This window comes from Armigeres subalbatus, chromosome 3 (assembly GCF_024139115.2).
Source record: "Armigeres subalbatus isolate Guangzhou_Male chromosome 3, GZ_Asu_2, whole genome shotgun sequence".
Classification (NCBI taxonomy): domain Eukaryota; kingdom Metazoa; phylum Arthropoda; class Insecta; order Diptera; family Culicidae; genus Armigeres; species Armigeres subalbatus.
In genome coordinates this window covers 55,493,890-56,647,322 of record NC_085141.1, presented here as the reverse complement: position 1 = coordinate 56,647,322, position 1,153,433 = coordinate 55,493,890, and the positions used below count along the sequence as shown (strand labels likewise).

Sequence of the window (1,153,433 nt, the reverse complement as noted above, 5' to 3'; positions counted from 1 at the left end):
TTGTGTTTAGATTGTTTTTTTTTGTTGTCCGTAAGAGACATATAGAAGCCAACGTGCTGCTGGTGACTCGAGGTTAGGTTAGGTTGGGTTAGGTTTAAGGATGGATGGAGCTTAGGATTTTGGATCAGGGAATTTCAGCTGCTCATCTAGGCATTTGATGTCAGGGAGGGTGTGGCGTGTCGTCGTGTTCGAGGAATGGTTCAACAGGGAGCATCTCCCGGATGGTTTGGAAACCTTTTGAGAAGTTTCCGAAGGATTTTTAAAGAAGTTTCTTCGTAAATTTTCTAAAATTCCTCCAGGAATAACTGGGGAATTTCCAAAAGAAATCTAGGAAGATTTTTCGGAAAAAATTGCTCCTCCGGAAATTCATCCAGGAATTCTTCTGAAACATTCTCCAAGAATTCACACGGAAATTCTCCATAAAGTTCTCTGGAATATCTCTAGGGATTTTTTTTTTCCTGGAACTCTTCTCGAAACTACTCCAGTAGTTCCTCCGAAAATTCTTCAAGAAACTTCAACAAATTCAGAGGAAATTCTTAGAGGATTTTCTGAGGAATTTCTGGGTTTTCGGAAGAAATTTATTGTTCAGAAGAAGAGAATGTTGAAGTATTTTTTTAAGTCATTTTGGAACAATTTATGGAGGAATTCTTGGAGGACTTACCAAAGGAATTCCTGGAAAAATATTTTTAAATTCCTCAATAAATTTCCATTGCCAGAAAAACTCCTGAAGAAGTTTGCAAAGGAATTTCCGGTGCATTGGCTGCAGGAATTTCTGGAGCAAGTGTTGCTTGTCATATTTGACTTATTCGCTTCATTTTTGCAGGAGGGAAGATCGTAATAATTAGGTAAAAGAAAAATTGGCTATTTTCATCCCCCTCTTCCGTACACACTTTCGTATGAAGCATCTGAAACTTGTGTATGGGTTGTCAAACTTCAGGCAACCCGAGCATTACCTTATGGATATTTCCTTATTTGTTTTATTTTCCAATAATAACTTATTCGTCATCATAACATCATTCGATGATAACTAAATAAATGAAAATGAAACTTATTCGTCATATTTGTTCTAAATAAATTTCATTTCGCAAATAAATTTCCTGAAAGAATTGCCAAAAAAACTTGTTGTCTAATTTATCTAAATTATTTGTCCTTTTCGTTTTATTATTTTGTACAACACTATGAGTCTCTGATCCTCCTACGAGAAAGTCAAGAACTCACTTTCACTGGATATTGAAAGTGAATACCAGAATAATTGTGCCCCAGTGTTGTACAACAACACTACATACAATGCAACTTGGTTGTACAACATTTGAATCCGCCCACCAGAAATCTGAGCAAAATCAAACAATTTTAATATCATCCGACCAACTTTCAACTGTGAAACCGTCCGTCCGACAGTCGCACAACTTGCCCACAAACGGTCCGACTTGACTCCGATCGAACCAACTTTCCTGTGGGCGGAGTCAAAGTTGTACAACACGTCGGAGCGTGTGTGGGCCCCTTAAATGGACCGAAAGCGGCAACATATGGTGGTGCCCGAAACGAAATCAGCGATTCGACACCGCCTAAGTGTCTCCAATACCTTCGACGTTTACACCAATGTGATTCGGGCCATTTCTAGGCGTTGGAAAATCTCCAGAAAGCACGACAGGAAAGGCAATCAGTAGAGAAAAAGAACGGTCGTGGGGAAATTTCTAGGCGATAATATTACTAAACAGCACGATAACCGAGCTGTAGTGGACGGTGAATACTATCCGTGGTAACCGACAGCAACGTCCGGTAGTTCTAAATCGATCGGAAGGATTCACGGACGTTACAGACGAAGCGCAGAAGAACTGGCAAAAGTGTACCGTGAAAGATCGTCGGCTTGTAGCTTCCCTTCATCGTTCCAGATGGCGAAAGCACAGACAAACAGACAAATCCATTGAATATTCACTCATCGAATTCACCGTCATTTAAACACTAATAACATCTGTTGATTTCAGTTAATTGGGCAAATCACGAATCAGATGGCGGTAGTGAGCAAATGTCAAACTCGAGCAAATCCTCGGGCGCCACTAGTGACCGAATGGCCAACTAATGATTATCTGATTTGACCAGTAAATCAGTGAACGATGGAAATTTGACGAGTGTTATGTCTGTTTGTCTGTAGCGAAAGTGTCAGCTGAACGTGGGTCGATAGATTTTTCACACCACAATGTGTATAACCAAACAGATACTAAACTGAGTAAACTTACGTGAGCCATCGGCAAAGTGCGAGGTGCTTCAACAGACCCAGAATCGATCGGACACCCTCTGCTGCAACGTCTACTTTGCGGAGCTTGAAACATCGCTGCCTACTACCAACGAGCCCAGCCTGGTAGCATCTCTGGATCTATCGAAGGCGTATGACACCGCATCAGGGCCGGATTTATGGAGGGGCCGGGGGGACCGTGGCCCCGGGCCCCTACAAATCTTATGTACCAAAACCAACCTTTTATGTACATTTTGGGGCCCCCACATACCGTCGGCCCCGGGCCCCCTTCCGGCTAAATCCGGCCCTGCACCGCATAGCGAAACGGCATATTGCGAACTGTAATGTCTTGGCAAGAAGGTTCACTCGTCCAGGTTCATTTAGGGTCCTGACATTCCAGGTACCGAGTTTCCAATCATAGTCCTTATTTCGTTGCCGGGTCGGTTGCCAAAAATAACGTTCTCTTTTTCTTCTATCTCCATTTTTCGTGGTATTTGAGAGGCTTCAGTAAGCTACCTTACCGGGGTCGCGTTACCTACATCGCGATGATGGGGCTGCCACCTTAGGTATAGCTGACGCGATACAGCATTTCGTTAATCAGCCGCTGGGTACCAGGCAGACGCTGTTTGAGCCGCACCTCCTGGTGACCAGACGCTCGAGGCGTACCTTCTCACTCTAGCTGATGTCAGAAGGACAACAGTGAACAGGCTGCACTACCAGCTAAGTACACAACCCTTTGCTGGCGGTCTTTTGTCATCGGACGACCCGTGGAAGCGTGAGATAGGGACTTGTGGGGACCAGAGCTCTGTTGGGCGCTCCTTCCTTGATGTCAACCCACCATTTTGCAGCCACGGCAGACTACGGTGGGCTGGTCACGTTGTTCGTATGCCGGAAGAACGCCAAGCGAAGATAATATTTAGTAGAGAACCCGGAAGAGGCCGCAGGCTTCGTGGAAGGCCGTGTGGCTTCTTGCAGTTGAAGAGGACCTGAGGGCGCTCAATGTTCAGGGCGACTGGAAGCGATTGGCCCAGGATCGAGTCCAGTGGAGAAGGATACTCCATTCGGCGTAGGTTCATCGAAGAGCTGTAGCCCATCAGGTAAATAATGTCTTGGCAAGTACGGTAGGATGCTGAATTTTCTGCAGAGTTTGCTCTCGAAACGCACCTTCCAGGTGTTCATAAGGTGACATATGTCTCGAGAGTACCTATTTTTTATTTTTATTTTTTTACACTATTAATGATATGAGATGAGTGTATTACTTCTACCTGAAACCATTTACAATGATATGGAAATGCGAATATCATCTTGCAATCTTAGACGTACATGTTCTTGATAGAATTAGAGGCGAGAGAATAGAATTGATAGTTCCGCTACCTGATAGAAGAAAGGTCATTCTGTCGGATACATATTGTGGTTTTCCCGGGAAATGCCTGCTTTAGTAGGAATTCCGAGTCCCAAGTTATTCGTTGCTTCTTTGTTTAGATAGGTCTCACTGAAAATGCGAGGTAATTTATTTGGACTGTGAACGAATCGCATTAACAAAATGTTCTATCTTACTTGCATTAGAATAAACAGTGAAATTTGACGGTAAGTTATCTTCATTGCTCTTGGCCTTGGCTACATTGCATACTACTTAGGCCTAAATGTAGAAATAGACTGCGAAAGCTATATATTATTTTAATATTCTTCTCTACTCATGATAACAATGGCCGTAATCTTCCTGCATTACGCTAATGAATCATACTAAAAGAATTCCCATAGGAAGCATCAAGCGTTATAAATCCTATCATCCAGAGTTTATAAAATTGCATGAATCCAACATCATCAAACCACAACAAAAAATACCGCGTCCAACAAACAACACCGAGAGGTTGGTCTCGTCATGACGGCTCACCATCGAAACAGAGTCCGGCTTCATTTCGACTCGTTTCTTTTAAGTGAGAAAGATAGCAAGACATCGCACTACACCAATAGGAAGTGGTCATTTTAAACCGAATGAAAAATCGCCCCCGAAGCGCACAGCAGGCAGCAGCGGTAGTGTAGGATTCAGAATCTTCTCCGTTGCTATGCGGCTCTTCCTTTGTTGCATCGAAACCGCACGCGAAATGCTTTCAAATCGCAAAGGCCGCCACTTACCCTTAAAAAGCATTTAAATGGGGGTTTTCAGATTCCTTATACGAAGAAGCATTATTTTTAGACATTGTTATAGACTTGAAGGTGCAGACTTTTTGGATTTGGTTGTCATCACACTAACCCATCATTCAAACAAATCGCTTTTTTTAAATGGTAGATACTTTCGCTCGTTCAGTAACATGCGCTGATTGATCATTCGCTGAAACTCATCTCAATACAATTTGCTTGCAAATAAGGCAAATGAAGCATATGTACTGCCCAGAGTCTATTATATATACTCAATCCAGTTGAAACCCGAAATTGGGGGCTAGCGAAGTTGGATTTTTCTCACAATCCGTACGTTAAACCTAACTTCGGAAGTGGTGCGCTGAATAGGGCTTCGCGATATGAAAACAGCGCACCACTTCCGAAGTTGGGTTTAACGTACGGATTGTGAGAAAAATCCAACTTTGCTAACCCCCAATTCCGGGTTTCAACTGGATTGAGAATATAGAGTTGCGCAAAGAGTGAAGCCAAATCTACATATTGAACTGTCAAACCGTCTGTAGGATCCCAGTAGCCATTGCTATATGAAGATCTATGACTAAATATGATTGTCAATAAACTAATCATTATTATCCAAACTACCAAGCGATCAAGACGTGTTTTCTCTCCTACATTTTGGCGACGAGGATCAATTGGAAAATTTATTTCGGAGCGATGGCTTGGCCAATGGTAGATATTCAAAATGATGTTTGCTGTCGGAAAAAAAACGGACCACAAAGTTTTCCTGAGAGGAAAGGATACTTGGTACTCTGAGGAAAGATTTCTCGTTGAATTTTGACACTACTCTTAGGGATGAAGTACTCTTTAAGAAATAATGTTCTTTTTGGGGAACCCGGAGTCAGTGGTCAACTCTATGAGACTGTAATATGAATGAAATCTCAGAGTACAAGTGTGAAACCTCTTCACTGAATGTTTCGAATAAAATGCGAGATTGATAAAATCTCACGGGCCATGGTTGTAGGAGAGTGGTTGTGATCGTTGAAATTGAAGAGGTCAGTTATTGATACTCTTATTTCAATGAGCCCTTCCTAAACCGATGATTACACTCTGTGCAAGATACCAAGAAAGGTTGAGCAGGAGGAAAACCCGAAGGTCGTAAACATAACTTGTGTGGGTAGCTCCGTTGCATAATGATAATAATTTACGTCTACCGTTTCCTATCCTCGGTGGCATTTAACATTCCAAAACATTCCCAAAATAGGTGAACCATCTTATACCGCCGTTTGTCGAAGATGCAGAAGGCTCGACTGCATTACGGAGGGAGAAATGGCGAGAGCATTACGATGCGTATTTGATGTGGAAGGATGTCGATGACCACGAAGAAAAATTCAAATCCTTGATGTTGTTCGGTGGTCCGGATGTCCGCAAAATAATATCAAAAATTCAAATTGATGAAGATCATGTTTTGGGAAATCGATATCAAATAGCGACGCGAATGCTCGACGAATATTTTGTCCCACGAATGTCGAAAGCGTATGAAAGGTAGAAGTTTCGTCAAATGCTACCGAGCTGAAACGAGAAACTTGACACTTTTATTATTCGACTGAAAAAACAAGCGATGCTAGTAGACCAGGTGATTGCTACAACGAAAAATATACAACTTCGACGTAAATTTCTGGAAAAAGATTATACGCTCGATCAGGTGCTAACCTTAGGGCGCACACACGAGTCTGTTGATCTGCAACTTGCTGCCTGGGATACCGCAACGAAATCGAAAATGAAACCTGCTGAACTCAAAACTGATCCTATTAATGAATCCATTCTTAAAGTCAACACCGGAAGAAAGTGTCATGCTCGTAAAAGATGCACCCGATGTGACAACCAACACTCATCAAGCGATCCGACCAGTCCAGAGAAGATGCAGAAATGTCGAAGCTGTGGAGTAGTTGGACACTTTGCACGATGTTGTTTCCTAAAGAAGAAAAATGCAAGGCCAACCGAAAACGCGGAAATCCCCAAGAAGAAACGATTCGTCCGTGGAGTACATGAAACTGTCCCAGAAAATAATGAAGATGATGTTTTCAACCTATTTCATCTTGGCGGTAAACGAACAGCTAAAATCGATGTTGGAGGAGTACCTGTGGCGTTTGTAATCGACACTGGTGCCGATGAAGATATTCTGAGTGAAGAGGATTGGCGTATCCTGAAAAACGTTGGATTCGAAGCATATACGATCAAAAAGGGTAGCAGAAAAACCTTCAACAGTTATGGCTCCAACAAACCGCTCACAGTGCTAGGAGAAGTTGAAACCAATGCTCGCTTCTCTCCGGAAATACAGCAGTTGAACTTGGATTGTTGAAGTTCCTCTTCGAAGTCAATGATGGTGCATTCCCTTGTATAAATGGTAAGCAATAACTGTATTGTAATTATCCTTGAATAAACAATTATTAAACTGATTAGGAATTGAAGTATGCATTAAAATTGATAAAAAGGTTCCACCAGTCCGTCAGAGTTTGCGTAGAATTCCATTTCCACTTGAAGAGCTCACTTTGAACAAATTGAAAGAGCTAGAAAGTCAGGATATTATTGAACGGGTTAGCGAAGACCCGAATGGGTCTCACACTACTTGTGAAACGTAAAGCTCAAAAGAAGTTCGCATTATAGTTGATCTTAGAGAGGCAAACAAAGCTGTGATTCGTGAGATGCATCCTTTACCAACACTTGAACAGATGTCAAGGAAAATCGGTAGAAAAAAAAATTACGAAGCTTGACATAAAATAGACTTTTCAACAAGTTTTATTGAAAAATAGTGTCGGTATATCACCACTGTCATTTCTCCAATTGGATTAATGAGGTATAAGCGGTTGATGTTTGGTTTATCGGCAGCTGCAGAACTATTCCAAAAAGTTATGGACATGATATTCGCAGATATGCTATGGCTTATAATATTCATTGACGACATATTAATACCTGCAAAAGACACGGAAGAATTGCGTATTCGAACTAAACTAGTTTACGAACGTCTTCGTCAATTCAACATTTTGTTAAATTCGGATAAATTAGAGACCTGCGTTGAAGAAACTGATTTCCTAGGGTACCACATTACTGGTCAAGGTATTTCAGTTTCACGTTCAAAATTAGAAGCAATTGAGAAAATGGAAAGACCAAAATCAGCTGAAGAATTACGAAGTTTTTTGGGATTGATCAACTTTGTTCATCGCTATATTCCGAACTTAGCCACGATAACATACTCTCTTAATTTATTGACACGTAAAGGCACACCATTTGTTTGGGAAACAATACACCAAGAAAAATTCGATCTGATAAAGAATATCCTACTCAACGAAGACATACTCGGTTTCTATGACCTACGTACATTATTGCAGATGCTAGCCCAGCTGGACTTGGTGCCGTATTAGTTCAAAAGAAATCATCTGGAGAATATCGTATTATTTCTTTTGCATAAAAAACTTTAACAACTACAGAACAAAAGTATGCGCAAACCGAACGCGAAGCCCTAGCTCTCGTATGGGCATGCGAAAAGTTCCATTATTATCTATATGGAAAATATTTTTGGTTGGTCACCGACCATAAGCCATTGGTTGCCATTTTTGGAGATAGATTAAAGCCTTCACCACGAATTGAAAGATGGAAACTACGGTTGATGGCTTATGATTATAAAGTCATGTATCGTCCTGGCTGTCCTAGCGGGCAGCAGGGACTATGTCCAAGGGCTTGACGATCCCTCCCCAGGCCATCTGCGAGTTGTGGCGCCTGCCTGGGATGTGGTGGGGTTTGACAGTGCACTATGGTCCAGGATACAGATTTACGCGGAAAGATGAATTTTACGCCAAAACTATATTTTTTAGAAAAAACTGTTGTTCTACAAAATTGTGCGAAATAGTAAGGCCATCATTATGGTTCTACCAAAAAATAGGGTGACCCATCATATAAAAAAAATTAGAAAATATTTTTTTTATTTCTCAGAATATTGACATGTTATGTTCTACAAAGTTGTAGCGCAGCTAATTCCAATTAATTTTGCTAAAAAAAATTTTCTGTAGCTCTTAAGTTGGCTGATTTAGAGCAATTTTACCTAATTGGATTAGGGTGTACCTCAAAAAACAGTATTTTTGATCTATTTTTTTTGTTTCAGATTTCTCGAAAAAGTTGTCTTCAGGTGACTTTTAGAGCTCAAAAAAATGCAACTTTTGATGGGTAAATATGCACAATATCTTTTTCCGATCAAAAGTTATAATCATTTTTCTGTCAAAATTACATTTTTTCATAAGTTGATATCTCCGGTTAGGGCAGATCAAAAAAATATGTTTACACGACATCTAAAAGAGAAATTAATATTCTTCATCATGTCAAAAAATTGGGGATATGTTATTTTTTTATCTCAAGTTTCACCAATTTTACTAAAATCATGTTTTTTTTAAATAAATTGATATAACTCGACAACGGAAGAAGATACAGACGATATTCTTATAGCAAAACACGCGTTCTGAAAAGCCCCAAAAGTCTTCAGAAGGTGACATCCGTGAAAAATAAAAAATGAAATAAGCAGATCATAAATCTTGTTTTTTGAGGGACACCCTAATCCTGGTAATTAAAATTACTCTAAACAAGTGAGCTTAAGAGCTACATAAAAAGTTTATATAGCAAAGTTGATTGGAAAAAGCTGCGCTACAACTTTGTAGAACATTTTATGTCAATATTCCGCAAAATAAAAAAAAAAAAAAATTTCACATTTTTATAAAATGGCCCACCCTATTTTTCGGTAACTCTATAATAAGGGCCCAAGTATCCAGAACAACTTTGTAGAACAAATTTTGTTTCTTAAAAGTATGCTTTAGGCCGAAAATGCATCTTTTCTCGTAAATCTTGCAATACGATGATAATGATAAAACTTATAAAAAGTGTTAGAGCTGTAGATTTTTTACTTTTCATTTCTCACGAATGTCATCTTCTGAAGACTTTTGGGCCTTTTCAAAACGCGTGTTTTGCTATAAGAATATCGTCTGTATCTTTTTCCGTTGTCGAGTTATATTAATTTATTTGAAAAAACATGATTTTAGTAAAATTGGTAAAACTTGAGATAAAAAAATAACATATCCCCAATTTTTTGACATAATAAAGAATATTAATTTATCTTTCAAATGCCGATATTTTTTTGGTCTGCCCTAACCGGAGATATCAACTTATGAAAAAAATGTAATTTTGACAGAAAAACGATTATAACTTTTGATCGGAAAAAGATATTGTGCATATTTACCCATCAAAAGTTGCATTTTTTTGAGCTCTAAAAGTCACCTGAAGACGACTTTTTCGAGAAATCTAAAACAAAAAAATTAGATCAAAAATACTGTTTTTTTTTAGGTACACCCTAATCCAATTAGGTAAAATTGCTCTAAATCAGCCAACTTAAGAGCTACAGAAAAAGTTTTTTTAGCAAAATTGATTGGAATAAGCTACGCTACAACTTTGTAGAACATAACATGTCAATATTCCAAGAAATAAAAAAAAATATTTTCTAATTTTTTTATATGATGGGCCACCCTATTTTTTGGTAAAACCATAATGATGGCCTTACTATTTCGAACAATTTTGTAGAACAACAGTTTTTTCTAAAAAATATAGTTTTGGCGTAAAATTCATCTTTCCGCGTAAATCTGTATCCTGGACCATAGTGGCAGTGAGCCCTGTTAAACCTCTATAAAAAGCTGCATGTATCCGCAAGTAGGCTCCGCCAAAGCGACCGTGTGCCGCTCAAAGCGCACAAGCCCAAGTCCTGGTGTTAGGTGGGACGCTAAACAGCCCTGACACGACGGCCCTCCGACGAGACAGGAGGTTTGCGCAGGCCCAATAAGCCGCCTTTAAAAACAACTATTACGAACGACATAGAAGATAATACGACTCGATACAATCGGCAACGACCTAGGCGACGAATAAAGGATCACGATTGGAAGCTTGGAACATGGAACTGCAAGTCGCTAGGCTTCGCAGGTTGCGATAGGATAATCTACGATGAATTACATCCCCGCAACTTCGATGTCGTAGCGCTGCAGGAAATCTGCTGGACAGGACAGAAAGTGTGGAAAAGCGGACATCGAGCGGCTACCTTCTACCAAAGCTGTGGCACCACCAACGAGCTGGGAACCGGCTTCATAGTGCTGGGAAAGATGCGCCAACGCGTGATTGGGTGGCAGCCAATCAACGCAAGGATGTGCAAGCTGAGGATAAAAGGCCGCCGCATCATCAACGTGCACTGCCCACACGAAGGGAGATCCGACGACGAGAAAGAAGCGTTCTATGCGCAGCTGGAGCAGACATACGATGGATGCCCACTGCGGGACGTCAAAATCGTCATCGGTGACATGAACGCTCAGGTAGGAAGGGAGGAAATGTATAGACCGGTCAACGGACCGGATAGTCTGCATACCGTATCGAACGACAACGGCCAACGATGCATAAACTTTGCAGCCTCCCGCGGAATGGTAGTCCGAAGCACTTTCTTCCCCCGTAAGAATATCCACAAGGCCACATGGAAATCACCTAATCAAGTAACGGAAAACCAAATCGACCACGTTCTAATCGACGGTAAATTCTTCTCCGACATCACGAACGTACGCACTTACCGCAGTGCGAATATTGAATCCGACCAATACCTCGTCGCAGTATGTTTGCGCTCAAAACTCTCGACGGTGATCAACACGCGTCGGAGTCGTCCGCCGCGGCTAAACATTGGGCGGCTACAAGACGGTAGACTAGCCCAAGACTACGCGCAGCAGCTGGAAGTGGCACTCCCAACGGAAGAGCAGCTAGGCGCAGCATCTCTTGAAGATGGCTGGAGAAATATTCGATCCGCCATTGGAAGCACCGCAACCGCTGCACTAGGCACGGTGGCTCCGGATCAGAGAAACGACTGGTATGACGGCGAATGTGAGCAGTTAGTTGAGGAGAAGAATGCAGCATGGGCGAGATTGCTGCAACACCGCACGAGGGCGAACGAGGCACGATACAAACGGGCGCGGAACAGACAAAACTCGATTTTCCGGAGGTAAAAGCGCCAGCAGGAAGATCGAGACCGTGAAGAGACGGAGGAACTGTACCGCGCTAATAACGCACGAAAGTTTATGAGAAGTTGAACCGTTCACGTAAGGGCCACGTGCCACAGCCCGATATGTGTAAGGACATAAACGGAGCCTTCTTACGAACGAGCGTGAGTTGATCCAAAGGTGGCGGCAGCACTACAAGGAGCACCTGAATGGCGATGTGGCAGACAACGGTGGCGGTATGGAAATGAACCTAGGAGCACGCGCGCAGGACATGCGACTTCCGGCTCCGAATCTCCAGGAAATCCAGAAGAAGATCGGCCGGCTGAAAACAACAAAGCCCCTGGAGTTGACCAACTACCAGGAGAGCTGTTTAAACACGGTGGTGATGCTGGCTAGAGCGCTGCACTGGGTGATTACCAAGGTTTGGGAGGATGAGGTTCTGCCGCAAAAGGGCGATAAGCTAGATTTTAGCAACTACCGCGCAATCACATTGCTGAACGCCGCCTACAAGGTACTCTCCCAAATTTTATGCCGTCGACTAACACCAATTGCAAGAGAGTTCGTGGGGCAGTACCAGGCGGGATTTATGGGTGAACGCTCTACCACAGACCAGGTGTTCGCCATACGTCAGGTATTGTAGAAATGCCGCGAATACAACGTGCCCACACATCATCTATTTATCGACTTCAAAGCCGCATATGATACAATCGATCGGGACCAGCTATGGCAGCTAATGCACGAAAACGGATTTCCGAATAAACTGATACGGTTGATCAAGGCGACGATGGATCGGGTGATGTGCGTAGTTCGAGTTTCAGGGGCATTCTCGAGGGGCATTACGGCAAGGTGATGGTCTTTCGTGTCTGCTATTCAACATCGCTTTGGAGGGAGTAATACGAAGGGCAGGGATTGACACGAGTGGTACGATTTTCACGAAGTCCGTCCAGTTATTTGGTTTCGCCGACGACATTGATATCATGGCACGTAACTTTGAGAGGATGGAGGAAGCCTACATCAGACTGAAAAGCGAAGCTAAACGGATTAGACTAGTCATCAACACGTCGAAGACGAAGTACATGATAGGAAGAGGCTCAAGAGAGGTCAATGTGAGCCACCCACCACGAGTTTCTATCGGTGGTGACGAAATAGAGGTGGTTGAAGAATTCGTGTACTTGGGCTCACTGGTGACCGCCGATAACGATACCAGCAGAGAAATTCGGAGGAGACGCATAGTGGCTGGAAATCGTACGTACTTTGGACTCCGCTCCGATCGAATAGAGTTCGCCGCCGTACCAAACTGACTATCTACAAAACGCTTATAAGACCGGTAGTTCTCTACGGACACGAGACCTGGACGATGCTCGTGGAGGACCAACGCGCACTGGGAGTTTTCGAAAGGAAAGTGTTGCGTATCATCTATGGTAGGTTGCAGATGGCGGACGGTACGTGGAGGAGGCGAATGAACCACGAGTTGCATCAGCTGTTGGGAGAACCATCCATCGTTCACACCGCGAAAATCGGAAGACTGCGGTAGGCCGGGCACGTAGCCAGAATGTCGGACAGTAATCCGGTGAAAATGGTTCTCGACAACGATCCGACGGGAACAAGAAGGCGAGGTGCACAGCGGGCAAGGTGGATCGATCAGGAGGACGACTTGCGAACCCTCCGCAGACTGCGTGGTTGGCGAAGTGCAGCCATGAACCGAGCTGAATGGAGAAGTCTTTTATGTGCAGCACAGGCCACTCCGGCCTTAATCTGATGATAAATAAATCGTCCTGGTAAAAACAATATAGCCGATCCATTGTCTCGGTTGTGTCAATCCATTCCAGACAGAGGGAATTGTTTCGATGAGGAATCGGAGAGAATCATCAGAGCTGTAGCTACCGATTCGTGCCCGATTTCAATAACCGTCGATGACATAATCGCTGCCACAAAAATGGACATAGAACTGCAAGAACTAATTAAATAGTTACCATTTCCACCGCGACGATGGCCCAAGACTTTACATAGATATAGGAAGATAAGTGATGGTCTGACTAGCGACGGTAGCTTACTTCTGAAGGACCAAAGAATCGTGATACCAAGGATTTTGCAGAACTGTATTTTACAATTTGCACATAACCCTCACTTGGGTGCATCATCTATGAAACGAAGATTGAGATCAAAAGTATGGTGGAATCGCTTGGTGGAATATCTTGAAACAGTAATCGTCACATCAATGACAGCAAAGAATACAGTGACTAAACTGCGTGAAGTTTTTGCAAGATTCGGTTACCCTGAAAACCTTGTTTGTGACAATGGACAGCCATTTTTTTCAGAAGAATTCTCAAATTTTTGTCGCTTGAACGGGATAACCATAAACCACACGGTACCATATGCCCCATTCCAAAATGGATTAGTTGAAAGGCAAAACCGCACATTACTCAAAACAATTCGGATCAGTGTCACAATGGGTCGAAACTGGAGAACAGACTTACAAGATTTCTTACACGCCTATCGTGCTAAACCACACACAATTACGAACTATTCACCATCTGAACTTATGTTCGGCTGGAATATAGTGACAAAATACCAGGAAATCAAAGTAAAGTAAACGTTAATCAAGCAATGGAAAATGATAGATTAGCCAAGGAAAAGGGAAGAAATTACACAAATAAGAAACGACGGGCTAAGATGTCAAACATTGATGTTGGGGACACAGTTGTTGTCAAAAACTTAGTCAAAAAGAACAAACTAACACCTACATTCAATCCTCAACAATATTTGATTACAAAGAGAGAAGGAACAAGATTGCATCTGCAGAATAAAGATACCGGAGTAGTCTGTAACAGGCATGTCAACCATGCGAAGAAAATAATTTGTCAGAATCCTCTTCTTAATCAAAACTCCCTGACTCAGAATTTTCTCTAAAATGGTATCTCAATTGAATCTATCATATCTTTTAAATTTAAAGAAATATTATTAATACGATCTATTGCAGATGGTCTAGATGTCGAAATCACAGCCACACCTCAATCAAACAAGGAGCAACAAAAGAACCGGACAGCAAATCGGAAACGATCTAGTGAAGCTCCAATAACAGAAGTGCAGAGAGCAACTGGAAGAATAAAACGGAAACCAGCTCATTTAGATGATTATAAACTATATAAATTAAATTCAAACTAAATAATTATAATAAATATTAAGTAATGAAAAAAGGGAGAGAATGTAGGATCCCAGTAGCCATTGCTATATGAAGATCTATGACTAAATATGATTGTCAATAAACTAATCATTATTATCCAAACTACCAAGCGATCAAGACGTGTTTTCTCTCCTACACCGTCTACCTATCGAGCAAAGTAAACAAATGGTTGTTGGTGAGGCGGAAGTATTTGTGGTAGAATAAGTTGGTCTACAACGATAAAACCATTAATAAATAAATTATACTTCATTCGATACTTACTTGAGTTTTCTTCCACTATTGATAAACCGTAAAATAATTGAAAATAACGGGTAACTTCGATTGCAATCAGAATGCAGTTCGAAGTTGCCCGAATATTTCAAGCGCATAACGGTTTATAAACATAAATATTAAGGCTCTATAAACCGTAATCAATCCGATAATGACGATGATTTTATTCGAATCCGCACTAATACTAATAAAGTTTTGAACTAAATTCAATATTTTTGCGCTATTTGCCGACTTACCTCCATCATAATATATTCATGGCATTTCCATATTAGTTTTTCACTTATCCAAATTAACAATTACTGAGGAATTGCAGGAAAAACGATGAAAACTGCCTTTTTTCCTGAGCCGGCATTCGTATTTTTTTCGAACACATACTAACTCCGAACGTTCGGAGCAAACACATACACACGCACTTGATTTTTCACTTGATCTTTTCCCACTGTTTTCTTGACTTAATCACTCCTAAAACATATTCACTAACTGAGTTTCACATTTTTCTTCAATATTGACTACCAATTAATTCACTTCGCGTCCAAAAACTGTCGAAAACTGCTTCCCAAAAATCGAAGTGAGAGACAAACTTGACGACCGTATTGTGAATGCAATAAAATGCGGAAGACTCAAATTCACTAGCGCAATAAGTGAAATGGTGAGTTCAAAATCTACGCGATGCAACTTCATTCAATCCGAACAATACAACGTATACGCCAGCCAACACGCAAACAAAGATGTGCATACACAAGGAAATAATCATCTCTTCTCCGTTGCCAGATTTGTTTATTGGAAAAAATCATTGCTGTTTGTCGGATTGAACAAATATACCAGAAATAAATATTTAAACATGTTATGTAAGCTGCTGTTAAATTCGAAGTGGTGAATAAAAAATTTTAAACCGATAAATACCCATATATTTGATACACCGTGAACATGTGTTGTGATATAGAATAAACAATTCGTCAAGTCTGGCAACATTATGCATCAGCTGGCATATTTTTAACACCGCATTTCCACCCACCCCAGTTGTAAACAAAATTTATCTATCGCTGCTGCACTTTTCCGTACCAATTGCCTCACTATTACAGACAAGCGATACAGTCATTAATTCTCAAAACATTGTGATGGAGTCTTGAGCCTTAAAGAGCTGTCACTTGAAGCAAATCATCATTGAAAATGAACGAGTGTGTTAGTGAAATGCTCGAAGGAAGGTAAAAATGACAAACGAGGTATGCTCACTGGCTAGTTATGAAGTGAGATACTGGACCGAGTGGAAAGTGAAATTTATTGGAGAATGCGTGAGATAAGAACCCGAATAGAAAAAAAATGAGAGCCCAAGAGTATAACATATATGTATTGGTAATATGGCCAGAGGTTGACTAGAAGACTTATCCGGTATGTAAAAAGTATCTGTGAAGCGCGTTTCATGTGTATGAGTGAATATGTTCGTTCGCGCGTTGAGCGAGCGCCCGCGTAGTTTGAGTTGGCAAAGAAAAAATCATGAGAGCATCGGCATTCAATCGACGAATTTTGTGGCGTACGGACGCTTTCAATATCATTATTCGCGAGTGTGACAAAATGGCTGACCAGCCGAAAATAAAAAATCACCACAGTATTGTTATCGCCTAGTTATTATTATGGCGAATTAAAACGCATAAATTCAAATGTATTAGATTCGATCTAGAAACAGCTTCAAAAAACATCAATACATTCCCCAATAAAGTAGCACCAAGAAACTCACGTGTTTGCACACTGTGGGTGACTAGGTTATCGAATTAAAAAGCTTTAGAAGTGAACGCTCCCGTGAAGTCACTTGAAGGGTTGAACAAAAGTGAAAGTTGGCAACAGAATAACAAGAGCATCATTCAGAATAAGTGTAAGAAGATCCTCTTTGCGTAACTTGCGAAAGCATTATGATGGATACCCGTTTTGGATGCATTAATAAAAAAATATTAAGAAAAATTCATCATTTTTGGGCATTTAAAGCATCCGTGAAAAATATATAGACCTAAAACATGCGGTATCAAATTTTTACCATAAAGTATAGACCCTAAGTTAAATGTAAAAAATATAAAATGGATGGGTTTCATCGAATTTCTTTCCGATATACCGGTATTTTCGATGTTACCTATAAAAAATGCACTTTTTTCATAAAACGCGTCGGGGTCACCCCTAAACGTCATTTCCCAGAGTAGTCGTAGAACAATTTTTCTTTTGTTTTACCCTAAGCTTTCATTTGAAGGTTGAGCCCCCAAAATCCCAGACTTTGTCCAATTTTGGGACACCCTACTGAACGTGCATCGGGTTGGTGCTGCAGTCGAATTAATGTTTTCATTTCTTCCTACACTAAAAGAGCAACATATACATTTGCTAATCAGACTGACTTCTATGGCCGAACGCTTGACTGAACGTTTACGGATAGTACACTTTCAGTTGTATCGACATAGTCAAATCACGATCTGAAAACACCTGGCACACAAAATACGAAAACTACACATAGAAGGTAATGCAACAAACAGAATCTTTCCTAAAAGCCATTCGCCAATGCCAAACAGGAAGCGAGGGCATCTTAAATTCAACGCGGTTTCGGTTGGTATCCATTTCAAGCATTCCCGCTGCCCTCTCCATCAGAAGAACCATGCACATAGTCAACCAAGCGAAGCGAATTAATCCATTGGGACGACAATTTCCTCACTACCCTCGGGCGAAATGCTGCTCACTCAGATAAACATGGAGCATAAATTCGTACAATTTCTGGTTCGTTCCCTTTCCTTGCATCAGTTTTGGTTTTTGTCTAATGAAAAATAAAATATTTGCCATCCGATTCGGCTAATCCGGTTTTCCAGTCCGAGAACAAAGATCCCCATCCCGGCCGGAACGGCTGCAGTCGCAAGGCATCGGAAAAAGCCCGAAACAAGGGCAGACAAAATTTTGCAACAATGTGGCGAATTTCCGAGTAACATGCACCCGCACCCCCCCCTCGGCCTTACGGGATACTGTTCCGTATTTTAGCTGTGTGAAAATCCGCTGCAGTATTCACATGTACCTGCCTATTCGTTTGAAGGTTTTTTTTTGTGAATATGGATTCACGAAAATCGAGTGGTCGTGTAGTTTGCCGCAGTACAAAGTAAGTGCCGTTTCAAACTTCACAAACGAACAAAAATTAACACGACATGCACGAAATTCCTGCTAGTGACATGAGAATGCTTTGAAAGTAAGATGAAATAGAAGTGACATGTCTCTATATATAAAAATAAGCTAGCTCTACTAGCAACCCTATAACCAGAGACCGGCGGAGTGAAAAACTGTTGAAATGGCAACGTATGAAAATGCATGAAATCGTGACAATGATACTGGCAGCACTTGAATTTTTTGCTTGCTTCTTATGGATGCAAAAAGTAAACAAGGCGAAATGGAACCGCTTTTGACGGTTTTATTGGAAACAAGATGGCGTCTTCGCCGATCTCTTATTCTAGTATTTCTAATCTCTACCACTGGAGGCTGATAATAGTGTGACACTAGCATTTTTTGCATCCTAATTGCTTCATTTATAAGTAGTAAGAACTATAATTGGAGGCGTTAATCAGTCAAGCGATAAATCAAAGTTAAACAAAATTTGGACAATTTCAAATATTACAGAATTTTTAATTCATTTTATAGTCCATAATAATTATTGAGAAGGACACTAGGATATTTTTCCAAAAACTTCCAATTTCTGTTTGATAATGGATAGACATTTTGGAGGGATTTGTAGCAAACCAGGAAAATTCTTCAGATGTTCTCAAGAATTCTTTGGGAATTGACTTCTTACATTTTTTCCTAAGAAATTTCAAGAATGCTTCCAAAAATTCCTACAGGAATTCTTTCAAAGATTATTCCCGGTATTTCCAAAGGAACTCCTGAAATTATGTCCACCATTCTAAAATTTCTCCAAGATTTTTTTCCAGAATTTCTTTTACCGATTTCACCCGAAAAACTTCCGGAAATAACTTCAGAGATAAATCCAGAAATTTAATTGAAAATATTTCAAGAGATTCCTTCGAAAATTCAAAGAAGGAATTCGAAGAATTTCACCGTATATTTCATCACGAATTCTTTTAGAAAATTATTCATGAAAATTATTTTAGGAACTCCTTCTAAAATCCTTTGAAAATTTCTTGGGAGATACCTAAGAAAAATCCTTCGCATATTTATTGAGGATGAAGCTCTGTAGCAATTCCGAAAGAATTCCAAGATTTTTTTCCAAGAGTTTCCGGAGGGATTTCTTAATGAATGATTAAGGATTAAATTATTACTGAAGCAATTTCTTAAAAAGGTTCGAAAGAATTCTCCTCCTTTCGGAAGGTTTCCATGATACAATTTCCGTAGGTATTTTCAAATAATTTTCCGTTAGACCAAATTTCCAAAAGATTTTTCAATGGAGAATTTCCGAAGAAATTCTTAAAATATTTCGTTGGAGAAATTTTGAAGGAATTTCTAAAGGAATTACCGAAGAAATCTCAGAAGTAATTTCCGAAAAAATATCAAGACGCAAGTGTTCCTTAAGTATTTTTTTAGGAATTTTGGAAAGAATATCTTGATGCCTTTTCAAAAGAATTTCCGGCTCTATCTCCAAAGTAATTTCCTGAGAACTTGTCGAAAGAAGCCCAGGAGGAAATTTCGAAGGAATTTTTGGAGGATTTTTTTGGAAAAATGTACAACGAATTTTGGAAATTATCACACTTACAATATAATACCGTACTCGGTTTAGTTTTTAACCAAACCAGATAGGTTGAAAGCATTTATCCGACTAGTCGTTTGTTTTCTTGAAAATATTTTGAATGTAAACCGAACATTCGGTAGGTAAATGAAACATCTTTTGACAGATGAGAATAAATGCTGAACCGAAAAATAAATAGAACAAGCCTGAATGCTTACAAGCTCGGTCCATGTCAACCGAGAATACTCGGTAAACCAAACCGAACATCGCTTTAAGTTGTTTAAACTTCATTCAAACGACTTCATGATAGAAACTTGCGAGGTCAAAAATGAGCTGGCTGCCATCTTTATCAATGTATTGGACCTCGACATTGGCTGGCGTAAATTGTCTAAATCAGATAACTCACTCTGTCTGGTAACTCAAAAGTAAAAATAACTGTTTTCTACAATAAGGAAATATATTTTAATTATCATTTTCAGATTTCTTGCTAACGATAAAATTCTATAATGGATTGTTATCAAGTTGTTCAAAATGATATACATAATATCAAATTCTCTTTCACTACTTTCGCTTTTCTGTAATTAATAATTGTAACTAATGATAGCTCTATTATAATCAAATTCGGTTTTTCTTTGAATTCTAACTCAGATTTTATTGAGGATTTTATTAACATAAAATCGAAAGACTTGGAAAACCGAATTTTGCTTTACCAAATACCGTTTATTCGGTTCAATTGACAGCATTCGGTAAAAATAATTTAACCGATTTACGTTTATTCCTAAATATATTCATTCTGGTAGAACCGACTGTTCGGTTATTTTGACAGATAGAAAGCAATTTCAAATTATATGATTGCTCGGTTGTATCTTGTTAAACCGAAAAGGCGAGCGTTCAGCAGATAAAAATTCGGTTCAATTTCAACCGAGTTCGGTCATATATTCTAAGTGTGATATTTCATGTAGTCGTTAACTAATTTCTGAAGGGAATTCCGGTCACCGGAGCCGAGGTAATGGAATATCTGGAAGAGAAGAATTCCCGAAGGAAATTTCGGAGAGGTTTGTAAAAAATTCTTGGAAACATTTTTGAAGAAATTTTCGAAAGATCTCTTTCAAGAATTTCTGAAGGTATCACTTTATTTATTTGTGGAGTATTTTTAAAGAAAGTCCTTGAGGAATTTTGCAATGAATCATTGGAAAATTTTCGAATTTTTGAAGGTATGCCTGAAAGATTTTCTGAATAACGAATAAATTCATGAAATATCACTTGAATGAACACTGGATAAATTTCCAAAGAGTATATTCTCAAGGAATTCTTATGAATATCCGAAGAAATATGATGATGGATCGACTGCAATTCAGATATTTTTGGATTTTTATATTTGGGGTGAAGTCTAAATCGCCGATTCAAAACATAGTTTTGTTTTACCACTGTCCGGATTTTCTAAGGAAATCCTGGAGAAAATTCTAGAAGAATTCCATGAAGAAATTCTTGCAGAAGCTTCCGAATTAATTTCTGTTGAAATCAAGAACCTTGTATGAAAATTCCAATATGTATTTGTTTGAAAATTCCAATGGAAATTCTTTTGTTTAAAGGAGTTTTAATATTTAAAAAAAAATCCTTCGACAATTCTTCCAGAAATACCACCATCGGGGGTGACAATGGGTCTGGGGTTTGAGAATAGGTCATCGCTCTCACCGACAGTCTAGAGGTCGTAGAGAAAAAGCGTTCAAAAAGGTCTCTTATATTTTGGTCTTCTTGCCCTCAGATGCATTCAATCTATTCTACAAGCATTCTAAGTAGTTGAAACAGTGACCGATTCTCACCCCCATTTGACCCACTCCCGACGACTGTACATTAAAAAAAATCATCCAAGAATTTCTTCTAAAATTTCTCCAGAAAATCCCCTCGAATTTTCATCGGGAACTGCTCCAGGAATAATTTACAATTTTTTTCCAGTAGTTCATTCGAATACTCTTCCAGGGATTCGTGCGAAGAAACCTCCCGAAAGGCCTTTGTAAAGTTCTCCACAAATGTCTTCAGTAAAACAATTTAAAATTCATTTGAAAATGCCTATGGGAAATATTCCGGAAGCTTTGTTCAAAGAATTCTTCCGGAAAATTATTGAAGAATGATATTTCCTATTTGATTCTTCAATAATTTTGCGGGAGAATTTTCTTACGGAAATTCAAAAGGACTTCCTGAAAAGAACTATAGAACTCTCGAATGTAGTCCCAGTAGAATTTCCTTATGAAATTAACAAAGGATTCCCAAAAGAATTGCTACAGGATTTTCTGAAGAGATTCCCGAAAGAATTATCGAAGAAAATTCCGTGCAAATTTCTAAAGGGATATCCGAAAGTCTGAAGGAATATCTGGAAGAGTTGCTTAAAAAGATCTGGAGGAAAAATGGAGTTCCAAAAATGTTTCCTAGAGTTTCCGAAGAGATTTCCTGAGAAAGAGTGGCAGAATTCTTAAAATAAGATTCGAAGAATTTCCTATAACTATTTCCAAAGCTATTCCTAAAGAAATTTTGGATTTCTCCGAAGGAATTTCCGATTAAATTCCTGAAACAATTTCCGTAAGTTAGTACTTCTGATGGAACTTCCGGAGGATTTTCTAAAGAATTGATTCAGAAAAAGGAATTTCCGAATGAGTTTTCAAAATATTCTTATAATACCTTCTTTGAATTTTCGAAATAATAGTATGGGGAATTTCGAAAAAAATCGAAATTAATGTTTCTAATTTATTTTCAAAAATACCTTTTGAAATTTTTGCAAAAATTCCTTCAGAGATTTCTTCGAGAATTCCTTAACAGATTCTCTTGAGAATTTCTATGGTAATTCTTTCAGAAATTCCTTCGAAAAATCCTTTAGGAATTACTTTGTAAATTCCATTGGAAATCGGTTTTAATTCCTACAGAAAACCCATCGGAAATTCTTTTCAGAATACCTACCTTTCTTTAGGAAAATTGTTTCAGGAAAACCTTCCAAAATTATCAGAAATTATTTAAGGATTTTCTCAAACAAATGTTCCCAGTAATTCTTCAAGGGTCCCACCTTCAAATTCAAAATCGAAGAAAAATCAATGGTGGTGACAATGCATATTAAATAATGCAAAAACAAGAAAATGATACACATGTGGAAGTATTGGCTTGATAAATGGATTGCGAGTGATTTGACTATGCGTCCAATTTGGGAATCTCGAGCTCGTTCAGTAGCCGCTAGGTTGCGAAGGCCGACGGAGGTCCTTCGTAGCTTAGTTGGTTAAAGCACCAGTCTAGCGTACTGTAGGGTCATGGGTTCGAGTCCCATCGAAGGGAAAGTGGTTACCTCCAATACATTTTCCAAATCAATATCTTCCACATAACGTACATATTCACATATGAGTTTTCATAACATTGTAAATTAACGTCCAAGTCGGGTGGTTTAATCCTCGGAAATAGGCAATTACCTTTGATTGAACGGAGATGAAAATGATAGAAAAAATGCGATCTAGACCCCTTAAGTGGTCCCAGACAACCACACATCGCATAAGAATGTACGATTAAAATCGTTTACCGATCCAAATTTCATCAAAATCGCATTGTGGTGCGAAGCTCATCAGTTTATTTATAAACTTTCCCGCACAGTAGGCTATTTTGCGAGTTTATTACAGCTTCATATGTTGACATCGCATATTCCTGCAAACAAACTCAAATGAAATCGGATTATCTGTCAAACAGAGTTTGTTATCACAAACTACATCGCAATGTATAACGAACAAACTCGCATAAAAATCGTGCATATCGCATACACTGCCGTTCAACGTCGGATAAGAAATACACATATATCGCCTCCACTTTTGTACGCAAAAAGCGTTTTCGCGACTGGTAAGCGATGAAATTTGTGTGCATAGGCATCGCATAACAGAAAAACAATTCTATTATGCATGCATTCTGGTTGTCTGGGGTTTTTTTACCTTTCTGTGATGTGATTTTTTCAATACATTTTACGATGCACAAGAAAGCCATCATCGCCGCCAGGTGGATTAAACAGGGGATTTACTCATATTTTCTGAAATTATGAATGGATGATGGTAATTTCAGTTCAGAGTGTAAGCACATTCTGTTTCACAATTTTTCAGCGCATTACATTTATGCGGACCATTTATATTTAAACTGAAAAATGTGCGAAAATATAGCACCACTTTGAAAAAATATTACATAATAATTCTGACCGATATTTATTCCGAATTTGAGTCAGTTGCTAATATATAAAGTAAAGTTGTATGCAAAAGCAGATGAACAGAGCTCTGTTTTCGGTAATTTAGCAGAAATGGGCGAGTGTAGCATATTCCTTCGAAATAGATAGTAAAACTGAAATCCTACGAATATGCATGTCTGTTTTTAAGTGAAATTGGTAATTAAGGCTTTCGATCTCATATTTGAGCTTGAGCTCGATGACCGCACAATTCGTAGTTGCTATTCCTTGATTGACCAGAACAATCGAAATTGCACAGGGAAATAACAGTTAGGGCTTGGGATTAGCTTTCCAACCTCAATGTGCACAGACCGAGAGTTCAGTAATCAAAGGATCAATAACGGCGCTGGCCACGTCCTTACGGTCATCTGGGAAGGGAAGGAATAGTTGGTGTGACATCTGTTGTTACTAGAGACCGAGATCACCTCTGCATCTCCACAGTTGCCACAGGAGCGATTCTTATTAGTGGGCAGGGTAGGTAGTTATACGGATCAGGATTCAGCTTGGTAAGTGATGCAATCCATGCAACTTTGATAATATGAAAACAAAAATACTTTTATTTATTTTGACCGGGATATTAATGCTAACATAAGTCGTCACCTATTATAACGTACTATTCAATGAATTTTTAAATGCAAAAAAGAGAAGCATGTTGAAAACCCTATGATTTTTTCTATTTACTAGAAGAAAAATGTTCTGTGTATCAAATATATATACACAGAATTCTGTTTTTACAAGATTTTTTTTTCGCTCGTGTTTTTGATCGTGTTTGTCAATTTGTCACCAAAATCATCGCAACATGCTTCAATCTTTAATAAGGCCGATACAAATATTTAAAAATTATTTTGCCTCCCCTCTTCGGATTTTTTTTTTGCCAAGAATAATATTTTGAAGGGGCAACAAAATAAATTTGGATGAATTTTGAGGATTTTCAAAACATTCTATAACAAATCCGAGGAGTTTTTTTATTTTTTTCATTTTAATATTTATTTTTTATTATCCCCCCCCCCCCCCCTTGACCTTTCGGAGACCAGTAGGATAAAATGTTAATTGAATATTTGTAACGGCCTTATTCAAAGGAAAATCACATGGTAATTACGATGCGTTAAACATTTGGGATGACTGCCAAGTTTTTTGCTCATTCATATTCACTAATAATTTTTCTGTTAGAAGAAGAAGTTACTCTAGAGAAATTAAGTTGCGGTGATATAAGGTGTATGAAAATTTGTATCAGCTGATTTCCGCCTTTGGCGTTACAGTTACAACGCAAGAGGAGGCTAAGTAGAACTGACTGACTATTTAGAGGCTCTTTATTCAATAAATTCAGTCGAATACTACTTCACCTCCCTTACTTCGATCCCCGACCGGTAGCACGTACCCTGTTGGTCATTGAGGAAAGCGTATAGGAAAGTACGAACTTTCAATGTAATTCCCAAATTTACACATCTTTATTCCATCTACAGTACTACATATATGGGTTCCAATTAAGCCCAGTTCGTACAATCCTACCAGCACAGGATTACATCCTCCCGAAGCAAAACCATGCCGATGAACCACTCTGCATTACTTAATCACCATAGAGCAATTGAAGATCATGTTGAAAGATGTTTATAACAAATTACATTGACTGAACTTCAATGACCCATGGGACCGACTGTAACGCAAAATGATTCCTACCATATGCGTCTCTTGAAGAATTATAATCCAAAGCCCAGGGTATCCATCGACCCGATATTGTTGTTAAACCTTTAAACGTGGCAACCTAGGACCATGTTTTTTTTTTTTTAATATTTGGTTTCTTGAATGTGTCAGTATAGTACGAAAACATTGATTCATGTTATAAAATATTAAATATGAAACTTTATTTCACCAGAAGGATAAACTTTTTAGTGTGAAAGAAAAATAAATTTAAATTTATGAAAAACAATTCCGGGTTCAAACTAAAAATGAAAAAAAAATGTTAAAAAATATATTCATTTGAAGCTTGATTTGGTAGTTTTTAGAAAAGAATCTTTAAATAAACTGAACATATATTAAGGTAAAGGTGGGTTGAGTACCAAAACAAAGCTTTGAAAGTATTGGTACAATAAAACTCGTATTTATAAAAAAAAAAAACAAAGAATATTAGTAGGGTGGTTCAAAAAACGACCAAGCACCACAACGCTCACTAGATTCCGTCCCATGCTCCGAGTGTCCCCCAAAAACAGATTTGAACAAAAACTGGTTGAGCGCAATCCGGTTCAAGTTTGTATGAAAACTAGTATGGGAAACTAAACCTTTTATTACACTGGCTACAGTGCCTCCCCTCCAAACGTTTGGGGACCGTGGAAGGTCCGGTGCCATCTTGGCTGCCATCGTGGTACTCTTCCAACTATGTCCTTAAAGCAAAGAATATCCCATTATTCCTGTCAAATGGGATAAAGGTATTATGTGAATCGGAAAGAACTCACAGGATTCCGTTGGCGATGATATCTAGCTTAGTACTTCAACTTATTCCGAGAGGCTATCCTCGTCCTTCATGTCTTCAGGATATCCAGGATTGAAACAAAATTTTGATGACATAGCAATAACATAGCCACAAGCAAAATTCTCCAAAAATTCCTTGTAAATATTTAGGTAGCACTTAACAGAACTTCTATTAATTTCTTTCTGGGTTTCAGCGGCCGAATATTTGTGATTGAAAAAAAATCGCTCATAGATCCTCTAACAAATTTTGACGTATGCGGGAAAAACATCCGAATCAACTCATGGCACACTTCCATTAAGGCTTCCGATCACATATTGTAGTCGAATCAATAATGAACATTTCAAAGACAAACGAGAAAATAGAAGCCAGATTGCGTCAGAATATGAGCGAACACAATTTTAAAGAATCAGTAACTAGGGTAAAACGACCTATTATGGAGGGGTCAAGCGTCGCGTCAAAAAAAAAGAGTTCGAAAATTCTTTAAAAACGAGCTATTTATCTTTTTTCATATTGCAGTAGTTGAATAGGATGCTCGTCAACTCTTGTTTGTAAATATTACGTCAATTGTGCTAAACTTATGTTGTTTTGTTTTTATCACAATAAAAACAAACTACCGCAATAATAGAACGCAGTTGCTTATCGTTGCGATATTTTTTGAAGGTCATTCCTATTGTTGCGGTATTGCTTGTATTTCTTATGGCACAATAATAGGACCTTAGCACTACCGCAATAATAGGCTCAAAGGAAGCAATTTTTTAATAAAAAATGTTGATTTTTCATCATTTTGAAGGGAATTTTGTCAAACAAAAAGTGTTCTAGTGGTAGATTCGAAGAGTTTTAGCGGATCCACAATTGTTTTGGATGCTATTATATCCAGAATGGACTATTTAAACACTACCGCAATATTAGGACATACCACAACGATAGGACGTTTTACCCTAAAAGAGTGAGTCATACTAAAGTCGTGCAGAATTGCAATATTGAATGACAACAGGATATGTGAGCCTACACACTTAACTCATTTCACAGTATTCGGTAAATTTTACCGAAATCTCAACAGCAGAACTGTTCGGTAATTTTTTTTACAGATTTTTTGTATTTTTTTCCATTGCTCAACTGTCAAAATCGCCGAAAATCAGTAAAATTATTTACCGAACAGTTCTGCTGTTGAGATTACGGTAAAATTTTACCGAATTCGGCGATTTATTTTAAGTGTGTAATTCTGCCAAGCAACGGAAACTTGAAATGACATGGAATGCTCAGCAAGCCCTATTTTATATGGCGACAAAAAATAACAGTCTGAATCTTGATTAGATGTACATTACCTGCACAAACGAATTGATGAATGTACTTCTTTCGGTCGTAAAGTTCAATCACAGACAAACAGACGTAACAGCTTTAACATTTTTCAGAAAAATGCATCGCCCAACTCCTCTACCACCATCTTCCGAGCATGTTACACGAAGGATTACGACGCTAGCGCCTCTAGTTGTGAAACGCAGCTACGTTTTCGACCTCAACTGGAAGGCCGTCTTCAGTGTCTCGTACTTGTCGTGATGTGCATTAGTAGATATGAAATAAGGAAGAGTGCAATTTGGTTGTTTTGTTTTATATAAAACATTTAAAGTTTCAACTAAACCACTTGAAACTATATTTGACCCCGGGAGTCTTGCTACGTCCCAGAAGGGGACGTGCATAAGCCCCAAGCTGCTGGTCTAGAGCCAACGGCAGCTTCCGTGGTGGGCGCACAAGACCTCTTTTCTCCCGGGTCCCAAAACGATGTTTGGAAGGAAGGAAGGGTGATCCTAATAAAAATTAAGTTAATTTACAATTTAAGCTTTATATTCGGTGGCTACGGGTGACGGTGAGCTTCGCAAAACTGCTTTGACGAGATACCAGCGGAGAGATGGCAACGGTGGGCAACCAGATGAGTGAGGGTCGGGTCGGGAACGTAGAAGCGGCGACGGTGATGCGCAGTGAAGTGGGCTTTGCGATGGATGAATGGCGGCTGGATGACGGCCGACTGATGGCCTGTCGAGGAACGCCACTGGCGGCGAATGGCTTCAATCGAAGATGGCGTTAGCTTGATGACGGCCGACTGATGGCCTGTAGAGGGCGGCACGATGATGGCGTTGGCGGCGGATGGCTTCAATATAAGCGGAGCTTAGCAAGGGTGTAGTGTTGGCCAGTCGAAAGTTTCTGGCGGCATGAAGTGGCTTCAGGGAAGCAAGCAGTGATCGGTCCGGAACTGGCTTGATGTTGATGAAAATTCCACGGTTATCGGAGGGTTTAGGCGTGGAAGATTGTCGTAGCGCAACGCGGCGGTGGCGTGGCGGCCCGCAACGGCCTTGAAAGCGGCTGAATAGCGGCCGGTAGTTGGCCCAAGGATGGTGACAGCAATAAATGACTTGGATGGTGGATCGTTAGCAGCCGACTCGTTTATCGAGGGACGGCGTCGAGTGGCTTGATTGGCGGCGGCTGTCGAAAAACGATGGCGTCCCAAAACTTGGACGGCCTCAAAAGCGTTCTCACTGTCGCCTTGACAACGATTTCCACCTCGCGGTCTCGGTGGCAGTCCACTCCAACGAATTATCCAGAAAAAAACACTTTTTTTTTTACAATTTCGCAGGAATCTCAACGAGTGATCTGTCGAAAATCACGACCGTACCATCGTTCGGTCACACGACTAATCAATCCCTCATCTCTTTTTTCGTCTCCACCTTTTCCACAGAGTGAAATCTCCCGTCCCCCACTCGGTACGCTCCATCCGCCCACATAACTATCCAATTTCGTATTTGTTCTGCTTCATCACCCGTTATCATTGCTTTTGGTAACCATCGTCGCTGCAGGCAAACGAGCGAATTTTGAATTGCCCGTTGATTAATGTCTGAACAAAATTTAACCCTACGACCCCACACCAATTACTAAAAAAGTTACCGTTCGGTAACATACCGCCTGAAGAGTGGAAAAATAGTGAAAAATAAAATAAAGAAAAATTATTTCAGCTCATTTAGTGGAATGTCTTCAACTGTCTAAGACGAGTTTAGTATTTTTTTTATTTCATTCCACTACGTTTTTTGTCCTTACAGATACGTATTTCGACCTCAACTGTGAGGCCGTCTTCAGTGTCCGAGTCAAGTACGAGACACTGAAGACGGCCTCACAGTTGAGGTCGAAATACGTATCTGTAAAGATAACAAAACATAGTGAAATTTAATGGAAATTACTAAGCCCGTCTTAGACAGTCTTATACAGCTGAAAACAAATAGGTTCGGGATGCAATACAAACTTTTCTCTATTTGATAAGAAAATACAAAATAAGTGGTAAGGTACTGATTTTTAACCTTTGTTTACAGGTGACCAATACATTTCTTCACAATAAATCGCAATACCAGGAAACTCGCAAGATGTTATAATCATCATTATCATCTTCATCATCGTAACAACCATCAAAATTTGGCTTTGTACTCGAAAATTAGATTACATAGTCTTTTGTTCTTGTCGCACGTGGCTAACATCTCCACCGAATCGTAAACGTTAAGTAGCCATCAAGTCACAATATTTGCACGGATTTTACCCACCCATTCTCGGAACAGCTTTCGAGAGATTTGCTTCACACCGTTATCCGCTTCACCAACAAACCAAACTTCCTTCCCGGGAAAATTTCACAGTAAACCACCTCACCCCCCAATTTCCAATAGCGGCCAAGCGTACAGTCAATGCCCACTCCATCGATACCTGTCAGGTACCTTTGAGCACCGACAAGCAACGCAACTGACAAATCGTTTTATGACCTGTTTATGCTCGGAGAATTGGGCCTGGTAAACAGCATTTAGTACCAGCACCGGCCAGCAGCGCCACAGTACCGGCTAGGGGGAGCTTGGGAGTGTTTTGCGAACACATCTCATTAAAAACAACGACACCGAAGTGGGTGGTACTACCCGGGATCATAACCGATGGCGATGTCGTAAAAATTGGTTCGTTTTCCCCCAGGGTGCTACTGCGTGCAAATCGGCCCGAATCCCTCCATTTGATGGGGAAATTGACGATGTTGCTGAAAAGTGTCATCTTCAGGTACCTACGCTGGCAACATCGTAGGTTCAAGGGATGTATGGCTAGTAGTTTAATGAAGGGGGCGAAAGTGACATTTTTCAAATCTTATTCCGTGTCTTGTTTTTAGCTTTATTAGGGCGCTTAGCCTTGCAAATTTGCGCATTTGTCATGTGCATAAAAAATACACTGGGATCGCTTTTTACGCGGATTTTTGGGATTACGCCGTTTTTACTCGAGAAAACCGCGAAAATCGAATTTACGTCTTCTTCTTCTTCAATGGCTCTACATACCAACTGGATCTTGGCCTCCAACTTGGTATTCTAATATTAATTCCTCAGTTAATAATAGAAAGCTATTCTATGCCTGCCATTGCATGAGTATGTATCTTGCGTGGCAAGCACGATGGATATGCTATACCCAGGAAGTCGAGAAAGTTTCCAACCCGAAAACATCCTAGACCGGACCGAGAGTCACCATCTCCGGATTGGCAATCCAACGCCTCTGCTCACAAGACTACTGGATACCGCATCCCCCACATAAAAACCTCCAGTATTAAGCTGATTATTGATGGTTTAAATCGAAGCCAATTGGCAAGTCTTCCATGTGCGAGCTTTGATAAATTTAATGCAAAAAAAATTCTCCCGCTCGAAGTTTTATTTTTCAATTATTTTTTTTGTCATTCCTACCTTTTGACTCACTAAGATTTTCTCCTTAATAGTTGTACGTAATTGTCCCGTAAAATCTAGAATTGTTTTATTGCACTCGACACCAAATTTTCTATGCATTAAACATGATCTTCATTTGTATTAATCAAATATTTCATTTTTTACAAAACCACATGAACAGCAATAGAATGATTGCCTGCCTATGCACGCACCTGTTACTTGTCGACCATATTTTCACTGGCATCGTCATCATTATAGACCAGCACGGCGGCGCTACGTTCGGTAATGGCTTTTTCGAGAGTGCACTCCATTACGGGACACCTTTGCACATATGATCACTTCGGAATTGAGGAACAACTTTTTAACGATCGAAAATTAACGCCCACTTTATTTGCAAATGCACATCATTACTACAGGCAATTAATTAGTGAACTTTCGGTTAGCTTCTCGAAATGTATTCCGGGCGGTGACGATGAAACCGCACGGTGCTGATGCGCTGGAAGATCCGTCCGTTAAGTCCTTGTTGTGGCCGGTGCAGTTCGACATTTGTTCGTCGACACGTCGTACTTGAATCCATCGGGGCAGCCTCCGTTTGCGATCACACCGGTCACGCAATAACCACCCTCCGGAGATGAGTTGGCCGGACACTTCTCGACGGCCAGCGCTGTTCCGCTGAGCAGAGCGAAAATGAGGAAAAATATTAACCCAAATAATTTCATCGTTGTGCACTTTGCCTTGGAGTTATCGGTGCCTAGTCGAGTGAACTGATGGAACTAGATGATTCGCCTAGAGATGTGCAGCTTAAATAGAATCTAAACTAGGTTAATGCTAAGACGATAACGATGCAAACTTGTTTTAGTTTATAATCCGCTGATTTGTTGCGATTTTCTAGAAATTTTCAAGCAAATACATACTATGCAGTTGGAGGCACACCATCATTGAAAGCGAATGAACGATTATCTGCGGTACACAAGTGTATAGCATTAGATTGATGAACTGGATTATCAGTGAAAAAATTAAGGGAATGAAAAAGTGGAGTAGGGTAACCGTACCCTTAGTGGAGGTAGCACCAATAGTGGAGGTAGTGGGGTTTTAATCTGATTTATCATAATTATCCAATTGACGAGGGTTTCAATTGATGCGAAGTGCTTTAAATATCCAGTTAAATGTAACTTATCCAAAGATTTCGATTGAAAACAATGATTTTTTTTAATCAAATTGACTCCCTTGCACCTATAGTGGTGCAACTGTACCAATAGTGGCGAGTCTCATAAGAAACCAATGGATAGCACCACTATAGGAACCAAAATTAATTTTTACCGCCACTAAAGGAACAGTGCACCCATAGTGGTGCAAGCAATATTTTGTTGTTGTTGATGCCAAATGACATCAATCTCATTTTTGTTAGCAAATTTATTAGTTTATATATTAGCTAAGATATTAAAGCTGTAAATTTTTAATAATTATCAATTTTTTAAAAATATTTTCATTTGTGGATCTACTAATACCTCCACTATTGGTACCGTTACCCTAGTAAGGTTTTCATAATTTGATTTATGTTAATGTTAATGAAATATTTAAACGTTTATTGACCAATTCAGAAGGTGATCCACTTTTCAAGCAGCAATTGCCTATTCGAATGGAACTATTCTAAAGTGAAAGCTCAAATTTAATCCTGGCAGACGATTCTTTATTGCTTCGTACCAAGAGTTATGCTACATTTGATGACTCCCCTGTCAAGGTTGAATTTTATATCAATGTATTTAGTCTCAATCAGGATAAATCAATTTCCAACCATCAAAATGACTCAGTCTGAAACTCAATTTGAAAGCACATATTTTATGATAAAAACATCAGTTTCCAATAGTGACACTGATAGCCGTGAAATAATTTGCCTTTTACCCGGAAATCGAAGTGCAAGCAGACAAAATTTAATATCTTTCATCGCACTTCATTATAAATGAGTGCGGATCCGAGTCGGGTGCATTTTTTCCAGAACCCATCCGTCGAACTGTGGGTAGTAGGACGCCTGGTTGCGCTACCCACGGGTCTTCGACGATAAAACATTAATGAAAAGGAATCGATTGATTTTTTTTCCAGGGTGCTTAAAATTCGTAAAAATGTCTCATATTCCCAAGCCAACCACTGTTTATGGATTGGTTGGTCCATATAGCCGCGATCAATATTGTGTAGCTGACTTAATTAACAATACATAAGATGAAAGACTAGAGGAATTGATGGCTGACTTTCATACACTATTAAAATCAGTTCGACGAATTGAGAACGAGAGCAACAAAGTTCAAATAAAATTGGCTCCCGCTATTGTCTTCTTTATCGTTGTTGCGATTTGAACTTCCCCGGAATTAATTTTTAAAATGAGTTCCGACACGACACCTTACATGATCGGATACAGTTCCTCCTAGTTTTTTTTATGCCAAATGGATTATCTCCACAGCATTTCCATGTAACCATTGGTGGCCTTGAAGCCGGATCATTCGAAAGCGCGTCCCTGATACTGACACATATCCCATAAGTAACCCTCGGCATCTGGAATTTGGGGCAATGGCATACGTAATATTCCACAGTGCTGTTAACACCGCAAACGTCGCAAATTATCCTAAAGGGGCTCCCGCCGAAGTTGTGTGAGAGCCGCCTATGTCCGGTTCGGAGTCAAGGGATGATTTGCTGTACCTTTAGGTTGCTTAGGTCCATCCAAGCCAATGTGGTTCTCTTGATTTGCCGCAGCTGTCCAGTAGTAGAAGCTCTCTAGGATATTTTCCAGTTGTCTCGCACTGTCTTTCTTATCCAGGTTTTAACGTCTCCCATAGGGACGGTTGACTCAAATCGCCGGCCTTTGTATCCGACTCCGGCGAGGTAATCAGCCGTGGTGTTGCCAGGCACTCCGCAGTGCCCCGGGATCCAAGCGTTTTCTAGGATGGCTTGGATCCAGGGGTGTTGAGGCGTTCTACTTTGAAGTGCGAAGATAACACTAGCAGAGTCGGATAGGACGTCGACGGGCTTTCTAGACGGGTAGGTGGCGACGATGAAAGCCGCAGCTGCTTCGGCCGAGAAGATGGTTCAGATGTCCGGGGGACTGTTCGAGATTGTCATGTTGGTTTTGGTTACCCCGATGCACACTCCACGGCCTAAAACAGACCCATTCGTATAAACTAGCCGTTCGATAACTGCAATTCATTCTATACGTCAAACGGTTTTCAGTCGACGTCAGTTGCAACAAAAGTGCATCGAATTGTGCAGAGCAGTGCAGCTGTCATCGACTTTGATACCGTATTGAAGTTTAACGGTCCGAGAACTGCAAGACTGTTGCAACTATCGAATTGCAGTTAAGTGACTTGCAGTTATCGAACGTCTCTGTACCTGTGTTCGTAATTGTTTAAGTCTCTGTTTAATAGCTCGGCCACCGAACTTCAATGAGTTGTCACCCCTTCAGAAATTATGAGCTATGGAGCTGTTAATGTTGGCTTTCGGGGAGTGCTAGCTCCTCGCTCCATGCCAGTGGACTCACAGGGGGGAGGAGGGCCAACGCCAGCCATCACGTAAAGAATCCGGTCTCCTTCGATAAGGAGATGGATCCTGTATTCTCCGGAAGTTACGGTGGCGAATGAGGCGGCTTTGCGGCAAATGGCCACTTGCACACGATGGCTAAATGGCAAGATGCGTACCTCGGCATAGGCAGGCTCAGCTGGTGTAGAGGGTAGCATTGGTTGACCTGCACTAGGAACCGAATCTTGACAAGCGGCGGTAGCATTTTGAGCATAGGGTACCCTATCTTGTCGAGACCGCAAGATTTCCCATTGCTGCTGGAGAGGGAAAACGACAGCTCGGCCGCCGAAAACGGTAGATTGAAGCCAGAATTTGGAGATCCTAGGGGACCAGGAACGTTATTAGGGATGGATCGATACCAGCTATTGTCCGCTGGAATTCGGCGGAGTAGCCGTTCACCGACGCTATCCTGGCGAAGTACTCTCCAAGCGTGGTGGCTACTTCGAATTGTACTACTACCAGGTGTATCGAGGTGGATGGGGAAAAACCTTCGCTTTCCACTAAGCGCACTTATTTTCCTCCAGAGTTCAGCTGCGGATTTCCTCTTGGCTTCAAATATTACTGACCTACATTCAAAGCGCTTTTCGTTCTAGGTCAGGATTTTCCGGCACGGAATCCGGCCTGCTGCCGCCGGAGAGTCGCATCGATCTTCCCCTGAATCCGGGCTAGGATAATTTTGCATAGAACTTTGAAAACGGTACATAGCATCATAATGCCTCGCCAATTATTGCACATACCTTGCATCCAGTCGATCGGGAAAGTTGCGATGTCCCATATATTACGAAATATACTATGCAGTAGTTTAGCGGATACCATGGGGTCAGCTTTGAGCATCTCGGCTGATATGCGATCGACCCCTGGGGCTTTATTCAATTTCATGCTTTGGATGGCTGTTTGAATCTCTAGCAGTGATGGAGCTTCGGTATTGACGCGTGTTATACGTCGAATCCTAGGCAGATCATGCCGAGGTGGTGATGGCCTGGCTGGCACTTGAAGAAGTTGCTCGAAGTCCAGCGTTACAGCTGGTCAGTTGGGTCGGTCAAAAATTGATCATTCGCGTCTTTCACATCTTCGCGTCGTGAGATATCGTAGAGGAGGCGAATGTCCTCGGTTGCGGCGGTTCTCTCTCCTCCGTCGGCCACAGAGTCTGCCCACGCTCGCTTGTCCCGTCGACATGAGCGTTTTACTTCCTTCTCAAGAGCCGCGTATCGTTGACGGGCTAAGACTTTGGCTCCTTTGGTTTTTGATCGCTCTATCGCGGCTTTGGCTTCTCTTCGCTCCTCTATCTTCCTCCAGGGCTCATCGGTGATCCATTGTTTTCTCTGGGTGCGCAGTTCGCCCAGATTGTTCTCGCTGGTAGCGATGAAGGCATTCTTGATGGCGGTCCATTGGTCTTCCACGCTGCCACCTTCCGGAATATCTGCAGCACGCGTCTCCCGTTCATCAACGAAGGACCGTTTTACCGTGGCATCTTCCAGTCGGCGTGTGTTGAATCGTCGTCCAACTCTTTCCTCCTGCCGACGAATCCGCGCAATGCGCAGGCGTATTTCGGCCATGAGGAGATGATGATCAGACGTGATATCGGCACTACGTTTATTCCGTATATCGAGAAGGCTCCGTTTCCATTTCCGGCTAATGTAGATGTGGTCGATTTGAGGTTCTGTAAAGCCGTTACGGGCCCACATGACCTTATGAACCGGTCGATGAGGGAAGAACGATCCCCCGATCACCATGTTGTTATTACCACAAAATTCTGCGAACAGCTCTCCGTTTTCGCTCATTTCTCCGAGACCATGGCGAAACACAGAGTTCATTGTAAAAACACATAGGGTGGCTGTACCAGTAATAGTGAGTCTAAGCGCTATCTAAAATTAAAAACTAAATAAAATATATTTATCTATAGTCGTACATAATTTTATGAGATTATCATTCATAGAGATATAAACATATATGTTATACTCTGAAATAGCGTATTTCCCAGCTAATTTATGAGAAATATTGATAAATTTAAAATGGTGTTTGTTCCAGTGATAGTGGCAATGTTCCAATAATAGTGAATGATGTTCCAGTAATAGTGGAATCAAATTTTCAAATATTTGTGAATAGATCAAGTTACTTACTTCGACGTGAAAAGTCTACAACACGTTCAACTTTTCTCAAGTAAACTGCATTCAACTGAGATAATCAAATAACTTGTCCAATCTAAACTTTTCATTAAATTTATGAAAAGACAGGAACACCGTCTTCGACCTGAGGTCGTACAGAGTGAACACTTAGCACCTAGTTTGAGACAATGGACAGGACACAACACCCAGTGGATCAGTGGAGAACTTTTCGTATCACGGGAAGTTTTCTCTTTACCGGGGCAGGAAACGAACCCACACTCCATAGCACATGCGACTAGACGGTTGGCGTTAGTAACTGCCCAGCCACGAAGCCCACAAGTTTGAACAAGTTTAACTTTCTTTCAATGCTAGTTATGTGCATCATAGCACATTGAATAAGTGACACGACATTTCAAAGTGAATGTGAAACAATTAGGATTATTTCGTACTTGAAGTTTATGGCATAAATATAAAAGCAACATTTAAATCAACAATTCATGTTTGTATAGAATAACAAGATGTAATGTAATAAGAACTGGGAAGAAGGCAGTACGCTACTCATATTTGATGCTCAGAAAGCTTCAGAGCTTGTAGAAGTTCGAGTTTATCTTTCTTAACTTCATCCGCTTTCATCTGCTTATGCTTCCTGTTGAGTTCTCGTTCGTTTTTTCTGTGCAATACTTCCTGACGCTTCTGTTCGCGGAGCTCCGATGTCCGCTTCTTCATTTCCTCCCTCTCTGCAGACTTTTTTGCTTTCATTGCTTCAGCAAGTTCCTTATTTCTTTTTCTTTGCTCAGCTTTCTCCTTTTTATCCTGCAATACGTTTTCTTTTTCCAATTCCAAACGACGAATTTCGTTTAGACGTTCCTCTGCTGTCAGAATCGGGAAAAATTTCCGAGCATAATTTCGATGTTGCTTGCTTCGTTTTGGTGTTGGTGGAGTATGTAGAAATTCGGCAATACCATCGGCCTTCCTTTTATCTTTACTCTGAATGACATTACTATTCGTCAGTACAGATGCTGTTACCCCGCATAACTCATTTCCACTGACTTCGTCACCAATAGTAGCATTGTCTTGAATAGATACTTCGGTATTCGGCACAGGCTGACCATCTGAAACACTAATATCTGTTTCACTCATGCCACCTACAGGTAGCAGCGACAGTTGTGGTGCCAGCAGTTTCTCGTATAGAGAACGAATAATTTCTTCTTCTTCAGTCAAGCCTTGATGAGTTCTTATCCTTGATAGACGTTCGGTACCTATGTCGTCTAATGCTTCCTTAATCGTACCGATCGGAATTAACACGTAATCTTGGGAGATATCGATGTCCACACAGTCGGGTGTTGGCGACTGATCATTTGGTACCGTTATTGTTTGATCCAAGTTTGTGGCATCGCATGATAGTTCACCTACAGAAGTGTCATTGACAGGCTGTGCCAAGCATTTTGTGAAGTCAACGTTTTCTGGACCAAAGGGATACAATCCACACACGTAAAAACCGTTGATGATACTGGGTTGTCTAATTCCTGAGTCCATTGCTCTCTTAAGTACAGACGGAAAATGCTGCAACGACAATATGTCACCCCCATTATCCATTCGCCACTCTATGACAGCTGATTTCCACGCGCTTTTTAATGGCTTGAATATTGCAACGTCCGCTGGTTGAGTTATTCGTGTCGTGTTCGGGTAAAGTGCTACTAAAACGATTCCAAGATCCAAACACAAATCTGCTACTTCTTGCGCTGTATGCGACGAGTGTCCGTCGACAAAATAGATGATCGGGAATTTGACTTTCTTCTTGAGAAGGAAAGGATAGAAAATTTTCCTCACGTACAACATAAAATTTTCGACGTTCATCCAACCATTTGGACTTTTTCCAACTCCCCATTCTCCAGGAAACTGGTGAAGGGTTTCTGGGCGGATCCTCTGAACCGGTAGAATCACATCCGGCCATCGGCATGTTGAACTTCATACACATTTTTGTTTCCCGTTGTAGCCAGCACTGCCTTGGTAGTAGGATGCAAGAAAAATGAAGTCTCGTCCCCATTGTATACTCTCTGAGGATCTTCAAGGGCGTCCGATAATCCTTCGCTTACCAAGTAGTCCCCAACCATTTTAAACCAACCTCTAATGTCCGATTCAGATACCTTTGAGCTTGCGGCTGTTACTTGTTCTGGAGTTCTGACTGTGATGTCATTGTGACGAGCCAGAAACCGGGTGAACCATTTTCTTCCTAGAAATTACCGAAAAATAAATATTATTTTATACTCTTTCAATCGGGTTTGTACACCTACCTGGTACGTTATCTTTAAAAGGATTAGGTATACCACAGGAATTAAAAAATGACTTTATTTTACTTAATAGAGACTGTTTTACCACAGGAAAGCCCTTGCGCTCCATCGCTTTAAGCCATGCTACAATTTCCCGTTCCTCTTCCGGAGAAAGAATTGTTGGAGGCCCTTTAGTCAATTTTTCGCTCCATTTTCCACTCATGCGAAAGCGGATAGTTGACTCAGGTATTCCGTGCAGTCTACACGCACCATAAATAGTTTTTTCTCCATTTCTGATACTTGCGAGGCACTTTTGAACATCATCTTCACTGTAGAAATGAGGCACTCTGTTCCTGCGGCGAATTTTCTTTTGTTGTTCCATCCTACAATATAATTAATCACTAATACAAATTACAGCTATAACATGAACTTATTTTAATTACTTTCGTGCAAAACTGGATGTAACAGCAGTTGTTGTCTCGCTTCGAAGCCGGAATCACTTGTAGGTGCACTGCGAATTACAATTTGTTTACATCTGACAGGATGCAAATCTAACCTCAAAGATACAACTTTAACACTGCCACTATTATAGGAACAGAAGTGCCTTCATGGTTCCTATAGTGGAGTTTGCGTTTTACGGACCAATTTGCTATTAGTTGTATGTTTTATGCATGATTCTTGCTCATTTCTTTCCCTAGATTAATTCTATATATCAAGCTCTTGTAAAAAATATATTTATGTATGATTTTTTGCCTTATGAAATTTCATTGATTCGTTACGATTTTCGTAAGAGTTGGTGAATTTTGCAAGCTTGAAAAAAAAATGGTCCAAATGTGTCGAATACACGGGTTTAAAAAATATTAAAATTTGTCCAATCATAGATATACTCCTAAATATTTATGAGAAATGTTCCGTTATATAACATAGCCGCAAAATCTTTGGAATGAATAATAAATGTTGCACTACCACTATTACTGGTACACTCACTATTACCGGTACACTCACCCTAATGCGAATCCATATAGATGTCCCTCCATTCTATTATTGGCTAACGATACACAAATATCGAGAATGCAGCGCTTACAAAATAAAATAATGCGTTTGATTTTAAAATGTGATAGATTCACTTCTTCAACTTTCCTGTTGGCCGCCTTACAATGGCTGTCAGTGAAGCAAATAATAGTGTACTTGACTATGGTGTTCATTTTTGGTTTTGAATTAGTAGTAAGCCTTCTGGTAGATTATTTTGTATCCGCGGTTATTCCGAAACTTTTGTTATCGACGGAGCGTTTACACAGGTTTTGATGTTTGGTTGTCGAACTCAATGATTCATATTCAGATACATGTGAGTTTTAGAGTGAATTGAACGCGATGTTTGGCGGAGCTTTTGAAATCTGTGCGAGAGGTTAGCTTAGCTTTTGAAGAGCTCCATGTATCACTACTGTTGATTACGAAAATTCTAGGTGTAGCTCTCTAGTACATTTTACCAATTTATTTTTTGCTGTGCAGTATGGAATTTTATTTTGGATTTTATATCTGTATATACAATCGGATCGTTTGTTTGCAAAACCGATTACAATGATCATATTTATTTATCTTAAAGATAACTCGTCCAGCTCAAACCTTTGTAGGGGTATGTGGAGGGACCATCATCATCATCATCATCTTTAAAAAAATTGTTGAAACATAGTTGAAATTAAACAAGAGTAGCTGAAGCCGAACGTCAAAAATGAAACACAGAGTACACTGTGAAAAACCCATAATGCGAATCCATATAGGTGACAAACACAAAGTACATTATAATAAAACGCATAATGCGAATCCATATAGGTGGCAATTTGTTGAAAACTAGCTAAACACATATGAGTAATTCTCGCTGAAACCGGGCCACTATTTACACAAAGTTCTTAAAAATGCCTAAATTTATATTCTTTCGAAAGCCTTCGGCGAGTATATTAAGGATCCAAGTTAAACTCTTCAGTAAGATGAACCCCTAGTAAGTTATACACGAAATCATTTTAATGGACCCCTCGAGTTTTGTCAATTCTTTGAATATTAATAAGGTACACTGGGGGAAGTGGAAAAGGAAAAATCGATAGTGCATGTTTGAATTACTGTAAAACCAGTTTAAATGATTTAAATGCGTTCAATCAAAATGGGCTATCAAAAACAGTCAATTTTGCACCAACTGTGTGGTAATTCATTCCATTTTGGTCACTTGAAATTTATGGAAATAGATTTTAAAATTAGGAGTTATTTTTCCACTTACCCTAGTGGGATGGGGTAAGTGGAAAACCCATGTTACTTTGACCTTCAATAGTGATGAGTAGTTACATATTACTAAAATCAATACGATAATTGCTCTGAGCATCTTTTGTGGAATAATTTCATTACCTTAACGGAATAGATCCTCAAGGAATTCTCGTAATAGCTAGGGGAAGGCTGGTTTTGCCTTCTCGAACACTAAGTGTACGTAAAGTCTATATGTTCGCTCCAAAGATGAACTTTTTAAAGGAAAAATTGGACTTACAGGGTTATAAACTAATCAACATAGTTTAACGAATTGAGATGATGTCTGTATGTGTGTATTTGTATGTATGGGTGTGGGCAAAGCAGGTACAAAATTATCAGCTATTCTTAAGCACTTGTCCTTAACCAATTTGTTCGCAAAAAAATTGCATTCAACGGCGAAACTTGTTATGAATAGAAATTAATGTGAATAATACAATATATTTACCTATCAGTGCTTATTTTAACTTTCTTATAAATTTTTTTCATATGTAAAACATGTGAAAGACATTAATACCGATAGGTGGATTAATCAGACATTTTCTCATTTATATGAATCCAATCACGACTGGAATCACAATGATAACAAAGAAGGAACATATTAAGATTCACAGCTATCGAAATAAACCCTGGAGGGAAGAAAAAATTGCGTAATTAGAACATTATCCACTTCCCCCGCAGTGTTTGATACCTGGGGTAAGTGTAAAATCTTTGCATTATTTGCTTTCTTGGTACAAACCACTACCAATTGAATGGGATTAGTTTAATTGTATTATAATGGTCACCTGTGATATAAATACACTTGAAAAAAGAACAATTGGTGCAAAAACAGAATTGATTTTATGAATGCAAAAATCAACTTTTCGCGAAACCTAAAATTACAGTTCAAGCGTTAACCGTGTTAGTGTATGGATTATACAAATTTCAACATAGTATTAGTGTGAGCATCAAAGTATATTCTTGCATAATGTTATGATGTGGTAAAAACTATAAAGTATGTACAATTCCAATTTTTGGAGTCGATTTTTACACTTACCCCCTTTTTCCACTTCCCCCAGTGTACCTTACATCGATGAAAAGCTTATCTTATATTGTGCATTGTGTCCAAAAATCTCGTGTGAATATTTTTTCTATCAAAAGTTATGTACTACTAGTCAACCCGGCAGACGTTGTCCTGCATAGTAGGCGAAAATACGCGTTGTAAACTGTCCATTCAAAATATCCATACAACTCTTGGTTTTAGTTTTTCATTATTTCCTCAACTTTACTCGTGATTTCAGCATGAGGAAATATTATATAAACCCGTCGGAAATGATAACGGACATATCAGCTAAAGGAATGAAGAAAATCCGTCCACCCGTTTGTGAGTTATGCGGATACGAACACAGACCATTTCATTTTTATATATATAGATTTACCAATACCAAAATTCATGAATTATTTAATACAATAACTTGAAAACGGCTCCGTTATGCTCAAAACTTTTGAGCCCTTCAAATAAAATACTGTTGTAGATATGCTTTCCATTTTTGAAACATATTTGGCTTAGAATAGTGTATGAACTCAAAGAACTGACGTCGTAGTACCATATTAACCATAAAAATAATGTTCGTTGGTCAGATGGCCCTTCAAAAAATAATTTGGTAAATCGTACATAACTTTTGATAGAAAAAACATACACCTGAGATTTTTGGACACAATGCACAATATAAGCTAAGCTTTCCATCGATGTATTAATATTCAAAATCGGTGGTTGCGAATCTGGCGGAAAAATAGTTTTCAAAAAAAAATCCAAGATGGCGGCCAAATTCAATATGGCTGCTTCTATTTTTACTATTGCAAATTGAGGATACACTCTTCCCAACGTTATGCTGATCTCTACGATCGGTTGAGAAATGTTGGAGTTAGGAGAGTTTTGGTGAGTCAAGAATTGACAAAAATCGAGGGGTCCGTTAAAATGATTTCGTGTATAACTAACGAGGGGTTCATCTTTCTGAAGAATTTAACTCAGACTCTTAATATACTCGCCGAAAGCTTTCGAAAGAATATAAATTTAGACATTTTTAAGAGCCTCGTGCAAATAGTGGCCCGGTTTCAGCGAGAATTACTCATATTCATAACCCCACTCTTATTTAACCTCACGTTGAGATTGAACAAGAGTAGCCGAAGCCGAACGTCAAGGACGAAACACAGAGTACACTGTGAAAAATGCATCATGCGAATCCATATAGGTAACAGTTTGTTGAAAAACTAAGTAAATCACATATTTATAACCACACAGTCACGTTGAGATTGAACATGCGTAGCCAAAGCCGAACGTCAAGGTCGAGACACAGAGTACACTGTGAAAAACGCGTAATGCGAATCCATATAGGTAACAATTACAAAGAACATTGTTAAAAAACGCATAATGCGAATTCATATAAGTGACAATTTGTTGAAAAACTAAGTAAAACACATATTCATAACCCCACTCTTATTTAACCTCATGTTGAGATTGAATAAGAGTAGCCGATTATCTCGGAGAAGTAAAAAGTCAACTACGCCATAGCTCCGGTTAGCGCAGCGAGGGCTAAATACTGTGAAGGAGGCCCTGGTGCTTCACAGGCTCCGTTTGCGGTTAGGTTCTTATTAGACCCCCCTAACCATTCATTCGTAGGCACGGTAAGCATAAAGCCGCATCACACCGAGAATTAGGGGTCACCTGTATGGTAGACTTTTACCACTGGAACAGGCAATCCGTAATGTTATTCTTAGCCAGATAACCAGCTGCCGACATCACACGGCTATCTTGGCTGTTCGTGGAGGAAAGTTAACATTGACTTAACGTCAACTCTCGATGTGGCCGAACAGCCCCCCAACGGACGGTAACCGAAATCGGAAAATTTTTGCTCCCGAATAAGTCCGTAATATAATAAGATAAGATAATCAGTAATAAGTAATGATAAGACGGCGGTCTCGTCGATGACAGTGGCCATTGAAGAAGGTGGGCGAACCATTGTTGAGTGGTACAAGGTCCGCAGTTTCGAACGATTCAAGTAGGGCGGTACCTCGGGGATCAGTCCTAGAATCACCCCAGGCCGGGTGATGCGCGTTCATGTCCCCCAAGAGGAGGACAGGGGAAGGGGACTCGTCGATTATATTGCTTACCTTTCTTATGATGCCCGGCAGATAAGTAGAGTACCCGGCAGGGTAAGTAGACGTTCACCACACTAACTAAGTAACTACCTCAGAGATGGACTCCGACAACTGGGAAGTCTTCGTTAAACTAGAGTACGCCGAACGGGACATCCCGGAGGACCCATATCGCCACGGAATGCCGGATGTTAGGACTACCTTAATGGTCCACTTATACTTTCCAAGAGCGATCCATGGAGTCAAGTGTCACCCGGTTGACTCCTGCAGGCCAATGATCCACGGCGAGCTGTCGTCCGGTCAGATTGGAATGATTATTCCAGAAACCGTTGATGTTCCACTGGAGACAGAAGTTGACCTCCAATGGAAGTGTGGGGGTCGGAAAAGGAACAAGCAGGCTACTTTGATCTGATCCGGTGGAAGGTAGGGGCGATGCGTTCGACGTACCAGTCGAGTTGTGCATGTCAGGTGGGAAGAAACCAGGTTGTGTGATCATGTCCCTCGGATGTATCCTGATGTAGGACTTACAACCCGGGTTGGTGTCCCCGGGGTGCTCGGAAGGCGGCTTGAAGGGGTAGGATTTACTTTCCGAGAAAAAGTTTTCGGGGTGCCCAAGAAGGCTAGTGTTACTCACATCGTCGGACGTTCTAACGGGCGGACAGTTAAACTGTATGGTTGACATGTTACTCCTCAAAGTCTTGACTCCCACGTCGTCCGTCGGGGAAAAGCTAAGCGTCCCGAGTACGTCTAACGGGAAACGCTTGACTCCCTCAGACTCCTCCGGAACAGCAGCGGTTTGGTGCTTGCGCTTGACAATTTGCTTGCATAGGGAAAAAGCCTCCGTCTATCCCCGGGCGCCAGGGGTGTTCCACAGCTCCGGTGTGGGAAAAATGACCGCACTGAGGGGGCCTCAACTACCGGGGGATCTGGGCAGGATCTTCTTGTTTGGTGTTTCTTTGTCCACTGAGTGCCGGGGTCGACCCGGTTGTTCCGGTGGGGTCATGACGTCTGGTCTACCGGCGCTCCGACTACCTAGGGCACTGTGGTTATTTTCTTCGTCCGATGTCATTCTCAGGCGCCGTGGTCGGTCTGCAGGTTCCGGTTGGGGTATAGCGTCTGGTCCCAAGATGTCCTGACAGTCCGGATCAGGCAACGACTCAAGGGCTGCAGTAGTGCAGTGTGTTGTTTTTGGCACGTTGGAGGAGACAGGGTGTTGGGTGTTGGCGTGTATATTGAAGACGTGGTTAAGATTTGACGGAAGGAACGCCACTCTTCAGGGCCTTTTGTGTCAGGTGAGGTGTTTGTAAGACTCCGTTTCGGTGTGTTGGAAACTCTAAATCCAACTCCAATATTAGACGTGGAGGTTTTGGAAATGTTTAGATCTTCATTGGATGTCTTTGGTTGCGTAAAATAGAAATCGTTCTGACTTGGGGAGATCTTGGACGTGTTGGAATCATTATAGTACGTTCCATTAGAAATATCTTTTTAAACCTCTTTTACCCTTCTTACATATCTCTCTGCTTGACCGTTACTGAACGGATGATATGGTGGACTTTCAACACTTTTTACGAACGAATTTTAAATATGTCCGTCCCGGAATAAACGTCAACCTCAAGACTGCGCCCGTTCTTGGGTCGCTGCCAGACGCTTCTGGCTACTGTCCACAATGGTACAATTATCACTTTACCTGAATAATAACAAAAAGGACACTCTTATTACTGTCGAAATGAATACATAATAAACTATTACTTTTCCAAACAGAGCAATCGATTCTTTGAACACAGCAGAACAGAGGAGACCACGCTATATAAATTAACGTGGTATAAACGGCGTGGAAAACCAAAACCATCTATTGTTAAGGTCACCCCTCACGGAATCCAAGTTTCAAAGTGCTCGCGTTTTAGGGGGCACACCACTCGATACGGAGGCGGCGCACAACTGTCATTTTGTTGATTTAGCTTTGCTGCATCGCAGCATGCGTGAAATATTAAAATTGACAGTTGTGCGTTGCTTCCGTATCGAGTGGTGTGCCCCCAAAAACGCGAGCATTTTGAAACTTGGATTCCGTGAGGAGTGACCTTAAATATACCTACTGGAGCTTTAGGTTAGATTTGATTAGTAGGGACACGGCAGGTATTTCCATCCATCGTCGTAGGGACTAAAACCAACGAAAGCAACATCCAACTGGTAGAATTCCACTATAGCAGAACGTTTCTCCTGAGCTTACGGTTTGGTATGGATGAGTTTGGCAGAAAAGTGTCTCTTTTACTGGTTTTCGAGACTATGACGAAAAGACGAAAATGCCTGACTTAACCCTACTTGTATTAGAACGAATTTATTTATAATCAAGTGAAAAAAATCTGTAAAAAATCTGTGAAAAAAATCTGTAAAAAAAATTGTAAAGAAATATTAAAACGTCGATTTGACGAATCTGATAGCACTCCCATGCAAACCAACACCATCAACAGATAGTAGAAGCCTTCACCTACGTGTCCATGGTGTTGGTAATCGTGAAACCGACGTTTTTAATCTTTGTTTACAAAAGCAGATAAGTCGTTTTGAAAATTTTGAATTGACTAACTATGAACTCATAACGCAATGTTTTGTCCAAAGGTAGTATACTCTATAGAGTACGAAGTCTTTCCAAAATGTCACGTGTCATTTGACATAATATTATTTGAATGACATTTTGCCTCTCACGACTCCGATTTTATATACATATACACTATACAGTAATAATGTTCTGTTTGACAGAGTTGTATGAGCATTTAAGCGCTATATAGTTCGTCATACATCATGAATTGATATCAAGCTTATGAAAAAAGTTCTCGGAAAATTATACAAATCATTGCCAATAACAACAATTGCCAACACTGCCAGTGAGTGCCATTTGCTTCAAATTAGATTAAAAAAACAGCTTCACAGGGAAATCCAAATTTTCAAGTTTTTCTCTGAATGTCCCGGGAGCATTATTTGGAATTTCAATCAATGAGTAGTTTCTTCTGATAGTTCATCGCAATTCTTGTGAAGTTGAAGAAGAAAATTCTTTTAAATTGCCAAAAGGAATTCTTCTGAATGTCCACGGAGAAATTCATTTGAAATTCTACGTGAAATGTCTTAATAATGTACAGCAACAGCTTCATAGAAAGAAGACAATCACGATTTTCTTCCAGCTACCAGTATCCAAGCTGAATTCCGCGGACGAACTGGAATGGGACAATAATGCATATACCCGTAGAACAACCCATTCAAGTGCTGAAGAGGGCAATAGTGCGATCGAGATGGTAGGTCATAATCGGTTGTACCTTGCATCCACCCGTCAGCCATCGAACGTGGCGCCGTATCCCGGAGCCATCATAGTCGCGCGCATCCAGGCCGACCTCCGAAAAACGTAAATGGGTATTCGATGCCGAAATGTGCCAACAACTACGCATCAATTTTGCACGGTGAAACCATAGGAAACGTTGAAGTTGGCGCTATTGATTGGTCCGACTGAATAGTTGATGATAATTTGCACCCACGCCAAGCTGTTCTGCTGGGGATGGTACTGTGCCGGCGGGAGAGGACTGATTGAACTATGACGAAGGCTTGAGCAAAACTGAATAATACAAGGGAGGCATCGATGGAAAGGAATGCTTGGGCACCGGGACAGGATTCCGTTTGGTTGGACTGCCGCTGTCCAAAGCTCACCCACTTTGAGTGCGAGATAATTGATGAATGTATCCAGTCGGGTGGAACAGCATTGACTTGAAATTAGTGATGATTGGTGATTTACTTAACGGTTGTTCATAATCCACGTAGAACAAAATTGGGAAGAATTATACCCATTCGCCCCCTCTCGTTTATGTCACCCTTCTGTTGTGCACTCCGAGTCCATATAAAAGTCATAATCTTTACGAAAAAAACAAATCCGAACAGTTTCATTCACCTCACCAATTCTGATAAATTCCTCCCGACTGCTTTTTCCATGCTATTTTATTTTGCTCAATCGCTTTGGCCCACCCCAACTCATAATGGTACACGTGGTCTGTGAAAGGCCCCGGCTCGCTGTGTAGCTCATTGCATTGTGGCGACTAGGATACTTGAGAGATTATGAAAGTTTATAATTGTAGTCCAGTTGATTGATGACTGTTCAAATACCGGATAATGAAAAGGCTCCTCCAAATAAAATAGAAGTATTTCCATGGAAAACTCACGAATAGACATTATCTTTCCCAGCGGCCGGTGGTACGAGGATCCGATTCTGGCATTACTCAAGTTTGCAAACTGATTATTTTGACTAAATATGCGGGGAAATAAACAAAGTTTTAGGACAGAACAACATTTGAATCAACGACACATTCATGGTTAAAATTTTCGTTACAACAATAAAAATCATGTGTAAATTATGTGCGGAAAGCCCTATTCAAACTGATGAAAATTCAAGTGCACTTTAAATTCAATAGATATCGTAAACGAACATTTGTTCATTTTTGAGATCAGCTGCTCTTCCTTCTCAACTTATTTATTTATAATAAGGGTCAAGTTTCAGAGTAATTTCCATTACAAACTTTAAATGTTTTTTTTAGCCGAAGAAGACTATTTTTGGTCGAATAAGCACTTAATCAGCTTGCAATGTTTGTTGGGTTCCTTGACTCTCTGGACCAGCGTCTCCAATTAAGGATTCGACACTTCACTTCCAACTTCGTCAAGATATTATCGACCATCTTTGGGCAGTCAAAGGCAACAGCGTCGACGGTTAAAGGCAACTGTGACAGGAAACAAACGCACCCCGACTAGAAGAGCATAACAAAAACTTAACACAATTTTAACACATTGTGATATTTATAACTTATTTTTATAATATTTTGTTCTTAGTAGACATTATCATTCAAAAAGCGTAACAAGTTTTTATCATAATATGATTTAAAAAATGCCTAACATCAAATTGCCCAAAACTAGGCAATAAAAATTGTTGTACTAAGTCTCTCAGGCATAGAGATCATTGTGATATAATTTGGAAAGATTGCCTCATTTGCAATGTCCTTAGCTTGACAAAGAAAAAAAAATGTTACAAAGTGTTACGTCACGGAAAAACGATGTGACTGAGCAAACGGGATTGGATCCTATAGAAAAGCAATAATCAAACTTTAAACATCTGCGAGGAACTCGGCCTCAATTTGTTATTCATCAAGTTCTTAGTCAAGATCTGGCTGACTTTCAGCTTCGTCAGTGGGTAGATATTTCTTTGCTATATCAAATTTCTGTTATACTATTTGTCTACTCAGCTCATCTAGATCGTTCAATGGTGTTGTGAGTGGTTTTAGTTCTGTAGCCCTCTCCATAACTACTGTATGTCTTCTAACAGATCGTTTTTTCGCGTCATTTTATATAGCACTTTCGGCCATACATTTTCTCCAGGCGTTCCATAGATACGTCTTGCCTTATTTTTGCCAATTGGTCGTTGTGCAGCCGTGTGTGTATTAAAATAAATCACGTTCCATGGACTTCGTTCGAACGAGCGCATCAACAGGGGACATGATGATAGATCCCTCTGCTGTGAAGAACAGGTGCTAATTAAAACGAGTATTATGTTTGAAAAATACTACCTCTGTTGTTGAAATGCATCTATTACTATTACAACACACTAACAGATAACTACACAGAACATATTATTGAAACCATTGTTGAAAGAATACAGTGGACGTTCGATAACCGCAGGTCAAGTCTCTCGCCGTCTGGTACTTATCGTCCGTACTTTCTCCGCTTTTGTTTGCCCGTTTCACAAATGCCAAACATTCGATGTACTTCGATATTTGGTGACTCAATTGGTTGAATCGCTGTCGCACACCGTCCACCGGTCTGTCTTTAATATAGTACATCTTTGACCCCACGTGCTGCCTGACTGCCATCCTTAAAGTTGTTTTACTCTGATTTGTTCCTTTTACAGAATCTTTAGATATTAGACCTCTTCATGTTTTCAAAAAGTATAAAAAATTCAACCGGTCAACCCAGAATCACAATCCTTATGCAAAAATAAGTCTCCTGTCAAATTTTCAGCTAATTCGGATAAAATTTCGAGGTGGCTCAAGTAGATTTAGTGTTTTTGGGCTATTTTTAATTTTGGAAAAAATCTAACAAGAGATATAAACGTCAAAAACTATCGCAACAACCTCTTTACGGAAGCTATTGGTGTCCTCTACAAGTCTTGTGAACATTGCGAGTCGTTTCGTTCACGTTTTGTCCTTGTTAAAGTGATTTTTAAGCTTTTAAGTGCATAAAAATACTGTTTCCCCTAAAAGTCGTTGTTCTACAAAATTCTTGAGTTTATGACAAATGATTGTTAATTTATTATATTATTATTCCTCTTTTTTCCCTGGAAATTTGAGTAATATAATTGCCCATGTGCGATTTGCCGTTAAATTCTTAAAAATCAGAAGCTGAACATTTGTCATAAATTTGCACGTTAGGATTTCTCCAAACAAGTTGTTCGAACAAAACATAAATCAAATCATATGATATTTGATGCTTACAACAAACGACTTCCAAATTTTGTTAATTTCACCATATGTCTACATGCTTTTAACATTGAGTGCATCGTAGTAACAAGTGAAATCAAAGCTTCTTTGTTTGAACAACTTGTTTGAAGAAATCTCAGCGTGCAAATTTATGACAAATGTTCAGCTACTGATTTTTAAGAATTTAACGGTAAATTGCACATGGGCAATTATATTACTCAAATTTCCAGGGAAAAAAGAGGAATAATAATATATTAAATTAACAATCATTTGTCATAAACTCAAGAATTTTGTAGAACAACGACTTTTAGGGGAAACAGTATTTTTATGCACTTAAAAGCTTAAAAATCACTTTAACAAGGACAAAACGTGAACGGAACGACTCGCAATGTTCACAAGACATGTAGAGGACACCAATAGCTTCCGTAAAGAGGTTGTTGCGATAGTTTTGACGTTTATATCTCATGTAAGATTTTTTTCAAAAATTAAAGTGGCCCAAAACACTAAATCGACTTGAGCCACCTCGAAATTTTATCCGAATTAGCTGAAAATTTTACAGAAGGCCTATTATAGCATAAGAATTGTGATTTTGGGCTGACCAATTGAATTTTTAATACTTTTCAAAACATGAAGAGGTCTATTAGATATGGCCAGCCAGAAAAAACATAGCTGGGCATCTAACTCCTCAATCCAGTTCCTGCCTCTATTGCTTTCATTTGAGTTCATGTGACGTGGATCTCGACGAAATTGTGAAAACGAGTAAAAAAAACTTTAAACCCAGAAATATTTAAATTGTGCTTATAGCCTATTCAGATTACGCCATTTATTATAATAATTATCGTGGTCAATATGAGAAAGAAAGAAAATTTATCCAAATTTCCAATCATGTTTTGAAAATTTTATAGGTAATGACATCTGTACTGGTTAGCATTTTTTTTTTCTGATTTTATATGTGACGTTTTTATTTTAGTTTTATACACGCTTATTTTCCTACCTTCTTCGAAGTCCATTTTTTACTGTTTACACAACAGAAAATCAAAATAATCTGCCCATATCCTGAAATGAATGATAAACTGATTATTTCTAGACCAACATTTGAAAAGGGCGTAACAGCCAAAATTTATTCCTTCTGATTCTTCGTCTACATATAGCAAGGCACGGCAAATGCTGGGTAAAGCGTACCATTGGTACTTCGCGTACCTGAAGGAATAAAATAGACCCCATCTCGCGGTCCTTAGCCTCTTACCCAGCAACTCCTATCCCTACCTCCCCGCGGTGCTGGCCGGGATATGATCAACCTTAGGGAAGATCCGGTAACCAACCCCGAAGGGAACTATGGTCGTATGCTGACAGGGAAGGGGGGTTTGCTCCTCTCCGGAGGTGCAAATCTTATTGAGCGTCTGTTCTCCATGTCAGGATCGGCTCACAACAGCGTCTGTTCTCCATGTTAGGGGCGGCTGATCATCGTCCGAGTGCCAGCGAGGGACTCTAAGTGAAACTGTGCACCATTGTCCACCGGAAATAAGGAGGGATGGTACTCTGGAAATTTAGGGGGTTTGGTGTCAGGCCCTGCAAGCCAGCCTTTAAAAAATCATAAGCAACGAACAATAAACAAGAGAGTACGGACCAGAACTATCGGCGAAGACCACTGCGACGAAAAGGGACTAGCGATTGGAAACTCGGTTCGTGGAACTGCAAATCTCTCAACTTCATCGGGAGCACACGCATACTCGCCGATGTGCTCAAGGACCGTGGATTCGGCATCGTAGCGCTGCAGGAGGTTTGTTGGAATGGATCAATGGTGCGAACGTTTAGAGGTAATCATACCATCTACCAGAGCTGCGGCAACACACACGAGCTGGGAACAGCTTTCATAGTGATGGGCGATATGCAAAGGCACGTGATCGGGTGGTGGCCGATCAATGAAAGAATGTGCAGGTTAAGGATCAAAGGCCGGTTCTTCAACTTCAGCATAATCAACGTCCATAGCCCACACTCCGGAAACACTGATGATGATAAGGACGCATTCTACGCGCAGCTGGAACGTGAGTACGACAGCTGCCCAAGCCACGACGTCAAAATCATCATAGGAGATTTGAACGCTCAGGTTGGCCAAGAGGAGGAGTTTAGACCGACTATTGGAAAGTTCAGCGCTCACCGGCTGACGAACGAAAACGACCTACGACTAATTGATATCGCCGCCTCCAAGAATATGGCCATTCACAGCACCTACTTCCAACACAGCCTTCCGTTTCGGTACACCTGGAGATCACCACTGCAGACAGAATCACAAATCGACCACGTTTTGATTGATGGACGGCACTTCTCCGACATTATCGACGTCAGGACATATCGTGGTGCTAACATCGACTCTGACCACTATCTGGTGATGGTTAAACTGCGCCCAAAACTATCCGTTATCAACAATGTTCGGTACCGACGACCGCCGCGGTACGACCTAGAGCGAATGAAGCAACCTGATGTCCCACTGCAGACGCGCAGCATCTCGAGGCAGCGTTGCCGGAAGAGGGTGAGCTCGATGGGGCCCCTCTTGAGGACTGCTGGAATACAGTTAAAGCAGCCATTAACGACGCAGCGGAGAACAACGTCGGGTATATGGGTCGAAGTCGACGGAACGATTGGTTCGACGAAGAGTGCAGACAGATTCTGGAGGAGAAGGACGCAGCGCGGGCGGTCGCGCTGCAGCAAGGTACCCGGCAGAACGTGGAACGTTATAGACGGAAGCGGAGACAGCAGACCCGCCTTTTTCAGGAGAAGAAACGCCGCCTGGAGAGAAGCGCAGTGCGAGGAGATGGAACAGCTGTGCCGTTCTCAAGATACACGCAAGTTCTATCAGAAGCTCAACGCATCCCGCAAAGGCTTCGTGCCGGGATAAGGATGGGAGCATCTTGACGGACGAACGAAATCTGAATGGCGTGGAGAGTACATGCAGTCAAAGTCAAGGCAGCGGAGGAGATGACAACGTCAGTTCAGCGGACGATGGAAGCCAACCAGCCCCCACCTTGAGGGAAGTTAAGGATGCCATTCAACAGCTAAAGACCAATAAAGCAGCTGGTAAGGATGGTATCGGAGCTGAGCTCATCAAGATGGGCCCGGAAAAGCTGGCCACGTGCCTGCACAAACTGATAGTCAGAATCTGGGAAACCGAACAGCTACCGGAGGAGTGAAAGGAAGGGGTTATATGCCCCATCTACAAAAACGGCGACAAACTGGAGTGTGAGAACTTTCGAGCGATCACCATCCTTAATGCCGCCTACAAAGTGATATCCCAGATCATCTTCCGTCGTCTGTCACCATTAGTGAACGAGTTCGTGGGAAGTTATCAAGCCGGCTTCGTTGACGGCCGCTCGACAACGGACCAGATCTTTACTGTACGGCAAATCCTTCAAAAAATGCCGTGAATACCAGATCCCAATGCACCATCTGTTCGTTGATTTCAAGGCGGCATACGACAGTATAGACCGCGTAGAGCTATGGAAAATTATGGACGAGAACAGCTTCCCTGGGAAGCTTACCAGACTGATCAAAGCAACGGTGGATGGTGTGCAAAACTGTGTGAAGATTTCGGGCGAACATTCCAGTTCGTTCGAATCGTGCCGAGGACTAAGACAAGGTGATGGACTTTCGTGCCTGTTGTTCAACATTGCGCTAGAAGGTGTCATACGGAGAGCCGGGTATAACAGCCGGGTACGATTTTCAACAGATCCAGTCAATTTATTTGCTTCGCGGATGACATGGACATTGTCGGCCGAACATTTGCAAAGGTGGCAGAACTGTACACCCGCCTGAAACGTGAAGCAACAAAAGTTGGACTGGTGGTGAATGCGTCAAAGACAAAGTACATGCTTGTGGGCGGAACCGAGCGCGACAGGGCCCGCCTGGGAAGCAGTGTTACGATAGACGGGGATATCTTCAAGGTGGTCGAGGAATTCGTCTACCTCGGATCCTTGCTAACGGCTGACAACAACGTTAGTCGTGAAATACGAAGGCGCATCATCTGTGGAAGTCGGGCCTACTACGGGCTCCAGAAGAAACTGCGGTCGAAAAAGATTCGCCACCGCACCAAATGTGTCATGTACAAGACGCTCATAAGACCGGTTGTCCTCTACGGACATGAAACATGGACAATACTCGAGGAGGACTTGCAAGCACTCGGAGTATTCGAGAGACGGGTGCTTAGGACCATCTTTGGCGGTGTGCAAGAAGACGGTGTGTGGCGGCGAAGAATGAACCATGAGCTCGCCCAACTCTACGGCGAACCCAGTATCCAGAAGGTAGCTAAAGCCGGAAGGGTACGATGGGCAGGACATGTTGCAAGAATGCCGGACAGCAACCCTGCAAAGATGGTGTTCGCTTCCGATCCGGCAGGTACGAGACGGCGTGGAGCGCAACGAGCGAGATGGGCAGACCAGGTGCAGAACGACTTGGCGAGCGTGGGGCGTATCCGAGGATGGAGAGATGCGGCCTCGAACCGTGCACTGTGGCGTCAAATTGTTGATTCAGTGTTATCTGTTTAGATGTTAACTAAATAAATGAAAAATCAGAAGGGTTATATACAAGACACAACCGCCCAACGTAAACTACGTAAGGCAGTTTTGGTCATTAAGGATTGTAGTGCCATCATGCATGAAAATTTTTAGAAAATTTATTTGATTACTAATGTCACTGGTTTCGAACAAAACTAGCGTATCTTGAGATATGAAAATTGTTGGATACGACAATTGTTTAAAAAAATTACTATGAAAACCCAAATTAATTCCTCAGTAGTAATGATGCCTTCCTTGGATCCGAATTGCCAACATTTGGGTTTTGAAGCATTTGATGAAATATTTTAATAGAAGAAGCTCTAGGGGAGCATCCTCTTTTCCGTTTGCAACATTTGTTGTTCAGAAATATTCCAATCATTGGCATATCTTGTTTTTCGTGCATCACTAGAAATCATAAAATGTCAATCATGTACCAAAACCAAATTAATTTGGTTGTGATGCGCGCGAGTAGTAAACGTTGCGGACAGGAAAAGAGGGTGTGTGTGTTATTACAATCTAACTCCCACTGTCTGGCAGTGTCACCAGTGTTGGTAAAATCTCAAAATCTCAAATCTCATCGGCGATTCAAACCATGCGTGAGTCAAATTCCATCAGAATCATGGCCCAGAGATTTGCTCATGATTCGAATCGCAATTTGCATCATTGCATGATATTTACGTGTTCTTCATTGTTGAATGCATTGAATTAACTGTTTTTCGCCTAAAACAATGCAATGGCTAATAATTGCATATATTAATAAAACATACGCCTCGATTGCGTTTTGACGCTTTTTAGAACGAAATCATTTTTCGGTGAGTGAGTGAAGCGATGCGATTCTGGCTGAGAAACTCAAGCGCGATGCTCCCCCGCAATCGCAGGCAAGATTCAGATTTGAGGCGAGATTCGATGATTCAGATTTGAGTATGATTCTACCAACACTGAATGTCACTATGGATAAAATATTCGTGCAACCATTTTATTAATATCATTGCAAGACTTTTGAATCAGGGAGCAAGAAGGTGATAGCTCTATTGTAACTCATATAGCCCGTTTCAAGAACGTATGCGTTCCGAAGCTTTTGTCGTGTACACAGCAAATAATTTTTAAAATTCAACGACGTGTAAAATTGCAGGTATGCGTATCGAACAAATTAACATGCGATATTCAATCAAATTTGATTGAATTTTACATGCAAGCACAGTTTAAATTTATTTCGATTCAAAAGAAAAGCGAGATCGATTGAAAGTTACGTTTATTTGCATGCTCCATATATGTGCATGAAAATACATTTAAAATCACAACATATTTTTATCTGTGTACAATAAGTACCGCATGTTTGCACCCACGTATTATAAAAATATCTTAAGTGCATTCACACTTCCTGAATCAAAGTTAAATCCTTCTGATTCAGGCGCGCATTTAATTGGATAAAAATATTATTAGGCCGATATAAATATTTTTTAAAAATATGTCTCCCCTCCCCTTCGGATTGTTTTGCTCGAAAATACCAATTTGAGGGGCAACAAAAAAAAATTCCGGTAAATTTTGAGAACTTTCATAACATTCTTTAACAAATTTATTTTTTTATTTTTTTTCCATTTAAATATTTATTTTTTACTAGCAGACCCGACGAACTTTGTTTCGCCTAAAATTGATTTATTCTCTGATTAGTTCTCGAGTTATGCAGAAATGTTTGGTTCATTTGTATGGGAGCCCCCCTTTCCAGAAGGGGGAGGCGTTGCAAACCACCACAGAAACATATCTTCCCTTCCAAAACCTCCACACGCCAGATTTGTTTCCATTTGCTTGATCTCGAGTTATGATGAAATTGGTGTTTCATTTGTATAGGAGCCAGGTTTCAAAGAGAAGAGGGGTCTCGAACCATGTTAAGAACCTTCACCGGCCCCAAAAACCTCTGCATTCAAATTTTCACGCCGCTCGATTCAGTAGAAGAAGAAGAAGATTACCCTTTGACTTTGACTTGACTTTGCGGAGACCAGTAGACCTTGACCTTGCGTAGACCATATTTTTTAATAAATATGTGTAACGGTCTTTCCAATTTCGTTTATTTTGTAGGCTCAGGCGTGTATAACACTTTACGGAGCCATTGTTCTTTGTGATATATACAATCAATATCATTTTATTATACGGTTAGTAAGAGGGGGGTAGAAGCCAGCGTACTCGTGGTGACTCGAGGTTAGTTTACAATATTTAAGGATGGACGGGGCTTAGGATTTGGGATCAGGAAATTTCAGCTTCTCATCCGGGCATTTGGCGTCAGTGACGATGTGGCGTGTCGTCGTGCTCGAGGAATGGTTCGACTGGGAGCATCTTCCGGATGGCAAGAGCTATAGAGCTCTATGGAACAAAAAGGCAGAGACAGAACAAAAAAAAACTTTAAAGAAAGAAAAAAAAAACAATATGTTAGATTTTTATGTCAGAAGCACAAAGAAAACTATAAATGGCCTGCATATAGACAACATCACGATCTCCCAAAACACCGCGTACTTCCCTGAAGGGTTGTTTACCTCGGGCCACAAGGGTATCCAATAATTGCTCTCTGGAGGCGTCATTTTTCGAGCAGGACCAAACTACGTGATCGATGTCATCATAATCGGCTCCGCACCTACATAAGTTGCTATCGACAAGGTTTATTCTGTACAGATGTGCGTTTAGTGAATAGTGATTGGACATAAGCCTCGACATCGTGCGAATGAAGCCTCGACTTAAGTCCTCACCTCTGAACCACGCTCGCCCAGAAACTTTTGGAACTATGGAAAATAGCCACCGTCCAAGTTCGTTGTGTGTCCAATTTCTTTGCCAACTTTGAAGAGTACTCTGACGGACTAATGGGAAAAACTCGTTGCTCGAGTATTGTCTATCATAAACTTCACCTTCCTGTGCGCCCATCTTTGCCAGCGAGTCTGCCTTCTCATTGCCGTAGATTGAGCAGTGAGATGGGACCTAAACAAAGGTAATCTTGAATGATCTTTCGACCAAAACACGCATCTGCTCTCTTATGTTTGTAAAAAAGTAAGATGCGTGCTTAACAGGTTTCATCGACCGGAGTGCCTCGATAGAACTAAGACTATCCGAGAAGATGAAATAATGGTCTACGGGCTGATTGGAAATTATCCCCAAAGCGAAGTTAATTGCTGCCAGCTCAGCAACATAAACCGAACACGGTTCCTGAAGCTTCCGGAAGGTGGTTGAAGTTACATTGAAAACACCAAAGCCAGTGGATCCGTTAATGCGAGAACCATCAGTGAAATATCTGTTGTTGCAATTGACATGTTCATATTTTTCTGAAAAAAGGGAGGGAATAGATATTTGTCGAAGATGATCTGGTATTCCTTGAATAGCGTATTTCATGGACAGATCGTATTCAATTGAGGAACTGTCGTTGGTGAAGTGAACTCGAGGTGGATTATAACACGGACAAAGACAAAGACAAAGACAAAGATCTGAAGAAATGTAGTTGAGATAGACTCTAAGGAATCTTGAACGACAAGTCAGTTCAAGCATTTTATCGAAGTTATCTAAGACAAGTGTGTTACTTGTTCCACATTTGACGAGTATTCTAAGTGAGAGCTCCCAGTAACGGTGCTTTAAAGGAGTGACTCCAGCAAGCACCTCCAGGCTCATGTTATGCGTTGAATGCATGCAGCCAAGGGCAATACGCAAACAACGATACTGAATTCGTTCCAATTTGATCAAGTGGCAATCAGCTGCTGAGAGGAAGCAGAAAGAGCCATACTCTAAAACAGAGAGAATAGTCGTTCTATAGAGTTTGATGAGGTCTTCCGGGTGAGCACCCCACCAGGTTCCGGAGATAGAACGCAATTACATTGCGATGAAATGGATCCTTTTCCGGCATTTTTGTATCAAATACTCAAAATGGAGTTTCCATGTGCATTTAGAATCAAATACGACCCCAAGGTATTTAGAAGATAAAGATTGGTTGATGTCATCATTCAACAGTTTTAGTTTCAGTTGAGCTGGGTACCGCTTCCTAGTAAACACAACCAACTGAGTTTTTTGCGGTGAAAACTCGATCCCTAGATGTCTGGCCCAAACAGTCAGATTATCTAGGGTACTTTTCAATGGTCCTTGCAAGACAGCTGCACATGGACCTCTTAGAGAGACCACGGCATCATCTGCAAGTTGTCTGAGCGTGCATTGTCCTTCCAAACAATTGTCAATATCTTTAACATAGAAATTATAAAGCAAGGGACTTAAACATGATCCTTGGGGAAGGCCCATGTAGCTATTTCTGGAAGTTGTCAGAGTGCCGAGTGTGAAGTTCATTTGTTGTTCTGACAACAAATTGTACAATAAATCGTTCAAAATAACGGGTAATCCACTACTGTGCAGATTGTCTGACAGTACTTCTATGGAAACTGAATCAAATCGCCCTTGATATCCAAGAATACTGAAGCCAATTGCTCCTTGTGCGCAAAGGCCAGCTGAATATCTGAAGAGAGCAACGCTAGACAATCGTTTGTTCCTTTACCTTTTCGAAAACCAAACTGAGTATTTGAGAGTAATGCATTTTGTTCGACCCAATGGTCGACTCTTGAAAGGATCATTTTCTCTAATAACTTTCTCATGCATGATAGCATGGCAATCGGTCGGTATGAATTGTGATTAGACGCTGGTTTCCCAGGCTTTTGAATAGCTATTACTTTGACCTGTCGCCATTCAGGTGGCACAATGTTGTACTCCATGAAACAGTTGTACAGGTCCAGTAATCGTCTTTTTGCGATATCTGGGAGGTTTTTAAGAAGATTGAATTTGATGTTATCGCATCCCGGAGCAGAGTTATTCGATGAAAGAAGAGACATAGAAAGTTCCAGCATTGTGAATGGTCCACCCAAAGAACCGGGATCAGTGACTGATTCTCGAAATAGCGGTTCTGCTGGTACGGAATCTGGGCAGACCTTTTTTGCGAAGTTGAATATCCATCGATTGGAGTATTCTTCACTCTCATTGTTGGAAATGCGGTTCCGCATGTTGCGAGCCGTTTTCCAAAGTGTTGTCATTGAGGTTTCTCGTGATAGTCCCTCGACAAAACGTCGCCAGTAGCTACGTTTTTTTGCCTTGAGAAGATTTTTGAGTTTTCTTTCGAGCCTCAAATACTCTTCAAAAAGCTCTGACCTTCCGTGTTTACGGAAGGCCTTCTGTGTAACGGTCTTATTAGTTTTCAGTTCGCAAAAAAAAAAAAAGCTCAACATTTTTCCAAAGTCGTTTTTTAATATAAACATGTTTGTGCAATTACATTGCGATGATTGCATTACTAACAAGGGCATTGGCATTGATAACAATTGGTCGTCTCATGCCTGTTCACACATTCCCCTATCTGCATCACTTTTTATTCACCATGCACTACATTACGCATTTTTGTTACATTTGTTTCGACTGGTTCGGCTCCATTGTTCTACCTTTTGTGCGAAACACCGCACAAAAAGCAAAGTCCAAAAGCCAACCGCACTGAACGGCGACGGCCGAAACGAGACTCTTGCGGACAAGAAAAGAGGGTGCTGCCAAAATGATCCGATACCCTATTTTAACGTTCATGACCCAAAGTTTCAATATAATTGACAAATTGGTAGAGAATTTCCGAGTCGAATGATGTATAAATCTCAAAAATCCATCGTAAGATAAATGCGCTATTAAAGATCAAAATCTTACATGATTTCGTGACGGTCTCGAAATTGGAAATTTTCATTTGTCACCCTGTATCCGAGTCTTCCCCTTAGACGTAGTTTACGTCAAAAATGTAGCTATATACGTAGACCAAGAATCAGCAGAAATAAATTTTGGCTGTTACGCCCTTTTCAAATGTTGGTCTAGATTTTAACTAGTTCTACAGAAATTTTGCCGAGAATAATAAATCGAACTCTTCATGAGAAAAACCCATTGAATTACACGGTCGTCTCACGTGAGATGTGTCGAAATAGACAATTCTCGAGTCATTCGAGGCGCAGAATAGGCATAGTTTTTTTTATTGTATGCAATGCCCGATCATTATTGAATTCATAGCGATCACCTGATACAACAATAATGATATTAATGTTGGCTTATGACGGGATGAATAAAATCCAATTTTCAAAATATCGAGGTTGATCAACACTCAACATGTAAACTCGTCAGCGCACAATGGTCAGAAAAATACGAAATTGGGCCAAAACTAACATCAACCCGTTTTCTACCAAATTATCTTATCTGGATGTCATGAAGTAAGAATAAAATATTGTACTGTAACTTTTATCCTATTTAAGGGATGTTGGGGCTCTGCATACCGGAATCCTTAACTTATCCTTAACCGAACTACCGAAAGAAATTCTCAGATGAATTTCAGAAGGCATTCCCGGAGGGGTTCCACAATCCTAGCAGCACAATTAAAACCGATTTGGTTGCTGCAACTCAAATGTAATCAAAATCAGTTGTATATTTGTAACAGATACCTCTATATCACAAGTGTGCTGCTCGAGAAGGAATTCACGAAGAAGTTTTCCAGGAGGAGTTCCCGAAGGAATTCTGGAGAATTTCCCGAACTAATTGCCGGAGGAATTTCCGAATGAATAACCGGAGGAATTCTCGAATAATTGCCGGAGGAGTTCTAGAAGGAATTGCTAAAAAAAAATCCCGAAAAAAATACCAGAAGATTTTCTGAAATAATTGCCGGAGTAATTTCCAAAGTAATTGCCGCAGGAATTCCCAAATAAATTGCCGGAGGAACTCCAGAAGGAATTTCCTGAAGAATTCCTAAAGGAATTGCCAGAGTATTTTCCGAAGGATTTGCCGGACGAGTTCCTGAAGGAATTGTCGGAGGAATTCCCGGCGGAATTGCCGGAAGAATTACTGAAGTACATAATTGCTGGAGGAACTCCAAAAGAAATTGCCAAACAAATTCTCAAAGGAAGTGCTAGAGTGTTTCCCGAAGGAATTGCCGGAGGAATTTTCAAAGTTGAATCCCTGAAGGTATTCGTGGAAGAATCCCAGACAAAAATCCATAAACAATTCCATGACCTCCAGGAAGAATCCCTGGAAGAACCCCAAGAAGAACCTCTAGAGGAACATCAGGAAGAATCAATACACGCAGCAAAAACTACGTTAAAATCAAACACTAGAATATGTAAATCCAAAAATAAACAATTTATTCTGGCATCAAAAATAAATATGTTTGGATCAAACATATTGTTGCATTTGAAGCGAACGAAAACTTTTTTTTGAATCAAATGTGCGTTTCAAGTTGCTTTAACCAGCTAAATGTTTGAAGCAAACATGGATATTATTGTTTGGCTTCGACCACTCATAATATTTTCTTATCAATAAGGCAAAGACAAAGGTGCTGTTTGAACGAGATGGCGCCACAACATTTAAAGTAAAATGAATTTCCTTGTATGGACAAATCATCCGTTCTCATCAACTACGCATCGCATCAATATGAAAGTTAGGTCAAAAAGCAACAAATAATTTTCAGATTTTTTGTACCCACGACTTGTTTTCCAGTTCTAAACAATAAAAGAGATTTCATTGTACCTCCATACTAAATTCTAGCTGTATACTTTCAATTTCTTCAAGACTGTTCTCCACCTCGTGTGTGTGGAAGGAACATTGAAAGCTTTCGATATCGAACAGCAGATGCCACTAGTGTATATGCAATATTACATTGATACAAACACGCAGCAACACCACCTGTCGCCTGATAATGGAAATATTGCAATTATACCATCAGGTGTAGTGGCTGTTGTTAAAATGTTTTGAAAGGGCCTCAAGCGGAATTTTGGCTAGAATGCAACTGACGATCTCCTATTCTACAAATTTTCATATTCTGGTAGCATTTGACTACAAGATTTCACAATTACAATGTACATATATTATTTACTTACCTTTGTGTACCTAAAAAACATCCTTATCATCAATTTGGAAGCAAGAAAACAAATGCTTCTACTCTTGCTTTTACTTCTCTGCTGTCTTCCGATCTGATCCGATCCGAACTCGAGTTTTTGTTTACTTTTGCAAGAGCGAGCGAGGGGCTGCCCACTAGTGTATGTATAAAACAAACAGGGATTTAATTTGGTTTTAAAAATAAATATGTTGGATTCAAACATATTACCATTTTGGAAAAAAAACATGTATATTTTTGAAGCAAATGGATGAAATTTGTATCCGTGTAGAGTAACTCGAGGTAGAATTCCTGGAGGAGCTCCAGAAACAATTCCACGAGGAACTCCAAAAAGAACCCCTGGATGAACTCCATGGAGAATCCTTGCAACAACTTCAGGAAGAATCCCTGGACGATCAAGGAGAACCCCTGGAGTAAACCCTGGAAGATCCCTATAGACCCTTCATAAGGATTAACTGGAAGACTTATAAGAGGAATCTCTGGAGGAATACCAGGAGGACTACCAGGAAGAAATCCTGGAGGAACACCGTGAAGAACTCCATAAGAAGCTCATGGAGGAATTCCTGGAAGAATCCCTGTGGCATTGTGGCCACTTCAGCTTTAGAAAGAATCCCTCGAGTAATTCCAGGTAGAGTCCCTGGAGCAACCCAAGGAAGAAGAATTTCTTGTAGGAACTCCAGAAGGATTTTTTAGAGGCATTCGTGAAGGAGCTCCGGAAATAATCTTTGGAGAAACTTAAGGAAGAACCTCTAAACGAAATCCAGGAAGAATCCCTGGAGGAACGCTATGAAAAATCACTGAAGGAAATTCAGAGAGAATTCCTCATGAAACTCCAAGAGAATTACTTTAAAAACTTCAGGAAGAATTCCTGGAGGAACTACAGAAAAATCTCTAGAGGGGCTCCAAGAAGAACCCGTGGAGAAACTGTTCGGGGTTCAGCCAAACCGCACCAAGCGGCTTTTTGACTGACTTGTGATATTTTGTTCGCAAAAAGAAAACGGATAATATTTTATGTTTTATGTGAAATGTACGCATGACATTTGTTGTAGGATATCCTAAGTTATGTCGTTAAACGATGTCCAATGCGATTTGTGATTAATTGAATCTGTTATACGAAAACTTTGGCGAAAAAATTGGAAATTTTTCATTGGCGCTTGGTGTGATTTGGCAGAACCCCGACCAACTCCAAGAACCCCTGGAAAAACACCAAGAAGAATCCCTGGAGGAACTTCAGGAAGAATTCATGAAGCAACTATAGAAAAAAATCTTTGGGGGAACTTTAGGAAGAATCCCGGGAGGAGCCCTAAGAAGAATCCCTGGAAGAACTTTAGGAAGAATCCCGGGAGGAACTCCAAGGAAAATCCTTGGAAAATCTCCAGGAATAATCCCTGGAGAAACTCCAGAAATAATGCCTGGAGAAACTCAAGGAAGAAGCTATGGACGAACTTCTGGATGAATTACTGGAAGAATTCCGGTAAGAATTCCCTAGAACGAATCCCTGGAGGAACTCCAGGAAGAATCTCTGAAGGAACTCGAAGAAAAACTCCTGGAAGAACTTCAGGAAGAATCCCTGGAGGAATTCCAGAAAGAAAGCCCTCTGTGAACCCCAGAAAGAATCCCTCCTTAGTAGAAAAAATCACACTGATTTGGTAGCAGCAACTCAAATGTGACCAAATTCGGTTGCATAAGAGTTACTGTAACTACTCTACAACATGTGTGATACTCGGGCTGGAGGATCCCCAGAAAGAATCCGTGAAGGAACTTTGGAAGGAATTTTGGAAGGAATTCCAGGAATAATGCCTGGAGGAACTCTAATAATAATTCCTGGAGGAACTCCAAAAGGAGTAACTGGAAGAACTGCAGGAAGAATACATGGAAAGAATCCCTGGAGAAACTCTATGAAAAATCTCTGAAGTAACTCCAGGAAGAATTTCTAAAGGAACTCCAGGAAGAATCCCTGCGGGGACTCCAAAAAGCATCTGTAGAGTAACTTCAGGAAGAATTGGCAACACTGCCGATTATTCGTGACGTGATTGTATCGGCATAAAAAATCAACCGAAATTACTTTCGAAATCGAGTAATTAAATTCGCGAGTGGATTGTAAATCGGGAGATAAAGTGCTAACAATCGCGTAAATTGTGCAAGCAGGCGAAGGACTGCAAATTTTAGTATAAATTAATGGTTAAAACTCCCGGTGAAGTGAACTTATTAGGAAGGAAACAAGTGAGAGTGTGCAAAAAGACAAGTTCATCTTGCATGCAAGTTATGATCCGTGAAGGATAATTTATTTGTTCATCTATGAGCATTAATTAAACTAGTGGTCAAGTGTGTTTCATACCACATCATTGACACACCAAAGTGCTATTTCGAAGTGAAATATAATTTATGTATTGCTAACTCGACTTATCCATCCAAACGTATGGAGCGATGACGGTAGGTACAGCAACAACTGTTTTTATTGTTCTGCTTTGGCGAGCGAGTGATAAAACACAGCGAGACAGTGAGACGAAGAACTCACAGCGCTGCTGGCGGCAAAACAATACCGCACAGAAGGCAAGAATAGGGGACGCTGATCATAAAAGCTCTATACCGGTATTAATAATATAACTTTAAATACATCAATAGATTATTTTACTATTCATCGATTTAAATCGTTTTCTTTTACATGTTTTGACACTTGCTTATTTGCTTGAACCATTTTTTTTTGACGTAAACTACGTCTAAGGGGAAGACTCGGATACAGGGTGACAAATGAAAATATCCAAACCCGAGACCGTCACGAAATCATGTAAGATTTTGAACGTTAATAGCGCATTCATCTTTCGATGGATTTTTGAGTTTTATATATCAATCGACTCGGAAACTCTCCACCAATTTTCCAGTTATATTGAAACATTTGATTATCAACGTTAAAGTAGAATATTAGACCATTTTGTCAGCACCTCTTTTTCCCGTTCGCAACGTGAGTCTCATTCGGCCGTCTTTCAGTGTAGTTGGTTTTTGGGCTCTTCTTTTTGTGCGGTGCTTCGCACCAGTTTGCCACAAAAAGTAGGGCCAGAGGGGCCAGAGCAGTGACCGCAGTCGGCGATATACATACAAGCGCATGTTTGTGCAAAGATAGGATGATCGATTGTTAGCAACGGCAATGCAATGTCATAATGCGATAATCGCAATGCAGATGAACAAACATGTTCGATTCAAAGATAACTTAGGAAAATGGTAAGCCATTTTATGATAAACTGCAAATTGTTAATTATATTTTTATTATTAAATATGCGCCAAAATCAAAAGAATTCATTTTTAATTCAGGAAGTTTGAATGCACTTCAGATACTCTGTGGGTACAATCATGCGGGGCTTATTGTATACGGCTATAGCTTCGGAACGCATACTTTATTGAAACGGGCTATAGGTTACAATAGGACTATTACTTTCTAGCTCCCGGATCTAAGATTTCAATTATATTAATAATATGGTTGCACGAATATGTTATCCATAATGCCACTGCCAGATAGTGGGAGTTAGATTGTAATAAAATAGCACAAATACCCTATTCCCGTCCGCAGCGTTTACTACTCTGGCGCATCTCAACAGAATGGCTTGGTTTGTGGTACCGTTCTGACTCAAATCCCGAATATGACTCATATTCCGAACGCTGGCGTTTTAGCGCCCTAAAACTAAAACTGTCATTGGTTTTCCGCACTGAGGATCAAGATAACAAACGAATTCAAACTCCTGTGGAGAAAATTACACGAATAAAGTTAAAATGGGCATTTAAAAGCTAAAGTTCGGAATATGAGTCATGTTGAATTTGGGATGGGTGTTCGGAAAAAAAAGTTCGGAATTTGAGTCCAAACGGCTAGTATTTGTTGATTTCTAGTTGGCGCAACCGGGTTTTATCGACTCGCGCTTCTTTGTCGGACTCAACAATATGACTACTTATCCCTTCTCTGCCAACTTTTAAAGTTAAAATTTTAAGTTATCGTACCGTCGTCGGTGAGACAACGGGTCAAATGGGGGTGAGAATGGGTCATTGTTTCAACTACATAGAATGCTTGTACAATAGATTTAATGTATCTGAGAACAATAAAACTGAATTATAAGTGACCTTTTTGAACGATTTTGTTATCCGACCTCCAGACTGTCGGTGAGGGCTCGGACGTCACCCCTGACTACGGTATCCAACAATTTTTTATATTTTAAGTTATGGTAATTTTGTTCTAAACCAGTGACATAAGTAATCGAATGAATTATCTTAAAATATGACTACATTCCTCAATGCACCAAACTGTTCTTTGTAGTTTACGTTGGGCGGTCGTGTCTTGTACATAACCCTTCAGATTTTTTATTTGTCTTATTAGTTTATCGTTTCTATTTGCCTTATAGTTTATCGTCTTATTTATTGTGATTTTACTACATATATTTTTTTTATCTATATATTTTTATTTATATACTATAATTTTATTACATCGCGGCTTGGTGTATTCATAGTTATATAATTATACAATTTTGTTTTGTTTTACAAATCGAATCATCAGTAGTGAAAGACCAGAGTATAGGGCTAACCGTGAATTAGTAAAACATTTAAAGATACTGGCGATGATGTAATGATTTATTAATCAGAACGTAAATATCCCAGGACTTTGAAGAGTAAACAATCACGGGGAAAACCCAATATCTTTGGCCATACTATGAATTATGCTGGAATTATATCCAAATAACAAAAAATGCAAAATAGTAAAATTAAGTTCATTCAAGTAAATCTACACCATGCAAAGGGAGCGACAGCTGTACTTTGTAAGAGATTTGCTGAGAGCAAACTGGATATTGCGTTAATCCAGGAGCCATGGACGAACAACGGTAGAATAATGGGTATTCCTACAAATACATCCAAAATAATTTACAAAACAGGACAGCAACCTCCCAGGGCTGCAATTTTGGTGAATGGAAAAGCAAAATTTATTCCAATAACAGAGTTTATTAATCGAGATATTGTTGCGGTTATGATGGAGGTACCGACAATTCGTGGGAAAACGGAAATATTTGTCGCCTCAGCATACTTCCCAGGAGATGCTGATAATATGCCTCCACCAGAAGTATCCACTTTTAACTAATATTGCAGAAATCAAAATAAAGCAATCATTATCGGTTGTGACGCAAATACTCATTACACAATATGGGCTAGTTCGGATATCAACATAAGAGATCAGAATCTGTTCGACTATATTGCAAAAATTATGTAGATATAAGTAACAGGGGAAATAAACCTACCTTTTCAAATGCTATCAGGCAAGAAGTTCTAGATTTAACCTTGTGTAGTCATACACTTTCGGAGAAAATCACAAATTGGCATGTTTCAGATGAAACATCTCTATCTGATCACATGCACATATTATTCGAATATGAGGCTTGAAATCAACTCATAGAAACCAGAAGAGATCCCAGGAAAACTAACTGGGAATTTTATATCTCAAATTTGACAAGTGAGGCGGAAAACTTGAGCACCTCATCAAATTCTTATCGTGGACTAGAAGAAAGTTCTAAGCAATTTTCTGGCTTAATACTGAAGTCTTTTCAAGTCAGCTGTGCTGCTAAGGAACGTTCTTCAAACAGAGACGTACCCTGGTGGAACAGTAACTTGCAAAAGATGCGGAAAAGAACCCGGAAACTCTTTAACCGGGCTAAACGTACACAACAGTGGGAACAATACAAAGAATCCCTCGCTTCTTATAATAGAGAAATTCGAAGATCTAAAAGGATAAACTGGAAGCACACCTGTGAAAACATTGAAAGTACTCCAGTAGCTGCTAGATTGCAGAAAATCCTTGCTAAAGATCACACAAATGGTCTTGGAACTATTAAAAAAGACAACGGGTCTTTTACCAAGACAAGTTATGAAACATTAGAAATAATGATGCAAACACACTTCCCGTGTTCTATCATTAATTCACATGAAGACCAGAATGCATCTGATACGCAAACTAGTGTAAATGAAGCCAGGAGAGATATTCAACAAACGAATAAAGTCACTGGGATGAATTACACCAGGAGCAATACTAGCGCTCTGGCCAATGAAATATTTACTGAACAGAAAGTTGAATGGGCGATTGATTCTTTTGAACCCTTCAAAGCTCCAGGTAGGGATGGAATTTTTCCTGTACTACTGCAGAAGGAAAAGTGATCTTAACACCCATATTAACCAAGATGTTCCGATCAAGCTTAATATTAGGCTATATACCGACTGCATGGAGAGAAGTGCGGGTTACATTTGTCCCAAAAGCCAATAAGAAGGATAAATCATGCCCAAAATCCTTCAGACCAGTCAGCTTATCGTCCATTATACTTAAAATAATGGAAAAACTGATAGATGAGTATATAAAATCATCTTATCTAACGAAAACTCCTCTAAGCAAAAATCAGTTTGCATATCAGGAGGAAAATCTTCAGTAACAGCGCTTCACAAGCTAGTTACAAAGTTGGAAAGAACTTTTGAAGCAAAAGAAATTTCACTTGCAGCGTTCCTTGACATTGAAGGAGCATTCGATAACACATCTCACAGTTCAATGAAGAATGCTATGTTAAAACGAGGTTTTGATGTATGTATTGTTGATTGGATTGGCGAGATGTTATCAAAAAGAGAAATATCAGCCAACCTTGGAAGCTCATCAATAGGACGAGACCAGTGGCATTCTAGCTGAAATTCCGCTTGAGGCCCTTTCAAATCATTTCAACAACACTTGTACACCTGCTGGTATAAATTGCGATATTGTCAAGGAGCGATGCTGCGTATTTATAGGACAGGGCCAAAGGTGCTGGTTGAAAGAGATGACAACATTTGTAGTAAAATGAATTTGTATGGACAAATCACCTGTTCTCACTAACTACGCATCACAGAATATGTGACCTAGGTAGAAAAGCTTCAATTTTTTCTGATTTTTATACCCTATCTGCATTTTGCATTATTTAAATAATAAATGCAATCTGAAGGGCATAAAAACTCAGAAAAAAAATTTCTTTATGACTTTTCCACCTAGAGTCAAAAGTAACATTCAAAATGCGTAGTTAGTGAGAACAGTTGTCCATGCTGTATAGAAAATTCATTGATATAAAAACGAAGCATCACCACCTCTCGCTTGGTAGTGTCAATATCGCAATTTATACCAGCAGGTGTACAAGTGTTGTTGAAATGATTTGAAAGGGCCTCAAGCGGAATTTTAGCTAGAATGCCACTGGTCTCGTCCTATTGTGGTCTTTAATCGTTGATGATCTTCTCAAACAACTGGAGGCTCGAGGCTTTGAAATAATTGGCTTCGCGGATGATATAGTCATATTAGTAAGAGGAAAATATGACTGTGTTATTTCGGACCGAATGCAAATCGCTCTAAATTTCATCACACTATGGTGTGAAAAAGAAGGATTAAATATAAATCCTTCAAAGGCCACATTAGTGGCGTTTACAAGGAGAAGAAATAATTCTCTTCCTACTTTAAAGTTGAAAGGAGAAGATTTGAAACTTTCAAACTCAGTCAAGCATCTTGGAGTTAGACTTGACAGTAAGCTGAATTGGAACTTACATCTTGAGGAAGTATTAAGCAAAGCTACAAATGCTTTATGGATAAGTAAGGTGACGTTCGGTAAAAAGTGGGGACTAAAGCCAAAAATGATTCAATGGATTTATACGGCGATTGTGAAACCCAGAATGTCATATGCCGCATTACTATGGTGGCCAAAAACAAAAGAAAGGGTGGTTCAGAAGAAGATGGAAAAACTTCAAAGATTAGCTACTCTTTCAATAACTGGTGCAATGAGGAGCACGCCGAATAAAGCGCTAGACGCTTTGCTCCACATGCTACCATTGGATCAATTTATTCAATTAGAAGCAGAGAAGAGTGCTTTGAAGGTCAAGAGAGATTCAAACCTCTTCGAAGGTGACCTAAAAGGTCATCTTATTATTGTAAACAAAATAGGTATCAACTCACGTATCACAATCAATGATGTTTGGATGAGGGGAAAATACAATTTTATCGATGCTTTGATGTAATTAATCTTGAGCGAAATATATGGGCGAACGGTGGACCAAGTCTTCGCTCAGGATCAATTGTATTTTACACCGATGGTTCAAAGCTGAACGATCAAGTTGGAGCAGGCGTAACTGGCCCAGGGATAAATATCTCGATTTCCATGGGCAAGTGGCCAACTGTTTTCCAAGCTGAAGTTCAGGCTATTCTGGAATGCTCTAATCTATGCTTACGCCGAAATTACTGGCATTCAAATATTCCATAATGTCTGACGGTCAAGCCGAATTGAAAGCTTTAAAATCAGCAACATGCACATCTACACTCGTTTTAGAATGTGTTCAGTCACTCTAAACCTTGAGTAGTCGTAATAATGTAAACCTCTATTGGGTTTCTGGTCATTGTGGCATTGAAGGCAATGAGCAAGCTGATATGCTGGTATGACTTGGTTTATATAGACAATTCATAGATCCCGACCATTTTGTGGTGTATCTGCGTGTTCTCTTAGAATGGAACTCAAATCATATGAATCTTCTAAAATAGAGGATACAAGAAAACCACCTTGATTGCGAGGCAAGCTAAACGTTTCATCACACCAAACGTATTTATCACTTGCAAAAGTTGAGGCCTTTCAAAAAAGATCTTAGCACTTATACAGGTCTTATAAAAAGCCATTGTTCGAGTCGATATCATTTGAACCTGTTAGGAAAACTACTAGATGATGTCGTTTCTGCGGCACACATGTAGCAGACTCGGAACATCTGTTATGCCATTGTCCGGCAATTTTTAGAAAGAGATTACAGTTCTTCAATAGGGGGCTTATAGAACCCTCAGAAGTTTGGAGAACAAGTCCCAATATGGTAGTACGATTCATCAGAACCATAATACCGCATTGGGATAACGCTGGTAGTCAAGGAAATGCAATTGCTCTAAATAGTAATGATGCGTCAACTTGACAAAGCTAGATCAAATGGGACATATATCACAATAGATCTAACAAATGGTCGCAGTGATTAAGATACCCAACAGGGAAAAAAAAAAACTTCAGGAAGAATCTCTGGAAGAACTCCAGGAAGAATCTCTGAAGTAACTCAAGGAAAAATTCTTAATGAAACTCAAAAAAAAAACTGTAAGAACGTCTGAAGGAATTCCGGGAGGAACAACAGGAGGAATTCATGGAGGACCTTTAAAAGGAATTGAGGGAGTAACTCCAGGAGTAATTGCAGGAGGACCTCCAGGAGGAAAGCCTGAAAAAACTTGAGGGGAATTTCCTGAGGAACTCCTTGAATTGTTTCTGAAGGAACTCCAGAAGAATTTCTGAAGAAAATCCAGTGAGAACGATGAATAATCGAACGATGTCCTGAGGAATTTCCAGGAGGAATTGCGTGGAAAACTCGAATTGGAACGAATTGAAACTCCGCGATGAATTGGAGTTGGATATCTAGAAAAAAAAGTGCGAAGGATCTCCAAGAGACATTCTTGTAGAAACTCTAGAGAAAATTCCACAAGAACTTTCTTTAAAAATTTCTTCTAGTTTTTGCGTTTTGCGTAAACTATAAGTATGCTGAAAGGCTATAGGATCACTCCAAAACCGAACTTTTGATAGATCAATTTTGACCTCTCTTATATGCTTGTCTTGTTACTCTTATACGTTTTCATGTTTTATAAGACATGAGAAAGGCACCATCACCGCTAGGTGGATTATTCTGGATTTTTTTTCTCTAGAATGCGTCTCACCTCACAAATGATTTCACCTGGAGTTTTAGAAGGAACTCTTCCTGTACGTCGGGAAGGAATTTCTTGTGGAGTTTGGGAAGGAAGTTCCCTTGGAGTTCCGCCGGAATATCCTCTTCGACAGTGATCTCCAAAGTGCGGCCCCTTTAGTTACTTCTTAGAATTTCGAAAAGATGCTACTAAGAATCCCATATGGGATTTTTTCAGAACCCTCTGTTATTTGCTACGACAAGTTATAGTGGACGGACAATAAACGTCAAATACAGAAAACATAAGATCGAAACTATAAACTCGATCGACATATGATCATACGGAAAAAACCGCTTAATATATTTTCTACCAACTGAGCCGATAAGATGCTTTGGTGAAGTTTCGTGTCAAGTCCGCTACTGCAAAAAGGGTACTAAAGACTAAAAGTCAGCTACGGCGATAAAACCTGTAGAACGAAATGTCCTTACAAGTACATATTTTATTTGAAAAAGATTCACAGGAATAAAATATTTAGTTCAAATAGTATACAATATTTTGTAACATGCAATATGAACTGAAAAACAAATGTTGCAAATAGACTGCGGCCCGCTTAAAAATTCTTTTGGAATTTCTGAGGAACTCTAGGAGAATATCATGCTGGCGCTTCAGAATTCCTAGAAAAAATGGACTGGGATTCTGGTCCAAATGTTGCAAAAAATAAAACAAAAGTATCCCGGGTAGAAACATGATATGAACTTGTTTGAAATAAGAGTAAAAATAACAATCGAAAATAACAAAAATCATTAAAATATCAGGTTTTGCTTTTAACAAGAACAAACCAATAGCTTAGGATATTGTTAAGTTCTTGTTAATTGCCTGAAACCTGATATTTTTATTATCCTCCGGTCCATTTGTTTCTTGTTATTTTTGTTTGTTATTTTCACTTTACTACTTATTTCAAACAAGTCCATATCACGTTTTGTTATCAATATCAAATTTTACTGTTAATGAGCAATTACCGTCTATCCGGGATTAACTGTTATCCTTTTTTGATAGTTGAACCGAAATTTGCCCGAAGATCATAACAGTCAATACTGCATTGGAACAGGTAAAAAACAACAATCGCTCGTATAGCTCACGTCACTTCTGCAGTTTTTAGGATTTTTATGGGCGATATTTTCTTGGTTACTAAGCAGAACAGATAGTTGACAGCCTTGCACAAAATCTCAATCAATTTTCACACACATGCACGTGAGCCCATGTTTGTTCCCACCGTTTTGTCAATATAGCAATGGTGTCAATAAATCAGCATAACTGCTTTAACGTGTTTTCATATCTTAATAAAATGTTCATGTAGATATCAATCGAAGCTGCGTAAACCTTATTATCGCACCATGCATTCCCCCACAGGCTGTGTAGCAGCACACAAACCAAAGCAAATCAAAATGCAAATCCATCTCAGTGCCAAACCCTCAGCAGCTTTCAGCCCCAGGCAAGAAGTCACATTTTCCGTGCTACACTCCATGGCTTCCTACTACAAGCTCAATCTGTAGTAGATACCTGCCCTGGTTCCCTCCCTCTCGTTACCAAACAGTAACTCTTGTTGTCTCCAGATCAATAAGGTGAAAAGTTTCCAATGTTCCCACTTGACGTGCCACTTCAAAACAGCTTCAAGAAGAATCGAAGAAATCAATTCAGTGGCGGCACAGCATGTTACAGTGCGGGCGAAACCGGGCGGCTGGGACGGGGTGGGAAATAACAATATCGAGGACATTTTTATGCAACTACATCACGTTGCCACAATATTGATATAGATTGAGGAACTTTATCAAGACCGTAGGACCGTCTTGTCCTTACATACCTACCAAACATCCCGATGAACCTGCGCTGCCGACGAGGACAACCAGTGTTAGTGATGATGGAACTGAAGACGACGACGACGACGATGACGATACAAACCGGGATGAGGCCACATCTGCATTCGTATTCGGTCCCAGCAGCGTCGTGCAATCTGATGTTTGTCGTGTGAACATGTTTTGTGCTGTATGTCGGGGATCTAAGACTAGGCGGCAACATAATGATCACTAGCAGTAGCTAGAAACGGTGTAGGGGGATTCGAACTTGTCTGCGGCTCCAGATAAATTATAAAATGGCATTTAGGGGTTGGTTTTGGGTTAATTATTTTGCACAAATTGACCTTTTGGAAAGTTGACCTTGAATAAGTCAAAAAATCGACTAAGACAATTAAGACAGCAAAATAAAATTTCCAGGAAGAATTGTAAATTTTTCATAGAAAAAATAGAAAATTGTTTATGGAAATGCATTATTTGTGGAAATTTTATACTTATTTATTAATCATACCCTAATTTCCTTTTTTATGTAAAATTTCTTTTTTTAGAGGGTAAAAGCTTAGTCTACAATTTAATGAAATACAATTTTTGACGATCAATATCAATTATGAGTATGTATCACTATTTCTCCACTTATTACTGAAAAGCTTTGCTGGCATCAAGGCACGAACTAAATTGAAACATTTTTATAGCTGTGTTAGACCGTTGCATCAAAGTTTTGTTTGTATAATAATAATTTTTCAACTATTTACAATCAATTCGTCGCCACATCCTAGCAAATATTCAACCTCTTTACTCATTAGTTTGAAAAATTTAATAAGCAACAACAATATAGCCTTTCTTCTTTCAATTCCTAATTAGATTAAATGGAAATTTGAAAGTTTTCAATCGTCCTTTCTCAGTGATTGGTTATTACCGCATCAAAAATATGAAACGGCATTTTTTTTTTGTCCAACAACATTCAGTTCGGCTACTTCTCTCCACCACGCAACCAAACGTTCATTATGCTCTTCTACAGCGTTTAACTTCTAAGCTAAGTTACTGTTGTTGAATTTTTAAAATTCAATTTGGTTTACAGGAATAATCCTTACCCCATGTCGAACAAATGCTTTTTCAAAGCTTACATAGCTTTGGCTGAATGTTCATAAACTAAACTCTAATAAGCTAAACTCCATAAGGCTTTTTCAGCAGTCCACCCTAGCTACACATATGGAAACTATGTGCATATGTTCGCAAGAAACGCTTATTCGGTGCCAAGAGCAAGGATTAACTTTCATGTCCGTAGCCGTCATCACCAAACTACACGTTTGTCGTAAATTGAAAGATTTCTGCTCATGCTCAAGGGAAAGCTAACAGAGATAGTTCTCAATACGTTGGATAATGGTTGATGGCACATATTTTATCGTAAGGTACATTTATTTTTTTTTCTCTTTGTCTAATAATAACCAACTACATTGTTCAATCAGTCTCTTTTAAATGGGTATAATTTTTTCATCCAGTTCGTAAAATTTCTTATTTGTCTTCAAGACTAGTTAAAAATCAATTTCATTCTCATCAACACGATATCATAGAAAGTATTAAACCACGTTTTTAATCGGAACGAAACTTTCGGTGATTGGAATGCAATGTACCAATCAGTTAATTCGAGCCATGGCATCTTTTTGCTTAAAAAGCAGCACATCAGGTCGGTGTTCTAAATATTTAAATAAATTGGCACAGACTTCTTGGCGACAAGTTTTGATACTTTCTTCCAATATTTTTCTAACTGTTGAATCGTTTTTGGTAATGGGACATCTATCATCAATGTCAAAAACTCTTCAATTGGTCGAATACTGTTCTACCGTTGATTTCGCGTAATGGCAAGACACAATATTCGGCCAGGGCACAACAGGAACCTTGTGGCATACATATGGCTTCACTATTCCTCGTTTAGAGCCATGGGTCTCTAATGGTTTCAAGCTGCGATGTGCCAGTATGATACAAAACCTATTATGTAATAACTCGAAACCAATAAGCACCATGTGCTGTTCATAATCTCATTATAGGTAAAACATCACTACTATTCCAAAATAATCATGAAACTCGCATCATAAAAAAATGCCAAAGGATAACAAAAACTTCTGCAAACAGTTGATTGCATTCGTCAACTGCTGCCTCAAAACGACGAAAAAACGCGTTCGTTTATGAATCCTTTTTCCATATCACCATGTATGTTATCCCGCTATGTTTGAAAACCGTCCAATGAGTTAATAAGTTTAGTGCTAAACTAAGCGTATGCGGTATTTCGAAAACTTTCGTTTCAAGTGGTTTGAAATGATACTCGGAAATGCGGAATTTCGCGAAATTTGAGCATGGCGAAATCTGATTTCTTGATTTCGTTTCGTTTCGTTAATTTGCAAAAAAATCGTCAGAAAAAAACTAGCTTTAAACGGAATTCCGCGAAATTTTAAAACTAATTTAAACTCATATACTTCAAATTACTTAAAATGTCGGCTACGCCGCTGAAAACAATCTTAGAGGCTGTTTTTAAATTTTGTTGCCTATATATTGACGCCTACTATTTACGTAACCCCATTCCGAGTCGATAAATACGTATTTAATTTCCTTCTGGAAAACGTCTTCAGTGTTTTGTTGGAAATGTTCAACAGCAAACGAAAAGCATCTTAAACTTTTTTTAGGTTTAACGCAATTTAACGCAATTTTTAGTACGTCAGGCTTAGAGTGTAGATGTTAGTAATAACAATTAAGCCTTAAACACAATGTCAGCGGAACGGCGACGGAATAGGCAAATTTGACAGAAAATATATGCGCTAACTGTCAAATTTGCCGTTTCCGTTGCCTTTCCGCTGGCATTGTGTTTGGGGCTTTAGTTATTCTGATAACTGTGTCTAGCAAGCAAAGTCGTGGATTCCTAGCGCCCTTGAAGTGTTTTCTGAGCCCTTTTTTCGAACTAAAGGCCTTCACCTCCACTTAGGCCTTAAACCAGGGTTAAGCGTATGAGCAAGCACCGTTCAATAATTAAGCGAGCATGAAGAAGGCCCTAAGAAAAACAAAATGTGCAACATTTTACATTAAAACTACAATTTGAATCTCACCGAAAGTGAGAATAAAATTTCTAGAGGATTGAAGATGCTCCATACAACTTATCTGTGATATAAGAGTCAATATTCAGCGAATCAACTAACTATACATACAGTCCTTAAAAAGGTTTGAATTTTGTCATATTGTTTGACTATTTGAAAAATATGTTTGTAATATTGCAGAGTCGTGGGTATTTCCAGATCTTTGTATGGAATAAACCAAATTCCAGAACAGATTGAAAGATTAGTAGAATTGCTGAAAGTAAAGACTCCTGATTGCCTTTAGATTCAGCTCATACTGTCCATAGCAACTGTTTCTTGCACTTATGGAGGAACAAAAATTGGCATCAAACCACTACACAAATCCGTATTTTTTGAATGAGTGTTTGTGGTATTTCTCAGTGTTGCACTACTGCAATAACAATTTTTCGAAGGAAGAAAAGAAACAGACGACACAACGCCGGTGGTAAATCATTCAGAAAGCACTTTTCAACGTCGAACTTTTCTTGAGCCTTAATTGAAGAAGTGGACGTACTTTATAGTACATCACGGAGAAGAGGGCTTTAAAAATGACAAATCGTGACAAAACATATCTCGCGCAAAGTTTCATAAAAGCGTAACTGCATTGATTGATTTCCCTTTTTTTTCTTTCGTTAATAACGGAAAGCTACAACCATGATTTTTGCTTCTGAAGCAAGATGCAACCATTCTTGACCACCTCAAACTCCAAAATCTATGGCAAATTATTTAAAAAGAAAGCATCGACAAAGAGAAATCGATTAACGCAGTTACGCCCTTATGATCATAAGCGCGAAATACACAAATTTCAGATGGTTAGTCACCTCTGAAGTGTATCGATCGATGATCGGATTCGCTATCGAACCTTGGATAGCTCGTGCTGATTGTATCGCGGATTAATTTTGCTCATCTTTAGTATGCTTTAGCATAATCTATTAATTTGAAGGTGAAAATGGTTACAACAGAATTATATCCGTTATGTGCTCGTCACGAGAAGAATTGCAAACTGATATAAAACTGATCATACTCGGGGGCATACGCTACAAGATAAATTTCTTCCCAAACCGCTTCCATAACCTGCTTCTTCTATTACTTATAATAATAATAATTTAATACTCTATTTGTTGCATAACAGTTAGGACAATATAAATATTTAAAAACAAATATGTCTCCCCCCTCCTTCACGTTTTTTTGCTCAAAAATAATATTTTGAGAGTCAACAAAAAAAATCGGGTAATTTTGAGGATTTTCAAAACATTCTTTAATAAATGCGAGAAGTATTTTTTTTTATCCTTTAACTTACGTCTGTGAGAAATTTAACAAAAATTAAAATTTCGTTTCGTTTTGAAAAATTTCGAATTAAATAGCTTTTGATTTCGTATCGTTTCGTGGTCTCGAAAATAAATCTATATTTCGTTTCGCTTCGTTTCGAATCTACAAAGACATTTTAAATTTCGTTTCGTTTCGTTCCGCCAAGAAAAAGCGTATTATCGCATACCCTTATGCTAAACATCTTTTATTATCTTTGTAGGTGTTACATCCCCCGCCGTTCATCAAGCACTTCTACAGCTACTAATGGAACGTACACACGGTCAAGCAGTTTGACCAACATTGACTCCACCTCTCGTTTATTCAAACATCCATCAAGTTTTGTCAACAGCGGCACGAACAATTAATTTATTCGACCAACAATATCACACACGAACGACCGAAGCGAAACTTGAGCACCAACCAACAAAAAATATATGAGGCTTTGTGCAACTTCACTACAAATGCTCAAACATGTTCGGCGAACCTTGACTCCACCCCCGACAACTCAAACCAAAATCAAACTGTTTTAATTTTTTCCAACCGAGCCGCCAACTGTCAAATGGTTGTTCAAACAACTTCACACACGTTCCAACAAAGCAGCAACCGAAGCGTTTTCTTGGGGGTGGAGTCAATGTTCGTCAAACTGCTTGACTGGTGTGTACGTTGCATAACACTGCTACTGCTACACTGCTACTAACACTTATTAGGCTTGCCAACGCGATAATACCTATTTGATGCCCAGGGAAGACGACAAAATTTCCATCCATAAAAATTAACAACGAATCTGACCAAAGACACCATATGCAACGGTAGCTTTTTGCCGTAGATGTCGTTAGATTTCGATTGTGTATTAAGCTGCATCCATACGGAACGATGATGATTCACAGCAGATATTATCCGAAAAAGATTACGAGCAGAAGTAGAAGGTTGGCGGATTATTGGATTTTGGCACTGCTTGATTGTTCCAGAGTTAACAGCTGTTGGGACGAAAGTAGCAAACCGGGACCCGTTGGGAGAAGGGAAATACTTTTGCGACTCTTGTAATGCGAAAAGATGTTGTGTTACTTTATATTATTAATACAACCTGCAGGTCATTGGCCCCAAAACTGATGACTACATATACCGTTTCAATTTATATTATGAAAGCTTAAGTCTCCCTAATACCAAACACGCTTTGCAAATATTGGTTCAAATTGCGGACTACACTAAAGATAATAGTATTTTGCCAAATTCTAATTTATTTCGTTGGAGTCGCGGTCATCGAATCAAGAAAGAGACACTGGAGACGGCCTTACTATTGAAGTCGAAATGTGTATCTGTAAAGAATACCAAGTAGAGGAATCAAATGGTATAAATATAACTCGTCTTAAGCAAGCAAACAAAGTTACAACCGAAGTATTTTCTTGGGAGAAAATCGACTCAACAAATAATCGTTATAAATATTATCCAGTAAAAATTAGTTGCGAGCTCCTTTGCATCAAGTTACTCCATATATTAAATTATATAGCTCGTAGTCTGAAATTCCTATAAGAAGACGAAAGGTTTATGACACACATGGCTCCTCCTCGTGTGTGGTTTGACTCTTATCAGCATTCGTAGCCGTGTTGGGATAGCGAATCGAAAAGTGTATTCTCAATCTAGTTGATAAGCGAATAACAACAAATTCAAAATTATGTAAACAGTTTGAGCCATTTCGGATTATTTACTTCTTGTTTTGAGTTCAAACTGTTTGTTTTTGTTCTTCATTTCAGTTTTATGTTTAAGCAGCCACATGATAACAAAAAGCACCGCACATAACTGGACCAAGACCGTCTGTTTGCAATCATTTGCATAGGAGCGTGTTATTGATAATGAAATAATGGTGCTTACAAATTACCTATCTTTAGTACTTGGGAAGACAAGGATTTTCCCACTAGCTGGTTTGACGGTTTCACTTGCCCACTCTTTAGTAAAGGGCACAGACTGGAGTGCGCCTTAATTCGTCGTATACAATTATATCCCGCATTTTGTTCAACAGATTGAGACCGCTTGAAGACTCCTTCGTCGGCGAATACCTGGCAAGTTTTTGTGAGGGCTGATCAACGACAGATAAAATGTTTACCCTGATACAAATCCTTGATAATTCCGGGAGTACAACTTGCAGTCACATCATCTGTTTATTGATTGCAAAGCAGGGTACTATTCAGTGAAACGAAATTGGTTATGGAAAATTATGCTAGAACATGGTTTTCCTGCGAAACTTATACGGCTGATTCGTATTACGTTGGACGGATCGAAATCAAGTGTAAGGATTGCGAATGAAGTTGACAATATCGAAGATAATATTTAGTAGAGAACCCGGAAGAGATGGTAGAGTTGATGGCAGGTTGCGTACACGATCTTTCGAGCAGCAGGGACTATGTCCAAGGGCTTGAAGAACCCTCCGAAGGCCATCTGCGAGTTGTGGGGCTTGCCTAGGATGTGGTGGGGTTTGACAGTGGGCCCTGTTAAATTCCTATAAAAAGCTGCATGTATCTGCAAGTGAGCCCCACCAAAGCGACCGTGTGCCGCTCAAAGCGCACAAGCCCAAGTCCTGGTGTTAGGTGGGACGCTAAACAGCCCTGACATGACGGCCCTCCGACGAGACAGGAGGTTTGCGCAGGCCCAATAATCCGCCTGGAAAACCAATAATTACGAACAATATAAGAGATAATGCGACTCGATATAATCGGCAAAGACCTAGGCGACGAATAAAGGATCACGATTGGAAGCTTGGAACATGGAACTGCAAGTCGCTAGGTTTCGCAGGTTGCGACAGGATGATCTACGATGAATTACATCCCCACAACTTCGACGTCGTGGCGCTGCAGGAGATTTGCTGGACAGGACAGAAAGTGTGGAAAAGCGGGCATCGAGCGGCTACCTTCTACCAAAGCTGTGGCACCACCAACGAGCTGGGAACCGGCTTCATAGTGCTGGGTAAGATGCACCAACGCCTGATTAGGTGGCAGCCAATCAAAGCAAGGATGTGCAAGCTAAGGATTAAAGACCGTTTCTACAAAACGGTATCATCGAATAAACACCTACCTGAAAATCGTCACAGTGCTCGATACAACCATTGCTTGAAGCTGTTAATCACGACACAATAATGCTAAACTCCCGCACATTAATCTTTTCTGTTTGTTCGTATCACTAGAACTTACATAAACATATTAGAATAAAAAATCACCTCGGCCCAAGAACTTTTAGTCGCACCGTGCTGCCAAAAAGCCTTTTTTAGTATGAAAAAAATCCTTCATCGTTAATAGGAAGACTGTCTAATACGTTGACGCTATCATGTTACTTACGATTCTCTCGATTTCAAAAAGTGAAAACAATATTGTTGGCGCCAAATTAAGGAACCACCCTATCAACTACGATCCAAAGTGATCTAATCAGTTTGGCGCAACGATCACCATTACATTTACTCCCTTACAAATATTTCGTCTCTTTGTTAAAACCTTTCAAGTCCTTTTTCTTTGTATTTTTTTATATAAAGTTTGTTCTGTTGAAATGAAATATAGTTTTTTGCAATCATCGAGTTCACAAACGCGCGTCTTTCTTACATATCCGTGAATATATCCTCCAGCAACATTTCGACCTATTTTTTTTTTAATTTCCGGAGTTCACACAGCAACAAATATTGTTTTTAAGTATTTGGAAGGAATTTTGATGGGTGAATATATCTTCTCAGCCAAATAAAAATGATTATGAATAGAACCATCTCGCATCACGTTGTCGTGGAACGTGCATATTTTTGTTTACGTCGCATTTCCTACCGCCCCTAGAGAGAGCATGAGAGTAAGATGTTGAGAGATTGAGTTAAATATTGCGTATGCCGAAGAGACTTGGGGTATGCCGGATAAGCCATCGCTGTGACTGAAATGCGTGCTGCACCTTGGTAATTAAAATCAAATAAAAGCTTTTTCAATCGATGTTCAGCTCGAATAGCTATTTTTTCAACAAATTTGAGCCCCATTGCAGTATTACACGGCCCACAAAATTCAGGAAAAGTTGCTCCTTGTCATAAATATCAATTAAATAATGCAGTCGTACGCATGTTAGGCCGCGAAAACCCTATTTCTCGAAAATGTGCTAAAACTAATTTACAGATGATGGAAAACGTCAGTCAATACTCCAACACATGTTCTAGGTTCTCCAAATCGTGCTAGAGTTCAGACCCTCGGTCTACCAGATAAATTTGGCTCGGTGCAAAATCGATAGCAACACTGCCGTAATCTGAAAAAGTGACGTATGCGCCAAATTACAGCATACCAGTTTTCCATTTTTTTGTTAAAGAGCACGATGAGTACTACTCGTTAACACCATTTCCGGAAAATGGTTAAAACGTCACTTTTTCAGATTACGGCAGAACAGTGAAACACATCATGTACATAAAGACCATCAGAGCCCATGCGTATGATTTACGATTTAGATATGTCTTATTCCATCTTAGGTTGCATTTTCATCAAATACCATTGAATTTACAAAAGTTTTGTTCTTTGTGTACATCTACATATCAACAAGTTTGACGTGGACATTAAGGGAAAAATACTGTGTATCCGTGTATGTACTTTTCACTTGATTCTAGAGCGTACTATTTGTGCTTGCGACAAGCCTGTTTTCTTGGACTCCTGAACTGCATACTTGACCCTTGCGTACTACAAATAATTACGAGAATGGACTCGTCAAATTCCAAAGCTGATGGAAATTAAATTGGCATTTCATGGTAACAGTTACACCAACAAAACAGAAACATTTTGATAAATGGTAGAAGACAAGTGGAACTTGAAAAGCATCGGATTTGTTCCTAAATAAAATTATAAATGTTCAGAAATTATTTTAACATTTTAATATACAGCTAAGCGGCATCCTCACAAATCCAATTCTAATTCAAATAATCACATTTCTCATTGATGCACGCAAAGGTTCAGTCCGGGGTTGTACTTGGATCCCTTCGGGCATTCGCCATGAACTGGGCGCTTCGAAACGCAGAGGTTGGTGTGACGAGAGAATCCTCTCGGGCATGGGGTGTGGGCCAGAGCGGTGCCAAAGATGGCCAGCAGGAATGTCAGCAGCCACAGAAATTTCATCTGAAAGCAGAAATTATCAACATTGATTAGTTTTGGGAAGTGATTGAAAATAACCGAGGATGTGGCCTTACGATTGCAGAGCTTGGAAGAACGGTTCAGAAAGACAAACAAAGAACGAATGAATAATGACTGTTGGGTGCTTATTGCTTTTATTCACAAATTCTAGCTGATAATTGTAGCTAAAACTTGTGAATGTTTCAACATTTAATCACAGACAACACTTATCAAATTCCTATCGACTATGAGCTCAACAGTCGTTTTAAATTGAATTGATTACGAATTTCACTTTCAAAGACGCGCGCGCATCGTCTTCTTATTATTTTCCCATACTAAACTGTATTTCGTGCAACATGCACCTGAGGTGGTTGTTCATTCTCAATGATCTGATCTGATCAATGATCTCTCGTGCCGAACCCACTTCATCTAGTACTACATTTGAGGTCGAGGAAGTAGTAGTAGTGCTAAAACAGAATGCTACATGATTTGAATCTGAGCTAGTTGTAGTAGATGATAAGTTTCTTTTTAACTGAATTTATCAAATAAAATCATTCCATGTTAACCACTAGAAACCGATAGGTTGTCCAATGTTGTATTCCCCCCATTTGTTGAGCAATAAAAGTGAGTTTCCGACAATATAAAAGTTTTTCGTGATAAGAAGAAGTGACGCCTAGTGGGACATAGCAGCAACTCTTTGAGCTTTGCATAAGGCGGGTGTCAATGTGTCAGATTCTGGTTGCCACTAATCGGGTCAATGATTCCGGCACCACCACAACGGCATCGTCTATAGCATATAAACAATACCGTCAGTGAGAATGCTGTAAAACGCACGGAGGATTCGAAAATGGCAGTAACGTGTGTTTCTCCCCAGTATGAAGCTTCTTGTCAGCACATAATTATTTATCAGCATATTTCGGTCAAGAATGGAAACGATAACATTACATTTTAACGCATTTTGTATATTTTTGATCGTATCATTCTTTAATTTGATATATGCGTTCGACACCACTCTTTCTTATAAAAATGGTAAACAATACAAATGTTCACGAATACCCCGCTAATACGTGAAAGTATAAGAGCATTTTGACATTGGAGTATAAATTTATGCACCAAATAAGAAGTGACTGTCATACTTGCCAAAGTCCATACGAAAAAAATCCGTTGTCCCCCCTCTGCTTTGCATATAGTGAAGTAGTGCGTTAGCCAATACCACCACCCCCGCAGAGCATAGGTCAACTTTACAGCCAATGCCCAATTTATTGCCCAGAGGAATTTCACCGGAAATCGCGAACCTGCCCCAACAGTGGTGTTAAACTAACTAAACGATAGATTTTTAGGGAAATTGTTCAAGCTGTTACGTCTGTGTGTCTGTGTTAATCATTTCAATTCTAGCCTTGTGTTCGAAAATAATCACTTATCAGCTTATCATTTGTGGGGAAATACGTAAGGTATGTGTTCTGTGCTACAAGTGTTGCGTTCTTCCGCAACAAAAAATACCTCTATTTCATAACTGAAAAACTAAAAAACGTTATCTTTTGAACAGACAGCAGAACAATTTTTACTCTTGCTTTGCATATGCTCATTCTGATGCTGATCGAAATGCTAAAGAAGAATGGTGCATAATGCGTGAGAATGTGTAAAGTTTCATTCTTGACACAAATCTTACAATTTTGTATAATAACTTGGCATATTTAGATTCCGCAAGGTACTAATACTAAAAAGTCACGCCTTGCATTCAATGAATTATCCCCTTTGAGCGAGCTTACAGCAGCACACTAGGAGTTATCTTTTTAAAATAAGTAACTAAGTAAGGTACGCTGGGGGAAGAGGAAAAAGGGGGTAAGTGTAAAAATCGACTCGAAAAATTGGAATTGTCCATACTTTACAGTTTTTACCACATCATTTCATAACATTATGCAAGATTATTCTTTGAAGCTCACACTAATACTATGTTGAAATTTGTATAATACATACACTAACACGGTAAACGCTTGAACTGTAATTTTAGGTTTCGCGAAAAGTTGTTTTTCACATTCATAAAATCAATTCTCATTTGCACCAATTGTCCATTTTTCAAGTGAATTTATATGACAGGTGACCATTATAATACAAATAAACTAATCCCATTCAGTTAGTAGTGGTTTGTTCCATGAAAATAAATAATTCAAAGGTTTTACACTTACCCCAGGTATCAAACACTGCGGGGGAAGTGGATGTTATTTTTTTCGTCCCTCCAGTATTTATTTCGATAGCTGTGAATCTTAATATGTTCCTTCTGGTGATCTGGTGAGTGGTGATTGGACTAATATAAATGAGAAAATGCCTGATTAATCCATCTATCGGTATTGATGCCTTTCAGATGTTTTACATATGTAAAAAATGTATAAGAAAGTTAAAAGTAGCGCTGATAGGTAAATATATTCTATAATTCACATTAATTTTTATTTATAACAAGTTTCGCCGTTGAATGTATTTTTTTTGCGATAAAAATTGGTTAAGGATAAGAGCTTAATAATAGCTGATAATTTTGTACGTGCTTTGCGCACACACATACATACAAATACGCACATACAGACATCATATCAATTCGTTAAACTCGGTTAATTAGTTTGTAACCTTGTAAGTCCCACTTTTCCTTTAAAAAATTCATCTTTTTTTGAGAACATATAGATTTTATGTACACTTAGTGTTCGGGAAGGCAAAACCAGCCCTCCCCTAGCTATTACGAGAATTCCTTGAGGATCTATTCCATTAAGGCATGGTTTCCCAAACTGTGGGTCGCGACCCCCAGGGGGGTCGTGGGCTGATCAATGGTGAAAGATTAATTGTGATTTATAATTTTAGGCCTATTTTGTCCCACAAATTTATTCCACCAAGTAGATGTGGACCTAAGTAATGAATGGAAGACTAGAGAATAACAAATTTTACGAATTCGATGGATTTCTTTTGTTATTAGTGTAAAGTGAACAGAGGCAGATACTTAGAAATAGAATAATAGAGAGATGTTGGCAAATACAAAGTCAATACAATCAATCCAAATCTAACCCATACACAATCTAACTACAATCCAGTTCCAATCCAAATTCACTTCAAATCCAATCCAAACCAAATGGAAGATGACATAATTTATCCAGTTTTCCACGAGCGGTAATGGCCGCCTGCTTGCCTGCGGGCTAGTCTCTGATTTGACGTTTCTGGAGGCCAACTGCACCCACCATTCAAGCATCTCGATCAATGTGGTATATAAGAAGGATTGAATTCACTGAATCACCTTCTTATATGCCACATTGGTCAGAATGCTTGGAGCGGTGGGTGCAGTTGACCTCCACGAACGTCAAATCAGAAACTGACCCGCAGGCAAGCTGGTTCAAATAGTGCCTGGGCAATACGCCCCACCTTAACCAAATTGTTATACGCTTGATATTAAAAAACCAACAAAGGTCCATTTAAGCAGGTGTGAATTACATTTCAATATTCTCCATTCAATTAGGAAGCAGCTGCTGCGCTGCAGGCTCGCTGCGCTTGTGTTCAGTTAGTAAGGGCATATCGTACTGCCTACACTGGGGCGTTTTGGCCAGTGAAACATATTTTCGAAAATCGTTACGTTTTCGAAGATGGAAGCAATTTTATATTATATTAACCACTGAGAAAAGTTATTTTGTTGCCCAACTGAGTATTCCCTTGCAAGTTTTGCGGACAGTATGCTAGCGTCGCACATAGGAGTACGCAGTGTAAAAGCGTGGCCAAAACTATGCTAATCATCTTGTCGGCTGTAAATGCATTCAATTAACAGCAAAGCGTTTTTTTTTTGTTTGTGTGCTCTTTGTATTAAACTAGTAGTGAAGTATGACCACCGGCGGCGTCAGTTGTTGTTATTAGGTAGAGCACCACTTGGCGTAAGAACGCTGCCTTTGGGAACTACAGCGTGCTTGCGGCGAGTGGTGTCCTCCTCTGACTCTGTCATTGAGTATGATTTTTATGTTAATTTTCATTCTTTAATTATAACTTACTAAGATTTCCTAAGATGTGCTTTGTTTGTTCACTTCGACTATATAAATTTGTCATCGGATAATGTTAAAGTCCCTGGATAATGTATTGATATTACAATCAATGGAGCAGATCAGATAAATTCGTTGCACTTCAACCGCTTTATTTCTTAACAAACTTTAACATCCGAAAAATGCGTATGCTTTTCATCAAAGTCCAGCTCTTCTTTGAAAGCGAACCATTTTATGAACTTTGTCGCTAAAATCATAAATATTTATTTTTTCCGCCTAGCTTTTCTTAGAAAACTTCACTATATTCAAATAAAAAAAACTCACGATTGCGTGAGGATGCGTGAAATGTTTTTCATGGAGCTTATTGAGGAAACTCCAATCTTTCCAACGCTGACAATTTTGTTGCTTGATCGGGGTTGGAACCTAATCAAAAGTTTAAATATGTAAAACATATTATTGTAAAAAAGGTTAAAAAAGCTAGCAATTAATATCACTATTTTAGATCAACTAAAAACAATTTCAGATCGAATCATGCTTGGAAAGGATTTTATATACCCTCATTATTGGCTCCTATATTGATTTACATCTTAAAAATCAATAAAAACCCAGAAAATACGATAAAACATGAACATTTTTTCATGGACAGTTGCGATAAAACTAGCATGTAAATTATGGTAAAGTTTTGGCAGCCAGCATTGCTCACAAGTAATCAATATTGATCCAAAAATCCCAGGGCAAGTTAGTATTACTATTTGAGAGTAGTAAAACGAAAAATAATATGGAGATATCTAAAAATATTGTTTTTGACTTTTGGCCAGGATTTGGGCTGAAATACTCCTTAGTGCGTCGCTCCAAAATGTTGAGCAAACAAACATGAAAAGTTACATCAAAACTATAACTTTTTGTATTTTGCTATTATTTTCATTGTGTTATACAAAAATACTTCCACATTCACATAGTATGATAAGTTCACAAATACTTCTTCTTCTTCTTCTTATTGGCATTACATCACCACACACTGGGACAGAGCCGCCTCGCAGCTTAGTGTTCATTAAGCACTTCCACAGTTATTAACTGCGAGGTTTCTAAGCCAGGTTACCATTTTTGCATTCGTATACCATGAGGCTAACACGATGATACTTTTATGCCCAGGGAAGTCGAGACAATTTCCAATCCGAAAATTGCCTAGACCGGCACCGGGAATCGAACCCAGCCACCCTCAGCATGGTCTTGCTTTGTAGCCACGCGTCTTACCGCACGGCTAAGGATGGCCCCTCACAAATACTTATAGGTTCCAACTGATTTTGACCCTTAATTAGTTAGAGTTTTTTAGAAATCAAAGGGGGGCGTTTTGGCCAGGTGGGGCGCATTATACCGTCTTACCCTATCCAGTAAAAATTAGTTGCAAGCTCCTTTGCATCAAGTTACTTCATATAATAAATTATATACCTCGTAGTCTGAAACTCCTATATAAGAAGACGAAAGGTTTATGACACACATGGCTCCTCCTCGTGTGTGGTTTGACTCTTATCAGCATTCGTAGCCGTGCTGGGATAGCGAATCGAAAAGTGTATTCTCAATCTAGTTGATAAGCGAATAAATAAAAACAAATTCAAAATTATGTAAACGGTTTGAGCCATTTCGGGTTATTTACTTCTTGTTTTGAGTTCAAGCTGTTTGTTTTTATTCCTCATTTCAGTTTTTTGCTTAAGCAGCCACATGATAACAAAAAGCACCGCGCTGCGCATAACTGGACCCCGACCGTCTGTTTGCAATCATTTGCATAGGAGCGTGTTATTGATAAAGAAAGAATGATGCATACAAATTACTTAACTTTAGTACTTGAGAAGACAAGGATTTTCCTGCTAGCTGTTCCTTATTACGGCGTACACAATTATGTCCCGTATTTCGTTCAAAAGAGTGTGACCGCTTGAAAACTCCTCCGTCAGCGAATACCTGGCAGCTTTTCGTGAGGACCGATCAACAAAGGATCAAATCCTTGATAATTCCGGGAGTACAATTTGCAGACACATAATCTTTTTGACGTTTGCTGGTACACATAAAATTATTTTTTGACGTTTGCTGGTAGGTTTTGCATCTATGATGCAAAACACATAGTGATAATCGATTTCCGAACATTTTTACAGGTGCAAATTCACCTGATAGCTTTATATGTTTAAAAATTAAACAGTATTATTATAAACTGATTCAGAAGCGACAGCTCCATGACAATTAATTTGTTTATTCGATTTTGTCAACACTGATTAATCACGAATAACATAAGATACATCGAAAACTTCGAAATTGATCAAACAGAAGTCTGGGTATTGTTTGGGTCGTTTATAGACTCTTTGATAAAATCACCTTATTTACAACAGAAGATCGATTATTTTTGGAGAGGAAATTTTGTGAGCTTCGTGGCCGTGCGGTTAGCGATAAGGAGGAAACTTTTCGGATCGTCAACTCACCTTTACGCTTATAAGAATAGATTGAGAGTAGTGAGCAATGAGATTTGAGATGTGAGAATTGAAAAGAGAGATGTAAAAAGTGAGAAGTTAGAAATGAAAAGTGAGGAATGAGAATTAAGAAATGGGGAAATAAAAGGTGCGAAGTAAGAAGTGAAAAGTGAGAAGTGAAAAGTGAGAAGTGAGAAGTGAGAAATGAGAAGTGAGAATTGAGAACCCATGAATGAAAAGTGAGAAATGAGAGGTGATTGAGAATTGAGAATTGTTGAACAATTCGCTTTTTCGTTCCAACTTCTTTCTACAGTGAACTCTCCATAACTCGATGTTCTGTAACGCGATATTATCGCTTAATCGATGAAATTCAAAGTTTCTTAAATCTAGCATACTGCGCTCCCCCCGTAAGTCGATATGTATCTCCCTTACTCGATATTCTCTAAGTCGAAGTAATTTCTCAAAGCATTTTCACCTTGCTAACTCGATGTTGTCAGAATCAGTCCACATGGACGATATAGTTAGAAGTAAGAAGTGATAAGTGATAAGTGAGAACTGAGAAGTGAGAAGTAAGAAATTCGAAATAAGAAGTGAAAAGTGAGAAGTGAGAAATGAAAAGTGGGAAGTAAGATACGATAAAAGAGGAGTTAGAAGTGAAAAATTTTGAGTGCGAAGTGAGTAGTGTAAAGTGAGTAGTGTGAAGTGAAAAGTGGAAAGTGAGAAGTAGCAAGTAAGTAGTGAAAAGTTAGACGCAAGAAGTGAAAAGTTATAAGTGATGAATGAGAAGACAGAAGGGAGATACAAGAAGTTATAAGTGAGAAGTTAGAAGTGAAAATTGAAAAGTGACAGCTGCGAAGTGAGAATTGAGATGTGCGAAGTGAGAAAGGAATAATGAGAAGTGAAAAATTTAAATTAAGAAGTGAGAAATTCGAAGTGTGGAGTGAGAAATGAGAAGTGCGAAGTAAGAAGTGAGAAGTGAGTAGAAGAGAGTTAGTATTGAGAAGTGCGAAGTGAGAAGTTAGAATAGAGAAATTCAAAATGCGAAAAGTGAAAAGATAGAAGTTAGAAGTGAAAAGTGATGAGTGCGAAATGGGAAGTCAGAATTGAGATATTAGAAGCTGCAAGTGAGAAGTGGGAAGTGAAAAGTGAGAAATGAGTAGTGAGAAGTGAGATGTGCGAGGTGAGAAATGAATAGTGAGAAGTATGTAACGTGAAGAAGGAGGTGAAAAGCGAGGTGTGTGAAGTAAGAAGTAAGTAGTGAGAAGTAAGAAATGAAATTAAAAAACTTAAAAAACGAAATTATTTCTCTATTCTCCTTTATTTTTTCTTCTTCCTGCTTCTATCTTCCTTCTTTTTTTTCAGTCTTATATCTCTCTATTACTTCTCACCACTCAACATCTCGCTTCTGACATCCCAGTTTTCATCTCTCATTTCTCACCACTAGCTTCTGTTTAGCTCACTATTCACATCGTACAACTATTCATACGCAACTATCACATCTCACTTCTTACTACTCACTTATCGCCACTAACTTTTCATTTCTCACTTCCTTCTAATTTCATGTTACTGCACACATCTTAATACTCAATACTAACTTCTTTTCCCCAGTACTCACTTCTCAATACTCTGTACTCATTTCTCACTACTCTGTTCTTGTTGTTCACTATTCACTTCGAACATCTCACTTCTCACTTTACTTAATAAGGAAACAAAATGTACTCCCTATCTCGATACCTCCCTAACTCTATGGTTCTTTCAATATCGAGTAAGGAAGAGTTCACTGAATCTTCTTTTTTGCCTTTCTCGTACAACAAAGTTGTACCGAAAGGCTATCACTTTACTCCAACAGCGAATTTTTCATAGAAGGCTCCGAGATCCATGGTGTGTCGTCGACTCAGCTCGACGAACTGAGCAAATGTCTGGCTGTCCGTGTGTATGTATGTATGTGTGTGCACAATTGCCATAAAAAAAACATTAGCTAACTCTTCACATAGTAATTTTCAACCGATTCTCTCGTGACAATTCACATTAGACAGAGAATACAGCGTAGTTGATCACTATTGAATTTCATAACGATTGCGCATACCAAAAGAATCCGAATATTAAAATAGTTATGAAATATAGTGATTAAATCAAAACATGCTATAAAATGCTGTAGAATCAACCCATGCAAGCTTGTCTACTCGATTTAGTACACGACTTTCATACAACAAATTGAACACAAGCGGATAGCATGCATGTTGAGACGCATAACGCCGTAACGCTTCTACAGGTATGGAAAAGCTCGAATAAAACTCGCACGCTAGTCATACTTCACTTGGTATTTTTTGAAAATAATTCACTATTTTGGCTAATGCTTCGATAATGTATTTGATTAATTAATTGTGTTGTTTGATAATGCACGAGAAAGGCATAATCGCTACTCATTTCTCACTTGTTATTGCACACATCTCACTACTCAGTATTCACTTTAATTTCTCAATACTCATTTCGAACATCTCGTTTCTCACTCCACATTTCTTACTTTTTACTATTGGCCCTGACGAAAGCGAGAAAACAAAATGGGGACCGGCTGATGCTTTTTTATTTCACCCAGCAAGGGATATAGGACGTCAATTTTAAAATGCTTATTAAAGCGTTAAAACAGATTTTAGCCTAAAATTGTTCACTTTTTTGGGTTAGAAATTTAATTTACTTTCATATAGGTAACACGAAAGTTGAATTATTTTGATTAAAAAACATGTGTAGATGAAGAGCCTAACATGTAGTTTTTCAAAATTCTAACCCTACGCATTTGAAAGTTTTCAACATATCACTGTTAATAACATTTTAAAAGCATTTTAAAATATACTTCCTATACTTCACCATGTTGAAAAACAGTGATTTCACGCACACGTCCGTCGCCGCTAGATGGCAAACAGAGCGGCTGCGTCAAAGTGAATTCACTTCGAACATATTTTACCTATATACTTGACCAAATTGGGAGGATAAATGGCCCTTTCGCCCAAACGGCATTCGACCAAATGATCCTAAACTAAATATGTACAGTACATGCTATGAAAAATGTTTGATATTTTGGAGAAGATCACGATTAATCCACCTAGCGGTGATGGTGCCTTCTCGTGCTCATAAGGAAAATAGTATTTTGGCTACAACATTATAGCCCAAAGTGACACATTTCCAATAAAAACAATGAGACAGGATTCGTCATCTAATGCAACAAGTGAGCAAATTATTGAGGGTAAGTGTCAAAAGAATGGGTGACACTATTTTATGCGATTTATTGGTAAAAAAGTATTTCAAGACAAAATTTTCAAAACGACCTATCTGCTTTTGTAAACAAAGATTCAAACGACGATTTGACGAATCTGATAGCTCTCCCACGCAAACCAACACCATCAACAGGTAGCGGAAACCTTCACCTACCTATTGATGGTGTTAGTTTTGCGTGGAAGAGCTATCAGATTCGTCAAATCGTCGTTTGAATCTTTGTTTACAAAAGTAGATAAGTCGTTTTGAAAATTTTGTCTTGATTCTGCCTATGACTTCCGAGCCCATAGTCCGATCCGACAAATTTTCAGTAAGAATTTCAATGGGACAGAATTATGCGTTGAATACAATATATTGCGAGCAAATCGGATATGGATAAATGCCCGAAAAAAAACTAGTGTGGCTTTTTTATGCCTTTTCTGCACAAAATAAAATATATTTCGGTCATTTATTTTCAAAAGGAAATAATAAGACAGGATTCTGCATCAAATGATTTCTGGTGCGATCAAATTGGTTGAGGATAAATACCTTATAAATGAGTGAGACTTTTTACGCGACTCCTGAACTGCATACTTGACCCTTGCGTATTACAAATAATTACGAGAATGGACTCGTCAAATTGCAAAACTGATGGAAATTTAATTTGCATATCATGGTAACAGTTACACCAACAAAACAGAAATATTTTGATAAATGGTAGAAGACAAGTGGATTTCAAGTTCAAGCTTCGGATTTGTTTCTAAATAAAATTATAAATGTTCAGAAATTATTTTTACATTTTAATATACAGCTAAGCGGCATCCTCACAAATCCAATTCTAATTCAAATAATCACATTTCTCAATGATGCACGCAAAGGTTCAGTCCGGGGTTGTACTTGGATCCCTTCGGGCATTCGCCATGAACTGGGCGCTTCGAAACGCAGTGGTTGGACTGACGAGAGAATCCTTTCGGGCATGATGGGGTGTGGGCCAGAGCGGTGCCAAAGATGGCCAGCAGGAATGTCAGCAGCCACAGAAATTTCATCTGAAAGCAGAAATAATCAACATTGATTAGTTTTGGGAAGTGATTGAAAATAACCGTGGATGTAGCCTTACGATTGCAGAGCTTGGAATAACGGTTCAGAAAAACAAACAAAGAACGAATGAATAATGGCTGTTGACTGCTGATTGCTTTTATTCACAAATTCTAGCTGATAATTGTAGCTAAAACTTGTGAATGTTTCAACATTTAATCACAGACAAACGTAACACTTATTAAATTCCTATCGACCATGGGCTCAACAGTCGTTTTAAATTGAATTGATTACGAGTTTCACTTTCAAAGACGCGCGCGCATCGTCTTCTTCATTTTTTCCATACTAAACTTTATTTCATGCAACATGCATGTGAGGTGGTGTTAAACTAACTAAACAATAGATTTTTAGAGAAATTGTTCAAGCTGTTACGTCTGTGTGTCTGTGATTTAATCATTTCAATTCTAGCCTTGTGTTCGAAAATAATCACTTTTGGGAGCTTATCATTTGTGGGGAAATACGTAAGGTATGTGTTCTGTGCTACAAGTGTTGCGTTCTTCCGCAATAAAAAATACCTCTATTTCATAACTGAAAAATTAAGAAACGTTATCTTTTGAACTGACAACAGAACAGTTTTTACTCTTGCTTTGCTTATGCTCATTCTGATGCATCATACATTCAGATGCTGATCACAATGCTAAAGAATAATGGTGCATAATGCACCCCAAAACAGTTCGTTGAATGTGAGCACGGTGACCCTTGGCATCTTTATAGTTGCCTAGCAACCAGTTAAGAAAATGTAAAGCTTCAGCCTTGAAACCTATCTTACAATTTTGTATAAAATCTTGACATATTTAGATTCCGCAAGGTACAGTGGAATCAAATGGAATTGTACGAGCTCGTCTTATGACAAGAAAATCATGTTACTGCAGAAAACTATCAGGATCCATGTTAACGTGCCACATTGCGTAGTTTGACAAACCACGAAGCTACAAATAAGCCTGTCTTTGTAGAATATCGTACCATTCCCATCAAACTCTTTCAGGTAGTAGCTATAAAGAAAGCGAGTACAGTGCGTGTTTTAGTCGTCGTGAAAATGATAAATTATCTATTTGGTGTTCGGTGGCTCATGCGAATGTATTGCGCTTTACTCCGGTCGAAACAGACGCGATCTTCAGTAGTTTGCAGTAGCCATCAATCAAGCAAGCACAGCAAGTAATAATTAGTAGCTTACCAAGGCGATTTTCAATAAATTTCCTTCTCAACTAACATACTATTTCTTCCCAGTGCGCTCATAAAGATGCTAAGGATTCCTCGGTCTTTTGTAGCAATGAGTGTCGAGCTAATTTTCCTCTCCTTATCCTAATTGAGTGTGAGGACGTGGCCGGCATCGTTATTGGTCTTGAATTAAAGTAACTCCGAAGCATGTACAGTGAGACTAGCTTTTTAGACCAGAGAGAACTATTCAATTGGTGAGCTGCGCAAATTTGTTGTTCCTCGGCCTATCACGACTAGCAACTACGATGTGTACAGTCAATCAAGCTAAGCTAAGCTGAGTCATTCCCATCAAACTATTTCATTTATTACGCGACGCAAGGAATACACTATTTGAAGAACCTTCACCCAAGCGTAAAGCACTCCGGCACACGTTGAGATAAACCGTTGAGCCCAGCAAACCCAGGAACGTCCGGTTTTTGACCCGCCTGGTCCGGAGCACGCGCGAGCGCACACTCTAAACTTTGGAAACCTGCTGCGGATTCGGTACAAGCTGTTGGGAGTTTGCTTGCCCCAGTCTTCGATTTTCAAGGTCCAAGAAAAGAACATCGACACAGCATTTTATCCCATGCTCTATACCCAACCAGCGGATGGCAGATTTAAATACAGTTCTGCATAAGAACCTTACAGAAACTGTATAATAATTGGGCATTACAATTTCAGAAGATTTTAATACAATTATTGTATTGAAATAATACAGATTTGGGTTATTTTAATACAATATTTGTATAAAAACTCAAAGGTGCAGCCCAATCGGGTTGTACGCAAAGGTGACGTTGAACTACGTAGCTGTATGTAATATACAGGTTTTCGACTTTTCTGTTCGATGAGACCAAAGCAAGCGTGTTTCAAGCCCAGGGTGAATCTGTTTTCGCTGTTTATCCTGCTCTCCTGAGATTGAGTGAGATTTTAGACTAACATTTAAAAAGGATGATAAAAATATTTTTTTTCAAATAAACGAGGATGAATAACACTCGATCTGAATCACATATCCAAATTATCAATTAATAAAAACTCGCTAGAGAGTAAGAATCGTTCGATAATTGTATCTTGATTCGAAGCATTATTGGTGAATGCTACTTTTGAACTTTTTTCCCTACATAACACCAAAACACAATGCCAAACATTCGATTGAGCTTCATTGTTTACATTAAATTGGTATTAGATTAGTTTGGTTTACATTAAAATAATAATTTTGTGTTGCAAGATTTGAAAAGTTATCGCCGATAACAACTCGCCTACTTTTCACACCTGCGAAGTTATCAAATGATAATTCCAAAAATCTGGCTGATAGTGTACCGCTGCGCTGCCTTGGCCGCTGCTTGACAGTTTGAGAGTTTATTGATAATAATTATCATTCCTTCACGTGAGGAGTCGGACTTTGCATTTACTCCAGCAGACACCAAGAGCCGAAGAAAGATTACCAGAACGCATTTACTGCAGCAGCGAAAAAGATTCCGAGCCTCTCTACTGGCATCAATAGACGTAAGCGAGCAGCTGTCGTCAAACGCCCCCATGCTTTACAGAGAAACGAGTTAAAAGTCCTGTAAGTTGCATTAATTTGACGTCTATGCCGGCTTGAGGTTCCCAGTTAGCCTTGAGAACAAAGGCGCAGAATCCGGAGATGGCGAGATCGATTCTCGATCCGATCTAGGATGTTTCGGGTGGGAAACATTCTCACACCCTGGGCATAGTGTATCCATTGTATTTACCACACAAGATACATACTAATGCAATGGCGGGCAAGGAAAGCTTTTAATCAATAACTAAAGAAATACTAATAGATTACTAAGTTGAAAAGCAGGCCAAGTTCCAGTTGGAATGTAGTGCTATGGAATAAGAAGCTTGCAATGCACTTACGAGATTGAATGATTCACCGAAACCAATTCCTAAACTGTTAGTTTCAGTACTAAATATTATCATACGTATATATTGTAATACACTGGAGTCATTTTTTATGCGGATGATATGGGCCACGTGAATTAAAACAAAGTTAAACCCAGCGTAAATTCCAAAGTATGTCTGAATGAACCGCAGAAATCCCGAAAATCGAGTGTAGTACGATTCGTGTGTGTATACGATTCGTGTAAAAAACAACCGCGTAAAAAACGACTTCAGTGTACAATGAATGAAGCGTTGACTCTTCCTTGATCGAATGGTCCAAGAAAATTGAAAATCCATCGAGAAATGGCTGAGATATTAACGATCAAAGTCTATCATATTTTCGTGACGTTTTTCGATTTCTTGCAATTTTAAAGTGTACCCCAATATAGAAGAGACAGACGTAGTTCTACGTCAAAAGCTTACAGAATTGTATATGCCTAGATTTTATACAAAAATTGTCAGATTTGTTTTTTGGGTGTACCAGCCTGCCCAACCATATCTCTCTATGATAGACTTCCATGGCTAGTGTGACTGTAAAACAGAAAAGAGATCTCGTCCGATGTCTTTTGTTGACGTCATGTTGATAAGAAAATTAGTTTGGATACGAGAGAACTACGAATCTCTTTGCCATCTTATCAGCGAGTATGAACGTAATCTCCAAATGCTAGACAATATCGGTGAGGATACATTTTTTAAATCTTTATTAATGTGTTTTTAAATTCAGGATTTAGTTCAACACAGTGGTAAGGATATATCAAAATGGAGCACGATCCTTGTGCATATGGTTTGCGCCAGGCTGGATGCGGCAACACTGCGAAATTGGGGAACACATCACAGTTCAACTGAAGTTCCTACATTCGCATACCTGATGGATTTCCTACGCAAACACTGCGCCATACTCAAATCGATGGCGCCTACGAAATCAGTCCAAATCGAGGGGAAAAACTCCAAGTTCACTGTGAGTCATGCTCAGACTTCCGTTTCAGTTCCTACTCGATGTTCATTCTGCTCCGAAGAAATGCATTCAGCGTTCAAGTGTCAACGGTTCTGAGCGATATGAGAAAGTGAAACGTTATGGGTTGTGCCTGAATTGCCTATCTTCGCCACACATACTTCGAGCTTGTACTGCTGGCGTGTGCCGACACTACCAGAAGAAGCATCATTCTCTCCTTCATCCCGGAGGTTCTAACGGAGGAAGACCCACCGCATTTACGCCCCATATCGATTCCTCCGGTCCACAAGTTCAGAACCGATCACGTATGACAAAAACACAGCAAATACAGTGACAAGCCCAGAACCAACCAACACGTTCTCAGGCGACTGGTCCTAGCACCAGTTCGTTTCCGGTTTCAAACACAAACTCGTTCTTGCAAACACAACCACAATCACTCGCCACAGATCACACACTTCCATGCAATTCCCTACCTGTCACCATACACACCGCTACTCGCCAAGTTTGGAGATACCCAGCTAGCAAGAGTTCTTCTGAATTCATGCTCGAAATACTGTTTCGTCACGACAAGCCTTGCTCAACGACTGTAGTTGACTGAAATTCCCAGCCACCTGTCGGTAGCCGGAATCGGAGGGTCGGTCGTCAAGTCCACGAAGAAAGTGGAGGCTATGATAGCTCCACGATCGTTCCGTATCTCCTCTTATACGGAAAACATTCAGTTCCACGTGCTACCTACCCAAGCTGCACACTTGTCATAGACCGGTTACTAAAACCTATGTACGACTAAATGCAGTCATATATGAGTTGCTGTGACCAAATCAATCTAAATTGTGCTACTCGGGTAAGTTCACCTCCGAGTTGCCGATTCATCCAGTTAACGTCCATAATCTTGACATTCCCCATTGGGTCAATTTGGTGGATCCGGATTTCCATGAGCCAGGTTCGATTGACATCATCATTGGCGCGGAGTATTATTATGACCTGCTATTGGAGGACAAAATGCAGATTTCAGACTACGGCCCAATGCTACAGCGGACGGTTTTGGGTGGGTCGTATCAGGTCGCATTTTTGGAAATACCATCGATGTTTCCAACACAATCACCTATTCCTGCTCCACTATTGAACTGCGAGAGCTCGTCACTAAGTTTTGGGAGTTGGAGTCGTGCAATAGTTCCAGTACGTTATCTGTTGAAGAGACGATATGCGAAGAGCATTTCGAGAAGACGACGGTACGAGACACTGAGAAACGGTTCGTCATTACGCTGCCTAAAAGAGAAAACGTCGTTAGTTGGTTGGGAGACTCCAAGGCCATCGCACTGAAACAGCTTCACGGAATGGAAAGACGGTTCGCAGCAAACGGCCAGCCGATAGCACTCTACGTAGAATTTGTTCAAGAATATCTCGCGATGTACAACATGCGTCAGGTCGACGATGAAGAGACCGCAAAACCATCGTATTATTTACCACATCACGCTGTGCTCAAACCGGACAGCACGACAACCAAGTTGCGAGTTGTGTTCGACGCGCCTTGTCGCTCTACGACGGGAGTATCCTTAAACGATGGACTAATGGTTGGACCGGTAGTACAGGATGACTTGCTTTCCATCAAAATTCGTTCCCGATTCTGGAAGTTTGTTCTAGTAGCGGACATTGCAAAAATGTACAGCATGGTTAAAGTAGCAGCAATCGACCAACCATTGCAACGGATTCTGTGGAGAAATTCGCCAAACGATCCAGTTAAGACGTATGAGCTAACCATAGTTACACACGGCACAGCGTCAGCGCCGTTTTTGGCTACCAGATGCCTGCAGCAGTTAGCTACTGAAGGAGAGGTTTTGCAACCGACAGCTGCAAAAGTTGTGCGTAAAGATTTCTACGTGGACGATTTGATGACTGGCACGGACACTTTAGAAGAGGGAACGACACTCGCTGCTGATCTAATCTCGTTGACGAAGTCAGCAGGCTTTATGTTACGCAAGTGTAATTCAAATAACTCTCAGTTGTTGTCTATTTCTCCAAAACTTCGAGACGATCATTCTATACTTGAACTTGAGTCTACGTCGATGGTCAAAACGCTTGGGCTCGTGTGGGAACCGGCCAATGACAGCTTCAAATTTGCAGTGCCACAATGGAGCACTGAGCCTCTTATCACCAAGCGAGTTGTTCTTGCTGACACCGCTCGCATCTTCGACCCAATTGGGCTCATCGGTCCGGTCACAGTTCAGGCAAAAATCTTTTTGCAGCAGCTCTGGAAACAGAAATTAGATTGGAACGAAGCTCTGCTCGATAATCTTCAGATATTCTGGAAGGAGTTTAATAGAAACGCTAGCGCATTAGAATCATTATCGGTACCAAGACGTATAGGCTTCAGTAACAGTCTAGCATCTGTAGAACTACATTGTTTTTGTGACGCTGCATATGGTGCGTACCTGTATCTGCGGTGCGGTCTCCGTTCCCCTCATCACGTTGAAGTCACGGGTTGCGCCATTGGTAGATCTCTCTCTCGAAAGAAGCAATCAGTTCCACGACTGGAGCTGTCGTAAACTCCGCAATAGCGTCAAAATACCCGCCAAAGCTTACTTCTGTACTGACTCCATGATAGTGTAGTGTTGGCTTTCTTCACTGCCGTCTAGTTGACAAATTTTTGTCGCCAACAGAGTATCAGAAATCCAGCATTCTATCAAGTTTGGAGTTTGGAATCACGTCGCCGGTGCAGAAAACCTGCGGACATCAGCCCCCTGAAATGGCTGTCATCTGCATACAATTTGATTGAAGCCGAAAACTTGGTGCTAAACTTGGTGCTAGCTGTCAAGCTGTGGCTTTAAGCACGGAACACAGTGACGCATGCGACAATATCGCATCGCATCGACAAAAATACAATATTTAATTCGAATAACAAATAAAGAAACAGTTTTTTTAAGCGCACCATCTAAAATACGTTTCATAAATAAATTAAAAAGTCTGCCTGATACCCATGTCGATATCTTAACGGTTTGATAGATGTCTAAAGGAATTTGACAAATATTTGGCATTGTGATAAAGAGTGGGCCTTTAATTTCTAATGCATCGTTCTGTTAGAAAACCCAAAATTTTGCAAGTAGAAAAAATAAGACTGCAAACCAGTTAACTGATTGATCAGCAGTGATTTATGTTTCCTCCAAATTTAAGAACACTATTCCCGTTGGAATCTGAAGCAAAATAAAAAAACGCTGGAATCTCCAGCAGTTTTCAGTTCATGTTTGAATTTTGTTTAAATAAATAAAATAATTATTTACTTTGCTGCATAGAAATGCGGCGTAATTGCAAAATGCATTGATCCAAATTCCGTAGTTAAAATAACGCGTTCAATCTCCAAATCATACAAAACTTGAATCTCGTGATTCAATCTGCAGAATATAGAAAAACCTGTGCAACAGTTTTGAGCTTTTGAATCTGAACTTAAATTAATCTGAGGCAGCTGCTGGGAGAATGCATGTTTCAGATTCATATTAAAAATAAAATGCAGCAGAACAATTTGAATCACTACTAATCTGATTTTATTCTTAGGTTACTTAGGATTCTTAAGATTCACTCATAATCAAGGAATGTAAAATAACAACATTGCCAATGACAACAACATTATCCTCTCTTGTAAATGTTGGGACAAACTCAACTCGCAATAAGCGTTTGTCCCAAACTGCAACAGAATAGGACAATGATCGCCTGTCACGCATTTTGAGAAGAAGTCGGTTTCCGATGATGTTTTTGGTTAAATTATTATCAGTTATCATAGATTAGACATAAACTTAACCATCTGTTGACATGATTTGCTTTTTACTTCTGAAATATACAAGTTATCGCAGTTTGAAAAGTTCACAACAAATACCTCTCCATGTTTGTTGCAAATAAAATGGAACGCAACAATGTCTTTATCCTCTGCAGATGGGGACAAAGAGTTATCGCTATTCTCTTTTGTCGCTTGTTTTTTGCATTTTTCAGCGACAATTAGATTCCTTGCTCATAATCGACAAAAATTCAAATGTTACACATTTGCGACATGAGCAGTATGGTTAGGTTTCTCGTCAGTTAAAAGAACTTTTTTCCGGTGCATGATCATTGGCAGCTCGATAGTTATTATTTTTAATCTCCTGACTTTTACATAATAATAGTTTTTTGAAGCATAATGGACTAAGCTAAGTCCATTATGCTTCAAAAAACTATTATTATGTCAACACATAAATGGTCCAGTTTAAAGCATAATTTTATCCACAATGCGACATCCACTTCCAGTTGGATCAGATCAAATGTAAAGAAAAAAGGTTCCAATAGTGTTTCATAAAACATCTGTCGATGACACGTACAATGACTAAGTAGATTAATTGATCTTAGTTTCGACGCCCACATTATAGTGAGCTTAAGTTTGTAACCAAAGAGCTAATGCGTAAAGATCAAATAGATGAATTGAGTTCGTCAACTGAAAAGTAGGTGTGCTGTCTCATATCTCATAGAGGCAGATCAATAATTATCGAATAACGCTGCTTGCAGAGCAAGATTACTTTTGATAGATTTACGTTTTAATGGTTTTGGGAGGTGCACCAGCCTTTTTTAAGACTGGAAATTTTTTAAATCTTCGAACTGGCACTATCAAGTTTAGGGTTAATGTAATCAGGATGCATTCGATTGATTTTAATATTGTTGATTCAAATCTATAAAATAAGGCGAAACATGTTCAATTTTAAATTTTGTACAAAGTTTACATAATGAGGATCTGATATTCCATGCAGGTAAATGACTTTTCAATAACTTTCTTTTGTACTACATAAAACTATGGAGGGATCTCTGCAAGTGTTGTTTTCAGAGAGTCCGGTATTGGGAGGTGTCCTGCGCTGGGGGATCTCCCCCTATTTATTTAGTGTCTCTCAAAATTTGCTTAACCCAGTTCAGTGGTCATCTACAGTATCTTACAAGCGCTAATGCACATGTTCGGCGACATGATCGGCCGTCGCTCATTATCGATAGGTGATTAAGAGTCGGGAGATCATCTCAGAGTGGGGAGATTATCTCAGGGGAGCATTTGGCTTGATATAGGGTTCCAGGTACCTAATTATGGTACGTTTGGTAACCAGTACTACTTTGCTATTAGATGATACTGTGCTCTAGGCACGTGGTTTTTCAACTGCCCTCTTAAATCGAGAGAGTGAGATCTGGCTGTCTTCTGGGGTTTCTGCGACGGCTGTTCTGTTGTGGTGTGTTGTGTTCTGTGTGACGTGATTTACATGGAGATAGATTTTTGTTTCTATTCCGTGCGGCGAGTTTGTCAGCTGTTTTGAAGCTATCGCGAGCCCGTCGGACGTGTGCAGGTTACACGCTTTTGAGTTTTATTCAAATCAAGGGCCTATTAAGTTGTTTCATGTTGATAGAAATACAATCTGACATTGATCTTGACCTGTGCTCTTGAGATTGAGTGAGCATTACGAACACTGGTGAAGTATACAATTTTAATACCAACATTTGAAAAGGATTTTAAAAATAAATTTTTCAAATGATCGAGGATGAACAACACTCTTAAGCGATCACATATCCAAATAATCAATTGAAATAACTATAATGTTTGAAAGCACCCCCCGCATAATTACAAACTGTACATGTACATTTTCCCGTGCGGTCGGCAACAGTATCCTTTACTGTTGACAACTGTATATGAACAATCTCATATAAAGTTCCAACAGTTTGTGGTACGGTTATTTGACAAATAACAGTATGTTGAATGGGTTGTTAAGTTATGTCACCATAAAAAATCGGCCGTTTTCGCCTGCAAAATTTTCGCTTGACAGTATGATAAAATGTTGACATATAATGCAGGAAATATAAAACATTTTCGGGACAGTATGTTATACATTGACATTTAGTGTTGATGTCGAGCAGTTATGGTTGAATCGGCCGAAAAGTATTTCATAACCGCAACGTAAACTGTGAAGCTATATCTTACATCGTAATAATGATTCTGACCATATAACATGTTGTTTTTTATTATGCGGGCCGTCACAGTCTGACTAAGCACCTACCACTAAGTCAGACTGAGCCCCGGTGACTCATTACAGGAAATCCCATCGTGGAAGCTGGGCTGTCAACGGCGTTTGGTGGTCATCCTATGGAGGAAGTCAGAGTAGACACGACAAAGAAGTTTGACAGTTTATTGATAATAATTATTATTCCTTCACGTGAGTTGCAGTTGCAACCACAGAAATGCTAATAGATTACTAATTTCCAGTTGGAATATAGTGATATAGAAGAAGAAGCTTGCGATGCACTTACGAGATCGACTAATTTACCAAAACCGTCTGCTAAACTATTAGCAATTGTTCAATAGCAAATATTATCATACATCAATATTGTATGTAACACACTGAAATCGGTTTTAACGCGGAGGATATGGGCCGCGTAAATTAAAACAACGTAAAATCCGCGTAAATCCCAAAATATGTCTGAATGACCAGCTGATATCCCAAAATTTGAGTGAAAAAAATCCCATAAAATGCGATTCGTGTAGAAAAAGCCAATATAGAAAAGACAGACGTAGTTCTACGTCAAAAGAGTAACTTCCTGCATAGAAAAAAAACCATTTCGTCTAATGTACTGATTATAAACTCATTTTATTACACACCGTTAACATTTACGTTGTTGTTCATTTAAATTAATACCATAATTGCTTTTCAGTCATGTAACAGTCCAGAATTATGCGGGTTTTTCACGGTAGGAATAATATTAACATAAATACAGTACCCATTAATGGGTTAAGTCATCTCATCGTGTAAGGTTTGATTGTGTTTACTATATTTTTTTCCGTGTTTCGAAAGTGAACTGGTATAATGCCTTTGACATTACGATGTTCTCTATACCACCTCTGAATCTGTACTTGGGTACAACTTTTTGAACCCGAGTTACACATATGTTATGTGGCTAATGGCCGCTTATTTTAAGCTCTTTTAGTGAATGTCTAGAAGTAATTTGATTTAAAACGGAAAGCAGACTTTTCTCATACTGTGTATCAAGTGAAAAGATATTTTAGTTACAAGATAAAGATTGTCGCTTCGGTTCCCTTTGTTCTGCTGTCCAAAACATGTGGGGTATCAAACTATCAAATCGTATGTATTTTGCCTTCATTGACATTTAGATCCCCTATCCTCGCCAGCAAAAGATGTTCCGGACAGCGACGACAGCGACAATCTTTATCTAGTAACTAAAATATTTTTTATCAAGTGTGATATCACAAAATAAAATTTGAAATCGAAAAATTGCGTTTATCATGCAGTAGAAGGAAAGTCCAGCGCAGTACTGCTAACCGTTTTTAATTAAATTGCTCCTAAATTTTTTGAAAAGAGTTTTAAAAAACTTCCCGTATGTTTCCTCAAGCAATTTTATTTTTCAAATATTATCCTTAGACTTCTTCTTCTTCATGCAACCTTTATTCGCCAGGATGATGATGATGATCGCTGCGATGACAAACGACACAAGACAAACGTCAAATAGATTGCGCCCAGAACATGTTAAATTGTGCCGGCTATCGAAATTAATTTATTGTTTTTTTCGGTGATAATTTCTGCTGATTTTTATGATAATTATATTGTGGCAGCTATTACCGCAAGTAAAATGTTGAATTGATGACGAAAACAGAACAATGTAACTTAAGTTATTGAAATTTAAATTTTCACGATCGATTTGCGATACATAATTAAATACCCGCGCGAAATGTACGGTACAATATGAACGGAGCTTTAAACTTCAAGAACAGCACTAGCGCCACACCAACAAACGGTGGCTTCAAGAACTAGTGCTTGTTTCACGGGGTTGGCGGACATAGTGTCCCACGGAATGACGCCCGCACAGCTCGCATACCAGTTTCTGTGGTTTGAAGGTCCACTGTGGCTACGTCAAGATCAGTCCACTTGGCTCAAATCAGCAATCGTCCAACCAGAGTTTGACAAATCCCTATTGAAGGAAAGGCCTTCAACATCCCTTGCCGTTCAAATCAAGTCGCATAGTTCCATATTCTCGCTACGATCATCGTTTTGGGCACTACTGCGCATCGTTACCTGGATCCGTCGATTTGTTCACAACGCTGTACCGAAAAATAGAGCCCACAAACGCAGTGGAACATTGTCGACAACTGAACTCACCGAGTCAGGACTTCAATTAGTACGATTGGCCAGTCGGAAAGTTTTCAAGCGAAAATAAAAGCATTATCTAAGAAACAACCCATCGGTGCATCCTTGAACAGTACCTAAGGCCTCTAATCATTCGATTTACCAGATAAAAATAGGCTCCAAAACCTTGCGTGCTCTAGCTATCCTGAGAGAACCAGCTACTAGATGGTTCAATTGGTCTTTCCTCCCTATGCCCAATTCTGACAATCGATTTGCACGTCAGGACTGCTTCGGTCTTCCGTCAGGGTTTTCCCTGACTTCTACCTGATCAGGTATAGTTCACCGTCTTTCGCACTCGCGGTATGTTGTGGCATAGCGCCGGCAGTGCGCACGCGCGAATGCGTAACCAACCAGCCCCGCATGCCGGGTCCAACACCCGGTGATGGAGGGAAGAGCAGAGAGCCGCGCCCGTAGTCCCGCAGAACAAGCTTGGCACGTTATGTTTTCTGCGCTTTTGGTGCTCAAGGAGACAAGACCATTGGATTGCGCGCAAGATAGATTTCTTGGTCCGTGTTTCAAGAAGGTACCTCGATTCTTTCACTACCGATCGGCGGTTCGCGGCGCCATGGAGACCGGTACCGCGTCGTACTCGTGGGACTCGACTGTACACGACGTGCAGTAAGCCGTAAGCCCCACCTCGCGACTAAGGCCTTCGGAACTACTGTGGGGGAAACAACCGGGAGAAACACCAGGGGCAACTATCGGGCGACCTGCGTGTCTTCGGATCGGATCGCAGTCGGAGAGACAAGTGTCCTGCTGTACCGGCTGGGAACCAACCCCGAATGAGATTATCTCCGCTCGGATAATCGAGTTCAACAGCCTTGAGCCCTAGGCAGTTTGGCGAACTTTTTGATTCTCTATTCAGAGTGCTTTTTAATTTTCTCTCACGGTACTTGTTCGCTCTCGGCTGCGTGGTGATATTTAATTTTAGGATGAATTTACCTCCCACTTTGTGCTGCACTACCAAGCAACACGACTCCATGGAGCGTCCTTCTAGCGTCGGTGTGCCGCTCTACGGGCCTATCGCCCTTTCTGGGAGTAAAAGCCACATTCTAGTTTAACCGATTACGGCAGATAACAAACGCTCCAGTACACGGAACCGAGTGGACGCGCAACAGTGAGTCACCCATGCGTGCGTGTGTTCCCGTTTCGCTCGCAGCTACTCAGGGAATCCTAATAAGTTTCTTTTCCTCCCCTTTTTAATATGCTTAAATTTAGAGCGTAGTCGTCCCTCTGATGGAATACAACCAGGGATGCCAGACATACAGACATGTCTGTATTTATACAGACATTTGGTCTTGCATACAGACATCATACAGAATACAGACATTATACAGACTTTTGATTGAAGTTACAGACTTTTACAGACATTCAGTTTTTGAAAACTTCGGACTGCCAAACAAAATTCTGTTGGACTTTCCAATTAAAACATTTTGGGTTTTCAAACAAAATTGCTATGGGGATTTCGTAAGGATTCCTATAAAGTTTCCAAACGGAGCTGAGCCTTTTATGCTTCTGAACGGGATTCCTTTTGAATTTCAAACAGAATCCTTTTAGAATTTTAAACGGATAGATTTCTTTGATTCCTTTCCGAAACCTAAAACGATTTTATTCAGAAGTACAAAATTCGTTCATTCTGAAGACCAAAATGATCCCGTTCAAATGCCCAAAAGAATTACATAAGGGTGCCCAAAAGATAACCGTTCATGCGGATTTATGTACAGAATTATGTGAACTTTCGAACGTGATCTTACTGGGTTTACTACCGGAATCCCTTCGAGTTTTTGAACGAAATTCTTTTGGGCTTTCGAAAGGAATCACTCTGGGCTTCTCAAAGAAATTCATTAGGACTTCCGAACGGAATTCTGATGGGATTCTGAACATAATCACTCTAAAACCCCGAACGGAATACTTTTGGACTTACCAAAGAAATATGTCTGGACTTTCGATTGGAGCGTTCTGGGCTTCTGAACGGAATCTTTTTCTGCTTCTGGACAAGGGATTCCCATTAGAATACTTAAGGGATTTCCTACCGAAGCCCTGACAGGATTTTGTTCGGAACTGCAGTTCGGAATCGATTTGAAAACCCAGAAGAGTTCCTTCCGAAACCCAAGAAAAGCCCCGTTCAGAAAACAAAAAATCTCGGTTTGTAAATCCAAATATAAGTCCTTTCTCTGGGTTTCCGAACGAAATTATTTGGGATTCTGGAAGAAATACTTCTATATTTCTGAACAAAATCTTTATAGACTTCCAAAACAGTATTCCTTCGAATTTCCTGACGGATCCTTGTTGGGCTGCTGAACGAAATTATTGTGGACTTTACTTTCGAACGGATTCCTTCTAGATTTTCCAAAGGAATGTTTTTGGAATAAGGTACCAGTCAAAACGATTATTGCAAGAGATGGCGTTTTTTCAATGGTAGTAAAATCGAAATTTCATCACATTAGACTACTACTTAGTGCAAACTAAGTGCAGGAGATAATCTTTTCACCTCATACTCCATTCCTTATCACTACTTTCTTCTAAAACACCACCATTCTCCATAAATTTGCAAAATACTTGATTTTCCCATACATTTTATCGATTTCCAACTACCATTCTTCCATGAGCTCATGGTGAAAATTTTGAAAATCTCAGAACATAGAGTAGCAGGCTTAACAACACAGATAGAAACGCCGGTATCGCCACTCAGTGACTAGTACCGTAAACATGGTGCACGGAAGGTTGTTGTCTACACTTTTTATGGCTGCTGCACCCTGGAAGTAAATGTCATCGAAGTAAACAGTCGGTCCCTTATTCTGAGTGAAGTCGAGTTTTTTTCTCATGAAGTGAAGTCCGTACAAGGGTTATTCTATTTGGGATTCCGAAGTGTTAATAGATTCCGTTTGAAGCCAAAAGTGTTCGAAAGCGCAAAAAGAGTTCCGCTCAGAAGCCCAAAAAAGTTTGAAAGACCCAAGGTTCTCCGTTTGTAAACCCAAAAGATGTCCGTCCCATTCTTTGGGTTTCCAAACGGATTTATTACTTCTGTGCCTCTCCTTCGAACTTCGCAAAGGATTTTCAGTTAGGAAATTTCGTAAATATTATCAATTTATGCTAATGTAACAATACACAGTTAAAAATTCTGAAAATTACACGCCATGGAAATATTTAAACGCATATTTTTGTGCTCAATCTTATATATAAAAATGAAATGGTCTGTGTTCGTATCCGCATAACTCGAAAACGGCTGGTTGGATTTTTTTCATTTCTTCAGCAGAAACATTCGTTATAGCTTCCGACGGGTTTATATGATATTTCCTAATGCGAAAATTACGAGTAAAGTTGAGCAAACCGTGAATAACTAAAATTGTGATTCCTATGCGAACTTTGCATGGGCAGTTCGGAACGCACATTCTCGCCTACTGTGCAGGACAACGTCTGCCGGGTCGACTAGTAGCCTCTAATTTTACATCCAACTTTTTATTGTATGCAATATTGAATACAAGCTCCATAGTAACGACGACCTTTAATTTTAAAAAGTGATGGAAAAATAAGTCGAATCGAACGGAGCCTTTTTGTTACATCATATATGCTGTAACATTTTTATACTGTGTATGCATATTGATACAAACATTATTTAAAGCTTCTTAGTGGAATCCCAGGTAACCATTAGCACTTTATTTCGCCTTTTCGGCTATATAGGGCTATTATAGATCCAGTATGAAGTTTGTTAGCTCTGTGGTAACCTTATAGTCGCACGTATGGCTTATTTTAATGCTTATGGTTACCTGGGATATCTTCACTTGTCATAAGACGAGATAGTATTATATCAATTGATTGTAACTTCAAGAATATGTATTTCGACCTCAACAGCAACCTTACTTGTCTTCAGTATCTCGTACTTGACTCGACTAAGTCTTACATCGTCTTACAGTCTTGGAACCTCGATATTCTACGTTGTCAAAAGTGCATGATTTTTGAATAATTTTCTAATTCCTGTACCTTCTAAACTCCATACAGACAAATACAGACATTTTGCTGAGATTGATACAGACTTATAAAAATAGTATCTGGCATCCCTGAATACAACAACAACATGGACGCAGCTAGCCGACCAGCAATGGCCCCGTAGCAGCAACGGAAGGTTTGTACACACAGCAGAAGGGTAACGCACCAATTTAGGGGTTAAAGATTTTACCGACGAATACTGTGTAGGCTCGCCGTACACGCTTTCTTTCACTATGGTGGGGTGTGTCATTATTGACAAACACAGTAATGATCCTTCCGCAGGTTCACCTACGGCAACCTTGGAACCGACTTTTATTCCATCTAAATCATCAAGTTCGGTCAACTTCAGCGATTCAAACGTAGTCCCGAGGGACTAGCAAATGTTCACCTTCAAAGACCTCACCAAATAATCTATTGATAGTATTACAGGGACGTAATCACCGCTATCTAATGACCAACACTCACTGGGTATTCCAGGTTCATATGAACCATTTTAATCCAAAACTCCGAATAAATGCCCATTTGGAGCGATTTCCCGGCCCTTTCGGCTGCTTTATTGTAGCGCGCGTGGGGCCCAGAACATCTAAGATCATCACGGACCTGTTATCGCTCAATTTCATTTTGCTGAACACAAATTGTCCTATTAAGAAAAAGTCAACCGCGATGGGTTGACGTATTATCAGATTGTGTAAGAAAGGCACAAATGGAACAACATTTAAAAAAAAACCATGGTTCTGTGTAATAGGACAGGGCCAAAGGTGCTGGTTGAAAGAGATGGCGCCACAACATTTGTAGTAAAATGAATTTTCTTGTATGGACAAATCACCCGTTCTCACTAACTACGCATCACAGCGATATGTGACCTAGGTAGAAAAGCTACAATTTTTTTTCTGATTTTTTATACCCTTATTGCATTTTACCACTTTAAATAATAAATGAGATCTGATTACAGCTCCATACTAAACTCGAGCGGTTTACTACAAATTTCTTTATGACTGCTCTCCACCTAGAGTGTATAAAAGTAACATTCAAAACTTACGCTATTCAACAACAGTTGTCACTGCTGTATATGCAGAATTACATTGATATAAATACACAGCATCGCCACCTCTCGTTTGGTATTGTCAATATCTCAATTTATACCAGCAGGTGTACAAATGTTGCTGAAATGATTTGAAGGGCCTCAAGCGGAATTTTAACTAGAATGCCACTGGTCTCGTCCTATTGCATTTGTATAGTTGATAAAGTTGCAAATAAGTAATTTATAACCCACAGAGAGCACTTTCAATATTTTGTGCATGTACACACTTCCTATTTCACCGCCAAGCGGCGTATAGCTGTGACAAAAAAAAAGCTTGAGCTACCATCCGCTAGATGTCCGCCAAAGTTGATATCCCGGATAGGATAAAATGGAAAGTTTCTTTCATTGGCCGCTAGAGCACTCATATGTCAAGCAACCATCATCAACTTTGTCATCACAGTCATCGAAATCGAACTCAAAGAAGAGAAACAAAAACAACACAAATTCTGTCACTTCGTTCTCTGCCCGCATTCGTCGTGACGAAAATTAAAAAGTGCGGTGTCGTCGATTGAGTGTGCCGTCGGTCTGTGGAAATAAAATGATTTCCTCCCGTGCTTTCCTCCTGGGGCGAATGCTACAGCGAGCGGCCAGTTCCCCGGTCACTAGAGCAGCCATTCGTAACCAGTTTGTTCGCCACGGCCATGAGTAAGTATTGCTGGCAGTGCGGGGTAAAGCAAGGATTCCGCGATCTCTTGATTGCTTATGTAATTTATTGATGTTGGTTGGAACTCCGGTTAGACAAATTTAGGTCTTTTACTTACTAACGAAAGTTAACATTTTCAGCGTGTCGTACCGTATGAACGGACCTAAGCCAGAGTTGCTGGCCCGTGTCGGTGCTCAAGCTGCCGGAGGCCTGATGTGGTGGTGGATCCTCTGGCATCTATTCCACGAATACGAGCACATTACGGTTTGTTGCCGATGTTGTATCCTAGGATTACGACAATAAACTTTTTGTTCTTTGCAGGGAGAGTTCGACTATCCTGATCCTTCTTCGTGGACCAATGCCGAGCTGGGCATTCCTTCAGATGATGAATAAATGTCTTCGTGCGATGAATCATAGGAGTAATTAATTATTTTATTTAAGCTTTTGGAAGGCATACAAAACATGGGTTGAATCACGGAAAAGTCATCATTTACTTTACCTGCAATCTAATTAAAGGCTTATAATGTAAATAAAGAATGAATGAATATTTCTTCCTTTATTATATAAATTTTCTAGAATACACACAAAAACATTACGACATTGGCGGAGAAGACAATTGAAGACTAAACAAGAAGTTAACTAACTACATACATAATTTTCAACGGTATAGAAGAAATTGAATTTTGTGAAAACCACAGTTTTTATGTTAACATGAACTCTTCTCTTGTTATAAGACGAGTTTAGTATTATTCCATTCACCAGAGAGAAATCGGCAACGGAGAATACTATTTTATTCGGTGGTTGTTTGTGTTGTGGCAGTTTCGCTAATCTTCGAAAGAATAATGTCCATTTTTTTGCTGGAGATCTTAGGATCTTCAACACCATCTGTAAGCAAACGTCTTTCCCGAATGCGACGAAGGACGGCTCGAACAGCCTTCATTTACTGCAGGTGTAACCCGCTTGGAATGCCGAAGAAGTAGTGCTCCTCACAATTTTACCAAACTCGAAAAACTGAAAACTCGATCGTCAATGCTTACTCATCCTTGTCTTTATATGAGCATCGTTCTTCATTTCTTGTTACTGGTTAAAACTCAGTTTATATAGGTAGAACAAAATTCGTAGAACTAGAAGAGCTCGGTAGAACTTTCGGAAATTTAAAAAGAAATTTAATGGGATTTCTGAAGTATTTTTCGAGTTGTTTGCGAATAATGTTCCGAAGAGATGTTATAGAATTTCTCCATGAAATTCCTTAGCATTTTCAGAGGAAAATCTGAAGAATTTTTCCCTTAGAAATTCCCTTCCCTTAGAAATTCCGAAGAGTTTTATTCAAGAATCTTGAGAATTTCTTTAATAATCACCTGAGAATTTCTTGTGGAAAATTTGAAAAAAGTGAGAAAATTTCGGAGATTTTTTTTAACAAACAGAAGAGTAGCTCGTGCCAATTTTGATGAATTTCCCGGAAAATTTCGGATTGAACTTCATACAATATTCTACAGAGTTTTCGAGAAAATTCGGAAAGTCACCGCTGAGCAGTCTCTGACATTAGACATTAGTAGTCTCCTAACATTAGTCTTTCATTTATTTAGTTGCAAAAAGATGAATACGACCTGACCTTGACCTGATTTAAAGTCCTGACTAACTAACATAAAATTCTGAGTCGACGTATTTCGTTTTCTATAAAACGTCTTCAGTATTTTCTTAGAAATATCCAATAGAAAACGAAAAATATCCTTAACTGTTATATCCTATTTTTTCTAAATTGATCCTATTTAAAACGTCAGGCTCAGAGTGTAGATGTAATCCGATATGAATCAGATCAGTACAACTTTGTCAAAGATGCAAAGTAGCGGCGTGGCGCGTGGATTGCTAAGGCAGTTGTGAAGTATTTTTAGAACGCCTCTTTCTTATTAAAGGCCGACTTCTTCATCTCTTCCAAACCAGGTATAAACGCATGACTAAGCACCGCTTAAGAGTTAAAAAGACCATAAGGAAAACATTATTATTAAACTAAGCACTTCGATTTTGCGTTGGTTTGTGGTCGCTTACGCTTGGCTTCACTCGAATTACCTTTTCAACTAACCAATGATTCCTTTCCCATGGCGCTCACGGAGGTGCAGAGCATTCCTCGGTCTCTTATAACAATGAGTCAAACTAATTTTACCCTCCTAATCATAAATTGATAGTAATGGCGTGACCGGCTCATACTCTCTTTAGCAGCTGTTTTTGGAATCAATTGAAGACGGTTAAAGATGTAAATTTGAGAACAATTTTTGCATGCCTCTTATGGGTCTCCAAGCTTCCCATAAAAAGGTTGAATTTGGAAAGAAATGATATTCTATTGTTACAAGTTTTTGAATGAGAAAGGAAAAATTATTTCTTCATAACGGACAAACTGCTTCCGTTAAAACATTGCAATCACATTTCTGAAACACAATCTAAAATACATATCTTTGTGGATTTTAGAAATGTGCAGAGGATTCGTCTAGCGAGCAAATGTAGGCTATTAAAACTATTCTCTATCTGCGTATATGCCTGGCAGATATTGATTAAATAAGTAGCCCAGTAGATAAAAAATAAAATCTATGCATTCATTATCACATAATTCTTAAGTGAACTAAGGTTTTTAACAGAAATTGAATCAGAATAAGAAAAAATCCCACAATTTCTATATATTTATATGCTTACTGATATAAAGCTGAACTGATATAAAATTGATCAGATTCGGGTGCACATACTCCACGATGAATTCCTTTGAAAGCGGCACAGATGCTGGGGTATTGCCTTTTTGCCAATAAACGAGAACGCGGCGATTTATCACATACTGCTTCTTCTGTTGTACTATAACTCTATTGGTTGCAAAACAGTTATTTGATAAAAAAAAATCAGGATTGCGTCCATAATGTAAAATCAATTCAATAAAAATTCCCCGGAAAAAAATTAAATTTCGTTTCGTTTCGTTTCGTTAAATTTCGAATTAAATGGACCTTGATTGCGTATCGTTTCGAATAAACACAGACATTCTAAATTTCGTTTCGTTCCATTTCGTTAGTAAGAAGTGTCTTATCGCATACCCTTACAATTTAGTACATATTTTGTGGTTCCAATGTACTAAGATTTCGGTACCCAGCAGTGAGCCATGTGGTACCCTGTGGTACCCAGTAAAACTAAGCAAACATTTGAAATTGTTCACCATCGCCATGGGTATCATCGTTTGTTTGTTTATTCCCTTGGAAGTCGGTAAACTCGCTATGATTTGAATGAGAATTTTATCAATTTATTTTTAAATTTGCTAATTTATTTATTTTAATCATTTTAAATTGAAGTCAAGTTAAATACGTAACACTCGATGACAGTGTTTCATATTGCATCTCCATTTACATGCGGCACAATCACGAGAATATGATCACTAAATTTGAAAAGCCACTATCGTTTCGGTGTCTGTTCTGTGCAACCGCCTTATCCTCTGCCTCTTTCAATTAGCACAAATTTCATGTGCCTAAAGCTTTCGTCATATTTGAACTTCTGCTACAAAATTCAATGAGTTTATTCCACTGCACGGTTCCATTCTTAGATTTTTCTGTTTAGCTGAAACTTGAGAATACAATTTGTAGTGATCTGGACATGATTTATAATAAATACTAAAATAATTGTATATTAGGTATATAGGATATCTGTTTATAAGCAAGATTTAAAATTCTGTATAATAACCTAAAGCAAAAAAAAATATTAACAGTGTAAATAAAACTGCGATGTTATTATTCCGTTTGAATAATATAAGCATACCATAAGATTGAGCCGATACACAAACCACTATAATAAATTATAGCAATTATAGCAAATTTGAATTTCAAGTTTTAAAATTTGAAGTAATTTTGAAATATGATCGAAGTAGGCATGTCAGACCAAAATGCACCACGTGCGAAAGAAAAGACTCATTCAGTATTCTATTCTTGTGCCAGAAGGTTCTGAAACATACAGTTCTGCAAATTTTAAGAAAACCAACCAGCCGAAAATGGATGGGCGGAAACACCACATTGGCGCAGCAGAATGGTGAGTATCTCAAAAAAAAATGAGATGGAACGGTTTGTACAAAGAAGTCGCATGAGTTCCAAAGTGGCTCCTATAGTAACCATTTGGAGTGCATATTTCCCACTTGTGATATGGCCAAGTCTGAGGAACTTTATTAGCTTGCACGAGGTCAAGCTTGAAAAAAAAGGAATAGATAATTTCCCGCTTGCGATAAGGCCAAGTCTGAGGAACTTTATTAGCTTGCACAAGGTCAAGCTTGAAAAAAAAGGAATAGATAATTTCCCGCTTGCGATAAGGCCAAGTCTGAGGAATCTTATTAGCTTGCGCAAGGCCAAGCTTGAAAAAAAAGAAGGCAATCTTTAATTTTTACTTGCAAACTTGAAAAAGCAGATCAACCTAAGGTGTTGAAGACGTAACTTGATAAAATCGGGTATTTTTTTGGCTTTCGAAAGGCAAAGCGACGACAATAATTGCTTGCAAAAAAAAAAAAAAAAAGAGTGAATTACAAAAAGAAATACTAAATGATTGTGGAAGGTCTGAAACAAAAACTAGACGGCAGATTTCTTGGCATATTGACACATCTTTCAGTGTAGATTTAGTATAAGATAGTGCCGAGTAACGACAGAATTTAGTGATTAAAAAAATATATATAAATATATATATACACGGTAAAAAAAAAAGTAATGTACTTTACCTTGGTTTACAGCAAAAATCGTCCAAAAGTTAAAATCAAAGCGGTCTATCCCACGTGCCCAAACTGCTTCGTTTAAGCAAACGTCGAGTGATGGCGTACAAGAAAGCACGCATTCCGTACTGAGTGAAAAAGTGAAAGCTCTATCTGAGGAGTTGGAAGCAGGGAAAGTGCTGATCGAGCAACTCAAATTACAGCTAAAGGCTCACGAAGATAAAGAGGTTCTTGGAGCTGACCAACATTGTGCATCCGAACCAGTGAGCGATGATGGTAGCATTGGGTTCATTCCAGCATCAGGTTCCTCAAGCACACAGAGAGCAGCACCAACATTATACGGCAATCTGGAAGAGTCAAGATTTATGTCATCAGTAAATCAATTATCGGTGTCATCAATCAGTGTACCCGAATGCAAGCCCGGAGACGGAGATGATGAAATATACAGACATTCATATGAAACATGGAGGAGCTATTGGAGGATACATTACGCCTTGCCGGGGATGATGAAAGTACAAAATTCACTATTTTCAAAATTAAGGCCGGACCACGACTGCTGAGAATCTTTCGGAATACTAAGTCACAGCATGATGCACCAGATGCAGCTATTGAACCATTCGCGAACGCAATGCATCGTCTCAAGTCGTATTTCGGTTCAGGATCCGATGTGATGCTACAGAGACGGAAATTGGCTATGATGAAGCAGAAGCCAGGTGAGACTAGTCTGTCGTTTATCACTCGAGTCGGTGATACAGCTCGCCTGTGCGAGTTTGGAGAAGATAAAGAATTTGAAGAGATAGTAGGCGCCATAGCAGAGCATGCGATGTGTCGGGAAGTTCGCATCGCAGCCCTTAAAATGCTCAGCCGAAAAGGTACGTTTGCAAGCCTAGTGGATAAAGTACGGGAGCTCGAAGCGATTAAGATCAACGAGGAGTTTTTCAAACAGAACAACAGGAACCCAGATTCCACATTGATTGCACAGGTGAGCGCCGGGTATAATACCAATGACCGAGGAGCAAACTCACGTTACAACCCAAGACGAGGAAGATTCCAGCATATTGCCTCGCGCAGAAGAGTTGATCGATACAATCCAATTCAAAGATTCAGGTATACAGGAGGAAATGAAAGAAACCGAAAAACACCATTCGATCCGGAAAATGGCCCTGAGAGATGCTGGAGATGTAGTAGCGTTTTCCACCAACCATCCGAATGTACCGCAGTGGATAAAACATGTTTGGGGTGCGGCAATATAGGTCATATCAGAAGAGCATGCCGTAACTCGAATATCTCTCGTGAGTTCAAGAACACTACGGATGGCAAAATGAGACTTTCGGAGGCGAAAATCGAGAAAATCGCGGCGATAGAGAAATCGGATTCCGAAGTCGTTCCGTTGGAAGTGAGTGAAACCTCAGAGAATTAGTTATTTAGTATCATATTAGTTCACAATGACACGTTGATTATTCAATGAAAATTTTTATGAGCTCAACTTTTACTTGAATAATATGTACTTGAATTGAATTATCTAAGTTTTAAATAAAACATTGAAAAACATATATAAGTTCGGCTATTATTTAGCTTGAAAGAATTGCTAATAACATACTAGTAAAACTATGTTTCTAGCAGTAGTATGCTTAGCCATTTTACAATCAACGTGACATTGTTTTATTATAGAACATAGTTTTACGAACTAACTAAGGTCAAACTTTATTGACAGAAGGCTGTGCGAATGGCAGATCGTGCCGACATGATGATATTATATCAGATATACGTGGACAGTGACGACAACATAGTTTCTGCAAAAGTGGCTGGAATGCCATGTGAGTTCCTGATCGACTCTGGAGCTCAGGTGAATACGTTCACGGAGAAGTCGTTTAGTTTGCTAATGAGCGATGACCGATACAAAAAGGATATCTTCAACCTGCAGAGCGGATCGGACCGTCATCTGAAAGCGTACGCAACGCCAGATGGAATAAACGTGGTTGCAACATTCGAAGCTTATTTGTACCTGTCGGACGAACGACCGGTCCTGATAGAGAAATTCTATGTCGTTAACGAAACCAGAGCCTTGCTTGGAAGAGCAACAGCAACCAGGTACAGTGTTCTGTTGCTTGGGCTCAAAGTACCGGTGGTAACAGTACCCCTTTACGAACAGAAAAGTACAAACATTGACGTGGCATCATTAATATCGAACGAGCCCTTTCCGAAATTCAACGTTCAACCAGTAAAAATTCATTACAACAAGTCGGAGCCACCATGCAGAAACGTATTTGTAAATATTCCGCAAGCAGTAAAGCCGAGAGTTGAAGAGCGTCTCATGCAACTTGTATCTGCTGATATAATCGAACGCGTTACCGAAGATATGGACACTTCTTTCTGTTCGTCATTAGTGGTAGTCCCAAAAGGTAAGGACGATATAAGATTAGTAGTCGATCTCAGAGGACCAAATCGATATATCCAAAGAACTCCTTTCGCGATGCCAACGTTAGAGTCAATTCTAGCCGACCTTGAGGGAGCTAAATGGTTTTCCACCATAGACTTAACCAATGCATTTTTTCACGTCGAGCTTGATAGTGAATCCAGGCATTTAACGAATTTTTTCACGGAATATGGCATGTTCCGGTGTGTTCGATTGCCTTTCGGACTGTGCAATGCACCAGACCTGTTCCAAGAAATTCTACAAAGAAAGGTCTTGGGTGGTTGCAAGGGAGTAAAAAACTACCTCGACGATATCCTTGTTCACGGTCACACAAAAGAGGAACATGACGAAAACCTATCAGTAGTATTAGCTCGCCTTGCAAATCATAACGTGAAGCTCAACACGTCAAAATGCGTTTTTGGAAGTCAAATAGTAAACTTCATTGGCTTTGTACTAACATCAGACGGATGGGAGGTTAAGGATGATAAGGTTAGGGCCTTAGAAAACTTCAGGAGACCGGTCAATTGCGCCGAGGTTAAAAGCTTTCTCGGCCTGGTTACGTATATCGATAGATTCATCTTAAATCGAGCGGCTAAAACCCATCATCTTCGTGCGGTGGCCAATGCTGACAAGTTTGTCTGGACTGACGACCACGAAAGAGAGTTCAAATTCCTGACAAATGAAGCTTTGAAGATTATCAAGCGACTTGGCTATTACAATTGCACAGACAAGATTGAACTGTTTGTTGACGCTTCACCAATTGGGTTAGGTGCCGTGCTGGTACAATTCAATTCGGAAGGAAAGCCCAGAATTATTGCGTGTGCCTCCAAAGCTCTCACGAGTACTGAACAGCGTTATCCACATACACAGAAAGAAGCTCTTGCAGTAGTATGGGGAGTGGAACGTTTCTCGCCATACCTTCTTAGTAAATCTTTCATAATCCGTACTGATGCAGAAGCAAATGAGTACATTTTTAATAGTACCCATCGACTCGGGAAAAGAGCAACCACTCGTGCGGAGTCATGGGCACTGCGACTTCAACAATACGATTACACCATTGAGCGGGTACCCGGGAGTCAGAACGTGGCGGACGCCTTATCCAGACTAATCCGACAAACACAAGAAGTGGCACCATTCGATGAGGAAAACGAGAGTCATTTTCTGTACGCTTTGGACGTAGGTGGAACAGAAATTTCCTGGAGCGAAATAGAAAAATGTTCGGAAACTGATGAAGAACTTCAACTACTTTGTGAGGCAATAAAACACGACAAATGGCCCGATCAGTTACGCAAATACGAAGCTCAAAAGAAGAGTTTGCATAATCTGGGAAGCATTGTTTTTAAAGACGATAGGACCGTTCTACCATTTCAGCTTCGTGAGAAGGTTATGAAGGCAGCTCATGGCGGTCACTCTGGAATAGTGGCTATGAAGCGAACCATGCGGGACTTTTTTTGGTGGCCAGGCATGTCTTCAGAAGTCGAGAATTTTGTAAAGAAATGTGAAACGTGTTTCGTACTATCTAAGAAAATCCACCTGTTCCATTGTGCAGCAGAATGTTGCCAGAAGGTCCCTGGGAAGTATTGCAGATAGACTTTCTTTCAATGCCAGGCTACGGTTCCGGTGAATTCCTAATAGTAGTCGATACGTATTCGCGCCACCTCGCGGTAATGGAAATGAGATCCACCAACGCAGAGTGTACGAACGCCGCACTTTGCGAAATCTTTCGGATCTGGGGTTATCCGCTTGTTATACAGAGCGATAATGGCCCACCTTTTCAAAGTCTGAACTTCACCTCATTTTGGGAAGATAAAGGAGTGAAAGTGCGAAAATCCATTCCATTATGCCCTCAGTCGAATGGTACTGTAGAACGCCAAAACCAAGGCATCATAAAAGCCTTGGCTGCTTCAAGACTAGACGGCAAAAACTGGCGAGAAGCTTTGCAAAAATACGTCAATAACCATAATAATCTCACCCCGCATAGCAGGCTAGGAGTTACGCCTTTCGAACTTCTTGTAGGATGGAAATATCGCGGTACATTTCCAAGCTTATGGGGGCCATCGAAGCAGAAGGAGCTCGACCGTGAAGACGTACGAGAACGAGACGCAGAGGCCAAATTAGTAAGTAAAAAGTATGCGGATCAAGTTCATCATGCCAAGGATTCCGAGATCGAAGTAGGAGACATAGTAGTACTTGCTCAACACAAAAAAGGTAAAACAGATCCCACTTTCGGGTCAGAAAGATACAGGGTTATAAATAGGAGCGGTGCAAAGGTGGTCATTGTGAGCAAGAGTGGAGTACAGTATGCCCGAAACATCAACGACGTGAAAACAGCGCCCACACTGGAGTCATTAGAAGATCGCAAAATAATAAACCAGAATAACCGCGAGAACGATATTCTTCCTAATGGTGATGAAACCTTAGTCCTACCGAACCCTGAGTTTGTGCAGTCAATACCAGAACAGCAAAATCAAGCTAAACGCTCGTTAAAGGAGAAGCGAATTATCAGGAAGCCGGCGCGGTTTGATAACAAATATGTATATACCGTTTTCTTTTGAAGTACATTGAAGGTAAATCGAAAAAAAAAATACAAGAAAAATTGAATTCGAATAAAATATGGAATAAAACTTACTAACCTACCAACTTTTTCGATAGCTGAATATCACATCCAATAAATGCAGCAATGTACCTCCTTTCAAATTCTGCTTCCTCGTTTTATTTCATCAGAAAACGGCTGTCTCTATTGAGTTAGTCCTGCTATCGAAGACCACAAACATTGTAAGCTACAACAGCAGATGCAAGTCCTATGTGACGGTTCCGTCGGTTAATAGTCATGTATAGACGCTTGAATCGATCCTGGCCGACCCTGGCCGATCCTGAGCGCACGCTGAAAGGACTCGATACCCCGTCAGCAAAGATAAACAGCGATTTAAAACGGATATACAGCACTACTGTTTCTTTTGGTCTGTTTCATCCATTGGATGTAAATAAATACTTGTAGGCAAAACCGGCGAAACAGAACGACAAACACCAATGCAGGTACATAGTAAGGTACGGTAGAAGAACAACTGCACGTATATTAGTGAATAAAGAAAATATAAACAAACAAAAAAAAAAGATGACGTAAATAATTGTACTGCTTCTTATGTGGGAGGTAGTTCAGAATGTAGTAGTGAAGACACAAATGTCATGTATACGAAATATGAATTATCATCTGCTCAGTATCGACTCATTAGGCTTTCTGCGAGCGTGTACGCACACGCACATATCATTCACATTTTTACTCAATTTGTTTGCTACCACGAGCAGCTGTCACGGCAAAATCGAATGGGATTGCTTGCAACCACGAACCGTGCGTTCGTGTTGGTGAGAAATGTCGATGATAAAGTTTAATCGAACGATAACGGTATTTGATGACGCTTATTTATAATGGATGCACGATAAGAAAATATTTAAACAAGACATATTATTAGATAAAATTTTTGTTAACAACGAAATAAATAAATTCATAAAAAGGGAGTACAGGAGATGAAAGATGTAGTGATCTGGACATGATTTATAATAAATACTAAAATAATTGTATATTAGGTATATAGGATATCTGTTTATAAGCAAGATTTAAAATTCTGTATAATAACCTAAAGCAAAAAAAATATTAACAGTGTAAATAAAACTGCGATGTTATTATTCCGTTTGAATAATATAAGCATACCATAAGATTGAGCCGATACACAAACCACTATAATAAATTATAGCAATTATAGCAAATTTGAATTTCAAGTTTTAAAATTTGAAGTAATTTTGAAATATGATCGAAGTAGGCATGTCAGACCAAAATGCACCACGTGCGAAAGAAAAGACTCATTCAGTATTCTATTCTTGTGCCAGAAGGTTCTGAAACATACAGTTCTGCAAATTTTAAGAAAACCAACCAGCCGAAAATGGATGGGCGGAAACACCACACAATTCAACTTGACAAATTGAGCACATTTGTACGTGTCTGTTAAGAAATGACCTTCAAGTTCTTCTCACAGATATTAATTTGTTGAATTAATAATAAATAACAAGTCTCCCTTATTATGTCAATGAATTTCTCGCAGAACTTCTTTCGGTCGTCTTTTTTTATCTACTGATTCAAAATGACCACCTAAGTCAAACCAACTTCAAGCAACTTTGCATTTCGTGATTTTTTCTTGCGTTAATTTTGACTTTCATATCTGGCCTTATGTGCTTCCGCCTTGCGTAGAATACTTTCTATGGCTTGCTCTAACTAGAAAAAAAAATAAACTACTGAGGTTCATGGAAGAACTCCTTAACAATATAGTTTTGAATTGAAGGTACGTTATTGAAGGGTCCTTGATTAAAGAATCTACAGTAGGATTTTTTAAACATTGTCTTGAACAAACTATTGTAAGTTTCTAATTTTTGAGGGCCAATTCCACCTCCGCTTAATCTGTAAGCGGTGCTTATTCATACACGCTGAAGCTCAAGGCACGCTCAAGGCGTAAGATGGTGTTAAAAAAACTGGTACTGACTCATAAAGTCCCAAAAGATCTCCCGGAAGAGTACCTGAGCTTTTGTAGAGACGCCATGAAAATTACCCGGTATTGAAACCCGAAAAGAAGTGCATCCGGCTGTCCATCGCAGAGTGGTTACAGTTCAAATCATCCGTTGACCGTAACGCGATCATTCGGAAAGACCAAAGGTCACGCGGTAATCCGTGCTTCCCAAATAGTCGCCTGTATATCAGGACCAATTAAACGGGATCCAACGAAACACAATGCATATTTATTTATTTATTTATTCAGACTAAGGCCAAAGTGGCCTGTGCGGTATATAAGAGTCTTCTCCATTCGGCTCGGTCCATGGCTATACACGTCGCCAACCACGCAGTCTACGGAGGGTCCGCAAGTCATCTTCCACCTGATCGATCCACCTTACCCGCTGCGCACCTCGCCTTCTTGTGCCCGTCGGATCGTTGTCGAGAACCATTTTCACCGGGTTACTGTCCGACATTCTGGCTACGTGCCTGGCCCACCGCGTCGTCCGATTTTCGCAGTGTGAACGATGGATGGTTCTCCCAACAGCTGATGCAACTCGTGGTTCATTCGCCTCCTCCACGTACCGTCCGCCATCTGCACCCCACCATAGATGGTACGCAGCACTTTCCTTTCGAAAACTCTAAGTGCGCGTTAGTCCTCCACGAGCATCGTCCAGGTCTCGTGCCCGTAGAGGACTACCGGTCTAATGAGGGTTTTGTAGATTGTCAGTTTGGTACGGCGGCGAACTCTATTCAATCGGAGCGTCTTGCGGAATCCAAAGTACGTACGATTTCCAGCCACTATGCGTCTCCGAATTTCTCTGCTGGTATCATTTTCGGCAGTTGCCAGTGAGCTCAAGTACACAAATTCTTCAACCACCTCGTTTTCGTCACCACCAAAGCAAACTCGCGGTGGGTGGCTCACATTTTCTTCTCTTGAGCCTCTTCCTATCACGTACTTTGTCTTCGACGTGTTAATGACTAGTCCGATCCGCTTGGCTTCCCTCTTCAGTCTGATGTAGGCTTCCTCCATCTTCTCAAAGTTACGTGCCATAATATCTATGTCGTCGGCGAAGCCAACTAGGTAGCTGGACGGTCTTATTGAAAATTGTACCACTCGTGTTAATCCCTGCTCTTCGTATTACCCCTTCCAAAGCGATGTTGAATAGCAGATACGAAAGACCATCACCTTGTCGTACCCCTCTGCGCGTTTCGAAGGGACTCGAGAATGCCCCTGAAACTCGAACTACGCACATCACCCGATCCATCGTCGCTTTGACCAACCGTGTCAGTTTATCCGGAAATCCATGTTCGTGCATTAGCTGCCATAGCTGGTCTCGATCGATTGTATCATATGCGGCTTTGAAGTCGATGAATAGATTATGTGTGGGCACGTTGTATTCGCGACATTTTTGCAGTACTTGGCGAATGGCGAACACCTGGTCTGTGGTGGAGCGTTCGCCCATAAAACCCGCCTGGTACTGCCCCACGAACTCCCTTGCATGTGGTGCTAGTCGACGGCATAAATTTTGGGAGAGTACCTTGTAGGCGGCATTCAGTAATGTGATTGCGCGGTAGTTGCTACAATCCAGCTTATCGCCATTTTTGTAGATGGGACACACGACACCTACCATCCACTTCTACGGCAAACTTCCTCCTCCCAAATCTTGGTAATGACCCAGTGCAGCGCTCTAGCCAGTGCCTCACCACCGTGTTTAAATAGCTCTCCTGGTAGTTGGTCAGCCCCAGGGGCTTTGTTGTTTTTCAGCCGGCCAATCTCCTCCTGGATTTCCTGGAGATCCGGAGCCGGTAGAATTATGTCCTGCGCGTGTTCTCCCAGGTTCATTACCATACCTTCGTCTGCCACATCGCCATTGAGGTGTTCTTCGTAGTGTTGCCGCCACCTTTGGATCACATCACACTCGTTCGTAAGTAGGTTCCCGTTTATGTCCTTATACATATCAGGCTGTGGCACGTGGCCCTTACGTGAACGGTTCAGCAACTCATAGAAGTTTCGTGTGTTATCAGCGCGGTACAGTTGCTCCGTCTCTTCACGGTTACGATCTGGAGCTTTTCTTCCGGAAAATCGAGTTTTGTCTGTTTCGCGCCCGTTTATATCGTGCCTCGTTCACCCTTGTGCGGTGTTGCAGCAATCTCGCCCATCCTGCATTCTTCTCTTCCACTAACTGCTCACATTCGCCGTCATACCAGTCGTTTCTCTGATCCGGGGGCAACGTGCCAAGTGCAGCGGTTGCGGTGCTACCAATGGCGGATCGAATATCTCTCCAGCCATCTTCAAGAGACGCTGCGCCTAACTGCTCTTCCGTTGGGAGTGTCATTTACAGCTGCTGCGCGTATTCTTGGGCTAGTCTACCGTCTTGTAGCCGCCCAATGTTAAGCCGCGGCGTCCGACTTCGACGCGTGTTGTACACCGTCGAGAGTTTTGAGCGTAGGCATACTGCAACGAGGTAGTGGTCGGATTCAATATTCGCACTGTCGGAGAAGAATTTACCGTCGATTAAAACGTGGTCGATTTGGTTTTCCGTTTCTCGGTTAGGCGATCTCCATGTGGCCCGCAGTGGGCATCCATCGTATGTCTGCTCCAGCTGTGCGTAGAACGCTTCTTTCTCGTGGTCGGGTCTCCCTTCGTGTGGGCAGTGCACGTTGATGATGCTATAGTTGAAGAAACGGTCCTAAATCCTCAGCTTGCACATCCTTGCGTTGATTGGCTGCCACCCAATCACACGATGGCGCATTACCCAGCACTATGAAGCCGGTTCCCAGCTCGTTGGTGGTGCCACAGCTTTGGTAGAAGGTAGCCGCTCGATGCCCGCTTTTCCACACTTTCTGTCCTGTCCAGCAAATCTCCTGCAGCGCCACGACGTCGAAGTTGCGGGGATGTAATTCATCGTAGATCATCCTGTCGCAACCTGCGAAACCTAGCGACTTGCAGTTCCATGTTCCAAGCTTCCATGGTTCCAAGCTTCCAAGAAATTCTTATGCCCATGATATTATTGTAACACAATATAGGAATCGTTTTGGTGGAACGTGAACGATATGGAATCCTTTTCAATATGGGCCAGTTATGCTTGCAATATAATCAAATATAAAAGTATTCAATCACATAATTTTAAGAAATTTCCTCGATTTTTACGACAATTATTGCTTTTTCAAGATTGTATGATTGTCAAAGTATCTTTTTGGGAGCTCAGAATCCTGTACGGACCAAACTCAGAGCGGTCTTTGGGATGTTCCTTGTTTTTCAAATTTCAATAAACCTTTTTAGGTTTTCAGAAAACTTTTTCCCGCGAGCTTCAGTTTAATCGTGAGCTTCCATTTGATCGTGCTTTATTTATCATAACTTCCAAATATTTTAATTACGATGCTGGGTCATTAGGCCGAAGGTCATTGGGCCGAAGGCCATTAGGCCGAATGGTCATTAGGCCGAACGGCCATTAGGCCGAATGAGAACTGGGAGGTGAGAAGTGAGAAGTGCGTAATGCGGAAGAAGTAGAAAGGAAGAAGGAAAAAGGAAGAAGGAAGAAGAAAGAAGTAAGGAGGAAGAAGGAAGAATGAAGAAGGAAGAAGGAAAAAGGAAGAAGGAAGAAGGAAGAAGGAAGAAGGAAGAAGGAAGAAGGAAGAAGGAAGAAGGAAGAAGGAAGAAGGAAGAAGGAAGAAGGAAGAAGGAAGAAGGAAGAAGGAAGAAGCAAGAAGGAAAAAGCAAGAAGGAAGATGGAGGAAGGAAGAAGGAAGTAGAAAGAAGGAAGAAGGAAGAAGGAAGAAGGAAGGATGAAGAAGGTAGAAGGAAGAAGGAAGAAGGAAAAACAAAGAAGGAAGAAGAAAGAAGGAAGAAGAAAGAAGGAAAAAATAAGAAGGAAGAAGGAAAAAAGAGAGAAGGAAGAAGGAAAAAGGAAGAAGGAAAAAAAGAAGGAAGAAGGAAGAAAGAAAAAAAGAAGAAGGTAGAGGGAATAAAGAAGAAGAAATAAGAATGATGGAAGGAGGAAGAAGGAAGAAAGAAGGAAGAAGGGAGAACACGGAAGAATGCAGAAGAAAGAAGAAAGAAGGAAGCAGGAAGAAGGAAGAAAGAAGGAAGAAGGGAGAACACGGAAGCAAAAAGAAAGAATAAAAAAGAAGGAGGAAGAAAGAATGTAGAAGAAAGAGGAAAGAAGAAAGAAGGAAGAAGAAAGAAGGAAAAAAGAAGAAGGAAGAAGGAAAAAGGAAGAAGGAAAAAGTAAGAAGGAAGAAGAAATGAGGAAGAAGGAAGAAAGAAGAAGGAAGATGCCAGAAGGGAGAAGGAAGAAGGGGTAAGGTGAAGAAAGAATTTCTCATTTTTCACTTCTTGCTTCTTTTTGCTAATTCGGCCTAATGGCCATTCGGCCTAATGACCGTTCGGCCTAATGTCCGTTCGGCCTAATGTCCATTCGGCCTAATGGCCTGACACCTTTAATTACTTATCCGCATTTGTAGATTTCAATATTTTCTATTTCATACCACGTCGAGCATCCGTGCGAGACAGTTGTAAGTCCGCGTACGGTCGGTTTCTTTTTCGGTTTTCCCTAAGTTCAGGTTTTTTACCGAACATTTTGTGAATCCAAGTGCTTGAGTGGAAGTGGTGCTTAATTAATTAAGTAGCCATTCGAGTTACCGTCGATTTTTGCAAAAAAAAACGCTTAATTTTGCAACTTCATCGGCGTCCATCGTCATCAGGCGCAGGCATCATCGTCCACGCCGACAGTCCCATCACCATCATCATCCATCGTGCGCCTCCACCAACGCAGACGCTGCCGTCCCGCCATCCTCCACCCAGTTGCAGGGTTGAGTGCTACTCGAACACCAACAACAACGTGCTTGGCTTCGATCGCGCCATCCGTTCAGTGTGTGCTGCCAGAACCGTTAGCCGGCGACACAGCAGTGTGAACGCAAGTATCCACTTTAGCTCCCTCTCGTTGTTTCCCCTCTTTTCACCTTCTTATTTGATTTGATTAGAAATATATTGCGCCAGTTTTTTTTTCTTTTTTACTAGTCTTTTCCTGTGTTCCCAATCATTATTTTGTATTTTTGTCCCTGTGATAAGTGTCTAGTTTTAGAATTGATTGTGCCTCGCTGCAGCGGCGCATTTCGAATCCCCTGTTGCAACCTGGTGTATAGAGAAAAAATATAATGAACACTAGCAACGCAGTTTTTTCCCCTCCAATCCCCCGCCACAAGGCCATACTTTGGCCGTTGGGCCATACGTTGTTTTCTTTCGACCCAAAGGCAAACGCTTGAATATTAGCCAGATCAGCAAAGCGATTTTCGTCTGTTATAACCATTGACATGGTTGGGTCCAGTAAGCTTCGCGTCACGGTCAGTGATCGCAAACAGGCCAATGAGATTGTCACCTGTGAGCTTTTCACTCTCGAATATAAAGTTTATTTACCGTCAGTAGTGTGTGAGATCGCGGAGGTGGTGACGGAGGAAAGTATGGCATGCGACGATTTGAAACAAGGTTTCAGTCGTTTAAAGAACGTTTCTTTGCCTCCTGTTGCGATACTGGATTGCAAATAAATGTAAGGGAAGATCCATTAATTACGTAACGCAAAAATTGGACTTTTTCAACTCCCCCTCCCCCCTATGTCACACTTTTTGTATGAAGCTTCTGAAAATTTTGTATGGATCGTAACACTTCACTCAACCCCCCCTCCCCCCTCTAAGCGTTACGTAATTTGTGGACGTTCCCTAATCGGTGTCGCAGGAGGGAGAGAAGAGGATTTATTCCCCGTCTGACTCTTTCTGTGTCACATTTTCCGGGTCCGCACTGCCTGACTACGTAGTGATTGGCAAACTTCGTCTACCTGTTCGGCTGTATGTACCGAAGATGATGAATTGTGTTAATTGCAAGCAGCTGGGCCACACCGCCCAGTACTGTTACAATAAACCTCGCTGTGCATCATGTGGAGAGGAGCATATGGAGGGCGCGTGCAAGACGTCACCGAAATGTGTCTATTGTAACGAAAGCCATCCACTCGCTCGTGAAGCTTGCCCAACGTACAGACAGTAGCGAATCAACCAGAAGCGGTCTCTTCAGCAGCGTTCTCGGCGAAGTTACGCCGAAATGTTGAGGAAGGCCGCTTCTCCAGTCGTTTCTGACACCATCTACTCGTCTCTTCCTTTGGACGATCAAGGTAGCTCTGACTCCGATGTTGGAAATGGGGTTCCCTTTGTTTTCAATGGCTCAACGAGGAAGAGAATAAAACAGAACCAGCGATCCTCGAAAAAGCCTAGAAAACAGCCTCAAAGTGAGCCCCAATCCAACATTCAAATTCAAAGGAAGTGGAAATACTCAAAACGTTCAACTTTTGTGGTTTCACATCGGGATGATCGAAAGTTTCCACCGCTTCCGAGAACATCTAAAAAGAGAAAGAGAACATAGAGAGCGAGCAGAAGAACACTTTCTGGTATCGTGGAGCGCCAGCCTCGGGCTGAAAGTCTCGCTAATAAAGGCAAAAAAAAAAATGACTCATACGATGAGTCTGGAAGTACTTGCCTCTGACAGATTGTTTCGCGAAATTATCGCTCTGATTCTTCATACGTTGTGAGGTTCTAAATCCATTGGTCATTGACAACTTCGAGAAGCTGCTCGGACAAAACCCCCAATCTCAATTTATGAGTATTTACCACTGGTATATGACGCTGGAGGTAAGCCCATCTGCGGTTGACAGCAATCGCGCTAACTTCTTAGACTCTTACAGTTCCTTTGTTACTTTTGATCTGTCCATGAAGCAGGAGGTTCATGGAATACCAGACTTCCTTCGTGCGGAGGTCATACCTCCATTATTTGCAAGCAAATACGGGCACGCCAGCGAGGAGAGAAGCTTTTTCACAGACGGGTCAAAATGGATGACTCCACTGGTTTCGGTGTTTTCAATGTTTTTCATAGTGCCTACTTTAAGCTCAAAGAGCCGGTTAAGCACTCAGCGTATCTTCTGAATGGGATACGGGAAGCTTTGCGTGCGTTATCACAACGGTCTTATACAATCACCATGGCTTGGGTCCCTTCTCATTGCTCGATCCCGGGAAATGAGAAAGCGGACTCTTTGGCTAAGGTGGGCGCTATGGAAGGTAATATTTACGATCGGAAAATCACTTCCATGAATTTTTCACGCTACAGTCGACTCTCCACATCTCAATGTTCTATATTTCGATATCTCTTCCTATGTCGATGGTTTCCTCAGTCCCTTCAATCTACATACATTTAGGCTTTCTGCATCTCGATAACCTCCCTATCTCGATATCTCTCTATCTCGATGGGTTCTGATCATATTTTGTTTAGGATTCACTCTCCTTATGTCGATATGGTCAGATTTTTGGGCTACTAGACCATCTTTGGACAATAACAAACACATCAACAACAGGAAACGACATTTTTTTTGTTGTCGTTTTTCATAGCAACGAGCTTTTTTTGATCTAGAGAGGCGACTGTAGTTTGTCAGGAAACCTTGAACAGCTGTCATGGACAGAAATGGACAAATGGGGAGTTGGGTAGATGGCTGTATTCAATTCGCCCGCAGGTGTCGAAGCATACACCCAGGTTTTTTTTTACGCGGTTGGAATTCAATAATTTCTCGGTTAACCTGATCTTCCACAGCTTTCTAAATACCCCCTGAATTTTCTTTGATTTTTTGTGATTTTTTTCGTGGGGTTAACTCATTGTTTCATTGATGCTGAAGGTCTTAAACGACTAAAACCAAACCGTCTAAAAAAACTTGGGTGTACATGGTTCAAAAAATTGAATATGGGACGAGACATCATTTGAATCATGTGTCGTCTAATGTCCAATCACTACACATTAAATGCACAGGATTACCAGGACATTGAACATGTCGTGTGGGCGTGCGAGGAGCATCGTGGCCCCAGATCTGCGCAAACTGAACATCTCCGGGTCCGAGGAAAACGGGTCCGAGGGCCTTGATCTCGAGTACATGTCCCTGGTCCTGGTTAATCCCTTCCGTATGGCTTCCTCTCGTCGTTTTCTCCCAAAAAAGTTTGCTTGTCCCGTTACAGATGTGAAACATCGCGAGGAATGTCAACTTTGTAAACATCATCATCGTAATTACTTAAGTACCCTAAAATCCTTTCCTTTCATACTGTATTATTGTATTCCCTAACCTCGACCAAACCGCGAGTCTTTCGGTTCCCCAAAACTAACACTATGTATAAGAATCAAGAAATGTATTGTTAAACTTGATGTCGGCTCCCTAACGCCTCACGACAAACGAAAGATTAATTATTTTTTTTATTATTTTACCTTTGGAATTCCTTTATAGTCTTGAATGTGAAGTATAGACAACTTTGAGCGCTTTCGGGATACAAAAGTGCCTGAAGTCTAAAAGAACTATCAGTAGTCTATTGTTTTAGGATCCCAGAAACCTCTGCGATTATTGTTTAGACTCTGAATAACTTCAAAGTCACCTTTTGATAACACACAAATTCTTGCAAGCCAATGACTTCATATGTTCTAATCATGAGTGGTAAAATGCTTTGACTGTCCAAAAAAGGGAAATTACCAGAATTTATATAACATCGGTTCATGTATTCTTGACTGATGCGCTTTCGTTTACAACCATAGACGAGGTACGGCTTTAGGACACAATTGTGCTCTAAATAAAACATATTGAACATTTTATTTTTAGTAAGTAAGGGGGACTCAATAAAGCTTTCGCCAAGGGCGCTGAGCGTCCACGCTACGGATCTGGTCGTCGCCGTCGCTTTCAAAACATTTTCACATCTGCAATGAACCCTATCTTTAACAGTTTTATTTATTTTTTTCCGTTCTACCTGTGCTGTACTTCAGTAATCCTCTATCGTGGTCTGTGATTTTCACGATAAACAAAAATGATGAGGGTTAACCGAGCCATAGACAAAAAAGCACCTAGACTCCCATTTCCTGTTGATGGTACGGATGTGTTAGCAATAGACTGATTCGAATACTGGAAACGCGTATTTTGGACACATGCACTAATGAATAATTATTACCTGATTTGAGCAATCTTAATTCGGCACACCAGTGGTAAACTTTTCTAAATCAGTATGATGCAAAGCATCTAAAGAAAAATTTCACGAGAATAATCATAGTTTTTTTTTAACAAAAAGTCCACGCATGCTACTAACAGTCGTTAGTAGAAAACCAACCACAGCTTTCAATTCATTATCAGTTGTTAGATCGGATAGCAATAACGAAAATAAGACCAGTCTAATACAACCCTCTGTAATCACTGCAACTATCCTGGAAAGAAGAATGTGCAAAGTCGGGGTTACGAAAGTTCATGACGAAAAAGGGGGAAAGTATCTTTCAAATCCGGTACAAACGAGACGAGATGTGTCATATTGCTTGTTCGTCTCAAGACGATGTGATGCACCTAGGGTTATTACAGGCATTTCCGACCTTGGCTTTTAGCCTAAAAATAAATTTAACTAATATTGTTTTGCCACCAGAACGTTGCCACAGCAGTATTTTCGGATCATGTATTATCGACTAAAATATGTTAACGGATGAACAGCAAAAGAATTTAATGGACGATAACACCTGTCCGAACCCTGTCTATATACCAACACGCTTATTATCCGCAAAAGCTGACGACACTCATGAAGCAATATCCACGAGTTGGAACGGATGGAACTATGCTACAGGGAAGATAAGTTTTTCCTGGGAAAGAAAATGGAGCTATGTCTACATAATCACATCCTTTCGAATTCTGGTCCCTGTGCAGGAATAAAGATGATGCGAACAGATGCAAAGGTTGTTTACCTGGGCTGTTGACGATTCTGAAGGCAAATGGAAGGCAGGTCTTAGGTGTGTAAAGTTCAGATTTAATCTTCATCTTTCATCTGTAGTAGATTGGCCTGCTAGAGGGAAATGAACGTTCTATACATAAATTGCTGGTAAGCACGTTTCTTCGGAAAATGATAGTGGCGATGCCCGTGGACTACAATTTTCCAGAACAGGTATGGTGTCGTGTGGCGACGGCAAAATCAATAATTATGGACTGGTAATTTTGTTTATTTTAGAATATTGTTTAAATATAACGATGAGTTTGCCGTAGCAATATCATTATGATAATGTTCTTTATATGTCCCAATTTTCATGCATCTCCTTGAAATTTAAATAGTAGTTTGTGTAACTAGTTGCAGAAAGATGCTTTTTTTTTAGCACGAGCTGTACGTTGAGCAAAACGTAGTCATGCTACTACTGTTTTTATGTTGGTTTTTCATTACTGCACTCAAATGAGTGCTATAATGGATTTTATGCAACTCATTTGAGTTGCATAATTTTCATCATAGCATCCATTTCATTGGTATGGAAAAGTAGGCCATTTTATCACTCAAACACGAACTGTAAATCAGATATTATGATCAGGAATTGCAAAAATATATTTCTACATTACATTCTTCGTTTCTCAAATAAATAGCTTGAATCAATTGTTATTCTGGGTTTTTTGTCTTTTGTACCTAAATATCTGAGAAAGCTAAAATAGATATTGAAATGTCGAATAATAGTTGCCAACATTAAACTAAAATAACCTATAGTCGCCTCGAAAGCAAATATTTGATGGCAAACAAAATAAAAAAAATCACAGCGCATCAATTTCTTCACGGTGCTTATCTATTCAAGTGGCGAATATCACAGTTGCTACGAAAATTTGAAACATCCTTTCCGAAAAACATCGTTATTGATGAATTATTTTAAAAATCACAGAAAACTTTTGGTGATTGCTCCATATCTAGACCAAGGATACCTATTGGGCATCCAACACTCCCAAGTTCAAATAACTAAAAAAACAAATCAGAACAAATATAAATCGCAGACAAGTGTCATAAATTTTCTAAAACCATCCTTTTATCGCCCAATAAAACCAACAGCAAAGCACTTCAATCACAATCGCAGGTTTCAACATCCAACTGAAGCAAGAAGTGACGACATGGAACGGATAGTCCGATAGTGGTTGGTGGGACGTGAAATTTTCCTTTCCCCTGCTTCCCCATTCAGTAGCTCAGACAAATAAATAAACGTGATTGTGCAAACATCTAGTTTTTGTGTTTTTTTTTTGTTTGTGGCCCCGGTGAACTATCATCCGTTGGTGATGGAACTAAATGATTTTCCACTAGCATTCATCAAAAGTTTCACTGGCGAGAGATGGAGAGAGTTGCGCGGGAAACCGGAAATGGGAGGAGAAATGGTAATAAAATCGTCGTAAACAAGTGGGCAAACAACAACCGTCCTATGACTGCAGTGATATCAAAGGGGAGGCATTTCGGATGCTGATTTTGAGTTATGCGGAATTTTCGCTTGTGGCAACCTTTGGCGTTCCGCTCATGCTGTAATAAATCGATTTAAATTTGATAAATATCGTTTTATAGTAGTCTGATAGGAACGGTTTGTGTTTCTAAAAAAAATAAAGCCTTTTGTTATACTGAAGAAATGAAGTAATCAAATCAATGGTAGTATCTCAGGCAAATTCTCATATCAAAATAATCGTCAGCTCATGAATTTTCCGAAACTGACTTCAGATTGTTGATCGCACCTACATACATCCTGTAATCGTCGGAGGAAGGATAGTCAGTTGGCCACTCTTATATGAACGAAAATTGCACACGAATCTCGCGCATAAACAATTTTATTGGACTACCTACACGCTAAAAATGAAGTACTCAAAATTGAGTCGAATCCGACTCATTTTCATTAAAATCGGGACAACTCAAAATTTGAGTAAAAGATACTACTTCAATAAAATGATGATTTCGCGAAAGTTAAGCTTGGCCTTCCATCAATTTTTAATACGACAGATGCGAATCAAGTTTATCTATCTATCTAAGTGCATTTTACGACAAACAGACTCCTAGTTTAAGTGCAATCATCATTTTATTGAAGTAGTATCTTTTACTCAAATTTTGAGTTGTCCCGTTTTTAATGAAAATGAGTCGGATTCGACTCAATTTTGAGTAGTTCATTTTTAGCGTGTAGTCAACCTGACTCAATACAAAGCCAATAGCAATTCATACAGGCCCTTAGAAGCCATGTGCATGATTTGCGAACTAGATAGGTCCATGCTCCAGAAGGAGAAAAAGAGTTGACTTACATATTTACTTATGGATCCTGTACACCTTCGGTGGTGCAAGGGGCCGACTTGAAAGATCTCCATCCTGAGCGATGTCCAGATATATGTAGCTTTAACCTGTTACAAGGTTAGATTTCGGTCGACTTATTTTATTTCTTTATTGAGGCTTTGCCGCCGGTTGAGCTGCTAAACAAATTGGTCTGAATTTCGCAAAGATTTTGTGAACTAAGATCATCGCCATATGGATCGTATATTATGTCCATGGCTTCTAAGATCAACAATCCGAGGTCAGTTCCGGAAAATTGAAGAGCTGACGATTATTTTGGGTAATATAAGCATGTTGTCACAAACAAAATTTAATTGTATTCGACACAATTTTGAGTGGATGAGGTCTGGCATGCTGAGGCCACACGGTCTATGGCAGGGCTGCCTAAAGTACGGCCCGCGGAACGGATTCGGCCCTTGACTTCATTTTTTTGTGGCCCGCAGCGTTTAAGAAAAAATGCTTCATAACCGGCCCGATAGCTTTTTTATCTGGCTCAAAAAGTACCTACTGAAGGTTATTACTAATCAAAAAAAAATAAATCTGGGCAATCACGGGGTCGAATAATGCAGCACGGGCCAGTTCTGCTTTTAATGAGATTTTGGTAATGTGGGTTATACCTTTGTAGGACGGAGAACTGATTAGGGAATACAAATCGACTGTTGATGATATCGTTTGCTTTAAATAAAAAGCCTCCTTCAGTAGCATTAGTAAGTTACGATAAGCTCATAGAAGATTTGAAAACTACGTTACGTGAAAAACCACGTGCTTCTGATGCTACTTGCTCGCAATCGAGGAAAATACCTAATGTACAAAAAACAAGATACATATAGCTGTCTTTATAAGAGGAATTTATGATCATCTTCAAATTACAGAGGAATTAGCAGCTTTGAACGCAATGAACGAAACGACCACCGGTATAGACCTGGAGCTGTTAATAAGGAGCTTAAGATCTTCTTCAAACATAAGTCCTAACAAGTGGTGGAGCTCCATCAATGACAGGAAAGAACACGGGCGTTGTAACAATTGAAAAATAAAGCAATTTGTTTATTTGTTAATCAATTGTTAATCAGCCACAAAAGTTAAATTGTGATATCTCTCAGCACATTGCATTTTTCACCAGAAAGATATAGGTATGTGCAAAAACGGTCAACATTCGTGATGTAGCGTGGCTCTTTATTAGGAAGATCAACTTTACCTATGCGAGGAAACTCAACCACCATCAATCTCAAATCATGTTGATAAAAATACGGAGATTTGTTGTATTAGTTCGCTGGCGAACCCATGGTAGATTGCTTTAGAGCGAAAGGAAGTCACAGTATTTTTTACAAGATAAAACAAGACCACTGCCCAAGTCAATGGCAATGATCCTGAATAGGTCAATGGTCTAGCTTTTATAGTACATGTCACCGAACATTTCAATGACATGAACATAAAGCTGCAAGGTAGGGATCAACACGTTGAGCTTGTATTATCCTACAGGCAAACTATTGAAACAAAATTGACGAAATTTGGCACAATTGATTGTCCAAAACTGATACATTTCTCTAATCCGGTAGAAAACATTTCATGCAAGCCTAGTCAATATGCTGGTAAACTCGAAGCCTTTCGACAGATTTGATGTTTCAAATGGAGATATAATAATTGACCTCCAATGGAACAACGAGCTCAAATCCATATTTTAGAAAGACACATCTCTTGTAAGATATTTTTCTTTTCAGAAGATATGTGTGACATATCTGTGTGAACAATTCATATCGAGACTGAAGTTGTAATTGTTGATCTTCATTATCTGCTTGCGAATGTTGCCCACCGTTGGTGAAATCAATATGCGTCGAGTATTGAATGCAGATCTTCATTATCTGCTTGTCGAATGTTGACCACCGTTGGTGAAATCAATATGCGTCGAGTATTAAAAAAGTCGACAATTCCATGTCCTGTTAAGTAAACGAAAATAAAAATAGGCACAAAAAATATTGTTTAAACGCAATAATATCATGTTTAGTTTTTCTTTAAAATTTCAGCAAGCAGTCATTCTGAAAATTGGCCCGTGGTTTGAAAAGGTTAGGCAGGTCTGGTCTATGGACTACCAAATACTCCAGCGAGGATCGTTTCCAGAATTTGTACACTTAAATTACTTCGACGTTAAATTACTTCGCAAGTGTCTCGCTAGCTCAGTGTTTCCCAGGTGGTTCGCGAGACTGTACCAAGGGGGCCGTGAGACCATTGCAAAGAATTTACCCTTTTTGTGGTTTGACTATCATGAACACGTTTTCATAATATAATTATATAATTTCTTTTGTACAAATATATATTTATTAGGTTTACTCAAAATCAAGAGAATTGAAAAAATAGTTTTTTTCTGTAGTGATTCGAAAGCTACAGCCAAAGACTCTGACACCCTGCAATAAATACCTTTTTTTAATCTGATGGCAAACAGTGAATAAAAGTTGGGGAAGTTCGTACTGATGGTGCATTATGCTTCGATCAAAATGAAGATTTCAGCGAAGAGAAAATAGCTTGCTCCTCATGCCAAAGGTGTTCATGTTCAATGCATGATTGACCGATATGTCCTTGTAAGACACTTCTGTAACAATTACAAAAATACTTTTATCATAATTGTGAATCAAATCTGAAGCTCTCAACAAATGCAGATCACGAGGTTCTTTTTTCTACACTGCCGTTTTGTTGGTTATCAAAAGGCAATATTCTTAACGTTTTTGAATTGAGGGATGAAATCAATTTTCTTGGAAAGCCTGGATAGACATTTTTTACTTGTCAATCTCAATGAAGAAGAATGGCAGAAACGTCTCGCTCACCTATCAGACATCAGCTAAACTCGCTAAACTTTGGCAAGAAAACCAATATGATTCAGTTCAGAGACAATTTGCAGGCAATGGTTAAAAACTGGCAGCGCAAAGCAAGTGTCGGTAATATTTCAATGTTTGATGAACTGTGCATTTGGATTGAGAAAGGATTTTTGGCGTAATGGTTCGTCCTGTCGTGATTTATCCATTAAAAACCCTGATTAATCCACCTAGCGGTAATGGTGCCTTTCTCGTGCATTATAAAAATAGTATTTTGGCCATTACTCTTGAGCCCATAGTCCGATCTGCCCAATTTTCAATAGGAAGCAATGGTAGAGTATCTTGCGTCGAATGCAATTTGTTGCGAGTAAATCGACTAAGGATATGTGCCTGAAAAATGAGTGACATTTTTTTACTCAATTTTTCTATAAAAAAGTGGTATTTTGGCCATAACTTCCGAGCCCATAGTCCGATCTGACCAATTTTCAATAGGAAACAATGGCAGAGTGTCCTGCGTCGAATGCAACTTGTTGCGAGTAAATCGGTTAAGGATAAGTGCATGAAAAATGAGTGACATTTTTTTCTGTAATAAAAGTGATATTTTGGCCATAGCTTCCGAGCCCATAGTCCGATCTGACCAATTTTCAATAGGAAACAATGGCAGAGTGTCCTGCGTCGAATGCAACTTGTTGCGAGTAAATCGGTTAAGGATAAGTACCTGAAAAATGAGTGACATTTTTTTTGGGTGGGTGCGCACAGACGAACACACATACACACACACACACATACACACAGACATCACCTCAATTCGTCGAGCTGAGTCGATCGGTATATAACACTATGGGTCTCCGGGCCTTCTATAAAAAGTTTGTTTTTGGAGCGATCATAAAGCCTTTACCGTATACTTAGTATACGAGAAAGGCAAAAATGTCAGTTTTGGTGTGGAATATACGAAGCTTACTCCACGCAGAAAAAAGTATTTTAAAAACAATAATATCTGACATAAATTCAACAAGAATTTCACATTTTTTTGTCGGTAATAAGAATTATTATTGTTTCAACAGTCCAATATTGTTAATTTTATAGAAGCTTTAAAAGCTTGGACTTGAAAGAGCTTTTATGAAAGTTTAGTACGTTTAAAAAAAATATTGTTGTTTTAAAAAGAGATCTCTGTTTATTTCAAATAGCGCCATTTTTGATTGCAATGGATTTTATTTGGAAATTTTTATTGGAAAAAATGTTTTTGTACTGTATTTGAAGCATTAATAACTAATAACTAAGTGTATGTTAGGTTTGATTTCAGGCTTTATTAAATTGTTGCAGACAGACAGACAAAAACTCCTCGCCTCGCTTGTAAACTCCTCGCCGAATGGTAATTTTAGCCGAAAGTTGAACCGGCTGAGATCCATTAAATAGTAATCTGAAATAAAATCATTATATTAATGTCTCATATGTCAAAAATCATACAGTACTGTCGCGACCGAACCGTTGAAGCTCCGATAGCGATGTAGCACGCTACATGCTACCGAAGCTTTTTACTGCTACATCCGATGGCGATTCAATGGTGAAGCAAAGTGCGGTGCTATCCGCTCGCTCACCACCAAAGCCATCGGGAACCTCTGCTTCCTCCGGTGACATTTTTGACCAGCAGAGGGCGGTGCCACCCGCTTGCTCACTGGCCTTATCATGTCACCGGGAACCGCTGCTACGGTCGATCGAACCTACTCCTGTAGGTTCTGTTCTGGTGTCAAGGGTGATGCCGCTACGATGCGTGTCAACACATTCGCCAAATATACTCAAAACTGCATGACTTTTTTGCCTTTCTCGTATACAAAGTATACGTAAAGGCTATAGGATCACTCCAAAACCGAACTTTTGATAGAAGGCCCGAGGACCCATAGTGTTATATACCAATCGACTCAGTTCGACGAATTGAGGTGATGTCTGTATGTGTGTGTATGTGTGTGTATGTGTACAAAAAATGTGAGACACACTTTTTGGTACTTAGCATTATCCAATTTGCTCGCAACAAGTTCCATTCGACGTAGAATTCAATCCCATTGTTTGCTATTGAAAATTAGATCCATCGGACATTGCGTTCCGAAGTTACGGCGAAAAAACTGTTTTCACGTGCAAAAAAAAAGCAAAACGCCCTACCTCGGATTCGAACTCGTGATCTCTGGGGTGGGAAGCGCATACTATACCACAGCACCATCAATACTCTTAACATGTGAGAAGATACATGCAAACATAAATCATCGAATTGGAGATATGTTTATTGCCTCTATATAGCATTAGAGTTTATCCTGCTAGGGTAAATGTTCCTATACTGGAAATATTAATGAATTGAGAAAAGAAAATATTTGTTTTTATCGTTTGTTGATTGAAACTATACAGTTTCAGCTTAGCTTAGACTGACTGTACATATCAATGGTTGCTACTCCGTGATTGATCAGAACTGGTGCAAATTGCACTACGATCCAAGTGAATAGTGGTTTGGATTTACCAACTATTCTTGAAGTGCACGTTTCGTGATTGAAAATAAACAGTTTCATTACATTAACTAATAGATAAAATATTGATTTTAAAATAAGATTTATTTCACCTAACCAATTATTCAAAATAGCTTCGTAAAAGTTGCTTCACCATTGATGTGAGGAAGTCAATTTTGTTATGAAAAATTATATTGGTGTGATGGCATAATTACATCATACCGCAACGAAATGAAACATATGTGGATAATAATGGGAAATATATAATAAGAACCCACTACCTACACTCAAGGTACGGGTGCCCTATGGAAATTACAAATATCCGTTATCCGATATCCGTTCAGTAATTGAAAACCCTCTCCTATGTTAAACGTCATACATAACTCTCCTCATGTCTTATTGCTAATACGCTAAGTCATGCGCTAAGAAAAACACAAATACCCTTTATCATATACTCATGTATAGCAATTTCAAAATGCATCGTGCTTTGTTCAACGCTCTCCCGTACGAATGCGCGTGAAAAAAGGAATGGCAATGTGCCGTCGCGGCCGTCGCACAGTGGCGGGCCCCATATAAATGTCAGACTAAAAGAATTTTTCGAATTTAATTTGCCCATACACATTTGTTTAGGAGATGCTTTACAGCATCAACTTTTTAACACCAAGTTACCAAAAATTAAATTAACAAGCTACAATCAACAAATTAAGGAATTAGCTCATTCACAATATGTGTGAGCTTCGCGAAAAAAACGAATCTTTCTTTGTACGGGTTTCCGCCACTGCGCATCGGTCGGCATCGCATCGTAGCATCAGCAACACAAGCTTTGACTGTTTATTTTCAGCTTGCATCAGGCATCGCATTGTACCTACACAGCCCGTACAGCGCGTACAGCAAGCCGTGCTTCTGTTCTATTTTTAGCACTGATAGAAGTAAATACCTATATGAGGCAAGAAAGCACATAGGTAGTAGATCATTTTGACGTCTGGCGGTCGTCACAAGAACCACGAAAAAAGTGCTGTTGGCGCCGAAGTGCTTGAGCAGCATAGGGGGGTGTATGTTTCTTGCGTTGTCTGCTTGTAAATTGAATGAATTTCAGGAAACATTCGCAAAGTGATAGAAAATGTTATGATGGAATAAAATTTGATTTTAATTTTTTTAAATGATTTCGAATTTAAACAATCGATTTAACAACTATATAATATAATAACATAGGTAATTATTATGTTTTGCTTTTTGCAGATTCCAAAAGACGAATTCGAGAACGTTTTTGTGGTAGAGTATGCTGTGGGAGATTTGGAGAAAAACTCCCACAGCTTCTACCATACCACAAAAACGTTCTCGAATTCGTCTTTTGGAATTAGCAAAAAATCAGAAGGGTTATATACAAGATACGACCGTCCGACGTAAACTACGTTAAACAGATCATAAGATAATTATTTTGGTTAGAGCCTAGAGTAATTGAAATTTTGACTTTTGCGCTCCCTTATGCTTGAACGATAACATTTGTTGTTTTGGTGAACCTCCTATATTTTCAACTGAAATAGCTGTAATATAACTGAGTACGAACAGTTTGAAGTTTGTGTGGAAATGACTTTAGAAATTGATCCGTATGTAAGAGATCGTTTCGTGAGGCGCATCATTAACTATTTAGGGGGAGATCTCCCAGCGCGGACACTTCTTAAAACGACACTACTTGTAGAGGTTCCTCCTTCATCTTATCAAGTACAAAAGAAAGCTATTGAAAAGGCTTCTAACGGCAAGGAATATCAGATTTTCATGTGATAAACTTGGTACAAAATTTGAAGTTGAATATTTTGTTACACTTACTTCAATTCAATTGTTTCTTCTTGCTGAGAAAGCCACAAAAATTAGCAGAAACAAAAATTGCAGAGGACATGAAAGAGGTTGGAATGTGGATTAGGATGTAAAAAATTTAGCTGAACAGTCAAATAAGCTCCACTAACAATTTTTAATTTGTACGACTTAAGGCACGTGAATAATATTACCATTCTGAATGATGTCTTTACTCATGTAACAGGAACTTAGTCACATTTAAACATGATGCAATAGTGTCCGGTACTAAGAGACATTTTTCTGAATCGTAAATTTTTCTTAAATCGTTGAAAAACGTGTCCAAATGATCAAATATAGTTTGTATGAATCATCAATGGTCGATAGACATATTTTGTGTTTCCTTCTTCTATCTATTCTTCCTCTGAGGCAATATAACTCACGAAGAGGATGACCAATTTGCGAGATTTCCTCACTAATCGATTAGTATTGGGATCAGCTGTGTTTCTATATGCAAAAGGTGAGTAATTTTTAGGAAAAGTTGGGAAAATTTTCAAAATACAATATGTATTAGGGCGAGTTTGGAGAAAACCTAATGCGATCGCTCGAAAAATGATCTAGATTGCGGCGCCGCTCGCCATCAACGCAAAAAATGACATTTCAAACGTTAAACGTAAAAACCCGAGCAACGCAGGGTACCCTTTTGCTAGTATGGTATAAAAGGAAACATAATCCGGATAGTTAAAGTTATTTTTGTTCAATGGCTTATGTGTCCAGCACTGGATGGAGGATCTCTTCCTAAATAGAATCAACCCGTAGACTTCGTAGAATATTTCTAAATCTGTAAGACGATTGTTGTTGCGAACCGATCGGATTTTCGTAAGCAAAGTTATAAAGAAAATAAAAATGCTCATCATTGATATGTTATTTTTTTACGTGCTTAATTGAATTTCCCACGATTTAGTATTTCCTTAATATTTTTTTTGCAAGCAGCGAATTGTTTCGCAATAAATACGATTTATTCACTTGATAAGTTTCCGTTGTTGCCAACGTACTCATATATTTTTAGATATTAATAATCGACGTTGCAAAACGGTTTTCAAAAAATTTACTGTTTTCATAGTAATTCTCATACAAACTTCAAACCGTGCGTGCGTGCTAGTCAAATTACAACCATTAGATTGTTGGATATATGGAGTCGGGAGGTAGCGAGGTTTGTTTTGGTAAACGTTTTGCCGCATGTAATGTGTAGTTTTTCCGCAAATCATGTTCGATCGGACACCAATCTATTTATGTTTCGAACAAAAATTGGCGTAACTCATTATATATGAAAATTTGGATATGACAATTAAAAATTTATTATTCCGCAGTGGTGATCAGAGCTTTAAATAATCGAATATTTTTGGTGAAGCCCATCGGCCTTCTTTGTCACCCTCACTTCGTAAATATTCATATTCGGCTGAACATTGACAATTTCCGATCAAATATCAGTCAGTGAGTATTTATTTAGATTTCGTAAACTAATAAATTACTGTAAAACTAAACACCTAAATGATGATTTCAACAATTACTCACATAGATCTGATCCCGACGTTAAACTGAGGGACATTTTTAGTGCCAAAAGTCAACATAATCAAGGCCAATTATGTTTTCTTTAAACGCAGTGACCATTCTCAGTACCAATCAAATGAATGAATATGTGAAGATGAAAACTGAGTAAGTCATTCTATGTTTTGAATAGTCATGCGACGTTTGTCAATATTCGGTCTGAAATTGCTTCGTGAAGGTGATTATTTTATGCTCTGGTGGTGATGATGCCATTCTCCTATTGTTATTCGACTTGCATTTGTGATTAATGCATTTCATAGTTAACTGCCTATTAAATGGCGATTAAATGCTTTTGAAGTGTTATTTTGAAGGGATGCTGCCTAAATAGTAGGATACACGCTAACTTTCACCTTCTCAGTAACTGAGAAAAATTGCATTGCTCTCTCTTTCTATCCAACAGAAATTTTACTCAATTTCCGTCAAAAAAGTGAGAGTGTAATCTTGCTTAAAGTTGATAATCAATTTTAATATTCACCTCTTGCTAACATGAACATGTCCAGCAGCTGTAGCACTTTTTTTATAAAGGGGAACTAGGTTTAAAATGCGCCAGTCAGCTAATACGAGCCATTGCATTTTCTGGGTTAATAGGCTAAATTAAGTTACAAAACCGATGGCAGCTGGCGCCTAAACATGTTTTTAGATCAACAAACTAAAAATAATAGTCAAGACATTTATAATGAAATTTTTAAAAATAAATTTGTTTTTTCCGCTTTTGATAAAATTTAAGCTTCCGTTCCCTTAAGGATTTTCCACTAAATAAAAACATTTTTCAATAATCTTTGCACATGTCTGGAAAAACAAATTAGTAATGATTGTGCCAAGTTACTAAAACTTAACTTTACTACATTTTTCATAGAAAACTCACATTTTATTAAAATCTCTGCATGGAGGATAAAACGCGCCCATCTAATGTGCTTGACTATGGATGTCATAGTTTGAGAAGGGCGTGTGCCGATAATAATTTATTTTAAAATATTATCAATTAAAAAGTAAAAAGTAAAAATTGAAAAGTGATAAAATAAAAGTGAAAAGTGATGAGTAAGAAGTTATGAGTGATGAGAAGTGAGAAGTGAGAAACAACAAGTGAGAAGTAGGAATTCAGAATTCGACTAAAAAGCCCTAAATAGTTTTATAATCAATCGTGAATTGTAAGCTGGATTTGGGATATGAGAACTAAGGAGTGAGGTGGGAGAGCAAGAAAAAAGAATGAGAATTGAGAAGTGAGAAGCGAAAGGCAAGCAGTAAAAAGTGCGAAATAAGATGTGATCAGTGAAAAGCGAGAAGAAAGTAGTAGAAGGGGAGAAGTAGTAAGCGAGATACTTTGTGTGATAAATGAGTAAAAAAAAGCATGAAGAGGAATATGACAATTGTAAATGGGATGTGAGAAGTGAGAAACGAGACGTGAGAGGTGCAAGGTACAAGGAGTGAAATTGAAGAATAGAGAAAAAAAAAAGCAAGAATAGATGCGAAGGGAAAGAAGTAAATAGTGTGGAGACAACTCAGAATAGAGTTTTTTTCAGCATAGATTTTTGGGCATTCAATAAATCCTTTTGGATGTGTAGATGTAGAATATTATAAGTCAACGGCAGAGGTTCTCGGTCATCCAAGAAATCCATGGAGTTAGCTCCTCAGATCTACAAGCGTAACTAAAGATCAATCGGACTGTTTTAAATGTGGTACATGCCCTTTTGGATGTGAAGAATAGAATAAGTCAACGGCAGAGGTTTTCGGTCACCCAAGAAATCCCTGGAGTTAGGTCCTCTGATCTACACGCGTAACAAAAGTTCAGTTTCACTGTTTGAATTATGGCACATGTCCTTTTGGATGGTTAGAATAGAATGAGCCATCGTAAGAGATTCTGGGTAATTCAAGAAACCCCTGGAGTTAGTCCTTAAGATCTACACCCGTCACTTTAAGATTTATCGGACCATTTTAAATCTAGTACTGCAAAACCTCTTTTTGCGCCCAAAACGGGGGAGCGTAAATTGAATCGGAGCGTAAAAGGGGAACCGTTATTTCGAATTTAGGGCGTAAAAGAGAGAGCGTTATTTGTAATTTTGAGCGTAAAAGGAGGGAGCGCTATTTGGAATTTGGAGCGTAAAAAAAGTTTGCAATCTTTAAGGTAAGCAAAGTTTGATATTTAACACACTTTTAGTCTTAAGATGTGTCTTTTATCTATTTCGGTATTAGGGTCGTCCAAATTGTTTTCGTTATCATGGTCGTCCCATTGTTTGAGTGCTGAGGCCTTAAGATGTTCTTAGTACGCCAAGTCATAAGTGGTAAAGATCATACATTGGATAGAATGCAACCATTGCACATGTTCATGGTCATCCAAGAAAACTCTGGAAAGGCCTTAAGATCTACACGCGTAACCAGAGATCTTTCGTCTTGTGTAGAAAGTGGTACAACCCCTTTGTGGTACATAGAATGGAATGCGTCCATTGCATAGGTTCATGGTCATTCAAGAAAACCCTGGAATAGGCCTTAAGAGCTACACGCGTAACCAGATCTCTTTCGGCTTGTTTCAAAAGTGGTACAACTCCTTTATGGTACATAGAATAGAATGCGTCCATTGCATAGATTCGCGGTTATCCAAGAAAACTCTGGAATAGGCCTTAAGATCTACACGCGTAACCAGAGACCGTTCGTCTTGTGTAGAAAGTGGTACAACCCCTTTGTGGTACATAGAATAGAATGCGTCCATTGCATAGGTTCATAGTCACCCAAGAAAACTTTGGAATAGGCCTTAAAATCTACATGCGTAACCAGAGCTCTTTCGGCTTGTTTCAAAAGTGGTACAACCCCTTTGTGGTACATAGAATAGAATGCGTCCATTGCATAGGTTCACGGTGATCCAAGAAAACTCTGGAATAGGCCTTAAGATCTACACGCGTAACCAAAGATCTTTCGACTTGTTTCAAAAGTGGTACAACCCCTTTGTGGCACATAGAATAAAATGCGTGCATTGCATAGGTTCATGGTCATCCAAGAAAACCCTGGAAAAGGCCTTAAGATCTACACGCGTAACCAGAGCTCTTTCGGCTTGTTTCAAAATTGGTAGAACCCCTTTGTGGCACATAGAATAGAATGCGTCAATTGCATAGGTTCATAGTCATCCAAGAAAACTTTGGAATACGCCTTAAGATCTACACGCGTAACCAGAGACCTTTCGACTTGTTTCAAAAGTGGTACAACCCCTTTGTGGTACAAATAATAGAATGCGTCCAATGCATAGGTTCAAGATCATCCAAGAAAACCCTGGAATAGGCCTCAAGATCTACACGCGTAACCAGAGATTTTTCGGCTTGTTTCAAAAGTGGTACAACTCCTTTGTGGTACATAGAATAGAATGCGTCCATTGCATAGGTTCACGGTGATCCAAGAAAACTTTGGAATAGGCCTTGAAATCTACACGCGTAACCAGAGATCTTTCGACTTGTTTCAAAAGTGGTACAACCCTTTTGTGGTACAAATAATAGAATGCGTCCAATGCATAGGTTCAAGAGCATCCAAGAAAACCCTGGAATAGACCTTAAGATCTACACGCGTAACCAGAGCCCTTTCGGCTTGTTTTAAAAGTGGTACAACCCCTTTGTGGCACATAGAACAGAATACGTCCATTGCATAGGTTCATAGTCTCCCATAAAAACTCTGGAATAGACTTTAAGATCTACACGCGTAACCAGAGATCTTCCGACTTGTTTCAACAGTGGTACAACTCCTTTGTGATACATGTGGAACCTCCTGGAGCTTGGACCTTTGTCTTGTGATACATTGGATAGAATGCAACCATTGCATATGTTCATGGTCATCCAAGAAAACTTTGGAAAAGGCCTTAAGATCTACACGCGTAACCAGAGATCTTTAGGCTTGTTTCAAAAGTGGTACAACCCCTTTGTGGTACATAGAATAGAATGCGACCATTGCATAGGTTCACGGTGATCCAAGGAAACTCTGAAAAGGACTTAAGATCTACACGCGTAACCAGAGATCTTTCGTCTTGTGTAGAAAGTGGTACAACCCCTTTGTGGTACATAGAATGGAATGCGTCCATTGCATAGGTTCATGGTCATCCAAGAAAACCCTGGAATATGCCTTAAGAGCTACACGCGTAACCAGATCTCTTTCGGCTTGTTTCAAAAGTGGTACAACTCCTTTATGGTACATAGAATAGAATGCGTCCATTGCATAGATTCATGGTCACCCAAGAAAATTCGGGAATATGTCTTTAGATCTACACGCGTAACCAGAGATCTTTCGGATTGCTCAACAAGTGGTACAAGCCCTTTGTGGTAGGGGCCCTCCTTAGCCGTGCGGTAAGACGTGCGGCTACAAAGTAAGACCATGCTGAGGGTGGCTGGGTTCGATTCCCTGTGCTGGTCTACGCAGTTTTCGGATTGGAAATTGTCTCGACTTCCCTGGGCATAAAAGAATCATCTGTTAGCCTCATTGATATACGAATGCAAAAATGGTAACTTGGCTTAGAAACCTCGCAGTTAATAACTGTGGAAGTCCTGTCTCGTCAGAGGGCCGTCGTGTCAGGGCTGTTTAGCGTCCCACCTAACTCCAGGACTTGGGCTTGTGCGCTTTGAGCGGCACACGGTCGCTTTGGCGGAGCCTACTTGCGGATTCATGCAGCTTTTTATAGAGGTTTAACAGGGCCCACTGTCAAACCCCACCACATCCTAGGCAGGCGCCACAACTCGCAGATGGCCTGGAGAGAGATAACATGAGGAGGGCCTTTTAGACCTGGGGAGGGCCTTTTAGATTCACACGCGTAATCAGATAACTTTTGGCTTGATTAAAAATGGTAAATGCTCTTTGTGGTATACAGAATAAAAGCGTCCATTGCATAGATTGATGGTCATCCAAGAAAACCCTGGAAAAGGCCTGCACGCTTAACTAGAGATTTTTTGGCCTGTTTGAAAAGTTGAACATGCCCTTTATGGTACGTAGAATAGAATGCGTTATTTCAAATTTCCATGGTCATCCAGGAAAACCCGGCAGTAAGACGTTAGGATCTACATGCTTAACCAGAGATATATCAACCTGTTTTAAATGTGGTACTTTTCCTTTGTGGTCCATAGAATAAAAGGCGTTCATGGCATATGCTAATGGCCAACCTAGAAATTTATGGAGTAAGGCTTCTAGGCTTACACGAATATCTATAATAACACGGTACATGATCTAATATAGCGCCGTTTTTTCTTTACGTTTTTATCGTGAAGTTATCTCGTTCCAATTTATTCACATTTTGCATTTCCAAGAAATAAACAGTTTCGTACGTGATATGAATGAAGTTAGTATACTACCTGGAATGCATGACAACAAGAACTACTTGGAATGCGAATATATCAAAATGAGGTTGCACACCTTGTCAATAACTGCCTAGAGCTAATGACAACAACTTGAACTATTTGGAAGGCAAACATATACCAACAGCCTCCCGTTCGGGGTTAATCTGCAAATCATAACTGTATCGATTTCATACATAGTTCCATGGAAACAACTAAAGCTACTTGGAATGCATACATTCACTCAGATGAGGTTGCACAGCTTGTTATTTTTTCGATAAATGGCTTCATCACGGAGGTTAATCAGCAGGCCCTAACTCTACGAATTTCGTAGATTACTTCGAACCCATGACTATAACATGCACCACATGGAATGCGAACATATACAGTATTTACCCGATTTTGTCATTCTCCGACTTTGTCTACCCTGATTTTATGGACCCCGATTTTACCACGTTTTCGACCCGATTTTATCGCCACAAAAGTTTTTAATTTTTTTGTCGTTTGTATTGTTTTCAAATAATACCGAAAACAACAATAAATTTCATGAAATAACTTTCACCGCCTGTGGTTTAGTATGGATCATTACAGAGAATCTGTCAAGAATTTTGTAAGCCTGTTCGACAAGAAATTACGGGTTCCTTTCACGTATTTTGCCTTTTTCTATTTCATCCCCCCAAAATTTACTAGGATTGAAAAAATCGGGATATTACTGTACCAAGAAGGGGTCACAAAAAGTGTTTAATGCTCAATAACTACGTTCATTACGGAGCCCACGACAACAAAAAGAACTACTTTAAAGACAAACATATACCAAGAAGGGGCCACACAACTTATTTGTTTTCAAATAACTGCCTCCATTAAAGAGGTTGATCCACCGACCTTGATTCTATGGAGTAGACTACCTGGAAATCATGACGACAACAAGAACTACTCGAAATACAAACATATATCAAGAGGAAGTCACACAATTTGTTTATTCTTCAATAACTGCCTCCGTTTCGGAAGGTGATCCACGGACCTTGACTCTATGGAGTTTGAAGACTACCTGGAGCCCACGACAACAACAAGAACTACTTGGAATACTAACATTTACCAAGAAGGGGTTACACAACTTGTTTATTTTTCAATAAATAACAATAAATAACTGCCTCCGTTACGGAGGTTGATCCACAGGCCTTGACTCAATGAAGTTCGTAGACTACCTGGCACTAATGACAAAAACAAGAACTACTTGGAGTACAAACATATACCAAAAAGGGGTCACACAACTTGTTTATTCTTCAATAGCTGCCTCCATTACGGAGGTTGACCCATGGACCTTGATTCTATGGAGTTCGTAGACTTGTTTATTTTTCAATAACTGCCTCCATTACGGAGGTTGATCCACAGACCTTGACTCTATGGAGTTCGTAGGCTACCTGGCACCAATGACAACAACAAAAACTACTTGGAGTACAAACATATACTAAAAAGGGGTCAAACAACTTGTTTACTCTTCAATAGCTGCCTCCATTACGGAGGTTGATCTACAGACCTTGATTCTATGGAGTTCGTAGACTACCCGGAGCCCACGACCACAACAAAAATTACTTGGAATACAATTATATACCAAGAAGGGGTCACACAACTTGTTCATTCTCCAACAGCTGCCTCCATTTCGGAGGTTGATCTACAAACCTTGACTCTATGGAGTTCGTACACTACCTGGAGCCCACGACCACAACAAGAACTACTCGGAATACAAACATATACCAAGAAGGGGTCACACAACTTGTTTATTTTCCAATAGCTGCCTCCATTACGGAGGTTGATCTATAGACCTTAACTCCATGGAGTTCGTAGACACCTGGAGCCCACGACAACGACAAGAACTACTTGCAATACAAACATATACCAAGAAGGGTTCACACAACTTGTTTATTTTTCAATAACTGCCTCCATTACGTAGGTTGATCCCCAGGCCTTGAATCTATGGATTTCGTAGACTACCTGGCATCAGTGACAACATCAAGAACTACTCGAAATACAAACATATACCTAGAAGGGGTCACACAACTTGTTTATTCTCCAATAGCTGCCTCCATTGCGGAGGTTGATCAACATACCTTGAATCTATGGAGCTTGTAGACTACCTGGAGCCCACGACAACAACAAGAACTACTTGAAATACAAACATATATTAACTAGGGGTCGTACAACTTGTTTATTTTTCAATAACTGCCTCCATTACGGAGATTGATCCACTGGCCTTGACTCTATGGAGTTCGTCGACTACCTGGCACTAATGACAACAACAAGAACTACTTGGAATACAAACATATACCTAGAAGGGGTCACACAACTTGTTTATTCTCCAATAGCTGCCTCCATTGCGGAGGTTGATCAACATACCTTGACTCTATGGAGCTTGTAGACTACCTGGAGCCCACGACAACAACAAGAGCTACTTGGAATACTAACATATACCATGGAGGTGTCACACAACTTGTTTATTTTTCAATAACTGCCTCCATTATGTAGGTTGATCCCCAGGCCTTGAATCTATGGTGTTCGTAGACTACCTGGCATCAGTGACAACATCAAGAACTACTTGGAATATAAACATATACCAAGTAGGGGTCACACAACTTGTTTATTCTTCAATATCTGCCTCTAATACGAAGGGTAATCAACAGACCTTGAATGTATGGAGTTCGTAGACTACCTACAAACCATGACAACAGGTAATACCACTTCGCATCCAAGTAATCTTTGGTTCCGCGTGTAGACCGAAAGGCCTATTCCAGGGATTTCTTGGATGACCAAGAACCTATGCTGGGTACGCATTCTATTCTATGTGTCATAAAGGGCATGTACCATGTTTAAAACCGTCCGATCGATTTTTTGTTGCTTCTATAGACTTTATAGCCTTAATCCAGAGATTTCTTGGACTATCAAGAACCTATGATGTGAACAAGTTCTATTCTACGTATCACAAAGGGCATATATCATATTCGAAGCAGTCCGGTGGATCGTTGGTTACTCATGTAGACCGTAAGATCTCACTTCTTGGAAGTGTGATACATGTACCATGCACAGAAAATCGTGATTTGGCTCCGTAATGCACAAGGTCACATGCGCCCACCAAATAAATTAAAGAATAAACATATCTTGTATGCACACATCAACTAGTTACACGAAAATTTAGCAAAAAAAATTAATTAACATTTCATTGCAGTGGAAACGAGAATAGGACTTTTCATAAATTGATACTTGATTCTTCTGTCAGTTCACTGCTGTTTGTTTACATTTTTAGGCTGGCGCGTTTTAGCCTCGGGGTGGCGCGTTTCAACCCGCATGGTTTGAAATTGCACGAAAATGCAGCGCTTCAAAATAAAATCGTTTTATCGGAATATAATTGGTTTTTCGTCCAAATTTTTATTCCGTATCATAGATGATAAGTTAAATTAGTGGTTAACACATTGGAAGTACATAATTTCGACCATTATCATCGTTAAATTCGAAGATTTGCTTAGGGGGCGCATATTGAACGTCTCTCCCCAACACTACTTTTTTGCTCCGACCGCGGTCATTGCTTTGGTTCTATTTTGTACTTTTTGTGCGAATCACCGCACAAAAGTAAAGCGCAAGAACCAACCGCAGACAGCGGTCGAAACTGAAATTTTACTGAGTTGGAAAAGATTTGGATTTTTAATGTTTTTCCGTTGACATAGTTCCAATAATCAATAGTTCCAATAGGCTTAAAAAATTGCTGGAGAGTTGCCGATTCGATTGATAATAAAATCTCGAAAATCCATTGAAAGATAAAGGTGCTATTAGCGTTTGAAATCTATCCTAATTTCGTGACGGTCTCGAATTTGGAAATTTCCGTTTTACACCCTGTATCAGAGTCTTCCCCTTAGACGTAGTTTACGTCAAAAGCAAATCATAATAATTATGATATTAGGGGGATTCACTTAACGGCGTAGGTTGCTGTGTATCTGTTTATGGAAATGTTTCATAGGCGATTTGAAATATGTCCCTTGTGATTGAGTGTGAAACATTTCTATAATCAGATACGCAGCGACCTACGCCGTTAAGTGTATACCCCTATTATATTATATTGAAAATTGCTTTATTGCATTTGTACATAATTGCATATTTGTACCATCTTCATTTTTCATTAATTTTCCAGTCCATAAATTGTCATTAAAAGCTTTTAAGTATATCATTGATTACACAATGGAATAATTTTTATTCATAGGGCGTAAGGCAGGGCGAATATTTTTCTGAATTTTGTCTACCCCTTGAATGTATCAATTTGAAAGAAATACAGTAAAAAGTATTGGTAATTCAACGACATGTGGTCGGGGCTTAGCCAAATCGCACCAAGCGGCTCATTTAAAATTACAAAACACCTATATCTGAGGAATTATTTACGAAAACTTATTTCTCGTAGGGCTTGTAGACCAAAAGTGTCATAATACAAACGATTAAGTTCGAACAGAGCTGCAAGTCTTTATAATAAACGCACAAAATGGAAATATGCACATTCCAACACTCGATCCAATTGTATGATCTTATTGATTGGGTGACAGAAGCCTAAGCTGGATTCTGACTTCAAACTGGGAAGCACTCGAATGTTTGCCAACTGGAAACATTTTTGTTCTATATCCCGGAATTTTTTTGTAATACTAAAATAAAACGTCACTGCATTCGCTTCAGTCGCTTGCCGTTGGATGAATATTGCAGAAGGACGCAACACGCCCCATTGGCCGATCACCCCGGCAAGGATGAAGTGCGTCAATTTTAAAATGATTGTTAAAATGTTAAAACACATTTTAGCCGAAAATAGTTAGATTTTTCGGATTTGAATTTTAATTTTCTTTTAGATTGGCAACATGAAAGTCTAATTATTTCGATTAAAAGACATGTGTAGATATGTAGTATAACATATAGGTAAATACTTCGGCTACCTGTTAGTGGTGCTGGATTGCGTGGGAGTGCTCTCACCTCTCAGATTTGACGAATCGATGTTTTTAACTTTGTTTACAATCGCAGAGAAGTCGTTTCAACAATAATTAATTATTAATAAAATTAATTAATTAAATTATTTGGTATTGAGTTATAGAAAATAAAAATTATTTATAAATATGTTTTTGAAAAAAATGAGAACCGAATGAGCGTCGAACACAAACTCTCTGAGTGAGAGCCTAGAATGTTACCCCTTAGCTATCTTTACTTCTTGGATGAGTGGTGATCGAAGTATAACAGGTTATATGCAATTTGCACTTATCATCGGTTTGTGCATTCGTGCGGCAACGCACCTGGAGCTGTGTTTTTAGGTTCCGTGGCATATTTAAATCATCTGACGTTGAAAAACATATACGATTGAGTTTACGTCATGTGCTTTTGTGTCAATTCATTCAAATATGTTGCATAATCTGTAATGCATTCTTCCTGGTGTTTCAGCAAATAATTCATATTTGCACAGTATATGTAAACATGGCTGGTCTAACAATTAGTTTGTAAATAAAACAATTTATTTTAGTAAATGGTTTTGATTTTCTATAACTACTTACTATATTCGTACCTTTTCGCTTGTATACCTTCGGTGTGGTTTTTGATAGTTAATTAATTCATGCTATACATAAGTCCTAAATCTTGGACTTCGCTAGTCTAATTGGAACCCCATTCATAGTGACAACACATCTGTTTGAAGATTTCAAATAGCACTCGGATTATGTGGGAGAAGCTGAGTTTCGGAAGGATTTGAAGAAAATTTTCTTTTTGGCAAGTCAATGGAAAATGTGTCCAAACTTTTCTACATCCAAGCATGTTTTGGATCATGTAGTAATCTATGTTCGATCATTTAGTTTGTCGATTACTCATACCAGAAGTTAAATTTTAAAACGTGTTTTATGGTGGACTTCTGGTGCGGATATTTTTCGACATTTAACCTCTGGAATGAGTTATTGACAAACTACTAAATTATCGAACCTATATTACTAAATGATCGAAAACATCCTTGCTATAATCCATAACAAATTACTCTAAGGCAATCAACGATTTTTGATTTCCTGATAGAATAATATCAGGTATGCAATCAGTATGATATAAAGTATTAGACCAGCTCTGTCACGAGTAATCTATCAGATTTTGTACAGGGATAGTTTACCTGTACAGAGTGATCTGATAAATAATTTTAGATCAGTTCATTATAATATAAACAAAACAAATTAATACGAATCAATTTTAATAAAACCTTCGGTTAATCACTCCGAAATGCTCTCCATATGAAGAAAAGTAACCGTAGTAGAATTCTCTTTAGATTTTATTAAGTCGGATCAAATTCGTAAATCTTAGTTGAAAACTGGTTGAATGTCAATGACAAAAACGGAACTGCTCATTAGCAAAAAATGAATTCTTATCTATATGAAGTATCATACTATTCAAAACAATAATTTTAAAAGGCTATCTTATTGATTGGGTGCCAGAAGCCTAAGCTGAATTCTGACTTCAAAACAAGAAACACTCGAAAGTTTGTCAAATGACCAATATTATGGATCATATATCCAAAACTATGGATCATATTACCGATGTTATGGATCATAATCACGATAAAAATTGCGCAAAATTGTATTTTTATGGATTAAAATGTCGTTTTCTATGGATCATTTTCCAAATGGATGATGGGAAAATAGCAGGAATGATATTGTTTTTCTTGATCATATTTGATGGTACATACTTATTTTCCAATTATTTGGTTTATTTTTTAGCTTAGTTATGGATCTTAAAATTAATCTTTATGGATACGCCTGAATTATTTTTTGGATTTAAGGTAGCGTTTTATGGAACATTCAGATGTTATTTATGGATCGTTTTTGTGCATTTAACGGTACAAAGTAAAGCTGCCATACACAAATGTGAAAAATAGGCCCTTTTTAGTGTTATATAAGACTTTTCTAATATGTTTGTCAACCCTTTTGAACGAGCGAGAAAGGCATCATCACCGCTAGGTGGATTAATCAGGGTTTTTTGACTTTAAATTCATTTATTTTAATCTTTTTGTTTTCAACAGTGATTTTTACATTTAAAGTGTTTAGCCTTCTGGCCCTTCATCTTAGGTTATGCGTATTTCTTTTTTTTTTGTAATTTTTATACAATGAAACTTATTTTCTATTTTTACAGTTTAGCCTTTTGGAGGCATCGATTTGTCAAAACTGCATGGTCAATTTACTCATACCTATAGATATCTAGCACATGTTCCGGCAGTGATGGATGGAAACGCGTATGTACGGCGTTTATACATTGTTGCCATTTTTTATGGTCATATTTTATAATCATAGGATCATAAGCGTTACGTGTAATCAATTGCCTATTTTAAGGCGTATAGTCATATAAATCGAGCTTTTCAGGGATTTACACATTTAAAGAGTGTCACTCTTTTCGAACCAACTTGTTCTTTACCCAATCATTCATACGCAATGAATGTATACTATATGGTATCAATTAATTTTACACATTTCCTGGCTAACACTACACCTTGTTGAATGGTAAATATCCAGCTGACAGTAACCGGGGAATATTTTCTCCTTGTTTTTGTTTTCAAACACATTTGAAAAACGATGTTTTGTATTTGGGCTTCCAATGTCACAAGATTATTTACACGAAAAACAAACTGAACATTTCAAAGTGCCTCATTATTGTTTGGTTTACGAATAATCTTTATAATCAAATATTAATAAACTGTTTTGTGTAACCAGTTAAGTTAATAACCGAAATGAATAATTGAGATACTAGCGAAGCTGTTTTTTTTTCTCGAAATTCATACGTTAAACCTAACTGCGATAATGGTGCGCTTGCGCTATAAAGCGCTATTTGCATAGCGCATCACTACTGAAGTTAGGTTTAACCACTTTAACGTACGGGTTATGAGAAAACCCCAATTTTGATGATTCCCCATCCAGTCAAAAAACAAAACCATCTCAATGGATTGATTCCGGTTTGATCTCGAAATCTTTGCGAAGGCTTATCATACACATATACAATTTTTTGGTCGATATTCATTAAAGAAAGCGTTTCGTGGCGGCAAATTCCTATACATATTGTAAATAGAGTTAAAGAAAATGTGTATCACTTAACTAACTCATGGATTGCAATGGTCTTTATACGTCAAAATGATTCCACTCTTGATAACATCTGTACAACCATATGAAGGCCAACGTACAACCGCTTGACGTCTAAATTCTATATTACAGCATTCAATAAGTGAAACGTAAACATGTTCACTTGTTATAAGACGAGCTTGTACTATCCCGTTTGAGTAAACATGTTGCATTTTCGAATATCTTTTGAAATTTCTAAGGAAACATATTAAATATCATTCCCAGAAACCTACTGAGTTTATTTTCAAATGTATACGTTGAAATCATTTGAGCTTTTTCAAAAAGCTCATTTCTAACAAGTATTGTTGAAATAATAATATTTTGTTATTGATGTTATCTCAACAAATCTTGTTGGAACAATAAATTTCAAATTATTTTCAATGAATCGCCTGCTTTGAGCGTGCTTACAGCGGCACACTAGGAGTTAACTTTCTGAAATCAGTATGGCGAAAGGCATCTAAGGTTCGATTTCTCAAAATTAAACACTTTCATCAAAAAAATATTTGGTGGGCTTGGTAGCGGACACCTTCCTACATAATCGGTACCAAATAGTTTTTCATGAAAAGTTTCTTATTTTGAGAAAACCCGCGTTAGATGACTTTCGCCATATAAATTTCTGGCGGTTAACTCTTGCTGGCTATTTTGCGCATATACTATAGCGCCTGGATGTGACAGCGGCGGGTAGAAAATCAGCCACTGCCAATAATTCATTAAATGTGACGATTTGAAAACAACAATCATATTTTTTGGTTCAATGGTAACAATTTTCTGTCCGTGTCCTTATCGAAGCGACAAGCTTTCAAATAATATGAAGCGTATTCCATATCAGCGTTCCAAACTTTGGAGATTCTAATACCGTTGACTTCTGCTTACTCATGCGAGAGTGGATTTTCAACACAGAGAGATAGAAAATGAGAGATAGAAAATTTAATTACAATTTAAGATCAGCTTTATTAGACACGCAAACTCGTATGTCGAAGCTGGTACATATAAAAAAAGCAAGTACAAAAATCACATTGAATAAATTACTGCTGAAGTTTGTCCATATTAGAATAATAAAAGATAATGGAATAAAATGACTTGGAAATATAGGTTTGTTCTTGATTTCAGCACGACATATTCAAGGGCTGATCATGAAAGGGGTCGCTATCCCGTAAAGGTTGGGAGCCACTGCGCTAGCTCTTTCGCCTCTTTCGCGAATCTTTTAAGTTAACACCGGCTGGTTTCACTCAATGGAGTTTCCCAGAAGAAATTAATTGGTTTAGCTGGAAAGGATGTCAATGACATTATTTCGACCACCATCATTTTCTGCGTACGCATAGATAGCTGCACTAACCCTCTCCCTGTATTGGAGCCCCTGGAGGAATGAAGCTTTACAGTCAACACCTTGCGTATTTGCTCACGTAGAACCCTGGGCTTCTTGGAAATTCGTTCCGTTGTCGCTAACTGTTCTAAGCGGTGATGCATGAAACCGTTTGAAAAACTGTAAGCGATCTCAAGGTGAACATGTACAGAAAGCGTAGGATGTATACCATGGTGTATATAACCTTCTTCCACGACACAAATCGTTCAAAACCCAATATTGGCCGGAAATTCAGCAGCACTGACATGTTTCGTATCTTCACATAATTCGGTTGCTTTCGGCCTCTGTTCTTCTGAAACATGCAAGGATCGTGATCTCATTGTCGTCGGGGCTAAAATAGGCTCCTCGGGCCCGTTTAGTTGTTTCGAATGCTACGTTTGGAGTTTTGACGCACCCATCGCTATTAACTGACATCCGTGTTGGTATAGCCATTGAACAAAGCACAATGAAATGTTTCGTTCTCAGCGCAAGCTCGAATGTGCATTTCGCACGCGTAAGCTAGCGTCGAAAAATACTTGAGGTAGAGCATTTTTGTACGTTTCTAGGCTAGCTTGGGAGAAATAGAATCTTGGAATCTTTACGATTCCGGGAATTCGATCATTCTAATCTAGCGATAGTCCTTTTCATGTAACATTGACATTTACTTGACATAATTCCTGGATCAAAACCTTCCGAACAGTACGAGTAGTTCCAGAAACGTAGTTAGTAGATTTCTGACCTCTTGACTCCCCCACTTCCCTTGCCAGATTCTAGGCATAAGTTATTGCCGTCAAACGTGGTTGATTATTGCGGGCAGCAGGGACTATGTCCAAGGGCTTGACGATCCCTCCCTAGGCCATCTGCGAGTTGTGGGGCTTGCCTAGGATGTGGTGGGGTTTGACAGTGGGCCCTGTTAAACCTCTATAAAAAGCTGCATGTATCCGCAAGTAGGCCCCACCAAAGCGACCGTGTGCCGCTCAAAGCGCACAAGCCCAAGTACTGGTGTTAGGTGGGACGCTAAACAGCCCTGACACGACGGCCCGCCGCGGCCCTCTGAAGAGACAGGACGTTTGCACAGGCCCAATAAGCCGCCTGGAAAACCAATCATTACGAACAATATAAGAGATAATGCGACTCGATATAATCGGCAAAGACCTAGGCGACGAATAAAGGATCACGATTGGAAGCTTGGAACATGGAACTGCAAGTCGCTAGGTTTCGCAGGTTGCGACAGGATGATCTACGATGAATTACATCCCGCAACTTCGACGTCGTGGCGCTGCAGGAGATTTGCTGGACAGGACAGAAAGTGTGGAAAAGCGGTCATCGAGCGGCTACCTTCTACCAAAGCTTTGGCACCACCAACGAGCTGGGAATCGGCTTCATAGTGCTGGGTAAGATGCGCCATCGTGTGATTGGGTGGCAACAAATCAACGCAAGGATGTGCAAGCTGAGGATTAAAGGCCGTTGCTTCAACTATAGCATCATCAACGTGCACTGCCCACACGAAGGGAGACCCGACGACGAGAAAGAAGCATTCTACGCACAGCTGGAGCAGACATACGATAGATGCCCACTGCGGGACCTCAAAATGGTCATCGGTGACATGAACGCACAGGTAGGAAGGGAGGAAATGTATAGACCGGTCATCGGATCGGATAGTCTACACACCGTATCGAATGACAACGGCCAACGATGCATAAACTTCCCAGCCTCCCGCGGAATGGTAGTCCCGCCTTCTTTCCCGGAAAAATATCCACAAGGCCACATGGAGATCACCTAACCAAGAAACGGAAAACCAAATCGACCACGTTCTAATCGACGGTAAATTCTTCTCCGACATCACGAACGTCCGCACTTACCGCAGTGCGAATATTGAATCCGACCACTACCTCGTTGCAGTATGCCTACGCTCAAAACTCTCGACGGTGTACAACACGCGTTGAAGTCGGACGCCGCGGCTTAACATTGGGCGGCTACAAGACGGTAGACTAGCCCTAGAATACGCGCAGCAGCTGGAGGTGGCATTCCCAACGGAAGAGCAACTAGGCGCACCGTCTCTCGAAGATGGCTGGAGAGATATTCGATCCGCCATTGGTAGCAGCGCAACCGCTGCACTTGGCACGGTACCCCGGATCAGAGAAACGACTGGTATGACGGCGAAAGTGAGCCGTTAGTGGAAGAGAAGAATGCAGCATGGGCGAGATTGCTGCAACACCGCACAAGGGCGAACGAGGCACGATACAAACGGGCGCGGAACTGACAAAACTCGATTTTTCAGAGGAAGAAGTGCCAGCAGGAACGTCACGATTGCAATCCGTGAAGAGACGGAGCAACTGTACCGCGCTAATAACACACGAAAGTTCTATGAGAAGTTAAACCGTTCACGTAAGGGCCACGTGCCACAGCCTGATATGTGTAAGGACCAGGGAATCAATTTTTCTGAAATGCGCTTGCGAAACAAGCGACAAAAGAGAACCAACGACAAAGCTTTGTTTTTGTCGGAGAGAATAATGACAAAGATCCGATTTTTTTTGTCAGCAACAAAAAAGAAGACAATTTTGTTGCTAACTTTTCATCCCGTTATTTTGCATTATCTCTAAAGCAAATCTCGGTTTTAAGCTATCATAGTTTCTGCTTTTATGGAAATATTCGAGAATCTAACTATGATTTCAAAATTATCATCGTATTCTCGGAAATATCAGAGCATACAGGCCAAATGATTCTTGTCATATTGTGTTAGGGTTCTGACAAAGGCTTGTTGCGAGGTGCGTTTGTCAGTAACTAACTCTGTTGACGACAAAGAGTATATTGTTAGGCATTGCTCGAATATTGATTCCCTGGTAAGGACATCAACGGGAACCTTCTTACGAACGAGCGTGAGGTGATCCAAAGGTGGCGGCAGCACTACGAAGAACACCTGAATGGCGATGTGGCAGACGAAGATGGCGGTATGGTGATGGACCTGGGAGAACGCGCGCAGGACATAATTCTACCGGCTCCGGATCTCCAGGAAATCCAGGAGGAGATTGGCCGGCTGAAAAACAACAAATCCCCTGGGGTTGACCAACTACCAGGAGAGCTATTTAAACACGGTGGTGAGGCACTGGCTAGAGCGCTGCACTGGGTCATTACCAAGATTTGGGAGGAGGAAGTTTTGCCGCAGGAGTGGATGGAAGGTGTCGTGTGTCCCATCTACAAAAGGGCGATAAGCTGGATTGTAGCAACTACCGCGCTATCACATTGCTGAATGCCATCTACAAGATACTCTCCCAAATTTTATGCCGTCGACTTGCACCAATTGCAAGGGAGTTCGTGGGGCAGTACCAGGCGGGTTTTATGGGCGAACGCTCCACCACAGACCAGGTGTTCGCCATTCGCCAAGTACTGCAGAAATGTCGCGAATACAACGTGCCCACACATCATCTAGTCATCGACTTCAAAGCCGCATATGATACAATCGTTTGAGACCAGCTATGGCAGCTAATGCACGAACACGGATTTCCGGATAAACTGACACGGTTGATCAAAGCGACGATGGATCGGGTGATGTGCGTAGTTCGAGTTTCGTGGGCATTCTCGAATCCCTTCGAAACGCGCAGAGGGTTACGGCAAAGTGTCTGCTATTCAACTTCGCTTTGGGGTAATACGAAGAGCAGGGATTAACACGAGTGGTACAATTTTCAAAAAGTCCGTGCAACTATTTGGCTTCGCCGACGACATAGATATTATGACACGTAACTGTGAGAAGATGGAGGAAGCCTACATCAGACTGAAGAGGGAAGCCAAGCGGATCGGACTAGTCATTAACACGTCGAAGACAAAGTACATAAAAGGAAGAGGTTCAAGAGAAGACAATGTGAGCCAACCACCGTGAGTTTGCATCGGTGGTGACGATATCGAGATGGTAGAAGAATTCGTGTACTTGGGCCGAAAATTGTGTACTGCCGAAAATGATACCAGCAGAGAAATTCGGAGACGCATAGTGGCTGGAAATCTTACGTACTTTGGACTCCGCAAGACGCTCCGATCGAATAGAGTTCGCCGCCGTACCAAACTGACTATCTACAAAACGCTTATTAGACCGGTAGTTCTCTATGGACACGAGACCTGGACGATGCTCGTGGAGGACCAACGTGCACTGGGAGTTTTCGAAAGGAAAATGTTGCGTACCATCTATGGTGGGGTGCAGATGGCGGATGGTACGTGGAGGAGGCGAATGAACCACATCAGCTGCTGGGAGAACCATCCATCGTTTACACCGCGAAAATCGGACGACTGCGATGGGCCGGGCACGTAGCCAGAATGTCGGACAGTAACCCGGTGAAAATGGTTCTCGACAACGATCCGACGGGCGAGGTGCGCAGCGGGCAAGGTGGATCGATCAGGTGGAAGATGACTTGCGTACCCTCCGTAGACTGCGTGGTTGGCGACGCGTAGCCATGGACCGAGCCGAATGGAGAAAACTCTTATATACCGCACAGGCCACTGCGGCCTTAGTCTGAATAAATAATAAATAACGTAGTTGATTAGCCGAGTTCCTTCAGGTACATTGAGAATGTGTAGCTAATCACAAGCTTCATAAATTTGGTTCCGTGTACAATTTCTCAAGTTTTAGTGAGTCGCGGAGTACCTTCGAATATGACTGTCATAATGCTCCTTCTCATGTCAGGGCTGTAAATGACTGACATTGGAAAGTATAAATATTCAAACAATTCCTACTTACAATTCGGTGGACCTTGTAATTCTTCACCATATGAATTCAAATCGCTTTTCAAACAAGCTGGGTGTATCTACACGTAAAAAAATAACCTTATATGTTATGGCAAAAAACCATTCGAAAATACTTATACTCTTCATTATGCCACCCAATGAATGATCCCATATCAAAAAGCTAATAACATTCATAAGTTAATGAAAAGTATAAGTTTCTGAATGTATGTGACTAATGCGATGTACAAGTTTTTTCTTATACATGTCATTAAGCGCCTGCTTTAGCAAAAAAGTATTAGAAATATTAATAATAAACAACATTAATTTTTTTTACGTGTATGGAAGTCTATAGTATTTGAATATCGCTTTGAAAATAATGCGAGCAGTTGAATTGCTATGGCAACTAATGCACGACCACGGATTTCTGGATAAACTGATACGATCGGTTAAGGCGACGATGTTGTTTAATATATATAGATGATCAAAATTTTAAAATTCCATGCAAATTGTACGAAAAACCATTTTATCGAAAAGATTTAGTTTTGATTTTCAAAGCATTCCAATTTCATCATAACAATTTTCCTCGTAAAAAAAGAAGAAAACGAATATAAATTAGCAAAAATTGGGCTGTCTATTCCTGTCTGATGCGCGGTCGTACAAATGCCAACTTTGTTTTATATATATAGAAGATATGATGATGATCATATATGATTTTCACGAAGCCTGTTATTTGGTTTTGCCGACAACATTGATATTATGGCATATAACCTTGAGAAGATGGAGTAAGCAACATCAGACTGAAAATGGAAGCTAAGCGAATTGGACTAGCCATCAACACGTCGAAGGTGAAGTTCATGATAGAAAGAGGCTGAAGAGAAGAAACTTTAAGCCACCCACCACGAGCTTGTATCTGTGGTGACGAAATCGAGATGGTTAAAGAATTCGTGTACTTGAGCTCACTGGTGAGTTCCGATAACGATACTAGCAGAGACATCCAGAGACGCATCTTGGCAGGAAATGGTACGTACTTTGGATTCCGCAAAACGCTCCAATCGAATAGAGTTCGCCAGCTTACCAAACTACTTATCCACAAAACGCTTATTAGATCGGTAGTTCTCTATGGGCACGACCCCTGGACGATGCTCGTGGAGGACTAACGCACACTTGGAGTAAGATGTGCGGGCACAAAGCAAGACCATGCTGGTGGTGGCTGGTAAAGTATTATCGTGTTAGAATAAAAATTCAAAAATGGTAACTTGGCTTAGAAACCTCGCATTAATTAACTGTTGAAGTGCTTAATGAACACAAAGCTGCAAGGCGGCAATGTCACAGAAGAATGTCACAATGCCAATGAAGAAAGGAAGTGTACCCCGATATAGAAAACACAGACATAAGTATTCCCACGTCAAAAGCTAAGCCATGACTTCTGGAACCTAGGGTCGTGCTAACTAACAATGATGTGATAATAGGCGCACAAATTAATTTACTCTTCGACCGTACAAAGTATTACGAAACTGAATCGCTCGAAATATTTCTTTATCTATGAGCTAAGGTAGTACCACTACTTGGTGAAATAATTATGGAAACGTGTCAGTTTCGAGTTTCGAGTTTCGAGTCTCTAAAATGGAAATAAATTTAGAAATTTTGGAGTTAATTTTACTTTCTTGCCTTCCGCACATATGAAAGTTAAAGGAAATTGTCTATTCTATGTTGACGTACTTATTGGATCTATTGTCATGTTACCATCTTAGTTTTAACAAGCTTGAGTGAAAACTATTAACACCCGCCATGCTAAATTGCTTACCCAATTATTTTGATTGTTTTCGCTTTGAATTATAATTTATGTCGATAATGACTCTACAGCAAGCATGCAACCCTTGATCTTAATCGCATCTTCCATTTGCAAGAGGCATGAACTACTTCAAAGTCTGAGCTTGCTTTTCATTTCGATCCACCAGAGTACACCCGGGTTGAACGCTCGTTACCCTCCCAACGCAGCACACACAGAACTGAAACCTACTGCACCCATCCGGTTGCGATGTGCGATAAAACCCATCTGTTTACCTTCCACCCATCCACACCGGCGGGATGCTTTGCACGTGACCTGTTTCCCTACTCATGATCTAAACAGGGCATGGCAACTCAGAAGAATTCGAATTGCCAGTCTTGCTCTCATCCGCATTTAGTTGGCGCATTTGAAAACGAGGCGACAGGGAAACGAAGATGAATAGTCCCCCGCCCCCAAACAATTTCCTAGTTTTCCCTGGTTCAATAGGGGCTATATAGGCTTATTTTCTCATAATAAAATTTCACGCTTAGATTAATCGGTGGAAGAGAACCGAAACGGGAAATCGCATTAATCTATGCATGCTTTTAAAGATTGTCGTTTTCGGTATCGTCTTTTTGATTGTGGAAGTGGATTGATTGGAGAGAGATTCCTCGGATTACTCACTAGGAAGAAAGAAAACATTGTTGCTTCTGCCTTATTCGCCTTTGAAGTACATATAATTCAAGAAGAACATCAAATAAGATGACTTTTGAGTCGTTACTCTTATCTTTATTTCGTGTCGCTTGAAAGAAACGGAGGAAAAAAATCGAGGGGTGGTTCGAGACATCATTTGATTTGAAATTCGCTTTTTGACATTCAGGGGGGTGAAATGTAATTTACACGGCACAAGGCGACAGTAACCGAATAGCCTTTTTCAGATTCCGTCGAGATTTTTTCAGCTTCGTCACCCTCGCTTTCCATTTAAATCCATTCGAAAGTGCAGTCAGAATAAAACGGATGAAAAGGGAAATATTTTGCATAATTTATCCCTCCCACTCTCAGACGGATTTTGAAGACGGGAGAAGAAAGTTTACCTGTCTTATTTCACTTTGAAATCAGAAACATCGGTCTGTGAGCGACTGCCATGCAGCTGCAGTTTTTTTTAATGGGATTCAGTATCTCGTATACTGGGGTTGAAAGACGATCCGCTCGCTCGGTTGGTGTGCAATTCAATTCTCGAACAGCATATAAAATGTGCTCCGCAGACTTCAGCGCTGCTACGCATTCCAAGCAAGTCAACATCCGCGGCGGTAGCTGCAGCTGGATAAGAGAAAGTTGAAAGTGGAAATTCCACTAGGATTTGTTTTCTGCTATCCACTGAGACCAGATGCTGGGAAGGATTTGCCGCATGGGAGAGGTTTTTTGGTTGAGCGGCAAAAACGAGTGTTATTGAATTATCAAGTTTGCTGATTTTGAAGACTCGCAGATTTGATTCGATAGTTTTATATATGAATGAGATGAATGAATTTTATATGCCTGTACCTTGAATGTTCATTAAAGTTTGCAGAATATTGTTCATAATTTTCTATATGGAACAAGGAAAATTGGATTAATTCCACCGGGCAGGAGGTTCATGACGACCATAAGCACACTATTTCATTGGAATACGGGTTTTGGTTGAAAAACGAAATGTAGATCTTTTGGAGAAGGTAACACTCAGTCTACAATTAGTAGCGTCCAACCACCGATTCAACTCCAACTCCATCATTGTTTCTACCATTAAAACACCAATAACTGGTAAAGTTCTATAGAAGTTCCGAGAAATTTCAAAGAAAATTACGATTTTGAACTGCTTCTATAGAATGGACTAGTTGCAAATAGCCATCACATATTATGCAAACAGATTTACAGCTACTTGCGCCATTTAGTGAATACCCCTAATATCTTTTAGTGGAGTACCCCTGATATCTTTTCAAAGCGCTCTTTGATTGATAATATCTTTGCATAGGTATGCAAAGGTTGGATGGTATTCTTCATCTTTCCGCTCGTCTTCTTTTCTAAACTCCTGTTCCTTTCTTGTGACTCAAATAAGCAGCCGGAGATTCAGGAAGGACTAATGGTGACAGGGACAGCAAGGGCTATGTCCAAGGCCTTGACGATCCCTCCCCAGGCCATCTGCGAGTTGTGGCGCCTGCCTAGGATGTAGTGGGGTTTGACAGTGGGCCCTGTTAAACCTTTATAAAAAGCTACATGTATCCGCAAGCAGGCTCCGCCAAAGCGACCGTGTGCCGCTCAAAGCGTACAAGCCCAAGTCCTGGTGTTAGGTGGGACGCTAAACAGCCCTGACACGACGGCCCTCCGACGAGACAGGAGGTTTGCGCAGGCTCAATAAGCCGCCTGGAAAACCAATAATTACGAACAATATAAGAGATAATGCGACTCGATATAATCGGCAAAGACCTAGGCGACGAATAAAGGATCACGATTGGAAGCTTGGAACATGGAACTGCAAGTCGCTAGGTTTCGCAGGTTGCGACAGGATGGTCTACGATGAATTATATCCCCGCAATTTCGACGTCGTGGCGCTGCAGGAGATTTGCTGGACAGTACAGAAAGTGTGGAAAAGCAGGCATTGGGCGGCTACCTTCTACCAAAGCTGTGGCACCACCAACGAGCTGGGAACCGGCTTCATAGTGCTGGGTAAGATGCGCCAACGCGTGATTGGGTGGCAGCCAATCAACGCAAGGATGTGCAAGCTGAGGATTAAAGGCCGTTTCTTCAACTATAGTGTACTATCGGATATGATAATGGTTAGTGCTTTGCATAATGTGTCAATGAAATGCTTCGATGAGAATAATTGTAATCATAGTAGTCATGAAAATATAAGATCTGTTTGTGACAACAAATCCAAGAATCGAACGTGTTTTCTTTATCTCCCGCTCCCGACACTACATTTGGCGACGAGGAGAAAGTAAAGTTAATATTTAAACGCGAGTGAATGGAGTGTTATTTTTAGTGCTGTTGTGTTGGAAAGAAGATTTAGTGAAATGCGATAGGATTGAGTATGATTGATTCAAGGTAGGTGCTGCGCGATTAAATAAAATGAATGAATGACCCCTTATAATCGTCAAAATATCAGCCTGTGGTTGGATGGCGGAGAATATTTGCATGAATTTCGTTATTAGCTCGTTTCAATTGGCCTGATTCGATGCGTTATTACGAAAAAGGTTGACGTCTCTTTTCCGATAACGGAATACCTTCAATTTAGTCGCTAGGCAACCCAGAGACATGCATGACATACTGCGATGTACTTCTGTCAAGTCTACGATCTTTTAATCGGTACAATCATCACATGAGGTTTATGATGGAAGTCGTCATGTTTTCCAACTTATGGTGCGGAGAAGCGCAAGAGAGTAGCTACTATGTTATTATAGTTCATTCAATAAACTTATTCAAATGATTCAAGTCGAGTTGCATGTGGTCGTAACGTTTGCTGGTTGGATGACGAATAAAAACTGGCAGACTGTGTTTAGTTTCCAAAAAAAGTTTTTTCAAATAATGATTCTGTAGTGTTTAAAATGTAAGGTTCATTAAAATAAAATTGTTTTATTTGGACGAGTAAACCCAGCAACTTTTGATGTGTATTAGATAAAGTGCTCATTTAGATTCGATAAAGGATTATTAATATTAATGTTGATGTTATAACACTTCTTCTGTCTGATGATTATTAAAGCTGTGTTGTTATTGACGGATATGGAGATATCAATCCAATTGCGAAAGGATATTAGATTTTTCATAATTAAAGCTAAATTTATTTTCCAAGTTTTGTGATCACCTAAGAGTAATACAAATCTATTCAAGAATACGTTTGTAGCAAAACTAGAATTCAAAAGTTGGGACTTCTGAAGTTTTATCTGTTAAACTAAGTGATGCTTTGTTTAGCACATCTTTAAGCGTACCCAGTAAACGTACGTCAAGCGCACCTCTTTCGAAGTTGAGTAATTTGCCTGTACTTTGATGAAAGTCTTTTTATTTCATAGCGGATAGACAATATTACCATGCAATTACCATCGGATTGGTGTGAAGAGAAAGGAAGTTCGGTCCTTATGGTTTAAATCGATAGACAATGATGTGCCGTAGAGAGCAACTGTGTGCTAATTATTGTTGGCAATTGTGTGCCATGGAAAGCAACTGTGTGCTATTTATTGTTTGTCAATGGTTATGGAGAGCAACTGTGTGCTAATTATTGTTGGCAATTGCGTGCCATGGAGAGCAACTGTGTGCTAAGGGTATGCGATAACACACTTTTTCCTAACGAAACGAAACGAAACGAAATTTAAAATGTTTATGTTGATTCGGATCGAAACGAAACGAAATATAGATCTACTTTCGAGACTTCGAAACGATACGAAATCAAGATTCATTTATTTCGAAATTTTTCGAAACGAAACGAAATTTTATTTTATTTTTTCCGCGAAATTTTTATTAAATTGGTTTTACATTAGCACGCAATTCTGATTTCACTTTTTCGAAGTCAAATAACTGTTTTGCGACCAATAGAGTTATAATAACAGAAGAGGCAGTCTGTGATAAATCGCCGCATTCTCGCCGCATGTGATAAATCGCACCCCTGCATTTGTGCCGCTCCATAGGAATTCATCGTGGAACGTGTGCTCCCGAATCTGATCAATTTTATATCAGTAGGTATATACAAATATAGAAATTGATCATGATCAATCTGATCAATTTTATATCAGTAGGTATATACAAATATAGAAATTGTGGGATTTTTCATATACGGATTCAATTTTCGTTAAAAACCTTAGTTCACTTAATAATTATATAATTATGCTGAAGAATACTACATATTGTCTTGTCAGCGTGGTATTATAGTATTGAGCAAAGTCAAAATTAGAAAATGAATGCTTAGATTTATTTTTTTATTTAGTGGGATACTCAATTATGTATCCACATCTGCCAGGCGTATACGCAGATAGAGAATTGATATTACTAGACCAACATTTGAAAAAGGCGTAACAGCCAAAACTTATTTCTTTTTATTCGTCCACATATATATAACATACTTTTGCTCATTAGAAGAATCCTGTGCACCTTTCTAAAATGCATAAAGATATGTATTTCAGATTGAATTTCACAGACCCATAGTCTTATATACAATCAGCTCGACGAATTGAGCTATTGTCTGTGTGTCCTTGGCATATGAGAACAGCTGTTATGGTCAGTATGAGCTGAAAGCTTTCAGCTTTCCGCAATTTTAATGATCTTTCAACCCGTCCTGGAGTTTTTTGGCAAATTCCATGCGAAGATCTAGAAATGCCCACAAATTTGCAATGTTCCTTACATATTGTTGCAAATAGTCAATAAAATTCTTAGCTTGATTAACTGTACACATCGTAGTTGCTAGTCATGATTGATTGAGAAACAGCAAATATGCACAGCTCACCAATTAAATAATATTCTTGGGAAATTAAATGAAATTATTAATTTATTAATTATCAATTAAAAAAGTTATTCTTATTGTATACTTGCTTCAGAGTTTCCAATTCATGACCAATACCTAACGATGCTCCTTACTGTCAATTTAGGATTAGGAGCGGAAAATTAGTTTAACACTCATTGTTATAAAATACCAAGGAATACTCTGCATCTCCGTGAGCGCTACGGGAAAGGAATCGTTGGTTAGTTGAGAAGGTAATTCATGTGAAGCCCCTTGGTAAGCGACTAAACGAGGTGGAGGAACTTTCATCGCAGTTCCTCTCTGACAAGTTTGTCGGTTCATCTATTGGAGAATGAAACACTTGAGCAGGTTGTTGTGAAGGTTATGCTCACCCATAAATCCGTTTACGTCTGTGGCATGTGTTGCGCATTCCGACTGTGTAAATCAAATCGTCAACATAGCTACCCCATGTGACACTGTAATCGTAGTTGGGGATTACAACCTTTCTAGGCTCGAATGGGTATATGATGACGAAGTCGAAGAATACTTGCCAACCAACGCTTCTTCCGAGCAGGAGTTAACTCTAACTGAAACTTTGATTGCTAGTGGCTTAAAGCAAATCTGCAATGTATGAAATTCGAACGGAAGACTTCTTGACTTGGCATTTGTAAGCGACAGTAACGAAGCTGTGCTTATTGAAGCACCATATTCAATCTTAAGCCCTGACCGCCACCACAAACCGTTCGTTCTACGTCTGGACTTTCGTAACCCGGTTTATCATCTCCAATCTGCAGTAGAAAAAAATGGACTTAGATTTTGGCTTCTCTCGCTGTGACTACGAGGCTGCGAAGAACGAGCTTAATTCACTAGGTTTGTTCCAGATACTCAGTAGAGACGGGGTCTTCGACACGATAAGCAGGTATGTTCCTCTTCGTAGATCTTTACCTCGGAGGACGTACAAGCAACTCTGGTGGAACGCTGAACGCGTCGCAGGTTTTCCGTAACCGGACTGCGACAAATAGAGCTCTTCTGCAAACCGTTGAATCGGAGTACGAAAATCTCGTGTCGTCTACCTTTCGTGAGTATGTTCACCGTGTACAAAATGAAGTTAAATCGAACCCGTCAGCTTTCTGGCGCTTCATCAAAACCAGGAAAAATCGCATGCGATGCTATTCACTGTGAGTTTTGCTGATTTTACATCAAATGATATCGCTGAATCTGCTGAACTATTCGCAAGTTTTTTCATGTCGGTGTACACTACGAATTATCCTCCAGATTCGACAGACCTTCTTAACTCTCTTCCATTATACAACATGAACTTTCCGTGCCCCACATTCTCCGTAGCTGAAATTTTATAAACATTAGAAGCTGTCGATCCATCGGAAGGTCCAGGTTCGGATAGACCACCTCCTGTTTTCATTCAACGATGTGCTGACGTATTAGGATTGCCTGTTTGCATTTTGTTCAACATGTCGCTTGCGCTAGGAGTCTTCCCAGATGAGTGGAAAATATCAGCAGTTACTCCAGTTCATAAGACGGGTAGCTTCCATAATGTTGAAAACTATCGTCCAATCTCGTGAAAACTATCGTCCAACCAACATGGTTTTGTACGAAATCGCTCAACTGTAACAAACCTGATGACCTACACTAGCATGCTGAATTCTAACCTGGAGAAGAGGTGTCAAGTTGACAGCATTTACATCGACGTTACGAAGACTTTCGATAAAGTTCCTCACGGATTAACTTCAAAGAATTTAGAACGTTTGGGTTTTCCTGACTGGATTGTCACTTGGCTGCGTTCTTACTGATTGGTAGGTCATTAAGGTCGTTAAATTAGGCACTGTCTCATCCAATACATATCCAATGCCATCCGGAGTACCACAAGGCAATCACCTAGGGCCGCTAATTTTCATCATCTTCGTGAACGATTTATGTCCAACGCAGTTTCGTTCATTTTGCCCTCAGGATATTACCGTGGTATAATCCTTTGAGGTTACCGCACTACGAAGAGCGATACTAACTGATTCGACTCGAAACCCTTCGACAACGACGTGGAGATTTGCAGAGGGTTTTTGCATTTGATATTATAAACAACCACGTGGACTGCCCTGAGCTCTTGCAGCAAGTTAACTTTCATGTTCCAGCCCGTCGCTCCCGCCAACGTCAGCTCTTCCAACACTCCACAATGTTTGGGCAAAATCACCCGCTTGAACGTTGCTTCAACCTCCTCAACGACATTGATTGGTTCGATTTTCATTGTACTATTGTAGCATATAAGTTTTAAACCAGTCTGTGCAGTTAATACTGAAGATGAAGATAAATAATAGAGAAAAAATATCACCAAATTTAAATTTGAATCTTGGAAACACTGAAGACGTTTTACAGAAGAAAACTTCATACGTATTTGTCGACTGAGAATGGGGTTATGTAGTAAGCGGTAATACATAAAAAAAATGTATAACCAAAAGTTTTGAAAACAACTTTAAGATTTAGTTCAGCGGCGCAGCCAAATTTTTGATAATAAAAAGTCTTGTTTTAAGTTCGAAATTCCGCGGAATTCCGTTGAATTTCGTTAGAAGCTAGTTTTTTCTAGCGAATTTTTTTAAATTTTACGAAACGAAACGAAATCAAGAAATCAGATTTCGCCGTGCTCAAATTCCGCGAAATTCCGCGGAATTTCGTTTCGAATCACCTGAAACGAAATTTTTCGAAATACCGCATATGCTTACTGTGTGCTATTCATTGTCTGACAATGGTTTGACATGGAGAGCAACTGTGTGCTAATTATTGTTGGCAATTGTGTGCCATGGAAAGCAACTGTGTGCTATTTATTGTTTGTCAATGGTGTGACATGGAGAGCAACTGTGTGCTATTTATTGTTTGGTAATGGTGTGACATGGAGAGCAACTGTGTGCTGATTATTGTTGGCAATTTTGTGTCATGGAGAGCAACTGTGTGCTATTTATAAAAAAAACGCCGAAGCCGTGTGCCATGGTGAGCAACGGCGTGTTATGCTCTCCACGGCTACCGTGGGCGATAAAGAGCAACTCCAGCCATGTTCTATTAGGCAAGTGAGGATAGAAATAAGTGTCAGGCATACTAGATACTATGGAGAGTAACTGTGAACTAAATTACAATTATCAGCAACTATGTGTTTTGATATATTGTGGTTATTGCAGATCTATAACCAATACTTGTTAGCTATGTGAACTGGAAAGCATTAGTAAGCATTCAGTAAGAACAATACCAGTAATATAAGATAATACAGCTAGAGACTAATACAAAATAATAATGTACCGAATTATCTATTTTGATACAATGGAATAGTACAGTTGCCGGCAGCTGTAAAAGTAGAAATGTCTTTCCTCGGGACATCATTTTAAAAGGCCACAGAACTAAATGGCGATTTCGTCGTTTGAAAATAATCGGTAAATGGTAAGTTGTTGATAATCGAAGAAATGTTTGGAAAAATTAGGAATACAGTAATATTCCGATTTTATCACCCTCCTGGTGAATATTGGGGTGATAAATAAAAATAAAAATCCATTTTCCAATATATTTCCAGTTTTTTAATTCATTCCATAAATATGAATCATTTTATGCCTTGGAAAGGTCATATGCGTGATCGGTACCTGTTATTTATTGTCGAAATTGCTTACAGAATATTTCCCAGGTACTCAGAAGTCGTTCGTAATAAACTACAAGCGGTGAAAGTTATTTCATGACAATCAATGTTGTTTGTGGTATTATTTACGAAAATAAAATTTTTTTGGGGTGACAAAATCGGGTCGAAAACGTGATAAAATCGGGGGTAGACAAAATCGGGGAGTGACGAAATCGGGTCAACACTGTATTGCAAATTGTTTGATAATAGCAGTTTAACCGTGTTACAGGCCGATTTACTATATCTCTTCTGCAACCACATGGAAACCATATTGCAGAGATTTGAGATTTGAGGTGCTTCATACAGAAACACAGTTCGTATTTTTTACTTAGAACAATTGGCAATAAGTTGATGATTTGAATGTTAAATGGACATAATTGGGGATGAATGGAAAGGTTATGTGAAACTGTCAGCATGGTGATATTATTTTAAGATGAACGATCAAGCTGCCAGGGGGTTTTGAAATCATCAACAGGATAGCAAGATACGGGTCTCCAGTCAGTCTTGCTGTTGAAGATGTGGGTACGAGTTAGTAATAAGTGATTCCATACTAAGTAATAAGTAATAAGTGAATCTATACTTGCTTCCATAGTTTTGTTACTTTGTGGATACGTGATTCAATCTCAAAAGTAAGACAGTGCATTTATCAAAGCGAAGTATTTTCAAAGTTTGTGTATTACTTTGTCACGGTTCATCAATGTGGTATCATAATGCTAGCAGAGCTTAAAATATTTTTCTTCATGAAGCAAATTCGCATGATTATTCAAAACATAGAATGACATAGTCAGACGACTACTCCACCAACTACTTCATTCGACTGTCACTGAGTGTGCTTACTATGTGCAAAAAAAAAACATTATTTGCATAAACAATTGATGTTCACGTTTCAGATAATTTATCAATTTGTAAAATGTGCAAAAATATTCAATGACTAATATTCAACCGAATATTGTCAGTCCAGCAGCCGAATTCCGAAGCTCCAAGAAAAAATTGAAAAATTTCTTTATAAATAGAGATTTTCAAATTCTCTTTCTCTTTCCAAAAATTTCTTCTCTTCATACCGTATTCCGATAGACTGAAGAGAAAGAAAAAACTAAAATTTCTTGCGAAGAAAAATATTAGTTCACAAATTTTCCACTAGATGTCTTTTGACAATTATTTGCATACCGATTGCTCAAAACATCCTCATATCGAAACTAAAACTTGCTTTCGCTTATGGTTACCGAAATAATGAAGGGGAAAAATGATAAATATTCAATCTAGTGATGAAAATATGCAGTAACAGCAACATTGTTGTGATTTCCAACTGGCTGAAAATAACGAAAGCTCTAACTTCAATACTTGAAAACACTGAACCATTGAAGCATATTCGGATCAGCTTTAGCTTAGCTTTTCTTAGCTTAGTTTAGCTAGCTTTAGCTTTAGCTTTAGCTTAGCTTTAGCTTAGCTTAGCTAGCTTTAGTTTAGCTTTAGTTTAGCTTTAGCTTAGCTTTTAGCTTAGCTTTAGCGAAGCAGCTTAGCTTTTAGCTTAGCTTTTGAAATAGCTTAGCTAGTTTTTAGCTTTAGCTTTTTAGCTTTAGTTAAGTTTAGCTTAGCGAAGCGAAGCTTTTAGCTTAGTGAAGCTTAGCTTTAGCTAAGCGAAGTTAAGCTTTTTAGCTTTTTAGCGAAGTTTTTGAAGTTTTAGTTTAGTTTAGTTAGCCCCACCCCAAGAAGGAAGACCCACCTGTTCAGCCCCAAGTGGTGATGAATTCCACCAGATTAGTAGCGAAGTGAAGAAGTGAAGTTCCCAGTTTTAGCGAAGTGATGAAGCGAAGCGGTTCGGCGAAGTGAAGTGAACCCTGAGTTTAGGCGACCCCCTGTTCCAGCCCCAGCCTCCAGCCCTGTTCCCACCCCCTGTTCCTTCTGTTCCCAGCCCCTGTTCCCAGCCCCACCTGTTCCTGTTCCACCCAGCTCCACCCCACCTGTACCCCAGCCCTGATCCCTGTTCCTGTTCCAGCCCCCACCACCACCTCAGTTCCACCCCACCCCAGTTCCCACCTACCCCAGCCCCACCATCTCCACCCCAGCCCTGAATTCCCAGCTCCCACCCACCCTGTTCCACCTGTGCCCCCAGCCCCTGTTCCCCACCCCTGTCTGGCTCCACCCCACCCAGCCCCTGTTCCTGTTCCTGCTCAGCCTCACCCACTCCCAGCACCTCAGCCTCCTGTTCACCCCCACCTGTACCCCAGCCCCACTCCCACCAGCCCTGTTCCCACCCCCAGCTCCTGTTCTGTTCTGTCTCACCTGTTCCCACTCCCCTTCACCCCACCCTGTCTCTGTTCCCAGCCCCTGTTCACCCCCACCCCAGCCCTGTTCCAGCTCCCAGCTCCCACCCTGTCCTGTTCTGCTCCACCCCACTTCAGCCCTGTTCCCAAATTCCCCACCTCACCCCTGTTCCCCACCCCACCCAGCCCCACCCCACCCACCCAGTTCCTGTTCCCAGCCCCAGCTCCAGCCCCACTCCACCCCTGTTCCCAGCCCCAGCCCCTGTTCCCTCAGCCTCCGACCCACCCCACCTCAGCCCACCACCCCAGCCCCACTCCCCAGCCCTGTTCCAGCCCCCAGCCCCTGTTCCACCTGTTCCCCCTGTTCAGGCCCCCCAGCCTCACCAGCCCCACTGTTCCACCAGGCCCCACCACCCTGCACCACCCCACCTGCCCCTGAGTCCCACCTCACCTCAGCTCCCAGCCCCACCCACCCAGCTCCTCAGCCCTGGCTCCTGTTCCTCCAGCCCCACCTCCAGCCCACACCAGCCCCCACCTCACCTCAGCTCCCAGCCAGCCCTGTTCCAGCCCCCAGCTCTGCCCCTCAGCCTCACTCAGCCCACCAGCCCCCAGCCTCACCTGTTCCAGCTCCCCACCCCAGCTCCCTGTTCCTGTACCTCACCACTCAGCCCAGCCTCACCTGTTCTGGGCCCAGCCTCACTCCCTGTCTCAGCCCCCACCTGTTCCTGTTCCCCCAGCCCAGCTCACCCCACTCTGTTCCCACCTCAGCCCAGCCTCCCAGCCCCACTCCAGCCCACCCCTGTTCCCACCCCACCCCACCTGTTCAGCCCCACCTGCACTCCAGCTCCACCCCACTCCCTCCCACCCACCCCAGCCCAGTCTGTTCCCAGCCCCAGCCCCACCCCAGCCCCTCAGCCCCCAGCCTCCACTCCCACCCCAGCTCCCACCTGTCTCACCAGGCTCTCACCAGCCCCATCCTGTCTCAGCCTCACCCCACCTCACCCCTGTTCCCACCTGCCCTGTTCCCAGCCCTGTTCCTGTTCCAGGCCCCAGCCCCACTCACCGCCCCTGTTCCCTGAAAATCCAGTTCCAGCCCCAGCTCCCAGCCCCACCTCAGCCCCTGTTCCCAGCCCCACCCACCCCACCCACCCTTGGGTTCCTGTTCTGTCTGTCCCACCAGCCTCCCAGCCCGCACTCCAGCACCAGCCCCCAGCCCCAGCCCTGTTCCAGCCTCCACTCCCAGTTCACTCCCACCAGCCCCACCCCAGCCCCAGCCTCAGCTTGCCTGTTCCCACCTGTTCCCAGCCCTGTCCCTTTAGCCAGCCCTGCCCTGAATTCCCACCTCACTCCACCCCACCTTTAGCCCCAGCCTGTACCCAGCCTGTTTTTGCTCCCTCTTAGCTCCCACTGTTCAGCCCTGTTCCCCAGCTTTAGCTCAGCTCCCACTCCAGCCTCCCAGCTCAGCCCAGCGTCAGCCTTCAGCCAAGCTGCCCCTTACCTTTTTAGCTCACCTCCCAGTTGCTTCAGCTCACCAGCTTAGCCTCAGCTCCTTTGCTCACCACCTCAGCTTTCAGCTTTAGCTTAGCTTTAGCTTAGCTTTAGCTTAGCTTTAGCTTAGCTTTAGCTTAGCTTTAGCTTTTGAAATCTGCGTACTTTTTATTATGATAGTTGATTGCTTGGTTGATTGTGTACATATGTGTCATGATATTTGAATAATTCGGATGTTTTGAAATGTTTGCCTTGAAAAAAATTAATCAAATAATCAATCAAACACGATTCTTCTTCTTTCTCAATGGCTCTACATTCCATCTGGAACTTGGCCTGATTTTAAACTTAGCGTTCTATTAGCATTTCCACAATTATTTATTGAAATCTTTTCCATGCTTGCCATTGCTTGAGTATATATTTTGAGTATTTATTAAGTACAATGGATGCATACCCAGGAAACCGAGAACATTTTCACATTATTTTCCACACATTATGAGATTGGAGACTCAATTATACCGTCAAATTTCATCCCAGAAAAATCTCTTATCGAATTTCTCCCACCAAAAGTTGGAAGAAATTTAAATTCTCGTTTTCTTTTTCATCTGTCAAAAAATTTCTTCCACACTTTCGTCGGAATTCCAAAATAAGAAAATTTTGAAAATCTCTTCGAGAATCTCTTTTCTTACAAGAGATTTTTTGACCGGAATTCGGCTGCAGGGCCAACAATGAATGTGTCTGGCGGTGAGCTAACAAGTGAAGAAAGGTGGACTTTACCAACAATATTCTATTATTTTACACTCTGAATGCTAGTCAGTTTTTTAATTAACATAAGTGAGTCTTAAGTATGACATTGCCAATTTTATAGCTCGTTTTTGGAGAAGGTAAATATTTGACAAAAATCTTTGATTTGGTAGTTAAAAAGAATAATTTATTTGGTAGTTTATAGGATTATAAAATAAAAGTACGTATATTAAACTTCAGTCTACATAGTCAATTATTATTTTGGGTAATATTTGTCTATGATTTTATGAAATTACAGACGAAGCTTGCAAAGCTTTCACAAGAGCTGTGCTAATTATAAGACTCTGGGTAATATGGATTACTGGAGAAGATTATCGTCAAGATCAAGAACAAACTAGGCACCTTACACCAAGTACTAGACAAAAGGGATGAATCTTATATAACAAACTGCTAGACCACTGGCTTTTCCTGCTCAAGGAAAAAATCCTTTACTCGGATGGAAAACGAACAGTTTATCCACAAATTTTGCGAACTTTGGAAATGTTGATCACACAGTTGAAACTCGTTTTGCTGTTTAATGTTATGTAGACTTTAACATAAATAGATTTGCTTGTGTAAACGTATAAACAATATGAAAAAAACACTAATGATTTAAATAAGCACACGTAGGCGATTCTAGAGATCCGCAATTATAAATCGCCTAATCAGTTTCATAATACAATAAATAAAATACAATAGAATTTAAGACGTGAAGATAGATAATTTGTTTTAAAACTCATTTGATGCGGTATGAAGGGATGAGCTTCATCTGTGTAGTTGATGAGGAAATATAGAAAAAAATCTTTCTATAGCATTCAAGTGAATACAAGGTATAACCAAACCATGGTTCAAAGTCACAGACTATGGAAATGGTTGTATTCATTTGTCAACAACACGAAAAAGAAATAAAAGCTAAGTATTTCATGGTAGGTAATTTAAACGTAATACAAATCATTATTTATTTTCAGGTTTTTGTGATTAACAGACAATTTAAGAAATATCTAACAACTGGGGATAAGAACATTCTTAAAGAATAGGAGGAGTTGTACTATCGGATATGATTATGGTTAGCGCTTTGCATAATGTGTCAATGAAATGCTTCGATGAGAATAATTGTAATCATAGTAGTCATGAAAATATAAGATCGGTTTGTGACAACGAATCCAAGAATCGAACGTGTTTTCTTTATCTCCCGCTCCCGACACTACATATAGCATCATCAACGTGCATTGCCCACACGAAGGGAGACCCGACGACGAGAAAGAAGCGTTCTACGCACAGCTGGAGCAGACATACGATGGATGCCCACTGCGGGACGTTAAAATCGTCATCGGTGACATGAACGCACAGGTAGGAAGGAGGAAATGTATAGACCGGTCGTCGGACCGGATAGTCTGCGCACCGTATTGACAACGGAAAACGATGCATAAACTTCGCAGCCTCCCGCGGAATGGTAGTCCGAAGCACCTTCTTTCCCCGCAAAAATATCCACAAGGCCACATGGAGATCATCTAACCAAGAAACGGAAAACCAAATCGACCACGTTCTAATCGACGGTAAATTCTTCTCTGACATCACGAACGTCCGCACTTACCGCAGTGCGAATATTGAATCCGACCACTACCTCGTTGCAGTATGCCTGCGCTCAAAACTCTCGACGGTGAACAACACGCGTCGAAGTCGGACGCCGCGGCTTAACATTGGGCGGCTACAAGACGGTAGACCCAAGAATACGCGCAGCAGCTGGAAGTGGCACTCCCAACGGAAGAGCAGTTCGGCGCAGCGTCTCTTGAAGATGGGTGGAGAGATATTCGAACCGTCATTGGAAGCACCGCCACCGCTGCATTAGGCACGGGGCCCCCGGATCAGAGAAACGACTGGTATGAAGGCGAATGTGAGCAGTTAGTGGATGAGAAGAATTCAGCATGGGCGAGATTGCTGGAACACCCCACGATATAAACAGGCGTGGAACAGACAAAATTCGAATTTCCGGAGGAAAAAGCGCCAGCAGGAACATCGAGACCGTGAAGAGACGGAGGAACTGTACCGCGCTAATAACACACGAAAGTTCTATGAGAAGTTGAACCGTTCACGTAAGGGACACGTGCCACAGCCCCATATGTGTAAGGACATAAACGGAAACCTTCTTACGAACGAGCGTGAGGGGATCCAAAGGTGGCGGCAGCATTATAAGGAACAGCTGAATGGAGATGTGGCAGACGAAGATGGCGGTATGGTGATGGACCTGGGAGAATGCGCGCAGGACAAAATTCTACCGGCTCCGGATCCCTAGGGAATCCAGGAGGAGATTGGCCGACTGAAAAACAACAAAGCCCCTGGAGTTGACCAACTGCCAGGAGAGCCATTGAAATACGGTGGTGAGGCACTGGCTAGAGCGCTACACTGGGTCATTACCAAGATTTGGGAGGAGGTTTGCGCAGGAGTTGATGGAAGGTGTCGTGTGTCCCATCTACAAAAAGGGCAATAAGCTGGATTGTAACAACTACCGCGCAATCACATTGCTGAACGCCGCCTACAAGGTACTCTCCCAAATTTTAAATGCCGTCGACTAGCACCAATTGCAAGGGAGTTCGTGGGGCAGTACCAGGCGGGTTTTATGGGCGAACGCTCCACCACGGACCAGGTGTTCGCCATTCGCCAAGTACTGCAGAAATGCCGCGAATACAACGTGCCCACACATCATCTATTCATCGACTTCAAAGCCGCAGATGATACAATCGATCGGGACCAGCTATGCACGAACACGGATTTCCGGATAAACTGACACGGTTGATCAAGGCGACGATGGATCGGGTGATGTGCGTAGTTCGAGTTTCTCGAGTCCCTTCGAAACCCGCAGAGGGTTACGGCAAGGTGATGGTCTTTCGTGTCTGCTATTCAACATCGCTTTGGAAGGGGTAATACGAAGAGCAGGGATTGACACGAGTGGTACAATTTTCAATAAGTCCGTCCAGCTATTTGGCTTCGCCGACAACATAGATATTATGGCACGCAACTTTGAGAAGATGGAAGAAGCCTACATCAGACTGACGAGGGAAGCCAAGCGGATCGGACTAGTCATCAACACGTCGAAGACGAAGTACATGATAGGAAGAGGTTCAAGAGAAGGCAATGTGAACCACTCACCGCGAGCTTGCATCGGTGGTGACGAAATCGAGGCGGTAGAAAAAATTGTGTACTTGGGCTCACTGGTGACTGCCGAAAATGATACCAGCAGAGAAATTCGGAGAAGCATAGTGGCTGGAAATCGTACGTACTTTGGACTCCGCAAGACGCTCCGATCGAATAGAGTTCGCCGCCGTACCAAACTGACAATCTACAAAACGCTCATTAGACCGGTAGTCCTCTAAGGACACGAGACCTGGACGATGCTCGTGGAGGACCAACGCGAACTCGGAGTTTTCGGAAGGAAAGTGCTGCGTACCATCTATGGTGAGTTTTAGATGGCTGACGGTACGTGGAGGAGGCGAATGGAGCACGAGTTGCATCAGATGTTGGGACAACCATCCATCGTTCACACCGCAAAAATCGGACGACTGCGGTGGGCCGGGCACGTAGCCATGTCGTATGTCGTCGTATGTCGGACAATAACCCGGTGAAAATGGTTCTCGCCAACGATCCGACGGGCACAAGAAAGCGAGGTGCGCAGCGGACAAGGTGGATCGATCAGGTGGAAGATGACTTGCGGACCCTCCGTAGACTGCGTGGTTGGCGACGTGTAGCCATGGACCGAGCCGAATGGAGAAAACTCTTATATACCGCACAGGCCCCTTCGGCCTTAGTCTGAATAAATAATAGTAATAAATAAATAATAATAATAACAGTGAACAATTTGTACATACGTCTGACTTATCCTACGTTGTGCTTATAACTACAGAACAGACATTAGATAAAACTGGTGGCAATAAAAGAAATCAGTGAAAGGGCCCAAAACCGATAGCACTACAACTGCAGATGAGATATACATTCGAACAGGTAGATATTCAATCTTTAGAAGTATGTAGCTAGCTCTCTTTACACTCGATTTTAATTATTCGTTAATAAATCAGTTGAATAAAGAAGTTCATATCGTGCACATCACTAGCATAGTTTTGCTTTCGAGTAACCTACCGGGTACCTCCATTCCGCCACGTGACGCGTCCGTTCTGATGCTAAAGCCACATGTCCACTTCGCCCACGAGTGCCTCAAAATACCGAAAAACCCGCTACGAACAATGTTCTTTATAGAACTGATTATTTTTGCACACCGTCTGTGGAGTTACGGCAGGTAATTTCTAATTTCCCTCAAAATTTTAGCTCAGACTCAGGCGGAACGTTTCAATCGGTGATGTTATAACAAGCGGACATTGCTTTCATTGAGTTGAGAGTCTTATGCCAAGAGTTATAAACAGACAGAGAGTTTGCACATTGTTGTTACAAATTCAGCAATATCATTAATATGGCGAACAGATTCAATTACGCGAGTATTTTTATACACCAAAACTATTTGTTTCCGAATGATGTTGCAAAAAAAACAAAAAAGTCAACAAATTGAAAATCGGACTTCTCTCGATTAAGAAGATAAGTGAAATGAGTAGTATTTGCAAAGTTCAGTCCTCGGCACAAATTTGCAGCTAGGATACCGGAAAATGGAAAACATGCCAGCTCAGCAAAACAGCAAGCTGGTTGCATCCCCGGTGTGTGTTCGCAAAGCTGCTAGAAGATTGCACTCTCCCGGTCCCTCGGAGCAGTGGAACATGCGCAAAGTAGGTAGCGACGGGATTAAAACTTTGGTTGGACTCTTTGAATGAATATTATTTGCAATACACCCCCGCGTTCCCTGTATAGGGTATGAGACTCAGACATTAACTTAGTACTCAATGGTTGATGTCATTTTCAGTATATATTTTTGCAAAACTATTGATGCAAATGCACACTATGCGTTTTTTATAATAAAGGTGATGATGGAGGGAGCGTTAACTGAAAACGCTCAAATGATCTGTAGCATCTGAATTTTTGAGTAACTTCCAAAATATTATTTGTATTTATCCATTAGTCCACTATTATTTTTTTCCAAACCAGCTATAACCTTCTCTGTAATTCATTAATTTATTGACGAAAAACCCAACATTTCCACCGGTGGCCCTATCTATATGCTATTTCATTCCACGCTTGAGCTGGTCGTGTTGAGTTATCCCTCATTTCCATCGCACACTATCGCAAAGCCGCCTTAGAGAAGAGCTGATTCTTTTTTGCCGCCGGCAGAAATTGACTGTACGCTGAATGGAAGAGTGAATTGAAAAAGTTTTGTAACTTGTTTAAATTTGTGCCATCGAGTGGGAGCAGAAGCGGCTACGGAAATACAGTCGCAATTCGAATGACGGTGTTGCGGAGATTATATGGGACACTTTTTATATATAATAAGGGGCATTCAAATTAGAATTGATGTGAGACTTGCACATTTTTGGTAACAACTCATTTCGAATTCGTAGACCAAATGTGTTGATCTTTTAGTACACAAATGCAGTGTATTGTGAACATTGACTGTAGAAAAATTGAATGCCACCGATGGGAGAAATCGAAAAAAAAAGTTCGGTCGAAAACAAGAAAAGAACGAGCACTGTTTCGTTTTTCTCATAGTCAATCGAATGGACCTCAGTGATGAAACTCACCTCTCGTTCGTCATCCTACCCGATGCAACGGAGCTCCGATACTGAAAAGAATAATTTGATCGAGCTTTTGATGCCAACTGGCATCAATAGCATGGCTGATGTGATTTGAATTTGCAAAACACTTGGTTCATCGAAAAGCTGTGTAATTTTTGTGCCACAGCTGAAGTTGAGCCGTGTATTTGGTACTGAGAATCATGAATTGCACTTCGATGACAAGATTTGTTTCAGAGAGGTAAACGAACAAGTTTAAAAAATTCATTAATTCACTAACTTCGACTGAAATCTAAATGATCAATGTGGTCGGTTAGTGTTTATTATTGCTGCATTCAATTTAGCTTAGTTTAGTAAGTTCAGCATAGCCTTGTGAGTGTCTGCCAACGTTTTTGACAACTGCTGTGGTGTCTCCCCTGATGTTATTTAGCTCAAATAAACACATTAAGTAAATGGTACATTTAACTGAGTTTGTTGCACAAGAATATCCGTAGAAGTTTTAGCTCTTGTAAATAAAAAATGCAAATTAGTTCCGGATCTCCAAAGCCATTGTTTAATATGCGGTTCGAAAATTGTTACGCGATAATTGAACAGTACAAACAATTTCCTGGTTCATTCTATTACATATTTGCAGTACCTTCTTCCATCACATCACATACCCATTTCAAATACCGATCTGCGTCAGTTCAAACCGATTTCATACTTCCGGTCCAAAACATACCATCTGATTGACTGGCGGAGGGAAGTTTTTACCAGTACCCGAGTAGAGGAAAATAACTCAATAATATCAAATGTTGATAAGATAGCAAAATGAGATATGGACATGATTGATATAAGAGATAAAAGATCAGGCGACAATATCAATATTTTGCACTAAAATATCATGAGGATATCAAGATATGTTATTTGTAATAAGTGATCGATATCAAGTGCCATTAGTTTGTTCTTATCCATAGCATATCTTGATATTTAAATGATATTTCGGTGCAAAATTTTGATATTGTGGCCTGTTCTTTTATCTCTTATATCAATCAAGTCCATATCATGTTTTGTTATTCTGTTCATAGCTTCTGTCCGGGTAGTGATACCCTTTTGTGTACACTGCACGTGGTAGCTAGCAGTTCCGATTCGATCCCACTCTCTGACATCTCGGTCCGAGTTCACATCTTGCTTGCGGCTGTTTCTGATTCCCCGAAGGGATCACAAAATGATTTGCAAATCGAATCATTCGTTCTCCGTGTCTTTTGCAAGCAATGCGCCCGTCGGTGGTGGTGCGAAGGAAAAGCTAAAATGGTAGATCTCTCTCTGGCTTGCAAACCGTTTTTTACCCGATTCTTTTTTCGTATCGACGCTAAAGCTCTTTGTCAGCCCGGGAAGATTTGTGGTTTCACGCCACTGCTACTGATTGGATTTATTGCTCGAAAGCGAAGTTTATTTGCCTAATGGTTACTCCTGGCTTGGAGTATCCTTGCCCTGCTCTCTATTCGAATGCTGCCAATTGGATTTGCATTTTACATTGACGGAGAATTAGCAAGGGAGCGCATTTTTTTTTTGTTCGAGCGGGTTGGAATATCTTTGATAGGCTGATCAAGCTAGGTTGTTGCTCGTTTGTTCTTTGTTGTTATTTCCTCACTTACTTCTAATATCTCGGTCTTTTTTTTTGTAACCTGTTTGAGCATGAGTATTCATATGTTGAGTTTCAAATCAGTAGTTTTTTGTTTGTTGAAAATTTGTTGTTTTCGATGAATCGCAAATTGAAAGTGATATTGAAATTTGAGTTTTGGACACATGGCTTCGTAAGAAGGTCATCGAGATGAATAATTTGACCAAGCGTTTCGCTATCCACCCCACAAAGGTAAAAAATAATAATCTACATGCTTGGGGAATACTACACGTTCGCTAACCTGTAGAAAAAAGGAAGAAAATCAAGAACAAGTGACGGAATTCGGACCAGAAAGAAATCGATATTATAAAACGAAGCAATTTTATGCCTTTTTATGACTAAGAGGAAAAGACTTTCAAAATGTTTGGAATAGTGCAATATTTATTCAGTATTATATTTTTTTTATAAAACTAACCAAACAGAATTAACATATATTGTTAGAATATTTTGATAAGTTTTTGAAATCCATCCAATTTTATTCGAAAAAAATATGTGGATAACTTATTTCCGATACAGTCTTTAGTTAAATCACCCCTGACAGTAATATTGTTCTGCCAGAAATCACCGCAACGCTTTGTGCTCACTTGTTCGTACAGATTCTTGAAACTAAATTCAACCGTTTTCGAAATTTTCATTTGTAATGTTGTCCCTCTATTGTTTTACATTTCAAAAATTATAAAGTTTACGACTTGGTTTCCATTTATTTTATAAAATATCGCAATAACGTTCCAGTAAATTGTGTAGTTTTGTTGTTGCAGTAAATTATGTTTGTTTTGTATTCTTTGTTATTCTGATGATCCTTGTGTATGTTTTGTGAAGCATATAGAGGTCTCCGTTACTCTTAATTCGCCTTGAAAAAGCCGTGGAGCTGCCAGCTGGTAGAGACGATCGTTTGCGTGATATTACGGAATTTCAACATGGGAAAGTATGGGAAGTTTATTTTAAAATGTTATTAACAATGTTATATTGTAAACTATTTATTAAGTTCTGTTAAAATATTTAAAACCTACATGTCACTTTTTTGTATTTTTTAATGAAAATAATTCAAATTCCGTGTAGTTAATAAAAGTGAACCAAAATTTGAACCCGAAGAACCAAAATATTTTCGACTTAATATGTTTAATCTCGAGATACTTCTTTTGTTCTTTGGATTATCTGGTCCATAATAACCTAAACGTGACTGTATAGTACATGAATGCGGAATATACAGAATGTCTTTTGTGAGGGTGAGATATATTAGGAGTTGGGCAATCCACTTTTAGAGTGCATTGATGACACACGGTTTGGTTGCCAACACTAACTAGTAAATAGCAGGCCATGACTTTGCCTCTTTCCTGGTGGGACAACGAACGGAGTCGCACGCGCGATTAGACAGCACACCACGTGATAGCTCGTTCGGCAGAACTAGGCCGCACATTTGGCGATCCTGCCAGGTTGTTCCTGGTTGGAAATAATTGTTTTGTATGTATCCTGTGGGCGTGATTGGGACATTTTTTCATCGGTTTCGACTTGTAATGTCGAAGACGCTCTGGACGGTTTCGACATGTGATGTCGAAGCTGCTGTGGTAGAGCACTGGATTGAATGTTTTGGCTTGTGACGTCGCAGACGCTCTGGAAAAACGCCGAAAAAAAAGTTATTTGTTTTCTCATTGGTTTGACTTAAACGAGTTAAAATGTCGAAAGAATTAGTAGCGCCGAAACAAATGATTCGTTTTCTTATCGGTTTCCACTTGTAATATCGTAGGTGCCAGATTGAATGATTTGTTGTTCTTATCGGTTTCGACTAAACATTTTTTTTCCGGAATAAATGATTTGTTTTCCCATCGGTGTTCTGCTTGTGTTGTCGAAGGTGCTCTGGAAGAGTATCGGATTGTTGCAGCTTTTGATGGAAGAACACAACTATTCAAATTTGAATTTCGAAGGTGTTGTGTGAGAGTACCGGACTTATTGGCTTGAGCTTGAAGGGCATAGTATGTTTGGCGAACCACCGATATTGTTCTGATTTTCCCATTGGAAGGCCATCAAATTGTATTGGATATGGACTGCCGGATTGAATTCTATTGGTTTTGGATTGCAATGCTGGACATATTTGCAAAAAAAAAGCTGGAGGATCGTGAATCTGAAATAGTTGACATTTTCAGAATGTTAAAAAAGGCTGGATTAATTTGCTTAGTAAATATGTATTTGCGTATTTGTATGTGGACTTTGAATTGAAATATTGAGCTTGGATTATTTTTGGTATTGGATTTCAATGAAACATTTGATTTTTGATAATGGGTGAGGTAACATGATAATTAGATTTATTTTAGATTATTTTAGAATCAACTTTCGATTGTAAGCTAGAGATTGTATTTGAAAGATGAAGTTGGATTAGAATATTAGTTGTGAAAATTGGATGGACAAAATACATAACCATGCAGTGGCAAGCATAAAGGAAACTTTCAATTAATTACTGTGAAAATGCTAAAGAACACATAAATAGTAAACCGAGAACTAGTTGTAATGCAGAGCCATAGAAGATGAGGAGAATGAAAAACAAAAAGTTGATCATTTTATATGAATGTTTGATTTTAGTATTCCATTATAAAAACGTTCCATTGTTGGTCTGGGAATAAAACTTTGTTCATGGAATAGGAATATTGGATTTGATTTTCAGGTTCATGTTGAAAACAGAGGAACGGAAGCAAGTTTGTTGGAAGCTAGGCGAAGACCAGTTTATTGTAAGTGATTAGTTTAAGCGTGATTTGCAATGATTTAATGAATAATAAAATTACAGTTTGAGCGTTGCTGAAAATCAATCAGCTTCTTTCTAAAATCTTGGTTTCCCTTCGTGAACAGGCTCCGTAAAGTGTTGTACACGCGTGAGCCTAAAAAAATAAACGAACTTGAAAAAACGCGAATGAACGATTTTACTGGTGTTTTTATGAGCATGAGCATTATGATCGCACAGTTCGTAGTTGCTACTCCGTGATTGACTAGAACTTGCGAAATTGTACAGAGAACACAATAAACGGGGCTTGATACTAGCTACCCATTTTCAATGTACACGTTTCGGAAGCTCAAATATCTAAAGTCAATAACGGCGCCGGCCACGTGTTTACGATCATATAGGAAGGGAAAAATTGTTAGTCCGACTCTCATTACCACTAGAGACCGAGTATACCTCTGCATCTCCACGATTTTCTTGGGATAGGATATAGTTTTAGTTACAAAGGATAGTTTATCTTGATTCACTTCGGTAAGTGATGCGATCTATGGGATGGGAAATAACACTAATAATACTGTCTCGCAACGAAAAAAATGTTAAACCATGCACCAACCATGCGAAAACGTAGGAGAATCGTTTCGGACGACCGAACGGACGCTCAGTACTCTGTACTTACTTGCCCGATAGCTACTGCAAACAATTGAAGATCGCACTTGTCTCGACCGGAGCAAAGCGCAATACATGCGCATGAGCCGCCGAACACGAAATAGATATTTTATTATTTTCCCGACGCACTGCACTTATGTACCTGCTCGATGGCTACTACAAACTCGCTTACTGGAGAAACACGACTGGACAAGGAACAAACTTTCATTTTCTGATTTATTTACTCACCCGCACAAAGCAGAACAAAATTTCGACGACCGGCCGATCCGCTTACTGGAGAAACACTACTCGATTTTACTAGTGTTTTTGACGTTAACTACGTCTAAGATGAAGCCTCGGATACAGGGTGCAAAATGAAAATTTCCAAATTGGGGACCGTCACGAAATTATGTAAGATTTCAAACGGTAATGGCGACTTTATCTTTCGACGGATTTTCGAGATTTTGCTATTAATAGATTCGGAAACTTTCCACCAATTTGCTAATTGTATTAAAACTATTCATTATCAACGGCAAACTATTGAAAATGTTATTTCTTTCCAAATCGGGTGAAAAATTCAATTCCGTTCATAAATCCCCAACACGGACATCAGATTGCAGTAAGGTACGGGCCTTTTGATCCACTGCTTCGTTTTTCCTGTGTATAAAAAGCCCCGTGTTTCGCGTGCGCGCGTCATTTTCATTCTGGATTTCATGGAAAGCGGACCAAGGCATCCAGAAGCGGCCCTAGCGACAACGGCTGTGGTGGTGCGGATGAAATTTTGTCGTTCGATAGTGGTGGCGGTCGTGGCAACAGCAGTACATCTTTACATCCGTGTTACAAGCAGCATTTTTGGATCTGGCAATTAACGGCGTGCGTTGAGCCAAATCATCAGATGGCTGTCGCGCAGTCCAGTAGTTGTTGTTGGTGAGGCACATAATTGGGAATGAATCGGATCTTTTCAGAACCACCATTATGTTTGGGAGGAAGATTAAGTTGAAATAATTTGTCTATAGTGCAACCGCTAGGAACTAGAAATTTTTTCAGTGAAATATTCTAGCGTGATTCTGAGCTCAATTATATGATGTTTGTCTAGCACTTAACTACTCTTCTTGCTGTGAATTTGAACAACGATTCAGTGATTGATAAGTGATTGAAAAAGTTGATATAGAACGAACTTTTTTCATAGAACAAAGCATAATTGTTTGGTATCGGTGGCGGAATCATAGCATTACTGCCAGTCCGAGCGCGCGTCTGAAGGAGAAGCTGCAAATATGTATTCGCATAGATGGAAATAAAACCTTAAACAAGTAGCAGGCTACCTACTAGAATTATAATTTTGAGGGGAAATTTCACTTGACTGTTACTGTTATCCACGCGAATATTTTTCGGCAGCGTATTTTTATAACGCGCGCTTGTGATTCTGCTACTGATGGAAAACAATCTGCCATCACCAAGCAATTATGTTTTACTTTGAACAAAATTCATCTCGCCTCAAGTTGTGACTTAAGAGCTACTTTCTCTGATGGTGGCCAATCATTAGTACTACAGACAAGAAAATTTAATCTGAGTCATCGAGGCCATCGGTGTCGAAATCACCACTTCGGTCGGCACAATCGCGCTCATCGCGGCGTACTGTCCAACACAAGCCAAAGCCGGCGATGGATCATCGGCTGCCCTTCGGAGGGACATCGTCAAGCTGACGCGGAGGCAAGGCCAGTATATCATTGCCGGCGACTTGAATGCCAAACATCAAGCCTGGGGCAACAGTCGCGGCAATCGAAACGGCACCATCTGGAGCAACGACATGGAGGAAGGCCACTACACGATCCTGAGCCCGGATTCCCCCACTCGGCTGAGTCGGTCCGGTGCCCACGCAACGCTCGACCTCTACGTAACAAACCTGAGTGACCACGTCTCGCAGCCGGTTGTATGCCAGGAGCTCAGTTCGGATCACTATCCGGTGGTGGCGGAACTGGGCTCCTCGGTTAATCGGCACCAGCAGTTACGGCGGAACTACCACCGAGTGAACTGGCAGCGTTTCCAGCAGTGCGTCGATAACACCGTCGACTACGAGGTGCGTCCGGAGATGCCGGAAAGTATCGACCGCCAGCTGTGCGCTATCGAGGAGGTGATCACGGCGGCCCGAGAGCAAAACGTACCGACGGCTCGGCAGGTAAGCAACTCCCTAAACATCGATACATTCACCAAAGATTTGATTCGATTGCGGAATGTCACTCGCAGGCAGTTTCAACGTACTGGACTGCCTGAGCTTAAGGCACGCTGCAATCGAATCACAAAAATTATCAAGGCCAGAATGGTGGACCTCAAAAATAACGACTTCTCGAATAAGATCCGCACTCTCCCAGATTATGCTAAGCCGTTCTGGAAAATGACCAAAATTCTAAAATCCAAGCCTCGGCCCATTCCACCTTTGATCCCACTAGACAATAATGGCTCTAAGGATCGCTTGATAACTCCTGCAGAGAAGGTCGCTGAAATAGGTCGTCACTTCGTCAGATCACACAATCTTGGGCAGAACATCGTCAGTCCACACGAAGCAGCCGTCAATGAGCATGCTAACAACATCCATTTGATTCCCAACGACTTCTCGGAGGAGTTGGAGATCTCACCTGACGAATTGACGGCCTATATCAAATCGTCGAAGAACATGAAGGCCCCAGGCTTCGACAGCATCCTGAATCTCGAGCTCAAACACATGAGTGCTCCGTTCTTTGAGCACCTCTCGCAGATCTTTAATCAGTGTCTCCGTCTTAGCTACTTCCCATCGTCCTGGAAGTCAGCGAAAATCATCCCCATTTGAAAGCCTGGGAAGGATCCTTCCTCCCCAAAAGTTATCGACCCATCAGCCTTCTCTCAGCGTTATCCATGCTATTCATCACCGATTACTTGAGTCTGCCGAACATCACAACATCTTGCTCGAGGAACAGTTTGGTTTCCGATGCGGTCGATCAACCGTACACCAATTGACCCGAGTTACCAACTTCCTCAGACGGAACAAGTTTGTATCAAAAACATCCGCCATGGCCTTACTCGATGTCGAGAAGGCATTTGACAATGTATGGCATGATGGCCTGGTGTACAAACTACAACGCTACAATCTTCCCAGCTACCTGGTGAAAATCATCAACAATTACCTGTCGGCAAGGACATTCCGAGTCTCAATCAGCGGAGCGAGTTCCAATGCGCACAACATCGTCGCAGGCGTTCCCCAGGGCAGTATCCTCGGGCCCCTGCTTTTCAATCTGTTCACCTCCGACATGCCAGAACCTCCAGAAGGCGGCATTCTGTCTCTGTTCGCAGATGACACATCCATCGTCTACAACGGTAGAGTGATCAGAGCGCTAGTGGCAAAACTCCAACAAGGCCTGGATGCCCTGACAGAGTACCTCACCAGCTGGAAGATCTGTATCAACGCGGCGAAGACCCAGGTCATCATTTTCCCCCACTCTGAATCCCCTAAACTTAATCCGCCTGGGGACTGTAAAATCATCCTCAATGGCACGACTGTGGAATGGGCCAATGAGGCCGACTACCTTGGCTTGACCATCGGCAGTAAGCTTATTTTCAGGCAACAGGTTGACAAAACGGTGACAAAGTGTAACGTGTTGTTGAAACTACTGTACCCTTTGATCAACCGCCGGTCGCCGCCTACAAGCAAATCATCCTCCCTGTGATCGAATATGGCATGCCAGTCTGGGAGAGCTGCGCTAAAACCCACCACCTCAAGCTTCAACGGGTCCAAAACAAATTCCTGAGAATGATCCTCAACACCCTTCCCAGGACAAGAACATCCGAGGTCCACCGTCTGGCCGGAATGAAAACATGAACGCTTTGGTGAGTGTAAAGAAAAGTTTAGGGTCCGTTGCTTGCATTCGGATCAGGCTCCAATTAGGGCGCTAGTTCCAATCTGAGTTATCAAATTTTTATTGTAAATATTAATGTACATAGTAGTTAGGTTATCAAATTAAAAAAAACACACCAGTGCCTCCTAAAGGCCATCATGATATATCATATTAACACTTAAATAATAATGTAATCATAAAAATTTAAAATTGAAGTTGGAGGGCCAAGCCGGCCGAGCACTGTACATGTAGAAAAATAATAATTGTAGAACTGAAAATGATTAAATAAAGAAGAATTTTACTACTACTACTATACTATCTGAGCGCAAACGACCGCATGAACCACACCATCGATGAGAATGAAATTTCCGGTAGCAATTCCGCCGAAGCCGATGGTGGGACTACGATCTGATTTTCGCGACATCTCGAACGAAATGGTTCGCGCGCGCGGAAGAGCTGCTTTCTTGTAATCAATAAAGTTAAACCTGTAGCCACGCCCCTTTAGTAAGTGTGTAACGGTTACACAATAATTGCAGTCATAGTGGACAACAAATGGGCTATCTCTATTGATTATAAGAAAACTGCTTTCCCCCGCGCGCGTCGCATTTCATTTGAAATATCGCGGAGAGCGGTCCCAGCATCGGTAGAGATGTCGCAAATTAATCGATTACTTCGATTAATCGATTGTTTGGTGTGATAATCGATTAATTTTCAATCGATTACTTCCCAACGATTAATCGATTCAATAATCGACAAGAATCGAGAGTAATCGATTAATCGGGATTTTACGACAACTATTAGATTTCGATTACTTCAATTAATCGATTCATCGTTATGATAATCGATTAATTTTGATTCGATTACTACTCAACGATCAATCGATTCAATAATCGTCAAGAATCGAGAGTAATCGATTAGTTACTAATCGATTAATCGAGATTTTACAACATCTCTAAGCATCGGCGGAGTTGCTGAGCAAATTTTATTCCAAATACATATGGTATATTGGAAAAATCGGTTCTTCTCAGGGCCTCCATTCTATACAAAGGAAGATTGAGACGAGGCGAACTTTTTTCAAAGTGCAAATTAACCGCAAATTAACCGTCCGTAGCAGAATCACGAGCGCGCGTCGGAGGGAGATGCTACAAATATGTATTCGCATGGATGGCTTCAGTAGCATTCAAGTTTAATTCTTTCAAGATTCTTATTTGGTTTTGTTATTCCAGCCTATGGCGTGGGTCGTGTGGTCGTTAGTGATTCGAAATATGCATTATTGGGAATTAATCGATTCTTCTCATGGACACCATTTTAAACATAGGAAGATTGAGGCGAGACGAATTTGTTCAAAGTACGACGTCGTAGCAGAATTACGTTGCCGTTCGTAGCAGAATAACGAGCGCGTATTGTAGAGAGCTGCTGCAAATATGTATTCTTGCACTGGCACTAGATTCTTCATTTCACCAAACTGTTTTACGTAGTTTACGTCGGGCGGTCGTGTCTTGTACACAACCCTTATGATTTTTTTATTTCTCAAAAGTGTACCCAATACTATTTCAGAGATGACGAATAGTGAATGCAGACAATATTTCTACATATGTTTTAGGTTATCCAAGCCATTCTAGATTTCAGAACCTTGGTATACCAGGTCAATAATTGTGCATTTAGACCATATCTGTTTGTATGACGCTGATGAACTGGTAGCAAGGTCCATTTCCGACGAGGTTTACACGGACAAATAAAATAAATATGCAGCACTGCACGGCGTTATCTGTCACAAAATTGAGCTTGTTCTGTCGCTGGCACCAATTTGAAGTTCGGAAGGCGATTTCCTAACTTCCAAACGCTCTTCCGATAATGTGTTGGTGTCAAACTCAAATTTTGTTTTGAAGTTCATGATGTAGGAAGTAAAACGTCGGAGGTCGGAATACAATTTTGTGCTGGCGACACAATACGCTTGGTACGAAACCAATAGCAACCCATAGGATCCATACATGCACATGATTTACGATTTAGATATGTTCAAACCGGATGTTCTGATTTCTCCAAATCATTGGTCTACCAAGGCAACTGGTCTCGATACAAATCCAGCAGCAATCCATGGTGTCCATACAGTGCCTTGGAGACCATATGTATGGTTACCGATTTAGATTTGACCAAACCGGATGTCCTATGTTCTTAAAATCATTCATTACCTCGGACCAATTGATCAATCAAGCCAACTTGACTCGGTACACAATAAATAGCAATCCATGGTATCCATATAGGCATGCGCATAGTTTGCGATTAAGGTATGTCCAAATTAAATGTTCTAAGAACTGCAAATCATTTTGGAGTCAACTGGGCTCGATTAAAAACCAACTCATGATGATCACTATTAGAAGCCATGCGCATAATTTATATTTCAGATATGTATAACTCGGATATTATCAGTTCTTCAAATCAGTCTGGAGCTCAGACCAGTTGGTCTACGAAGACATTCGGATTCGAAAAAAAACAAAAGCTATCCCATGGTGTTCATACAGGCCTTCAGCCAATTTACGATCTAAATATGTGCAAAAACGATGATCTTATAGACCGTTCCGATAGTTATAAATACACTTTGTTTATTGAATAATTCTAATTTTTTTCAAGTAGTCTACTGTTTTATGGTTACATATGCTCTACAATTTTATTTCATATAGCATCAAGTATTCGAAAATGTTTCGAATATTTGTCATATTATATGAGTGTTTCCTTCACAATGTTTTGAGTATTTTGCAAAACATGTTTTTTAGCTTCTACTTAAAACTTTTAATACATTTTTCTACCTAATCCATTCTATCTGTTTTTTTTGCACTTATTTGACAAGCATTAAGGATTTTGAAAATTGAATAATTGCAATCGGACAAAAAATTAGATCAATTACAATTTTAAATTAAAAGCGACTAGCTCCAAAAACATGTTTTTTTACTTTTGGAGCAATGTTGTCTGTGTCATTAGTGTCCAGATCAAATCCCAAGATATACCGTACCTGAAAATCGTCTGATTATAAAGTCATAGCTGTCCTAATGATGATTATTCCATTTTCGAAACAATTTTTCAGGTTTTGACGTAGGATTACGTCTTTCCGGAACATAAGGGGGTCATTCTGCAGTTTCAAATCTGAGACCGTCACGAAAAGTGGTCAGGAAGTATGGGCTAATAACTCAGCCGTCTTTCAACCGATTTTAAAGATTTTGGTGTTAATCGATCGACGAACTCTTTAAGATTTTGCTCAACTATCGGTAAACCAACCAATCGCGAATGTGCATCGCAAGCACAGACATCAAAATTGTGCAACTTACGGGCTCGACCTCAATCCTCAGTTCAATTAAATTTTCTCGGAGAGCAGGCACGAGCGATTACGCCCGTAGCAGCAGTCTCAGCAGAAAGCGGAACATCGAGAGGCCATCGCCAAAAACAACAATCTTCGGACTATCGTTTAGTTACTGTTAGTGGCGCATTGTGGAAAGGAATCGGTTCTTCTCAGGAACAAAATTTTATGAGAAGAAAGAGTTGATTGCAAAAATGACATCCCGACCAGTAGATAGTAACAGATTTATATCAGAACTTGTTATTCTGTTACAGCCGTTTTTCATAACAGCGGTTGTTATAAAACATGTACCATTAGTAGTTAAAATAACAAAAATTGTAACAAAATCTCTTCTAGTTTTAACAAAAATATTACTAAATATGTTATGATTCGAACAAAAATATAACTCGATGTGTTACATAAAAAGCGGTGAAAATATCTTATACTATAACAAATTATGTTATTGAAAAGATTATGATTATCCATAATGTAGGCAATTAACTTTGTCCTGCCGCTTCAATTTTGAATGTAGGTTCAAGTTATACTGAAGGTGGTACCTTCGTTTTTTTCCAATTCCTATCTACCAAAAATGTAGGCAATTCTTTTTTCGAAAAAAAAACCTAACACATTATGTTATAATCATGTTATGACGATCATGAAATTTTCTTTCCCCCAACTTTGACAGGGAATTTATAACAAAATTATTACAAGTTTTGTTATTTGTAACACATATTGATATATTTGTGATAAAATTTTGTTATGACTAACTGGTCGGGATCGATTACGGTCCCCGGATACCAGTGGTGCCACTGAAAATGTTTTCTTAATAGTGGCTATTTAGCAGAAAAGTGAAATTTGTTTCGTTTGTTTGCTATAGACCTATGCAGAAGTTCAAGTTCACCCGATGGATTTTGACATTTGAGCGAGTTGTCCACTCGAACAAAAGTAAAGATCATTTTGCGTTCATTATGCGACCCGCTCAAACGTCATAATTTCTTGGGGGAGTTCATTTTTCGTTAGTCTATGAATGATTAGAAAGGCGCATTGTGCATTAAAATCGATTCTTATCAAATCTACCATTGTACACAAGAGAGCTGAAATATTTTCTTTAAATTGCACATCATAACCGCTTGGTGACGGTAGAAAGTTGGAATAGATAGCAGTAAAAGTGCGGGAAGTAAACAATGATGACGTCTCACTTCATTGGGTTGCGTTAGCAGTCAAATGAGATTTTCCCAAGATTCTGATTTCGGTATTCTTGTTGTTTCTTGTTGGAAAGGCGCGACATTGGAAACAGAATTATCATTTTACACGAGAGAAGGATGAGCCGAGACAAAAATTTGCAAAAAATTCGAATCATACTTGGTGACGGGCAAAATTCTTTGTGGGCAGCAGTCCATGCGCTCCTTGCAGGGAGACGTTGCAAAACAATGTATTAGGATGGATGGCGTCTATCGTGTTCCAGCGGCAAATCATAAATTGGCTGACAGTGGCATCCCTGACAAACGCCGTTTTAAGTGAAGCTACTTCCTCGTTCATTCACTAGGAGCTGGCCCTGACTGGTGACGACTTTGGAACCCTCCGAAATGGCGGGCTTGGCCACCTCGACACGCACGAGGATGTCGTTTACGAGGCTGTTTATAATGCTCGACGCCTAAAACGCCCTTGATGATGTTTCTCTGAGCCTTGCTGCCACCGCTCGTAGCAATTATCGTTGCTGCCACCGTCCGTAGCAACCATCATTGCTGTTGCCTTCTGTGAAGTCTGGTTGGCGCTGCGATGCAATTGTCCTGCCGATTTTCCGAGAAAACCAGACTTCGGCTGGTCAGGATACGTTTGCATGGAGTCCGAGGCCCCGCCCCTTTGGGAGCCGTATCATTGGCATCGGCTTGTTTGCTCCGCCTTTCTTTCGTTCGATGCCAGTGCTTTCGTACATAACCAGGGACTCTTCTTCTTCTTGTTTTACTTCTCGAAATGCAAATTATTATCTCTCGGCGTCGGCAGCAGCGCAAGCGCTCTTCGGAGGGGGATGCTGCGAAAATTGATTCGCATGGATGGTGTCTATTGCGTGTTAGCGGTAGTGGCTGACATTGGGGTCAATAGCAATGAAATTAAATTTTCTCTAGATTCTGCTTCGATTTTGTCGTTGCTTGTGATTGGGAAGGTGCATTACTGAAAACAAATGGGTTCTTTTCAGAATCATAATTTCACACGAGAGAAGATTGAGCCGAGACAAATATTTTTCAAAGTACAAATCATTAGCTGTGTTGCTGCTTGTGAATGGATAGGCGTATTGCGGAAAACAAATGGGTTCTTATCATAACCATCATTTTACATGATGGTAAAGTTAGAGCTGAGATAGTGTGTTTTGTATAAAAATATGTATCCTAAACACATGCTACTTGAATTTCATACTATTATGCTATTGTTGTTTATAGTACGCTTGGCTATAATTTTTCATTTATCCTTTATGTTTTTACATGTCTTATTGTACTTGGTACAGTCATTTTAAATGCGAATGCATCTGTCAATTATGTATATCTGTCTGTCAATAAGGATTAATGTTCCCGTGATACAATTTCTTCGAGTAGAATTCAACTTAATCCGTGCTGATACAGTCGTTAACTCTGATCATGAAGATTCCGACGCCGGTGAAAATGTTGATGAGCGTGGTGACGTTGAAGAAAACGTGTCTGCTGTCGCTGATGATGGCGAACATATTTTCTTCGCTTTTAACACAAGACAAACCCAATTTCGATCGGGCTGATCGGGAGTTCCATAAACGATTAGTGGAAAACGATTTCGGTTGCGCATGTGATGTGTGTGCTAGAATCTGGTTCAGAAATGATTTGAAACCAATCACCAGCTCAAATGCTGCCTTGTTACTGGCGATAAATTATTTCGAAATGGTGGAAGGATTTTCGGCGTGTGCTACTTGTCGAACAAGCCTGAACTGCGGATCAATTCCCACATTGTCGCAATCGAATGGCTTTTCATATCCCAAGTTTCCGTTCAATTTGCCTCCGCTGGACCCACTTACCACAAGACTGGTGTCTCCCAGGATCAATTTCATGCAGTTTTGTCGTTTGCGACATAATGCAGGTTTGCGTAAAAGTTATTTTACTTAAAAGTTTATTACAGCAAATAAATATATGATTTTTCTAAATTATCAACATTCCAGTCGACGTGGCCCAGATGGTAGGTGAACTTCCCCGCGAACTAGATGACGACTATCAATATGATAAAAAGAAGGTGTGGAAGAAGTGGATGCTTGCTAGTATTAGTAACCTAAAAGTTATAAGCAAAATTTGAGGGGAAGTCAGTGACGTCACACCGTCTCATCCTCATTAGCGATGCATAAAGAAACACCATATATATATCTAATCACATCATAAGAATCATTAGTAGCAACAAAATGTGAGCAACATCAGCAGAAACACAACAGCATCATCAAATTATAACAATTATTTTATGTTCAAACGTATTGTTTTCTACCTTAGAGAAGTACTGCTGCCATACTCCGCGTTCTGCTTCCATTCCATGTGTAAATATGATTACACTCTACCAACGGTAAAGTATCTACGTTGTTATTCTTCACACAAATTAAGCTTAATCCCAAGATTGTTAAATGTCCATAATTATCTTCAATATCCTGAAATAAAATCCAGCAATATTAGAAAAATGAACTATCCTTACCATGAAATATTTTTTCATGTTGATGTTTAAATAACAAAACCCTGGTTACCCCTAGACACAATAAAACGCGGCGATGACGATTGAAGGGGAAGTCGAAAAAATTTGGTAACAACCTTTGTGACGTAAGCCGTCGTCATAGAATTGAGAGGATGCTAAGACGCGAAAAAAACGTCGCACTACTATAAGCAAACAGCTGTGTAATACACAAATTGATCACCTCACCTCCTTTTTACCATATTGGACGACTATGCCATCAACGTGTGCATCAAGAAACACTTAGCATTAGCATTAGCATTAGCAATGAGCATTTCGCTCAAATTCGTAGGTGGTACAAGCCTGGACTATTGTATGATGGTAGCATCACTTTCATCCGTTGAAACAGTTATTGATTTGGGACTAATCACTTAGATGGAAGCAATGCACTCTCCAAAAGTCGAGATCTGTCCTGATCACGTCTAAGCGAATGCTGAGGAAGGGGAAGGATGGTTAGTTGAACACCTACTTAAGGTCACTCCTCACGGAATCCAATTTGCCAAGTACTCGCGTTTTCAAGGGCACACCATTCGACACGGAAGCAACGCACAACTGTCATTTTTGTTTTTTCACGCATGCTGCGACGCAGCAATGACAGTTGTGTGCATTGCTTCCGTATCGAATGGTGTGCCCTTGAAAACGCGAGTACTCTGAAAATTGGATTCCGTCAGGAGTGACCTTAAGAAAGATGCAGAGAACTCTACGAACTCTCATAGGTGCCACGGGAGGTTTTGGATTTGTTAGTGTGGAAGGTTTTAACAGTAGGAATCGGCAGGCATGAAGAATGTTTTTATAGAAGTCGATTTGAAAGCGAGCGGAGGGCAATATTTGTGATGGCACATATCGCACGACCTTCCTTCTGCCAAGCTCCCGTATGAAGGGGGAGGGAAGAATATCAGTGTGGAAGCTGATATATCTCCACTGATATTCTTCCCTCCCCCTTCATACGGGAGCTTGGCAGAAGGAAGGTCGTGCGATATGTGCCATCACAAATATTGCCCTCCGCTCGCTTTCAAATCGACTTCTATAAAAACATTCTTCATGCCTGCCGTATCCTAACGGAACTATCAATTCTATACTTTCGCCTCTAATGCTATCATGAACATGTACGTCCAAGTTTGGAAGATGATATTAGCATTTCCATATCATTGTAAATCGTTTAACTTCACGTAGAAGTAACACACACGAAATCATTAATTTAGTAGGAATCGTTTTGGTGGAACGTGAAACACAGAAAGAACTAAGATAGAAATACAAAGTAGGAAAGGGACGAGCCTGGAATTGAACCCACGACCTCCTGCTTATAAGGCAGAAGCGGTAGCCACTAGACCACCGAGCTCGTCACGTGTGCATCAAGAAACACTTCATACACAAATCAAGTTACTTGTCCGGCTACGTGAAGAAAGGTACCTTTAAAGCATGGCTGAACTATCTGGTTACTACACCGCTCTACAGGCGGAATGGAATTATTTTCAATGAAGAAAACTTGGCTGCTATCGGACAAACAGAGCAGACGGATATTTCGGAGGAACGTAGTGCAGTATTCCTTAAAGTCGTCGATGAAATGAACGAGGTAGAAATGATGATTGGACAACAACATACACTCATGTGGAATGAAGACAAGTGTTTGGAACTTGCTCCGGCACAAAATCAGAAACCGCTTTCCATTATCTATGATGAGTTTGCTGAGGAGCTGTCTTTCCCCGATATTGTCGGTGTAGCACCAACTTAGAATTCGGAAGTCAGGACTTCCGAACCGAACTTTCTTCCGAAGTTTTATATGTCAAATTAATTGATGCGTTGTTTAACGCATCTTTAGGCGAATCCAGCGCACTACTTCCGAAGTTAGGAAAGTTGCTTGTATCTGGAGAAAAATCCAACTTCGGTATAAAAAGCGTTCTAACTTTGTTCCGGATAGACAATATTTATCTTGGACATCCGAGATGCTTCAACTTTTAAGTCCATGTGACAGCGTTCATGATGGCCACTAGCGAGGTCCGGGATCGACGGGGCGCGAGACCGGAGCATATTTTGTATATGCCCATTCAAATCATGCGGCTGCGGATATCGGAAGGATTAAACAATACCTTTAAATGCATGGGCACTGCCAATATAACAAGGGCGCAGTCCGCAATACCGCAATTTCAACGCCAGGGAACATATTCAGAATTTCAAAATAAAATCTTTTACACTTCACGTAATCCTACGTCCAATTGGCGGTCGTGTCTCGGATACAACCTTCTAATTTTTCGGAACTTTTAGGTCATTGAAATTATTTTCCAACCAGATCCCGTTGATAAGGACAGACATTTTTATGCGTCTGTATTTAAAATTTTATTGATCTAACTGTTATACGTTCTTTTTTAAGTAGTCTACCAAAAAACGGGTTTCGAAAATAACTCATTTTGTGCAAACAAAATTTTTGGTCAAAAACCAATGATCCATATTTTCTTGATTTTCACGTGATGTAGGATATAATCTATAAGAGGAATCGACATTTCATGAAATATCAAACGCCATTCTTATTGCCGATTGTTTCTTAGTGTATTTTTAATTATCGGAACGGTCTATAGTTCACATATCCGATTTGGAAATATCTAAATCGTAAATCATGCGCATGGCTTCAAGACGGCTATATGAACATCATGGATTGCTATTGGCTATGTACCGACCGTAGTTGACCTGGTAAACAAATTGGTCTGCACTCCAGGATGATTTGGAGATCTTAGAGCATTAGATTTAGACAGATATAAATCGTGAACCATGCTCATTGTCTCTTAGATGGATTGCTATATCAAGGCGTTATATCAAGCACAATGATGAATAATTCAATTATTGGACACCTTCCTCTTTTTCTTCTTCTTCTTCTTCTCCTTCTTCTTTTTCAATGGCTATACATTCCAACTGAAACTTAGTCTTCGTTTCAACTATACGGCATTTCTTCAGTTTTCTATGCCCGCCATTGCATGATTTGCTGGCAAGCCATTGGTTGCTATTGGCTTTGTGGCTAGTTGACTTGGTAGACCAATTGGTCTGAGCTACAGAAGTGTTTGGAGAACTGAATCGTAAAGTATGCGAATTATTTCAAAGGGCCAGTATGGACAGTGGACACCCTGGATTGTTATTCGCTTTATTTCGAACCCAATTGACTTGAAAGATTAGTTCGTTTTAACTTCAAAATGATTTGAAGAACTTAAAACATCCTATTTGGATATATATATATGAATAGTAAACTATGCACTGTGCATAGTCTCTAAAGGCCTGTGTGGAGAACATGGCTTGCTATTGGGCTTGTTCCGAATCCAGTTGAACTTAGATCTTGGCTCCAATGTTGATTTTGGTTCCATTAAATCGTAACTCGGCATTTGGGTGTCAAGATCTCCATCCTGAGCGATGTCCAGTCTAGCTATCGCCTATTTCCTGTTTCCAAGTTCGATTTATTCTTGCAAGTGGCGATAAATAATGTTCTTGATGAACAACTTTCGGAATACCTTCAGTACGAGTCTATATTTGCGCACAAAAAAACTTTTAAATTTACTCCCATCGGTGATTAAGCGCATGTTGCGCAAAATGCGTGTCAACGATAAATACAAATTTGATAAAAGAATGCGATGTGGAAACTGTGTTTATTTCTCACATCGAGTAGGTTTCGCTACTGTTCAAGATTGTTGTACATATTGGGAGACCCATAATTTGACCTTATGTAATGGAATTCTTATACATCTGCCGTAAAAAGACAGATAGTCGCCTTCTGCTGTGCGAACTGACGCTTCTGGTGTACATTTCAACGATTTGGTTAAAGTCGAAGGGGCGCTACCAGCTTGCAGTATTCAACTGCAAATTTGATCTTCCAAAAAGCACCCTGAAAGGTTATCCACCAACAAAGTGACTATTGAAGCATTCATCATCGCATGAACTATTTGGAGAAGTACCAATTACTGTAAATAAACAATCGAAATGAGGTTGAAGTCTGCCATCTCCTAATTAAAAACTATTCCCCGAACCATCCATCTTGAACCGTTTCCAGCAGGTTACAAGTAGAGAGCAAGTGTTCCGATACGATTCGGTTCCATTTCCGCCCGTATGTGCCCGCGCCCTCAATCTCAGCCGGCCATCGTGTACGGAGCTCACCCAAAATGTAGCCGTTCTGTAAAAAGCATCGTGAATGGAAAATAAATATAGCCTCAAGTGTCCACACAGGAGAGCATCGAGATCGAGCTGCAGTTGGCAAACATAACGAGATAACACCATTTCGGCGCCCTCGCACCCCCTGCTTCCAGCCCACAAACATTTCACAATCATCGGAGCGACTGCCTGCCTAGGTTTGGAGATCCAATATCTGTATAGTAAGCTCGGTCCCCGCTGCCCGGTACCCAAGAAGGAAAATAAAATAATGGATTTTATAGCTGACCAGTTCCCAAAAGCAGTGTCAGTTTTTCAATTTCACGTTTCGATTTTCAATACCTCTCCGTCTTTGTCTCTTCCGGGGAGGGCGAGTGTGTAATAATAACCCTGGATCCGAATACCACGGTAAGGTCGTGCAAGTAGGGAGCACCCAGTCCAGTTCCGCCTTCGGAAGTCTCAAAGTGTGCTGAACTGCCATTCGGTGGTTGTAGGGCACTCCACATCTGCCATAGTCAAGGAAAAGATATTGTCGGTCGGTATATCTACCAGAATGAAACGAAACGGACGGGTCAATTCTCAGGGCGAGTGAAATGTCATTCTGCGGGATTTCGGGCTATCGAAGTTCGTATTTTATTGAGTGTCTATTCTGTATCTCGCTGAGCTGCAAAACCGGGCTAAGGGCCAATCGTTATCGTTGAAATTGGCGAAAGGCAAGCGAATCTTCCAGGCTTATCAGTTCATGAGCTACGTCAGATTGGGAAATGAGATGGGATACATCATTAATTTTATGTTCCAGTGAGCTGATGAATATTGGAGTTTGCGTTCGTGACGGATCAATCCAACGCGGAACGATTTTCTTCGCACTTGTCCATTGTTCAATTGAAAGTATAAGAAAGCAGACTCTTCGCCGTATACATTTCTTTTCCTCTTCTTTCGCAAGCTCTTGTGCTTGCAAATTAATCATTTTTATTTAGGAAATCAACTATGACATAGCATATACTTGCCAAATGTAGTTAAATTCGGTACAAGATCCAAATTCGAACATAAAAGATGTCTTAACTATTGAAAACATTTAGTCAACTTGAAGGATTGACTTCAACACACTCATTTCAAGGTACTTATCGTGGGCAACTGATTTCATTCTGAATTCGTTATTCACGTATTCAAATCCCTCAGCCGTTCGCATTGTACTTTCTCAATCATTCAACTGTTTTCAATCGAATTGGGCCCCCCGTGTTGGCCACGAACGCTACGCACGCATCAAGATTTTTATTCGCTTTCTCCATGTCCCGGATGAATGTCACAAAGTGCCGTAAAGTGGATTGCAGGTTTGAGCGGGATTCCCAATCCTCGTCCATCCCAGCGGAATTGAATGCACGTCACAAAGAGCTCAAAGACAGATACTCGATACATATCTACATTTCACTGTCACGTACCTAACTGCAAAGAGGCGAAAATGGATTCGATGACGGACGACGGGAGATCTCGATTCGCGATTGGATTAAAGCGTAGAAATCTTTTCTGAGCCATTATTTGGTTTTGTTGCTGATATTTTCATGGATTTCTTTTTTGCTAATGAGCATAATAAAAAAAAACTTTAAACCTTTGTACGACTATATAAGCGGTACCTTAGCACATAACATTTCAGCCAAAATGCCAGAATTTTTGTAGTTCGAATTAAAGTAGCGGGAGGTAATGTTAGCTCTGGATGTAACGTTGGCTCATCACGCAAATTAATCAATGTTTCAGCGATAATACATCGTGTTGTAGAGAGATATTTATAAATCGTTTGTAAAAGCCGCAAGGTAATAATATGCTACTTTCGATAAAATTCGTATGCTGAAATTTGGCAACAAGTGATCCTAATATTGTCCCAACCCAACAAGTTTTTGTAAATCGTGTCGCTACACTAATGAAAATTATGATTTTAACATTAATACTTAAATAGTGTGATTGTTATTCGTTCATAATAATATGCGAGGAATGTAAGTAATTTTTTAATACTACTTTATCGGACAAAAGAAAAAAACTGTTACACAGCCTGCCTGGTTGAGTGACTGTTTATTTGTTGAAGGAGTGCATGAATAAAGCGTAATGGAACTAAAATGAGCTTGATACAACTGTTTTGAAGAAACAGTAATAAATATCTCTCTACAAAACGATGTATTATCGCTGAATTATTAATATATTTGCGTGATGAGCCAACGTTACATCCTAGGCTAACAATACCTCCTCTTACTTTACCTTTTCCAATATCAAACGGGCTGGTACTTATGAGGGTGTCGCTAAGGCGGGGGCCTCTCGTTAAGTTAATACTACATTAGCACTTCCTTCCACTCAATAATTACGGTCGAGATGGGCATGGTCAGGATATGTAATCATCACTCTTTTGTCATTTTTGTCTTAGATTGAACTCAAGGCCTACACCCATTTTGATTTCTGATAGCAATCTGGAATGAGTAAAACATGAGTATCATTAGTGTGCGATCTACGCAGTATTCCATAACTCTGCTGTACTTTGAGATTGTATGGGTAGCATAAAGGATGAAATTAGCTTAAGAGTCACCTTGAAGTTATGTAGGATTTTTCCACCCCACCCCACATCAAGATGTTCCTCTATAGGAATATTAAAACTAGTGTATGGAGCGTAAAGGAGTGTAATTTATTAATGCAAAAATTGTTTACTCATGTCAAGTCTTAAGCGCTGTCATAATTAGACCGAGATTCATTCGTCATTCCGTGCTAAATTACGTTACAAACGACCAGAGCACCAAACAAAATGAGAACGCTACGGAGCATTCCGTGGAAGACATTTTTTGTGCTGCAGTTGTTTCGTTTGTAGGTGAGACTAAATATTTTATTTAGATCCGTTCGGCTTAAGAATAATGTCGACTTGAAAAGAAGATTTGTGTTTCGATTCACACACTATTCGTGCTTTCTGATGTCAATGTCTAAGAATTAATCTTATCCTTTACCATGGCATGAACAAATGTCTATCAACCTTTATGTGTACTATCATACCATTATAGAATATCACCATAGGCATGAAGGCGAAGGACTACAAATAAATTTAGACAGGCAAGTTTTTTGGCGGGCAGCGTAGTTCGCCTCCGCGTGCGGAGGTCTAGGCGGCTAAATGGACTACAACGAAGAGAGCGCTGATTAGCGCATTGAGACTTAGACTGCCAGTTAAGTCTCAATTACGGCTCTGGCAGGCGCGTTAAAGGTTGTGTGTTTTGGTATATTGTTATATTGTGTATTGCGAGGGCTGACAGCCGAGTTATTCTACTCCCTTAGTAGAGCCGGGTGAAACCGACTCGAAACGGCGAGTGGGCTGATGGCAAGGCTGCCTTCCCAAGTAACATTCATACAGCTCTTTGGCATTCGATGTTATTTATTGTGGTTTTATTATGGCAATTGGCTTGCTCTCCAGTTTTGATAAAGCATTTACCACGCATGAATTATGATCAATCTTCAAGCTGTTGCCAAAACCTTCTGTGGCAGGTTATAAATTCCGAATACTATGAAGTTTTAAATATGAATTTATTAGAGCAGCCCTTGCCTTGATTAAACCTGTCTGGGAAGTATCATTAAAACTGTTTGGTGTTTGTTTTATTTGTCATGATGAAATACTTTTTTAACTCGTTTTGTAACTATAAAAGTTACTTTCAGCTTTACATCAGATCAATTGGCATTTGTGTTTGCTATATAAAGAGTCTTAAAAAATCCAAACTCTGCAGCTCTGAAAAAAAAAATCAAAACTAAAAAAGTGGGATAGTGAAGACGAGTAGTAAGAGCTGAATCTTTCTTTTTTTTCAAAAGAAATAGCTCTGAAACATCACCACGCTGCTTGCTTACTCATTATATGCATGCAGACAAATTTTCAGCTTTATTAATCACCTTGATATAGAAATTTTTATTTCTGAAATCGCGAGATGACAAATTTTTAAGAATGAAAAATAGAAGGAAAACACGGTGCGTAGACTCGCTTCAGTCACTATAAAAAATACACTTTTTCCATTAACGGTGGCACGGAAACATTTATTTATGTGTCCGACTGATAAAGTGTCGTCACCACTAGTGGAGTACTTCATGTTTTACTTACGTGCATCAATGATCAATTTGAATTCTTTACCCATAACTTCTATCCATGCCTTCTGTTTTTTTGTTTGGTAAACTTGAACTGTCAAATTTACTCTAGTTATGATCACCATATATGTCGAAAAATGACCATTTAGCATTTGTAACAGTCATTCGAACCTTCATACATGCCCTATCTAAACATTATGATTTTATGGTTGATTTCATCGAAGCAAAACAATGTGAATAAATAGATGGCGAAAAATCATCTCGGATGCCATCGCCATATTTTTTTCACTACAGATTAGGAGAGAATTTGAAATGAAATATCTATTAGTACTGCATTACATTTATGATTTTATATGACATTTTATAAACAAATCAGCTGCAAATAATAAAACAAATTAATAATATGCAATTACCAGATTTTTGTTTTTGTAAACAGATAAGTGCAAATTTAACATAAATTTTATTTTTCGAAAAATATTTTTTAAAACGGGGTTTACTGAGAGCGCATCAGTTATATCGGAATTTCGCACCATATGACGCAATAAATCTCATTTGGCACCAAAAATTGAAGCGCCACACATCAAATCTGCTTCGAATATTTTTCTCGATGATTATAAATATTTCATTTCAATATTTGATTATGGCATTTCATGGATTGATGTACAATAAACTTTAATTTATTTTGTTGGGACTGAACGTATTTTATTATTTCATATGAATGTTTGCATAAAGCTAGATCTAGAGATCTCCGCAGGGATCAAGATTAAATGGCTTAAAAAGGGTTTTAAATGGTGCCAACTGTCTTTTATAATGGTTTACAAATATATTACGAAAGGTTTTTGGTGCCTGATTCGTATTCCCTTGAAACCCGTCTTGGATTTACCCTTCAAAACCATTTCAAGAGTGGGCCAACTAGGCAGATACTACTCTTCAAGAGGTTGTGGTGTAAGCGATGAAGAATAAAATGCCTTGTATGGTTTTATTGTTGTATGATTCAAATAATCAAAAAAAATCAAATAATGATTCATAAATCTAAAAATGTTACTTGGGTTCCGTTCCATAAAACCGTGGCGGGCCTTGTGGCACGCTGTCCAATCCGGTTGCCTGGTTGGTGACCAGACAGAAGTAGGCTCAGATGAACTCCCTGACTAACGCCGATCTGGCTCTGAACACGAGAGTGTCAACCGATGCATGGCCTCCCTGCTTGCTCGCAAGCATAGACAACCATGAGATCACAGAAGCGACTACTTCACTAGGATTCGATGGCAGCTGCAAGGGGGACCCATGAGCTATGCCAAGTACTCCAGTTTCCAGAGGTAGGAGGTCCTGGGTGAGGGAGTGGAAGTGAGGTCCCTGGGCACTGAGATGAACCTCCGGTGTAAACAGCTGGACGAAGTCACCGAGGCAGAGGACCACATTTCATCGTTAAAGTTGCAGTGCGATATAGAAGTCGAGCGGTCTTCTATTCGTCTTAGAGGTGGACCCTTTGGCACGCAGGTAGCTTGGTTCAAGTAACCGGTAGCGGACGCCAAAAAGGTCCTCGCGTTCGGGAAACTGAAGGTTACATGGTCAATATGCCCAGTAAGCATATTCCAGCCACCTTTAGTCGAAAAGTGTTTTAGGTGCTTCGAATCTGGTCACAAGTCATGGGAGTGCAAGGGGCCGGACCGAAGTAACCTGTGTCGTCGTTGTGGAGAAGAGGGACATTTTGCGCAGGCCTGCGATAAAGCACCAAGGTGCCTTATCTGCGCTAGTAGGGAGCAAGCCCGTAACCATGTTATGGGTGGACCTACTTGTCCCTTCGGTGGTGGCAATAAGAAATCGCCGTGCGGGTAGCACAGCTGAATCTTAACCATTGTGCTACTGCCCAGCAGCTGCTGTGGCAGTCGGTCTCTGAGTCAGAGACCGACGTCGCTATTCTTACAGATCCGTACCGTGTCCTTGCCAATAACGGAAACTGGGTCGCGGACGACTCCAAGATGGCGGCGATCTGCACAACGGCCCGATTCCCGGTCCATGAGGTCGTACACATACCTGTTGAAGGTGTCGCCATAACTAAGATCAACGGGGTGTTCTATTGTAGCTGCTCTGCCCCTCCACAGTGACCAATAGAGCAATTCACCCGGATGGTCGATAGGCTATCGTCCGACCTTGTAGGTCGGAAGCCGGTTGTCATAGCGGGGGACTTCAATGCTTGGGCAGTGGAGTGGGGAAGCCGCTGCACCAATCAGAGAGGTCAAGCTTTGTTAGAGGTTCTAGCAAAGTTGGAGGTCGTGTTAGCCAATGACGGCTCAACCAGCACTTTCCGTAGGAATGGGGTGGAGTCGTTCATTGATGTTACGGTCTGTAGCCCCTACACCCTGGCTACACCCACAGCGATCACCTAGCCATCCGCTACGTGACCAGCTGTGGTGTGCAGCAACCGAGGTTGAGGTATCTAAGTCAGGTCCGTGGGTGGAAGGCCCAAAGCTTTTCACCGTTTTCACCGCGGCGCTGGGACTGGAGGGTAACTCCGACAGTCTTACAGGGGACGCAATGACAGCTATCCTGTCACGTGCATGCGATGCCAGCATGCAGAGAAAGACACCACCGAGGAACGGTAGACCTTCAGCATACTGGTGGAGTGCAGCAATCGCAGACCTTCAGTCAACCTGCCTTAGGGCTAGGCGAAGGATGCAGAGAGCTCGCTCTGAGCAGTTGAGGGATGAACGCCGCTTGACGTTCAAAGCTGCGAAATTGGCCCTTAACAAGGCCATCAGTAGCAGTAAGAGGAAGTGTTTTGACAACCTATGCCTGAACGCCAATGCTAATCGTTGGGGCGATGCCTACAGGATAGTAATGGCGAAGACTAGAGGGGGGCAGGCGCCTCCCTAACGGTCGCCGGAAAGGCTGAATCGCATTATCGAGGTTCTCTTCCCGTCCCATGTCACAAGCCCTTGGCCACCTCCAGCACCGCAGAACGCGAGTGCTGAAGTGGCAGCGGTGACGAATGAAGAGTTGCTTGCGATGGCCCGAACCCTTGATACGTACAAAGCTCCGGGGCCCGACGGAATGCCAAACATCGCTCTGAAGGCAGTGATCACGCACAGTTCAAACACAGACAAACAGACGTAACTCTTCATACAAACTGTTCGAAACAATATCGTCATCCGCTTTTCAGAAAACACTACTGCCATCTGTTATCAGAATCGCGAGACACAGAGTCGGCCATGATTATTTCCCATTTGACGTTTGCTTCTAACGCATACATCTATATCAATCATCATCATCATCATCGTCATCAACACAGAAAACATTCAGCAGCATATACACTAATCAAATGTCAAAGCGATTGAACACTAGCGCCTCTCTTGGCACAATCGCGTAGCACAGATGTATTTCAAATCAACCGTTGAACACGTGAACGATGTAGAAATGGGAAGTGTTACGTCTGTTTGTCTGTGGTTAAAATTTCTGAAAAATATACGCTATGGAAATATTTGAACCCATATTTTTGTATTCAATAGGCTCTAATTTTACATCCAACTTTTTCTTTTACGCAATATTGAATACAAGCTCCATAGTAACGACAACCTGTAATTTTAAAATGTGATGGAAAAATGAGTCGAATCAAATGGAGCCTTCATATATGCTGTAACATTTTAATACTGTGTGGCTAATCCTGACATGTTCAGGTCAGCCATGCAGAAATGCCTCGACGAGCGCAGTTTCCCCGATAGGTGAAAGGGACAGAAGCTGGTGCTGTTGCCGAAGCGCGGGAAACCACCAGGTGACCCATCGGCGTACAGACCAATCTGTTTACTGGACACCACAGGGAAGTTGCTTGAGAGAATTATCCTCAACAGGCTTTCCCCGTACACCGAAGGTTCGAACGGCCTGTCAAGCAATCAGTTTGGGTTTCGTAAGGGTAGGTCCACGGTGGATGCTATCAACTCGGTTGTGGAAACTGCGGAAGTAGCGATACAACGCAAGCGGAGGGGAACTCGATTCTGTGCGATTGTGACGCTCGACGTCAAGAACGCATTCAACAGCGCAAGCTGGGATGTCATCGCGCTCTCGTTACTCCGGTTGGGCATTCCGGTGGGCCTGTACAACATTTTGGAAAGCTATTTCCAGAATCGCATAATCTTATACGAGACCGATGAAGGGGAGGGTAGTGCTTCTATCACCGCAGGAATCCCCCAGGGATCTATCCTGGGCCTGGTGCTATGGAACAATATGAACGATAGTGTTTTAAGACTGAAGTTCCTCCAGGTGTTAAGATCGTTGGTTTCGCTGACGACATAACGCTGGAGGTTTACAGAGAGTCGATTGTTGAGGTGGAACTGACGGTGGCCCACGCGATCGCTATTGTAGAGGAATGGATGAGCTCAAGGCAGCTGGGGCTAGCTCATCACAAAACGGAGGTGGTTGTTGTTAACAACCGTAAGTCGGCGCAGGAGGCAGTGGTTCGCGTGGGTGACTGAAGCTTCTTGGGGTGATGATCGACGATGGACTGAACTTCAACAGTCACGTGAATTACGCCTGCAGGAAAGCTTCGACAGCTATTGCGACATTATCCAGGATGATGTCCAATAGCTCGGGGGAGCGCTCCAGCAGACGCAGGTTATTAGCTGGGGTTGCAGTATCTATCCTTAGATACGGCTGCGCAGCTTGGGCCTCGGCGCTTAGCGTCGAACGTAACCTGCAGAAGCTGGAGAGTGTACCCAGGCTAGCGTGCCTCAGAGTGATAAGTGCCTACCGCACGGTATCACGGGATGCAGCTTGTGTGATTGCGTGTATGTTACCCATTGGACTAGTCATACGGGAAGACGAGGAGAGTTTCGACATGCGCGGAACCAGCGGAGCCCGTAAAGCCATTAGAGTCACCTCGACTATCAAGTGGCAACGGAACTGGGATAACTCTTTTAAGGGTAGGTGGACCCATCGGCTGATACCTAGCATATCAAGATGGGTTAATAGTTCACTTCCATCTGACACAGTTCCTGTCAGGCCATGGCTGCTTTAGGTGGTACCTACATAGGTTTGGGCATACCGACTCTCCTGCCTGCCCGGACTGCCCAGGGGTCGACGAAACTGCCGAGCACGTACTATTCGTATGTCCTCGTTTCGTCGATGTGAGGAGCTTGAGGTGCGCGGGAGAAACACTACTCCGGATAATTTTATCCAGAGGATGTGTCATGAGGTTGAAAAGTGGAACGCGGTCTCGGCCGCTACCATTCAGATTGCCAGCATCTTGCAGCGCAATTGGCGCGCCGATCAGCAGTCGGATAGCGCCGACTAGTGGGTAGCTAGTCCGGAGGGTGAGGTACCAGCGGGTAGTTAGTCAAGTAGTAGTGGAACTAGTGGGAAGCTAGTTACTAGGTAGAGGAACTAGTGGGTAGCTAGTTGAGATTTGAAGCTAGTCGGTAGCTAGTATGTGGGCGTGCGTAGTCGCACGGACCCCTCCCAGAAGTAATGCCGCAAGACTGTTCCGGGGAGACTCAGGGTCTGTAAACAGGGTGGTTTTAGCGGGTCGGCAGTAGCTAAGCCCCGTTCGCCGGTAGTCCACCGGTGTCTGGATGCAGATTTCCACCCTACTGAAAAAAAGGCTAGTTGCCTTCATAACATTCCCCAATAATGCCTAAACCGGGCTGTGATACCCTGGTCAGTTTAAGGTTTGTTCGGAAACTACATACCCCCATGAAGATATTGTATACACTGTTTTGTCCATTTTCTAAACATCAGTCGGTTTTCCTTCTTGCCTAATAAAAGTTTTGCATATTTATGTAATTTATTATACAAATTCGGTACGTCGCGACGCCACTGCAAGTATTACATTTATGCTTTTAACCCTTTCTGAACGATTTTATTTACGCAGGTTTGACGTCTAAATTTTGGGGTTTTCACTGGATCCTGCCAAAGCTAGTATAGAAAGAGCTAAAAAGGCATTGATTTTTTGGATGTCCTACGCCGTCCAAACTGTTCTGAAGTACTCGAGGATATAAAAAGACAGGATCACCGTCTTCAACCAGAGGTCGCACAGACTGAACACTTAACATCTAGCATGAGCCAACGGACAAGACATTGGAGTGGAGAACTTTTCGCTTTACGAAATATTTTCTCCTTACCGGGGCGGGAATTGAACCCACACTCCACAGCACATGCACCTAGACGATTGACGTCGCTAACCGCACGGCCACGAAGCCTAGATGTCTAGAAACAAAATGTTCAGAACCGAGATATATGTCCAAAAATATCCATGTGATCATCAAGTGTTGAATAAAGTGTTGAATCTATTTCAGGTTCTTTAAAACGTCCTGGAGTTCAGAACATGTGATTTACCCTATCAACCAAGTCCTGAACAATGTATCCGTGCATCGTTGAACTTCCTAGCAGGACAATTGAGCCAATAGGATTTCACTCATTAATTTCACAAGCTTGAGTGGATCCTCTTTGAGTCGGTGTTCTAAGTCCCAATGTCAACTCGTGGAAGCATATGGTTCTATACTAAAAATATTTTCTCAGATGCTCTGCCTTCCGCTGTGCGGTAAGATGCGCGGCTACAATACAAAACCATGCTGAAGGTGGCTGGGTTCTAATTCCGGTCGCAGTCTAGGAAATTTTCGGGTTGGACATTTTCTCGTATCGTCGTGCTAGCTTCATGATATACGAATACAAAAATGTTATGGTATGGTAAAAACGTCGAAAATGATAACTGTGGAAGTTCTAAATGAACACTAAGCTGCGATACGGCAATGTCCCAGGGGGAGATGTAGACGTTTGGTACACGCTTCCTACTCCCTTCGTAGACTAACGTAGACTTTTTCGAAGTACCTCCCCCCCTCAAGAGTCTACGTGGTTTATGGACAGCCCCTAATATGAATTAGATATACTGTCTGCTATTCAACATCGCTTTGGAAGGGGTAATACGAAGAGCAGGGATTAACACGAGTAGTACAATTTTCAATAAGTCCGTCCAGCTATTTGGCTTCGCCGACGACATAGATATTATGGCACGTAACTTTGAGAAGATGGAGGAAGCCTACATTAGACTGAAGAGGGAAGCTAAGCGGATCGGACTAGTCATCAACACGTCGAAGACGAAGTACATGATAGGAAGAGGTTCAAGAGACGACAATATGAGCCACCCACCGCGAGTTTGCATCGGTGGTGACGTAATCGAGGTGGTAGAAGAATTTGTGTACTTGGGCTCACTGGTGACTGCCGAAAATGACACCAGCAGAGAAATTCGGAGATGCATAGTGGCTGGAAATCGTACATACTTTGGACTAGTCAAGACGCTCCGATCGAATAGAGTTTGCCGCTGTGCCAAACTGACAATCTACAAAACGCTCATCATACCGGTAGTCCTCTATGGACACGAGACCTGGACGATGCTCGTGGAGGACCAACGCGCACTTGCAGTTTTCGAAAGGAAAGTGCTGCGTATTATCTATGGTGAGGTGCAGATGGCGGACGGTACGTGGAGGAGGCGAATGAACCACGAGTTGCATCAGCTGTTGGGAGAACCATCTGTCTTTCACACCGCGGAAATCGGACGACTGCGGTGGACTGGGCACGTAGCCAGAATGTCGGACAGTAACCCGGTGAAAATGGTTCTCGACAACGATCCGACGGACACAAGAAGGCGAGGTGCGCAGCGGGCAAGGTGGATCGATCAGGTGGAAGCTGACCTGCGGACACTCCGTAGACTGCGTGGTTGGCGACGTGTAGCCATGGACCGAGCCGAATGGAGAAGACTCTTATATACCGCACAGGCCACTTCGGCCTTAGTCTGAATGAATAATAATAAATATAGTTGTTTGTCAGAAAGGTCTAACAACTAGTCACAGTGGCATCCGACCAGAAAAAAAAAACTATTTGACCGAAAATGTCATTTGGCAGAATAGGTACCTGCCCGAAAATGTCGTTAGGTGAAATGGTCGTATGGCCTCATTTGACCAAAAATGGCATGTGGTCAAGCATTCGACATACACCAAAAAATGGCGTTTTTCTAACGTGTCATTTGGCTGAAAATGTCGGTTGTCCGAACAAAAGTGAATGTGAAAAATATGCAGAGATTAACAATAGTTGAGAAGATTATGAGTAAGAAATTGTAAATGAGGAATGCGATGATTCACACCTAAGTTATCATTTCTTATTTCTTACTAAACATTGAGAAGGGGACACCACCTTTGAATAAAAAAATCAAAACAATCATTTAGTGTTGATCACAAGATTTACAGCCTTATTATGCCTTTATTGTAGCAACAAAATTTTCTTCTTTTTGATTTCGGATGTTTGTTTTCATTATCTCCGACAAAAAACATTGATTCCAATTCCATGGTTTGTGGGCTACAATACAATAAGCTTTGGCTAGTTGGTATATGTTACTCTTGGAAGCAATTTACATTTTAGCTGGCATTTATATGGCCTCACACGACCAATGTCTTTCCAAACAGTTCGCCATTTAAACATACAAAAACAATCTCACCAAGCGATGGCGTTGTCTTACACTACGTAAGCAAGGTGATGCTGCCGTATAGTGACAATTCGGAATAAACACTAGCGCAAATATCCAACAATCTTCATAGCTTCAACGACATACTTTAAATTGATCAGTGCAAAGTTTTACATAGCTTCGCGACATAAGGTCTATTCTCTGTGATCTAACGAATCTATACAATTTGGTCGAAAGATATTTAATCGAGTGATGTTTCGTCGAATGACATTTGGTCGAAAGGGAATTACGCTGAAGGGTTATTAAACAGATAAAAATATGTTGTGATTTTAAATGTATTTTCATGCACATATTTGGAGCATGCAAATAAATAAATTTAAACGGTAGTTGCTTGTAAAAGTCAATCAAATTTAATTGAATATCAAATGTTAATTCGTTTGATAGGGTTAGCTGCAATTTTACACATCGTTGAATTTTTATAATTATTTGCTGTGTAGGTTAAAATTAAGTTTTCTGTTAACCATTACCGAATTATTATTGGAATGAATTTTATATGGTTTATTATCGTGTGAATGTCAGGTGAGAGAAAAAGTATGAAGTAAAATAAATAGAAATCTTTGAAGCAATTCATGTTCGTCGAAATGTCCACTCGAAGCATACTTTCGATGAAATGGCATTCGAATAAACGTCATTCAACAAAATGTCGAATCGACATCAGACAACTTTGAATCTGTTGTTTAGGCATACATGATCATGGGAACAAATTAAGCGTCTATGTTCATGTGGCATGAAAGTGAGGGTGGAAGGAGCTCTCAAGAAGTTGGATCGAATCTACATCATTTGGTCGAACGAAAGACATTTAGTTGAAAGACATTTGGTCGAAAGAACATTTCTTCAAAGGGTCATTATGTCAAAAACCCATTCGGTCGAAATTAAGTTTTCGTTTAACTTTTAACGAATTATGGTTAGAGTGAATTTATAATGAACTAATTACTAATTGTGTGTGTTGTGGTATTGACGAACCCCTCGTTGTGTTTCCCGCCGTGCTATTGGTGAACCCTTTGTAGCGTTTCCGCTATGCGATCGAATGAACAGCATCGATGCATCCGCTATCATTATCGTTTTAGATACCGGTGTGTTCAGATATGTTTTGAATAAAGTTAATGATATTAAATGCTAAACCGGACTTTTAACTATAACAAACATGGTGTCAGAAGTAAACGCATGCTTCTAAGTATTTTCGGCGTCATCGAGTAAAATCGCGAAAATAATCGGTCAATTTTCTTCGATAAAAAAAAATAATAATTCGGTAGTGTTAAGTCGCAACGGCGGCCATTTTGAGAAGCGAAAAAAGTGATCAGTGAATCCTCATCGACATGGATGGAGATCAATTTCGGATGTTTCTGGAACATCAAACCAGAATCTTTTCACAGCTCATGAATTCAGTAGTGGCCGCAAATAGACCAGCTGATCCAGCCACGCAACTACAGGCGAGTACATCAGGTGTTCCCATTCCTCAGCCGTCGCCACTGGAATTGGAAGGTGACATGTCAGAAAATTTTGAATTTTCGAGCGCAGCTGGGAAAATTACTCGAAAGCTATCGGTATGGACAAGTGGCCAGCTACGGATAATGAAAGAATAGTGAGCTTTCTGTTAACCGTAATCGGCGGGCCGACGAGGAAAAAGTTCTTCAACTTCGAGCTTACGGCGCAACAGAAAACTGATCCACAAGCAGCTCTCGCAGCCATCAAGGATAAGGTGATCGCTAAAGGAATCTAATCATAGATCGACTTGATTTTTCTCGGCTGGACAAACGACTGGCGAATCAATAGACGATTTTAGTTCCAGGTTAAAAGTACTTGCTAAAGTGGCCAAGCTGGGAGTTCTAGAGAAGGAACTTCTAGCTTACAAGATTGTAACAGCTAACAAGTGGCCTAAACTTCGTACAAAAATTGCTATTGATTTGTGCAGAGCTGAAGAAATTGCTGCCAAAAGGGCACACGAGCTTGGAATCCCAGAAGTGAATAAAGTGACAAAAGTAAGAAGTTCGTCTAATCAGAGGCTACTACGTTGCAAATTCTGCGGTGATACACACGAGTTTGCTAAAGGTGTCTGTCCTGCCTTGGGCAAACTGTGCCACAAATGCAAGGGTAAGAACCATTTTGAGAAGGTCTGCAAGTTTTCCGAAAGATCGAAGAGTCGTAAAACAAGAAGAGTTAAAGAAGTGAAAGAAGATTACAGTGATACGGATTCTGATGGTGACTCAGCTAGTGAAGCATCGCCGGAAGCATCCGAAGAAGAGTGCGAGATCAGGAAAATTTTCGACAACTCGGGAAACGGAGGAAGCGTTGTGGCAGAAGTGAACTTGAAGTTTAACGAATCGTGGAAGAAAATAAAATGTGAATTGGATACCGGCGCGAATACGAGTCTCATTGGACATGCTACTCTGGCAAAGCTCACGGGAGTTCCGGAACCGCAAATGCTACCGTCAAAGTTCCGTCTTCAAAGTTTCGGCGGTAATCCAATCAACGTGCTCGGACAAGTAAAAGTGCCATGTCGCCGTCAAGGTAAGAAGTTTATCCTTGTACTTCAAGTAGTTGACGTAGATCATTGTCCGCTCTTGTCGGCAAAAGCGTCACGTGAACTTGGTCTCGTGAAGTTTTGTAACGAGGTGACATTTGGAAAGCATAACGCAGTCAAACGGAATGCGGAATCAGAAAAGCTATTCAACATATATCGAGTTGAGGCACAAAAAATCGTCAAACATCACGAAGAGCTATTCCATGGATATGGTAAACTACAAGGAACGGTAAGTTTGGAGCTCGATCATACCGTTAAACCTTTGATACAACCACCACGTCGGGTTCCTATCGCACTTAGAGACAAGTTAAAACTTGAACTGGAATCGCTTGAGAAGGAGGGTATAATCACGAAGGAAACAAATCATACTGATTGGGTCAGCAACATAGTCATAGTTCAACGAGGTGGATCAAAGGCAGGGATCAGAATTTGTCTGGATCAATTCATCTCAACAAGGCGCTTATGAGACCTAATCTTCAGTTCGTTACTCTGGACGAGATACTGCCGGAATTGGGCAAGGCGAAGGTTTTTTCCACAATGGATACTCGAAAAGGATTTTGGCACGTAGTGTTAGACGAAAAAAGCAGCAAGTTAACCACATTCTGGACTCCGTTTGGTCGATACCGATGGACGCGTTTACCATTTGGCATTGCATCAGCTCCGGAAATCTTCCAAATTAAACTACAGGAAGCAATTGAGGGATTGGAAGGTGTAGAGTGTATCGCGGATGATTTGCTATTGTTCGGAGTTGGAAATTCCATCGAAGAGGCACTAGCAAACCACAATTCTTGCCTGAAAAAATTGCTTTGTCGTTTGGAACAACATAACATCAAACTCAACAAATCCAAACTGAAACTTTGTGAAAAGTCAGTTATGTTTTATGGACACTTGCTCACCGATGAAGGTCTCAAACCAGATGAGTCAAAATCGAAGCTATTCGTAAGTACACCGCTGAATAAAAAGAGCTTCATAGGTTCATAGGTATGGTGACATATTTGGGCCGTTTTATTCGGAACCTCACCGCCAATATGACCAGTCTACGCCAAATTATACCCGAAGCTAAACCGTGGAGTTGGACATCTGTAGAAGAAGCGGAATTCAAGCACGTCAAGAACTTGGTATCGGACATCACAACGCTACGTTATTACGACGTGAACCAACCAATCACCATAGAATGTGATGCTAGCAGTATTGGCCTCGGCGTGGCGGTATTCCAGGAAAATGCTGTTATAGGATATGCTTCAAGAACTTTGACATCAACGGAGAAGAATTACGCCCAAATCGAGAAGGAGTTATTGGCCATAGTCTTCGCATGTATACGGTTCGATCAGTTGATTGTTGGTAACCCAAAAGCTACTGTGAAAACTGATCACAAGCCGCTGCTATCGATTTTCAAGAAACCACTACTGTGCGCTCCACGTCGATTGCAACATATGCTCCTGAATCTCAACGATACAATCTTTCCCTGGAATTTGTTACCGGAAAGAATAATGTAATTGCTGATGCGTTGTCCCGCGCTCCATTACCAAACGTGGATTCACAAGTTGAATACAGCAAGAAGAATATTTTTAAAATTTTCGAAGCCATTCAAGAGATGAAACTGAGCAACTATCTTTCTGTTACCAGTACCCGACTGGATGAAATAATTCAAGAAACAGAAGCAGATCCAACAATGCAGCTGATCGTTGAATACATCCAAAATGGGTGGCCGATGAAAGTCGAGAGCGTTCCAGACAGTGTTAAAATGTATTACGGTTATCGGAGCGAATTGTCAACGCAGGATGGCTTGATCTTCCGTAATGATCGTATTCTTATTCCACATTCGTTGCGGAAGAAGTTAGTGGAGAAATTTCACGCTAGTCACAATGGCATGGAATCGACGTTGAGATTGGCAAGGGCCAACCTGTTCTGGCCTGGTATGGCCTGTCAAATTAAGGAAACGGTGAAAACCTGTGGTATCTGTGCAAAGTTTGCTGCGTCACAACCGAATCCTTCAATGAAGAGTCACGAGATTCCCATTCACCCGTTTCAGCTCGTGTCTATGGACGTTTTTTTCGCACAGGTGAATGGCGTGAAAGGCAAGTTTCTGATAACTGTGGACCACTTTTCAGACTTTTTTGAGGTGAACCGCCTGAACGATTTGAGCCCCGATTCCGTTATTATCGCTTGCAAACAAAATTTCAGCCGCTATGGAATACCGCAAAGAGTCGTGACCGACAATGGAACGAATTTTTCAAGTCAAAAAATGAAGAAGTTTGCGGCTGATTGGGATTTTGAATTGACTTCATCGTCTCCACACCATCAACAGGCCAACGGAAAAGCGGAGGCGGCTGTAAAAATCGCTAAACATCTTATGAAGAAAGCCGAGGAGAGTGGTAATGACTTCTGGTATGCTCTTCTTCATTGGCGGAACATCCCAAACAAGATTGGCTCCAGCCCAGTGGCACGACTGTTTTCGCGTTCCACTCGTTGTGGCGTTCCTACCGCCGCCGCTAATCTTCTTCCAAAAGTGGTCGAAAATGTACCGGCTAAAATTGAAGAGAACCGTAAGCGCGCTAAACTACACTATGACAAAAAGACAAGAAACTTACCTGAATTAGAAATTGGATCTCCAGTCTACGTTCAACTGCATCCTGAATCGTCAAAGGAGTGGAGTCCAGGAGCTGTATCCCACCGGTTAAATGACAGGTCATACACAGTGAACGTAAACGGAACTAATTATCGTCGTTCGTTGGTCCATTTGAAGCCTCGTAAGGAGCCCAATACGCAACCTAGCCGTGAAATGCGGCATCCTGAACCGATTTCGAGCGACAATCCGTGTAGCTCACAACAAGACGAAGGTACATCGACGGAGTGTTTACTTACCTTCACGGAACCGCGAAACAACTCAACTTACGGTTCCTTTCACTCAAATCCGCCCTTGCGTGGGAGAAGCCAAAAATAAGTAAAATGCGAAAAAATCCGTTGAGTACTTTGCCTTGACTCCCGTGTTGAATTTTCACCCACTATGAAGTTTCACCAACTCAAATTTATGTTATTTTCACTCACCCGGAACTATGGTGAAAACAACTCAAATTTGGCTTCTTCCACGGAACAGCACACGTTGAGTCGATGCATCTCTCTTTGTTTATAATAACATTCAAAAGAGAGAGTGAGAAAACTACCTACTATTGAGTTAAAAATTAGAACTTCGAACTCAAAGTTGAGTTCTTTAAACCTTTTTTTTAGGTTCTTTATTTTTTCTGTGTTCATTTCATGTTGAAGCAACCACCTCATCATCACCACCGCTGCTACCTACGGTTATGCAACAATCATCAAGTGACTCAACACCGACGATGACTACGATGACAAGAACGGACATCGGCTCCTAGGATAGGATGTGACAATTGAATTGCGACTGCCTTGTTGTTTCTTCAGTCGGTTGCTTCGACGAGGTGGTACCCAGTGCTTCCGAATATTTGTTATGCAATATCCGCCAAACAATATATGTAACAAATTCATGTTTTCGCGTTCATTTTTTCCATTATTCGTAATAAAAGATACTATGTACTTTCAGAAAAAAGTTTTAACATCGAATTAGATGAGTTTTATAGTGAAATGCGTAAAAAGTTGATAAATAATGCTTCAAATCAAGTGTTTTAAATTTGCATAACACTTGAGAATCATGCATACATCATTTGTAGTCTAGCATAAATCAATTTTACCCAAAAAATCAAAAATAAAACTTTTGAATTTTTTTATAAATTTTAATTTATTTACCCAGCAACACGGCCAAGGTAACAACAAACTGCCCTTTTGAAAATGTGATACCGCCGATCGAAGTAATCGATTGTCATTTTCACCCAATCAGCAACCGGTACGATTTTGACAGAAAATCGGTACGATTTTTACTGACTAATTGGCACATCCTATCCTAGATCGGCTCTAAATCGAAAAGGGTTTCTCCCGTTATACCGACCAAATTAGACCGACCGAAAAGAACGATTCGTCTTCCAGAAAAAATGAAAGATTTTCATTTCCAATTTTAAATTTGAAGAAAAGGGAGGATGTTGTGGTATTGACGAACCCCTCGTTGTGTTTCCCGCCGTGCTATTGGTGAACCCTTTGTAGCGTTTCCGCTATGCGATCGAATGAACAGCATCGATGCATCCGCCATCATTATCGTTTTTGATACCGGTGTGTTCAGATATGTTTTGAATAAAGTTAATGATATTAAATGCTAAACCGGACTTTTAACTATAACAAACAGTGTGAATACCAAAACAACGAAACAAAGAATAGTTAGTGAAAAGAAAAGAGTATTCATGGAATGGACAAGAAAATTTATGCAGCAATTCACTTTCGTCGAAATGTCCGACTAAACGTACTTTCGACGAAGTGTAATTCAACCAAACGCCATTTGACTAAATGTCATTCGATAAAATGTGCCAAAGCCCATTAAACGGTTCTCCTTGGTTCTTGTGACGAATCTATTTAGTGCAATATTTCGCTCAGAAGGAACACGCTGGTCTTTAGTGTTCTCCCAAATCGACCCTCTTTGGAGCAAGTGAACAATATGAGTACTATCGGACTCACGGCCAAGCATTTTTGACAAACATTGATTCCGCCTCTAGCAATTTAGACAAATAAGCGCTATGTTTGAGCGTGTGTATATCCGTTGACTAACTTGATTCAGCAAACAGCTCTACACACGGCTAAATGTTGCACCAGCTTGTTTATTTTCCTGGGGCCGGAGTCAATGTTTGACGAACATGCTGGACCGTGTGTATGGGAGTTCCTACTATTCGCCAGTACAAACAACGCAAAATGTCCTTCATAAACAAACAAGCAAACAACGTCTGGATGCGTGAATTTCCCTTAAAGAACAAGTCTCCCGGAATCCAAAACTAGGGCACACCACTCAATACAGACGCAACGTACAACTGTCATTTTTATTAATATTTCACGGATGGACAGTGTGTAGTGACTTGTTTGGAGGCGTGTCCGTAATCGTATAGAATAGCATCGCGATAGCTTCTTGTCTTGCCAATAATGTTTCAACAAAATGTCGATAGATTGATTATCCATTTTCTTTGATGCTCCGGAAACTTCAAATAAACTTTTTCCCTCTGCTTCCGCGAGTAGAAACCTTGGCTTTCATATCGTTCAACCCAATTTACGATTGTTGAATAATGCTTTGCATATATCCTGGATAGCTGAAATTTCGTCAAACCCAGGAAATAGTATCCATACATACAGTGCATAATAGTATTTACTGTCGCTTGTTTATGAAACACCTCATCTCTGATTTCAGCCATTTCTATCTAAAAAAATAATATTAGATTTAACTAATTGGGTTTAAAATCATGAAAATGTAACTCACATCACTTACTGAAAATGTTATTCGTTTTGCTCGTTAACTGCAAGGTCTGGACTGGATTACATATTTATTTTCAACAGAAAATTCGTTTGAAAAGTTAGTATGTACTTTCAGGTTGCGTCTAATAATTTCCGGATTCGACTCGTCTTGAACCTAAGTGACAGTTCAATAATTAGCAAAGAACCTTGCACGCAGAGCAAGATTACTTTTGACGGATTCGACTCGAATTGAGCTTAAGTGACAGTTCAATAATTACCAAAGAACCTTGCACGCAGAGCAAGATTACTTTTGACGGACATCAAATCGTTTAATATATGTCTTATTGAAAAGCCCAACGGTTCGGGTAATTTTCAATTTTCGAAACGTTATTTCTTTTTAATATTTCTTCCAAATAATTTACTTTTATTTCGAGATATGAGAACTAAATGGTAGAACTGTCAAATCGAAAAAATAACACTATGAATATCGGAAAAATGAACTCATTTATTGTATTTAGCTTGAAATTCAAAAATAAATTAAGCGTGAGCTCCGTGAAAATTGCAAATCTAAAATAAAAAGATTTTTGTTACTTTTCCGTTATGCGAATGCATTTTCTTCTAATTGATTCTTAAACTAATAGGTTTAGTACCCGGTTTAGTATAAAAATTACAATTTATTTCACATCAAATCTATTCATCTTTGTAACCCCAATTCCTCGGGTTTTTCGAAATAATATCTGAACTAATGTTATCATTTTGTAATTAACTTATTGTTCTGCAACTCCAACCAATGTTCCGCATATTGATTCCGAAAGCGCTGTAAATCTTCTCGTGTGGAGCATGAACCACAAAAGTTTCCGTCTTCAATTTCAATTTACGACATCCTGTTCAAAATCCAAAGAAATAAGCTTATTAGAAAAAAGGACAAAGTGTTCAGTACATACCTTGATTGTTAAATATTGTTCTCTTCTGATTCGAATAACAGTATTCCAGTGCGGCCCGGCTTACTGTTTGGATATCAGTAGGAATGTCTGCGGCTTCCAAGCCCTCTCTCATTATTTGCTCCCAGAAACAGATCATGATTGAAAGAAGGGCTTTGCTAGTCTTCCCGTTCCTGTTATCCAGAAAATTGCCGAACGTTTCTGTAGATGATACAATGCAGCTAATGCCTCTGATAATCCATCGATTCGAAATCGAAAACATTAACGAGCAGAAGTTCTACCTAAGTATAGCGAAATAGACAGGAAGTACTACTGCAACAGGTTCTTCAACGTTGTACTTATTTTCATAACTTACCTTGTAGAAAAGATGTCGATTAGATAAACGTTATTGTAGCCAGTTCCGCCCGAGCTTCCGTTTAACTGAAACCATCACACATCTGGAAGATAGCCTACTAATTCCGATAACTTGATCCGGAAAATCAAATACTTTTAACATTGAGCACGACAGAATATTAATACAACTCGTGAAAATATGCAAATCAATAATAAGCAAAACAAAACAATGCAATCAGCTCAGATCAGAGATCACATTGGGCGCGGTTATTTGAGATTATGGTCAAAAACAGAATAGACATATAATATTGATCGTTATCACCTGTCATAAGACGAGTTTATACAATCCCATTGAATTCCACCACTTAATTGTATCTTGACAGATACGTATTTCGACCTCAACAGTAAGGCCGTCTCCAGTGTCTCGTACTTGACTCGACTTGAAGTCGAGTCAAGTACGAACCTTACTGTTGAGGTCGAAATACGTATCTGTCAAGATACAATTAAGGAATTCAATGGGATTGTATAAACTCGTCTTATGACAGGTGAAAACATTCCACTAAAAAGCTCAAAATAATTTTCTTATCATTGATCGTTATGTTCATATACCAATATGTGGAAAGTCTATTTGAAATATAGTAAATAGTAATGAATTATGTATTAATGGGTACGCTTCACAATAAAATATTATGGGCATCTTTTTGTTCTGAAAAACAAATTGAGGATCCGAAAACATTATAGCCATCTTGAATTCCATAGTTCCGTTTCAAATTTTTCAGCATGTTGGAAGTGCAAAAATGAAATTTTGTCGAGTGTACTGCCGTTTGACGTTTGCGGAACGACTCCGACTGTCAGAACTATCGTACCCCAGTTCGAATTTTTCTATTTTATCGCAATACCTTCACGGAACCGCGAAACAACTCAACTTACGGTTCCTTTCACTCAAATCCGCCCTTGCGTGGGAGAAGCCAAAAATAAGTAAAATGCGAAAAAATCCGTTGAGTACTTTGCCTTGACTCCCGTGTTGAATTTTCACCCACTATGAAGTTTCACCAACTCAAATTTATGTTATTTTCACTCACCCGGAACTATGGTGAAAACAACTCAAATTTGGCTTCTTCCACGGAACAGCACACGTTGAGTCGATGCATCTCTCTTTGTTTATAATAACATGCAAAAGAGTGAGAAAACTACCTACTATTGAGTTAAAAATTAGAACTTCGAACTCAAAGTTGAGTTCTTTAAACCTTTTTTTTAGGTTCTTTATTTTTTCTGTGTTCATTTCATGTTGAAGCAACCACCTCATCATCACCACCGCTGCTACCTACGGTTATGCAACAATCATCAAGTGACTCAACACCGACGATGACTACGATGACAAGAACGGACATCGGCTCCTAGGATAGGATGTGACAATTGAATTGCGACTGCCTTGTTGTTTCTTCAGTCGGTTGCTTCGACGAGGTGGTACCCAGTGCTTCCGAATATTTGTTATGCAATATCCGCCAAACAATATATGTAACAAATTCATGTTTTCGCGTTCATTTTTTCCATTATTCGTAATAAAAGATACTATGTACTTTCAGAAAAAAGTTTTAACATCGAATTAGATGAGTTTTATAGTGAAATGCGTAAAAAGTTGATAAATAATGCTTCAAATCAAGTGTTTTAAATTTGCATAACACTTGAGAATCATGCATACATCATTTGTAGTCTAGCATAAATCAATTTTACCCAAAAATCAAAAAATAAAACTTTTGAATTTTTTATAAATTTTAATGTATTTACCCAGCAACACGGCCAAGGTAACAACAAACTGCCCTTTTGAAAATGTGATACCGCCGATCGAAGTAATCGATTGTCATTTTCACCCAATCAGCAACCGGTACGTTTTTGACAGAAAATCGGTACGATTTTTCTGACTAATTGGCACATCCTATCCTAGATCGGCTCTAAATCGAAAAGGGTTTCTCCCGTTATACCGACCAAATTAGACCGACCGAAAAGGACGATTCGTCTTCCAGAAAAAATGAAAGATTTTCATTTGCAATTTTAAATTTGAAGAAAAGGGAGGATGTTGTGGTATTGACGAACCCCTCGTTGTGTTTCCCGCCGTGCTATTGGTGAACCCTTTGTAGCGTTTCCGCTATGCGATCGAATGAACAGCATCGATGCATCCGCCATCATTATCGTTTTAGTTACCGGTGTGTTCAGATATGTTTTGAATAAAGTTAATGATATTAAATGCTAAACCGGACTTTTAACTATAACAAACAGGGTGAATACCAAAACAACGAAACAAAGAATAGTTAGTGAAAAAAAGAGTATTCATGGAATGGACAAGAAAATTTATGCAGCAATTCACTTTCGTCGAAATGTCCGATTAAACGTACTTTCGACGAATTGTAATTCAACCAAATGCCATTTGACTAAATGTCATTCGACGAAATGTGCCAAAGCCCATTGAACGGTTCTCCTGGTTCTTGTGACTAATTTATTCAGTGAAAAATGTCGCTCAGAAGGAACACGCTGGTCTTTAGTGTTCTTCCAAATCGACCCTCTTTGGAGCAGGTGAACAATAGCAGTACTATCGGACTCACGGCCAAGCATGTTTGTCAAACACTGACTCCGCATCTAGCAATTTATACAAATAAGCGCTATGTTTGAGCGTGTGTATATCCGTTGACTAACTTGATTCAGCAAACAGCTCTACATACGGCTAAATGTTGCACCAGCTTGTCTATTTTCATGGGTGCGGAGTCAATGTTTGACGAACTTGCTGGACCATGTGTATGAGAGGAATGGAGGAGGGGGGTGGATTTTCAAGCCACTTCCTACTATTCGCCAGTGCAAACGACGCAAAATACGCAAAAACTTCAAAAACAAACAAGCAAACAACGTCTGGCTGGATGCTTGATCTTTCCAAAGAACAAGCCTCCCGGAATCCAAAACTAAATTTACTCGCGTTTTCAAGGGCACACCACTCAATACAGAAGCAACGTACAACTGTCATTTTTATTATTATTTCACGGATGGACAGTGTGTAGTGACTTGTTTGGAGGCGTGTCCAAAATCGTATAGGATAGCATCGCGATGGCTTCTTGTCTTGCCAATAATGTTTCAACAAAATGTCGAAAATTTCAGAGTTTTCCCAGCATATAAGTTTATAAGTTTTATAATGTCACAAAACAAGTATTTTTCATATAGGTATGTTTTATTCTTCTTGCCTAACACGAAGCTCGTGGTTTTAGTCTTCACAAAAAGGTACCACTTTATTTTTATGATTCCATAAACACATTACTAGATGAAACTTTTTCAATTTGAACTTCTCCGCAGAACATCGTTTATTCTCAAACCGATCTACATCGTTTGTCCATCATAGCGGCCGATTTTCTTGCCATTGCCAGCGCACTCATTTTCCCGGAAATTTTCACGCTCCGACGCTTTGACAATATCTGGGAGGCAAGTTCTTCCAACTTTGTATCACTTGAGACGCTATTAGCACCCTCTTAGAATGGCAATAAAACAAAATACATAGTTGCTTCCTCTCCCGAGACGTCCAACACCCTTACGATATCATTTACATTGTAGTAGGGTCGAGCTTCTATCGTAAAACCTCAATTTAAAAATAAAAAGTTTTCCAACAATCGATGGTGTCGTAAAACGCTATGATGTATGAATTCGTACGAAAGTGAGATTCCGACTGTGACAACCGAAACTCCCCGTCTCACGAACTTTCACCCACGTGTTCGTGGTAAATGGTAGTCTTCACTGTGAGGCAGAGCTCAAGTTACCTCCACGTGTTTATCCTGGATGATGGCATGCAATGTATCATTTTAATATCGTTGCTGGTCTTCTTGTGGAACATTTTATGAACATCTGCAATTACGACGTACCCAAAGACGGTAGAGGTGTTTTCCTTTGCTTTTCGCCCACTTATTTTTAGCTGCCCCCATAATGATGGAGTGCGTTTTTATTTCTCAGCGTTTTGAATTTACTAGACCTGAGGAAATAATAATATCAGTACGTGGGAAACAGAAACAAGAAAAGGAGTATTTTTAGTATTGTTATTGTGTGCCTTGGATCTAACTCGAAAATAATTGTATGCGAAAACCTCCGAGTAAATATTAATTTGACTAAAGAAAAACGATTCAATTACTTGTTCAAATGGAAATCATTTCTTTGCAAGGAAACATCGTAGAATGAACAACGCAAAACATCTTGGCAGTTTGCTCGAATTTCGCATAAAAAAGTAGCTCAATTGAAAGTTGTGTTTATTTGTTGATTCCTAATAAGTGCGTGCATGCAATAGTAGGGTATATGCTCTATTAATTATAACTTAATATATCATGTAAAATCAACAAAATATATGATTTTATCTTGATCGATTTTATTTTTAATTTCTAATGCTCACATGCGTGTTCACCTGCTGAAACAAAACACAAACATGAGAAACAAAACAATGTACACTCCAATTCGTTGTTTTGTCTTTCTCGCCTCTGCCATCCCCCCACCTCCCCCTAAGCAACTCCTCGATAACATTTAACTTTTCAACGCAATTTATCAGGGTTAACAGAAATCACCCTCAATAGATAACGAACAACGATAAAAGAGAGGCAAACACTGTTCCGAATCATAACAAGCCATGATAACAAATTTATCAAACTTGTATACAAGTGCGAAAAAAACAGAAACGGATAGACAGTCCCCACAGAAAATTTGTGATTCTCGCTTTGATTTTGCCCCTTCAGAGCCAGTGATCCCCGCATTTGGAGCTTTCTAAAAGAAATTTATCATGGGGTATAGCATCCCGAATCAGTTCTCTATCATGACAGCTTGCGAAAAAAGTTTCTCGCGGTATGCTACATATCGTATATAGGGGAACTGTTCCGATCTCAATCTCACTGTACATATATCCATCTCATCGCTAAACAAAGAAATACGGCACCAAATTCGTCGCTTCTTTTTGTCAACATGCGTGCTCACTGCTGAAAAAAATCCCAAAAATAATAAACAAACCAAATTCCTTTCCATTCCTTTGATTTTGATGGGATGAAAATAGGAGCTATGAGATGAAGTGGCGAACCGTTCCCCTATTTACAGAGATGATAAGTGAGAGACTTGCTCTTTCTCTTTAGGATTCAAACCCTGCTTTGTAGTTTTATATATAATGACAACATGACAAAGTAGACAGATATAAAATATCGTAAACAAACTTTTTCTGCTCTCGGCGTCGCATGCAAGTACTCTAAAAGTAAGTATTTCAATTAAATAGCATATAGTGACAATCGTTAAATGGTACATTTCTTACCATAAAATTGTTTTGCTCGAGTTAAATTGGCAAAGCATGTATGGATTAAATACATATTTTCATTCCCCTCATCGACAAATGACGTTTGAACAGTTTTTTTGACGACTCAAATATATAAAGGAACTGCTCCTGGATTTCATCCCATGGCTCCGAGGTTTATCATATTAAAAGCAGAGCAATGGAAAGGTATTTGATTTGTGAATTTTTTCAGCAGGAGTACGCATTTTTACAAAAAGAAGCGACGAAATTGGTGCCGTATTGCTTTGCTTGATGATGAATGTATGTTCAGTGAGTGAGATGGAGATCGGAACAGTTCCCTACAGTTCCCCGATATAGAAAAACTGGTAATGTTTTTTCGACTGGAATCGAAATGAAAAAATTTCCGTGGGTCAAAAATTTGTGTTGAATTTGAAATTTGGTTTCTATCCATTGTAGTAGTTTAAAGCTTCGTATTCCTATACAGGTCTTCTTCAGGATTAAAGGTTATATGTGGGTTTTATACAGGACTCTACGAAGCTTGGCAGCTTTTATAAGTCTTGATCAAAACCAACATATAATTTAATTGCTGGCTTTATGTCAGTTCCATTTTTTTTAGCTCTGAGGAGGAACGCAGGAGCGATATAAAACCTAAGGAGCTGTAGTTTTATATTGGAACTCAAAACGTAGTTCTCAAGTATTTTGCGGATCTGATTAAATGACAACTGTATAAAACCAAAATAAAACTTTAAGAATTTCTACATGCCGTAATAAAACCTCTATAAAACTAGCATAAATCTTCGAAGCATTGCGATTGTTACTTGGGTAATTCGGTAGACCATTTGATTCAAATTCCAGAACATTTCGGAGATCCTAGCACATTATAGTTTATTATCATATGGTCGGGGTTTAGCCAAATTCCCAACAAACAATTCAAGATGAATAAGCTAGGTTTTTAGCTGCAGAAGACAATTTTTGTTTGAATAAGCGCTTTATCAATTTCCAATGTTCATTGGGATCGGCTTTTTGACTGACTTGGAATATTCTGTTCGCACAAGTTGTCCACACGTCCCAAAAAAATGTAATATTCCGTACAAAGAGTCGCATATAAATGGCGACTCTCAAATTCATGTTCTACAGTGTTCGCAATAGTAACCTCCGAGTAGGCACGCTGCCTCTCGGAGGCAATAAATTAAAAGTCAAATCTGAAGCAGTCGTTTATTCATTCGCCGTCTGCAGTCCACCGTAAAAAATCACACAACGTAGGGTCATCGTACTGATTTTCATTTTAATTGCCTACATTAAGGCAATCAACCGAACGGTTTAGCTGTTTTGGTCATTCGAAATGAGCATGGCACCGACCTCAGAAGTTTGAGGGCCCATAAAATCGTATTAAGACCAGTTTTGACGACGATTTCGTGTGGAACCTAAGGGGCCCCAATACACGCTTCGACATGTTGTACAACTTTGACTCCGCCCCCCGGAAATTTGGTTGGGTCGGAGTAAAGTCGGACCGATACGACTGTTGAACAGTACAACTTGCCCACAGACGGTCCAACTTTACTCCGACCCAACCAAATTTCCTGGGGGTGGAGTCAAAGTTGAACAACATGTCGGAGCGTGTATGGGGCCCCTAAAGAATACGAGTAAGCAGCATGGCTCATAGCTTAATTTATCAATGTATAACAGTGATAGAAAAACTAAATGCCACCGAGGAAAAATTGCATCGAAACATGCAAAAATCATTTTTTCGAGTTTTTCATGTATAATTAAAATAAAATCATGAAAGGTATATATCCAATGACAAACAACCACGATTGAGTAATCTTGATGGAATTAAACTTTTCCTCCGAAGGACCGTTCATAGTAATGAACATTAAACTAGATGTAGTTTTAATTTTCAAGGAAGTGCACTTATCCGTCACTATGAGGTTCATTCGGCTAAACCCTCTTTCACTTTCTGCATTGCACTGGAATAAAATTAACTATTTTTCTCAACGTGTCGTGACTTCATTAGAATTCCCTGTTTCCACGAAATTCAGGAAATTATACGATTCCTCCTCTTGATTTCCCATCCCTAGGATGTCGCAAAGTTCTTTAATTGAGGAAACATCTTTCCGCTCTGCCGTCTCCTTGGAAATAATTCTTGCATTGTTGATCAGTGTTTGGAACAGATGGACATCTCCGCTACTATTTCTTGTCCCGTTGATCTTACCACGATCGCATGAATAAGAAGCTCCAAAAGATTAGATTTATTCAGACGAACCGGGTAAACAGCAAGTTGTGCCCATTGTATGATTTGTGTTTTGAAATATCGATTGCTTTCCGCTCACAAGCACCTAGTTCTTCTTTGCTTTTCTTCAGCAACACAGTCGTATTACGAATAGCTGCATCATTAGACGCATTGCAAAATTTTTTTTTACAATTCTAGCAACAAGAATTTAATAGTTCTCAGTATGTCTAGTAGAACAGCCATGTTGTAAATAAATTCCCTTGAAAAAAGGGAATCGCATACTTCCCCACTGTTTTCTTTATTGAAGTACTCTAGAAACGCTCCGTAGTTAGTCCAGTCCACTTCGAGTTTTAAAACATTTTGACTTGCTGGTTGATCTGCTAAAATGCGTGTTTAGAGCATCGAATAAGGATTTTAAAGCTCGTATCTTTCCGACAGAGTATACACTGCTGTGATCTGACAAAGTGACGTATGCGCCAAATTTCAACGTACATGATTTCCATTTTTCTGGTAAAGAGCTCGATGAGTACTACTCGTTAACACCAATTTTGAAAAATGGCGTATAAGTCAAAAATGGCGTATATTCCAATCGGTGGTTTAGACAGTGGCACTGGATAACTTTTGGAAACCTTTCAATTATTAACTTGCCTAAGCCTTATTTGGCACCTGTCATCACACCTGCACCATCGCTTCCTAGAGCAAGCCAACTGCGTTGCAAAAACAGGGATGTAAATCCGTACTTCTCGAAAATTAAAAGGAGAGCAGAAAATATTCCTCTTGATGTTTTTCCAACCTCTACAAGATCAAGGAAAATGTCCGTAATTTCATCTGCGATCATTGCTTTTATGAAAACCACCAAGACGGCGACATTTTCTCTTGTCGTGCTCTCATCAAGTAGCACTGACATTTTTTGTCTCTCGATACGATCTCTTTGACGATGTTTTTCTGGGCCTCATCCGCTATATGGTTCACTATGATGTTGCAATTAAATCAATTTTCCCGTTTTTCCCGTATTGAAGCCAACATTGCGGCAGAATTTTCCCGTAAATTTTTCGAAATGTTTTTGCAGGAGATCGATTTTTGCAATATGGTATGCAGCGTAAGAAACATTTTTTGTGGCTTCCATGTCCTTTGCAACCGATGGTAGTTTTTCATTTCACTTTGCTTCCACAATTTTGGCGTTTTCTAAGTGGGAAGTTGAATTCGTTTAAAATTTTTGTTACGCAACGGTCTAGATTGCGAAGCGGTTTTAGCGGTGTTACTTGGCTTAATGTTGTATGTCACTGTGCTGACCATTAAGTCTTTGGAAAGGTGCTTGGTTTGCTTTAATGTAAAAAATGTAGTCTAAACCTCCTTTGGAATAGTCTAGCCAACTATATTTCGTTTGCATCTCCTTTCATTGATCAAAATTCCAAGTTCTGAGTATCAACTGAAAAATAAATAACAAATGAAAAAGAAACTATATGCAAATGTTAACAAAGCAGTTTACCGGCATTCTAGACTACTACATAATAGCCCAATAGTGATAAAGTATGATAAGAAAATGAGATGTTTGAGCTTTGTCATCAAGTTATTATTTATCATATGATACATGGCATAATCTGAATACGTATACACACCAAAAATTATAATTCTGAGTCAGCAAAATAAACAGCGCTCAGCAGAGTGGACTTTTACTAAAATTCAGTAATTGTTTGCTGCACCGATTACAGAAACTTAGTAATCATGTATTGAACAACTGAGCTACCAGTAAACCCGTTAAGATTTATAATTTAAACTGATCAAGACCAGTTAATTATCAGTCACTTCGCGCTGGCAAATAATTAAGATTTTTTTTGTATTTGTTAGTGAGTTTGTAGAAGTTAAACAGAATGGATATTCTGGGTATGTATATTGCATTGTGCTATGTGCTTCATAATAATTCGTTTCATGTACTGCTGAGCATCGTGAGTTAAACATAGAACCCAGATTAATCCACCTAACGGGACCTAGACCAGATCGAGAATCTAACTCGCCATCTCCGGATTGGCCATCTTACGCCTTTGCTCGCAAGGCTACTGGAGACCCCAATAATAAACAGTATTTTGCCCATAACTTTCGAGCCCTTAGTCTGATGTTATCAGTTTTTAAAAGGAAACAATGGGAAAGGACCCTTATTTGAGTAAATCAATTAAGGTGCTAATACTATTGATGGCGGGCAGCAGGGACTATGTCCAAGGGCTTGACGATCCCTCCCCAGGCCATCTGCGAGTTGTGGCGCCTGCCTAGGATGTGGTGGGGTTTGACAGTGGGCCCTGTTAAACCTCTATAAAAAGCTGCATGTATCCGCAAGTAGGCTCCGCCAAAGCGACCGTGTGCCGCTCAAAGCGCACAAGCCCAAGTCCTGGTGTTAGGTGGGACGCTAAACAGCCCTGACACAACGGCCCTCCGACGAGACAGGAGGTTTGCGCAGGCCCAATAAGCCGCCTTTAAAAACAACTATTACGAACGACATATAAGATAATACGACTAGATACAATCGGCAACGATCTAGGCGACGAATAAAGGATCACGATTGGAAGCTTGGAACATGGAACTGCAAGTCGCTAGGCTTCGCAGGTTGCGACAGGACAATCTACGATGAATTACATCCCCGCAACTTCGATGTCGTAGCGCTGCAGGAAATCTGCTGGACAGGACAGAAAGTGTGGAAAAGCGGGCATCGAGCGGCTACCTTCTACCAAAGCTGTGGCACCACCAACGAGCTGGGAACCGGCTTCATAGTGCTGGGAAAGATGCGCCAACGCGTGATTGGGTGGCAGCCAATCAACGCAAGGATGTGCAAGCTGAGGATAAAAGGCCGTTTCTTCAACTACAGCATCATCAACGTGCACTGCCCACACGAAGGGAGACCCGACGACGAGAAAGAAGAGTTCTATGCGCAGCTGGAGCAGACATACCATAGGTGCCCCCCGCGGGGCGTCAAAAACGTCATCGGAGACATGAACGCCCCGGTAGGAAGGAAGGGAATGTATAGACCGGTCCTCGGACCGGATAGTCTGCATACCGTATCGAACGACAACGGCCAACGATGCATAAACTTTGCAGCCTCCGCGGAATGGTAGTCCGAAGCACTTTCTTCCCCCGGAAGAATATCCACAAGGCCACATGGAAATCACCTAATCAAGTAACGGAAAACCAAATCGACCACGTTCTAATCGACGGTAAATTCTTCTCCGACATCACGAACGTACGCACTTACCGCAGTGCGAATATTGAATCCGACCACTACCTCGTCGCAGTATGTCTACGCTCAAAACTCTCGACGGTGATCAACACGCGTCGGAGTCGTCCGCCGCGGCTTAACATTGGGCGGCTGCAAGACGGTAGACTAGCCCAAGACTACGCGCAGCAGCTGGAAGTGGCACTCCCATCGGAAGAGCAGCTATGCGCAGCATCTCTTGAAGATGGCTGGAGAGATATTCGATTCGCCATTGGAAGTACCGCAACCGCTGCACTAGGCACGGTGGCTCCGGATCAGAGAAACGACTGGTATGACGGCGAATGTGAGCAGTTAGTTGAGGAGAATAATGCAGCATGGGCGAGATTGCTGCAACACCGCACGAGGGCGAACGAGGCACGATACAAACGGGCGCGGAACAGACAAAACTCGATTTTCCGGAGGAAAAGCGCCAGCAGAAAGATCGAGACCGTGAAGAGACAGAGGAACTGTACCGCGCTAATAACGCACGAAAGTTCTATGAGAAGTTGAACCGTTCACGTAAGGGCCACGTGCCACAGCCCGATATGTGTAAGGAGATAAACGGGAACCTTCTTACGAACGAGCGTGAGGTGATCCAAAGGTGGCGGCAGCACTACGAAGAGCACCTGAATGGCGATATGGCAGACAACGGTGGCGGTATGGCAATGAACCTAGGAGCACGCGCGCAGGACATGCGACTTCCGGCTCCGAATCTCCAGGAAATCCAGGAGAAAATCGGCCGGCTGAAAAACAACAAAGCCCCTGGAGTTGACCAACTACCAGGAGAGCTGTTTAAACACGGTGGTGAAGCACTGGATAGAGCGCTGCACTGGGTGATTACCAAGGTTTGGGAGGATGAGGCTCTGCCGCAGGAGTGGATGGAAGGTGTCGTGTGTCCCATCTACAAAAAGGGCGATAAGCTGGATTGTAGCAACTACCGCGCAATCACATTGCTGAACGCTGCCTACAAGGTACTCTCCCAAATTTTATGCCGTCGACTAACACCAAGAGAGCACACCAAGTAACGCAAGAGAGTTCGTGGTGCAGTACCAGGCGGGATTTATGGGTGAACGCTCTACCACCGACCAGGTGTTCGCCGTACGTCAGGTATTGCTGAAATGCCGCGAATACAACGTGCCCATACATCATCTATTTATCGACTTCAAAGCCGCATATGATACAATCGATCGGGACCAGCTATGGCAGCTAATGCACGAAAACGGATTTCCGGATAAACTGATACGGTTGATCAAGGCGACGATGGATCGGGTGATGTGCGTAGTTCGAGTTTCAGGGGCATTCTCGAGTCCCTTCGAAACCCGCAGAGGGTTACGGCAAGGTGATGGTCTTTCGTGTCTGCTATTCAACATCGCTTTGGAGTGAGTAATACGAAGGGCAGGGATTCACACGAGTGGTACGATTTTCGCGAAGTCCGTCCAGTTATTTGGTTTCGCCGACGACATTGATATCATGGCACGTAACTTTGAGAGGATGGAGGAAGCCTACATCAGACTGAAAAGCGAAGCTAAACGGATTGGACTAGTCATCAACACGTCGAAGACGAAGTACATGATAGGAAGAGGCTCAAGAGAGATCAATGTGAGCCACCCACCACGAGTTTGTATCGGTGGTGACGAAATCGAGGTGGTTGAAGAATTCGTGTACTTGGGCTCACTGGTGACCGCCGATAACGATACCAGCAGAGAAATTCGGAGACGCATAGTGGCTGGAAATCGTACGTACTTTGGACTGCGCAAGACGCTCCGATCGAATAGAGTTCGCCGCCGTACCAAACTGACTATCTACAAAACGCTTATAAGACCGGTAGTTCTCTACGGACACGAGACCTGGACGATGCTCGTGGAGGACCAACGCGCACTGGGAGTTTTCGAAAGGAAAGTGTTGCGTACCATCTATGGTGGGGTGCAGATGGCGGACGGTACGTGGAGGAGGCGAATGAACCACGAATTGCATCAGCTGTTGGGAGAACCATCCATCGTTCACACCGCGAAAATCGGAAGACTGCGGTGGGCCGGGCACGTAGCCAGAATGTCGGACAGTAATCCGGTGAAAATGGCTCTCGACAACGATCCGACGGGAACAAGAAGGCGAGGTGCACAGCGGGCAAGGTGGATCGATCAGGTGGAGGACGACTTGCGGACCCTCCGCAGACTGCGTGGTTGGCGAAGTGCAGCCATGAACCGAGCTGAATGGAGAAGTCTCTTATGTGCAGCACAGGCCACTCCGGCCTTAGTCTGATGATAAATAAATAAAAACTATTGATACCGTGGTGAATTTTAAATTCACAACTGTCTTTATACTCCCATTTCCAAAAGCCCATATCTGGCGTAATGTTGATTTAGTCCGGAATTTAAAATCGATTCCTCAGCATAAGCAAGCAAGTGATCTCCCAATGTTTCATCTCTATGCGCGTTATGGTTCTCCAAGCTTGTGGTCTCGAAAATTTACTTGAAAAAATACTTGAAAAAACACGATGTTTTTGAATAATAAACAACGTGGTCTCGTTTGAATGTGGATATACAATAGTAAAGCACATGTGAAGATTGGACAAATCAAGCATCTGAAAGATATTCAATTTGCAAAAAAGAGCAAATCCGTGATGAACTTACTTTCAAGATAAAAAATCACGTTAATAAAGTAATAAAAAAAAAAAAAAAAAAAAAAATGAGCTAACCGCGGTGGAGGATGGTACTCAGATGGCTTTTCCGCAAACGTGACCTTTAAGTGGTCTTGTCGTGTAGGGGTTATCACGCCTATCTAGAGAGTAGGAGGTTGAGGGCTCGAGTCCCTTCAAGACACGTGGATTTTTTTTCGCAAACTTCATGTCAATTTGTCCATTTCGAAGCATGTATTGTGCATATGCACAGCCAAGATATCTAACAAAAAAAGATTTTCGTGCGGCCGAGTTGCCGAATATTGTGCAATTAATTGCATCAACTTGTGGTTTGTCTGTAAAGAGATCTTGTTGATATTGATTTTGCGGTTATGATTAAATGAAATATAAGTAGTTAGGATTATTTAAAGGAACAGTGTATATGAAAAATGTAATAAATGAAATTAGGGGTCTCCAGCAAACTTTGCTAGCAAATGCGTATGATACCAATCCAGACATGGCGAGTTTAATTAGCCGTCCATTTATCGGTCCAAAATTAATAAAAAGATTCTATTTTCTAAAATAAGTTGCTACCATTCGCATTCGAGCCCATAAGCCGCTTCAATTCACATCAGAACATTTGTAATAACAGCTATTCTATGTATAGATATAATTTAGTTCAATTGATATTTAAAATATCAAACATCAGATGTTGATTAATTCTTCTGTCGTTCGACCACGCCAGCCCTCAAAGTTCCATCCACACACAGACTTGTAAAAATTTGAAATAAGCCGTTTTCAACCGTAAAGCTATAAAACGTTGGTGAGGATGAGCGATAATATTTTTTCAACCTCAATCTGTCCTTTATAAAAAAAAAACCCTGAATAATCCACCTAGCGCTGTTGGTGAATTTCTCGTGAAAAAAAAAATACTAAAAAAATATGACTAAGTTTTTTTCAGCGTGTTCCCAATATGGCCAATTTTCAATAGTAAACAATGGGGCAGGATTCTCAATCGAATGGAACTTGTTGCGAGTAATTCGGCCAATGCTAAGTTCCAAAAAGTGTGGATACAAAATTTTGTACACACACATACACACACACAAACAGACATCACCTCAATTCGTCGAGTTGAGTCTATTGGTATATAACACTATCTCCGAGCCTTCTATTAAAAGTTTGGTTTTGGAGTGATCATAGCCTTTACGTATACTTAGTATACGAGAAAGGCAACAATGAAGCATATACGTTTTTTTCCTCAAGTATGTTATAGTGGTGAAAAGCTTATCATTGAAATATTGAAACTAAAAAAAACATCCAAACATAAGCTGCCATCATCGCGTCTAGAAAGTTGCAGGAGCATTCGTCTCATCGAGCTTTGTATTGTCGTCAATAAATTCAAGCGATCGTGGATTAAGATTTTTACTAATTACTTTGCGCACATTTTTCAGCGATTGTCGGCAGAAGGAGTATCGACTGAGTACCACTAGAAGCTCGACGAACGGATAAGTGCAATCAACGTTAGCGATCTATGGGAGTCGATCCATGGAGCGGTGAGCACAACAGCACGAGAAGTTGTAGGCACTGCACAGAGGCGACCCAGGACGGGTTGGTTCGATGTGGAGTGTCAGAGAGTGACAGACGAGAAGAACGTTGCCAGAAGCCGGATGTTGGTGTCGGGTACCCGATCGAATAGAGATCGGTACAAGGAAGCAAGAGTAGCCGAAAAACGAACCCACCGCAGAAAGAAGAAAGAATATGAAGAACAATTGATTAGCGAGGCGCAGGAAAAATGGAGCAGAACGATATGCGGAGGTTTTATGAGTCTGTCAATGGCGTGCGGAGAAAGACAACGCCGTCTTCTGTCATGTGCAACTACCAACAAGGGAATTTGCTGACAGATAAAACCGAAGTGGCGTCCAGGTGGAAGCAGCACTTCGAGACTTTGTTGAATAGTGGAAGTAACGATGCATTGGTGAACAGAATAAATATTAGCGACGATGGACAAGCTGTGGAGTCGCCTACACTAGATGAGGGTAAAAAAGCTGTTAAAGAGCTGAAAAACAATAAGGCTGCGGGGAAGGACCAGCTCCTGGCTGAACTTCTCGAACATGGCAGTGAGCAGTTTTATAAAGTTCTGCACCATATTATGTCGAAAATATGGGAAGACGAGGAAATGCCTGCTAGCTGGTTGGACGGCCTCATTTGCCCTCTCTTTAAGAAAGGGCACAGACTGGAGTGCGCCAATTACCGAGGAATAACCCTCCTTAATTCTTCTTCTTCTTCTTCTTTTTGGCATTACATCCCACACTGGGACAGAGCCGCCTCGCAGCTTAGTGTTCATTAAGCACTTCCACAGTTATTAACTGCGAGGTTTCTTAACCAGGTTACCATTTTTGCATTCGTATATCATGAGGCTAACACGATGATACTTGTATGCCCAGGGAAGTCGAGACAATTTCCAATCCGAAAATTGTCTAGACCGGCACCGGGAATCGAACCCAGCCACCCTCAGCATGGTCTTGCTTTGTAGCCGCGCGTCTTACCGCACGGCTAAGGAGGGCCCTCCTTAATTCGTCGTACAAAATTATGTCCCGTATTCTGTTCAACAGATTGAGACCGCTTGAAGAGTCCATCGTCGGCGAATTCCAAGCAGGTTTTCGTGAGGGCCGATTATCGACGGATCAAATGTTTACCCTGAGACAAATCCTTGATAAATTCCGGGAGTACAACTTGCAGATACATCATCTGTTTATTGATTTCAAGGCGGCGTACGATACAGTGAAACGGAATGAATTATGGCAAACTAAGCTTGAACATGGTTTCCCGGCAAAACTGATACGGCTGATTCGTATAACGTTGGACGGATCGAAATCAAGTGTAAGGGTTGCGGATGAAATATCGACGTTATTTGTTACCTTAGATGGATTAAAGCAGGGTGATGTACTCTCGAATCTACTGTTCAATACAGCGCTCAAGGGAGCGATTAGGAGAACTGGTGTGCAAAGAAGCGGTACCATTATCACAAGATCGCATATGCTCCTTGGATTTGCGGACGATATCGATATTATCGGGATTGATTGCCGTGCCGTGAAAGAGGCTTTTGTGCCTTTTAAGAGGGAGACAGCGAGGATTGGACTCACGATCAATACCAGCAAAATGAAGTACATAGTCGCTGGCAATCAACGTGGGTTCATTAGTGGTGGTGGTAGCGAAATAGTGCTGGATGGTGAAAAATTTGAAGTGGTAGAAGAATTTGTGTATCTTGGAACATTAGTGACGTGCGATAATGATGTTACCCGTGAGGTATTGTAGCTGCAAATATGGCTTATTACGGACTTCGAAACCAGCTTAAGTCCCGTAGGCGGCAAACGAAAACAAAACTCGCGCTGTATACTACTCTGATTTTTCCGGTTGCTTTATACGGCCATGAAACATGGACGTCAAAGGAGACTGATCAGTGAGCTTTCGGAGTATTTTGAGCGTAAGGTGCTGGATATTATTGAGCTTATTCAACACGGCAGACTACGGTGGGCTGGTCACGTTGTTCGTATACCGGAAGAACGTCAAGCGGAGATAATATTTAGTAGAGAGCCCGGAAGAGGCCGCAGGCTTCATGGAAGGCCGCGTACATGATGGCTTTTTGCAGTTGAAAAAGACTTGAGGGCGCTCAATGTGCAGGGCGACTGGAAGCGATTGGCCCAGGATCGAGTCCAGTGGAGAAGGATACTCCATTCGGCGTAGGTTCATCGAAGAGCTGTTGTAGCCCATCAACTTCGGCCAAAATGCATTCGTCCGAATGACTCTCGGCCAAACGGCCCATCCTGTAGCTTTATCTCTGCGTTTAAATAAGTTCTAAAACTTAGTTTAATTGTTTTTACAAATAGTAGATCACGCTCGAAATCCAGTTCAGAAAGTACTACCGTGGACATTGGTGCACTTTTGTTAAAGGCTTGTCAAAGATTTCAATGAAAGCTATTTGAGATCGATGAGAAAATCAGCATCGTTATTACACAGACAAACAGATAGCCATTAGATAACAATTTTCTATCACAGGTTTGGCAGATTGATGTCATTGTTTCCGGCATGCAACCTACTGATATTAACTGCATGGCTTTCAGTATCTTCGGCCATCATTACCGAATGTTCGAAGAAACTAGTCTAGTTCAAAAGATAGTTCCCTATCTAGCTAAAATTTCTGTTTCTGAACATGAATTTAGCCACAATTATTAAAGATAGGCTTTCCGAAACCACCGAACCCATTGGCGTTGGCAATAGCGAATTCATTTGTAGCGCTTCGATTCAACAGCTGGTTGACCCACCACGGCACTCTACTGGTGGAATATAACAAACGGAAAACTCCTCCGAATTCTCCTTTCCTACTGGTGCTCAAATTAACGATAATATAACTTAATCACCATGACGGCGTGCTTTCAAATTAGGAGTACAACCTCTTCGGTTGAAATTAATGAACCGTATCGATTGAACTAAAACTGTAGTTCGACTTTATTAAAAATTCAATTCAAGCATATTAGCGTATCTATTACTTTGAGTATAATATAGAAGAGGTCACAGAGTGGTTTAGTACTGGTCGTGGGTTGTAAATGTAGAAATTTTGTTGAAAATTGGTTGATGTAGCTTGTAGGCAGGTGGCCAGGATGTCACACAGCGTATGTAAGATCACGGTAATGATTTCTTTTTCATTTGTTGACAATGCATCCCACAACCAAAACATTTTTACGCCTCGCAGCTTAATGTTTTCTTAGCAGTTATCAACTGCGTGGTTTCAATGCCATGTACCATTTGTTGGCAAAATTAAATACCATTGAATACCATACTATTTCATCTAGCTTCTTCGAAACTGAACAAATAAATATCCAATCAGAAACATTGCCATGACTATGGTCTCTTATCATCACAGCCCTGCAAGTCACTTACTGTCTCTTACCAAAACATCCTCAAGAGCACGCGATGGGTCAAAACAGAGAATTAGGATTCCCCCGTCCTTGATAAGCATCCGTCGGAACTCACTCTCAGTTGCGTTCATTCACGGCAGCACACTGAAATAAAACACAACGTGGCCCTCTCGCAATTCCGGCGGATCTGAACCGCGGGTGATTATCCTGCGATGCCCGAAACAACCATGCGCACTGAATCCTGTTGCATTCGTCGACCTCACGTGCATCAGGTCGTTCTTCTGTTTGCTGGTCATTCGTGTCGGTTGCTGGTGCGCTCTTGAGAGGAGAGCGAAATTTTCCGGGCGAAAATTTCTCCGAGAATTTTCCAAATCGAAATGCATCCGGTGCGTTGTACCTACCACGTTTAGCCAAAGAAAAGAAAACTGACTGCATGTGAGGAACGTTCGGTGTTATTAGCATTGAACACTAGGTCAATGGGAAAAGCGTTCGGGGAAGGATACTTGGTCTCATAAAGAAGGACAACAAAAAGGGCATACAATAATGGTACTACATACATTCTGGAATAAAGAAATCAATTATTGATTGTTAACTTGTAGCTGAGCAATTGTCTTCAGTTAGGAATAGTTTAATGGTTCAATAAAATGGACACCGTTCAAATCAAACCCTTCCTTGGTAGGTATTAGTTAAAACACCAACAACCGTTTTAGTCATCATATTTGTACGCAGCAATCGAATGTGTCTAAAAGAAATTTTAAATTAGGTTTGGTATTTGGAACACACTTGATATGCATTTCTCAAACACTCAACGATCAGCATCACTTCTTAGTTTGAATACACAATCTTCGGAAAAATCCAACCTACCCCCACCCGCGAATTTCCACTTGCGACCGATAACAACAGAGCGAAAAATCTCTCCCCGTTCATTCAATCTCTCGCAGTTTTCTGGAAAACTCGCATTCTGTGCTGCACTCGGGAGAAAAACATGTCCTTCAAAGCCGATCGAAAAATCCTCCGAATCCGGCACGAAAGGATTCCGTGCCGCGAAGCGTCCATTCGCTTAGGGACTGCTCGGTCTTGGCTAAAATCCTGCGACTGCCGTCAGGCTGTCAGTTTGCATACGAACTCCGATCAGCGTGGACGCGAATTTTGGACACACTGGAAGCCGCGTTTATTGCCTGCTCCTTCATCGTGAGGATTAAGGATTTGGATATTGAACTGAGAGAGTTGGTACGGCTTCTGCCGCAGCCTGTGGGATTTTCGACAGGTGCCGCAGTGGACTAACGGAAGTGTCGGGCGGATAGGGCCGCAAACCGGTCCTGGAGAGTTTTCATTTGGAAAGGTGTGAAAAAGTAATTGAAAATTAAAGAGGGCCTCCTCGGTTGGCCTAAGAGGGAACGGAAAGAAGGTTTTGTTCGCTCGGGCGAACTGAAGTGTGTGAATTTAACGTTTTTTCTTCTTCGGGATTCGGCTCGCCAAAAGGATAGGAAGGCGTTCTTGTTTTCTCTCTCTGTTGAATGAAAATTTATTTCGATTGAAGGTGAGCTCAAGTGGAAAAGCTTTGGCCTTTTTGTGGTGGCTTGGTTTACCCGTCAAGAGTTTGGGAAGTGCACGTGCACGGAGAAGTGAACGAAGCATGTCCATCGCAGGCGAGTGTGCAAGAAAAGTTTAATAAATTCGCCAGAAGTCAGCGAAAACAAATAAGTTACGTAAAGATGCAATCCAACCATATTACATTGAACCCAAAGGAAATCTCGGCAGATTAGGTGAGGCGTTAATTGTGGTAAACCAACGGTAGAACAACCCCACCCCGAATGGGAGAGAGAAACGGAATATAATATTACAATAAGGATTAAGTGATTAGGCAAAGTGCTTTCATTTAGGCAGTTGTTCGTGGTTTGTTGTACGACGATGTCGGCGGTTTATTCAAAATAACCATCTCCGGAAGGAGGAAGGCTCAATTTCAAGAATTTCCCAGTGACCCGTAGTAATCCCTTGAACCAAGGAAAGGCGCGCTATTTGTGCTTGACCGTTTCGAGTGAGCCGTTACACGTTTTCCATTTTGCTCAATCCAATTCATGTAGCTCCAAGCATCAAGTGTTTTTCAAACTCTTAGCCCTATTCTGTGCTCAATCACCGTGAAGTATTTATTCGAAGCAGAAAATAATCTTTCATACAGAACGAACGGTAATCCAAAGAACAACAAGTTACCATCGAAAAAGTCCAGCTCCAATCTCTTCTCTTCGGTGGTGGAGCGTGAAACGGAATAAAAGTCTTCGAGTGCACCACCAAAGAAGTATTTTCTGTGGATGTTTTTGGTTTTCGCGCAAACGGATCGAAGCTAGAAAACAAACAACGCAGCGCAAAGACATTCTAAGGACTGTGAGGAGTAGCGGATTTTGCGGGAAATAAAAAGATTTCGGCAGCTCAAGTTGAAAGGTAAGGAAAGATCAGCAAACAAAACACAAACCGTTTTTCAATCCCAACCAACCGGGGCGCGTACGAAAACCGATACCCGCTAGATTGCTTGAATTTCCGGGAAAAAATGTGCTGCTTGTTTGAATGGATTAGGACGGCGATCCACAGCGCGCGGATGGATGGGCGTAGGCTGACACGTGGATTTCGATCCAAGATTGGGGAGATTGTTTTTTATAAATGTACCAAAATGACAAAAAGATACAGGTCAGGGTGGCTCGGTGCCACATTTTCATGGAAACGGTGTGATTGTTATCTCGGATGATCCTGTGTTTTTGTTTGAATTACCTGCTCGCCATCGCATGATTGTCGGTCGTGATTCAAATTTTTTGGTTTGGCGAATGTTTACATGACAGAAATGGACCATGAAACCACTTGTGTGGATAATACTTTGAATATGCAATGGTTGGCCTATCTCTGTTAATCCGTTGATCGGATAATAACGTTAAAATGTATCCATATAGTGTCAACTAACAAACTGTTTGCAAACTAATAATAGTTTTTGATGTAATGGTATGTTACGTTTATGTTATTGATAAATAATAAAAATTTATATTTACAAGTTACTACTTGGTAAAATTAAAAATTTGTCACAAAAGGACGAATTACACCAAATTTGTACCACAAGAATAATTCCGGGATGTACACTCCAGTACTTAGGTACTTAGCAATTTTGGAAAGAATTCCAAAGCTCCATGCCAGTTGGATCGCCCAAATATAAACTATGAAAAAAAGTTCGTGAGATATGCACTTCGGTTCCTCAGGTGGCGCAACCCGATGAAGCTATCACCGTACGCGGAACGTTGTCGTCTTCTGCAAATATAACTACATGCGGTTGGGCGGTCAATTGGTCAGGCTGCTTTTGCTGGAAAGTTACTTCCGGGAGATATCAACTTTGCTAGCTCAGCTCAATTAGTACGCTCCTGAGAGGCCATTCCGTCTATGCGATTTGTTGTACCTGAACCCACGAAGCACAGACTGCACCAGCCCATTCGTTCAATTAGCTACCAACTAAATAAGTTTTTTGATTAAGAAAATTATTTTGAGCTTTTTAGTCGAGCTCTTTAGTCGACTCGACTTAATAAGTCGATAAGTCGAGTCAAGTACGAGATACGGAGGACGACCTTACTGTTGAGGTCGAAATACGTATCTGTCAAGGTTCAAGGTACAATTAAGTGGTGGAATTACAATCCCATTGATTGTACAAACTAGTCTTATGACAAGTAAAGTTTTTTGACCTATTTGATTTTAATGTTTCGTCAACGAATGCTCAATATTTTTCGCACCGCTGATCGTTCCCCTTTATGTTAGTTTTATTCATTGATACACAGCAAATAAATTTGAAAATTTAACGACATGTAAAACTGATTATATGAAGCTTATTCCATCAAACGAATTAACATTCAATATTCAATTAAATTTGATTGAATTTTACAAGCAAGCACAGTTTCAATTTTTTTTTATTTAAAGGAATAGTGAGATTGATTGAAAGTTACGTTTATTATTTGCATGTGTACATTAGGGTGGCTCAAATTAGTATGGGAAAAACTTTTTTTAATTTTTTAGATGGGCCGCCCTCTTACTCGGTTCTATTTGATGCCCTGATGCTCTGGACAAAATTTCAGCCAAATCGGTCAACGTTTGGGAGGTGCTAAACTCGTTGGATGTTTATATGGAAAAATGTATGCAGAAACATCCAAAAACAGTGAATTGCGGTTGGACGGCAGAACTTACGATGAAGAACTATGATACTCATTCAAATCTTGGAGAATTTAATACAGAATATTATGCAGAAAACCGCGAGAAGATTAGAGTTTGCCCGGCTAAGTTATTAGCATTTCTCTGAAGTGAGGTTTGAGCAAATTTCGTTTCTTTTACCTTTGAAAAGAAATAAATTCACCCCTACAACACTCCAGTAAAATGCTAATATCTTTGCCTAATAAACTCTAATCTTCTCGCGGTTTTCAGCATAACATTCTGTATTTAATTCTACAAGAACTGAATGAGTATCATGGTTCTTGATCGTAAATTGTGCCGTCCAACTGCAAATCACTGTTTTGGGATGTTTCTGCATACATTTTTCCATATAAACATCAAATGAGTTTAGCACCGCCCAAACGTTGACCGATTTGGCTGAAATTTTGTCCAGAGCATCAGGGCACCAAATAGAACCGAATAACAGGGCGGCCCATCAAAAAATTTGAAAAAGTGTTTTTTGAGCCACCCTAGTGTACATCATTTGCCATTGTGATTACAAATGTTATTAATAACTAAATAAAAACATAAATACAGGCATATCTCGATAGTACGTACACCTGCTTAATTTTAGTATACGTATTATCGAAGACCACATTGATAAAGTGGTGTTCGGTATTATCGAAGCGTACGTACTATCGAAGAAAAAAACAATATCGAACAAAAGAAAAATTGTTTTGTCTTTCTGTTCATTTAAGAGTTAAAACCGCTCAGAAGCCAAAATGTTGATAGGAGGCTCTGTATTCTAATTATATTTATATTTGATATAGTACACAACGGACCAGCATGACTCATATTTTTCTTGAAATGGGGCCTACATGTAGCCTTGAGAAAAAACATCGTTTTTGTAGATGTGAGGCTATTGTTTTTACGAAATATTATGTTAATGCTTCGGATCATCCATAAATTACGTGACATTTGTAGGAGTAATGTTTTAAAAGTATTTTACAATTGTTACACATCATATACCATTATGCATGTTACCACGAGTTTCTATCGGTGGTGACGAAATCGTGGTGGTTGAAGAATTTGTGTACTTGGGCTCACTGGTGACCACCGATAACGATACCAGCAGAGAAATTCGGAGACGCATAGTGGCTGGAAATCGTACGTACTTTGGACTCCGCAAGACGCTCCGATCGAATAGAGTTCGCCGCCGTACCAAACTGACTATCTACAAAACGCTTATAAGACCGGTAGTTCTCTACGGACACGAGACCTGGACGATGCTCGTGGAGGACCAACGCGCACTGGGAGTTTTTGAAAGGAAAGTGTTGCGTACTATTTATGGTGGGGTGCAGATGGCGGACGGTACGTGGAGGAGGCGAATGAACCACGAGTTGCATCAGCTGTTGGGAGAACCATCCATCCTTCACGCCGCGAAAATCGGAATACTGCGGTGGGCCGGGCACGTAGCCAGAATATCGGACAGTAATCCGGTGAAAATGGTTCTTGACAACGATCCGACGGGAACAAGAAGGCGAGGTGCACATCGAGCAAGGTGGATCGATCAGGTGGAGGACGATTTGCGGACCCTCCGCAGACTGCGTGGTTGGCGAAGTGCAGCCTTGGACCGAGCTGAATGGAGCAGACTTTTATGTGCAGCACAGGCCACTCCGGCCTTAGTCTGATAATAAATAAATAAATAAATGTTACTACAAAAAGTGACGATTGGGGGTGGATCACTACATTTTTACGTGACGTATTTTATGGATGCCACCTATAGATTTTTGGGAATAAAAAGCTTTAAGGTTGTCCTGAACTGTCACTGTCGTTGCGACTCTATTGGCTTCAATGACGCTTCCTTACCAAAGCGATAAACTGTCAGCTATAGCATCAGTTGCATCGCGTTGATTTGAAGGAACCTTTATTATGATTCATAATTATATGAGTACATAACACTAAGATGAGTATAAAGATAAAAGGAAAATTGATTTCGAAGATGTTAAAAAAGGATAACTTTCCAGGTTGTTTTAATTTTCTCGTCTGTAGAATCGTTTATGACATTCTTGTACACCAACGTGTAACGAAAAGGCTATAAACTCCTAAAACGATTTTTTGACAGGCCTTTCATATACCGATCAAATCAGCTTGACGAATTGAGGTGGTGTCTGTCGATAAAGTATTTGAATATGAATCATTGGATGGCGATCTACTCACAAACTGCAGCTAGTGTGAAGCTGATCTTCTATTCAATCAAATTCGATCAAATCAGCTTGACGAATTGAGGTGGTGTCTGTCCAAAGTATTTAAATCTAAATCATTGGATGACGATCTACTCACAAACTGCAACTAGTGTGAAGCTGATCTTCTATTCAACATATTCTCGGATACTTTTTCGGAAAGTGTGGGAATTGTTCTTCAAGAAACAAAGGAATTGCTACAAGAACGCCCCATGAATGCCTACTGTTTTGGTATTTCAGTCTGAAGTTATTTCAAATATTTATTTCAAATTTATTTGGACATTAATTCATTTAATAAAAACTTCTATTTTTGTTAAACATCTTGGCTGTGCATATGCACAGAACATGTTTCGAAATGGACAAATTGATATGAAATTTGCGAAAAAGAATCCACGTTTTTTGGAGGGACTCGAAGCCTCTACCTCCTATTCTCTACATAGGCGTGATAACCCCTACACAACACGACCACTTAAAGGTCACGTTTGCGGAAAAGCCATCACAATCCGAGTACCAACCTTTACCACGGTTAGCTTCTTGTTTTGAAATATCTCCTAGATTTGTTTCAGATATTCTTCTAGGATTTTTTTCGAGAATATCTTCAGGAAATCCATTGGTAAATCCATCAAGATCTTTTCGAAAAACCCTTCTGGAAACCAGAATATTCATCGCGAATTTCTTCAAGAATTACAAGGAAATTCTTCAGGAAATCTTTTCGGATACTCCTACGAAAATTCTTCTTGAAAAAATAACTTCCCGGGCAGTTCTTGAAGGAATTTTCAGCAGAATAGATTGAGAAATTTCTGTGGGAATTCTGAAACGAATTCCCGGATAATTCTTGAAGTAATTTCCGGGAAAAATTCTCAGGGGAATTTTTGGAAAAAAAAAACATATAGGAAAAAGTGGGAGAGTTTCTAGAAGAAGTTCCGGGGCTATTGTTTTAAGATATTGCTGCAAGTTCCTGAAAAAAATCACGAAAAATCCTGAATTCGATGATTTTTTGAAGAAATTTTAAGGGAAGGCTCCGTAGAAATTTTAAGAATTGCTGCAGGATCTTCCGGGAGAATTCCTTAAATAATTTCCAGTATTTTTTTGTAGGTAATTCCGAAACAGTTTTGATTAAACTTTCCTTAGAATATCTGGAGAAATAGCCAGATGAATTTGCAGACGAATTTTGCAAGGAATTTTCGGGAGAATTCCCGAGGAAAAAATCCGGGAACAATATTCCGGAAGAGTACTTAAACGAATTTTCCTAAAAATTCCCATTGCGTGAGTAGGAGGTGGCTATCAAGGGCTTCCACGTGAGTTTCTGAAGAAATTGAATGGAATTCCTGGAAAGACCTCGAAGTAATTAATGAAGAGATCTTGGTGGAGTTTCTGGAGTAACTCCAGAGAAAATGCCAGGAGGAGTTTACATGGAATTTCTGAATGATTTTCTGGTGGAAGTTCTGGGAAAGAAGATGTGGAAATTCCTAAGTGAATTGCTGAAGAAATCACCGAGAAAATGATGGAATCTCTAGAAGTTTCTAGCTAACGGAGAAATACTTGGCAATAATTTAAGATGAATGTTCGGAGGATTTTTGAAAAAATCGTTGAGAAATTTCTGAAAGAGCTTCCAGTAAGACGTCTCAGAGGAAATTTCAACCAAATAAATGTATTCTCATTTTAGTAACGCTGTCAATTTGTCAAAAAAAAAAGGTCACCAACAAGTGGATAGAATGGAACTAAATTTACTGTAAACTGATTTAAACAGTAAAGCATCTAAAGAAAAGAATTCCTCTTGCTGATATTCGGCTTTATGAGTGCTTGATGCGCTCCGCATCGCTCGACGCGTCAGCATGCCATCACCCTTAGAGAATGTAGTCAGCTGTTTCAGATGTATCTTGAATTGTTTGAAATAAAAGTATAATATGTGTTACGTAAGACTGTCATACATATATGACACGCTGCTTTTCCAAAGTTTTGCTTCGTAATAAGCTCACGATGGAGTCAAATCAGATGTGAAATTATTACGTAGCATATGAATAACCCCACGCATGTGCCATGATCAAAGCTTATTCAAAATTTAACTCAAATCGTACCGAAAATCGAGGGTACGTACTATCAAGGTATGGTTGTATATATTTTGTTTGTGGACAATCAAGATAAAGCCAGTTATTGATGCAAGAACTTTGGGCAAAACAGAATAAAGTAACCCGGATCTTGGATATGTTTTGAATCATATATAGTCGGGGTTCAGCGAAACCGCACCAAGTGCCTTTTTGACTGACTTTGGATATTTTGTTATATAGTTTCGGCTGATTTATTAGGGGCTGATTTGTGTATTTTTGGATTTTTTGATCGAATCGCATCAGCCGAAACCTATATAAAAGTTCATTTAATCATCATACAATGTTCTGTGAAATTGTTCTGTAGCATACCAACTGCCGTTTTTGCAATTCTGAGGTCAATCGAACAATCAGAACCAATTTCCAGATCGAATGAGTGACGGAGGTGTATTTTCCTATACATTTTGGCTGAAATCCCCATACAAACTTCAAATCAAATGCGCCAGCTTATGCAACAAGCGATTGAGCTGAAATTTTCAGAGATTGATTTTCTCACCCAAAGACACAATCCTGGGGGGTGCCCCATGAAATTAGGCAACTTTTTGTTTCCTGGGCCAGTCTAGTACAGAGTTAGCACCAGAATCGAGCCCTGTACTTGGTTTTGATGGACATTTTTATTTTATAATAACGGTCTACTGGAGCACCGTGACTGTAGATGCTGTCGTTGCTACTGTGGATGTTACTCGTTTCTTTGACGAAGAAGGTCAGGTTGCTGCTGGAAGTGAGCGTCAATCGACGTAAACTTCAAAACTTCAATCTGGCCAATTATATAAGAAACTATATGGAAAAATCTTATGAAATTAATTAAATGTACCTTGACAGTGAATAAATCTTCTTATGACATGGGATATTAACTTATGTAGTAAGTTCTTCCTTATATTTAATGTTCTATAAATCTATGCGTTATCCAACTCAATGCAAGTTCTCTATCTTCTTTGATATCCTTCCTTACTCGATGGCAAGGAAGTAAGCATATGAAAAAAAACATGATATTGTTACCTAGACTGTTGAAAAAAATGTTCAAATGTACAATATTCAAAAATATAATAGAATTTATGAAGAGATATGGAAATAAATTGTACAGATTAAACAATATATGGCAAAAATATATGCTCCTGTTTGTTTCACCATATAACATATTCCCGAAAAAAATAAATAATAATAATTTTGGATTCTGTTAGTTAGAAGTTATCTTCTGAACTATTTATATGCAGAACCCAACATTCCAAAGCGTTTGTTTTTTTCCAACAATAAAGGCCTAGCAATTGACTCAAATGCGCTTTTCGGTTCAAAATGTAGCGATGATAATATCTTTACGCTTGATATTTTCTTTCCATTTGGCTAACACCAAGTTCAATGTGGTCTCACAAGAATGTACTTTTCGATATTCTCATATTAGCAATTTATTATTGTTCAAATATGCAATCAACTGGACTTTGACAAAAAGTTGTAATATTTATCTAATGTATGCCACATGTCAGTGGAGTTATACTCTTCGGCTTCAATCCTTCCAGGAACATTTTAAACAGGAATCACAATAGATCCCTTCCAAACCTGTGACATGTGCCCGGTTCTCAAATTATAAAATCCAGCAGTTTGTGACGATATCAACTCCTTTCGTTTTATTTCATCGATAATTGAAACACTATCGATGAAATGTTCGTTAAAATTGCAAGCAATAACTTGTTTTGAGCTTTCTAGAGCTGGTCACTCGAACTGGGAGAATGATAAAAGACGTCATTATTACGCGTCTTCATGTCACGTGCACCTCTGATGCCTGAAAATCAATTCTGTTCACAAATTTTGTTTTATTGGAGCTTGAATTGAACCGACTCTTTGACATAAATAGCAACACCACCAGTGTGTCGTGGAAGTGATAAACAAACAGCGGCTTTATATCACGGTAAACTGTAGTGATCAATTACTTCATACTCAATAATATGCGTTCCTTCTGAAAATACCAAAAAATGAACAGACAAATCAACAATATTGAAACACAAGACATCTGATTGGTTCACGTTGCTACTGAAACTTGACTGCTATTCAAGCAGATTTTCTTTTGGTCAAATTTTTTTTATGAGTTTGTTGCGATACTATTTCGCCCTTTTAGAATGTGTGTTCAGGAACAAAGTTTGACAATAAAACTATACGGAGAGTATGAGAGAAAGGGAAATCGTGGTCAGAGACAGTTTAGATACAAAGAGTTGAGACGTAGTTTAACAGAATCACAGTAATAATTGAATGAGAATAACAAATTAAATAGAATCTAAATATCAGTGAAGATCCGGCGACTAGAAGATAGCCGATGCCAGTTTATGCGTGCTGAGTTGGAAGACAGGGCAGAAATACGGTTTACACTGAAAAATTGTAAGATAAACTAACTGAATTTATAGCTCGTATAATTAATAAATATATTTCGCTAGCTTTAGCTTATCCACCAATTTGGAGACTTCTGGTCTGCTTAAAGAAGTTCAATTTCAACCCCATCGCCCTACCCTTCGGCAACAGTGTTATATATCTCTTTTATATCTGGGTACTAAATGCTGAATGATTGACGTCCAACTTCATTTAAAGTTCCTGGTTCATTTTTAAACAACGAACGCATTTGTTTAAAGTTGTTTAGTGTTCAGAAGTTTTGTGGCTATCACTAAACTAGGGCAGTGGCACGCAATATGGTTTTTATATAAAAGATAAAAATTTGGATAACAATTAATTGAACCGTTAACGAAGTTAACTGGTGGAATTAAATGGAGAGTACTTAATTCGTCTTAGACGGTTGAATACATTCCACTAAAAGAGCTTTATATATTTTTCTGAATTAATTGAATTAAATTAGGCCGTTACAAATATTTAATTTAAATTATGTCCTACTGGTCTCCGGAAGGTCGAGGGGGGGATAATAAAAAATAAATATTAAAATGAATAAAAATCAAAAATCTCCACGGATTTGTTAAAGAATGTTTTGAAAATCCTCACAATTACTCGATTTTTTTTGTTGCCCCTTCAAAATATTATTTTTGGGAGAAAAAAATGCGAGGGGAGGGGGGAGACATAATTGTTTTTAAATATTTGTATCGGCCTTAGGAATTTTGAAAAAGCTTTCTAAGCTAAAGAAAATTCGTTCCACACAGGTTAAATATATTTTAATGGCCTTCTTTTGTATTACACAAGATGCTGGAGGTACCACTAGATATGATTTTGAGAAGTGTCTGATATTGATCGGTGTCAGACGCTGGGAGACCTAACCAATTCACGGAATTAAATGTAGTATTAAAAGTGTGGTACGAGTGAGTTTTCACCTTAATCTTTGAGGGGCTTTGATTTTGCTACTTAATTAAGGGTACCAAATTGTGACAATCAGTCAAAATAATTCTTGGAATGAAATATAACAAATCAACATTCTCAATTAGCGTTGAAGCCTGATGCAACTTGCGTAGCGAAATCCTAGGATAATCTTGTTGATCCAACCAAAGTCCCACGCCCAGAATATACATAACTCCCGCTTATCATTCCTTTTTGTTTTGACAGCAAACCGTCCAAAGGTCAGAACCCAACCCTAGGAGCGAACATAAAATTCCCCGAGTGTCACGCGGCATAAGACCCGAGTCGCCCGTCAGCGAAAACAAATTGAATCAATGTCAAGCATTTTCCTGTGTTTTGACTTCTAACAGCAACAGTAAGACCAACGAAATGGACGGTGCTGTGCTTTCCTCATCTCGGTGTATTTTTTTCGCTGCCATATCAAGGGCGAGGAATAGCATACTCTGTTCTGTTTACCACAGAAAAAAAATGAGGAGAGATGGTTCAAACATTGCCGACGACGGGACGAGATAGATAGCCCCGAAAATAAGATAAACAAAGCAAGCCCTTAATTAAAGCCTGTCCATTTAACTTTCTTTCGCATGAGTTTTCCCAATTTGGTTATGATTGTAAAAATTTATGTTTCATTTCCTATACATAAAACTGAGTTTGATTTTCTTTGGGGCATTATAACTCACGACCGATTCGTCTTGCGCTCTACTGGGTTTATATACATATAAAAAAATATATATATTTTCTCTGGGATAGTTCGAACACCACGAATATATGCAAAAAAAAAGTTGATAAGTTGTGAAGAAATCTAGAAGAGTTGTGCATAAACCGATCTACCGGGGGGACCGAAATCCGTCCACCTCAAGAGGTATCAATAAATTGAAGAGGATTTAGGTAAAGTATTTTATTTACAAATAATTTATCTTATCATTAGCATTAGCATTAGCATTGTTACGGTGTAATTCGTAGATTGGACACTAGTGATACTCATGTTTTACTTTTGAGATCCTTATCTAGAATGCTATCAGAAATCAAGTCTTAAACAAAAATAACAAAAGCATGAGGATTACTACTCCTGGCCACGCCCATCTTCACCGTAACTAGGGAGAGGAAGGAAGTGTTGATGTAGTACTTACTTAACGAGAGGCCACCGACTTAGCGACACCCTCATAAGTACCACGAAGTTGGATAATGAGGAAGGTATTCGTTGGGTCAGGATTTGCCTGTAGCTGGCAATGTAACCGTGGTAGATCTTACCCCGTAACACACCACAAATTACAATTTACAAATAATTTATCTTATCATGTTCATATACTCGATAGTGAGCTTTTAGCTTTTAGGTAATTGAGATGGGAAGTAGGCTTTGAAATTAAAACAACATAAATCGAAAAAAATCACCACCCATCAAACTGGTGTCATTTTTAAGTGTGTAGATCAAGATTACATGAGAAGTAAGTGCGTTTTAATTGCAAATTGGGATTAATAAAATAAGCTCAGCGGAATAGAAATCAAAGGCATCGCTTCTCAAGGTACGCATTTAACTTTTTAAAGTGGTTCAATCAGTTTGCTTCAATTTAAATTTCTAGTTAAAAAATAGCTGTACGGATTTTGATCCTTTGATTCGAAATCCGTCCACGGTGGACGGATTTCGGTTCAGGAGGTGTTGATTTAATTCATTATTTAATCATATTTTTAGTAGTTTCTAATGTGTAAAAAATCCTGTGCTCCTGTGTCAACGATAAACATTTCATTTGCATTCGTTGCCTATTTTCTAGCAGCGGAATTGGATGTTGTTGATTGTATCCATTGGGCTAGCATTCGCATGAAGCTGGCAATATGTACGTGGTAGGAGGGTTAGTAACCCACTACTCCAAAAATGAGAACTCTAGAGAACTCTAGAACTGAGAATGAAAATATTCCTTTTTATGGTTACAGATAAAATGCAGACAAGGATGCAGATGACTCTGTGAAAATACGTTCACTACTTTTGAAGTTTGTATACACGAATCTTTAAATTATCACAAGAGTCATTGTACTTCTAATAACTCGCCATTTTCAGAAGTGTCTGTTTTAGCATTATGCATCGAATCGCGCTTATAAGTATATTATAAGTTATATTATGGGGGCCCTCCTTAGCCGTGCGGTAAGATGCGCGGCTATAAAGCAAGACCATGCTGAGGGTGGCTGGGTTCGATTCCCGGTGCTGGTCTAGACAATTTTCGGATTGGAAATTGTCTCAACTTCCCTGGGCATAAAAGTATCATCGTGTTAGCCTCATCATATTCGAATGCGGAAATGGTAACTTGGCTTAGAAACATCGCCAATGTCCCAGTGGGGATGTAATGTTAATAAAGAAGAAAAAGTTATATTATAATAAACTATCATAGGAAAATGCTGTCATGTCGAGATGCGAAATGAAGCCTTTGCTTTAGATAGAACATATCGTGTTATAATATTTCAAATGAAACTCTTTCGCGAAGCTACACAGAACGAACTTATCAATTCTGTAGATAATGTAAAGAAGATTATATGGTCACGAACTATTCGTACATTGTTTATCTTCGGAGGTGCAATTTACCCGATTTCCCTCTTTTCTTGTCCGGGTAGAAAATCCCAGATTGTCAACGGTTGACCTTGTTGGCATCGTTGACATGACCGACCAGCCGAGCCTAGCACGACGACGGGACGGCCACGCATGGTGACGCACTCGAGGTCGGAGCAAGCGAAAGAAAGCGTATGCAAAGCCTAGAGGAGAAGAAGGTAGGCGGTAGATGTGAAACATCAACAGATTAGAGCGCACTCAGCACAGGCATTCACCGCTCTGGGGATTTTGCGATTTCTATTTATGTGGGTGAGTTCAGCGAACGCAGAATCGTTTATGTTACGCGAGCAGCAGATCATACCGGAGGCGGTGGCAAACCTCAGAACGCAGCGAGGCGAATATATTCTTCATTAATTATTCAAGCAATTTCCAGGATATCACGCCGTCTGGGTAGGTTCAATGGAAACGCGACTCCGCAAAACGGGGATTCGGGCAATGAAAAGTTTCAACTAGGGTTAGTCTATTATGCTAGCAGGTGCCGAGTGACGACGACTGACTGACACTGCCAGGACTGAAACGCGTGCCTTCCCTCCATGTCCTCTCGAAGGAATTGAACCCCACCGCAATCGTCGTCGTTGGGAGCAAGTCAAAAAGTGTTTCTGAGAGTTTAATAAGCCTCGGATTTGAATTTGGTGTTGGCGTTGGCTGACCGACCCTTCACTTCCTTTTCCCATGTTCCCAAGTTAGCTGAATTATTAATAAGCAGTCTCGTGTGGTCTAATCTCTTCGCCGTTTATTTTTGCTTTTGACAGTGCTTTCCGCTGGCGAAAGAGGCGGTGATAAATGCGAAGGAAGAAATTTCGGATTAATGAGGTGGGGGTGTTCGTTGGTATAGCTGCCAAAGCGAGAAGGGAATGTTTGTTGTCGGATAACGCTGTATGTCGGTCAAATTGGGGGAAAATTTATGAGTTTTCTCTTGTAAATACTGCATAGAAATCGGAAGGTCGCCGCCGGGTTGTCTTTGTGCTTAGCAAGATTAGGCGATGAAATGAAGTGTACTCTTGGGATTTTGTGGGAGATTTTTCTTCTAAAAGTGAAATAATAAAGAAGAGCTACTGTCCTTGATTTCCTGAGAAGGAGAAAACATTTCATTCAGTCGAAATTGTGTTCTTGATAACAGTTCAAATAACAAATTGTATCATTCGTTTTAAGAATTCTACCTCTTTTTTAAAACGATCATTTATTTGGAAGACTCATTTGCCGTAAAGCGTTACGGAGCCGAAATTCTACCTTTTATTACTATCCATCCCATTCCAACTCAACTCTCGTTTAGAATTATATTCTCTCAATCGGCTATTGTTCTCTATTTAATCTGAATTTGCAATTCTAATCCTAAGGTCTGACGATTGCAGTGCTACCAATTGGGGATCAAATTTTGGATTAAATATCTCTGATATGTATTATTTTACAATCCTACACTACTTTTATTCAACATTTGCTGAGCATTTATAATTAACTGTAAACCTAATGCTATTTCCAAAGCTCATTTTCTAATGTATCAGACTTTTTAGCCAAACAACAAACAAATACTAAATGCTGAAAAACTCTAATCTTTGATTACAATAAATAATGTGAATATCTGAAGAGCAATCAAGCCCCGTTCCCAAGCAATTTCATTTATTCAACAGTTTGCGCACCCACCGATCCCGCCAATCAATTACCCCAATTTTCCACCATTATCATTGGTGCTTGTTATTTACCGACAGCACAGTAATGTCAATATTAGCGGAATCATCAGCCGTGCACAGTGCGGCTTTTCTGCACCCCAATGTAGACACGCCAGCCAAGACTCCAAAAAATGAATCCGGAAGGGGTCTAATTTACTTATTCCGATTTTCCAGGCGGAAAATTCGATTTTTGGTCGCATCGTTTCGGCAGCTAATTCTGTCAATTTCAAGCTCAAAATTTTAGAAGTTTTTTTTTCGTAATGGCAATATAAAAATAAAACGATGGCGGGTGTTTGCTTTTGGTGAAGCTTCTCCCACGTCAAAATTGAACGTGGAGTGGTTGTGGAGAGGAGTGGAGAATTCATAAAAATTGGAAACGCTACTTAGCAGTTCTATGAAGCTGGTAATTAGCTGGGGGAATTCTGTGCTGTTCAGTTTTGTTTCAATGACGAGACAATTAATTTAAAAATGAGTTCCTTGTGATTAGTGCAGACCCGAGCAGAAAAGAAAAGCTGCGATGCGTTGCAATACCCAGCGTTTGTTGGAGGAAACAGTATGCTGAACACCGCTATAAACTTGATAAACGGATAAGCGAAATCATCGTTAGCAACAACAATCAACGATTTATGGGGATGTATCCATGAGTCGATGGGCACAACAGCATGAAAAGTGATAGAAACTACGCAAAGGCAACCTTAAGCCGTGTATATCAATGTGAAGTGTCAAATATTGTCTGATTAAAAGCAGTTCAGCCAGAAACAGAATGTTGGTATAAGGTACCCTAATGAATAGAGCATGGTACAAGATCGCAAGAGCAGCCAAAAACACACCGCAGAATGAAAAAGAAAGTATGAGGAACTGAGTTACTGAGGCGAAACAAAGTGTGGCACAAAGCTGTAAGGTACCCCAGGGCCAGTGGGACCTAAAAAAACGCTAGTTCAGCAAAATTGTTAACGCATACTTAGAAATCAGGGTATTTAAGAACATTAACCACGGATACATCATTAAATGCTTCCATTGTTGAAGTGTAGAGGTGTTGGAAGCCATTTATTCAATTACAAAAATATTGGTAGTGCTAGAAATAAATTTACCTTCAAGACCCACTTACCCCTTCAAACGGGGCAAGTGGGAGCTATTCTGTATTCTACTGTCGAACGAAACTATTTTGAGGAATGTAGATTAATGTTAATATTATTTCTGAGTATAAATATTTTCAGATCATGGATGGAGATTAGATGTATGTCGGACTTTATTTTTGCAAGAAGAAAGGGATTATAATGTTAGCAGATATGAAAACAAGACAACAGCCGATTTACTGTTTATTTGGCTGTTGTCTTGTTTTCCACTACCTTACTTTTGTACCAAATGTTTTACCCAGTCAACACAAGATCGCATATGATGTCACATAAGATGCTGAAGTGGAGGCCATATAGGTACTTCTCCAGACAATATGTACGTATATCGCCTCCACTTTAGCATCTTATGTTGCTTCATATATGATTTTGTGTTGACTGGGTAGGTGGCAAGGATAAGCAAATCTTTATTCACTTTTGGTATGAATAAATATTTCTCTGTTTAGAACACAAATTATTATATAAATCAGTACTTCAGAAGAAACGTTTTCTATTCAGGCGATGCGCAGTGTTTTTAATTTTTAACAGAACAAAATTGCCAATTTATGTGTTAATCATTTTATTTATCTGAGAATCTGATGCGAAGTTTGAAAATAACAAAACATAAGAAAATCCTGTTGACCTATTGTAGAATCTTTGATCTTTGATCTATGGTTTTGATTCCAAATATTTTTGTGTCGGGTGATTTCGTTAATAGTTCTGCTTCATCTTCCTAGAACATTGTTACCATCAAAAACGTTCATTGATTCATCTGCAGTCATAGTACCTACTTACCCTGTATTTTCACTTGCCTCGGGGTACCTTATGCGAAAATTTCATGAAAATGAAACTTTCAGTGACCTGCGGAAAAAATAGCGTTATCGCCCGTCATTTGATACAACCAGAGAGGTGATTCTGACAGATAAAGCAAAAGTAACTGCCAGGTGGGAAGGAACACTTTTAGACTGTGTCGAACGTGTGTCAGTGAATGAAATAAATGTCAACGTTGATGGGCAAGTTGTGGAGCTGCCCACACTAGACGAGGTTAGAAGGGTTATTGAGAAGCTGCAAAACAACAAGGCTTCGTGGAAGGATCAGCTTTTGGCTAAACTTCTCAGACATAGAAGTGAGATGGTTTACAAAGTTCAGTGCCATATTATTTCAAAATTAAGTGAGGAATTGCTTATTTGCTGCTTAATATACCTCATTTATCTTCTCTTCCAGAAAAGGCACAGCCTGGAGGGCGTCAATTATCGAGCTATTAAAAATATGTTTGGCGAGTAATGTTTTGTTCTACAAGTTTTCCTTGTCCCAGGATTCGAAATAGGAACATTGGAAATTCCGGAATCTCAAGATATTTTATGATAATATAGAAAAATGAATCCTCTAAATGAAACTTATTCAATTCTTAACATTTTATGATAATAACAAATAAGAAAGGTCGTTTGGATTTAATGGTGATGAAGTTCCAGCTGTTGTTCAAAAATATAAATAATTTACTTTATTGGTATTATTGCAAATGGTCGTTTTTGATCATATTTAATCCCGCCATTGACGGTAATTGAGTAAAATTTCCGTGAGAAAAAAAGGCAACAAAATTTTACTCAGTCACTGGGTAGATGAAAGTTAGAATGTACGGCTTTAGTATGTTGTTACGTACCTGACAGAATTGTTGCAGATTGTATCGGATTGAATGAACTAAAAAGGCAAAATTTTGGCTGTAATTTAAAAACAAAAATGCGATTCAAATAGTTGTTTATGAAAATGAAAAAAATAATGAGAGAAGAAAGGTAGATATACAAATATCATCCGTATAACGGTTCGGTTGCCAACATTGATTAGCGAACAGCAGGCCATGACTTTGCCTCCTTCCCTCGTCGGAAAACGAACGGAGTTTCACGCTCGATATAACAGCATACACCGAGATAAAAACAATTAAGCTTATCATAAGTTACAACTTATGAATGATAATGTTTTCAGATTCGTTACTGACTTATGTGTTCCCTAATAACTGATTATGTGTTTCTCAACCAAAACTTATGAATTCCGTAATCACGACTTATAAATGTCGTAAGTGCAATTATTGTGGAAAAAATCGTTCAGGTTTCAAAGATGGCGTATCCAACGATCACTGTTCTAGACGAGCAGCAATTATTAGCTGATTTTTTTTGGAAGCTCCAGCTGAAATGTCTAGAAAACCGATCTCTTACCAGTTAATGAATCCGACTTACAAAACTGTCCTCCTGTCATCTCCCCTTCGGTGGAAACAAAATCTGGGGCTGGATTATCAGTTGGCGGAAAAGAAATTATTAATTATTTTAGAGCGTCTTAGGGGAAATTAACCTTGGAAAAGAAATGTAAGTTACTTCATAATTTATGACCATTTACCAAATATATTTTTTGTCTCATTTTTTCATTATTCAAGAATATGCAGAATTGTGTATTTGTGCATAAGGTCATGATGCACCCATTCGGTAAAAATCTTAAACAGCAACATGCTGCATCAGATTCAACGGAATCCATCAAATCTTCTTGTGAAGTGATTTCGGCATTAAATGTCCCACAGTTCTGGCGATCCTGTCGATCGAGGTGAAACTCAGGTGGCAGATACCGCTGATACAGACGGAGATTTGTTGTACATAAAAATTAAGCATTTTAACGACGATGTCGTTCAGGTTTCGTATTACATTATTGTTTTTCATAGTATATAATAAGTACATGTTTTTTTTAGGATCAATGACAATTTTTGTTAAATTTTGAGAACGAACTATATGAACGAAACTGTGTTATAAATATAATAAATAAATGAAAGAAAACATGGATTTTTCACATAAAAGTTTGTTTATTTAATGAAAAATTTCGTCAATAAAAAGAAAAAAGACTAGCGTTACCCGGGAGGCGGGGGTGGTATTTGGGAAATGAATGGGTGAGTTCTAAATTTAATCATAAATAGAAATTTGGTAATTGGTATTCATGTTTTATATTATCCATAATAATTATTCTTGAATTTCATATCAACTTCAACGTTATGAAATTCATATTTTTAATTATAGTTTAGGTCAACTTTGCTTATTACGCCAATAACTTTCGTTCATGATTTTCATAAGAATTAATGGATATCGTATGTAATTGGGTTATGATTTTTTTCATTCGGCATCATAAGTTACATTTATGCCTTTCACAAATAATCGTTGTGGCGCCAAATCATAAGTGGTTTATGTCATGTTCGTAAGCTTTTTTTGCTGGGTGTACAAGCGATCAAGCCAACGGATAGCTCTTTCGGTGGAATTAGGCCGCACAAGAACGATATTACGTTTCCTTCGAAAGGTTCGAAAGTCAAAAATTGTGAACAGACAAACGTAGCACAAAAGTTGCATAAAGCATTCTGTTTTCATAAATGCTGAAATGTTTCGATTCGCCATATTAGGGTGGTTCAAAAAATCGATTTTGCTCCACAATTCTCATCTGATTCTTTCTCATGTTCTGAGTGTACTTCGAAAATTTGAGTTTATTTGGATAAAAACAGATTTAGCACAAGCCGTTGCGATTTTGTATGGGAATGAGTAAGGTAAAATTAAATTTTTCGTTATAGTGTTACCATTCGGGTACAGTATCCCCCCGCTTATCCGGACCTCGCTAGTCCGACGACTCGTTAGTCCGGATCTCGCTAATTCGGAATTTTCCGGATTAAAAAGTATCAACACCCATTTAAACACATTATGCTGTCAGTTTTCAAATTCGTGCTGTGAATTTGTTTTTGTTCATTTGTATGGATTTGACAGTCGGATTAACAAGAGAAACCCCGATAGTCCGCCCATACATTTGTCGGATCAGCTCAGCGAATTAAGGAGAGTGAGTGGCAATACAGTTCCTCATACTGCTGTTCATGGTGAACTGTATAGCCTTTCTCCAAGCATTATAGAGTATTATTATTATTTAAATATTGTTTTCATTGAATAAAAATAAATCATATTTCAATTAGAATTTATTACATTCAGAATATGTTCATTGTTACGTCAATTAGGTCAATTCAAGTCTAGCTAGCATAGGAGAACTTTAATTACCGTCGTTCGGGTTGACATTGGGCCTAGGGGGTAAGATTGGGCCAAAAACGAAAAATGTTTTAACTCCTAATATCTTAGAAACTGTTACGAATTTTGATCAAAACTTCAAACGGTTCGAAATTATAGTAAAATTCACGTCTAGGAAATCACAAAACAAATTCCAAGAACTAATTGTGCTCGTACCATAATGCTTGGAATTTGAATGTAAAATTATTGATCGAATGAACCCGTATTAAAATGGTGTCAGTAATGTCCCACAAATCTATTACATAACTAGTTTTTAGATCGATGGATACCTGGTTATCATGTTACGATAATCTGTTGTTGTTTTATCGAATTTTATGAATATTTATATAGCGGTTCTGGTTTTTCGTAGCAACGAGCAATGCACGCTGAAAAGGGGTGAGATTGGGCCAAGCCTTTGGTTGATTTGCCATACATAGTTGGTAAGAGCCGTAATGTAGGCAATTATTTTTAATGAACGATTGAATCGTTGCATCGTCACCGTTGAACTTTATTGTACTTGGCCCAATGTCACCCCCTAGGAGGGGTGAGAATGGGCCAATTTTAAACAACATATAACTTTGAAGAATTTCCGTAATATATTATTTTTTCCACATACAGTGATAAATTCATTATTCAAGCTTGTACCAAACTAATTAAAACTTGATTCCAATGTTAACTACTAGAGCTTTGTAACATTTATTTGGAGCATACCACATTTTGGCCCAATGACACCCCCGTTGGCGGTACTCTAAAAAATCGGTCAATTTGAAGTCTAGGGACAAACAGATTGTTAAAACACTTACCAATACCACACACAATATTATCTTACATGGTATGATGGATTCTGCAGTGGGGAGCTCAATGGGTCTGATTTGGGGTAGGTAAGACAATAAATTCCTCGGCACGTTCTTTTCCACTCAAGAGCTCGAAGGAGTAACATCCAAGTTAATAAGAGATTTAAGATAAAAAGAGTGAGAAGTGCTATTTTCGCTAATGCTAGGAGTAAACCCCAAGAGACCTTTTCTAAGAGTCAGGTACGTTAAATTGTCGAGGAACTTCCCGTAAAACTTTACCCTAAGACCCATCCACTATTATAACAGGACCCATTAGGTTTTGGTCACGCTTTGACCTAACCTCAACCATGGGCAAGCCCAAGATCGTCCGCCCTGTTCATTCCCGCTAGGACACAGTGGATTGGAACATTTACCTCTTCTCAGAAGAACCCCATTCCGACAGTTGTTCTGGTGCACGAGTCGCATAGCGACAGAAAGAGGCTCAAGCTGTTCCAGTACGGCGCACATCGGAACATTCGAGTCGACGCAGTGACATCTTTGGACGGAGGGAGCAAGCTAGTCCCAACGGCTGCAGGTAAGGATATTCCGAGCCGATACCGTGGCAACCTTGCCACATACGCGCAGATCCATCGCTTCCAGCTTTGCCGGCCGGCCAACGATTCCCTATACATTAAAACGACCGTGTTCAGTATTTTTGCATCCTGAGCGGTGTGACCTAGAGCCCCATTGTCGAGGCCGACCCTGAGCAAAATAGGTGGTTGTGGCCCACCCCGGACAGCTTCCGTGGCTTGACCAGAAGCTAGGGGATAACGTGATCTGGCCCGTCTGGCCGCATTACAATCTTGAGAGTAACAATAGTGATTATAGCTTTCTTTCAACGAAAACCGCATCTTAATTAATCGTTCCAATAACTAGTTTTCGAATTTAATCTACATCTGGAACTAATTACGTAACTACTCATCAGGCAACATTGCTACTCCTGGCACGAAAGATAGCACGGATCAGTTCAGGCTACTATGTTGGCCTTCACGAATCAGTGATGTTCTCAAAGAAGCTTAATGATCATGACTGAAGATTCTCTACCTATATTAAAATAGATTACTATTTATTGGGGCAATTCACCAAGATGCGCTTTTCGTTGAGTGAAAGCTCTTGAGTGTTCGCTTAAGCAATGTAGGTTTTTTAACCAGCGCTTAATGGGGAAGCACTATGATCAGTATAACGAAAAAAAAAAAACAGGTTAATCCACCTAGCGGTGATGGAGTCTTTTTCGTGTGTTATATAAATAGTATTTTGGCCATAACTTTTGAGCGAGTTAACACATAGCGACGAACGACATTAAACTCTACAAGCAGCATCAGCACTTCTCAAGTGGGTCACGAACGCCGGGACAACGAACGCCGATAAAACAATCACAACATTGTCGAGGGCACCGATCGATCTATGCTGAGTGGGCTCAACCGCCGCGGGACCGTCATCGCTGAAATTACATTTTGAGTTTTGAACCTTGAATAAAGTCTGTTCTGTTTTTACCATCGACCGACTCGGATCATTCTTTTAAAAGAACCTCCCGGTAAAAAGTTAACTGGCGCCCGAATAGGGACCTTGCCAAAAGTGGGAATTGTATAAGTTACAAGTGGTGAAAATCGTTAATTGTTAACAAGTGGAAAAAATCCTAAGTGGATATCACAAAATCCGAAAGTGGTTCAAGGAGCCAGTTCACCTGTTACAATCCGGTTCAACGAGCCCCATCACGACAACGAAAGCGAGAGCCAGGACACCGAAGCTGAGAAGCTCGATCGCTACTAGGACCCCGAGTAGCAGCACTGCAGCGGCAAAAAGGAATCACCCCGAAGTAGCTGCCTGGTTTTCCCCCACCGAGCGAGGCCGCCCTAAGTTACAACCCAAAAAGTCCAGGAATTTCATCATGGTACTGGCATTAATGTAAGTAATTTTTATCATTATTATCTAAAAGTGTAAGTGACAAACCAATTGAAACCAAGAAAAAAAACATTTTTCTCCATCGTCATTACCCATAAGTGAATATCTTTATCCGATCAATTGTGACAAAATTTCGTTCTACCGAGTGGAAACAAAACAGTGCGACGGTCGAAAACAGTGCGACGGTTTTTGATTTTTTTTACCTTTTGCTTTCATATGAGCAAGAAAATCCAAGTAGAAGCATAAAAGTGTTACTGTGACGAGTAGATTTTATTTCACTCTTCCTTATTGCTAGCCTCACTAATTGATTAACCATCAGTGAATACAGCTAATTTGCTTTTCAAAATATAATTGATTAAAGATCATACACAATTCCTTCAAAAAACCTAGGGTGGACATTTACTTCCAGAAACATAATGGCCACCAACAACGTAGTAAATAATAACATGACTGCAGACGACTTTATCGCTATTGGTAGAGTCCCCGAATTTGTACGGTCAGTCAACTCATTCAGCGGTAATCCTACTGAATTAGTGGACTGGTTGGCCGATGTAGATTCCATTTTCGCACTTATAATGCCAGGAACGCTACAGCTGATCAAATCAATCTCCTTCAGAGAGTGATACGGCGAAAAATTACAGGCGAAGCAGCCGACATCCTAAACGCAAATAATATTACGTGTGATTGGGATGAAATTAAAACGACACTTGTTCTCTATTATAGAGACAAACGTGACGTAAAAACTCTAGATTTTGAAATGACTACAATTAAAAACTTCCCAACGAAAACATCAGTACTTATTATAGCAGAGTAAATGATGTTTTGACCCACATAATTGCTCAAATTCATACTGATGATAAATTGAAACTTAATGCAGCAGTACACATAACATACTTTCGGGACAAAGCTCTCGACGCTTTTATTAGAGGATTGGAAAATCCTTTGAATATTTTATTAAAAGTACAAATCCGACATCGCTCGGACAAGCATACCAATTTTGCATGGACTATTATAATATGAACTTTAGGTCTGCACCTTTCAGAAACGAGTTGGGCAACCAACCAACACCTAAACCTAATGAGCCACCAAAGATAAATATTTCCAACGCCCGATCAGGTTTACCACCTCCGCTCCCGCCAAAGTATTTCTTCAAACCAAACCAGCCTCAACCAAATCGTTTCAGATTCATGCCACCGCCGCAAAGAACATTTACTTTCGCCCCACCGCAAAGACCATTTCCCTTTGCTTCACAGCAAAGAACATACCCTTTGCTCCGCCACAAAGAACATTTCCCCACCGGAACCAATGGAAGTCGATCAAAGCCTACGATCGCGAAATTTAAATTATGGAAATCGCCCTCAATGAACATGAAACGTCCTCACCCTCCTTCCCAACAACATACAAATTTCAAAAGACAAGCATATCCACTTGAGGATACATACCAAACGTTTGAAGAACAGTATGACTACTACGATTACGACCCATACTATAATTATGACACTGGATACGACTCATATTACAACGAAGAAACACAGCAAGAAACAGAAACCCAAAACATACTCGACGCCAACGTTCCGTTAAGTGACGAAAATAGTGCTGTTCAAAATGATAGTAACCTTGCATCTACCAATTTTTTAGAATGGACCCAGAGTGGTAAGTATGCCATATATAATGCTGAAAACCACTATCGGAAATTTTCCTTTTTTAATTGATACAGGCGCTAATATTAATATTATTAGTCCCAAATTAGCTTACACTTTCAAAAATGCGAAACCATATAAACTACATGCAAGAAATATTTCTAGTGCAAATGGCAACTTCAATACTTCTTCAGCAATTAATATTAATTTTTTTTCACCAAAAATTGACCATACGGCACAATTCATACTTCACAATTTTCATAACTTTTTCGAAGGAATCATCGGAACCGGCATACTAAATACATTAGGTGCAATTGTTGACTTGGCAAACAAAAATTTAACATTACAATTAGGTGAACAAAAACTGACCATACCCTCCTGTCCTACATTCCCCAACGACAAGCATCGAATAGCTTAACTGTGACGACACCCGACACCTTTTACGGCGACAAAATTGAACTCGAACGTACTGACTGCAACGCGGATATACAAAGCAATAATGCATTAGACCCAACTTCATTCAGAACAGCTCATCTTTCAGAGAACCAAAACAAAGCATTGCTAAATGTACTCCAAAAGCATGACTACGCTTTTCATAAGCCTGATAATAAACTTACATGCAGCACGGTAGTTGAATGCTCTATCAACACCATCGACGATATCGCGGTTCACCAAAAAGTTTATCCATATCCAGCAGCGTATGTTGACGAAGTCAATATACAAATAAATAAACTTTTAAATGATGGGATCATTCGTCCCTCACGCTCTTCTTGGACGTCACCCGTTTGGATTGTTCCAAAGAAAACGGATGCATCGGGGATAAAAATTTCGTATGGTAATCGATTATCGTAAGTTAAACGAAAAAACCATATCAGACCGTTATCCCATGCCGGAAATTAATTATGTATTGGACCAATTGAAAGGCCAAAATTTTTTACAACTCTTGATTTGGCATCTGGTTTCCACCAGATCAGAATGAAAGAGAGCGACATCGAAAAAACCGCGTTTTCAATCAACAATGGCAAATATGAATTCACAAGAATGCCATTTGGATTAAAAAATGCGCCGGCTATTTTCAACGAGCCATTGATGATGTGCTCCGTAAACACATTGGAAAAATCTGCTACGTATACATGGATGATGTAATTGTATTTGGCAGAAATTTTGAAGAAGCCTTGACAAACCTTGAAACTATTGTCAAAGCATTGAACGATGCAAATCTAAAAATTCAGCTAGATAAGTCTGAATTTTTGCATCAAGAAATCGAATTTTTGGGATATGTGATTGGATCCACAGGAATCAAGGCCAATCCCCAAAAATCGAAGTAATTCGAAGATACCCAATTCCTAATTCGATAAAGGAATTGAGATCTTTCCTTGGCATGATGAGTTACTACAGAAGATTCGTAAAGGATTTTGCAAAAATTGCTAAACCCCTCACGAACCTTCTAAGGGGAGAGAAGAACATGAGTTCAACAAAAAAATCAAACTCGACGAAGCTGAGACAAAATGCTTCGAAAAAATGAAATCAATACTATCATCTTCTGATGTGTTGGCATATCCAGACCATTCAAAGCCCTATATATTGACCACAGATGCATCAGACTTTGCGATAGGCGCTGTACTTTCACAAGGTGAAATTGGGAAAGACAGACCGATCCATTTCGCGTCACGGTCTTTAACAAGAGCAGAAGAAAAACATTCTGTTCCTGAGAAAGAAATGTTGGCCATATTTTGGGCTCTTAAAGTATTCGAAACTATTTATACGGAGCCAAATTTAAAATTTTTACAGATCATCAGCCTTTGACATTTGCATTATCACCTAAAAATACAAACACCAAATTAAAAAATATGAAATCTTATCTTGAGGAACACGATTACGAGATTGCCTATAAACCAGGTAAATCGAATGTCGTTGCGGATGCTCTTAGTCGCATCGCATGCTCTATGACTTGTACCCAACATTCAGCTGACGATAGTGATGATATGTTCATCATATCTACGGAAGCACCCATTAATGCCTTTAAACACCAGGTAATAATAAAAGAGGTCCAGACAAAATAGAAACTACTCATCCTTTCCCTAACTATACACGAATTTTAATTCATATAAACGATATTAATGAAAACTCTATATTTCAGGTTCTGAAAGAATACGTTGATCCGACCAAGTTAAACGGATTATTAACTGAGGAAAAAATCATGGGTCAAATACAAGAAGTGTATAAAAACACTTTACTCAAGAAAACATGTTAAAAATCCGTTTTCTCAAAAATTCCTCATCGACGTACCGGAAGAAGATGTTCAATGGAGAATTATTGAAAAGAGCACTATAGAGCACACCGCGGTTTAGAGGAAAACAAAGCCCAAATCCTCAGGAAATATTATTTTCCACAATTGAATAGTAAGCTTCGAGAATTCACGAAGAACTGTCAATTGTGTCAAGAAAATAAATATGACCGTAATCCTATTCATTATCCACTTCAAAGAACCCTATCCCGCATACACCTTTCCAAATTGTACACATTGACATAATGTTTTTAGAAAAATTAATGTTCCTAACGTGCGTCGATAAATTTTCCAAGTTCGCTCAAGTCCAGCTAGTAGAATCAAGAGCAACCGTTGACATAATGCCTGCTGTAAAGAAGTTCTCACAAAATTTAAATTACCGGAAATTGTCGTAATGGACAATGAAAAATCGTTTATTTCTGGCGAATTAACAAATTTCTTTAATGAAAACAAAATCGCTTCTTATATAGCAGCAACTGGACGAAGTGAGATGAATGGAGTAGTCGAAAGATTTCACTCCACTTTACAAGAAATTTACCGAATCACGAAGGCAGAAAATCCACGAAAAAAACCAAAACAGCTTGTCGAAATGTCTTTGATTAAGTACAATTCCACTATCCATTCTTGTACTAAATTCACACCCTTTGAAATCATTATTCCAAGCTCCCAAAGTTCCAAAATTATCGAAAACGTTTACCAAAATCTGCAGAAAAACAAAATCGAGACCTAGAATACCATAACAAAAAGCTGACTCCAAAACACATAAACGAAAACCAGGAAGCCTTTGAAAAGACAAGAAGACGGATAAAACCGTCCCACGTTATAAAAAATAAAAATCAAAAATGTTCACAATAGCACTATAACAACTTCTGATAACAGACGAGTCCACAAAAATGACCTAAAAATTCGATACACTTAATTTCGTTTTAGATTTTTACTGTTACAACTCTTTGGAGGCGGTACTCAACAGACGATCGCCATACATAAAACGGACAAATTACCTCTTTTCCTATATGATAAAGGCCCTGGACGTATTCAAATAAGTTCTCATTACTACATCCACCACTTTAATTTGGAGTCATTCAAAATTCACATACAAGATTTAAAATTAAAATTCAAACAAATAGAAGAAAATCAGTTTACTAGTCTCATATTAGATGAATTTAACGAGTTAGATACCAACTTAAAAATTTGTTACCAATCAGAAGAAGAAAAAGATGGAATCAGTTAGGAACAGTATGGAAGTATATCGCAGGAAGCCCTGATGCTACAGATCTTAAAATTATCAATAGTTCGATTAATGGCCTTGTTAGCAACAATAATGAACAGATTAGAATAAATAGGGAAATTTCATTGCAAATGAAGGAAATAGTGTATAAAACAAAAGAATCCATTGACTTGCTTAACTCAAAATCATCTGAACTATATTCTGTAAACATATTTTTGAATCTTAAATTCCTGAATGATAAACTAGATCACATTATTCAAACAATTGCTTTAGCCAAAGTAGCGATACTTAATGAAAAGGTATTGAGTCAGACAGAAGTCGAATTACTTGTTAAAGATTTAAGCAAAGAAAACTTGACTGTTTGGAACACCGCCGAAGCACTTACCTACGTCACCACATCAATAGTCACCAACGAACTCGACATCGCCCTTTTACTTAAATTGCCCAAACTAGACCCGAGTTTTTAGAAAAATCTTCGTTCTACCAACTTGGTTTAATCGTCAACAAATCCATATTTCCAACCACAATTATCTACACCATGGAACTCAATACTACATCGTAAACAGCCTACAGCCAAAGATCTTTGACGCTAAGGACGCTACACTAGATTCTACAGCCTGTGTGTCCAACTTGTTAGATGGGAAACCAGCCAAATGCGATTATCTAGCCAACCCGACGGAAGAAATCGTAGCAATCGACAACCAACATCTTATCACCAATGTGTTAGGAAATTTTACCCTACACACCAACTGTGGTTTGTCTGAAAGGAACCTGTCTGGAACTTATCTGATTTCGTTCAACAACTGTGAGGTAACGATCAACAATCAAACATTTTCGAACTACAACCAGAATATAACAGGTAAACCGATCCATGTACCGATGTATGGCATTCCCATCGAAAAACAACGTATTGTTGTTAATTTGAGCCTACATCACCTGCACAACCTGCATCTAGAAGCTAGGAAGGAGATGGAGCAAATCCGTTTGAACACTACAAGTATTCAATGGCCACATTGGACAATCTTTGGGGGATTATCATTCTCTCCCGTCATCATATGTGCTGTTCTCTTTTTGTATATCTTTCGTAACAGAAAACCAGAGGTGGAAATTCAAATGAACCAACAGAAGACGACGCCGGAGGAAACAAGGACATTTCAAATTTTGCCGCTGAGTGAAATTGTTCGTACGGAGCCTCACACTGAAGGGGACAAGTTAACACATAGCGACGAACGACATTAAACTCTACAAGCAGCATCAGCACTTCTCAAGTGGGTCACGAACGCCGGGACAACGAACGCCGATAAAAACAATCACAACATTGTCGAGGGCACCGATCGATCTATGCTGAGTGGGCTCAACCGCCGCGGGACCGTCATCGCTGAAATTACATTTTGAGTTTTGAACCTTGAATAAAGTCTGTTCTGTTTTACCATCGACCGACTCGGATCATTCTTTTAAAAGAACCTCCCCGGTAAAAAAGTTAACTAGCGCATAGTCCGATATGGCCATTTTTCAACAGGAAACAATGGGAAAGGATTCCGCGTCGAATGCAACTTATTGCAAGCGATTTAAGGATACATAAGTGCCTAAAAAGTTGGTGAGTTTTTTATACGTGATTTGCTCACAGACACACATACATACACACATCACCTCAATTCGTCGAGCTGAGTCGATCGGTATATAACACTATGGGTCTCCGGGCCTTCGGTATAAAGTTCATTTTTGGAGCGATCATATAGCCTTTACGTTTACGTATACTTTGAATACGAGAAAGGCAAAAGACAATTTTCCCCATGATTTTCCCATGCCAATTTCCACTTGCAACGGTTTGTGCTAAATCAGTTTTTATCGAAATAAGCTAAAATTTTCGGAGAACACTTAGAACATTAGATAGTATAAGATGAGCGTTGTAAAGCAAATTCGATTTTTTGACCCACCTTAAGGTGGTTATACAACAAAGCCACAAATCGGCCATCTTGGAAACCACGTGCTTTTTCTAGTGATTTTTCAAGAGCACGAATTGAGAGAACAACAACGCCCATGGGGATCACAACATCTGTAGATCGTTTGATTACTCATGCTAAGCAATCGACTTTAATTTCAGCATTGTACAAAAAATATAACGCTTGTTTTGAACTTTTGATAATTGGAGTAGAAAACCGTGTGGTGAATTTGAAATTCACCACATGGCTTGATTGTATAATCACCTTAATGACATATGTATGGAAAATGCTCAACAAGGTCTCAAGAAGCATAAAGAGTTGTAGTTTGGGCACCGTTTCATCAGATACATTATTCGTACAGATTCGGTGCCACCACAATGTCACAAATATGTACTTCAGTGAACGACACTGAGAGAAGCTACGACTCAACATCAAGAAAGAGCTTACATTTTCTTTATTTTGTAGTAATGCAAATATTCCTTATGCTGTCGTGTCGTGGCATGGTTCGTGGATCGAAGATTTAGAAGCAGTTGACGGCTTTCCGCGATTGTGGGTGCGTCGAAACTTTTGATTTCAGAGGATATTACTGGAGGTGTTTTCGGTATCAGGAATTTTATGGTTTCCAATTTCGATGAGTGTACTTTATAATTTTGTATTTCTTAGTTATTGACATATGTTTTCCAATCATGAGAGCTGATAGCTTGGAATTAAGAAAGGAAGAAATTTTTTGCTTCTTCTAGTGCATTTTGTATAAAAGTATGCCTACTAATATTTTTTTGTCCATCTCTTATTTAATTACTATTATTTATTTGAATGACTGAAAAACTGAATATTTCATATACATAAATTGCATATATTAAATCGTTCAGACTTTTATATATTTGAAATTATTTTCCTATTTTTGGAAATATAAATGCCAAGGCGAGATGACTCTTTGTATTTAGAGGTGAACCAGCCAGGGGCTGAACACTCCTATAAGAAATAATAGAACACTACGAGGGACAGCCCTATGATTGGCTGTACGAACTGTAGAAGTAGAATATGAAAATACTACAAAAATTGTGACCGAATCTGATAAAATATCCAACGTGTTAGTATTTTCAAATGATTGGAAGCATCCCTGGCTGCATTTTGATAACTTAAAATGCTACTTGGGATGTAATTGTTGCAAACCAGACCAAACCACGAATCTTTACGATTCCCAAAACCAACAGAATCATGAAACATTGTTTTATAGCATGATTTTGGCTCCGTAACGTTACAGCAAATGAGTCTTCCAAATGAATGATAGATATTGATGAAATCGATTCTTTCGAAAATTTTATTTGATTGGTTGAAAATCGGTTGAAAAATGAATAACTTATCACTTTGTAACCGTTCGCAAAATCGTATGAGGTAATTAATTAACCTTGGTGGCTTGTAGCGCCACTCTCACGTGTGAGAGACCACCAGTCTGTTGTTTTGCCCGACTTTCTTGAGACAATACCTCAGGGGAAGTCCTCGAACGGTTGCTGGCTGAATCTTCCAAACTCCTGCCAAACCAACGGAAACCCAAACTCGCTCCGCTTATCCCTCATTGCCCCTCATACTCACTTAAGCTCGCTCAACCCAATACTCACTGACCGAAGAGGAATAGAAGTCTGAAATAACCAATCTACCAAGGAAAAGACTAAAACGTACGAGAACAGTGTGTTCTAAACGGAAATGCTGCAAATAAAATCAATTGGCATCCAGATCTTCTAGTTCAACTTTTATTTATAAAACTACATTCGGGTTGGACGGGAAACTAAATGGGCTCATGCTAACCTGGGAAACTATTCATGGCCATGATTATTATGTTTCCACGTACCTGCGCAGGATTTTCGTAGCGATGACGGGATTCCGGCGGGTGCCGAAGACGGAGGACTTTCCGGCGGGGTGCCGAAGACGGAGGACTTTCCGGCGGGGTGCCGAAGACGGATGGCTTTCCGGCGGGGTGCCGAAAACGCTGAACTGTCCGACGAGGACGATGACGACTCGTTCGACCGTGCTGGTGACGTCGGTGTCTCCGGAGCGTCGAGTTACCGGCGGCTTGCCAGTGGGCGATCGCTGCTCCACAAGATGGCGGTTTGAGCTCGTGCGCAAATGGCCGAATTAAAGGTGCGGAGGGAGTGGCGGCTGGACGGAAGACTTCCGATTTACGAACCTCGAGAGCGTCCGGAATACCGTTCCCTCGAGCTAGTAGCCCACTTTCCCTTACGACCCGGCTTCACGTACCTTTCCGATTCACCGGGCGAGGACTAAAAGGAAGCCACTAACTCTTGGTTCATGTTCGGTCCAGCGTACGATAATTGGCGACGTACGGGGACCGTGCTTTCGGAACCTGACCACCGGGGGTTGTAGCGTACGGGTGGTTCTACGACAGTTTTTGGCGACTGTCGGGTCAGTTTCGCTCGACTGACTGGCGAACTCCTCTCCGTTTAGCTACCTCGAAAGGCGGGCCTTAGCGGACGCACGAGCTCGAATGGTCGCTCTGCGACCCACAACGAAATTCGGACGGGAACCCCAAAATGACTCCGCTGGTCGCTTTCAAATTTCCAGCCCGTACAAAAAAGCGCCTATGCGCTTTTTTTTTTTCAAATAATTTCTCCGGAAAATGGAGTAAAATCGTGTAATCGTCAAGCGCACTGACGGGAAAACAGCTGTATCTTCGACAGACTTTGAAGGTGCACACGTTTCACTTTTAAAGTATTATTCACAAACTCGAAACTTAAAAACCGCGATTCTTCTACTACTCTAGTGCGAGCGAAAATGAACGAATTTAAGGGTTCTATCCTTTAGGAAACCTTGAAGGACAATTGCTTATTCTTTAGCGATTTTCGAATGGCGATAACAGTTTGGCGCCTTCCTAGATTTAAGCAAATAACTGAAATCAATGTTGCAGTGATTTTATCTATAGAAAAGAATTTAAAATTACTATTTCCCTATGTTGTTGCAATAAACAAATAAGCTATTGAAATAACAACACCGTTGTTTATTATTACCATGCGCATGTTTAAAATAAGTATGATCCATGGTGGAGAAATTATTTATTATTTAATCAGACTAAGGCCGAAGTGGCCTGTGCGGTATATAAGAGTCTTCTCCATTCGGCTCGGTCCATGGCTACACGTCGCCAACCACGCAGTCTACGGAGGGTCCGCCAGTCATCTTCCACCTGATCGATGGAGAAAATCTCCTCGATTAATCAATATCGAAGCTGCGCCATATTGTGTGTTGAGATCTCGATTGAGGTGTTCGAAGAGGAAAACATTTAGCAAAACATTCCTTTTTATTAATTAAATAACTAGAAATTCAAAACTCTCGAGATCCGGGATCAGTAGTAAGTATTTATTTCATATTTACACTATCAGCGATAAGAGTTATTCTCATATAGGGCTCGATTACAGACTGAAATCAGGATCTGTCCCTGCTGAAATCGCCGTCTTAAAAATTTACTGTTTATTTATGACAATATCATCGTCTCTGGTATGGACGTCTCGTCCACAACGATGTTATCGAGCATTACTTCCCAAGTCTATCGACAATGGCTTGCGTGGTCTGATCACCAACATACGATTATGCGATAACTCTTGTGACGATGCAGGTTTTGCTGCTGGTACCGCTGCGCTAGAGTTGGCATTCGCGTATAAGGAAAAGAAAGGAATAGCCGTATGCCAAGCCAACATGGGAATCTATCCGCCTTTTGCATTTGAATGTTGCGATCTGTTGCGATTCAGAAAAGCTGGCTTTGAAGCTGTTTTCTCTCATTTTTGCATAACTTCATCCACCTGCGTAACATAACTACCGTTCAATCGAGGCATACAAATGTATTAACAATGTGTCCCAAAATAAAAATAGATGAATAAACGAATAAATTAATACGGCTGCTTGTTTAACCTTTTGTATTCGAAACAAAAAACAAAGATTATTCCAAATTAGTTGAATCCACTTTAAGTTATTTTTATTTTAAACGCATCGTAGTGTACATTTTGAAATTAAAATGTAGTTAAAATAAATATACAACATTGTAATTTTCACGGCAGGCAATGGTAAAAATAAACGCTCATTGAATTTGTTATAAATGTGAAATTAGTCTGCACAAATCTAGTGGCGTTGTGCATTTAATTTAACCCTCCAAAATGGTATTTTTGACCGCAATGCTGTTTTAAGTGTACTTTCAGGAGCCATTGCTGCACTCACTGAAGCAGTATACCACTTCGCTCAGCCGAGACGCAAACCGCACGAAACATTTCATTACCCCAAGACAGTCAAGTAGTCAGGCTAAAACTGGTTGTATTTTGGTCTCGCTTTGGACTTTGAATCGTCAAGCCTACTTAACGAATTCTAGCATAATTTTGCTTACACTGAAAGAAGCGTCATGGTAATATTGACCGAATCGAGGGTAAAATTAAAAACATTTTACCACTTGATTTGTGCAGACTACACATACCGTTTGAATCAACCATAACTGCAGTTGATTTTACTATGAAGCTTTTTTTGACATTCCGCCTGGTTGACCGTATATTGTTGTTAAATATACCATGTGCAGCTGTAAACATTGTAGTAGATTTTACCATTTTACTATACGCATTGAATGATCGTAGTAATATTAACAACAAATATTTTTATTTCGATTCAGATTAAATGATTTATGGAGATTTGTGTTTGTTTAATTTTATTTGTTCATTCTCACTGGTTGAATATTTATTATTTCACATTGAATAACAATATTCCGTTTGGAGGAGCGGCCAGAGTACATTCAAAATCTACATAATCACAGAATTTCATTTCATTTTGATACGGATCCTGTTAAGATTGCTTCTCCTCTGCGGGAAAGGATCTCTTTGTCGAACTAGAGGATAAAGAATAAACCACCTGCCAGGTCATTTCGCTGCATGAGTGGCCATTCCGATGCTCGTTGAAATCGAGGTGGAGATTGCAGGTGCAAAATCTTCCTGTGAATGTCTGGTTCCAAATGCCGAGGGAACCCTTGAAAAAGTTGTAAACATTCGTTTGTCTTATCAAGAAGTACACAATCTACTTACCTTGCAAACCAAGAAGACGTTTTCATGTTTAATAATTTAATTGAAAAATCTCTGAAACCCGAGACAAACACGTTTAAAATGGAGACATTTCTATAGAATGTTCGAAGGAGTTAACTACCAGAGACTGTCGAAAATACTATTTTATTATTGACATTTCATAGTAGAATCAAAATAATTTTAGTTAAAATAAGAATCACTTTAGTTAATATTACTATGTTCTGATATAGTAGAATTGAACATGTTTGCGCTGTTAATTTTACCACAAGATTATTTTCAGTGTAAAAAGATAAAAACGTCCAAAGCGAAATGAATTCAAACGAAATAAAACATATACAGAAAATAACAAAAATAATTAATTTACAATAATTAAGCTTTAATTCAATCTAAATATTATTCTCTTTAATTTAATTACAATAATAAAAACTGATTTCAAAATTTAGTTACAATTGATTTTGCTTGCGGTAAGACGCGCGGCTACAAAGCAAGACCATGCTGAGGGTGGCTGGGTTCGATTCCCGGTGTCGGTCTAGGCAATTTTCGGATTGGAAATTATCTCGACTTCCCTGGGCATAAAAGTATCATCGTGCTAGCCTCATGATATACGAATGCAAAAATGGTAACCTGGCTTAGAAACCTCGCAGTTAATAACTGTGGAAGTGCTGAATGAACACTAAGCTGCGAGGCGGCTCTGTCCCAGTGTGGGGATGTAATGCCAATAAGAAGAAGAAGATGATTTTGCTTAAAAAGATAAAAACGTCTAAAGCTTTTTAAATTTCTTTTAAATTTAATTCAAATTATCCGTCGAACGTTACAACTTATCAGCTACTAAAGTCTTTCATTTTTTCGTGATGCGCTTATTTTTCAAACTTTTGAAGTGTAACCCTGCATCTCCCGAGCAGCAGAAAATAACTCTATAATACCAAATTCTATTATTGATACCTTACTCAGTTATGAACTTGGTGTGCATAAGAGGTATTGCAATATCTGAGCGTGTTGTGTCTGAAGTGTTTTGCCTTTCTCGTACAACAAAGTTGTACCAGAAGGCTATAATTTCACTCCAAAACCCACATTATGCTAGAAGGATCGGAAACTCATAGTGTTATATTACAATCGACTCAGCTCGAAAACTGATCACATGTCTGACTGTGTGTGTGTGTGTGTGTGTGTGTGTGTGTGTGTGTGTGTGTGTGTGTGTGTGTGTGTGTGTGTGTGTGTGTGTGTGGCCCCGGGAATTTTTTATTGTTAAACACGTTTCATATAGAAGGACTTTACCGATTCGAGTGCATCTAGTTTCATTCGACGGAGAAACTTTCCTAGTTGGACACTATTGTTTTTGTTTGCTAATAACTCATTCGATTTGAATAATATTTCTATTTTTCTTTTAACAAATACGCTGTTTACATGCACACTTTAAGTCATTAATCAATTTAGCCATGACGCAATCCATTACTCTCATAATAATTGCTTAAAAATTACTCAATTATTGAGTAATTTATAAGCAGCGTGATAGAGTTGCATCAAATATTTTAACCGCCAAGATGTAGGCAATTAGCACAGCATTTACAACATTAATTCGAATCCAACATATCGAATCGAGAAAGGCATAATCACCACTTGGGGATAAATTTGGGTTTTTGTTTTGTGTTTTGCATCCAAAGCCCACCTAGTCCATGCCAAATTTTGTTACTGAGGTCATCGCTCCTGCTCAGATATCTAAAACAAAGAAGTATTCTACTTAAAAAGTTTCACCGGTCGATTTGTTTCTATATTTTGTGGTAATTATGATCCATCAGCAAGGGAGGGGCGAGACTGCGAATTTCTAGTCTCCTTTTTGATGCACACTAATTTTTTACTCTTCTTTGTGTTACAGAAATAATGTTTTATCAAGATCTGAACCAGAGCGTTAATGAATAGAGCTTCCAGTGAATGATTAAATTTGTTATGATTAAATCATTCAACTCTATGATTAAAGATTATGAATAATGATTTATTCGTTTTTGACAATGATTAATGATTATGATTAACGATTAAATTAATTTTTGACAATGATTAACGATTATGATTAATGAATAAAACGTTTGGAGTGTGATTAACGATTACCAATCATGATTAAATGTTGACACAATATGTGTATGAATAATGATTAACGATCGATATGATTAATGATTAATGATTTGCATTGCGATCAAAAAACAAGTAACCTTCCTCCCAAATCGGGTTATTAAAAGGTATAAAAATTATATGATTATGATTAAATATTAATGAATAAAAGCGATGTATGCAATGATTAAAATTGATGATTAATGAATAAACTCAAAATAATTATGAATATGATTAGTGATTAATGATTAAATGTAAAATTCTAAGATTAACGATTAGTGATTAATGATTAAATCGTATTTTTTGAATGATTATGATTAATGAATAATGATTAAAACATCCATTATTCATTAATCATGATTAAATCTATGATTAATCACTAATGCTCTGATCTGAACTGTCTGTGAAACGATTTGAGCGCAATCATTTTTAAACTATAGCTTTTTCGTTGAACCCATTGTTTTTTTGCAATCAAACGTTGGTTATAGAAATATCTCTGAAATATGATTGGCAGCTTTTACGAATGCGAGTTATGAATCGCAGCGTTATTATATTTTTACTAATATTGCTTAATAATTGCAAATAGAAATAAATAGAGGGAAGGGACATTGATTAAATTTTACTTCCTTTCTCGTTTCAGAGAGCGAACAGTGGGGCTTAAACCTAGGCTAATTAGCCAGAGCAAGCCTTATAGCTTCAACCTATCCCAGGGAATCAACAATAGAGTGACATATTTTTTTAGCATCGTCACTTCCATCGCTTGTTCAAACTTATATTATCATTTGCTTATGATGATAATCCTAAACTATATTTCCTACCATCAATCCAACTCCTTGACATCTATGAGAGCGTTGATGAGTCGCTGGCCTCCCGTTAAGTAGATGTCATATTATGATTTCCTTCCCTTCTCTAATAACGGAGAAGATGGGCGTGGCCAGCAATGGTAGTGCTTTATCAGTTTTGATCTCCAATTGGGTTGTTATTGAATCCCAAATAGTAACCCATAAGCAATTGGGGTAAGAAAGTTACAGAATATACCTGACAGCTAACATGCCATGTGTTTCTGTTCCGTAGAGCTCCGTAACTTTGGCCATCCGGAAGATGCTCCCAGTCGAACCACACCTCGAGCAGGATGACACACCACACCGTCACTGACGCCAAATACAAGCTGAACGGCAGTTGTTGTTGCGAAGCGATTTGTCGTTTGGATCAAAGTTATGAAGTACAGTCGGGACTCGCTAGTTGGGATCTTAATACTTGGGTCACTTTTTAGTTGGGCCTCCGCTGGTTGGGCCATGGCCCAACTAAAAATCAACCGAACGTTAAAATTCAATGTAAACACGGAAAACGGGATTGAGCTTCACTGGACATCATTTGTGATGTTCAAGTCGAAATACACGTGTTCAAATAAAAGATATTTTAGTTACTAGATAAAGATTGTCGCTTCGGATCCCTTTGTTCTGCTGCCCGGAACATGTTGGGTACCAAGCTGTCAAATCGTATGGATTTTCCTTCTTTGACATTTAGCTCCCCTATCCTCGCCAGCAGCAAAAGATGTTCCGGACAGCGACGACAGCGACAATCTTTATCTAGTAACTAAAATATTTTTTGTTCAAATGGCTGTCAGTTGACCCAACTAAAAAACTAAATTCGTTAGTTGGGCCGAGGTCGTGGCCCAACCAGCGAATCGCGACTGTAAACAAAACTGCTCATTATTGATATTGATGTTATTCTTTACGTGCTAAATTGAATTTCCCACGATTCAGTGTTTCCTAAATAACTTTTTTTGCGAGTATTAAATCGTTTCGCAACAAAGACGGCCTGTTTCCTTATAAAATTTCCTAAATGGAGTGATTCAAAACATTTACTTCTATTATTCAGGTACGCCTAATTGTGCATAATTTATTGAGCAATTAGTGTGTTTGAACCGCGTTGAACAGGATCAGTGCCCAAGCAACGTGGGCGGTTAGTCCAGAGTGGATGCTGCGAGTCCGCGAAAGTGTTGGTTCGATCAAATTCGAAGTTGGTCAAAGTGGCGTGGACTGGTCCTAGTCCCTCGAGCGATCTACTGTTATCTTCTGTATCGCTTTAGATAGTCGTAAATCATCGCCAGCATCTGCGCACGTCGTAAGACGCCAGCGACGGCTGCACACACCACGCATCTAGGGGACGTCCATACCCCGAAAAAGACGCGGGTGCGCGCATCGCGAGACGACGCCGAATTAGCGTTAGAGCTCGAGTCCAAAGCTTCGAGAACGACCAACCGAATGCACGATATTTTGGCAATCGTACCTGAATCCTAATCTCCATCCACTTAAGTCACTGCGCGGGATTTCCAAACGAGGACGCAGAAGAAAAGGTCAGATCTGATCGGTTCTTTTTGCTCAATTGCTGTAGCATTTCAAATCGTACGGTTCGTACAAACACGTGACGTCACATAGGGCATCAGGTTTATTTGAATTTTCTGACCGTTGTCTCACGAATAAATAAACAACTCGAAAAGTTTTTTACTCTAGTTTCCGCGTTCGAAATTTGAATTTAAAAGCCAATTACTTCTAGTTTAGTAGAATCTCTCCTTTTTTTCGCGTGACGAAATAAAATGAAAATTATAATAGATTAGCTTATGTTTATTGATTGATTACTAGTCCTTTAATTAATGAATCATCGAGGGTATTTTTTTAAACTATTTTGTTTGATTTGAATTTGTTTGATTTCGCTTCTGAATATACAAAAATAACTTGCGCTGAGAAGGCAGTCTTTGATCCGGGCAATACGATCTGAGAAACGGTCCTTCTGAAGAAGGTGACGCTCAAGCCGATTCTTCATAGAACGGAAGAGATCGTTACAAGTCTACCAAATGAATGAACTCGAAAAAAATACATGCCATGTGTATGAATTTCACAAGCATATAATTGGGTGCTGGCAATTTTCGACAAATAGTTATGAGAAGCTGTGTGTCATGTACTTAAGACAGTTCGAAAACGTCACTGAGTATGTGCATAATAATTATCAGCATTATGCTTCAAACCATTTCGAGTAGTTCAACGTCATTATGCATTCATAATGCAAGTAAAAAGACTCAAAACCACAAGACGTATGATATATAATGAGTATTCCCTTACCAATACCACCTGCGGTTGAGGGTGTCAACAAAATACGACACAATTTTCCACCGGTGGTGTCTCCACCCGAGCCCACGAGGGCGCTTTTCCACCACGATACGCCACCCTGTGACATGTGCAGCCAAGGAAGGGGAGCACATTATTTGTAAAATCAGAACCATGTTTCTCGCACGTATGAACAACTCACCCGGTCGCCGCTACATAGTTGAACATCACACCTATGGTTGTGTGCCGGGCGGATGAGGTTGAATACATGGCAAAGTTATCATCACCCATCAGGTCCATCCAGATCCATGTTAATGCACACGTTCTCGCCCGACTACTGGGTGGTGTGCCTACAAGCCGGGATCACAGCAGACATCAAATTTACATACCGGTACGTACATATATTCCCACCTTTCTGGTGATGGCGCAACCAACGAACCAAACGAACTCATGGAGGCTCATGCCAGCGTGGTGGATCCCAGGAAGTGCGTCGTTTCCTGTGGTTATTTCGCTGGAGGTTGGGAAGCACGGCAAAGTGCGATACACTGATGTTCAACCTGCTGGCAAAGGTTAAGCTTCAATGTAATTATGTGTACATTCGGGAACGAGTAAGTTCCAGTCAGTGATCGTTCAACTTTCTTCATTTTAATGAATTTAGATGGAAATAAACCCTCTTAGCTCCGCCCCCTAATTGGGGTTAATGAACTTTTCCAAATTATCCGCTAACGCTAGTCAGTTTTCGGGGGTCTCCGTAGCGCAGTGATAAGATACGCGGCCGTAAAGCAAGTCTGTGCTGATGCTTGTTGACTTCCCTGGGCTTATAGAATATGTTGTGTTTGCCACATGATGCACGACTTTGGAACATCGCAACAGATGTATTAGCGAGGTGGCAATGTCCCAGTTGACACAATGTTAGTAAAGAATATACATAGTAAGTTTTGCACGTTCATAGCTCGAAGCCTTTCTACGGCGAGCCAAGTATCATCCGAAATAACTTCATCATGCTGGAAAATGCTTGACTACCCATCCAAACCACCCAACCGTCACCCCAAACGGTACGAGGTATCACTTTAAAATTCATCTTCAAAACTCATTAAAAGTAAATCTATCAGTACTGACGGGTGAAAGAACTCTCACCGCAAACAAAGTTGAACTTAAAGTTGCTCGATTCCCGTTTTCTGGGTTTCTCCAATGCCTTTAACCTCAAAATCTCCCTGTAGCCTTTCTCCGCCAACGTTCCAGAAAATTTTTCCAAACTGTTTCACTATTCAATTCTAACCCAGTTTTTATGCATACCGTAATATCCCTTTACCTTGAGCGAAATTCGTTTTACCAGTTTGGGGAGCATCCATTGATGGTATGGCTTTTGCAAACGTGCATCTTTTTTACCACTTTTTTTGCTTCGGAACTCCGAAAACTTTTTGCATGTTTCACCAAAAGCATCGACATTGTGCCGCAATTTATGAACACACCACCGAAAAGGAAAACCAGGCACAGAGTCACATCCAACCCGGCGAAGAAAACAAGAAACCCCATTGAGCAGAGCACGTCTAGCCGGGAGAGCCATAAATAATGTAATCTTTTGCTCTGGAGAAACTTGTTTGTTCGACAATGTTGTTCGAAGTCGGCTGTGTTCTTATTCCTAAGGACGTCTGCATAATCGATAAATGCATGTTAGGAATATTAGGGGGGAAAATCTCTTTTGAATGTTTAGAGTCTCTCGTGAAAGTTGACCAGTTGTATAAAAACGATTTACAAATTTCGATGCATGTTACTACAAAAACAAGTGAACTCGTGCCAAGTACCATTCTTGCTTAACTTTTCCAAAGGACCTGAGTAACACATTAATTTGAATATTGCGATCAAAAGCTTTCATATTGGTCTGTTGACTGCAAAATTCACATCAATTCATGAAAAAAAATGTTACTTAGGTCCTTTTGAAAAGTTAAGCAAGCATTATTTTACTTCATAATTCATAAAATCCATTGATAGTTCAAACGTAACAGGCCTGCGTAACGCATGGAAAGTGTAATTAAGGACACTTCCGAAGGAAGGGTCAAAAACTAAAATGAAGCATTGAACAACAATCTTTTTAATTCCACCAGTTAATTTTCGTTATCTTTGCAGATACGTATTTCGACCACAACTGTGTGGTCGTCTTCAGATCTTGTACTTGACTCGACGTCGAGTCAAGTACAAGACACTGAAGACGACCACAGTTGTGGTCGAAATACGTATCTGCAAAGATAACGAAAATTAACTGGTGGAATTAAATGGACAGTACTTAATTCGTCTTAGACGGTTTAATACATTCCACTAAACGAGCTTAATATATTTTTCTGAACAATCTATTGAAAATTGACCCGATCTGCCATTGCGTTCCAGAGTTTATTGACAAAACTTTCTACCGTCTAAGACGAGTTTAGTACTTTCCATTTAATTCCACTACGTTTTGTTATCTTTGCAGTTATCTTCAGTGTCCCGTACTTGACTCGACTTGTCAAGTACGAGACACTGAAGACGGCCTCACAGTTGAGGTCAAAAAAGGGTAAGACGGTATAATGCGCCCCACCTGGCCAAAACGCCCCCCTTTGATTTCTAGAAAACTACAACTAACTGAGGGTCAAAATCAGTTGGTACCTTTAAATTAAGGATATGCGGTAACACACTTTTTCTTGGCGAAACGAAACGAAATTTGAATTGTTCATGTTGGTTCGAAACGAATCGAAACGAAATATAAATTATTTCCGTAATTTCGAAACGATACGAAATTAAGGTCCTATTGATTCGAAATTTGACGAAACGAAACGAAATTTATATTTTTTTCCGCGGAATTTTTAATGAATCGTTTTTTATGTGTAAACAATTTTGTTTTTTTGTGATACTTTGCTTGTGATAAGAACACATACTCTTATCTATTTGTGCCCTCATTTGATAAATAATGTCCTCAATTACCGGTCTGAGAAATATTTGAAACGTTTTTAAACTAATGTCACAGTGGTGGTATTCGTAACATGGGACAAGTTGTAACACTAGCGCAGTGCTCCCCAGCACGCTTACTTACGCCGCACAGAAATTTTGAGCTGTTGAAGCGGGCTGCAGTATATTTGCAACATTTTCTTTCAGTTCATATTTCAAATTACAGAATATTCTATATATAAACAAAATATTGTATTCCTGTTAATCTCTTTCAAATAATAGATGTACTTGTAAGTACATTTCATTCTACAGGCTTTAACGCCGTAGCTGAGAAGACTAAAAATTGTTTTTTTCGCTACGGCTCCATTGACAGAAAACAATATAAACATCAAGGTTAAAAGACTATTAGCATTTCCCCTAAGACGCTCTAAAATAATTAATCAATATAAGCTGTTTTTTTTCAAATGATCATATACCGACCGATTTTATGTTCGAGGTTTATTGTTTACTACAACTTGTCGTAGCAAAAATAACGAGGAGGTTCTGAGAAAAACCTTATTGGGATTGTGAGCAAAAATCGAACGTTATAAACTGAATCCGTTTGGAATTCTGGACACAATCCGTTTGGGTTTCTAAACAGAATCCGTTTGATATTCTGAAAAGAATCCGTTAAGGATTCTGAACATAATCTGTTCGGTATTTTAAACAGAATCCGTTTGGGATTTGAAAGTTCGGATTATTCAAGATTCTGAATAGAATTCCGGTCGATATTCGGAGCAGAATCCTTCAGGAGTGTGTTTTTGAAGAAGTCCATTTATGATTCTGTTTGCGATTCTGAAAAGAAATCATATGGTAAAGTAATAATCCAGCAAAACTACAGTTTAATTTCGCCAAACCCTAACTCATTTTGAAAAACAAAAGCGTTCGTATTACAGAGCAGTGTGTGACAAAATTATTTTCCCCTTTGGTTCAACCACAGATCTGTGGTTCAACCTTCAGTTACTCCTCCAGTTCATTAATTGTATAATTCCTTCCAATTTTGCCAATCTTCATTATGTACTTTGATAACATCGAAGTACATTCACTGTCGGCCTACAAAATTTCTATGTACCTATGAAGTTATGAATCTCATGATTCATAACGATAAAACTATTCACGATATATAAATCTTTCTTAAACATAATCATGATGTGAACTTGGCAGGCTCCCGAGAATACCAAAACAAATCAGAACCGAATACCATAAGAACCGAAAACCGATTAAATTTTAAGTTTAGGGCGCTAGAATGCCAGTGTTCGGAATATGAGTCATGCTCGGGATTTGAGTCAAAACGGTACGAACGGGTAGGTTCGTCTAGTTTCTAATAAAAAGGTGAGGAGATTTTATAGTAGAAAACTCAAAACGTATTTATTGATTGAGAATTGGTATGCGTTTTAGAGGTAGATAGAAGAATTTATATATCTTATTAGCTGACCCGGCGTACTTTGTCTCGCCAAAAATTGATTAATTTTCTGATACAACTTCATCGAAAAGATTGAGTTTTCATTTTTATAGTATTCCAGTTTCATCATAACATATTTTCTAGTAAATAGAAGAAGTAAACGAATATAAATTGACAAAAGTTGGGCTGTCTGATGATGCGCGGTCGTACAAAAACCAACTTTTTTTTATATATATAGAAGATAATTTTGAATACAACCTTTATAGTTTAATTTAGCGGCGCAGCCGAAATTTTTATAAGATAATGTTTTGTATTGGTTGAAATTTGTTACGAAATTCCGCGGAATTCCGTTTCATTTCGTTAGAATTTAGTTTTTTCTGGCGAAATTTTTGGAATTTAACGAAACGAAACGAAATCATAAAATCTGCTTTCGCCGTGTTAAATTCCGCGGAATTTCGTTTCGAACCTCCTCAAACAAAATTTTTCGAAATACCGCATATCCTTACTTTAAATATTTGTAAAACCATTATACTATGTGAAATAATGAAAATAATAACAAAATTCAAAAAGCTACAGTTTCGATGTACCTTTCGATGTTTGTTCGCTCAACATTCTGGAGCGACGTTAGCATAATGTCCGCAAAACTTGCACTGGAACACTCAGTTGGGCGACAAAATAACTTTTCTCAGTGGTGCTTCCATGTTCAAAAAGTTAATAATATAATAATATAATAAGTTAATAAAATAACACAAAGTTTGCATAAATTGCGTTGAAAAGTAAAAAGTTTTCATAGGTATTGCCTTAGGGGTAGGGTGACCACATGAAATTCTTCCAAAGGAGGACGGTCATTCAAATCGTAGCGAAAAGAACATTTGGATGAAAAAGGAGAACATAAGCAACAAAATACTCAACAAAAATTCTCCTGTGTTTGACTTTATCATATTTTTGCAGACTAAGTTTACTTGAAGTTATCTTTTATTTTCCTAAAGCAAAGCAAATGCGACATACAAGCTCGAACTCACCATCTTCGTAATGAGCTTCTATTAAACAAGCTTCAAAACGAGTGTTTGATATCAATGAGCCGACACTTTAGGCAACATCCCACCAAATTTTAACAAGATAAACTGAATTACTATTTTTGCAAGTTAGAAAAGACAGAACCATCGCATACCATTCTTAGCATTAAGCAATAAAACCTACCGAATAATACTCTAGATTTTTAGTAGACCAGCAGAAATACTTCCTTGAATACCAATGACATTTGTTTTCACAGTTTACAGGTTTAAGGTATGTGAATGCATTTTGATGATTTTTATAAAGCATTTTGTAACAAATATGATGACATCACGGAGTTGTAAAAGTATCACGGATAGCGTCCATGCCGGCTGTTTTTCGTCCGACATATGCAAGGAAACGTACCGTTCCAACAATTCCGAAAAAAAGACAAACGATGTTGCTGGAGATTCTTTTGATATTTTCTAATTAATTCATTGGATAGTCGTTATTTACATTGATTTTATTTGAAGACCCAATGAAAAGGTTTCTGATTAGAAAGCAAATTAGAATGAATATTTTATTCAGCAAGATGAAGTAAAACACTCATTGTAAATTGATGTTCTGCATTATTAATAGTTTTTTGAAAGTATGCAAAAAGGAGGACACTTAGCGCAAAACGAGGACGTTTGATTTTTATCGAAAAAGGAGGACATGTCCTGGTCACCCTACACACTTAATTTTTATTACCGGGATCTCAGCAATTTGTTCAACTTTTACCAAGATTCGCACAGCCGAGCCCCAGCAAACATGTTTTTCGCCGAGATATCTGTCAAAGTTGCTGAAAATCAACAAATAATGCTCCGAAACCCAGCTAACAAACCTCATTTTTGACGGATATCAGTTTTTTATATTGCACGGCTGTGCGGATTTTGTCGAGCTACAGGAATAAAAACTGAGTGTGTACTTAGGGGGGCATATTATACCGTCTTACCCTACGTATCTGCAAAGATAACAAAACGTAGCGGAATTAAATGGAAAGTGCCTAAAATATTTTTTCCGACAAAACTTTGTTTTTTTGCCAAGGGCCCCCACTTGGATTTTTTATACGATATATTATTTTTTAATCGAATTTTTTTTCCAGAAATTTTCGTCAATGCATTCAAATGACCGCAAATAGTTAAGAATTGATGGAAATAGTCCTGCTCGGTGCTCCCGTCGGTGTTTTGGGCTGGAGGTCATCCTACAATCTTCGGACAAAACATCCCGTTCGAGAGATGTTTCATGCTTCTAGACTAGAATACATATTTGATAAATGACAAATAATATGTGATTGAATCCAAAGCAAAATGAAAATATCTTACATTTATCCTCTTTGTATACACTCAAGGACTAAAGGACTGATTCAGAGGGCTAAATACTTAATATGATGAATTCTGATGAAAATGATGAAAAATGCATCATTCGGTTCTTTGAAATATTTCAACTTATTTTACACAGCTGTGCGCAAAAAATCTGATTCTGTTTTTACTCGCCCTTGTATACAATAAATATAGTAGTTTCTGCAACTAGTTACAAAAAGATGAGTTTTTCAGCACGAGTTGCACGTTTATCCAGCGAGGCTTGCCGAGTTGGATAAATTCTATGAGTGCTGAAAAAATCGAGTTTTGCAACGTGTTGCACACGCTATTTTTTGCGGGGTAGGGTCGTTTGGCCGAAACTCATCAGGCCAAAAGTCATTTGGCAGAATAGGACATTTGGCCGCATAGGATATTTGGTCGAATAGGACATTTGGTCGAATTGGACATTTGGCCGAATAGGACATTTGGCCGAATAGGACGTTTGGCCGAGTAGGACATTTGACCGAATAGAACATTTAGCCGTATAGGCCACTTTTTACATAAACAAGTGAGTAATGAGACGGCTCACTTCTCATTCCTCATTTCTCACTTTTTTCTGTAAAAAGTGAGAAGCGCGAAGTGAGTAGTGAGACGTCTCACTTCTCACTTCACACTTCTAACTTTTCACAGTGAGATGTGAGAAATGAGGTGTGAGTAGTGAGACATCTCACTACTAACTCTCACTTCTCACTGTGAAAAGTGTGAAGTGCGAAGTGAAAAGTGAGACGTCTCACTGCTCATTTCACGCTTCTCACCTCTCACATCGCACTACTCACTTTTTACAGTAAGATGTGAGAAACAAAGAAGTGATAAGTGAGACGTCTCACTTCAAACTCCTAAATTCTTACTTCTCACTGTAAAAAAAGAGTAGTGCGAAGTGAGTAGTGAGATGTTTCACTTCTCACTTAACGCTTCTCACTTTTCATAGTGAAATGTGAGTTAGTGAGACGTCTCACTACTCACTTCTCATTCCTCGTCTCTCACTTCTTGCTGTGAAAAGTGCGAAGTGAGAAGTGAGACATCTCACTACTCACTTCGCGCTTCTCACTTCTCACTCCTCATTTCTCACTGATCACTTCTCACTGCGTAAAGTGAAGAGAGATGCCTATCTTCTCACTCATTACTTCTAACTTCTTATTTCTCACTTTTCACAGTAAGAAGTGAGATGTTAGACGTCAAATATCACATTTAGCTGAACGACCTGTTCGGCCAAATGACCTATTCGACCAAATGACCCATTTGGCCAAACGACCTATTCGGCCAAATTACCTTTTCGGCCAAATGGCCTATTCGGTCAAATGACCTTTTCGGCCAAATAACTTTTTCTGCCAAACGGCTATTCGGCCAAATGACCTTTTCGACCAAATCGCCTATTCGGTAAAATGACCTTTTCGGCCAAGTAACCTATTCGGCAAAGTGACATATTCGGCCAAATTACCTTTTCGACCAAATTACTTTTTCGGCCAACTGGCCTATTCGGCCATATGACCCTTTCGGCCAAATGACTTTAGGCCTAATGGTCTGCTCGGCCAAATGGTATATTCTTTCAGCCAAAATCCCATGATTAAACGGCTCCCTCCGGCCGCGAAGGCCCTTTTTCTTAACCTCGTCAACAGCATTTGGGAAAACCGCACTTTTCCCAACGAGTGGAGAAAAAGCTATATTATTCCCATCCCGAAGAGCAGTGTGAACAGTCGCGATGCTTCTAAATTCAGGCCAATCTCTCTGACTTCGTATGCGTCAAAAACTGTTGAAAGGATGGTCAATCGGCGACTTAGGGAAAAACTAGAAGCTGACGCTTTTCGCCCAGGATATGGCACCAGCACATACTTTGCGAACCTGGGCAGTGTGCTCCAAGAAACGTATGAGGAAAACAAGCATGTTGACCTAGTGTCGCTTGATATTGCCAAGGTTTTTAGCCGGACCTGGACCCCATTGGTCCTTAAAAAATTACAAGACTGGGGTATCACAGGCAACATGCTTGCTTTCATCAAGAACTTCCTCTCTCGACGAGCCTTCCAAGTGCTTATTGGCGGAACAGCTTCGAATGAGTATCCTGAGGAAACCGGCGTCCCCCAAGGGTCGGTCCTAGCAGTAACACTTTTCCTTATCGCTATGGACGGGGTCTTCAACGTTTTGCCCGCAAACGTACATTTGTTTGTATACGCAGACAACATCTTGTTGGTCGTAGTTGGTAGAACCAGGAAGGACCAGGATCACAACTCAGGCCGCAGTAAGCACCATTTTTCGCTGGGCTTCATCCGTCGGCTTAGTTCTGAACGCCAGTAAATATGTCCGAGGACACGTATGCAGCGTTCGGCATCAGTTAGCGGGACCATCCATAAAACTCGGAACGGAGGCCATCCCCAACCGGAAGACATCGACTGGAAACTCTCCTTTCTACCGCACTTCCGGGCAGTAAAGGAAGCTTGCAAATCCCGCGTTAATCTCATCAAAACTCTAAAAAAACACCGCACTAACAACAGGAGCACAAGATTAAACGTCGGACAAACCATTATCGATAGCCGCCTGCTCTATGGCCTAGAGCTTACATGCCCTGCCTACCGAAGCCTAATCAACACTCTTTCGCCTGTTTTTAACAGCTACGTCCGGACAGCCTCTGGTTTACTCCCGTCCACTCCCGCTGAAGCTGCATGTGCTGACGCTGGCATCCTCCCTTTCCGGCACCGTATTTTAATGGCCATTTGCCGCAAAGCCGCCTCTTTCGCTGCCTCTACCTCAGGTGAAGTCAGGATCCCTCTCCTCGATGAGGCTGACCGGATCCTGAGAAGTGTGACCGGTACCAGCCTCCCCCCAGTGGTGCGGGTCCACTGGCACGTAGCGAAGAGCTGGCTGACGCATTCATTGACCGCACCATCGCTTCGCGGTTTAAAAGGGGAGACAACACTGAGAACGGTCTGTTTTAGAATTGCTCGCAACATGCTTCCGGAACAGCGAGATCCGGTACACCGACGGTTCCGTATCCAGCCGAGGAGTCGGCTTCGGAGTCTATGGACCCAATCTGGCCATGTCGGAGAGCCTGCCACGCCAGTGCAACATTTTTTCCGCTGAAGCCGCCGCCGTCTTTGTTGCGGCCACTATCCCAGCAAATAAACCAATCGTGGTCCTCACGGACTCTGCGAGCGTGGTTTCTGCCCTCCAAAGCGAGACACCCAAGCACCCCTGGATCCAGGGAATACTATCAGGAATGATACCCGGTACCACCTTTGCCTGGATCCCCGGCCATTGCGGCATATAACGAGGACGACGCCCTGGCAAGTGTCGGACACGAGGGTCTATTATGGAAATGGACGAAGAGCGTCGTCGCCCAGGACTGGGCTCGGATATGGAGCAGCAACAGGGGGAACTTCCTTAGGAAAATTAAAGGAACCACAGACTTCTGGAATGAACCAGCCACGCAGAAAGAGCAGCAGGTCATCTCAAGGCTCCAGACTGGCCACACAAGGATCTCTCACAATTTTGGTGGGGGCCCTTTCCGGTCCATTTGTGAACTATGTGACACGGAAAATAGTATATAGCACTTTGTCTGTCGGTGTCTCAAATATGACTACCGTAATCCGGGGTATCATTGATCAATTTTTTCAATGTTTTGTAAATATTTCCTCCGTAAATTAAATGATTGCTTTTTTCATATTTTTAAAACGAGTACTGCTACGTGTAGAACGTTTGAGGCTATTGTTCTTGATTATTTGATAATTATAAAATTGTTTTAAAAATCTGTTTTGTCTAGTTTTTCGAATTTCCAATTTGGGGTAACTTTGATCATCAATCATTTCACTTTGTTACGTCTATAAAGCAAGCGTTTGTAAACGCCTTAAGGTAGGCAATTACTTTTGAAATCCTTATACTGAGGCGAAGCGTATTGATTGTTTCGAGTAAGGCATCATGACCGCTAGGTGAATTATCTGGTTTTTCAACAATAAAAATCAAAATTTTGAAACAAAAATATGGATAAACAAAAAATAAGATTACTTATCACCCAATTGTAGGTACGATCTCAATTTTTTGTTATTATGCTTGTTTTGAGTGCTTTTTGGCAGCTTACTGTGAGTTAACAAAATGATGTTGATTTTATTTTTCAAACAATGGCAAAAATTAAATGCAAATTCTAGTGGAGATTATATTATTCGGTAGCAAATTTAGTCAAGATTAAAATACCTAACTCATAATAAGTAATCGTAATAACAGAAAGTAATACTTTATTCATCTTTTGAAAATGGTTCAACTGATCAATGTTACCCCGCTGATCAATGTTCCCCCGGATTACGGTAGCTTGAAATGTCTACGGAATACCAGGTAGCATTCGGGACACACTGGCGGATGATGAAGCTGCTATGGCTGCCATCTTTTGCTTCCTGAAGGACGCCCGTTTTTTTTCACGAAGTCTAGCACCCCGATAGCTCATAACATGAAGCCTCGAGAATAAGGCCTTTTACAACAGGCGAACGGGCATTTCTCAAATATAAGTCTCATGTACCATCATTTTATGTGTCATCGTTTTATTTCTAATTGTCTTCAACCGTGCATTCGTTTTTATTACTTTGCTTTTACGCAAAATTTAAAAGTGTTAGGATCAATTAGTTTTAGTTAAATTACAACGACAAATGGCGATGCCCTTTGTTGGTACGCAGGGCGGCCCCTCTGGCCGACCCTCTCTTAAATACAGCACTGCTACATCACCATCGGCGGACCCAAGGTTGGCCCGCAAAGGGAACTCCTCCAGTTCCCTTTCATCCCTGTGTTGAACTTAATCCTAGAATTAAAAAAACACATTGATAAAGTTAAAACTTTCAGTCAAACGGCAAAATCTGTACCGAATTTTACAGTCCAATATACTTCACATGATTATTCATGGGAATAAATCATGTTGCCACCGAGAACTGTTAGATTAATTGTTATACTGCCACATTGGATAGCTCTACATGCCATGAGGCGATAGATGAACTTGCATCTGGAAAATTCTGATGTCATGTCCATCAAACTATTTCATTTATTACGCGACGCAGAGAATACACTATTTGAACATTTACTCAAGTCAATTCAGCAAAACTTTGTCCAAATCTTGCGAAATCTTTTCGTACAGTGCTGAAATTTAAGTCGATTGTTCGGCATGAATTGGTGTGGAAAAGTAGACCATTTTATCACTCAAGTACGAATTGTCAACCAAGCATTATATGATCAGGATTTGCAAAAAACATGTTCTCTTGGCTTGTTATGATTCGGAGAGGTTTTTGCCTCTTTTTTATCGTTGTACGTTGAGAGTGATTTCTCCAAATCCTATAAACGATACAATTAACCTGTCATGAATTTCATGAAGAGAAAAAAAGCAATTATTCACTACTTGGGCCTATGGACCCGATTCTCGGCTCACTTAAGAGAAAACTAAGAATTTATACTGTTTGGAAGCCGTAAGTTTATGATTGGTATTTTTTAAAAAGTCTCCCGTTTATTCCGCACAATTCCAACCCTTGTATTGATTCCAACCCTTTATTTCACTGCTAATTGATTCGATTATAGAAAACAAAAATGTAGATTCCGAATACTCGCTCTCCGTTGCTACACCACTGAGCCGGAGTGATTTTTTCCACTTTTACAAAACGGTATCATCAAATAAACACCTACCTGAAAATCGTCACAGATCTCGATACAATCATTGCTTGAAACTGTTAATCACCACACAATAATTCTAAACTCACGCACTTCAATCCTTTCTGTTTGTTCGTTTCACTAGAACTTAGAAACATGTATGAGAATACATTAAAAAATGTATCCTCAAACCGAACGAAAATTCACCTCGACCAGGGATTGAATCCTAAAGAGAATGAACAAGTCTCTCACTTATCATCTCTGTATACATATACGATATGTAGCAAACCGCGAGAGACTTTTTTCGCAAGCTGTCATGCATGATAGAGAACTGATTCGGGAGGCCCCATGATAAATTTCTTTTACAAAGCCCCAAATGCGGGGAGCACAGGCTCTGATGATGCATTTCAACTTGTTTTACACAGCTGTGTAGTAACCAACACGAAATGAGCGAAAACAAAGCGAGAATCACCATTTTTCTGTGGAGGCTGCCTATCCGATTTTGTTTTCTCGCACTTGTATACAAGTTTGATAAATTAGTTATCATGGCGTATTACGATTCGGAACAGTTTTTGCCTCTCTTTTATAGTTGTTCGTTATCTATTGATTTCTGCAAACCCTGACCTCGACATAAGAACTTCTAGCCGGACCGTGCTGCCAAATGGCCAGGAATCTATTTTAGTATAAAAATAGTCCTTCATCGTCAATAGGAAAACTGTCTTATACGTTGTTATTTATAATTCTCTCGATTTCAAAAAGTGAAAACAAAAATTGTTTTTGAGTGTTTGGAAGGAATTTGGATGAGTGATGAGTTGCCATCAATTTCAGTTGATCAGAGGAGAGAAGTTGCCACAAGGCGTAAACATACAACACAAGCCCATTCTGCTTCAGCAGGCTTGTTCTTACACGCTCCCATTCGTACGCGTTCGTATCTAACACAGTATTAATTTTCCTGCCATTCATGTGAAATTCCTTTTTTTTGTCTTTATTAAGGAGACTTTCAGTTCAAGGCTGGCTCGTCTCCGACATGTGAAATTTGTTTTTAAGCGCTCTACACCCAACCGGTGGTTGTGAGATTTACTTACAATTCTGTATAAGAATCTACCAAAACCTGTATAAGGACTGGGCATAGGCGAAATTATTAGATTCTTGTACAAAAAATGTAAGAAAAGCTTAAAAAATTGTTAGATTCTTATACAGTATTTGTAGAAGAATCTAGCAATTTCACCTTTGCTCAATTCATCAATTCAATACAGCTGTTCGCGCCGTCGTCATCGTCGCTGTGCAGTGCTGCTGAGTGTGAAGAGGAACGCGCCAAACAGAGCAACGTGCATTGCTTTATTTGTTTTCTGTTCTGTGTATTGTTTCATTCTGCGCGCCAATACTGATCGCAATGCGATCGTTTGGCGCGCAGATAGTCTAATTAGATTTAAATTTGAATGTTTTTGCGCACGTCCCCAAATTATAATTTGTATTGTATCCGTACTAAGAGTCGCCTATAAAAGGCGACTCTGAAATCATGTTCTGTACAGTGTTCGTTACGTAACCTCCGAGCAGGCACGCTGCCTCTCGGAGGCAATAAATTTATAGTCCAGTCTGAACCAGTGTTTCCTTCATTCATTGCCCGGAGAATCGCCAAAAAAAGTGTGTAGATTCTTATACAGAACTGTTGGAAAATCTAATAACCGCCGGTTGGGTGTAGCTATTATTAAAAAAAAAGTTATTGTCTGGTAGTTCGCATTTTCTTAACTAGGGTTCGGAAAGAAGATGTCTTCTTGTGTTTTCCAATTGTTCTCCAAAACTGAAGCAGGAATTAATTCAATTCCAATTTTTAAACTTGCTTCTGTCAAAAACGGCTTAAGCTCCAACTAGTATGATTTAATGATGCAAAATTCTTGAGTGGCACAACATTTTAATAATAAAATAAATAAAATAAATAAATTGGTCAAAAAAAGCAACAACAATAGACCATACAAGGTAGCACAGCAAGAAACAAAACATAAAAACCGATACTGTGTTACTCAGCACGTGATATTTATAAACTTTTTACTACCGTTTTTAGTAAGAAATGCAAAAACCTGAAAAACGCCCAGATTTTAATATTCAGCACAGCGACTCAAAACGAAATACGATGTCATTTTCACTTTTTCAACTTCTTATATTTGTTTTCAGGTAAAACCTTCGTTACGGACCACTAATCAAATATAGAAGGTAATCAAACGAAGATTATTGACAGAGCACGTAAGTTTAATGAAATTATTTTTCCGTGACTTCCAAGGAATTGTCTGCAGTTACTTTATTGTTCAAACAATGTGCACTATAAAACTAAACGTGATGCATGCGGTGTTATAACCGAAACGCTGTAAATTCTTATGAGCAATAATCAGAAGCCAGGTCGGAGGATAACAAATTTTCAACAAACTGCTTGCTGCAATACATGAGAATTCTCGACCCAAGTCCCAAAGTAACATTGCTTTTAACCGTTTTTATTTTTCAAGAAATCATACAACACATTGTATTCTACCATGTGAAACAACCTCCATCAATCATATTACCGTCCAGAGAATACGCGGATTCTTTCATCCGTTTGCCAACCTTAATAAATTTCACCGGGCGGAATAGAATTACAAACCATTTCCATCGGTTAGGCTTTCCCGCCCCAAAGTTTACCAACCGTCGTCCTACGGCCACCCCCAAACGAAAGTCAATCACGCTATCGAACGGGATCGACGATCGCTTCCGAAGATTGCTTTCATTTCTTCAAACGGTCCCAACAGATTGGATATTGGAGCGCAAACCATAAAGTTGATTCGATTCGGGAATATACCTGGGCTACCCTTTTCTCCCATCAAGGCCAATCAAAATCAACACAAGGTCGGTCGGGGCTCACGGAGATAGCTCACGTTGCGTCGGTTGCTCCGGTGCGTGATGCTGTAGACTGTAGAGAATCTGCATTAAGGTAAGCAAATTTATTTTTTGTTGGCTTCGAGCGAGGAATGTACGGCGGCCGGCGGGTGAGGTTGGGGTATGTGTGAACGAAAAATGTTCCCGTTTTGAGTGGAGGAAGTAAAGATAAGGTACAGCGTCGACGAGCAGTGACCTTGCCTGTGTTGATCCACTTTGGGTTGGTCTTATTAAATTTGTTTGTGATGTTCTCCACTTTTTTCCAGTCTCACATTCCAGTTTTGGGGGATGATAAATGCTTTTATGGTGGAGATTTAACACCAGATGGTACAAGTCGTGGGAGTGATGTGGATTTTTGCTTTATTTCCTATCGTTAGCACTACCATCAATCAAACTGGTCTGAAGTGACTTCCCAACTGATGCTGTCCTAAACTATCAGTGTCCTAAACACAAAAACTAGGACTTTGTGCATTCCGTTTATATTCGATGCGTATCGATTTCTTCTCGATGCTTTCAGTTTGTTAGATGGAAAAAGGAATATTTTGGTAACTTGAATATTTGGACTTTATGTAATCAACTCCACCTTTAAAAAATATACATATAAAAAGTGGTTGTGATTTAGTTTAACTTAGAAGAGATGTTCAAAAATTGAAAATCTGCCTATTTTTTATTTGAAGCTAATAAGACATCTGCTAGCGAGCAGGGTTATTTGAGATTTATAAATTACCTCTCATAAATGGCATTTCCGATTTTTTGCTCCTTATTGTATCATGAAAATGTACGTCTAGGCCTGGAAGATGATATTAGCATTTTCATATAGTTTTAAAATGCTCGTCTCATTAATTAGAGTCATTTAAATTGTTTTCCATTATATAAACTTTCTGAAATTGATTTCCCCAAGGTTGTCTGAATTTCTTTGCTCGATATTGCTTTCAAGTTTATCATCTGGCCCTTAATCGATTCTCCCGTCGTTCCCCTCCGAAAGCCATTTATTTGATTAGGCAACCCTCGAAAGAATAACCGTTCTCCCGTGCGCCCGCTCTGAACGGATATCAATGCTCCAATCAAACCCTTCACAGTCCATCCATCAGCATACTCGTCGAGCACTTGCCTATGTAGATATTTTCAACCGAGGCAAAGCTTGGCGCTCTAGAATTCGTTTCATCATTCCTTGAAGAGAAATGCCGAGGCAGCAAAAAGAAAAAAAACTGGGATGTACGACTGGAATAGAATAGTTCAAAAATAATAATGTTGGTATTTCAGTTTTTGCAGTTGTCCTCAGTTTGAAAATCCGCTTTTAGAATAGTTTGCAGTGGCCATCGAGCAAGTAGTTACAGTGTGTGTGTGTTTTAGTCGTCGCGAAGTAATTAAGGTGTCGAATCGAATCTTCATTGAGAGATAGTTTTTGATGTTTTTCACCAAGTTCCAATCGCTCCCGATCGATTGAACAGCTGCCAGACATTACCGAAAGCATTTTCTCTGTCCAGCAAAGCCGTTATGGCGTAGCGAAATTCAAATTATTCCTCGAGCAAGAAATGGTTTTGTTTGGCAGGTTCGAGTAATCGCCGGTAGACTACCTTTTCAAACAGTTTGGATAACTTTGAAAGAATACTAATGCGACGGTAAGTTTTGGGAGAAGAATAATCCTTCCCAGGCTTCCGGATAGGAATGACGGGTCAAATCTGTTTTGTTCTCGTACCTGTCAGTTTGCTTTCTCGATGAAGCGCAGGCATCTCGTGTTTGATGTTTGAAAACCACGCACTGCTGATACTGATCCCAATGAACTTCGTGAAAGTTTCGTCTTTTTTCGATAATGCAACTAACCGAAGATGCAATTTCAGGCTTCCATCGGATGGTAGATCAAGCTGAGTTGCTGGTACCACCGACTATGCTGAAATGAGCCCCAGAGCGACTCAATCTAACAGAACAAGCGTTCCAGTTCAGGATTCATGATTTCCTTCGATTAGAAAGGGAAACGTTTCTATGTTTAGGGGCTGCCCAACGTTTGGCCCGCGGGCTGGATGCGGCGCATGGCTCCATTTCTTGTGGACTGCGGCGTGCAAGAAAAAAATACTTCATAATCGACCCGAAAGCTTTTCTATATGGCACGGGATCTCCTTCTTTTTATTATTTACTAGCTTTATGTACCCGGCCTTGCTCGGAACTGCCAGTTTGGTTTTCAGTTTTTTACAATCAGAAAAAGATAAAACCAATTGGTCAACAGAGTAATTGTGTTAACTTATTGATACTTCGTCATTTGACTAATAGAAGGCTTTTGGAAGCATTGACTGATCTAGAAAAAGGGATCGTTGGTTTGAATAGACTTATTCCTGGCAAACGTCATTTGCTAAAGAAAGAAAAACATCCACCGATGCTTTATTCCGGGCAAATGCCTATTTTGAAAGAAGGGGTCACACTCACCATTACCTTATTCCGGGCAAATGCCTACTTTTAAAGAAGCAATCACATCCACCATCCAGAAGGAAACACATTAATTATTGCTTTTCACTGGGCAAACCATGATTCCGATGAAGGGTAACAATTATCATTGCTGTATACCCAGCAAATGCATGCTTTCCATGAAAGATTTTTCTGATGCTGTTCATAATTATCCCAAATGCCCTTCATGTCAAATGACCTTAAGCCAAATATTGTTATGTTAATGTCCTGCTTCATTCAGGGATATGTCATTTTCAGGGAAGTTGAAGTTGAAGTCATTTTTGGGGAAATTTTATTAACGGGGAAATGTTATTGTCGAGGATTTGCTATTTTTAAGGAATTCGGAAAATTTGTTTTCGGAGCATTGTACAATGTGAAAGAACCTCGAATGAACTAAATAAGAGGGATTTTAAATTAAGACGTTTTCTGAACAATACCTAACCCCAACAACCTCCTGCATTGCAAAAGTTTCTCCCAGCCTCTATATAATACTTTTGGGCAGAGAATATGTTTTTACAAAATTGGTTTGAATTGTCCCATGTGGTAAAAAAGTATACTAAACTGTTCGTTTAAAAAATATACCATCTCTCTCATTCAGCTATGACACTCCTATTCAATCTGATATAGTCTTCCTTAAACAGAGAATATGGGTTCCAAATTTAGTGGACATCGGTAAATAGGTTCAATAGTTATGCTGAATTGATCGATAACTAAACAATACCCATCCCTCCATACCCTCCCTTTTTTAAAGAGCATCCCTAATCACGCTATCGTCGTCTCCTTAATATGAAGAATGTGTGTTCCAAATTTGGTTGAAAACGGCCAAGGGGTTCAGAAGATACACTGAGTTGATCAATAACTGAGCAATACCCCTCTACCCTCACCCTCTTCCGAGGGGTTCAGAGGCTACACTGAAATGATTAATAACTAAGCAATACTCCTCCCCGCTTATCCTCCCCCTTTTCCAAAGAACATGCTTACCCCCCCTTCATTGTCGTCTCCTTAAGATAAAGAATGTGTGTTCCAAATTTGGTTGAAATCGGCCAAGGGGTTCATAAGGTACACTGAGTTGATCAATTACTTAGCAGTACCTCTCCCCCCACACCCTCCCTCTTTTCCAAAAAGCATCCATAACCCCCTATCGTCGTCTCATTAAGATAAAGAATGTGTGTTCCAAATTTGGTTGAAATCGGCCAAGGGGTTCAGAGGCTACACTGAGTTGATTAATAACTAAGCAATACCCCTCCCCGCACATCCTCCCCCTTTTCCAAAGAACATGCTTAGCCCCCCTCCATTGTCGTCTCCTTAAGATAAAGAATGTGTGTTCCAAATTTGGTTGAATTCGGCCAAGGGGTTCATAAGGTACACTGAGTTGATCAATAACTTAACAATACCCTCCCTCACACCTCCCCTTTTCCAAAGAGCATCCCCAACCCGCCTATCGTCGTCTCCTTAAGACAAAGAATGTGTGTTCCAAATTTGGTTGAAATCGACCAAGGGGTTCAAAAGGTACACTGAGTTGATCAATAACTTAGCAGTACCTCTCCCCCCACACCCTCCCTCTTTTCCAAAAAGCATCCATAACCCCCTATCGTCGTCTCCTTAAGATAAAGAATGTGTGTTCCAAATTTGGTTGAAATCGACCAAGGGGTTCAAAGTCTACACTGAGTTGATTATTAACTAAGCAATACCCCTCCCCGCACATCCTCCCCCTTTTCCAAAGAGCATGCTTAGCCCCCTCCATTGTCGTCTCCTTAAGATAAAGAATGTGTGTTCCAAATTTGGTTGAAATCGGCCAAGGGGTTCAGAAGTTACACTGAGTTGATCGATAACTAAGCAATACACCTCCCCCCACACCCTCCCCCTTTTCCAAAGAGCATCCCTAACCCCCCTATCGTCGTCTCCTTAAGATAAAGTATGTGTGTTCCAAATTTGGTTGAAATCGGTCAATGGGTTCAGAAGTTATGCTGGAACATACATACAAACATACATACAAACATACAAACATTGAGTTTTATATATATATATATATATATATATATATATATATATATATATATATATATATATATATATATATATATATATATAGAATATAGATATAGATATAGATAGATAGATAGATAGATAGATAGATAGATAGAAGATAGATAGATTAATGAATACTGTAGGTTATTACTAATTAAAAGAATTAAATCTGGGTAAGCACGGAGTGGAATAATGCAGCAGATTTTAGCAATACGGATGAAACCATTCCAGGACGGGGAACTTGTTAGAGAATGGATATCGGCTTTTGATGATATGGTGTGCTTTAAATGACTAAAACTTGTATTGTGTGAGATTGATTCTCTCCGTTTCAGTTTCTTGTTTATGTCGACCTTTTTTCTTTTCGACCTTTTGTCTCTATCCACATTTTGTCTTTTCGACCTTTTGTCCCGTTCAATGTTTTGTCCTTTCGACCTTTTGTCCCGTTCAATGTTTTGTCCCTTTGCTTTTTGTCCCTAGCCCCGGAAGTGGAAGCAGAATACGCAGATTTGCTGTGTTATTGTGACGTTCGTTGGCTAACCCGTGCAGCAGCAAAATAAAATCTCCATGAAGAATTGGAAATTTTCCTTAACCTTTTGTCTGTGCTCTGGGGTCAATATGACCCCAGGCCACTTTGAGTAGCTGCCATTTTTTTAATTTTCAACCGATTCTCCTAATTTTTGGTAGTTTGGTAAAACTTGCCGAGATCTAACTCCTATGTGCAAATTCACTTAAAAAATCTTGAAAATATGCGCTACAGAGTACTTTTTTCAAAAAACTTACGTTGTCTGTGCTCTGGGGTCAAATTGACCCCAAATTGAAATTGCTATAACTTTTTTAATGCTTGGCCAATTTTGGATTTTTTGGGCTGTTTCGAAAGATAATTTAATCATCTTTCAGGTCGTTACTAAAGATTGACTATAGGTAGGCGGGTACATTGCGGGGAGGGTTTTGTAAAAGGGTACAAAAACAGTGATTTTTCATGCTTATTTTACTTAAATATATCTGAAAATCCAACCCATTTCGAACTACACCTTTTCAAAGAGGTTACGCAGGAAGGCGTGTGCTTTGACATGAGGCATTGATTGGTTTAGAACTTGGCTGTATGATGGTGGCATGTTTGAATTCATTATTTTAGACTACTCAAGTAATTCCGATATATGGAATTTTCCTCATTGTAAATATTCTTATCGCACAAATTTGAAATTTGTAAAGATGACGTCTTTAATAAAGTTCGTCTGGTGGGAATGGACTGTCATGTGACGGAATAAATAATTAGGAAATTTACAAATAGGCGGCGCTAGCGTACTTGCAATATTCTTGCATATATGAAATATTGCTTTAGATTGAGATCCCTCATACTTACACTCAAGTTGTATTCGGCAACATTGTTCAGGATTACTAGCACTACAACACGGTGCTCAATATAATGAGTACGTCTTCCAATTTTTGAATTTGTGCGATAAGAATATTTACACTGAGGAGAATTCTATATATCGCGGAATATCTTAAGTAGTCCAAAATAATGAATAATTCATTAGAACTCGGCCGCCAGGTGGTGGTATATTTGAATTATTCAAATATACCACCACCTGGCGGCCGAGTTCTAAACTTATCAACGCCTCATGCCAGAGCACATGCCTTCCTGCATAACCTTTTTAAAAAAGGTGCAGTTCAAAATAGGTAGGATTTTTCGATATAAGTAAAATAATCATGAAAAATCACTGGTTTTATACCTATGTTCACTAAAACCCCTCCCCGCGATGTACCCGCCCACCAATAGTCAATCTTTGATAACGACCTGAAAGATGATTAAATTATCTTTCGAAACAGCCCCATAAATCCAAAATTGGCCAAACAGTAAAAAAGTTATAGCAATTTCAATTTGGGGTCAATTTGACCCCAGAGCACAGACAACGTAAGTTTTTTTGAACACAGACAGAAGGTTAATAATAATGGAATCAGGGTATGAGCAATATACAAATATAAAATTTACACAAATAATGCAAAATTTCCATAAACAATTAAGAATTTTTCACAAAAAAAATTACAATTATAATAGAAGAATTTTCCATAAAGAAATCAAAATGCAAATTTTCCATAAATAAATAAATATTAGCAATAAATAATTATAAAATCTTACACAAAATAAGAAAAAAAATCATAAAAAATTGAAAATTTTCCGCAAAATAATCAATAAAGAGCAATAAAAAATGAGAAAATTTCCATAAAAACTCATGAACTTTAAACGCTTTAAACGTGGGGTCATCTATGGAAAAATACTCAGTCTTATTACTTTTTTATATTGCTTTACGAAAGTTTTATTTTTTAACTGTTCCTTATTGAATTTTTCGTGGAAAGTTTCTATTTTTTGTGAAAAAAAAAACAAAATGTTGTATGAAATTTTGTAATTGTTTATTGTTTGTTTGTTTCTTCGTGGAACATTTTGGTTTCTTTATGGAAATTTTATTTTATAATAGCAATTTTTGGTTTTAAAAGTACTAATTTATTCATGTTTTGAAAAGAAAATCATAATTGTTTGTAAAAAATTTAAATTTTTTTGTTGCTCATACCCTGATTTCTTTAATGGCAAGCTCCTATTTTTTATGAAAAGTTTCTAACTTTTTAGGGGGAGTTTTTATTTTAGTCAACCCGTGCTACCTTCTTCGAGAGATTCATTTCTCTTCGAAAGGAAATCACACTATTTTTACAAGATAAAGCAAAACCAATGCCCAAGCTGCAGGATCCTGAATGGATGATTGTCTTGGCCTTGATAGTAAATGTCACTTCTTCTTCTTATTGGCATTACATCCCCACACTGGGATAGAGCCACCTCGCAGCTTAGTGTTCATTAGGAACTTCCACAGTTATTAACTGTGAGGTTTCTAAGCCAGGGGCCTCATTGCGCATCTCCTTTCGACAGCTCTTTCGTATGACAGTTTGCATGGTTTGCTCGTTTCGAGTCGAGGTGCGCAATGCCACTCCAGGTTACCATTTTTGCATTCGTATATCTTGAGGCTGGCACGATAATACTTTTATACCCAGTAAAGTCGAGACAGTTTCCAATCCGAAAAATGCCTAGACCGGGAATCGAACCCAGCCACCCTCAGCATGGTCTTGCTTTGTAGCCGCGCGTCCTACCGCACGGCTAAGGAGGGCCCCTTGTAGATGTCACTAAACATTTCAATAACTTGAACATAGAGCTGCAAACCTGATCAATACGTCAAACTTTTATTATCCAGTATGCAAACTGTTGAAACAAAATAAAACAATTTGGCACAATTGATTGTCGAAAACTAATATGTTTCTCTAATTCTGAAGAAAACAGTCAAAGCCTTTGAACAGAAATTTTCAAACCTATTCGCTAATTTTTGAGAACACAGTTCTTCGACACCGCTTACTGATGAGAATAATGTGCCTGGAAAGTTTTAAATGGAGATAATTGACGAGCTCGAATCTAAATGTCAGAAAGACACATTCTTCGTAATATTTATTCTCTTCCCAAGTTACACATTTGTGTGAACAACTCTTATCAAGAATGAAATCAGTTAAAAGTTATTGTTGATCTTTATTTTGATTTATGCATCAAAAGTTGCATTTTATTAGCTTTAAAAGTCACCCGTAGACGACTTTTCCAAAAAATCAAAAACAAAAAAGTAGATCAGGCAATATGGTTGAATGGAATAAGCTGCGTTACAACTTTGTAGAGCATTACCCACATGTTAGTATTCAGTAAAATAATAAAAAAATATTTTAATTTAATGGGCAACCCTATTTTTATAGCACCATAATGATGGCCTTACCATTCCGAACAATTTTGTAGAGCAATTTTGTTTTTCTAAAAAAATCTTTGGCGTAAAATGCATTTTTCAGCGTAAATCTGTATCCTTGACCATAGTACATTGACGTAAGCGTTATAATTTCGCATATTTTGGAATATCGCTGGTTTTACGCGGTTTTCGGGATCTATGCGGTTTTGATTTTCGAAGAACATATCCCCCGTATATAAGCCAACATCATTGTACTTTTAAGTATTTTTTGTCAGAAAGAAGTTAGGTAAGTAAACGAGACTTTGGTCAGACAGTGTGTAGCCCTAAATGGCCGGAACGAAGTTATGACGGCGACTCCCCGTGGATGCGTGTGCACGCCGCGGAGGTCTGACTGGAAGAGGCAAAATCATGGCTTGCTGCTCGCCGATTGACACGCTGATGTGTGAATCTATTATAACACGCTGAAGGCATTTTACTCAAACCCCACATTTCCCTTCTTCTCTCATTAAAAAACGCAAAAAAAATCTTCTAGCATAGGATGCAATGCTTGCTTTTCTCCCGGGTTATTTAAATACGACGAAAGCAACCGGTTAACTCCATTGAAAACTGCACACCAAAATAAACTTGACTCAACATCATGGTTTTAATACCAGAACAATGATTCAGAGTGTGGGTTCCCAAACTGTGGGCCGCGAAAGATAAAACGTGATTCATACTTTCGTTGGATGATTAGAGAACAACAAATTTTTGAAGCCTTCTTTTGTATGTCAAATACAATGACAATTTCTTCCAAAAAACATTCCAAATCTTACCCAAATACAATCCAAAACTAAGCGGCGTTGAACTTCATTGCTAATAAGATTTAAGAACAACCTAATAATGATAAGAAAATTCATGCTAATCCAAATTCAATCCAAATCAAATCCAATGCTAATCCAATCCAAATCTAATTTAAATCCAAACTCAATCCAAATCCAATCCAAACTCAATCCATATCTAATCCAAATCCAATCCAAATCCAATCTAAATCCAATCCAAATCCAATCCAAATCCAATCCAAATCCAATCCAAATCCAATCCAAATCCAATCCAAATCTAATCCAAATCCAATCCAAATCCAATTCAAATCCAATCCAAATCCAATCCAAATCAAATCCAATTCAAATCCAATTCAAATCCAATCCAAATCCAATCCAAATCCAATCCAAATCCAATCCATATCCTATCCAAATCCAATCCATATCTAATCCAAATACAATCCAAATCCAATCTAAATCCAATCCAAATCCAATCCAAATCAAATCCAATTCAAATCTAATCTAAATCCAATCCAAATACAATCCAATCCAAATCCAATTCAAATCCAATCCAAACCCAATCCAAATCCAATCTAAATCCAATCCAAATCCAATCCAAATGCAATCCAAATCCAATCCATATCCTATCCAAATCCAATCCATATCTAATCCAAATACAATCCAAATCCAATCTAAATCCAATCCAAATCCAATCCAATTCAAATCCAATTCAAATCTAATCTAAATCCAATCCAAATACAATCCAATCCAAATCCAATTCAAATCCAATCCAAACCCAATCCAAACCAATCTAAACCAATCCAAATCCAATCCAAATGCAATCCAAACCAATCCATATCCCATCCAACCAATCCATATCTAATCCAAATACAATCCAAATGCAATCCAAATGCAATCCAAATCCAATCCAATTCAAATCCAAACCAAATCCAATCTAAGTCAAATTCAATCCAAATCCAAACCAATCCAAATCCAACCCAATCCAAATTCAATTCAAATTCAATCCAAATCCAATCCAAAATCACTCCAAATTCAATCCAAATCCAATCCAAATCCAATCCAAATCCAATCCAAATCCAATCCAAATCCAATCCAAATCCAATCCAAATCCAATCCCAATCCAAATCCAATCCAAATCCAATCCAAATCCAATCCAAATCCAATCCAAATCCAATCCAAATCCAAACCTAATCCAAATCCAATTCAAATCCATTCCAAATCCGTACATTTAATCCAACTTTTAGTTTCGCGTACAGTACACCATCAACCATTTGCCATCAACTAGTATTGCTAGCCAATAACTCCCAACTAATCTTACGCATATTGAATTCGAACTTCCGAATAGCTTTGTAAAATCCGGCAACCTTATTAATTTTTCAAATTCCAAGATATCTGCTCCTACAGGTAATCCCGCTATGGCGACTAAGTCAGTACATTCCAAGATAAATTTATAGATAATATATTTGGCTTTCCGAACATTTTCGAATCTTTCTCCATTTCTCTCAGATTTCGTTATATAATGGCTCGACTGGTAGTCTCATGTACGTTGCCAAATGGCTTCATGTAATCTAAATTTGTTTTATTCAAAATCAATGCTCGCAGGACTTTGAAATTTTCTAGATCGTAAACCATTTGCCGTTGGTCTTCCATACTCACCTTGTAGTTTCACAAACTACAATACATTTTTTTTTCGGCCACCTTTCAGACACGCCTTATAGTTTTCTAAACCGCAAACCATTTCCACCGATTTTTCAGACGCGTCTTGTGATTTAGCAAACCACAAACCAATTTCTTACGGTCTTCCAGGCGAGGCTTTAATATTCTTCAAACCACAACCCATTTTCTGACGGTCTTCGAGACGCGTCTTGTGATTTAGCAAACCACAAACCATATTCCGACGGTCTTCGAGACGCGTTTTGTGATCTAGCAAACCACAAACCATTTTCCGACGGTCTTCGAGACGCGTCTTGTGATTTAGCAAACCACAAACCATTTTCCGACGGTCTTCGAGACGCGTCTTGTGATTTAGCAAACCACAAACCATTTTCCGACGGTCTTCGAGACGCGTCTTGTGATTTAGCAAACCACAAACCATATTCCGACGGTCTTCGAGACGCGTTTTGTGATTTAGAAAACCACAAACCATTTTCCGACGGTCTTCGAGACGCGTCTTGTGATTTTGCAAACTGAAATATATCATTTGTCACAATATAACTACTTGAATTCAACTCACCTCATGAAATCAGCGAAAGGATCCAAAAAATCTCCTGGCAGGATCGCCAGAATGTGTAGCCCTAAATGGCCGGAACGAAGTTATGACGGCGACTCCCCGTGGATGCGTGTGCACGCCGCGGAGGTCTGACTGGAAGAGGCAAAATCATGGCTTGCTGCTCGCCGATTGACACGCTGATGTGTGAATCTATTATAACACGCTGAAGGGATTTTACTCAAACCCCACAGACAGCACCATCGCAGAGATATAAAAATCAACCTTAATCTTTTTTTGTATCTTTATTAAGGAGACTTTCAGCCCTAGGCTGGCTCGTCTCCGGAATAGTAAGAGTAATGAAATAAATATATAATAATAATAATGAAATAATTCTAATAATACCGTTCAATAATTTTTACTGGGAAAATTAGGTCCAGAATGTGTCGACCGGTCTAATTTAAACTTATAATTAATATCGTTGACCGCCTGTGAGGTCTTAGAATCCTATGCTGGTCCGTTGCTCTTTGCTGGTTTCTCATGTTGTGTTTGGGTTGGGTTTATTTGTATTAGCATTGTCCGTAAGAATGGCCTGTTTGAGTGTGCCTGGTTAGTTATAGTTGGGTCTTCCGTGTTCCTTTTCGAGCTTGTCCTACTAACGATTGCGATGGTGTCTTCTTTTGGTGTGGTTTTTGTCGTTTAGGTTTGCCTGCATTGCGCTTGGGAGAGGATCCATTAGCGAAATCGCTGTTTGATGTTCTTTCTGTGGTGATGTCAATGTTTTCTTTTTCTTCTTGCTCCTCATCACCGTATATTAAATACCATCTGCTGTTGTCAAAATTAGTTTTCTTCTTCTTCGTCGTCTTCCACAGTAACCACTTCTTCTTCTTCGGGTTGTTTGTTTGCTTGCGAGTCTTGGATGATCGCCTCTTTTTGTTTCAATTCTTCCTTTAGCCTTGTTACATCATTGGTTAGAGGCTTGGGGTACATCCAGAAAGTACGTCACGCAAAAATTGGCGATTTTCAACCCCCCCTCCCCCCTTCGTCACACTTTTTGTATTAAAACTCTATTTTTTTGTATGACGCGTCACGTTGCTCGGAACCCCCCTTCTCCCCTAGGAGCGTGACGTACTTTGTGAATGGCCCCTTGATATTGTACATCATATCGATGGTGTTTTTTCGCTTGTAAAGTTCGACGCGCTCTTTTGCATCTGGCAGGAGCTTGATTACCTTTCGGAGTTGGCTGACGGTCGCTTCTTCTTCTTCGCACTTTGCTTTCAGGTCCTTGATGATGTTAGCGTTTTCGCTTAGCGTTTTTTTAATCCTTCGATTTCCAGGTCCTTGCTTGCTGACGTTGCTGTTGCGAAGGAGATGGCTTGGCGGGTACCGGAGCTGGTCTCGATTTCGCGTTTGGCTTGGGGGAATGAGATGCCGCGATCAACCATTACGCGTTGTATTGGAACTTCCTTTAGGTAACGCGGGAATTTCCAGCTTGAGGTAGGGTGCGAGTCCGTTCGGCAGAATTTGCAGTACGGAGTTTCGTGACATTGATGTCTAAGGCTGTGAACCATTCCATCAATTCGTTTAACTTTTAGTTAAAATTTGACAGTTCGATGGTTGTTTTCTCATCGTGGTTAAAATTTTATTCCGAAGCCGACCCATTCAAAAAATACGGATTCGTGTAGTGGTTTGATGCCAATCTTTGTTCCCCTTAAGTGCAAGAAACAGCTGCTATGGACAGTATGAGCTGAACCTAATGGCAATCATGAGTCTTTACTTTCAGCAATTCGTCTAATCTTTCAATCCGTTCTGGACTTTGGCAAATTCCATACAAAGATCTAGAAATACCCACGACTCTGCAATGTTACAAACATATTTTTCAAATAGTCAAACAATATGACAACATTTCAAACCTTCTTAAGGACTGTATGTATATTTAGTTGATTCGCTGAATATTGACTGTTATATCACAGATAAGTTATATGGAGCATCTTCAATCCTCTAGAAATTTTATTCTTACTTTCGGTGAGATTCAAATTATAGTTTGAATGTGAAATTTTGCACATTTTGTTTTTCTTAGGGCCTTCTTCATGCTCGCTTAACTCTTGAATGGTGCTTGCTCATACGCTTAAGCCTGGTTTAAGGCCTAAGTGGAGGTGAAGGCCTTTTAGTTCGAAAGAGGCGCCCAGAGAAGATTTCATCAAGGGTGCTAGGAATCCACGACTTTGCCTTCTAGACAAAGCTATCAGAATAACTAATTACTATTCACTTGTCATAAGACGAGTTTGTACAATCCCATTGAATTCCCCCACTTAAATGTATCTTGACAGATACGTATTTCGACCTCAACAGTAAGGCCGTCTTCAGTGTCTCGTACTTGACTCGACTTGACTAATTCTTATTACTAACATTTAAACTCTAAGCCTGACGTACTAAAAGCTGCGTTAAATTCGACGCATTTTCGTTAAAAATAGGATCACCTCAAAAAATTAAGTAAAAGATGCTTTTCGTTTTCTGTTGAACATTTCCAACAAAACTCTTGAGACGTTTTCTAGAAGAAAATTAAATACGTACCTATTTATCGAATCGGAATGGGGTTACGTAAATAGTAGGCGTAAATATATAGGCAACAAAATTTAAAAACAGCTTCTATATTTTTTTCAGCGGCGCAGCCGAAATTTTGAGTAATTTAAAGTATGATATGAGTTTAAATTAGTTTAGGAATTTCGCGGAATTACGTTAAATTTCGTTTAATGCTAGTTTTTGATGGCGAAACTTATGCAAATTAACGAAACGAAACGAAATAAAAAAAATCGGATTTCGTGATGCTCAAATTCCGCGAAATTCCGCGGAATTTCGTTTCGAACCACCTGAAACGATTTTTTTTCCGAAATACCGCATATGCTTACTCTACCGGATGGTACTTACCGCAGCTACCACATGTCTGCTGTTCATTCGGGCAACGTTTTCCCGTATGGCTGTTCTCCCAACACCAGCACACAAGCACCGCAGCGGGTAGGGGTAGTACGGTCGAGTTGGGCCGCGAATCCAGCCGAAGTTCACCGCCGTCGGGATTACTGTACCTGTGAGGGTGAGAATTATTGCCGGGGTTTTCACTAGCTTACCGTTCTGGTCTCTTTTCTTGATTCTGTAGGGCTCCTTCACGCCTTGGTTTTGTAGCTCGGTCAAAAATTCCTCACTCTCAGTTTTTATTTCTTCAGCTCGGCAAAATCCGCACAGCCGTTATCCCAGCAAAATAAAACTCATCCCGGCAAAAATAACGTTTGTTAGCTGAGTTTCGGCAAATAATTTGCTGATTTTCAGCCATTTTAACAGAAATTTAGGCAAAACACACGTTTGCTGGGGCTCGGCTGTGCGAATCTCGGTAAAAGTTCAACAAATTGCTGAGATCCCGGTAATAAAAATTAAGTGTACTCGTCTGTCATGTCCATCACTTCGATACACGTCACCACGCACTTCGCGAAGTTGAGGAGTGGGTGCTCGATGATCGTGAGCAGAGCATAAAATATTCACTTTCATGAAGCATATTCACTCCGACTTTTAACATAGAGATTTGATTATTCAAAACATAGAATGACTTACTCAGTTTACTTCTTCATAAATTCATTCAATTGATTACCACTGAGTATGGTAACTGCGCGCGAAAAAACAAAATTAGCTGTGATTATATTGACCTTTGGCGCTGAAAATGCCCTTCAATTGAACGTCGGGATTAGATCTAGGCGTGTATTTATTTAAATCATCAAAAATGTGTTCAGTTTTACGATTATTGAATAATTTGTGATATTCAAATAAATACTCACTGACCCATATTCATTCTGAAAATTGACAGTGCTGAGCCGAATATGAATATGTTCATTTTCATTTTCATTTATTTAGTTAACATCTAAACAGATAACACTGAATCAACAATTTGACGCCACAATGCACGGTTCGAGGCCGCATCTCTCCATCCTCGGATACGACCCCACGCTCGCCAAGTCGTTTTGCACCTGGTCTGCCCATCTCGCTCTCTGCGCTCCACGCCGTCTCGTACCTGCCGGATCGGAAGCGAACACCATCTTTGCAGGGTTGCTGTCCGGCATTCTTGCAACATGTCCTGCCCATCGTACCCTTCCGGCTTTAGCTACCTTCCGGATACGGATACGGTTTTCCGTAGAGTTGAGCGAGCTCGTGGTTCATTCTTTGCCGCCACACACCGTCTTCTTGCACACCGCCAAAGATGGTCCTAAGCACCCGTCTCTCGAATACTCCGAGTGCTTGCAAGTCCTCCTCGAGCATTGTCCTTGTTTCATGTCCGTAGAGGACAACGGTCTTATAAGCGTCTTGTACATGACACATTTGGTGCGGTGGCGAATCTTTTTCGACCGCAGTTTCTTCTGGAGCCCGTTGTAGGCCCGACTTCCACAGATGATGCGCCTTCGTATTTCACGACTAACGTTGTTGTCAGCCGTTAGCAAGGATCCGAGGTAGACGAATTCCTCGACCACCTCGAAGGTATCCCCGTCTATCGTAACACTGCTTCCCAGGCGGGCCCTGTCGCGCTCGGTTCCGCCCACAAGCATGTACTTTGTCTTGACGCATTCACCACCAGTCCAACTTTTGATGCTTCACGTTTCAGGCGGGTGTACAGTTCTGCCACCTTTGCAAATGTTCGGCCGACAATGTTCATGTCATCCGCGAAGCAAATAAATTGACTGGATCTGTTGAAAATCATACTCCGGCTGTTACACCCGGCTCTCCGCATGACACCTTCTAGCGCAATGTAGAACAACAGGCACGAAAGTCCATCACCTTGTCTTAGTCCCTGGCGCGATTCGAACGAACTGGAGTGTTCGCCCGAAATCTTCACACAGTTTTGCACACCATCCACCGTTGCTTTGATCAGTCTGGTAAGCTTCCAAGGGAAGCTGTTCTCGTCCATAATTTTCCATAGCTCTACGCGGTCTATACTGTCGTATGCCGCCTTGAATTCAACGAACAGATGGTGCGTTGGGACGTGGTATTCACGGCATTTTTGAAGGATTTGCCGTACAGTAAAGATCTGGTCCGTTGTCGAGCGGCCGTCAACGAAGCCGGCTTGATAACTTCCCACGAACTCGTTCACTAATGGTGACAGACGACGGAAGATGATCTGGGATATCACTTTGTAGGCGGCATTAAGGATGGTGATCGCTCGAAAGTTCTCACACTCCAGTTTGTCGCCTTTCTTGTAGATGGGGCATATAACCCCTTCCTTCCACTCCTCCGGTAGCTGTTCGGTTTCCCAGATTCTGACTATCAGTTTGTACAGGCAAGTGGCCAGCTTTTCCGGGCCCATCTTGATGAGCTCAGCTCCGATACCATCCTTACCAGCTGCTTTATTGGTCTTTAGCTGTTGGATGGCATCCTTAACTTCCCTCAAGGTGGGGGCTGGTTGGCTTCCATCGTCCGCTGAACTGACGTTGTCATCTCCTCCGCTGCCTTGACTTTCACTGCCTGTACTATCAGCGCCATTCAGATGTTCCTCGTAGTGCTGTTTCCACCTTTGATCACCACACGTCCGTCCGTCAAGATGCTCCCATCCTTATCCCGGCACGAAGCCTTTGCGGGATGCGTTGAGCTTCTGATAGAACTTGCGTGTATCTTGAGAACGGCACAGCTATTCCATCTCCTCGCACTTCGCTTCTTCCAGGCGGCGTTTCATCTCCTGAAAAAGGCGGGTCTGCTGTCTCCGCTTCCGTCTATAACGTTCCACGTTCTGCTGGGTACCTTGCTGCAGCGCGACCACCCGCGCTGCGTCCTTCTCCTCCAGAATCTGTCTGCACTCTTCGTCGAACCAATCGTTCCGTCGACTTCGACCCATATACCCGACGTTGTTCTCCGCTGCGTCGTTAATGGCTACTTTGACTGTATTCCAGCAGTCCTCAAGAAGGGCCCCATCGAGCTCACCCTCTTCCGGCAACGCTGCCTCGAGATGCTGCGAATATGCAGTGGCGACATCAGGTTGCTTCAGTCGCTCTAGGTCATACCGCAGCGGTCGTCGGTACCGAACATTGTTGATGACGGATAGTTTTGGACGCAGTTTAACCATCACCAGATAGTGGTTAGAGTCGATGTTAGCGCCACGATATGTCCTGACGGCGATAATGTCGGAGAAGTGCCGTCCATCAATCAGAACGTGGTCGATTTGTGATTCTGTCTGCAGTGGTGATCTCCAGGTGTACCGATACGGGAGGCTGTGTTGGAAGTAGGTGCTGCGAATGGCCATATTCTTGGAGGCGGCGAAATCAATTAGTCGTAGGCCGTTCTCGTTCGTCAGCCGGTGAGCGCTGAACTTTCCAATAGTCGGTCTAAACTCCTCCTCTTGGCCAACCTGAGCGTTCAAATCTCCTATGATGATTTTGACGTCGTGGCTTGGGCAGCTGTCGTACTCACGTTCCAGCTGCGCGTAGAATGCGTCCTTATCATCATCAGTGCTTCCGGAGTGTGGGCTATGGACGTTGATTATGCTGAAGTTGAAGAACCGGCCTTTGATCCTCAACCTGCACATTCTCTCGTTGATCGGCTACCACCCGATCACGCGTCTTTGCATGTCGCCCATCACTATGAAAGCTGTTCCCAGCTCGTGTGTGTTGCCGCAGCTCTGGTAGATGGTATGATTACCTCTAAACGTTCGCACCATTGATCCCTTCCAACAAACCTCCTGCAGCGCTACGATGCCGAATCCACGGTCCTTGAGCACATCGGCGAGTATGCGTGTGCTCCCGATGAAGTTGAGAGATTTGCTGTTCCACGAACCGAGTTTCCAATCGCTAGTCCCTTTTCGTCGCAGTGGTCTTCGCCGATGGTTCCGGTCCGTACTCTCTTGTTGATCCCTCGTTTGTCGGGTGAAGATCACTGCGTCCAGATTTTAGGACTATTGTGATATACCCTTTTGCTGTGAAATACGCAAGTTATCTCAGTAACATGTTTGTCACTGAGATACCTTGGTATCGACTGAACTCAAGACCATCTATTATTGATGAATAGAGATCCTGAGTTACAGTATGTGACTCCCCCATTCTGGCGAGACTAGCTTTATGAAGCCAACCACGTCCTTGGGGATAAGATCCATATGTCAGCAGGCCCTAAAAAGGCTTGCTGAGAACTTTGAACCTACGTTGGGTGAGTGCACTGCAATAGCAGAGGATGTGTTCTGATGTTTCTCTCTCCTCGTCACAGAAGCGGCAATTTGAGGTTTGGATTGCTCCGATCTTTTGTAGATGGTATCTGCAGGGCAGTGTCCAGTTATTAGACCGGTGTAGATGTTGAGATCCCTTTTGTTGAGACCTAATAGTTGTTGGGTTTTCTTGGGGTTAATCGTTACGAGCCTTTTGGATTGGCTCGTATGGGGAAGTGCATTCCAGTTTGATGTGATTTGACTGACCATATATTTGTTCAGTTCCATTTTACAGAGCAGTCTGAGATCCCGCAGAAGGGCTCAGGGCCAATGAACCTTTCATTAGATCCATTCCTGGCTAGCTCATCAGCAATCTCGTTTCCCTCTAGACCCGTATGTCCTGGGATCCAATATAGGTAGACTCGATTGCGTATGGATAAGTTTTTCAAAGCCAGAATGCATTCCCACACTAGCTTTGAGTTACAGGTGTAGTTATTAAGCGACTTAAGTGCCGCTTGGCTGTCAGAGAAAATACATATTTTTGCAAATCTATACTTTCTCCTCAGGCATAATAACACGCATTCTAATATTGCATATATTTCCGCCTAAAATACTGTGGGCCACTGTCCTAAGTGGACAGAAATTTTTGTTGTAGGGCCATAGATTCCGGATCCTGTCAGATTATTCATTTTCGAACCATCTGTGAAGAAATTTATAGAGCCTGTTGGAACGCTGGGTCCACCTCCTTCCCACTCCTGGCGGGAAGGAATGAACACATCGTAAGGTAAGTCATAATTGACTACCGTTTCCATCCAGTCACTACAAATTCCTATTGCGGGATTTATGGCAAATTCATTTAATATGCTGAGGTGACCCGTAAGGTCTCCCGACAGCAGTGTTTTTGTTCTCTTTAACCTTAGAGCACTTTTTCCGCTTCCAGCTTTATGAATTGATCTAACCGGGGCAGGTGAAGCATTGCGTCTAGGGCCAAAGTGGGTGTACTACGAACTGCACCAGTGATGGCTATGCAAGCGGTGCGTTGGATTTTGTTGAGCTTAGCCCTTGCAGCAGCCTCATTAGTTTTAGGCCACCAGACAAGGGAAGCGTAAGTTGTCCTGGGACGGACAATGGTTTTATATATCCACATGATCATACTTGGTTTTAGGCCCCATCTTTTACCAAGGGTTTTTGAACAAACCCAAAGTGTATTGAGACCTTTCTGCACAACTGATTGGAGATGAGAGTTCCAATTAAGCTTTGCGTCGAGTATGACACCTAGATATTTTACTTCACTTGAATAAACTAATTGTGTTTGATTCAAGAAAAGGGGTTTCAGTTGTACCTTTCTCCGTTTGGTGAAAGGGATAATGGAAGTTTTTGTAGGATTTATGCCTAGTTGATACTTTTGACACCAGGAAAAAGTGTGATTTAGGGCAGATTGCATTCTTTCCACGATAACACTTTCGAATTTGCCTCGTACAATAATGACAACGTCATCGGCATATCCAACCACTTCGAAGCCTCTTCTCTCTAAGCTGTCTAGAAGCTCATCCACCACCAGTGACCACAACAAAGGAGAAAGCACTCCGCCTTGCGAACACCCCTTGTTGCTTTAACAGTGATGTATGAACCGCTGTTTAGAGGAGATTTTCCGATTAGCTAGCATAGCATGTACCCAGGTAACAATGCATGGGTCGAATTTTCTCCTCAACATTGCTGACCCTATAGACGAATAAGAAGCGTTATCGAATGCGGCCTCAATATCAAGAAATGCTACAAGAGCAATTTCTTTTGCATTAAGTGTTTTTTCGATTTTTTGAACTACCGTATGTAGTGCCGAGATCGTAAATTTTCCACTTTGATAAGCGAATTGGTTTTTTGACAAAGGCATTGCTTTCATAAATTTGTGATTTATGTACTCGCATAGTACCTTTTCCATAATTTTGAGCATTACAGAGGATAAACTTATCGGCCTGAATGCTTTGGGGTCACAGCCCGGATTTGACGCCAATCGTTAGGTATGTGCCCCAAAATCAGACTCGCCTTAAAAATCTCAACCAAGGGTGGAACCAGTGTTTTCTCCTCTTTTTGGATCAACGCTGGAAATATTCCATCCATGCCAGGAGACTTAAATGGCTCGAAAGATCTCACAGCCCTCTCAACCCTGGCCCGAGTGAAAGCTTCCTTTGCAACCTTTATTGCGTCTTTTTTAGACCCAGAAACCCATGATTGGATCTCTTGTGGATCTGAGACAGCAATTCCAGTGCCTTGGTCGCCGATGCTCGACTCAGGGATTGAATCAGGGAAGTGGATCTTTAACAATTCGCTCAGTGTATCGCTAGGCTCTACAGTGAGCGAACCATCCGTCTTTCGGAGGCTACCCACACCATTGGAGTGGTCTTTTGAAAGAGTTTTTTGGAGTCTGGCCACTACGGGTGTTTTCTCTGTGCTTTCACACATTAGAATCCACGATTTCCGTTTGGCTGACCTTATTTCTTTGTTGTAGTTCGTCAGGGCCTTTCTGTATAGGCTCCAATCGCCGGTTCGCTTAGCACGATTGAACTCCCTACGCGCAGTTTTCCTAAGCTTCTCAAGAGTTTTATTCCACCATGGAACGTCTCTACTCGAACTAGTTGATTTAGTTGGACAGCTCTCTTGGTAGGCGTTAAGGATTTTGTTTTTAATGGATTTGGACGCATCTTCCAATTGTGTTATGGACTTGATGTGACTTTCTATGATGTACTCTTCGGATCGTAGGATAGCTGAGTAGGATTCCCAATCAGTTTTCTTAGGATCTTTAAACGTTTTTTCCATCGTTAGACCCCTTTCCATTCGAAGATGATGTGTTTATGGTCTGACATTGATATTTCTTCAGAAACATGCCAGTTTTTATTTTATCAGAGATAGACCGACTACATAGAGTCAAGTCCAAAACTTCCTGACGAATGGAGTTTTCAAACGTGGGCTTGTCACCAACATTACAAATGTCAATGTTCTTGGAAGAGAGAAACTGTAACAGGTACTCACCTCTGGTGTTTATATTGGTACTTCCCCATACGGTGTGATGTGCATTTGCGTCGCACCCTATGACGAAGGGGATGTTGTGTCGGTGGCTGTAGGCTACGAGCGCAGCTATTTCTGGAGGAGGGATTTCGTCCACGTCACCTGGGAAGTATGCCGAGACCACCAAGATCTCTCTACTCCCTCTGGCGGAAGGTACCTCCATCCTGACCGCTACGATGTCCCTTTTTATGAATTCTGAAATTGGAAAGTATTTACAGTTGTTATGTAATAAAATAGCCGCTCTAGGAGAAAGCTGGCTGTCATCATATACCAACTTACATGAGTGTTGTGGAATACCTTGTATTCTGGATTTATTGACCCATGGCTCTTGAATGAGGGCCACGGTTAAATTCTCTTTGTTGATTGTTCGTTGCTTAAGATTTTTTAAAGGCTGGCTTGCAGGGCCTGACACCAAACCCCCTAAATTTCCGGAGGACCATTCCTCCTTATTTCCGGTGGACCATGGTGCACAGTGTCACTTAGAGTTCCTCGCTGGCACTCGGACGATGATCAGCCGCCCCTAACATGGAGAACAGACGCTGTTGTGAGCCGATCCTGACATGGAGAACAGACGCTCAATAAGACGTGCACCTCCGGAGAGGAGCGAACCTCCCCTTCCCTGTCAGCATACGACCATAGTTCCCACCGGGGTTGGTTACCCGATCTTCCCTAAGGTTGCTCGTATCTCGGCCAGCACCGCGGGGAGGTAGGGATAGGAGTTGCTGGGTAAGAGGCTAAGGACCGCGAGATAGGGTCTATTTTATTCCTTCAGGTACGCGAAGTACCAATGGTACGCTTTACCCAGCATTTGCCGTCAAAAGACCTCGAGGGCGTGTCTACTATCACCGTTAGAGAACTGGATCAGAATTTCTGCTTGAGCCAACTTGCAGACAACCGATTCTTCACATTAAAAAGAAAAATGACTTAATTTTTGAATAACCAACCAGTAGAAACGTTACAGCATGCTTCACAGATGTCGAAAACTCTTCTGGTGCCGGCTTCACTCGGCCATTGTATACAGTACGTTGTGCTCTACCCGGCGTTGTACGGATGCACAGTTTTCTACGATCTTCAAGATTTCATCAATCCATCGTATATCTCAATACCAGGCCACGGCTTAACCTGTCGAGACATCCAGTGGCTGATGATGTTTCCGTCCTATTAATCGAAATGTGAGTAATGCGCAAGGAGCTCGAATCTCTCCGCCTCGTGGTGCAGACACAGGATTGAGACCAAACGGTAAAAAAAATCAAAGGGACAGCAGAGCTGTTTCCTCCCGGAACCACGCCCCCTCCCCCCAACCTGCTTCGTTACCTACTCCCATTCAAACGTCCAAGCCATCAACCAGCATTCCTTCATTTGATCCGGCTTTCAAGAGCAATTCGCCTACGATCCTCCCCACTCCCCAGATTTCACAAATCATCGACAGTACGTCTAAGATCTCTCCATGACAAGATGTCTTTCATTCGCCACAACCGAAGACTTCGATCAAGGATGTAGTAACTACGGCTGAATCCACTCTCTCTAATGTTGGAGTTAGTTTTAGTGTTTTTTCAGCTAGTTCTTTTATTGCGCCCTGTCGTATAACACTTTGCAAAGCCGATATTTTTCAATATGATTTTTACAGTTTATATTATCTTATCATTAGCAGCTAACAGGAGAGGGGCATAGACCAAAATACTCGTGGCGACTTAGGTTTAGAATTTTACTTAATTTCAGGACGGACGGGATTGGGATATAGATTTGAGGAATTTCAGCTGCTTACTCGGGTATTTGACGTCGTGAACGGTGTGGCGTAGCGTCATTCTCAAATTATGGTTCGTCAGGGAGCATAGTTTGGATGGTCAGAGTACCTCAGAAGGTACTTGCTCCTTCCCCGACCACCTTTTCCGTTTCCAGTGGAACATCAACGGGCTCTAGAATAACCTGCCCAATCTGATCTGTTTGAGCATTGGGAAGGTTCATGACACACGACAGCCCGCCGTAAATCATTTGCAGTTCAATTGAACCGCACTTGACTCCATGGATCGCTCTCTTGGAGGAAAGTATAAGTATAAATCAAGGTAGTTGCGATAGGGATCCGATAGGATGACCCGATCGACGTACTCCAGTTCAAAACCTTCCAGTTGTCCTACCTCTTCCGAGGTAGATTTTCAGTAAGGAACTCCAGTAATGCTTGGACAATACTCGTAATCAAGTTGAAGCGAGAAGGAAGTCCTTCGAGTGCTACGAAGACTTCCCGCTGATCATCCTGACAAGGTAAAGGCCCTTTGGGCGTATAAAGGAAATATGAATGCAGGTCAGTAATACATGAAACTAAGATGACAGTTGGAGAATTTACCTGAATAAATCATCCCGGCTCCATTCGCTACTGGACATTGGGGGAAAGCCAACACACTTAGCGGCAAATTAAGATCTTCCTCCATCCACCTCGATACATCGGATTGCACTATCACCATTTCCTGTTTTCTGATGCCAAGATGTCGTTTGCCGACGGGATTGGGGATCATGTTTAAACAAAAAATCGCTCTCCGTCTGCCATGATCCTAGAGTTGGTCAACCTAACATGGTCCGACCAAACTTTTTTGGATGAAAACTTCGGCTATTCCCATTCCTAAGAATAGTATCTCCTCGCTGGACCTCACCAAGTACCGGTCCATCTCGCTAACCTCTTGTAAGTTCAAGGTAGATGAAAGCTTGGTGAACCAGCGACTGGATTTTGGCAGCAAGCATTCTGACCAGGTTATAGTACAGGCACATATTTGCAAACTTGGGAGACATTTTGCAGGACGCTGTCAACGAGGGCAAACACGCCGACCTGGCATTTCTGGATATCTTCAAGGCCTTCAACAGGATTTGGAGATTCTTCGCCCTTTATCAGTTGAGCAAGTGGTGATTCTCCGGATGTTTGGATGTGTCCGATGTTGACTCTAGAATGGAATTTTCTCACAGGGGGCTCCTTTCAAGTCCTAATCGGGAGAAGATGGGAGTACTCTAATTTTCTGTTCTGGCGGTGGCGTTGTTTATTGTTACCATGAATACTTCCAACCAACATTTAAACTTTCGTCTTTGCCGACGATTCTGGACACGATGGCCGGCGTTAGTCTCCCTATAGTGACGCGAGCCAACTGGCATTCAACAATGACGAAAACAGATATACTGATAGGTCCCCTTCAGGCCGTGGAGTATGCATCGTGGCTGCCCGGACCATTATGATTATGTCTGATAGTCTCCCTAGTACAAAAAATATTAAATAATTAAGTTTAGGGTGCCATAATACCAGTACTTGAAATGTTAGTCATGTTCGTGATTTGACTCAAAAAGATATAGAATGTTTAATATATGTACACCCGATTCTGTTTTTACACGGCCGTGTAAAAAAAATCTAATACAAATTTTTTGTAATGTTGGTTCACACGGATTTTCAAATTTTGAACTGAAAACTTTTTTTACACGGAACCCATCCCCCGTGTGAAAAAAGAATCGGGTATATGTGTGTTGTTTTTACAGAAATAATCGTAATTTATTTGTTCTGCGTGGTTTATAAAACAATTTGTAACTATTACGCAAAGCAACTGGATTAAACAATTTGTTCGACAAAACCCGAAAGCCAATTTGCCAAACTGGTACATTGACAGTGGACAACTTTATTGAAGCTACACTGACTTGCTTCCAGTAAAAATTCGCTAAATTAGGGTAAAGGAGTAAACTTTTGATTCCGAAAACATTGAATTCTGTTATGTGAAAAAATGGTTGATACTCAATTGTTTTATTTTAATTGCTGGCTGGAATCCAATCAACTATTTTTCTGTCTTGTTCGGATATCGAATTTGCGTTTCTTCGATCAAAATTTACGTGGACCCAGTCTAACAGCTCTGCTCCCTTCCATCACCGTGAGGGATGCGCTTCCTCTCTGCGTTCGGAAGCGAGGACCACTTGAACTGTTTCTCTATTCCGGTTTCTTTCATATAACCCAATAGCGATCTGAAATTCATTCGCCGTCGTCGAAAATTCCACCCTCTTGGTTAGGCCTATACCGCCGCTGGCGCGGGTAGTGGTTCAATTCAGAAAATATTATTGATCCTTTGAGAGTGGGTCCTTGACTCGGGAACAGAAGGGACGAACAGCTTTCACTTCCGTCGTTTGTGTGGAAAATGATGGGTGGGCGGCGGCAGCATGATTGATGGGCGGTGCAGGGGCAGTCATAATTTTATTACCTTTTCAACGCCACTTTTACCAAAGTGTTTACAGACAGGCACCTGAGAAGCGGTTGGCAGTGGCTTTGTTTGCCAGACGGTTTAGATGTGTTTCGTAATATTGATTGATTTTCCGGCCGAGAATTAAATTGCGTTGAATTTTATTCGATTTGTTGGCTGTAAATATTTTACTTGCAAGAAGAGAACAATGTCACACTTTGCAATCGTTCGTTCTCGGCGGGGGAGTTAAACGCAAGAAAAAACGATCGTAATTATAATTTTATATCTACGTCCTGTCCCATTTTGCTGTCGAAGGACGGCCTTCATCATGTTCTGTGTGGCTTGCGGTTCGTTTTTAATTTTTATCCCGTTCAGCTCGGGAAGGTTATTTTTTACAAAAGGCATTCGGAATTTTGGAGATGATCCATCTATGGACGAAATTACCTTTCACGTATTTAGCAAATAATGTGCCTGCAGTAGTAACTCTACCAAAAGTCACAGTTATAAAATAATTAATAATAGTTCAAAATATATACCAAGAGCCGACAAGGTGAAAACTATGAGAATTGTGATTTTTGTCATCGTAAAAGCAAGGCAGAGCTGAAGCTGGCCTTTTTAGGTTCCAGATTTAATTACCGTCGCGTAATAGCTGTGTAAAAATAAATAAATTGAAAATGTCATTCAAGTATGATACATAATACATAACACAAAATATAAAAAAAAAGTTAAAACAAACTTTAAATGCATCTCGGGTATTTTTGTTTTTTGAGAGTTCACATTATGATGTAAATTACATACAAATATCTGAATATTTGAGGATTGTTTCTGAACTGTACAAAAAGTATGCTACCTGGAGCTACTTAAAATAACCCACATCTCCAGAAACTCGTAACAGTGATTCATTTTCACATTTCATCATATTATTTGGTATGACCGAAAAGTCCCTTTCAGAATGGATTATAGCCTTTCGGTGAACCTTTGTTGAACGAAAATTCCACAAAGGCAACGAAGAACAAACATACCAAAATGGGTTATTCGGCAGTGGATCGATTTTGTGGCGATGGACAACGGCGGGGCTGCTGCTGCAAGCACGGAGATTCTGAGAACAGCAACACAAAAAAAAGTCATAAAATTATGGACTTTAAAACTCTGGTCCGTGCGTTGCGGCCGTATTATGATGCTGGCGAGCTGAATCACTTCTCGCTGCCGGCGGCCATATGCTGGAATCGGTGAAAGCTCGTTTGCTAGGCGTGCTCGGATGTGTGTATGTAAGCGCGCTGGTGCACCACCAATGGTGGTGGCGGAGTGGAAAAAACTGAATACTTTAGCGAGGCAATTTTCTCGTACTTTATGACTGCCAGCGTGGGTAGCTGCTGAAAGGCTGAAAAATGAAACTTTTGCAATGGCTATTTCAGACAGTTAGTTTTTGTTTGCCCCAAAAGTACTGGAGCTCCATGTGGTTCTTTATTTATACAGTGTGCACGGTCACTCGCAAGCCCAATTTAATTCATAAATGGTTGTGCAGAAATGGTAAAATGGAGTTTGGCGGATCGAATTCGAAAGCTGACGCACAGTGGTTTTATTCCTACAGAATGGCGGTCATGTTAATTGTACACGAACCTTTTTTTGTGTAGAGTGAAGTTGTGAGTCGGTTTAACTTTTTTTAGTGGTGGCATTTTTAAAAAGGGAGAGATGGGAAATATTCTGTAGCTAAGAAAATGTTGCTATCCATAATGAAATGTATACATTTTAAAGAAAATATCACATTCGTAAACGTGGTGAAGTGAACGACCTGGCACGCGTTCTTTCCCCTCGTTGCGGCAAAGACAGTGCGTTGATATGTGTGGAGGAGGCACTTGGTTAGGGATGTTCCACAAAGGGTTCTTATTCTTCTTATTGGCATTACATACCCACATCATTAAGCATTTCCACAGTTATTGACTGCGAGGTTTCTAAGCCAGGTTACCATTTTTGCATTTGTATATCATGAGGCTAGCAGGATGATACTTGTATGCCCAGGAAAGTCGAGACAATTTCCAATCCGAAAATTGTCTAGACCGGCACCGGGTATCGAACTCAGCCACCCTCAGCATGGTCTTGCTTTGTAGCCGCGCGTCTTACCGTACGGCTAAGGAGGGCCCACAAAGGGTTACACATCGCAAAAGCGTAAGATGCCAACCGACTAACCAGATGATGTATAACTAGTTCTGCGATGGAGTATATTAGAAGATCTGCGCTCCATAAATCATTTGAAGCTGTTGTTAATTGGAACGACAAGGAAAGGCTTTGGTGAAATCAAAGTGGCTGGCAGGGTTGTTTTTAGGGAAATACCTGGATTGTGGGCATATTATTTGCCGTAAAACATCTCATTATTTATAATTTTTGTTAATTGTTAATGTAATTTTGTAATAATGTCAATTGTTTACTAATCTGCTTTTGTGGAATCAAATGCGTTAAAAAATTATATGTTGTAAACTACATTTTAATAAGTAAATAATTATTGGGGCTGCTGTAGCTCGTTGGTTAAGATCAAACTAACAAATGAACATCTGCTTCATCCAATCTGTTTTATACACCTTTTTGACCATTATTCCAATCTTTTTTTTCGCCTAACGTACAGAAAAAAATCTAATATAACTCTATATCTACCGATATATTCAAATTATAGAGACTACGAGCTGATGCGAAGGCGAGTGTAGCCAAACGAGCATGACTTCACAATTGCAATACAAGAAGCGCAGCGTGTGGCGTCAAATTCGCGTAGTACTCTTTGAAAAAGTGGAAAAACACACTTAATTCAAATGTCAAATGTCACTACAATTCAAATGTCTAGGCTACTAGACCACCGTGGGGCAACAACAAATACAGGCCTCGATAGTACGTACGCTTCTATAGTACCGTCAACTGGGGGGAAGATGATCATTTTTAAGACAAAACTTGCAATAACAATGTGTGTTTACATTTTAAATCGAAACAAATATTTTCAAAACATGTACTGCTATACGTTGCAATAATCAACAACTTTAGTTTTCTGAAATGCGTTCGCATTTATTACAATAAATTAAATTATCACACATTTTCTGAATAATCTGGTTTGGGGTGAAGTTGATCAAGACAGCTCTACTAGAACCATTATGACCTAGTAGTCAAAATACACTAGGTTATTTGTATGAATGTTGAATGTACTACGCAAAGAAGTCTAAGAAGTCAATATTTGAAACGAAAATAGCGTCATTTATGACTATTTCTCTCTTTCTTCCACAAAATACATTTTCATGATTATAATCGAAAAACTCGGATTTCTACCTAGCGGTAACATTACTTGAACGGAGAATATTGTTGACTACCGTTTCATAAAAAAATTTGGCACTTTTGACTGACACATCAAATGATCATCTTCACCTCAATGATCATCTTCCCCCCAGTTGACGGTACGAACAATTTACCTCCACAGTACAGACACACAAAAAAGTTTTCTGCGCGATTTTAGTTAAAATTTTAATATGTTTTAATCATGGCACATGCGTAGGGTCCTTCATATGCTACGTAATAATTTTACATCTGATTTAACCCTTTCGGGACGTATGGGTCATATATGCCCAGCGTTTTAGATTGGCTGTGAAACATCACAGAAGAATGCTAGGTCCCCACTTTCTTTAGCAAAATTTTTTGTCGGCTTTGCAGGAAAAATATCAGTGGCCACGTTTGATTATACCGTGGAGACTCACATAATCGATTCCCTGGGAAGATTTCGCTTCTGAGGGCATGCAGATGAATCTATAATGTTTCGATCATATACCACATTGTTTGAAATTGAGCCAGTATTAAGGATCATGTTGAGTCATCCTGATTGTTGAGACAGTGGTTTATTTCCTGCAACTCAAGGCTCTCCAAAACGTTTTCCAGTTCAACCTAAGTTATCTAAAAGATCAACCAAAGCTTTTGCAATGTTTTCATCGTCGGCATATACCAAATCTGGTTAAATAGGCATCATGTAAACCAAATTCAAGTACCATCCAACGTATCTGTTGAGTATGTCACCTTCGGCGCGATCGAAACACCTATTGACAGCAGCTTCTGTTGAGCAGCTTCAATGCTGTATATTGATAAATTTATTAACATAATTATTTACAATATTTACTTTAAACTACTTACATTTAAGTGCACGAATTGCGGATTACCAAAGGGCAAATTCGTTTCAATTCAACTCGTAACTCATACTGATTGATCCGCATTAGCTACATACATTACTGATCAGTGCAGCCAGTTTCACAGACCTATTAACCTTCCCCAACAGTATCTATCGAATCAACCAAAGCTTTTGCAATGACCTCAACATCGATATGTACCCAACCTGGTTCAATAAGCACATGTGCACTAGACTGGCACAGGATACGAAAAGATGTCGACTTATACGACATGAAAAATTCTTCTGACATTCTCTCTGAAGTTACTCCAAACATTTCATTAGCGGCTCTTTATTAATTACCTCGAGGCCTTTGAGGCTGTTCATATACCACGTGGACATTTTTCTCCCGGAAATTCCTTGAGAAATTCGTCTGCAAATTCATCTGGCTATTTCTCCAGATATTCTTCCGGAAATTTCGTCAAAACTCTTTCGGAATTATCTCCAAAAATTTCCCCAGAAATTCCTCTGGAAATTATTTAAGGAATTCTCCCGGAAGATCATGCCGGAATTCACAAAATTTCAGCCGGTGCTTCCTCTAAAATTTCTACAAAAAATCATCCGATAACCCTGCAGGATTTTCCAAGAAATTTTCCCGTAATTCATAGCAATATCTTAAAACAATAACCCCGAAAATTCTTCTAGATACTCTTCCCCCTTTTCTTACAGCAATTCCAACATGAATTTTCCGAAAAATTCCATCAAGATTTTCTGCGGAAACTACCTCAACAATTCCTCCAGAAATCTTCTTATAAGTTTCCCCGAGAGTTTCTTCAAGATTTCCCTAGGAATTCGTTTTGGAGTTCCCACAGAAATTTATCAAGCTATTCTGCCGAAATATCCTGCAATACCTTTTGCGATGTTTGCGATGGACCCTAAATGAACCTGGACGAGTGAGCCTTCTGGCTCGTGAACTGAATAAGGTTCTAGTGAACGTGGCCGCTATTCAAGAAGTCCGATGGCCTAGATCTGGAGAACGTAAATTCCGAGCCGTGTACGCGTGTACTCCACGACCAATACTGCAGAGCATGGAGTTGGTTTCGTAGTGATGGGCAAACAGATGAAGCGAGTGATGCGGTGGAAACCCATTAGCGAACGAATCTGTGTGTTGAGAAAATCTGTGTGTTGAGATGAGGTTAGAAAAGCTATTAAAGAGCTAACAAACAAGAGACTGCGGGGAAGGACCAGCTCCCGGCTGAACTTCTCAAACATGGCAGTGAGCAGCTTTATGAAGTTCTGCACCATATTATGTCGAAAATATGGGAAAACGATGAATTGCCTACTCGCTGGTTGGACGGCCTCATTTGCCCTTTCTTTAAGAAAGGGCACAGACTGGAGGGCGCCTCCTTAATTCGGCATACAAAATTGAATCTATGACAAAAGGTTGAAAGACAAAAGGTCGAAAGGACAAAAGGCCGAAAGACAAAAGGTCGAAAAGACAAAAGGTCGAAAGGACAAAAGGTCGAAAAGACAAAACGTCGAAAGGGACAAAAGGTCGAAAGGACAAAAGGTCGAAAGGCACAAAAGGTCGAAAAGGACAAAAGGTCGAAAGGGACAAAAGGTCGAAAAGGACAAAATTTCGATTAAGAACAAGTTGATAACAAGTTGGCACTTATCATCATTAATCAAAGTTGAAGAATGAGCCATTTTCAAAGAAGGAGAAATTACTATGAAACAATATTATGAATGTCTAGATAGTTTTGTTAGAGATAAAGCAGATTGTTTATTTCGAAAATGAATAAAAGTTGTATTGCGCGAGACAGAGTTGTCCTGTACAGTTGGCAAAAAAATTGCCGTTTTATTTTTCACTATTTTTAACAATTAAATGAAATGCATTCAATGAGTGCAAATAATAGATGGAAATCAAGGTTTTCTAAATGTTACTTCCATCTGCCAAAATAGGGCATGTCGCAGGCGCCCGCATTGATGTATTTGATGTGCGGCGTTTGGCAGATCGATATGATATTTAGAAAACCCTAACATCCATCTATTAGTTGTACTCACTGAATGAATTTTAATTAATTGTTAAAAATTGTGTAATTTTGATCTTATTGATCTTTTGTTGCTTTCGACCTTTTGTCCCTTTCGACCTTTTGTCCTTTCGACCTTTTGTCCCGTTCGACCTTTTGTCTTTCGACCTTTTGTACCTTTCGACCTTTTGTCCTTTTCGACCATTTGTCCCTTCGACCTTTTGTCTTTCGACGTTTTGTCTTTCGACTTTTTGTCCTTTCGACCTTATGTCTTTCGACCTTTTGTCCCTAACCCTACAAAATTATGTCCCGTATTCTGTTTAACAGAATGAGACCGCTTGAAGAGTCCTTCGTCGGCGAATACCTAGCAGGTTTTCGTGAGGGCCGATCAGCGACGGATCGAATGTTTACCCTGAGACAAATCCTTGATAAATTCCGGGAGTACAACTTGCAGACACATCATCTGTGGGTTAGGGACAAAAGGTCGAAAGACAAAAGGTCGAAAGGACAAAAGGTCGAAAGACAAAACGTCGAAAGACAAAAGGTCGAAGGGACAAAAGGTCGAAAAGGACAAAAGGTCGAAAGGACAAAAGGTCGAAAGGACAAAAGGTCGAAAGGACAAAAGGTCGAAAGGACAAAAGGTCGAAAGGGACAAAAGGTCGAAAGGACAAAACGTCGAACGGGACAAAAGGTCGAAAGAAAAAATGTCAATAAGATCAAAAAGACGAAAGGGACAAAAGGTCGAAATAGACAAGAAACTGAAACGGAAAGAATTGATCTCGCAACAGAGTTGGCCAACACAGTTGGCAAAAAATCTGCTCTTTAATTTTTTCACTATTTTTAACAATTAGATAAAATTCATTCAGTGAGTACAACTAATAGATGGATGTTTGAGTTTTCTAAATGTCACTTCGATTTGTCAAAATGGCGCATACCGCACATCAAATACACTGGCGTGTATTACACGCAGGTGTATTTTTAATGCACGCGTCTGCATGGCTGAGGCGTGCACTATTTTGACAGATCAAAGTAACATTTAGAAAACCTAGACATCAATCTATTATTTGCACTCATTGAATGAATTTTATTTAATTATTAAAAATCGTGAAAAATAAAAGAGCAATATTTTTGCAAACTGTATAGGACAACTCTGTCTTGTGCAATACAGGTTTTATTTCAACAATCTTTTTTATCTCTAACAGAACTATCTCGATATTCTTAATATTGTTTCATAGTCATTACTCCTTCTTTGAAAATGGCTCATTCTTCAACTTTGATCAATGTTATGAGTGTGTAATTTCTGCTTGAATTTAAATGCATTTCACAAATTCCCTTGGAATACACAAAACTTGTTATCAGCCTGTTCTTGATCGACCTTTCGACCTTTCGACCTTTTTGTCCTTTTCGACCTTTTGTCCCTTTCGGCCTTTTGTCCTTTTCGACCTTTTGTCCCTTTCGACCTTTTGTCCTTTCGACCTTCTGTCCCTTTCGACGTTTTGTCCTTTCGACCTTTTGTCTTTCGACGTTTTGTCCTTTCGACCTTTTGTCTTTCGACCTTTTGTCATAGATTCATCATCTGTTTATTGATTTCAAGGCGGCATACGATGCAGTGAAACGGAATGAATTATGCCAAATTAAGCTAGAACATGGTTTTCTGGCGAAACTGATACGGCTGATTCTTATAACGCTTGACGGATCGAAATCAAGTGTAAGGGTTGCGGATGAAATATCGACATCATTTGTTACCTTAGATGGATTGAAACAGGATGATGCACTCTCGAATCTACTGTTCAATATAGCGTTCGAAGGAGCGATTAGGAGAGCTGGTGTGCAAAGGAGCGGTACCATTATCACAAGATTGCATATGCTCCTGGGTTTTGCAGACGATATCGATATTATCGAGGATTGGACTCACGATCAATACCAGCAAAACGAAGTACATGGCCGCTGGCAACCAACGTGGGTTCATTAGTGGTGGTGGTAGTGAAATTTGTGTATCTTGGAACATTAGTGACGTGCGATAATGATGTTAACCGCGAGGTGAAAAGGCTTATGTCTGCTGCAAATAGGGCTTATTACGGACTTCGTAAGCAGCATAAGTCCCGTAGTTTGCAAACGAAAACAAAACTCGCGCTGTATACTACTCTGATTCTTCCGGTGGTTTTATACGGCCATGAAACGTGGACGTCAAAGGAGGAGAGCTTTCGGAGTGTTTGAGCGTAAGGTGCTGCGGACAATACTCGGCGGTAGACAGGAGAACGGTATCTGGCGGCGTTGCATGAATCACGAATTGTACCAGGTGTATAAAGGCCTGGATATTATTAAGCTTATACAACACGGCAGACTACGGTGGGCTGGTCACGTTGTTTGTATGGCGGAAGAACGTCAAGCGAAGATAATATTTAGTAGAGAACGAGGAAGAGGCCGCGTACGCGATGGCTTTTTGCAGTTGAAGAGGACCTGAGGGCGCTCAATGTTCAGGGCGACTGGAAGCGATTGGCCCAGGATCAAGTCCAGTGGACAATGATACTCCATTCCGCGTAGGTTCATCGAAGAGCTGTAGCCCACCAAGTATCAAGTAAGTATATCTTGTGTAAGGCTAGTTAATACCAATTTCTGTTATCGAAGTCTTCGCTTCTGCTTGGGATAAATTCTTCGGAAGTTCAATGGAAAACTATTAAAAAAGAAAAAGGGTCGTTTGGCCGAAAATTATTTGGGGGAAAACCATTTGGCCGAAGTCGATATACATCTATAAAAATTATCGTTTGAGCAAGTTATGTAACGAAAAACAAAGTGACATGTGGCCGAATAAGGTAATTTGGCACTGAAAAGCACATTTTGTATATAAGGCCGGAACTGTCGCTTAGTTTAGTCGTTTAGTGGGATAGGTTATTTGATAGAAAAGGCCATTTGGCTGAAAATGTCATTTGGTCCAACGATCAAATGTTGATTACTGAACGATTAACCCACCCGTTTGACCATATAACATTTTCAGCCATGTGGCCTTTCTGCCAAAGGATAATTTCTTCCGAATAACCTCGCCGTATGCCCATTTCGGCCAAATAAAATGTTCGTCCAAATGGGTTTTAGCCTAATGATTTGTTCGGCAAAACACCTTTCTGTTGGAATATAGTGTGCGACGCTTCGCTGTAGATCGAAGATGGATAAGAAGCGGGCGCCGGTTAGTTGTAGTTACTCTTTGGTATAGATTAAGAAATATTGTTATGGATGTATTGTATATACCTATTGTTGAATAAAGAGAACTGCAGCTGCTGGCAGAAGTATCAGTCAGTAGCCTGCCGTGGTGTAGAGAGGGAACTCTAGTATTGTTTTGTTCTTCGTGGGGGGTTCCCTTTCTATGGTCAACAGGTTATGGGCCCATGAACGATTCCCGTTCTCCATCTTAGCGGGATGGTATTTCCGTCGATGTTATCACAGTGGGATCATAAGTCGCGTGGCGCAGTGGGATCATGGATCAGCCACGTAAGTCTTGGGTAACGCCGGACGGAATTCATCAGGAGGTTGGAACGTTCGGTAGGATGCTGGCTGGTCAGCAGGAGTCCGAGAGGAGCGTCGGAACATTCAGGAGCTGGTCAACAGGGTGCTGTGCAAACGTCGGATAGAGGCCATTTGTACGGGCAACGGATTGGGCCAGGAGGAATGAATTATTGGCAGTGGCTGATTTTCTACCCGCCGCTTCCACATACAGGCGCTATCGTATATGCGCAAATAGCCAGCATGAGTTAACCACCAGAAATTTGTATGGCGAAAGACATCTAACGCGCGTTTTCTCAAAATTAGGAAATTTTCATGAAAAACTATTTGGTACCGGTTATGAAGGATGGTGTCTTCTACTACGCCTACCAAATATGTTTTCGATTAAAGTGCTCGATTTTGAGAAATCGAACCTTAGATGCCTTTCGCCATACTGATTTCAGAAAGTTAACTTCTACTGTGCCGCTGTAAGCCCGCTCAAAGCAGGCGATTCATTGTTCAGCGAGGAGGAGCTCTGGACGGGAGGCTCGGTGTTAGGAGGAGCTAGAAGAGTTGCGAGGCATGCACACTAAGGAGGAGTGTTGGAATATCAGATAGTGTGCGACGCTTCGCTGTAGATCGAAGATGGATAAGAAGCGGGCGCCGGTTAGTTGTAGTTGCTCTTTGGTATAGATTAAGAAATATTGTAGAGAGGGAACTCTAGTATTTTGTTGTTCTTTGTGAAGGGTTCCCTTTCTATGGTCAACACTTTCGACTTCGTGGATTTCGAACAAATAGCCCTACCTGTCGTTTAGCCGAAAATCGTTCGGTGAATAGCCATTTATTCGAATGGCACTTGGTTAAATAACACGTTAGGCGAATGACATCTAACCAAAAATTTCATGAGGTTGTTTCCAGGGCAAACCTGGAATAATAAAAAGACAGTTGTGCGTGTCTCCCGTTTTGAATGTGGTGTCCTTGAAAAGGCGAGTGCATTTAGTTTTGAATTCCGTAAGGATTGTTCTTAAACATTTATCCGAAACGTTCTCCTTCTTCTTATCGGCATTGCATCCAGAACCGCAGGACAGGACAGGGCCGCCTCACAGCTTAGTGTTCATTAAGCACTTCCACATTTGTTGGATTGCAAGGTTTCTAAGCCAAGTTACCATTTTTGCATAGGCTAACACGATGATACTTTTATTCCCAGGAAAGTCGAAACAATTTCCAATCAGAAAATTGCCTAGACCGGCACGGAGAATCGAACCCGCATCTTACCGCAAGGCTTAGGAGGGCCGAACGTTATTAGGTCGAACGTTTCAGAAGCTCACGTATTTTAAGTCAATAACGGTGCCGGCCACGTCCTTACGGTCATATGGGAGAGAAAGGATTGTTAGTTTGACTCTCGTTGCTACTAGAGACTGAGAACACCTCTGCATCTCCACGATCGTTTCAGGATGTGGTGTTGTGTTAATGTATAGGATTTTTCATGTGGATTTACTTTGATGAATGATGCGATCGATGGGAATGGATTATAAGAAATGCAAATAAAAACGAGCATTAATGGATTTACTTTCCGAACGGTACAGGGCAAAGCAAAATATATCGGATCGCTTGACGGGTTTGCTTGCAAATCGAAATACGATCAATCACGTAATCAGTACATAAGTAAATTCCCGGATCTCGCGAAAGTTATAGTCCGATTTACTATCCGACCGCGCAAAACAAAACTAACACTCGGATCCGCGTCCGATACGTAACATGTTGATGATGATGATGATGATGATGATGGTCCCGCCACATACCCCTACAAAGGTTTGAGCTAGACGAGTTATCTTTTAGATAATTAATTAAGATCAATTTAATCAGATTTGCCAATAACAAAAAAAACGATCCGATTATTTTACAGATATAAATTCTAATACTGTCCATCGCTATACAGCAAAAAAACTAAATTAAAAAAAATGAACTGCAGTTTTGATTCATCACTTAGCAAACACCGGTAGTGATACCTCGAGGTCTACAGAAATGCAAAACTTGTGATACCTCTCGCACAGATTTCAAAAGCTTCGCCAGGAACCGCTTTACGTCTTATCAACAAAACCGCGTTCTACATCTCGGAAGTATCTTTCAGCATTTATTTTGATTTTCGACAACAAAACGCCTAAGCTTGTGATACCTCTCCGTCGATCTTCTATCGCGTACAAAGACAATCTACCAGGTAGCCAAGACCAATCATCTATTTCCACCCATTACTAATCATTCAAAATGCACTTTCATCCATCACGCAAACAGCTCAAAAATGTCAATGATTGGAATAAATTATAAACAACTTATATCTGTATTGCGCGCGCGAGAAAAAAAGATTCAATTTAAAATTACGTCAACAATATAAAATCCATCATCATCATCGAGGCGATCGTTGTAGTCAATTAATGCCTCAATAAATAAGAAATAATTCAGATTACACCTAAACATCCGTTGGTCACAACTTCGTCAAGATTTAAAGTTAGTCAATTATAAAAACTTGTCGAGCAGCCGTTCAAAAAGCAGCTTTGATGTGTGAAATACATTGTCTCTTAAACTGTGTTAGTGTTGCTGCACGTTTGATCTGCGTAGGCATCGAATTGAATACATTTATACCCTTGAAAAACAATGAATTTTGTGAAGCACCATGTAAAAAGAAAGGCGTTCTTACTTCATCCGCGTGTCTTGTATTATACCTATGTATGTCACTTCCTCTTTCAATTCGATCACACAAATATCGAGGCAGCAAACCATTAATTACTTTAAAAATGAACACCATAGTTAAATATACAATTCTTTGCTTCACTGACAGCCACTGCAAGGCGTCCAACAAAAATGTTGAGGAAGTGAACCTATTGCATCTCAAAATCAAACGCATTATTTTATTTTGCAAACGCTGTAATCTCGATATTTGTGTTTCACTAGCCAGAAAAAGGATGGAAGGGCAAAAGTCGAGATGAGGGGAGATGATTGATTTATACAAATATATTTTACTAGCAATCGTTAAATCTTTTTTCAATCGGCATAATATTCCGTACTTCTTGGCAATTTTCTTGATGACATTGTCAATATGGGTACCAAATTTTAGCTTGTCATCAATAATCACGCCAAGATATTTAATTTTCCGCACGCGATCAATCGTATCATCATCCATTACAACAGAGACGTCTGCATTTAATCGATTCCGTGAAATTACCATGAACTTGGTTTTACTAATATTTAATTTCAACTGTTTGTATTTCAACCATCTACTTAGAGAACGTAAATCTTCATTCAAGTGTTGGACGGCGTCATCTAAATTCTTAGCTGCAATGAATATAACGGTATCATCAGCAAACAGATTTATGTCACAAAATCGTAAAACTCGCCGCATGTCATTGATGTACATAATAAATAAAATGGGCCCTAATACACTTCCCTGTGGCACGCCGAGAGTGTTCTCCACGGGACTCGAAACAAAATCATTAAAGGCAGTCCGTTGAGTTCTGTCAGCCAAATAGCTTTCAAACCATTTGTATGCAGAACCTGAAATTCCAAAGCGTTTGATTGTTTTCAACAACAAGGGCCGAGAAATTGTCTCAAAAGCGCGTTTCAGATCCAAAACACAGCAACAATCGTATCTTTACGCTCCATTTGTTCTTTCCATTTTGCCAATACCAAATTCAATGCGGTTTCACAAGAATGACCTTCTCGATATCCCGATTGTTCCGGTATCAGCAAGCTATTGGTATTCAAATAAGTTAATAGCTGGCCTTTAACAACTAGTTCTAAAATTTTCTCTAATGTGTGCAACATGTTGATGGGACGAAACTCTTCGGCTTTAATCGTTCCAGCAACTTTTTGTATAGGAATCATAAGAGATTCCTTCCAAACTTGTGGCACGTGCCCAGTTTGCAATGATTCATTAATAAGGTCCAGCAAGTTGTGTCCGATGACTTCAAAGCAATCGTGTATAACATTTGCGTTTACATTATCAACTCCAGCCGTTTTTCCCATATTAAAAAAAATTTCCCTAAGTTCTTCCATGGTTATTGGGTGAAAGCCTTCAAATCTGCAATTAACATTAATCGGCTGCTTTATTTCGTCGGGTTCATCAACTAATGCGATAGATTGGTTAATTGATGAAACACTTTCTACGAAATATTTATTAAAACTATCTGCAATTACGTCTTCTGATTGCTCTAATATGCCATTAAAGGTTATGGACCGCGGTTTACAAGAACTAGGTTTCATTAAAGATTTTAAAATTTTCCATAACTCTTTGCTGTTGTTTTGATGTTGATCAATTTTCCTCTGAATGTATTCGCAACGTGTGCTTTTCAAAGTTTGCGAATATTGCGAATGATACCTATTCCAATGATTATCACTATTACTTCTACAAAACTTTTTGTACAATTTATCTCTTTTACGCCTCAGACGCAATAGATTTAAATTGTACCAGCTGTTCGAGTTATTTAAAGATACATACTTGTGTTTAACTAATTGATTGGTACAGGTTTTAAAACATCAGTAAGAACAGCTGATTTCTGATCTAAAGAACCGGCATTTGAATGAAAATCCACGCTTCTTTCGACAAGGCCCGAAACAGCTTGTTTCGAATATTTCCTCCAGCACTTTAATTTTATTACATTACTATAATTACTACTATTGTCATCAACGTTAATCACTAGTGTTTCATGATCGGTTATTTTCAATTCACAATTTTTTTCTATACTAATAGAATCAAAGTTAGAATAAACATGGTCAATTAATGTCCTACTGTGCCGGGAAATACGCGTATGTTCAACAACTTTTGCTTTAAATTGAAAAAATCTGCTAATCGTTTCAAATGATTCGAATCATGGATGTCACACCAATTGATATTAAAATCACCAGCGAGTATATTTAATTTACTAGGGTCAATGAACATCTCCAACCAGTTCTCTAAAATTTCAACAAAACGCTGGTCACTTGAACTGGGAGAATGGTATAAAACAGCATAATTACCAGTCTTCATGCCACGAACAACTGTAATGCCCAAGAACCAGTTTCCGTCACAGACTTCGTTTAATTGAAGCTGAAACTGAACTGATTCTTTGACATAAATAGCAACACCGCCAGTGTGTCTCGAATGTGATAAGCAAGCAGCCACACTGTATCCCGGAATACTATACTGATCAAAAGCTTCCATGTCAACAATATGCGTTTCAGATAAGAATACTAGAAATGGACGTTTATCTTCCACAATCTTACGTAAAGCAACGTAGTTTGTGGATAACCCAGCAATATTCAAGTACAAACTATCGAATTGGTTCACATTGCTACTGGAACTTGGTTGCTATTCATTGAAACGTAGGCTGCTCTTTTTTCGATCAAATAACCGTTTGAAAACTTTACAATCAGTACTAAATGCACCATGGTTAACGTCCAAGTTAGTTTTACGTTCTTTATTTATTTTACACAATTAATACATTTCAATACAGTTGACGTGCAATCGGACGTTCTGTGACTTTCGCTGCACTTGGAGCACGCAGTGCTATTTTTGCAATCCGTGCTCATGTGCCCAAATTCTCCACATTGAAAACATCTCAAGATACTAATTTCCGGAACTACAAGGCACCGATCAAACCTTATATTTACCGTTTTCGCGGTCAACAAACAACTGTGAGTCTCTTTATCGACTTCAATTATCACGTTGTACTTGTTGTACTTGAAACGTGGATTTTCATACATCCTAACGACCTTGACATCATTAATAGCGATGTCTTCATTCTGATCTTTCAAGATCTGAATGAAGTCATCCGAAGAAAATTTATCACTCATACCCATCACTTTCAATCTAGGCACCGATGATGGAACAACAGCATTATAGCTTTCTCCCAACTTGCTTTGAATGTCATTTTTCACAACTTCAATATTGTAGCCTGTTGCACACTCAGCAATTATAGAGAGTTTTAGGATCCAGTTTAGAATTCAAAAAGCTGCGAGTAACATCGCTATCCTGATTGGACTCTTTCGGCTTAATCACTATGACAGGGCGAGTCTTACGAGCAACCTTTACTTCATTATTGGTTGTACTTTCTTTTCTGATTTTACTATTTTTGTTTCTATTCCCAGTGTTTTTCTTCAAAACCTCCGCGAAACTAATTTTTTCTTCAATTACATCATCAGATGCCTCGTCGGCATATTCCTGAACTTTACGCTTCTTGCCTCTGGGATTTTTTGTCGACTCCGAAGTCGAGCTTGATGAACCTTGCATAACATTAATTGCAGCTAATTTATTGTTCGCATTAAATTGAAAAAAATAACCTTTCATATTTTCCAACTCACTTCCAATTAAATCCCGAAATCCACCAATTGCATCATCGAGGGCGTTTTGTACCCTTTTCCCCAATTGATCCATCCCGTCTTTCAACGCGATGTTCATCTGAGCAGTAATGTGATCTCGAATGCCACTGATCGAATCGGAAAGCGAAGATATTTTCTTCATCTCTTCTTCGAGGTTATGGACATTCGAGAGCAAAACATTCTGCTCGCCACAACACTGGCTTGACAAACAATGATCACACTTGAAAACAACATTCACGTTCTCTGTGACCAGCTTCGCCAATGATTTGGTTATGGACGTGCACTTGTAGTGGTACACTTTAGCGCAACCACAACCAGAACAACTCATTGGTAAATCACTGGGCAGAACCCCATGCCACACTCACTGCACTCAACCATCTCGCTTGTGCCTTACGCAGCAAACAAACGGTACCATGCAGACAGCACTAAACACAAAGAAACAATAAAAACGCTCAAAATGTTACCTGTCGCCAGCAGCGGCTGGGGCTGTAAAAACCAAAATTGAACGAAAATAACCAGCAGACGAAACTTGTCTTTTGATTATTTCGTTACAGTGCACTAATGGGCGCGCAAAGAAAATCTTTTTCATGCGGCACTATATCACTTTCACACACAATTAATTTATTTTAATCACTGCACGGCAGAACTGAACTACTCCGGTCACCACTTTATCATCGAATGACATGTTCAATCACGAACAAATTCGCAAAGGAATCTGGTCTTACCTTCCCGATGGCTACTGCAAACTACTGCATTTGTTTCGACCGAGGCAAAGTGCATGATCCAATGAATATCAAATAGGGGAACGGTTCAGCACTTTAACCCATAGCTCCTATTTCCATCCCATCAAAAACAAAGAAATGAAAAGCACGCGTGTTAGCAAAAATAAGCGACGAGATTGGTGCTGTATTTCTTTGTTTTGCGATTTTCTTTGAGATGGAAAACGGAGCAGCTCCCCTAGATATTTTTCCTCCCGTTCGCGATGAATAACACACGCGCTGTACTTACTTTCCCGATGGCTACTGCAAACTCGTCATTTGGCCGAAAAAGTAATTTGACCGAAAAGATCATTTGGCCGAAAATGCCGTTTGTTAGAAAAGGTCGTTTGGACTGAAATTGTTCTTTCTGCATAACAACCATTTAGGTCGAACGGCATTTTCTACCAAACGACCAACGGCTAAACGGCTTTTTTGGCAAAATGACCAATTCACCCGAACGACTCTTTCAGCCGAACGCCAGTTGCCCTTTCTGCCACACGACTATTTCGACCATTTTAGCTATTCGGTCAACTGCATTTATTTTTAAGCCAAAGGAACTGATCGACCAAATGGCATTTTCGGCAAAATAATTTTACATTAGATGGGCTTCAGCCAAATGGTTTGTTTGGTCAAACGACACATCAGGCCAAACAACTTTTATTTATGACCAACAAACTATTTTAGCTATATAAGCTATAGGGGACTATTTTGGGCATATAAGCGCTTTAATCACCTCCAATGTTTGATGGATTGTGGCCTTCGGCAAAATGGCTTTTTGCCAAACGACTCTTCTCCGTTCAAAAATTATATTTCAACAACACATTTTTTTTTTTGGATTTCAACAGGAAATCCTTCGAAATTTACATTCGAAGTTTTTTTTTTCATTATTACAAAGAGATTTTTGAAAATTCAATGGGAAATTGTATGAAATTTAAAAATCATTTTCGAAAAATTCTTTGGACGTGATGTTCTAGGGATCAATCAGAAAAATCTACGGAAATTCCGCTGAATCTTCGGATTTTTCACGGAAAATTCTGCGTACTTCTTCTAATTTGAATCGACGTGATAAATTTCAAATGGCAGCGCGTCGATGCAAAAACTGTCGGTGGCGGCGCACACCTCTGGTCAACATATTAAAATAATGATTCTATTATGTATGAAAAATCAATCGCCCAATTCTGCTGATAACAAAACTATTACAACATATTCACTCCATCCTCCAATTGAAATAACAAAAACGTTCGTTCCGATGAAGTTACAATTCGATAAGTAATTCTCAGACTCAATCGTTTCAGTTTACCACGTCCTGCCCGAAGTTGAATAGTATTTTACGCACTCTGAGCCTCTCACTACAATGTGCATAGTCATATCACTATCGTTTATATTTGAAAAAAATTGCGCCTGGGTTGGGAGAGTAAGGTCCCGCAATGTTTTGGTTCCATACATTGGTACCATCAAAACTCAAGACTGATTGCAATCACAATTTCCAAAGACACAAAACTTCCCCGACCATGGCGTCGGTCGGCCAAAACATCCATTCGTTTCCTTTCAGACACACGTCAGTTGGCGGTAGACTGTTTTCTCAGTTAAATATTTAAGTTGACATCGACTAGCAAATGTGGAACACGAATAAAAAAAAAATCGTGTTTTCTTGCAAATCCCGTGTTTCCTTTTATGAAAGATTATTGACGTTCCATAGCATTCCGGTGTCAACGGGGAGTGTATGCGAAAGTCGGACGGCTGCTTTCAACATTTTCTCAGAATATAGAATCTTTCACGTGTACCGCATGGAGCATAAAAAAAAATCCTCGAATGATTCATTTTTATGGTGTATTTATGAAAAGAGGATTGGTATATGTTCGTATAGCTGACACATTTTTATCTGAGCTGAGATACATAAACCAATTTTCGAACATAAAATCGCTATTTAGGACATTTTCTTTTATTTATGTTTGACGTAGCTTAGTTATTCCTGAATTATTCAGTGATTTGACAATTTGCCCAAACAATGTCGGCCGTATTGATTAATTATACAACAAAGGCAACAATTATTATAATTCTTTGTTTCGAAAATATTCTCCAAATTTTTTTTATCCCGAAAAAATACCTCGAAATCTTCTTTTCTGATATGAGCAAACTGTTCAAAATGAGTGGGGCTTGAACAGAACGGCAAGATTTCTGTATCGCACGCTCAGTTATGCCAGCATGATAAACGCTGTTGACGCGGAGTGTTGCTGCTTTATGCGAAATGTTTGACGAATTTTTCCACCAAGATAAACACTTTTCATATTGCTGTACATAAATGGGGGGATGAGTCAAAATGCATCTCAAAAAATCTTTCAATCGTCGACCAGCAAACACAGCTCGTAGAAATATAAAATAAAATAGAAACACTTAAAAAGTCCAAATTGTATGGCTAAATAATTAGACCACACATATTCACGCAGAATTCACAAAAGTGCTTATAAACATCTATCATGTCTAATTTAAGTGCATTTCACTTAAATTAGACATGATAAATTAAACATATTTTGTAATTCACTCGAGCAGACTGATAAAACTCTTTGCATTGGAACACTTCAGTTCCATTGCTGGTTAAAGAGAGAAGGCGTCTCCGGTTTTTATTTCATTTCTGATTATGAATATCGTTGTATAATTGACAAATGATTGTTTACATTATTGGTGTGGTTCAGACCATCTTCCCCTCATATACGTTAAACTGAACATTGTGAATATTTCAACTTTATTTGTTTTCAAGCGAAAATCCAATCCCCCCTTCTTGAGCTAGAAAAACAATTCAACTCCGAACGAACGAGTTCCGCTGGAAACGGGTGTGCATAATTCAGCAAAGTTGCTGCTCGTAATGTAAACTTCCCATATATCCACACTCGCCCAGTCCGTGGCACCGAAAACAAAGGAAGAAATAAAAATTAAATTATCATCCGCCGTTCTCCCCGCGATGAATTTTTTGCCAATGATCCAACAGCCAAGGCTACAAAATAACTTCCAGTAATCCAATCATATTCAACATTTTTTTTCTGCTTTTTCTCCTTTAGTTGTCGGTCGAAAACAAAATAAAGAAACTCATGAAAAGCCGAACAACAAACAAGTTGCGAAAAATTCCACACTTGTTCAAACATTGGCACAGGAGGCGAGAAGCGGCAGGTAAAGGAAGCCACCCAAGCACGAGCTTTTCCGGTTTGCTGCTGCCGCACAGCCATCATCGCTTCCGGTCGCCATCCCTCTGTTTGTGGTGTGTGCGTTGGTGCCCGAATATGTGACCAATCGATCCGGCTCGGTCCACAAGCACAGTCAGTCAGTGGCTGTAGCGGATGTCGAAGCGAAACGGGATGTACGGTTTCTGCGACACAAATTGTAAACTAATGCTGATTGCGGTTCCAAAGCTCACCTTATTTGTTCAGAGACTGCTCGTGGGGCTACTAAAGTCGATCATTGGACTGTTTATTTGAAATTTTTCTCCATACCGAAGATGATGATGATGATGATCATGGGGGAGTGATGATGTGATAATAGAAACCATTATTATTTATTCACATACGGGGCAAGGTCCATTGATTTTTTTTGCAGCACATTACCAGAAAGTGTTTTGTTTTGTGGATAAGTAAAAGCCAAATATTTCCCAAACACCTTGCGGGGCAGTTGGTGGGACAGCGCGCCCGCCCGGTATATCAGTGGTGGAACACCCGTGAAAAACCACGTTAACCGTATTTTCTCCTCCTTTTCCCGAACAGAAGGGAAACCTACCCAGTGCAGTGGCAGAATAGCAACCAATTTTGAGAGAAAATATTTAAGCTCATTTAGGGAAATGTCTTCAACGTCTAAGACGAGTAAAATGGAATTACTAAACTCGCCTTAGACAGTTGAACAAATTTTGAGTTTATATAAATTGTTTTTACTTAAACAATATTGAGGGCTAAAATATTATTCAAATTTATTATTTATGTACCATTGACATCACCTTTGTAATAAGAAAAAATCTTGTACTATCCATTCGGCCCACAACTGCAAAAAACTTTAATGGCTCTTGTTTCGTAACGCATGAGCCGCCTCGCAGCTTAGTGTTCATTCAGCACTTTCACAGGTATTAACTGCGTGGTTTCTAAGCCAAGGTACAATTTTTGCATTCGTTCATCATGATGCTAACACGATAATACTTTTGTGCCCAGGGAAGTCGAGACAATTTTCTAACCGAACATTGTCTATGCCGGCACCGGGAATAAAACCCAGCCACCCTCAGCATGGTCTTGCTTTGTAGCCGCGCCTCTTACCGTTAGGCTAAGGAGGGCCCCATTTCAACACTCATTCAAGTTAATTCAACAAAAAAAAATCGAAAATCGCGGCATCTACAATACAAAGATCTGTGAAGATGGTTCTGATCTATGACGGTAGAGAAAACGTAGTGATTGCTTGTCTTCATCTCGAATACGAATTTGATGGTCCCTCCGGCATCATATCATTGAACGATTTCAGTTCGAGTCTTGTTCCGAACTGTTCGAGTCTTGTTTTTTCTGAATTCTAAACTACAAGGAAAGGCCGTTTTACCGAAAGACGGTTGGTCGAGAGCCATTTGACTGAAGACCGCTACCCAGCAAACATAAAATCGTATATCTTAGCGAATAAGTGCACAAAGTGGAGGCCATATACGTACACTTTGCATGCAGTCAAATGGAGGAATGCGCCTATATCGCCTCCACCTTGTATACTTATTCGCTATCATATATGATTTTGTGTTGCCTGGGTAGGCCAAAACTTCATTTAGCCGTACATCTGGCCGAAATGTCATAGGGGAACTGGGGGTAGGACGCCCACGTTAAGGAAAATGCCATTTTTATCAATGAAAACCACCATTTCAGCCAGTTTTCATCAGCGCATACTGAAGAACAGCATATCTGCGACTGACTACCGATAACAGATATCTAATTGTCCATTTTATTGCACAGAAATTTGATTTTAAAAAGCACCCGAAAAAAATGATATTGAAACCATGCGGGTGAGATGCGCCAGTGGATGGGTTAAAACGCGCATGTGCTTATCGTACTGATTTTCATTTTAATTGCCTACATTAAGGCAATTAACCGAATGTTTCAGCTGTTTCGGTCATACGAAATGAGCATGGGCGTAATGCCCCACACCAACCTCAGAAGTTTGAAGGCCCATAAAATCGTTTTAAAACCATTTTTGACGACGATTTCGTGTGGAACATAAAGAACACGAGTAAGCAGCATGGCTCATGGCTCAATTATTAATTTATCAATGTATAACAGCGACAGAAAGACTAAATTCCACCGAGCTAGAATTGCATCAAAATACGCAAAAATCGTTTTTTCGAGTTTTTCATAGAGAAAAATCATGAAATATATGTATCCAATGGCAATATTTTTCATTGCTTTATCGTATAGACTATTGAAAATAATCAAAATGGGGATATTTAACCTTATTCAGGGGTGGCGCGTTTTAACCCCTATGGGCGTGCTACCCCCACTTCCCCTACTGCCAGAAATGTTTTTTGGCCGAATAATGGTGAATGTTAAACATATGATTAATGATAATTGGGAAGTAAGAAGTGAGAGATGAGAAGTGGTAAATGAGAAGTGAAAGATAAGGAAAAGAAGTGAGCAATAAGATGTCTTACTTCAAACTTCGAACTTTTCATTTCGCAATGCGCACTTCACACTTCTCACATTCACTGATGGTCGTTTAAGCGACTTTTTTGCCCATATGGCATGCTCGGTAAACAACGTCAATAAGTAGTAGTAGTAAAATTCTTCTTTATTTACACATTTTTTGTTCTACAATTATTTTTAACATGTACAGTGATCGGCCGGCTTGGCCCTCCAACTTCAATTTTAATTATTATTATTATTATTATTATTTTTATTTCTCTACTTAATTTTTTAAATATAATGTATCATGACGACCTTCAGGAGGCGCTAGTGTGTTTTTTTTTAATTTGTTAACCTAACTACTATGTACACTAATATTTACAATAAAAATTTGATTCCAATAAAAAAATGGTTCCTAGATTGGAACTAGCGCCCTAAGCGCTTCTTGGTCCGAGTGCAAGCAACGGACCCTAAACTTTTCTTTACACTCACCAAAGCGTTCATGTATGGTTTTTATTCCGGCCAGACGGTGAACCTCGGATGTTCTTGTCCTGGGAGGGGTGTTGAGGATCCCTCAGGAATTTGTTTTGGACCCGTTGAAGTTTGAGGTGGTGGGTTTTAGCGCAGCTCTCTCAGACCGGCATGCCATATTCGATCACAGGGAGGATGATTTGCTTGCTGTCTAAGCTTATTTTTCAGGGACAATGACGACCGGCGGTTGATCAAAGGGTACAGTAGTTTCAACAAGACGTTACACTTTGTCACCGTTTTGTCAACCTGTTGCCTGAAAATAAGCTTGCTGTCGAGAGTCAAGCCAAGGTAAAACGTCAATACGCCAAATGACATGTTCGGCCATATGACGTGTTAGGCCATATGATCCGTTCGGAAATCGACGTTTTCGGTCAAATGGCTTTTTCTGCCAAACGTCCATGTCCTCTAAACCAAGGATGTTAACGATCATTCAGTAATTTGCGTTCGATCATTTAGTAGTTTATCAATAACACATTCCAGAAGCTGAATTTCAAATAATGTTTTATTGTCGTCTTCTAGTGCGAAGGTTTTTCTACAACTTTGCCTAATGGTTCGTTGTTTGATTTCCACTAGTAACGGAGTTATAGCTATAGTTTCAGTAACTTAGACTAAATGATAACAAAATTCCAATCATTTAGTTTAAGTTACTGCAACTAGTGCTCTAACTCCGTTATTAGTTGAATTCTAATAACGAACCATTAGGCAAAGTTGTAGAAAAACCTTCGCACTAGAAGTCCACCATACAACATATTTTGAAATTCAGCTTCTGGAATGTGTTATTGACAAACGCAAATTACTGAATGATCGTTAACATCCTTGCTCTAAACCATATTTTTCCAAAGTGGTGGGTCGCCAAAATTATTTCATCATTATGCAGTTTACAATCGCTTGAGAATTTGCCGTAAACGGAGAACAACAGGAATTGGCAACAATAGGGAAAAAATTGTTACGCCGAACCACGCGAGAGAACAGCTACAGTGCCGACCAATCACGCAATGAGGATATCACAATAAATAAGCTCCAGCTGGTTTTGGAAAATGAAAACATGAGCCGTTTCTAGAACAACATTAGAAAATATCGTGAGAGGATTTCTGTACAAGGTTTCCACACAAGCTTTAAAAAGTATTTGGGTGATAACAGTGGTGTTCCCCCTTTAAAAAATATGACAAAATGTTTTGTACATATATTTGTTTAGTCTTATGTTCAATTTGTGATCTTCACGGCTCATACGAACGATAATGAGTTTTTTTTTTAGCTTGGGATGTTTGACAAAACACATTCTTATTGGAAAGCTGGTTAAAATTTAATCCAAAATTGCTCTTTTTGTCCAAAATTACCACAACTTTTAAACCTACATTCTTCGAAAATGAGCCGACAAAATTTTAAAGCAAGTATGGGAACACGACCCTAAATGAATGCTCTTTTTATATCATTTTTTGAAAAAATGGCCCAAAAATCTTGATTTGTTTATATTTACTCAAATAGCGTATGACTCACATCAAAAAGAGGAGAGGAGAATTCAAGAGCATCGGGTCCGTATCGTGACTCGGCATCGCAGTGTTGCAAGACGGACACGGATTGTGAGCGGAATACTCGCACAAAGCGGAACGTAGGATAAGAGTCGGATAGCCAGATCGGACCAAACATTCAGCTGTTTCCCTCTTTGGAAGAACCACACAGGAGAGCGCCTGTCGAGAGGTGCTTCGGATATTTTGGTTACAAACTGTTTATTCTTACCCATTCACACCGTGTTTCACGCTGAAGGTCTAAAGCACCATCCGTCTCCATCAATCGTTGTCCTGAAGATACTCCATTCAGCTTTTTACCGCGCGGGAAACAGTATCTCCTGTTAGATTGTTTCAAGCAATCCACCGGTTTTTCTAGGCCGCAAGATGTCGATCCGCTCAGGTGGAGAGCCCCATTGGAACAGCAACGAAGATCAATCGCGCTGGTGTGAACCTATCAACCCTAACTCACGCTCTATCGACGGCTCTTTTCCTGATGGTAAGAACGATGCACCGCTACCAAACATCCCTTTCGTCATTCGGAAATCCATTGAGGTCTTTGCAGGAAAAATAGAAGGAGCGTTCAGCGAATCTGGCGGTAAATCCTACGCCCTAAAGGTAAGGAGATTAGCCCAAGTTAAACGGTTATTAGGAATGCAAATGCTGCTAGACAACACCCCCATCACCATCTGCGAGCATCCGACCCTCAACACAACCCGATGTGTGGTCAGCTGCCGGGATGTCATTAATATGACCGAGGATGAATTAGCAGCCGAATTAGCACCACATGAAGTTAAGGAGGTCCGCCGAAGTGGAGAAGGGCGTGAAAACACGCCGGTTATAATCCTATCGTGTCGTGGAACATGTTTTCCGGAATTCGTTGATTTTGGCTAAATTCGCTGCAGGGCCAGGCCTTACTATCCGAGCCCAATGCAGTGCTTTCATTGATGGATTTTTGGGCACACTAAGACCAGATGTCAACAAAAGTCCCCTACTTGTGGTAAATGTTCAGAAGACCACCCAATCTCAGAATTTTCGTGCTCCCGCATCAATTACTGCAAAGTCTGTGATACAAACGATCACAGCATTTCGAGCCGAGTTTGTTCTTCCTACAAACGTGACAACGACATTCAGCGGATTAAAGAAGACAAGGGCCTGTGGTATCGGGCGATCTAAACCATGGCCCAAGATCATACGCCAACACCATTGAAAGAGTCAATAACGCTGCCATCGATGAATTGAACCGTGAACTCGATGAATTGACAAGAATCGTCAAAAAAAGGATAAGGAGACAGCTGAATTGAAAATTGCACTTGCCACTCGCTCTCCACCACCTCCTGATACACAAAACCAACCATACCACGATACCCTCAAACTAGTTGAGGAACAGTCGAAACAAATTGAATCGCTCACAAAACAAGTTTGTTGTTTCCTCCAAGCAGTCATGCCAGTTAAATCGACTTTTGCAACAAAGCAATCGAATATATCCCTACCTACTTATCCCTACCTATCCCTCTTCGATGGACCTGGCTCAACTACAGAAACAGAAAAAGACGAAACAAAGAACTGGTAAAAGAAGACTCCAAGATTGATTCAACCAAGGGAATCAACGACATCGTCTACACTTTAGTCGAAGTTCATAAGCAAAAGGAAAATAGTTTATAGTTACAAGAAAAAACTCAATTTTCTACCAGTCGTTTTCCGATGGCTTGTCTGTCCCCATTATCCCAAAGCAAAACCTACTGATCGAAAACTCCCCGTCTCAGTGCTCATCTAAGGAACCAGCTGGTACCTGAAAACCAAAAAGAAAACTGCCTAAATTCTACACATACCCATCATGCAAAACTGCCTGAAATTTCCAACCAATTGATTTTTCACTTCAGATGCGTCAAATACTGCAAATACAAAATACAAATACGTCGTAGGTGAAACTTGAATCGTACCTCATTGGTATAACCAATAACTGGTAGCCAACTAAATTGAAATAAGCTGAACTCTCCTATAATAGGCCACAACGCATCGCTTCGTAATAGTTAAATCCTTTAGTTTATCTAAATGGTTATTGTTTGTTGAACGTTAGGAAAAACTTTCAATCTGTTTGATATAAAGCTTGATCCACTTAGTATTTGGCCGCACGGAATTAGCCATTTCTTTGCCGAAAAGTACATAAAAAGGTGGTTTAGGTTTTATTATACAGGGAATTTAATAAACTTTGAAGGAAAAATTATCGAAAAATCAGTTTCCCTCAGATAATTGCCGAATATTTTTCGGGACGAAAACTTGGGCATTTTCGGGTGTTGATAGTTTTTTCAATAACGTCATTATCATTCGGTTCATACCATTCCATTACATCCCGTCTGTAATGGCAGCTTGTTAAGTCAGGCCAAACAAAAAACCGGACAGTCGTGTGATTGAATGGATGGCAAAAATCGCTTCTGAAGTCACTCCTCCTTGTATATTTGCCCATTTATGGTCCCTCCAGTGATGAAAACTTTAGTTTTCTTTCCACAACTGCAGATGCTTTGACATACCATCAATTCGTAGGCAATCTTGCCTACATAGACATATTTGATCTGGGGCAACTTGTGTCCTGGGAATTGACAGACCATTTTAGAATTAATGTCATCGCCCATCAAAATACAGCAATTGTATTTCGTCAGAACTTGCTCGGCCAGCATTCTTGCAAGATATTGGGCCTGTTGTGATGCTTACTGACATCATACGACTTGAAACCTTCGCGCCGACAGATTATTTGAGCTGTGCTGTAGGCGCAGTGAACCTTTTCGCTAAATCACGAAGGAAATCCAAGAAATGTTCCGAACTGCTCTGCAGGCTTTCACTTGTAGTTTCTGATCGTATGTTCCATTTCTACGGTTGTTTTGTTCCACGCGGTCCAGCAATAGTGTTTCCCGATTACGTTTGACAGTTTTTACAGTCGATTTCGGTAATTTTAGATACATTGAAATCATTCCTCCTGACCATGTTGGATTTCCAACGTGAGTGTGCAAAATTTGTTCCCATCTCTCGCGTTCCATGTCCAATAATATTTGAACGTGAGCATCAATACTGATGAAACTTTCACCATAAATTAATCAAACCTTCCGCAACGATGTGATTTATTTTACTTCTCGGTACGGTCACCAGAGGCGCCGCAGCGGCCAGAAACGGCCAAATACTAAGTGGATCAAGCTTTATGGCAATGCAATCAAACGATGGCGTGACCCCTTAGGTTGAGCACGATAGAAAGAGTTCCTCTAACTCCTTTCTCTTTAGTATTAGATAGTGATAAAATTGTTTATAAAATAAAAAATTACTAAATTAAAGAAAGAAAAAGTATGACTCACATCGGCCAAAAGTTTGGGTTCACCTCTTAGAATTAAAAAAAATGAATTTGTTCAAAATCATGCATTTCTCGCCCATTTTTATCTCATGAAGCGGCATATGCAACACAAAAAGTCTTAATTTATTGCATGGTATGATTAGCCAAACGACATTTTCGACCAAATGATATTTTCGACACCATATATATATATAAGCCAAAGGGCCCTCCTTAGCCGTGAAGTAAGAAGCGCGGCTACAAAGTAAGACCATGTGGCTGGGTTCGATTCCCGGTGCCGGTCTAGGCAATTTTCGGATTGGAAATTGTCTCGACTTTCCAGGGCATAAAAGTATCATCGTGCTAGCCTCATGATATACGAATGCAAAAATGGTAACCCTTGGTAACCCTATTCAACATAAAAATGCTCCGAAAACTAAGGAAAATGCTCCCTAAAAAGAAGAAATACTCCTTAAACCAATAAAAAATGCTCCTTAACCTGAGAAAATGCTCCTAAAACTAAAAACAGTGCTCCGTAAAAAAAATGAAATCCTCCATAAACTTATACAAAATGTAATCTTAGCCTACAAGCAATTCAAAGCATTGCACCAGACTGCTCATAGACAAACAGACGTCCCATACAACTGCACATCGCATAAACATGCTTGACGATACGAATTTCATTAAAATCACATTGCATATTTTTAATGCTAATAGGTTTATTCATCAATTTTCCTGCATAACCACAAAAGATATCTTAGTTACAAGATAAATATTGTCGCTTCGGTTCCCTTTGTTCTGCTGTCCGAAACATGTTGGGTAGCGAACTGTCAAATTGTATGTATTTTTCCTTCATTGACATTTAGCACCCTATCCTCGCCAGCAAAAGATGTTCCGGACAGCCACGACAGCGACAATTTTTATCTTGAAACTTGAATATCTCTTATAACCACCCACGGCTTGAGGAACTCGAAATTGTCGAAATCTGCGCTTACAAAATTTTCTAAGGAGCATTTTCAATTGTTTACGGTACATTTTTTTAGTTTTTACGGTACACTTTTCAAATGTTTACGGAGCATTTTATATATTTCAAGGTAATTTGTTCAATAATTTAAGGAAAAATTATTAGTTTTTTTAAGGAGCATTTTTCAATTGCTTAAGGATAATTTCATCTGTTTTTATGGACAATTTTTGTGCTGCCATTTTTTATTACTACTTTATTAAAGTGATTTTTCTAATGTTCGTATAGAGATCATCACTGAATGACACTATTGACTAAGATGTTATTTGTGTGTGTGTGTGTGTGTGTGTGTGTGTGTGTGTGTGTGTGTGTGTGTGTGTGTGTGTGTGTGTGTGTGTGTGTGTGTGTGTGTGTGTGTGTGTGTGCGTGTGTGTTTTTTCATAATGTGCTTTTTCGACCAATTGTCTGAGCATGTCTCTGCTTAATTTTAAAAACGACCTGTTTGGTCAAATGTTTTTCATGATCATTTCATTTGTTCGTTCAAACGACATTTTCGGACGTAGGATCCGTTCGACAAACGACATTAAATGACATTAAATGACCTAAATGGCCTAATGACTTTTGCGGCCATATGATATGTTCGGCCTAACGATATTTTTGACCGTTTGACTGGTTCGGCTAAATGGCTTCATCAGCCAATTTCGGCCTAATAACGGCGGCAAAATAAAACTTCCGAAATGAGGGTAGAAGCAACAAATAAATTTAAAAAAACCCTGAATAATATAAACTTTCTATAAACATATAACAGTTTTTAAAAACTGGAATGATAAGATCAATTGAAACATAAAAATTACCATTTTGAAAAAAGATTTTTCTATAAAGAAATCAAAATTTTGCTTTGAAAAATATACAAATTTTTTATAAATGAAACAAAATTAGCAATAAACAATTACAAAATTGTGTGTATACAATAAATATTTTCGTTTGCATAAACATTTGAACAGTTTTCACAAAAAAATAATAAGGAGCAGATTCAAATAGGAAAATTTCCAGCAATGCAAAATCAATAAAATTGAGCAGATTTCTCATTAACAATAATTGATTAAGAAGGGGTCACCTATAGACAAAATGTTCAGTTTTGTTTCCTTTTTGTTCAAAGGAAAAAATATTTGAGCAAGAAAAAAAGTTTAGAAGTCATGTAAGGACAATCAGACGGTGCAAGTTGAACTATACCTAAGATGACAAACAACAATAAAAATTTGCCCGTTGAAAAAGACACAGTCATCGTGTCGAAACGTCGGGTAAATAAAAAACTGGTTGTAAAAACAAGCCGTTCAACAAATATGAATTTATTTTATGGAGAAATTTATTATTGTTTCTTGCTAATGTTTATTTATATATGTATTTTTGGATTTTTTTCATTGGATTTTTTTTATTTTTATGTTAATAGTTCTTCAATTGTAAATTTTACGTTCAAATAGCTTATATCTTTCTAGTTTTCGAAAGATTTTCTTATTTCTATGTTTTTTTTATTTATTAAAATTTTGCACTATTTGTGGAAAGTTTTGATTTATTTGTGTATTTATATTCATTTATTGCTTCTACTGTAATTTATTTAGTCACAAATTTTCAATTTGTTAGTGAAACTTTCTAATTTTTTTGGGGGAGTTTTATTATTATAACCGTTTTTGCCAAACGATCAATTCGGCCAGATGACATTCGACGTAACGTTGCGTTGCCAAATAGCTTTCGGGTGAATGCCGCTCGGCCATACAACCCTTGTTCTCCTAGGAAAGAAATTACATTCACCATTGTCTTATTCCGTTGATGCATTCTCCTCGATGAAGAAATCACAGGCATTTTCGTATTTTCGTCATAGTCTCAAAAACCAATAAAAGAGACACTTTTTTGCCAAACTTAACCGTATCAAATCGTAAGCTCAGGAGAAACGTTCTGCTTTAGTGAAGTTCTAGGAAATGGACCCTTTTGTTAGTTTTAGCCCCTACGATGATGGGCGGAAATACCTACCGTATCCCTATGCGTTATTTCAGTTTTATATGTATAGTGATGTGAGATAAATAAATGAAATAGAAGAATTAACTGATGTACTGGAAGAAAGAATTTCGAAAACGGCTACCTCGGAATGTCAGGAATCTAATCAATATGAACTAATGAGAAACAGGGGAAGCAAAACAGGCTTTGGCGACACTAATGTCGCTTTCGGTTTTAAACCTTGGTCAAATCAGATCCAACCTCGACTCTGAATAACCAAACGAAAATGGATCCGGGGTCGAGTCATTATGGATGGTGGTGTTAGTGCCATTAATTTCGCTTTCGCTTCGAAAGTGGGCTTCGTGGCCGTGTGGTTAGCGACGTCAATCGTCTAGACACATGGGCTATGGAGTGTGGATTCAATTCCCGCCCCGATAAAGAGGAAAGTTTTCGTGGTCATAGAATTCTCCACTGCACTGTGGCGGAAAGCCGAACAAAACCTAATTTTTTTTTCGTGATTTTCGTGAAGCCCATATATATTGAATGTGTCTCCCGAACAAATATGTATGCGAAAATGAAATTTGGCTAAACTTTTTTGAGAAAGATTCGAAAAGATCTGGTATTATGTATTAAAATCTATTTTTTTTGTCTACTTTCCGGTGGTTAGTGTGGTGAATTGCGCATAGCTGCGCCAAAGCGGGAAATTGACTGGTGCAATTCTAGAATGAGGACGCTGTCTTTGTTCTAGATCCTAGAGCTTGGGCTTGCGGAAGCCCTTGGATAACATAAATTATGTCGGATATCCATTTTAATCTCAAAATTAATTCAACGTTTCAAAATTACTCTGTGGTGAAGTTTTGAACGCAATCTCAGGTTTTGTCCGGGATTTGTATGAGGGCCTGCCACTGTGCACTGGTCCACTGGGTGTTATATGTCCTGTATGTTATCTAGGTGTTAAACGTTTAGTCTTTACGACCTCTGGTCGAAGACGATGATCTGTCTTTTGATTGAACTGTCAGCTTTACAATTTTATTAATTTCTATTTTCTCAGTACAATTTCTATTTCGAAATTATGATATAATCATGATTATTGAAATAATAATTTGTTGTCAATGCTCGCTCATATCATCATATTTCACTATATTTTGCGCGAAATAACAACTCTAAATGGAAAAATCATAACTGCATGTAAATATGAAAATATAGGTTGGATCTCGCAAATTTCTCAAAGCGAAACTCGCTGAGGTTGGGGCGGATAGCGATCCAACCCGATAACCGAACGTTTTGACAGTTGTTAGGGCTGATCTAGAGCGAACGTAGAAGCATATCTACTAGAATGCTAATGGCGCTGTTAGCATTAAACATGTTTTCACAATACTAGTTTGAATATGTTAAATATGACCCTTAAATAATTGTAGTTTTGTCAACCACATAAGTTTGTCACTGTGAGTACCGGTACTTTGGGTGCCAGGCCGCGGCAAGCTAGATATTGGTCACGCGATTTGGAGCGACATTAGCAATCTTATACTTTTAAATCAACTGCAATAACCGAAAACGACATAAGTTGATTCGCCATCAGGGTCAAGGATACAGACAGGACCACAAACAAGCAAATGAACGAAGAGTTGGCTACGTCCGAAAAAAAGTCCGCAGAAACAACAAAAAGATTAAAATTGTAGTTGGCAATCGCCCAAGATGGTTTTTTTACGTTAGCCCATTGACCAATGGGTACCAGTCGCTGCCTTTTGCATAATATGAGTAAATCATCACCTGCACTTATTTAGCATAAATTGTTGCTCTAAAAGCGATTAAATCAGGTTTTTAAGTTGCAAACAAGAGTTCTGTTTGTCGATGTTCCTCTTTTATACCAAAGTGATAATCAAAGGATTTGATCGCGCAGACATACTGACTGAATGAAGGTAATTATGAAAACTCTCTCCCATCCAGGTCCGCATTTGAACAAAAACTCGAAATGTTGAATTCACTATTTCTGAAATGGCACCGTATTTTACATATGGTGTTATAACTCTTAGTTTTTCGTTATACAAATTTAAAACTCGTTAATTCAAAATATGGTTTCGATTTTTCCTCGTATAATAGCGAACTACCTCAAATGTATTTCCCAAACACGCTGAGGGCAGTTAGCCTCAACTTGATTCAGTACCGTTCTCGAAATTGGCAACAGCTCACCCTGAATGTTTATTAGGGTTTCCTTCGTAACTCACTTCGCATGGAACCCAGACATCCGCAGAAATTCCCATTACTACAGTTTTTCGCACAGTATTCATATACTCAGTTCCAGAGATTTTATCACCTCGGTGGAGTACATGGTGACAAATTTCGACAAATCCCTATCCGAAGCTCAACTAATATCCCGAACCCCACTGGATTATTTGGATCGCAAAATCTTCATTGCCTTCCGCAGTAGTAAGTTTATTATTTACCTTCATGCACGCGGGTTCAGGAAGCGAATACCTTCCGGTTCGGGGTAGTTTCTTTTTATTTTATCACCCCCATCACACGGTTAAGATGCCTCGGGACCGCAGCTCTCTGGCCGAAAAAGGGATCAGCGTATTTTTTTTTATTTGTGACGTTCAACAAAGTTGAACGGATTCCTGTTTCATAAAGTGAAAATGTGAGTTAAATAAAAAGAAACATCCAAGAAGGAAAAAAAATGACACAACTTCTGGGCAATCGTATCAATTTGATGGGGTTCGCTGCGAGGAAGGTCTAGTCCACTAGATGTTGGAAATGTTCTCGAATAAGTTGGTTGAGTTCCAAGTTCACGGGATGGGTATCGCCTGACACAGCAACAGAGCGGAGGCTTAGCGATGGACACTAGTGCAGAGACGGGTAAAATTATGGAGATTTTGACAAAGCATAATACAATGAAATCTCAATACAATGAACTAGTTTATAGTTCGAACTGCGTAGTTGATATGCGAAATAATAACATTGCTTGTCTACGCCTCGGTAACATTTGATCCGCCCTAGCATTACCCATGCTGCCCATGTGGGACCAGGTGAGACCGGCTCTACACATAATGCTTAGCAAGATTAGAATCTCGCGCCTTGCTACACAAATGGCCACATTCGTTTGCCATGAAAGAAATCTGTAAGAAACATACACCGACGATCCTAATAAAGTAGCCGTATAGCAACCGTGCGCGCCCGTGTCTTGCCACCCCAGCTGGCAATGCTACGCCAAAACGTTACGGCAAGAATATGTGTGTGGCGCATATTTATGTTAATGCTTTTTTGGCCGTTCGCTCCTCGGGCCAGAAAAGTGTTATCTTTATTCACATATTTTCCCCACTAAGCGGATGGCATGCATGGGATTCTAGCCTTTAGCTACCTCGACTGGGACCCGCCAACCAAGGTCGACCAACCAGAGTAGGATTGTTGATGATGGAGCATTCGCTTTGGGACGGAAGAGGGTGGATGGGTCAGTTGGTCGAGCTGTGAGTGTAGTTATGGGTTGTTGGATGTTCAGCGCCGGCCACTCGCACTCCTGGAAGCTACAGGCAATTTGGGTCGAGCGGAATCACGTGGGGAAATATTTACGAGCTTGAATATTAGAAGCGCAAACATATGTGCTCGCTTCGTTTAGCGCTGGATTGGCGCGGTCACCGGTTGCGACCAACGGCAACGCGTAACTGTTGAGCACCGGAGAAAGTTTGAGGATGCTTTTTTCGGCTCACCACCTGCGAAACTGTGTATCATTTGATGATGAAACGAAATTTACCGTAACGAAAAGGGTAATCGACAGATTAGAATTTTTGAGGCACGCTATTAGTATAGTCAATATGGCGGAAAATAATACCATTTCGTATGTAACTAGGGTAAATGACCCAATAGTGGAGGAACTAAGCACGATCCTACACTAATTGGTCGATTACACTTCATCTATACTTCATTTCTCTTACCTTGAGAGCTCATCTGAAAGCTCATGACACGGAGCGTGTCATAACTGCATCATAATCCATTATTGTTACCTGAAATATATCCTCCAATTACTGGTGCAGTGTTCCAATAGTGGCGGTATTTTTTTATTCGTGTTCCTATAGTTGCGAATCCCATAGATTTTATATGGGATTCGCAACTATTGGAACACTACCGCAACTATTGGCGCAAGGGAGAGAAAAAGATAAGTTATTTTAAAGATACTTTACCGATTCAAAGAAATTTCAATGATGTTTATGTCTCTAACGTAATATGACAGGTCAACTAATTGACCGGTACGGTGGGTTGCTGTGATTAATTTGTTTATTCTCTAAAATTCGTACTACCACAACTATAGGAACACCCACGACTAACGGAACTTTTACCCTACAATCTGATTTCGTTTACAGATAAGGTTGAAACGTGTTATTAATGCTCAAACATGAGAGTTGAAATTTTTAATTTTTTAAGAACTTCAAATTCTGTGTTTTTTTTTCAGATCGATTTTGTTAAATTGTTTGCAGACGCTGATTTGGTACAAAGATCCGTTAGCAAGCCAAATCTAAGATAAAGCTAACAACACAAAATCAGAGAAACTCTTCATAAAAGCCATGATTAATGAGCAAACAGCATGCTGCTGGCTGTAAGGAGAAGTAAATTTGTTTGTAATATTTTGATTAATGATCGTTGGCAACTTAGGCTTCTATAACGTGTGGGTGGTATTTCTTCTCAGACCGATGTGATGCTACCTGAGCGCCAGTTTTGAGTATAGACACTCCAGATTCTATTGACACACCGAGGCAAAGGAAAGTGTAGCCGAACGAACTGTAAGTAAGTATTGCGACTTGAGTATGATATTACGACTCAACCACGTCTCCGCTCGTCTATGATAACCACATCACATTTAGTTGAAAGTAGTTCAATGAGGATTTTTATTTCTAAAGCCATGCGTTCTACCATTCAGTGTTGTTTTCTACATTGAAAGCTTTTCACACGGGAAATAATACTTTGTCTGGAATTATAATTTCAAGCTTATCATAAGATCTTTAAATTATTTTAGTTCCACTTAGTCTATTTTGAATGAAAATCTATCAACAAATAGTGTTTCATTTGTGTTCATTTTATTGAAGCAAATTTCAAGTAGATTCATTTATGAAGTTGTTTTTTAGATTAAATGGTGCAAGCAGGCTTGTAAAATGTCATCTGCATGTCATTTGACTAATTTGTTCATAACTTTCTATAGAAGCCAAATAAGTTTCATAATTTTACTTTTACTCATAACGCTTGAGTAGGGCTATATTTTTGTTCAAGGGTACATTGCTCTAAATATAACATCTGAGGCTGGAGAGTGAAAACTCTCCAAAATGTTACGTGTCATTTGACATAATATCATTTGAATGACATTTTGCCTCCCACGCCTCAGATTACATATTTACAGCAATGTCTTGATTAATTTCAAAGTTGTAGGCACATTTAAGCGCTATAAGCTCGTCATACATCATGAATTAATAGCTACCTTCTGGAAAAAGTTCTGAGCAAATGACATTTTTCAACACTGGGTGCAAGTAAAAGGAAGCCCGTAAACCTTTTTGATTTCGGAAGCGTTTCTTTTTACTGAAAGCAAGAAAGGTTTTTTTGCTTTTCATGTTAAAATACATTTTTGAATCTAAGAGATGAGTCAGCCCAGCTTAGGGCTGCAAATCTCTATAATTAAAATATGAAAAAAAAACTTTTTTAAACAGTTGAAAAGGCATGATGATGCACTAATCAATGTGAAGGCGTATTCCTGTACGAAAATTATTACGAATTTAATCCAACAATTGAGCGAAAGACATTTGATCGAATTAACATAATTTTCAAATCCAATGATATGGAAATGTTCATAAAACAAGAATCAACGCATGAGTGCTATTCTCTACCTTTATGATGTGCTTTTCTTCTAACCTTTGACAATGCACAAGCAATGGATTGAAGTGAAAAAAGCTGATAATGAGTGATTTTTTTGCGCATATTTGCGCTTTCACGAGGTTTTTTATTAGACTTGTGTACCATTTGAAATTTTATCGGCGGCGGCGTAATAGATTATTTTGAGCCAACGGCGGTGGCGTGGCTTCCTCAAGTAATCCCTCCGGAAGTTCCTCCAGGAATTCCCCCAGAAGTTCCTCCGGAAGTTCCTCCGGAAGTTCCTCCGGAAGTTCCTCCGGAAGTTCCTCCAGAAGCTCCTTCAGGAAGTTCCTCCGGAAGTTCCTTCAGGAAGTTCCTCCGGAAGTTCCTTCAGGAAGTTCCTCCGGAAGTTCCTTCAGGAAGTTCCTCCGGAAGTTCCTTCAGGAAGTTCCTCCGGAAGTTCCTTCAGGAAGTTCCTCCGGAAGTTCCTTCAGGAAGTTCCTCCGGAAGTTCCTTCAGGAAGTTCCTCCGGAAGTTCCTTCAGGAAGTTCCTCCGGAAGTTCCTTCAGGAAGTTCCTCCGGAAGTTCCTTCAGGAAGTTCCTCCGGAAGTTCCTTCAGGAAGTTCCTTCAGGAAGTTCCTTCAGGAAGTTCCTTCGGGAAGTTCCTCCAGGAATTCCTCCGGAAGTTCCTCCAGGAATTCCTCCGGAAGTTCCTCCAGGAATTCCTCCGGAAGTTCCTCCAGGAATTCCTCCGGAAGTTCCTCCAGGAATTCCTCCGGAAGTTCCTCCAGGAATTCCTCCGGAAGTTCCTCCAGGAATTCCTCCGGAAGTTCCTCCAGGAATTCCTCCGGAAGTTCCTCCAGGAATTCCTCCGGAAGTTCCTCCAGGAATTCCTCCGAAGTTCCTCCAGGAATTCCTCCGGAAGTTCCTCCAGGAATTCCTCCGGAAGTTCCTCCAGGAATTCCTCCGGAAGTTCCTCCAGGAATTCCTCCGGAAGTTCCTCCAGGAATTCCTCCGAAGTTCCTCCAGGAATTCCTCCGGAAGTTCCTCCAGGAATTCCTCCGGAAGTTCCTCCAGGAATTCCTCCGGAAGTTCCTCCAGGAATTCCTCCGGAAGTTCCTCCAGGAATTCCTCCGGAAGTTCCTCCAGGAATTCCTCCGGAAGTTCCTCCAGGAATTCCTCCGGAAGTTCCTCCAGGAATTCCTCCGGAAGTTCCTCCAGGAATTCCTCCGGAAGTTCCTCCAGGAATTCCTCCGGAAGTTCCTCCAGGAATTCCTCCGAAGTTCCTCCAGGAATTCCTCCGGAAGTTCCTCCAGGAATTCCTCCGAAGTTCCTCCAGGAATTCCTCCGGAAGTTCCTCCAGGAATTCCTCCGGAAGTTCCTCCAGGAATTCCTCCGGAAGTTCCTCCAGGAATTCCTCCGGAAGTTCCTCCAGGAATTCCTCCGAAGTTCCTCCAGGAATTCCTCCGGAAGTTCCTCCAGGAATTCCTCCGGAAGTTCCTCCAGGAATTCCTCCGGAAGTTCCTCCAGGAATTCCTCCGGAAGTTCCTCCAGGAATTCCTCCGGAAGTTCCTCCAGGAATTCCTCCGGAAGTTCCTCCAGGAATTCCTCCGAAGTTCCTCCAGGAATTCCTCCGGAAGTTCCTCCAGGAATTCCTCCGGAAGTTCCTCCAGGAATTCCTCCGGAAGTTCCTCCAGGAATTCCTCCGGAAGTTCCTCCAGGAATTCCTCCGAAGTTCCTCCAGGAATTCCTCCGGAAGTTCCTCCAGGAATTCCTCCGGAAGTTCCTCCAGGAATTCCTCCGGAAGTTCCTCCAGGAATTCCTCCGGAAGTTCCTCCAGGAATTCCTCCGGAAGTTCCTCCAGGAATTCCTCCGGAAGTTCCTCCAGGAATTCCTCCGAAGTTCCTCCAGGAATTCCTCCGGAAGTTCCTCCAGGAATTCCTCCGGAAGTTCCTCCAGGAATTCCTCCGGAAGTTCCTCCAGGAATTCCTCCGAAGTTCCTCCAGGAATTCCTCCGGAAGTTCCTCCAGGAATTCCTCCGGAAGTTCCTCCAGGAATTCCTCCGGAAGTTCCTCCAGGAATTCCTCCGGAAGTTCCTCCAGGAATTCCTCCGAAGTTCCTCCAGGAATTCCTCCGGAAGTTCCTCCAGGAATTCCTCCGGAAGTTCCTCCAGGAATTCCTCCGAAGTTCCTCCAGGAATTCCTCCCGAAGTTCCTCTAGGAATTCCTCCGGAAGTTTATCTAGGAATTCCTCCGGAGTTCTTCCATGAATTCCTAAGCAAGTTCCTCCAGGAATTCTTCTGGAAGTTCCTCCAGGAATTCCTCCGGAAGTTCCTCCAGGAATTCCTCCCGAAGTTCCACCAGGAATTCCGGAAGATCCTCCAAGAATTCCTCCGGCAGTTCCTCTAGGAATTCCTCCGGAGTTCCTCCAGGAATTCCTCCGGAAGTTCCTCCAGGAATTCCTCCGGAAGTTCCTCCAGGAATTCCTCCGGAAGTTCCTCCGGGAATTCCTCCGGAAGTTCCTCCGGGAATTCCTCCGGAAGTTCCTCCAAGAATTCCCCTGGAAGTTTCTCCGGGAATTCCTCCGGAAGTTTCTCCGGGAATTCCTCCGAAGTTCCTCCGGGAATTCCTCCGGAAGTTCCTCCGGAATTCCTCCGGAAGTTCCTCCGGGAATTCCTCCGGAAGTTCCTCCGAATTCCTCCGGAAGTTCCTCCGGGAATTCCTCCGAAGTTCCTCCGGAATTCCTCCGGAAGTTCCTCCGGGAATTCCTCCGAAGTTCCTCCAGGAATTCCTCCGGAAGTTCCTCCTGGAATTCCTCCGGAAGTTCCTCCGGAATTCCTCCGGAAGTTCCTCCAGGAATTCCTCCGGAAGTTCCTCCAGGAATTCCTCCGGAAGTTCCTCCAGGAATTCCTCCGGAAGTTCCTCCAGGAATTCCTCCGGAAGTTCCTCCAGGAATTCCTCCGGAAGTTCCTCCAGGAATTCCTCCGGAAGTTCCTCCAGGAATTCCTCCGGAAGTTCCTCCAGGAATTCCTCCGGAAGTTCCTCCAGGAATTCCTCCGGAAGTTCCTCCAGGAATTCCTCCGAAGTTCCTCCAGGAATTCCTCCGGAAGTTCCTCCAGGAATTCCTCCGGAAGTTCCTCCAGGAATTCCTCCGGAAGTTCCTCCAGGAATTCCTCCGAAGTTCCTCCAGGAATTCCTCCGGAAGTTCCTCCAGGAATTCCTCCGGAAGTTCCTCCAGGAATTCCTCCGAAGTTCCTCCAGGAATTCCTCCGGAAGTTCCTCCAGGAATTCCTCCGGAAGTTCCTCCAGGAATTCCTCCGGAAGTTCCTCCAGGAATTCCTCCGGAAGTTCCTCCAGGAATTCCTCCGGAAGTTCCTCCAGGAATTCCTCCGGAAGTTCCTCCAGGAATTCCTCCGGAAGTTCCTCCAGGAATTCCTCCGGAAGTTCCTCCAGGAATTCCTCCGGAAGTTCCTCCAGGAATTCCTCCGAAGTTCCTCCAGGAATTCCTCCGGAAGTTCCTCCAGGAATTCCTCCGGAAGTTCCTCCAGGAATTCCTCCGGAAGTTCCTCCAGGAATTCCTCCGGAAGTTCCTCCAGGAATTCCTCCGGAAGTTCCTCCAGGAATTCCTCCGGAAGTTCCTCCAGGAATTCCTCCGGAAGTTCCTCCAGGAATTCCTCCGGAAGTTCCTCCAGGAATTCCTCCGGAAGTTCCTCCAGGAATTCCTCCGGAAGTTCCTCCAGGAATTCCTCCGGAAGTTCCTCCAGGAATTCCTCCGGAAGTTCCTCCGAATTCCTCGGAAGTTCCTCCAGGAATTCCTCCGGAAGTTCCTCCGGGAATTCCTCCGGAAGTTCCTCCGGGAATTCCTCCGGAAGTTCCTCCGAATTCCTCCGAAGTTCCTCCGGAATTCCTCCGAAGTTCCTCCGGAATTCCTCCGGAAGTTCCTCCGGGAATTCCTCCGGAAGTTCCTCCGGAATTCCTCCGGAAGTTCCTCCGGGAATTCCTCCGGAAGTTCCTCCGAATTCCTCCGGAAGTTCCTCCGGAAGTTCCTTCGGGAATTACTCCGGGAATTCCTCCGGAAGTTCCTCCAGGAATTCCTCCGGAAGTTCCTCCAGGAATTCCTCCGGAAATTCCTCCAGGAATTCCTCCGGAAGTTCCTCCAGGAATTCCTCCAAAAGCTCCTCCAGGAATTCCTCCGGAAGTTCCTCCAGGAATTCCTCCGGAAGTTCCTCCAGGAATTCCTCCAGGAATTCCTCCAGGAAGTTCCTCCAGGAATTTCTCCAGAAGTTCCTCCAGGAAATCCTCCGGAAGTTCCTCCAGGAATTCCTCCGGAAGTTCCTCCAGGAATTCCTCCGGAAGTTCCTCCAGGAATTCCTCCGGAAGTTCCTCCAGGAATTCCTCCGGAAGTTCCTCCAGGAATTCCTCCGGAAGTTCCTCCAGGAATTCCTCCGGAAGTTCCTCCAGGAATTCCTCCGGAAGTTCCTCCAGGAATTCCTCCGGAAGTTCCTTCAGGAATTCCTCCGGAAGTTCCTCCAGGAATTCCTCCGGAAGTTAGTCCAGGAATTCCTCCAGGAATTCCTCCAGTTCACTCGTTCAAATAACCTTCCAACGTATCGTCGTCTTCTTCTAATGTCTCTATTTCCCGTTGAACGGCATTTCACTATGAGCATAAGGAATCCATATTCTTCAATCGTACAGGCAATTTGGGTTTATCCGTCACCAAGATGTGCGAAAGTCATTCATGAGATGCGTATTTAACTTTGAGCGTGTGACGGCTAACGATTTTTAAGTTCATTTCAATCAGTGAGAAAGCAATTGGAAATCGAACCTAACCTCAATCGTATGTTTTCAAGAGAGCGCTCAGTGGTGCGTTTGGCGAAAATCGTGAATTTTTTTTTTACCGCTTCAAGGTGTTATTTTTGGCATCGGTATTTTCGGGAATAAATTTTATAAAAATATGGCGCATCGAATGACAAAAAGTTGTAGTTCCAATAGTTCCACAGATGGCGCTGCAAAATGTAACTTTTTCAATAAACGATTTTTAAATATGATGTCTTTGGCAAAGTTGAAGTGTAAATTATTATGAATTTTATTGGTGAAGACACCGAGTGTCCATCTATCATCGTTTTTGAAATACGGGCGTTTTTTATGGACAGACCCTAAAAAAAAACAATATTTAAAGATATTTTCGAAACTAACAGTTTCAAGTCGTGGTGAAAGTGGCAGGGTTCGACTCCGTCGTCAACTGTTGTCGTTGAAGTAAACATTTTCGATTTGTATTTCATCAATATATGACGTGTCGCAATACTGAATCAAATCGGGAATGATAATCCTTCAGCAATCGTTTTCGCAACTTAACTCTATTTAGCATCTATAAAATCTTGATGTGGATTCATGAATGTCATGGGACGTAATACTCCATAAGTAGATGAAAAAATGTACGACAACCATTGACCCCTTTCGATGCTCCGAGGAAAAAAATTCCATTCCTTCGAACGCCATTATCCTGCCTCGGTTCCAAATCGACAAAAGATAACTACAAAAGCACTCAGCCGGTTCCAGTGTCCCAATCCAATCAAATGATCATCATCATTATTTTGTATTGCACTGAAATCTTCTCCATCCCTTCTCGAAAATCCATCCCGGTCTGCGTGTGTGGGTGTGTTTGTGTGCGCACATCCGTTGACTCTGCTATAAATCAGACACAGACTGGCGAAGACGACAGATGAAGCCGAGAATACCCATCTTCTACATAAGTACCATCGAAGACATAAAGTCGATTGTGCGGTGCGTGACATTTATCATCGAAAGAAATTATGACACAAATGGATGACGAACAGTTTATTAACGTTGTCAGTTTTCTCAACACGTCAAGGGAACTACGCCACCGCTGCTCTCAACTGCGTGGGTTCTGTGGGAAACAACTTTTCACTGTGGAAAATCCTTTATGCGGTTGTTGGTTTTACCCGAGTGGTATTCGCTTTTTTCATCGCTATCGTTCAAAGGAAATGCTGCCTTCTAGAGAAAGAGATTCTGTTCTCGGAACCAATACGTAATCATAGGCAGTGCAAACGTAATGAAGGAACCTTCAATGATTCTTGAACTGTTTTCCTCTCCTGAAACCATTTTGAACATACCTACCAAATTAATAACACTGAGTAACATATTCTGGAAATAAGTAAAAATAGAATCTCAAAATAATCGAAAAATCATCCTTCACAACCTTAGCGATAATTTCACAAATGACTATCAAGATACCTCTTTTGCCAAAACATTCCAAGATAGCGGCGTTCCATGGAATTCATTCTCTGGAATGAATCGGCACATTTCCAAATCCCAAGTGATGAAGAACCATCGAGAAAGCACAGGATAATATCGGAAAGATTCCTTCCACTTTTCGATTTCGATTCCGCAACCATCAGGTTGAATTCCATTGGCTGTCGTTCATTAACCACGAAACAGGGCTAAGGACAGTAAGTAAGAATCTCACAGAAGGTTACCATTCATAAAAAATTAAAAATGCTTTCATCCGGATGAAGAATATAAATCCAAAATAACAAATCTTTGAGTATAGCATTTTTATTGAATGCCTCATGGTTCCTAATCCGTTTGGTCTTCGCATAGTTCATCGACTGCAGAAACACAATATTCCACCCACTCACAAATGGGATAAAAGCATCTTCAGTCAGCATCAATTTTCTCGGAAGAAATAGGTCAACAACGGTGGTACGAGGAAAAAAGGCGCCTTTCGCCTAATGGAATAGTTTCACAAAGTTTTGATAAATTGTGTGAAATTAATATTCTGATAGCATAGAGAAGCACTCTGCTAATAGATGAAGTGCAATCGGTTTATAGACGGACCGGACGAGATATGCTTGCTCACCTGTCGTCAAGTGTCCAATCTCATTCCGGAGAGGAACATCATCATCATCGTGATCCATAGCAGGGCAGCAGAATAGACTCCGATCCTCTGTTTCTCCTTGCGGGATGGAAATCCTGTACGTTTGCGAGCAATTTTCTACTAACTTGCATGACAGCGTATCCTGCCGCATTGGGTGAACGGAAATGGAATGTCATGCTTGCTAATATGGAATTTATTCCTTCAATTTATCTTGTGTGAGAGGTGGTGAAAGGGGATTTGGTACACCTGGGAAGGCTGGATGAATGGAATTGAATGATTTCAGGGTTGAAAAGCCGGCCACATTGACAGGACTTCCTCTCAACAAACCTCAGTGCCAACGGCAGCTTCCATGCCATGATTACTTTCAACCCTGTCTCCACTTCATACCGATTGACTTACAAGCACGTGAATTGCTCTCGTTATGCTACTCCAGCACCGTTACCTCTCCACAACATCTGGGCAAGAATGCAGAACTTTCACCGCCCATGTGCGGCAAGACGATGCCTTTTGCAATATTCGCCGTGCTACTGCCGTAGACAGCGTACGATCCACTTGATCCACTTGTGAGTCCCTGTCTGGCGAGTTTCTGCTGCATGCAGTCTGTCGGCCTGCATCGCCAGTGCGATTGATCCCATTCTGTGCAGCTGCATGTCTTCGAAAGTGGATAACCAAACGTTCTCGACTGCTGCAGTAAGAAAGACGTACATCACGGATAACAGGAAGTGGTCTGGAATAGATTCCTTTTTTTCCACAAGCACTTGTAACAATTGGATGTAAGCCATCACCTGTGAAACTGTGGCAGAGAAAAAAATCTCTCGATGAAAGAATAAATGGAAAGGCAATGCAGCAGTGCAAAAATTGACCAGGGCAGAATTAACTTTTTAAGCTTTTATCTACTGGTTGGATGGTACAGGCATTTCGATACTTTATTCTTGTAAGCTTGGGATGGAACATTTTATCTAACTAATCCAAATGAAGCTATTCAGGCTTAAAATATTTGAAAAATATTGAATAAATATTTAAAATGTTCAAGTATTCAAATATATCGATTTTGCTTTTTTTTCTCAACACTTTTTCAGTTCAAAAACAACAATTTCTTAAGGTTCTACCCAAATCTCGATTTTTTTATTTCATCCAAAATAATAAGAAATTTTCCTAAGTTTGGATGTATGCCACTTGTTATAGTGATTTTGGATTTTTTTTTTCAAATGTATGCATTTATTCTTATTATTGAAAGAAAAACGCCAACCCTGCCTAATACCGAAAAACAGCATGAACGGATACACTTTCTCCAAATTAGACCTTGCTGGTTGCTTTCGATTCCAGAAGTTGTTTGAATTGATTGGATTACTCGATGGTCGGTTACTACACACGGCGATTGGCTCGGTGAACAATGTATGCTGCTACCTGTGCAGAAAGTTTCGTGTCCTCCGGTAAATTGTTCCTCATCCAATCACATGTGAATGGGTGGTTTATGCAAATCGAGTACAACCTTTCGGTGATTGTTAGGAACAAACGGAGCTCCGTTCGATGACCTGTTCCGAATGTTCCTCAATTATTGACCTAACGATTTTGTTTTTTCGTTGCTGCGATAGCAAAACTTCGACGAGAGCTTTTAGCGAAAACTTTTGTCGGAAACCAATTCATCCCCGAATTGGCACACATAATCTCTTCCGTTCCGTTTCGGCATAAGTGTGCGATCCAAAAGTTGTTCATCCGCTTTGGGAACTTGTTGAAACAAATGGCAATTTCCGGCGAACAAAAAAAAGAAGTCCTCTCGTTCTTATCGGACTCGAAACAAATTCGCCGCCCTCCCTTTCTTTCGGTGACTAATGGGAGTCAATTAAGAAGCGATTTCTGTTCAGTTCATGTGTCTCACGTACGTATGATGAGGACCCACCAGCGCCGGAATCACCGGAGACGGAATACCGACAGTTATACTTCGCCCTGACAGTTCTGACAATACAACCGTACGTAGGTACAGCAACAGAGAACCTGAGAATCTTCCTTTTTCGGAGTTTGGTGCCGCCACGTTCTCGGTCGGTCGTTTGGCATGTGGCGAAGACTTGAATGGATAAGGGAGATTTGTGGCAGCTCTAGTTTTCCTGTAGCGTTCGGCCGTTCGTCTTTCTTCATCCGTTGGTTACGATGCGTCTGCTTTGTGTGTGTGTATGTTATGTGGAGCAGGGGGTGTCTGCCACTGGTACCGGAATCCGATAAGGATTAATGGCCGAAATTAACTCCGACAAGTGTGTATCGTTCTGCTTGTGTGATAGATTGTTATGGGCGAGTTAAGTGCGGGGGCTACTATTATTCACTGGAAACGATGGGAAATCGTCACGGATCTCTCCTTGGATACATTGTGAGAAAAATGTAGAAAGATAGTTGAGATGATGGAGGGTGATCCATAAGCGTAGGTGGCTACTTGATAAGTCAGAAGCATCATAATTTTTAAAAGCTTAGTAAGTTGTCAGGTCGGGGAAGTGTCCGATAGAAGCCAGGAAAAAAGTCTGTATAGATATAACTTGTAACTCTATCGTCATTTATTGGGCTTACTAGGTAGGCTTACTTATGGGGCCCTCCTTAGCTGTGCGGTAAGACGCACGGCTACAAAGCAAGACCATGCTGAGGGTGGCTGGGTTCGATTCCCGGTGCCGGTCTAGGCAATTTTCGGATTGGAAATTGTCTCGACTTCCCTGGGCATAAAAGTATCATCGTGCTAGCCTCATGATATACGAATGCAAAAATGGTAACCTGGCTTAGAAACCTCGCAGTTAATAACTGTGGAAGTGCTTAATGAACACTAAGCTGCGAGGCGGCTCTGTCCCAGTGTGGGGATGTAATGCCAATAAGAAGAAGAAGAAGGTACCATGCCCAAGGGTTCCTCCTGACTAGAGGTCAGATGTGCGGCTATGAAGCAAAAAATGCTGAGGGTGGCTGGGTTCGAGTCCCGGTGTCGGTCTAGGCAATTTTCGGCATGGCATAACAGTTTCATCGTGTTAGCCTCATGATATGCGAATGCAAAAATGCAAAATTTTCCCTTTCCTTTTCTTTTTAATGTCTTTTTTTGTGTAATTTTGTTCATGTTTTTGCCTTTCTCGTACAACGAAGTTGTACCGAAAGGCTATCATTTCATTCCGAAAACGAACTTTTTATAGAAGCCTCTGAGACCCATAGTGTTATAAACCAATCGACTAGCTCGACAAACTGCGCACATGTCTGTCTGTTCGTGTGTATGTATGTGTGGATTACTATACTCTTCGTATAGTATATTGAGTATATTAAAAATTCTCACAGTCTTGCTATCTTTAAGCAACATCTCAAACAACACATATGTAATAACTATAGAAATACGATAATTAACTAGTAGTCTCTGAATGAAATTAAGTGATCTGTGTTTTTTCCCCTAAAGTGTTTATAGTTTAGTAGCGAACAAACCTTTAGAAGAACATAGGTTCAGTAGGAAATGTTTAAAATTACAAGCTGTTAATCTGCCATGTATTATTATATTATTATTATTATTATGAACTATTGTGATGAAACCAAATAAATTTATTTGAAGTAAAATCCTTAACCGATTTTCTCGCAACAAGTTTTATTCGACAGGGAATGAAGCCGATCGATAACGTTTGAAAGTTATGAAGAAAATGGTACATCGAACCATATAAGCCCCATCAGTGGCGTAGCCAGAAATTAGGTCTGGGGGGAGGTTTCTGAACATTCTTCTAAAAATTTTGTCTTGTGGGGGGGGGTTTATGTCCAAAACCACCCCCGTGGCTACGCCACTGAGCCCCATATAAGGTTAGCGTCTTAACTAATGCGAGAAAGGCACCTCCAACGCTAGGTGGATTAATCTGGGTTTTAATTTATATAATAATGCGGCGCCGGTTGCGGTGTGGTTCTAAACTCGAACAGTTAAGTAATATTTGAAAAACAATGTACAGCTAATAAGTATACCGTTGGTTATGAGCTACCCCATAAGCTCTCTTGCAAATAGTGTAGGATTATTCAATGAGACATGCCTCAGCCACTGTTGATTGCTCGGTTGGAGCATAGCCTTATATATATTTTTTATTTACTGCTCCGCTAAAATTGTGCGAAACTAAACCACGAGCTCATGTTCTTCCCCTGCAGAATTTCCTGCCTTCGTTTTTCCAAACAAATCCTTGAATACTCTTCTTCTTCATTGGCATTACATCCCTCACTGGGACATTGCCGCCTCGCAGCTTAGTGTTCACTAAGCACTTCCACAGTTATTTAACTGCGAGGTTTCTAAGCCAAGTTACCATTTTTGCATTCGTATATCATGAGGCTAACACGATGATACTTTTATGCCCAGGGAAGTCGAGGCAATTTCCAATCCGAAAATTACCTAGACCGGCACCGGGAATCGAACCCAGCCACCCTCAGCATGGTCTTGCTTTGCAGCCGCGCGTCTTACCGCACGGCTAAGGAGGGCCCTTGAATACTCATTGATGATTTTTAGATGGAGCTCCTATATAAACTCCTAGTGAAGTTCATAGAGGGTTTTCTGGTGGGGCGGAGGAATTCCTGGAAGAACTTCTGAAATAAATTCAGAGGCAATTTCCTAAAGAAATTTTAGTAGGAATCTGGATAAACTCCAGGAGAAGTTCTTGGAAGAAATTTTGAAGGAGTTCTTGGAAAAACTCCTGAAGGAATTCTTGGAGGAGTTCTTGGAGAAATTCTTACAGTGTTCGGCCACATTGAGAGTTGACGTAAAGTCAATGTCAACTTCTCTCCACGAACAGCCTAGATAGCCGTGTGGTGTCGGCAGCTGGTTATCTGGCTAAGAATAACATTACGGATTGCCTGTTCCAGTGGTAAAAGTACAGTACCATACAGATGACCCCTTATTCTCGGTGTGATGCGGCTTTATGCTTACCGTACCTACGAATGAATGGTTAGGGGGGTCTAATATAAACCTAACCGCAAACGAAGCCTGTGAAGCACCAGGGCCCCCTTTACAGTATTTAGCCCTCGCTGTGCTAACCGGAGCTATGGCGTAGTTGACTTTTTGCTTCTCCGAGATAATCGGCTACTCTTATTCAATCTCAACGTGAGGTTAAATAAAAGTGTGGTTATGAATATGTGTTTTACTTAGCTTTTCAACAAATTGTCACCTATATGGATTCGCATTATGCGTTTTTTTTACAATGTACTTTGTGTCTCTCACCTATAGGGATTCGCATTATGCGTTTTTCACAGTGTACTCTGTGTTTCGTCTTTGACGTTCGGCTTCGGCTACTCTTGTTTAATCTCAACTTGAGGTTAAATAAGGGTGGGGTCACAGAGAACAGACATGGATGCTCGAACAAACTTTCGTTAAAAACTTGTGTAAAGATTTAAATCGCACCTCAGCGCCGCCAACGCAGGCTGCCCGACATAAAAACTCAATCTCACTAAGTGATGGCGTTGGCGTACACCACATAAACAATGTAGTGGTGCCGCCTAGGAGCGAGCCTAGAAGCGATTCGGAATGAACACTAGCGCTAAAAAGTAAAATACGGAAAATTTTAACCGTTTTTATCAGCACACTAGCACCGCACAACCCTAGTAGCACACATGTTCCATATAGGTTACTGCAACTCATATGTGATCAGATTTAGTCACTATCAAGTTACTGCAACCATTTTTGTCTGACTTGTGTTGCTCCGGAGCGGGGGCATAACGACATACTTCAAAATTACCAGTACAAACTTTTACACAAGCACGCGAATGAAGATGAACGTCTGTTCTCTGTGGTGGGGTTATGAAAATGCTTTTTTTTTCTTAGTTTTTAACAAATTGTCACCTATATGGATTCGCATTATGCGTTTTTCACAGTCCACTCTGTGTTTCGTGTTTGACGTTCGTCCATTGTTACGTCCTCAGTGTTTTTGTGACACCTCTCTTTAGTCCCTAGCTGAATGCGTGTGAGTCTACATAATTGGCTTTCCTATAAATGGTTTATCATATGCATTTGCATTGTGTGACTTATTCAGATATTTTATGCTTCGCGTTTCATTGCGTTTTACAAAATGCATCGTATGTATGTATTATTCATTGTATCCTCCTTCTCCAGCAACCTGTTCCATTCTTCTTTCCAACTTCACGTCCTCTTCCTTTCCCCTTTTCACTTCCTTTTCCGTCAGGTAAATGATGAGAAAGGCCAGTGAAGGCGATAGCACAAATCTCCCAAATTAAGGGGAACGTGCCTATTGAGCCGACGTTCTGATACCTGATACCTGAACTCCTGTAGGAGTCATTGGATGAGCTCCTGGAGGAGTTCTTGCAGGTACTCCTGAAGGAATTCTTGGAAGAATTCCTGGAGGAGTTTTTGGAGGAACTCCAGGAGGAGTTTTTGGAGGAACTCCTGGAGAAGTTCTTGGAGGAACTTCTGGAGAAGTTCTTGGAGGAACTCCTGGAGGAGTTTTTGGAGGAACTCCTGGAGAAGTTCTTGGAGGAACTCCTGGAGGAGTTCTAGGAGGAACTCCGGGAAGAGTCCTTGCAGGAACTCCGGGAGAAGTTCTTGGAGGAACTCCGGAAAGAGTTCTTGGAGCAACTTCGGAAAGAATTCTTAGAGGAACTCTTGGAGGAGTTCTTGGAGAAACTTCTGGAGGAATTCTTAGAGAAACTTTTGGAGGAATTCTTGGAGTAACTCCTAGAAGAGTTCTTGGAGTAACTCCTGGAAGAGTTCTTGGAGGAACTCCTGGAGGAGTTCTTGGAGGAACTTGGAGGAACTCCGGGAGAAGTTCTTGGAAGAACTCCGGGAAGAGTTCTTGGAGGAACTCCGGAAGGAGTTCTTAGAGGAACTCCTGGAGGTGTTCTTGGAGGAACTCCTGGAGGAGTTCTTGGAGGAACTCCTGGAGGAGTTCTTGGAGGAACTCCTGGAGGAGTTCTTGGAGGAACTCCTGGAGGAGTTCTTGGAGGAACTCCTGGAGGAGTTCTTGGAGGAACTCCTGGAGGAGTTCTTGGAGGAACTCCTGGAGGAGTTCTTGGAGGAACTCCTGGAGGAGTTCTTGGAGGAACTCCTGGAGGAGTTCTTGGAGGAACTCCTGGAGGAGTTCTTGGAGGAACTCCTGGAGGAGTTCTTGGAGGAACTCCTGGAGGAGTTCTTGGAGGAACTCCTGGAGGAGTTCTTAGAGGAACTCCTGGAGGAGTTCTTGGAGGAACTCCTGGAGGAGTTCTTGGAGGAACTCCTGGAGGAGTTCTTGGAGGAACTCCTGGAGGAGTTCTTGGAGGAACTCCTGGAGGAGTTCTTGGAGGAACTCCTGGAGGAGTTCTTGGAGGAACTCCTGGAGGAGTTCTTGGAGGAACTCCTGGAGGAGTTCTTGGAGGAACTCCTGGAGGAGTTCTTGGAGGAACTCCTGGAGGAGTTCTTGGAGGAACTCCTGGAGGAGTTCTTGAAGGAACTCCTGGAGGAGTTCTTGGAGGAACTCCTGGAGGAGTTCTTGAAGGAACTCCTGGAGGAGCTCTTGAAAGAGCTCCTGGAGGAGTTTTTGCAGGTACTCCTGAAGAAGTTCTTGGAAGAACTCCTGGAGGAGTTCTTGGAAGAACTCCTGGCGGAGTTCTTGGAGGAACTCCTGGAGGATTTCTTGGAGGAACTCCTGGAGGAGTTCTTTTAGAAACTCCTGGAGGAGTTCTTGAAGGAACTCCTGGAGGAGTTCTTGGAGGAACTCCTGGAGGAGTTCTTGGAGGAACTCCTGGAGGAGTTCTTGGAGGAACTCCTGGAGGAGTTCTTGGAGGAACTCCTGGAGGAGTTCTTGGAGGAACTCCTGGAGGAGTTCTTGGAGGAACTCCTGGAGGAGTTCTTGGAGGAACTCCTGGAGGAGTTCTTGGAGGAACTCCTGGAGGAGTTCTTGGAGGAACTCCTGGAGGAGTTCTTGGAGGAATTCCTGGAGGAGTTCTTGGAGGAACTCCTGGAGGAGTTCTTGGAGGAACTCCTGGAGGAGTTCTTGGAGGAACTCCTGGAGGAGTTCTTGGAGGAACTCCTGGAGGAGTTCTTGGAGGAACTCCTGGAGGAGTTCTTGGAGGAACTCCTGGAGGAGTTCTTGGAGGAACTCCTGGATGAGTTCTTGGAGGAACTCCTGGAGGAGTTCTTGGAGGAACTCCTGGAGGAGTTCTTGGAGGAACTCCTGGAGGAGTTCTTGGAGGAACTCCTGGAAGAGTTCTTGGAGGAACTCCTGAAAGAGTTTTTGGAGGAACTCCTGAAATAGTTCTTAGAGGAACTCCTGGAGGAGTTCTTGGAGGATCTCTTCTAAGAGTTTCTGGAGCAACTCCTGGAGGAGTTCTTAATGCAACTCCTGTAGGAGTTCTGGAAGGAGCCCTGGTGGAGTTCGTGGGGGAATTCCTGGAGGAGTTCTTGTAGGAAATTCTAGGAGGAGCTCCTGGAGAAGTTCTTGGAGGAACTCCTGAAAAAGCTTTAGAAAGAACTACTGGAAAAATTCTTGAAGGAACTCCGTCCGCAGTTCTTGGAGGAACTGCTGGAGAAGTTCTGGAAGTAATTCCTGAAAGAGGTCTTGAAGGAACTTCTGCAGGAGCTATTTTTTGAGAACTAATTAATTTGAACATCGCATTTTATCCCTCCGTCATTTAGGTTGCCATGATGGTCGTCTTAATTGTTTAAAGTCCAGTCAGTTTGTAATTGTCCTGGTGTTTCAAATTTATTTCTTGAATTTTATAAATTCTTCTGGTTTACGTTTGTTCTTCAAGAAACTGCAGAATGTGTAGCAAAATGTCTCGATTGGTTGTACGAAAAACAAAGCCTCACCCTTCTGCGAAACGGTGCTGAATCGAAATGTATCATCCGGAACGCCTGAATCACGTCGTCAGAATTTGCAAAATTTTATTCTCAATCCAGTTGAAACCCGGAATTGGGGGATAGCGAAGTTGGATTTTTCTCACAATCTGTACGTTAAACCTAACTTCGGAAGTGGTGCGCTGTTTTCATATCGCGAAGCGCAATTCAGCGCACCACTTCCGGAGTTAGGTTTATCGTACGGATTGTGAGAAAAATCCAACTTCGCTAGCACCCAATTTCAGGTTTCAACTGGATTGAGTATAAATTCTGGTTTAATTTCGCAGTACTACATCCTACATCTTTTCAGGTAAATTCATTTTCTGCGCCAAAATTCGTTTCAATTGGTAATAATGTTCTGAAAACTAATATGTTGAATATGTACATTATGTGGAAGATTTTGATTTGAAATAAGTATTGGTGGCTTAAGCGCCACTTCCGGGATCCGGAAAACCACCGGTCGAGTTCTTTTGCCCGACTAATACTCGACTTCTCTACTCAGGGGTCACCCGAACGGTTGCTGGCTGAAACTTAAAATATTGCTTTGCACCAAGTGCTTCTCCAATTTGGCCTCCCAAGTTACGTTACCCTCAAACTCTTCCAACCCGTCAACAAATCCCGGCAGAAATTATGCAAAGCGGACGATCAAAGTAGTCAACGGAACGGAACGGAAAAACTCTCAGCGATTACTTCAACTAAAAAACTACTCGATCTTCTTACTTACAATTCATGGGGTTTATTTGTTTCGGGTTGAACACATTTGGAATTGGTACGGAAATGGAAATGTTTATCTAGATCATGGGTTCCCAAACTGTGGGTCGCGACCCCTTAGGGGTGTCGTGAATCGATCATTGGTGGGCCGCAAAAACTAATTTTGATTCATACTTTTAATCCTATTTTGTACCACAAATCTATTCAAGGAATTCGATATGGATCTACGGAATTAATTGGTGACTAGAGTACAACCAATTTTATGAAGTCAATGGTCTTTTTTCGTTATCCGAAAAAGATGAAGTTATGAATGCTGGACAGAGACAAACACTCAGAAATAGAATAAAAAAGTTGCAGAGATTTTTGCAAATACAATACAATCAAAATCTTACTCAACTCCAATCCAAATCTTGTCTCATTACAGTCCAAATACAACCCAAATCCAACCTTAATCCAATCCAAATCCATTCTAAATCCGATCCAAATCCAATCCATATCCAATTCAAATCCAATCCAAGTCCAATCGAAATTCATTTAAACACCTATCCAAAACTAAATCAAATTAAAATTCAATCCAAATACATATCCAAATCGGATGTAAATCCAATTCAAATCCAACTTTGTTCCAATCAAAATCCATTCCAAATCCAAAATCAATCCATATCTAATCCAAATTCGATTCAAATTCAATCTAAACCCTAATCGAATGTAAATCAAATTCAATTTCAACCCAAATCAAAATCCATTCCAAATTTAATCTCAATCCAATCCAAATCTGATCTAAATTCAATCCAAATCTAATCCAAATCGAATACAAATCCAATCCAAATCCATTTCAAATTAAATTCAAATCCGATCTTAATCCAATCCAAATCTAATCCAAATCCAATTCAAATCTGATCTAAATCCAATCCAAATCTAATTCAAATCCAATCCAAAACCAATCCAAATTCAATCTAAATCTAATCCAATTCCAATTCAAATTAGATCCAAAGCCAACTCCAAATCGAAAGTAAATCGAATCCAATTCAAATTCAATCCAATACAAACCCAAATCAAATCCAATTTAAATCTATTCCGAATAGAATATAAAATTACTGAGATTTTAGCAAATATGTACAATGAAGAGGTATGAAACAATTTCAGCAATCTAACGCAAATTCAATTTTATTCACTTTCTAAAAATAAAGGCATTTGGTACCTGGTGGGTCGAAAGCAATATGGGATTCTACTAGGTGGGTCGCATATCCAAAAAGTTTGGGAATCTCTGATCTAGATCATGGCCATGTCTACACACTAGTCACATACCTGCGCAGGTTTTCTTCTTCGAAGACTTGCTGAGTTTCGCCGGCGCGATGGCGGCGAACTGGTTCGGAACGATGGCGTCGAATCTGCTCGTGGCGATGGCGGCGAGCTGTTCTCGACGATGGCGGCGACAAAAGAATCGCCTAGTTTCAGAATGGTGCGCAGCTGATGAGCCCGTGCAAATATGGCCGAACTAAAGTTGCGAAGTGGGTGGCGGCTGGAAGGCCTTCGATTTTCTCGTGGGAGCTGCGTCGACGGATGTCGCGCTTCCCGGGTTGATTTTCCCCTCCGGACAAGGGTCAACGTACCTCCGCACGGCTTCGCTTTTTACTGCTATGACCGCCCGTGATGAAATGAACCCTCGCCTTCGGTTCCAGTCCGGCACTGTGGTATGATGTATTTCACGCGCCGAGCTCTCCGAACGGTCCGGAACGTTTTGGACCACCGTCGATTGATTGGCGATCGACGGTTCACTTGTTGCTTCTCTTTTTGACGAAACTTCACCACACTCCGTATCGCTACCCCGAAGGGCGGACCTTGACGAGCGCACGGACTCCACAAAAAAACTCCTCAAAACGATAAAACGGCGGAAATGCCGTAAACCCTTTTCGTCGACTCCGGGTCGACTCCGAAATTCCAGCCCGTACCAAAAAAAAAGCGCCACGCGCTAGAAGTCCAACGCGAAACATAAATTAACATTTAAACAGACAACGAGTAGTTCGACAAAAATTTACTTTTTTAGTACACTATACTATTTAAAATTGAAATTTGCGAGAGTCGACTACACCGACAACAGAATAAAATCTACTGAACGAACGAAAAAAACTAATTACAATCACGTACAAAATCACTCCAATCACTTTAATTACCTCGACGAACTAAACTTTACTCAAATTCTCTAAATTAAACTCTTAAACTCGCAAAACTTCTAACTGCCAGCCGTTATGGAAGCGAAATGACCGAGTTTGAGTTTGTTCTTGAACAAGAAACCTTCTACAACAATTAACCCATTATTTAGCAATTGCGCCAATTTAAATTTCAAATGGCGACATAGAGTTCGCGCCTTCGGAAACTTCGAGCTAACTTTACTACATAGAACATTACAAAGTATCGTTGCCATATTGAATATGGCTGTCGTCATAGTACTCAAACATCACAACATTTAGTCGAGACACAAACCATGTCGACGAATTGCTTTCTCGTTGACACGTATCGAATTTAATTTGAATTTGAACATTATTTTACTTAAAAAGAAAAAAACGTCAAAAACTACAAATATTAAATTCAACTAAAATAGACGACACGTAAAAACTATTTTCAAAAACTTATTTACACTTGATTTTGCTTAAAAACGTTTGAAGCTACGAAAATTTACGTAAATTAAAAAAAAAAATAAAACGTTATAAGGTAACCACTTTCCTTTCGATGGGACTCGAACCCATGACCCTCAGTACGCTAGACTGGTTATTTTAACCAACTAAGCTACGAAAGACCTCCATCGGCCTTCGCAACTTGGCGGCTACTGAATGAGCCTGAGATTGCCAAATCGGACGCATAGTCGAAGCATTCACAATCCATTTTCGGTCGGATATTAGCTTGACCCACCAACTGGCAAATAGATGCGTAACAGGAGCAGCAAAAAATGCCCATTGATTGTTGCTTGTTGTCTGTTAAATACCCATCCGGGTGTTCTTCGAAGTGCTGTCGTCACCTATGGATCACATCACACTTGTTCATGAGAGGATTCCTTTTCGTGTCCTTACATATATGGTAGCCTGTGGCACGTTGACGCGAATCCGAGAAAGTTGCAATTGTCCGTTTCTAGTTTGCACTAGCGATCTTTCCTTCGTCGCGAAAGTCGTATCTTCTTGTGTCTGGTCTATTCAAAGTCGGAGAGGGATAGATCTGCCACCGGGCACTATGTGAGACCACGATCAAGCCGGGAAGACTTCGCCGTCAGGGAACCTTTTTATCGGGTCCATCACCGGAAAGTAGATCGAGTCGACTTCAGCACTCGTACGGTCACTCGCTGATGTGATTAAGCGCTTTGGATTTGCGCTAACCTGGAATACGCCAAAGAGATATGATGATTGGTGTGGGTTTTCGATTTACACCTTAGGGGAACTCCATATCGGGGTATATCTCCAGTTATGGATAGCTTCGCCCTCCAGTACACAAAATTCGGTGAAAAAAACTCCCCCAACACCAGCACTGGGCTAGTATGGTTGAAGCGATCCACAGTTGCTTCAGAAGATCTATTTCTTAATTCAAGCATGTTCTCATAGAAGCTTAACAGACTGCATTATCAAACTCCGTCGCACCTTAGTTCGGCGCCGCCTTCCACAACCCCATAACTAAAGCTAATGCTAGAAGGACAGCAATGTAGGCAACCTGGCGCTCATTTGCTATCGGCAAACCAGTCGGTGTGGAGGCGCTATTTTGGACGCCCTTACAAAGATCTCACCGTTTTAAAGCACAGTGTTTGTGCGGATGTGAAAAAAGAATCTACAAAATAGAAAGGGCACGGAAACGATATTGCCTTTCCTATTTAAAATGAATGCTCAATCAAACATGGTTTAGAAGTGCCGCAAATAGTTTTAATTTTTGATTTTCAGAACTCGCGATAAAACCTATTTTATGTGGAATTTTGTAAAAATAGTTTTTTAATGCCTGTTAAATGTCTGTCATATACATAGACGTGGGGATTCGACATTATCTCAACATAAATCTCTTTGAAACGGCAATGAATGCGTAATAAAATAAAGCTTATCTGGTGTAAATAAATATAGGCAAGGTATTTTATCGTCTATCCGAACAAAGACAACATTCTCATGACGCTTGCTAGATAATCATGTTCGTAGCAAAAATTCATGATGATATGCTAAAATTTCGTTTCAGCCAAAATTTATTTTTTCCGGTTCCTCGTCTACATACAGTCTATGTATTTAACTACATTAGTCTATGTAGTTAAATACATAGACTGTATGTAGACGAGGAACCGGAAAGAATAAATATTGGCTGAAACTGAAAAAAACTGTAACGTCTTTTCAAATGTTTGTCTAGATATGCATACGTAGAAACCAAATCACAATTGGTTGATCTTCACGTACAACTTGCATATAAACTTAGATACGGAACATCACTAAAATACTTACTATCGTAACAGATAAACTATCTCAATAAATAATTCTAAAACATGAGATAAGCGCATGAAACGGCATTGAGACATTCAAAAATTGCTCTACTATAGAGCATATAAATACAATTTTTCAGTGTTTTCGCCTATTCTTCAAAATGATCACATCAACAAAACACCTCGTGGCCTTTATTTTTTTCATGGTGAGTAAATCTAATAACTAGTATTCAAAGAATTCAATTTTCAATTTTATAGGCTGCAGTACTCCCAACAGCTCACCTTCAAACCGTGGGCTCTGACTGCAACGGAAAAACATTCCTTTGCACAGACGATCTACACTATCAAATCTGTTCGCCCTCGTCTTCTACCGAAGGAACTGAAACGACGGACTTGCAAGTCTATGAATGCGATACTTCGCAATACTGCAGCAACGCCAATACAGACGCATGCAGTTCATCAGCTTCTTCCACATCGACGGCCACAACTCTTGTCAGTTCAACAACATCCTCGGAAACCGTGTCCCAGTCATCGACCACCGACAATGGCAGCTCGACGACATCCTCCACAAGTTCTTCAAGTTCAACAACCATCGTCCCCACAACTTCCTCGGAAACCGTATCCCAGTCATCGACCACCGACGACGGCAGCTCGACGACATCCACCACAAGTTCTTCTTCGAGCTCAACAACAATCGACCCCACAACAACAGAGCTTCCGTTCAGTTGCGATCTGACCGGTCGTTATCCGCACAGTTCCGACTGCCACAAATACCACCTTTGCGTGGTGCTTCCGTTCTTCAACTACGACACGGTGGGGACCTGTCTGTTCGGCACGGTGTTCGATCCCGACTCACAAAGATGCACAGCTGATCAGAACAAGTGCCAACTGCAGCCGCAATCGTTCAACTGTACGTCAGCCGGACGCTTTCCGGACCCATCGGACTCGACCAGATATTTTTGGTGCCGCTGGAATGCGTTCAGCTCGAGCTACGAACTTATCAAAATGAAATGTCCTTTCGGAATTACATTCGATGCCAGCAAGGCGAAATGTTCAGGATTTTTCGGAAATGATTAATTTCACAGACAAGTTCCGTTTACCTCATGCTGATGATAATAAATAATTTTCAATTTATTTCCGCTAATAACTTTAAATTCGTGATCATAGTAATTGTATAAACCTCTACCAAAATCTAGAAACATTAACCGCACAATACTTCAACATCGTCCGTGCACAACTGCAGGGCGACATCGAACTGTTGTCCCTTCGGACACTTCAGCTTGCTCTGCTTGTATTTATCCTTTTTCTTGAGCGTACAGATGAAGTAACGGGCGCAGTTGTTCGGGTCCGGGAACGTCCCCTCTTCGGTGCATTCAAACTTGACTTTCGGCTTGACTTCTTCGACACTTGTGGAGTCCTCCGAGTTGTCTGGCACATTCACTGCGCCAGAGTCCGAGCTGGTGTTCGAATCAGCATCACTGTTTGCACCGGAGTCGTTGTCTTCGCTGGACAACAGCAGGGGTCGAGCAGGTGTGAGACACCGTCGTCGGTAGGCATCGAAGACTTGTCCGAGTGGGCAGTCCTGGTGGTACTGCAAATAGCCACCAAATACGTTCCAAACGCACCAGAAGTACTTGGTGTTGTCCGATACATCGGGGAACCGTCCGGGTGCTGTGCAGGTGAACTGTCCCGGGAAACACGGGCTTTGATCGGCAGTGCATCGTTGTAGTGTTGGATTGTAAGCCATTCCAAGCAGGCAGTTCTGTTCCAGCTGGTATAGACCGAAGGGAAGCCACAAACAGACGTGATATTTTTGGCAGTCTCGTGGATCTGGGAACCGACCCGACTGTTGGCACACGAAAGGCAATGGGGTTGTTGAAGGTGCGTTGGTTGTGGTAGAAGGTTGGAGGGTGGTGGTGGATGGTGCGGAAGCACTGGTGGAAGGAACGGCTGTGGACTCAGTTTCAGTTGCTGCAGAGCTTGATTCAGGTTCTGGCGATGCTTCCGTCGGAGCGACAGTTGTCTCTTGTGCAGGTTGTTCTGTTGAAGCAGGATTTGACGTCTCTGGAAGTGTAGCTGAGGGCGTGGTTTCTTGATTGGAATTGTTGTCGGTAGTTTCCGATACCGATGGTGACGATTGTGTTGGGCTATTGGTGACCTCTGGCTCATCGGTTGTACTCGCGGCAGATGTAGTTTCTGGAGCATTTGAAGCAGGAGCTGTGGTCTCTCCAGCATCGGTTGATTGCGAGTTTTCAGTTTCCCCAGTGTTGGATCCAACTGTTGTCTGTTGTGCTTCTGTTGTGGCTTCGGTGTTTTCGGAAGCATTCGATGACTCGGGAACGGCAGTTGTTGCTGGAGCAGCTGTTGTTTCAGGAGCTGTTGTAGTTTCAGCATCGGCAGTAGTTTCAGAAGGAACCGAAGATTCTGGAGCAACTGTGGACTCCGAAGCAGCTGCAGTTTCCTGGGCAGTGGAAGTTTCAGGAGCGGCAGTAGTTTCTGGAGCAACAGACGATTCTGTGGCAGCCGATGATTCTGGAGCAGCGGAAGTTTCAGGAGCGGCAGTAGTTTCAGAAGCGGCAGTAGTGTCCGGAGCGTCTGAAGTTTCCGGCGTTGTGGACGTTTCTGGAGCAGCTGAAGATTCCGGGGCAACGGTAGTTGCAGGAGCAGCAGTTGCTTCAGGAGCCACAGTTGTTTCGGGGGCGGCTGTTGTGTCCGCAGCAGTGGTCACGTCTGGATCAGCAGATGTTTCAGGAACTGCCGTGCTTTCCGGAGCAGCCGAAGTTTCCGGAGCAACTGACGCTTCTGGAGCTCCCGTATTTTCCGCAGCAGCTGAGGTTTCTGGTACTGCTGTACTTTCCGGATTAGTTGAAGTTTCCGGAGCGGCTGAGCTTTCCGGGGCTGCTGTACTTTCCGGAGCCTGTGTATTTTCCGGTGCAGCAGAAGTTTCTGTTCCAACAGATGTTTCTGGGACGACGGAAGCTTCCGAAGTGAGTGTTTCCGGAGTAGAAGAAACTTCTGGCGCAAGAGTAGTCTCCGAAACTGTAGTCGTTTCAGATGCTACTGATGTTTCTGTTTCGACAACAGCCGTAGTATCAGTTGAAACGACACCACTATCGGTGGTTTCTGAAGCAACGGTAGATTCGGAAGCAACTGTTGATTCGGCATTGGCAGTTCCTTCAGAAGCAGCCGTAGTCTCAGGGACGGTAGTAACTTCAGCAGCAACTGTTGTCTCCGAAGCAGGCGACTCTGTGACCGATCCGCCGTCTGGGACGTTTGATGATGTTTCAGGTGCATTTTCTTCGGGATTGGTGGCTTCTGGTTGAAGTTCGTTCGCCACAGTGGTAGCCGCTGCTTCCGATCCAGTAACATCTGTACTTGATGGTTGAGTTTCTTGACCTGCAACTGTTGTCTCAGGCGCCGCATTATCTGTTGTGCTGACCACCTCCTCAGGTGCAGCAGTTGAATCCGATTGCGATTCTCCGACAGAAACGGTAGTTTCTGGTTGTGCTTGCTCTGGCAAAGACGTTGATTCTGGTACATCAGGAACTGCTGCTGAACTTACTGTTGTGACTGGTTGAGCATCTGGAGCATCAGTTGTTAAAGGAGCAGCGGTTTCACTAACCGAATTAGTCACAGTTTCTTCTGTTGCAACAGAACTTTCCGGTGCAGATGTTTCACTCGGGGAGCTGGTAGTTGGAGAATTCGTTTCAAGTGATACCTCACTCGTACTCTCCACTGGAAGATCATTGGATGGAGGGTTCGTTACGACTTCATTCACTTCCGGTACGGGCTCTACAATAAAAAAAACACATAAATTTGTTTCCACTGCCTATTAAAGAAAATCTTACCTGTTTGGGGTACTTGCTCCGGAGTTACCACCTGAGGGGCGGCAGTGGATGGCGCAACATGCGAGTCACACTCAAATTGGCCCGTGTTGCTGCAAAAGGTCCCCCGTGGACAACTCTGCGCCTCAGTGTCTACTGTTTCTGTCTTCCCAGCTCCCAAGTCGATGCAAATTTGAAACCGTCGGTCGTCTAAGCAGAGGTAGTCCCTCCCATTGCAATCCGTTCCGGCGGCCTGGGAGCGTGCTGTTCGAAGCGTAATTATCTGAGTTGCGAAAAAAAGAAGAGAGCAAATACACTTTTGATTATTGACACTATTCTTCGCAGACTCAATGGCACTGTTTCTTTTTTTAACTCACCAGCACGAGAAGCTGCACGACGAGGAGTTTCTTTAAGTTGTCCATAGTAGAGAGTTCTTTGACTGCAAATTAGACTATGATTTATTTTCAGTGCTTGATGCTCCAACCTGGTAGAAGTTGATTCGTTCGAATGTGATAAGTAAATGGCGTTGGATGTTGAACTTGGCCAATTTATAATTCAATTGTCTCTCTGCTGGTGTTTCCTTAGTTTCTAACCACAGTGATAACAACAAGATATCTTGCTAATCCCCGAAAGCTTCAAGCTAGTAGTGCCACAATCTGAGATAAGATACGACATCCTTCTCTTCCCTCGACATCTTTATTTCTCCGAATGTTGTCATGCCATATCTGATCTGTTTGAGTATAGTTGCCAAGATGTACCCTTCTTGATAAATCTCACCTGTTTCATTTCTCTCCGATGTTTTTCGTTTCAGGTAAACAATAGAATTCACTGCAGTTACAGCTGTTTACTAACTGCGGCTAACCAGCTGATTCATGGGCTCGACCTGTCTGGAAAAAATTCCAAGTAATTACGTTTATAAGGTATTGTATTTGTTCTATTATATGCAAAAAGATAAAATGTGAGTCACCCCATTCATATCTTGGACACGCATTTGGGTTCTGTCTGTGTTAATTCGAAATAATTTCGCATGTAAAATTCACTTTGAGAAAAAATATACTTGAATGGATAGAATGAACATTGCCAGGAGTTATTCGGATCGTTAATTGCTTTTCCGATCTGCGCCATCCAACCCAATCCGATAGTAAACGATGGACAAGTAACTAGTACCGTCATCTGGGGGGAAGATGGTCATTTTTAAGACTAAACATGCAATAACAATGTGTGTTTACATTTTAAATAGAAACAAATATTTTCAAAACATGTACTGCTATACGTTGCAATAATCAACAACTTTAGTTAAAATAAATTAAATTATCACACATTTTTTGAGTAATCTGGTTTGGGGTAAAGTTGATCAAGACAGCTACCATCTACCAGAGCTGCGGCAACACACACGAGCTGGGAACAGCTTTCATAGTGATGGGCGATATGCAAAGGCGCGTGATCGGGTGGTGGCCGATCAATGAAAGAATGTGCAGGTTGAGGATCAAAGGCCGGTTCTTCAACTTCAGCATAATCAACGTCCATAGCCCACACTCCGGAAGCACTGATGATGATAAGGACGCATTCTACGCGCAGCTGGAACGTGAGTACGACAGCTGCCCAAGCCACGACGTCAAAATCATCATAGGAGATTTGAACGCTCAGGTTGGCCAAGAGGAGGAGTTTAGACCGACTATTGGAAAGTTCAGCGCTCACCGGCTGACGAACGAAAACGGCCTACGACTAATTGATTTCGCCGCCTCCAAGAATATGGCCATTCGCAGCACCTACTTCCAACACAGCCTCCCGTATCGGTACACCTGGAGATCACCACTGCAGACAGAATCACAAATCGACCACGTTCTGATTGATGGACGGCACTTCTCCGACATTATCGACGTCAGGACATATCGTGGCGCTAACATCGACTCTGACCACTATCTGGTGATGGTTAAACTGCGCCCAAAACTATCCGTCATCAACAATGTTCGGTACCGACGACCGCCGCGGTACGACCTAGAGCGACTGAAGCAACCTGATGTCGCCACTGCATACGCGCAGCATCTCGAGGCAGCGTTGCCAGAAGAGGGTGAGCTCGATGGGCCCCTCTTGAGGACTGCTGGAATACAGTCAAAGCAGCCATTAACGACGCAGCGGAGAACAACGTCGGGTATATGGGTCGAAGTCGACGGAACGATTGGTTCGACGAAGAGTGCAGACAGATTCTGGAGGAGAAGGACGCAGCGCGGGCGGTCGCGCTGCAGCAAGGTACCCGGCAGAACGTGGAACGTTATAGACGGAAGCGGAGACAGCAGACCCGCCTTTTTCAGGAGAAGAAACGCCGCTTGGAAGAAGCGGAGTGCGAGGAGATGGAACAGCTGTGCCGTTCTCAAGATACACGCAAGTTCTATCAGAAGCTCAACGCATCCCGCAAAGGCTTCGTGCCGCGAGCCGAAATGTGCCGGGATAAGGATGGGAGTATCTTGACGGACGAACGTGTGGTGATCGAAAGGTGGAAGCAGCACTACGAGGAACATCTGAATGGCGCTGAGAGTACAGGCAGTGAAAGTCAAGGCAGCGGAGGAGATGACTACGTCAGTTCAGCGGACGATGGAAGCCAACCAGCCCCCACTTTGAGGGAAGTTAAGGATGCCATTCAACAGCTAAAGACCAATAAAGCAGCTGGTAAGGATGGTATCAGAGCTGAGCTCATCAAGATGGGCCCGGAAAAGCTGGCCACTTGCCTGCACAAACTGATAGTCAGAATCTGGGAAACCGAACAGCTACCGGAGGAGTGGAAGGAAGGGGTTATATGCCCCATCTACAAGAAAGGCGACAAACTGGAGTGTGAAAACTTTCGAGCGATCACCATCCTTAATGCCGCCTACAAAGTGATATCCCAGATCATCTTCCGTCGTCTGTCACCATTAGTGAACGAGTTCGTGGGAAGTTATCAAGCCGGCTTCGTTGACGGCCGCTCGACAACAGACCAGATCTTTACTGTAGGGGAAGGGGGGGCAAAATGCCCTAGCTAAGCAAACACTGATTTATTGTCTTATTTGTAACGATATTCATGGGTATTTTTACATTATGCAACAGTTAAACAAGATAGCTAGTTGATGCCATTCAAAAATTGTCAAAAATCTCAATCATATTGATAATATTCACATTTCAAAAAAGAGGTGATATTCTGTTGCCGGAAAACTCATGAGGCAAAACGCCTTTTAGCTGGCAACTACTAGGGAACAAAGTACCATGCGTCGGCGAATCAGCATTGTAGTATGGATAGTGAATGGAGACGCAAGTACATTGTAGGTTAGCGCCACTAGGGCGTTTTGCCTCGCCAAAATGTTAGATGTTTCTTCAATATGTGGAAATTTTCGGTTTTTCCGACCTTCCCACACACTATTTTGAAACTTTTTTCGCCTAACCTACATAATTTTAGATCTAGTTTTGTTACGGCCATCTTAATGACGGTAAATATGACGGAAACCACAAAAGGCGTTTTGCATCAGGGGGCGTTTTGGGGCCTCTTCCCCTACGGCAAATCCTTCAAAAATGCCGTGAACACCAGGTCCCAACGCACCATCTGTTCGTTGATTTCAAGGCGGCATACGACAGTATAGACCGCGTAGAGCTATGGAAAATTATGGACGAGAACAGCTTCCCTGGGAAGCTTACCAGACTGATCAAAGCAACGGTGGATGGTGTGCAAAACTGTGTGAAGATTTCGGGCGAAAACTCCAGTTCGTTCGAATCGCGCCGGGGACTAAGACAAGGTGATGGACTTTCGTGCCTGTTGTTCAACATTGCGCTAGAAGGTGTCATGCGGAGAGCCGGGTGTAACAGCCGGGGTACGATTTTCAACAGATCCAGTCAATTTATTTGCTTCGCGGATGACATGGACATTGTCGGCCGAACATTTGCAAAGGTGGCAGAACTGTACACCCGCCTGAAACGTGAAGCAACAAAAGTTGGACTGGTGGTGAATGCGTCAAAGACAAAGTACATGCTTGTGGGCGGAACCGAGCGCGACAGGGCCCGCCTGGGAAGCAGTGTTACGATAGACGGGATACCTTCGAGGTGGTCGAGGAATTCGTCTACCTCGGATCCTTGCTAACGGCTGACAACAACGTTAGTCGTGAAATACGAAGGCGCATCATCTGTGGAAGTCGGGCCTACTACGGGCTCCAGAAGAAACTGCGGTCGAAAAAGATTCGCCACCGCACCAAATGTGTCATGTACAAGACGTTAATAAGACCGGTTGTCCTCTACGGACATGAAACATGGACAATGCTCGAGGAGGACTTGCAAGCACTCAGGTATTCGAGAGACGGGTGCTTAGGACCATCTTTGGCGGTGTGCAAGAAGACGGTGTGTGGCGGCGAAGAATGAACCATGAGCTCGCCCAACTCTACGGCGAACCCAGTATCCAGAAGGTAGCTAAAGCCGGAAGGGTACGATGGGCAGGACATGTTGCAAGAATGCCGGACAGCAACCCTGCAAAGATGGTGTTCGCTTCCGATCCGGCAGGTACGAGACGGCGTGGAGCGCAGCGAGCGAGATGGGCAGACCAGGTGCAGAACGACTTGGCGAGCGTGGGGCGTATCCGAGGATGGAGAGATGCGGCCTCGAACCGTGTATTGTGACGTCAAATTGTTGATTCAGTGTTATCTGTTTAGATGTTAACTAAATAAATGAAAAATGAATGATCAAGACAGCTCTACTAAAATCATTATGACCTAGTAGTCAAAATACACTAGGTTATTTGTATGAATGTTCAATTTACTACGTAAAGAAGTCTACGAAGCCAATATTTGAGACAAAAATAGCGTCATTTATGACTATCTCTCTCTTTCTTCCACAAAATACATTTTTATGAATATAATCGAAAAACTCGGATTTCTACCTAGCGGTAACATTACTTGAACGGATAATATTGTTGACTACCGTTTCATAAAAAAATAGGCACTTTTGACTGACATATCAAGTGATCATCTTCGCCTCAATGATCATCTTCCCCCCATATGACGGTATTATTTTTTTTTCTACTCATAAAAAGAACATTAGTTAATATGAATGCAAATGAAAATATAAATTGAAAATGCTGTTTTTATTTTCCTTGTATGCTTTTTGCTATATATAATGAACGAGAAAAGCAATTCAGTTTGTTTGAAGTTTGGTTGATTTGCAAAACAAAACGCAATGATTGTTGAATTTTAGATGGGCAGTAAAGGAAAACAAACATTTGGACGGAGCTCCAACATTTCCACTTTTAAGCAATTTCGATCTCATTAGCACACGAGCACGCTTTTTGTCATATTTTACATCACAGGTTGGAGAAAATGCAGTTTTAATTTTCTGGAAGGCGAAATTTCGATCGTGGGACATGCCTAGAATCGCTTAACCTTTATTGTTCTGTCCTTTTTGTCTCTGATTTCAAAGAAGGAATCGAAGGATAGTAGATATTGTGACCCGATAATTCGAACCCTTTCCCAATTCCTTGCATGCGGACAAACTCATCTGGCGGGCAGTTCGCCTAAACTTTTCGATATTCATCCTCCCATGTTTGATAGCGCTTGTCATCACTGCCCCGGTCCTATCGGAGATTGTCGAATAGATAAAATTGTTTGCCCTATGGTGCTGTTTCAGAATGACTCATTTTTTGGGTCGTTTATATTGTCTTTGATAAAACAAGCTCCTAGCAGAGCCGGTTTCGGAATACACCAATCGAATAAGGATACATTTCCAGTGGTTCTACAAAGATAAACCCCGCTAATGGTGGCCTTATTTTGATTACTGCTCTACTGATCTATAGGGTAAATGATGTATCTTGGACAAGCGCAGGACATTCATTAGAAAATATATCGAGATTGAATAGTATAAAACAATTGAAAACCACTAGGTTCATCCAAATTCATAATCTATGATTAGTCTTGTGTCTCCATTGCCCAATTTTTGAGTAAATGACGTTTACTAGGTGTAAACTGTGATATACTGCGAACTGAAATATTTTCTTTTTGGACATCAAATATATAATTTCGACATGCAAAATGCATATATTTTGGACAGAGTCATTTTCTCCTAATTTAAAAATGGCCACCTACAGATCTCAATGGTATGACTTACCTGCACGTATCCACATTCATTTAAATGCATTTATTTGCTTAACTGACATAGATTTAACCAGAAATTAACATTGTTTCGCAATCTTATCGATATCATTGAAAACAGCCTGAAAGTTGGCAATTAATGGTTCATCCATGTACTGTACATGGGGTGACCAATAAATGTCTGATGAATAAAAACATAACTTCATTTTGGTCACTCCTTTTTCATCCGTCTCAAGTTCATGTTAAGCGATTGGAATATGTTAGTATCTCAATTACAATCAAACTTTGGCCGCAGGACCTCAAGATTGCCGTTTGAACCAATTTAAACGTGTTTCAGGTGCATGTTATGAAGAGTCCTATAATGCATGTTCTCCTGCATACTGGCATCCAGCAGGCACTTTGGTAGATAGCTTTACATTTTAGATAATTTTAAAGATAAATAATAGTTTATTTGTGAATTCTCATCAGGAGCCGCTAGAGTTGAGGTAAAAGTATGCAATTTTCATACTTTCGCTAAAAAATTTCCTACACATTATCTAAAATTGATCGAAGAAGCTCAGGCTTGTCCAAAATATGTACATGTCCAAAATATATCATTTACCCTAGTCTGGAAAATGTCATAAAATTTGGGCTGAGATGCACCATGCGTCTCCATATTCAGTCAAATTGATGTGCTCTTTCAATCCAATCCAAATTGCTTCGAGAAAAGATGCGACATTTGTGAAGGTTGTGCGGTGACAGGATAAGTTTTATCTCAACCAGACATTATCTTTTGAAGACCACCAGAGCAACGGGATTGTTTAGCAGAAATTTGACTTGGGATAACTCTAGACCAACATTTGAAAAGCGCGAAGAGCCAAAATGTATTCTTTCTGATTCTTTGTCCTCATATATAGCTATATATGTAGACGAAGAATCCCGGGTAGAACTCGAGATATTGATAACAAAACATATTATTAACATGTTTGATAAAAGAGTAAAAATAACAAAAATTTGCATCGAAATATCATAAAAATATCAGATTTTACTGTTAACAAGAACAAACTAATAGCTCAAGATATTGATAAGTTCTTGTTAATGGCAAAACCTAATATTTTTAATGATATTTCGGTGTAAATTTCTGTTATTTTCGCTTGTTATTTTTTACTCTTATTTCAAACAAATTAGTATCATATTTTGTTATCAATATCACGTTTTACTGTTAATGAGCCATAATCGTTTACCCGGGATCAGAAGGAATAAATTTTGGCTGAAACGCCCTTTTCAAATGTTTAAGCCTGAGTTAAACATCTCCATTTCTAATGGAAGAAGTTTAGCTGATCCTTGTTTCATCACCTTCAATACGGGTTTTCCAAAGGAGTCCGCGACGTTAGACATAACAATTGTTTGGCATAATTCTTCCTTCTTTATGTCATGGGTTCATTGGGTCATTTTATGCCCAACGTCCTTATGTCTAAAACATACTTAGGCTTAACGGGATATACCCGTTTCAAAGCACCTGAGAGCTCCTGCATTAGCATCCAAAACTGGTAGTCCAATTCCATTAATTCTTAAATAGTCATGCTGACACAATTGTGATCAGAATTACCTCTAATTCTGATGTTTTCTAAAACAATCGACTAGTCAATAAGTTCAATAATAGAGCGATGATCGGTACGCACTCTAAACATTTTTTGGAAGATCACTCCCTCCGAAATTGTCGTGCACTTGGTATTTAATCGTCAACGTAGTCGTCTTGGCCCTGTGTTTGGTGAAAGAAACGGGCTCTTTTAGCCTGCATTTACAGGCAAGCAATCACATTACCGTTTCATTCCTGGCCTTGATGGATTTCCACCTTCCACTATGGCTTATATTAATAATAATGATGCTCTGTTTGCAAGTTGCTTGCGCCACAGAATATTTTTTCCCATCATTTTCATGATCGAAATAAAAAAAAAATATTGAAAAACAGTATTGATTGTCCACAGAAGTTTCAATATTTTTCGTAGCACACATTTTGACAAAAAAAAATAGTTCGATGATTAATCCTCCCATAAGTCATTTAAGAAAATTATTTTTTCACCAGAATGAGATGGACAGTGGACACGTGGTGTCTTCAACAAAGTTGCAGCAAATACTATTACGAACAATTTAGATGGGCATATGCCTAGTCTCTATCGCTTATATAACAAACTCAATACTTTTTATGTGAAAACCCTTTTAAAATCATGTTTTACATTTTCCGTCTCTTCTACGAAGTTGTTAATTAAGGTGAATCGTTCATTTTCATTTATTTAGTCTACATCTAAACAGATAACACTGAATTAACAATTTGACGCCACAATACACAGTTCGAGGCCGCATCTCTCCATCCTCGGATATGCCCATCTCGCTCGCTGCGCTCCACGCCGTCTCGTACCTGCCGGATCGGAAGCGAACACCATCTTTGCAGGGTTGCTGTCCGGCATTCTTGCAACATGTCCGGCCCATCGTACCCTTCCGGCTTTAGCTACCTTCCGGAAACTGGGTTTGCCGTAGAGTTGGGCGAGCTCGTGGTTCATTCTTCGTCGCCACACACCGTCTTCTTGTACACCGCCAAAGATGGTCCTAAGCACCCGTCTCTCGAATACTCCGAGTGCTTGCAAGTCCTCCTCGAGCATTGTCCATGTTTCATGTCCGTAGAGGACAACCGGTCTTATAAGCGTCTTGAACATGACACATTTGGTGCGGTGGCGAATCTTTTTCGACCGCAGTTTCTTCTGGAGCCCGTAGTAGGCCCGACTTCCACAGATGATGCGCCTTCGTATTTCACGACTAACGTTGTTGTCAGCCGTTAGCAAGGATCCGAGGTAGACGAATTCCTCGACCACCTCGAAGGTGTCCCCGTCTATCGTAACACTGCTTCCCAGGCGGGCCCTGTCGCGCTCGGTTCCGCACACAAGCATGTACTTTGTCTTTGACGCATTCACCACCAGTCCAACTTTTGTTGCTTCACGTTTCAGGCGGGTGTACAGTTCTGCCACCTTTGCAAATGTTCGGCCGACAATGTCCATGTCATCCGCGAAGCACATAAATTGACTGGATCTGTTGAAAATCGTACCCCTGCTGTTACACCCGGCTCTCCGCATAAAAACCTTCTAGCGCAATGTTGAACAACAGGCACGAAAGTCCATCACCTTGTCTTAGTCCCCGGCGCGATTCGAACGAACTGGAGTGTTCGACCGAAATCTTTACACAGTTCTGCACACCATCCACCGTTGCTTTGATCAGTCTGATAAGTTTCCCAGGGAAGCTGTTCTCGTCCATAATTTTCCATAGTTCTACGCGGTCTATACTGTCGTATGCCGCCTTGAAATCAACGAACAGATGGTGCGTTGGGACCTGGTATTCACGGCATTTTTGAAGGATTTGCCGTACAGTAAAGATCTGGTCCGTTGTCGAGCGGCCGTCAACGAAGCCGGCTTGATAACTTCCCACGAACTCGTTCACTAATGGTGACAGACGACGGAAGATGATCTGGGATATCACTTTGTAGGCGGCATTAAGGATGGTGATCGCTCGAAAGTTCTCACACTCCAGTTTGTCGCCTTTCTTGTAGATGGGGCATATAACCCCTTCCTTCCACTCCTCCGGTAGCTGTTCGGTTTCCCAGATTCTGACTATCAGTTTGTGCAGGCAAGTGGCCAGCTTTTCCGGGGCCATCTCGATGAGCTCAGCTCCAATACCATCGTTACCAGCTGCTTTATTGGTCTTTAGCTGTTGAATGGCATCCTTAACTTCCCTCAAGGTGGGGGCTGGTTGGCTTCCATCGTCCGCTGAACTGACGTAGTCATCTCCTCCGCTGCCTTGACTTTCACTGCCTGTACTCTCAGCGCCATTCAGATGTTCCTCGTAGTGCTGCTTCCACCTTTCGATCACCACACGTTCGTCCGTCAGTCAAGATGCTCCCATCCTTATCCCGGCACATTTCGGCTTGCGGCACGAAGCCTTTGCGGGATGCGTTGAGATTCTGATAGAACTTGCGTGTATCTTGAGAACGGCACAGCTCTTCAATCTCCTCGCAATCCGCTTCTTCCAGGCGGCGTTTCTTCTCCTGAAAAGGTGGGTCTGCTGTCTCCGCTTCCGTCTATAACGTTCCACGTTCTGCCGGGTACCTTGCTGCAGTGCGACCGCCCGCGCTGCGTCCTTCTCCTCCAGAATCTGTCTGCACTCTTCGTCGAACCAATCGTTCCGTCGACTTCGACCCATATACCCGACGTTGTTCTCCGCTGCGTCGTTAATGGCTGCTTTAACTGTACTCCAGCAGTCCTCAAGAGGGCCCCATCGAGCTCACCCTCTTCCGGCAACGCTGCCTCGAGATGCTGCGCGTATGCAGTGGCGACATCAGGTTGCTTCAGTCGCTCTAGGTCGTACCGCGGCGGTCGTCGGTACCGAACATTGTTGATGACGGATAGTTTTGGGCGCAGTTTAACCATCACCAGATAGTGGTCAGAGTCGATGTTAGCGCCACGATATGTCCTGATGTCGATAATGTCGGAGAAGTGCCGTCCATCAATCAGAACGTGGTCGATTTGTGATTCTGTCTGCAGTGGTGATCTCCAGGCGTACCGATACGGGAGGCTGTATTGGAAGTAGGTGCTGCGAATGGCCATATTCTTGGAGGCGGCGAAATCAATTAGTCGTAGGCCGTTTTCGTTCGTCAGCCGGTGAGCGCTGAACTTTCCAATAGTCGGTCTAAACTCCACCTCTTGTTCAATCAAAGTTAATTGCCTATTTCCGGGGATTAAACCACCCGACTTGGACGTTAATTTACAATGTTATGGAAACTCATATGTGAATATGTACGTTATGTGGAAGATATTGATTTGAAAAATGTATTGGAGGTAACCACTTTCCCTTCGATGGGACTCGAACCCATGACCCTACAGTACGCTAGACTGGTGCTTTAACCAACTAAGCTACGAAGGACCTCCGTCGGCCTTCGCAAGTGGCTTGAGAAATGGATTGCAAGTGATTTGACTATGCGTCCAATTTGGGAATCTCGAGCTCGTTCAGTAGCTGCTAGGTTGCGAAGGCCGACGGAGGTCCTTCGTAGCTTAGTTGGTTAAAGCACCAGTCTAGCGTACTGTAGGGTCATGGGTTCGAGTCCCATCGAAGGGAAAGTGGTTACCTCCAATACATTTTTCAAATCAATATCTTCCACATAACGTACATATTCACATATGAGTTTCCATAAAATCCTCCTCTTGGCCAACCTGAGCGTTCAAATCTCCTATGATGATTTTGACGTCGTGGCTTGGGCAGCTGTCGTACTCACGTTCCAGCTGCGCGTAGAATGCGTCCTTATCATCATCAGTGCTTCCGGAGTGTGGGCTATGGCCGTTGATTATGCTGAAGTTGAAGAACCGGCCTTTGATCCTCAACCTGCACATTCTCTCGTTGATCGGCCACCACCCGATCACGCGCCTTTGCATGTCGTCCATCACTATGAAAGCTGTTCCCAGCTCGTGTGTGTTGCCGCAGCTCTGGTAGATGGTATGATTACCTCTAAACGTTCGCACCATTGATCCCTTCCAACAAACCTCCTGCAGCGCTACGATGCCGAATCCACGGTCCTTGAGCACATCGGCGAGTATGCGTGTGCTCCCGATGAAGTTGAGAGATTTGCAGTTCCACGAACCGAGTTTCCAATCGCTAGTCCCTTTTCGTCGCAGTGGTCTTCGCCGATGGTTCCGGTCCGTACTCTCTTGTTGATTGTTCGTTGCTTATGATTTTTAAAGGCTGGCTTGCAGGGCCTGACACCAAACCCCCTAAATTTCCGGAGGACCATTCCTTCTTATTTCCGTTGGACCATGGTGCACAGTTTCACTTAGAGTCCCTCGATGGCACTCGGACGATGATCAGCCGCCCCTAACATGGAGAACAGACGCTGTTGTGAGCCGATCCTGACATGGAGAACAGACGCTCAATAAGATGTGCCCCCCTTCCCTGTCAGCATACGACCATAGTTCCCACCGGGGTTGGTTACCCGATCTTCCCCAAGGTTGCTCGTATCCCGGCCTGCACCGCGGGGAGGTAGGGATAGGAGTTGCTGGGTAAGAGGCTAAGGACCGCGAGATGGGGTCTATTTTATTCCTTCAGGTACGCGAAGTACCAATGGTACGCTTTACCCAGCATTTGCCGTGCCGGTGAATCGTGTTAGATTCTAATTTCAAAACTACACAGCGCTTTCAGGGACACCATTTCAAAAGCAAATGACAGGCAAAAACAATAGTCAGTTTTTTCACTTTTGCTCACTTACAGAACACACGAAAAATGGTTTTCAGATGTGCCAATCACCAATAAATTTACATTTGTGCGTACGAAAATGTAAGGTGATGACTTGCGAGGCCATTGTGGTAGCCATTTTTGGACTCCGTTGTTATTCACCTTAAGTAAAAACAAATATGTTTTTGCTGAATATTTTAACTTTCCATCTCACAGAGATCGAAGTTTGCTACGCGTAGGTACGGTTTGACGCGAAAAAAAATTCTCTGTTTTTTTTATGTGAAACGAATTTTATAGCAGCATTTTTTGCAGTGCTTAGCTGTTTTGTTTTTATATTACTTCGGTAGCATTCGGAAGTAGTAGAATATTTCAGTGAATTCAGTGAAGCGAGAAACGAGAAATGAGTATTGAAAAGTGAGATAATAAGTCTTATTCCTTTTTTCTTCATTTCCATTCTTTTTTTATTCTTTTGTTCTAGGAATGTCTCCTTCAATTTTCATTAATCCTTATTTCTTCTTTGCTATTTCATCCATGCTATTTCTTTATTATTGCTTTGTTTCTCCTCATTCTTTCTTCTTTCTTCTTTCTTCTTTCTTTTAACTTCTTTCTGCTTCATTCTTCCTTGTTCCGTCCTGCTTCTTTCCTCTTCCTGCTTCCATCTTCCTTTTTTCCCCCATCTTCCTTTCCATTTCTTCCTTCTTCATTATTACTTCTTAATTTTATTAGTGCTATTAGTGCTATTAGCAAGAGCAGCCGAAAAACGAACCCACCCCAGGAAGAAAAAAGAGTATGAAGAACAAGTGATAAGCGAGGCGCAGGAAAAAAATGGAGCAGAATGATATGCGGATGTTTTATGAGACAGTCAATGGCGTGTGGAGAAAGACAGCGCCATCTCCCGTCATGTGCAACCCCGAGCAGGAGAAATTGGCTCAGTAATACTTAATTCTGTTATTGATACCATACTCTGTTATGAACTAGCCCTGGATAAGAGATAAAATACCAAGGGAATAATACCAAAAACTAATATGTCCAATACTTAAGCCATAACAAACTCAGTTATTAAATTGAATTTCAATACCAAATGCATAACCAATTATTATTCGTTTTGTATTGAAATACCCAAGCATGGTATGCCTCAAGTATTCTGCATATAATTTTTTGGTATTTTACCTCTTATGCAAGGCTAAATCATACCAATTTCTGTTATCGAGGTCGTCGCTCCTGCTCAGGACGACCAGAAAGGGAATTTGTTGACAGATAAAACCGAAGTGGCTGCCAAGTAAAAGCAACACTTCGAGACTTTGTTGAATAGTGGAAGTGACGGTGCATCGATGAACAGGATAGACGATGGACAAGCTGTGGAGTCGCCTACACTAGATGACGTCAGAAAAGCTATTGAAGAGCTGAAAACCAATAAGGCTGCGTGGAAGGACCAGCTCCCGGTTGAACTTCTCAAACATGGCAGTGAGCAGCTTTATGAAGCTCTGCACCATATTGAGTCGTAAATATGGGAAGACGAGGAATAGCCTGCTGGATGATTGGACGGCTTCATTTGCCGTCTCTTAAAGAAAGGGCACAGACTGGAGTGCACCAGTTACCGAGGAATATCCCTCCTTAATTCGGCGTACAAAATTATGTCCCGTATTCTGTTCAACAGATTGAGAATACCAGGCGAATACCAAGCAGTTTTTCGTGAGGGCCGATCAACGACGGATCAAATGTTCACCTAGAGACAAATCCTTGATAAATTCCGGGTGTACAACTTGCAGACACATCATCTATTGATTTCAAGGCGGCGTACGATTCAGTGAAATGGAATGAATTATGGTAAATTACGCTAGAACATGGTTTTCCGGCGAAACTGATACGACTGATTCGTTTAACGTTGAAATGAAATATCGACATCATTTGTTACCTTAGATGGATTAAAGCAGATTGAAGCATTTTCGAATCAACTGTTCAATATACTGCCGTAATCTGGAAAAGTGACGTAACAGCCATTTTACAACATGCATGTTTTCCATTTTTCTGTTGAAGAGCTTTTTTTTTTGAAAATGGCGTATACGTCACTTTTCAGATTACGGCAGTATAGCGCTCGAGGAGAGCTGGTGTGCAAAGAAGCGGTACCATTATCACAAGATCGCATATGATCCTGGGATTTACGGACGATATCGATATTATCGGGATTGATCGCCATGCCGTGGGAGAGACTTTTGTGCCTTTTAAGAGGGAGAGAAGTACATGGTCGCTGGCAATCAATCTGGGTTCATTAGTGGTGGTGGTAGCGAAATTGTGCTGGATGGTGAATAATTTGAAGTGGTAGAAGAATTTGTGTATCTTGGAACATTAGTGACGTGCGATAATGATGTTACCCGCGAAGTGAAAAGGCGTATTGCAGCTGCAATTACTGACTTCGTAACCAGCTTAAGTCCCGTAGTCTGCAAACGAAAACAAAACTCGCGCTGTATACTACTCTGATTCTTCCGGTGGCTTTATACGGCCATGATACATGAACGTTAAAGGAGGCTGATCGGAGAGCTCTCGGAGTGTTTGAGCGTAAAGTGACTGGAAGCGATTGGCCCAGGATCGAGTCCAGTGGAGAAGGATACTCCATTCGGCGCGGCGTAGGTTCATCGAAGGGCTGTAGCCCATCAAGTATCAAGTAGGTAAGTGCTGTTAGTGCTACCATTTTGAATACTCAAAAATGGTATTAACACCGCTCGGTGGATGAATCAGTAGTGGTTAGTGATCCAACAACAATAACGTACAGACAGGTGAAAACAGGGAAACTGATTTTAGAAAAGTAAACACAAATTTCTGAGTCATTTCAAAAATTATCGGACCTTTTTCAAAAACTCCGTTTCAATCGCTGTCGCCTTCAATGCTGTCCTTTTCACTTTCATCAGATCCATGGATATTTTCATAATGATCACTTCTGTCATTTTCATACTCAGACCGTTCCAAAAAAATGAAGCCATCTGCCGTTCAAATTCCTCTTCCACTTTTGTCCTTGATTTCTGTTTCTTTCTAATATATTGATCTACAAACAGAGAATCCGACCATGTTAGAGAAAGCCGCATAAGGTCTATCAATTTGTCTTCGGCCGACGTCTTTCATGTTAGATTTGTGCGACCATACTTCGACCGCTTATGGATCTTTCTCCTAACTGTTCATCTGCGAAACTCATGGGATACGGCTGAAAAAATAAATTTTAAATCTTAGTTACTAGTTTTTTTTGCTTAAAATTATTGCATGGATTTTCCAATTTATTGATGAATTCTGGCAAACAGAAGGAGGCAAGTTTTTAACAAGCGGGAACTGGTTTCTAATGAGTTTTTCAAGTTCAGCGTAGAGGTGTTGCACCTTTTCCGCATCCAGCTTTCTCGATGATAGAGCTAGGCTACTCATCAACCGTATCTTCTTTTCTTCTTTTTATTTGCATTACATCGTCGCAGTTTAGTGTTCTCTAAGCACTTCCACAGTTATTGACTGCGAGGTTTCTAAGCCAAGTTACCATTTTTGCATTCGTATAGCATGAGGCTAACACGATGATACTTTCATGCCCAGGGACGTCGAGAAAATCTCCAACCCGAACATTGGTTACCCGCTAGCTATCTTCGAAGCTAGGGAGGGGAGACAATTACAGGATCGTTTACCTTAGTAATCGTACACCACAGACGCTCACGGTGCTACTCACCAGTAGCAGGAGCTACATACGCACGAGTGTCACGCGACACGTACCCACCTATGTTACACGACAACCTGCTAAACAGTGTCGTACCTAGGAGTCTCAAAAGCTGCTAGAGGAGAAATTTTACAACCAAAACAACGCAGGCGAGGCTTGACGACTTCGAATTGAGCCCGGAAAAACAATGGAAGGCAAAAAATGTGGAGAAACCTAAAGGGCTGCGTAGTCTTAATACATTTGTTACCTACATGGCAATATGTTTTACATGCTTATTTATTAAACCTTAATACTGCTTTACCATCCACCATGGAAAAAATAGCTGAAATACTGATTCGTAGCATTTTTCCATGCTAAAGTAAATAAAACCATTAGTTTATCCATAGTTTTGTGCCATTTTAGTTTCCAGAATCAAGGGTACGACACATTCCGTAAGAAGAGAATCGCCTTTCGCTAAAATTTCTTCCTGATTATAATGACAGAAGCCAGTCGCGGAGTCTACACCAGCTGATAGCATTAAACATCAGTCAAGGTCGGCGCCGGTGAGATTTTTTTGTTTGAACTTCTTTTAAGCACAGCAAGCTTGTAATGGTGTTTGATACCATGTCTTGTAGCGTGACTCTGCCATCCTTAGACTCCTTCTTCCCAAGCCGTAGGAGCAAATGTCGGAATAATTGTATTTCGATACTGCATTGCTTCTGCCCATGGTACTAAAACGTATTCACCGGTAACGGACTTCGTGTTTCTTCTAATACCGTTATACTTTTTGTTGATCAGTCCCTGCCGTGTCTTGAGGTGTAACGACCTTTCCGCTGTGTGCTCAATCAGCTTCTCTGGCCACGTGTCCTTCTTCAAAACTGCACGCTTAAAATGAATTACATATTTTTGTGTTCCGTTCACACAAAACGGGCCTCTCCTGGAACAACTCATATTATGAGTAACTACCATGTTACTCACTTTTGTGTAACCGATGGCCGACGATTTTGAATGAGTGCATTTCACACAGCGAGAGAGCAGTCGGAATCCGGACCTAACCTGAACTGTATGATTTCAAATTGATGTTAAAAGTAACCAACTTTTCCATACTTATTCGGAGGTTTCTCCAATCGTTTCGATCAACAAAATACAGTGCGATGATTGTATTCGCACATTTTGTTGTTTCGCCATCGAAACAAAAGGAAAAACAACCGAAAAAGTACGAATCCTTGCGGTGCATTCTGCACACGTTCGCAATCATAGCGACCCGAAGGAACTTTGACAGTTCGAGGCAAACTCACTTACACATACCATGCGTATGTGAAACAGTACACAGCGACTGGTCGTGTTTCACACAAAATTTTCAATCATTGTGAGAGTCGGTCAAGGCGTCGCCGTGATGTGTGAAAATTATTCATGCGATGTGTACTTGACTTTAAGCGTGTGTGCATGCCCAGTTCTCTCCTTGAACTCTCATTTTCTTGAGCACCTTTTCCATGAAAGGCGACCACATTTTCTAACGCCAACTTGCGGTGTTGATGATACCTGGTTCGGAAATAAGAACTACAGTGAACGTTCGCTAATTGGGGTTTTTCTAGTTGGGGCGCTTTTTAGTTGGGGGTTCGCTAATTGGGGCGAAACCCAATTAAAAAGCAGCTAAACGTCAGAATGTGATGTCAAAACGCGTTGACGTTTTGTTTCCGTTGTTTGGCGGGATCGATATTTTCTGGCGCGTAAAATTTTCTTTTGTTCAATACAAAAAGTAAACAACATTGACGCTTGTCAAACCGCCCCAATTAGCGAACGGCATTCGCTAGTTGGGGTGAGGTCGTGCCCCAATTAGCGAACGATCACTGTATTGGATGTCGTTGATGTGTTGAATGTAATTTTATAGGTTTAAAAAAATGTTCAAAGTTTTAAAATGTAGAAGACTCAATCATGCTATTTAATAGTGTTAATGCTATAAAAATAGTCATAACTTATCTATCAAGACATTTAGACCCAAAATGGCTCTTCAAAATAAAATAAGGAAAACATGTTATTAATAGGTATGTTACCGTTACGGTTTCATCAAGCCAGTCGCGGTATTTCTCATAAAATTTTGCTTCCCATGAGAATTTTCCCAACGGTAGATTTTTTCCAATATCGTATCCATGTTTTAACTTTGGTCAACAACGCTCCCCTATCCTTCACTCGTGCTGCGGAAAGCTCATTGACCAGATACTCTTGATGTCAACTCCACAACTTCTTTATTCTTCATTTTCCGAACACAACAATCACGTCAGATAGTAATGACAGTTACCTAGGTTTTAACAAGCAGTCACAAGGAAAAGTTTTTGCATCAAGCATAATTATGAAGACGAGAAAAAAAGCAGGCTTTGTGATGCTTAGCGGTTAGGGTCTGGCCGAATGCCGTTTGCGGTTTAGGATCATTTGACCGAATGCCATTTGGCCGAAAGGGTCATTTGGCCGAACGCCATTTGGCCGAATGCCGTTTGGCCGAACGCCATTTGGCCGAATGCCGTTTGGCCGAACGCCATTTGGCCGAATGCCGTTTGGCCGATTTCCTTATGATGGGAGAAGGAAGAAGGAAGAAGGAAGAAGGAAGAAGGAAGAAGGAAGAAGGAAGAAGGAAGAAGGAAGAAGGAAGAAGGACGAAGGAAGAAGGAAGAAGGAAGAAGGAAGAAGGAAGAAGGAAGAAGGAAGAAGGAAGAAGGAAGAAGGAAGAAGGAAGAAGGAAGAAGGAAGAAGGAAGAAGGAGGAAGGAAGAAGCAAGAAGGAAGAAGGAAGAAGGAAGAAGGAAGAAGGAAGAAGGAAGAAGGAAGAAGGAAGAAGGAAGAAGGAAGAAGGAAGAAGGAAGAAGGAAGAAGGAAGAAGGAAGAAGGAAGAAGGAAGAAGGAAGAAGGAAGAAGGAAGAAGGAAGAAGGAAGAAGGAAGAAGGAAGAAAAAAGAAAGAAGAAGGAAGAAGGAAAAAGAAAGAAGGAAGAAGGAAGAAAAAAGAAAGAAGAAGGAAGAAGGAAAAAGAAAGAAGGAATAAGGAAGAAAGAAGAAGGAAGAAGGAAAAAGCAAAAAGGAAGAAGGACGAAGGAAGAACTAAGAAGGAAGAAGGAAGAAGGAAGAATGGAGAAGGACGAAGAAAAAAGGAAAAAAGAAGAAGTAAGTAGGAAGAAGGAAGAAGGAAGAAGCAAGGAGAAAGAAGGAAGAAGGAAGGAGAAAGAAGGAAGAAAGTAGACAGAAGATGAAGGATGGAAAAAAGAAGAAAGAAAAAAGAAGGAAGAAGGAAAAAGGAAGAAAGAGGAAGGAAGAAGGAAGAAAGAAGAGAAAGAAAAGGGAAGTGAAGAAGGATCACTCGTAAAATGAGGTCAATTTTTTTAACTATTCGGCCAAACGACCCGTTCGGCCAAACGGCATTCGGCCAAACGGCATTTGTCCAAACGGCATTCGGACAAATGGCCTTACACTCTATAAGCATTGAAATATTTTACATGTACCTACTTCTAAATTGTTTTGGCAATGCATCCAATTACTACAACATATGGCTAAAAATATTTCAAGCATATTTGGGTACCTAGGCATTGTGGAATTGAAGGTAACGATAAAGCAGATTTTTAGCAGGCTCAGAACCATTTTGTGGAGCCTCAAAATGTACCCTCAAAAGGAAACTAAAGAACTGAGAAAAATGTGATTGAAGAAATCTGAAAAAAAACAATGATGTTTCTGTGAAAGGGTCAAGGAAGATTTAAAACATTTAATTTGTACCTTTAAAGCACTTAAAGGCGTATTTTTTTTTGATAATGGATTGATACAACAATCAGATGTATGGATGACTTCTCCCAGTAATGTAAACAAATATGGGGCTTCGCTTCAGTAGTGGAAGAACTGTGACAAATAAATAGGAAAGCTGGTTAAACCGTTACTAAGGATAGTAGGCAGAGTACTAACTGTCTATGCTCAATATCAAGCAAGTAATTGCATAGATTAAGCTTTATAATTGGCTTCTTGAGTAGTGCGTTATACATCATCCCCACCTAAAGCATTGTTTACGTATTAAAAAAAAAATCTTTGAGAGTATAGCACTGTAAGAGCAACACAACTGCCATGGTTTCAACCAGCAGTAAATCTCAAAATTACGCGTCAGCCAATGATTAACATATGCAATTTGTTTTAAAAGCACAAAATGAGGGCTAGAACATGTAGCCTGTTTGCAATCGAAGTTTTAAATACATTTTTCTAAATTTCTTCACTTGCAAATATGGTAAATATTTGGAAAATAAATTAACCACATAATAGTACTTTCGATAGCGTGCTATTGGGGTAATCTGGAACACACTCTTACAGTCAGTGTGGTAGTATCTTACTTGCAACCAATTAGAATCCACGCTCAATAAGATGTTTTGAATTTCTCCATTTGTTTGCATTCTTCCTTAATTCAACGCAAGCAAATTGGCTTGCAATATAAACAGCCACCAATCTTTATCGTTCGTATGTTGGAAATCAACAATCACTCGTTCCAAGTGGGCTGAAAAAACATCCACCTGATAGGGACAATGTGTCAACATTTTGTCCATTTCGCTCGAGACTTTCGCCGGTTTAAATGAGATATTATGGACATTCAACGTCTTTTTCTTGCTGTTTGACATCAAAACCAAAAGTGAACAAGCTGGCTGATGGAATAATTCTGGTTGAAAAGGCAATATATGAAGATTTATAACGATAAATGTGCTCAACCGTAGCATATTGGGCCAAGGTTTGAGCCGTATACCCTATTTTCCTTTTTTCCGTCTTCTTTTCATCTGAAGTCCAGTATCTACACTACTCGATTTCGACGTCGTCGTTTTAAAGCTCTGCATCTTTCTTACAAACGATTAAAGTACAAGTTTGTTCAACTCTGTTGTTTACTACTAAATGGTAAACCACGCAAGGGTACTGACTCAGTAGACAGAAAAACACGATATTCAGGTGAAGGCGTTCGTAATCGTACACCGGATGGGTGGACCAAAGAATGCAGAAAAAAAATTCGATAACGATGACGACGACGATAATGTTGATGATGATGATGGGGATTTTCGTTCCGGTGGGCCCTTATAGGTAACTAATTTTCTTCGTGCTCAACTTTGACGAAACGGGAGCGGCAGATGTAGGCGAAATGGCTTGTCGGGCTAAACGGGCGCTTAATTGCAATGACTGAGATGGGTAGCTTTCAAATGCCTTTGATCGTTTACCGGGACTTTGGCCATGCGCTACCGAATCTTTCAGAGGAAATCTATTCAGCAAAATATTTTCCCTCAGGTCGGTGGAGTTCTCCGTAACGGACGAGTCTCATTTATTTCGGAATGTTTTCGAGTGCTTTTTTTACAAACAAAAAAGCACTATCGTAATCAACAGTACCCGAGCGATGAAGACGATCCAGTGGGGTTGGCTGAGAAAGTTTATTCGTTCCAGCTTCAAAGCGCCACGTAAACAACATTCCGTAATCGACGAGCACGTAAAACCGAGCATATCGGACCGGCGTAAACGGGTAACACACAAATGGGATGAATAATAATCTTATGGCTGCCATAAAACGATGAAGCAGACGCACAAACAATTTACTCCATCTTCTCCAACGCGAGTCACGGCAACGGTAACAGTCATGTTAGGTTAGGTACGACGGCACTAGTGGGCCATAAAGAAAATGTGTTTTTTTTATAGAATCAGACATGACAATAGCTTTGTGTTGGTACGTCAGCGGAAGTTGCTTGCCAGACCATGTTTTCAAGAACGAGCGCCTTCTTACTCTTTTGTATTGGATACGCGATACGATAAGATGCGGAAGTGGAAGCTGCAGCCCTTAGGATATGATTTTTATTTCTGCAACACATAAAGCCCAACGCATGTATCCAGTCAAGAAAAAGTTAATTTATGAATTTGATAAAAGGGCAAAAATCGGAAACATTTGTCATAATATTGCAGCTCTAGTAACATCATCAAGCTTTGTTGAGTAGAACATTATTTAAGAGCCTATGTAGATAAGTGTCTTCACTTGTCATACAATAAGTTAGTACTTTACAGATACGTATTAAGACACAAACAATAAGATCGTCTTCAGCATCTCAGTGACTGAAGAAGAACCAAGAAGGATGAAAAATTTTGTTATCCCTACAAATAACAAATAAGCATCTAAATTTACGTTTGATCTGCCTGAAACGTGCATTTGAGTCCATCCTTTTGTAAAATTTTGGTCTGAACGTGAAAATGACGTTGAACGTTTTTGTTTCACGCATCATGGATTTGTGGGCCACTAAAGGGTTCTTTTAAAATTTCCTGTGCCTATAGTGTATGACAGCAGACCAGCAAATTTAACAGCCACTGGTCGGTTGAACATGAAACCCGAAATTATCGGCATTTCTCATTTCCTGTGCGGACTACACACTTCATCACGTCCCAATGAAGCACCACACGCACAAAATCTGATATCAGATATCCGCAACGTAGCGCATAATTGAAAGCAAACTGGTGACCATCAATTAAACGACAACCAATTCTGATCAATAACGACAACGCTTCCGCTGCTCACGGACGACAAACCAAACGAGGCAGTTAGTTGTGTGGCGACGCGGTGAAACAATCGACAAACCACACTATCATATTCCGAGTATATTCAATTCCGTTGCCTCTTGACGTTACGTCGGACGCACGGTCAGTTAGTAGCCGAGGCTTCATCGGACGAGTTTTCCGGCTGTACTTTTCACATCGTGTGCATGCGTGCATGTACTGACTGACGCATCGCTTCAGCAGACAAGTGAAAAGCGCACAATGATGGCGCGATTGATGTTGGAAAATTCGTGAGGTTTCCAATAGTGAAAAAATGGCTCACACGCCGAACCGGAAACCAAGCTTTACCTCCACATCAGGCAAACCGGGCGGGAATATTGGTGATCGAATTCGCACCCATTGTGGTTTGCCTTCCAGTACCTATTGACTCCCCCGCCCACCCCCCAAGAAAGGTTTCAGTTGCCTAGTGGTACAAATGCATAATTTTGTTGAGCAATATTGATTATCTGATTCCGCTGCTTGAACAATAGAAGAACATGGATAGAATAAAAACATAGCTTTTTTGTACGAGAAAAGCAAAAAGTAAGGGGGAGGGTAAAGTTTTATGAAAAACCTGAATAACTTTTCTTCACGGAGAAAAATCCATTACAAACAACTGTGCTAACAACAAAGTTGTACAATTTTGGTTTATTTCGAGATTTCAAGTTGACACAGTCACAGAGACAAAATCAAATTGTTCGCAAGTGTAAGAACCGTTTGGATTCGATTTACACCGATTTGAATCAAATTTCGTGGATTTGTTTATCTATCGACTGTATATAAACAACATCCATTTTTTTGATGATTGGGCAGCTCCTCGGCAAATGTGAGCACCCCCCGTTTTGATGTAGGACTACGTCTGTCTTTTCTATATTGGGGTACACTTCCGATTGCAAAAATTATTGAAGCAACAAAGGAATGTCTATGTAAATGCCAATAGCTATTTATTTGAAAATTCATTTAATTTTTTTTCGTGAATTCCGTTTAGAATTCCTTTGGAAATTCCTTTAGAAATTCCTTTGAAAATTTTGTTCGAAAGGCTTTTCAAGTTCTCTTTCGATTATTCCTTCAAGAATCGAGTTGGAAATTCCTCCAAGAATTTCTTCGAAAATCTTTTTAGATAAGCTACCAGAAATTAATTTGGACATTCATCCTTCAGAAAACCCTCCGGAAAAGCCCCTGTATTTTTGACCCTTCCTTCGGAAGTGTATATAATTTCACTTTGTATGCGTTACGCAGGTGTGTTACGTATTAATCTATCAAGAAATCTCGTGAATAATTAAATAAAATGTATGGTATTTTAAACAAATTCACTTTGACATTGAAAATATAATTATAACAAATGATATGACATGGAATTATGCCTATTTTTCTGATTTGTTTCAAAGAAACAAATGATTTTAATTGAGGAACATATAGAAGCATGTACGAAAAAATCTTCTCAGAAAAGCAAAAACGTAAAAATTGAAAGGGATTTCAAAAATTTCTTCAGTGGAAGCTAGATAGCAAATGTGAGCATGTTTTGAGACACTAATAGATCACTTGTATGCATGTATGTGTGCGTATGTGTGCAAATTCTGAAATTTACTACCATAAAAATCTCGCTCATTTTTAAGGTATTGAACAAGTTTAGTTTTACCAAATTAGGCATCCATAAGGCGAAATATATGTTATTATTGAACGCTATTGAGTTTCGTTCAGATCAATGACTGATTAAGTTAGTTATTAATTAATATCGAGGTCTCTGGAAATTACAAGTACAATATATGCAACCAGCGTTTCGATAGTTACTAACCATGTCACAATAGCTATTCAATCCGACGAGCGCCTTATAGATAGGCAGCATGAAGTACAGTACGTTATCATTCGTTGAGTTGTCACTCAACCCATGACATACGCCTTTGGGTAGGCAATTATTTTGTCACTTTCACGGTAAATCGCCGTGGGAAGCTGAGTATTTTTAACTCGTTTTAAATACTGTAGTCTGCAAAAAATTTCCTTATATCTAAGGAAGGGTCAAAATCTCACTGTAGGTGGATTAATCTGGGTTTTTTTTTAGAAATTACTTAGGGACTAGTTATTCCTTCAGTAAACCATACAAAATTCCTGTAGGAATAATTCCGGAGAGAATTATAATTTGGAGGAATTTCGAAAGGAATTTTCGAATAAATGGTTGGGCTTGGTGGTCATATGGCCACCATTTCTGCCCCATACGCAAGAGGTCGTGAGTTTAATCCCATGTCAGTTCCATTCCTTCTGCTTTGTATCTTTACATATATGTCTCATGTTCTAGCAATCGCTAGAACTGAAAATGGGCTTTCATACCATTTCCATCTTCTATCATATACCTAAAAATAAAAAAAACTCGACTTTTTATATCAGGTGACTGTAAGAATTCGAAATGAATGAAAAAGCTCGTTTCGGCATCCAATTAGAATATATACCACTCTTTCATTACTATCACATTAACAGCCCGTTAACCAAGACAAACCTCTGCCATAAAACAAAATTCCAATAAAATTCCGCATGAACTTGTGGCAAGTGCAGAGGTGGGCGAGTGATTGCATCATCAATTCCTTTCCATCCCCGAAAGACCGTGAGGACGTGGCCAGCGCCGTTATTGACCATTTAAAATACTAGAGCTCTCGGACTGTGCACATTGAGGTTGGAGAGCAAATCCTCTTGGTTCCTCGTTCAATTGCGATTGTTCTGGTCATGTAAAGAGATCATGCTCATGCTCATTTTTCTAAAAGAACTTTCGAGGAAATTTACCAAGGTATTAGAGTGTTAAACTTATCTTCAATTAAAAATAATACTTAAACAAAAGTTCAATAAAGTTTAAGAAATTTACAAACGAAATTTCAAAAGATTTCCCAAAAAAAATTTGAATGGATTTCCGAAAGTATTCTTAAAGGAGTTTTAAAAGAAATTTTCGAAGGTCTACACGAATTTCTGAAAGAGTTACTAAAGGAATTTCCGAAGTAATTCCTAAATGAATTTCAGAGGGAAATTTTGAAAGAATACCAAAAATATCTTCCTAGACTTGGTAGGGTTTGGGTCACCATGGACTTTTATATCGTTAATTTGTTGATATTTTTCGGTGAAAACTAAACACACACTTTGCATAATTTTGCATAACGTTTCGGCCTACTGCTTTTCATCCATCATCAGATTTGCAATTATTCAATCGTTCACCGTCAGTGTGGTTTGATTAATTGCAAATCTGATGATGGATGAGAAGCAGTAGGCCGAAACGTTATGCAAAATTATGCAAAGTGTGTGTTTAGTTTTCACCGAAAAATATCAACAAATTAACGATATATCTTCCTAGAGTTTCCGAAGAAACTCTTTGAGGAATAACTGGAAGAATTTCTATTAGAAACTCAAAAAAAAAATCCTGGTGGAATTTCTAAAAAAATCCTGAAGGAATTTCTTTTGGAAAAATTTCATGCTGCGATGCGGCAATGTCCTAGTGGAAGATGTAATGTAAACTCAATCTATAGCCATTAGAATATTCACCCTACCAGTCTACTGCATTGCATTGCTGCATGTAATTTATTTTTTTCTCTGCTCAAAATTCTTCACGCCGATCCACGCCGCCGTCACCGTCGAAATTGCTCACGGCCGGCGTGACGCCACCACTGCCAGTGTTAAAATGGCCTTACGCCGCCGCCGTTCGCAAATACTTCAGCGCACAGGTCTATTTCCGGGCTTCTTGAAAGGTGGCTTTTGAGCCTTTGAAAAGGTGCTTCAAAGCCTCTCTATAGGAGGCTTCCGATCCTTTCAAGCTTTCAAGCCACTTAAAAAAGAGGGTTCTGAGCCTCTTGAAAGTACGCCTCCGAATATCTCGAAAGAAGAATTCCGAGCCTTTTGAAAGGAAGCTTCCGAGTCTCTCGAAGGGAGGTTTCCGAGCATCTTGGAGAGAGTTTTCAAAGCCTCTTAAAATGCAGCTCTCGAGCCACTTAAGAAAAGAAAGAAAAATTCCGAGCTTCTTGAAGGGAAGCTTTCGAGTATCTTGAAAGGAGGCTTCCGAGCCTCCTGAAAGCATCTTTCCCAGTCTCTCAAAAGAAGCCTTACAAGTCTCTTGAAAGTAGGCTACCGCGCCTTTTGGAAAGTGGCTTCTTGGGATTTTGAAGGAAGGTTTCCGAGCCTCTTGTAAGGCGAATTTTGAGCCACTTAAGAAGGGGCTTCTGAGATTCTTAAAAGAATGCCTATGAGCATGAGCATGCTACTCCGTTATTTCCAGGTCAGCTGTAATTACACAGAGAACCAACAGATGACGTTTGGGACTAACATCATCATATTATTTATCGAATGAAAATAGTCGACGAAGAGAATTCCGTATTTGCTAGTCTTCATTCGCAAGAACTATAGGTGTATTATTAGATAGAGCTCACCGAATGACCATTTCCTGAAATTTTAATTTGCTACCAAAATCTTTGCAATATGTTTCAAAAAATCTTAAATAATTCAAAGAAAAATCACGTGATAATAATTATGCGTTGAACATTCAGGATGAGTGCAAAATTGAGAAAATGTTAATCGTGTAAACAGAATCCTGTGCATTTCCACATAAGCAGGGTACACTTCATTGGAATTGAAATATGTTGATACTCTTGCAGAATTTTTCAATTTTTCATTTTCATGTAAACATTCGGTACTTTCGAAGCGCGTTGACTTGAAGCTTCTTCAAGCCCAATATTCATAAAAAAAACAAACGAGATGGAATGGCCAATAAATAGAATGACCATAATCCAAAATATGAAATTAAAGCTGTTTTATGATTACTCTTATAATGGTCACGATAACCTCCTATAGAGCCTCAATAAATTATAAATAACTAGTCGACCCGGCAGACGTTGTCCTGCATAGTAGGCGAGAATGTGCGTTTTGATTTGAACTGCCCATGCAAAGTTCGCATAGGAATCACAATTTTGGTTTTTCACGGTTTGCTCAACTTGACTCGTAATTTTTGCATTAGGAAATATCATATAAACCCGTCGGAAACTATAACGAATGTTTCTGCTGAAGACATGAAAAAAATCCATCCAGCCGTTTTCGAGTTATGCGGATACGAACACAGACCATTTCATTTTTATATATAAGAGAAGATGTCGTACTGCAGTTTTATTATTACTCTTTACATGGTGTCATTAACATCTTCTAGAGTCGTCCATTCTGCCGGAAGCCTATCTTAAACATATTATGAAGAAGTTTTGGTGGAGTTTTTAGTTTAATTAGAAATCCTCTCTTAGAGCATAATAAATCCTTAAATGTTACTCCCATGGCCACACCGGATCTAACACATGTCATAAAACAGAGATACCACGGAACAAACTCACCGGATTGTCACTTCATGAGGCATTTGAAAAAAAAAATCTAAATGTTGAATACATTTAAAAAGACACAAAAAGCTCAAACTGACAGGAGCAGAATGAAAACACAATAAATCGAGAGCATAGCGCAATTTGATCTGAATGAGTAAATTTCAAGGCAAGTGCTATAGGAATGGGCGGTACCGATACAATATATCGCAAATCGATATTTTCACTCCGATTAATCGATATTTTGTATCGATTTTTTGAAGTTCGATGTTTGACCGTATCGAGTTTTTATAGCAGATATCGGATTTCGATATTTTGAATTTAAGAGACATTATCCGCAATCGAAAAGTTGAAACATAGCAAACATGAGTGCAAACAGTTAAAATAGGAAAAATGTGATGTGTGATGCAATCACCAGTTTTTTTTGCTCGTGCTTTTAATTTTCCAAACGTATCGATATATCGGAATGTCGATGTTTCAGCGCCGATATTTCTTGGCATCGATATTTCGACAGTAAAAACATCGATCCAGGAGTATCGATATTTGTCCAAAAAACGCCCATTCCTAAAAAAGATTATGCATAACTACTTTATACCTGACATCACGGCATACAAAAACAAGGCACTATCGACACGTACGTAAACATAAATTTCCACTGTAAACAATTGACGTCAATGCTATCCCTGCTCGGGACAAGATAAGATTGTCGATTGTGATTGTTGCAAGATAAAGATTGTCGCTTCGGTTCCTTTTGTTATGCTGTCCGAAACATGTTGGGTACCGAACTGTCAAATCGTATGTATTTTTCCTTCATTGACATTTAGAACCCTATCCTCGCCAGCAAAAGATGTTCCGTACAGCGACGACAGCGACAATCTTTATCTTGTAACTAAAATATCTTTTGTTTGGTCTTCTTTTCCACTCGTTCACACTGCGATAGCAATAACGTCACTTTTGAACTGTCATTTTCTTCACGAGCCTACCTTGATTATGTAAACCGTGCCTGACATTGACGGGAGCTTTTATTTCTTTTAGCGGACAAACACTCAAACTTTTCAAAACAAAAAAGGAGCTGACGCGCACGATGATGATTCCTGATTTTATTTCTAAGTGTGTAAGTAGATGATAAATGATGTGTTTATGAGGTCTGAAATGTTTTACACCTTTTTGATTTTAACCTCCCCCAGACCTGAGCGATTTCATCGCCGCGATGGCGACAACTAGTCGCCGCGGTTCTATCGTGTGGTCGCTGCAGGCAATGTTCTATTTACGCTTCCATACCAACTGCGGCAGAATCGTTGTCGCCAAGCGATAGAATCGCGTCGCGACTGTCGCGTCGCGTGTGTTTGGGGGAACCTTTTATCGTACAGGGGAGCACTGCAACGGGAATTCATCTCATAACTCCGATATTCATCCCACCAAAAACAAAGCAATAGAAAGCAATTTGATTTGTCTCTTATTTTTTGTGATTTATTTTTCAGCAGTGAGCACGCATGTTGACAAAAAGAAGCGACTGTATTTCTTTGTTTCACTATGAAATGCAACCCTACTCACCTTGTAGATAGATTATGGTCACACTCATTCAAGATTAGCTAACAATTTGACACTACATTATTAATTACAAATGAGAATAAAAACACTACATTTATTTTACACTTAAAACATAGAACAAACTAGGGCGGACTACATTTGCCGCGAGACTCCTACGCTCGTTCGTAGCCATCAGTCTTCTAATGCACATCTCGTCAACTGGATCATCATCTAGCCACAATCGCTGCGTATGATGAACTTCTTTGCATACGTTAATATGCAAATCCACTCCAAGTTTCTCCCTGTAGCTAGCGTTTATCTCCCTACAGACATTGTCTTTCTGCTCTTCATTTCCCACCGATTAGTCTACTTATAGCTCATTGACACCCATTACTCTTATGGCTGCCTCGGCATCATGCTTTTATTACTTCGCGACCAGTGCGAAAGGCAATAGGTACTTAGAAGAACAATTACATTTTTATTTCCTATTACCAGGTTAAGGCCGTGCATAAAAGGTATGCTTCGGTCTATAGTTGCTCATCGCGAAGCACGTTGTTAACAAAGGTTCCGAAAATCATCTTCGCCCTTATCGATCCACCTCGCTTACCTTCTTGTGCACGTTTTCGCCAGTTTATTGAATGGCATTCTGGCCGGGCTAGCCCAACACAGTCATCCGATTTTTCGCGGCATGAACGATGGCTGGGTCCCCCAACAGCTGAAGCAATTTATGATTCATTTGTCGACTCTATGTACCGTTTTCAAACTGTACACTAATGGAGATGGAACACAGCAGTCACAGCACTTTTCTTTCAGTGACCCGTACGTTGGTCACAATGAATATCATCTGGTATAGTTCTTGGTGACCAGCAGTACAGGAACGCGTTAACTACCTCGATTTCGTCACCACTGATTCAAGCTCGCATTGGTGACTAGTCACCAATGTTGGGTCAGGCAGGACAATTTTGTCCGCATTTCATGGTTTCATTGTACCAAACTTACGAAACAAAACATTGTTTTATTTTTCTTCTTACAAAATCCCTTGTTTTCCAGATGCGATGAGGCAGCTGTCTGTCCACTAGAGATAAACCGATCCAAGTCCAATTAAGTCCAATTAAGAATACATAATTATCTAATAATTATTATTGATAGCTAATTAACGGCTACATATATGATAAGAACGGTTTTTTCTATTGGTAAACGTTTCGACACTTCTCGTTTTAATCATATGAGACTGCGTATAGCCGTTAATTAATGATCTATTGTTAAATATCACAGTCGTCCCCAAAAATTGGCCAAATAATACTGTAATTGTCCTTTTCTAAGTTATTTGTCTGTTATTATTATGTTATTATTTGGGTGGTTTGACAGATGTCGAGATTATAGTTAAGGGTCAACACTTAGTCGATAATTGTCGGTTTATTTATTTGAAAGTTGTGATCGTCATACTGAACAGCCCGTGGCGTTATAAGTGACAAAATGTTTCTGGGGCATTATCTCCTGTTGACATAAATTGTCAGATGGCAATTTCACGTACGACCTGTTTTTACACAGATTTTGGTTGATTCTGGTTGATAGAATTGAAAGAAAATCTAATATCCGCTGGTGGGGTGTCATTGAATAAAAGCTGAAAAATCATCTCTCTGCAATGTTTTGCATAAAACACTATTTTACGCTCGCCAGACCACTGCGCTTTCTCCATGCACTGTCATCGAGAATGGTTGGCTTCGCTTGAGCGGAAATTGAAATTTACTGGAGACTTTGTCGGCTGGCTGTCGTCCAACAAGCAACAGCAAATAGTTGAAGCATTGTGTGCTTCTCGCTTATCACTGTCGGAGTTACATCGTTATATTAGGAAACCAGTAAACTAGCGTGAGAGGACGAACAGCGTCCCTGTAACCTCGAACTGGGGAATGTTATGCTTCTCGCATGGAAATGGGCCATCCAGTCTGAAGGATTGGTTGGTTCCGTGCAACGCTGGCACTACTGAAAATTTGTGAACGGCGTTCTAGAAAGCTTGAAAATTTAATTTTTCTCCTCTTCGCAATTTTTCTATTGCATATTAATTCACTAATTCAAAACCAAAGTAACAACCATAATTGTTCACGTTTTGTATGGAAATGGCAAAAGTTTAATATTTCAAGTTGTGCCATTTTTGCGCGAAACCGACGACACATTTGATGTGGCTGCACTTGGTAGGAAGTCGGGAAAGTCGCAAAATTATGCTCTTGAGCTGTGTCCGGCAGTATCGTCAGCGAGCGATCAGTGGGTCACTCATAATAGCGACCCGCTGGTTTCCAAGCGGCAGGAGACTGACTGTCCATTCAGTGAAGTGCGCTTTTCATATCGGGCCATCGACCAATGGCGGATTCATGGATTCAAGGGGGTCAATATGTGATATAAAAAGTAAACGTTAAAAAAAGGTTAATGTACGAGATAAGAACTTCCAAAATAATTCTTATGGGAAATATTTTTCAAGAAATCACCATAATTAGCAGGTTGGAGCCATAATATTATTGATTAATTTTATCTTATCCGTGCGGTAAGACGCGCCGCTACAAAGCAAGACCATGCTGAGGGTGGCTGGGTTCGATTCCCGGTGCCGGTCTAGGCAATTTTCGGATTGGAAATTGTCTCGACTTCCCTGGGCATAAAAGTATCATCGTGTTAGCCTCATGAAATACGAATGCAAAAATGGTAACTTGGCTTAGAAACCTCGCAGTTAATAACTATGGAAGTGCTTAATGAACACTAAGCTGCGAGGCGGCTCTGTCCCAGTGTGGGAATGTAATGCCAATAAGAAGAAGAAGAATTTTACCTGATTCCAAGCCAAAAGCCCATCTTCCTCAAAGTAACTTTAGAGGGTACCATTTACTGGATCCGTCTCTGACCATCGCACCCGGTGATAAAGGGCTTTCCAACCGGATGGATGGCCATAAACATTCGCTGCCCGCTTTTCCCTTTTGTCACGCGGGGCTATCCGGTCGCTCGCTCGTCGCGTCGGTAGTTGCCAAACCAAGCCAAACCGACACGACTCACTTTATCGGCCCCCCTTGGAGCAACGCCGGTTGTATCAGCTGCTGTCGCCGCTGTTGCTGCCGTGCGTGCTGACACATTAATAAATTTGTTTAGCCTTGTCATTCGCAAGCAGCCACCACTGACTGTGGGCCGTGTATCGATATATGTGTGTATTATTGTGAAGGGTTTCGCGATAAGAATTCACTTCAGTAAATCGGAATATCACCAACAACTGTAGAGCATTATCAATGTTAAGTCCGGTTGGGATTAAAACGATGCGGAAGAGAAGCGAATAGTTTTTAGAATGTTTTGTTTTGCATACTCGGAGGTATCCAGTTAGCCTTCGAAGTAAAACCCAATTAATCCGACTACACCCATCCACATAGTGCAAGATTTTAATGCAACCTTGCATTAATTCCATGCACAGTTTGACAGATTGTTGGGCATATGCACAGATCGTATTAAATCAATACGGCAAGCTCTTGAGTTTGATCCCCGGTCATAAAATAATAGAATCTGCTTTTGTGTTTGTGTCTATTTTGAATCTATTTTTATGCTAACACCGATAAATGAATCGTTGTATACTTGCTAATCCTAACTCGTTTACAAAAAAGTTGGCCAAAGATGGGTATTGAACTCAGACCACCATCCACCAAGGCAAAATGGAATAATATATTCAGAATATGGTAAGAAGTAAATGAGCAGTATAAAAACGATGCCATGAGAGAGTAATTTTCGAGGGTGAAATGATAAGCGAGAAATGAAAATCGATGAATGAGAAGAGCAAATAATTGTTGATAAAAGTCGAAAAAGACAGAAAAAAGACACAGCAAATAATTTTGAAAATTCAACGACGTGTAAAATTGCAGCTAATCCCATCAAACGAATTAACATTCGATATTCAATTAAATTTGACTGAATTTTAAAAGCAAGCACAGTTTAAATTTATTTCGATTTAAAAGAACAGTAAGATCGATTGAATGTTACGTTTATTTGCATGCTCCAAATATGTGCATGAAAATACATTGAAAATCACAACATATTTTTATCAGTGGAGTTGAAAATAAGCTAAATAGCGAAAAGATAAATGTAAAAAGCAAAAAAAGGTCGATGCAATGTATTGAATGAACGTTTAAACATTAATTGTGGAAAGTAAAAGTTGAGGAGTAAAAAGTAAATGTGAAAACGTGAGAAATAAATACAGTAATATCCCGATTTCATCCCGAAATGTGCCAAAATCAGATTTTTTTTATTTGTTTTCAAATATGAATATTGGCAAGACAAAAAGGGAAAGGGAACCCATAATTTCTTGTCGAAATGGCTTTCAAAATTCTTGAAAAATACTAAGAAATGTCTCATAATAAACCACAGGTGGTGAAAGTTATTTCATGAAAATCATTGTTGAATGCGGTATTATTTGTAAAAACTGAAAGAACGACTAAAATAAAAAAAAATGGTGATGTCAGGCCAAAAACGTGATAAAATCGAGGGTAGACGAAACAAAATTGGAGGTACACAAAATTGGGGGTGGACAAAATCGGAGAGTGTGACAAAATCGGGTCAATACTGTAGTGCAAAGTAAAAACTGAAAAGAAAAAAGTTAAAATCTGAAAAAGTGTTGAAGTAAAAATGTGAAAAAGTAAAAAAGTGAGAACGCTAAGAAGTGAAAAAGCAAAAGAGTAGAAAAAATGAATAAATGAAAAAGTAAAAATGTAAATAATGAAAAAATAAAAAAGTGGATTAGAAAAAAGTGAAAAATTGTTAATTTTAAAAATTTGAATATTTGAAAATTTGAAAGTGTGAAAGTGAATGTGAAAATGAAAAAGTGAAAAAGTAGAAAAGTAAAAAGGTAAAAAAGTAAAAAGGATATCTACAAAAGAAAGTGACAAGGTAGTACGAAAAAAAAGAAAAAAATGATGAAGCGAAAAAGTGTAAAAGTAGCATAATATAAAAGAAATAAGTGATAGAGTATAATGACAAAGTGAAAAAGATGAAAAGTGATGAAGTGAAAAATGTAAAAGTGCAAATGTGAGAAAGTAAAAGAGTGAAAAAGCTAAGAAGTAAAAATGAAAAAATAGAAATCGGAAATATGAAAAATTGACATAGTGAAAGTAAAAAGTAAAAGTGAAACTGTAAGAAGTAAATAGTGCAACATAAAAAGGAAACAGAGAAAAGTTGAAAAATGAAAGAGTGTAGAAGTAGAAAAATATAAAAGTGAAAATGTGATAAGGTAAAAAGTGAGAAAGCTAAGAAGTAAAAAGTGCAAAAGAAGAAAAAAAATGTAAGTGAAGAACTGAAAAGTAAATTAAAGAAAAAGTGAAAAATTGAAAAGGTAAAAATGTGAAAATGTGAAAAACTGAAGAAGTGCAAAATGAAAAGTGGAAAAACTAAAAAGTGAGGAAGTGAAAAATTATGAAAATAAAAAAGGAGCAAAGTAAAAAATAATAATGAAAAAGGGATAAATTAAAAAAGTAAAAAAGTGGAAAAGTTTTAAAGTGAAAAAGTGAAAAGTGAAAAAGTGAAAAAGTAAAAAAATGAAAAAGTGAAAAGGTGAAAAAGTAAAAAAGTGGAAAAGTGGAAAAGTTTCAAAGTGAAAAAGTGAAAAGGGAAAAAGTGAAAAAGTGAAAAAATGAAAAAATAAAAAAGTGAAAAAGTGAAAAAGTGAAAAAGTGAAAAAGTGAAAAAGTGAAAAAGTGAAAAAGTGAAAAAGTGAAAAAGTGAAAAAGTGAAAAAGTGAAAAAGTGAAAAAGTGAAAAAGTGAAAAAGTGAAAAAAGTGAAAAAGTTAAAAAGTAAAAATATGAAAAAGTGAAAAAGTGAAAAAGTGAAAAGGTGAAAAGGTGAAAAAGTGAAAAAGTTAAAAAGTGAAAAAGTAAAAAAGTGAAAAAGTAAAAAAGTGAAAAAGTGAAAAAGTGAAAAAGTGAAAAAGAGAAAAAGTGAAAAAGTGAAAAAGTGAAAAAGTGAAAAATGAAAAAAAGTGAAAAAGTGAAAAAAGTGAAAAAAAGTGAAAAAAGTGAAAAAGTGAAAAAAAAAAGTGAAAAAGTGAAAAAAGTGAAAAAGTGAAAAAAGTGGAAAAGTGGAAAAGTGAAAACTGAAAACTGAAAGAGTGAAAAAAGTGAAAAAAGTGAAAAAGTGAAAAAAGTGAAAAGTGAAAAGTGAAAAAGTGAAAAAGTGAAAAAAGTGAAAAGTGAAAAAAGTGAAAAAGTGAAAAAAGTGAAAAAATGGAAAAAGTAAAAAAAGTGAAAAAAGTGAAAATGAAAAAAGTGAAAATGAAAAAAATGAAAAGTGAAAATGATGAAAAGTGAAAAGTGAAAATAAGTGAAAAAAGCGAAAAATGAAAAGTTAAAAAATGAAAAGAGAAAAGTGAAAAGTAAAAAAGTGAAAAGTGAAATGTAAAAAGTAAAAAGTGAAAAGGAAAAATGGAAAAGTAAAAAAGGAAAAAGTGAAAAGTGAAAAAGTGAAAAGTGAAAAGTGAAAAGTGAAAAGGAAAAGTGAAAAGTGAAAAGTGAAAAGTGAAAAAGTGAAAAAGTGAAAAGGAAAAGTGAAAAGTGAAAAAAGTGAAAAAGTGAAAAAAGTGAAAAAGAGTGAAAAAAGTGAAAAGTGAAAAAGTGAAAAACTGAAAAACTGAAAAACTGAAAAGTAAAAAAGTGGAAAAGTGAAAACGTGAAAAAAGTGAAAAAAATGAAAAAGTGAAAAGTGAAAAAGTGATGAAAAAGTGAAAAAGTGAAGTGAAAGTGAAAAAGTGAAGAAAAAGTGAAAAAGTGAAAAAGTGAAAAAGTGAAAAAGTGAAAAAGTGAAAAGTGAAAAAGTGAAAAAGTGAAAAAGTGAAAAAGTGAAAAAGTGAAAAAGTGAAAAAGTGAAAAAGTGAAAAAGTAAAAAAGTGAAAAAGTGAAAAAGTGAAAAAGTGAAAAAGTGGAAAAGTGGAAAAGTGAAAAAGTGAAAAAGTGAAAAAGTGAAAAAGTGAATAAGTGGAAAAGGAGAAAATTGAAAAGATAAATAAATAAAAAGGAAGGAAAAAGTGAAAAATTGAAAAATTAAAAAGTGAAAAATTAAAAAAAGTGAAAAAGTGTGAGCCGCCGCCGTCGCTCTTCGGTGGTCTAGAATTTTCCATGCCGATTTATATTTAAAGACATAGTTGGAAGAGTACCAATGTATACCGTTCCGCTGACATTGTGTTTGAGTAATTGTGTAATTCAACAAAATAGCCAGATTTTTTCTGTGATATCTACCGCATCAGGAGCAGATACTTCATACAAAAAGTGTGACATGAGGGTGAGCGGAATATAAAATTATATTTCAACGGATCTTTCCTAAGGTGCGTTCAGTGAAGTCGCTGGAATGTTGCTTTCAGCTATGTGGGTTCTCTTTTCGCCAGCGTTTGGAGGGGAGGCGCTGTAGCCAGTGTAATGAAAGGTTTTGTTTCCCATAATAGTTTTCATGCAAACTTGAACCGGCTTGTTCTCAATCAGTTTTTGTTCAAATCGGCTTTTGGAGGACACTCGGAGCATGGGACGTAATCAAGTCCTGGGAGCTGGGTCGTTTTTTGAACCACCCTACTAATATTCTTTGTTTTCTCATAAATACGACACCAATACTACTACAGTATATGACAGTTTGTATAGTACCAATACTTTCAAAGCTTTGTTTTGGTACTCAACCCACCTTCACCTTAAAGAAGTCCGCAGAATTTTCCATGAAAATTCCATAGTTTTTTTTTTCAATTAATCCCTACAACATCACGAGCCCCAGAGATTTTTTTCTTGATTTCCTTAAAAATTCAATACAATTCCCCGTTACAAAAATTCGAGTGTAAATTTCTAAGGATTGAATTCCAAAAGAATACTCGTAGCAAAAATTAGCCATTTTCAACCCACAACTCCTTCTATGGCACACTTTTTGTATGAAGCATCCAAAAATGTCACTATGTCACACATTGGCAAAATCACCCGCCTCCCCCCTAAGCGTTAAGTGACTTAAGGATGCTGCATAATATGTCGTTTGATCAAACAAACCATGTGGCTTAAGCTAAAATTATTTTACCGAAAATGTCATTTGGATGAACAGTTGCTTCCGTTAAAAGAAGCAGTTGGCCGAATAGCTCAATTGGCTGAAGTTGTTGTTTTGCTGGAAGGGTGATTTGGCCGAGATGGGCCAAAAGTGTCCTCCTGCTGAATTTGTCATTTTTTTCAAAAAAGCCATTATGCCGAATAGGTCATTTGGTTAAAAATGTCGTTCAGCCGAAATGATTGTTCTACAGAAAGTACATTTTCGGGTCAAATGGCTCTTTCTGCCAAACGACGATTTCTACCAAACGGCATTTTCAATCAAATAACTTTTTCGACCAAACGACCATTTCGGTCAAATGACATTTTCAGCTAAATGAACTATCAGGACAAACAACTTCTTTTAAATTACAAGTTCGAGCAAATATGCCTTTCGGCTTACGCTTTCGGCCAAATGTCATTTTCGGTCAAACCATTTTCAACCTAATACCTTTTCGGACAAACGGAATTTGGCTAGATGACCTTCAGCCTAAGATGTTAGAGACGAGCTCGGTGGTCTAGTGGCTACCGCTTCTGCCTTATAAGCAGGAAGTCGTGGGTTCAATTCCAGGCTAGTCCCTTTCCTACTTTGTATTTCTATCTTAGTTCTTTCTGTGTTCTACCAGAACGATTCCTACTGTTAAACCTTCAACACTAACAATCCAAAAACCTCCCGTGCCACCTATGAAAGGTCGTAGCATCTTTCTTTGCATCTTTTTTAGGTAGGTGTCCAACTAACCATCCTTCTTCTTCCTCAGCATTCGCAAGGACGTGGCCAGGACAGATCTCGACTATTGGAAAGTGCATTGCTTTCATCTGAGAAATAGCGATTAGTCCCAAATCAATATCTGTGGTAACGGATAAAAGTGTTGCTACTCTCATCTACTCTCTTGGCTTGTACCACCTACGAATTTGTGCGAAATGCTCAATGCTAATGCTAACGACCTTCGACCTAAGATGTTATTAAACCAAGTGGCAGTCGAATAAATGGCTTTTCGCCGAATGGCTTTCGGCCATACGACAGGTAGGATCGTTTGGCCGAAAGCCACAGGACCGAATATGTCGTTTAACTGAACAAATCTTTAGGTCAAAAGCCATCTAGCCGACAATTTTATTTAGTCGAAATGGACATACGGCCATAAATGTTGATCGTCCGACTGGCCATTTGGCCGAAAAAGTCGTTTGGCCCAAAATGATTGTTTAGCCGAAATGGTCGTTTGGTAAAAAGGCTATTTGGCCGGAAATGTGATTTGGCCAAAAGGTGAATGTTTTGTTGATGTTGATGTAAATCGTAAAATGTGTGAATTTCAAAGAATACTCAACAGATGCTTTACGCGTATTTTCTAAGCAGTTTCCTGTAGACACTTCGAAAAAACATCCTGAACATTATGAAGATGTTTTCATGTAATTTCCAAAGAATAACCCACGATTTTTCTTGTAAATTCTAAAGAACTCTCAAAACTTTGTGAATATTTTGGAAAAGCTCAGAGAATTTTCGGAACAAGTTTATATAGTTTCTTTTAGAAACAAACGTAAAAAAAATCCATGCTGATCCTCGCCGCCGCCGGCTAAAATGGCTTTCGACGTGACGGCGAAAACGTCGCTGCCGCTGACCAAAATTCAAACAAAAAGAGTAAGAACGCCAAGAAGTGAAAAACTAAAAAAGAGAAAAAAATGAAGAACTAAAAAACTTAAAATGGTGACGATGATGATACTACCATCTATTATAGCAAGAACTACAAAACTTAAAATGAACAAAAAAATTTGAATGTACTGAAAAAAAAAATGAAAATCAAATAAGATAAGATAATAAGTGAAAAAACAAAAAAGTGAAGAAGTGAAAAGTAAGAAAGTAAAAAAGTAAAAAAGTGAAAAATTTATACAGTTAAACCTCCATGAGTCAATGTTATTTGACTCGATAGCGACTCATGGAAGCAAATTATAAAATAATAAAAATAAAAAATATGTTAAGGGTTACTATGATGGTTTCTCTAAACAGCTTCTTAAGGATTTTATTTTCCACATCTCGATATTTCCTTGAGTCGATGGTTCCTTCAATATCGACTCATGGAGGTTTTAAGGTGAATAAATGAAAAAGAATGTGAAAAAGTATAAACGAAAAAAAACGTGAAAAAGTAATGTGGAAATTTTTAAAAAGCAATTCTAGAGTGCCTTTTTGTACATTGAAATCTTGTTCCATAAGGCAAATTTTGAAATTCTTACGAATTCATAGTAAAAAGTCTATAAATTTTATCTCATGCAGACTAAAAACTATCGACAAGTTTTTTATTGCGGAGATCTTAGAAATTGCCAACACGCTGTTCGCACAGTAGTGCTTCCAGAAAACTATTTTTTCTGTGATCTCTGACAAATTGACGTTTTGAATTTCTGAAATCCATCAAATAAATTAATATTTTGACGTTTGGTTTTTACCAAAATACCTGTTTTCTCGCTGTGTTCATAGCCTGAGTATACATGAGGAGTGATCACTATATTATGCCTCACTTGTGGTTGTTTATCTCATCAATGGTTTGACTGAATTCGGCACTTACCTAGAAAAAAATCATAAGGGTTGTGTACAAGACACGACCGCCCGACGTAAACTACGTAAAACAGTTTGGTGAAATGAAGAATCTAGTGCCAGTGCAAGAATACATGTTTGCAGCAGCTCTCTACAATACGCGCTCGTTATTCTGCTACACGATCCAAGCCATAGGCTAGAATAACAAAACCAAATAAGAATCTTGAAAGAATTAAACTTGACTGCCACTGAAGCCATCCATGCGAATACATATTTGTAGCATCTCCCTCCGACGCACGCTCGTGATTCTGCTACGGACGCCAGGCAACTTTATGGCGCCTCCAAGCGGTTAATTTGCACTTTGAAAATAGTTCGCCTCGCCTCAATCTTCCTTTGTATAGAATGGAAGCCCTGAGAAGAACCGATTTTTCCAATATCCCATATGTATTTGGAATAAAATTTGCTCAGCAACTCCGCCGATGCTTAGAGATGTCGTAAAATCTCGATTAATCGATTAGTAACTAATCGATTACTCTCGATTCTTGACGATTATTGAATCGATTCATCGTTGAGTAGTAATCGAATCAAAATTAATCGATTATTATAACGATGAATCGATTGATTGAAGTAATCGAAATCTAATAGTTGTCGTAAAATCCCGATTAATCGATTACTCTCGATTCTTGTCGATTATTGAATCGATTAATCGTTGGGAAGTAATCGATTTAAAAATTTATCGGTTATCACAACAAGTAATCGATTAATCGAAGTAATCGATTAATTTGCGACATCTCTACCGATGCTGGGACCGCTCTCCGCGATATTTCAAATGAAATGACACGCGCGCGGGGGAAAGCAGTTTCTTATAATCAATAAAGATGGCCCATTAGTACCGCCTCTTTGTTGTCCGGTATGACTGCAAATATTGTGTACCCGTCACACACTTACTAAAGGGCGTGACTACAGGTTAAACTTAATTGATTACAAGAAAGCAGCTCTTCCGCGCGCGCGAGCGATTTCGTTCGAGATGTCGCGGAGAGCAGACCGTGGTACCACCTTCGGCATCGGCGGAGCTCCTACCGGAAATTTTATTCCCGGCGATGGTGTGGGTCGCGCGGTCGTCATTAACATTAGCAGCGCTCAGTTTAAATTTTCTTATATGTTGTAGGAGGAATGACGGCTTCGGCAGGTTTTGTTCTATTATTTTCGGTGGGAGGGGTGGGGGTTTGTTGACCAAATTTTATGAAATTTGGCCACAATATTCTTTGATATGCTATGATATGATATGATATTTGATATGAAGTACTAACGATCGGCTACCATAAATGAAAGTGGCTCTTGGGAGCGTCCACAAATTACGTAACGCTTAGAGGGGGGAGGTGACTCGGGGAGGCACTACACACTAGACTGGCCCAGGAAACAAAAAGTTGTCTAATTCCACGGGGCACCCCCCAGGATTGTGTCTTTGGGTGAGAAAATCAATCTCTGAAAATTTCAGCTCAATCGCTTGTTGCATAAGCTGGCGCATTTGATTTGAAGTTTGTATGGGGATTTCAGCCAAAATGTATAGGAAAATACACCTCCGTCACTCATTCGATCTGGAAATTGGTTCTGATCGCTCGATTGACCTCAGAATTGCAAAAACGGCAGTTGGTATGCTACAGAACAATTTCCCAGAACATTGTATGATGATTAAATGAATATTTATATGGGTTTCGGTTGATGCGATTCGATCAAAAAACCCAAAAATACACAATTCAGCTCCTAATAATTCCGCCGAAAATTATATAAAAGTTCATTTAATCATCATGCAATGTTCTGTGAAATTGTTCTGTAGCATACCAACTGCCGTTTTTGCAATTCTGAGGTCAATCGAGCAATCAGAACCAATTTCCAGATCGAATGAGTGACGGAGGTGTATTTTCCTATATATTTTGGCTGAAATCCCCATACAAACTTCAAATCAAATGCGCCAGCTTATGCAACAAGCGATTGAGCTGAAATTATCAGAGATTGATTTTCTCACCCAAAGACACAATTCTGGGGGGTGCCCCGTGGAATTCGACAACATTTTTTCTCCCCATAGTAATCTGGGCCAGTCTACTACACACCGTGTTATATTTCCTATCTTTTGTCTCTTTCTAACATTGTCACCTCGTAATTTTGGAGTGGCGTATTTCGGTTTTCAGTTGTTTGATGTAACTGTAAATGTATCAGCATGTAGATTCTAGATTGCGAGTAAGCACGCGCCGGTGATACTTTTTCAAAATCATATTTTTGTTGGAAAAAAAATTAAGCATTAATGATAATCAATAGTATCAATAGAATTGGCGAATTGCTGAAGGATTTCCGAATCGATTGATAAGCAAATGTCGAAAATAAGATAAAGACGCTATCAGCGTTTGAAATTCATCCTAATTTTTGTGACAGTCTCGAATTTGGAAATTTCCGTTTTAAACCCTGTATCTGAGTCTTCCCCTTAGACGAAGTTTACGTCAAAACATCAATACTGACGCCATACAATTTTTTTCAGTCATAATGCGAATCAATTGTTTGCATGGTCTCCTTCCGATACTTGCTTGAGATTCAACTACCGACGTTAGCGTTGCGCTTTGAATAAAGTTCATCTCGGAACCTCTTTCTTTTTCAATCAACAGGAAAAATACAAAATTAGTCTCGCGTGAAAATTTCATGTTGTGCCGACAACATCCAAATCGTTGCAAACGCCACATTAGTGAATAAATTGTTGTAGCAATCTTCCGCTGATAGCCTATGCTCGGACTGGCACTAATGCTATGATTCCGCTACCGATGCCAAACTATTATGCTTTGTTCTATGAACGAAGTTCGTCTAATATCAACTTTCTCAATCACTAAAATCATATCTCCGAATTACGCTAGAAAATTTCACCGAAGAATTTTCCAGTTCCTAACGGTTGCACTTTAGAAAAATTATTTCAACTTAACCTTCCTCCCAAATATAATGCTGGTCCTGAAAAGAACCGATTAATTGCCACTTATGTGCCTTATCAGCAGGCACTGGGCTGCGCGACCGCCATCCGATGATTCGGCTCAACCAACGCCGTCGATTGCCAGATCCGCCGAAGATGGGACACGGATGAAAATGATGTGCTGCTGCTTCCACGACCGCCACCACCACCGACCGAAATTTCATTCGCACCACCACACCGCTGAGACAGCCGTGGTCACTGGGACCGCTTCTGGACGCCCTGGTCCGCTCGCCGTGACATCCAGAATGAAAATGACGCGCGCACGCGAAACACGGGGCTTTTTATACACAGGGAAAACGAAGCAGTGGATCAAAAGGCCCGTACCTTACTGCAATCTGATGTCTGTGTTGGGGATTTATGAACGGAATTGAATTTTTCACCTGATTTGGAAAGAAACAGCATTTTCAATAGTTTAACGTTGATAATCAATAGTATCAATAGAATTGGCAAATTGCTGGAGAGATTCTGAATCGATTGCTAAGCAAATGTCGAAAATCCATCGAAAGATAAAGACGCTATTAGCGTTTGAAATCTATCCTAATTTCGTGACGGTCTCGAATTTGGAAATTTCGGTTTTACACCCTGCATCTGAGTCTTCCCCTTAGACGTAGTTTACGTCAAAAGCTCTGACGAGTTTCTCATGTTTCGCTAGAGAAGATTCTGCTGTTCTCGAGTCTCTCGATTGTAGCAGAAGCCTACTAGTCGGTTGTTCGTTGGCGAGCCCGTTGTTTCGACTTTCGAGCGCTGCATCGAAGCCATCAATGACTGACAATTGATGCGGGAGATGCCGAAAGGTTCAAACTACAAGCAGTCGGGTTTTTAGACTTTCTCAGACGTTGAACAACCATAAACTCCCACACGAAGATAGATTGATGAACTATTTTAAGTTGAAAATCGATTTTCCTTTGAAGAGAGACAGTATCGCATTAGAAACATTCAGAACAAATTCTATCCTAACCCCTAACTAATTAATTTGAGTCGAGAAAACAAATTTGGTTACCGCACGTTGTATGTTTTCCTGTAGACATCATCATTTAGAATAAGAAACAGTTGCGGTTTGAACGCAACTCCTGTTTATACTTTTGCAATCAGTTTTGTGTATGGTATTTTTAATATAAATTATGTAAATTGAGCATGAACAAATTTGCTAGCTCTACATGCGCTATGTTCACCTGAACAGTAATACAGCCAAATAACCGTCTCGTATCGTGGAAAAAGTAGGAACAAGGAACAGCATAATCAGCGAAAACACTCGCTTGTTGTACTCAACGTAGGCGTGACTGCACGAGTGATCCATGATCATGCATGTTTTGGAAGGCTGAGAATATAAATTTGATCGAAACCGATTAGGTAGGGTTCCGGCAAATATTTTCAATCGTGGTCTTGTTCCTACATAGGCTCTTTTGTTACTTACAGACGAAAATATCTGCCGTAACCCTAATTCCTTTTTTAGAGGTTCACGACCCTTGACAATTACAATTACACTAAATGACCGTGCCCGGTATGGACTGAGCGCGGCTATTGTCGTTAAATTCACATTTGCGGCCCACTGTACCCAAAACCCAATCAAACCCCCACCCTCACCTTAATAGCTTTTCTCTTTGAATATTAATTACGTGTATTTTCGAGTTTGCATTCGATGAATAATGAATAATGTGGCATTAAATGTTATGAAGCTTTTTCTCCGTTCCTATAATTGCGTGCCGGTGGGGAACAACACGGTTCCCTGGAACTGGCCCGGTCGCCATCGGCTGAGGGGGTGGCCCTACATGGCCGGGCGGGTTATTTGTGGTTGATGGTTTGTGTATTCATTACGGTATTGTTGTCGCGCGGTCAGTACTTTTTTTTCCCACCGCACCCGTTGGCTGGCTATTGTTGAATTTTGGAAGTTTTATACTGCCAATCAATGACCGAACAATAAAAGCACATTTCGAAAAGTGCTCCGAAAGTTATGTCCAGGATGGCCATTGTCGTCATGCTGTGTCGCCTGCGGAAAAATTAATTATGAATTTTGAATCATCTGGGGTCCGGTGGACCATCATCCTGAACGCCATGGATTGAAATTACTGCCGGTAAATGGTACTTTATGATGATTTTGGGAGTGGGCCAATTCAGACTCATGATTTTTTTTTCTTTTCCCAATTTGTGCTGATTCGTCTTTTAGGTAAAAATAATAGGCACAACAGTTCCAAAACTGTTAATCGGTTTTGTTATTTTGTGAACATTCATAAGTGAAAAAACCCAGTTGTCTGTTTCAAAAACTGCATGAAAACTAAATTTCAAATATCGTTATTCTATATTTTACTTCCACTCGGATCTACATCAAGGAAAGCCCTGAAGCACTCTCGCTAAGCAGGGTGCTGGTGAACTGCGCTGAAAAAGATACGCTCACCACACATTCGCTAACTCGCACCGTAACACAGTCGAACTTACGACAAGGATGTTTCCAAATCGCCTGGGGTGGCACTTTTCCGGCAGAGCAGCATTTGGCCATTAGAGGCGAAAAAAAAAACGCAACACAATACGAAGTGAAGAAAAACCGAAGTTTCACCTCCTCGCCGGTTAGTGCGGGGCGTGGGCGTCGGTATGGAACACCGAGTGCGCGTATATTGCAGTTTTATTTTTATTTATGGCTATTCTATTTTATCGTCGAATTGCTTCGGCAACTTCTTCAAAAGGATTTCACCATCAACGGGTACGGCTGTGAAACATTGGCTGGGGGTGACTTTAAAGTGACGTCGATTTATCTTTATGGCACTTCAAGAGGGGAAAACTTTTCAATCGCGTGAATAAACGCGATAAGTTCTGAATTTGATAAGTTCGCAGTGCTGCTGTCGATTTGTTCTGGGCACACAATTTTATATTTTTCTGATAGCTGATTAGGCTTGAAACGGATGAATGCTGTGAGGTCTCCATTAGTTAATGATGAAATTTAAGCACTAGTGGCTTTGATAGGTTGGTTGAATTTTATGCTCCTCAAACATCGATTTAGACTTTACAAAATTAGCGAAAACGATTTTCAACGAAGACCATTCACGAAACATTTTTGGAAGGATATTTTCGAAAAAGTTTGAGATAAGAAAATAAATTGCACATCGATTTGTTTTCGTTCCTTCTCATTCAGATTGAGTATTTTGTTATTTACTACTTATCGCTTGCAAAACTAGGAACCGCTTCAAATCTTCAATCTGGCCGATAGATTAAAAGTTTACAGGTGCTCAAGAGGTACAGGCACGATAAGAGAACGCAGAATTCAATGGTAAGAAATATGTAACGGCTATAAAAACAGAAGTCTTATATTTTTTGTTAAATATCTTGGCTGTGCATATGCATGTTTCGAAATGGACAAATTGATATGAAATTAGAGAAAAAGAAACCAAGTGTCTTGGAGGGACTCGAACCCACAACTTCCTACTCTCTAGATAGGCGTGATAACCCCTACTCAACAAGACCACTTAAAGATCACGTTTGCGGAAAAGCCATTAGAATCCGAGTACCAACCTCCACCGCGGTTAGCTCATTTTTTTGCAAATTGAATATCTTTTGAATGCTCGATGTGTCCAATCTTCACATGTGCTTTACTGTTGTATACTGTTGTCAAGCGAGTGCACATTGTTTTTTAATCGAGAGCATCACACATTTTACAAGCATGCACAGTTTAAATCAGGGCTGCCCAACGTACGGCCCGCGGGCCGGATGCGGCCCTCGGCTTCATTTTTTGTGGCCCGCGGCGTGTAAGAAAAATAACCTTATAATCGGCCCGCCAGCTTTTCTACCTGGCTCGAGAAGTTTTTTTTTATTATTCATTATTATATATGTAATTTTTAAAACAAAGCTCGCGCTGCAAAATCAATAATTTGAATTTGAAATGAAAATAATATTTTACATAATTTGAAATGATTGCATTAAGGGACGCCACACACTTAGATCATTTTTCAGTATTCGGTAAATTTTACCGAAATCTCAACCGCTGAACTGTTCGGTAAATTAATTTACAGATTTTTTGTAATTTTTTCCATTGCTCAACTTTCAAAATCACCGAAAATCAGTAAAATAATTTACCGAACAGTTCAGCGGTTGAGATTTCGGTAAAATTTTACCGAAGTCGGCGATTTATTTTAAGTGTGCAAGATACAAAAGGTTGATGTGGAACATCGCGTTTTCCATAAAGATTGGTCAGATGATGATGCTCACGTTGAAAAAAAGGAAGGCTGTTTTGCTTAATTTGTTCGGAAAGTTTTCTATATTGAAGGAATAGAACCTGAATCCAAGCATTCTATGAAATATGGTATTTGAAAGCGCCCAAGTAGGAAACAAAAGTTAATAGAACTTCAAAGGTTTCAATTTAAATTTTCATTTGTTGATTCAAATTATTGGTACAATAGATTATTAAAGCAACAAACTCCCTTTACTCAAGCTAAAGCGAAGTCAGAAAATGCAGTACGGGCCAGATTTGCTGTTAGTAAAATTTTGCAAAACAGATCAAAACTTTCCAGGGCGGAGAACTTGTTCAGGAATGCATTTCGGTTGTTGTTCACATCGTGCCCTAAGGAAACAACCTCCTTCAGTAGCATTAGTTTACGCGGAATACGGTGAAGAGTAAAAGTTCTCGCAAAAGATTTGAAAGCTACGTTACGTGAAAAAGCCGCCGGCTTTATATTTTACTCTCTCGCAAACGATGAAAATACTGAAGTGAAAAACGTTGCAAAGGTTGCTGTCTTCATAAGGTCATTTTCAAATGACAGAGAAATTGGCAGCATTGATGATGATTTCCCAATGCAGGGAACAAGTAACGGGAAAAACCTTAGGGCTGTTAAGACCTGTGTAAAAGATCTTTTTTTCTCTTTCAAAAACTTAAGTGACCTTATGATTGATGGAGCACCAACAATGACAAGAAATAACAATGGCCTTGTGATAATTCTAAGCAAGGGAAAGCAATCACATAGGTATGGCGATATTTCCGTGCCGTTTCACCAAAAAAAATCGATATGCGAAAACGATCAATATTCCTCAATTATTGACGCTCGTCAAACTTTATCTATGGTAGGGAACTCAACCCACACCAATTATAAATGATGTTGACGAAAAGGAAAGCAGAATACAGAGACTTGCTGTATTATTGCGAACTTCATTGACTAAGCCTTGGTACCATGCTTGAGAGATTTTATTTTATTTTCGAAAAGAAAATGGCCCTATTTCTATAAGAGAAAGGAAACTACAGCCCAAGCTGAATGATTCTGAATAGATTCTAATAATAATAAGGGGCCCTCCTTAGCCGTGCGGTAAGACGCGCGTCTACAAAGCAAGACCATGCTGAGGGTGGCTGGGTTCGATTCCCGGTGCCGGTCTAGGCAATTTTCAGATTGGAAATTGTCTCGACTTCCCTGGGCATAGAAGTATCATCATGTTAGCCTCATGATATACGAATGCAAAAATGGTAACTTGGCTTAGAAACCTCGCAGTTAATAACTGTGGAAGTGCTTAATGAACACTACGCTGCGAGGCGGCTCTGTCCCAGTGTGGGGATGTAATGCCAATAAGAAGAAGAAGAAGAAGAAGAAGAAGAAGAAGATAAGTGACTTGAATTTTCTAGCAGATATCGCCAAACATCTTAATGACTTGAACATAAAGCACCTTGGCACAGTGGGTTGCTGAAACCTGGTACATTTATTTCATCCTGTTGAAAACAGTTCATGCAATACTGTTGGTAAAGTAACGAAATTTCAATTTTTTAACATCCGGTAAACGGTGTAAATAATTTAATTTAATGTTTCAAATGGATCTCTAATGCAATGACGAAGACAAAATAAACAAAAAAGATTGTTTGAACGCATATAAATCGTGTTTAGTTTTTCTGAAAAAAAAAAAAAAAAACAATGATTATATTAAGAATATTTAAAAAGATATGTACAAAATATTTTCTGGCCCACCATCAACTTTGAATTTCAGAAATTGGCCCGTGGCTTTAAAAGGTTGGGCAGGCCTAGTTTAAATTTATTTCTATTCAAAAGAACAGTAAGATCGATTGAATATTGCATTTATTTGCCTGCTCATGCTCTTTGCAAATACATTTAAAATCATAACATATTTTTATCTGTGTTGATTGCATGCAGTGCACAATGGAGAAATCCGATTTCAAAGGTGGAAAAAAATTGACAACTTTCTTCACGAACAACTTACAGAAGAGATCAAGAGCTTATTCGAAAGGGAATTTTGCGAGTGCTGTTTTCATGGACGTGGAATGCTTTTGTATGTAGTTATTGAGCTCGTTTTGCCCTAATGCCCATATATCACAAGTTTCCAAACTATTTGTCATTTCATCTTCAAGACATTGTCTTAAAATTGTGTTTATCTCTTCACTGTGGATTCACAAAAGGGCACTAAATATATTTTGTTGGTAAAAGTTCTGAATTCTGAATACTGAATTCTTTGCAAAATTCCCTTTCGAATAAGCTCTTGATCTCTTCTGTAAGTTGTTCGTGAAGAAAGTTATCAATTTTTTCCACCTTTGAAATCGGATTTCCCCATTGTGCAGTGATTTATCATCACTGGGGAGACCTTTTAGGATGACATTGAACAACCGTTCAGTTATGTCGTCGTATTTGAAAAACGGAGAAGGGCTGTTTGGGCGAATCCCATTTGGCCGAAGGCTACTAGGCCGAAAGTTGTTTGGTTGAATATACCATTTGGCCGAACAGACCATTATGTCGAAAGGGTCATAGTGCCGAATAGGTTATTTGGCCGAACGGTCATTTGACTGAACAGGTCATTCGGCTAAAAAGGTCGTTCGGGCGAATGTGTCATTTAACGTCTCCCATCTCACATCTCACTTCTCATCTCATACTTCTCACTGTGAAAAGTGCGTAGTGTGAAGTGAGTAGTGAGACATGCAACTTTTCACTTCGCACTACTCACTTTCCACAATGAGAAGTGAAAAATAAGAAATGAGGTGTATCAATTCTCACTCCTCATTTCTCAATGCTCACTTTAAAAACTGAGAAGTGAGAAGTAAGCAGTGAGATGTGGGAAATAGGTAGTGGGAATTGATACGTCTTTTCACACCTCATTTCTCACTTTTCAAATGACCTATTCGGCCAAATGACCTGTTCGGCCAGGTGTTATAGTCGGCCAAATTTCCTATTCGGCCAAATGTCCCAGATGGGTTTTGTCCTAATGGTTTGTTTGGCCTAGTGGCATTCGGTCAGATGAGTTTCGGCCAAACGACCCTTGATCTCCTGAAAACTCGGCAACGGATACCATAATTGGCGGAATACTTCGCTTTTTCGCATGAATCGCATGAAATCCAGCTTTCTTCTATATTTTCCGCGCTTTGGCAGGACGGTCTTGAAACCTTGTTTCTTAGAAGGAAGTGGAGAATTCAGAGACTCCCCTTTCCTCTTGTTTTTGTTGATGCTCATTGCTGAGCGAGGTTACATGATCTTCTAAGAGGTTTAGTCCATGATCGGTGTCCTTCCGCGTTTGCGGAAGTAAAATTCCGACAAGCGGTGGTATAATCCTTCCTCAAAGGCGTCCAACGTTAAATGAAGGTACGGGTCCAAGCAAAGATCGTAACGGGATACAAATAGCGCTGAGAAGCGACTAAAATAAAAATTCCTCTAACAAATTAGAAATTTTCCATAAAAAATTAGATAAATATAAAATTTCCACAAATAGTGCAAAATTTCCATAAGCAAAACAAACATAAATTAGCACTTTTACAAGCAAAAATTGCAGTTTTTGTCCTTAAAGAAATCAAAATATTCCACGGAAAAATACAAAACATCAATCTATTTACATTGGAATGAATTTCGGTCTGTCCGACCCTTATAAACTCGGAAACTACTGAACCGATCGGCGTGAAAATTTGTATGCAGAGGTTTTGGAGCCGGGAAAGATGGTTCGAGAGACCCCCCTCTTGGAAAGAGGGGCTTCCATACAAGTGAAACAGAAATTTCTGTTTTTTTTATTTCTATATGAAAATTCTGCTTCGAGAATTGTAATTTTTGCTTTTAAATGTGCTAATTTAATTTTATTTCGTGGAAAATTCTCAATTGTTTATGGAAATTCAGCATTATTTGTGGATTTTTCTTATTTATTTATTGCTCATACCCTGATTTTTCTATTGGCATGTTTCTATTTTTTTATGAAAAAAAATTTAAATTTTTCTTAGAAATTTTATGTTGATGTCTTGAGAAGCACTGTGGAAATTAATATAGTTTCGGTAGTATTAAAAAACCTTCTTTCAGTAAAGAGAAAAAACAATTGCACAATATTCTCATTTATCATTTCCATTTCTCATTGTGTACAGTAAGGAGCGGAAAATAACAAATGAGAAGAGAGTTACTGTTAACTTCTCACTTTTCATTTAGTAAAAGGTAAGAAGTGTGAAGAAATCTTTGGGAGCGATAAACGAGAAGTGTAAAAGTTTGAAGTGAGAAATGAGAAGAGGGATGGTTAAATGTTAAATGACTATTTCGGCCAAACGATTCAGAATTCCTCCATTGCCATCCACTATTTTTAATTTGTTTGTATCAACAAATACTAATCTCGTTTTATACTTAAAACCCTCTTCAATTTATTGTAATCGACTATCAATACATTTTCAGCTTTTCAGCCGATTTGGGCTGACCAACTTTTTCGGTTAAATGTCATTTACCGTCCGGCCAAAAAACATTTTCGTTCGTATCACTTGTTCGACCATTAGGCCTGTTCGGCTAAGTGGCTTGTTGGGCCAGATGGTATATTTGATCTACATGAATTTTTTCGGCCATTAGCATAGCATATGTGATTGTACAAATCGTGGGTGGCTACACAATGCTCAATTGAGCAATCTACTGTATATTGTCGCAAATTGGTATTTGGGATTAGTACTAGGGCTTCCATTTTTCCCTGGAATGAACTTCCCGGGAATTAGGAAATAAAATATTAACTTCTCGGGACTTCCCGGGATCCCGAGAAATTGAAACATATACGAATCTAATTCAAAATCAACTATCAAAAAAAAATAGTCGGCGAAAAAAACTTACGATAAAAAATTACCCACAAAGGGGATTTATTATGGCTACTTTGGCCTCAAACGATCAAAGTTTTGCTAAAAAGTCAGATTTTTTTATTAGTTTGGAAAGCGTTAACTCCTTCTGAAAAACGTTCGCCATGTCATAAACATCAGTATTCGCATCAGTATTCGCATCAGTATCCACATCAGAGCCAGTGCACTCAAAAGATCTGTAGCACCCTAATGAGCTCCACTAGATATGTTCTAATTTTCCATGATGTCCGTATTGTTCCTTAATATGTAGGAAAAGAAGGCTCAGATAGGTTTTGACGTAAACTACGTCTAAGGGGAAGACTCAGATACAGGGTGTAAAACCGAAATTTCCAAATTCGAGACCGTCACGAAATTAGGATAGATTTCAAACGCGAATAGCGTCTTTATCTTTCGATGGATTTTCGACATTTGCTTATCAATCGATTCAGAAACTCTCCAGCAATTTGCCAATTCTATTGATACTATTGATTATCAACGTTTAACTATTGAAAATGTTGTTTCTTTCCAAACCGGGTGAAAAATTCAATTCCGTTCATAAATCCCCAACACGGACATCAGATTGCAGTAAGGTACGGGCCTTTTGATCCACTGCTTCGTTTTCCCTGTGTATAAAAAGCCCCGTGTTTCGCGTGCGCGCGTCATTTTCATTCTGGATGTCACGGCGAGCGGACCAGGGCGTCCAGAAGCGGTCCCAGTGACAACGGCTGTCTCAGCGGAAGATTTTTTTCGGTCGGCGGTGGTGGCGGTCGTGGAAGCATCAGCACATCATTTCATCCGTGTCCCATCTTCGGCGGATCTGGCAATCGACGGCGTTCGTTGAGCCGAATCATCGGATGGCACATAAGTGGCAATTAATCGGTTCTTCTCAGGACCATCATTATATTTGGGAGGAAGGTTAAGTTGAAATAATTTTCCTAAAGTGCAACCGTTAGGAACTGGAAAATTCTTCGGTGAAATTTTCTAACGTAATTCGGAGTTGTATGATTTTAGTGATTGAGAATGTTGATATTAGACGAACTTTCTTCATAGAACAAAGCATAATTGTTTGGCATCGGTAGCGGAATCATAGCATTAGTGCCGGTCCGAGCATAGGCTGTCATCGGAAGGTTGCTACAGCAATTTATTCACTAATGTGGCGTTTGCAACGATTTGGATGTTGTCGGCACAGCATGAAATTTTCCCCCGAGACTAATTTTGTATTTTTCCTGTTGATTGAAAAAATAATCGGTTCCGAGATGAACTTTATTCAAAGCGCAACGCTGATGCTGGTAGTTGAATCCCAAGCAAGTATCGGAAGGAGACCATGCAAACAATTGATTCGCATTATGACTGAAAAAATGTATGGCGTCAGTATTGATGTTTGCTACAGATTTTTTGACGTAAACTTCGTCTAAGGGGAAGACTCAGATACAGGGTTTGAAACGGAAATTTCCAAATTCGAGACTGTCACAAAAATTAGGATAGATTTCCAACGCTCATAGCGTCTTTATTTTATTTTCGACATTTGCTTATCAATCGATTCGGAAACCCTTCAGCAATTTGCCAATTCTATTGATACTATTGATTATCATTAATGCTTAATTTTTTTTCTACAACAAATATGATTTTGAAAAAGTATCACCGGCGCGTGCTTACTCGCAATCTACATGCTGATACATTTACAGTTACATCAAACAACTGAAAACCGAAATACACCACTCCAAAATTACGAGGTGACAATGTTAGAAAGAGACAAAAGATAGGAAAAATAACACGGTGTGTAGTGCCTCCCCGAGTCACCTGAGCCACTTTCATTGATGGTAGCCGATCGTTAGTACTTCATATCAAATATCATATCATATCATTGCATATCAAAGAATATTGTGACCAAATTTCATAAAATTTGGTCAACAAAAACCCCCCTGACAATAATAGAACAAAACCTGTCAAAGCCGTCATTCCTCCTACATCATACAATCAAATTTAAACTGAGCGCTGCTAATGTTAATGACGACGACCGCGCGACCCACACCATCGCCGGGAAGAAAATTTCCGGTAGGAGCTCCGCCGATGCCGAAGGTGGTACCACAGTCTGCTCTCCGCGATTCAAGTTCGAGACAGCAGCACGTACGGACGTGTTTTTTGTTCGCGCATTTTGACGTTAACTACGTCTAAGGGGAAGCCTCGGATACAGGGTGCAAAATGAAAATTTACAAATTGGGGACCGTCACGAAATCATGTAAGATTTCAAACGGTAATGGCGACTTTATCTTTCGACGGATTTTCGAGATTTTGTTATTAATAGATTCGGAAACTTTCCACCAATTTGCTAATTGTATTAAAACTATTCATTATCAACGGCAAACTATTGAAAATGTTATTTCTTTCCAAACCGGGTGAAAAATTAAAAAATAATCAATCCCGTTCATAAATCCCCAACACGGACATCAGATTGCAGTAAGGTACGGGCCTTTTGATCCACTGCTTCGTTTTTCCTGTGTATAAAAAGCCCCGTGTTTCGCGTACTCGCGTCATTTTCATTCTGGATTTCATGGAAAGCGGACCAAGGCGTCCAGAAGCGGTCCTAGCGACAACGGCTGTGGTGGTGCGGATGAAAATTTTTCATTCGATAGTGGTGGCGGTCGTGGCAACAGCAGTACGTCTTTACATCCGTGTTACAAGCAGCATTTTTGGATCTGGCAATTGACGGCGTGCGTAGAGCCGAATCATCAGATGGCTGTCGCGCAGTCCAGTAGTTGTTGTTGGTGAGGCACATAATTGGGAATGAATCGGATCTTTTCAGAACCACCATTATGTTTGGGAGGAAGGTTAAATTGAAATAATTTGTCTATAGTGTAACCGCTAGGAACTAGAAAATTTTTCAGTGAAATATTTTAGCGTGATTCTGAGCTCAATTATATGATGTTTGTCTAGCACTTAACTACTCTTCTTGCTGTGGATTTAATTTTGAACAATGATTCAGTGATTGATAAGTGATTGAGAAAGTTGATATAAGACGAACTTTTTTCATAGAACAAAGCATAATTGTTTGGTATCGGTAGCGGAATCATAGCATTACTGCCGGTCCGAGCGCGCGTCAGAAGGAGAAGCTGCAAATATGTATTCGCATGGATGGAAATAAAACCTTTAACAAGTAGCAGGCTACCTACTAGAATTATAATCTTGATGGGAAATTTCACTTGACTGTTACCAGGGTAGAAATATTTCACAGTCAATGCAGTGAAAAACATGGATCTCAGTATAATCTGCAGTCGCCTTCATCGCCGCCGTGGTGAGTGCGACTGGGTGCAGCCGAAAAATCATTTCCAACACCGACAGTTCAATTTCGCATTCAGCCACTCACAAGTCGCTCTGACAGGCTGCTCAGTTCGCGCCTTACCGTATGACTGTGAGTGGCCCATTTAAACGCGTGGTGAATTTTTTCAATTTGCTGGGTGAATGTGTACATTTTGCTGTGGTAAATTTCATCTTCGCGGCGCAGTGGGTGATGTGAGTTCTGTTGTTTACTTTTCTGCCTCTCCGGGAATGTGAGATTGATTTCAAAGCAGGAAGAAAATAAAAACATGATATAAAAAAACATCACCTTCATCCAGTGCTGCCGAAAATTTACAACCTTGACTGTTACTGCTATCCACGCGAATAATTATCGGCAGCGTCTTTTTATAACGCGCGCTTGTGATTCTGCTACCGATGGAAAACAATCTGCCATCACTAAGCAATTAAGTTTTACTTTGAACAAAATTCATCTCGCCTCAAGTTGTGACTTAAGAGCTACTTTCTCTGATGGTAGCCAATCATTAGTACTTCAGACAAGAAAATTTAATCTGAGCGCGAACGACCGCATGAACCACACCATCGATGAAATTTCCGGTAGCAGCTCCGCCGAAGCCGATGGTGGGACTACGATCTGCTTTTCGCGACATCTCGAACGAAATGAGATGGCGCAAATTAATCGATTATTTGTTGTGATAATCGATTAATTTTAAAATCGATTACTTCCAACGATTAATCGATTCACTAATCGACAAGAATCGGGAGTAATCGATTAATCGGGATTTTACGACAACTATTAGATTTCGATTACTTCAATTAATCGATTCATCGTTATGATAATCGATTAATTTTGATTCGATTACTACTCAACGATGAATCGATTCAATAAGCGTCAAGAATCGAGAGTAATCGATTAGTTACTAATATTATAAGCATATTATATTATATTATATTATATTATATTATAAGCATCGGCGGAGTTGCTGAGCAAATTTTATTCCAAATACATATGGGATATTGGAAAAATCGGTTCTTCTCAGGGCTTCCATTCTTTACAAAGGAAGATTGAGGCGGGGCGAACTTTTCTCAAAGTGCAAATTAACCGCTTGGAGACGCCATAAAGTTGCCTGGCGTCCGTAGCAGAATCACGAGCGCGCGTCGGAGGGAGATGCTACAATTTCGAAAGTTTAATTCTTTCAAGATTCTTATTTGGTTTTGTTATTCCAGCCTATGGCGTGGCTCGTGTGGTCGTTAGTGATTCGAAATATGCATTATTGGGAATTAATCGATTCTTCTCATGGACACCATTTTAAACATAGGAAGATTGAGGCGAGACGAATTTGTTCGAAGTACGACGTCGAAGCAGAATTACGTTGCCGTTCGTAGCAGAATAACGAGCGCGTATTGTAGAGAGCTGCTGCAAATATGTATTCTTGCACTGGCACTAGATTCTTCATTTCACCAAACTGTTTTACGTAGTTTACGTCGGGCGGTCGTGTCTTGTACACAACCCTTATGATTTTTTCTTTTACATCATAGGCGGAGACTTCTTAACATCACCAATTCTGGAACGTAACCACATTATTATTTTTTTATCGAAATTTAATCTGCATATTTTACGATGTTGAAGACAATCTGTACATTCCGCATTCAAATATTGGTAATAAGTTTAGGTAACTATCGATCAGAAAATCCAAAGAATGATAGAAGTATCTCAAAATTAAAATAAAGTCGTCTGTAAACAACAGGACCAGTACCTGTCAAAAGTCATGCGTGACGACGCTGTGCAATGGAGTATAGTGAATTATGATAAAGCAAGCATTTTTATATGAGATGTCAGATTGAAGTCAGCACTTCAATGGACTACAATAGAAACGTTTTTTTATCACTACATTTTTTGTAGGGACGTGGCCGACGCTGTTGTTAATTTCAAAAATTATTTATTAATAAATTTGTATTATTATAATGGCTAATTAGTTACGTTATCGTTTAATTACCATTCTTGAGTTTGTTTCAATTTTGTTTGAACTACAATCTCCGAGTTATGAATAATATCGCAAAAATGTCATTTATGATGCACGTGCATCACTTAAACACACTCCACATACTTTGTAGTACATAATCTAAGTATTTAGCTTCAATAATGGAAACAAAAAAAATTGAAATTTTGTATGAAAATTTTTTCCCGTTTTTGGCAACAACCCCATTTTGGCAACATAAAAACCGGTCGTGTTGCCAAAATCGGGAAGGGACTGTATACCGTCTTACCCTACTTACGAACCGTCCAAAGCAGAACAAAGTAACCCGGATCTTGCAAATGTTTCGCATCATATACAAAACACGTTCAATCGCACACTTATTCACCGAACGTTAAAAACAGAACCACAAACTCGGATTTCACGAATGTTCTGCGTCCTACCTAAAACACGTCCGATAGCGCAGAAATCATTAAATTTTACCCCCTTTGAACAACAGATTCGGCTCGCGCAAACTATCTGCCAACTGAGCAGAAATTCGACAAAACAGACACTCTTGTTGAAAATTTTTCGCCCAATCGACCCTGTTTCTTAAATAAAGTTGACGAATTAGACAAATAATACGATATTTTTATAATTTGGACAAATATGTGAACGACAGAGTCCCAATATGGCTGCAATGATGGCTGTAAGGTGAAGTCTTAGTTTTCATTATTGATTTCGGGGAAGAAATAATCTCATTAAAGTTGAGAATGCTTTGTTGTATTTTTAAAGAGTTTTTTATTTGATTTTAAATTCAAATTAAGGCAATTAATAATATAATGGTGAGCAGGATTGCTTGTTAATTTTTGAAATCTTTAAGGGTTTTTAATGATCTCCAATCATGTGTATATGTTTTTTTTTTTTAAACGGAAAAATATGGAATACCTTATTAATTTTGGTGATGCAAAATGAGTTTGCGTTTGAATCAGTCAAAATAATGGTGACTCAATCAAAATTGTGAAAAAAATCAGACCACATAAACACAAGTTGTTATTATTTACACACAAAGATATAATGTAGTGGAAGCATATTGAATAAACTAGCTGTAAACTTCTGCATACGACTCTCGCCAATAATTAAAGAAGTATTGTGGAAAAATGTTCAGAATCAGCATGGTAGATGTCTGTTCCTTTTCAACTTTTATTCATTTTGAAGTTTGCGTTCTGATTTCATGTATATTTACTTTTCTACCAACCAACCTGGCTCTATCAACAAATATCAAACCAATGTAAAAGCCGTAACGTTCGTGTCGCAATGTTGAATTTTCCTCAAAATTTGTACATTAACGCTAACTTCGGAAGTTAGTACAGCGTCAAACAGCTCACCACTTCCGAAGATAGCTTCAACGTATGAGAGTTGTGAGAAAAAAAATAAGTTTGATAGTCGACCATTACAGTTTTCAAACCGGTTTGAGTATTTAGGATCGTAATTATATGTCCCAATAAATAGCACAATGTACGAAGATCCCAACGAAAATAATATTTTGTTGCTAAATCAAAAAGCAGAACTAACGATTCAGCTCAATATATTCAATATTCTCGTTCAGTAGAGAACAGTTCACTGCAACTGAGTGTGTAGGTTATCAATTTACAACTACAAATTATTGTGTAGCCATCAATGCTCAGTCCAATATAATTTGTCAAAACCACAAAATCAGTGCCAGAATCGAATGACTTGATACGTGATATGTAAAAAAATTTGCGAACATTAAACGGGAACTGCTACGGCCGTGAATCGCAAGTCAGTCCCTTCTGCATATGGCAGATGGGACTTACTTACGATTCACAGCAGTGTTTTTCATTCATGCACATTGCGATAAGCATATCTAGCAGCAGTCATCTACCAATCGCTAGCTTCCTGTCATCGGAGTACGTGAAACACATTTGTCATCCTCTCGTGGGTCGATATCGTTGGACGCCTGTTCTATGGCATCTACATGTAGCTATTTTTATGGATAGCAACCAACCTATATCGAATCAGACCATCGTTCACAGCAGGTATGAACCCGACCCTACACTCATCCAATTAGGTTTATAAATATGAAACCAAGGCCAAGCTAATACTGAATAACGTTCTACCTAATCCTTCCGCAATATTTCCGTACACTATGTTGTCATGTAATACCATTTGTTCCACTGAAACGGTGACGTGCCAGTCAATAAATTTGAGCTGGTATTCCGAATCAGTGAAATGCGAGATTTTTTCCATGAATCGGATGAGTTGTCCGTTTTATGTCCGATTAATTTTTATCATTGACATTTTTATCCTCGCTGTAATGACACTCAATGCAAAGCAGGAATCACTCGACTACAATTCAAATAACACTTCAATAGTGGAATAATGGCCGTTTCCGATGGCGGCAGTATCGCAATAATTAGCTTCCTACCGGATATTGCTGTGACCCGGGATACGAACTTCGTTGCAGCAATACGGTTACGTCGGGGAGGACATCGATTCGACTCCGGAGGTTAATTAGCAGAAGTCCTCTTCAGATGGCTTCCGGTCATTGAACAACAACGAGTCACGCTGGATGGGGGATGCTAAAAGCAAGCACACTCCTGTACCATGGCAGCGTCAACTGTGTGCCGATCTCAGTCAGGGCGATGTACCTGGCTAGGATGGTTTGTAAACAACGAATTGAGCACGAGTGGGTGGTTGAATTCTGCGTAAGGGTATGAGATTAAAAAATTGCGTCTGTTACAATAAAATACCGAATATCAAAAAGCGTTAACGTCTAACTAATTATACTGCTATTCTATAGTTATCAAATTAAGAAATCCGATGCCATGAATCGAAAACGTTGGAATGTTTTAACATTTCAAAAAATTGGTTAGCAATTGGTAAGAAAGCTTTTAGGTGGGCTTTGTTAAAGTAGGATTCGAACAGCTGACATCATTTGAAATATCACTGACCCTTATTTCTGTGTAACGGGCAAAGGTGTAATGCGTTTCGAATCGTAATCGTTGCAACTAGGTGTGTTTCGCGGGCATCTGCTATAATGCAGCGAGATGCACTTCTGGGAAGTGTGCGAAGAGCATTGCTACCTGCTTGTCAACTTTAGTTTACTCACGATATGGCACCATGGACTAGATTCACTTAATAGAACACGTCTGAATACTTATTGATGTTCTCAGATGTATGAGGAAGCTCATTTCGGTTCGCTTGTAGTCAAGATGCATTGCAAACAACTGGTAGTTCAGCTGACAGCTTCCCTGTTTATCTTGTATCACAATAGCGAGCAGCTTCAAACACTCAAACATGATTGGTTTATGTTTACTCTTTTAGCTTCACCGAACATGCCAACACTCACTTCTCACTCCTTATCACCCCTTTCGGAATGTCGCCTTCTCAGCCAGCCGAGGGAACATCCCGTTGAAGTCCGTCCCGTCGTCCTCTCCTACAAGTTTCCACGTTCACTACTCCCGGAGCTAAGCACACTCACTCGTAAGACCACCCCAGTGCCGGTACCGGAGTGTACCCAATATTAGCCTGATTTCCCCAGAGATCTAATTACATTACAACGCGCAGTGGAGCGTAAAATAAAAATAGCCAACTCAGCAGCCACCAACTAGAGAGCAGAAGCACTGAAGCAACACCATCTGCAGCCAGGATCTACCGTCTCCGTACGGAAGCACAAAGAATCAGCGCACAGCACATGTGTACTTTCGGAATCGCACACGTTTCCTATTTCCACCAAGGCACCTACCCAGTCACTAGTTGGCGATGCCGGTGAAAAGTACCGAGGTAAAACAAACTCCGCCAAAGTGAGGGTGGAGAAAATGAGCAAACATGTACTTATTTCCTGTGGGTGTGAATGTGTCTGTAATCGTCCGTGTCCCGGGTGAAGGAAAGGTTTGTATTTCATAAGAAGCGAGCAATGCCAATGCCATCCGACCAGCATAACAGGAGGGCCATCCAGTGCTATGCGATACCGGGGAATCATTACGCGATGTTCGATGAAGCAGATTGGTGGATGGTGATACGACTATGGAAGTACGTACTGTTGCCACCACCGTCGAAGTGAGCAAACAACGCGAAAGTGCGATGGCAAAATGCGTTTGATTGGGGTTTGGATTTTGCTGAGGATGTGATTTTGCAGTCGAGTGCGGGTGGGATAACGAACGGAGCAGCAAAGCGGTTCTGTCGATTTGTAAGCGTTGTAACGAAAGTATTGGGGGAATTGGCGGGGTAAAACTCTTCAATAGTTTTCTATCAGCGGCTAATTAAAATTCAAACCAAGCTGCAGAGCACATCAAACATCTTAATTATTTAGATGTTGGTAATTTGCTCTCTCGAAAGGAGCGGCATGAATGAAAAAAGTTATAATATTTTTTGAACGATGCCGATCTACTGACTCATTTGTGATGCAATAAATTAAAATATGGATTTCTCTAGAGTCTTCCTGGAGATTTTTTATAAGTCCGAAAGTGCAGAATCACCACATGAATCGAGCCCACTACTTGGTTAAACATCCTTGCCATACTCTTCCGGTGATCCAATTTCTTATTTTCTTATTTTTTAATTTACATATTTTTATTCTTTCATATTTTTACATTTTCATATTTTCTTATTGACATATTTTCATACTTTAGTATTTTTATATCTCCACGATCTTTTTTCATATCTAATTTTTTTATATTTTAAAATCTACATATTCATGTTTTCATAACTGTTATTTTTTATATATTTATTTCCTAACATTTCCATATTTTCAGAATTGCATACGCTACACTGAGGCTTTAACCAACTAAGCTACGAAGGATCTCCGTCGGCCTTCGCAACCTAGCGGCTACTGAATGAGCTCGAGATTCCCAAATTGAACGCATAGTCAAATCATTCGCAATTCATTTGTCAAACCAACACATTAGAGGAGCTCAGACCCGACCGCATTGCATAGGCAAGAGCACGCAACTCAGGTTCAGTTCAATCAAAGTTAATTGCCTATATTCGACGGAGGTCCTTCGTAGCTTAGTTGGTTAAAGCACCAGTCTAGCGTACTGAGGGCCGTGGGTTCGAGTCCCATTAAATACATTTTTCAAATTGGCAATGTTGTTGTTTTACATTCCCTGGTTGCTACTAGAGACCGAGAATAACTCTGCATCTCCACAATTATCACGGGAAGGAATTTTTGTTAGTTGGATGGGGTTATCAGAAACATGTATCGGGATTCACCATGGAAAGCAATGTGATCTATGCAACTTCTATTCAACCAATTATTACGAATATTTTTATTTACAATAGCAATTTACAACGAGGGTAGATTATAATATTGTATGTACATTGGGGTCTCTTTTACGCGGGTCGCTTTTTACGCGGATTTTGGGATTTACGCGGTTTTTGGAATTTACGCGGTTTTTTTACGCGGACTTAATTTTTTACGCGATTTTTCGAAAACGTCTTGGAACCATATGAAAATTGTAAAAAGTTGATTCTTGATCGATTTTTGCAAAAGTCGTTTTTACGCGGATTTCGGATTTTACGCGGTTTTAAAAAAATATATATTTTTCAAGGAAAAACACTTAGAGTATTTAATAAAGGTACGATGCTGGGTCATTAGAGCGAAGGCCGTAAGTCCCGAAGGTCATTCGGCGGAATTAGAAGTGAGAAGGGAGAAGTGAGAAATGAGGAGTATTATGTGAGAAGTGAGAAATGAGAAAAAAGGTGTAATATGTGAGAAGTGAGTAGCAAGAAGGGAGAAGTGAGAAGGGAGAAGTAAGAAGTAAGAAGTGAGAAGTGAGAAGCGAGAAGTGAGAAGCGAGAAGTGAGAAGCGAGAAGTGAGGAAGTGAGAAGAAAGAAGTGAATAGTGAGAAGTGAGCAGCAAAAAGTGAATAGTGAAAAGTTAGATGTGAAGGGTGACCAGTGAGAATTGAGAAGTGATATGTCAGAAGTGAGAAGTGATAAGTGAGAAATGAGAAGTAATTTATGCGAAGTGAGAAGCAAGAACGGAGAAGTGAGGAGTGTGAAGTGAGAAATGAGAAATATGAATGGAGAAATGAGAAGTGACAAGTGAGAGCTGAGAAGTGACTAGAGAGAAGTGACTAGTAAGAAGTGACTAGTGAAAAGTGACTAGTGAGAAATGAGTTATGAGATAAACATGTGAGATGTGTGAAGGGAGAAGTGAGAAGTTAGAAGTTTTAAGTCAGCGTTTCCCAACCTTTTTCTTGAGAGGTACCCCTCCGAACTTTTCCATCATTGAGGTACCCCCTATTTTGATCGCCGCTATAAAAATTAGCATAAATTACAAGATGTACGAAAAACAGACCTAAAAACTAATGGGATATATAGCTCTCGTTGTTTCTATCCAAAAAAAATCATTATTCCGTGAAACTTTGAAATTCAAATTGAGTTTATTCATCAAGCTTTTATTCTAGAAAGGCGGCTTCCGAGCCTCTTGAAAGGAGGCTTCCGAACCTCTTTAAAGGAGGCTTCCGAGCCTCTTGAAAGGAGGCTTCCGAGCCTCTTGAAAGGATTCTACCGAGCCTCTTGAAAGGAGGCTTCCGAGCGTCTTGAAAGGAGGCCTGGGCCTCTTGAAGGAGGCTTCCGAGCCTCTTGAAAGGAGGCTCGAGCCTCTTGAAAGGAAGCTTCTGAGCCTCTTGAAAGGAGGCTCTGAGCCTCTTGAAAGGAGGCTTCTGAGCCTCTTGAAAGGAGGCTTCTGAGCTCTTGAAAGGAGGCTTCTGAGCCTCTTGAAAGGAGGCTCTGAGCCTCTTGAAAGGAGGCTTGAGCCTCTTGAAGGAGGCCTGAGCCTCTTGAAAGGAGGCTTCTGAGCCTCTTGAAAGGAGGCTTCTGAGCCTCTTGAAAGGAGGCTTGAGCCTCTTGAAAGGAGGCTTCTGAGCCTCTTGAAAGGAGGCTTCTGAGCCTCTTGAAGGAGGCAGGCCTCTTGAAAGGAGGCTTCTGAGCCTCTTGAAAGGAGGCTTCTGAGCCTCTTGAAAGGAGGCTTCTGAGCCTCTTGAAAGGAGGCTTGAGCCTCTTGAAAGGAGGCTTCTGAGCCTCTTGAAAGGAGGCTTCTGAGCCTCTTGAAAGGAGGCTTCCGAGCCTCTTGAAAGGAGGCTTCTGAGCCTCTTGAAAGGAGGCTTCTGAGGCCTCTTGAAAGGAGGCTTCCGAGCCTCTTGAAAGGAGGCTTCCGAGCCTCTTGAAAGGAGGCTTCCGAGCCTCTTGAAAGGAGGCTTCCGAGCCTCTTGAAAGGAGGCTTCCGAGCCTCTTGAAAGGAGACTTCCGAGCCTCTTGATAGGAGGCTTACGAGCCTTTTGAAGGGAGGGTTGCGAGCCTTTTGAAAGGAAGCTTCCGAGCCTCTTTGAAGGGAGGGTTGCGAGCCTTTTGAAAGGAGGCTTCCGAGCCTCTTTGAATGGAAGCTTCCGGGCCTCTTTGAATAAGGGTTTCCAAACATTTCAAAAAAGGCATTTGGGACTCTCGAATAAGGACTTCCAACCGTCAAGATTCTAGAATTTAGTTTAGAAGCATATTCTTAAGTTATTCAACTTGTTATTGGTCTCGATCAGATAGATTACATTGATGAATTTTAAAATTCACTCGTCGTTTTGTTCGTTTGGCCTTTTGTCCGATAGCCTAGTTGGGGTTGTGGCAAGATTAACTAGGCTTTGATTTACTGATCGCCATGCATATTATGTATAACACCAAGTTATAGAATCATAAATTATACAATTATGACAACCATTATCAATAAGTTTTAATTGGAATAGTAATACATCAGCCATTATGCATTTTTGCCCGAGGTACCCCTTGGGGCTAGCGAAGGTACCCCCAGGGGTACATGTACCCCAGGTTGAGAACCGCTGTTTTAAGTGAAAAGCGAAAAGTGAGAAGTGAGAAGCAATAAGTGAGAAGCGAAGAAGAAATGAGAAATTAGATACGATAAGTGAGATTAAGATGAAAGAAGTGACAAGCGAGAAAAGAGAGAGAAGTACGAATACGAAGAGAGTACGAAGAGAAAAATGAGAAGTTTGAAGTAAGTAGTGTAAAATGAGGAGCAAGAAGTGAATGGTGAGAAGTAAGAACTGAGAAATGAGAAACGAGTGGTGTGAAACGAGAAGCAAAAAATGAGAAGCGAAAAGGAAGAAGTAAAAAGTGGATGAGAAGATGTGTGAAGTTAGAAGTGAATAGTGAGAAGTGAGTAATAAAAAGAGAGAAATGAGAAGTAAGAAAACGGTAGCGAGAAGTGAAATGCGAGATTTGGGAAGCGTGAAGTAAGGAATGATATGCGAGTAGTGAGAAGTAAAAGGTGAGCAGTGGAAAGTGATTTTTAAAAAGAGAAAAGCGAGAAATAAGAAGTAAAAAGTGGATGAGAAGATGTACGAAGTGAGAAGGGAGAAATAAAAAGGGAGAAATGAGAAGTAAGAAAACGGTAGCGAGAAGTAAAATGTGAGATTTGGGAAGTGTGAAGTAAGGAATGATATGCGAGTAGTGAGAAGTAAAGGGTGAGCATTGGAAAGTGATTTTTGAAAAGTGAAAAGTGAGAAGTAAAAAGAAGTAAGAAATGAGAAGTGAGAAGTAATATGTAAGATGTAAGATGTAAGTAGTGAAAAATAAGAAGGGAGAAGTGAGAAGGTGGAAATGAGAAATTAGAAGTGAGAAGTAAGAAGTGGGAAGCGTAATGTGAAAAGTGAAAAGTGAGAAGCGGGAAGTCAAAAGTGAGAGGCGAGAAGGGAATAGTGAGAAGTGAGAAATGAGATAAATATGTGAAAATGACAAGTGAGAAACGAGAAGTGGTAAGTGAACCGAGAAATGGGATACTTCGAGTGAGAAGTGAGATCGAGAAGTGAGAAATTCAATACGAGAAGATGTGACAAGTGAGAAACAAGAAGTGATAAGTGAGAGCCGAGGAGTAGGTTGGAGGCGACAAATGAGAAGTGAAATGTAAGATGTCAGAAGCGAGAATTGAGAAGTAAGAAGCCAGAATTCAATGGAGAGAACTGAGTTGTGAGATGTGAGAAAGGAGGAGCGAGAAATGAAAAGTAGTAAGATGTGATAAGTGAAGGCAAGAAGGGTGAAGTTAGAAGATAGAATTGGTGAGAAGTAAGAAATGAGAAGAGAGAAGTGGAAAATAAGAAGTGAGAAGTGAGGATTGGGGCCCTCCTTAGCCGTGCGCCAAGACGCGCGGCTACAAAGCAAGACCATGCTGAGGGTGGCTGGGTTCGATTCCCTGTGCCGGTCTAGGCAATTTTCGGATTGTAAATTGTCTCGAATTCCCTGGGCATAAATGTATCATCGTGTTAGCCTCATGATATACGAATGCAAAAATGGTAACTTGGCTTAGAAACATCGCAGTTAATAACTGTGGAAGTGCTTAATGAACACTAAGCTGCGAGGCGGCACTAACCCAATGTGGGGCTGTAATGCCAATAAGAAGATGAAGAAGAGAAGTGAGGAGCGAGAAGTGAGGGGGGAGAAGTGAAAAGTGAGAAATGAGATAAATATGTGATAAGTGAAAAGTGAGAAATGAGATAAATATGTGATAAGTGAAAAGTGAGAAATGAGAAGCTATAAGTGAGAAGTGAGAAATTTAATACGAGAAGTGAGATGTGAGAAATGAGAAGTGAGAAACGAGAAGTGATAAGTGAAAGCCGAGAAGTGAATGGAGAGAAGTGAGTTGTGAGAAGTGAGATATGAGAAGTGAGGAGTGAGAAGCAAAAAGAGCGAAGTTAGAAGGGAAAAGTGAGGTGTGTGATGTGAAAAGTGAGAAGCAAAGAATTGAGAAGTGAGAATCGAGAAGTGAGAAGTGAGAGGCGAGAAGTGAATAGTGAGAAGTGAGATGTAAAAAGTGAAAAAATTAGATAAAGATGGGAGATGTGAGAAGTGAGAAGGGAGAAGTGTACCACGCGAATTTGACGTCACTTGTTCCATTGCTTGGATTGCAATCGTGACGTCATACTCGTATGGCTACACATTGAGAGTTCGTTTGGCTACACTCGTCTTCGCCTCAGCTCGTCTATAGAACCTACAGTGTTTGATTTGGGTACAATATTTAGACAACTACCCGGGATGCGGGTGGTCGTCGAGCAACTCGAAAACATTATCGAGTTCGCAAGCGGAAAGCATAACATCAGTAAGGAACTGAAACACAACCTGCTGGTGCACCGCCATGCTGTTCGAGTCGTAAGACAAGAACAGGACGCTTTTATCAGCCACCCGAGGGAAGCGAGAAGGCGGACAAAGGTGCCACAACTGAGGCCTTCTCCTTCGTTGGGAGATCGAATATGGCCGAAGAGGCGATTGATTTCGCCCTGACGTCCAACGAGGAAAATACTGCGCCTAACCAAAAACCGCTCAGGCAGCAAACCGGCGAAGGAGCTCAGAGCAAAGCCAAACAGTAGGCGACAGTAAGCCAAACGTTGTCTTGACGGAGCACATCGGGCTGTAGCGGAGCCCGAAGGGCGTTGGCACAAACCAGACGCAAGTCGCCGGGCCGCAAGAGGGTACCTGACGGCCAGTGCCATGGGCACAAGCGACCGAAAATCCCTGGCAGCTGGTCAGTAGCTCAAAGCGGAAATCAATCGAAAAGCTTTCGGCGCAGGAACAGGACGCGCGAAGCGTCAGACGCACCAAGACTGGTGAAATGATCTTTGTGCTGAAACGTAGAGCGCAAGCTAGCGGGACGACTGGCCCAACCCTAGCAGCACACATGCTTCACATAGGTTGCTGCAACTCATATGTGACCAGATTTAGACACAATCAAGTTGCTGCAACCATTTTTGTCTGACTTGTACTGCTCGGGAAGAGATCTTGGGTGCCGGCGCCGAGGTGAGGTCGTTGGGGAAGGAAGTGACCTTCCAGTGCAAGCAATTGGACGAGGTCACGAACGCGGATGACGTCGTCTCTGGCGTCAGAGAGCAGTGCGGTACAAAGGTCGTCCATATGGCACGCAGCTAGCCTACCCTAGTTCATGGAGCGAGGGATGTTGAAATCGGCTGGTCAGTAAGCCCAATAAGCAAACTTCAGCCACCTTCAGTGGGCAGGTAATATTGGTGCTTAGAGTCGGGACATAAATCCTACGACTTTAAGGGCCCAGACCGTAGCAACCTGTGTCGTCATTGTGCAAGGGCACAAGGGGCAGGAATGCGATAGGCACCAATAGGCACCAATGTGTCCATCTGCGCCAGCAAAAAGCAAGCATGTAATCACGTTATGGGTGAACCTCCGTATCCCATCGGAGAAGAAAACAAGAAGAAGCCATGCAAGCAACACAGTTGAATCTTAACCTCTGTGCATCTGTCCAGCAACTGATGTCGCTCTCCTGTCCGACCCGTACAACGTCCCTGACTCGGGTCGTTATTTACGTGACTATTTTCACGCGCATCTCGGAATTTATTCCATGTACCACAAGGAGCAAGCAATATATTTGAAACAGGTCGACAGACCTTTGCTTACGCGTGTAGATCTAAAAGCCTTACTCAAGGATTTTTTTGGAAAGCCAAGAAGTTATGTTGTGTACACATTCTATTTTATGGCAGATAAGTTGTGCTTTATACACATTCTGCACACCAAAAAATTATTAATGTTACAGGTGACGTGATTGAAAAAACTGACACAATAACGCAAGACGTAATATGAATTAAGATGTATTTCTCAGTCAATTTGGATGCACACGAAAGTTTCAGTCCAAACACCACAGTTTCAATGAAAAACAAACTGAAAATTACATCCATCGAACCCAAAGCACAACAACCGGTGCGAGGAACGTATGAAATGACAACACACGCACCCAACACCCAAGCAGCCGACGGGTTGATGCAATGAACATAGCGTACGCGGAAGAATGTAGAGCTTGTTTCACTTTGATCTCTGCTTTCTCATGAAGCGGTGATGGCTGGATGGTAACGTGAGTGGCGCTCACGCAGCGACCCAATGTTCGATTCCCGTCTGGTACTTTATCATTTTTATTTCAATAATACAGCCGTGTAAATTTAAAAGTGAAAGCCTCTTTTAAAGAGTCTCGAAAGTCTCCTTTCAAAAGGGTCGGAAGCCTCCTTTCAAGAGGCTCGGAAGCCTCCTTTCAAGAGGCTCGGAAGCCTCCTTTCACGAAGCAACTTCGGTCCGAATTTTGACAAACATCGCATGATTATTCAAAACATAGAACGACATAGTCAGACGACTTCTCCGCCAACTCATTCATTCGACTGTCACTGAGTGTGCTTACTATGTGCAGAAAAAATCATAATTAGTATTGTTTATAGGTATTTATGTTTACCGTTGAAAGTGCCTCGAGGATAAAAATCGGATTCAGTTCTATGTGATAAATTACTTTACTCATTTAAAGTGTGTTTAGATTTCAGATAATTTACCAATTTGTAGAATGTGAATAAATATTCAATGACTAATATTCAACCGAATATTGACAGTCCAGAGCCGACTATGAATGTGTCTGGAAGTGAGCTGACAAGTGAAGAAAGGTGGACGTCACCAAAAATTTTCGATTATTTTACACTCTGCTCAATAGAGACTCAATAGGAGCTTTCCGTGAATATTCCGAATATTTTCCTGTAGAAATTTGGAACAACTTCCCGTAAAAACTCTGAAGAGATTCTCATGTAAATCCCAAACAATTTTCTTTGGTAATTCCAAAGAGTTCTCGAAACTTGAAAGTAGTTCCCGTGGAAAATTTGAAAATAATTTTTAAATGAATATTCTGGAAAAACTTGAAGAATTTCTGGAGAAGTTCATCAATTGTTTGAGACGAAATTCAAAAGATTCTCCCGTTATTGTCGTGAAAATATCCAAAATGACCAATTCAGCCGAACGACACTTTCGACCAAATGTCCTTTTGACCAAATTGCCTTTTCGACCAAACGACTATTTCGGCTGAAGGACAAGTTCACGATTTTTTCAGCCAAAGGAACTGTTCGACCAAATGACATTCTCGGCCAAATATCTGTAGGCTAGTCTGAAAACATAATGAGAGCATATAGAATATTTTGATTTCGACATCAAATTGATTCATAACTTGTTTTCAAATATGTAGGCCAAGCGGTTGAATTCCAAAATAAACCTGCCTCCATCGCAATGGTTCTTACCTCCCGAACAGCTTAGTAGAAGACAGCAACATTCTAAGTCTCACATTTAGCGAGATATCCACCTAACAAGCATTTCTCCATTTACTAGCGCTTCCAAGCGGATGAATTCTAAACTAATTCTGCTTCCATATTTTTAGCCGAACAACTTTGTAGAAGACGACAACATCCTCAATCGCATTATCAATCAATGTTGTTTCGAGCAGATATTCTTCTAAATTTGCATTGGATTTTCTTCCGATTTAACCCGAAAATTAATTGAATTCTCCATGGTGAATTTCTTTGGAATTCACGAGAAACTATTTTTTAATAAAACAGGAAGTTCCTTAGAGTTTCCATGGGATATTCTTCGGTGTTTTTTTTTTCGCGGAACAACTTCACGGAAAACTCTTCAGAATTTCAAGTAGAATTGTTAGATTTTCCATGGAAAGATACTTTTGCATTTTTTTCCGTTTTCCGTTGGAATGTTCTGTGGAACATCAGTGGGTAATTTTTCGAAATCTCTATGAGTTTTTTTTTACAAATTCTATTGTGAATCCTTTCAAACATTCCTAAAAAAAATCATAGGGAAAGGTGTATCTTGGATTTTTCTTGGAAAAATTCTTACAAATAGTTTTTTAAAATGTTTTATTTTCAATCTTAATTATCTGACTGTTTATCTATTTTGAATAGTATTAGCCATACAGAATGTTGAATACCGAAAATATATATATTTTTATTTGGCAAACCATTATCCATCCATGAATTCGGAACCTTGCCCAATTCAATAGATAGTACTCCTGAACCGTCAAAATATTGATTCGACGAAGACAGAAATCCTGCTACTGTACCTAATTTCGCCGATCTGAGTTTGATATGATATAACATTTACGCGCTTTTAGTGTGCGAGAAAGTCAAACGGTTCCAAAACTCGTCTAAACCTCAAACAGACAATTCTCGCAATTTCGTAAATCACCTCATGAATTATTTACCGTCGCTTCAATCAACGTGCTCAAGCGATAACCAAAAAAAAAGTGCACTCATTAATTTTCCCCCCGTTTTCTTTCCGTTTCACTTTTTCTAGGTCATCGTACGGAGGCGTGACCCCGCGGACATCGTTCGTCCTGTTTGAAGTGCACAGCGAAGATCCAACAAATCCTAGTTGCGGAAAAACCACCCACCGAATGGGTCGTTGATATTGCTGCTGCTGCTCGCACTGCTATATGTGAAAATTGCTTCACCCGACCGCAGCCACATTTCCATCGATTCCCCTCCTGCTAGTTGTCAGGACCTCGCCTATACCGCTGTGGAAGGGCACGTCGTCGTCGTCGTTGTCGGTCGGTGGCTTCCTTCCCACGACTATGCTCACATTTGACCCAAGCAGCAGGAGTAGCAGTAGTGGCGAAAATAATGATGAAAAATTTATGGAAAAAGTGTTGCAAGCGGAAAGTGTCGAGCGGTGCTTATGAATAATTTCGTTTGTTCGGCGGTCGTAGACTCGTTGTTCGGTGGCACACTGCTTGCTCGTTCCGTTCGCTCGATGCGTGGTTTTTCGCTTTCCGACGACGGGAACCGCAACTGTTCAAAAGTCGGGGAATTAGTTTGAACGGTGTGGGATAGTGTGGGCTAAAAAAGTTTGAATCGTGTGTGCTTTACTGTGAAAGTGTTTGTGCGTGGCGAAAAGTTCCAAACATCACCGTAGGGGTTGGTGGGAAAAAAGAGAATAAAAACTATGTTAGACTTTCATCAGCTCACTATTTTTATCCCTTCGGTAGTTCCGTGAATAGTGGAGATTTGATTCGTGATACTACAGGTAAGATCTAATTTCTATACAGTCTGGTTTATATTACGCATTAGATTAATTTGTTCTGTTTGTTCTGTTCTGTTGAAATCGACTATTCTCGAGTCATTCGAGACGCAGAATAAGAACCATTGAATAGTTTGAATAACATCACTCTAATTTCAGTTTATTTAAAAAAATAGAAACATATCATAAGAATTGTTACTAACTATAAATGATATAGTTTGCTTAAACATGAGTACTAGAACTGGTTTAACAAACACTTCTAAATAAGAATGATTAGTTTTGAAGATTTTTCAAAAATCGGTACAATGTGGAAGGATTGCAGTAGAACAGAAGTATGCAAAAACAAATCATCCGACTGGATGCTGACGTCATAACATCAACTATTATAGGAACAGTACTCATCGCTAGACACTGTTCTTAATCGCGACGGTGTAATATGGTTAAATAGGACCAACATTCTTTGCCAGTGGAGAAAGATCCATTTTCACTTTGATAATATTATCTTCCTCTTTCGAATGGAAGTTTGGCAAAAGACCTTTCTTCTCGTCGGTATCAGCGTCACCAAAAAGTGCCCTCCACTAGCTTTGAAATCTATCTATCCATCTATCTATGATGGTCGTACACTCCATGTTGTTCGGAGCAAAATCAGTTGTAATTTCTTGTTCCAGTCTCTCTGCACGCCGGTCGCACACGCAACTTCCTCGATTGCACACAACCGTTAGTACGGGTCTACCTCGAGACCGACTTCCATTTCCAGGTTCTTTGTTAAACATGACTTTTTCTGGTCTCTTTTCCGGTATACGCACTGCATGTTCAGCCCATTGTAATCTGCCATATTTCATCAGCCTGCTGATGTCTGCATTTTTGTACACTTGGTAAAACTCGTGATTTATTCCGAGCATTCGATAGTCTGCTTCATTTAAGGTCACTCCTCACGGAATCCAAGTTTCAAAGTGCTCGCGTTTTCGGGGGCACACCACTCGATACGGAAGCAACGCACAACTGTCAGTTTTATTATTTCACGCATGCTACGACGCATGCAACAAATCAACAAAAATGGCAGTTGTGCGCCGCCTCCGTATCAAGTGGTGTGCCCCCGAAAACGCGAGCACCTTGAAACTTGGATTCCGTGAGGAGTGCCCTTAACGTCCATGCTTCATGACCGTGTAGGGCGAATGGACGAATCAATGATGTGTACACAGCTTTTGTCCGTGTCTGTAGGCTGCGAGATTTTAGCAAGCCGTAGAAGGTCCTATTTGCAGCCGCAACGCGTCTTTTCACCTCGTGGCTAACGTTATTATCACATGTAACGAGTGTTCCAAGATATATTAATTCGTCGGCAGCTCAAATCACATCCCATCCATTTCTACCTTGAAACCAATACCGTTTGGACTGCCACGTTCTCTGCCAGCCATCAAGTACTTAGTTTTCATAGAGTTGAGGAGCAGTCTTATTCGCTTAGTCTCCCATTTAAAAGGCACGAAAGCCTCTTCCGGGCTTTTTAAACGAAAAGTTTTGAAATCTGCTTCTATAAAAACATTTTTTATACCTGCCGTATCCTAATCAGTACTGCGATTTCTCATTTCAATGAGAGATGTCACGCGATGTTTACATATCTGCCCCTTTTAATATCCATACAAACCCGAAGGATGAATGGCATGGTACAAAAATCCCAATAAATGTTAGTTGCGTGACAGGACATGAAACTGTGCAATATTTTCTTTAATTTTGTGTTCATTACCACTTTTAACTCGGTGAATTAAAGGAATATGATTAATTTATCGACTATTCACTATTCTTTGCTATATATTAGAATAATTTAGGAATTTCAATTTTGAAATAAAGCACAGCATCCTTTCATGCGAAATTGATCAAAGAATCCGATAGTGACCTTTGGCAGTACTGGTCCTAATGGAACTTATAATTTATACTTTTTTTTTCTAATTCTGTTGCCAAAACAAGAAAATACTGAAAACCGCGATCTTCATCTGGCAACTTTTTTCTTGTAACATTAAAATCATTATTCTGCCGGCATAGATGGTAGCAAATCAAATTTGCAGTTACGATTTTTATGGAGAATTCAATAGTGAATACCTTTATGCAGGAAAAATATATTGTTAAAATATGCGAATCTCATTCCCTGAGATGGGACAACCACATTGTACATATGTAGATTCCGGAGAAGAGCATTCCATAATAAGAAACTGCGTGTCGGAACATTCAACTTAAGTATCGCATAGCCAACTGTCAAACCCCACCTCGTCCAAGGCAGGCCTGGGCAGGCCTACCTGGATGCATACGAGTGTTCCAGTAAACCAGAATCCTCCTCACAATGGTGGGGTACACCATTGTAAGGGTGGTGGGGGCATAAATACATAAGGTATAATGAACGTCAAGCATAACATCACAAAGGACTATTCACGTAGAAGAATCTTGTCCGATTGAAATAACATTTTCAATTGTTGCTTAAAACAACGTGGACATTATTGTTGTTTCAATCTGCAAAGTTGTTTCATTAACCCTGATTTACTGCTTAATACAATTGAACATAATTGTCTCAATCCTGCAACGTATGATTAGAAGCAATAATAATATTGTTCTTTTAACAACCATTTCCTAATATAAAACCCAGATTATTTCACCTTGCGGTAATGCTGCCTTTCTCGTGCATCGTAAAATGTATTGAAAAAATCACATAAGAAAGGTCAAAAAAGCACTTTAGGAGAATAGATCGTCCTTTTCTATCATTAGCATGTTTTTGCATTTATTGCTGTGCATTGCCACCATCTCTGAAAAAAAAAATCGGTTTAAATTTTTTCCCCATGGAAAAAAAATGATTAAGAGAATTACAGACAGATACGTATTTCGACCTCAACAGTAAGGTCGTCTTAAGTGTCTCGTACTCAAGTCGAGTAAATCGTGTCAAGTACGAGACACTGAAGACGACCTTACTGTTAAGGTCGAAATACGTATTTGTCAAGGTACAATCAAGTGGTGGTATTAAATGTGATGGTACAAACTCGTCTTATGGCAAGTGAATGATTTTTCAATAATTCCGAAATACAATGTCCGATCGGGCCAATTTTCAAGATCAAACAATGTGAATATCAACACCTAAAAATGTAGGGTAAGACGGTATAATATGCCCCCCCTAAGGCAACTCCTTGATAACTTTTAACTTTTCAACGCAATTTATGCAAACTTTGTGTTATTTGGTAGTCCAGGAAGTCGCAAATGCATTGCCCGTGAGTAGTCATATAAAAATATTTCAGTTAACACGTAATAAAGCTTTTTTGAAAACTCGTGAAAAAATGAATTTTAAAAAGTGCCTGGGCAATACGCCCCACCTCAACCAAAAACGTTTAATTGGCATTCATTAGTATTTAATCATTCCCATAATAAAAAGGCTACAAATCCTTATGCGCTTGACATTAAAAAACTAACATAGGTCCATTCAAGCAGGTGTGAATTACATTTCAATATTTTCTATACAATTTGGAAGCAACTGCTGCAAGCTCGCTGCGCTTGTGTCCAGTTGGTAAGGGCATATCGTCCTGCCTACACTGGGGCGTTTTGGCCAGTGAAACATGTTTTCGAAAATCGTTTCATTTTTGAAGATGGAAGCAATTTTATATTATACTAGTAGACCCGGCAGACGTTGTCCTGCATAGTAGGCGAGAATGTGCGTTCCGAACTGCCCATGCAAAGTTCGCATAGGAATCACAATTTTAGTTTTTCACGATTTGCTCAACTTTACTCGTAATTTTCGCATTAGGAAATATCATATAAACCCGTCGGAAACTGTAACGAATGTTTCTGCTGAAGAAATGAAAAAAATCCATCGAGCCGTTTTCGAGTTATGCGGATACGAACACAGACCATTTCATTTTTATATATAAGATTAACCACTGAGAAAAGTAATTTTGTTGCCCAACTGAGTGTTCCAGTGCAAGTTTTGCGGACAGTATGCCAGAGTCGCTCCAGAATGTTGAGCAAACAAACATGAAAAGTTACATCAAAACTGTAACTTTTTGTATTTTGCTATTATTTTCATTGTGTAATACAAAAATACTTCCACTTTCACATAGTATGATGGGTTTACAAATACTTATAGGTACCAATTGTTTTTGACCCTTAATTAGTTATAGTTTTCTAGAAATCAAAGGGGGGCGTTTTGGCCAGGTGGGGCGCATTATACCGTCTTACCCTAATCGAAAGTACAGGATTGAACAATCGCCAAAGGACACGACAATGTTCAACGGGAACTGATTGTAAGCTCGGTACTTGGAACGTTAGGACCCGTTGGCGGCGAGAAGGCGGAGTATTGACTTAGTTTCGCAGTGCATAGTAAGTAGCAGCGTTGTAGCACCTATTTGCTGTCTATATCATCTATTTTCCAAGCAACAATATTTGAAAGCATATCTGGAGACACCCACATCTCTATACCTGTTCTCGAATCGATCATGTTTTGGTGGACGGTCATCATTTCTCAGATGTCACAGATGTAAGGACCTACCGAAGCCCAAATATCGACACTGACCACTTTCTAGTGGTATGTAATTCGAATTCGTTTTTAAACCTGGGTCAGTGTAAAGAATAAAAAAATGTTTTCAGTTCCATCTGTCATTGGATATGTTGGTGTGCGTAGCATCGTGTTTGTTTTGATTCGAAACATATGATCACCAAACCGGACTGACAATGCGTTAGACACGTTTTAGTACGCGCACTATCGAGGGGCCCTCCTTAGCCGTGTGGTAAGATGCGCGCCTACAAAGCAAAACCATGCTAAGGGTGTCTGGGTTCGATTCCCGTTGTCGGTCTAGACAATTTTCGGTTTGGAAATTATCTCGACCTCCCTGGGCATAAAAGTATCCTCATGATATATGAATGCAGAAATGGTAACTTGGCTTGCAGTTAATAACTTTGCAATAACCTTGCAGTTAATAACTGTGAAAGTGCTTAATGAGCACACTTAATGAAGCTGCGAGGCGACAATTTCCCAGTGGGGGATGTAATGCCAATGAAGAATAAGAAGACGCGTTCTAATAAAAATCCTTCAGAATTTGCTAAATATTTTATTTTTTCGGAAAATCCTCGAAACCCCTCCTGATAATGCTCCAAAAGCAGTTTCTCCTATATAAATCGTCCGTAAGAGCATCCAAAAAAGTTCTCCTGAAAATTTTCCAGGAATTTGCCCTGGAAATGTTCTAGGAGTTCCTTCCTAGTCCTTCTAGAGTCCAACATGGAAACTTAAGAAATTCTTAACCAAAAATTCACCAGGCAAATACTTTCAAAAATTCACCTTAAAATTCCCCAGGTGCTCCAAATAAAGTTTCTACGCATAGAATTCGTTCAGAAAAGCTTACAGAAATTATTCCTTACAGTCCTTAAGAATTTCAACCAGAATTCCTACAATTCCCCGGATACTAAGCCAGGAATTCTTTTGGTTTTCCTTCTGGAATTATTTCTGAAAGTCACCAACGAAATCATCTGGAAATATATCTAGAGTTTTTCTCTTCATTACAAGATTTCATCCGGAATTGCTCCGGAAATTCTTTTAGTAATTCCTCCGAAAGTTTCTTCAGGAGTTCCTCCGGAAGTTTGTTCAAGATTTTGGTCGAAGTTTCTTCCGGAATGCTTCCACAGATTTCGTATATAAATGCCATCGGAAATTCTTTTTGGAATTCCTCCACAGCTCCTCGAGGAATTTGTCGGAAATTCATGCAGGAGCTCCCCAGAAGTTCATTCAGTCTTTCGGAAATTCCATCAAGAAATTCTCCGGAAGTTCGTGCAGAAGCTCCCCCAGAAGTTCGTTTAGAAATTCCCCCTGAAGTTCGTTCAGAATTTCCTTTAGAAATTGCGTTAAGAATTTCTCCAGAAGTTCCTGCGAGAAGTCATTCATAAGTTTCTTCAGGAATTCCTTAGGGAGTTATTTGAGTAATTTCGTCGAAAGTTCTTTGAAGAATTCCTCCGGTAGTTTCTTGAGGAATTCCTGCAGAAGTTCCTCCGGAAGTTCCATCAGGTATTCTTCCGAAAGTTCCATCAGGAATTCTTCCGGAAGTTCCATCATAAATTCCTCCGGAAATTCTTCCAGGAATTTCTCCGGAATTCGGCGGAACTTCCGTAGGAATTCCTGGCGGAACTTCCGTAGGAATTCCTGGCGGAACTTCCGTAGGAATTCCTGGCGGAACTTCCGTAGGAATTCCTGGCGGAATTTCCGAATGAATTCCTGGCGGAACTTCCGGAGGAATTCCTGGCGGATCTTCCGGAGGAATTCCTGGCGGAACTTCCGGAGGAATTCCTGGAGGAACTTTCGAAGGAATTCCTGGCAGATCTTCCGGAGGAATTCCTGGCGGATCTTCCGGAGGAATTCCTGGCGGATCTTCCGGAGGAATTCCTGGCGGAACTTCCGGAGGAATTCCTGGCGGAACTTCCGGAGGAATTCCTGGCGGAACTTCCGGAGGAATTGCTGGCGGAACTTCCGGAGGAATTCCTGGCGGAACTTCCGGAGGAATTCCTGGCGGAACTTCCGGAGGAATTCCTGGCGGAACTTCCGGAGGAATTCCTGGCGGAACTTCCGGAGGAATTCCTGACGGAACTTCCGGAGGAATTCCTGGCGGAACTTCTGGAGGAATTCCTGGCGGAACTTCCGTAGGAATTCCTGGCGGAACTTCCGTAGGAATTCCTGGCGGAACTTCCGTAGGAATTCCTGGCGGAACTTCCGTTGGAATTCCTGGCGGAACTTCCGTAGGAATTCCTGGCGGAACTTCCGGAGGAACTCCTGGCGGAACTTCCGGAGAAATTCCTGGCGGAACTTCTGGAGGAATTCCTGGAGGAACTTCCGGAGGAATTCTTGGCGGAACTTCCGGAGGAACTTTCGGAGAAATTCCTGGTGGATCTTCCAAAGGAATTCCTGGTGGATCTTCCGGAAGAATTCCTGGTGGATCTTCCGGAGGAATTCCTGGTGGATCTTCCGGAGGAATTCTTGGCGGAACTTCCGGAGGAACTCCTGGCGGAACTTCCGGAGGAATTCCTGGTGGATCTTCTAAAGGAATTCCTGGTGGATCTTGCGGAAGAATTCCTGGTGGATCTTCCGGAGGAATTCCTGGTGGAACTTCCGGAGGAATTCCAGAAGGAACTTCCGGGAAAATCCTGGTGGATCTTCCGGAAGAATTCCAGAAGGAACTTCCGGGAAAATCCTTGAGGAACTTCCGGAGGAAACCTTGGAACCTTCCTGGAGGAACCTCCGGAGTAATTCCTGAAGGAACTTCTGAAAGTATCCCTTCAGAAACTGTCGAAGGAATTCCTAAAAAAACTTTCGGAGGATTCCTGAAGAATCTTCCGGAGCAATTCCTGACGAAATTTCCGGACGAATTCGTGAAGAAACTTTCGGATGTATTTCTTAAGGATCTTTCGAAGGAATATCTGTAGGAGCTTCTGGAGCGATTCCTGGAAGAGCGTATATTTCCGTTTAAACCAAAAAGGGGTTACAGATAGCAGATTGTGTTAGAATCAGGGTTGTTAACGTTAATTAACGATTAACGCCGTTGACGTTGATTTTCACTTTGGTTAACGTCAACGCAGTTGCGTTAAGTTACTTGGATCATAACGTTAACGTTAACGCGCTGCGTTGAATCAACGTCAACGGACATCGGTAATTTGCCCGTTCATTTGTCTTCGTACTGACTAACAATCAACACGTTTCCAAGCCAAATTGTGGTTTCCATGGAACATGGAAGTTTTTTTTTATGAAATCATAGTTCACCGCTTCAAAAATCCATTGACAGTTTGCTTCCATTCAACTCAGTTCAAGCTTAGGAAAAACATGGAAAAACAATTCGCCAAGTTTTCGAGCTGATAAGTCAAGTCGCCATCTTCAAGAGACCGTTCAATATGTGCTCATCTATATTTGTTAGATGGGGCCTTGAATGGAGCGTATGTGCTTAAAAGATTTCGCAGAATGTAATATGCAATACAATTCCTGCTCTCAAATCTAGAGTTTTCTCTCTACACTAGAATAAAGAGATGTTCCGATAATTATGCCCAAATCACGGATTTTTTCGGAACTGGCTAGTCAGAGGAAATTTGATTTAGAATCTGACCCGGAAACGTATGTGCAAACACTAAGTTCTAGCGTTCTAACAATTTGAAAATTTCGTTTATTCAACTTTAAAGGAACAATAATTGTTTTCATGGAATAAACATCTAACCTAGTAAAATTTTGGAGTTTCTTTTAAGCATTCCAAAGTAATGAAAAATACCAAAAACACCCACTTGTGTTCAAACGGCAGTCGTTTTGCCAATTTGACCATTCCATTTGTTGATTTATTCCATTCTGCTATATGCTTCGTATTCCTTCATGCAACAAGTGTCTTCGTGCATTTTTGCGACCTCTAGAACTAACATAGTTTTGCAGAGGTGTTTCCGAAAGCCATTTTGATTTTATCCATTTGAAACAAAATTGAAATTATAAAGCACAACTTAATCACCAGTTTGACAAAAAAATCCAATTTTCCTTTTACTAGTTCTGTAAAACATTTGTGTCAACTTGGTTCTAAATTGCCGGAACCTTCTTTCAACTATGGGTATCCAAATTGAAGTCCTAGAGACGCTAAAGTTAATCTTGAGTTTCACGAAAAAAGGTACATCAGTTGGTTCTATCCATAGGATATTCAGCATTGGAAGAAAAATATATTATGGTTTTGCAATGAATACAATTTGAATGTAATATTTATTATAAAATGCAAAAGAATACAATTAATAAAAAAAAGTTTGAATGCGTAACACATCATAAGTATAATTTCATTGATTCAAGCTCTTATAAAATGCTTTGTTTGTTATGAAATGTTCTTGTATCAAACATACCTTTATCTGATAAGTGGCTTTGGCAGTGTTTTTTTTTTCCTATAGATTTGGTATAATTTAAAATTTAGTCCGAATTCGACCACCTTTGACAAAAATTGATCAACAAATAAATAATAGAATAATAGTACAAAATTTGTCAAAGCCTTAATTCCACAAAGCTGGGCAACAAATAAAGCAACTTTGGCTAGAAAACATTTAAAGCAACTCATTAGCGTGAAAACTAACGCAGCCGTTAACGTAAACGTTAACGTTTCCGTTGATTTACGTGTTATAAGCATCAACGGAAAAATCGTTAATCGTTCAAATTAACGTCAACGAATTAACGCAACGACGTTAATCGTTGATTAACGTTAACAACCCTGGTTAAAATGATAATTGAAGTCTTCGTATGAAAGTATGAATTATTTGAATGCATTGAAACTTGATCAAAGGATACGTGCCACTCTTTATTTAAATGTTGTTTATGTGTTGATGTTTAAATGTTTACAACGGTGCAGCTGTATACGCTATATCCCTGGCTGGTTTGAAGGCTCCCTCAGACTTAAGCGATTTCATCGGCGCGACGGTGACAAGTAGTCGCCGCGATTCTATCGTTGGGGTGCTGCAGGAAATGTTCTGTTTACACAGACAGAATCGCTGTCGCCAAGCGAAAGAATAGCGTCGCGACTGTCGCATCGCGTGTGTTTGGGGAACCTTGATGTGTATGATGAGAAACGGGGTTATGATGAAAAACTCTCTCGGAGTCAGAGGAAGCTTTGCCAAAAACGACGCGCGAAAGTTCTACAAAAAGATCAACAGAATGCGCAAGAAAAGCGCACCGGTGGCCGTCATTATAGAAAAAAGCGCTAGAAATCTGTTGACCGACCGAGCAGAGGTGGCTGCTAGGTAGAAGGAGCACATTCGGTAATTATACCAGGATTGATGATAATGGACAAGACAATTGAAGTCATCAACGCTAGACGAAGTGAAAAAGTAAGGGTATGCGATAAGACACTTTTTCCTAACGAAACGAAACGAAACGAAAGTTAAAATGTTTGTGTTAATTCGAAACGAAACGAAACGAAATATATATTTACTTTCGAGGCTTCGAAACGATACGAAATCAACGTTCATTTAATTCGAAATTTTTCGAAACGAAACGAAATTTGAATTTTTTCCGCGGAATTTTTATTACATTATGTACATTATGTACGCAATTCTGAATTCATTTTCTCAAAGTCAAATAACTGCTTTGCGACCAATAGAATTATAGTAACAGAAGAAGCCTAAGGGGCCCTCCTTAGCCGTGCGGTAAAACGCGCGGCTACAAAGCAAGACCATGTTGAGGGTGGCTGGGTTCGATTCCCGGTGCCGGTCTAGGCAATTTTTGGATAGGAAATTGTCTCGACTTCCCTGGGCATAAAAGTATCATCGTGTCAGCCTCATGATATACGAATGCAAAAATGATAACTTGGCTTAGAAACCTCGCAGGTAATAACTGTGGAAGTGCTTAATGAACACTAAGCTGCGAGGCGGCTCTGTCCCCCAGTGTGGGGATGTAATGCCAATAAGAAGAAGAACAGAAGAAGCAGTCTGTGATAAATCGCCGTGTTCCCGTTTACCATTGACGATAAGGCAATACCCCAGCATTTGTGCCGCTTTCAAAGGAATTCATCGTGAAGTGGGTGCTCCCGAATTTGATCAATTTTATATCAGTAAGTATGTATATGAAAATTTAGGAATTGTGGGATTCATTTTGTATTCTGATTCAAATTCTATTTAAAACCTTATTTCATTTAAGACTAATGTGATTATGCTGAAGCATACTCCATATTCATTTATCAGCGTGGTTTTATGGCATTGAGCTTGATACAGCTCCCAGAATATACCAATATAGTATACGCAGATAGAGAATTGTTATTAACATACATTTGCTCAGTAGACGAATCCTCTGCACCTTTCTAAAATGTTCAAAAATATGTCTTTCAGATTGTGTTTCAGAAATGCGATCGCAAAGTTTGTACGACTGCAATTTGCCAGGAATGATTAAATAATTTTTCCTTTTTCATACAAAAACTTGTAAAAAAAAGGATATAATTTCCTTCAAAATTCAACCTTTTTAAAGGAGGCTCGGAGACCCATAGTCTTATATACAATCAACTCGACGAACCAAGCTATTGTCTGTTTGTCCTTGTATATGTGTTTGTGCATATGAGGCAATCGTTGTCAAATTTTCATCCTCAACCGACTTCAATTGAGTGCAAGAAACAGCTGATATGGATAGTATGAGCCGGTCACGCCCTTACAGTCAATTTAGGATTAGCGTAGGCTGACCAGATCATTTCGGTGAAAAAATGGAACAGACGCGTTTGCAAAACGGGAGTCAAAAAAATTGTGACAAAATTCAAGAGCTGTTGAAATTCAAAATTTATGGGCTTAATTTTTAATTCTCGTGTAAGAAATTGGATAATTTTTTTAGAGTGAATTATTCACCACCATAACTTTCTATTATATGTATTAGGTTAGTTGTGAAAAAATGCTGAACTACAAATATTTTACTGTTCAAAGGGGCGAGAACAAAAATACGATGAAACAAAAAAATACGCATTTTTTAAATATTTTAAACAAATATGGAACTTTGAAATTTTATTTTGATCTACTCTTAAACATACATTAAGGATTTTATCACTGATCAATATCAAAAACTTTTCCAATTCTGAACAGTTGACTTTTCCCGTCATTTTTTTATTCGCTCACTTTTTATTGCAGCACTTTTTTAGCTTGTGTTTTCGATTTTTAAAATAGTTAAAGGCTTAAAAAATATGAGTTCTTTGAGAAAATTAAGCTTAAAAAAGCCAAAGAATCGATTGAGACATTAAAACGATAGCAATTTTTGACGGGATTCGTCAATTGAAAATAACAAAAAAAAATAGTCAGAGTACCCTGTCTGGGTATTAGAGAGATAAGAAAAAAATATTTAAAAAAAAATCAAAAGACAAATGCGAAAAGAGTAATAGAGTGGGATTATTGATTCCTCGTGCTAAAAACTTTTTTTTATGAATTTAAGAGAGGAAAAATCTGCGGATAAGAATAACAAGAATCTCAACAAGCAAAACACATGAATAAAATGTAATTTTAATTATTTCGATTAATGTGGTTGGCACAAATGAATAAATGCCAAATCCAATCAAATCACAGTACTTTTTGATCGAAATTGATTCAAATGACATTACATGTAGTCTTACACCTCAGATATCTTATCCATTGATTTTGTTCTCATGTGCTTCCAAAAAGGTGCAATTCCGTCGTGGAAAGTAAGATAAATCCTGGCGAAATTTGCAGACAAGCTCCTGATCTGTAAAGTACGTGAGGATCGAAATCCGAACAAATTTTCCCTCGTTGAAACTACCTTAAACTCGATTTTTTTTCAGTTAGTTTATAATTTATAATTGATTACAGTCCGACTGGGGTGTTTATTGATATATTTTGGCTTTTTCAGTCTTATGTGTGTGTGTCATCCTCTATCCCTCACCCAGCTGGGGGCGTTGGTCAAGTAGTACTACGAATAATTTGATCATATCGCATGTTCCGTAATGGTGCCCTTTTTGTTATGAAGACTAGTACTACAAAAAGGAATCACTTATGAGGAAAGGAACCTCAGGAAGTGTAGGGAATGGGATGTACTAATTGTTCATAACAGGTACAGCAAAACATCACAAGGACGCCCTTATTCGCACTAACTACTCAGGGAGTAGAAGGTCGAGAAGAGCCACCGTTGCTAACCAAAGCATGAACCGGATATCTGGGACTCCCACAATATCCGCGGCAATAGTAGCAAACGATGCCCTGTGCGTATTTAGTAGTCAATGATATGATTTATGAAGCATAAAAAACATAATAGGGTAAGATGGTGGAATTCACCCACCGCGGATGATTAGCGGGGGGGGGTCTTTTATATCTTATTACCCTAAAACAGAATAATTGGAACTGGCTCATCAATGTAATTTATCCTTTCGTTGTTAGCAGCTTCGGAATAACTGCCAAATGGTGTCACTCAGCCATCTGAATCGAGACACATCCCGTCTTTGAAACCATGCGCTGAATCCGAATACGTCTTCGAACATGATGAGGAAGTCTCGATGCCCAACGATGACAGCTGACTGCAGATCATCATCATGGGCACTGCTTCTCCAGAGAACTAACGTCTGGGTTTTGCGTCCAGGTAGCACGTTGGAATTCTAGCGGTTGAACTGACGGCGTTGTTTATCATGAGTGCAATCAATTCGGCTTGTGCGGTTTCCAGAATCGTTGATAATCGGCCGAAAAACTTAAAAAAAAAACTTGACAGCAGAAACAAAATGCGACTGTCCACGCACAAAAGCTTGCTGCGACCACTTTTTGGCTTTTTCAGTCTGATATATTCAAAAGGGGTTTATATTCGCATTGCCCGACGTTTCGGCCCGTTTATTGGTTCTTTTTCAAGGGAAAAGCTGTCTGCCGTTCTTCATACACTTAACAACCATATACATATATGCAAGGATTGGAGCTTCTAGTATTTGAACACATAATTTGATTGTCATTAACATATTTTTTTTACATTAAATGGGAAGCCAAAATTTATTAATAATTCATAATTAATTTTTATTATCGTCGTTTTTTCACAGTGGATGATTTAGCAAGAAATATTCAGAATTATTCAGAAAGGTATATGAAAAATATATGGTAAAGCAGATTTGAAAAAAAGATTTACCTACTTCGCAAGAAAAAAAATGAAAATGAACTTAATCTTGTCTGTCCCAGCGCTTAATTTTATTAACATTTAGTCGTGACCTGATTCTCATGATAAACTTGCCTATCAAGTTATCGATTCCGTTCAATCCGCTGATGGAATTTGCCAAATTTTAATGCCTTCGGAATTTGCAGAAAAAAAACATTGAAATGAAACTTTTTGATAAAATCTTTTTTTGCCACCAAAGTTTTAAAAACTTTGAGAAAAGTCGAACCATGCAAAATTCATAATTTGGTAAAATTCATATTTTTGGTAAGTACTAATTTGGCTTTAGATTCCTGTCTAAAATATTGAATTTGTTTGAATAATGTTTTGGAGCTCTTTAAAAAAAAAAATCAATGAATTTTTTGTTAAATACGGTACGTATGGTCAGCTTAGGATAAGGAGAGGAAAATTAGTTTGATACTCATTATTATAAGATTATAATGCTACAATGCTGGTTTGAGACACAAGAGATGAAGAAGTTGGTCTTTAATGAAAAAAGAGACGCTCTAAAAATACTTTACAAGCGCCTCAGGAATCCGCGCAACGACTTTGCCTCTTTGACAAAGTTGTACTGATATGATTCATTTCTGATTACATTTACATTCTGAGTCTAACATCTTAAATATAAGGTGGGACAACTTTTGGAAAAAAAAAATGGGATAGAATAGTTGAAAATATTTTTCGTTTTCTGGTGGACATTTCTAACAAAACACCGAAGACGTTTTATAGAAGAAAACTAAATGCGTATTTGTCGACTCAAAATGGGATTAATTAGCATACGTTAATATAAAAATTTCCATAACATTAGGTTTTGAAAACAGCTTTATGATTTTGTTCAGCGGCGCAGCCAAAATTTTTGATTATACTCGACCTTACGAGACAGTGTGGTTTAAGTCTAAATTTGTTTCGAAATTCCGCGGAATTCCGTAAAATTTCGTTATAAGCTAAATTTTTCTAGCGAAATTTTTGTAATTTTACGAAACGAAACGAAATCAATAATTCAGATTTCGTCATGTTCAAATTTCGCGAAATTCCGCGGAATTTCGTTTCGAACCACATGAAACGAAATTTTTCGAAATACCGCATATGCTTATGAAAAAGGCTGTTCGAGAGCTAAAAAGGCCGCTAAGAAGGACGAAATCTCGACCGAGCTTCTAAAAATTGGAATTGCAGACTGAAAGAAAAATTCCACCAGGTGATTGAAATTATTTGGGAGGGAGAAGAAGAGCTGGCTTGTTTATCCAGTTGAGTCGATCGGTATACATATAACACTATGAGTCTCCAGGCCATCTATCAAAAGTTCTTTTTTGGAGTAATCATATAGCCCGGTACAACTTTGTTGTACGATAAAGGCAAAAACAAAAAGAACGGGGAGTTTAGCATTTTGACTGAAAAGCCATCTCCTAAAAATAAAGTTGATTCTGCCGTAAGACGAGTTAGCATTATTTCACTCAATTATACCTACTTGAGTGCCACTTATATGTATCAACAGATATGTATCAAGGTCTCAGTAGTAAGACAAGAATTTTATTATCAATAACTTGACGATCCTAATTGCTAAGGTCGGAGTACATATCCGAAAAGATACATTCAAGTATTTTAGTGCAATGGAATACTCTCAACTTCTTTTTAGTAGAATGGATATGGAAACTAATATTTTTTTCCGTTTCCGTTTATAATATATTCGATATAGCTCTCATAAAGATATATCCTCCTCCTTATTGGTATTACATCCCCACACTGGGACTGAGCCGCCTCGCAGCTTAGTGTTCATTAAGCAATTCCACAGTTATTAACTGCGAGGTTTCTAAGCCAAGTTACCATTTTTGCATTCGTATATCATGAGGCTAGCACGATGATACTTTTATGCCCAGGGAAGTCGAGACAATTTCCAATCCGAAAATTGGCGGCACCGGCACCGGGAATCGAACCCAGCTACCCTCAGCATGGTCTTGCTTTGTAGCCGCGCGTCTTACCGCACGACTAAGGAGGGCCCCTAAAGATAAAGATATATAACGTTGCTAATTTAGAAAAATAAAATATTACTCTATTCATGCATTGAAACTATCCAATAATTGATGAACATTCTTTTCTAATTTTTCCACAGAGTTGGAGACTGCAAAATCGCTTCATACCCGTAGGCAGCATATTGACTTGCGCAAAATAATGAAGATTTGAACAGATTGCTGTTTACGTTTACCCATTTTCAACACACAAAAAGAGCTACAAAAAACAAGCGTTCAACAACGGAATAAAAAGCGAACAAATCGATTTCCAATAAAGCAAGAGTTGCAGGCGGCTTTGGCTTCACGATATAAAGCTTCGCTACTCCGCACTCGCTGGTACGGTCGGGGTGAGAGCGTGTTAAAAGCTTCCTGTGAACAAAAACCAAAGATAAAAACAAATCACAACCATTTGTCTGAGTTACCCAGAGAAAGGCTGCCGTAGGGTGGCGTCGGAGGTTATAGAAAGCTAGCGAAGCAGCAAATTGCAACCAGAAAAAAAAGTATCATCTGCCAACCTGGGTTTCGTTCCCCAGCACGGTTTGAGAGCATTTCGAGTGAAATATCAAAATAAATACGAGGTCATAAATTTTGCCACAAAAAGTTGAATCCTCGGTGGCAAAAAGCAGCAGCAGCTTCGGCTTTCCCGTGGAAGGACAAAAGGACTAGAAGAAGCAAAAGCGTAAATTATCGATTTCGATAAACAAATCATAACCATTAGAATGAGGTTAGAACGGGTAGCAGATATGGACTTTTACGGTTGCGGGAGTGCGATTGGTACCACCGAGGATTTGGCCAGCGGGAAGCATCCCTTGGCCGAAGCCATTCCATCCGGTGCTCAGGCTCAGTGTTGGCCCGGATGTAGAACAAACCCACAGAGCTCGAATGAGGTCAACCACAATAGTAACTGCCCTGGCACTGCTGATCGTAATGTTCGGGGCGTCGACGTGGATGATGGTGATGAGCATCATGGTGGCGGTTACCACGATGATGGAAGCAGTCGGAGTCCATTGGTCACAGCAGGCACCCAATCATATTTGCCATTTAGCAATGCCTCCTCCACAACCACCGCCAACAGTAGGAGTAGAAGCCGTAGCAGAAAAATAGGATCCCATCTGCATCCGGTGACATTTATCGCCCTGGTGCTGCTGACACAATTGACTGTAAATATTAGCATAGGTAAGTGGCAGATTGAGATTTATCTTGTGTATACAATATTAGGGGGAAGCAATTACTGGAATGGATCGGAGGGTAGAGTTCAACAACAGATGCTTATTTACCGAGCTGGTTACAAGTAGTTTGAGTTGGAATAAGAACCAAAAGAAATTCTTATCAGTTTATAATTTTTTGCTTGGTAATACTTCAGGGTGGTGGGACTATCGATATTGGCTTCCACTTGTACTATCGCACAAAGCAATTTGAACCACACTCAACTTATCGACAACACTCAAAGAAAGCCCCAGGGAACCAAGTGTCTCATTCGGAGTATTAATTTTCGGGCTAATGGAATTTTAGACATAGCAATCAATAGCCATATGACCACCAAGCCCGTAGTTTCTTGTTGGAAATATATTTCTCTCTTCTACTTAGAAAATGCAAATGACTGTTGATTATTTCACGAAAGCAATCAACAATTTATGACCGAGGCGTACTATACAGCAGGTTTCAATATCGATCATGTTCTATAGATTTACTGCAAACGCCGCGAATCGTACTTCTTCATGAAAGTTGTTACTGGAACGACTTTCAAGTTTAACACCCACAGAAGGCATCCATTTCGATGAACCAACATTTTATAAACACCCACAGCACCCTCATCCGTGTGAAGAACCAGAATAGCACTGCTCTGTTGGTATGGCTCGTAAAATAGCCCTAAGAAATGAGCTATCTTGCAAAGTGGTATGCATCAAACAGCGAAATGAAATTGTAATACCGCTCTTCTCGAAACTTGGAAGTTTTTCTCGTTCATTACTAACCCTGAGTGTTGTTGCGTAAAAAACCCATTTTGTTAAATGGAAAGAGTTGAGAATGGGAAATTTTTTCTACTTATCCGAATCCCTTGAATATGGAAAAAAATGCTCAAAAGTATAGTACCGTTTGCGAGGAATTCTAATGTTCAAGCTTTCTAACTAAAATGTGGATGCTGGATAAAGTGAATTCTTTGTATTGAAGTATCTTTTTCGTGCGGTTTCAAATCATGATCAATTGTAAATCGCTATGTTTGTAGTATTATGCTATCGAGCTCGTAAAAACGACAATACCAATGAACAGTATGATACACTTGGCTGACCACGGGAAATCTGGTTTCATCTTATTGTTAATGGAGAATAGTCACAAAAGATCGTTCAGCAAATTATAAATTTAATTTGAATCCAGTTTGCTTTCATTATGCCTCATCCTTCACGAATGTTTGCGTGCTTGTTTTCAACTATGCTACGTAAAAACGTATCAGTCAATTTTTCAACGACTGCTATCATTTTTAAATATGGTGTAGATCGGCGGTTCTCAACCTGGGGTACATGTACCCCTGGGGGAAACTTCGCTGGCTTCAGGGGGTACCTCGAACAATAATGCGTAAAACACGTAAAGTGATTAAAATCTAGACCTAGAAGGCTTGGAGGCCTTTATTTGAGGAGAACGACGGTTTTTTCCGGGAAGTTAAATAGCTCCGTTGCAAGAGAGTTAGAAGTCTCCTTTCAAGCAACTCGAAAGCCTCCTCCTTTCAAGAGGCTCGGAAGCCCCCTTCAAGAGGCTTGGAAGCCTCCTTTCAAGAGGCTCGGAAGCCTCCTTTCAAGAGGCTCGGAAGCCTCCTTTCAAGAGGCTCGGAAGCCTCCTTTCAAGAGGCTCGGAAGCCTCCTTTCAAGAGGCTCGGAAGCCTCCTTTCAAGAGGCTCGGAAGCCTCCTTTCAAGAGCTCAGAAGCCTCCTTTCAAGAGGCTCAGAAGCCTCCTTTCAAGAGGCTCAGAAGCCTCCTTTCAAGAGGCTCAGAAGCCTCCTTTCAAGAGGCTCAGAAGCCTCCTTTCAAGAGGCTCAGGCCTCCTTTCAAGAGGCTCAAGCCTCCTTTCAAGAGGCTCAGAAGCCTCCTTTCAAGAGGCTCAGAGCCTCCTTTCAAGAGGCTCAGGCCTCCTTTCAAGAGGCTCAGAAGCCTCCTTTCAAGAGGCTCAGAAGCCTCCTTTCAAGAGGCTCAGAAGCCTCCTTTCAAGAGGCTCAGAAGCCTCCTTTCAAGAGGCTCAGAAGCCTCCTTTCAAGAGGCTCAGAAGCCTCCTTTCAAGAGGCTCAGAAGCCTCCTTTCAAGAGGCTCAGAAGCCTCCTTTCAAGAGGCTCAGAAGCCTCCTTTTAAGAGGCTCAGATGCCTCTCATCAAGAGGCTCAGAAGCCTTCTTTCAAGAGGCTCAGAAGCCTCCTTTCAAGAGGCTCAGAAGCCTCCTTTTAAGAGGCTCAGAAGCCTCCTTTTAAAAGGCTCAGAAGCCTCCTTTCAAGAGGCTAAGAAGCCTCCTTTCAAGAGGCTCAGAAGCCTCCTTTCAAGAGGCTCAGAAGCCTCCTTTCAAGAGGCTCAGAAGCCTCCTTTCAAGAGGCTCAGAAGCCTCCTTTCAAGCGGCTCAGAAGCCTCCTTTCAAGAGGCTCAGAAGCTTCCTTTCAAGGGACTCAGAAGCCTCCTTTCAAGAGGCTCAGAAGCCTCCTTTCAAGAGGCTCGGAAGGCTCCTTTCAATAGGCTCGGAAGCCTCCTTTCAAGAGGCTCGGAAGCCTCCTTTCAAGAGGCTCGGAAGCCTCCTTTCAAGAGGCTCGGAAGCCTCCTTTCAAGAAATTCGGAAGCCTCCTTTCAAGAGGCTCGGAAGCCTCCTTTCAAGAGGCTCGGAAGCCTCCTTTCAAGAGGCTCGGAAGCCTCCTTTCAAGAGGCTCGGAAGCCTCCTTTCAAGAGGAACGGAAACCTGCGTGGCAAGTCCGATTAGATCCACTATGTGCAGGGTCTTGAGAAAGTTGCCATCCCGAGAACATCCTAGACCAGACCGAGAATCGAACTCGCCATCTCCGGACTGGCAATCCTTCGCCTTTGCTCACAAGGCTACTGAAGACCCCGATAAACACAATACCGTTACCTAATCGATGATCTTTGCACTGCTCAGATTTCAGCGTACAGTTATTTAAAATCTTTTTTTTAATAGCTAGGATTGTATTATGTAGATAATGCAGTTCAAGTGTGGGTCACCAATCATCAGGTACAATGCGACCGGAATGAAAGAACGCAACGACCATTTATGCGTTTCGTCCTTAGGTTTCTACAATAGAATGGTCGGATTGTTTGTTCTCAAAATGCATTACTTACCTATAATGATATTTTGAAAAATATTCATTTAATCTTAAACTGAAATTGCTGCCGAATATATCGTATGCTACCATTTCAAGTGACATTACTGAATAGAATTTAAAAATTGTTTCTAAGGAACTGAGAAACAATAATCGTACTCATATTTCACTCTTAAAGTTCATGACGTTCTTGTTTTATTGTCGTACTATAAGTGAGCAGTTGTTTTAAAAGTTGATCTATTTATGACAGTCACATTTATAAACATCCAACTTCTTCTTTCCCAATTTACCTCCTTCATAATTATTCTTCGTTTCAGACACTTGAAACATTCACCCTTACCCGGCGTGGAACGGTCATAAATGCCAACTGCCACACTACCCTCTGCCACTTAATTCACTTGTTTGGTTCGAACACTTGTTTGTCAGCCCACACACCCGGGCTAGGTGAGCCAACAGAACTTCTGTGGGCATTCATTACCATAATAATAAGTCAACTTTTCGACCCTCCCGTTCGTGTCTCCTCTGTCGCTTCGGAAAAAGTAGTCCCATCCGAGCCGTGTGTTTATCTGGATAATTTATTTATGAGTGGAGCAAACATGCAGGACAAACATAAAGGTTTTTCTATTTCGTATTGGACAGCCTCTCTCCTTTCCATCGGCGCCACACTGGACTTAGTTTGGGGATTTTGTTAGGTTTTGTGAGGTATGCCGTTAGTCCCGCAGGATTTAATGAAAGCGGAAACAAACTGGAAGCAAACATGTCGGAGCCTCACCATCTGGGACAGCAAGATGAGAGTGTTGATTGCCGAAGGTAGACCGTTTAGAGATGGGGGTGTTGTGTCGGGAAAAACGTGGGCTTCCCTCTTATTATTTTCAGGAAATCGAGGGAAGTTTCCTGTAGCCAATACAGCAGCGTTTGCAATTTCACCTGCTGATGACCGCTAGCTCTCCAGGCAATGGACGGGCCCAACCGATGTTATGGTACCGAGCAGCAAACAGCAGGACGAAGGTGGACAAAATTAATGAACTGTGGCTCACTTTCACACGTGAGTGGGCGAAAACGAAGCGGAACGACAACTCATTTGGGCTGGTTTGTGACAGCCCAAATGATGGCTGCGGTGAGTGCGAGCCCGGGAAACCCATTTTGTTTGTGCCCAATATGTGGGTTTCATCGGTTGTTGATATTTGATTGATGGTAGAATAAGTGGTTTGATCTCTGATCGGAAGCTTTTTTTTTTTGACTCGGTTGACATGTAATTGATTAGTTTGGTTTCGTGATGGAACCACCGATATTTGCTGGACGAAATGATAGCGAATGGTTATTTGATGTCTAGCATCATGAGTGTAATACAATAAAATAATATCAACGTAAACAGTAAACTGTTGAAAATGACAATATTGACACGAGGTACTGCATACATGCGCGAGTCAAAACAATTTCGAACAGAAAAACACGTGTCTGACGTAATATAAATATAATTACAGTGCACTACAGTGCTGAAAGGCATAAATGTTGGACTATTGAGAACGCGTTAGAAGAAAGTTTTTTTTTGCTGAATATCTAACTTTTTCCTACTCACTTTGACAATTGATTTGTATCCACCTTGACGTACAGGAAATAGACAAAATAAGGTAAATTACGGGTGAAATTAAATATGTTTTGTCTTTGTCAATGATAATCTCGAGTTTATTTTTGGAATTTGCGCTGAAACTGAAAGAGATATTCCGGGGTTTCCGAAAGAAGGTTCAGAAGCTTTAATTTGTGGTGAACGTTACTAAATTATTCTAGTAAACATATGTATGACAGGGCTTTTGCTGATTGAATCCATGATAAAGTAAACACCAATCATTCAATGACTCTTCCTCAATTGTTTTCTACCGGGAAAAGAATCATACATACAAAATAAAAGGTCTGTCGATTTCCAGGTCCTTCAGACTGCCTCAGGGGAAACGGTCATTTCCGTTTTAGCTTCAAAATCAGCTGTTCAACGGCTCATTTCCAAAGTTCTCTGTTTGGAGGCGAACCATGAATGTAGTAAAATAGGCCATTAACGACTCTGATCGCTTGGAGGACATTGAAGGTGTGTTGAGGAACCGGGTAATTACCTCCTTCGATTTCCTTGGCGGCTCCCAACACTCAAATTGGTCCGATTCGTTGAATCACAATTTCCTTTGGCTGGCGATTGTTCTTGGGGTTTCATGAAGCTATCCTGCATCGATAGCTTCTGGGGAATAATCCTTCTTGGGCAAATTGCAAACACTCGCGGACTGATTAAAAAACACTTTATTTAAAGGAAATCACAAACTACACATAAACTACATTTATTCTTTACTTAAAGTTAACATAATTTGTTCTTTATTACTACACACGTATACAATTATTATTTGCCATGCGAAGGCCACTACGCGCGCCTGTGGTTCAGTTTGAGGACCGATTCTAACTAAACTAGAAAATGAGACTGGTCATCAGCAGTCGAATTGTCACGATCGCCTATGATACGGACGAACAACGATTCTCAGGATTGAAATCTGCTCCTAATTAAAACCACCTAATCTCGCGCAACATACCCACCACTGCAATTCCAGATGGTCGCGCTCTCTTGCGTGCTCCTAGGTAACGATCAGAGCTCTCCTTATACCGCATTGCCTATCGGAGATGTGGATAGATTCGGGTGATTGTTTACCTTGCCTGGTCACTTTCGCTTTCTATCCACACTCTAGTCTTGCTAAACATATAGCTATATTTGACTAGCCGTCTGATGGCTTGCTGGACCGCAGGCAATCCTTTGTTCTGCAGTCAGCAGCATTCGATGTAGGCTCGCAGTTAATTTATCGCACCAGGGTTGTAGTTTTGGGTAATTGAGGCGATACTACTCCACAACATCCTCACCCACCCAGGAATTGATCCAATTTCTGAAATTAAATAGAATATCCTCTTTGACGGGAAAGGGAATGGGAAGGTTGAACTGGAGTCGAAAATTTCTTTAATTGGTTGTTGAGTGTAGAAACGGTAAAACACACAACTTTTCTATAGGGCGTTTGAAAATTCCGGAGGCCGTTTTTAAAGTAACCACCCTTACAATCCCGTCGGTACCAGGATGGACAGCAGTGATACGGCCTAATTTCCATTTCATTGGAGGTTGGTTATCCTCCCGAATTATTACTAGCCCACCAATATCGACCTTAATCGGTGGTTTCCATCGCTTATTTCTCCCTTAGAGCTGACACAAGTATTCACGCCGCCATCTCTTCCAAAAATCTTGGAGCAGCTTCTGCATTAACTGGAAACGATCCAGCCGGTTCAGTTTGACATTTTCCAAATCAGGATCCGGTAAGCTTTGCAGACTGGAACCAATCAAAAAATGCGACGGTGTTAATGGCTCCAGATCGTTGGGATCGTCCGACATTGGCGTCAACGGTCTGGAATTTAAACAACCCTCTATCTGTACGAGCAACGTGGTAAAATCCTCGGGTGATAACGGCGTTTCTCCTACTACTTTCACAAGATGAATCTTGGCGGACCGTACCGCGGCCTCCCATAGGCCTCCAAAGTGAGGAGCACTCGGCGGGTTAAAATGCCATCGTGTCCCTTGTTCCGAGCAGTGTCTCGCCACACCCTCTCGATGTTCCTTCGTTCTTAGTAGCTCGTCCAATTCCTTCAACTTGTTCCGCGCTCCAACGAAGCTTGTGCCATTGTCGGAGTACAAATCTTCGCATTTTCCTCTTCTGGCCGAGAATCGTCGCAGGGCTTGGATGAACCTGTCAGTAGTCAGGTCCGAAACAAGTTCGAGGTGCACCGCCTTGGTACACAAGCAAATGAACACAGCGACATACATTTTTACCACTGGGCGGCGAGGTGCTGGCCGGACAAAAAATGGCCCACAATAATCTACGCCGGTCTGAGAAAACGGTCGGGATACAGTAACACGTGGCGCTGGCAGCTCCCCCATAAACTGCTCGATCGATGATGGTTTCACCCGGAAGCATTTCATGCATCGGTGTACTACGTTTCGAACCACGCTTCTTCCTCCCAGCGGCCAGAAACGTAATCGAACAGTTGCCAATAATAACTGCGGCCCAGCATGCAGTAGTTTTTCGTGGAAATAACGTAAAATCAGCTTGGTAAGCTGATGGCGTGCTGGTAATACCATAGGGTGCTTCGTATCCTCTGGCTCTTTCGAATGCGCAAGTCGCCCTCTTACTCTAATCACCCGATCCTCTGATATGTACGGGTTGAACCAACGCAGTGACGACTTTCTCGGAACAGAGTCTCCTTTAGACAGTGTCCTCCATTCTTCTACGAAACATTCCTGCTGAACTCTCCGGACCAGGTTTACTTCTGCGTCCTTCAGCTCCGCTGTTGTGAGAAACTTCGGTGGATTTCGTTGACCTCGTGGTGTACGCAACAGATTCAGATACCGTAACCAATACGCAGTTCGTCTAACGAGCTCGATGTATGATGAGGAACGTCCTAGGTACCATTCGTTGAACTCCTCGGCTGAAGAATTAATACATGCGACAGCTGTATGTCTCTTCTCTTTGTCCGCTTCAGTTCCGCTTGATAGCTCTGGAGGTTCTGGCCAATTTTCGGGTTGCGACACTTTCGGCTAAATGACCCTTTCGGGCAAATGACCCATTTGGCCAAACGACCCTTTCGACCCAATGACCTTTTTTTTTACTTATGGATCCTGTACACCTCCGGTGGTGCAAAGGGCCGACTTGAAAGATCTCCATCCTGAGCGATGCCCGGCTATCGCTTTAACCTGTTGCCAGGTTAGATTTCGGTCGACTTCTTTTATTTCTTTATTGAGGCTTCGCCGCCATGAGCCTCTGGGTCTGCCTCTGCTGCGATGTCCCGCTGGGTCCCAGTCTAATGCTTGCTTACAGATTTCGTTTCCGCCCCTACGTAGAGTGTGGCCGACCCAGCCCCACTTCCGATCCCGAATTTCTGTTGTTATCGGCCTCTGGTGACAACGACGATGGAGCTCGTTGTTTGAGATCCAGTTGTGAGGCCACCAGGCCCGAATTATATACCGCAGGCATCTGTTAATGAACACCTGCAACCGTTGAGTGTTCTCCACTGATACACACCATGTTTCGCTAGCGTATAACAGCACAGATTTCACGTTAGAGTTGAAAATTCGTATTTTGGTGCGTTCACTTATCTGCCTGTTTTTCCAGATATTTCTTAAACTCGCAAAGGCAGCCCTTGCTTTCTTGATCCGTGCGCCTATGTCGATCTTGGTACCGCCGTCTGACGCCATTTGGCTACCAAGATATTGGAAGCTTTCAACATTCTCCACTGGTTGCCCGGCTACTGTGAAACTGGAAGGAGTCGCCGTGTTTACATCCAACGATTTGGTTTTGTTGACGTTGATGACTAAACCTGCCGAGGTGGAGCGATCGGCAAGGTCGTTGAGCTTACTCTGCATATCAGAGCGCCGTTTCGCGAGTAGTGCAACGTCATCCGCCAATTCGAAGTCGTTTAGGTGCTCCATGGTTATAGGCTGCCATAACAGCCCGCGGTTTGGTTCACGGTCAATCGCACCTACCAGAATCTCGTCGATTACGATGGAGAACAGTAACGGTGATAGAATACATCCTTGCCTCACACCAGCTACGACCCGGATAGGGTCGGACAAGACCCCATTGTGCAGCACTCTACACGAGAAGGCCTCGTACTATGCCTCGATGAAACTGATGATTTTCTCAGGAACCCCCTTGCGTCTCAGGGCACCCCACATATTCTCGCGATTGAGACGCTCAAAAGCTTTTCCGTAGTCAATAAATACCAAGTAAAGAGACTCTTGGAATTCGTTGACCTGCTCCAGAATGATGCGGAGCGTGAAAATATGATCTACACAGGATCAGGAGCCGGAATGGAATCCGGCCTACTGCCGCCGGAGAGTCACATCGATGTTCTCCTGAATCCGGGCTAGAATAATTTTGCATAGAACTTTGAGAACGGTACACAGCAACATCCAAGTCACCCATTTTAGGTACCTTCACTAAGATACCTTGCATTAAGTCGATCGGGAAAGTTGCGGTGTCCCAGATATTACGAAATAAACGATGCAGTAGTTGAGCGGATGTCATGACGTCAGCTTTGAGCATCTCGTCTGATATGCGATCGACTCCTGGGGCTTTATTCGATTTCATGCTTTGGATGGCTGTTTGAATCTCTAGCAGTGATGGAGCTTCGGTATTGACGCGTGTTATACGTCGGATCCTAGGCAGATCATGCCGAGGTGGTGATGGCCTGGCTGGCACTTGAAAAAGTTGTTCAAAGTGCTCGAACCAGCGTTTCTGCTGGTCAGTTGGGTCGATCAATAACTGATCCTTCGTGTCTTTCACAGGCATCGTTGCATTCATCTTCGCCCCGCTTAAGCGTTGTGAGATATCGTAGATGAGACGAATGTCCCCGGTTGCTGCGGATCTCTCTCCTTCGTCGGCCAGAGAGTCTGCCCACACTCGATTGTCCCGTCGACATGAGCGTTTTACTTCCTACTCAAGAGCCGAGTATCGTTGACGGGCTAAGACTTTGGCTCCTCTGGTTTTTGATCGCTCTATCGCGGCTTTGGCTTCTCGTTCACTGAGACAAACTAAAAAAGACGGTAACTCGAATAGCAATATTGTAAGTACTCAAGAGTAAAAACTATTTTTTTATTTACTTCTGTAGGAGATATAATCATCTCTGTAAAAGCGCACCTTTCCTTGCATAAGTCAAAAAAGTATACGCTCCCTTCTTCAAAACAGACTTTCGAGCATCTTGAAAATAAGCTTCCGAGACTCTTGGAAATTGGCTTGCGAGCCTCTTGAAATCAGGCTTCCGGGCCTGTTGAAAGGAGGCTTACAAGCCTCTTGAAAGGAGGCTTCCGAGCTTATTGAAAGAAGGCTTCCTATCCTTTTAAAAGGCGGCTTCCAAGCCTCTTGAAAGTGGATTTCCGGGCGCCTTAAAACAAGGCTTCCGGCCTCTTGAAAAAAGACTTCCCATCCTGTTGAAAAGAAGCTTCCTAACCTCTTGAAAGCAGGCTTCCGGGCTTCCGGACAAGCCTCTTGAAAGGAGGCTTCCAAGCCACTTGAAAGTAGGCTTCCGAGCCTACTGAAAATAAACATCCGAGCCTCTTGAAAATAGGCTTGCGATCCTATTGAAAATAGAATTCCGAACCCGTTAAAAGAAGGCTTCCGAGCTTGTTAAATGGAGGCTTACAAGCCTTTCGAAAGGAGCTTCCCGAGCCTCTTTAAAGGAGCCATCCGAACTTTTCGAAAGAAAGCTTCCGACCCTTTTAAAAAGCGACTTCCAAGCCTCTTGAAAGTGATCTTCCGAGCGTCTTAAAACAAGGCTTCCGGCCTCTTAAAAAGAGGCTTCCCTGTCTGTTGAAAAGAAGCTTCTCAGCCTCTTGAAAGCAGGATTTCGGGCTTTTTGGAAGAAGAGCCTCTTCAAAGGAGGCTTTTAAGCCACTTGAAAGTAGGCTTTTGAACCTATTGAAAATAAGCTTCCGAGCCTCTTGAAAATTGGCTTGCGATCCTATTGAAAATAGGCTTCCGAGCCTGTTAAAAGAAGGCTTCCGAGCATGTTAAAAGGAGGCTTACAAGCCTTTTGAAAGGAGCCATCCGAACTTTTTGAAAGAAGGCTTCCGACCTTTCCAAAGGTGGCTTCCGAGCCTCTTGAGAGTAGACTTCCGGGCGTCTTAAAACAAGGCTTTTGGCCTCATGAAAAGAGGCTTCGCTGCCTGTTGAAAAGAAGCTTCTCAGCCTCTTGAAAGCAGGCTTCGAGCTTCTTGGAAGACGGCTTTCAGGCCTTTTGAAAGTAGGCTTCCGAGCCTACTGGACGGAAACTTGTGAGCCTATTGTAAAAAGGCTACCGAGCCTCTTAAAAGGAGTTTTCGAACTTTCCGAATTTCTTGAAAGGAGTCTTCTGAGCTTTTTGAAAGAAGGCTTCCGACATTCTTGAAAGGAGGCTTTTGAGGATTCCGGGTCTCTTAAAGCAAGGCTTCCAGACCTCCCGAAAGGAGGCTTCCGAGCCTCTTGAAAGTAGCTTCCTGAGCCTCTTGAATGGAGCCATCCCAGCTTTTTGAAAGAAGTCTTCCGACTCTTTTAAAAGGCGACTTTCGAGCCTCTTGACTTCCGGGCATCTTAAAACAAGGCTTCCAGCATCTTGACGGTAGTTATCCAAGCCTTACGAAAAGAACCTTTCACGCCTCTTGAAAGGAGTCTTCCGAGCTATTTGAAAGAAGGCATCCGACCTTCTTAAAAGCCTTCCGAGCCTATTGAAAAGAGAATTCCGGGTATCTCAAAGCGAGGCTTCCGAGTCTCTTGAAAGAAGGCTTGCAGGCTTCTTGAAAGGGGATTTTCTAGCTTCTCGAAAGGATGCTTCCAAGCCTCTCGAAAGAAGGCTCCTGAACATCTTGAAAGGGGGCCTCCAAGCTGTCTGGGTGAATCCTTCCGGGAAGCAAAGCGCTCCGATCGAATAGACTTCGCCACCCCACCAAACTGACTATCTACAAAACGCTTATTAGCTGGGGTGCAGATGGTGGAGAAGACGAATGAACCACGAGTTGCATCAGCTGTTCGGAGAACCATCCATCGTTCACCCCGCGAATATCGGAAGTCTGCGGTAGACCGAGCACGTAGCCAGAATGACGGGTAGTAATCTGGTGAAAATGGTTCCTGACAACGATCCTACAGGAACAAAACCCAAGGTGCACAGCGAGCAATATGGATCGATCAGGTGACAGACGATTTGCGGAACTTCCGCTAACTTCGTGGTTGGTGTCATGCAGCCATGGACTGAACTGAATGGAGAACACTTTTATACACTACACAGACCACTCCGGCTTCAGTCTGAAGAAGAAAAATCAATAATGCATATTATGTACATGACAAAGTTTTGAAATGAAAAATACACAATTGTCAAAACTTTATTAATAAGTTTCGATTGTAATTGTTATACGTACGCCATTACGCATTTTTGTCCGAGGTACCCCCTAGTATATGTACCCCAGGTTGAGAACCGCTGAGTTAAGGCAATTGCTCGGTTTAAAACAAGGGAAGATAGGGACACTTCTTTCAAAGAATGCGTTTAACCGTCAGTAGGCAAATTACAATATGGTTTCTGCTTTCCATTTAGGCATTTGCTCGGTTAAAGGCAAGGTAGAATATGCTCCCTTCGTTCAAAGGATGCATCTTCCCGACAGAGAGGAAGATAAGATATGGTTTAATTTTTCAAATGATGCTTTTGCCAGGAAGATGGCAAAAGACGAGATGGTTCCTTCTTCTCATTCAGGAATTTACTTGGCTAGAGGTGTGGGAAGACCTAATCCTATCTTTCAAAGGATGACGGAAGGTCCAGCAGAAGCCAAAAGATGATATAGTTCCTTCTTTCAATTCAAGCACTCGCTCGATTAAAGGCAAGGGGAGATGAGATTCCTTCACTCGTAGGATACAAAAGATGGCAAAAGATGATATGATAATAATCCCCAGTAGAAGCCAAAGAGGCTATGACTTCTTTTCTTTTCAATTCAAACATTTGATTGGTTCAAAGCAAGGGGAGAAATGATCCCATCTTTGAAAGGATGTATTTGCCACGATTAAGGCAAGCGAAAATATAATTCAATCTTCAAAATGAATTCTTTTGAAAAATCATGCATTTTTCTTCTCTTTGATCCTTCATTTTAAAGCCTGCATTAGTCCTGTCTAGGAAGAGAACATATGGCCTGATAGAAGGCTTGGAGTTCCATAATGCTATATTCCAAAAGACTCAGCTCGACAAATAGAAGTGACGTCTGCTGTATGAGCGTTTTGGAAGAGCGCAAAAATATGATTTAGTAGAAAAAAAAATACTTTTAAGAACGCATGAGAGAATACAAATTCCTTATACAGGGAGAAATGGGTTATCTGGCATACTCTTACATGAAAAAAAAACTATTTTCTAATGACAAATTAATTTAATGCCAATTTATCTTGCTGGTAGGTGTGTGAACAATTTGAAATGTTACATTAAGTTTTATTCTTAATTTACCACGCCGTACAATCCTGTTTCCAACTATCATGTATTGATTCATATAAAACGTATATCGATAGGAATTTCGATGTTGATATTCCTTTCGATGCCAAAAGTGATATTTATGATGCTCTCGTATCTTTGACAAATTTAATTGTCGAAGCCAGAGACATTGCAATTCTTAAATGTGAAATTAAATTCAACTCCATAATTATTGACGACGATCTTCAGCGTCCGACGATTTCAGATCCTGAAAAAAATGTGAGGTGAAGGCAATATTAAAGAACTCGCGATCCCTCGTTGAGAATTTTTTGGCGAGTTTTGCAAAAAGAAATTAAAAAACGTTTCGCTATTCTGAGAAAAAACAACTTGAAAAAACAAAATTTAAAAATATGAAAGCCCCGAGTGATGACGGTATTTTCTACGGGGAAGGGTCATTTGGTCGAAACCAATTCGCTCGAAAGTCATTTGGCCGAATGCCACTAGGCCGAACAGGCCATTAGGCCGAAACCCATCTGGCCGAAAGTCATTTGGCCAAATGGTCATTTGGTCATTTGGTCTAAAGGATCATTTGACTGAACGGAAGGGTCATTTGGCCGAAAGGGTCATTTAAATATCAATCAATCAAGGTCTATTCAATATTTTCTCTGGTTGTGAACATCATACAGAATACCCTCGGATATTCTTCCACAATCTATTGACGACTTACAGAACTTTTCAGAATTTTTTTAGTTGCATTTGTGCTCAGGAATTATCATGAATTAGAAGTTGATACCAATTCTTGTTTGGTCTCAATTGTGCACTATGATTTGCTTTACTACAAAATAAAAGATTCAAAATATGCTAAATATGGAAATTCCACTTTCATAGTATTTCAGACGTGGTCCCACATTGCGGTGTAGTTTGTTAAGAATTGTTTGAATTATCCACAAATTTGTAGAAAAAGTCAGCTTTTACGTTTCCTGCTTAATCCATTGTCAGCCAACAAGCTTTCATAAATTCTAGGCTACTCTTAGCTACTCAAGTTGAACATCAAATCCCCCCTTATTCCACAAGCCTTTTTTCTGCCCCAGCTTAGTGTGCATTAAGTACTTTTATCTTTTGAACTTGCCGAACCATCCGGAACGAACCAACCCCTTTTTCATAGACAAATGTATCGTTAATCCCCCGGTGAATGACGATGAAGGGACACAAAATCGCCCCCATTCAGGACCAAAGCACCGACCGACGCCTTTTCACACACTCCGTGACGCAGTGAAATATGATCCCAACCGGAGGTTGCTATTATCTTGCCTCCCATCAACAACTCGCTCCACTCTCGGCCGGTCAGTTAGTACAAATAGTCCGTCTGTCGGAATGGGTTTCCCGCCGGGTGCCGCTTGATGCCACTCTGACGGACTGTGTGCGTGGTGATACTTTAGCTCCAATCGGGCGCTCACCCCGCTAATTAAGGTGATAATTATAGCGCTTGTGGCGGAAAGTCGATCTCGTCGTCGAGCCCAATGACCGACGGTGCGGTGGTGGCCAACCGGGTCGGGCAAGCGTGAAAAGAACCTCTCACAACTCAATTAACGACCAATTAGAGAGCTGGGCTACCCGAATGCTCTCCGTGTTCGCACATTTAGTTCAAGTCGAGCGTAGTATTTGCGCACGGCTCAGTTGAACGGGCGGGCATCCCCCGTGAGGAGGTCGAGGTTTTTTTCCCTTCCGGAGTGAAAGACCGTGCGTGTCCGTCTGCGGGGGTCAAGAGTGTCCGAGAAGAAATGATAATAGCCGTCGTGATGGAGGGCAGCCTATTGTATATGGGAGTGTGTGCGTGGGGCTGCGGTTTCCTGCTGGGGAGGGACGATGTCGGCCATCATGAGTAAGCAACCGAACCGCACAAGATTGAGTTAATAAATGAAACATTATGACACTTTGTGTTGCGGGCCATTTTCCACGCTATTATTGCTACTTTTTGTTTGGGTGGGTTGTGACACGCTTTGTGATGTTAATGGTTTCGATGGAAGAAAAGCGTAGGAAAAGGGTGAGAAGATGTAACCAATTTGTTCACATGCAAGACAATGATTATGATCATGATGGTGTATGGCTTTTGTACGGACGGTTAGTTCTTCATTGGGTGATTTGCAGTTGTGTTGTTGCGTTGGTGCTAAACACAGTGTTTATGATCAAAATACGTCTTATCTTTCTTTGAATTTTAATAATAATAATAATAACTAAATAAAGAATAGTCTAATTTCGGAATAAACGCTGCATTAAGAACCGCCTTACATACTGTTCAATAGAGATTAAGCGTATTTATGCTCAATACCAACTATAAATAAAATCACACAATTAAGAGATAATCGTCCTACAATTAAATTTTTTTTTATCAATCAGATTTAGAAGACATTTTCCATGTGCTAACAACAATTCAATTCTTAAAAAAACTGGCTTTACGAAAAAAACATCTGCAAGTCCTCTTCGGGATTGACAGCTAAACGGCAGAGAAGGCACCATCATCGTTTCAAGTTAAAATTCCTCGCATTCCATTGTCACCAGTAACAACCCACATCATTACGGAAGCATCCAACTAATTATGCTTATAGCAAGCAATCAACTGGAATCTGTTCCATTCCTCCACGCCGTCTGCTCGCATCGTCATTGGAAACAACACAGCGAAGAAGCATCTCATTTCCACTAAGGTCATCATAATTTCATACCGAACGATACCCATGGGAACCATGCAGCTTTGCCATGTTTGTCGTCGCATTCAGAACAACCATCAAGTTTCGGATGAATGGCAGAGCTCATGATGCTTACACCGCTCCCGAGTCGGCAATCGATGATGTGCTGCTGCTGTTCCGTCGATGTTCAAAGAGGAATTATACATAATGAACAACAACCCCTATCCTAGGTGACAAATCTGGGCGTCGCGTTGAACAAGATCCGATTTTCACCGGCACCGACTGTTACAGGCGACTGACAATTGTAATGAGCTGAGTGCGGTGCCAATTCATTATTGTGCGATGATGGCGGCAGTAATCAGATTATTATAAATATTAATTTGTCCCGGCGATACCGTCATAGCCAGGACGATGCTGCTACCGCTGTTATGCTGTTGGTAGGGTTCTTCACCATGGTTTGTGGCTTATAATTTAAATTGATTGGGGGTTCCTGTCAAGGTTTTGTAAAAATTGGTTTCATCATCTTACGAAAAAGGTGATACAAGAATTTTCACAATTACAGTTAACTCCTTCGAAGTATTAAATAGTTTTGACGTAGAACTACGTCTGTCTTTTCTATATTGGGGTACACTTTACGATTGCAAAAAATCAAAAAACGTCACGAAAATATGATAGACTTTGATCGTTAATATCTCAGCCGTTTTTCGATGGATTTTCAATTTTCTTGGACCATTCGATCAAGGATGAGTCAACGCTTTATTCCCGATGTACACTGAAGTCGTTTTTTACGCTGTTCTGTTTACACAATTAGTTTTTTATGCGATTTTTTTTACTCGAATTTCGAATTTTCCGCGGTTCATGCAGACATATTTCGGGATTTACGCAGTTTTTCGGTTGTTTTAATTTACGTGGCCCATATCCTCCGCGTGAAAACCGACTGCAGTGTGTTACAATATTTATGTATGATAATTATTTACTATTGAAAACTTGCTAACAGTTTAGCAATCGGTTTTCGGTGAATTAGTCAATCTCATAAGTGCATCGCAAGCTTCCATTCCAACTGGAACTTTGCCTGGTTTTTAACTTAGCAATCTATTAGCAATTCTTTAATTATTAATTGAAAGCTTTCTATGCCCGCCATTACATTAGTATGTATCTTGTGCGGCAAATGCAATGGATACACTATAAAAACCCACCCACTCAAAAACATCCTAGACCGGATCAAGAATCGATCTCGTCATTTCCGGTTTCTGAGCCTTTGTTCACAAGGCTAACTCGAGACCTCAAGCCAGCATAGAAGTCAAATTAATGCAACATACAGGGCTTTTAGCTAAGGTGCAGTTCGTTTCTGCCAACTAACGAAAGCTTGGGGGCGTTTGACGGCAGCTTTTCGCTTACGTTTACTGCGTAAACTATAAACACTGTTTATTTAATCGTACGCCGCCTTGAAATCAATAAACAGATGATGTGTCTGCAAGTTGTACACCCGGAATTTATCAAAGATTTGTCGCAAGGTGAACATTTGATCCGTCGTTGATCGGCCCTCACGAAAACCTGCTTGGTATTCGCCGACGAAGGACTCTTCAAGCGGTCACAATCTGTTGAACAGAATACGGGACATAATTTTTTACGCCGAATTGAGGAGGGTTATTCCTCGGTAATTGGCGGACTCCAGTCTGTGCCCTTGCTTAAAGAGAGGGCAAATGAGGCCGTCCAACCAACTAGCAGGCATTTCCTCGTCTTCCCATATGTTCGACATAATATGGTGCAGAACTTCATAAAGCTGCTCACTGACATGTTTGAGAAGTTCAGCCGGGAGCTGGTCCTTCCCCGCAGCCTTATTGTTTTTCAGCTCTTTAATAGCTTTTTTAACCTCATCTAGTGTAGGTGACTCCACAGCTTGTCCATCGTCGCTAACATTTATTCTGTTTACCGATGCACCGTCACTTCCACTATTCAACAAAGTCTCGAAGTGTTGCCTCCACCTGGCAGCCACTTCGGTTTAATCTGTCAGCAAACTTCCTTGTTGGTCAATGCACATGACGGAAGATGACGCTGTCTTTTTCCGCACGCCATTGACAGACTCATAAAACCTCCGCATATCGTTCTGCTCCAGTTTTCCTGCGCCTCGCTAATCACTTGTTCTGGCTTCTGGCAACGTTCTTCTCGTCTGTCACTCTCTGACACTCCACATCGAACCAACCTGGCCTGGATCGCCTCTGTGCAGTGCCTACCACTTCGCGTGCTGCTGTGCTCACCGCTCCATGGATCGACTCCATGGATCGACTCCCATAGATCGTTGATGTTGTCGCTAACGTTGATTGCACTTATCCATTCGTCGAGCTTCTGGCGGTACTCAGCCGATACTCCTTCTGCCGACAATCGCTGGATATTGTAACCCATCGTTCGCTGTGATCTTTCGTTCGATACAGTTGACAACCGTGATCGAATTTTACTGACAACGAGGTAGTGAACCTCTGAATGTCCGCCCATCGATAACATCCGAGAAATGGCGCCTATCCAGCAGAACATTGTGTATTTGGTCGCAAGTCTATTGTTGTAGCCTTTGATGGGTTTAAAGGCACTGCCCGACATCTGTAGTCGACCAAAAATGCACTTACGATTATTATTCTCTTCTCAACTTTGACTAGCTACGCGGTTATTAAAGATTGAAACAAGATTTTTGTTTGCCCAACGTTTCGACACAGGGTTTGTGTCTTATTCAGGGGATATGTTAATGTGTTTGTTCTATGTCTAATGTTTGGTCTTAAGAAAACTGTCTGGTATGGATATTTGTGGTACATTACTTCGGAAACAATTAATTTGAACATTTATAACACTGAGAACACTGACAGTTCAAGTTGAAATAACAATTAACAGTCGATCCAAAACATTATGATTCTCGGTAACTAACTCATTGTAAGACACAAACCTGATGAATTGTGTCATTATCTTTGGAGATATTATTCATGTTTTGTCCTCATTGGATTAGTTCATTGGCCAAAATGAATTAAAAATTGAAATAGAACAATGAAAGAGGTTAGGGATTATTTAATTTATGTTATTTTCGTTTCAGAAAGCCAGCAAGGGCGTTTAAACCTTGGCTTTAAATCTTCGAACCTCCAATTCGATTGCCATTAAATCCCAGATGGAAAACTATAAGCAATTGTAGTAAGAAAGTTAATGGATATAAATGACAGCTATCATAAATCAGCTGTATATCTTCTCTTGTAAGAAGCGGCTAGCTCAGGGGTTCTTTCCAACAGGGTCGGCGTACTCGGGAAGACACATAAAACAAATACCAAAAACAAATTAACAAAGTGTACCAAGACCGTCTATCAAAATAAATAAATTAAACACGGCACAGAACCAATACTTTTGAACATAGTTATATTAACTTAAATAGTACATGGATTTAGGGGTTAGGGAAGGGCTTGAAGGTGGCAGGCTTGTGAATGAAGGGGACTGTCGCACTGGGTAGTGGCGTCCATCTTGGCGAGGGCATGCAGTCGATAGAGAGAGTGGGAATCGGGTTACCTTGGTCATTGGAGGTAGGTTGCAGCTGACGATGTGTCGTTTGGGGGGGATTCGGGAGCTTTGTCCCGACGTTCCACGGGCTCGAACACGGGGTAGTGACTCATCGGATATTGGGTACTAGTGAGCGGGGAAGCCCGCGGACCTCACAAGCCCCTCACCACCAAAACGTCCACCACTACTATCCGTGCCGTGTGGCCTGGCAATGACGTACGGCTCTAGGACCACCAGCTTGGGACTCGCCGGAACCTCCCATAAAATTGTCCTCACTTGTGGTTCTGGTGATTGTCGAACTCTATTTCCGGCACGAAAATTCACTCTTCTCCTCGCAGCTTTTATTCCTTCGCCATCTTCTGTCCCGATCTTTTCCCTCACCCTCCTCTTGTCCTCCTTCTTCGCTTTCCCGTCCTCTCATCATTTTTTCTCTTCTCATCCCTCTTGCATCCAGACAGGCAACATTTACGAATAATCGTGAAAGGGATAGGAGTGGATGGGATGCGAATCGTTTTAATTTACAAAGACAGTTTTTTTTTGAATCGATCGTTTTTTTGTTTGTTTTAGAGTATGTTATTTAAAGTGAAGTTATCAAGTTAATCTAAATAATTATGATTTAAAATATCATGATCTCTAAGATCACATTGTTTACCAGTTGTTGGTAACACTCTATATCTTCTCTTCCAAAACCTCCATACGCCAGTTTTGGTTCTATTTGCTTGATTAATCCTCAAGTTATAAAAAAAAAAATTGGTTTTACATTTGTATGGAAGCCCCCCTTTCCAAAGGGGGAAGCTTAAGAACCTTCCCCAGCCAAAGAAACCTTTGCACACAATTTTTCACGACGATCGGTTCAGTAGTTTCCGGAGTCTATAAGGGTTAGACAGATATAAGGGTTCGAGTCTATAAGGGTTAGACAGACAAAAATACATTTTTATGTATATAGATTTAGAAGATTTTCGTGATATCTTCTTCTCTATATATAAAAATGAGTATTTCTTTGAGGCAATAAAACTCACGAACATATGGACCGATTTTCTTACTAATCGATTCGTCTTGAGCTGTGTTTATAAATACAAAAAAATCGCAAATTTGACCGGGAAAGCTGACAAATTGTCAAAGTAGTATTCTGCCGATAAACGCAAATCGAGCACATCTGTATATGGGCGTCCATATACAGATATGCTCGACTTGCGGTTAGCGGCAGTATTGTGCCTTGCAACAAAATGACAACTTTCGTGGTCATTATCCAAGGCTTTCATAGATGTGAAAAATTTCGCCGCAGTACAAATAGCACGTGCTATCCAAGCATTCACCGCCGGAATGCACGCCGTGACGGCCAAATTTCAAAAATATCGAAGGCGCTTTTTTTCTGGAGCTATGTTTTTCTTAGGCGACTATCTTGCGCGTATTTTTCTTTGCGACCACAAATGAGCGGAGGAGTAGATTTTTTTCTGAGCGGTACAGTGCAATATTAGGGAGAGTTGGGAGAAAACTTAATGCGATCGCGCAAAAAAAAATTCTAGCAGCGTTGCAATGAACTCAACAATTGACACTTATAGAGTGCAAAATAATACAATCCCGAGAAAGATCGGGTACGTTTCTTAACCCTATAATATACTTATGGAATTGTGTGCAGCCACCATTGTTTTGGAAATGAGAGCACTTGACAATAATGTGATGTGCTTCTAGAAACGTGGTTTGAAACGTATTTGTGCTTTAGAATGCAATTGATTAGCGGTCTCGTTGTTCGCTCTCGATTCATTTATACAATCTGCTTGATATCAAATACAATTAGCTTGGCATTTGAACAGTTAATCAAGATGGCTTAAATTAGTTGGCAAGTATCGGTTGACTTTAAGCATCGTACATAGTAGATAGGCCGTGTCGAAATTGTACATCAGCACAAAGAGACGCAAGTGGTATTTTCAAAGTTTAATATTTCAAAGTCATATTTCCACAGTGCTTACAAAAACAATAGAAATAAAAAATGATTGTTGGTACATTTTGTTACAGTAGTTTTTGCAGTTTATAACTAGCTGTCCACCAAACCGTCCACTACGAAATGATTGATTTCAATTAGTACTGTACTAAGTAGAAATCATACCAATAGTTTTACTCGTTAGAGGACAACAAACAAATCTTACCACTCTCCGTTATAACAACCAATAGCATGATTGTTTGGTGAGTGCACACTAAAAAAAATCATATTTTAGCTGAGCATGGTTCAGGAGAATTCCTTCACCAGTCATAAGTTATTCCATTTAGTACCAATACTGAGTGTAGCTTTACATATACTTAAAAAAAACTATTTCAAGACTTTCCTTACGTTTTGTGTCTTCACTTGCCAATATATTCTAATTAATTCCAGCACTTCTTTTACGGATACGAATTCTGATCTCAACAATATGGTAATTTTTAGTGTCTCATACTTGATATGCCGAAAAGCAGACTTTCAATGTTATGTCAGTGATGTCTTTCATACAAAAAGCTGGAGAAAACTGTAAAATTTTGCATCAACATCCGGCTTCAGCCCGAGTTGAACATGGTTTAAGTTGATAAGGTCTAATATCAAAATCATTAACCAAGAGCACGTCGTTAGCAGAAGGGCCCGGAAAAGCACATTAAACCGCGCAACAACAGCTGACCCACAGGCAGCCGGGCTGGAGTAGTTACTAATTCATAAATCTTCATTCGCCTGTCAGTTTGACCCCTCCCGGCGTAATAGATTGCTCGAGCATCAGATGTGCAATATACTATCCCGAGTGCCGTATCCCGGCGTCTGACCCCATCTCCGTGCTCCCAAATGAAAAGCACGTCGTCTGTCTACTTCCAAGCATCAAGTCCTGGGAATACTTGACCGGCTGCTGATGCTGATGCTGCATACTACATGAAGCGTGAAAAGTGATTCGAAACTCGGTAAGAAGGGCCACCAGTAATCGATCTCGCTCTCCCGGAGAAGATGGCTGAGGCCTGGCCCGCCGCCGCCGCCTTGGGGCTTTGTTCCGAGAAGGACTGTTGAAAGGTCGTTCTCATTTGATTATCGTCGGTTCGCTACCGTTGTCGTCGTCGTCGTTGTCTTGGGATAGAGGTACCGGGCAAATCATAATGAATCGGGGTTATTTTCGAAGATAAGACCGGGCCGAAAGGCAACCAAGCGAGTAGGGTTAACAATCGTTGACAAGGGATGGTGTATGCCTTCTGTGGCGTTATTTTCACTGAGGTTTTCGGAGCAATTGCTCGTGGGAGATCGATAATCGGCTGCGGGTAATAACGGCGGTGCACAAGATTACCGCACAACATACCGCATTAATAGCATTTCTTATTTATGGTAGTTTTGGATGACATAGATAACCAGAAAGGTAAAATAATCCGGGAGAAAATTGATCAGAGAAATAAAATTAGCACACCTTAGTGTCAAAGAGCCAAGCAAAGAGCTGTCCTTTTGGTAGCGAAATGTGATAAAGTTCGTCCAAATTAGCTGCATTTATGGACCATTCAATGACACCGGATTTTGTTTTGACAATAGAAAAAATGATCTGCAATCTGCCATTTGTATAATCCGCGAATTTAAATCGATTAATCTCAGACTCAAAACAAATAACAAAATTCAATCGCTAGATTCAAAATTTTAATCATAAAATTATATTCTCATAATTACCGACTCAGAAATTTTTAAAAAAAATTACAATAACTTTGTTTCAAAAATCACGAACGGAAATTTTTCAACGATAGTTTTTGGTAACTCTTTTTTATCAAAACAAACAAACTTTAGTTATTTTTGTCACAGGAAGCGTTCGTAAACCAAGTTCATAAATTCTGAAGCGCCATTGCGTGTGGACTTGGGAAGTTTCGTATCTGATAGACACAGCTGATTACGAAACAGCCGTCTTCTGCTGGGTGATTCATAGCAACTCAACAACATGACCTTATCCTGTAAAAATTTGAGTAATGAGTAATGACTCCTGTAATCTGTCACTTTTCCGTCCGATACTGATGACTATTGTATACGAACTTTTATTCAGATGGATAGATCCCAGATTTGTTCCATTCCTTCTACTTTTGTATTTTTCACATGTTTTAGCAATCGCTAGAACTGGAAATAGGCTTTCATGCCGTTTTCTTCTTCTATCCTATACCTACAACTTGACTTATTCAAACAGGTAACTGTTAGAATTTGAAATGCTAGCTTAGCTTAGTCTGACTGTACACATCAATGGTTGCTATTCCGTGATTGATCAGAACTGCTGCAAATTGCATTGGCCAGGAAACTGCAAGTTTTTTGGCCGAAGGGCGAATGTCGTTTGGCCGATAGGTTCATTTGGCAGAATAGCACATTTGACCAAATAGGACATTTGGATGAATAAAACATTTGGTCGAATAGGACATTTGGTTGAATAGGTCATTTGTTAGTGTTAAATATACAGTCGACTCTCTACATCTCGATGTTCTATATCTCGATATCTCTCCCTATGTCGATGGTATTCTCAGTCCCTTCAATCTACATACATTTGGGCATTCTACATCTCGATAACCTCCCTATCTCGATATCTCTCTATCTCGATGTGTTCTGATCATATTTTGTTCTAGATTCAATCTCCTTATGTCGATATGTTCATATTTTTAAGCTACTAGACCATCTTTGGACAAAAACAAACACATCAACAACAGGAAACGACATTTGTTTTGTTGTCGTTTTTCATAGCAACGATCTTTTTTGGATCTAGTACCCATTTCAATTTTCCTTCCATTCCTCGATCTCTCCTTATCTCGATGGTCCCTTCAATATCAAAACAAGAAATAGTTTCTTATTATTCAATGCTTGATCTTCAACAAGCGTTAAATTGAATTGAATTTCCAAAAAAAAAAGCATGTTTTGTTTCTGTTCGCGTAACAATAAATAAACAGTGTCGAAAAAAGTTTAGCTTCGGAAAAAGTTGTGTGTCGGAAGCTGTTACTGTCAGATTTATTTATAGTAGTCACCATTATGGCGAACGTGGAAAGCCGGTTTCTCAAAAAGCACGCTTCAGCAGCTCGCAAATATTGACCAATAACGGCGCCGGGTAAGTCCTTACAGTGCATCTCCACGGGAAGGAAGTGAGTTGGGAGAAGTTAAGAACACTGAGGATAATGTATTTATCATATTTATCAGCTAAAATCCATAAATTTCAATTTTCAAAATTACAAATTTCAAATTCCGGAGATGGTCTAGTAGTCTAAAAATTTGAACATATCGACATAAGGAGATTGAATCTAGATCAAAATATGATCAGATCACATAGAGATAGAGAAATATCGAGATAAGGAGGTTGTCGAGATGCGGAATGCCCAAATATATGTAGATTGAAGGGATCGAGGAAACCATCGACATAGGGAGAGATATCGAGATACAGAGCATCGAGATGTAGAGAGTCGACTGTATATCATGAGCTGCGGCACATATATTTCATCAGCGCAAAATGATTTTTATTAACAAAACAATGAATCACAAATGCGTAGTTAGATTATTCTTAGTGTAAATCGGGATTCATCATGGAAAATGATGTAACCTATGCGACTGTGATCTATGTGATCTTTACACCTGTATCAGCATCTCCTTATCTTGTTCAATTGTTTATCCTTCGCGAGGATAAACAATCAATCGATCAAATTGAGCGGTTGTTCTTTTGAATTTTGGTTTAAGCGCCCGCGTCATAATTTCTTCAACGTAAGGAAGTACAAAAAAGGCAGGATTGCATTTGAAAATAAGGAGATATTCACGGCTGTTAAACCAGCTAATGTCAATCAGCAACCCTTATTTTATCTCAATTTGAGGCTAAATAAGAAAGCACAGGCAGACATATTTTGTTAATTAACGTTTATTTTTCATTATTTTCTTTTGTGTGGGTTATGAGTATGATTTCATTTAGTTTTTCAAATATTGTTCACTCTTATGGATTCCATTGCTGCAATTGGAATACATTGTCGAAAAAGACTGAGCAAGATTTATTACCGTTTACTTACATAAAAGTAGAAGTGAGTTGTAGTAAAAACATGACTACAGCAACACAAGGTTTTTTAATCGCTGAATGTGTAGCAAGGACTAAGATAAACTGTTACACTTGTTGCTATTTAACTTGTTCATTGTACGATTGAAAAACTGAAAGACTAAAGAACAGAAAGACTGAAAGGCTAAAATACTGGAAGACTGAGAGATTTAAAACCCAATAGACTGGAAATCTAAGATATCAAAAGACTGAAAGCTTGAATGATTGAAAAACTAAAAGACTGAGGAACTGAAAGGCTGAAGAATTGGATGACTGAAAAAATGAAATACTGAAAGACTGAACGGCTGAAGGTCTGAAAAACTGATAGATTGGAGGGCTAAAAGACTAAAAGACAGAAATGCTGATAAATTGAAAAGCTGAAAGATTGAACGACTGAAAGACTGATGGACTGGGAGACTGGAAGATTGAAAGTGTGAGAGACTAGAAAACTGAAAGACTAAAAAATTGAAACGCTGAAGACTGAAAGAATAAAAGACTTTTCAAAAAGAATAAAAAAGAATAATTAACTATAAGACTGAAAAGGTTGAAAATTTAAATACTGAAGAACTGAAAGTATGAAAGATTAAATGTAAGGCTGAATATAGACTGTAAAGATAGACTGTAATTGTACGGATGGTTCTTCCAAAACCTTTTAGCAAACCAGATTTTTGTGGTTAACTATAAGCTGAAATGTTTATTTCTATTTTAGTGCACGCTTTTCATCGCTTTACATGGTACTTACAATTTTTGGTGTACAACTTTGCAGAATGGTATCACGTTACAAATCTTTTGATCCACACTGTGCTATATTCCTGCATCATGAAATGACTGATTCAGACTAATCTTTATCACTAAGTGAGATTTCATTATTACTTACAGTAACTAAGATTCTATGTCCACGATAAATATTTGCACGTTTTATGTTTAGTGTAGATAGCACGAAACCTAGAGTAAGACCGATTTTAACATGTATTTCAATTTGAATTTTCTTCGTAAGTATCTATTACCTTTAATGTAAAACTAGTCCAGCCTAGTGAGTGAGTTCAAATTACTTTTAATTTAGGAGAATAATTAAGAATTTTGGAAAGAATAATCTAATGTAAGAGACACGTTTGAGCACAATTTGCTTTAGAGAAATAGAGAAACATAACGTGGCTTCCACTTGTTTGGTATGTCCATTGTTTTACCGTAAGCGGTCAGCAAGAACTCTATCGCTCGTTTTGTTGATATATGGTCATCCTTTGGTCATTGTAGTGAAGATATCAGTTTTCGGCTATCCTTCGTACCACTGTTCTTTACGCATTGATCGACCGCCTCATCGACCGATATAACGTTGCGACAGGGGTTCACATCGTGACAGTAATTATTATGTTCTTAAACTCTAATATATCTGGTGATAATCTAAAAATAATCTAAATCGCACATACAGTGAACTCTCCCTTACTCGATGTTGAAGGGACCATCAAGTTAGGGAGGTATCAAGATAGAGAACAAATTTATATTTTTCTTCCAAAATATCAAACACTTTTCATAACATGTAGAAATATGGTTTAGGGTCATTTGACAAATGGCCGAATTCCGCTTAGGATAATAGTTACAATTGATGTCCCTATAAAATGAAGTGAGGAGTGAGATGTTCGAAATGAATAGTGAAAAGTGTGAAGTGAGAAATGAAATGTTCGAAATCAGCACTTCTCACCTCTCACTTCTCTCTTTTCACTTTTCACTTCTCATTTTTCACTTAGGTTTAACACTTTTCACTCCACAGTTCTCAATTCTCAACTTTTACTTCTTACTTCTCGCTTCTCACTTTATACTTCTCACTTTTCACAATTTACTTTTCTTTTCTCACTTTTTTTTTCTCACTTCACACTTCGAATTTGTTACTTATCACTTCTTACTTTTCGCTTCTCCCTTTTTACTTCTTACTTTTCACCTCTCATTTTTAACTTCTCAAATTTATCACATATATTCTCACTTTTCACTTTTCACTTCTCAATTCTTACTTCTCACCTTTCACTTTTCACTTATCACTAACCATTATTCGCTTCCTATTTCCTATTTTGAGATGTGCGAAATGTCTCATTGCTCACTTCTCGCTGCACACTTCGTGTAATTCCTACTAGTCATTACTCACAAATTGTGAGTGATTTGATTGTGAGTCACAATACAAGTTTTTTAACTTTTCGGCCATCGTATACATTGTGCATGTGAACTGATTCTGACATCATCGAGTTAGCGAGGTGAAAATGCTTCGGGAAATTACTTCGACTTAGAGAATATCGAGTAAGGGAGATATTGACTTACGGAGGTGACGCAGTATGCAAAATTCAAGAGACTTTGAATTTCATCGAGTAAGAGAAAATATCGAGTTACAGAACATAGGGTTAGAGAGAGTTCACTATATATAGTTTAATGAGTTCTAATGCCTTTGGTGCTAATAGCAGTGAGTAAGAATCCAGTAAATATTTTGGATTAATTGTTTGATTCGGTCGGGGTTCAGCCAAAACGCACTGAGCGGCTTTTCGACTGACTTGTGATATTTTGATCGTACAAGGACAACGGAAATAGTTTCATGTCAATTTAAATTTAGCAGTAGGATATCCTCAGGATTTCCGATAAAATTTGCGTTCAATTAAATCTACTAAACCGGCGGTTCTCAACCTGGGGTACATGTACCCCTGGGGGTACCTTTGCTGGCCATAGGGGGTACCTCGGACAAAAATGCGCAATGGCGGACGTATTACAATTCCAATCGAAAGTCATTAATAAAGAATTATTAATTGTGTATTCTTTATTTCAAAAATTTGTATTTTACATAATATGGAATGCGATCAATAAATCAAAGCCAATTGAAACCTGTCTTCCACAACCAGCACAATGCAATGTATGGAGGCCTGCGGAACAAATGATCAAACAAACAAAACGTCGAATGAACAAATTTTAATAATCTTTAATGCAGTCTACGTACCTGTTCGAAACAAAAGGATGAATAATATGTTAACAATATGCTTCTGAACTAAAATCGAGGATCTAAAGGTTTGGAATCCATCGTTTAAGAGACATGAAAGCTTGATTTTCACTAAAGCTCGGTTGCTTCTTTGCGAGAGGATTAGAAGCATTCTTTTACGCTTCCCGGAAGCCTTCTTCCAAGAGGCTCGGAAGCCTCCTTTCAAGAGGCTCGGAAGCCTCCTTTCAAGAGGCTCGGAAGCATCCTTTCAAGAGGCTCGGAAGCCTCCTTTCAAGAGGCTCGGAAGCCTCCTTTCAAGAGGCTCGGAAGCCTCATTTCAAGAGGCTCATAGGCCTCCTTTCAAGATGCAAGGAAGCCCCCGTTCAATAGGCGCGCAGACCTCCTTTCAAGAGGCTCGGAAGCCTCCTTTCAAGAGGCTCGGGCCTCCTTTCAAGAGGCTCGGAAGCCTCCTTTCAAGAGGCTCTAGAAGCCTCCCTTTCAGGAGGCTCGGACGCCTCCTTTCAAGAGGCTCGGATGCCTCCTTTCAAGAGGCTCAGAAGCCTCCTTTCAAGAGGCTCAGGCCTCCTTTCAAGAGGCTCAAGCCTCCTTTCAAGAGGCTCAGAAGCCTCCTTTCAAGAGGCTCAGAAGCCTCCTTTCAAGAGGCTCAGGAAGCCTCCTTTCAAGAGGCTCAGGCCTCCTTTCAAGAGGCTCAGGCCTCCTTTCAAGAGGCTCAGAAGCCTCCTTTCAAGAGGCTCGGAAGCCTCCTTTCAAGAGGCTCAGAAGCCTCCTTTCAAGAGGCTCAGAGCCTCCTTTCAAGAGGCTCAAGCCTCCTTTCAAGAGGCTCAGGCCTCCTTTCAAGAGGCTCAGGAAGCCTCCTTTCAAGAGGCTCAGAGCCTCCTTTCAAGAGGCTCGGAAGCCTCCTTTCAAGAGGCTCGGAAGCCTCCTTTCAAGAGGCTCAGAAGCCTCCATTAAACAGGCCCAGAAGCCTCCTTTCAAGAGGCTCTGAAGCCTCCTTTCAAGAGGCTCAGGAAGCCTCCTTTCAAGAGGCTCAGAGCCTCCTTTCAAGAGGCTCGGAAGCCTCCTTTCAAGAGGCTCTGGAAGCCTCCTTTCAAGAGGCTGGAAGCCTCCTTTCAAGAGGCTCGGAAGCCTCCTTTCAAGAGGCTCGGAAGCCTCCTTTCAAGAGGCTCAGAGCCTCCTTTCAAGAGGCTCAGCCTCCTTTCAAGAGGCTCAAGCCTCCTTTCAAGAGGCTCAAGCCTCCTTTCAAGAGGCTCAGAGCCTCCTTTCAAGAGGCTCAGAAGCCTCCTTTCAAGAGGCTCAGAAGCCTCCTTTCAAGAGGCTCAGAAGCCTCCTTTCAAGAGGCCTGGAAGCCTCCTTTCAAGAGGCTCAGAGCCTCCTTTCAAGAGGCTCAGAAGCCTCCTTTCAAGAGGCTCGGAAGCCTCCTTTCAAGAGGCCTCAGAAGCCTCCTTTCAAGAGGCTCAGGCCTCCTTTCAAGAGGCTCAAGCCTCCTTTCAAGAGGCTCCAGCCTCCTTTCAAGAGGCTCAGAAGCCTCCTTTCAAGAGGCTCAGAGCCTCCTTTCAAGAGGCTCAGAAGCCTCCTTTCAAGAGGCCTCAAGCCTCCTTTCAAGAGGCTGGAAGCCTCCTTTCAAGAGGCTCAGAAGCCTCCTTTCAAGAGGCTCAAAGCCTCCTTTCAAGAGGCTCAGAGCCTCCTTTCAAGAGGCTCAGAAGCCTCCTTTCAAGAGACTCAGGAAGCCTCCTTTCAAGAGGCTCAGAAGCCTCCTTTCAAGAGGCTCAGGCCTCCTTTCAAGAGGCTCAGGCCTCCTTTCAAGAGGCTCAGAAGCCTCCTTTCAAGAGGCTCAGGCCTCCTTTCAAGAGGCTCAGGCCTCCTTTCAAGAGGCTCAGAGCCTCCTTTCAAGAGGCTCAGAAGCCTCCTTTCAAGAGGCTCAGGCCTCCTTTCAAGAGGCTCGGAAGCCTCCTTTCAAGATGCTCGGAAGCCTCCTTTTAAGAGTCTCGGAAGCCTCCATACAAGAGGCTCGGAAGCCTCCTTTCAAGAGGCTCGGAAGCCTCCTTTCAAGACGCCCGCAAGCCTCCTTTCAAGAGGCTCAGGAAGCCTCCTTTCAAGATGCTCAGGAAGCCTCCTTTCAAGAGGCTCAGAAGCCTCCTTTCAAGAGGCTCAGGAAGCCTCCTTTCAAGAGGCTCAGGCCTCCTTTCAAGAGGCTCAGAAGCCTCCTTTCAAGAGGCTCAGAAGCCTCCTTTCAAGAGGCCTGGAAGCCTCCTTTCAAGAGGCTCAGAAGCCTCCTTTCAAGAGGCTCAGAAGCCTCCTTTCAAGAGGCTCAGGAAGCCTCCTTTCAAGAGGCTCAGGAAGCCTCCTTTCAAGAGGCTCAGAAGCCTCCTTTCAAGAGGCCTGGAAGCCTCCTTTCAAGAGGCTCGGAAGCCTCCTTTCAAGAGGCTCGGAAGCCTCCTTTCAAGAGGCTCGGAAGCCTCCTTTCAAGAGGCTCGGAAGCCTCCTTTCAAGAGGCTCGGAAGCCTCCTTTCAAGAGACTCGGAAGCCTCCTTTCAAGAGGCTTGGAAGCCTCCTTTCAAGAGGCTCGGAAGCCTCCTTTCAAGACGCTCGGAAGCCGGAAGCCAAAGTACCCGAGAGGGGGTACCTCAATTAATGCAAACGTTCGAAGGGGTACCTCCCAAGAAAAAGGTTGAGAACCGCTGTACTAAACGAAACTTTTAGCAGAAAAAATCGGTAATTTTTTGTTGGCGCTTGGTGCGATTTGGCTGAACCCCGACCATTTATAAAGCAAATTTTATTCATAGGCAGATGGTTAGATCAATTCTTTGATTGGAAGCTAAGTAATTTGAAGAGTCGCATTATTGAACTTGATTGTAATTTCATTATGAAATAAGTATATTTTGTTTTAAAGCTATACGAGTCAAAAATTACCATTCCAAATTCTTTTCAAGTTGTTTGTAACAATCATCTTTTTTATCATAAATTATCCGATTTCCATCTCATACGATAAGAGTGCTTCAGAAGTAGGAAGCTCAATACAAGTCGGAAGTAAATGTGCAATTCACGTGGTATCAGTTGCACTTACCCTCTGCTACCCAGTCCATAATCGGCCTTTCCACCTGTCCAACATGCGAAGCTAAGCTCATTTCACCAATAAACAGGTTTCAAACTTCCACCATGAAAGCATCGTTTATTGTTCTTCCTGACCGATAGCCTAAGGTGTGCTCAGCTCGGCCGGGCCATTCAAGTGCGAAAACCAAAAGCTTTGCTAATCCAACAGAACAGGAAGACTCCGGAACAAAGACTTTCTTCCTCTTTGCTACCGCCCTGCTACGGAGAATGGATGAATGGGAAAGCACGATAGGACCACGATAAGGAAAAGATGGAATGGTGAGTGTTTTTTTTTCTTATTCAAGACGAGCTCGGATCGTTTCAATCAAAAATGATCTGCACAGTGGTTTCTTCCTAATTTTGTGTTTTATAAAATTCACGATAAGAAAAATTATATAACACCTATTGTACATCATATTTGGAAATACGTTTTGAAATATATCACTCATAAGGTGCCCCTTTGTACAATAAATTTTATGCCCTACTACAGAAAAGGGAACCACTATTAGCTTGCAGCATGCAAGCGCTGTGTGGGAGGAGTATTTCACTTTTCAATAATATGCAAATAGAATTGTTTTCACTTGAAATCTCTGGCTGGGTCGATCGATGCGGGATGGGGCGTCACCCCAAATGCCACAGCCAGCGGGTGGCGATGACCGGAGTATACATCGGGCTGCAGCAGGGAGCAGGTCAGAGTGTTCCATTGTTGCTGAGCTTTAAGCTCCGGTGTCGGATCTGCATGGCAATTTCCTTTCTGGGACACACAGCAGGAAAGTTTTTCCTCGGTGCCCGATGTTGGTACGTGCATATGCTGGTTGCATCACTCGGAGCTATCCGGTGGCAGAAGTAAAGATGCCAGGCGATTTGAGAATAGTTTAAGCATTTGCATAAAATATCAAATTTAGTATGTAAATATGTTTTTGTTTGCGTTCCAGTCACATGTAATCCAATTTCTTTCTGCTCGATATGAGAACTCGCATCTAGCAGGAGCTGAGGATTGGCCTCGTTTTCCTTCGAAGTTTATCCTCCAGGGTTGAGCAGCAGCCGCCGGACCGAAGACGATGCATTCTTTTGGTTATGTGATTTCCATCTCGTTGCATTGATAAACAAGATTAGGACTGTGCGGTTCAATAACATGTAATCTGATTTAAAATGTGCTGTTGCAGATCAAGTGCAGTTCTTAGAAATGAATTTGCATCTAAAAAGATCGAAAGTATCAATTCCGTATCGAAAATTGTACCTCAATCAATGATAACAACTCTATTATTGGAGACTTTTTCCTCGCTGTCATCGCCCAGCAACTTTCAACGAGTCTCATAATAATAAAGAAATTCTTTTCATGCTGTACATTATCGGCCGGATCTAATGCTGCGACGACGGTATGGTCTCTGGCTGGCGCCCTCGTCCTATTGGGTGGCAGCAGATCACCAGCGAAGCAGTGTGCCGTCGCCCATCATAAAGTCATAGCATTTTATTTCCTCGAAGCGATGGCGATGACGACGACCAACGAATGGAACGGACCAAAACCATTTCCTCGCTTTAAGCTCTTTATGACCTCCAACAACGGGCGAGCGGTGCCCGTTCGCTTGGAACTACAACATATCTGCCATTGCTGCTGGCCGGCGTTGAAAATCGCCATGGGACTGTTTGTTTGGCTTTCCGCTCCGCAGTGTGCCATCATCAGTATCATCATTTAATATCTACAATGGCTGCGGAATTATCGTCCAAGTCGTTTCCATCGTCATCGTCCATCGAACTGGCGAGTATCGCAGAGCTTAACCAGCACTGTTTGATGCCATTCTTGGCGGTGTTGCGGAAATTTATCCGTATTGTGATCACAGCGAACGAGGTTAGTCGACGGGAATGTATCGTTCCTAATTAAAAATAAACAGGGTATGAAGAAGTTTCAGAAACTTCTAGATTCTGTACCAATATTTTAAGTGCTTATTATATACGATAACATATCTGTAGCATCTTATTTGATATCTTGAAAGTCCTTCAATAATTTCAGATATTTTGTGGGGATGTTTATGCGCGTATCTTTATTTTTCGGAAACTTGTATGAGAAAAAATGAACTCTGCCAACTGGATCAAAGTTAATAAATTGCCTATTTTCGGGTATTGGACAGTCGTGGGGCGTGGGTTAAAGTCCCATCGAAGGAAAGTAGTAACCTTCAGTACATTTTTCAAATCATACTCTTCGTCATTCTATGGGGGTCCCGTAGCGTAGTTGGCTACACGTTCGCCTTATAAGCGAATGGTCATGGGTTCGATTCCCAGCCCCTCCACTAAACCTTCGTCAGTCGCCAGAAGCGCAATCCGTACGGTGGCGTTTTGGGGAACGCGCCTCACCGATACGGCTGCCTGATGACGACTGACAAAACTGTTCTTCTCGGAGGCACTCCTCCAACGTACTTCGATAAATGGCAACCGAACAAAGCAATGATCACTGGATTCACCCCATGGACAAATGAACTCAATGGACACACGGTGATGTGGACTGGCAACGACAACAATGACGAATTATGGACATCTAAAAATAGATTCTGTGTGGATTCTGTAGAGCAGAGTACCACAGTAGATCACGGCACAGTAGCGGTTAAGAACACAGAGTGCCTACCAAATAAATATACGAATAAAAAAAATGTACATATTCACATCTGTGATTTCAGAACATTGTAAATTGGATTCGTTTGTTCAGGAACGTTTGATAAGTAATTGCTTTCAGAAAAATTCCAACTGAAGTGCCAGAACCAAAAAAATATGTGAAAGAAAATATTTTTTAGAAATTTCACGCCATAGGTAAACAACAAAATGCATAGTGTGAAGCACATCATTAGAATCCATGAACTACTAATTATTGAAAGCCAATTGTACATATGAACATAACTTTTTCAACATATTCTTCAGATAGAAAAAAATTAGACCACTATCTCGCTGAAAACAAAAAGTTTGCCGTGAGATTTGATTAGTGCAGAAAAGCTTCAACACAGTCGATGACAAAGAATTCAGATAACTAAGAATTAATTCGACCGATCGTAATGGCAAGTTAATAAAAAGGGTTTCATCTTCTTTGTTCGCTATTACATTTTTATCGTAATTATCCTTCGATTCTTTCACCATTTGGTGCTTCTCTCAGCGAGTGTGCAAGGCACGATCCCCTTTACGACCGGGCCTCTCGACTCGGTGAGTTGGAATTATTTTCTCAGCATCAGAATACCGAGAACTGTCACCTTAATTCGAAATTACTGAACGGTTGAAGAAAGACGATACGGTTGAGACCAGGCGAGGGTGGGTGAATGCTGCCGCGTTATTATCGTTTAATGACGATCATAATTTTATATCTTCTGGCGGCGACGGCGATGCAGTGTGTCCGGGGTTTGACCTTCCCAAGGCTGTTCCCGGGAATGGAATCGTTTTGATGGGATTGTTTGTTTTTTTCTTTGCTTGGTAAAATAATGGGGTTCGGTTGATGAAAAACCTCTTCTGGTGATGCGTTTTTAATGGTATTTAAGGCAAACTGAGTCGTAATTTAATTTGTTTGTGAATGTTAAATTGTAATTATCACATGAGAAGAATTGGTTCTACTTAATTTGATTGCACAATGTTGTTCGAGAGCTGTTCCGTTTTCCATCTGACTATGAGATGAAAACTAGGAGGGGTAACCCTAGTTCAACAGAAAGTCTATAATTCACTTCAAAAACACGCTTTTCGTAGAATTCTTGAAAAACCACCACCAAAAAAAAACAATTACATAATGCTAAATTTGATGATGTTGGACCTCCACCGCCCCCCTCGAAACACTTTTTGTATGCAATGTTTACTTTTTTTATGGATCGCAATGCTTGGTCTGATCCCTTCCCCTACAGTGTTACGAATTCGTGAAATGCCCCTATGTATATAAATCGATTCAGCTCGATGAATTGAGTAGACGTTTGTCCGACCGTATCACTGAACAAAAGACAAGAAAATGACTTTTTTCACTAGTTGTTCTCAATCGATCTACTAGCAACAAATGAAGTAGGGGACAATAGCACTAATTGGGAAATCCAACCTTTCGCCAAATTTCAACCAAGGTTCTTACATCAAGGTTTATTCACTTCGTCAGTAGATGATCTCTTTTATCCAGCGCCGTAGCGTGCGGTTGGCCAGGTTGGCTTCCGCCAAGGGCACCAGCCTTCAGGGGGCGCCAAAATCACTGTTTGCTCTAATATAAATAGAACAGTTGTATTACATTTTATTACTTAAAGGCCATGTAATAACCAAATCAATTCATAATATCATAATATCAATTCATAAATAATATCATAAAATCAAAAATTCATAATTCATAATATCAATTGGTCCAAAGACCTATAGGTATATAATAGATGCGTAATCTAGATTGAGCAAACAAAGAATATTTTTCATTATTTCACATCTACATGTTAAATGGATTGGCTTTAGCTTCGACTGCTATTCAGGATTATCGGGGATCTCTGGAACCGGGTTGAAGGAGCCAATTGAATAAGTAAAAATCAGAGAGTATCTTTTTAAGTTATTTGAAAATCAATATGTTTGATATCCACATTGCAATTGGTAAAATTTTTGGTCACTATTACGGCTACCGAGAGTTTTTTGGAATCGTAATGTTTCAGCATTGTGGAGTGAATAGTGAAGAAATAATTCAGTTTTTCCATGTGAATACGTCCAATGAACACGTCCACAAATAAGCGATTGACCAAATTCTGAGGGCCCTTTTGCTCCTATGATTGATACCAGGAATCCTCTAGGAATTCTTCCTACAGTTCCTCCAGTAGTTCCTCTGGTAGTTTCTCCAATAATTCCTTTAATAGTTCCTCCAGAAGCTACTACAGGAATTTCTCCGAATGTTCCTCCAAGAATTTCTTTGAAAGCTACTGCAAGAATTTCTCCAGGAATTCATTCGGAATTTTATCTAGTTCTTCCTCCGGAAGTTCCTTTAGCCATTCCTCAGAAAGTTCCTCGAGGAATTCTCCCAAAAGTTCCTCAGGAATTCCTCCGGAAGTTCATCCAAAAATATATCTGATAATTTCTTCAAGAATTCCTAAAAAAGGTACTTAAGAAATTCCTCCGGAAATCATTGCAAGATTTCATCCAGAAATTTGTTCAGACTTAATTTCCGGAAGTTTATCCCCCAATTCCTCTGGAAGATCGTCCAGTATTTTTGCAGAATTTCCTCAGGAAATCTTTCAGAAGCTCCGCCAGGAGTTCCACTAGAAGCTACTCCAGTTATTCACATGAGAATTCCATTAGATTGTTTCACAGGTACAAGAACTTTCAATATATTACTTCGAGAATTCTCCTGATATTCCCTTTGAATTCCTTTCGAAATTCACTTATTTAGAATTTATTTATACCCATCTACAATCCAGCTTTTGAGAATTCTACTGGAAATTCCTCCCGGTCTTTCCGCCAAAAAAATCAAGAACTCTACTTGAAAACGTTTAGAAATGCTCAAAAAGTTCCTTAAGGATTTATTCTACAAAATTCAGAAATCCAGGGGGTTATTCCTACAGAAAATGTTACAAAAATTCTTCCGAAAATTTCTATAAAAACGTCTTTGGATATTCTTATGAGAATCCATCTCAAAAATTTCTCATCAAATCCGGCTAATCAAAATGTCGGAGCAAAAATCGTATTTATTAATACTTATTAAAACTGCTTTCGCCGGAAGACTCCAATCTTAAAAGTACTACTTCAGTCATTAACTCTTATATGGAAAATTACTAGGTTCCCATATCCAAACATTACTGCCGTAATTCCTCTAAAAAGTTCTCCAGGTAATCCCCAACAGTTTGTCAAGAACTCAACCAGAAACCTTTCTGGATTTTTTCCGCTAAATTCCTTCTGGAACTCACACCAGAATATCCTAAAGAATTTACCCTGGAAATTCTCCCAATTTTTCTTCCACGAGATCTTCAAAGAGCTCTCCCAAAAAAAATATCTAGTAATATCAGCGAATTTACTTTCTTTTTAGAAATTCCTCCATGAATTCCCCCAGAAATTCCTTAAGGTATTCCTTACAAAATTTCATGAATGGTGTCGGAAAACTTTTTTTTTTCAAAGAAGGATTTTTTTTGTTTAATAAAAATAAAATAAAACTCAATCCCATCTATTTCTTAATATACTTTAGTGAGAGCCGTAAAAAGTTTCAGCAATTTTAATGAGATTCTAACCCGGTTCTACAAGTTTGCTTATTTGCATCATTCTGGTCAATCCTTCTATGTGTATTTCAGGTATTAAGTTCCACCTGGGAGCTGCGGATAGAGTAAAAACGATTGTCAAAAAATCTCCAAAGCAAGCTGTCAAAAAGTATACATCGCATCGAGAGAGAGTTTGTGAGCATTCTGAGCGCAGCCGAAAGAGTACACGTATAAATCAACTCATACTAATTATAGTTCATTTCTAACAACACTTTATTATTTGGTGCCATTTCAAACCTACCGTGGAATTTTAATAAATGAACAGCATGATTTAATTTTACGATCGGCACAATAATTTATGCAATGCAGTACATCGACGAAATCTTTGAAATTATTTTTTAAAAGATAAACATAATGATAATTCGATGTGAGTACATTGAAATCGTAGTGTGTACATTGAACACTGAAAGGAAATTTTCGGGTTTCAAGCAAAATATCTTGAAAATTAGACTCGATCGAGTCCGCAGCTTCCAGGGTTCCACTACATCTCTGAATATTGAACGCTGTTTAAAGCATGTTTGATTAACCTTTTTTGTTGGTATGAGATTCAAATTGCTTTCCAAATGTAAAAGTTTAGCGTTTGATTTCTCTTAGTAGAAGGGGGGCGCCCAACAAACGATTCGCCAAGGGCGCTGGGAGTCTACGCTACGGCTCTGCCTTTATCTATTGACGAATTGTTTGAACATTAATATGTGGGGGTTCCAACCAGATAGTAGAGTGGATCGCAAAATGGTGAGTCAACAACAAGGAAGCACTGGTCCCTACAAGTTCCTATCCGGGCGAAGTCAAATAGCTGAAATGATATCAAACTGATAACTCGCTTATCCCAATCGTTATTATCATTTCGATATATTGTTATCAACCATGTGAATAATTGATACTGAATAATAACAAATTTTATTATAAATACAAATTTGCTATTTTCTTTCAAATTTTCCGTCGTTTAGATATCGTGCTAAGCATTCTATTCTTTCAAACATACTAACTTCTGCCCTCCTTAGCCGTGGGGTAAGACGCGCGGCTACAATGCAAGACCATGCTGAGGGTGGCTGGGTTCGATTCCCTAGGCATAAAAGTATCATCGTGTTAGCCTCATGATATACGAATGCAAAAAGAAATGGCTTAGAAAGCTTACAGTTAATAACTGTGGAAGTGCTTAATGAACACTAAGCTGCGAGGCAGCTTTGTCCCAGTGTGGGGATGTAATGCCAATAAGAAGAAGAAGAAAAGGAACTTCTGCAAAATGTGTACCCGGTCTTGGTCGAAAATTAACTCTTTCTTTTTTATTTTCAAAGCCCATGCAGATAAAAATAAATAGGGGACTTATTCTATGGTGAATGGTCATTCCGATATGTTCAAAAATTAGGAAGGAAAGCAAAAACTTATCAAACAGATATGTAAATACATCCAACAAAACAAAACGAGAGTCTAAGTTGGCTCTTCATTTCTTTAAATATAAACAGATGAGAATCAGGTGGACTTTTTCTTATTTATAACATTTGTTTTACACAAATGCATTAAACAACAATTTTATTTCTTTCAAAATTTTTCGGAATGTTTGGATAAAATCGGCACTAACGAAATTTCCGAAAACCAAAGCCGATAATCAGACAATTAAACTATTTATTTATATCGCACCTTTCACATGTGCAGCTACTCTAAAAATTGTTAAATAATCTTTCGTTCAATAATATATTTGGTCAATAATCATATTTATTAGATTTCATTATTGTTCTATAAATTTGATAAGCTAGTTCAGTGGTTCCCAACCTTTTCGGGTTCGTGGCCCCCTTCACGATTTTCCAAGTGGCTCAAGGCCCAAAGAATTTTTCATGCTGAAATCAAGAACCAACATATATTCTTAAATCATTTTATTTCTTTTTTTTCATTCTAATATTTTATTTTTCAGAAAAGATTCATCCAGTATGATATTTGTACTTGCATTTGTGGTGCCTGCTTAAATATACGAGTTTGTGCGTCTGATAAAGCGAATCTCAAAACTTCGTCAGTATTTGATCTGTTTCTTGCTTTGGGCTATATCTGGAGATTTGTTGAAAATTTCCCAAAACTATGTAGAAGCAAAGGATATTAGTATCTTGAAAGCTTGAAACGTGACGCTTCGAATAATGCACATTAACACTGGCTCAATTTTTTTAACGAATTCACAAGACGATGAACCACTCCGCATATCAAAATGTGTATTCCAATACATTCTGAACTTCATCTGGCTTGTCAATGTAAACAAAAACAAAGTGCGAAATAATGAAGCATCTTTCTGAATAATCTCAAGAAAATATCTATCAATTTATTGCTCCAGTGAGTTAAGATGAGCCCTGAGTTCCGATTCGAGATCCACATATAAGTTGATTCTTCCTAAATCAAACTGCACAGGTTATCAAACTTTGTAATATTTTCGACATTAACTTTGCGAATTCAATCAGATTGGTTTGCATTGCCTTAAGTTTGTCAACAATGTCTGATAGGTAAACGATACATTTCTGCTATCCTTCTTCATTGAGGTTGGCAAGAAAATCATGGAATTCCATAGCAAAATGATTACATTGTGCTGTAATAATGCAAAAATGGCTGGAGGGTCCACTATTGGGCACATAACCAAACTTTACGCTACTCATATTTATTAAACGGCTACTAGGTCTGAAATTTTTCAAATATTTTTTTTTTATCCCGAAGTTTCAACACGGGATCTTGCTTCTTTTCAAGGGGAAAATATTAAAAAAGACTCAGTGAGTAGTCGTTCAGCCGTAAAGTTCGATTCTTTTATTCTAGAGCAGTTAATTTAGTTGGGTCTTCCTTACACTTTGGAAGTGGCACACGAGGTAAAACTCTACCCAATAAAAATTGCTCATCTCTCCTATATCACATTTACTATACAGATTTGGAATAATACTAAGAGGTAACCCAGCTTTCCATTTTCACCATAATGAGAATCACAAGAACTGTTTCCAAACACTGAACCGAAATTCTCGTCTAAGCAGACATGATTTTACCCGTTACCAACGATATTTATGGATTTGTCAAGGAATTTGCACAAGAGTACAAATTTTCTTATTTGTTTTATACAGTCCCATCCCGATTTTGGCAACACCCGTTTTTGTCTACCCCCGATTTTGGCAACACCCGTTTTAGGCAACATTTTCCTCCCGATTTTGGCAACAACCTCGAAAATATTTTTTTTATTACTTTTCAGAGCTAAAACCTTTTTATTAATATGTAATATGATAAACAAAACCAAAAGTGAATGTCATTAAGGTTTATATGCGTATTATGGGCTCTATACGAATAATGGGCACTTTCACTGAAATAATGAACCACCACCGTATTACCGCTCATTGCAAATAATTTCTATTGGAACTTTTCTACTCTTTTTATTCACGTTTTCCATGCCCTTATTCACACTATCCTAATCTAACCAGCCCACCGTAGAATGTCGTATTTTTGGCATTCGCACTGATTTTGTCATCGACAAGCTGACTCACACCATTGTACATACTACAACACCTATTAAACGAAGCCCGCTGTTTACATCACAATGCAACCGATACTGCATGAGTGATCCAGGACCAAGTACACTGACCCCACAATCGTGGGTCACACACTAATATGGGTCATTTCCATTTGATCAACATGCAAAATTGAGTGACTAATAGTTATTACAAAGTGACCCATATATGGGATCAGTGTAAGCCCCAGTAGGTTTAATTGTTTATTAGGGTCTTGCCGACATTTCTCACCAACACAAACGCACGGTTCGTGATTGCAAACAATCCCATTTGATTTTGCCGTGACAGCAGCTCGTGGTTGCAAACAAACTGAGTAAAAGTGTGAGTGAAATGTGCGTGTGAGTACACGCTCGCAGAAAGGCTAATGATTAGCAAATTCAATTTTCTAAACACGCTATACAGCCATCAGGTCGTTTTGCTCATTATGCGCCTCTTTTCTAGTATCAGCCGAGAAACTATCGTTTTTAAAAAAAAAATCCGTTTTTCTGTTGCATTCCCGTATAGATAATAAGAAACAATTTTATTTCAAAGAGTCTTATTAGGCCGATACAAATATTTAAAATCTGTCTCCCTCCCCCTTGGATTTTTTTTACCAAAAAATAATATTTTGAGTGGGCAAGACAATAAAATTCGGATTATTTTGAGGATTTTCAAAACATTCTTTAACAAATCCGAGGAGTTTTTTATTTTTTTCATTTTAATATTTATTTTTTATTATCCCCCCCCCCTTGACCTTTCGGCGACCAGTAGGACAAAAAGTTAATTAAATATTTGTAACGGCCTTATTTAAAATTGACGCAAATTTATCTAGCGATTATTATCAGAACATTGTTGGCTTTTCCAGTTTCCTGATATGCCAATTGCATAACGAGCCTTTTGATTTCAGCTTGTTTTCCAACAGTTCAACAGTAATGGTAGGAGTTTGGTAACATTTAACCGTAAGGCTCTCGCAGGCATTGAAAAAAATCAGATCATGAGCAAAAATCGGGTTAATCTTAGCCAACTTGATGCTTTGCCGCGGGGCAAGTTATGAGCTTCCTAAGATCTTTGAAATTGAATGTTCGATGATTCACCGTTTAATGATCTTCAACGCTCACCAATGGAAGCCTTTTGAGTAACGCGAATCACTTGGTAACACAACAATGAGCGTCGTTACGGTGCGCTGATAGAAGAAGCCATTCAAGCATTCTAGAAATGAAGACTTCTATGAGTCTGGAACTCTAGCACACTGAATGGGAGGCGTTGATACTTTCTCTTTTTCACAAGTCCAATGGCGTTTCCGTCCCAAGAAACATTTTGGGTTTTATAACGATCATGAAAACCAATATTTGCTCTACAAAGCTTCTATAAAACTATTATAAAACTTGTATGTTACTGGGGCATGAGCGCGTTGGTCCACCACAAGCATTGTCTACATCTCGTGTCCAAGGAGGACTACCGCCACCGGTTTTTTGGAGTCCAACGTATGTACGTTTTCCTGTCACGTTGCGTCTCCAAATTTGTCTGCTGGTATCGTTATCGGAGGTCAAGTGACCCCAGTACACAAATTCTTCAACCACCTTTATTTTGTCGCCATTGATACAAGTTCGTGGTAAATGGCCGTTGTCTTCTCTTAAGCCTACTTCGTCTTCAACGTGTTAATGACTAGTCAGACCTGCTTCCCTTGCTTGCTTCCCTATTCAGTCTGATGTAGGATTCATCTACCTTTCAATTTTCAAATAATGAAAGTAGTGCATGGAGAACTGGAGTGCGATGACCTGCAGCGAGCACCAGTTTGTCCGTAGGTTGACTGTTGTCGAGTGTCAGAGGTGGCATGCCGCAAATGGTCTTCCAGCTTCCACTTGGCCACACTGTCACTCGTAGTGCGAGGTGCACATTGTGCTCATGGATCAATCATTGCCGTCTGAAATATTCCTGGGTTGAGTGCTAGGAGACCGACTAGTGCAAAGGGATTTGGTTTTAGTGAGTCGAGTAGCTACACCCATACTCACACTACATTGGATACGTTTGATCAATGAACAGAATGGATATTTCCGTTACCATTTTCTAAAACATCAAAATCCATTATATAAGAATTCGAAATTTGTAGCACATTAAGTCATCTTGTATCCGTAAAAACAAGTATTTTTGGTGGACTAAAATTTATATGAGATGCCAGATTGAAGTCAGCACTTCAATGGACTGTAACATTGACATCGAGGAACTTAATCGTTTTTTCTCGGATGGCCACCTTCAACTAAGGGTTGAGAACAACAGCAGTCCACCACCACCAGATGAACCAAACCACAGAACAGCGGTGGATCATGGTGAGAATGAATTCAATTTTCGGCACACAAGCGTTGAAGAAATATGTCGGAAAATATTTGATATTCATTCCAACGCAACAGGTTCGAACGAAATTCCAATTTCGTTCATTAAATTACTATGCCCATTCATCCTGCCGCTTCTGTGTCACCTCTTCAATGCCATTATCTCTGCTCAAACTTTCCCTACTATGTGGAAAACAGCCATCATCACACCCATTCCCAAGGTAGCCAGTCCATCTCAACCTAAGGATTTTCGCCCTATAAGTGTTCTCCCCGCGGTTTCCAAAGTCCTAGAAAAATTTTACTAGATCAGATCTCAGAACATCTAAATAACCCCATAACAGATATGATGGCCAATCACCAATCAGGCTACAGGAAGGGCTTCGGAACAACCACAACTCTAGTTAAGGTAACATATACAGCAATCTTGATAACAACCGCTGTACTGTCATGGTACTAGTCGACTTCTCGTTAGCATTCAACTGTGTCGATCATGCTAAGCTTAGCACCAAGCTTACCGATGAGTTCAGATTCTCCAGGACCGCAAGTGGACTAATAGCTTCATTTCTCGAACATCGAAACCAGTCGGTGCGGCAAGGCGACGTGCTTTACAGCGTACGCAGAATCACAGATGGTACTCCCCAAGCCTCCTGCTTAAGTGCACTTCTGTTCAGCTTATATATTAACAGCCTTCCAACAGCTCTCAAGTGCAATTACCATCTCTACGCGGACGACCTGCAGGTATATATTTCAGGGTCGATTGCCGACGTGGATAGGCTGATTAGAAACATCAACAGTGACCTTAGAGCAATTACTCGCTGGGCTAAAGTAAACAACCTGCACCCGAACCCGAAAAAAACCCAAGCCATTATCTTCAATCGATCGGGAACAGTCGTACCGGAAACGAATATTGTTTTCTGTGATGAAGTTGTTCCATTATCTGACTATGTAACTAACCTCGGTCTCCAAATGGACAAAAACATGACCTGGTCATACCAAGTAAACAGCGTTGTGCAAAAGGCATACAATACACTAAGGACCTTCCGACGCTTCAAACCGGTACTTTCTGTAACCACTCGTTGTAAACTGGTACAAACCGTCATCATACCTATATTCACATTTTGTGATATAGTGTACTATCACGGACTTTCGGCAGCACAAAAAAGTCAACTTCACCGGTGCTTCAAGTCAACGATCCGGTTTGTACATGGTCTTCGTGGTCGTGAGACAACAGCTGAAGTGCGTAACACCATTCTGGGACACGACCTGCCAGCACACTACCATCTTCGGACCTGTTGCTTCATGAGACGAGGATACGACGGCAATCTACCGAAGTATATTCAAGAACATATTGTCCATGCACAGCAACAAAGAACGCGGTCACTCATTGTCCCAAGGCACACGACTTCGAGCGGCAAAAGTGTTCTAATCGCAGGAGTTTCATGTTGGAACAACTTGCCACTGGAAGTGAAGCAGAAACCATCAATCTCATCTTTCAAAAGTGCAGCTCAAAGATCAATAGCACTAAATTAGCATTTTAATTTGACATGTTTGTTATTAATTTAGTTAGTGTTCGTGTGTTTTAATTGTTTTCTATTTGTTTAGTTTTATCCTGGATCCATTGTATCATCCAAAATTTCTGCAAACTTATCCTTGACCTGATACAAAGTGTCACACTAACAGGTTTCCGTGTCCAATAAAAATAAACAAATTACAAATGGACTACAATATAAACGTTTTTTTTATCACCACAAATTTTTGTAAGGACGTGGCCGAGGCTTTTGTTAATTTCAAATATTATTTATTATTAAATGTGTATTGTGAAATTGGCTAATTAGTAACATGATCGTTTGATTACCATTCTAGAGTTTGATTCAATTTTGTTTGAACTACAATCTCCGAGTTATGTATAATATCGCAAAAATGTCAATTATGATGCACGTGCATCACTTAAACACACTCTACATACTTTGTAGTATATATTCTAAGTATTTAGCTTCAAACATGCAAACCAAAAAAAAATGAAATTTTGTATGAAATTTTTTTCCCGTTTTTGGCAACATCCCCATTTTGGCAACATTAAAATCCGGTCGTGTTGCCAAAATCGGGAAGGCACTGTACTATCATAACTTTACTTTTATTTCAGGTGTCAGAAACATATGATCCAAGGGCATGTGCTCTGCTCATTCAAGAAAGGTGAATATTCTTGACTAATCGCCTACGATGCAGGACAACGTCTACCTATAAAAATAAGTTTGAAATTTGCTTTGAGGCAATTAAATTCACCCACGGCCATCTAATTAATTTAATATTAATTATATATAATTACGGCCACGGCCATAATAATAACTACCATAAAATCGTCTTCGTGGAGAGTTGAAAATTTAACTGGGAATGTCGGGTAATCAGGTAATAGCAACGATTTGGTTAGTGATGGAGAAAATAATCATGCTCGCACTTAAGTCGATCTAGAGTGCGGTGCTGCAATGTGCTCAATAGAGTGATTCAAATTTTGACTTTTCTGCCCCCCCCCCCCGGAGGCTTAAACGATTGTATTTGCCATTTTAATAATCCTCCTAAATTTTTAACAAATTTGGATGTAATTTGGTTGTGCACACATCAATCAAGCCTAATTATGTTTTTTTCACGCGCATTTACCATATTCAGTGGTTCAATTGAATGAATTTATGAAGAAGTAAACTTAGTTTTGAATAATCAAAACACAATTTTCAAAACTCGGAGCGAATGCGCTTCATGAAAGTGAATATTTTATGCTTTGGTTTGAACGCTTTCGATTAATAAACGTTGCGGTCGGAAAAAAGGGGGAGCTGTCCAAAGACTTTTCTTGAATGTAGAATGTAGTGTGTGTGCACACGAAAACCGAAAAACATTAGCCACTTTTTCATATAGTAATCTTTACCGATTTTCTCGCATTCGACGTGGGACAACGTTGATCACTATTGAATTTCATAACGATTGCACATTCCAAGAAAATCTAAATATTGTAGGGTGCTGTTAATACGATACACCGCGCGGCTGTTGTAATGTTTCCAAAAGCGCATTTGCACAAAATTCCACGCGGCGTTCCATAGTCGAAAGGAACAACCGCACCTTAGGAAACGCCGCAATGTTATCTCCCCATAAGAATCGAGTATACTGGCAGCAAAAAGTGCAGTGGGTCGTTTTCCGAAGGGAGCGCCGCGTGTCATTTTGGGCAAATGCGTTAATATTAAGATAGTCATGAAACATAGTACTTAGGCTTTCTGCGAGCGTGTACGGACACGCACATTTCACTCACACTTTGACTCAGTTTGTTTGCAACCACGAGCAGCTGCCACGACAAAATCAAATTGGATTGTTTGCAACCACGAACCGTGCGTTCGTGTTGGTGAGAAATGTTGGCGAGACCCTAATAAGGCAAAGACAAAGGTGCTGTTTGAACGAGATGGCGCCACTACATTTAAAGTAAAATGAATTTCCTTGTATGGACAAATCATCAACTACGCATCGCATCAATATGAAAGATACGTCAAAAAGCAACAAATATGTTTTAGATTTTTTGTACCCACGACTTGTTCTACAGTTCTAAACAATAAAAGAGATTTCATTGTACCTCCATACTAAATTCTAGCTGTATACTTTCAATTTCTTCAAGACTGTTCTCCAACTCGTGTGTGTGGAAGGAACATTGAAAACTTACGATATCGAACAGAAGATGTCACTAGTGTATATGCAATATTACATTGATACTAACACGCAGCAACACCACCTGTCGCCTGATAATGGAAATATTGCAATTATACCATCAGGTGTAGTGGCTGTTGTTAAAATGGTTTGAAAGGACCTCAAGCGGAATTTTTGCTAGAATGCAACAACAGCTTTCAATGTTCCTTCCACACACACGACGTGGAGAACAGTCTTGGAGAAATAGGAGATCGTCAGTTATAATAATATAACAAATTATTCAGCATTTCAACGAATTTCCCGATAATGCATTTGATTCTTTGATTGGGTTGTTTAATAATGCACTAGAAAGGCACAATCACTGCTAGGTAGATCAATCTGGGTTTTTATTTTAAAGAATCCTTCTATAGAGAAGACGGCCTTTTGCGGCCCATTGTAAGTCACTGATAAAGCAAATCAGTTGACTTAACGGTAATGAGGTATTGAAAGTTTCTAATAGAACCAACAGTAAACAAACGTTTCGTAAATCTGTTCTTCAGCCAAGATTCGAACCAGATGAGCCACAGAATAACGCACGTAACTCATGGCTTCATCTTTTCTGATGGTGCTGCGAGTTTTGCTGCCAGCATCTTTTTCTATCACAATCACAAAATATTTCAGAATGAACCTGAACACGTGTGTCTTCTGGCTCTCACAAGAAACCGGGCTCTTTTTGCGATCGGATCGCTCCAAGGACCTGTAAGGTGCTTGTAGGGCCTTTAACCTTCCTGATTAATGGTGTTCTGTTGTTGCCCCAAGTCTGAGCCCACTCCTGGCCGTCACGTCACCAAGTGGGACGGAACGGGAGTAAGGCAGGCTCTTGTGTCCAGCACTTGCGATGCCAGCAGCGTCAGTGTTTGCCCTGAAGCCATAGTAACCGGGGATCCATGCGAATCAGGTATTTGGCGCCATGCTGTGATGATTCCTCATATCCAGGGATGCTGGCTCAGTTGGAGACGGATCCGTTTGTGTACCGGATTTCATGATTCCGGAGCCGTGTTGCAATTAGTTCTAGAACGGGTCTTCTTTGCTCGTCCGTGTTATCTCCACTTCTGAACCAGAAGGCGATGGTATGGTCGATCCTGTCGACTTCGAGAATCCGAACGATAGCAGATGTGTTTACTGGCGTCCGGGCATTTACTAACGTTCATGGTGGAACCGACGGATGAAGCCCAACGGTAAATAATACTTACCGCCACTTGAGTTTTAATCCTGTTTCGTCCAAGCGATTACATCCAAAAGAATGTCATCGGAATAGATGAATAGGTACACATTCGCCGGCAAAACTCCAAAGACCGCATCCATCGCAACGAGGAATAATGTCACAGATGCGGTGCCGCCGATCAGCACCTGGAAGGTCCGATCGGTGAGATAATGTTGAACAAAGCATGTTTGCCAGTGATGCTCCATTCCTGGAGTTTGCGTAGGACCAGTGGTGTCTTCCACTACTGTTCACGTCCTACTGAATGCTTTCGCTATGTCGAGTGAAACCTTCGCTGCCCAGTTTGGCACAGTACGCGCACCTAAACCCAGGGTGAGAAGCGTTCTGTTGAAAGGCGAACCTTCCATTGGATTCCAGCTTCTCTCGGGGCCGGCGATTGACTATTGTTTCCACGGTCTTCAAAGTACATGAGATGAGTGAGATCGGCCTGTACTTGGTGGCATCCCGACTCGCCACGTTGTTTTCAGAATGGGAACCATGAAACGCTTTCTCCACCCGTCAGGGAACGTGCGGTTTTCCCAGAGATTGTTGACGAACTTGAAAAAATGGTCTTCACCCGATCAAGAATGCATAACAAAACTATAACTAGGGGAGTTATTTATTTCAGCAAAATATTTTTATCCACAATGTAGGATAAGACGGTATAATGCGCCCCACCGGGCCAGAACGCCCCCTTTGATTTCTAGAAAACTATAACTAACTAAAGGGTAAAAATCAGTTGGTACCTTTAAATATTCGTAAAACCATCATACTATTGGAATCTGAAAGTATTTTTGTATTACATAATGAAAGTAATAGAAAAACACAAAAAGTTACAATTTTGATGTAACTTTTAATGTTTGTTTGCTCAACATTCTGGAGCGATACCAGCATAATGTCCGCAAAATTTGCACTGGAACACTAAGTTGGGTCACACAATAACTTTTCTCAGTGGTCAATATGGTATAAAATTGCTTTCATCTTCAAAAATGTTACGTTTTCCGAAAATATGTTTCACTGGTCAAACGCCCCAGTGCACTGTGAGGAATTCTCATACAAATGAGCGGCCAAAAATATGTTTCCAATGAAAACTGTTTCTATGCAACATGCATGCATTCTAGATTCAATCTATAATAATAGAGACAATCGCCTTTTCATCGTGTAGTTCAATTAATTTCTTCTTCGTCTGACGTCTATCGTTTTTATAAATGATCGGACTCCATCGGAGAATTCTTCACATACGTTTCCATTTCCTGATTTCCCCAGGGGCGACTGCCGAGTGCCGAGTCAAGCTTCTATTTCCACTGTGCATACCATTTTAATTTTTTCCAATTTTCTTGGAACTACTCAGCCGCAAGGCATAATCCGTCGTTCTTCCATAATGCAAGGCCGTAACATGAATCCGGTTCATCTGGTCTTCTCCTCGGCATGCATCTGCGTGGCGGCAATAGTGGAATCAACCAGCTCGGAATCCGAACCAATCCACCGAAACAAGTGACAATGCCAGATAATACGGCTTTATCGCTTATCTCATATTGGTTTCTGGTGCATGCTCGTATTTCTGTACAAATGCACAGAATAGTCAGTCATCCGTACACTCTGTACCGGGTGTAGCGTGCAGTTCGTTCCGATTTGCACAAAGGCGAACAGCAAGCAGTGCAGCTCCTGGTGTTATTATTGGTCTTGCACTCGATACCGTACCGGGCGGAGGTGAATGCTTCTGGCGCTCTGTAGGGTAGCGTGGAGCAATCTTTCTTGTGGAAATAACTAGATTTTTTTCCCCTGTCATAAGACGAGTTTGAACAATCCCATTGAATTCCACCACTTAATTGTATCCTGACAGATACGTATTTCGACCTCAACAGTAAGGCCGTCTTCAGTGTCTTGTACTTGACTCGACTAAGTCGGGAATGGGATTGTTCAAACTCGTCTTATGACAGGTGAAAACATTCCACTAAAAAGCTCAAAATAATTTTCTTATATAGATTTTTTTGTACTGATTATGATTATGATTGTTTAAATTAATGCACAATATTTTATCACCTTATCAGTTATACGACAATGTACCATTGACTTCACACTGTTCTAGGAAGATCCAGAAACATAATATCGCTACGATATTCAATAAATGAGAGCTCACTTTAGCATATTTAAATAATCGACCTTTAGCCCCGGTTTCCCCTAGTTATCATCCCGTGGGATGTGGAATAACCCCGTCGATGCCACACAAAGACAGTGTGCGGTGGTGGGTACAGTATCATTGTGATCAATTTCTCAGCAACAGCAACATCGTTAAGAGCTCCCAAAGTCCCAGCAGCCGAGCTTGATTATCGTTGCGGCGGAGCGCGTGGCTCCCAAGGAGGATTTGCTCGTTAAGACGCGATTCGCTTTCCACACATGTAATCTGTCTGCTGCAGTTTTGCAGGAGGATGATAGCAAATTGAAATTCGGTCAAGTGGAAATGCATACGGGTACGGGTTGCGAGTAAATGATGATGCCTTTGTGGCAGGAGCGATATTCATACTTTCAGACGGAGATATTCGATTAAAATGAGTATTACGTACCGCAATAATTGCGCGCTTATACAGGAATTACCAGCTATTGGGCTAGCGTATACAAAACATCTCTAACTAGTACCAGACTCTTCCTTTAGTTTGGATTCCGACATTTGATCGAGAACTGTTGCGTCAAGTTCATTTTCGAGCTAGGGATTTTGTTGAACTACATTTGGCAAATTGTACCATCTTGCAGAAAAATAGATTTTCATTTCTTATAACTTGATTTATAGTAAAGAAACCTATATAACATTCGCTTCAAACGAGGACCACGCACTTCGAGAATTTATGATAAATTTATATATTAGGTATTTATACTTCATTTATGATGAAAGTGCCTATTTGTGAGATTTGGAAATGATGTTAAAGGCCAGTTCAGTTTGGAACTCACTGTTCTATTCGCAAAGGAAACTGAATTCCTTCATGCTTCAAGATTAAGATTGCATAAAGGCTAATTCATCCTGAAATCACAATATTCTAGAATTCTTTGCACCTCTGAGGATAATAGTATTTTTATATTTTTGTTTTTTATTCAAATTAGTAACGTTTTGACGCAGATTCTAATTTGAAACCGTCACTATAAGTTGTCAGGAGGTAAGGGCTAGTATCTCAACTGTCTTCCATCCGCTTTTGCAGATTTTGGACGAACTCTTTAAGATTTCGCCCAACAAATAAAAGCAATGGATTAAAGGCGCTCAACTATTGAAAAATTGAATTTCGCCAAGCACTGTTGAAAATCTGCAACGACTGAAATTAACTTCAGTCACTTTGCTAGAACGAGCCTCTAGACAAAATGTAATTCTGCTGTACCAGATGACAAGCAACAGGTATCAGCAATGTATTTCGTACAAAAAAACTCGCCAAAACATTAAATTTTACTACTAAAGCAAGCATTTTAAAATGATATATCTAGTAGGGTAAGACGGTATAATGCGCCCCACCTGGCCAAAACGCCCCCCTTTGATTTCTAGACAACTATACCTAACTAAGAGTAAAAATCAGTTGGAACCTATAAATATTTGTAAAACCATCATACTATGTGAATGTGGAAGTATTTTTCTATTACACAATGAAAATAATAGCCAAATACAAAAAGTTACAGTTTGGAGTAAAATGGACTTATGCAGTTTCTCAAACAAATGATTCAATTGTCTTAGGGGGGGCATATTATACCGTCTTACCCTATGCCTATTATGGCCACCCCCGGGTCCATAATACGCAACGTCGAGTTTGTTTATATACGTATTATGGTCTACACATTTGAATAACATTATGGAACCCCATTGTGTGCTAGTAGTGGACCCTTTAGTGTATTTACGTTTACAAATTAGCTAAGGGGTTGTTCAACAATGATGCCACAGGTTTTAGGGGGGGAGGGGGTCTAAAATTTTGTTACACTACATATACTAGGCATACAAAAAAGCGTGACAGTGCGGGGAGGGGGGTCTAGAAATCTAAAATAGTAATGGACGTCATATTTGAATCACCCCTAATATAGATAAATTCCTGTTTCTCAGTACATAACAAATGTTTGGAACTGTTGCCCTGATACATGAAGCAACTCCATAATGTTTGGTTGCTGTTAGTATAGAAAAGGGTGCATTGTTGGAAGAAAATCTGCCTTTTGTATGACCAGCATTTGATGAAAAAAAAGGTTTTTAGTTTGATTTTAAGTTTCCTTATCCAGCGAGTGGACGTTGCCGACATGATTACATAATATGTAACACTCTCATTTTTTTTCATATTGTACAAAGCATATGAATCGCTCTAAAAGCTCAATTTACTGCATCTAATCCCACAACAGTAAAATAGGCTTTACTATCTTGCTTATCTGTGGTAAGCTGGAAATGGTTGAGTTTGTTTAATTTACAAAATCAACCAAAATGCATTTGTTACAAATATGCGATCATGGGCAGTATAGGGCACTGCATGGACATGCTTTGTTTTTTCTTCTTACTGCAAAGAAATTAGAAAACATTAAGGCCACTAAATGTCAAACTACATGTAGAACGAAATTCATCCGTGCAGTGCCCTATTCCTCAGTCAAGTGACAGATCATAGTAGTCTTCATACAAAATAAACAGCACTCAAATGAAATTTCCACGTAATGACCGGACCATCGTTTGGTTGCTGTTAGTTATTAGAAACACGCATTGTGAAAAGGACATCGACTATTTTCAGGACCATCATTTTATGACAAGAAAGGGTTGATTGCATGAATGGCGAAGGTCCCGTACATTAGTGTTGGTTATTATAAATGGTGGGGTCTTAGCGGAAAATCATCTAGTGTCCTGGTGCCGAAAAGGTCATTTGGCCAAATAGGTTATTTTGCCGAATTGGTCTTTAGGCCGAACATGTCATTTGGCAGAATAGGTCATTTGAAAAGACGTTTCACTACTAACTTCTCACTTTTAAAAGTGATAAGCGCGAAGTGAGTGGTGCGTGAGTTGACCAGTGCGCTGATTGAAAATTTATAGGCAGCGGCGTAATGAAGCAGCAAGCGGTGGGGGCGTATCGACGTTATGCCGTTGGTCATGGCGGCGACGCGGGTAGGCATGGACTGATTTCAAACGTCTCAATTCTCCGGAGTTCTTTCGAAAGTTTCAAAACGAGTTTGTTGGGAACTTCATCAAAAAAATCCTCTGGATATTCCTCCAGGAATTCCTCTGGAAGTTCCTCCGGAAATTCCTTCGGGAGTCCTCCGAAGATTCCTTCAGGAGTTCCTCCGGAAGTTCCTTCAGGAGTTCTTCCGAAAGTTTCTTCAGGAGTTCATCCGGAAGTTCCTTCAGGAGTTACTCCAGAAGTCACTTCAGGAGTTTCTGCAGAAGTTTCTTTAGGAGTTCCTCCGGAAGTTCTTTCAGGATTTCCTCCGGAAGTTCCTTCAGGAGTTTCTCTGGAAGTTCCTTCAGTAGTTCCTCAGGAAGTTCCTTCAGGAGTTCATCAGGAAGTTGCTTCAGGAGTTCTTCTGGAAGTTCCTTCAGGAGTTTCTCCGGAAGTTCCTTCAGGAGTTCCTCCGGAAATTCCTTCAGAAGTTCCTCCGGAAGTTTCTTCAGTAGTTCCTCCGGAAGTTCCTTCAGGAGTTCCTCCGAAAAATCCTTCAGGAGTTCCTCCGGAAATTCCTTCAGGAGTTCCTACGGAAGTTCCTTCAGGAGTTTCTCGGGAAGTTCCTTCAGGAGTTCCTCCGGAAGTTCCTTCAGGAGTTCCTCCGGAAGTTCCTTCAGGAGTTCCTCCGGAAGTTCCTTCAGGAGTTCCTCCGGAAGTTCCTTCAGGAGTTCCTTTAGAAGTTCCTTCGGAAACTCTTTCCAGAGTTCCTCCGGAAGTTCCTTCAGGAAATCCTCCGAAAATTTCATCAGGAATTCTTTCGGAAGTTGCACCACGAATTCCTCCGAAAGTTGCATCACGAATTCCTCCGGAAGTTCCATCAGAAATTCCTCAGGAAATTCCACCAGGAATTCCCTCGGAAGCTCCACCAGTAATTCCCCAAAACATTTATCCCAAAATTCCCCTATAAAATCGTTTTGGAACTCTTCAGTAATTCCTTCATAAATTCTCCTGGTCGTTTCTGAACAAGCTCCTCTAGAAATGGAATGCACATGAAAACCCCTCGGAAATTATATATGTTTGAAATTCTTTCTGCAATTCCTACAGAAAATTTTACATAAATTCCTTCCGAAAGTCTACTATTTTTGTCTTGGTACTTCCACCCAAATTTCGATCCTGGAAATTCTCCTGCCTTATCTTCTTCGAGTTCCTTCAGGAGTTTCCGCGGCAATTACTTCAAGAATCCTTCTATAAATTTCTTAAATCACTGAGATGTTGGATATATGGTGTAGGTATTGAGGCAGGGTTTGTTTTGGTAAATGGTATGCCGTGTAGTTTGATCAGTTCAAAACATAATCGAACGAACACTAATTATTTTAATTACCGACCGCACTAAGCAGAACAAAATTGTCGATGACCAGCCGATCTCTCTGCTAACCGCACAAAGCAGAACAATATTTTCGATGACCGGCCGATCGTTCTGCTTACTAACGCGAACTGCATCTTCACTTTCTAATTAATTTACTCACCCGCACAAAGCAGAACAACATTTCGATTAATTGCATATTATTCGGCAACTCGGCCATACGAAAACCATTTTTTTGTTGAATATCTTGGCTGTGCATATGCACAGCATATGTTTCGAAATGGACAAATTGATATGAAATTTGCGAAAAAGAATCCACGTGTCTTGGAGGGACACGGATTCTGACGGCTTTTCCGCAAACGTGACCTTTAAGTGGTCTTGTTGTGTAGGGGTTATCACGCCTATCTAGAGAGTAGGAGGTTGAGGGTTCGGATGAGGATGAGGCAATGTACAAAAAAGTGTGTCTCACATTTTTTGTACACACACACACACACATACATACATACAGACATCACCTCAATTCGTCGAGCTGAGTCGATTGGTATATAACATCATGGATCTCCGAGCATTCTATCAAAAGTTTTGTTTTGGAGTGATCATACAGCCTTTACGTATACTTAGTATACGAGTAAGGCAAAAACATTTAGAATACAAACAGAAGTAAATTCGGAATTCAAAAAGAATTTCATTTGCAATGCGTAAGGAATTTCATTCGGAATCCGAACAGGATTCCATTCCGATTGCAAGAAATTTCTATTCGAATTTCGAAATTCGGACAGAATTCCATACGAAAATCGAATAGAATCCCATTCGGAATTCAAACAGAACTTCATTCGAAATTTGAACAGAACTCAATCGAAAAGAAAAATTTTTAAAACTCTAACAGAATACCATTCACAAATATGAAAGAGAACTCCATTCGGAAAACCAACTGAATTACATGCTGAATTCAAACAGAATTTCATTTAACAATCGATACCAAGAAAAATTTGCGAAGATCCGAAAATCTCTCAGCGATTTGAATCAGTCGCCGATTCAGAATTGTTGTAGCGAACCTTGTGGTTCAAACAATTCGAACATGGAGCTATGTCTTGTTAGAGTTATGAATAGAAAATAATGTTTAGTTTTTTCGTATAATGTCTTTTATTCGGCCAAGTGACTTTTTCAGCCAAATGTAAATTGGACAAAACGGCTATTCTGCTAAATGGCCTATTCGGCCATATGACTCAATCGGGTAAATAACCTATCCGGCTATATGACCCTTTCGGCCAAATGACTTTCGACCTATCGTTCGGCCAAATGGTATATGGTAGGTACTTTCGGCCTGATTCACGCAAAAAAAGCGTTCATGAATTCGTGAACTAACAAGTTCACGGTGTATTTTTTCGTGAACAACAGCCACGGATTCGGGAACACAGTCACGTTTTCTGGGACGTTCTGGAAAACGTGACTGATTTTCCCGAATCCATAAATTAAATCACGGTGTATTTTTGCTGGTTCACGAATTCGGGAACGCTTTTTTTGCGTGTGGCCTTTGGCCAAATGGCATTCGGCCAAACGGCGGGTTCGATTCCCGGTCTAATTGAGGGGATCTTCGAAATGTGATTTTTTTTTGTCCATTGTGCTTGCCACACAAGATTCATTTTACATACTCATGAATTGGCGGGCATAATAAATCTTTCAATAAATGACTGAGGAATTACTTGTTTAAAAGTAGGCCAAGTTCCAGATGACATGTACAGCTTTTGTAGGAGAATAAAAGGATTGTATGCACATTATCTGTACATTCGATTGAATCGAAAGAATAGTTGTCAGCTCATTTGAAGTAATGAAAAGTCTTTCGGTGAAATATGTTCGAAGCTAAGCAGAAGCCTATTTTATTTCTAATTCCTATAATTTTCCAACTTAAAACGATCCATTCCAGCTTTGATTTCAATTTTTAGTGAAAAGAAAATTGAATCCAGACTACATCTCATAAAATGAAACAAATTGCACTTGCTGCGTACCATAAACCCTCCCGCGGGATCATCTAATTAGGTTGCTCGTTTCGTTGAATTTAATAACCGCCTCCCCACCCACTCCTTGCTTGACACAGCACCGACGACGGGAAGTGGGTACCGGCTGCCAAATTGGAGCATTATCTGTAGGCAGCCACCGTCCCGCTTTTATCGTAATTGCGCTCATTGCCTGCTAATCGGTTTACACAATTTTCATAATTTCAACTTTGGATTCAATTTGGCTGTTCGTTCTTCGATGAGCACGGAGAGCTGTTTAGTGTAGCCGGCTGTAGGTTTACCAGCCAAGCATCGACGCCAAATGAGCAGCCGAGTGGCAAGCTTATCGGCCGTTAATTTCTAATGCTGTTGGTGCTTCAGACGCGTTCCATTACCGAGCAAGGCTGAATTCGTCCGAAATGGCGTCTTTCAGGGAACCGAATTTAAACTACCGGTCACAGTCGGTTTCAAGAGCTAAGTTTTTTTTTATGTTTCTATTTTTGACATGAAAGCAAATAGGAGCACACACACTTGTTTGGCAAACTCGAATGATTTACATAAAATATCTGAGAAAATTGAAACTCCACTATGCGAAATTGACGCCAATGAACACTTCAGTCGGTAATTTCATTCGAGATCTGCGATGGTGATGTGTCGCCTGTTCCGACATTCCCCGAAGGCTAATTTGGCCCTGTTGTATATTAGTTCGTTTGCTGTCATATCGTTCCATTGTTTGGCGAAAAAGTTCCTGGATCGCAGCTCGCTACGAATAGACTCGCTCACCCTGTAAGTCAAACCCACCAGCACACAAACGCAAAGCGCAGATATTTGGCAAACCTCCCACCAGCAATGTTACATGCCACCAGTATGCGATCATCCCATCCGAGCCTCCAAACAGCGACCTGCCACAGGAAAGCTCGTTATCGTTATTCAGTGGCAAACGATCGCCCTGGGGCGCATTACATTGAATTTTTTATCAGCATTTCCCATGTTTCCATTAGGCATCCCGCCATAGTTCGTGTACTGACAAGCCGACAACTGCCGCCCACCACAATGGAAAGCGACTAAGGTCGTAAAAATCGATGATTTAGCGCAGACACCCCGAGAGCAGAAGCGAACAATAAAAATGGATTTAATTTTGTAAATTGAACCTCAAAGCGGGCGGCACGTGTTCTGCAACAGAGTAACACAGCGTGTATTGGAAGGCAGGTGGGACGAGCTTGAAAAGCTTTCTATTCAACTTGACGAGGGCTATGCCGAGGGTAAGGTCTGAAGACTTTCGGTTTTAATTAACTTGATTTTCGCTTTTGTTTCAACTTCCGATTTCCAAGTACTGCTGCTGATTGTTTAAGAACGGAATCCAATTTGCAAGTTCCGTTAGGCTCATTTGCATAAGAGTACTTTCAAAAGCGAAATAGATCGATCCGGGAAGTGTGTTCGTTTCTGGAATCATCCTTTGCGAACTTCAGCAGTTGCATTGGCTTAAAGATCTAGCATATTCTTTTTCATAGTTATTATCTATTATAAGTCACATCAGACATGTTCGGTCGAATACAGAATGCAAATGTATGCAGTGATTAGTAAAAGTCTCCCATCAATAACTACTAAGAACATTTATAAGAACACATTGCAACTAGGCCAAGCTCCAGTAGGAGCAAAATAGTAACAAAAGGAATTTTTTGTCGTATAAATATCAAATTCTATCGCTATACGACAAGTACAAGTGTGTTTTGGAATATGATTGTAGCATTGATAATACAATTTCCATGTATCAAATGCTTATACCATCCATCGAGATAGTTGCTTTATAAGCAGGAATTCAGCCAAGTCTATATGGAAATGAATATCATTATAGAGAAAAGTAAATGCCTTTTTGTAATCTTTTATTTGAATGTTAATTGAATTCTAAAAAATTGAACGAATAGATTTTCCTCTATATCTGCTACAATCTCTGCATACATTGTCTTTTTTCAATCAACCGAAACTATGTCTATTTGCGACCAAGATTAGACCAAAAACTTCTCAATCCAAGAATCCAGTTGGCATGGATTTTCTTTTGTAACATTTTAGACAACAACCATTTTTTAACTCTAGTGCGAGAAAAAAAAAACTTGATTTCATCTCATGGGCAACTTGAAACCTACTTCGACGGTCGCTTTGGGAATGCTCCACTGAGCCTTGCTATTTGTTGGAAATCCAAGAACAGATTGAACCAACTTTGAACAAGCCTCAGCCCAGCAAGGAACAAGAAACCCGCATCGTACGCGAACATAGGACACCATTCGATCGGTTGGCTGGACGAAAATTGAATTGTAGCCTTTGACGACATCAATAGCGTCGAAGAAGACGAGGACTTTTCCGTCTGCTCAAGATAGAGAGCATTGAAAAAGAAATTAAATAGATTTTGTGGCGAAAGACGCAGGGGAGCTGTGCTTCCCTTTGGAAGAGATTTTCTTTACGTCGTCGTCGAAGATGGCCCGTTTCTCTGTGAAGTCAAAGTGGATCGGGTGAGTGCCACGCAAAGCAATCGAAAATTGAAACTTGTGATTGAGTTTGACTGGATGGGGAATGTGAGCCACATGTGGCAGAGTGTGTATGTGTGTAAATGCGACTAAGTTATCGATTCAAAGCGAGCGGCAGCAGCCTCGAAGCAGGTGGAAAATCCTATTTTCTTCAAGCTCAATGTCACCAGTTAGTCAGCCGTTCGTGCTGGTGCGCCCTCGCTCGGTCACAGATGGTGTGTGCATTTGTGGGAAAATCGATAACGATTTGTGAGGTGGGACTGGAGACGGCGAGGCAGGGAGTCGGGTCGCCGAAAGCAAAAGGGTTTTATGGGAGACAGGTTGTCGTGATTGGATTGAGGTCTGCAGAGCTTGATGGCTTTTCTGCTTGGAGAGTAAATATTTGAGAGTGCTTCTTGGAAGCGTGGTGGATGAAGATGACTTTGAATATCTAGGTGTCTTGTTCAATATTATTTCTTGATCGGTTCGGATAAAAGAAGTGAGACAGACAACAATTGATTTAATTATTATCAAATATTATTGATATATAGGAAATCCTTTATCGTACTTGAACAATATATCATTGACTATCGAGTGTTAACTAACAACATTTATTTATTAGAGTTCTTCATTTTCTTTCAAAGCGTTTTTAAGCCAACGGATTGCTTTTTCATATATATTCACAAGGTTCATGGAGAACATTGATAAAAATCGTAGCTAATTATTGAGGGTAGGGGGAGGCCCCATTACGATCTTCTGGAGCAACACGCTTTTTCCATAATCATACATTACTTTTTATTTACACGTTGCATAGATTTATTCACACCACACTTCATAGTTGCCAGTATTGATTAGCAGAGAAACAAAACATATGCGCAATTCCCAACATTTTCACGGAACTCCCATTGTGCAGTACATGACATTATAAAAGTATAAGACGTTTCCAACTATGTGTTGCATCGCGACGCTGCCAACGTTTTTAATCGATGAGCCGTTCGAAATGTGATTTTCTTACAGTTCAGTTCTATTTTTATACATTTGAATAGATCGCGTAATTCGGATTATTTCCAACAGTAATCGTGTACTTCAATAAAATTAAATGCTTGAAAAAAATTGAATAACTTTCTCATAAAAATCCGTTTAGTTCTGAACTTTTGGCTATATTTTGCATTTTTTTTTGCTTAATTACTTAAAATAAATAGTGATCGTGTGTTTGTTTAGCTTTCTTCATAATCACATTTCTAACTTTAATTATGTCTCAAAATAAATAAAATATTATGATATGGAAATGCTAATATCATCTTCCAAACTTGGACGTACATGTTCATGATAGAATTAGAGGCGAAAGTATAGAATTGATAGTTCCGTTAGGATACGGCAGGCATGAAGAATGTTTTTATAGAAGTCGATTTGAAAGCGAGCGGAGGGCAATATTTGTGATGGCACATATCACACGACCTTCCTTCTGCCAAGCTCCCGTATGAAGGGGGAGGGAAGAATATCAGTGTGGAAGCTGACATATCTCCACTGGCAAAAGGAAGGTGGTTTGACTTGCTCATATGCCATCGCGTGCGGAAGGATTTGCTATCGACGAGTACTGTCTCCAAATTTCTAATATGACATCAGCATTTAGTCGAATAGGATTTTTTTTATTGCACAGTTCTGTTTTCTCATTGCGTCCGTCTCGTCGCAACCAACTTGGCTGCCTCGGAGAGAACAAAGCAGAGCAAGGCACTGCTGCTGTACCGTCGACCAATAACAGCTGAATTGATGGATGCCCCCACCAAGGGTAGTACACTAAATTAATGATTTCGTGTGTGTGTTACTTCTACGTGAAGTTAAACGATTTACAATGATATGGAAATGCTAATATCATCTTCCAAACTTGGACGTACATGTTCATATTCGTTTAACTTCACGTAGAAGTAACACACACGAAATCATTAATTTAGTAAATAAAATATTGCCAAAAGTTCAAAATATATTCCGATGTCCAAAATTCCATCTTCACCCTAGGGACATTTTTAAATATCCAGAAATTTAGTGTCCCGTGAAAAGTTTGGAATTTTTTTACAATCTTGCCGAATTTTAAACTATAGTTTTAAAACTATGGCCAAAGAAAGATACCTTTTCGCCGTAATGCTCCGTTTTGGAAAACGACCATTTAGCGCAATCTAATTGTTTCCAAATTAAACCTGTGCGCTGATAGAAATGCTATCGGCGGCGCCAAAATACAACCTTTACAACCGGAAGTTCCTCCGGAAGTTCCTCCCGAAGTTCCTCCGGAAGTTCCTCCGGAAGTTCCTCCGGAAGCTCCTCCAGAAGTTCCTCCGGAAGTTCCTCCGGAAGTTCCTCCGAAAATTCCTCCGAAAGTTCCTCCGGAAGTTCCTCCGGAAGTTCCTCCGAAAGTTCCTCCGGAAGTTCCTCCGGAAGTTCCTCCGGAAGTTCCTCCGGAAGTTCCTCCGGAAGTTCCTCCGGAAGTTCCTCCGGAAGTTCCTCCGGAAGTTCCTCCGGAAGTTCCTCCGGAAGTTCCTCCGGAAGTTCCTCCGGAAGTTCCTCCGGAAGTTCCTCCGGAAGTTCCTCCGGAAGTTCCTCCGGAAGTTCCTCCGGAAGTTCCTCCGGAAGTTCCTCCGGAAGTTCCTCCGGAAGTTCCTCCGGAAGTTCCTCCGGAAGTTCCTCCGGAAGTTCCTCCGGAAGTTGCTCCGGAAGTTCCTCCGGAAGTTGCTCCGGAAGTTCCTCCGGAAGTTCCTCCGGAAGTTCCTCCGGAAGTTCCTCCGGAAGTTCCTCCGGAAGTTCCTCCGGAAGTTCCTCCGGAAGTTCCTCCGGAAGTTCCTCCGGAAGTTCCTCCGGAAGTTCCTCCGGAAGTTCCTCCGGAAGTTCCTCCGGTTGCTCCGGAAGTTCCTCCGGGAGTTCCTCCGGAAGTTCCTCCGGGAGTTCCTCCGGAAGTTCCTCCGGGAGTTCCTCCGGAAGTTCCTCCGGGAGTTGCTCCGGAAGTTCCTCCGGAAGTTCCTCCGGGAGTTCCTCCGGAAGTTCCTCCGAAGTTCCTCCGAAAGTTCCTCCGGAAGTTCCTTCAGAAGTTCCTCCGGAAGTTCCTCCGGAAGTTCCTCCGGAAGTTCCTCCGGAAGTTCCCTCCGAAGTTCCCTCGGAAGTTCCTGCGGAAGTTCCTCCCGAAGTTCCTCCCGAAGTTCCTGCTGAAGTTCCCCCGGAAGTTCCTCCGGAAGTTCCTCCGGAAGTTCCTCCGGAAGTTCCTCCGAAGTTCCTCCGAAGTTCCTCCGGAAGTTCCTCCGGAAGTTCCTCCGAAGTTCCTCCGGAAGTTCCTCCGGAAGTTCCTCCGAAGTTCCTCCGGAAGTTCCTCCGGAAGTTCCTCCGGAAGTTCCTCCGGAAGTTCCTCCGGAAGTTCCTCCGGAAGTTCCTCCGGAAGTTCCTCCGGGAATTCCTTCGGAAGTTCCTCCGGGAATTCCTCCGGAAGTTCCTTCGGAAGTTCCTCCGGGAATTCCTTCGGAAGTTCCTCCGGGAATTCCTCCGGAAGTTCCTCCGGAAGTTCCTCCGGGAATTCCTCCGGAAGTTCCTCCGGGAATTCCTCCGAGAATTCCTCCGGAAGTTCCTCCGGGAACTCCTCCGGAAGTTCCTCCGAGAATTCTTCCGAAGTTCCTCCGGAATTCCTCCGGAAGTTCCTCCGAATTCCTCCGGAAGTTCCTCCGGAAGTTCCTCCGGGAATTCCTCCTTCGGAAGTTCCTCCGGGAATTCCTCCGCAAGTTCCTCCGGAATTCCTCCGGAAGTTCCTCCGAATTCCTCCGGAAGTTCCTCCGAATTCCTCCGAAGTTCCTCCGGAATTCCTCCGGAAGTTCCTCCAGGAATTCCTCCGGGAATTCCTCCGGAAGTTAATCCGGGAATTCCTCCGGAAGTTCCTCCGGGAATTCCTCCGGATGTTCCTCTGTGAATTCCTGCGGAAGTTCCTCCGGGAATTCCTCCTCCGGAAGTTCCTCCAGGAATTCCTCCGGAAGTTCCTTCGGGAATTCCTCCGAAGTTCCTCCGAATTCCTCCGGAAGTTCCTCCGGAATTCCTCCGAAGTTCCTCCGGGAATTCTTCCGGAAGTTCCTCCGAATTCCTCCGAAGTTCCTCCGGGAATTCCTCCGGGAATTCCTCCGAATTCCTCCGAAGTTCCTCCGGAAGTTTCTCCGGAATTTCTCCGGAAGTTCCTTCGAATTCCTCGGAAGTTCCTTCCGGAATTCCTCCGAAGTTTCTCCGGGAATTCCTCCGGAAGTTCCTTCGGGAATTCCTCCGGAAGTTCCTTCCGGAATTCCTCCGGAAGTTCCTCCGGGAATTCCTCCGGAAGTTCCTCCGGGAATTCCTCCGGAAGTTCCTCCGGGAATTCCTCCGGAAGTTCCTCCGGGAATTCCTCCGGAAGTTCCTCCGGGAATTCCTCCGGAATTTTATCCAGAATTTTTGACTTTCAGGAATTATTCCAGAAATTGGTCTAGGGGCTTCTCTGGCAGTTCCTCCTGGAATTCCACCATGAATTCGAAAGTTTTTCTGGAGTCTAGAAGTTTTACTAGGAGTTTCTCCAGAAATTTCCCCTGGAACTCCTCAAGATTCCTGGGAATCTAGATTATAGTTTTCGCGAATACTCTGTACGAAATTCAACTAGTATTTTTCTAAAGAAAAATTTCCTGCCTAGAGTTTTTCCAGAAATTTCACCATTTCACCTTTTTTTTCAAAATTATTCTTTACAAATTTTTTGAAGCTATTCTCTAGAAAATGCAGGAGATGGTTCGAGATATTCCTATTTCAGGAAAAACTCACGAAAGTATTTTTGTGGAATTATCCTGCAGGAGTTCCTAAGAGATTTCAATAATGCAAATCCTGAAAGATTTTTCGAAAGAATTTCTGAAAAAAATGCAAAGAAACTGCTGGTTTGCAACTCAAGTGAAATTTTTGTATATGTTTTTGAAAAAAGAATGAGTTTTACTTTCCGAAGGACTTCCACGATAATTTTTCGAAGGATAAGAGTTTCTAATGAAATTCTAGGAAAAATTTAAATTCTAAAGAATTTAAAATAAAATGCAATAATTTTCGTTTAATATTTCATTGCAAAAATCAGGTTTGCGTGATTGAACCGGATGGGATATATGCCGATGATGTGGAAATTGCAAAAGTCTTAGATGATTCGGTAGAAACCGTGGGCTAAACTCGAGAACGTTTTGGAGAACCTTGAGCATTTTGAATTCCTGAAAATTACTGGCTCAGAGTTATCAAACAATATAGGATTAGGGGGCCCTCCTTAGCCGTGTGGTAAGACGCGCGGCTACAAAGCAATACCATGCTGAGGGTGGCTGGGTTCGATTCCCGGTGCCGGTCTAGGCAATTTTCGGATTGGAAATTGTCTCGACTTCCCTGGGCATAAAAGTATCATCGTGTTAGCCTCATGATATACGAATGCAAAAATGGTAACTTGGCTTAGAAACCTCGCAGTTAATAACTGTGGAAGTGCTTAATGAACACTAAGCTGCGAGGCGGCTCTGTCCCAGTGTGGGGATATAATGCCAATAAGAAGAAGAAGAAGAAGGATTAGGATAAGGATTCAAATAGGTATAGGATTCAAATACTGTAAACTGTATACAGATTCATCTGCATGCTCCCTAAAAACCTTCTTAAGGTTTCTGATATAATAGTCTTAAGGGTATAGTCAAATTTGACCTTCGATATTTTTCTTGTAAAGCCAACATCCTGATGAACAATATCACTAATGAAGGTGGTGGCTTGTCTCTGCGATTATACACAGCCAAATTAAAAAAAACTAGGCATATATGGCCCATTCGTCCCGGAAGGGTTATCAGTCTTGCTTATCGGCGTGGTAAAAAAATAGCGGCTTGGTAAATTTTCATACGACTGTGCGCCGATTCAATTTTTCCAGCGGCGGCGAACAGATCTGGACCATATGAAATGTTCTGCCAAACAGTCCTCTAAGCCAAATCAACCTTTCGATCAATTGACTTTTTTGACCAAAGGCCAAATGACCTATTATGCTGGGCGTTTCAGTCTACCGTAGCGACACCTTTGTTTCTAAAGGGCAATCAGTGGGTTGATCGAACTGTTAGGGGCCGTCCAGAAACCACGTGGTCATATATGGGGGGAGGGGGGGGTTTGGAAAATGACCACGATAAGCCACATGGGGGGAGGGGGGTGTTGCTCTCGAACCACGTGGTTTTTTTTTACACGAAAAACTTTTGGTGAATAACAATAGCGGTGTAAAAAATACAAATCCTTAAAATTTAATGATTTAATCAATAAACGCAAAGCGCATCTTAGGGCCGATGGCCACGTAGCGTCTTTTCAACTCAGCGTTGAAAAGACGTAGGTGTGCATCGAGAAAAACCGGTAACGCAGCGTCATTCGTAGCACCGATGCATATCTTCGTTATTTTACCATCTGAGCCTTAGATCCTTTTTCCATAAAAAAATAAACGAAAAAACATGTTGCGATTCAGTCTCAATTCCCACAAAAAAAAATTAGAAAGGAAAAATGGAAAAAATATTTTTTTAAAAATTCCGCCGCAGATGGTTTTTGGCATCACGCCGCCGACACTTTTGCATCAGCGTACGCAGCTACAATTTTGAAAAATGTTCATGTTTTTACAATAATCCAAGAAAAAAACTTCAAAAGAATTTCTTGTGGATATTCAGGAAAAATTCAGTAAAGAAATTTCATGTAAAAACTTTGACATTACTTTATACAATCCTGATAAAGTGCTGGCATTCAGAATGATTTTTGAACAATTCTCTCTGAAAAATTTTGCTTGGAAATTTTGCTACAAATTGTTAATGAAAAAAAAAACAAAACATCCCCAGTGTAAATTCCGAAAAATTTTCCTTAAAACTCCGAAAAAAATTCCATTTGAATTCTGTCTGAAAATTCAAAACAGTCCCGTGAGAAATACATAAAATTTTCGGTGGAAAAAAATGTTCATATTTTAATTTATTTTGTTTACATTCTAATGAATTTCTTCGACAAGTTCTTTCGAATCTTCACCAGAAATTCTTCTTCATTTCCAAAAGAAGTTTTTCGAACATTTTAAGGAGTACACTTCGACATGTTCAGTCTCAAGTTAGTCTTGCGAGCAAAGCGTAGGATTGCCCATATGGAGATGGCGAGTTCGATTCTCGTTCCTGTCTAGGATGTTTTCGGGTGGGAAACATTCTCGACACCCTAGATATAGTGTATCCATCGTACTTGCTACACAAGATATATAATCATGCAATGGTTGGCATATAAAAGCTTTCAATTTATAACTGAGGAAATGCTAATAGAATATACTAAGTTGAAAAGCAGACCAACTTCCAGTTGGAATATGGAGCCATAGAAGAAGAAGACTTCTACTTTTTTCAAGAAAAAATATTCTGAGTTTCCGAAAGATATTAAACAGTCAATGCCACATGAAACACTTTGATATTTCCGTTGATTTTTTTTCCGATTTGGAATTTTAAAATGAAATTTTTTCGGAATACTTTTTTACGCTCTTTGTGAATTCTATCACATTTTTAAAAAAATTCCAAGTATTTTTTTATTCGCGGCATTATTTAGAATTTCCATGGAAGAGTCTATGGATTATCTTCAAAAAATTCTTTGGATTTTCAAAGAATAAATCTTTAGAATTCTCAAGGTTCATGTTTTTTTTAATTTGCACCATAAATTCTTCCAAAATTTCATCGGAAATTCATTCTTCTTCGGGAAGCCATTTTGATTTCTTTGTAGGTACAGCTAAACATTGCTTTTAATCTTTACCATGCAAAGATGCACAGGAAATGGTTTAATAATTTTAAGGAATTTTCACATCAGAAAATCTTTAAAATTTTGATTTATTTTTTTAAGGAACTCCTACTGGAAATGCTACAAAAGTACAACCTTTACAAGTACTACAAAATTACAATTTTTTCGTTATATCCACTTGTTAAAACATCGGAATTTCCTCCGGAAATTCATTATTGGTGTTTCAGATGAACTTTTTTCGATTTTCTACTGGAAAATTTTAGGAATTTCCATCGGAAATATTTTAGCATATTCCAAATAATTTCTTTTGGAAATTAAAAAAACTGCTGTAAATGTCTAAGAATTTCGTTTGGAAAACGAAAAAAAATTCCATTGGAAATTTTTAAGAGCTTTCTTTGAAGATTCATTAAAGTTGCCCAGGATTTTGAAAAAAATCTTTAGAGATTCTGTAAAAAAGTAAGCTGGATTTCTTTTTCTAATTTATATTGGAAGTTCTTCGGAATTTGATGTTTATTGGAATTTTCATCGTAAATATGCATTTCGGATATTTCTACGGATTCTTATAGTTCTTCAAAACTTCTACCGAACGTTTTCGGAGCTCTTCCACAGAATTTCGGAAAAGAATGTCGTTGAAATTTTAAAGATTTTTCCGTGGAGACTCCGGAGAATTTCTTGTCAATATTCCGAAGGGTTTTCCTTGCAACTCCAGAATAATTATTTTTGAAAATTAAGAAGATCTTGGAATTTAAAATTAATCCAAGCAATAAATATAGGCAATAATTTAGGCTTAAGAAGCCTAGTTTTTATGATATTGAATAATTAGGATAATTGATCGAAAAATTTAATATTGCACCTAAATGCTCTAAATGCACAAAATTCTAGTAGTGCGTATGAAAAAGGTTATGACATAGAGAAGCTTGCATTTAAAAAATCAACATGAAATTCTATATAAAATGCTTTAAAAATTCCTAAAAGGGTCTTAGAACTAAGGAGATTCCAACGATATGAAAAAAGTGGCAGTGTTCCAGAAAAAAACACTCCACTTCCTAAAACAATCTAGGTTAAAAAATTGTATTATAATAACGATTGAAATTGAATTTCAAAACAAATCTCAACCCTTTCAGGACGGATGGATCATATATGCCCAGCGTTTTAGATTGTTTATAAAATCACAAAAGAGAGCTAGGCCACCATTTTCTTAAGTAAAATTGTTCATCTAGATATTGGCTTTACAGAAAAATATGGGAGCTAAAATTTGACTGACCCTGAAAACTCAGATATCCGAAACCTTGGGAAAATTTCGTTCTAAGAGCATACAAATGAAGTTGAAATGTTTGAATCATTCTGAACACTCGGATAAGATGGTTAACGTTACGTTAAGCCAGTAATTAATATTCAGGAATACGAGATGCTCAAGGTACTCCAAAATGCTCTCAAGTTCAGCCCACGATACTGGTAGATATTATGCAATGTTCTCATCATCGGTATATACCCAATCCGATGAAATAATCATATGATCCTAATTTCCATTAACATGAGATCTAAGAGACAAGATACCCAACATTATCTTGAGTCAACATCAAGTTGCAAACATTACAACTTCCAGAACGTTTTGTATAACCTAAAAAGTCTGTAGTAGCTTGTATAAATAATAATTGAAGTCATATCAACCCAATGGACCTACTGGGATATTATATCATACATCATTCATAGGTTGGTTAATTGGAATCAAATGATCCAAACTCCAAAATAATAATTGGTCTATAATACATTCATTCCTCTATGAGTCGCTTATAAAAGGACCATTGACTGAAGCATATTCGAGATGTGGAATAGAAGTTCCTTGGAAAATTATTCGAAAGAACCATCTGAGGGACCGAGAAAATATTTTTAGTATGGTATCATTGGCTTCCACGAGTCGATATCAAAATAAAATTTCAATGATGAATTAGAAATTTTGAGAGATGAACCAGCTCTGGATTAAAAATCTCTTTAATAGAGAAAAAAATAGAGATTTTCCTCCATAAAATAGGAAATTGCCAATAAAGAAATCAGGGTATGAGTATTAAATAAATATAGAATTACTACAAATAATGCAAAATTTCCATAAACAGTTGAAAATTTTCCACAAAACAATAATAAATTAGCATTTGTAAAAGCAAAAATTGCAATTATGAAATAAGAATTTTTAATGAAGAGATCAAAATGCTCCACACAAAAAAATACAAAATTTCCATGAATAAATCAATATTAGCAATAAACAATTACAAAATTTTTATTTTGTCGAAAATTTTGTAATTATTTTTTTATGTTTGCATTTTTTGGTTTTAAAAGTGTTAATTTATTTTTGTTTTGTGGAAAATTCTTAATTGTTTATGGAAATTTTGCATTATTTGTAGAAAATTTTATATTTTTTTTATTGCTCATACCATAATTTCTTTATTGGAAATTTCCTTATAGTTATGGAAAATTTTTAAATTTTTTTAGGCTGAGTTTTTATTTCAGTCGTATTTATCGTATCTTAGAACATCGACTCATGGATGGTCTGTTGTAGCTTGTTAAAATAATAAATGAAATCGCATCGGCTCAATGGACCTGCTTGGATGCTTAGCGATACACGGATACATAAAAAATTTTGAATTCAAGAAAATTTATAATTTCCATTGCTGGGTTTAGTTTGATTTTGAATCAGTTGAAATTGTCCATCTTCAAAATTGATCGGTTTAACCATATGTTTTAGTTACATAAGGTTTTTTTTTTTTAATTTTTGAACTTGGAAAAAACCACGTGGTCATAGGGGGGGGGTCTGCCAAATGACCACGATAAGCCACATGGGGGGAGGGGGGGTTGAAAATCTTCAAAAATATGACCACGTGGTTTCTGGATGGCCCCTTAGCACTATGTCTAAACCAAATGAGCAACACAACTTAAATTTAATTGTGTTATTTGTGAATTTTTAATTATGCAAAATATGTTTCAAATTTCTTTTTTCAATGCTTTATTTCTGTATAACCAAAAGAAGAATGACCACTCAATTTGAGTCTATTTATATTCACTGCATTAATAAAGTACAATTCCATGTCGATGCCACTCGTCAGTATTTGCTACACCATCATCGCAAATTCGACTAATTGGCAAAGCTGAAAGCTTCTATAAAATTACTTCTCTAATTATGGCAACCACACATGGTCGAAAATCTGCCAACCGTGTTGGCATTCGTGCACCGCCATTGGACTCCAACAAGTTAATAACCCTTTAATGAGCACCTAATGAAGCTCCTTGTGCATTCGGAGCACGTCTCGCTCATTACATTTTCGGAGAGCATGTGGTCCTAGGCACGACGAAAGGACAGTGAACGGGTCTTAGTATGTTTCTGACGGAGCTCTATCCATGACCAACTCGACTATGTGTGTGTGTGTGCGTCCGGAACGTGTTGACAAATAAGATATCGCATTGTGCAGGCGTAATCAAGATCGGATACTGCTGCCCGATGCATCCGGAGGCGCTGATTAAATCAATCCTAATGATATTCTCTCGTTTGTTTCGCGTTCGCCCACTGAACTGAGATTGGTAGCTGAAAGCTATAATTAATTTAGACTGCTGCATCAGCTCAATCGGAGGGTATCATTATCGAGCAGTGATTGGTACATATTTTCAATTGCTGGGAAGTTGGAGAATGCATCATGAGCCATTGTCGATTAATTGAAACATGTAGGTGTGCAAAAATCTGTTGAACGTATATGTGAGGATTCGACCTAAAAATTCGTAATATTAAACGTAATATTGAATCATCTTTCCCGGGTGAAAGTGCAAAATTCAACTCTCAATAGAACAGCCAGCAACAGAAAAGTTTATTTATTCAATGTTCTTTGGGATTTTCTTTTAATATACCAGCTGCCTGTCTGCGATTCTATGCTCAATGAAACATCCGAAACCAATGACCTGGAAGAGAGAGTAAAAAAGAGAGTTACAGACGTGAAGCTTCCCCTAAGTTTTGGTTGAAAACCTCAAATCAACAAAAAAGGGCCTTGTAAAATTCTTGGGAGTGCCATGTTGAATTTCACTTCTTTTCAGATTCCAGGGCCTAGGGTCTGGTTTAGCAATAAGGAGGCTCAGGGACGTCAATCGTGGGGTTCATTTTGAGTAAATAATAATAATAAATAATAAATAAAATGAGGGCCCGGATCCTGGAAGAACATCTTTGGAAAATATCCCGCGGAAATCCTCAAGGAATTTTTGGATTAATTTCCTCGGTAATTACTGTAAGATTCAGTTGCATTTACATGATTTATATGTCTTTATTCGCCTTTTTGTTATCTAATTCGTCTGTAAAAACATCGGTTTCGAGCGATTTTTTATGCGAATGATAGGACTATTATAAAATAAAAACAATTGTAAGGACGTGGCCAGGTGTGTGGAAAAACGGGTCTGCCTAGTTGTATATTCGTGCGGAATCTGCGATGATCGTGGATATATTTATCTCTGCAACTCCATCTACGAATTGTGGAAGAGTTCTATATTATGCTATGATATTTGCTCGGTAATTACTGTGAGATACAATTCAGGAATTTAGTCTCAAACTTGCTTAGCAATAGTTGTGAAAAAATCGTCAGACAATTCCGCAAATTTCATCAAGATGTTTTTTTTTGTAAACTTTTAAAAAAAAAATCTTCGGAAATTAGATACAAAATATGCATAGGTACACCGTACACCCAACCAGCGGATAGCATATTTTAAGACACTTCTGCCTAAGAGTCTTACAGAAGTGTATAATGTTTTGGCATAAACAAATTCGGATGATTTAAATACAATCATTGTAGCAACATCTTACACTTCTGTATTACTTCAATATAGTGTCTTAAAAAGCTTACATTTTCTGTATTAAAACCTTGCTGAATTGCATATGCCTGGATTTGCCAAAAAGCGTCACAATTTTTGTTTTGTTTTTTTTTAAATCTATATTTATGTGTTTTTCAAAAGCGGCACGTACATATGATAGACTTTAAACGATTATACCTCAGCCGATTCTTGATGGATTTTCAATCGATCAGCAAAGATCCAACACTTCATATCCAACATATTAAATTATTGATTTATGATTACTAGGGGAGGAGGTTCGGTTGTGGGCACCCTTTTGTGTTTGGTCCATAACTTTGGCCCTGATTAATCTTATGCCGAGATTTGTATAGCAATGGAAAGCTAGACGTGTAACCTTACTGCCAATGAATAAATTAGTATGATTTCATCGATTTGAAAATAAATATTGACAATTTACAAAATTTAACATTTTTGGACATTTCTATTTTGTCGTTCGGTTGTGGGCACCATTGAAAACTTATCTAAAAATAAAGAAACATGAATAAATACCATCCAGATATAAATACCATTCAGATCCAGATCCAGAAATACCACCAGATTCAGAGCCACCTCGGTGCATCAAGCAGGATGTTGAAAAAATCACATAAGAGAGGTTTAAAATAGCACTTTAGGTAAATGGTTTTCAATTTTTCATTGATTTACGTTTTATTGGTATGCATCACAGTCAAAAAATCCTGACCAATTTTCAACAGGAAACAATGGATACGATTCCCTGTCGAATGCAATTTGTTGCAAGCAAATCGGTCAACGCTTTGTTCCAAAAAGTATGTGTATAATAACTAGACATGCCCAAAGAACAAAAATATGAAATAAACTCATTATTTAAATCAATTATGTCTAAATAATTATAAAAACTGCATAAAAACGTTATCAAAAATAATTTAAGGGACAACTAAAACAATATAGAATGAATTATCAATAAAATGAGGGTGACCACAACCGAATTTCGCAGCCTTTTTGGAACGAGAAGAAAAACATTTCGCGCTAAAATTTTGATGGCAATCATCATTGAGCCTCAAAAAAGATTAAATTTACTGTATAAAAACGCATTAGACAGAGCGTTAATGAATAGGCTTCCAATGAATGATCAAATCGGTAATGATTAAATCATTTAACTCTATGATTAACAATTATGATTGATGATTTATTCATTTCTGACTATGATTAATGCTTGTCATAAGACGACTTTGTACAATCCCCTTGAATTCCACCACCTAATTGTATCTTGACAGATACGTATTTCGACCTCAACAGTAAGGCCGTCTTCAGTGTCTCGTACTTGACTCGACTATGATTAATGATTATTATTAAAGATATTTTTTTTACAATGATTAACGATTATGACTAATGAATAAAACGTTTGAAGTATGATTAACGATTACCGTTAATTGTTGATGTTGATAGAATAATGACAGAATATGTGTATGATTAATGATTAACGATCGATATGATTGATGAATAATGATTATGAATAATCAAATTGAATGATTTGCATTGTGATCAATAGTCAAGTAACCTTTCTTCCAAATTGGGTTATTGAAAGGTATAACATTATGTGATTATGATTAAAGATTAATGAATAAAAGCAATGTATGCAATGAATAAAATTGATGATTAATGAATAAACTCAAAACAATTATGAATATGAAGAAGAAGAGGCATCTCACATCTAACTTCTTACTTTTCGCAATGAGAAGTGAGGTATGAGAAATAAAAAGTGATTTGTAAAGTAAGACCTCTAACTCCTTATTTATCATTATTCACTCTTAATTTCGCACTTATAGTTTATTACAGTGAGAAGTGAGGTACCAGTAGAGAGAAATAAAAACAGAGATTTCTCACTTTTCATTCCTCATTTCTCATTTTAGACTTCTCATTGTTCAGAGTGAGGAGTTAGAAATGAGAAGTGAGATTGAGAAGCGCAAAGTGATTAGTGAAATGAGAGTCCTAATTTATTATTTCTCATCACTCACTTCTAATTTCTCACGTTTAATATCTCACAGTTAGAAGAGCATGAGCATGAGCATGATTGACCGCCCACGGTTGCTACTCCGTTATTGCCAGGTCAGCTGTAATTACACAGAGAACCAACAGATGAAGTTTGGGACTAACATCATCTTCAATGTGAGAACTGGTGACCCAAAATAAGCAAGACCAGCGCCGGCCGTGTCCGAATGCAGGTTAATTAAGGAATTGGTAGGAAAATGTTGACATGATACTCGCTTTGATAGAAGCCGACGAGTCATCTACACTTCAACGAGAAATCACTGGAATGTTGGATATATGGGGTAGGTATTGTGGCATGGTTCGTTTTGGTAAACGGTATGCCGTGTATAGCGTGTAGTTTGATCAATTCAAAACATAATCGAACGAACACTAATTATTTTAATTACCGATCTCTCTGCTAACCGCACAAAGCAGAACAATATTTTCGATGACCGGCCGATCGTTCTGCCTACTGACGCGAACTGCATCTTCACTTTCTAAATAATTTACTCACCCGCACAAATCAGAACAACATTTCGATGATCGGGCGATCGTTCTGCTAACCGCACAAAGCAGAACAAATTACGTCATGACCGGCCGATCGTTCTGCGTACTAAATAAATCATGACTGAACGTGACCTCTGAATGCTGAACATTTGTCTTTCAAGCAACAAACAAACATGATCTACTTTTTTCACTAAATTCTGACAGAAAATTTGATACTCCTAAATAAACGTCTCTGAGGCATGTTTCCAAGTACAGCATTGCGATTAATAAAATCTATTCACATATCGACCGCACAAGCAGATCAAAAGCTTCTGATTATCGCGAACAATCTGCATATCATATAAAAACGCACTCTGATCTATTTTCTTACCAACTTAATAGTTACTAGCATTTCTACCACTCTTCAAAGAATTAACTATGTCTAAAATGCATTTTCTGCTAACAAAATGGAAAGCGAGGAAGATAGTTGACAAAAGAGATATATTTGAAATAGGCTATGAGAAGGGAGATTTGAAGATAGTCAAAATAGAAGGCAAGCAAAGGCCAAAATAAATATATTTATATACTGTGATATTGTGATCGTGGGCTGAAAGTCTCTCTGAAAGAACTTCTGTTGGTATTCAAACAGAACTACACTCGGAATTCGAAAAAAAATCCGTTCAAAATTCAGACAGAATTTAATTCGAGTGCACGTAAGCAAAAATGGTACTTTTGATGTTTGAAACAGTGGATGCATTTATGTTCCTTGGGTCAGAAATAATTTTGTATAAGAACTCCAGCAGGTCAGTTGAATGTGCATTATTGTGATCTAAGCGAAATGTCTGATACATTTAAAATTCATACTTTCATACTAGTTTACATTGTAATTGTAAATACCGGAAGATATCTGAGGACACAATAATGCGTTGCCAATATCCGATTCAGCATGTGGAGTCAAGATTATATATTTAGGATAGATAAGGGGAAAAATGGCAAGATTTAACTTGAAAAGGCTGTTGGAGAAAGAGGGGTCGAATTATCAGTCATGACTGAAATATTAGTCAAAGTAGTAACCGGCGCAACTATTGTTTATACATATGTATTATTTGAAGTATATAAAAATAACAATATGAAATATTTTATTGACATTTTTCATAATATATGCATACGAAAATATATTAAATTTGAAAATATGTAAAAATATAGAACTAAGATATTAAACTCATGTATTTTACACATTTTTTGTTTAATGGCTTGAATGAAGTACAATATTAACATGCGCCTGAAAAAGGCAATTAGGTGTTCGGTTGAACGATTAGGTGTTCGGTTGCAAAAAATAGTGAAACTGAAACACAAAGTGCACTGCACTTATTAAAAAATTATATTCAGCAGAGTAAAACAGCAACATCTCGTGACATCTTGTGTCAGTATACAGTACTAGTGTAGAGCTAGCAAATAAGTAATATTAGAAAAAATATTAATATCAAGTGTAATAGAATTCAAGTCTATTCAAATATACTTATCATTAAGTCTACACATAACTCTAAAGCTTTAAACTGCGATGTAACTAAGTTATGAAAGCTCAGTACCGTCAAGTAGGCAAATAAATTTCATTTAACAAGTTGCAGGTATTAATGGCAAGTATATCTAAACTATAGTGCCTACATTAATCCAGTCCGTCAATTTAAACAATTGGAGTTTAGAATTGTTTAAATTAACGAAGCTGGATTAATGTCTCACTTATCACTATTATTTTAATTTTATCATTTGCTAACTCAACGACTATCAGACGAAAATTCACTAGCTTGGTGCACATTTATGAATTATACACATTTTGTTCATTTTGTTCCGGAAAGCCAATTGGGATTTGATAACAATTACAGTAACGGTTGAAATATAAATCTAAAAAGAATTAGAAAAAAACTGCTTTTCTGAGACGAAGTTCACTGACCATTTCACGAACTTTACAAACTGACCATTTCAGGGGCAGTCCAGATTATTGGAGGATCCTCCGGATTACCACAAAACAATTAATCAGCAATTCCTGTGGGCACCATCTCAAACAAAGGCTGGGGCAATTGTGTACAGTCGACAAATGTCATGGAAGCAATACGCACTAATAAAACAAGCCCCACCAAAGCATCGTTATAAGTATCGACTCCATTCGAAAACAATCCGGTGTAGTGAATGGGCCACTTTACAAAAAAACGTATAAAAAGCTATATTAGAAGGATCTCACCAGGATTCGCCAGTATACTGCTGTTCCTATCCAGTTTCCAGCAATTGATCCTGCCATTAGCACGTATTGCCAGACCTTCATCCCTTCAATCACCGCCGTCAAGCCTTGCCACGTCTCGCTATAGTTTTGCCGCTACACCACCTTAGTCGATACTGATACTCCGAAGTAAAAAAGAATTTTAGTTCACACAAAAATCTACTGCGGAAAGAAATTTGACAGGGGAATCAATTTCGCAACCTATCTTGAGCGCGGCACACTTCGATCTCTTTCAATGTCGCACAGTTGGAAGGGAGGTATGAGTAGTGAAAAGTGAAAAGCGAGATGTCTCACTCCTCATTTCACACTTTTCACTTTGCAGAGTGAAGAGCAAGAAATGAATATTGAGAAGAGAGAAGTGAGTCATATCACTTTCCACTAATTCCGCATTTCCCACTTCTCACTTTTCACAGTGAGAAATTCTCACTTCTCATGAAAATCGAGAGATGAGAATTGAGGAGAGAGTTGTCCCATTTACCACTTCACACCTTTCATTTTTTTGTTTCTCCCTTCTCACCACTTCTCACCTTTCATTTTTTTATTTCTCCCTTCTCATTTCTTACTCTCACTTATCATTATTCATTTTGAAATTTCACTGTTAGAAATAAGGATTAGAGCTGTGCGCCGCTCCAATCGCCGCTGCAATTGCCATCGCCGCGCTGTATGAAAATGACCCAGAAATCAAATATTTCTACACGATAATGGCTATGAAAGGAAAATTAAGTTCCGTACATTTGTTTCAAAAAGCATGTCACTGTTTAATTCGGTTTTATCTATCTCTTCTGTAAAATACTAGTCAATATAAAAAATGACTTCAAATGGTTATTTAGAAATGCAAGCAATAGCCCCTATAGAGGCTTCGAAGTATTGCGGTTCAAAATTGTTTCAGAATTTCTATTCATTTTTTTTTTATTTCCATATGAACTTCCTTTATACATACAGTCGTCTTTGCCCATCTCGATATTGAAGGGACTATCGAGATACGGAAAGATCGAGGAATTAAAGGAAAATTGAAAAGGGTATTAAAGCTTGTTACTATTATTAACGACAACAACACAAATGTTATCTCTTGTTTTTGATGGGTTTGCCATTGTCCAAAGATGGTCTTGTACCCTAGAAATTTTAATATATCGATATAGGGAGAGAGAAATCTGAACAAAATATGACCAGCACACATCCAGATAGAAAAGTATCGAGATAGGGAGGTTATTGGGATGTAAAAAGCCCGAATGTATGTAGATTGAAAGGACCGAAAAAACCATCGACATAGGGACAGATATCGAGATATTGTCTACAATATCGAGATGTTGAGTCTAGAGGGTTGACTGTACTTCTATAAATTAAACCAAAATTTCTTCAGAAACTCTCTAGGAATTCCATTACAAATTTTCTCCGGGATTTCTTCAACAACTTTGTCAGCAACTAAGGAAGACACAATCCCCGTGTCGAAACGTTGGATAACGAATAAACTCGTTTCTATCAATAAAGACTGCGTAGCCGTAAAATTAAATATTTGTCAGCAATTTATTCGAAATTTAATAAAGGTTTCCTAATCCCAATCCATCCGAAATTCGAACGGAAAGGAGGAGCTCTCCCGCTTTTTTTTTCAAGATTTTTGAATATTTTCACGAAAACTCATTGAGGAAATCTTGTTGACAAGAATATCCTGGAGCAGTTAATGATGGTTGATGGAGAATACCTTGAGCAATTTCTGGGGAAATTTCGAAAAGAATTTCTGGAAGAAATGTTGGAGAAATTTCGAACAGCATTTATGAAGGAAATGTTGGAGAAATATCCGGAGGAATTTATAGAATCACGGAAACAAATGTATACCCACAGGCATGAATAAAAAATCATGAAATCATGAATCAGGTCAGTTCATGAAACCATGATTATAATTCATGATTTCAGGAACATTATTCATGGTACTAGGCAATCCTCATCAGTCGACAGTATGCATAACCGGTTATACTTCGAACACTCCATTCCCAAGAAGTAAGAACGGCGAAGAGGTAGCACGCCGGACTCTCGCTCAGTGTACTCGAGTTCAAATCCCCTGTTGAACTTTTTTTTATTTTGTCGATCTTAACAACCAAATTGTAACGCATTGGTTGCGTTACGCGAAAATAAATCATGAAATCATGATTTATATTCATGGTGTATTTTCATAGCATGAAAACACGACGGATTCATGGAATCATGAATTATTTTCTCATTTCTGGGAACGGATTTTTACCCGTGAAAAGGAGAAATTCTAGGGTAAATTACAAGAGAAATTTCTTGAAAATTTTCTAAAGTAGTTTCTAGGGAACTTCAAAGAAGAAAAAGTGGCAGATTTGTTAGAAGATTTTCCAAGATATTTTTTTTTGGGAAATTGAAGGATTTCTGGGTCTTTTGGAGAAATTTAGTGGAGAGTACATGAAGCAGGGTAATAATGGAGAAAGTGAGAAACGTGGAGTGAGATGTCTCACCTATCACAAATCACTTCTCACTATGATAAGCTGTAAGGGAGATGTGAGACGTCTCACTTTTCACTTTATTTCTCATTTGTAACTTCTCACTAGGGCTTGCTCTGCAAAACGACTTATTTGGTTCTGCCAAAAAACATTTTGGCCAAGTGACCTGTTTTTTAAGCGGCATTTTCGGCCGTGTGTCCCTATGTCGAATAACATATTCAGCCTAGTGACATTCGGTCAAATGTAATGTGACCAGACGTCCCGCGAAATGCACTTTTGGACGATCCATGTTTAAGTCAGTGACGCAATCCAGATAGGCGTCCCGCTTTTCGTAGGACGCTTGCTGGTCACATTAGTCAAATGACTTTCGTCCAAACGACTGTTCCACCACTCGAAGTTGGGGACTGTTGAACTTGCTGTAATCTGTCTAATCAATCGGACATAAAGCTATGATATAAACAGAAGGTTGTGTTTGTAGGGTAGCGTAGGGTAGATGCCGAATTTCGGACTTTCAGAGTAAGGCTTACAAATTTCTGATTATATCTATCAAATATCACGTTTGATACAAGCAGATATTACCCTGCATCATAGATGGAAGTCCTATTTATGAAAAACAAATTGTTGTTGATAAATTGCTCAAATTGGGCTTTCACAAATTACGTAACGCTGTCAGGGGGGGTCAGGCCGAGCGTTACAATCTATACAAAACATAATAAATATTCCATACAAAAAGTGTTACGAGATTGGGGTCCAAAGTTATCAAAATTTAGTATTACGTAACTTGAGAAAGTATTCTGGTTGGCATGCGCCAATCAAAAGATTACTGCGTTCCAAAATTAAAATTTCGACGTGAACTTATTTGGTGATTCAGCGATGAGTAGTTTGAAACGTAACGCATTTTAAGGCTTGCTTTCTGGAGCAAATTTATTTAATTTAAATTTCATCGGAATATCGTTGTTTTTGTACAGAAAACTAGTCAAATTAATGCAGAACAATTTTATTCTAATATCATCTTCAAAACTTGGACGTACATGTTCATGATAGCATTAGAGGCGAAAGTATAGAATTGATAGTTCCGTTAGGATACGGCAGGCATGAAGAATGTTTTTATAGAAGTCGATTTGAAAGCGAGCGGAGGGCAATATTTGTGATGGCACATATCGCACGACCTTCCTTCTGCCAAGCTCCCGTATGAAGGGGGAGGGAAGAATATCAGTGTGTACGTCCAAGTTTGGAAGATGATATTAGCATTTCCATATCATTGTAAATCGTTTAACTTCACGTAGAAGTAACACACACGAAATCATTAATTTAGAATTTTATTCTGTTGAAGCCAGTGCACTATGGTCCAGGATACAGATTTACGCGGAAAGATGAATTTTACGCCAAAACTATATTTTTTAGAAAAAACTGTTGTTCTACAAAATTATTCGAAATAGTAACACCATCATTATGGTTCTACCAAAAAATAGGGTGGCCCATCATATAAAAAAAAAGAAAATATTTTTTTTTTATTTCTCAGAATATTGACATGTTATGTTTTACAAAGCTGTAGCGCAGCTAATTCCAATCAATTTTGCTAAAAAAAACTTTTTCTGTAGCTCTTAAGTTGGCTGATTTAGAGCAATTTTACCTAATTGGATTAGGGTGTACCTCAAAAAAACAGTATTTTCGATCTAATTTTTTTGTTTCAGATTTCTCGAAAAAGTCGTCTTCAGGTGACTTTTAGAGCTCAAAAAAATGCAACTTTTGATGGGTAAATATGCACAATATCTTTTTCCGATCAAAAGTTATAATCATTTTTCTGTCAAAATTACATTTTTTTCATAAGTTGATATCTCCGGTTAGGGCAGACCAAAAAAATATGTTTACACGGCATCTAAAAGAGAAATTAATATTCTTCATTATGTCAAAAAATTGGGGATATGTTATTTTTTTATCTCAAGTTTCACCAATTTTACTAAAATCATGTTTTTTCAAATAAATTGATATAACTCGACAACAGAAGAAGATACAGACGATATTCTTAAAGCAAAACACGCGTTTTGAAAAGCCCCAAAAGTCTTCAGAAGGTGACATCCGTGAAAAATAAAAAATGAAATGAGCAGATCATAAATCTTGTTTTTTGAGGGACACCCTAATCCTGGTAAGTAAAAATACTCTAAACAAGTGAGCTTAAGAGCTACATAAAAAGTTTATATAGCAAAGTTGATTGGAAAAAGCTGCGCTACAACTTTGTAGAACATTTTACGTCAATATCCCGCAAAATAAAAAAAATTAAGATTTTACATTTTTATAAAATGGCCCACCCTATTTTTCGGTAACTCTATAATAAGGGCCCAAATATCCAGAAAAACTTTGTAGAACAAATTTTGTTTCTTAAAAGTATGCTTCAGACCGAAAATGCATCTTTTCTCTTAAATCTTGCAATACGATGATAATGATAAAACTTATAAAAAGTGTTAGCGCTGTAGATTTTTTATTTTTCATTTCTCACGAATGTCATCTTCTGAAGACTTTTGGGGCTTTTCAAAACGCGTGTTTTGCTATAAGAATATCGTCTGTATCTTTTTCCGTTGTCGAGTTATATTAATTTATTTGAAAAAACGTGATTTTAGTAAAATTGGTGAAACTTGAGATAAAAAAACAACATATCCCCAATTTTTTGACATAATGAAGAATATTAATTTCTCTTTTAGATGTTGTGTAAACATATTTTTTTGGTCTGCCCTAACCGGAGATATCAACTTATAAAAAAAAGGAAATTTTGACAGAAAAATGATTATAACTTTTGATCGGAAAAAGATATTGTGCATATTTACCCATCAAAAGTTGCATTTTTTTGAGCTCTAAAAGTCACCTGAAGACGACTTTTTCGAGATATCTGAAACAAAAAAATTAGATCAAAAATACTGTTTTTTTGAGGTACACCCTAATCCAATTAGGTAAAATTGCTCTAAATCAGCCAACTTAAGAGCTACAGAAAAAGTTTTTTTAGCAAAATTAATTGGAATAAGCTACGCTACAACTTTGTAGAACATAACATGTCAATATTCCGAGAAATAAAAAAAATATTTTCTAATTTTTTTTATATGATGGGCTACCCTATTTTTTGGTAGAACCATAATGATGGCCTTACTATTTCGAACAATTTTGTAGAACAACAGTTTTTTCTAAAAAATATAGTTTTGGCGTAAAATTCATCTTTCCGCGTAAATCTGTATCCTGGACCATAGTGCAGTGACGGAATTAGCAGCGGCATGGATTCCAGACCCATGTGTCCATGAACCGAGTAGAAGGCAGATATCACCAGTACCATAGCCCTCCATTATTGAATGAAAATAAAACAATCATTTGTAACAAAAACAGTATCCGAACAAATTCCGATTCTCCAAATCGTCTAGACCAATTGGTCAGAGTTCTGCCAAACCGCACCAAGCGCAAAAATATTTCCCATTTTTCTGCCCAAGACTTCGTTCAATAAATTAAATCACAAATCGAATTGGATATCCCTCAACTCCATAACTAAGGATATCTTCCAACAACTGTACGCATGAAGTACAATGAAATGTTTTCCCTTTTACAAACAAAATATCACAAGTCAGTCAAAAAGCCGCTTGGTGCGGTTGGGTAAAACTCCGACCAATTGTTACCCCATACTCCATCTCACTGATTGAACTTTACCGGTTCCATGGAACCTCAACGCAATATCAACGATATTGATGTTATTCTGAATATGCCACCACCTCGACTGCTTACAATTTCAACTCTTATGTCGCCTGAGGTGATGCAAATTCTATAGAAATCAACGACAAGTGAATAAAGCAAGCAAAACTAGATTTCCAAGTTCGATGTTACACGGAACAATATTATGTGAAACACGACTTCATGTTTGATGTGCCGAGCAAATGATTGAACAATTTCCAGGAAAAATGTATTGATTTCCGTCAAACCATCAGCCAACTTACAGCTCTTACTGAAGTGCAAATGAGTTGGTTCACCATGCAGGCTGAATTGTGGTTGGGTTGAGTGTTCAGTTCATTCGTGTTGCAGGTAATCACTTTTGATACATTCATAATTTCACACGCCTCCATGTTATCGATAATGTTGATCTAACCAATCAATTTTCTTCTGCTTTTGCCTTCGCCCTTCTCCATCATCTTGCTTCAAGGAAACTTTTTTCAAGAGGGGAGAAGACAATAATCTGAAATGCACCTTTGTCTTATACACGAATTTATAAAAAAGAACAAATATTGTTTGTGATAAACGAAAATCTTAACAGTTTCATTGCGTTCAAGCTTTTGTGCAAAATAATTTGTCTAAATTCTTCTTCTTCTTATTGGCATTACATCCCCACACTGGGACAGAGCCGCCTCGCAGCTTAGTGTTCATTGAGCATTTCCACAGTTATTAACTGCGAGGTTTCTAAGCCAAGTTACCATTTTGCATTCGTATATCATGAGGCTAACACGATGATACTTTTATGCCTAGACAAGTCGAGACAATTTCCAAGCCGAAAATTTCCTAGACCGGCACCGAGAATCGAACCCAACAACCCTCAGCATGGTCTTGCTTTGTAGCCGCGCGTCTTACCGCACGGCTAAGGAGGGCCCCAATTTGTCTAAATTATACAATTCAAATATGTTAGTTTTTATGTAATTCTCTTATATGTTATTACGAGATACAGGGTTAGAAGGAATCTTCAAAGTTCTAGTAGTAGGTAGGATTTTATTACCATCTTACCACGCATTGAAATTGATAACATTTATTTTTGAACAACACAATGTTTAAACGCAATAAGAAAGCAGTGAAATAAAACCTTATTATCAAGGTATAAAACGTCGGATAAAAACGTAAAACCCGTTTTTGAGCATAAGAAGACTGAAAACCATAACCTCAAAAAACACCATCATAGTCGATCTCTCCCAGAAACTTAATATCAAGTTAACTATCAGATTGAGTTTTTTTTTTCAGTTTTTCAACGTGGAATCAAGAAAAATATTTTAATGCTTCTTATCCAACCATTTTCCCTTCTCCTAGCAAATATGAAACCTGTAGGAAATTCGCTTGCCGTCTATTTGGATCCACCACCACATTTCTTGCGATTTACCGTGGCTGTGGTTTGTGCGAAGGTGCCGTGTGGTAGCAGTCTGCCAGAAGGATTGGAATTGCAAATTTAGCAAGCACGTTCAATGTTCATCGATACCTAAAGGCAGCTGAACCGAGAAAATACCTGTCATGTTCTATTATTTGTGTGTGAAACTATTCGCGATACTTTGGGCGTACCGTTTCGGCTCTGATTGAGCGGATTGCGGATATGTATTTTAAATAAATGGAACCGATCAACATGGTTTCCAAATAAATGATTTGCTAAAATACTGCCTACCAACTGTGTGCTGAAAATCGTGGAAACAATCTTTTTTCAGAACCAAAACAGATGATTTTTAATGTTTGCGGCTGATCAAGCACATAACACAATACCGCACAATTTCGGATAGTTCTGTATTGATATTTCGCCACCGGCAGCATTGAAACTACAAAGGAATTCAAATTCGTTCCGAACCAAAGTTCGAGTGTCAGTTCGGTATTTCAAACTAGCTCAATGTTTTTAATTGGAAACCACCTTAATTAAGCCGCGCGTAAACTTTTTCTCCCATGGGCCGTTGTTGGTTGTCGTGGGTAAGCCGCGTGGGTACGGCACAAAAGGTACTACATTTTCACGAAACAAACAACGGAAACACTAGAACTCGACGAGCCCCATCCATTGAGGAAAAGTGGAAACACGAGCACACCTCGACAGGCTGCTCCGTTCCATGGATTCGAGCCGGCTGCCGCCAATCGGTGTGGTGTGAAAAGTATGCAACAGCCGGGAAATGATTCGCAGGTAAGGCGTGGGTCTGTCGCTGGCACTGACGTATGAAACCAGTTTTGGAACGGGTAATTAACACCAGCTAACCGCAAAAGCCGCCTTCGTTGCCAAAGGGAAAGATGCCGTTGCCGGACTGTTTAGCGGCAAATGTTCGGAGAAACGTAGACGATGCTTATAATCAATAATTGATGAATTAGTTCTCACCCTTAGGGAAGAAAGTATAATGCTCTTGGAATTGAATTTTGTTTGGGATTTTAAGGATTTCAGATTTACTAACCAACAACTCCCGTTTTGAAATCCACATTCAACTTTGGTAGCAATGTAGAGACACTCAGGTGGAAAAAAAATTCAGAATCTTCGTAGATCGCAGAAGATATTGAATATCTTCAACGCGTAATGTGTGACCATGCGTCTGTTTAGTTTATAACGGAGTCAAAATCATTATGCGCTTTTGATGAATGACCACTAGGAACAACAGCAATTATAAAAACGAATTACCAATACTTTGCGCCGCGTTACTTAGCTGATTCGTTTGTTTTATATATGCGAAATTGATGGAAAAAATACGATTGCGCAGTGCCCCATTGAGGACACTCCACATCTGAAGTTTTCTAGTTACGTTGCCCGGTGCAATATTGCACTGCACTGCAGCTCGATGTCAAGTATACCATTCCGATTGCAACGTGGATTGCAATAAGTCTGCTCTGCAGCTGTTTGGAAGTAAGACACTTGAGAAAACACACTTTAACGTGAAGATTGTTTTTCCCCTCTTCAGGAATTTGAGTGCATAAACGCACCGGATGCAGTAAGTTTTCTATCTGTGTCTGGTTAGTAGTGAATGATGGCAGGCGAATCGAAGTGTCTATTTGATTGGCTCAAATTGCATTGACTATTTGGGTTTCACCGAGGTTTACTTTTCTGTGAATGTTGAACTACATTCTAAATCCGCGGAAAAAGCTAAACCTGCGAATGGATCTGATGCACCTTTATGTCAATAGAAAACAATGTGTGATGATAAATGCCCCCATTACACATAAAATGCTTCCCTACCATCAATAAACTCAATTCGTCGAACTGATATCGGAAAACCAGTTTTGGAGTGAAAACATAGCCTTCTGGCACTAATATATCCGGTTGCATCAGAAAGGCAAATAGTGCTTCATTTACTATTCCATGATTTTGCGATAAACTGGAGGCAAAGATAAAAGTTGTTTTCAATTTTACATACGTACCTGGAACGACATTCCGAAATGTTTACTAACGAAGCCGTGTGTGCACCAACAAATAGATTTGCAATATGAGATCAAATGCGATAACACAGTGAAGTAATTTTACCATTATATTGATTTAGGTGAGTAAATAATAATTGAAGAGGAAAAAAATTCTATGCATTATTCGACCTTGACCTCTTCCCGAAATTCAGTGGCCTCTAGAGGCTCTAGATACTTGTATTGACATAATGGATTGGTTTTGGTTTAATACCAGGCGTTGTTGACCTTGTAGACCAATTGATCTGATTCCCAGAACAATCTACGTCAAACTAATTTGGACTCACTTCGCGTTCGGGATACAGTGGTATATCAACACGCGTAAATTACCTCTAGAAAGTAATTACCTATTTCGGGTGTCTGTTTGGCCCTAACACCAACCGTCGGTAGTGTAACAGTGGCGTCAAACACCAATCCTCCTCGGTAAATTGAAGATTTCGTGAAATTTGATGGAACAACAGTGATTTAGTGAAAATTTGGTAGTGCAAATATCACGCGGTATCGCCGCCGTGTTTCATAATACCCACACACTCATAGTCAAAATATCTGAAACAAAGTGCAGTGCGCCGAGTGCTAGATAGTGCCAGACAAACAACAATAACAGTAACGTCGTATTTGCGTGTATTTTCTCTATTGCGAAGGCTGAAAGTGAGAAAAAGTTACTGGTTCAACCGGACAAATGTCCAGCAGCTCCGCTGGCCCCCCCGAGGGCACAGCAGGAATAACAGGTCAAAGAAATGTACCTGAGTGGCTGCTTGGCCCAAACGAATTGGGTCAGGTAATGGTGCTTGTTTTGCGCCGCAAATTAAACGATAACGTCACAAATGATCAGCATAGAGAAAATGTTCCTCTGCCAGACTCTTTCATAGTGGGTAGGTCTATCGAGCAAGAAGTTGGTGTCAAAGAGGCCAGAACAATCAAAGCATCCAGAGAAGGCCGAGGATCGCGCTACATCCTTCGGACTAACTCCAAATGCATTGTAGATAAACTGACAAAAATAACAAAGCTAACAGACGGTACCCACATCGAAATTATACCCCATCCAACTCTTAACAGTGTACAAGGAATAGTATATGACCCGGATACCGTAAATACAGATGAAGAAGAAATTAGAGACTACCTAAAAACACAGGGAGTTCACGCTGTACGCCGGATTAAGAAACGAATGCATGGAACATTAAAAAATACCCCCTTGTTAGTCCTTTCGTTTCATGGCACGATGCTTCCGAAACATGTATTCTTTGGCCTTCTGCGAATGCAAGTACGTGCTTACTACCCCACGCCAATGATGTGTTACAAATGCGGCTCATATGGACACTCTCGGAAACTCTGTCAACAGCCTGAAATCTGCCTTCGATGCTCTGGCCTACACGGCATATCAGAGGGAGAACAATGCGAGAACTCCCCGTGCTGTATCCAATGCAAAGCTGACCATCCCACAACCTCTCGTGAATGTCCAAAATATAAGCAGGAAGAAAAAATCGTCCGGCTAAAAGTTGACAAAGGTATATCGTTCGCCGAAGCAAGACGCATATTTCTTGAGAATACAAGGCAGGAGACATACGCTGGAGTTGTGCAGGAACATATTCAAAAACAACTTACTGAAAAGGACCAAACGATTGCTACTCTACAAAAACAAATAGCTGCCCTAAGAAAAGATCTAGCCGATCTTAAACAAATATTGAAATCACGCCCACAGAGTCAATCACCCTCACCACGCAATCCACCAACAACATCCGATATTCGAAATCTATCGACATCTACAGCTAAACATCCAAAGGCACCTGAGCACGGCGATCGAATACCCCGTAAAGAACAACCTTTTACCTCTCCACCATCGAAGCGACGAGATAACCGCAAATTCGACAAACAGGATTATGACGTCAATACCCGTAGTAGGAGCGGAAAACGGCAGATGGAAATATCTCTTATTGAAAACAACAACTATCGGGGGAAACGTATATCAACGCCAAACACAAACAGCACCACCTCAAACAACGACAAGAATAATGGACAAGAAGCCATATAGAATACCACACTGGAACACCCAAGGTAACGACCCCGCAACAAAAAAGGACACGAGAATGAATGAACAAATTCAAACAGCTTTTGACAACACCGGTAACCTCAGCAATCTCCTGGAAACTGCTCTCAGACAACCATCGATAACCACAATGAACGCTGCCGAATACGATAGAATACACAACCTCAACAGCATACCATCGACCAGCAAGACGACCAACTATCTACAACATGATTCGCCATGCGCGAGGCCTTCCACGCCGACCCTGACCAGGGATGTACCGGAAAATTCCGATGAACCTCTGGCGGCAGTCGGCGTGGGCAGCCCGCCTTCACAGGCAAGTACCTTTTCTTATATAGTACCTCGTAAACAGACACGTACCACTGCATTTCCAATTAATTCAAGAAAAATCGCCTCACCTCATGTTATAAGTAACAAAATCATCGCGCCTATCGGCATCACTCGAAGAGGGGAGGGAGAGCGTGCAGTAGCCTCCCCCCTCCTATCACAGAGAGTGGATGTCCAGCGGAAATCTGACGAGGCCAGCCACCAGTGCCATGCATCAATACCCTCCCCATGGAATCCGTTCGACATGGCCATTCACGATCACTTCTCCACACAACTTACAAACCACAATCAAACTATTCCCGCATACTCAGCCAGGAAGATAATTTCTCCAACTAGCAAGACGTTCCATGCAAAGAACCACTTCAACAGAAATCCATCAATCTGCCAGATCATCAAACCATCAACATTCGATTCGAAAAGCGCGAGGCTCCCCACGTCGGCCCTGATCAGAGATGTTCCAGAGAAATCTGAGGAGCCTCTGGCGGCAGTCGGCGTGGGTCGCCCAAAACTCCGGGCAAGTATTCAAATACCTTTTCCACCAATGAATCGTCCAAATCCCACTTCTCATTTCACCACCTCAGGTGCTGCGGAAAAAACGTATCCACCAACACACTGCAACAGTTCAGCCACTGACGCATTAGGTTACAATAGGTGCCACACAGTGAACAACAGGGTGAGCGAAGAGCAACCACAGTTTTCAGCACACTGCTCATCATCCAGCCACCTAATGGAGCCCCATCACGACTATCAAGAACCTACAACTCCATCTGAAGCTTCAACAGAATCTGACACAGCGACGCAACAGACCTCATCATTTGCAGTTCAATGGAACATAAATGGACTCCGCTCTCACAAAAACGAGCTTCAAATCTTGATCGCAAATTATCAACCGATTGTAATATGCTTGCAAGAAACGAAAGCTGATAGCAGTCGATTAAAATCTGACTTCCTAGGACAAAACTATCATCTACTGCTCAGTCATTGCTCAACTCACGGCAGGCAAGGAGCTGGATTAGCAATTAAAAATGGAACACTATACCAGCAAATAAATTTCAAAACTAACATCCAAGCAGTAGCAGTCCAGTTGTACACACCAACAACAATGACGGTTGTATCTATCTACCTCCCACCAAAAGATAAAAATGCTGCCGAGATGCTAGGCAAACTTTTGGACGAGATGCCGAAACCAATCCTTATACTAGGTGATCTTAACGCTCACCACGCTGCCTGGGGGAGAAGTACCGTCAACTCAGCTCCAGAATCCAAAAAGAGAGGCGAAGCTATCCTGGATTTGGCTGTGTACTACGACATGGTCGTCCTTAATAATGGCACACATACCCGCATCGACCCTTCCACCGGATTATCGCAAGCCCTCGACGTATCACTATGCTCGGTGTCTCATGCAACCAGTTTTACTTGGAAAATATTACTGGACTACTCTGGTAGTGATCACCTACCAATTCTGATCGACGTACCCGGCAACACAAACGTACCCGGCAATCCAATCTCCGACCAAAATGGATTCTCAAAAAAGCCAACTGGGAGCTTTACGAAAACATTACGAATGCAACCCTACGTTCAGGATGCAAGCATACGGTAGAAGAATTCACCAAGAAGATGATTGATGCTGCTGAGGCAAGCATCCCAAAAACTACAGGCAATACAGGACGAAAATCTGTCGCCTGGTGGAACGAGGAAGTGAAATCAGCAATCAAAATCAGACGAAAACGTCTGCGCACCCTGCGCCGCCTGAAAGAAAATGACCCACAGAAAGTCACCGCACTCAAAGAGTTCCAGGAGGCACGCTCGGTCTGTCGCAGAGCAATAAATGAAGCGAAACAGAAAAGTTGGGAGAACTTTGTAGAGAGTATCAACCCAGCTACCCCTACAAGCCAAGTATGGAATAACATAAATAGACTTCAAGGAAAAAGACAAAACAGCACGATAACACTCAACCTACCGTCAGGCCACTCAAACGATGGGCAGCTGGCTGCGAATGCACTTGCGAAACACAAAACAAATACCTGTTCTACGTATAAGACCCAGCGTGCAAACGTACACAAATATTACAACACAGATTTCACCGTAGAAGAGCTCACGTGGGCACTAAAACATCGAGGCGGTGGTTCTTCAGGAGTAGACGACATAAACTATACACTTTTGCAGCGTCTCCCACCTACTGCGAAAATCGCTATGTTGGAGCTATTCAATAGAGTATGGGAAAGCGGCAATTTCCCGGCACAGTGGAAAATCGGCATCATAGTACCCATCCCAAAGCCCGAATCAGACCGTAGTAAACCCGAAGTATACAGACCAATATCGCTACTCAGCTGTCTAGGAAAACTATTCGAAAGAATGGTTAACCGGAGACTTATCACCGAGTTGGAGGCAAAGGGAAAATTAGACGCACGTCAACACGCTTTCCGCCCAGGAAAAGGTGTTGACTCTCACCTCGCCAGGATGGAATCGCTCATTCAACACGAAAGTGATGAGCATGTAGAGATAGTCTCGCTATCTCGATATCTCAAAAGCTTATGATACGACACACAGACCCACTATCCTGCACACCCTCGCCAGATGGCGAATTTCGGGAAGGTTAATGAATATCATTTCCAGTTTCCTATGCGATAGATACTTCCAAGTAGCTGCGAATGGCGCACTATCCACAATGAGAAGAGCAGAAAACGGAGTACCACAGGGCTCCATCCTGTCTGTAACACTCTTTCTTGTTGCTATGCAGCCAATATTCGACAAAATCCCAAGCGATGCAGAAATCCTGCTGTATGCAGACGATGTCATACTGATAGTGAAAGGTAAAAACCATGGTACGATCCGCAAGATACTAAGGAGAACAGTTGGTGCAGTAGTGAAATGGGCCAACGGGGCAGGATTTGAAATAGCCCCAACAAAATCTAAATTACTCCATGCATGCTCGATACATCACCGTAAACGGGGACGGACCATTAAAATAAATCGAATTCCTATTCCTCGAGTACGAACTCTAAGAATTTTGGGCATATCCCTTGACTGCAAGTTTAATTTCTTGAAACACTTCTCAGCTGTTAAGCAATCTTGTCGATCAAGATTCCGTATTCTTCAGATACTCGGGAATCGACTCAAACGAAGCAGTAGGATAACTCTGCTTAAAATAGGTTTCAGCTTAGTTGTATCGAAACTACTTTTCGGTGTAGGGCTCACGAGTTCTAATATCAACGCGATGGAAATAGCTCTAAGTCCCATCTACAACGAAGTAATTCGAAAAGCCTCTGGTGTCTTTCGCACAAGTCCTGTGCCTTCTGTTATGGCTGAAGCCGGATGCCTCCCCTTTCGATTAGCACTTATTCAGCGACTTTGCCAGCTGTCCGTTCGACTATTGGAAAAAAACGACTGCGTGGGATATCCTGTAATACAGAGAGCCAGATCACTTCTGATGGACGCAACCAAGTGGACCTTCGCAGATGTATGCAAAAATACGCGAACTTCAGACAGAGCATGGTACGCACTACCCCCAAAAATCGACAATAGCCTTGAGCGCAGCATCAGAGCTGGCGCTAGTAAGAACACTGTACTACCACAATTCAACGAACTTATTGCAAAGCACTACGAAACTCACGAGCAAATATATACTGATGGCTCCAAAGACAACAACAGAACTGGGGCGGGTATTGTTACTCCCACCAACAAAATTAGTCTGCGGCTTCCTGACCCATGCAGCGTGTTCTCTGCCGAAGCTTTCGCTATCAAAACAGCTGTCTCAGTTATTCATAACACTGGAAAGTTTGTTATCTTCACAGATTCGGCAAGCTGTATCGATGCCCTAAATGGTGGCCAATCTAAACATCCATGGATACAATCAATTGAAAAAAGCATTGAAAACAAAAACATTACTTTTTGTTGGATTCCTGGACATGCTGGAATAGCTGGTAATGAGAATGCCGACGAATTAGCCAGACAAGGACGACTCCAAACACAACTGGGCATCCCTATGCCAGGACAGGATATTGTACGTGAAGCGAAAAATAAAATATGGGAAGCATGGTCTTTGGAATGGCACCACAGTCAATCACATCTACGACAAGTTAAGTCATCACCGTCAAAGTACCCAGACCGTAAATGCCCTTCAGAACAGCGCGTTCTTACACGAGCTCGCATAGGACATACACGTCTCACTCATGCACACCTGCTGTTTGAAATCATGATTCTTGTGTTTTCTTGATCGCAGTATTCGACATGTTAAGCAAGAACATGTACTTCCCAACTTGCAATTAAGTTCAGATTTCTCTTAATACAAGTTCAATATAAATGCTTGCACACTTGTTCATTTATTTAATGAAACGGATGTGATGAAATTTGCATAAAAAACTCACATGGTGAATCATCGCACAAATGTACCACGCGTCTCCATATGCTTTGCTTGAAAAACACTCATGTAAACATTCATGATCGAAGTGTGCCGCGCTCCAAAGCAGACGTGAAGTTTTTTGCACCCGTCATATTTTTCTTGTTAGGCTCAAATGTGTCTCTACATAATTTAATTCTTAACTTCTTCCGACCTCCGCGACTTCCGGAACGAGATTGACCAGAGATTGAATTCCAGTGTAAAAAACTGCCACATCGAGAAGTGCTGTCAAACCTGGTGGATTAAATTGGTGAGATTGTTTCAATATACCTATTTATACTATGATATAAATTGAAAAAAAAAAACTATATACGCGCTGGGTTTCAAATCCTGAAGTTTGCTTATGGATTCATTATCCATTTGATAATGGTAGCATAAACAGGTAGAGCTTATCGTGAGCAAAAGTGACCTCGGACTGGTCTTGAAATATCAGGCAGTCTGAAACGGGTCACTGGACCTGCAGTACAGCTAGCATTATCTAACTGCCGGATCAAATCTGACTGTAAATTTTGTAAAACAGACAGCTTTTTTCCATAACATCACTGCCAGCCAGTGCAGTGGTGGTTAGATTGGACACACACAAAAACACTAGCGTAATAACTTAGATTATCTAAAAACTTGGTATTTCAACACATATGGACATGTAGGGAAAGAATATGCGCCCCTTAGGTAAATCTCTTAGGCAATCGAAGTCAGGTAGAGGTGTGCGCTGCCGCGCCACGCCACCCCCGCCGACAGTTTTTGGCACGACACTACTGTTCTACAATTTCCGACGCCCATTCAAATTCAAAGAAGTCCACAGAACTTCTCAATAGATATTCCCAACTCATCACGTTGAAACTCCACTCCGTAAAAATACCAATGATTTGCTCGAAAAAACTAATAAGAAACTTCGAGTGCAAATTCCGAAGGATTTACCGTTGAAATCAAAAGCATATCTCGTTGAAATAGTGTTCACGCATTGCCTGCTCACTAATAACGCTGCTGCACACTGGTAAAACCACAATGAACATCATCGGAACCAATCTCGTTCACCGGATATGCGACATCGTATAATCATCAGAGAAGACTGCAACAAGAGCAGCACATCGCAGCACGCACGTCTGTAACATGGCAGCAAAATCTGGCAACAGTAAGCGCGTGTTCCGGTTAAACTTCAATGAACTTTCTAGAACATTATCTTTACTGTAAAAACAGTGCATTGAATGTTTTAGTTTTAATTGTACACGGGTAAAATTCCATTCTCGAAAATCATAAATATGACTCATGATTTCATGAATATAGTGCGTTTTCATGTTATGAAAATACACCATGATTATAAATCATGAATTCATGATTTGTTTTATGATCTGTTTTCCAGTAACACACTGATGCGTTACGGTTTTCTACCGACGGCTAATCATAATTTGGATCATGAAATCATGAGTCATATTATCTGAAATCATGAGTCATTCGACCGGAATCATGAGTTCAATTCATGAAAATAGGAGCTTTTCTTATAAATGCGGGTTCCATCCGTCATCGAGTTGTGAATCGATTCATGATTTAGTTCATGAAATCATGAGTCATCTTATTTGAAACCATGAGTCATTCGACCTGAAATCATGATTTGAGCTCATGAAAATGGAAGATTAGTTTTAAAATGTGGGCTCAGCCGATCATCGAATCGTAGGACGGGTCATAGCAACATGAGTTGTTTAACTTGAAATTATGGATTGAATTTACGAAAATGGAACAATTTACTTGAACTAGAGCTCGTCCCATAATTAAGATTAATGCAATATGTATAAAAATTGAAATCAGCACTTATGAATCCGCCAGATGTGCATTGCTGCTACACATTATAAGTAGAATATTCTTATGTTTGGCATGCTCTGCATTTCAATATTCAACTACACAGGGACATAGGGTACATTTTAATATTTTAATGTTCTTTTGAATTCAAATCAAAACCTAATTCACAATATAAATATTTTTTGAATTTGCCATCTCCTAGCATATGTGAGTATAGCATATGTGAGAATATAAAGATTTTTTGAATTTACCATCTCAACATAAATAAAAAAAAACGCCGATCGATAGAGACAAATATTAATTATAACAATTGGACGCAAACTTAGCCAGTGTTTCACAATAAAGCCGCAAGGGCGCTCTAAATTAACAAATAATAGATTATTATTATTAAAATACAATTGTTGATTAAACCTCATTACTTACAGAACATGTTTTAAATTGGAAAAACGCCGCCGCTGAGGATTATGGACGCCACAAATTTATTGCCACGGTTTGACAGATAAAGGTAACGCCTGTCCCATTGATTTCATAATTTCATGATGCACATTCATGGCAGCGGTAGCTTTGACTCATGACATGACATCATGAGTCAAATTCATGATTTCATGAAATGAGATAGATCATGAACTCATGATTTTTAAATCATGAAATCAGTAATGGATTTTTTTCTGTGTAAGTTAGATCATATCATCCGAATAAATAGTTAGTGACAGTAAATTGTTCCAGTTTTCATTTACAGAAGACTCTACGGTATTTCATTGTTTGACAGAGATAGAGCCATTTGGCCGAATTGGACATCCGGCCAAAAGTGTCGCAGTGTTTTGCAAAAAGTTCATTTTCGTGCCAAAATGACTCTTTCTGCAAAACAACCATTTCTACCAAACGACATTTCCGGCTAAATGATTTATTCGGCAAAACCACATTTTCGGCTAAACGATCATTTTGGCCTAATGGCAGTTTCGGCATTTGGTCGGCCCGAATGCTAATTTATCGGAACATCGATTCGTGGGTCACGATCGATGGACAACAAGCCTACGTTGTTTACAAGGGACAGATCGTCTTTTGTAAAAGCTGCATAGAGCGAGCACATACTGGCATATCGTATGTTCAGATCAAAAAGCTGCTATGCGAACGTGGCGAAGCAAACTGGGCAACGACAACTACCGAAGAAGGTGTACGGTGCAAAACCCCCGCGCGCCAAACCGGTCGGTCAGCGTTCTGTCGCTCCATCACCAGCATCGCAGGAGGCTCTCCCCGAGCTGCCACAGTCGTCGAGCTAGACCGAATCGTCTGGCTCAATGAACCCAACTGCAAGCCAGCCGACTGCGCCCATAGCACGAACGGTGTCTCCCATATCGTCGTATCGTCGTCGTTGCGCACACAACCACAGACCGTTGAAGTGGTCTTGGTTGACATATTCAAAAAGCCAGCAAATGCTTTGCGATCGAAAGAACGAAACGCCGGCAACGACACGGACGATTCGTCCACATCTACGAGAAGTAGCCGAAGCCGAGGACACCCGCCAGGCAAGAAAAAGCGATGCCAAGACGGTGACGACGAGCAGGATGTGGACTTCCTTCCATAAATGGCTCTCACGTCGTACAACCTCGCATCAATCAACATTGGAACGATCACGAACTCCACGAAACTTAACGCGCTCCGAACCTTCATTAGCAGCCAAAACCTCGATATAGTGTGTCTGCAGGAAGTCGAGAACGAACAGCTTTCCTTGCCTGGCTTTATCGTTTTCGCGAACGTGGACCACACGAGGAGAGGCACAGCTGTTGCGGTGAATCACGCAGCGCTAACGCTCAGACTCTGTCTTCCCCCACTGGGACACGAGCCCGGGCGCGGTTTCTAGGCCCTTCGACCGCATCTTCTAACCGAAGAAAACGTTGCCGAGTTTCAGTATAAGTGGCAATATTGGACTCGTCAGCGTAGAAACTACGCGTCGTGTATGCAATGGTGGCTGTCGTACGCTAAACCAAAAATCAAATCTACGATACGCATCAGCACCTCTATGCGCAACTACGCTTAGCGTACGACGGCTATTATCAGCAGCCACAAATGATCACCACTATCAACCGGCTGAAAGGGGAAATGTTGGTACTGCAGCGTAATTTCTTTCACATGTTTATGCGCATCAACGACGCGCACATGGCCGGTAAGCCAATGTCGATCTTCCAGCTGGGGGAAGGACAACGGACAACCACCGGACGACCCACTGAACACAGCGTGCATGAAGGAGATACAAACAGCAGAAATTCTGTCTGCTATCAGGCCCTAGCAGCACACATGTTCCACATAAGCTACAACTACTCATATGTGACCAGATATAGTCACAATCAAGTTGCTGCAACCATGTATGTCTAAATTGTGCTGTTGGGGGGGCGAGCGCACCCAAACGATCCCCCAGTGGCAACCGTGAGTTGAACATGCTTATGAATGAAGCACTCAACGGCAATCTCCCCCATGCCTTCGTGGAAGGCGTCATCGTGTTAGTGAAGAAGAAGGGGAGTGACAACACTGCCCGAGCGTACCGGTCCATATCGTTGCTCAACAGCGATAATAAATTGATCTCCCGCATCCTGAAAAACAGGATGGAACGTATTATGCAGGCCCACCGCGTCCTAAACAACGAACAGAAATGTTCAAACGCAGAGTGCAACATATTCCAGTCCACTCTCGCTCTGAAAGATCGGATAGCCAATCTCCGTCACCACCGTCGCGCCGGTAAGCTCATCATCTTTGATCTGGAGAATGCCTTCGATCGGGTACGGCTTTCGTTCCTTTTCGAAACCATGCGGTCGCTTGGGTTAAACGAGGAACTCATCTCTCTTCTCTCGAATATAGCCAGTCGGTCCACATCCCGGCTGCTCATCAATGGGCACCTCTCTCGATCGTTCGACCCCCTGTCCATGTCCATGCACCTTTTCGTGCTCTATCTTCACCCACTGGTGTGTAGGCTTGAGCAAGTATGTGGGGATGGTCTGCTCGTTGTCTACGCCGACGACATCAGCGTGGTTGTGACGTCATCGTGGCAAATAGAAGCGATGAATGAAATATTTCATCGTTTTGGGCTTGCCACCGACGCAAAATTGAATTTGCGGGAAACGGTTGCAGTGAATTTTGGGGTTTTTCGAAGGTAACGAAATTGATAACCAGTGGCTACAAACAGCCAACGTCAAGATTCTTGGTGTTACCTTCGCCAACTCGATTAGGCTGATGACCAAACTCAACTGGGATGAGCTGGCGGGCAAGTTCTCGTAGCAAATGTGGCTGCAGTCCTTGCGCAGGCTGAATCTGCACCAGCGGGTGATAATGTTAAATACATTCGGTACGTCGAAGCTGTGGTACCTTTCATCTGTGCTGCCCCCGCTTGGTGTTCACACGGCGAAAATCACAGCAACGATGGGGACGTTTCTATGGAGAGGAATGCCCGCGCGCGTTCCGATCATGCAGCTAATTCGGAAGAAAAAGAACGGCGGCTTGAATTTGCACGCGTTGGCGCTGAAAAGTCGCAGCCTGGCTACCAATCGACATTTGCAAGAGATCGAATCCATTCCCTACTATAAATCCCTTCTTTTCCACGCAATTAATTGGCTCTTTCTGTCAAACAACCATTACGATCAAACGGCATTTTCAGCCAGTTGACTCGGCCGAACAACCTGTTCGAGACAACGGCTTTTTCGACCGATTGTCGTTTTGGCCAAATTAAATTTTTGATCAAACCGTACTTCATTTAATAACCATTTCGCCCGAAATGTCTTAAAGTTTTCCACGCATGTTCCGCAGAACTTTCTATGTATATTTTGAAAAACATCCAACAGAAATTCCGAAAAAATTTCCGTAGATATTCTGAAAATTCTTCTCCTGTAGAAATTTGGGTCGATTTTTCGTAAAAAATTGAAGAATTTCTCACTAATAATTTTCCTTGCGAATTCCAAATAGATTCCAAAGAATTCTCGAAATTTCAAAGAAGTTCCCGTGAAAAAATTGGAAAATAATTTCCAACTGAATATTTTGAAAAAATTGAGAATTTTGTAGGGAAGTTCCTCAGTCTTTTCCGATTAATGTCTTGAAAATAAAAAAAAATCTTTTTTATTTGAATTAATGTAATAATAAAAATTGCCACGTTGATTCACGCCGCCGCCGCTACTTACTACAATGGCTTTCGGCGTGATGCCGAAAACGCCACGGTCCCCGGCCGAAATTCTGACAAACGCTGCCGCCGACGATTTTCGGACCGGCGCACACCTCTAAAGTCGAGGCAATTTCAGACTCGAAAATTCCCTAGACCGCGTATCTTACCGTTTTATTTTTTCTTAATTTAAATGCAAAGCGTTTAACTAAGTTTTTTCGTGTGTAGCGGCTTGCAGGTGTTAATTGGTTTCAGAAGCTCACGATTTTAAGACAAGAATTGGATTAATATCTAAGAAAACGTGGTGGAGCATTTTGTAAATATTTCTCCTAATCATGACGATATTTAAATGACTTCAATGCCGTTTAGATGATGAATTCTTTCCTACTTTGTGGCCAAATTGTCTCGGAATACTCTCAATCAAACAAAAAAACGCTAGTAACAAACCAATTTCAGAATTCGATAACTACAAATGCAAAACATGAGCATAGCGAAAACAATTTTTTCCTGAATTTATCATCCAGTGTAATCTTTATCGACAAACATTTTAAATGGGTTGTTGTCCGAGTGTTTTGCATCTTACTCCGCGGTTGGTGCAATTCGGGGTTCAATTGCTTTCTTTATGTACCGTTCTCTTCACGTATAGATGGTACGCAGCACTTACCGCCAAAAGCTTTGCGTAAGCGTAATAGTACTCCAGGAGCTTTATTCAAATTAATTCAACCGGTCAAATAAGCGCTTTTTAGATTGGTAATTTGGAACGGTAAACTCCATTCCCAAGTAAATGGCCGTTCGCTGATTACGAAAGGATATTTTTTGGTTTTTAACTGCCCCCCTCCTCCCTCTCCATGTAAGTTTTTTTTATTTGGAGCATAAGAAAATGACAGAAAAAAATACCAAAGAACTTATAAGAATTTCCTGTGGAAAACCCTGAAAATCGAGGAAAATTACTGAGGAAATATGAAAGAAATCCCGAAAAATTAAAATAATAATCCAAACAACACGACAGTACCGTTTTGACTCAAATCCCAAGCAGATTCATATTCCGAACACTCAATACATGGAGATTTATCTGAAATATTCCGATATTATTGCATAGATTAACAAATATTCTCGGCAGGCGTACAGATCCAGGACATTTGAATTGTGCATCAAAAAGATAATACAGGCATACCTCGATAGTACGTACCCTCGATAGTGCGTACCCTCGATTGTACGTACATTTTACCTCGATAGTACGTACAAAAAAAATTTTTTTTTTTCTTTCAGTTTTCTGCACGATTTTAGTAAATTTTTTGATATGCTTTGATCATGGCATATGCGGGGGTCTTAATAATAATTTCACAACTGACTTAAACGCCATCGTGAGATTTTAACGAATTTAGTAGCAAAACTTTGAAAAAAGCAGCGTATCATAAATGTTTGCCAGTCTTACGTAACACATATTATATGTACTATCATTTTAAACAATTGAAGGAACATCTAAAACAGCTGAGCCATGCGGAGCGCGTCCAAGCCCTCATAAAGCTGAATATCAGCAAGAGGAATTCTCGCTTAACTTTTCAAAAGGTCCTGAGTAACATTTTTTTCATGAATTAATTTGAATAGCGCAATCAACAGACCAATATGAAAGCTTTTAATTGCACTACTCAAATTAATTCATGAAAAAAATGTTACTTAGGTCCTTTTGAAAAGTTAAGCGAGAATTCTTTTATCTTGGACGCGTTCGCACACGCACTCGCGTGAGTATGTCATCGGCATAAGAGTGTTATCAGCAATAATTGAAATTTTATGGGTATGATTTTCTTAGAAAGCAGATTAGCTATCCACTTAATTGAACAATTATTATGTTTATGAATTATTTTATCTATCAAGGAAATTATTTCCAGTTCTAGAACCCTTCTCCAAGCATTAGTTCATCTGATAGACCAGAAAATATTTCCCCGAGGAGTAAACTAATTCTATCATGGGAATGGTGATTCATAAAATTGAATTTTCGGCAAGATACTTTACTGTTTAATTAAGTTTACATTAAGTTTAGTTCCATTCTATCCACTTGTCGGTAACATTATTTTTTTTCTCTAGAAACAAATTAGCAGCGTTACTAAAATGAGGAAAATTTTTGGTCGAAAATTTCCTCTGAGACGTCTTACTGGGATTTCCGAAGAAGTTTATCCTGGAACAGTAGTTCTCTCAAGGGTTCTTCCTGGGATACCTTGGTAGTTTGGTCGAAAATTCCTTACATGATTTAACTCGATATTCTATCTGGACCTGTGCGCCGATTGAAATTTTATCGACGGTGAGGCGTGATAAATCATTTTCACCCAGTGTCAGTGGCGTGGTGGTGATTAGCGGCGGCATGAGTCAGCTTGAATCAATTTTGTGTATTACAAGTTTTTCGGAATTTATCTGGATGTTCCTCCAGGAATTCTTCCGAAAGTTCCTCCAGGAATTCCTCTGGAAGTTCCTTCAGAAATTCCTCCAGAAGTTCCTCTAGGAATTTCTCCGCGATTTTTTGCGAAATTCCTCCGAACATTCATCTTAAATTATAACCAAATATTTCTCCGTTAATCCTTCCAAATATACTCTCTAAATTCCATTATGTTCTCGGTAATTTCTTCAGCAATTCACTTAGGAAGTCTCTTAGAAATTTACACATCCCCTTTCTCAGAACTTCCACCAGAAAATCATTCAGAAATTCCCATGTAAACTCCTCCGGACATTCTCTCTTAGTTACTCCAGAAATTCTTCGGGAATTCTCTAAGAAATTCCATGCAAAATTCGTCTGTAAATTCATCTGGCTACAAAAATTAAATTTCGTCAAAACCAGCGCTGGAAATACTCGCTTCACGAGTAAGAAAAGAGTGCAATTTACCAGAAATGCCATACACGTGCGAACCTACTGCCGGCATTTTTCTAGCGCTTGATTTGTTCGCGTGTACGGGCAGAGCAAAGACAAAAAGCAGGGCAGTATTTTTTTCATGAGTAAAAATCACGATCGCGAGTATTTGAGGTTACTTCGAATAAAACGGATAAATTTCACTTAACATAAACACAAAAACAGTGAACAAATGTGTTCTTGCTCGAACATCCGTGAGAATCATGTTCCGAGGTTGGTTTATGATATTTTACAAATTAACCCGAATGACTCGCGAAGCTCCACCTCCACGAACATTTTTCGGGGTTCGCTTTTCTGTTTTCTCTGCGAGTAGTAGGTAGGCAAGAAAAGGCAAAAAAGTGTTCGCGAGTATTTTGCATGGCCTACTTCTTGTTTTGTGAACAAGGTTCACAGGTTTCCACCACTGGTCAAAACTCTTCCGGAATTACCTGAAAATTCCCCCTTAAAATTCCTCTGGAAATTATTTAAGGGATGCACCCGGAAGATCCTGCAGCCATTCTCAAAATTTATATGGTACTTCGCTTACAATTTCTATAAAAAATCATCCAAAATGCCCTTCAGTATTTTCCGAGAATTTTTTCCAAGAATTCGCAGCAATATCTTAAAACAATAACCCCGAAACTTCTTTGAGAAACTCTCCCACTTTTTATTCCAGAAATTCCTCCATGTATTCCCCAAAAAATGCGCCATTAATTTCCCCGGAGGTTACTTGAAGAACTTCTTCAGAAATCTCTTTTAAAGTTCCCCCGAAAAGTTCTTCAAGAATTATCCGGAAATTGGTTTTGGAATTTCCACAGAATTTTCTCAAATTATTCTGCAGAGAATTCCTTAAAGAACTGCTCCGGGATGTTCCTTTTCCAGGAAGAATAGGAGTATCCTGGATTTCAAGAAGAATTTCCTTAAGTAATTTTTGAAAAAAATCGCGATGTATTTCTTGGTTTAAATTTGAGTTTCGAAAAATTTTGATGGATTTTCCTATGGATTTCCTAGAGTTATTCTCGGAAAAAGTCCTAGAAGAATAATTTATGAATGTCAAAACAAATTTCAAATAAAATTTTGAAATAATTTCAAATTAAAATTCTAGTAAAACAAACCCACATTTTCAGAAAAAAGTATCTTTATGTTTGGCCGAGAATGTGTTGAATAGTGGCTATGTTGCCAAAAATTATCCCCCGTCGCACTTTTTGGCCAGAGATCCACGCTAGTTGCAGTTTGTGAGTAGATCAACATCCAATGATTTAGATTTAAATACTTTATCAACAGACACCAGTGCTACCTACATTCATCAAGCTGTTACCGATCAAGTATATAAAAGTCAGACATCCAGGCCTCCTATCAAAAAATCGTTTTTGGAGTTTATAGCCTTTTCGTTACATATTATTGTACGAGAAAGGCATAAACGATTCTACAGACGAGAAAATTAAAATCGCTTTGGTAAGGAAGCGTCAATGGAGCCAATAGAACCGCAACAACAGTGACAGTTCAGGACAACCTTAAAGCTTTTCATTAACATAAAATCTATAGGTGGAATCCATAAAATACGTCACGTAAAAATGTTGTGATCCACCCCCAATTGTCACTTTTTGTAGTAACATGGCTAATTATACATGATGTGTAACATATCTTTGAAACATCACAAATATCACGTAATTTATGGATGTTCCGAAACATTAACATACAATATTTAATCAAAACAATAGCCTAATATTTACAAGGACGATAATTTTGCGCAATGCTACATGTAGGCACCATTCCAAGAAAAATCTGAGTCATGCTGGTCCGTTGTGTACTATATCAAATATAAATTTGCTTAGAATACAGAGCCTTCTATCGAAATTTTGGCTTCCGAGCGGTTTTATAAACATTACACCACTCCCAAATAAATAAAACGGCAAAAAAATTTTTTTTTTGTTCGGTATTTTTTTGCTTCGATAGTACGTACGCTTCGATAGTACGTACACTAAAATTACGGAGGTGTACGTACTATCGAGGTATGCCTGTAATGTAATTTTGCATTTAAGTACATTTAAGGTGGTGTTCGGAATTTGAATCAAAATGTTCGAAATTTGAGACAAATTTTGGCAGAATAAACTATTCAGTAATGGCGTTCACAATCAATAAAACGTGGATTTCAAGTGCTTATATAAACGTTCTATTCTTGCGCAACCCGATGGAAACAAATTATCTATTAAAATATTTTGATTCATGTGCCATAAAGACGTCCGAAGTTAAAAGTGTGCTTAAGTGATCGTAATATGAATGAAACGGTATTTGTCAAGCTAATTCCCAAAATTCTTCCGTGGAAACACAAAAGATTTATTACTGCTTATGCCTACAAGTTTTGAACATGTTAATCATGTAAGCATACAGGCATATGGAGACGCATGATGCATTGTTTCATCAACTTCCCACACCTTTATGATCAAAAAATAAAGGTTTATAATATTCTGCAAACAAGTGAGAGCATACTTGCATTAAGTTGTGATCAAAACAAGCTGGCATGATGTTTAGGGCTACTTGAAATTTCTCAGGAGTAATGGCAAAATACTGCAGATTGATTTCTGCTTTAAACAGTAGGAAATGGTTTTTGATTAAACATACCTCACATCCGCTTACAACTCGACAGTTCAGGTAATAAATCATAATCAGTTACTTGTACTTTGAAATGCGTATGAGATTGTCTGCTATAATTTGCCCCTTGTCTAGTTGCAGTTATATCAAATATGCCCCAAAATCCATAAAAACTGTTTGATGAAAAATCATTTTTAAGGGGTTATCGGGATAAAACATGACACATCTCCAAAAATAATATAATTACGAACTTGGCATTTTTGACAAAGTTTTTCAGGGAAAGTTTTGCTACAATTGTTGTGAAGACATGAACCTTGTATGCTAAAAAATGCAAAAAAAAAAAATTATTGCATTATGCTAAATACTTCTAAAACAGTTTGGCCTTTCATTACACGTCATAAGAACCTAAACATGTTTACTCCAGCTCATAGAGGGATCATTTCTCCCCGATATGTGGATCAAGTTTCCCACATGTTTTGAAAATTTCAAATTTTCTATCAATTGGAAAAAATAATATTTTGATAACTTTCATCAAAAAATGGTAGCGATCATGATGTATTGAATAACGAATATAACTTTTTATCAAGTCTACTATTATTTTATAACGGGTTTATTATAATATTTCGTATGTTACAACGAGAAATATCCCAAACAGAAAATAGGGAACATAAAAATAAATTGATGTAATAGGGTTTATTTTTGTATCATCTTTAAGATGATACAGAACTTGTTGTTCAATGCAGTTTAAATAAACAATATAAATCGTGTCCTTTTTCTGCTCACCAGCCCAATGAAAGCTGCGCTTTTGGCAATCAATTCTATACAAATTCATCATAATTTCCCAATACCCAATAGAGCGTCCTAACTTGGATAACTCTCGGAAACTCGAGACCGGCAAAAGTCTGAGATAAATAATTCGATATGGAGCGAGCGTTTCGTTTCCCATGTTAATTATAAATCAGTGACGGACTGGAGCTGCCAAGGCCGGGCTGCTTTTGATCCACGAGCACAACAGGCAGCGGTAAGAACGATGGAAAAAGTTCAATCATTGGGTCCTCTACTTACTACTGGCTGCCAAGTTTCCCAACCCTGTCCCGTCGAGCACACTAGTTTCGAAGTGAAAGCTAGCGAAATGAAAAATAATCTCTCCAGTAATGAACGAAAGCAGGTCTCTCCAAGCAGAAGCTCGATGCCAAGTTCCGAACGAATAATTTATCAACGTCTAGCTCACTAATGGGGCAACGCCGTTTGCTTGCTGGATCCAAGTTAAACAACAACAACAACAAATGGCGATGGGCGAGACGGAGGGGGAAAAATCTTGGAAAAATGATGATTGTTGGGAGAATTTGCATAAAGTGAAACAAAACCCGTTCGTCGGATAGGAATTGGATGATAGCTTCAACGGGAATACGCCAGACAAGATTATCTATCACCACTCCTGATCTGGCCAACCAGGAGAGTACTTTGCCTAATGGGACGAAGTTGGGGTAATTATCTAAAATGTCTTTTGCCCCCCAACAGATGGGTGTTGAGTTATACCTTGGAGGTGTATTTTTTTCTTCTCATGAGCACTGACGATTTCTGTTGTAAGGGCTGTCATTTTGAAATCATTGTAGCGAGTAAGTAATAAGAGCCAAGCAGTAATGCAAAGATTCAGTCAACCAAACACTGCTGGCAATAAAAAAAAAGATCATCACTAAATTATAGAATTGATGTTCATCACTGAAACCATCTTGACCTGTAACATAAAATGTTTTGTTATTTTTTTTATTTATTTGTAGGTGTAAAAATTTAACGATTTTCCGCTACTTGATTTTTGCAGTAATTCGGACAAGTTACTGTCCAAGTAATTCATATTTCTTTTCAATTCATAGCTGCAGAGCTGTAGAACTTGGCATGTGCCTTAGCTGGTGTTTTCTTGCCTATTCTACAAAAGCACTGTACCTCTTACAGACCCAAATATAATAACTAGGAACTAGGATTATGGGTCCTCTACTGTATCGTGCTTTCTTGATTCAGAGTCTAATATTTTCTCTGGTGCGCAGCTCTTGGTATTTTACTATTCTGGATCATGGCATCCTTGTCAAACATGTATTCAGTTAATCATCAAAAGGCACCTCTACCCTGCCATGCATCTTCCGAGAACACCCTGCAGAAATGCAATTCAATATCCAAAGTAAATCAAAAAGTAAGTAAAAGACAAAAAAATCTGAACTACAGAACAAAATGTTTTCCCAATAAGTGACATATCCTCGCTACGTCTGTGGAAGCGGTGTTGATCATGAATATTTATGGATCGTAATTAATTTACGAAAAATGCGGTTCTCGCACGATTGTGATAATTATAATAATTAATGAGTGTTTTATTTACGCACCCTTCAAGCGTACACCCGCATAAACACGTGCTGCACATGGATGCTTTAAACACATTATTGAATTAATGTGTCGGTGAAAGAAAGTTTTCCTTCAGCACAGCGTGGTCGGTGTGCATTGTGCGGGAAATTTACTGTTCGTTTGAGTTGTTATCGCTGATTGACTTTCCGGAAAGCTCTTTTTTTCACTGTCATAATGAATCACAAACAGGTAGGCGGGAAAGAAATTATGATGTTAACCGCGATAAGAAGTTCGGCACGCAGCACATTCCTTAAAATAAAAATATACAAAACAAGGGCTTGGGAGTTGCAAAGGTGTGGCCTTTCCAATGTGGTCTAACCAAACTTGTTTGAAGTAAGATGTTTCAAATGTAAAACAAATGATGATTAGTTAAGAATTAATACTATTTTTTTGAAGTTTCGAATAATAAAGATTGAAATAGATTCCTTTAAATAATTCCATTTTTTTAAATTAAATTGAAACTTAAACTCAAATTTAACTGATTAGGGATGTCAGTTTTTTTTTTCAATCTGTATTAGGAATGGTGCTGAGCCGAAGGTCATTGGGCCGAAAGGCAATAGAACGAATGGTCATTAGGCCAAATGATCATTAAGAAAACTTTGTTGTCATTAGACCGAATGCTTTGAAGATGGCTTTTCAGTCTTGACAAAATCAAAACACTGTTATTTAATCTTGTCCAACATTTTGGTCCGTTTTGGATCTTCCTCAGGGACTCAATTCTTACAGGTTTATCCTCAACTGTGGTTCAGCTGATCCGTTTATTGTCACGAGGTCAGGATTTTCCCACATAAACGAGAACGGTTCGATCACCGCGTTTATGGTAGAAAGCAATGATGATCGATCTTGTGCCAGGCACTCAATTCCAACGAACGAGGGGTTCTTTTAAATTTTCACGGGAAACTCTTGAAATTTCCAAAAGAAATTCTTTTAAGTATTCACTGGAAATGCATTCGAATTTCCATGAGAACTTCTTTCGGGTTTCCACTGGTAGGTGATTCGATTTTTCACGGAAAAGCTTTTACGAATTTTCATGGGAAATTATTTCTTATTTCCATGGATTTTTTTTTCGAATTTCCACGGAAATTTTTTTTTAATTTTATTTTTTCTCATTTCCAAGGGAAATTTCTCCAAACTTCCTTGAGTAATCTGTTGATGTTCTATTATAATCCCTATTATAAATTATAATCCCTCATGTTCTCTTATCTTCAATGGATATTACTTTTATTACTAAATTACTAAATTTCCATGGAAATGGCAAACACAACTGTGCATTGTTTACATTTATTAGCAACGTAAACTATGTCAATGTTTTTTTTACTGTTTGTTAGACATTTTTTATATATATATATATATATATATATATATATATATATATATATATATATATATATATATATATATATATATATATATATATATATATATATACAGGGTGCGTCACGAATTTCTGCGGTAAATTTCAAAACGGATGTCTGACGGCAGTGGATATTTTTTGAAGTAAATTTCGAATAACTTTTTTCTATGATTTCACAGGCCCTCCTTAGCCTAGCGGTAAGATGCGCGGACATAAAGCAAGACCAAGCTGAGGGCGGCTGGGTTCGATTCCCGGTGCCGGTATAGGCAATTTCCAATTTGGAAATTGTCTCGACTTCCCTGGGCATAAAAGTATCATCGTGTTAGCCTCATGATATGGATATAAAAATGGTAACTTGGCTTAGAAACTTCGCAGTTAATAACTGTGGAAGTGCTGAATGAACACTTAGCAACGAAGCGGCAATGTCCCAGTGCCAGTGGGTGATGTAATGCCAATAAGAAGAAGATGATTGTACAAAAAGATTCAGATATATCTGCAAACACTTGTTATTTATAACTGGTGTAAATTTGCTAAATTTCTCAATTACTGCATAAATTCGTCACGCACCCTGTATAAATTTATTTTGTTTTCCATGGCAAGAACTGAATTAAATACGTTTCCATAAATTAAAAAAAAATCAAACGCTGCCATTGGAAGTTAATTCGCTGAACATTTGCTTCCCCTGTTCTGACCTAGAAGTGCATCTACTTCCGGAGATAAAGTGTTCGTTCGCGAGTAGCAAGGATCCCAATTAAAATCCATCACAAGAGCTGTGAACAGCGAAATTGTGTGGAAAACTTCTGTTCGTGCCATTTCTCAATACCCCATCGTTCGGGTATATATCCCGCGCAATATCTCCGTGAATGGCTGGCGCTCGTCGAATTACATCCGCTTTCGCTGAGTGCATCTCATCATCGTCATTTCCCATTCATTATGGATGTTGGTCACACAATTCCGGCTTGATTCCCCATTAAATCCGCTTCAGCGAAGCATCACCGCTGAAGTGGGTTCACTTCATTTGCCTTCGCTTTGATTTGTTGCCTGCTTCCGATTAACCTAGTTCCGTCACAAACGACGAGCTGCCGCGTTCTCGGCTGATTTGAAAAAAAAGAAGCATCCTCTTTCCAACGGTTGGATATTTGCATACTTCAAAGCATCCTCCATTGCTCTCATGTCGCTCGTTGTTGGTTCAATTTGGAAGGATATTGATTGTTTTTCTTTTCTCTCCACATTTTCCACAGGTGAAGCAGCCAGCCAGATACTGAACAAAGCGGAACCTCTCTTTATCACCCGATCGGAAGCGTTCAAGTTCGCCGTTGGGGATACGATTGCCCTGCCCTGTGAGGTGTCTTCGCCTGGTGAGTTTATGACATTTTTTTTGTATTAATAAGGATTGAAACCCTGAAATAGCTGTAAAGACAAATCGCATCTATTCCCTATTGTTTCTTTTAAGTCTTCCAGTCTCTAGCAAAGCATTTATTACCCTGATAAAATTTTGGAAACCTTTTTGATCAGCTTTTGGCACTAGCATGAATATATAAATATAAAGAGAATAAGTATACATAAATGACAATGAACCTCACGATGTTTCATTTTGTTCATAACAACAACGAGGCCCATTATAAGTTAAATCAATAAATGTTTGCCAGTACAAATGTATGGATTTTTAATAGTGTAGGGTCTTTTTCCTTCTTTTCGCATTTCGAAAACATATCAAAAATTTGGTTTCAGATCAATCGATAAAAAAATTCAATGAATTTAAGCATGCCGAAATCTGATTTCGCTTCATATTGTTCAATTCCAAAATAATCATCTGCAAAATCTAGATTTTGCCGAAATGAAAGGGTAATTCAAAATAATATTAACTGATGCTGAACAGTCTATAATGGAAAAATGTCGGCTCCAAACATCACTAATTTCATTACATTTTGGTACCAACACCGTTTGGACTACTCCGTTCTCTTAAAACCAGGAGCTTAGTTTTGACAGAGCTTATGACCAGCTCAAATATTTCAGTATCCTGTTTAAAAGGCCTCTTTCTTTGCTCTGTGAACTACATCAGCGGTTCTCAACTTTTTCTTATTAGATATCCTTTCCGAGTCTCTTGAAAGGTGGATTCCGAGTCTCTTGAAAGGAGGCTTCCGAGCCTCTTGAAAATAAGCTTCCGTGCCTCTTAACTTTCCAGGACTTGCACCGTTGTAAAAGAACAACACCTTTGACAAAAGGTCGCTTGTCGTTTACAAGAGGACGGGACTGCATGAACGATCCAGAACCATGCGAGTCTCGGTAGGTTGAATGGAGGTTTTGCACATCTAGAAATGACACTTCTGAGCCTTTAAAAGTAAGCTTTCAAGCCTTATGAAAGAAGATCTTTAAGCCTCTTGGAGGCACGCATCCGAGCTTCTTAGAAGGAGGCTTCCGAACCTTTTGAAAGGAGGAATTCAAGCTCTTGAAAGGAGGCTTCCGAGCCTCTTGAAAGGAGGCTTCCGAGCCTCTTGAAAGGAGGCTTCCGAGCCTCTTGAAAGGAGGCTTCCGAGCCTCTTGAAAGGAGGCTTCCGAGTCTCTTGAAAGGAGGCTTCCGAGCCTGGCTTGAAAGAAGGCCTGAGCCTCTTGAAAGGAGGCTTCTGAGCCTCTTGAAAGGAGGCTTGAGCCTCTTGAAAGGAGGCTTCTGAGCTCTTGAAAGGAGGCTCTGAGCTCTTGAAAGGAGGCTTGAGCCTCTTGAAAGGAGGCTTCTGAGCCTCTTGAAAGGAGGCTTCTGAGCCTCTTGAAAGGAGGCTTCTGAGCCTCTTGAAAGGAGGCTTCTGAGCCTCTTGAAAGGAGGCTTCTGAGCCTCTTGAAAGGAGGCTTCTGAGCCTCTTGAAAGGAGGCCTGAGCCTCTTGAAAGGAGGCTTCTGAGCCTCTTGAAAGGAGGCTTCCTGAGCCTCTTGAAAGGAGGCTTCTGAGCCTCTTGAAAGGAGGCTTCTGAGCTCTTGAAAGGAGGCTTCTGAGCCTCTTGAAAGGAGGCTTCTGAGCCTCTTGAAAGGAGGCCTGAGCCTCTTGAAAGGAGGCTTCTGAGCCTCTTGAAAGGAGGCTTCTGAGCCTCTTGAAAGGAGGCTCTGAGGCCTCTTGAAAGGAGGCTCTGAGCCTCTTGAAAGGAGGCTTCTGAGCCTCTTGAAAGGAGGCCTGAGCCTCTTGAAAGGAGGCTTCTGAGGCCTCTTGAAAGGAGGCTTCTGAGCCTCTTGAAAGGAGGCCTGAGCCTCTTGAAAGGAGGCTTCTGAGCCTCTTGAAAGGAGGCTTCTGAGCCTCTTGAAAGGAGGCTCTGAGCCTCTTGAAAGGAGGCTTCTGAGCCTCTTGAAAGGAGGCTTCTGAGCCTCTTGAAAGGAGGCTTCTGAGCCTCTTGAAAGGAGGCTTCTGAGCCTCTTGAAAGGAGGCTTCTGAGCCTCTTGAAAGGAGGCTTCTGAGCCTCTTGAAAGGAGGCCTGAGCCTCTTGAAAGGAGGCTTCTGAGCCTCTTGAAAGGAGGCTTCTGAGCCTCTTGAAAGGAGGCTTCTGAGGCCTCTTGAAAGGAGGCTTCCTGAGCCTCTTGAAAGGAGGCTTCTGAGCCTCTTGAAAGGAGGCTTCTGAGCCTCTTGAAAGGAGGCCTGAGGCCTCTTGAAAGGAGGCCTGAGCCTCTTGAAAGGAGGCTTCTGAGCCTCTTGAAAGGAGGCTTCTGAGCCTCTTGAAAGGAGGCTTCTGAGCCTCTTGAAAGGGAGGCTCTGAGCCTCTTGAAAGGAGGCTTCTGAGCCTCTTGAAAGGAGGCTCTGAGCCTCTTGAAAGGAGGCTTCCTGAGCCTCTTGAAAGGAGGCTCTGAGCCTCTTGAAAGGAGGCTTCTGAGCCTCTTGAAAGGAGGCTTCTGAGCCTCTTGAAAGGAGGCCTGAGCCTCTTGAAAGGAGGCTTCTGAGCCTCTTGAAAGGAGGCTTCCTGAGCCTCTTGAAAGGAGGCTTCTGAGCCTCTTGAAAGGAGGCTCTGAGCCTCTTGAAAGGAGGCTTCTGAGCCTCTTGAAAGGAGGCTCTGAGCCTCTTGAAAGGAGGCCTGAGCCTCTTGAAAGGAGGCTCTGAGCCTCTTGAAAGGAGGCTTCCTGAGCCTCTTGAAAGGAGGCTTCTGAGCCTCTTGAAAGGAGGCTTCTGAGCCTCTTGAAAGGAGGCTTCTGAGCCTCTTGAAAGGAGGCTTCCTGAGCCTCTTGAAAGGAGGCCTGAGCCTCTTGAAAGGAGGCCTGAGCCTCTTGAAAGGAGGCTTCTGAGGCCTCTTGAAAGGAGGCTTCCTGAGCCTCTTGAAAGGAGGCTTCTGAGGCCTCTTGAAAGGAGGCCTGAGCCTCTTGAAAGGAGGCTTCTGAGGCCTCTTGAAAGGAGGCTTCTGAGCCTCTTGAAAGGAGGCTTCTGAGCCTCTTGAAAGGAGGCTTCTGAGCCTCTTGAAAGGAGGCTCTGAGCCTCTTGAAAGGAGGCTTCTGAGCCTCTTGAAAGGAGGCCTGAGCCTCTTGAAAGGAGGCTTCTGAGCCTTGAAAGGAGGCCTGAGCCTCTTGAAAGGAGGCTCTGAGCCTCTTGAAAGGAGGCCTGAGCCTCTTGAAAGGAGGCCTGAGCTCTTGAAAGGAGGCTCTGAGCCTCTTGAAAGGAGGCTCTGAGCCTCTTGAAAGGAGGCTTCTGAGCCTCTTGAAAGGAGGCTTCTGAGCTCTTGAAAGGAGGCTTGAGCCTCTTGAAAGGAGGCTTCTGAGCCTCTTGGAAAGGAGGCCTGAGCTCTTGAAAGGAGGCTTCTGAGCCTCTTGAAAGGAGGCTCTGAGCTCTTGAAAGGAGGCTTCTGAGCCTCTTGAAAGGAGGCTTCTGAGCCTCTTGAAAGGAGGCTTGAGCCTCTTGAAAGGAGGCCCTGAGCCTCTTGAAAGGAGGCTCTGAGCTCTTGAAAGGAGGCTCTGAGCCTCTTGAAAGGAGGCTTCTGAGCTCTTGAAAGGAGGCTTCTGAGCCTCTTGAAAGGAGGCCTGAGCCTCTTGAAAGGAGGCTTCTGAGCCTCTTGAAAGGAGGCTTCTGAGCCTCTTGAAAGGAGGCTTCTGAGCCTCTTGAAAGGAGGCTTGAGCTCTTGAAAGGAGGCTTCTGAGCCTCTTGAAAGGAGGCTTCTGAGCCTCTTGAAAGGAGGCTCTGAGCCTCTTGAAAGGAGGCTCTGAGCCTCTTGAAAGGAGGCTTCTGAGCTCTTGAAAGGAGGCCTGAGCCTCTTGAAAGGAGGCTTCTGAGCCTCTTGAAAGGAGGCTTCTGAGCCTCTTGAAAGGAGGCTCTGAGCCTTGAAAGGAGGCTCTGAGCCTCTTGAAAGGAGGCTTCCTGAGCCTCTTGAAAGGAGGCCTGAGCCTCTTGAAAGGAGGCTTCTGAGCCTCTTGAAAGGAGGCTTCTGAGCCTCTTGAAAGGAGGCTTCTGAGCCTCTTGAAAGGAGGCTCTTGAGCTGGGCCTCTTGAAAGGAGGCTTCTGAGCCTCTTGAAAGGAGGCTTCTGAGCCTCTTGAAAGGAGGCTTCCTGAGCCTTCTTGAAAGGAGGCTTCTGAGCTCTTGAAAGGAGGCTTCTGAGCCTCTGAAAGGAGGCTTCCTGAGCCTCTTGAAAGGAGGCTTCTGAGCCTCTTGAAAGGAGGCTTCTGAGCCTCTTGAAAGGAGGCTTCTGAGCCTCTTGAAAGGAGGCTCTGAGCCTCTTGAAAGGAGGCTTCCTGAGCCTCTTGAAAGGAGGCTTCTGAGCCTCTTGAAAGGAGGCTTCTGAGCCTCTTGAAAGGAGGCTCTGAGCTCTTGAAAGGAGGCTTTGAGCCTCTTGAAAGGAGGCTTCTGAGCCTCTTGAAAGGAGGCTTCTGGAGCCTCTTGAAAGGAGGCTTCTGAGCCTCTTGAAAGGAGGCTCTGAGCCTCTTGAAAGGAGGCTTCTGAGCCTCTCTTGAAAGGAGGCTTTCTGAGCCTCTTGAAAGGAGGCTTCTGAGCCTCTTGAAAGGAGGCTTCTGAGCCTCTTGAAAGGAGGCTTCTGAGCCTCTTGAAAGGAGGCTTCTGAGCTCTTGAAAGGAGGCTTCTGAGCCTCTTGAAAGGAGGCTTCTGAGGCCTCTTGAAAGGAGGCTTGAGCCTCTTGAAAGGAGGCTTCTGAGCCTCTTGAAAGGAGGCTTCTGAGCCTCTTGAAAGGAGGCTTCTGAGCCTCTTGAAAGGAGGCTTCTGAGCTCCTCTTGAAAGGAGGCTTCCTGAGCCTCTTGAAAAGAGGCTTCTGAGCCTCTTGAAAGGAGGCTTCTGAGCCTCTTGAAAGGAGGCTTCTGAGCCTCTTGAAAGGAGGCTTCTGAGCCTCTTGAAAGGAGGCTTCTGAGCCTCTTGAAAGGAGGCTTCTGAGCCTCTTGAAAGGAGGCCTATGAGCCTCTTGAAAGGAGGCCTATGAGCCTCTTGAAAGGAGGCTTCTGAGCCTCTTGAAAGGAGGCTTCTGAGCCTCTTGAAAGGAGGCTTGAGCCTCTTGAAAGGAGGCCTGAGCCTCTTGAAAGGAGGCTTGAGCCTCTTGAAAGGAGGCTTCTGAGCCTCTTGAAAGGAGGCTTCTGAGCCTCTTGAAAGGAGGCTTCTGAGCTTCTTGAAACGAGGTTTCTGAGGCTCTGGAAAGGATGCTTCCTGAGCCTCTTGAAAGGAGGCTTCCTGAGCCTCTTGAAAGGAGGCTTCTGAGCCTCTTGAAAGGAGGCCTGAGCCTCTTGAAAGGAGGCTTCTGAGCCTCTTGAAAGGAGGCTTCTGAGCTCTTGAAAGGAGGCTTCCTGAGCCTCTTGAAAGGAGCCTTCTGAGCCTTTTGAAGGGAGGCTTCAGAGCCTCTTGAAATGAAGCTTCCGAGCCTCTTGAAAGGAGGCTTCCGAGCCTCTTGAAAGGAGGCTTCCGAGCCTCTTGAAAGGAGGATTCCAAGCCTCTTGAAAAGAGGATTCCAAGCCTCTTGAAAAGAGGATTCCTAGAAAATGGATATGATGCGTGAGAAAACAGGTGTCTTCTTTTTCACCTAACTTTTTTCACTTTTCACAGTGACAAGTGAAAAGTGAGAAATGAGAAATAAGATGTCTCGCTTCTCACTCATCGTTTCTCAATTCTTACTGTGAAAAGTGAATAAAATAAAGTGGGAAGTAAGACGTCTCATCACTCACTTGGCACTTCTCACTCTTCACAGTGAGAAGGGAGAAACGAGTTGTGCAAAGGTGAAAATGAGACGTCCCACTTTCAATTCCATATTTCTCACTAATCACCATGAAAAGTGAACAGTGCAATAAGTGAGTAGTTAGACGACTTACTTCTCACTTCGCACTTTTCATTTTCCATATTGTCTCACTTCTCGCTTCTCAGTTCCCATTTCTCGATTCTCACTTCTCATTTCCCACTTCTCACTCCCCATTTCTCACTTCTCATTTCTGATTTCTTACTCCTCACTTCCCAATGTGAAAAGTGAGTGGTATGAAGTGAGAACTAAAATACCTAACTTCTCACTTCTTACTAAGCATTTCTTTTTTTGTGAGAAGTGAGAAGTGAGACGTCCCAGTGAGTGGTAAGTAGTGAGAAATGAGGAGTGTGTAATGAGAAGTGAGACATCTCACTTCTCACTGGGGAAATTGAAAAGTGTAAAGTAAGTAGTGAGACATCTAACTTCCCTTTCATCATTTCTCATTTCTCACATCTCATTTCGCGCTTCTCCGATTTCACAGTGAGAAGTGAGACATCTCACTTGTTGCTTTTTACTGCTCATTACTCACTTCTCACTATGAAAAGTTAAAAGTAAGAGGCCTCACAATTGCTCTCCATTTTTCGCTTCTCACTATTTCAAGTGTTCCTTTTTGCCAAACGATCTATCAGCTAAACGATCTAATCGGTGAAAAATTGTTTTTCGGATAAATGTCCTATTCGACACTTAACGACACTTAATTCCAAATGACCCTTACTGCAAAATTACTTCCGGCCTAATTGTCTGTTTTTCAGATATGGCTTTACAGTCTTGACAAAATCAAAACATAGTTATTTAAATTTGTCCGCCGTTTTGGTGAGCTACAGGTTTATCCTCAACTGTGGTTTTTCTGAACCATTGATTGTCACGAGGCCAGGATTTACCCACATGAACAAGAACGGTTCGAGCACCGCGTTTATGGAAAACCCCTTCCCGCTTATCGTTGCTTCACATGTAGTACCTGGCACAAGATCGATCACCTTTAATATTGCTTTCTGCGATCTGGGTAAATCCTGACCTCGTGACAATCAAAGGTTTAGCTCAAACACAATTGAGGATTAACCTGTAAGAATTGAGTTCCTGAGGAAGCTTCCATACGGACCGAAAGGTCGGACAAGATTAAATAACAGTATTCTGATTTTGTCAAGAGTGAAAATCCATCTCTGAAGCATTAAATTACAGTCGAAAGTAATAATTAATTGTCCTTACGATCAAATGGTTTATTCGGCCAAACAACTTTCAGCATAGTGGCGAATGGTTTTCGGCCAGACGGCCCTTCCCCCTTTAAAGAAGGGATTATGGGTTGTTCGAATAGAAACGATTTGCTTGTAAAGCTGAAGCCTAAATTGCATTTTATGTTGGAGCCAAATATTGAAGATTGTGGTTATGTTCGTTGCAGATCTTATTTTAGAAGACTTTTTATTATTTGGAAACAAAATAAAAATAAATAAAGTTTCAGTTTTTTCATTTTTTGTTGTGCAAATTGGCCCATCATATTTCGGGTGGAAAATTCGTAGGAATGCAAGCGGGAATGTATATGAGCTTTACAGAAGTCATGTAAAGTATCCGCTTTTGTGCTATCTCGCGCAATAAAAAAGAGAAATTCGAAGGGTACGGAATGTTTGGCAGTTGAGTAACTGTAAAATAATTTTACTTACAAAATATCCCTTAACTCGTTTGAAAACAAAAAAGCAGCTCGCCAGATCCTCATTCCAAAATACGGATCATACCTCCTTTTGCCTTAAACTGAGCAAAAGCCAAAACTGATTTTTTAATATTTTTTTAATTCACAACTTTTTGAAAATAACATCTTTCTTATGATAGCGACAATAGCTATGAAGAATTGAACATATTTTGCATTAGTTTCATAGGTGGTGTAGTAGTTGAGGATATTATGCCGTTATGATAAATTACATTATGCCAAACGACCTGTATGCAAAACGGCATTATGCCAAATGGCGTTATGCCAAACGAACTACCACCGTAAATTCTATTCCTAGAACATCGAAAGTACTTAGTTCATCTACAAAACAACCTTTCAAACTACAGTCGATTCTCTACATCTCGATATTGAAGGGACCATCGAGATAGGGAGAGATCGAAGAATGGAAGAAGCACTGAAATGGGTACTAGATAAAAAAAAGCTCGTTGGTACGAAAACGACAACACAATAAATGTCATTTCCTGTTGTTGATGGTTTTGTTGTTGCCTAAAGTTGGTCTAGTAGCCTTAAATTTTGCCCATATCGAAATAGAGAGAGTGAATCCCAAACAAATTATGACCAGATCACATCGAGATAGATAGATATCGAGATAAGAAGGTTATCGAGATGCAAAAAGCACAAATGTGGATTGAAGGGACTGTGAAAATAATCGACATGGGGAGAGATATTGAGAGGTAGAGAGTTGACTGTAATTCAAATTTGGAGGAGGACCGTGGCTCAGTAAAGTGTTATACACGCGTTAGCCAACCAAATAAACGAACTTGAAAAAAAACTGTCGATTGAAAATTATCCTCTCCTTCCTTTTATAAAATAAGTTTATTGCTAATCTGCCGTTGACATCATTTTTAAAAAATGTCGTAAACGTCACTTTTTCAGATTACGGCAGTAATTCTCTCCTTCAGATTTTTTCGCGGTAATTAGCTTTTGCTTTGCTATGTAATTATGTTAGGGGGGCACGTCGCGTTTACTCTGGCTGGCACCGTGAGTGAAGCATGAATCTTGTGTCGCGTTTATAACGTATTCGTATTCGTATAACGTATCATGTTAGCATATTTTTGATGCATTAGACACCCCTCGAAGTAGTTATGTTTGGCACTGAATATGCAGCAGCAAAGTCTCTTGCCCTTTCTGAAACCATTTGAAACCCATAAAAAATATTTACTAATAGCTGAATAAACAGAGGATTGATCAAAAGCTAAGAATCCTATCACTATAAGCTGTTGATGGAATCAAGCGATTGAAATGTTGAATGCAGAAATAGATGAAATGCCCCCCATCCAAATATCTACAATTTGTGGTTTCATATTTCCACATATTCATCAACTCATCGGTCAGTCCTTCTATCAAGTGCAAAAAAAACAAAACAATAGCCACAATCAATCAACTCCGCACCGAATGTCAAAAATCGTAAATGTGCCAATTTCAAAGAAAATCCTTTTGCTCGATATTTCGCTTCGTTGTCTATGATGTCACGAGACGAGCAAGGACAAATTTGATTCCTGTGTTCATCGTCATCAGCAAAACTAGAGAACGAGTAAGGAAAAAACATGGATAGGACTCTTTTCTGTTCTACAGTCGAATGTGCATCGTTCATTCCGTTGTCCCCGTTGTCATCATCACAGACCTCATCATCATTGTCGTTAGTTGATGATCTTGTTTTCGCTGGCTAGCTCTGTCGGGCGACCGACCGCCCGCAAAATCCATGCAGTATGATTTCGGATTGCGTAACGCAGACCAATCCGACTTGGCTTGGCCAATTGTTTCCCCTTCGACGGAACCCGAATCGACTTTTCTGGGTACCACCGGATGAAGGCTTCGCGTTCCATTAGGTGGATTAGTTCAATCTCAAGTTCGGTGGCATGGATGGCAAATGAATGGAAGCAATTGCTGTCCTACTACTTGGTCGGTTGCTTGCCTGCTTGCGTGTCTAGCTTCCAAATCGATCCGTACACGGTCGGTCGCGGGATGATACGACAGTGGTTCTCGAGATACTTGGTTGAACTTAAATCGGAATCAAATGGTTATCCCCAGAAGCAAGGTGTCTTTGTAAATAATAGAGCAAATACAAGTCATTACATACATGCAATTTCCACGGAAAATTCTTCGGAATTTCCGCATGAAGTTCTTAGGAACCTCCAGGGGATATTATTTGGAATTTTCACGGGAAATAATGTTTGAAATAATTCGAAATTTTATTGAGAAATCTTTAGAATTTCCACTGAAATTTATTCCGAAATTCCTCAAAAGAATTTTTCGCGTTATTTCCATGGAAAATTATTCAGGGTTAGTCAATCATAGTTAATTATTCGGAATTTATAAGAGATTTTTTTTGAATTCCAACGGTTTCCTTTCCATTCAACGGTACTCCTTTGGATGCTGGCATGGTGTCAACAAGTTGGAACTAGAGGTCGTGGTTTTTGAACCTAACCCAGTCGATTGGATTCAATTAGTCAAAAGATCCCCGCAATAATTATCAAACAGACTTGATGGCGTTGATTTATCATCGTTTGTAGTTTGTAATTCAAGAAGATGGTGCAGAACCCCTGCAATATATGGTAATACTGGATGATGATTGTGACGCCGCCAGCAGCGCGCGAGGACAAGCAGAGTGCTTTGATTTAGAGCTGAGCTCATCAATGGCATTGTCAGACGGTTGGAAGTTTGAAACGATCAATTGATGTCGAACGGGAACCGGTTGCACCGTGGCGTGATGGCCGCCACCACCCCCATCATCATCGTTAGTCAAGTGCAACTTTGTGTAACTGTCGATGGAAAGCTTCTATCGGGAATTGCGTAAGAGTGGCAAATGAGGAAAGATAATGGAAATGGGTTGTGACGTGGAATGTATGCCAAGCAAAAATTTCAATCGATTTAACTGCTCACAACGGCACTGATTGAAGTGCTTTCTGAATTGTGAATTTTTTGTCACTAGCTGTTTTGGACATTAGAAGAAGATGATAACCAATTACCAATGCTGCTACAGATGATGGATTTTAGAATAGTATCAGTATCAAGCTTAATTACTAGCGTAGCTTATACCAGAAATATTTAATAAAAAAGTGTGCTATGTAGTAAGGCTGAAAATATTATAATATGTTATAATTAATATTAATTTATTAAGCTTAATATAATTATGCTTACAATTGGAGTTTAAAATTGGAGCTCGAATGCTTTTACAAAATTATGATTGCTAAGTTGGAACGTCTTGGAATTTCTGGATCACTCTTGGACTGGCTTAATTCCTACATGAATGGTCGCTCTGGCTCTATGTCGGTTAAAATAGGAGAAGCTATCTCTGTACCATTTCTCGTTGCTTCTGGTGTTTTACAAGGTTGGGCCCTTCCTATTTCAACTTTACTTAAACGATGTTAACCTCCAACTCAAATGCCAAAAATCTTCATACGCTGATGATTTTAAACTTTTCTACGAAGTAAGCAGTCTCCAGGATGCTGCTACTCTGCAAAATGAGATCGATAACTTTAAAAACTGGTGCACCATCAATCGTATGTGTTTGAACCCTTCTAAATGCTCGGTTATATCGTTCACAAGAAAGCACTCTACTGTTCGTTTTGATTACTCGATAGAGGGTAAATCTATAAATACGGTTTCGTCCATCAAAGACCTAGGCGTTATTTTGGATCAGGTATCAGGTATCAGGTATCAGAACGTCGGCTCCAGGGGCACGTTCACCTCAATTTGGGAGATTTGTGCCATCGCCTTCACAGCCTTTTTCATCACACACCTGACGGAAAAGGAAGTGAACAAAAAGGAAAGGAATGTGGATGGGAGAATAAAGGGAATGTTTGGAAAAGGGCCCTTGAAGAGGGCATACAACGCATAAGCGTACAAGAGCTTATAACTCCTTACCACAACGGGTTATGAACAACAAAATACTCTGAAGGTTCAGGTTTCTGAAGTCAATTTCACTAAGTAAGTGTTTACCAAATATTTGGAAGCGCAATTGTGCATAGACTGGGCAGTTACATATTAGATGATAAGAAGTTCCATAATCGGATTCACAACTATCACAAACAGATGATTCAACGCGTTGAATATTTGCCATGTGATAGTTCAGTCGGCAGTGACCTGTCAAGGCCTTGACTAAGACACTGCAATTCTGTTTAGACAGATTAGCTAGATAGCTTGCTACTATACCGGAGATGGCTCCCGGATGTACAATTTTGTTTGATGACATGAATCCAGACTACTCCAATGCCATTTGTGCTGAGTGACAGCCCAAGAGTTGATCAAAAGCTTCACCCAACACTTGGATATTGGAATAGCTGGCTCAGGACCAATAAAGTCATTCGATGCTCCATTACGAGCTAACTCATCAGCCAATTCGTTTCCAGCTATGGAAGAATGGCCAGGTACCCATATAAGGTGTAAAGTATTAACTGAATTCAGTTCCTCAATCTGAGTTCGACATGCGATTACTAACTTCGACCTTGAGTTGGCCGAGGCGAGAGCTTTAATAGCTGCTTGGCTATCTGAACAGAAGTATATTACTTTGCCCATAATGCGTTGCTGCAGTGCAGATTGCACTCCACACATGATGGCAAATATTTCCGCTTGAAAGACAGTGCAGTGTGTACCCAGTGAGTGTGACTGTTCCAATCTCAGCTCACGCGAATAGACGCCTGCACCTGCTCTGCCTTCGAGGAGGGAGCCGTCAGTGTAACAAACAATGCTGTCCGACATACTTCTCTCCAAATAGCCAGATGTCCACTCATCCCGCGAGGGGAATTGTGTTAAAAATGTCCTATAAGGAAAACTACTAACGTGTGTGAGATCACTTGGAGCAACGAAAATTTTGTCCCATCCCAATTAACCATAAGCGGTAACAACGAAGTGTGTGTAGAACTGCGGTTTACAGGATTCTCTTCCATGAAACCGAGTACCCATAGTCGGTAAGTACAAGAAAATGCTTCTTGTTTGGGATGTATGTGCAGTGGGGCCACGTCGAAGAGAACTCCGAGAGCAGCCGTGCGAGTTGAAGAGAACGCACCAGTCATTGCCATTAGGCACATCCTTTGAAGATGGCTTAATTTAGACTGAATTGTCCTCACTTCCCCCTTTTGCCACCACACAAGACATCTATAAGCCAAAATTGGTCGTACAACTGTTTTGTAAATCCATTTGATATATTTGGGTTTAAGACCCCAAGTTTTAACAAAGGTTCGTCGGCATTGGCCGAAAGCCATACACGCCTTTTTGATTCTGATGTTAGGAGTCCAGGAAAGCTTTGAATCCAAAATTAGACCCACGTACTTTACTTGATCAGTTACATTGATTTCAGAACCAAAAAGATGTAATGGACGAATACCATTACGATTACGTTTTTCCGTGAAAAGAACAATAGATGTTTTATTCGGATTGACCGAAAGGCCATATTGGCGACACCAACTTTCAACTACCTGAAGAGCATTTTGCATCAGGTCGAATAAGGTAGTAATGCACAAACCCACCATCAATGTAAGATAGTCGTCGGCAAATCCATAGGTAGGAAAACCGCCATTATTGAGTAACCTCAATAGCGTATCTGCAACGAGATTCCACAAAAGTGGAGATAATACTCCCCCTTGAGGGCATCCGCAGACACTTAATTTCCTAATCGCTGCTTGGCGTAATGTCGAGTAGAGATGTCGGTTTCTAAGCATCTGGTGAATCCATTTGGTAATAATATTAGGTAGCCCATGACAACGTGCGGCTTCCAATATTGCATCGAAAGACACGTTGTCGAAAGCACCTTCAATATCTAAGAAAGCACCCAAGCACGATTGCTTTTGAGCGAATGCTTTCTCGATATCGTACACAACCTTGTGTAGAAGAGTCACGGTGGACTTTCCAGTTTGGTAAGCATGTTGATTAACATGAAGAGGCATGTTTGCCAAACAGTCATCACGAATGTGATGATCGATAATACGTTCTAAGCATTCCAGATGAAATGAGGTCAGACTGATGGGTCTCAAACTCTTTGCTTCTTCATACGAAGCACGTCCTGCTTTTGGGATAAACTTTACAGTGGCATCCCGCCAGGATATGGGAATATACCCAGTAGCAAAACTGCATACTAAAAGCTTTTTCAAAACATGTTTGATATGCTCAAAACCTCTCTGAAGTAGAACGGGATAAATCACATCCTCCCCTGGAGATTTGTAGGGAGCAAAACTGTTAAGTGCCCATTGAATCGATTCAGTAGTTATGATTCTACGTGCTTGAGCCCAATACCCATAGCTACATGAAAAGACATCAGGATCATCCGAAGATGTTATATCGACACATCCAGGGAAGTGCGTATCAAATAAGTGCTCTAACGATTCTTCATCAGAAGAAGTGTAATCGCCATTTGGCTTGCGAATTTCGCCAACTTGGAAATCCTTGGATCTCGCAAGAATTTTATTCAATCGACTGGCTTCACTCAAATTGGAAACATTTGCACAAAGGTTTTTCCAGCCGGATCGTTCAGCAGATCGTAGAGCCTTCTTGTAAGCTTTGCGAGCCAACTTGAAAGAATCCGTCCCTGCTGAATGGCGTCTGTTCCAACTCCTTCTGCACTGCTTCCTTAGCTTAGCCAAATCGGAATTCCACCAAGGGGTTCCTCTTGAGGCTTACCAGAACGTAAAGGGCAAGCTTCTTCGAAAGCTTCCACGATGTGCAACGTTGTAGTATCAACTGCATCATCCAAGTCGGTAGGAGTTTCTATAGAAGGTAGATATCCATGAAATTTGGTAGAGAGCAACTCTGTATAAAGATCCCAGTTGGTTGAACGATGATTTCTAAAACTCAAGGTCTGCGAAGTAACATTCAAATCGTCAAAGTAGATGTAGCGATGGTCAGATACAGATTCCTCATCTGACATATGCCAATTCGTCAACTCGTGACTGATTTTATTGGAGCAAAGGGCTATGTCTAACATCTCTGCTCTATTGAATATTATAAAGGTTTGGCGATTGCTTATGTTAAGTAAACCAAGTTTGGTGCTACTTAAGTATTCCATCAAGCTGGAGCCTCTCAGATTGATATCCGAGCTACCCCAGATTATGTGATGAGCATTAACATCACTGCCGACAATTAGCAGAAGGCATTTTGAAGTGCAATACATGACAACTTGTTTAAAAGCATCCGTAGGGGATGGTTCATGTGGTAAATAAACCGAACAATAGACGTATTTCCTGACGGGAGTTCCGCCAGTTGCATCAATTGTGACAGCACATCTGGTTGTTAGTTCAGAGATAAGTGTAGCAACAATAGCATTGTTAACAAGCACACATGCACGCGGCATTGATCGAGAGTTTGCCATTTCTTTACTGAAAGCAGCAAAAACCGGGTTCACTAGGTTACCTAGGTAGAAGCCACCCTTGCGAAAAAAAGGTTCCTGTACCAAAGCCACTTGGGATTTGCCATTTTGCATAAGTCTACAAAGATTAATCGTTGCTGTTCTTTTATGCTGAAGATTGATTTGAGCTAGGGTAAAACGTCCTATCGTTGTGGTATGTCCCAATGTTGCGGTAGTGTTTAAATAGTCCATCCTGGATATAATAGGATCAAAAACAATTGTGGATCCGCTAAAACTCTTCGAATCAACCACTAGAACACCTTTTGTTTGACTAAATTCCGTTCAAAATAAGGAAAAATCAACATTTTCCATTAAAAAATTACTTCCTTTGAGCCTATTATTGCGGTAGTGTTAAGGTCCTATTGTTGTGGTATCGCTCTCCATAAGAAATACAAGCAATACCGCAACAATAGGACTGACCTTCAAAAAATATCGCAACGATAGGCAACTGCGTCCTATTATTGCGGTAATTTGTTTTTATTGTGATAAAAACAAAACAACATAAGTTTTAACACAATTGACGTCATATTTACGAAACTAGAGTTAACGAGCATCCTATTCGACTACTGCAATGTGAAAAAAGATAAACAGTTCATTTTTAAAGAGTTTTCGAAAACAATTTTGTTTCGACGCGGCGCTTAACCCCTCCATAATAGGTCGTTTTACCCTATCTTAACTGAAGCCATTGCAAATTAAGATAATGCACTCCACAACTTCAGCATTAATATGAACAGCAACGATGAAACCAAATTGGTATCTTATCAAGAAAGTCAAAGACGAAACACAGAGTACAATGTGTATAACGCATAAAGCGAATCCATGTAGGTGACAATTTGTTGAAAAACTAAATAAAAACATGCTCATAATCCCACCCTTATTTAACCTCAAGTTGAGATTGAATAAGAGTAGCCGATTATTTCGGAGAAGCAAAAAGTCAACTACGCCATAGCTCCGGTTAGCGCAGTAAGGGCTAGATACTGTGAAGGGTGCCCTGGTGCTTCACAGGCTCCGTTAGCGGTTAGGTTCTTTTTAGACCCCCCCTAACCATTCATTCGTAGGCACGGTAAGCATCCTGAGAAGCACACATATTGCACATCAATCACAGTAACTTATATATGACCGGATTCAGTCACTATATGGTTACTGCAACCAGATTTGTTGAACTTGTGTTGCTTGGGATAAAGCCGCATCACACCAAGAATTTGGGGTCACCTGTATGGTGGACTTCTACCACCGGAACAGGCAATCCGTAGCGTTATTCTTAGCCAGATAACTGGCTGCCGACACCACACAGCTATCTTGGCTGTTCGGGGAGAGAAGTTGACATTGACTTTACGTCAACTCTCAATGTGGCCGAACAGCCTCCAAGTAAGCAGTCTCCAGGATGCTACTACTCTGCAACATGAGATCGATAACTTTAAAAACTGGTGCACCATCAATCGTATGTGTTTGAACCCTTCTAAATGCTCGGTTATATCGTTCACCAGAAAGCACTCTACTGTTCGTTTTGATTACTCGATAGAGGGTAAATCTATAAATACGACTTTCGGGTATTCACTTATATTTACCATGTTTGTGATAGCCCTAATAAAACCAGACGTGAAATTATGTAGGTTAGGCGAAAAAAGTGTCAAAATAATAGATAGGAATGTTGGAAAAACTGAAATTTTCCACATTTTGATGAAACATCTAACATTTCGGCGAGGCAAAACGCCCTAGTGGAACTATCATACAATGTACTCGCGTCTCCACGCACTGTCCATACCAGAATGCTGATGTGCCGACGCATGGTACGTTGTTCCTCAAGAGCTGCCTGCTAAAAGGCGTTTTGCCTCATGAGTTTTCCGGCAACGAAATATCACCACTTTTTTGAAATGTGAATATTATCAATATGATTGAGATTTTTTCTAATTTTAATATGGCATCAGCTAGCTATATTGTTTAACTGTTGCATGAGGTAGAAACACCCATGAAAATCGTTATAGCTAAGGCATAAAAGCAGTCTATGCTTAGCTAGGGCATATTGCCCCTCCTTCCCCTACTATAGTTTAAGTGTAGTTTATGTCATTAATTATTTAGTTAGTAAGACCATCATTTGGAATGTATGTATTTGTATTCTGTTGATGAGAAAAGATGAGGAGGTTTTGCGCCCATTTGAGAGAGAGCCTAAGTTAGCTCTACTCAAATGGGCTTTTCCCTGCTCCTAAATAAATAAATAAATAAATAAATAAATAGTTTAATTTAGCATTTTTGCTATTCTACAAGGTGGTGGGGATTCTCATCGATTTGTTTTCGGCGAAAAATGACAAAACAAAACTTTGCCAGACTGTCCGGACGTTTCGGTCGATTTACTGGCCTTCGACCATCTTCTGCGGACACTAAAAATCACATATATTGTTAAAAAGCACATTAAATTTTACAAAATAAAAACATACAATCTTCCAGTCACTTATTTTCTAACAGACAGCCATTACTACTAACTATTGACACACACAAACAAAGTACAATCTTTACATTCTAACTGCTATTGGTATTAGTTCTAAGTTTGCTAATAATAGAGTTGTACGCATTTTTAAAATTTGCTGAGTCTTTTTGCTTATTTATTACATTTTCGTCTCCTTTAATCTTAATGTAAAATGTTTCTGCATAAATCCAATGCATAAATACAATGTGAAAACAAAAAACATTTCCGGTACAGGTTTATCACAGCACACTATAGAAGAGGGACACATTTTTGACTTTGAAAAAACCAGAATACTTGACAAAATAAGAAAAAACAATAAAAGACTGACTGCAGAAACATTTTACATTAAGATTAAAGGAGACGAAAATGTAATAAATAAGCAAAAAGACTCAGCAAATTTTAAAAATGCGTACAACTCTATTATTAGCAAACTTAGAACTAATACCAATAACAGTTAGAATGCAAAGATTGTACCTACTTTGTTTGTGTGTGTCAATAATTAGTAGTTATGGCTGTCTATTGGAAAATAAGTGACTGGAAGATTGTATGTTATTTTGTAAAATTTAATGTGCTTTTTAACAATATATGTGATTTTTAGTGTCCGCAGAAGATGGTCGAAGGCCAGTAAATCGACCGAAACGTCCGGACAGTCTGGCAAAGTTTTGTTTTGTCATTTTTCGCCGAAAACAAATCGATGAGAATCCCCACCAGCAATTTCGCGGCGATTGATCCATTGTAAACATCAAAACCATTCGATAAAGTATTGTACAAAATGATCTTCCCAAGGCGGCTACGATACAAGTACGGGTCAGTAGCAGAAATATCCCAACGCGAGCTAGTGAAAATGGAAGTGAAACTAGCTAAACTGAACAACACGAAGGTGTTCCTACTCAACTGTAGACGGTTGAAGCTAACGCCGTCTTTTTTGAATTTTGCTCTACACGTATGTGTGGAAAACGACAGATCAGCTGCGAAAATAAACAAGCTGATAGGCAAGTTCAAACAACAAGTCCTCAGTGTCCTCATCTCGGACAGCATCGTCTGTATCAACAGAACGAAACAAGCAGCTGAAGCGAACCGTGATAGGCTTGAAAGGATTATCGATCCAGCTGATTTCGACCAATGCATGAGAGCTGTGACGACAAAACGAAAACACACTTTCGAACAGTACCGATCACGTCAGCGACGAAAAATGGAGAGCCTGAAAGCAAAACAACAGGCCGAACATGCATCGTGTGACAATTGGGTTCAGAATTGCACAGACGAAGTTCTACCCGATTTCGTGACCCGATCACTGCAGCTCGGTAGTGGATACAACAACCCTGATCCACACGACGCTCCATACGTGAGAGTACTATCGGAAATCGAATCGGCGGTACAACGTGATCCCTCCGCAGACATCATTCGTCATGATGTGTCTAATGCCATCATAAATCACATCAATTATACCAAACAACCTTTCCATGATGATCAGGAGAAAGTCCGTAAGGAGATACAGATGACCAAAAAGTATCTCAGAGAGAAGGATGAATTGGTTGTCACTAGAGCAGATAAGGGGAAACGGTCGTTGTTATGAAACGCGACGAATACAACGAAAAATGCAAACTTTGGTAAACGACAGGAAACGTATGAGCCGATCACAAGCGATCCAACGAAGAGAACTCTGAAGAGAATCAATGCAATCATTGATGTTTGGCATGAGAAGGGTTTCATTCAGTATTCGGAGAGGACAAAACTGAAGATTTTCAACTGCAACCCTCCCCGAATATACGGCCTGCCGAAAACCCATAAAGAAGGAAGACCTCTGCGCATCATTAATTCGACAATCGGAACAGCGACGTACAACATGGCAAAGTACTTGTCCGGAATACTTAACCATGTGACTGGCAAAACTGAGCACCACATTACAAACAGTTTTCAGTTTGCCGATGAAATGCGTGGACAACGAATAACAGATGATACTGTTTTGTTCTCCCTTGACGTAGTCTCTCTGTTTACGAATGTTCCAGTCGACTTTGCGTTGGAATCCGTTCGTTTACGATGGGGAGAAATACAAGAACACACATCGCTAGACGAGGCAAGCTTTTGCGAGATTCTGCAGATTGTACTGGAATCGACTTTCTTTCAGTACAATGGGAAATTTTACAAACAAAAATTTGGCATCCCGATGGGCTCTCCCCTTTCCCCTGTTGTAGCAAACATTGTATTGGAGAGAATCGAGAGAGCAGCTCTACAAAAACTACACGACCGGGGAATCGTTCCATTGTTTTTTAAACGATATGTGGATGACTGCCTGCTAGGAGCGAAAGCGGAGAACGTGGAAACGGTCTTGAATGAATTCAACAGTTTTCATCAACGACTTCAGTTTACGGTAGAAAATGAATGCGATGGCAAACTAAAATTCCTTGATATGGTTTTGCGACGAGAGAATAATGTAATAACAACAGAGTGGTTCCCAAAAGATGTGAATGGCAGATATTTGGATTACGCATCGGTGAGCCCTTTCGTGCATAAAAAGAACAGCATCGTAGCTTTAGTTGATAGAGCATTAAAATTGACACACGCTAAGTACCGAGAAAACACGCTAAAAACTGTTAAGCAAATTTTCAAGAATAATAATTACCCGTGTTTTCTCGTGGAAAAGTAATTAGGAAAGGTTACACAATATGTATAATTCATTACAAAAGCAAAACAGAGAGAGCTCAACAAACAATTTTGTAACTATCCCGTACATAAAAGGACTAGGAGAAAACTATCGAGATATTTGAGACAACATGACTATAAAGTAGCTTACAAACCGGTTGACAAAATTAAAGATGTGTTATTTACGAAAACCAAAGACGTAATACCAAAAACAAAAATACAAATTTAGTGTATGATATACCGTGCGGTGCATGTGCAAAATCGTACATCGGTTAAACAAATTAGTTATTATATAAACTTCTTGACCAGCATAAATACAATGTGAAAACAAAAACATTTCCGGTACAGGTTTATCACAGCACACTATAGAAGAGGGACACATTTTTGACTATGAAAAAACAGAATACTTGACAAAATAAGCAAAAACAATACAAGACTGACTGCAGAAACATTTTACATTAAGATTAAAGGAGACGAAAATGTAATAAATAAGCAAAAAGACTCAGCAAATTTTAAAAATGCGTACAACTCTATTATTAGCAAACTTAGAACTAATACCAATAGCAGTTAGAATGTAAAGATTGTACTTTGTTTGTGTGTGTCAATAGTTAGTAGTAATGGCTGTCTGTTAGAAAATAAGTGACTGGAAGATTGTATGTTTTTATTTTGTAAAATTTAATGTGCTTTTAACAATATATGTGATTTTTAGTGTCCGCAGAAGATGGTCGAAGGCCAGTAAATCGACCGAAACGTCCGGACAGTCTGGCAAAGTTTTGTTTTGTCATTTTTCGCCGAAAACAAATCGATGAGAATCCCCACCAGCAATTTCGCGGCGATTGATCCATTGTAAACAATATTCTACAAGGTGAATAATTATTGCTTCTTGTATGCAGACAGTCAGCTTGTTAACGGTCGGTGGAAGCTTTGGACCGACGGTTTAGAACGGGTACACTAGTTTCAACATAATCGTGCCTTTGTTTAGTCTGTCTTCCACTTGCTGCTGAAAGAGGTGCTTATTGTCAAACAACAGGCCGAGGTAACGTGCTTCGGATGACCAGTCAATTACTGTGCTTGAGATCCTTATCTTCGACGCAGGTTTGAGTCAATCGGTGTTATGGTGCGAAAAAACAGTGGTTTGCGTTTTGACCGCATTCACACAAATTTTCCAATCGGTGAGGTACTTTATGTAGGCATCCAAACCCTTCTGGAGCTTGTATACTAGCGTGCGGATTACACGTCCTTTGTAGCTGATTGCCGAGTTGCCGGCAAATATCGATACTGAAGCACCTTCCGGAAGAGGTGGAATGTCGAAAGTGAACAAATTGCATGTAAGTGGTCCCAGGAATCACCCTGAAGGTCTCCTGCGTTAACCGTATACAGGACTGAAAACGCATTTCCTACCTACCGTCGAAGTAGTTTGAGATTGCTTCCACCAGGTAGGAAGGGAATGGATGAGTTTGTGCACTAAATCGTCGTGCAACATGTTATAAAACGTCTTTCCAATGTCCAGTAGCGCCATAACCGCAGTTTTTGAGACAGACATGGTCTGGTTGACCATATTCGATACCCGTTTTAGTTGATCCACCGTCGAATGCCCTCTGCGGATGCCGAATCGCTCTTTCAGGAGAATTTCGTTCAGGTTGGTGTGTCTGGCATAGACCAATTTCTCACACAGCTTGCTGATCCAAGAAAGCAGACTGATCGGTCGATACCTTAACGGAAGAGTCGGGTCTTTTCCCGGCTTCAATATTGGAACCACCAGGGTTTGTATTCATCTTGGGCACCACTTCTTCAGAACGATGTTGAAGAGACCGTCGAATTCTGATTCATGATTGAGTTCACTAGTGGTTCTGTGTTCATCTGAGAGCTCACTTGGCACAGTAGATGGGAGACATTTTCGAACGCTGATGCTTCCATCTTGCTAATAATATCCCGACGAAACTTATGACACGCCATAAAGAGTTTGCTTTTTTAACTGGGGAAATATCAACTTCGTTTGCTACCCTGAGGGGAGGGGTGGGGTTTGACTGGTATCGGAAGCCTCCTTTCAAGAGGCTCGGAAGCCTCCTTTCAAGAGGCTCGGAAGCCTCCTTTCCTTTTAAAAGGGCTCGGAAGCCTCCTTTCACGAGGCTCAGAAGCCTCCTTTCAAGAGGCTCAGAAGCCTCCTTTCAAGAGGCCTCGGAAGCCTCCTTCAAGAGGCCCGGAAGCCTCCTTTCAAGAGGCCTGGAAGCCTCCTTTCAAGAGGCTCAGGAAGCCTCCTTTCAAGAGGCTCAGGAAGCCTCCTTTCAAGAGGCTCAGAGCCTCCTTTCAAGAGGCTCGGAAGCCTCCTTTCAAGAGGCCCGGAAGCCTCCTTTCAAGAGGCCTCAAGCCTCCTTTCAAGAGGCCTCAGCCTCCTTTCAAGAGGCTCAGAAGCCTCCTTTCAAGAGGCTCAGAGCCTCCTTTCAAGAGGCTCAGAGCCTCCTTTCAAGAGGCTCAGAAGCCTCCTTTCAAGAGGCTCAGAAGCCTCCTTTCAAGAGGCTCGGAAGCCTCCTTTCAAGAGGCTCAAGCCTCCTTTCAAGAGGCTCGGAAGCCTCCTTCAAGAGGCCTCAAGCCTCCTTTCAAGAGGCCTGGAAGCCTCCTTTCAAGAGGCTCAGAAGCCTCCTTTCAAGAGGCTCCAGCCTCCTTTCAAGATGTTCAGAAGTCTCTTTTCAAGAGGCTCGGAAGCCTTCTTTCAAGAGGCTTGGAAGCCTCCTTTCAAGAGGCTCGGAAGCCTCCTTTCAAGAGGCTCGGAAGCCTTCTTTCAAGAGGCTTGGAAGCCTCCTTTTAAGAGGCTCGGCAGCCTCTTTTCAAAAGGCTCGGAAGCCTTCTTTCAAGAGGCTTGGAAGCCTCCTTTCAAGAGGCTCGGAAGCCTTCTTTCAAGAGGCTTGGAAGCCTCCTTTTAAGAGGCTCGGCAGCCTCTTTTCAAAAGGCTCGGAAGCCTCCTTCTAAGAGGCTCGGAAGCCTCCTTACAAGAGGCTCGGAAGCCTCCTTTCAAGAGGCCTGAAGCCTCCTTTCAAGAGGCTCAGGAAGCCTCCTTTCAAGAGGCCTGGAAGCCTCCTTTCAAGAGGCTCGGAAGCCTCCTTTCAAGAGGCTCAAGCCTCCCTTCAAGAGGCCTGGAAGCCTCCTTTCAAGAGGCCTGGAAGCCTCCTTCAAGAAGCTCGGAAGCCTCCTTTTAAGAGGCTCGGAGGCCTCCTTTCAAGAGGCTCCAGAGCCTCCTTTCAAGAGGCCTGGAAGCCTCCTTTCAAGAGGCCCCAGCCTCCTTTCAAGAGGCCCGGAAGCCTCCTTCAAGAGGCTCAGAAGCCTCCTTTCAAGAGGCTCAGGAAGCCTCCTTTCAAGAGCTCAGGAAGCCTCCTTTCAAGAGGCCCGGAAGCCTCCTTTCAAGAGGCTCAGAAGCCTCCTTCAAGAGGCTTGGAAGCCTCCTTTCAAGAGGCTCAGAAGCCTCCTTTCAAGAGGCTCAGGAAGCCTCCTTTCAAGAGGCTCAAGCCTCCTTTCAAGAGGCCTGGAAGCCTCCTTTCAAGAGGCTCAGAAGCCTCCTTTCAAGAGGCTCAGAAGCCTCCTTTCAAGAGGCTCGGAAGCCTCCTTTCAAGAGGCTCGGAAGCCTCCTTTCAAGAGGCTCAAGCCTCCTTTCAAGAGGCTCTGGAAGCCTCCTTTCAAGAGGCCCGGAAGCCTCCTTTCAAGAGGCTCAGAAGCCTCCTTTCAAGAGGCCTCAGCCTTCTTTCAAGAGGCCTGGAAGCCTCCTTTCAAGAGGCGCAGAAGCCTCCTTCAAGAGGCTCAGAAGCCTCCTTTCAAGAGGCTCAAGCCTCCTTTCAAGAGGCTCAAGCCTCCTTTCAAGAGGCTCGGAAGCCTCCTTTCAAGAGGCTCAGGCCTCCTTTCAAGAGGCTCAGAGCCTCCTTTCAAGAGGCCTGGAAGCCTCCTTTCAAGAGGCCTCAGGCCTCCTTTCAAGAGGCCTGGAAGCCTTTCAAGAGGCTCAGGCCTCCTTTCAAGAGGCTCGGAAGCCTCCTTTCAAGAGGCTCAGGAAGCCTCCTTTCAAGAGGCCTGGAAGCCTCCTTTCAAGAGGCTCAGAAGCCTCCTTTCAAGAGGCTCGGAAGCCTCCTTTCAAGAGGCCTGGAAGCCTCCTTTCAAGAGGCTCGGAAGCCTCCTTTCAAGAGGCTCAGAAGCCTCCTTTCAAGAGGCTCAAGCCTCCTTTCAAGAGGCCTGGAAGCCTCCTTTCAAGAGGCCTCAGCCTCCTTTCAAGAGGCTCGGAAGCCTCCTTTCAATAGGCTCGGAAGCCTCCTTTCAAGAGGCTCGGAAGTCTCCTTTCTAGAGACTCGGAAGCCTCCTGACAAGGGGCCCGGAAGTCTCCTTTCAAGAGGCTCGGAAGCCTCCTTTCAAGAGGCTCGGAAGCCTCCTTTCAAGAGGCACGAAAGCCTCCTTTCAAGAGGCTCGGAAGCCTCCTTTCAAGAGGCTCGGAAGCCTCCTTTCAAGAGGCTCGGAAGCCTCCTTTCAAGAGGCTCGGAAGCCTCCTTTCAAGAGGCTCGGAATCCTGTTAAGAGGAGGTTCCTAAGGTCTATGGCAAATTGCCTATTTTTAATTTTGTTTATACCAATGTCAATGATTTTGGTGAGCTTTTTATGAAGGATTTTTCGAACGGAATATTGCGTTCTTTGGAACTGACACCGGATATTATTTCTAATGGAAATTATTCCTTTAGTTTCGCTGTCAAGGTTAATAAACTTACAGGTTGTCAAGGTTGTAGGAATGAAACGTTTTTCTGGTTTGCCGATATGCTCAGAGAGGGCGTGGAGCACTCGGTCGATGTCTCCCGTCGACTCAATTGCAGGATTCTCGTTCACTCGATCTTCCATGAATCGTTTAAGAAGCGACCAGTTTGCGCGGTGATAGTTATGACTGCCTCTTCAAACAGCACCGCGAGGTTATCAGAAGATAACTCGATGATAGCACGTTATCGTCCGCCATGTTGGTTAGAACGATGTTTGAGAGTGGATCCAATATCTACCACGTGATGAGTAGAAGGTGGGCGAGTCCGATTGAAGCCCCACGTAGTGTCCCGCCTGGAGGTTGTTGGCCAGCACTTTCCCGTTCTTGTTACGCTTCTGATTCCCCCAAATCGAATGTCGCGTATTGAGTGCCATTTCGACGAGTCAACTTCTGCTGTGGCACATTTGGATTTCCCGGTTGATCCCAATGTAATGTGCTTTGAGACTCCGATTTTTCGTGAAAATACCAATAAATTCTTTGAAAACTTCATAAAATTCCCCGTTGAAATTTCTAACAGGTAGGTATATTTAAAAATTAAGAAACACTTCGAGAGAAAATTCCGAAGGATTTCGGAATTTCTATTTAAAACAGAATTTTCGAACGGAAAAGGGCAACGAAAAAAACCATTTGGCAGAAAGCTATTTGGCCAAAGGCCACAAGGCCGAACACTGTTTTGCCGAATGTGTCGTTTGACCGAACAAACCATTTGGCCAAAGCCATTTGTTCATTTGGGAACACAGTTCCTTTACTCCAAAATACTCCGTGATTCCCACGGAAAAGGTACAGTAGGTTAGATGAGAAGGTAATCTATAGAAAGTCGCTTTGGTTAATGACTAAATAATTACTTTGTGCGAAGCTATATCAAAATAATTTACTCACACAAACAAAGGAGACCAAGGCATTTCGATGAATGCGAGACTCGGCCAAATGGAATTTGGCTAAAAGACTGAACAAATGGCTATCCGTCAAATGACTTTCGGCTAGACGACAAAAAGGGCCATTTAGCCGAATATGTAATTTGACCGAATAAACCATTAGGCAAAATTCCATCTGATGAAAAATGTCGTTCGGCTAAAATGGACATGCGGCTAAAAATGTATTTCAGCTGAACTGGTCGTTTTTTCGAAAAAGTCGTTTAACCAAAAAGGTCATTTGACCGAAATGGTTGTTTGGCAAAATGGGCAACATTTAGCCAACCGGGTGGACAGTAATTAACATTTGGAAGTATTACTCGTTGGGTCTAATGGCATTTTCGGCCAAAAGAACATTTCTGTCAAACGACCATTTCGGCAAAATGGCATTGTCGGCCTGTTAGGGTAAACGGCTGTCACTGTGTGTCGCTTTGGCCAAATAACCATGTCGCCCAAACGTTCATTTCGGTCAAATGCAATTCGGCTAGATGACTTTCTGGTTAACGCGTTATTTGGCTAAATGTCTTTGCGCCTAATTATTTTCGTCCAAACGAACCTTTTTTTTAAATGATTTCCCATGGAGTTCCTGAAGAATTTCTCGCTTAACTTTTCAAAAGGACCTAAGTAACATTTTTTTCATGAATTAATTTGAATAGCGCAATCAACAGAACAACATGAAAAAAATGTTACTTAGGTCCTTTTGGAAAGTTAAATGAGATTTCTTCTATGCAATGAGTAGCATTTTCCGTAGGGATAAAAAAAATCCTTTAAAATGTCGGATAAAAAAAAAACGTTGAAATACAGATTTCCGTGAAAGTTGATGAGTATTTTCGCAATTTCAATTTGAACAATCTCACGCGGATTATCTGAAAAAAATTTCGTGGGACCCTCCGGCGACTGCATGATTGGCAACTTGCAGCCATGGACCGAGCTGAAAGGAGGAGACTTTTGTGTACTGCACAGGTCTGCCAACTGGAGTTATCGAAAGGCTATCATTGCACCTCGAAACAATGTACCTAAGAATATTTATAGTGTTTTTTTCTCTCGTCAGTCTAATGGTATTCTGAAAATCTAGGAAAACTTAAACTTGATATAAAAAGATAAATTCGATGCTAATCTAATGCATTACCGTTACTAATTCAGACATATCATACATTGAATATTTTGCAGATGACGCACAATGTTGAGCAATATTACTGTTGATTGCGACTGTCACTTTTCCTATATGCAAAATACCCGGTCGATTCAATGTCGGGAACGCCTTTTCACAGACCGAGCAAAACCACGGAAACCGAACGGGATATCTATAAATCCCGCAAATGAATTGCTTGTTTCCATTAACGTTATAAGTTTTTGTCCCGATGATGTGGGGCTGAGTCCATCGCTTGGCAACGCAGCTCATTCAGACCAAGCAAAAAAGTGCACTGACCATTGGAATTGCGGCCATGCAGCTAAATTTTGCCGAGTTCGAGTGCAGTTGGTTGCCTTGCGTCTGATGTAAAGTGAATGTGAACGTGTGGAAAGCATAGACGAAGCCTGATATTAAACTAGATTTTGACGGGTGAATCTTGAAAAGGGATTTGGTATTCATTTTATGATTCTATGGGGTGGATCAGCACTGGGCACCCCTTCAGTGCGGCGCCATCCACGATAGTCGGCAAAAGTGCGATTTTCTATTCAATTGATTCCCAAATATATTGAAATATTAAAATGCGTGCTTTTTTTCTCTCTTTCTTGTACCCTCCAGGTTCGTACATGTTGGCATGGAAGCGGGGCATTGCGATTCTAACGGCCGGCTCGACCAAAGTGACACCGGACCCACGGGTGCGGCTAGTGAATGGCTACACGCTGCAAATACTGGATGCTTCCCAGCAGGATGCCGGCGACTATATCTGCCAGATGGCGACCATGAATCCACGGGAGATTACCCACCACGTGGAGATACTCGGTGAGTGGTTGTTTGATTTATTTATGAATAGCTCTTTGGTATCGCCGCTACCAGGGCTTATTGCCTGTGAAGATTTTTACGAACTGCTGAAGTGTATTTTTTTTTATCAAAAAATGTTACTTGACACAAGCGTTGGACAACTGTTCCAGATGATGTAGTTTTTTGTAAATATGGAAATATAATAATATTCAATTAAATTTCAACAATAGGCTTGCATCATCATCATCAAAATAATTGATCAAATTCAGTCACAATGGCAAGGGCACAATTTGAATAAATCAGATGGTTGTGATAAACGAATGTCTTATGTGCCAATCTACTAGGGTGACTTTACCAGTTTTAGCCAGGGCTTCTTTTTTTCTCTTTATAGTACGAGAATTTTGGTATGTAGTAAAGTCCAAATTTTCACTTGTCTGGAAGGCTACGGCTGGAAAAGAAGCCACAATGGCAGATCCTAGTAAGTTGGACTCTGCGGTCTAGTGTTTTACTTTTATTCTACCTTGCATAAACACCAGTAAGTAGCTTGATTGTAATAAATAAATAAGGGTCATCAGTCCCGCCTCTTTGTTAATCAGTACGGGTTTAAATTTTATATGCAACCAAAGGGCGGCCGGCGGGGCTAGAGGATTTACTTTATTGACTACAAGAAAGCTGCTTTCCCGCGCGCTCGAGCCATTTCGTTCGAGATGTCACAGAAAGTGGTGTGCGGTTCCAGCATCGGCGGAGTTGTTGAAGAAAATTTTATTACCATCGGTGGTTTGTGGGTCATGTGGTCATCGTCTTCACCATCAGCAGCACTCATGTGAAATCCTCCCGCAACATTCGGACAATCGGTTGCCTGTTTCGCTTCCATGGTGTTTGTTACAGTCATGGCATCAGCGCGCTGGAGTAGAATTCTGAAACGGTTGCATCTGAAGTACCCTCGACTGGCAATCAGTGGAAGCGCCTGTCAAGTTACAATTTCCTTGCAAATCTAAATTATTTAGTGGTGGCTGTTAGTGACTCAAAAGACGCATTATTGGACGTAAATCGGTTCTTCTCAGGACCACCATTCTATGCTAGGAAACTTTTAGCCGAGACGAGACGAGAAAGCTTCCGTCGGTAGCAGAATCACGAGCGCGCATCTGAGGGAGACGCTGCAGAAATTTATTCACATGGATGGCATCAGTTGCAATCAAGTGTAACTTTCTCTCAAGATCTCATCTGGTTTTGCTGCTTTTTGTGATAAGGAAGACACATTATTAAACATAAATCCGTTCTTTTCAAGATCAATTTGCTATACAAAAAAAAGCTGAACCGAGAAGAAATTTCTCCAATGTACTAAACACAGTCGCTTAGTTACGGCAGAAACATCGCAACGATGCCATTACGTTGTCCAACGTCTACCTTGCGGTCGTGTCTTGTGCACAACCCTTCTGATTTTTTATGATAGCGATTCTGGCAATCATCCTACTCACCCCAGAGTGGGATTTTATTAATCTAACCAGGTGCAGTAGTGGTTCCAAATCATCGTCAGAACCAATATAGAGGAAGATTTGTTTTAATCTGGATAGGCCCGAAAGCGAAACCGTACATCGGTCTATGTACTCCAGAGTTGAATATTATTGATCCAACAAGATCTTGCAGTGCGTGTGTTCTCCTTCCCCTCGGATATGTTACCTTGCCGCGGTGGGTCGGCTTACGCCATTAGCACTGATATGGCAACCAAAGACATATCCTGTCGTGGTGGTATCACATGTTGACTATTTTTGTTTGGTGCCGCGTTACATATCTGGCATTGACGCACTAATTTACGGCATATGCATGTAATCCAACGGACATTGTGTCATGGAGCCTTTAATGGTAGTGCAGTCAGGCAGAGTCCTTTTTCGTCAGTGATAATGATGTGAGTTCTCTTCTTTTCGGCAATACTTTTCTGATGCGTTCCCTGTGACGATGAGTTGTAGCCACGCTTACATTTAGCTAGCTAGGTATTTATTAAAAAAAACAAAGTATTCAAGACATTCGTAGGGAATCGACTGCTGAATTCACTGAGTAGAAGTTTTTTCAAAACAAGGAACGTGGTGCCAGTTTTATTTTGTTATGCCTCATTTCGAAGAGCAATAATAAAAAATACCACACATTATAATGATGGTATATGAACGATCTTATAACGGCTTCATTCACGATAACTTTTACTAATAGTAGGGAATAGGCGTCACGAACCTTTACTTTGCCACCGAAAAGTGAATCCTATAGCTGACTCTTAACTGATCATTAGTACATGATAGATAATGACAGTTAGTTTGGAAACGATCAAGCTACTTATTAGAACATAAAAATAGTAATACCTTGACAAAGGAATAACAATAAAAAAGACTAAATGCACGAACAGTTTCAACTTTTTCCAAGACATAACTTACATTGCGTTTGATAGTATTGACACAGGATGAACCAATAACTTAGGCAAACAAAGTAATTCAAGAAACGCATACTTCATACCTTCTGACCATAAAGACAAGAATGACATCGTACAGATCAATATATATGATTCGGCAATTGAGCCTCCAAAATAAACGAAAGATTAAAAAAAATGTATGTGATTAGGAATGAGATAATGGGAGAGAGTATCTATTAGAGTTGTAAATGTAATGTCTTTTGAGCCAGTTCAACAGTGTCTTAATGGACGACATGATCCTTGTACGGCTGGGAAACTGCTTCAAAAGTTATTAACACTTCATTTTTTATAAATCGGGGATTGAACACTTTCTTATACTTGATAAAAAAACTTCCGGCTCAGTTTCTACGATGAAGCATTGGCAACATGTTCCATGTGAGTCGAATAAACTGCTTCGGTCGATTTTGAGCGCGTACAATGACAATAGACGTCTAAATAGCATAAAAACTGACAAAATATTTTGATTCTGACAAGAAAATGACAAAAATGACTTTAAACTATAACGATGTTAGTTAGCATGAGACCTGTCTGACTATTTATGAACGTAATTCCCTCTGATTCAGTTGCAACAGCGTCTTCTTGGACGACATGTTCCGTGTACGGCTGACAAACTGCTTCGAAAGGAATTATGCAATGGTATCATCAAAGGCCTGGTGCAGATGTTTCTACTCTATTCAGAGTCCCGCCAGTAAACCTTCATAAAAAAAAAAACAAGATCTTGCAGTGCGTGTGTTCTAAAAAACATTGTTTTTTATTCGCGTAAGTTTTTTCAATTTTTTTTAATGAAACAAGCAACCTTTAATCATTATCGATCATAGATCATAGATTATGGTGGAAATAAGTATAAAGACAAGCTCGATTTCCATACAAAATGGCTATGTTGGAAGGTCAATATCTCGATTCTTAGTGATTCGATTGGGCTGATTTTTGAAGAGCAGGCCTAAAATGACTTGAATTGTTATTCAATGAAAGTAACATTTATGCATAATATTAATAATTATAAAAACAGGTCTGTTGTATGGAGCCCCATAAAAAAGGGGTCTCTTTATAATTATTGCCAGATTTCAAGGTCAAAAGTTACGTTAAAAGTTGATTACGTTAAAAATAGTGATTCTGAACTCCCCTCTAAACCTTCTTATTTTATTTGTTTTTGAAAAGATTCAAATAGTTCTTCAAATATAATATGAGCTCATTTTATTTTCCTTTATAAAAAGGGACGCCCAATAAAGGTTTCGCTAAGGGCGCTGCGAGCTCACACTACGGCTTTGCTCTTCGGTTAAATAAAAATTGACGGAGATTCAGAAAAAAATATCGTTGTCAAACAACGTTGATACTTCGCATATCTGAAGGAATAAAATAAACCCCGTTTCGCAAATGACAGGGGGTTTGCTTCTCTCCAGTGGTGCAAATCTGATTGAGCGTCTGTTCTCCACGTTAGAAGCACAACAGCATCTGTTCCCCATGTTAGCGGCGGCTGATCATCGTCCGAGTGCCAGCGAGGAACTCTAAGCAAAACTGTGCGCCATGGGCTTCCAGGTATTTAGGCAGAATTGTACTCCGAAAAATTAGGAGGTCGGGGAAGGGTCGTTTGACCGAAACCCATTCGGCCGAAAGCCATTTGGCAGAATGCCACTAGGATGAAAGTTGTTTGGCCAAACATTCCATTTGGCCGAAAAGACCATTAGGTCGAAAGTCATTTGGCCGAATGGGTCATTTGGCCGAAAGGGTCGTTTGACCGGAAGGGGCATTAGGCCGAAAGGGTCGTTTGGCCGAAAGACCCATTTGGCCGAATGTCCTTTTCGGCCTAATGACCCTTTCGGTCAAATGACCCTTTCGGTCAAATGACTTTCGGCCAGATGGGTTCCGACCTAATGGTTTGTTCGGCCTAGTGGCATCCGGCCAAATGGCTTTCGGCCGATTAGGTTTCGTCAAACGACTCTTCCCCGTTGCTGTCAGACCCTGCAGGCCAGCCTTAAAAAACAAACGACGAACATTAGCAAGAAAATACTATGATATATAATAAATAGTAAATTAAATCTACTAGATAAGTCTAATTCAAACTCACAAACTAATCAATCAACCTATGTCGAATACATGCCCAAATCGCCACCATTCTTATGCAATCTTTCACTAGTGTAGACAAATCATTGCAATTTAGGATTTTTTGCAATTAAGGAAAAGAATAGAAAAAAGTTAAGTAGCACATTAATTATCTTGACAACAGTTTTTGCCTTTCTAGTACAACAAAGTTGTACCGAAAGGCTATCATTTCACTCCAAAATCGATCTTTTTATAGAAGTCTAGGAGACCCATGATGTTATATGCCAATCGACTCAGCTCGTCGAACTGAACAAATGTCTGTCTGTCCGTGTGTATGTGTGTGTGTGTGCACACGAAAACCGAAAAACATTAGCCAATTTTTCATATAGTAATTCTTAACCGATTTTCTCGCAACAAGTTGCATTCGACAGGGGACAAAGCCTTGTTGATCGCTATTGAATTTGATAACGATCAACCATTGCGTTTATAAATTATTAAGAAAATTGAATCGAACTATATAAGCGCCATATAAGATTGGTGTCTTGGCTAAATGCGAGAAAGGCAGTATCACCACTCGGTGAATTAAGTCAAATCAACCAGGTTACTCATTTGATTAGTTTTCTTTTTATTTGTGCTATTAGGACATTTGACTTATTTGGCAAATCAATTTTGCAATATTATTAAATCCCTACTGTGAATTATTTTCCAGGTTTTTGTCCAGTATAACTAATTTTTATTTTGAAATATTTTTTTGAATATCATTGAACTTTGTATATTTCCTAATGAATTCCTCCTTCCAGTTTCCTTAAAAAACCTTCTAAAATAACTTTCGGAATTTCGTAAGAAATTTCTCCGAAAATTCCTTCCGACATTCCATTATGGATTTCTTCAGAAAGTCCTGTACAAATTTCTTTCGGAAATTTCTTATGGATGCATACCAATAAATTGTTTTAAGAATTCCTACGAAAATTGTGTTAGGAATTACTTCGGAGACCCCTTAAGGAATTCTTTCGGAAGTTTATTTAGCAATTCTTCCGGAAATTTCTTAAGGAATTTTTCAAGAAATTTCATTGTGAATTTCTTCGAAAATTGTTTAGCATTGTTTGTTTTTAAATTTTTTGAGCGATACTTTCGGAAATTTCTTCGAAAAATCCTTCGAAAATCCTCCTTATGATTTTTTTAACAATTATTCCTTGAATTCCTTAAAGAAATTCTTCCGGATATTGATGATGTCTTCGAAATTTCTTCAGAACTTCTTCCATCAATTCCTTTAAAATATTCTCCGGGAATCCTTGCAGAATTTCCGGCAGGAATTCCTTCAAAAATGCCTTCATGAGTTCCTTCTGAAATTCTTTCAGTAATAACGGGTGGCCACTTAAAAGGGGGAATGGAAAGAATGGCACAGGATGAAAACTACAAAGCAGTACAGTTCAATCTGATATACGTTATATAAAGAGTTGGCCTTAGTCTTTAAACTTAGAATAATGCATAATAGCATATAGCATATGGTCCGTGGTAGTTCAATCTTGCAGGTTTCACATGACTGCTGGACGGCTGCCATTTCCGGAGATGCTTTTTATGCAATTGATGAGATGCTTCGCGTCTTTGGCCTTCCAATCACCTTCGTATACAATGGAGCTCAATAGATCAAACATCCTTCAACAGTTTTCACGTTTGAAATTGTCCACCGTGTATTTTTTTCCACAATTTTTGTTCGCTTGAAAAAAAATTACAATGTACGGTACTTCCTTTTTGACGGCATGTTTTAAACAACTGTACATGTTGGAGTAAAAGTGTGTGGGGTGGGCGATAACTTTTTGAAAATTCTAACGATTCATTCACATAAGGAAATATTTCTCTGAAAGCATTAATGTTTTCATAAAAAAGAATTGAAGTATTGAAATTCCCGTTTTTTGTAGCCACCCATTACTTTCGGATTTTTTTAGTGTTTGTTGTTTATTTTTTATTTTGTTTTATTTCGGAGGCTTTCCGAAGAAACTTTCAAAGGAATCCATGGGGGAAAAAATCTTGGGGTTTTTAGTTTCGATTATTTAAGGAAAAATCTTGAGGAGTTCTCAAATGAATTTTTGGAGGAGTTTTTGAAGAAATTCCTAGAAGGTTTTGTGCAGAAATTTCCAAATGAATTTTCGAAGGCATTTTTGAAAGAAAGCCTGAATGGATTTTCGAAAACAATTCCCATTGGAACTACTTAAAAAGTTTTTGAAGGTATTCCTAAAAGACTTCCCAAAATAATTCCTAAAGGAATTTCCGGAGGAATCTATAAAAGATTTTTAGGATTTTTTGAAGGAATTTAAGGAGGAATTAATGAAGAAATGTTTAATAGAATTTCAGAGGAAATGCCTATTGGTATTTTATAAGTAATTCCTAGATTTTGCCGGGAATTCTGGAATTTCTTGGAAAGCTCTAGGCCGAAACTTCCTTAAGAAATTTTGAACAAGTTTCTGGAGGAATATTTGAAGAAATTCCTAAAGGATTTTACAAAGTAACTCCTAAAGGAGTTTCCGACAATCTTTGATTTCTGCGAAAATTCCGTCAAAACTTAATTCGGATATACTTTCTGAAAATCCTTTCGCAAAATCCTTTTGCAATATCTACGGAAAATGTTTCAGGAGTTCTTTCGAGAATTGTTTCAGAATTTCTCCAAATATTCTCTGTAAACTCCTTGAGTAATTCATTTACGGATTACTTCGGAATTTCTTTGTGCTTTGAATATTTGCTTAGGAATTTCTTCGGAAATTAATTTATGAATTCATTCGGAAGATTCTTTAAGGATTTTTTTAGAAATCCCTCTAGGGGTTCCTTTGCAAGTTCCTTAACTATTTCTTGAAATTTCCATAGTAACTCTTTCTTTTGCAATTTCTAGAGAATTTCTCTGGGTAATCTTTTGAAAATTCCTCCAGTAAATTCTTTGGTTACTTTACACACTCAGTTTTTATTTCTGCAGCTCGGCAAAAATCCGCACAGCCGTGCGCCAGCAAAATAAATAACTGATATTCCGGTAAAAATAGCCTTTGTTAGCTGATTTTCGGCAAATTATTTGCTGATTATCAGCTATTTTGACAGAAATCTCGGCAAAAAACATGTTTGCTGGGGCACGGCTGTGCGATTCTCGGTAAAAGTTCAACATTTTGCTGAGATCCCGGTAAAAAAAATTAAGTGTGTAGGAAGCTACCTACAGACACTGACAAAACTAGATCTGTACACAACATTCATTCTTTCAGTCGCCCGGTAATGTACGGTAATTAAGCATAGACGTTAAACATAGACGTTGCAGACTATCAAATTCTCGTAGTGTTTGAGTGGTAAATATTGCGCTCAATAATTGACGATGTCGTAGAAAACAGTGGCGTCATGAATCAAGAATTTTACCAAGTGTACTAAAATACAAACATCGGCAGGCTGATAAAATACGGCAGTTTACAGTGGGCTGGGCATGTTATGCGTATGCCGGAGGAGATATTTGTGAAAGTGATGTTTAGCAGACAACCTGGAAGCGTACGTGGGCTCCGGAGCAGACCCCGCAATCGCTGGCTGTGTGCAATCGAGGAAGATGCGCGTGCGGCCGGCGCGCAAGGAGACTGGCGGTTAGCGGTCCAAGAACGAGCGACCTGTAACATTACGTTTTGGTTTGACATTACATTTGGTTTTGCTCCGGACAACACCACCATAGGTATAGGTATAAATAACTTTAGAAAGAAATTCTTGAAAATTTCTGTCAGGAATTCCTTTACAAAATTTCCATTTATTTTGATTTTTTTTCGGGCTCTCTTCAGAAATTAGTTCAAAACTGGAAATTTATTTGAAAATTCCTTCCAAAATTGATTTTGGAATGCATTCGGAAATTCTGTTAGGAATTCCTTTGAAAATGTTTGGGGGGATTTCTTCGATTTTTTTTAAAGGTTCCTACTGATTTTTCTTCGGGAACTCCTTCAGTTCCCAAAGTTCGTCCAGAAATTACTTAAGGATTTCCCTCGGAAAGTTCTATAGCAACATTCACTTGGGAATTCCTAAATATGGTTTTACTAAAGGAACTTCCCAAAGAGAACCTAAATAGATTTTAAAAAGAAACAAATAAATATGCAGCCACTCAAACATTGTAACAAGGTTACAAGAAGGGATTGATTAAAATATAAAAAAAATTGGTTGGACTTTCCACTTCTCGGGTTAAAAGAGAGCCGAAAGTCCAACACTTGCAAATAGGGGTAAGATTTGAATTTTAGAATTTTTATAGACCGCAGCGCTATGGGTGGCGAGAATTTGAAGCATCCATTTTTACCGGATCGCGAAGCAGATCACATCGCTCCGCTCTAGAATTGGACAGTATGGCCAATGGTCTAGAAAAAAAAGATGATTTGCTAAATTTGGAAGTAGATGTATGTGTGGGAATCTCGCGGTTACGCAATGGCCAAGGTAAAGGTCATCTATTTTTAGTCCGAGTATCGTTCTTTCTCGAGTCGATCTGCATAGTGAACGGACGTAGGTCCCGAAGATAGTGGAAGCAAAATATTACTAGTTGCTAGCCAATCGCATGTTAGGGGTCGTACACTTATTACGTAAGCAATTTTTCTGGGTTTTTCGACCCCCCCTCCCCCCATGTAAAATTTTTTTTATACAAATTAATTTTTTATATGGAGCGTAAGATATTGACCGACCCCCCTCCCCCCATAAGTGCTTACGTAATATGTGTACGGCCCCTTATATTGTTAGTAGTATAAAAAGCCAAAAGCTTCAAATAATATAAATGTTAATTTATATTGTATCCCATAGTTCTCGAGAGTTTTCCAAGTGGTTGAAGACGTGATAAAAGGCCCAAGTGCGCCTAGTTATTTTAACTGGGAATGTGAGAGTTAGTGTTTCCTATTTTAATGTTCAATGTTTGTAGATTAACGAAAGGTCAAGTGTATTTGCCTACGAATCGGAATTTGGTGATTGAAATTGCTCGAGGTCAAGGTAAATGTTCGACACAAATATTCTAGTCCATGGGACCGAAATTTTAATGTTGTGTGTTATCGCTTGAAGGACAAAATATCCTTCAAGCGAAGGTGTTTCGTCCGTGTAGGTGTAGGGGGTTACGCACGTCGCGTGGCCTCTGGGAAGGTTCGAAGACTCGTCCGCTTGTAGCTGGTCTCGCAGCGGGTTAGTGATCAGGCCCCAGCGCATCTACGGGCCATCGGAAGTGACCACTGCTTCCGGGGTGTCAGCCAATAGCCGGCCACACTCCATTGGTGGCCTCGAAGCAGCACTCGCGAGTGGAAGAAGCGGGCCCGCCAACGAACTACCCTGGTGTGCACGGGTCGTAAGTCAAGACACCCACCACTGACAGCATCGCATCGTGCAGCAGGTATCCTTCAGCAAAGCATCACAAACAGTTCAGAGATCTCATTTTTTTTGAATAGGAGATCGTCAGTTGCGTTCTAGCAAAAATTCCGCTTGAGGCCCTTCCTAAATATTTTAACAACAGCCACTACACCTGACGGTATAATTGCAATATTTCCATTATCAGGCGACAGGTGGTGTTGCTGTGTGTTTGTATCAATGTAATATTGCATATACACTAGTGACATCTGCTGTTCGATATCGTAAGCTTTCAATGTTCCTTCCACACACACGAGGTGGAGAACAGTCTTGAAGAAATTGAAAGTATACAGCTAGAATTTAGTATGGAAGTACAATGAAATCTCTTTTATTGTTTAGAACTGTAAAACAAGTCGTGGGAACAAAAAATCTAAAAATTATTTGTTGCTTTTTGACCTAGGTTTCATATTGATGCGATGCATAGTTAATGAGAACGGATGATTTGTCCATACAAGGAAATTCATTTTACTTTAAATGTTGTGGCGCCATCTCGTTCAAACAGCACCTTTGTCTTTGCCTTATTGAAACCAAAAATACATTTTAATTCCGCCCGCTCGAACTATTGAACGAGGAAGAAAAGAGATAATCGAGCTTTTTTTTAGTTTTGCATGCGTTATTTTGATTCCCCGTTGACCATCCCGTCTGACAATAGAGTTTGGAGAGTGTGAGGTGGTACGATTCGCCGGTTCGGTTGTTTTTTTGAAGGACTCGCCTTGAGGAGTCTCGCCGGGATACAAATCTTGCCTCTTTGCATGCAGGTGAAACTTTTTGCCTGCTTGGCGCTTAAGCGAAGTGGTTACTCCAACCGATTCGGACGGCGAAGCTAGCCGACCGTTACAACATTGCCCAATTTTGTATGTAACTCAAAGAATAGTACATAGTTCGATTTTTTTTCTGAAGTTTAGTTATATTGAGAATTAAAACGACTGGAGTGTATCAAAATCCTGAATTGGAAATAACCCTTGAAAAAAGTGATAAACAAATTAGTTCTATGAAATCTAATTCTCAACAACTCAACTCTCTCTTGTTTAAATTTGATTCATCAAAATCAACGAATAACAAAATAGTGTTAATTTAAATAACATTTTGGAATCAGGTATTGATTAGTGTCGCCGGCAATTGAATATTTTGAATGTGCTGTTTGATGATCGAGAAACGTATATTGCAGAATATTGCAATTCAATCCAACGAAGTCGATTTTTATACGAGCGATTCCTACCCAGTGAATCAAAACGCTGCCGCCGCCGATGATATGACCGGCGCACAGGTCTAAAAGGGACTAGTGCTTGAAGGCTCGGTTCGTGAAATTACAAATCTCTCAACATCATCGGAAGTACACGCATGTGTCCAAGGACCATGAATGCGGCACCTTAGCGCTAAAGGAGGTTTTTGGAGGGGATCGTTTGAAAAAGACAAAAAAAAACAGGAACACCGTCTTTTTTTATTATTATTATTATTTAATTAAAGACTCTTTAAATAGTTATTCGAGTCTGGGTGCACATACAGAGTTTGTTAATTGTTACATCTAGACCAACATTTGAAAAGGGCGTAACAGCCAAAATTTATTCCTTCTGATTCTTCATCCACATACATAGCTATATATGTAGACGAAGAATCAGAAGGAATCAAATTTGGCTGATACGCCCTTTTCAAATGTTAGTCTAGATATATTATAGATCACTTTGTAATTTAATTGCACTTGTTTTGAATATTCGTTGGTTTCTTCCGGTGGTTGAATTTTCGTTTTTCCAGATCTCAAGGTGATTTTGGAGAGTTTTCATGCTACTTGATAATTTCCGCTCATGCAGGCTGGTGAGATATGTGTTGACCTCCTAGTTCTCGATGTCCGTGACTACATATTATTGTTGTTATCCTTCGAATCATATAGAATCAATCAGCGCAAAAAAAGTTTAGCACTTTCTTTGCTTGGTCACTGTCATCGGCCAATGCCTCTCTAATGTTCGGTTGAAGTCCAATTTTTCTACGTTCGGCATCGTATCCTGGGCAATTTACTATTATATGTTTGATAGTTAGAACTTGGTTGCATTTTGAGCATTTTGGTGGGTCTGTTTTATCCAAAATATATGCGTGAGTTAGATGTGTGTGGCCTATTCGTAACCTAGTAAGTATGATGTCGTCTCTGCGATTCCCTGTGAATACCTCTCTGTATGGCATGATTGTGTTTTTGCATTCCCTTAGTTTGTTGTCTCGGATATATTCCCATTCTTCTTCTTCTTCTTATTGGCATTACATCCCCACACTGGGACAGAGCCGCCTCGCAGCTTAGTGTTCATTAAGCACTTCCACAGTTATTAACTGCGAGGTTTCTAAGCCAGGTTACCATTTTTGCATTCGTATATCATGAGGCTAACACGATGATACTTTTATGCCCAGGGAAGTTGAGACAATTTCCAATCCGAAAATTGCCTAGACCGGCACAGGGAATCGAACCCAGCCACCCTCAGCATGGTCTTGCTTTGTAGCCGCGCGTCTTGCCGCACGGCTAAGGAGGGCCCCATATTCCCATTCCATTTGCCATTTTTTGGTCATATGGGATGTGATGGTCGTTTTTACTTCTTTCTGATCCACTACTTCGTGCGTGACGGTGTTCAATTTTAGGGCCTGCTTGGCTTCCTTATCAGCTTTTTCGTTTCCGGGAATGCCTATGTGACTTGGGATCCAGCAGAAAGTGATGAATGTTCCATTTGATATTAAGTCGTTATACAAGTTGATGATTTTATCCTTGAGAATGGATTTTATCTTTTTTTTCTCGAGGCTGTTGATCACACTTAAAGAATCAGTGCATATTATGTAAGAGCCTACTCTTTCTTGGTTAGATATCCAGCGCAGGGCTTCTATTATTGCCATGCTTTCGACACTGTAAATGCTTCTTTTACGTATTATGTTTCCGTCTACGATAACACTAAAACCCGTTCTGGAGTCAGTTTTTGATCCATCGGTGTAAATATCTGAGTGGAACCTATATTTAGTGTGGAGTCGTTGCGTGAGTAATTTCCTAGGCTCGATATTGTTCTTCCCATTTCTGCTAGCGCTCAGGTTGCTATTATCCACTACTATCTTTTTTCTTTGCCATGGTGCACTGGTCGGAGTGTAGAGAGGTCTAGTTGCTGGAATGTTGGCTTCAATGTCTTCAATGATTTTGCTGCTCCTGGATCTTATTGTATTCGGTTCAATTGTTAAAGTCTGGTTCCATAATTCTCCTGAACCATTGCTGCTTACTTCTTCCGTTTCTTCGTTAGAGGGGCATCGATTATTGTTGTTTTCCTTTGTTGCAAATATCGCCAGTCTCTGGTTCAAAAGGAATCTTATGCTGGGGATACCTGTTTCAGCCCGTATGCTCACTATCGGACTAGTATAGAACGCACCAGTGATGATTCGTAGTCCTTTGTTGTGCACACTTTCGAGTCCTCCAATTATTGCGTCGTTGATTGATGAAGCTACCGGTGCTGTATATAGCATTTTTTAAGTATAGTTGCTTTGTAAATTTTTATGAGTGTTTGACGATCTCCACCCCAAGATCTGGAAGCAATGAATCTAAGAAACTGGATTCTTTGGATACATGGTGCTTTCAACTCTTCTATATGCGTCTAATAGGTGAGATGTTGATCTAGCGTTACTCCAAGGCATTTTTGACTAGATTTTTCTAGAATAGGTTCGCAGTTTATTTTCAGTTTTTGGCTCTTTTGCTTTCTAGGTCTGGAATTCTTGAACACTACTGTTGCGCATTTTTCTGTTGATATTTTGAAACCGGTTCGTTGTTCCCATGCTTCAACCCATTTGAGCGCTGATTGGAGTTTTTTGAAAAGATTCTTTTGGTTGGTATCAGTGGCAATGAGCACCACATCATCAGCGAAAAGAAGAGCTTTGACGCCTGATGGGCCCAAGCATATGGTGTCAATTGCAATCAGGAATAGAGTGACGCTTATAACTGATCCTTGGCATAGACCGTTCTCCATTTCAGTTTCTTTGGAGAGCGTGCCGTTTGATTTAACTCTGAAAGTTCTTTTTTCCAGCATTTTTTTAATGTACTTGGTAAGGTTTCCACCAATTTTCCATTCGCTGATCCTGTTCAATATCAGCCTACGCCAGGTTGTATCGAATGCCTTTCGGATGTCCAAGAAGATCGCCTATGTAAGAAGTTTTTCATGCATAGCTTCTCTAACTGTGGTGTCAAATAGAGCTAGATAATCTGAGGTGGATTTTCCTTTCCGGAATGCAAACTGGTGTTCATTGATAAGCTTACGTTCTTCAGTTATGTGCATAAGCCGATTATTGATCATTCTCTCAAAAATCTTTCCGAGGCAGCTATTCAAATAGATTGACCTGTAGTTCCCTGGACAGTTCCTTGCTCCTTTTCCCTTGTATATGGGAACTATTATTGATTTAGTCCAGATTTCTGGATAAATTGAACTTTCCCATAGTCCGTTATAGGTTTTCAGAAGAAGATTTTTGTATTCTATTGGGAGGTTAGTAATCATGGCATAATGGATTCCGTTTGGACCAGGGGAGGATCCTTTCACTTCTTCCAACTCATTTTTGGAAAATACCGTATTATATTCAGCTCTGTCATCCTGTTTGATTGTTGGCGGAGATTTTTCGATGGTGTTTTTAAATGTCCGAAATGCGTGTGTATATTCTTTGTCACTGGATATTTGTCCAAAGTGTTTGGCCAGGCTATCAACGATGCTCTGGTTGTTAGTTGCTCGTTGGTTGTTTAGTTTGATTTCTCTGATATGTGAGGATTTATATTTTCCCTGAATTTTGCTGTAGTTGTACCACAACTCTTTTGATGGTGTATTAAATTTAAATTTAAATTAAAGTTAAATTTTTGAACAAAGTCGTCTCATGATTTCCTTTTTGCCTTCATGATAATCTCTTGTGCTTTGATATTTGATTCCCGGAAGTCTTGTGTATGATTGGGATTTGGGGATACTCTATTACTTCTTTGCAAATTTCGGAGGGCCTTTCTTCTCGTTTTCACTGCAGAAGCTACTTCATTATTCCACCAGGGTACCTGTTTTTCCCTGACAATCTCGTTCGTTTTTGGAATTGATTGTTCGGCTGCTTTTATTATGTATTATCTTTTATTATCTTGTTATCAATTCTATCTGCTCGGTTACGTCATCTCTGTAGGAGATTTCGATAGTGTTTCTGTATTTCTCCCAGTCGGCTTCTTCGATTTTCCACTTTGGTAGGCATTCTTTTTCCTGTAACATGTATGGCATTGATAAGATTAGTGGAATGTGGTCACTTCCATGGGAGTCATTAGAGACTGTTAGCTCTAGGGAGCCTGCTAATTGGTCTGAGCAACAGCAGATGTCGATGCATGATCCCATTCCTGTATTGCTGTTTACATAAGTATTTTCACCATTGTTGAGAAATACGAGATTTTACTGCTGTTATTACCCCGCCTGCTGACCTCGCACCATCTGGTCTTGGTCGATGGTATGTTTTATACTTACTTATGCAAGATTGATAATCGTTTTTACACATTGTTTCTTGAAGGCATACCACTTGGGGGTTGGTTGTATTCATTAACAATTTTAATTCAGTTCTTCTTCTCCGTAGTCCCCGTACATTCCAAGAGACCATACAATTTTCACTATTTGTCAGGTTATGTGTAGGTTGTGCTATGTTTGAGGTTGTTTTTGGTGTGATTACGGTGTACTATTGAGTATTTAGTGTTGTTTATGGTCTCATTGGATGTGATTTCGACTTCAGGACCCCATATCTTCATCGTGGTTTGTAGAATTATCTGATTGTTCTGCTTCTGAGTTGACATAGTCGTCCACTTCGCATGGTTGCATTTTGCTAACTCCTTTCTTCTTCCTTAGAGGGGAAAGTAGGGTATTTTCCTGACTCCTTGTATGTTTAGGGGCAGATTTGTGTCCATACAACTTTAATAGATTTTCAAGTTTACTGCAGTTTTCTTGAAGCTTTTCAATCTCCTTTTCCGCTAACTTTCTTTTTTGTTTTTCTTCCTTGTATCCAGGCAGTAGTTGATCACACTTTTCCTGCATTTCTTGGCAATTTTTTTCCATTTGATTGACTTTTTTTTCGTTTCCATGAACGGAGCTTTTTAATTCTTCTTTGTACTGGTTTAACTTTGATTCGAATTGCTTTTTCATCTCAGTTTTTAGGTTTTCTGCGTATGTTTTCTTTTTTCCTTTAACTCCTTGATGTTTGATACTAATGCTCTTCAATAAGCTTTTTTACTTCACCATCGATAGAAGATTTCAACATATTAGAATATGTTGTTTTACCCTCAGCTTCGACTATGTTTCTTGCTTCCCAGAATGATACGTTCCTGTCCACTTTCACTTTCGTTATCATTTTTTCTTTCTCCAGGATTGGGCATCCTTTGGAGAAAGCGCCTTGTTCACCGAAGCAATTGACACATTTCATTGCATTGTTACATTTTTCGTGAAATTCTTCATCACACTTACTACACTTTTTGTCACTTTTGCAGTCCTAGCTTTATGTCCAAACTTAAGGCACTTGAAGCAGCGTAATGGATTTGGATACCATGGCCGCGTTTGTAACACTAGGTAGCCAATTTTCACTTCTTTCGGTGGGACGGTTCCTTCAACAACAAGCACAAAAATTCCGGTAGGAGATTTATTGTCGATCGGGACTTTGGTCATTTGCTTCACTTCTATAATCCCTTGTTGGGCAACGGTATCAAGAATTGTAGCGTCCGTATCATTTTTCAAATCGCAACAGAAAATTACTACTTTGCACGAGTTTAACGATCTGTGCTCGTACACTTTCACTTTCGGCAATTTTTTCAATTTTAGTCAAGTTTTTACCTTGACTTTCATTTTTTACTGTGACAAAAATTTTGCCATCTTTAGTCTTTTTTACTGATGCCACTGTTCCACAGTAGCCCTGAATAGTTTTGTCCACTAGCACTGGCGACACTCCATGAAGATTTTTACCATCCTCTAGTCTCTCAATTACCATATTTTTTTCTCTGGACCCTCCACCAGAGGTTTCCCCCACACGGGGGAAACTTGTATTGTTCATCTGATTGGTCTACCACTTTTCTGTATTATTTATTTACTTTACACTCGCGTGAACTGCTCGATGGGGTTATTAGCTTTTCGATTTACTGATTAATCACTTTTGCCGGTATGACTGGGCGCGTAATCGGACACCTCTTGAAATTTATAAACGCGGACGATGAATTGCACTGATGCTACCTCACTCGACCGTGATCGAACACGAACTGGAACACCGTCTTTGACCATAGGTCGTACAGATTGAACACTAAACACTTAGCGTGAGACAACGGACATTACACCCAGTGGACCAGAATTAATCGATCTTGAAAAATGTCCTTTACTCCCTTTGCGAAATCAGTCATGTTTTGTGCAGCAAGCAGATAGTCCGCGCGATCCGTCCGAGTTTGCTCTGATTTGCACGGTTGAAGTGAAAATGTGCGTGTCTATTAGTGTTTTCGAGTAGTACCGTCTACGGGGGTGTCATTGGGCCAAAATGTGGTATGCTCCAAGTAAATGTTACAAAGCTCTAGTAGTTTATATTGGAATCAAGTTGTAATTAGTTAGGTACAAGCTTGAACAATAAATTTACCACTGTGTGGGAAAAAAATAATAAATGAGAGAAATTCTTCAAAGTTATATGTTGTTTAAAATTGGCCCATTCTCACCCCTCACAGGGGGTGACATTGGGCCACATACAATAAAGTTCAGCGGTGACGATGCAACGACTCAATCGTTCATTAAAAATAATTGCCTACATTACGGCTTTTACCAACTATGTATGGCAAATCAACCAAAAGCTTGGCCCAATTTCACCCCTTTTTAGCATGCATTGCTCGTTGCTACGAAAAAGCAAGAATGCTAAATAAATATTCATAAAATTCGATAAAACAACAAACAGATTATCGTAACATGATCACCAGGTATCCATCGTTCTAAAATTTAGTTATGTAATAGATTCGTGGGGCATTATTGACACTATTTTAATACGGGTTCATTCGATCAATAGTTTTACATTCAAATTCTGAGCATTATGGTACGAGCACAATTAATCCTTGAAATTTGTTTTGTGATTTCCTAGACGTGAATTTTAATATATTTTCGAACCGTTTGAAGTTTTCATCAAAATTCGTAACAGTTTCTGAGATATTAGGAGATTTTTTTTTTTTCGTTTTTGGCCCAATCTTACCCCCTAGGCCCAATGTCACCCCGAACGACGGTATGCAGAACGATCGCGCGATCATCCGCAATACTTTGTTCTGCTTTGTGCTGGCTGGTCGATAAATAAATTAAGCTGTGCGCGTTTGATCGTATTTGAGGTTAGCACGCCGCCAGTTCAATATGAAGGAAAGTCAGTAGAATATTTCAAATGTGCATAATTATATCCCATTCCATAGATCGAATCGCTTACCGAAGTGAATCCAGATAAATTCAAGACAAAATTTTCAAAACGACCTATCTGCTTTTGTAAACAAAAGTTCAAACGCCGATTTGACGAATATGATAGCACCCCCACGCAAACCAACACCACCAACAGGTACCAGGAACCTTTAGTTACCTATTGATGGTGTTGGTTTGCGTGGGAGTGCTATCAGATTCGTCTAATCGACGTTTGAACTTTTGTTTACAAAAGCAGATAAGTCGTTTTGAAAATTTTGTCTTGAATTATCCTTTGTAACTGACACAATGTCCTATCCCAAAACAATGCAGCACTATAATACTCGGTCTCTAGTAGCAACGAGAGTCGGACTAACAATCCTTCCCTTCTTTTATGACCATTAGGACACGGCCAGCGCCGTTATTGACTTTAAATATTTGAGCTTCCGAAACGTGTACATTGAGAATGGGTAGCTAATCCCAAGCCCCTCTGATTTGGCTCTCTGTACAATTTCGCAAGTTTTAGTCAAGCATGGATCTACGAATTGTTCGGTCATAATGCTCATGCGCATGCTTGTAATGAAATCTTGTGTCCCCAATGCCAAAATGTGACGCCTCTCCTATGAAAGTCGTTGGAAGCTGTCAGAATTTTTCATTTTTATCTCCTTGCACCATAGAGTTAAACCATTGTTTTGAGTGTGCGTGGATCAAAATGGACCCCAAGGCACTAGGAAGGATAAGCGGAATTTAAACTAAAACAATTGTGTTCTTTAAATAAAGAAGAACACACTACAGCTAATACAGATAATTGCGGAATTTCCAATCAATGTTAACCATGCACCAATGAATGGCCCAGAATTGCTCTTGATTAGCATTCATATACAATACTCTTGAACCGTGTTATTTATGCCTCGTACTCATATCAATAAATTCCCAACAATGCATTCATTTTTTCCAATTACTCCAACAGGGAATCGGAAAAGTTTTCCGTTCCGCTCTAGCGAACCGTAATGGCATCAATAATGAATAAAAATTATTGCCTATAAAAAGCAAAACTCTTAATTCCCAGCGAAAAGTGCCCGTTCGATTCTGCACGTGTCCCTAGACGTGAGTGGCCTTCGGATCGACCTGAAATTCCCCGGAAGTACATGCCGGTCGCCTCTCCGCGCGCCACTGCACGGACTGGCGCGCAATCAAATTGCCTGCCTTGACCACTCACGGCTGGAGCAAGCAGGAAAAAAAAAGAACTTTTCCCGTCCTGTCCCAAACTAAATGACACCATCCCCGGAGTTCGCACCGGGAAATACTTTCCCGTGCGCCAGTGGGAGGATACCTGCCACATTGGGTACACAGCCACTTTTCTCCGGCAATAAAACGGGAACGAGTCGAAAGATTTATACCACCGGCAACTAATCCCAAACTGTTCGGCAATAAATCACGGTATGGAGAGCTAATAAATAAAACATTTTGCACCATTTAGGAGGGGATGTGCGCTGTTTACTGTTCATGCTTAGTTTTCGTCATACCTGCTGCGAAACCAAGACGGTTTCCCTCAGGCTAACTCCATATTTTTTAAAATCATTTAAATCTATCTCACAATCACATTTAGTTTCCAGCCCAATACAATATTCCGCATAGTTCAAAACAAAGAAATGGAAAGCAATTTCATTTGTTCCTTATTTTAGTGATTTTTTAGCAGCGAGCATGCATGTTGGCAAAAAGAAGCAATGAAATTGATTATGTATTTCTTTGTTTCGCTATGAGATAAATATATGTTCAGTAAGATGGAGATCGGAAAAGTTCCCCTACATCAAATCATGCCATTTGGCCTTGTGTGATAAATATTAAAAAAAAACAGATGAAGTATTTCCATTTATTATTTGTCCGGGTTATATTGGATTAGTCTTAAAATCGACTTCTTATTATCCGTACGAGGCGTACTTTTTGACATAATGCTTTTCACAATTTTCGAGTCTTGGCATATCAACAAGCACGAAAACAAGCACGTGGCCCCACATAGTTTGGTTCCACCTACGTTCATTGTTCATCGGACTATTGGCCGGCACGATGTGTAGAAAATCCTGTCGTTTCTTTGGAAGGCCGGGTGCGACGATTTGCCACTATTTTTCCGGTAAACTTACCTTCCCTGTGCCATGTACCGAAAATTGCTCTACTAATCCAAAGAACCCCGAGCTCAACGACGACGACCACGAATGTAGGTGCTGGTAATAGTACCGTGTGCCTCACTGTGTGGCACTGTTTTACTGCAGACCTTTTATTTTGGTGAACAAATCGGGTAATGCTTTTTTTTGCTGCAAAAAAGAAAATCGGTTCCGGAATGCCTCGCTGTGAAGAATATATCGCCAGGTCTTTCTATTGCCAGTGCTAACCGATGTGTTTTCCGTCGACGGGGGAGGAGAAGCATGTTTTCTTACGCTTTTTTTCGGTTCGCTGGCCTCCCAACCAAGTTTTATCCGATGTCGATTTGGGACCGATATTGAACCTTGATTATCTTGTTATTTCCGCACTTGGGTTTGGCGGTAGGACCAGCCTGGGAGCCTAAGTTCGCATCGGCAGCGGCTTGGGGGAGTAACTTTTCATCGTTTCGTTTGTTATTCTTTATTGCTGTTCATGTACCCTGGTGAATTGGGGGAGTACACACATGGCTTTTATGTGCATTATTTGCTGACTTATTGAGTAGTCGAATAAAGCTTATGAATTATGTCGATATAAAAATGCTCATGCACATTGAATTTACGATGGTCGAACATTGTTTGATGAATTCAGAACGTTAAGAAGAAATTACAAAGTTTACAACTCTGCTAGCACATAACGGTTTACTTACCAACATACCTGAATAAACATAGTCACTTGGAACTATCGAGTACCAGAGCTAAATGGCGTTATGCCAAATAGCTTTCAGCCGCTTCCTTTAGGGATGTCATTTTCAGGTAAATGTCATATTAGGAGAAATGTAATTTCCGGAAAAATTTCATTTTCGGAAAAATGTCATTTCGTTTAAGTAATTTTGGGGAAATGGTAGATGCGGGAAAATTATATTATCGAAGATTTACTATATTCTGAGGAATTCGGGCTTTTTTTTCGGGAAATTGTACAATCTCAAAGATTTTCGTATGAACTAAAGAATAGGGAATTTCATTTTTTAACCATTTCATTTATTTGGAAGGCTCAGTCGTGTGTGACACTTTGCGAAGCTGCAATTCTCAAGTATGATATCAATACAATGTGTTAAGTTGCGGGGTTTCGGAGCAGTGTTTTCAAAAAAAGATAACTACCACCTAGCATGATTGAACACAATTTTATTTATTAATTAAGCTTACATCAAACCCTAATGAGTTGCACTGATTGCCTGACCTAGCTAAAAGTCAGTTTTGTTTATGTCCGCACTTCCGTCGTCTTGGGTAGGTTGTTGCTAACGACCTCTATTTGCTGGTCTCATCATTCGGGTTATCGTACTTTGGACTCATGCTATGCGTTCTGGTGCAGACTTAGGCTGCGAGGTAACTTGATGATGGTGGCGTAATTCTTGACGTTGGTGTCCGTTGTAACTACTCCCCCTTCAAGATCGATTCGTCCCGAATTAGTAATGGTGTCCCCCTTTGATGTGTTCAGGATTCGAGGTGCAGAATGTTCGTCTGAGTTTGAAGTTGTTCTGCCCAGCATTTTGATAAAGATGAAAATGATGGTGGCTATTACTGAAATGAAACTGATAGTTGAAAAACCCACACTAGTGTACGTTTGAATTAAACTCCTGTATTGGAGATTTGCAATCTGTTGACGACTGTGAAGATACAGTTCATGTAGTTTTTGATAGTCATATCTGGCTCGCAATATACCCGCTCGATTTTGATTCCATCCAATGGGATAATAGTTTGGTGTGGTTTGTAGCTGTACGTTGAATTGCTGCATGTACAGTTATTTAGGGTCTCTGAGCAATTGGAGAAATATATCAAAAATGTGCTTTCAAGATTCTGTTCTTGCAATTTGTTGACTTTTCGGTTAACGATGAGTTTTTCACAACAATGTAGTTTTCAGTAAGCCTTTTAAGTTCCTTGTAGTTTTTGGTGGGTTTGGTGAATAAGCAATTACCGGGGATTCCTCTGAGTATCTTGGAAAAACAATCATCTTGAGATACATCCGCTTATCGCATAAAGCGTTTTGCCCTACAGTACGGCATTCCGATTTGAGTAGAAAAGTCTGATGAGTGTAGATGATGAGGGCAATTCGATGATTCTTCCGTCGATTGGTATGGGCTCCATAACGATTCGATTGAAAATAGTAGATTCTAACTGTGGAATAGAGATTATGAAGTATAACTTTTGATTTTTTTTTTTTTTTTGTGGTTTAAAATTCAGTTTATTTGTCAGATTGATATTAGTATTTTACAAAATTTCGTTTTGGAAGCAATTCAAAAATCTAATTCTAAGTGAAAAACTAAAGCATCAACATCGATTCTATTGTTACAGCTATTAACAAAGCGGATGTAGTTAATAAAATATTTTAGTATTTTCACACGTGTAGTTTTCCGTATGCCTGGAAGAACAGGTTTCACGAGATCTTCAAATGACAGCCGTCTCCATCCGTCCATGACTTCCGTGAGCTTCTGCTGAAAAACCGTCCAAGCCGGTTCGACACGAGCACAGGAAGAGAATTTGTGTTGGAGAGTTTCCGTTGCTTGTATGCCGCAGTGTTGGCATTTTTCGTCCTCCACTCGTTGCATTACGTGCAGCAATCTTCGGTGTTCGATTTTACCATTTACCAGCAAAAAAAGTTGCGATCGCTGCGCAGACGACAGCTCCTTCATTGCAATGTTACGCCACGCGCGTGGCCAGTCAACTTCTGGACTGTTTCGTTCCACCTTTGGTAACTCCGTTTGGTGGACAAAGTGCTGGTGGATTTGATCGGCGGAGGGGTTTTGTCGGATTTGGATTGGAATTTGGGAAATGTTTGCAAGGATTGATTTAATGTCGGGATTATCTATGGTAACAGGGCGGGGATTTGCGTGGAGTAGGAAGTATTTATAATAGGGAATGGAATCGATCTCCTTGATGTGCCTATTGGTGGCTAAACTGCGACTTTTCAGCGCCAGTGTATGCAAATTCAAGCCGCCGTGTTCCTTCTTTCGAACCATCTGCATAATAGGAACGCGAGCTGGTATTCCTCTCCATAGGAACGTCCCCATCGTTGCAGTGATCTTCGCCGTGTGGATACCGAACGGAGGCAGCACAGACGAAAGGTACCACAGTTTTGATGTGCCGAATGTATTCAGCATGATCACCTTTTGGTGCAGAGTCAGCATGCGCAAGGACTGTAGCCACATTTGCTGCGCAAACTTTCCAACCAATGCGTTCCAATTAATCGTTGTCATTAGCCGTATAGAGTTTGTGAAGCTAACACCCAGTATTTTGACTACATTTGCTGTTTGCAGCCACTGGGTGTTAATTTGATTTCCTTCGAAAACCCCCACATCCGCCGCAATGGTTTTGCGCAAATTTAATTTCGCACCGGCGGCAAGTCCAAAGCGACGAAACACTTCCCTCATTGCCTCGATTTGCCACGGTGACGTCACGATAACGCTGATGTCGTCGGCGTAGGCAACGAGAAGGTCATCCCCACACACTTGCTCGAGCCTGCATACCAGAGGATGGAGATAGATGACGAAAAGGTGCATTGACAATGGGTCCCCTTGCCGCACCGAACGAGTAATTTCAAACGAACGAGAGAGGCGTCCATTCACAAGTAGCCGGGAAGTGGACCGACTTGCGATGCGCGCGAGAAGAGCGATGAGTTCCTCGTTGAACCCGAGCGACCGCATGGTTTCGAAGAGGAACGAGTGACGCACCCGATCGAAAGCATTCTCCAGATCGAAGCTGATTAGTTTGCCGGCGCGACGGTGATGGCGGAGACTGGCAATTCGGTCTTTCAGCGCGAGAGTGGCCTGGAAAATATTGCGCTCTGAGTTAGAACATTTTTGTCCGTCACTCAAAACACAGTGGGCCCGCATGACGCATTCCATCCTGTTCTTCAGGATGCGAGAGAGTAATTTGTAGTCACTGTTGAGCAGCGTTATGGGCCGGTACGCTCGTGCCGTGTTGTCTCCACCTTTCTTTTTAGCCAGCACGATGATACCCTCCACGAAGGCATTGGGCAGATTGCCGGTGAGTGCTTCATTGAGAAGCAGGTTCAACTCACGGTGGATGACGTTGAACATTCGAAGGTAAAACTCTCGTGGAATCCCATCGCTACCGGGGGATCGTTTCGGTGCGCTCGCTTTGATCGCAGACAAGATCTCTGCTGTCGTGATCTCCTCTGTGCATGCTTCATTCAGTGGATCGTCCGGTGGGATAACCCTCTCACAGCAGCAGCAGGGGCAGGGGCAGCAGGGACAGCAGGAACAGCATGATGTCCAAGGGCTTGACGACCCCTCCCCAGCTGTCTGCGAGTCAGGGAGAACTGCCTAGGGCGTGGTGGGATTTAGCAGTGGGCTCTGCTAAAATCCCTCCCAAAAAAACCACAAGTGCCCGTAAGCGGACTCTATCAAAGCGACTGTGTTCCGCTTCAAAAGCACAAGCCCAGGGAGGGAGTGCCAACTGGCATGTGGAGTGTCCCTACTTCGGTAGGGTAGTGCGTGAGCTGCTTCGGCAGGGAGTGAGTGATCTGTTGTGCTGAGGCAGGAGTGTCATAGCGAGTCGCCGCCGCTATGGCCACCTCGAAGCGCAGCAGAAGTCTGAGTATGGACTGCACATGCTAAGGTAAGAGTGTCGTAGCGTAGTATCGTTGATTAGTCCCCACATACCGCTATCGACACCTCGAGGCATGGCAGTGGAGTGTTAGAATAAGTTGTGGAGTGTACCTACTTCGGTAGGGTAGCGCGTGAGCTGCTTCGGCAGGGAGTGAGTGATCTGGTTGTGCTGAGGCAGGAGTGTCATAGCGTGTCTCCGCCGCTATTGTCACCTCAAAGCGCAGCAGAAGTCTGAGTATGGACTGCACATGCTGAGGCAGGAGTCGAGGTATCCCATCGACACCTCGAGGCATTGCAGTGGAGTGTTAGAGTGAGCACCCGAAAAGGGTCACATGGAGCGAATGGTCTTTGGAGAAGCTGCTTCGGCGGCAGGGTAGCAGTGGGTTGTACCCACACACCTACAGTTGTGCACATGTGGTGCATGGGGAGTGTCCCTGCTTCGGCAGGGTAGCGTATGGTCTGCTTCGGCAGTGGTGTGATTGATCTGCTCGTGCTGATGCAGAGTGTCGTAGCGCAATATCTGTAGGCCCAGGCAGTTACCGCTATTGACACCTCGAGGCATGGCAGCGGAGCGTCCGGGAGAGCATCCAAGTAAGACTCAAATGGAGTGAATGGGGTGCGAGCACCCAAGTCAGTCTCGCGTGGGACGAGTGCCTGTGTGAGCGATAATGAGTGAGTACGCTTAGTACTGCCGTCCCCCCAGAAGTAGTACTGCGAGGTAGTTCCTGGGGAAACGATGGTGGAGCCAAGGGAGTTTAGTCGGTATTACCGGTATGGTCGAGTCCGACACTCCAGTACACTTCCGTGTGGTAGTTTGGCAACTACAATGCACGTGTACTGGGTTAGTGTGTAAATGCATTCTCCCTTGTAAAAAAAAAAAAAAAAAAAAAAAAAAAAAAAAAAAAAAAACCCTCTCACAAACAAACCCGTCCTCGTTGTTGTTTGTTGCTTCTTCCGAATATAGATTCGAGAAAAAAGCAAACAAATTGGTTTCGATTGCTTCTGGATGATCTGCAATTTCGTTTTCAGCCGTTTGCAGCTGCGCGAGGATTGTTTTTTTACGTCGTCTTTTCCCCAGCTGGAATATCGACATGGGTTCTCCCGCAAGGTGCGTCTCGTTGATACGCATGAACGCATGGGAAAAATTCTCTGCAGAGCCAGCATTTCACTTTTTAGACGGTTTATGGTGGCCAACATTTCGGGATGTTGATAGTATCCGTCGTACGCTAGCCTCAGTTGCGCATAAAGATGCTGGTGCGCATCGTGAAATTCGTCGTAAACGGCTCGTGATTTCCACTTGAAAAACGATTTTATCTTTGGCTTAGCGTACGACAGCCACCATTCCATCCACGACCCGTAATTTCTGCGCTGCCGAGTCCAATATTGCCACTTATAATGGAACTCGGCAACGTTTTCTTCTGTTAGAAGATGGGGCCGTAGGGCCCAAAAGCCGCGCCCAGGCTCATGTCCTAGTGGGAAGAGACAGAGTCTTACCGTCAACGCCTTGTGATCGGTAAAGCAACAGACGTGCGTGTATGCAGACTGTAGGTTATTTCGTAGGCTAGTGCTAACGTACATGCGGTCAAGTCGGGATTGTGCGTTCCGATTGACGTACGTGAATCCGGGGTCACGCGGGCACAGCTTTTCCCACACGTCATGCAACTGCAGTTGTTGGATGGCTGTTTTGAGGGACGGGCTTGTGTTTGGGCTGGATGAGTCGCATGACCGCAGTACACAATTGAAGTCACCAGCTAGGATGACGTTTGCGGTGGAGTGACGGAGGTAGTAGGCCAGCGTGCCATTGAAAAAAGCTTCTCTTGCTGCTCGCTGCGCAGTGCCGGAGGGAGCGTAGACATTGCAGATGGTTGTGTCTTGCACTCTCAGTGCGATTAGCCGGCTGTCCAAACTCTTCTCGACGTGGGTTACCTGGATGTGTTCCTTTACTGCAACAGCTGTGCCTCTTCTCGTGTGGTCTACATTCGCGAAAACAACATAGCCTGGCAAGGAAAGCTGTTCGTTCTCTACTTCCTGCAGACACACGATATCGAGACTTTGGCTACTGATGAAGGTTCGGAGTGCGTTCAGTTTCATTTGGTTCGTGATAGTTCCGATGTTTATCGACGCGAGGTTGTAGGACGTGAGAGCCATTTATGGATTTTCGTTCTCATCCCGCTCGTCGTCGCCGTCGTCGCATCGTTGTTTCTTACCCGGCGGGCGGCCTCGGCTTCGGCTACTTCTAGTCGATGTAGACGATTCGTCCGTATCGTTGCCGGCGGTTCGGCTTTGCGATCGCATCGCATTTGCAGGTTTTTTAAAAATGTCAACCAAGACCACTTCAGCGCTCTGTGGTTGTGTGCGTGACGATGAACTGCGTGCACTTTGTTTTTGCAACTGGCTGGGGGACACCGTACGTGTGATGCTCACGGTCGGTTGGCTTGTTGCTTGATTTAGTGAGCCACGCGGTTCGGTCTGGTACGTCGGCTGTGGCAGCTCGGGGAAAGCATCTAGTGATGTTGGTGGTGGAACGACAGAGCGCTGGCCGACCGGTTTGGCGTTCGGTGGTTTCACACCGTTCGCCTTATTCGGTGGTTGTCGTGGCGTAGTTTGCTTCGCTACGTTTGCGTAGCTCTTTTGGACCAGCAGCTTCTTGTTCTGCACACAAGAAATGCCTGTGTGAGTCTGCTCTTTGCAGTGTTTGCAGGAAGAAATCTGTCCCTTGTACTGGATATACGCTTGTTGACTATCGATCGTGACCCACGAATCGATGTTGCGTTTGATCAGCATACGAGCCGACCAGATCCCGAGCGGAATTCCACCAAACTCGAATCCATCACCCCACGTCAATTCGCGCAGCGAGATCACTTCCCCGAACGCACTGAGGAACTCAACGATCTTCTCTTCGGAAACGTTTTCCGGCAAATCGTGCACCTTCACCTCAACACTTCCATCTTCCATGGTTATTCGCAACTTGTGCTTCTTCCCCGCAATATCCACTTCATGTTTTTCGTCGTGTTCGTCCACGATTTTTTGTGCGAGCGTCAGATCATTGACCTTGACGAACGCACATTGTTCACCGCGGTGGCACGGTGGCACATTTCAGCTAGTGTCGAATGAAATCTTCCGACTATTCCGTTCGTTTCGCTGTGGTTGGAAGGGGTAAAATACATTAGAATTTCTAGATCATCCAGTCCATCCAGACTCATCCAAGTCCTCTTACTGCTATAGACTTCAACGCGGGTTCGTTATCACAGACGATCAGTTGTGGTTTTCCGTGTAAACTGATAAACTACAATAAAGCCTTTCGAACATCTTGGCTTGTTCTTGATTTAATAGGGGATGATTACTACAAATCTTGATAATTTATCTACGATTGTCAGGAAAATGTCTGGTTCTGCAATAAAGATATCTACATGGAGAATCTCTAAGGCCCGTTTTGGAATTGATAAGGTTTCCTCTCGTATTTGTGTTCCCTGCATGTTTCGCATAACTTGATAAACTTGATAAAAAATTTTAATTTTCATTTTTGGTAAGAAGAATTTGCGTGAAATTTGTTTATGATTCTCCCAAATACCTATATGGGAAGCCTCGTAAATCTTTCGAAAAAATAAATTTTGACCTTCTTCTGTTCTAAGATCTCGTAAAATTATTTGCAAGATTCGTACCTTCAAACTTTTGAGTGGCTAAGTGGTTCTGGGCAATGTATGCAATTATTTTTTGCCGGGTTACAATATTCTTTCAAGATGCGAGTAATCAATCCTATTTCAAAATGTAATCGTGTAATAGTTCTCCTAAATACGAGTGGAAAAACCTCTTCAAGTTGTTCGTCATCAATTTCTTCTTCAAAATTATTTGGTTTGAAAAATGATTAATAGGTTTTAGTGTAATTGGTATGTACTGATTATCGTCATTTTCGACAGAGTGTATGGTCGAATTGAATGAACTGTCATCGCTGTCAATTTCACTTACATTAATCTCGTGGGGAATACGAGACAATGCATCAGCGACTACGTTCTGCTTGCCTGGTTTATATATCACCTCAAAATCAAATTCACGGAGATCTACCATCCATTTTAAAACTATAGCATTGGGTTCTTCAAATATAGACCATACGTCAAAGGCTTGTGATCAGTATGAAGACTAAACTTCCGGACAAATATGTAAGGCCTGAAATATTTACATCCCCAGTGTATTGCGAGCAATTCTTTTGACGTAGGACTTACGTCTTTCTTTACTATACTGGGTGTCATTTAGATTTTTGGAAATCGAGAGCGTTACGCTGGAAGGGAAGATTTTGAACGTTTCTAGCGCCTTTATCTTTCGATGGATTTTTAAGAATTATATATCAATCGACTTGGACACTCTCCACCATTTTGCCTATTTTATTGAAACCTAAGATTATTAACGATTAGCTACTGAGAATTTCAATTCTTGTCAAAGCCAGTCAAAATTTCATATGTAATCAATCCCGTGCATTCCTAACACGGACATCAGAATGCGGTATGTCACGGTATGTTCGGGTCTACCGGAAGATTTTCTTTGTGTATAAAAGAAGCAGTGCCTGCCGTGTGCGAGTCATTACAATTTGTGACAGCAGTGCGTACTGACGTGCTTTTTGCTCCCGCATTTTTCGTTTCGTTCGTTCGTTCGTTCTCTGTGTTTATCTACACAGCGACAGCATACAGTCACCAGCGGTAGAACTGCCGGTGGGTGGGTCTGCGAATATGCATAAAAGAAGTTGGCGCATTTTTTTTTTGTCATTCTGTGCTTGAAGATGGTCTGATACAGTGGTGTCGGTTTCAAACTTCAAATACTATCATCAATAAGAAATCTATAGATGCCCTACATTTGCTTGAGTAAATAAGGGCTTAATAGTTAGAAACAAAGCAATTCTAATTATGTATTTAATTATTAGTTTTTTTTCCAGATGTTTTGAATAAACAAATTGCTAATAATTCTACACAGCATGGAAGTTGTCGTTTCCAATATCAATACCTATAATCAAACTCTATAGATCCAAAAGTTAGAAGTTAAATGTAAATACGTTACGTTTATTCAAGTCCTACGTCTACTCGCGGTTGTGTTGAAAACATTACCCATTGCTCGTTTTTGAATTGCTGGCAGTCGTTTTTCATGTTTAGTGAGTGTCCGAGATGCATATGCTACCGGTTTATCACTACCAACAATCCCTTGAGACAGTACCGCACCAATTGGGGCAGCAGGGACTTTGTCCAAGGGCTTGACGACCCCTCCCCATGGCCACTGCGAGTTGGACCGGGACCATCGTCCCTAACCCCTAATCCCAAGGCGTCAAGCGACCCGTGCCGAGGGGATGCATTGCCGGGGGTGTGAAATAATAAGCTAGGCCTTTAACGGAGCCTGTGGGGTACCTAGGCACCCTCCACAGTAATTGTCCCTTACCGCGTCATGCTGGGCTCTGGCGTGGTGGACCTCTTTTCCCGAGCAACTCGTGGGACCAAAATGGGAAACCAAGTCAATTCTTCCATTAGTGGTAGTAGTGTAGGTGACAACCGCTTCGCAAGAGGTGGGTTGTTCAGGTCTCCGCCTAGGAGGCCAGAGGCAATAGTCGGCAGCTCAGTGCGCAGCGCCAGCGTGGGTCACTTAACCTTCCTCTCGGCTAAAAAAACGCCGGTAGAGGTTATTGACGGCCCATGGCTTGTGGAGGCGATGAACCGCAAACGCGATGGACTTTCGGCCTTCGAGGTGGCGACGGAACAGCTGGACGCCATCATCGACTTTGCGTCATCGAAGCATAATATCAGTAAGGACCTCAAGAGGAGCTTGCAGAAACTTCGAAAGTCGATGCTGGACGCCAAGCTGGAGAGGGCGGTCGGGACGGCCAAGTGTAAACCCGTGAAATCGGTGGAGTCGCGGTCTACCCAGACTGAGGCCCAAGGATTCGCGGACTCGGGCAAGGTCGAATCGACCGACGGCGTGCCAGCGAAGACGGTGGTACCAAAGTCTACCCAGACTGAGGCTCGAGTATTTGCGGGTAAGTTGGGGGAGCTCCAACGGAGCAGACACAAAAACGGGGGAGACAGTCTCCAGGGGATGAGCTCCTTGGGGGCCGCTCCAAAACGCGGAGGGTTACTACCCCGAACCAGGGTAGTGGGGCTGGGAAGCTGAACCCCGGCCAGGTACCTCCAAAACCGGGGGAGGAAGGACCTGGAAAGGTCCGTCCACCCAGGAAAGACGGTGGTAAGGGGTTACGGCAGGCTGAGAGTTCTCAGCCGCACCAGACCAGGGAAATAGAGGGAGATGACGCCTCCTGTACCCTGGTCAAGAACAAGAGGAAACCGAAGACGTCAAGGGCCGAAAAGAAGACCCAGGCGAATGAGGGTAGCAAGAAGTCTAGGGTAGGCGCCAATCGCTCCAGGGGCGATGCCCGGCGGACGAGGCTAAGTACTCGGACGTCTTGAAGGCGATGAGGAGTGACGTCAAGCTCGGTGAACTCGGCGCCGACGTACGTCGAATAAGACGTACCCGGATGGGCGAGATGATCCTCGAGCTGAAGCGGGGCGTCTCGCAAAAGGGCGCCGCCTACAAGAAGTTGGCGGAGGAAGTCCTAGGCGAGACGGTCAAGGTGAGGGCACTCACGACGGAGGTGAATCTAAGGGTTATATACCTGGACGAGATCACCGAAGTCGAAAAGCTCGTCACGGCACTGCGGCGACAGTGTGAAGTGGAGACGCCCACCACAGCCGTTCGGCTACGGAAAGGTCCGGCAGGGACGCAGGTAGCATTGGTTCGGTTATCTGCAGCGGACGCCTCCAAGGTAGTCAAGTTAGGGAGCGTCAAGGTGGGATGGTCGGTATGCCCTGTGGGCATATACGAGCAACCCGAAGTTTTTCAAGTGCCTGGAACCGGGGCACAAGCAATGGGACTGCAAATGCCCTGACAGAAGCAATCTCTGCCGACGCTGCGGATTGGAGGGACATAAGGCACAATGCTGCACGAACCCTCCCAATTGTTTGATTTGTTCCAGCAAAGCTGTGAACAGCAAGCACCCCATGGAGGGTTCGATGTGCCCGACTTTTAGCGTGCTGCAAAATCACAGTGCAGGTAACGCAGCTGGCTTGCCCGGCCTCGCCCGAGTGTTTGGTGTGCGCAGGTTTAGAGGAAAAGGCGGAACACGTGTTGTTCGTGTGCTCACGTTTTCGCGCAATGCGTGACCACATGCTTGCCACATGTGATCTGGACACTACCCCGGACAACCTAGTTCGGAGGTTGTGTAAAGATGAAGTTGGCTGGAACGCCGTTTCATCGGCTATCGCCCAAATCGTCTCGGAGCTACACATAAGGTGGCGCGTGGACTCAAGGATGGCTAGTTCAGGCGCAAATAAGAGGTGGTCCAAGGGATCGGAGTCGGCTTCATGGGCCATATGGGTGGTCATGCTCTGTGGTCAAACTCGATCCTTTTATCGAACAAGTGGCCGCACTAAGAACAACATGGTATCGTCGCTTTCGCGGCGTCGGTCAACCGGGCGGTTTCCGAGCCCGAGGACGGAAAGGGGTCCTCGCGAGGGCTGGGGCAGGCGTAGGCACCGCGTCGGCAAGTCCCTCTGCGTGCTGGCGAATAGGCCCTATCGCAGAAAGGTCAGTAAACTATCTTTAAATTCAAAATAGGAATACAATCTGTTGCTGTTGCAGTCATGTTGCAGAATTTTCTTTTAAATAAGCTGAACTGTACATGTACCACTTTGTCTGGCAACTAAATGGCCATTGTAATATATATCAGAGAATAAAATGTGCATATCTCCAGATTTAGTTGCCAAAAATCTATTTTTCGTTATTCCCCTACTAGATCTTTGCAAATAGAAGCCGTTGTTGGTGTAAAAAAACTCAAAATTGACAAAAATGGTTTATGTACCACTTTTGCTGGCACCGGTTCAACCGTTGGGTGAAATCCAGATATTGCAATATGCTGCTGCTAGTTAGAATATTTTCGAATTTATTAAAAGCATCTATGAACTCTTTCGAGTGATGGATCCTCTCCCCCTTTCTGAGACAGTTTGTTAAAGTTTTTGCAATTCTCGCGAAATATTTAATAAACTTCCTGTAGTAGCCTAGTACACCAAGGAAACTTCGTAGCTCCTTTTCTGTTTTAGGAATCGGCCATTCTCGTATGACTTCTATTTTGTTAGGATTTGGTTTGACACCATCCGGTGTAACGATATGTCCTAAGAAAGCGACTTCTTTCTTCAAGAATTCGCATTTGTCAAGTTGTATTTTCATATTGTATTTACGAAGGCATTCAATTTTTTTTGCTGGATTCTCTATATGCTCTTGCAAACTTGTTGAATACAAAATTATATCGTCCACAAGACAACAACCCCAATGTGCTGTTTCATAATATTGTTCATCACTCTTTGGAAGGTTAATGGAGCGTTTTTCAAGCCAAATGGCATTCTCACAAACTTGTAGTGTCCAAACTGTGTCACAAACTCGTAGTGTCCATACTCGACACTAAATGCAATTTTGGGGATATCTCATTATTGACCTCGATCTGGTGAAATCCAGAGGCGAGATCCAATGTAGAAAAATACATGCACTTTCCTAACTTGTCTAAAATATCTGATATATTAGGTATTGGATAGCGATCTTCAACAGTCTTGTCATTCAACTTTCTATAGTCTATGACAAGTCTCCACTTTTGTTTTCCGTCTTTTTTTTTTCATACCACCCAAACAGGTGACGACCATAGACTGTCAAAGTGTCAAATAATTCCCTGTTCCAACATATCAAAAATGTGTCTTTGTACCTCTTCCTTGTGATAGAAAGGATACCTATATAATTTAGAATAAACAGGATTATCATCCTTGGTTTAATTTGATGTTTGATTGGGCTAGTAAGTGTTAAACGGGTTTTTTTCTTAGTGGAAAATAGATTCATATTTATCAATAATTTTCAATAGTTTTGGACGTTCTTCCTCGTTAAGGTGTTCCAATCTTAAATGTTTTTGTAATTTGCATTTATTACTACGTGCTTACACTATATTTGGCGATGTTACTTCCAAATTATTCATTTCAACGATAAGCTGCCTATTGGGGTTGATTTTGACGGATGTGTTCGAAGTTTTTGAAGCGAGTATGACTGCTTTATTACTTTCTGCTTTATATATTCCGGATAAAACAACTACATCTTCTGCCAGTGGGAACCTATCTTCAATTAAAAAGTCACCATTGCTAACGATTATGGGTAATTCAATTTTCAATTATTCGTGTGCGTTGATTTGGACTGGTAAAGATTCTGTATATAGCCTTTTCATGGGACTTTTTTCATAGAGACTCATATCCTATCAATCCGTCGAAAAAGGAATGAAATTTGAAAAACAAAAATGTTATCGATGGTTTGCCTTTAAAAGGAGTGAAGCTGGTTGATTGTTGAAATTCAACAAGCCAATTTCAACCGATAGCAAATGCGTCTTTTCAAACTCGGCAAACGACTGCTCGACTTAAAACGTCAATATTATTTGCTTCTTGAAGCCATTTTTCGAAAGACTTGATTCAAATTGAGACTAAATTGAATTTTAATTTGAACTCTGTATTAGTTAGAACTCTGTATTAGTGATATATATTAATCGACTCAGTTCGTAAAATTTAGGTGATGTCTGTGCATGTGTGTGTATATATGTGCGCAAAAAGTCTCACCGGGCACTTATCGATTTGCTCGCAACAATTTGCATTCGACTGGGTATCCTGCCCAGTACTGGAAAAGGTCCTGATCGTCATAAGACAGAGAGTGAATTGCCTTTTTCTATCTCAGGCGACCAAACGAAAGAATCGTGGGTTTTGAATACATTTCGCTTGAGAGGCAGGCATAGAATGATGTTGTGATTCATTGAACAATCAAAATTTCTTAATTTTTTTAACAGGTGTATGCGATAAATATTGATTAGTCGATAAATTTATCACTTTATTTATCACTCTAATTCAACGAGTTGGAAGTGGTAATAAACACAAAAATAAAGTAGATATTGCACACTTTCATGTCCTATCACAGGACAAATATTTTTTGAGATTCTTGTAGCATGCCATTCATCCTTCACGTTTCTGTAGATATTGAAAGGGGCAGATATGTAAACATCGCGTGGCATCTCTCATTGAAAATGAAAAATTGCAGTACTGATCCTGTCCCATTGTTTCCTATTGAAAATTGATTGGACTAGGATTAGAAGTTATGGTCCAAAATTCATTTTTTACGCAAGAAAGTCGAGAAAAAAAGTCTCGACAATTTTTCAGGCACGTATGATTTACCGATTTGCTCTCAACAAGTTATGTTTGAAGGAAAATTCTGCACCATTGTTTCATATTGAAAACTAATCTGATCGAACTATGGGATCAAAAGTTATGGTAAAAATATATTTTTTATGCAAAAAAGGCGTCCAGTTTTTCTAGCACTTTCTCAGATCCGGTTTTTCTTGTTACAAGCTATGGAAGTTTGGGTGACCAATATTTCATTTTTTTTACAAGAAAACAAACTTTTTATTGGAGGCATTTAAAAAGTTCACTTTTTTTTAGAACGCTTATTCTTAACCTATTTCCTCACAACAAGTTGTACTGGACTATGAATCTTGAAGTTGCTTGACTGATGTGTACGCTGCATAATGTAACTCACCCACGATCCCGATCAAGAGACCAAGATCCAGCCCAATAAAACTGAACTAACGTCAAAGAGAGAATTCAGTTAGGGTCTGTTCACAAATTATGTAACGCAAAAATCCGAGTTTTTTACCCCATCCCTCCCCCTCGTAAAAAAAGGAACATTTTTGATACCCCCTCCTCCCCCATGTAACACGTAACTGTGAAAATTTTAAAGGCAATTTTTTTTTCCTTCTCTGAAGCATTTGGGTATTTTTTGAACACTGTTAGAATAGAGACGGCATATGATCAAAAATCAAGGATATCAAGAATGCAGATAGTAGAAACGAAAATAGAATTTGCGATCATAACCATTTACATAGTTTTGCGGAACTGTGGTGTCGAGAAATACAATGTTTGCTTGGTATTTTTACGCATATCAGCATGCTTGATTTCGATAATGACTAATATACGATAACGATAATCAGCTTCTTCAATCAGTAATTAAAAAAAAGACATTCAAATACATTTTTATTTGCATTATGCGTAACATTTGATAGTACCCACCCCTCCCCCACCTTTTAGCGTAACTAAGTATAACGCAAGTTGGACCTCCCCCCTCCCCCCAGAAGCGTTACGTAATTTGTGAACAGACCCTTACCGGCCAGTCGGATAAGGCGAATAAATTTGCGGAAAACTATTTCGAGATCAGTGGAGTGGCATATAATAGCCATTTGTTCATAGTGGCCTTCTTGTGGAAAAGAGTGTGCCAGATGGATGGACTCCTCCAAATTGAAATGGCTAGACGAGAATAAATTTGATTATGTGAGATCAGAAAGTATAACCGAGACAGAAATTATAAAATTGATTGATTTTTTTTAACCAGCGCGTCTCGCAGTGGTGCATGATCCCGATGATGTGGTGCGTGCTCGAGAGCGTGCGAAGCAGCGGGGTGGCCAGCATGGCGCAGGTAGTTTTTGACCCCAGACAGTCCGGACAACACCGCCGAGACTCACCGAAACTTATTCATGGTTCTGCCTCAGATATGAAACCAGATTCCTGCTACAGATAGATCTTGTTATTGAGTCGGGGAACCAACACCTGTAGTACCTTTTTTGACCTTACTGTATATTTGACTCCGTGTCTCATGCGCCCCCTTGAACTACTGTTTAAGTGGCTTCCAGCTTCCTCCTCTTCTCTCTTTGTTACCAAGAGCTCTCTCCAAATGGCCGAATACTTGTCAATACTTGTCCCAAATCTAATCGAGCAACGAGTGCCGTTTTACGTTCGAAAAATCACGAATCAATTTAGTTTAACTACGCTGCTGCAGGTACCTACTCCATTCCAAAAGCTGTAATCCAACTTTTCAACTCTGTTGCTTTTAGGAGTTATCCATCGCAGTCAAGCATGAAAACGCGAAACTAATTACCGAAATCACTTTTTATGACGCTGCAAAGATTAATGACAGTCGTTTCCATTTTCCGCTATTTTCTCTCCCGAGTGAAGCAAAAGTTTAATGACCAACCCGATCGCTGCCGTCAAGAACGGAATTTTCAGCAGCAACCGGGCTGCTGCAGTAGGAATCTTGTTGCTCCAGTCAGCAATAGCAATGGAGTGGAGAGGCAAAAAAAACTAGTTTTACACCATCCGCATCTACAGGCATGCCACCGAGACCCCAAACAAGCGAAGCGGATCTGATTTTAAGACACGGCAATAAATCTTATTTTGGAATTTAATCCCTCCAATCCGAAGCAAATAAAACGCCTTCCGTTGCCAACCTCCCCCATGGGCATTGTCGCAAGTGCTCCCCACCGGCCTCCTCCCCGGCAGCCAAACAACCGAGCGAAGAAGTTAAGCTTCATCAGCTCATTTGCCCTCCGGGGAGAAGCAAGCTCTTCCACCCTTCCGCAAATGGCTGCACCATTTCGAACGGCAGTGGGAAAATTTTCCAATTCCATTTAATCTTCCAATTTAATCTGGAATGAGCCCGAAGAGTTGTTCGTGTCCGGCAGAGAAGTTGGTTCGAAGCAGCTTCCTCCAAAGACTCAATTTTGTCTCGCCCCAGCAGTCTTAGTAGCTGCAGCAGCACAGCTGTCGATTCTTCAACCGGCACTCAGTCGGGAACGGCACGGAACACAAACACCGAAAACGAAGCGCGCACTCTGGAAAACTTAAAACAAAACATTTCTTATTTAACAAGGAAAACTGTTGCTCCACTTGGTCATCAAAGAAGGGGAAGCATTTCACCGCTCTGGAGGATGGTGAGGGCTTCTTCAAGTGTCTGGTGGATGCCGTTGCTGTTTTAAGATTCGGCCTAGCGCCTGCCAAGTGGTTACGAATTAGGAAGGAAAACATTGCACGTCTGGAATGAGCAAACAGTTGAAGTTAGAGTCGGTCGGTGACTGCAATGCTATCCATCCATCCATCCATCCATCCATATATATAAAACTCAATGTTTGTATGTTTGTATGTATGTTTGTATGTATGTTCCAGCATAACTTCGGAACGCATTGACCGATTTTAACCAAATTTGGAACACACATTCTTTATCTTAAGGAGACGACGATAGGGGGGTTATGGATACTGTTCGAAAAAGGGGAGGGTGTGGGGGGAGGGGTATTGCTTAGTCATCCATCAACTCAGTGTACTTTCTGAACCCCTTGACCGATTTCAACCAAATTTGGGACACACATTCTTTATCTTAAGGAGACAACGATAGTGGGGTTATGGATGCTGTTCGGAAAAGGGGGAGGGTATGGGGGGTGGGGTATTGCTTAGTCATCCATCAACTCAGTGTACTTTCTGAACCCCTTGACCGATTTCAACCAAATTTGGGACACACATTCTTTATCTTAAGGAGACAACGATAGGGGGGTTATGGATGCTGTTCGGAAAAGGGGGAGGGTGTGGGGGGAGGGGTATTGCTTAGTCAGCCATCAACTCAGTGTACTTTCTGAACCCCTTGGCTGATCTCAACCAAATTTGGAACACTCATTCTTTATCTTATGGAGACGATGATAGGGGGGCTATGGATGCTGTTCGGAAAAGGGGGAGGGTGTGAGGGGAGGGGTATTGCTTAGACATCCATCAACTCAGTGTACCTTCTGAACCCCTTGGCCGATCTCAACCAAATTTGGAACACTCATTCTTTATCTTAAGGAGACGACGATAGGAGAGTTATGGATGCTGTTCGGAAAAGGGGGAGGGTGTGGGGGGAGGGGTATTGCTTAGTCATCGATCAACTCAGTGTACCTTCTGAACCCCTTGGCCAATCTCAACCAAATTTGGAACACCCATTCTTTATCTTAAGGAGACGACGATAGTGGGGTTAAGGATGCTTTTTGGAAAAGGGGGAGGGTAAGGAGGGAGGGCAATTGCTAAGTTATCGATCAACTCAGTGTAACTTCTAAACCCCTCAGCCGATATCAACCAAATTTGGAACACACATTCTTTATCTTAAGGAGAGACGGAAGGGAGATTAAGCATGCTAAGAGATGGTATGTGGGAAGGGGTATTGTTTTGCAATCGATCAACTCAATGTAAGTCTTGAGCCCCTGTCCTGTCCCTGTCCTAAGGAAACGATTTTAGTGGATATTGGTAGGCCCGTTTAAAATGGGGAGGTTGTGAGAGAGAGGTATTGTTTAGTTGGCGATCTATTCAGCCTAACTTCTGAACCCATTTCCGATGTTCACCAAATTTGGAACCCATATTCTCTGTCTATGAAAGACTACATCAGACTGGGTAGGACTGTCATAGCTGAACGAGAGAGAATATATTTATTAAACGAACAGTTTAGTATACCTTTTTATCGCATGGGTGAATTCAAACCAAATATTTAAACACGTATTGTTTACCCAAAGGAAACTATTTTAGAGAGGCTTGGAGGAGTTTTTGAAATGCGGGAGGATGTTGGGGTTGGGTATTGTTTAGAAAACGACTTAATTTAAAATCCTTCTTCTTTAGTTCATCCGAGGTTCTTTGACATTGTACAATGCTCCGAAAACAATTCCTCAAAAATAGCAAATCCTCGACAATAACATTTCCCTGAAAATGACGTATCCCTGAATGAAGCAGGCCATCAACATAACACTATTTGGCCTAAGGTCATTCGACATGAAGTGAATTTTGGATAATACTGAACAGCATCAGAAAAATCTTTCATAGAAAGCATGCATTTGCTGGGTATAAACCAATGATAATTGTTACCCTTCATCGGAATCATAGTTTGCCCAGTGAGAAGCAATGAATAATGTGTTTCCTTCTGGATGGTGGATGTGATTTCTCCTTTAAAAGTAGGCATTTTCCCGGAATAAGGCAATGGTGGGTGTGATCCCTTCTTTAAAAATATGCGTTTGCCCGGAATAAGCCATCGGTGGATGTTTTCCCTTCTTTAGAAATCAGAAAAATCTTTCATAGAAAGCATGCATTTGCTGGGTATAAACCAATGATAATTGTTACCCTTCATCGGAATCATAGTTTGCCCAGTGAGAAGCAATGAATAATGTGTTTCCTTCTGGATGGTGGATGTGATTTCTCCTTTAAAAGTAGGCATTTTCCCGGAATAAGGCAATGGTGGGTGTGATCCCTTCTTTAAAAATATGCGTTTGCCCGGAAAAAGCCATCGGTGGATGTTTTCCCTTCTTTAGAAATAGACGTTTGCCCGGAATAAGGCTATTCAAACCCCCTTCTTCAAAATCAGTCAATATTTCCAAAAGCCTTCTTTTACTCAAATGATGAAGTATCAACAAGTAAACACAATTACCATGTTAATCAATTGGTTTTATTATTTTTCGATTGTGAAAAAAAAACTGCGAACCAAACTGGCAACTCCGAGCAAGGCCGGGTACATAAAGCTAGTATCTAATAAATAAATGCTGTGTAGTGCACTCTCTGGAAGATATTAACAAGAAAGGCAAAAGCAGTTTGAGATTTTCGAAGGATTTTTCAGATTTCATAACATTTTCAAGGTTTCTTGGGAATCAAAAGTATTGCATACAAAAATTCATTATTGATTCTGTTGAAATAGTTATTGTAAAAAAAAGCAATGCGAATGCCGTTTGGCCAAATAGTTGAAAAATGTTTTCTTAGTACATGTTCCTGTATATAATTTGTTCTTGTGTACCGGACAAATGTAAGAGTTAAAGAAATTAAGCCCGGTGTCCATATACCGCAAAAACGTGTGCAAGTAAAGAAGGTAAAATTCTGAGCGACCTTACCTTAAATCTGTGTGTCACCAAATGTCTTGTGTTGAATTTTCTTTGCTTGTAAACGAGGTTTGGTATAAATTTGTGATTTATGTGTAAACAAAACAACGATTCAGGGTCATTTAGGGAAAAAAAGGCTTTGGCAGTTTTTGTTCTATTATTGGCAGGGGGGTTTTTGTCGAACGAATTTTATGAAATTTGACCACAATATTCTTTGATATGCAAAGAATGTTAGGCCAAATTTGAGCATAATCAGTCATGAAAAAAAACCCTGACAATAATAGAACAAAACCTGCCAAAGCCGTCATTCCCCCTAATAAATATTGAGTTGAGACGAAAAAAAATGTAGCGAACCATCTTCACATATGACGCGTGACGCTTTTAATAATCCCGCATGTAAATCAGCTTAAAATGAAACATGAAATAAGTTAACTCACAAACATACTAACTTGCAAGAGGGTATAAAGTGCAATTAGTGCGATCTATCGGAGCTTTTGACCCAGTTTCAGCTAAAAAACAACATCAGAATGCAGCCGGCTGAATTCGTCGAACCGAGCTCGAATAGATTCAATCGGTTTGGTAGAGTGGGCACAGAATCCAACCCATCAACTGGAAAATCAACAGCAAGTGAGGAGGCTTTCATGTTCAAAAGAGCTCAAACCATGGCTGGTTCGTGGGCGAGTCCGGGTTCCTCTTCGGTGGGTGAGTTAATTCATCCGTCCGTATCAACTCAATAATTTCCGCCAGAGGCTGAATCCAAGCATCATCCTGTTACCGATCAGTTTCAAGCCTTAGCATCCCTAGTTGGCAGGCACGCGAACAGTATAGTTCCCACATCGCGTGCGCACCGAACCAGACCGCCAGCACCAGGGATCTGGACCGGGATTAATTATGTTACCAACGACTTTCGGGGGAAAAGCATCGCATGTTCCAAAAGCTTATCAACAAGTTTTCACAAGCCAAACCCGCTCGACCGGTCGGATTCTTTTGTGCAAACCAATAAACAACTCAATTCAATTCACCCTAGCATGAAACGTGCCGCATGCTGCCACACCGAAGCGGGAAAAATGCTTCGCTCATGCTTTCCAATGGAATCTGCATTCCATCCGTTCTCACGCCTAAACCACCACGCACCAGCTGAAATCTATGACGCTGGCCGTCGTCGTCATCGTCCACCAACGGACGTCTCGACAAGCTTGTTTACTTCTCAAGTGACACTCCTCTCCATCGGAATACCGGCATTGGTAAATATTTTCCACGTCTAATATATATGCTAATACCGGGAACGGGATCCTAACATACTTTCTCATAGCCACCAAAATACACCAGCCAAGTTGTACAGTGACCTTCTTCCGTACAACGTGTGGACAAAAACTGAAAACTTATTTTATGAACATGAAATAAAAGAAGTAAGATGAAATTTCCGTTTGTCTAAAGCTTTCCATAAGTATTTCAATTAGGAGTAATCAGGAAGTCTCCTGTCCACTTCATTTTTAGCCCCTTTTAACAAGAGTAATAGTATTAAGAAAACGTATCGCCCACATTCAGCCACTGTTCGTTGTTCCCTTTAACGCACTCACAAGACCTTCACGGATGTGTAGAAGAGCTAGTTTATCTCCTGACTCTAGCGCACTGAAGAATCCGTCAGACCGAGGCTTTTAGGCTATAGGTTAGGTAGCCTTCGGTGTGTGTGTTGGTGGTCCCTGCAGTTTGAACAAAGTGGATCATAATCCATGGCAATCATCTTCACGTCATCGTCGTTGTTGTTGGTCGGCCCGCGAGATGCCTTTCCGCACAGAAGATGGAAAATCCATTAAGGAAAGTGGTTATCGGTGAAACTGACGTACTTTGGGAAGGATTGTGTGGGCTTACTCGGCCCAAGTATTGTAGTGGCCCTGTTCATGTCAAATGCTTATTATTGCATAGTTTAGGCATCTAATGTTGGACAGTACCTCCAAATAGAAAATAAAGAAAAATTGTGAGGAATGTTTCGTAAAATTCTAGAATAATTTGCCGTTTGAATTTATTTAAATTTCCCGTGGAAAATCGGATAAATTCCCACGTGGAAATTCGGAATAGTTCCCCACGGATATTCAGAAAAAAAATTATTGAAATTTGAAAGGATTTAACAAAGAAATTCAAAAGCGGTTCTCGTGAAAATAAGCAGGAATTTCCTTAGAAAACTCGGATAAATTTCTCAAGAAAATTCAAAAGAATTACTTCGTGAAAATTTAGAGTTTCTGAATATTCACGAAATATTCTTTTTTATTTCCACGGAAAACTTTTCTTAATTTACTTGTTCGAGGCGGCACAAAACCAGAATCTCGTGACGACTATCTCTTAGAGGCTCTTGAGACTGCCGACATCACGATGATCCAACGAATTTCGTCAACGGCCACTCCTCTACCACAATAGACGTTACCACAGCCAGCCGTTCGGTCCTTTAAGCGTTAAAATGGGGAATTGGCCCCGACCTTCACGGAAGAAATCTTGATAGCTGCCCATGCCTCCCCACCTACTACTATCAAAAGGATTATTATGACAACGCCCACTAGGAAGCCTGAGATTGTCTGGGGAGAAACTCTTTGGAAACTTAAACCCCAGCATTTATCCCCGACTTCATTCAAACAGTCCTGAATGCCGCTACCACAGCCATTCCCCAAACCAGCTTCCGCCCAGACAAAAAGCCTTTATTAGGGTAAAACGGTATAATGTGCCCCACCTGGCAAAAACGCCCCCCTTTGATTTTTACAAAACTATAACTAACTAAGGATCAAAATCAGTTGGTACCATTAAATATTTGTAAAACCACTATTCTATGTGAATGTTGAAGTATTTTTGTATTACATAATGAAAATATTAGCAAAATACAAAAAGTTACAGTTTTGATGTAACTTTTAATGTTTATTTGCTCAACATTCTGGAGCGACGTTGGCAAACTGTCCGCAAAACTTGCACTGGAACACTCAGTTGGGCAACCACATAACTTTTCTTAGAGGCTAATATGATGTAAAATTGCTTTCATCTTCAAAAATGAAATGTATTTCGAAAATATGTTTCACTGGTCGAAACGCCCCAGTAGTGTAGGCAGGACAATATGCTTTTACCAACTGGACACAAGCGCGATGAGCTTGCAGCAGTTGCTTCCAAATTATATGGAAACTATTGACATTGATTAAATGGACTTATGTTGTTTTTTTATGTCAATCACATAAGGATTTGTAACCTTTTGACGTAAACTACGTCTAAGGGGAAGACTCAGATACAGGGTGTAAAACCAAAATTTCCAAATTCGAGACCGTCACGAAATTTGGATAGATTTCAAACGCTAATAGCGTCTTTATCTTTCGATGGATTTTCGACATTTGCTTATCAATCGATTCAGAAACTCTCCAGCAATTTGCACATTAAATTGATACTATTGATTATCAACGTTAAACTATTGAAAATGTTGTTTCTTTCCAAACCGGGTGAAAAATTCAATTCCGTTCATAAATCCCTAACACGGACATCAGATTGCAGTAAGGTACGGGTCTTTTGATCCACTGCTTCGTTTTCCCTATGTATAAAAAGCCCTGTGTTTCGTGTGCGCGCGTCATTTTCATACTGGATATCACGGCGAGCGGACCAGTGCGTCCAGAAGCGGTCCCAGTGACAACGGCTGTCTCAGCGGATAATTTTTTTTCGGTCGGTGGTGGTGGCGGTCGTGGAAGCAGCAGCACATCATTTTCATCCATGTCCCATCTTCGGCGGATCTGGCAACCGACGGCGTTCGTTGAGCCGAATCATCGGATGGTGGTCGCGCAGCCCAGTGGCTGCTGATAAGGCACATAAGTGGCAATTAATCGGTTCTTTTCAGGACCATCATTATATTTGGGAGGAAGGTTAAGTTGAAATAATTTTCCTAAAGCGCAAGTGCAATTCTTCGGTGAAATTTTCTAGCGTAATTCGGAGTTATATGATTTTAGTGATTGAGAATGTTGATATGTATATATGTGTATATAATGTATATATTAGGGTGGCTCAAAAAACACTTTTTCAAATTTTTTGATGGGCCGCCCTCTTATTCGGTTCTATTTGATGCCCTGATGCTCTGGACAAAATTTCAGCCAAATCGGTCAACGTTTGGGCGGTGCTAAACTCGTTGGAAGTTTATATGGAAAAATGTATGCAGAAATATCCAAAAACAGTGATTTGCAGTTGGACGGTACAATTTACGATCAAGAACCATGATACTCATTCAGTTCTTGTAGAATTAAATACAGAATGTTATGCTGAAAACCGCGAGAAGATTAGAGTTTCTTAGGCAAAAATATTAGCATTTTACTGGAGTGTTGTAGGGGTGAATTTATTTCTTTTCAAAGGCAAAAGAAACGAAATTTGCTCAAACCCCACTTCAGAGAAATGCTAATAACTTAGCCGGGCAAACTCTAATCTTCTAGCGGTTTTCTGCATAGCATTTTGTATTAAATTCTTCAAGATCTGAGTGAGTATCATAGTTCTTCATCGTAAGTTGTGCCGTCCAACTGCAATTCACTGTTTTGGGATGATTCTGCATACATTTTTGCATATAAACTTCCAACGAGTTTAGCACTGCCCAAACGTTGACCGATTTGGCTGAAATTTTGTCCAGAGCATCAGGGCATCAAATAAAACCGAATAAGAAGGTGACCCATCAAAAAAATTGAAAAAAGTTTTTCCCATACTAATTTGAGCCACCCTAGTATATATAGAAAAAAGCATAATTGTTTGGCATCGGTAGCGGAATCATGGCATTAGTGCCGGTCCGAGCATAGGCTATCATCGGAAGATGGCTACAGCAATTTATTCACTAATGTGGCGTTTGCAACGATTTGGATGTTGTCGGCACAACATGAAATTTTTCCGCGCGACTCTAATTTTTTATTTTTCCTATTGATGAATGAAAAGAAATCGGTTCCGAGATGAACTTTATTCAAAGCGCAACGCTAACGTCGGTCGTTGAATCCCAAGAGAGTATCGGAAGGAGACCATGCAAAATATTGATTCGTATTCTGACTGAATAAAATTGTATGGCGTCAGTATTGATGTTTGCTACAGATTTTTTACGTAAACTTCGTCTAAGGGAAGACTCAGATACAGTGTTTAAAACGGAAATTTACAAATTCGACTGCAATTTGCCAATTCTATTGATACTATTGATCATCATTGAATGCTTAATTTTTTTTTCCAACACAAATATGATTTTGTAGTATCACCGGCGCGTGCTTACTCGAAATCTACATGCTGATACATTTACAGTTACATCAAACAACTGAAAACCGAAATACGCCACTCCAAAATTACGAGGTGACAATTTTAGAAAAAGACAAAAGATAGGAAAAATAACACGGTGTGTAGTGCCTCCCCGAGTCACCTTAAGGGAAGATCCTTTAATTACGGAACGCAATAATTAGGCATTTTCAACCCTCCCTCCCCCCTATGTCACACTTTTTGTATGAAGCATCTAAAAATTATGTATGGGTCGTCACACTTCGCCCAACACCCCTCTAAGCGTTACGTAATTTGTGGACACTCCCAAGAGCCACTTTCATTGATGGTAGCCGATCGTTAGTACTTCATATCAAATATCATATCATATCATAGCATATCAAAGAATATTGTGGCCAAATTTCATAAAATTTGGTCAACAAAAACCCCCCTGACAATAATAGAACAAAACCTGCCAAAGCCGTCATTCCCCCTATTTCAGACAAGAAAATTTAATCTGAGCGCTGCTAATGTTGATGACGACGACCGCGCGACCCACACCATCGCCGGGAATAAAATTTCCGGTAGGAGCTCCGCCGATGCCGAAGGTGGTACCATGATCTGCTCTCCGCGACATCTCGAACGAAATGGCTCGCGCGCGCGGAAGAGCTGCTTTCTTGTAATCAATAAAGTTGAACCTGAAGCCACGCCTCTTTGGGGGGTGTGTGACGGTTACACAATATTTGCAGTCAAACCGGACAACAAAGAGGCGGGACTAATGAGCCATCTTTATTGATTATAAGAAAACTGCTCTCCCGCGCGCGCGTGGCATTTCAGCACCTAAAAACTCATGGATGAGTTGAATCATCGTATGTTTTCTGTATGTATGTAGAATCACGAGCGTGCGTCAAACGGAGAAGCTGCAAAAATGTTTTCGCATGGATTACTATCTACCAAAATTATAAGTCTTTCTCTGAATCGTGCTCTCGTGATTCTACTACCGACGGAAAACAATCTGCCATCACCAAGCAATTAAGTTCTACTTTGATCAAAATGCATCTCGCCTCAAGTTGTGACATAAGAGCTACTTTCATTGATGGTAGCCAATCGTTAGTAGGGGAAATTACGGCTTTGGCAGGTTTAGTATTATTATTGTCAGGGGGTTTTCTGTAACTAATTATGCTCAAATTTGGCCTAAACATTCTTTGCATATCAAAGAATATTGTGGCCAAATTTCATAAAATTTGGTCATCAAACCCCCCCCAAAATAATACAACAAAATCTGCCAAAGCCGTCATTCCTCCTACATCATACAAGAAAATTTAAACTGAGCGCTGCTAATGTTAATGACGACGACCGCGCGACCCACACCATCGCCGGGAATAAAATTTCCGGTAGGAGCTCCGCCGATGCCGAAGGTGGTACCATGGTCTGCTCTCCGCGACATCTCGAACGAAATGGCTCGCGCGCGCGGAAGAGCTGCTTTCTTGTAATCAATAAAGTTGAACCTGAAGCCACGCCTCTTTGGGAGCGGTCCCAGCATCGGTAGAGATGTCGCAAATTAATCTATTACTTCGATTAATCGATTATTTGTTGTGATAATCGATAAATTTTTAAATCGATTACTTTAAACGATTAATCGATTCAATAATCGACAAGAATCGAGAGTAATCGATTAATCGGGATTTTACGACAACTATTAGATTTCGATTACTTCAATTAATCGATTCATCGTTATGATAATCGATTAATTTTGATTCGAATACTACTCAACGATGAATCGATTCAATAATCGTCAAGAATCGAGAGTTATCGATTAATCGGGATTTTACGACAACTATTAGATTTCGATTACTTCAATTAATCGACTCATTGTTATGATAATCGATTAATTTTGATTCGATTACTACTCAACGTTGAATCGATTCAATAATCGTCAAGAATCAAAAAAGTAATCGATTAGTTACTAATCGATTAATCGAGATTTTACGACATCTCTAAGCATCGGCGGAGTTGCTGAGCAAATTTTATGCCAAATACATATGGGATATTGGAAAAATCAGTTCTTCTCAGGGCTTCCATTCTATACAAAGGAAGATTGTGGCGAGGCGAACTTTTTTCAAAGTGCAAATCAACCGCTTGGAGACACCATAAAGTTGCCTGGCGTCCGTAGCAGAATCACGAGCGCGCGTCGGAGGGAGATGCTACAAATATGTATTCGCATGGATGGCTTCAGTGGCAGCCAAGTTTAATTCTTTCAAGATTCTTTTTTGGTTTTGTTATTCCAGCCTATGGCGTCGTTAGTACGTTAATACGTCGTTACAATGGTCGTTAGTGATTCGAAATATGCATTATTGGGAATTAATCGATTCTTCTCATGGACACCATTTTAAACATAGGAAGATTGAGGCGAGAAGAATTTGTTCAAAGTACGACGTCATAGCAGAATTACGTTGCCGTTCGTAGCAGAATAACGAGCGCGTATTGTAGAGAGCTGCTGCAAACATGTATTCTTGCACTGGTTTTCTAGACTAGACTAGATTCTTCATTTCACCAAACTGTTTTACGTAGTTTACGTCGGGCGGTCGTGTCTTGTACACAACCCTTATGATTTTTATTATGGAATTGATAAATTACTATTGAAGGACTATGAAACGTCTTTGGCCTTTGCCCTGACACTTTTTGAAATCCATTTTTTCACGACTTTTCAAAACAGCTGTACTACGTGTTATCTGTAATATTTTTATATGACTACTCACGGGCAATGCTTTCGCGACTTCCTGGACTACCAAATAAAACAAAGTTTGCATAAATTGCGTTGAAAAGTAAAAAGTTATCAAGGGTATTGCCTTAGGGGGGCATATTATACGGCTTTGGGACAGTTCGTCGAATGACATTTCGTCGAATGACGTTTAGTCGAATGACATTTAGTCGAAAGTACATTCTGTCGAAGGGACATTTAGTCGAATGGACATTTAGTCGAATGGACATTTAGTCGAATGGAAATTTAATCAAATGGACATTTAGTCGAATGGACATTTAGTCAAAATGACATTTAGTCGAACGGACATTTAGTCGAAAGGACATTTAGTCGAATGTTGAAAGTGTTTAGTCGGTAATAGGTAATTAGTTAAATGGATAATTCGTCAATAGATTTTTGGTTGAATTGGAATAAATAATCCTCAAGATTCATGGATAAACTGATAAGAGGAATTCAGTTGACGTGAGGTAGTTCAGCGGAAGTGCGGAAAAGCGGAAGAAACGAATATGGATGTCAATGAGGATTTTTCAGCGGAGCTAAAGAAACTTCTGGAGACTCTTGTGTATTATAGGAAAATTGAAAACCTACAGAAATAGTAAAATATTAGGTACTGATGGTGAAATACCCTCTATTTTTTTCGGTACATGATCAAAAACCAATGATATCAATGTTACTTCTTCATCGTAGTCGGCTTCGGAACATTTCGTTGATTGACAGTCAAATGACATTTGGTCAAATGACATTTCGTCGAAAGGACGTTTAGTCGAAAGGACATTTGGTCGAATGAAAATGGTTTTCTTATTCTTTTCATTGAAACTCTTTCTTTCACTCAATATTTATACAATAATTAGTTCAGAATGAGATTGTCTTCCAACCATAATTCGTTTATTATTGGCCGAAAATTTAATTCCGACCAAATGGTCATATGAATTTCTGCTGAAATGGTGACTGAATTTCTTTTGACCAGGTGGTATAGATTCATCGTAGTCGGTTAGAGGGGTTCGCCAAAATCAGTATTCTTCTTCTTCTTATTGGCATTACATCCCCACACTGGGACAGAGCCGCCTCGCAGCTTAGTGTTCATTGAGCACTTCCACAGTTATTAATTGCGAGGTTTCTAAGCCAAGTTACCATTTTTGCATTCGTATATCATGAGGCTAACACGATGATACTTTTATGCCCAGGGAAGTCGAGAAAATTTCCAATCCGAAAATTGCCTAGACCGGCGCCGGGAATCGAACCCAGCCACCCTCAGCATGGTCTTGCTCAGTATCCAGTCGGAAATATTCTCGGGATATTCACCGTTTTCGTATTATTTATTTTTTTTATGGACCCATCATTCTTTGGACAATATTGAAGCAATAATTATGTGACTTTTAGAAAACTCGAATAAATAATTTATTTTTTTATTGTTATTGACTGAAGTTCTTTTCTTTCAAATACCCATTCGACGGAACATTGTTGGACTAAATTTACCAAGTTTTTTAATTTGAAAACTCGCTTTCGACCAAACGTCATTCGACCAAATGTCCGAAGATTTTTCATACTTAAATCAGATTTCAACTAAATGTCAATTCGACCAAATGTCCTTTCGACGTAGTGTCCTTTCGACCAAACGTCATTCGACCAAATGTCCTGCTTATCTAGTGGATTAAAAAAAAACATTTTCGACTAAATGTCCTTTCGACCAAATGTCCATTCGACGTAATGTCTTTTCGACCAAATGTCATTCGACTAAATGTCATTCGACGAAATGTCTTTCGACGAAATGGTATAGATTCATATTATACCGTCTTACCCTATTAGATCTTGGATGAAAATCACATGACAACCATGACCTTTAACTGATGCAATTTTGATTGTAATTCATAAGTGAACTAGAAAATTAAATAAGAGACCATTTAAGAAAATCTTTAACTGGTTAAAGCACCAGTCTAGCGTACTGTAGGGTCATGGGTTCGAGTCCCATCGGAAGGAAAGTGGTTACCTCCAATACATTTTCCAAATCAATATCTTCCACATAACGTACATATTCATATATGAGTTTTCACAACATTGTAAATTAATGTCCAAGTCGGGTGGTTTAATCCCCAGAATAGGCAATTAACTTTGATTGGACTGATCTTTTAACTTGTTTTTCTCTTATTAATTTTGTTAGCTTAGCTTAGCATAGCTTAGTTTGACTAACTACACATATCTATGGTTTCTACTCCGTGATTGACCAGAGTCAGTGGAATTGCTCAAGGAATCAAATGAATGATTAACTGGGATGGTACAAGCATTCTGAGTGTGCAAGTTTCAGTAACTCAAACGTTCAAATGATCAATAACGGCGCTGGCCACGTCCTTATACTCAGTTAGGAAGAGGGAAGGAATATTAATAGGTGGTTTTTGCTATTTGAAGACCGTGTTTACCTCTGCGTCTCCACAAAAACCACAGGAAGGATTATCAGTTAGTTGGTAGGCATCGTTGGATCTGATTTCACTCTGATAAGCGATACGACAATGCCATTCTTAATAGCAGAACAAATTAATTACCTGCACACCGAGCAGGAACACGATCAAACGCAAATCAATTGATTTACTTCTCGACCACACAAAGTATAACGATACCAGGGGTGGGACTGCGCACTTCGACTTGAAAAACCATACAAACTGTCATACGAAAGAACTGTCGAAATATGCTAACTGTGGAGGATCGCGTTTTGGGCGACCGAACAGACACGCAGTATCCTGTACTTACTAGCGACGAATAGCACACGCACTGTACTTACTTTCCCGATGGCTACTGCAAGCTATAGAAGATCAAACTTTTTTCAACCGGAGCAATGCGCAATACATGCTCAAACGCCACCGAACACAAGATAGATATTTTCTTTTCCCAACGACTAAAACACACACTGCACATGGGGGTCGTACATTAATTACGAAAGCATATTTTCTGGGTTTTTCGAACCCCTCCCCCCATGTAAAATTTTTCCTATACAAATTATCCTCCCTCCATAAGTGCTTACGTAATTAGTGTACGACCCTTTTCCTGCTCGATGGCTACTCACCTGTTTTTCTCTTATTAATTTTGTTGTTTTCAAAATATGTATATGATTGAAAAATAAACATAGGTTGATGGACGATTCTGTCGATTCTCTTCGTTATCTTCGTAAGCACGTAACTCAAAAACAAATCACAAAAATATAAAATGTTGTTGTATTTAAAGTATGATTTCAAAATTTAGCTAGAATGAACTCCAACAATCCAATTTCTAATTCAACAAATTTAATATTGCTGGAGGTGAGGTTAATAGTTAATAAAGTGGGAAATGAGTAGTGTGAAGGGATTCGTCTTTTTCTCACTTCTCACTAGTAATTTCTTAGCTTGATTGACTGTACCCATCGTAGTTGCTAGTCGTGATTGGCCGAGAAATAACAAATAATGCACAGCTCACCAATTGAATAGTTTTCTCGGGACTAGAAAGCTATTCTCACTGTACATGCTTCGGAGTTTCTTTAATTCAAGACCAATAACGATGCCGGCCACGTCCTCACAGTCAATTAGGATAAGGGGAGGAAAATTAGTTCGACACTCATTGCTACAAGAGACCGAGGAATCCTCTGCATCTCCATGAGCGCACTGGAAAGGAATAGTATGTTAGTTGGGAAGGAAATATATTGGAAATCGCCTTGGTAAGCGACTAATTATTTCATTTGAACGACGCCATATTCATGATGATACAAAAACGGAAAAGCAACGTGTGTCTTACGTATTTTCCGAAGACTGATTCGATATCTTAACTACTTCGCGACGACTGAAACACGAACTGCACAACGCTTGCTCGATATCTACTCCGGAAAAAACATGGTCTGAACTGATTAACTTTATTACCGGCCGTGCAAAGCAGAACAAAATTTTTCGGCAGATCGCGCGATCGTTCTGTTGTCCGAAACAAGAGAAAACACGCACTAAACTCTCTCACTTCGCACTTATCATTTCTCACTTCTTACTATGAAATGTGAATAAAATGGGAATTGAGTAGTAAAACGTCTCACTATCACTTCACACCTCTCACTTTTCTCAGTAAGAAGTGAGAAATTAGTAGTATGAGGTTGAAGTGAGGTGCTTCACTCATCACTTCTAACTTTTCACTGCAAAAGTTAGAAGTGTGAAGTGAGTAGTGAGATGCCTCACTAATAATTTTACACTTCTCACTTCTCGTTGTGGAAATAGTAGCGTGAAGTAAGAAAAGAGACATTTTAAAGTGAGAAGTGAGAAATGAGACGTCTGTGAAAAGTGAGACGTCTCGCTCTCACTTTTTACTTTGAGATGTGAGAAGTGTGAAATTATTAGTGCAAAATTAGAAAAAAAGGTAAATTTTTCACTTCTCATTTCTCACTGTGAAAAGTAAGAAGTGAGACATTTCACTTCTAACTTCTCACCAATTATTTTTCATTTTTCACTTTTCACTGTGAAAAGTGAGAAGTGTGAATGAGAAGCGGAACGTCTACTCACTTTTCACAGCGAGAAGTCAGAAGTGAGAAAATATTAGTGAAAAGTAAGAAGTGATACGTCTCACTTCTCACTAATTATTTTTCCCTACTCACTGTAAAAAGTGGGAAGGTCGAAGTAAGGAGTGAGACTCCTCTTTTTTCTTTCATCATTTCTTACTTTTTCAGTGTGAAGTGAGAAATGATGATTGAGTAGTGAGAAGTGAGACGTCAAATTATCTATTTAGCCAAATGTCATATCCGACCGAATTACTTGTTCGACCAAATAACTTGTTCGGCCAAATGACTTCTTCGGCCAAATGACTTATTCGATCAAATGACCTATTTGACAAAATGACCTATTCGGCCAAATGACTTGTTAGGCTAAAGGACTTGTTCGGCAAAATGGCCTTTTTGGCCAAATTGCTTGTTCAGTCAAATGACCTGTTCTGCCAAATGACCTATTCGGCTAAATTTCCGGTTCTGCCAAATGACCTAGAAAAGCGAGCATGGAAGCTTCATCAAAGGGTCTGAGGCCGCGACGTTAGGCATAATGGTCGTAAGGCGTAATGGACATTTGGCATAATTCTGCCTTTTTTACGTCATAGGCTGTTCTGTGTAAGAGTATGCGATAACACATTTTTTCCTGACGAAACGAAATGAAACGAAATTAGAAATGCAACTGCTGGATCAGAACGAAACGAAACGAAATTAAAATTTTCTTCCGGAGCTTCGAAACGAAACGAAATCCGGGTCCATTTGATTCGAAGTTTTACGAAACGAAACGAAATTTAATTTCTTTTCCGCGAAATTTTTATTAAATAGTTTTTTTTTTTGGCATTATATAAATAATGCAAAAAACGAATAAAAATAAATCCGCGGTGAAAATATTTTTTTTAAATCAAGGTCATAGATTTTTTTTTCTCTAAAATAAAATTTGGATGCGACAACATTAAAAAAATCGAAAAATTATTAGGACTTTCAAAACATTCTTCAACGAATCCGAGGAAGTTTTATTTTATTTAAATATTTATCTTTTATTACTTTCTCCCCCTTGATCTTTCCGGCATCAGTAGGACATATTTTTTATTAAATGTAACGGCCTTAGAGTAAAATCAGCAGTGATTCAAATCGTTCGGGGCTGTCAGTTGAAATATGAATCTGAAACATTAATTTTCCCAGCAGCTATTCTATTTCCATTTTTTACATGAGTCAACTGTCAAAAAAATAATAAAACTGGTATACCGCTCAGTTCTATTTTCTGCAGATTTGAACCACACATGAATCACAAGATTCAAATATTTTTCAATTGTTTTGGTGTTGAATGCGTCATTTTATCCACTTTGCAATTACTGAGCCTTTCGGGGCCGCATCATAATTATTTCATTCAATTGAAAATTTTGAAAACATGAATGAAACACTGCTGGGGAAACGAGCGAGTCTGTTCTATTTTGCTCCAGATTCAAACTAGAATAGTGGTCGAAAATTTGGAATGAAACTGAACCACTACTGATTTCACTCTTAGGGCAAAATCAGCAATGCACATTTTGAATATGAATCTGAAACATTTATTTGCCCAGCAGCTGTTCTAGATTCATTTTTTATACCAGTCAACTGTCAAAAACTTAAAACTGGCATAACGCTCAGTTCTATTTTCTGCAGATTTGAACCACGAATGAATATCGAGTTTCAAATATTTTGGTGTATAAATGCGTAATTTTATCTACGGATCACTCCATTTTGCAATTACGGCGCCTTTCTTGGCAGCAACCCTATGACTGGCAGCAAATCGTGACTGCTAGATGAAAACCTTTTTTGTTTCATGACTTTTTCACAAATTCTTTGGTGCTCTGCGGTAAGAGTTGAACCTTAACAATAATATGCATGGGATGCGTTGACTCTAGCAACACTTTCATGTTATCTACATGTAGGCTTTAGCTTACAGTGGTTAAACGTCCCGGATTATGTGGAACAGTCTACTTGCCTCGCATTACATGGTGCCCCGAAAACGTTCCGAATTCCATGATGAATCTGTCAAGCCGTTATTTCTGCAGCTCAGCAAAATAAAGAACAAATTTCCGTAAAAAAATACGGTTATTTGCTGATTTTAGCAATAAAATGAAAGCTAGGACATGATATAATCTCCGTAACGCTTCACGGCAATTGAGCCTCCAAAATAAACGAAAGATTAAAAAAAAGACATGATATAACAATTCAATTGAGACTGCCTTGTTACTATTCAGTCAGTAGCTCTGAAGAGATGATCGCCAGTGTAACCTAATTAATTTGACACAGAATCTTCCAAATATAGGTCGGACTCGATTATCCGGAGTATCGATTTTATTTTCACTCCGGATAATCAAATCCTCAGGATAATGGAATCACCATAAAAAAATTATATCTGCAATTAAAAACCTATGTTTTATTTTACTTAAATTATTTAGAAAAAAAAACCTAAATAATCAACCTGCGGCAATCATCGGTGACTTTCTAGTGTATTATGGAAAAATAGTATTTTTGCCATAACTTTTGAGTCCATAGTCCAATCCAGCCAATTTTCAATATGAAATGATAAGACAGGATTTCCATTTGAATGCAACTTGTTGGTTGAGAATACGTACAAAAAATGGCTGGACTATTTACGTGCTTTTTGTACAAAAAAAATTGTATTTTGACCATTACTCATTCTATGCCAACAACTCGAACGCAGACCTTTACGATTATTGCTAAATATTAATTGTTAAAAGCACCGCACCGGAACGATTGCGACAGAAAATCGGTACGATTTTGAAACATTTGAATAATCTGGATCTGAAGGATCTAAAAAATGTGAGAAAATTATAGATTTCCATAATGTACGGAATCAAGAATATCTGAAAGTAGAAGTTTAGGTCATGACAATGATCTCAATCGGAAAGATATGTATCAGTTCCAAAATCCGAAATAAATTAGATATCAGAGAATGCACAGTGGGAATTATTCGACAATAGTTACCCTTAATTGATTTATTCAAATCGCAAACAAGTGCGAGGGATAAAACAAAGGTGTACTTACGTAAAAATTCCCAACGAATCGATTGCGCTAGGTTTCGTAGACCGCAGAGAACGGCAAGGACCTGTTTAACCCTGATTCCCCTATGACAAATGAGTAACAAATAATTGTTTCATTATTTTTTTCAAACTATAATATTCACATTCAACAAACAAATGCGTATCTTGTGTAAAAATGTCCAAGAAATCTTGTGGCACATGCAGTTTCTACCAACAACAACATTCAGGCTCATTTAACTCCAATTCCCCTATACAATAATGCGATTCTTTATAGATTTAGCATTTTCTCAAATCGCAATTGGCTGCGGTATATGAACCATGGCCATTCTTATATAAAAATGTCCGATGAATTGATTGCGCTAGGTTTTACTAACCTGAGGGCATGTAAAAAGCCGTTTTACCCCAATTCCCTGAACGATATACAAAATGTTTATATTTTTGGTATTTTTTTCAAATCGCAATTGGCTGCGATATATGAACGAGGGCTATTATCATATGAAAAAGTCCGGTGAGTCGATTGGGCTAGGTTTCACTGACCGGAGGGCATGTAAAAAGCCGTTTTACCCTGATTCCCTGAACGATATATAGAATGTTGAAATGTTTAGCATTTTCTCAAATCGCAATTAGCTGTGGTATATGAATGAGGGCTAGTATCATATGAAAACGTCCAGTGAGTCGATTGGGCCAGGTTTTACTGACCGGAGGGCATGTGAAAAGCCGTTTTACCCCAATTCCCTGAACGATATACAGAATGTTGATATTTTTGGCTTTTTTTTAAATCGCAATTGGCTGCGGTACATAAACGCGGACTATTATCATATGGAAAAGTCCGGTGAGTCGATTGGGCTAGGTTTCACTGACTAGAGGGCATGTAAAAAGCAGTTTTACCCCGATTCCCTGAACGATATACAGAATGTTGATACTTTTGGCATTTTTTCAAATCGCAATTGGCTGCGATATATGAACGAGGGCTATTATCATATGAAAAAGACCGGTGAGTCGATTGGGCTAGGTTTCACTGACCAGAGGGTATGTAAAATGCAGTTTTACCCCGATTCCCTGAACGATATACAGAATGTTGATATATTTAGCATTTTCTCAAATCGTTATTGGCTGCAGTATATGAACGAAGGCTTTTCTCATTTGAAAAAGTCCAGTGAGTCGATTGGGCTAGGTTTTACTGACCGAAGGGCACGTAAGAGGCCGTTTAACCCCAACTCTCGATTTACAAAATGTTTATATTTCTGGCATTTTCTCAAATCGAAATTGGCCTCAGTATATGGACGAAGGCTTTTCTCATATAAAAAAACGTCTAGTGATTGCGCCAGGTTTCTTCTACTGGAGTGCATAAAGATTCCAACTTAATTCTTCCTACAAAATCATATTGCTACTTTTTTCAATGGTTTAAGTTTAACTTAAGGGTGTTTCGTGATATGTAGTTTATTTTGCAAATTTCATGGGAATTGTGGAGGAAAATGTGAGATTATCTATATAATTCTAATTCACTATTCATACATCTATACCATGATTATGATGAACCGTCTTCGCTGTCACTCAAGCTGTTTTCCGATTCAGCACTACTTACATCATCGTCAAATTCTTCAATTATGATTGTGTCACTACAATTGTCTTCATCAATGAAAAAATCGTTCATGCGAAGATTGAACTGCTGATCCTTATATTGTCTTCGTTGGGGATTATTCGACTGGTCTAAGCAGGAAATTTTCGGATCCGACCAAGCTAGAGCGGACTTCATCATATCACTTAAGTTGTCCACTGCTGAAGTTTTTCTTGATAGATTAAGTCGATTATTTTTGTACTTCTTGTGACACCGCTCGCCTGCCTGTTCGTCTATGAAGTTCATAGTGTACGGCTATGGGATGAAAACGATTAATAAATAAAAAGAACTGATTTGTTTGAATTAATTATTACCATTCGCTGTGAAATTTCTCCCAAATGTTTATATTTATGCAAGCATGGTGGCAGTTGTCGAGCAAAGGGGAACTCTTGTCGGATCAATTGCTCAAGCGTGTTATAAAGTACGTCTACTTTCAGGTGATCCAATTTCCTCGACGATAAGGCCAGGCTACTTATCAAACGCAACGTTGATGTTAAATCGATGCTGATCCCCAGGATATTGGCAAATACATCTGGCTCATCAAGTAATCTACGAGCAGTGTTACCATTATTGCTGCTACCAGATCCGCCAATTTTTGGTCTATTTATGTTCATTTTGAAGTGGCTTTCCAGGTCGTTCGAAATGCTCCGAATTTTTGCTTTAACTTCTGGGTGCGTTAACGCTGGATGTCCATCTATGGCTTTCTTTGCAGCATATCGAATCAGCCATTCAACTGCATTTAGCTTTGAATGGAAAAACGAGGGGCCTATTCGCAAGTCACAATTTTTGACGCACAAAGGACAGGCATGTGTATCTCGATTGTTAACGATAGCGTTAGCCACTTTTCCGTCGATCATAGAATAAACGCCGGATACACGTATACGCAATTGATCGTCTCCAGATTTCAACACTACAGGATCCTCGTTTAGCAGGTCTATTTCTTCGTAAAATTCTGTAAACATTTGTCGTGATAGGATGTCGGTCTCCTTCGTCCAATTCATGGAACGCACACGACAGATTGTGTCGGATTGCGGGTTTGGGTTCTTCCATAGTACATGACCATCCTTCGTCATCAGCAAAAGAGACATGAAGTGCTCAGACAGTAATGAGTCATCCTTTCCCAGTAGATCCGATTGATTATAATGTTGGAACCCAGTAGCCGAATCCACACCTCCAGAAACATAGAACAAGCATTCGAGGAACCCGTCGTTGTTCTCTTTAGCTTTTGCATTTGCCACCTTTGTTGCAACATCTTCCAACTCGAGCAGACGAGTGACATCTGTAGTCACTAAATCTCGCACTGTCACACTTGCGGACAAATAGCCTTTATCCCAATTCGGAGAAGAAAATTTAGGAATAATTTGATCCCGATACTCTATAACCTTGGCCCAAGGCTCCAACAGTTGCACTCCTAGCCTCTCTTTAGCATACTTCGCAATACCATTGTATTTCCGTTTGCTAAGTCCCAACCTGGTTTTCAGCGCGAACGATTTCTCAATGGAATCGTTCGGTAAAGCTTTAATTGAATTCTTTTTTAATCGATTCACGAATTTCATTGTTTCTGTTGCCCATACCTCATTCTCAACTCGCAAAGATTTTAAAATCTTAGCGGAAGCAAACTTGCCGTTTGAACGAGCCACTTTTTCTGCCGAACGCAAGATTTTTTCGTAGGCTTCCTTCTTTGCCATTTGTCGGCACTGATTTTCCTGTGTTCGCCTTGAAAGTGTCGCATAAGCTTTTCGCTTGGGGCCACTAGATATTTTGTTGTCTGAAACCGGATAACGTGATTGCCTCCGCATTTGTTTCGGAACCAGCTTAGATTTTCTTTCTTGCTTCTTTGAAGACGGCTGAGTAGATACTGTCGTCTGATGTAACGTGTAGCAACAATTAAAAAAAAGATTAATACACATTGCAGTAATTTAGCTTTTTTCGAGTATGAAAAACATATTTTGGCAATAACTTTTGAGTTCATAGGGTGACTATAACCCCCTCCCCCCTCACTTAAATACACAAATAGATCTAGGTTCGTCAAGCTGAATAAAACACTATAAGACTTGGGGCCTTCTATTAACAATGAGTTTTTGTTGTTATCTTATGGGTACACTTTGTGTATGAAAAAGGCAATGATACAAATTATGTAAGGAACTAAAACCTACTTTTTATGAATAGCTCGAAAATTCATACAAGTGTACCAATAGCCTTGCTAGATTACGAGCATTTAGGATGTATTTGACGTGATAATTGATAATGAAAAATTAAACAAAAAACCCAATTTGAACAACCTAGTAGTGATACTGCCTTTCTCGCAATTAGCCAAGACACCAACCATTTTAGTTTGGTTCACCATTTTGTTTATAACTTTTGAACGCAAAGACCGATCGATAAATTCAATAGCGATCAACACGGCTTTATCATCTTTCGAATGCAACTTGTTGCGAGAAAATCGGCTAAGATTTACTATATGAAAAGTTAGAATTTTTTTCATCTTTTGTGAACACACACATACACACACGGATTGACAGACATTTTCTCAGTTCGTCGAGCTGAGTCGATTGGTATACAACACTATGAGTCTACGAGCCTTATATAAAAAGTTCGTTCTCGGAGTGAAATGATAGCCGTTCGGTACAACTTTGTTGTACGAGAAAGGCAAAAACCAGATGAGTGATATTGACATCGAGGTACTCTTGATTAAGCTCGTAATCTGAAAAGACTTCTTCTCATTGGCAATACATCCTCCACTGGGATATTACTGCCTAGTAGCATGGTATTACCGCCTAGCAGTGTACTTTAAGCATTTCCACAGTTGTTAAATGCGAGGTTTCTATGCCGAGTTACCATTTTTGCATTCCTATATCATGAGGCTAACAAGTTTTAACATTTATTACCGGGGAAGTTGAGAAAATTTCCTAGACCGAACCGGGAATCGGGACCGGGCAAAGCCACCTTAAGCATGGTCTTGCTTTGTAGCCAAACATTCTTACCACACGACTAAGGCCCCAAAAACAAGTAATTTTTTTATACAGTTATACTCAAACGATTTTCTTGCAACGTGATCCAATTTTATTTTTTACTTACGTTCAACGTTGAATCCAACCAGCTTGATTTTCTTTCGTATAATCGTGCAAGACAGCTGCATTGCTTCCATTGATAGTTGAAAGTCTTGATCCATTTATCAACTATCATCAAAATTTCGGCTTCACTTCCTCCAATATTGACGGAAAGAAAATTTATCAACAATTCTTTCTTTTTTCCTCTGCTCACATACAAATCTACTAAATCTTTATTTGTAATTATTGTTCTTTTATTCATTTTCAATTAAAAAACTTTTAATGAAAACACGTTGGAACAGACATCAAAAGGTTTGATGATCAATGCAAAACAAATATGTTTTAGTTACTATAGCATGTCAGCAGCTTGCTTTGATGAATTAAAATAATCATCGAAGTAAACCAGAACCAGATGGAGTGCTGCATAAGTTTGAGTGGTGCCAAAATGAACGTTGAATTAAGTATCTGAAGAGCCCTCCGGTCAGTAAAACCTAGCCCTAGCTAGCTAAAAATATCATCATTCTGAATATCGTTCAGAGAATCCGGGTTAAAACCGCATTTTACATGCCCTCCGGTCAGTAAAACCTAGCGCAATCAACTCACCGGACTTTTTCATATGATTATAGCCCTCGTTCATATATCGCAGCCAATTGCGATTTGGAAAAAATGCCAAAAGTATCAACATCCTGTATATCGTTCAGGGAATTGGGGTAAAACGTCCTTTCACATGCCCACCGGTCAGTGAAACCTAGCCCAATCGACTCACTGGACGTTTTCATATGATAATAGCTTTCGTTCATATACCGCAGCCAATTGCGATTTGAGAAAATGCCAAAAATATAAACATTTTGTATATCGTTCAGGGAATTGGGGTAAAACGGCTTTTTACATGCCCTCCGGTTAGTGAAACCTAGCCCAATCGACTCACCGGACTTTTTCATATGATAATAGCCCTCGTTCATATACCGCAGCCAATTGAGATTTGAAAAAGGAGCCAAAAATATCAACATCCTGTATATCGTTCAGGGAATTGGGGTAAACGGCCTTTTACATGCCCTCCGGTCAGTGAAACCTAGCACAATCGACTCGCCGGACGTTTTTTATATGAGAAAATCCTTTGTTCATATACTGAAGCCAATTGCGATTTGAGAAAATGCCAAAAATATAAACATTTTGTATATCGTTCAGGGAATTGGGGTAAAACGGCTTTTTACATGCCCTCAGGTTAGTAAAACCTAGCGCAATCAATTCATCGGACATTTTTATATAAGAATGGCCATGGTTCATATATCGCAGCCAATTGCGATTTGAGAAAATGCTAAATCTATAAAGAATCGCATTATTACATAGGGGAATTGGAGTTAAATGAGCCTGAATGTTGCTGTTGGTAGAACCTACATGTGCCACAAGATTTCTTGGACATGTTTACACAAGATACGCATTTGTTTGTTGAATGTGAATATTATAGTTTGAAAAAAATAATGAAACAATTATTTGTTACTCATTTATCATAGGGGAATCAGGGTTAAACAGGTCCTTGCCGTTCTCTGCGGTCTACGAAACCTAGCGCAACCGATTCGTTGGAAATTTTTACGTAAGTACACCTTTGTTTTATCCCTCGCACTTGTTTGCGATTTGAATAAATCAATTAAGGGTAACTATTGTCGAATAATTCCCACTGTGGAATGCCTCAAATCTGAAGCATTCTTAAATCTGCAAATATCTAACAATCTGCTAAATCAGGAAAACTTCTGAAACGTCACCATCTCCATTTTATTGCTTTCAAACAATGATTGTTTAAACTGAATACTTTCAAAAGACAACGGAAAGCGAGATACTCAGTAGTCCAGTGAGGATTATTTCGCTTATGGAAAAGTTTCCACAACTAGAAGATCACAAATCGAACAAACGCCTCATAATACATTACATATTTCATACACAAATCAGTTAATTTAAATATAAATATAGCATACCAAAACGATGAGACCTACAAATTATTTTACTTCACTGAACAATATTATTTAAATTAACAAATTGAAAGCTAAATGCGTTTCTGTTGAAGATACAGAATTGTATTACGTAGTGAGATTTAGTGAAAGAATTTATATGTATAAAATATTGAGTAGAATTTGAATGGTTTTATTCAGCGGCGCAGCCGAATTTTTTTTATTATATGGAAATTGGAATTATTAAAAATTAATTTCGAAATTCCGCGATATTCCGTTTAATTTCGTTAAAAGGACGATTTTTCAGTCGAAATTTTTGAAATTTACCGATACGAAACGAAATCAGAAAAACAGAATTCGCAAAACTCAAATTCCGCGGAATTTCGTTTCGAATGCCCTAAAACGAAATTTTTCGAAATACCGCATATGCTTAGTCCTGTGGGTCATTTTATGCCCAACGTCCATTATGCCTATCGTTCATTATGCCTAACGTACTGAAGCAAGAGATACGAGATGGACGAGTCAAGCATGAGCCACTGAAGATGGCTTTATTGTTGAGGTCGAATACGTTTCTGGAATGTTACAATCAAGTGGTGGAATTAGAACTAACTCTTCTTAGGTGAAAACATTCTCTTGTCATAAGACAAGAAAACATTATACCAAAAAGCAGGCAGATACTGCGAATGACCTAATCAGCCAAATGAAAACCCAAACATAATTTAAAAGGAAGCAATTCACAATCGTTCGATGCAAATTTGTTAAAAAGACTGACTCACTCTAGCTTAGAGATGTCACAAATTATTCAATTACTTAGATAAATCGATTCACCGTTGTGATAATCGATTAAGTTTGAATCGATTACTTCCCTACGAATAATCGATTCAATAATCGACAAGAATAGAAAGTAATCTATCAATTACTAATCGGTTAATCGGGATTTTACGAAATTTCTGCTCTTGCTTGTGTTCGCTTCGCTTCGTCAAGCTCGGACGTGAGGACATCATATTCATAGTTTATCTCTTTCACACTACTTTCATTCTTTCACCCACATGCCGCACCGGTTATATCCCGGGTAGACGATAATAGCTCATTTACAGTAAAACGTAATATTGATAACCAAACATGATAAGAGCTTGTTTGAAATAAGAGGAAAAATTTCAAGCTAAAATAACAAAAATTTACACCGAAATATCATACAAAATATCAGGTTTTGCTATTATCAAGAACTTATCAATAGCTTGAACTATTAGTTTGTTCTTATCAATAGCAAAAACTTATATTTTTATGACAATTTGGTGCATTTTTTTTTACTTTCGTTTGTTATCTTTACTCTTATTTCAAACAAGTTCATATCATGTACTATGTACTATGACCAAAATTCTTTAAAAGTTTACAAAACGGTCAATTTCCGCTGGCCGCTCGTCTCTTACACCACGTTTACTGTGTCGACAACGTGATGATTCATGTTTTCCAATGGTTGTACGTGCACGTATCCAGTTATGCCTCTCAGCTAGGATATGGAGCAAGCGTATATCTACGTTCGATCAATGGCGAGAATCACTGTTCAGTCCGTTTATTAATTGCAAAACCGAAGGTCACACTCCCAGTATCAAGACCATTCCTCGTTAAGAGATGTGTGCCGTACTTCTTCTTCTTCCATGGCTCTACATTAAAGCTGGAACTTGGCCTGCTTTTCAACTTAGTATTCTATTGGCATTTCCTTAGTTATTAATTGAAAGGTTTTTTATGCCCACCATTGCATGAGTATGTATCTTATGTGACAAGTATTTGAGGATATGGCTTTCTTCGGTCTTCTTATGCTCAAAAACGGATTTTACGTTTTTATCCGACGTTTCGGTTACATATATTGTACCATTATCAAGGAGTTAACTAAGTCCCGTTTTATTGTTACATTGTCTTAGCATAGAACGTTTTGTCACAACTTTATGTTAAATCGCCCCCTCTATTTTTCGGTAGGGGCTGCGAAATTTGAATTTATCCGGGCACCAGAATCTATCGTGTAGTACTCTTTAGCGCCACTTCTATTCTGTTAACTCCTTGATAAATGTACAATATATGTAACCGAGCTATGGAAAATTATGGACGAGAACAGCTTCCCTGGGAACACATAACATATGTGTAACTCGGGTAGGAAAAGTTGTACCCTTATAACAGATTGAATGTGTTATACGGAACATCGAAACGTCAAAAGATATGGTATAACAGTATTGAATTAGCAAGGGGTCGCGTGATTTTTACTGTTGATTTGATTATTATTCACACCAAAATTAGCCAAATATTTTGTTAGATTACAACGTGGTGGAATAAAATTGAATAGTACTAAACTCGTCTAATGACAGGTAAAGACCATCCTCAAAAAAGGCTTAATCATTTTCTTATTGTTTTCCAGTTTTGTAACCTAATTCTTTCATATTGATGGTTAAAAGTGCTGATGTTGATGTAAATAATATCTCTGAATAATAAAAATCGTATCCGCATAACTCAAAAATGGCTGGATGGATTTCCTTCATTCCTTCAGCAGATTCGTTGTCGTTTCCGACGGGCTTATATGGTATATCCTCATGCGAAAATAATGAGATTCGTATGGAAATTTTGCATAGGTAGTTCACAACGCACACTTTTGTCTACTATGCAGTAGAACATCTGCCGGGTCAACTAGTTGGTAATAAAATTTACCGATCTTGAGGAAAGACAGCTCGTTTTTTATTCGTTAAATCAGAAAGTAAGTAGCAATGCAACTCTGAACAGTCAACCATTGCAAGCCGAATATACATTGCACTTGCCACGAGTTCATGCGGACTTTATTGACATGTTTGGATAAGGTTCGAGTAGCACAGGTTCATCTTAGTTAACGAGTTGGTTAAGTAGCAGGAGAAAGCAATTGATGGAATTTTAATTGGATGTAGGGAACTATCTTTTCGTTTATTTATAGTTCTAGCAATTATTGCTTGAATATCAAGATGATGATATAGGATAGAAAAGGAAACGAGATGGCGTATGAGGCAGAAGCGGTAACAATATGACTACCAAGCCCACTAGACACAGAAGAAGATGAAGAAGACGCACATTGTAAAGAAACTCTCTGTTATTGAACTAAAACCTTTCTTTCTGCATAACCATGCGAAAAATGTCAAATAAAAGAATCGAACTTCGTTGCCTCAAATAGTTAACATAGACCATTGGTTCGTTGAATATAAAAATGATTACAGTCAAATTATGCCATATGAAAACAATGTTTTCTGGGTTACTGTGATGGTCCCTCCAAGGATTTTCTATTCCACATCTCGATATTTCCTTGAATCATCTGTTCCTGCCAATATCGACTCATGAGGATCAGTTACAATCATTATAAAATTATATGATTATTATAAAATTGATTATTTACATAATTATACAATTCAAGACAAAATTTTCAAAACGACTTATCTGCTTTTGTAAACAAAGATTCAAACGACGATTTGACGAATCTGATAGCTCTCCCACGCAAACCAACACCATCAACAGGTAGCGGAAACCTTCACCTACCTATTATGGTATTTGTTTACATTTGAGAATGACAGAACGATGTTCCCGACGCTCGTTATAAAAGTTTTGGCCTACCGAAAGGGGCCAACTTTTTGATAGGGATTTTGTTCGAAGATCCACTTATGTTATGTGCTGGGAAGCTTACCAGACTGATCAAAGCAACGGTGGATGGTGTGCAAAACTGTGTGAAGATTTCGGGCGAACACTCCAGTTCGTTCGAATCGCGCCGGGGACTAAGACATGGTGATGGACTTTCGTGCCTGTTGTTCAACATTGCGCTAGAAGGTGTCATGTGGAGAGCCGGGTGTAACAGCCAGGGGGAAGATTTTTAACAGATCCAGTCAATTTATTTGCTTCGCGGATGACATGGACATTGTCGGCCGAACATTTGCAAAGGTGGCAGAACTGTACACCCGCCTGAAACGTGAAGCAACAAAAGTTGGACTGGTGGTGAATGCGTCAAAGACAAAGTACATGCTTGTGGGCGGAACCGAGCGCGACAGGGCCCGCCTGGGAAGCAGTGTTACGATAGACGGGGATACCTTCAAGGAATTCGTCTACCTCGGATCCTTGCTAACGGCTGACAACAACGTTAGTCGTGAAATACGATGGCGCATCATCTGTGGAAGTCGGGCCTACTACGGGCTCCAGAAGAATCTGCGGTCGAAAAAGATTCGCCACCGCACCAAATGTGTCATGTACAAGACGCTTATAAGACCGGTTGTGCTCTACGGACATGAAACATGGACAATGCTCGAGGAGGACTTGCAAGCACTCGGAGTATTCGAGAGACGGGTGTTTAGGACCATCTTTGGCGATGTGCAAGAAGATGGTGTGTGGCGGCGAAGAATGAACCATGAGCTCGCCCAACTCTACGGCGAACCCAGTATCCAGAAGGTAGCTAAAGCCGGAAGGGTACGATGGACAGGACATGTTGCAAGAATGGCGGACAGCAACCCTGCAAAGATGGTGTTCGCTTCCGATCCGGCAGGTACGAGACGGCGTGGAGCGCAGCGAGCGAGATGGGCAGACCAGGTGCAAAACGACTTGGCGAGCGTGGGGCGTATCCGAGGATGGAGAGATGCGAGATGCGTCAAATTGTTGATTCAATGTTATCTGTTTAGATGTTAACTAAATAAATGAATGTATATGTAACCGAAACGTCGGATAAAAACGTTAAACCCGTTTTTGAGCATAAGAAGACTGAAAGCCATAACCTCAAATATCACCATCATAGTGGATCTCTCCTAGAAAGTTCATTATGTGACAAGTACAATAGACGCACTATGCCCATGGTCTCGAGAAAGTTTTCAACCCGAAAACATTCTGAACCGGACCGAGAATCGAACTCACCATCTCCGGATTGGCAATCCTACGCTTTTGCTCGCATGGAGAAAGGGGGGCTGGGGAAGTGAAAGGTGGAGTTAACGAAATGTTTATTTTTAAATAGCCAGTGCTCACAGCGAGACAAAGTAGATTAAGAATCTCAAAAGTAGACCGTGCAGCTTAAACATGGCCCCTTTTCATTTTATTTTTTAGTGAAGATTGTAGGAGGGTTTCATTCATTCATTTAATTTTTAGAATTTTGGACCTTTCTATAAATTTTTGTTTTCCGAATGTATTTACGGACTATGTTGAATTCTGGTAATATAAATTGCGAGAGTGACGTATTGAATCGTTGTTTCAACTTGCCCCGCACCACGCATTTCTATTTGCCCCGATGGGTTGAAAATGCGGAGCAATATGAAATGAGCAAAATACAAAAATTAAAACGTATCTTTCATCAATTTTACATAATCATTATGCTTATTCAACATTGAATGATTACCTACCGTGAAAATTTGATGAAAAAACTCTTTCAAACATCATTGTGAGACCTGTTTCATTGGCACGTCATAAAGTTGGTTTGGATGTTGAAAAAGGCGAAAAATAAACAATGGCAGGGATTGCTTTTAGTGGTTGCAATCCTCCGGGAATGGCAGTCAGAAGGTGCGTTTAGGGGAGTAATTGTTTGAAAAAAAAATCAGGGCATTCGGTCATTGCTGATCTAAATTACAGCTTCCGTTTCAACTTACCCCGCATTTCAACTTGCCCCGGTGTACCTTAAGAGTTTCACTGGTGATATTCTAGAAGCAAGACAAGGATGTGGCTAGGGCTCCGATGCATGGCCAAAAACAGTATTACTGTTCTGTTTTCTCATGAAAGGATTGGTTTCCTATTGATAAGGGGCGCGCCTTCAATGGGATTGCTCCCTCTGAAGGGTCTAAACAGCGGGACCTTGTCATGGTAGTCTTGAGAAAACAAAACAACAACTGTAACGAAACCGATACTGCATTGCTTCTCAATAGTACTGGAGTAATTCGACATGCACTTAAACACTAAGGATACGGGTAACGCTACAATAGATCTAATGGAACGTACACACGGTCAAGCAGTTTGACCAACATTGACTCCACCTCTCGTTTATTCAAACATCCATCAAGTTTTACCAACAGCAGCACGAACAATCAATTTATTCGACCAACAATATCACACACGAACGACCGAAGCGCCAACTTGAGCACCAACCATCAAAAAATATATGGGGGCTTGTGCAACTTCACTACAAATGCTCAAACATGTTCGGCGAACCTTGACTCCACCCCCGACAACTCAAACTAAAATCAAAACGTTTTAATTTTTTCCAACCGAGCCGCCAACTGTCAAATGGTTGTTCGAACAACTTCACACACGTTCAAACAAAGCAGCAGCCGAAGCGTTTTCTTGGGGGCGGAGTCAATGTTCGTCGAACTGCTTGATTGGTGTGTACGTTGCTTAATAATTGGTCGCAGTAGCACACCCGAACAGGAAAAAAAAATTCGTCGGGTTCCGCAGCATCACTTGAAGAAGAAATACTGTCTGTTCAGTGGAAACTTCGCTTCTTTCACTTTTCAATCACGTCCGTGCCACACGGCAAAGCACTTGCAATGCTTTATTGAAGTACTACATTATCTTATTTGTCTGTATGGCAACAAAGGCATTGTAACATGACATTGTAATGGACTGCACTGCAGAATCCACTGCTATCTTCCGACAGTTCGCTTGGCGAAGAGGGATTCCCGCGTATACATCTACTCTATGGTCCGAAATTTGTTGGGGCTCATCTACATCTAGAACTGAAGGAGCTTTGCAAACTTTCGAAGACCAGTTGAACTCGCGTTCGATTACACCACTACCCATCAATCCATCAGTTGAATGGCTTTCACACCATGCCACTTTCTAATCGATCGGCCACCTAGTGTCGTCCCAGACCCAAAACTGCAGAGTATTCTGAAAATCATCTTTCATATCTCTTGTAAACCTTGCAAATCTGATATCACTGTACTAGGTAACTTGAATATTGAATCAATCGTCGCTTTGGAACATGAAAGCTGTCCACAACGGAAAGGGCAGCTTGGTCAAGTACATAGCGTACTACCTAGGAGAGATGGCCTCAATCGAGTAGCAAACGTAAAGACTGGCACTGGAACAACACAACGAGCAATCGGAAAGCTCTGCTTGCTACCGGTGGAGAACGATCCGACTAACGCAGCTACCTATCCGAAAAATGAAGGAATTCCACCTCTGCTTCTATTGGCTTCCCTTAGTATGAATGGCAAAATATCGAGCTAATTCATGTCACTTCATAAAATACTCACTCAAGGCAAGTAATTTAATTTCTTCGAATAAATTAATTCATCATGATTTACTTCAACCGGTTCGAAAAACAAGAATTAATCCATTAGAATTCCGAAAACGCAGGTCTAGAAATATTGCTTCCCCGGAGTCTGGTGCCAATTCATCAGAATCACAATCCAAACAAACGGGCTAAAGGCGTCACATCAAATCCGCTTTACATCTTGCCGTAAACATTACTCAAAGCTTGTTCGTACTCATCCACTTTCGAATTTCCTGCCGGCATCCGACAGCAGAAGCAACTTTTTAGCTGAACAGTCAAGTAGATTACGTACGACCACTTCCACCGCGTTCCTGGTTTTGCCACTCCCCTCCAACCTGAACCCCAAAGCTCCAACAATGATGAGCAACAGAAACAACAAACCTCCATGGGATCCTAGTGACATGTCACGTTTTTGCATTACTTTTGTGAGCAAATAAATTTCGCACCCCACCCACCGCACTCCGACCGGCTCTACTTAACTCATTCTCCGGTTGAACTTTTCCTGCTTTTGTCAAAGCAAACGGAGTTGGAACCTTTGCCACCGCACCGGCGACGACACCGACAACAATGACTACCCACCTTGACTTCACTGAAGGTGTTATTCAACACCAAGCCAGGCGGATTCTGCAAACGAACAATGAACGATAGTGATGTGGTGCAACAATGGACCTGGTTCCGGCTTAACCGGCATGTTGTCGCCCGTTTGGTGCTCCATTTGGGATTTCTGTTGTTTTTTTTCTCTTCACTATGACTTCCGTTGGCGATGCCATTTGTCCGTTGGTCAGCTTGTTGATGGAAGATCCGGTGACCTTCGTGTAGAACAGCAGATTGTTGCTGCTGAAGATGGAATTATCGCAGTAAGAAATTACCAGAAATTATACGTCTCACAATAATGATGACATAATAGTTAAAAACCCAGAAAAATCCTCATACGATTTCTTTATGCAAAATTCTTCTTTTATAATTACAATTTTTCTTAATTGTTTATGGAAATTTAGCATTATTCATGGAAACTTTATGTTTATTTGATGGTTATACCCTGATTTCTTGATTTTTTATGGAAAATTTCTACTTCTTTATGGAAATTTTATTTTGCTGCCACCACATTATACGCAAATGCATAAATGAACCGTTGTTTTGAGAAACTGTACATGTGACAAAATGGGATTCCTCGAATCCTCGCCTAAAAATACGTAAACATCGCACTTCATGCCAAATCGCATTGTTTTACTCATTTGTTTAAAAATCATTTCACTCCGAAAAAGCACTAGGGGGATTCACTTAACGGCGTAGGTTGCTGCGTATCTGATTATAGAAATGTTTCACACTCATTCACAAGGGACATATTTCCAATCGCCTATGAAACATTTCCATAAACAGATACACAGCAACCTACGCCGTTAAGTGAATCCCCCTACTAAGAAGTTCTTAGTAAGAACCATTAAAAGTGCGTTTTTACGCAAAATGTTATTTATTTTATTCCATTCACTCATTTCAGGAAAAAATATTTTAAGCTCTTTTTAGTGGAATGTATTCAACCGTCACACAGTTGTGGTCGAAATACGTATCTGAAAAGATATCGAAATAATTGGTGGAATTAAATGGAGAGTACTAAACTCGTCTTAGACGGTCACTTATTTTAATCACATCGATATTACGTGCACGTGGATTTTGAGATTTTAAGTATGCTCCCTTCGCTTTTTCTCAAATTTACCTACTCGGGTTTTGATTGAACTACACATATCATGACACGACATATACTTCGGACGAAATATTCAATCCATTTCATCTGCTCTATTATTAGCTTTATCAAAATCAGGTTAATTGAAATGTTCGCATCGTACTGTATTTCATCGTGCATTCAAAAAGTAATCTGACCGCAGTCATTCAGAAATGTCATCGGAAACAGAACCAAGTTTCCATTCAACTTGACAGATATAACCATTGATGCCATTCCAGCGAGCATTGAAGTCCGTGGACGAAAATTGTGGCAATACGCGCCGTAGTCTCGCAAACCCCACGTGGACTGGGCGTTGTTACTTTTGTTACACTTTCATGTTCGTTCTGATTCACTCAATCAGATTTTGATGGCGCCGTTGCACGACAGACAGCGAATGGGCTATGACTGTCATCATTAATGTGTTATTCGGAGGCACATTCACGTATGCAGAATATGAACGTCGATTTTCTGCGTATTTGTTCATCAGTGTGTCAATGGAATGCATGAGAATATGGAAACATTGGTATAAGAGCTATGAAAATGGCTAACAGATGTGAATGGATATGGCGTTATAGGTGGAATATTTAATTGATTGGACATGTGGATAAGAACGATATAGGGGAAGTGGGGGTAGCACGCCCATAGGGGTTAAACGCGCCACCCCTGAATAAGGTTAAATATCCCCATTTTGATTATTTTCAATAGTCTATACGATAAAGCAATGAAAAATATTGCCATTGGATACATATATTTCATGATTTTTCTCTAGTTATACATGAAAAACTCGAAAAAACGATTTTTGCGTGTTTTGATGCAATTCTAGCTCGGTGGAATTTAGTCTTTCTGTCGCTGTTATACATTGATAAATTAATAATTGAGCCATGAGCCATGCTGCTTACTCGTGTTCTTTATGTTCCACACGAAATCGTCGTCAAAAATGGTTTTAAAACGATTTTATGGGCCTTCAAACTTCTGAGGCTGGTGCTCATGCCCATGGCCCATGCTCATTTCGTATGACCGAAACAGCTGAAACATTCGGTTAATTGCCTTAATGTAGGCAATTAAAATGAAAATCAGTACGATAAGCACATGCGCGTTTTAACCCATCCACTGGCGCATCTCACCCCGCATGGTTTCAAAATCATTTTTTTTTTCGGGTGCTTTTTAAAAATCAAATTTCTGTGCAATAAAATGGACAATTAGATATCTGTTATCGGTAGTCAGTCGCAGATATGCTGTTCTTCAGTATGCGCTGATGAAAACTGGCTGAAATGGTGGTTTTCATTGATAAAAATGGCATTTTCCTTAACGTGGGCGTCCTACCCCCAGTTCCCCTACCAGGTAAGCAAAGAAGTGGCAAAAGACTATCATAATCTACGTTGTATGTTTTGTGGTTGTTAGAATTATCAAAATATTTTATTTATGTTTTTTACTGGATCGTAACGACAAACTTAGAAATAGCGCAATTCTTTTTATAAGTCAAGAAAGATTTATTTTCGAACTATCGGTATTCTGAATACATTTTTAATTCAGTGAAAAAAAATCAGCACACTTTTCAGCTGACATTTGTTAAAATCAATTATTTTGTGAGGAAATTTCACTTCTACTGACGCCGACGACAGTCACTTGATTATATACTGCAGAATAACGATAAGTCCGAAAAGCTATTGGCTGACCACAATTTTCTTTACTGCTAAACTGTAGCAAGCGTCATCGTTGAGATCGCGATCGCTAATCACCTTCGTTGCTGTGCTGCTCAGACAAAAAGGTTGAGATAGGCAAAATGTTGTCGACATTCAAATCAGCATAATTTTGAGTAGGATTACACGATTTTGATAAAACCGGGACTAACAGACGATCTTCCAGTATTCGGTTTCTATCAAAAACTTCAGATTGTAAATGCATTTTTTCTTCTGCTTGTCATTTTATGTGACGTTTACATCAATCATGTTTTATGCTTCCCCGGAAACTAGAACTAATATGCCGACCATTGCTGGTTGTAGATTGAAAATGCGTCAGGTATACGCAGACATATGGCCCTTTCCGTGAAAACGGTCCAGGATTTGAACCTTCGACGGTGTACAACACGCGTCGGAGTCGTCCGCGGCGGCTAATCATTGGGCGGCTACAAGACGGTAGACTAGCCCAAGACTACGCGCAGCAGCTGGAAGTGGCACTTCCAACGCAAGAGCAGCTAGGCGCAGCGTCTCTTGAAGATGGCTGGAGAGATATTCGATCCGCCATCGGAAGCATCGCAACCGCTGCACTAGGCACGATGCTCCTGGATCAGAGATACGACTGGTATGACGGCGAATGTGAGCAGTCATTTGAGGAGAAGAATGCAGCATGAGCGAGATTGCTGCAACACCGCATGAGGGCGAACGAGGGACGATACAAACGGGCGCGGAACAGACAAAACTCGATTTTTCGGAGGAGAAAGCGCCAGCAGGAAGATCGAGACCGCGGAGAGACGGAGCAACTGTACCGCGCAAATAACGCACGAAAGTTCTATGAGAAGTTAAACCGTTCACGTAAGGGCCACGTGTCCCAGCCCGATATGTGTAAGGAACCATCTTACAAACGAGCGTGAGGTGATCCAAAGGTGGCGGCAGCACTGCGAAAAGCACCTGAATGGCACCTGTAGACAACGGTGGTATAGTAATGAACCTAGGAGCACGCGCGCAGGACATGCGACTTCCGGCTCCGAATCTCCAGGAAATCAAGGAGGAGATCGGCCGGCAGAAAAACAACAAAGCCCCTGGAGTTGACCAGCTACCAAGAGAGCTGTTTAAACACGGTGGTGAGAGGCACTGGCTAGAGCGCTGCACTGGGTGATTACCAAGGTTTGGGAGGATTAGGTTCTGCCGCAGGAGTAGATGGAAGGTGTCGTGTGTCCCATCTACAAAAAGGGCGATAAGCTGGATTGTAGCAACTTCCGCGCAATCACATTGCTGAACGCCGCCTACAAGGTACTCTCCCAAATTTTATGCCATCGACTAACACCAATTGCAAGAGAGTTCGTGGGGCAGTACCAGGCGGGATTTATGGGTGAACGCTCCACCACAGACCAGGTGTTCGCCATACGTCAGGTATTGCAAAAAATGCCGAAAATACAACGTTCCCACAATTCATTTATTCATCGACTTCAAAGCCGCATATGATACAATCGATCGGGACCAGCTATGGCAGCTTATGCACGAAAACGGATTGCCGAATAAACTGATACGGTTGATCAAGGCAATGATGGATCGGGTGATGTGCGTAGTTCGATTTTCAATGGCATTCTCGAGTCCCTTCGAAACGTGCAGGGGGTTACGGCAAAGTGATGGTCTTTCGTGTCTGCTATGCAACATCGCTTTGGAAGAGGTAATACGAAGGGCAGGGATCGACACGAGTGGTACGATTTTCACGAAGTCCGTCCAGTTATTTGGTTTTGCCTACATCAGCATGAAAAGCGAAGCTTAACGGATTGGAATAGTCGTTAACACGTCGAAGACGAAGTACATGATAGGAAGAGGCTCAAGAGAGGACATCGTAAGCCATCCACAACGAGTTTGTATTGGTGGTGACGAAATCGAGGTGGTTGAAGAATTCGTGTACGGTGACGCATCATGGCAAGAAATCGTACGTACTTTGGACTCCGCAAAACGCTCCGATCTAATAAAGTTTGCCGCCGTACCAAACTGACTATCTACAAAACCATTATTAGACCGGTAGTCCTCTATGGACACGAGACCTGGACGATACTCGTGGAGGACCAACGCGCACTGGGAGTTTTTGAAAGGGAAGTGCTGCGTACCATCTATGGTGGAGTGCAGATGGCGGACGGTACGTGGAGAAGGCGAATGAACCACGAGTTGCATCAGTTGTTGGGAGAACCATCCACCCGTTCACCCCATGAAAATCGGAAGATTGCGGTGGGCCGGGCACATAGCCAGAATGTCGAACAGTAATCCGGTGAAAATTGTTCTTAACAACGATCTGACGGGAACAAAAAGGCGAGGTTCACAGCGGGCAAGGTGGATCGATCAGGTGGAGGATGATTTACGGACCCTCCGCAGACTGCGTGGTTGGCAAAGTGCATCCATGGATCGAGCTGAATGGAGAAGACTTTTATGTATTGCACAGGCCACTCCAGCCTTAGCCAGGTAATAAATAAACCTTAACCGATTTGCTCGTAATGAGTTGCATTCGACGTAGAATTCTGTCCCATTATTTCCTTCTGAATCGGACCATGGGCTTAGAAGTTTTAGCAAAAAAAAACCAAAGACGGACAAAAAGTCTAGCTCACTTTCGTGGCACCTATCCTCAACCGATTTGGTCGCAAAAGATTGCACTCAACGATTAATCCTGCCTCATTGTTTCCTATATATATTATTTAGAAGTTTTCCAGATCGAACCATGGGATAAGAAGTTATGGTCAAAATAGAAAGTATACGCAAAATGCATTTTAAAAAAATATTTGTTTTTCCGGGTCTTTTTTTACTCGCCATGTTGCCTTTAATGGTAATTTCGATTTCATTGTTTTCCATTCAAAATAGGTCAGATTAGACTAAAGGCTCAAAATACACCACCAATTTTTTTTCGCGAAATGGATTTCAAAAACTCACTCGTATGTGGGACACTTATCCTTAACTAATTTACTCTCAACAAATTACAGTCGATGGGGAATCAGTTTGCATTGTTTACTGTTTACTGTCTGAATATATAAGTTTTTATATGCAAAAAACGCTACAAAAATTTGCTAATTTTACGGGCACTTATCCTTAACAGATTTATTGCATTTACTTGTCGTAAAATGAGCGACTGTTCTATTTTCTAACAATTCTGTATAGGAACCTACCAAAAGCTGTATAAGAACTGGGCATATACAAAATTGTTAGATTCTTATACAAAAAAAGTATGCTCACAAACAAAAATTTTAAGAAAACTTGCAAAATTGTAAGGTCTCATACAATATTTGTATGAAATTCTAGTATTTTCGCATATCTTATATAAGTTTTGCAGAATTGTTAGACAATCTAACAATCACCGCTTGAGTGCACTATCCCATTTAATTCCATTACTTGCTGAAATGAAGACAAGTGAAGACATTCCACTGAAAGCTCAAAATAGTGTTCTTATCAAAACTGTTTTACATAGACAATGATCTAGATCGGATCTCAATCCACTCCAATCCAATCCATCCAATCCAAATAAAGGTTATAGCCAAAATATTAGTTTTTGCAATTCCTGATCACAATACCTGCAGCCGAATTCCAGTAAATAAATCTCTTGTAAGAAAAGAAATTCTCGAAGAGATTTTCGAAATTTTCTTATTTTGGAATTCCGACGAAAGCGTGAAAGAAATTTTTTGACAGATGAAAAAGAAAACGATAATTTTAATTTCTTTGAGATTTTCGATGGAGAAATTCGATAAGAGATTTTTCTTGGATGTAATTTGAAGGTATAATTGTGTCTTCACTTCCCATAGGAGTGTAAAATAATATGGGAAAAATTCTCGGTTCCCTGGGCATGCATCCATTGTACTTATTTGCCATTCAAGATACATACTCATACGCAAGAAAAGAAAAACTTTCATTTAATAACTGTGGGAATGCTAACAGAAGGCTAAGTTAAAAATAAGGCCAAGTTTCATTTGGAATGTAAAGCCATTGAAGAAGAAGAAGAATCGCGTTTGATTGATTATTTGATAAAAAAAAGTTTCAAGGCAAACATTCTGAAACATCCAAATCATTTCAATATCATGGTATGTGCACAACCAACTATCATAAAAAAGCTAAGTTGAAGCTAAGCTAAAGCTAAGCTAAAGCTAAGCTAAAGCTAAGCTAAAGCTAAGCTAAAGCTAAGCTGAGGCTGAGTGAGGCTAAGCTAACAGGCTAAATGAGCTGAGCTAAAAGCTGAGCTAAAGCTGGAGGTGGGCTAAACAAGCTGAGTGAAGCTGGGGGCTGAAGCTGGGGAGCTGAGGGGCTAAAGCTGGGAGCTGGAGCTGGGGTGCTGAGTGGGGGCTGGAGTGGGAACAAAGGTGGGAGCTGGGCTGGGCTGGAGTGGGAGCTAAAGCTGGAGCTAAACTAGGAACAGCTGGGAGCTAGGAAGCTGGAACTGGGCTGGGAGCTGGAGCTGGGGCTGGGCTGGAACTGGGAACAGGGGCTGGAACAGGTGGGGCTGAACAGGGGTGGAGCTGGGGAGGCTGGGAACAGGGCTGGGAACAGGGAACAGGTGGGCTGGAGTGGGGGCTGGAACAGGGGTGGAACAGGAGCTGAACTGGAGTGGGGCTGGGCTGAGGGCTGGGGGTGGGAACAGGGGTGGAACAGGGGCTGGGAACAGGGTGGGCTGGGAGTGGAACAGGTGGAGGTGGGGTGGGGTGGGGCTGGGCTGGGGCAGGTGAGGTGGGGTGGGGCTGAACAGTGGGGGCTGAACAGGTGGTGGGACAGGAACAGGGTGGGGCAGGCTGGGCTGGGAACAGGCTGGAGTGAGGTGGGGGCTGAGGCTGGGGCTGGGAACAGGGAGCTGGTGGGAACTGGGAACAGGGTGGGGTGGGGTGAGGCTGGGAGTGGGGGTGAGGCTGAACAGGAACAGGGTGGGGTGGGAACAGGGAACAGAACAGGTGGGAACAGGGTGGGGCTGGGGGTGGTGGGAGCTGGTGGGGTGGAACAGGTGGGAGGTGGGCTGGGAACAGGGCTGGGGTGGGAACAGGGGTGGGAACAGGAACAGGTGGTGGAGCTGGGAGGAACTGGAACAGGTGGAGTGGAGGTGGTGGTGGAAACTGGGGGTGGGGCAGAACAGGGTGGAACAGCTGAACAGGAACAGGAACAGGAGGTGAACAGGGGGTGAACAGGTGGGAACAGGGTGGGCTGGAACAGGCTGGGGTGGGAGACAGAGGTGGGCTGGAACAGGTGGGTGGGGTGGTGGTGGAACAGGTGGTGGGGTGGGAACAGCTGGAACAGGAACAGGTGGGAACAGGTGCTGGGTGGAACAGGAACAGACAGGTGCAGGAACAGCTTCACTTCTTCACAGCTGCTAAACTAAAAGCTGGAAACTAAACTAGGGCTAAAACTAACTTAAACTTCGCTAAAGCTAAGCTAAACTAAGCTAAAAGCTAAGCTAAACTAAGCTAAACTAAGCTAAAACTAAACTCAAGCCAAGCAAAAGCTAAGCTAAAGCTAAGCTAAAGCTAAGCTAAAGCTAAGCTAAAGCTAAGCTAAAGCTAAGCTAAAGCTAAGCTAAAGCTAAGCTAAAGCTAAGCTAAAGCTAAGCTAAAGCTAAGCTAAAGCTAAGCTAAAGCTAAGCTAAAGCTAAACTAAAGCTTAAGCTAAACCAAATGCTAATGGTTCGGTGTTTTCGAGGTAATAAAGTTAGAGCCTTCGTTTTTTTAGACAGTTAGAAATCACAACAATGTTGCTGTTACTGCATATTTTCATCAATGGATTGAATATTTATCTTTTTTTCCCTCATTATTTCGATAACAATAAGCAAAAGCAAGTTTTATTTTCGATATGAGGATGTTTTGAACAACCGGTATGCAAATAGTTGTCAAAAGACATCTAGGGGAAAATATGTGAACTAATATTTTTCTTCGCAAGAAATTTTAGTTTTTTTCTTTCTCTTCAGTCTATCGGAATACGGTATGAAGAGAAGAAATTTTTGGAAAGAGAAAGAGAATCTATAAATCTCTTTTTATAAAGAAATTTTTAATTTTTTTCTTAAACCTTCGGAATTCGGCTGCTGGAGTAATAAAACGGCCTGACTTTTCATACCAACAAAATGTGTGCTTTAATGAACGTTATGCAACTCAAATGAGTTGCATAAAATTCATTATAACACTCATTCGTGTGCTATAATGAATAACCAACATCATAACAGTAGTTACATGACTACATTTTGTTGAATTGGCTCATGTAAGGGGTTAAAATAATGTATTTGCTGCGTTGCGTAATAAACGAAATAGTTTGAAGGACATGACATCAAAATGTTCAAAAGACAAGTTTATCAATCGCTTCATAGATCGTTGAGCACTGGACATAGATTGATGTAAGCGATTCTTAGTCGACTTTTTAGAAACAAATTGAAGTGTAGTCTTTTCAGATTACGAGCTTTACAGCTTGACACCATGGACAATAAGATGTGCGAACTTTGACATCAATATACTCCTTATCAAGTGATAAAGTTCGTAGTCTGAAAAGGCTCTAAAAAAGTGTTAAATGCTTTCTAAATATTTTGAAAATTCCGTGGATTTTGTTCGGATTTCGGAACAATATGTAAATATTTTTTTCATTTAAACTGGGGAAATGGTTATTTTCAATATTTTGCAATGTAATTTTCCATAAACAAATGTGTACAAGATACTCTGATGACTAGACTTTTAACATGTTAAAGTTTTGGAAATCTATAGAGGAATTGTTCCAAATGGTTTGAAAGGCTATATTACAATCACAAACTTATGCCCGGAACAACGTACCGTACATACATTTTCAGTGCTAAGCCTTCACTTGACTTTTCCCGACAAATATTATAGCTCGTTTGATTGTCTCAGTCAATTCTTTTGATCATTTAAGGGTTACTTTCCCGAAGATTTTTTTAAGCCTCTAACTATTTTAAAAATTGAAAACAAAAACCGAAAAAGTGCTGCACGTGTGTGCTGTTTTGGTTTCCTCAATGAACTTTCATCGACACATTTATAATGACCAAGATAGGCATCATCACCGCTAGGTGGATTGATCTAGGTTTTTCTTATTTATTTATGTTTTTAAGACAAATGCCAACGTTTATTGTGAAATACATAATTTTGGCAAAATTTGCCTCTATTTTTCCTGTTTTGAAATGGTTTAAAAAAATCCTATTGATAAACGGCTGAAACATTAACGTTCAAAGTTTATCCTATTTTCGTAACGCACTTCGATTTTTGCAATCGCTAAATGTATCCCGGTATAGAAAACCCGTACGAAATTGTGGACGTCGAAATATGTCAAATAAATGCACTTGATATGACCAAAACTAGGCAATGGAAAATTATGTTCCTTTGAAAAAAAGAAATAGGTCCGAAATAATATTATGATAGATGTCCCGAATGAAAAAGTCCAATAGAATTACAATACAAATTATTGTAACAATACGATAAATTTAATTGTAATTACAATAAAGTCTATTGTTGCCCACAATAGAATAACAATTAAGAATATTGTTTTCTACCATAAACCCTATTGTAAATGGCAGTTTTATAATAGAAAATAGTTACCGTAGTTACCGTTACAATAAAAAAATCCTTTTTTTTTTTCGAATAAATGATTGCCATTACAATAGAATTTATTGTAATTCTATTGTCAACATTTTTCTGTCAATATAATTTATTGTACGTTTGTTGGAACAACAATAAGGCAATTTAGTTGGTACAATAGAAGATCAATAGAATTGATTGTAGACGTTGTGGCTGTGCGTTTTTGATGCAAAATATCATCGGTCATGTCGTCTTTATATTTGTTCCACAATTCGACTGGATTTGCCGGAAAACATGTCGGGATGATGATCGCAAACAGTGTACGAATTTGCTTTGCTAGAGCACTAACAATGGTATCAGCAAGTGTTGAGTCCCACTGTGTGTCGTTTTCAAGTAATTCCAAACATTGACACGCTTCTCTATATGACATCAAAATGGTCATGCTCCTCTCTAGTGCTGGAATAATTACGCCTATGTTGATCAAACAAACATAAACTCAATAGACTCAATAAATCGATTACTCTTCTTCCCCTTCTAATCTACAAATAACCAATACTCGGAACAACCCAATAGAATACACAATTTTAATCGGCTTTACCAACAGAAAATGTCATTGGCTGGTAAGGTTTAATGATTTTCCTCTGAATATCTACATGAACACCGAAGTCTCAACAGCACTGACTGTTAGAAGGACAAGCGGTAAATCGCTTTCCATTGTTTTCCACGCACCAGCTACAGCCGACCGAAACAGGTGTCCGGACCAGAAAGCACTCTGACCGACCGGCACCGACCGATTTGCTCAAGGTGCAGCAGCAAATAATGACGACGAACAGGGATTTATTGCCATGACGGGCTGCCAACCAAACGTCAGCGGAATGTTTGAAATTCGATTTAGCATCGTCTTATGGTATCGAGCGTAACCATAATGCCCTGTGGGGGTTTCCATGAAAAGCTCAATGCGCTTAGGAAATTGTCTTGAGAGTGTTCGCTTCGATTGATGTTTTGGAAGATGAGTTCTTCGACCAAAGCCGAAAGCCTCGTCACCATCATCATCATCATCATCTATATTTTAGCAAGCATTACTGTATTTGAAAAGTATCGACGCAACCTACATGAATGCATGATTGAATGTGTGCTATGAAAATGTGTGCTATGGAAATAAATCTTATTTGTTCAAGTCGGCAAACCAATCGGTTGCAAGATGTGCTGGCTCTTTAGTTTCTTGATTTGTAAAGAGATTTTATTGACGCTAATTTTTCCGTCATATTTCATACAAATACATAGTCATATTCATCTGCTATACGCTGCACTATGGACATTATACGCTAGGAGAAATGTCAAAAAAGAAAAAGTTGAATCACGGAAAAATTTCCACAGCGAGATATGGGATGCAATTCTGTAAATAATTTAAAAAATTCAAAATGATGTGTATCTTTCTGAAAATAATTTGAAACATCGGTTTATATTTTTGATAATAAATGTTTTTCTCGAATTGATCCCGGAAAAGGTAGTATTGTTGATGTTTATCGAATTTCTAATCTCAAGCAATGATCCATTTTCAAAAAAAAAATCGGCTTGTAATTTTTTAAATTATTCTGAATTCCGTTGGCTATACCTTGCCGTGTTAAATTTTAGTTATTAAACTTTTTCTTTTATGACAGCATTCATCCAGTTCTCCTACCCCATGAGCCATTGGGAAAGTAAATAGTTTTTCCTCCTCCGTATTAAAGAGCTAGTAATCAAGATGAAAAGGGAAAGTAAATAGTTTTTCCTCCTCCGTATTAAAGAGCTAGTAATCAAGATGAAAAACCTTGACCATCTCAGTTCTGGCACAAATAATCGTCATGATGGTGTAATGATGAGACCTCAGATAACTCTAGTCGGTAAAGGCACTGAATTATCAAGTTGGAGTCCTGTCGCGTTTGAACATTTTCTCCACACAAGCCTATTATTGTAAATCCCCCCCCCCCCACCAAGAATTACTTAATTGCGGGCCGGGGGACCTGACTGGATAAGAAGGAGCTGTGTTTATTGGGACGGGAGTAGCCAAGGTAGTGCAAACATCTAAGGTACAAACTACCTCGGCCCTATAAAATAAAACTATAATTGGGCTTACCACACATTACACACATTTACGCATTGATTAGCATCAAAGGCTTTCTTATGACTGTAGAAATGTTTCTGGAAGCAGAAGTCGTTTATGTAAAATAAACTCAAAATTATTGACAAAAATGGTTTGTCTTAATTTTATAAAATTTTGTTTCGATGAACTTTTTTCTTTAGTGAGCCCACATAGCAGCGAACTAATTGTTTTTTTTTTTAAATAAATTTTAAGTGAGTCCAGAGTTACAGACAAAAAACTGTTTAATATCCCATGTCTGCAAGTAGCATAAAGAAAAAGTACCTACTAGTTTTCCCATTTTATCTTGTAACTCACCATTTTTAGTGCAACCACCACATCAAAGGTGGCCGTTGCTTCGTTGTCGACAAAAACGTTGTTTCCGGAGTCGTGTTGTACATATCCGACAAATTTATGTCTACGTAGCTTCCGATGCTTTTTTGTCAGTCTTCCCAGTGCAAAATTTCCGCTTCCCATGTGTATCGCACAGGTGGTTTCCTCGTACTTCCACAGGATTATCTGGTGCCTATTTGTAAACATTTCGCTTAGATCCGTCTAGAATTTCGATTGAAGAGGGAGCCCAACAAACAGCAGCAGGCAAGAAGTGACATGAACCGGATTTACGGCGGCCGTACGCAAATTGTTGCCGATGCCCAAGCAAGCGGGCACATCCTGCTGTCGACAATCGAGAATGGTCGCCCAGCGGCGATGAACACGACGTCGACGACGCTTGAAGAGAAACGAAAATATATCACACTGAACATGACGTATGATGGTGTGTGCGGTTCGTTGTGTAACAACAACGCGCCGCTTCCTCCGGGGGGCTCTCACCAGAGTGGGTCAGCTGTGTGACATATTGGTACAACTCAACATAAATAGTTATTATAATTTGATAAGAACATTATTTTGAGCTTTTTAGTGGAATGTCTTCACTTGTCATAAGACGAGTTTATAGAATCCCATTGAATTCCATCACTTAATTGTATCTTGACAGATACGTATTTCGACCTCAACAGTAAGGCCGGCTTCAGTATTTCGTACTTGACTCGACTTTCTTTAGATTTTTGCTATTAAAAACGTGTGGATTTCGATTCCCGGCTTCTCCAACAAACCATAGTCAGTCGCCAGATGCGCCGCCCATACGATGGCGTTTTGGGGAACGCTCCTTACTGTCATGACTGCCTGATGTCGACTGACAAATTGCTCTTCTCGGAGGCATTATTTCAACGTATTCGGATAAATGGAAACCGAACAATGTAACGATTATTGAATGCACGACATGAATACACAGACACAATGGACTCACGATGAGATGCACTGGCAATGACAACAATAATGGTAATTGAAATCTAAAAATAGACTCTGTGTGGATTCCATTGTCGCAGCCAATTGCCGAGTTGCCCCGCTGAAGTTTATTTCGATACCACGATTGGAACTCGAAACTGCCGTAGTTGGTGCACGGTTATCGCGTACTGTCCAAGAGGCGTTAACCTTCAGGATCCTTAGTAAGCTGTACTGGTCTGATTCCAGAAGCGTTCTTTGCTGGATCAACAATTTAAGGGTATGCGATAAGACACTTTTTCTTAACGAAACGAAACGAAACGAAATTGAAAATGTCTATGTTGATTCGAAACGAGACGAAACGAAATATAGAATTACTTTCGAGACTTCGAAACGATACGAAATCAAGGTCCATTTAATTCGAAATTTTTCGAAACGAAACGAAATTTTCATTTTTGTTCCGCGGAATTTTTATTGAATTGATTTTCTATTATGTACGCAATTCTGATTTCATTTTTTCAAAGACAAATAACTGCTTTGCTTCCAGTAGAGTTATAGTAACAGAAGAAGCATTCCCGTTTATATACCATTGGCGATATGACAATACCCCAGAATTTGTACCGCTTTCAAAGGAATGCATCGTGCAGTGTGTGCTTCCGAATCTGATCATTTTTATTTTAGTTCAGCTTCATTACTTAGCAAAGATAGAAATTGGGTTATTTTTTGTATTCTGATTCCAATTCTGTTAAAACCTTATTTCACTTAAGAATTATGTGATTATGCTGAAGCATACTCGAGAGCATACTTCATATTGACTTATCAACGTTGTTTTATAGCAGCGGTTCTCAACCTTTTTCTTGAGAGGTACCCCTTGGAACTTTTGCATTAATCGAGGAACCCCCTCTCGAAATTAGGCTTTCACTCCTTTTGAAAGAATAATACCGTGCCCTTTGAAGGGAAGCTCCTTCAGGCGTTTGAATCCCTTAAAAGTAGACTTCCGCGCCTCTTCATTAGAGGCTTCTGAGCCTCTTGTAGAGAGGCTTCCGAGCCTCTTAAAGGCGGTTTTAAGCCACTAAAAAGGAGGCTTCCTTTGCAGCTTAAAAAGACGCTTCCAAGCCTCTTGAAAGGAGGCTCCCGAACCCCTTGAAAGAAGACTTCTGAGCCTCTTGAAAGAAGGATTCTGAGCCTCTTGAATGGGGGCTTCCGAGCCTCTTGAAAGGAGGGTTTTGAGCCTATTGAAAGGAGGCTTCTGAGCCTGGAAGGAGGGTTTTGACCCTTTTGAAAGGATCTTGAAAGGAGACTTCCACACATCTTGAAAAAAGGCTTCCGAGCCTTTTGAAAGAAGGCTTCCGAGCCTTTTGAAAGAAGGCTTTGAGCCTTTTGGAAGAAGGCTTCCAGGCCTTTTAGAAGAAGGCTCTGAGCCTCTTGGAAGAAGGCTTCCGAGCCTCTTGGAAGAAGGCTCTGAGCCTTTTGGAAGAAGGCTTCCGAGCCTTTTGGAAGAAGGCTTCCGAGCCTTTTGGAAGAAGGCTTCCGAGCCTTTTGGAAGAAGGCTTCCGAGCCTTTTGGAAGAAGGCTTCCGAGCCTTTTGGAAGAAGGCTTCCGAGCCTTTTGGAAGAAGGCTTCCGAGCCTTTTGGAAGAAGGCTTCCCAGCCTCTTAAAAAAATGTTAAAAGGAAGCTTCCGAGCCTCTTGATAGGAGCCTCTTGGAAGGAGGCTTTTGAGCCTCTTGAAAGAAGGCTTATAAGCTTGGAAGGAAGCTTTTGAGTTTCTTGAAAGAAGACTTCTGAGCCTCTTAAAAGGAGGCTTATGAGCCTCTTGAAAGGATATTGAGAGGAGGCCTCCAAGCCTCTTGAAAGGAGGATTTCAAGCCTCTTGAAAGGAGGATTTTGAGCCTCTAGAAAGAAGTCTTCCAAGCCTCTTGTAAGGCTTCCGAACCTCTTGAAAAGGCACTTTAGAGCCTCTTAGAGGGAGGCTTTTGAGCCTCTTGAAATGATGCTTTTGAGTTACTTGAAAGGGATTTTTGAGCTCCTTGAAAGGAGTCTTTCGAGCCTCTTGAAAGGACGCTTCCGAGCCTCTTGAAAGGATGCTTTTCAGCCTCTTGAAATGAGGCTTCCAAGCCTCTTGAAAGGAGGCTTTTCGGCCTCTTGAAATGAGGCTTCCGAGCCTCTTGAAAGGAGCCATCTGAGCCTGGAAGGAGGTTTTTGAGCCTCTTGAAAGAAGACTTCTGAGCCTCTTCAAAAGAGGCTTCCGAGCCTCCTGAAAGAAGGCTTCCGAGCCTCTTGAAAGGACGCTTCCGAGCCTCTTAGAAGGAGGCTTTTGAGCCTCTTGAAAGGATGCTTTGGAGCCTCTTGAAATGAGGTTTCCGAATCTCTTGAAAGAGCCTTCCGAGCCTCTTGGAAGGAGACTTCTGAGCCTGGAAGGAGGTTTTTGAGCCTCTTGAAAGAAGACTTCTGAGCAGGCATTACAATTCATCCACTACAAAAATTCCACACATTTTTATTGGCAAAAATCCATTAATTTAATTCATGATTCTAATTAGTGCACACATAACCACTCTTCACGCGAAGTACAAATATAATCTATAATCAAATAAAATGTATGTGTGGTCTCTAATATGCAGTTATTGAATTTATGTGTGGGTACAAATTGCATATATTTGGGTCGCCAAATTGCAAAAATTTATGTGTGCGACAAATATATTCAATATAAAGAATTTTTTCGGTGTCCCATCATTTGATCTTCTGAGCAAAGATACTGATGATATGCTGGAATATCGATCTTAGTTATCTATCTGCTCAGTAAACAAAGTGCAATGTTCGCCATGGAGAAACATTTTTTCACTTCTTTTGTTGTAGCAACGCCCTCGCAATGTGAACAAACCTCGAATCGCGCTGGCTATCAGGATCATCATCAAATGCTCAAATGATAATATCTTTCCAGAGTGCTCTTTGATTAGGGATAATATCTTTGCACAGATAAAGATAATATCCTGTGCTCAGATGATATTGCAATGCCTGCTTCTGAGCCTCTTGAAAAGATATTGAAAGGAGGCTTCCCGAGCAGCACAAATCAGACAAAATTTGTTGCAGCAACTTAAATGTGACTAAATGTGGTCACATATGAGTTGCAGTGACCTATGTGGAACATGTGTGCTGCTAGGGTTCCGAGCCTCTTGAAAGGAGGCTTTTGAGCCTCTAGAAAAGAAGGATTTTGAGCTTCTTGAAATGGAGGCTTCCGAGCCTCTTAAAAGGGATTTTTGAGCCTCTTGAAAAGAGGCTTCCGATCCTCTTGAAAATAGGCTTCCTAGCTTCTTGGAAAGAGGCTTTTCAGCCAGTTGAAAGGAGGCTTCTGAGCCTATTGAAAAAGGCTTCCGAGCGTCTTGAAAGGAGGTTACCGCATCTCTTGAAAGGAGGTTTCCATGCCTCTTAAAAGGAGGCTTCCGAGCCTCTTAAAAAAAAGCTTACGAGCCTCTTGAAAGGAGGCTTCTGAAGTTCCCAGGAGGCTTCCGAGCCTCTTGTAAGAAGGCCTTCAAGCTGCTTGGAAGAAGGCTTCCGAGATTCGTAGAAGGATGCTTCTAATCCTCTTGCAACGAAGCAACCGAGCATTAGTTAAAAAAATAATTTTGTTCATTCGACGTTTTGCTCGTTCGATCTTTTGTTCCGCATCCCTTTATACATTGTGCTGGTTGTGGAAGGTAGAATTCAATTGGGATTTATTGATCGCATTGCATATTATGTACAATATAAATTTTTGAAATAAAAATACATTATTAAAACTATATCAATGAGTTTTGATTGAAATTGTAATACGTCCGCCATTACGCATTTTTGTCCGAGGTACCCCTTAGGGTCAGCGAAGGTACCCCCAGGGGTACATGTACCCCAGGTTAAGAACCGCTGTTTTATAGTATTGAGCTAACTCAAAACCAGAAAAGGAATGCATAGATTTTTTTTTATCTAGTGAGATACTCATTTATATCATCATCTGCCAGACGTATAGAGAATTGTTAATAGCATACATTTAGACGAATCATCTGCAGCTTTCTAAATTGCACAAAAATATGTATTTCAGACATGTGATCGCAAACTTTTTATGGCAGCAGTTTGCCAGGTATGAAGAAATAGTTTTTCCCTTACAAAAACTTGTAACAAAAGGAGATCATTTCTTTTCAAATTCAACCTTTTCATAGAAGGCTCGGAGACCCATAGTCTCATATACAATCAACTCGACGATCCAAGCTATTGTCCGTTTGTCCTTGTTTATGTGTTTGTCATATGAGGCATGCAATTTTGACAAGTTTTCATCCTCAACCGACTTCAATTGAGTACAAGAAACAGCTGCTATGGGCAGTATGAGCCGATCACACCCTTATAGTCAGTTTAGGATTAGTTTGACACACCTTATTATAAGAGATCGAGGAATGGTCTGTATCTCCGTGAGTGCCACGGGAAAGGAATCGTTGGTTTATTGAAAAGGTTATTCATGTGAAGCCACCTTGGTAAGCAACTAAATATTTATTACAAACGAAGTTATTTTGAAAACTCGAAGACGAAAACCGTGTTTCAAATCAATCGAACGCAAAACCAATGTGCTTCGTTTAATAATAATGTTTTCCTTAGGGTCTTCTTAACTCTTAAGTGGTGCTTAGACATGCGTATAAACCTGTTAAGAAAATTATTTTAAGCTTTTTTGTGGAATCTCTTCACTTGTCATAATACGAGTTTGTACCATCCCATTTAATTCCACCACTAGATTGTATCTTAACAGATACGTATTTCGACATCACAATAAGGTCTAAGGCCTTTGTCAAAGTTGTACTGACCTGATTCATATCTATATATATCATTTACACCCTGAGCCTGACGTCTGAATTAAATTAGATTTGTTAAAGACGCATTTTTCGTTTTCTGTTGGACATTTCTAATAAAACACTGAAGGCGTTTTACAGAAAAAAAACTAAATACGTAATTGTCGACTCAGAATAAGATTATGTAGTAAGCGTTAATAGAAAAATTTATATAATATTAACTTTTGAAAACAGTTTTATGATTTTGTTCAGCGGCGCAGCCAAAATTTTTGATAATGCACGATCGTTTGAGCTAATATGGTTAAAGTCTAAATTTGTTTCGAAATTTCGCGGAATTCCGTTAAATTTCGTTAAAAGCAAGTTTTTCCAAGCGAAATTTTTGTAATTTTACGAAACGAAACGAAATCAAGAAATCAGATTTCGCCATGCTCAAATTCCGCGAAATTCCGCGGAATTTCGTTTCGAACCGCCTGAAACGAAATTTTTCGAAATACCGCATATGCTTACAACAATTGGAGTATTCTTCCAGAATTGTCATCTGAAGGCAGGTGGTTTAATTACAATCACAATGACAAAGATTCGACCGACAATGAACTACGTACATCGCTCCCGGTACACCACACTCTTTCGAAGTCAGTGCTCTACGTCAGAAACTTCTCGACTTAGGAGAGAGTACACAATGTTGTCGCATACGTCCACCGATTCGCCGATAATAGCCTTAACAAAAGCCGAGGATCACCTACAGCAACCGTCCATTTGAGGCGAAGCAACTCCTCAAAGCCTAACGTACCATTATTCGACTCTGCCAACAGGAATGCTACCCCGATGAAATGACGACGCTGCAAAATCCAACCTAACGACCTGAAACCAGCATTATGGCTCTCAGAAACCTCGTGGCCCGCCGCGGCACACCACACTACAGCAATCGTGGTTCAAACTTTGTAGGTGCGAATAGAGAGTTGATGCAGATCAACGAAGCCATAAACGAGCGCGAATTCATGAAGGAGCTCGGGAGTTTTGGAATCGAGTGGATCTTCAGTCCGCCTCTCATACCACACATGGGTGGTAGCTGGGTGCACTGTCAAGAGCAATTTGGCTGTTGTGTGTTCATCGGCAAGGCCGTCCGATGAAGTATTGCGAAATTTGCTGACCGAAGTAGAGAACACCGTGAACTCGCGGACCCTCTCTCACCTGCCGATAAACGAACAACTTCCTTCTCGGTTCGTCCCATGGATCGGAGCCTCGTCTGCTAAGGTCACAGATCCAGGCAAATCAATTCTGGAATCGGTGGATAACAGATTATATACCAGAAATCACTCGTAGGAGCAAGTGGTTTCAACGTCCGCAGCCGATTGCCGTCTGCGATATCGTGGTCAATACTGATGCGGAGCTGCCACGCAATTGTTGGCCGAAGAGGAAAGATCATCGCCACCAATGAAAGTACAGACAAACAGGTACGGTCTGCAACAGTGATGACGTCAAGTGGGATTAACGATCGAGCGACGAAGTTGGCAGTTCTCGATATTCGGTGGGACGGTGAGTAGGTCAACCCATAGTTGGCGTACTCGGGAGGACTGTTAATCGACACGACAGATGGTCACACTGGAACCTCCCGTCACTTGAATAGTGAATAAGTTGTGCAAGAGCATTCAGCTCAGAGTTGTCTTATCTCATCTTGGAGGAAACCTGAAAACTCGATATGTTTGCTCCATTGTCGTCAGAAAAAATACACGGAGTAGGTTGACTAGAAGTGATGATTTTGTCAGGTAGAGAAAGTTGCGAATTCAAAACGTACTTGCCTGAAATGGCAGGCTGGCTAGAAATGGCAGGCAGGCTGACCCATATACAGAACCGGGACGACTGATGAGCGCTGGCAGCATTGGCTCGACTGTAATGGGGGGATATGAAGCTTCCAACATGCAAATATTGGTGCGTCCCGGGATGAAGGTTTAGGTCCATCACAGGAGTCACGAAAAGTGAGAGCGATATGTCTTGTGGCATCATATGTAGGGGAGCTGTTCCATTTTTCATCTCACTGTACATATATTCATCTCATCGCAAAACAGAGAAATAAAGCACCAATCTTGTCGCTTCTTTTTGATTTTTGCTGACGTGCTCACTGCTGGAAAAAAACACAAAGATAAATAACAAAGCAAATATCTTTTCATTGCTTTTTTTGATGGGATGGAAATGGGAGCTATGAGATGAAGTGCCGAACCGTTTCCCTATCTGCTAACATTATAATTCCTTTTCTTGATGCAAAAACAAAAGTCCGACAAGCAACCAAACTTAATCCATGATCTGGAAATACTACGACTCAGAAAGAATATGAACATTATATCTACATTCTTCAAATTAGTTTCGTTTGACAGTATGAAGCAGAATAGAGTCCACTTGTCCCGTTTGAAGGGGTAACTGAGTCCTACACTGACGTTATCCGCATATTTGTCCCATGTTTGCTGGGGTTTCCTACATACATGGGACAGTTATGCGTAAAACGGCAGTACAGGTCAATTTAATGCAATCACTACCAATATTTTTTGTAACTAAATAAATGGCTTCCAACACGTCTATGCTTCAACAACGAAGGTATATAATTATGTATCCGTGGTTAATGTCCTGCAATGAGAAAAGTGAAAAATAGGGTGTGAAAAGTGAGACGCATCACTACTCACTACTTATCTCCCAATTCTCACTGTAAAAAGTGAGTAGTGCGAAGTGAGAAGTGAGACGTCTCACTATTCATTTCTCATTTTTTACAATTAGGAGTGAAAAGTGAGACATCTCCATTCTCACTCCTCATTTCCCTTTTCTCACTGTAAAAAGTGAGAAGCGTGAAGTGAGTAGTGAGACGTCGCACTACTAACGTTTCACAGCGAATAGTGAAAAATGCGGAGTGAGAAGTGAGTAGTGAGACGTCTCGATTCCCACTCATCGTTTCTCACTTTTAAAATGATCTATTCTCCCAAATGTTCTATTTTTGTCAAATGTCGTACTCTGGCAAAAGTCCTATTCGGCCAAATGTCGTATTCTTACAAATGTCCTATTCGGTCAAATGCCTTATTCAGCCGTATGTCATATTCGGCCAAATGTCCTAATGACCCTTTCGGCCAAATGACCCTCTCAGCCAAATGACCCTATCGATCAAATGACTCTTTCGGCCAAATGACCTATTCGGCCGGATGACCCTTTAGGCTAAATGACTTTCGGCCCGGGGCCCTCCTTAGCCGTGCGGTAAGATCAGAGTGTAAAATAATCGATTTTTTTTATGAAGTCCCCCTTTCTTCACTTGTCAGCTCACTTCTAGACACATTCAAACCCGGATCTGACTGTCAATATTCAGTTGAATATTAGTCATTGAATATTTATGCTCATTCTATGTACAAATTGTTAAATTATCTGAAATCTTAACAGATTTTGAATGAGTAAAGTAATTTATCACATAAAACTGAATCCGTTTTTCATCCGCGAGGCACATTGAAGGGTAAACATCAATATAGACAATGCTAATTATGTTTTGCCTTTCTCGTACAACAAAGTTGTACCTGAAAGGCTTTCATTTCACTCCCAAAACGTACTTTTTATAGAGCGCTTGTAGACCCATAGTATTATATACCATTCGATTCAGCTCGACAAACTGAGCAAATGTCTGTCTGTCCGTGTGTGTGTGCGTATGTGTGTGCACATTGAAACATTAGACAATTTTTCTAGTACTAAACCTGAATCGATTTTGCTACAACAAGTTGCATTCGATGGGGAATGTTTTCTTCTTGTTCGCTATTGAATTTCATAATGATGGCACGTCTCAAAAATAGTAAATATTCAAAGAGTTATGAAACATCATTATTTCGTAACAAATAAGCTATCGATTTTCTAGGTTATGTTCTCCCAAGACACAATTTATTCGAAACCGGCACACTGACAGCATATAATACACAGCTTACACGGAAGAAAAAAACTTCACAAAGAAACATAGAAACCCATTAATGAGTTAAAAAGTACCTATTTTAAGATTTCATGTATACACTGAAAATTCTAGTTTATTTTTTCAAAATGACCTAAGAAACATATTTTCATGAATGAATTTTAATATTGCGATCAACAGACCAATATGATAGCTTTTGATTGCGGTACACAAATTAATTCATGAAAAAAAGGCGACATATGTTCTTTTTAAAAGTTAAGCGTCATTTCTGCCATTTCTTTCCCCTATGGGCCGATGTGAGCAGTGAGAAGTGAAAAGTGAGACGTGAGAAGTGCGAAGTGAGGAGTGAAAAGTAAGAAGTAAGAAATGAAAAATGAGAAATGAAAAATCACCAGATGATCCGAAATGAAAACAAATCTAGACTATCCTTTGAAAAGAGCTGATTTTTTTTTGCTAATATTTTCAAATGGATATAATAGAAAAACGACGCATCCCACAAAAAAGTGTTGTATGGGTGACCATCGCAAAATCAGCCAAAATTTCTAGTGAAAATATCAGAAACAATCCAAATTGAGCCCTACACTGAAAAAAATCAGTTTAAAAATTTTAAAGTCGATTTGCGAAAAAATGCTCTTTTTATTTAAATGAAAATTTTGTCTCAAGATAGGTGATTATGTTCCTACCAACCGTCCATACATCGCAAGCTGGGCACTCTTAAGGAAAAAAGTTTTTCTAACAAAACTTTTTCTTGTCGGAATTATTTTCAGTGTATTTTCATCTGAAACTAAACCAATGAAAGCCATCGTTAAAGAACCCCAAGCAAATCTATTTTTATGATACATTGTCTAATTTAGTCACTAAATATAGTTTGTTTTTAAATTAAGAGTAATATTAAAAAGGGGTTTATATCTTCAAAAAAATATTATATTCCATTATTAGCTTCTTTAGTTGCGACCAGTTACGACCAAAACATTGTACTCTGCCTGACTGTACAGGAATACTTAATATGAGTATATATGTATACATATGTTAAATCCACCCCTTAAAGACACTGAAAAAATCAATTCCGTCAAGAAAAAATTTTTGTTAGAAAAAAGGGAAAAATTAAAAGTGCCCGGCTTGCGATGTATGGACGGTTGGTAGGGAATATAATCACCTATCTTGAAAATTTCTTCCAAATCAAAAAGAGCGTTTTTTTGCAAATTGACTTTTATTTTTTTTAATTGATTTTTTTAGTGTAGGGTTCTATTTAGAGTTTTTCAAAAAGTTTTATTAGAAAGTTTGAATGATTTTGCGACAGTCACCCATACAACACTTTTTTGTAGGAAGCGTCGTTTATCGATTATGGCTGTGAACCATTCCACCGATTCGTTTAACTTTTAGTTAAAATTTGACAGTTCGATGGTTATTTCGTCGTGGTTAAAAATAACCCTGCTCCGGAGCATGGTTAGATTTGACAGTTCGATAGTTAAACTTTGTTCGCGAGAAAATTGGCGCCAAATCCATTTCGTTCCGAGTAACTATCAATCTGTCAAAGCCCAAATGGGTCGGCTTCGGAGTAAAATTTTAACCACGATGGGAAAATAACCATCGAAGTGTCAAATTTTAACCAAAAGTTAAACGAATCGGTGGAATGGTTCACAGCCTATATCCATTTGAAAAAATCAGTAAAAACAAGTTTGACCCTTTTCAAAAGATAGTCTGCATCAGATATGGAAAACCTTAGTATGCACTTTTCTTTTTACAGCACCTTTTAAGTATTGACCAATAAATTGACAAAAAGTCAACTTAACAATAAGAACACTTGCAAGTTCCCAAAAAGTCCTATTTGGCTTCATGCATTTCTATTACATTTCTCGCATAACTTTTCAAAAGGACCTAAGTAACATTTTTCATGAATTCTCGCTTAACTTTTAAAAGCACCTAAGTAACATTTTTTCATGAATTATTTTGAATACTGCAATCAATAGTTTTCATGTTGTTCTGTTGATTGCAGTACTCAAATTAATTCATTAAAAAATGTTACTTAGGCCCTTTGAAAAGTTATGCGAGATTTATAGTACACCAAAAAGCCATCTAGTAGAAAATCTAGATGGATTATTCCATTGCTGACAAACGTTCATTTCGAACCAAAAACCGCAAGTTGCTGGTTGATTTTTTGTCATATACTCTGTCTCGCTCAAACCAACAGCGAATAATCTAACGACTACTTTCACGAACACTTTATTGTCAGATTTTCTGGATATGATACACTGCGCGGCGTTTGTAATGTTCCCAAATGGGTACTTGCACAAAACTTCACGCGGCGAATGACTGTCGAAAGGTACGGCCGCGACAAACGATACACCGCAATGCTATTCATCCATAAGAATCAAGTAAACGGGGTGCAGAAAGCGCGGCGGTACCTTTCATGAAAGGTTCGCCGCGTGCAATTTTGAGAAAATCAGGCAATAAGGACCAGCCACTTTAACCGACCGTGTCCATTTAGCAAGTATGGTGTTGAATATAATCTGTAGATTAAAAAAAAACAGTTTAATAAAGTAAAAAAAACTCAGCAAGTAACCGCACAATATTGAGTAAAACAAATTAAGTGTGTAGCATTTCCACATTCAATGAATAAATTTCGCACCGTGTATACTGACAGCATTAAAGTTTGTGTTGCTTCTTTCGTGCTTTATTGATGATGCTAACCTCTCAAGCAAAGCTTTCCAAAGCTTCAAATGTGGAACACGAAAACTAACACACGCGCTATAGAGACCGAAGCCGATGACTTTATCCGCTCGCATCAACACAGTTGTAAAAATTTCATCGTTGGAAATAAAAATCGCATTCGTACATGCTTTCTCGTGCGCTCGTTACGTTTGCTGCCATTTTTCCTGCTTTGGAAGGAGAGCAGAGGCGTGTCATTGAGGCTAACTGAATATTTGGTTGTGTGGTCTGGGTGGAAGGATGGTGTATTTTGGCCATTTGGGTGATTTGAACATACCGTTCGTTTTCATACACCTCATTATTTCCATATTATGCGGCTTTTTTCCATTGATATTTATGTGAATTGTGTTGTTAATTTTCACAAATGTACTTGTACAATTATTACACAAAGGCATGCAAAATCAATGTATGACATACAACTAGTTTTATTGAACTTTAATATTACATTGGTGAAAAAACACTACGTGGGAATCGGCCCTAAAACAATTGTAGACGCGCTGTCTGGACAGTTAATCCATATTGTATTTTATAATGTATTTTTTAAAACGTGACGCTGCGCTAATTATTGTACTATTTACCCACGATCGCATATTTGTATCATATGCATTTTTTCCTTTCTCGTACAACAAAGTTGTACCGAAAGGCTATATGATTGCTCCAAAAAAACTTTTGATAGAAGGCCCGGAGACCCATAGTGTTATATACCGATCTACTCAGCTCGACAAACTGAGGTGACGGCTGTTTTTTTTTTGTGTATGTATGTGTATGTGTACAAATTTTGTAGACACACGTTTTAGAACTTAGAATTATCCGATTTACTCGCAACAAGTTGCATTCGACAGGGAATTGTTTGCTATTGAAAATGGGCCCGATCATTGCTTTTCGGAATTATTGAAAAATCATTGTTTTTTCCCACAGGTCCCCCTTGAAAAAAAAATCAAAAAACAATTGTTTTTGAATGGTGGCAAGGCAAAAATATTAAAAATGATCGAAAAAATGTGATCTATTCACCCAAAGAGCTTTTTTGACCTTTTTAAAGTGATTTTTTCAATATATTTTATAATGCACGAGAAAGGCATCATCACTGCTAAGTGGATTAATCTGGGTTTTTTTTATACACATAGTAAGCACATTCAGTGACAATCAAACGAATGAGTTGGTGGAGTAGTCGTCTGGCTATGTCATTCTATGTTTTGAATTATCATGCGATGTTTGTCAAAATTCGGACTGAAATCGCTTCATGAAGATGAATAATCTTAGCTCTGGGTAAGATACGCGGTTACATAGCAAGGCGGCTGAGTTCGGTTTGGAAATTGTCTCGACTTCCCTAGGCATAGAAGTATCATCGTGTTAGCCTCATGATATACGAATGCAGAATGATGCCTTGGCATAGAAACCTCAGAGCTCATAGCACTTTGCTTAATGAACACCAAGCAGCGAGGCGGCAATGTTCCAGTGGGGGATGTAATGCCAATGAAGAAGGAGATTTTCGGTCAGATGGGTTTCGGCCTAGTGGCATTTGGTCAAATGGCTATCGGCCGAATGGTAAAGGGTTTCGGTCGAACAACTCTTCCCCAGTTTTCAGATAAAGATTTAGATTTGATTCAAATTAAATTTGAATGAGTATTTCAGTGGATTTTACTAGATTTGTATTTGATTGTATTTGTATTTGATTGGAAGTGTACTTGAATTTGGATTGAATTCGATTTGAACTAAATTTGGATTGAATTGGTATGAGATTTCGATAGGACTTGGATTTGAATTGAAATTTTAATTGACTTGGATTGAACTTGTATTATATTTGCATTGGATTTGGATACGATTCAGATTAAATTTAGATTAAGACACTTCAATGGGTATTCATTTGAATTTGTTGTTATGGCTTAATTGTGTTACTTTTCGAATATTTTTACATGAACGTTTCGTGAAATTTTCGAATATACGTTCATCACATTCCTGTAGAATAGAGGAGGAGAAGAATGTAGTATATAAGATCGGTTCTTCAAAGTGTGGGTAAAAATATTCTTTTGTAGTGTATTTCGTTAAAACGTGTAGCGAGCGACCTTGGATTGTAAGATATTTCGATTCCATCCAGCAAGAAACTTTTCGAGATGATCGTGTAAGAGCGAATTAAGAATCAAGTTTGCTGAGTGAGACGAAAATATAATGTTTCCTCTTTACAACATACAAAAAATGAAGCAAAAGATCCCCTGAAAAATTTTGTCGACGACGACGTCTAGCTCGCATACAAGCATATGGAGACGCATGGTGCATTCTTGGTGGTGCATGGTGCATTTATCAAGCAAATATGAAGTTTTACGTTTTACGGTGACCAAAACTCCACAAAATGAAATGTCACTTATTCCGGTATAATTCAATGCCGACCATGGAGGGAAGTGAGTATCATTGTATGTAGAGGATCTACTGATAGTCAGTAATTACTGGTCACTCCTGGATGGAACACGGTTGTTATGCCTCGAGGCTCATTTCTTTGCATTCAAATAACGGAGTATCGTATTATAGCAGCTGAGTATTCGCTCTGCCGGATGGATGGTGCTTGCTTGACACAATGTGGACAAATTGACATCACTGTTGATGTCGACATAAAGGTTACGGGGACGATATTCGTGTTGATCTGAAAGAAAGTTAATCTTATTGTCAAATACTAAGACCGTTTAAGTATTTAATAAAAAATATGTCTTGCTGGTCGTCCAGAATCTTCATCAAGTATTTTCCTTGCATTCCTGGCTGGTATTGCAACACGGGCTTCTCGGTAGAGTTCCAGGATTTGTACCCTTTTCGGATGGCTTTCTTCTATGTTCTTTTGTTTTTACTCTGTGCTTTTACCCCATTCCGGGTTTCTTCACTCCCACAGTGCAGGACAATACGGCTCTCGTTGTGGAAGGTTTTCGGTATTATGCATGAACTCTCCTTGCAGAGAAGTCTTTGATCGAGCTGGATGACCAACAATCAAGTTCCTTCTCAAGTAACACTTGCTAAACGGATCGTTAAGCTTCGTTAAAGTTCCAACGGGGCATGGGCTGTGAGTGGTTTTTGTGGTGGTAGTACGTAACGTATTCAAAAAAAATCTGATTCTAAGGTCTTGTCGCTAGCGTACGACCTTTGTCTTCATTCTCGCCCAACTCCAACACCATTGTGATCCCCCAAAATGATTCTCACTAGAAACGTCAAACCTGGTTAATCTGCAACTCTTTTTGAAATTCAAACCGACCATAAAATGGTACGAAATAGCTCGAGGTGCAGTTACTTAAATTGTTTCCAAAGTTGGTATGGCTCAATGCAGGCAAAGAGTACTTTAAACCCATTTCTCCTCACTAAATTTTATGCTTCACTGGAGCTACACCACGCCGTAGCTGCTGCTGTTGTCATCTCCCTAGGGGAATGTAGCTGCATTCCAAAAAAAAAGTCGTTATCTGTCGGCTCGGCTTCGAGCCACGCTATTAGGAATTTTATTTTTGCAACCGTCGTCGCCGGCTTCTGCCGAACAATTGGGCATCACCGGCACCTTCTCCGTCCCATCCATAGAATTTGTCAGTTTTCGACACCGGATGGAACCCTTTCTGCTTTTGCTTTTGACTGACAATGACTTTCGAGGGAATCGTGGACTTCGGTTGCCCGGAAGGTATTTGGTCCAGTTTAGCTCGAAAACACAGACGACTGGAAGACCGTTACTGGTATGTGGGGCGAATTGAAATGATTTCTTTTTGAATTTGAACGGCTTGAATGTGTTCCTTTTTCGGTTTTGGTGGCAGAGAAAAATTTTATTTTAACATTTTATTTCTTGTGCTATTGCTATTGACATTTACTGCATTTTTCTGATTTCTTTTCGCAAGTAGAAGTGGCAAAGGCGGTCAATAAAATGTGAATTCAAATTATACTTGGATAAACAACAGACAACTACTGTCATACCAGTATTACGGAAATGAAATCATTGATAATTTATATTATTATATTTATATCACAGACAAACAGACTTAACACTAGAGAAGTTTCCATCGACCATGACTTCAACGACCAATTTGAATTTGATCGATTGCGCGTTTCACAACTAGAGGCGCTAGCGTCGTAATCCTTCGAGTTTGACATTTCACTCCAGCGCCTTCTGGTGAGAATGTCATACGAAACATTGTTTCGTGCAACATGCTCGCAAGATGGTGGTAGAGGAGTTGGGCGATGGATTTTTCTGAAAAATGTTCCAACTGTTACGTCTGTTTGTCTGTGTTTATATTCTTCTTTACAAGTGAGATATTAGTGCGTGTATTTGGGAACGAAAAACGAAGCAGACTGAGCAGTCAGTAAAAACAAACATCATGTTCAATCTGCTTTTAATAAAAAGTTAAGAATAACTTTTTTTTTATACTTCATTTAGATGTTCTTGAAATCTTGTAATAAAGTTCAACACGTTTTGAGATTAACTCCCTTCGCTATGATAACCATGATTTGTCAATATCACGCATAGCTTAAGTGATAGAAAAACAATAAAGTAAATTTGTTCTACAAATCCTTGATTTCCGAGATAGCTCCTGATTATCCTGAGTGCAGTATAAAACATCCTCCCGTAAAAAAATGGTTGTGTACAATAGTCGGTTGCTATTTATACATATTTCATAATCTTTCCGCTTTAAGCAAGATTGCTTCACATAGATAGTGTTTCATTGCACGTTCAAACATGGAATTCATAGTTCAGGGCTCTGAATTTTCAAATGCACGATGCGTCATTGGAGCGGCCGCTTGTTCAAACAACTTATTTCTACTATCCATATTTGCCATTTCGGTTAACGCTTGGTTGGTATGACAGCTGTTGTTCATAGCTGACAATACACTACTTTGCACAATGGCTCTGCCGCCATAGCAAATAAAATGCATACCCGTTATCTGGCGGATAAAAGAAATGGGCGAAAATCCGATGCAAAATGTCACCGGAAGTCCATCCAACAAGGGGAGATTGTGCATTATGGAAAAAATGGAAACTCGAGCTAAACACGAGAAACGATTCAGTATCGTATTCCGGGGCATACAAAACGATAGAAGAATGGAACGAACGAAACGGTGCGGTTAACTCACCGTGACTGACACTACTCACTCCCCCCGACCAATCCTCATGCTCCAATCTGTCACAGCCCCGGTAAAAGAATAAAATCACAAAACGTTAACATCCTAGTTCAATTGTCACTTCAAATGCGAGCTTTCGGTCACCACCCTCTCCCTTGCTGGGACTGCCGGACCAGTTCCGGTCTACCTATATAGCAACTACCTACTATGAAAAACAAACAAAAGTTGGCAGTGTCCAGTGGGCACAAAAACGAACTTGGAACGACGAAAAATGATAGCGCAGCGTAACAGCTGCTGGCCACTCGGGCTACAGTTCAAAAGCAAAATGAATGTGTACACAATAGCTGTCCAATAAAAATACGACAACAACAGTAAGAGCTAGTGCAGTGTGAGGCTAGAGTTCGATTGAGGGCGACATCTTTTTGTGGCAGCAAAATTTGCTTAAGGTGAATCGCGTTGGCATCCAATTTTAAAACTACATAGCACGTTCAGGGCACGGCGTTAGGCATAAACACAATAGGCATTAAGGACGCTAAGCATAATAAATGTTAGGCGTAACGGACGTTAGTTTTCGAATAATGTATTGAGGAGTAGAATGTATTCAAGTCGTTTACTTGCTTGGTGAAACAGTTTTGAATCATTTCACTAAGCAGGAACATTAACCCCACTATACCGTCCAACAGCAGCAAACAACCGGGATCGGTTGGTATGGTGAATTGGGACCAGGCCCGTGTAGAAACGAAACGATGACAGTAGTACCCTACACAAAGGGGATGAAATTTACATTTTTATAAACTAATTGGGGAGATAACTGTCGTTCAGAGAAATGGCTTCGGATTTTTTTCCTTCTGTGAGCTTCTTTGTGAATGATTTTGAAGGGTGGGATAAATCCGCTCTAAAAACGCGGAAGTAGCATTTTAGCCGGATGACAATCGTTTCTCATGGAGCAACAAATTATTCACGATTCAGCAATGAGTCGGGATCAGTGGTAGTTGGGATTCCATTTTGAAGTTGAAATGACAATGGCGTATTATACTGGTGAGATCTGCCCATGATCACATAGTTGACGTATAAGCCAAAATGACCAAAACACACTTTTTTGCGGATATGGATTCTTCGTACGATTATACATATGCTCCATGAAAAAATATTCATGTTTTGTTCGGAAACATTCGAGTTATGGCGATAATTGTTTTTGAAAATATGGTCATTTGATCGCATAAGTTGACGTACCTCCATTACCTCCTGCAATATGGAGCAAAAACCTGTCTCATATTTTTTCGACATTCACAATTCACCAATTAGGCACAACATAGGTTTTAGTTTTACTTTGTCGTATTTCAGGACAACTTTATGATTTGGGCGTAACTGATTTTGTAATCAAAAATTAATAAGCAAGTTCCTGGTAAAGCAAGCATTTCTTGTGAAATCCACGATATAATCCGACAAAATAAGCTTTCATCCATCGAGGTGTAGCTCTGGAGATAAATGTTTACATTATTTTGAATCAATAAAATAATGTTTGTTTGCCAAATATTGTGGCCAAAATTCAAAAAATTAAGACAATCGCGATCATTCAAAAGGAAGTATGTATAATATAAAAGAAGAATGAAAATCCAATAATTATGTAACGCAGTGATTAGCTATTTGTGTCACACTTTTTTTAGAAGCTCATCAAAATTGCACATTGTGTATGGGATCACACTTATCTGTATCCCTATTCCTCCTCTAAAGTGTAGTAATTTATGGATATTTTCGTTACAGCTTGATAATATTGGTATGTATATTTTGAGCACATTTACCGGGAAGGATCCTAATAGATTCCACGGCTGTTATTTTAGTTTTAACAATTGCAATGCAATTCTTATTCATGTTTTTCATTACCTTACCCGGACAGAACTGAATTATAAAACATGATATGGACTTTGATGTAAGATTCAAAAGAGCAGGCAAAAATATCAACAAAAAAACGCACCGAAGTGTTATTTAAATATCAAGATAGTTCGAGATATTCATCACTTCTTCCAAATACCATTAACTTATAACCTCATGATATTTCAGAGCAAATTTATATATTGTCGTCTGATATTTTGTGCTTTTATATCCTACATATAAATCAGACCCATATCTCATTTTGCAATCTAATCTCGATTGATTTATTTCTAATCCTCGTCTACTCGGGTATTTTAAAATAAGGATTGGAACCATTTTTGGTTTAAATTTGGTTGGAACGAGAACTTTGGCCAATACAATTTTCACGGAAAGAGCTATCCGAAAAACCTTTCCCGGAAACTTGAACTTTTCAAAAGATTCCCCTTCTTCAATCAATAAATCTTAAGAAAATTATTTTGAGCTTTTTAGTGGAATGTCTTCATTTGTCATAAGACGAGTTTGTACTATCCCATTCAATTCCACCACTTAATTGTACCTTGACGGATACGTATTTCGACCTCAACAGTAAGGTCGTCTTCAGTGTCTCGTAATTGACTCTACTTAAGTCGACTCGAGTCAAGCACGAGACACTGAAGACAACCTTACTTTGAGGTCGAAATACGTATCGGTCAAGGTACAATTAAGTGGTAGAATTTAATGGAATTGTACAAACTCGTCTTATGACAAGTGATCAATAAATCGTTGGAACTAACTACAATTATTCTTTAGCGCTATATAACCACACGTAGTAGCCTGGATTTTACGCCATGTCATGGGAACAAACATTTCACAAAAAGATTGTTTGATCGCATAAACTGTCGTATGCATATTTTGACCACTTCAATCAAAGGAATAATAATTAATTCCCCGCGGCCTTCAAATAACTACTAATATTGTCAATTTAGACAGATTAGTTCATCTATTTTGTTGATTGATATGATGATTTGTGTAAAATTAATAAAAATGCGTTTTCCCAACATCGATGGTGCTGGTTGTTACGTCAACTATGAAATCATGGGCAGAGATGTGGTATACCGTTTTTTCTTTCTCAATGTGCATTTGTCCAGATCAATGCACAATACCACAATGATTCCTCCTTTCAAAGCATTCATTTTCTCACATAACACGAAAGCAATAAGATTTTTTTTTTCAATTCACCATTGTGCCAAATTGTGAGATCGAGTGCTGATCTATCACGCAGTTGCATATACAAATTATAGGGGCGTCTCATGTTCATTATACACAACGATAAGAAGGATTAATATTACTCATCGGACTGTACCGAGCTATAAGTGAGAGATTAATATATTTTTGTGCCGTGATCCGAGCAAATGCAAAATTTTAAGAAGCTATCATCCAGTTTTCGATTATGTCAAATTGAGTTTTAATGGAAAATTGTGAAAAACTTTATTCTGTTCGTGTATTTGGTAAATTCGGGAGAATGATCTTTTCGCATCGAGACGAGCCAGCCTTGGGCTGAAAGTCTCGATAATAAAGACATAAAAAATAAATCTTTTCGCACGAATGGGATTCGGACGTATGTTACATCGGATGATCAACATTTTCCTCTGTATTCCGGCTGTTTCGTCCATAAATATCTGATTCATGAAGAAGCTTTTCAGAATCTGGCAGAGATACTCCGGAAGCTGCAAGCTATGCAGCGAACGAGAGATTCCCAGCTCACACTATTCAAAGTATTCTATACAAGCAGAGTGTCTACTATCCAGTAAAGAATTTCTCTTCTCGGTTGCCTCTGTGCAGCTTCTATGACTTCTATAGGTTTCCAAGTAGCATCTTCTGGAAATTTGTCTTTCAGAAAGTCGAACTGCTGTTCAAGATCACCCTTTCTAGCAGTTTGTCGACAGTACCGAACAAACATAACTGCATATATGCTGAGTTGCTTTTTATCAGGCATTTATCCTCAATCGACTAATCTGTATTGAAGTCAACTGGGCATCCTGTCCCATCGTTTTCTATTGGAAACATTCAACATAAGCAATGACTTCAAAAATTACAGCTGCCGTAGTAATATTTGTTGGTGTAACTTGGGGTGTGACGAAAAGTGGATCACAGCAAGCCTGTCACGATAGATTCGACTAATGTTTTTTTTTTGCATATTCTTAAGGTACCGTGCGGGACCGAAATCCGTACAGCACCGAAATCCGTCCACCTCATGAGATATCAATAAATTAAGAGAGGTTAAAGGTAATTAATGTAGGAATAATTAATCTTATTCTGTTCAGATACTTGACAGTAAGCTTTTAGGGTATAGAATTGGAAAGAAGGTGTTGAAATTAAAACCACAAAAATCAAAAACTAATCTCCACCCACCAAACGCGGAGTTTGTGCCGCCATCTTGTTTTCGGGTACAGCATAATTGCACCAAAAGTAACTGTGTTTTAATTGCTAATTGCAAATCATTACATAAGATAAGCGGAATACAAATCGACGGGATCGCTTCTCAAGGTGCATATCGAACTATTTACAGTGGTAGTTTAGTCAATCAGGTTGTTTCAATTTAAATATTTAGTTAAGAAATAGCTGTACGGATTTTGATCCTTTGATTCGAAATCCGTCCACGGTGGACGGATTTCGAGTCAGGAGTAGTTGATTTAATTCATTATTTTATCATGTTTTTCGTAGTTTTTAATGAGTAAATGTGAAACACTTCAAAAGTAAAAGCCTTCATGCGCCTGTGTCAATGACAAACGTTTTATTTACATTCGATTACTATTTTCTAATGACTTTTTTATATACGAAGGTGCTTAAGTGTACGGATTTCGATGCCCCACGGTAATTGATCTGAAGATTTTGTTTGCCTCAATATTAATACCTAGGTTTATTGCAAAATTTGAAATAGAAGATAGCGCGGTATTTGGAGCACGCATATTATTGGCTTAAAAACTGTGCTTGGTTAAGCTTTTGCCGAATGAAATACAATTTGGATGGAAGCGATCGTCGGACTACGCAAAAGATATTTTAGTTACCAGATAAAGATTGTCGCTTCGGTTCCCTTTGTTCTGCTGCCCGGAACATGTTGGGTACCAAGCTGTCAAATCGTATGGATTTTCCTTCTTTGACATTTAGCTCTAGCTAAATCTAGCTTAGCTATCCTCGCCAGCAAAAGATGTTCCGGACAGCGATGACAGCGACAATCTTTATCTGGATTTTTTGTTATTTTTGGGGGGATAACTCATTGCTTCATTGATACTAATGGTCTTTATTGACTAAAACCCAACCGTATAAAAAACTGGGCGTAATTGGGAGAATTAAATCTGTAACCGTTCGGTTCCATAAATGCTTGTTGGCTCCACCACTAGTTCCATTTACATTCATATACCGAATGGGGTAAAAGACCCAATAGTGGAGGAACTAAGCATGTTCCACAACTATTTGTTGGTTCACACCAAGCCTATACTTCATTTCACTTACCTCAAGGGTGCATATGGAAGATTATTAATTATATTTGATGCGAAAGGGGTCCTGATTGCAGTAGCATCCATCATTGTTACCTAAAATGGTACCTCCAATTATTGGTACAGTGTTCCAATAGTTGCGGTATTTTTTAATTCGTGTTCCTATAGTTGCGAATCCCATTGTTTTCATATGTGACTCGCAACTATAGGAACACTACCGCAACTATTGGCCCAAAGCAGAGAAATGGAAAAGGTATTTTAGTGATACTTTACCAATTTTGATGCAATTTTCAACCTGTTTTCCTGTATTTCGTGTAATGACAGATCAACAAATTGATAGACTATATGGGTTGCTGCGTTAAATACGTAGATTGTATGAAAACAACACTACCGCAACTATAGGAGCACCCACGACTATCCGAACTTTTACCCTACATCCCTGAAAATATTTAAACAGTGGCACTCACTGTTGTCCTGCAAGTGTGTGAGCAGTTCCATTTTCACAGGAACTGGGCACATGAATATCAGATCAAAATCGAGCAGTCAGAATGATGGGCAAAACATATTTACACAGCCCTGACTAATCAACGCTAGTCCACAGATGTCGCTAGTTTGGAGTAGATATCAGGGTGTGCAAACGGAAAGCATAAAAAACATATCTGTCATCACTATGATGGGACAGCGATTTTCTATAAAAAAGGGGTTCCGGGCAATCAAGGACCTCTTTGTTCACAAAATCCTCGAAAGACCTAGGAGTGTGCCCGTGACTAATATTAGCAATTCGAGGTTGTGAAAGTTTAACCTCATGGTGGTGATAATATTTCTAATTTTGTGTTCTTTCTTTAAATTCAGGATCAAGTTAGCATAAAATTGTTTAAATCAAGTTAGTAATTAATGTGAAGAATAATATTATGTGGTCAGTGTGTTAAAAGTAAACTAAAAGAAATTGTACAAATTAAAACGTTAAGATTATATACCCTAGGGAATCATTATGCCACGATTCACATACATGTTAAAATAATTGTGAAAAAACGAGTTAACATTAAGGTAAATATAAAGTGATTAAAGAAGAAGACGAAGTGAGGTTAGGTTTGAGACGTCACTGGTACTAATTCCTGGTGAATTTCTTTTGTATTGTTTATCCAAGTGCAACAGGTCAGGCCGGAAAAGTGATCGTGTGTGAGGGTCGTTTGAGGGATAATCCAGCGAGTTGATGGCCGAGGATCGTGCCACCGGCACTCCGTTGTTATTCAGCATCGCATCTGGCCTTGGAGTAGTCGCCATCTTGGAATGTCGAGAGCTTTGATTGACAATCCGTTTCCCGATTGAGTGCGCGGACAATAATCGGCGTTTAGTCAGCACACTACTATCAACAACGGCTACTGCCCGCCATCTTCGCCCGATCCAATCCCAACCGCATAACCCACACTCACACGCAGGCCCGAGGTTGGTTCATCGAGCCAAGATAGACACGCTGTATCGAAACATTCATCCGATTCCCGACCAAGACCTTGTGGTCACGTCTGCGTCAACGCTAAGGGGTACGCCCGTAGCCCGTACTTAGTCGTTTTTTTCTTGGAAATCGCAGTCACCACGAAATCACACTTTGACCTTGTGCCGTTCTATTGTCCCGTCGCTCAAGGAGTCAAACCCGTTGGCAAATGGACAAAACGCCAACAACACCACAACTCTAACCACTGAGGAAGACCATTCATCGCATGCATGTACCAAATCTGTGACGTCTCTATAATGAAACCTTTATAAAAATGAGATAGCTTCAGTGGTGGCCTATTATTTGAGGAGAGCCCATGAATTATAAGTTTTTTCCACCTTTCTTGTTCGTCTCTAATCGGGTTCACAAAGGAACAGTTCAGGCCTCGTCATTCGTGTGATTTTTGTGTATTTAGCCCTTTGGGTTGAAGTTTGCACAGTGCACACTCCCGCTTCAACAATGCAATTTCTATGGGTAGATGTTTCAGTACCTTACGTCCTGTATCGAGCTCAATCTCATTCATGTCCAGGTTTGTATGTGGAAGAACAGTCATTCAACGACCCTCAGATTACCCCACCCATTGAGATAGCAAGTTACAAATCAAGTGATTAATCAATTTAAAAAAATACACTGGTTTCAAATATCAAGAAATTCAAATTGCATTTTATTGTCTTGTTTAGTAATATAATGAAAAGGTCTCTAGGAATTCTTTGCAATGTTTTTCCAAAAACTTCATATTCATGGAATACCTGAGAATATCCGAAGAATAGTGGTAATGAATAGATTGTAATCGCGTCATTTTAGACAGTTTAAAAGCAATCAATCCCAGAGTCAAAGTCACTACTGTCATAATTCTTCGAATGTTTTCAAGAATACCTTGGGACTTGAATATCTTAAATATTTCTTAGGGAAATACCTCCACAAAATTTCAATAATCATTCCAGAACTTCCTACAGGAATTCATTCGAAAATTATTTCAGGAATTCTTCAGAATATTTTCGGAAATTCTATTCTCCCGGGAATTTCTCTAGTAATTCCTCTGGCAATTCTTCCGGGAATGCTTTCCACAATTCCATGACCAAATATAAAGACTTACTTTGGGAATTTTCAAACGAATTCCAATCGAAATTTTCAAAAGAACTCTTGAAGAAATTTCCGACATTCTCAAATTTCTCCTAGAAGTTATTCAGACTTTCCTCCAAAAAATCGTACGAAATTCGGGGCAGTACACTAATTACGTTAGCACTTATGGAGGGAAGGGAGGTCTTCCATTTTCTTACGCTCCATATAAACAAAAAAAATATTTTTTTTTGATATAATCTTACATGGGGGTTGAAAAACCCAAAAAAATGCTTACGTAATTAGTGTACGGCCCCTTTCCTCCAGAAATTTCTCCAGACAATCCTCCGGAAATACTTCGGAGATAAGTCCAGAAATTATTTGGAAGTTCCTTACATTCCTTTGCAAATTTAATATAAAGAATTCTAAGCAAATTTAATTTTTTTAATCCGATTTTTTTAGAAAATTCTTTGGAAATCCCTTCAAAATTCTGAATTACTGTAGAAATTTTTCCGGAAATTTTGTTGTAAGATTTTTTCCGGAACTTTATTTCGGAAGCCTCCTTTCAAGAGGCTCGGAAGCCTCCTTTCAAGAGGCTCGGAAGCCTCCTTTCAAGAGGCTCGGAAGCCTCCTTTCAAGAGGCTCGGAAGCCTCCTTTCAAGAGGCTCGGAAGCCTCCTTTCAAGAGGCTCAGGCCTCCTTTCAAGAGGCTCAGCCTCCTCAAGAGGCTCAAGCCTCCTTTCAAGAGGCTCAGGAAGCCTCCTTTCAAGAGGCTCAGGAAGCCTCCTTTCAAGAGGCTCAGAGCCTCCTTTCAAGAGGCTCAGAAGCCTCCTTTCAAGAGGCTCAGAAGCCTCCTTTCAAGAGCTCAGGAAGCCTCCTTTCAAGAGGCTCAGAGCCTCCTTTCAAGAGGCTCAGAAGCCTCCTTTCAAGAGGCTCAGAAGCCTCCTTTCAAGAGGCTCAAGCCTCCTTTCAAGAGGCCTGGAAGCCTCCTTTCAAGAGGCTCAGAAGCCTCCTTTCAAGAGGCTCAGAAGCCTCCTTTCAAGAGGCTCAGGAAGCCTCCTTTCAAGAGGCTCAGGCCTCCTTTCAAGAGGCTCGGAAGCCTCCTTTCAAGAGGCTCAAGCCTCCTTTCAAGAGGCTCAGGAAGCCTCCTTTCAAGAGGCTCGGAAGCCTCCTTTCAAGAGGCTCAGGAAGCCTCCTTTCAAGAGGCTCAGGAAGCCTCCTTTCAAGAGGCTCAGAAGCCTCCTTTCAAGAGGCTCAGAGCCTCCTTTCAAGAGGCTCAGAAGCCTCCTTTCAAGAGGCCTGGAAGCCTCCTTCAAGAGGCTCAGGAAGCCTCCTTTCAAGAGGCTCAGAGCCTCCTTTCAAGAGGCTCAGAGCCTCCTTTCAAGAGGCCTCAGAAGCCTCCTTTCAAGAGGCTCAGGAAGCCTCCTTTCAAGAGGCTCAAGCCTCCTTTCAAGAGGCTCTGGAAGCCTCCTTTCAAGAGGCTCAGAAGCCTCCTTTCAAGAGGCTCGGAAGCCTCCTTTCAAGAGGCTCAGGAAGCCTCCTTTCAAGAGGCTCGGAAGCCTCCTTTCAAGAGGCTCAGGAAGCCTCCTTTCAAGAGGCTCAGAGCCTCCTTTCAAGAGGCTCAGGAAGCCTCCTTTCAAGAGGCCTGGAAGCCTCCTTTCAAGAGGCCCGGAAGCCTCCTTTCAAGAGGCTCAGGAAGCCTCCTTTCAAGAGGCTCAGAGCCTCCTTCAAGAGGCTCAGAGCCTCCTTTCAAGAGGCAGGAAGCCTCCTTTCAAGAGGCTCAGAGCCTCCTTTCAAGAGGCTCAGAGCCTCCTTTCAAGAGGCTCAGGAAGCCTCCTTTCAAGAGGCTCAGAAGCCTCCTTTCAAGAGGCTGGAAGCCTCCTTTCAAGAGGCTCAGAAGCCTCCTTTCAAGAGGCTCAGAAGCCTCCTTTCAAGAGGCTCAGGAAGCCTCCTTTCAAGAGGCCTGGAAGCCTCCTTTCAAGAGGCTCAGAAGCCTCCTTTCAAGAGGCTGGAAGCCTCCTTTCAAGAGGCTCAGAGCCTCCTTTCAAGAGGCTCAGGCCTCCTTCAAGAGGCTCAGAAGCCTCCTTTCAAGAGGCTCGGAAGCCTCTTCAAGAGGCTCAGAAGCCTCCTTTCAAGAGGCTCAGGAAGCCTCCTTTCAAGAGGCTTGGAAGCCTCCTTTCAAGAGGCTCAAGCCTCCTTTCAAGGCCTGGAAGCCTCCTTTCAAGAGGCTCAGAAGCCTCCTTTCAAGAGGCTCAGAAGCCTCCTTTCAAGAGGCTCGGAAGCCTCCTTTCAAGAGGCTCAGGCCTCCTTTCAAGAGGCTCAGAGCCTCCTTTCAAGAGGCTCGGAAGCCTCCTTCAAGAGGCCTGGAAGCCTCCTTTCAAGAGGCTCGGAAGCCTCCTTTCAAGAGGCTCGGAAGCCTCCTTTTAAGAGGCTCGAAGCCTCCTTTCAAGAGGCTCGGAAGCCTCCTTTCAAGAGGCTCAGAACAGAAGCCTCCTTTCAAGAGGCTCAGAACAGAAGCCTCCTTTCAAGAGGCTCAGGAAGCCTCCTTTCAAGAGGCTCAAGCCTCCTTTCAAGAGGCTCAGGCCTCCTTTCAAGAGGCTGGAAGCCTCCTTTCAAGAGGCTCAGAAGCCTCCTTTCAAGAGGCTCAAGCCTCCTTTCAAGAGGCTCGAAGCCTCCTTTCAAGAGGCCTGGAAGCCTCCTTTCAAGAGGCTCAGAAGCCTCCTTTCAAGAGGCTCAGGAAGCCTCCTTTCAAGAGCTCAAGCCTCCTTTCAAGAGGCTCAAGCCTCCTTTCAAGAGGCTGGAAGCCTCCTTTCAAGAGGCTCGAGCCTCCTTTCAAGAGGCTCCAGAAGCCTCCTTTCAAGAGGCTCCAGCCTCCTTTCAAGAGCTCAGGAAGCCTCCTTTCAAGAGGCTCAGGAAGCCTCCTTTCAAGAGGCTCAGAAGCCTCCTTTCAAGAGGCTCAGGAAGCCTCCTTTCAAGAGGCTCGGAAGCCTCCTTTCAAGAGGCTCATCGGCCGCCATTCAAGAGGCCCAGGAGACTCCCTTCAAGAGGCTCAGAGCCTCCTTTCAAGAGGCCCGGAAGCCTCCTTTCAAGAAGCTCGGAAGCCTCCTTTCAAGAGGCTCGGAAGTCTCATTTAAAGAGGCTCGGAAGCCTCCTTTCAAGAGGCTCAGATGCCTCCTTTCAAGAGACTCGGAAGCCTCCTTTCAAGAGGCTCGGAAGCCTCTTTTCAAGAGGCTCGGAAGCCTCCTTTCAAGAGGCTCGGAAGCCTCTTTCCCAGAGGCTCGGAAGCCTCCTTCCCAGAGGCTCAGAAGCTTCTTTCCCAGAGGCTCAGAAGCCTCCTTTCAAGAGGCTCGGAAGTCTCCTTTCAAGAGGCTCGGAAGCCTCCTTTCAAAAGGCTTGGAAGCAACCTTTCGAGAGGCTCGGAAGCCTCCTTTCAAGAGGCTCGGAAGTCTCCTTTCAAGAGGCTCGGAAGCCTCCTTTCAAAAGGCTTGGAAGCAACCTTTCGAGAGGCTCGGAAGCCTCCTTTCAAGAGGCTCAGATGCCTTCTTTCAAGAGATTCGGAAGCCTCCTTTCAAGAGGCTCGGAAGCCTCCTTTCAAGAGGCTCGGAAGCCTCCTTTCAAGAGGCTCGGAAGCCTCCTTTCAAGAGGCTCGGAAGCCTCCTTTCAAGAGGCTCAGAGCCTCCTTTCAAGAGGCTCAGAAGCCTCCTTTCAAGAGGCTCAGGCCTCCTTTCAAGAGGCTCAGAAGCCTCCTTTCAAGAGGCTCGGAAGCCTCCTTTCAAGAGCTCAGGAAGCCTCCTTTCAAGAGGCTCAAGAGGCCTCCTTCAAGAAGGCTCAGGAAGCCTCCTTTCAAGAGGCTCAGGAAGCCTCCTTTCAAGAGGCTCAGAAGCCTCCTTTCAAGAGGCTCAGGAAGCCTCCTTTCAAGAGGCCTGAAGCCTCCTTTCAAGAGGCTCAGAAGCCTCCTTTCAAGAGGCTCAGAGCCTCCTTTCAAGAGGCTCAGAAGCCTCCTTTCAAGAAGGCTCAGCCTCCTTTCAAGAAGCTCAGAAGCCTCCTTTCAAGAGGCTCAGAAGCCTCCTTTCAAGAGGCTCAGGAAGCCTCCTTTCAAGAGGCTCAGAGCCTCCTTTCAAGAGGCTCAGGAAGCCTCCTTTCAAGAGGCTCAGAGCCTCCTTTCAAGAGGCTCAAGCCTCCTTTCAAGAGGCTCAGAAGCCTCCTTTCAAGAGGCTCAGAGCCTCCTTTCAAGAGGCTCAGGCCTCCTTTCAAGAGGCTCAGGAAGCCTCCTTTCAAGAGCTCAGGAAGCCTCCTTTCAAGAGGCTCAGGCCTCCTTTCAAGAGGCTCAGAGCCTCCTTCAAGAGGCTCAGGAAGCCTCCTTTCAAGAGGCTCGGAAGCCTCCTTTCAAGAGGCTCAGGAAGCCTCCTTTCAAGAGGCTCAGGAAGCCTCCTTTCAAGAGGCTCGGAAGCCTCCTTTCAAGAGGCTCAGGCCTCCTTTCAAGAGGCCTGGAAGCCTCCTTTCAAGAGGCTCAAGCCTCCTTTCAAGAGCTCAAGCCTCCTTTCAAGAGGCTCGAAGCCTCCTTTCAAGAGGCCTGGAAGCCTCCTTTCAAGAGGCTCAGAAGCCTCCTTTCAAGAGCTCAAGCCTCCTTTCAAGAGGCTCGGAAGCCTCCTTTCAAGAGGCTCGGAAGCCTCCTTTCAAGAGGCTCGGAAGCCTCCTTTCAAGAGGCTCGGAAGCTCGGAAGCCTCCTTTCAAGAGGCTCGGCCGCCTCCTTTCAAGAGGCTCGGAAGCCTCCTTTCAAGAGGCTCGGAAGCCTCCTTTCAAGAGGCTCGGAAGCCTCCTTTCCAGAGGCTCGGAAGCCTCCTTTCCAGAGGCTCGGAAGCCTCCTTTCCAGAGGCTCGGAAGCCTCCTTCCCAGAGGCCCGGAAGCCTCCTTTCAAGAGGCTCGGAAGCCTCCTTTCAAGAGGCTCGGAAGCCTCCTTTCAAGAGGCTCGGAAGCCTCCTTTCAAGAGGCTCGGAAGCCTCCTTTCAAGAGACTCGGAATTATTTTTCAGGAGGCTAAGAAGCCTCCTTACAAGTGGCTCGAAAGCCGCCTTTCTTCAAGAAGTTCAGAAGCCTCTTTTCAAGAGGTGCTGCAGCCTACATAAAGAGGATAGGAAGCCTCCAATAGTAATAAGAGAAGCTTGATGAATAAACCTAATTTGAATTGGAAAGTTTCACGGAATAATGGAATTTTCAGCCAACTCTATGGTGAGCCATTAGCTTTTCAGATCATTGTTCTATATATCCTATCTGTTACGCTTATTTTTATTTACAGCAAAAAAGGGGTTACCTCAAATAATGTGAAAGTTTGAAGGGGTACCTTTCAAGGAAAAGGTTGAGAACCGCTGCTATAGAAAAAAAAACTCCAGAATTTGTTTTCGGGAACCCCACTACGTATAATTTATTAAAATTCCCTCAATAGTGCCTATGAACATTCCTCCAGAGAATTTTTCGGAAAACATACCGAAAGGCATTGTAAATTTCTCCACAAATTCCATTAGTAAAACAATTTAAAAAGGGAATCACCCAAGGTCTAAATAAACTTTTGGAAGAGTTGCTAAAAATATCCGGAGGAATGTTCGAAGGAATTTCTAGAAGCATGTTTGAAAGTATTCCCAGAGAAAGATCTGGAGAAATTCCTTAGGATAAATTTCGAAGGATTTCGAAGGATATTTTCGTAGTTTCCGAAGGGATTTTTTTGAGAAATTACGGGAAGAAATATTGATATATATTAAGGGTATGCGATAACACTCTTTTTCCTAACGAAACGAAACGAAACGAAACGAAATTTAAAATGTCTGTGTTGATTCGGATCGAAACGAAACGAAATATAGATTTCTTTCGAGACTTCGAAACGATTCGAAATCAAGGTTCATTTAATTCGAAACTTTTCGAAACGAAACGAAATTTAATTTTTTTTTCCGCGGAATTTTTATTAAATTGGTTTTACATTATGTACGCAATTCTGATTTCACTTTTTCGAAGTCGAATAACTGTTTTGCGACCAAAAGAGTTATAATAACAGAAGAAGCAATCTGTGATAAATCGCCACATTCTCGCCGAATATACCATTGGCGATAAGACAATACCCTAGCATTTGTGCCGCTTTCAAAGGAATTCATCGTGGAGCGTATGTTCCCATATCTGATCAATTTTATATCAGTTCATTTTCATATCAGTTTTATATATTTAATATGAAAATAAAGAAATTGTGGGATTTTTCATATACGGATTCAAATTTCGCTTAAAACCTTAGTTCACTTAAGAATTATGCAGTGGCGTTTCCCTAACCTCAATCTACCTGTGCACTGGATTTAAATTTGAGGATTTGGTGCGCGAAAATGCATAGATTCACACTAGATTCCGATTAGATTAAACGACTCTGATAATTTTATTTTCTATTTAGGCTGTCAAAATATCAAAATTTTCATTTTTTGTGTCAGTGCACAGGTAAAAAGTGAGGTTACGCGACCCCACTGGAATTATGTAATTATGCTGAAGCATACTTCATATTGTCTTGTCAGCGTGGTTTTACAGTATTGACTTAGTCAAAATTAGAAAATGAATGCTTAGATTTATTTTCTTATTTAGATATTCTATATTTCTATCATGTATCCACATCTGCCAGGCGTATACGTAGTGTAACTGCCAGCGACGTCCGCCGTCTATGCAATGGACGTCCACACGTCCCAAACTAGCTCACCGTTGGGGTTCTCAGGATTACCTTTACTTGCTCAATGGATACACGACGGAATAGCGAGGAGAAGTGGACAATTCAACGAGAGTTCGACGCAATTGCATGCACATAGGGATTGCGTTTGGAAAGAACCGAAGGTTTAAAGATACATTTTTAATTATATTTTTCATTTGATATTCCTGGGTTTTGGATTAGTGGGAGGAAATGAAGGGTTCCGCCCTTACAAAGTTGGTCGACAGTGTCATGCTCAGGTGTTTTGACATACATGGGTACTCAACGGTACAACGGGGTTTGAAGGAGCTCCTCCCCGGCTCCGCTAGTGGATTGCTGATTGGGCTGACAGTGGTTGGTAGTTTGAAGCGACTATGCTTCTCCAGGTCCTCTGGATAGGTTGCCGACGAGGCTGTAGTCTTGGACATGAGCAAATATACTCTATTACCAATATAGTCCACTCTGGCCGATTTGGTGAGACAACGCAGTAGCGCTACGGTGTCACAAAAGGCAAGCATTGTAATGAAGAGGCATTCCGAGGGGTGCTTGAACGTATGACTCTATATGCAGTGTAACATTTCGAAATAATATGCTAGAAATCATAACTTGACCCCATTTAGATATCTGAGTTAAGAAATAAAATTTTGAATAACGTAATTAAAATTTCCAAAATTTTGAAAATTAGTGTAATTTTTGCAATTATCGCACCCCTTGGCTAACGTTTTCAGGCGTTAGTTACCTTTTGTGACGCAAGATGGAGTGAATGTGCTGTCTCTTGCCTAGTATATGGGGATTTACGAAGTGGACTATATTGTTAATATACTATATTTGACATGAGGGAGGGGAGGGCTCGATGACTCGTACTTCCGGCTCCGCGAGGTAGGCAGCCGACACGGTCGTAGCGTTGGACACGTCGTGGGCGGAAGCTAGAGGGTTAGTTCGAGATTTTTATTTCCAGTTTCCAGGGAACGCAGCCAGCGATCTGCAGCGTTGAACACATAGGCGATTTGTCGAATATTTTTCTCGGCTTCACGGGGATGCCGCCAGTGATCTGCAGCGTTGGACACGTAGACGGGGGGAGGAGTCTTGAAATTCTCTTTGATACACTTTCACGGCCTCAAGGGGCAGGCAGCCGACGAGGCTGAAATGTTGTACACGTGGGCGGTATGTCGAAGCTCTCTTGGCTCCACGGGGATGCCGCCAGTGATCTGGAGCGTTGAACACTTGTGTGGCTTGAGATTCTTCCTAATGCACTTTCACAGCCTCAAGGGGCCGGCAGCCGACGAGGCTGAAATGTTGGACACGTTGGCGGTTTGTCGAAGCCCTGTCTGGGTTCCGCGGGATGAGCCGTGACGTTGAAAACTGCGACGATTGGTGATTCTTCGAGGTTTGTTCCCTGCTCGGTGGGATAGACAACCGGCGCGAAGGTGGCGTTTAGCACGTGGATGCAGCTTGAGAAATAGTCGAGGTTTTTCTTCCGGCTCCGCGGGACTCACGACGCAGTACGGGCTTTTTTTTATCGGAAATAATCCTCCCGGCGGGTAGCAGCCGTTCACCGCGCACACTCTTCAATATTCGGGACGTTCTAGGCTCCCTTCACCAGCACACTAAGTCCTCGCTAAATCAACGCTTCACAAGGATCTTCTTTTACAGCTTTTCTCCGGTCAATCGAGAGGTCTGTACCCGATCACAGTCAAAATACGACTCCTCGACTAGTCCACGATCTTTCGCTCGGCTCCCTCGATTTGCTCTTTCTATGCACCCCTCCTTCGACGTTCGACTTCAGTATAGCGGAAATGATGTTGCCGTCTTTCTTTCAGTTTTGCTCCAAGGGCCGAAATAGGGAGAGAGGATAGGACAGTGGGTACACTTTAACTATGAAATAGGTGAAACGCCTCGATATTGTTTTCTATGTATATACATGTTATGCAAGTATGCCGATGGTTTGTCCATTGTTATCATATTCGGTAACAATAGATAGAGAACTGATATTACTAGACCAACATTTGAAAAGGGCGTACCAGCCAAAATGTATTCCTTCTTATTCTTCGTCTACATAAATAGCATACATTTGCTCACTAGAAGAATCCTGTGCATCTTTCTAAAATGCACAAAGATATGTAGTTCTGATTGAATTTCACAGACCCGTAGTCTTATATACAAACAGCTCAACAAACTGAGCTATCTTCTGTGTGTCCTTAGCATATGAGAACAGCTGTTATGGTCAGTATAAACTGAAAGCAATCATAAGTAAAGAACTTTCAGCAATTTTAATGATCTTTCAACCCGTTCTGGATTTTTTTTTGCAAATTCTGTGCGAAGATCTAGAAATGCCCAATTCAATTACCAATTCATGACCAATAACGATGCTAGTCACGTGCTTATAGTCAATTTAGGTTTAGGAGAGAAAAATTTGTTTATCACTCATTGTTATAAGAGATCAAGGAATGCTCAGCATCTCCGTGAGCGCTACGGGAAAGGAATCGTTGATTAGTTGAGAAGATAATTCACGTGAAACTCCTTGGTAAGCGACAAAATATTTATTGTGAACGAAGTTATTTTTAAAACAAGAAGACGAAAACTGTGTTTCGAATCAATCCAACGCAAGACCAATGTGCTTCTTTTAATAATCTTCTACAACACGATCGATTCTGCATTAAATAATTTTGTGCTCTTTGATGCAGACATTAGTTTTATCACTTCGCGTTCTCCCACACTAGCTGGCGTGATCAGCATCAATACTATCGATTGCACACTAGTTAAACAAATTTCTGCTACGCGAGGTAGATTTGTATCACTTTGCGTTCTCCCGGACTAGCTGCCGTCCCATAACCAGCAGCTACACATATTGTGCAAATAGTAAAAAAATATCACTAAATTTAAATTTTAATCATGGAAACACTGACATGCATATTTGTCAACTAAGAATGGGGTTATGTAGTAAGCATTAATAGAAAAAATTATATAACATAAAGTTTTGAAAACAACTTTACGATTTTGTTCAGCGGCGCAGCCAAAATTTTCGATAATATAAAGTATGGTTTAAGTTTAAATTTGTTTCGAAATTCCGCGGAATTCCGTTAAATTTCGTTAGAAGCTGTTTTTTTCCAGCGAAATTTTTGGAAATTTACGAAACGAAACGAAATCAAGAAATCAGATTTCGCCATGCTCAAATTCCGCGAAATTCCGCGGAATTTCGTTTCGAACCACCTGAAATGAAATTTTTCGAAATACCGCATATGCTTAATATATATTTTAAACAAACTTCTAAATCAATTTCCGAAGAAATCCCTAAAGGAATTTCCAAAGGTATTACTAACGAAATTGCGGAAGGATTTCTCCTAAAGGTATTTTGGAAGGATTTTTAAAGAACACAGAACAATAATGTCTTGTCAATCAAGTCTTGAGAATTAAAATAGGAAGTACACAAAGTTACTAGCAGAGTAATTAAACCTTACCATTTAGCCTTTTCTTTTAAAAGTGGGATTATTATTCTACTTCTTAATTTTAAATGTACGAGAAAGACGCACACACAGCTTAGGAACATTAATTAATTTTTTTTTCAATAAAAAGTGAATGACTTTTAGATTTTTAATTTAAACTTAGAGCAAAGTCCTCGCAATACCTCAGTTTCAGCTTATTGAGTTTTCCTGATGAGTCATGGCTGCGTTTTCCGAGATGACTATAACTTCAACCATGAAATTTCAACTAACCCGACGTCGTAATTTATCCATCTGCAGCGCGGTTTACTTGTTTGCAGAAAGGCTTCGCAAAATTGCGAACGGTCCTACTCGTCACCACTCGTCATCAATGCAACCGAAAAGGGAACTTTGAACTTGAACCCGCAGCTGTTACTGTCTGGATTTGAACGATGTTGACCAATCTGAACCCAAATCCCGCCAGCTTTATTTCATTTCAACCGGGTCGGCAAAAACGCAAATGAGTGAACTGAAAATTTTTCGGCTTTAATTCGAAATTAATTACTTCTCAGAAGTTGAGTCTAGTTTTATGCGGGACAGAAGGAAAAAGGAGTACTTTTGCGCTGTAGGAGTGCTGGAGCACAATCCCCACAGCTCTGCTCATGTTGGTACCCGTTGCAGTGCCTACCAGCAGCAAAGAGGAGGAATATAAATTGCACAATACTTAATTTAATTATTTCCTTTAATTGATGGTTTTCGTCGGAAAGTTTTTCCCCTCGTCGAGTCGCAGCGCTTTGATTTCCGAATGGGAACATTCTACCAGCAGAGAAAGTTTCGTCCTATCAGCAGCGCTGCGGCAGTGCGTTTAATGAGAAGAGATTCATCTTGAGCGTTGGAATTGATTTTTGCCGTCTTTCGATTTTCTCTTCTTTGCAGTGCCGCCCAAGATTACGCACGTGACGTCCGGTGGTCACTTGCAGGTGCGGAAGGGATCCCCGGTGCGGCTGGAGTGCTCGGCTACCGGCAATCCGATGCCGAACATCACGTGGACCCGGAAGAACAACGTGCTCGAGAATGGTAAGTGCCGGGTTGTTGGTTTTTCCGAGCCTGATCAATTGATGGATGGTTTCAAATTTTCTCTTCTGTTTTTTCCCGGTTCCGACCCAACAGGGGAAGCCCAGTACACGTCGTCTGTGTACACCATCGAGAACATGGACCGGCACAAGGGTGGCACGTACATCTGCACGGCCAATAATGGCGTTGGTCAGGTGGCGACCAGTCAAATCATACTGCATGTGCTGTGTAAGTATTTTAATAAAGAATCTGTAGTTGTGTTGTAGTACAAGTGCACTAAATCAGCCAGGTTGAGAATTGCTCACAATGCTGTATAAAAAAGCAAACAAAATCTGTATGTTGCCATAAAATTATATAACAGTTCTGAATGTCTTTATAAAATATGTTTATACGAATCTGGCAGTTTAATCAAAAACAAAAATTTCAAAAAATAGTAAGGTTTCTATGCGGAATTGTAAGCATATCTGGCACTTGCTGACTGCTTGGGTGCACGTATTATGTTTTCATGATCAATCAATGACACCGCATACATCGAATAAAATTAACATATTTCAAAGAAGTTGATTGATGATGTTTAAAACCGCATTGAACAATAACACATCAAACAGGAACAAATATGTTTAACAACTTCAATGTCTCCTCTCCAACGTAACTTCTTTTAGCAACAGAAGAGATTTTTTAAATGGTTGAACGCTGGATTTTTTTTATTGGATATGAAGTTGAACGATGGGATACAACTGATTGTTACTATTTTCTCATAACTTCAGAATTTACAAAAGTGCAGTTACTTTGCTACAACTGACACTGAAATTATTATTTTCTCTATCACCTGATGTTGTTTGCAAATCACATTTTGCCTAATAAAGTAATACATCTGCGTTTCCCATTTACTTCTCATAATGATGAGACTTTTCACAGTTTTCACATCAAGCAGACGTGCATGCACTACCTACCAGGCTCACTTGTTAACGGCGCAAAGGCACGAAAAAAATCAATTTAAATTAGAATAAGAAACTGCCCTGGCTAAACCATGCAATTACTGCCTTGAATACCCGCAGCAGGGGTGCAAATTGTTATTGCCGAGCATTTTCCATCGCAGCGCCTTAATAAATAGCTTCATTCGAACGTGACCGCCGTCAGCACCGACCACGGCATTATAATTTCCGTCATTTTTCAAAACTTTTTTCTTTGACCGTTTGCCTTACTGTGGGGTGGCTATTCTGGTCTTGTTTTGTACCCACGGAAGGTATTACTTCTGCCTTGTTTCGTTCTGTATCGTCGTCAGCAAAATTTAATACAAATTTGCCATCCGACCACAATCGGTAACCAGAAGATGGCAAAAAATTGGGAGAAAAGGCCCTAAAACGCTTCCTTCGAATGAAACTCTTTTGTTCATTACAAAAATCGAAAGTACATATTGCGCCAGTCAAATTCTACAAGATACCATGCGTTCCCTTTCCTGTAACGTTTGAGGACAATGTTAGAAGAGCCACAATCACCGGCCGCTTTTAACCCATCAATGTTCTCATCCATTGTTGACCTCAAGTAAGTTCTAAGCCGGTGAACACCATTAGCAATTTTCTTCCACCAATTAAAAGTGCTTGTGCCTCATAAGCCCGCTGCTCCCCATGCAACCGTCACGTGAGCTTATTTCTTGGTTCCACCGAAAACAATAATGTTGACTCTTACCCGGAAAGAAAACCCCCAGCTCGTTTACGGGGGAAAGTTTTAATATCATCATCATCACCTTGCCACATCATTTGGCTGCAAAGCTCTTTTGTCGGTCGCCGCCGCCGGTTCGGTAGGTCCTTTGGTTTTCTCACAAAGTTGGTCAACACAACACCGCGCACCACACGAACCAAACCCAGGCGGAAGAAAAGATGCAACTTTGGGTTGGTGCGCGAATGGAGCAGTTTGCGTTCTGGCCCGTTCCAAAAGGTGACTCGCGCAACAACAAGTTGTGTATCATAATGGCGAAAAGTTTTCCATATCGAAAAAATAAAAGGGGTATCTCTTTCGGTATACTCGTTTGTTCGATTTCACGAAGGGGGTTTTGTCAAAAGGTGTTAAAGTATTTCGACTTTTCTCTTCAGTGACAGTGGATGGGGTTTTGCTCAGTTTTCAATGTAATTTAACAACTTCTCAACATAGGGAAGCGGGTGCAGTTTGACTAGTTTGGGGTGTAATTTTTGGCTGCTGTTAAAGATCATTAAAACAATTTAAAATTTAACTGCTTCCTTACCTCAATTAATTATGAGAGATCAATTCAAATCATGCCTAAATGAAGATGATCATTCTGAGGTGTATTTTTTTACATTTAAAAATATATTCAGTACCTCAATGAGCTGCTCATGAATTGGGAAGGGTCGTGTGGCCGAAACCCATTTGACCGAATTCCACTAGGCCACTCACTTTACGCTTCTCACTTTTACGTCTCACTTCTCACTCTTCATTTTTGCTTCTCACTGTAAAAAAGTGAGAAGCGCGAAGTGCGAAGTGTGTAGTGAAACGTCTCACTCTCTCTTTTTACAGCGAGAAGTGAGACGTCTCATTTCTCACTCTTCATTTTTCTCATCCCACTGACGTCTCACTACTCACTTCGCGCTTCTCATTTTCTACAGCGAGAAGTGAAAAATAAAGAGTGAGAAGTAGAACGTCCCACTTCTTCCTCCCCATTTCTTACTTCTAACTGTAAAAAGTAAGAAGTGCACAGCAAGTAGTGAGACGTCTCACTACTCAGTTCGCATTACTCTTTTTTTTACAGTGCCAAGTGAGAAAAGACGAGTGAGAAGTGAAAAGTCTCTCTTCTCATTCCTAATTTCTCACTTTTCAAATGACCTATTCGGCCAAATGACACTTTCGGCATAATGACCCTTTCGGCCAAATGACCCTTTTGGCCAAATGACCTTTTCGGCCAAATGACCCTCTTGGCCAAATGACCCGTTCGGCCAAAAACCCTTTTCGGCCTAATGATTTGTTCGACCTAACGACCCTTTTGGCCAAATGACCCTTTCGGCAAAATGACCCGCTCGGCTAAATGATCCTTTCGGCAAAATTACCCTGCCAGCCAAATGACCCTTTCAGCCAAATGACCCTTTCGGCCAAATGACTATCGGCCAGATGGGTTTCGGCCTGGGTCGTTCGGCCTAGTGGCATTCGGCCAAATGGCTATCGGCCGAATGGGCCTCGGCCAAACAACCCTTCCCTCTCAAAAATAATGTATTGCAATTACAGAAAAATATATTAAGCTCTTTTAGTGGAATGTATTCAGCCGTCTAAGACGAATTAAGTCTTCTTCTTCTTATTGGCATTACATCCTCACACTGGGGCAGAGCCGCCTCACAGCTTAGTGTTCATTAAGCACTTCCACAGTTATTAACTGCGAGGTTTCCAAGCCAGGTTACCATTTTTGCATTCGTATATCATGAGGCTAACACGATGATACTTTTATGCCCAGGGAAGTCGAGAGAATTTCCAATCCGAAAATTGCCTAGACCGGCACCGGGAATCGAACCCAGCCACCCTCAGCAAGGTCTTGCTTTGTAGCCGCGCGTCTTACCGCACGGCTAAGGAGGACCGGCTTGCGACTCGAGTCATGTACGAGATACTGAAGACGACCACACAGTTGTGGTCGAAATACGTATCTGCAAAGATATCGAAAATAATTGGTGGAATTAAATGGAGAGTACTTAATTCGTCTTAGACGGTTTTATTGCAATTAATTATTGCAAAATGTTTTCTTTTCCGAGGATCGTCTTGTTCAAACAATGCACTATGGTCCAAGATACAGTTATACGCGGAAATATGCATTTTTCGCCAAAACTATATTTTTGAAAAAAAAGTTGTTCTACAAAATTGTTAGAAATAGTCAGGCCATCACTACACGCAAAAAAATATTGCAGTCGAAACTACCATTCCGAGGGTTATTTTAAGAATATGCACCGACGATTTTCAGCAGATAACAAACCCGTTTGATTTTACCATGTGCGCAGCAAAAATCAACTGTGGCCCATGCGGAATGTTGTCACATGAACTCAAAAGGGGTGAATTTCTCTGAAACCATGGTGAAATTTACTGAAATTTCATAGTTGTTTTAACCCTTTTGTTACCGACATGGTACCCGGGTATCTTTTTCGTTTTCAAGTGATTTTTTTAGGGTTCTAAATATCGCAGGAAATTGAAACTCCGTGACTTCTTCAAACTCAGAAAAAATCAGGTTTGGGTGATATGAAAATGAAAATCCAGAGGGGCTTCTGAATATTTTTACCCCGTAATGTACCGACAGGATTTGGACAATTCCGTTTGCTATGGATTAAGAAATTTATCCTCTATCCGATCCATGTAACATAGGACCGATCCGGATTACCCGGTTACCGGTGCTCCGGATTTGCTAGACCATGTCTCAAAAAAGGAGAAGTTGATCTTATAGAATCGAAATGATGTTTTCTTGTATCCTGAGTTACCAGTTTCGTAGAAAATTCGAGGATTATGACTTCCCAATGTGTTAGGACCATCTGATCATATGGACTCGGATCGGACATCCCGGAATAGGTTCCCGTGGGCCCTATAGTGGCCGCAAATTCATTCTGGCAATATGGGTATCGAAATTCTTGGAATTGTTCCGGAAACATGTTTTCAATGTAGTTGAGACCATAGGATCGATATGAACCGGAACGGTCATCCTGGAACAGGTTCCCGGAGGGCCTAAAGTGACCATAAATTCATTTGGAAGGAACCCTGGCAATATGGGTATCAAAATTCTTGAAATTGTTCCGGAAACATGTTATTCGTGTAGTTGAGACCATAGGATGGATATGAACCGGGACGGTCATTCTGGAACAGGTTCCCGGAGGGCATAAAGTGACCATAAATGCATTTGGAAGAAACCTTGGCAATATGGGTATCAACATTCTGCGAATTGTTCCAGAAACATGTTTTCCATGTAGTTGAGACCATAGGATGGATATCAACCGGAATGGTCATATTGGAACAGGTTCCCGGAAGGCCCGTAAGGGCCAAAAACTCATTTAGAATAAACCTTGGCAATATGGGTATCAAAATTCTTCGAATTGTTCCAGAAACATGTTATTGCCGAATGGTTATTAGGTCGAATGGCAATTTAGGAGTGAATACCCGAGCAGCAGACAAGTTGCACAACATTTTCTGTGACCCATATGCAACCAAATTTAGTCACATTTAAGTTGTTGCAACCAAATAGGCCTGGATTGTGCTGCTAGGGTAGTTAGAAGTGGGTAGTAAAAAGTGAGAAAAGAAAAGTAAAAAGTTAAATAAAAGAAATTTTAGTCGTTCTTTTTATTTTTGTAAACTATTCAGCAATCTTCATGAAATTCAGCATCTTCATGAAATAACTTACAGCGCCTGTGGTTTATTATAAATCATTTCTGAGTACCTGTCATAAATTTTTTTAGTTTTTGCCTTTCTCGTATACTAAGTATACGGTAAAGGCTATATGATCGCTCCAAAAACAAACTTTTTATAGAAGGCCCGGAGACCCATAGTGTTATATACCAATCGACTCAGTTCGACGAACCGAGGTGATGTCTGTGTGTGTGTGTGTGTGTGTGTGTGTGTGTGTGTGTGTGTGTGTGTGTGTGTGTGTGTGTGTGTGTGTGTGTGTGTGTGTGTGTGTGTGTGTGTGCGCAAAACTACTAAAAAAATGTCACTCATTTTTCGGGCACTTATCCTCAACCGATTTGCTCGCAACAAGTTACATTCGACGCAGAATCCTGTCCCATTGTTTCCTATTTGAAATTGGTCAGATCGGACTATGGGATCAGAAGTTATGGTCAAAATACAAATTCATACGAAAAAATCGCGTGAGAAATGTCACTCATTTTTCGGGCACTTATCCTCAACCGATTTGCTCGCAACAAATTGTATTCGACGCAGAATCCTGTCCCATTGTTTCCTATTTGAAATTGGTCAGATCGGACTATGGGATCAGAAGTTATGGCCAAAATACAAATTCATACGAAAAAATCGCGTAAGAAATGTCACTCATTTTTCGGGCACTTATCCTCAACCGATTTACTCGCAACAAGTTGCATTCGACGCAGAATCCTGTCTCATTGTTTCCTGTTTGAAATTGGTCAGATCGGATTATGGGATCAGAAGTTATGGCCAAAATACAAATTCATACGAAAAAATCGCGTAAGAAATGTCACTCATTTTTCGGGCACTTATCCTCAACCGATTTGCTCGCAACAAGTTGCATTCGACGCAGAATCTTGTCCCATTGTTTCCAATTTGAAATTGGTCAGATTGGACTATGGGATCAGAAGTTATGGCCAAAATACAAATTCATACGAAAAAATCGCGTAAAGAATGTCACTCATTTTTCGGGCACTTATCCTTAACCGATTTGCTTGCAACAAGTTGCATTCGACGCAGAGTCCTGTCCCATTGTTTCCTATTTGAAATTGGTCAGATCGGACTATGGGATCAGAAGTTATGGCCAAAATACAAATTCATACGAAAACATCGCGTAAAAAATGTCACTCATTTTTCGGGCACTTATTCTCAACCGATTTGTTTGGAACAAGTTGCATTCGACGCAAAATCTTGTCCTATTGTTTCCTATTTGAAATTGGTCAGATCGGACTATGGGATCAGAAGTTATGGCCAAAATACAAATTCATACGAAAAAATCGCGTAAAAAATGTCACTCATTTTTCGGGCACTTATCCTCAACCGATTTGTTTGCAACAAGTTGCATTCGATGCAGAATCCTGTCTCATTGTTTCCTATTTGAAATTGGCCAGATCGAACTATGGGATCGAAAGTTGTGGGCCAAAATACAAATTCATACGTAAAAATCGCGTAAAAAATGTCACTCATTTTCCGGGCACTTATCCTCAATCGATTTGCTCACAACAAGTTGCATTCGACGTAGAATCCTGTCCCGTTGTTTCCTATTGAAAATTGGTCATATCGGACTATGGGACCGAAAATTATACCATTTTTGCCTTTCTCGTATACAAAGTATACGTAAAGGCTATATGTTCGCTCCAAAAACGAACTTTTGATTGGAGTCCCGGAGACCCATAGTGTTATATACCGATCGACTCAGCTCGACGAATTGAGGTGATGTCTGTGTGTATGTGTGTGTGTATGTGTGTGCGTATGTGTGTGTGTGTATGTGTGTGTGTATGTGTGTGTGTATGTGTGTGTGTATGTGTGTGCGCAAAATAATCTCACTCATTTTTGAGGCACTTTGCCTTAACTGGTTTGCTCGCAACAAGTTGCATTCGACGTAGAATCGTGTCCCATTGTTTCGTATTGAAAATTGGCCCAATCGGCCTATGGGCTTCGGAATTATGGCCAAAATATATTTATGTATAAGAAAAATTCTCACTCACTTTTTAGGCACTTACTCTAAGCTGATTTTCTCGCAACAAGTTTCATTCGACGTAGAATCTTGCCCAATTGTTTCGTATTGAAAATTGGCCCAATCGGACTATGGGTTTCGAAGTTGTGGCCAAAATTCATTTTTGTACATAAGAACACGTACAAAATTCTCACTCATTTTTCAGGTACTTATCTTGAACGGATTTTCTCGCAACAAGTTGCATTCGACGCAGAATCTTGCCCCATTGTTTCCTATTGAAAATTGGCGGAATCGGACTATGGGATTCGGAGTTATGGCCAAAATATATTTTTTATAAGAAAAATTCTCACTCACTTTTTAGGTACTTACTCTTAGCTGATTTACTCGCAATAAGTTTCATTCGACGTAGAATATTGTCCAATTGTTTCGTATTGAAAATTGGCCCAATCGGACTATGGGTTTCGAAGCTATGGCCAACATTATTTTTTTTTACATAAGAAACACGTACAAAATTCTCACTCATTTTTCAGGCACTTATCTTTAACTGATTTTCTAGCAACAAGTTGCATTCGACGCGAAATCTTGTCCCATTATTTCGTATTGAAAATTGGCGGAATCGAACTATGAAGTTATGGCCAAAATACATTTTTCAAAATCTCACTCATTTTAGTCACTTATGTACCCTCAGCCGATTTTCTCGCAAGAAGTTGCATTCGATGCAGAATCCGGTCCCATTGTTTCCTGTTGAAAATTGGCCGGATCGGACTATAGGCTCAGAAGTTATGTTCAAAATACTTTTTTTTCACCAAAAGTGCGTAGAAATTACTCACTCGAAAGGAACGAGAAAGGCACCATCACCGCTAGGTGGATTAATCTGGGTTTTTTGACAAGAAATGATGGAAAAAGAAAATAGCCGTAGCTTCTTCTAAATGAGGGGCCCCGCGGAAACCTGACGGGCTTGTCATATAACTACTGCTTCTGCCTCATACACACTCAGTTCAGCTAGGCATATTTTGATTCTTTTGCCGAGATCCGCACAGCCGAGCGCTCGGTTTGTGTATTTTTGCTGATATCTCAGCTGAAAAATTAGTTTGTTTACTGCGGCACTCAAAGGAGCCACCGTAAACATACGTTCATTCAGCCGATATTCCAGCAAACGAGCTTAAACCTAGATTTGCACAGCCGAGATCAGTGGAAAAATTTAAGTGTGTACGCAGGAGTTCGTGGGTTCAATCCCAGGTCCGTTCTATTCTCCTAAATTTGCATCTTTCTTTATATTTCTCATGTTCTAGCAATCGCTAGAACTGGAAATGGACTTCCATACCGTTTCCATTTTTATACTATACCTTCAACCAAGCAGTAGCTGCTAGAATTGGAAATGAACTAAAAAGCTTGTTTCCTACATCCAATTAGAAATTTCATCAGTCGCTTTCTTCTATCTATAACATAGGCAGCGTGTTAACCAAGACGAACCTCTGCCTCTCGAACCTAACCAAAAAATTTCAATAAATTCCGTATGAACTCGTGGCAAGTGCAGAGGTATATTCGGCTTGCAGTGGGCGAGTGATTACATCATCTTTTCCTCCCCTTGCACTACATTGACTTTCTGACTACATCGGCATTCTGACGTGGCAGGCACAAGTATGACCTAACAAATGAGATCACCAGTACTGTACTGTACATTGAAGATGAGTGCTAGTCCCAAGCAAACATCTGTTGGTTCTCCGTGGCTGGTCTGGTCATAATGGAGTAGCAACTACGGGCAGTCAAACAAGCTCAAGCAAGCTCATCAAGCTCAATGAGGGGCCCCACGGAAACCTGTTTGAGAATGACCGGTCCGTTGGAAAAAACCATCTTATGGACTAATAACCCAAAAGGTCTTGCTTCCTAGACAATTTCATGAATTTTGATACCCATCCATTGTCAATCCACCCTATGGTCCAATTACTTATCAGATCATGCTTCCGAAACAGTTTCATGAACTTTGATACCTATATTGCCAGGGTTTCTTCAGAATAAGTTTGTGGCCACTTTAGGCCCCACGAAAACTGGTTCCAGGATGACCGGTTCGTTGTCAAACCATTCTATGGTGCAATTACTTATCAGATCATGCTTCCGAAACAATTTCTTTAGGCACTTTAGGCCCCACGGGAACCTGTTTCCAGAATAACCTTACTTACTTACTTATGGATCCTGTACACCTCCGGTGGTGCAAAGGGCCGACTTGAAAGATCTCCATCCTGAGCGATGCCCGGCTATCGCTTTAACCTGTTGCCAGGTTAGATTTCGGTCGACTTCTTTTATTTCTTTATTGAGGCTTCGCCGCCATGAGCCTCTGGGTCTGCCTCTGCTGCGATGTCCCGCTGGGTTCCAGTCTAATGCTTGCTTACAGATTTCGTTTCCTCCCCTACGTAGAGTGTGGCCGACCCAGCCCCACTTCCGATCCCGAATTTCTGTTGTTATCGGCCTCTGGTGACAACGACGATGGAGCTCGTTGTTTGAGATCCAGTTGTGAGGCCACCAGGCCCGAATTATATACCGCAGGCATCTGTTAATGAACACCTGCAGCCGTTGAGTGTTCTCCACTGATACACACCATGTTTCGCTAGCGTATAACAGCACAGATTTCACGTTAGAGTTGAAAATTCGTATTTTGGTGCGTTCACTTATCTGCCTGTTTTTCCAGATATTTCTTAAACTCGCAAAGGCAGCCCTTGCTTTCTTGATCCGTGCGCCTATGTCGATCTTGGTGCCGCCGTCTGACGCCATTTGGCTACCAAGATATTGGAAGCTTTCAACATTCTCCACTGGTTGCCCGGCTACTGTGAAACTGGAAGGAGTCACCGTGTTTACATCCAACGATTTGGTTTTGTTGACGTTGATGACTAAACCTGCCGAGGAGGAGCGCTCGGCAAGGTCGTTGAGCTTACTCTGCATATCAGAGCGCCGTTGCGCGAGTAGTGCAACGTCATCCGCCAATTCGAAGTCGTTTAGGTGCTCCATGGTTATAGGCTGCCATAACAGCCCGCGGTTTGGTTCACGGTCAATCACATCTACCAGAATCTCATCGATTACGATGAGGAACAGTAACGGTGATAGAATACATCCTTGCCTCACACCAGCTACGACCCGGATAGGGTCGGACAGGACCCCATTGTGCAGCACTCTACACGAAAAAGCCTCGTACTGTGCTTCGATGAGGCCGATGATTTTCTCAGGAACCCCCTTGCGTCTCAGGGCGCCCCACATATTTTCGTGATTGAGACGGTCGAAAGCTTTTTCGTAGTCAATGAATACCAAGTAAAGGGACTCTTGGAATTCGTTGACCTGCTCCAAAATGATGCGGAGCGTGACAATATGGTCCACACAGGATCTTCCGGCACGGAATCCGGCTTGCTGCCGCCGGAGAGTCGTATCGATCTTCTCCTGAATCCGGGCTAGGATAATTTTGCACAGAACTTTGAGAACGGTACACAGCAACATAATGCCTCGCCAGTTATCGCATACAGTCAGGTCACCCTTTTTGGGCACCTTCACTAAGATACCTTGCATCCAGTCGACCGGGAAAGTTACGGTGTCCCAGATATTACGAAATAAACGATGCAGTAGTTGAGCGGATGTCATGGGGTCAGCTTTGAGCATCTCGGCTGATATGCGGTCGACCCCTGGGGCTTTATTCGATTTCATGCTTTGGATGGCTGTTTGAATCTCTAGCAGTGATGGAGCTTCGGTATTGACGCGTGTTATACGTCGGATCCTAGGCAGGTCATGCCGAGGTGGTGATGGCCTGGCTGGCACTTGAAAAAGTTGTTCGAAGTGCTCGAACCAGCGTTTCAGCTGGTCAGTTGGGTCGGTCAATAACTGATCATTCGCGTCTTTCATAGGCATCGTTGCATTCATCTTCGCCCCGCTTAAGCGTCGTGAGATATCGTATAGGAGGCGAATGTCCCCGGTTACGGCGGCTCTCTCTCCTTCGTCGGCCAGAGAGTCTGCCCACGCTCGCTTGTCCCGTCGACATGAGCGTTTTACTTCCTTCTCAAGAGCCGCGTATCGTTGACGGGCTAAGACTTTGGCTCCTCTGGTTTTCGATCGCTCTATCAAGGCTTTGGCTTCTCTTCGCTCCTCTATCTTCCTCCAGGTCTCATCGGTGATCCATTGTTTTCTCTGGGTGCGTAGTTCACCCAGATTGTTCTCGCTGGTGGCGATGAAGGCATTCTTGATGGCGGTCCATTGGTCTTCCACGCTGCCACCTTCCGGAATATCTGCAGCACGCGTCTCCAGTTCTTCAACGAAGGACCGTTTCACCGTGGCATCTTCCAGTCGGCGTGTGTTGAATCGTCGTCCAACTCTTTCCTCCTGCCGACGAATCCGCGCAATGCGCAGGCGTATTTCGCCGATGAGGAGGTGATGATCAGACGCGATATCGGCACTACGTTTATTCCGTACATCAAGAAGGCTCCGTTTCCATTTTCGGCTGATGCAGATGTGGTCGATTTGATTTTCTGTAAAGCCGTCACGGGAGACCCACGTGACCTTGTGAACCGGTCGATGAGGGAAGAGCGATCCCCCGATCACCATGTCGTTATTACCACAAAATTCTGCGAACAGCTCTCCGTTTTCGCTCAGTTCTCCGAGACCATGGCGTCCCATAATGCGCTCATGGTTCGAGTTGTCGGATCCGATCTTCGCATTGAAGTCGCCCAAACAGATCTTGATATCACCCTTCGGAATTCTATCTACGACGGCATTGAGTTGACTGTAGAAGTTCTCTTTGTCTTGCAGATCGGCAGCATCGGTTGGCGCATAACATTGGATTATAGTAAGGTTTCGGACCCGTGTTCTAAATCTGGCAACGATTATCCTTTCACTTATAGGTTCCCACTTCATAAGCGCAGAGTGTGCCTGAGCGCTTAGTAGGAAGCCAACTTCGCGATGCCGGGGAGCGTGTTCACCTCGTAAACCAGAGTATAGCAGAACTTGTCCTGACGGCGTTCTGTGTTCTCCAAAGTTTGGCCAACGGACTTCACTCAGTCCCAGGATCTCAAGCTTCATGCGGCGTGCCTCATTGGCAAGTTGTGCCAATTTACCCTGCTGGGCTAGGGTTGAAACGTTCCATGTTCCTATTCGTGTCCGTTGTTTCGCGCTAAGAGTCGTCGCCGTAAAATCAGTCCGTATTCTTTCATTATCGGATTCTCGAACAAATTGATGTTTCGGGAACAGTAGGTTGTTGGCCCAAGGTTCCCTATCCACCGGGATGGGGCTGCCATCTTAGGTATAGCTTCCGGGGAATAGCATTTCATACTCAGCCGCTGGATGCCAGAACAGACGCTGTTGGAGCCGCACCTCCTTGGTGGACAGACGCTCGATCAGTCGGGTCATATTTGTTTAAAGTCCCACCCAACACCAGGACTAGGCTAGTGCGCTTTGAGCGGCACACGGTCGCTTTGATAGGGCCTGCTTGGGGACACATGCAGCTTTTTATAGAAGTTCAACAGAGCCCACTGTCGAACCCCACCACATCCTAGGCAGACCCCACAGTACGCACCCTCTCACTCTAGCTGATGTCAGAAGGACAACAGTGCCCAGGCTGCACTACCAGCTAAGTACGCAACCCTTAGCTGGCGGTCAATTGTCATCGGAAGACCCGTGGAAGCGTGAGTATTGGAACTGGTGAGGACCAGAGCTATGTTAGGCGCCCCTTCCCGGATGTCAACTCACCATTTCGCAGCCTGGAATAACCGTTCCGGGATTTAATCATAAGATGGTCCTTTAACGTAGTTAAGTTATATTCTTTAAATTTCCAACGAAGTTTATTAGTCATGACACAAGAAATCTTCATTTGGTTGAATTATATATTCAATTTCTACATACTTTGGCACTTGGCCCAGTTAATCTGGAATTCCGGTAACCAGGTAATCTGAATCGGTTCTATGTAACATGTATCTAATAGCGGATAAGTTCCTGTATCCGTATCAACCAGAATCGTCAAAAGCGGTGAAAAACTGACAATGTTATGATCATTTCAAGTCCGTGGGTACCCGGGTACCCTGTCGGTAACGTAAGGGTGTTTTTTTGTCGGTAACAAAAGGGTTAAAAACAGCCTCGCAGCTAATAAATGTGGAAGAGCTTAATGAACACTAAGATGCGAGGCGGCTCTGTCCCAGTGTGGGGATGTTATTGCCAATAAGAAGAAGAAGGAGCCAGTTAACAATATTTTTACAGAAATTCATAACATTTAGTGGATTTGATTTGAATGTTGATAGCTATGACATTTCGATAAACCTTAATAATGACCATACGGCCTAATATGGATACCAAATTACCCAGCGTCCCCGCCCAATCCAAACGTTTTCGTTCCCTGACAAAACAACTCTGTATCCGTTATTCAAATGAAATGGCGTGTATCCGTCTGTTTACTGAACAAATAAAAGTGATGCGATAGCGACCTCATGATTCCGCATAATCAGCAGAAAAAAACTGACCAACATATTAAAAGTCATCCGTTAAATGCGATAAATTGTGCGCTAGTTTGTACCTTGTTTTGCGTGTTTTTTTTTGTTCTCCCTTTCAACCGCTTATTTTTGCCAAACCACTTTTCATTTCGAGAACACGCAACCAAACCGTCAAAACCTCACCGGCCGGTACCTACGCTCTAAGGACGACATCCAGCCACTACTTTACCACTATCTTGGGCATCAATCTTTTCCACGTAGCGGCAGCTAAGTGTACACACGTGTGCCTATGCAAATACCTGGCGCCTTCGGCACACGGTTGGAGAGCCAAACGGCAGAAGTGATGTACTCATGCAAGGCGCCGCCGCCGTTCGGTGGACCGAATAAATTACTCAACCATTAACATTTGGTTTTCCACGGTCGCTACGGGCTTGCCTGTTCGGTGGGCAAATGAACCGCTTGGTTTTGTCGCGTGCATTCTTTGATAAAAACCCTGCACTTATCACTTAATCAGCGACCAGTTGGTTTGGTTTTGTACATGATTGAATCTTTGGAATGAGTGACTGTTAACGTACAGTTGACGTTGAAAGTTGATTTTATACGATTTCTTTCTTGTTTCATTGTACTGTACTCTGAGTTTATCAACTGAATAGTTCGAAAAGTCCCTAAACGTAAAAAGTTAACTCCTATGTTAATATGAGATTAATCGTGGAGTATTTCTTCATACTGTATGGGGTTCACAGCTTTACCAAACGTAACCGATAATTTTGATAACATTGGTAAATTTGCATCTTATGTGGCAAGGTAATGGATACACTATGCTTAGGAAGTCGAAAAAGTTTTGCCCCCAAAGACAGTCTTGACCAAACAGAGAATCAGACTCGCCATCTCCGGAATGGCAATCTTACGCCTTTACTCGATAGGCTAATTGGAAGGCCAAATTGTGACATTTCTATTTACATCAAAATTATAGACAGCACAAATTTCACATTTGAATTTAATAAACCGGTATGTTTGCGTTCATTAATTTGGATGTTCTCCTACCTTCTTATTTGTATCTGAGATTTGTATCCCCACCGTATGACGTCAAATGGTCCTCCATGGGAACAAGCAGTCATAACAGTCTACGAGATGGTTCACGGTCAATCGCATCTACCTACATCTTGTCGTGCTGAAGTATGCAAGGGCCGCATGTCTCAATAATAAAGACATTAATAATAAGTAATGGTGACAGTATTCACTTCAGCTACGATCCTTTTGCGACACCATCTGAGAATAACACACCATGGTTGTGTGAGACGTAGATTTAACGACATCACTTTAAATAGCACTTCGCTCGGTGTCATATTGTGAAACAAGCGGAAAGAACACCCCTCGCACTCTGCATAATAAAACCATGATATTATGATTTAGGCTGTCAAAAAACACGATGATTCCAAAAATAATTATCGTCAACTCTTGAGGTGGTTATACAACAAAGCCACAAATCGGCCATCTTGGAAACCACGTGCTTTTTGTAGTGATTTTTCAAGAGCACGAATTGAGAGAACAACAACGCCCATGGGGATCACAACATCTGTAGATCGTTTGATTACTCATGCTATACAATCGACTTTAATTTCAGCCTTGTACAAAAAATATTACGCTGGTTTTGATCTTTTGATAATAGGAGTAGAAAACCGTGTGGTGAATTTGAAATTCACCACATGGCTTGATTGTATAATCACCTTAAATGTATCGCTCGTGAAATATTACCGTATAATAACCCGCAGTCGAAACAACAGTTCCAAAGATCTGAAAAGACAGTTTTCAAACGCAGTATGCTTTTAATTTCCAGTGACCCTTGCGAGCAAAGGCGTAGGATTGTCAATCTGAAGATGGCGAGTTCGATTCTCGATCCAGTCCAAGACGTTTTCGGGTGGGAAACATTTTCGACTCCCTGGACATAGTGTATCCATTCTACTTGCCACACAAGATACATACTCATGCAATTGCGGGTGTAGAAAAGCTTCTAATTATTAACTGAGGAAATGTTAACAGCATACTTAGCAGGTCAAGTTCCATTTGAATTGCAGAGCCATAGAAGAAGAAGGAGAGAAAGATGCTTTTACCAATCATAACAATTTATTTATTTTATTTATTTGAACACCTTCTTCATTTTGCAAATTGCACAGATTGATTGTTTATCTTAATCCTATTTTTAAAAACTTGTTTAAAAATAAATTATCAATAACGCGTTATTGTCATCAATAATGTTTATTCGGAGTTGATCTTAAATTTTACCGAGAATCGTGTTATTTGAGCACGTCTACCGCACGATGTTTTGAACTGAGATCTTGCTAATATTACCTCCCATTCTCCTTTTTCTTAAATTGCTTAAATAAGCTGCGACCGGCAAGCAATTAAACAGTTTTGCACAAAAAAAAAATAAATCTTATAATTATTGCATAAAATATATACAATGGCATATACAATTCTGCAAGGTTTTACTACAAAAAGTGTTAGCTTTTTATGCAGATACTGTATTAAAATAATACAAAATTGAAATATTTCAATACGATGGTTGTATTAAATTCTCCCAAAATTGTATGCGGAATCGAGGATCGACCATTAAAAACGGATGTTTCACCGCCGCCAATTTTAGTTCACCCAACAATTTGATTCTGAATAGAAAATCGTTTGGAGGTGGTTTTGTAAGCTGGAAACAACTGGAACTGGTTCATTTTGCCCCATGTCAACCCGTTTAGACCCAGTTTCAGCTCTGTTTCGAAGCAATAAAAACTCAACACCATATTCATAAACTAGTTCTGGTGGAGTACAGTCGAGATATGCATGACAGGCAACACAAGCTATTTGCATATTGTGAGACTAAACTAATAAAAACTAATAAACATTAAATAAAATAGATTTTTTTTCATAATCACGCAAAGAATCTAAAACTCACCTACCACAATACCAATTCCAATAAACTGTATCCTATCAAAGTTCTTTCAAGAAAATAAGTCTAGTGAATTTTGTCTCAATTGACCTTGAATGTAATAAATATTGAATGTAACCAATAGCTTTCCGTCGCACCGAAACTTTGAACTTCTGTTTCGCTTATCAAATTTATTACAATACGAATCAAAATTTATTACAATACAGTTTTGTTGAGCAGCTCAGATAAAAGTATGCTCCCATATTCTTCCTGAAAGTATTACAACATATATTTAATATTTAGACAACTTTATCATCGTACTTAAATTCAGAGTTTACGTTTCTTTATCTAGCCTTAATCGTTTTCAACGCATATCTCATAATATCATCTTAATCGTTTCAACGCATATCTCATATTTCTTGCAGTTGGAGTTGATTTTTGACGTAGGACTTACGTCTTTCTTTACTACACTGGGTGTCATTTAGATTTTTGGAAATCGAGAGCGTTACGCTGGAAGGGAAGATTTTGAACGTTACTAGCGCCTTTATCTTTCGATGGATTTTAAGATTTATATATCAATCAACTCGGATACTCTCCACCATTCTGCCTATTTCATTGAAACTTGAAATAATTAACGATAAGCTATTGAAAATTTCAATTCTTGTCAATGCCAGTAAAAATTTCATATGTAACCAATCCCGTGCATTCCTAACACGGACATCAGAATGCGGTATGTCACGGGCCTTCGGGTCCATCGGAAGATTTTCTTCGTGAATAAACGAAGCTGTGCCTGCCGTGTGCGAGTCATTACAATTTGTAACACCAGCGCGTACTGACGTGCTTTTTGCTCGCGCATTTTTTGTTTCGTTCGTTCGTTCGCTGTTTACCTACACAGCGACAGCATGCAGTCACCAGCGATAGAACTGCCGGTGGGTCTGCGAATATGCATGAAAGAAGTGGACGCATTTTTTTTGTCATTCTGTGCTTGATGATGGTCGGATGCAGTGGTGTTGGTTGCGATGAATGCAATCGCATCGGTCGGAGTTCACGGCTAGAGGCCAATGATGGCTGAGGCAGCGAGGGCAGCGGTGGTGGATGAAGAAGAATAAAATTAGAGAGATTTGGTCTGCTCATCCAGGTGATTGGTTTCATAATCCACTTGATCCAGGGATGGATACGAGTCATGTCATATGACTGACCATATGGTATGTTGTGCTTGGTACTAAACGACACGTACATTAAAACATGGTTATACTATAACAGTTCTGATTCGCCAGCAATAAAAATCAACTACACTGAAGAAAATAAAAATTTGATTAAAATAATCACTTTCATTTATTTGCAGAAGGCATTAGCAATTAAAGATGCACAATCAGCAATATAGTGTAAATATCCATTTTAGATTAGAAAATATAGCTGTATTACATGTAATTGTTTTAAAAAAGTCCGCAAAAAATAATTTGCTGAAGAATATTTAAAAAAAAACTTTATCGTATTCTTTGCTTTTCATTTTCTGAGAAATTCTATTATTAAACTTGACGTAGACTCGGAGTTTGGAATCAAAACATTAAATAATTTTTCGTTGATGTATTAGCAGTACCTCTTCTATTATAGTAGGGTTACTGATCCTTGACTTGTTTTTTATTCTTGTGATTTTTTTCAGCAGTAAGCAGCTTCAAGCACGCATGTTAGCAAAAAAGAAGCAACAAAATTGATGCTGTATTTCTTTGTATTTGTTTGGAAAACAGGACAGTTCCCCTAAAATAGCACATTTTGCCAAAGTCTGAAAATTTTATAAATAGAATTTTTAAACTTCAAATACTATCATCAATAAGAAATCTATAAATGCCCTACATTTGCTTGAGCAAATAAGGGCTTAATAGTTAGAAACAAAGCAATTCCAATTACGTATTTAATTATTAGTTTTATTTCCAGATGTTTTGAATAAACAAATTGCTAATAATTTTACACAGCATGGAAGTTGTCGTTTCCAATATCAATACTATAATCAAACTCTATAGATCCAAAAATTAAAAAAAAAGTTAAATGTAAATACGTTACGTTCATACAAGTTCTACGTCTACTCGCGGTTATGTTGAAAACATTACCCATTGATCGTTTTTTTTTGAATTTTCTTGGAAATTCTTCAACTTACTTATATTCATTTTCAAAACTTTTATTCAGGGTAATTTCACAATTTAATTGAAAGCTATGCGGGTCGTATTTCTATGCGGGTCGTATTTTACGCAACTATTTTACCACGAATTTTGGAATCTATGCGGTATTTTTTACAAAATTTTCATTTATGCGGCACTTTTTCGACTTCAGTGTATTCTGATTGGTTTTGAAGAAAAAATGTACATTTTCTGCGTGACGTTCAAAATGATTGAATAATGATATTTGCTACATTAAACCTTCCAGAACTCGCACCGCTGTGGAAAGTATAACACTTTTCAAAAAAGTACGCTTATCGTTCACAACAGAGAAAGAAATACGTGAGGGATTTAATAATTTACGCAATTTATTCTTCCGAAAACGAGCTAAAATGAGTCTAAACCGGGTAAAATGGGGTAATATTTACCACGTATAATTGTTTCCAGCCTAGGAAGCCCCCTTTAAACAATTTATCAGACGTTTTTCCTCCAGAAACACATTTTCGACTTGACTAAAACTGGCGGTGGTAAAACATCCGTTTTTACGCTGGATTTTTCCCACTGTGCTGGTTGATTTAGAATTTTGCAGAGGATCGAATCAAGTTATTTCTGCTCCTTTCACCCTATTCTATTATTTTTATAAGTATTAGTAACGCTTTGTGTACTCGTCGATAATGTTGCTTTATAGTAAAACTGATGGATGTATAAAAAAATGAGCTCTCAAGGCTTGTCAGCCCAAAAGTCGCTCTTAGCTTCTTCTTGTCTTTAATTTCCCTCTAATACTTGAACAGCTTTTAAGCCTCAGTTATTGGATTTCCAATAATAATTTAATGTACAGATTCTACGTCACTATTCATGAATGTATTGTGATGTAAGCAGAATGCGATCGTGAATCCAAACATATTCCAAAGCCTAACAGACTTTGTTGATTTTCTAATATTTTTGGAAAAAGAAAACTATTAAACTCCATAATCAATTGAACTATTGAAATTGAATCTTTTTAATTCTACATGAATTTTCTGGTGCTTCAAAGAAACCAATATTGAGCGAGGAACTGTTCAAACGATCACATCTTGAAGTTTCTACCAAATATATTCTGATGATAAATAAAATAACAGTGAAATTTTAAATATTTTGAAATTTTGAATTTGAACTACCGTTTGATACTCCGAAGAAACTTCTTTTTAAGGAATTTTGGAAGCCTGAACAAACTATTTCGATTTAAAAATGATCATTTGGTCTCGGGTAAAAATCTGTGGTATGGTTAATTGTGAATTGATGTAATCCCGATGCAAATTTAACACATTTAAGATTCTCATTTAGAAAGTATTGTTTAGTAAAATTCTTAGATTAAGTATAAGAAACCCCTGATTTCATAAAGGAACTTCAAAAGTTTTTCTCTACATCTTACGTCGAGTCTTTAATCTCAAAAATATATTTAAATTTGTTACTACGATCGCTGTTTATTTGTCCATTAATGTTCATAATATATTTTATGATGCAGCAGTGCTATTTCTAGAAACATCTTATTTTTTGAATGGCATTTTATTTTTATTTTTTAAAGTTTTTCAAATGAACAGATGAATCTAATTTCGATTATATTCTCGAAAAAAATCTTTATCTAGCAATTATTACATGATTTTCAATCATTAAAAGGCATTTTCACATACAGAGGTTGTAGGAAAAAGTTCGAAGTCATACAAAACATAGTTCCCCACAATAATGTAGAACTTGTTGCAAAATTGTTGTTTAAGTTAAAACCCCCTCATAAAGATAAAACAATACTGAAGTTCTCTCTGCTCCACGGCAGGCTGGTAATTCTGCCAGCAGCTTCAGTTCTCTTCATTCAATCAATGGGTATATACAATATATCAATAACAATCTTCCACACATCTAACCAAAAGCAAGTATAGCTAGCCGGTCCCTGCTATCTATCTGGTATTCCAACACTCCTCCTTAGGGTGGACGCCTCGCGACACTCTTTGCTCCTTCTAACGCTGAGGTTACGCCTCCTTTTTGCGAAACAATCCCTGGTCTATTTCCGTTCCTCGTACAAAAATGGTCTTTACTCCGAAGTTTGCACGCCAACTTCTCTAGCGGCCCTAGTGGCCCGTCTCCAATGCATACACAATGCGTCTCGGTGTTCTGCTCACCAGCTGCGTGCATTCATCCTTCTAGATTCTTGCTAATCAGCCAGCAACCAATCGAACATTCACCAAGTAACATTTTAAGATTTATAACGCTCTTGAAGATCACATTTTACCCTGCAAGAGTGTTATGAAACCAGTGTAAAACCGAAATATTTATAGGATCCGACCTTCTAATGAATTCCGCCGGGCATCTGCTTCCCAGCTATCTTTAATCAACACCGAGGTGTCCCACAATATCTGGAATTCCAACAAAACCGTGTAACAATTTGTGACTAACCCCCTTGTTTTTAACTTTATATGAAACTAAATTTTGATCACTTTTTCTACAACAGCAAGTGTTACTGGTAAAACCATTCCAAATCTCATTCATAAAGTTCTCACGCGCGAGTAAACTCGTTTGCAGTTTTAAAGGAGCTTGAGTTTTTCATGCATAATCCCTTCGTTTCACTCATTTGCCGAAAAATCAATCGAGGCGAAAATACAAAACATCCTGAGGTGAATTAGTTGGATGATTCGAATTATGCAAGAATTTACCAAGATTCAAATCGTACATGAGTTTTGGGATCTTGAAAGTCACTATTTGGTCACTTTTTCTGCAAATGAAGGTTACTATTTGGTCTCTTTTTTGACAACGTTGGTCACTAAAGTCACTATTTTGAGCAGCATTGACCGCCACCAGCCCTGTATCTCCAACTACGTTTCTTGGACGTCCTAGGCCATCCAAACTATCCTTTAGTTGATGATGATGATGATGATGATGGTCCCGCCACATACCCGTACAAAGTATATACAAAGTATATATACAAAGTATATTTGAGCTAGACGATTTATCTTTAAGATAATTAATTGAATTTAAAATTAATTGCATATTATTCGGCAACTCGGCCGTACGAAAACCATTTTTTTGTTAAATATCTTGGCTGTGCATATGCACAGCATATGTTTCGAAATGGACAAATTGATATGAAATTTGCGAAAAAGAATCCACGTGTCTTGGAGGGACTCGAACCCTCAACCTCCTACTCTCTAGATAGGCGTGATAACACAACAAGACCACTTAAAGGTCACGTTTTGCGGAAAATCCATCAGAATCCGAGTACCAACCTCCACCGCGGTTAGCTCTCTTTTTTGCAAATTGAATATCTTTCGGATGCTTGATTTGCCCAATCTCCACATTGTTGTTGTGTAGGGGTTATCACGCCTATCTAGAGAGTAGGAGGTTGAGGGTTCGAGTCCCTCCAAGACACGTGGATTCTTTTTCGCAAATTTCATATCAATTTGTCCATTTCGAAACATATGCTGTGCATATGCACAGCCAAGATATTTAATTGAATTTAATTTTTCAACAAATTAATCAGATTTGCAAAGATTCAAGATCTGCAGCTGCAAAAAAGCTTTTCTTCGTTAATCGGGGCTGTAGATCGCAAGTGCAGTACTCAAGTACTGTTTGGATCACCTATCCCGAAAAAATATTTTCATGTGTTTTGTCTTTTCTCCATTATTCATCACGAAAACAAATGAAACATATCGCATTTACTGGGTAAAAGCGCTAAAAAAATGAGCCTCAAAAAGTTTTTGCTTAACTAGGCCGATTTACATGAAAAACTTACGATTTCCTACGAAAACGTAAACTATTTTGCCTGCGCCAAGTAAAAAAATTGAATACTTTTTTTTTAGATTTTCCACTGTTTTAAAAAAAATTAAAAACATGTGCAGTTGAATTTGGTGAGTTCTTTCAAAAGTACGAGGCTCGCTCGCTTGTCGGAAATTTCAATAAAGCTTTCTATCATGCTAATTCATGAAAATTACTCCTGGTATGTCGCTGTGAGAATTGAAGGAGTTTTTTTGCTTATTACACCTTATACTGAACATTTTGCTCGACTTACAGAGAAAAATAATTTCCCATCTTTCTACACACGTACTTCCACGCTATGCCGATAAGCACCTTACGATGAAAAAACAAATAATTGTAATTTTTATGACCCTTTCGTGTCAAGTCGCTATACATTTTACAATTCCCTTTCCCCTTTTATGTTAACCTAGGAGAGGCGATGCAGTTCAGAAACTGTGTCCGATTGCGAACAACAATCGCAGGTTTCCTTCCAGAGTTGAAGACTTCGAGCAAGAGTGAAAATAAGTGAGGAAATATGGCTGACACCTCGCTCCTGACGAGCTATCATGATTTATTCGGCAGCAATAAAAAGCACACACCGTCACAGAATGATGCCGAAAAAAAAAACAGCACAAATCACACCGGGTGAGAAGCTCAGGTTGGCTTTTGGCTTCTTTCCTGGGGCGTTGGAGCTTTGCGCATCCCACGGGGCGAACGGTGGAATGGAATTAAACTTGTGTGAAATGTTTTCCAGTCATGAGATGGGTCGTAAACGTGGGGGCGGTGCATCACTCGCTGCGCCAAGGGAGCCGCAGTGATATGGATCGGTGGGGGGTTGATTTATGAAAATAATCGTATGTCCAACGGTCGTCGTCGTCGTCGTCGGTGGCAAGTCTCGTCTGTCTCGATCTGGACACCTTCTGGGAAGTGGTCATAGAAATGAAATATTGCCATCAGTCTGAAACCTGACATGTGCGGTCGAGGGTGAAATGTGGCTGTTGTCGAATGACGTTTGGTTGCTAAAATTGGGATGGATTCTTTTAGATACTATGGTGCTATGAATTAAATTGAGGCCTTGTCTGCTTCTATTGGAACATGATGGAATTTTTTGAGTTCGATCAGCTGAATCAGATATTTATAAACAGTTCACACTTTGCGTTCAATTAGCGGATGTAATTCAAATCATTGTATATTACAGTATCTGACTGCATCTTTGAGATAATGCTAACTAAATGTAAAGAAGGACACTCTGGCATTTCGTGTCCGCCAGATATAGCCGATGCGGCATTTTCAAAGTTTTTTATTTTTTGGACAAAGTCTCAATTCCTTAATTCTTTAGTTCCCTAATTCCTAAATTCCTTAATTCCTTAATTCCTTAATTCCTTAATTCATTAATTCCTTAATTCATTAATTCCTTAATTCCTTAATTCCTTAATTCCTTAATTCCTTAATTCCTTAATTCCTTAATTCCTTAATTCCTTAATTCCTTAATTCCTTAATTCCTTAATTCCTTAATTCCTTAATTCCTTAATTCCTTAATTCCTTAATTCCTTAATTCCTTAATTCCTTAATTCCTTAATTCCTTAATTCCTTAATTCCTTAATTCCTTAATTCCTTAATTCCTTAATTCCTTAATTCCTTAATTCCTTAATTCCTTAATTCCTTAATTCCTTAATTCCTAAATTCCTTAACTCCTTATTTGCTTAATTCCTTAATTCCTCAATTCCTTAATTCCTTAATTCCTCAATTCCTTAATTCCTTTATTAATTAATTCCTTAATTCCTTAATTCCTTTATTAATTAATTCCTTAATTCCTTTATGCCATATTTCTTAAATTCCTTAATTTCCTAATCCCTTAATTCCTCAATTCTTTAATACCCTAATTCCTAAATTCCTTAATTCCTAAATTCCTTAATTCCTTAATTCCTAAATTCCTTAATTCCTTAATTCCTTAATTCCTTAATTCCTTAATTCCTTAATTCCCTAATTCCTCAATTCCTTAATTCCTTAATTCCTTAATCCCTAATTCCTTAATTCCTTAATTCCTTAATTCCTTAATTCCTTAATTCCTTAATTCCTTAATTCTTTAATTCCTTAATTCCTTAATTCCTTAATTCCTTAATTCCTTAATTCCTTAATTCCTTAATTCCTTAATTCCTTAATTCCTTAATTCCTTAATTCCTTAATTCCTTAATTCCTTAATTCCTTAATTCCTTAATTCCTCAATTCCTTAATTCCTTAATTCCTCAATTCCTTAATTCCTTAATTCCTTAATTCCTTAATTCCTTAATTCCTTAATTCCTTAATTCCTTAATTCCTTAATTCCTTAATTCCTTAATTCCTTAATTCCTTAATTCCTTAATTCCTTAATTCCTTAATTCCTTAATTCCTTAATTCCTTGATTCCTTAATTCCTTAATTCCCTAATTCCTTAATTCCTTAATTCCTTAATTCCTTAATTCCTTAATTCCTTAATTCCTTAATTCCTCAGTTTTTTTTTTCAAATACAGGAAACACATTTCGTTCAAAAAACGAGAATCATTCGGATTGCCACAAACCCAAATCCGGCCCAGACTGGGTCAATTGTGGCCACAACGTGAAATGCATACATCGGCCGCAATTCGTTTGCAACTTTTACTTCCTCTGGTCTGCAGTAGTACCTATTCGGGCAGTACCACGCTGCAGCGCTGTATTATTAAGCTTCAGCTAACTTCCTCATGGCTATAATCAACTACCCTTGCATCCACCGACGGCCGAGGTCCTGCGCAGAATATTTGCGAACGGCACCGGCAAAGTTTGAAATTAATTTAATCACTCGACCGGCAGCTTTCTATTGCAATTGTGGCCAAGCCAACACTTATTGAAACTAGAAAGGTACTAGAAAAATAAATGACTTTGGAGCATTGTGGAAATAGCACACTCCTCGAGGATAGTGGTTAAGCCGCAAACGTGACAATTTGCATTTCTCCGCACTCGCAGGTCATAACCTTTAATTGCACAGACTGCGAGTCCCACTTGATGTTGGTTGGTTGATGGCTTTCGCCAGGTGCTGAGTTTTTCCAGGACCCTACACAGCAATACACTTCAGTTTTATCCCCTCAAAACTATTGTATACTAATTGCAAATTTCCGTTTGACGTGTATGTCATTTGCAGATCCTCCCGAAATAGCCGTGGAAAATCCGATTGTGTACTCCGGAGAAGGCCAGGAGGCAATGTTGGTGTGCATCGTGCATGGGGAGTCCCAACCGGAGGTAAGAATATTCAAAGATCGATTAATTTTAAAATACTTTGCTGTGAAAGTTACAAAGTGGTTGAATAGCTCTAAAAATAATTTCCTATTCACAACGTCTTTCTGTATTTCCAGGTGGTATGGCACAAAGACACCATGCAGATCGATCAAACCGAGCGGCACGTGATAGAAAGCCGCGGTGCCCGCCATACCCTGATCATACGGAAGGTGCATCCGCAAGACTTCGGCAACTACAGCTGCATTGCAGACAATCAACTGGGCAAGACACGGAAAACGGTCACCCTGACGGGCAAACCGAAAGCCGCCGTCTTCCGTTCGATGCCCAACAGCCAGTGGAAGGATCGTTACAACATATCGTGGGTGGTGGATTCCCACTCGCCGATTGAGGAGTACAAACTGTACTACCGATTGGTCGACGGGGACGTCCTTCAAACGCACGATGGCATCTACGTGGACGAACGAAAGTCCCACCACCCGTACATTCCCGGAAACGTGAGTATCGTAAGCGGATGAAACCGATCCACTTTGCACGTGTCGAATTATTCCATCCAATTTGTCAAATGCTAATTAACGAGCTGGAACGCAGGGCTGGTATTCAGCGTGAAAAAGCTGCAATTATCATACGACGCAAATTGCTAATTAGGAATAGGCTTTAGGGTGTCCCAAAAGATTATAGTGTATTATCTGGTCGTGTCGTGTCTACAGTGTTCTTCTTGTAAATGACACTTTACCCGCAATCTGATATTTTTCCATCTAATCGTGGTTCTTAAGGCCAATTTAAAAAAATTGGAATTATAAAGTAAAAAAAATCTAATGACACAACACAAGCAAATCTATTCTAAGGACGAACATCCAAAAACTGTTAATCGATTTTATTTTGTAAAGCAAAACTGTTCAGTTAACAAAGTGCTAGAAATGGTACGTATCGGAACGGGTTTACTGCGAAAGCTTCGTAACATGTCACAAGGAATGATTATGTCCTCTACATGTGCAGCAATTTCTACGATTCGTCACATAATGCGGGATGGGCTAAATTAACTCCCCTGAACGGGTTGTTGTAAACACATGGAGAAGTAATGTTTGGACGACGACTATTTTGATTCATTTGCCCGAATACAACGTTTGGGCGAAACAGTTAGGGGAGAACAGTGCATAACGCACCCACGGGGCAAAATGGACTCACTCATAAGATCACCCATATAATCTTTTATAGGATATTCATAGACGAATATTACCATTACAATTCAATATTAGTTTTTGGGCTCTAATGTAAAATTGAGCAAAATCTTTTCATTTTTACTTGTCTTTCAAACCATTAAGACAAAACAAACAACCATGCGTTCATAATTATTTTACATACACCACCGCTCGAGCGTTTTGCCCCAGGTCCATTTTTAAAACTGATTTTGAATGTGTTAGAAAATCATAAAACCCTTGTTGTTATGAATAGGATATTATTGTAAATGTAGCTAGTTTTATATTTTTTTTTCAACTACTCATTGAAATGATTCGATTTTCTAGTTTATTTTGGTGAAACATCGAAAAAGCTTAAGGGGTGCAGTTTAGACTGTTCTCCCTTAGTAGGCCAACAACTAGTTGGTCGAACAATTCGATCGGCCGAATAAGACGTTTTGCCGAAGAAGACATTCATCTAAACAAGTAATTTGGTTGGTAGAGAGGTTTGACTTAACAGAATATTAGACTGAAAATGTCAGCACTTTACGCTTCTTGTTTCTTACAATGAGAAGTTACTCATTTTCTACTTCTCACTAATCCATTCACACCTCTCACAGTTAGAAGTTAAAATGAGAAGTGAGAAATGAGAGATGACAAGTGACATCGCTTCTCACAGTGATAAGTGAGGTTTTTTACATAATTTTGGTGTTTTTTAGACAATGTTAACAAAGTGCAGTAAGGTGAAATATGAGAAACAAGAAGGGTGAGGTGAGACATCTTTCTTATCATTTCTTACTGTAGGAAGTAAGAAGTATGATTTGCTACGTCTCTCTTTTTACTCCTCATTCTCACTTCTCACGCAACCGCTGCTTTTGGAACGGTGCCCTAGGATCAGAGGAACGACTGGTATGACGGCGAATGTGACCAGTTAGTGGAAGAGAAGAATGCAGCATGGGCGAGGTTATTGCTGCAACACCGCACGAGGGCGAACGAGGCACGATATAAACGGGCGTGGAACAGACAAAACTCGATTTTCCGGAGGAAAAAGCTCCAGCAGGAAGATTGAGACCGTGAAGAGACGGAGCAACTGTACCACGCTAATAACGCACGAAAGTTCTATGAGAAGTTGAACCATTCACGTAAAGGCCACGTGCCACAGCCTGATATGTGTAAGGACATAAATGGGAACCTTCTTACGAACGAGCATGAGGGTGATCCAAAGGTGGCGGCATCACTACGAAGAACACCTTAATGGCGATGTGGCAGACGGTATGATGGCAGATGGCGGTATGGTGATGAACTCGGGAGAATGCGCGCAGGACATAATTTTACCGGCTCCGGATCTCCAGGAAATCCAGGAGGAGATTGGCCGGCTGAAGAACAACAAAGCCCCTGGGGGTTCACCAACTACCAAGAGAGCTATTTAAACACGGTGGCGAGGCACTGGCTAGAGCGCTGCACTGGGTCATTACCAAGATTTGGGAGGAGGAAGTTTTGCGGCAGGAGTGGATGGAGGGTGTCGTGTGCTCCATCTACATTGCTGAACGCCGCTCACAAGGTACTCTCCTAAATTTCATGCCGTCGGCATGACGAGGCAGTACCAGGCGGGTTTTATGAACGAACGCTCCACCACGAACCAGGTGTTCGCCATTCGCCAAGTACTGCAGTAATGCTGCGAATACAACGTGCCCATGCATCATCTATTCATCGACTTCATAGCCGCGTATGATACAATCGATCGGGACCAGCTATGGCAGCTAATGCACGAACACGGATTTCCGGATAAACTGGCACGGTTCATCAAAGAAGCGATGGATCGGGTGATGAGCGTAGTTCGAGTTTCAGGGGCATTCTCGAGTCCCTTCGAAACCCGCAGAGGGTTACGGCAAGGTGATGGTCTTTCGTGTCTGCTATTCAACATCGCTTTGGAAGGGGTAATACGAAGAGCAGGGATTAACACGAGTGGTACAATTTTCAATAAGTCCGTCCAGCTATTTGGCTTCGCCGACGACATAGATATTATGGCACGTAACTTTGAGAAGATGGAGGAAGCCTACATCAGACTGAAGAGGGAAGCTAAGCGGATCGTACTAGTCATCAATACGTCGAAGTCAAAGTACATGATAGCAAGAGGTTCAAGAGACGACAATGGGAGCCACCCACCGCGAGTTTGCATCGGTGGTGACGAAATCGAGGTGGTAGAAGAATTTGTGTACTTGGGCTCACTGGTGACTGCCGAAAATGACACCAGCAGAGAAATTCGGAGACGCATAGTGGCTGGAAATCGTACGTATTTTGGACTCCGCTCCGATCAAATAGAGTTCGCCGCCGTACAAACCTACAAAACGCTCATTAGACCGGTAGTTCTCTACGGACACGAGACCCGGACGATGCTCGTGGAGGATCAATGCGCACTTGGAGTTTTCGAAAGGAAAGTGCTGCGTACCATCTATGGTGGGGTGCAGATTGCGGACGGTATGGAGAAGGCGAATGAACCACGAGTTCCATCAGCTGTTGGGAGAACCATTCATCGTTCACACCGCGGAAATCGGACGACTGCGGTGGGCCGGGCACGTAGCCAGAATGCCGGACAGTAACCCGGTGAAAATGGTTCCCGACAACGATCCGACGGGCACAAGAAGGCGAGGTGCGCAGAGGGCAAGGTGGTTCGATCAGGTGGAAGATGACTTGCAGACCCTCCATAGACTGTGTGGTTGGCGACGTGTAGCCATGGACCGAGCCGAATGGAGAAGACTCTTATATAACGCTCAGGTCACTTCGGCCTTAGTCTGAATAAATAAATAAATATTGTTGTTATCTGGTCCAGATCCAGAATCGGCTAAATGGTTTTTTGACTGTTACATGAGCAAAAACAAACGTATCGTCATGAGTGAGGTATTTATTCCGTTTCACAATCGATTCACCTCGGCCGTCGTGGCTAGAGATTGCTGAATTCGTGAAGTGTTTGGACTGTCATGTGTCGGATGCGGAAGCAGTATACAAACTGACGGAAAATAGAAGCATTTGCCTCAAATTTATTTCCGAGGCGGCTATGAAATGCGGAACCAAGGTAGATTAAATACGCTAATGGAAAAACTGTGGATGATGGAAGCGGGCCGCAATTCTCGTTACGTTCGGGTATTTGATCTGCCACCGGAGATAACAGACAACGAACTGAAAGTGGTTCTCAACCAGTTCGGAAAAGTCCAACGTACAATTCGTGAAAAGTTTCCTCCTAACTTGGGTTTGAACCATGTCTACACTGGTGTTAGGGGTGTGTATATGGAAATTGAGAAGAAAATGAGAAATCTGAAGAAATTCCTCCGACAATTGAAGTCAACTTCCGAAAAGTAAAAGTGTTTCATGACGGTTTGAGGAACACGTTCTTTCTATGTGAAGCAGGTCATCGTCAAAACACTTGCCCTTCGAAGAAAAATCGGAACCCACATTACGGATTCATCATTCCTCCAGAGAAAACGTCGGAAATTGCAAAAGAAGCGAAAGTAACGGAAGTAACGGAAGACGGAATCTTTGAACTAGAGGAATTAACTATTGGAGACCATCAAGTAGAAGAAGAAGAAGAAAGACAGATGCAGGAAGTAAACGAGAAGCAGAGACCGGATATTGACGACAAGTATATTGAAAGGACATTCGGGATTGCAAACTGTTCGTAGTTGGTCAATGACTTCAAGTTTTCAGAAAACGCCTGAGCCTTGATAAATAAACGTATAGAACAAAAAAAACCTTATTGACCGGACGTAATAAAACGTACACAAACATTTGCGGGAACCGCACAGGCTAACTAAACAATAGCTGACATGTTTATCGTTATATATACTATGCCATTCGCGCATCAGTCGAGTTACTACCAGTGAGCTAGCACTGATGATGGCGTGCTGCCATAGGAAGATCGCAACTGTGTTCCAGTGGTTCCCAACATCTCCTTTCATAATACAGCTGATACGGGTCAAACCCAACCGGCGGTCTTCGAGGACGTGAAGAGCGTTGAGATAACGGTACAGCTGTTTCGGTTTCTGTTGCTGACATAAACTTTGCAGACGTAAATGGAACAGAGCTTGCTGCTGGGGGTGATGGCACTCTGGGCGATGGATGACATGACGCTGATACAGAGAAGGAATGAAACGAACGAGCTGACGTTAATTAAATGGAGTGTTGAGAGTTCGGATGGCAATCGCGTTTCCCGAACGAATGGAGGAGCTGTTGAAACTTTTCGATTACGTAGCTGGTTGAAATGCGACCGAAGCATGCACCTGTTCGCCACCCAAACATTGAACATCAAACTTCCAACACGTACCAAAATTACCGCCAGCGCCCCAAAGTGCTTAAGCTTGACGACTCGTTGTTTTGCAAAACGACTGGTGGACGAAGCAAGTCGAGATTAGTCCGTTATTTACGTTCGAACATTATCTCAGACAGAGTTTCACCTTCTGGTGCAAACGGATTCGGCATTGAGTGAAATGTCAAGTGGAAGGTATCCATGGCTTTGGGAATATTTCCTCTCCCTCCTCGAATTTTCTTGACAGCCCGCTTGAAAGTGTCCACGAATCGTTCTGCCTGGCCATTAGATTGCGGGTGGAACGGTGCCGTTGTCACATGGTTGACGCAATTATCTAGACAGCACTGAGCTGAGTTGATTTGGATCACGACAACGGCGCCGATTCAGGTTGGCTTGCGGCAGATGCGCAGATTTTGCAACCCGCAATGCATTCTGTAATATCCGAATGGGTGGACGGCCAGTAAACATACCTGCGCGCAATTACTTCCATGCGTTGTATTCCCGGATGACCTTGATGCAAATGGTTGAGGCAACGCATCCGGAAACCTGATGGAATAACAAGGCATTTAGCATCCTTGAACCGTAGATAGCAAGTCATTAGGTCGAAGTACCGTTGAACCTGTCTGTCTCGTATGACCGATTTTTAATGTGGCCAATCTTGTTAGATAAAGCTGTAAACCTTTCTGAGGATAGGGTTGGAACGAGTGGCTTGCTGAATCGCCGTGAAATGGAGAGAAAGTGCGTCATAATGCGTAATAATGCTGGCTACGACAAAGTCTTTTTCCGGCTTGACATGCTGATTAATCGGCCGGGAGAGTATGTCGGCGTTCCCGAACTTTTTTGAGTTCACGTAGACGATGTCAAAGTCATAGAGAAGCAGCTGAAGAACCAAACGTTGTAGTCGGTTCACTGTGTAGACTAGGATGCCTTTCTTCCAACCGAAAATTCGAAGCAAGGGTGTGTCATCAGTTCCTAGCGTGAAATGACGACCAAACAGCATCTTGTGAAACCTGACCACGTCGAATATGATAGCGAGTCCTTCACGATCTGGCTGACTATAAGCTTGTTCGATAACTGCCATTGCTCTGGATGCGTGCTGGACTACTTTCAGCGACCCATCCGGAAATTTGTGGCTGATGATCGCACCGACTTCTACCGAAGATGCGTCAGCGGATACTATTATCGCTGACTATAGTGCGTCAAAAGCAAATCAGACCTGAGGATCTGCTTGAAGGTGGTGAAGGACTTTTCGCACTCCGCTGTACAAACGAATTTCCTGTCCGATTTAAGAAGCTCGTCGAGGGGATAGCGGAGTTTTCGCATACTTAGAACAAATTTTCCATAATAATGTATTGCACCCAGGAACGAGCGAACTCCAGAATCGTCTGTAGGTTCTGACATGTTACAAATACATTCTATCTTTGCTGGATTTGACCGAAGACCTTGATCGTTGATGAGATGCCAAACGAGCACTGTTTAGCCTTAATAGTGAAACCAAACTCTTGTAGACTACGGAGAACGACTTGAAGGTAATATAAATGAATAAATAAATAAATAAGTAATGATATGGAAATGCTAATATCATTTTCCAAATTCGGACGTACATTTTCATGATAGCATTAGAGGCGAAAGTATAGAATTGATAGTTCCGTTAGGATACGGCAGGCATGAAGAATGTTTTTATAGAAGTCGATTTGAAAGCGAGCGGAGGGCAATATTTGTGATGACATATATCGCACGACCTTCCTTCTGCCAAGCTCCCGTATGAAGGGGGAGGGAAGAATATCAGTGTGGAAGCTGATATATCTCCACTGGCAAAAGGAAGGTGGTTTGACTTGCTCATATGCCATCGCGTGCGGAAGGATTTGCTATCGACGAGTACTGTCTCCAAATTTCTAATATGACATCAGCATTTAGTCGAATAGGATTTTTATTGCACAGTTCTGTTTTCTCATTGCGTCCGTCTCGTCGCAACCAACTTGGCTGCCTCGGAGAGAACAAAGCAGAGAAAGGCACTGCTGCTGTACCGTCGACCAATAACAGCTGAATTGATGGATGCCCCCACCAAGGGTAGTACACTAAATTAATGATTTCGTGTGTGTTACTTCTACGTGAAGTTAAACGATTTACAATGATATGGAAATGCTAATATCATTTTCCAAATTCGGACGTACATGTTCATGATAGCATTAGAGGCGAATATATAGAATTGATAGTTCCATTAGGATACGGCAGGCATGAATAATGTTTTTATAGAAGTCGATTTGAAAGCGAGCGGAGGGCAATATTTGTGATGGCATAATAAGGTTACGTCAGTGGTCTTCTTCGTTGACTCCATCGACCAGAACGTCGTCCAGATACTTCGAAGAACAATCTATCCCAGCTAGCATTATGTCGACAGGCTGATCGAAGCCTCCAGCTGCATCAACTTCCGGTAGAAGCCGATTGTACTGAGCATTTCCCGGCAGTTTTCGTCTACTTCAACCTACAGAAAAGCATCTGATAGGTCTATTTGGCTGAAGAAAAATATTGATGTGGTTGAAGAGCGTCATTGAGGTCCGTGGAGTTGTTACCACAGATACAAATAGCCGCACTAGCCTTACGAAAAATAACGATGGGAGCTGCCCATTCCGAGAAGTCAAGAAGGTGTTACGATGTTGACCTTCTCTAGCTGATTCAACTCGGCATCAACTGTGTTGTACATGGCGTAAGCAGCTGGTCATTTTAGGTCGAAACACAGAAGTTTTCCCTTCCTTCAGCGTAAGCTTTACCTTTGCCTTCGTGCACAACCCTGACGCATCACTGAAAACGCCCGAGAAAACAGTTATCAGCTTACTGGATACTCTCGACTGTTTTGGATTTAGCACCGGGGATTTTTCGGCTTTGCAGTCACTTCAGCAATTAAAACGAATGTTTTTTTTTGCCCGACGTGCATAGCCCATTGAAACGTTGCAAGAGATTCGAAGCCTCCTTTTAAGAGGCTTAGAGGTCGCCTTTCATAAGGCTTGGAAGCCTCCTTTCAAGAGGCTCGGAAGCCTCCTTTCAAGAGGCTCGGAAGCCTCCTTTCAAGAGGCTCGGAAGCCTCCTTTCAAGAGGCTCGGAAGCCTCCTTTCAAGAGGCTCGGAAGCCTCCTTTCAAGAGGCTCGGAAGCCTCCTTTCAAGAGGCTCATAAGCCTCCTTTCAAGAGGCACAGAACCCTCCTTTCAAGAGGCTCAGGAAGCCTCCTTTCAAGAGGCTCAGAAGCCTCCTTTCAAGAGGCTCAGAAGCCTCCTTTCAAGAGGCTCAGAAGCCTCCTTTCAAGAGGCTCAGAGCCTCCTTTCAAGAGGCTCAGAAGCCTCCTTTCAAGAGGCTCAGAAGCCTCCTTTCAAGAGGCTCAGAGCCTCCTTTCAAGAGGCTCAGAGCCTCCTTTCAAGAGGCTCAAGCCTCCTTTCAAGAGCTCAGAGCCTCCTTTCAAGAGGCTCAGAAGCCTCCTTTCAAGAGGCTCAGAAGCCTCCTTTCAAGAGGCTCAGAAGCCTCCTTTCAAGAGGCTCAGAAGCCTCCTTTCAAGAGGCTCAGAAGCCTCCTTTCAAGAGGCTCAGGAAGCCTCCTTTCAAGAGGCTCAGAGCCTCCTTTCAAGAGGCTCAGAGCCTCCTTTCAAGAGGCTCAGAGCCTCCTTTCAAGAGGCTCCAGAAGCCTCCTTTCAAGAGGCTCAGAGCCTCCTTTCAAGAGCTCAGAAGCCTCCTTTCAAGAGGCTCAGAAGCCTCCTTTCAAGAGGCTCAGAGCCTCCTTTCAAGAGGCTCAGAGCCTCCTTTCAAGAGGCTCAGAAGCCTCCTTTCAAGAGGCTCAGAGCCTCCTTTCAAGAGAGCTCAGAAGCCTCCTTTCAAGAGGCTCAGAGCCTCCTTTCAAGAGGCTCAGAAGCCTCCTTTCAAGAGGCTCCAGAAGCCTCCTTTCAAGAGGCTCAGGAAGCCTCCTTTCAAGAGAGCTCAGAAGCCTCCTTTCAAGAGGCTCAGAAGCCTCCTTTCAAGAGGCTCAGAAGCCTCCTTTCAAGAGGCTCAAAGCCTCCTTTCAAGAGGCTCAGAAGCCTCCTTTCAAGAGGCTCAGAAGCCTCCTTTCAAGAGGCTCAGAAGCCTCCTTTCAAGAGGCTCAGAAGCCTCCTTTCAAGAGGCTCAGGCCTCCTTTCAAGAGGCTCAGAAGCCTCCTTTCAAGAGGCTCAGAAGCCTCCTTTCAAGAGGCTCAGAAGCCTCCTTTCAAGAGGCTCAAGCCTCCTTTCAAGAGCTCAGAAGCCTCCTTTCAAGAGGCTCAGGCTTCCTTTCAAGAGGCTCAGGAAGCCTCCTTTCAAGAGGCTCAGAAGCCTCCTTTCAAGAGGCTCAGAAGCCTCCTTTCAAGAGGCTCAAGCCTCCTTTCAAGAGGCTCAGAAGCCTCCTTTCAAGAGGCTCAGAAGCCTCCTTTCAAGAGGCTCAGAAGCCTCCTTTCAAGAGGCTCAGGAAGCCTCCTTTCAAGAGGCTCAGAAGCCTCCTTTCAAGAGCTCAGGAAGCCTCCTTTCAAGAGGCTCAGAAGCCTCCTTTCAAGAGGCTCAGAAGCCTCCTTTCAAGAGAGCTCGGAAGCCTCCTTTCAAGAGGCTCGGAAGCCTCCTTTCAAGAGGCTCGGAAGCCTCCTTTCAAGAGGCTCGGAAGCCTCCTTTCAAGAGGCTCGGAAGCCTCCTTTCAAGAGTCTCGGAAGCCTCCTTTCAAGAGGCTCGGAAGCTTCCTTTCAAGAGGCTCGGAAGCCTCCTTTCAAGAGGCTCGGAAGCCTCCTTTCAAGCGGCTCGGAAGCCTCCTTTCAAGAAGAAGCCTTGTTTCAAGAAGCTCGAAAGCCTCTTTTAAGCGACTCGGAAGCCTCCTTTCAGGAACCACGAAAGCCTACTTTCAAAAAACTCGAAAGCCTTTTTTCAAGAGTTTCGGAATTATTCTTTCAAGAGGCATGAAAACCTTCTTTCAAAGGGCTGGGAAGCATCTTTTTTAAAAAAAACTCAAAAGCCTCCTTTTTAGAGGCTTGGCCATCCCAAGTAATAGCTATGGCTTATTTTTATTTACTGCGAAAAAATGGGGGGTACCGCAATAAATGCTAACGTTCGAAGGGGTACCTCTAAAGAATAAGGTTGAGAACCGCTGTTCTAAACAATAGCTGTTTTCAATTTGTAATACGCGATATGAAAACCTTCATTGCCAGTGAACCTCTGCTCCATAGACTGGAGTCGACGGAATGCGAGTTGGTAGAAATTAGGGATCCTACATTCAGAGATATGCGAAAGCGGCCATCTTGAGCCAATCGAGCATTGAGAGCTGTCAGAATCTGAGCCAAATGAACATCGTTATTGTTGCGGATTGAAAGGTATTGCGATTGTAATGAAAAAGATTTCACGAAAAGTTTTGTCGAATAAACAATTTGTTTTACATTGGCAAGTTGAAGTAGTCTAGTTCATGCATGGTACTTTGTTCATTTGTATTACACTTTTATTTTAGTGATAATACACTGTTGGACGTTAGATAACGAAGTCTAAAAATGCTATTATGAGCAAAGTCACGTTTGAGCTCCAACATTTTGCGCCACGGCAAGTGCTGGCAGCGTTTGTTTACGAAAGTAACAGCGTTGCTAAATCGTCTGGAAAAGTATTCGCACATCTCTTAATATAGGATCCCTAGTAGAAATCGCATAAACAGCATCCTCTCACAGCGGCACGGACCGGACGGTGAATGTCCGATGCGAATTTCATTCAACAGTTTATGGGAAGTGGGCTTTGGAGACACTTTCTCGATGTAGAAGTTGTCGATTTCTCAAAAACGTTTGCTTCGTTTGTCTTGAGGAGGTCGTCTGTTTATATGTGAATATAAGTTTGATCGTGTTTTGAGTTGGACGCAGAACGATCGCGCTATTATCAAAATGTGTTGCATGCTCCAAATATGTGCATGAAATTACATTTAAAATCACAACATATGATTATCTGTGCAGGTTTTTTCAAGTAAACTTTTTATGTTATGTTGTTTTTTCAAACAGTTCCGAACTACCAGTCAGGAGCTGTCTTACAGCAAAAACAAACATCATCCAATCCAGCAATTCGTCCTCCGATGTTGCAATCCAGTGATGCTCAAGCCAACATTCCGTCGGTCGATCCGATTATTATGCATTTTCTCCAGCAGATGCAACAGCAGATGAACATGCAGTTTCAGCATCAGGCGCTTTTTAAGCAGCAAGAGGAAATGTTTCAATAGGCATTGTTGACCATCAACATTCATGTTCCGATAAATTCGGAACAAATTTTCCGATTCACTGGCGAGTAGCTGCTGCTGCGGAAACTTGGTCCACCGGAGCTCGAGATGTACACCAGTTACATCCTTCTAAAACGACGACGACACAGTCAAGAAATTGAAAAGCTTGTTTGGCACGCAAGACCCTGTTATCAGCGGACGGTATCTGTGCTTGCAAGTCGCCAAGCCAGTCACCGAAGACTACAAGACGTTCGCCTCCCGGGTGAACAAACTGTGCGTCGAGTTCGAACTGGTGAAATTATCGGAGGACCAGTCCAAGTGCATTGAATAAATAAAAAAAATAGAAATATTAAAGAAATAGATTCTGTGTGGTTTCTGGCAACAAAATACCACAGTAGATCTGTGTGGCTGTGAAGTGTGAATTTGCTTGGTCTGCAATCAGATAGTCAGCTCCCTGATAACTGTTTTCAGCACCGGGGATTTTTCGGCTTTGCAGTCACTTCAGCAATTAAAACGAATGTTTTTTCTTTGCCCGACGTGCATAGCCCCTTGAAACGTCGGGCAGAAAAACATTTGCTGCAAAGTCTGAAGACATAAAAGGTTTAACATCCGTCGGCTCAGTCTATGGGCAGAGTTCACTGGCAATGAAGGTTTTCATATCGCAGTATTACAAATTGAAAACAACTATTGTTTTAGAACAGCAGTTCTCAGCCTTATTCTTTGAAGTACCCCTTCAGACATTAGCATTGTGCAGGTACCCCCATTTTTCGCAGTAAATAAAATAAGCCATAAGCTATTGCTTAGGATGACCAAGCCTCTAAAAGGAGGCTTTTGTTTTTAAAAAGATGCTTTGGCCCTTTGAAAGAAGGTTTTCATGCTTGTTGAAGACTAATTCAGAACTCTTGAAAAAGGCTTTCGAGTTTTGAAAGTAGGCTTTCGTGGTTTCTGAGGAGCTGAGTCGAAAGAGGCTTTTAAGGAAACAGGCTTCTTGAAGGAGGCTTCCAGGCTTAGAGCTTCAGGCCTCTTGAAGGAGGCTTCAGGCTGAGCTTGAAGGAGCTGGGAAGGAGCTGGGCCAGCCTCTTGAAGGAGGCTGAGGCCTCTATGAAGGACCTCTAAGCCTCTTGAAAGGAGGCTTCGAATCTCTTGCAACGATGCTACTAAGATTTCCAGAAAAAGGCCTTCATGACTCTCATGAGGCTTCGAATCTCTTGCAACGATGCTACTAAGATTTCCAGAAAAAGGCCTTCATGACTCTCAAATAGAGGCTGTCGCCTTTAGATTCTTGATTTTAGTTCAGAAATATTATATTCCTTACCTATATTCAACATGTTGTCTCGATGTTGGATTGCAACGAAGATTTTTTAAATTTGTTTATTCGAAGTATTATACTTTTCATTTTTTGTCCCACAGCCCTTCATACACTGTACTTGACATCAGTAGGATTCAAAAGTCTTTTTACAAAAGTCAATTTACTAATCGCATCGCATATTATGAACAATACGAAGTCTTAGAAATGAAAATTATCAGAACTTTATCAAAAAGTTTTTATTGAAATTTGTATACATCCGCCATTAGGCATTTCTGTTCGAGGTACCCCCTAGGGGCAGCGAAGGTACCCCCAGGGGTACATGTACCCCAGGTTGAGAACCGCTGGTTTAGAAAGTAGGCAACAAGCGACAGATCCGTAGTCAGCTACGTGCCTCGTCAATTGTAGGAAATCACACCAGAACTCGATGAAACATATTTGGCTATATCCGAATTATTTAGGTAGATTGTAAACTATCTGTTTCCGGAGTCAACCATGGCTAGCTCAGCAAATAATCGCACCTCTTCAAACTGCTCTTAAACGTGCTTCTACTGCTATGCTAGTCCACTCAGGCACTCTGGTATGGCATACCGTGGGCCGGTTTCCGTACGCCTGTTAAGTTGTCGAGGCGCGTATTCATGATTAGCGCTGGGCACCTCGAAGTCGTCGCCGGGTCGGGTTCATTGTTCACAGTAGTCATGTGCTCGAATTACGATGCGACAACGCGAAATTTTTTGAATTTTCAGTAAAAAAAAAGAAATCCTGATAGGCAATTTTTTGATTCGGCTAGCAGAAAAATAATGTGTACGTAATTTGTAATTGTATTACCGCCGTACTAGGATTCGCCATTAACAAACGACCACAAGAGCTAGTCAAACTGGTTAGACGGACACAGCAATTAATTTATAGTCCGTACTTACTCAACTTTTATATAAAAGATGCTCTCCTCTCTTTAGAATGTATCTTTGAGCCCTGAAAAAGATTTGCTTTTGGGACACCCTAATTTACATTGAAAACCATCGTTCGTGACATACTACTTGAAAGTCGTTCCCATTTGAAGACCAACGTTGCTCTTCTAACATTGTTCATTGTCTGCGTCGTCCCCAACGCACTAACACTGCATAGACAACGTGGAACGTAATTTCCTTAATCCACAAAAACCTGCTCTGTCATAATATCGCAAAATTAATTCAATCTCTTCTCTTCCTCTACATTTCTTTTTTTGTTTCAATGCTAACGTACGGATGCACCGGTATGACACAATTCAACCACCTTTCGCTTCCTTGCTCGGGACCATCATGTACACCAACTGCAAACGTTTTTTTTTTGTCCCTATCCGCTACATCCATAACCACAATCGGGTGGACGACGAACATTACACGTTCCTGTGGTTGACGACGATGATGACGTTGCCCCGGCATTGTTGTGCTGTGGAGCAGATGCTGGACTACGACCGGAAGATAACCTCGTTCGAGCCGTACTCGTACAACAATGCCTACAATGGGCACAGCATGCACCGGGGCGCCAGGTGGTCCAAGACGGACTGGCGGGACGTGGTACTGCCGGCGTTCCCCTACTCCCATCACTACACTCAGGGCATGAGCTATCTGCTGCGTGGGCTGGATCCGGACCAGCAGTACGAGGCCCGAGTGCAATCGAGGTAATTATTGATGACTTGGGAAGGGTGTAGTAGGTGTAGGGGGAAAGGAAGTGTTCAAGCCTATCTTGTGCTACCGAGAGAGTCAAGATGAACGATGGAATACGGCTTGACGTTTTTTTTTCTATTGCGGATGTACGCTGTTGAATTGGATCGTAAATGGAAGAGTTGCCAGTGGATGGTAATGCAACAAGATCTGATTTATGTATTCAATTGTTATTGCCTTTCTCGCGATTACCGAAGCAGAACACACAATATCTTCGTAAAAGCTCTTTATTTCTAGTTAATTACATTTCGAGTGTTGCAAAAACATTGAAGCTCTCGAATGCTGCCCGTCAATGTAAAAAAATCTTTGCTGTTTCATCAACGGTGCATTAACAATATGGCACGTTCTTCAATGAAACAATATGGAAATGCAGTAGAAAAGTAAATCATGTAAAATAAATGCGGCTTTCAAATCAAAATATCTGTTAAAGGTAGCTGCTATTAAATAAACAATGAGAGCCAAAATTTTGGAGCTAGTGTATTTACTGACAAATAAAAGTTTTAAAGGCAAAAGTTTTGACAAATATCCATTATGCATAATCTATTGGAAATGTCATGATTTTGCCAATTGGTAATGAATATTGTCAAACTTTAATTAAATTTAATAAATTCGTAAATTTCAGATAAATTTTTAAGGATTTTGTATCATTTAGGGGCCCTCCTTACTGCCGCTATCCGCAAGTCAGACTTATCTGGATATGGCGTCCATATACAGATAAGTCTGACTTACGGTTAGCGGCAGCTTAGCCGTTTGGTAAGAGGCGCGGCTACAAAGCAAGACCATGCTGAGGGTGGCTGGGTTCGAATCCCGGTGCCGGTCTAGACAATTTTCGGATTAGAAATTGTCTCGACTTCCCTGGGCATGGAAGTATCATAGTATTAGCCTCATGATATACGAATGCAGAAATGGTAACTTGGCTTAGATACCTCGCAGTTAATAACCGTGGAAGTGCTTAATGAACTCTAAGCTGCGAAGCGGCAATGTCCCAGTGGGGGATGTAATGCCAATGAAGAAGAAGAAGAAGAAGAAGAAGTATAATTTAGAACACTGTTTTAGAATGTTTATATATTTTTTCCTTTATTAATGTGAATTTTGATATTTGAATCAGTTCTTCATTCGTCGCATGGACAAGGCCAGGAGTAGTTGAAAGAGGGAGGGGGTGGTCACCCTCAGGTCCAACCTTGGGACCTTCCATAGGCAAAGTTTAATTTAAGAATGAAAATGAAGACTAACATTGATAAAACTTATAACTAAAACGTAACATAGACAAAACATAATTTAACGATTTAAGTGTTGATCCAGCAACCCGGTAACCATTCGTACAGTTGGGATTCAGGTAGCCATTGGTGGTCTTGAAGCCGGACTATTGTTGTTCAATGCGCTTCTCTCCAGAGATGCTAAAATAGGCTCAAGGCGAGGACCATATCCTAGAAGTCACCATTCTAGCCCCTATTTCCCTCTGGTCGAATGGTAGGCTTAGTACGAAGATACTTCCGAAATCTTATGTTGAATTGACCGCAGGGTTACCCGACAGTCAACTAGACTAATCAGAACGCCTGGCATCCGACGAACATAATGTAAAATTTTCAATTTCAAACTTGCAGTGCTGCATGAAACAACCAGCCGCGGGTTAGGCGAAAATGCTAGAATTGAGGATGTGTGAGGCCCTCCCAGCTGACCTTATTAAAATCACTAGTTGAGGTTGAGCAGGGGTCTTAGAACACGAGTTGAGGTTGTCCGGTCTCTGGGGGGTGAGGACTTACAACCTGGCAGGTATCCCATAAGTATCCCTCGGCACCTGAAATTTGGGGCATCGGCATACGTATTGTTACACGTGGGCCCCGCAAAGGTCTCCCGCCGAAGTGTCCTCTGACGCACTTACTGGCGGTCATAGTGAAGCCCTCAGAGCTGGCCCAGCGATGGACCGACCTGACGGCGGATTGCGGCCTGGAGTGTCGCCAACAATTACCAGCAATACAGGAATTAGACAAAAAGGTTGAGATAGGCAAAAATTTGTCGAAGTTCAAATCAGCATAACTTTGCGTAGAATGATCCGATTTATATCAAACTGGGACCATCCGACGCGGAAACTCTTCTAGTATACTGGCCCTATGCGAAACATCTGATTGGCCCTTGGCCACCCGTGGTGTTCCGGGTTTTCCGAGAGTATGTTAAAAATGCATTTTTTCAGCTGCTTGTCATTTTATATGACGTTTAGTGACATGATGTTTTATGTTTTCCCCAGAAACTAGAACTAATATGCTGACCAATGCTGGCTGCAGATCGAAAATCCGTTAGGTATACGCAGAGATATGGCCATTTTCGTGAAAATGATACGGGATTGGACATACACCCTGAACAAAAGACACTTTCGCAGAACTTCCGGAACCTGTTACAAATTGGCCAAAGAGTCTCACAGTCCTCAAAATATATCTCTAATAAAGATCCTATATTCATCGTCTTGGGAAAACATGAATTTTGACACCCATATATGCATGGTTCCAGATGGTGCCAAAACCGGCCCCTCCTGGAAGGCCCATGGAACCTGCTATAAGGGTGGTAGTGGACACTATCATTCTGGAAATGTTTCTGTAATCATCGTCTCGCAAAGCCATGAAGTCAGATACTCATATTTGCATTATTCCGATCTGTTATCATTTCGTCATGTTCCCGGGACCGTTTTTACGGAATTGACCATATCTCTGCGTAGTTTTGATGGATTCTCGATCTACAGCCACCATTGCACAGTGTGCAAATTCGAGCCAAAAAACGGACGCAATTCAACCACGGTATGTACATATCTGGAGATTACCTTAAAAAAATCACAAAAATCCAAAGAATCTGATGGTGCCGACCCCTTTGCCGTCAGAATGCTGGAAGTGTCCTATTTTGTCCAATTTCCCCTACAAAAAGAGGATTTTGCTAATGCTAATGCAAATATCAATCGAAAAGACAGGGAAAACCTTGACTTGTGTTATGGAAATATCATAATGGGCCTCCCATATATTGTTGAGCACGGATAAGTGTCTCATTTTGTCTAATACCCCCTATAAAATGCTTCAGATGATACAACTTTAAGATTCGAGGAGATCATCAAATGAGTTACTGTCAGTTATGGAATTCAGGACGTTGAAATAGTGTTATCCTCGGACAATTCACTGGGAATATGTTTAGTGTCTGTTTTTGTCTGATGCCCCCTATAATTTTAAAATATTTTCAAAAGTATAACATCGAATCAATTTTCATTTTAGGAAAATGTACTGAGATCATTGAAGACTATTGTAGGCATATCAAAAGGCGATTCCTTTTTTGCAGTGTCCCTTAAGTGTCTCATTTTGTCCAATATCCCTTATACGTTGAACCGTTTTTATTCAATTTAACAGAACACACAAATTGAAAGCTCGAGAAAATTTTGTGAAAATCGGCGAATTATATGGACAATGAAATGTGACTTTTCCTAGGGGGTTGAATATTGTCTAATTTTGCCAAATATCCCCTACAGTTGAATGAAATTTTAAAATAAGATAGAGCAAATCAATTAATAACTCTAAAAATTATATTAGCATCCTTGCTTACTTAGTGGAGATATTAAAGAGAGTTTTTTTTCTCTTTTAGAGTGCATCGTCCACTGTCTCATTCTGTCTAATACCCCCTATATTTTTTTAAGGTAATCTCCAGATATGTACATACCGTGGTTGAATTGCGTCCGTTTTTTGGCTCGAATTTGCACACTGTGCATTGGCCGGCATATTAGTTCTAGTTTGCGGAAAAAACATAAAACATGATGAAAGTTAACGTCACATAAAATGACAAGCAGTGGAAAAAATGCATCTTGAACATACCCTCGGAAAACCCGGAACATTTCCGGTGGCCAAGGACCAATCTCAGGTTTTGCAGGGAGAGAGTATACAAGAAGAGTGTCCGCTTCTGATGGTCCTGGTTTTATCAAAATCGGATTATTATACGCAAAGTTATGCTGATTTGAATTTCGACTTATTTTTACTTATCTCAACCTTCTCGTCTAACCCCTGTATATCGTCAACATTGGCGTAAATAAGGGGGGGCCGGGGGGGGCCTGGCCCCCTCCAGACCTACTTGTGGCCCCCCCCAGAAAATTTTGAAAAGTAATTCCAACTTAGTCAGTTTTTATTTCATTTACATATTTCCTACATATTTCTTAATTTTGATTATGAATTCTATAACCATATTTTTTGTTGCGTTATCACATCTATGACAATTTTTTCAGCAAAGCATCGAAATATTTAAGTTGAACCCCCGGGAACATTTTCTCGATTTTTAAGCTAAAATCAATGCCGCTTCTAATTCAGTTGCTAGCCTAAAATAATAAATTTGTTCTGCATTTATTTGACTAGTATCCAGGTCACAGAAACATAAAAACATAATTGTATTAGTATATAAATATTTCTGTTCTATTAAACTACCATCCGCTTCAAAAAAGACTGAAGCAACTACATCAAAATGAGCACATGTACACAAATCCGGTCAATGAAATTTCGAACGACCATTCTTTCGAAAATCTTCGAGTTAATCGCAAGGTATGCCGCAAAACAGTTGATCAAATTCCTATGGAGCTTTTTGCTCTCGCTATATGATTCTGGCACAGAAAGATATAAAATTATAAAACTTAAGAATCTTTGTTACAATGACAGAAAAATCAACAACGCATTCCATTGAAAGTATTAGGACAAAACTTAGGCAACCTTCGCACTCACAACAGAGATTGCATTAAAGAAATATTTTTATAATCCTTAAAAGATCTTGTTCCATTTAATTTTTTGGCGATTTCATAAGGATCATCGGAAAACTCTTTTGTGCCTGCTTTAGTTAGAATTTGTTTTTTAGGATAAAAAAAAATTGATTTAGAAACCAGTTCGTATTGGAAAACATTTCTTTTACAGCACAATTCAGATCGATTTGGTTGCTTCTCAAGTCTCTTTGATTTTTGCAGAGAAATCTCTCACCTATTCAGAAAACCATAATAAAGCCTCTTCCTAACGTCAGTAACTACAAAAACCCTATGTTATTCTGGAATTTGATTTATGACTCATAATTTTATGACTCATGGAATTTATGACTCATAAAAAACACTTTAGGATTCCAAATTTGTGTTCATCGGTACTTAACTATTTCAGCACATAGCATACATTTTGGAATTGCATGAATACTTATATTGATTATGACAAAATTTCGTGAAATTTATTCCACATCTAGAGTTTCAAAAATTTCAAGTTTCAAAAAAATCGACATCTTTATGCATTAAGTAATCATGGAAATGCTTGAAAACTTTCAGAAATATACTCATATCGAATTTCATTTACAGATAATTCGAAGAAGATTCTTGAATCTTAGATTACACACTTATCCACATTTAGTAACATGGAGAAGACAAGTTGACACAGACACAGCGTTTTGAAGCAATCACAGCATCATTGGAAATCAATTGTATTATTCGCGATTTTTTATTATGTTAGTTCTAGGACGAATGAGCGATAAACTTAGTCAAACAATTTCTATTGCAATCCATGCGCACAGTGCTTTAAATCGCCTTTGAAAATTACATCCCACCAGCTGGTGCCATGGCCCCCCCTAGACCGAGACTCTAGTTACGCCTATGATCGTCAACATAGACAAAGATGTATATGTTCGGAGGAAGGGAACGAAACACGCCATCCATGGCGATAAGGAACAACGTCCCAGTACCCCAGATTCCTCCAGGAAAGTCCTCGAACCCTGGTTCCCGATTAGAACTTTAAAGGAGCACCCTATAAGGAAATTCCAAACAAACGCAAGGATGTTGCCGGAAAATCCCCACTCGCTTAACTGCACTATGGTCCAGGATACAGATTTACGCGGAAAGATGTATTTTACGCCAAAACCATATTTTTTAGAAAAAAAAAACTGTTGTTCTACAAAATTGTTCGAAATAGTAAGGCCATCTTTATGGTGCAATCAAAAAATAGGATAGCCCATCTCGTATACTAAGTATCAGGTTTTCGACTTTTCGTTTCAATGAGACCAAAGCAAGCGTTTTTCGGGCCAAGGGAAAATCTTGTTTCGTTGTTTATGTTGAGGATCATCTTTCACCCATCAGTCTTTTCTCTAGAATTAGCATTGGAAGATGAACGAAAATCTTGCCTATTAGATGAAAATCCTTTTTCGTTTCATTGCTTTTACCTCTCACTCACTTTTCGCGAGAATTAGCGCAGAACAATTACAAAATTGTATGGCCGCGCCGGGATTCGAACCCAGAATAGTAACAATAATAGCTGTGGGGATGCGCTTACTTTAGCCACACCACCACGTTATCTGTATGGAAGCGTTAAGTTATTTGTTCCACATAAGCTACTACCATCTACATTGATGATGCCACGAAAAGACTCGAATATGAAAGAAAAAGAGCAAACCAACGTTTAGCGGCAATCAAAGTGAGCGAAAAATTGTTATCACTCTCCATTCTGTTTTTCTTTCCCGAAAAGCGATTTCTCCCCGAAAAATTTCGTGAGGGAAAATCATGTGCTCCTGAGATTGAGTGAGCATTGCGAACCCTGCTAAGTATACGTAAAGGCTATATGATCACTCCAAAACCAAACTTTTGATAGAAGGCTCGGAGACCCATAGTGTTATATACCAATCGTCTCAGCTCGACGAATTGAGGTGATGTCTGTTTGTGTGTATGTATGTATGTGTGTGCGTGTGTATGTGCGTATGTGTACAAAATTTTGTAGACACACTTTTTGGAATTTGGCATTGGCCAAATTACTCACAACAAGTTCCTTTCGGCGGGGAATCCTGTCCCATTGTTTGCTATTGAAAATTGGTCAGATTGGATTATGGGATCAGAAGTTATGGCCAAAATACTATTTTCTTTGCGCAAAACACGCTAAAAAGCACTTACTCATATTTTTTAGTATTTTTTTTGCACGAGAAAGGCACCAACACCGCTAGGTGGATTAATCAGGGTTTTTTCAAATAAATTGATATAACTCGACAACGGAAGAAGATACAGACGATACTCTTATAGCAAAACACGCGTTTTGAAAAGCCCCAAAAGTGACATCCGTGAAAAAAAATATAAATGAGCAGATCATAAATATTGTTTTTAGAGGGACACTCTGGTAAGTAAAATTACTCTAAACAAGTGAGCTTAAGAGCTACACAAAAAGTTTATATAGCAAAGTTGATTGGAAAAAGTTGCGCTACAACTTTGTAGAACATTTTATGTCAATATTTCGCAAAAAAAAACGAAAATTAAAATTTCACATTTTTATAAAATGGTCCACCCTATTTTTCGGTAACTCTATAATAAGGGCCCAAGTATCCAGAACAACTTTGTAGAACTTTTTTTTCTTAAAATTATGCTTTAGGCCCAAAATGCATCTTTTCTCGTAAATCTTGCAATACGATGATAATGATAAAACTTATAAAAAGTGTTACAGCTGTAGATTTTTTATTTTTCATTTTTCACGAATGTCACCTTCTGAAGGCACCTTCTGGGGCTTTTCAGAATGTGTGTTTTGCTATAAGAATATTGTCTACATCTTCTCCCATTGTCGAGTTATATCAATTTATTAAAAAACCCAGATTAATCCACCTAGCGGTGATGATGCCTTTCTCGTGCGGTAAAAAAATAGTATTTTGAACATTACTTCTGAGCCCATCGTCTGATCGAGCCAATTTTCAATATGAAATAATGAGACAAGAATCTGCGTCGAATGCAACCTGTTGCGAGGAAATCGGTTCAGGGTAAGTGCATTAAAAGTGAGCTAGATTTTTTAACGCGCTTTTTTCTGAGAAAAAGTATTTTGGCCATAACAACCAAGCCCATTGTCCGATCCGTCCAATTTTCAATAGGAAACAATGAGGCAGAATACTGCGTCGAATGCAGCCTGTTGCGAGGAAATCCGTTCAGGGTAAGTGCATTAAAAATGAGCTAGACTTTTTTACGCACTTTTTTATGAGAAAAAGTATTATGGCCATAACTTCCAAGCCCATAGTCCGATCCGGCCAATTTTCAATAGGAAACAATGGGGCAGTATACTCAAATGCAACATGTTGCGAGTAAATTAAGGTTGAGGGTAAGTGCAAAAAAGTGAGCTAAACTTTTTGCTCTTTTGGTGCGCACACACACACACAGACTTCACGCCAATTCGTCGAGCTGAGTTGATTGGTATATAACACTATGGGTCTCCGGGCCACCTATAAAAAGTTCATTTTTGGAGCGAACATATAGCCTTTACGTATACTTAGTGTACGAGAAAGGCAAAACATGATTTTAGTGAAATTGGTAAAACTTGAGATAAAAAAAGAAAAAGAAGTAGAAGAAGAAGGAGATTCATAAATTTGATCAATAGGTCCAGGGATTCAGTACAGTCCAGGAGGACACTACGACAGTAACCTCAACGCCATTACCCCGAAGGCTATTACTCCGAACGCCATTACCCCGAATGAGTCACTTCCCCGAATGGGACACGCAGCTACTCAACGGTGCGATTCGTTTCACAAAACTGGAACTGTTTGGAAACAGTCTGGAACGAAGAATTCTCTTTCCGTAAAATTCCGTTACATATCTTGTGATTAAGCATATGCGGTATTTCGAAAAATTTCGTTTCAGGTGGTTCGAAACGAAATTCCGCGGAATTTCGCGGAATTTGAGCATGGCGAAATCTGATTTCTTCATTTCGTTTCGTTTCGTAAAATTACAAAAATTTCGCAAGAAAAAACCAGCTTTTCACGAAATTTAACGGAATTCCGCGGAATTTCGAAACAAATTTAAACTTAAGCCATACTTTATATTGGCAAAAATTTTGGCTGCGCCGCTGAACTAAATCATAAAACTATTTTCAAAACTTTATGTTATACATTTTTTTTCTATTAACGCTTACTTCTTCTTCTTCAATGGTTCTACATTCCAACTGGAACTTTTGTCTTGTTCGAAAAATTGCTGGAGAACGGCATAACAGATGCTCCGAGTATTCTTTTTCTATGTCACAGAAACGACATAGATCATTTTGAAGTTTCCCTATAAGCTTCAAATGATATCGACTCGAACAAAGACCTGTAATGAGACCCGTATAAGTGCTTCTCTTTTAGATAATTCTAAGATGTTGCGAGTCATGGAAACATTTGGAGTGATAAAGCGTTTTGATTGCCTGGCATTAGTTGCGTTCCTAAAATTGGTTTCTATTTTCATAGATTCCCATATACCTTCATACGAAGAGTAGAAGTTGGTAAGCTGCAAAAAGGTTCCGGTCCTGTAAACCGACTTGATGATCCGAGTCTCGCCAGCATATCGGCTTTTTCGTTACCATCTATTCCACAGTGTCCTGGAACCCAATATAGATTGACTTGGTTCCGACAAGACAATTTTTGGAGGGACTGAATGCATTCCCAAACTTGTTTTGAAGTGCATGTTGCCGACTTCAGAGCATTCAAAGCTGCTTGGCTGTCGGACATGATGCATATATTTGAGTGTCTGTAGTTCCTACGCAAACATATTACAGAACACTCTAGAATTGCGTGAACTTCCGCTTAGAATACGGATGGCCAACTGCCCATGGGAATCGATATGTCTATCCCAGGGCCAGTAACTACTGCTCCCACTTGGTTGCTCAATTTTGAACCGTCAGTATAAAACGTAATTGATCCTGAACGAAGTGTTGGTCCTACATTTAACCATGTTTTGCGCCCAGGATCAATTACTTTGAACAGTCTATTGAAATTGTACTTTTTCTCCATCCAGTCTTCATTGTTTATTACTAGGGAGTTTATATTGAAGTTTTTTAGAATGCAAAGATGACCCTAAGAGGTTTTCGGATCTTCTGATCCTCAAGGCAATCTTTTCAGCTTCTTATTGTACAATTTGATGCAGAGGAAGCATGTTCAGTAAAGCATTTAGTGCACTCAATGGTGTACTGCTCGTTGCACCTGTAATTGAGATAGTCGCTAATCGTTGAAGTTTTTCGAGTTTCATCTGAGCATGCTTCTCTTTCGTCTTTGGCCACCAGACCAACGAACCATAGGTGATTCTTGGTTTTACCATAGCTGAATATATCCAATGGATCATTTTCGGCTTAAGTCCCCATTGCCTACCAAAAGTTCGTTTACTGATCCATAGAGCATTTGTCGCTTTATTAATGACGTGTTCTAAATGCATGTTCCAGTTAAGTTTGCTATCAAGAACTACGCCAAGAAATTTGACTGCATTCGAAAGTTCCAATCGTGTACCTTTCAATATCATGTTGTTCAGTAAGAATTTCCTCCTACGCGTGACGGGCACAATAGTGGTTTTGGAAGGATTTACACTCAATCCTTCTCTATCGCACCACGTGGAGACCGCTTAAAAGTTAAGAAGGCCCTAAGGAATAAATTGACTGTAAGCACATGACCGGCATCATTATTGGACATAAATTGGAAACTCCGAAGCAGGTGAATAATTTTTTTTTATCCAGAGTAGATTACACCCAGTTCTTTTTATACACGGTTGGTTTTTACTCGATTACAACCTTTAACGTCAATGAAACTTTGAGTTAACCCTATGAAAAAAAAATAAAAAAAATAAAGAAAATTCAGATGAAATTAGGTTTTCAACGAAATTTGAAAAGAAAAATCAACAATTTCTATGTATTCATATACTTACTAATATAAAACTGAACTGATTGATCAGATTCGGAAGAATACGCTCCATGTATTGCTTTAAAAGCGGCACAAATGCTTAGGTATTGCCTTATTGCCAATTGTATATAAACGGGAACGAGGTGATTTATCACAGACTACTTCTTCTCTTATTATAACTCTATTTTTCGCAAAACAGTTATTTGAATTAGAAAAGTAAAAAGAAAATCCGTACATAATATAAAACCAATTTAATAAAAATTCCGCGGAAAAAAAAATAAAATTTCGTTTTGTTTCGAAAAATTTCGAATTAAATGGACCCTGATTTCGTTTCGTTTCGTTTCGAATCAACATAGACATTTTAAATTTCGTTTCGGTTCGTTTCGTTTGGAAAAAGTGTGTTATCGCATACCCTTACTTGTGATAACTTTGAGGACTATTAAAATGAGATGAATATTTCGCAGAACATTCTCAATGCAGGGAACTTCTACCCACGTCGACTGGGCTTAAGACGGCTTGTGTGCATGTATTTCAATCGAACAAAGACGATGATGGAAACTGCAGATTCGAAATGTGTTCGGGATATTGGCCTTTCGGAATGATGGATTTTGTGGGTGAAGACCCATTCGAGGTAATGGCTTTCGGGCTACTGTCCCAATCGGAGTAGTGGCCTTCGATGTGCTGGTATTCGAGATACTGGGGTGGAGCCATCCAGGACAATAGTAAAAACAATCTGTTTGTGGCTCAGGAATTGAAACTACGTACCAAGAATAAACCCCCAAATATTGGGATTGCAGTCGATTATACTTCTTCGAATATTCTGAAGAATTCCTTGGGAATCTTCTTCACGAGTTTCATTGGAAATTCCTCGGGAGTTTCTTGAAATAGTCTTACAGGTATTATTTCATAAATTTATCCAGACATTCTTACGGAATATTCTCCACATTTTTTCCTTCAAAATACCTTGAATAAGGTACACTGGGGGAAGTGGAAAAAGGGGGTAAGTGTAAAAATCGACTCGAAAAATTGGAATTGTACATATTTTACAGTTTTTACCACATCATAACATTATGCAAGAATATACTTTGATGCTCACACTAATATTATGTTAAAATTTGAATAATACATACACAAACCCGATGAACGCTTGAACTGTAATTTTAGATTTCGCGAAAAGTTGATTTTTGCACTCATAAAATCAATTCTTATTTGCACCAATTGTCCTTTTGAAAGTGAATTTATATCACAGGTAACCATTTCAATACAATTAAACTAATCCCATTCAATTGGTAGTGGTTTGTACCAAGAAAGCAAATAATTCAAAGATTTTACACTTACCCCAGGTATCAAACACTGCGGGGGAAGTGGATAATGTTCTAATTACGCAATTTTTTTCTTCCCTCCAGGGTTTATTTCGAAAGCTATGAATCTTAATATGTTCCTTCTTTGTTATCATTGTGATTCCAGTGGTGATTGGACTAATATAAATGAGAAAATGCCTGATTAATCCACCTATCGGTATTGATGCCTTTCACATGTTTTAGATATGAAAAAATGTATAAGAAAGTTAAAAACAGCACTGATAGGTAAATATATTGGATAATTCACATTAATTTTTATTCATAACAAGTTTCGCCGTTGAATGTAATTTTTTTGCGAACAAATTGGTTAAGGACAAGTGCTTAAGAATAGCTGATAATTTTGTACGTGCTTTGCGCACACACATACATACAAATACGCACATACAGACATCATCTTAATTCGTTAAACTATGTTGATTAGTTCATAACCCAAGTAACTGTAAGTCCCATTTTTCCTTTAAAAAGTTCATCTTTGGGGCGAACATATAGATTTTACGTACACTTAGTGTTCGAGAAAGCAAAACCAGCCCTCCCCTAGCTATTACGAGAATTGCTTGAGGATCTATTCCGTGAAGGTAATGAAATTATTCCACAAAAGATACTCCGAGCAATTATCGTATTGATTTTAGTTATATGTAACTTCTCATCACTATTGAAGGTCAAGGTAACATGGGTTTTCCACTTACCCCATCCCATTAGGGTAAGTGGAAAAACAACTCCTAATTTTAAAATTTATTTCCATAAATTACAAGCGACCAAAATGGTATGAATTACCGCACAGTTGGTGCAAAATTGACTGTTTTTGATAGCCCATTTTGATTGAACGCATTTAGATCATTTGAACTGGTTTTACACTAATTCAAACATGCACTATCGATTTTTCCTTTTCCACTTCCCCCAGTGTACCTTAATTATTTAAAAAATACCTCTAGGAATTATTTCGGTAAGTCATCCAGAAATTCCTTCAGGTGTACCTTCAAAAATTTTGCTGTGCATCGGAAAATCATTAAACACATCCTCCGCAAATGAATCCAGAATCTCCTTTAAGAATATCTTCGAAATTTCCCTCAGGAATTTCGTCGGAGCTTCCTACACGAATTTATTCGAAAATCTCGTAAGGAAATCCTTAGAACATTCCCCAAGGATTTTTTCTATAATTTCTTTCAAAAATTCTTCTAAGAATTATTTAAGAAATTCGTCTGATAGTACTTTCAGGAATTCCTCCGGAACACCTTTATTAATCCTGAAATTTCTCCCGATATGCAATTCCCTTGTAAACTTCTCCATTAATTCTTTTGAAATTTTCTCCAGGAATATCTTCCAAAGCTCTGAGACGAACTTTAACAAATATTTTCTGAATTTCTGAACGGAAACGAGTTCCTCAAAGAATCTCCTAAGGAATTTACAGCGTTCTTATATTTCTCTATTTCTCTATGATTTTATCTGGATATTGCTCTAAGAATCTCTTTTCTGTCTCCTTAAGGAATTTCTTCGTTAATCTTTCGAAAAATACTTCAAAGGTAAATTCCCTCAGGCTCAAGAGTTCATAAGAGGAATTCAAAAAAATCCTTCGAAACTTTGTTCAGGAGTAGAGGGTAGAGGTGTCGTCAGATCGTTTTTCGTGAAAAATCCTTACAATTTCCCGATGAAATTTTAAAAAGCTATCCGTGAAATCTAAGAAGAACTTCGAATGGAAATTTCGAAGAATTTTAATTTTGAAATCCGAAGAATTCCTTTAACAGAGAAGGTCACAAAGCCGAAATTTGCTTGGCTGGATCTGTCCATTGACCGAACAAACAATTTGGTTGAAAACATTCTAGCTTGAAGTTGGTTGTCCGATAATGTCATTTGGTCAAAAAGTACATACGGATAAAAATGTCATCGTTTGGCCGAAAGTCATTCAGCTGAATTCCGTTTGGCCAAATTGAACGTTTGTCCGAAACAGTTTTTAAGCCGAAAATAGTCATTTGGACGAAAGTGACACACAGCCGAAAGGGACATTCGACCGAACTGGTAATTTGACCGAACAAAGGGTTTGCCCTAACAGGTTATTTGGCTGTAAATGCTGTTTGGCCGAAGATGTCATTTAATTCAATTGAATCATTTGTTCGAAAATGCTGTTTGGCCTGATCTTGAATGATAGAAAGGGCTATTTTGCCGGAATGGACTTTCAGCCAAAAGTGTCGTTCGGCTGAATTGATCGTTTTTTCTAAAAAGTCGCAACCTAATAGGCTTGATAGGTCTTGCGACAAAAATGCCATTTGACCGACATAGTTGTTTTGAAGAGAGGACATTTTCAAGCTAAATAGATCTTTTTGCCAAATGACCATTTCTAGCAAACGGAATTTTTGGCTTGACCGAATACAAACGAAATTGAGCCAAATGACCTGTTAGGCATGAATCAACTTTTTCGGCCAAATTACCAGTTCGTGGTGACATGGTGATCACTGTACCAAGATAGGTAAAATAACAGCGATCCTAATTGTAAAATGAATATTTTGGAAAAACTTAATTTTTCTCGGGAGAAATCCATCAGATTTTTCCACCGAAATTTAAAAGATTGCCTCGGTAATGTGTTAAAAAAGCCTCGAAGAAGAAAATTCTGACAAACGCCGCCAAATCCTTCAGAAAATTTCTTCGCAAATTTGTTTTAGATATTTCCTTGATAATTCCTTAAGAAATGTATTCCTCAATCCTTTGAAGTTTCTGTTTGAAACTCCGCATTTCCATCAAAAACTATTTTATGCTTTGAATAATTCCCGGAAGAATTTTTCCAACAAAGATTCATGAATTTCGGAAAGAATTACATAAAGAATTTTGTATAGTACTACTCAAGAATTTTGCAAAATACTTCCTGCAAAAATCGAGAGAATTTCTGAAGGATTTTCTTAAGGAATCCCAGGAGGAATGTCTTAAGGAATTCCTGCACAGAAAAAAATCCATGGTAACAATTACTATTTTGTAGACTACGCCATGTTTTTAAAACAACCACAAATTTTCAGTTAAATTCACCATGCATTCGGACAAATTCACCACTGATTCAGTTCATGTAACAACATTCCACCACGACCACAGTTGATTTTTACTGCGCGCATGGTAAAATCAAACGGGTTTGTTGTCTGCTGAAAATCGTCGGTGCGTATTCTTAAATTAACTCTCGGAATGGTAGTTTCGACCGCAACATTTTTTTGCGTGTGGCAGAATCTCCCAAACTATTTCTGGATGAGTTGCCGTGAGTCACATGTCCCATCGTTCCCCAGTTTAACACCGCCAGTGTATCATGTTAGAGATGGATAGCAATCAACTAACTGCTGTGATAAACAAAGAACAGAAAAGCTCTCCAAACCATGTCGTGGTGAAAGCTAAGAGAACTGTTTGTTATCAGATTAAACCATGCAGATTACGGTGGATGCACAAATCACACACCTGATAGAATCACCATGCTAGTTGTGCTCTTCGTCTTCTTGTAGGATGAGGCTGAGATTCAAATCTAACATTACGTATTAAAGGACGACCTTGACATAATCAAAATAAGGATCTACACCATAACGATTGGCATCATATTTTAAGGACAATCACGGCCAATTCTCACCTCATGTTTTTGGGGGCACAATTATCAATCGACAAATCAAAAACAATGATTTTTTGCATGGTGCAATGCAGCAGAGACAAAGCATTCGTTATCACTTATTCCTGTATCTTGCACAAATACTTATATGTGCAAATGAACAGTAAATGCATTCTGACGTGATTCTCCTTAAACTATATCCGATCGTTCATTTATGTGCCATTTGTCAATCTTTAGTCAAATAAATTGTATAATTAATTGCTTTCCAACCGGAACACTTTCCAATTTGCAATCTACCAATTAAGATAAGCGAACTAATCCAACGAATTATTATGGCATCTCTGACCGCCACAGTTTTATCCTTCATTCTCTAATCTCCATTGTCCTACACGTTGTTAGGAAAACCCCATTCCTCATGTTTCCAGAGCAAAAAAAAAAGAAATTCATGCATAGAGATGACAACCACAATCCGTAATCATCCATCGTACGGGATTCCACGTCTAGTGGCTGGGCGCTTCCTCATGCCAATTGCATTCCACAATGAACATGAAGGCCGATCCTTGGCTCAACTCAACAGTCTAAAGGACAATAATGGTCGAATGGGTGGTTTTGCATTTGCCAGGGAAACTGGTTGGCATACTCCCCGAGCCGGAGTCGCACACGGCACTGTCGGTCGGTTGAAATCGTCCTTTTCCAATACGACAGTCGTCGTCGTCGTCGTCGTCGTCGTCGGTGCGGTAGCGGTCAGAGACAAAAGCACAAGCACACGAAAGAATCGAACGTCACAGGCGAGTCCTTCCGACGCATTATTATCGATGCATTCATTTCGGCTGCAGAAGAAGTCGCCGGTACGTGCTTGATTGAATAAAAGTGAGATTTTCATACCATGGGGACGGGATAGGAGTTCTTTTTTTTCGTTCTGGACTGTGTGGTGGTGGATCGTGGTGGCGCGGCACCGGCTGACAGCTATTACGGATGACAAATTATTATGGCCGTCTCCGGTACGGACGGTTCTTTCATGAGTGAGCGGCACATTCCCTCGGTTGGAAATCGATCGATGGATATGGTGGAGCCGTTTGTCGATATGGTTTAATAGCCCATTTTCTATGTGTCGATGTGGGATGATCTGAGTTCAACATATGGCATTTGGGGATAGTTGGTCGGTTGGTTCGATTGGCTGACCGAGCAGAAGAAAATGGCAAAATCGAATATTAATAACCGTAAATCATTGCTAGTGCTATCACTTCGCTTCTCGTAGTTGGGATGAACGATATTCGCAGCAGAGAAAAGGTCACAATTTGGGTCATCCATTGATATGGTTATCCTGTAGAATGACTTATCGATCAAATGGGAAAATTGATTCCTTGGAAAGAAATATTGAATATCTAGTTCATATACTGTGGAATAAACGAGTCTGAAATGTCAGATTTTTCCCGTACATGACTTGATTATGGTTTTTGCAAGAAACGGGTGGATTGAATTATGCATTTGGAAGCCATTGGAACGCTCCCATAGTCTATGGAAGCCACGGTCTATTGTCATGCCTATACATTATTTGGTAGAATGGAACTCACCATCTTTCTGTTCGGATTTAATCATTCCTGCTGTCTATACAAAATCGATACAAAATTTCAAAGAATGTCGCTCATAGATATCGCATTCTCCAACGTCAGAGCCAGGATATTCGCTATCTCAAACCCAAATTGAAGCAACAAGAAGCGATCCATGTAATTGAAATGGTGGGGTCCGCGACGTTACTCATAAGGCACGTTTGGCATAATTCTGCTTTCTTCATGTCATAAGATGTTCTTCGGATCATTTTATCCCAAACGTCCGTTATGCCTAACATCCATTGTGCCTAACGTACTTATGCCTAACATGGTATATCCGAAATGATGTAGGAGAATTTCTTTAATGAACACAATGCTTTTCGTATTCCTTATTCGTGGTACATGACTTCACTCATAATTTTATTGTCGTCAAGTTACTGTTTGATATTGAAGCTCTAAAAACTCCCCGAGAATCAATAAGTCGTTTTATTTCTCTATTTAATTTGACTATATTAACGTAATTATCATCTCAAGATGTCATTGCAGCTTAACCATACCATTTAAAATCGAAGAACTCTCGTCCAATGTTCACCTCATGCAAACCCTCTAAATTAAAATTAATTTCCCATTGTGTCGCTTTTCTTTCTCTCTTTCAAATGACACCTGTTTGCACGTCCGCTGGATTCACCGGTACACGATGGCTGGTTCTGCCGTCGCACCGCTTGAACGCAATTAAATGGCGAACTCCACCCTGGGGACACGGACCTGAAAACCCCTGGAAATGACATCTCACCGCTGCGAACACACGAATAATGAAACAAACGAATCCAACTAAAAAAAAATCCCCTCACACATCTCGGCGCCCTTTCCTACGCCAGAAACCGCTACGGATGGAGTGATTTCTCTGACAGCTTTCTGTTCACAACGTCAAACACAGGTAAGTGGAGGTTGCCCTTTGGGTGTGTTCCTTCTTGGTGTCATGTTCAGGACTGAAAAACAAACGAAATCTTGAAAGATTTCGCTTTGCTGACATTTGCTTTTTTTTATAACGTGAGAGGAGAATTGAGCAATCACTTAATTATTTCATTCCAAGATATAATTGAAAAGTAATTTGTGCTGAATATGGGACACCAGAATTGAGAAATGTCGGGTCCTGGCACCATTTGAAATTAGTACATCTTAGTCATAATAAATATCAGTATTTAGTAGGCTTTTAGCCACACGACCAAACACATTGATCTAGCACAGGTGACCCTTATCATAAGACGAGTTAGCACTATCTCATTTGATTCCACCACTAATTTGTAACTTTACCGATGCGTATTTCGACCTTTTGTATTTTGTAAAATAATAATCAAGTACTAGAGTTGAATGGGATAGTACTTTTTCGTCGTATGACAAGTGAATATCTCCAAATAATTTTTTATTCATCCAGTGTACGGATTCCATTCCATTCCATTAGATACATATGTCAGATTGTTTTTGGAATCTCAACAGAGTTGCACTGGAAAGCAGCATGTTTATATTGAAAATCTGAGTGGATTGAATCAAACAATTCTGGCAAGGATCTGATAAAAATTTCATTAGGATTGCTTTCAGCATTCCTTCAAAATTCCAATGCAAATCCTTCCAAAAATCCTTCGAAAATCCCAGCTGGATTCTATCTGAATTCCCAGTGGGAATCTATTGGAAATCCATTTCCGGTGGTACTCTGGATCTCCGTTAAAATCCCGCTACGATTTTTGCTGGAATGTCGCTGAAATTTCCGCCATAATACGACTGGGAGTTCCGTAAGAATTTTGCTGATAATTTTGTTGAAATCACGCTTAGATTTTCGAAGGAATCCTGCTGAGACTGAATCCCGTTGGGATATCTGTCTGAAAATTCGGCGTATATTTCTGAAGGAACCCAGCTGAGATATTTGAAGGAATCCTGCTGGGATTTGCGTTGGAAACCCGCTGATATTTCCAATCGAATGCCGCTGGGAACAGTGTTGGAATATCGTCAGGATTCTAGTTGAAATCTTGATGAGATTTCTGTTGAAATACCGCTTGGGTTTCCGTTGGAATATCGTCGGGATTTCCGTTTGAACCCCGTTGGGATTTCTGATTTATTCCCGCTGGGATTTCCATTCGAATCCCGCTGAAACCTCCGTTCGAATCCCGCTGTGATTTCCTTTGGATGCCAGTTAGGATGTCTGTTCGAATACTGTCGGAATTTCCTCTGGAATCCGCTGGGATTTCCGTAACATTTCCGTTGTGATTTTCCTGTTTAGACTTCCGAAGGAAACTTGCTGAGATTTCCGAACGAATCTAGCTGAGATTTTATAAGGAATACAGCAGAATATAGAATATCATCGGAATTTACGTTGGAATCCCGTGATGATTTCCGATGGAATTCCGTTTGGATTTCCTTTCGAATGCCGTTGAAATCCCGTTGGAATTTCTGTTGTAACACCGAAGGGATTTCCGTTTGAGTCTCTTGAAAGGAGGCTTCCGAGCCTCTTGAAAGGAGGCTTCCGAGCCTCTTGAAAGGAGGCTTCCAAGCCTCTTGAAAGGAGGCTTCCGAGCCTCTTGAAAGGAGGCTACCGAGCCTCTTGGAAGGAGGCTTCCGAGCCTCTTGAAAGGAGGCTTCCGAGCCTCTTGAAAGGAGGCTTCCGAGCCTCTTGAAAGGAGGCTTCCGAGCCTCTTGAAAGGAGGCTTCCGAGCCTCTTGAAAGGAGGCTTCCGAGCCTCTTGAAAGGAGGCTTCTGAGCCTCTTGAAAGGAGGCTTCTGAGCCTCTTGAAAGGAGGCTTCTGAGCCTCTTGAAAGGAGGCTTCTGAGCCTCTTGAAAGGAGGCTTCAGAGCTTCTTGAAAGGAGGCATGTGAGCTTCTTGAAAAGCGGCTTTCTGAGCCTCTTGAAAGGAGGCTTCTGAGCCTCTGGAAAGGAGGCTTCTGAGCCTCTTGAAAGGAGGCTTCTGAGCCTCTTGAAAGGAGGCTTCTGAGCCTCTTGAAAGGAGGCTTCTGAGCCTCTTGAAAGGAGGCTTCTGAGCCTCTTGAAAGGAGGCTTCTGAGCCTCTTAAAGGAGGCTTCTGAGCCTCTTGAAAGGAGGCTTCTGAGCCTCTTGAAAGGAGGCTTCTGAACCTCTTGAAAGTAGGCTTCTGAGCCTCTTGAAAGGAGGCTTCTGAGCCTCTTAAAAGGAGGCTTCTGAGCCTCTTGAAAGGAGGCTCTGAGCCTCTTGAAAGGAGGCTTCTGAGCCTCTTGAAAGGAGGCTCTGAGCCTCTTGAAAGGAGGCTTCTGAGCCTCTTGAAAGGAGGCTTCTGAGCCTCTTGAAAGGAGGCCTGAGCCTCTTGAAAGGAGGCTTCTGAGCCTCTTGAAAGGAGGCTTCTGAGCCTCTTGAAAGGAGGCTTCTGAGCCTCTTGAAAGGAGGCTTCTGAGCCTCTTGAAAGGAGGCCTGAGCCTCTTGAAAGGAGGCTCTGAGCCTCTTAAAAGGAGGCTTCAAAGCCTCTTGAAAGCAGGCTTTTGAGCCTCTTGAAATGAGGCTTCTGAGCCTCTTGAAAGGAGGCCTGAGCCTCTTGAAAGGAGGCTTCTGAGCCTCTTGAAAGGAGGCTCTGAGCCTCTTGAAAGGAGGCTTCTGAGCCTCTTGAAAGGAGGCTTCTGAGCCTCTTGAAAGGAGGCTCTGAGCCTCTTGAAAGGAGGCTACTGAGCCTCTTGAAAGGAGGCTTCCGAGCCTCTTGAAAGGAGGCCTGAGCCTCTTGAAAGGAGGCTTCTGAGCCTCTTGAAAGGAGGCTCTGAGCCTCTTGAAAGGAGGCCTGAGCCTCTTGAAAGGAGGCTTCTGAGCCTCTTGAAAGGAGGCTTCCTGAGCCTCTTGAAAGGAGGCCTGAGCCTCTTGAAAGGAGGCTTCCTGAGCCTCTTGAAAGGAGGCTTCTGAGTCTCTTGAAAGAGGCTTCTGAGTCTCTTAAAAATAGGCTTCCGAGTCTCTTGAAAGGAGGCTTCTGAGTCTCTTGAAAGGAGGCTTCTGAGCCTCTTGAAAGGAGGCTTCCGAGCCTCTTGAAAGGAGGCTTCCGAGCCTCTTGAAAGGAGGCTTCCGAGCCTCTTGAAAGGAGGCTTCCGAGCCTCTTGAAAGGAGGCTTCCGAGCCTCTTGAAAGGAGGCTTCCGAGCCTCTTGAAAGGAGGCTTCCGAGCCTCTGACCGCAGTTTATTCTGGAGCCCGTATTAGGCCCGACTTTCACAGATGATGCGTCTTCGTCTTTCACGACTAACATTGTTATCAGCCGTTGGCAAGGATCCGAGGTAGACGAATTCCTCGACCACCTCGAAGGTATCCACGTCTATCGTAAGCCTGCCGTTTACCGCATATTTGGCCCATGTTTGCTGGGATTTCCTATGTACATGGGACAGTTATGCGTATACCGGCAGCATAGCATAGTGGTAGAGCATCCGTCTAGCATACTGGGAAGTGTGGGTTTGAATCCCAGCAATAGGCAGTGGATATATTTGCATATTTTATAAAACATTGTCCTCCTCAAAATACATGTTTTCGGTCCTCAGTATCGTTTCCTACATTACCGTCAGAATTTCGTTGGGATTCCCATTGGAATCCCGCTCAGACTGTCGAAAAAATCTCGCTGAGATTCCAAAAAAATAACACTGGGGTTTCTAATGGAACTTCGTTCGGAATTCCAATGGATTCCTGCAGACATTTTCAATAGAATACCACAAATCCTGCTGGGATCTTCATCGACTATTCGTTAGGATTTTTTTTTTTAGGAACTTATTGGGATTTCCGATGAATCTCGATTAATTTCCATAGGATTTCCATTTGAATTTTTGGTGGTTTTCCTCTTTAGTTTTTGATTCGGTTGGGATTTCTGATGTATATCAATTCACAGTTGACGGGTCAATTCTAACGGGATGCTCATGCCTATCGCTGTGGGATTCAAATGAATCATATGAAAAGATCCCATCGAAAATTATAAAAAAAATGCGTTGTAAGTCCCACAGGATATTTATAGAAAATGTGTTATTGAAATTTCAACGTCGGCATTTCTTGTAATCAATTAAATAAAATAAACTTTACGCACACAAAGTTAAATTATAGGCATGAAGGATCACTAATGACAATCTGTTATCTTGAACCATAATTTGACATCATTGATATTAACCATAAAATTGCATCTTTCTTTTATTATTTACCCTCTTCCCAATGCAGATACCGAAATTCGTGACCTGAGCGTAACGCATCGAGGAGGCTCCAACGGTAGTCCGCGTCTTCATACCAGCGCCACTACCAGCTGCTTCATCGCCCTTATCCTGGTGGCAGTTTTGGTCAGCAATCTAAGAACCAGCAGCATCAGTTGCAGCAGTAGCTTTTAAAGGTAATAGTTTAAAAACATCAAAATCATTTAAACGGAAAGGCATGAATTTAAATGAAAATGATATATCAGCTTATGTTGCTGTGCTGGAGGGTAGGCTAAAGAGTGCGACGTAGCTGCAGTTGTTTTTGTTTGTCATAATTACGTTTGCCAGGTTCGACTGGTGCGCGGTTAAATCAATTAGTATGCTGGAGCGCTGAACCGATTTCAATTGGTGGGGCATCTGTTTCCGGTTCAACGTGTTGCGTAGCACCCATCCTTATGTCCAGGATTGAGGTGATTAAGTTTTAATTTGATTTATTTTTCTCTTCTATCGGAAAATAATGAAATTGAAATTCTGCCCAGCAGCGTATTCACGCCTTCACAATAGAGTCCGGTTGGTTTATGTATTTGATTGAGTTTTCATATGAGTTACTCTTCCACGCGAATAGTAGCGGCATTAATGGTCAGAGGAACTCGATTGTGTTACGGGGGGCAGTGGCATATCCATTTTTCACTTGTTTTTTCTGTTTCCTGTAATTAGGCTCATTTCGAATCAGCCCATCCCAGCGACAACTCATTAAAAATTAAAGCACATCACGAAGGCCGTCAAGTCAGCATTTTTTTGGGGTTCAGATGAGAAATTATAGTTTTGTGATTGTGATGGGGTTTTTGATAATTACATATCATTACATTTGGAATTATGTTGTAGGTTTTTACTTATTTTCCAGTTTATATTCAATATTCGATCCTGGGTTCAATCCTTCTTCTATGAAGGAAGTGTATACAAGCAGATCAAGCATAAATTTTGTGAGTTATTCCACAACAGTACTTACCGCAATTGGTCTGAAGTGCGACACTCAGCATTTTGCAGTTCAATCGCACAATTCAGTTGGTAGAACCAAGCAAGGCCGGGTACGTGCGGCTAGCAATGAATAAAATATATTATTTCAAGACAAAATTTTCAAAACGACTTATCTGCTTTTGTAAACAAAGATTCAAACGACGATTTGACGAATCTGATAGCTCTCCCACGCAAACCAACACCACCAAAAGGTAGATGAAGGTTTCCGCTACCTGTTGATGGTGTTGGTTTGCGTGGGAGAGCTATCAGATTCGTCAAATCGTCGTTTGAATCTTTGTTTACAAAAGCAGATAAGTCGTTTTGAAAATTTTGTCTTGATTTGGAAAGTAAAAAGCATAAGGGCATCATCGAATTAAGTGAGATGTATACGAATAAATAATGGAACAGTGAAGTGATAAGCGAGGCGATAAAGTTAATTTATTTTTAATTAAATTTGAATTGCCGAATTGAGTGTCGCACACACGCGGTGTCGCTGAGGGTGGGCAATCTCGAATACGTCGTGGATGGGATGTTTTCGGAAATCAGATAAACATCGGGTACGACTACGACATTATAGTTTTATTAGATGTTTTCTGTCATCGTTGGACATTCGTCAGTTTTAAGATTTTGGAAATAGCAGCACAATATTTAGAGGTAAAATTTGTAAAAGGCTTATGAATGATTTACGATATCTGATTTTAGTCAATCTCGAAAGTAACCATAAGTGCATGTATTTGATGCACTACAATAAATTAAACAAGGACAAAGTTTTATCTCATTTTTCTATAATTCCGTATGAATCGCTAATCTTGAATCGCTACCCATTGTATACGCTTTCGTCCGTGAACGCCGTTTGAGGGGGGTTGATTTAAAAACAAATGAAAAGCGTGCGGACAAACCGCAACTCTTCGCGTAGTTTGTGCACATCTGGATTTTCCTTCGAGGTGCGGTCCCAAAATCAGGTTCACGTCAAATGTCTCAAACTTCTAGCTCAAATGAAACTCCTAAAATTGCAATGGACTCAAAAGTCTGTGTATAATCAGTTAATCTAACTGTAGAATGTAGAATATGTCTACGCCGCCGAATATTAAATTTTGTTTCCAATTTTGGCAGCCATGAAAATACCTTTGCGGCAGTATGTTTATAGATTGCGTTTAATTTGATCGGTGGTGTCGAAATCGAGGTGGTTGAAGAATTCGTGTACTTGGGTTCACTGGTGACCTCCGATAACGATACAAGCAGAGAAATTTGGAGACGCATCGTGGCAGGAAATCGTACGTCCATTGGCTTCCGCTCGATCCATGGAGGCAGGTCGCCAACCACCCAGTCTGGGCAAATAGTATTCCACCTAATCGATCCACCTTGCTCGCTGTACACCTCGCTTTCTTGTTCCGGTCGGATCGTTGTCGAGATTCATTTTGACCGGATTATTGTTCGACATTCTGTCTACCTGCCCGGCCTACCGCAGCTTTCTGATTTTCGTGGTATGAACTAGAGATGGGCATTCAGAGCCGGAACCATCAAAATGATCAAATGATTCGAAGCTCACTTTTCGAAAGATCAGCAAACTATCTAACCGTTTGTAAGAAAATTACAATATAAAAAGTTTATTGCAAGTTCTATATATATATGTTTATCAGCGAGAGAGGGGTGAAATTATTGTCTGTATGGGTCAAAAGTGTGGTCCAGAATGACAACCGCTTCAGCATTTTGCGTTCTCCTTACATTTTGATCCAAAGATCCGATCCGTATGAAAGGTCCGGATCATTAGGCTGAATGAGCAAGATCTGATCCGTTCAACGAAGTGATCCATTTTTCCCACCTCTAGTGTGCACGATAAATGGTTCCCAACAGTTGATGCAACTCGTGGTTCGTTCGCCTTCTCCACGTATGACCCGGTTTTTACCAGCCACTTCACACTCCTCCGACCGAGATAGGTTTTACTGACACGATCGACCAAGCCTCGAAAAAGTCGGAACGCTATTTACAATTCGCTATATCTCAGCCGTCAATGAACCGATTTGAACAATTCAGGGTCTCACAAATTTTCCCGTCCTCCAAGATCTGTCTGAGACGTTGGGATCTCCGAAAGGGACCTATCGGAACCTCAAAACGTCGGAGCAAGTCGTGATTTTCATACAAATTGCGTGGTTGGTGCTCACCAGCTCGATGTTCATGGTGATATAAGTATGATATTTTGGAATCCACAAGATTTTGAAAGTTGCAGTCTTCCACCAATTTTTTTCAAGAGGTCAATACGAATCGTTGGCGGCACTAGTGTAGATGGGAACATCCTTTTTGTTGGATATTTTGGAATTCGTTAGATTTAGAACGTTTCAGTCTTCTAGAAAATTGTTAAAGAAGTCAAAATGAAATTGTCTCAGATCATATTATTGCGGAACTCATCTGCTTGAAAGCGCTAGTGTCTATGGGAATATTCGTTGGGTTTGATATTGTGGAATTCATAAGAATAAGAAAATTGTCGTCTTATACAAAGTTGTTCAAGAAATCAAAATGAAACTGTTGCGGTTCATATTATTTCGGAGGGGAAGGGTCATTTGGCCGAAAGCCATTTGGCCGAATGCCACTATGCCGAACAAACCATTAAGATGAAACCCATCTGGTCGAAAGTCATTTGGCCGAAAGGGTCGTTTGGCCAAAAGGGACATTTGACCTTAAGGGTCATTAGGCCAAAAGGGTCGTTTGGCCGAAAAGGTCATTTGGCCGAAAGGGTCGTTTGATCGAAAGGGTCATTTAGCCAAAAGGGTCATTTGACCAAAAGAGTCGTTTGGACGAAAGGGTAATTTGGCCGTAGGGGACATTTGGCCGAAAAGGTCATTAGGCCGAACGGGTCATTTGATCGAAAGGGTCGTTTGGCCGAAAGGTCATTTGGCTGAAAGGATTGTTTGACCGAAAGGGTCATTTGGCCGAAAGAGTCGTTTGACCGAAAGGGTCATTTGGCCGAAAGGGTCATCAGGCTGAAAGGGTCATTTAGCTGAAAGGGTCATTTGGCTGAAAAATTAATTCGGCCGAAAAGGACATTTGGCCGAAGGTTTGAACAAAAGGGTCATTTGACCGAAAGGATCGTTTGGCCGAAAGGGTCGTTTGATCGAAAGGGACATTTAACCGAAAGGGTCATTAGGCCGAAAGGGTCATTTGGCTGAAAGGATCATTTGGCTGAAAGGGCCATTTGGCTGAAAGGGTTATTTGGTTGAAAGGGTCGTTTAACCGAAAGGGTCATTTGGCTGAAAGGGTCGTTTGGCCGAAATCGACATTTGGCCGAAAGGGATATAAGGTCGTCTCACTTCTCACCCCTCATTTCTTACGTCTCGCTGTAAAAAAAATTAGGAACGCAAAGTGAGTAGTCAGACGTCTCACTACTCACTTCACGCTTTTCACTTTCTCACGTCTCACTTCGCGCTCCTTTTTTACAGTGAGAAGTGAGACGTCTCACTTCTCACTCCTCATTTCTCACTTCTCATTGAAAAAAGTGGAAAGCGCGAAGTGAGTAGTAAGACGTCTGACTACTCACTTCATGATCCTCATTTATTTACAGAGGGAAGTGAGAAATGAGGAGAACTGAGAATTGATACGTCTTTCTTCTTAGTCTAATTTCTTACTTCTAAAATGACCAATTCGGCCAAATGTCTTTTTCGGCCAAATGTCCTATTCAGCCAAATAATGGCCCTTTTGGCCTATTGACCCTTTCGGCCAAAGGACCCTTCCGTCAAAATGGCCCTTTCGGCCAAATGACCCTTTCGGCCAAGCGACCTTTCGGCCAAACGACCCTTTCGGCCAAATGACCCTTTTGGTCAAACAACCCTTCCCCATGAAACTGTTGCGGCTCATTCTATTTTGGAACTTATCCGCTTGGCGACGCTAGTGTATATGGAAATATTCGTTCGGTTGAATATTTTGTTCCTGTCAGATTTAGAAAGTTGGAATACACTAGCGCCCCCAAGCGGACGAGTTCCGAAATAATATGATCTGCAACAGTTTCATTTTGACTTCTTGAACATCTTTGTAAAAGATTGCAACTTTCTAAATCTAACGTATTCCAAAATATCATATAGAGTTTCCATCCAGGGACATCCCGGGACAAAAAATCCCGGGATTAAGGAAAATTCGGGATTTCCCGATTCCCGGGATATTATTTTTGAAATTCCGAAAATCGCGGGATACCCGGGACAAAAAATACAATTTCATTTCCGTGTAATTTTTCTTCTTACAAAAATTATTTGTTTTGAACGTGGAACCCAACTTATGTGATAAACTCATAGGGTAACGGTACTTGCGGAGTAGCTTGCCACAAAAGAAAATATTTTTAAAAAAATGATAATGATAACAATTAACCTCAACTGTGAGGTCGAAATACGTATCTGCAAGGATAACAAAAGTTAGTGGAATTTAATGGAGAGTACTTAACTCGCCTTAGACGGTTGAATACATTCCACTGAAAAGTGCTTAAAATATTTTTTCTGATCATCTTATTATTAAATTAGTAAGAGAAGAACAGACATGAAAATATCGGAGGTAGTTAATAGAACACCTTCACAAAAAATATTAGATTCCCCTATACCACTCAATGGAGGGCTACTGACTGATACTTTTTCCAGCAGCTACAGCTTTCTATAATTTAAACGACAAGTATCTACAGTACATGATCAGCTATATTTATTTGGCGCCTGCTTCCTACCCATCTCCCGTCTAGAGCGAGGTTGTGTTTGTGTACACTAATCTCCTCGCGCCGCCCAACATTGAGTCAGTCTTTTTGAGCTTCTTGCCTCCAAAAAAATTCTTGATCCAATTCATGTCCTTCCAATCGACGTTCGTAAAACAAATTTTCCAGCACATGCGCAAGTTCAAATCTGCCCATGATCGCATATTTGACGTATAAGCCAAAATGACCAAAACACACTTTTTTGCGGATATGGATTCTTCGTACTATGTATTATACATATGTTCCATGAAAAAATATTCATGTTTTGTTCGGAAACATTCGAGTTATGGCGATAATTGTTTTTGGAAAAATGATCATTTGATCGCATAAGTTGACGTACCTCCATTACCTGTTGCAATATGGAGCAAAAAACCTGTCTCATATTTTTTCGACGTTCACAATCCACTAATTAAGCCCAACATAGGTTTTAGTTTTACTTTGTCGTATTTTAGGACTACTCTATGATTTGGGCGTAACTGATTTTGTAATCAAAAATTTATAAACAAGTTCCTGCTAAAGCAAGCATTTCTTGTGAATTCCACGGTATATACAAAATAAGCTTTCATCCATCGAGGTGTAGCTCTGGAGATAAACGTTTTCATTCTTTTGAATCAGTAAAATAATGTTTGTTTGCTTAATATTGTCGCCAAAAGTTTTGATTTAAGACAACCGTGATCATTAAAAAAGAAAGTATAATATAAAAGAAGAATTATGAAAGTCCAATAATTATGCAACGCAATGATTAGCTATTTGCGTCACACTTTTTTTAAAAGCATATCAAAATTGTGTATGGGAAATCACACTTATGTAAATCCCCATTCCCCCTCTAAAGTGTAGTAATTTATGGGTATTTTCTAAAAGTGCATATCAGAACCAAAATCTAGCTTCATTTTTTGCGTGGCAGGAGAGGTCTGCCACTGAGGACTTTAATTAATGGCTTTTTATGTGTACCTCAGCTTGATAATATTGGTATGTATATTCCGAGCACATTTACCGGGAAGGATCCTAATGTATTCCACGGCTGTTATTTTAGTTTTTACAATTGCAATGCAATTCTTATTCATGTTTTTCATTACCTTACCCGGACAGAACTTAATTATAAAACATGATATGAACTTTGATGTAAGATTCAAAAGAGCAGGAAAAATTTCAACAAAAAAAACACACCGAAGTGTTATTTAAATATCAAGATGTGTTATGGATAAAAACGAGATATTAATCACTTCTTCCAAATACCATTAACCCATAACCTCATGATATTTCAGAGCAAATTTGGATATTGTCGTCTGATATTTTGTGCTATTATATCCTACATATAAATCAGACCCATATCTCATTTTGCAATCTAATCACGATTGATTTACTTTTAATCCTCATCTACTCGGGTTGGAACCATTTTTGCTTAAAATTTGGTTGGAGCGAGAGCTTTGGCAATACATGAAAACGGTAACTGCTTGCACACTTGTTACAGAACCATTCTAATGCTGTGATAGTGCAAAAATCCCCGTACGGTACTGATTAAATTCTTTGCAACACGAACTCTTCCTCACATAATTTTATCTTTACCATATAATTTCAATTTTCACGGAAAGAGCTATCCGAAAAACCTTTCCCGGAAACTCGAACTTTTCAAAAGATTTCCCTTCTTCAATCAATAAATCGTTGGAACTAACTACAATTATTCTTTAGCACTATATAACCACACGTAGTAGCCTGGTTTTTACGCCATGTTATGGAGACAAACATTTCACAAAACGGTTGTTTGATCGCATAAACTGTCGTACCTATGCATATTTTGACCACTTCAATCAAAGGAATAAAAATTCATTCCCCGCGGCCTTTAAATAACTACTAATATTGTCCATTTAGACAGATTTGTTTATGTATTTTGTTGATTGATATGATTTGGGTAAACTTATTAAAAATGCGTTTTCCCAACATCGATGGTGCTGGTTGTTACGTCAACTATGGAATCATGGGCAGAAATGGTCTGACCCCGATGCTCTGCCTAATTTTTTTGGTGTATCGCTTCGATCAAAATCAACTCTGATCTAGAGGCTGCAATCAATTTGGCCAATTCTCGGCTTCTGCCAAAATGATATAGCAACTTTAATCGCTTAATCTATTAACCTCATTATCGTTATATCATCGAGTAACCTTACGTTAAATTATCGAAACTATCGTTAAAACTCGAACTCGGCGATAACGATAAATAAACAACTAACATCAAGATTAGGAAGCAATCTGTTCAAGATTGAGAAGAGCTGCAGCTCTCGGCAAAAGTATCAATTAGTAGCCTGCATAGGTTGGAGGATACTCTAGTATTATGTTTTTTTGTGAGGGGGTTCCCATATCTCCAACAGGTTAGGGGAGACTGGGTAGATTTGATCCCCTTTTCTGATTTTCGATGTATCACAGCCAAAAATAAATAAACATACGCGATTTCCACACAGACTCTCTAAGAAATACAGTTTTTAACTTTACTGATGTATGACAGTCCTTAAATTATTGTTGTTATTGATACACAATCGATTTTTTGAAGTGCTGTCAAAAATCGACTTTTGACGTAGGACTTACGTCTTTCTTTACTATACTGAGTGTCATTTAGATTTTTGGAAATCGAGAGCGTTACGCTGGAAGGGAAGATTTTGAACGGTACCAGCGCCTTTATCTTTCGATGGATTTTTAAGATTTATATATCAATCGACTCGGACACTCTCCACCATTTTGCCTATTTCATTGAAACTTGAAATTATTAACGATAAGCTATTGAAAATTCCAATGCTTGTCAAAGCCAGAAAAATTTTCATATGTAACCAATACCGTGTATTCCTAACACGGACATCAGAATGCGGTATGTCACGGGTCTTCGGGTCTACCGGAAGATTTTCTTCGTGTATAAAAGAAGCACTGCCTGTCGTGTGCGAGTCATTACAATTTGTGACAGCAGCGCGTACTGACGTGCTTTTTGCTCGCGCATTTTTTGTTTCGTTCGTTCATTCGCTGTTTACCTACACAGCGACAGCATGCAGTCACCAGCGGTAGAACTGCCGGTGGGTCTGCGAATATGCATGAAAGAAGTGGGCGCATTTTTTGTCATTCTGTGCTTGATGATGGTCGGATGCAGTGGTGTCGGTTGCGATGGATGCAATCGCCCATCGCATCGCTCGGAGTTCATGGCTAGAGGCCGATGATGGCTGAGGCAGCGAGGGCAGCGGTGGTGGATGAAGAAGAATAAAATTAGAGAGATTTGGTCTGCTCATCCAGGTGATTGGTTTCATAATGAATGGGTACGAGTCATGTCATATGACTGACCATATATTAAATTGTGCTTGGTACTAAACGACACGTACATTAAAACATGGTTATACTATAACAGTTCTGATTCCCCAGCAAAAAAAATCAACTACACTGATGAAAATATTTTTTTTAAATCAAATAATTACTTTCATTTATTTGCAGAAAGCATTAGCAATTAAAGATGCACAATCAGCAATATAGTGTTAATATCCATTTTAGATTAGAAAATTTCGCTGTAGTATATGTAAATGTTTTAAAAAAGTCCGCAAAAAATAATTTCCAGAAGCATATTTAAAGCATTTTTAAATAAACTTTATTTTCTGAGAAATTGTATTATAAAACTTGACGTAGCCTCGGAGTTTGGAATCAAAACATTAAAGAATTTTTCGTTGATGTATCAGCAGTACCTTCTCTATTTTAGTAGGGTTACCGCTCCTTGACTTGTTTCTTATTGTTGTGATTTTTTGTCAGCAGATAGCACGCATGTTAGCAAAAAGAAGCAACGAAATTGGTGCTGTATTTCTTTGTTTGGAAAACGGAACAGTTCCCCTACATGCCCTACATTTGCTTGAGTAAATAAGGGCTTAATAGTTAGAAACAAAGCAATTCTAATTATGTATTTAATTATTAGTTTTATTTCCAAAAGTTTTGAATAAACAAATTGCTAATAATTTTACACAGCATGGAAGTTATCATTCCCAATATCAATACTATAATCAAACTCCATATATCCAAAAGCTAGAAGTTAAATGTAAATACGTTACGTTCATACTAGTCCTACGTCTACTCGCGGTTATGTTGAAAACATTACACATTGATCGTTTTTAAATTTTTGGGGGAAATTGATCCCTCTCCAAGAACTTGCTTTGATAAAATTAGAAAGGTGTCTTCAGATTTTTAAAATATTTTTTCTTCAAAATACGCAGAATTTTTGAATTGCTGTGCGTATACATGAACGTTTTTTGTTATTGAATTCGAAAGCACATGCAATTGTTGGAGTGGAGTCGATAGATAGATAGCGATGTCTTACTCTGCACGTCATTGACAGTCTCATGAAACCTCCGCATATCAATTTGTTCTATTTTTTCTGCGCCTTAGTGATCCCTTGTTTTTCATACTGTTTTTCTTCCTTAAAACAGCTTCTTTCGGCTTCTCTTGTTTCTTCTTTCCGATCTATATTCAACTGGGAACCCGACACCAATATTAGGCTTCTGGCAACGTTATTCTCGTCTGTCAATCTCTGACACTCCACATCGAACTAACCCGTCCTGGGTCACATCTGTGTCTTGCCTATAACTTCTAGTACCGTTTTTGCTCACCGCTTCATGGGTCGACTCTCATAGATGGATTATGTTGTCTCTAACGTTGATCGTACTTATCCGTTCGTCGAGTTTCTGGCGTTACTCAGCCGATACTCCTTCCGCCGACAATCGCTGGATATTGTATCGCATCGTTCGCTGTGATCTTTCGTTCGATGCAGTTGATAACCGTGATCGAATCTTACTGACAACGAGGTAGTGATCAGAGTCAATGTTCGGACCATTGAATGTCCGCACATCGATAACATCCGATAATTGGCGTCCATCCACCAGAACATGGACTATCTGGTTGCAAGTTTCACCATTTGGGTCTCTCCAGGTGTGCTTTCGGATGTTCTTTCGTGCAAAGTAGGTGCTATCCCTCTGGCAGCACCAAAATAACTAACCGTAGGCCCTTATCATTGGCAGCGGAGTGAAGGCCCTTCTTACCGATTAAAGGACGGAAAACGTCCTCTCTACCGACCTGAGCGTTATCGTCTCCAATATCAATTTTCACGTCATGTTCACGTCATGTTCACGTCATCACTGTCCATAGGCTTTATCAAGACATTTATAAAACGTGTCCTTCACGTTGTCGGATTTATCGTTTGTCGGTTGATTAGGCTGTTTTTTTTTGCATTTCAGTCATAGTTTACATGAAATCGTTAAGAGACAAAATATTTTTTTTTATTATTAAAATAAACTAAAACATGTCGTACTCATCATTTGAAACAAGCAATAAGCTCCACATGCTAGAGGGCCTAATTTGTAACAATTTAGCTCAAATGGGACCCCTTCCGACTAACTGATAATCCTTCCTGTGGTTTTGTGGAGACGCTGAGGTAAACTCGGTCTTTACATAGCAAAAACCACTTGCTTATACTCCTCGTCCTGACTGACTACAAAGACGTGACGGGCGCCCTTATTGATCTTTTGAACATTTGAGTCAATGAAACTTGCACACTGAAAAAACTTAAACAATCCCAGGCAATCATGCAGTTGATTCTTTGTGCAATTTCACTGATCATTGGATCACGGAGTAGCAACCATAGATAGGTGTAGTCAGTCAAAGCTCAGCTAAGCTTAGTTAAATTGCTTGTTGTCAGAGCCGTAGCGTGGACTCCCAGCCAGTGTTGTGCTTAATCATTATCAGACGATCATGATTGCAATTTTCATGTGAAAACTTCTCACGTGAAAACAGTAGGCAAGTTGTCGCCGGCGACAACTTCTCAAATTTTGTGCTCAAACGATAATAAACACAGAATTTTCATTCAATCATTAATCTTCACTAATAATAGCTAATAGTCAACAGTCCCGTTTTATCTTCTATTTGGCGTCATATTTTCATGCTAGTAAGGAAAAAAAGTTCAAAATGTAACGGTAAATGCTTCAAATCAAGATCCGATTTTCAAACGATTCTTAATCGTTGGCGAGTTTTAATCACTTGATAATTTAAAAGTTAAATAGCCGGTGAGTTTGATCATTCTCGATTTTTCGAAAATTTGATTTTTCCCAACCCTGCTCCCAGCGCCCTTGGCGAAACGGTTATTGGGCGCATTATAAGAGCTAGGATATTTTTGAAATCAATTAGCCTGGGTCCTTGCTCATTGGTCGATCCTGGGAAATGAGAAAGCGGACTCTTTGGATAAGGTAGGCGATATGGAAGGTAATGTTTACGATTGGGAAATAACCTTAGAAGATTTTTCCTATTAGTTCGTCAGGAAACCTTGATCAGCTGGCAGCAGGAATGGGAAGTTTTAACCTGATCCAAAGGAACATCTCCGGGTCCGAAGAAAACAACCAAAAGAAAAGGAAAAGGTTGGCAGGTCTCTGTCCTTTCGGTGTTATCGCCCAAATAAATTGTTTTGTTCGTTCCGCTACAGAAGTGAATGGAAACTATGTGAACATCAGCATCGTTATCACTTAAGCACCCTGAATTCCCTTCCTTTTATACTATTTTATAGTATTCCATAACCAAATTGCGAGTCTTTCTGTTTCGCAAAACTAACATTAGTGCATAAGAATCATGAAAAATTGTAATTAAAACTTGACACCGTAATGCTTAACGGCAAATGAGCCTTCCAAATAAACGAAAGTTTTTTTTTTATATTTTTTTTCGCGTGGTGGATTTAATAAATGTTTGCTTTATGAATTCCTGCATATGTTCCAGTAAGTACGAAGTAGGGATTATAAAAAAGACCAAAATATTTTCAATAATCCCTGTTTTATAAATTTTAACGATTTTCTGAAAGAATCAATAAACCTAGGCAAATAAAAAAAACTAGATCCAATATCGCATTTGTTACCGACAAAAAATCCAGACTTCTTTGTTGTGAATTACCCTACTTTGGAGTAGATCGAATGACCTTTGGAATTACCATTAGACCTTGGTCAGTGGTTTGAATTGGTAGAAGATAAAAATAGCGATTGGACCAAGACGAATCAAGAAAAAAATCAACTCTAGGTTCGGATCAAGATATATCAATCCATGAAGTGGTTAGTTGGGTGGCATTGGTTGACGAGGTCAGGCCAATAAATTTAAACTTTGAAGTAGATCAGTTGCCATCATTACTGAAATCCCTTGACGCAGGTTCTCGGATTCAGCATGTTTTTCGTTAAGTGTTTTTCTAAGATTTACCAGATTATATAGAAACAAAAGAAACAAAAACCCAGATTAATCCACCTAGCGGTGATGGTGCCTTTCTCGACCTTCGTAAAATGTGTTTGCTTGAAAGTAGATGAGCTAGTAGCTAAGAGTAAACAAAAAAAACTTCTTGGCCGGAAAAACTTGAAAATCGGATTATTTCAAGCAAAGATATTGTAGATCCAGTTGAAAACGCGAGATCTCGGTTCGGTTTTCAACTTGATCTACAATATGCTAATCAGAATTTCGACATTTTTTTCCTTTTCCAATCTTTTGATGTACATACCCCTGTTGTATTTTACCCAGTTATATATTTTAAGGATATCACATTTGGATGTTTGTTAAACTGAAGCTCTGACTACACAAAAGAAAGTGAAAATATCATTCCCATCAAGCGAGCGGAGGGCAATATTTGTTATGATATAAATCTCGTGGCCGTTCTTCTGCCAAACTCCCGTATGAAGAGGGAGGGAAGTGTATCAGTGTGGAAGCATCCGATAGTTCGCTTTCGGAGAGAAATTATAGCCTTTCGGTACAACTTTGTAGCACAAGAAAGGCAAAAAGTAATTTGGCCATATTTTCTAAGGTAATAGTCCAAGCTGGCCAATTTTCAATAGAAAATAATAGAATAGGATTCCGCGTCCAATGCAATTTGTTATGAGTAAATCGATTGAGGGTAAGTGCATTAAAAATGAGCTAGACTTTTTTACGCGCTTTTTTGTAACATAAAGCATTTTGGCCATAATTTTTGTGCCCATAGTCCGATCTTCCAAATTTTCAATAGAAAACAAAACGACAGGATCCTGCGTCGAATGGAATTTGTTGCAAGTAAATCGGTTGAGGATAAGTACCAAAAAAGTGAGCTAAACTTTTTTGCACTTTTGGTGCGCGCAAACACATACATACACACACAGAGACATCATCTCAGTTCATCGAGCTGAGTCGATTGGTATATAACACTATGGGTCTCCAGGTCTTCTGTAAAAGTTTGGTTTTGGAGCGAACATATAGCCTTTTTGTATACTTTGTAAACAAAAGGCAAAAATGGTGTTTCGGCCATAACTTCTGATCCCATATTTCGATCTGGCCAAATTTCAATAGGAAACAATGGGAAAGGATTCTGCGTCGAATGCAATTTGTTGCGAGCAAATCGGTTGAGGATAAGTGCCCGAAAAATGAGTGACATTTTTTACGCGATATTTACGTATAAATTTGTATTTTGGCCATAACTTCCAATCCCATAGTCCGACGTGGCCAATTTTCAATAGGAAACAATCTGAAAGGATTCTGCGTCGAATGCAATTTGTTGCGAGCAAATCGGTTGAGGATAAGTGCCCGAAAAATGAGTGACATTTTTTACGCGATATTTACGTATAAATTTGTATTTTGGCCATAACTTCCAATCCCATAGTCCGACATGGCCAATTTTCAATAGGAAACAATGGGAAAGGATTCTGCGTCAAATGCAATTTGTTGCGAGCAAATCGGTTGAGGATAAGTGCCCGAAAAATGAGTGACATTTTTTACGCGATTTTTACGTATAAATTTGTATTTTGGCCATAACTTTCAATCCCATAGTTCGACTTGGCCAATTTTCAATAGGAAACAATGGGAAAGGATTCTGCGTCGAATGCAATTTGTTGCGAGCAAATCGGTTGAGGATAAGTACCCGAAAAATGAGTGACATTTTTTACGCGATATTTACGTTTAAATTTGTATTTTGGCCATAACTTCCAATCCCATAGTCCGACGTGGCCAATTTTCAATAGGAAACAATGGGAAAGGATTCTGCGTCAAATGCAATTTGTTGCGAGCAAATCGGTTGAGAATAAGTGCCCGAAAAATGAGTGACATTTTTTGCTTCGTTTTGTGCGCACACACACACACACACACACACACACACACACACACACACACACACACACACACACACACACACACACACACACACACACACACACACACACACACACACACACACACACACACACACACACACACAGACATCACCTCAATTCGTCGAACTGAGTCGATTGGTATATAGCACTATGGGTCTCCGGGCCTTCTATAAAAAGTTTGTTTTTGGAGCGATCATATAGCCTTTACCGTATACTAAGTATACGGTAAAGGCTATATGATCGCTCCAAAAACAAACTTTTTATAGAAGGCCCGGAGACCCATAGTGTTATATACCAATCGACTCAGTTCGACGAATTGAGGTTTTCAGTTTTTGACCACCTAAGTTCCCAAAGTACACGGGCGGCGTTAACACTTTTTGTCCCGCAGGGAAAGTAGGAACGGATGTTGGTGGGCGTCGCGTCCGAGACCCCCGATGGAATTAAATGCAATTTGGAGTGTGTTGGATTAAAAACAATCCCACGTGGCACGCTTACTCGTGCCCGAAGGCGACACCTGGGAGACCGGGACGAATGAGAAAATAAAAACAAAGGAATGTGGCGACACCGGGCGGACTGTGGCCGATAATTTATTTTAATTCAATTTGAACTTCATTTACCCACTGCCCATGGTTCCGCTCCGTCGTTCGCTGACTTTCACTGATGGGCGATCGTTAAGAGCCATTTGCATTGCTTTGACGATGGGAAGGGCTTGGAGAACTGAGAAAAAAATGAAAACGGAACAATTTTTACGAGCGTTGTTGGTGGTTGGTTGATTCCCAAAAGGACGTGTGGACGTGTTGGGATTATGGGGAGGCAGCATTTGAAAAGAGGGATTTGCGGTTTGTTTCATCCGTATCTAGCAGGATTATTGTGGCTCTTTATGGAGGACCCTTTGAAGAGAATTGATTATTATCGTGGTTGGAATTGCGTGTTGAGTCAGTTGAGCTAAATGCGCTTCAACAGGCAATAATGGCGAACTAAGTTGTTTTCAATTGAGATAAACTTCCACTTATACCTTTTTTAATGATTTTTTTCTTAAGCTGCACCTTTTTGCAAATTTACTTTTTATTAAGCATATGCGGTATTTCGAAAAATTTCGTTTCAGGTGGTTCGAAACGAAATTCCGCGATATTTGAGCATGGCGAAATCTGATTTCTTGATTTCGTTTCGTTTCGTAAAACTACAAAAATTTCGCTAGAAAAAACTAGCTTCTAACGAAATTTAACGGAATTTCGCGGAATTTCGAAACAAATTTGAACTTGAACCATGCTTTATATTATCGAAAAATTTGGCAGCGCCGCTGAACAAAATCATAAAAAACAGCTTTTTGATCTTACATTTTCATGTTATACAGCTTTTCCTATTAACGCTTATGTAGTAATCCCATTATGAGTCGACAAATACGTGTTTATTTTTTTTCTATGAAACGTCTTCAGTTTTTTGGGGTATCGGGGTATCGCCTTATCGCCAAAAGTATATAAACGGGAACGCGGTAATCTATCATAGACTGCTTCTTCTGTAGTTATAGCTCTATTGGTTGCAAAACAGATATTTAACTTCGAAATAGTTAAATTAGAATTGCGTATATAATGTAAAACCAACCCAAAAAAAAAAATTCCGCGAAAAAAAAATTTCGTTTCGTTTCGTAAAATTTCGAATTCAATGGACCTTGATTTCGTATCGTTTCGAAATCTCGAAAGTAAACCATATTTCGTTTCGATTCGTTTCGAGTCAACATAGACATTTAAATTTCGTTTCGTTTCGTTTCGTTAAAAAAAAAGTGTGTTATCGCATACCCTTACTTTTTATTACAATAACGATTTTTCTACAAATTAGTTCTGAATCCAAATTAAGATTTTATTATAATTTCAGTTTTTTCCTAAATATATTTTACAGTTGAACATAACACTAATTACATTTATTTCTATTTATTTTGATTTTCTAGCCGAACTGATGCACACAGTTTCAATCTGTAAATTTGTGGCCGGTTTATTCATATTCTCTACTGATATAATTGGGACAACATCATACTGGGATAATCTGTATATATAAATGAGTTTGCATTTCCCTTGAGGCAGTATAACTCACGAATGGGGTGAATGATTGGCAAGATTTCCTCATTAATCGATTCGTTTTGGGATCAGCTGTGATTATGTAAATGAAACCAGAAAACATTTTGCTGTGAAAGAAGAACAAATGAACCGTTTGTCTGAGAAACTGCATATGTAACATTTTTGGCCAAAATGAGATTTTTATATATTCTGAATCCTTTTCCAAAAATACGTATTCTGGCAAAAAATACGAAAAAATATTTTTTGTTCGGGAATGTATGAATTTTTTTTCGTTTATTTGAGAAACATATGTGCAAGCACTTTGAAAAGCAATTATGAGGTACCGCGTACAGTTTTTGCACTGGAAGTGCCCCAGGGTGTTGAGTTTTGCCATAAACTATTGATATGTATCGAAGAAATCGAAAGGTTCGTTGCCAATTTGTTCAAAAACAGTTTTTTGTTGTTTTCTCGAAATTGTGTAAAATGGACTTATGCAGTTTCTCAAACAAATGATTCAAATGCAAAAATACAGCGTTTTCATGAGTTCTAGAGAAAACCACCAAGCTAGAGCTAAAATCGGACTAGAGTGGGACACTGGAATCACTGAATCGCAGAAAATAACAACCCGAACAAGATCGGGTCGGTTCGAGCAGTGTTTAATATAATTTGCGAATACACAAACGGTCATTACGTCACTAAACAATTCTAATCACATTCTTATAAGCACAAAAAAATGTTTACTCCTGGTCATTATCTAGTACCGTAATCAGTATAATCGAAAAACAAAAACAAACTCATAACTATTCTCCGCATTTTCTCCGAAACCAACTCATTAGGCTGCTGTCTGAAACAGAACTTTCCGAGGCCTTTTTCCACTTTGTCCAACCAAGTTTTCCCTCAAAACTACCCATAGTTGACTCGATAACTGACCAGGTCAATCATTCTCTCACCTCACGTCGTATTCGTCGTTGGTTCCGTCGGCATAGCCCCATCCAACCCCGTAAACTTTCTTCCATTCTTTTCTTTTTACGACGCTTGATTGGTCGGAATGTTAAAACTTTTCAGAACCCCAGGTGCAGGTGGGCTTCCTGGTTGGGAATGATAAACAAAACCAAACCAATATCAACACCCAAGCCCGGGTCGACCGGCCGACGGAACACAATACGAAATTTCAGCAAACATCTTAATTATTTCTTTCGGGCCCTCCGGCTGACCGCGTTGTTTCGAGAGGAAATTCTTCTACGGTTAGAAGCAACAGTCGAAAGTTTTGCTTCAGACTTCCAAGAATGGGCCCTGCTGCTGCTGCTGTTGCAGCGGCAGGGAAAATTTGTACTCGGGTTTATCACTTTTCCGATGCCCCATGTATGTGGCTTTTTCGGGGGCCAGGGAGTTGGCTTGGTAGGGCTCATTGATTTAGCTGCGGTTTGAAGTTTCGAAAGCAGGTAGCGGCAGGTGGAAAACTTTAAATGGTTGAGAAATTTAGATACCGACGAAAAGTTTTCATGGGATCAGTGAAGGAATTCTGCAGTAATGTGTTGAGGGATTAAATTTTTGCAATGGAAAACAGGTTAGCAGGCTGCAAAAAAAAAATACCATTTCAGATTTGCAAAACAAAGACGGTAGCGCACATTCAAAATGATGGAAGAAAGCATTTAGTCACATGTAGTAGTACGTCGTTTTCATTGAGCAACCTCAGAATCACATGACGACGGCCTACGTCACATAGGTTGTTTTCAAATTTTCTTCAAATTGACCTTCTATCGTCATCGTCAAAACCTTTTCACTGGCCAGACTCAAACCCACGAATCACTCCCGGAACAGCGCGTTTTGGAGTTAGATGATAAACCGATTGAAACACGACTGTAATCCTAGACACGGGCTCACAGAGGAGACACGTAGCTGATGGTTCACCCCCTGGCGATAGGCGGACGGACTGTTCTAATGTTGCCAAAGTTGTCTGTTGTGCAGCTCCTAGCTACCGGTGACACGATGAATTGAACTGATGAACCAACGACGATTGAAGAACTGGAACTCCCAGCCGATGGGGTAGGATATGCGACTCTTGCACTTCAGTGGACTAGTAGATACCGATGACTAGCGATGTACAGGTGAACAGGAGATCTGTCGAAGAATACAAAGCGATTTGGATCCAGAACAAACACAAAAGCGAAGCAACGTTACTTATAGATCACCCCCGTGGCGCAGCGGTAATGCCCCAAAATGCCGACAGTTGCCCCATATGGATGCGTATTTAGTCTTATGATCATCCAAAAGTAGGAAACAATAACAGAAGAAGTCTCATTAATCAAGCAGACAATTTGTCAGTGGCGATGTCCAAGGCAGTTGCAATTGATGTTCACGTCCCTAGTGAAGGAAAACAAAGCAGTGGGTTCCAACAGAATACTAAGCAGGGATGAACGTAAGTTGATGGACGTCCTCAGACATCAACGGCGAAATAGTTGTATCCTGCTGCCTTAAGTGCCCCAACGGGGCTTAGCTTAGCTTAGCTTTGACTGACTACACATATCTATTGTTGCTACTCCGATTGACCAGAAATAGTGAAATTGCACAAAGAATCAACTGAATGATTGAATGGGATTGTGCAAGCATTCTTAGTGTGCTCAAATATTCAAATGATTAATAACGGCACCGGCCACGTTCTTGTAATCAGTTAGGAAGAGGAAAGGAATATTATTAGGTGGTTTTTGCTATTTGAAGACCGTGTTTACCTCTGCGTCTCCACAAAAACCACAGAAAAGATTATTAGTTAGTTGGTAGGCATCGTTGGATCTGGATTCACTCTAATAAGCGATACGAACGCGCCATTCAGCATACACAATGATTTTAACTAATCATGATTCGGCTGCACAAAGCAGAACAAACTAACTACCAGCACACCGAGCAGTAACACGATCAAACGCATATAAATTGATTTACTTCTCGACCGCTTAAAGTTCAACGACACAGGATCGTTCGACGTGTCTATGAACCGAGCATGGACAATAGTCGCCATACATGCCCGATGGCATATACAAACTGTGGAGGATCGCGTTTTGGACGACGTGCAGTATTCTGTTCTGCTGGTTGTCCAGGATGGGAAGTATACAAATCTTCTGGATCCCTTTGCGGAAAGTTCCATTTGTTTCGGTTGTGAAGATCCGACGAATAATAAGTCGACCTTCTCTTCCACAAGACTTGACTGAGCCATTGAGCTCGACTCCATCTAATCAATCTGTTTTCAGAATTTTGACGTAGGACTTACGTCTCTCTTTACTATACCGGGTGTCATTTCAAAATATTCAAATCGACCGCGTTACGCTGTGTTGAAAGATTTTAAATGTTAATAGCGTTCGTCTCAGTGGACGAATTTCTGCGGTAAGCCCCTCAATCGACAGATTTCAAGTATGCCTTCCATGTCCATGCTTGATAAGACCCGAAAAACTTGTTTCAATAGGCATGAAACTGTTTTCAATGAAAAACATTGAGATCAAGGGAACCTATAAATATGGGTACCGCATAATTCTTGCATCATTCCATTACCACGTTCTGATTGGTGCAGACACCAGCGAATGAGCAGCCGCTGGGTCTACCGAGAAGCCATAAAATAGCGCAACGCGATTTTTTCCTTTCATTCTGACCGGGACAAGCGAAGCAACCGCATCATCGATTGAACAGCACTCACACCTTTTAGCAGGGAATGAAGTCTGCACCGACCGCTTTTTCGGCTCGATACCATCGAAGCGACCATCATCAGCCGAAACCTAGCCAGTACATCAGCAGTCCACCCTACAGACCCGACAAAGCAGCAATGCTGAGCAGATACCGGCAGCAGCAGCAGAGTCGAGCCGAGACCGGCCGGCATCGGTGCTGAGCCGAGACAGGCTGAAGAAAATCCACATGATGCAGCATGTATGTCTAAAAACAAACGGTTCTTCAGAGAGCCAATAATAGAGATCAATATCAAAGCTTTCAATACCCTTCGGGATAGAAATTGTACTTGGGTGCCAAATCCAATATTCTAGAGATAAAATTTTATGCGTGATTTTCATAAATAGCGTCAAAACTAACAGTGGATAATTTTCTGATTTAACCGCGAAGTGGACGAAGGACTTCGCTTGACCGTGCCTTTAAAGATTCATAAGATGTCCAAATCTCTCACATAATCTTATTTGGATAAAAACACAGATAACAGCTCAAACATTAATAAACTATCAATCGATTTTTTCATCAAATGTTGGATTTTTTGGCATTGATAAAAAAATATGTAGATAAACATTGTTTGATACTGATCGCACTCAAAGCGAACGTGACTGAATGATCGTCCCATGTTACCAATTCTAAATCTTATCACCCGAAATCCCATGTCCGGGTGTTTCCTTCCTTCTACTACTAACAATGTTGTCTCAGAAAAGAACACGTACTTCCCACCTGACTGCGATTCTAAGCTCACTTGTCCGGCTTATTGGCCTGCATCTAGCGAAAAGTCCCGTTAGGGAATAGACGCCAGCAGCGAGCAACAAGCGTAAAAAAGAAGAAGCTTTTCTCGAACGCGTTGATGATGATGACGCTTTGGCTGACAAAGAAGCGGGATACAAGACACTAGCTGATTGGTCCACCAATTGGGAAGCAGAGAAGATTCAAAATAAGGTATAAAAGAAAAGTGCATTCGCTCGCAGAGCATTCAGTCTTTTTTATACCATCACTAGAAATTCGCGGTTATTTGAAAAGATCGTTTTCTTACTTTTTGCACTTAGCCGAAGCAAACAGCCTTTTTCAAGGCTCTAAGAGTTAAAAATAATGTTCTCCTTCAGTCGCTATCGCACGGATTAAAAGGCTCTTCAGTGGAAGGGCTGAGCTGAGATACAGTCTACATCCCCTGCTGAGCCAACTTGTGGTTTATTTCAGGCAGTCCTTCAATGGGAAGGTTGCCACTGTCGAGGCTGATATTTCGTGACCGGACAGATACCTCCTGATTTTTGACGTAAACTACGTCTAAGGGGAAGATTCGGATACAGGGTGACAAATGAAAATTTCCAAATTCGAGACCGTCACGAAATCATGTAAGATTTTGAACTTTAATAGCGCCTGTTTCGTCCAGGGTGGGACGACCCTACGTTGTGTTGTTTTTTAACGGTGTGGTTCTCCGGACGACGAATGAGAAAAACTACTGCTTCTGAACTGGACTTCTAATTTATTGCCTCCGAGAGGCAGCGTGCCAGCACTTTACAGAACATGATTTCAGAGTCGCCTTTCATAGGCGACTCTTAGTACGGATACAATACAAAAGCATTTAAATTTAAATCTAATTAGACTATCTGCGCGCTAAACGATCGCATTGCGATCAGTTGTGGCGCGCAGAATGAAACAATACACAGAACAGAAAACAAATAAAGTAATGCACGCTGCTCTGTTTGGAGCGTTCCTCTTCACACTCAGCAGCACTGCACAGCGACGATGACGACGGCGCGAACATACCGCCGCCCCAAAACGAACGTTTTGCTATTACGGTCTGCTGCTGTGCTGCTGCTGCTTTTGGTTGGTTTCTATTGCTTCCTACTTTCGATTCAATAATTGAATGGACGGCACGGCTGATGATGGTTTATCGGGATGGTTGGATTGATTCGATTGATGCATGTCCCTGATGTGATCGAATTGATCACGGCTGATGCGCTCCGGACTGAGAGATGACGCTGCGGTCGACTACGTTTCGCCTGGCCGAATGATGCGCTCCGGATAGGCTCCGGCTAGGCTGACGGCCTTCCAAATGAGAATGGAACCGGATGATGCGCTCTGGTTCGCATGATGACGCTGTGGCCCTGAGTGGCGCTGCGGCCCAGTGGGATGACGATCCCTGGAGACGGATGATACGCTCCGCTCCGAATACAGCCCTGTGGCTCGGCACAGCGGCTTGTCGATTTCCTCTTCTTCGGCTTCTTTGGAATTGGCGGTCCGGCTGGAACGGCGGGCTGATCGCTTGGGATGCTCGGGATCCGACTTGGTAGCACGGGTTCGCTGGGACGTTATCCAACAAGAGCGCCGAAGATGAGGCTGTCCAGTGTGCTTGCTTGCTTCTTCCTCTTCAGCGTTTTGGATCTGGTGGTCCGGCTGGAACGGCAGGCTGATCGCTCGGGATGCTCGGGATCCGACTTGGTAGCACGGGTTCGCTGGGACGTTATCCAAAACGGTGCAGAAGAAAAAGCTTGATCGTCCAACTGTTGCAGCAGCTCCCTCTCTCGCCGTCGGGAAGTCGATTCCAGGCACCATCCTGGTCACGGCACCAATGTTTCGTCCAGGGTGGGACGACCCTACGTTGTGTTGTTTTTTAACGGTGTGGTTCTCCGGACGACGAATGAGAAAAACTACTGCTTCTGAACTGGACTTCTAATTTATTGCCTCCGAGAGGCAGCGTGCCAGCTCGGAGGTTACTTTCAAGACACTGTACAGAACATGATTTCAGAGTCGCCTTTTATAGGCGACTCTTAGTACGGATACAATACAAATTATAATTTGGGGACGTGCGCAAAAACATTCAAATTTAAATCTAATTAGACTATCTGCGCGCCAAACGATCGCATTGCGATCAGTATTGGCGCGCAGAATGAAACAATACACAGAACAGAAAACAAATAAAGCAATGCACGTTGCTCTGTTTGGCGCGTTCCTCTTCACACTCAGCAGCACTGCACAGCGACGATGACGACGGCGCGAACAGCGCCTTTATCTTCAGATGGATTTTTGAGATTTATATATCAATCGACTCGGAAATTCTCTACCAATTTGTCAATTATATTGAAGCTATGGGTTGTGAACGTTAAAATAGGGTATCGGATCATTTTGGCAGCACCCTCTTTTCTTGTCTGCAAGAGTCTCGTTTCGGCCGTCGCCGTTCAGTGCGGTTGGCTTTTGGACTCTGCTTTTTGTGCGGTGTTTCGCACAAAAAGTAGAACAATGGAGCCGGACCAAATGTAACAAAAATGCGTAATGTAGTCATGTAGTGCATGGTGTATACAAAGTGATGCAGATAAGGGCATGTTTGTGCACTGTGCAGGCATGAGACGATCAATTGTTATCAATGCCAATGCCCTTGCTAGTAATGCAATAATCGCAATGTAATTGCACAAACATATTGTATATATTAAAAAACGACTTTGGAAAAATGTTGAGCATTTTTTTTGCAAACTGAAAACTAATAAGGCCGTTACACATATTTATTAAAAATTATGGTCTACGCAAGCTCAAGGGGGAGGTGGTAATCTTCTTCTTCTTCTACTGAATCGAGCGGCGTGAAAATGTGAATGCAGAGGTTTTTGAGGCCGGGGAAGGTTCTTCAGATGGTTCGACACCCCTCTCCTCTTTGAAACCTGGCTCCTATACAAATGAAACACCAATTTCATCATAACTCGAGATCAAGCAAATGGCGTGTGGAGGTTTTGGAAGGGAAGATATGTTTCTGTGATGGTTTGCAACGCTTCCCCCTTCTGGAAAGAGAGGCTCCCGTACAAATGAACCAAAAATTTCTGCATAACTCGAGAACTAATCAGAGAATAAATCAATTTTAGGCGAAACAAAGTTCGTCGGCTCTGCTAGTAAAAAATAAATATTAAAATGGAGAAAATAAAAATAAAAAATAAATCCTTGGATTTGTTAAAGAAAGTTTTGAAAATTCTCAAAATTTCCGGAAAATTTTTTTGTTGCCCCTCAAATTGTTCTTTTTGAGCAAAACAATCCGAAAGGGGGGGGGGGGGAATCAGAAGGATTTAACTTTGATTCAGGAAGTGTGAATGCACTTAAGATATTTTTATAATACGTGGGTGCAAATCATGCGGTACTTATTGTACACGACAAAATCTTCGGAACGCATACGTTCTTGAAACGGGCTATATGAGTTTCAATAGAGCTATCACCTTCTTGCTCCCTGATTCAAAAGTCTTGCAATGATATTAATAAAATGTTTGCACGAATATTTAATCCAAAGTGACACTCAGTGTTGGAAGAATCATACTCAAATCTGAATCGAGGTTTCATGCACGAGCTAACTCGCCTGCGATTCTGTAGGGGGAGCATCGCGCTCGAGTTTCTGGGCCAGAATCGCATCACTTCGCTTACTCACCGAAAAATGATTTCGTTCTAAAAAGTGTCAAAACGCAATCGAGGCGTATGTTTTGTTTATATAAGCAATTATTAGCCATTGTTTTAGACGAAAAACAGTTAATTCAATGCATTCCACAATGAAGAACACGTAATGCAAATTGCGATTCAAATCATGAGCAAATCTCTGGGCCATGATTCTGATGGGATTTGACTCACGCATGGTTTGAATCGCCGATGAGATTTGAGATTTTGAGATTTTACCAACACTGGTGACACTGCCAGACAGTGGGAGTTAGATTGTAATAACACACACACACTCTTTTCCCGTCCGCAACGTTTACTACTCGCGAGCATCACAACCAAATTAATTGGGTTTTGGTACATGATTGACATTTTATGATTTCTAGTGATGCACGAAAAACAAGATATGCCTATGATTGGAATGCTTCTGAATAATAAATGTTGCAAACGGAAAAGAGGATACTCTCCTAGGGCTTCTTCTATTGAAATATTTCTTCAAATGCTTCAAAGCCCAAATGTAGGCAATTCGGATCCAAGAAAGGCATCATTACCACTGAGGAATAGATTTGGGTTTTCATAGTAAATTTTTTAAACAATTGTTGTATCCAAAAATTTTCATATCTTAAGATACGCTAGTTTTGTTCGAAACCAGTGACAGAGGTAATCAAATGAATTTTCTAAAAAGATTCATGCCCGATGGCACTACAATCCTCAATGAACAAAACTGCCTTACGTTGTTTACGTTGGGCGGTTGTGTCTTGTACATAACCTTTCTGATTTTTTTTTGATAATTCTTGTTCGAGGTAGATTTGATTTCTGTGTCGGTTTGATGAGAAGATTTTGCCAAGGAATGGTATGCAACGCCGATTATTTATCCAAAATAGTTGATGTGAGAAATTTGGACATATTATGTATCTTAAAGGCATGGTCAAGTCAAGTCCTACGTCCACTTAGCGGTTATGTCACAGACATTACCCGCTGTTCGTTTTTTCAAGGCTTGGCTACGGAATCGCAGTCAGCGGTCGTTGAATCAAAAAGTGTCCCGGAGCAAATGCTTCCAGATCTCTGTGGTCGTTGCTGATCGGAATAATCGGTCTTGAATTGAGGCAGGCTTCAATCTGCGTTACAACAGTCTGAATCTCGTCTGAACAGAGAACGGTGTTGCAGATGACTCTTCTCATGTGACCCTTGAGCGCCTTAACTGCAGCTTCCCATAATCCACCGGAATTCGGTGATTTGGCAGGAATGAACTTGAACTCTATCGTTGGCTGCTTCTGAAACTACTGAATACTACAATACTACAAGCACTCGAATGAATCAATTTGAGCAACGTTGAATACCGCATAAACATTTCACAAGTCGGTAGAACATGCAGTGCTGCTGTCACCAACCGCTTTTCCTCAATCGTAATTGAATCAAACTGCTGTACTGCGTCATCGCTCATTTTCGGTCATGCGCAGGAAATAATCCTTCTGCAGCCATTCAGGCCAACTCCACCAAACAGCTACAGGCAAGCTGTAGTGGTGTCACGCCACGCGAAATAACGTCAGCCGGTTTCTCAACTCCAGGTATACGAGTCCAAACATCATTTCCGGTGTTGTGTTGTATTTTCGATACTCTGTTGGCGACGAATATTTGCAATCTGGGCGGATGAGACGAAAGCCAGCACTTCACGATCATGTAATCAGTCCAGAAGTTAGATCTCGCTGGAATCTGAATACTCTCTGCTACTGACTAGTACAAATGCGCTAACTGCAGGGCTGACGAGAACTCTAGTCGTGGTATCGATTGTCGTTTCTTCTTCTTGGTAAGGTTCTCCAAAGGCGCTATTTTGGATTTAACCATCAACAGACCCTCTCGTGGAACACATCACAGACAGATCGCTGTGCCGTACGCTTTCTTTGTCGGCATCTAAGAATCCTTGAAATCACATTATTGTTGAGTGCGATCCGGCAGGGAAAGGATAATGCGTCTAGTCGATTCGAATTTGTCCTGAACTGTAGCCACTGGGACTGCAGATCTGCGCTCAACGGCTAATCTCAAGATTATTTCTTTTTCCAAAGCTCTTGGGAAAACATCTTCGCCTGCACAATCCCTGGCCTTGCTAATCTGTACGGATCGAACAAACGAGCGGAATCAGAAAGAACAATGTGTTGCGTAATAGGTAACGACTGCTTCCAGAGTGGCATTTTGAACCAGAGCTTATCTGTCGCTGGCTCCCAACATAGTCCAGGGATCTTCACGGTAGACGACGTATCGATATCCAAAAGTTCTCGCTTGTCTCGTAAATAACTGGGAATACCTTTCAAGATTGCTGGTTGATTAGAATGCCTCTTCCATAGATTGAAACCAGCAGTACTGAGCAGCGTCGAAACATCTCTACAGGATTTGTCGTTCTTCGACAGATTTTTCACCAGTTAGTATGTCATCGACAAAAAATTGTGCATCACGACTTTGACTGCGGAAGGGAACGTCTGTTCTCCTTCTTCAACACACTTCTTCAGGCATCGAGTTCCTAAGTACGGCGCTGCTGAATTGTCGTAAGTCACTGATCTCAACTGAAACGTTCGAATTGGCTGATCGGGTCAGTCGATCAGCCAATTCGAACGTTTCAGTTGAGATCAGTGACTTACGGCACTTCATCGTCTTTGACTTTCCCAAATGTTCCATTATGAACTGCTTTTTTTGACAGCACCACTCGGAACTTTGCATCTGGGTCTCTTGTTGTGATATGCTCGAAAATTGATTCACACGTAGATTCTTCGACGGAATGACTTCAAGTCCCAAAAATGTGCTAACTGCTCGCGAATCTCTTCTGTACTAACTAAGGCTGCAACTGCATTTAACGTAGTGACTGGACTATTTCTCCGTCAACTATCCAATCTAGCTCGGTGTATCGTAAAATCGGACCTGAATCCGACAGCTTCATCAGGTCACTGAACAGCAACTCGTAGAAAACTGATACGCCAAGAACTGCATCTATCGCACTAGATTCGTGTAACAGCAAGACAGATTTCTGATGGCAGCCACCAGGAATTGATGTCAATAGTTGTCTGAGCAGATACACAGTAATTCGAGGGAACACATAAAATTTCACATCCTTCACATTTGAAATAAATCGGAACACTGGAACAGAAAACTTCGTCTTCAGATGTTTGTGTGCTATCAGCTTATGATTATCATATTTCGCCTCGAGAATATTCCACGCAATGTTGCTGGTGGCAGCGCTCAACTGAACTTGGTTGATCTGAAAATAGATCATAGTGTTTCATCTCTCGAAGATGCTCGCAAGTAATTAAACTTGTCGAATTGACACAAATCACCGTTGTCGTGAATCAACGATTTGAAATTATCGCGGGAGGGATCCAATCTTGCAGCTTTCTGGAAAACAAAAGCGGAAGGTTGGAACGCAGGCTCCAGGAATCTCGTTCCTCCAGGAATTCCTCCGGAAGTTCCTCCAGGAATTCCTCCGGAAGTTCCTCCAGGAATTCCTCCGGAAGTTCCTCCAGGAATTCCTCCGGAAGTTCCTCCAGGAATTCCTCCGGAAATTCCTCCAGGAATTCCTCCGGAAGTTCCTCCAGGAATTCCTCTGGAAGTTCCTCCAGGAATTCCTCCGGAAGTTCCTCCAGGAATTCCTCCGGAAGTTCCTCCAGGAATTCCTCCGGAAGTTCCTCCAGGAATTCCTCCGGAAGTTCCTCCAGGAATTCCTCCGGAAGTTCCTCCAGGAATTCCTCCGGAAGTTCCTCCAGGAATTCCTCCGGAAGTTCCTCCAGGAATTCCTCCGGAAGTTCCTCCAGGAATTCCTCCGGAAGTTCCTCCAGGAATTCCTCCGGAAGTTCCTCCAGGAATTCCTCCGGAAGTTCCTCCAGGAATTCCTCCGAAGTTCCTCCAGGAATTCCTCCGGAAGTTCCTCCAGGAATTCCTCCGGAAGTTCCTCCAGGAATTCCTCCGGAAGTTCCTCCAGGAATTCCTCCGGAAGTTCCTCCAGGAATTCCTCCGGAAGTTCCTCCAGGAATTCCTCCGGAAGTTCCTCCAGGAATTCCTCCGGAAGTTCCTCCAGGAATTCCTCCGGAAGTTCCTCCAGGAATTCCTCCGGAAGTTCCTCCAGGAATTCCTCCGGAAGTTCCTCCAGGAATTCCTCCGGAAGTTCCTCCAGGAATTCCTCCGGAAGTTCCTCCAGGAATTCCTCCGGAAGTTCCTCCAGGAATTCCTCCGGAAGTTCCTCCAGGAATTCCTCCGAAGTTCCTCCAGGAATTCCTCCGGAAGTTCCTCCAGGAATTCCTCCGGAAGTTCCTCCAGGAATTCCTCCGGAAGTTCCTCCAGGAATTCCTCCGGAAGTTCCTCCAGGAATTCCTCCGGAAGTTCCTCCAGGAATTCCTCCGAAGTTCCTCCAGGAATTCCTCCGGAAGTTCCTCCAGGAATTCCTCCGAAGTTCCTCCAGGAATTCCTCCGGAAGTTCCTCCAGGAATTCCTCCGAAGTTCCTCCAGGAATTCCTCCGGAAGTTCCTCCAGGAATTCCTCCGGAAGTTCCTCCAGGAATTCCTCCGGAAGTTCCTCCAGGAATTCCTCCGGAAGTTCCTCCAGGAATTCCTCCGGAAGTTCCTCCAGGAATTGCTCCGGAAGTTCCTCCAGGAATTCCTCCGGAAGTTCCTCCAGGAATTCCTCCGGAAGTTCCTCCAGGAATTCCTACCGAAGTTCCTCCAGGAATTCCTCCGGAAGTTCCTCCAGGAATTCCTCCGGAAGTTCCTCCAGGAATTCCTCCGGAAGTTCCTCCAGGAATTCCTCCGGAAGTTCCTCCAGGAATTCCTCCGGAAGTTCCTCCAGGAATTCCTCCGGAAGTTCCTCCAGGAATTCCTCCGGAAGTTCCTCCAGGAATTCCCCCGAAGTTCCTCCAGGAATTCCTCCGGAAGTTCCTCCAGGATTTCCTCCCGAAGTTCCTCCAGAAATTCCTCTGAAAGTTCCTCCAGGAATTCCTCCGGAAGTTCCTCTAGAAATTCCTCAAGAAGTTCCTCCAGAAATTCCTCTGGAAGTTCCTCCAGAAATTCCTCCGCAAGTTCCTCCAGGAATTCCTCCCAATGTTCCTCCAGGAATTCGTCCCGATGTTGCTCCAGGAATTCCTCCGGAAGTTCCTCCAGGAATTCCTCCGGAAGTTCCTCCAGGAATTCCTCCGGAAGTTCCTCCAAGAGTTCCTCCGGAAGTTCCTCCAGGAATTCCTCCGGAAGTTCCTCCAGGAATTCCTCCGGAAGTTCCTCCAGGAATTCCTCCGGAAGTTCCTCCCCAAGTAACACCGAAAACATCATTATTAACGAAGATCTAATAATGATGTTGAATAAAGGTCGGGAAAATGAAATACAAAACATCTTATGGTTAATGAAAGCTATGATAAGGTTTTTGCAAAACATACAGCAATTTGATCAGAGAAGAAGCTTCATACTACATTCTCACAACTTGCTGATAACATGTCTAATTTTGCCTTTTATTTGGTTTTTTGCGATGTTTCGTTTTACATTCTCACAACATAAAACATGTCTACAGGAAGATTTTACGAACAATGTCATAACATGTTCATTTTTTGACATTTGTTTCGTCAGAATATATACCACAATGATAGAAGTTTAACGTAATTTCAACATCTTTTAAGATCAATGTTATGAACGTTCTTCATCGACCCTGTTGTTTATCGACAACTTGCCATATTGCAGATTCGAGTATTTGTTTACATATTAATTTCAAAATTAAGCTTTGGCATAGTTACATTTTTCTTGAATCAATGGCGCATGAATTTAGGAGAAGTAAAATGAAAAGTTAGCCAATGAAACATGAGCCGCATAAATCTCGCGTGATTTTTGAAAACGTCGTAAGTCCAAATGAGAGACTCTCTTTCATTACGCTCTTTTTTGCTAATATCTAGGCTAGTTTAATATTTGTTGCAATATTTTCACCTCAGCACACTAGACAAAGCTATTTTCTTCAGATCGGTGCTGGAAAATCCAATGTAATTGTTAGTATGGCTTTGTAATAATCGAAAGAGAAAGTAAACAAAGAGAGCCTCTCTTTTGGACTTACGACGTTTTCAAAAATCACGCGAGAAATAATGTTTCGACCGAGACTTCGAGACAAATTTGATATTAATTCAGTTTGTATATGTTAATTAATATTATTAAAATGGTGTTCATCATTTCATGCATGCTTGTTTTCATTCGTTTTTTGTATAAAATTTATTTCTTTGAACGTGTTGGTCAGCATTTTTGTTTTGGTATTCAATTTGACAGAACCATGTTGAAAGTCGGTTACTAAAAAAAAATCCTTAGTACTTAAGTTTAGTCTTGTGAATGTGCAATCAAAAACAAGGTTGCAACTGAAAGATGGTGAAAATATCGATAATTTTTGCACTGTTTGGGTCGTGTGAAAATTTTTCATACCAAAACGTAACAAACTATATGTTTGAAAGATGTATTTTTTACACTCATACAACAAACCATGTTACTTGGGTCCAGGAATTACTCCGGAAGTTCCTCCAGGAATTCCTCCGGAAGTTCCTCCAGAAATTCCTCCGGAAGTTCCTCCAGGAATTCCTCCGGAAGTTCCTCCATGAATTCCTCCGGAAGTTCCTCCAGGAATTCCTCCGGAAGTTCCTCCAGGAATTCCTCCGGAAGTTCCTCCAGGAATTCCTCCGGAAGTTCCTCCAGGAATTCCTCCGGAAGTTCCTCCATGAATTCCTCCGGAAGTTCCTCCATGAATTCCTCCGGAAGTTCCTCCAGGAATTCCTCCGGAAGTTCCTCCAGGAATTCCTCCGGAAGTTCCTCCAGGAATTCCTCCGGAAGTTCCTCCAGGAATTCCTCCGGAAGTTCCTCCAGGAATTCCTCCGGAAGTTCCTCCAGGAATTCCTCCGGAAGTTCCTCCAGGAATTCCTCCGGAAGTTCCTCCAGGAATTCCTCCGGAAGTTCCTCCAGGAATTCCTCCGGAAGTTCCTCCAGGAATTCCTCCGGAAGTTCCTCCAGGAATTTCTCCAGGGTAATTGGTCGTTAAAAAAAATCGCGAATTTCGGCACAAGCCAGTTCTTCACTATCCAAATGATATACCTCGGGTGCCAGACAAGCTCGTGAGCAACAGAGGAAAGTCGCTATGACAACCTCATGGCCCAAACCGAGAGACCTTCCGACCACATTAAGGGAGAGTAACATGAAATAAAATACTTTAAAAACAATATTTAAAGTTAGTAACTTTGCACCAGGGCAAGGAATGTTTGAGCAATAAATACTAGGGTGGTTCAAAAAATCGATTTTGCTCCACAGTGCTCATCTGATTCTTTGCCATGTTCTGAGTGTCCTCTGAAAATTTGAGCTCATTTGGATTAAAACTGATTTAGCACAAGCCGTTTCAAGTTTGCATGCAAATTAGTATGGGGAAATTTATTTTTTCATTATACTGTTAATGACGTTTCCCCATTAAGCGCAGGTTAAAAGAAAACCTACATAGCTAAAAGGGATACTCAACAGCTTTCACCCAACGAAAACCGCATGTTGATTAATCGCCCCAATAATTAGTAATCGATTTTAAGACAGGTTGCGAATCTTTAGTCATGATCGTTAAACTTCTTTGAGGGCATCACTGAAATGTGCAGTGCAACATAGTAGCCTGAATTTGTGTGTGCTATCTTTCGCGCCACGAGCAGCAATGTTGTCTGTTGATGAGTTATGAAATTAGCTCCAGAAAGCCACGAAATAGATTAAATTCGATTACTAATTATTGGAACGATTAATTGAGATGCGGTTTTCACTGAGTGAAAGCTGTTGAGTATTCCTTTTAGCTATGTAGGTTTTCTTTTAACATGCGCTTGATGGGGAAGCGTCATTAACAGTATAATGAAAAAATAAATTTCCCCATACTAATTTGCATGCAAACTTGAAACGGCTTGTGCTAAATCAGTTTTAATCCAAATGAGCTCAAATTTTCAGAGGACACTCAGAACATGGTAAAGAAGCAGATGAGCACTGTGGAGCAAAATCAATTTTTTGAACCACCCTAATAAATACACATAATCTAATTGAAACCTTGTATTTTCGCTTGAAGGCAGTCATTCGCCGCTTCTGCTTTACGGAAATAGGTAGCACGTTTCTGGAAGATGCTCCGTAAGTTTATGTTGCAACAATCTGGGAAAGTGGCATTATCGTGACTTTTATAATATTATACCGAACCAGTGGATTGCAGAGTATAAGCTCCTTGGCAAATCTGAATTAAATTTTAGCATATGTATACAAATTTGCTAGACTATAGAACAATTGTTGCGTTAAAACCTTGCTATTCTACTCATTTCATGCGTACAATGTCTCAACAAGAAGCTTGCATTTTTGTATTAGAATCTTACAGCCATATGTATATGTCATAAAGTTTTAAAGAAATGTTGAAATTGGTTGTTGAGTATACTGCCGTTCTATGCATAATTGTCCCATGTTACTTTGATGGAAAAATATTAACTCGAGTTAATTTGTCCCATTGAAAGTTGTCGCTTGATGATGATGGAGACTGAAAACCGTTTACATAAGTAGTGTTCCGTTTTATGTCCTGGAAAAATGTACACACTAAAAATGAACTACTCAAAATTGAGTCGAATCCGACTCATTTTCATTAAAAACGGGACAACTCAAAATTTGAGTAAAAGATACTGATGATTTCGCGAAAGTTAAGCTTGGCCTTCCATCAATTTTTAATACTACAGATGCGAATCAAGTTTATCTATCTATCTAAGTGCATTTTACGACAAACAGACTCCTAGTTTAAGTGCAATCATCATTTTATTGAAGTAGTATCTTTTACTCAAATTTTGAGTTGTCCCGTTTTTAATGAAAATGAGTCGGATTCGACTCAATTTTGAGTAGTTCATTTTTAGCGTGCAACCTGGAAAAATAACATTCCAGATTATAGATAAAACCTTCCAAATAAACGAAAGATTAAAAAAAAGTTATAGATAAAATTTTCAGATTCAATCGATTTCAAAATTAGTAGGACAAATTGACGCTAGTAAGTTTTTTTTTATGAAAGGTTCTTCTGGAGCTTGGCCTGTTTTTCAACTTAGTACACCCAAGATTTTTTTTACGCGGTTAGAATTTATTAATTTCTCTGTTTACCTGAACTTTCACAGGTTTTAAAATACCCCCTGAATTTTCTTTGATTTTTATGTATTTTTTCGTGGGGTTAACTCATAGCTTCATTAACGCTGAAGGTCTTAAACGGCCAAAACCAAACCGTGTAAAAAAACTGGGTGTATTCTATTCAGCATTTTCTCAGTTAATAATTGAAAGCTTTCCTATGCCCGCCATTACATAAGTATGTATCTTGTGTGGCAAGTACAATGGATACATTATGCCCGGACCGAGAGTCGAACTCGCCATTTCCGGATTGGCAATCTTACGACTTATTGCTCGCAAGGCTACTGGTCACATGGGACAATTGTACGTAGAACGGCAAAAGTATTGTTAATAAACTTTCTTGGAAGGAAAAATTGTGTTTGTCTGAAGGAAACCGAATTTATGTGGTTTGCATCTTGGCGCGTACTTCACTTTACAATTTATTATGGCAGTGTAAGGAGTTCAGAAGAAAGGGATTATTTTCATTTTCCTTTGAATTCAAAACCTGGTTACGATCTTTCCCAGTATCCTAAATGACGAAAAATATAAACACTATTCTGAAAAGACCATCTATTTTCTTCTAATCCCATCCTAGCCACACTACCGCACAAAGCGATCCGAAGATAGCCCATAAGGAAACCAGCTGCTCCTGTTGCTGCTGCTGCTGCCGAACAAAACTTGAAATGAGTTTTCCACAAACAGCCCCCGGATTAGGCGCGTTTCGTCCAGTTTCGGCAACAGATGCACCACCATCAGCCATTTGACCTGACAGACCATAGCCACTTGGTTGCACATTGTGGTCTTTGTAGCTGCTGCCCAACTTTCGAGTTCACCCAAGTTCGTAGAAGGTACGCCAGACTTCGACCAGCCAGCATTGGAAACATGGGTCCGCCATAATCTGCTCCCGAGCGGTGCTGTCGAACTGGTGCGTCGGATGTGTGGTGCAAAGCTTTTACTGCTTCCTCGAGCGGTGGGGTTACGGTAATTGGTTTTCTGATAATTTGAACAATTCTCCGTATTATAAAGTGAGGACGAAGAAGAAAGTTATGATAAATTCTGCGTTTCCGCATACATATGTCTGTGAGAATGAAATTATGATGGCTCATTGCGCTTTTTTGATATAATAGAACTCTGCTCATCGCAGCTGAAGGTTATTGCAATGAGTGTGAAAAACGCAGAACGAGAAGCAGTAAACTGATTGTGTAGCTTTAGTCGATCATATTGTATATTGAAGAAAACAAAACTAGTTAATGTAAGACATCAGAAAACTCTATTAGATAAATTTAGCGAAATCCCAATGTTACCAATTATTTCCGATTGCTACAATCATAGGTCAAGGATATTTTTTCTTAACCATTAAACTCACAATCAGAGTTTTCAGAGGAAATCTAAGAACACACTGAACCAAACCAACTCACTTTCACACATTTTCACAAGAAAGAACACACACTCAAAAAAAAACTCAAAAAACGTTAGGTGAAAATGGGTAAAAATCACCAGCTGTACTTTTAAGACTCCTGAATGTATTCATAAGTCAGTGTAAGATACCGAAATCGTACTAGATAAGAGACAAATGTGTAAAATTTACGAATGGAATAGCAAACTAGAAGAGCGATGTAAGAAGCCAGTAGTGAGCAAAACCGAAAAAAGGGAATTTACATGAAAGATGAAAAGAAAACTCTTTATATGAAAAATTGATATACTTTTTATGATATTATAATATTGAGACAAAAACAAAAACAGAAAAAAATGATGCAAGACTAATCGTAATGAGCATACCAGGAAAATGGAAAACTTAGACGCACTTTTGTACATAGAGAGATAACACCTACACAAATGAAAACACAAAAGTCTACTTCAATTGAAGAACATATTCCCGATCGCAAATCCTTATCGTATGAAATAGAGCAAACTGGGAGGGAAAATGGATTTTCAGTGCACTCGAATAAAGAGAAAGTGAAATAAATGCGCTTGAGTTTCATTTATCTGCTATGATGACAAAGTGGCCGCCCAGGAATTTCAAGAACCACACCGCTGTTGATGACATATCTGCATAACGTTTGCATGACAGATAACCATTTTTCCCTCACTACCAGCGCCGTGAAAAGTTGATTTGCTCGTGCTCACTCACACTCACTAATTGCAAAAGGATTAACCTTTAAAGCACAAACAACCCAACTCCTACATACAGTCATTGTGGTGGTACAGGAAGAGTGACCGCATCCCAACGTAGAACTACGTCTATCTTTTCTATATTGGGGCACACTTTGCGATTGCGAAAATTGGAGACGCGAAAATATGATAGACTTTGAACGTTAATATCTCAGCCATTTCTCGATGGATTTTCAATTTATTTGGACCATTCTATCAATGATGAGTCATCGTTTATTTGTTTTTATCTGAAAAAGTCGATTTTTAACTATTTATTATCAATAATTTATACAAAGTTTGGAAGCAGGTAAACCAATCAATCATGTATAGGCATCGCAAGCACAGACATCAAATTCAAGCAACTTGCGTGTTTGGATCTAATTCTCAGTTCGAGCAATATTTAACGCAGAACGGAGATGTGGCGAAGCGGAAGCAGCGAAGTGAAGACAGCAGCACGAAAGCGCTGGTAGCATTTCCAACTAAAAACCACCAGATCCTGCAGATCATTCAACTTCAACGAACCAGCATTGTATGTGAAGAAAGGGTTGATTACAAAAATGGCGGCTGTTGCAATACCGCGCCACCAGTGACGGTGCTGAAAATTTATTTCAAACTGTAGCGTCTTAGCGAAAAGTCATCGAGTGGCCGTCGGACAATAACAGCACGAAGTGAAATTTCAACGTAAAGGTTCCGGCAAGCGTTTGGTTGCAGTTAGTTATTGGAAAAATGGCTCTTCTCAGAACCAGCATTTTCTGGAAAGAAAGAGTTGATTGCAAAAATGTACTGTTTCGGTGGCATCGGCGTTTGGCATGGTAACTTGGTTGCTGTTAGTGATTCCATCTATTCGAATTGATTGCACGCGATTGTGATTCACCATCACGCGATTGTGATTCTGCTACCGAAGGTAGCTTTCTATTGTCGCCAAATGATTAATTTTGTACTTTGAAGAAAATTAATCTCGGACCAACCTTCTGTTGTATACAATGGTGGGTTGGAAAAAATCGATTTCATTTCAAATCTCTTATTGGAACAAAATTAAAGAATCTTGCCGGCAAAGTTCACTTTCCACCGACGACAGCCAAATCGATAAACACGCCACCTTAGTGTAAAATGTCCACAGCAACCACCCATCGGCGACCGTCGCTAGGACTGACAGATTCCAAGTGATTTTGTTTTATAATATGAAAAAAAAACCCTGATTAAATCACCTAGCGGCGTTGGTGATTTTCTCGTCCATAAAAAAACAAAAAAAAATATGAATGAGTATTTTTTAGCATGTTTTGTGCATTAAAATAGTGTTTTGGCCATAACTTCTGATCCTGTAGTCCGATCTGACCAATTTTCAATAGCTGATAATGAGACAGGATTCCCCGTCGAATGGAGCCTGCGATCAATTCGGACAAAAAGTGTGTCCCCTCGTTAATTGTAAAATCATTATCATTATAATTATCAATCACATCATATTTAGACACAAATCAGATCACACAGGGGCGGGGCTAATGTGCTTTCTTTATTGAATACAAGAAAGGGATCGTACGCTAATTACATAAGCATTTTTTTCTGGCCCCGATGTAAGATTTTTCCCACACTAACTATTTTTTTGTTTTAATGGAACGTAAGAAAATGACCGGCTCCCCTCTCCCCTTATAAGTGCTTACTTAACCCTTATGCGGCCGACGGGGTACCCGTGTTCCTTTTTCAACTTCAAGTGGTGATATTTCAATGTGTTTTTATAGCTGAAATGTAGCATCTGTGAGGAGTGATACAATGATACAGTGAGGAGGGACGTGGGGAGGGGCATCTGATTTTCTTTACCACGTGGATAGCCGACGGGGTACCCGTGTTCCAATAAATTGATATTTTCATAGCTTTAACTATTTTCAACTGATTTAGATAATTTTGACAGTTTTGGAAACAGAAACTTATATACTTTTTGCCATTGTCAAGGTTTACAGCTTTTGTCCATGTTTATACAAGAAATCTTTGAAGTAAGGCTTAAGAGTCTACACACGTAACCGAAGGACTATCAATCAGTTTCAAATGTATTACATGCTCATTGCGCTTCTTAGAATAGTCGGTATTCACAGTATATATTCTGGGTCTCCAAAAACCCCTGGGTTAAGGTCTCAGTCATCCAAAGAATCCCTGGAATAAGATCTTATGGTCTGCTAACGTAACCAAAGGTCTATCGTGCAAAATCAAGAACGGTACATGCTCTTTATGGTGCTTAGCATATAATGCTTTCACAGTATATGTTCCGGGTCATAAAATGACCTTCTCTTAAAACATGTTTGCATTCCAAGTTGTCATTGATTCCAGGTAGTCTACGAACTCCATGCAGTCAAGGTCTTCGGATTAATCTCCGTAATGGAGGCAGTTATCGAAGAATAAACAAGTTGCGTAACCCCTTCTTGGTATATGTTTGTATTCCAAGTAGTTCTTGTTGTTGTCGTGGGCTCCAGGTAGTCTACGAACTCCATAGAGTCAAGGTCGGTGGATCAACCTCCGTACCAGATGCAGTTATTGAAGAACAACTGGGAGGGACGGAAGGTAGCGGTTTTCCTCCGATACGGAGGCGGCGCACAACTGTAATTTTTGTTGATTTAGCGTTGCAGCGTGCGTGAAATAGTAAAAATTACAGTTGTGCGTTCCTTCCGTATCGAGTGGTTTGCCCCCGAAAACGCAAGCACTTTGAAACTTGGATTCCGTAAGGAGTGACCTTAAAGACCCTCTAGATATTCGTGTAAGCCTAGAAGCCTACTCCATAAATTTCTAGGACGACCATTGGCATATGCCATGAACGCATTTTATTCATGCACCCCAAAGGCATGAACCAAATTTACAACAGGCTGAGATATGGAGAACCTAACCAGAGATATGGACTAGAGATATGGTGTAGATCCTAATGCCTTACTTCAGGGTTTTCTTGGATGACCATGAACATTTGAAATGGGTGCATTCTATTCTACGTACCATAAAGGGCATGTATAACTATTCAAATAGGCCGAAAGAACTCTGGTTACGCGTGAAGTTCTTGAGGATTGTTCAAGTGTTCTCTTGGATACCCATGAACATATGCAATGAAAGCGGTATATTCTATGTACCACAAAGGGCGTATGCCACTTTTGAAACAATCCGAAAGGTATCTGGATACGTGTGAAGATCCTGAGGCCTATTCTAGCATTTTCTTGGAAGACCATAAACATATGCAATGGACGTATTCTATTCTATGTACCACAAAGGGCATGTACCACTTTTGAAACAAGCCAAAAGTTCTCTGGGTACCCATGCAGATTTAAAGGCTTATTCCAGGGTTTTCTTGGATGACCATGAACCTATGCAATGGACGCAATCTATTCTATGTACCACAAAGGGCATGTAACACTTTTGAAAAAATCTGAAAGATCTCTGGTTACGCGTGTAGACCTAAAGGCCTTTTCCAGGGTTTTCTTGGATGACCATCTTCTTCTTCTTCTTCTTCTTCTTCTTATTGGCATTACATCCCCACACTGGGACAGAGCCGCCTCGCAGCTTAGTGTTCATTAAGCACTTCCACAGTTATTAACTGCGAGGTTTCTAAGCCAGGTTACTATTTTTGCATTTGTATATCATGAGGCTAACACGATGATACTTTTATGCCCAGAGAAGTCGAGACAATTTCCAATCCGAAAATTGCCTAGACCGGCACCGGGAATCGAACCCAGCCACCCTCAGCATGGTCTTGCTTTGTAGCCGCGCGTCCTACCGCACGGCTAAGGAGGGCCTCTTGGATGACCATAAACATATGCAATGAAGGCGCCAGAGAACTTATCCGAGAGATTTCTTCGATAGTGCAGAACATATGTAGTGATCACATTTGATTTCAAAATGTGCAAAGAGCATGTTCCACTTTTGAGCCAAGTCCATAGACCCATGGTTACGAGTGTAGACCTTAAGGCCTTACTCCAGAGATTTCTTGGATGACTCGGAACATGTACTGTGAAAGTACCACAAAAAGCATGTACCGTATTTGAATTTGCATAATAGGCCTTTGGTTACGCGAATAGATCTTTAGGCTTTACTCCAGAGGTTTCTCGGATGACTAAGACCTCATTTCAGGGATTTTTGCATTTCCCGAAGCATATACTGTGAACACCTTCAATCTAAGAAGCGCAAAGAGCTTGTAGCATATTTGAAACTGGTTGAATGGTCTTTGGTTACGCGTGTAGACTCTTAAGCCTTACTTCAAAGATTTCTTTTATAACCATAGGCATAGGCATAAGTAAACCTAAATGTGCAAAAAGTATATGAGTTTCTGTTTCCAAAACTGTCAAAATTATCCAAATCAGTTGAAAATTGTTGAAGTTATGAGAATATCAATTTATGGGAACACGGGTACCCTGTCGGCCATCTACGTGTGTTTTTTTGTTGGCCGCATAAGGGTTAATAAGTGTACCCCAAAGCTGCTTCCAACGCACGCTTGCTATTCTACCATTCTACCACAGGCCTTGAGGCCAAATTTCATTTTTTTTAAATCTTTCGTTTATTGGATAGGCTCATTTGCCATTGGGCGTTACGGAGCCGAAACTTTTGATAATTTTTAAGAATTGTTTTTACATTGGTAATGTTGGGTAACCGGACCCTTACCAACATCAAATAGGCACTATTTGGAGACACTGCCATCCTGAGGTTTCTTGCAGGTATGTTTCCTTTATTGGTGGGGTTCTTCTCCGTGCACAAAACTCATTCTTATTCGAGACACATACCACACACACACACGTTTATTTATCCTCGAATATTTAATTACACTTAACTCCATATATTTACAACACAATATTTTACACTTAAGGTCACTCCTGACAGAATCCCAGTTTCAAAGTGCTCGCGTTTTCGGGGCCACACCACTCGATACGGAAGCAACGCACAACTGTCATTTTTATTTTTTCACGCATGCTACGACGCAGCAAAGCTAAATCAACAAAAATGACAGTTGTCCGCCGCCTCCGTATCGAGTGGTATGCCCCCGAAAACGCGAGCACTTTGAAACTTGGATTCTGTCAGGAGTGACCTTAACACTCAATTACATCTATTGTTCACAATTTACACCTTTAAGTCCATTTTGTTCTGTAGTTTATTACAATTATCCGCTTATATTTACAGACATATAACATTTATAGCACAACCGCTTGTCTTGAGAGCTTACAGTTACTAATATGGATAAATCTTGAAGATAGGGATATGGTGATCAAAATCCAATTTATCGGTGACGTAGTCGATCTCACCTACTCTCAATCTCTCTTACAATCTCTCTTAATCCCACCCAACTAAATCCAATAGTGTTTGATTTAGGCTGCCTTGCTGGGAAAGAATGGGGTGTTCAATCACTCTCAGCCATTTGCTCAACGCATTAGCACAGGGATGTAGTTCAGGGTGAAAGAACGAACTTAAGTACCGAACAGGTAATATTACAGTTATCAAGACTTATACTAGAGTTAGATAGGGTAACCGACGTACTCGCGGCTTACTCGAGATTATGGATTACAAATATAGGGAAAGGAAAGTTTTTGGGAATCCTAATGTACTGAATTGTTGTTGACAATATTGACTTGTTTTGCTGTTCAAGATTAACGACGATCTGCAAAAAAGACAAAATAACAAAGACGGAACAACAGAAAGAAGAGGACATACGCAAGGGAAAACCAACAGACAGGGGGGAGACAAATCAGACTCTGACATCAATTTCTTTCAAAAACATGTAGATAAGGCTCATGTACTCTGAATCAAGATCCGCCAACACCTCCCTGATGGGTTTTAGTTGCTTTCCCCCGACCCGGGGAGCTTCAGTCAACTTAGATCTAGTTTCACGGTACTCGACGCACCCCCACACGACGTGCTCGATATCTTGATAATTACTGCCGCAGGTACAGAGATTGCTTTCTGAAAGCCCAATCCGGAATGTGTGTGCATCTGGCGAGTAGTGATTGGACATCAGTCGACACATGGTTCGAACAAAATCACGTCCCTTACCTTTGAACCATGGTCTCTTCGATACCTGCGGGAGAATACATTTTTTCGGCCAAATTACCAGTTTGATTTCAGCCAATGGAATTTCCCAAGAGTTTCTTATGGACAATACATTAGTAGTTAGATAACTGCAACATTTTTACGTTTCATTTAGCGAATGTAGTTCGATAACTGCATGCATTCTAGACTTCAAACAGTTGTCAGTCGACGTCAGATTCAATAGAAGTGCGCCCGATTGTGCAGCGTTATACAACTATCATCGACTTTGACATCGTTTTGAAGTTCAGCGGTCCGATAACTTCAAAACTGTTGCAACTATCAAATTGCAGTTAAAGAACAATGCAGTTCAAAAGCATTGCAGTTATCGAACGTCTACTCGTATATATCAATTAATTCAATAAATTTCGTGCAATTTTCCGTTGAAATCCAAATTTTTTTTACTGAAATCTACATTTTGAACAATCTTCCGAGGAAATTCTAAAGAACTTTCCGTTGAAATATCGGAGAATTTCCCATGTGAATTCAAAAGAGTTTCCTTTGATAACTCTTTAGAGTTTCCTGCGGATATTATGAAGAACTTTCTGTTCAATCAAAGTTAATTGCCTATTTCCGGGGATTAAACCACCCGACTTGGACGTTAATTTACAATGTTATGAAACTCATATGTGAATTTGTACGTTATGTGGAAGATATTGATTTGGAAAATGTATTGGAGGTAACCACTTTCCCTTCGATGGGACTCGAACCCATGACCCTACAGTACGCTAGACTGGTGCTTTAACCAACTAAGCTACGAAGGACCTCCGTCGGCCTTCGAAACCTAGCGGCTACTGAACGAGCTCGAGATTCCCAAATTGGACGCATAGTCAAATCACTCGCAATCCATTTCTCAAGCCAATACTTCCACATGTGTATTGTACACGTCCACATTAGAGGAGCGTGAGTATTTAGAATGTCTGGCGGCTATACACATTCTTCATCAGCAACGGTACTGATCAAGTGAGGTTGTGTAAGCTATTTGCCAGTCGGTCGTTAAGCTCAGACCCGACCGCATTGCGTAGGCAAGAGCACGCAACTTCAGTTCAGTTGGTTAAAACACCAGTCTAGCGTACTGTAGGGTCATGGGTTCGAGTCCCATCGAAGGGAAAGTGGTTACCTCCAATACATTTTCCAAATCAATATCTTCCACATAACGTACATATTCACATATGAGTTTAAGAACTTTCTGTTTTACCGTTGGCCGTGCCAAACTTACTTACTTGATACTTAATGGGCTACAGCTCTTCGATGAACCTACGCCGAATGGAGTATCCTTCTCCACTTAAATCGACCCTGGGCCAATCGCTTCCAGTCGCCCTGAATGTTGAGCGCCACCAGGTCCTCATCAGCAAAAAGCCTGCGGCCTCTTCCGGTTTCTCTACTAAATATTATCTTCGCTTGACGTTCTTCTGGCATACTAACAACGTAACCAGCCCACCGTAGTCTGCTGTGCTGTAAGGGCTTTATAATATCCAGCTCCTTATACACCTGGTACAACTCGTAATTCTCGCGACGCCACCAGATACCATTCTACTGTTCACCGCTGAGTATTGTCCGCAGCACCTTACGCTCAAACACTCCGGAAGTTCTCCAATCAGCCTCCTTTAAGGTCACTCCTAACGGAATCCAAGTTTAAAAGTGCTCACGTTTTCGGGGGCACACCACTCGATTCAGAGATGGCGCACAACTGTCATTTTTGTTGATTTAGCTTTGCTACGTCGCAGCATGCGTGAAATAATAAAAATGACAGTTGTGCGTGGCTTCCATACCGAGTGGTGTGCCCCCAAAAACGCGAGCACTTTTAAACTTGGATTCCGTCAGGAGTGACATTAACGTTCATGTTTCATGGCCGTGTAAGGCCACCGGAAGAATCAGCAGTATACACCGCGAGTTTTGTTTTCGTTTGCAGACTACGAGACTTAAGCTGTTTACGAAGTCCGTAATAAGCAATATTTGCAGCAGGAATACACCTGTTCACCTCGCGGGTAACATCATTGTACACAAATTGTTCTATCACTTCAAGTTTTTCACCATCCAGCACCATTTCGCTACCACCACCACTAATGAACTCACGTTTATTGTCAGCGACTATGTACTTCGTTTTGCTGGTTTTTATCGTGAGTCCAATTCTCGCTATCTCCCTCTTAATGCAACGTACAATGACAATGACACAATGACACGACCCGAAAACATCTGCAACCGGCTTGCCAAAAAACTCAAAGGTGCAGCCCAAACGGGTTGTACGCAAAGGTGACGTTGAACTACGTAGCTATATGTAATGTACAGGTTTTCGACTTTTTTGTGTGATGAGACCAAAGCAAGCGTTTTTCAAGCCAAGTGTGAATCAGCTTTCGTTGTTTATCCTGTGATCCTGATATTGAGTGAACATTACAAGCCCTGATGATATATATATATATATATATATATATATATATATATATATATATATATATAATTATAATATAATTATAATTTATATAATTTTTAAACCATTTAGAGAAATTAAATTAAGAGAAAATAAGAGTAAAAATTGTTCGATAATTGTATATCGATTGGAATCATTGGTAAATACTACTATTGAACTTATTTTCATACATAACATCAAAACACAATGCCAAACACCCGATTGAACTTCATTGTTGACAATAAATTGGTATTAGTTAGGTTTACATTAGAATGATAATTTCTTTAATTGTCAAACAATTCCAAAATTTGAAAAGTTAGCGTAGATGACAACTCGCCTACTTTCACACCTGAGAAGTTATCAAATGATATTTCCAATAATTATCGTATGAGAATGGTTCAGCACAACCCTGGCTGATAGTGTACCACTACAACCATTACCGACGCAAACTGGAGCAGAGACTAAACACTCCCACTAAGTCAGTTTAAGTCCCCGGTAGCTTATTACAGTAAAGCCCACCGTAAATGCTGGACTGTTAACGGTGTTTGGTGGTCATCCTATGGAGGAGGTCAGAAAAGACACGACAATGCAGTTTGAAAGCTTATTGATAATAATTATTATTCCTTCACGTAAGTTGCGTCGGACTTTGCGTTTACTCCGGCAGACACCTAGGAATCAGCGAAAACGAGCTGAAGAAAGTTTCCCAGAACGCATCTACTGCAACAGCGAAGAAGATTCCGAGCCCCTGTACAGTAGGGTGCCAATGGAATGTATGGAAAAAAAATTGTCATTGAATTTCAAAAAACAACATTGCTAACAAGTTTCATTACCCCAAAATATGACCCCATGCAAAATTTGAGCTCAATCGGACATGATTTAGGGGTGCCTAAAATTCATCAAAGTTTTGAAATTTTTACCCATGAAAATTTTCCCAAAGGGCATCCAAAGGAAAAGTCGAAAATCGAATTTTTGTTTTTGATGCCAAATGACTTAAAAATGCATGAAACGTCGAGATCTAATGTTACTTAAAAAAAAAGATTTTTTTTTGTTTTTGATGCCAAAGGACTCCAACTTGTTCTTCGGTTTACACTTCTTGCATTTTCATGGGTACAAAATTTCAAAACTTTGATGAATTTTAGGCACCATTAAATTGAGCTAAAATTTTGCATAGGGGGATATTTTTGGCTACCAAAACGTTTTCGTATCGTCCGGTGTTAAAATTCGATGAAAAAAATTGTCCCAAAAATGTTCTAAGAGAAAAAACCGATTCTTTTCCAAAAAAAAAAATTGAAGTAACATCAGATCTCGACGTTTCATGCACACTCAGGAAAATGGCTCTAACAATTTTCATAAGACCAATCTTATGAGAACATTTCATAAGAATGGAATTATGAAAATCATAAGACCTTGTTTTGCCAAACTCTGGATTTATATTAGCGAAATGTTTTCTTGAGGCGTTGATAGGCGTGTGATGATAGGCGTGTGATGTAATCACGCGCCTCCTAATCTCGACGTCCACGGTTCGAATCCGGGTTACATTTTTCTATACATATTTAAAATATTTCATAAGATCGTCTTATGAAATTCATTCCATAAGAAAAACTTATGAAAATCAACATATTTTCTCATGTCGCAATTTCAAAAGAGTATCTTATGATGTTCATACGACCCGTTTCCTTAGTGATTTTTGAGTAATTTGGCATCAAAAACAAAATTCGATTTTCGGCTTTTCCTTTGGCCCCCCTTGGGAAAATTTTCATGAGAAAAATTTCAAAACTTTGATGAATTTTAGGCACCACCTTGTCCGATTGAGCTCAAATTTTGCATGGGGTCATATTTTGGGGTGATGAAACTTGTGAGCAATGTCGTTTTTTTTTCAAATTCGAAAATGTCATTTTTATTGGCACCCTACTCTACAGGCATCAATAGCGAGAAGCTGCTGTCATACGCCCCCACGTGTAAGTTAGCAGATACGAACTGCACCAGCTAAAAGCCTTGTAAGTTGCATTAATATGACCTCTATACTGGCTTGAGGTCTCCAGTTATCCTTGCGAACAAAGGCGCAGAATCCGGAGATGGCGAGATCGATTCTTGATCCGATCTAGGGTGTTTTCGGGTGGGCAACATTCTCGACACACAGGGCATAGTGTATCCATTGACTTTGCTACACAAGATACATACTAATGCAAAGGCGGGCATAGAAAGCTTTCAATTAATATTGCGGATCTTTTTAAAATTTTCCATTTTGCGCAATGTTCTTCCGCAGCTGTCAAAGTTCTACCGCAAGCCTGAAAATCTTCAATACACTGAAACAAAAATTTATTATTTGGCGTTGTCATCGAAGAATGCCATGCCAAACAGCAGAGAAAAAGTATGAAATGTCAGCTGCGATAGTTTGAAAATTGAACCGGAAAGAGGAAAGTTTTCTCTGGAACTAAAGAAATGCTCATAGATTACTAAGTTGAAAAGCAGCCCAAGTTCCAGTTAAAATGTAGTTCTATGGAAGAAGAAGCTTACGATGCACTTACGAGATTAACTGATTCACCGAAACCGAGTGTTATTTTAGCAAGTTTTCAATACTAAATATTGTAACACACTGGAGTTGGTTTTTACGCGGATGATAAGGGGCACGTAAAGAAAAACAACGGAAAAAACCGCGTAAATCCCAAAATATGTCTGAATAAACCGCGGAAATCCCGAAATTCGAGTAAAAAAAATTGCATAGAAAGCAATGCCTGTAAAAATAACCGCGTAAAGATGACTTCAGTGTACTTCGGGTATGGAGCGTTGACTCTTCCTTGATCGAATGGTCCAAAAAAAAATCCATCGAGAAACGACTGAGATATTAACGATCAAAGTCTATCATATTTTCGTGACGTTTTTCGATTTTTTGCAATCGTAAAGTGTACCCCAATATAGAAAAGACATACGTAGTTCTACGTCAAAAAAAACAACAATTTTTCAAGCTGCATAATTCTAATTTCGGATATTTTTGACATATTTTCATGATTTTGAGTCATGTTTTCATGACTCTGAGTCATGTTTCCACCGCTCAGCGTCATTTTTCATGACCCAGCTTCATGATTTCATGACCCCACCGAAGTGGTGGTTTTCCGAACTAAATCTATCACATGTTGTGCATATGCCTAAATCGAGTTTCAGACAGAGCCTTTTATGTGCGTTATGTCTTATTTATTTATTTTTCAGACTTAAGGCCAGAGTGGCCTACAGTAAATAAAAGTCTTCTCCATTCAGCTCAGTTCATGGCTGCACGTCGCGTTGCCAGCCACGCAGTCTGCGAAAGGTCCGCAAATCACCTTGCTCACTGCGCACCTCGCCTTCTTGTACAAGTCGGATCCATTTTTATGACATTTCCCAACGTTAGACATCCCTCTGCTTCCAACCCCCTTTATTTACATATCTATACTTATTTTAAATTATTGGGATGATTTTAATCCACACAAATATGTGACTACTTCAGGAATAGTATCAACTTTCAAAGAGTACGTATATTGTACCATTTGTCCCCAAGCACCACACAGCCTGAAGCCACGCACTTACCACTGTCTGACCACGTTAACTGGTACCTTTCCTACAAGGATCGTTCGCATGCCATAACGAACCGGACCCAAAATGCGTAATTTGACCGTAATGAATTACTGCCGCTTAAAAGACTCAACTCTTTTCCTCATTTGAAGTGTCAGCTTTGGTAAACCTTCCAACGAAGAAGCGACTAACCGACTACAAGTGCACAAGTAAAACGAGAATAATTGCCGAATTTACAACCTTTGTCAAATTTTACGCTCTGCATCCCGCACGTAAATTGTTTTGTCGGGACACAGTAAAAATTTCATTTGCCGCAGTAAAACGCCCACGCAGCGAGTAACCAGCTATGCGAACGACCCAATCTGAGCAATTAACAAGATTAACGAGTCTCGGAAGTGGGATCAGATGTGGCCGGACTACGAAGGGGCAATCCTTTGAGGGACTATTTAGGATCGGTTTGGCTTGGGAGCAATACTCGCAATTGGGGCAGCTATCAACATTTTTGTCTGACCGACGATTTGTTTCCTTGAGAAGTGAATTTTTAATTACAATGGTGGCAAGGATAAATGGCTCATTAGGCTGATTGTGAATAGAGCTGTTACGCGTAAAAGTCACGAGTTTTAAATAGGTTCCTTTTTTTCTTTCGAATAAGCTCAAAAGACTATTAAAGCGTTATACAAGAGTGGATGAACAAAAATAGCACCCACGAACTTGTAAAATATAGAAACTTTCACTCGTCTTTTCAATAAACTTGTTTTCTGCAGAGAACTAGATATAAATGACTTTTTTATGTTTTGCAGGAAAGCAATTTTTACCGAAGTATCAGTATCATACCTATAGCGTCGCCAATGAGCTCTTCTCCTTTTGTTAAGGCTACGGATTTTTTACTCTACAGTTCGACACGTTTAAACAACTGACGATAGAAAAACCTAAAAATTGAAGATTCGAAACTGGCCTCCTATTTCGTACAGTACGGAGCTATGTACAGTTTTCTAAGAATTCATGGCTCAGATTATGATCAAGAATCATTACCTTTTTTTTGCAATTCCGTATCATAATACCTGGTTTTGTAATTCGTGTTTTAATGACAGCTTTCCTTCTTTTCCATATAAAAGCAAAGAGTGTTATAATTTCTAGTTTTGCACTTCAATGAGTGACACGCAGTTTACGATAATACTTGTTCGAGTACTATACTGGAAAACCAATAACCGAACACCGTTTTTCTTTTTGGCATTACCTATATTAACGCTACTCTGAACAATTCATCTGCACGGATTCCGAAAATATGTTTCCCTTACTCATGGGTCCCTTCAATGGACAGAGCTCCCTGCACTAAGCATATGCGGTATTTCGAAAAATTTCGTTTCAGGTGGTTCGAAACGAAATTCCGCGGAATTTCGCGGAATTTGAGCATGACGAAATCTGATTTATTCATTTCGTTTCGTAAAATTACAAAAATTTCGCTACAAAAAACCAGCTTCTCACGAAATTTAACGGAATTCCGCGGAATTTCGAAACAAATTTAAACTTAAACCATACTTTATATTATCAAAAATTTTGGCTGCGCCGCTGAACTAAATCATAAAACTATCTTCAAAACTTTATGTTAGCAATTTCTGACCTTTCTTACGACATCATCATTCTCACTGAAACATGGTTGGACTCACGCACGCTCTCCAGCTAGATATTTGGCAACGATTATGAAGTTTTCCGATGTGAGCGGTCTGCGGATAATAGTCAAAAAGCTACAGGCGGCGGCGTATTAGTTGCTGTTAATAAAAAACTTCACGCCAACTCAATCGAGAATCAGGAATGGAACTGTTTGGAACAGTTGTGGGCTTCAATCGAATTCGGAGATCATACATTGTTCCTCTGCGCGCTTTCTATTCCACCCGACAAAATTCGCGAATGTAGCGTTATTGAAACTCATGGTCAATCTGTTTCCACTGTTCTGGAAAAAGCGGAAGCCTCCGATGAAATGATTATGATCGGAGATTCCAACCTCCCAGGAATTTCTTGGGTGAATTCTTCCAATGGATTTCTCTTTCCGGATGTGCGCCACTCTGCCATTCATCAGAACACCTCGTACCTTCTAGACAATTACAGCTCTGCCACGCTCTCGCAAATAAATCACGTAACGAACTAGAATGGACGTAGCTTAGACCTATGTTTTGTCAGCGTTCAAGATGTCGCGCCGTTCATATGCGAGGCTCCATCACCACTGGTAAAACTAGTTAACCACCATCCTCCTCTGCTGGTTTCTCTACACCGAAAGTTAGAAAACTACGTCGATACCTCCTCCGCTGTATTCTTCTATGACTTCAGAAAAGCTGATCATCGCAGTATTTCAAATATCATATTTAGTTTAGACTGGGGTAATATTCTGGACAATGACGACGTCAACCGAGCAGCCGAAACGTTCTGTCATGTACTGTCATATATCGTTGACAGACATGTTCCCAAAATAGTGAAGCATAACCCTCCCCACGCACCTTGGCAAACAAGATGGTCTGCGACGACTGAAGTCGTATAAAAGAGCAGCGTTAAGGAAGTTCTCAAAGTACCGTACATTGTCACTGAAACGGCACTATGCACAAATCAATCACGACTACAAACGGATTGCCAAAAGTTGCTTTTTGCAGTATCAGCGTGGACTGCAAAGGAAGCTGAAAACACATCCTAAAAAGTTCTGGAAGTACGTAAAAGAGCAACGTAATGAATCTGGCCTTCCTTCGCGAATGACGCTTAACGGAATTTTGGCGTCCAATTCTCAGGACATCAGTAGACTGATTGCAGAAAAATTCGCCAGTGTTTTCAGCAATGAAAGATTATCAGAAGACCAAATACGAAATGCTATGAGCTCCGTTCCTATCTCCGGCCAAGCTATGAACATGGTTGATATCAATGTTGAAATAGTTCGCGAAGCTGCATTGAAACTGAGAGCATCGTACAACCCCGAACCAGATGGAATTCTCGCTTAACTTTTCAAAAGAACCTAAGTAACATTTTTTTTCATGAATTAATTTGAGTACTGCAATCAAAAGCTTTCATGTTGATCTGTTGATTGCGCTATTCAAATTAATTCATGAAAAAAATGTTACTTAGGTCCTTTTGAAAAGTTAAGCGAGAATTCCTTCCGTATTTCTGAAAACGCACATCGATGGCATTATTACTCCGTTAGTCCATGTTTTCCAACTTTCGATTACGTCAGGAATTTATCCGTCTTGTTGGAAGATAGCGCACATGTTCCCTGCTCATAAGAAAGGTAACAGACGGGACGTTGCAAATTACCGTGGTATCACCTCATTGTCTTCTGTTGCCAAGTTGTTCGAGCTAGTCATCATGGAACCTCTACTCGCCCATTGTAAATCATACATGCATACATGGACCAACATGGATTTATGCCCGGACGTTCCACGGCTACAAATCTTTTGTGCCTTACCTCCTACATCAATAGCAGCATGGTGGATCGCAGTCAAACGGACGTTATCTATACCGACCTAACAGCAGCCTTTGACAAATTGAATCACCGCATAGCTATTGGATCGCCTCGGAATCAATGGTTCTCTCTTGCGATAATTCCAGTTGTATTTAACCGGTCGCAGCCTTACCGTGGTTATCGGAGATCATCAGTCGAACTATTTTGTCGCTACCTCAGGCATTCCTCAGGGTAGTCACCTGGGACCACTGATATTTCTGATCTATTTCAACGACACTATTCTAACAATCAAAGGACTACGGCTCTGCTAAGCAGACGACCTCAAACTGTATCTCCGAATTTGTTCCTCTCTCCAACGCCAACTGGATGCCTATGTAAGTTGGTGCGTGCTTAACCGAATGAATGTTAACCCATCTAAATGTTCGGTAATCTCTTTCTCGCGGAAAAAGGAAACAATAATTTACAAGTATATCTTGAATGACACAGAACTTGAACGAATCCATCAAGTTAAGGACCTGGGAGTTATTCTAAACTCAAAACTCACCTTTAAGCAGCATGTTTCCTACGTTGTCACAAAGTATCAAAGGTTTTAGGTTTCATCTTCAGGATTGCCAGAGAATTCACAGACATTTACTGTCTAAAGTCCTTGTACTGTTGCCTGGTTCGTTCCGTTCTGGAGTACTGCTCGGTCGTCTGGTCTCCACACTATAATAATGGCGCCGAAAGAATTGAATCCGTCCAGCGTCGTTTTCTGAGATTCGCATTGCGCAGATTACCGTGGCAAAACCCTAAGTAACATTTTTCTAAGCTATGAAAGCCGTTGCCGTTTGATTGATCTGGAACCCCTTTCCGTCCGCCGAAGCACAACGAGGGCATTACTGATAGCAGATCTACTACAAGGATGACTCGACTGCCCTTCCCTTCTGGAACAAATTAACTACCACGTGCAACCCCGATCCTTTAGGAATAGTTCGATGTTCAGGGCTCCTATGCATCGAACGAACTACGGTATGTTCGGTGCTATCGGCGGTCTTCAAAGACTATTCAACAGAGTTGCATCTCTTTTTGATTTCAACTTGTCCCGTCAACTAATTCGCGAAAGGTTCAGTTCTTTTTTAGGAATAGTTGATAATAATACTTGACCATAGAAAGTAATTTCGCATTTTGTAATTTATTATAAGTAAGCATCATTTGGGCCAATACAGCCTGTTGAACATATAAACAAATAAACTAATAAATGATTAGGTCTATACATTTTTTTTCTATTACCGCTTTCTTCTTCTTCTTTAATGGTTCTACATTCCAACTGGAACTTGATCTGCTTTCAACTTAGTATTCTATTAGCACTTCATCAGTCATTAGTATGTATCTTGTGTGGCAAGACAATGGATACACTATGTCCAGGGTGTCGAAAAAGTTTCCAACCCGAAAACATCTTTGACCAGACCGAGAATCGAGCTCGCCATCTCTGGATTGGCAATCCTACGCTTTTGCTCGCATAGCTATTTGAGATGCTTGAGATGCTTAAGTTGTGTCGTGGATTCCAAGAGCCCTTTTGAAGTCATTTTTCAGCGCCTCTTATTAATAACCGATTTATTTACCTCCACTTTGGCCTCAAACCAGGTTTAAGAACATGGGTAAGCACCGCTTAAGAGTTGAGAAGGCTCTAAGGCAGCGGTTCTCAACCTGGGGTACATGTACCCCTGGGGGTACCTTCGCCGAACCCAGGGGGTACCTCGGACAAAAATGCATAATGGCGGATTTTATGCAGTTTATATCAAAATTTATTGATTAAGTTTTGATACATGTAATATATGTTCTGATATATGTATAGAACAGAACGATGAATGAACAAATTTTTAAAAACTTCTATGCAATCCACCTGTTCGAAACAAAATGGTGAATGATATGTATATATGATACGTTCGAAACCTTCCATTTGAGAGAAATGAAGGCTTTTTCCGATAAGCTCAGATGCTTCGTTGCAAGAGGATTGGAGCCATCCTTCTACACTGCTTGAGCGCTTCTTTTAATCAGCCCGGAAGACTTCTTTCAATAGGATCAGAGGATTCCTTTCAAGATGATTGAAAGCCTCGTTTCAAAAGATCCGGAAACCTACTTTCAAGAGGTTCAGAGGCCTCTTTCCAAGAGACCGGGAAGCCCCCTTCTAAAAAGCCCGGAAGCCTCTTTTCAAAAGTCTCGGAAGCCTCTTTTTAAGAGGTTCGGAATCCGTCTTTCAAGAGGCCCGAAAGCCTCCTTTCAAGAGGCTAGGAAGTTTCCTTTCAAGAGGTCCGGAAGTTTCCTTTCAAGAGGCCCGGAAGTCTCCTTTCAAGAGGCCCGGAAGCCTCCTTTCAAGAGGCCCGGAAGCCTCCTTTCAAGAGACCCGGAAGCCTCCTTTCAAGAGGCCCGGAAGCCTGCTTTCAAGAGGCCCGGAAGCCTCCTTTCAAGAGGCCCGGAAACCTCCTTTCAAGAGGCCGGGAAGCCCCCTTTTAAGAAGCTCGGAAGCCTCTTTTTAAGAGGTTCGGAATCCGTCTTTCAAGAGGCCCGGAAGCCTCCTTTCAAGAGGCCCGGAAGCCTCCTTTCAAGAGGCCCGGAAGCCTCCTTTCAAGGGGCCCGGAATCCTCTTTTCAAGAGGCTCGGAAACTTTCTTACCAGATGCTCTGAAGCCTACTTTCGAGAGGCTCGGAAGCCTACTTTAAAGAGGCTCGGAAACCTCTCTTCAGGGCGCTCGGAGTTCATCTTTCTAGAGGCGTGGAAGCCAACATTCAAGGGGCTCAGAGGCGACCTTTCAAGATGGCCAGTCTTCTTTTCAGTGGCACGAAAGCCGTATTCCAAGATGCTGGGAAGCCTTTCTCCAAGAGCTCGGAATAATGAAAATTTCAGCCAACTTTATGGAGAGTCATATATCCCGTTAATTTTTAGTCGCTTTTTTCATATAGCATATCCCGGGCAGAAGCCATGAACAGCATAACAAAACATGATATGGACTTGATTGATATAAGAGATAAAAGAACAAGCAACAATATCAAAAATTTGCACCGAAATATCATTTAAATATCAAAATGTGCTATGGATAAGAACAAGCCAATAGCACTTGATATTGATCACTTCTTACAAATAACATAACATGATTTCCTCATGATATTTTAGTGCAAAATTTTGATATTTTCGCCTGATCTTTTATCTCTTATATCAATCATGTCCATATCTCATTTTGCTATCTTATCAAGATTTGATATCATTGAGCTATTTTCCTCTGCTCGGGATGAGTTACACTTATTTTCATTTAACAGCCAAAAAAACAAATAGGGGGTACCTCAATTTATGCAAAAGTGCGAAGGGGTACCTCTCAAGAAAAAGGTTGAGAACCGCCGCTCTAAGGGAATGAATTGACTGTAAGCACATCATTATTGGTCATGAATTGGAAACTCCGAAGCAAGTGAATATTTTTTTTTATCCAGAGTAGATTACACCCAGTTCTTTTTTTACACTGTTGGTTTTTACTCGATTACGACCTTTAGCGTCAATGAAACTATGAGTTAACCCTATGAAAAAAAAATCACAAAAAATTAAAGAAAATTCAGGTGAAATTAGGTTTTTAACGAAATTCCGTACATAATATAAAACTAATTTAATAAAAATTTCGCGGAAAAAAAAATTAAATTTCGTTTCGTTTCGAAAAATTTCGAATTAAATGGACCCTGATTTCGTATCGTTTCGAAGACTCGAAAGTAAATCTATATTTCGTTTCGTTTCGAATCAACATAGACTTTTTAAATTTCGTTTCGTTTCGTTTCGTTAGGAAAAAGTGTGTTATCGCATACCCTTACCCTGCACTTAAACCTTTTTGAAAGGTTATACCACTCCGAACCATCAAGTGCACCATTATCCATTTAGGTTGAATCATTCTTTTATTCAAATGTAAACAGCACACCGGGAAGCAGTCGGTGAACCCTACGACTCACAGGGGACTTCAATCAGAAGAGAATGTGGTAGATGCCATCTGCTTCAGTTCGCAAAATTTTATTTAACCAACACGCACGGCACGTGAAGGTGTCTCAAGGGAGCGATTTCTTAATGTTTTGCACTCGCTACAGCATGTGACGACTGTCGACCTGGAAGCTGGAAGACGACGCACGCACTGACATAAACCCACCATAATTAACTCCTACCGGTGGCGTCGACCACCGAACAGGTCTTCAGCAAGCAACTTCTACATACACATGCTGGTAGGGTTGAAATCATAATTTGCTTAGTATACTTTGCCACCGTGGGGATGGTCACGTGTTGGAAAAGGAATACAAAATTGGAAAACGTGAGGATATTAGGGCATTCCTATCCGGCTAATGAGTTCAACTTTTGTAGCGGCAGGTGAAGCTCATAAGGATGTTGTCCTTTGCTCCAGTCATTACAGAAAACGGTTCAAACAGGAACCATTCGAAGAGGGCAACACGATCCTTGCTGTTGCGACATTGCAGTTCCTGACTTTGGAAACTGAGGTTGGAATAAAGACGGCTCCTCCCATCATAATGAACATCAGTCATCCGTACCGGTTTGTTACTGCCTGTGGGTTGATGGAACTGGCCCAGAAGCTCTTTGTTGAAAAGTTGTGAACCTTGTTGTTTGTGGGTGAGTTGCGTTTGGCTAATAGGCTTATTTGTTCTCACATGAGCTTGTGTCTACCATAGTTGACCGTGTACCTTTCGATAATGATGATGTGCGATGCGCACGTGATAGTTGGGATTATGTTTTCCATATAAAATGTAATGCTCAAATGGAAGATATTAGTCGTGTGTCTTCCAAAACAACATTGCAGTGGATTATAATCTCATCCTTCCAGTGCAGCGTAAAATCTCCCACATCACTTTGCACCGTCCACATAGTAGACGAAAGGAAAACCGCCATCAGAATCACCTCTACAACGGGTCATTTGCCATTTGGGTACCAGGCACCGCAAATTGGGCGAGGGCGGCAAGGCCAATTGTCTTCTGCTAATGCACCGTGGCTGTGTGACACTTGTGAGCTCACCTTTCATACCTTCGAAGAAATTCACACTTTTCCGAGCAGGTTGGCTTTTCTTCTTGCAACCATTCACACGTTTTCCCACGAATTGCTTGGTGCGGGTGGTACAAGGCAAAAAACAAAACAAAATTTGCGGATTTGATGGTTGGCAAGGAGTACAGACATGAAAACACTTTCCCTGAATATTATAACAATGGGTTTGTTTAACCTTGCAGTAAAAGTGTCTATTACACATTTCTTATTATTCTCGCTGATATTACTAAAGCAACTGGCAACAAAAATGAACGGAAAATGTCTACTGTCTCTGAGGCAGATTCGAATAAATCACTGTATAAATAAAATTTTGCTCTAGATTTAAAGTTGAGCGATATTGGCGATAACTATTCTGTTTAAAGACAGAGAATCACCGTCTTCGACCACAGGTTGCACAGACTGAAAATTTAACATTTGGCATGAGACAACGGCCAGGACATTCACACAACACCCAGTGAACCAGTGGAGAACTTTTGGCTTTACGAAAAGTTTTCTCCTTACTGGGGTGGGAATCAAACTCACACTCAACAGCACATGCGTCTAGTCGATTGGCATTGCTAACTGTACGGCCACGAAGTCTACAAGTGTTTCTATGAATCAACCATTGTAATGGATGCTTAGAACTGGACTGATAGCCAATTGGACGGGAAGACGTTAATGTTCTAACGAGGAATCTGTAACTGTTGAAAGGGAAATACTGCCTAAGAACGCAGTATATTTGTGGAATTTACTATTTTGTTGGTTTTCTATTGGACTTGTGAGTAACTTGAGAATAACTCAAAGGTGCAGCCCAATCGGCTTGTACGCTAAGGTGACGTGGAACTACATAGCAGTATGTAATGCGTATTATTTTGTTATTTTACCTTGCGTGTTTTTAGTACATTGGTATTTTTCTTCAAAAACTCAATATTACCCCTCTCTTGATCCGCTACCGTCGTCATTGTTGCGAATTAATTTTCTGCAGCAATCACCTCCGACGACTGCAACCTTTGGTGATAGTATACCACTGCATCAATTATCGATGCAAACTGGAACAAAGAAAAAGCACCTACCACGAAGCCAGTCTATGCCCCGGTAGCTCATAATAAAAAGAATAATAATAATAATAGAAAAGTCCATCGTTAAAACAGCGTTTGGTGGTCATCATTGATAAAGAGCTGGTTGTTGTTCTGATAAAAAGCTGGTTGTTGTTGTACACGCTAACCTGAAATAACTCAGTCGCTGGGTCGTTTGTACTCGGATTTTTCTGATATTAGCAGTTGTCAAAATCTGGGTATGTCAACAAAATGGATCTGAGTCAGACGAACCCGAAATCTGGGTAACTGGGGACTTCAACATTTTCAGATGTATCAACATGGCGTCGACCGGCGTCGAAGCCGCATGCATGAATAAATGGTTGGATTTTTCGCAGAATGCATCAAGAAACAGGTAAGAAGTGTTGAATTTATCATGGCGGAGCATTGTCGGCACATTCGGCAAATGATATGCGTTGGGGAATTTGTTTTATTTAATATTTTTTACACAATAATAATTTTCTGGAGCGAAAAGAGCTGGGTACCGGTTACCCAGATTTTTTCGCTTGTACGGTTAGGGTCTGTTCACAAATTACGTAACGCTTTTGGGGGGAGGGGGGAGGTCCAACTGGCTTTATCCTTTGTAACACTGAAAGTGGGGGGAGGGGGTGGGTACTACCAAATGTTACGCATAACGCGAATGAAAATTTATTTGAATGTCTTTTTTTAATTCACTGACTGCTGTTTATCGTTATCGTATATTAGTCATTATCGAAATCAAGCATTCTGACATAGCGGGACTGCGGGACTTTCTCGTTCCGCACAGTTCCACAAACTATGTAAATGGTTATGATCGCAAATTCTATTTTCGTTTGTCGTTTCTACTAGCTGCATTTTTGATTTCCTTGATTTCTGATCATGTGCCGTCCCTATTCTAACAGTGTTCCTAAAATACCAAAACCCAAATGCATCAGAAAGGAAAAAAATATCCCTTTAAAATTTTATCAGTTACGCGTTACATGAGGGAGGGAGGGGGTACCAAAAATGTTACTTTTTGTTACGAGGGGGAGGGAGGGGGTTGAGAACTCGTATTTTTGCGTTACGTAATTTGTGAATAGACCCACCCAGATTTGAGTCAAGCTACCCTTACCCATATTAGAGTAACCACGGTTTTGCCGAATCTGGGTCACTTTGACATAATTTTAGGTACATCCAGGTTAGCGTGTATCCAGGTTGTTATGATAAAGAACTGATCCGGGCGGCTATACTTTATGATGAATTGATGAATTATGATGATGATGAATTATGATGATGATGAATTAAGAAATGATAATGTTTTTTTTTAGTCTTTATTAAAGTGATCACTCATCACTGATAGGAATGATAATGCACATTACCACGAAATCGTATGATTGTCGAAGAATCTTTTTGGAAGCTCAAAATCACTTACGGATCAGATTTCAAGCGGGCTTTGGGCTGTTTCTGGTTCCTCATATTTTAATAAATCATTTGAGGTTTGTAGAAAACTTTTAACTAATCGCAATTGGAGATTTCAACAACTTCTATTTTACCTCTGGAAAACCTTTAGATCTTAAGAGGTTAAATTTGGACAATATTGATCTATTTCTTTAAAATCCCAGAAATGTATATGATTGTTGTTAAGAATCTGATTAACTTTGAAACCACAATTTGCTAACACACAGATTCTAGCCAGTCAATGACTTCATATGTTCTCAGGGATCAGGAATCAGGGATGGTAATGGCTACTCATTCTCATTAGCAGAGGATGCTCACTCTTGCAAACTTTCGCCGAGAAATCATTTTGCGGGAAAGAAAAAAAGCCTGATGAGAGATAACTATTTTTCCCTAACTGTCAGTGCAGCGAAAAGCTGATTTGCTCGTTTTCACTCTTTTTTCAACCTTTTCGTGCATTTACCAATGCAAACAAGAGTAGCTTTTAAGGAACAAATAACACATCCCCAATAAGCAGTCAATATGGTGGTGTGGCTAGGGAGAGCGTAACCCAGTTCCATTTTTGTTAGTGTTTTGCATTCGAATCCTGTTGTGGTCATATTTTTTTTTATAAATTCTAACTGAACATTTTTCGCGAAAAGTGAGTGAGGCGTAAGAATGATGAAACGAAAAAAGAATTTCATCAAGCAGGTACGATTTTTGTTTATCTTTTTTAGTAGCGAGTAAAAGATATTTCTCGCCCGCCACAGACTTAGAAAAAAGATTCTCCTTCTGCCCGCAAATCGCTTATATTCGTCTCACCGAAACGAAAAGCACGAACCCTGGTTTTTACCATAATCATTATCATGGGTAGGTCCAAGATGAATACACCACTAGGTGTTCCAATCTGCCAAATTCACGATTCAGCCATCTTGGATTTTAGTATGGGAGAGCCAGCCGGTTTGCTTTCATTTTGCACTGAAAATGAACTTTTCACCCCCGCCGTCTTCTCTTCCACAAACTTGGCAGGTTGGAGCACCTACTACTATATTCATCTTGGGTAGGACAATGCGTTGTCTGTCCCACCCAGAAAAAAAACATGCGTAAGACATGTCCTACTTGTCCTTCCCACTCCTGGCGCCACTGCTTGTTATGATTCGAAAAGGTTTCAGGCTCTCTTTTACCGCTGACGTTTAGTCATCTTTCTCTTACACGCGCACAGAAAGGATAGGATTTGCTTTCATTGGAAAACGCTTCCTTATTGACTATTGACAGCAATTTCAACAAACTGGTGGTCATCCTAGGGAGAAGCCAGAGAGAAACGCTACGTCACACGAGGGCAGAAATAAGGTTGACGGTCCATTTATTAGACAGTAATATTTCGATTTTATAACCCCCTGGAAAATTTTGGGGTAATAAAATAGGAAATGTGATAAAATCGTTTTAATTTTTTAATTTGTTTTTTTTTATAGGTGTTCGGATTGTTGAAGGTCTTTGTAGCGACGGAGTTGCTGAACGGTAGCTCAAAGCTGGAATTATATTTCAGTGTAATAAACAAGTAAATTTTTAGATTTTTTATAAGGCCTTACATGGTCTTCTTCTGTTCCTTGCACACTCCTTGCTTACCTTAATCGAAACCCAATCCTGACTATCTACACTGTAGGAATAACTATCATTTAATAATTAGATCGTTCTATGCGTTTATGAGATATTTACCCGGTCAAAGCAAATAAACAATAAAAAGATCGCCAGAGGCCGTTATCCTTCATAAAGAGTCACGATAGTTACAAATCTATTGATAATAAATTTAATGAATATGTATTCATTTTTAGCACAGTTAACCAAAGTTTTGGATTTCAGCAAACCATATATTTTCCGTACCGTTAATAACAGAAACTGTATCTATCTGCGACGACGTAAAGTTAGACTCTCCAGTATCGAGCAATGTACGCTGGATTGGTAAACTAATAGTGAAATTCAATAAAAACTTTCATTTCTGCGTATACCAAACGAAGCCTGCGTTTGGTTAACAAAAGGACGACAGGTTATCACATTCCGCTATACCTCCTTCGCAATCGTCCAGTTTGATATGTGTCAAGCGATGTGAAGTGTGGCCAGAACACTCCCCTCCCCGTGAATTCGATGGGATGACCGATGGATTCTCGCTGGATTCACAGTTGTCGAAAATCTCCATTACCTCAAGTTTTACTACTGGCCGCTTGAATCTTCCTGATGCAGTCTTCACGACGGCCTGGCGTATTCGTCCGTCTTTGTTAAAAAACACTTCTTCTACTCTTCCTCGTACCCAAGACCTCCTATTTCCTTCCGTAATGTAGACCAGGTTTACCGGTTTTGTGTCGCAGAACCATTTAGACCTTTTATTCATCGTAGGAAAATACTCTTTTAGCCAACGATCCCAAATAGCGTCTGATAGATATTGAGATCGTTTGTAACTGTTGCGGAGAGCTTCTCCCAAACTTACTGGAGTCCTCAATGGGTCATGTGCGCCCGATGAATTTCCAAAAATGAAATGATTTGGCGTTAGAGCTTCAGTGCCACCTGATGCTTGAGGCATATACGTACACACTCAGTTCAGCTCGGCATATTTTGATTCTTTTGCCGAGATCCGCACAGCCGAGTGCTCGGTTTGTGACTTTCTGCTGATATTTCAGCTGAAAAATAAGTTTGTTTACTGCGGCACTCAAAGGAGCCACCGTAAACATACGTTCATTCAGCCGATATTTCAGCAAACGAACTTAAACCGAGATTTGCACAGCCGAGATCGGTGGAAAAATTTAAGTGTGTAAGAGGTCGCGAATTGATAAAGCTTTCTGTTACAGCCAACACTGTTTGCAAGATTTCATCATTGAGTTTTCTTCCATCATCCAGGGCCCGCATGCCTTCCTTCACGCTTCACACCATGCGCTCCCATACACCATCCATATGGGGCGCCCCAGGAGGGTTAAACGTCCACTTAGTTTTAGCGTCTGTAAACGTGTCAGCACAGTCGATGATGATTTTTCTTATTTGATCTGCTAATATCCGACTGGCACCAAGAAAATTGGTACCGTTGTCAGAAAATATCTCCACAGGCGAACCACTTTTGCGCACAAATCGCCGAATTGCCATTACGCATGACGATGTTGACAGCTCAAACGCTACCTCAAGGTGTACAGCGCGAACAACAATACAGATAAAAATGGCCACGTACCTTTTTTCTTTTCGCCTTCCTACGACCACTTCTAATGGACCTAGATAGTCAACGCCAACATAACTAAAAGGCCGAATATGAGTTGTTAGTTGTTGCGCTGGTAAAGGTGCCATACGTGGTGATTGTGGTTTAGCCTTCAAGATTTTACACCGTGGACATTGTTTTACCACTTTGTCGATAATGGCTCGAAGATTGAAGATCTCGAACTTTTGTCGAACTTCATTCACCACGGTTTCTCGATTAGCGTGGCCATAGCGACGATGATAATAATCCAGGAGTAGCAGTGTAATGCGGTGTTGTTTTGGCATGATTATGGGGAACCGAGCATCAAATGAGGCGTATTTAGCATACGCAGTTCGTCCTTCTACTCTTAGCACTCCGTACTCGTCCGCAAATGGTGTCACCTTATAAAGAGCACTTGATTTTTCTAAACTCATCCACTTGTCGCTAGCTTTGTCTCTGTTGTTCACTAGTATTCCAACTTCATCTGGGTAGCTTTCACTCTGTGCGATTCGAAACAATATATTTTCAGCGTCCAAACATTTATAATCTTACCGTGAACTAAATAGGGTGACAAGATTCCAATTGGGTCGAAGAAACTCATTAGGCAGCGTAGCGCTGCTCTTTTCGTTGGTCGTCGTTTGCTCAGGACGAATTCTGCCAAATCTTCTGGCAATTCAATGGAAAATATGAATTCATCCGCGATCGGCTCCCACGACATCCCAAGCACTCTCTCCGATTTTTGCTTGTCTGCGACAATCGGAAGTAATTTTGCATCGACTTCTTCTCCCAACATTTCGAGAACTTTGGCATCATTGCTCACCCAATTCCTCATTTCAAAACCAGCACGAGCGTGAATTTCCCTCACTTCAACAGCGCGTTGACCTGCTTCTTGTGCTGTATCGAGGCTATCGTAATAGTCGTCCATATATGTTCTCTCCTTTATGGCAGCACAGCTTGCTGGAAATTCTTCTTCGTAGGCGTCGGCATTTAGTCTCATAACGTATAACGCCGAGCATGGCGAGCAAGTTGCACCAAAGGTTGCAACATCCATCACATATACATCAGGTGGCTTATTGTTATCGTATCTGAAGAGGAATAACTGGAAACGCTTGTCGGATGACCTTATCCTCAACTGATGAAACATTTCCCTCACGTCTCCTCCAAATGCAATTCTTCGCTCTCGGAACTTGCAGATAACGGAAGGCAAGGAAACCAGTTGATCCGGGCCTTTTAAAAGATTGGAGTTCAATGACACCCCATTTACGCGTGCCGCAGCGTCCCAAACCAGCCGCTTTTTCTCTGGTTTTTTAGGATGGGTGACCACATTCAATGGCAAAAACCATACCTGTTGTCCGTTCATCGTCGCAAGTTCTGTTTCAGTGGCTTTATGAGCGTAGCCTTTGCGAAGATACTCGTCAATTTGCTGATGCACACTTAGACGTAATCCAGGGTCTTTCCTTAGTTTTGCCTCCAAACTTTTCAACCTAGCCAACGCCATCGGCCGACTATCAGGCAACACTACGTTGTCTGATTTCCATAACAGTCCGGTTTCATACTGCCCATTGACCTTAATTGTTGTGCGCTCTAAAATCTCTCGAGCTCGTCGCTCCTCGGCGGGCTCCGGTAATGGAAAAGGAGATATTCCGGAGTCCTCGAGCACATATTGTTGATGTAGTATCTCATTGAGCTCTCGATCTCCATCACACTGACATTTATGCACACAGACGACTCCGGTAGAATCGGAATTTGAGGAAACTGGACCATAAACAGTCCAGCCAAGAAGGCATCTTACGGCTATCGGCTCACCCGATTCACCTTTTCGACACTCGAGTGGGGAAAATAGTTCAATATTATCAAGGCCAATCAGAACTTGCGGAACTGCCTTTTCGTATGAGAACACGGGAATGTCTCGGAGATAAGAATAACGATCATGTAAACTCTCCATCGACATGGTTTGACAAGGCAAATTCAGATAGTCAACCGTATGGGCCGAATTCAAACGGAAGCTATTCGTCGCTCGGATAAAAGTGTACCATAGGCTCAACAGTGTAAACAATTGAATTACCATACGCTCTACGATGTACAATAAAATATATAGTTTCTTGATGGTTGTCCATATTGTATCAACATCGTGGATATGACGTTCTCTAATGCAACAATAATTCCTATTGTTTTTAGAACATTTAGTGCATACATTTTAATCATTGATAACTTCTGAAAATTTTGTTCAAATTGCATATAAGCAATATAATAATATTTATCCCATTGCCGCAAATATGCATTATTTTTCCTAAAATTTCATTGTTAGCCGTCATAATTAGGAAATCCAATATCGTATTGTTTTACTATAAAAATACAATTCAGTCTAATGTAATTTGAACGGTTTTCTTCGGATATTTCAACAATATATTTACGATACACTCTATTGTTTGACAAAAAAGTGTATGAAAAAAACTCAGATTTTGTATAGTTACGATACTTAACAACCCGTACGTTCTAATGCGAAAACTTCATTTACAATTTAATGAATGGTTCATAACAATAATACATTCTAATGTATTTCTATTATTTCATCTACAATAAAATCTATTGTAAATTTATTGTGTTTTATAGTGATGTTACAATAAATTGTATTGTTTTTCTATAATATTTTTTATTCGTGCGCCCCTCTACCAGTGACAACAATATCTGCGCGCCTCGATGTATGTTCCGTTCGACCGACGTCGGATGTCCATTTCAGTTCCAATGGCTCAGGCACACCTTTAATACCTAGTTTCCTAACTAGGCTTGCTTCCACCAGCGTCATGTTGGAGCCTTCATCCAGGAAGGCGTAAGTGTTCAAACTTCGAGTCCCATGATGGAGTGTGAGCGGTATAATCCTGAATAACACAGTTTTTTACTTGTTGATGGATCTGCATAACACCTTGCGTTGGGTTCGATCTATGGAGCAACGGGTGATGTCTTCCTTGGCAATTGTTGACATCACAGCGGATCTTTGAACGACATCTCCACTTGCCATGCTCATATAGACAAACGCCACACAATTTCCATCTCTCCACAGCTTTGATTCTGTTGCTGGTGTCCATTTGTTTGAACTTTTCACAATTACGTACCCGATGGTCTGTTCCGGCACAAATGGGACATGGTTGTCGTTCTGAATCGGTTTCTTCCTTAGTGGCTGTGACATGGGCGAAAACCTGTCCCTTCTCTCGTCGTGGGGTTTTATCAGGTCTAGTTGGACTGAATTTCGGTTGGACCAGCGTGGTGACTTCACTAGCATCCACTACTAGGCTCTCCATAAACTCACCAAATTCCTTGAGCGATGGTTGCATGAACATCCGTTTAAATCGGACCCATTCCAGTTTAATGTTTGCCGGTAATTTATCGACGAGTTCTTCTAGGAGTGTTGGATTGAACAAGTGTCCCTGAAGATTAGCTGCTTCTAAATGATCACACAGTTGGTTAACTGCCATGCCAAAGTTGATCAGAGTGTCGAGCCGTTCGGGTTTGGGTGTTTCCAGATGACGCACCTTATTCAGCAGGTTTTTCACGAGCAATTCTGGTCTTCCATATAAACGACGAAGTGTTTCTATTATCGAAGGAACACTTTGGGGAAACATCAATTTCGTCAGCACGGCGTTTCTAGCCGGACCGTGGAGACATTCTCGAAGACGGATCAGGTTCTCAACTTTTGTAAATCCACAAGCAGTGTTACCGGTTTCGTAACTGCTATAGAACAGAGGCCAATCCTCAGGGTCTCCGGCGAAGGATGGTAGTTTCTTCGGCCAGATTTGTCGTGCTGACAGCTGTTCGGCGGAGGGTCGCTCTTCTCTCGGAATAGTGCGTGCACCTGCATTTTCTAATCCATGCGGACCGGGATGGAAGCGAGCAACCGGTCGCTCCAGATTGCCTTCACGTTCACTTTTCGTTGAAGGGTCGCATCCTTCGGGATTTGAAACGGGATCCGATGTCAGTATCGGATTCGATTCAGAGTTTGGAACATGGCTCCGGAGTGGAACTTGCAGATTTGCGATTGGTTTCACCATTTTTGGTGCGACATTCAGGGCATTAAGCTGGACTTGATTTGCCTTCAACCAATCATCAACCTTAGCCCCACCGGCCGCGACACTCAAATGAACACTTCCATCTTCTTCAGCAATACGGGCTTCTAGTTCAAATTTCGCTTTGATGTACTTTGCTTGAGCCGCTAATTCTTTACAACGGATAGTTCTTTCTTTCTCCATCATGATCTTTTCTTCTTCCAATTGTCGCCGTTCTTCATCCATCTTTTGTTTCTCCAGCAAAGTTTCTTCTTCCAGATGCTGTAAAGCTAACTGCGCTCTAGCGTTTGACGAGGTAGTTTTCGTTGATCTCGCCATGCCGACATTCTTTGCTGGATCATTTGAAATCTTCTCTGGTGCAAGAATCACGGGAACATTTTTGGGACCAATTTCACCTGCTTTGGAGGCAGCATTACTGCGGTTACTCTTACTATCTTCACCCTTCTTCTTTTTAGCAGCTGTTTTCGATTTTTGAGTCGCTCCGGTATTGAGCGGTGTTGTTCCGAGAGGATTCAGACATGTGTGGCACTTCCAAGGGCGGCCAACTACTCCGGGTGATACTCCAGCGCAGGTGTAGTGGAACCAGACATTGCAGCTGTCACACGCCACCATGCCAACGTCAGCATAATCGGGATCCTTGCAAGCCCCACAGTTATGAGTAGTGGCGTCGTTACTCATCTTTGAGAAATGTTCGGATTGTTGAAGGTCTTTGTAGCGACGGAGTTGCTCAACGGTAGCTCAAAGCTGGAATTATATTTCAGTGTAATAAACAAGTAATAATAACAGAAACTCTATCTATCTGCGACGACGTAAAGTTAGTCTCTTCAGTATCGAGCAATGTATGATGGGTTGGTAAACTAATAGTGAAATTCAATATAAACTTTCATTTCTGCGTATGAAAGGTGAAACGTGCTCGTTGCACGTTGGAATTAATTTTACAAAAAAGGCTTCGTTTGGTTAACAATAGGACTACAGGTTACCGCATTCCGCTATACCTCCTTCGCAATCGTCTGATTTGACATGTGTCAAGCGATGTAAAGTGTGGCCAGTAAGCATATGCGGTATTTCGAAACATTTCGTTTCAGGTGATTCGAAACGAAATTCCGCGGAATTTCGCGGAATTTTAGCATGGCGAAATCGCATTTCTTGATTTCGTTTCGTTTCGTAAAATTACAAAAATTTCGCTACAAAAAACTAGCTTCTAACGAAATTTAACGGAATTCCGCGGAATTTCGAAATAAATTTTCTTCATATTATCAAAAATTTTGGCTGCGTCGCTGAACAAAATCATTAAGTTGTTTTTAAAACATTAGGTTGTACATTTTTTTCTAATAACGCTTACTACATAACTCTATTCTTAGTCGACAAATGCGTATGTAGTTTTCTTCTATGAAACATCTTCAGTGTTTTCTAGTTTTATATTTAGTGATATTGTTTACTATTTGTACAATATGAATGCGGAATCTATCGTGTTGCTGCTGGTCATGGGACGGCAGCTAGTCCGGGAGAGCGCGAAGTGAAAAAAAAACTACCTCGCGTAGCAGAAATTTGTTTAACCAGTGTACAATCGATCTTGTAGATGCTGATCACGCCAGCTAGTGTGGGAGAACGCAAAGTGATAAAACTAATGTCTGCATCGAAGAGCACAGAATTATTTAGTGCGGAATCGATCGTATTGATGAAGCTTAATAAACGAAGCTCATTGAATTGTGTTCGATTGATTTCCAACACAGTTTTCGTCTTCTTGTTTTCAAAATTAGTTTACAATAAATATTTAGTCGCTTACCAAGGGGCTTCACATGAATTACCTTTTCTACTAACCAACGATTCTTTTCCCGTAGCGCTCACGGAGATGCAGAGCATTCCTCGGTCTTTTATAACAGCGGTTCTCAACCTGGGGTACATGTACTGCGGGGGGTACTTCCGCCGGGCCCAGGGGTACCTCGGACGAAATGCTTAATGGCGGATGAATTACAATTTTAATCCAAACTTATTGATAAAGCTTTGTGTTTTTTTTTAAAGCTATGTCCATTTAGAATCCGGAATAATAAAATCATCTGTATCTCGGTAACGGATTGACGTACAAATGAGGTTAATACATCAAAACAAAGGTAATTAGGTAGGTAATTAAGGAAACAATTATGATACAAATAATTTCTTTTTGTTTCTAGTGAAAATTCGCACCTTCTTCTTTATTCCTCTCATCAAAAGTTGCACACCTCCGAAGTCAACTTCCTTGGCACATTTGTTCCACATTTTGGTCATCTCAGTCGCGTCACGAGCTGTTTTTCCACTTTTCTTTAGCTTCCGTTTCATTACTGCCCAAAATGTCTCGATGGGCCGGAGCTGTGGGCAGTTGCGTGGATTTATTTGTGGGAATTTGCGTGGATATATTTTATCGATGAAATCTTCGTTATGGATGACTTCCCGGCTGTAGTGGCAACTCGCCAAATCTGGCCAAAACTTCACGGGACCTTTATGGGCTTTATGGAAGGTAAACCGCGGTTTTTGAGACATTTCTCCTTGTACAGCTTCGAATCCATCGTCTTATTCGTCACAAACACTTAGGTCTTTGCTCCATAGCTGCATATCCCTTGCCAAAATCATCTGTTTTTTTTTTTCAACTTTGTCCAAAAAGCAAAGCTTCGCAGGAACTACTCTTCGTGCCGTCGCCATGTAGAATTTTTTCTAGGAAGCTGTCCGAAATCCATTCTGACGTAGGTTCCATCGTCGATGAGCACGATTATCAACGTGGGTGTGCAGATGTTTTTTCTCTCCTTTCAGCTTAAATCTGGAATAATTTTAGACTCGCTGCACGAAACATCGTGAAATTTATAACACAGCAAGTGGGCGATAAACCGCTATAAAAGAATTATTGTAGCGGTCCCTTTCCGTGCCGCTGCAATACAATAAATGATTCCGGATTCTAAATGGACATAGCTTTATTTCTAAACTTTGTTATGTACATAATAAGGTAAAGGATGTATTTTGGACCACCCTTACGGGGCTCTTATTTTGAACCACCAAGAGGAATTTGCACTCAGTGGTCCAAAGTATGAGGCGTCGAACTGGTGGTCCAAAATACCTCCCTTACCCTATGCATGGCGATCAGTAAATCATGGCCCTTTGAATCCTGTCCTCCACAACCAGTACAATGGATGAAGAGATGTGGGACAAAAGATCAAAAGGGCAAAACCTCGAATGAACAAATTTTAAAAATCTTCTATGCAATCTTCCGGGTCAAAACATAATGTTGAATAATATGTTAAGAATATGATTCTTAACTAAAATCTAGAGTCTACAGATTCGACAGCCTCCATTTGAAAGACTTTGTTGCAAGAGAATTGGAAGCATCATTCTACGCTTCTCGGAAGCCTCCTTCCAAGCAGCTCGGAAGCCTCCTTTGAAGTGACCCGGAAGCATCATTTCAAGAGGCTCGAACACTTTCTTTTAAAAGCCTCGGATCTTTTCAAGGCTTTTTGAACAGGCTCGACAGCCTCATTTTAAAAGGCTCGGAGGCCTACTCTAAAGAGGGTTGGAATCCTCCTTTCTAGAGACCCGGAAATCTCCTTTCAAGAGGCTCGGAAGCCTCCTTTCAAGAGGCTCGGAAGCCTCCTTTCAAGAGGCTCGGAAGCCTCCTTTCAAGAGGCTCGGAAGCCTCCTTTCAAGAGGCTCGGAAGCCTCCTTTCAAGAGGCTCGGAAGCCTCCTTTCAAGAGGCTAGGAAGCCTCCTTTCAAGAGGCATGGAAACCTCCTTTCAAGAGGCATGGAAGCCTCCTTTCAAGAGGCATTGAAGCCTCCTTTCAAGAGGCTCGGAAGCCTCCTTTCAAGAGGCTCGCAAGCCTCTTTTAAAGAGGCTCGGAGGCCTCCTTTCAAGAGGCTCAGAAGCCTCCTTTCAAGAGGCTCAGAAGCCTCCTTTCAAGAGGCTCAAGCCTCCTTTCAAGAGGCCTGGAAGCCTCCTTTCAAGAGGCCTGGAAGCCTCCTTTCAAGAGGCTCGGAAGCCTCCTTTCAAGAGGCCTGGAAGCCTCCTTTCAAGAGGCTCGGAAGCCTCCTTTCAAGAGGCCTGGAAGCCTCCTTTCAAGAGGCTCAGAGCCTCCTTTCAAGAGGCTCAGAGCCTCCTTTCAAGAGGCTGGAAGCCTCCTTTCAAGAGGCCTGGAAGCCTCCTTCAAGAGGCCTGGAAGCCTCCTTTCAAGAGGCTCCAGGAAGCCTCCTTTCAAGAGGCTCGGAAGCCTCCTTCCAAGAGGCCTGGAAGCCTCCTTTCAAGAGGCCCGGAAGCCTCCTTCAAGAGGCTGGAAGCCTCCTTTCAAGAGGCTCAGAGCCTCCTTTCAAGAGGCCTGGAAGCCTCCTTTCAAGAGGCTCAAGCCTCCTTCAAGAGGCTCAGAAGCCTCCTTTCAAGAGGCCCAGCCTCCTTCAAGAGGCCCGGAAGCCTCCTTTCAAGAGGCCCGGAAGCCTCCTTTCAAGAGGCCCGGAAGCCTCCTTTCAAGAGGCTCAAGCCTCCTTTCAAGAGGCTCAGAGCCTCCTTCAAGAGGCTCGGAAGCCTCCTCCAAGAGGCTCAAGCCTCCTTTCAAGAGGCTGGAAGCCTCCTTTCAAGAGGCTCGGAAGCCTCCTTTCAAGAGGCTCGAAGCCTCCTTTCAAGAGGCTCAAGCCTCCTTTCAAGAGGCTCAGAAGCCTCCTTTCAAGAGGCTCAGAAGCCTCCTTCAAGAGGCCCAGCCTCCTTTCAAGAGGCCTGGAAGCCTCCTTTCAAGAGGCTCAGAAGCCTCCTTCAAGAGGCTCAAGCCTCCTTTCAAGAGGCTCAGAAGCCTCCTTTCAAGAGGCTCGGAAGCCTCCTTTCAAGAGGCTCAGAAGCCTCCTTTCAAGAGGCTCAGAAGCCTCCTTTCAAGAGGCTCAAAGCCTCTTTCAAGAGGCCTGGAAGCCTCCTTTCAAGAGGCTCAGAAGCCTCCTTCAAGAGGCCTGGAAGCCTCCTTTCAAGAGGCTGGAAGCCTCCTTTCAAGAGGCTCAGAAGCCTCCTTTCAAGAGGCTCAGAAGCCTCCTTTCGAGAGGCCTGGAAGCCTCCTTTCAAGAGGCTCGGAAGCCTCCTTTCAAGAGGCCTCCTCAAGAGGCTCAAGCCTCCTTCAAGAGGCTCGGAAGCCTCCTTTCAAGAGGCTCGGAAGCCTCCTTTCAAGAGGCTCGGAAGCCTCCTTCCAAGAGGCTCGGAAGCCTCCTCTCAAGAGGCTCAGGAAGCCTCCTTTCAAGAGGCCTGGAAGCCTCCTTTCAAGAGGCTCGAAGCCTCCTTTCAAGAGGCGGAAGCCTCCTTTCAAGAGGCTCGGAAGCCTCCTTTCAAGAGGCTCGGAAGCCTCCTTTCAAGAGGCTCGGAAGCCTCCTTTCAAGAGGCTCGGAAGCCTCCTTTCAAGAGGCTCGGAAGCCTCCTTTTAAGAGGCTTAATTGACTGTAACGTGGACTGGACGTGACCAGCAGCGATATTGGTCATGAATTGGAAACTCCGAAGCAAGTGTACAATAAGAATAACTTTTTTGTATCCCAAGAATATTATTTAATTGATGAGCTGTGCATATTTTTTGTTTCTCGGCCAATCATTATTAGCAACTAAGATGTGTACAGATAATCAAGCTAAGCTCTTCGTTGACTATTTCCACAATATGTAAGGTACATCGAAGATTTGTGGGCATTTCTAGATCTTCGCATGAAATTTGCAAAAAAAATCCAGAATGGGTTGAAAGATCATTAAAATTGCTGAAAGTTCTTTACTTATGATTGCTTTTAGCTCATACTGACCATAACAGCTGTTCTCATATGCCAAGGACACACAGACAATAGCTCAGTTCGTCGAGCTGATTGTATATAAGACTGTGCTGCCGCTAACCGCAAGTCGAGCACATCTGTATATGGTAAAATAGTTATTTGATTTTGAAAAAGTGAAATCCAAATTGCGTACGTGAAACCAATTTAATCAAAATTCCGCGGAAAAAAAAAATTTCGTTTCGTTTCGAAAAATTTCGAATCAAATGATCCTTGATTTCGTTTCGTTTAGAAGTTTCGAAAGTAAATTCATATTTCGTTTCGTTTCGATCCAAATCAACATAGACATTTTAAATTTCGTTTCGTTTCGTTTCGTTAGGAAAAAGTGTGTTATCGCATACCCTTAGTGGCCAGAACAATATGTTTTATGTGTGTTGTATGAATGAGTTTATCGTATTATATGTGATCTAAAATCAGATGAATTTCTCGTTATAAGTCTAGCTAAATCTCTCAATTATTAGAATGTTTGGCAGAAAGTTGTTAGGCCGAAATTGACAGAATAAACCATTAGACTGAAAGTTATTCAACTAAAAATCTCTCTGGTCTAAAATGTCATTCCGCGTGTTTGACAATAAAGCTCATTTAGACGAAAATGCCGATTGACCACAATAATATTTTGCCGAACCGGTTATTTGGCCGAAAGGGATATACGACTTATCTGCCGTTATACGCATAACTGTCCCATGTATATAGGGAATCCCAGAAAACATGGGACAAATATGCGTATGACGGCAGTTAAAGTGCTTATACAAAATATTGTTACATGCGTATGCAGTTATATACAAAAAAAAAACTGCAGAGGTAAAAATATATCAGGTTTCGCGTGGCGTAAACAAAGGAATTTTCCATAAAGAAAGCCAACCAATAACGTAACGTAAAATTTAGCCATTTCATCACCCTTCCCCCCTATCTTACACTATTTGTATGAATCTTCTAAAAAATGTATGGATCGTCATACATCTATAGCAAACCCTTCCCAGCTAAGCGTTGCGTAATTCATGGATGTTTCTTTTGAATTAATGAAATTATCATCTACATTAAATTGTGTTTTCGGACTATGGTTGGGTGTACAACAAGTTTTACTACAATTTCATCGTTTCGCTTCGCTTCTCCTTAAGACTTGTGATAATTTTCGATTTATGTCTCTTCTTCATAGTTGAGGATCTTTACGCTTTAGAAGTAGTCTTATTTCGGCGGGAGATACAAATCAAGACCATGCTAAAGGTGGCTGGGTTCGATTATCTGCCCGGTCTAGGAAATGTTCGGGTAGGAAATTTTCTCGGCATCTCTGGGCATAAAAGTATATACCATCGTGTTAACCTTATGGATATACGAATGCAAAAAGGGAACTCGGCTGAGAAATCTCGCAGTTGATAAATGTGGAAAAAAATTTTGTGCACCAATTATTACACCAATTATTACATCCCAATTGAACGGCAACTGCACGCTTCTCTCCTTGGCTGAACCACGCTACGATGATGCGATGGGTGATCGAACATCCTTCAAAGTCAATATATGTTCTGCAACTAATATGGCGAACTGCGATCACTTATATATCGCGGAAGTTCAGAAGGCTGAGTCACTAAGCGGCAGTGTTTCTGGGTGAATATTGATAACTGTTATCAATGGGATAATCACCTGTTGAATGTTGAGTTCATACAATTACAAGGAATCCCAACGAGTTTTCATTAGTAATAGGTCAGTTTTTCATTCACTTATGTTGACTGCTTAAAGAAAACAAATCAAATTGCTTTTTATTGCTTTGTTTGTTGGGTGAATATAGGAAATATGAGACGAAGAAACGGAACAGTAACCCTTATCACCATCAATTTTATCGTTTTTACTACTAACATTATTGTAAATTAAATTAAAGCTCCCTAACATCAGACAAACGTTTCCTTCTACGAAGACATATCATCCCCAATCATCAACCTGATCATCGTTCCGGTTGTCAGCTGCTACTGTCCTTTGTTGCTTCGCATAGCCCCGGACGGCCACTGTTCCACCTTAAAGTTGGATACCCCTGCAAACAATATTATTACTTCAAAGATCCCAACATCAAAACGAATCTCTCACCCCAGTGATCCGCGCTCCGTAATCAGCGACGACGAAAAATAAAACCAACAACGACGGCAAAGTAAAATATCTTGAACACATTGCGACGAAACAATAAATGGGTCGATGTTGACGGACTTGGCAGGTGACTCGGGGTATTCTGTCTTCTAATGGGGGTCTTTGTTTTTCTATCCTGTCATCTTGGTTGCCATTATCCTTTTTCATTATGTCAACCATTCCCTGCTTCGTTTGCTTTTGGCATCCACCTTCAGCAGTGTCTCGTCGTCATCATCTCGGGAGATAAGTCCACACCGCACCGACGACGAAAGAAGCGATGCTATGACAAACAGCGTCCCCCCATCCTTCTTGGTAATACGGCGCGGCGGCATGTTCGCTTCGAAGAATTTTCATTTTTATCATTCCTCCAACTACCGATCCACTAGCGAATAAGTAACCGGCCGCCGCGGTGCGGGTCTTGTTTGCAAACGTTGTGTGATTGTGCTAGACACTCTGGTGTTTCGGACCTCCTCGTACCTCCTATAGGCCGAACGTGGAATGAAAAGAATTATTAACGAGACAAGCAGCTCAACACGTACGAGTGGAACGAAATTTAATATTCTTTATGATAATATTTCTACTAGAGCCACATTGTCTTCCCAGTGACTGACAGTGGCTCTGCTATGCGGAAGATGATGAGGATGGGAGATGCAGAGGGTCACCGAGTTAAATGTCATCTCGGAGAAGACCCAACAAAGTCACGTAGGTGGAACATCTTATTCTTGGAACGAAAATAGATGAGTAATGGACATAACAGATCACAGCTCAGCTATGCTGTTCCGGTGTAAAAATATTAATGACTATAGAAAACAACTTAATTACGTATTGGGCTTCTTCTTTGTTATTCATTCGTTTATTTGATTGGTTTATTATTAGCCATCCAATTTATGCATAATGTTAACTCTCTACTAGGCAACCGACAGGCAGCAACGAAGAGCAGTTTTTCACCTATGCTCACTTGCAGCAAACACGAAACAATATTTTCCAGATGAGCTAATCAAAAGATATTTTAGTTACAAGATAAAGATTGTCGCTGTCCGGATTCCAGACAACGGAAAACGCGAGGAGAGGGCTAGACACCAGTGTGACAGCCATTTTTGGACTCCGTTGTGATTGACCTTGACGATAATTCAAACTACGGACAAAATTAGCTCAAATTCTTTTCGCGGTTGCATATGAGAAGCTAGTGGTAGATAGAAATGGGTTACGCTGGAAACTAACTGGGCGACTTGATAATTTGAATTGCTCCGATTAGAACAGAACTCACACACTAAATAATTTGTTTCTAGAAAGTCGATTCAAAATTCTACCATCCGAGCAAGCGATTGTTAAATTTGCGGTAGCTGTAAGGGTGATTAGCTGTTGTAATAATATTTCAAGTCTTTAATTGCGTCCACGGAATTTAAAATTATATAAGAGTTATGAGTAATATTAATCGAAAAATTTAAGATTAATAAACGAATTTGAAAAACGTTCACCTCTTTAAACATTAAAATTCCTCCTCTCCTCCTTGATGGAATATTTCCGTGCCACTTGAGAGAATCTCCAATTTGTATTTGTCGATGACACTTGATATTCTATTGAAACTTCACTAGTAACGAATTCACATTTTTTAATATTCATGGAAAAATACGTGACAGTATGATAGAACTGCTATCGACAACGTGGCTTTGTCTACTCAGAACTCTATTTGATCGTGCTCGAACAATGAGCTAGTTTTTAAAACTTCATATGCTAGCAATAACTTTAAAAATCATTTTTAATACAAAACAATGGGACAGGATTCTCCATCCTGGAAAACTTGTTCTGAGTAAATAGGTTGCGACTAAGAGTCAATTTCTTCACATCCGCTTAGGCGTTAAACCAGGTTTAAACGTATGGGTATACACATCAATGAAAATTGATACTTAACGGTTAGGCTACGAAATGGTGAGTTGACATCCGTGAAGGGGCGCCTAACATAGCTCTGGTCCTCACAAGTTCCAATACTCACGCTTCCACGGGTCTTCCGATGACAATTGATCGCCAGCTAAGAGTTGCGTACTTCGCTGGAAGTGTAGCCTGGGGAATGTTGTCCTTCTGACATCAGCTAGAGTGAGAGGGTGCGTCCTGTGGCATCTGCCTAGGATGTGGTGGGGTTCAATGAGCTCTGTTGAACTTCTATAAAAAGCTGCATGTGCCCCCAAGCAGGCCCTATCAAAGCGACAGTGTGCCGCACAAAGCACACTAGCCTAGTCCTGGTGTTTGGTGGGACTTTAAACAAATTTGACCCGACTGATCGAGCGTCTGTCCACCAAGGAGGTGCAGTTCCAACAGCGTCTGTTCTGGCATCCAGCGGCTAAGTATGAAATGCTATTCCCCAGAAGCTATACCTAAGACGGCAGCCCCATCCCGGTGGATAGAGAACCTTGGGCCAACAACCTACTGTTCCCGAAACATCAATTTGTTCGAGAATCCGATAATGAAAGAATACGGACTGATTTTACGGTAACGACTCTTAGCGCGAAACAACGGACACGAATAGGAACATGGAACGTTTTAACCCTAGCCCAGCAGGGTAAATTGGCACAACTTGCCAATGAGGCACGCCGCATGAAGCTTGAGACCCTGGGACTGAGTGCAGTCCGTTGGCCAAACTTTGGAGAACACAGAACGCCGTCGGGACAAGTTCTGCTATACTCTGGCTGATCTGCAAGACAAAGAGAACTTCTACAGTCAACTCAATGCCATCGTAGATAGAATTCCGAAGGGTGATATCAAGATCTGTTTGGGCGACTTCAATGCGAAGATCAGATCCGACAACTCGAACCATGGGCGCATTATGGGACACCATGGTCTCGGAGGAATGAGCGAAAACGGAAAGCTGTTCGCAGAATTTTGTGGTAATAACGACATGGTGATCGTGATCTCTTTCCTCATCGACCGGTTCACAAGGTCACGTGGGTCTCCCGTGACGGCTTTACAGAAAATCAAATCGACAACATCTGCATCAGCCGAAAATTGAAAGGGAGCCTTCTTGATGTACTGAATAACGTAGTGCCGATATCGCGTCTGATCATCACCTCCTCATTGGCAAAATACGCCTGTGCATCGTCGCATCGGCGCCTGCGCAGGAGGAAAGAGTTGGACGACGATTCAACACACGCCGACTGGAAGATGCCAGCGTGAAACGGTCCTTCGTTGGAGAACTGGAGACGCGTGCTGCAGGGCGAACAGCGCACCCGGAGAAAACAATGGATCACCAATGAGACCTGGAGGGAGATAGAGGAGCGAAGAGAAGCCAAAGCCGTGATAGAGCGATCAAAAACCAGAGAAGCCAAAGTCTTAGCCCGTCAATGATACGCGACTCTTGAGAAGGAAGCAAAACGCTCATGTCGACGGGACAAGCGAGAGTGGGCAGACTCTCTGGCCGACGAAGGAGAGAAATCCGCCGCAACCGGGACATTCGCCTCCTCTACGATATCTCACGACGCTGAAGCGGGGCAAAGATGAATGCAACGATGCCTGTGAAAGACGCGAATGATCAGATAATGACCGACCCAACTGACCAGCTGAAACGCTGGTTCGAGCACTTCGAGCAACTTTTTCAAGTGCCAGCCAGACCTCTGCCTCTGCATGATCTGCCTAGGATCCGACGTATAACACGCGTCAATACTGAAGCTCCATCACTGCTAGAGATTCAAACAGCCATCCAAAGCATAAAATCGAATAAAGACCCAGGGGTCGATCGCATATCAGCCGAGATACTCAAAGCTGACCCCATGACATTCGCTCAACTACTGCATCGTTTATTTCGTAATATCTGGGACACCGCAAATTTCCCCGGCGACTAGATGCAAGGTATCTTAGTGAAGGTGCCCAAAACGGGTGACGTGACTGTATGCGATAACTGTCGAGGCATTATGTTGCTGTGTACCGTTCTCAAAGTTCTATGCAAAATTCAGGATTCAGGAGAAGATCGATGCGACTCTCCGGCGGCAGCAGGCCGGATTCCGTGCCGGAAGATCCTGTGTGGACCATATTGTCACGCTTCGCATCATTCTGGAGCAGGTCAACAAATTCCAAGAGTCCTTTTACTTGGTATTCATTGACTACGAAAAAGCTTTCGACCGTCTCAAACACGAGAATATGTGGGGCGCCCTGAGACACAAGGGGGCTTCGGAGAAGATCATCGGCCTCATCGAAGCACAGTACGAGGCCTTTTCGTGTTGAGTGCTGCACAATGGGGTCCTGTCCGACCCTATCCGGGTCGTGGCTGGTGTGAGGCAAGGATGTATTCTATCACCGTTACTGTTCCTCATCGTAATCGACGAGATTCTGGTAGATGCGATAGACCGTGAACCAAACCGCGGGCTGTTATGGCAGCCTATAACCATGGAGCACCTAAACGATGTCGAATTGGCTGATGACGGCGCTCTGATATACAGAGTAAGCTCAACGACCTTGCCGAGCGCTCCTCTTCGGCAGGTTTAGTCACCAACGTCAACAAAACCAAATCGTTGGATGTAAACACGGTAACTTCTTCCAGTTTCACAGTAGCCGGAAAACCAGAGGAGAATGTTGAAAGCTTCCAATATCTTAATAGCCAAATGGCGTCAGACGGCGGTACCAAGATCGACATAGGCGCACGGATCAAGAAAGCAAGGGCTGCCTTTGCGAGTTTAAGAAATATCTGGAAAACAGGCAGAAAAGTGAACGCACCAAAATACGAATTTTCAACTATAACATGAAATCTGTGCTGTTATACGCTGGCAAAACATGGTGTGTATCAGTGGAGAACACTCAACGGCTGCAGGTGTTCATCAACAGATGCCTGCGGTATATAATTCGGGCCTGGTGGCCTCACAACTGGATCTCAAACAACGAGCTCCATCGTCGTTGTCACCAGAGGCCGTTAGCAACAGAAATTCGGGATCGGAAGTGGGGCTGGGTCGGCCACACTCTACGTAGGGGCAGAAACGAAATCTGTAAACAAGCATTAGACTGGAACCCAGCGGGACTCTAATCCTCAGTTCAATTAAGTTTTCTCGGAGAGTGGACACAACCAAGGATGGAAGAATTCATTCACACGCGTGACTCTTGACTAATGCGATCATTGCTTTGACAGTTTGTTCCCGTTCATTTGCAGTATGGTGAAATCTCTCCAAATGAACCAAAGCGATTTTTGATACGGGTGATTCCACAAAGCAATGAACTGAGAGAATGAATGACAGCACACTACGTGATTCAAGCAGATCGTAAATCATTAGCCGAAAATTGAATCAGAAGATTTTTGCGTGAAGGTTCACACGTGATTCAATCTGTTTGTTGGAATTTGATTGCAAGATTGTATCCTTGAGGTTTCACGGGGCAGTTTTTTTGGGGAGCAATGCATGCAATAACATTTTTATTAGGAACAAATAATCTAGTTCATAACAAAATATATATAGAATTGGTTGATATTCATGATTTTTGAAATTTGTGCATAAGTTTGTGTCGAATAGGAACAAGGACTCCACTGCCGTAATCTGAAAATGTGACGCATTGGTCAACTCCGATGTGCCCCGGTGGAACCGGTGACGGGATAATTATAGTTTTACATAGGGACGTTCCGATACTTCAAAATATCGATATTTGATTCGATACGATAATCGAATCAAAGTATCGATATCTCCGATATATTGGAATGAAAATATCGATATATCGTAAAATCATATGATATTTCAGAAATGAGAATATTTATAATATATATATTTTTTTATTCATACTATCGTAAAACCGTATTAGCCCTTTACAATAATGATTGGAAATGGCTTTTCTCGTTCTATGACTTAATCCAATCTGCTGCCAGTCCAACATTCATCGTTGTAGTTTTAATCGGTAGTGGCTGCGTTTGGTATGATACTGACCTCACTGTTTTCCGTTCGCTAGAAAAATCAACTGGAGTTTTGAGAAGTTTGCCGAAATTCCACTGACATTTTTTATATATTTCTATATGGGTTATTCTGATGCTTAACAACAAAAGATTCTCTCTTCAGAATTTTCACGTAAGTTTTTTAATTAAATATTCAGAATTTACACGAAAAAAATCATTGTAATATTCTCAATTAAAAAAAGAAATTCTCTAAAACTTTCACGAGAAACTATCTTTTTGATTCATACGAAATCCCCAGGAATTTTGGCAGGAAATTCTCTTTCATTTTTTTCGGGCATTCTCCAAAATTGACGCAAAATTTCAATCAGATGAAATTCAAAATTTTCATCTGAAAGTTCTTAGACATATTTTAGGGAAATTATCTTTAATTCCTACGGGGCATTCTTTTGAATTACGGAAGGAAATTTTCATTTGTTTTCCAATCCTTCCAATTCTCATTTCCACGAATCTCTTCCTAATTTCTAAAGTTAATTTATCCTAGGTATTTATCAATTCGAATATTTAATATAATTCCCGTAAGGATTCAAGGACTAGCGGCATGACAGACGTTGCACAAGGACGCGTCAATGCAAAGTGTCTAGTTGCCAAAATTGTGATGGCAGCGCACACCTCACACCATCCGCGCTACCGAGAAAAATCACCTTAACCATTAAAAATACGACATTTCAGATCCATTTTTTTTCCATGCAATTGTTATTTTTGTGTTACTTTCTTTTGATTCAATATATCGATATCGAAAGCAAAAATATCGATATAACCGATATATTGAAAGCAAAATATCGATACAAAAATATCGGATATCGAAACAAAAATATCGATATTCCGATATATCGGAAGTATCGGAACGTCCCTAGTTTTACACCAAAAACATCCCGTGTGACGGCTCATTTTTCATAGTTTATCAAGAACATGCATATTTTTTTTTTCGATGAGCACCATGGCCACGTCTGGGAAGCTCTGTAGTGTCCTTGGGAAACTGGTAATAGGTGACAATTTTAATTTTGCCGGCTCTTCCTTCGTGATTTTTTCAAGAACATGCATTTGTTTGTGCCGAAAAAGATAATGGACCTATTGCCCACGTCAGGAAACCTCGCCGGGGTATCTCGGATGAACAGGTGACGGGAAAATATCAGTTTTACATCAACAAATTCCGTGTGACGGCTCATTCTTCATGATTTTTTTTTAAGAATATGCATATGTTTATGCCAAAGAGAATTATTGACCCTATTGGCCTCGTCCGGAAACCTCTAGAGAGTCTTAAGGAAACCGGCGATAGGTAACAATTTCAGATTAACACCAAAACCTGGCATGTGACGGTTCTTTCTTCATGATTTTTCTAGAATCGACATATTTTGTTTTTTTTTTCGAAGAGGACCACGGACGCCTTTGATAACCTCCGGGGCCCTCTGGAGTGCCCCGGTGGAACCAGTGACAGGACAATTTCCGTTGTACACCAAAACACCAAAACTCCAAAATAGGAATTTATATAGGGTAAAGTGCCCAATAGTGGACCCTCCAACCATTTTTGCATTATTACAGCACAATGTAAACATTTTGCTATGAAACTCCATCGGGAGAACCTACCCATGTGATCACGTCCGGGAACCAAAATATGTCAGCTCGTTTTTCATGTTTTTTTTTTGAGAATATGCATATTTTTGCACCGAATAAAACTATGGAATCATGCAGCGAAACTACTTGAAACAAAATTCTATTCTCTTCGAGGAGCAGCAAGTCTTCCAAAGGATCTAGTCTATCCAGCCTCCCCTTTGCACCAAAAACTCAGTTTTGTTTCTCTTGCTTTGCTATATGGAATAAAAACGTAACATTCGGAAATATGTAAAGAAATATCACAAGAACATAGTATTAAACAAAATTGAATGTATTTATGATTTCATGAAATGGTCATAATTCCACAGCCAAGGTTCCGCTAGAATTAACAGGAAATGGGAGAAAATGAAACGATGATTATAATATAGCAAACTGTAGGCGAGCTACGATTCTTCTCCTTCAATAATGGCAGCGATTTGCGGAAGCAGATCTGGATTGAGTTTCAGCAGCAGATTATTTTCCACAGCAGCGGCCGTGAGGTTCATTCTTCGATCGTTTAGCACCAGCTTCAGGGCGCTAAAAGCTCGTTCGACAGAAACTTGAGTGGCCGAAACTGATAGTACAATCAGGGCAACTCTGTAGAGTTCAGGGCTCACGAACTTCTGGCTCACCCAATGCTTCAATAGATTGAAACGAACAGGCTTCGCAGCGCTCGTCGACGGACCAGGACGCGACGTATCGAGAATCGATACCTTCTCTCTCAGCTCTAGCTGCTTCAATTTCTGAGCGAAGGTGGAGTTGTTGGTCACCGAAGTGTTTCCCTGCGAGTCTTCGTCGAAAAATCCTGCCAATATTAGCTCTAGCTCATCTTCATCGATGATGTCATCAGAATCTGGACTGGCAGATTGATCCGTTTTGCCATTTACTCTGTTGTGGAGCTTGATGAGAAATTCCTGAAATTTAGTGGAAAAATATAAAACCATAGTTCATAGCAGCTGAAAGCAAAACATACTTCGATAAGTTCTTTATCTTTGGAAGAAATTCTTCGAGATCCCAGGAAATTGAACCTTGGGTCCAAATAAATGCAGGCTTTGAACTGCATTGACTCAGTAAGTTTCTGCAAACGCCGCTGGAACGCTTTCAGAAGTCGTTGCGCCAAGCAGCTATCCTTTAAACGACATAGTTTGGCTTGGCACACCAACCAGTACGCATAAAAATCGCTTAGCGGGACGTGTCGCTTTTGCAATTGCAATGTTAGAACAAATGCAGGTTCGAAAGCTTCGCAAAACTGCTCAATAAATTGCCAATGCGGTGTAAAATCTGTAGTTGAAAAAAGGTTAATACGTTATCAAATTTACAGTCTACGAGAGTAACAGAGGACATTGGTCTGTGGGGTTATCCACAAAGTACGTCACGCCTCTAGGAGGGAGGGTGATCAGAGCAGCGTGACGATCCATACCAAAATTTTCGAATTTTGTTACAAAAAGTGTGACGAAAGGGGGAGGGGGATTTGAAAATCGTCAATTTTTGCGTGACGTACTTCATGGATCTTCCCTATGGTAGGTTTACTGAAATATGATCTGGGGAGGAGAATGGACTTTCTTCTTACCGACTTCCGGGTACGCTTTTTTTACCATGTTGAAGAAAGTTTTTTGCTTGAAGAGGGACTTCAGCATTAGGAATGTGCTATTCCACCGGGTCTTGTTGCTGATTGGTGGTAGGTGGGCGCCATGCTGTTTAACGAATTTGGAATACTCTCGCTGCCGTAATTTAATCACCAGCTTCTGAATTTTTCTGATTCGTTTTTCATACGGCTTTATGACGTCCCATACCGCCAGTTGAGCGGTATGAGCTGCGCACCGAACACTTCCCAAAACGTGTTGCATAGAGGCGTCAAATGAGTCCGAAGGGACCGGGGGTGTCTCTTCTAGTTGTTTACTTTTACCAGGATTGAAATCATCATCTTCGTCGTCGGACTCCGTCTCGGCATCCTCAACCTCGTTTTGGTCATCCGGATCGTCACCATCATGTCCTGTATCACACGGATCAACGTTTTCTTCGCAATCCTCGAAGCAATGATCCACAAGTTCGTTTAAATCGATGTTTGCGTGCTCCAGTGATTTTTTCATCTCGGCGACAGAGGCAACCATGTTCGCGCCATTATCGTGGGTAACTGCATAAACGTCATTCAGCAATAATCCGAAGCCACCCAGCACCTCTGCGGTGAGCAGCTGTAAATTTTCCTTCGTCTGCCTTTCTTGAGTTTCCTTGATTGCTACAATTGTAATTTTGAACAAAAAAGGATCACATCAAAATTATTACCGCATAAGCATTACAGATTAGCGTAAAAGTCTTATACAGTCACTCTCAAAATTGAGCGTACAGCATGGATTAGATGAATATATTCGAAAATTCCAAAGGAAATTTAATTGTTGGCTCGGTTTTTTTTTATTGCGTTTCAATATTCATCCCTTCCTTCAATGTATGCGTACATAAAATTGTTGAATTTTTTTCTCTAAAATTCATTTATTTGTAAATAATTTCAAAATACGCCTATTAAATGTGACAAAATTGAGCGCATAGCGAATTTTTTTTCTATAAAATTTCTTATTATAAACGCGATTTATGTATTTTAATATTGTTTTTTTATTATTATATTTATAATAATAAACATCCGCTACTCAAACATTCAATGTTTTGAAATTAAACCATGTTTTAATCAAAATGGTGAACAAGTAAGATGTATAAACAATGCTATTTAACAATTCAATGCTGCTGGGCAAAATAGATGTTTTAAGTCAGCGGTTCTCAACCTGGGGTACATGTACCCCTGGGGGTACCTTCGCTGGCCCCAGGGGGTACCTCGGACAAAAATGCTTAATGGCGGATGTACTACCATTCCAAGAAAAACTTATTATTAGTTTTGATAATAGTTTTTAGTTTGATTCCAATGCTTTGCATTGAACATAATATGCATGGTGATGCGATCAGTTTATCAAAGCCTATGAAAAGCGCAGTAGAGGCATTCCACGGGGGCATGTCAGTCGATCCTGAGCGACCATTCCGAAAATATTTGAAACTCTGCACAGTTTTTCAATTCTCTCTAAATCGTCATTTTTCGATATCAAATCTTCATATTGAGTCACGACTAACTTTTCAAAAGGGTGTATGTGAAAATGGTTCAAAAATATTTAAAAAGCTACACAGCAAAAACGGAATGTTCGATTGTTATGATTTTTTCAGCAAAGTTAGACAACTAAATGGAGATTCTTAAGAAAATGTGCACAGTAAAAAAAATTTTTTTGCCTTTAAAAATATCATTTTGTCACAAAACTCAAATATCTCAAAACCCTATCTTTTTCGAACGTATTTTTTTAGGAAAACGGTCCATTATATTAGCTATCTACCATAAAAATTTGGTGATGGTAAACTAATAAACAAAAAAGTTATGACATTTCAAACATTTCACAATTTTCACATTTAGTAAAAAAAAAATTTTTTCTGTGTAAGTTATTTCGAGAATTGCAGTTTGATGCAGATTTTATTGTTAAGGGACGTGATTTAAACAAGTTGTTTTCATGATATTTTGATTTAATTATTCATAGCATCTATAAGAAACTTAGACACGATCCAGTGTTGTGATCAAAAGTATTGATAGTGTCATAATTTTCATTGCACGTGACTGGCGAAAAATTCTTTTAATAGTGTTGAAACCTGTTGATAATAACGTTGATAGAAACATATCAGAAATGTTATTTTAAGACAAAAGCTGCAAAATCAAAGATTTATATACACGTGTACGTCTATAGTTTACCTGCAAAAATATACCTCTTAGAGAATAGACTTTATGATCGGGAGGAAACGGGTATCTTCAACAACAACAAATGCATGATAGGTACATACCATGACAATGCTCACGAAAAAGCAAAAAATTACTACTACTAAGGTTGTTAAAGATCTTATAGTAATTTTTTCTTCAGTCAAGCAAATGACACCAAACTAGTCAGTAAAAACTTAAAAGTGATTTTGTTTATTGAAATATTACGAACAACATGAGTAGCCGCTTTCTCAACTGTTGTAGGCCGTTTGATGGAAAAAAGTGTTCAAAAGAGTTACGAAATCTCACCGAAAGCACCATAGATAAACTGAAAGCGACTGGTTATGCTCCAATGTCCACATTGAATACAAATTTACGCATTTGCACGTCCTGCCGTCTAAACGTTGACAAAAGAGCAATCTGTATATCATCGGTTGAGCAGAGCGCAGGAAGTTCGAAAACGACAGCAACTGAGGAATTGCCAGATGTATCGACAACAACTGAGGAATTACCAGAAGTATTAAGTGCTGAGAGCCTTGCCACCGTACCATCAGCGAAATCTGTTTCAACAAATCAATCGGAAGATGAGTGTATCCAAAAGGTCAACATCGAACGCTTTAACGAGGGCATAGCTGGGATAAAAGTGACTCTGATTAAATGGAGTAAGATGGACTACGTTTATTACCCGGAGAAAAATACCGTGAAATAAACGAAGCTGTACGAAGAAACCTCTTCAAATTAGGACCTGATGATGTGGAAAATACAGACTACGATGAGGTAATTATAAATATGAAGGAAAGGTTCTCGAATGCAGCCACGACAAGGAAAGAAAAATTATTGATTTTGTCGATGCTGCCAAGTTCGTGGTCTATTCAGGATGCCATTGATGAGTTCAAAACCAATAGAAATACAGTAAAAGAGGCAAAACAATTGAAGAATAACTGTCTTTCAACCAAAAATACTAGGTCTAGTACTGCATTAACAGATGAGACAAAAGAAATAGTAGTTCAATATTTTGAAGATGATGAAGTAAGTCGAGCTATGCCTGGTCAAAAGATTATGTATCAGTAAAAAGATGGAAAGCGTCAAGCAATCCAAAAACGATTAATGATGACGACTTTGAAAGAAGCGTACACACGCTTCAAGGAAATTCACGATAATATTAAAATAGGTTTTTCCTCATTTGCAAGCCTTCGGCCAAGGCAATGTAAGCTTCTTTCCAATTCAGGAACACATAATGTGTGTGTGTGCACAACCCATGAGAATATTAATCTTATTTTACATAGTTCGAAAAGAATCAATTTAACAAAGGATATTAAAATGTTAACTGGTAGTCTTTTGTGTGAAAATACAACATCAAATTGCTATCTACGATCTTGTTCGGATTGTCCAGATTCTTCATCATTGGAAAATACTTTATTCGCTGAGTTTGAAGAAAAATATATTGATCAGTTATCATTTGAGCAATGGGTGACCACGGATAGGTGTGACATAGAAACTATTGTAAAACCTGTAGATGAGTTTGTGTCATATTTTTGCTTGAAATTAGAAAGTTTAATCCCTCACGATTTCATTAAAACAGAACAATCCAGCTTTTTAAAAAATACGAAAAATACATTACAAAATGGAGAAGTCATTTGTGATTTTTCTGAAAATTACAGCTTTGTATTGCAAGATGAAGTGCAGTCCCATCACTGGAACGTACAACAAGCTACAATTCATCCATTCGTTATTTATTTAAATGGAAGTACGCAAATTGAACACTTTAGTTTTATTATAATTTCCAAAGATTTAATAACCGATTCAGTATCCGTAAACTTGTTCATTGCCAAAATGATTAACTTTTTACGCGATGATAAGAATAAAGTACCCAAAAAGATATATTTCATGACTGATGGAGCAGCGTCGAAGTACAAAAATCGTAAGAATTTGTCGAGCCTATATCAATTTAAATCAATGTACGGAATTGATGCAGAATGGAATGGTGATGCTATTGGAGGAACAATAAAGCGCATGGCCACAAGAGCAAGATTAGCCAAAGAACGTGAGCATCCAATTAAAACTGCGAAAGAACTTTTTGATTGGGCAAATCGTAGAAAAGAAAAAGATTTAACCAAATTATCATTTTGTTTTACTACTACTGAAGAGTACGAAATAAAGGCTTCAGAGCTCAGCGAGCAATTTAATAACGCGAAAACGATCCAAGGAACCCAAAAATTTCACTGTTTCATTCCATTGTCGGAAAATAAAATTAAAGCAAAACTATACTCAAACTGTGCTGATAATAATTCAAAAGTGTTCGATATTTTAAAAAATTTGAATAAAAATAAATTAAAAATAAGTATTAATAAACTGTTTTCATGATATCATAACCCATACCAAAATTCAAACCCAAAACTCTTAGAGTTTCTATAACAACATTGTGTAACTGCCACATTTAATTTAATACTTAGGATAATATTAATTCATTTTTATTTATTTATACATATAATATTTATACATATAATATACATAATATCGATGAATACATAAATATGGAATATCATACAAACAACTTGTTTAACTCACGCAAGGCCCTTAACAATAAAATCAGCATCAAACTGCGATTCTTGAAAAAAAAATACACGGAAATTTGTTTTGTTTACTATATGTGAAAATTGTGAAATGTTTGAAATGTCATAACTTTTTGTTTATTAGTTTACCATCACCAAATTTTTATGGTAGATAGCTAATATAATGGACCGTTTTCCTAAAAAATTACGTTCGAAAAAAGATAGGGTTTTGAGATATTTGAGTTTTTGTGACAAAATGATATTTTAAAGGCAAAAAAAAAATTTCTTTTACTGTGCACATTTTCTTAAGAATCACCATTTAGTTGTCTAACTTTGCTGAAAAAATCATAACAATCGAACATTCCGTTTTTGCTGTGCAGCTTTTTAAATATTTTTGAACCATTTTCACATACACCCTTTTGAAAAGTTAGTCGTGACTCAATATGAAGATTTGATATCGAAAAATGACGATTTAGATGAAATTGAAAAACTGTGCAAAGTTTCAACTCAATAGAAAATCATGAATTAAAAATTTTCTTAAATTTTGATGCTGTTGCTTGGAATCGCTCAGTAGCTTCGTTGCAAAAGCCTTCTTTGAAGCCTTTCGGAAGCCTTCTTCTGAGCAGCTCGTAAGCTTTCCTTCAAAAGGTTTCGAATTTTTCTTTAAAGGAGCTTGAAAGCCTTCTTTCAAGAGGGTCAGAAGCCTCCTTTGAAGAGACTCGGAAGCCTCCTTTCAAGAGACTCGGAAGCCTCCTTTCAAGAGGTTTGAAAAACTTGCTATCAAAAAGCTCTGAAGCCTCCTTCGAAGATGCTTTAAAGCCGCTTTTGAAGAGGCTCGGAAGACTCCTTTCCAGAGGTCCGGAAGCCTTCTTTCAAGAGGCTCGAAAGACACTTGAAAGCTTCCTATCTAAAAACTCAGAAGCCTCCTTCCAAGAGACTAGAAAGCCTCCTCTCAAGAGGGTCGAAAGCCTTCTTTCAAAAGGTTTGGAATTCTTCTTTCAAGGAGCTCGAAAGACTTCTTTCAAGAGGGCTCGGAAGCCTCCTTTAAGGAGGCTTGAAAGCTTGCTAACAAGAAGCTCATAAATCTCCTTGCAAGATACTTGAAAGCCGCTTTTGAAGAGGCTCGGAAGCCTCCTTTCAAGAATCCTGGAAGCCTCTTTTCAAGAGGCTCGAAAGCCTCCTTTCATTAGGATCGAAAGCTCAGGTCAAAAGTGTCGGAAGCTTCCCTTCAAAAAGCTTGGAATTCCTCTTTCAAGATGCTCGGAAGTGTCCAACCAAGATGCTGAAAAGCCTTTCTTGACGAGGTTTTGAGGCCTCCCTTTGAGAGGCTTGGAAGCCTGCTTTCAAGAAGCTTGTAATTCTTCTTTTTTTAGGAGGCTCAAAAGCGTCCTTCCAAAATTCTCATCCGAAGTTTACTTTCAAGAGACTCGAAAGCCTTCACATATCCTCAAAGACCTATAGCAAGCTTGATAAAACTAAATTTGAATTGGAAAGTTTCACGGAATAACAAAAATTACAGACAACTTTATGAAGATCCATACTACCCAAAATCGCAATTTTGTCCCCTATGAATGGGAAATCCGGCAAAGATGGGACTGATATGCGATCATAGGCAATATATATCTCGATAATTTTCAGTTACATCTCATAGGTATTGCTTATTTTCATTCACAGCGAAAAAAACAATAGGGGGTACCTCAATGAAGGTAAGGGTTCGAAGGGGTACCTCTCAAGAAAAAGGTTGAGAACCGCTGTTTTAAGTTATGGATTTCACCGGCATCGTGTCTTATATATGATAGATAATCGAAATCGAGCGAGACATACGATAAATTTGGGAAAATTAATTCGGTAAATGAAGAAAACAGGTAGGTAGCTGTATAGGTAGCTTATAAGCTCAGGCTGTACCTCACAAACGGTAGCACTTAGAAAAAAATTACCGCTTACCTTTTACATTGGAAATTTTATGTTCTTCCTTAAAATCAAGTCGATAAAAACCTTAAAAAAAATATTTCAACCATTTTTGAAAAACCAACTTATTTAAAAAAAAAAACTTTTTTGTCCATCATTTCTCCATTATGGCCTATAGTGCGAAAAAGTACATATATCAAGCATAATTTTTCTTAACGACGTATGTAACAATTATGAGGATTCGAGAAATCCTTTGCAGAAAGTTAGCAAAACTTTTTCTAAAACTGTTTTAAAATTATATCTTTTTTCAATACTTTTTTCCGCTGGCATGCATCATTACATGACACGTAATAAGCGTGCTTCACATCATAGCTCAGTTCATTCAAATTCACTGTGAAAAACGATAAAATTATACATACACCGGTATGCTGCACAGACGTCGGTTTTCCATAGTGCACGATTGGCGCAACTGCAGTTTTGTTTTGTTTTGCTTTTTTTGTTACATAGGTCGCTCTTAGTTTCCATACGTTAAAGCGACGTATGTAACAGTGAGACTTCAAAAATAGAAATTTTTACATACGTCGATTCGTAAAAAGATTGAATTAAAGAATTTTAAGATATAAAATCAGTAAAACCGATGCGTATTATATAAAGCCGCGTGTGATTGTCATGTTGTATTAAAAACCTCGTTTTGTTTACTTTTGTTACATACGTCCTTATGAAAAATTATGCTTGATATAATCTGCTACGACATATCAAAAAATAAAAAATATTGAAATAATCGTTTTTGAGAAAATTGATTTTTAAGTTTTATTTTTAATGGTGGAACATTTTTTTTAAATGTATATTTTTTCACATAGGTACCTCAAATGATTACCTAAAACATTGTCCAAGACACCAAAACGATCGGACAATCCGTTTTCAAGTTAATTTTTATTGAAAGTATTCAAGGTGTTTTTGCTTAGGCCCTTGTCAAAAGTTAGGCTAGAGTCAAAATGGCAAACCAATTATGCAAATAATGTTTTTATCATAAAGAATGTATATGCAAAATTTCAGAGAAATAAAAAAATACAACCTTACATTAATCTGTGAAGAAAGAGCAGAGCCATCATAAGACCTACTTCAGGTATTTTGAAAAAAATCCCTTATACAAGGTTCCTACGGCGGACATTCTGGTGAACCCGGATTGGCCGTTGCCCAAAAAATATTTACAGCTCATATTTAGCATCTGCTTAAAAATCCGTGAAGGTTGACATGTCGCTGGATCTATTTAAGGCAAGCAACATTTGTATTGCATACCAGGTTTCTCCTGCGGACGTTCCAGAGGTTCCATCTTGTCCCACGTTTTCACGTTGTAAGATTGCAATCACCTGACAATGAATGTCCATAATAAAACAATGCTGTAGACTATTCATTACTTTTATGAATGACTACAGTAGAAACCAAAAAGTATATGCAACAGGTAAGTGAGACAACCGATTAATTACGAAGGTACTTTGGAAGCTACAGTTACCGGTTTATCAAAATTTTAAGTAATAGTGAGTTATGTATGCAGACGTTATTTATCCCCGATCCATTAGCATACACATACACCACCTGAGCTGAATTTTGCAAAACTTAAAAAAGGTTAGCATCACCTGCAAACTACTTTCACGCTAGTTGGTTCTGTAAAACTTTTCGAGGGGTTGCAATATTGAACTCTGGCGGTGCATTGCATGTTGCAGCGACTCCATACTTTTGACGTGTAGTGCAAATCGATGTAGTGTAATTGGACCGACTATTACACCCAACTGGTGGTTGTTAGATTTTCTAACAATTCTGTATAAGAATCTAGCAAAACATGTATAAGAACTGGTCATATGCGAAATTGCTAGCTTCTTATACAAATATTGTATAAGAATCTAATAATCTTCTAAGCTTTTCTTACATTTTGTATAAGAATCTAACAATTTAGCATATGCCCAATTCTTATACAGGTGTTGGTAGATTCTTATACAGAATTGTTAGAAAATCTAACAACCGCCGGTTGGGTGTAAGAAGAACACTATTTTTTTATCTATCCACACCACGGCATATTAAACATCGTTCCCTGACTCCCGTAGTAAAATATTTCTAGCAAGCAAACAGCTAAGAGTCTGGGTAAAACTCACTTTTCGTTTCAGATAGTTCTACACTTAAGAATCAAGATTTTTTGCGGATATATTCAGAATAATAGTTACCGAGGTTTCGTATAGTAATGATTCCATCACTATTGAATCTGGCATTGAAGCCAACGAAATGACGGTTGCCTCGAGTAGCTCCATCAACTTCAATCGCTATCATGGCTTGTCCACGCAATTCCGCCGAAATGAGCTCCCGAGCAATGCGTGCTGATTTTTCCACCAAACTAGCAATCGTTTTACGGTTGGCCGTGATTGCGGCGGCATCGCATAGGGGGGTTAGCAACGTCTTGAATCCGGTCATTTCAGGAAACGAGTGTGGCAGCGCCGTGGCCAACTGCGTAAGACCAAGTAGCACCTGTTCCCTGTTGATTTCCACAGCGAGCTTTTTCATTTTTTTCTTGAGCGGTTCTGCAGCTTTTTCTGGTGCCGGAGCAGGTAGATCCATGGCCGCGTATACATTGGGGTGCATTTTAAGTATATGCCGCTTAAAGTTCCCCGGCATCAGGTTTTCCTGCTGGTAGCTGCACTTGTCATCCGCTCTGCAGCGGTACTTCCCGTCGTCCACATGAATAACCTGCAGCAGCGTACTTTTCTGTGTAGTGCGACGTTTCATCCTGAAATTCATACGCTACGGTTATAAAGAGAGTTGACTATTGAAATTGAAAAGTACTTACTTGTTCGGATGAAAACAAAAAAGGGGACCAAATAACGCAAGCAATTAGCTATCCGCGAAAGCTTTCGAAACAATCGTCGTGATTCAACGAATGCGTTCACTTATGATTGTTTTGACAGGCAATCATGGTGTGCTTTGTGTAGAGCAAGAATGAATCAACAGATGAACACAGTCATTAATGAAAACTGTCAACTCTTTCATGTTTATGTTTTGATCTTCTCTTTTCGCGTGAATGCTAAACTCTCCACATGCATGGTTGCTATGATTGTTTGTCACAGCAGAGGTATGTTCATTGATGATTTTAAATTGAACGTTGCGCGAATGATGCTTTCCATGCTTGGACACAACGATGACGCTCGTAGCAGCAGTCTCAGAAGAAAGCGGATCATCGAGAAGCCATCGCCAAAAGCAGCAATCTTCGGACTATCGTTTAGTTACTGTTAGTAGCGTATTGTGAAAAGAAAATCGGTCCTTCTTAGGACCAAAATTTGATGAGAAAAAAGAGTTGGTTGCAAAAATGGCGTCGATTACGGTCCCCGGATACCAGTGGCGTCACTGAAAATGTTTTTTTTAATAATGGCTACTTAGCAGGTAATTACCGAATGACTGTCCGACAGCAGCAACAGTCAAGTGAAATTTTTCGCAAGGTACGGACTATCGTTTGTTTGCTATGAGTGATTAGAAAGGCGCATTGTGAATCAAAATCGATTCTTGTCAAATCTTCAATTGTACGCAAGAGAAGGTAGAGCCGAAATATTTTCTTCAACTGACTTACTTGGTGACGACTTTGGAACCCTCCGAAATGGCGGGCTTGGCCAGCTCGATACGCACGAAGATGTCGTTTACGAGGCTATTTATAATGCTCGACGCCTTCGATGAGACGACCTTGATGATGTTTCTATAAGCCTTGCTGCCGCCGCTCATAGCAAGCATCGTCTCTGCTGCCGTCCGTAGCAACCATCATCGTTGTAGCCTTTTCCGCAGCCTTTCCACCGCCCGCCGGTGATGTCTGGTTGGCACTGCGATGCAATTGTCCTGCCGATTTGTCGAGAAAACCAGACTTCGGCTGGTCAGAATACGTTTGCATGGAGTCCGAGGCCCCGCCCCTTTCGTTCGTTTAATGCCAGTGCTCTCATACATAACCAGGATTTCTTCTTCTTCTTCTATTTTTTTACTTCTTCAAAGTGCAAATAATAATCTCTTGGCGTCGGCAGTAGCGCAAGCGCTCTTCGGAGGGGGATGCTGCGAAAATGGATTCGTATGGATGGTTTTTATTTATCATCAGACTAAGGCCGGAGTGGCCTGTGCTGCACATAAAAGACTTCTCCATTCAGCTCGGTCCATGGCTGCACTTCGCCAACCACGCAGTCTGCGGAGGGTCCGCAAGTCGTCCTCCACCTGATCGATCCACCTTGCCCGCTGTGCACCTCGCCTTCTTGTTCCCGTCGGATCGTTGTCGAGAACCATTTTCACCGGATTACTGTCCGACATTCTGGCTACGTGCCCGGCCCACCGCAGTCTTCCGATTTTCGCGGTGTGAACGATGGATGGTTCTCCCAACAGCTGATGCAACTCGTGGTTCATTCGCCTCCTCCACGTACCGTCCGCCATCTGCACCCCACCATAGATGGTACGCAACACTTTCCTTTCGAAAACTCCCAGTGCGCGTTGGTCCTCCACGAGCATCGTCCAGGTCTCGTGTCCGTAGAGGACTACCGGTCTAATAGGCGTTTTGTAGATAGTCAGTTTGGTACGACGGCGAACTCTATTCGATCGGAGCGTCTTGCGGAGTCCAAAGTACGTACGATTTCCAGCCACTATGCGCCTCCGAATTTCTCTGCTGGTATCGTTATCGGCGGTCACCAGTGAGCCCAAGTACACGAATTCTTCAACCACCTCGATTTCGTCACCACCGATAGAAACTCGTGGTGGGTGGCTCACATTGACCTCTCTTGAGCCTCTTCCCATCATGTACTTCGTCTTCAACGTGTTGATGACTAGTCCAATCCGTTTAGCTTCGCTTTTCAGTCTGATGTAGGCTTCCTCCATCCTCTCAAAGTTACGTGCCATGATATCAATGTCGTCGGCGAAACCAAATAACTGGACGGACTTCGTGAAAATCGTACCACTCGTGTCAATCCCTGCCCTTCGTTTTACTCCCTCCAAAGCGATGTTGAATAGCAGACACGAAAGACCATCACCTTGCCGTAACCCTCTACGGGTTTCGAAGGGACTCGAGAATGCCCTGACACTCGAACTACGCACATCACCCGATCCATCGTCGCCTTGATCAACCGTATCAGTTTTCCGAAATCCGTTTTCGTGCATTAGCTGCCATAGCTGGTCCCGATCGATTGTATCATATGCGGCTTTGAAGTCGATAAATAGATGATGTGTGGGCACGTTGTATTCGCGGCATTTCTGCAATACCTGACGTATGGCGAACACCTGGTCTGTGGTAGAGCCTTCACCCATAAATCCCGCCTGGTACTGCCCCACGAACTCTCTTGCAATTGGTGTTAGTCGACGGCATAAAATTTGGGAGAGTACCTTGTAGGCGGCGTTCAGCAATGTGATTGCGCGGTAGTTGCTACAATCCAACTTATCGCCCTTTTGTAGACGGGACATACAACACCTTCCATCCACTCCTGAGGCAGAACCTGATCCTCCCAAACCTTGGTAATCACCCAGTGCAGCGCTCTAGCCAGTGCTTCACCACCGTGTTTGAACACGTATGGATGGTGTCTATCGCGTTTTAGCGGCAACTTATCGAGTGGCTGACATTGGGGTCAGTAGCATTGAAATGAAATTTTCTCTAGATTCTGCTTCGGTTTTGTCGCTGCTTGTGATTGGGGAAGTGCATTACTGAAAACAAATGGGTTCTTTTCAGAATCATAATTTCACACAAGAGAAAGTTGAGCCGAGACAAATATTTTTCAAAGTACAAATCATATGCTTTGTTGCTGCTTGTGATTGGATAGGCGTATTGTGAAAAACAAATCGGTTCGTATCATAACCATCATATTACATGGGAGAAGTTTGGCCTGAGACGAATTTTCTTCAAAGTGCAACTCAGAATTGCTAGGGAGCAACAGAACAACGCCGTATTCAAATAAGTATGAAAATTGCAAACAGTTGAGTAAATTTTCAATCGAATATCATCTTAAATCCCTGCATCTACTAAACAGGGTTAATCTTGGAATAAACAATATGTATGCATTCTCTAGCACAGACATCACTTTCAAAGGCCACTTTCAGCGCCAGGGAACATATTCACAATTTCAAAACATTTTTGAGTCATAAGAAACAAACGATAGTCCGTACTTTGCGAAAAATTACGCTTGACTGCTTGCGGACAGTCATTCGGTAATTTTCTGCTAAGTAGCCACTATTAAGAAAACATTTTCAGTGACGCCACTGGTATCCGGGGACCGTAATCGACGTCATTTTTGCAATCAACTCTTTCTTCTCATAGTATTTTGGTCCTGAGAAGAACCGATTTTCTTTTAACAATGCGCCACCAACAGTAACTAAACTATAGTCCGAAGATTGCTGCTTTTGGCGATGGCCTCTCGATGATCCGCTTTCTGCCGAGTCTGCTGCTACGGGCGTCTTCGTTTTGTCCGCTCTCCGAGAAAACTTAAGGCTCAAATTACCGTCATCCAGTCATTGACGAGAAAGACAGCCACGTGCTCGTACCACCCCCCAGCAATAAAACCACCCACCGAGGAGAAAAAGCAGTCTCCAGCTGGATGGAAGAAGTATTTTTGTTTCAAAACTACATCATCTAATAGCGAAGACATAATTATATCCAGTAGTTCTTCATTTGGTTGTATTTCGCATTTTTTTTCGTATTTTCGCTGCTTTTTGCAACATTTTTTCCCAAGAGGGGAAATCGACGATTTACTCTCACGCTCTCCTATATATAAGAGAGAATGAAGAATGCCTAACAAAATTATAACTCAATTCTATCAATTGTTGTTATTTAAAACAACGTGTGTTACAATTAGATAATTCGATAAGAATGTGTCTTCGGCCAGTTTTATTTCATATCAATATTATAACAACATTAGTTATGAATATTTTTACAAAATAATTGCCTACATTTTTTGTAGACATTGGTAAAAAATCGGAGGTAATCACCTTCAGTATAACTTGAACCCACTCGCTATTAATACATAGCTGGAACAAAGTTAATTACCTACTTTGTGGATGGAACTCTGTCGGGGTAGCGTACTAGATTTCTATCCGTAATGTAGGCAATTACCTTGAAAGTAGATTTTTGTACAGAAAAATTAGATCAACGTTTGTTATAATGTTGATATGAAGGTATCAACCTCTGTTTTAATTATGTTACGGCTAGAGGTATTTTTGATATAATTTTTGTTATTTCAACAACTAACCAGCAAAATTTATAACACATTTTGTTACAATATTTTTCTGAAATAAATAACTCCCCTTGTTATAATTTTGTTATGTATTCTTGATCGGGCCTCCCCCTCGCGTTACGTAAGTTGCGGACGTTCCCTTATTCCAGATGAAATGGAATTAGTTTGTTCTAGCCACGTACATATAAACATGATGCCATAGCGATAGACTAAAAAATGCGCGAAAGGTAAATGATGATTTTAGCTGTCATCCGTTATTGAAGAAAACTCAGAAAAACAATGTAACTACTGAGAACTCGTAACGAATATTAGAAATGTACAGATTTAATACATCAGGTGTTTTGTGAGTAGCGTTTATTCTCGTTGCCGATGGTGGTAAGGAAGATCGCGTGAGTCTCGAAGCACAATTTTCAGAATCCTGATAGAGAGCTGATTTGGAAAATATCAAAGTAATTTGCGATACTTGTTCGCTTATGTTTAGATATTTTCGTTTTCAAACTTTCTAGCTCTAGATTCGCGCGAATAGAATTTTCTCGGTTTTTTCTCGCCCTATAAACAGGCACATCCTTCATCGTTCGACACATTTGACATGGAAACTAGGTACGTCGATTGGTGCAGGAACCTTCACACGATACCACTACTTCTTCGGCGCCAATTTCAATTTTGCATGCATGTTACAGCCGAGTTTCACTTCCATAGAATCAAGAAGGAAATACCATTTTGCCACCGTTAGCTCTGAGAATTGTTAGCACTGTGATGGACAAATGCGCAGCTTCATTAACAAATCCCACGATGCTCCAACTCTGTACGGATGCCCGGGTTCTATTTACAGGCTGTCTTCCTGTCTGCTGGTGCATTCGAATAGTCATTAGCGATACCATGAGTACGCTACTGGCTTCCGCGAGCCAGTATCGGTTTTGTGGGAATCAGCATTTTTTGCGGAGCTGTTCGGCTGAAATATGTACAGCTTTCCAATTAGGACTGAATCATCATAGACAGTGCGTGAATGTTCAAACGAATTATAATAATGCGTAAGAGAAATATGGCAACAAAATACAAAAGCAGTTTGTGTATAACCATTGCTGGTATTTACCTTCGATATTGTTTGTTTTTTTTGAATTTATGACATTTCAACAGAACAAAAACTGGAAGTAAGATTGGTTGAAATGCAAATTATTGCGGTTCTCTTTAAAAAAATAGCACAGTGGTTCAACGGTTACGCGACGGGTTCTATGCGCCGAGTTGTGCATCATACAAAAAGTATAAATAAAACAATGTCCAAAGTAAAAAAAACAAAAGTGGCAGTTGTGCGTTAACCCTTGAGTGGTTTGTTTGTTTGTTTGTTTGTGTATTTACGACACGTTACACCAGAAGGGTGCATTTGTGTCGGGGAGCGGTTTTTGGCATACAATTTCGAATTCTTTACATTGTTATTATTTTTCCTCATCTTCTACTCTTCTCCTAAAATTTCTCTCTCTCTCTCCTCATCTTTTTTATCTTCTCATCTCTTTATCTTGTTCTCTCTTTCTTCTTTATCTTTTCTACTGGTGTCTATTCTGGCGACCGAGTCGGAGCTCTATCCTATGGTCCGTGTTGGTCAGGTGACAGACATTTTCCGGTGGTACCAACCGAAGGCTTCCTTTGTGGTTGGAAAACAGCTGTGAAGCAACAGTCATACCGTCTCCGTGGATCACTGTTGGGAAGAAGGTGCAGCGGTAAACTCTACAAATGTATACATACACTGGTACTTGCCTGTGGGGCGCATTGCCCCACAGTACCAGCTGCTGTCGAAACCATTACACTAGTTTGCCAATACCGACAACAGCCAGCACTGTGGATGCGCTTTGTGTAATATTGTTTCGGTAACAGTCCTTCTCCAGGTGAGAATAAGGTTGCAGTTGGTGACCTGTAATATTCACAAGCTGTATATTTTCATAATTGAAACAGATTTTACGACCGTGATTGTGGTGAATGATTTGTTTATCGGCTTTATCGGTCATTTCTACTCAAAGTATGAGGGAGTAGATAATCGAAAGATAATTGAAAATCATTAGATTGAAAGCCATTCGCTAGGGCGCGAACAAGTATGAAGCGATAGAGGGTGAAAGGGAGAAAGGAAGACCATCTATTGAACAGCACACAATCGAAGCGTGAATCTTCTTGCCTAACGCCCTGGTTGTGGACGGCTTGGTTAGTGGCATGGAAACCACCGTGCCAAGCAGTATATCCCAAGTAACAATTTCCATGCTTCTTGGATTTATCTAATTCTTATTGTGGACTTATGGCAGCAATCACCAAGCTGATTGCTCAGTTTTATTGGCGCTCTTATTGCTATCAATAAACCTCCCATAAATCTGCTGAAAAAAGCTTCAAACGTCAAATGCCTATTGACCATATGAACAGATCTATGGTAGTGATGAAGAGCGTAATAAATCCAATTTTCAACGCTCGAATAAAGCTACAATTTTTGGTCATAATGTGGTCAAATGAATTACCCCCATAAGAATGTTTGTATTGCGAAGAGTTTATGACGGTGTTTTATAAAAGCAAAATTTTTCTGATCAAATTCCATGGTGGCCATATTGAAAACGGAAAAGCATTTCCCAGTCAGTGAAATATATCACTGAAATGCATGATTTAACGAAATTTGAACCACTTGTCTTACTTTTTCCGATAAATAATTTTATAAATTGATAGTTTGGGCAAAAATACTAATCGATTTAGTGGACATCCTAGATGTTGTGGCAATCAATATTTTCGATTTATTTCCCTGAACTACGTTATATGGCCGGCGCGTGGTGTTCAACCTTATTTTTTTCACAACATTTGACCATGAAATCGGAAGCGCATTTCTTTTCAATGGTACTGAATCGAAAAAACAACCTGAAATAAAATATTATTTTGTTGTCATCATCATAATTTTCATCAACAGTCCATTTTGTTATTATTTTTCTGCAAAGATTTGTTTCTCTTTTTTTAAAGCAACATTTTGACAGCTGCCGCAGCCAAATTCCCTTTTTTGCGGGTGGTTTAAAAAGGGTTTCTAAATGCTCTTATAATAGGTTTATAGTGGTTATCTGGAGAGGGCCACTTGGCAATATCTTACTCTTATAGTGGTCATCAGAAGGTTGCCGTGTATTACTCGGTTTTATTGTTAGATCTTATAAATTGATCTTGAAAACCATTCTTAGAGCGGATTAAAACTTAAAATGTTACTTGGGTATGTATGCAGATGAATAGACCGAGTACTGACCTGTGGGACGCCAGTGCCCCACGGTGCCAGCCGTTGCCGAAACTACTACACCATTGTTTCCAGATACACAGGCAACAGCCGGCACTGGGGAAAGGCTTTGTGTAGTTCGATCGACCGTTTATAGCTGTTTGGATAGGTTTGTTTGCTGCAGGAACAGCAACAGTTTCTTTGTCGTTTCGTCGGCATTACCCAGGGCAGCTCTGAGACTAGTCGTGTTGATGTCGTTGTCCCGTCGCTGCTGCTCATACTTTCGACAATGGAGGATAACATGCCGCACATTGATGATGGTTCCGCAGCACTCGCAAATTGGCAAGGGATCCTTCTTCAGTAAGAACGTATGAGTCAGCCTCGTATGGCCAATTCTAAGTCGGGTCAACGCACGCTGGTCTGCTGGACTAATCTGATCTTTCCACCTGAGCGTATCGTCCTTAATTTCTCTCAGTTTCACGTCTCGAGAATCGTGCCACTGATGGTTCCAGCACCATCGTATCGCCTGCTTCACCGCTCTTAGAGCGTCTTCGCCAGGAATGGGTACATCGATTGCGGGCTGTCTCCGAGCCTCGTTTGCTAGTCGGTCGGCCTTGGTATTTCCACTAATGCCGGCGTGTCCCGGTATCCAGCAAAATTGGACGAATTTGTTGCACACCAGATTTTCTATCTCCTGTATCCACGGGTGTTTTGATGTCCCGGACTCTAATGCCATCAGGCAGCTGGCCGAATCTGTAAGGATCATCATCTCACCACTGATATTCGGGGTCGTAACCGCTCTCTTGATTGCATACGCCTCCGCAGAGAAGACACTGCATGCTTGCGGAAGGCTGAAGGAATCCGCAAGGCCCGTCATGTGAAATGCGGCTCCTACAGCGTCATCAGATTTTGAGCCATCAGTGTAGATCACAGTCGACCTACGAAATCTTGTCGAGAGCAATTGTTGGACGACTGGTATAGCTCTTTCCGGCGGGGCACCGGCTCGAACGCAGTTTTTCACATCCCACACTATCGATGGTCTTCGTGCGTGCCAGACACGATCACTTTGCCTTGCTTGCTGGTCGACAGTGGGAAGTACTGTACCCGTATATTCGTAAAGACGGTCTGATGCCCGGCGAATCAACGGAAGGGTGCTGTTATTGAGACTTTTAGCCATAATTCGGATGGCCGTACGCGCTATCGACTGTGTGGCAAGTAATCCAAATGGGAGAGTGCCGGCTTCGGCCATGATGGAATTAATCGGACTGGTCACAAACGCTCCGGAAGCGCACCGTACCATTTTGTTGTATGCTGGGGCGAGGGTCTGTATGGTCTCCGGTCCTCCTCGGCTCACTAGTCCAACTCCATACATCAACTTCGCAGTGACTAGCGCCGAGCCTACTTGCAGCAGGGTTGCTCGGTTGCCACGTGGAAGCTTTACTCCAATCATTTGGAGGATTCGCAATCGTGAGTCGCACGATTTTTCACCACTTTACAGTGCGGCTTTAACGTAAGCGTTCGGTCCAGAGTGATACCTAAGATCCTTAGACGGTTGGTTTTCGGAACAGGGGTTCGATCGATGGGGATTTCTTTCGCCAGCTCTCGGCGCGCTTTGGGACTACAGTTGAACGTCTGCGATTTGGTCGCAAATATGGAGAACCCCACGCTTTTCGCCCATTTATCCACAGCTTTGACGGCGGTCTGCAGTCTACGGTGTAAACCTTCCACTTTTGCTCTACGCACCACCAAGAGAATGTCATCTGCGTACAAAAGGATTTCGACTCCAGCGGGCAGTATGCGGAAAATGGGCTGCATCGCGATAAGAAACAGCGTCACGGATAGGACAGACCCTGAGGTACTCCGTTCTCCAAAAGGTACTGTTGAGACATATGTGCTCCTGGAAAGTGCGTTCCGACAGGAAACTTTGCAATAGATTCAGCATCCGACCACGTATTCGCCAAGACTTTAGAGTTCGCAAGATACCGTGTCGCCAGGTGGTGTCGTACGCTTTCGATATATCCAGAGATGCTATCAGGCAGTGCTCGTCGGTAGTAGGCAGCGACCTTTCAAGTTCAGCAAAGTACGTATCGGTGCCACGTCCTGCACGAAAAGCGTGCTGTCGCTTGTCGAGCCGTCCACTTGATTCGAGTTCAGTAATCAGTCGCCGATTAATAATACGCTCGAGTAGCTTCGCCATGCAACTGGTGAGCGAGATTGGCCGGAAGGCATTTGATCCTGAATCGTGGCAGTTCGGTTTCGGGATAGGGACGACGATGGCATTTCGCCAGCTAGTGGGAAACTCGCCACTGCGCCAGATATTGTTCAACAGCTCGAGAAGCGTCATTTTTACGGATAGCGGAAGATGTTGCAGCAGGGGGTACCCGATCGAATCTGGACCTGTTGAGGCACTTCGCCCTTTGTCGAGGGCCCACAGAAATTCGTCCAAGGTAATATCGGTGTTGTAAACATCATCATTGTGGGGCGAAAGATCAATGGGCCGTCGTTCAGCTGAAGCTTTCGCCATCTGGAACGATGTAGGGTAGCTAGAAGTCGCCGATCTCTCGCAATATACTTTCGCCAGTTCTTCTGCTGCATCTTTAGGGTCGTCCGTGAATCCGTCCGCTCGCTTGAGAACTACAGGGCGCTGTTGCCGATTACCTCGCAGAGTATTCACCGTTCGCCACAGCTCGGTTGTTGTGCTACTGGGTGATATTTTCGCCACGAAATTTTCCCATGACTGCTCCTTTGCCTTACTGATCGCTTTTCGTGCCGCTGCTCGCGCTTCCTGAAATTTAGCCAACGCCTCGGGGTGGCCCGGATCACCTTGCTGTAGACGTCGGAGGGATCGGAGACATTTTCGCCGGTATCGGGATGCGGCTTTCGCTTCGGGGCACCACCATGGTGCTGCTTTCGGTCCGATTCGGCCGCTGGTTCGTGGGATGGATTTTGTTGCTGCTGCCAGTATCTTCTCGGTGAAGCTGTTAACGTTCCACTCGGCATCTGGCCGGATGGTTTCGGCAGTAAGCCGCTCGTATAACGACCAGTCAGCTTGATCGTAGAGCCACTTTTGTCGTGTCGTTCGATGGTTCGTCCATCCGGGGATGGACAAGATGATTGGGAGGTGGTCGCTATTATGCGTGTCCGATAGGGTTCGCCAAGTAAACTTAGGAGCTAGATTTTCGGAACAGATGGTAACATCAATTGCCGAAGTGTTGCCCGTAGCCGGATCGATGCGGGTGTGTGAGCCGTCGTTCAAGATCACCAACTGATGAGCCAATGTCGTCTCAGCGATGAAGCGACCAAGCGGGTTCGCTTGGTGAGACCCCACGCGAGGTGGTGCGCATTGAAGTCCCCAAGAAGCAACATCGGTCCCTCTAGCTGCTCGAATAGCTCACCTAGTGCATCCTGACATTGCGTAGAACTCGGCGGGATGTAAATAGATACCACTGTTACCTGGATCGGTGCGTGGATGCGCACCACGATAAGTTGCAGGGTGGTGTGGATTTGTACACGCTCAAACGGTATGCCTTCTCGAATAGCTAGACCAACCCCGTGTTGCCAGTAGTTTACGCTCCAGGAGCAACGTATAGTGCCTGCCGAGGAAACCTGGAGTGACAACGGTTTGATTTACCTTGGTCTCCTGTAGTGCAACGATGCAAGGCTCGAGCTCGGAGATCGGGAGCTTCAGCTCGCTGATATTGCCCCTGAGGCCACGCAGGTTCCATTGTAGTGCGAAAACATCTCTAGAGCGACTGTCCGTGGATGATCGTGTAATGGACGACGATGTGGATGCCCTACGCCTCGGTGGGTCGGCTGTAGGGAAAAATTTGCCGCGGTAATATCTGCAGGTGTTGGTACTATACTTGAACTTGCCTGTGGAGCGTTTTGCCCCACAGTGCCAGCCGCTGTCGAAACCATTACACTAGTTTTGCCAATACCGACAACAGCCGGCACTGGGGATGCTTTTTGTGTAATATTTCTTCGGCGGGATGGGCCTTCTCCAGGTGAGAGAATTGCTGTGATGTTGTGTTGACCTGTAAAGTTATGCGAGACAGTATCTGTTTTCGGAAAGGAACATTGAGGACTGACCTGTGGGACGCCTTGCCTCACAGTGCCAGCCGTTGCCGAAACTACTACACCATTGTTTCCAGATACACCGGCAACAGCCGGCACTGGAGAAAGGCTTTGTGTAGTTTTGTCGACTGCTCCGCTATTGCCTTTGACATCGGGTGTAGGTATTGGATGCTTCATGCTTGGTGGTGTAGGGCGGCGGCCAGGGCATGAGAGGGCTACCCCTCCCCCCTGCCGTCTATCCCGGGATCTAGCTATCGTGGGAGTATTCGTTTGTGAAGGGCGGCGGCCAGGGCAAAGAAGGGCTACCCCTTCCCCCTGCCGTCTAGCCCATGTTTCCGGTGTCGTGGTGTGATTAATGTTTCCATCGGCTACGGAGGCAAATTCATCATCAACGGGTTGGGGTAAGACGTCCCGGATGACTCCTTCATCCTGCCGTACTTGCGTCAGAAGAGGTACTACACTTTCCCTGCTTCCGAACCGTTGTCCGTGTTCGTGCTTTGGTCGTCATTGTAGTCCATGCGTTGTTGAGGAGTAAAGCTATCGAAGACCTTGATTAGGGTTTGTCTCCGGTATCTCTGACTCCTCGCTAGAGAAGTCCATTTCCGTGAGGTCATGGGTGACGGCGGTTTTTTTCGGCGGAGGACTTGGATCTGGTGAGGTGGCCGGTTTAGCAAATGTGTTTTTCGAAGATCGTCCACGCTTTGTATCCTGAATGGCTGGGGAGTTATTCCTGGATCGAGTGATAGGGCCTGCCGTCGTGTAGACTAGTCGGTGCTCACCGCTATGATGCCGTTTTTCCTGGCTGACGGTGTCACTAGTATGGCTCTGCTTTATTTGACTGGCTTGCTGCTTCGTTTGTTTGATGAAGGTCGTCATTTGATTAATCCGCTCATTCTTCTGTTTAATTTCTTCCCGCAGTTTGGTGATTTCCTCGTCCTTCCGTGCCATGCCCACTTCGAGTTCCTTTAGCCTTTTCTCGAAGGCATTCGATTGCGCTGCTGCTGCTGTGCATAGCTACCTCCTGCTTGCTGTTCGGCTCGTTTTCTAGCCTCCGGGAAACCCAGGTTATCACGCACTTTTAGTTTGATGACCTCCATTCCCTTTTTGTAAATCGGGCACTGGCGGTTGGTCGGTCGATGATTTCCCCTACATTTTCGGCAGAATGAAGCCTCTCGGCACTCTTCTTCTCCGTGAAAATTGCCAGAACAGCTAAAAGCAGCGTTGCGGTCCAGGGCATCAAGCGCGCGTGTGACCATAAATAAAACATCCATAACAGAGCATCGGATTTGGAAAATACGGACGAGTAGCAACTTGTAGAAGACCTACCTTAATATGCTCCGGGTAGGTTGTTTTACTGAACGTAAGAATAAGAGCTGGCGTGTTCACTCTCTTGCCGTTCTCATTCTTAGTGATCCGCTGGACTCGGATGACTTTGTCCTTGGTTAGCTCCATCAGTATATCTTTCTCCTCCATGTGGATCAAATCGTAGCAAGAGATGACGCACCGGCTAATGTTCAAGTTTGGATGTGGGGTAACCTCTACTTCGGTACCGTCGATTAACTTCGTCAACTTTAGCAGTTTAGAAACCTGGGACGGGTCACGGACACTCAGGGTGTACTTGGTTCCTTGTGCTTCGGTTTTGGCATTTTCGATCGGACCAGAACATGCCTCTACGGACTTTCCGATGACAAACGGGTTTTTCGGTAGCGGAGCTTCATCTTTGCCGGTCAGCTGCAAAAATGTCAATTCTCCGAATTTATTTGTCGGATCCATGAAAGTTGGTAGCCTGCGTTTCACGGACCCTACTGGGTCGCCGCTACTAGCGGCCGCCATGTTGGCTTACGTTGGACTCACTAGTGGCAACGGTCACCCGTTACCTACCCCAAAAGAACGGAAGCAAGGTAAAAAAAAAACGATCTCACCTTTTTTATCCCTTCAACGTATGTTGTTTGCAAGTGTACGTCAAATTCTGTACGCCACTGTGTTCACACACTTTTGGGAGTCACTGTAGTACTCCAGAAATAACGATCGGACACTAGTCAAATTTTCGAATTTTTAAAAGAATTTCAAACTTTTCGGCACTTTTTTTTTATTCGATTTCTCTTCCTTCAGACACAGCGTGACCCACACCATCGACGGTTGAATGAAACCAGTCCGGCAGCCGGGCGATGGCTGTCTGTTTTCACCGTACAAAGCACGTGTCGAATACACTTTTTAACTTTTTTGGCTGTTTTTCGGGCGATTTCCACCAAACCTTCACTGTACACTCTTGCTTTAACACTTGTTACGCTGATCGAATTATGTTTCGAACGTCGCGGCCGCCGGAAACGAGGAATAATGACCTTGTTTATTTCGAGAGCGCGCACTATACCACCGCACGGGACGGTGTGTCGGAACGTGATGCCTTAAGTGGTGTGCTCTTGAAAACGCGAGAAGATTTGAATTTTGATTCTGGGAGGCCTGTGCTTAAATTTGAATACGTTTACTGACGTTGATCTTAGGCTGCTGTGATCTCTCGAGGCGATTCAACTACAGTCATCAGGTGTTCCATGCGGCTTTTCTTCATGAATTATTATTAGAGAAAGAAAATGTGAGTTTTTCACTGGACGCGATGAATTCTACGCATTTGTGTTTTGTAATTTAGAGAAAATTCCTCTTAATTAAATTTTCTCTTGTATATACTGCTGGCCCAAAAAAGGACCAATTTACTTCCAATTATGCGTATTTTTAATCACTAACAGAAGTTAAACTAAAGTCAGAATCTTGTTAGAAAATTTAACTTAAGTGCTACTGACGACAACTTTCAGCCACTTAATTATTTGCAGCTTTAACACTTAAACCCCCTTCTCTACGAATAAGTTTCTTTGCCCAACGCACACTTGTGATTTGCTACCAACTGCAACATTATGTCGTCGCCAAGCGATTATGTTTGGCACTTGAAAGAAAATTCGTCTCGGTTTAATTTTCCTTTGTAAAAAATTATGTTCCAAAAATAAAATTAAATAAAATTAAAAATAAATTTATCGTTTTACTGTATGTATATCAATTTTAAAATAACTGAAGCGATTACAGTTGTGATATAATCATATTTTGTAACTTAGGCAGGCCCGTAGGTCGGATTTCCTTACTCTGGCTGATGTCAAAAAGACAACAGTGCCGAAACTATACACCAGATACGCAATCCAGAACTGGCGCCATGGTGGGTCATCTGCAAACACGTGGAAGCATGTCAAGTCAAACCACCATCTCGTAACACAATTATGCTATAAGGAATGCAATCAGTAACGATAAATTTCCAACAATATACTTCTTTGTGCTATTATTGTAGCACACAAGCAACATGCTTAACTCCTCCATAGTAGGTCACGAATCGTCATTACAAATCAAATGAAAATATATTTAGCTTTTTATGGTAATAAGTTATTGTTGTCATAGATCCGTTGGCCAATCTACCAGTACTTGCCATCTTCAGGTTCCATCCACGGTGTAGTTCAATTTATCATCGCCCACCCAGATCGAGAGATGTCCTTCGCTTTTTCGTTTCGTAAGCAGCTGAGGGTTCTCTTGCATAACAATTACTGCTAATCAAATTGCTGTCACTGACAAGCAACAAAGCTGCGACGATAGCTCCTACCCTACAGCCGACAGCCAGAAAACCTTCGCAAGGCCAAAGGTGCCGACCAGCATTCTGGTGAACGACAAAAGTGTGGATAATTTGTTTTTCCCCGAAACGAGCTCTATTTTCCACTCGAGTGGATTTCCATCGGAGACAAACCGAATTCCCAATCCACCGGTGTGATTGCTCTTCTGCAATTCTTTGGAAAATATATATACTTGCCGATCATGGCCTTCCGGGGAGCCAACTTCCCCTGAAAGTAAATCGAAAATAGCCGAAGGATCCCATCGACAGATACTGGCGATGTCCTCGAATTGGCGTTCTATTAAACTTAGGCCCTTCTTCCACTTCCATTCGCGTCGTGGTGGCTGAATAACCATTTATTTAGTTTCGTCGATTTACCAGCTGATATCGGTACCAATCCACCCGGACGGAATATTTGCTCCGAACAAACAGAGCGACACCGTTGTTGTCTGTGTCAACGTCGGTCGACCTCAGTCCATGGGGGAATTCCGCGGTCGGTCCCAATGAATCATTTATTAGTCGCATCGATTTCTGTTGGTTCGTCTCAGCACTGGTGGGTAAAAAATCGGATTCCGCTGGTGAACCAAACCGCTCGTAAGCGATAGTTCTAAATTGCAAACCGAAACCAAAATGATCTGCAGTAAACTTTTATTGAAATTATTTAGAATCAGATCTATGAGAATGCAACTATATAATAAAACTAGTCATGATATGATGCTACATATTCAATACGCCACCCACAAAAAGTTAAGACTGGTGTTGAATCCGATCTGATGTAACATGGAGAGGGATCCTATGATCAACAGATGTCAATGGCTGATGGCCATTTGGCCGAATGCTTTAAGGCCGAACAAACCATTAGGCCGAACCCCATCTGGCCGAAAGTCATTCAGCTGAATAGGACATTTGGCTGAATGGGTCATTCGAAAAGTGAGATATGAGGTGCAAAAAATGAGTAGTCTCACTTCTCACTGTTTATTACTCACTTCTCGCTGTGAAAGTGAGAAGTGAGACGTCTAACTACTCACTTCTCATACTTTATAATGTGACTTGTAAAAAGTGACAAGTGAGTAGTGAGACGTCTCACTTCTCACTTCGCCTAACTTATTTTTCACAGTGAGAAGTGAGAAATGAGCCATCTCACTCCTTACTCATTTCTCACTTCTCACTGTAATAAGTGAGTAGTACGAAGTGAGAAGTGAGACGTCTCACTACTCATTTCTCACATTTTACAGTGAGCAATGAGAAATGAGAAGTGAGTAGTGAGACGCCTCATTTCTCACTTTTAACAGTGAGAAGTGAGAAATAAAGAATGAAAAGTGAGACGTCTCATTTCTGACTGTGGAAAAAGAGAAGCGCGAAGTGAGTAATGAGACATCTCTCTTCTCACCTCGCACTATTCACTTTTTACAGTAAGAAGTGAGAATTGAGGAGTGAGATGAAAGACATCATACTTCTCACTCCTCATTGTTCACTTCTCACTGTTAACAGTGAGTAGTGCAAAGTGAGTAGTGAGTCGTCTCACTACTCAATTTTCACTTTTTATAGTGACCAGTGAGAAGTCTAATTTTTCAATCCTCATTTCTCACTAATCACTTTTTACAATGAGAAGCGAGAAATGAGGAGAGAGAATTTAGAAGTCTTAATGAGTAGAAAGAAGTGAGACGTCTCACTTTTCACACCTCATTTCTCACTTTCAAATGTCCTATTCAGCCAAATATCCTATTCGGCCAAATGTTCTATTCGTCCAAATGACCTATTCGGTAAAATGTCCTACTCGGTCAAATGTCCTATTCGGCCAAATTACCTATTTGGCCAAATGACTTTCGACCAAAGGGCCCTTCCACTGCTTGTTTTTTATCTGTTTAGTCACTTTCATCCAGACTCAGCTGGATACAGTCCGTATTTTTTCCCTATCGGTTTTTCTAACAATATTAAATTTTCGGGAACAGAAGATTTTAAGAACAAGCATCTCTATCCAACTTCTGAGAAAAAGTATTTCTTATTCAGCCGTTGGATGCCAGGATAGACGCTGTTTGAGCCGCACCTCTTTGGTAAACATACGCTTGATGAGTCTTGGACTAATCTGCCGTAATCTGAAAAAGTGACGTATGCGCCATTTTACAACATACATGTTTTCCATTTTTCTGTTATAGAGTACGATGAATACTACTCGTTAACACCTTTTTTCGAAAATGGCGTATACGTCACTTTGTCAGATTACGGCAGTAATGCGCTTCGAATGGTACGCGGTTATTTTAATAGAGTCTGCATGCTAATACATGTAGCTATAATATCCTTTCCCGGTCTTTGAAGCAATGTCTTTTCTGTTGGAATATCAGATAGTGTGCGACACTTCTCTGGGGACGCAAAATGCGCAGTGGAAGCGTACTGAGCCTATAACATATTTATTTATTAGTACACCTTCTTCGACCATGTCGCACAGATTGCTTCCTCAATAGCTAAATTATTCTAATTCTCTAATCCTAGCACTAAACACATTTTTGGATAGAATAAAATCAAACTTGTTACAAACATCGTTAAAAAACGCAAACACAAATTAAAACAATTATTGTAGCCAAAGTTTGTTCTGTGAAAAGGGTTTACAAATAAAGGCGTGTTTCGCAATATGCGTGAGGGAACATTCCAACGTACGAGCTCCAATAGCTCGGGACAATCCAGATTCCCTGTTAGGAGGTCGTAGATAAACAATTTCTGCATTTTTAGGTGCCTGGCGGAAAGCGTTTCTAAGTCGATCAGCTTGCAACGACTTGGGTAGCTCGGGAGGTTGAATGGGTCTTTCTAAGGTAGTTGTCTTAAAGCAAACCTAATGAAAATTTTCTGAATTATTTTGAGTGCCAGCGTACGGACCAGGTAACATGGAGACAAGACTGATGAAGCGTATTCTAAAATGCTCTAGACTAATATGCAGAACAGCGTTTTTATACAGTAAACATCGCTGAAGCCGGCAGCATGACGACGGATAAATCCCAGCACAGTGTATGCCATAGATGTTATGATGCTGATGTGTTCGTCAAATCTCAACTTCGCATCGACGGTAACTCCTGGGTCGCAAATAGAGCTGACGCGTTCCAAGCCGTCCATGGAATAATGCTGCAGGATAGCGTTGGTGGAGCGTGTGAAAGTTATGAGGACCTTGCATTTTTTACTGTTTACGGGCAAGCCGTTGTCGCCACACCAAACAAGCAAACGATTAATGTCGTCCTGAATAACAGCACAATCAGCACGAGATGCAATTACGCGGAAAAAACTCCAGGTCGTCAGCATATGAAATCTTGCTTGATGAAATCACTAAACCGAAGTCGTTAACGTAGATGACAAATATTAGAGGACCGGGCGCTGCCTCGAGGTACTCCAGATGTCATCGAAAAGATATTGGAGCGCTTTCAGTTCACCGTCACAAAAGCCTTGCAACCAGATAGGTAAGAGTGCAGCCATTCTGTGATCCACGTTGGAAATCCTATGTGATTCAGTTTGTCGATAATAATATCATGGGGTACAGTGTTGAGGGCTTTTGCAAATCGACATATATGGAATTAACTTGTCGCTTGGCTTCAAGCTCTCGAGATATGGTTGACACGTAACACATCAAATTTGTGCAGCGGCTCTATTAGGGTGGCTCAAATTAGTATGGGAAAAACTTTTTTCAATTTTTTTGATGGGCCGCCCTCTTATTCGGTTCTATTTGATGCCCTGATGCTCTGGACAAAATTTCAGCTAAATCGGTCAACGTTTGGGCAGTGCTAAACTCGTTGGAAGTTTATATGCAAAAATGTATGCAGAAACATCCCAAAACGGTGAATTGCAGTTGGACGGCACAACTTACGATGAAGAACTATGATACTCACTCAGATCTTGAAGAATTTAATACAGAATGCTATGCAGAAAACCGCGAGAAGATTAGAGTTTGCCCGGCTAAGTTATTAGCATTTCTCTGAAGTGGGGTTTGAGCAAATTTCGTTTCTTTTACCTTTGAAAAGAAATAAATTCACCCCTACAACACTCCAGTAAAATGCTAATATCTTTGCCTAAAAAACTCGAATCTTCTCGCGGTTTTCAGCATAACATTCTGTATTTAATTCTAAAAGAACTGAATGAGTATCATGGTTCTTGATCGTAAATTGTACCGTCCAACTGCAAATCATTGTTTTTGGATATTTCTGCGTACATTTTTCCATATAAACTTCCAACGAGTTTAGCACCGCCCTAACGTTGACCGATTTGGCTGAAATTTTGTCCAGAGCATCAGGACATCAAATAGAACCGAATAAGAGAGCGGCCCATCAAAAAATTTGAAAAAGTGTTTTTTGAGCCACCCTAGGCTCTATACAATCGTGCGTGGATTAGCTTTTCGAAAACCTTACTTAAACAACAGAGGATGGGTATTCCCCGATAGTTGGTGACGCAATTTCGGCTTCCAGATTTATGGATCGGTATTATGGACGCGGTTTTCCAAGCAAATGGAAACACTATGTCTTGAAGCGAGCGGTTGAGCAATGCAGCAATTGGAGGCTAACGTGGCGGCGTAATTCTTTGAAAAAAAGCAGCAGGAAGGTGGTCTGTTCATGGACCTTTAGATGTGTCAAGATCATCCAGAGCTGTTCGAATCTCATCAGGAGAAAACTGAAAGCATGGCAAGCTGATGTTGTAGGAAGGTATTTGACCAAAACAATTCTGGCGACGAACAGGAGATGCTCTACGGAAAACACTTTTGAAGTAGGCAGCAAAAAGGTTGGCTGCTACATTGCTTGTTCTTGAAGTAGTTCCATTAAATTTCGCCAAACTGGCCAAATGCCGCTGTCATTCTTCCTCTTTTTGATGTAGTTCCAGAAACGGGAAATCAGAAACGTTTTTTGTTATGAATCAGAAACGTTTTTGTTATGAAGTATCGTCTACGCAACTTGCGAAGGTTACGTAGCTAGGGAGTCCACCAAGGTTGATTAAAATCAGACTTTGAGGCACGCTTCTGTATGTTGATAACTTCAAATCGAAGTTCGTAGAGGGTCGATAGGATTCCGTCTACTGTATCAGACCGCAGAAATGGAATCTGATCGATGTCGTCAAAAATAGAATTAATCAGATCGAAGTCGCAAGTCGAGTAGTCACATATAAAACAGTCTACGTCGTCAGGTAATAGAGCGATTCCAAGCAACTGCATCAAAATTTAACAAAATTTTTAATTCATGGTTTTCTATTGAGTTGAAACTTTGCACAGTTTTTCAATTTCATCTAAATCGTCATTTTTCGATATCAAATCTTTTTATTGAGTCACGACTAACTTTTCAAAAGGGTGTATGTGAAAATGGTTCAAAAATATTCAAAGAGCTGCACAGCAAAAACGGAATGTTCGATTGTTATGATTTTTTCAGCAAAGTTAGACAACTAAATGGTGATTCTTAATAAATGTACACCGTAAAAAATTTTTTTTTTATGCTTTAGAAAATGTCATTTTTGTCACAAAAACACAAATATCTCAAAACCCTATCTTTTTACCAACGTAATTTTTTTAGGGAAAACGGTCCATTATATTAGCTATCTACCATAAAAATTTGGTGATGGTAAACTAATAAACAAAAAAGTTATGACATTTCAAACATTTCACAATTTTCACACATAGTAAACAAAAAAACAATTTCCGTGTATTTTTTTTCAGGAATCGCAGTTTGATGCTGATTTTATTGTTAAGGGCCTTGCGTGAGTTAAACAAGTTGTTTATATGATATTCCATATTTATGTATTCATCGATATTATGTATATTATATGTATAAATATAATATGTATAAATAAATAAAAATGAATTAACAGATCACAAAAATAATCTTAGATTTGACATTCAATATCAGCACCAGAATATTTTTTTGCAGGAAATGATCGATGAGTCTCTCTACTCGATCTATCATATTATCCTAATTAAATGTGGCAGTTACACAATGCTGTTATAGAAACTTTAAGAGTTTTGGGTTTAAATTTCGGTATGGGTTATGAAACTTGCTCTTGTGGCCATGAGCTTTATTGTTCCTCCAATAGCATCACAAGGAGCTTTGCCATGTGACGTAGCAAAAAAATGCCATTCTGCATCAATTCCGTACATTGATTTAAATTGACATAGGCTCGAAAAAATTTTACGATTTTTGTACTGCGACGCTGCTCTATCAGACATGAAATATATCTTTTTACTACTCTATTCTTATCAACGCGTAAAAAGTTAATCATTTTTTCAATGAACAAGTTTACGGATACTGAATCGTGCCTTAAATCTTTGGAAATTATAATAAAACTTAAGTGTTCAAATTGCGTACTTCCATTAAAATAAATAACGAATGGATTAATTGTAGCTTGTTGTACGTTCCAGTGATGGGACTGCACTTCATCTTGCAATACAAAGCTGTAATTTTCAAAAAAATCACAAATGACTAAAAATTCACCATTTTGTAATGTGTTTTTCGTATATTTTAAAAAACTGGATTGTTCTGTTTTAATGAAATCGCGAGGATTAAACTTTCTAATTTCAAGCAAAAATATGACACAAACTCATCTAAAGGTTTTACAATAGTTTCTAGGTCACACCTATCCGTGGTCACCCATTGCTCAAATGATAACTGATCAATATATTTGTCTTCAAACTCAGCGAATAAAGTATTTTCCAATGATGAAGAGCCTGGACAATCCGAACAAGATCGTAGATAGCAATTTGATGTTGTATTTTCACACAAAAGACTACCAGTTAACATTTTAATATCCTTTGTTAAATTGATTCTTTTCAAACTATGTAAAATAAGATTAATATTCTCATGGGTTGTGCACACACACACACACATTATGTGTTCCTGAATTGGAAAGAAGCTTGCATTGCCTTGGCCGAAGGCTTGCAAATGAGGAAAAACCTACTTTAATATTATCGTGAATTTCCTTGAAACGTGTGTACGCTTCTTTCAAAGTCGTCATCATTAATCGTTTTTGACCAGGCATAGCTCGACTTACTTCATCATCTTCAAAATATTGAACTACTATTTCTTTTGTCTCATCTGTTAATGCAGTACTAGACCTAGTATTTTTGGTTGAAAGACAGTTATTCTTAAATTGTTTTGCCTCTTTTACTGTATTTCTATTGATTTTGAACTCATCAATGGCATCCTAAATAGACCACGAACTTGGCAGCATCGACAAAATCAATAATTTTTCTTTCCTTGTCGTGTCTGCATTCGAGAACCTTTCCTTCATATTTATAATTACCTCATCGTAGTCTGTATTTTCCACATCATCAGGTCCTAATTTAAAGAGGTTTTTTCGTACAGCTTCGTTTATTTCACGGTATTTTTTCTCTGGGTAATAAACATAGTCCATCTTACTCCATTTAATCGGAGTCACTTTTATCCCAGCTATGCCCTCGTTAAAGTGTTCGATGTTGACCTTTTGGATACACTCATTTTCCGATTGATTTGTTGAAATAGATTTCGCTGATGGTACGGCGGCAAGGCTCTCTGCACTTGATTCTTCTGGCAATTCCTCAGTTGTTGTCGTTTTCGAATTTCCTGCGCTCTGCTCTACCGATGATATACAGATAGCTCGTTGGTCAACGTTTAGACGGCAGGACGTGCAAATCCGTAAATTTGTATTCAATGTGGACATTGGAGCATAACCAGTCGCTTTCAGTTTATCTATGGTGCTTTCGGTGAGATTTCGTAACTCTATTGAACACTTTTTTCCATCAAACGGCTTACAACAGTTGAGAAAGCGGCTACTCATTGTTCGTTGTATTCTAATAAACAAAATCACTTTTAGATTTTAAATGACTAGTTTGGTGTCATTTGCTTGACTGAACAAAAAAATCACCATAAGATCTTCAACAACCTTAGTGGTAGTAATTTGTTTGCTTTTTCGTGAGCATTGTCATGGTATGTACCTATCATGCATTTGTTTTTTGTTGTTGAAGATACCCGTTTCCTCCCGATCATAAAGGCTATTCTCTAAGAGGTATATTTTTTGCAGGTAAACTATAGACGTATACGTGTATGTAAATCTTTGATTTTGCAGCTTTTGTCTTAAAAATAACATTTCTGATATGTTTCTTATTATCAACAAGTTTCAAAACTGTTAAAAGAATTTTTCGCCAGTCACGTACAATGAAAATTATGACATTATCAATACTTTTGATCACAACACTGGATCGTGTCTAAGTTTCTTATAGATGCTATGCATAATTAAATCAAAATATCATGAAAACAACTTATTTAAATCACGCAAAGCCCTTAACAATAAAATCTGCATCAAACTTCAATTCTCGAAATAACTTACACGGAAATTTTTTTTTTTTACTAAATGTGAAAATTGTGAAATGTTTGAAATGTCATAACTTTTTTGTTTATTAGTTTACCATCACCAACTTTTTATGGTAGATAGCTAATATAATGGACCGTTTTCCCTAAAAAAATTACGTTCGTAAAAAGATAGGGTTTTGAGGTATTTGAGTTTTTGTGACAAAAATGATATTTTAAAAGGTATAAAATTTTTTTTTTACTGTGCACATTTTCTTAAGAACTATCATTTAGTTGTCTAACTTTGCTGAAAAAATCGTAACAATCGAACATTCCGTTTTTGCTGTGCAGCTTTTTGAATATTTTTGAACCATTTTCACATACACCCTTTTGAAAAGTTAGCCGTGACTCAATATGAAGATTTGATATCGAAAAATGACGATTTAGATGAAATTGAAAAACTGTGCAAAGTTTCAGATATTTTCGAAATGGTCGCTCAGGATCGACTGGCATGCCTCCGTGGAATGCCTCAATACTGGCATGACATTCTCGTCAAGAAGTATGATGATTGGTTTATGGTTTATGGTGGATATCAATAGGCAGTAGTGGAGACGTTGGCTCAATTATATCAACGATTTCAGGGAGAGTTGTAAATATCAGATCGAGAAGTCTTCCATTTATGTTCACAACATGGTTAACTTGCCTCAAGCCATTGGTAAACATAGCTTCCTTGAAGTTCAGCTCGGTGTCAGTGGAATCGTTGGAAGGGACGTACCCGTTGATATCAACATCGAAATTCCAGGAAGAAAATGGAAGATTAGGGGGGTCCCGTAGCGTAGTTGGCTACACGTTCGCCTTACAAGCGAATGGTCATGGGTTCGATTCCCAGCCCCTCCACCAAACCCTCGTCAGTCTCCAGATCCGCAGCCCATACGGTGGCGTTTGGGGTACGCGCCTTACCGTCACGGCTGCCTGATGACGACTGACAACTTGTTCTTCTCAGAGGCATTCCTCCAACGTTACCCGGATTAATGGCAACCGAACAATGCAACGATCATTGAATACACGACATGGACAAACGGACACAATGGACTCACGATGAGATGGACTGGCAACGACAACAATAATGGTAATGGAAATCTGAAAATAGATTCTGTGTGGATTCTGTAGAGCAGAATACCACAGTAGATCTCGGCACAGTAGCGGTTAAGTAACACAGAGTGCCTAACAAATAAATAATGGAATAAAAAAAATGGAAGATTATAGTCACCAATCGAAAGAACTATATCAGACTCAGAGGAATTGTCTGCTATGGAACGTACAGCATTCGCATGAGCAACGTATAACTGCATCCTAGAGTTTGGTGGAAGATACAAAGCAATAACGAAAAGCGAACGAGGCTTCGACTTAATTTGGACTGCCATTTGTTTCAGTTCAACCGAGTTGGCTAACGATACACATTCACTTTCCAGTGAAATTTTGACTGCGATCAAAAAACCACAACCTTGTGAATGATGACTGGTTAAATCGTTGCGATCACAAAATGTGTAATCGGGAGAAATTTTGCTACTTTTGATATCTGCTCGTAACCACGTTTCCGTGAAAACGAGCACGCCATAGTCACAGCTAGATAACGCCAAACGGAACTGACTATTTCTTGTACGCAACCCTCTCACGTTCTGGTAGTAAACAGATATCATGTGGTTTGAGGAATGCCGAGCGCTGGTAGGCGTAACTGGCAGAGGTGGTTAATCGTGGTTTGGTGGCCTGCTGGCTAAGACTTGTACTTGCCTGAGGTTGGTTGCCGGAAGACCCTCTGTCCTGATTCGTACACAGGACCGGGACGACTGTTGAACGTAGACTGGAATGGCTCGTCTGTGATGAGCGGATAAGGGTCTTCCTCACGGCAAGTGTGCGTCCCGGTGTTCATTTGCGGGCAGATATACATCTCGGTGATGTGTTTGTCAGTTCGTGTCATCAGTGTAAAGCGTGGCAAAGTCAGATGTCAAGCTAATGGTTTCAACTGATTGCTATGTTGAAAAATCTATGCGTTGGCGAGCGGACTTGAGGTGCTTGGCAAAGATGGGACAGTCGATACTCCATGAAGAGTGACACACGTCGATTAGTTCATCGTATGGTGAGGTGCGACTATAGTATTCAGCATGTGGCAATTGATACATTTTACGAAATCAGAATCACGACCCTCAGCACATTTCGGACAGAATGCGGTTTTCTTGCAATGAACAGCTTTGTGTCCGTACTCGGAACAATTGAAGCAACGCATGACATCAGTTGCTTCGATCACTCTACAGCGTTGCTAACCAATGTTCACTCGCTGTCTGTTGATGAGATGTTCAAATCCACGGGCATCGGTCTCCAATGTAGCTGACATGGATCTCGCGTCGTTTTGCTCATTCGGGTTAGTTTTAGATAATGGTTATCCATTCCGTGGTTCTGTTTCGGGATGAGCTCGTTCGCATTCATATTCTTACAAAAACCGATTATCCTGATTCTTGGTCTTAACGGCTTTTGTATTTCAACATTGTACTTTGTCTTGAAAACTTCGGAGGTAGCGCTGGTTAGCTTCAACGCGTGTTCCCTCGACTCACACCTTACAGAAACTTCACCATGATCCCTCAAACGTACGTCCTTCACTGAACGTTCCACTGGATCGAGTTTCGAGCAGATATCAGCCTTTGTAGATACTGCGGGGTGCTCCTTTTTGGCTTGAAATGAACCGTTTGTTCTATTTTCATGACTGTGTTATACTTGCGTTGCAGTGTGACAGGAGCCGGAGGTTCAGCAGACGGCCAAAGGGCCACTGGAGTCCTGTCTGTTTTGGGATTTTTTCAATCTAGCGTCGCTTACCTGAACGGAGCAGACCGCCCCGATCGGAAATTACTGGATCACGTATGGCTGAAACAAAACCCGAATTATCTTGCGCTTTGCGTCGTATCTGCGACGAACCATTAGCTGAACGAAACACACTTGCAAATATTGGGGTATTCACAGAAAGTGATTCCCAGGACTTACTCTTATTAGTGCGAACTAATTCGGTAGACACTACTTCCCGCAGTATTTTTTCAAAGTTTTTTGCCATTTCTGCAATACCCGTGAGACTTTCTAATTTATTGGCAATTGCGTCCAACCGTTTTTCACTGTGCCCATCGTCATATTCGATCAGGCTGAGACAGGCATCATACACAAATACAGTTTTTTTTCATCTTCTGCAGAAGTTGTATCCCCTACACCAACGAGCACGTCCTCCAGCAGAGCCTCAACAACCACTGTAACGGCATCGACGGAAGTCAGCACTCATCAGAAAGGCCCATCGGAAGCCCATCCGCCCCAGGAGGACGACGTTCGGTTGCCAAGATCGATTGAACCGATTGCGTTGAACTGATACCGTTCATAGTGGAAGACAATTTCACATTCGCCGGCACGGTCGACATCGAGGTACGGGTAAAGGAAGACTGTGATAACATAACACTGCACGCGGTGGCCCTGCACATACACGAGGCACACGTCCGGCGGCATGAGCCCGGCGCTAACCGCGATGACGACGACGGTGGTGGCAGAAGCACGCGGCATTTGAACGATGCAACAGGCAGCAGCAATAATGATAACCGACAGGAGCACAGCGAAGTGGACAATGCCGATGATGATACAACCGGCGACCACGATGATGCAGGGCATATCCAAATAGACAGACAGCTTGTCGTCGAGAGTAAACAATTTTATGTGCTTATGTTTAAACGGAAATTGCTCGCTGGCGAGCGATATGTGGTGAGGATTAAGTACGATGGGATACTGAACGACTACTTGCAAGGATTCTATCGCAGTTCGTACACCGCGCGTGGGAATGAAACAAGGTGAGATGAATTACTAAGTTTTTCTTTTTACATCATGAACACCATTATCGTTAATTGCAATTATATTCACCACTATGTTTTGTGAGAAAAAAAATTGTTTTTTGGTAATATAGTAAACACTTGACGTGTCAGTACACTATTTATCTGAAAGTTAGATTTTTTTTCCAGCCAACTCTGTATGTAGATGTCTTAGCAAAGAAACTTATAATATTTGGAGTCGAAACAACAAGCGGAAATCATCGGTTAAGCGTAATCGAATGCGATAAAATAATCTTTACGCAATAGAAAGGATCGCTTATGGTTGCAATTATTAAGTGCATAAAGTGGAGATGGAGACCTTATGTATTAACGTTGTTGTTTGAAGTCAATCTTGGCTAGAACCACCAATTTACAAAAGTAGGAGTGAAAGTCTTGCAATAGAAGATTGCAACGATTTTTGTCTAAAATTGGAAATTATTTTGTTGGACATTTGTTGTAATGTCTCAATATTAGAAATTCTATGAAGTTCATTGGTACTATACCACGGAGGCAACTTCAGAATCATTTTCAAAATTTTATTTTGAATCCTCTGGAGTGCCTTCTTTCTGGTATTGCAGCAACTAGTCCATATTGGCACAGCATACAACATGGCAGGTCTAAAAATTGTTTGTAATAAAAAAAAAATTCATGAGACAAAATTTTGATTTCCTGTTTTCAAGTCACTTAACACATTTGTTACATTTGGATTGAATACCTTCAATGTGATTTTTGAAAGTTAATTTTTGATCTAGCAGAAATCCTAAATATTTAGCTTCGCTAGACCAATTAATTGGAATCCCATTCATAGTGACAATATGTCTGCTAGAAGGTTTCAAATAAGAAGCTCTCGGCTTATGTGGGAAAATTATAAGCTGAGTTTTGGAAGCATTCGGGGAAATTTTCCATTTTTGCAAGTAAGTGGAGAAAATATCCAAACTTTTTTGCAATCTACTACAAATGACACGTAGGGAGTAGAACGATCGCGCTGTCGGCCGAAGTATTGTGTTCTGCATTGCGCGGCCGGTAATAAAAAAAAATCAGTTTAGTGCGTGATCTCTCATGTTTCGGACAGCAGAACGATCGCGTGGAAGGACGAAATATTGTGTTCTGCATTGCGCGGCCGGTAATAAAAAATAATCAGTTCAGTGCAGGATCTCTCTTGTTTCGGACAGCAGAACGATCGCGCTATCGGTCGAAGTATTGTGTTCTGCATTGCGCGGCCGGTAATAAAAATTAATCAGTTCAGTGCGTGATCTCTCTTGTCTCGGACAGTAGAACGATCGCGCTGTCCGCCGAAGTATTGTGTTCTGCATTGCGCGGCCGGTAATAAAAATTAATCAGTTCAGTGCGTGATCTCTCATGTTTCGGACAGCAGAACGATCGCGCTATCGGTCGAAGTATTGTGTTCTGCATTGCGCGGCCGGTAATGAAAAAATAATCAGTTCAGTGCGTGATCTCTCATGTTTCGGACAGCAGAACGATCGCGCTATCGGTCGAAGTATTGTGTTCTGCATTGCGCGGCCGGTAATAAAAATTAATCAGTTCAGTGCGTGATCTCTCATGTTTTGGACAGCAGAACGATCGCGCTATCGGTCGAAGTATTGTGTTCTGCATTGCGCGGCCGGTAATAAAAATTAATCAGTTCAGTGCGTGATCTCTCTTGTCTCGGACAGTAGAACGATCGCGCTATCGGTCGAAGTATTGTGTTCTGCATTGCGCGGCCGGTAATGAAAAAATTAATCAGTTCAGTGCGTGATCTCTCTTGTCTCGGACAGTAGAACGATCGCGCTGTCGGCCGAAATATTGTGTTCTGCATTGCGCGGCCGGTAATGAAAAAATAATCAGTTCAGCAGAACAGCAGAACGATCGCGCTATCGGTCGAAGTATTGTGTTCTGCATTGCGCGGCCGGTAATAAAAATTAATCAGTTCAGTGCGTGATCTCTCATGATTCGGACAGCCGATCGATCGCGAAGCCGAAGTATTGTGTTCTGCATTGCGCGACCGGTAATAAAAATTAATCAGTTCAGTGCGTGATCTCTCTTGTTTCGGACAGTAGAACGATCGCGCTGTCGGCCGAAATATTGTGTTCTGCATTGCGCGGCCGGTAATGAAAAAATAATCAGTTCAGCAGAACAGCAGAACGATCGCGCTATCGGTCGAAGTATTGTGTTCTGCATTGCGCAGCCGGTAATAAAAATTAATCAGTTCAGTGCGTGATCTCTCATGTTTCGGACAGCAGAACGATCGCGCTGTCGGACGAAGTATTGTTCTGCATTGCGCGGCCGGTAATACAAATTAATCAGTTCAGTGCGTGATCTCTCTTGTCTCAGACAGTAGAACTATCGCGCTGTCGGCCGAAATATTGTGTTCTGCATTGCGCGGCCGGTAATGAAAAAATAATCAGTTCAGTGCGTGATCTCTCATGTTTCGGACAGCAGAACGACCCCGCTGACGGCCGAAGTATTGTGTTCTGCATTGCGCGGCCGGTAATAAAAATTAATCAGTTCAGTGCGTGATCTCTCATGATTCGGACAGCCGATCGATCGCGCGGTCGGCCGAAATGTTAGTGTTATTTCCCATCCCATAGATCGCATCGCTTACCAAAGTGAATCCAGATAAATTATCCTTTGTAACTAAAACGATATCCTATCCCAAGACAATCGTGGAGATGCAGAGGTATACTCGGTCTCTAGTAGCAACGAGAGTCGGACTAACAATCCTTCCATTCCTATATGACCGTAAGGACGTGGCCGGCGCCGTTATTGACTTTAAATATTTGAGCTCCCGAAACGTGTACATTGAGAATGGGTAGCTAATCCCAAGCCCCATTCATTGTGTTCTCTGTACAATTTCGCAAGTTCAGTCAATCACGGAGTAGCAACTACGAATTGTGCGGTCATAATGCTCATGCTCATGCTCTTCTGCAGAAGTTGTATCCCCTCTGCTGACGCACCCGGCAAGCAGTGAACGTGAATAGATAACCTACATCGGCCGAAGCATTCGATACAAGCGTTTTGATCCTTGATAGGCAAAGCACACTAAGCGCACGACTGAAAACAGAAGCGATCATCGCTTTCTTCACCATCCATCCCCGTGGCAATGCGGCATGCCCGGACAAGAGCAGCTAATGCACTACAAAAACACAGGCTAATGATGATTGAAACAAACAAAATTTCTTCTGAACTACACTACGGAATGACTAGATTTTTATTGTGTTAGACGCGGATAATGTTCACATGACACTAAAATGGAGTTTGGTGAAAAAACGAACTGATTTACACACGTTAAACTTTAAATTTATGCGAACTCATGGATTGATAACACCATCACACAATCTTTCTGTAAACTTCTGTAAACTTTATTGGAGATAAGGGAACCTCATCACAAGAAAAACATAACATGTATTAGGGTTTTGTTAGTCCATGATAGGCTACTGACCGACAGCTTATCCTATCTCTAACAGTTTATGGCACAGGAATGGTTCCAGATCAACAACTTTTTTTTTCTCTCGTTAGGTATTTAAATCACTCCGACCATTTGTTAGATCTATTGTGATATATGCCGCAGATCTACAGCTCAGTGTCAATGGATTATTAGGCACAAAGACGTAATAGACGGGATAGAAACTTTACATGCAGCTTAACTTAAATAACTTAACCTTCCTAGTGCATTGAAAAAAAGTTACACATTGTGCATTAGCGGGTCAAAAATGACCCCAAATTGAATTCGCTCCCAAAAGTTCATTTTCGAACCGATTCTCAATCTTTTGGAACCAAATTGAAGGTATGGATTCCACGGATGTCGTTACGGACAGATTTTTGCACTTTGGCCATTCTGGTTCCCAGGAATCGATGTTGAAGGAACATAGATTCTTAGGCCAATTTTTGGCGTGATTTCTTGCCTCTCGAAGGGTGATTTTGGAAATGCTCATTAATTTGCTCAATAATTCTATTAGAATGTAGCTCTTGTCCATTTCCATGGACGTTCCGGATCTACTGGAGGACCTCCGGTGACAACCCAGGTCCACCAAATTGGGTCACCACAATCATTTGTTACTCAAAGTACTATAAGGAAAAGCTTTGGAAAAAGCCGCACCCTTTTATGATAAGTTTCATGAATTTGCCATTTTTACGGACGTTCCGGATCTATTGGAGGACCTCCGGTGGCCACCCAGGTCCACCAAAATGGGTCACCACAATCATTTGTTACTCAAAGTACTATAAGGAAAAGCTTTGGAAAAAACCGCACCCTTTTATGGTAAGTTTCATGAATTGGCCATTTTTACGAACGTTCCGGATCTTCTTCCAAATTTGGTCACCACAATCATTTGTTACTCAAAGTACGATAATGAAAAGCTTTGGAAAAAAGCGCACTTCTAGGATGAGTTCCATGGATTGAAATTTTTACGGACGTTCCGGATCTTCTGGAGCACCTCCGGTGGTCGCCCAGGTCCACCAAAATAGGTCCCCACAATCATTTGTTACTCAAAGTACTATGAGGAAAAGCTTTGGAAAAAACCGCACCCTTTATGATAAGTTTCATGAATTGGCAATTTTTACGGACGTTCCGGATCTACTGGAGGACCTCCGGTGGCCACCCAGGTCCACCAAAATGGGTCACCACAATAATTTGTTACTCAAAGTACTATGAGGAAAAGCTTTGGAAAAAACCGCACTTTTTTATAATAAGTTTCATGAATTGGCCATTTTTACGGACGTTCCGGATCTACTGGAGGACTTCCGGTGGCCACCCAGGTCCACCAAATTGGGTCACCACAATCATTTGTTACTCAAAGTACGATAATGAAAAGCTTTGGAAAAAAAACGCGCACTTCTAGGATGAGTTCTATGAATTGACCTTTTTTACGGATGTTCCGGATCTTCTAAAGGAACTCCGGTGGCCACTCAGGTCTATCACAATGGGTCATCACAATCATTTGTTACTCAGCGTTCGATAATTAAAAGCTTTGGAAAAAACCGCGCTCTTCTAGGATGAGTTCATAAGCATATGCGGTATTTCGAAAAATTTCGTTTCAGGTGGTTCGAAACGAAATTCCGCGGAATTTCGCGGAATTTGAGCATGGCGAAATCTGATTTCTTGATTTCGTTTCGTTTCGTAAAATTACAAAAATTTCGCTAGAAAAAACTAGCTTCTAACGAAATTTAACGGAATTCCGGGGAATTTCGAAACAAATTTATACTCAAACCATACTTTATATTATCAAAAATTTTGGTTGCGCCGCTGAACATAATCGTAAAGTTGTTTTCAAAACTTTAGGTTATACAAATTTTTCTATTAACGCTTACTATATAACCTCATTCTTAGTCGACAAATTCGTATGTAGTTTTCTTCTATATGAATGCGGAAACGATCATGTAAATGCTGGTCATGGGACGGCAGCTAGTCCGGGAGAACGCGAAGTGAAAAAAATCTACCTCGCGTAGCAGAAATTGTTTAACCAGTGTGCAATCGATCGTGTTGATGCTGTGTGGTAGAATGTGTGGGAGCTATGTGACGCCAACTAGTGTGGGAGAACGTAAAGTGATAAAACTAATGTCTGCATCGAAGAGCACAAAATTATTTAATGCAGGATCGATCGTGTTGTAGAAGATTAATAGGGTAAGACGGTATAATGCGCCCCACCTGGCCAATACGCCCACTTTGATTTCTAGAAAACTATAACTAACTAAGGGTCGAAATCAGTTGGTATCTATATATATTTGTAAAACCATCATCCTATGTGAATATGGGAGTATTTTTGTATTACATAATAAAAATAATAGAAAAATACAAAAAGTTACAGTTTTGATGTAACTTTCAATGTTTATTTGCTTAACATTCTGGAGCGACGCTAGCATACTGTCCGCAAAACTTGCACTGGAACACTCAGTTGGGCAACCAAATAACTTTTCTCAGTGATTAATATGATATAAAATTGCTTCCATCTTCAAAAATGTAACGTTTTTCAAAAATATGTTTCACTGGTCAAAACGCCCCAGTGTAGGCAGGACGATATGCCCTTACAAACTGGACACAAACGCGGCGAGCTTGCAGCAGTGTCTACCAAATTATATGGAAACTATTGAAATATAATTCCAATCTACTTAAATGAACTTACGTTGGTTTTTTAATGTCAAGCACATAAGGATTTGTAATCTTTTTTATCATGGGATTGCTAAAATACTAATGAAGGGCTATGAAACGTCTTTGGTTAAGGTGGGGCACTTTTTGAAATCCATTTTTTCATGACTTTTCAAAAAAGCTTTATTACGTGTTATCTGTAATATTTTTATATGACTACTCATGGGCAATACATTTGCGACTTCCTGGACTACCAAATAACACAAAGTATGCATAAATTGCGTTGAAAAGTAAAAAGTTATCAAGGGGGGGGCATATTATACCGTCTTACCCTAAACGAAACACATTAATCATGCGTTGGATTGATTTGAAACACAGTTTTCGTCTTCTTGTTTTCAAAATAGGGTAGAATACGGCATTGGCAGGGTGTGACAGTTGTTGGCACCCTCAACAATATTTGCGTTTTTCAGCAAACATACACTATTTATGAACATAATTTTGATTCAATCACTCAATTTCAAGTCTAAGCTTTCATTTGAATAAGTTGTTTGTGTAAAAGTAGCAAGATTTAATGAGTTAATCACCGAAACAAATTTGCACCTTCGAAATCCTTGCCATTATTGCATTGCCAAAGAAAGCAGCGCACGAATAGCAAACTGTTACTTACTTTCTTGGATCGCCTGTTTCTCCTCTTTATTGTGTTTGACACGACAAATTAGGTACGTACACTACTTTTTACACTTTATCACCACTTGATTATTAACACAAAGAGCAAATTTATGCAATATTTCACTAAATAAAATCGGGACTGTTCGTTTTCTTTGACAGCAGAACACTTCGGAATAGAGCGAGAGAATGTGTTTGTGAGCATATCAAACACACGCTAAAAAAATACCACGCACAATTATATGTGATTTGATTTTAGCAAAAATACGAACAAAATATCCGGCAATGGCATTTTTACGCAGACCATGAATTATATCAAAAGTGATAGCAACACCGTAATATTTAACCCTTATGTGGCTGACAGGACCGTTTTCCTTTTGCAACTTCAATACTTTCCAAGCTCATAAAAAAAATCATAACCATTCCCGTTCCAACATAGCGCATTTCAACCATAAATAATTGCCTACTTTTAGGGTATTATCTATTATTCAACTGTGAAACGTAGTGTAAGAATGGGGCGGCTCCAGCGGCTGGATAGGACAATGCTGTCCATTATTCAACATATGAAGACTCACGAGGTGGAATATATTGTTAATATACTATACTAGCAGAACCGACGAGCTTCGTTTTACCTAAAATTGATTAATTATATATTTTTTACATTATTTAAAAGACGGTTAAGTATTCGAAATTTGCAAATTTGGATTCCATTTTTTAAATTAATTTTCGATTAAAGCAGAAATTTTTACTTCATTTGTATGGGAGTCCCCCTTCCAAAAGAGGAGGGGTCTAATACCATCATAAGAATCTTCATCGTTCCCAAAAACCTCTACATACAAATGTTCATGCCGTTTCCTAGTATATAAGGACAGACAGACAAAAATTCATTTTTATGTGTATAGATTTGGTTTTACGTAGTTTACGTCGAGCGGTCGTGTCTTGTACACAACCACCATGATTTTTTTTGTTGATGAAACAAACATATCATGTAAGGACCGCAAAGAGCAAGTTGTATATTTGAAACTGGTTGATAGACTTTTGCTTACGACTCTAAGGCATTACAAAAGACAAAAGATGTAAATCTTGGCAGCGGACAAAAAGCATATAAGTTCCCTTCTCCAAAATGGCCAACATTATTCAAATAGGTTGAAAATGGTAAAAGTTATGAAAATGTCAATATCTGGGTACACAGGTACCCTATCTGCCATTCATGTCTGTTTTTTGATGGTCGCATAAGGGTTAAATTTGTTTTACAATGTGTTTAAATGCTTTTGCCTATCTGTCTACATGACATAAAATTGATGCCAAGGCTAAAAATTCATGTTTTGTTTTAAGCCAGTTTTGATAAACAATAAAGTTTGTTCCAAAATTGAGTGAAGCGAGATTAGCGTGCGGCCGATTAATATGAATGAATTTTACTACTGGATATAAACAACCAGCATTTGACACCAATACATTACCAGTTTGTCTACTTCCATGTCAAGTTGCTAAAGGGAGCAAACTCATTGCTGATAAAAGAAATTGCTATGCCAATAGAAGAAACGTTGACCTGTTACTTTATATTAAATTTACTGAGTTTGTGGTAAAAGTTGTTATATTTAGTGAACACCAATCATCAAAGAAAGAGTATGCAAATGTATACCACTTGAACTGTATCTGTGTTTTAGTGTAATTATTCATTATTTTTATCATTCAATTTGGCGAATGTCTTAGACTGCCAAGAATAGGTATTTTCCCCTAACTTCGTAATACATATTTTGTCGCTCACCAAAGGGCTTCACAAGAATTACCTTCTCAATTAACCAACGATTCCTTTCGCGTGACGCTCGCGGAGATGCAAAGCATTCCTTGGTCTCTTATAACAATGAGTGTTAAACTAATTTTCCTCTCCTAATCCTAAATTGACTATAAGCACGTGACTAGCATCATTATAGGTCATGAATTGGAAACACCGAAGCAAGTAATAACTTTTTTGTATCCCAAGACTATTATTTAATTGGTGAGCTGTGCATATTTGCTGTTTCTCGGCCAATCGTGATTAGCAACTACGATGTGTACAGTTAATCAAGCTAATAACCCGAGTAAAGCTTAAGAGCAAAACGATAACTCGTTTTGATGTAGTCGGATGCAGTGGTGTCGGTTGCGATGGATGCAATCGCCCATCGCATCGCTCGGAGTTCATGGCTAGAGGCCGATGATGGCTGAGGCAGCGAGGGCAGCGGTGGTTGATGAAGAAGAATAAAATTAGAGAGATTTGGTCTGCTCATCCAGGTGATTGGTTTCATAGTCCACATGATCCCGGGATGGGTACGAGTCATGTCATATGACTGACCATTTGTTAAATTGTGCTTGGTACTATACGACACGTACATTAAAACATGGTTATACTATAACAGTTCTGATTCCCCAGCAAATAAAATCAACTACACTGATGAAAATAAAAAATATTAAAATAATTACTTTCATTTATTTGCAGAAGGCATTAGCAATTAAAGATGCACAATCAGCAATAGTGTTAATATCCATTTTGGATTAGAAAATTTTGCTGTATTACATGTAAATGTTTTAAAAAAAAGTCCGCAAAAAATAATTTCCAGAAGAATACTTAAATAAACAATATCTTATTCTTTGTTTTTCATTTTCTGAGAAATTGTATTTTTAAACAGAGACTCGGAGTTTGGAATCAAAACATTAAATAATTTTTCGTTGACGTATTAGCAGTACCTTCTCTATTTTAGTAGGGTTACTGCTCCTTGACTTGTTTCTTATTGTGGTAATTTTTTCAGCAGTAAGCACGCATGCAAAAAAGAAAAAGAAGCAAAAAAATTGATGCTGTATTTCTTTGTTTGGAAAATGGGACAGTTCCCCTAAAATAGCACATTTTGCCCAAATAGTTAGAAACAAAGCAATTCTAATTATGTACTCAATTATTATTTTTATTTCCAGAAGTTTTGAATAAACAAATTGCTAATAATTCTACACAGCATGGAAGTTGTCGTTTCCAATATCAATACCTATAATCAAACTCCATAGATCCAAAAGTTAGAAGTTAAATGTAAATACGTTACGTTTCTACAAGTCCTACGTCTACTCGCGGTTATGTTAAAAACATTACCCATTGCTCTTTTTTTATTATTATTTTACAAGTTATTTAAGCGACCTTCTAGAGCCGTGCTGGAAGTTCATTAATAATGTTAAGGTTTTTTTTTCAGAGCCTACGCACTGCTGGGTCTAGTTGGGTCAATAAAATCCAGCTCTGAAATGCGTCGGTCGATTATCGGAATCGTTATCGGACCTATTCGCGTCAAGGAAAATCCGATTCTGGAGTGGGTCTGACGGTGTTTTGAAACAACTTCTGGACCTAACAGAGTTAATAAAATTTCACTCTGGGGTGAGATGGTTGAAGGTCAGAGTTTCTACCGGATCTAGTCGAATCAGGGAAAAACATATTTTGAAGTTGGTTTGTTGTTGGCCGGGAGTTGCCATTGAACCTATTTGGATCAAGTAAAATGTAGCTTTGGACCACTGAACAGTTAGGACAAATTAAATCAAAAATAACTGTATGGTGTGTAGATTGGTTGGTGGTCGAATTCGCCAACAGATCTGTTTGGATCAAGGAAAATTTAACTCAGGACTGTGTCTGTCGATAGTTCGAAGTCACTTCCTGTACATATTTGTGTTGATAAAATTGAACTATGCAGTGGGTTGTTCAATGGTCGGAATTGTCGTCCACCTCAGAAAATATACATTTGATTATGATAAAAAGAAATGAAAAAAAAAAACAAAAACCGGGAAATTTACCTGAACTATAAATTACACAAAAATTCATACCACTACTTCCGGATATAAGAACAAAAGGCACTTCTAAATTTTGTCAATCGGTTTATTATGAATGTAACCTTTTAAAGATGTCCACTTGAAAAAGCTGAATAAATTCAAACCAATGAATTTGAGTGTGAATTGTAATTTTTTAGTTAATTAAGTTATTTATTTATCTCATATATTGTATAGTGTCCTACAGGGTTACCCAATAATCGAACCACAATACAATTAAGTTGTAAAGCTTAGTAAAGCTGATAGTTTCGAATAATCCTTTTGAATTGCGAAAGCTCCATAAAAATGTCCACTTCGTTGTAGCCCTCGTTGTAAGTCTGGCATAAACGAAAAAGAGGAGCAGCTTTTCCCAGGTTTGTCCTTGATCTAGGGATGTAGAATAGATCCAACTGACGTAGACCATGCGTGGGAAACCAAAACTGGAGTTCACTAGTAATGCTGCAGTGAATAGATCCATGTACAAGTCGATGAAGCGTAGACACATCAAGGACGCGCCGAGTTAATGATGTGATCTGCATGCGACTTATTCTTCTCTGATATGGTTCATAAGGGTAATAGAATTTTCTATACAAAAACGCTTAAATGTATGCTGCACTGCTTCAATAAGTTCTACATTTCGCGAATAGTCACTGCTATCAAACATTATGGCTCCGGAAATCCCTCGGCGGCCCTAATATGTAATAGCTAAAATTTTAGATAATCCAGTTCACACAATGTTGATAATCAAAATCCATGATTGTCAAATAACTTGTTAAATATTATATTTTTGTTTTTCTCTTTTTTCTACTGACCTCTTGTAACCGGTTTCGGAGGTCCTTGAGAAATCGGAATAACATGTTGATGTGGAAAAAAGGCGATATTTCTGGCTTGCTCTAGATTATTCCACATACCTCTTACTTGTCATCAGACATATCTCTACCATTGCATGCATTGTACCAACCCTAAACTAAATAAATTTGTCTTTTGCTTATAGCGTAATCCTTGATTTCGGCGCAGATATGGATACATAATTGAGTATCCCACTAAATAAAAAAATAAATCTAAGCATTCATTTTCTGATTTTGACTAAGCATAATTACATAATTCTTAAGTGAACTAAGATTTTAAACGAAATTTGAATCCGTATATGAAAAATCCCACAATTTCTGACTGATATAAAATTGATCAGATTCGGGACGGGAACACACGCTCCACGATGAATTTCTTTGAAAGCGGCACAAATGCTGGGGTATTGTCTTATCGCCAATGGTATATGCGGCGAGAATGTGGCGATTTATCACAGATTTCATTTTCTGTTATTGTGACTCTTTTGGTCGCAAAACAGTTATTCGACTTCGAAAAAGTGAAATCAGAATTGCGTAGGTACATAATGTAGAAACAATTTAATAAAAATTCCGCGGAAAAAAAAATAAAATTTCGTTTCGTTTCGAAAAATTTCGAATTGAATGAACCTTGATTTCGTATCGTTTCGAAATATCGAATGAAATCTTTATTTCGTTTCGTTTCGATCCGAATCAACATAGACATTTTAAATTTCGTTTCGTTTCGTTTCGTTAGGAAAAAGAGTGTTATCGCATACCCTTATGAGTTCAATGAATTGACCACTTCTACGGATGTTCCGGTTCTTCCGGAGGGACACCGGACCGTGAAATAACCAAGAATTGTGTTGATCCATGGAAATGGACAATAGCTACATTCTAATAGAATTATTGCTACGCAAATTAGTGAGCATTTCCAAAATCACCCTTCGAGAGGCAAGAAATCACGCCAAAAATTGGCCTAAGAATCTATGTTCCTTCAACATCGATTCCTGGGAACCAGAATGGCCAAAGTGCAAAAATCTGTCCGTAACGACATCCGTGGAATCCATACCTTCAATTTGGTTCCAAAAGATTGAGAATCGGTTCGAAAATGAACTTTTGGGAGCGAATTCAATTTGGGGTCATTTTTGACCCGCTAATGCACAATGTGTCACTTTTTTTGTTGTGGCGTTTCTAGAGGTCGCTGATAGCTGGTTATCACCCCAAAATTTTCATTTCCAAAAGTTAGGAAAAGTCAGAAAATTTCAACGCCCTATCTCATTTGATTACAAAGCTACAACGTTTTTAAATCATCTCTGGGCCAAAATAGACCCCAATGCACTAGGAAGGTTAAATAAAGCCCACTATCAAACCCACCACATCCTTGCCTTGGCAAGCACTAAAACTCATAGTGGCCAGAAGAAGGGTCGTGAAGGATTTGGGCATAGTCTGCCCCCAACACACTCAGTTTCCATTTCTGCAAATCAGAAAAATCTGCACAGTCGTGTGCCCCAGTTAAATAAAAACTGATATCCCGGCAAAATTGGCGTTTGTTAGCTGGTTCTCGGCAAATTATCGACAGAAATCTCAGCAAAAAACATGTTTGCTGGGTCTCGGCTGTGCGAATTTCGGTGAAAGTTCAACAAATTGCTGAGATCCCGGTAAAAAAAATAAGTGTTTAGGAAATTGAAAATATAACAATTGTATTAATACTAGTCGACCCGGCAGACGTTGTCCTGCATAGTAGGCGAAAATGCGCGCTGTGAACTGCCCATGGGAAATTTCCATACGAATCCTAATTTTAGTTTTTCACGATTTAAACAACTTTACTCTTAATTTTCGCGTTAGGAAATATCATATAAACCCGTCTGCTGAAGAAATGAAAAAAATCCATCCAGCCGTTTTCGAGTTATGCGGATACGAACACAGACCATTTCATTTTTATATATAAGATAATTAATAATATTTTAATAAGCTTTAATTAAAAGCCACTGATGCTGTTTGTGATCCACTGAATTAATATACAACTTTGATCCACTCGTGCTTTGATTTCTGCTGACTTTAGAACCCGTTATCGCTTTTTATTATGTGGTAGATCGACTCTTTCGTTTAATTCGATGATAATGAGCTATGCCTACAAACAGAAGGTTGAGACTGATTGGTCTGAAGAGATATAAATTTTCATACTGATCTGAATGGAATGAATCAACATCACCGAGCACGATCCCACACTTTTTCAATTTATCTAAGAGCCGCAACTTGTGTTCTTTTAATTTTGTTAGAAATTTCTTTTTTAAACATATTTTCCTCCACAATCAAGTACACTTGCCACAGCCGGCTATGACAATAATCAAGCCTCCCTGTTTGTACAATTCCCCTTTTGGTAAATTCTCCACTTGAACGCGCTATCCATTAGCAAGCCAAAACCGAATTGTCCATCCTGGGGCAGGAAATCTACAAACCTAAATGCGGCAAATCCTGTATAGAAAAGCACTGAAATTAGCATAATTTCAATTTAGAACAAAACTTTTGCTGGCGGCGCAACAAATTATTCAAATTGAGTTAATCTCGACAAACAGCAAGAATAGGGGAAAAAAATGTGCACAATATCGGTTCGGATTAAGTTAATTTTCGTCCTTGACGGTCATCTGTGTTTCCTTCTTTAGCCCAATCGCCATGCTTTCCCGCATCTTTGACTGGAGTGGGGGAGAATGGTCTGATAAACACTTGCTCAGCAATTCCGAATTGCATTTGAACATGTAGCTAACAATTTTAGGATGTATAATGTTTATCAAAATAATAAGGTACTTTATGATTCAAAAGCTTCTCGAAGAATCTATTTTTCCCTGTACCATCCAAAAATGCATTTTGATGCCTTTCTCCTTTTGGGGATGTCTTTGGGTAAAAACAGCCACCGCAAGCATCCACATAAAGGCGCAAGGAAAACGAACCGTGGAAAGCCAGAAAAAAACTTTCAGGTAGCATTCAACTTTCTCTTCTGGCTTCCGTAACATTATCATACAAATGGAACGGCCCCGAAGAGCCAAGACCATATTCGAGCAGTGATTTTTTCCCGATGTCCAAACAATGCATTGGGGAAAATATCTCGGATGGCATGAAGGGGGAAAAAAAGCGCATCGAGCCTTATGGAAATGATGGATCATCTCCTGGAATTCCATTTGGATTACTTAGCTGAGAAAGTACACAAGTCCATTGCTAACAATTTAGAGCACGTGACTGTATTTGAACAGACAAACTCGGGTTATTATGTTTCAATTGGATAGACTACTTTTCAATTTAGAGCTTTAACAATGTGCAATTTTAATCATATGCAATGTGATTTAACAACTTGATAATTTCGCTAAACGCCACATATGTTGTTATTTAAACGAACGGTTTATTTATATCAAGAGGATTATGAAAACAAGGAAACATTTTTGCTAGTGGTGAAGCTTGTCTTGGATTGTAGACGGCACGGAGATGTTCGGGCAGAAGATTTATACAAAAGATCTAATTATAGAGGATTTGTCTAGGATCGAGAAATAAATATGATTGGTACACGTTCAGTGACCTATTTAGCTACATTAGTTATGATAATACAAGTTTTGAAATGCAATACAAATTGAACGTTTTGTCTTTTTGCAACGTTCAGTCCCTCAAATAGTAAAATCTTTGGAAAAAAGCTCGACTCACTGAACGTTTGCTTACAATCTACCACACCACGAAAGGCATTTTGATATAGTCAACAAAAGTCAACACACTTTTTCCAATAGTGGAATATTTTCGGTACATGTACTTCTGAATGTGCAACAATGACAGTAGCATCTTATAATGCCGTAATCTTGTTAATGCAATCATTTCTTGTTCAAGTGCTTTTCTGAGTGCTGAATCTGTTTTTAATGAATGCTGATTTTTTTTTACTTTCTCACTGAAATTACTACGCCAGTGAAGAAAGCTCGCTGCTACTGTTCAGCACGATCGCACACTGAACTCGAGAATCGGTAGAAATGTTCGCTCTTCCCGAAAAAAAAAACTGCGTTTTTACACCAGCTGGTGGGAAAATTTTCGCCACACTCGCTATGTACTGCGACCGGTCAGCCAAATGACGTCACCAGCCGGAACGAAAAATCGGGATCTCCGGTCACCGTGGACAGATAAGGCTTGTTCTTTGGCCACGGGATACGGGACCCGGCCCTGGATGCACTGTCCAATTTTGCAGCACCGGACGTTACGAGAAGACCACTTTTCGAGCACTGAAGAAAAAACTCAAAAGTGCAGCCCAATCGGGTTGTATGCAAAGGTAACGTAGGACTACGTAGCTGTATGAAATGCATGGTATTTGTCATCATAGTTTATGTCTTTTTATTAACATTGAGCAAACAGCCCGAAGATCAATCGAATCAAGAAGCCGAATAGCTGCTCCCATTTGGATGGACTTTGAGTCTCTAACCGTGGATTAATACGACGCATTGCCGCTGTAGCCACTTGCCTGGCTTTCAGTGGCGGACACACCATATCAAAAATGTCTGAAATGACGAAAAAATAAACAAAATCGGCATACGTGTATAGTTTTCTATGGTGCCTGTAGGAAAGTGAAAGGAAGTTCAAAAATTAATTACACACAGTCCTTTTCTGGACAAAATCTATTTATCCAATATTGACCGTTGGTAAAAATCTTCACCCAGAAAAACTAAGTATTCGGCTTAAGTTTTCGAGTTTATCCATTCAAAATATAATGACGATCCGAAAAGATTCTTTATTTTCAATAATGCACCTTTGCAAACACTAAAGTAGCTAAGCGGAATGTTCCACAAAGGTGGCGGCTTCATCGATTTGGCTGTCGTTGACGAAAAGTGCATTTTCCTGGAAAGATTCTTTAGTTTTGTTTCTGTTAGTCATTGGAAATGAAAAAGATGTTTTCCGGGTCACTATTTTTCACAAAAGAAGGTTGATCGGAGATTAATTTGCTTCAAATAGCAAAACCATACCCGGTTCTTTTTTTTACACGGGTGCGTTTGAGTTGATTACGACCTTTAGCGTTGATGAAACTATGAGTTAACCCCATGAAAAAAATCACAAAAAAATCAACGAAAATTCAGGTAGTATTTAAAAAGCTGGGAAAATCAGGTTAACCGGGAAATTAAAGAATACCAACCGTGTAAAAAAAAAAAATGGGTTTAAATCGTTTGGTCACAACAGAAAGTTGCCCTTTGGTAGCAGAATCACAAGCGTGTGTCGAAGGGAGATTATGCAATAAATGTGTTCGAATGAAAGGAATCACTAGTAGGGGCAGCAGGGACTATGTCCAAGGACTTGACGATCCCTCCCCATGGCCACTGCGAGTTAGGGGGCTTGCCTAGGATGTGGTGGGGTTTGACAGTGGGCTTCGTTAAACCTCTACAAAAAGCTGCATGTTTCTATAAGCCCAGTCAGAACCCAGTCAGCACATGAACGTATGTAGTGTCGTGTAGGATGATGAAGTGCAGGCGATAGAGATACTTTTCCACACAACATGTATGTATATCGTCTCCAATTTAGCATCTTGTATTGCACCATGTGCGATTTTATGTAGACTGGGAAGCGACCGTGTGCCGCTCAAAGCGCACAAGCCCAACACGAGTGCCAACCGGCACATCAGGATTAATACCAGTGAGATCCTGATTACGGTATACCACCATATTACCACCATATTACCACACACTTGCATTCCCTCCCTTTCCCAACTGACTGTAAGGACTTGGCCGGCGCCGTTATTGATCAACATTTACGAGCTGCTGAAACGTGCACTTCGAGAAAAGATGGTAGCAATTTGCATCAGTTCTGATCAATCACGGAGTAGCAACCATTGATATGTACAGTCAGTCTAAGCTAAGCTAAATGTGTTCGAATGGAAGGAATCACTAGCAGTATCTAAGCTACCACGTCAAACGCCGATGCCACCGAAACAGTCCAGTTTTGTAATCAACTCTTTCTGTTCAAAAAATCCTGAAGAAGAAGAACCAGTTTTCTTTCGTCAATGCGCATTTCCAATAACTAACTGCAACCTAACGCTTGTCTGAACCTTGCGTTGAAATTTCACTCCGTGGTGTTAATGTCGGACGGCCACTCGATGACGTATCGCTAAGACGCCACAATTTGGAATGAATGTTCAGCATCGCCACGCTGCGTCATATTTGAAATCAGACCTTTTTCACATAATATGCTAGTTCATTGAAAGTTGATTGATCTACTACGCCACTACGCCGACGACCACCACCAATGCTATGTGTTTCCATCGTAAATGTTTTCTGTGTCCGCTCCGCTGCTTCCGCTTTACTGCTTCTACTCTGCTGCGTCCGCTCTGTGTGAAATCTGAGGATTAGATCCAAACCCGCAAGTTGCTTGATTTTGATGTCTGTGCTTGGTAGTCCCTTCTATGAATTAACGCATCTGCCCCGTATAAAGCAAAGGGGAAGATAATGCCTTCTTTAAAATAATGCGTCTGCTTGGCATAAGGCGAAGGGAGAGGTGATGCACTCTTTAAATGGTAGCGTCTGCCCGGTACATAGCGAAGGGAAGATATAATGTCTTCTTTAAATGAATACGTTTTCTAAGTATAAGGCTAAAGGAAGAAATAAAGGATTATTCATAAAACCGTCCCAACAATTTAAAGAGAAGAGATAATCCCTTCATTATATTTGGTCCGTCTGCCAGATATAATGAAGGATTTGTAAAATGCAAATGAAATTTTGAAAAACTACTTCTACACATTCTAGGAGGCCTTCCTTAGCCGTGCAGGAAGATGCGTGGGTGCCAAGCAAGACTATGCTGGTTTAAACTTCTGGCCCGGTCTTGAAAATTCATCTATTAGAAAATGTTTCAACTAATCTTTTGTTACACAAATGCTTTCTTGACTTTTTTGGGCAAAAAGTGTTGAACAAATGCAAAAAAGAAATGGTAACTTGACTTAGAAACCTTGCAGGCAGGGTTTGAATTCAAAGGAGAATGAGAAAATCTCTCACTTATCATGTCTGTATACACTCTCGATAGATACCATACCGTGAGAGACGTTTTTCGGTAGCTGTTACGATAATGAACTGATTCGGGGCTACAACCCATGCTAAATTTCTTTTAATAAGCCCCAATTGCGGGGGGTACTGCAATGATGCATTTCAACTTGCTCTACACAGCAATGTGAAGAAAATATGGTCCCCAACATGAAATCAGCGAGAACAACGCGTTTCATAAAACCCCATCGGTGGGACCGCTTATCCAAATCAGTTTTTTTTTCAACACAGTATACAAGTGCGATAGTTTTGTTGTCATGGCTTGTTATGTTTCGAAGAGGTTTTTGCCTCTCTTTTATTGTTGTTCGTTTTCTATTGAGAGCGATCTCCGAAGAAAGAAGAAAGAAGAAGGAAGAAAGAATGAAGAAAGAAAAAAAGAAGAAAGAGAAAAGAAGAAAAAGAGACAAGAGAAAAAGATAGGGAGAAGGAAAAAGGATTAAAAACGAAGAGATAAGAAATGAAATAAAAAATAGTAGGGTACAATACGGCATTGGCAGGGTGCGACAGTTGTTGGCACCCTCAATAATATTTGCATTTTCCAGCAAACATACACTATTTATGAACATAATTTTGATCCAATCACACAATTTCAAGTCTAGGCTTTCATTTGAATAAGTTGTTTTTGTAAAAGTAGCAATATTTGAGGAACTAATCTCCGAAACAAATAAGCATCTGCGAAATCCTTGCTATTATTGCATCGCCAAAGAAAGCAGCACACGAATAGCAAACTGTTACTTCCCAACTTTTTGGATAGCCTGTTTCTCCTCTTTATTTTGTATGATACGACAAATTAAGTATGTAAATCACTTTTAACACTTTATCGGCACTTGATAATCACCACAAAGAGCAAATTTATGCAATATTTGCTCTATGCTTCACTAAATAAAATCAGGACTGTTCGTTTTCAGCAGCACACATCGGAGGGAGCGGGCCATTTGGCATAAAGTCGTTTGGCATAACGCCATTTGGCATAACGGACATTTGGCATAATTTTTCTTTGCGTTCGCTAAATGGTGACTAAGTGGTGTGGGAAACACCCCGGAATAGTGAATATAACACACGTCGATAACAATATTAAAAAGACACTGGAAAGAATGTATTTGTAATGCAATGCAAAAGTAAGCGCATGCACGAATTAGAGCAGTGGTGGATGTAATCCCCTCTTTAGAAGTAGGTGTGTGGCCGGATTAAGGCAATGGAGGATGTGATCCATTCTTTAAAAGTAGGCGCTTGCCCGAATTAAGGTCATGGTGAATGCGATCCCTTCTTCAAAAGTAGGCGCTTGCATAGATTATGGCAATGGAGGATGTGATTCCTTCTTTAAAAGTAGGCCTGGATTATGACAATGGTGGGTGTGATTCTTTCTTTAAAAGAAGGCGTTTGCCCGGATTGAGGCACTGGTGGATGTGAACCCCCTCTTTAAAAGTAGGCGCATGCCCGGATTAAGGCCGTGGTGGGTGCGATCCCTTCTTTAAAAGTAGGCGCTTGCATGGATTATGGCAATGGAGGCTGTAATTCCTTCTTTAAAAATAGGCGCTTGCCTGGATTATGACAATGGTGGGTGTGATTCTTTCTTTAAAAGAAGGCGTTTGCCCGGATTGAGGCACTGGTGGATGTGAACCCTTCTTTAAAAGTAGACGCATGCCGGAATTGAGGTCATGGTGGATGCGATTCCTTCTTTTAAAGTAGGCGCTTGCATGGATTATGGCAATGGAGGATATCATCTCTTATTTAAAAGTAGGACCTTGCCCGAATAAAGGTCATGGTGAATGCGATCCCTTCTTCAAAATTAGGCGCTTGCATAGATTATGGCAATGGAGGATGTGATTCCTTCTTTAAAAGTAGGCGCTTGCGCGGATTATGACAATGGTGGGTGTGATTCCTTCTTTAAAAGAAGGCGCTTGCCCGGATTGAAGCAATGGTGGATGTGAACCCTTCTTTAAAAGTAGGCGCATGCCCGGATTAAGGCCGTGGTGGGTGCGATCCCTTCTTTGCAAGTAGGCGCTTGCATGGATTATGACAATGGTGGGTGTGATTCCTTCTTTAAAAGAAGGCGCTTGCCCGGATTAAAGCAATGATGGATGTGAACCCTTCTTTAAAAGTAGGCGCTTGCATGGATTATGGAAATGGAGGCTGTGATTCATTCTTTAAAAGTAGGCGCTTGCCTGGATTATGACAATGGTGGGTGTGATTCTTTTCTAAAAGAAAGCGTTTGCCCGGATTGAGGCACTGGTGGATGTGAACCCTTCTTTAAAAGTAGACGCATGCCGAAATTGAGGTCATGGTGGATGCGATTCCTTCTTTTAAAGTAGGCGCTTGCATGGATTATGGCAATGGAGGATGTGATCTCTTCTTTAAAAGTAGGCGCATGCCCGGATTATGACAATGGTGGATGTGATTCCTTCTTTAAAAGAAGGCGCTTGCCCAAATTGTGGCAATGGTGGATGTGATCCCTTCTTTAAAAATAGGCGCTTGCACGGATTATGACAATGGAGGATTTGTTCTTCAAAAATAGGCGCTTGTCCGGATTGAATCAATGGTGGATGTAATCCCTTCTTTAAAAGTAGGTGTGTTGCCCAGAATTGTGGCAATAGGGCACTGCACGGAAACATTTCTTTCTCTTTCGTTCCTCATAAATGTTGACGTTTACTGGCCTTGTTGTTTTCTAATTTCTTTGCAGCGAGAAAGAGACAAAGCAGCCCGTGCAGTGCCCTATGGTGGATGTGATCCCTTTTTTTAAAGTAGGCTCTGCCCGGATTATGGCAATGGTGGATGTGACTCCTTCTTTATAAGTAAAGCCTGTCCACGTTATATTTCGGACACTTGGATAATGTCCAAATGATTTATTGCTATTTTATCAATTTAGACGACAACTAAAACATGCTAAAAATGTCACATAATGCGAAGAGATTCAGCTGCCATGTAAATTGATCGCCTCAGTGATCTGTAATTATTTTTAAAAATCGCATGGGAAGATGGGTGTCCGAGATTTAACGTGGACAGGCTTTATGCGCTTTCCGGGAATAAACCAATGGTAGATGTGATTTCTTCCCCGAGTAGCACTAGTCAGATTGATTTGTTTGCAATAACTCATATGACTTGATTGGTTCTGGTAACTCGTCTATGACAAGTGTGTTGCTTGAGTTTTTAAAGTTTGGCGCTTGCCCGAATTAAGGCAATGATGGATTTGATCCGGTCTTAAGGCGCATGCCCGGATTGAAGCAATGGTGGATGTAATCCCTACTTTAAAAGTAGGCATGTGGCCGGAATAAGTCAATGATGGATGTGATCCCTCCCTCGGAAGTAATTCTGCCGTTTTGTTATTTTGTTCTTCCGGAAAATGTCTACCATCCGTCTAAATTTATCAGAAAACAGCCTCGACCTACTTTATCTACGCCCTACTATCAACGCTTTTTAGCCGTATCACCATCTGACTCTGACCGGTTACGATTACTGCAACGTCCGATCGTCCGTTTCGAGCGGCATTGCGTCTGACTCCTATCCACCTTGGCTGTCACCAGGTTGGCTGCCCGCCGCCCGACCAGCCGTCAATCACCCTTTTGTAGAAATGTTTTCGTGAATGAACGCCTGTTATTCAAAATTAAATTCCATGCTCAAGTCCTTCACGCCTTTGAAAGCCTACACACCTAACATACTGAAAATCGAGGCAGCAAAACACTTTCCCGGACTTTTCTTTCCGTTGCTAGTTGTTTGCTAGAGTATGTTGTTTGGACCAATATCGGAATTGGGCGGTACCGGGGACATAAAATTTGAGTTATTTAAACCTACAATAATAGAAAATATACAATTATTGCATTACAAATGGAACTAATAAACAGATGATTTCACGAATTCACCGACTCCCTGCAGAAAACCATAAACAAACAAGTACGATGATACCCATGGCTACGGTGAACAACTAGAACAATTTCAAATTTATATCAAAGTTTGCTTAGTTTCACTGGGTACCGCTGGGTACCAGAGGGCTTAGTACACTGGAACCATAAAATGAGTACTAATTTGCTCTGACCCCAACATCTTGATAATTATATCTATGCTACTATTGTCTGATTTTCTGGATAAGATACACTGCGCGGCGTTTATAATATTCCAAAATGGGTACTTGCACAAAACTTCACGCGGTAATGGGAACCTAACTTTCAAACACATATTTCAAACACATTGCTTCTTATTTCAATCATGGCACACTCACAAAAGCTGCAAATCTCGGCAGAGGACAAAAAGTACATAAGTTCCCTTCTTCAAAATGGCAAAAATTATTCAAATAGGTTGGAAATTGTAAAAGTTATGAAAATGTCAATATCTGGGTACACGGAAACCCTATTTGCCATTCACGTCTGTTTTTTGTTGGCCGCATAAAGGGTAAATTTGATTTTCAATGTGTTCAAATGCTTTTGCCTATTTGCCTATCTAATTCATGTTTTGTTTTAAGTCAGTTTTGATAATTTAAACAAAAAAGTTCCAAATTTGAGTGAAGCGAGATGAGCGTGCGGAAGATTAATACGAATGAATTTTTCTACTGGAGGATATAAACAACCAGCATTTGGCATCAATACATTTCCAGTTTTCTAGTTCCATGTCTAGCTGCTAAATGGAGCAAACTCGTTGCTGATAATAGAAATTGCTATGCCGATAGAAGAAACGTTGACCTGTTACTTTAATATTGAAATTAATGAGTTTGTGGTAAAAGTTATTATATTCAAAGAACACCAATCATCAAAGGAAGAGCATACAAAGGTATATCAGTTGGGCTGTACCTGTGTTTTAGTGTAATAATTCATTATTTTTATCTTTCTATTTGAAGAATGTCTAGGGCAGTTAAAACAAGAAAAACAAGACGAAAGATAAAAAAAGGAAAAAAAAAGAAGAAAGGAGAAAGTAGAAAGAAGAAAAAAGAATAAAGAATTAAGATAGGAAATAAGTAAAAAGAATTAAGAAAAAAGAAGAAGAAAAAGAAGTTTAGAAAAGAGAAGAAAATCGAAACAAAAACGAAGAAGGAAAAAAAGAAATAAGAAAAGAGCAGAAAGAAGAAAAAATAAAGGAATAAGAAGTAAGAATTAAGAAGACAGAAGAAAAAAAAAAGAATAAAGAAGAAGAAGGCGAAGAAGAAGGATGATAGAAAACAGGAGAAAGGGACAAGAAGAAATAAGAAAGAAAAAACAAAAAAAGAAGGAAGAACAAAAAAGGAAGAAGAAAAATGAAAGTAAAAAGTAGATAGAAGAGAGAAGAAAGAAGGAAGTAGAAAGAATAGAGATGAGGAAAGAAAAAAAAAGCAGAATGCAGAAATAAGATAAAATTAAAAGAACAGAATAACGAAGAAGAAGGAAGAAGCAAAAAGGACGAAGGAAACCGCAAGAAATAAGAAGTAAGAAGGAAGAAGACAAAGAAGGAAGAAAGAGGAAAGAAGGAAGTAGAAAGAATAGAGATGAGGAAAGAAAAAAATGCAGAATGCAGAAATAAGATAAAATTAAAAGAACAGAATAACGAAGAAGAAGGAAGAAGCAAAAAGGACGAAGGAAACCGCAAGAAATAAGAAGTAAGAAGGAAGAAGACAAATAAGGAAGAAAGAGGAAAGAACAAGGATGATGAAAGCAGGAAAAGGAGGAATGACTTCTGAATTCCAACTTCTCACTTCTTATTTCTTGCTTATCACTTCTTACATAATGTCTTTTCGGTCTAATGACCATTTGGCCTAGCAACCGTTCGGTCCAATGATCTTCTCCTTATTGGCCTGGGAAGCAGTGTTACGATAGACCTTGGATCTTTGCTAACAGCTGATAATAATTTAGTCGTGAAATACGGAGGCGCATCATTTGTGAGAACTGAACATACTAAGAGCTCTACAAGAAAGTGCGGTAAAAAAGATATGAAAAACTCAAAGGTGCAGCCCAATCGGGTTGTACCAGGGGTATAGCAAAAGTCAGAATCACCGTTGCAAACATAAATCACATACCTAAATATGTTTACTCTTTTATTCGTTGACTTACACAGATTTATGACTTAAAATTGATTTATTCCTCTGAATCGTATAGTGCACTCACGTACACGCCAAAAAATAACGAGTCGTTTACAGGAGTTAACCCCGTTGAAACTCATGGAAAAAGGTCAACTGAATTAAGCGTGCACAAACCGAGAATGTCAGAATGCCCAAAACTGTCAAAATTTCCAAAAATGTCAAATTCATGTTTACTACGGTGCATCTGTATGGGGTTGACAGCTGTGCTATATCCCTGGGTTGTACGCAAAGGTGACGTAGGACTACGTAGCTATTCGAAATTGATGGTATTTGCCATAATAATTTGTGTCGTTTTATTAACATTGAGCAAATTGCTTGGAGGCCAACTGAATCAAGAAGTCGAATGGTTGTTCCCAGTTGGATGGACTTTGAGTCTCTAACCGTGGAATTAACATGACTCATCGGCCGCTGAAGCCACTCAACTGGCTTTTAGTCGGGGACATAACAATCCTTACTTTGCCACGAACGCTTACATTGCGGGCGAAAACCAAACGTTGCAAATAAATATATTTGCGCTTGGTTTCACGCCACTTCTGATTCTGCTTATTTCTTCTTTATTTCGGCCATTTTTGAGGATGGTGTCCTCCAAAAAGGTCTTTATTCAAAAGAAGGTTGATCCGACAATCCGATATGAACTTTTTTCAAAATACAAAACTCAATCGTAAATAGCAAATTTGATAGCGCGGCGGAGGGAGATGATGCAAATAATTAGAACGGGTGGAATCACTAACATCAACCAAGCTACCACGCTCAAGCCGATGCCGCCGAAACAATCCATTTTCGCAATTAACTCTTTCTTTCCATAAAATGCTGGTCCTGAGAAGAACCAATTTTCTTTTCTCAATGCGTCTTCTCAATAACTAACTGCATCCAAACGCTTGTCAGCACCTTGTGTTGAAATTGTCCGACCACCACTTGATGATTTTTCGCTAAGCCTCCACCATTTAGAATACATTTTCAGCATTGCCACTGCCACACACGCCTTCGTGCTGCTGTATCTGCACCGCTGCATCGAATGTCGAACCGCTCTTTGTGAAATCCCGATCAAAATAACTCGCGCGCACCGAATAGCAGCTTTCTTGTATGTAATAAATTAAGCCCGTTAGCCCCGCCCCTTTGTGATCTGATATGGGTGTAAATATAATGTGCACTCATAACGATTAATGAAGGGGCGGGGCTAATGGAATCATTAGATATAAGAAAGCTGGTTTTCGGCGTGCGTGAAACCATTGATGGGGATTCCGCAGACAATGGCGGAGTATGTTATTTGCCACTGCCTTGCAAGCGGGAAAAATGCAACAAAAATAAATAAAAGATTTTAAAAAACAAATCAAAACAAGGCACGTTACATTTTTTGGCGAAGACTCCTAGTTGGAAAACGCATCATAAGTGAAAAAAATTGTTTTGCACTTTATTTCCCAAGCAATTTTGTCAAAAATCCAAAAACTAAATATACAAGAAAGGCAAAGTATTTTTCACGCTAATCACACCATAATCTAACAGATTCAAAATAATTATTACTAATGGAAAAATGTCTTTGTCGTCATTTTTCAACGAATTATAACTGAAATCCATCTTCCACTAGAACTGTTCGTAGAAAACCGTTCTAAAAAGCTTATACAAAAATTAATCTCAGATTGTTGCGGTTGCATCCGCCTACAAAATTATTTCAACTAGAAACAAAACTTACAATTCTGTACAAAACCTTGGCATATTCAGATTCTGTAGTAGAATCCTAATGTAAGCTTTTTACATAGATATTATATAAATCCAAGGATTCAGTACATGACAGTATTCAAATCTGTATTAATATATGTTAATATAACAGATATCTCTCATTCCCTGATTGGATTTTGAAATGTATGTTTTCCCCGAAAAATAACGTGAGTCCAAATCTATGTAATCCTAGATGCTTAAAAATCGTTCGGTACAATGAACAATTTCAAGCCCCAAAAATCTTTATGGAATCCCCAAAACTATTTCATGATGCACTATCTGATCAACCGCAAAAGTGTTATCTTTCAGATCGAAGCCAGGCATAGATTTCAAAACAAACATTCATGTAGGACCTGGCATCCATGCTTCCTATGCCAGAACAAACTGCATAGTATCCCTTCAAGCATTCTGGCCGCGCTGTCCGGTACGCAATTCAATTGTTTGTGCATAATGCAACCTTTCACGCACATCGGTCAGCCTGCCCGGAGGCCAACAAAAACTCCACAGTTTATCGTACGTGCGTTGTCGGTCCTGTTCTGTTCGACATTCAATGCGGCCCGGTACCAATGTTCCAATCGATTCCTGTGTGGTCAACCTGTCGAAAACTATGCATCGTGATGACCGGGGAAATTGTCAGCATCCGTAGTAAACGGTATGCATCGCATCGTGCTTCCACGAAGCTCCCCAAAGGGCTAATCGTTGTGCAAACGACAACCAATTAGTCCGCTGAAAACCTCCTAATGGTTCGTCCACCATATACGCAATGTTGGAACTAACGATTTTCCACATCATTTCCTTTCGTAATAGAAGTTCTTTACTTTTTATGATCCGTAACACTTTTACAACTTTCCTCCCCTTCACAGAGTTACGTAATTCACGTTCGCCGTCCATTCTCCTCGGTCGGTAACCACAACCAACGGAACAGTACCGACAATGAGATGGCGTTGAACCGCATGAATCACCCTTTGGCAGTGGTCTCCCGTTCTAACCGAAGCAACGTCGTCGATTCCCAACCTGACTCGGGCTAAAACAACTAGGATCCCGAAACAACGGGATTGAAAATTATCGTTCACCTGGTGAAAGTTTTCGCCGAAGCTGGCCTAAGCTACACTCGGCAGATGGTTCATGATTTGTGCGTTCGTAGCCATTTTTATCCATTTAATTTCATGCTTCATTAGGGAGGATTTAGATTCAATTACTTTCTACGCGACGGAAAAGGCACATAGCAAAGCTAGCTATTTTGCGGGAAGAGTCATTCTTTATGGAGTGGGCTCTGGCGCAATCAGGTTTGCTCAGTAGCGTTGTTTGGAGAAGAAGCATCGAGAAAAAACTGCAAATAAGCCAAGGGGGCTTAATGAGGTTCGTAAAATATCGGATCATACAATTCTAGCATAATGTAAAATTTTCTTCAATTTTTCAAAAATGGCATTTGGAATTTTTTTATACAAATAAAATCTGCATTTAATTGATTCACGAGTACGTGACGAGTTGGTGGCATTTCAACTTAATTAGTCTCAAGAATGCAAAATTGGTTCTTGATCGATTAATTTAAAGGTATGCTTCATGACATATATGAAAAATATGTCTCCTTAGCCTCACGACTTTTTCCAAACATGCCAATGGGAAGGAATTGATTTTGATAAAAAATAAAGCTTAAAAAATGATGATTGGCATATTCAGCATATCTCAGCTTCTTGTTCGAATTAGTGTCCAGCAATCTGGCTTCATGCTCGGCTCAACGTAGTCATCACATTTTCGCGGTGTGAGCGATGGATGGTTCTCTCAACAGTAACTAGACCAATAATTGAAAAGGGCGTAACAGCCAAAATGTATTCCTTCTGATTCTTTGTCCACATATTTTGCTATATATGTAGACAAAGAATCAGAAGGAATAAATTTTGGCTGGTTCAAAGTGGTTCAAAGCTGCTTTTGTAGGCCCTGACTACGGGCTTGAAGGTCACCCAGGATCAACCAGCTAAGACACTCCCGTGAACAACAGTCCTTCCGACGGCATCCAAACCGACTTCCTACGCTTCCACTGGAGGACAAACTTTATCTTCAGTGGAATATTAACGACTTTTGGAACAACCTGCCTAACCTGGAACTGTTCATAAACGATACCGTCAAATGGGGGGAAGATGATCATTGAGGCGAAGATGATCATTTGATGTGTCAGTCAAAAGTGCCATGTCAAAAGCAGGCATTTCCTCGTCTTCCCATATTTTCAACATAATATGGTGCAGAACTTCATAAATCTGTTCACTGCCATGTTTAAAAAGTTCAGCCGGGAGCTGATCCTTCCCCGTGACCTTATTGTTTTTCAGCTCTTTAATAGCTTTTTTAACCTCATCTAGTGTGGGCAACTCCACAGCTTGTCCATCGTCGCTAATATTTATTCTTTTCACCAATGCACCGTCACTTTCACTATTCAACAAAGTCTCGAAGTGTTGCTTCCACCTGGCAGCCACGTCGGTTTTATCTGTCAGCAAATTCCCTTGTTGATCGTTGCACATGACAGAAGATGGCGCTGTCCTTCTACGCACGCCGCACTCATAAAATCTCCGCATATCGTTCTGCTCCATTTTTTCCTGTGCCTCGCTAATCACTTGTTCTTCATATTCTTTCTTTTTCCTGCGGTGGATTCGTTTTTCGGCTGCTCTTGCTTTCTTGTACCGATCTCTATTCGATCGGGTACCCGACACCAACATCCGGCTTCTGGCAACATTTTTCTCGTCTGTCACTCTCTGGTACTCCACATCGAACCAACCTGTCCTGGGTCGCCTCTGTGCAGTGCCTACCACTTCTCTGCTGTTGTGCTCACCGCTCCATGGTCGGAATAAAGGGGAATCATTTTCATCTCTCGGTATCGGTATCTTTCTACAGAGCCCCACTGGACCTTCTAAGTTCTCAAATACGCCATAAAAGTGATTTTATCAATGGTAAACCTTATTTGCCGCTCCCAGAGAGGACTAAAATATTACTCAAGTCTTGAACGAATGTTGGTGAAATGGATTGCATTGAATTCTGTGCGTGACGCCAATTTTGCCAATTCTAATTAAAAAAAAAAAAGCTGCTGGAAAGTAATTGCTTTCGTTTAAAATGATCTTTACTAGTACAAATCTATTGAAGATACGGTTAGAATATGTCTATCTGCATGTTGGAATTTGGAATTCTGGAATTCAAGATGGCCGACTTTCAGTTTTTTTTCAGTGTTTTTTTTTTTCACTCCAGAAATTCCTCCGAGTGTTCATCAAATAAATTCCTCCAAAAATTCCTCCAAAAGTTCTTCAAAGAAATTCCCTCGGATGTTCTACAAAGGCAGCGGTTCTCAACCTTTTTCTTGATAGGTTCCCCTTCAAACTTTTCCATTTATTAAGGTACCCCCCCCCCCCTATTGTTTTGGAAGTAAGCATCCGCGCTTCGTGAAGAGAGCCTTCCGACTCCGAGCCTCTTGAAGGAAGGCTTCAGAACCTCTTGAAAGGAAGCTTTTTCAGCTTCTTCAGAAATGATCTCAAAGGAAGGCTTTAGAGCCTCTAGAAAGGAACCTTCTTCGTCTTCTTCAAAAAAGAATTCCGATCATCTTGAAGGGAAGCTTCAGAGTCTCTTGAAAGGACGTGTCCGAGCCTCTACAAAAGATGTATCCGAGTCAATTGACAGGCTTCCGAGCCTCTTGAAAGGAGGCTTCCGAGCCTCTTGAAAGGAGGCTTCCGAGCCTCTTGAAAGGAGGCTCCCAGGCCTCTTGAAGGAGGCTTCTGAGGCCTCTTGAAAGGAGGCTTCCGAGGCCTCTTGAAGGAGGCTCTGAGGCCTCTTGAAAGGAGGCTTCCTGAGCCTCTTGAAAGGAGGCTCCCAGGCCTCTTGAAGGAGGCTCCCAGGCCTCTTGAAAGGAGGCTCCTGAGCCTCTTGAAGGAGGCTCCTGAGGCCTCTTGAAAGGAGGCTCCAGGCCTCTTGAAGGAGGCTCCTGAGCCTCTTGAAGGAGGCTCCCAGGCCTCTTGAAGGAGGCTCCCAGGCCTCTTGAAGGAGGCTCCCAGGCCTCTTGAAGGAGGCTCCTGAGCCTCTTGAAGGAGGCTCCAGGCCTCTTGAAGGAGGAGGCTCCTGAGGCCTCTTGAAAGGAGGCTCCCAGGCCTGTTGAAAGGCGGCTCCCGGGCCTTTTGAAAGGAGGCTCCCGGGCCTCTTGAAGGGGGCTCCCGGGCCTCTTGAAGGAGGCTTCCGGGCCTCTTGAAAGGAGGCTTGAGGCCTCTTGAAGGAGGCTCTGAGCCTCTTGAAGGAGGCTCCCGGGCCTCTTGAAGGGAGGCTCTGGGCCTCTTGAAGGAGGCTTCCGAGGCCTCTTGAAGGAGGCTTCCGGGCCTCTTGAAGGAGGCACAGGCCTCTTGAAGGAGGCTTCCAGGCCTCTTGAAAGGAGGCTGAGCCTCTTGAAAGGAGGCTTCCAGGCCTCTTGAAGGAGGCTTGAGCCTCTTGAAGGAGGCTTCCAGGCCTCTTGAAAGGAGGCTGAGCCTCTTGAAAGGAGGCTTGGAGCCTCTTGAAAGGAGGCTTCCAGGCCTCTTGAAGGGAGGCTGAGGCCTCTTGAAGGAGGCTGGGCCTCTTGAAAGGAGGCTTCCAGGCCTCTTGAAGGAGGCTTCCAGGCCTCTTGAAAGGAGGCTGGAGGCCTCTTGAAGGAGGCTTCCAGGGCCTCTTGAAAGGAGGCTTCCGGGCCTCTTGAAAGGAGGCTTCCGGGCCTCTTGAAGGAGGCTTCCAGGCCTCTTGAAAGGAGGCCTGAGGCCTCTTGAAGGGAGGCTTGAGCCTCTTGAAAGGAGGCTGGAGGCCTCTTGAAGGGAGGCTTCCGGGCCTCTTGAAGGGAGGCTGGGGCCTCTTGAAAGGAGGCTTCTGAGGCCTCTTGAAAGGAGGCTTCCAGGCCTCTTGAAGGAGGCTTCCAGGCCTCTTGAAGGAGGCTTCCGGGCCTCTTGAAGGAGGCTTCCAGGCCTCTTGAAGGAGGCTTCCAGGCCTCTTGAAAGGAGGCTTCCGGGCCTCTTGAAAGGAGGCTGAGCCTCTTGAAAGGAGGCTTGGAGCCTCTTGAAAGGAGGCTTGGGCCTCTTGAAAGGAGGCTTCTGAGGCCTCTTGAAAGGAGGGCTTGAGGCCTCTTGAAAGGAGGCTTCCAGGCCTCTTGAAAGGAGGCTTGAGGCCTCTTGAAAGGAGGCTTCTGAGGCCTCTTGAAAGGAGGCTTCCGGGCCTCTTGAAGGAGGCCTGAGGCCCTCTTGAAGGAGGCTGAGCCTCTTGAAGGAGGCTTCCGAGCCTCTTGAAAGGGAGGCTTCCAGGCCTCTTGAAAGGAGGCTTCTGAGCCTCTTGAAAGGAGGCTTGAGCCTCTTGAAGGAGGTTTCCAGGCCTCTTGAAAGGAGGTTTGAGCCTCTTGAAAGGAGGCTTCCAGGCCTCTTGAAAGGAGGCTTCCAGGCCTCTTGAAAGGAGGCTTCCGGGCCTCTTGAAAGGAGGCTTCTGAGCCCTCTTGAAAGGAGGCTTCTGAGCCTCTTGAAGGAGGCTTCCGGGCCTCTTGAAGGAGGCTTCCGAGGCCTCTTGAAGGAGGCTTCGAGCCTCTTGAAGGAGGCTGGGCCTCTTGAAAGGAGGCTTCCAGGCCCTCTTGAAGGAGGCTGGGGCCTCTTGAAGGAGGCTGGGGCCTCTTGAAAGGAGGCTTCCTGAGCCTCTTGAAGGAGGCCTGAGCCTCTTGAAAGGAGGCTTCCGGAGCCTCTTGAAAGGGAGGCTCTGAGGCCTCTTGAAAGGAGGCTTCTGAGCCTCTTGAAGGAGGCTTCCGGGCCTCTTGAAGGAGGCTGAGCCTCTTGAAGGAGGCTTCCGAGCCTCTTGAAAGGAGGCCCGGGCCTCTTGAAGGAGGCTTCGAGGCCTCTTGAAGGAGGCTGGGCCTCTTGAAGGAGGCTTTGAGCCTCTTGAAGGAGGCTGGGGCCTCTTGAAGGAGGCTTCCAGGCCTCTTGAAGGAGGCTTCCAGGCCTCTTGAAAGGAGGCTTCTGGGCCTCTTGAAGGAGGCTTTGAGCCTCTTGAAGGAGGCTTCTGAGCCTCTTGAAAGGAGGCCTGAGCCTCTTGAAAGGAGGCTTTGAGGCCTCTTGAAAGGAGGCTTCTGAGCCTCTTGAAGGAGGCTTCCAGGCCTCTTGAAGGAGGCTTCTGAGGCCTCTTGAAAGGAGGCTGGAGCCTCTTGAAAGGAGGCTTCCAGGCCTCTTGAAGGGAGGCTTCCGGGCCTCTTGAAAGGAGGCTTCCAGGAGCCTCTTGGAAGGAGGCTTCCGAGCCTCTTGAAAGGAGGCTTCCAGGCCTCTTGAAGGAGGCTTCTGAGCCTCTTGAAAGGAGGCTTCCAGGCCTCTTGAAAGGAGGCTGAGGCCTCTTGAAGGAGGCTTCCAGGCCTCTTGAAGGAGGCTTCCAGGCCTCTTGAAAGGAGGCTGAGCCTCTTGAAAGGAGGCTTCTGAGCCTCTTGAAAGGAGGCTTGAGGCCTCTTGAAAGGAGGCTTCTGAGCCTCTTGAAGGAGGCTTCCGAGGCCTCTTGAAAGGGGAGGCTTCCGGGCCTCTTGAAGGAGGCTTCTGGGCCTCTTGAAGGAGGCTCCAGGCCTCTTGAAGGAGGCTCTGGGCCTCTTGAAAGGAGGCTTGAGGCCTCTTGAAGGAGGCTCCCAGGCCTCTTGAAGGAGGCTCCCAGGCCTCTTGAAAGGAGGCTCCAGGCCTCTTGAAGGAGGCTCCAGGCCTCTTGAAGGAGGCTCCTGAGCCTCTTGAAGGAGGCTCCCAGGCCTCTTGAAAGGAGGCTCCCGGGCCTCTTGAAGGAGGCTCCCAGGCCTCTTGAAAGGAGGCTCCCGAGACTCTTGAAAAGAGGCTCCCGAGACTCTTGAAAAGAGGCTCCCGAGACTCTTGAAAAGAGGCTCCCGAGCCTCTTGAAAGGAGGCTCCCGAACCTCTTGAAAGGAGGCTCCCGAGCCTCTTGAAAGGAGGCTCCCGAGCCTCTTGAAAGGAGGCTCCCGAGCCTCTTGAAAGGAGGCTCCCGAGCCTCTTGAAAGGAGGATCCCGAGCCTCTTGAAAGGAGGCTCCCGAGCCTCTTGAATGGAGTGACTAAGAAGGAACATGAGTTCATTAGTTGGCCAATACTCAGTTTTCGGCTTAAATTGCTTGCTGGGGACTGGGAACCCTATTCTCGGTCCCTCAGTCTAATGGCAACAATTACACTTGTGCTATTGTCCAGTTTTCAAAAGACTCGCTGGCCACACACCTATATTATGGCCGGTGCTATCTACTAGCTCATATGATGATGACCCATGTCTGGCTATCACCTTACATGGCACGTATTGCGCACCGAGCTTGGCGTTATAAAATTCGTTTGCGTTCGACAACTTTGTATTCTTTTTATATACATTGTCTCCTATGGCGAAGGGTTTAGTCGGTCTACGCACTCGTAGATTATATGTTCGAGCACATGTGTTATGTGCTTGTAGCAGGTGCTTGTGCACCAGGGCGTACAGTACGGGATTTTGCTCCCTCACCCTTGCTGCCCTTTCTTGCAGCGACGATTCCTCTTCACTTTCGAAGCGAGAATGATCCGTCCCCTTTAGGATGGCTTCCTCCCCCCTCGCCACCCGGAACGGCGTGTAGCCGGTAGACGAATGGATAGTAGAATTTATTACTATCTCGATCTCGTGTAAGGGAGTGGAAATGTCCCGAGCGGAATATTAAGACGCTTCTACCACGATATATGAAGTGTTCGGGGCCGACGGCGCGGCACCGCTGGTCTTTCGGTTTTTCTAGTTCAAACACTCAACTACGATTAGAATAAAACTTTATTATTTATGTATCACTTATTTGTACAATTATAAACTTCTTTTACATTTCAGCACTTATTTATTACAATTATTACAATTAACACTTTTCGTATAATTATAAACTCGAATATTTTCGTTTTTACAAACTTTTGCACTATTTTCCGTATGGCAATGTCTTTCCAAGAGATACTAACACTTTTTATTTATCGATACTTATTCTGAGACTCTAACACCGATTTTCGATTTTACCGCGACGGACTATTTAACTGTTCACTTATGTTTTTTTTTCAAAAAGTTAATTAATTTAAACTTAGATATCGATTCGTGCACTAGTCACGAGTGTCGAGGTGTCTAAGGGACAACCCTGATTCAATTGGAGTGTTCAGTAGGCCGGCTAGGGAAACCTAGAAAGCGCCGAATTCCAATAAAGGTGCTGCTGAATATTTGGGACTGACCCCGAGCTTGGAAAAGCGCACGGTATATATAGTCAATCCGAGTTCTGAATTTCATAATGATTTCATGAATTGCATCAGACTGGACTTTGGACCCCACGAAAGGTCCAAGAATCCTTAAATAACGTAACCATTTTCCTCATCCCACATTTATCTATTCAGACTATGTGGTTTTAATTTCAACTTCGTAAATATCCTCAAGTTTTAGCCTCCATTCATTACTCAACTTTGCATTCTTTATGGATGCTCCCTAAAGTTTTTTTGCACGAAATGCTTGATCAGCTTATTTGAAAAATCCATAAATTCCGAAACTACTTTCTTTTTATTCCAAATTTTTACAATAGTTATTTAATTTCTTGTTATAGATTAGCCAATTCATCCTTAATATTGGACTTCCATACTTTACGAAACTTTGCCCCCTTTTTTGGATGTCCCCTTTGAAATTCTCTTGGAAAAATTCTGTTCTCTTTCCACTCTCTAAAACTCTCTTATTTCGAGCACACATTCAAGTGGCTACTTCAATTTACTAATATATCTTTTGTATAAAATGAGTATCTCTAAGTCCTGCCCCTTTCTTTACACCTAAACTTGACCATTGCTATCTCACAGAGTAATGTTCAACAAGTCCCAAATGTTTCATAATGCATGACTAAAAAATGCATAATAATGCATACTACTAAACCAACGGAGTTGTGAAAACCTTCACTTAAACATCTGTATTCGAACCCAGCATGGGTTCTTTGTAAAACAGCGCACCATACCGCCGAGCTATTAACAGCTACCGCTTGTATTACTCTTTGATTTTAAGTATACTCTTAAAAATCAATCAATAAATTGCTTCCTCTTTCTTTCAACTGGGCTTTGAATTAAATTCCCCTTTCCCTGAAGAATCATTACCCCTTCGGGTCGGCTCTTCCTTTTCCGAACCACTCAGACCCCAATATCAATATTTCCTTTCAAGTTTATATTGGTAAGAACAAAATCATGTTCTCTCTGTTTTTCATACTGGGCAACAAACCCCTTTATATCAATACACCTGTATACGTGTATGTAGATTCAATGAAGACTCTTATTGTCTCTATCATTTTGGCTAAGTTATTATTCCGCGCTCCTCACCCAAACAAATTCTTTCCTTAGTGTCCTATACATATGCGCCAATGCATCATCATCAATGACGATCGCGGCTATGTACCGCTAAATCGTACACTGTCCAATATGTGAGCACGTTTGAACATGTCAATCCACCGCGCTCCTGTTAAGTAAATCTGACTAAGCTGTTTTCGACGGTTTCGCCAAACCGTGATAAGGGCATGCGATATTTCACATAACTTTTAAATTGATGAAAGTAAATTAACCCAACAATTCCTACATGCAATATTTTAAATTTATGTTGATTGCTTAAATTACTTTGCGTTGAGTAATTGAATATATTTGGCCTTGTTTTTACAATATCTCACTGCCATCAGTATTTAAAATTGTTTTAGGAAGGTGTCGGCACATAAGGCTGTGCACTCGGAAAGGCGTGAATCCCACGTCCTTTGGTTGTCTCTAGCATATGAGCGTATTGCCGTGTTTATTACGCGATTTACACGCTCCACGGGGTTCGCTTGTGAATGGTATCGCGAAGATAACCACTGCTGAACCTCAAATCTATTCATAAGATCGCGGAACTCCCGTAATGTGAACGTGGTGACATTGTCAGTGAGAACGATGGCTGGTACCGAATTGCGGTAGAACCATTGATCCACCAATACCGAACAAAGGGTCTTAGAGGAGATCTTTGGGAACGCATGAATTTGAACCCATTTGCTAAACAAGTCCATCATCACAAGGATGTATTGTTTACCACTTGTTGAGCGGGGCAGGGGACCTATGTAGTCCAGGGCCATTATTTGCCAAGGACGACAGGCATCCCGCATATCTCCCATTACAGGGCTAGTTGAGATATTCGGAGGTTTAATTAGTTTGCACTCGGTGCATTTCCGCACGTATTCCCGGACATCTCGGAACATGTTTGGCCAGAAAAACTTCTGACGTATCTTTCCTACAGTTTTGTCGACCCCAATATGTAATAGTCCGTCATGGTTACTTGTAATGATGGATTTACGTAATTCTGGACTAGGAACGACTTTCCAGTCGAACCTATGGTCGTCCAAATCGTCATTAAATACGTATTTGAGTAATTGGTCGTTTTCTAGTCGAAAATCGGGGTACTCATCAGGCGACTTACTAACCTGCTCTTTGAGAGAGTTATACCAGTCGTTTCCCGATTTCTTCGATATGGCCATCACACCCCTTGACAGGGCGTCTGAGACAACATTGTCCTTCCCTCGACGATGTATGATGGTCATGTCATACATTTGGAGAGCCAGGCTCCACCTACTGAGCCTCGACGATGTTTTCCACTTTGAACGCTTAATAAACGTCAAAGCAGACGAATCTGTGACGAGAATAAAGTGGCTTCCCTCCAAGTAACCTCTAAAGTGCTCTATTGCCAGGAGTGCAGCCAGCCCCTCCTTCTCCGTGGCATGATAGGAGCGTTCGGGTGTAGTGAGCTTTTTGGAGTAATACTCCACCACTCTCTCTTGACCATCCAACTTTTGAGTGAGGACACTGGCAATTGCGTAGTCACTTGCATCGGTGTGTACGATAAACTCGTGATCGAAATCAGGACTTGTTAAAATTGGAGCCGTTATCAATTTCTCCTTTATCCCCTGGAACGCTTCCTCGGCTTCTGATGTCCATTTCAGGGTTTTTGACTTCGTTTTCAGAAGTTCTGAAAGGGCTGAGGTAGTCCGACTATAATCGGCGATGAATCGCCGATAGTAATTGGACATCCCTAGAAACCGACGGAGTTTAGTGATGGTAGTTGGTCGTTCATACTCGACTATTGGCCTAATCTTCTCTGGATTAACGCGCAATCCTTGAGAAGACAGGATGTAGCCGAGAAACGGAATTTCTTCCAGGCAGAAGTGAGATTTTTCCAGCTTTATCGATAGGTTGGCCTCTCGTAGGCGTCGCGCCACCTCTTCGAGCAGCCGTACGTGTTCTTCAAACGTCTCTGTCACTATGACAATGTCATCTAGGTAGACAAAGACGTAAGGTTCCAGTACACCCTGGCCTAACACTCGATTCATCAACCTGGCCAGTGTTGCTGGACTGTTGACTAAACCGAATGGTAGGCGAGTGTACTGGAACATCCCCTTCCCTTGCACACTGAACGAACAATACTTGCGCGACTTCTTGGCTAGCGGGATTTACAAAAAAGCCTCCGAGAGGTCAATCGTTGAGAGGTAACGCGCTCGAGGTAGTCGGCTAAGTATTCGTCCAGGATGCGGGAGGGGATAGGCATCACGTACGGTCCGCTCGTTGAGTTTGCGAGCGTCAAGGCACAAACGAATCGCCCCCGATTGTTTGCGAACGGGAACGATATTGAGTGACCAATCTGAATTAGATTCCTCAATGATCCCCCGATCCAGCAATCTGTCCAGTTCCGCGAATAGTCCCTCTTGGATTTTCGGTGCTATTGGGTATGGGTATAATCGTACCGGCTTGGAGCTCTTGAACTCCTCGCTGAGGGTGATCGTATGCTCACACAGTTGGGTGGTGTCCAGCTTTTCGTTGGTCGCAACTTTGAAAAGTTTTTTTGTTTGCTCTAACCGCTTCTGTTGATCGGTACCCAAGCAGCACAAGTCAAGTGAATCTGGTTGCAGCAACCTAATTGTGACTGAATCTGGTCACATATAAATTATTGTGATCTATGTGCAACATGTGTGCTGCTCGGGTAGTTAGTGACACCTTTGTCGCTTCTGGATTCGGATTAAAACTCGACACACCAGCAGTGATGGAAGCAATAGAGGGGTAGACTCCGATTGCTCGCCAGAAGTCCATGCCACAGATACATTCCTTGGTCAATTCTGGAGCTACTAATGTTGAAATCACCCTGGTTTTCCCCATAAATGTTTACGGCATGAGGACTTCGCCGGACACTACCAATTGCGATCCATCGGCTGTGTGTAACTCGACTGGATTAGTTGGCTCTCTAATCTTTATCCGGCGGAATTTTCCAAGTAGTGTTCGGTTGATAAATGTCAAGTTGCTTCCACAGTCTAATAGAGCTGTGACTTCAACATCAAATATTTTAATTTTTACGTGTGGACGATCGTCTAGAGAATTATTGAGTGTAATTTTGTTAATTTGAGGTGAAGTGGTTTCCTCCTCTGATTCCTCCGTACTTGCGTTGTAAAAACAACCAAGTTCGGACAACCAGTTGAGGAATTCATCATCACTCCGCGCTTGTGGAAGTTCCAGCGGCTTTAGGGCTTCCGCAACTGGTTTTTTAGACAGTACGGACAGTTTTTCCTGGTGACCCCCTTGAAAGCACAACCATCACAGAAAACTCTGCGAGGAATTGGGCAGTCCGACAAGTCATGTTCATCTCCGCAATTGAAGCATTCTCCCTCCTCCGGAGGAGAGTAGTTGCCGATCATCTTCAAAAGTGTACTGGGTCGACTAGGACCAGGAAATGACTCCTTTGTTGGTCCAGGCGGATTCATTTCCTTTTCTGGATTTTTTGAACCTATCTGTGGCTTAGTTTTGAAAGATGACCCTTTCGCACTGTCGGCCTCGGATTTGGAGTTTCTCGAGAATTGGCTCGACTTGTTACTCGACTCTGACGGTTTAGTTCGAGAAAAGAATGTTTTCGAGCCCGTAGTTCCATTAGAGCTCGTGTATATTGCGCACGTCTCTCGTTTAGATGTACCGAATACCTTAGAAAACGCAGAGAAATCCGTAGCGTCCAATTCCTTGCCTATGCTCATAAGGTCCTTCAGTGTTCCCACGTTGCTCCCAATGAGAGCTTTTCGGCAATCATATCGCATATTAGTTTTGAGGACTTCGACCTTCTCTCTTTCTGACATAGCCTGGTTCATGGCTTGGAACAGTTTTTCAACCTGCAAATAATATTGTTGGAAAGACTCCCCCTTTTGTTGTCGAGTCTGATAAATTTTTGTGCGAAGCACGGAGTCTAGATCTGGGTGACGAAATTCATTTTTCAGTTCGATCACCAAATGAATAGCCGAATCAAACAAGTCCTCCGCTGAGGCATGTTCGGATATGGCCAATTGGTGAACGTGTGAAAGGAAATCATTCAACCCTAGGCCGTGATCGTTTCCAGTGTACTTATTTATTTTCCACTGAGAAACGGGAGTTACTTTTCGCGATGGTACTACCGGATAGGGTCGTCGATTGACTTCACAAAACGGAGCAGCAGGGATCAGAGCGGGTTGACTCGGAATATTTTCCCCTACCGTGGATGTAAAAGACAAGTCATCCAGTCTTCGCTGAAAGGAACAGTTCAATGGTTCTGCACCTACTAGTGTAGATTCAGGAAATGCTAAACTCTGTTTTAGTGGTGCATTTCGCCCAGAGGTTACTCTAGTACCACTTTCAAAGTCCGCCCAAATCACTCTAGGAGCTGCAGGGGTTGCCTTCGGCGCTTCCTGATACTCCAGGAATGGATTGGTACTGTTAAGTTTCGGAATTTGTGGGGGTGGTTTTTGCATTTCCTCCTTCAGCCCACTTATCTGGGACGAAAGGGCTTTCATCAAACTCCCAATATCCGTCATCGCTTGATTGAATTGTTCCACTGTTACATACCGAACTTCCTTTGGAATTGCTCCCAATGACCTCTGTGACCTAGGGGCTGGTGTGGGTGGTGGCGATCTACCCCCAATGGCTTCATCTAGCAATCCGATGTCACTGTCTGTTTCCTCGTCGGATGGTGCAAAAAAGACATCATCTGACCAGAAATGTTCTGAAAATAGGTCCAACACACTTCGATATGTTTCGCCAGCTTTTAGTTTTAAATCACCGATTGCATGGTTTTTCACCACCGCCAGGCGATGGCCTAAATGCAACAACCTAGCTCTGAAAACGTTTTTTCCATTTTTGCTGTTTTCGCTAGTTTCTGTTCGAGTTCTCTGAATAGGTACTTACACGCTTCCAGATCCATTTCAGGATCCTGGTCGTAGTGAATAATAAACTCATGACCTTCCTGTTCATCTTTTAGAATTTGTTTGAGTCTGCGTCTACGTTTACACCGTGATTCATCATCACCGATAACGACGTTGCGGAGAAGGAGCTCGTAATCGAGTTCACCGGGAGACAGATGGTCTACCCGCATTCCGCGGTAGAGAACGTTAAAGTCCGGACCGGACACGGACACGCGCGGTGGCATATTGACTATCGAAATGGATATGTGGTGTGGAAGGTAACAAATTCAATTATTTTTCCTTCACAAAACGCGACTTCAAACTACCAAAGACATAAGTGTGTTAGATAAATGATTCAATCAAGTTTTACTAGTGAAAGTGACTAATTTGTGACTATTCGCGTTGTTTTCGCTAAAGATCAGATTCGCTTTCGTGTCACACCAAAGTGCATTGAAAAATCAGTCTATATGTTTCCGTTCCCAGAGTGACCAGAGTGGATTTTAAGGAAATACTATTTCGTGAAAACTCCCCCAACGCTTGTGAGAAAAAATATCCTGGAATATTTTTTCCTCCTAGGAACCTAGATTGGTTTATTTTTCGGTTGGGCGCCAATGAAACTTTATTTGACCCCGGGAGTCCTGCTACGTCCCAGAAGGGGACGTGCCTAAGCCCCAAGCTGCTGGTCTAGAGCCAACGGCAGCTTCCGGGATGGGCACACAAGACCTCTTTTCTCCCGGGTCCGGGCGTTGCTTAGAAGGGAGAGTTTTCGGTGGGGTGGTCCTAAATAAAAAAATATTGCGTTACCTTTTAGGTTGTTTATTCGCGGGCTACGGGCGGCGGTAATGTGCAGCGGTCAGTCCAGGGGTCGGTGACAGGGCGACTCCGCGGACCGGTAGATTTGGTGGCGTCTGAATGGCGGCTTGACGACGGCCGGATGGTGTCTTCAACTGACCCGGATACGGCGAGGGAAGGTATAAAAATCCGTAGCGAAAATCGGCAGTGGCACGCCAGAACGGATTTCACAGACATTGATGGCCGAACGAAGGATAGTGATGGCGTGAAGTAACGTGGGCGGACAGGAGTGAGCTTGCGAGCCGCTGAATATCGGCACGTTGACGGTTGGTTGGTGGCTGGCCGAAGAACCACGAGGGTTTGCAGGAATTTACTTTGCTGCGGCAGAATGGCGGCTCGATGACGGTTGGTTGGTGGCTGGCCGAAGAACCACGATGGTTTGCAGGAATTTACTTTGCTGCCGCAGAATGGCGGCTCGATGACCGATTCGGATAACGGCGATAGCTGGCAAAAACTTTTGCGACAGCGGAAGGGCGAACTGCCAAGCGGCGCCGATGACGAGGAAACCGATCGAAATGGTCTACAATCGCGGTGGTTGCTTGGGTTGTGGCGTAACTACCTTTCCCGATGAACCGCGGCTTTGTGCACCCGGAGCAAAGTCTCCAAAAATAGTTTTAGGGGTTTTCCGCGTGGATTTCCAGAATCCAAAAAATCTTTATCAAAAAAAGACGTCCGTACTCTCGACACTGCTCACGAACACTCCCCTTCACATTTTTCTACCTCCCACCAGTCCAACCACTAGCTGTAGGAGAAACCCATTCTCCACCCGGTTCTCACTCTCGCTACATCCGCCCACCCTGCTACCACGGTTCCACTTTGTCTCCAGTGTTTGGTAACCCACGTCGCCGCAGCCAAGCGAACGATTTTTGAATTGATCGTTAATAGCTAATATAATAATTTTTCCCTACGACCCCACAACTTGTCAAACAGTTACCGTTCGGTAACAATATTATGTATTGTGGTCTTTGCTTGCAGAAAGTCCTTGGGTTGGATCTGTGGGTCGCTGTTTTCAGCCTCTCCACTGTCATTTGCTTCCATAGTAGGTACTCCCTATTGACGTTTTGGTTTTATAACACTCTTGTAGAGTAAATTATGCTCTTCAAGACCGTTATAAAACTTAAAATGTTACTTGGGCTCGAGAGACGGATGCTTAGGACCATCTTTGGCGGTGTGCAAGAAGACGGTGTGTGGCGGCGAAGAATGAACCATGAGCTCGCCCAGCTCTTCGACGAACCCAGTATCCAGAAGGTAGCTAAAGCCGGACGGGTACGATGGGCAGGGCATGTTGCAAGAATGCCGGACAGCAACCCTGCAAAGATGGTGTTCGCTTCCGATCCGGCAGGTACGAGACGACGTGGAGCGCAGCGAGCGAGATGGGCAGACCAGGTGCAGAACGACTTGGCGAGCGTGGGGCGTATTCGAGGATGGAGAGATGCGGCCTCGAACCGTGTATTGTGGCGTCAAATTGTTGATTCAGTGTTATCTGTTTAGATGTAGACTAAATAAATGAATGAAATGAATGTTACTTGGGCTGGCAATATCTAAGAAGTGAAGAACTGAAATCATTTAAAAATTCACCGTAATAAAGAATAATAGAAAAAGCCATCGATGCTCCCTCTTTTTTGTTTCCTTCAAGGAAACACTAACTATTTCTCATTTTCAAAACAACAAAAAAAACAACATCCTCTACTGGGTTCGACATGCTTCGTGCGGTTTAAATTCATGTTTTGAATAACTTTCATTCGTTCAGCAATTTTCCAACCCCAAACAGAATTTGCATTTACATGAATTTTAAATCCGTTCCGACAGAAAAGTACACTGCAAAGGGGTGGGAGGCTCATTTGGGTCAAACAGAAAACAAACTATCGTATCTGACACATTAAACCGTTAACCAATTTTCCAATTTTCTCTACGGCAGAAAAACCACCTCAGTGCCTACGAAACCATTTAATGCTACCCCATTATTGTTTCGCTTTTCCCTGCACTCGACCGGGATTGTTTGCTCTACACAGTTCTTTTTAGTCGATCCGTCGTCTATTGTTTTGTAGCGCTTTCAAGTGGTACAGCTCGCCGCCTACGCACGCACGCACTTCAAGCTCGGTTGAATGTTTTGGACTAGAGCTTCTGCTCAAGACATCCAGACTGGGCTATCCGGCCGTCGTCGCTTCTACTCTTCAATTTTCCATACTTTTTGTTCGTTCCTGCCAGCGACGGCAATGGCCGGACTGGTGTCAGTGGCGAGCTAACCGTCTTGACCGTGAAGAAAGTTCCATAGCTCATTAAAAATTCATTTATTCCGTAATTAGTGTTTCTCTTCACCCGGCTGAAGTATACTTTTCCACTGGAGTGCACCGGCACCAGCAGAGGAGACTTGCAGGACTAGGCAGGGCAACAGCGAAATAGGTAATGATGGTGACAATGTAAGCAAGCAGATGGATACAGCCCCGGGGGGAGCTGTGACGAGCAAGTTGAGATTTGCCAATTCCAGATTTACTTTTAATCAGGTTATAATGAGTTTGAAGCCTCCGGCTGACAAGACGGACAAAGGGGTACCAATGCAGGTGTATCTTATTGAAGGATCTTCCAAGCACGTGTATAAAATTATTAATTTTTCCCGTGTGGGCAGCAGTAGTGGACAACATGCCCTAGCGTAAATGTTGATATAATCTCTTTATAATAAAGATTTTAGCTGGTATTTTTATCCTAACAGAGGATACATTCGAAAAATTTTAAAAATTAAAATCAAAATAATATTGGATATTTTTACAATTCAGGAAAATAGTACAGGTCTGTTGCTGTAAAATTTATGGAGGGAAAAAGCCTACCAGCTGTCGTTTCTGAGATAATAGAATCCCGAGTTACAATTTCGATTTTATGTATAAAGCTCTTGAGAACAGTGCTTTACTTTCAAGTGTGCTATAAAACCATAATAAATACACCAATGTTACCGGGGATTAGTTGTATATTAATTGGTTTCATTGTACATAAAACATGAAGGAGTGTAGATAAGAAAGTTAGAACCGTGATGGCGTTTTGTTTCATGAAATCGTTCCTATTTGAAACTTCAATACTGTTTAATTGCAGCAATATAAATAATTAGACATTTTCCCATAAACAATTTAAAATTGACAATAATGAAATCACTTCCGTAATAATTTAATTCGTAATAATTTTATGAAACCCAAACAGAAATTGGCAATTTTAATTGCGTTTATTTTAATTTTACATTCGCTGTCGGCAATGATTCATGATCGATTTCTTATAAGAAGAAAGCAAATAGTCTACTATTGTTGCACTATGTATAAAAACCAAGGTTTTCTCAAGGTTACTACTCTTGATCTTGTGAAAAGAATGAAAAAATAATCAATTTCAGATTTGGTAAATGATTGAAGTATTGTTGTTAAATAAATTAAATTTTAGGATGAAAAGTAGATGTCTCCTCATCCTGTTCCAATTTGATTACTGAATACAATTCCCCAAACGAGCGACGACTACGCCTTTTGCCTAGATTCGCGTTCTTTATTAGCATGATGACATCCATTATTCGGCCCGCAATTTAATACGCTCTCATAATTTCCCCCCAAAACAACAATGACTGTGCGGAAAACCAAGATCCACATTCCACCTCATCATAATTTAGCGATGACGGGCCACCGCGGAAGGCACAATGGAGACATCACCTAGTCAATTACGGGCGTGCGAAAACAGGACTCACTGTTGACAGTGCTTTCTCCCCGAAACCAACAACTGCGCCATAATAAGGCATCCCCTTGCGAAGAAGCGGCGATCCGACACAAGCAAGACGCTGCCGACGAACGACGACGGAGCCAAATAAGCTTCGGCAAATGAAGGAATAACAATGGATATCCACGGCACCGGAATAATGAGGAAGGACCCTCCTCTATCACACGGTTGACAAACGCGACGGAATACGCGGGAGCATTATTCTTGATTGTCTAATTTTGCCTGATGGCAAAACAATTAAGGCGAAGTTTAAATTGTGGCGATTGGGTTGGTTGAAATTTTTCCTAAACATTAGGAAAAATTATAAATAGAGTCACAGATTCAGTGGTTCATTCCATTTGACTGTATATAGCACGGTGTCTCTATGGGGAAACATTATTTTACAAAAATCAGTATCTCTGAAACACTCACCACGTGGAAGTAGATGCTCTTCTCTTTCATATAGTGGGTGAACTAAAATGTTCTATCGGGGGATCTAGAACAATTTTTATTATTTTCACTATTTTTGGTGCAAACTACATAGAAATCTCAAATGATAGCCGATTTAACCCCCTCAAAAATGTATGGAAAAATGACCCCCGGTAGAACATTTTAAAAATGCACTTACGTGAAAGAGGAAAACCTATACTTTCGTGTAGTGAGTGTTTTAGAGATACTGATTTTTTGAAAATAAGCCTCTTTGGACAAAAACACCGTGATAGAAGAAGACCTGTTCACCGGTATGTAACACGTTGATCGACATTGATATATTTAAAGAAGTTAGGATTTTTGGAAAATTATCCTTAAACTCAAACTCAAACAAGTTCTCCACCTGCGTAAACATTCGGAGGCATGCTGTAATCGGCTCGTGATATCCAAATGACGTTCTGTGGAATCTAGGTTGTAGCAGATTCGTGGTACGCGACAGCCTTGGAGGTGTACGGAAATCCAAAAGTGACAGTAGATGCGGTGAGCCAGTTTCTCCAGTTAGAAGCTTCCCAACAAACAACGCTTGCTGGATCTTCCTTCGTCGTTGTAACGTGTCCAGCCCTAGAAGTCTACACCGATCCGGATACGGAGGAAGATTTGAAGAATCTCGTCAGGGCAAGTTTCGCAGGGCTAGTCGAATAAATCGCTTCTGTATGCGTTCAATCCCTAAACACCATGAAACCATAAATTTTGGTAAATACGTAATAGGGGAACTGTTCCATTTTCCATCTCACTGAACATATATTCATCTCATCACGAAGCAAAGAAAGACGGCACCAATTTCGTCGCTTCTTTTTGCTAACATTCGTGCTCACTGCTGAAAAAAATAACAAAAATAATAAACAAACCAAATACCTTTTCATTAGCTACCCTATAACCAGAGACCGGCGGAGTGAAAAACTGTCGAAATGGCAACGTATGAAAATGCATGAAATCGTGATAATGATACTGACAGCACTTGAACTTTTTGCTTGCTTCTTATGGATGCAAAAAGTAAACAAGTCAAAATGGAACCGCTTTGGACGGTTTGATTGGAAACGAGATGGCGTCTTCGCCGATCTCTTATTCTAGTATTTCTACTTTTCATTGCTTTGTTTTTCGTGAGACCAATATCGGAGCTATGAGATGAAGTCCAGGAGCAGTAACCCTAATTGGTGAACAGATTTTAAAAAAAATAAAAAAATGATATAGTTTCATTGGCCTTCTTTCCAAGCATTAAGGATGACATTATTGAATTGTGGATCATATAAATAAAATTATGGATCATATGACAAAATTATGGACCATTTAACTGAAATTATGGATCATCAGGATAAAAATTGCGCAAATTTGAAATTTTCTTGATCAAAATGTAGTTTCTATGGATCATTTTCAAAAGATTTATGGATCATAAAATTATTTTTTATGGAATCTCCCGAACTATTTTATGGATTTATGGTAGCGGAACATTCAGATTTTATTTACGGATCGTTTTTCATTTTTCATGGATCGTTTTTGCACATTGAACGGTACAAAGTAAAGACTGCCGATCAACAATGATGTTTTTACTTGCATCACTTTCGACATGAAGCTCAAAATTTAAGATTCATAAGAATAATGTTTTAAAACTTCAATCGTTAGCTCCAAGATAAAACGACAAAGTTGACTAGGGTTAAGGCAGGTATTTTCCACTGCGTTTTAATTTCCGTCTCGAAAACCAATCAAACAGACACATTTTTGTCATAACTCATCCATTTCAAAACGTAGCCTCTGGAGAAACGATCTGATTTAATGGAGTTTTAACCTAACGGGAAATTAGGTCTTGGACGAAAATGCCTGCCGAGCTCCTATGGAAAGATTTCAAAGCTCTATCAGATAAGGGTATGAGATAACACACACGTCCAGGTTGACCCGAAACGAAACGAAGTAAGGACACGGCAGATATTTCCGATAAGAACATTTTTTTGAGCTTCAGTGTTTCGTGTTTCAGTCAAGTGCGAGACACTGTAGACGGCCTTACTGTTGAGATCGAAATACGTATCTATCAAGGGAAGATCCCCTAAGTCACACTTTTTGTACGAATCATCAAAACATTTTGTATGGATTGTCACACTTCGGGTAACCCCCCTCTCCCCTCTGAGCGTTACGTAATTTAAGGATGCTCCCAAAATATAATCAAGTGGTAGAATGGAGGACAAACATCTCGGAAAATTTACTCGCGTTTTCAAGGGCACACCACTCAATATTTAAGCGTCGCACAACTGTCATTTTTATTATTCCACGCATGCTGCGACGCAGCACACGGTGTGTTTGTCCGAAGAGGCTTATTTTCAAAAAATCAGTATCTCTAAAACACTCACCACACGAATGTATAGGTGTTCCTCTTTTACGTAGGTGCATTTTCAAAATGTGCTATCGGGGTCATTTTTCCATACATTTTTGGGGGAGTTAAATCGGCTATCATTTGAGATTTCTATGGAATTTGCACCAAAAATAGTGAAAAAAATAAAAATTATTCTAGATCCCCTGATAGAACATTTTAGTATACCCACTATATGGTCGGGGTTCAGCCAAACCGCACCAAGCGGCTTTTTAACTGTCTTGTAAAATTTTGTTTTTACAAGGAAAACGGGAATCATTTCACATCAATGCATACGTATATTTGATGAACGATGTCCTCAGTTATGAGGTTGGGGGACGTTCGATTCGATACGATTTGCGATCAATTAAATTTACTAAACGAAAGCTTGGGCAGAAAAATAGGTGATTTTTTATTGGCGCTTGGTGTGTTTTGGCAGAACCTCGACCATATAAAGAAGAGAGCAACTGCTTTCACGTGGTGGGTGTTTCAGAGATACTGATTTTTGAAAAATAATGTTTCCCCATAGACACACCGTGAGCAAAGCTGAAATAATAAAAAACAATAGTTGTTTGCTACCTCCGTATTAAGTGATGTGGCCTTGAAAACGTGAGTAAATATAGTTTTGGATTATGTGATGCTTGTCCTTAAATGGAATTGAACTAACTCGTCTTATAATAAGATATTTCCGTACATTGTCGTAGAGGTTAAAACCAACACGAAAGGAACGTCCATTAGCTAGAACTCCACTGTAGAAAGTACTTTTCCCCTGAGCTTACCATTTGGTACGGATGAGTATGGCAAAAAAGTGTCTCTTTAATTAGATTTCGAGACTATGACGAAATGCCTACCGTAACCTTCAGATTATTCCCGTGACTTCAAAACGATAGGTCCCATTTTATTCGAAATTTGACGGAGCGAAATGAAGTTTATATTTTTTCCGCGGAATATTTATTCAGGTGTTTTTACATAACGTATAGGGGAGACTGGGTAGACTTGATCCCCTTTTCTGATTTCCGATGTATCACAGCCAAAAATGAATAAACATACGCAATTTCCACACAGACTCTCTAAGATATATAGTATTTAACTTTGCTGATGTATGACAGTCCTTAAATTATTGTTGTTAATGATACACAATTGATTTTAAAATATTCGGGGGAAATTGATCCCTCTCCAAGAACTTCCTTTGATAAAATTAGCAAGGTGCCCTCAGATTTTTTAAATATTTCTCCTTAAAAATACGCGGAATTTTCGAATTGCTGTGCGTATACGTGAACGATTTTTGTTATTGAATTTGACAGCACATGCAATTTTAAAATTTGGGGAGACTTGATCCCCTTTTTATGATATCTACGTAATAAATAATTTTTCCTGACAACCCTTCATCAAATCTGTCAAATTTACAAAAAAATATAAGCCTGAGAATAGATTTATATTTTTTTGAATTTTTTCGCCAAATTTTTGTAAGGGTGACTAATGGGGGATCAAGTGTCCCCATATTGAGGAAATAACTTCAAATCTAAATATCCTAAAACTTTGATGGAATGTTAACATTTTCATCAGTACAGATCATTAAGCATATTTATGGCTTTGTGCTGTGATAAAATGAAAGCATTTGGTCATTGTACAAACCGCCCTGCAGAATAAATAAGGTTGTCAATCCAAAAATAAAACTCATCACATAAAGGTCATTTGTCTAGAGGATCAATTCTAAAAAATACGCTAGAACAAAACTACTTTAGTCTTCGATAAAACAGGGGGTGATCAAGTCTCCCCGGGGATCAAGTCTACCCACCTTCCCCAACAATTATAATTTAATGATTTTTAAAGTCAAATAACTGTGTTGCGATCAACATTATTTTAGTAACAAAAGTGTTTGCTAATTAAAACTCTGGATATCTGGGTATATAACATCGGGGATACGACATTGTTTTGTAATGTAAATCAATATAAAATAAATCATATTTTTATATCAGTTTGCGAAAGATGCCTTTCATGTCGCGCTATTTGTCATGAGTGTTTACTAGAGTGGGGCGCAGTTGTATGGAAAATCGCAAACTTCGTCCGATTAAGTGAGATCAAGGTTTTTCTGAACCGTTTTGGGACCCCAATCGACTGTGCAAAATATGGGTTCGATTGATTGCGACCTCGCATGCCGCATCGCGTTTTATATTTACATGAAGATTAGTATGGGAAAACGTACTTTTTACATTTTTGCTATTAGCGGCTTCATTTTATTATTAATCACGTGACTCATTACGTTAGCATACAGTCTGGAAGATGCCGAAAGACTTTGCCGAAGAAGGTACGTAGCTGGAAGGTCTACAAAAAATGTTATTACATTTCGAAAATTGATTGTTCAAATCATATGCAGGAAATCAGTGTTTCTGCCAGGTAGTGGACGACCTATGGATATCGAAGGGCAAAACCCATCTTGCTTCTTGTCGGATTTTTTTTTCTTTGTGAAATGATTCCGGATAGCTCCCATTAGCTCCAAAGCCCTAAAAGATCAATTATTTTGACATAACACTCAGTTAAATTATTGTTTTGCATATGGTTTGAACACTCAATCTTCGAAGCGTTATAACTTTTTTCGTGGACGTTCCAGCAACGTGCCTTCTTCAGCAAAGTTTTTCGGCATCTTCCAGACTGTATGCTAACGTCGTCCTAACGTATCCTTTGGGTTATACTTTAACGCAATGTGCCACTTGGTTTACGATGAACTGAATCCTCCAGTAGTAGAAATGCAAAAATATACGTTCTCCCATACTTATTTCCATACAAACTTCAAACGCGATGCGGAAAGCCAGAAAGCAACCAATCGGTCCCAAATTCTGCACAGTTGTTCAGGACCCAGAATGGCTTCGAAAAACCATTGATTTGAAAAAATGATCATGACGCCCCACTCTAGTGTTTACAGAAATGAATGGCAGCCTTTACGTTGCACCGTTAAATGTGCAAAAAACGATCCAAAAAATTAAAACCAATCCGTAAATAACTTCTGGATTACTAAGTATGTCTGAAACTCGATTTATGCATATACACAATATATGATAGATTTACCACCGCAAAAGTAAGAATTTACTCATAATTAATGCACATTAACTAAATACTAGGGTGGTCGGTATTGGCCTTTTTTAACAAATACCGGTATTCGGTATTTGGTGGAGTCAATACCGGTAATACCGGTAGAATACCGGTTTTTGTGAAAATTTCAGGAATTGAAAGAAAAACTTTTATTTTGGACTTTTTGATGAAAAACAACATTTGTTGACTATCTTCAAATGTTAAAATCATTGCTTGTTGAGCTTGGCAAAGCGAAACTTAAGTAGACATAACATACTGAGCGACTAATCTTCCAATCCGCATTGGATTTTGTTGGCAATGTTGCCAACTACTGAAAATTCCCTCTCTGGTTCAACCAAAGTTGGACAAATTGTTCCAATACCGTCGAAAATCAGTTTCAAGTACTTGTCATTAATCCCTTCAGATTCATAGTAGGAGAATTCCTTACGGATTGCATTCAAGAATCCTGGCGTCAAAGTAGTTACCACCAGCAACGACAGTGTTTTGCTCTGCTACAATCTCTTCACAAGTTGTTCTTTAACCGGTGAACCAGAAAAATTATCCATCTTCTTCGTACCTCAGTTTCAACGATCGCATCAGAAATAATTAGACGCTTCAGGATCCCGTTCGCTTGCTTAATCAAAGTAGCTCTGGATGTCTTGAAAAAATGACGAAATCGTTTCTGATCAATTGCTTCACGGCAGAATTATTCAAAAAAGCAAAAAGATCGGCGTATTCTAATCGGCTCTCTTGGATTTATTCTTTCAATGCATAGAATAAGTCACGGAAATTTCTTTGGATTAATTTGATAATTTTTTCAACATAAATTGGAAAGCCACGTCGGCTTAAATAAAGTGCAGAACTCACAGCAGAGCAGTTCCACAGCAGCTTGAACAGATTCGAGGGCTTGAATTATTTCACCAACCGCCAAACAATCATCTCTGAAGTTGAATTTGGATTAAAGCTGCAACTCATAGATCCGTTTCAGCATAGATAACATGCTATTCCAGCGTGCCTTTACATCAGTCACTAATTTAAATTCTTTTCCAAATTCAGAACGGACATATTTTTGCAATATTTTTTACTTATATATGTAGGTGAAAACTATTCGAGATTTATCATACTGACAGCAAAATTCAGAATACCGAAAATACCGGTATTTTCCGTCTGTAATACCGGTATTTTCGGTACCCAAAATTGGTCGGTAATACCGGTATTACCGGTTTCGGTACTACCGGTTAGACCACCCTACTAAATACTAATATTTGACACATTTAGAAGCCATAACTATGACCATACGACACTCAGAACGACATGTACATTAGGACGAAAACCCTGATTAATCCACCTAGCGGTGAAGGTGCCTTTCTCTTGCGAATAAAAAATTGCATTTTGTTCATTACTTCCGTGCCCTTTGTCCAATGTAGCCAATCTTCAATAGGAAAAAATGGGACAGAATTCTCCGTCGAATGCAACTTATTGCGAGTAAGTCGGTTGAGGATAAGTGCCCGAAAAATGAGTGACACTTTTTTACGCGATTATTCCGTAAAAAAAGTATTTTGGCCATAACTTCTGATCCCATAGTCCGATCATGCCAACTTGTTACGAGCAAATCGGTTGAGGATAAGTGCCCGAAAAATGAGTGACACTTTTGCTGCATTTTGGTACGTGGGTGCGCACAGACACACACATACACACAGACATCATCTCAATTCGTCGAACTGAGTCGATTGGTATACAACACTATGGGTCTCCGGGCCTCCTATAAAAAGTTCAATTTTGGAGCGAACATATAGCCTTTACGTATACTTAGTATACGAGAAAGGCAAAAATATAGTTTTTCCCTTGAAAAAGGCCACATCCAATAGCCGAAACGTCGGGCAGAGGTTTAATGGTTTTCAAAGACTGAGATAGCCAAAATTTCTACATATGATAGATTTAGTTCGAAAAATGTATTGGATGGTAACCACGTCATTCAGTAGGGTTTGATCCCTCAAAACCAGTATGCTAGACAGGTGCTTTCCCTACTAAGCTACGAAAGACCTCCGTCGTCCTCCGCAGCATAGCAGCTACTGATGAAACCAAATTCCCAGCACCAGGCACGTAGCCATAAATCCATAAATCTTTGGAAAACAATCCATGAAAAACTATATTTTGACTATGATTGATATAAAACTTCAAATTTGTGCAATTTTATCGTGATCCATAACTTAAATAATTATTTTCCTTCTTCTTATTGGCATTACGTCCCCACATTTGGACAGAGCCGCCTAGCAGCTCAGTGTTCATTAAGCACTTCCACAGTTATTAACTGCGAAGTTTCTAAGCCAAGTTACCATTTTTGAATTCGTATATCATGAGGCTAACACGATGATACTTTTATGCCCAGGAAAGTCGAGATAATTTCTAATTCGAAAATTGTCCAGACCGGCACCGGTCTTGCTTTGTAGGTCTACAGTGGCTTTGCGATCAAAGGCGTAGGATTGCCAATCCGGAGATGGCGAGTTTGATTCTCAATCGGTCGATGCACGTTGCATATTATCCATTATTCTTCAATAACGGGATAAGAGGTGACACCCGCCCGTTCTATGATTTCCTGCGTTGAAAGATCATTCAATTTTGCTTTCACTTTATCTAACAAGTGGTTGTTTTACTGGTGGAATCGGTAGAATGCTACGATCAATAGCTAGCAGGGATTGAATCCAAAAGAGAACGAATAAATTCTCTCACCTATCATCTCTGTATACATATACGATATGTAGCATGCTGTGAGAAACTTTTTTCGCAAGCTGTCATGATAAAGCACTTATTCGGAGTCCGATACCCCATGATAAATTTCTTTTAAAAAGCTCCAGCACAGGAGCACTGGTTCTGATCCTCATCAACTTGTTCTACACAGCTGTGCGATTCCCAATACAAAATGAGCGAAAACAAAGCGAAAATCATCACTTCTCTGTGGGGGCTGCCTATCCGATTCTGTTTTTCGCACTTGTATACAAGTTTGATAAATTTGTTTTCATGCCTTGTTATGATTCGGAACAGTTTTTGCTTTTCTTTTATCGTTGTTCGTTATCTATTGAGAGCGATTTCTGCAAACCCTGATGGGAAGTGTAAGTCCCAGTCCGAATACACGGAAAACGCTCTTTAGCTACGCCCACGTGATTTACGTTCGCTGATCCCAACACAATATGAAGAACTGTTGGGCAGTTATTATTATTATTTTTTCAGACTAAGGCCGAAGTGGCCTGTGCGGTATATAAGAGTCTCCTCCATTCGGCTCGGTCCATGGCTACACGTCGCCAACCACGCAGTCTACGGAGTGTCCGCAAGTCATCTTCCACCTGATCGATCCACCTTGCCCGCTGCGCACCTCGCCTTCTTATGCCCGTCGGATCGTTGTCGAGAACCATTTTCACCGGGTTATTGTCCGACATTCTGGCTACGTGCCCGGCCCATCGCAGTCGTCCGATTTTCGCGGTGTGAACGATGGATGGTTCTCCCAACAGCTGATGCAATTCATGGTTCATTCGCCTCCTCCACGTACCGTCCGCCATCTGCACCCCACCATAGATGGTACGCAGCACTTTCCTTTCGAAAACTCCAAGTGCGCGTTGGTCCTCCACGAGCATCGTCCAGGTCTCGTGTCCGTAGAGGACTACCGGTCTAATGAGCGTTTTGTAGATTGTCAGTTTGGTACGGCGGCGAACTCTATTCGATCGGAGCGTCTTGCGGAGTCCAAAGTACGTACGATTTCCAGCCACTATGCGTCTCCGAATTTCTCTGCTGGTGTCATTTTCGGCAGTCACCAGTGAGCCCAAGTACACAAATTCTTCTACCACCTCGATTTCGTCACCACCGATGCAAACTCGCGGTGGGTGGCTCACATTGTCTTCTCTTGAACCTCTTCCTATCATGTACTTCGTCTTCGACGTGTTGATGACTAGTCCGATCCGCTTAGCTTCCCTCTTCAGTCTGATGTAGGCTTCCTCCATCTTCTCAAAGTTACGTGCCATAATATCTATGTCGTCGGCGAAACCAAATAGCTGGACGGACTTATTGAAAATTGTACCACTCGTGTTAATCCCTGCTCTTCGTATTACCCCTTCCAAAGCGATGTTGAATAGCGGACACGAAAGACCATCACCTTGCCGTAACCCTCTGCGGGTTTCGAAGGGACTCGAGAATGCCCCTGAAACTCGAACTACGCACATCACCCGATCCATCGTCGCCTTGATCAACCGTATCAGTTTATCCGGAAAACCGTGTTCGTGCATTAGCTGCCATAGCTGGTCCCGATCGATTGTATCATATGCGGCTTTGAAGTCGATGAATAGATGATGTGTGGGCACCTTGTATTCGCGGCATTTCTGCAGTACTTGGCGAATGGCGAACACCTGGTCCGTGGTGGAGCGTTCGCCCATAAAACCCGCCTGGTACTGCCCCACGAACTCCCTTGCAGTTGGTGCTAGTCGACGGCATAAAATTTGGGAGAGTACCTTGTAGGCGGCGTTCAGCAATGTGATTGCGCGGTAGTTGCTACAATCCAGCTTATCGCCCTTTTTGTAGATGGGACACACGACACCTTCCATCCACTCCTGCGGCAAAACTTCCTCCTCCCAAATCTTGGTAATGACCCAGTGCAGCGCTCTAGCCAGTGCCTCACCACCGTGTTTAAATAGCTCTCTGTTGGGCAGTTATTTTACCCAGGCAGCTCTCTCTGTTGGGCAGTTATTTTACCCAGAAGAGGTTGCTGTACCTTTTCTATAACGTAGAATGTTGTGTTCAATTCCAGTTTCCCATCAGTTCCCAATACTACGATTTCAGCATCGAACACGGCGATTAATTTCAAAGGCACTTTTCCGTGTGCGAGGAATATTTGCTTTTATCTCTTACTGAGCGGGTCGGAAGGACCTGGCCCAGGGCATGGGACTCTTAGGGTCGGCTTACAGGGCTGGTCAAGGACACAAGTAAAACACGTTCTTGTTCTTTTTTATATATATTCTTTTCGACTTACGGTTGTGTGTGTGTGTCTGTGTGGCGTGTAGTTGCGGCCGGCCGATGCTGGAGCTCTTCGGGATCCCGGAGCGGTTTATTAGGGGAACGGGCCACCGATCGGATGGATAATTCGACGGCAGCTCAGAATGCCCTACAGGCGACGAAAACGGGTGAATTACCCGATTGAGTTCCCTTTTGACGTCGATTGTCTGGACGGAATCGACGGTGCGGTCCCAACAATGTCCTCGGAGTCTCTCCCTGGACTTTCGGGTGATCCACGATTATAAAAGGCCTTCCGGGGGGGAGCGGTCTCACCAGTACTTCTCAGGCGAACGTTAACGGGTCCTGGTAGTAGGGTTAGGGGTTAGGTATGAAATTGGCTACTGGGGTTTGATTGCTAATTTCGGCCTCAATTTATAGCATACCTGATTCCGAATAATAGGTAAAATCCCCGATATGGGATTATACTTGAGCTATAAGCTTTAGACTGTGCTTGGTGGGTAACGGATAACTTTCAAAAACTTTTCTACCTTCTCACTTGGCGCTCTAGATCAGAAAAGACTTTAGCTAAATGCAACCCAGTAGCTCATAACTCCTTTTCCCTTTTTCCTTTCTTATACCGTAGTCGTCGTATCCAGTGTGGCAATACTTTTTATTCCCTTTGGCTCATTATTTTCATATGTAACGTCTAGTTGTGTTCAGTGTAAATGTATTGTGTATGACAAATTTTGTTTTTTTTTTTAGCTTATGAGTGATTTTTAAATTAATTATATCAACAATATTAACGTAACAATTTTAACTAATAATTTTACTAACATTTAGAATAGATATTACAATTAACAAACTAACAAAATTAACACTTTTTTTATTTTTATTATTTAAATTAGCAATAGTTACGTAACGGTAACATATCTAAACGGAGATTATTTGCTTTGACGTTGCACATACTCATTGCGTCATCAATCAAACTATACTCCGAACCTGAATCGTTCAACATTTCTATTGCGTTGTATACTGTAGTTCTTTTTCGTCTGATTCCACGTTGTTCCCCTCTGTGTCTTCTGGCGATTCAATGTGCATCACACTCTTGAGTTTCTTGAAGACCTTCGTGTTATGGGAAGTGAATGGATTTCGTCGTTTCGCAATCAGTGCTTCTACAAACAACTTTGAAAAGAACAAGTGAATGACCACTTTGGTCCATTCATCTAGTACTAGATGCTCTCTCTCTCTCTCTTCAACAGTTTTTCGCGCAAATTACCTGGGACGGGCTCTATGATTTTGTCTACCAAATTGTTTTCGATTGGATCCTCTGGTGCCGGTGACATAACCCAAACAAGTATATTTCGAAGCTCTCGTGCTGTTTGGGGGCCAAATATTTAGAGGAACTGCTACTTGAATTCATACCATGTACCCAAATCAATACTATTTTTTTTTCTTCTTCTTTATTAGAGAGGCTTTCAGCTCTTGGCTGGTTCACCTCTGGATAGTCGAAAACAAAAAAATTGTGCGCAAATTGGTTTATTTATAATTTTTGTGATTTTTTCAGCAATGAGCACGCCGGATAACAACGAAACACGACACAAATTGAGCCTTAATTGCCTGTTCTGCAAATGTTACTGATTTAGGTGCATATTATCAATAATGGAACAGATACCCTATCCAATTTTGTTTTTGCCCTCGCAAATGGATCCGGGCTATGCTCTGACTCGTTATCGTCTCCAGGAATGGAATCGAAAATGGACTGTAACTCTAATCCGTTCATTTCTGGCATTTGAATTTTCCGCATCGATCCATCCGTAAAACTAGAAGCCTTCAATCACGACGCGATTGAAACCGCGAATCCACCCATTCCATACGCTGCGTTCTTCCGAGGAAGGCAGGTGTTTGAATCTGAATTGCGGAAAATTGTATAGAGCTAGATTGAATGTCTGTGCGGTTTGTATAAACAGAAGTTCATTCTGTTCATTACCTCCCTAGAATTAATTGAGAAAAATATGAATGTTTACATATGTTTTCCTTTTTAACTCGACGAATCGAATCATCGACATGACAGCATTGACACATTCACACCATTGACACATTGACGACATGACAGATTCACACCATTGACCATTAGGATTTCATTCACGATGAATTCAATCATTGACTTTTCATTCACAAGTTACAGATTCCAACGAATGTAATCATTTCCAAGCTTTCGACGAATTTAATCATCGACAACGCTAGTCAGCTCGTTGAAAAAATCATCTTTTTGCAACTAGTAACACAAACTACTATTGTGTGATCTTTATAAAAAATGTGAAAATTCACAGAAAATTAGTAATTTTTTGAAGTTTCATACAATTTGTATTAAACGAAAAAATATTGAAAAACTTTGCACCCATTTTTCTCGAAACTAACTTTTTGTCACTTACACCCCTTTGCATTTGACCCCCTCATTTGAAATCAACAAATGCCTTTTTCGTTTCCTTATTCAACAGTTCAAACAAAACGCTGAAGAGGTTTTTAGTGAATACGTATTTATTAATTCAAAATGGGATTGCGTAGTGAAGGTAAATAGAATTGAGGTGATGTCTGTGTGTATGGTTGTGTGTGTTTGTGTATGTCTGTGCGCACCCACCTAAAGAAAGTGTCACTCATTTTTCAGGTACTTCAGGTACTTATACAACAAGTTGCATTCGACGCAGAATACTTTACCATTGTTTCCTATTGAAAATTGACAATTCGGACTATGGGCTCGGAGGTTATGACCAAAATGCCATGTTTTGACGTAGGACTACGCCTGTCTTTTCTATATTGGGGTACACTTTACGATTGCAAAAATCGGGGACCGTCACGAAAATAATATAGACTTTAAACTTTAATATCTCAGCCGTTTCTCGATGGATTTTCGATTTTTTTTGGACCATTCGATCAAGGATGCTTCAACGCTTCTTTGTATTTATATGAAAATACTGAATTTTAACTATTCATTATCGATAATTGATAAAAAGTTTAGAAAAAGGTAATCCAACCAATCACGTACATGCATCACTAGCACAGACATCAATAATCAATCACTTGTGGGTTTGGATCTAATCCTCAGTTTTAACAAGGTTTCACGCAGAGCAGACGCATCAAAGCGATCGCAGCGGAGCAGACACAGCAAAGGTAACATTTTCAACGAAAATCCATCTCATTGGTGGTGGTCCTTGGTGTGTTGCTGCAGATCTTTCAACCTCAACCAGTGTTGCAAGAGCATCCTTTCACTCTGAGATTTAATCAAGCATGCTTTGAAATCATCCCTGTTTTCAAGATCGTTTTGAATCCTATTTTTTTCAATCTCAGCATGCATGATTGATGCTGAGATTCAATCCTGGAAATAAATCTTTAGATAACGGTCTTACACAATTGAGTGTAAAAATAAACTGAATATACACAGAAATTGTAAATGTGTTTTGGATTAATAGTACAATTTCATCGATGAATAACATGTGGAGCTGCACAATCTGATAAAACTTTATATGTGTCAGAGAGCGTGATTAATTTACATTATTTTGTTGTAGTTTCTGACGCTAACTGAGACCTGATCTGAGCTGATCCCCTGAAAATATCAAAAAATACTGTAAGCTCTTAACGAGTTTAGGAAGCTGGATGGAATAAACCTGAGTAAAACGTTTATGTAACATGTGATGGTAGAAAAAAAATCATTCTGTGATAATTTCAAGAACGTTTTCAGGAAGATTCCAACATAAAAACATAGCATAATTGTGTATGGAAAAGACGGCTGGTTTTCAATTTTTTTATTCATTTATTCAATTTTTTTTTGTTTCTTTATTAAGGGGACTTTCAGCCCGAGCTATTCAATTTATTCATTTATTCAATTAAACAAATAATAGGTCTTTTTAGAATAAAACATAGCAATAATTTTCAAGATCGCCAAGTTTTGATTGTTTTCGAAGGGGCAGTATTGTCTTAGGTTAGTTTCATCTTTAAATCGATTGTATCAGCTTTTGAGCAAACCCTTGATAAAGGCAGTACTCAACGAAACAGTACGGTGTTGGATCCCACGAAAACAAATTTCTTATTTTAAGCCTATGCTTCTTTGGATATACTTATATATCTGCAACAAATAATAATTGACTATTTTCAAACAAGTTTGTCGATTTGAAGTTACGGAAGCTTTGTACTGTACCTACAAGCTGGACGTAGTAGATTTATAGTATTCTATCAAACTCTTCTTATATGATCACAGCAAAATTCGAGTGTGGTTTTGTGCTGCTTTCGTCTTGCTGAGATATGGTGCAAATCCTGCTTCTGAGCCCATTGAATTTGATATCCTTCCTGCAACAACAGACCAACGCTTCGTAAATACAAAACTCTCCTTGGTGAAAAAAAAACCCAAATGACACTTTGATGTGAATTACGTCCAATAGATTACTAGATTGTAAATAAAAAAATCATTTGGGATTGAATCCCAGGATCCAATCCTCCCATACAATGTGTACAAAAACAATGCATGCCTGGATTGGGATCGTTTGCAAGATTGGGATTCATCTTACTCCCATTTTGTGAATTTCAGCAGCTCTCAGAGTGTGATTTTTTGAAGACTGACCTCAACGAATCAGCATTTTATATGGAGAAAGGGTTGACAACAAAAATAGCACTGTTGCGATCCCGTGCCGCCAGTGGCGATGCTTTTATTACATTACATTTATTACAAATTGTGGTGTCAGTTAGTTGTTGGAAATGCGCGTTGGGGAAAGAAAATTGGTTCTCCTGAGGACTAGAATTATCTGAACAGAAAGGTTTAATTGCAAAAATAGACTGTTTCGGTGGCATCGGCGTTTGGCGTGGAAACTAGGTTTCTGTTAGTGATTCCATCCATTCAAATATACGGGCTTAATTTATTGAATACAAATAAGCTGCTCTCCGGCGCGTGACCTATTTTGATCGGGATTCCGCAAATAGCAAATTAACAATTTATAAGGCAGCGGAAACTACTAAACTAATTACTTTGAATCTCATGTGTTAGATTATGGCGTGATTAGCTTGAAAAATTCGTGTATATTTGATTTTTGGATTTTTGACGAAATTTCTTGGGAAAAAAGTGCAAAACAAATTTTTTTTTCACTTATGATACGTTTTCCAACTTACGTATTACAATTTGTTTTACGTAAAAACCTATTTTTTTAATATTTTGTTTATTTTTGTTGCATTTTCTCCCATTTGGAAGGCAGTGGCGAATAACATTCTCCGAACGGTCCTTTGTCTTCGGAATCCCGATCATAATGGCTCGCGCGCGTCGAAAAGCGACTTTCTTATACCTTATGAAGTAATTCCATTAGCCCCATCCCTTCATTAATCGTTATGAGTGCACATTATATTTTCAACCATATCAGATCACAAAGGGGCGGGGCTAACGGACTTAATTCATGAAATACAAGAAAGCTGCTGTCCGGCGCGCGCGAGCTTCATTCCAGTTCGAGACAGCAACACGTACGGACGTGTTTTTTGCTCGCGCATTTTTTCGAAGTGTTTTTTCTCGTTCTTTCGCTGTTTACGTTTTCGCTTGTCGCGTTGGCGTTATTTTCTCCCGGACCCGTCATGGGAGACTCGGTGGCCGATTCGGTCGCTGGAAAAGTGCCTAAACGCACTGCTCTTGGAGGCGCGGGTAACCCCTCCAAGCAGCTTTTGCAGAGCAACGTGTTCTCGCCGTTGCCGCTTGATGACGCCGGCAATCCGCCGAAAAAGAGGAAGAAGCAGCAATCGCAGCTGCCGCAGGTGCAACCGGAGCGGAAGGAGAAGTGCCCGCCCGTGTTTGTGAAGGGAGATTTGTCGGATTTATGCCCAAAATTCGCCAGCTGATCGCTAAGGGCTGAAATGTACTTTTCGGCTCTGCAGCGAGGGCGTGAAAGTGATGCCGGCCAACCGGGACCATCATCAATCCGTCGTGGAGTTCCTCGAGGTCCACAAGTATGAGTACTACACTCATGACCATCCCGGCACGAAGCCGCTCAAGGCTTTGCTGCGAGGACTTCACGACATGAAGGAGGAAGAGCTCCAAGCAGAGCTTGAAAGTTGCGGACTGAAGCCACTAGCCGTCCACAAGATTGCTCGTCACGACAAGGCGAGGAAATATCGCGACCAGCTTTACCTGATCCATCTGGAGCACGGTTCCACTACCTGGAAGGACCTGAAGCTGGTTGGCGTTATAAATTACACCGTCGTTGACTGGGAGCGATATCGGCCAGTGCACCGCGATGTCACGCAATGCACCAACTGCTTCAATTTCGGGCACGGCACCAGGAACTGCCGCATGAAGCCGCGCTGCAACAAGTGTGGCGAACCCCATCCGACTGACGAGTGCGACAAAATGGAGGTGGCCGATCCCAAGTGCGCCAACTGTGGCGACAAACATCAGGCCACCACAAAGGGCTGCCCAAAGCGAGCCGAGTTCCTGGAAATCCGGAAGAAGGCTTCCACCAGGACCATGCCGAAGAAGAACCGTGTTCCTGTAATCAACGAGGTGAACTTTCCAGCCATCCCTGCTCCCCGTCGTGTGATTCCAATACTCCCACCGCTACAGCCGCACAAGCGACTGGCAGCGGCAGCTGCACCGGTCCAAGCTCCAACATCGTCGGCACCATCCACCAGCGAATGGCCCCCGCTCCCTCCTCCTGGGTTCCGTCGGCAGTCGGAGAACGAAGCCGTCCCACCGGAGGAATCTGCCCCGCTGTACACTCCGGAGCAACTGATGCCGATCTTCGCGCAGCTCGCCACTCGACTGCGCGGCTGCAAAACCCGATTCGACCAGGTATTCACACTTGGCATGTTCATCATTGAAAATGGCTGCTAGGGTGGGCCTGGTCAACTGGAACGCTTGCTCGCTAAAGAGCAAAACAATCGAGCTGAGGGATTTCCTTGAGGAGAAGGAAATAGACGTGGCGTTCATCACCGAAACGCACCTAAAACCGGAGGTGAACGTCAACATCCCGGACTTCCGCATCGTACGACTCGACCGGCCGACCAGGGGAGGCGGTGTGGCCATCGCTCTTCGCTACAACATCAACTGTCGTCTGCTTCCAAGCTTCCAGCTCAGTGTCATCGAGGCCATCGGTGTCGAAATCACCACTTCGGTCGGCACAATCGCGCTCATCGCGGCCGTACTGTCCAACGCAAGCCAAAGCCGGCGATGGATCATCGGCTGTTTTTCGGAAGGACATCGTCAAGCTGACGCGGAGGCAAGGCCAGTATATCATTGCCGGCGACTTGAATGCCAAGCATCAACCCTGGGGAAACAGTCCCGGCACACGAAACGGCACCATCAGGAGCAACCACCTGGTGGAAGCGCACTACACTACCTTGAGCCCGGATTCCCCACTCGGCTGAGTCGGTCCGGTGTCCACGCAACCCTCGACCTCTACATAACAAACCTGAGTGACCACGTCTCGCAGCCGGTTGTCTACCAGGAGCTCAGTTCGGATCACTATCCGGTGGTGGCGGAACTGGGCTCCTCGGTCAATCGGCACCAGCAGTTACGGCGGAACTATCACCGAGTGAACTGGCAGCGGTTCCAGCAGTGCGTCGATAACACCGTCGACTACGAGGTGCGTCCGGAGACGCCGGAAAGTATCGACCGCCAGCTGTGCGCCATCGAAGAGGCAATCTCGGTGGCCAGAGAGCAGCATGTCCCGACGGCTCGGCAGGTAAGCAACTCCTTAAACATCGATACACTCACCAAAGATTTGATTCGATTGCGGAATGTCACTCGCAGGCAGTTTCAGCGTACTGGACTGCCTGAGCTTAAGGCACGCTGCAATCGAATCACAAAAATTATCAAGGCCAGAATGGTGGACCTCAAAAATAACGACTTCTCGAATAAGATCCGCACTCTCCCAGATTATGCTAAGCCGTTCTGGAAAATGACCAAAATTCTAAAATCCAAGCCTCGGCCCATTCCACCTTTGGTCCCGCTAGACAATAATGGCTCTAAGGATCGCTTGATAACTCCTGCAGAGAAGGTCGCTGAAATAGGTCGTCACTTCGTCAGCTCACACAATCTTGGGCAGAGCATCGTCAGTCCACACGAAGCAGCCGTCAACGAGCATGCTAACAACATCCATTTGATTCCCAACGACTTCTCGGAGGAGATGGAGATCTCAGCCGACGAATTGACGGCCTATATCAAATCGTCGAAGAACATGAAGGCCCCAGGCTTCGACAGCATCCTGAATCTCGAGCTCAAACACACGAGTGCTCCGTTCTTTGAGCACCTCTCGCTGATCTTTAATCAGTGTCTCCGGCTCAGCTACTTCCCATCGTCCTGGAAGTCAGCGAAAGTCATCCCCATCCGGAAGCCTGGGAAGGATCCTTCCTCCCCCAAAAGTTATCGTCTTATCAGACTTCTCTCAGGACCAAGCTATTCGAAAAAGCTATTCATCATCGGTTACTTGAGTTCGCCGAAAATCTCAACATCTTGCTCGAGGAACAGTTTGGTTTCCGACGCGGTCGGTCAACTGTACACCAACTGACTCGAGTTACCAACGTCCTCAGACGGAACAAGTTTGTCTCAAAAACATCCGCCATGGCCTTACTCGATGTCGAGAAGGCATTTGACAATGTATGGCATGATGGCCTGGTGTACAAACTACAACGCTACAATCTTCCCAGCTACCTGGTGAAAATCATCAACAATTACCTGTCGGCAAGGACATTCCGGGTCTCAATCAGCGGAGCGAATTCCAATGCGCACAATATCATCACAGGCGTCCTCCAGGGTATTATCCTCGGGCCCCTGCTTTCCAATCTGTTCACCTCCAACATGCCAGAACCTCCAGATGGCGGCATTCTGTCTCTATTCGTAGATGACACCTCCATCGTCAACAATGGTAGAGTGGTCAGAGCGCTAGTGGCAAAACTCCTACGAGGCCTGGATGCCCTGCCAGAGTACCTCACCAGCTGGAAGATTTGTATCAACGCGGCGAAGACCCAGGTCACCATTCTTCCCCATTCAAAACCTGTTAAACTTGTTCCGCCTGAGGACTGTAAAATCATCCTCAATGGCTGTAGACTGTAGAATGGGCCAATGAGGCCGACTACCTCTGGCTTGACCCTCGACAGCAAGCTTATTTTCAGGCAACAGGTTGACAAAACGGTGACAAAGTGTAACGTCTTGTTGAAACTACTGTACCCTTTGATCAACCGCCGGTCGTCATTGTCCCTGAAAAATAAGCTTGCTGTCTACAAGCAAATCATCCTCCCTGTGATCGAATATGGCATGACGGTCTGGGAGAGCTGCGCTAAAACCCACCACCTCAAACTTCAACGGGTCCAAAACAAATTCCTGAGGATGATCCTCAACACCCCTCCCAGGACAAGAACATCCGAGGTTCACCGTCTGGCCGGAATAAAAACCTTACATGAACGCTTTGGTGAGTGTAAAGAAAAGTTTAGGGTCCGTTGCTTGCACTCGGACCAAGAAGCGCTTAGGGCGCTAGTTCCAATCTAGGTTATCAAATTTTTATTGTAAATATTAGTGTACATAGTAGTTAGGTTATCAAATTTTAAAAAACACACTAGCGACTCCTGAAGGCCGTCATGATACATTATATTTTAAAAATTAAGTAGAAAAATATAAATAATAATAATAATAATAATTAAAATTGAAGTTGGAGGGCCAAGCCGGCCGATCACTGTACATGTCAAAAATAATTGTAAAACAAAAAATGTGTAAATAAAGAAGAATTTTACTACTTTACTTACTACGCGCGCGAGCTATTTTGATCGGGATGCCACAAATAGTGGTTCGACATTTGATGCAGCGGAGCGGTAGCAGTGCCAATGCTGAAAATGTATTCCAAATGGTGGAGGCTTATCAAAAAATCATCAAGTGGTGGTCGGACAGTTTCAACGCAAGGTGCCGACAAGCGTTTGGATGCAGTTAGTTTTTGGAAAGACGCATTGGGAAAAGAAAATTGGTTCTTCTCAGGAGCATCATTTTATGGGAAAAAAGAGTTATTGCGAAAATGGACTGTTTTTGTGGCACCCACTTAAACAAACGGCTCTTATCAGGGACACCCATCTTTGATGAGCTAAAAAGAGCTTATACTGAGATTTTAGCAAGAGTGAAATATCAATGTTAATAGAGAGACACAAACTATGATGACAAATACCATCCATTTCGTATAGCTACGTAGTCCTACGTCACTTTTGCGTACAACCCGATTGGGCTGTACCTTTGAGTTTTTAAAATAAAAAAAAATTCAAAAAGGTCACTCATTTCTCAGGCACTTATCCTTAATCGATTTGCTTGCAAAAAGTTACATTCGACGCAGAACACTCTCCCATTGTTTCTTATTGAAAATTAACCAGATCGGACTATGGGCTCAAGAGTAATGGCTAAAATACTATTTTCATAATGCACGAGAAAGGCACCATCACCGCTGATGGATTAATCAGGGTTTTGTCTCAAATCCCGTTTCATTTCGTTAAAGTTTAGTTTTTACTATGGCTTATTTCTGGACAAAACGAAACGAAATCAAAAAATCAGATTTTGAAATGCTCCAATTCCACGAAAGTTCGTTTTGAATAATCTGAAACACAATATTTTGAAATATCGCATACAATTCTGCTGACGATTTATTTCGAAAAGTGAATTTTGGTGAGGTGATTACTTGCTCCGATAATACGCCATTTCAATTACAAAGTAGATATATCATCATTCTTTTTCAATGAATCGATTATAAATGGTTTCAACAAATAATGGACTTAAAAACAAAATTCTGGCAAATGATACTGATCCATCCAATGATTAAATGCCATATCACTGCTGAAGCACTCATCATTAAATCAATAATCGTAGAAGCGGATGAATATTGTTGTTTCAATTCGTATCGTAAAAATATTTATCACCGCGTAAATAGCCAATCGGTTTGATGCTGGAATGTTTTCTGGTTGACACCATCATCCTGACAGTGAACTTACATCAATTAATGCGAACTAGGTACGACACAAAGCATAAGCCCAGTATCGTAACAAAATTATTCTGCACTGAGGATAAAACGCAACCTTCTGGATTATATTCAGCATATGTATAATCTTTCCAATACGTGTACGTATGTTCCAGCATAAAAATGCATTTGCGATATGCGATAAACGGGATTAGCTTTTGCTTGTTGGGATTAAAGTTTGACTTTTTTTGCGAAATGTGGATCAAACATCCCCCTTCAAATATCAATCAATAGCACACATAGCTCTTAAAAGTGCAAATTAGAGATCTGATGTGGGAAGAAAGCGATGATGGTGGTTCACTCGTGAATCATAAAATGTAATGAGGTCAATAAGAGAGGTCAAAATTACATTCACATTTATTTGCGTTAGTTCAATTACTCCGGAGTTTGTGTGTTAGTGCGTTTGTGCGTGTTTCGAACTGAGGAATTTGTTGAACTGAGTCGATTGGTATATAACAGTATGGGTCTCCGGGCCTTTGCTTTTGGAGTGATCATATAGCCTTTACCGTATACTTAGTATACGAGAAAGGCAAAAACATATTAGTTGACCTAACGGCCACGTTGTCTTTCTTGTTCATAACAAAATAAGAAGATGATACGGTTTGAAGAGTGCTATATCTATTTTTAGACATCGGTATTAGTCGATTGGTATACAACTCTGTGGGTCTCTTGGCCTCCTATCAAAAGATCGGTTTACAAGTGATCGAAAAATCTTCGAGTACACTTAATGCACAAGAAAGACAAACAGAATAATGCTACGTTTCCCTGTCGAAACGTGAATTGAACAACTCAGTTGAATTCAAATGACTTGCCAAAAGTTGAACATGTTCAACATTCTTTTCATTCAAGTGAAATGATCAAAGATGTTTAGACGGACAATTCGAGCGACTTACTCAATTCACTTGCCCTGTCTAAACGTAGCATAAGGGTTTTCCTCTATCTACTTCGTCGTATGATTTAAGCAGAGCTTCTTACCGTCACCGCACTCAGCGAAAAGGAAAGCCATGCTGACAGTCAGTGACGACAACGATGACGACGACGACGACGACGATGGCGAAGACCTGAGCTGCAGCTCACCGGAACATATTGGATCTAAGTGGGGCATAATCCAGACGGCTTAAAAGTATGGAAAGAAGGCATTAATCATTCGATTGCTTTAAAAGCTATGCGGTGGTATAGCAGAACAAACGTCAAGGAAAAAAAACATTGGGACCGGTATCCACTACGAACCGGATGAGGAAACGATTTCAAGCAGAGATTTGGTAATAATCTGAGATTGAGCTCCGGATCACTATAACCGTGGTCGGCGAACGGAAGGATGCGGTAGAGCCAGATGAAAAGCACAGATGAGTAGGTCCGTTAGAAAATGGGACGTTGAAGGTTTGGATTTTTCGATTCTGGTATTGAGTTTTTGTGATTAAAGGGTGACAACAATACCAACAATATCGTGGGGTTTGGGGAATATTAATATAACTTAAAACAGTTATGTAAACATTCTTATAGTTAATGAATAACGTCTGATTATTGCAATATAAATATGAATGAAGGTGGTTCATCCCAATTTGGGATGTGAGATATTTATTACGTGATTTCAGCTGGTTGATCGATGTTGGTTAATTTTGATGCTTGTTACTATAACTCTTGGTTATTAAAAACCTATTTTTAGAGGAGTCTATAGAGGGAAGTAGAAAGTGACAGTTTACATGTCGACTGGCCAGCAACCCATATATTTCCAAGCGTTTAAGGGAGACTGGGGAAACTTGATCCCCTTTTCTGATTTCCGATGTATCACAACCAAAAATAAATAAACATACGCGATTTCCACACTGACTCTTAAAAAATATAGTATTTAACTTTACTGATGTATGACAGTTCTTAAATTATTGTTGTTATTGATACACAATCGATTTTTTGGAGTGCTGTCAAAAATCTACTCCCCCGACAATATTCGGGGGAAATTGATCCCTCTCCGAAAACTTGTTTTGATAAAATTAGAAAGGCGCCCTCAGGTTTTTTAAATAATTTTCCTTCAAAATACGCGGAATTTTTGAATTGCTGTGCGTATACATGTACGATTTATGTTATTGCATTCGACAGTACATACAATTTTAAAATTTTGGGTGACTTGATCCCTTTTCTATAATATCTACGCAATACATATTACATATATGCAGATAAAGAATATTATGTCAAATTTAGCATTTTTTTGTAATTTATTAGCTATTCTTGTATTTCTCAAACGAGTTAGAAAAATTCAACGGCAAATTACTCAAGTCGAAGAAAGCTACAATGAGACTCTTATGCGAATAAGGGCAATAGACAGCAAACTCACAACCGTAATTTTTAGGGACCAAGTTCTGGAGAACGCACTACGCTGAAAATGTATCAGATTGATCACCTCCTACTTTTCACGATGGTTTATTATATGGTACACTTGAAACGTGCGCTTGATAATTCGTTTGTGGCTTCTTAATAAATTCACATTAATTAACCAGCGTATCTCTCATAAACTTCTCGAATGGAGAAAGAAGGGGCTGGGGAAGTGAATGGTTGAGTTAACAAAATGCTTACATGTTCAATGTTTTGTTTTCTTATGAGCAAGTGCTTCCTACGAGGAATCTCAAAACAAGACTGTGCAGTTTAAACATGACCCTTTTTATTCTATTCTTCTGGGGAGATTATAGGAGGGTTGCATTCATGAAGGGCTAGAAGGAAATTTATTAAATGTATCTACAGAAGTCTGCACTTTTTTTAAATTTATGTTTTCTGTATATGTTTACGAATCAGGTTGAATTCTGAAAGAAAAAATATTATTTTTAATTGTAAGGGTCACGTTTTGAATCGTTGTTTTCTATTTGATAAATATATTTATTTTGTGATTGTTTATGTAAATATTTGACTGGAGTAAGGAATTACTCAACATGGAAAGGCTCTGGACCACCAAATGTATTTACCGCTGGCAGAATATGCACCGATGCAGAGGATGTTGATACGATCAATCTGTCATCATCCTCATCATTCATTGTGCGCGAGGAGTAAGACGCTACAATAGTACAAGCCTTGTATGCACCTCACATCTCCCTTCTACTTAAAAAAAACTTTTACTAGCAGTCATCACAATTCTGGTAAATGTATCATCCTTATGGAATTTCTGTAACTAATCTATATATTGTTTAATATCCATTTATCTTCTCTATCGGTATTACAACTCTCACTGAAGCATTTACTTACTTACTTATGGGTCCTGTACATATGTGGTGCATATGCGGACAGCCTCATATAAAGGAGTGGCCAAAAGTACCAAAAGTCTAATTTAGATTTGAGCGTGTAAAACGTGATGAATACACAGCTTATAATCTATATTTTTGTAATCAGGACGGTTTTTATTTTTTGGATTTTTTTTAGAGAAGGCGCTCAAAATGGGCCCTTCTAGAAATGTAATTTTTACAACATATTCATCTATCGTTACAAAGCTCTTTAACAGATCTATGCAATATGCTTGATAATGTAATAATAGCTCAGCCCAGAATTTAGTTTTGAGTAGTTTTGTAAAAGCATATTGTGCGGTGCACAACGTCACGAATGGGACGGAAACAGACCCAACAATGTGCGGTGCACAACGTCAAAAACGGAATAGGGAAACGAACTCTTCCTTCCGGGGGTGCAGTCAAAATTTTGCTACTGGCTAACACTCAACAGGCCAGAAAACAACATGTAATCCATGTGCAAGGCGAACCGATAACCACAAAAGATTACCGGAAGGGTCTTATAATGGATCAGCTCGCTGGGATACAATGTTGTTTCTTGTTGAGGCTCCAGCAGCGGGGGTCTTGACTGAGGAAAGCAACAGATTGTCCGAGTGCAGTCGAAACGGTGTCCACATTAGATTACCACTGGTGGGGTCTAATGTGGATCGAATCGAAGGGACAATTCTTAACTATTTGATTCCTCCAACGATGCTCCGATGAGCGGCAGAATGGATGGACTGTATGGTAGTGGATCAGCAGCAGCGATCGGTTCTCTTGCAGCGGTGCAGTGGAAACTGGATTTGGATGGTGGTCTGATAGCAGAATAAAACTCCGGGTTCGCTCTCCCTCTCAATGTATATTCGTTGACAGTCAAATACAAAATTCAAATTCTGCACGAAAGTGCCTGGTAATTTATAGTTAAATTGTTTGAATGTGTGTGTGTCAGTTGGACATTAAACTAATCTCCAAGCTCTACCCATTACCATGGCAACGCCAATACAACAAAACCTAACTGTTCCTGGTGGGCAGAGTTTGCTTTGTTAATTGCAAGATTGAATTCAAATTTATTTTTTGTTTACGATTCAAGGGAAAGGTACTATTTTAATGTACATCGAAAGACTAAACTAATCATAGGTTCGAATCAGTTATCGCAAATTTCATACATATAGATAACACACAAAAGTATAAACAAAAATTACACGTTCGAAACCGAACACATATTTTACGCAATATTTAACGAATAAAACATTTTGGTACCCCGCAGTAAAACATCATGCTCTATACTGTTGAACTTTTAGGCTATGAGGACCATGAATAAAATTCTGCCCAAATTTGTCATTTTTTAAGATACATCGCGGGCAACAGGGACTATGTCCAAGGGCTTGACGATCCCTCCCCAGGCCATCTGCGAGTTGTGGGGCTTGCCTAGGATGTGGTGGGGTTTGACAGTGGGCCCTGTTAAACCTCTATAAAAAGCTGCATGTATCCGCAAGTAGGCCCAAACAAAGCGACCGTGCGCCGCTCAAAGCGCACAAGCCCAAGTCCTGGTGTTAGGTGGGACGCTAAACAGCCCTGACACGACGGCCCTCCGACGAGACAGGAGATTTGCGCAGGCCCAATAAGCCGCCTGGAAAACCAATCATTACGAACAATATAAGAGATAATGCGACTCGATATAATCGGCAAAGACCTAGGCGACGAATACAGGATCACGATTGGAAGCTTGGAACATGGAATTGCAAGTCGCTAGACAGGACAGAAAGAGTGGAAAAGCGGGCATCGAGCGACTACCTTCTACCAAAGCTGTGGCACCACCAACCAGCTGGGAACCGGCTTCATAGTGCTGGGTAAGATGCACCAAGCAGCTGGAAGTGTCACTTCCAATGGAAGAGCAGCTAGGCGCAGCGTCTCTTGAAGATGACTGGAGAGATATTCGATCCGCCATTGGTAGCACCGCAACCGCTGATCTTGGCACGGTGCCCCCGGATCAGAGAAACGACTGGTATGACGGCAAATGTGAGCAGTTAGTGGAAGAGAAGAATGCAGCATGGGCGAGATTGCTGCAACACCGCACGATGGCGAACGAGGCACGATATAAACAGGCGCGGAACAGACAAAACTCGATTTTTCGGAGGAAAAAGCGCCAGCAGGAAGATCGAGACCGTGAAGAGACGGAGGAACTGTACCGCGCTAATAACACACGAAAGTTCTATGAGAAGTTAAACCATTCACGTGAGGGCCACGTGCCACAGCCTGATATGTGCAAGGACATAAACGGGATCCTTCTTACAAACGAGCGTGAGGTAATCCAAAGCTGGCGGCAGCACTACGAAGAACACCTGAATGGCGATGTGGCAGACGAACCACGGACCAGATGTTCGCCATTCGCCAAGTACTGCAGAAATGCCGCGAATACAACGTGCCCACACATCATCTATTCATCGACTTCAAAGCCGCATATGATACAATCGATCGGGACCAGCTATGGCAGCTAATGCACGAACTCGGATTTCCGGATAAACTGACACGGTTGATCAAAGCGACGATGGATCAGGTGATGTGCGTAGTTCGAGTTTCAGGGGCATTCTCGAGTCCCTTCGAAACCCGCAGAGGGTTACGGCAAGGTGATGGTCTTTCGTGTCTGCTATTCAACATCGCTTCGGAAGGGGTAATACGGAGAGCAGGGATTAACACGAGTGGTACAATTTTCAATAAGTCCGTCCAGCTATTGGGCTATCTATGGCCGACGACATAGATATTATGGCACGTAACTTTGAGAAGATGGAGGAAGCCTACATCAGACTGAAAAGGGAAGCTAAGCGGATCGGACTAGTCATCAACACGTCGAAGACAAAGTACATGATAGGAAGAGGTTCAAGAGAAGACAATGTGAGCCACCCACCGCGAGTTTGCATCGGTGGTGACGAAATCGAGGTGGTAGAAGAATTTGTGTACTTGGGCTCACTGGTGACTGCCGAAAATGACACCAGCAGAGAAATTCGGAGACGCATAATGGCTGGGAATCGTACGTACTTTGGACTCCGCAAGGCGCTCCGATGGAATAGAGTTCGCCGCGGTACCAAAATGACAATCTACAAAACGCTCATTAGACCGGTAGTCCTCTACGGACACGAGACCTGGACGATGCTCGTGGAGGACCAACGCGCACTTGGAGTTTTCGAAAGGAAAGTACTGCGTACCATCTATGGTGGGGTGCAGATGGCGGACGGTACGCGGAGGAGGCGAATGAACCACGAGTTGCATCAGCTGTTGGGAAAACCATCCATCGTTCACACCGCGAAAATCGGACGACTGCGGTAGGCCGGGCACGTAGCCAGAATGTCGGACAGTAACCCGGTGAAAATGGTTCTCGACAACGATCCGACGGGCACAAGAAGGCGAGGTGCGCAGCGGGCAAGGTGGATCGATCAGGTGGAAGATGACTTGCGGACCCTCCGTAGGGGGTCGTACACTTATTACGTAAGCATTTTTTCTGGGTTTTTCGACACCCCTTCCCCCATGTAAGATTTTTTTCATTCAAAAGAATTTTTATTTATATGGAGCGTAAGATATTGACCGAACCCCCCCTTCCCCCATAAGTGCTTACGTAATATGTGTACGACCCCTAGACTGCGTGGTTGGCGACATGTAGCCATGGACCGAGCCGAATGGAGAAGACTTTTATATACCGCACAGGCCACTTCGGCCTTAGTCTGAATAAATAATAATAATAATAAGATACATGAATTTGAAAAATGCCCATTTTTGCATTTCTCGTGTACTAAGTATACATACGTAGAAGCTAAGGACTGTATCGAAAATAAGTTATCCACTTTCAAAGTGTTACTACTAAGAAGCTCATGATGGTATTGGTTTGTTCTACCATGCATTCGATGTATTCATATGTTGAGTTTTAAATCAGAATTTTGTTTGTTTGTTGAAATTTTGTTGTTTCCGATGTATCGCAAATTTAAAATTATATTGAAATTCGAGTTTTAGAAACATGGCTCCGTAAGAAGGGTATCGAGATGGATAATTTGACCAAGCGTTTCGCTATCCATCCAAAAGGTAAAAAGTCATGGTCAACAAGCTTAGGGAATACTACACGTTTGATAACCTGTCGGCAAAATGAAGAAAATCAAAATCAATTGACCGGAATTTGGACCGGAAATTATTCATTATATAAAACGAGGCATTTTTTTGCCGATTTATGACCAACAGTTGGAATAGTGCAATATGTATTCAGTATTATATGTTTCCATAAAACTTAACAAACAGAATGAACATATATTGTTTGACAAATTTTAATAAAATTTGAAAATTCATCCGATTTTATTCGAATAAAATAATGTGGATAACTTATTTTCGATACACTGCTTATATGAAAGCCCGAACACCCATACTGAAGTATACACGCTAACTTTCACCTACTCAGTGACTGAGTAAAATTGTATTGCTCTCTCTTTCTATCCCACGGAAATTTTACTCAATTTCCGTCAAAAGCAGGACAACTCAAAACTATGAGTAATCCTGCTTTTGACGGAAACTGAGTAAAATTTCCGTGGGAAGAAAAGAGATGGCAATACAATTTTACTCAGTCACTGAGTAGGTGAAACTTAGAGTGTACCGATCGACTCAGTTCGACGAATCGAGGTGATATCTGTGTATACGTGTGTGTGTGAATAGGCTGAACTCAAATGTTATGACCAAAATAAATGTTTTTATGATGCACGAGAAAGACAACATTACAGTTAGAAGGATTAATCAGGTTTCCTAGTAAACTTCAGTTTTTTTAATTTTCATCTAAGTTACTCAATAATGCCACTTTAATTGAATTTGGTGACGAACACAATTTACATAACATTTTGAGGGGGAGGGTTGTGTCTTAACGTTGCTTTAATTTAAAAAAAAATCATCTATCATATAAAAAGCGTTACGCAGTGGGAAGAGAAGGGTTAAAAAATTTACAATTACGGTTTCCTAGTCAATGTTTTTCTTAAATTGCTATTTCAAAAACACATTAAGCCCTCCTCAGAAGCTACTCTTGAGTCCAAACAATGCAATGTTTTCTTATATCAAACTACGTATTCTGTTATATACTGAACACGATTACAAAATCTCGTCCAATGCGGCTCGTGTCAAATTTAGACATTCTATGACTGGTATCGCCTTGAACTGCTCTTTTTCTCTGGCTTTCTGATACATTGGCAAGAAACAATTGAATTGAGGTAAATTTAGCAAAACTGTTTGGTCTCATGGAAAATATAACTGTGTAGACCGACAGCTACCGGATGGAGAATTTGATTTTACACCACAGGTACATTATACAGTAATATCCCGATTTTATCACCCCCCTGGTGAATTTTGGGGTGATAAAACAGGGTATGTGACAAAATTGAAAAAAAAAATATTTCCAATTTTTTTAATTCATTCCACAAATATAAATCATTTTATGCCTTGGAAAGGCCAAATGCGTAAACAGTACCCATTATTTCTTGTCGAAATTGCTTACAGAATATTTCCTAGGTACTCAGAAGTCGTTCGTAATAAACTACAGGCGGTGAAAGTTATTTCATGAAAATCAATGTTATTTTTGGTATTATTTACGAAAACAAAAAGAATGACAATTTTTTTTGGGGTGACAAAATCGGGACGTGATAAAATCGGGTCGAAAACGTGATAAAATCGGGGACTCAAAACAATTTTCACTTAGAATCTACTTGAAAACATATGCAGATATTTTCCATGTAGTTTCGGTTGTAAAAGTTAAATGATTCATTAGTGATGGCACTCATTATTCTTAATTCACTAGAAAATAAAATAAAATTTAAGTGAATTTTCGTTTGGCCATGTATACTTAAATTTTAAGTGAAACTTCGATATTTTTTTCTAGTTTCCCTGTAGATGGTATCCCATCCACTAGAAGCGGACGAGCGCAAAAAAGGAGTAGAAAGTTAATTCACACCCAAACAGAATTCTTTGCAAGTCGTTCTCATAATGCTTCTGCAAAATGTTTCATTAGCGATTGTTCATAAACATTTTTTGCAAATCGTTCTCATAATGCTTCTGCAAAATGTTTCATTAGCGATTGTTAATAAACATACTTTTCGCTCTGAGAACCCCACTCATATATTTTTCATACATTCATTTTGAGTAGAATTCACTAGAAGAGTATATAAATATTATTTTCTATGTTTTCTAATGAATTCCACTACATTTCTTATTAAGATGCACTTATGATTTGAGTAAGTTTTATTTGATTCCAGTAAAGCCGATGAAATCTTCGAATTTTAAAGTCTACATGACTTTTTATAGTGGAATTATTTTAATTATTTTAATTAAGTGACAATTATTTTGAGTGGGGGTAGACAAAATCGGGGAGTGACAAAATCGGGGAGTGACAAAATCGGGTCAACACTGTACAGGGAAACAGTTCCGTTTTCCATCTCACTGTACATATATATATTCATCTCATAGCAAAACAAAGAAATACAGCGCCAATCTCGTCGCTAAGCATATGCGGTATTTCGAAAAATTTCGTTTCAGGTGGTTCGAAACGAAATTCCGCGGAATTTCGTGGAATTTTAGCATGGCGAAATCGCATTTCTTGATTTCGTTTCGTTTCGTAAAATTACAAAAATTTCGCTAGAAAAAACTAGCTTCTAACGAAATTTAACGGAATTCCGCGGAATTTCGAAACAAATTTAAACTCAAACCATTCTTCATATTATCAAAAATTTTGGCTGCGCCGCTGAACAAAATCGTTAAGTTGTTTTCAAAACTTTAAGTTATACATTTTTTTCTTTCAACGCTTACTACATAGCCCTATTCTTAGTTGACAAATACGTATGTAGTTTTCTTCTATAAAACGTCTTCAGTGTTTCCAAGTTTCAAATTTATATTTTGTGATATTTTTTACTATTTGTACAATATGAATGCGAAATCTATCGTGTTGTTGCTGGTCGTGAGACGGCAGCTAGTCCGGGAGAACGCGAAGTGAAAAAAAAATTTACCTCGCGTAGCAGAAATTTGTTTAACCAGTGTACAATCGATCTTGTAGATGCTGATCACGCCAGCTAGTGTGGGAGAACGCGAAGTGATAAAACTAATGTCTGCATCGAAGAGCACAGAATTATTTAGTGCGGAATCGATCGTATTATAGAAGCCTAATAAACGAAGCATATTGAATTGTGTTGACACAGTTTTCGTCTTCTTGTTTTCAAAACAAGTTTACAATGAATATTAAGTCGCTTACCAAGAGGCTTCACATGAACTACCTTTTCTACTAACCAACGATTATTTTCCCGTAGCGCTCACGAAGATGCAGAGCATTCCTCGGTCCTTTATAACAGCGATTCTCAACCTGGGGTACATGTACCGCTGGGGTTACTTTCGCCGGGCCCAGGGGTACCTCGGACGAAATGCTTAATGGCGGATGAATTACAATTTTAATCCAAACTTATTGATAAAGCTTTGTATCTTTTTTTTTATTTCTAAACTATGTCTTGTACATAATAGGGTGAAGGATGTGTTTTGGACCATCCTTACGGGGCTCTTATTTTGAACCAAGAGGAATTTGCTCTCAATGGTCCAAAATATGAGGCGTCGAATTGGTGGTCCAAAATATCCTATGCATGGCGATCAGTAAATCATGACCTTTTGAATCCTGTCCTCCACAACCAGTACAATGGATGAAGAGATGTGGAACAAAAGATCAAAAGGGCAAAACCTCGAATGAACAAATTTTAAAAATCTTCTATGCAATCTTCCGGGTCAAAACAAAATGTTGAATAATGTGTCAAGAATATGATTCTTGACTAAAATCTAGAGTCTACAGATTCGAAAGCCTCCATTTGAAAGACAAGAAGACTTTTTCCCGAACAGCTCAGTTGCTTTGTTGCAAGAGAATTGGAAGCATCCTTCTACGCTTCTCGGAAGCCTCCTTCCAAGCTGCTCGGAAGCCTCCTTTCAAGTGACCCGGAAGCCCCATTTTAAGGGGTTCGAACATTTTCTTTTAAAAGGCCTGGAAGCCAAGCTGTTTTTCTAGAAAAAGCTTTTTTCAAAAAGCTCTTTTCAAAAGGCCTCTTTCAAGAGCTTCGAAGCCCTCTCGAAAGCCTCGGAAGCCTCCTTTCAAGAGGCTCGGAAGCCTCCTTTCAAGAGGCTCGGAAGCCTCCTTTCAAGAGGCTCGGAAGCCTCCTTTCAAGAGGCTCGGAAGCCTCCTTTCAAGAGGCTCGGAAGCCTCCTTTCAAGAGGCTCGGAAGCCTCCTTTCAAGAGGCTCAGAGCCTCCTTTCAAGAGGCTCAGAGCCTCCTTTCAAGAGGCTCAAAGCCTCCTTTCAAGAGGCTCAGAGCCTCCTTTCAAGAGGCTCAGAAGCCTCCTTTCAAGAGGCTCAGAAGCCTCCTTTCAAGAGAGCTCAGGAAGCCTCCTTTCAAGAGGCTCAGAAGCCTCCTTTCAAGAGCTCAGAAGCCTCCTTTCAAGAGGCTCAGAAGCCTCCTTTCAAGAGGCTCAGAAGCCTCCTTTCAAGAGGCTCAGAGCCTCCTTTCAAGAGGCTCAGGAAGCCTCCTTTCAAGAGGCTCAGAGCCTCCTTTCAAGAGGCTCAGGAAGCCTCCTTTCAAGAGGCTCAGAGCCTCCTTTCAAGAGGCTCAGAAGCCTCCTTTCAAGAGGCTCAGAAGCCTCCTTTCAAGAGGCTCAAGCCTCCTTTCAAGAGGCTCAGAGCCTCCTTTCAAGAGGCTCCAGAAGCCTCCTTTCAAGAGGCTCAGGAAGCCTCCTTTCAAGAACTCAGAAGCCTCCTTTCAAGAGGCTCAGAGCCTCCTTTCAAGAGGCTCAGAGCCTCCTTTCAAGAGGCTCAGAGCCTCCTTTCAAGAGGCTCAGAAGCCTCCTTTCAAGAGGCTCAGAAGCCTCCTTTCAAGAGGCTCAGAGCCTCCTTTCAAGAGGCTCAGAAGCCTCCTTTCAAGAGGCTCAGAAGCCTCCTTTCAAGAGGCTCGGAAGCCTCCTTTCAAGAGGCTCAGAGCCTCCTTTCAAGAGGCTCAGAAGCCTCCTTTCAAGAGGCTCAGAAGCCTCCTTTCAAGAGGCTCGGAAGCCTCCTTTCAAGAGGCTCAGAAGCCTCCTTTCAAGAGGCTCAGGAAGCCTCCTTTCAAGAGCTCAGAGCCTCCTTTCAAGAGGCTCAGAAGCCTCCTTTCAAGAGGCTCAGAAGCCTCCTTTCAAGAGGCTCAGAAGCCTCCTTTCAAGAGGCTCGGAAGCCTCCTTTCAAGAGGCTCAGAAGCCTCCTTTCAAGAGGCTCAGAAGCCTCCTTTCAAGAGGCTCAGAAGCCTCCTTTCAAGAGGCTCAGAAGCCTCCTTTCAAGACTCAAGCCTCCTTTCAAGAGGCTCAGAGCCTCCTTTCAAGAGGCTCAGAAGCCTCCTTTCAAGAGGCTCAGAAGCCTCCTTTCAAGAGCTCAGAGCCTCCTTTCAAGAGGCTCAGGAAGCCTCCTTTCAAGAGGCTCAGGAAGCCTCCTTTCAAGAGCTCAGAAGCCTCCTTTCAAGAGGCTCAGAGCCTCCTTTCAAGAGGCTCGGAAGCCTCCTTTCAAGAGGCTCAGAGCCTCCTTTCAAGAGGCTGGAAGCCTCCTTTCAAGAGGCTCAGAAGCCTCCTTTCAAGAGGCTCAGAAGCCTCCTTTCAAGAGCTCAGAAGCCTCCTTTCAAGAGGCTCAGAGCCTCCTTTCAAGAGGCTCAGGAAAGCCTCCTTTCAAGAGGCTCAGAGCCTCCTTTCAAGAGGCTCAGAAGCCTCCTTTCAAGAGGCTCAGGCCTCCTTTCAAGAGGCTCAAGCCTCCTTTCAAGAGGCTCAGAAGCCTCCTTTCAAGAGGCCCGGAAGCCTCCTTTCAAGAGGCTCGGAAGCCCCCTTTCAAGAGGCTCGAAAGCCTCCTATTAAGAGGCTCGGAAGCCTCCTTTCAAGATACTGAGAAGCGTTCTTTCAAGATGCTCAGAAGCCTCCTTTCAAGAGAGCTCAGAAGCCTCCTTTCAAGAGGCTCAGAGCCTCCTTTCAAGAGGCTCAGAAGCCTCCTTTCAAGAGGCTCAGAAGCCTCCTTTCAAGAGGCTCAGAAGCCTCCTTTCAAGAGGCTCAGAAGCCTCCTTTCAAGAGGCTCAGAAGCCTCCTTTCAAGAGGCTCAGAAACCTCCTTTCAAGAGGCTCAGAAGCCTCCTTTCAAGAGGCTCAGAAGCCTCCTTTCAAGAGGCTCAGAAGCCTCCTTTCAAGAGGCTCAGAAGCCTCCTTTCAAGAGGTTCGAAGCCACCTTCCGAGAGGCTCAGAAGCCTCCTTTCAAGAGGCTCTGAAGCCTCCTTTCAAGAGGCTCAGAGCCTCCTTTCAAGAGGCTCAGAAGCCTCCTTTCAAGAGGCTCAGAAGCCTCCTTTCAAGAGGCTCAGAAGCCTCCTTTCAAGAGGCCTCAGAAGCCTCCTTTCAAGAGGCTCAGAAGCCTCCTTTCAAGAGGCTCAAGCCTCCTTTCAAGAGGCTCAGAAGCCTCCTTTCAAGAGGCTCAGAAGCCTGCTTTCAAGAGCTCAGAAGCCTTCCTTTCAAGAGGCTCAGGAAGCCTCCTTTCAAGAGGCTCAGAAGCCTCCTTTCAAGAGGATTGAAGCCTCCTTTCAAGAGGCTCAGGCCTCCTTTCAAGAGGCTCAGAGCCTCCTTTCAAGAGACTCAGAAGCCTCCTTTCAAGAGGCTCAGAAGCCTCCTTTCAAAAGGCTCAGAGCCTCCTTTCAAGAGGCTCAGGAAGCCTCCTTTCAAGAGCTCAGGAAGCCTCCTTTCAAGAGGCTCAGAAACCTCCTTTCAAGAGGCTCAGGAAGCCTCCTTTCAAGAGGCTCAGAAGCCTCCTTTCAAGAGGCTCAGAAGCCTCCTTTCAAGAGGCTCAGAAGCCTCCTTTCAAGAGGCTCAGAAGCCTCCTTTCAAGAGGCTCAGGAAGCCTCCTTTCAAGAGGCTCAGAAGCCTCCTTTCAAGAGGCTCAAGCCTCCTTTCAAGAGGCTCAGGAAGCCTCCTTTCAAGAGGCTCAGAAGCCTCCTTTCAAGAGGCTCGGAAGCCTCCTTTCAAGAGGCTCAGAGCCTCCTTTCAAGAGGCTCAGAGCCTCCTTTCAAGAGGCTCAGAAGCCTCCTTTCAAGAGGCTCAAGCCTCCTTTCAAGAGGCTCTGGAAGCCTCCTTTCAAGACTCAGAAGCCTCCTTTCAAGAGGCTCAGAAGCCTCCTTTCAAGAGGCTCAGAAGCCTCCTTTCAAGAGGCTCAGAGCCTCCTTTCAAGAGGCTCAGGAAGCCTCCTTTCAAGAGGCTCAGAAGCCTCCTTTCAAGAGGCTCAGAAGCCTCCTTTCAAGAGGCTCAGAAGCCTCCTTTCAAGAGGCTCAGAAGCCTCCTTTCAAGAGGCTCAGAAGCCTCCTTTCAAGAGGCTCAGAAGCCTCCTTTCAAGAGGCTCAGAGCCTCCTTTCAAGAGGCTCAGAAGCCTCCTTTCAAGAGGCTCAGAAGCCTCCTTTCAAGAGGCTCAGAAGCCTCCTTTCAAGAGGCCTGGAAGCCTCCTTTCAAGAGGCTCAGGAAGCCTCCTTTCAGAGAGCTCAGAAGCCTCCTTTCAAGAGGCTCCAAGCCTCCTTTCAAGAGGCTCAGAGCCTCCTTTCAAGAGGCTCAGAAGCCTCCTTTCAAGAGGCTCAGAAGCCTCCTTTCAAGAGGCTCAGGAAGCCTCCTTTCAAGAGGCTCAGAAGCCTCCTTTCAAGAGGCTCAGAGCCTCCTTTCAAGAGGCTCAGGAAGCCTCCTTTCAAGAGGCTCAGAAGCCTCCTTTCAAGAGGCTCAGAAGCCTCCTTTCAAGAGGCTCAGAAGCCTCCTTTCAAGAGCTCAGAAGCCTCCTTTCAAGAGGCTCAGAAGCCTCCTTTCAAGAGGCTCAGAGCCTCCTTTCAAGAGGCTCAGAAGCCTCCTTTCAAGAGGCTCAGAAGCCTCCTTTCAAGAGGCTCAGAAGCCTCCTTTCAAGAGGCTCAGAAGCCTCCTTTCAAGAGGCTCAGGAAGCCTCCTTTCAAGAGGCTCAGAAGCCTCCTTTCAAGAGGCTCAGAAGCCTCCTTTCAAGAGGCTCAGAAGCCTCCTTTCAAGAGGCTCTGGAAGCCTCCTTTCAAGAGGCTCAGAAGCCTCCTTTCAAGAGGCTCAGGAAGCCTCCTTTCAAGAGGCTCAGAAGCCTCCTTTCAAGAGGCTCAGGCCTCCTTTCAAGAGGCTCGGAAGCCTCCTTTCAAGAGGCTCAGAAGCCTCCTTTCAAGAGGCTCAGAAGCCTCCTTTCAAGAAGCTCCAGAGCCTCCTTTCAAGAGGCTCAGAGCCTCCTTTCAAGAGGCTCAGGAAGCCTCCTTTCCAAGAGGCTCAGGCCTTCTTTCAAGAGGCTCAGAGCCTCCTTTCAAGAGGCTCGGAAGCCTCCTTTCAAGAGCTCAGGAAGCCTCCTCTCAAGAGGCTCGGAAGCTTCTTTCAAGAGGTTCGGAAGCCTCTTTCAGGAGGCTCAGAGCCTCCTTTCAAGAGGTTCAGAAGCCTCCTTTCAAGAGGCTCAGAAGCCTCCTTTCAAGAGGCTCAGGAAGCCTCCTTTCAAGAGGCTCAGGCCTCCTTTCAAGAGGCTCAGGCCTCCTTTCAAGAGGCTCAGAACCTCCTTTCAAGAGGCTCAGGAAGCCTCCTTTCAAGAGGCTCAGAAGCCTCCTTTCAAGAGGCTCAGAAGCCTCCTTTCAAGAGGCTCCAGGAAGCCTCCTTTCAAGAGGCTCAGAAGCTTCTTTTCAAGAGGCTCAGGAAGCCTCCTTTCAAGAGGCTCAGAGCCTCCTTTCAAGAGGCTCAGAAGCCTCCTTTCAAGAGGCTCAGAAGCCTCCTTTCAAGAGGCTCAGGAAGCCTCCTTTCAAGAGGCTCAGAAGCCTCCTTTCAAGAGGCTCAGAAGCCTCCTTTCAAGATGCTCAGAAGCCTCCTTTCAAGAGGCTCAGAAGCCTCCTTTCAAGAGGCTCAGAAGCCTCCTTTCAAGAGGCTCAGAAGCCTCCTTTCAAGAGGCTCAGGCCTCCTTTCAAGAGGCTCAGAAGCCTCCTTTCAAGAGGCTCAGAAGCCTCCTTTCAAGAGGCTCAGAAGCCTCCTTTCAAGAGGCTCCAGAAGCCTCCTTTCAAGAGGCTCAGGAAGCCTCCTTTCAAGAGGCTCAGGAAGCCTCCTTTCAAGAGGCTCAGAAGCCTCCTTTCAAGAGGCTCAGAAGCCTCCTTTCAAGAGGCTCAGAAGCCTCCTTTCAAGAGGCTCAGGAAGCCTCCTTTCAAGAGCTCAGAAGCCTCCTTTCAAGAGGCTCAGAGCCTCCTTTCAAGAGGCTCAGAAGCCTCCTTTCAAGAGGCTCAGAAGCCTCCTTTCAAGAGGCTCAGAAGCCTCCTTTCAAGAGGCTCAGAAGCCTCCTTTCAAGAGGCTCGGAAGCCTCCTCTCAAGAGGCTCAGAAGCCTCCTTTCAAGAGGCTCAGAAGCCTCCTTTCAAGAGGCTCGGAACGCCCCCTACCGGGGGCTCGGCAGCCTCCTTTCAAGAGGCTCAGAAGCTCCCTTTCAAGAGGCTCAGAAGCCTCCTTTCAAGAGGCTCAGAAGCCTCCTTTCAAGAGGCTCGGAAACCTCCTTTCAAGAGGCTCAGGAGCTTCCTTTCAAGAGGCTCAGAAACCTCCTTTCAAGAGGCTCAGGAACCTCTTTTCAAGAGGCTCAGAAGCCTCCTTTCAAGAGGCTCAGAAGCCTCCTTTCAAGAGGCTCAGGAAGCCTCCTTTCAAGAGGCTCAGAAGCCTCCTTTCAAGAGGCTCGGAAGCCTCCTTTCAAGAGGCTCGGAAGCCTCCTTTCAAGAGGCTCGGAAGCTTCTTTTCAAGAGGCTCGGAAGCCTCTTTTCAGGAGGCTCGGAAGCCTCCTTTCAAGAGGATCGGATCCCAAGAATATTATTTAATTGGTGAGCTGTGCATATTTGTTGTTTCTCGTCCAATCATGATTAGGAACTAAGATGTGTACAGTCAGTCAAGCTAAGCTCTTCTTTGACTATTTCCACAATATGTAAGGCACATTGAAGATTTGTGGACATTTCTAGATCTTTGCATGAAATTTGCAAAAAAAAAACCAGGACGGGTTGAAAGATCATTAAAATTGCTGAATGTTCTTTACTTATGATTGCTTTGAGCTCATACTGACCATAACAGCTGTTCTCATATGCCAAGGACACACAGACAATAGCTTAGTTCGTCGAGCTGATCGTATATAAGACTGTGCTGCCGCTAACTGCTAGTCGAGCACATCTGTATATGGTAAAACAGTTATTTGACTTTAATCCGAATTGCGTACGTAAAACCAATTTAATCAAAATTCCGCGGAAAAAAAAAATTAAAATTTCGTTTCGTTTCGAAAAATTTCGAATCAAATGAACCTTGATTTCGTTTCGTTTCGAAGTTTCGAAAGTAAATCCATATTTCGTTTCGATTCGATCCGAATCAACATAGACATTTAAAATTTCGTTTCGTTTCGTTTCGTTAGGAAAAAGTGTGTTATCGCATACCCTTACTCGTCGCTTCTTTCTGCCAACACGCTTGAAAAAAAACACAAAAATAAGAAACAAACCAAATTCCTTTTCATTGCTTTGTTTTCGATGAGATGGAAATAGGAGCTATGAAATGATGTGCCGAACCGTTCCCCTATCTGACAAATCATGATTGCTATTTAAAATATAGCTATACCAGTATAATATATACTAGTACTAATTGGTACTTTTTTACATTTTTTCTCCCAGTATTACCATAGCATTTTTCCTATTGATTAAAATGAGAACAAATCGATCTTTCAAGATTTGAAATTCCCAAACTTAATTTACGAAAAACCATTTCATCGAAGAGATTGAATTTTGATCATCAGTTTTTTTTTTTCAATTTCCTTGTTAACAGAGGAAGAAAACAAATATAAAAATAAGCAAAAATTGGGCTGTCTATTCTTGAGAGATGCTCCACCGTACAAATACCAACTTTGATTTATACATAAATATTGATCATCTCCACAAAATCAAAATCATTCTGTCTGATTTTAATATTGTTCACTAAAACCTTCTAAAGTAAGGCGAAACATCCAAATTTTGAACAATTATGGTAAGAATTATTTTACCCAGCAGGTAAAAAAACTTTTCAATAGTTTTCGTTTGTACTACGTAAGATGGAGGAGGTTTAGAACTGATTTATCTTCAACTATTCTCCTCTTTTAGGGCTACCCACATCCGATTGGAATCCAGCAGTTATTTGCAATTTGTAGTAATCTAAAATCAATGAAACATTAATGCCAAGCGTCATTCACAAACTAGTTTACAAAAGTTTATGTTATGTTTATTTGAAAATATGTTATCGTAGCACGACTCGAAGAAAAAAAAAATCAATCGCACAATACCTTGGGTAATTCGTGGATAACCCCCTACCCGCTTCGATTTCTCCGCTCACGATGAAAAATCCGTACGCAACCGGCCACCATTTGATACTAGGAGATATTTTACGACCAAGGTCTCCACAGCGGCAAACCTGCCAGAACCCTTGTCGGCCAGAGTCCTTTTTTTCCTCACGATTTGAAACAAGCTGCCTACCGGAAGAGGTGCCGAATCCCTTGCAGTCAAACGGTGATCAAACGTGGGACTTGCACTAATAAATTAACGATTTGGTAGGAGCGACCAAACAAGCGTCCAACCGGAAACGGATCAGAAACCAGCCGGGGCCGATAATCAAATTACCGAACCACGCATTGGAGTTTTATTTGTTACGGTGGTGTTTTCACGTGCGGCGGACCCAATTTAGTTGGCTACCTGGTGCTCCCTGACCCAGCCAGCGTAGGTCGGTCGGAGCGGATTTTGGGTGGCTCTGACTGTGCCGATTGTGGTGGTGGCCGTGGTGAGGGCAAATCCGGGTAAGGGATCAGCTGGTATTTGTTCGAAGAATTTTATGGCTTCATTTATTGAATTCGAGGCACCAGATGGTGGTTTGTTTGCACTACGGTTACCAGCGAGCTCTTGGTTTGGAAATAAATATTCATAACAAAACATTGTTTTTTGAAAACAAATTCGCCGAATTGGTTTTTAATTCATGTGAGGAAACTGAGGATTTGGCTATAACGTGCTTTGTGGGATTGATTCCAAAAATCCTGAACATGGCAATAAACGCAAATGGTTTATCCAAAACTGAATTGTGCTGTGGATTAGACATTTCTGGCATAACGACCGTATTTGTAACCATTTAATTAACAAAGAACGGCAAACCGATGTGCCATACTCACAATGAAGGTATATTAGTTGTAATACAAAGACCAAATTAAAATACCAATAACATTTGTAAAATGTCAAACTTCAACTTGCTGTTTAAGTTTAAACTGTATCTTTTAAGTCCGATTAGAAGAAAAAAAAACCAGATTAATCCACCTAGCGGCGGTGATGCCTATCTCGTGCATCGTAAAATGTACCGGAAAAAATCACATAGGAAAGGTCCAAAAAGCACTTTAGGGGAATAGATCGCATATTTTCTATCATTTTGCATGTTTTTACATTAATTACTATGCATTCCCACCATTCCTGAAAAATTTTTTTTTCCGATTTTCAATTTTTTTTCCAAGGGGGGACCCTGGGGAAAAACAATGATTTTTCAATAATTCCGAAATGCAATGTCCGATCAGGCCAATTTTAAATAGCAAACTATGGGAACGCATTCCCCGTCGAATGCAACTTGTTGCGAGTAAATCGGGTAATGCTAAGTTCCAAAAAGTGTGTCTACAAAATTTGTACGCATACACACATACATTATCGCCTGCCTAGGATGTGGTGGGGTTTGACAGTGGGCCCTGTTAAACCTCTATAAAAAGCTGCATGTATCCGCAAGTAGGCTCCGCCAAAGCGACCGTGTGCCGCCCAAAGCGCACAAGCCCAAGTCCTGGTGTTAGGTGGGACGCTAAACAGCCCTGACACGACGGCCCTCCGGCGAGACAGGAGGTTTGCGCAGGCCCAATAAGCTGCCTGGAAAACTACACGCAAAAAAAGCGTTCATGAATTCGTGAACTAACGAGTTCACGGTGTATTTTTTCATGAACAACAGTCACGGATTCGGGAATACAGTCACGTTTTCTGGAACGTTCTGGAAAACGTGACTAGTGTTCCCGAATCCATGAATTAAATCACGGTGTATTTTTGCTGGTTCACGAATTCGGGAACGCTTTTTTTTTGCGTGCAATAATTACGAACAATATAAGAGATAATGCGACTCGATATAATCGGCAAAGACCTAGGCGACGAATAAAGGATCACGATTGGAAGCTTGGAACATGGAACTGCAAGTCGCTAGGTTTCGCAGGTTGCGACAGGATGATCTACGATGAATTTCATCCCCGCAACTTCGACGTCGTGGCGCTGCAGGAGATTTGCTGGACAGGACAGAAAGTGTGGAAAAGCGGGCATCGGGCGGCTACCTTCTACCAAAGCTGTGGCACCACCAACGAGCTGGGAACCGGCTTCATAGTGCTGGGAAAGATGCGCCATCGCGTGATTGGGTGGCAGCCAATCAACGCAAGGATGTGCAAGCTGAGGATTAAAGGCCGTTTCTTCAACTATAGCATCATCAACGTGCACTGCCCACACGAAGGGAGACCCGACGACGAGAAAGAAGCGTTCTACGCACAGCTGGAGCAGACATACGATGGATGCCCACTGCGGGACGTCAAAATCGTCATCGGTGACATGAACGCGCAGGTAGGAAGGGAGGAAATGTATAGACCGGTCATCGGACCGGATAGTCTGCACACCGTATCGAATGACAACGGCCAACGATGCATAAACTTCGCAGCCTCCCGCGGAATGGTAGTCCGAAGCACCTTCTTTCCCCGCAAGAATATCCACAAGGCCACATGGAGATCACCTAACCAAGAAACGGAAAACCAAATCGACCACGTTCTAATCGACGGTAAATTCTTCTCCGACATCACGAACGTCCGCACTTACCGCAGTGCGAATATTGAATCCGACCACTACCTCGTTGCAGTTTGCCTGCGCTCAAAACTCTCGACGGTGTACAACACGCGTCGAAGTCGGACGCCGCGGCTTAATATTGGGCGGCTACAAGACGGTAGGTTAGCCCAAGTATACGCGCAGCAGCTGGAAGTGGCACTCCCAACGGAAGAGCAGCTAGGCGCAGCGTCTCTTGAAGATGGCTGGAGAGATATTCGATCCGCCATTGGTAGCACCGCAACCGCTGCACTTGGCACGGTGCCCCCGGTTCGGAGAAACGACTGGTATGACGGCGAATGTGAGCAGTTAGTAGAAGAGAAGAATGCAGCATGGGCGAGATTGCTGCAACACCGCACGAGGGCGAATGAGGCACGATATAAACAGGCGCGGAACAGACAAAACTCGATTTTCCGGAGGAAAAAGCGTCAGCAGGAAGATCGAGACCGTGAAGAGACGGAGCAACTGTACCGCACTAATAACACACGAAAGTTCTATGAGAAGTTGAACCGTTCACGTAAGGGCCACGTGCCACAGCCTGATATGTGCAAGGACATAAACGGGAACCTTCTTACGAACGAGCGTGAGGTGATCCAAAGGTGGCAGCAGCACTACGAAGAGCACCTGAATGGCAATGTGGCAGACGAAGATGGCGGTATGGTGATGGACCTAGGAGAACGCGCGCAGGACATAATTCTACCGGCCCCGGATCTCCAGGAAATCCAGGAGGAGATTGGCCGGCTGAAGAACAACAAAGCCCCTGGGGTTGACCAACTACCAGGAGAGCTATTTAAACACGGTGGTGAGGCACTGGCTAGAGCGCTGCACTGGGTCATTACCAAGATTTGGGAGGAGGAAGTTTTGCCGCAGGAGTGGATGGAAGGTGTCGTGTGTCCCATCTACAAAAGGGCGATAAGCTGGATTGTAGCAACTACCGCGCAATCACATTGCTGAACGCCGCCTACAAGGTACTCTCCCAAATTTTATGCCGTCGACTAGCACCAATTGCAAGGGAGTTCGTGGGGCAGTACCAGGCGGGTTTTATGGGCGAACGCTCCACCACGGACCAGGTGTTCGCCATTCGCCAAGTACTGCAGAAGTGCCGCGAATACAACGTGCCCACACATCATCTATTCATCGACTTCAAAGCCGCATATGATACAATCGATCGGGACCAGCTATGGCAGCTAATGCACGAAAACGGATTTCCGGATAAACTGACACGGTTGATCAAAGCGACGATGGATCGGGTGATGTGCGTAGTTCGAGTTTCAGGGTCCCTATGAAATGCGCAGAGGGTTACGGCAAGGTGATGGTCTTTTGTGTCTGCTATTCAACATCGCTTTGGAAGGGGTAATACGGAGACCAGGGATTAACACGAGTGGTACAATTTTCAATAAGTCCGTCAGCTATTTGGCTTCGCCGACGACATAGATATTATGGCACGTAACTTTGGGTGGCTGGGTTCGATTCCCGGTGCCGGTCTAGGCAATTTTCGGATTGGAAATTGTCTCGACTTCCCTGGGCATAAAAGTATCATCGTGCTAGCCTCATGATATACGAATGCAAAAATGGTAACCTGGCTTAGAAACCTCGCAGTTAATAACTGTGGAAGTGCTTAATGAACACTAAGCTGTGAGGCGGCTCTGTCCCAGTGTGGGGATGTAATGCCAATAAGAAGAAGAAGAAGAAGAACTTTGAGAAGATGGAGGAAGCCTACATCAGACTGAAGAGGGAAGCCAAGCGGATCGGACTAGTCATCAACACGTCGAAGACGAAGTACATGATAGGAAGAGGTTCAAGAGAAGACAATGTGAGCCACCCACCGCGAGTTGGCATCGGTGGTGATGAAATCGAGGTGGTAGAAGAATTTGTGTACTTGGGCTCACTGGTGACTGCCGAAAATGATACCAGCAGAGAAATTCGGAGGCGTATAGTGGCTGGAAATCGTGCATACTTTGGACTCCGCAAGACGCTTCGATCGAATAGAGTTCGCCGCCGTACCAAACTGACCATCTACAAAACGCTCATTAGACCGGTAGTCCTCTACGGACACGAGACCTGGACGATGCTCGTGGAGGACCAACGCGCACTTGGAGTTTTCGAAAGGAAAGTGCTGCGTACCATCTATGGTGGGGTGCAGATGGCGGACGGTACATGGAGGAGGCGAATGAACCACGAGTTGCATCAGCTGTTGGGAGAACCATCCATCGTTCACACCGCGAAAATCGGACGACTGCGGTGGGCCGGGCACGTAGCCAGAATGTCGGACAATAACCCGGTGAAAATGGTTCTCGACAACGATCCGACGGGCACAAGAAGGCGAGGTGCGCAGCGGGCAAGGTGGATCGATCAGGTGGAAGATGACTTGCGGACCCTCCGTAGACTGCGTGGCTGGCGACGTGTTGCCATGGACCGAGCCGAATGGAGAAGACTCTTACATACCGCACAGGCCACTTCGGCCTTAGTCTGAATAAATAAATAATATAAACACACATACACACACACACATACATACATACACACAAACAGACATCACCTCAATTCGTCGAGCTGAGACGATTGGTATATAACACTATGGGTCTCCGAGCCTTCTAACAAAAGTTTGGTTTTGGAGTGATCATATAGCCTTTACGTATACTTAGTTAGAATGACGAATTTTACCAATAATATATGAATTTATGTATACCGCCGTAGGGGGTGACAATGGTTCTGGGGGGTAAGAATGGGTCATCGCTCTCACTGCGACAGCCAGGAGGTCGGATAATAAAATCGTTCAAAAAGGTCTCTTATATTTTAGTTGTCTTTCCCTCAGATACATTCAATCCCGCAAAGGCCTCGTGCCGCGAGCCGAAATGTGCCAGGATAAGGATGGAAGCATCTTGACGGACGAATGTGTGGTGATCGAAAGGTTGAAGCAGCACTACGAGGAACATTTCAATGGCGCTGAGAGTACAGGCAATGAAAGTCAAGGCAGCGGAGGAGATGACTACGTCAGTTCAGCGGGCGATGGAAGCCAACCAGCCCCCCTTGAGGGAAGTTAAAGATGCCATCCAACAGCTAAAGACCAATAAAGCAGCTGGTAATCGGACCTGAGCTCATCAAGATGGGCCCGGAAAAGAAAGCCACTTGCCTGCACATGTTGATAGTCAGAATCTGGGAAACTAAACAGCTACCGGAGGAGTGGAAAGAAGGTGTTATATGCCCCATCTACAAGAAAGGCGACAAGCTGGAGTGTGAGGACTTTCGAGCAATCACCATCCTTAATGCCGCCTACAAAGTGATATACCAGATCATCTTCTGACGTCTGTCACCATTAGTGAATGAGTTCGTGGGATGTTATCAAGCCGGCTTCGTTGACGGCCGCTCGACAACGGACCAGATCTTTACTGTTCGGCAAATCCTTCAAAAATGCCGTGAATACCAGGTCCCAACGCACCATCTGTTCGTTGATTTCAAGGCGACATACGACAGTATAGACCGCGTAGAGCTATGGAAAATTATGGACGAGAACAGCTTCCCTGGGAAGCTTACCAGACTGATCAAAGCAACGGTGGATGGTGTGCAAAACTGTGTGAAGACTTCGGGCGAACACTCCAGTTCGCTCGAATCGCGCCGGGGACTAAGACAAGGTTATGAACCTTCGTTCCTGTTGTTCAATATTGCGCTAGAAGGTGTCATGCGGAGAGCCGAGTGTAACAGCCGGGGTAACAGCCGGGGTATTTTCAACAGATCCAGTCAATTTATTTGTTTCGCGGATGACATGGACATTGTCGGCTGAACATTTGCAAAGGTGGCATTACACGCCTGAAACGTGAAGCAACAAAAGTTGGACTAGTGGTGAATGCGTCAAAGACAAAGTACATGCTTGTAGGCGGAACCGAGCGCGACAGGGCCCGTCTGGGAAGCATTTGTTAAAAGAAAAATAGAAATATTATTCAAACCGCATGAGTTATTAGCAAACAAAAACAATAGTATCCAACTAGGAAAGTTTCTCCGTCGAATGAAACTAGTTGCACTCGAATCGGTCAAGTGCTTCTGTATGAAACGTGTTTAACAAAAAAAAATCCCGGGGCTACACACATACACACCGGACATTTGCTCAGTTTTTCGAGCTGAGTCGATTGGTATATAACACTATGGGTCTCCGAGCCTCCTATCAAAATTTGGCTTTTGGAGTGAAATTATAGCCTTCTGGTAAAACTTTGTTGTACGAGAAAGGCAAAAAATAAAAAATATGTTAGGATAATATTTATTGTTATTCATTAACAACATAAAACTAACAAAATCTGATATCACAGCAAACTTAGTTTGTTATTAGTTTGTTATTCACCTCTACCCGCGTATATTGAATAAAGTTCTCTGGACAGATCCAGTCCTCTACCAAGTGTCAACCAACTGGCAATTCATACTCTCGGCTTCGGTAGAGAATGTGCAACGTATCTATCAATTTAACAGACCATGAAAGTGTTGAGGAAAATAGTCTGAAACGCAGATTTTGAACAGTATATGTTCTAAGCAAGAAAACCATAGCCTTCAAATATTAAATTAATAATTCAATCAATGTTAACTGCCTATATAAACCACCCGACTTGGACAATAAATTTACAATTTTGTGAAAACTCATATGTGAATATGTACATTATGAGGAAAATATTGATTTGAAAAATGTATTGGAGATAACCACTTTCCCTTCGATGGGACTCGAACCCACGACCCCCAGTAATTAATATGCAAATGGTTCAACTACAGTCTTTTGTACTTCAGGACCATTATTCTAAGTTATTTTTTTGCCAAAAGTATTTTACATAATAAAAATCTGAAGATGTGCATTTTGTGCTACCCATTTCAAGGCTGCTGCTTGTCATGCGCTGGTCCTGTGCAATTCAATTAATTGGATTTCGATCTGTTCGCCCGAATTTGCAACCGATTCGGAGAAGGGAACTTGTTAGGACCGTCGAAGTGGTCATGGCTTGGTGAGTATCGAACGTACCTAGCGGTATAAACTCGGTCGCTACTGAGAGAGAGATGTAATTTAATTAGTTGCTCTTCCATGCTTGCAACCAGGTGTGCGGTTGTTGTTCACTATTTGCAAGTTTGGCCAGAAACCGATGCTTTGTGGTTGTTTGATGTTTCTTCTGCTCGTGAGGTTTTCAATGTTAATTAACTATGTTTGCCCTTTTGATCGATTAGTTTTATTGGGAAATAAACGGAACTTCGCTGGATAATATCTCTTTAGGAAAATAAAGTCAATCTGTTGATTGGTATTCAGCTTGATTGAATCGGAGGTTGTATATCCATAACACAGACAAACAAACGTTACAGCTGGGATTTATAATCCAAATTTCCTCGCTTTGATCGCTTGACCATTGCACGAAATAAAGTATAGTAGGACAATGTCAACTAGTTTCGCTGATGTCGAAAGTTGAACCTCAAACGATACGGTGCTCGTGCTTCTGATTATGAAACTCGCAATCAAATTAATTTCAAAACGGTCGAAATTATGGTCGATGTGACTTTCTTCACTGTTTGTCTTTGTTCATAGGAAACAGTGACGAGCAAAACAATAAGACCAGCGTCTTTTGAACTAAATTCAGTTGACAAATTTAAAAACAAAATGTGCTTTTTTCATATAAAATAAAGTTTAGTATCAAGTTCGAAGTTCGAAGTTCGAAGAGTACATTGACAAGGTTTTTTTCACCGTTTAGAAGGTCGCGTCTCTACGCTCAGCAATGAGCATTAATAAAAACAAAAGGAAGGGAGAGTCTCTGAATTCTTCACTACCTTCAACGTAATAAGGTTTCAAGACCATCCTGTCATAGCGCGGAAAAATAGAAGGAAGCTGGAGACTTCAAATATTCTTTCTAACTTCTCTAACATTGGAAATAATTCTTTTCCTATCGAACTGAGCAATCAGTTCGAATTGATTGATAACGAAATTGAGCAAATCGAATCTACCTCAAGCCCAGGTGATTCGATTCATGCGAAGATGCAAAGGATTCCGCCAATTGTGGTATCTGTTGCCGAGTTTTCTGGTTTTCGGAATGAGATTTTGAGTAACCTTCAGGGGATCAAAGTTTTATTTCAGATTGCCAGGATCGGTTACTGCCTGGTTTGCCGGGATCCTTTGTAGACCGTAAACGCCTTCTTCAGAAGCGACATAAGTTTTTACGTAAAACTACTTCTGTCTTTTCTATATTGGGGTACACTTTACGATTGCAAAAAACGTCACGAAAATATGATAGACTTTGATCTTCAATATCTCAGCCGTTTCTCGATGGATTTTCAACTTTCTTGGACCATTCGATCAAGGAAGAGTCAACGCTTCATACAAGATGTACACTGAAGCCTTTTTCACGTGTTTTTTCACCTGAATCGCTTCTTATGCGATTTTTTGTCTCTCAAATTTCGTGATTTCCCCGGTTCATATAGACATATTTTGGGATTTACGCGGTTTTTTACGCCGTTTTAATATACGTGGCCCATATCCTCCGCGTAAAAATCGACTCCAGTGTGTTACAATATGTATGTATGATAATATTTACCTTTGAAAACTTTCCAACAGTTTAGCAATCGGTTTCGGTGAATCAGTCAATCTCGTGAGTGCATCGCAAGCTTCCTTTTCCATTACTCTACATTCCAACTGGAACTTGGCCTGCTTTTCAACTTGTATGGAAAATACAATAGATACATTTTGTCCAGAGTGTCGAGAATCTTTCCCACTCGAAAACATCCTGGATCAGATCGAGAATCGATCTTGCCATCTCCGGATTCTGCGCCTTTCTTTGCAAGGCTAACTGGAGACCTCAAGCCAGCATAGACGTCAAATTAATGCAACTTACAGGGCTTTTAGCTGGTGCAGTTAGTTTCTGCTAACTTACACGCGCGTTTTCTCTTGAATGCTTCGAATCAAGATACAATTATCGAACGATTCTCACTCAATAGCGAGTTTTATCAATTGACAATTTGGATATGTTCGATTGAGAGTTGTTCATCCTCAATTATTTGAAAATTTAATTTTTTTTCTTCCTTTTCCAATGTTGGTCTAAAAATTACACCCAAGCAACCAGATATTCATATTTTACTTAAATTTACTATCAACCGAACTAATTGGTTCTCTATGGTTCACATCAAGTTCCAAGCATGCTTAACGGAACTTTAAAGTTCACTTTTACACTCCCATCATACAAAAAATTACTTAAAATGAGAGCTGATTAAGCCAAAATAGCCCTTCTTATCCGAACTTCTGGTTGCTTAGGTATACATCACCAGGGTTTAAAATGCTCACTCAATCTCATTACATACAGCTTCGTAGTTCAACGTCACCTTAGCGTACAACCCGATTGGGCTGCACCTTTGAGTTTTTCATATACGACAGCAAGACAAAACGTTTGTTCAAAGTCGTTCTAAAAGCTCTCCCCTGTGATGATAAATCACTGGATGAGATCAAGATGGAAAATTCACAACTGTTTGGATTGGCACCAGTCCAAGTAATTAAAATGAAGAAAAATCCAACTCTGGTTCTTTTCAGAGAGGAATTTACAAGAATTTTATTTAAATCACAAAAACAGAAGGGTTATTAACAAGACACAACCGCCCAACGTAAACTACGTAAGGCAGTTTGTGCATTGAGGATTGTAGTGCCATCATACATGAATATTTTTAGAAAATACATTTGATTTCTTATGTCACTGGTTTCGGACAAAACTAGCGTATCTTAAGATATGAAAATTGTTGGATACGAATTGCCTAAATTAGGGTTTTGAAGCATTTGATGAAATATTTCAATAGAAGAAGCCCTAGGGGAGCATCCTCTTTTCCATTTGCAACATTAATTATTCAGAAACATTCTAATCATAGGCATATCTTGTTTTTCGTGCATCACTAGAAATCATAAAATGTCAATCATGAGCATGAGCATGAGCATGATTGACCGCCCACGGTTGCTACTCCGTTATTGCCAGATCAGCTGTAATTACACAGAGAACCAACAGATGAAGTTTGGGACTAACATCATCTTCAATGTGTAAGAACTGGTGACCCAAAAATAAGCAATACCAGCGCCGGCCGTGTCCGAATGCAGGTCAATTAGGGAATAGGTAGGAAATTGTTGACGTGATACTCGCTTTGATAGAAGCCGACGAGTCATCTGCACTTCCACGAGAAAACTCAGGGGGTAGGGAGTTTGGCAGGGTTCGTTTTGGTCAACGGTGTGCTGTGTATAGTGTGTAGTTTGATTAATGAAAACAAAACTTTTTTTTATTCAATGCCGCACAAAGCAGAACAAAATTTCGATGACTGGCCGATCGTTCTGCTTACAGTAGAAAACATGTCTGGACGCGATCTCCGATCGTTCTACTTCCAATGCAAAACACGATCAAATCTGCACTGAACTGATTGTTTCACTTTCCAATTTACACAGCAGAATCAAATATTTTGATAACCGCGCGACCGTACTGCGTCCAACACAAAATACGAACAAAGTTGCACTTTTACGATTGCTTAACTTATATTTATTCCGTGGATTATCCCGCGACGAAGAAAAAATCTTACAAACCGACGCGCACTTCAACACGATCTAGAAATCATAAAATGTCAATCTTGTACCAAAACCCAATTAATTTGGTGGTGATGCGCGCGAGTAGTAAACATTGCGGACGGGAAAAGAGGGTGTGTGTTATTACAATCTAACTCCTGTACTCCTGTCTGGCAGTGTCACCAGTGTTGGTAAAATCTCAAAATCTCAAATCTCATCGGCGATTCAAACCATGCGTGAGTCAAATCCCATCAGAATCATGGCCCAGAGATTTGCTCATGATTCGAATCGCAATTAGCATCATTGCATGATATTTACGTGTTCTTCATTGTTGAATGCATTGAATTAACAGTTTTTCTTCTAAAACAATGTCTAATAATTGCATATATAAACAAAACATACGCCTCGATTGTGTTTGGGCGATTTTTAAAACGAAATTATTTTTCGGTTACTGAGCAAAGCGATGCGATTCTGGCCGTGAAACTCAAACGCGATGCTCCCCCAACAGAGTCGCAGGCGAGTTAGCTCGTGCATGAAACCTCGATGATTCAGATTTGAGTATGATTCTACCAACACTGAGTGTCACTATGGATAAAATATTCGTGCAACCATTTTATTAATATCATTGCAAGAATTTTGCATCAGGGATCAAGAAGGTGATAACTCTATTGTAACTCATATAGCCCGTTTCAAGAACGTATGCGTTCCGAAGCTTTTGTCGTGTACAATAAGTACCGCATGATTCATTCCTGCATTCACACTTCCTGAATCAAAGTTAAATCCTTCTGATTCAGGCGCGCATTTAATTGGACAAAATATTATTAGGCCGATATAAATATCTTTTAAAATAAGTCCCCCTCTTTCTTTCAAAAAAAAAAAATTCAGGTGAATTTTGAGAATTTTCAAAACATTCTGTAACAAATCCGAGGAGTTGTTTTTTAAATTTTTTTCAACATTTTTATATTTATTTTTTTACTAGCAGACCCGACGAACTTTATTTTATCTAAAATTGATTTATTCTCTGATTAGTACTCGAGTTATGCAGAAATTTTTGGTTCATTTGTATGGGAGCCCCTCTTTCCAGAATGGGGAGGCGTTGCAAATCATCATAGAAACATATCTTCCCTTCCAAAACCTCCACACACCAGATTTGGTTCCATTTGCTTGATCTCGAGTTATGATGAAATTGGTGTTTCATTTGTATAGGAGCCAGGTTTCAAAGAGGAGCGGGGTCTCGAACCATCTTAAGAACCTTTCCCGGCCCCAAAGACCGCATTCTGCTCGATTCAGTATAAGAAGAACAAAACTACCCCCTCCCACTTGACTTTGCGGAGAATCGGACACCAGTAGTCCTTGAGTAGACCATAATCTATATCTATATAATAAAAATGAGTTGAGATTTGCAAGATTTTATCCCTAATCGATTCGTTTTGGGATCTGCAAGGTTTATATATACAAATGTTGGTGAATTTAACGGGGAAATGTGGAAAAATCATTAGAATACAATTTTGGGTCAGCTGTTGAGGAAAACAAGACAAACGGACGAAAAATGATCAAGAATGCCGTGCGGCAAATAGTTCATTGTGACATTTTCAACATCCGGGCAAAGCTGGATTTGTTTCGCTAGTTTTTAATAAATTTGTGTAACGGCCTTATTAGTTTTCAGTTTGCAAAAAAATGCTCAACATTTTTCCAAAGAAGTTTTTAAATATAAACATGTTTATGCAATTACATTGCGATTATTGCATTACTAGCAAGGGTATTGGTATTGATAACAATTGATCGTCTCATGCCTGCACAAACTAGGCTGACCATACGTACCGTATTTAACGGGACAGTCCCGTTTTTTAGACCTTGTTACCTTGTTGGGCTGTCTCGTCGTAATCTAAAAAATCCTCAATTTGTCCCGTTTTTTAATTGATTCTTCCAAAGAGCTCTAATATGTTATTCAAACAAATTCAATATTCTCGACAGGAATCTGGACGAAACGCATCCATAAATTTGAGATGTTATGTTATTAGTGCTGCTATTAAAACAATGCTATCTATTTCCAGATTAAGCTCATTTTCATTTTTTTTTCTTGTGAAGTAGGTAATTTTATTTTTCTTCAAATTTGCTTTACCACATATTTTTCAATCGTTTGATTATTTTCGGAACATTCGGAATCATTTAAAGTATTTCTGAATAATTCTGAATATTTTGAAATCATCCACTGTAAAAAACGGCGACATTAAAAAATAATTTATAAATCAGCTGAACAAAATCGAGTTTAAGGCAGGGAAAACCAAGGGAAAATTTGTTCGGATTTCGGTCCTCAAGTTTTTTAAGGGATTCCGTTGGCCCGATTTAAAATATGACCGGCAGAAATCTCATAGAGTCCGAGCTGTTTATTAGTCGAGCCTACAAATTAGTCAGTATTTATTTTATTGTATGAGTCCCGACTTTTTGGAACCAATGGACAGCTCCAACTATATTTGCGGGCTTGGTAGTCATATGGCTACTGCTTCTGCCTCATACGCAGGAGGTCGTGGGTTCAATCCCAGGTCCGTTCCATTCTCCTACTTTATATCTTTCTCTTTATTCCTCATGTTCTAGCAATCGCTAGAACTGGAAATGGACTTCCATACCGTTTCCATTACTATTCCTATACCTCCAACTTGAGTATTCTATCAGTAATCTGCTAGAATTGGAAATGAACTATAGAGCTCGTTTCCTACATCCAATTAGAAATTCCATCAGTTACCTTCTCCTATCTATCACATTGGCAGCTCGTTAACCAAGACGGACCCCTGCCTCTCCAACCTAACCCATAAATTCCAACAAATTCCGCATGAACTCGTGGCAAGTGCAGAGGTATATTCGGCTTGCAGTGGGCGAGTGATTGCATAATCATTTCCTCCCCCTTCCTTACATTGACTTGCATTCTGACGTGGCAGGCGCCAGTATGACCTAACAAATGAGATCACCAGTACTTGTACATTGAAGATGTGTGCTAGTCCCAAGCAAACATCTGTTGGTTCCCTGTGCAAGAACAGCTGATCTGGTCATAATGGAGTAGCAACTACGAGCAGTCAATCAAGCTCAAGCTCAAGCAATGGACAGCTCCAACTATATTCATGGAAACAATTAAAATTACATTTTATTAATGTTCTTTCCTTGTTGAGATTTTTGTTATTCTTATCCGAAGATTTTTCCTAACTTATATTCATTAGAAACGGTTTTAGCACGGGAAATCAAAAATCCCACCCTATTGCTCTTTTCGAATTTGTCATTCGACATTTAAAAAAAAAATTCTTATCTTTCTAATGCACATACCGGCTTTAGAGGGACTTTGACTGTTTTTTTTTGTTATTTTCAATTGTTCAGGATTGGAAAAGTTTCTGATATTGTGTTCAGTCATAAAATCCTTAATGCATGTTCAAGAGCTAATTATAATAAAATTTAAAAATTCCACATTTTTTTAAAAAATATTTTGGAAAATGCGTAATTTTGTGTTCCCTTGTGTTTTTGTCCGCGTCCCTTTGAAGAGTGAAATATTTGCAGTTTAATATTTTTCCACAACTAACTTAATACAATAGAAGGTTATGTTGGTTATGCTTTCACTAACTTCTCTTTTGTCACAAGGTTTTTTGGCATGTCCCGTTTTGCAACTGCGTTTGTCCCGTTTTTTCACCGAAATGATCTGGTCAGCCTAGCACAAACATGCCCCTATCTGCATCACTTTTTATACACCATGCACTACATTACGCATTTTCGTTACATTTGTTTCGACCGCGGTCACTGGTCCGGCTCCATTGTTCTACTTTTTGTGCGAAAGACTACACAAAAAGCAAAGTCCAAAAGCCAACCGCACTGAATGGCGACGACCGAAACGTGACTCTTGCGGGCAAGAAAAGAGGGTGCTGCCAAAATGATCCGATACCCTATTTTAACGTCCTAACCCAAAGTTTCAATATAATTGACAAATTTTTAGAGAATTTCCGCGTCGATTGATATATAAACCTCAAGAATCTATCGGAAGATAAAGACGCTATTAAAGTTCAAAATCTTACATGATTTCGTGACGGTCTCGAATTTGGAAATATTCATTTGTCACCCTGTATCCGAGTCTTCCCCTTAGACGTAGTTTACGTCAAAAGTGAACTAAATAATATGAAAAGATTAGAAAAAGCCTGCATTATGCCCCATTTACCATAATTGATGGCGTGGAATTCTAATAGAATCCCGATAAAAATACTACAAACGTTCAAAATCCGTAATTATTTACTGGACGAGCACTTCATACCCACCACAATAAATGAACAAATTTTTATCCTACCTCTCTACGGGTAGCGAAAAGTTCGTCGAAATCACTCGTTGCAGACAGGCAAAATTTACCGACGATGAATGATTTTTATACCCATTCGTAAACGGAAAATAGAGGTCGTGCTGCCGATTCAGGTAGCATGTCTGCTTTCGATTTTGATTTACTAACTTACAAGTTGCATTATATAATTGATGCAATGTTCAAAGAAAATATAAAAAGTAAAACTCAAAAGATTACTATGTTTAAAATTTCCACTCCAGGTGGCTTAATAACAGGAATATAGGCAATTAACATTGAATGTATTCAAATAAATGCTATTGGACTTCGTTTTATTGGATCCAAATAATGTTTTGAAAATTTAAAATTCAAATGCCCGCACAGAAAAAAATAATGAAAACTAATCAGCACGCAAAAAATACAGACGCGAAAAATTACACTATTCTGAGCATACATGAATCTTTTCCATCAATTTTTTTTCACCCTAAATGTATGCAATAAGGCACAATATAAATGAATAGTTTAATTGTCTGACTATCGGCTTCGGTGTTCGGCAATTTTCGCTAGTACCTACTGTATTCAAACTTACTGACAAATTTCGAAAGACAGATTTTTTTTAAATGCATTCGTGTAAAATAAATCTAATAAATTTGAAACAGTTCATCTGTTTTTTTTATATTTATAAAATGAAGAGCAAACTCGTAAAAGGCTCGTTTTGTTTTGTTTGATGTATTTACATATAACTACCTAGAAGTGTTTGCTTTGCTTTTGCATTTTTTGAACATATTTGGATGACAATTCACCATAAGCTTCATAATTAGGAAGAGTTAATTTTCGTCCAAGACCGGGTACATTTAGCAGAAGTTAGTATGTTCGAAAAAATAGAATGCTTGCCACGATATCTGAACGATTGATAATAAAATTTGTTATCATTCTATTATCAGTTAATCACATGATTGATAACTAAATATAAAAATAATAATAAGGATGACTTAGCGTGTTGTCAGTTTGATATCATTTCAGTTATCTGCCTTTGTTCGGGTTGTGGACCGGGATCCTCAGTCCACTGCCCACGCATTGAAGTCACCTGCTACAACTAATGGTTTTAAGCCAGTTAGTTTCGCTGCAAGAATATCGACTACCCTAGTAAACTGCACTATACTCCACCTGGGAGGACAGTAGCAGCTACAAAAGTAAACACCGTTTACCTTTGCTATGACGAAACCCTCATCATCAGGTGATAATAATATCTCCTGGATGGGGTATCGCCCGCAAGTCCAGATGGCCACCATCTGAGACTTATCCGCGATCCAACTGCCGTTTCCAGCAGGGATGCGGTATGTATGGATCGAACCTAGGATCGAACAGCAAGGCTACATCAGCTTTACACCGACTATTGTAGCAGCAGTTGAGCCGCCTCGCTGTGGTTTAGGTTTAGCTGTGTTTCCTACGTGTCTGGATCCTTCTAGATGCCGGACAGACCTAGACACCGGTAAGGTGTCTGTTGTCTGTACCAGGGGACAGATCAGACACCTTGGTGCAGCCTGACATGTGCGCGCTTGGTGGCCCTCAGCTACACACCTACGGCATAGCTTACTGCGATCAGGTCCTTTGCAGTCATACGACTTATGACCGTTGTCAAGACACCTGAAGCAGGTCTAAAGCGGTCGGCTTATACTTAGCGGACATACCGACCAACTCACTTTCAGTTTAGTCCTATCCTGAGGTACTTGGAATGAGGCAACATGCTTTCCCGCGTAGCTTTTGCGTAACCGAACCGCAGATTGGTGGATCTCGACATTGCACTGAGGGGCTGTCCATAAACCACGTAGACCACGTAGGGGGGGGGGGGGGTTTCAAAAAAGTCTACGATAGTCTACGAAGGGGGACGGGGAGGTATACCAAAAGTCTACGTAGACTTTTTGATTTTATGTTTTTTAAAAGCGATTTATACAGCAGCTTCGTGCGAAGTTCACTTGCTTGATTTTTTTAGGATGTTTTGGTTTTTTTTTGCAAGACTTTACCGATATAATCTCTTGCATTTCTCTTTAAAAATTTAATGAATTTCACTAAAGTAAAAGTCTGAGCTTCGGCTCAAAACTATCATGGATTTCACCAGGAAATACTTCTGTGTTGAGCAGGAAAATTCTCAAAAGTATTCTATAAAAACTTTCGATTTTTTTTCAAAATCTTCACTTGGATTTTACTGCAGATTCTACTAGAATTTCGTTTGATTTTTGGCAGGAACTTTTTTGCAAACTATGGACATTATGTCGTACTTCAACGTATTTTTCTTTTGGAATTTACAAAGGAAGGAATATCCAAGAAAAAGTCTATGGAATGCCCAAAAGATATTCTTTGGAATTTGTAAAGGAAATTCTCCGAAATTTCCACGAGAACCCCTTTAGAATATTCACTGGAGATATTCTGGGAAGTCCCCGAATTTTTTTTGCCTTATTTCGAAAATTCTTCGGAGTTTTCGCGAGGAATTCTTTGCAAATATAAGCAAAATTATTCGAAATGCCCGTGGAAAATTCTCCTTCGTAAATTTGTTCGGCAGTTCTAATGTACATTCTTTGGAATTATCGCTGGAAAATTTTCGAAATTTCTAAATAAATTGTTGAAAACTTCCACGAGAAATTATTTGAGTTTCCCACCAAAAACAGTTTGAGTTTCCACAAAAAAAATATTTGCAATTTTTGTAAAAAAGTCTTTCTAATTTTCATGAAAATTTATTCGAATTGTTTACGAGATGTTCACAAAAAGTTCAACTGAAAATTCTCGATAATTTCCACCGAAAATTATTTAGAAAATATTTTTTGGAATGTTCATAATATTCATCTAAATTTCCTAAATAAATTGCTCCAAATTTGCAAGAGAAATTAAAAAAATATCGTAGGAACTATTCTGAATTTCCACGGGAAATATTTCGGAATGTCCGTTTAAACTAAAAATTACCTGGGAAATAATTCTAAATTTTGACGGAAAATTACTCGGGTTTTTAACGGGGAAACTTTTGGAACTTAGAAGAAAAATCTTGGGATTTCAACAGATGATTGTTCAGCGGGATATTGCATGGAATTTTCAAGAAAAGCGTCGGAATTATCACGGAGAGTTCTTTAGAGTATTCCAAGGTTAACAATTGGGAAATTTTACGAAATTTCCACGCAAAACTTATTGGAATGTAGACTTGACATTCTCGAAATTTCAACTCGATTTTTTTTTTTTAATTCTGAGAATTCACGATTTTCACAATTTTGAACCGGCGTTGAGAATTATAGGTCAGATGCGTGACAGATGGTATCAGTGGCGCGCCAATGCAAAATTTCGGCGATGTTGGTGCACACCTCTAGGAGGCATTGAATTCAACAGTAATTAAATTAATTGACTTTTAGATTTGATTTCAGGAGTTATGGACAGAGGATTAAATTTGATTTCGTTTCAATTTGATTTTTGTTTTGTTGGATTTTGCTCAGTGTTGTTTTGTTAAGTTTTAAATTCGAATTTTGTTGTAATGTTTACATGGAAATGGAATTGAATAGCTGAATTGCCTAAAACGTGGTTGATTTTCATATTTTTCTTATCACATATGATGTTTTGTAAAATTTGGTAAAGTCTACGTAGACATCATGGGGGGAGGGAGGGGTTTTGAAAAAGTCTACGAAAGTCTACTAGGGGGGACGGGGGGGTTTGAAAAAGTGAAATTTCGGTCTACGTGGTTTGTGGACAGCCCCTGATCTCTCAGTGCGTCTACTAGGTCTCTGTCCTCGGTTACTTCATCCAGGCCCTTGCACTGGAGCCTTTGGCTTAACGGCCGCCAATGATTCATAGGTGATCCCTGGTTCGCCATCAACTGATCTGTACCAGCTTATAATAGTACGCTAATGTGGGAGAGTATTGTAGAAGAACTCCCGGACAAAATTGTAGGCCTTTGCGGAATAGAAATTGAGTGTGGTTACGAAGTTCTGCATTTCGTTACTATACGGTGCACCATGCTGAAACGACATAAAATGCCACATCTTTTTATCTGTGGTTTGAATATATTACCCCCACGTACCTGTAGAGATAGTTCTCCTTGACTGTTAATTAATTCACGTTTCTTCAATTCGGCCATTCTTCTTCTTCTTCTTATTGGCATTACATCCCCACACTGGGACAGAGCCGCCTCGCAGCTTAGTGTTCATTGAGCACTTCCACAGTTATTAACTGCGAGGTTTCTAAGCCAGGTTACCATTTTTGCATTTGTATATCATGAGGCTAGCACGATGATACTTTTATGCCCAGGGAAGTCGAGACAATTTCCAATCCGAAAATTGATTAGACCGGCAACGGGAATCGAACCCAGCTACGCTCAGCATGGTCTTGCTTTGTAGCTGCGTCTTACCGCACGGCTAAGGAGGGCCCCATTACATAGAAAAATTAGAAACTATTCGCCGGAGATGTATGGGAACTGTTCCGTTTTCCATCTCACTGAACATATATTCATCTAATCGCAAAACAAAGAAATACAGCACCAATCTCGTAGCTTCTTTTTGCAAACACGCGTGCTTACTGGTGAAAAAATCACAAAAATAAAAAAACAACCAAATTCCCTTTCATCGCTTTGTTTTTGATGGGATGGAAATAGGAGCTATGAGATGAAGTACCGAATACGAGACGAGCCAGCCTTGGGCTGAAAGCCTCGATATTAAAGACATAAAAAAATGAAGTGCCGAACCGTTCCCCTATATTCTGCTAATTAACTCGGGCGACTCTGTTTTTGCGACCGTTGAAGTTGTGCTTGGAACTTGGGAATAGCTTGGATTGCTTCCTGTGGTGATAGGGCGGCAGGGCAGGGGGGAAGACACTTGAATCTTTTGATTCCGTTTCATTTTCGAATCTTTTGTAAATCTTTGTAAATCATTTTGAATCTTTTTTTTTATCTCGCCTGATTGCAGTTGAATCCCGCTCGATTTTGTTTCAGTGTATATAATAAATAAATCTGTCAAAAACTTTTCTCTTCATTTTGGCAAGAGATTTGTTTTCAAATTTCTAAATTTAAATATTTATGTGAAAACTTATTAATCCGACGAATCGATCACGGATTTGAGTACTCCACGAAAAGTGATTCCCTCCGGATAAACTTATGTACAAGATCATTCTTTGGTTTTTACCCGAAGTATACTCCGCAACAGATTCGGGTTGAATCGCGAAAGATTGGACGCGTGATAGATCCGATGTCAAAAACACAGCTGGTCGGGAGGACAACGGTCAGGAGGAGCAGGAGCACAGCTGTAAAAAGGTTTGAGATAGAAGAATCGGACACATACCGAAACTCCACGAAGGTGAGAACGATCCGGACTACCAGTGCCTAGCAAAAAAACCCTGATTAATCCACCTAGCGGTGATGATGCCTTTCTCGTGCATTATAAAAATAGTATTTTGGCCATTACTTTTGAGCCCATAGTCCGATCTGGCCAATTTTCAATAGGAAACAATGGGAGAGTATTCTGCGTCGAGTGAAACATGTTGCAAGTAAATCGGTTAAGGATAAGTACCTGAAAAATGAGTGACATGTTTTTACTCATTTTTTCTATAAAAAAAGTGGTATTTTGGCCATAAGTTCCGATCCCATAGTCCGATTTGACCAATTTTCAATAGGAAACAATGGTAGAGTATCCTGCGTCGATTGCGAAATGTTGCGAGTAAATCGGTTAAGGATAAGTGCCTGAAAAATGAGTGACATTTTTTTACTTCTTTTTTTATAAAAAAAAGTTGTATTTTGGCCATAACTTCCGAGCCCATAGTCCGATCTGACCAATTTTCAATAGGAAACAATGGTAGAGTATCCTGCGTCGAATGCAACTTGTTGCGAGTAAATCGGTTAAGGATAAGTACGTGAAAAATGAGTGACATTTTTTTTGGGTGGGGTGCGCACAGACACACACACATACACACACACACACACACACACACATACACACAGACATCACCTCAATTCGTCGAGCTGAGTCGATCGGTATATAACACTATGGGTCTCCGGGCCTTCTATAAAAAGTTTGTTTTTGGAGCGATCATATAGCCTTTACCGTATACTTAGTATACGAGAAAGGCAAAAATGTGGACCTACATTAGGAGTAGACTTAGAAAACCTCCATCCTGTTTGGCCATACGATATTAAGGAGGTGAGTTCTTAAAATACGATTTCAAAAGTATGTACGAAAGTTTCTTTTTATTTCTTATAATTGTAGGTTACAAATTGTATAGTATTTTCCTTTTGGCAACACGAAATTCTGCGCATCTCACAATTCTAATGGCATCCTAAAAGAGAACTACATTTTAATCCATATCCTTCCTAGAAATTTGACAAGCTGGACATGAATACTGGACAAATCGCTACCCGTTAGGACTGAGGAACTATAATAACCGATCAAACGAAATGGAAGTTCAAACTGGTGCGCTTTCCTCGTTTTTCGCCACCACAAACCGACAAATACCTTGGGCGAAGAGAAACGCTGCAAAGAAACATTCGGCTGAATATAAACGCTGCCGTGGAAGCTGGTGCTACATGATAGAGGAACGGATTCCGGATGGCAGGATACATGTTTGCGAGGCCAGCATCCAATTTAAACAAGCTCTACTTGATTATATTCAGAAAATGCTGACTATACACTCCTGAACCAGAATCAAGTGGGCGAATCCTGGAAGGAATGATTAACTATTGCGAAGGATTCGATCTGGAATACAGAAAGGATGGATTCGCTTAAGAATCCAATGATTATTCGTTCGGAAATCAGATTCTAGAAAGGTTTTATGCGAGAACCCAAGGAAAATTTGATGCGGAATACAGGAGGGATTCGCTCGAGAATTCAGGAAAGATACGGAATCCAGGAAGGATTAGTTCGGGATTCTAGGGAGATAAGTTTGAGAATCCAGAGATGATTCGTACAGGAATGCAAATAGGATTTGTTCGGGAATTTTAGAAGAATTCTTTCTGGAACCCTTTCTAGGATTCATTCTGGTTTCCAGAACTTCTTAGGGAATTCTGGGAAGATTCTTTCCTGAAACCTGGGACGGTTCCTTCGTGAGTTCCGGGAAGATTCTCTCGGAAGTCCTGATAGGATTCCACCGGGAATCCTGGGTGGATTCATTGGGGAGTCCTTGGAGGGTTGCTTCGGGAATCCTGGGAGGAATCCTTTGGAAGTCCTGGGTGGATTCCTTTGAGAAACACGAGGAGATTCCCTCTGAATGATGGGTGGGTTCTATCGAGAATTCTGGGTGGATTCCTTCGGAAATCCTGGGAGGGATTCGTTCGCGAATCCTGGGAGGGTTCTTTCAGGAGTTCTGATAGGATTCCTTGGGGAAACCTAGGTGGATTCCTTTGGAAAATCCTGAGGGGTTTCCTTCGAGAATCCTAGGAGGATTCCTTGGGGAGTCATGGTTGGATTCCCTCGGGAATCCTGGTTGATTTCTGCGGTAATCTTGAGGCGATTTCTTTGGGAATGTTGAGAGGATTCCTTCGGGAATCCTGGTTGCATTCCTTCGGGAATCCTGGTTAGATTCATTGGGGAATCCTGGGTGGATTTCTGCGGTAATCTTGAGGGAATCCCTTTGGGAATGTTAGGAGGATTTCTTCCGGAATGCTGGGTGGATTTCTTGGGGAGTCCTGGTTGGATTCCTTCAAGAGTACTGGTTGGATTCCTTCGGGAAACCTGGTTGGATTCTGTGTTGTTGTGTTCCTTCTAGTTATTTATTCATTCATTCTGAGCTAGTACCACACAGATTCCTGTCCAGATAGCAGGGTGATTTCCAGCCGGATATCTATAGCTGTTAATGCAGGGATTGTGAATGTTCTTTTGTTTCTAGTGGCTTTTTGTATCTGGAGTTTTGAACAGGGAAGTTAAAACAGCAGAAAACGTGTTTTAGAAACATTGCGAACATAATTTAAGATATAGGGGAACAGACGGTTTTGGCAGGTTTTGTTTTATTATTGGCAGGGGGGTTTTTGTCGACCGAAATTTATGAAATTTGGCCACAATATTCTTTAATATGCAAAGAATGTTTGGGCCAAATTTGAGCATAATCAGTCAAAAAAAAACCCCTGACAATAATAGAACAAAACCTGCCAAAGCCGTCATTACCCCTACCTGTAAACAAATTGAAATAAGTTTTTTAGGAAGAACGTCTTAAAATAAAATGTTTCTGAGAAACTGTGTAATATTAATGAGCTTGAAAGACAATATCAACTATTTTTATTTTAATGAAAATTCATCCTGAAAATAATAAAAATGATTTTTAAAACAATAAAATTCTAACGCTATATTCGAAACCCATAATAATCAAATCAATAAGGGGCGATTCAAGTATGACGTCCACTACTTTTTGGGATTTCTAGACCCCCCCCCCCCTCTGTCAGCCTGGATAGCCTGGGAAATAGCTGTGTGCATCGCTGGAGGATTCCTGTACGCACCACAAGGGGATTCTTGTCCAGATCACTATGGGATTCCTGTCCGGATCTTTGGTTGATATTTTTCTGATTCACTGAGGAATTCCTGTCTGATTTGCTGGGGATTCCTGTCCAGATTGCGAGGTTATTCCAATCTGGGTCGCCAAAGGATTGCTGTTCAGATCGCTGGGGGATTACTGCTCGGATTGCTGGGGGATTCCTGTCCGGATCGCTGGGGAATTGCTGTTCAGATCGCTGGAGCATTCCAGTTCGGATCGCAGGGGAATTCTGTTCGGATTGTTGAAGGTCCGGATCGCTTGGGGATTTCTGTCCCAATCGCTGGGGGATTTGCTATCTGGATCGCTAGGGATTTTTTGTATGGATCGCGAGGGTTTTCCAATCTGGGTCGCTAGGAGATTCTTGTCCGAATCGCTGGGAAAATCCTGTCTGGATCGCGAAGGGATTCCTGTTCGGATCGCGGGGTTCCCCAAGCCGGATCCCTGAAGGATTCCATTCGGTACGAAGGATTCGCAAGGGGTTTCTATTCCGTGTCGCTGGGGGTTCTTGTCCGGGTCACTGGGGCATTCCTGTTCGGATCGCTGGGGTATTCCTATCCGGATCGTAGGGGGATTTCTGTCCCGATAGCTGGGGTATTGGATGATTCCTTTCCGGATCGCTGGGTTATTTCTGTCCGGGTCCCTGGGGTATTCCTGTCCGGATCGCGGGGGTATTCCACGGATCGTAGGGGAATTCCTGTCCCAATCGCTGGGGAATTCTATTGAGAATCCCTGCAGGATTCCGTCAAAAATATCTGCAACATTCCGTTTTGAATCCCTAGAAGATTCCGTTGGGAATCCCTGGAGGATTCCGTTGGAAACCGTTGGAGGATTCTTTTGGGAATCGTTGCAGGATTTTGTTGGGAATTCCTGGAAGATTGCGTTGGGAACCTCTGAAGGTTTCCGTTGGAATTCTTTGGAGGATTCCGTTGGGAATCTCTGGAAGGTTTGTCCTGAGAATTTCTGGAGGATTCCGTTTGGAATCACTGGAGGATGTAGGGTTTAATTGGGAATCTCGCTAGAGATTTCTTTTGGGCATCTCTGGAGGATCTCATTGGGAATCCCTTGTGGATCACATTGGGAATACCTGAAAGGTCCTTTTAGTGAATCCTGGAGGATTCCATTGGGAACCCCATGTGGACTCCATTGGAAATCCCTATAGGATTCCATTAAAAATATTTGCAGGATTCCGTTGAAAATCTCTGGAGGATTCCGTTGAAAATCTCTGTAGGATTTCGTTGAAAAAATCCCTGGAGGATTCTGTTGGGAATCTCTGGAGGTTTCCGTTGGGAATCTCTGGAAGTTTCCGTTTGGTATCTTTGGAGGTTTCCGTTGGGAATATCTGAAGGAATCCGTTTGGAATCCCTTAAGGATTATCTTGGAAATTTCTGGAGGAACCCATTGAGAATTTCTCGAAGATCCCTGTAGGATTTAATTGAGAATTCTTTGGGGATCACATTGGTAATCCTTGGAAGATCCCATTGAGAATCCCTGGAGAATTACAAAATCGCTAGAGAATTCTATTAGGCAGCTCTGGAGGATTTCATTGGGAATCCATGAAGAATCCCTCTGGGAATCCTTGTAGGATTCTATTGAGAATCCCTGAATCATCACCCTGATCATCTTGGGAATCCATGGAGGATCCATTGGTAAACCCTGGTGGATTATCTAGGAAATCTTTTAGAGACTTTTGATATTTAATAACTTTGAAGGGCTTAAAGAACACATCCCAGTGTGGGATATAATGTCAAAAAGAAAATCACTGGAGGATTCCATAGGAAATCCCTTTATATCATCGGATCGAAATCATCCAGCGAAGGAAACTTCAAATTAAAGTTACCATCGATTAGGAAAAGAATGCAGGCATTCTGATCTGATTCATGTATGTAATTGTTCTGATTGTATATGGATTCTATTTGTAATCTTTATGGATCTGAATCGGAAATATATATAGAAGAATTCTTTTGGGTAATCTGGGAGAGAATACAAAAAGGATAACAGCCGGAATCCAGGAAGGATCGGCATCCCAGAAAAGTCTAGTCGGACTACCTTAAGGACTCCACCCAAGTCAGAAACAGTGAAAAATTTCAGTCAGAATCGCTCAGAAATCCCATCCCAAATCTGCTGAAGGATTCCAATCTGATTCTATTAAAATCCATAAAGAATTCCAGTTGGAATCACAAAGACTTCCATTTCAAATTCTTGAAAATTTCTATTTGGAGGATTCTATTTGGCATAACTAAAGGAATCTATTCAAAATCTTAAGGGTTTCTCTGGGAATCCCTGAAAGATTCCATTGAAATCCGTAGAAGACGCAATTTCCGATCTATGAAAGTTTTTTTTTCGGTACCTCTGAAGTATTACATTTAGAATCTTTTGAGGATTCCAACCGGAATCGCTTCATGATTCTATTCGGAATTTCTTAAGAATTCAAACCAGAGACCTTGAGAACTCTAATCAAAATTTCTGGAGGATTTCATTGGTAATCTCTGAAAGATTCCACTGGGAATCTCAGATGCATGCCATTTGGGTATCTCTCCAGAATTAGTGAAGGATTTTATTAGGTATTTTTTTATTGGGACTACAAGTCTCCGATCACTACCAGCGAAATTATTCTTAGATTCAAAAATGGGTGTGGACGTGGCATATAGGAACGGACACATTCATAAATAATGAAATATGGGTGGCCCGAGAAACAGATCGAATTTCCGGATGCTACGCAACATATTACAGAAAACCCAAATTTTGTTTTCGACCGGTGTGCCGTCACAGTGACCGTATTGAGCGACATCAATTGATGAACACTTGTTCACTGTCGACCGCCACCTGCATACTAGCAAGGATCAGCTGAATATTTTTGTTCTACAGCTAGATCGTGCGGCTTGGAGGGTGTTGTACACTATATTTGGGATTCTTTCCTCAGGACGGTAACCGCCGTCAAGGTGGACGTTGCCGAAGATCTTTCAAACGGTTCAAACATATCAGATTCAAACCCTTTCTAAAAAATAAAAGTCGTTGTCAGTTAAAAACTTATTTCTCGAACTTCTTACCTTACCACTCACTATGGGACAATCCATCTGGTTCAGCACTCGGTTCTTGAGTGGTTAATGCGTTTCCTCGAGAAACAGCTCGACTTGCCGGATCTGCAAGAACATCTGCAGTTAGCGCAGCAAATAGGGAATGTCATTTGCATCCTGCGACTTCCGGGGTTGAGGGTCTGAATCACGTCGGTTGGTATCACCAAGAGCTAGGCAGATCAGAACTCAAGTTTTGTTTTTTTTTTCTTTTTTTTTCAACAATCTCGCCACACTGAACAAAAGCATCGGCCAAGGCGAGAAAATATTTAAAGAAAGATTCAGCCCGCCGAATCATTTTAAATCTTTCTGATTTTTTTTAAATTTTTTGAACTGAAAAAAAAATGATTCAAGTGTCTTCCCTCCTGCGGCAGGGTCTTTTACGTCACCGGCATGTGTATAAATAGAAATATGTTTATCTAATAAAATAAGTAGAATATTAACCGTTTTGTGCGTCCTTCGTTCGCAAGAGGCATTTGATTCAACCCAGCTTCCAAGTTCGATTGAAACATAACGGGATCATCACCGGCACCTGTTAATAGGTCTTACATCAAACGTACTTGAATCACTGCTGCAGTCAGAGTACAGATATTGTCGGAGGCATATTCGCGTCGTGTATCGTAATATGTGTTTTACACTTCCCGGAATGGAAACCGACTGACTGCAGTGAATTTAACTGTGATCGCATTTACAAACTTCTTTTCATCAGCTTCTCTAGGATACAAACTCGGGACCGCATCTTTTTTCAGTTTCCGTCTACCTGTCACTATCAGGAAATCGTCATCCCTGAAGTGTCGAGAGCAAAATCTTGCATGCTCGCTGAAGAAGCAATCGGTCCTACACAATTCTTCCATCCAACGAACGTTTCTCTCGGGATTCGTAAGAATTCTGTTGAGACACAATTGCGATAAGGAATAGAAAATATCATAAAATATAATATTACTCTTACCTGTGGGTAGAAGAACCACCCTCTTCAATGCACAAATGCATGTCGTTGCAGCAAAAGGCTATTCTGGATCAACATTTGAAAAGGGCGTAACAACCAACATTTATTCCTTCTGATTTCTCGTCTACATATATAGCTGTATATAGTATTAGGCACCGCATTATTATTAAATTGACCATTTTTATCATATAACACCGAAACAAAGTAGCAACTGGGCGTATTTCCGATTTGTTGTTAAACAAGGCAAAAAACAAAAACAATCGACGCCATGTTGAATCGATGTGGTGTAGGAATAGAGGTAGTAAACTATAGAGGACGATTGTCGCTGCGGTTCCCTTTGTTCTCGTTCCCAAACATGTTGGGTACACATCTGTCAAAACGTACTGATTTTTCCTTCGTTGACATTTAGCGCCCTATCCTCGCCAGCAAAAGATGTTTCGCCAGTGACGACAGCGACAGTCTTCCTCTATAGTTTATTAGCTCTATTTTGGTGTTGGAGTTTCAAAGCCAAGTTTCCCATTTTTGCTACGTTTATCATGTGGCAAACACGATTAAATTTGTAAGCCTACTTCCGTATGCCTAATACCGAGACAATGGGTCGTATGAATAAAAAGTAGCAAAACTCAGTGTCGTATCCATCACTTTTGCAGCAGCCGAAACACTTCGCGAAATATAATGCGGTACATTACGCGTCCATCCGCAAGAAGAATCGTCAATAGACTGAAGAGTTCATTCAGATGATTCTCCAAGCAATCCGAACGAAGCGTCACACACTCTCTCTTTCGCGCACATAATGCATTATCATCAAACAGATAGGAGTCGTTGTTCTTTTCTGGCGTGTACAATCATCGTCATGTTCATCATCGACACAAGTGAATTGACACAGTGGGTCAAACTTTTTTAAAACTAAATTGATTTTAATCTTGGTTCAAATGTTGAACTCAATTATGGGCATTATATTTATTTTGCTAAAACCAACTTAGTCTGCAATGTAATTTCAAGTATCTACTACGCTCACTACATTCGCCCCCTTCTCTAATCTAAGCCAAAATAAATGAAGTCTGAAAATTAAGGCTTCCTGAAATTCAATAATTTCATAGATTTATAATGCCTTTCCTTTTTTTTAACCTATATTCATGTAAATCCTATCACAAAATCCATAATAATGCAAATGCAAATCCAGTCCAATCCAATCTGAGGCCAATAAATTATAAACTCCATCAAAATCGCACCAATATATACACACACTTCCGAATGTCAATCTAACCACCCAGAATTAATTTTGATATAATGCTCAATCCACATCCAATCCGAGTCCAAATCTAATCCAAATACGATCAAACCCAAATTAAATTTAAATCAAATACTTTCCAAATTCAATATGATCCAAATCAAAACAAATTCAATCCAAATTCATTTTTTTTCTTCTTCTTCAATGGCTCTACATTCCAACCGAAACTTGGCCTGCATTTCAACTTAGTATTCTATTAGCATTTCCTCAGTTAATAATTGAAAGCTTTTCTAAGTCCGCCATTACATGATTATGCATTAGGGTGGCTCAAATTAATATGGGAAAAACTTTTTTCAAATTTTTTGATGGGCCGCCCTCTTATTCGGTTCTATTTGATGCCCTGATGCTCTACACAAAATTTCAGCCAAATCGGTCAACGTTTGGGCGGTGCTAAACTCGTTGGAAGTTTATATAGAAAAATGTATGCAGAAACATCCAAAAACAGTAATTTGCAGTTGGACGGCACAATTTACGATCAAGAACCATAATACTCTTTCAGTTCTTGTAGAATTTAATACAGAATGTTATGCAGAAAGCCGCGAGAAGATTAGAATTTGCCCGGCTAAGTTATTAGCATTTCTTTGAAGTGGGGTTTGAGCAAATTTCGTTTCTTTTACCTTTGAAAAGAAATAAATTCACCCCTACAACACTCCAGTAAAATGCTAATAACTTTGCCTAATAAAATCCAATCTTCTCGTGGTTTTCAGCATAACATTATGTATTAAATTCTACAAGAACTGAAAAAGTATCATGATTATTGATCGTAAATTGTGCCGTCCAACTGCAAATCACTGTTTTTGGATAATTCTGCATACATTTTTCTATATAAACTTCCAACGAGTTTAGCACCGCCCAAACGTTGATCGATTTGGCTGAAATTTTGTCCAGAGCATCAGGGCATCAAATAGAACCGAATAAGAGGGCGGCCCATCAAAAAATTTGAAAAAGTGTTTTTTGAGCCACCCTATTATGCATATTGCATTATATCTTGTGTGGCAAGTGCAATGGATACACTATGCCCAGGGAATCGAGAATGTTTTCCACTCGAAAACATCCTAGACCGGACAGAGAATCGAACTACCCATCTCCGGATTGTCAATCCTTCGTCTTTGCTCGCATGGTTCCTGGAGACCCCTAATTCAATTTTAATACAATGCAAATCCATTCCAAGTCCAATCCAAATCCAATTCAAGTTCATCCAATTAAATCCAAATCCAAATCCATTCTGAATCCAGTTCAAATATAATCCAAATTCAATCCAAATCTAATAAAACCCAATCCAAGTCCAACCCAAATCAATTTCAAGTTCAATACAAATCCATTCCAAATCCAATTCAAACCAATTCCAATCTTTATTTAATCCAAATCCAATCAGAATCCAATTGAAATCCAATCTGAATTCAGTCCGAATCCAATCCACGTCTGATCCTAATCCAATCCAAATTCAATTCAAATTCAATCCAAATCCTATCCAAATCTAAACAAATCCAATTCAATTCCATTCAAAATTCCAAACCAAATCACATACATTCTAAATTCAATCAAATTGAAGCGCAATAATAAACTCATTTTTCTACAATGCAAATTCAACCAACAAATCTAAGTGCAGACCAAAGCTAATTCAAACACAATCCAAAAGCGAATACTTTCCGGATTCAATCTAACCCAGATAAATCGAAACACAATTTCAATCTTATCTAAATCAAATCCAGTCCAAACTCAAATTTACTACAATGCAAATTCAGTCCACATCCAATGCAAGTCCATTCCCAATCCAAATCCAATCCAAATTCACTCCAAATCCAATTCAATTCCAATCCAAATTTAATCAAAATAAAATTCATCCCAAATTCAATCTACCCAATCAAATCGAAACACAATGTCAATATTATCCAAATTAATCCAAGTCCAATTCTACTCCGATTCGAGTTGAATCCAAATTCATTCCAAATCCAATCCAAATTTAATCCAATTCAATTCAATCGTAATACAATCAAAACTCAATCGAAATCGAATTCATCACAAATTAAATCCATCTCTATTTCGAATCCAATATAAAAATGCAATGTATGACCAATTCAATGTAATCCGAATCCAAACCTTATCCAATCTTAATCCAATCCATATCCAATCCAAATCTAGCCCAAATCCAATCGAAAGTCAATCCAAATCCAATTTAACTTCTGTTCAAATCCAATCTAAATCCAAATATCGTTTTAAAACCAATCCAAATTCAATACAAATCGAATAAATTTTAAATCGAATCGAAACACAATGTGAATCTGAAATACAAATTTAATTTTAATATAATGCTTATTCAATCTGTTTTCAACGCAAGTTCATTCTCAATCCATTCCAAATCCTATGTAAAACCAAATTCCATTTTAAAACCAATCCAAATTTTATCCAAATCGAATACATTACAAATTCAATTTAATCCCAATCAAATTGAAACGCAATGTCAAACTTATTCAAATTCAATCCAATCAAAAGTAAATTTTAATACAATGCAAATCAATTCCTAGTCCAATTCAAATTCAATTAAAATCCAATCCAAACCTAATGCATATCAAATCAAATCCGAATCCAATAAAAAATCAATTCAAAATCAAACGAATCCAAATATTATCCAGTAAAAATTTATATTCAATAGCAATCTGATAAAAAAATTGCTCTAAATCGAATTTATTGCAAACTAGTGAAAAGTACGCACCTTTGTCCGGGTGTTTATGTTGCAAATGTCTATTTGCAACACCGCACTCTAGATCAATTTCCGTACGACGGCTTTGCTTTCCTCAACAGGTGACTGAAAATTATATTCTAGGGGAAGTGTACCTGTTTTGGCCACCTTAGTGCCTAATTTGGCCAACTCTGAAAAACGTATATTTTTCAAAAAATATCGATCAGTTTTCGACAGCGAATATAGATAAGGGATGCATCTCCTGTTTGAGCTAATAAAACCGTCGAAAATTACTTTACTTCTTAGGAACATGGCCAAACCTGGTACTGTTACCCTATTGATTTTTCCACCTTTCCCTGGTAAATTCGCCAAACATCTGTACATACAGACATACATACTAAATCGAATCGATTAGGGAGAAAATCTTGCAAACTGTTCAACCCGTTCGTGAGTTAAATAGTCAGGAAGGAAATCTCTACTTTTTTATTATAATAGGTTTAAGTCAACTATAATCCGAATCTATTAGAAGTCCAACCTGATACAAACCGAATCCAATCGTTATCCAATCTAACTCCAATCCAAATCCAACCATATCTATTTAACTCCAATCCAAATTCAAACCAATTCCACTTTTAATCCAACACAAATTCAAACTAAATATAATTCAAATCAAATTTAATCCAAATTCAATCAAAATCCAGTCTTTAATCCATCCCAATCTTATTATTGATCAAATCCAAATCCAATTCAAATCATATCCAAAACCAAATCAAATTTAATCCAAATTCAACTAGATGCAATCCAAATCTCATCCGAATCCAATTCAAACCAAATACAATCCAAATTTAATCTACTTCCATTTTTTTTTTTATCTCGATCTTAATATGATCCAAGCCCAATCCAAGTTCAATCCAAATCAAATAAATTCCGATTCATTCCTATCCCAATCAAAACCAAACACAATGTCAATCTTATTCAAAGTCAATTGGAATCCAATCAATTTTGATACAATGCAAAATTCATTCCCAATGCATTCAATAAAAGTTCAATACAAATCTAAACCGACCATAGTTCAAACCAAATCCAATTCAATTCTAATCGAAGTGCAATATAAATACAATTCAAATTCAAATTCTATTCAAATCGAATCCATTTCAAGCTCAATCAAACCCTAACACAATGGCATAGAAATTCAATTCAATCTAAATCCATTCCAGCTTTTATCCGAATGCAATACAAGTCCAATCCGGATCCAATCCTAACTTGATCGATATTCAACTCACATGCACATTCAACACAAATCCAGTCTAAACCCGATCGATTCCTAATCCAATCCCAAATGAATCAAATCTTATAACAGATACAGTTTAAATCAAGAATCAAAAGCAAACCAATATCTATTACAATTCCAAACTAAATTAATATTATCAAAATCCAAGATAACCGTAACCACAATCATTTTGAAATCAAAAGGACAATCAAGCCTAGTTATCATAATATAATCCTAACTCAATCAGAATACAAATCCAATACAAATTCATATTGTTCTAAATCAGAAATCATGCCAAATAATCATGTTTGATAAATAATAATTGTCGAAATAACATCCAAAATTGCCAGTTTTGGATATATATCTCGAAATTAAGAAACAAATATTAAAAATTTGCCATTTTAATCGTATTCAATCCAACTTTTATCAAACAAATCCGAATCAATAATGTTTACTCCGTATCTGCGTCAAATTCAATCTTCATTTTTTTTGCAAGAAAATTTAATAAACATATTAATTAAAAATTATTTAGTTTGCTTTTTTTTAATTAAATGAAATGGAAACATCTACACATGATCATCAGCATTTACATTTGCTTTCAACCTACCACACAAAATTACCAGTTTTGTATGTAAGTCGAAATTTACACATGTGCATTATTTGGATAGATCACTAAAAAACAACATTCAATTTTACTTAAATTACCATTATGATAATTTTTTGCTAGCAAAGATTTTACTTCTGGCATCTACAACACTGTCCATGTCTTTGGAGCCCACTCGTCCACGCGTTTGTTTGTTAAGTTTTGCTTTTCTTGTATATTAACAAATTATTATCTTTTTACAAACAAATACCCACTCATCTCGTTTCTCTTTTTCTTTTTGAAAACCCAGTCGTCCGCTGGTAATTAATGTTGCATTTTGAATTCACTCGTCATGTGTAGAAATGGTGCCAGAACCCACACGTCTGCACCTTTTTTTCTCATTTTTTTTAATCTATTTTTTTCTCTTTGGCATACAGGTACCCACCCGTCCTGTATTCATTTTTGTTTTTACAAACAGGTACCCACTCGTCCTGTTTTATATTTTCGAATCGGAACCTCGTTGTCCGCACGTAATCTGTTTTACTTCTTTTTTTTTTTGGCATGCAGGTACCCACCCGTCCTGTATTCATTTTTGTTTTTTTACAAACAGGTACCCACTCGTCCTGTTTTATATTTTCGAATCGGAACCTCGTTGTCCGCACGTAATCTGTTTTACTTCTTTTTTTTTTTGGCATGCAGGTACCCACTCGTCCTGCATGCAGGTGAAGTTCATTATCTAACAACCAAATCTTTCATGTTTCATACCTACCAACTTCGCCATGTCGTATCCATCACTTTTGCAGCAGCCGAAACACTTCGCGAAATATAATGCGGTACATTACGCGTCCATCCGCAAGAAGAATCGTCAATAGACTGAAGAGTTCATTCAGATGATTCTCCAAGCAATCCGAACGAAGCGTCACACACTCTCTCTTTCGCGCACATAATGCATTATCATCAAACAGATAGGAGTCGTTGTTCTTTTCTGGCGTGTACAATCATCGTCATGTTCATCATCGACACAAGTGAATTGACACAGTGGGTCAAACTTTTTTTAAAACTAAAATTGATTTTAATCTTGGTTCAAATGTTGAACTCAATTATGGACATTATATTTATTTTGCTAAAACCAACTTAGTCTGCAATGTAATTTCAAGTATCTACTACGCTCACTACATTCAGCGCTTGTAGTATCTACTCAAAAATAAAGTCCACAGAGAAAACTACATGTTTGATATGAATAAAAACATTTTCGAACTTATGGCAAATGCTACATTCGAACTTAACTTTTACTACAGTTTACTACCATTTACTACATGGAGAAACGTCAAAACAAAATAGACCCCATGATGATGATGATGATTTCATCATTTTTTTGCGGCTAATCAACAAAAGACATGTCTGTTTTGTTGTTTTCCCTAAATTGGACTTCTATTTTCAAGAACAAAGCCGATTCGCTTCGATTCTGATGAATAAAATGCATTTGGAGCATGAGTAGCAACGTCTTGAGCAGACTACAAGAAATCAGTAGTAAACTCTTGTTTTATTCATACCGAATCAGTTGTTTGTAGTATGTTCGAAATGTGTAGTAGTAGTAGTAAAATTCTTCTTTATTGTTTCATTTTCTGTTCTACAATTATTTTTTACATGTACAGTGCTCGGCCGGCTTGGCCCTCCAACTTCAATTTTAATTATTATTATTATTATTATTTATATGTTTCTACTTAATTTTTAAAATATAATGTATCATGACGGCCTTCAGGAGGCGCTAGTGTGTTTTTAAAATTTGATAACCTAACTACTATGTACACTAATATTTACAATAAAAATTTGATAACCTAGATTGGAACTAGCGCCCTAAGCGCTTCTTGGTCCGAGTGCAAGCAACGGACCCTAAACTTTTCTTTACACTCACCAAAGCGTTCATGTAAGGTTTTTATTCCGGCCAGACGGTGAACCTCGGATGTTCTTGTCCTGGGAGGGGTGTTGAGGATCATCCTCAGGAATTTGTTTTGGACCCGTTGAAGTTTGAGGTGGTGGGTTTTAGCGCAGCTCTCCCAGACCGGCATGGGTTCGAAATGTAGTGTAGTAAAGTCTCTTTTATTCATACGAACATGTTCCACAAGTGACGTTTACTACTGAAAATGTAGTAAAGTTGAACTTACTACTTTTTATTCATACGACCCAATTTTAAAGGTATTGCTTTGTAGCCGCGCATCTAACCCCTTGGTCAAGGAGGGCCCGATCAATTTTCAAACTTATTTCGGCGAGGGCAGTGTCAATTTCTAAATTTATTTCTTCGTTTTAACAACGTTTTAATGCTTCAAAAATTTAATAGGCTTCCAGGCTTTTGCTGCTTCTGATGGATAGCAGCTCAAGGAATGGAAAATTATTATGTAGGAGATAATCTACAACATGCACAAAAAACTTGAGTTTGTACTCCTATTATCGTTATCAATTGAATCTGTTCTTCCAGATTGCAAGTAACTCTGAGAGTTAAAATTCGCCTGAATCTGGAGCATATTTAAACTTCAAGGCATGTAAACGTTGAACGAATTTTCCTCAACATTCCGCCCATGCAGTGCCTTATAAAATCCATGCTCCGCTAGGTATTCACTCGCATCGTTACCACCAAGTTTCAACAGTGCATGCAAAATTGACAGTCTGTATCTTGTGCGGTTATAAATAATGCAATTTGAAATTAATTTCCTTCTGGAGTGTTTCACACCGTCTGCGGTCGTATGCCCACCATTCCGTCCCCGATTGAATCTCATCCAGGTTAAAGCGGGTCCCGGTGAGCGATGCTTGCCATTTTTCTGACTCCCGGTGTTCAAAATAACAACCAACCGCACGACATTCACTCACTCAATCACCACCGCAGCAGCAGCGCCAGCAACGGAGAGGGCGGGTCCCGGCCATGAATGGAACGCTAAGTACTTTGGCCAAAGGCACGACCATACAGTTAATGCATGCAATACACGTGTGGCGCGCGCGTTTCGCTCGAACATTGGTGGTTCGCTGCAAGGAATATCGGATATCGCTTTAACTACTACAGGTGCAGCTCGATTTCATGGATGTCGTAAACTTTCGCCGGTATTGCCCATCTTTACATCCAACATGCTTGACAAATGCACAAATTGTATTTTTGGAAGTTTGAAGTAAGATACCGGAAAATAAAAATGCACGAATTTCATGTTCCATATAATCGAGATATACCGGTAGCGGCCCCCTATCAGTATATGGTTGAAAGGCGGCAAAGCTGAAGTGCGGAAGATCGGTTAAACTCCGGTAATATATTCATGGAATTTAAATTAATTTCTTGCTGATACCCGAATCTGGTGGTGCTGGTTGGCGAAAACTCCCGCTGCTCTTGTCTCTCAATGGGTACTTTCGCCATTGGGAACCGCAGACATGCATGGGGATACCGTGAGAAATAGTGTTACACGGCTCGTTGGGTGGGTGAAGCTATTTTGGAGTATATTTTCTGACTCCAGGCAGCTGCTCTGGTAACGCCATTATTGAAGGATACAAGTACGAAAAAAAATCGACAGACAAATGCAAACAAATCCTTTTCTGACTCATTTCTAAATCAAATCTGCCAAAGAATTTTATTCAAAACTCGCTGAAGCTCCAGACGATAAGTTATGGTACAACTTAACAAGAGATGATTTGTTAGTAGGCAGACATTTTATTGTGTACAGTTTCAATTTAAACACCTGTCCTACCACGCTGTGCTGCCCAAGTAATGTTGAATCTATAATCGGCTTTATCCAAAGGCTGATAAAAAGAAATACTTCATTCCATCGAAACCATCGAGTGAGTGTAGCGTACAAATAGGTGCACCTGTTGTCAACGAAATTCTTAGAGCGATCCCGAACCAATTTAAAACACAGGTGATTTGTGGGATATACTTTAGCTGTAAGTTTATTGGGTTAGAATACAAATGAGACTGCATTAATTGATTGTTACTTACAAATTTTCAGTATTTTCAGTACAAATTCTTCCCTGATCGAGTCTCCCAAATATAGGTTATACAATTGCTAGAATAACAAATTTTGCATGATAGCTTTAAGTATAATGTTATTTGTATATAAATTCATACCACTTACTATTAATTTTAGATGTATATAGATTTAGGTAGGATTAATACAATAAAATAGGCTGATTTTAGCACTTTTAGAAATTATCGCACTTCAATCCACATTGAGCCACATACCAATTTATTTATTTTTCTTGTCATCACCTATTTCTCTCTCTCCACCGTACAACGAAAGTTGTCATAAATCGGTACGTTGCAGCTTTTATCGTATCGTAGTTGGCGTTAGGTAAACTCCACCGCGAGGTGGCTTTCGTCGTCACATTCCCCCCCGCGTGAACCGCTACCATTTGCTGTGTTAGGGTCACCATCCTCCATGACGTCAAGCAAAGCCAAGTTAACTACTGATCTACGATTAAGTCCTCCGCTGGTACGAACCCACGCTTGCCGCACTCGCCCATCCGATCCAAGTATAACTCCTTCAACCTTTCCTCTAGTCCATTGATTCCTCACTGCACCACCTACCACCAGTACCAAGTCTCCTTCTCTCAAATCCCTTACGCCATCAAACCACTTGCAGCGTCGTGAAATTACCGGAAGATACTCTGTTATCCAGCGCCTCCAAAATCCATCAGCCAAATGCTTGGCTAGGTTCCAACTGCTGCGTAGAGTTGAATGGTAATTGGTTGGTAGAACAGGTAATTGCTTCACACCGGACGAGCTTCCAAGCAAAAAGTGGTTTGGCGTTAACGCCTCTTGATCTGCCGATTCCAGGGGAATGTAAGTCAAAGGCCGAGTATTTATCATACCTTCTGCCTCAATGATAACTGTCTCCAGAGTTTCATCGTCCGGTTTTCTAGATGTTTCCAGAGTGAACTTGATGGCTTCCTTCACAGACCGCACCATTCTCTCCCAAACCCCACCCATATGAGGTGTTCCCGGTGGGTTGAACGACCAACGAGTTGCTGAGTTGGTGAAGACTGTGGCTAACCGTTTGCTTCTCTCCTCTATCTCTTTTTGCAACTGATTATTGGCTCCGTGGAAATTTGTCCCATTGTCGGTGAAGAACTCAGCTGGCGATCCCCGACGTGCCACGAAACGACGAATGGCTTGAATACAAGACTCTGTTGACAAACTGTGTACGATCTCCATGTGTACCGCCCGAACACTTAGACACGTAAAGAGTGCAACCCTAGCAGCACACATGTTCCACATAGGTCCCTGCAATTCATATGTGACCAAATTTAGTCACATTCAAGTTGCTGCAACAAATTTTGTCTGACTTGTGCTGCTCGGGAATATATCGTTTTGCATTGCTGCGCCCAACCTTCACCAAAACTGGCCCAAAATAATCTAAACCAACGAATGTGAATGGTCGCACGAAAGGTGTCACACGAACTTTTGGCAGCGGGGCCATTGGAGGTGTTCGCGGCACAGTCTTGTAAACACGGCAGTAACTACATCTTCCTGCTACTTTTGTGATCAGCGCTCGCATTTTTGGGATATAGAACTCTTGTCGCATCTCATTCACAATGGTCTCACGATTTGCGTGTCGGAAACGACGGTGGAACTTGTCTGCCAGAAGAAAGGTTATTGCGGACTGTTGCGGTAAAATTGTGGGATACTTTGCTGCATACGGGGCGTAGGGTGCAGCATCGATCCTTCCGCGCATTCGTAATATGCCGAACTTATCCAAGAATGGCCAGAGTTTAAAAATTCGGCTAGTTCTGGATATCTCCCCCAAGCTGTTTAATTTCCTCTCCATAGCATTCATGCTGTGCTTGCTTGTACAGCGTAACCTCTGCGATTGCAAATTCCTCCTTGTTCAACACTCCTAATTCCAGCTGTTCACCATGTATCTTTCTCTTCAAATTTATGATGAAACGATGTACATATGCTGTTGTGCGGAGCACCTTCTCCCATCTGCTAAACCTTTCGACTTGAACTAATGAAACATTCTTTTCAACGTGGATACATACGTGACGTATCTCTTCACTAGTGGTACACGGCAACACCTCTTGTTCCGGCCAGAAACATTCTGGATTCCATAAAAACTCCGGTCCTCTGAACCAAGGACTATCTCTGTCAAACCTAGGTCCTTTACTCCATTTCGTTGCCATATCTGCGACATTTTTGTCAGTGTCAATTTTTCGCCATTCCTGTACATCCGTTGTGGACAGAATTTCTGCTACACGGAATCCAACGAATTGTTGATATCTTCGGTGATCGGAACGTAGCCACGCTAGCACTGTCTGCGAATCAGTCCACAGCACACGACGCATGACGGGAAGGTCGTGCATAGCTATAACATTGGTAAGCAACCGTGTCCCTAATACGGCCGCTTGGAGCTCCAACCGTGGAATGGACATTAACTTCAGGGGCGCTACCTTGGCTTTCGCCCCTACCAAAGAAACTGCTATTCCTTCCTCAGACTCAATCCGAAAATAAGCAACACTAGCGTAGGCTGACTTGCTGGCGTCCACGAAGACGTGGATTTGGAGTGAACTATAAGTGCTATAATTCGCTGCTGAGAAATAGCAACGAGGAATCCTGATCGAGTTGAGCTCCGGTAGAAGTGTTGTCCATCGTCGCCATTGTTCGCACAGTTCACTGTTGATTGGTTCGTCCCATTCAATTCCGGATGCCCAGATATCCTGCATTAAAGTCTTTCCATGGATTACGAAATGGCTTATCAGGCCTAGCGGATCGAACAAACTCATAACAATACGAAGTACCTCGCGTTTTGATGGTGTGTGGGTTCTCGTTAACACATGCTCTAGGTTAGCATGTACTACGAAGCTATAGGTGATGTCGTCTGCAGTTGGCATCCACTTCATCCCAAGGACGGACTCCACATTATCCGACAGGTAAAAATCCGAAGTGGTAAAAAACTTCGATTAAAGAAGAGAGGTAATCTGGACCTTTTAGGAGAGCTGAATTGAGTGAAACACCCTGTACTTTTGCAGCAGCATCCCAAATGATTCGAACCTTGGTTGGTTTTTTAGGATTAAGAACAACTCCTAACGGTAAATACCAGTATTGTCCAGCTTTCGTATCAACGAGTTCTTTGTCAGTAGCACGGTGGGCGTAACCTTTCACTTGATAATCTTTTATCTGCTGGCGAACACAGTCGTATAGTTGAGGCTCTTTTTTCAGTCGCTTTTCTAACGACCGCAAACGGTGTAACGCCATTACGTAACTATCCGGAAACTGGATGTTGTCGTTTTTCCACAGCAAACCAGTCTCGAATCGATTGCCAATTCTTCGAGTGGTTGACTGCAGTAGTTGTCGAGCCCGTTTATTTTCCTCCGATTCTAAAGGATTGATTGGAGGTTGTACGCTGGAGTTATCCAGCGTTATATAGTCCCGAACAAGCTGGTTCAAATCAACCTCCGAATTGGTCCATCCTCCAACGTGAAACCCACAGATGTACGATTCTGTAGCTGAACGTGAACAGCCATAAATACTCCAGCCTAGACGGCATTTGGTTGCTATTGGTTGGCCCCAACCACCTTCTCGAACTTTTTGTGGAATCGTGAGTTTCAGGTTGTCAAGACCAATAAGGAGTTTTGGTGTTACATTTTCGTAGTCAGCGATCGGCAATCCTCGAAGGTACGGATACACTTCTGCTAGTTCCCGGTAGCACAAGGATTGTGATGGCAGTCGGAGACCTTTTACAGTACGTGTATCAACTATCTTGTAGTGGTTGGTTGACGCAATGCCTGATATTTCTATTTGGATGACACGTGAGTTGGCCTCTTCCCGCGTAATATTTCCCGTCCACTGTAGGCCTAGGGTGCTGGATGGACCAGTAACGCCAAGCTGCTGAGCTACTGCTTCTTCCAAAAGAGAAATCTGCGAGCCTTCGTCAACAAATGCAAATACATTCACTTTATGCCCTTCCGCGTACAGCGTAACTGGTATAATACGAAATATTGGGCCATCACCACGTAATAGCTCCGAATGACTTGTAGACGCTACGAGTGAGATGTCCGGTGTGGCAGCATGCAGCAGCGTATGATGACGAAGACGACATCCTTCAATTCCGCATGACCGCCACGTTTTACACGGCGACTTTCATTGCATTAAAAGTGAAACATTCCGTCACCTTGTGTCCTTCTTTCTTGCAGGCAGCACAGACCTTTTTTACCGGAGAGGCTGATGTGCTCTTGTTTGAAGTCAATCCAGCCGAAGTTGTTTCTGCGTGTGCGTGAATGAAGCTTCGGTCTTTGGGCTTCGGTTCAGCTTTCGAGGCCTTCGTACTCGGTTTGTCATCCATAATATCGTATGCTAGTTCTACCAACGATGTCATGAAAGATCCGAAGGTTCCAAGATTTACTATCGGAATGGTGCTTTTGTAAGCTGACCATTTCATACGGTAATCCACGGGAAGCTTTGCAACCAGGTCGTGCAGCAATGACGGATTTGCCAAGTGCGCCTGTTGCTTCGCGGTCTTCAAATGTTCGACCAAACTGTCCACCGCTAAACCGAAGTCAACTATGCTTTCCAAATTATCCATCTTTGGTGGAGGTAGCTGTTGAATCTTTTCGGTAAGTGCCCTTATCAACGTTTCAGGTCGACCATACCGCATCTGCAAAGTTTTGATGACGTGAGGAACGCTTGCAGGAGAAAGCAATCTGCACCGCACGGTTTCCATTGCCGGTCCCTTGAGGCTGCGCTGAAGCCGGATTAGGTTTTCATCCATCGAGAATCCGCACGTAACTGTCGATCGTTCAAAGTTGCTAATCCAGATTGGCCATTCCTCCGGATTCCCGGAAAATGTTGGCAAATCCTTTCCCATTACCTGTCGCGCTGCCAACTGTCTACTAGTTGGACTGTAATGTTCTTGATTATCTACTACAGCGCTTGCTACTCCGCACGCTACGTCTTCATTTGGATTGTGGGTGCGAGTTTTTCTTGATACTCCAAAGGCTTCTCCGAATTCGTCTTGATCTGCTTTCTCCAACACGTTGTTGATGCTTTCTGCTGCTGGCGTGGATTTCTTGTCTACCTCTGTCTGCTCGCCTGATTTTTGCAACCAACTTCGTACTTTCTCTTTAGAATTAGTTACCACACTTCCACTTACACTTGATACTTCACTGCCGCGTTGTGAAAATTGCCGAACGATACACTTTTTGGCTTCTAGTGACAGTCGTCTCATCTCCAACAACGCCTTACGGCCTTTATCTTCCTCTTCTAATTTTTTCTCCTCAAAGGCCTTCTCTTCTGCTATTCTTTTGGCTTCTAAAGCTAACTCGCGGTCCCTGTTCTGTTTCGCTAGCAATAACTTTTTATTTTTCATTTCTAACTCAGCCTGAAGTTCTTGCTCCTTAATACAGTCCTGCTCGTCTATCATTTTTAGTTCCAGTTCTAGCCTAGCCTTAGCACTAGACGTTAAACTAACATTATCCCCTGCCGCAGATTTCTTGCTCTTTCGTGAAGCTCCTTTGCTTGCAACGGACGTGTTTGACTTGCCTGTATTAACTGGAACCGTGAGACGCTTCCCGCCTTTCTTGCTGTCTGCCTTCCGAATGGCTTGCGATGGAACCGGAGTTCGGTTTAGAATGCCGCAAGACGTGCACTGCCACGGCTGGTCAGCTACACTTGCATCGACTTCTGCGCAGCTGTAATGGTACCAAGACTGACATCCATCACACGCCACCATGTCCTCGGCGCTGTCCGGGCGATCACAGACTGGACAGTTCGACGGTGATATCGTAAGGTCACCCATTTCTGCATGTGAACTCATCTCCGGGGATCTTGTAATGAAAATTTCTAAAGAAATTGTTGTCACCGAAACTCTTAGAGCGATCCCGAACCAATTTAAAACACAGGTGATTTGTGGGATATACTTTAGCTGTAAGTTTATTGGGTTAGAATACAAATGAGACTGCATTAATTGATTGTTACTTACAAATTTTCAGTATTTTCAGTACAAATTCTTCCCTGATCGAGTCTCCCAAATATAGGTTATACAATTGCTAGAATAACAAATTTTGCATGATAGCTTTAAGTATAATGTTATTTGTATATAAATTCATACCACTTACTATTAATTTTAGATGTATATAGATTTAGGTAGGATTAATACAATAAAATAGGCTGATTTTAGCACTTTTAGAAATTATCGCACTTCAATGCACATTGAGCCACATACCAATTTATTTATTTTTCTTGTCATCACCTATTTCTCCCTCTCCACCGTACGGCGAAAGTTGTCATAAATCGGTACGTTGCAGCTTTTATCGTATCGTAGTTGGCGTTAGGTAAACTCCACCGCGAGGTGGCTTTCGTCGTCACAGCACCATTATTTAACCCACGAATCCATGTGCAAACATCATTTTGTTCCACCAAACTCTCCAAGTTGCGTGATAATGAAAGAGCTTTTAATTTTTTTAATTAATTTTAATTGCTAATGATCTATTACATGAATTCATATCTTAGACTAGGTATTCCATGTTTGATTAACACTATCATGCTTATTTGCTTTGATACATTTTTAATTATTAAATATTGTAATTACCGCCATCGGGGGTGACAATAGGTCTGGGGGTGAGAATGGGTCATTGCTCTTACCGACAGCGTGGATGTCGGATAGCAAAATCGTTCAAAAAGGTCTCTTATATTTTTTATAAGAGACCTAAAATTCTTATAATTGAGTATTCTTGCCCTCAGATACATTCAATGTTTTCTAAAAGCATTCTAAGTACTTGAAACAGTAACCCATTCTCACCCCAATTTGACCCATTGTCACCCCCGACGACGGTACCTTTGGTTGTTAAGATTTTCCCTATGGTTTAAAGGTTCCCCCAAACACACGCGATGCGACAGTCGCGACGCGATTCTATCGCTTGGCGTACTTGACTCAACAGCGACAGCGATTCTGTCGCTGTTGGTATGGAAGCGTAAAAAGAACATTGCCTGCAGCGACCAAACGATAGAGCGACAACTTGTCGCCGTCGCGGCGATGAAATCGCTTAGGTCTGGGGGAGCCTTAATTGAACCATGTAGGAGGTCATTTTGGTAAGAAAATTATTTTGAGCTTTTTAGTGGAATGTCTTTACTTGTCATAAGACGAGTTTGTACAACAACTAAGGCCGTCTTCAGTGTCTCGTACTTGACTCAACTCGAAGTCGAGCCTTACTGTTGTACAATTGATTGTACAAACTCGTCTTATGACAAGTATACTTTCATGTTCATTTAGAAAACGGGTACCTTCTTCTACATTTTATTCGTCTTCTCCCTATTCAACGTCAAATAGGAGCGGCTCTTCAAAGATTTAGCTATTTTTTAGTTGAATAGCACAATTCTTACCTCAATGCGGTATTATGCTCATCCTTAATTTGGAGTATACCAACCACAAACAATTTTATACAATTATTGGCTGTTGGATTCACTAAAGTTGGCACCGTACCTATGTGCGGAGTGCAATTTGTTTATACACAAAGTAGTTACCTAAATTTTCCAACCATGACTTTGATGCAATGTAAACTAATTTCTGTCCCGCAGCTAGTCCCGTAACTAGGGTGCTACCAGGCCAACTCTTCCATTATAAGATGGCTTGCCGCTGGTTGTTGCATACAAGAGCCCACCTTCAGGACACGATGATCATTAGACATACTCTCGAAAGCTGTCTTGAGTACCGTTAGCTGCCCGAGTGAGAAGTTGATAACAAATAGTGGTCGAATTTTTTTCATTGTCATGATGTAACATTGTACCTCAAAACTGTGTTCCTGTTTTAAGACTAACAGTCGCAAAAATTACGATGTGCACTAATCACGTAGAACCTCCTAGAACAATTCTACACAATTTTCTTTCTGTTTGGAGTGTGAGAAAATGGCACAGTACTGCTCAGCTTGTTAAATAACACGATAATACTCAGCGATGTTTTAAATCAGCGGTTCTCAACCTGGGGTACATATACCCCTAGGGGTACCTTCGCTGGCCCAAGGGGGTGCCTCGGACAAAAAAGCGTAATGGCGGATGTATTACAACTCCAATCAAAACTTACTGATAAAGCTTAGATAATCGTGTTTTTTTCAATTTTAAAACTTTGTCTTGTACAGAAAGTGCATGGCGATCAGTAAATCAAAGCCTTGTAAGTGTTGGTTTTGTTATGTGATGAGTGTTGCCGTGGAATTGTTTGTGAAAGGCAGGTAAATCTTTTCTTTATGTGTAGGTTTTACCAGTACTGCAGTAGAGTAGGATGGGTTTAGCATCCATCACCCTATGAAATAGCAGCCAACCACTCATCATAACCTCCAACCCAACACCAGATAGCCAAAAAATTCGTTAAGTAGCCATTAAGGTGTGGCGTAATTGGGTCCATGCTATGAGACGAGGTAACTGACATGCATAAGGAGGTCATGATCCTGGGATGCGGATCTACTTTACTTACTTACTTATGAATCCTGTACACAGTGGTGCAAAGGGCCGACTTGAAAGATCTCCATCCTGAGCGTTGCCCAGCTATTGCTTTAACCTGTTGCCAGGCTAGATTTCAGTCGACTTCTTTTATTTCTTAATTGAGGCTTCGCCGCCAAGAGCCCCTGAGTCTGCCTCTGCTGCGATGTCCCGCTGGGTTCCAGTCTAATGCTTGTTTACAGATTTCGTTTTCGCCCCTACGTAGAGTGTGGCCGACCCAGCCCCACTTTCGATCCCGAATTTCTGTTGCTATCGGTCTCTGGTGACAACGACGATGGAGCTCGTTGTTTGAGATCCAGTTGTGAGGCCACCAGGCCCGAATCTGTTGATGAATACCTGCAGCCGTTAAGTGTTCTGCACTGATACACACCATGTTTCGCTAGCGTATAACAGCACAGATTTCACGTTAGAGTTGAAAATTCGTATTTTGGTGCGTTCACTTATCTGCCTGTTTTTCCAAATATTTCTCAAACTCGCAAAGGCCCTTGCTTTCTTGATCTGTGCGCCTATGTCGGTACCGCCGTCTGACGCCATTTGGCAACCTAGATATTGGAAGCTTTCAACATTCTCCACTGGTTGCCCCGCTACTGTGAAACTGGAAGGAGTCACCGTGTTTACATCCAACGATTTGGTTTGGTCGTTGAGCTTACTCTGCATATCAGAGCACCGTTGCGCGAGGAGTGCAACGTCATCAGCCAATTCGAAGTCGTTTAGGTTCTCCATGGTTATAGGCCACCATAACAGCCTGCGGTTTGGCTCACGGCCAATCGCATCTACCAGAATTTCGTCGATTACGATGAGGAACAGTAACGGTGATAGAATACATCATTGCCTCACACCAGCCGGATAGGGTCGGACAAGACCCCATTGTGCAGCACTCTACACGAAAATGCCTCGTACTGTGCCTCGATGAGGCCGATAATTTTCTCAAGAACCCCCTTGCGTCTCAGGGCGCTCCACATATGCTCGTGATTGAGATGGTCGAAAGCTTTTTCGTAGTTAATGAATACCAAGTAAAGGGACTCTTGGAATTCGTTGACCTGCTCCAGAATGATGCGAAGCGTGACAATATGGTCCGCACAGGATCTTACGGCACGGAATCCGGCCTGCTGCCGCCGGAGAGCCGCATCGATCTTCTCCTGAATCCGGGCTAATTTTAGATAATTTTGCATAGAACTTTGAGAATGGTACACAGCAACATAATGCCTCGCCAGTTATCGCATATAGACAGGTCACCCTTTTTGGGCACCCTCACTAAGATACCTTGCCTCCAGTCGACCGGGAAAGTTGCGGTATCCCAGATATTACGAAATAAACGATGCAGTTGTTGAGCGGATGTCATGGGGTCAGCTTTGAGCATCTCGGCTGATATGCGATCGACTCCTGGGACTTTATTCGATTTCATGCTTTGGATGGCTGTTTGAATCTCTAGCAGTGATGGAGCTTCGATATTGACGCGTGTTAAACGTCGGATCCCAGGCAGATCATGTCGAAGTGGTGATGGCCTGGCTAGCACTTGAAAAAGTTGATCGAAGTGCTCGAACCAGCGTTTCAGCTGGTCAGTTGGGTCGGTCAATAACGTATCATTCGCCGATTCACAGGCATCGTTGCATTCATCTTCGCCCTGCTTAAGCGTCGTGAGATATCGTAGAGGAGGCGAATGTCCCCGGTTGCGGCGGCTCTCTCTCCTTCGTCGGCCAGAGAGTCTGCCCACGCTCGCTTGTCCCGTCGACATGAGCGTTTTACTTCCTTCTCGAGAGCCGCGTATCGTTGACGGGCTAAGACTTTGGCTCATCTGGTTTTTGATCGCTCTATCGCGGCTTTGGCTCCTCTTCGCTCCTTTATCTTTCTCCATTGTTTTCTCTGGCTGCGCAGTTCGCCCAGATTGTTCTTGCGGGTGGCGATGAAGGCATTCTTGATGGCGGTCCATTGATCTTCCACGCTGCCACCTTCTGGAACATCTGCAGCACGCGTCTGCAGGCGGCGTGTGTTGAACCGTCGTCCAACTCTCTCTTCGTGTCGACGAATCCGCGCAAAGCGCAGGCGTATTTCGCCAATGAGGGGGTGATGATCAGACGCGATATCGGCACTACGTTTATTCCGTACATCAAAAAAGCTCCGTTTTCATTTTCGGCTGATGCAGATGTGGTCGATTTTATTTTCTGTAAAGCCGTCACGGGAGACCCACGTGACCTTGTGAACCGGTCGATGAGGGAAGAGCGATCCTCTGATCACCATGACGTTATTACCACAAAATTCTGCGAAAAGCTCTCCGTTTTGGCTCATTTCTCTGAGACCATGGCGTCCCATAATGCGCTCATGGTTCGAGTTGTCGGATCCGATCTTCGCATTGAAGTCGCCCGAACACATCTTGATATCACCCTTTGGAATTCTATCTACCACGGCCTTGAGTTGACTGTAGAAGTTCTCTTTGTCTTGCAAATCGGCAGCATCAGTTGGCGCATAACTTTGGATTATAGTAAGGTTTCGAACCAGTGTTCTAAATCTGGCAAGAATTATCCTTTCACTTATAGGTTCCCACTTCATAAGCGCAGAGTGTGCCTGAGCGCTTAGTAGGAAGCCAAATCCGCGATGCCGGGGAGCGTGTTCACCTCGTAAACCAGAGTATAGCAGAACTTGCCCCGACAGAGTTCTGTGTTCTCCAAAGTTTGGCCAACGGACTACACTCAGTCCCAGGATTTCAAGCTTCATGCGGCGTGCCTCATTGGCAAGTTGTGCCAATTTACCCTGCTGGGATAGAGTTAAAACGTTCCATGTTCCTATCATGTTCCTATTCGTGTCCGTTGTTTCGCGCTAAGAGTCGTCGCCGTTCAATCAGTCCGTATTCTTTCATTATCGGATTCTTGAACAAATTGATGTTTCGGGAACAGTAGGTTGTTGGCCCAAGGTTTCCTATCCACCGGGATGGGGCTGCCATCTTAGGTTTAGCTTCCGGGGAATAGCATTTCATACTCAGCCGCTGGATGCCAGAACAGACGCTGTTGGAGCCGTACCGCCTTGGTGAACAGACGCTCGGACAGTCGGGTCAAATTTGTTTAAAGTCCCACCCAACACTAGGACTAGGCTAGTGCGCTTTGAGCGGCACACGGCCGCTTTGATAGGGCCTGCTTGGGGACACATGCAGCTTTTTATAGAAATTCAACAGAGCCCACTGTCGAACCGCACCACATCCTAGGCAGACCCCACAGGACGCACCCTCTCACTCTAGCTGATGTCAGAAGGACAACAGTGCCCAGGCTGCACTACCAGCTAAGTACGCAACCCTTAGCTGGCGGTCAATTGTCATCGGAAGACCCGTGGAAGCGTGAGTATTGGAACTTGTGAGGACCAGAGCTATGTTAGGCGCTTCTTCCCGGATGTCAACTCACCATTTCGTAGCCCGAATCTACAATCGGTCACTATTCCAAAGTATTTCGAAGCGAACGGATGTTAGAAGTTACAAAGTTATCAAAGTTAGAAGTTGAAGAGAAGAGAAGAAAGTGTGTGGAAGAAAAGAAGGACGTCGGGTAACTTGCTGTAACCGTTTCCTGAGACAGAGGCTGATTCCAGCACTTTCTTCCCCTTAGAACCCCACCGTTTTTAGTTAAAATCCCAATAAAGAAACGCCATCGTACCATATTATTGGTCGTTTTAGAACGCAGCGAGAAGCGAAGAATATCCCAAGAGCTATTCGGTGCCGGTGCGAAGGCCACCGAAAAAGGAGTAGAGCCGCCCTCGCCATTATTGAATTGAGGTTTAACTAGCAGCATCCGGCAACTTCTTCAAGTTTTGGGATCTGGCTGTGTGCGACAATTGGCGAGGCATCATGTTACTGTGCATTTTTCTCAATGTTCTGTGCAAAGTTATCCTAAATCTGATACAGCAGAAAGTAGGATGGGCTCTCCGACGGCAACGGGCAGGGTTCTGCTCAAGTCAACGAATTTCAAGAGTCCCTCTACCTGGTATTCATTGACTACAAAAAGCATTCGATCGTCTGAATCACGAAAATTTGTGGGGCGCCCTTAGACGCAAGGAAGTTCCGAATAAAATCGTCGGCCTCATCGAAGCGCAGTACGAAGCTTTTTGGTTAAAACCCCAATAAAGAACCGCCATCGTACCCCAGAAGTAGGAGCACGAGAGGAAGGACAAAAGTGGAGTGTGGAGTGCTTCCAGGGAGAGGGTCCCCAAAGACAGGTTAGCTAGCTTTACGGAAGTGAAAGATTGAAGAAGAATATGAAGTGTCGCATAGTCAAGTTCTGTGGTTTTTCTTGCAGTTTGATTGCAAGAGTTCCCTGCCCGCAAGAAGCTTGTGGTGCCAACCATGAGGCCATTGAATCAGGGAGTCTCAGCATAGCTCACGGTGAACTTACCCGATAATTACAGCCTATTGAATCCTGTCCTCCATAACCAATATGCCTAATGAACAAATTAAAAAAAAAAAATCAATACAATCTACCTATTCGAAACGCCATGTTGGATAATATGTTGAGAACATGATTCGTAACTAAAATCTCGAGACTGGAGGTACGGAAGTTTCCATTTTAGAAGAATGAAGGTTTTTTTTTCGAAAAGCTCAGTTGCTTCGTTACAAGAGAATTGGAAGCATCCTTCTACGCTTCTAGGAAGCCACCTTCCAAGCATTTAATAAACCTTTTTTCAAGAGGCTCGGTAGCCTTCTTTCAAAAGGCTCGGAAGATTCTTTTCAAGAATATCTGAGAACTTCTTTCAAGAGGCTCGGAAGCCTTGTTCCAAGAGGTTCGGAAACCTCATTTCAAGAGGTTCGGAAGCCTCCTTTCAAGGGGCCAGGAAGCCTCTTTTCAAGAGGCTCGGAGGGCTCCTTTCAAGAGACACGGAGAGCTCTTTCAAGATTCTCAGAAATCTCCTTTCGAGAGAAAATCTCCAGAAATCTCCTTTCAAGATGCTTAAATGCTTCCTTCAAGAGGCTCGGAATTCTTCTTTAAAGAGGTTTGGAAGCGTACTTTCAAGAGGCTCTGAAGCCTTTTCTTAAGTTGCTAGAAAACCATCTTACAAAAGGCTCGGAAGCCTTCTTTCAAGAGGCGTGGATGCCTTCTTTCAAGAGGTTCGGAAGCCTGCTTTCAAAATCAGAAAACTTTTTTTTCAAGAGGTTCGGAAGGCTCTTTCAAGACGTTCTGGAGGTCTTCCCGAGCAGCACAAGTCAGACGATGTGTGCCAGGGTTTTTTTTAAGAGGCTCGAATAGCTCCTTTCAATAGGCTTGGATAGGCTCCAATAGTCATAAGTCATGTAGCTTTCTGATGTATAAACCTAATAAAATTAATTTCACGAAATAATGAAAATTTCAGTCAACTTTATGAAGAGCCATATATCTCGTTAGTTTTTAGGTCCGTTTTTTCATATGTCTTATCTACGCTTATATTCATTTACACCAAAAAATAGGGGGTACCTCAATTAATGCAAAAAATGAAGGGGATCCTCTCAATAAAAAGGTTGAGAACCGCTGTTTCAAATGAGTCTTTCGAAAAGAATCTGAATCGATCATTTTCAATCCGATATTTTTACGATGACTTATTATTTAAATTGTATTTGATACAGGGAAACCCCTCCAACAAACATTTGGTTTCATTTCAGTAAGTTCGGGTTCTCAATCCCCACTCGGGTTGGCACTTCCGTCCAGAACCGGCAGGTATGTTTGCACAACAGCTAATGCCTTTCCGTGAAGTGGACGAGCAGTTCAAAGTTGGGAATGAAATTTAATTTTCTGCCTTTATTGCCCTCGGTTAAGAAGATTATCTGCTGCGCTGGTATGGTGGTCGTCTGCTGCGGAAAGTGTGTGTGGGTGCACACTCGAAACTTCCTCTGCGGGCAGACCCGGTTGCTCAGATGATTATATTCAGGGGAATCTCGACCCAAACGATCCATTTTTTTGCTGTTGACAAGCAAGTTCTAAGGATGGCTCCAACTTTCGATCGAAAAATTGTGATCCGAGAAAAGTGCTTGCCAGAAAAATAATCGAAAGATAGTTTCCAGATTGCCTATGTACTTAAAAGTAGTCAGTTCAGATAAAATCATTTTCTTTTAATGACCAATATGCAGTACACCAAATATTTTTTCACAAGGTTGGAAATCATTAATTTCTCGGTTAACCTGAACGTTCACAGCTTTTTGAATACCACCAGGATTGTCTTTGATTTATTGTGTTTTTTTCGGTAGGTTAACTCATAGTTTCATTGACGCTAAAGTTCTTAATAGACTAAAACCCTACCGTGTAAAAAAAAGAACTGGTTGCATACAGTACCTTGCAGTTTCTTAGAATATAGATATTAACAAAATCTAAGAGTCCTTCCGTTGGATGAATGAACACAATTATGTCTGGAAAAGTTCATAGTTTTAAATTTTAAGTCAGTGTTTCCTTGTTGTTCCTAAACATCACCAGTCACTGCTCATTCTGGAAATATTGTTTTGAGCATGAACTTCGAATTTCTACATTCCCGATATCTATTATAGAGATTTTTAGAATAAGTGAAGCAGTTTTTACAAAAATAGCATAAGAAAAAAACATTCCTAAAATTCCAACTTCTTTTCTGGTGCTTCACATTAAAACATTTCACATAAGTACATTTGACGTAAAAATCGTCTTACATAATAAAAATCATTATACCTTCAAGCAGTTAAAGAGTAGGAATTGCAGAGATACCCAAGCTTCCAAGTAGGACTAAAATTGGCTTCGCCCAACTGCGAATTTTCAAGTGCAATAGATCACAGATTTTCTTCTAAAGTCAACTACATTTCTCCAATATCAACTAGAAGTTTCTCCGCTGCGCTGGTCGATTGAGCTAAACTAATATTAACTCTCCGAGGTATAATAAATAAAAGTTAATAATAATGAAGTGTGTAAGGTGCAGTAGCTGTCGGGGTCCGTATCGTCCTTCAACTTTAAACCAACCGATCTGCTTCTGGTGCTGATGCTGGTGGCGTTACAGCGCGCCATCAGCAAGCTATGCAAAGAACAAACACTGGCTGGCAGCTTAACCCTGGCACGAGCGCACAGTATCTAAATATGGACCGGTATGTATCGGGGCAAGTTTGGCAAAATAAATGCATTCATGATTCCGAGCGAGAAAGCATTGCGCCACGCCAAGAACGATAAACTTCAGTGTGCATAGTCCATGGCTTCCACTGCCGTAGGGTTGATGTGGAGAATGAACGGTATTTGATATTGAATTTGATACCGATGCGAGGGTTAGGGTTCACTTGGAACGTGAATCGAAAATAGTTTAATCGTTTGCAATGTACATGATTTATTATATCTTATGTTCAGTAAATATTTAAAAAATCAAAGATGCAGCCCAACGGGGTTGTACGCAAAGGTGACGTAGGACGACGCATCTATCTGTAATGGATTTGTAGATCCTACGTTCTTCGGGATCGGCACTTTTACTTTTCAAATGTCAAATATTGCAGCACCGCATTCTACATTGATTTGAGTACAATTGAATGTATTTTGAAATTTTCAGATTGGGTATAACCGTAAATTTCTTCAAAAATCACATGCATTAACTCGGATCATCACCTTTTCTATTATTGAATTGTGGTTCTGAAAAGAACCGATTTACTTACCACGCGCCTTTTCAATCAGTAACAGCAATCAGGCGATAGTCCAAATAATGCGAGTAAATTTTACTTGAGTGCTGCTGCTGTCGACAACGGCACTCTAAGATTTACCGCAAAATCGCCGCATGCGCTATCGATGCAAATAAAATTGCTTCATCAACCACCGGCAGAGACCATTGATTCCATATCGCATTTCCATGAGTCACCACGGGTTGTGTTTCGTTATCTTGAGAAATTTTACATAAGTCCATACTTTTCTTCTCTGCAATGGTGGTTCAATAAAGAACCGATTTAATTTTAACAAAGCGCCTTTCCAATCACTAACAGCAACCAAGCTATCACGCCAACCACTGGTGCCCTCCAAAAAGCAATCAATCGCTTGTCCAAACCTTGCCTTAAAAATTTCACTTTGTGCTTTGTGCTACTGCCCGACGGCCGCTCGATGATATTTTTTCGCTAAGATGGCACTGGTTTCTATATTATCTTTCACATAATGTACATATTCAGATCTGAGTTTTCAGAACATTGTAAACTATTATCCAAGTCGTGATATTTACATTTTCATTGATAGGTAACGCGATATTTATATTTTATTCTCTATTGCTTTCATAGAAAACATAAACAATGAAAGGAGTTCCGCCAAATTTTCACGGACTTATATTTCATGAAAATGCAATGAACTATTACAAACAAGCTGTTTCTTCTTCAATAATGTTACTTCTAACTCGAAAATCTGGAAAATATAATCATTTTATTGACTAGTCATCGTTATTCGTGGGCAGCAGGGACTATGTCCAAGGGCTTGACGATCCCTCCCCAGGCCATCTGCGAGTTATGGGGCTTGCCTAGGATGTGGTGGGTTTTGAAAGTGGGCCCTGTTAAACATCTATAAAAAGCTGCATGTATCCGCAAGTAGGCCCCACTAAAGCGACCGTGTGCTGCTCAAAGCGCACAAGCCCAAGTCCTGGTGTTAGGTGGGACGCTAAACAGCCCTGACACGACGGCCCTCCGACGAGACAGGAGGTTTGCGCAGGCCCAATAAGCCGCCTAGAAAACCAATAATTACGAACAATATAAGAGATAAAGCGACTCGATATAATCGGCAAAGACCTATGCGACGAATATAGGATCACGATTGGAAGCTTGGAACGTGGAATTGCAAGTCTCTAGGTTTCGCAGGTTGCGACAGGATGATCTACGATGAATTACATCCCCGCAACTTCGACGTCGTGGCGCTGCAGGAGATTTGTTGGACAGGACAGAAAGTGTGGAAAAGCGGGCATCGAGCGGCTACCTTCTACCAAAGCTGTGGCACCACCAACGAGCTGGGAACCGGCTTCATAGTGCTGGGTAAGATGCACCAACATGTGATTGGGCAGCCAATCAACGCAAGAATGTGCAAGCTGAGGATAATAGGCCGTTTCTTCAACTATAGCATAATCAGCGTGCACTGCCCACACGAAGGGAGACCCGACGACGAGAAAGAAGCGTTCTACGCACAGTTGGAGCAGACATACGATGGACGCCCACTGCGGGACGTCAAAATCGTCAGCGGCGACATAAACGCACAGGTAGGAAGGGAGGAAATGTATAGACCGGTCATCGGACCGGATAGTCTGCACACCGTATCGAATGACAACGGCCAACGATGCATAAACTTCGCAGTCTCCAGCGGAATGGTAGTCCGAAGCACCTTCTTTCCCTGCAAAAATATCCACAAGGCCACATGGAGATCACCTAACCAAGAGGAAGGAAACCAAATCGACCACGTTCTAATCGACGGTAAATTCTTCTCCGACATCACGAACGTCCGCACTTACCGCAGTGTGAATAATGAATCCGACCACTACCTCGTTGCAGTATGCCTGCGCTCAGAACTTTCGACGGTGTACAACATGCGTCGAAGTCGGACGCCACGGCTTAAATTTGTGCGGCTACAAGACGGTAGACTAGCCCGAGGATACGCGCAGCAGCACGAAGTGACACTCCCTACGGAAAAGCAGCGAGGCGCAGCGTCTCTTGAAGATCGTTGGAGAGATATTCGATCCGCCATTGAACGCTTTAACGTCTGGATATATGAAAGTTCAAAACAACTCGAAACATTTCAGGCTGAAAAATTCTCCTTGAAATCCTTTTAGGAGCTTCCCTGAGAACTTCTGAATTCCTCCGGAAAGTTATCCACAAATTCCTCTGAAAATCGTTCGAAAATCCTTCTCATGTAATTGTTATTCCTCCTTATCTAAAACATTTTGTTTAGGAAATTCCTTGGAGATTTCTTTTCTTCTCTCCAAGATTTACTTCTAGACATTTCTTCGGGTATTCTCTCTTCAGGAAGAATCCGGCATTTCCTTCAGGCATGCATTCGAGAGTTCCGTCGTTCGAGGCACTCCCAACGGAAGAGCAGCTAGGCGCAGCGTCTATGGAAGATGGCTGGAGAGATATTCGATCCATCATTGGTAGCACCGCAACCGCTGCACTTGGCACGGTGCCCCCGGATCAGAGAAACGATTAGTATGACGGCGAATGTGAGCAGTTAGTAGAAGAGAAGAATTCAGCATGGGCGAGATTGCTGCAACACCGCACGAGGGCGAACGAGGCACGATATAAACAGGCGCGGAACAGACAAAACTCGATTTTCCGGAGGAAAAAGCGCCAGCAGGAAGATCGAGACCGTGAAGAGACGGAGCAACTGTACCGCGCTAATAACACACGAAAGTTCTATGAGAAGATAAACCGTTCACGTAAGGGCCACGTGCCACAGCCTGATATGTTTAAGGACATAAACGGGAACCTTCATACGAACGAGCGTGAGGTGATCCAAAGGTGGCGGCAGCACTACGAAGAACACCTGAATGGCGATGTGGCATACGAAGATGGCGGTATGGTGATGGACCTGGGAGAACGCGCGCAGGACATAATCTTACCGGCTCCGAATCTCCAGGAAATCCAGGAGGAGATTGTCCGGCTGAAGAACAACAAAGCCCCTGGGGTTGACCAACTACCTGGAGAGCTGTTTAAACACGGTGGTGAGGCACTGGCTAGAGCGCTGCACTGGGTCATTACCAAGATTTGGGGGGAGGAAGTTTTGCCGCAGGAGTGGATGGAAGGTGTCGTGTGTCCCATCTACAAAAAGGGCGATAAGCTGGATTGTAGCAACTACCGCGCAATCACATTGCTGAACGCCGCCTACAAGGTACTCTCCCAAATTTTATGCCGTCGACTAGCACCAACTGCAAGGGAGTTCGTGGGGCAGTACCAGGCGGGTTTTATGGGCGAACGCTCCACCACGGACCAGGTGTTCGCCATTCGCCAAGTACTGCAGAAATGCCGTGAATACAACGTACCCACACATCATCTATTCATCGACTTCAAAGCCGCATATGAGCCGCATCGGTGGTGACGAAATCGAGGTGGTAGAAGAATTTGTGTACTTGGGCTCACTGGTAACTGCCGAAAATGATACCAGCAGAGAAATTTGGAGACGCATAGTGGCTGGAAATCGTACGTACTTTGGACTCCGCAAGACGCTCCGATCGAATAGAGTTCATCTCTGTACCAAACTGGCAATCTACAAAACGCTCATTAGACCGGTAGTCCTCTACGGACACGAGACCTGGACGATGCTCGTGGAGGACCAACGCGCACTTGGAGTTTTCGAAAGGAAAGTGCTCCGTACCATCTATGGTGGGGTGCAGATGGCGGACGGTACGTGGAGGAGCCGAATGAACCACGAGTTGCATGAGCTGCTGGGAGAACCATCCATCGTTCACACCGCGAAAATCGGACGACTGTGGTGGGCCGGACACGTAGCCAGAATGTCGGACAGTAACCCGGTGAAAATGGTTCTCGACAACGATCCGACGGGCACAAGAAGGCGAGGTGCGCAGCGGGCGAGGTGGATCGATCAGGTGGAAGATGACTTGCGGACCCTCCGTAGACTGCGTGGTTGGCGACGTGTAGCCATGGACCGAGCCGAATGGAGTAGATTCTTATATACCGCACAGGCTACCTCGGCCTTAGTCTGAATAAATAAATAATAATGTAAATGTTTTAAAAAAGTCCGCAGGAAATAGTTTCCACCGCGAAAATCGGACGACTGTGGTGGGCCGGACACGTAGCCAGAATGTCGGACAGTAAACCGGTGAAAATGGTTCTCGACAACGATCCGACGGGCACAAGAAGGCGAGGTGCGCAGCGGGCGAGGTGGATCGATCAGGTGGAAGATGACTTGCGGACCCTCCGTAGACTGCGTGGTTGGCGACGTGTAGCCATGGACCGAGCCGAATGGAGAGGATTCTTATATACCGCACAGGCCACCTCGGCCTTAGTCTGAATAAATAAATAATAATGTAAATGTTTTAAAAAAGTCCGCAGAAAATAGTTTCCAGAAGAATATTTTAATAAACATTATTTTATACTTTGGTTATCATTTTCTAAGAAATTATTTTATTAAAATTGACTTTGACTCGGAGTTTGGAGAAAAACATTAAATAATTTGTAATTGACGTATTAGCAGTATCTCCTCTAATTTAGTAGGGTTACTGCTCTTTGACTTGTTTCTTATTATTGTGATTTTTTCAGCAGTAAGCACGCATATTACCAAAAAGAAGCAACGAAATTGGTGCTGTATTTCTTTGTTTGGAAAACGGGACAGTTCTCCTAAAATAGCACATTTTGCCTGAGTCTGAAAATTTTATTAATGGAATTTTTAAACTTTAAATACTATCATCAATAAGTAATCTATAAATGCCTTTGCTTGAGTAAATAAGGGTTTATACTTAGAAACGAAGAAATTCTAATTACGTAATTACATAAATTGTTGATAATTGTACACAACATGGAAGTTGTCGTCGTTAAAGTTAAAAGTTAAATGTAAATACGTTAAGTTTATACAAGTCCTACGTCGACTCGCGGTTATGTTAAAAACCATTACCCATTGCTCGTTTATTCTTTAAAATTTTTAAATTTCCGTACATTTTATCTACAAATCCTTAGATCTGCAGAAACCAATCAATTCCGTAGATATACGTAAATTTCCGTAGATCTGGCATCGCTGCCAGCATCATGAAGCCGGTTTCCAGCTCGTTGGTGGTGCCATAGCTTTGGCAGAAAGTAACCGCTCGATGCCCGCTTTTCCACACTTTCTGTCCAGTCCAGCAAATTTCCTGCAGCGCCATGACGTCGAAGTTGTGAGGATGTAATTCATCGTAAATTATCCTGTTTAACAGGGTCCACTGTCAAACCTCACCATATCCTAGACAGGGCCCATCACTCGGAATGGCCAGGGGAGGGATCGCCAAGCCGTTGAACATAGTCATGTATGTACCAGCGTGAATGAAAATTCTGTATGTTTAAAAATAATAACCAAGAAATAAAAAAAAAAAATAAATTAAAAACGAAAAAATAATTCTTTAAATTATTTACAAAAAAAACGGACCACCTGCATTCGAATCTAAAACCTATTTTGCTGAACTGCATACAATGTTCAAATTGAAAGCAAAATAAACTAAATGACGTACGACTACCGCATCGCTAACAGTACATGTTCTTCGAGTATAAAAGCGCATGCATGACAGTGAACTCGTCACTTTTTCGACGGACGCGGAACAGGCAGCCACAGCTCCGCTCTATTCGGCAGAGCGTGGGAGCCGCCTGGAGGACCAGCTCCGCTTCGATCCGGGCAAGCGGGTGGCACCGCCCCCGTCAGTCGAAGCGTGGGAGTCGACGTGTGGACCAGCTCCGCTCTATTATTTGAGCGTGGGAGCCGCCTGGAGGAGCAGCTCCGCTCTATTACCTGAGCGTGGGAGCCCTTCGGAGGACCGGCTTCGCTTCGACCGGGTAAGCGGGTGGCACCGCCCCCATCAGTCGAAGCGTGAGAGTCGCTTCAGTGGCTGGTGACGCGGAGGAGGAGTAGCTAGGCGAAACGTCAGATTACGACAATGGCGTGGACGGTAGATGCCGAATCTACGATGGAAACGTGTGAGTAAAACTTAAAAGCTTTGATAGAGTCTGGACTCCGATGGAAAAGACGGATGTCGACAATTTGGGACCCCGATGAAAAAGGCGGTGGTCTGATGAATAAGAGACCCCGATGGAAAAGGCGGTGGTCTGATGAGTAAGAGACCCCGATGGAAAAGGCGGTGGTGTGATGAATAAGAGACCTCGATAGAAAAGGCGGTGGTCAGATAAATATGGTAGGCCTGACAAGTTATTTCCATTATGCATGGCCGAAATCAGTTGTAGGCTGGTTTTTTGCAATTCGAAAATGTAATATTTGATATGCGAAGTAGATCATTGACGTTTTTCTGATTCGGATAAAAAAATTGGCGTTGTAGAGCCTGATGAGTTCTGCCCATGATTGCATGTTTGAATTCAACTGTTGATTGATTTTCGGAGTACTAACCTGAGAGATTTGATATGCGAAGAAGATTGTTAATGCTTTTCGGATTCGGATGCAAGATTGAGGTTGCCGAGCCTAATAAGTTCTATTCATGATTACATGACCGAAATCAATTGTAGGCTGTTTTTTGAAGTTCGGAAAATTTTAATATGCGAAGACGATCATTGATGCTTTTTTCTGATTCGGATGCAAGATTGGCGTTGCAGAGCCTTGCAAGTTCTATTCATGATAGTGGGACCGAAATCAATTGTAGGCTGGTTTTTGGAGTTCGAAAAAGTAAGATGTTAAATGCGAATAAGATCATTGTTGTTTTTTTCTGATTTGGATGCAAGATTGGCGTTGTAGAGCCTGACAAGTTCTGTTCATGATTGCAAGACCGAAATCATTTTTTTTGGGTTTGAAGTCTGGTTTTTGGAGTTCGAAAAAGTAAGATTTGATATGCGAAGTAGATCATTGATGCTTTTCTTCTTATTCGGATGCAAGATTGACGTTGTAGAGCCTGACAAGTTCTATTCATGATTGCATGACCGAAATCATTTTTTTGGTTTTTGGAGTTTGGGTTTTGGAGTTCGAAAAAGTAAGATTTGATATGCGAAGAAGATGATTGACGCTTGCTTTTCTTTTGATTCGGATGCAAGATTGACGTTGTAGAGCCTGACAAGTTCTATTCAAGATTGCATAAACAAAACCAATTGTTTGGTTTTTGGAGTTCGAAAAAGTTAGATTTGTTATGCGAAGAAGATAATTGACGCTTTTCTTCTTATCCAGATGCAAGATTGACGTTGTAGAGTAGATTGCATGAACGTTTGGTTTTTGGAGTTCGAAAAAGTAAGATTTGTTATGCGAAGAAGATGATTGATGCTTTTCTTCTTATTTATTCTATTTTTTTCTGATTTCGATGCAAGATTGGCGTTGCAGAGCCTGACAAGTTCTATTCATGATTGCAAGACCGAAATCATTTTTTTGGGTTTGGAGTCTGGTTTTTGGAGTCCGAAAAAGTTAGATTTGATGTGCGAAGAAGATGATTGATGCTTTTCTTCTTATTCGAATGCAAGATTGACGTTGTAGAGCCTGACAAGTTCTATTCATGATTGCATGACCGAAATCATTTTGTTTGGTTTTTGGAACTTGAAAAAGTAAGATTTGATATGCGAAGAAGATCATTGTCGTTTTTTTCTGATTCAGATGCAAGATTTACGTGGTAGAGCCTGACAAGTTCTATTCAAGATTACATGAACGAAATCAATTTGTTTGGTTTTTGGAGCTCGAAAAAGTTAGATTTGATATGCGAAGAATATCATTGATGCTTTTTTTTCTGATTAGGATGCAAGATTGGCGTTTTAGAGCCTGACAAGTTCTATTCATGATTGCATGACCGAAATCATTTTGTTTGGTTTTTGGAGCTCGAAAAAGTTAGATTTGATATGCGAAGAATATCATTGATGCTTTTTTCCAGATTCGTATGCAAGATTGATGTTTTAGAGCCTGACAAGTTCTATTCGAGATGACATGAACGAAATCAATTGTAGTTTGGTTTTTGGAGCTCGAAGAAGTAAGATTTGATATGCGAAGAAGATCATTGTAGCTTTTTTTTCTGATTAGGATGCAAGATTGGCGTTTTAGAGCCTGACAAGTTCTGTTCATGATTGCATGACCAAAATCATTTTGTTTGGGTTTTGGAGCTTGAAAAAAAATTAAGATTTGATATGCGAAGAAGATCATTGTTGTTTTTTTCTGATTCAGATGCAAGATTGACGTGGTAGAGCCTGACAAGTTCTGTTCAAGATTACATGAACGAAATCAATTGTAGTTTGGTTTTTGGAGTTTGAAAAAAGTTAGATTTGATATGCGAAAAAGAACATTGTAGCTTTTTTTTCTGATTAAGATGCAAGATTGGTTTTTTGGTTTTTGGTTTTTGGAGTTCGAAAAAGTAAGATTTGATATGCAAAGAAGATGACTGATGCTTTTCTTCTTATTCGGATGCAAGATTGACGTTATAGTGCCTGACACGTTCTATTCATGATTGCACGACCAAAATCATTTTTTTGGTTTTTGGTGTTTGGTTTTTGGAGTTCGAAAAAGTAAGATTTGATATGCGAAGAAGATGATTGACGCTTTTCTTCTTATTCAGATGCAAGATTGATGTTGTAGAGCCTGACAAGTTCTATTCATGATTGCATGACCGAAATCATTTTGTTTGGTTTTTGGAGTTTGGAGCTCGAAAAAGTAAGATTTGATATGCAAAGAAGATCATTGATGCTTTTTTTCAGATTCGAATTCAAGTTTTAAAGCCTGACAAGTTCTATTCATGATTGCATGACCAAAATATTTTTTTTGGTTTTGGGGTTTGAAAAAGTAAGATTTGATATGCGAAGAAGATAATTGTTGCCTTTTCTGATTCGGATACAAGATTGTCGTTGTTGAGCCTGACAAGCTCTATTCATGATTGTGCGATTGAAATCAATTGTAGGCTGGGTTTTGAAGATCGAAAATGTAAGATTTGATATGTGGAGAAGATTATTAATCCAATTTCTGATTTGATAGATCAGATATGAAGACTATTGTTATTCAAAACTACAATGGTCGATTTTAGAGTATCAATGTTTAGCATAACATAATAACAGATTTAAAACCTTTGGCTAGAGTACAGGAGAGGAGTATTGTAGTATATGTATGTACCAGCGTGAATGAAAATTCTGTATGTTTAAAAATAATAACCAAGAAATAAAAAAAAAAAATAAATTAAAAACGAAAAAATAATTCTTTAAATTATTTACAAAAAAAAAACGGACCACCTGCATTCGAATCTAAAACCTATTTTGCTGAACTGCATACAATGTTCAAATTGAAAGCAAAATAAACTAAATGACGTACGACTACCGCATCGCTAACAGTACATGTTCTTCGAGTATAAAAGCGCATGCATGACAGTGAACTCGTCACTTTTTCGACGGACGCGGAACAGGCAGCCACAGCTCCGCTCTATTCGGCAGAGCGTGGGAGCCGCCTGGAGGACCAGCTCCGCTTCGATCCGGGCAAGCGGGTGGCACCGCCCCCGTCAGTCGAAGCGTGGGAGTCGACGTGTGGACCAGCTCCGCTCTATTATTTGAGCGTGGGAGCCGCCTGGAGGAGCAGCTCCGCTCTATTACCTGAGCGTGGGAGCCCTTCGGAGGACTGGCTTCGCTTCGACCGGGTAAGCGGGTGGCACCGCCCCCATCAGTCGAAGCGTGAGAGTCGCTTCAGTGGCTGGTGACGCGGAGGAGGAGTAGCTAGGCGAAACGTCAGATTACGACACTTGCGAATGCTGAGGAAGGGGCAGGATGGTTAGTTGGACACCTACTTAAGAAAGATGCAGAGAACTCTACGACCTCTCATAGATGCCACGGGAGATTTTGGGATTGTGTGGAAGGTTATAACAGTAGGAATCGTGTTGGTAGAACGTGACACACAGAAAGAACTAAGATAGAAATACAAAGTAGGAAAGGGACGAGCCTGGAATTGAACCGAAGACATCCTGCTTATAAGGCAGAAGCGGTAGCCACTAGACTACCGAGCTCGTCACATCAAGAACTTTTTTTTTTGTTATAGCCAATGTTTATTATCTTCACATACATAATCAGAATTCATTGAATTGATTTCAATATTGATGATTCAAACTATCTGAAGTAAGGCGAAAGAATTGGTTTTGGCATTTTTGTTCAATTTCAAATGTTTCACATCGTTTACAACATGACGATCCGATATTCCATGGAGGTAAAGCACTTTTCAATGGAAAGACACCCTTGGCGCTAGGTGGATTAATCAGGGTTTTTTTACCTAATTTTTCTTCCAAAGTTACTGCTTTATCGTAAACTTTACCCGATCGGTTCATGAGACACTCTGTTACAAAGCTACACGCGAAAATGAAAAAAGCAGTATCACAGTTCTAGCTCCGAGCGAAACGCAATTGTTTCGAAACCCTGTCTTCAAAGTTGGCGTACATCATAAACTTGAAAACGACTTGTCGGATTTTAACGCGGTTTGAATTTTTGAATTTTACACATTTTTTCTGTCATCGTACAATGACAGAAAATTTATCGGGGATAAGATCGATTTTGTTTTAGTTCCAACCTCTAATATGTCCGCCGATTAGCAGATTACGAATTGTTTTCAAATGCAGAAAACTGCATAATAAACATTTGTAGCTACTTTATTTTTGTCATACATTCATAAATATCTTGAAGAGAAAATCACATTTTTTCAGGCCGTCAGAGTGAACTTACCCATTTGGCTTCGAACCAGTTTCATACCCAACCCGATAAATGAAATAGATTTAAATAGAACAGGTCCACAAGATCCAGGCAGTTTTCAATTTATATTTAGAAGTAGCTTGCATTCAACCATTTTGATCCACCCCAGAGCGTAAATCGTTTTTGCTGGAGTGAAATCTCCATTCATAATTCATGTCTTCATTACCTCATAAGTAATGCTAACTCCGTTTGGCTGGCTCCTGTCGACTATCTCTTCGCTTCTTACGAACAGACACACAGACACAAACACTTGAGCTGAATCGCGAGGCGCTGAAACTATCTCGAGCGGAATTTTCTCCATATACTTCAACACGTAATAAGTTGGGTAGTGCATTACGTGTAGAGGTGTAGGCCAGCCGGGTGGCATCCCTATCTCACACAATAGGTTTGTTTTGCAGCCAACATTACGCGACTGTATCCCACTGACAGTTCTGTATCCTAATGAGAATCAAATGTAATGTTTGTAAACAAAGCAAATACTATCATGAATTTTACATTGAGATGTTGGCTACAAAAACATGGCGTCGTGCCACCGACCTGGTGTAGGCACATTTCCACACCTACGCTCTGTTTAGTGCAGTATGGAAACCATTGATTGGGACTTGCTTTCCGCTCGTTGCCTTCGGTATGGGAAACGGCACACGGGGAAAACTTTGTCCTGTGTTGCACCGCAGGCGGCAGCATCAACCGATCGGCTGCTGTTGCACACCACATATTGAAGTGGGGGTAATATTTTTCACACTTTCAGCCTCCTGAGCAGGGAACGTTGAAGTGTTGAGCCAGTTGGAAAATATTAAACTTCTCACGTACCCACTAATTTACTGATGTGTGGGAAGAGGCAGAAAGACTTTTTCGGTACAGTTCATTCACGCTCAGAGCCTTTCCCACAACACTATTTTCAGTAAACATTCAGTTCTAAATTTCTATAAATTGTGAATCCTTTTTGATTTCATGACTTTTTGTAAAGACGTTTAGTGTTTTGCTCATAAGATCTACTATGCTATGCCGTATTGAAAGTAAAATGTTAGCGAGATAAATCCCTCACCAGGTCTTGCTCGAGTGAAAATTTGGTTTCTGACAGTATTAACCATTGAAGGACTGAAACAAGTGTGTAGCTAAAATCGTCACCTGATATTGCTAGCTTTTGAAGGATTATTCGGTATTGTCTGGAATAATGGATTGATGTACAATACATGCTTCAACGGTGACTGCTTCAACTACCAAATGGAAAATAACCACGTCCACATCCCTCTACCAGCGAGAATATATTAGATTTCAATTAGCGAGCATCGTCATCACAAGAGTTTCTCTGGGTTTTCCGGATTCCTGCTGTTTAACTTGTTTATGTTCTTCTTCTTCTTCTTCTTCTTCTTCTTCTTCTTCTTCTTATTGACATTACATCCCCACACTGGGACAGAGCCGCCTCGCAGCTTAAGTGTTCATTAAGCACTTCCACAGTTATTAACTGCGAGGTTTCTAAGCCAGGTTACCATTTTTGCATTCGTTTATCATGAGGCTAACACGATGATACTTTTATACCCAGGGAAGTCGAGACAATTTCCAATCCGAAAATTGCCTGGACCGGCACCGGGAGTCGAGTCGAGCCCAGCCACCCTCAGCATGGTCTTGCTTTGTAGCCGCGCGTCTTACCGCACGGCTAAGGAGAGCCCCGACTTGTTTATGTACAGAACTAGATGCACAGTTGTGAGAATTGCTAAATCACTTCATCGACTTGCTATATGAACTATTTGGCTTGACTCTAAATAGCAAGTTCATTTTACCAGAATTCCAGTTTCTTATCAAATGTCATTAAATTTGGACAGTGTTATAACTATTGATACCTTTACGCACAATTCTGTCTCTGTCGGTTGCATAGCTATATGGGGTTCGCGGACGTGCGGTTAGCGACGTTAATCGTCTAGGCACATGTGCTGTGGGGGTTGGTTCGATTCCAGCCCCGGTAAGGAAAAAGCTTTTCGTATAGTGAAAGGTCTCCACTGGTGGTCTTGTGTGAATGTGGTCTTGTATATACTGTCGTCATGCTTTCACAATATTAGTAATTTAGAATCTGGAGATATGTTTTTCATCCCGATAAAACGGTGTCGAAAAATGTCTCACTTCAAAACAAGCTATGGGACTGTTTTATAAATCAATAAACACTAATTCTCAATTAACTCTCACATTTCAATACAAATTCCCAAAACAGTCTAATTAACCTAACTTTAGCGACATGGACGACTAGTTTGCTCGAAACGGTGCACCGGCCCACAACACTCTTTGCAATCAGCAATCATGCTCGGCATCGCGCCAATTCCCCCCGCGCAAATTCCATTAAGTTAATGAAAACATTCATTAAATTATTACGATTATGACGGACGTTAGCGTCGTCGGCCAGCTTCGTTCCGTATCAAATGGTGACTCGATGAGAGCTCCTCCGTCCAGCAGAAAAGCTCAAATAGGAACCGGCCAATTCAAAAACGTCGCTTCGCCGATGGCCCGCGCTACGACTAACGACCGAAAACGGACCTCTTATCAATCGCCCGCTTGTCCGGGATTGAGTTTCACGGGAAAAAGTTTTCCCCTCCCGGCATGAAAGTTTTCTTCGAATTGGACGGATGGGTGATCATTAGTGTAGCTCGGGTTGCCTGACGGAGGCAAATATTTGGTATTGTGATTGACTTTTTTATTGAAGTATTACAATAATTCCGAGTACGATTCAAGATTGGCATAACAATAATGATCTCTGACGAACCAATATTACCTTCGATTATTATTACTAACAAGCTGGAGCTAGCCGTTCTTTCTTGGAATAGATTTCTGCCAGCTGCAACCTTTTTCCTTTTCTCGAACACTAAGCATAGAATAGGTCGTTTTGCCGAAAAGGTTATTTGGCCGAAAAGGTCGTTTGGTTGAACAAGTCAATTGGCCGAATAAGCCATTTGCAGGGCTTGGATGAAGGAAGCAATGAAGATGAGAACCGATGCTTCAGCACCAGATGTACTCCCGAGGAAGGTAGCTTCATGAGAGAACAGTTTTAAGGTGCTTGATAAAGAATGCTTCTTCGTTTCATATGGCACAGTTGTACGAAACATTTGGAGAGTGAAATCAAGCACCCGCTGGTGCAGAGAATATTTAAATTTTGGCCTCACTTACATTAAGTTGCTCATTTCTGTTGGAGTGAATTTGTAAATGAGAGGTATGCAGTCAAATCTCCATGAGTCTATATTGAAGGGACCAACGAGTCGTGGCAATATCAAGATACGGAATAGAAAATCCTTGGGAAGCTGTTTGAAGGGACCATCACAGTAACCCAGAAAATATTTTCTAGTATGGGATAATTTGCTTCCATGAGTCGATATCGAGTCATATAACATCGATTCATCGAGGTTTGACTGTATAATGCAGGCTCTCTCTTTTTCGCTAATATAGTTTTGTAGTTACACAACCCTTACTCGCATCTGAAACACTGCCTATATGAACGAAAGAAGCATCCACATCTCACGCTACCCTACTGAACGATGATTCCTCGGCACTACCCCAGCTTGTGAAGATTTTATTATTATTATTTAATCAGACTAAAGCCGAAGTGGCCTGTGCGGTATATAAGAGTCTTCTCCATTCGGCTCGGTCCATGGCTACACGTCGCCAACCACGCAGTCTACGGAGGGTCCGCAAGTCATCTTCCACCTGATCGATCCACCTTGCCCGCTGCGCACCTCGCCTTCTTGTGCCCGTCGGATCGTTGTCGAGAACCATTTTCACCGGGTTACTGTCCGACATTCTGGCTACGTGCCCGGCCCATCGCAGTCGTCCGATTTTCGCGGTGTGAACGATGGATGGCTCTCCCAACAGCTGATGCAATTCGTGGTTCATTCGCCTCCTCCACGTACCGTCCGCCATCTGCACCCCACCATAGACGGTACGCAGCACTTTCCTTTCGAAAACTCCAAGTGCGCGTTGGTCCTCCACGAGCATCGTCCAGGTCTCGTGTCCGTAGAGGACTACCGGTCTAATTAGCGTTTTGTAGATTGTCAGTTTGGTACGGCGGCGAACTCTATTCGATCGGAGCGTCTTGCGGAGTCCAAAGTACGTACGATTTCCAGCCACTATGCGTCTCCGAATTTCTCTGCTGGTGTCATTTTCGGCAGTCACCAGTGAGCCCAAGTACACGAATTCTTCTACCACCTCGATTTCGTCACCACCGATGCAAACTCGCGGTGGGTGGCTCACAGTGTCTTCTCTTGAACCTCTTCCTATCATGTACTTCGTCTTCGACGTGTTGATGACTAGTCCGATCCGCTTAGCTTCTCACTTCAGACTGATGTAGGCTTCCTCCTTCTCAAAGTTACGTGCTATAATATTGATGTCATCGGCGAACCCAAATAGCTGGACGGACTTATTGAAAATTGTACCACTCGTGTTAATCCCTGCTCTTCGTATTACCCCTCCAAAGCGATGTTGAATAGCAAACACGAAAGACCATCACCTTGCCGTAACCCTCTGCGGGTTTCGAAGGGACTCGAGAATGCCCTGAAACTCGAACTACGCACATCACCCGATCCATCGTCGCTTTGATCAACCGTGTCAGTTTATCCGGAAAACCGTGTTCGTGCATTAGCTGCCATAGCTGGTCCCGATCGATTGTATCATAAGCTGCTTTGAAGTCGATGAATAGATGATGTGTGGCACGTTGTATTCGCGGCATTTCTGCAGTACTTGGCGAATGGCGAACTCCTGGTCCGTGGTGGAGCGTTCGTCCATAAAATCCGCCTGGTACTGCCCCACGAACTCCCTTGCAGTTGATGCTAGTCGACGGCATAAAATTTGGGAGAGTACCTTGTAGGCGGCGTTCAGCAATGTGATTGCGCGGTAGTTGCTACAATCCAGCTTATCGCCCTTTTTGTAGATGGGACACACGACACCTTCCATCCACTCCTGCGGCAAAACTTCCTCCTCCCAAATCTTGGTAATGACCCAGTGCAGCGCTCTAGCCAGTGCCTCACCACCGTGTTTAAAAAGCTCTCCTGGTAGTTGGTCAACCCCTGGGGCTTTGTTGTTCTTCAGCCGGCCAATCTCCTCCTGGATTTCCTGGAGATCCGGAGCCGGTAGAATTATGTCCTGCGCGCGTTCTCCCAGGTCCATCAACATACCGCCATCTTCGTCTGCCACATCGCCATTCAGGTGTTCTTCGTAGTGCTGCCGCCACCTTTGGATCACCTCACGCTCGTTCGTAAGAAGGTTCCCGTTTATGTCCTTACACATATCAGGCTGTGGCACGTGGCCCTTATGTGAACGGTTTAACTTCTCATAGAACTTTCGTGTGTTATTAGCGCGGTACAGTTGCTCCGTTTCTTCACGGTCTCTATCTTCCTGCTGGCGCTTTTTCCTCCGGAAAATCGAGTTTTGTCTGTTCCGCGCCTGTTTATATCGTGCCTCGTTCGCCCTCGTGCGGTGTTGCAGCAATCTCGCCCATGCTGCATTCTTCTCTTCCACTAACTGCTCACATTCGCCGTCATACCAGTCGTTTCTCTGATCCGGGGGCACCGTGCCAAGTGCAGCGGTTGCGGTGCTACCAATGGCGGATCGAATATCTCTCCAGCCATCTTCAAGAGACGCTGCGCCTAGCTGCTCGTCCGTTGGAAGTGCCACTTCCAGCTGCTGCGCGTATTCTTGGGCTAGTCTACCATCTTGTAGCCGCCCAATGTTAAGCCGCGGCGTCCGACTTCGACGCATGTTGTACACCGTCGAGAGTTTTGAGCGCAGGCATACTGCAACGAGGTAGTGATCGGATTCAATATTCGCACTGCGGTAAGTGCGGACGTTCGTGATGTCGGAGCTTGTGAAGATGCCACATTCAAAACTCCCCACTTTCAATACTTAAAACGAATTCTTTGTGTTTGCCTCTTCCTTTGTTCGTGCAGCACGCAGCATTCGTCATCATAATCATCCGCTCGCTAGAAAGGTCGTTAGACATTATCACTATAAGCTCTTTCACGCTGGCCAACAACTACTGATCTCTGCCGTGCGAGGAAAATTCTGGCCGGTACACATCCACAGATTGGCGAGGAAAGTGATTCACGACTGCTTTCTATGCTTTCGTAGCAAGCGTATCGTGGAGCAAGTCCGGTGAAGTGCTACGTGGCGATTTTCGTATGCTTGGTCGTCAAGGCCATTCACATGGAGTTGGTGATGGACCTCGCCACGCAAGCCTTTCTGGCTGCGCTGAAAAGGTTCACTGCTCGTCGAGGTAAGCCGCAGCTGATAATGTGCGACAATGCAACTACGTTCGTCGGCGCAAAACGTGAACTGACAGAGTTACACCGACTGTTCCATGACCAAAGCTTCCAAGACACACTCGTGAAGGATACTAGTTCTGACGGAATTGAGTTTCGGTTCATCCACCTCGCACGCCCAACTTTGGAGGTTTGTGGGAAGCTCAAGTCAAATCGTTCAAGGCACACTTCAAGAAGGTTCTTGGTACTAGAGTACTGAAAATAGACGATATGTTGACGGCCTTGGCGCAGATCGAGGCAGTTCTCAACTCACGCCCGATGACTCCACTAAGCAGTGATCCCAACGATTACGAAGCCCTTACTCTAGGGCATTTTCTGGTTCAACGGTCACTAACCGCCATCCCGGAGCCAGATTTGCAAAATATTCCCACTATGGATGCCCACTGCGGGACGTTAAAATCGTCATCGGTGACATGAACGCACAGGTAGGAAGGGAGAAAATGTATAGACCGGTCATCGGACCGGATAGTCTGCACACCGTATCGAATGACAACGGCCAACGATGCATAAACTTCGCAGCCTCCCGCGGAATGGTAGTCCGAAGCACCTTCTTTCCCCGCAAAAATATCCACAAGGCCACATGAAGATCACCTAACCAAGAAACGGAAAACCAAATCGACCACGTTCTAATCGACGGTAAATTCTTCTCCGACATCACGAACGTCTGCACTTACCGCAGTGCGAATATTGAATCCGATCACTACCTCGTTGCAGTATGCCTGCGCTCAAAACTCTCGACGGTGTACAACACGCGTCGAAGTCGGACGCCGCGGCTTAACATTGGGCGGCTACAAGACGGTAGACTAGCCCAAGAATACGCGCAGCAGCTGGAAGTGGCACTTCCAACGGAAGAGCAGCTAGGCGCAGCATCTCTTGAAGATGGCTGGAGAGATATTCGATCCGCCATTGGTAGCACCGCAACCGCTGCACTTGGCACGGTGCCCCCAGAACAGAGAAACGACTGGTATGACGGCGAATGTGAGCAGTAGGGTGGTTCAAAAAATCGATTTTGCTCCACAGTGCTCATCTGATTCTTTACCATGTTTTGATTGTCCTCTGAAAATTTGAGCTCAATTGGATTAAAACTGATTTAGCTCAAGCCGTTTCAAGTTTGCATGCAAATTAGTATGGGGAAATTTATTTTTTCATTATACAGTAGACTGGCCCAGATTACTATGGGGAGAAAAAAATGTTGTCAATTCCACAGGGCACCCCAGGAATTGTGTCTTTAGGTGGAAAATCAATCTCTGAAAATTTCAGCTCAATCGCTTGTTGCATAAGCTGGCGCATTTGATTTGAAGTTTGTATGATTTCAACCAAAATGTATAGGAAAATACCTCCGTCACTCATTCGATCTGAAATTGGTTCTGATTGCTCGATTGACCTCAGTATTGCAAAAACGGCAGTTGGTATGCTACAGAACAATTTCACAGGAACATTTGCATGATGATTAAATGAACTTTATATAATTTTCGGCTGATTTATTAGGAGCTGATTTGTGTATTTCTGGGTTTTTGATCGAATCGTATCAGCCGAAACCAATATGAAAGTTCATTTAATCATCATACAATGTTCTGTGAAATTGTTCTTTAGCATACCAACTGCCGTTTTTGCAATTCTGAGGTCAATCGAACAATCAGAACCAATTTCCAGATCGAATGAGTGACGGAGGTGTATTTTCCTATACATTTTGGTTGAAATCCCCATACAAACTTCAAATCAAATGCGCCAGCTTATGCAACAAGCGATTGAGCTGAAATTTTCAGAGATTGATTTTCTTACCCAAAGACACAATCCTGGGGGGTGCCCCGTGGAATTAGACAACTTTTTGTTTCCTGGGCCAGTCTATTATACAGTCGCCTCTCCACATCTCGATATTGAAGGGACCATCGAGATAGGGAGAGATCGAGGAATGGAAGGAAAATTGAAATGGGTACTAGATTTAAAAAAGCTCGTTGCTATGAAAAACGACAACAAAACAAATGTCGTTTCCTGTTGTTGATGTGTTTGTTATTGACCAAAGATAATCTAGTAGCCTAAAAATTTGAAGATATCGACATAAGGAGAGTGAATCCTGAACAAAATATGATCAGAACCCATCGAGATAGAGAGATATCGAAATAGGGAGATTATCGAGATGTAGGAAGCCCAAATGTATGTAGATTGAAGGGACTGAGGAAACTATCAGCCAATGTCGAGTAAAGCATTGATAATCAGACCCAGGCTTGAAATGTGCACTAAATTATTTTTAAATTAATCCTAGAGCAAATTCCTGGAGAAGCTCCCAAAATAATTTCTGGCAAATTTTGTGGAGGAATTCCTGTAGGAAATTCTAAAAGAGTTCCAAGAAAACTGATTGATTTCATGAAGGAATTAGGAAAAACTTAAGAAATTTTCGAAACGAATTCGTGTAGTAATTTCTGGAGGAATGTTTTAATGAATTTCCCATGGAATTTTTGAAGGAATTCCTAAAATAATTTTTGAAGGTTTTTCTGACAAATTCCTAAAGAAATTTAGGAAGGAACTCCAAATAGAATTGGCGAAGAAATTCCTAGATTTTTATAGGAACTCCGTCGGAAATTCATTCAGGAACTCCTTCCAGAATTCCTTCTGGAATTGTGCCATCTGAAATTTCTCCTGGATTTTCTTAGAAAATAGCCCAGGTAGTTGTTCTTTTGGAGCACCAGTAATTTATTCTAAAATTCCTCCAAAAAATGCTTTGAAGATTACTCTGAGAATTTCTTCGCCGATTCCCGGAGGTATTTCTTCAAAACATCTTCCAGAAATGAATCCAGTAATTCCTTCGATGCTATTCGTATGCTATTCCTTTCTTCCAGGAATTCCTTCGGTATTTCCTTAGACATTAGGTCATTACTCACACATCGAATTCTTTCTTTAATTTCTTACAAGAAAATTCTTAGACCTACGGAAATTCTTGCAAGAATTCCTTCGGAAACTCCATGAATTTACCCCAGGAATTTCTCAAAAAATTCTAAAATAAAACTCAAAGAAACTCCTGGGGAATTTCTAAACGAGTTTGTAAGTGTTGTCGAGAAATTGATTAATGACAAAGCAAAATTTGCCGCTATGAAACGAGTAAATAGCACCACCGTAGACCAGTTCCTTCAAAACCTCTCGCATGTTAACCTACATATACAGTAGCGACTTTGTTTTGATGCGGTGAGTGCAAAATGAGTTACCTAAAAAAATCCATTCATGAAAATGTAGTCTAATGCGTGATGAATTGCTTGTGAATGGCAGGTAAAACCCGTCTTTATGTGTAGGTTTTCCCAGTACTTTAGCAACTGCAGTAGAGCAGGGCATGATTAGCCTCCACCGCCCTATAGAACAGCATCCAACCACTCACCATAGTCCTGCAACCCAACACCAGAGGGCCAGAAGCACCTTCGTGAAGTATCCATTAAGGGGTGGCGTTAATGGGTTGATACTATGAGACGAGGTGACTGACCTGGAAAAGGAGGTCATGACCCTGGGATGCGGTCACTATTCCAAAGTATTTCGAAGCGAACGGATGTTGCAAAGTTATCAAAGTTGGAAGTTAAAGAGTAGAGGAGAAAGTGAGTGGAACAAGAGAAGGCTTTGAGGACAATTCCATCGTTTTTGTGTTGAAAACCCCAGCAAGAACCGCCGTCATTCCCTGATTCCGTAGTCGGCCTAATCCGGCATTGTTTCCGCCGATAGTTGATCGGCCTTCTTATTGGTCGAGTTGCAACGAAGCAAGGAGCAGGGAAGATCCTCAAGCCACCCCGGCGATACCACCGGTAAGCCAGCAGGGAACAGAGTTGCTCGCTGCCAGGTCGTCGGCCACAGAAGGAAGGAAGGAAGGAAAGAAATAGAGTGGCGCAGTACTGCCAGGTAGAGTGGCTCTAAAGACAGGTTAACTAGCTTTAAGAGAAAGTGAAGACAGAAGTGAATCAAATGTCGCAAAGTGAAGCTCTGTGGTTTTCCCTGCATTTTATTGCGAGAGTTCCTTTTCCGCGAGTTACTTGGGGTGAGCGTGCCGACACTGAAGCCATTTGTTCAGGGAGTCTCAGCTGGGCATACTTACCCGATAATAACGAATTTCAGAAGGATTTTTAAATTGAGCTCCTGAAGGAACTTCTGGCATTCTGAGATTTCTCCAAGAATTTCTTTGGGCATTGCTTCAAGATTTTCTTCAGAAATTCCCCCAGGGATTTCTTCAAAAAATCCTCCGGAAACAACTTCGGAAATAAATATAAAAATTCTCCTCAATGTTTCTTCGAAAATTGAATGAATGAATTTCAACAATTACTTCAAAATCTACCTCAGGTGTACTTTCGGAATTCAAAACTTCCTCCTTGAATTCTTTCGGAATAATTCACCTTGAAATATATTCACGAATTCGTTTTAAACATTCTTCGGAAATACCTTCCGAAACTTCTTTAGAAATATCTACGGAAACATTTTGGTAATTCTTTCAGATATTCCTTCGAAAATTCCTGTGGGGATTCGTCCTGAAATTCCTTCACAAATCCCTTCAGAAAGATATTAAGGATTTGAAAACTTGCGTAGGAATTTCTTCGAACTTAATTTCTAAATTTTAAAAAGACGTTGAAAAAATTTAAAAAAACAGGATTTTTCAAAAATTTCTCCAGAAATTCCTTTAGAACTTTCTCCAGCAAATCTTTCAGAACTTTCTGCAGGAAATTACTTAGGATATTCCTCAGTTTTTTCAGCAACTCTTTCAGAAATTTCTTTGGAAATTCCTCTGGAATTTTCTTCAGAATTTCCAGAATTTCTTTAAACATTTCTGAGGAAATTCCTTTAGAATGTTTTTCGGTAATACCAGCGGAAAATCCTTTGGAAAATAGTTTGGAAATACCATCCTTTAAACTTTCTGTTGGAAATACCTTCAAGGAAGTATTAAACTTCTGGAAGGATACATCCTACAAAATATCAGGTACATGGTTATGGTTTAATTAAAGAAAAGAATTCCTAAAGGAATCTCTGAAAAAAGTATCGAAGATATTTCCGATGAAAAAAATCCTACATTTCTCCAGACTTTTATTCAGGAACCTCTCTAGAAATTCCATCGGAAATTTCGAATAAAATTGATCAAAATTATTATTTTTACCAGACTTGTAACTTTCCTCGACCAACATAATGTATTGTATAACAAACAATATGGTTTTCGCAATGGATGCAGTACTACAGTAGCTATCACTGAGCTCGTCGACAATATATTAGAAGAAAGTGATAACAAACAGTTAATTGGTGCCTTATTTCTTGATTTGAAAAAGGCATTCGATACTTTAGACCACAATATTTTGCTGAGAAAACTAGAAATGTATGGAGTTAGAGGAATAGCCAATGAAATATTATGCAGTTACCTAAGTAATAGGATGCAATTTGAGTAATTCGATGGTGAAACATGTTTTCTCAGAGAAATCTGCAAAGGAGTTCCCCAAGCGAGTAACATTGGACGGCTACTTTTTCTGATCAACATAAACGATATTTGTAGAATAAATTTAAAAGGCACGCCAAGGTTATTTGCTAACAATAATTCACTATTCTATGCGAATGTTAACTCAGAGCTCATTGTTCGATATATAAATGAGGACTTGCAGTTACTTAAAGCGTATTTTTCATGCAATTTACTTTCGTTAAATTTGAATAAAACCAAATAAGGTACACTGGGGGAAGTGGAAAAGGAAAAATCGATAGTGCATGTTTGACTTAGTGTAAAACCAGTTTAAATGATCTAAATGCGTTCAATCAAAGTGGGCTATCAAAAACAGTCAATTTTGCACCAACTGTGAGGTAATTCATACCATTTTGGTTGCTTTAAATTCATGGAAATAGATTTTGAAATTAGGAGTTGTTTTTCCACTTACCCTAGTGGGATGGGGTAAGTGGAAAACCCATGTTACCTTGACCTTCCATAGTGATGAGTAGTTACATATAACTAAAATCAATACGATAATTGCTTTGAGTATCTTTTGTGGAATAATTTCATCATCTTAACGGAATAGATCCTCAAGGAATTCTCGTAATAGCTAGGGGAGGGCTGGTTTTGCCTTCTCGAACACTAAGTGTAGGTAAAATAGATATGTTCGCCCCAAAGATGAACTTTTTATAGGAAAAATGGGACTTACAGGGTTATAAACTAATCAACTTAGTATAACGAATTGAGATGATGTCTGTATGTGCGTATTTGTATGTATGTGTGTGCGCAAAGCACGTACAAATTTATCAGCTATTCTTAAGCTCTTGTCCTTAATCAATTTGTTCGCAAAAAAATTGCATTCAACGGTGAAACTTGTTTTGAATAAAAATTAATTTGAATTATGCAATATATTTACCTATCAGTGCTATTTTTAATTTCTTATACATTTTTTTTTCATATGTAAAACATGTGAAAGGCATCAATACCGATAGGTGGATTAATCAGGCATTTTCTCATTTATATTAGTCCAATCACCACTGGAATCACAATAATAACAAAGAAGGAACATATTAAGATTCACAGCTATCGAAATAAACCTTGTAGGGAAGAAAAAAATTGCGTAATTAGAACATTATCCACTTCCCCCGCAGTGTTTGATACCTGGGGTAAGTGTAAAATCTTTGAATTCTTTGCTTTCTTGGTACAAACCACTACCAATTGAATGGGATTAGTTTAATTGTATTGTAACGGTCACCTGTGACATTAATTCGCTTGAAAAAAGGACAATTGGTGCAAATAAGAATTGATTTTATGAATGCAAAAATCAACTTTTCGCGAAACCTAAAATTACAGTTCAAGCGTTAACCGTGCTAGTGTATGTATTATACAAATTTCAACATAGTATTAGTGTGAGCATCAAAGTATATTCTTGCATAATGTTATGATGTGGTAAAAACTGTAAAGTATGTACAATTCAAATTTTTCTAGTCGCTTTTTACACTTACCCCCTTTTTCCACTTCCCCCAGTGTACCTTATATGATTTTTCGATCTCCCCGAAAATCTAGGCCAATAACTTAACCTTTAATGATTGGTAGTGATACCGTTTACCTTGACTGCACGTTATCATGGGATAATCATATCAAGAAAGTATCTGATAAAATTTCTAGTATGTGTGGTATTTTGAAGCGACTTAGCATTTTCCTTCCACGTAAAGCTTTACTATTGTTTTATTTCGCTCATATCCATTCACATTTAAGTTATTTAATAATTGCATGGGGTAGGGTAAATGATATATTTTGGACATGTACATATTTTGGACAAGCCTGAGCTTTTTCGATCAATTTTAGATAATGTGTAGGAAATTTTTTTTCGAAAGTATTATCATTGAATACTTTTACCTCAACTCTAGCGGCTCCTGATGAGAATTTACAAAACAACTATTATTTATCTTTAAAATTATCTAAAATGTAAAGCTTTCTACCAAAGTGCCTGCTGGACGCCAGTTTGCAGGAGAACATGCATTATAGGACTCTTCGTAACATGCACCTGAAACACGTTTAAATTGGTTCAAACGGCAATCTTGAGGTCCTGCGGCCAAAGTTTAATTGTAATTGAGATACTAACATATTCCAATCGCTTAACATGAACTTGAGACGGATGAAAAAGGAGTGACCAAAATGAAGTTATGGTTTTATGCATCAGACATTTATTGGTCACCCCATGTACAGTACATGGATGAACCATTAATTGCCAACTTTCAGGCTGTTTTCAATGATATCGATAAGATTGCGAAACAATGTTAATTTCTGGTTTAATCTATGTCAGTTAAGCAAATAAATGCATTTAAATGAATGTGGATACGTGTAGGTAAGTCATACCATTGAGATCTGTAGGTAACCATTTTTAAATTAGGAGAAAATGACTCTGTCCAAAATATATGCATTTTCCATGTCGAAATTATATATTTGATGTCCAAAAAGAAAATATTTCAGTTCGCAGTATATCACAGTTTACACCTAGTAAACGTAATTTACTCGAAAATTGAGCACTGGAGACACAAGACTAATCATAGATTATGTATTTGGATGAACCTAGTGGTTTTCAATTGTTTTATACTATTCAATCTCGATATATTTTCTAATGAATGTCCTGCGCTTGTCCAAGATACATCATTTACCCTAGAGCATGTAAATCTAAGTTGAAGAAACTTCAAACGCTACAAAATCGTTCACCAAAAGTAATTTATATACAAACCTTGCACATGGTTCACAATATCTTACATAATCCTACTGCACTACATAATATCATTCTTAGTACAGAACCTAGGTCTTATATCACTAGACAAGCTTTTCATCTCACACAACCTCGTGCGTATTCTAATTTTGGGCAAAAACGTTTTTCCTTCATCGGACCTGCCAGATTTTATATTCTCCTTAGAAATCTTCAGCAAGTAACAAACTGTTCTTCTTTCAAAACTCAAGTAAAATCTTATTAAAAACACCAAATTTCTTATTTAATAATCTAATTTTCAGCATGTTTTTTATCTTCTTTTTTTCGTAAACCGTCATCAAACAATTAGATATTTTTGTTCCTAATTCAAATTTTATTTTATAGTCATATTTATTAATTTTATTATTATTAGTAAAAAAATGCTTCTTTAAAAGGATATTCGATCCACTAGAAGCATTTCTAAGATATTTTTTTCTTGTTCATATTTCTCCTTATTTGTTGTTTATTTACTTATTTATTCGCAGCCACGTAGTAGTTTGTTAAATATCCTCTTTATTTTTTCATGTGCTGCCAGTGGCTGAGAATGGAGTGTCCATTACCAGGGGGCTCAATTCGAGCTCTTTGGTGTGGGGGAGAGCGGAGGGTCACTCAAAAAAAAATTGGCGTGGCTTCTGATTTTGTTGGCGCATATAATTCAATTTCAGAGAAAATATTCAATTTGGCGAGTCACGTGCCCCATTGTGCACTAGTTAAATCCACTAAAGATCACGGATAGGGGAAGGGGGGCAATATGCCCTAGCTAAGCAAACACTGCTCTATTGTCTTATTTGTAACGCTATCCATGGGTATTTTTACATTATGCATCAGTTAAACAAGATAGCTAGTTGATGCCATTCAAAAATTGTCAAAAATCTCAATCATATTGATAATATTCACATTTCAAAAAAGTGGTGATATTCTGTTGCCGGAAAACTCATGAGGCAAAACGCCTTTTAGCTGGCAGTTCCTGGGGAACAAAGCACCACGCGTCGGCGAATCAGCATTCTAGTATGTATAGTGCGTGGAGACGCAAGTACATTGTAGGTCAATGCCATTAGGGCGTTTTGCCAAGCCAAAATATTAGATATTTCTTCAAAATGTGGAAATTTATGGTTTTTCCGACCTTCCCATACACTATTTTGAAACTTTTTTCGGCTAACCTACATAATTTTAGATCTAGTTTTGTTACGGACATCTTAATGACGGTAAATATGAGAGAAACCACAAAAGGCGTTTTGCCTCGGGGGGGCGTTTTGGGGCCTCTTCCCCTACTCAATAAATGGATATGCAAACGGTGCATCGAAAAGCAAGCCTTGCGTCTCCTAGATACGATACGAAATGAAGAATGAATCGCCTACTTTGAGCATGCTTACAGCGGCAAACTAGAATTTTACTTTTTGAAATCAGTATGGCGAAATAGCAACCCTACACCCAAAAAACAAATCTGACAATTATTGTATAAAATCTGGGCATATACAATTCTGTAAGCTTTTTATTCAAATATTGTATTGAAATAATACAAATCTATATTATTTTAATACAATAATTGGCAGCCCTTGAATTTTTGCTTACTTCTTATGGATGCAAAAAGTAAACAAGTCGAAATGGAACCGCTTTTGACGGTTCGATTGGAAACAAGATGGCGTCTTCGCCGATCTCTTATTCAAGTATTTCTATGGCTAAAGGCATCTAAGGTTCGATTTCTCAAAATTTAGCACCTTCTTCAAAAAATTAATTGGTAGGCGTAGTAGCGGACACCTTCCTTCATAACCGATACCAAATAGTATTTCATGAAAAAGATCCTAATTTTGAGAAAACCCGCGTTAGATGTCTTTCGTCATACAAATTTGACAGCGGCGGGTATAAAATCAGCCACTGCCAATAATTTGTTCAATTCCTCGGGACATTTTTCTTAGTAAAGAAGTTTGTAGGAATTTTTCACAAAAAGAGCTGTTTCACACTGCTAGCTGAGCCCTATATAAAAAAACGAGCAATAGGTAATGTTTGCAACATAACCGCGAGATGACGTAGGACTTGTATAAACATAGCGTATTTACATTTAATTTCTAACTTTTGGATCTATGGAGTTTGATTCTACATTCTTCTTCTTCTTCTTCTTATTGGCATTACATCCCCACACTGGGACAGAGCCGCCTCACAGCTTAGTGTTCATTAAGCACTTCCACAGTTATTAACTGCGAGGATTCTAAGCCAAGTTACCATTTTTGTCCGAAAATTTTCTAGACCGGCACCGGGAATCGAACCCAGCCACCCTCAGCATGGTCTTGCTTTGTAGCCGCGTTTTACCGCACGGCTAAGGAGGCCCCTAATTATACATTATAGTATTGATATTGGAAACTATAACTTCCATGCTGTGTAGAATTATTAGCAATTTGTTTATTCAAAACTTCTGGAAATAAAACTAATAATTAATTACATAATTGAAATTGCTTTGTTTCTTACTTTTAAGCCCTTATTTATTCAAGCAAATGTAGGGCATTTATAGATTTCTTATTGATTAAATTCTATTTATAAAATTTTCAAACTTGGGCAAAATGTGCTATTTTGGGGGAACTATCTCGTTTTCCAAACAAAGAAATACAGCACCAATTTCGTTGCTTCTTTTTGCTAACATGCGTGCTTACTGCTGAAAAAAATCACTACAATAAGAAACAAGTCAAGGAGCAGTAACCCTTATTATTTAATGTTTTGATTCCAAACTCCGAGTCTACGTCAAATTTAATAATACAATTTCTCAGAAAATGAAAAACAAAGAATAAGATAAAGTTTATTTAAATATGCTCCTGGAAATAATTTTTTGCGGACTTTTTTAGATATTAACACTATTGCTGATTGTGCTCCCTTAATTGCTAATGCCTTCTGCAAATAAATGAAAGTAATTAATTTGATCAAATTTTTATTTTCATCAGTGTAGTTGATTTTTTTTGCTGGGGAATCAGAACTGTTATAGTATAACAATGTTTTAATGTACGTGTCGGTTAGTACCAAGCACAACTTAACATATGGTCAGTCATATGACATGACTCGTACCCATCCCGGGATCATGTGGATTATGAAACCAATTACTTTTCGTGGATGAGCAGACCAAATCTCTCAAATTTTCTTCTTTTCCATCCACCACCGCTGCCCTTGCTGCCTCAGCCATCATCGGCCTTTAGCCGTGAATTCCGAGCGATGCGATGGGCGATTGCATCCATCGCAACCGACACCACTGCATCCGACCATCATCAAGCACAGAATGACAAACAAATGCGCCCACTTCTTTCATGCATATTCGCAGACCCACCGGTAGTTATACCGCTGGTGACTGCATTCTGTCGCTGTGTAGGTGAACAACGAACGAACGAAACGAAAAATGCGCGAGCAAAAAGCACGTCAGTACGCGCTGCTGCCACAAATTGAAATGACTCGCACACGGTAGTAGTAGTAGTAAAATTCTTCTTTATTGTTTCATTTTCTGTTCTACAATTATTTTTTTTTTTTTTAACATGTACAGTGCTCGGCCGGCTTGGCCCTCCAACTTCAATTTTAAATTTTTATGTTTACATTGTTATTTAAGTGTTAATATGATATATCATGACGGCCTTTAGGAGGCGCTGGTGTGTTTTTTAAATTTGATAACCTAACTACTATGTACACTAATATTTACAATAAGAAATTTGATAACCTAGATTGGAACTAGCGCCCTAATTGGAGCCTGATCCGAATGCAAGCAACGGACCCTAAACTTTTCTTTACACTCACCAAAGCGTTCATGTAAGGTTTTTATTCCGGCCAGACGGTGGACCTCGGATGTTCTTGTCCTGGGAGGGGTGTTGAGGATCATCCTCAGGAATTTGTTTTGGACCCGTTGAAGTTTGAGGTGGTGGGTTTTAGCGCAGCTCTCCCAGACCGGCATGCCATATTCGATCACAGGGAGGATGATTTGCTTGTAGACAGCAAGCTTATTTTCAGGGACAATGACGACCGGCGGTTGATCAAAGGGTACAGTAGTTTCAACAAGACGTTACATTTTGTCACCGTTTTGTCAACCAGTTGCCTGAAAATAAGCTTGCTGTCGAGGGTCAAGCCAAGGTAGCTGGCCTCATTGGCCCATTCCACGGTCGTGCCATTGAGGATGATTTTACAGTCCCCAGGCGGAACAAGTTTAGGGGATTTGGAGTGGGGAAAATGATGACCTGGGTCTTCGCCGCGTTGATACAGATCTTCCAGCTGGTGAGGTACTCTGTCAGGGCATCCAGGCCTCGTTGGAGTTTTGCCACTAGCGCTCTGATCACTCTACCGTTGTAGACGATGGATGTGTCATCTGCGAACAGAGACAGAATGCCGCCTTCTGGAGGTTCTGGCATGTCGGAGGTGAACAGATTGAAAAGCAGGGCCTGAGGATACTGCCCTGGGGAACGCCTGCGACGATGTTGTGCGCATTGGAACTCGCTCCGCTGATTGAGACCCGGAATGTCCTTGCCGACAGGTAATTGTTGATGATTTTCACCAGGTAGCTGGGAAGATTGTAGCGTTGTAGTTTGTACACCAGGCCATCATGCCATACATTGTCAAATGCCTTCTCGACATCGAGTAAGGCCATGGCGGATGTTTTCGAGACAAACTTGTTCCGTCTGAGGACGTTGGTAACTCGGGTCAGTTGGTGTACAGTTGACCGACCGCGTCGGAAACCAAACTGTTCCTCGAGCAAGATGTTGAGATTTTCGGCAGACTCAAGTAACCGATGATGAATAGCTTTTTCGAATAGCTTGGATAACCCTGAGAGAAGGCTGATGGGTCGATAACTTTTGGGGAGGAAGGATCCTTCCCAGGCTTCCGGATGGGGATGACTTTCGCTGACTTCCAGGACGATGGGAAGTAGCTAAGCCGGAGACACTGATTAAAGATCAGCGAGAGGTGCTCAAAGAACGGAGCACTCATGTGTTTGAGCTCGAGATTCAGGATGCTGTCGAAGCCTGGGGCCTTCATGTTCTTCGACGATTTGATATAGGCCGTCAATTCGTCAGTTGAGATCTCCAACTCCTCCGAGAAGTCGTTGGGAATCAAATGGATGTTGTTAGCATGCTCGTTGACGGCTGCTTCGTGTGGACTGACGATGTTCTGTCCAAGATTGTGTGAGCTGACGAAGTGACGACCTATTTCAGCGACCTTCTCTGCAGGAGTTATCAAGCGATCCTTAGAGCCATTATTGTCTAGTGGGATCAAAGGTGGAATGGGCCGAGGCTTGGATTTTAGAATTTTGGTCATTTTCCAGAACGGCTTAGCATAATCTGGGAGAGTGCGGATCTTATTCGAGAAGTCGTTATTTTGAGGTCCACCATTCTGGCCTTGATAATTTTTGTGATTCGATTGCAGCGTGTTTTAAGCTCAGGCAGTCCAGTACGCTGAAACTGCCTGCGAGTGACATTCCGCAATCGAATCAAATCTTTGGTGAGTGTATCGATGTTTAAGGAGTTGCTTACCTGCCGAGCCGTCGGTACGTGTTGCTCTCGGGCCGCCGTGATCGCCTCCTCGATAGCGCACAGCTGGCGGTCGATACTTTCCGGCGTCTCCGGACGCACCTCGTAGTCGACGGTGTTATCGACGCACTGCTGGAACCGCTGCCAGTTCACTCGGTGGTAGTTCCGCCGTAACTGCTGGTGCCGATTGACCGAGGAGCCCAGTTCCGCCACCACCGGATAGTGATCCGAACTGAGCTCCTGGTATACAACCGGCTGCGAGACGTGGTCACTCAGGTTTGTTACGTAGAGGTCGAGCGTTGCGTGGGCACCCGACCGACTCAGCCGAGTGGGGGAATCCGGGCTCAGGATCGTGTAGTGGCCTTCCTCCATGTCGTTGCTCCAGATGGTGCCGTTTCGATTGCCGCGACTGTTGCCCCAGGCTTGATGTTTGGCATTCAAGTCGCCGGCAATGATATACTGGCCTTGCCTCCGCGTCAGCTTGACGATGTCCCTCCGAAGGGCAGCCGATGATCCATCGCCGGCTTTGGCTTGCGTTGGACAGTACGCCGCGATGAGCGCGATTGTGCCGACCGAAGTGGTGATTTCGACACCGATGGCCTCGATGACACTGAGCTGGAAGCTTGGAAGCAGACGACAGTTGATGTTGTAGCGAAGAGCGATGGCCACACCACCTCCCTGGTCGGCCGGTCGAGTCGCACGATGCGGAAGTCCGGGATGTTGATGTTCACCTCCGGTTTTAGGTGCGTTTCGGTGATGAACGCCACGTCTATTTCCTTCTCCTCAAGGAAATCCTTCAGCTCGATTGTTTTGCTCTTTAGCGAGCAAGCGTTCCAGTTGACCAGGCCCACCCTAGCAGCCATTTTCAATGATGAACATGCCAAGTGTGAAGACCTGGTCGAATCGGGTTTTGCAGCCGCGCAGTCGAGTGGCGAGCTGCGCGAAGATCGGCATCAGTTGCTCGGGAGTGTACAGCGGGCAGATTCTTCCGGTGGGACGGCTTCGTTCTCCGACTGCCGACGGAACCCAGGAGGAGGAAGCGGAGGCCATTCGCTGGTGGATGGTGCCGACGATGCTGGAGCTTGGACCGATGCAGCTGCCGCTGCCAGTCGCTTGTGCGGCTGTAGCGGTGGGAGTATTGGAATCACACGACGGGGAGCCGGGATGGCTGGAAATTTCACCTCGTTGATTACAGGAACACGGTTCTTCTTCGGAATGGTCCTGGTGGAAGCCTTCTTCCGGATTTCCAGGAACTCGGCTCGCTTTGGGCAGCCCTTTGTGGTGGCCCGATGTTTGTCGCCACAGTTGGCGCACTTGGGATCGGCCACCTCCATTTTGTCGCACTCGTCAGTCGGATGGGGTTCGCCACACTTGTTGCAGCGCGGCTTCATGCGGCAGTTCCTGGTGCCGTGCCCGAAATTGAAGCAGTTGGTGCATTGCGTTACATCGCGGTGCACTGGCCGATATCGCTCCCAGTCAACGACGGTGTAATTTATAACGCCAACCAGCTTCAGGTCCTTCCAGGTAGTGGAGCCGTGCTCCAGATGGATCAGGTAAAGCTGGTCGCGATATTTTCTCGCCTTGTCGTGACGAGCGATCTTGTGGACGGCTACTGGCTTCAGTCCGCAACTTTCAAGCTCTGCTTGGAGCTCTTCCTCCTTCATGTCGTGAAGTCCTCGCAGCAAAGCCTTGAGCGGCTTCGTGCCGGGATGGTCATGAGTGTAGTACTCATACTTGTGGACCTCGAGGAACTCCACGACGGATTGATGATGGTCCCGGTTGGCCGGCATCACTTTCACGCCCTCGCTGCAGAGCCGAAAAGTACATTTCAGCCCCTTAGCGATCAGCTGGCGAATTTTGGGCGTAAATCCGGCGGATCGCCCTTCACAAACACGGGCGGGCACTTCTCCTTCCGCTCCGGTTGCACCTGCGGCAGCTGCGATTGCTGCTTCTTCCTTTTTTCGGCGGATTGCCGGCGTCATCAAGCGGCAACGGCGAGAACACGTTGCTCTGCAAAAGCTGCTTGGAGGGGTTACCCGCGCCTCCAAGAGCAGTGCGCTTAGGCACTTTTCCAGCGACCGAATCGGCCACCGAGTCTCCCATGACGGGTCCGGGAGAAAATAACGCCAACGCGACAAGCGAAAACGTAAACAGCGAACGAACGAGAAAAAACACTTCGAAAAAATGCGCGAGCAAAAAAACACGTCCGTACGTGTTGCTGTCTCGAACTGGAATGACTGACTCGCACACGGCAGGCACTGCTTCTTTTATACACAAAGAAAATCTTCCGGTAGACCCGAAGGCCCGTGACATACCGCATTCTGATGTCTGTATTAGGAATGCACGGGATTGGTTACATATGAAATTTTGACTGGCTTTGACAAGAATTGAAATTTTCAATGGCTTATAGTTAATAATCTTAAGTTTCAATGAAATAGACAAAATGGTGGAGAGTATCCGAGTCGATTGATATATAAATCTTCAAAATCCATGGAAAGTTAAAGGCGCTAGTAACGTTCAAAATCTTCCCTTCCAGCGTAACGCTCTCGATTTCCAAAAATCTAAATGACACCCAGTATAGTAAAGAAAGACGTAAGTCCTACGTCAAAAAAAAATAAACTTGATAGTACAACATTTAAGTAGTGTAAAATAAGGATGATTACTTGAGCTTCGATATAACGTACAACTTTGGAATCGATATGTACGTTATATCGAAGTTAACCTGTAATTAGAGTTTTCATAAAAGACTTGAATACTTGAATCTGCTTCTGAATCTACCTGCTTACAATCGATGAAAATACTGAACGATGAAACGACTACCACAGATATAGACCTGAGGAAAGCTGTTGAGACCTGTATATAGGAGCTTGAAATCTTCCTGGAAAACTTAAGGCTTAAGGTCACTCCTGACGGAATCCAAGTTTCAAAGTGCTCGCGTTTTCGGGAGCACACCACTCGATACGAAAGCAATGCACAACTGTCATTTTTATTTTTTCACGCATGCTGCGACGCAGCAAAGCTAAATCAACAAAAATGACAGTTGTGCACCGCCTCCGTATCGAGTGGTGTGCCCCCGAAAACGCGAGCACTTTGAAACTTGGATTCCGTCAGGACTCAGGAGTGACCTCAACAGCTGCTAGAGCTCCGGCAATGACGGGAAGAACACGGGTGTTGTGACACATGAAAATCAAGGCAATTTTGTTTATCTGTTAATCGATTGTTAATCAGTCACAAAAGTTAATTTGTGTTATTTCTTTGCACATTGCATTTATCACAAAAAAGATCTATGTGCAAAATCGATCAATATTCGTGATGTAGCGACGAAAATCAACTTAACCTCCAAAATATTAAAAAGAGAGATCGACTGGAAGATTTGTTCTGGATTTTTTTTTTGCTTTTTTCAGTCTTATGTATTAAAAACGATGAGTTTTGTTTTGCCCGACGTTTCGGCCTTGATAAAGGTCAAAATAAAAGGCGGAAACGTCGCGCAAAACAAAACTCATTGTTGTGAATACATAAAACTGAGCCAGACAATTTTTTGACAAACTCATTCATATCAAATCTTAAGCTCAGGAGATACGTTCTGCTATAGTGGAGCTCTAGCAAATGGATGTTGCTTTCGATGGTTTTAACCCCTATGACGATGGACGGAAATACCTGCCGTGTCCCTAATTGACCTCCAATGCGTGCTCAAATTAAAATTTCAGAAAAACACATCTTTCATAAGATATTTTCTCTCACCAGAAGTACATATCCTTGTGAACAACTCTCATCAATAATGAAAGCAGAAAAATGTAATTCTTGATTTTCATTATCTTCTTGCGAAAATCGATCACCGATTGCGAAATCAATATGCGTCGAGTATTGGAAGGAAGCCAACAATTCCATGTCCTGTTACGTAAAAAGATAATAAGCACACAAAAAAGATTTTTAAAAAGCAATTGAATCGTGCTTAGTTTTTCTTCAAAACAATTAAAGTCATACTGTAAAACTAAATGCCATTCTGAAAAAAAGTATTTTACTTTGGTTATTTTGAAAATGTATAAAAAATATGTACCGAATATTCTCTGACCCGCCGCAAGTAACCATTTTGAAAACTGGCTCGTGGCTTGTAAAGGTTGGGCAGGCCTGGTTTATTAGGTTCATGATCAACCAGCCACCTTATAATTCCCTATCTGTCGATCCTTTTAAGGTCAACTGCACGTAACATGTTTTGATGTTTGTTAGAAAAATTTTAACTATAAAGATTGTAAGATTCTGGAAAGTGTATTACATAATCAGAATATGAATCCTATTACTTGACTTAAAAAGTACATCGATGCTGCGATGGTTTAAGCATTGAACGAATTAAATTTAGATTTTGTTTTCGTTTTGTAACTCTGAAAGGACAAAAACTCATTCAAAAGTAATGCCCCTCATTCCTTCCTGCTACGCGTTTGTCGGCAACCGAGCGTACGCTTCAAAGTCGATTTGAATGAAAACGTCAAACTGTGAAGAAGACAAAATAGAATTCGTTGGCGGACTGTGGAATAAATGCTCGATCGAATGTCAACTCCCGCCAGCTGAGCTCCTCATTGCGAACCCATGAGGGGGAAGGGGATGGCAATAATAAAGTTGCTCTGTTGGATGATTTTTGCCTTTTGATTGGAGACCGCCGTGGGTGGGGTAGCGCGATGAAGAAATAGAGCAAAAATTTGCGACTTTGACTGCCGCCTTGGGTTCGATTTTATCATATTTGTTTGGGACTTTGCGAGACAATGGCCCGGGCAGTAATGGTCCCCGGAATTAACGACCTGGTTTGGTTCCAGCAAATTGGCTTGGTTGGGGAGCGTTTTTGCGGGGGATGGAATTTTGTCTAAAACTGACACCGTTTCGCTAATGAATGGCTTTTTGAAATTTTGTTTACTTATTTAATGTTTTGCTTTCTGCATGTATACACCCAAGTAGCGGATGACAGATTTAAATAAAGTTCGATATTAAAACCTTGGACAATCTGTATAAAATTGTGGCACATACAAATGTAGATGAATTTCATTTGTCAAAATTGTATACAAAAACTGTGAGATTTGTGATTTTGGTGTTCCGCGAAGTGCCGTACTTCTTCTTTTCCTTTCAATGACACTGCATTCCAACTGGAACTTGTCCTGCTTTTAAACTTTGAGTTCTATTAGCATTTAAACAGTAAATAATTCAAACCTTTTCTATATCCGTCAATTGCATGAATATGTATTTTGTGTGGCGAGTACAAAAAAATATATTTTAGTTACCAGATAAAGATTGTCGCTTCGGTTCCCCTTGTTATGCTGTCCGAAACATGTGTGCTGTGTGGTACCTAACTGTCAAATCGTATGTATTTTTCCTTCATTGACATTTAGATCCCCTATCCTCGCCAGCAAAAGATGTTCCGGACAGCGACGACAGCGACAATGTTTAGCTTGTAACTAGAATATCTTTGAGTACAATGGATAAACTATGTTTCCCACCCGAAAACATCCTAAATCGTACCAAGATTCGATATGGCCATCTTCGGATTAACAATCCTACCTCTTTGCTCACAGGATCAACTGAAGTAGCATACTTATGACAGTCAGATTGAATTAACTTTTTTATGAACCAAGGATCATGAATACCAAATTACTAAACTTTGGAACTGATTTCGATGAATTCATTCTCCTGCTATTTCTCAGGAACTAATATGACGGCAATGACTAACGTTATTGGAAAATTCATCAAATTTTATTCTGCAATCTGCTAGTAGCAGTTTAAATCCCCTTTGGAGATTCTGAGACATCTGCTCTCTGTTGTACTTTTTTAAGGTCTGTTCATGGGAAATCCCTGCTAGCCGCGCTTGTAAATCCATTCGTTCGGTAGAAAGATACAGCAATGGTTTTTTTTTCACTTGATCTCAATCTGTTCCATGTTCTTTCCAGCATCTCAATCTGTTCCGCTGTGAATTCCTGCAATCTTCTTTGTTGGAGATGAAAGTTTACAGAATATGTCAAGAGTTGGTTGGGGATTTAGATTTAATATTATTCGTCACTAATATGAAAATAATATTAGAATAATGAAAAGAATGGCTCCACATCCGTAGTAAAATGTAAGTGATTGTCGAGATGGCTGAATAGTGAGTTTGTTTCTCATTTACCATTCGCTTCTCGTGTTGAATCACGAAAGCTATAAACTCCATTTCGATTATATAAATCCATGTCCGTTATTTTGAGTTGTGCTGGATCTAGACCACGATCAAATTTTGGAAAATCTTGATAATGAACACCATTTCTCCATTATTCTTTGAGCCTAATCCATCATTTCGATGCTAAATTAGAACCATTACCTATGCCATTCCATTAGAGGTGTCATCATCATTTAGCAACTCAACAGCTAGTCCCTGTCCCGCTGGCATGCCAAACTATTAACTGGAAAAGCTTTCCCGAACCGTAACCCACTACTGTGCGTTGTAATAATGTGCTCACATCATTTCATTTACTCGTCCAGCCCATCAACCGCAAACGAGCAGCGAAGAAGCCCCACGCCAGGTTCGATTGGGCACATGCGTCGGTTTGAGGCACGTTCCACATCAAACAGCAACCATAATTCCAGCCCCGAGCCCTGCTACGACATTAAATGGAGAACAATATCAGCTACAAATGGATGGCGGGCATGCAATATCAGCATTATCATTTCAGTTATTTAATCATCCTTATCAGTCATACAGCGCAGCGAGGACGAACGGTTGGTCAAGTCACCGCTACATGTGCCACCGCTCACCCCGGAATAGGAGCAACTGCCGGGAACCTGAGGCGCAGCGGTTGGACATTTCCCACTTTGTGCTGAATGCCGGACATACCGCTTTCAAACCGGACACGTTCACAGCCCAGCAAGTGCAACTACATACTGTTTTGCGAGCCATGCTGTGACGTATGTGTATTTCGTCAACAATTTGCCGAGTGCTGCTTCACTCGAATGTGGATCCGACATTGTTGTTGAGCAAGGGTTTTATTAATTCATCGGGTCTGTACCGACGTTTACCAGCGATGCAAACGAATGTGCCAACATTTCCTGTGGAAAACGGTCAATCCGGTAGCGCCGGATAAACAACATTTATCGCAAGATGTAAAGAGCTAAAGCATTTTATTAAATAAGTATCTTTGAAAATAGTACATTATTTAGAAAGTGAACAAAACTAAAACAGTAGCAACACAAATTAGAACTACATATTTAATTCAGTTCTATTATTTGATTGCAATTTCTATTTCGACCTCATCAATAAGATTGTAGGGTACCAGTTCCTATGTCTGTGTAATCCAACATCTTGCATATCAATCATCCATCATGTTTACATTGCTTGCACTCGCAACTCACCTCGTGAGGAAGCTTGGATTAACTGGCTTCAAAATGTGTATCTTGCACGATGGCTGCTTTGATCTGTCATGTTGCTGAAGAACAGAGATATGTTAGGCTTGTGCATGTAAATAGGCCAGTCCAATACCACACATCTTCCTTCTTATCTAAAAAAAAGCTCGAGCCTTGTACTTCTGTAAGGAAAAACATAACACTTCCGTCATATTATGCATAATCGGGTTACTATATCACTGTGTTATAAGGGCATCTTGCAGCATAAGATTACTTGCGGCACATTATTGTTCTATGAGCGGTTCATTTTGTGATCTAAGAACACTGGAGACATCGTTGTGAGTACCAAACCTTAAAATTAAAAATCACTCTCAGATACTCCCGTGCAGGCTTGTAAATATTCGGCAGCATGTAACGGCCATTCGGTCCGTTACGGTTTTTAAATATTTTGCATAATTTAATAATTGAAATATAGAAAGTAGTTTAACTAATAGTTTTTGTAAATAGTTTCACAAATTTATTGAAGATTAGCAGTCCGACACACCGCGTTTCAAAAGCTCTTTCTATTTTGAATAACTCTCGCGCTCACAGAACGCTAAGAATGTTCTAGACCAACGTGCAGACCTAGGAACTCCGTGAGGTCAAACCCGTTGGCCAAGAATTAAGACGATCTTGCATTTAATCTGAGGATTCTTGACTATATTGTCGTTTTCGTTTTTGCGGTGTAGCTGCACCGGGTGTACACTTTCTGCACTGAAATTGTTCGTTTTTGGTTTTCGCTCTACACTCAAACCCCACTTTTTCGTGCACCGTACGGAAAGTGTTATTATTTATTTATTCAGACTAAGGCCGAAGTGGCCTGTGCGGTATATAAGAGTCTTCTCCATTCGGCTCGGTCCATGGCTACACGTCGCCAACCACGCAGTCTACGAAGGGTCCGCAAGTCATCTTCCACCTGATCGATCCACCTTGCCCGCTGCGCACCTCGCCTTCTTATGCCCGTCGGATCGTTGTCGAGAACCATTTTCACCGGTTTACTGTTCGACATTCTGGATACGAGCCCAGCCCACCGAAGTCATCCGATTTTCGCGGTGTGAACGATGGATGGTTCTCCCAACAGCTGATGCAACTCGTGGTTCATTCGCCTCCTCCACGTACCGTCCGCCATCTGCACCCCACCATAGATGGTACGCAGCACTTTCTTTTCGAAAACTCCAAGTGCGCGTTGGTCCTCCACGAGCATCGTCCAGGTCTCGTGTCCATAGAGGACTACCGGTCTAATGAGCGTTTTGTAGATTGTCAGTTTGGTACGGCGGCGAACTCTATTCGATCGGAGCGTCTTGCGGAGTCCAAAGTACGTACGATTTCCAGCCACTATGCGTCATCGAATTTCTCTGCTGGTATCATTTTCGGCAGTCAGCAGTGAGCCCAAGTACACAAATTCTTCAACCACCTTAATTTGCTCACATTGTCTTCTCTTGAACCTCTTCCTATCATGTACTTCGTCTTCGACGTGTTGATGACTAGTCCGATCCGCTTAGCTTCCCTCTTCAGTCGTCGGCGAAGCCAAATAGCTGGACGGACTTATTGAAAATTGTACCACTCGTGTTAATCCCTGCTCTTCGTATTACCCCTTCCAAAGCGATGTTGAATAGCAGACACGGAAGACCATCACCTTGCCGTAACCCTCTGCGGGTTTCGAAGGGACTCGAGAATGCCCCTGAAACTCGAACTACGCACATCACCCGATCCATCGTCGCTTTGATCAACCGTGTCAGTTTATCGCGGCATTTCTGCAGTACTTGGCGAATGGCGAACACCTGGTCCGTGGTGGAGCGTTCGCCCATAAAACCCGCCTGGTACTGCCCAAATCTTGGTAATGACCCAGTGCAGCGCTCTAACCAGTGCCTCACCACCGTGTTTAAATAGCTCTCTTGGACAACCCTCAGGGGCTTTGTTGTTCTTCAGCCGGCCAATCTCCTCCTGGATTTCCTGGAGATTCGGAGCCGGTTAGATTATGTACTGCGCGCGTTCTCCCAGGTCCATCACCATACCGCCATCTTCGTCTGCCACATCGCCATTCAGGTGTTGTACGTAGTGCTGCCGCCACCTTTGGATCACCTCACGCTCGTTTGTATGAAGGTTCCCGTTTATATCCTTACACATATCAGGCTGTGGCACGTGGTCCTTACGTGAACGATTCAACTTGTCATAGAACTTTCGTGCGTTATTGGCGTGGTACAGTTCCTCCGTCTCTTCACGGTCTCGATCTTCCTGCTGGCGCTTTTTCCTCCGGAAATTCGAGTTTTGTCTGTTCCGCGCCCGTTTGTATCGTGCCTCGTTCGCCCTCGTGCGGTGTTGCAGCAATCTCGCCCATGCTGCATTCTTCTCCTCAACTAACTGCTCACATTCGCCGTCATACCAGTCGTTGCTCTGATCCGGAGCCACCGTGCCTAGTGCAGCGGTTGCGGTGCTTCCAATGGCGGATCGAATATCTCTCCAGCCATCTTCAAGAGATGCTGCGCCTAGCTGCTCTTCCGTTGGGAGTGCCACTTCCAGCTGCTGCGCGTAGTCTTGGGCTAGTCTACCGTCTTGTAGACGCCCAATGTTTAGCCGCGGCGGACGACTCCGACGCGTGTTGATCACCGTCGAGTGTTTTGAGCGCAGACATACTGCAACGAGGTAGTGGTCGGATTCAATATTCGCACTGCGGTAAGTGCGTACGTTCGTGATGTCGGAGAAGAATTTACCGTCGATTAGTACGTGGTCGATTTGGTTTTCCGTTACTTGATTAGGTGATTTCCATGTGGCCTTGTGGATATTTTTGCGGGGGAAGAAAGTGCTTCGAGCTACCATTCCGCGGGAGGCTGCAAAGTTTATGCATCGTTGGCCGTTGTCGTTCGATACGGTATGCAGACTATCCGGTCCGATGACTGGTCTATACTTTTCCTCCCTCCTTACGTGAGCGTTCATGTCACTGGTCCCGCAGTGGGCATCCATCGTATGTCTGCTCCAGCTGCGCATAGAACGCTTCTTTCTCGATTGTGCTACTACTACTACTACTACTACTACTACTACTACTACTACTACTACTACTACTACTACTACTACTACTACTACTACTACTACTACTACTACTACTACTACTACTACTACTACTACTACTACTACTACTACTACTACTACTACTACTACTACTACTACTACTACTACTACTACTACTACTACTACTACTACTACTACTACTACTACTACTACTACTACTACTACTACTACTACTACTATCACTACTACTACTACTACTACTACTCCTACTACTACTACTACTACTACTACTACTACTACTACTACCACTACTACCACTACTACTACCACTACTACTACTACTACTACTACTACTACTACTACTACTACTACTACTACTACTACTACTACTACTACTACTACTACTACTACTACTACTACTACTACTACTACTACTACTACTACTACTACTACTACTACTACTACTATTTGTGGCTTTGTTGTATAACCACCTTAACCATGCTATCTACTTCTACCAATACCGTCAACAAAGTCGTCTGGATTTCTGCATACTGGCGAAGTACTAAGATCTATTTTTACGAAACGAACAGGCCCAGGTTCCTTCCATGTGGGGAGCATATAATGGAATGAACCATCACTGCGTTTTGGCATTCGTAAACGTACCTACCTGGATACCAGGTTGGCTACAGCGTCGATACGCCTATGTCTGGCGTATTGTAGAGCTCCATAATCGATCTTGGGCGATGTACCTCCAGTTTCCCCGAACGTTGAGGGCCCTCAGGTCCGATTCTACCGCGTGCAGCCAACGTGTTCGTGGCCTTTCACGAAGTCGATGGCCCATATCTGGTTCTCTGTTGTTGAATATTGTTCTCGCTATTATTTCTTCTGACATTCGCACTAAGTGACCAGCCCACTGAAGCCTGCCGTATTTTATACGATTCACAATATTTTCTTTTTTGTATACTTGATGCAGTTCATAATTCATGAGTCTGCACCACACACCATTTTCTAGTTTCCCTCCGAGAATTGTAAGCAGCACTTTTCGCTCGAAAACCTTGAAAGCTCTCCGATCCGCCTATTTTAATGTCCATGGTTCAGGACCATAAAGGACCACTGGTAGAATCAGAGTTTTGTATAGAGCAAATTTCATTTCCGTCTGCATGCTACGAGACCTAAGCTGATCATTGTCACATGTCACAAGCGTTCCAAGGTAAACAAATTCTTCAACAGCTTTAACCACATACTCATCAAGCACTACCTTAGCACCAACAACACTAGGTCTTCCTCTATCTGTACCTGTCACCATGTACTTTGTCTTGGTGGAGTCAATGGTTAAACCAATCCTCTCCGTCTCTCTCTTCAGTTGGACGAAAGTCTCCACTACTGCTCTGCGAACGATTCCAATGAGGTCGATGTCGTCCTCAAAACCCAGGATAAGCGGTCTGTTAAACAGAATCCGCGACAGGATTTTGTGATCCCTCTGTAATTGGCACACTCTAGTCTGTGCCCTTTTTTATAGATTGGGCATATGAGGCCATCCAACCAGTCGGAAGGCAGTTGTTCATCCTCCCATATATTCTGGATAATGTGGTGATTGATTGATGCAGCTGCTCACTCCCGTGTTTGAGAAGCTTGACCGGGATCTCGTCCTTCCCTCGTCCAGCGTTGGTGGTTCCACAGCTTGTCCGTCGCCGACTATGTCCATCCTGCTCCTTAATATCATTTTCACCGTTCAACAAATCTTCGAAGTGCTTCTTCCACCTGGCTGCCACCATAGTCTTGTCTGTCAGCTAATTTCCCTCTCGGTCATTGTACATGGCGGCCATTGGCGCAGTCTTATGCCGCGCACCATTGACAGTTGCGTAAAACCTCCGCATATCGTTTCTATCCATGTTCTCCTGCGCCTCAGACAACTCTCTCTTCGTGTTGCCTTTTTTGCGGTGGATTCGTTTCTCTTCTGCCCTTGCTACACTCTACCGCTCTCTGTTGGAACGGGTACGAGCCACTAGCATTCGACACCTGGCAACATTTTTCTCGTCCGTCACTCGCTGGCACTCTTCATCAAACCAATCATTTCGTTGGCGTCGCTGTGTAGATGTGGTACTTGAATGAAGTGTTCGCTATGGGATCCACCGCCCGGAATTCACGTTCCCCAGTTCTGGGCCACCGTATTTCCTGGATGACTGCCACACTCACACCAACCTTCTGCAGCTCACGAGCCAGGATCCCAACATGTGCGGGTTCATTCAAAGTTGTCACGTTCCTAGATCCGACTTTCCAATCGTTGTCCTTTATTCGTTGCCGGGTCTGTTGCCGTTGAATCAATCCGTTTGCTCTACTTTTACCTTTCTTGGTAGCTGTAGATTCTTCGGTAGGCTACCTTACCAGGGTTACGCTACCTACATCGCGTTGAAGTGGCTGCCTTCTCGATGCTGACACGATGCAGCATGATGTGCACAGTTTAGTTTAGTCCTTCGCTGGCACTCGGACGATGATCAGCCGCCCCTAACATGGGAACAGACGCTGTTGTTAGCCGCTATGTGTGTTGTGTTGATGTCAAGGGTTTCTTTGCGAAGCTCACGACTTGATCCTTGGAAGTTCGTCCCCTGGTCTGAATAGATTTGTATCGGCGCTCCTCCTTATCACTTGTATACAAGTGCGAAAAACAAAACCGGAAAGGCAGCCCCCACGGAGAAGTGATGATTCTCGCTTTGTTTTTGCTCATTTTGTGTTGGGAAGCGCACAACGGTGTAGAGCAAGTTTAAATTCATCATCAGAACCAGTGCTCCCCGCGTTTGGAGCTATTTAAAATAAATGTATCATGAAGTATAGCCCCCCGAATCGATTCTTTATCATGACAGCTTGCGAAAAAAGTCCCTCACGGTATGCTACATATCGTATATGTATACAGAGATGATAGGTGAGAAACTTTCTCATTCTCTTCTGGATTCAATCCCTGATCTACACCATTTTCCGAACAAGCATTCTTAAGGCAGAAATGGAATACTTCTGTACTATTTCGTTCCCCACGGATTCTGCATTGGCATGGTGGTGGAACGATGATGAAAATTCACTAGCAAAAAGATCACATAGCATTCTTTGGGTTGAACCAACGGAAACTTCACACAATTTGGAATCTCTTCACGATACAAAGTTGGTATAAGACGCATTCTCTTCGTTTTTTCTGCATACAGTTCTCGTACGGTGCACGAATGCCACTGGGGGTACAAGACGTTCCCACTTTGAGAATCGTTTGAAATCTATCACCTGATCTACGACCACATGGGTGTGAACGTTAGCCGCTTGCAGCTCATGTGATAATTCGCCCAACAGTATGTCACGTTCTGGCCAGCTTCTTCTTGATCGTAGAGAAATGTTGGTCTTATAAACCAGCGGCTTTCCGGTCTTATGTCAGTCCCAGCGCCCCATTTGATGGCTTCATCAGCTACATAACATTTCGTCGGAGCCCATCGCCAACACTGACTATCCGTAGTTTCTAATAGTTCGCCAACTCTCAACGCGGTGGATCTGATCGTAGCCAAGACATGACGAATGCTCCAAAGAACAGAGCGTTGTATCTTGCATGTGTGATGGGAAGCTACAGTTTTTAACACACGTGTTTCTAAAACAGTTGCTTGAAGTTTCAGTCGTGGGATGGATAGTGGTTTCAAGCAAGCGTCCTTTGTTTTGGCAGCCAGAAAGGAATCAACTGGTACATACTCCCATCTGGTTGGAAATTTAAACATTTGTTGGAACTCGACTTTGAGTCGAGTCAAATACGAGACACTAAGGACGACCTTACTGTTGAGGGCGAAATACGTATCTGTCAAGGTACAATTAAAGTGGTGTATTTAAATGGGATTGTACAAACTCGTCTTATCATCAGCATTTACAAGTTCGATGACCAAAAACCCGTTCATCGAACTTTTAAATGCCGCTGAAAAACACAGAAGTTTAGAAAGCACGAACATAGCTTTACGGATAGGTCGGATTCAGTCCGTAGAATTGGTATCGGGGCCAATGGGACCACCGGCGGAGCCAGCTATTTTTATTTGGTGGGGCACCGCTTGGTGCAAGAATAATAGCCGTTGAGAACAATGGTGTGATTGAATCGTGTGGTGCCCCACCTCTGTCTCCGCCAGTGATTGGGACAAACTTATCAATATCGGACAGCCTCCCGGATATCTGCATAATTTTCTCTGCCCGAGCACGACGTTTGCCTGGATCCCGGAACATTGCGGAATACCAGGAAAACACCAGGCGGCACTTCCAGCTTCCGTTCCTCTGGCCAATATTAGAATATGGAGAAAACCCGCGAGAAAGAACTGGAATCAGCAACAGGAGAACATTCTCCGCCTCGCAACTGCGTAAAATCTATGAAATCACATCTGGTTAGGCTGACTTACTCAACATTAGGGACCAGTAGATTATCTCCCGGCTCCGATCTGGCCATACGCGACTCTTACTCAATTTTGGTTGGAGCTTCTATGGAACACCCTGCGAAGTCTGTGGCGTTCACAACTCGGTTGAACATTGAACAGAGGCCCTTGTCCTCCAGCCATACCACAAATAAAGATACACAGGATAAAGATATCACAGGCCTGCCGAGTTGAACTCAAGGTGTAAGACCCACAATTCGAGGCGTTTGAACCTGCCTTGATATTATGCAAGGTTGTAAAACACTGTTCCGTAAATACTGTTGTAACAGTCAGCGTCAGTTGTCTATGGTTTATTTTATCTATAGCAGAGATAGTTGGTGGAAAATTATCGAGCAAAAAGTATATTAGTATTTAAAAGTACATTTTTCTTCTTCTTATTGGCATTACATCCCCACACTGGGACAGAGCCGCCTTGCAGCTTAATGTTCATTAAACACTTCCACAGTTATTAACCGCGAGGTTTCAAAGCCAAGTTACCATTTTTGCGTTCGTATATCATGAGGCTAACACGATGATACTTTTATGACCAGGGAAAGTCGAGACAATTTCCAATCCGAAAATTGTCTAGACCGGCACCGGGAATCGAACCCAGCCACCCTCAGCATGGTCTTGCTTTGTAGCCGCGCATCTTACCGCATGGCTAAGGAGGGCCCCTAAAGACACATTATTGAAAATAAATCGATCCTTTTCAAAATTAGAATTTCATACAAGAGAGTTAAATAAGGAGGAATTTTCTGCAAATTACAAAACAATACCGAATAGTTCTGCAGCTCTCTCTGGGGATGATTTTCAGCGATTGACAACTCTTTTGGAATTATAATTGACAGTCCTGAAAAAAACAGTTTAGGATGCAAATGGTGAGCAATGATCTTCAATTGACAAGGTTTTTATTATTTCTAGTAGCGACGAGCTTTTAGCTGGAGCATCTTTTTTTCTGCTATCTTACACGCACGTTTCCTTCCGAACTAAGGCCTAAGGCTTGCACGCTAAAAATGAACTACTCAAAATTAAGTCGAATCCGACTCATTTTCATTAAAAACGGGACAACTCAAAATTTTAGTAAAAGATACTACTTCAATAAAATGATGATTGCACTTAAACTAGGAGTCTGTTTGTCGTAAAATGCACTTAGATAGATAGATAAACTTGATTCGCATCTGTCGTATTAAAATTTGATGGAAGGCCAAGCTTAACTTTCGCGAAATCATTATTTTATTGAAGTAGTATATTTTACTCAAATTTTGAGTTGTCTCGTTTTTAATGAAAATGAGTCGGATTCGACTCAATTTTGAGTAGTTCATTTTTAGCGTGTGGAGGCGTTCTGCTTGACAGTACACGTCTAAGTATTGGTGCCAGTGAAGGCGCTCGGAATCATTTTGCAGTGGATTTATTCTGGGAAACTTTCTTCGGTTCGTTTCTGCTGCTTCTAAGAGCCAGAGTAAACGTAACGATTGACGCAAATCACATGAAGGAATAACAATTAGCATCAACTAGTCAACCCGGCAGACGTTGTCCTGCATGGTGCTTATTTACGCTGTCGTCAGGTATAACGATTGCAGCGGTAAATCTCCAGCATGCAGTCGTCGGAGGTGCTTGCCGCAGTAAATTCCTTCGCAACGATGCCAACGTGAGTGAGGGTTCAAGAGAGGGTTAATACTGAGATTTTAAGACACTTAAACTAAAATTACAAAAAAAATCCATTACAAACAGCTACGTAGTCCTACGTCACCTTTGCATACAACCCGATTAGACTGCACCTTGGCTGCACCAACAACTCGGAAAATTATTGATAGCCGCCTGTGAGTACGTTCAATCTGTAATACGATCTCAAGAATTTAGATACCCCCGAATAAACATAATCTGGGGGAGATGAGCCGCTTTGCGTAATTGCTGTTGATGTTGTCATTAGGAATAATCCACGCCACATTAGTTTTGGTGGCATCTGTTCAAGTAAATGGCATTCAACTCCAGCCCACAACGTCTAAATACTAATGCTCGAAACCAATTGAGACGTTTTTCGCCGGCTAGGGGCAACGAACCTGGTCGTAGAGTGTGCGCTGGTGAAGGTAATAATCACACTCAATAACAGTTTAATTTTAACGCAAACGATCTAAACGGCTGTGTCCCCTGTGCGACAGTGTATTGGTGAGGTTACGGGAATGTCAAACCCGTTGGGGGGTAATTTTACGCCGTTTTAATCAATTTATCCCCGGTGGCACCCAAACTGGTAGGTTTCCTATGGCAGAGTGCCTGCGGTGATAATTAAATTCCGTCAGTGCAGTGCCGTCATGGATGGTGGAAAAGAGAATGGGTAGGGGACCCATCTGGTCCCGGTGCTTCGAGGTCGTTGTCGTAATGGTGCAAAGTGTGATATTAACGAAAGACATGATGAGTCGTAAAATGTGCTTCAAAGTATGCCAGGATGCAGGGTGGGATGGGTGCGGTGGTCGCACTGGTGGCTCAGGTGTGGTGTTTCATGCGAACTCAATGAAGCCATCGATCAGCATTTCGTAAAACAGTGGGCTATTTTCGAAATTTTAAGAGCGTGTCAATTTACTGCCATGGCTTCCTGATATGAACGGGATGGAAGGAAGGAAGGAATTGTGGCTGCAGTTAGGCGTGTGCGCCGACGAAACATTTTAATTTTACTGTGCGTGAATGCAATCGAGTTTTCCCGATCGATTAGGATACCCGGTCCGATCACACCGCGTTCAGCCAGCGTAATTATTATCTTTCGCTAAGTCACCAGCTTCTACTCTGTTGTTTATTGAATTTGGATTTCGCAATTTGTTCATGTAGGACTACGTCTGTGTTTTCTATATTGGGGTGCATTTTGCGATTGCAAAAATCAGAGACCGTCACGAAAATATGATAGCCTTTGAACGTCTGAAATATTATTCAGCCGTTTCTCAGTGCATTTAATTTTTTGGGACCGTTCGATCAAAGAAGAGTCAACCCTTCTTTGATTTGTTCTGAAATTACTGATTTAATTTATTCATTACCGATAATTGGTAAATAATTTAGTAATATGTAAACTATCCAATTCCGTATATGCATCGCAAGCACAGACATCAAAATCAAGTAATTTGCGGGTTTGGGTCTAATATTTAATTCGAATAAGATTTCACGCAAAGCGGACGCAGCGGAAAATGCTGGTAGCAGTTTCAAAGGAAAGCCATCGCATTGGTGGTGGTCGTTGGGATGGTTGCTGCGTACCATTCAACACCAATGATAGCAGTGTTAGCATTTTCTGGATTACACAAATGAGCTACTTTTGTGGCATCGGTTTCTGATGTGGTAGTGATTGAAAAAGCGATTTGTTAAAATCAAATACCGTCAACTGGGGGGAAGATGATCATTTTTAAGACAAAACATGCAATAACAATGTGTGTTTACATTTTAAATCGAAACAAATATTTTCAAAACATGTACTGCTATACGTTGCAATAATCAACAACTTTAGTTTCCTGAAATGCATTCGCATTTATTAAAATAAATTAAATTATCACACATCTTTGAGTAATCTGGTTTGGGGTGAAGTTGATCAAGACAGCTCTACTAAAATCATTATGACCTAGTAGTCAAAATACACTAGGTTATTTGTATGAATGTTGAATTTACTACGTAAAGAAGTCTACGAAGTCAATATTTGAAACGAAAATAGCGTTATTTATGACTATCTCTCTCTTTCTTCCACAAAATACATTTTCATGATTATAATCGAAAAACTCGGATTTCTACCTAGCGGTAACATTACTTGAACGAAGAATATTGTTGACTACCGTTTCATAAGAAAATTTGGCACTTTTGACTGACACATCAAATGATCATCTTCACCTCAATGATCATCTTTCCCCCAGTTGACGGTAGTTTCTTTTCAAATCCGCCATTGAAGTGAAGAAAAAGGTGACCTGATGTGAAATTTCTCAAGATAACGGAGCCTTTCAACGGCTGCTGCTCCTACCAATACTGACGCCATCGAAATTTCTTCAATCAATATGCGAATAAATCAAATGCCACTTCTTCCTCCTACCCATCTCTTTAAAAGGATGCTTCCGGGCCTCCTGAAATGAGACTTTCATAAAGTTGACTAAAATTTTTATTTTTCCGAGGCCTCCGAGCCTTTTGAATGGCGGCTTTCGTGCATCTTAAAATGACGCCTCTAAGCCTCTTGAATGGAGGCTTCCATGTTTCTAGAAAAATTAATTCCAAGCTCTAAGAAAGATGCATTCCATGCCTCTTGAAAGGAGGCTTCCGGGCCTCTTGAAAGGAGGCTTCCGGGCCTCTTGAAAGGAGGCTTCCGGGCCTCTTGAAAGGAGGCTTCCGGGCCTCTTGAAAGGAGGCTTCCGGGCCTCTTGAAAGGAGGCTTCCGGGCCTCTTGAAAGGAGGCTTCCGGGCCTCTTGAAAGGAGGCTTCCGGGCCTCTTGAAAGGAGGCTTCGGGCCTCTTGAAAGGAGGCTTCCGGGCCTCTTGAAAGGAGGCCTGGGCCTCTTGAAAGGAGGCTTCCGGGCCTCTTGAAAGGAGGCTTCCGGGCCTCTTGAAAGGAGGCTTCCGGGCCTCTTGAAAGGAGGCTTCCGGGCCTCTTGAAAGGAGGCTTCCGGGCCTCTTGAAAGGAGGCTTCCGGGCCTCTTGAAAGGAGGCCTCTTGAAAGGAGGCTTCCGGGCCTCTTGAAAGGAGGCTTCGGGGCCTCTTGAAAGGAGGCTTCCGGGCCTCTTGAAAGGAGGCTTCCGGGCCTCTTGAAAGGAGGCTTCCGGGCCTCTTGAAAGGAGGCTTCCGGGCCTCTTGAAAGGAGGCTTCCGGGCCTCTTGAAAGGAGGCTTCTGGGACTCTTGAAAGGAGGCTTCTGGGCCTCTTGAAAGGAGGCTTCTGGGCCTCTTGAAAGGAGGCTTCTAGGCCTCTTGAAAGGAGGCTTCTGGGCCTCTTGAAAGGAGGCTTCTGGGCCTCTTGAAAGGAGGCTTCTGGGCCTCTTGAAAGGAGGCTTCTGGGCCTCTTGAAAGGAGGCTTCTGGGCCTCTTGAAAGGAGGCTTCTGGGCCTCTTGAAAGGAGGCTTCTGGGCCTCTTGAAAGGAGGCTTCCGGACCTCTTGAAAGGAGGCTTCCGGGCCTCTTGAAAGGAGGCTTCCGGGCCTCTTGAAAGGAGGCTTCCGGGCCTCTTGAAAGGAGGCTTCCGGGCCTCTTGAAAGGAGGCTTCCGGGCCTCTTGAAAGGAGGCTTCCGGGCCTCTTGAAAGGAGGCTTCCGGGCCTCTTGAAAGGAGGCTTCCGGGCCTCTTGAAAGGAGGCTTCCGGGCCTCTTGAAAGGAGGCTTCTGGGCCTCTTGAAAGGAGGCTTCTGGGCCTCTTGAAAGGAGGCTTCTGGGCCTCTTGAAAGGAGGCTTCCGGGCCTCTTGAAAGGAGGCTTCCGGGCCTCTTGAAAGGAGGCTTCCGGGCCTCTTGAAAGGAGGCTTCCGGGCCTCTTGAAAGGAGGCTTCCGGGCCTCTTGAAAGGAGGCTTCCGGGCCTCTTGAAAGGAGGCTTCCGGGCCTCTTGAAAGGAGGCTTCCGGGCCTCTTGAAAGGAGGCTTCCGGGCCTCTTGAAAGGAGGCTTCCGGGCCTCTTGAAAGGAGGCTTCCGGGCCTCTTGAAAGGAGGCTTCTAATCCTCTTGCAAGGAGGCATATACCCCAGGTTGAGAACCGCTGGTCTAAAGCAAGTCCTTCGCACCAAGAATCGGCTGAACAAGACGGAAGTTCTGCAAATGCGAGGAGCGAGGCCGCAACGCCTGTAAGCTAACGGAAGACTCCAAACATCCAAACAAAAATGGAGAACTAGAAACGTATATGACGCTAAGAAATCGAATGCCACTTCCAGAGGGCCAGAACACTCCTACTCCTGAAAAGTTACTAATTTTATTCCAATTTTCGTCCAGATACGATCCTGCCAGATTAGAAAACCAGACTCTTCGATTTATTATCTAGTCTGAATTAGTTCTTGATTCATCACCTCATATGGTCATGAAGCACCCTCAGATAGTCAGAAAAAAAACGTGTTCGCGGCACACAACTCTAGCTGCAGTTAAAAAAAAATTACCAAACCAGGTGGCGTGGCGGGGGCAGCACAATGTTTACATGGCCAGCTCAAAATAGTCGAATGAATTGTGATTTATTACCTAGCGGTGCGTGGTGGCTTGGCCCGACCGACCGGGCGCTGCTGCGAGCAATCAGAGCTCACCGATTTTCATGACCGGGCGCAATAAATTTCACAATCGATAAAAGCCATACGGAATGAGCTGACGATTTTTCTCCCTCGCGTTCTCCGTTCCGTCGGTTGTCGGTTCTCGTGATGGTCCATTATTGTGGCGATGATTTATAGGAGTTGGTAGCTTTTTGGCACGATGAGGGCAAACAACGTTGAATAATGAATGGCGTCTAGTTAAACGGGGGGCTGCGTCCGACCACTTCAGCGAGAGCAGAAGCTAGGATCGTGTTTGGGGGCAGAGAATGTGATAGAATTAAGTGGCATTCGATTTCATGACAGCCGTGGAATAGAGCAAGAATTTTCATTCGAAGATCATTCAAATTGGTCTACTTTACGAATCCTTGCGAAAAACTTTAAAAATTTCTTTTTACTTTCTAGGCAGTACACGTTACTGGAGCGTCTCATAGGGTGTTCAGACTAGGAGACTACAAAAGTAATTTAATGCCAATGTTCACACAACGAATTTGCACCATACTCTATATCAAATGGCATAGCCATGGCATAAATTCGAAGCAAAAAAAAATAGCAAAACTCTACTTTCTTTGTTTGTGATTTTTCTACTTTGATCTGTCTGTTCACTTTATGTTCGTAATTTGCGTGTTGATGGTTATAAATTGGGGCATTAAAATTCATGGAAATTAAAAAATAAAGAGAATTCAAATATTGTACTTTTGGCATTTTCTTGTAATTCTCAACGGAACCGTTTTCAGTTCTCTACGTTTGCTTCCTGTTCCGTAGATCAGAAATCAGAATACGCGAGCAGAAGTAATTGTCGCCAAAACTGGCGTTAAACTCTTAGTCCAAAGAGGATTATCGTCTGTCATCGTATTAGTAGCTCACTCCATCGTTTAGCATTGAACTTTGGTCTCAAAGAGCCTCAGGGATAATAATATTAATTCTCCGCCTAAATGTTCATAACTGCGAGCCAATGAATAAGTATCTCCCGTTCCATCCATTCTCCATCGAGTCTTTCGTCTACACAGTCTCTATTTGTTTTGATTAGCTCAAGCCGATTAATTCTCGACAGTCTTCGCAATAACGATGTTCTGCAGAACTCAACATCAATTTATCATAATTCCAATATCCCCTCTGCGTATCAATTTCTCTTTTAGGAAATTTAATTTTCCCATATATCCAGTCACGCTCCATCGCTGCGGGGCAAAGTTGCCACAGGAGACAAAGTAGAATTATTAGAATACCATACCGGCCACCACCCTGCCCTGTCTCTCTGCATCACACTGCTTTGCATACATCTCATATTCCATCACACTTCGTTCGGGTGTGGCAGAGAGTGAATTCCCCAGCCGGGACGACCCAGGAGCCAGGACAATCTTTTTTGTGCACTTCACTCGTGTTCCGGAATGATTTTTCCTCCCGTGATGCTGCCCCGCTGGTTCTGAACAGACAGTCCGATGCGTTTCCGAAGGCGCGAAGCCTTCCATGATTGTATGTAGCATGGAGATGGTGTAGGCTTAGTAATTTAAAAAAAAATATGTTCAAAGGGTATAGAGGGTAACTTATCACTTCTGGTGGTTTTGAGCTTTTATTAGTTGGGAATCGGAGTTTCTCCAATTTATCTAATTTCAATTTGAAAACTTTTTGTATATTGTAGGGTTTTTGAAAACCAGGCATCAATAGAACATGACCATAAAACAAATTTTCCTTCAGTTTCTATTCTTTTTTCTTATTTTCATATTATTTCCGTCTGGTTTTTAATATTTTTGTTCTCAATACACTCATAGATAAAACATAACTTGTGCATTTTTCTTGAATGTCTTACAATATGGGACAGTTCTGCTGTTACGGACAACATGTGTGAGCTTCAATCGTGTGAAACGGAGAGCGCTAGGTGAAGCTTTCCAATAAGAAGATGCCAACATGCACGCCACCAAACGTTCCTTGCGTTGGAAGGCGGTGTACGTCTGGAAGGAAAAGTCATCCCTCTAGTCGAGAATGGCGGGATGACGGCGATGGATGGTGTACTAATAATGTATTTATGTATATTGTTGGAACTTACCGTAATATCCATCCATACATTGATGTGCATGAATATGAAACGAGCTGTATTACATATTTTATTGGCATGTTCTTTCATGTATGGTTGCAATTTCTTTCGATTCTTTTTATCACGCAAAGCAAATCGATGCTATGGTACGATGGTATACACACATACACGCCATTTACTTTATGGACAGACAATTCTAAAATGATTTGGTTGCGACACACTTGAGAATTATTAATGAATGAAGCAATGCTATAAGTTCAGATTAAGTGCAGATAGTAAAAAAAATACAAGGTGTTGATGAGACGTAAGTACATAGTGACTATCGCTTGTTGCTTAGCGAAGTTTTGAAAGTCCGTTTTGTGTTTGTAAACAATGTGGACAATTTGAGGTTTACGACTATTTGTCAATGGAAATGCTTTTCAGCGACACGTAGCTGAAATTGGAAATACGTATGTACATACATGCTTGAGCGCGAGACACATAGATGGAGACGCATGGTGCGTTAAAAAAAGCGTATAAGACACATTCTTCGGACAGGTCCACCGGAGCACCAATTTTTCAAACTCAGTTTTTGACATTATCTTTGTGTTTCCCATATTTTCCAATACCTAAATCATCAAATAAAATATTTGTTATGATAATATTTTAGCCTCAAATAAGTTTTTGACCAACAATAAGTATAATTGACAGTAATGAAGAGTGACAGGTTTTAAGACATATTTTCCCAAATTGACTGTAATTTGGGTTCTGATGCATCAATTTGCACTCTGTTCTCACCGATTCAAAGATGAAAAAGTATAGAATCAGTATCCTGTGTAAAATCTGATTTAAAATTGTAAAAAATATGAATTTTGACAAGGTAAAATCTTTCACAAAAAAGCGTTGTAACGTCACGAAAAATGGACTGTTTTAAATTTTCTGAGAAGTACATATAAGCCTCGAATTTAAAATTTCGTATGCTCTTTGTACTCGAAAAAAGTTTTGTTTTGGTGGTAATAGACATGAAATCAGTGGTAAATAGCATGAGTTTCACCTAGAGGAAGTTTGCGTTGTAACGTCACGGAAAAATATTCATCATAAAGCCTATGGAGCTTGTAAGATATCCGGACAAATTGGCTCAATTCGTGTTTATAGATAAAGATTGAACAAATCAACATAAATACAAAAAACGAATTTTTAATCAATGTGCCATAGGGTGAAGTAGTATTTCGGCGATATCACCCATTTCCGTCAGTATATGCAGGACAAGTGAAAAATATGTTTGCCCACAGTACAACCACCGTCGGACCGACGTGTCACTGGCGCTCTCTGATTGTCCCCCACTTTTTAACGGTCATTTGCTTTTGCGGGCGAACACTCCTGTCAAATGAGTTAATACACAACTCCGATGCAATGTTGATACACGTAGGTTTGAGGTTGAGCAAATCTCAATGAGGTCCTTCGGTCTCCCCGTGTAGAAATATTTATTCTAAAATATCGCGCACACGAACATACATTGAGCCCAAACATCATCTTCCAAACGAAAAAATTGTCATTCTCGTTATCTTCATAACGCGTCCTTCTGCTATGCAGATGATTTGCTTTTGCTTTGAAGATGCACTGTCATCCAATTTTCGGGTGCCTGAAAAGCGAATGAATGTCATCTCGTAAGCGAATGCAGTTTGGTTCGATCGCGCCCCTTAACGATTATCATCCGCTTTTGGTATATTTTATAAGCTAATCCATATCAAACCATACGCTACACACCTAGGATATCGTTTACCAAAACAAATCTCGCTACACTCTATATGGAGTAATGTGTTTCCTAGTCCTAGTCCTAGCAATTTTTCATGGAGGTAAAGGTATCGCGTCCAGGCTTGTAAAATGTCATCTGCATGTCATTAGACTAATTTGTTCATAACTTTCTTTAGAAGCCAAATTTCTTCCATAATTTTGAATATACTCATAACGCTTGAGTAGGGCTATATTTTTGTCCAAGGGTACATTACTCTAAGTATAACATCTGAGGCTGGAGAGTGAAAACTCTCCAAAATGTCACGTGTCATTTGACATAATGTCATTTGAATGACATTTTGCCTCCCACGCCCCAGATTACATATTTACAGTAAAGTCTTGTTAGACAAAGTTGTAGGCCCATTTAACCGCTATAAGTTCGCCATACAACTTGAATTGATAGCTCTCTTCTGAAAAAAGTTCTGGGAAAATTATACAAAGGAATGCAAATGACATTTTACAACACTGATCGCGTCCACATTTTCATATTCATTCTTCAATTGACGTGCAATCGAACACGGTCACGTCGCGGCGTATTCAATAAAACAATATTATCACAATGAGCATCGCTGAAATTTCAACTACGTGAAAATAAAGCCTCGTATCTTAAATTTCCTGGGTGTTTGAAAAAAAATTACCGAGGAGTCCCGAACTACTTTTTTTGACTTAGGACTACGGCTCTCTTTTCTATATTGGGGTACACTTTACGATTTCGAAAATCGGGGACCGTCACGAAAATATAGACTTTAAACTCTAATATCTCAGCCGTTTCCCGATGTTTTTTTTTTGACCATTCGATCAAAGATGAATCAACGCTTCTTTGTATTCATATGAATATATTTATTTTTAACTATTTATTATCGGTAATTGATAAAAAAGTTTGGAAATAGGTAAACCAACCAATCACGTACATGCATCACAAGCACAGACATCAAAATCAAGCAACTTGCGGGTCTGGATCTAATACTCAGTTTGAACAAGATTTCACGCAGAGCGGACGCATCAAAGCGATCGCAGCGGAGCGGATACAGCATCACGGAGGCGCTGGTAACATTTTCAACGGAAATCCATCGCATTGGTGGTGGTCCTCGGTGTGTTGCTGCAGATCATTCCATCGCTAGTGGCGATGCTGACTGAATAAATTACAATTTGTGGTATCAGTTAGTTGTTGGAAAGATGCATTGGGGAAAGAAAATTGGTTCTTCTCAGGACCAGCATTTTCTGAAAAGAAAGTTTTAATTGCGAGAATGATGAATTTGAGCCATTAAAAATTGAAATGTCAATTTGAGAACGGTTTATTTACGAACAGATCGTAAGTTTCGAGTGGAAGAAGGATTTTCAGTTATAATTCGTTGAAAAAATACGGCAAAGATATACTTTTTTCCCATAGGTAATAATTATTTTGAATCTCATGTGTTAGATTACGGCGTGATTTTTTTTAATCTGTCATATATTTGGAAGGCTCATTTGCCATGAAGCGTTACGGCGCCGGAATCATGTTTTTAAATACAGTTTATTATGATTCTTATACACTAATGTTAGTTTTGGGGAACCGTAAGACTCGCGGTTTGGTCGAGGTTAGGGAATACGTAAATATTGAAGGAAAGAAGGGAATTTAGGGTGCTTAAATTAATTACATATTATTGTGATATTCACATAGTTGATATCATTGGCGATGTTTCACATCTGTAACGAGATAAATATTTTTTGGAAGACAGCAGCGAAAGGAAGACATACGAGTGGGTTTTAACGGTGGACAACAAGAGGGAGACATTCTTAAAGGACTACGACAACGAAAGGGATATGTAGCATACTCAATCCTGTTTATTAATTTATTCATCTCGAAATTCATCTGAAACAATGTCAACATGTTTGGATCAGACCTCTATGTACATTTCATTTAACAAGTCATAAATTGCAATTAGACCCAACTGCCTTAGCAACATTACACTCAAGTGCATAGTGCATACGTAGCCAAATTTATTAACAGACCTACTTTCTTAGCAAACCTCCTTTGAGTTTATTACATGCACATGTTTTCCTTACTTAAACCATAATATGTTTTGGGCACTATTAAACAAAAGCTCAAATTACCATCCAATACAAGCTACGTGTTCTCATTCTTTCTTGACATACATTCTATGTTATGAGCAGTCATCAATATGCCACCCGAGTAGAAAAGGCATATGTTGTTTTCAAAACATATGTCGCATGGATAGCCAACTCGAAAGTGATTGGTTAAGATGGAATTCGTTATGTACATACACGCACCTCCCATAATTATAATGTAGTGTAGAAATATGATAATTGTGTAGAGTTTAAGTTTCAATTGTACAAATCTCAAATCTGAAATATAGTTCAATAGCAACAGTCAAACTGGCTAGTTATTGTATATCACTTCACTGCTTTCCTCATATACCAAGTCCCAAATAACAACATATTATAGATAGGTGGACGACGATCACAGTCTAATATCAGCCACTTTCAGAAAATGGTGGACCAGAGAAATGTATTCGAGATCAACACTTCCCTAATAGGCCTCAACTGCTTTCCTCAGACCCGCAGATATTCAGTTAGCGCAGATCTGGGGTCACGATGCTCCTCGCATGCCCACACGACATGGTCGATGTCTTGGTAATCTGCGCCGCAAACACAGAGATCGCCTTCTGGGAGCCCCACTCGAAAAAGATGTGAATTTAAAGTGTAGTGAGTTGACTTCGTATGAAATCTCGTCCCAAATTAAATTTTTTGAACCATGGCCGCCTCGATACCTGTTGACGAATTGAATACAACCATCTATCCATCTCCCCATTTGTCCATTTTTGTTTTCAAGGTTTCTTGACGAACTAATGAGAAAAATTCATCGAAGGTGATTTGTCGATCACAAATATCACTTTCCATAGCGCCCACCTTAGCCAAAGAGTCCGCTTTCTCATTGCCCGGAATCGAGCAATGAGAAGGGACCCAAGCCATGGTGATTGTGTATCTTGACCCATCTGTAAAAAAGCTTCTCTCCTGGCTGGCGTGCCCGTATTTGCTTGCAAATAATGGAGGTATTACCTCCGCACGAAAGAAGTCTGGAACCTCCTGTTTCATGGACAGATCAAATGATACAAAGGAACTGTAAGAGTCTAAGAAGTTAGCACGATTGGTGTCTACAGAAGAAGGGCTTACCTCCAGCGTTATGTACCAGTGGTAAATACTCATGAATAGAGATCGAGAGTTTTGTTCAAGCAGCTTCTCGAAGCTGTTAATGACCAATGGATTGAGAACCTCACAGCGGATGAGGAATCGGAGCGATAATTCCGCGAAACGATCTGTCAAAGTACTCCCGCAAGTACTTCTAAACTCATTGTATGAGTCGAATTCATACAACCCAACGCTATACGAAAACAGCGGTACTGAATCCTTTAAAGCTTCATCATGTGAGTTTCTGCTGCGGACTGGAAGCAGAAGCTACCGTATTCGAGTACCAACAGAATTGTTGTTCGATACAACGTGATGAGATCTTCGGGGTGCGTTCCCCACCATATTCCGGTTATTGTTCGCAGGTATTTAGAAGACATGCTGTGAATGATTGTCTTACTCACCAGTGGAGCGGGAACTTTGCCGGCTTATGTTTTTCTGAAAAGACAACCATCTCAGTTTTCTCCGGAGAGAATTCGATACCCAGCTTTAAAGCCCAAGTAGACAAATTGTCCAAAGTATCTTGCAATGGTCCTTTCAGATCAACCGCTATTTTAAGTTGATTCAAAACAATAGTGGAACACGACGGAACAAAACAAAACATTGTGCATTCGGTAGCTTAAAACCGAATCTTTCAGATGGTGACTGTTTGACTTGCCGCCTCTTGCCGCTTTTCATGGTGTGTTAATGTGAAAATTGACTATTTTTTCTAAAGATTCCTTAATAACTTTGACAGGTTTCAAGATAGATCAAAGTAGTCTTCTAGACAAACATGTTTTTTTGTCATTATGCACAACTTTCTAGAATAAAGCATAGTGCTTAAATCATTTCCAAAAAAGTTATGCTCAAAATATGATTTTTGGGGGTCATTCATACAAAACGTGCTCTAATTGCTTATAAAACCGTTTGTCCAATATTGTGTCTTCAGAAAAGATGTTCCAATTCACATTCTTTATAACATTGCAGAGAACAACCACTGCTTTTGTACATCTGCGTAATTTTTTTATTCCATACCGCCCTTGTGGATAGATCATTGATATTTTCTTATCAAAAGAAAGCCCAAGAAATATCCTTCAACTCTTCTGAAGAGAAGAAAGCCCAAGAAATATCCTTCAACTCTTCTGAAGACATCATGCCTCTAAAATGTAGTTTTCAGGTCGAAAACTAAAAAACGCACGTTTTGGGGGCTTCTGAACCAGTGTGCGTTGTGGCCACCAAGCCAAACATCATGACAACATCAGTAGAAATGAAGAATCGGGATTCGTTTGGAATTTAAACACCATTTTCTCCAGAACATCCACAACTTTCTCTGATGAAATGAACCATTCCATGCGGCCGTTGACGTCAGCATCGATACTCAAAAACTTATCGCGTCGGAGAACAGGATTATTTTTTTCCTCCTTCAACAAAGAAAGAAAAACGAGTCACACGAATTTCCTATACCCGCCCGTAATCAAGTGGCGTTTCACTCAATCTCTGGAAGGTACATGCAAGTCTTCTTTGATGGATCTCGCATGGATTTCTCAGAAATTTCGACTAAAAAAGTAACTAGTAGTAAAAAGTAATTTCGACTAAAAAATAATGCTAGATTAAATCGCTACACGGCGATGATACGGAGGTTTTACTAATCGAGTATAAACTGCACGTAAACGAACGTCAACCAGGAGAAACGCAGCTAGCATAGATTTTCCTCAGAGTGTAGAATAAACCCATGTAAGCTCTTCTACTCGATTTAGTACACGGCTTTAGTACAAGAAATGGAACGCAAGCATTGATAGCATGCAGCAGGGTTGCCATATATACAGATTTATCTGTATTTTACAGATTTTCAAACGTCAATACACTGCCGTTCTACGCATGCTTGTACCAAATTCAAAAAACGACAAATGAGAAAATGGCCTTTGAAATTGAATCCTAATTTTCATTGCTGACGTATAAACTGAATGAAATATAAGATTGTTACATCACAGAACCATTCAGAAGACTCAATTCCAGGGTTTCGACTTTTCGTTTCAATGAAACCAAAGCAAGCGTTTTTCGGGCCAAGGGAGAATCTTTTTTCTTTGTTTATGTTGAGGATTATCTTTCACCCATCAATCTTTCTCCAGAATTAGCCTGGGAAGATAAACGAAAATCTTGCCTATTAGATGAAAATCCTTTTTCATTTCCACACTTTTACTCTCTCACTCACTTTTCGCGAGAATTATCGCAGAACAATTACAAAATTGTATGGCCGCGCCGGGATTCGAACCCAGAATAGTAACAATAATAGCTGTGGGGATGCGCTTACTCTAGCCACATCACCACGTTATCTGTATGAAAGCGTTAAGTTATTTGGTCCACATAAGCTACTACCATTTGCATTTATGGTCCCACGAAAAGACTCGAATATGAAAGAAAAAGAACAAACAACGTTTGGCGGCAATCGAAGTGAGCGAAAAATGGTTATCACTCTCCAGGCTGTTTTTCTTTCCCGAAAAGCGATTTCTCCCCGAAAATTTTGGTGAGGGAGCATCCTGTGCTCCTGAGATTGAGTGAGCATTACGAACCCTGCTCAATTCCATTAAAATCATTCTTATTTTTCACCCACAAATAGAATTTGCGACAACGATCATGAAAATAGTTTGGCGGGACAGTTATGTCGAGAAATAGAGCACTTGTTTCGTGGTTTCTACGCATATCAGCCCCATGATTTCGTGAATGACTACTGCGATTGACATATGTCTCCACGTGCTTTATCTATGGAAGTGAACCATCCACGTGGTTGAAGTTTTTATGTCGCTTGGAATGAGTATTGTACAAATTTCCCTCTATTATTCAGTGGAGCAGGCTAAGATTGGAAGATCTAAACAGAAAATGCTATTTCAATTAGTGTTTATCCATAAAATAACAGAATCCGCCATAATAATGAATTTAATCATCGCGAGACAATTATGCGTAGAAATGAAGAAATGGGACAAATAGACTTGATGTTGTTTTCAATGATTTTCCAAACAAAGTTCGAAATCTGTTAGAGTTTTCTAAAAGTATACATCAAAATAGACTGCTCTGTGGTGAAAAGTCAAAGATTTTTTGTTATTTCATTTAAATGATATCGTCCCTATAAAAATCACATACAAGATCTAAATATTTAAAAAATCTAAATAAAATCCTAAGTCTAAACTGTATAGCTTATTGTGAGAATAGGCAAGCAGGGTTTGCTGGAAAACTATCATATATACTTAATTTATAATTAATATTTAGGTGGCTCTCCGTTGTGCTTCACATAGTCTTCTTCGATGCTTTCAAATCTTTTGGATATTGCCTTTCCATAATTCAAACCCAGTACCATTTCACTGTCACACATAAACTATACTTGAGACAAATAATTTAATAATAATAATATGTATTAATAAATTGTGTTGTGACTGTTTTCTGCGTGCTTGACAAACTCAGTTGACTTTCAGAAAAAGTTCTGTTATTTCTAATGAAATTGATTGAAAAAGAACACCAAATATGTTTTAAAAAAGTTTCGAATATTTATTTTTGATAATAGAATAGAATTATAGAAATTATAGAATTATTAAACAACTCAAGTGAATGAAGATGTTTCACAGCCACACTTAAAATTGTTTTGCCATTGTGATATATTCTTCCTTCATAATTTTACGCAATTGGAAGAAGTAAATAGACAGGTTTAATTCATATCTATGGAATACATAAGATATTTATTACTACCTGTGTCATGAGCATCAGTTGATTGGGCATGCATAATAAATAACAAAATAAAGAGACATTGACAAAAATCATTGTTTCCGAATTTCGGTACAATATTGAAGAAGCTGGAGAAGAAATATCTAAACCACATTACTTGTAGAATCATGATAAAATGCGAGATAAAATGTTTACAGAGATCGAGATGCGGTATTCGAAAAACAACATGAATTTCGGAAAAGATTGAACTTTGAATCATAACAACTGAAAAAAATTAAGATGCTTCTACATGATTGCAATGGGCCTCCTTAACAGATTCCAACGGATTTCTGGGATCTCCAATATTGTTTAACTGGTTTTAAAGAACTCATTGATAATGTTATCTAAGTACATCACATTACAATCATCAGAATCGCTTTTTTGCATAATTTATAAAAAAAAATAATATTTTCCCCCAAATACAGACAATACAGATTTTTTATGCATTCCAATACAGATTTACGAAAAAATCATCTGACAGCCCTGGTATGCAGGCTACGACGCATAACGCCATAACGCTTCTGCAGCTTTATCGAATTATGAACAAATGCTCGAATGAAACGTGCACGCTAATAATACTTTCCTCAGTATTTTGGTGAATACACTCGCAGCTAATTTAGTATTTCTACAATTTTCTGATAATGTATTTGATTGATAAATTGTGTTGTTTAACAATGCACGAGAGAGGCATAATCACTGCTGGGTGGATTGATCTGAGTTTTTTAATTATATCAGCGTTATTTCCCTGAACTGTAAAATTTAAATCTTAAAGATGACAACTCCTTACAAAAATAGCTTCAATTTGGACTTCCAATGTTCTTAGTTTATCTTGACGCAAGAGAAAGCCAGAAATGATAAAACATTTACATGGGAACGGTTTTTGATTGCATACCGTAAATGGGATGCTTTCGATCATACCCAAGAAGGGTTTTTCTTTCATACCCTTCTACTATCTTCCGTATGAATGAAAAATGAGCTGCCTCTGAATAATGAATGAACCCTAATTGCTGCCTGATCTATGAAGGAAAAAAAGGAAAACATTCCTCAGAACTTTGTATGGATGCGATGAAACTGAACTACTTTGCATGAGCGCGCATTCCGTACCGCACATCACAGCTGTTTCGAGCTTTTCTAGTCTCATAACACTTTCATTCGCGACCACGATGGTATAATACCGCCATCTATGGAAAGTTGAGCGTATGCGTGATATCACGGAAGTTTTACACGGATAGGTAGCATATGAAACTATTGAATATTTTTCATTGTTATTGGGAGTATTTAGAAGTGGAAAACGTTTTTACGTCTGGTGGTAGATATTCTTTTTCAGATTTCGTATTTTATTTATCATTTGTAATTTAGCACTTAGGTGAAACATACCCCTACATACATATGTTTTGAAATTGGAAATATCTTTCTAAACCATACAGAATCATACTAAATTTCACTTTCTATATCTGCCATGTCAAATTTTCGTGATTCCATGCATACACCCCTCTGGCCAACCTCTTCTTTGAAGTTACGAATATTAGACTGAGAGTAAAATAGACCACCTTCCACTTGCATACAGAGAAGATGCTGCGTTGAAGTGGATAGAACTTTTCGAATAAATTCACTCCCTTCACTGCCCTAATCGTAATTTATTTAAAACTATTTATGTGGTGGCTGAACTGGTACACTCGCCGCACAATGAACCAGACGCTTCCGATAGTCCTGTTGTGCTCTGCGAAGTTGTTTCTTGATTTTTGCCGAGTGTCCAGGGTTTACACACTCGTGTAGTGAATGCACGTATAGGAGTATCACTTGTGCATAATCCGCATCACTTTGAAATGGTAGGTGCTTGTCCTCAGGCGCTCATAGAACAGATAACAGAGCAAGCATGAGAAGTGCGAGAACAATAACGCATTTGTAAGCCAAACTAAATTGTTGCTGTGAAGCACAGTTTATGCGGCATCCAGCTGATTGTTCTGTCTGATGCCGGCGGTAGCATTTGCAGTTACCGTATGTAAGCGGATTGTCTACCTAAGGAGTCGTTGGGTAATTGCGGGAACGGAGGAAAATCCAAGCTCAAGTGTTAGAAGGTCATCCACACGATAAAATCCCATTTGAACCAGACAACCATGGGAACGTCTACGGCGGTGACATATGCGTCTTGTCCATGACTGCAGCTGAAGTTAGATTGTTTGTGCTAGAAACCATGCAAGTTATTTTGACATTCGAAGTGGAGGGTTGTCTCATCATGAGTTCCAAAACCAGTGGAAGCAACATTCATATGCTGAACCTCCGCCGTATCGAACCGTGCAAACTAAGGCGAAGTTCCGAAATGGTAGAGCACAGTTTGAGTTAGAATAGCAAATATCGTGTTAGACAGAACCCTTATTCTCATCTCCTGACTTTATTACTCAACTGCATCTTGATCAAATGACTTGAGAACCTACAGTGTAATAATTTATTTATTCATTTATTAATTTATTTGCATATTTTTTCATCTGACTTACGTACATGAAGACTTAAAACTAAAAATGTATCATTCAATGTAAAACCGTAGCAAACGTTGCCGAAATCCTGGAAGCGCTGATGTCGAATTAAATCGAATTTAACGAAACCTTTGTTGAAACGGCGAATCATGGCGACTAAACAACTGTTAGCAGCGTGGTTTGTGCTTTGTACTGCTTCATATAGCAAAGCTCTAGGCCGATGTGTTCGTAAAGTTGAATCCTGGCTAGTAAAACGGGCGGGCACGTCGAGAGCAACATTTTGGCGATGAAAACCGCTTGCGCCACACTTCTCCGTTTGCTAAGAGTCCCAGCATGCGACAGCGATCAGCGTATGGTGGCCAATTGAGCGTTGCGGACAATCTAATGCTGGAGAGCTTCCCATAGGCCTGATAAGGGTTCCAAATGAACAAACTTTGGGTATGTCCTTATATGAACAAGGCACAAAATAGTAACATTTCTGCGTCGTTAATGTTGTTTTGCTTCAGAAGATTCGCACCGGATTCATCCGATCGGTATTCGGTCGAGATGGTTGCATCGCACCAGTTGGGAGACTTGAGAGTTATCGTACCGTCGATGTTCCTGTCGTTTTTTGCGCTAATAATGATACGTCATCAAGGTTCTATAAAATATGAATTCTGATTGACATGATTTATAGAAAACTTGAGCAAGATGATTTACAACCGACGCCCATAACTGGTCGATCTTAACGCATTTTCCAAACTGAGCTCGAATGTCATCAAACTAGGGTAAAACGACCTATTATGGAGGGGTTAAGCACCGTGTCAAAACAAAATTGATTACAAAAATTCTTCAAAAATTACCTGTTGGTCGATTTCCACATTGTAGTAGTTGAATAGGATGCTCGTTAACTATAGTTTCGTAAATATTACGTCAATTGTGCTGAACTTATGTTGTTTTGTTTTTGTCACAATAAAAACAAACTACCGCAATAATAGGACGCAGTTGCCTATCGTTGCGATATTTTTTTAAGGTCAGTCCTATTGTTGCGGTATTGCATGTAATTCTTATGGAGAGCGATACCGCAACAATAGGACCTTAGCACTACCGCAATAATAGGCTCAAAGGATTCAAATTTTTAACGAAAAATGTTGATTTTTCATCATTTTGAACGGAATTTTGTCAAACAAAAGCTGTTCTAGTTGTTAATCCGAAGAGTTTTAGCGTACCCACAATTGTTTTCAATGATATTATATCCAGAATGGACTATTTTAACACTACCGCAACATTAGGGCATACCACAACGATAGGACGTTTTACCCTACTATCGTCGATAAAATAATCCGAAATTCTCCGGATGAATTGCGTCGTAAGTTACTGAAACAAGAAAACTTGTCATTGAACACATGTATCAACATTATTAACGCTCACCAGTCCATTAACTTTCAAGCGGCTCAGATGCATTCAAAACAAAAGCAAGGAATAGATGTTAACCGTTTGATCACTCATAAACCGGGAACGCCATATTACAAGAACTGAGGAATTCATGCCTTCAAAGATAGATGCTTTCAATGCAGTCGTTTCCGGCACTTGACATCCCAAAAGTACCCTGCGGCTGATAAGAAGTGTCATACATGCGGACATTTCCAATCGATGTGCAAGATGCCCAACAAAACCGTAAGAAAATATTTTGACGTAGGACTTACGTCTCTCTTTACTATACCGGGTGTCATTTCAAAATATTCAAATCGACCGCGTTACGCTGTGTTGAAAGATTTTAAACGTTAATAGCGTTCGTCTCAATGGACGAATTTCTGCGGTAAGCCCCTCAATCGACAGATTTCAAGTATGCCTTCCATGTCCATGCTTGATAAGACCCGAAAAACTTGTTTCAATAGGCATGAAACTGTTTTCAATGAAAAACATTGAGATCAAGGGAACCTATAAATATGGGTACCGCATAATTCTTTCCATTACCACGTTCTGATTGGTGCAGACACCAGCGAATGAGCAGCCACTGGGTCTGCCGAGAAGCCATAAAATAGCGCAACGCGATTTTTTCCTTTCATTCTGACCGGGACAAGCGAAGCAACCGCATCATCGATTGAACAGCACTCACACCTTTTAGCAGGGAACGAAGTCTGCACCGACCGCTTTTTCAGCTCGACACCATCGAAACCACCATCACCAGCCGAAACCAAGCCAGTACAGCAGCAGTCCACCCTACAGACCCGACAAAGCAGCAATGCTGAGCAGATACCGGCAGCAGCAGCAGAGTCGAGCCGAGACCGGCCGGCATCGGTGATGAGCCGAGACAGACTGAAGAAAAGCCACATGATGCAGCATGTATGTCCAAAAAACAAACGGTTCTTCAGAAAACCAATAATAGAGATCAATATCAAAGCTTTCAATACCATTCGGGATAGAAATTGTACTTGGGTTGGCACCCAATATTCTAGTGATAAAATTTTATGCGTGATTTTCATAAATAGCGTCAAAACTAACAGTGGATAATTTTTCTGATTTAACCGTGAAGTGGACGAAGGACTTCGCTTGACCATGCCTAAAAAAACATAAGATGTCCAAATCTCTCACATAATATTTGGATATTTGGATTAAAAAAAACACCTATAACAGCTCAAACATTAATAAACTATCAATCGATAAAATGTTGGATTTTTTGGCATTGATCAAGAAATATCTAGATAAGCATTGTTTGATTCTGACCGCACACAAAGCGAACGTGACTGAATGATCGTCCCATGTTACCAATTCTAAATCTTATCACCCGAAATCCCATGTCCGGGTGTTTCCTTCCTTCTACTACTAACAATGTTGTCTCAGAAAAGAACACGTACTTCCCACCTGAACTGCAATTCTAAGCTCGCTTGCCCGGCTTATTGGCCTGTATCTAGCGAAAAGTCCCGTTAGGAAATAGACGCCAGCAGCGAGCAACAAGCGTAAAAAGAAGAAGCCCTTCTCGAACGCGTTGATGATGATGACGCTTTGGCTGACAAAGAAGCGGGATACAAGACACTGGCTGATTGGCCCACCAATTGGGAAGCAGAGAAGAGTCAAAATAAGGTATAAAAGAAAAGTGCATTCGCTCGCAGAGCATTCAGTCTTTTTTATACCACCACTAGAAATTCGCGGTTATTTGAAAAGATCGTTTTCTTACTTTTTACACTTAGCCGAAGCAAACAGCCTTTTTCAAGGCTCTAAGAGTTAAAAATAATCTTCTCCTTCAGTGGCTATGGCACGGATTAGAAGGCTCTTCAGTGGAAGGGCTGAGATACAGTCTACATCCCCTGCTGAGCCAACTTGTGGTTTATTTCAGGCAGTCCTTCAGTGGGAAGGTTGCCACTGTCGAGGCTAATATTTCGTGACCGGACAGATACTTCCTGATTTTTTTTGATGATTCTTGTTCGAGGTAGATTTGATTTCTGTGTCGGTTTGATGAGAAGATTTTACCAAGTAGTGGTATGCATCGCCGATTATTTATCCAAAATAGTTGATGAGATAAATTTGGACATATTATGTATCTTAAAGGCATGGTCAAGTCAAGTCCTACGTCCACTTAGCGGTTATGTCACAGACATTACCCACTGTTCGTTTTTTTTATTATACATAAAATATATTCTCTTATACGTCTTTTTCTTCTTCCTCTTCTATGGATCTACATTCCAAGCGGAACTTGGCCGGCTTTTCAACTTAGTATTCTATTAGCATTTCCTCAGTTGCTAATTGAAAGCTTTCCTATGCCCGCCATTGCATAATGTATCTTGTGTGGCAAGTACAATGGATACATTATGCCCAGGGAGTCGAGAATGTTTCCAACCCGAAAACATCCTAGAACGGAACGAGAATCGAACTCACCATCTCCGGATTGGCAATTCTACGCCTTTGCTCGTAAGGCTACTGGAGACCCTTATACGTATTAAGGTTAAATACCTAACCGTTCTATTACTTTTTCTTTTCAATTCCTAAATAACTCACAGTCTCTTAAGCGTGAACTTTCGCCTCAACGGTGTAGCTTCGAGCATAAGAAATTCAAGCACGTAAGAAACGTCGAATCGATCCTTGAAAAAGAGGACGCTATAGAGTTTTCAGCTTAGCTTAGCTTAGCTTAGACTGACTGTACATATCAATGGTTGCTACTCCATGATTGATCAGAACAGGTGCCAATTGCATTTCGATCCATGTGAATGGTTGGGATTTACCATCTACTCTAGAAGTGCACGTTTCAGCAGCTCGAAAAAGTTGATCAATAATGGTGCCGGCCAAGTCCTTACAGTCAGTTGGGAAAGGGAGGGAATGCTAGCGTGTGGTTATTGTTGCTACTAGAGACCGAGAATACCTCTGCATCTCCACAAGAACCACGGGAAGGAAGTTATGTTATCATGGAAAGTGATGTGACCTATGCAACTTCTATACAACTGTCTATACATCTTGTTCAATTGTTCATCCTTCGCGAAACAATGAATCGCTCAAAGTGAGCAATTGTTCATATGCATTCTAGACAAAACGCCCGCTTTATCATTTACTAGCTTTATGTACCCGGCCTTGCTCGGAATTGCCAGTTTGGTTTGCAGTTTTCTTTTACAATCGGAAAATGATAAAACCAATTGGTCAACAGGATAATTGTGTTTACTTATTCATACTTTATCATTTGATTAAAAGAAGGCTTTTGGAAACATTGATTGATTTTGAAGAAGGGATTGTGGGTTTGAAAGGTCTTAATCCGGGCAAACGTATATTTCTAAAGAAGGAAAAACATTCATCGATGCCATTTTCCGAGCAACGCATATTTTTAAAGAAGGGATCACACCCACCATTGTCTTATTCCAGGCAAATGCCTACTTTTAAAGAAGCAATCACATCCACCATTCAGAAGGAAACTCATTAATCATTGCTTTTCACTGGGCATAACATTATTCCGATGAACAACAATACCCAATCCCAATACCCTCCCTCCCATTCTAAAAATCGCTTCCAGCCTCTCTATAATTGTTTCCTTTGGGTAGGGATTACGTGTTTACGTGTTTGGTTTGAATTGACCTGATGCGATAAACAGGTATACTAAACTGTTCGTTTAATGAATATACCCTCTCTCTCATTTAGCTAAGGCACTCCTACCCAGTCTGATATAGTCTTCCTTAGACAGATAATATGGGTTCCAAATTTGGTGGACATCGAGAAATGGGTCCAGAAGTCATGCTGAATTGATCGATAACTAAACAATACCTCCTCTCCCACACCCTCCCCTTTTTTCTAAAATTACTTAACCACATCCACTAAAATCGCTTCCTTAGGACAGACGATACTTGATACAAATTTGGTTCAAATCGGTTCAAATTGAGTTGATCGACAGCTAATCAAAACCCCTCCCCCCATACCCTCCCTCTTTTGTAAAAAGTATCCCTAATCTTCTATCGTCGTCTCCTTATGACAAAGAATTTGTGTTCCGAATTTGTTTAAAATCGGTCAAGGGGTTCAGAATGTACATTGAGTTGATCAATAACTAAGCAATACCCCTATCCCACACCCTCCCTTTTTTCCAAAGAGCATGCTTAACCCCTTATTGTCCGATTCTTAAGATAAGGAATTTGTGTTCCAAATTTGGTCGAAATCGGCCAAGGGGTTCAGGATTTACACTGCGTTGATCGATAATTAAGCAGTACACCTCCCCCCATACCCTCCCCCTTTTCAAAAGAGCATGCTCAAATCCCCTATCGTCCCCTCCTTAAGATAAAGAGTTTGTGTTCCAAATTTGGTTGAAATCTGCGAAGGGGTTCAGAATTTACACTGAGTTGACCGATAACTAAGCAATACCCCTCCTAACCCTCCTATCGTCGTATCCTTAAGATAAAGAATGTGTGCTCCAAATTTGGTTAAAATCAGTAAATGGGTTCAGAAGTTATGCTGGAACATACATACAAACATACATACAAACATTGAGTTTTATATATATAGATTTATCGTAGGTAAGAAAGAAACGGTATTGAAATTGAAAATAAGGTGATATTTACGGCTATTTCACCCTATTTTACGGCTATCAGCACCCTTTTGATCTCAATTTGAGATTAAATAAGAATGACGCGCAGAAAAAAACTGTCTTGTTTAATCAAGGCCTACTTCAGCATTCAGTAACACATAGACATATTTTTAAGAAGATGTCACTGCCAAAAATCTAGCTGAAAATGACTTACTTTCTTTGATTATTAAAAATTACACAAATAATGAAATAAAATATTTATACTTGTAAAATACACCTCAAATAAGTCCTTGTAGGGTGAAGGATCGCGGGAGTAAGAAAAGGTACAGTAATCCTAAGTAAGATTTCAAAAATGATGGTTTGAAACGGTCTAAACTAAAAAGGACATTTTGGAAAGAACACTTAGATGAATAGCTCACTAGATTTCAGAGAAAAGATATAGTCATGACCACGGTAGAAATATTTCACAGTCAATGCAGTGAAAAACATGGATCTCAGTATAATCTGCAGTCGCCTTCATCGCCGCCGTGGTGAGTGCGACTGGGTGCAGCCGAAAAATCACTTCCAACACCGACAGTTCAATTTCGCATTCAGCCACTCACAAGTCGCTCTGACAGGCTGCTCAGTTCGCGCCGTACCGTATGACTGTGAGTGGCCCATTTAAACGCGTGGTGATTTTTTTCAATTTGCTGGGTGAATGTGTACATTTTGCTGTGGTAAATTTCATCTTCGCGGCGCAGTGGGTGATGTGAGTTCTGTTGTTTACTTTTCTGCCTCTCCGGGAATGTGAGGTTGATTTCAAAGCAGGAAGGAAATAAAAACATGATGTAAAAAAACATCACCTTCATCCAGTGCTGCCGAAAATTTACAACCCTGGTCATGACTTCCCTGGGCATAAAAGTAGCATCGTGTTAGCCTCATGATATACGAATGCAAAAATAGTAACCTGGCTTAGAAACCTCGCAGTTAATAACTGTGGAAGTGCTTAATGAACACTAAGCTGAGAGGCGGCTCTGTCCCAGTGTGGGGATGTAATGCCAATAAGAAGAAGAAGATGAATATAGTCATGACACAGTAGCAGACAGATTTTTGTTCTCCAAAACTGTACATAGATTTATACTATTAAAACGGATAACTAGTTTAAATTTAATTAAATTTCAAATTAGTGTTAGGACGATTTAGTTCAAATTTACGTTTTTCTTATCTTCGTATCAGGGGAAATTTGTGGAGCTTTCCTGGAACTATGGTGCGGTGGATAGCGCAACATCGTTCTGAATCCTTTCAGAAAGAAATATAGAAAATTCAGGTGGTATTTAAAAAGCCGGTAAGGTTCGGGATAAACAAGAAGTTTATGAATTCTAACCGCGTAAAAAACCTGGGTGTATCTGTTTGGCAAGGTTGATTAATAGACAAGAACTAATGAGACTTGTTTATAGAATTTAAGCTTGAAACAAAAAGAGTAAATCTGTGCTCACAAATATTGGGGAGCATTTTTACAAGTTCATGCTGAAGTAGTTCATGGTTCGCTATCGTTTAATTGAAAAAGCCTATGTAGAACGGATTTATGAGTAGAGAAAAAAAAGACATAAATGGGTGGATCTTACTGTGTTACTCCGCTTGTGTTACCCACATGTTTAAAATGGAAAATTAAGCAACAACTCCAGTGATGATTCCATTCCGATACTGTCGTCCGACTGGTGTTCTCGAAAAGTTTCTCCGACTGGTGTCGACGTTTCTCACTTAGGAAGCGAGGAGCCTAAGAATGGAGAACTCCGATGCCACCCTCACTACCTACATGTAAATCGATTACTTCGACACAGTTGCAATTTTTCACATCTTCTCTATTTAAGTGGCATGTAGGACGCTTAAAGCTTCTTAAAGCATACAATCAAACCGGACATTTAGAATTTTCATCAGGCAAAATTAAACAGAAAAATGACGGCTGCAAGGCAGAAAAAACGCGTCCACACGCGAGCGCGGCACACTTCGATCCCTCCCCATTAAAAAGAGGACGCTGAAGAGTTTAAAAGTCGACAGCGGAAATGATGAGCTTCTTAAATGTCGGGTTGGCGGAGTCATCATTGAAATGCTGATTGACTCAGGTTCTGCGTACAACCTGATATATGATAAAACATGGGATGAAGACTTGATCAAGTGGTGGAATTAAATGGGATGGTACAAACTCGTCTTATGACAAGTGAAGACATTCCACTAAAAAGCTCAAAATAATTTTCTTAATAAAATGGGTTGAATCTACTACTCTGAAAGGTATGACAGATCTAAGAAGTACATGACCTACGGAAGCATTCCTTGGAATTACTGACGGTATTTGATGCAGTTATAGAAGTGCCCGACGAAATGGATGTTATTCCAGATCCACTTTTTACGTCATACGCGGCGGTCAACATGCTTTGTTAGGTAAAAATACGGCACGAGAACTTAAATTGTTACCGACTCCGACTTGCCAAATTCTTTCAAATCGGGGGCTAATCAACTGAAGGAAACGGAAATTTCCCCTAAAATCAGATATTTCCAACTAGTTCTTCCCATTGATAGAATTGTTACCCCACTGCCCGTTTCCATTGCTGGATCAGGTTAAATGCAAGCTGAACGAGCTTTTGAGTATGGGATGGGGATCATTGAACGTGTTGAAAAGCCATCATCTTGGGTGTCCTCATTGGCCCCTATTCTTAAGGACAATGGAGATTTGCGAATTTGCATTGACACGCGTCGGGCAAATCAAGCGATTCAGCGTCTGAAACACCCACTCCCAATCTTTGAAAATATTCTTCCAAAGTTTAACGGGGCCAAATTCTTCACAACTTTGGATATTAAACAAGCTTTCCACCAAGTTGAGCTGGCGGAAGAGAGTTGCGAGATATCAACGTTTGTCACCAATTGGGGTCTCTATCGAAATACACGACTACTCTTCGGAGTAAATGATATTATGATCTGGAGAGCTTCCGAAAAGGAGCATGACGATTCGGTGAGAAAAACATTTACGGTCTTGAAAGACCATGGAATCATGCTAAATATGCAGAAATGTAGATCCCGGAAGTTCCTCCGGGAATTCCTCGGGAAGTTCCTCCGAGAATTTCTCGGGAAGTTCCTCCGGGAATTCCTGCGAAAGTTCCTCCGAGAATTCCTACAGAAGTTCCTTCAGGAATAGCTCCGGAAGTTCCTCCAGGAATACCTCCGGAAGTTTCTCCAGGAATACCTCCAGAAATTCCTACGGTAGTTCCTCCCGGAGCCGCTCCGGAAGGTACTCCGAGAATTCCTCTGGAAGTTCCTCCGGGAATTATTCATTTGGGGTTGCCGGTTGGGTTGTTTGTTCAGGGATTAGATTTTGCGGCTTTCTTTTGCGGCATAGTATCTTTACTTCTGATCTTCGAAAGGTTAAGGGGGAAGGTATAATATAAAATTAACATTAAAATGAAAAAAAAAAATAAACTCCACGGATTTGTTAAAGAATGTTTTGAAAATCATCAAAATTTTCCGAAAATTGTATTATTGCCCCTGAAATTAGTACTTTTGGGCAAAACAATCCGAGGGGGAGACCTAGTTTGTGAATGAAACCTTAGTAACTCTCTCTGTGAAAATTTTCCCAGAAATTCCTGCCGGAAGTCATCTAAAAATTTCTCCAGAAATTCGCCCAGAAACCCCTTAAGAGACAGATACTGCACCGGGAGATTCCTCTTTCATTAGAAATTAAAGTCGGATTTTAAGTGAAGCATCCGAAAGGGAGATTTCATGAAACAATTCCTGGAGTATTTCTTGAAGAAATTCGCAAAGGATTCCTGTATTGAAACTTAGAGGAAATTTTCAAAGGAACTCCTAAAAGAGTTTCTGGAAACATATTTTCAAAAGAAAGAAGTTCATAAATAATTCAAAAAAAAATCTTGTTTCGTTGAGAAAATTATTTTGAGCTTTTTAGTGGAATATCTTCACTTGTCATAAGACAAGTTTGTACTATCCCTTTTAATTCCACCACTTAAATGTACTTTGACAGATACGTACCTCGACTTCGAGTCGAGTCAAGAACGAGACACTGAAGCCGACCTTACTGTTGAGGTCGAAATACGTATCTGTCAAGGTACAATTAAGTGGTGAAATTAAATGGGATTGTACAAACTCGTCTTATGACAAGCTTGTTTCGTTTCTAAACAAATTTCAAATGAAATTCTGAAATATTTTCAGACCGAAATATTCTAGTATGAACTTCCGAAGAAGTTAAAAGAGCAATTCTTTAAGTTCCTGAAGAACAATTCCTTCATTTTCTGAATTATTGAGCGTTAGTAAAAACATTTTGAACAAATATTTTTATGTTTGACCGAGCAAACGTTATAAAAAAACTTGAGTTCTAGTGGCCTAGTTGGCCTTACTAATTCATTTTCTCATGACGTCAATCACGCTTATTTAGCTAGAAATCGGCTCAATGGTTGTTACAATTACGGCTGAAAATATGTTTATTGGGGCCGTATACTAGCTACCGAAGTTTCTACAGTTACCAAGAAAGGCAAAAGTGGAGCAAACGGATTGATTAAACGGCAACGGACCCGGCAACGAATAAAGGACAACAATTGGAAAGTCGAATCTTGGAACGTGAGAAATTTAAATGAACCTGCACGTGTAAGGCTCCTGGCTCGTGAGCTGCAGAAGGTCGGCGTGAGTGTGGCAGCAATCCAGGAAATACGGTGGCTCAGAACTGGAGAACGTGAATTCCGGGTGGTGGATCCCATAGCGAACACTCCATTCAAGCACCACATCTACTATACCCTAGCAGCACACATATTCCACATAGGTTACTGCAACTCATATGTGACCGGATTCAGTCACAATCAAGTTGCTGCAACCAAATTTGTCTAACTTGTGCTGCTCGGGTAGCGGTGGTGACAAATCAGAACGAGGAGTTGGCTTCATGGTGATCGGGAAGCAGATGAAACATGTTATCCGGTGGAAGCCGATAAGCGACCGCATTTGCGTGTTGATAATGAAGGGCAAATTCTTCAACTATATTCTGATCAGCATCTATACCCCAACGAACGATAAGCCTGATGACGTGAAAAATGAGTTCTATGAGAGCCTTGATAAGACCTACGGAGAGTACCCAACACATGATGTAAGGATTGTCATCGGTGATGCAAATGCACAGATCGGAAGAGAAAGTTTATTTCGCCCTGTTATTGGTACGGAAAGCCTTCATTCCGCTACCAACAATAATGGTCTGCGACTTGTAACCTTTGCTGCTGCTAGAGGGATGGCAATAAGCAGTACCTACTTCGCACGCAAGAATATCCGCAAACACACCTGGAAACGTCCGAGTGGAGACACTCGGAGGCTCACAAATCGACCACGTGATGGTCGACGGACGACATTTCTCGGATGTTATAGATGTAAGGTCCTTCAGAGGTCCGAACATCGGCTCGGATCGGTATCTTGTAGTTGCGAAAATTCGGGCGTGACTTTCCAGCGTCCCGAATTCACGAAACAACAGAACGATGCGTTTCAATATCCAACGCTTGTCAGTTGAAGGAGTTGCTGAACAGTACCACAGAAGCTGGATGAGCGGATAGGAGATGCCACCGGATTTGGCGACGTCAACATATCGTGGGAAAATATCCACGAAGCTGTGACTACAACAGCGCAGGAAGTTTTAGGCACTGCACAGTGACGCCAACGAAATGGTTAGTTTGATTAGGAGTGCCAGCGAGTGACGGAAGAGAAAAATGTTGCTATGAGTCGAATGCTAGTGGCTCATACCCGTTCCAACAGAGAGCGGTACAGTGTAGCAAGGGCAGAAGAGAAACAAATACACCGCAGAAAAAAGGCAACACGAAGAGAGTGTGATAGCTGATGCGCAGAAGATCATGGATAGAAACGATTTGCGGAGGTTTTACGCAACTGTCAATGGCGCCCGGCATAAGACTGCGCCAGTGTTCGCCATGTGCAATGACCAAGAGGGGAATTTGCTGATAGACAAAACTATGGTGGCAGCCAGGTGGAACGAGCACTTCGAAAATTTGTTGAACGGTGAAAATGAAGGTGTATTAAGGAGCAGGATGGACATAGTCGACGACGGTCAAGCTGTGGAACCACCAACGGACGAGGTGAAGAAGGCTCTAAGCGAGCTGAAAAACAGTAAAGCTGCTGGGAAGGACGAGACCCCGGTCGAGCTTCTCAAACATGGAAGTGAGCAGCTGCTTCAATCAATCCACAACATTATCCAGAAAATATGAGAGGATGAAGAACTGCCTGCCGGCTGGTTGGATGGCTTCATATGCCCAATCTATAAGAAAGGGCACAGACTAGAGTGTACCAATTACAGAGGGATCACCATTCTGAACTCGGCGTACAAAATCCTGTCGCGTATCCTGTTTAACAGACTGAGACTGCTTGAGGAGTGCTTCGTCGGTGAATACCAGGCAGGTTTTCGTGAGGGCCGATCAACGACGGATCAGATGTTTAGCCTGCGAATGATCCTTGATGAATTCCGGGAGTACAACTTGCAGACTCACCACCTGTTCATTGATTTCAAAGCAGCGTAGGATCCAGTGAAGAGAAATGAGCTGTGGCAGATAATGTCCCAACGTGGTTTCCCGGCCAAACTGATTAGACTGATACGTGCAACGCTGGATGGCTCGAAATCAAGTATTCGGATTGCAGACGAAGTGTCAACCTCGTTTGTGACCTTAGATGGATTGAAACAGGGTGATGCACTTTCGAATTTATTGTTCTACATTGCACTCGAGGGCACTATTAGAAAATCGGACGTGCAGAGAAACGGCACTATCATCACACGGTCGCATATGCTCCTGAGCTTTGCGGACGACATTGACCTTATTGGAATTGATCGCAGAGCAGTAGTGGAGGCTTTTGTCCAACTGAAGAGGGAGGCGGCGAGGATAGGCTTAACCATTAACTCTACCAAAACAAAGTACATGGTGGCAGGTAGAGATAGGGGAAGACCTAGTGGTGTTGGTGCAGAGGTAGTGCTTGATGGGGATGTATTTGAAGTTGTTAGAGAATTTGTTTACCTTGGAACGCTTGACAATGACATTTCCCGTGAAGTGAAAGAAGTATTGCTGCTGCGAATAGGGCCTTTCACGGATTACGTCACCAGCTTAGGTCCCGCAACATGCAGACGGAAACAAAATTTACTCTATACAAAACTCTGATTCTACCAGTGGCCCTTTATTGACATGAAGCGTGGTCATTAAAAGAGGCGGACCGGAGAGCTTTCGTGGTTTGAAGCGAAAAGTGCTACGTACAATACTCGGAGGGAAACTAGAAAATGGTGTGTCGCGCAGACGCATGAATCATGAGCTGTATCAAGCATACAAAGAAGAAAATATTGTGAATCGTATAAAATACGGCAGTCTTCAGTGGACTGGTCACTCAGTGCGAATGTTGGAAGAAAGAATAGCAAAAACAATATTCAACAGAGAATCAGATAGGGGCCGGCGACTTCGTGGAAGGCCACGAACACGCTGGCTGCATGTTGTGGAATCGGACCTGGGGACCCTAAACGTTCGGGGAAACTGGAGGAACATCGCCCAAGACCGACGATTATGGAGCTCTACAATACGCCAAGCATAGGTGTATCGACGCTGTAGCCAACCTGGTATCCAGGTAGATACTAGCTACGTAAGCACTTATGGCGGGATGGGTGGGGGGTCGGTCATTTTCTTACTCTTAATATACACAAAACATAATATGTAAAGTAAAAATCTTACAAATCTCCCTAGTAACACAGTTCGGAACGATTTGGTTGCAACAACTCTTATGCGAGTGGATTTGGTCACATATGAGTCACAGTGACTGTTATGTGACAAGTGTGCTACTCGGGCTTACAAGGTGAGCTCGAAAAACCCATAAAAAATACTACTACAGTAATATCCCGATTTTATCGCGCCCCTGGTGAATTTTCGGGTGATAAAACAGGGTATGTGACAAAATTGGAAAAAAAAAAATTTTTAATTCATTCCACAACTATGAATCATTTTATGCCTTGTAAAGGCCAAATGCGTGAACGGTACTTGTTATTTCTTGTTGAAATTGCTTACAGAATATTTCCCAGGTACTCAGAAGTCGTTCGTAATAAACTACAGGCGGTAAAAGTTATTTCATTAAAATAAATGTTTTTTTGTGGTATTATTTACGAAAATAAAAAGAATGACAAATTTTTTTGGGGTGACAAAATCGGGTCGAAAACGTGATAAAATCGGGACGTGATAAAATCGGGTCGAAAACGTGATAAAATCGGGGGTAGACAAAATCGGGGAGTGACAAAATCGGGTCAACACTGTATATTAAACTGGACTTGACAGTGAAAACCACCTGCGTGGTGGAAATTCTTCGGCGGAGCGGGAAATTTTCATGCCGCCGCGCGCCGATCCATTTTTGACGACGACGGCGGCGTGAGAAAATCGACGGTTGCACACAGGTCTTATTTAAACAACTCATTATATATGTAATATTCTCATGTAAAGAAAGAGGGATGTGGTGATCTATACTATATAGAAGATCATTGGGATTGGGAATTGTTGTAGTGTTAGTTGGCTCATCCGCGACCTCTGGTCCAACATAGAGCAGAACGAGTTCACAGGTCATTCAAATATACGGTCTCGAGTTGACCGGTCGATATCACAGCCACAATAGTCGTTTGGCAGAAGCCTTGACCTTTTTTTCGGCCATTTCGGCCAAACAATCTGTTAGAGCAAACGGCTTTTCGGGAAAATTATCAGGCCATTTTCGACCAAACCGGTTTTCGGTGAATAACTGTTTCGCCCAAACATTAATTTAGGCCAAATGCAATACGGCTAGATGACTTATGGGTTAAAATTATTCGGCTAAATGGCTTTCCGTCTAATAATTTTCAGCAAAGCGACCTATGTCTTTTCTAATAATTTCCCATAGAATATCCGAAGATTTTTTTCCGGGCAGTACAAAGAATTTCCCGTAGACATCCAAATAAATCTTTAAAATTTCGAATATTTTTTTCTTTGGAATGCCAAAAAGTTTTCCGTGAAAATTTAAACATTTAACAAATTATTAAAAAAATTGAGTAAATTTCAGAAAATTCACGAGGAAATTCCGGAGATTTCTCAATCAAATTAAAAAATAAAATTCCGAGCAAATTTCAATGCATTTCATTTGGAAATTCCTAACAATTTTTCATTAAAATCCCATAATTATTTTATAGGAATCCACATTTTAAACAATTATTAAGAATTTTGGAAATTCTGGGGAATTTCTCGTGAATATTTTAGAGAATTGTCAAAATTGCACTTCAGGGAGATAGATTTAGTTATTTGCATCAATTCACATTTATTTGCATGCATTTGATTTTTTGTTTGGTTTTGAAATATTTTTCCAAGGATGGGCCCTTGGGAAAAATGGGGAAGAAAACATTGTTTTTGACGTAGAACTACGTCTGTGTTTTCTATATTGGGGTACACGGTACGATTGCAAAAAATTGAAAATCGTCACGAAAATATGATAGACTTCGATCGTTAATATCTCAGCCGTTTCTAGATGGATTTTCAATTTTCTTGGACCATTCGATCAAGGAAAAGTCAACGCTTCATACCTGATGTACGCTGAAGTCGTTTGTTACGCGGTAATTTTTACAGGAATCGTTTTTTATGCGATTTTTTTTACGCGAGTTTCTGGATTTCCGCGGTTCCTTCAGACATTCTTACGGGATTTACGCGTTTTTTTACGTTGTTTTAATTTACGCGGCCCATATCTTCCGCGTAAAAACCGACTCTAGTGTGTTACAATATCTATGTATAATAATATTTACTATTAAAAACTTGCTAACAGTTTAGCACTTGGTTTCGGTGAATCAGTCAATCTCATAAGTGCATCGCAAGCTTCTTCTTCCATAGTACTACATTCCAACTAGCACTAGGCCTGCTTTTCAACTTAGTAATTTATTAGCATTTCTCTAGTTATTCATTAAAAGTTTTTATGTCCGCCATTGCAGGGATTTTAGCTGGAGCAGTTCGTTTATGCTAACTTAAACGTGCGTTTTCCTTGGAAAATTTAGGGGCGTTTGACGGTAGCTTCTTGCTTACGTCTGTTGATGCCAGTAGAGGGGCTCGGAATCTTCTTCGCTGTTGCGGTGAATGCGTTCTGATAAACTTTCTTTGGCTCGTTTTTGCTGATTCGTATGTGTTTGCCGGAGTAAACGCTAAGTCCGACACAATTCATGTGAAGGAATAATTATTATTATCAATAACGTCGTTGACAGCCCAGCTTTCGCAATGGGTTTTTCTGTAATGAGCCATCAGGGGCTTAGACTGACTTAGCGACGGGTGGTAAGTCTCTGTAGCAGTTTGCGTCGGTAATGGTTGCAGCTGTACACTATCAGTCAGGCTTGTGCTTTTCAAATTGTGTAATCGATTATCATTTAAAATAATGTAAACCTTATACCAATTTAATGTCAACAATTAAGTTCAGTCGGATGTTTGGCATTGTTACCAATGCTTCGAACCGAGATACAATTATCGAATGATTCTTACTCTCTAGCGAGTTTTTATCAATTGGTAATTTGGATATGGGAACGCTTGAGAGTGTTGTTCATCCTCGATTATTTGAAAATTTTATTTTTATCCTCATTTTCAAATGTTGGTCCAAAAATTATATACATCACCAGTTATGCTTGTTTGGTATGCATTCACCTTAAATAGATATGATACATATCGCTTATAGCATCCCACCACGTGTTGGCTTCATTCACGACGAGCGCCCATAAAGGACACTCTCATATGACGATGGTTGACAACGAAGTAGGCGAGACGCGAAACACGCTCACCCAGCATCTCTATCGTAACCAAGATGAATACACAGCTAGGTGTTTCAATCTGCCCAGTTTATGGACGAGAAGAAGGCGGGGGTGAAAAATTCATTTTCGGTGCAAAACATAAACAAACCGGCTGGCTCTTCCATACCAAAATCCAAGATGGCTGAATCGTGAATTCGGCAGATTGGAACACCTAGTGGTGTATTCATCTTGATCGTAACCGTCAACGGAAGCACACGTTTGAGTAATTAATTCGTCGTCACTTTGATACGGCAGCAAAGCAAATGGCCGATCCCACAATGTTCACTCAATCTTAGGAGCATAGGATAAACATCGAAAGCAAATTCAGGCTGGGCTTGAAAAACGCTTGCTTTGGTCTCATCGCACAGAATAGTCGAAAACCTGTACATTACATACAGCTACGTAGTTCAACGTCACCTTTGCGTACAACCCGATTGGGCTGAACCTTTGAGTTTTTCAATCAGTCCGGAACGTAATGGCTGATTGGGCCAATTTTAATAGCGAAAAATTCCGCGTCGAATGCAGGGAAATCGGACAAGGCAAAGTACAAAAATAGGGTCTGTTATTGCTGAATTATGATGCTAACAATACCTTTTATGAAAGTCTAGTTGATCAAGAGGAATTTTACGATATCCATTTTTGAATATCGATGTAAGAAATCACTACCACATCCAGCAGAAGGAAATAGCTCAGTATTACTTGATAATGTTATGAACTTTGGGTGCATAAGAGGTTAAATATCAAATACTAATATACACAATACTTCAGGCATAACATACTCTGTTATTACAATACGAAACGCAAAGTCATTTATTTTTTGTTTGGTATTTACTGAGCATGTAATTCCCAAAGTAGTTTATATATTAATTTTTTGTATTATAGTTCGGTATTTTACCTCTTATACACTTCAACTTCACACCAACTTCAACTTCTCTTCTGCTCGGATACAAATCTACCCTGCACAGTCTGCGTGACGCCGCATGCTTCAAATCCAGCGCTGCCTACCGAACCCATGGTGCAGTGTCACATTATTCCAGCTGTTGTTCCTCTGGAGCTGTTCCGGTGGAAGTCAAGAGAGTGCCGGCAGAACGAACGACGTGTCACGTTTTTGCATTATTTATTTATTTTTTCTCCGCCTGAAGTGCATCAACTGCAGAAGTAGCCACGGCAAAAGTGCACCGTTGCCCAGCCCGGCTATGTAGGAGCACAATGTGTACATAAAGATGACGGGGCTTACCTTGGTTTTGTGACACGTGCTGATTACCTCGTCTTAGCTCTGATGGAACTGACAACTGCAGCGACCATCATCCACTGCGCGGGAGGAAAATAAATGGATTGTTTCGTTTGTATGGAAATGCAGTGCGATGTAATTTGAAATACATTTTCTTCATCGAAACACATGTTGCGTTTGTGTTTTGCAAGATTTAATTAATCTTCCGGTGAACAAAACAAACGAAAGATTTATATCAGCCTTGTATCAGGAAAGGAATGAAATTTTTATAGCACTACTGCTCATTATTTCACACTTTCCGCCAAGAAGTTGCAAAACAAAAGAGTTCTATTTCACGGCAAAACTTTCCCTTTGCTAAACAAAGTCATTCCACCCTCGAAGAAGCTTGCCTTCAAGCCGACCGCAAAGTGCATTGAATAATGGAGGAAACTGGGGAGTGCTTCCAAAGTACCTGCTGGCGCCCCATTCATGCAGCTCGATGCTCTGCCACTTATTCCGCATCTTCAGCCATTCATTCTGACTGTTTTTGGCTTTTGGTCTTGTAATATAATGGCGCATGTTTCGCGCTTTGTTGATGGCGAAATGAGTGGATAATAAACTATTGTTTTAGTTTGCCATCCGCATAATCCGCACCCAGCTTTCGCATTCGCCATGCTGCCAAAGTAGCCCACGGTTCAGCGGCGTCGAGTTATTTGCATTCTTGACCATTGAAATGTTCCGTCTTTTGTGCTTTTTCTCAGTTGCGGGACTTGTAGAATATTTTATTATATTTATCTTTATTATACTGATTGTGAGAGTCTTCAGTTGACTTGGCAAGCAAGGATGTAAGAGTTTCAATATGTAGATGGTGAATTCAATCATCTGAACGGTCGAGATTCAATTTAGGCGGGGATTTTTCATATGTCCTGAAAAGAGGATTGTTGAGATTTGGGAGGATGTCATTAAAATAGACTGTTACAAAACTTGTTTGTATTATTTCATTTATTTCTAAGGCAGATACTATTTGAACCGTTTGTTTGAGAAACTTCGTATGTAACATTTTTGGCCAAAATTAGATTTTTATATATTCTAAATCCTCGTCCAAAAATACGTATTCTGTTAACAAACTCGAAAAGAAAATCTTTCATCGGGAATGTATGATTTTTTTTCGTTTGTTTGATAAACTACATATGTGCAGTATGCACGCACTTTGAAGAGCATATATCCGATTCTTTTTTTTTCACGGGAAATACGCTCCGTGTAAAAAAAGTTTTCAGTTCAAAATTTGAAAATCCGTGTAAAAAAAGTTTTATGATTTCTCGACAAATCATGCAAAATGGAACAACGGCCGTGTAAAAAATCCGTGTAAAAACAGAATCGGGTGTATATAGAGTACTGATCTGTATCGAAGAAATCGAAAAATTCGGTTTCAGTTAGACAAAAACAGTTTTTTGTTCATTCCTTGACATTGTGTAAAATGGATATATGCAGTTTCTCATACAAATGGTTCAGTTGTAGTTTTTGAGCTTTTGGATATCAGTACTAGCATTATAAAGCCACTGGAAGAATCAGAGTTGTATACAGCGTGAATTTCGTCTTCGTTCGCAGACTGCTGGACTTAAGCTGGTCTCGAAGTCCGTAATAAGCCCTATTCGCAGATGCAATACGCCTTTTCACGTTTGTCGTATTCAACACTTCTCTCGCAGTTGAAACACTCCACGAAATAAACTACAACGCGGAACGTGTCTTCACGTTGAAGATTCCCGGGATCGCCGTCTATCCGCGAGAAAATTCGTCAATAGACTGAAGCCTGTTACATGCTTTCTCTCTTTCGTACACAAATCAAGACGATGGTGCTTATTCACATCGAATCTCTCAAGTCACACAAACCACTCATATCCATCGTCTCCCTGCCTATTTTTTTTCCTTCTCCGTTTCGCAAACCAGAGTCGTTCTTTTCTAGTACACCCAGGTTTTTTTTTACACGGTTTGGTTTTAGTCGTTTAAGACCTTCAGCGTCAATGAAACAATGAGTTGACCCCACCAAAAAATTCACAAAAAATCAAAGAAAAATCAGGGGTATTTTTAAAGTTGTGAAAGTTCAGGTTTACCGAAAAATTGATGAATTCCAACCGTGTAAAAAAAAAACCTGGGTGTACATACAAATAAATATAAACATCATCATGCAAATCATCAAACGCGTCATCGTCTCCAAATGATTATGTATTTAGATTATGTAGAATGTCAGTTTCGGAACATTATATGCACCGTGGTACAAGTAGTTATAAATTTAAAATCGAATTGAATTTTATATTAAACTTAAAAATCAATTAAATTCGAAAATTCCCTTAGGTTCAAACCGGCTTATCAATTTGATTTCTGGTATCTACTGTACTCACTACATTCGCTTCCTTCTCTACTCTTAACTGAAGAATAATAACTATTTTCAACAATCCTGTAGACAAATCAGATGTTTTTAGCATCCAAATACATACTCAATGTAATATCCATCCAAAGCATCCAATGGATGTAAGCACCCAAAAACATTCTCAATGATTACTATGTCTGAAACTTGATTATGCATCGAAATTTGTTTGTTCGAGTTTTGTCTGTTCCACGCCCGTTTGTATCGTGCCTCCTTCGCCCTCGTAAGGTGTTGCCAATGCTGAATTCTTCTCTTCCACTAAATGTTCACATTGGCCGCCATACCAGTAGTTTCTCTGATCCGGGGGCACCGTGCCAATTGCAGTGGTTGCGGTGCTACCAATGGCGGATCGAATATCTCTCCAGACATCTTCAAGATGCTCTTTCGTTGAGTGTGCCACTTCCAGCTGCTGCTAGTCTACCGTAGTCTTGGGCTAGTCTACCGTCTTAAGCCGCGGCGTCCGACTTCGACGCGTGTTGTACACCGTCGAGAGTTTTGAGCGCAGGCATACTGCAACGAGGTAGTGGTCGGATTCAATATTCGCACTGCGGTAAGTGCGGACGTTCGTGATGTCGGAAAAGAATTTACCGTCGATTAGAACGTGGTCGATTTGGTTTTCCGTTTCTTGGTTAGGTGATCTCCATGTGGCCTTGTGGATATTTTTGCAGGGAAAGAAGGTGCTTCGGACTACCATTCCGCGAAGTTTATGCATCGTTGGCCGTTTCGATACGGTGTGCAGACTATCTGGTCCGATGACCGGTCTATGCATTTCCTCCCTTCCTACATGTGCGTTTATGTCGCCGATGAATATTTTGACGTCCCGCAGTAAGCATTAATCGTATGTCTGCTCCAGCTGTGCGTATAACGCTTATTCCTCGTCGTCGGGTCTCCTTTCGTGTGGGCAGTGCACGTTGATGATGCTATAGTTGAAGAAACGGCCTTTAATCCTCAGCTTGCACATCCTTGCGTTGATTGGCTGCCACTCAATCACGCGTTGGCGCATCTTACCCAGCACTATGAAGCCGGTTCCCAGCTCGTTGGTGGTGCCACAGCTTTGGTAGAAGGTAGCCGCTCGATGCCCGCTTTTCCACACTTTCTGTCCTGTCCAGCAAATCTCCTGCAGCGCCACGACGTCGAAGTTGCGGGGATGTAATTCATCGGAGATCATCCTGTCGCAACCTGGGAAACCTAGCGACTTGCAATTCCATATTCCAAGCTTCCAATCGTGATCCTGTATTCGTCGCCTAGGTCTTTGCCAATTATATCGAGTCGCTCTTATATTGTTCGTAGTGATTGCCTAGAAGCCTAGAAGCTTATTGGGCCTGCGCAAACCTCCTGTCTCGTCAAAACTGTCAAAACCATATAGGTGTAATAACAAGCCGAAGGGAAATACAAACCAGAGTAAAAACGAAACTGTTTGTGCATTTAATAAAGAATGCGCATCGAAAGCCGTTTTACGGAAATTTTTTATTCCCTATGATATTTGTCAACATTTGCATTATATTTAAACTCCCTTAGGACTTTTTTTTAGTAATCCCAGGATAATTTGTTTTAAACGGAAATATTATATAGCAAATCTATTCTGAAAGTCCCCCATTAATTATTTATTTAAGTAGTTCTTCAAAAAATCATACGGAAATTCTTCAAAGAATTCTTATAATTCGTTCAGGTATTCCTCCTTGAAGTCTTGTATGCATTCCATTGCGAATTCTTCCCAGAATGCATTGGAGCAATATTTCAGGCATTCCTTCATAATATTTTTCCAGAAGTTCATCTGAAAATTCCTCCAAGAGATCCTACGAAATTTCTTCCAAGAATTTCTCTAGAAGTTCCTCCAGGAATTCCTCTGGAAATTCCTCTGGAAATTCCTCCAGGAATTCCTCTGGAAGTTCCTCCAGGAATTCCTTCGGAAGTTCCTCCAGGAATTCCTTCGGAAGTTCCTCCAGGAATTCCTTCGGAAGGTCCTCCAGGAATTCCTCCCGAAGTTCCTCCAGGAAGTTCCTCCAGGAATTCCTCCGGAAGCTAATCCAGGAATCCCACCAGCTATTCCTCCAGGAATTCTTCCGGAAGTTCCTTCAGAAATTTCTACGGAAGTTCCTCAAGAAATTCCTCCGGAAGCTCCTCCAGAAATCCATCCGGAAGTTCCTTCAGAATTTTCCCCCTGGAATTCCTCCAGGAATTCCTTCAGAAGTTTCTCCAGGAATTCCTCCGGAACTTTCTCCAGAAGTTCCTCCGGAAGTCCCTCCAGAAATTTCTTCGGAAGTTCCTCCAGGAATTCCTCCGGGAGTTCCTCCAGGAATTCCTCCAAAAGTTCCTCCAGGAATTCCTTCAAAAGTTCCTCCAGGAATTCCTCCGGAACATCCTTTAGAAGTACCTCCGGAAGTCCTTCCAGAAATTTCTCCGGAATTTCCTTCGGAAGTTCTTTCAGAAATTCCTCCGGAAATTTTTCCCGAAATTCCATCAGGTATCCCTTCGGATGTTCCTCCAATAATTTTCCCGGATGTTCTTTCGGAAGCTCTTCCAGGAATTGCTCCGAAAGCTCTTCCACGAATTTCTCCGGAGGAATTCCTGGAGGACTTCCTGAGAAAATTCGGGTGGAACTTCTGAAGGAATTTTTGGAGGGACTTCTGGAGGTATTCCTGAAGGAACTTTCGGAGGAACTTCTAGAGAAACTTTCGGAATGAATTTCTGGAGGAACAACCGGAGGAATTCTTGGAGGAACAGCTGGAGCAATTCCTGGAGGACCTTCCGGAGGAATTCCTGGGAGAACTTCTGGAGGAATTCCTGGAGGAACTACCGGAGGAATTTATGGTGGAACTTCCTGGATTTTTGGAGGAGCTTCCGGAGGAACTTCCGTAGGAGTTTCTGGAGGAACTTCCGGAGGAACAGCTGGTGGGATTCCAGGATGAACTTCCGGAGGAATTCCTGGAGGAACTTCCTGAGAAATTCCTGAAGGAATTTCTAGAGGAATTCCTGGAGGAATCTCTGGAGGAACTTCCGGAAGATTTCCTGGAGGAATTTCTGGAGGAACTTTCGGACGAATTCTTGGAGGAACTTCCGGAGGAATTCCTGGAGGAACCACCGGAGGAATACCTGGAGGAAATTCTGGAGGAACTTCCGGAGGAATTCCTGACGGTACTTCTGGAGGAACTCCTAAATGAATTTGAGTAGGATTTCATGAATGAATTTCCAAATGATTTACTGAAGGAACTTCCGGAAGAAGTTTTGAAGTATTTTTGGGAGGAATTCCTGAAGGAATGTTCCAAAGATTTTCTGAAGGAACTTTCGACGGAAATTTTTAAGGAATTCGCGAAAATCAGAGCGCGTACTTGATCATTTTTATCATGATCTGATTCGTTGTGACCCACAAACTGCCAGTGCACTGGTAAAGTCCGGTATGGTGTCGATCATATGTTTCGAATTAAAACAAACACGATGCCACGCACACCACCATATCCAATGACAGATGGAACTGAAAACGTTTTTTTATTCAGGGTTCGGGTTGGCACTGACCCAGGTTTAAAAACGAATTCGACATTAGAGTTCGGAAGTCGGGACTTCCGAAACGAACTTTCTTCCGAAGTTTTATCAGTCAAACTTAATGATGCGTTATTTAGCGCATCTTTAGGTGAATCCAGCGCACTATTTCCGAAGTTGGGTTTATTGCCTGTATCTGGATAAAACCCAACTTCGGTATAAAAACCGTTCTAAGTTGATTCCGGATAGACAATACTTAGCCGATATTCATTTACCGACAATCGCTGGACGCATCGTTCGCTATTCGCTTTGACGAAGCCGCGCTGCTGCTATCTCGCGGAGACAGACGTGTGCTTGAAATCACGGTATTTCAACATGGTGAAGTACCCAAGTAACCGTAAGCATTAAAGCGCTGCTTTAATTCAGCTTTATAACTGCACGTAATGCTACCCGTTTAATGCTTATCAGCTTTCAGTGCAGATACAATGCGGATATAATGCCGGAAAAGGCGAATTATCATGCTATTGTATAGGAAGTATATTTTAAAACGCGTCTAAAATGATATTAACAGTGACATATTGGAAACTTTTAAATACATATAGGGTTAGAATTTTAAAAAACTACATGTTAAGCTACATATCAACACATGTTTATTATCTATATTACATATATCTAAAAGTAAATTAAGTTTCTAGCCCGAAAAATCAAACTATTTTCGGCTAAAATGTGTTTTAACGTTTTAACAATCATTTTACAATGAACGTCCTATTTCCTTGACCGGGTGAAATAAAAAAGCATCATCCGGCGGAAAGAGAAAACGTATAAAAATCTTGAAAAAATCGTTATATCTTTCTCTCAATCGTATGAAAAATCATTAAAATATTTTATCTAGCAGACTTATGCTTGCTTATTCGGGAGACATTACCAAAATGTATAGAACCTGTTTCCGAGCGGGTGAGCACGTGTGTGAACTTACGATGTCGATTATACATTGAATGATACCTGTTTTAATGTGGATGTAAGAAATCTTAATCGAAATCCAAAGCATTTCGTTCGATTTCAATCAATGTTTGTTCAATATTGCCACACGAATCAGTTCCAATTCAATCAAATAGCAAAAGATACAAACACCAGTGCTTAATCATTTGCACATTGCCTCATCATTTCTCAGTTAATTACATGTCAATTAACGCGACATACCTGACTGTACTGCTCGTACCGTCGGTCCATGCATAGTTTTCCCATATAACCTTAAGCTAACAAATAAGATAACTGTTCCATTTTCTATAACACTGGGAGCTATGAATTGAAGAACCGGAACAGTAAGCCTATATGTCCCAATCAATGAAACTTGACGCAATCGGATATGTGCCTGGAAAATATAAGACTTTTTAAGCGTGTTTAGCAAATAGGCAAAAGTATTTTGGCCATAATTTCTGCGCCCATTATCTGACTCGACCCATTTTCAATAAGAAACAATGAGACATGATGTATCGTCAAATTCTAGGGGATGACTGTCCAGTTCGCACCCCTTATTTTTTTTCAATGTTTTCACCAATATAAACCGAACCAATTCAACGTCCAGATGCAAAATTTACGAAACTAGCTACATTCTACAGTGATCTTCTACTCAAAACAATGCAATTATTTGATCTCATTGAAAATGGACTTACTTATTTTTATATTGTTTAAATATTTCTTTGAAGATAATTTTAGTGATTCACATAAGACAACTAAGTGTAGATCGGCTGACCACGTGCCGGCGAGAATGCATGTCAATTATGCTCTCAATGCAGACAAACAGCCTTAGAACAGCTACCGCGCAGTGTCTGTTTATTGACATCGATCTGGAAAATGCAGTTCCGCTGAAACGTATCAATTTCAATTTCACATGATTGGAACATGCATATGCAGAACCAGCGATGAATTCGAAGAATGACTCCTCCGTTTGGAGTAGGGATTCCTTCAATTGAATGTGTGATCTGATTAATATCACATTACAAACATTTTCAGTAACATCCCCAACGAGCATCGTTGCCTATCCTGATAGAAGTGTGGTTCTGTTATTGTTATTTTACGCCTCACCGGTTGAAGCGTTCACAACAGATGGTTGAGCTTGCTCGATATCAGATCTTATCGCCGGCCTCGCAACGAAAAGATGAAGGAAAGCGGGAACCGTGTTTATATTGGTAAACTGTTGCGCTGAACTAATCACCTCGAGGGCGGATTGCAAGTCAATTATATTCTGTTGTTAGTTTCCAGTGTCAGTTAAGGCAGGGCACTGAGCACAATCATCTTACCAAAGCAGTCATCGTGATCTTATAAATTCCTGAGTAAAATTTTATAGGTAGACATAATTGGGATCCAAATGGATTGTTAAAAACCCCGAATAATCCACCTAACGGTGATGGTGCCTTTCTCGTATAATATAAAACAAGAAAACACATAAGAGTAACAAGAAAAGCACATAAGAGAGGTCAAAATTGAACTTTAGGGGGATAGATTCAGTTATTTCTATCAATTCACATTTATTTGCGTTCATTTAAATGCATTGTAGCAGCTTTCGAAAGACAAAATCGATTTTGAAATTTGTTTTTCCAAGGGGGGAAAAAATAATGTTTTTTAATAACTCCGGAACGCCATGGCCGATTGGGCCAATTTTTAAAAGCGAAAAATTAGGATGGATTTCGTGTCGAATGCAACCTGTTGCAAGCAAATCGGATAAAGTACAAAAAAGTGTGTCTCACATTTACATACATACACACATACAGACATCACCTCAATTCGTCAAGCTGAGTCGATTTGTATATAACACTATGGGTCTCCGAACCTTCTATCAAAAGTTCAGTTTTGGAGTGATCCTATAGCCTTTACGTATACTTAGTATACGCGAAAGGCAAAAAGGAAGAAGAAAGAAAGAAAAATGAAATAAAAGAGGAATAATCAAAAAGGAAGGAAGAAAGAAGAAAGAGGAAACAAAATTGGAAGGAAGATTGAATAAGGAAGAAGGAATAAGGGAACAGGAAGAAGAAAGAAAAAGGGGAAAAGGGAAGAAGAAAACATGGAAGAGGGAAAATAGAAAGAAACTAGAACGAAGTATGGAAGAAGGATGAAGAAAGGACGAAGAAAGAAAAGGGATGAAAAGGCAAAGAAGAAAAAAAAGGAAGAACCAGCTTCTCACTTGTAACTTTTTATTTCTCATTTCTCGCCTCTCACTCGGCCTAATGATCAGTTGTCCTCATGAATGGTCATGGCTTAAAGGTCATTCGGACTAATAACCTTTAGCTTAATGGCCTGATGCCATTAAAAACATTACCGTCGTGCGGGGCTTCTTTTGACTCCGGGGGCTACTTTGGATTTTTGATTTTCTAGAAAAACTAAATGGAAAAAATATCAAATTTGATACAGAAAGTTGCCATTTAACTATCAACAAGACACCCGAATGTTAATAATAGTAATTTGATAGAAATTCACGCTGTAATTCTTGTTTCAAAATGTCCAAAGTAGCCCCCGTCTTGTCAAAAGAAGCCCCGCACGACGGTACAATTTTTTTCACTTTGTCATTCTTATCCAATTCTTGCGGTTAGCGGCTGTGCATCTCCTGGAAATCAATCAAATCATAATATAGTTTTGGATGTTCTGACTCATCAAAACAATACTTTTATTTGGGATTATAAATCTACAGTTGCTAAGAAATATTTACTCCAAAATTCTATTTGAATGTAATTAGAGGGCCCTCCTTAGCCGTGCGGTAAGGCGCGCGGCTACAAAGCAAGACCATGCTGAGGGTGGCTGGGTTCGATTCCCGGTGCCGGTCTAGGAAATTTTCGAATTGGAAATTGTCTCGACTTCCCAGTACAAAAGTATCATCGTGTTAGCCTCATGATATACGAATGCAAAAATGGTAACTTGGCTTAGAAACCTCGCAGTTAATAACTGTGGAAGTGCTTAATGAACACTAAGCTGCGAGGCGGCTCTGTCCCAGTGTGGGGATGTAATGCCAATAAGAAGATTAGATCTTTGAGTGACGGAAAACCCAAGTAAACCATTTCCATTCTTACTATTTCGCATTTTCGGCTATAGAGCCAGTATAAAGTATGTTTTGGTCCATATTTTTCATGATAAAGCCTATGTTTCGTCATTGCGAAAAAAGCGTGTGCAACTCGTTGCAAAATTCGATCTTCTTACGAAACTTCTTCGAAACGAAATTCCGCGGAATTTCGCGGAATTTAAGCAAGGCGAAATCTGATTTCTTGAATTCGTTTCGTTTCGTAAAATTTCAAAAATTTCGCTAGAAAAACCTAGCTTCTAACGAAATTTAACGGAATTCCGCGGAATTTCGAAACAAATTTAAACTTAAACCATACTTTATATTATCAAAAATTTTGGCTGCGCCGCTGAACATAATCGTAAAGTTGTTTTCAAAACTTTAGGTTATACAATATTCCCATTAACGCTTACTACATAACCTCATTCTTAGTCGACAAATTCGTATGTAGTTTTCTTCTATATGAATGCGGAAACGATCATATGGATGCTGGTCATGGGACGGCAGTTAGTCCGGGAGAACGCGAAGTGAAAACAATCTACCTCGCGTAGCAGAAATTTGTTAAACCAGTGTGCAATCGATCATGTTGATGCTGATCACGCCAACTTGTGGGGGGAACGTGAAGTGATAAAACTAATGTCTGCACCGAAGAGCACAAAATTATTTAGTGCGGGATCGATCGTGTTGTAGAAGATTATTATTAAGATTATTAAACGAAACACATTGATCTTGTATTGTATTGATTTGAAACACATTTTTCGTCAGGGAAAACCATTTTTTGGACTAGGTTTGTTGGTAGCCGGGAGTTGACATTGAACGTATTTGGATCAAGTAAAATGTAGCTTTGGACCACTGAGCCCAGCTAGGAAAAATTAAATCAAAAATAACTGTATGTTGTGACCCCTAGGGGGGTCGTGGGCTGTTCAGTGGTGGGTCGCGAAAGACAAATCTTAATTCATGACTTTGTTACTATTTTGTCCCACAAATCTATTCCATATTTTGAAATTTGGATTAGGATCTAACTAATGATTGAATGATTAAAGAACAACAAACCTGACGAGGTCAATGGCATTTTTTTTTGTTATACGATATTTGAGCAAGTAGAAAAAAGCCCTATACAATCCAAATGTAAGCCCCGAACCCAATTCAAAACCAATCCTAATTCAATTCGAATCCTATCTAAATCAAATCCAAATATATTTAAAATCCAATCTAGTGATAAACTTTATTTATAATTTAAAACTCACTTTTATAAAGAAATAAAAAAAAATCAAATCCAATCCAAATCTATTTCAAATCCAATCCAAATCTAATTCAAATCCAATCCTAATCAAATCGAAATCCAATTCAAATCCTAATCTGAAAAAAATTGTGGATTGGATGTGGACGAATTTTTCACAAATACAATGATGGGATATAAAGCAATTTATTATAATTTGTCCAATCGAACGCGAACTCATTTTTATCTAATTTCACAAAATCAATGCATTGGGTGGGTCGCAAGCAATATGGGATTCTGCTAGGTTGATCGCATATCCAAAAGTTTGGGAACCTCTGTCCTACAGGGTTACCCAATAATCGGACCACAATACAATAAAATTTTAAAGCTTAGCAAAGCTGCTAGTTTCGGCGCTTTGAAGTTTATGACATACCACTCGTATGCTGTGAGCTTCAATATTGACAAGAAAAATTATTGGGCGTCATCTAACTCAATGATTTTCCAGGATGCTTTCTTTGTACTGGCTGCGTTTGTGTTGGATTAGATTTGATTAGATTAGATTAGCAAAGCTTCTAGTTTCGGATAATCCTTTTGAATCGC

The 1,153,433-nt window shown here is 40.8% G+C and overlaps 10 protein-coding genes, 1 long non-coding RNA gene and 2 pseudogenes across 11 annotated transcripts; 8 read left to right on the top strand and 5 right to left on the bottom strand.

The window, feature by feature from the left end:
* Nucleotides 1-47,625: 47,625 nt before the first annotated feature.
* On the top strand, nucleotides 47,626-101,777 carry LOC134221656 (uncharacterized). Its single transcript, XM_062700845.1, has 5 exons — nucleotides 47,626-47,735; nucleotides 74,833-75,034; nucleotides 99,007-99,240; nucleotides 100,081-100,174; nucleotides 100,240-101,777. Exons 1-5 carry the CDS (start codon nucleotides 47,626-47,628, stop codon nucleotides 101,775-101,777), a joined length of 2,178 nt encoding a protein of 725 aa, XP_062556829.1.
* An 11,152-nt stretch (nucleotides 101,778-112,929) lies between these two features.
* LOC134228153 (uncharacterized) lies at nucleotides 112,930-113,675 on the top strand. The gene is made up of 3 exons (XM_062709934.1): nucleotides 112,930-113,130; nucleotides 113,269-113,392; nucleotides 113,450-113,675. Exons 1-3 carry the CDS (start codon nucleotides 113,024-113,026, stop codon nucleotides 113,519-113,521), a joined length of 303 nt encoding a protein of 100 aa, XP_062565918.1. The 5' UTR covers nucleotides 112,930-113,023; the 3' UTR covers nucleotides 113,522-113,675.
* A 27,584-nt stretch (nucleotides 113,676-141,259) lies between these two features.
* LOC134221655 (uncharacterized) lies at nucleotides 141,260-179,363 on the top strand. The gene is made up of 2 exons (XM_062700844.1): nucleotides 141,260-141,469; nucleotides 178,017-179,363. Exons 1-2 carry the CDS (start codon nucleotides 141,260-141,262, stop codon nucleotides 179,361-179,363), a joined length of 1,557 nt encoding a protein of 518 aa, XP_062556828.1.
* Nucleotides 179,364-222,422: 43,059 nt separating this feature from the next.
* On the top strand, nucleotides 222,423-224,765 carry LOC134221654 (uncharacterized protein K02A2.6-like). The gene is made up of 3 exons (XM_062700842.1): nucleotides 222,423-222,735; nucleotides 222,792-224,234; nucleotides 224,659-224,765. Exons 1-3 carry the CDS (start codon nucleotides 222,423-222,425, stop codon nucleotides 224,763-224,765), a joined length of 1,863 nt encoding a protein of 620 aa, XP_062556826.1.
* Nucleotides 224,766-227,385: 2,620 nt separating this feature from the next.
* Nucleotides 227,386-228,248, bottom strand: LOC134224588 (uncharacterized). Its single transcript, XR_009982988.1, has 3 exons — nucleotides 228,028-228,248; nucleotides 227,676-227,953; nucleotides 227,386-227,615 (listed from the first exon to the last, which is right to left on the bottom strand). It is a non-coding gene; the product is annotated as an uncharacterized LOC134224588 (long non-coding RNA).
* A 19,166-nt stretch (nucleotides 228,249-247,414) lies between these two features.
* On the top strand, nucleotides 247,415-835,114 carry LOC134224346 (hemicentin-1). The gene is made up of 13 exons (XM_062703676.1): nucleotides 247,415-248,735; nucleotides 461,229-461,957; nucleotides 477,677-478,751; nucleotides 588,239-588,355; nucleotides 615,785-615,985; nucleotides 735,985-736,125; nucleotides 736,219-736,350; nucleotides 761,908-762,005; nucleotides 762,119-762,496; nucleotides 776,447-776,667; nucleotides 794,700-794,758; nucleotides 799,012-799,177; nucleotides 833,744-835,114. Exons 3-12 carry the CDS (start codon nucleotides 478,295-478,297, stop codon nucleotides 799,173-799,175), a joined length of 1,968 nt encoding a protein of 655 aa, XP_062559660.1. The 5' UTR covers nucleotides 247,415-248,735; nucleotides 461,229-461,957; nucleotides 477,677-478,294; the 3' UTR covers nucleotides 799,176-799,177; nucleotides 833,744-835,114.
* LOC134224347 (uncharacterized) lies at nucleotides 386,145-387,097 on the top strand. Its single transcript, XM_062703677.1, has 2 exons — nucleotides 386,145-386,169; nucleotides 386,222-387,097. The coding sequence occupies exons 1-2, from the start codon at nucleotides 386,167-386,169 to the stop codon at nucleotides 387,038-387,040; spliced, it is 822 nt and encodes a 273-aa protein (XP_062559661.1). The 5' UTR covers nucleotides 386,145-386,166; the 3' UTR covers nucleotides 387,041-387,097.
* LOC134224345 (uncharacterized) lies at nucleotides 386,214-450,818 on the bottom strand. The gene is made up of 4 exons (XM_062703675.1): nucleotides 450,453-450,818; nucleotides 390,165-390,674; nucleotides 389,812-390,070; nucleotides 386,214-389,755 (listed from the first exon to the last, which is right to left on the bottom strand). The coding sequence occupies exons 2-4, from the start codon at nucleotides 390,207-390,209 to the stop codon at nucleotides 387,165-387,167; spliced, it is 2,895 nt and encodes a 964-aa protein (XP_062559659.1). The 5' UTR covers nucleotides 390,210-390,674; nucleotides 450,453-450,818; the 3' UTR covers nucleotides 386,214-387,164.
* Nucleotides 511,863-567,103, top strand: LOC134227753 (uncharacterized). The gene is made up of 3 exons (XM_062709428.1): nucleotides 511,863-512,006; nucleotides 540,362-541,024; nucleotides 566,774-567,103. Exons 1-3 carry the CDS (start codon nucleotides 511,863-511,865, stop codon nucleotides 567,101-567,103), a joined length of 1,137 nt encoding a protein of 378 aa, XP_062565412.1.
* LOC134227746 (uncharacterized) lies at nucleotides 631,577-633,078 on the bottom strand (annotated as a pseudogene).
* Nucleotides 835,115-881,340: 46,226 nt separating the features above from the next.
* LOC134221653 (uncharacterized) lies at nucleotides 881,341-891,949 on the bottom strand. The gene is made up of 4 exons (XM_062700841.1): nucleotides 891,394-891,949; nucleotides 882,507-883,172; nucleotides 881,910-882,217; nucleotides 881,341-881,850 (listed from the first exon to the last, which is right to left on the bottom strand). Exons 1-4 carry the CDS (start codon nucleotides 891,947-891,949, stop codon nucleotides 881,341-881,343), a joined length of 2,040 nt encoding a protein of 679 aa, XP_062556825.1.
* Nucleotides 891,950-905,522: 13,573 nt separating this feature from the next.
* On the top strand, nucleotides 905,523-929,581 carry LOC134221651 (uncharacterized; annotated as a pseudogene).
* A 117,224-nt stretch (nucleotides 929,582-1,046,805) lies between these two features.
* LOC134221650 (uncharacterized) lies at nucleotides 1,046,806-1,048,965 on the bottom strand. Its single transcript, XM_062700840.1, has 3 exons — nucleotides 1,048,793-1,048,965; nucleotides 1,048,657-1,048,723; nucleotides 1,046,806-1,048,599 (listed from the first exon to the last, which is right to left on the bottom strand). The coding sequence occupies exon 3, from the start codon at nucleotides 1,048,489-1,048,491 to the stop codon at nucleotides 1,046,806-1,046,808; it is 1,686 nt and encodes a 561-aa protein (XP_062556824.1). The 5' UTR covers nucleotides 1,048,492-1,048,599; nucleotides 1,048,657-1,048,723; nucleotides 1,048,793-1,048,965.
* Nucleotides 1,048,966-1,153,433: the final 104,468 nt, after the last annotated feature.

Coding starts and splice junctions, on each gene's coding strand:
- LOC134221650 (XM_062700840.1), bottom strand. CDS start 1,048,491: ATGAGTTCACATGCAGAAATGGGTGACCTTACGATATCACCGTCGAAC.
- LOC134221654 (XM_062700842.1), top strand. CDS start 222,423: ATGACCAGTCTACGCCAAATTATACCCGAAGCTAAACCGTGGAGTTGG. Junction 222,736..222,791: donor GTTCGATCAGTTGATTGTTG/GTAACCCAAAAG, acceptor TCGATTTTCAAG/AAACCACTACTGTGCGCTCC. Junction 224,235..224,658: donor TAGCTCACAACAAGACGAAG/GTACATCGACGG, acceptor TTCATGTTGAAG/CAACCACCTCATCATCACCA.
- LOC134221653 (XM_062700841.1), bottom strand. CDS start 891,949: ATGAAACGTCGCACTACACAGAAAAGTACGCTGCTGCAGGTTATTCAT. Junction 882,218..882,506: donor AAAAGCGTACCCGGAAGTCG/GTAAGAAGAAAG, acceptor TTTCAACTACAG/ATTTTACACCGCATTGGCAA. Junction 881,851..881,909: donor AAGATAAAGAACTTATCGAA/GTATGTTTTGCT, acceptor ACTAAATTTCAG/GAATTTCTCATCAAGCTCCA.
- LOC134224345 (XM_062703675.1), bottom strand. CDS start 390,209: ATGGACAACTTAAAGAAACTCCTCGTCGTGCAGCTTCTCGTGCTG. Junction 390,071..390,164: donor TCGTGCAGCTTCTCGTGCTG/GTGAGTTAAAAA, acceptor TTCGCAACTCAG/ATAATTACGCTTCGAACAGC. Junction 389,756..389,811: donor GGAGCAAGTACCCCAAACAG/GTAAGATTTTCT, acceptor TTTTTATTGTAG/AGCCCGTACCGGAAGTGAAT.
- LOC134221656 (XM_062700845.1), top strand. CDS start 47,626: ATGGTAGGTCATAATCGGTTGTACCTTGCATCCACCCGTCAGCCATCG. Junction 47,736..74,832: donor CAGGCCGACCTCCGAAAAAC/GTAAATGGGTAT, acceptor ATATTGATATAG/ATTGAGGAACTTTATCAAGA. Junction 99,241..100,080: donor GGAAAAACTCCAAGTTCACT/GTGAGTCATGCT, acceptor TACTCGGGTAAG/TTCACCTCCGAGTTGCCGAT.
- LOC134228153 (XM_062709934.1), top strand. CDS start 113,024: ATGATTTCCTCCCGTGCTTTCCTCCTGGGGCGAATGCTACAGCGAGCG. Junction 113,131..113,268: donor TTTGTTCGCCACGGCCATGA/GTAAGTATTGCT, acceptor TAACATTTTCAG/CGTGTCGTACCGTATGAACG. Junction 113,393..113,449: donor ACGAATACGAGCACATTACG/GTTTGTTGCCGA, acceptor TGTTCTTTGCAG/GGAGAGTTCGACTATCCTGA.
- LOC134224346 (XM_062703676.1), top strand. CDS start 478,295: ATGAGGTTAGAACGGGTAGCAGATATGGACTTTTACGGTTGCGGGAGT. Junction 588,356..615,784: donor CTGTGAGGTGTCTTCGCCTG/GTGAGTTTATGA, acceptor TGTACCCTCCAG/GTTCGTACATGTTGGCATGG. Junction 736,351..761,907: donor AATCATACTGCATGTGCTGT/GTAAGTATTTTA, acceptor TGTCATTTGCAG/ATCCTCCCGAAATAGCCGTG.
- LOC134227753 (XM_062709428.1), top strand. CDS start 511,863: ATGGCTGCGGAATTATCGTCCAAGTCGTTTCCATCGTCATCGTCCATC. Junction 512,007..540,361: donor TTGTGATCACAGCGAACGAG/GTTAGTCGACGG, acceptor GGAAGTTCCTCC/CGAAGTTCCTCCGGAAGTTC. Junction 541,025..566,773: donor CCGGAAGTTCCTCCGGGAGT/TCCTCCGGAAGT, acceptor TCACGCCCACAG/AGTCAATCACCCTCACCACG.
- LOC134221655 (XM_062700844.1), top strand. CDS start 141,260: ATGCTACCGAAGCTTTTTACTGCTACATCCGATGGCGATTCAATGGTG. Junction 141,470..178,016: donor GGTCGATCGAACCTACTCCT/GTAGGTTCTGTT, acceptor TTCCTGTTCCAG/CCCCCACCACCACCTCAGTT.